The 973,762-nt window shown below is 41.0% G+C and overlaps 4 protein-coding genes and 2 long non-coding RNA genes across 17 annotated transcripts; 5 read left to right on the top strand and 1 right to left on the bottom strand.

Annotated features, from left to right (window-relative positions):
* Positions 1 to 390,844: 390,844 nt before the first annotated feature.
* Positions 390,845 to 391,291, top strand: LOC124877361. Its single transcript, XR_007040499.1, has 2 exons — positions 390,845 to 391,154; positions 391,226 to 391,291. It is a non-coding gene; the product is annotated as an uncharacterized LOC124877361 (long non-coding RNA).
* Positions 391,292 to 426,669: 35,378 nt separating this feature from the next.
* Positions 426,670 to 428,364, top strand: LOC124877582 (extensin-like). The gene is made up of 3 exons (XM_047380880.1): positions 426,670 to 426,946; positions 427,152 to 427,526; positions 428,285 to 428,364. The coding sequence occupies exons 1-3, from the start codon at positions 426,670 to 426,672 to the stop codon at positions 428,362 to 428,364; spliced, it is 732 nt and encodes a 243-aa protein (XP_047236836.1).
* Positions 428,365 to 456,515: 28,151 nt separating this feature from the next.
* Positions 456,516 to 883,607, top strand: fbrsl1 (fibrosin-like 1). 9 transcript variants are annotated; one of them, XM_047380812.1, is made up of 20 exons: positions 456,517 to 457,817; positions 587,163 to 587,375; positions 653,214 to 653,315; positions 658,067 to 658,102; positions 736,395 to 736,424; positions 762,812 to 762,841; positions 836,538 to 836,586; positions 859,552 to 859,972; positions 860,578 to 860,837; positions 865,869 to 866,119; positions 869,060 to 869,110; positions 869,313 to 869,408; positions 872,204 to 872,275; positions 872,488 to 872,517; positions 872,806 to 872,877; positions 874,108 to 874,240; positions 875,753 to 875,836; positions 876,744 to 876,827; positions 877,606 to 877,864; positions 881,135 to 883,607. In XM_047380812.1, exons 1-20 carry the CDS (start codon positions 457,494 to 457,496, stop codon positions 882,432 to 882,434), a joined length of 3,897 nt encoding a protein of 1,298 aa, XP_047236768.1. In that variant the 5' UTR covers positions 456,517 to 457,493; the 3' UTR covers positions 882,435 to 883,607. The 9 variants fall into 9 exon arrangements, with proteins under 9 accessions (XP_047236772.1, XP_047236768.1, XP_047236769.1 ...); XM_047380813.1 differs by having other exon boundaries at positions 875,753 to 875,830; XM_047380814.1 differs by having other exon boundaries at positions 865,869 to 866,098.
* Positions 694,316 to 699,729, top strand: LOC124877545. The gene is made up of 3 exons (XR_007040557.1): positions 694,316 to 694,472; positions 699,201 to 699,338; positions 699,418 to 699,729. It is a non-coding gene; the product is annotated as an uncharacterized LOC124877545 (long non-coding RNA).
* Positions 883,608 to 904,955: 21,348 nt separating the features above from the next.
* Positions 904,956 to 919,490, top strand: chfr (checkpoint with forkhead and ring finger domains, E3 ubiquitin protein ligase). Its single transcript, XM_047382049.1, has 18 exons — positions 904,956 to 905,094; positions 907,018 to 907,133; positions 907,764 to 907,863; positions 909,084 to 909,193; positions 909,274 to 909,333; positions 909,445 to 909,639; positions 910,275 to 910,358; positions 910,507 to 910,672; positions 910,764 to 910,918; positions 911,043 to 911,205; positions 911,387 to 911,592; positions 912,723 to 912,842; positions 913,016 to 913,099; positions 914,616 to 914,686; positions 914,919 to 915,006; positions 916,274 to 916,381; positions 916,465 to 916,537; positions 916,851 to 919,490. The coding sequence occupies exons 2-18, from the start codon at positions 907,028 to 907,030 to the stop codon at positions 916,891 to 916,893; spliced, it is 1,932 nt and encodes a 643-aa protein (XP_047238005.1). The 5' UTR covers positions 904,956 to 905,094; positions 907,018 to 907,027; the 3' UTR covers positions 916,894 to 919,490.
* Positions 919,491 to 925,759: 6,269 nt separating this feature from the next.
* Positions 925,760 to 971,309, bottom strand: si:dkey-112e17.1. 4 transcript variants are annotated; one of them, XM_047380160.1, is made up of 8 exons: positions 971,073 to 971,309; positions 967,292 to 967,351; positions 948,674 to 949,632; positions 940,896 to 940,947; positions 937,449 to 937,566; positions 936,618 to 936,760; positions 927,111 to 927,344; positions 925,760 to 927,010 (listed from the first exon to the last, which is right to left on the bottom strand). In XM_047380160.1, exons 1-8 carry the CDS (start codon positions 971,151 to 971,153, stop codon positions 926,333 to 926,335), a joined length of 2,325 nt encoding a protein of 774 aa, XP_047236116.1. In that variant the 5' UTR covers positions 971,154 to 971,309; the 3' UTR covers positions 925,760 to 926,332. The 4 variants fall into 4 exon arrangements, with proteins under 4 accessions (XP_047236116.1, XP_047236115.1, XP_047236117.1 ...); XM_047380159.1 differs by having other exon boundaries at positions 927,111 to 927,347; XM_047380161.1 differs by lacking the exon at positions 967,292 to 967,351 and having other exon boundaries at positions 927,111 to 927,347; positions 971,073 to 971,308.
* Positions 971,310 to 973,762: the final 2,453 nt, after the last annotated feature.

Here is a 973,762-nt window from a genome sequence, read left to right on the forward strand (position 1 = left end):
TAATGATCAAGCTCCATCATACATCAGAGATATGTTTGTTCCATATATTCCTAACAGAGCACTTTGTTCTTTCACTGCAGGTTTACCGGTGGTACCTAGTGTCTCTAAAAGTGGAACAGGAGGCAGATCCTTTAGTTATCAGGCTATTCTCCTGTGGAACCAGCTCCCAGTTTTAGTCTGTGATGCAGACACTCTACTTTTAAGACTAAGCATACAACTTTCCCTTTTGATAAAACTTATAGTTAGAGTGGCTTAAGTTATCCTGAGCCATCTCTGTAGTTATGATGGTATAAGTTTAGGCTGCTGTAGGACATAAGGAGTTCTTTCCCTCTCTCAGCTACATTCTCATAATACTCTTCAATTTTGCGTTTTTTGCTGATGTTTCGGCTTTTAACACAGAGAACTTTATGTTCTCTGTATTTTTGTTCTTGTTTTGATTATTATTATGATTATATTATTTACTTTTTAATTAAATAATTTGGTGGGGTGCACGGTGGCAGCAAGAAGGTCCTGGTTTCGACTCCCGGCCGGGGGTTTTCTGCATGGAGTTTGCATATTCTCCCCATGCATGTATGGGTTCTCCGTCTTTCTCCCACAGTCCAAAGACATGCCTATTAGGTTAATTGGTCTCTCTAAATTTCCCTTAGGTGTGTGTGTGAATGAGTGTGTGCATGGTTGTTTGTGTGTTGCCCTGCCATGAACTGAACTTGTCCGGGGTGTACCCCACTTCCCATAGACTGCTGGAGATAGGAACCAGCTTCTCCGTGACCCAAAATGGAAGAAACGGTATGGAAGATGACTGACTGACTAATAATTTGGTGTGTTAAGTGTTGTCCTGTGAATACCAGCCCAGTAAGGCAGTGATATTAGGACAGTAGAAAAAAGGGTGAATCACACTCTGGCTGAACAGCAAAACTCTGCACACACATGGAAAAAATTCACGTAATTTCTTAAAATACAAGAATTTATTAATAAAAATAAGTCACCTCAAAGTCAAACATATTTCAATCAACAAACTCTTTACTTTCCTAGAACAATCCAACTAAACTATCAAGATGAAAGAATAAGGAAGACCAATGAACTATATACAATATGAACAAGTGAATTAAATATGTTAAAAAACGATTACCAAGAGAGTGATGCAACATTACAATTTGATGTTATTCATGTTTGAGAACCAAAGATTATCTTTGGAATCTGGAAATTAGGTTAAGTTAGTCTTGGAAATAAGTTAGACAATAATTGGTATACATTCAAAACACCATTATTTTCCACCATTATATCACATTATTTTAATAAAATAATATTTCCAAGAATGATTTGCTGAAAAAAAACAACCTTCTGGATGGCAAATTCTCAGTGGTGTTTCATTAGAGGTCCTTATTTAGTGCAATAATATTTTTAAAATACTATTAAGGAAATGTTAAAACAATTAAGGAGATATTATTTTGAACAAGGACCAACAAACATCTGGATAAATGATTCTTAACTAGCCCTCACCTGAGTCACATGTCTAGCCCTAGCTGTTAGCAGTTGGAGCTAACAAAGGGAACTTATAGCTTGTTACCATTTTTTTAAAGTCAAACATGTACATTTAAAATACCATTAATAAAATTATGTATTAACATCATGGCCGATCCTTGTTTAAAACCACCCTTTAAATTGATTTTGTCTTAACTTTGAAACACAACACAGAATAGCCTCAATGCTGAGGCCTGTTCACATTAGCTGAACAGCTAGCAGTCTGCTAGCAAACAAAAACCAAACTTCATGAAATAAGTGTTGTAAATATGAATCTGAGAATATTATTTAATATTTAATATTAATATTTTAATATTAATATTTTATCAAATAATATTTCGGTCTGTTAAGGATTGTCCTGTGAATACCAGCCCCATGAAGGCGATGGTATTAGGACAAAATAGAAAGGTGTGAGACGAGCTCTGGCATTATTGAACAGCATAAACTCTACACACAGATGGAATGAATTCACACAATTTCTTAAAATACAAGAATTTATTAACAAAAATAAGTCAACTCAAAGTCAAACATATTTCAAGCAACAAACTCTTTACTATGCTAAAACAATTCAACTAAATTACCAAGCAGAATTAAAGAATAATGAAGACTAATGGGCTATGTACAATATAAACAAGTTGATTAAAGATGATTGGAAATCATGACTAAAAAAGAGTGATGCAACATTACCATGCAATGTTTATGTTTGAGAACCAAGGATTATCTTGAAGAATCTGGAAGTGAAGTTAAGTTAGCCTTGCAACTAACTTAGGAAATAATCAGCAAACGTTTAGACAACCCTTCACAATGCAAGGTCAGGTAAAATATTATTTTAATAAAATAATGTTTTAAATAATGATCTGCCGAATAAAACCAAACTCCTGGATGACTAATTCTCAACAGTGTCTAATTAACTGCCTTTATTTATTGAAATAATATTTGAAGAAATATTATTGAGTATTTTGGAAAAGAGCCCAATCTTTCTGGAGAAATGGGGCTTAATGGTGTTTACTTAGTTATCAACTCTAGTAAATGATGTTCAGGGACTATTATTCACTAACTTGAAAACCAACAACCTTTCTGTTGACTAGCCTTAATGCTAGCACACACGTGTTCTTACCGGCTGGCCGTTGGGCTAACAAAGAAGCTAATAGCTTAGCACCAGAATCAACACATACCTTTAAAATACCAGGTTAATAAAAGGGTTAAAATGCATAAGCGCGGACGGCGCGTTATGAGCAATGTTCTGGTTAAAACCACCCTTTAAATAGAGTTTATCTTAACTTTAAAACATACAAAGAACATGAACCGGCCTGTGTGCTACAAGTAGCATGCTAGCACAAAGATAGCCGAGTTCCACAAAACAAACTTCATAACATGAAAGCGTTTAGATCATTTCATCCTAAACCTATCTGTTAATCTGCCCAAACCTAACTTAACCAGTCAGCAATGCTTGTACCTTAATTTTCTGCGTTCATGAATGAAAATACCAGATACACAAACAGTATTTCATTCTACTTAACTTTGCATATGATCGATGATCGTATGGCTTTGGATCCAGTTGAATTTTATGTCCTTTTGCCAGCAAAAGACATCAGCGCGCTTTGTTCCCTCCTATCCCGATGGTTATCGGTGTGGAAGAGGAAGACTTGTGGAAAGGTGGGGGCTTATATGCGGCAGTGTCCTTGCAGGAAGTCCGCAGTTACCCCCTTTCCTGGTTGTGCTTTTATTTGGGTAATGGCGCCACAGGAAGTCCGCAGTTACCCCCTTTCCTGGCTGTGCTGGAAGAAGGTTAATGCACTTTATTTTGAAAAGTTCCAGGAAAGTATGTACCGGAGTTTTGGTGTTGAAATCCATGGCTGTATGGTGCCAACATAAGATTATTTATATTATTTCATCCTAAACTAATTTCTCTGCCCAAAACACCACCTCTTACATGACTTGTGGTTGACGAGTTGAGTGAAGTCATGACGGTCATCCAGCCTCGTGTGGGCAGAACAAAGGACGTGTGCAGAGCTGGCGGCTCCTACGCTGTCCTCTTTAAGGCTGGGAGAAACTGCTTCAATTAGAGCTGCTGTGGAGAGTCCTCCGGGACACAGGTTGCTTCTGTAGGCCTCAAAAGAGAAGTCAAGCAGTGCTTGTACTTAATAATCCCTTTTTGTATGAACGCTAGAGCATTTTTGAGCAGCAGGTCATACTTAACTTTGTATGCAGACAATCGGGTATTCAACTGTCAGATCGTAGTCACTTTGGAACCAGGATTTCTCTATTGTAATTGTCCTATACTCGCCCGCGAATTAAAGACCTTCAGCTGATGCACAGGCCTCTCCATTAGCAGGGGGCTGCAGAAGGTCTTGGTCTGCACACACATGTCCTCACAGAAACTGATGTATGATGTCACCACATCAGTTAGTTGGTTTAAGTCAGTGGCTGAGGTTTCAAAAACAGTCCAGTCTGTGCATTCAAAGCAGGCCTGTAGCATCTGCTTTGATTCCTCAGTCCACTTCTTAACAGTGTGAACCTTGGGTTTGGAAGCTCTTAGTCTCTGTCTGTAGGTTGGGATGAGGTGGATAAGAGAATGATCCGAAAAACCCAGAGCAGCCCTGGTAACAGCATGATATGAGTCCTTTAAAGCTGTGTAACAATGGTCCAGTGTGTTTTTGTCTCTGGTGGGATACTTAATATGCTGTCTGTATTTGGGGAGTTCATTTGAGAGGTTTGCGCTGTTAAAATCTCCCAGTATTATGATGAAAGAGTCAGTGTATTTTTTCTCCAGGTCTGTAATCAGCTCAGCAAGATGTTTTTCCGCGGCAGAAGTGCAGCCATGCGGTGGAAAATATGAGCCGATTATTATAAACGAGGAAAACTCTCTCGGTGAATAAAATGGCTTACAGATTATGGAAAATGACTCCAGATCCGGGCTACATGTTTTTCCCAGCACTTTTACGTCTCTGCACCAACTTTTGTTTATATAAAAGCAGATTCCGCCACCTCGCTTCTTCCCCACCAGCACGCTTTCCCCTTCAACGCTTTCGGCGCAGAATCCCATATAGAGCCGCAGCTCCACTCGCCAGGAGCTCGGTGAACCTCGGATCAATGAAAGATGGTGAAAAAAACCCAAGAGAGGACTCTCTGATGTTGAGAAGTTCCTCTCTACTGAATGAGACCACAGGATTGTGGCCCGACACCACAGAACTGTGGCTCAAAAAACATAAAAACACACAAAATACAAAAACAAAAAGAGAGCGAAGCTCCGAGGCTGCCGTCGTCGGCGCCATCTTAATCAGGAGATGTTGGACAGCAGAGAGTTGCACTGAAATTTATTTGGGGGTACAAGTGAAAGTTGCTGGATACATACATACAAACTTCATTTTTTTGTCAAAAAAAGAAGAAAATTACCATGCACTAATTTGAGTTGGTCAATCCCATAAAATCTCCAAAAATCTATTAAAGTTTTTGGCTCTAACATGACAAAATTTAGAAAAGGTTAAGGGTATGAATGCTTTTGCAAGGCTTTGTATTTAATTTTACAGTGATGAAAAATGTCTGCAGAAAGCAAAGCCTAACCCATACAAAACACAGCTATCTAAGATATCTGTTTCATAGAAGCATGCAGTGGGTTTAAGCAACTTCCCTCTGTAACCTGCTTCCTGTAATAACCAGCTAATTATGGCTCTAACAAATCCTGCACAAAGACACTGGCTGTGTACTTTATCATTTGAATCTGAATATATTATTCAATATTTAATATTAATACTTTAATATTTTATCAAATAATATTTTGGTCTGTTAAGGGTTGTCCTTTGAATACCAGCCCAGTAAGGCGGTGGTATCAGGAGAAAATCGAAAAGAGTGAGCCAAGTTCTGACATTATTGAACAGCAAAACTCTGCACACACATGGAATGAATTCACACAATTTCTTAAAATACAATAATTTATTAACAAAAATAAGTCAACTCAAAGTCAAACATATTTCAGTCGACAAACTCTTTACTATGCTAAAACAATCCAACTAAACTACCAAGCAGAATTAAAGAATAACGAAGACTAATGGGATATGTAGAATATAAACAAGTTGATGAAAGATCATTGAAAACAATGGCCAAAGAGTGATGCAACATTACCATGCAATGTTAATGTTTGAGAACCAAAGATTATCTTGAAGAATCTGGAAGTGAAGTTAAGTTAGTCTTGGAACTAACTTAGGCAATAATCAGCAAACCTTTTGACAACCATTCACAATGCAAGATCAGATAAAATATTATTTTAATTAAATAATGATCTGCTGAATAAAACCAACCTTCTGGATGTCTAATTTTCAACAGTGTCTCATTAGCTGCCTTTATTTATTAAAATAATATTTAAAGAAATATTATTAAGGAAATGGTAAAGTACTTAAAGAAATATTTTGGAAAAGAGCCAAATCTTTCTGGAGAAATGGGGCTTAATGGTGTTTACTTAGTTATTAAGTTTAGTAAAATAATGTTTTTAGGGAAATATTATTTACTGGATTGAAAACTTACAACGTTTCTGGGTAAATACTCTTTAGTATGCAAGCACGTGTATTCACGAATGAATACCGGATACACATTGAGTGATTCATTTGTACTTAACTTGCGCATATGATCGCGTAATCTTATGACACCCTTGGTTCCAGTTGAAGAGTTATGTCTGTTTGCTAGCAAAAAGGCATTAGCGTGCTCGGCCTCTCCTGTCCCGGTCGTTACCGTCGTGGAAGAGAGCGACTTGTGGGAGGTTGAAAAGTGGGGGTTTTATATGGGCAGTGGCATCATGGGAAGTCCGCTGTTACAGTTTGCTTGGCTGTGCCGGAAGTAGGTTAAGTACACTTTATTTTGAAAGTTCCAGAAATGTTTGTACCAGATTTTAATGTTGCAATCCTTGGCTGTGGGTACCAACACAGACCAGACACAAATATGTGGATGTGGCCTTGTTGTAACTGCCAAAAATGATCCATCCATTCATCTGTCTGTGTTCACAGAAAATACAGAAATACATGAAATCCATACACCGTTATTTGCTCATTTTAGATAAAGGCATTAATAATTACAGTGGATAGAAAAGGTTTACTGGAGCATCTATTGATTTAATTTGTCTTCTTTTGTAGAAGTCTATACTAATTCCATATCTTGTCTAGATTACATTTCCTTACTCTATCTTGCAGAAGTTCTCAACATCTCTCTCATAAGATTACATCTTTTTATAAACAGTTATCTTTAGGTGATACCACAGCAATTCTTCCAGATTTGATTTGAAACTTTGGTTAGGCCATTTTAAAACTGTGACTTTCTTGTCATGTAATTATTCTTTTGTTGCGTTTTAGGAAATGCTTGGACTCAGAGTGATGGTGAAAAACAAAATCCGGCTTCATTATCAGCTTTCTAGCAGACACCTAAAGGTTTTTTGTCAAAACTTATGGTTGTCTATAACTATTCATCATCTAATCCATTTTGGCAGTTTAATCTGAACAGTATCCCCAAAGCATGATGTTTCCCCCACCATATTTTACTGTGGGTGCATGTTCTTTTGGTGATGTGCAGTGCTGATTTGTGTCGAACCTATCTTTTTGTGGCCGGAATGTAAAGTTTTGTCTCATAAGACCATAAAGCATTATTTATCAAGGTTTTGTTTGATTATAACCATGCCTGCATGTCAACCTGCTCCTTAGGCCAGACCTATGAAGAATCTGGGAAGCTGTTTTGTGTTGAACACAACCAGTACAAGCTGGAAATTTGTGAGGCTCCTTCAGTGCTTTACTGTAGTTTTCCTGGCTAGTTTTTTTTTTATCAGTAACGGAGAAGCATTCAGTTTTAGTAATATAGCTGTCGTTTCATATTTTCTCCAATTAATTGTAACTGTGCTTACTATGCCATGGCAATTATAAAATGCTATGGAATATTTTGCAACCCTCACCTGACTGATAAATGTTGTACTATGAGTGTCATGTTAGGAGGTGTTGAATGACCTAAGCAGCAACAGGACATCTGCAGGTGCATGGTGGAAACAGTATCTTTTAAGAAACGGATGATGAACTTACAGGACACAAAGGAAACACAGAAATCATGGAGACAACAACAGTAATTACAACAGATGACCCAACAACAAAGGGACAGAACTGAGATGAAAAGAACAACCTGGAAAACAGGTGGGCGCAGTAACAGAAACACAAACAGGTGTGGATCAAGACAATTCAATTCAGTTTTTTCAATTCAGTTTTATTTATATAGCACCAATTAACAACTTATGTCATCTCAAGTCAATCAATCAGATTACTCAAACAGTGCAGTTAAATTTAGTTTATTATTCAAATTGGTTAAAATGTTTTTCTGCCAAAGGGAACCCAGCAAATTGCATCAATTTAGTGACTTGCAGCATTCACTTCTCCTGGATGAGCATGTAGCGACAGTGGAAAGAAAATCTCCCTTGATAATGAGATCATGTTGGTTCTTTGTAAATGTTCACAAACTCTTTTTTTAACTAAACATTGCAAGTAAGCAAATGTCAAAAATTGTACTAGAACAGCTGGAATTTTGTCTACGGTTAATCAGATTCTTTACAATTAAGCGGATACCATGCCAAGATTTTTCTCCTTAAATATATTTTTAAGGGCTTATTGACATGAAATTCACAGCAGAGGTTAGTAAGAATCAGTGTAATCCACACACGCAAAGAAATTAAAATATATTAGTCCATAAATGAAGTGCTCTAATTCTCAACTTCATTCTGGGTGCACCATTTGTTCACAACTTTAAAAGACTCATTAGCCACTAATGCCTTTCTACTGAACAGAGGAGCAATAGAGGGTGGTGCATTGCTCATATTGCTGTTTTGCCATTTTCTGAATGTCTTTAGCCATCTGTAAGTTTCTAATATCAAAACAGACAAAATTAGTTTAGACTGTGTGGCAGGTTTATTCCGTCACTTTTACAGATCCAGGAGTGTTACTAACATGCTTCGACCCCTTTCAAAAAGTTTATTTGTTTTGGTTATATTAAAATATTGCTTGTTATGACATCAAAACATCTCATGTATGAAGAAATGGGTTGCAAGCATTGTTTATGTGTGGTTATGAGCCATAATTCCACACAAAACATCTTTAAATCTTCTTGGGGGGGCTCTTTACTGGGTCATTCTAGGATTATGATTTGTCTCTAAAGGTGCGTTCCGACCAAACGCGAATGATCCAACAGGAGTTATTTACATGTTAACCCTATGTAAAGGCACGTTCAGGGGCAAAGCGATGCGAAAGATGTGACGCGAACGGCGCGATTAATACAAAGCGAGAGTGAAGTGAAACCGCAATGGATGCAGAGCAAATTTCACTGGAGTGAAAAAATCTGTACTTTTCTGTCAATTTGCGTCGCGTCTATAGCTCTCTTTTCAGCACAAAAGTTGTCATACAAGTACGAAACTCACAGCAGTTGCTTAGGGTACATCTATGTTCATGTTGGAAATTATATTTTATTCATAAATATTTCATTTTCAGATGCATATGTCAGCAAGCCTGATTTGTAGGTTGCCAATCAGCCATTATTACATAATTATTCAATACGCTACCATGCTACATTCTCTTGTCATATTAGCTCTTGCCTAGTGTATTTTGCTGCCCATCGTCCAGAATTTTGTTTTATTATATTTAGAAGATTTGGACAGTACAATTTGGCTGTTTTTCTATTGAGCTGAGATTTATTTACTCACCGAAGACAGATGGACAGGCATTCTGCAGTGGGGATACAGCACCTGTAGTTGGTGTCCCAGAGGCTGATTCGCCCCGCAACACGGGCAGCAGGTCCTCAAACTGGGTCCTGGAAAGACGGAAGTACCGCTGAAAGCGACCGTCATCCAGACGCTGCTCCTGGAGTAGGTTGTGGTACTCTCCAAACTGGTTCCGTCTCTGTTGAACCCAGGGACGTCGATGCCGGCAGCGTTGTTCAGCTTTCCATAAATAAAGCACCACGACTCCCTCTCTGTTCAGTTGAAACCGGTAAGCAGCAGATAGAAGCTCCTCCTATTTGATAATGGGATGAAGCGAGTGGAGCGTTGTCGCCCGTTGGCAATGTGAATTGCTGGCGAAATGTCAGGCGACACATAAGATTTAAACCAGCCTAGTGCTGTTCCCCTGATCCCAACAGCATATTCCAGCCTTTCTAAGATAATATTGTGATCGATTGTATCAAATGCTGCACTGAGATCTAACAGAACCACCACAGGCACAAGTCCATTATCTAAGACTAGGAGAGAATCATTGGTGACTTTCAGCAGAGCTGTTTCAGTGCTATGATGAGCTATGAACCCTGACTGAAACTCTTCAAACAGATCTTTGCTGTGTAAATGCTCACACATTTGATTAGCAACTATTTTTTCAAGAATTTTAGATAAGAATGGAAGATTAGATAAAGGTCTGTAATTTATTAAGTCATCTCGATCAAGCAAAGGTTTCTTAAGTAAAGGTTTAATTACAGCTACCTTAAAAGCTTGTGGTGCATATCCATTTACTAAGGATAGATGAATCATATCATTAATCATAATAATTTTATATTAATCATATCTAAAATGGGGCTGGTAATCAGAGGGAACATTTCCTTAAATAACTTGGTTGGGATTGGTTCTAACATCCAGATTGAAGGTTTAGATGAAGCTAGTATTTTTGACAACTCCGGAAGCTCCACAGGATCAAAGCAGTCCAAACACAGATCAGGTTCTACAGTTACTTCCAATGTTGTCTCACTTGCTGAGGATGAAGTAATCATCTTCGGGAGTATGTCAATGATTTAATTCTTAATAGAATAAATTTTAATTATGAAGAATCCCATAAAGTCATGACGGCTGAGAGCTAAGGAAATGGGTCGCTCAACAGAGCTATGACTCTGAGTAAGTTTAGCAACTGTACTAAAGAGAAACCTAGGATTATTCTTGTTCTCTTCTATTGATGATCAGAAATAAGCTGTTCTGGCTTGGTGAAGTGTCTTTTTATACAACAATAGGCTATTTTTCCAGATTAAGTAGGAATCCTTTAGGTGTGTAGAATGCCATTTTCTCTCCAATTTTCTAACATTGAGCTTTAAAGTACGTAGCTCTGAATTAAACCAGAGAGCTAGCCTCCTATAAATAATTCCCTTGTTTTTCAAGTGGCTGCATTGTCTAATGCACCACGCAATGATGAAGTAACACTATCAACAAGAGAATCAATTTGTGAAGGGTAAGAAACAAAATTATTGCCCTCCACTGTGTTTTTCTGTGATAATGAGGAAATTAAAAGTGGAACAGATTCTTTAAAGGTAGTTACAGCATTGTGTGATAATGATCTACTATAACGAAATTTTCTTTTTTCTTTCAGGTGTGGAGTACCTGGTTAAATTAAACTCAAAGGTTATTAAAAAAAAAGCATTCGACTGTGTCCCTCATGATGCCCTGTGGGGTTGCTCCAGGAGTATGGAATCGGGGGCACTTTACTAGGGGCCATCCGGTCTCTGTACAAGCAGAGCAGAAGTTTGGTTCACATTGCCGGCACTAAGTCGGACCTGTTCCTGGTTCATGTTGGACTCCGGCAGTGCTGCCCTTTGTCACCGGTCTTGTTCATAACTTTTATGGACAGGATTTCTAGACGCAGGCAAGGGCCGGAGGGGGTCTGGTTTGGGGACCAGTGGATTTCGTCTCTTCTCCACACTCCTCCAATTTTCTTCCACACAACTTCATGTGCATAGGTGTTGTACTCGTTATCATAATGGGATTGGCATAATTCAGTCCAACCTGTGAGCTCTTGGCAGGGTCTGGGGGTGCACTATGGTGCACTGAATATGGGCAGTGTTACACTCCATACGCCAGGGTCTTGGGTGAACAAATCTTTCTGGCCAATAGAAGGGTTGCGGCCAAATGTCTCGCTCTTTGGAGTAAATTGTTGCTAAATATTGGTATTTAACCCAGTAGTTATCAGTCTGAGACAAATAGGGAATAACCCATTCTTTAACTTCATACTCCTGCAATCCCCACCAGGTTTTGCAGGAGTATGAAGGTAAAGGTTCTTGATAATGTGGTCCCCATCTGATTCCCAAAACTGCTCCTTTTACTTCAAGGTGGACTGTATTGAATATCTATGGCAGGCTTTCAGGCCCCTCTGGTGAGATTATAACTTGAGTATCCAGCAGGTGACGCCCTTCGTTGCCAGGCCAGGACATTTTGCGATATGAGAGGAAAAAGTTACTTACATTCCATGGCAAGGCTTGGCATTTTCCAGCATGGTCAGGCTTTTGCAGATCTGCTTTTCTATGATACTCTATATTGTAGACAAAATAACTTTCTGAGGATGGATAAAAAGGGGCAAAATCCACACGGGGTGTGTCCAGTAGAACTAATACTGAATGTGAGGGTTTATTCCTGTATGCTGCTGCAACTTCTACTTTTCCAGGGTTTTCTTTTTGCTGTTCTGGAATGACTGTTATTGTTGCTCCGACAGAGTATACACCTCTAAATGGGACTACAACCATTTGCACTGCCAGTTGTACCCTCTGGGTGGAGCTAGGGTCAGTGGGGGTGTCTGTCCAATGAGCCACAGTACCTGAAATCTGTAGCACCCTATCGCGATGCCTGTTTTCAGAGGTTACGATGAACTCTCCCACCTTCTGTTTGGGTCTGGCTCCATGGCTGCCCCAGGCATCTAAACTGGTGGTGTAGTAGTATAGCCCTGTACCTCGAGCACCCCTTTCTTTGGGAGTGTCGGGCAAGTCTTCCAGGGGGAGGTCTGGATTTGCAACAACTTCTAATATTAACTGTCCCCAGGTTGTCAACTCCCAGGGCCCAAACCATCCATTTGGCTGTGCCTGCTGTTCTTCATTGTCGGGAGGTTGTTCCAGTGCAGTGCCAACACCCTCTTGACCCTGGTCTCTATACACTCGGAACACCAGAGGATACTGTGTGGTGGTTAAAGGTGGGCGGCTTACCTGCCCAGAGGCTGGATCATATGGCCAAGACTCCCTGATTGATGCTGTCAGGAGATCTGTTGGTCCCCCATCCAGGTCATCATTCAGGTGACCCCATCCTTCAGTTCCACATAACCGTTCATAAAGTGGAGGAGCTGATGGTTGAGCTATTAATACCACACTGTCTTGGTCCCTATGATGGAGTCCTGCAGAGTGAAATTCTGATTACAATAAAAAATATTATACACACATGCATTGTGTTGTGTTCTATATTATAGTTTTCCCTAGATTTAATTCAATTGTATATCTCCATGTTTACTATTTTGTAGTACATCATAGTGCATTGAACAGTAAAAGCTGTGTGTGATTCCTAATAACATATTTTTTTACTTTGACCACCTGCCCCTTTAGTGGTCTCTGCATGGCCCTGAGAAGAAGTATTTAGAAAATGATATGCAGTTTTATTATAATATGCAATTATATGCCAAGTGTATTTTTTTAAAATATCTTCATGGCTTATTTAAAATACCTAGCTACCAAGAAAATTAATTGATAGGCCATGCTTTAAGGACATGGGTATGAATGATTTGTTTATGGGTATGAAATGGAGTTAGGTACAGGCGAAATGGCAATACCTAGGTAAAAAAAGGGTTACAAATTGGTGAAGGGTGAAATAACCTGGAGTCACATACTGTACTTGTAATATGTTTGGCTGATTTTCTTTCTGTTTTTAAGTTAAAAAGACATAATTACCCCAACCTTATTGAGTGCACTCTACACCAATGTACATTACAGATCCAGTCACATGACCATGAATCTGCTCAGCCAAGAGATCCCTTTGATTTCATATGTTTATAAAGCTTTCAGAAGTATGCATTTGGTGGTTTGGTTGTGTTTATGCCTTAATTACTTTGGCTTTTTCTCAATGCTTCACACTTGTGTGTGAACCTTTGAGCACCCGAAATTATAATCCACGGGTCAAGATGGCCTTTTGCATTAATATTGTTCATGCATTGTTTTAAGCTAAGCTAAGCAGCAGTACTTGGAGATGAGGAAAAAAGAATAAATTATTCAAGTCTAACACTAAACAAAAGGTTGTTACAAATATCAATTGTGCTTCCAAAAGAAAGAGAAAGAGATGTTTGTCTTTAGAGTGTCTAAAAGGCATAATGTTTCTGCAAAACAATCTAATTCCCCACAAACTACATCAAGGTCAGTGCGACCACTGCGAATCAAGGGAAACAAGCAAGTGACAAGTGTAATGCGGCAGGAACACAGATACTGGTTTAGTGTAGCAAATAATGCTTGTTTTGTCTCGATCAGCTGAGGAGCAGACCCACTGTCTCCTTCTCAGAGTAAAGCAGCCACACCAGGACACTTGTTGGTCACTAATGTAGTGCTGCCTGCCTGGCTGCCACAGCTAAGTTCATACATTATCACTTTGACCCTGAGGCTAACAGCGAAGCCCCAGTTCTGTCTGCCGTAACTTAGCTCATTCACATTCCACCTCCAGCTACTTCTCCCAACTGCTGTGCTGCTGTGGGAGATGTTGATTTGCCTAATACCTTAACTATATTAGAAGGATAACCCCAAGGAATGTGTGCTGTTCAGCTGTGGGCAAGCTTATTCCAGTGTTTTCAGGGTGTTTTTGCACAGCAGAAAAGAGGCAACATTCCAGCTGGCAGCAGAATGTTTATGAAAGCCAAGGACTCATTAACACACAGTGTGTTCCTTTAACCTTTGCAGAGAACTGTGACTATATCTAAGATACAGTGCCTCACTAAAGTATCCATGCCCCTTGAACATTAACACATTTGTTTTTATGACAGAACAACACAAAGTAGTAAACAATAGTGTAGTGTATGAGCACAAATTTCAGTCATAAAAAATGTGTGCTTGTCAATCAGACTGCGTAGTTGACAATTTGGTTTTGTAAAAAAAAAAAACACTGGGAATTTTAGCTTTGTGAATGTGTAGATAGGAATGTGTGTGTGTAAAACAGATTTGTACTTGTAAAAAATAATTACCCAGGTTACAAATTTTCTTTGTTAAGGTCTGTTTACTGATACAAAGCTAAAAATTATGTGTAAAACTATGGGAAGAAACTTGCGCCATCAGAAACTGAATTTGAATTTCTCAGATTGAATCTGTATTTGCGTAATTTGAAATTAAATGCATTGGTTGAAAATTTATTTAACTAAACTGAAACTGAATTCAATGGTTTGAAACTGTTTGAAACTGAATTCATTTGCTTTTAAAATGTATTTCGTTGTATTAAAAATTAAGTTTGACTACTTTCACTTCCAGGTCTAAAATTCAATTTCAGTTCAGATTTTTGTGTCACACATTTGGGTCCTTGAAGCCATAGATTAATCATAAATAGATTTACTATTCACAGAAATCACTCACTATTGCTGTGTCCAAATTCAAGGGCTGCATCCTTTGAAGGTCACATATGTAGGCCGATTACGTCATGGTGAGGCTGGGTCTTCGAGGATAGGCGCAAAATATTTGAACACAGATTCATCGATTTACATTGCACATCATTTTAAACTTCCTTTATGGCATTTTGAGTTGGAGCAGTGCAGCATACATGAGCTTGACAGATGTCAATCACCAAGTCAAATGACCATCTATAAGAAGCATCATGTAAACAAATGATGGTCAAACAGTAACACGTATGCTACCTGTGGCTATTAGCTAAACATGCCAGATTAGCATGGTGTTACATGGGTATGTGATTCCCCTGCCCTTACCTCAGCGTAACTTCTGTTGCCTAGCAACCGTGTTAGCATGTTGCACAGAACTGTGAAGCTGAACCAATGGAGCCTGAAGGTATGGAGGGAAATTTGTCTTTTTATTATTCAATCAAACAAAAAAGTTATTTTAACCAAACAATGCTATTCAGTCAAACAAAAAATTATAAAAAAAAAAAAACAAATGTGATCAAAACTTTTAAAAAATGCTATGAAATTATTTATTTTTAAAAGTAAAGTTTTGTCTGCAAAACATGTCAGAAATCTTTGGTTTTGAAGCTCCCTTTGTTTTGGTTGAAGCTCCCCGTTTTTGGTTGAATTCAACGAATTCCGAGTACTGACAACTTGAACATCCGGGATGGGGCCTAAGAAGGAACGATGTAAGATGTCTCCCTATGACTGACTAAAGCGACAGTGCCTGATTGCACTGCAGGTCAAGGCTTCAGTGAGTGGACATACCAAGAAAGAGCAGGCTACAAAGACAGTGAGAAATAAGTAATCTGCACAAAATTACAGCATTCAACAGCAAAAGTGTCTGTCATTGTTTAAAGAAGAATATCCTTACACAACTCATGAGGACTAAGTCTTTATTTGCTTCTCTGAAGCAGCTGATATATGTTGTACGCCACGGTCCTGGGACCATGTTAATTCACACTGTGGAAATATAAATGCCTTATTATTAGTAGCTAAGACTAAGATATATTTGGGACTTTGCTGTTTATAGATTGATTTTTATTAGGAATTTTAGTTATGCTTTTGATAGTTAGAAAAACACTTAACAGTAGCCTCTAGTATTATAACACAATGAGTGTTCATAATTCAAGGTTGAGGTTTGCAGGTGTTCTCTGTCTGTATCGTGAGAAGCTGGCAGTGTGTTGGGGAGGCATGCTACTCCTCTTTGTGCTGGTCAGAACGTCTGATAACTATTCTACCCTGAAGCTTCCTGAAGACGTGTGGGAAACTATTCTGTATTAAATGATGAAATATATCTCTGTTTCTTTGATACCGTTGCTGGGGAGACATCCACATATAGAATGATTGTGTATGTAATTGAAAAGAAGGTGCTGGGCACCAACCTGGGGTATATGATGAGTGGAGAGCAGCCCCAGTCAGACAGCACACAGATGTTTCCAGGTACCCGTGTAAGTGTGATGTCTCCCTATCTGAATTCAGATTGGTTTTAATAAACTTGTGTAAACTACAACTGATCTCTGACTGAGGATTGTCCTTTGGGGTGCCAAATAAAAAGAGCCAATGAGAGGTGAGGAGTAATGTAAGAGTTAATGGATGGCCAATGAAGTTTTCCTACTTCGACAACACCTCAGATGCTGAAGTGACTGTAATGACAAACTATGTTTTTCTTTCTCAACCACATAATCAATGTGGTGAAATGTGTGAGTCTTAAATATATGTAACCCCTCAACTTTTGGCTTGTTACCAGTGAACTGAAGATCACTCTTTCAGCTTCACTCCATTTATTAACATTAACTGTTACAGAAAACATAAATGTGATTGGTGGGGGTCTGGCTGTAGCTCCTGCCTCTGCACACTAAAGTAGTGACACAGTCAACCCGCTAACACATCCAAGCACACCAGCATGAGATGCAGCTGCTAACGGCTACTGATGCTAACAGACTCAACTAACTTACTTTCCTCAGACAACAAACTGGAGCGTTACAAACTCTTGGCAGTAGCAAATTATGACAAAATCACAACATCATCTAACAAACCATTTAACTCATGAGAGGTTTATGCTTTTAGATTGGAACTTGTTGGAGTATGTTCTTCTAAACTCCTGCGCGTTCGTTTATTTGGTCAAAGCATCTTAATTCTGCGCGAGAACTAAACTTAAATCTAAGAAAACAAAACACGGACTAGAGGTTGAAGTTGATTCACCCGGCCGGGGAGAGTGCTGTCTCTGTGTAGTCAGGAACACTTCTACTTTTTTTCTCCCCTGCACCGTTCTTTTATTGAACACACACATACTATAGGAAATATACATTTTACATTTGTTGTGCAGCGCCTTCTCAGTTTTCTCACACATTCTTTTGCTGAAGTCCATTTCTCACACATTCTTTTGCTGATGGTCAGTTTCTCACACATTCTTTTGCTGAAGGTCAGCTCTGAGGCATCTTCTATTGATGAAACTGACACCCGCACTCACACCCTTTAGTGCCTGTTTTTTCAAGTTCACAAATAATACATGTTGTTCTGCACAGTTGACTTTCTAAGCGCTACAGGTTCAGACTAATTCCACACTGTTATGAACATAAGAACACATTACAATTTTTTATATATAACAAACTTCACATAAATCACAGAGCTTTATTAATACGTACGTACTGAACGTTAGGCAGCAAAAGGGACCACCTGCAGACATCCTAAACACTTATTAACCACCAGCCACCACTAAGAGGCAACAAAACTACAGTACATGAACAAAAAGAGCCCTAAATACAATTAAAAAGGAATCAAAACAGTTTCCCCAGATAATAACACATCTAATAACTACAAGAAAATCTTTTGCGCAAAACAAGTAAAATATTTTAAGAAAATAAAGGTGTATTTTGACAAAATTTATAAAAACAATAACAACCCTGTTACATATATATATTTTTTTCTTCCCTAGAAAACCAGAGTGGCCGATCACCGGCTGAGATAGGATTTTGACACGATGTTCCTCATGTTTATCAGAATTTATGTGTCTTCTATTTAGTTTTGTTATTTCAGTGCCTTTTGCTGTGTGATCATATAGCAATGGTGTATAACTAAACATACTGTGAACAAATCATTGTATTGAATAAATTAAAATTATGTACTCATAAAGTATGCTTAGAATTTTGTGTATTTGAAACTGCTACAATTTGACCAACTTTAATGTCAACACGTTTTTTTAATTTTTTTATAGCAGGAATCCATGGGACAACAGTATTAAGGCCCTGGTTTGTTTTTGGCGGTTCTGCTTGCAGTGTAGGAAGAGAGGTCTTTTGCAGGTCCTGGCATCTGGCTTGATTGCTGCTTGCTTATTAAGAACTGCCACACATGCTGCTGCAGCCCTTTCCCTCTCCCTCCTGAGATCATTTGTTTGGTTTGTCTCTTATGTTTTAAGTCGTGAAAGATTTGCTTAGTTTGGTTATTGATTGGAGTTTTGAGTTAAGCTGTAATTTGGCTTTTCCTTTCCAGGTTAAATTTTAATAAACAGCTTTTATTTGTTTAAGCAAACAATTGCAATTTTGTTTGATTGAATATTTGTTTGGTTGAAATTACTTTTTTTGTTTTATTAAATAAAAAGAAAAATTTCCCTCCATATGAAGATTAATAACGCTGTCTGCACTGCAAATAACTTATTTACCCCTTTACATTGTCATTATGTTCAAAATAGCTTGGACACACATACAGAGAACACTCAGGAGGAGGAAGTAAAATAAAGATTTTTTATTGAAGATATAGTCAGGAGCGGAATGGATGAAATATCTCACTGTAAGGAGAGAAATGAAGTAAATGGATTAGTACGGGTAACGGAGGGAAAAACGAAACTAAGAGCAAATAGTTATTTTAATACTGACATCGGCTTACTGAGTTATGATGGTCAGGTCGCCAGGGGGAATGAGATTCAGGATCCAGGTCTTAAGCAGGTATATCCATAGAGAGTTCACTCGGTGCTGTTCTGTGGAGCTCAGGTTACAATAAACAAGTTCGATGTGCAGTGGCTTACGTTGGAGGGTGGACAGGGTATGCTTGTGGCTTGGCTCAGGAGACAAAGAGGACAGGAAGCTGCCATGTTGATGTGAATCCAAACGAAGGTAGATCACAGGATAGGAATCCTCAGAATGAAGACAGGCTTGATCATCCAGAGTAACTTTCAGAAACGTAGTCCAGAAAACTCAGTGACATACAGGGGTTGGACAATGAAACTGAAACACCCGATTTTAGACCACAATAATTTATTAGTATGGTGTAGGCCCTCCTTTTGCGGCCAATACAGCGTCAATTTGTCTTGGGAATGACATATACAAGTCCTGCACAGTGGTCAGAAGGATTTTAAGCCATTCTTCTTGCAGGATAGTGGCCAGGTCACTACGTGATACTGGTGGGGGAAAACGTTTCCTGACTCGCTCCTCCAAAACACCCCAAAGTGGCTCAATAATATTTAGATCTGGTGACTGTGCAGGCCATGGGAGATGTTCAACTTCACTTTCATGTTCATCAAATCAATCTTTCACCAGTCTTGCTGTGTGTATTGGTGCATTGTCATCCTGATTCACGGCACCGCCTTCAGGATACAATGTTTGAACCATTGGATGCACATGGTCCTCAAGAATGGTTCCGTAGTCATTGGCTGTGACACGCCCATCTAGCACAAGTATTGGGCCAAGGGAATGCCATGATATGGCAGCCCAAACCATCACTGATCCACCCCCATGCTTCACTCTGGGCATGCAACAGTCTGGGTGGTACGCTTCTTTGGGGATTCTCCATACTGTAACTCTCCCGGATGTGGGGAAAACAGTAAAGGTGGACTCAACAGAGAACAATACATATTTCACATTGTCCACAGCCCAAGATTTGCGCTCCTTGCACCATTGAAACCAATGTTTGGCATTGGCATGAGTGACCAAAGGTTTGGCTATAGCAGCACGGCCGTGTATATTTACCCTGTGGAGCTCCCGACGGACAGTTCTGGTGGAAACAGGAGAGTTGAGGTGCACATTTAATTCTGCCGTGATTTGGGAAGCCGTGGTTTTATGTTTTTTGGATACAATCCGGGTTAGCACCCGAACATCCCTTTCAGACAGCTTCCTCTTGCATCCACAGTTAATCCTGTTGGATGTGATTCGTCCTTCTTGGTGGTATGCTGACATTACCCTGAATACCGTGGCTCTTGATACATCACAAAGACTTGCTGTCTTGGTCACAGATGTGCCAGCAAGACGTGCACCAAAAATTTGTCCTCTTTTGAACTCTGGTATGTCACCTATAATGTTGTGTGCATTTCAATATTTTGAGCAAAACTGTGCTCTTACCCTGCTAACTGAACCTTCACACTCTGCTCTTACTGGTGCTATGTGCAATCAATGAAGACTGGTTACCAGGCTGGTCCAATTTAGCCATGAATCCTCCCACACTAAAATGACAAGTGTTTCAGTTTCATTGTCCAACCCCTGTATATTGTAGTATTTTAAATTGTGTATCTATTGTTCGTTTTGTACCTTTAAACAAGCCTTATTCCACTCTGTTTAATTTCATGTCTACTTGAATATTGTGCGTCCAGACATTGAGTTTGTTCATTGCTGTCATATGATAAATTACTTTAGCTTATAAATAAAAAGATTCTAATCATATTGACCATAATTTAATTTACCAAAGCACGAAAAAGATACTCAGTTTCAGTTTCATTGTCCAACTCCTGTACATTCCCGTCTAAAAAGATAATAAAAGTTTAGTTTCTTTCACAGAATGCGCAGTGAATACAATTTTATTCACAGCTTTTCTCTCTCATCCAGCCTTTGCTAATTCCTTTTGAACAATCTACTTCGACCCGCAGTGAATCATGGGATAGGTTGAGTCACGAAGGACTCAGATTTGAAGGACTAATCCTTAAAATCTAGGGAAAAGAAGGACGTATTTGTAGGCCGCAGTTGAAGGGACCTTCAAAGTTGGATAGCCTTTGTCGCTTCACCATGACGTAATCAGCCTACAAATGCGACCTTCAAAGGTTGCTGCTGCTGACTTTGGACACAGGAATAGTGAATGACATCCGTGAATCAGTAAATCTGTGTTTGATTAAACTGTGGCTATCCTCATAGACCTGGATGTGTGACACAAAAAGAAAATGAATTTCAGAAATGAAATTGAATTTCATACCTGAAATTGAAAGTAGTCAAACTTAATTTTTAATACAACTAAATACATTTTAAAAGCAAATGAATTCAGTTTCAAATCATTCAATTCAGCTTGAAAGCAAACAAATTTAGTTTCAAACCATTAAATTCAGTTTCAGTTTAGTTAAATGCATTTTCAAACCAATGCACTTAATTTCAAATTACACAAATACCGATTCAGTCTGAACAATTCAAATTCAGTTTCTGATGGCACAAGTTTCTTCCCATATAAAACGGTGTGCTCACGTTCTCCAACTTGTGTGCGAGTGTCAACTTTAGAGTACAAAATTTGACCAGAACGTTCTTTCTCTCAGCCGGATGGTCAAAGTCATGTCAATCAAAAATTTAACAATCCAAAACAGATTATTTTGGCTGTAGTGGAGGCATTTTGCTGAGCAGCAGGTCCTGGACGGATACAATTTAAAGATGGAGGACAGAGTCTGTGGCTTAAATAGGCATTACTTTGTGGTTTAGCGGAACTGCAACAAGATCATTGTCCAGATAGATATTTTTTTAAATCACGTACAATTACATTACTCTGTCATTTCGCGAGGCGCAGATCAGAAAAGCAGCTTCCGTTTGAAGTGGAGCATTTCATGTTAACAGCCTTAATAAAAGTTAGCTTAAACAGGGATCGCAACATCACTCCTCACTTTGCATTTGTCCAAAAAGTTGTCCTTTCTGGTCAGTTCAGTCTGCTTAAAAATCACCACCGTGGAGAATAATGTCTTCTGATATAAAATTCTCATATAGAATTAATGAATTATTTAAGTTGGGCAAGCACACAATTTTACACACTGTTTTTAGCTTTGTATCTGTAAACAGATCTTACCAAAGACAATTTGCAACTTGTATAATTATTTTTTTACAAGTACAAATGTGTTTTACACACACACATTCCTATCTACACATGCTCAAAGCCTAAATTCCCAGCTCTTTTTTACAGATCTTTATTCACAACTATGTAGTCTGATTTACAAGCACAAACTATTTATAACTGGAATTAGTGCCCATAGAAGTGGGAGGAAATTAATAGACAATTTTCAAAATTCTTTACTCTTTCTTTATAATACCTCTTTCTTTACAATACCTCAAAGAAACCCAATACCCTATATGCTGCAATTACAGTTGCAAAGTCTTTTAGGGTATGTTTCTACCAGATAATTAAGTTTTTTCCCATAATAGCTCATGCTCAGTCAGATTACAAAAAAGTATCTGTAAAGTTTAATTTTCCACTCTTGCCACAGATTCTCAGTTGGATTTAGAAATGGACTTTGACTGTAGCAGTTTAACACTGTCCAAAATACAGACCTGGGTGTTTGGTGTTCCCATGTAGCACTGGTTGTATGTTTTGTGTTGTCCTGCTGGAAGGTATAACTCCTCCCCAGTCTCAAGCTTATTGCAGCCTTTTAACATGCTTTTCTTTCAGGATTGCTCATCCTTCTTCACATTAACTCTGATCAACCCCCTTGTCCCTGTTAAGGAAAACCATTTCCAAAGCATCCTAGTGCCACCACAGCGTTTTCTTGTTGGGATGGTGTTGTGATTATTATTATGATTATATTATTTAATATTTAATTAAAATCAATCAAAAGGGCTGCACGGTGGCACAGTTGGGCGCACTGTTGCCTTGCAGCAAGAAGGTCCTGGGTGTGACTCCTGGGGTCGTTCTGCATGTAGTTTACATGTTTTCCACGTGCAATTCGTGGGTTCTCACCGGGGACTCTGGCTTCCTCTCGCAAAACATGGTTAATTGGTCTCTCTAAAAAAATTGGTCTTAGGAGTGAATGAGTGTGTACATGGTTGTTTGTCCTGTATGTCTCTGTGTTGCCCTGCAATGGATTAGCCACCTGTCCAGGGTGTACCCCGCCTCTCGCCTGTAGACTGCTGGAGACGTCATCCACTATGGAATAAGCGCTATTAAGGATGAATGAATGAATGAATACTTGAAAAAAAAAAAAACTCTTTTCTATACTATAACAATTCAACTAAAACTACTAAGCAAAGTGAAGCAATAAATAAATTAATGAACTATATACAAATGAAAGAACTAGGGAATCAAGGGAATCAATTAACAAGGAAATGATGTATTATTATTATTCAGTGTTATCTATGTTTGAGAACCAAGGTTTACCTTGAGGAACCTGGAAATGAGGTTAGATTAGTCTTAGAACTAAGAACAATAATTGGTATACCTCCAAAAAACCATTCACAATGCAAGATCAGAAGAGTAGATAAAACATTATTTTAATAAGATATTATTTTAAAGAATGATTCGCTGAATAAATGTATTCTCAAAGTTGTTTAATTAGCTGTCTTTATTTAGTAAAATAATATTTAAGGAAATATTATTTTCTAGATTGGAAACTTATACTCTTTCTGGGGACATGATTCTTAATATATTAGTAGCCATCACATGGGGTAATTGACTACTAAAATGGCGATGAAGAACACCTATGGACTCATAAGATGGCGACAAGTCGTGTGTAAACATCTGACTTTATTAGCAGTAGCATTAGGCCATTAGTTGTTTTAGCTAACAAAGGAAAACTTATAACTTGTCTTTAAAGTCAAAGATATACCTTAAAATACCATTCATGTACACCTTAATGTGTGCATGAGTGCTGGTGGTGCATTATAGCCGATCCATGTTTAAAACCACCCTGTAAATAGAGTGTCGGAGGTTGACATGCATACTGCGTGCAGAACTGCAGCTCCAAAACCTTTTTTGCCAGTCATGGGGAAGGCCGCTTTACTTGATGTTGTTGGAGACAGGGAACTCTCTGGTTGCTTTTCTGTTGGCCTCAGAAAGACAAGTTCAAGCCATGCTTGTACTTCATCAACCCTTTCATATGAACACTAGAGCATTTTGGACACATCATACCATTGTAGGTGATTTTGATCAGCAGGTAGTAAACCATCATATCGTAGTCACTTTGGATCCAAGTTTGACAAGTTGTGCCTTCTCGCTCGCAAGGGGACGTTAAAGTGTGGTGCCACTCCTGTCACACCTTGGTTGAGAGTCATGTGGATTGAGACCACCATGTTGGAACAAGGTGTTTTTGCTTTAGACTAAATGATGTCACAGGGAGTCCAGCTATGACTCCCCTCTTCCTGGCCTGCTAGAAGTAGGTGATTTAAAGCTGCAGAAAAGTTTATACCAGCCTTTGATTGTGTACAGTTCAGCCCATGTTTCATATCCATGGCTGGGGGCCCAACAATGGTGAGTTCAAGTTGATATGCAGTGTTTGTTTTTCTGCACATAAAGCAATTTGCCTGTAGGCCAAAAACCTTACATTTTGGTCCCATCTGACAAGAGCACATTTTTTAAGTTTGCTGGAACCCCAACATGGCTAGCAGCAAACTTAAAAATTACTTTTTGTGGCTTTCTTTGAACAATTACTTTTTTTCAGGCCACTCTCCCGCAATAACCAGATTTGTGGAGTGCTTGTTTTTTGCACAAACGTTTGTTGTATGTCCTTTGTGCTAGTTTTTATGTATTGATTGTTATTGTTTTTGTTATTGTTTTTGTCCTTGCTGTATTGCAGCATCGTCCCCCTTTCTAAGACAAATTTATTTCACAGGAGACAAAAAAACTATCTAAACTTATCTTATCCATTAATAGTTACTGTCAGATGGTTTTTTTTTTGTTTTGTTTCTTGGTCTTTATCAAGTTGTTTGTTCACTAATGTTCTCTAACAAACATCTGAGTCCTTCACAGAACAACTGCATTTATACTTAAATTAAATTACACACAGGGCAGACTTCTGCTATTGGTTTCACTGGATTTTCTATACTGTGTCAGAGTAAAGGGCGTTAAAAACAAATGCAAACCATATCTTTAAGAGTTTACACACACATGAAAACTCAATAAAATACATTGAAGAATGGTTTAATTACAAAATCTGGAAAAATCAAAGGAACTAAAATCTTTGGCATTCTTTGCAAACCAACAAAGTGTTTATTCTATTTATAAAGTGATTTTTTACTCAGAGGAGGCCAAGGTGATTCTTGACCCTTTACATGACTCAAAGGAAAGAAGTATATGCTCCTCTGTTAGCAAGTGAGCAGTGACAGAAATCTCACTGCAAGAATAACACACACTCTCAGCTGGAGACTAAGAACATCAAATATCAAAATGTCAGAGTAAATGACTGGGAATTTCGATATGTACATGAGCCTGGATTCTTAGAGAGTTTGATGTATTAGAGCTTTAGCTCTCAAGATGACACCAAATGTTTCCTGACTTATAGCAGAGGCAATTATTTCATGCCAACCTACCAGTGCTAGATGGGCAAATTGGTGTAGGCAATTACAAAGAATAATGAAACAGGGAGTCAGGGGAATGACTTTCTGCTGCAAAAAATCTAATCAAAGATAAATGGCCTATCCATATTATCCAATCATTAGATCGGAAAGATGATTGTTTCAAGTCCCGGAGTGCAACAGCCATGGAGTCTTATTTCAGACAAAATCTATTGCTGTGCTGACACCTCCAACCTGTTTGAAGACCGATTGATATTTCATCATTTGTAAACATCCCCTTCGGTGAATAAACTCAGCTGCAGGGTGAAACAATGGGGGGTCTGATACTCAGAAAAAATGTTATCGATGAGCTTACAAAAGAACTCATATGCAGTCATGAAATACATGGAAAAACGTAAAAATTAGAGCAGGCTCTCACAAAAGCGGCTAACCATGGAAAACATTTAGGTTTATTTATTAAGCATGAAAAGATGCAGCATTGAAACTGTTGTGGAAAGATCTACTCTCTTAAACCCAAAGCATTTAGTGGACTAGTTTTGATATTCTGAAGTGAGATTCTGTCAAGTTAATTATCAGTAAAAGTTCCAGTACTTGTAGTGGGAAAATCATATCACAGTGAGTTTGTGGAAAAGTAAAACAATACTCAGACTGGCTACAACTCTGTACTATTGTTTTGTTAGTGAAACTGAAAAAACAACAACATTGTTGCTACAGAAGCTCACCTAGCTCAAAGTCCAGGCCTCCACCTGTCAGTGGATCATCAGCTTCCTGAAGGACTGCCAGCAGCAGGTGAGGCTGGGCACCATCTTCTCCTGCACAAGAACCATTCAGAGAATCAACAGGGCTGACCTTCACTCTATCCAGGACTTATACAGTTCTAGGGACAGGAAAATGGCAGCTAAAATCTCTGCAGACCCCACACACCCTGCACACAAACTGTTTAGGCTTTTATCTACAGGTTCAGCTAGAGAGCACTGTCTGCTAAAACCAGCTGCCACAGAGTTTCTTCCCCCAGACTGTTTCTCTGATGAACACTTGACAGTCAGTCTCAGAACAACACCATGCATACTTGGACTGATCTCACATTATATTATTTTGTAACGTCAGTGGTGGATATATGCACATTTAAAACGATATTCTTTATTTCCAAAAAAACAAAAAAACAAAAAAAATCCTCACTGAGAGCAAAGTTTACCAGAGTCAAATTCCGTATTTTGAATGTGCAAACTTGGCTATAAAGTTGATTCTGAATCTAAATGGGCAGTTTCACTTTTCTTTGATTGATAGTCTCAATAAAATTATATTGTGATTCTAAGGATTTTAGAAGAATGTAAAAATGTCTACTCCTTGTTAAGGTTTAGTAGCTGATGAAGCTAAAAGGCATGGTGGTCTATGAACACATCCCTGGTTCCTTCTAAGTGGTCAGCAACATCCCTGTGAACTGAATCCCAAGGTAGTGTGAGACATGCTTTCTGACTTGCCAACAACTAGGGTTTACCAGTAGTAAAAATTCTAACTCTGATACTAAGGAAATGACTTGACACCGTGTCCGAAACAGCGGATACCATTTTGGACAGCATAAGGTGCTTTCTAATGAAGATTAGAATAATATAAACAATTACAGTGTGACAGTATTTTAATTGTATTGATTAGAACGAAACCATTGAGTAGTATGCAATTACATTTTTGAAAGATATCCTTTATGGAAGAATGTTTACGTACATACAATTTGCTTGTGTAGCGATTTAGAGAACAGACATTTTTACACTATAAACAAGGAGATCCTTGTTTCATACAAGGTCCATGCAAATGTTGTCATTAATTTCTATTGTAAGCTTCAGGTTAGTTCCTCGACATGTACACAAAGATTTGAGAATAAAGGTTTATTTAAAGGAAGCGGTCAAAGTGGTCGGATGAACTGGAAGTGAGGATTAGGTCATCTGGGGAGTCTGCCGGAAGGCCTGGGAGGAGGAGACTCAGCATGGGGGTGTAGTCTTCAGGAAAATAGCTTTTTTACGAGCCCACTTAGGAACCCCACATGGAACCTGCAACAAAGAGAGAGGATAAAATGAGGAGTAGGGATGAGGGTGATAGGATGAAGAGGGATGGGGGTGATGGGATGAGGTGAGAAGGGGTTGAGAGTAAGGGTGGGTGGGGTTGAAAGAATGTGACAGAGAGTCAGGTATGGGTGAAATGGGTTTAAGTAGACTGCATGGTAATTAGAGGTGTGGTTTAAGCATGGCCCTGCTCCCAAACCCAAATTAACATATTAACTTAATTTGTTTTATTAATAGCTATACATCTCTATTTTGGTACCTGATCAAGCAATCTGCCACTGGTGGCTTCCCTGCCTCAAATATGTACCTATGGTAGGATGGAATCATTGATAGGTGCAGAGTTGGTGAGGAAATATCTGGGTGGGGAACTTAGGTTGACGTAATACCACGAGGGTGCTATCAATAGGTTGCTACTATTTAGCAGCTAATGTTTGCTTAAAATCCCTCATTTTAAAATCACTTTCAGAGTGTCAGTCTTTATGATAGTTTGTCAGGGTGGTAGTGCTTCTTGAGTTTTTTGCCCCAGCTCTGTAGGGAACGGTTGCTTTACAGCGTTTTTTTTGTCTGTCTACCTCATAGGCAAAATACTTAGAAATAAGAACTACAATTATCTAAATCTCACCTATCCAAACACCCAAGTCTGTGTATTTGACATATCTTTACTACCTTCTTTTTCCTAAGGGTAACCCAGACTGTCCACAAGAACACAAACTAAGACTCCTTTAACATAGTTAAAGAGAGATAAGCTTGCTGAGAGCTTGAGATGCAGGGACCAGGTGATTGACATTTCCAATCAGACAGAAGGTGGGAGAAATTTGTGTTATTATACTGATCTGGAACTACATAATGTGAAAGTGAAAACTTCAAATACTTTTCTCCTTCACCAATTGGAGCTAGATATCAAAAAGATAAATAACAGGAGACCTTCTCTCACAGGGTTTCTGAGAGTCTAATGAGTTCTGAATAACACTAATAGCTTACTAAGTTAAATAATAAGGTTGCTGAACATCATTTAATTATTTCACAGATTTATTTGCTGTTCAATTATTCTTAGTAGAATTAGTTATTTTTTTCTTCATTTGCAGTCTTTATGTTTGTAGTGATTTTGTTTACTTCTTGTGTTTGTGATCAGTAAATATAAATGTTTTGCAGGTTCAAATCCCCATTGCCAGCGTCTCTCTTCCTGGCTTTCTGATCATATGAGCAGACAAAGATTTAAAGAGGAGAAGTAAAAGCAAAGAAGGTGGATTAGCAGTACTTATGAACAACAGATGGTGTAATCCAGGACATGTTACTGTAGAGTGTCATCTCTGCAGGCCAGATATTAAACTGTTAGCAGTACGTTTTTGTCTATAATATTTACCCAGAGAGCTCACCAGTGTTATTTTGGCAATAGTTTAGGTTCCACCATCAGCTGTTACTGACACTTCATGCGATGTCATCAGCTCAGTTGTTGCTAAGCTACAGACACAACACCATAATGCGTCTGTGACAATATCTGGAAATTTTACAATAAATTACACCTCACTCTCTGCAACACTTCCCTCAATTTAACAGTTTGCTCTACTAAAGAAAACAAAATGTTGGATTTGTTTATGCAACATGCTTCTTTCCTGCCCACAGCCAAAGAAACATTCCAACCTCCCTTGACCCAAAGCTTCCCTGTCACACCTCAAATGTTGTATCTTCCATCTTGGCCATTGACACTTCTGCTTCTACATGCTTGTCTTCAACCAAATCAGAAGATGCTGATGCTCCCTTTGCCTCCTTCTTCCACCTGGGTGTCTCTAGAAGTCAGCTGAAGAGGTAGCTGAAGAGACTGAACCGTAATAAGGCTGCAGGTCCAGATGGGGTCAGCCACAGGGTCCTAAAGGTCTGTGCAGAACAGCTCTGTGGGATTCTACAGCACCTCTTCAACCTTAGCCTGACCCAGGAGAAGGTTTCAGTGTTGTGAAAGACCCCTTGCCTTGTTCTGGTACCAATGAAAACTCACCCATCAGTCATGAATGACAATAAACCTATTGCCCTGACATCCCACATCATAAAGGTCCTAGAGACTTTTGTTGGCCCATTCAAATAAGCAAACATGCAACATTCAGGACCCCCTGCAGTTTGGTTATGCCAATGAAGTTGGAGTTGAAGATGCCATCATAGTCCTTCTTTAACAAACCCGCTGTCATCTGGACAAGGCAGACAACACTGTGAGAATTGTGTTATTTGATTTCTCTGATGCATTTAAGACAATTCAACCCGACATCCTTTGTCAGAATCTCTAGAAGACTCAAATGGCGGCCTCAGCAATCATCTGAATCAAAGACTACCAACAGATCACAGTTTTTGACACTGTGAGGTTGTGTGTCTAATCAGGTAGTCAGCAGCCCAGGATCACCACAGGGGACTGTATTCTCACCATTACTTTTCACTCTCTACATCTCAGATGTCCAGTACAGGACAGACTCATGGAAGCAGTGGACTGAGTCTGGAGTAGAAACATCCAGAGCCACCGTGCACAGGCGTGTGCAGGAAATGGGCTACAGGTGCCGCATTCCCCAGGTCAAGCCACTTTTGAACCAGAAACAGCGGCAGAAGCGCCTGACCTGGGCTACAGAGAAGCAGCACTGGACTGTTGCTCAGAGGTCAAAAGTACTTTTTTCAGATGAAAGCAAATTCTGTATGTCATTCGGAAATCAAGGTGCCAGAGTCTGGAGGAAGACTGGGGAGAAGGAAATGCCAAAATGCTAGAAGTGCAGTGTCAAGTACCCACAGTCAGTGATGGTCTGGGGTGCCGTGTCAGCTGCTGGTGTTGGTCCACTGTGTTTTATCAAGGGCAGGGTCAATGCAGCTAGCTATCAGGAGATTTTGGAGCACTTCATGCTTCCATCTGCTGAAAAGCTTTATGGAGATGAAGATTTCATTTTTCAGCACGACCGGGCACCTGCTCACAGTGCCAAAACCACTGGTAAATGGTTTACTGACCATGGTATCACTGTGCTCAATTGGCCTGCCAACTCTCCTGACCTGAACCCCATAGAGAATCTGTGGGATATTGTGAAGAGAACGTTGAGAGACTCAAGACCCAACACTCTGGATGAGCTAAAGGCCACTATCGAAGCATCCTGGGCCTCCATAAGACCTCAGCAGTGCCTCAGGCTGATTGCCTCCATGCCACGCCGCATTGAAGCAGTAATTTCTGCCAAAGGATTCCCAACCAAGTATTGAGTGCATAACTGTACATGATTATTTGAAGGTTGACGTTTTTGGTATTAAAAACACTTCTCTTTTATTGGTCGGATGAAATATGCTAATTTTGTGAGATAAGAATTTTGCGTTTTCATGAGCTGTATGCCACAATCATCCATATTAAGACAATAAAAGACCTGAAATATTTCAGTTAGTGTGCAATGAATCTAAAATATATGAATGTTAAATTTTCATCATTACATTATGGAAAATAATTAACTTTATCACAATATGCTAATATTTTGAGAAGGACCTGTATGTGACTGTGTGTGTTTGGCTGCGAGTGGTGACATCATCGCAGGAGCTGTTTGTGAAATGTTAAGGAAACAATTATTGTGATTCGAACACTGGTTGGTTTTGTGCTGCAATTATCAAATAATAACATGGAGGAGTATTATAGGGTGTTTGATGATGTTGACAGGGGGGTCATGGTTGGAAACCCCTTGCAGAACAAATAGATGAATTGCAGCGTATTTGGATTGATCATATAGATTCACACGACGTTAGTGAAGTAAAAGAATGTCTGGAAAATGCTGTCAAAGTGAAGGGAAATACATATAACCAGGCGCGTAGTTAGACCTGGGCAGGCTTCTTGATAAAAGACAGTTAGAAATAATAACAAGATGCAGCCACAAAATGGTATTGGACTTCACATTTTTATTTAAAAACAATCAGCTTTTTAAATTGTGTTCCATATACTCACGTCCCGCTCCACAATAACCTGACAATGAGGTAAAAGGAGAAGACAAAAAATAGTTATTTGCGCGCTTGCGGCTCATGTTAGAGCAACCGTGGAGCCAACCGAAGAGTGGGAGACTGATGCTGGTGTGTTCAGGAACAGGTGGAAGCAGAGCGGTATAACTCAGATGAAGTTAGTGATAGAACCTGAATGCTAACTCGGTATGGGCTAAAACTCTTGTTAGCAAAATTCAGATTAAGTTCTTTTCTAAATACCTAAAAATGTGTCAGTGTTTGCTTCAGTTATTCAGTTATTCATTATTTTTCTTCAGTCCTAAACTCTGTTTCTCCTTGTCCTTCATTCAGCTTCTACCCAAAATAAACAGTACAATTATTGTAAGCCTTTTTTGTTCACAATAATTTACATTCAGTCTAAAACCAGCCGAGACAGAGAACTGGTACAATATGTCCTATATTATTTTAATGTTAAATTACCTATAAATTGTCAGAGTTTGTGTTGAATAAGGGCAAATATGCACGAAATGTGGAGGACAAGGCAGAGAGAAATTGGAAGCGTTTAATGCAGCTGCTTGCGTGTCAAGGAACTAAATACAGACACCGAGGTGGATCACCACCGTACATCCACCCTAATAATCCATTTACTGAGGACATGGTTAGAAGAGTTAGATTATTAGCTGGTATAACTTTAGCATTGGGAGATTTCAGACAACGTTTGGGTCGCAGCACTACACGTAGTAATCTCTAGGTTATTGAGAATGCGGCCCGCACCTCTCATTAATGCAATGCAACACCTTATTTTGCTGTGGCTGGAGACGCGCTGAGTGACATGTTCCCATCTAAAATTCAGACACCGTGCTTTAATTTTTCTGAGACGGGCGAACACATGTTGTTTCTTTATGAGGCGATAGACACTTGTATCAAACAGACAGTGACTCGATGGAGTTAAATATTTTAGACAAACTGTGATGGATGGAATACCTGAAGAAAAACAATGCGAGGAAACCCAGATTTAGAAAGGTTTGGTCACGCAAGGTGGGACAAACATTTGGTACACCACATGTAGAACAAATTGGATAATGGCTCCTGTTACATCACCGCCCTCTTCAGCAGCTCGGGGGTGGTAAAACCCCCTAGCTCCTCCCAATGTATATCAACTGGCTCCACCTATCCAGTGGGAGTCACATCCATATAGTCCTCGTGGCTGGGCCAGGGGTGGGCCGTTTGGAAAGAGGGCTGGACGAAGGAGTGGACAGGGAGGAGCTGGTTCCTCCTCCTGCCTAGTATGTGGGCAGACGGATCATGCAGCTGCCCTCAGCGCTATGGGGCACATCCAGAAGGAGCTCCTCCATCCTTGCATCAACCTCCTCTGACACAACAAGCTCCTGTCACCGCACAATGCATCAATCATACCACAGTGACACACCCCACAGAGAGGTCCAGACAATGGGAAAAAGGCAGAACCCATTGTTTCAGTGGAATTAAAGGGACACATTGCTATTTCTTGTGAACACTGAAGCCACGTTTTCCACGTTGAACATTCCTCCATCTACTAAAATGTCTTCTCTGATGGGGTGAAACAGACTCTGGCTGTGTTTACACCTCTTCACACTATGGTTGGAAACTGACACATCTGTGAATCTACTCAGCAGAAACATTTTGATTGCAATGGGAGCTACATTACTATGTTCCATGGACGGGTTGGTTGTGACTTTTCCAGATGGAACCTGAAGCTGAAGAGGAGCCTTGTGTGGACATTGATCAGGGCTACATTGAGCCTGAAACCCCTTCTGGTGCTGGGGTGAGGTCCAGTTTCCTTATCTGGAAACCCTGGATTCGGACCCTGGCTCCTTGCGGCCCAATACCTGTTCTGCCACGGATGACTTTGTTTTATGACAGAAATGAGAAAACAAACAGATTGGTTTCAGGAACAGTTTGAGGCATACTTTAGAAAAGAAAATATGGACCATTTCCTCTAAACCATTTATGAAATGTCTGATGAAGCTGTATCCCACATATCTCTAACCTTGCACTCAAGTCATCAGACTAAAAGAACAAGATAAATTAATAGTTCTGACAGCTGACTAGCTAAACACTACAGGGATGTCTTCTCGTTCACTTATAGGAATCAGCAACTGAGAGACACCAGGTTGCCTCAAGATCTTGCCTTATCCCTGGGTCAGGTTCTCAAACAGCAGCTCCAGGACTGCATGTTGCCAGCGGAGGTGGTTTCTGATTAGAGCCAGAACTCTATTCTTTTACATCTTGCAAAAAAAAAAAAAAAAGGTATCAAAGTGAGTAAAATGAAAAACAGATTGAAGAATACACGTTACTTTTTAGGACTAGTTATTTCAATAACAGGAACCCATATTTTTTCTGCACAAAAATCTGCCATTTTATATCATCTCAAACAAAGATTTGTTCTCATTTTTGGGTTAGACTGCCAATAGCTGAAACTATGTCCCTGAGTACACTGGTTTGACAGCACCACTGAGTCTTTTGGTAAAAAAGCAGGGTTGGAAAAATCTTAATGCATCATTGAATTGGAACACAGACGCGAAGAATCGTTCATTACGTTTAAACAGCTGCGGTAGTTTGCTGCACAATTGCTCTTTCAGGATTACTGTTGATCTTTTTTATTTAGATGTTTCTGTAACAACAATGTTGTTGCAGAAAAAGGGGGATACACAGTTGATTCAGTATGTTAGCTGTGTGCTAGATAATATGGAAAAAGACATGTTGATATGAAACAATGGTTGAGAAGTGGATTTGTGACTGCAGCAGAAGCCAATCAAACATGAAAATTAAATTAGATTTATGGCTCGAGCCTTGTTGTTGCCTAAAAAGTAGCAGGTTATGCACGTAGCTTCAATGTGGTAAGTGTTGAAGCTGAGACCTTGAACATCTAAACTTGGAAAAAATCAAACAACATCACAAAAGGGGGTCTCCCCTGAAGAACTTACTGTGTGGAAGAGAAAGGCCATGGTAATAAAAGTTGTGAAGCCACCAAACATGAGAGAACACATTTCGGAAGAGGCACATGGAACATCACATGTAGGTATTTTGCAGGTGCCTATCAATCCCGAACAATGGTGGCACCCATATTTAAAAGATATGATGAGAGAGAAGATCAGGAACTGTTCTATTTGCGGACAATTTAATCCAAAACCCACTGTGCATCCGTTTCCAGGTAAGTTTAAGACATGGTATCCACAGCGAGAGGATATAGATACAGGTTGGTCTGTGTGGATGGATATTCGGGATGGCCTGAGGCATGGCTCACAAGAAAGGAAGACAGTAAGTATGTGGAAAAATGTTTAATTAATCATTACATTCCCAGACATGGCTTCCCGGAAAAGATAAGATCTGATAATGAGCAAAGATCTGCAACAGGTGGAGCAAATAAGGGAATAATTGTGTTCTTGACGTGTGATGTTTTCCAGAGTGGTGAGCATCCCTCCAGTCCCAATTTCCACAGCCGTCGTCATCTACTCCGGAAAATGACTGAAATATTGGACACATGCATTAAAAGACATGGAGGTATTGAACTAGATTATGTACTTGGCTCATTCACCACATTTCAGTTTGATCTCTGTTCTGTGTTTACATGTGAGGGTAGCGAGCTAGCCTGGACTAAATATAATGTGTATCTGAGTATCTATCAGAAAGGTCCGGTGGATGGTATGGAGAACATTGGCATGCCAGCCCAGGGTTTTGGCATTTGGGACACTAAACAGGGACGAATGCTGTCAGATAATCCATATGCAGAAACATTTCAGCATTTGGTGACCTTGGCTAGAGGACAAGAGAAGGGTAAATTGACAACTGGAGGTATTAATCCAATATTACTCAGCATTGGAAGAATACAGAGCAACCCTTACCACAACCCTAATATTACAGTAAGGCCACCTACTCTTAGATGTGGAAATATGAGTTCTGGATTTCATATGTATTTAGGAGTAGATTTGCCAGGATGGCTCGCACGAGATCAGGGTAGAATTGTTAAAATTAATCTTGTTTCTGTTATGGCCAAAGGTGGTAAAGAAAAAACTCCTTTGGTTCAGATAGACTATAACACCTTAAACCCGGAAGATGTTATCCAAGGGGCTCTGGGATTTACAGAGTCCAATTTATGGTTGACGTGGATGGCTCAGACAGCACGTGAGTCGGCCATGAGCAATTGTATTGCATGTGCGGCTGCTAGACCCACTCTGGTCACTGTACCTGCTCCCATATATGAGAACGCGGATCCACTAGGATTTAAATGCATGATTCTGTTAACTCATGGTAAAGAAAACCCTGCATGTCATACCTTAGCAAAGGTGTTTCCAGTAATTAGTAATAGCTCACTGGTAGGCCCTTTTTCTCCTCAGAGTGAGGGATATGATTATCCCTGTTTCAATTTTACAGGGGTTACTGAAGAACCACAGTCAAAATTGGGAATTGTCTCTCCATCATGGTGCAACAAAACTTACCCAGCTGGCACTGTAGGACACTGGGCCCGAGAAGGTTTATATTACTATTTTGGTGGAAGTGTTTTATTAGCCCAAATTTCCCCTAAGGCAGTAGGAAGCTGTGCAATGGTGGGGCTAGTGGCTCCCTTACTGTTGTGGAGGGAGAAAACACCATATGGAGGAATGGTGAGGAAGACCAGATCCTTTGATCTTATGGACAGCTCATTAACTTATATTGATGCAATTGGTATTCCACGTGGAGTTCCAGAACAGTTTAAATTAGTTGACCAAGTGGCAGCGGGGTTTGAAATTTACCGGTAATTTCAGCAGTTTTTCCTGTAACCCCAAATAAAAATGTAGACAGGATCAATTACATACATTACAATGTCTTAAGGTTGGCAAATCTGACACGAGATGCGGTTCAAGGGTTGGCAGAACAGTTGGCGCCTACTTCTCTTATGGCTGTGCAGAATAGATTGGCTCTGGACATGTTGTTGGCTGAAAAGGGGAGTGTGTACAATATTTGGTGACATGTGCTCCAATTCTGCTCCTGATGGTTCAGTGACTCGAGCATTAGAAGGCTTGCGTACTAAGGAAATGCGTGAATATTCAGGAATTGGCAGGGGACTGGAGAGGTGGTTGGTTCACCAACATCTTTGGTAAGTATCTCATTGCTGAATTCATTGTCTGTATTGTTGGTATTCTAGTAATGTATGGATGTTTTTGTGTGCCATGTATTCGCTCCCTTACAGTAAGACTCATAACGTCAACTTTTGAAAAAGGGGCACGCACTCATGCAACTCCATATAATATGATGCAAAATGTTGTTACTGAAGGTTGGGAATTAATGGCCCAGTTGTAATTCATGGTTTTCCTTTGTCACTTCGCAGAGTACTAATCTTTTGGTGTGCATTTGTTACAATAATTCCTACATTTTTGAATATTGACCTCTTTTGCAGAGGTCAAAAGGGGGAATTGTTGAGAATTAAAATCATGTAATTTCATGTTATTAGTTTAGTTTGCATGTGAGAACATTAAACTGAGATTTAACATGAGTGAGCCTTGGGGAGACAGTACAGATCACAGCAGGGGTCAGGGTGAAACAGGGGTTAGAAGATTCTCGGCAGCTGCAAGCCGTAAAAGCTGGCTGTAGGGACAATAAAGCAATAAATGTCAACTTTTGGCCATGCTATAGATGCCACAAGGGAGCTTGGCTGATTTACAACTCCTGATGGATAAAGGGAAGGCACAGTCAGTAAGCTTTGAAGTCCACAGTATAAAGATGTACCTGGAACTTGAAATGACAGAGACATCTGGGTAAAGACAGCCATGCTTTGCTGAAAATCTGCAATCGCTCTCCGTAAGGGTTCTTATGTAAATTATTCTTTCCTTTATGTAATTTTCTTTCTTGTGTTGTTTTGTATATTCATTTTTCATTAGAAATCATTGGACTTATTATCTTCCAAATAAAACTTGCGTTAATCTTAATTTCCTGCTCTTCATCTGTTCTTTCTCACGACATCCAGACTGGGAGAGGTTGAGGCCACAAGAATATCAGTGATACCATTATTTTACCTCAACAATGGGGAGGTAGTGAAGGAGTATAAAAACTTTGGTGTTTACCTAGACAACAGACTGAAGTGGAGATGCAACTGTGAACCCTACAAGAATGGACATATCCTCTATAAGCCTGTTGGGGAGAGTGTTATCCCTACTAACATCCTCTGCTGAGATAGCAGGATCAGAGCCCGTACTTAATAAGGATTGCTAGCTCTGGTCTGGGGTAGGGGTGGGCGGTATAGCAAAATTGATATATTAAGTAGGATAATGGCATTCTTACCCACAATTTCTTCTAATAAGAAAAGAATAACTGAACTTGATTGGCTTTAAATAGCTTATTTTACTGTCATAAGGACTTTATCATGTTTGTTTTTCCATATCCTTGACCCGCTGGCTGCTTTTTTTCTTATGCAGTCCCTTTAGCGAACGCGTCTTGAATGGACATCTGACTGCTACATGAAGATTTAGCCATGGATGTGAAGGGTGTGGATCTTAGCTTAAGACATTTTTGGTACTCTAAAACGTGTTTTCAACTAAGGTGGTGAAGCAAGTTGCTAGTGTTACAACAGCCGGCTACCACTTTTGCTCGACAGCATTTGGTTCACGTCGGACTTTTTAAAACCAAAGAACTTCCAAGCCACAGACGTGGCTTCTATTTTCGGAATTAGTTTCTCTGGGCCAACAAAATGTGCTTCACTCTGAGAACTTTCGCCTGCAGCCATTCTCCTTCAATACTTTCCTTAGCATGCAATGTGATGTTTTGTGCAGCAGTGATATCTGTCCTTGTTAAATAATTTCCCACCATGCACATCCCGGGCGTTGTTTAGGCTATTCCCTGGTATAGTGGTATATGAAAAATTTATATCATAAAAAAAATAAGAACCGGTTGTCTGTACGGACCGGTATACCACACAGGCCTGTTATGGTGTTGGGTCAGCCATTTTGGTTGGGCAGTTTGACATGCTCAGCTCAACAGACGCTGCAGCTCTGACATCACCCAGGATTATAAAACCCGCGCAAAATAAACTTTCGTTGTCATTTCCATTGTGTCTTACAGGACAACGCCTCGGCGCATATCTGGAGAGACAAAAACTCGCAGGCAAACATTTTTTTCTCCACACGGCCATTACCGGAAGAGATTTGAAAGCTGGAAATCTGTCTGATACAAGGTCAGAAGATTCATATACCGATGAAAGACCCCGCTGACACCCAGTGCAGGTGAAATATCCATAGAGGTTTTATTTCCAAGGAGATGAGTTTTCCTCCTTATTGATTCAGTCGACTAACCGGTTCTTCATATTTTCCCCTCTTAGACGGATGAGAAGTTAACCGTTTTTTTTTTTTTTTTTTGAGTTGATCACGGACACGTGATTCCCCCCACCTTCGTTTTTCTTCAGACCTGATCTCCATCCTCAACTGGTGGATAGAAGAAATCAACATCAAAGTAATTTCGTCCTTTTTTATATTAAATCTGCCAGGTACATTTAGAGGTATGGGCAGGGTGAGGCATAGTTAAGGTGATTTAGAATCACCAGTAGTTAATCCAAGGTATCAATTTGTTGCAATGCAATACTGACTGAAGTGTTTTATGCTGAGCTGTTTTGATTTGCTGTGCAAGTGTGCTGAATCGAGGAATGCGGATGCAATCAGCAAGATGCATGTTCATGTTTTTGACCGGCTGATCCCAAATCAGCCAGGAGTTAGAAGTTGGACTTTTAAAGTTTTCCATTTAAAGCAGCTGTGGTTTGGGCCTTGTGGCCTGACCATTCCTTTGTCCCAGTTTTATTACTGTAGTTTTTCCACTGAGTTCCCGCGTCAGAGTTTTATGACTCTTTGAGATTTGGGGCCATCAGCTGCTAGTGGCTAAGGGCGTGTCACACCGTTTACTAGCTGATCGCTGCAATCGAAACATCAGCACACCAGGAGTGCTTCTCTTTCCAAGTTAACCCAAATTCAACATTTTATCCATAAAAGTGCTGATTTGATCTTCATAGACACTCAATGCGGATATATTTTTTGCGTCTTTGTGTAGAATAGTGCTTGTTAGTTAGGTGAAGGTTTTTGGACAAGAATGTTGGTACAACAGGGCTATATGGCTTCAATAAATTTTTACATATATATTTAAGAGAAGTGTTTGTGTTTATTTGTGCCAGCGCGATTTATTTGTCAAAATAAGGTCGAAGTTCACCCACCTTTGGTGAAGCAGCTGAATAAAAAGTGACATCTATTGGGTTTGGTTAAAAATGATAAATTATTTATGATAAATAACTCATTGTAATTATTAAGAGCTTTGAGCCCATATTCACAACACCAGCGGACATCTCTGATTACTATTCATAAGTAATTCAATTCAATTCAGTTTATTTATATAGCGCCAATTCACAACACGTCGTCTCAAGGCACTTCACAAAAGTCAGGCACATACATTCCAATTAATCCTAACCATTGAACAGTCCACTCAGATTCAGTTATTTATTCAAATTGGATAAAACTTTTTCTATCTAAGGAAACCCAGCAGATTGCATCCAGTCAGTGACTTGCAGCATTCACTCCTCCTGGATGAGCATGTAGAGACAGTGGACAGTCACTGGCGTTGACTTTGCAGCAATCGCTCATACTGAGCATGCATGTAGTGACAGTGGAGAGGAAAAACTCCCTTTTAACAGGAAGAAACCTCTAGCAGAACCAGGCTCAGTGTGTGCGGCCATCTGCCACGACCGACTGGGGGTTTGAGAGAACAGAGCAGAGACACAAAGAGAACAAAGAAGCACTAATACAGGAGTACTTTCTAAGGGAAGGAATAGTAAATGTTAATGTATGTAGCTCCTTTAGTCGTTTAATCTAGAAAGAATGAACAGATAAACTCTGAGCCAGTTTTCAAGGTCAGAGTCTGAAAGAAAGCACATAGAGTTAGTCACAGTAGAAGCTCAGTCAGTAGCTATGTCTAGGAAAGAGAAAGGGTTAAACACTGAAAGACAGGGCCAAGTGGATCATCGGTAGAGTGTGAGCATTAAGTTGTTGCCAGCAGAAGCTTGGACGATGCCCCTCTCCAGAAAGGTTTTACAGGTAGACACAGAGTCAGGCCAGGTGTAGCTTCTAGGAAGAGAAAAGAGAGAGAACATAAAGTTAGAAGCTGAAATAACAGCAAATAATGCAAAATTGGAGAGTAGTGTGAGAGTGTAGCGAAGAGGGTGAAAGTGGCCATTATGTCCTCCAGCAGCCTAAGCCTATAGCAGCATAACTACAGAGATAGCTCACGATAACATAAGCCACTCTAACTATAAGCTTTATCAAAAAGGAAAGTTTTAAGCCTAGCCTTAAAAGTAGACAGGGTGTCTGCCTCACAGACTAAAACAGGGAGCTGGTTCCACAGGAGAGGAGCCTGATAACTAAAGGATCTGCCTCCCATTCTACTTCTAGAGACTATAGGAACCACCAGTAAACGTGCAGTCTGAGAACGAAGTGCTCTGTCTGCAACATATGGAACAATCAGATCTCTGATTTATGATGGAGCAAGATCATTAAGGGCAATGAAGGGAAGCTAAAGTAGGAGATATATGATCTATCTTTTTAATTTTCATCAGAACTCTTGCTGCAACATTTTTAATCAGCTGAAGCCTTTTAACTGCATTTTGTGGACATCCTGATAGTAACGAATTACAATAGTCCAGCCTTGAAGTAACAAATGCATGGACTGGTTTTTCAGCGTCACTCCTGGATTGGATATTTCTAAATTTGTAAGTAATGATTTTTGGTTAAGAAATTATTTTCCTGAATTATGATTTTTTGATAAATATTAATTAATCAGTAATCATAAGCCTTACACTGGTGAATTCTTTAGAACCTCTGGAGATGATTGTGCGAAGGAGGATTCTTCATAAACTAAAGAACATTATGGAAAACCCTGAGCATCCTCTTCATTAGACTGTCGTACAGCAACAGAGTGTCTTCAATCAGAGGCTTCTTCAGATCTGGTGTAAGACAGACCTGAGATCCTTCCTGTCCACAGCCATCAGCATCTACAACAGCTCTTTGAAGAAACTTGCACAATATTAATCTACAACAACATTTACTTACCCTTTGGGATTGATAAAGTATTTTTGGATTTGAATCGAATTCAATAAAAATGGAAGCACTGGGAAGTGTAAAGAATCCCTCCAATGGTTTTTTAATTGTGATGATTATGATTCAGTAGAGAAGATCGATTGATAAAAAATATGTCTAATTTATTAATAAACAAATGTGACTGATCTTTGATATGCAATAATATATTTTACAATACTGCTAAAATTTTATTTATTACATGTTTTAGGTGACTTGTAAAAAACTTAAAGTAGCTTTCTAAAGCACATCAACGCCTTGTTGAAGCAGCATGTTTAGGATGACTTGTAGAAACTACAGCTGGGATAATAAAATATAAAGAAAAGGAAGATTAGAAGAGGCCGCTGCTCCCAGAACATCACTGGAGAGTGAGCTGTAGTTCTGAAGAAATGAGGTGTCTTATTTTACTGTACTGTAAAGGTACTGAGTTTTAAGCATATACACAGGATTAATTTGATGAATCTTAATAACAATATCAGACAATTCAGTATTGGCCTATGGCTTGTCTTAAGTGACTCGGATTGGGAGCTCCCTAGTAAAAATCTTTCTGGCTTCGATGTTTTGGTTTTGCAGCAGCATCATATACCTACTGTCAAGATGTCTTACACTTTCTACATGCGTTTGTATGTTTTTTTTTGTTTTTTTTTTTTACATTTTACAGTCAAGCATCTGTAGCACTTGCTTGCAATAACAACGACAAAACGTATTTCTAGGTTCTAGAGTAGTAGTATAAACTAGAAAATTTCGGAAGAAATTTAGACGGGGCCTGCCTCTTGGTGCGTGCTTCTTGGACCGGAGCTTGCTATTTATTTTTTATTTCATTGTCTATGCTATTATCAGCTTAAAATATTACTAGTAACTCTGGAAGACTGAGGCTTTTATTTTGAAATTTTCAGTAAGCCTTATTTTAAATGGGCTCCAACATTAGTGTGAAGCCCAGTCCTGAAATGATCCATTGTTTAAAATGTAAAGACTTTTATTTTGTAGAGCATGTTTTGTCTTATTCTGAAAGTCCAGCATGGTTGTCCCTTTAGGTCTGGGTTAGTTCCATTAGTTAAATAGAACCCGCTTGCTATTTAGAAATCATTTTCTGTGCACTTGTCAACTCAAAAAATCCATAGTAACTACGGAAGGTGTGGGCTTTTATTTTGGAAGTTTCAATAAGCCTGTTTCAAAGGACCAGCATAGTCCCATTCCCATCACTGGGGGAGCTCCAACAGTAGTGTGAAGCCCACTCCTGCAATCATCTATTGTTTAAAATGTAAAAGCTTTTATTTTGCAAAGCATTTTTGTCTTATTTTGAAAGTCCAGTATAGTTGTCCTTTCAGGTCTGGGTAGGTTCCATTAGTTAAATAGAACCTGCTTGCTATTCTGAAATCATTGTGTATGCCATTATCAGCTTTAAAAAATCAATAATAATTATGGAAGGTTGAGGCTTTTATTTTGAAAGTTGTAGTGCTCTTCTGAAATCATTGTGTATGCTATTATCAGCTTTCCAAAATCATTAGTAAGCATGGAAGGGTGATGAAAGAAATTGCCCTTTAGGGTCAATCACTGTTGTCTGGGTGTTGAAACAGCAGTACATGCACAAAATGGCCGCCATGTAGTTGCCTCCTATGAAGATGGTCAAAGGGTTAGGGGTCGGGTCAGGTTTAAGCCATAGAAATGACTGATAATCAATGAAAGTCAATGCAAAGTCCTCAGAAAGATAGTAATCCATGCATGTGTGTGTGTGGGAGTGTGGGTGTGTGTCCCAGTGTGAGACACAGAGAGGCAGAAAGAAAGACAGAATCACATCCAGACATATACTGTAGGAGATACACAGAGCTATAAATAGAACAGTGAGGAATTAATCAGCCAATCAGCAAAGAGCGTCAGTGTAACTTGACACCTGCTGTTTATCACTGACGCAGCACCTCACTCTGTGTCTCCCCTGGTCTAGGCATTATGACATGGAGGCGCATGCTCCCGAACGACTGGCCATAACTCGGAAACCGTAGGGGCGATCGATGTCATTCTTGGACCGTTTTTATCAGAACGGACAGGGGAACATTAATATTCATCCTTTATTAGTGAAAATATAATAATAAAGACACAACACTGGGTGAAAGAGAGGGAAAATGGCGAAAAAGACAAAAGCGCCTGAACACGCTCCCGAACAAAGTCTAATATCTCGGAAACCGTACATGGTATTTGAATAATTGTTAAACTGTGGGCGAAAGCCATCCCTCGTCCCCAATCATGGAGATTTTCATAGCTCTATGTCATTTACAGTATAAAATAGGAGGACGGAAAGACATGGTGTCACTCATGGATTACTGGTCAAACTGTCATTGGAAATACATGGGAGAAGGCCTACAGAAATCTGCTGACTCTTGGCGACTCAGGGGGTTTTGACAGAAAACTATGAGACCTAGAACAATGTTGAAGTCATTGTGTGAAAGCAGAGGCCCGGCCCTACAAACTGACTGAAAATTGTGACTGTAGAGCGAAATCTGTGGCCGTGAGTGCCAGTTAAAAATAATTTTTTCCTGAAAAAATCCCCTTTGTACACTCTAGTTAAACTGCCATCTCCAGAGTGTGATTTTCTTGCAAACTTTGTGTCGCTTGGAGTGTAATTTTAGAGAAACCGTAGCAGTTATCAACAAACCGTTTTCACTTCCGAAAAGCCGGCGGATTTTTCTATAAACTGAAAGTCAAACTGTGTTTCTAGGTGAAAGTATGGCGATACAGTAGAGCCTCAAAAACAGAGAATTTTGAGGATTCCTCCACCCCTGACTCCATTCATTCCTATGGGGATTTTGGGGGGGTGGTTTTTCGTTAATTACGTCGCCATGGTGACTCGAAACGCCAATAAAAGTAATAGCACACCTCCCGGGACCGAGCCGGACGTTTTGATGTATATATTGTGGGGGTGCGCGCTGCGGTTCGGGCCGCATTAACGGAGATAGGTTTTGACCAGGTGAATAGTAATAGGTGCCTGCCATGCATTGCATTCGCAATGCACTGCTCTCCTATGCATTGCTATGGCAGGCCCCAATGAATGGCAATGTAAAAAAATTTGAACAGTTGGCAGATTTAATATAATTTAAAAATAGCACAATGAAACAGTGCAACGTACAGCAAATAGAGAGCTCTCTGAAAATAAAACACACATTTGGAGTTATTTTATAGTGTAATGTCCTTTGTATTCGGTCCCTGTGTGTAGTGTTTTGTTTAAACAAAAAGAACAAAGGGTCCTCCAATGATGTAAGTATCAGTTTGGAATAAAGCCAATAGGTTAGTCCTTATCTGGGGTCCTGTGGGGTCATGTGACCAGGTCCATAGATCCTTTCCAGAAACCCAAACTACTGGTAAATCAGTTATGGGATCCTCATCAAGAATCAACTCCAAATTTAGATCAGGGACCACTAAAAACCCATCTGCACATACGATACAAATATAATAAAACGAAAGTGCAAATTAGCATATTTGACAGTGCATCTGTAATAATTTTACACTAACAACACAAAAATAACTTATGGTGCTTTCAGACCGAACGCGATTTGAGCGTCAAAATGTGCACTTTAAAGAGAAGAAGGAGAAGCAGTGAAAGGAGACGCTGCTGTTTGGACTAGTGAAGCTCCAGAGTTTGCCTGAAGAAGTTCCAATTTTATGAGGAAGTTTTTTTCTCAGCCATTGCAATAATAAGGGCACGGACTTTAAAGCGCATAACTGTGGACTTTTGACCGCGGTAAAGTTAGTTTTAGAGTGAATCGGATACAGCGAGACTTCCTCCCGTTTGATCCAAGGCAGACAGTCTTATTACGGGCAGCTGCTCTCTGCCTGCTCCCTCCTCCCACAGACGCTGGTTTTTCGGTAAAGGACCGTCAATAAACGTCAGAACCAAACATGCTGTTTCATGTTCATGGTGGTATGGTTTAGAGGGAAATGTCTGTGCATCTGAACAGCTGACTTTTGCCTATGTGTGATGAGCTAAGTTGTTAAATACAGTGCTCCGCCTGCGTGTAATTCAGACAGCTATTGTCCTTTTTCTTTTTCAGCCTTCAGGCATGGTTTATGATTAGTAAATAGTAAAATGGTCCTTCCATCCCATGATAAAGTATGTCACTATGTTACAAAGCTGAGCTTCTCTGATTCTCCAAAAGTTCATATTTCCCATCTTTGGACTTGCGAACGGTGTGTCAGACACTTGAAATCTCAAAACGCACAGCGCTTTTAGGCTCAGACTTTTAGTATTTCATCAAAATATACAACACATGGTGCTATTTTACTATAGCTTATCACATCAATTAACTCACCAGATTTTCAAGGATAAACAACCACACTCAACTTAATTGGGTGCAAAACACTCTACAGTTATGAAAGGTAGGCAACATCAACTTAAAACTCGTCAAAAGTAGGTTTTAACACTTTTCTCAGCCCAATCTGTACCTCATTTACAACTCTCATCTCCCCTTGCGTGTCGCCTAATTCGCATGCAGCATTCAGCACATGACGCATTCAGGGGCGCTAGGAAAATTGTGGTGTGATCAAGGGAAGTTGGAAAAAAAAGCTTTTTCGGCAAAAAAACAAAAACAAAACACATTAGTAACCATTTATTTATATGGGTTACATCTGTTCTAAGTGTGAATGTGTCCATGTGACCCCACCCTACCTTTAAGTGTGCACTTCAGCATATTTCACTGACCACAGCGGTAGTGCAAACCTTTGAACATCCAAAGCTTCAGAATGACTGATAGAACAGACTGTCATAATGGTTTTTAACGGATTTGACGCACAGGCAGAAAGCAATTCAGGAGATAAAGTTTAACAGTAAAGTGTGTATTTTGTATACTCCAGTGATCTGGAGTATACAAAAGATGTCTTGTTCAAATCAAAAGCTTTCAAGGTTTTAGCATACAAGTTTTGCATGCAGTTTGGCTGTTTTTAACAACTTGTTAGAAATTTGATTTTCAGCATCTCAGCTTTTGGCTTTACCACTGAATAAATGCATCTTTTAAATGTCTTGCCCTGCTTGGTTTCAACAGTAGGGTTGTCTTCCTCTAGGCAAGATTTGCTTTACTTTATTGCACTTGCTGGACCATATTGGCAAGATGTCTAAAGTCTTACACTGATGTTACTGATGATCCAGAAAATACATTGTTAAATATGCTAAGCGGATATATTCTTCCATTTGAGGCCATTCGAATGCAAAGTAAGGATAATTTTCTGTAGAAGTAATCATTGCAACCACAACAAGACTAAAAAATCAGCCCATTCTTACCTATGTTGATGATATGACTATAATAAAGTGAGGTCAGCTAACATCCATCTTTATAGCTGACCCCAATAATTTACCACCTTACATTTAGTCCTTGACACATTTTAACTTTGCGCCTGTACCTACCAGCACTTCACCATCAAACCACTGCTGTTTCTTTAAAGTGGGGTTGCATTTGGAATTCATAATTTAACCACAAGAAAAAAACAGATACAGCAGACTTTAGATCATGCCAAAACTATTTAATTTTGAACACACTTTCACTGAATCAACCTGTAATTGAAAATATTTTAGCATTTAAAGATAAAATAGAGAGACTGTACCTTGTGTTTGGACTCCAGTTTGAAGAAACATGGAAAATCAGCAGGTCATCCTTATTCTACCCTCTTATATACTGTTCTTATAAAAAGTTTCATACAGCTGTGACAGCTAGAAGCACTGCTTGTATAAATGATGCCTTGGGCAAGACCTTCTGCTCCAGAAACAATTTGTTTGCTTTCACAAATTTATTAAATTGATCACATTTGTGCATATTAAAAGTCTATGCTAATCTCAATCTAGGTGATCCTACTGCCAAAAAAGTATTGAGCATGCTCTATTTCTCTGCTTTTACAAATGGAGCAAAGTTCAAACATTTTGGCCTGTGTTTTGAACAGTGTCTGTTCAGTGCAGAACAACACAGCTCAGGTCTGGCGAAAATAAGTATATTATACTTTGAAAAGGAAATTATTAGATGTTGTCCAGATTCCTTAACAAAAAAATAGAAAAAGGCCTTCAAGTGCTTCTTAGTGCTGAACAGGGTTCTACAAAACGTTTGCATCATTAGGCAAATGGCCGTATTTCCCCCGTTGATTGAACCTGCAAGTAACTAAAAGAGAATTGATTCGTGGTGCAACTGACATAACTTTCTTTTTTTTTTGTGGTGTGTTGTGCCATCCTCTGTTGGAATGACATCCTGGGCAGTGAACCAAATAGCACAGATTAAAAATTGCCCCAGTGGCAACCACAATATTTGGGTGAAATCGATATCTTCGATATAATCGATATAATCAGCTTTTCTTACCCTTGTCATACAAAACAAAAATAACCCCAGGATAAGTTCAGGGTAAAATGCAGTCAGACTCTTGGAAGCGGCAGATTCACTCCGTCTGAAATGGCACATTGTCTTCCCCATTTTGTTTCCAAAATAACCAGTAGCCAATACCTAAGCCATTGCTCTGATTTGAGACACACAAAAATGGGTCCTTAGCCACTATTCAGTCAGCACAGATATTCACACACAGGTCCCATGCATTCAGGTGCAAATTAGTGCCAACACACAAGTGCAAGTGATATTAAAATCTGGTTTCTATGAATTTCTCCTAAGTTGCCAAATAGCTGCAAAAATGAATTCCTTTACGGAACGTATACGAGAGAGGCAAACAATTTTATGGAATGTAATATTTTATATGTATAGTTTTATGCCTAATCTCATTACATTTCCCTTTCAAAAGCACAGTGCATTTAGGGTATTTCATGAAAACTACATCAAATGTTTAGCCACCCTTCTGTTCACATACAAAGCCCTGTTGACAGTGTTTTATAACAAAAACCGGCAAAGTCTTGCCCACAGTGGGGATCAAAGTGTTCAGATGGCCGAACTAGAATTTACTTTTGGCGCAGAAAACCATGCTGGCCTTGTTAACTCAATGCCACTGCCTGAAAACCAGCAGTCTGGAATCCAAGCTTTCACAATCTGCTGTGGACAAAGAGACTATGTCCATCACTGCCAGAGAATATGACGCTGTGCAGTATGAATAGGCTTGGGATATAAGTGTTCTGCCATTTGCTCGGACATAAAAAGAAAAGAACTGGAGGGCCATGAGCAGACAACATCAAAGCCGCCTATCTTGCCCCTCCTGTTGAAGGTCCCTCTTGCATGATTGTAATTAAAGATAGAGATGAACACGAGTAGCATGTCTCCCAGAGAAATTAATTATGTGGCTCTGCCATTTGAGAGGTTATTTGGGAGGTGTAGTGAGGAGGAGGTGAGTGTGGAGGTGAACACTGCACAGTAGTTAAGGTGTGTGAGAGAGAGCCACAGGGGACTGCAGTGGCTGAGGTCGCAGAGGTTGCACAGGACTGCAGGTCACTGCTGTCCTCTGCTCAAAAAACACACAACTGAAGACAGTCACAATCCCTGATGGCTGATTAGAAGGCAGAACAACAGAAAAAGATAGAGTAAAAGAGGTTATAGGTTACTCTGTGCAACAGAGGGTCTTTTAAAGCCCTTTCCCTCAAGAGACCTGTCAGAGTCAAAGGCTTCAGGGAGCAATATGGGGAAACTAAACGCTTGTGCGGCAGAGGATCAAGAACCCCTGTATTTTAATCTTCTGAAGAACATCAATGTGGGGGAATTTGTCCTCCTGACATTGGCCTAAAATAATACAATGCACCAAGCTGATTCCATGTGCTTCTAGCTGTGATTTGTCATTGATATTTTTGCAGCATAACAAGATTGCAGATTATGGCCAGCCATAATGAAAGTGAATCTGATGTGTAACAGTAAACATTGATCCATTCAGCCACAACCTGGCCACCTTGGCAATTGTTTTATAGAATGTAGAAAAGACCCAAACATCAAAATAAAAATAGAAAAATTGTGTTTGAAATGTGAAAGGTGAAAAGAATTTCATAGGAAGAAATCTATTGATGTTTAACTTTGGTTGAAAGGTGGTTGGAGTTGATTAAAATGACTACTGTAATCAAGCTTGATATTCACGCTCTTTGGTCAGGCCAAATTATATAAAAGAAAATAATAAAATAATGTTTTGCTGGGCTAAGGACAAGGACTATCAGCCTGCTTCTAAAAAGACTTACATGGCATTTGAGGCTGGTTGATTGCAATGACCAGCTGGGTTTGCAGATTAACTTTGATATCTTCATACCAGTGTTGTTTACATTCAGCAGTATTTAGGTTTAGCAAAGAACAACCTTATCACTGTTAAATAACACTGACATGAAGCTTTCATTTGCTCTGTAAGAATTATGATTATTAATTAATTAATATTTATCAAGAATTATAATTTAAAATCATGATTTGAAAAAAATGAATTTCTTAACCAAAAATCATTACTTATGAATCGAAATCAGAGATGTCCTCTGGTGTTGTGATTATGGCTCAAGGCCCTTGATAATTACAATTATTAAATTCTCAGTAATAATTGATAACTATTACTAGATGTCACTGTTTAATGAACCGCTTCACCGAAGGTGGGGGAACTTTGACCTTATTTTGACAGACAAATCACCCTTGCTCAAAATAAACACAAACGCTTTCTCTTTATCTACGTGAATATTTATTAAATCAACAGCCCTGATACACCTCGCTATTCTGATTCAATAATCTTCACCTAATCAAGCATGCAAAAATTCTACACAAATGGGGTAAAATAACTAACTAAACAAGATAAAACAACATTGAGTGTGTATGAAAGTCAAACCAGCAGTTATGGCAAAACAAGAGAAAATATGGTACTGGGCGAAGCTTTGGGAACGTCCTCCACCAGGTTGCACTCATAAAACCCCCAAAGTTGGAGCTAAGTGAAACACAAAGGGTCATAAAACTTTCAGGTGGCAACCAATGGAAAAACACAAAGAGTGAAGACAAAGGAATAGTGAGTATTCCACCATGAGGTTCTAGCAGTCCAACTTTAAGTTCACCTGAGTCTGTGCTCAGGTGTTCAAACACAGTGAGACACACACAGCTTCAAAGCGCGGTGGCTTTCAGAGTCCAACAGCAATCAATGTTTCAATAAGACATTGCATGCATATACAACTTAGAACACATCAGACTATAAGTGGCGATTCTAAATCGCTCCAAAATCCTACTCTATCCTGCCCAAGCTATTTCTAATAGAAATAAAAACTAAACTGGATTACTTCGTGTCGTCTTCTCTGGAGCAGGGGGAGAGGGGGGAGTTTGTTACGCGTCCGTAACAAAACTCAAAGATGGCCAGCTTCCCTCCTTAGGCAAAAGGGGAAAAATATGACGGGCCGTCAGCAGTCGATTGGAGCAAAAACAAACAGGAAAATTTAGTCTCCTTGGAAAACCTCTGTGGGTTTTTCTTGGCTTACGTGTTAAATCCACGCCTTCGATTGGTAAAGTAAAGTCTACTGGTCTTCTTATCCCAGAAAACTCTTCTCATGAGTTTGGCCAGTGAGGAGAATTAATGAAAACCCACGTGTGGTTTCTTCTCCAGAATGATGCGCCTCCGTTGCGTGGTAACCGTGTCTCGGTTTCCATTGGGAGAAAAGGAAAAGGAGGGGCGTCTTCCGTGTCATTATATAGGCCACTGTGACATCAGAGCTGCGACGCCCCTTACTATCAGCTGCAATTCCTGCTGGGAGTTGTGGTAGCAGACCATACTGGGGTATATAGTAGCAGATGACACTGGGAGGTATAGTAGCGAACAAATGGTCCAACAGCTCCATTCTTTTGTTCTCCATCCTCAATGTATTTGATAGAGAACCCAATGGTCCCGAACAGAACACTTAACCTATAGCTTGGTGCCGCTTTTAAACGTGCAGCAGAATGAAGATTCCTGCTCCTAGGTAGCACCGATAAATGTTCTGCATAGGTAAAGGTTTAAAGCATTTCCCTCTGTGGTGGTGTAGCAGGCTAAGTCCACATTTTTGCTATGAGGAGCCTGGATTTGAATCCCTTTTGCATCAGGAAGGGCATCTTGCATAAAAACTCTGCCAAGTCTGCCGATTTCTTACCTTTGATAGGTAAAGGTAAAAAACACTGCTATATTCGTTTAGTACACATGTGCTGAACACAGACCATTGTTAACATACTCCTATCTTCATTTCCCATAAATATTCAGCTTCTGTGTAAATAACCACCCAAAACAAATGTGACAACAAATAAAAGTTTCATAAAACACCATTCACATGAATCACTTTGACTGTTTTAAGATTGTAGTTTTTTTGAGACATCAGAAGTCAGCTTTTGTCTTGGCCCTTCTTGAACTACCCATTAGCTTGCTAGTCATTAGTTAAGGGATCCCTCTCTGAAAAAGTAGTAATCCACCCATTTAAATTGAAGTCTTCAAGGGAAATAAGTAAAAATGTTTCTTAGGAAATATAGCTTCACTGATATTTTTGTTGTTGTAGTGAACATATCTTAACACACAAGACATTTTTACTCTAATGCCGACTTCTAGCTTACAACAAACACTGACATATGTTGATATTACATCAAGCGTATCCATTTATTAGGTTTTGGTGCAGATGTGAACACCATATTTCATGTCCTGGAAATAAAATGAAATCCTCCCTAATGACAACACAAAAGGCAGAAAAGTGTAGTGCATTTGCTTAAATGAAAACAAACAAGAGAAAATGTTTGAACTAGAGAATGTTTGCTCAGGTCATTTCTCATCTATTTATGTGGAGGGGTTGGAAAGTCAATTGAAAGTTAATTCCAGTGTGTTTGATTAATGTGCGCTGGAGGAGGCACTCTAATCTGTTCAACTTTTGGCATACAGCTCATGAAAACCCAAAATTCCTATCTATTATATATATATATATATATTAATATTAATATATACAAAGGTCCATTTGCAACTTCAGTATGCAGTTGTTTGGTACTCTATTAAATGTTCATCAGAGAAACAGCCTGGGGGAAGAAACTGTCTCTGTGGCAGCTGGTTTTAGTAAACAGTTCTCTGTAGCGACGGCCTGAAGGTAAAATTCTAAACAGTTTATGTGCAGGGTATGTGAGGTCTGCAGAGATTTTAACAGCTCTTTTCCTGACCCTAGACCTGTATAAGTCCTGGATGGAGGGAAAGTCAGCCCTGATTATTCTCTCTGCAGACCTGATTATTCGTTGCAGTCTGGACCTGTCCTGTTTTGTGGATGAGCCAAACCACACTGAGATGGATGAAGACAGGACAGACTGAATGATGGCAATGTAGAAGATGACCAGCAGTTTCTGTGGAAGGTTGTACTTCTTGAGTTGCCTCAGGAAGTACAGTCTCTGCTGGGCCTTCTTTCGAACAGTGTCTATGTGTGAGGACCATCTCAGGTCCTCAGAGATGGTGGTTACTAGGAACCTGAAGTGATCCACAGCTGCTACGGTGTTGTTGAGGATGGTGACGGAGGTGTATGGTTGTGGTGTTCTCCGAAAGTGCACCACCATTTCCACAGTCTTGAGGGGGTTGAGCTCAAGGTAGTTCTGACAACACCAGTGTACCAGCCTATCCACCTCCTGTCTGTATGCAGACTCATCACCGTCCTGGATCAGCCCAATGACAGTGGCGTCATCTGCGAACTTCAAGAGTTTCACAGACGAGTCCGCAAAAGTGCAGTTATTTGTTTACATTGAGAAGAGGAGTGGGGATAAAACACAACCCTGGGGGGCACCAGTACTTATTGATCTGGTGCAGGAGAAGATGCTCTCCAGTCTCACCTGCTGCTGGTTGTCCGTCAGGAAGCTGTTGATCCACTGACAAGAAGAGGCTGGGGTGTTGAACTGCATGAGCTTCTGGTGGAGGATGTCTGGTATGATGGTGTTGAAGGCCGAGCTGAAGTCTACAAACAGGATCCTGGTGTACGTCCCTGGATGGTCGAGGTGTTGCAGAATGAAGTGTAGACCTAAGTTGTAAGCATAATCTGCCGACCTGTTTGCTCGGTAAGCAAACTGCAGCGGGCCTAATCCTAGTCCCTGCTAAAGACAAGCAGGCCTGCAGCATGATACTGCCACCACTATGTTCACAATGAGGTATGTTCAGTGTAATGTGAAATATTTTCCATCACATGTAGCTACTGTATAATTTTGCATGTTGAACAAAAAGTAAAAGTTTGTCTCATTTGATTGGAGAACTTTATTTCTTGTGTTTGCTGCCATTGCTTGATGTAAGCTTCGAATGTGACCTCGTAGAGCTTTATTTCAGTCTGTCTGTTTGAATAGATGGCCATGTCTTAGTAGGTTTGTTGTTGTGTCATAAAGTTTCTTTTAAGTAACAAAAAATGACACTGGAATATGGCAATTCGTTTTCAGATGATGAAATGATCAGCAGGATGCTCAAAGTCCGAGATATTGTTTGCTATGTTCCTTGATCATTATGTTGTTTGCTCCCTCTGTTCTCTAACAAGTCCTTAGTAAGTAAGTAAGTAAGTAGAGTTTATTTATATAGCACCTTTCACAGACAAGGGGGGGTCGCAAAGTGCTTTACAAAAACTACACACAAAGACAATAAAATACAGATAGATTCGCCATCTCAGAGGAATAAAATAAAATACTGTAAAAAATTAGCACAGAGGTAAAATTAATTAAAACTTTGAATTGAGGTCATACAACCCTGTCACTACTGTAGTTAAAAAGCTTGGAGAAAAAGTGGGTCTTAAGTTTGCTCTTGAACACATCAACACAGTCAAGAGAACATAATGGGGATGGGAGATCATTCCGAAGCCTCGGCGCGATGGCCTGGAATGAGCGATCTCCTATGGACTTAAAATGGGTGCAAGGGACCATGAGAAGGTTCTGATCCGGCGACCTCAGCATACAAGAGGGAGTATAAAGACATAACAGGTCTCTGAGGAGGTAGCCTGACTATGCAGAGCTCTGAAAGCAGTACCAAGATTTTGAAATTAATACAAAAAAAAACTAGGAGCCAGTGGAGGGCTTTTAGAATGGGAGTAATATGAGCCCTTCTTTTGGTGCGAGTCAGTACTCTAGTTGTAGAATTTTGGACCTGTTGCAGACAAGATAGTTCCTTTTTTTTTAGACAAGAAAAAACAAACTGTTACAGTAGTCTAAACGAGAAGATACAAACACATGGATAATCAGCTCAAGATTGCATTTGGAGACAATTGCTCTTAATTTACAGATTTTCCTCAACTGGTAGAAACAGTTTCTCATCAGCTGCTTTGAATGATGCTCCAGTGACATTGCTTTGTCAAAGATAACGCCAAGATTTCTAAGGCTTGATTTAGCAGACAAGGTCAGATCACCCAAAAACTGGTAGATCCCTGGAATGGCATCATCAGGGGGCAACCACCAACACCTCAGTTTAATCTGCATTTAAATGCAGGGAGTTTGCGCCTAGCCAATGTTTTATTTTTACAAGGCAGTTCAGTAAGGAGTTCAATTTCTGGAGCTCAGAGGCCTTGAAGGAGCAATACAGCTGAATATCATCAACATATAAATGACAGGACATATCAGTAAACTCCTGGATAATCTTTCTTATGGGAAGAACACAGAGTGAAAACAAAACTTGGCCCAAAACTGAGCCTTGAGGCACTCCACACAGCAGATCTTCAGAGTTAGACATAATATGGTTGGCCGAGACACTAAAACTCCTACCTGACAAATAGTAGGAGAACCATTCTAAAACCGGACCTGACGTACAAACCAAACTGCGCAGTCAAGTGAACAATACTTCATGATCGACACTGTCAAATGCCAAGGAGAGATCCAACAAGACTAGAACTGTCCATTTCCCAGTGTCAGCAGACATCAAAATGTCACTAGACACTTTAAGCAGGGCAATCTCCGTAGAGTTATGCTTGCGGAAACCAGATTGAAAAGTGTCAAAAATTTTGCAATTCTCTAAGAAGGATGTTAATTGATCAGAGACAACCTTTTCTAAAACTTCGGACAGGAACAGAAGTTTTGATATGGGTCTGAGGTTTTTCAGATCAGTTGGGTCCAGATTAGGTTTTTTAAGAAGTGGTTCCACAAAAGCATTTTTAAAAGAAATGGGAAATACACCAGAAGATAATGAAACAATAAACAGTTTGGTAACCCAGGGAGCAATGACATCAAACACCTTTAAAAAGAGTCTTCAAGGTAGAGCATCAGAAGGACAAAAAGATGGCTTCATTCTGGTACAGGATTAAAAAAGGACCACATATAGGGTGCAGGCTCAACAACAAAGCCACAAAATGAGTCCTATGGAAGTTTAGCCTTAATATCCTGAATTTTGCGAATTAGAAATTTATTGCTATCTGAATTGCAAAAAATCAGATGCAGGAGGAGCAACAGGGCAAACAGTAGAGCTGCTGGTATCAAACAGCACCTGGGGTTTTTTCTTATTCAAAATAATCGGCTGACGGAAGTAGTTAGATCTGGAACTTTTTATCATTTCATTTAAGGAGGACATAAGGAGGACATAAGTTCAATCTATGGACCTCAAGTTTGGTAGACTTCCACAGGCCTTCAGTTTTCAGACACAGGCTCCTCATATCCCGAATACAGTCATTAATCCAAGGACATCATGTGGTCTTCTTAATCACCAGATTAGATTTAACAGGAGCAACCTGATCCAAAATGGATTTACAATAACTGTTAAAACTGTTTATGAGGCTGTCCACATCATGACAATCCACAAGACGTTCAGAGTTAAACATGGCAGAGAACTTAGCTGCCGTGTTTTCAGTGATGATGCTCTGTGACCTAATCTCAGGAGGCACAAGCTCAGGAGTGAAGATCAAGTCAAATAAAACACAGTAATGATCACTCATATGGACATCATCCACGCAGAGGTTGAAAACATTTAGGCCAAGTGAACCAAGTCAAAAGTATGTAATATTTGTTGGGCGGGGCCAGAAATATGCAGCTCAAAATTAAAAGTTTCAGTCAATGTTAAGAGTCCAAAAGATGGACAAGAAATGCTGTCATTAACATGAATATTAAAATCACCAATTATTAAAACATTATCCAAATTTATTATTGAGGATAAAAAGTCACTAAAATCCTTTCAGGAGGCAGCAGCATGGCCAGGAGGGCAACTGTTGTAATTATGAATATTAATATATTATTTAATATTTAATATTAGTACTTTAATATTTATTAAATAATATTTCAGTCTGTTAAGTGTTGTCCTGTGAATACCAGCCTAATAAGGCAGTGGCATTAGGACAAAATTGAAAGGGATGAGCCAAGCTCTGACATTATTGAACAGCAAAATTCTGCACACACATGGACTGAATTTACACAATTTCTTAAAATACAAGAATTAACTCAAAATAAAACATATTTCAATCAACAAACTCTTCGCCATGTGTTGAGAATTAAAATCATTTAGTTTCATATATGTGTTTAGTTTGCATGTGGGAACATTAAACTGAGATTTAACATGAGTGAGCCTTAAGGAGAGAAATCACAGATCACAGCAGGAGTCAGGATAGAACAAGGGTGAAACAGAGGTTAGGAAGTTCTCAACAACTGCAAGCAGTAAATGCTGGTTGTATGGACAATAAAGCAATAAATGTCGACTTTTGGGCATGGTATAGATACCACAAGGGAGCTTGTCTGATTTACAGCGCCAGACTGCATAAGGGGGAGGCACAGTTAATAAGCTTTGAAGTAGATGGTATAAAGATGTTCTGGCAACTGTCATGAGTCAGACATCTGGGTAGAGACAGCCATGCTTTGCTGAAACCTACGATCTCTCCGTAAGGCCTTACGTAATTTTCTTTCTTTGTGTTATTCTGTATGTATTCATTTTGAATTGGAAATCATTGGACTTATTATCTTCCGAATTAAACTTGTGTTAATCTTAATTTCCTGCTGTTTATCTGTTCTTTCTCACGACATCCGGACTGGGTGAGGTTGAGGCCGCAAGGATATCAGTGATAGCATTATTTTACCTCAACACATGCTAAAACAATCCAACTAAACTACCAAGCAGAATTAGAGAATAGGGAAGACTAATGGGCTATGTACAATTTAAACAAGTTGATCAAGATGGTTGAAAACCCTGACCGGAAGAGTGATGCAACATTACCATGCAATGTTATTTATGTTTTAAAACCAAGGATTATCTTGAGGAATCTGGAAATGAAGTTAAGTTTGTCTTGGAACTAACTTGGCAATAATTGGCATACCTTTAAAAAACCATTCACAATGCAAGACCAGATAAAATATTATTTTAATAAAATATTTTAAGAATGATTTGCTGAATAAAACCAACCTTCTGGATGACCCATTCTCAACAGTGTCTCATTAGCTGCCTTTATTTATTAAAATAATATTTAAAGAAATATTATTAAGGAAATAGTAAAATAATCAGTCAGTCAGTCATTTTCTACCGCTTATTCCATAGTGGGTCATGGGGGAGCTGGTGCCTATCTCCAGCAGTCTATGGGCGAGAGGCAGGGTACACTCTGGACAAGTTGCCAGTCCATCGCAGGGCAACACACAAACAACCATGCAGACACTCCTTCATACACCTAAGGGCAATTTATAGTGAACAATTAACCTAACATTAGTAAAATAATATTTAAGGAAATGTTATTTTGAAAAAGAACCAAATCTTTCTGGAGAAATGGGGATTATTGGTGTTTACTTAATTATCAAGTTTAGTAAAATAATGGACTCGTACTCGTACTCGTCGTCTTCCGCTTATCCGGGACCGGGTCGCGGGGGCAGCAGACTCAGCAGAGATGCCCAAACGTCCCGCTCCCCAGACACCTCCTCCAGCTCCTCTGGGTGGAGCCCAAGGTGTTCCCAGGCCAGCCGAGAGATATAGTCCCTCCAGCGTGTCCTGGGCTGTCCCCCTGGGCCTCCTCCCGGGGGGACGTACCTGGAAAGCCTCCCGAGGAAGGCGTCCAGGAGGCATCCGGTATAGATGCCCGAGCCACCTCAACTGGCTCCTCTCGATGTGGAGGAGCAGCGGCTCTACTCCGAGCCCCTCCCGGATGGCCAAGCTCCTCACCCTATCTCTAAGGGAGTGCCCGGCCACCCTATGGAGGAAGCTCATTTCAGCCGCTTGTATCCGGGATCTCGTTCTTTCGGTCATGACCCAAAGTTCATGGCCATAGGTGAGGGTAGGAACGTAGACTGACCGGTAAATTGAGAGCTTTGCTTTTCGGCTAAGCTCTTTCTTCACCACAACGGACCGGCACAGTTCCCCCATTACTGCGGCTGTCGATCTCCCGCTCCATTTTTCCCCCACTCGTGAACAAGACCCTGATATACTTAAACTCCTCCACTTGAGGCAGGAACTCCCCTCCAACCTGAAGAGGACAAGCCACCCTTTTCCGGTCGAGTACCATGGCCTCGGACTTGGAGGAGTTGATCTTCATCCCAGCTGCTTCACACTCAGCTGCGAACCGCCCCAGCGCATGCTGTAGGTCTTGGCTAGAGGGGGCCAGCAGGACCACGTCGTCTGCAAAAAGAAGAGAAGAAATCCACTGGTCCCCAAACCAGACCCCCTCCAGCCCCCATTACTGCGGCACGAAATCCTGTCCATAAAAGTTATGAACAGGACCGGTGACAAAGGGCAGCCCTGCCGGAGTCCAACATGCACCGGGAACAGGTCCGACTTAGTGCCGGCAATGCGGACCAAACTCCTGCTCCGCTCGTACAGGGACCGGATGGCCCCTAATAAAGGGCCCTCGATTCCATACTCCTGGAGCACCCCCCACAGGGCATCTCAAGGGACACAGTCGAAAGCCTTCTCCAGGTCCACAAAACACATGTGAACCGGTTGGGCAAACTCCCATTAACCCTCGAGCACCCTGTAGAGGGTATAGAGATGGTCCAGTGTTCCACGGCCGGGACGAAAACCACACTGCTCCTCCTGAAGCCGAGGTTCAACTATCGGCTGGACTCTCCTCTCCAATACCCTGGCGTAGGCCTTACCAGGGAGGCTGAGGAGTGCGTGGATCTCATCCACACACTCTGCTGGTGTGTATTTGCTTGTTGCCCCCCAGCTCAGCCGTCTCGTGTTGGGGTTTACACCAGTGGATGAGAGGGTCGTATCCCTGCGCCTTCGGGTCGGGGATAGGTCTCTGACTGTCGTCTCGGCCTATGGGCCAAGCGGTAGTGCGGAGTACCTGGCCTTCTTGGTGTCCCTGTCGGGGGTGCTGGATAGTGCCCCTCCTGGGGACTCCATTATTCTGCTGGGGGACTTCAACGCCCACCTGGGAAATGACAGTGACACCTGGAGAGGCGTGATCGGGAGGAATGGCCTCCCCGATCTGAATCCGAGTGGTGTAAAATAATGTTTAGAGAAATATTTTACTAGATTGAAAACCAACAACCTTTTTGGGTAAATGATCTTAGCAGGCAAGAACATGTTATTAGCCGTTAGCAGTTAAAGCTAACAAAAGAATCTTGTAGCTTATCATCAGAATCAAACACATACCGTTAAAATACCACTAATAAAAGGGTTAAAATGCATAAGCATGGACGGCAGGTTATGGCCGATCTTCTGCGTTTAAAATCACCCTTTAAATAAAGTTTTTCTTAACTTTAAAACAAACACAGAACACACAAACTGAGCACATGTGCTGAGCAGATACTCTGCTAGTACTAAGATGGCTGAATTTCACACAAACAAACTTCCTAAAACAAAAAAAATTTTCAGATCATTTCATTCTAAATTACTTATCTCTCTCTGCCCAAACCTAACCTCTCAGGTCAACCGTGCTGAGGAAAAGCTGTCCAGGGCAACAAAGTTTGAAGAAACATCCACAGTGAACAAAGGGTTAGCTTCAGCTAACCTCCGTAGCTGTTGGGTGGGCGGCTTGCTCTGTCAGTTGGCCAAACTGCACGTTGCTGCTGTAACAACAGTGACGCGGTCCCGTTGTCCTTCCTTCAGACCGGGAAAACTGCTTCACTCGTAGAGACGGCGTAGAGACAGGGTCTCTGCTGGGAACTCTCTGGAACACAGTTTGATTCTGTAGATCTCAGAGAGAAAAATCAAGCCACACTTGTACCTTAATTACCCCCGTTCATGAATGAATACCGGATGCACAAACAGCAATTCATTCGTACTTAACTTAGTGCATATGATCGCGTGATCGTATGACACTCTAGGATCCAGTTTGAAGAGTTTATGTCTGTTTGCCAGCAAAGAGACATTAGTGTGCTGTGTCCCTCCTGTCCAGATCCTCTAGAGATCAGTGTGGAAGAGACAGGATATAGCAAGAGTGGTGCTTGTATTTGGACAGTGACATCACAGGAAGTCTGCTGTTTTCCTTTTTCCCGGCTGTGCTTGAAATAGGTTAATGCAATTTATTTTGAAAGTTCCAGAAAAGTTCGTACCAGACTTTCATGTTGTAACCATGGCTGGGTCCCAACAGCGACAAACCAGCACACATTAAAAAGAGTTTGAAGAACCAACCTTAACCATTTGAAATTCAAATGAAGGAAAGGTTTGCGCGTTTATTACTTTACAGGACAACCTCTTTCTGAACACCACAAGACCTCCTCCATGGCGAGAGGGGCGAGGCATCCCCAGGACAGAACATCCATCAGGACAGAGTTCGTTTAAATGAACTCCCCTTCTCTTTGCCATCTCTCTGTAGGGAACAGGAAATCAGTTTTCGCATTGTCAAATGTTTGTTCAGGGCGAAAGACTTGTTTCCAATTGAAAAGGCATTTAATAGACCAAACCGAGATGATGGTGTCGTCACCATCGTCGCGTCCGCTAGACACTGCGGAATTGGTCAAAGACACACAATACAGTCACTTGGTGCCCAGCTGGGTTGGGAAGTCACATGTTCGTTTACCGGTGTAAACACAGGAATGCAAGGTGGCAGAGAGTCCCAAAGTTCACAATTCCAGCATTGCACTGGTTTTGTTTGCACTGGATTTTATTTGGAGGTATCAGAATAAAATAGGATAAATAAAATGGAAGTTGTTATATGGCTTAAAGGCTCAACCTGAGAATGGCTGTTGTTGGATGGGTGCAAAAGCTTGTTATCACTCATGTAAAAACTTTGTGTTGCAAGGCACCTGCACTATGCCTTCCTCCCTGTGTGTGTGAGATCATTGTTATCTCTGTGTGAACCAGCCTCCTTTCTGTCTCACACACATACACCCTGTCTGAACTGTCTGTTGAACTGTGCATATAAATAAAGAGATAGGGTGTCAAAAACTTTGTAGTTTCACTGCAAAGTGGGCTACCCTTGCTGCAAGTAACTCTGACTGTATCGTTCTTACCTCTGAGTTGACTAAATAATACCTAACATTTATTGGTCCTTCGAAGCCGGATTAATTCAATAACCTTATTTCTCTTTGCTTTAACAGTGACTCTGGGATCCGTGGGGGAAGCCTGAGCGAAGCACCGCTGCACAGCCTCCATTAGCCGGAGTGGCTGAAAGTCCCGGTGTGTGTGAATTCACACCTGGCCAGTGGGTTATCGCCTTCCTCGGCGCGGGGTGACTCTCACAGGGTCCAGAGAGTCACCAAGAAGTCAACTCCGAGGTGAGACAGTTTTAAAATACAGTTCATAGGAAAAGTACTTAACAGTCGTTGGTAGTGCGTCGCCGGTAAGGACGCTGCATTCGGATGGTTTTATTCCACCGTGAAAGGAATAGTGACAAATTTGGTACAATCCCGCCGTGAAGGGGATTAAAGAAAACGACTGAGGATTATTCCCCTGCGAGGGAATAGAGTAAGCGCTATATAAATAAAAGAAGAAAAGTACTTAAAAGTCGTTGGTAGTGCGTCGCTGGTAAGGACGCTGCATTGGTATGGTTTTATTCCACCGTGAAAGGAATAGTGACAAATTAAGGTAGGGCCCCGCCAAGAAGGGGGCCAAATAAAACGACTAAGGGTTATTCCCCTGCGAGGGAATAGAATAAGCGCTATAAAAGTAAAAAGAACGGAGTAAATTGAGCTCATAAAATAACACCAAGTTAACTTAGAAAAATTACAAGGTACCTGAAACTAACTGTGTGACTGTGTTGTGTGTGTATAAGGAGGACTAAGCATTTTAATAGAATCATAGCAGGATTCTGCTAGTCCTGTGTTTTCTTTTGCCCAGATTAAAACTACGTACTGGTGACTTTGGAGATTCAGGTCGGATTTCATTCCAGAAAATTAACACCGCTGCGAATTAGTCGCAGTAGAAGGCCGTGTTAATGTCCTCTCCTTGAAGTCTCATGCCAGTGACCTTTTATCTGGGACATTTATACTACAATTAAACTAACATAAAACATAATGGGGAAGAAACAAAGTAAACTAATTGACTTAGAAGGGGAGGTAAAGTTTATGGAGAACTATGTAAAAGGAGCAGGTATGATTTGTCATAGATGGAATAAAAAATAAAAAACATGGGTTTTTGGGCAAATTAGATACAAAGGATGTCTGAAAATTACAAGGGGATCTAAAATTAGAAATAATGAAAACTAAAAAGAGAAAAATAACAAAGAACAATGGGGAAAGAACAGAGAAAAAGCTCTGATTTAACAGAAATATGTACACGATGGCATAAAAATACGGATTTTCAGGTAACTTAATTATCACTGAAATCCTAAAACTACACGGGGATCTTAAACTGGAGATTATGCATTCAAAAGATTCAAGAGACAATAAAAAACCTTGCCAGATTATAATTTCAAAGGGGACTTTTCAGTCCCTGAGTGCACACAGTTGATAAACAGATTAAAACAAAAAGATGAATTAAAAAAACAACAATAAGAGCAGCTTTTAACTGACATAGCCATAATACTGAGGCCTTAAGAAAAGCACAGGAAAAAACTTTCAGCTTAACTGAAAACAAATTAAGGGGGGCGGACTGCCACCCATCCCAGGTTAGAATACCAAGGTAGCCCCAAATTATAAAGACTAAGAGGTGGTTTTAGAGGACGTGGTAAAATAAGTTAAAAGAGGAGGTGACAATTTGGACAACATGGAAACTGTCCAACTGGACAACCCAGTGAACAATGACTAGAGTTGTTAAAGAAGTAATCTGAGAGTAAAAGATTTTGTAGGCAAGCATTAGTGAGAAACAGGTGCTTTAAAAATCATTCTATGGTGTTATACTACCAACAATATCATGATAAAATGCAAAAGATTCATTTTACAGGGAAATAATTCCATATTTGGCTCAGATTGTTTGCATTCTTGATTTTTCCTCTTTGAGAGAAGTTAAATTTCAGCTCTGTGAAACGACCTTGACAAAGAGATGCAGCTGCCTGAAAACAAAGATAAAACTTCTGCAAACAGCAGAAGCCTGTCTCTGCTGAAAGGTCTGAAAAAAATTGTAACTCTACCTCTGCATGTGTCAAACTCAAGGTCCGCGGGCCAAAACCGGACCTCAGAAGTTTAGTGATTCTCTAGAAGTAGAGCCTTTTAATATGGTGATTGTGTGCTTGAATGTTATTTTGTCAATCAATAAGCAGTTTTGTCTACATTCTGCCACAATCTGCCTTTTGAAAATGTTTTGAATCTTGCTCTTTATGTATAAAAAAAAAAAAAAAGAAAAGAAAAATTGGCTGCAGACACAAAATGAACTTGGATTGAAGCTCTAACTATGTTTATTTAATCTGAGATCCTCTCCAAATGCAACAGTACATGTCAGTCTACATGAGATACTAACAACTTCACCTACTGGTATAATATAAAGATCTGATTGAATATGTGAAACAAACAATGATGAAAGTTTTTCAACAGGTGATGCTCATCCAGGAGGAAGACAGTGTTCCTAGGAAATGCAGCTCATTCATTAACAATCAATTTTTCTCCTATAGGTGGAAGTTTTGGCTGACTAATCATAGGCTGAATCTATGAAACATTATGTGCACAGAACAAATGACCAAGGTTCTGACTGACTTATGAACCTCACTGACCTGACAATGATAACATGACACCCAACAGATAACACCTTTAAGGTGGACCCACTAAGACCACCTTATTGATTCTTGGTGAATAAAAAAAAAGAATTGAAGCGTTCAAAACAGACCTTGTGGAAACAAAAGGGGTTATGAGGAAACAATGTGCATTTTAAGAATAATAGAAGTCAAATTATGTTCAAATTTTTGCAAAGAAAATTACTCTGACAGAGAAATAAGTAAGTAGTGTGTGAATGTGTGTGAATGGGAATGACTGATTTCAATGTAATGCATCTTTGAGGGACCTTAAAAGCGCTAATAAAGGTCTGATGTTCTGATGATCTTTGCCAAATTTATATCTTAATAAGGTTTCCAGAATCTTATTCGAAAAATCATATAAAGATGGCAAAGGTTCTACCTGTATTGAAAATACTGATAACCATAAGAAAGTTCATAGATCCGTCTTCAATTTTTCATAATTCTTTTACAAACAGGTTATTTAAACTTTCATGTGGCCAAATGTCTGTATTTGACTTTCTGTTTTTGTGAAATAAATGTCTGTTTCATGTTATGTAAAAATTAGAGTCCTCAACATTACCATAATAATATTAGGTCAGTTCTCTATGGTAAAACAAAAAGATTTTAACAGATGTTTAGACTTTTTCCAGTCAGGTTCAAAATGATTGAATTAGACTCAAACTTAACATAAGATGAAATGAACCTTAACAGAATTACTGAACTGGACTGAAATAGATAAAACTTTAGTTAATTGAAACAAACTTTAGTTACTTGAACTAAATACAAAGCTGACTGAAACTGTATGTTGTATCTATAAAACTGGGTAAGATAAACTAAGATTATTAGATATAATATGCCCTTCATTTTTTGTGTTCATCAGTGAGTGAGTTTTTATTTTTTATTTTTAATAAGAACTAAACCAAGCATTATTTATAATAATAGCAACTACCAAAAATAGTGATCTCATTTTTAAATGTAATAAGGACTTACTTTATACAATATGATAAAAAAGAATAATAAGAATTTGGAAAAACAGAGGCTTTAAACCTCTGCAGGAACAGCACTGACACTGTCAAAAGTGGATCCTAATACAGGAATCTGGAAGCTCATTCTGGCGTGGATAGTCAAAGTCCATCCAAGGACACATTTAGATGAGGCAGAGGGACAAATACAGGGAATAGCTGAGAGCAAAGAGAGCAACATGCATCCTGCCTTAGCTGCTGTCCCACCTGAACTGTGGTCCCAATCATCAACTGATGTAGGGCTTATAAAGGGGTTCCCACCGTACAAGGTTAAACTAATATCTGAAAAAAGGCCATTAGTCCGTCAATACCCCTTCAAGCCAGAAGCTGAAGAAGGTACTAAGCCAGTAATACAAGATATGTTGAAGTCAGGAATATTAAGAGAAGCACCTGACGCTACATGCAAGGCATATCACACTGACATCGCTATTATTATCACAGCCAAACATAACTCTAAAAAGATGTGCCCTTTAAATCCAAGTACTCTAATACCTACTGCAGAAGATGGAAAACCACATTCTTATAAAGCAAAAGTTGAAGAAGACACCAAACCCAGACAAGACATTTCTCAAACCCTTATACCAGATTCATGTGTTGTGTTTGTAGATGGCTCAGCATCTAAAGATGAATATGGAAAGAATAGAGTTGGTTATGCAATAACAACCATCGATAGGATAATAGAAGCTAAATCTCTACCCAATACATGCTCAGCCCAAACAGCAGAATTATATGCTGTCGTAAGAGCATGCGAATTACATGAGGGACAAATACTATATACACAGACAGCCAATACGTTTTCGGATCAGTACATTACCATGCTAAGATTTGGCAAAATAGAGGTTTTAAAACATCATCAGGGACAGAACTAACTCATTTCAACCTATTAAAGAGAAAATATCAGATCTGCTATTTATAGACACAGACGTGCTGAAAGACGCCCAACAGTCAGCACCCAAGACAGAAATAAAGGCCTGGCTAAAGAGAGGAGCACAGAGAAAAGATGACATCTATCAGATAGAAGATAAACCAATCCTCCCAAAAAATGTATACAACACAGCAACTACAGTGACACATTGGGAAGACCCACGTGTCAAGGGGGGAATATGTCACATCTGGTAAAGCATTAATGCTACACTATAAATTTTTCTGCTATTCAAAGAATCTTTGCAGATCATGCATAATTTGTTGCAAACACGGGGGAAGAAATATTGCCTAGTTGTAATAGATGAACCTAGTGACACATTTCTTCCCCACATATGGTATCCCACAGATTATAAGGTCAGATAATGGAACTCATTTTGTAAATAAATTAATAGAACTAAGTTCTAATGCATTAGGGTTTCAGTTAAAGATTAAGGAAAACAATGGAAGAAACAGGGAGGCCATGGCCCGAATGCCTATCCCTGGTTAAATTATGGATGAGAATAACTCCAAATCAAACTGGTCTTACTCCATTTGCCACCTACTGTACATCATTGTATAACTCCACCCACTGTGTTCTGAGCCTGAGATCATGTGGCACCAAGTTGCTGATGTGAATTTGTATTCTCAAAGAAATAGTACATGGCAGACCGTTTTCTCTGCCTTCTGACATGAATGAAATAGAGAAAGCACAACAGGAAACTTCATTAGCTGAGTGGATGAATAAAATGTTGCAGACAAAAGAAGAACAAATGTCCAGTGGTCTGCCGATAATCTCTGCTCCTATCCCACAGAATGACCTGAGGCCTGGAGACCTGGTCCTGATTAAGACACTCCACCGGAAGGATTGGAGCACTCCTCGGTGGAAAGGGCCGTTTCAAGTACTCCTGACAACGCCCACAGCTCTGAAAATAGCAGAGAGGCCTTCCTGGATCCATAAAAGCCACTGTAAGCCAGTTTTGCCGTTACAGGAGCCAAACCAACCGACGGGGTAAGCAGAAGGAAGTCCGGGTTCAAAGGAGTTTGAGGACCCCTATGGCCCAGCGTCTCAAACCGGTGAAGAAAACAGCTGATCTGCACCCAATTATAAAATGGCTCTCTGTAACATGTGGACAGGACTGATAAGCCTGAGCTTAATTCTGGTAGCAGGACTCTTTCTCTATCTAAAGCAGGATCCACAGGAGGTGATACCGAACCAGAAGAGATGGACATCAGACGGGACCCATCTCAGAACACTGACGGAAGAACATGACGCACATCCATTCCTACAGAATTTCTGGTATTGTTCATGGTGGCATATGCAACACTGAACCAGGTAGAAATGCACGTAAATGAAGGGGACGATTATGATGACATGTTGTAAATAAATCACATCAAAAGCCTGAGTGTACTCATATATTGTATTTCATAAAATGACCTTACAGCAGAAAATCGGAAGAAGTTGTTGCTTAAGTGAAATGAGAAAAAGTACAATGATGACATAAACAGGGCAGTTTTTTTAATTCTTTTATTTTTACGATTTCAAGTATTATTCTTTTATTTTTATGATTTCATTAAGTATTATTCTTTTATTTTTATGATTTCAAGTATTATTCTTTTATTTTTATGATTTCAAGTATTATTCTTTTATTTTTATGATTTCAAGTATCATTCTTTTATTTTTATGATTTCAAGTATTAATCAACATTTAACTTTTAATGGTCGCCGAGGGCGGCGGGGCCGTATGAGTATTTCCCACAAAATATAGTCTGTTTACCGTCCGTGGATTTTCGCTCATACAAAGTATTTTTCTTACTCGTTTTATATTAAATGTTTTTACTTGTGATAAAAGGAGGGACTGTTGGATGGGTGCAAAAACTTGTTATCACTCATGTAAAAACTTTGTGTTGCAAGGCACCTGCACTATGCCTTCCTCCCTGTGTGTGTGAGATCATTGTTATCTCTGTGTGAACCAGCCTCCTTTCTGTCTCACACACATACACCCTGTCTGAACTGTCTGTTGAACTGTGCATATAAATAAAGAGATAGGGTGTCAAAAACTTTGTAGTTTCACTGCAAAGTGGGCTACCCTTGCTGCAAGTAACTCTGACTGTATCGTTCTTACCTCTGAGTTGACTAAATAATACCTAACAGCTGTCTTGTACTTGCAGCATGTAACAAGGTCTCAAATAATGAAAATGAAGACAAGATTTAGTTGTTTACTATGAATGCAACAGATGTTAAAAATAAAGGAGCTAATTTACAGCTGTACCTTAGGTGCAGGCGTGCATCTTGTTTTTTGTAGCTCAACTCTAACATCTTTTTAGGTTGCTAATCCGGTCTGCATCCTTGCGCTTGTGGTTTCCAGCTTGGCTCCCTGCTGCAAGAAGTACGATCTGGCCCATGCTAATTTCTAATGGGTTTAAATGGATTCAACTCTGTACACAAGTCTCATAAAGAGGTACTTTTGTGGAGCATAGCACAAATAGACAGCAGTTAGAAACCAACCTGATTTTTGTTTAATCACTTTAATGGTTAGACTTTTTTATAAAACTCATTGGATATTTTTTTATTTGATAAACATCTCTCTAAAGATTTATTCCATACTCTCCCTTCCTCCTCACTGCTAACCTTACTGTCTCTTTTCATTAAACCTCCTCCCTGCTTCAGTGGCCAAACCAGGCTTTAATAGAAACTGTGAGCATAAACGATTTAATATCCCTGACTGAAAAGGGTTTTCATTTCACCACAGACATTATGGGAATTCATTTAGCACTGGGCCAAAATCATGCAAACCATCAACAATGTTACACGATATTTATGGCTTTCCTCTAATTTCATTTCATTGACTTGTTCCCCTCCGAGTCCTCCTGCACAGTGTGGTGATAACACTCGCACCACAGTCCATCACACCAGGACACGAAAACATCAAAACACATTCATAACATACTTACTCTTCCATAATAAAGCAATATGAGCCGGTGTGATGCTCCATGGAAACATGACAAGTAGATTCATTAGCTGTATGGCCCATATTTTATGCATATCTTGCTCTTCTTCCCATTTCCTCTCCTCCTATTATTATATTTTGCACACGCAGAAAAAAACGTTAAAAAACAACAAATAACCTCCTGGCATGAAGAATGGACTGTTACTCTTGCACTGCTTCATCTCTGCAAAGGCATGCAGGATGCATAGAGGGTAATTGTCTTCTGTTACCACTGTGAGCAAACAATACTTTCAAAGCAACAGCAGTAAATAAACCAAGAAATACCTCTTAATTTGTGATATATTTCCCTTTAGCAGATGTTGAGTTTATCTCAGCGTGAATAACTTTATTAGAATTAGATAACCTTAAAATGATTCTCCTCAATTAAAGTTTAATTAATTCAGATGCACAGCTCACTGGGTATGAGACGTACCGTAGTGAGATTGTCGGGGTTCGACATTTTGGACTCTGTTTTGGTTTTATGTTTGTTTTGTTTTTCAGTTGGGTATCTTTCTTCTTTGGACTTAGTAGTTTTGTTTGTTTATTCCTTCAGTTGATTTGATGTTAGTTTGGTTCTCTCCCCTGCCTCCTAGTGTTTGCAGTTTTCTCTCCCCTCGCTCATAGTTCCTTTAGTGGTTGCTTTCTTATTACTTAGAATGGTTTTTTCTTGATTATTATTATTATTATTATTATTACAGTTCTCTGGTTTCCTTGGGTTCTCTAGTTTAGTTTCCCATTTTGTGTCTCTGTGTTTGTTTATGGTTTGGTTATTCGTCTCTTGTTGCTGTTAGGATTATGATTATTGACTAATTAATATTCATCAAGAATTATAATACAAAATCATAATTTGAGAAAATAAATTTCTTAACCAAAAATCCTAATTCATGAATCGAAATCAGAGATGTCTTCTGGTGTTGTAATTGTGGCTCAATGCCTTTGATAATTACAATTACGTTAAATACTCAGTAATAATTGATAACTATCACTAGATGTCACTGTTTAATCAACCATTTCTGCCGAAACGTGGGGAACTTTAACCTTATTTTGACTGAAAAATCACTCTTGCACAAATTTAACACAAACGCCTTCTCTTTATCCACGTGAACATTTATTAAATCAACAGTCCGGATACCATCCGCTCTCCAATTCAATAATTTTCACCTAATCAAAAATGCAAAGTTCTACACAGAAGGGTAAAAAAATATCTAACTAAACAGATAAAACAAAACATCAGTGGGTGTGTATGGAATCAAACCAGTAGTTATGGCAAACAACTGATAATGTGACGCGGAGTGGAGTTTTGGGAAGCGGCCCGCCAGAAAGTGTAGCTCAGCGGGACACGGGCGGTCATAAAACCCCCAAGCAAAGTTGTAAACTCAGCGCACACAAAGGATCATAAACCTTTTTGGTGGCAAACCAGTAAAACATGAAGTTGGACACAAAGGAAATGGTGGAATTTCACCATGAGGTTATAACAGTCCAACTTTAAAATGTGCCCTGAGCTTTGCTCTCAGGTATTACAACAACGCAGCGAAACACACACAGTTTGAAAAGCACAGCGGCTTTCAGATATCCACAGCACATCAAAGTTTCAATAAGATGTTGCATGCACATACAATTCAGAACACATTAGACTATAAGTGGCGATTCTACATCACACTAAAACCTCCTCTACCCTGCCCAAGCTATTCCTAATAAAGAAATAAAAATAAAAGGTGGATTTTACTTGTCATTGTCTCCTCTGAGCAGTGTTTGTTTCTCTTTATATTTGTAGCTCTTTCCTAGTTTAGTTCCTTGTGTTAGTCTCTATTGTTTCTGCTCCTTCTGATAGGTTAGCTTTTAGTTATTGTTTACGTTTTGGTTTGTATTTATTCTAGTCCTCAAGTTCTCTGCTTCCATCTCAGGTAGCTTAGTGTTTGTTTACTTTTATTAGTCTGGTGTTTCTTCTGTTCCTTCCAGTTTCTCACTTTACTTTAGTTAATGGTTATTCTAGATTCTTATGCTTCATTTGGTTATTTATCTTTGTCAATAGTTATGCTTAGATCTGTTTCCCTGAGTTTGTTATTTAGTCTCCTCCCAATAGTTTAGTTTTGTAGTCAGTTTTCCCTTTGGTTATTTCATAGTCTAGTTTCTCTTATGTTCCCTTTGTCCTCCAGTCTGGTCACCATAGCAACCATTCATATTCCCTCAGTTCTCTACAGCCTGGTCTACACCTGATTCATGTCTCCTCTGATTTCCTGCCTCCCTGTCTCATTGGTCCATACTCCACTTCCCTCAGTTTATAAGCTCTCTGGTTTCATTGTTCCTCGCTGGTTCCTCACGTTCACTACCCCTGATTAAGTTCAGTTTGTGCTACGCTCCTACTGAGAGAATACATGTAAATGTTGGGCTCAACTCATGTTAATTCCTGCAGTGATTTATGCTACGTTTTTGGAAACCTTTGAATAAAGATGAAGCCTTCCTTTATGATGCTGCTGACCAGCTCTTGTCTGCATTTTGGTCCACTTAAGCCTCAGAATGTGACAGAGATAACCGCCTTCAGAAATAGTAATACCTTATTCTAGACGGAAAAATACTCGTACTCGTACTTGTGTATATATATATATGTATATATATATATGTATACATATATATATATATATATATATATATATATATATATATATATATATATATATATATATATATATATATATATATATATATATAGGAGCAGCACTCACTCTAGTATATATTCAATTCAATTAGAGAAACTAGTTCAAAAATACTTTATTAATCCCAAAAGGAAATTAAATGTTGTAGCTCTGTTGTTGTAGGACAGTCTCATGAAGAGGATGCTCAGGGTTCTCCATAATGTTCTTCATTTTATGAAGAATCCGTCTTTCCACAATGATCTCCAGAGGTTCCAGAGGAGTCCCCAGAACAGAGCCAGCCTTTTTTATCAGCTTGTTGAGTTTTTTAAGTCCCTGGCTCTGATGCTGCTTCCCCAGCAGATGATGGCAGAAGAGATCACACTCTCCACAACAGACTTATAGAAGATATGCAGCATCTTGCTGCAAACACCAAAGGATCTAAGCTTCCTCAGGAAGTACAGCCTGCTCTGTCCCTTCTTGTAGACGGCTTCACAGTTGCATCTTCACTCTAGTCTGTTGTCCAGGTGAACACCGAGGTATTTACACTCCTCCACCACCTCCACCTCTTCTACCATGATGGAAATAGTGTTTGACTTATTCCTGTTTCTCTTAAAATCTACAATCATCTCCTTTGTTTTAGTCACGTTCAAAATGAGATGATTGTTTCCACACCATGCCACAAAGCGGTCCACCACCTTCCTGTACTCAGCTTCTTGTCCATCTCTGATCCACCCCACGACAGCAGAATCATCCGAGTATTTCTGCAGGTGACAGGAGTCTGTCTTGTACTGGAAGGCCGAAGTGTACAGAGTGAAAAGGAATGGTGAGAGTACTGTCCCCAGTGGTGCTCCTGTGCTGCTGACTACCTGCTTAGACTCATAACCCTTCAGTCTCACAAACTGTGGTCTGTTTGTCAGGTAGTCTTTGATCCAGGAGATTGTTGAGGCCTCCACCTGAGTCTTCTGGAGTTTCTGACAAAGCAAATCAGGTTGGATTGTATTAAATGCACTGGAGAAATCAAAGAACATGATCCTCACAGTGCAACTGGCTTTGTCCAGATGACAGTGGGTTTGTTGAAGCAGGTGTATGATGGCATCTTCAACTCCAACTCCACAGCGATAAGCAAACTGAAGGGGATCCTGATAGTTTATTGTTTGCTTACTCAGGTGGGCCAACAGGAGTCTCTCTCTAGAACCTTCATGATGTGGGATGTCAGGGCAAAGGGTCTATAGTCATTGAGGACTGATGGGTGAGTTTTCTTTGGTACTGGAACAAGACAGGAGGTCTTCCACAACACCGGAACCTTCTTCTGGGCCACGCTAAGGTTGAAGAGGTGCTGCAGAATCCCACAGAGCTGCTCTGCACAGCCCTTCAGGACTCTAGGGCTGACATGATCTGGACCTGCAGCCTTATTCCGATTCAGTCTCTCCAGTTGTCTCTTCACCTGACTTCTTGAGACACACAGGTGGAAGGGGGAGGCAAGGGGAGTATCAGCATCTTCTGATATGGTTGAAGGCAAACATGTAGAAGCAGAAGGGTCTGTGGCTGAGGTGGAAGATAAAACATTTGAGGTGTTACTGGACAGCTGTGGGTCCTGTGGGTCAAAGGAGAGTGGGGTGTCTGTTTGGCTGTGAGCAGGAGAGGAGGATGCTGAGCTTATTTCTGAACTGAACCTATTGAAGAATGTGTTCAGTTCATTGGCTCTGTCCAGATATCCATTGGTCTGATCATCCTTCTGCTTAAGCTTGTGATCTTCTTCATCCCTTACCACACATCTCTGATATTGTTTTCCTGGAGTTGCTCTCTAGCTTCTTCTTGTACACCTCCTTGCTGTCTCTTATCTTGACTTTAATTTGCTTCTGTAAACTCCTCAATAGTTCTCTGTCTCCCTCCCTGAAGGCTCTTTTTTCTTGTTAAGCAGGTCCTTCAGGTCACTGGTAATCCAGGGTTTGTGATTGGGGAAGCATCTCACGGTTCTGGTGGGGATGATGTTATCCAAACAGAAGTTTATATAGGCGGTTACACACTATAATATATACACACTAAAGTGATGCAAAATGGCTTCTAGATGATGCAAAAACAGCCTTGGAAACATCAAAAGGAAGTAAAATGATGATTAAAAAAAATGGCTTTAAACCCTTTGAAACCTTGACAAATGACTCACAGGTAGTACAATCAAGAATCTCAGTTTTATCACTTCCTGACTGAACAGGGAAACATATACTACTTAATCTAACATTTTGTTATCTGCTTTTTGTGTGGTTCTGCTAAGTAATACAGGTAATACTTTTATATAATCCAGCAGAAATTATATGATATCAGCTGCCTGTTACCTGTTTCTTAATGCTAACTAGACACAGATAAAAGTTAGCAAAGGCACTGATGGGAAATGTGCAAAAATATAAGATTTTTTATTTGTCCTGTATTCTACATTCACAGATGCCTTAAAGCCTCTTAAACCTTTTTAAGTTAAAAACTTGTATATATATATATATATATATATTTTTTTTTTTGGGGGGGGGAGACATGTCAGGGATAAGGTTTTGAGAAAGTTTAAAGCAGGGATAGGTTATAAGACTGCATTCTGCATTTTGAGCAAGCTCTGTTCAATCCATCTTCAGAAAATGGATAGAGCACGCAACTGCAAAGCGACAAAAACTTGACAGTCCATAAGTCAGACAACAAAAGCATTCATCACTTAGAAGTAGACAAGTGCCCCACGCTAACTATAGAGGAGCTGCAGAGATTCACAGCTCAGGTGGGATAATTGGTTCACAGGGCAAATATTTGACAGGCACTCCAAACATTTGACCTTTATGAAAGTGCAGCAAGAAAAAAAACTTTATTGAAAGAAAGGCCTAGGAAATCCTGCTTAAAGGTATGTAGGGGACATAAGCAAGATGTGGAAAAAGGTACACTCAACAGATGAGACCAAAGTTAATAGTTTATCCTACATGCAACATGCTCAGTGCAGAGGCAAACTTTTCTTCACATTACCTTGAACACTCCATCCCCACAGTGAGAGATAGCTGTGAGAACATCAAGCTATGGGAATGTCTTTCTTCAGCAGGGGATTTCCAGCTTACCAGCTGGTCAAAGATGATGGGATGACAAATGGAAGAAAATCTATTAGAGGCCACCAGAGACTTTAGACAAGGGCAGAGCTTCCTCTTTACCCATAAGCACGCAGCCAGAGCTGCAATGGAATTGTTTACATCAAAGTATTCATGACATAAATTGGGGAAAGAAAGGAGAGACTTAACCCAAAAGAGTTACAGTTGTATCCACAGCAAAACACTTGGTTCAGTAGGAGTAGCTACAAATGTAGGTCACACTTTTCAGATTTTATTTGTAATAAATTTAGAAATTTCACAATTTTACACAACTTTGTGTTGCTCTTTCAAATGAAATTCCCCAAAAAATCCTTTAAAGTTTGTTATTATAATGTGACAAAATGTGAAGAAAGATTTTTACAAGGCACTGTTGTTGTCTTATCAGGACTAGATTCATGCAGCATTGACGCCAACTGGTCTAACTAAAGATGCTTTTCGGGTGTCTCAGCACCTCCCACGCAAGGACATCTGCTTTTTCTTGGATGAAATCTTAATTTTTTACATTGTCTTCTCTCTGAGGAATTTGTCAGAGCAAAGTGATTCAGAGAGGTATTGTATTTGCTAATAATCCTGAGCGCCCACTCTGTACCACAAACTGCTGACTGTTACACAGTACAGCAAAGTCGGTGTCCTACATATTGGTATGAAAATGCATTATTTAAATAGAAAGACTTAATAAAATCCCACAGCACAGTAAAAAAAAAAATCCTTATTTTTGCTATTGTTTCCTTGAGAATTTGAATTGTTTTTATGAGTTTTAGGAGTTTAATGTTGTTATCATTCATTTTAGAAAGTGAAATATTCCAAGTCTTTATTTCTTGCAATTTTCTTGCAATTTTGATGATTATGGCTTACAGATAATAAAAACCCCAAATTCTGTGTCCTAGAAAATTTTTATACTTTGTAAAAGTTAAATATTGTCAATTCCTTGTCAGCTAATTAAAGCAAAACACCAGCAGAGGTTTCCTGAACCTTTACATGGTCTCCCAGTATGGGTCAGTAGGCTGCACAAAAATAACATGTCACCAGTAATGTCACTGACAACCACCCTAAGCTAAAGGTCATTGCTGAAGAAGGAGGGAAAGAGTATTGAAGAAGGTACACCAGCAACATGGATAACCACAACCTTGAAAGGGGTCAAGCAAAACCCATTGAAGACTATGGGGGAGCTTCACAAGGAGTGAACTGAAGCTGGAGTCAGTGCAACCCCATAGAGTATCTTTGCAGAATTGTCAAGAGGAAGATGACAGACACCAGACCCAACATTACAGATGACCTCAAGACCGCTATTAAAGCAACTTGGACTGCCATTACACCTCAGCAGTGCCACAGGCTAAATGCCTCCTTGACATGCTACATTGATGCTGTAATTCATGCGAAAGGAACCCCAACCATCTATTGAGTGCATAGAAATGAACACACTGTCTGATGTTTCTGTTTAAAATATCCTTTTTGTATAGTTACGTATGTAATATTCTAATTTTCTGAGACAGATTTTTTAGTTTTTAATTATCTGTAAACCATAAACATCAAAGTTACAAGAAATAAAGGCTTGAAATATTTCACTCCATGTGTAATAATTGTATAGAATATATGAGTTTCATTTTCTGAAATGAGTGACAGAAAATACGGAATTTTTCACAGTATTTAAATTTTTTGAGATATAGTTAGCAAAATATGTTGAAAGTGGTATCTCTTTAGAGGATTTATCCTGATGACTCTTTCCAAAATGTCCCCATGATGGAATGAGCATGTTAAGGTGTTTTTTTTCAACACTACTGATTCAGGTTAGGTCTCATCAGACCAAAGCTGAACAACAGTACTCAGCCTGTGTCCTGTTTGTCCCTGATAGACCCCCGACAGTCAACAAGGTAGGAATTGAAATGGCAGTTGGAAGGCCTCTCAAGCTGATTGGGTAAAGCTCATTATCCTCAGGCGTCACAATGAATCCATTTCATCAGCGCCACAGCTCTCTATATCAACTGTCGTAACTCATCTCATCCAATTGAATTTCACACAAGCCCTTTGTAAGGGCTGGCAACCTTGATGTGCCGCAGTCTCCTTTAAGCACATTAACTTACACTCTGGTGAAACCTGGTATGCATACCTTGGTCAGTGGTGATTAAATGACTGTATAAAGTAAGTAACATCAACAAACCAAGAATTCTACATTTAGGAAAACAACATTCCATCACAGCTATAAACATATAGCACCCAATCAGGCAAAGCTCAAGACTTACACGTTTTGTTTCTATCCAGAGATGTTTTTGCACATAGAGAATCCCACGTATTTTACTTCTTCCCTTGGGGTGCCTCAGAGTTGTATAACCATGAATCTCCATCTTACAGTTCATAATTGTACCTCTGTTGTGTGTTCTTGTCTGTTAGTAAACAGGATTGTTACCTAATCTTAACTGTCAATAGGGATCGCTATTTCTCACAGGAATTTTGCAAGAATTTTCTAATGAAATGTTTTAAAAGCGGGTTCATGTGACTCCTGTTACCTAGTCAGAGGTGGACTGGCCATCAGGAGCACTGGAACATTTCCTGGTTCATCCGGGACCAAAGGCTTGGTTCGGGTTGTGCTTGATTTTTGAAAAATACAACCCATGCTGTTTGTGCAGCTCACTAGAGTATCTGACTTGCTGAAGCTCCCAGACTCTCTCTCCTTTTTTTTTCTAAGGCTCTGTCACAGCAGTGCAGAGACACACGCACCAGGTTACGTGTCCACTCCCTATAGCTTGTAAAATGGAATAAGAGAGACAGCAAAACAAAATGCCAGCATACTCTATTTTTGCCTAATGTTAAAATGTCCAGGAATTAAAATGTTGTGTACCCTTCGTATACTCCACCAATAAATTACTGTATCTGATTATTTAAATCCTTGCATTATTTATTATTTAACACTGTACAACTTTTCATGTCATACCTGTCTACATCGCTTATTTTTTCTAAATCTTTTGCAAATTTAATTTCATGTCCATATACAGTGGCTTGTAAAAGTATTCATACCCCTTGAACTTTTCAACGATGTCTTTCCACACCACTGAAACAGAAGTGAGTTATGGAAGGGTATGATGGAGGTATAAGGATGGCAACAGTTTACACATATAATCAGAACCTGTCCACACTAATATAGATATTTTGCAACCTGTAGATTTTATGCTTAATGTCCACATGCAGGGTTGTTAAGACATGTGTTTTTAGTGGGAAAAAAATTCAAACTTTGAGGTGAATCGAGGGATATCATATATGATAACAGAGTAGACTGTATTTTTTTAGGAAGCATGGATCCTTCCATGTTTGCAGAAATATGCTTCATATCTTCAGTAAGTCTGTTGCGGAAAGTGCAGTCGCTTCTGCTGTCATCTGTTGGGGCAGTGGCATCAAAGACTGTGACCTTAAAAGCAGAAAATCAGATTTAAAAAAAAAGGCTTGCCCTGTTTAGAAGACTGGTTTTCGAGCCTGTTGAGGTGCTTTTGCAAACAAAGACCCTCCTTAAAATGAAGAACGTCATGCTATGCACCACATTGGCAGCAAAAGACGTAGAACAAAATACACGCTTATTATTTTCTAATAAACACACAGTTTGTGCTTTGAGGTGTGATATCCAGCACCACTTTTGAAATCTGTTCAATTGAGGAGCATCAATGTTTCTAGCAAAACTATCTGTGTCCTTAGTCCAGTAAAATGCTTTTCTCAGCACACTTTCAGCAAGACCCAGCCAATTTGTGTTAAAGGCACCAGCTGAAGTGCATCTGTTAATGTGGTACACCCACTGGCATCCTCTTCATTGTAACTATTTTTGTGATTGATTCGTCTTAAGACTTAACTGTGTGTATTTGTGAACAGACCTATTTCCATGCAGAATTTATTCATACCTAATATGGATGCTATTACAAATCTATGCTAGTCTATGCTTTCTTTTTTAAAGATCCCATTGCAAAAAATATTTGACCAACATTTCAAGGTACACATTCTTTTCATCCAGAAATAATAAACTGAAGAAAACTAAACATTCAAGAGACAGTCTGTAACCAGTTTGATTAGTTTAAGGGAATATAACAGCTTAAGCGGATGGAGCGTGTCCTTGGCCACACAAACCACTGAGCTGAAAGGCTGTTTTCAAAGCATCATAAGCAGATAAATATTGATCTCTTCACAAACGTGCAGCCAAAACCAAATGCAGGCGGTGTTGTCCTTGATTGATTGTCTCAGTATCACAGCCTTTAAAACAACGGTTGTCTTTGTGATTCACTTAGATTTTTTTCACACTAACATTGTCCTTACTGGAATGTGTAAGCTGCCAGGACATTGGTCAAAATGAATCTAAGATCCTTTTATACTCTGATGCAGAAATCCCTCTGCTATGCTCAGAATGATGGAGAGATTAAGTGTCTATTAACTTTTGCATCATTATTTGGAGGAGGAGGTCAGAAAATAGTTTCCAAACCCTTTGGTTTATGATGAAGATGTTAATGGTCAGTAGAACAAATGCTATTTTTACAATGTTTGATCTGTAATTAAATTAGTAACTTTATAGGCTTCTGACAGAAGTAGAGGTAGAATAATGGAAAACATTCAAAATTACCTTTTCTTAAAATGCAAATTATAGTTCTTAAATCTTTTCTTGATCAGGGACAATACTGTACTTAAATGTACCAAGCACTTCAGTATGAAGGTGGAGGTAGTGCTATTTCGTTTGGCAGTCTTCTTAACTCTTGTAGTTCAATGCTTTTATCCAACCAAATAGAGACTTGAGCCATTAGGAGAGAGTACATAATGAAAATCGGCCCCAGAATTCATTGATAGCTGGAGAACAAATGCCCCTGCTGGGCTTGCTAATGAGTTTAGGATGAGTACTAAGCCATTTGCTTCCCGTTTCCACATATTAATTTCATGCAAATGGTTACTTGCTACAAAAGCCCTTATGAAAAGGAGCACAGCATATGTCCCACAATTCCAGTATCCCTCAATTTTCTGGAAGAATTAGCCCTTTATGTGTCACATGACTTACAGGATACGGTGCCTTGAGAAAGTATACATATACCTTGAACGTTTCAAAATTTTGTTCAATCACACCATCAAAATTTCAATGTATCCCACTGAAGTTTTATGTGATAGACCAACACAAAGAAGCAGTGGCATGCACAAACATTTTGGGTGACAGGTGCTCAAGTGGAAAAAAGGGCACCCTGTGCGGCACATGGAGCTGTCGGTTGCCTTTGTAGTGTGAGATTTATTACAGGCACAGGATGAACTTAATTTATATGTATTACTAAGCACTCACAAAACATTAATAAATGAACAAAATTAATAAATGTGCCTCAAATATATATATATATATATATATATATATATTTGAGGCACATTAATTGATTTTGTTCCCTTATTAATGTGCCTCAAATAAATATATTGATTTCACTATAAAAAGCATAAGTAATTATTTCTTGATTTAATAAATTATTTCATGTTCCTGTGTTGTAAACACATAATGAATTAATTTAAACTGTCACTGTTACTCTTCAACACGCCCTAACGTTCTATTGGTTAAACTGCACAGCAAGGCCAGAGTAATCGATGCCAGAAAATGGGTCGACACAGAACCTGCTAATACACTACAATTCTGTAGGTGGCGCTATTTACCACGAATTAGGAACATAGTTAACAAAAACTTGCCAGCGTAAGCGTTCAGAGAAATTCCTAACTGTTACCACCTGGGCACAATGAGCGAGGTTTCAAAATCATGTCCAGAGCTTCTGAGAGAAGCAGCGAATATGATTGATGAAGCTTTAAGAAAAGCTACACAGCCCCTGTAACTCTGGCAAATAAAGAGCAAATGTGTCCAAATTCACAGGACTTATTGTCCATGATGAGAGGAATAAACACAGTGAAGGACTTATTGAAAAATAATTTGTTCCCATGTTATAGAGGGGGAACTGATTATTTCAGATGGCTGAAATATTCTATTCCCCCCTGTAACTCTGGCAAACAAAGAGCAAATGTGTCCACATTCACAAAAATTGTTGTGTATGATGTGAGGAATGATCAACCCAAAACATAAGGTGATTGGTTAATCCCTGTCCCATGGGGTAACAAAACATTACGAGGTGTGAGCGTCAGGCTGGAATATTCTGTTCCCCTTTGATGTTCCTACATTTTTTTTAAAAGAGAGGAAATATTTTCTCATACAACAGGGGCAGTATGTATGATATAGGAATATGTAAAGAACTTAAATAATACATCAGACATTACCGATGAAAAATTAGCTACTAGAAATATCTTTCATGAATCCAGTATTTTGTCATATTTTACATTAGAACGCGATTTACCAGAATAATAAGCTACACTCTCTTCTCTTCAGGAAGCCTGACGTTTCGTGTCCAGTAGAGTGAGCATCCATTGTTTTATATCGGTTATAAAAAAAAAAGTATAAATAAACACGACGTGCTGGAAAACAGTGTTTGGTGGTGATGGAGTTGTTCGCTAAACTCCTGCGTGCTCGTTTGTTTGGTAAAGCTAAGACATCCTATACTGTTACTAATAAAAACCAAGTAATAAAAAGAACACGGAGGCTGCGCAGCTTTTAGATGCCTGTACAGGGAGAAGCTCGTCCGAATACTTCTGAAACTTCTGATTACTTCTTCCCAGAACAGCAGTTTTATTCAGAAGCAAGGCATGTACATTAAAAAGAAAAAACATACAAATGTATGTCTGATTTCCTATCCGGAGCTGTCTGACACTCTGACATTCAGCTGCCTTTTCAGCACTTCCTGTTTTTCCACTTTTGACCTTTATCTACAGACATATACACAAATATCTTCTTGTTGCAAGGCAGAAATCTTACATACAGATATATATTTTTGTTGTAAGGCAGAAATCTTATATACAGAAATATCCTCTTGTTGTGAGGCAGACATATACACAGTGAAGCCTGTTAGCAGGCCTCTAAGTTACACAATAAATTTTATTTCACACATTATTAAACATACTTGAGCATAGCAATACAGATCCTATAAGCATAGCATGAATATTTTCCAACAGTGGCTGGCTGATGTCCGTCAGGTTAAAGTGAAAATGACAAAAGTTGGAAAATACATTCTTTCGGCGAAACAACATGAAGCTGTGCAAAAAAAAAAACCTCACAAGACCAGGTTCATTTTGTATTTATTATTTATTTTTTTCTAGGAGCTGTTGATTAAGAAAATAAAATAACAACCTTGACATAAATACGTTTCGTCGTTTTACTGACAAATCGATCAGAAAAGCAATGAAGACGTCGGATCCGCCTCTCTGGCTGCAGTGCGGGGTCCCGACACAGGGGGAACAGATTATTTCAGGGGAACAGAATTTTGCACAACACCGGAGTTTGGATGACTTCTGTGGACTTCACAGACCATCCGGTCCAACTCCTCGTCAGATAAACTTGAATGATGATCTGCATTTCTATGGGTACATAACAAACACATTATATTAAACTTTACTAGTAAACATTAGCGAATAAGTTTCAATTGACGCCAGCTAATAAAGAGCAGTGAATTAAAAATACCTCAGGCTGGTTTCCCTCAGTCAACACCTGATGGTCCTCATTGAAACACCAAACCTCGCCACTATTTCGGGAGCCCGAAGTCCAGAGAGCACATAATCCTCCAGAACAACAGACGGAATATCAAAAGCTAGCCGTCCTGGATGGGATGTGTGCTGTTGGGGGCTATGTTATCAGAAACGAGTTGGAGAGCCTCTTGAAAAATGGCAATTACTCTCTGCTCAAAATCTTGGTCAAAACGAGCAGAAATAACTCCAAGAGCATCTATAATTTCTTCAATTCTTCCTGCCAAATAATCTGGAAGAGCGTCACCCGCTTCTAATTGTCTGACGAGGTTAAAAATATATCTTCAAATCATTAGAAACTTCACTCAATTCCTCCTAAATGGGCCAGACCAGAGCAACTATCCTTCCTCGACTGGCCTAAACTCCGCCCCTCTGACTTTGATGGGTGTGTGACAGTTTATATAAATTCATGATGTTCTTCAGCACAGGAACATGAAATAATTTATTAAATCATGAAATAATTGTTTATGCTTTTTAAAATGAAATCAATATATTTATTGAGGCACATATAATTAATTCTATATTTAATAAATTATTAGTGTATTTTGTTTCTGGTTTTATGAAATTAATGACACATTTAAATAACTATTTCATGACTTATTTATTTATTGTAATTTGTAACCCTCCATACATCAGGGACCATTATAGCAAATGTAATACGTACATCTATGAGATAGATTTTTATTTCTTTCTTTCTTCTAATTTAATCTAAGAGTTAAATTGTAGACATTCTCCTGGTGCCTGTTGGCGGCCATAGAAGACATAACGGGTAAAGGTATGCCATTCATTGGCCTGTTCTGTTTAGATAAAATGGTGACTTTGTTTTGTTTGTTTCCTGGGTGGTTAGCCGGCCTGTCGGCAGGGCAGGGCTCTATCTGACGGCGGAGGGGATGAGAGAAGAGGTAAGCTGCAGCAGCGCACGTCCACCTCTCCGCTCTGCACGCAGCCCGTTTCTGTTGAGAGACACACAAGGCGGGACACGTATTGTCGATCAGAATTTCAAAATGTGGGGCACTGGTATTATAGGCCTTTAAATTCAGACATTTTACCTTGGGCCCCACACTATACAATTGTAAAAAAAAAAAAAAAAACATTTCAGGAGGGCACTTTTTTGTCCTTAGGATAAAATGGCAGGTGCTCTAACACCACCTCATGTCTATCTGTGCATGTCCCTGCAGAGTGCATAATGGTGAAATGTGAAATACAAAAAAGTACATGCTGTGTCCTCCACATAGCTTGTGTCTTATGTCTTTCCTTCAAGAATGGTTCTCTTCTTAAAATAGAAAAAACAACATATTTTTGAAATTCACTGCTAATAATTGTCCTGCCAACACTATCTCTCACCTGAGCTATTGATTCCATCAAACTACACTGAAATTGCTGCTTGCAATGTGCCAAAACATAAAAAAGAGTATGAATAATTTTGCAAAGCATTGTACAAAATAATAGTTGACAAAATTCTGGTTCCAAATTCTTCCCTATAGGAATTTAATTGGCAATGTTTTGACACACCTTAATGGGATAAGCAGTCCTTTTCAAACCAGTCCATACTTTTTAACCTCCTTGTAAAGCCTCTGAGCCACGGAAAGGCCTTGGCTCTGGAGGGTACGATCAATAGCCCAGCAAAGCCAATAGATTTATCTAAACCTTGCCGTTATACTAGAGCTTTGATTGGTTTAGTTTATGGTTTAGAAGGGTAAGGAGTTGTAAACGAATAGCTCCAATCTGCTAAATAATAAAAGGAAAGGGAGAGATAAAGACTTTAAGCACATGTGGAGATGAAATGTGGTTGGCAGATGTCCACTCAGAACACCGTGGTGTTAATACAATCACCCAAGGGTAGCTGAAATGTACACAATTAGCAACAATCTGTTGAAAATAATATGCAACCTCTGATGTTTGCTATAACAGACTTGCAAAACATGTTTTACTCCTAAGGAGTGTTTAAAATGTCACACGAGGGAGAACTTCCAGGTCAATGCCAGAGATGGCAGCTTAGAAAACCTCTGACGAAAAAATGAAAATAAACTGCCCCAAAAGTTAAAATACGTAGTGGATTTATATTATTAAAGTGTAAGGAGGAAAGGGAACGTGGTGGCATCCAAGACTAAGACAAAAAGGATTGCCCAGGCAGTTGTCAAAAGCACCGAGCGGAGTTCAAATGTAAGTGCCAATGTTCCAGTTAGCCAGATAATGGATAGCAAGGATGCCGAAGAGGTAAATCTGACAGTAATTCTCAAAGAACTGAGGGATTTCAGAAAAGATAACAAGCAACAAATGGACAACATTAAGGACGAAATAGCAAAAACAAACTTAAGGCTAGATGAAGCTGAAACACGGATTGCAACTACCGAAGACCGCATACAAGGGGCAGAGGACATGATGTCGGAGATGCTAAAACTACAGAGCAGCTCCAGTCAAAACTGACAGATCCCGAGGAGTGCTCCCGCAGGGAGAATGTAAGGATTTACTGGGTCCCAGAAGGAGCAGAAGGATCATCGGCAGCAGTCCTGACAATCGTAGAGAAGCTTATATGAGAGAAACTGGAAATCCTATCATCTACTGATTTATACATCAAACGAGCTCACAGGCATTGGCGCCACAGCCCCTGCCAGGAAGCTAGCCCAGATCAATAGTGATCAGATTTCAAAGTTACCAAAGTTTTGAAAAAGACGTGGGAAAAGAAAGGCTTTACGTGGAACAACAAAATCAACATTGATCATGACTACGCATCGGAAATACTGGCTAGACGGAGGGAATATGGAGATATTCGGAGGCTCCTAAGAGAAAACAATGTGAGATTCCAATCTCTATTTCCAGCTAGACTGAGGGTGTTTCTGGAAGAGGAAAATAAGACATACGACACAGTAGAAGAAGCATCAGCGGACCTGAAAGACAATGGCCGGCCGGTGACCAGAGTTGTGCAGCCAGACTCACTTCTGGGCTTAGGTTATCCTGAGCTATCTCTGTAGTTAAGCTGCTATAGGCTTAGGCTGCTGGAGGACATAATGACCACTTTCACTCTCTTCGCTACATTCTCACACTACTCTCCAATTTTGCATTAATTGCTGTTATTTCAGCTTTTAACTTTATGTTCTCCCTCTTTTCTCTTCCTAGAAGCTACACCTAGCCTGACTCTGTGTCTACCTGTGACACCTTTCTGGAGGGGGGGCATCGTCCAACTTCTACTGGCAACAACTTAATGTTCACCCTCTACCGATGAACCACATGGCCCTGTCTTTCAGTGTTTAACCCTTTCTCTCTCCTAGACATAGCAATTGACTGAGCTTTTACTGTAACTAATTATATGTGCTCTCTTTCTGACTCTAATCTTGAAAACTGGCTCAGAGTTTATCTGTTCTTTCTTTCTAGATTAAACTACTAAAGGAGCTACATCCATTAACATTTACTATTCCTTCCCATAGAAAGTACTCCTGGATCAGTGCTTCTATGTTCTTTTTGTGTCTCGGCTCTGTTCTCTCAAACCCCCAGTCGGTCGTGGCAGATGGCTGCTCACACTGAGCCTGGTTCTGCTGGAGGTTTCTTCCTGTTAAAAGGTTTTTTTTCCTCTCCACTGTCGCTACATGCATGCTCAGTATGAGGGATTGCTTCAAAGTCAACGCCAGTGACTGTCCACTGTCGCTACATGTTCATCCAGGAGGAGTGACTGCTACAAGTCTGACTCGACGCAATCTGCTGGGTTTTCTTAGAAAAACTTTTTATCCAATTTGAATAAATAACTGAATCTCACTGCACTGTTCAATGGTCAGGATTAATTGGAATGTATGTACCTGCCTTTTGTAAAGTGCCTTGAGATGACGTGTTGTGAATTGGCGCTTATAAATAAACTAAATTGAATGCAGAAAAGGCGTCGATTCTGTGCAGTGGCTTTTCCTTTATAAAGTGCTTAAGAAATACGGGATTCACAAAGATTTTGTTAGGGTACTTTAATCTTTATATTCCAGACCAAAAGCTTGGATAAAAAAAAGTAAACGGCAAGCTCTCAGCCTCTTTTGTTTTAGAGCGGGGAAAGCCGTCAGGGCTGTCCAATCTGTCCAATTTTATTTGCACTTTTTATTGAACCCTTAGGTCAACTAATAAGACAAAGAAGAGAAATTAAGGGAATTTCAATAGCAGGTGTTGAACACAATGTGGTGATGTTTGCTGATGACGGGTTGGTATACATGGAGGAGCCATAAAAATAATTTATAAATTTAATGTCTCTATTGAAAGCGTTTGGAAATTTATCAGACTATAAGTTAAATATTTTAAAAACACTGGTTATGAACTACACAGCATCTGCAAACTTTGATCCAGTATCCTTGAACATAAATTGGATTTACACAGATGGAATCTTGTCCAATGTTTAAGCCTGAGCTCCAGAGTAAACAGTGTTAACTATTCAACAAAACAAACAACTGGGTAAAATGGCATCCAAGAACAAAAAGCCATGTCTAACAACTGACCAAAAACCTCTTGATTATCCCTAAGACCTTTGGGAATATTCAAGAATATTCAAAAGCGGACCTTTTTGGAAGGTGTTCCTCAAACAGCATTACAGGAAAAGAGATGGCATGGTCTGGTGCCACTTTGCTGCAATAGTTGATGTACCAATGAACTAAACTTGCTACCAGGATATCCTTTTTTTGTTTTTTATTTTTTAACCGTGTCCTGTCTGGCAGAGTAGTGCTCAGAATTGTTGTCTGATTGCCAAGAAGAAGCCCACAAGTGGAGCATTACAGCTAACACTTTAATGATCTGCTTGATATTTATAAAATAAATTTTATTAGAAGATGCTATGGGTTTATTTCAGTTATTACAGACACGGAGACAGAAACAAAAAGGAAAAAAATAAGAAGCACGAAAGAGAGAGAGGTGAGGCAAAAAGGAAAAGGTAGAGAAGGAGAAAATAATGCAGTATAGAAAGAAGGAATATTACAAGATAACACCCTGGTTGCTTCTACACCTGCAGAAACAAACATGATAACAGCTTCTTTACCGAAAATTGCACGGTATTTATAAATGCAAGATGTAATTGGTGGTAAATACGGCTTAACATAGAACATTTGTGTATCTGTTAACATCTGAATCTAAACACCTGTGGGTCTGACTCTTAGCGCGCTTGTGCATACAAGGTTTCTCCATAGAAATATGCAAGCGTGAGTGTGAGGAATCACAGTCTTGCCCCCCTGGACCTGGGAAAGATATGGAGGAGGTCCGAGCATCCAAAGGCCAAAGGCAATCCCCCCAGAGAAGAGCAGGGGAGAGTCCCAGGGGAACCACCCAGCAACCACAGAGCAGAAGCCCCAGGGAGTTGCAGCTACGAGCCCACAGGCCCCACCGGCAGCCGTCTATGCCAGAGCAGATCCAGCAATGGACCCAGAGACCCGAGACCCTGGGACATATCACTCCCCAAGCAGAGGCCCGACAGAGCCCAGGGGTCCAGGCCCCGGCAAGGAGTGAGCCGGCACACACCAAAGCACCCAACCCCGGACACCGAGAACCACAAGTACACCAGCGGGCAGAGACACCAACAACTGACAGGTAGTGTGGCAGGGAGGAAATAGGCCCCACATTTGATGGGGTGCCTAAACTGATCTAGGAGAGGGAGAAGTCCAAGGCCCAACCTGAAACAAAAAACAGGCACACACAGTCACAATCACACATTCCCAACCTCACACGTATACATAAAAACACTCACATCCACGCACCCAACGTAAAGACAAACAACAATGGACCTTGTACACTCACTCACGTTCCCCATGCATACCCTCTACTTCCAGGTCCAAGTGCCAATACCCCATAGGGGCAACTGACCCCTGGACCCAGGATTTGGTTCCCTTCCCTCCAGGGGTGGAGATAGGCAGACCACCCCAGCACCAGCCAGACTAGTGCTGGCACTGCCCAAACCCAAGTGACACCGGCCCGGGCCCCTAAGCCCCACCCCGACCCCAGTCCCCAACAACCCCCATCCGCATCCAGAGAGGGGGCCATGTACCAAAGAAGGGTCAACTTGATTCAAATGAGCCTGCCAACCAGAGCTGCCACAGGATGAAGTCGTCCCAACCCCCCAATGAATTTTAATCTCAACCTGATGAGCACTCCACCCCCCAGAAACCACAATATGAATTTTCCCACAGCCACCCCTAACCAGGACATAGATATCGAACACATGCCCCAGAACCTAAACGCCATGAATCCCCTCCCCATAGGGGCACACCCCGACAAGTGAGCTCCATCCCCGAAAAGCCGATGAAGCCACACCCACACAGCACAAGTTCCACACACAGCCTTGCTCCAAGCACCTCCGCCGCATCCTGCCTCCCACCACACACAGCACGCCATGATGGCAAGGCAAAAGCCCTACGTAATGCCACCTCAGCCTCCACCCATAGGCGCAACAGGGCAGACACCACCGAGCCCCACGCCCCCAAGGTACCCCTGGCCCCACACCAGGACAGGACAAATTCACCAGGCAAGAGGTCCCTGGCCAGCGTTAAGCACCCAGGGCCGGCGTCCCCTACCACGTCCCCCGTAACCACACAAGCACACCACATTACCACCATTGAAACGATAGCCCAGGGAGAAACATTATCCAGCTCAGATCAACCATCGCCGCTCAGCTGATCCAAATGCTGGTGACCCCACATCCAAGAAGAGGACACCCCAATGCAGCCCCTCCACACCACTGCCAAGCCCGCCTAACCATGTGGCCCGTGCCAGCAGCCCCAGCCCGCCAGCCCATGAGAGAGAAACATGCACCAGACGGGTAACCGGGCTGGGCAGGCCAACTGCTCCAGGCCAAGCACAACCCGCCAGCTGCCCCAGTGCAGGCACAAGACATGCTCCACAGCTCCACCCATCCGACCGCCAACCGCAGCCCAGCGCCTGGCCAGGGGCCAGAGCCACAGAAGGAAGCATTGGAAGAAGGCCACCAGAGCACATAAAGGACCGGGCACCCCAAAAACCCCACACCCAAGCCCTGGAGTAGCCTCAACATGCCGGCCACCCACACTCCTACACGGCACATCCTGCCGCACCAAGCAGGCCAGCTGGCCAGCCCCTCCACCAAGGTGGAGCCACATCCTAATCAGTGCCGCACAATGCCCCGCCAAGACCCCCACGGCCGGAGCCCGGTGCCCCCCCAACCAACAGACAGGGGACCGAATGCAGGGATGGAGATCCAAAGAAATTCAAGCAATCCCAAGAGAGCCGAAACACCAGTCCCAGCACCCGACATCGCCCAAGAACTGACCCTCAACCCCAGCCCAGATCCCAACCAGAAGGCCTGCTTTCCATTAAAGCCTTCTCACGGCCTCCAACCCCAGGCGGCAAACAGCAAATGGGGGTGTGAAAAGACCCCAAGCCTACCTCCGCCCACTCAAATGTGGTGTGGGAAGACGGCCCACGTTCCAGTGGTCCCCCAAACAGGATTCAGTAATGGAAAGATAATGGAAACAGTGTAACAAACTATTTTTATCTAAATAGGAGCCTGTGTTGGGATTATGATTATTGATTAATTAATATTTATCAAGAATTATAATTTAAAATCATAATTTGAGAAAATTAATTTCTTAACCAAAAATCCTTATTTATGAATCGAAGCCAGATATGTCCTCTGGTGTTGTAATTGTAGCCTAAAGCCCTTGATAATTACGACCGTTAAATACTCAGTAATAATTGATAACTTATTAGATGGCACTGTTTAATCAACCGTTTCTGCTGAAACGTGGGAAACTTTGACCTTATTTTGACTGAAAAATCACTCTTGCACAAAATAAACACAAACACCTTCTCTTCATCTACGTGAATATTTATTAAATCAACAGCCCTGGTACACTCGGTCTTCCGATTCAATAATCTTCACCTAATCAAACATGCAAAGTTCTACCCAAAAAGGGGTAAAATATCTAACTAAACAAAATAAAACAGCCTTGAGTATGTATGAAATCAAACCAACTGTTGGCAAAATTACCAAAGAAATATGGTTGAGCGAAGCTCGTGGAGGCCAATCCCCAAAGTAATAAAATAATAAAGTAATAAAGAAATAAAAATAAAAGGATGGATTTTACTTGATGTTGTCTCCTCTGAGCAGAGGGAGAGAGAAAGAGGGGGGGAAGAGTTCCACGCGTCCATGGATACTCAGCAAAGCAGTCCGTTTTTCGTCCTTGTGGCCTCCTCAGCAGAAAGGTGAAAAATATGACGGACCGTCACTAGTCGACTGGAACAAAAAAAACAAGGAGGAAAAATTGCGTCTCCTTGAAAACTCCGTGGTTTTTTGGTCACGTGTTAAACTCACGTCTTCGATCGGTAAAGTGAAATTTCTGGCCTTCCTATTCCAGAAACTTCTTTAATGAATTTTTCTTTTTCGTTGGCCAACGGGGAGAATGAATGAAAATCCACGTGGGACTTCTTCTCCGGAATGCTGCTTCAGTTGCGTGGTAACCGCGTCTCGGTCCCAAGCTGAAAAGCAATGGTGGGCCGTCTCATACTCTGTTAAATAGTTGACTGTGGCATCAGAGCTGCGACGCCCTGTCCTATCAGCCGCGGTGGCCACTTGGATTTGTAGTAGCAGACTATACTGGAATACAAAATGGCCGAAAACGCCGGAAGGCCTGGTGGCGTCCAGCAATGTGCAAATGGTCCAGTATTCAGCAAAACCTGGTCCAACACCAGGAATTTAGATTGTTGTTTAAATCATTTTTGATTATGCTCATTATTCTCATCCCATCTTTCTTAATTTAGTCTGTATTTGTCATAGAATTACTTTACCTAAAAAACAAATCTCTAAGGAAATGTGAGCTGACTGACACCTCTTATATCACATCTATTTTTACAAAGTCTTTTACGATTTTTGTCATTTGAAGAGTTGACAACATGTTTTCATGTCTTTCAAAAACACAAAAGCATTTTTTCCAACTTCTCATTGGCTGCTGACAGCAAGTTCTCAGCAGGAAACAGCTGAGTGCAGCAAACTGCTATGCCAAGAGCGTTCTTCTGTCTGCATCCGTTATTTTTTTATTTTATTATTAAGGTCATTACAATAAGGCTGAAATATTCTGATTCTGACCACATACCATTCTCAGACTTCTTTTTATACTGCTTAAGTTGTTTTATATTTTACCTTTAAATTATAAACATGTTCTGACATACAGAAACTGAGTTCACTAAATGAATATCTTGAAATGTCATTCTGATTCTTAGCATATAAAATTACCTTTCAAATTATTTTGATTGGTGATTCATGAAGCAGTCCTGTGCAAGGACTTTGATTTAGTATAATGTTTCTCTGTTGTCCTTACCTTCTTCATTTCAGATTTACCTCACGTTTTTTTCTTACATTTACGTCATTTCTTTTTAACCACAATTATTTTTTAAAGTACCCACACAAATCTGAAAATTATCCAAAAGAAATGTAGCATCTCAACAATTCATCCACATTAAGATTCTAAATATCTATGATAAAAAAACTGAAATATTTCTGACAGTTTCCGCAGGCTTATTGGTCTTTTAAAACTCCTTTTTGCCTTTAATAGTAATTTTTTTTTTTTAACATAGATGTCCTTGAAGAAGTACCAACCTAGGCTAGCCATGCACTCCACAAATCTGGAAGACTGGCAAGAAGAAAGCCATTATTGAAAGAAAGCCAAAAGAAGTCCCGTTTAAAGTTTGCTGCAATCGATTTAGGAGACAGAGCATACATTTGAAAGATGATGCAAAACGAAACGTTTTCTGCCAAAATTCAAAACACTGTGTGGCAGAAAACTAATACTGCACATCAACCTAAACACATCATTTCCATTATGAAGCTTTGTCATCGAGTAACATGGATGTAGGTCAGAGTTAATGATAGGTTGGCTGGAACTGTATAGAGCAGTCTTGGAAGAGGAACCTAACCATGCAGCCAGAGCTACAAAAGAGTTAGTTAGACCAAAACATGTTCAAGTCTTAGTCAAAGTCCAGACCTAAATCCAATTGGAAACTGTGGAAAGTCCTGAAAATTAATAATCACATCTTGGTACGATTTGACTAAACCAGAGTTGTGCTGTTCCAAAGAATGACCACCATATCAGTCTCTAGATGTGCAAAGCTGGTTGAGACATACTCCCAAAGACTTACGACTGTAAATGCAGTGGAAAGGGATTCTACAGAGCCTTGACTCAGAGGGATTGATTATAAATGAATCCCAAATTTTCCAGATATTTATTTGTAAGAAACAAAGCCATGTATCCTTTTCCAAACATTTCACTATTACACATTATTTTTTGTTGGGCTACCGCATAAAGATAAGCTAAAATTGACAACTTTAGTTTTATTCTTTTCATTTTGCCCACATTTCTTTTGACTGTAAGTCAAAGAAATGTGTTGTTATGGCCCAGGCTGAGTCCCAATTTGAATATAATAGAGAATCTGTGGAAGGAGAGTAGGGTGATGGCTGAAAGGGGTTCCAACCTCAAAAACTAGAAGCTCATCAGCAAAGGTAAATCATCAAAATACCAGTGGAAAGATGCAAAACCATGTCAGCAATTATAACAAGGGGTTGATTGCTGCAATGCCAATTAAGACTTTTCCATTTTATAAAAAAATTTTGACATGCCATTTTTTTTTATTGAAATGCAGATAAAAACAGATGGTGATTTTGTTACAGAAGGAATGGTATTTTTTACATTGTTTTGTTATATTGTGAAAGGTACAGTATCTGTCTCATTTACTATAAAAAATTATTTTAAATCAGAACCTTTTTTTTAAATCGTCAATGTTGCAGTTTGTGAGAGAAAAACACATGACAAATAGCCAGTATCTTCTGTTATGTGTATGATATTTTATTGAACTGCTAAAAGCATAATGAAAATGTCACAATAAACATGGTAATTTGTGGAATAAATTATTACTTTTTTAAATTCCAACAATCGATGTGATCCAATAGGCTTCTTTACAAGATTGTACAGGTCCTTCTCAAAATATTAGCATATTGTGATAAAGTTAATTATTTTCCATAATGTCATGATGAACATTTAACATTCATATAAGTTTAGATTCATTGCACGCTAACTGAAATATTTCAGGTCTTTTATTGTCTTAATATGGATGATTTTGGCATACAGCTCATGAAAACCCAAAATTCCTATCTTTAAAATATTGACTTGGGGGCCTGGGTAGAAATACATGCCACACTTTTCAGATTTTAGCATATTTCATCCGACCAATAAAAGAAAAGTGTTTTTAATACAAAAAACGTCAACCGTCAAATAATCATGTACAGTTATGCACTCAATACTTGGTCGGGAATCCTTTTGCAGAAATGACTGCTTCAATGCGGAGTGGCACGGAGGCAATCAGCCTGTGGCACTGCTGAGGTCTTATGGAGGCCCAGGATACAGACCATTTCCTGCACACGCCTGTGCACGGTGGCTCTGGATGTTTCTACTCCACACTCAGTCCACTGCTTCCGCAGGTCCCCCAAGGTCTGGAATCGGCCCTTCTCCACAATCTTCCTCAGGGTCCGGTCACCTCTTCTCGTTGTGCAGCGTTTTCTACCACACTTTTTCCTTCCCACAGACTTCCCACTGAGGTGCCTTGATACAGCACTCTGGGAACAGCCTATTCGTTCAGAAATTTATTTCTGTGTCTTACCCTCTTGCTTGAGGGTGTCAATAGTGGCCTTCTAGACAGCAGTCAGGTCGGCAGTCTTACCCATGATTAGGGTTTTGAGTGATGAACCAGGCTGGGAGTTTTAAAGGCCTCAGGAATCTTTTGCAGGTGTTTAGAGTTAACTCGTTGATTCAGATGATTAGGTTCATAGTTCATTTAGAGACCCTTTTAATGATATGCTAATTTTGTGAGATAGGAATTTTGGGTTTTCATGAGCTGTATGCCAAAATCATACGTATTAAGACAATAAAAGACCTGAAATATTTCAGTTAGTGTGCAATGAATCTAAAATATATGAATGTTAAATTTTCATCATGACATTATGGAAAATAATGAACTTTATCACAATATGCTAATATTGTGAGAAGGACCTGTATTACCCAACTATACATCTTCCTTAGTGTTTAGATTGTTTAAGATGCTTTTGAACAAGAGGTTGCAACAGTACAGTAATTTAAATTAGAAAACATAATCACTGAATGTATAAAGAAACGTGTAGCATAAAATAGTACAGCCTCTAATTAGTCTAAAAGCGTGCAAGTTTTCTTCTGTAACTCTGCTGATTTACCTATTGATCTGAAATTCATTATTGTTAATCAAAGATCAGGCCCTAGAGGAAAATCAAATCAAAAGATTTCTTTACAATTAATGTCAGAAGTGACTTATCAAAACATGTGGCAAAGACATGCAATATCCTTACCATATTATATATGAGACAGTGTCTTCAGCATACAGCATTTGGAAACCTGCATCAGCAAATAACTATGGCAAATCAGTTAAATATAAATGCTATCAGCAGCAACATATAAAAAGAAGTGGCCGAAGAACTGAGCCTTGGGGTACAGCTGTATTAATTGTCTGAAACAACGATCTCTCACCACTTATGACACATTGTTCCCCAATTCAAAACAGATTATTTAAACAATTCTTTTTAAATAACTCCTGAAAAAGAATATCAGAATTTATTGTCAAATTAATATTTTACATAAAGAAAAATGTGCTCCAGCTAATTCACCCCAATCAAGTGAAGCCGTCTCTGTAGAATAATGAAGAAAAAAATGTATTTCTGTAAAAGCAATCATTCTCAGTAAATGACTTAGGTCAATCATAAATATTTTGGGCCTTAACAGTAACTTAAACATTTGTTTTATGTTTATTAAAAAATCAGCTAATTTAATTTATAGTGTCTTTCAAATGTATGCTCACTCTTTGAACCTTTTACATCTTTGTCATAAATTATAAAATTTTAACCACAAACCTCAATGTATTTTATTAGGATTGTATTAGATAGACCAACAAAAATGGAAAATGGAACATGGTTTCACACTCTGAATGTCTGAATGAATACTCTGAATTTACCAAAGAGAAGCCTGTTGTAAACGTGTAGACGAGATGATTCAGTGGGCAATAATATGTAGCAATCCAGCCAAAGTGGGATTTCAGATCATTATTGAAGAAAACAGAGCCTTCTTTGGTGACATTAGACTTCAATAACTGCTACACATTTCACAGTTATACCATCTCTTATCATAAAACTGTCAAAGTGCTGGTTTGTTTGATGGACCAATGTTCACACAAGGGTGTGGGAGCCACATGGTGAGTAAAAAAGCAGGTAGTAAACATCCAGTGGTGAGCAATGAAAACCAGAGGGCATAAATACAGAGGTAGGGTGCAGAATGGACCAGTGAACAAGGGGGGCTAATCAGGAGAAATATGAAGCAGCAGGTGACAGGGAATACAGGGCAACTGAAGGAGAGATAAGCAGGGAGTCCAGGGACGTAAAAGGAACAGCTAAACCCAAGAATGAATCATGAACCTACAATGAATAAAACTAAAATAACAGCAACTGAACAACATAAACAAAATTGAGGAAACCGATCACTAGAGAAACTCCACACCAAACACCAGAGAATCATGACAAAAACAGTATTTATGGCCAGGAACAATAGTCACTGTTGCTATGCAGCAAGAAGGTAAGGTTCAAATCCCTGCCTAGGAAATTCTGCATGGAGTTTGCATGTTCTCCTCATGCATGTATGGGTACTTTCTGCATGCCCTGATTGCTTCCCACAGTCCAAAACCATAACTTAGGTTAATTGGTTACTCTAAATTGCCCTAATTGCCCTTAGGTATGATTGTGTTCAGGCATGGGTGTTTCTCCTGCGTGTCTCTGTGTTGCCCTGGGATGGACTAGCAAACTACCCAGGGTGTACCCCACCTCTTGTCCAATAACTGCTTAAGATATTCACCAGCCCTGCTAAACTGTGAGGAAAACAGGTATAGAACATGGATGGACAGATGGATGGATGCTTTGTGGGTGTCAATTTGTATTCCTATTTCAGTCAGTAAAGGAAAATATATTGACATGCTAGGAAACCATAAATCACTTCAGTAATTATAGAAAATGATGAAATGAAGAAATCCTGGCATATCGAATCGATACTAACTCCCAAGAATAATTTTCCTGCTTTTGCTTCTGGGGGGAAACATCATTCAGGTTTATTATGTTTGTAACATGAAAAATAGAAATTATTTAACCGCTGTGGCACTGGGGGTGTATTATTTATGATGGCGCACTATTTGGTGGAGGGAAGTCATTGGAGTTTCTGTAAAGCCACGTATGAAAAAAAAAAAAACAGTGAAAATTGCTGCAGAAAATACAATACCTCAGTAGAAACTTCAGAGAAATACAAAGAGGGCTGTTTACAATATCAGATTACTCTTTTTAGGCTTTCTTTCCAACTTCTTTCCAATTCAAGACATAACAGAAAGTTTTACAGAACCTTTACAGTATCTTCAGATCCTGTACTTGACTCCTTACTTTTAAACTCTGTCAGAGCTCAATAGTGTGGTGCAATGCAGACAGCACATTTCCGAATCTCTCCAACTGTCATCCTTCTGTGTTCTTCTCTTTAGCACACACAGTTCTTTGCAATATTTTTACATTTTGTGGCATTACAACTACAACGTTCTATATATATTATTGGGATTTTAGGTGATAGACCAAAACAGAGTAGCACGTAATTTTGAAGTGGAAGGAGCATGATACATGGTTTTTGAAACTTTTTACAAAAGAAGTCTCAAAAATGTGGGGTGTACAGCGGTCCTTACTCTGATAGCTACCCCAAACAAATTTTCATAATAAAGTTGTTCTGTGAAGGCTTTAGAGATTCGCTACAAACGTTTAGTGGACAGACATCGTCATTTCAAAGACAGCATTAATCGGAGAAGGAGCCAAAGGCCCTTGGTCACTCTCAGGGCCGTTGCCAGACTTTAAAAAAATACTGAGGTCCACCCAGGGGTGAAAGTAGCTTTAAATTCTTGCCGGTACTTAGGGGAGGAGCTAGAGGGGGTGCTGGGGAGGCACTGGGAGCATATATATATATATATATATATTATATAAAGCGTGTGTGTGTGTTAATTGTTACTCTCATCTGAAGCCCCCTCGAGATCTCTCTCTCTCAGCAAAGTCCAAACTCAAACTAATTAATATGTATCAATATTTTACTTTACTGTAGGCTGTATAAGGCAGAAATTAGAATCACTTGACAATTTAGAATATATATATACTGTATATTTCAATTGTTAAAGAACTTCCATGTATGAAACAATGATAAACCGTTTTCTGATGCATAACTTTTCATCTTCAGTTTCCATCTTTTCTTTTGAACAAATAAGTTATTGTTCTCTGCATTGTGGTCAGTTTTTGATTTCATTTAAATAAAAAATTTGACAGTTCGGTTGTTTTCGCGGTTTTTATTTAAAAGTCTGTAGATGGTAAGTGATTTATTGTTCGTCCTGTCCTAATGCAAGCGGTGGTTTTTTATGTCTGTGCACCACCTGTGTAAACACTCCCAGTCCATTGAATCGCACGCACCAATCTCCTTGGCAACCGCTCTGTTTTGGGGGTAAGCACGCATGCGCTCTCGTGTTATGTATGTGATCAAGGTTGGAAGCTGTGTTTTCAAGCTGTACTGTGTTGTTGTAATTCAGCAAAGTAACATGAAACACAACTAGTTACTCTCCCTTTGCTCTTAAGTGGGCTATTTAGCAGCAAGGAGACAGACATTAAACGTAGCGGTGCTCGTTTTAAACGCTGGCCGTTCACAAAAGCCTCGAGCTCTGAGGGGAGAGAAGCAAAGCAAGAGCATTGAGCCTCCAGCATAGCAGAACAGTTCAGAAACTATTTGGAATGAGGGGAAAAAGGCTATATTTATAAACAGATTAAGTCGTGTTTTAGACTGTCTTATTGGTAGCGGATCTGATCTTCTTTGTGTGCGTGGGAGTTTTTGCAGCCGTAACTGGTTCTGTAAGCCGTTCTTCCCTCTTCAGGGTACTGTGTACCAGCGCAGAATCTATTTTTTTTTTTTTTAAGAATTGTTTCGACACTAGAGGCCTTTATTTTTGAAAGTAGGCAGACAAGAAGGAGGGGCAAAGAGAGGGGGAGACATTCGGCAAAGGTCGCTGGGTCCGGGACACAAACCCGGACGGCCGCTTCGAGGACAATAGCCTCTACAGGGGTAGGACAATGAAACTGAAACACTTGTCATTTTAGTGTGGGAGGTTTCATGGCTAAATTGGACCAGCCTGGTAGCCAGTCTTCATTGATTGCACATTGCACCAGTAAGAGTAGAGTGTGAAGGTTCAATTAGCAGGGTAAGAGCACAGTTTTGCTCAAAATATTGAAATGCACACAACATTATGGGTGACATACCAGAGTTCAAAAGAGGACAAATTGTTGGTGCACGTCTTGCTGGCCCATGTGTGACCAAGACAGCAAGTCTTTGTGATTTATCAAGAGCCACGGTATCCAGGGTAATGTCAGCATACCACCAAGAAGGACGAACCACATCCAACAGGATTAACTGTGGACGCAAGAGGAAGCTGTCTGAAAGGGATGTTTGGGTGCTAACCCGGATTGTATCCAAAAAACATAAAACCACGGCTGCCCAAATCACGGCAGAATTAAATGTGCACCTCAACTCTTCTTTTTCCACCAGAACTGTCCGTCGGGAGCTCGACAGGGTCAATATACACGGCCAGGCTGCTATAGCCAAACCTTTGGTCACTCATGCCAATGACAAAACGTCAGTTTCAATGGTGCAAGGAGCGCAAATCTTGGGCTGTGGACAATGTGAAACATGTATTGTTCTCTGATGAGTCCACCTTTACTGTTTTCTGTTGGAATAATTTAATATAGACTTATCTTATATTTTCTCCTGTTCTTTAACCTGACTATTTGATTTTTATAACCTTTCATGATGTTTGTGTGAGTAAAGGATGTGATGAGTTTGTCTGCAGGCAAAGGTCATAAATGGAGCTGAGAAGGAAGCAGTCCGCAGTTGAGGAGGTCTAAAAGATGAAGGCTGATTATGCTGAACGGACAACACACTGATCCTAAGATTGGAGGAGACTGTGGGTGCGTTTGTGTGGGAGAATACACACACACCTGATGCTCAAACTTCAGAATGAAAGACAACATGTCTGACAGGTGTAGATAGGCAGTCAGGTTTCTCAGACCGGTCCATACAGCCGAAGCATCACCAGTAGAAAGGCTGTTCTTAAGCTTCTCACTGTAGCTTCTCTTGGCTGCTTTGATCTCTTTTGTTAGTCTGTGCCTTGCCCGCCTGTACCGCGCCCAATCTCCACTGCTGTGAGCTTCTTCCTTGTCCTTGCGCAGGTTCCAGAGGTGTGGAGTGAACCATGGCTTGTTGTTCCCAAAGGTGCAGAAGGTTTTGGTCTGCACACACATGTCCTCACAGAAACTGATGTATGATGTCACCACATCAGTTAGTTGGTTTAAGTCAGTGGCTGAAGTTTCAAAACAGTCCTGTCTGTGCATTCAAAGCAGGCCTGTTCACACTTCTTAACAGTGTGAACCGTAGGTTTGGAAGCTCTTAGTCTCTGTCTGTAGGTTGGGAAGAGGTGGATAAGAGAATGATCCGAAAAACCCAGAGCAGCCCTGGTAACAGCATGATACGAGTCCTTTAAAGCTGTGTAACAATGGTCCAGTGTGTGTTGGTCTCTGGTGGGACACTTAATATGCTGTCTGTATTTGGGGAGTTCATTGGAGAGGTTTGCGGTGTTAAAATCTCTCAGTATTATGATAAAAGAGTCCGTGTGTTTTTGCTCCACGTCTGTAATCAGCTCAGCAAGATGTTTTTCAGTGGCAGAAGTGCAGCCATGCAGTGGAAAATATGAGCCAATTATTATAAACGAGGAAAACTCTCTTGGTGAATAACACGGTTTACAGATTATGGAAAATGACTCCAGATCAAGACTACATGTTTTTCTCAGCACTTTTATGTCTCTGCACCAACCTTCATTTATATAAAAGCAGATTCCGCCTCCTCGCCTCTTCCCCAATAGCTCCGCACTGCGATCCGCTCTGAACAGCTGAAAACCTGGCAACAGCAATGCGCAGTCCGTGATGTTTTCACTCAGCCATGTCTCAGTGAAGCAGTAACCGCTGATCCGCAGAGGTCCGGGTTTTTACTGGTGAGGAGAAGCAGCTCGTCCATCTTGTTGCTTAGAGAGCAGACATTTGCCAGATGGATAGAAGGCAGTGGTGTGCGAAGTCCTCTTTTGCGGAGCTTTACCAGCGCACCAGTGCGATTTCCCCTCCAACGCTTTCAGCGCAGTCTCCCATGGAGTGCTGCGGCTCCGCTCGCCAGAAGCTCAGTGGAGCTCGGATCAATGAAAAATTGTGAAAAAAATCCCAAGAGACTCTCTGATGTTGAGAAGCTCCTCTCTACTTGAATGATACCACAGAATTGTGGCCTCGATACCACAGAACTATGGCTCAAAAAACATGAAAACACGCAAAATACACAAACAAAGAGAGAGCGAAGCTCCGAGGTGGCCATCGTCGGCGCCATCTTGGTATACGGTAGATGGTGTGACTCTCACTGTATACTTTACCTGCTGCACTTAAAGTTTCCAAGAGACATCTGATAATGTACCTTCTCTAAAATATATGAACTATAATGGTATAGTGGCATGAGGTAAACTGGTGGGCATCACATTGAGCTAAGCTCCTTCTGGAGTCTATTAAACTTCCAGACATAAAAACTGTCTCTGCAAAATCTTGTTTTGTTAAATAAGTCTGAAATAAATTTAACATAAAGTATAAACATTTAGCTGTGGGCTGAAAAAGGATTTAACCTATAGATCTCTCAACAGAACAGAAACACTGGCAATTTATGTAATTGACACTTATTAGAAACTACTTTTAGGTAAATGAACAAGACCTGAGTTTGTGCTGGTATTATGGTGTTTACCTCATCTTATGTGTCAAAGATAATAAAAACATTAGAAAGAAAATCATTATGAAAACCAGCCAAAACATATAAAAAATGAAAGTTATCTTTCTGTTTATAGACATATTTTATTGAATTTAGACCTATAGTTAAATTACTAAAGACTACATGTATGAGTTCACTTTAGAAAACGATTCAACACTGTTCTACTGTTTCAGGTTAGTGGCACTTTTGCATAATATCCCTTTCTACTTTTATTTATTTTCCATACTTAGGCTGCTATGACTGCTTTTATCAAAACTGCTTTCATTCTAAAAAAAAAATGCTTTTATCTGGATCTTTGCAAGAACATGAATGAAAAAAGTTATTTTCTTATGATATTATGTACTGAAAAGCCCTTAAAATGATTATCATTGACAAGCAGCTGAACATCTGAGGATGGAAGTTTAATGGTTTATACAAAGACCATGATTGCCCCAAGTGACAGAATAATTATTGGGTGAATTAATCAAATAGTAGGTCAGTCTCCCCTGCTTTTGGAGCAATTTTAGGCATTAAGCATGCTGAGGAGAGTGTATTTTCATTAAGGCCAAAACAGGATCTGCATGCTGTCAAATTACATTAGACAACATTATTATCACATAATTGAGGCAACATTTGAGTACCACTTGTATAAACTGTGGTATATGTTTCTGAGAGTTGGAAAGCTTTTCCCTGTCCAAAACATCCGGCAATTGTGGTAAAAAAAATAGCACATGCTGTAGCATCAGATGATTGGGAAGGAAGGCCGCTGCACAGTAATGTGCAGGTCCTTCTCAAAATATTAGCATATTGTGATAAAGTTCATTATTTTCCATAATGTCATGATGAAAATTTAACATTCATATATTTTAGATTCATTGCACACTAACTGAAATATTTCAGGTCTTTTATTGTCTTAATACGGATGATTTTGGCATACAGCTCATGAAAACCCAAAATTCCTATCTCACAAAATTAGCATATTTCATCCGACCAATAAAAGAAAAGTGTTTTTAATACAAAAAACGTCAACCTTCAAATAATCATGTACAGTTATGCACTCAATACTTGGTCGGGAATCCTTTGGCAGAAATGACTGCTTCAATGCGGCGTGGCATGGAGGCAATCAGCCTGTGGCACTGCTGAGGTCTTATGGAGGCCCAGGATGCTTCGATAGCGGCCTTTAGCTCATCCAGAGTGTTGGGTCTTGAGTGTCTCAACGTTCTCTTCACAATATCCCACAGATTCTCTATGGGGTTCAGGTCAGGAGAGTTGGCAGGCCAATTGAGCACAGTGATACCATGGTCAGTAAACCATTTACCAGTGGTTTTGGCACTGTGAGCAGGTGCCAGGTCGTGCTGAAAAATGAAATCTTCATCTCCATAAAGCTTTTCAGCAGATGGAAGCATGAAGTGCTCCAAAATCTCCTGATAGCTAACTGCATTGACCCTGCCCTTGATAAAACACAGTGGACCAACACCAGCAGCTGACACGGCACCCCGGACCATCACTGACTGTGGGTACTTGACACTGGACTTCTGGCATTTTGGCATTTCCTTCTCCCCAGTCTTCCTCCAGACTCTGGCACCTTGATTTCTGAATGACATGCAGAATTTGCTTCCATCCGAAAAAAGTACTTTGGACCACTGAGCAACAGTCCAGTGCTGCTTCTCTGTAGCCCAGGTCTGGGGAATGCGGCACCTGTAGCCCATTTCCTGCACACACCTGTGCACGGTGGCTCTGGATGTTTCTACTCCACACTCAGTCCACTGCTTCCGCAGGTCCCCCAAGGTCTGGAATCGGCCCTTCTCCACAATCTTCCTCAGGTTCCGGTCACCTCTTCTCGTTGTGCAGTGTTTTCTGCCACACTTTTTCCTTCCCACAGACTTCCCACTGAGGTGCCTTGATACAGCACTCTGGGAACAGCCTATTCGTACAGAAATTTCTTTCTGTGTCTTACCCTCTTGCTTGAGGGTGTCAATAGTGGCCTTCTGGACAGCAGTCAGGTCGGCAGTCTTACCCATGATTGGGGTTTTGAGTGATGAACCAGGCTGGGAGTTTTAAAGGCCCCAGGAATCTTTTGCGGGTGTTTAGAGTTAACTCGTTGATTCAGATGATTAGGTTCATAGCTCATTTAGAGACCCTTTTAATGATATGCTAATTTTGCGAGATAGGAATTTTGGGTTTTCATGAGCTGTATGCCAAAATCATCCGTATTAAGACAATACAAGACCTGAAATATTTCAGTTAGTGTGCAATGAATCTAAAATATATGCATGTTACATTTTCATCATGACATTATGGAAAATAATGAACTTTATCACAATATGCTAATATTTTGAGAAGGACCTGTAATGGAGGTATTAACAAAATTATTTACACAAATTCCGCAGTGTATGGGGACAAGGAATTTTAAAATTTGTGGAAAAGGTCTTAAACCTCTTACTTTTCAAAAATGCTTTCTAAATATTCATTTTTATATTTACCTTTATACTATGACATTACAGCAGAGATTGCTTTTATTGGAAATATATAGTCTGATATTAAGATTGCATTACATTATGGGGTGCTTTCAGTTGCAATGTTAAAATAGCATCTTCATTTAGCAAGGGAGACTAGATTAGGATTAGGGAGACTAGAGCCAGGCCTGGGTGGGTGCGGGGCCCATCAGCAAAGGCATTAAAATTGAGCTTTGGCTTCTGGGCCTCGGCCAGGCTCAATCTGAAGAAGCTAGAGGATGTCCCCACTATGTGGGCCAACTACCTACAGAGAGGATCGTCGGGTTCAGGTACCATGCAAGTTGAGTTGCTTTAGCAACATCAAATGTCACCTCATTGGAGGAGCCAAAGCTTTTGTGTGAGGTTGAGAGGTATCAGCTTAAAATAGTTGGACTCACCTCTACACAGAGCTTGGGCTCTGGAACCCAACTCTTGGAAAGGGGCTTGACTCTCTTCTACTCCAGAGTTGCCTAAGGAAAGAGATGTTGGGCAGGGGTGGGGATACTCACAAGCCCCCTGTCTGAGTCGCTCAATTTGGGAGTTTTGTCTCTTAAGCGAGAGGGTCACCTCTTTGCAATTTCAGTTTGTCAGAGGGAAGGACCCGATCTGAACCTGGGCAGTGTTTTTTTATTGGACATCTGTGCGAAGCGTGAAATAACAAACACAATGTTTGAGCACAACGTGGTTTATAGGTGTACTTGGTACCAAGCCGTCTTGGGCCAAAGGGCCATGATCGATTTTGTAATTGCATCATTAGACCTGCGACATTACATCTTGGGCACTGAGGTAGAGAGAGCGGCAGAGCTGTCAACCAATCCCCACCTGGTAGTGAGTTGGATCCAGTGGCAGGGGTGGCTGCCGGACTGAATTGGTAAAGCTAGGTGGGTGGTGAGGGTGAGCTAGGAAAGTCTTCCGGAGGAACCTGTCAAAGTGATCTTCAATTCACACCTCCAGCAGAATTTCTTTCATATCCAAAGGGAGGTTTGCAACATGGAATCTGAATCTGACCGTGTCCAGGACCTCAATGGTGGTTGCAGCTATTTAGGAGCTGTGGCCTGAAGAATATCAAGGCCTGTCGTAGTGGTAACCAGAGGACCCAATAGTAATGGAAGCTGTCAGGCTGAAGATGGAGGCCTTTAGGGCTTCGCTGTCTTGAAGCAGCTGACAGGTACCAGGTGGCCAGAAGGACTGCAGAGTCTGTGGTTGTGGAAGTAAATCCTCAGGCATGGTAAGAATTTGGAGAGGCTTTGAAGAGGGACTTTTGAATGGCCTCAAGGAAGTTCTGGAAAACCATTTGCTGACTCAGAAAGGGGAAACAGGGACCATCCCAAGCTGTGTATGCTTTTGCGGGCTGCGGACTGGGACTGAGGACATCAGACAGTAAAAGGAACACTGAGGATCTCCTCAAACCAGTCACCATGTCCTCTGTGGAAGAGGCAGAGCCTGAATACTCAGGAGAATGCAATTTCATCACTGTAACAGAGGTCACTGAGTAGTTAAAAAGCTCCTTGGTAGCAGGGTGCCAGGTGTAGATGAGATTCGGCCTGAGACTCTGAAGGCTCTGGACATGATGGGACTGCTATGGTTGACAAACTTCTTCATTATGTGTCTTCAGGACTTGGACAGCACCAATGGACTGGCAGACTGGAGCATTGGTCCCAGTGTTTAACAAAGGGGATAGGAGAATGTGTTCCAATTATTGTGGGATCACACTTCTCAGCCTTTCTGGAAAAGATTACTCTGGGATGTTGGAGAGGAGGCTCGGACTGATAGTGGAACTTCAGATCCAGAAGGAGCAATTGCTGAGGGGATCATGGGATTATGCTTCTCTGGTATAGATGTGTTTTGTGGGTGCTGCTGGAGCATGGGGTATCTGGGTGGCTTTTATGTATCCCCAAAACAAGAGCTGCATCCACATTCTCAGGAGAAAGTCAAGGCTGTTCTCACAGTGTGTTGCACTCTGCCAGGGCTGCCCCAGGCAGAGTTTGTGGTGCTCATGTACCAGATCTCAAGGAGTAGTCATGTAGAGGATGGTGTCAGGTTTGGGAACCTCAGGATCTCATCTTTGCTTTTCACAGATGATGTGGTTCTGTTGGCTTGTTCAGGGTATGACCTCCAGCATGCTCTGGAACAATGTGCTGCTGAGTGCAAAGTGGCCAGGATGAAAGTCAGCTCCTCCAAGTCTAAGGCCATGGTCTCAACTGGAAAAAGGTGGACTGCCACCAGTCTCTGCCTCAAGCAGATAAGTTTAGGTATCTTGGTATTTTGTTCATGAGTAATGGTAGGATGGAACAGGAGATGGACACATTGATTGGGGCTTTGTCTGCAGTAAAGTGGTACTCCAGTCTGTTGTGCTGAAGAAAGATCTGAGCAAAAAAAGCAAAGCACTTGATTTACCGGTCCGTCTATGTTCCCACCCTCAAGTATGGTCATGAGATATGGACCAGGACCGAAAGAACAAGATCCCAGACGCGAGCAGTAGAAATAAGTGGGTGGACTAAGTCTTAGAGATGGGGTGAGGAGCTCTGTAATTTGGGGGAGCCTTAATTAGAGCTGCTGCTTCTCTGCATTGAAAGGAGTCAGTTCGGGTGGTTCTGATCAGGATGCCCTCTGGGCGTCTCCCTTTCAAGGTTTTCCAGGCATGTCCCACTGGGAAAAAACTACAGGCAAGAGCCAGAACTCACTTGAGGGGCTATATATCGCATTTGGCCTGGGAACTGGTCTGTTAAGTGTTGTCCTGAGAATACTAGCCCAATAAGGCAGTGGTATTTGGACAATAGAGAACAGGGTGAAATGAGCTATCTTGGGCTGTGGACAATGTGAAACATGTATTGTTCTCTGATGAGTCCACCTTTACTGTTTTCCCCACATCCGGGAGAGTTACGGTGTGGAGAAGCCCCAGAGAGGCGTACCACCCAGACTGTTGCATGCCCAGAGTGAAGCATGGGGGTGGATCAGTGATGGTTTGGGCTGCCATATCATGGCATTCCCTTGGCCCAATACTTGTGGTAGATGGGCGCGTCACAGCCAATGACTACGGAACCATTCTTGAGGACCATGTGCATCCAATGGTTCAAACATTGTATCCTGAAGGCGGTGTCATGTATCAGGATGACAATACACCAATACACACAGCAAGACTGGTGAACGATTGGTTTGATGAATATGAAAGTGAAGTTGAACATCTCCCATGGCCTGTACAGTCACCAGATGTAAATATTATTGAGCCACTTTGGGGTGGTTTGGAGGAGCGAGTCAGGAAACGTTTTCCTCCACCAGGATCATGTAGTGACTTGGCCACTATCCTGCAAGAAGAATGGCTTAAAATCCCTCTGACCACTGTGCAGGACTTGTATATGTCATTCCCAAGATGAATTGATGCTGTATTGGCCGCAAAAGGAGGCCCTACACCATACTAATAAATTATTGTGGTCTAAAACCAGGTGTTTCAGTTTCATTGTCCAGCCCCTGTATATCTCCACACAACTCTTGTTATCTGCTAATTCATTGAATTTTAGCCAACATAGTGCTGTCAACCTAATCTTCTTTCAGCCAGGTTTCAGTACAGAAGATTAGCACTTCTCTTTCCTGCTCATTCATTACAATTCAGCAGATTTTCTGCAGTTTACTTAAGCTTGTTTCTGCAAGCTTTCAGCTTGAGAATTCAGCTTACAGCATTCCCACTGCATTTTCGAAAGAAATGCTACTTTTTCTAGTTAAGTTTACATCACTATATAACATAAGGGGGTTTAGAAGCATTTTACATGGGCTTGTCAGGGTTGGTGGTAGATCCACAGGCAGAGCAGAGCCAAGGAGCATGGCGGTAAGTGATATTTGTTTTTTTAATGACTAGCTGAACAAGACTTACAGGCAGGGTTCAGAATAGGAACAAAGTAGTTGTCAGCAAACTTGGCTCGATTGGCAGATCAGAGGACAACAAACAAAGAACAGACTGGGTAACAGACACAGGGTAAAGTCCGTGGAAGTTACAAGAGGAACCAGCGAGGAATAATACAGATGAACAAGCTTATATACAGAGGGAGGTGGAGTATGAACCAATGAGAAGGGGAGACAGGTAATCAGCTGAATAATGAACAGGTGTGAGGACCAGCTGCAGGGAACTGAGGGAGATAAGTTTGCTATAGCTACAGGTGCAGGAGAACACAGAGACCTGGACAGAAACTAGACTAATGACAACTCAGGGAAACAAATCAAAGGAAAACTATAACCAAACATAAAATATAAAAATCTGGAGAGTAACAACTAACAAGAGTAATCTGAAGAACTGAGGAAAAACACCTAACAAAGAAAAGGTAAACTAACAAAAAAAGCCAAAATGGCAGATCCTGACCAGGCTACAAATGCAGCTGTCATTTAGCTAAAGGAAAATTTCCAAATACATTTAATTTATATTTACAATGATAACGTTTTAAAAAGCCAGGCGTATCATGAAAATACATTGTGATTTTAAATTTATGGAGAAATATGGAACATATTTACTAAAGTGTTTTTTATGTAGCAGTGGTGATAATAAGAAGCATTTTTTCATCCCCCTGGCAGTATCTATCCCCTGCCTCAGCGTGCTTCGCCATCTCTTCCCACTAATAAATCCCTGTCAGAGGCAGGGCAGGCAGCCAGTCCGCACGGACCACCATGCAGCTGAATAAACCCCAGCTTATTGATGTGGTGAGGAAATCATGTTTTTCTAGGCCTTCTGGGGAGATGGCTGTGGAAGCCGCCACTGGATTAGAGGTGGCAGAGGTTTCTGTGAGTGAAAAATGAAATCTGATTTCTTTCACTGTTCCAGGGCTGAGGAATATTTTAAGAACTCTATGGGTAAAAAAAGACTCAACTTTTGTAAGGATGAAAATGAGCTGTTCATATCTATGAGAGATATATTTGAATGTTCAGCTTATGATGGCAAAAGGGTTAAAGAATTGATTTGAGTTGAGGGTAAAAAGGGTATTTGATTTGGATTTTCAAGGCTACATGCTCCATGGCTTGTGTCATTCCCTCTGCAATGAGAGTGCATTAGTGTGTCATTATGCCACACAGGGAACAGAAATGGGAAATAGAAAAAGAAAGAAAAAAATGTCTCTCAATAGGCTTCTATAACGGTGCAAGCTTGAAGCATTAAAATGTATTCATCACACGGTGAATGATATAAAGGAAAGTAAATCTATCCTACTGTTCTTTGACTATTAAAATCCTGCAACTCCCTCAAGGGTCCAGATGATGACCTGCAGGGAGGAAGGTGGGTGAAAAGTGGCTTAGCTTGATTTCTAGATAAAGGTGTGAAGCCATAAGCCGGTGGGGAAGATTAGATGATTTACAAAGAAATCCATTTGAATCCCACCGTTTCAGTCTCCGTCATCTTACCTCCAACTAACTGGTTACATACCTCATGGTGTGTTGTGCATGACTGAGCAGAGCATCAGGAGATGTCAGAGGCAGGCATCTGGCACAGGTATTCTTCATTGTCAAGAATAGATATGACCTTTATTTTCTTCAATACAAATTCAAAGGGAAACAACAAATGTATATTAGCAATTATAAGAGTTTGGCCATGCAGTATTTAAAAAGGTCCTCACAAAAACAAAAAACTGACTAGTTGCCAACTTAGCGACTTTGTCAGTGTATTTAGAAAGGATTCAGGCTACCTAGTAACTCTTTATTACAAAGGTGAGTAGCATATAGTTCAATGACTTTTTCTGGTGTTTAACTGAAAGAATTTCCTTCTATGTCAGATACATTTAAATTGGCACAGATTAATTATTTAGTGATGAAATGGGGATATAATGTCCTAGTGAAGAAAAATAAATCTGGATAGTGATTATATAAGTGATCTGCTCTAATAAAACTATGTACTGAGACAAATGCACTGCTCCCAACATGGCTATCTATACCGGAACACACAGGGTTGTGATATCATAGCTGCTGATTGGGCCCGCTTAACCCACACTGAGATGCCTATCTGTTTTGTCAATTTATAACTATCAGGGTTATTTTCTTATGCATGACTTGCAAAACAGTACTATAGATCATACAAAATATTGTGTTGATAATCTGGGTTCTCCCTGTAGAATCTGAGTCTTTTTCATTCTTTAATACATCCATAGAAACAGAACCTGCCCCTGCTTTATGTCTGCTTTAGGTCATGTGACCTGCTTTGCCAGCAGTGTTCAAGTATCGCAGACAGCTCTTGTGTTGAAGATGAAGCAGTGCTCAGAAAACCCGAAGCACAAATTTATAGACGTCAAAATCAAACAGCTACATTTCTAAAAAAAACTTCCTTGTATGTTCTGTCTGCACATTATTTACTTGAAAATCACTGAAACATGTAATGAGCCAAGTTTTTAACAAGTCATCAAAATGAAGTTAACATACTACATTAGCTTTACACTTAAGCAAAGTGGTACACACGTCATTAGCAGTACTAAAGGGACACATATTCTCATCAGTTAACACTCGTCAACTGGTGCCTTTAAAAAACATTCAGTCTCATCACGCAGATGTGTGCCGAGATAGGACAAGTTACTGGACATCAGCCATTGATATTTTTAGAAGCATTGATGCTTCTGCATAGGACAGGTTTGAAAATGATCATACCATACCATTATTATGTATAGCCCTTTAAAAACATAATCACAGCTCACCAAAGGGCTTTTCAAAACATGGCTGGGTGCTGAAACTTGTAGCATTGGCAGCCGCCCAGAGGCAGGTGTTGTGGGCAGTTTGACAGAAAAAAGTAGTCTGTGTATGTATCCCCAAAACAAGAGGTTTTATACATTTAAAAACAAAAAATAATGTTAGCCTGTTTTAGGTGTCTTTATAGTTGCATATTGCATGAAGGTGAAGCAGGACCAAAGTGCAAGCAAAAGGATGGTTGTTGCATGGTGAGCTGAAAAGTTTTCATAACAGAACTCACACTTACAGTGGGGTACACAGGCAGAATAACATGCAAGAACACAGAGACATAGAACTAGGGATGTCAGCAATATGAACCAGTGATGAGAACAGAAAACCAGAGAGTATAAATACAGAGGTAGGTTGAGGAAATGACCAATGAATTAAGGAAGCTAATCAGGGAGAGAATCTGGAACAGCTGGTGGAACGGGGAGATAGGAGCTCACTGAGGGAGATTGACTTATGAGCAGGGAGTGCTGGGAGGTTAGAGGAACCATTCAAGAATTTTAATTATCATTATGTCACCATAATTAAATTTAGTTTCGACATGGCTCAAAAGATACACATTTAGGTTATAGACACTTACAAAATAATGAAAAAAAATGTTTAGAAAAAGAGAACATATGTACAGTACAGACCAAAAGTTTGGACACACCTTCTTATTTTCTTTATTTTCATGACTATGAATATTGTAGCTTCATACTGAAGGACTCAAAACTATGAATTAACACATGTGGAATTATATACTGAACAAAAAAGTGTGAAACAACTGAAAATATGTCTTATATTCTAGGTTCTTCAAAGTAGCCACCTTTTGCTTTGATTACTGTTCCGCACACTCTTGATATTCTGTTGATGAGCTTCAAGAGGTAGTCACCTGAAATGGTTTTCACTTCACAGGTGTGCCCTGTCAGGTTCAATAAGTGAGATTTCAAGCCTTATAAATGTGGTTGGGACCATCAGTTGTGTTGTGCAGGAGGTGGATACAGTACACAGCTGATAGTCCTACTGAATAGACTATCAGAATTTGTATTATGGCAAGAAAAAAGCAGCTAAGTAAAGAAAAACAAGTGGCCATCATTACTTTAAGAAATGAAGGTCTGTCAGTCCGAACAATTGGGAAAACTTTGAAAGTGTCCCCAAGTGCAGTCGCAAAAACCATCAAGCGCTACAAAGAAACTGGCTCACATGAGGACCGCCCCAGGAAAGGAAGACCAAGAGTCACCTCTGCTGCGGACGATAAGTTCATCCGAGTCACCAGCCTCAGAAATCGCAGGTTAACAGCAGCTCAGATTAGAGAACAGGTCAATGCCACACAGACTTCTAGCAGCAGACACATCTCTAGAACAATTGTTAAGAGGAGACTGTGTGAAGCAGGTCTTCAGGGTAAAATAGCTGCTAGGAAACCACTGCTGAGGACAGGCAACAAGCAGAAGAGACTTGTTTGGGCTAAAGAACACAAGGAATGGACATTAGACCAGTGGAAATATGTGCTTTGATCTGATGAGTCCAAGTTTGAGATCTTTGGTTTCAACCACCGTGTCTTTGTGCGGTGCAGAAGAGATGAACCGATGGACTCTACATGCCTGGTTCCGACTGTGAAGCATGGAGGAGGAGGTGTGATGGTGTGGGGCTGCTTTGCTGGTGACACTGTTGGAGATGTATTCAAAATTGAAGGCATACTGAACCAGCATGCTATTCCATCCGGTTTGCGTTTAGTTGGACCATCATTTATTTTTCAACAGGACAATGACCACAAACACACCTCCAGGCTGTGTAAGGTCTATTTGACCAAGAAGGAGAGTGATGGGGTGCTGCGTCAGATGATCTGGCCTCCACAGTCCCCGGAGCTGAACCCAATCGAGATGGTTTGGGGTGAGCTGGAAAACCATTTCAGGTGACTACCTCTTGAAGCTCATCAACAGAATGCCAAGAGTGTGCGGAGCAGTAATCAAAGCAAAAGGTGGCTACTTTTAAGAACCTAGAATATAAGACATATTTTCAGTTGTTTCACACTTCTTTGATCAGTATATAATTCCACATGTGTTAATTCATAGTTTTGATGCCTTCAATGTGAAGCTACAATGGTCTGTACTGTACATGGAATGTGGCATGTAGTATTTAGTATTTAAATAAAGTGCAAGTTGTGCTGAAACAGTCTGAGATGGGCTGGTGGTTTGTTTGATTGTCAGCAGGGATGTTTAGGGCAGGACAATTGCCTTCACTTCTAAGTGTTAGGATCTGCCATTTTGGACTTTGTTGTGGTTTTGGGTTTGTTTACTTTTCAGCTAGATGTTTCTATTTATTTGGGTTTTGTAGTCATGTTTGTTTATTACCTTCTGTTTCCTTCTGTTGCCTCCCAGTGTTTGTAGTTCTTTCTCCCCTCGCCCATAGTTCCCTTGGTGGTTGCTTTCTCATTTATTTATTACTTAGAATGGTTTTCTCATTATTATTATTATTATTATTATTATTATTATTATTATTATTATTATTATTATTATCATTATTATTATTATTATTATTATTATTATTATTATTATTATTGTTATTATTATTATTATTATGTGAGTCTAACCAGGTAGTCAGCAGCACAGGAGCACCACAGGGGACTATACTCTCACCATTCCTTTTCACTCTGTACACCTCAGACTTCCAGTACAAGACAGACTCCTGTCATCTGCAGAAATACTCGGATGATTCTGCAGTCGTGGGGTGGATCAGAGATGGACAAGAAGCTGAGTACAAGAAGGTGGTGGACCGCTTTGTGGCATGGTGTGGAAACAATCATCTCATTTTGAATGTGACTAAAACAAAGGAGATGATTGTAGATTTTAAGACAAACAGGAATAAGTCAAAAACTATTTCTATCATGGGAGAAGAAGTGGAGGTGGTGGAGGAATACAAATACCTCGGTGTTCACCTGGACAACAGACTAGTGGAGATGCAACTGTGAAGCCATCTACTAGAAGGGACAGAGCAGACTGTACTTCTTGAGGAAGCTTAGGTCCTTTGGTGTTTGCAGCAAGATGCTGCATATCTTCTATAAGTCTGTTGTGGAGAGTGTGATCTCTTCTGCCATCATCTGCTGGGGAAGCAGCATCAGAGCCAGGGACTTAAAAAAGCTCAACAAGCTGATAAAAAAGGCTGGCTCTGTTCTGGGGACTCCTCTGGAACCTCTGGAGATCATTGTGGAAAGACGGATTCTTCATAATATGAAGAACATTATGGAGAACCCTGAGCATCCTCTTCATGAGACTGTCCTACAACAACAGTGTCTTCAGTCAGAGGCTTCTTCAAATCTGCTGTAAGACGGAGCGCTACAGGAGATCCTTCCTGCCCACAGCCATCAGCATCTACAACGGCTCTTTGAGGAAACCTTCATAATATGAGCTATAACAACATTTAATTTCCCTTTGGGATTAATAAAGTATTTTTGAATTGAATTATTATTATTATTATTGTTATTACAGTTCTCTTGCTTCCTTGGGTTCTCTAGTTAGGTCCCGTTTAGTGTCTCTGTGTTTGTTTATGGTTAGGTTATTTGTTATTGCTGCACTCTTCTAGTTTATTAGTTTCTTTTCCCTGTTACTCCTCATGTCATTAGTTTCCCCTTCAGTTCTATTGTTCTATTGATTACTCCGCGTTCGTCTCCCTTTATGTTTGTAGTTCTTCCCAGCCTTATCCCTAGTTTAGTCCCCCGTGTTCGTTTTTATTGTTTCAGTTCTTTCGATAGGTTAGTTTGTAGTTATTGTTTGCCACTATACTCAGATCTATAAGGAGAATGCAAACTAACACCTCTAACACATGAAAACAGAAAGTAGTCTAAACACAAGAATAAATCATTAACCTAATCCAATATGAACAGTAACTTGAAGAACACAGACAGAGAAGTGTAGCGAAGCTAACAAAGAAACAAAACCTAACAAAGACACACCTGACAGTAGTAGCTTTCTTAACCGAGTTACTGCATGTTGCATGTGCATATTAAGCTTGTTCTTTAGTTGGGATGAAATATCTATTAATGATCTATTGATAATGAAGAAAAATGGGTAGGATAGACAGCAGCATCCTGGACTTCAACAGTGGGCGAGAAAGGGTAAAGGCACTACAGTAACCATTTCCAGGAACCAGAGCACTTTTCTGGAACCACTTAACCTCCTGCTTTTCCACTTCATTTACCAAGGCAAGTAGAAATTACCAGGGTAGAAAGTTCGTACTCGTCGTCTTCCGCTTATTCAGGACTTCAGTCTTCCAGTCCAGAGGCACTGTCCCTGTCCACCACGCAATGTTGAAGAGGCATGTCAACCATGACAGCCCAACAACATCCAGAGACTTGAGGTACTCAGGGCGGATCTCATCCACCCCGGAAGCCTTGCCACCGGGGAGCTTTTTAACCACCTCGGTGACTTCAGCCTGGGTGATGAAAGAGTCCAGCCCCGAGTCCCCAGCCTCTGTTTCCACCACGGAATGCGTGATTGCAAGATTTAGGAGATCCTCGAAGTACTCCTTCCACCACCCGATAATGTCCTCAGTTGAGGTCAGCAGCCTCCCACCCCCACTATAAACAGTGTTGGCGAAGCACTGCTTCCCCCTCCTGAGGCGCTGGACGGTTTGCCAGAATCGCTTTGAGGCCAACCGGTAGTCCTTCTCCATGGCCTCACGGAACTCCTCCCAGGCCCGAGTTTTTGCCTCTGCCACAGCCAAGGCCGCAGCACGCTTGGCCTCACGGTACCCGTCAGCCGCCTAATGAGTCCCACAAGCCAACCACAGCCGATAGGACTCCTTCTTCAGCTTGACAGCATCCCTTACTGCCGGTGTCCACCACTGGGTTCTGGGATTGCCGCCGCGACAGGCACCGCAGACCTTACGGCCGCAGCTACGGGCAGCCGCATCGACAATAGATGCAGAGAACATGGTCCACTCGGACTTTATGTCTCCAACATCCCCCGGGATCTGGTCAAAGCTCTCCCGGAGGTGGGAGTTGAATACATCCCTGGCCGAGGGCTCCGCCAGGCGTTCCCAGCAGACCCTCACTATGCACTTGGGCCTGCCAAGTCTGTCCGGCTTTCTCCTCCTCCAGCGGATTCAACTCACCACCAGGTGGTGATCAGTGGACAGCTCAGCCCCTCTCTTCACCCGAGTGTCCAAAACATGCGGCCGAATGTCTGATGATATGACAACAAAGTCGATCATCGACCTCCTGCCTAGGGTGTCCCGGTGCCAAGTGCACTGATGGACACCCTTATGTTTGAACATGGTGTTCATTATGGACAATCCGTGACTAGCACAGAAGTCCAATAACAAAACACCACTCGGATTCAGATTGGGGAGGCCATGTGTCATTTCCCACATGGGCATTGAAGCCCCCCAACAGAATAATGGAGTCCCTGGGAGGGGCACTATCCAGCACCCCCGACAGGGACACCAAGAAGGCCGGGTACTCCGCACTACCGCTCGGCCTGTAGGCCGAGACGACAGTCAGAGACCTATCCCCAACCCGAAGGCGTTGGGATACGACCCTCTCATCCACTGGGGTAAACCCCAACACGAGACGGTTGAGCTGGGGGGCAACAAGCAAAGCCACACCAGCCCGCCGCCTCTCCCCGTGGGCCACTCCAGAGTAGAAGAGAGTCCAACCCCTTTCAAGGAGATGGGTTCCAGAGCCCACGATGTGCGTGTAGGCGAGCCCGACTATTTCTAGTCGATATCTCTTGACCTCCCGCACAAGCTCAGGTTCCTTCCACCCAGCTAGGTGACATTCCACATCTCTAGAGCCAGCCTAAGCATCCGGGGATTGGGCCGCTGAGGTCTCCACCTTCGTCCGCCACCCAATCCTCTTTGCACCGGTCCCTCACGGTTCCCCCTGCAGATGGTGGACCCACTGGGGGCTGGCCTCGCATCTTTCGTTCGGGCTTGGCCCGGCCGGGTCCCGCGAGGAGCGACCCGGCCACCAGGCACTCTCCAGCGAGTCCCGACCCCAGGCCTGGCTCCAGGGTGGGACCCCGGCTCCGCCGTACCGGGCAACGTCACGTGCCTCGATATTGTTGTCCTCAGGAGGGATTCTTGAACCGCTCTTTGTCTGACCCATAACCTAGAGCCTGTTTGCCATGGGAGACCCTACCAGGGGCATTTAGGCCCCAGACAACATAGCCTCTAGGGTCATTTGAGCACTCAAACCCCTCCACCACGTTAAGGTGGCAGTTCAAGGAGAGGAAATAGAGGCAAATAGAAATTACCATGGTAGAAAGTTACCCTAGAAATAGGAACTGATAGCGAGGTCGTACTTTTGTCTTTAACAGGAACGTTTAAATGGAGTTCAGGGAAAATGCGAAGCATTATAATTCAGCCAAAGCAGTTTAAAACATTGTAAAGCACATGCTTTCTAATTCACTTCAAAGTAATCGACTTTGAATCATCAACATATGTTTACAGCGATCTGTGACAATAGAGGGAATAAAGCTTTCATTCACAATGCCTCTAATTTACTTAATAAATATCTGGTAATGTTACAAAACCATTCTTTCACCATGTGAGATGATTGCAAGATTATATTTGGAACAGTGGGTATTATGCCTGCAGTTGTTTATCCTCTTCATTCACCACAGAAGTTATAGTTGAATGTCTTTATTATCTGATCATTTTAATGCATAGGCTAATTGAACAAAAATTGGTAAAACATTATAACCAAAAGTTTACTTGTTTAACGTTCTAGCTATATAATAATAATGTAACAACCCAACAAGAGGAAAAAAAAAAAACACCCATTAATGCAAGGCAGAAGATAGGAATGTTGGGAGATAGGATGTCTACATAAAATGTGTCCATCTTTAACTGCAGTGTTTAGACAGCAAGTCTTCCAGACTCATTTTAGTAGCTTTTATATGAATATTTTAATATGACAGTAAGAGATAGTCATATTTTATAAGCGTTCTGTGATTTGCTTTTGGTTGACTGATGCTAGGATAAACTGAAAAATCCAAAGAGAAAATCCAGGTTGCCTCTAATTAACTTATTCAATTTTGCCTGAAAAACGTATACATTCATGAGTCATCTCCACCATTGGGCAAATACATATCCAAACTGGAAAAGAGCACTTTCAAACTGTCAGAAAGGCTGCTGAATGCTTCTGCCACATGTCGATGTCAAGGCATTTAACCCCGAACTGGCTTCCGACTGCATGTTGATGAAAGAATGTATGTTTGTGACTGTGATTGTGTGAATGGGACTTCATACTAAAGTACTTTGAATGATCAGTATGACTAGAAATGGGCTGTTCAGTCCATTTACCATAAGATCAAGTCTCTTTGACATCTATTAAAACATGGTTTTGATTTCAAACTTTCACTTAAACTGGCATTTCCACTTTTCTGAGATAATTCTAATTTATCACCAACCACTGCTGTCAAAAGTATCCAAATGAAGTTTAATGCCAACTCAGTTTTATATCAACTGAAGTGCACTCAAACCTGAAAATGTAATTATAAAAACTGTCCTCCAGTGTTATTATTGTTAGGAAATGTAATGTGTTGAGAAGAGAGAGGTGAGACTTGGGTCTTCTAATGATTGGCAACAATGAATGTGTTAAAGATAAAATATGGTTCCAAATGTAACAACAGATCAATACTTTGAAGCAATGTTACTTACCACACTATCAGCTCTCCTATTATCTCCTCTTGTTGATGAACAGATATTGCTTTACAAAATATTCATACCCATTTAATGTGATTGGTCAATACTAAGTGGTCCCTAACTGTGAGGTGGAAAAAACATGCTTTTTTAATCAGGTCCCTCTAAGGCAGTACTTTGTGAAAGCACCTTATAATCCAATTACAACTGTTCTTGTTTTGAGGCATGCCTCTACCAGCCTTGCACAACTAGAGACTGAACTGAACTTACTTAATAGTTTAAGCTCAGTCAGACTAGGTAGAGAGAATGTGCAGACACCTATTTTTTTCAAGTTTTGCCAAACATTCTTAATCAGTCTTAAGTCTGGACGCTGACAAGGCTTATTTAAGTCTTTGGCAACCTCCATTACATATTTTCTTCCTGGAGGCCCTTCCACTGACATCTTTTACAGGGGACAAGATGTGTTCCTGAAGAGATGAGTGTCATCTTAGTTGCTCACCATTCGGTTCTTGGCCGTTGAACCAGTTCTACAGTGGGAGAACAAGTATTTGATACACTGCCGATTTTGGAGATTTTCCCACTAGCAAAGCATGTACAAGCCTTTAATATTTATCATAATTACTCTTCAACTGTGAGTGAGGGAAAACAAAACTTAATCATATGGTACAGAAACCTTTGTCTTTTTTTTTTTTAACTGTGTCCTGTCTGGCAGAGTAGCGCTCAGAATTGTTGTCTGAGTGCCAAGAAAAAGCCACAAGTGGAACATTACAGCTAACGCTTTAAAGCTCTGCTTGATTTTTATAAAAATAAACTGCTTTGGGATTATTTCAGTTGTTACGGACATGGAGACAGAAATGAAAAGGCAAAAAAAAGAAGCACGAAAGAGAGAAAGGGACCCAGAGACCCGAGACCCTGAGAGACAACACTCCCCAAGCAGAGGCCCGACAGAGCCCAGGGGGCCAGGCCCTGGCAAGCAGCCACTGGGAGTAAGCCAGCACACACCAAAGCACCCAGCCCCGGATACCAAGAACCACAAGTACACTGGCGGGCAGAGACACCAACCACCGGCAGGTAGTGTGGCAGGGAGGGAATAGGCCCCACATTTGATGAGGGGCCTAAACTGATCCAGGAGAGGGAGCAGCACAAGACCCAACCTGACACAAAAAACCGGCACACAGTCACAATCACACATTCCCACCCTCATGTGTACACATAAAAACACTGACACCCAATGTAAAGACAAACAACAATAAACGACGTACACTCACTCACAATCCCAATACACACTCTATACTCCAGGTCCAGGTGCCGATACCACATAGGAACAATCAGCTCCCGGACCCAGGAGGTGGTCCCTTTCCCTCCGGGGGCGGAGACAGGCAGACTGCCCCAGCACCTGAACCTGGGACCCTGACCCCCCGCCCCGACCCCAGTCTCCAAAGATCCCCATCCTCATTCGGAGAGGGGGCCATGTACAAAAGGGGGGTCTACATGGTTCAAACCAGCCTGCCAACCAAAGCCGCCACAGAATAAAATAATCCCAACGCCCAAATGAATTCCGATCCCAACCCCATGAGCTCCCTACACTCAATGAACCCCGACATGAATTTCTCCACAGGGCCACCCCCAACCAGGACACAGATATCGAACACATGCCCCCGAACCCAAATGCCATGAATACCCTGCCCACAGCACATGGGCACACCCCCACAGGTGAGCTTCATCCCCAAAAAGCCGATGAAGCAACACCCATACAGCCCAACCTCCACCCTCAGCCATACTCCAAGCACCGCTGCCGTGTCTCGCTCCCACCACACAGCACACCACAACAGCAAGGCAAGGGCCCCTCGCAACACCACCCCAGCCCCCACCCACAGGCGCAACAGGGCAGACACTGCAAGCACCGAGCTCACAACGGAACCCCTGACCCCACACCAAGATGGGACAAACTCACCCGGCAAGCCAACCACCCCAAGCCAAGCAGCAGATCCCACCAGCCACCCCAGTGCAGGCACAAGACATGCTCCACCCACCCAACCGCCAACCGTCCAGGCCGGGGGCAAGAGCCGCAAAATGAAGCATTGGAGGAAGGCCACAACAGCACGCCAAGGACCGGGCACCTCGCCAACCCCTCACCCAAACCCTGGAAGTGCCCCAGGAGGCCAGCCACCCACCTTGACGCACTGCCCACCTCGCCGCACCAAGCAGGCCGGTCAGCCCCTCCACCAAAGCGAAGCCACATCTCAATCAACACTGCACACTGCCTGACCAAGACACCCCTCGTTGGAGCCCGGCGACCCCCAACTTACGGACCGGGCACTGAAGCCAGGGGCCGAGATCCAAGGCAATCCAAATGATCCCGGGAGGACCGAAGAACCAGCCCCAGCACCAGACGACCCCTAAGACCAGAACCCCAACCCCAGCCCAGATCCTGACCAGAAGGCCCACTCCCTCTCCCGGCCTCCAACCCCAGATGGCAAACAGCAAACGGGGGAGCGAAAAGACCCCAAGCCTACCTCTGCCAGCTCAAATGTGGTGTAGATGCGTGTTGTTTAGTGTCCATTTAAAAAAAAAAACAGGTGAAGAAGAGGTTCTGCCACGCAACCACCCCCAGCAATCCCCACCCACCAAGAACCCCCAATATCTACATGCAACTTAACCCTTTGAGGTGAGCGCAGGCACCAGAGGTTAGGGTAATAAATTACCCTTCCTCTTGATGCCATTGACTGCGCTCACACCCAGGCCCTACATGTGAATGCTATGAAAAGATTATAAATGAGTGTATAAATAAGTTGGGGCACAGGCTGCCATGGGAAAGTAGAAATGGAAAACCTTGCAATACTCCAATGACGCACCTGCACCCCAAGGCCCTACATGAGTGGTAGTGTGATGGAGTGGGCAGAGGGTGGTGTTTGGGGATGGGGAGGGAAGGGCTGGGGGGCAAAATGCTCTCCCAGGGATCCAGCTCCCTAAACCTGAAAGGTCTTACTAAGCAGGTTTACTGAAAGTTCTGTTTAAGCTGGTGTCGGGATATGACACGCCTAACCTCTAACAGCCTGCATCCAGAAGTCTCGCCTTCTTGAACTGGAGGTCTGGACAACCGAGTAGCTCACAGCAGTCATCCGCTCCTCGACAGTCACTTCTGTTAACGGCTGCTCATTCCCTATTATTTCAACTGGCTCTTGGTATATGGGTTAGGTTAATTTTAGTGACTCGGCATGAGCCCCAAGGGCGCTGTTTTAACAAGCTTGGCTAAGGCAACCTATAAAAACCTCCTAAAATCTCTTAGAACCAGGCAATAAGACATTTTACAACCAAAAATAAGGTGACTTAAATAATTGAATTTCCACAAGAATTTTATATGCTTTCTTTAATTAATAGTGCTTTTGCGGGGGTCAGTAACAGCTTAAATTCGACAACACATAATAATTTCAATAATAGTAATGAATCAATCAACTAAACCTGTCTTTCCCTGATGCTGAAACTAATGAGTTTGGAGAGACTTTGAAGACGGAGGCTCATCATTGCACCCGGTGGGGATGTTTCTTCTGGTAACCACGAGCAGTTTCTTGAAGGAAAGATGGCTTAATCTTCAGTTTTTTTCCTCTAAGTGGACAGGCACTGATGCTCCAGGTTTTGATGGTCAAACAGGAACTTTGTTGTCATATGTCTCAGAGGACAGTAGTTTCCACAGTCTGAAGAGCTGAAGAAAACCCCGGAGGTATAAATGAGGTTGATTCAGCACTTCCAGAAGCCTGAAACTTAGAGCAATCAGTTGTTCGCCGATCCAGTTCACTTCTGTTGTCTGGATAAAAAGGCCGTAGATGAAATCAGATACTTAATTTCGAGGCACAGTCCTTCCAGGGCACACGGGTTGAACCTCATTTTAATGCAGTCGATCAGTTGGGCTGTGTCTCTGGTCCTCTGCTTCATCTGTAGCGTCTTTCTCTGTCCAATTTTGTTCACTGGTCTACTGCAAGTAAACAACTGCAGTTCCTTTTTTTGGCATTGCTTTTATAGTGCAGACGCTCTTACTGGACAGCCCTTTGTTAGTCGTCTCCGTTATTGCCTAACATGCTACTGCCCAATACGTTATTGCTCAATACTTAATCATGGTCACGGGGACTTTCTGGTGCTGTTTTTCGGCCTTGAAGATACCAGTAATAGCCACGCAGCTGGCTGTAGTCTTGTCCTCCCTTCCTTGCGTTGCTTGTTGGTCTTCAAAAGATTCGCTGTCAGCATGCAACTGGCTTTATCCTGTTCCTCCTTTCTTCGTGCTGTTTGTTGGCCTTCAAAAGGTTCGCTGTCAGCCCGCAGCCGGCTCTCGTCACTCCTAGTCATCCTACAGTTCTCTCCCTAATCTGCTCAGTCTTAAACTTTACACAGTATTAAACATTCCATTCTCAGCTTTCTGCATTTACTTTTAAACACAGTTATAAAACCGTCACTTCATTCTTTTTATACATTAACGTGATGATCAACGTTATATCTCCTTCATATATAGCTGATTGAGAAGTTTAAACCTTAATGTTTTTTATTTTAATTATCAGTTCTCAATCTTATTTCAATCATACGTCTTTTAACTTGATAATCAAAGATTACTCATTTCATTTACTACTTGTTTAACTTGATAATCAAATATTACTCATTTCATTTAATACTTGTAAAAAATGGAAAATCATCATACATCATTTCCTTTGTTACATTTGTTGTTTATACTTCTGCAAAAGATAAGACAGTTAATATGTGACTCCACACAGGCCTCTCCAGTCTCTCAGTCCCAGAATATGAGAATATGCTTGTTTCACTCTCCACTGCTTCAACTGTGTATTTTAATGTTTGTTGCATGGATTACATAAAAGGATATTTATTGTCATTTTTATGGATTTAACTGTAAGCAGTTAATGAATGTTGCATGGATTACATGGGAAGATCTTACCTTATTTTGACAACACAAAGGAAGGCACATGACCAACATGCCCAACCGACCCCGAACCCACGGGGCAGAGCCAACAGAGCGCCCAGTCCCCGATGCCTGGCACCGGACCGCAGCCACAACCAGGCAAGCGGGACAACAAAACATGTCCCACACCAACACTGAGGCCGCCAACAAGAAACACCTGACCCAAAATGGCAGGCCCACCCAAATGCAAGCTCTGAGCCAGCATAGGCACATGCATCCCCCATAGATAGACAAATGAAATGAGACCCCTAGGGCCAGCCAGGCAGTCAAGCAGACCCTGCCCGAGGGAAAGACGTTAGCCCAGCAAGCAGAAGGGTGGCACAGTAAGGCCCCCACCAGCCCTCCAAAAACAAAGTCACGAAAATGCATCCCTGTGAGAAGAAGACCCACAACATCCAGGTCCAATAACATGCCAGACATCCATACCCCTGCCAAAAGTAGCCCTGCGAGAAAACCCATACCGAAGCCCACAAAAGTCAGAGAGCCCACAGAGCCAAAACCAAAACCTACCAAGAAGCCGAGACCGGTCCACCCCGAGATCAACCCTGGCCAGCCTGCCCGCCCAAACTATGCAGACCCCTCTGACCCCCTTCCCCAGACAGAACCGGGACCAGCGTCAGAAACCTGAACAAAGACAAGGAACCAGAATCCGAACCGGAACCAGCCAGGTCCAAACTATGCCCATCCCCACCCAAGGCCAACCACCCACCTCCACCCCAGAAGAAAGCCTACCCTCATTCCAACATTCGAACAAGTCCCGGGACACATAAGACATTAGACACCCAGGTTGACTGTCCCCCACCCCCCTCCCACAGATCTTCTGCCCCACCAGCACAGTGCACTCCTTGAAGGAGAGAGCGCCTGCAATGAGATGGTACCTACCTGCCAGTTTAGGAGGCCCCTATGCCCACCGATGCACCGAAGGCCCCCAGGACGGGTGCCAGGTGACAGAGCATGCGTCGGCCCAAAACCCCGGCGACATACACACCCAGAGCCCCCAAGCCCATCCCAGACCCGCCCAGGAGCAGCCCAGCCAGCAGCCCAGTAACCTATGTCCACCGGCACAGGCTCCCCAAAAGCATTGCATGCAGCCACTAGATGCCGCCCCCGAGAGCCACCAAAGCCCCATCCCGGTTGGGGCCACAACCCTGGCGCCAGACCCCAAGCAACCCCAGCCCAGGGACACCCCAAATGCCCCAAACCCAGACACCCTCCCGCATCTGCCACAATGCCCCACAGGACGAAGCCATAGGTGCCCCACCCCCATTAGGTGATGATGCCGCTTAAAGGAGTCCAGATAGATTGATCTGATGTGGGGGCAGAAGCTGTCTCAAGACTTATATAATCCAACAGAAGGTTTCTGTACTGGTTAATATTAAGAAGATTTTTTTTTCCAATTCATGAGGATAGTTTTCTTAGCTATACATAAGGCGGTGAAAACCATATAAACTGAATTTGTCTCTATGGTGAAATCAAGTTGCCCAATAAGCAAACTGAGGGGGAAGGTGAAATATTACATCCCAGACACTTTGATAAGTCTTCACATATCAGGCACCAGAACCTCTGACCAGGTGTAGATAACCATAGTGCGTTGATGTAATTGTCAGGTATATTTTTATTATATATGTGTATATTGTACATTGTAAATATGTATATTCTGTAATACAAAAACAAAACCAAAGAGCAAAGTGTACCGGAGTCAAATTTCTTGTTTGTATGTACGAACTTGGCAATAAAGCTGATTCTGATTCTGATCTGATTCTGATTGCCTGTACAGTGTGAGCAAGTATTAGATGGTGCAAAACCACGTGGATAAGTCCACCACCCATTTCATAATAGGAAGGCAAATTAATTATTCTATATTAGAGAGAAACCTTTGTCTGCAACTACAGATATCAGACGTTTTCAATAGTTCTGGACAAGGTTTGCACACACTGCAGCAGGGATTCTGGACCACTCCTCCAAACAGATCTTCTCTAGCTCCTTCAGGTTCTGGGGCTGTCGCTGGGCAGTACGGACTTTCAGCTCCCTCCAAAGATTTTCAATTGGGTTCAGGTCTGGAGACTGGCTATGGCGACGTAGTGTGTTACCAATGGTCTTCTTTGAGACTGTCCTCCCAGCTCTCTCCAGGTAATTGACTAGGTCCTGCTGTGTAGTTCTGGGCTGATCCCTCACCTTCCTCATGATCACTGATGCACCGCAAGGTGAGATCTTGCTTGGAGCCCCAAACCGAGGGAGACTGACATTGTCATCTTGAACGTCTTCTATTTTCTTACATTGTCACCAACAGTTATTGCCTTCTCACCAACCTGCTTGGTTATTTTCCTGCAGCCCGTCCCAGCCTTGTGCAGGCCTCCTTTTTTATCCCTGATGTCCTAACACAGCTCTCTGGTCTTGGCCATGGTGAAGAGGTTGAGGTTTGTTAGATTGAGTGTGTGGACAGGTTTCTTTTATACAGATAACGAGTTCAAGTTAATACAGGTAATGAGTGGAGAACAGGAGGGCTTCTTAAAGAAGAACTAACAGGGCTTTGAGAGCCGGGATTCTTACTGGTTGTTAGGTGATCAAATACTTTTGTCATGCAATAAAATGCAAATGAATTACTTAAAAATCATGCAGTGTCATTTTCTGGATTTTTTCTTTTTGTGATTCTGTCGCTCACAGTCGAAGAGTACCTATGAAAAAGATTTAAGAAGTCTACGTGCTTTGCAAGTGGAAAAACCTGAAAAATCAGCAGTGTATCAAATACTTGTTCTCCCCACTGTATAAGGTCGGCCTTGGAAGCTCCCTGTCTCCTGTCACAGGCCTGCAGAAAGCATTCCCCCAGGTACTCTGACTCTGGGCCTGGCCCCCAAAAGGGCCCTGCTATTAGCCATGTTGTCTGGTATCATCTATGTTTAAACATTTAGGTGTGACAAAAAAGTAGAAATAAGGGGCAGGTACTTTTCACAGCACTGTACATATTCCTGATTATGGTGCAGATAAAACAAAGGGTGTGGATGCTAATTATTATCTTATCATTAAGCTGGTGTGTAGAATACACAACTCAAAAACTGATGAGATGGCCTGATTAGTTTAAAATAATTATCTGAACCTCCTCCTCAGTCAGATTGGCTTTTACAAAAACGTGGTCCATCATTATTTGTCTTTTAAAAAAACACAGAATTGCTGAGAACACCTGAAAAAAGGTGTCTTCATAATGACAAAAAATTTGCAAATATCACCTTTTGACATTCGTTTGGCTTCACAATTGTTTTCTGTTGTGCATCATAATTAACAACATGAGACAATGTTGTGTTTGTCACATCGCATTGGTGTCACCAGAAAGCTAACCATTGGCAGTTTTTCACATCTGGAAATATGCCTGTTTCAATATTACATTTTCATCAAAAAATGTGGCAAGAAACATTCCTAACAATATTGCCAGAACATTGGAATTATCTTGATTTTATCCTGAGACAAGAATTTCAAAGGTTTACCTATACCTATAGTTTCCATGTTTGTTACAAAATAAGTATTTAATCTTTTGGTAAATAATTACCTCCTAGAACTTATTTATCATCAACAATGGAGTTTCACATTTTTGACAGTCATAAAATAATAAATACAACACTGACATTTTTGAGCATCTATTTTCACACCTGATGGGTACACAATGCACACATGTTTACTCAGTGGCATATTTTCCTGTCTTTTGCTGCACGTTTGGCATAACCAGCTCATTTACATTTGCATTATTCACCAGGTCGAGCAGGACCCTTATTTCACATTCTTCCACTTAAAGCTCTCTCAACACATAGGCTCTTATGGAAAAAAAAGCAAAGAAGTTGCAGGAACACACTGAGCCTTAAGGGTATTGAAGAGAGCATCATTTCTCCAAGATCTCTTCAACAACTTTTAGAGCTGTAGTATAAAGTCGACTCTGATATGCTGCATAACATTATAGCTGCTTATTATTTTACCTGCAGCAGCATAGATATAAAATCTCTAGAGCATGTTATTAAAGCCGCCCTGCAACCTACTGGTATTAAAACAAGCGAATATTTGTTGAATTCCTTTGCCTAGAAGATTCCCAGGTATTTTAAGGATTCTACACAGAAAATGCATTTATACGTGCTCCCCTGCATTACGTATTGCAAAACAGAATCTTATATGGCTACAAATTGCTGTTTCTAAGAGCTGTCACCTTCTTTCACAGTACTGCACTGTAACTGCCACCAAAGTCATTCTCCTCTCTTGCATCTCACATCAGATGCATATAGACCTGTGACATTATTACAGATTCCCATGTGCCAGGAAACACTGTCAAATTACTCTTAGGTCTCATTTTGGTTGTTACTGCTGCTGTGGAGTAACACAGTAGCAGTAACAACCAAGGCAAGGTAAAGTTTATTTGTAAAACTTGATTCATACACAATTCAAAGTGGTTTAAAGGAAAATACCGGAGAAGACATGAGCAAAATTACAATAAAAAATACAAACACATTTAAAGAATAACTGTAAAATTTAACATTAAATTTGTTAAAATTAAAAATCTTGGTGCGGCGCTGGTGCTGTAGGGGTAAAGCGCACGATGATGTGCTGAGGCTATAGTCCTTGGTGCGGCTGTCCCGGTTTCGAGTCCCGGACCAGGCGACCTTTGCCAAATGTTTCCCCTCTATTTGCCCTTCTTTCCTGTCTACCTACTATCAAAAAATAAAGGCCTCTAGTGCCGCAATATATATATATATATATATATATATAAATATATATTTATATATATATATAGTCACCAGATTTAAATATTGAGCCACTTTGGGGTGTTTTGGAGGAGTGAGTCAGGAAACGTTTTCCTCCACCAGTATCACGTAGTGACCTGGCCACTATCCTGCAAGAAGAATGGCTTAAAATCCTTCTGACCACTGTGCAGGACTTGTATATGTCATTCCCAAGACAAATTGACACTGCTGCACCTCCAGTCACCAGTCTGTCAAGCTTCTGAAGTTTGCGGACGACACCACCCTGATCGGACTCATCTCTGATGGTGACGAGTCTGCGTACAGATGGGAGGTGGACCATCTGTTGGACTGGTGCAGCCAGAACAACCTTGAGCTCAACGCTCTAAAGACAGTAGAGATGGTTGTGGACTTCAGGCAGAACCCAGCCCCACCTGCCCCCATCACCCTCTGTGACTCCACAATTGACACTGTGGAATCTTTCCGCTTCCTGGGAACCATCATCTCCCAGGATCTCAAGTGGGAGCCAAACATCAGCTCCCTCATCAAGAAAGCCCAGCAGAGGATGTTCTTCCTGCGGCAGCTGAAGAAATTCAACCTGCCAAAGACTATGATGGTGCACTTCTACACAGCCATCATTGAGTCCATCCTCACCTCCTCCATCACCATCTGGTACGCCGCTGCTACAGCCAAGGATAAGGGCAGGCTGCAGCGTGTCATTCGATCTGCTGAGAAGGTGATTGGCTGAAGCGGGCAGGGAAGATTCTGGCTGATCCCTCCCACCCCGGTCACAGACTCTTTGAGACTCTCCCCTCTGGCAGGAGGCTGCGGTCCATCCGGACCAAAACCTCACGCCACAAGAACAGTTTTTTCCCATCTGCCACCAGCCTGGTTAACAAAGCCCGGAAACCACCCTGACACTCTCCCTTTCCCCCACACCCCCCCTTTTTTTGCTGACAGGACACCTGTAACCTGTAACTCTATGCGTTACATTAACGCTCAGCATGGACTCCTGCTTTATTTGCACTGCCATACTTGCACAATGATCACCTGCACTGTTGTATTGCTCTTGCATCGTATACTGCTCTATATTTACTCTCACTCACTTAAAACTGTGCACATATATTTATATTATATTGTAGATATGTTTATACTGTTTAATTTGTACTGTATTGCACCGACTACGCCAAAACAAATTCCTTGAATGTCCAAAAACGTACTTGGCAATAAAGCCTTTCTGATTCTGATTCTGATTCTGTATATGCCGCAAAAGGAGGCCCTACACCATACAAATTATTGAGGTCTAAAACCAGGTGTTTCAGTTTCATTGTCCAACCCCTGTATATATGTCAAAGGAACGTTACCCTTATGAGAAATGTGCTTATTTTCATTTAATTTATTTTACATTCTGCAAGTGAAGGAGACTGTCGTTTCTCCCTTTTCTTCCTCTTTTATTCCAGTGTATAACAGGTGGACCAGGGTATTTACAGCTCTGGCAGCTTGGGGTGCTGCAAACCCCCCATGCCAGGTAGTGAAACAATTTGGCAGGGGCTAGAAGGGTTCTTCAAATGAGGTTTTGCAAACCCAGCAGAGCCTGAAAGGTGTCTTTTGATAGAGGTAGGTAAATCTTTAAAAACCTCTGATGTTCTCAGTGTGCAGCAAATCTTATTTTTGACATATAGGGAGTCCCTCAAAGATTGTGCTGGCAATATGTTGAGATATTTTTTAATGGAAGGTAGTTAGGATAGGTATTAGTAGACTGTCTCTTATCAGTCTTTGCAGAGATAGTCGGTAATTCTTCACAGCAGAGTTGGATTTTAAAGTAACACAATATTATCTTTAGAAAAGTAGATGTTTTACATTTTAGTAAATTCTACTTTTCCTTCCAACTCTTCTCCAACACCCACGAGGCCCAATAAATAGACAAATAGCATAAAATACTCAAACTAACTGTTATGTTGACTACCGACATGACCCACATGCAGAGAACAACCAGAGACAGATAAGTTTAGACAAATATTTATTTTTAGCAAATAATCCTGGGAATCGGGAGTGGAATCTTCTGGCTGCAGGAGAAGAACAGAGTTATAAACTGGACCCCAGAAAACGCACCAAAAATTATTGTGCAGCTTACAGGTAAGCATGGGTAAATCTGCCAGGGAGGACAGTCAGAAATCCTGGGGTAAGAGAGAGAGAGGTCAGCTTCACCCGCCGTGGTGGTCGGGACAGGCCGAACAGGAGGTGCTGGGAGGGTGGACAGGATTCGCTCAGCTGAAGGCTCACAGAAGAGTCAGCCCAAAGGTTCAATCCGGGAATCGGTTCAAACTGATTCACTCCAAGTCTCTGGTCAACTCTGTCGGATCCAGAAGTAATGCACCTGGAAATGTCAGGACAGGGTAAAATCCGTACAGAAGCGAAGCACATCAAACTTAGCTTTCAACAACAAAATCAGATTTCTAGGATGGTCACCAGCTGTACCGTAAATGCAAAACGCTCAGGCAATGAAGTTCAGGCGCAGTCTCTTCATATACTGCCCAGCTGATGAGCTGCACCTGTCCAACACCTCCCAAAAACCGCACCTGGTGGTAAAATTGGTTAGCTGCAGGAAGATCACACCACGAATTCTGACACTAACTAAACTGAAACCCCAGAGGATTTTCCTCATCTTAAACTGTTTTTAAAAAAAAAAGCTGCTATAAGTTAAAGTAGATAACATTGTAAGAAAATTTTCAGTGATTTCCCAAACGGGATTTTCTGTTCCTGATACCAATCTAGGTCATATAAGAGTAGTAATCAGCAAAGACCCGGCCCCCCTCCGATATTTGACTGAAGTTCATTAAATCAAAACTTTGTACTTGAAAATTTTGATGTTTTGAATTGCAGTGAAATATCACGCTACTTATCTTCAATATTACAACTGAGCAGTGAGTTTACTGCCAAAATTCTTCAGAAAACATCTTCACTTTCTGCAGCTCTAGCTTCTTTCTCTGTATTTCTCGACTCATCGTAATCTGTTATTCCGGCCTTATCACCCTGTCTACTTTTAAGGCTAGGCTTAAAACTTACCTTTTTGATAAAGCTTATAGTTAGAGTGGCATAGGTTATCAGGGAGGGAGCCTTCCTCCCTCCCTGTTGGTTGGAGTAAGGGGGAGTCAGGTTTAGCCTAAACCGGCTCAGTTATGGTTCAGGTGCAAACACACCCTTCATTTCTGCTACCTGTATGACCCCTTCTCTTTTCCAATGGTTATAATCAGTCTGACAGAGGGAGGTATCCCAATCATTGTTGCTTTTTGTATAACAATGACCATCAGTGGGAACCTTTGTGGGGTACCTTGAGACGACATTGTTGTAAATAAGCGCCGTTTAACTAAATAATCTGAACTGAAACTATCTGCGTAGTTATGCTGCTATAGGCTTAGGCAGCTGGAGGACATAATGACAACTTTTACCCTCTTCGCTACATTCTCACACTACTCTCCAATTTTGCATTATTTGCTGTTATTTCAGCTTTTAACCTTGTTCTCTCTATTCTCTTCCTAGAAGCTACACCTGGCCTGGCTCTGTGTCTACCTGTGACACCTTTCTGGAGAAGGGAATCGTCCGAGCTTCTGCTGGCAACAACTTAATGCTCACCCTCTACCGATGATCCACATAGCCCTGTCTTTTAGTGTTTAACCCTTTCTCTCTCCTAGACATGGTGATTGACTGAGCTTAACTATGTGCTCTCTTTCAGACTGTAACCTTGAAAACTGGCTCAGAGTTGATCTGTTCTTTCTTTCTTGGTGAAATGACTAAAGGAGCTACATCCATTAACATTTACTTTTCCTTCCCATAGAACGTACTCCTGGATCAGTGCTTCTTTGTTCTTTTTGTGTCTCTGCTCTGTTCTCTCAAACCCCCAGTCGGTCGTGGCAGATGGTCGCTCACACTGAGCCTAGTTCTGCTGGAGGTTTCTTCCTGTTAACAGGGAGTTTTTCCTCCCCACTGTCGCTACATGCATGCTCAGTATGAGGGATTGCTGCAAAGTCAATGCCAGTGACTGTCCACTGTCTCTAGATGCTCATCCGGGAGGAGGGAATGCTGCAAGTCATTGACTGGATGCAATCTGCTGGGTTTCCTTAGACAGAAAATCTTTTTATCCAATTTGAATAAATAACTGAATCTGACTGCACTGTTCAATGGTTAGGATTAATTGGAATGTATGTACCTGACTGTTGTGAAGTGCCTTGAGACAACATGTGTTGTTAATTGGCGCTATATAAATAAAACTGAATTGAATTGAATAGAATCATCATCTGAATGTGCTGCTTTGCTTCAACACCACCATCTACACTCCTGGCTCAGTCTTTGTCATTGTCATCATCTCATCATCACCGCCATTATCTCCTCCTGATCAATGCAACCCTTGAGCTCCTGCCTCTCGGTGTCAGCATGAGACTTCAGCTCCTCCCTCTGATGGTCAGCGTGACGCTTCAGCTCATGCCCCAGAGGGTCAGCATGACATCTCTGCTCCTGCTTCTGAGGGTCAGTACAATGCTTCAGGTCCTGCCTCTGAAGGTCAGCACAGCACAGTGGTTCATAAACGAGCCGCCTTTGTCTCCTGATCTCCACGACAAGTGCGTCCAGGTGGACCTGCCTCGTGTTCCTAAAATGCACTACGAGGGCTTCCAGGTGGACCCACAGTGATCTCCAGGAGCCTCATCAAGGGTTCAACCAGCTTCCACGCTGATCTCCAGAATCTCGTTGAGGGTTCCCCTGGTGCTCCCCAGAGCTCTTCGGTGCTCCAAGGTCTCCAGAGCTGCTCCATAGTCCCAAATCTCCAGAGCTCCTCCATAGTCCCAAGTCTTCTTTTGTGTTTTGGTTCTTACCCTCCTTATTAGGCCCCCTCCAGCCCTGTCCGGGTTGTTTTTAGTCCTTGGGGGGGACTCAAAATAACATTCAGTTGCTGTTATTTTTAGCTAATTTTAGCTATCTTTTATCTTTTAGCTCATTGATTATATTAAGTTCTGTTAGATTCCCTGCTCATCTGTGTTAATCAGCCTCCCTTCATTAGTTCCCCTGCATTCCTTCTCTGTCACCAGCTGTTCCCAATTTTTGCAGTTTAGCTCTCTTGTTCGTTGGCCTATTCCAGGCCCTTCATCTGTATTTATTCTTTCTGGTTTTTATTTCTCGACACTGGATCTTCCTGTTGACCATTTTCCTGCTCTATGTCACAGTTTGCTACCTGGTTCCATGTCAGATGTCCAGACTGTTTTCCATGTCCTACCTGTAAGTTTTCACTTTATCTTATTGAATAACTCTTTAACTCACCATGCAGCCCCTGTCATCCAGCTTGCACTTTGGTCCTGCACCACCTCAGCAAAATATTGTGTTCTGTCAGTGCATAGTAATTATCCAAAAGACCCACGCACCAGTCAGGATCCTTCAGGACCATTGCTTCCTCAGACTTTTTGTCCTCATTAATAAACTGGAGATAATGCGAAGTACATTATCATCCAAGATGGCGCCGCAGATGGTCGCCTCGGCGTGTTGGTGCGCATTGTTTTGTTTTGTTTTTTGCTTTAAAACGGTCTTCTCTGATGGTACCCGGAGTTCTCTCACCAGAGAAGAACTCATGAACATCAGGGCTACTACACCAGAGGAGTTATTTCCAACTTTTCTGCCTACTGCTCTGGAATTTTTGGACATTCTGGTCAAAGGTGCACTCACCTTTGTTCACGCGGTGAAACGCCGGAAGAGAGGGAAACGGGCTGGGGTGCTGGTACGACTTCGCCAGCGTGGACTACGAACACCAGAATATTTCTCTCTAACGTGCGCTCACTTCCCAACAAAATTGAGGAACTACAACTGCTGTTGGGGAAAAACAGGGACTTTTATTCATCGGCAGTTTTGTGCTTCACGGAGACGTGGCTGTGTGGATTAATACCGGACTCTGCGCTGCAGCTGGCAGGATTCCAGCTCTACAGAGCGGACAGAGACACGGAACTCTCCGGCAAAGCGAAAGGTGGAGGAATCTGTTTTTACCTCAACAGTGGTTGGTGCAACGACGTGACAGTGATTCAGCAGCACTGTTCTCCAGACCTGGAAGCCTTCATCATAAACTGTAAGCCTTTCTATTCCCCCCGTGAGTTCGCTTCATTCATCCTGGTCGGTGTTTACATCCCGCCGCAAGCTAACGTGCAGGTCGCACAGCGCATGCTCGCCGACCAGATACTGAGTGTGGAGCGGACCAACCCGGACTTCTTAGTAATCGTCGTTGGCGACTTTAACAAAGGTAATCTGACCCACGAACTCCCCAAATATAGACAGTTTATAAAATGTCCGACCAGAGAGGACAACATTCTGGATCACTGTTACACCACCATCAGAGACGCTTATCACGCCGTCCCACGTGCTGCACTGGGCCAATCCGACCACATCATGGTCCACCTGATTCCTGCATACAGGCAGAAACTAAAGCTCTGCAAACCTGTTGTGAGGACGACAAGGAAGTGGAGCAGTGAGGCTGTGGAGAATCTCCAGGCGTGTTTAGGCTGTACAGACTGGGATGTGTTCAGGACTACTACCAACAGTCTGGACGAGTACACAGAGGCTGTGACTTCCTACATCAGCTTCTGTGAGGACAGCTGTGTACCATCATGCACCAGGGTGAGTTACAACAACGACAAACCCTGGTTCACAGCTAAACTCAGAAGGTTAAGACTGGATAAGGAAGAGGCCTTCAGGAGTGGGGACAAAGACATATACAGAGAGGCTAAGTACAAGTTTGGCAAGGCAGTGAAAGAGGCCAAACGACTGTACTCTGAGAAGCTCCAAATCCAGTTCTCAGCCAACGACTCTGCGTCTGTCTGGAAAGGGCTCAAGCAAATCACCAACTACAAGCCGAAAGCCCCCCACTCCATCAACGACCGACGCCTCGCCAACGACCTGAACGAGTTCTACTGCCGCTTTGAAAGACAAAGGGACAGTCCTGCAACCATCCCCCACGACGCCCCCCAACAGCTGCAGCCACAATCCACCACTCCCACCTCCCCAACCTCAAGAGGGGCCTTTGCACCTCCAACCCCCACCCTGAAGTTCCCCCCCACCAGCCCCCTACCCACGCCGAGGACGGCTCTTTCCATCCAGGAGAGGGACGTCAACAAACTCTTCAGGAGACAGAACCCCCGGAAAGCCGCTGGTCCGGATTCTGTCTCACCAACCAGCCTGAAGCACTGCGCTGATCAGCTGTCTCCAGTCTTCACAGACATTTTTAACACCTCACTGGAGACATGTCATGTGCCAGCCTGCTTCAAGTCCTCCACCATCGTCCCTGTTCCCAAGAAGCCAAGGACCACAGGGCTTAATGACTTCAGACCCGTCGCCCTGACCTCTGTGGTGATGAAGTCCTTTGAGCGCCTTGTGCTCTCACACCTAAAATACATCACCGACCCCCTCCTGGACCCCCTGCAGTTTGCCTACAGAGCCAACAGGTCTGTAGATGATGCAGTCAACCTAGCCCTTCACTTCATCCTCCGGCACCTGGACTCCACAGGAACCTATGCCAGGATCCTGTTTGTGGATTTCAGCTCTGCCTTCAACACCATCGTCCCAGTTCTGTTACAGGAGAAGCTCTCCCAGCTGAGTGTGCCCGACTCCACCTGCAGGTGGATCACTGACTTCCTGTCTGACAGGAAGCAGCGCGTGAGGCTGGGGAAGCACGTCTCTGACTCCCTGACCATCAGCACCGGTTCCCCCCAAGGCTGTGTTCTCTCTCCTCTGCTCTTCTCCCTGTACACCAACAGCTGCACCTCCAGTCACCAGTCTGTCAAGCTTCTGAAGTTTGCGGACAACACCACCCTGATCGGACTCATCTCTGATGGTGACGAGTCTGCGTACAGATGGGAGGTGGACCATCTGTTGGACTGGTGCAGCCAAAACAACCTTGAGCTCAATGCTCTAAAGACAGTAGAGATGGTTGTGGACTTCAGGCAGAACCCAGCCCCACCTGCCCCCATCACCCTCTGTGACTCCACAATTGACACTGTGGAATCTTTCCGCTTCCTGGGAACCATCATCTCCCAGGATCTCAAGTGGGAGCCAAACATCAGCTCCCTCATCAAGAAAGCCCAGCAGAGGATGTTCTTCCTGCGGCAGCTGAAGAAATTCAACCTGCCAAAGACTATGATGGTGCACTTCTACACAGCCATCATTGAGTCCATCCTCACCTCCTCCATCACCATCTGGTACGCCGCTGCTACAGCCAAGGATAAGGGCAGGCTGCAGCATGTCATTCGGTCTGCTGAGAAGGTGATTGGCTGCAGTCTACTGTCGCTCCAGGAACTGTACACCTCCAGGACCCTGAAGCGGGCAGGGAAGATTCTGGCTGATCCCTCCCACCCCGGTCACAGACTCTTTGAGACTCTCCCCTCTGGCAGGAGGCTGCGGTCCATTCGGACCAAAACAACACGCCACAAGAACAGTTTTTTCCCATCTGCCACCAGCCTGGTTAACAAAGCCCGGAAACCACCCTGACACTCTCCCTTTCCCCCACACCCCCCCTTTTTTTGCTGACAGGACACCTGTAACCTGTAACTATGCGTTACATTAACGCTCAGCATGGACTCCTGCTTTATTTGCACTGCCATACTTGCACAATGATCACCTGCACTGTTGTATTGCTCTTGCATCTTATACTGCTCTATATTTACTCTCACTCACTTAAAACTGTGCACATATATTTATATTATATTGTAGATATGTTTATACTGTTTAATTTGTACTGTATTGCACCGACTACGCCAAAACAAATTCCTTGTATGTCCAAAAACGTACTTGGCAATAAAGCTTTTCTGATTCTGATTCTGATTCTGATTTCAAGCTAAAATGCACCCCGAAGGCATTAATGCAGCTTTTTCTGCTACATGTTCCTTAAACCAAAGAAAGAGCAAAGCAGTAGTTAAGGCAAAGTGGAGCTATTTTCTAAAAATATAAGATATAAAATATGTTATTATATCTCATAAAGTTATTTCACAACTTTTTGTTTACTACATAAACTTTGCTTCATAGGTTTGGTGTCTTCAGTATGTTTCTACAATGTAGGAAGTAATAACAAAAAAGCAATTGAATGGCAAAGGTCAAACATCTCACTGGTAGTGCATACATATTCAGATAAGGCTCTTTTGTAAGATTAAAAGTACATTTTGAAACATACTTACATTTATTAAACACATAAGCTCATATTTCTGTGTTCAATAAATTTTTTTATTGGTCTGATGTAATTTTCAGATCTTAAATGTTGGGTTTTCATTAGCTGTAAGCAGAAAATCTTAACTGAAAAAAATCAAGAAATTATCAGTCTGTGTGTGATCTATTTATTGCATTTCACTTAGTGATGTTGGAAAATATTCATAATACTTAATAGGGTCTACATTGCTATGCTCAAGTTAGGTTTAATAATGTGTGAAATAAAATGTATTGTGTAACTTAGTGGCTTGCTCAAAACAGGCCTCTCTGTGTATGTGTGTGTCTGACTTGGCTATAATCTGCCCCCTGCAACTGTGAAGGTATTTCTGTACATGTCTGCAGAATAACAGGAATGTTGTGAAGAGCCAAAAGTAGAATAACAGGAATGTTGGGAAGGTCGAACAGACAGCTGAATGCCAGGTATAAGACTTCAACTAACCAGTTTGGAAAACGTTTAAGGAACAGGTGTATGTTGTGAGACAGCTGGTGCAGCAGACTCAGGAGGAAAAACAAGCTAGAAGAGAATAAGCAGAAACACTCCTTATTTGGACATGAGGATATTGTTGCTGGGGAGATATTTACAGACAGGATGATTGTGTATTTGTACTGCATAGCAACGAGGGGTATGTAAAGGTATTGTGGCCCCTCCAAAGACAGACAACACACAGACGTTTCCAGCTACCCATGTAAGTGTGGTGTCTCCTCTCTGAATTCAGATTGGTTTTAATAAACTTGTGGAAACGTACAACTGATCTCTGACTGAGGATTGTCCTTTGGGGTGCCAAATAAAAAGAGTCGATGAGAGGTAAGGAGTAATGTAAGAGTTAACGGACGGCCAGTAAAGTTTTCCTACCTCGACAGTGAGTAACTAAAATAAACAAACCTTTTAATTATATAGTAATGTATTGATTGGGTCTGTATATATTTATTTATTACTATCCACAAAAAACAAACCAACATTAAAACAACATTGTGGTAAAAACTGTGCAGTAAACCAGATACAAAAATAAACACAAAATGTGTTTTTTTTTTTTTTTTTACAGACCAGCCCTAATTCCTCTTTCTCTCCATTTTATTCCCCTTTCCTCTTCCCCAAACCCTATCAGCTAAGCATAAGCCCCTCTCCAGCATGAAGCCAAAGAGTTCAGTGAGTCCCTTAATAACCCCACAGCTCTCCAGCCTGTTCTCAATGCCTGCCCTGCTGAGAATGACAACTAATATGATGGTGGGCCCCACAGAGACATGTGGTCGACTTCCTGTAAGACTCAAAGAGGTGGGACTGGTCAGATGTTGGCTATCTGTTGTACCTGTGGTGAGCAAAGTCACATGAAAAAGACTGTGGAGTCTCTCAGTCTCATATGACACGAAATGTATGAATACGTGCAACAGATAACATTATATTTTTCTAACAATATGACAAAATGTAAATATAAGTAGAGTTCTCTAAGACTAAGTACGGAATCAGCAAATGTTTGGGTTTAATGTGAACCAAATAAATTATATTAGTGTACTGAAATGTGCCATTTATGTATAAGTAATCTACTACTTTAGCATAGCATGTCTCTATTTTACTTCTGTTAGCAATAAATGGATTACTCAGGATTTTTAATGTTTGTATTAAAGAGTGTTAATACTTCTATCCCACTATTGCATGTCTATCTTGCCTTTCACTGGTGTAGGAAGATAAATACATTATTTTCAAGTAAAACATGCTCTAGCATCACTTTACTATACATTTAACAGTAGAATATACAATGAGATCACCAGCAATGGCAGGCTACCACCAATGTTTTAGCCATGTCAAAATATTATAAGTACCACTGGTACAAATTCAACACAGGTGCAGCTCAAATGTTGCAGCAGTGACCCAGTAATAATGTTAGCACATTATGTTATAGTATGCACTAGATAATTATTTTTGCATCTTCATGTAGTGTAAATCCAGATAAGGTGGTCTTGGAAACTGAAGCTAACAGCTAGTCCAACAGGGCCAAGTAATAAATACTTCTAATGTCTTAAAATAACTCCAATCTCAAAGACATTACAGTTATTTAGACAAACTGTTTTTTTAACCTTTTTACATCAAGTTTGCTTAAGACATTTATTTACACAGGAGTATGGCAGTGTAAAAATCGATAAGAATCAAGAACACACAAAAAGAGGGGCAGACCCTCAGGGTTCTGGGGAGTTGGATGGCTAGTGGGTTAATCATCTTGGAGATAGGAAGAGGGCCAATGAAGCAGAGAGCCAAATTGCAACTCTCAAAAGCCCCAAATTGGTGGCGGAAGGCCTTTTGCAGGTCCTTGGTACATAATCCCACCCTCCGCAACCTCCTGACATGTGAGTTCAGGGTTTTTCATCGATAAGCAGACCTGAAATAAACAGCAGACATTTTTAGTAGAGACCTGCGGGCTCATCTCCATACCTGCTGATATCTTATGGTGGCAGCGTTGGCAGAGGGAACCTTGGCTGTCCTTTTTAGAATCATAAATACTGGAGGTTGGAAACCATAAACCATGTAAAATGAGGACAAACCTGTGGCACTCGCGAGAAGAGAGTTCAGGGCTTATTCAACCCAATGGAGGGTCTGCAACCACTTAGTGGGATCTTGTTCACACAACATTCGAGTCTCCTCCTCCTGTCCATCAATTGGCCCGAGGAAATGCATTAGTTCATGCTGTTCCCTGGGTCAGGTCAGAGTGTCGGAAGAGAGATTAATTAATCCACCCCACTAAGTAATGCACTCTAGCTTTCTCCATCACTGGTCTTCATCAGATTGTGGATGAAACCTGGAAGAAAGGCTCACCTGGATCGAGAGTAGGTGGCAGAACCCTCTCAAGAACTGTGTGACAAACTGAGGGCTCATCAGAGATGATGTCGACATGGAAGCCATGTAGCTGGTACACCTCCCAGGTTGGGACCTCTCGGAGCTGCTTGAAAGATGGCAAATTGACAAGAGGAACCAAGTAAGTCATTCTGGAAAAGTGGTCATTAATGGTAAGAAGCACAGAATAATTATTAGAAGTAAGCATATCTGTAATGAAGTCCATGGATAGGTGAGAACATAGACATTGACGGACAGAAAGCGGTCGCAAAAACTGGACACTGAGAGGATTTGGCTTGGCTACAGACCATGATGAGAAGAACCCCTTGACATCTTGGAGCATGGTCCCAGAACTGGTCCCTGACCACCAATAGAGTCTTGGTAACTCCTGGGTTACAAAATAATCGAGAGCCATGGCATAGTGAGTGTACCTGTGAGACAAGTTGATCCAGGACAAAGAGTTTGGTCAGTCATTTGGAACCGGGTGTTGTTGGTGACCTTCTTTTATTTCCTTTTTTAGGGTAGGGTGATCACCAACTACACAGATTGAGGTAAGATGTAGTCCCCACCTCCTTCGGTCTGCCCTTCCTTGGGAGTCTCATGAAGTCTGGAGAAACCATCCAGCTTGATGTTTTTGATCCCAAGTCTGTAAAACCGGGTGAAATAAATCGGCAAAAGAATTAAGCCCACCTGGTGTGCATGGGGTTGAGTCTCTTTGTTGATCTGAGGTACAAAATGTTTTTGTAGTCTGTCCACAAAACAAATAGTTCCTTAGCTCAAACAGTACCTCCATTCGTTGAGCACCAGTTTGACTTCCAACAGCTTACAATCCCTAACATTGTAATTATTCTCAGGCTTCTAGAAAAGAAAGTACAGGGGTAAGGTTTGTAATTGGAATACCTCTGATTGAGAACGGCACCTATTACAGAGTCAGAGACATCCACTTAGATGATGAATTGGCAAGAAGGATCAGGTGAGTGAAGAACAGATGCCAAGGTAAACAATCACTTAAGACGGGTGAAGGCTTGGTCATCAGGCTTATTCCAGATTAACTGATTCTTGGAAGACATCAGGGCATATGAGGGTGAGGCGACTGAACTGCAGTTCCTAATAAATCTTCGGTAGAAGTTGGCAAAACCAGAAAAACCCTGGAGCGGTTTATAATTATCGGGAACAGGCGTCAAGGTGGCTAGACCTTGACGCCTGTCAAGAGTCTCTGGACCTTGTGCTGACATTTGGCGTTCAGTGTAAAGACATCATATTTTCTCATAACCCTATGCTGTCTGACCATTTTTTAATAACCTTTGAGTTTAATTTAACCGAGCACTCCACACCTGAAAGAAAATTTCATTATAGTAGATCATTATCAGACAATGCTGCAACAACCTTTAAAGAATCTGTTCCACTTTTGATTTCCTCATTATCACAGAAAAATACAGTGGAGGGCAATAATTTTGTTTCTTCCCCTTCACAAATTGATTCTCTTGATCATAGTGTTATTTCATCATTGCGTGGTGCATTAGACAATGCAGCCCCCTAGAAAAATAAGGTAATTATTCATCAGAATCAGAATCAGCTTTCTTGCCAAGTTCGTACATACAAACAAGGAATATGACTCCGGTACACTTTGCTCTTTGGTTTTGTTTTTGCATTACAGAATATACATATTTACAATGTACAATATACACATATATAATAAAAAGGTGGATTTGCCACATCTGTATGCTGTTGATTTGTACTCTATTGAATGTTCAACAGAGAAACAGCCTGGGGGAATAAACTGTCTCTGTGGCGACTGGTTTTAGCGAACAGTGCTCTGTAGCGGCGGTCTGAAAGTAAAGCTCTGAACAGTTTATGTGCATAGGAGGCAGGCTCCCTGGTTTAATTCAGAGCTGCATACTTTAAAGCACAATGTTAGAAAATTGGAGAGAAAATGGTGTTCTACACACCTAGAGGATTCCTACTTAATCTGGAAAAATAGCATACTGTTGTATAAAAAGACACTTCATCAAGCTAGAACAGCTTATTTCTCATAATTTGTAGAAGTGAACAAGAATAATCCTAGGATTCTCTTTAGAATCCTAGTTGCTAAACTTACACAGAGTCGTAGCTCTGTTGAGCCACCCATTCCCTTAGCTCTCAGCAGTCATGACTTTATGGGATTCTTCCAAAATAAAATTGATTCTATTCAAAAGAAAATTTTTGACATACTCCTGAAGATGATTACTTCATCCTCAGCAAGTGAGACAACATTGGAAGTAACTGTAGAAACTGATCTGTGTTTGGACGGCTTTGATCCTGTGGAGCTTCCTGAGTTATCAGAAATATTAGTTTCATCTAAACCTTCAACTTGTATGTTAGACCCAATCCCAACCAAATTATTTAAGGAAGTGTTCCCTCTGATTACCAGCCCCATTTTAGATATGATTAATGTATCCTTAGTAAATGGATATGTACCACAAGCTTTTAAGGTAGCTGTAATTAAACATTTGCTTAACAAACCTTCACTTGATCGAGATGACTTAATAAATTACAGACCTATATCCAATCTTCCATTCTTATCTAAAATTCTTGAGAAAATAGTTGCTAATCAAATGTGTGAGCATTTACACAGCAATGACCTGTTTGAAGAGTTTCAGTCAGGCTTCCAAGCTCATCATAGCACTGAAACAGCTCTGCTGAAAGTCACTAATGGACTTGTGTCTGTACTTGTCCTGTTAGATCTCAGTGCTGCATTTGATACAGTCGATCACAATATTCTCTTAGAAAGGCTGGAATATGCTGTAGGGATCAGTGGAACAGTGCTAGGCTGGTATAAATCTTATCTGTCTGACAGATTCCAGTTTGTTCATGTAATTGATAAATCATCTTTAACCTCCAGGGTTAATTGTGGAATACCACAGGGTTCAGTACTTGGACCAATTCTCTTTACTATATATATGCTTCCAATAAGTAAAATTATCAGGCAGCATAGAATAAATTTACACTGTTACAGTGATGACACATAGCTTTACTTATCCATGAATCCTGATGAGCCCAACCAGTTAGATAGACTACAAGCATGTCTTGAAGATATAAAAACTTGGAAGACTTTAAATTTTCTGCTTCTAAATTCAGACAAGACAGAAGTTGTTTTCTTTGGACCGGAGTCTTTAAAAAAGAAACTGCTTAGTCAATCACTTAACCTGGATGGCATTAAATTGACCTCCGATAATAAAGTAAAAAACCTTGGTGCTATTTTTGACCAGGACATGTCATTTAAATCCCATATTAAACAAGGTTCTAGGATTTCCTTCTTTCATCTCTGGAACATTGCCAAAATTAGAAATATCCTGTCCAGGAGTGACGCTGAAAAACTAGTCCATGCATTTGCTACTTCAAGGCTGGACTATTGTAATTTGTTACTATCAGAATGTCCACAAAATGCAGTTAAAAGCCTTCAGCTGATTCAAAATGCTGCAGCAAGAGTTCTGATGAAAATTAAAAAGAGAGATCATTTTTCCCCTACTTTAGCTTCCCTTCATTGGCTCCCTGTTAAATCCAGAATAGAATTTAAAATTCTCCTCCTCACATTTAAAGCCCTTAATGATCTAGCTCCATCATATATCAGAGATCTGATTGTTCCATACGTTCCTAACAGAGCACTTCGTTCTCAGACTGCAGGTTTACTGGTGGTTCCTAGAGTCTCCAGAAGTAGAATGGGAAGCATTTATCAGGCTCCTCTCCTGTGGAACCAGCTCCCAGTTTTAGTCCGTGAGGCAGACACCCTGTCTACTTTTAAGGCTAGGCTTAAAACTTTCCTTTTTGATAAACCTTATAGTTAGAGTGGCTTAGGTTATCCTGAGCTATCTTCCTTATTTTTCACCTCAGTCTTCTTCCCTCCCTGTTGGATGGAGTAAGGGGGAGTCAAGTTTAGCCTAAACCGGCTCAGTTATGGTTGAGGTGCAAACACACCCTCCATTTCTGCTACCTGTATGACCCCCTCTTTTCCAATGGTTATGGTCAATCTGACAGAGAGAGGTATCCCAATCGTTGTGGTTTTTAGTATAACAATGGCCATCAGTGGACTCTAGATGGAAAAACTGTCTACTTTTAAGGCTAGGCTTAAAACCTTCCTTTTTGATAAAGCTTATAGTTAGAGTGGCCTGGTTATCCTGAGCTATCTCTGTACTTTTGCTGCTATAGGCTTAGGCTGCTGGAGGACATAATGACCACTTTCACCCTCTTCGCTACATTCTCACAGTACTCTCCAATTTTGCATTATTTGATGTTAATTCAGTTTTTAACTTTGTTCTCCCTCTTTTCTCTTCCTAAAAGCTACACCTGGCCTACCTGTGACACCTTTCTGGAGAGGGGCATGGTCCAAGCTTCTGCTGGCAACAACTTAATGCTCACCCTGTACTGATGATCCACATGGCTGTGTCTTTCAGTGTTTAACCCTTTCTCTCTCCTAAACATGGCAATTGACTGAACTTTTACTGTGACTTTTACTGTTACTTTTCCTTCCCATAGAAAGGACTCCTGGATCAGTGCTTCTATGTTCTCTTTGTGTCTCTGCTCTGTTCTCTCAAACCCCCAGTTGGTCTTGGCAGATGGCCGCTCACACTGATCCTGGTTCTGCTGGAGGTTTCTTCCTGTCAAAAGGGAGTTTTTCCTCTCCACTGTCGCTACATGCATGCTCAGTATGAGGGATTGCTGCAAAGTCAACACTAGTGACTTTGCCTGATGGCCTGAAAAGGCTGAATGAGGAGCATGACAAGGCTTGGTTGCGTATGCCTGCCAATGGCGAAGATCCAGGTGCTTCTGAAAGAGAGAAAACTAAAATAAACTGTCTAAAAACATGGTAAATGAATTGAAAAAGGAGAATAAAATATGCAAATTAAAAATGTTAGATACGAGAACCAGGAATAGAGAAGGAAGATTAATAATTGATCTAGCAAGAGGAAAGAATTGGATAAGGCCGACCACCACCAGTAATTGTGAGAGTTCTTACCCAATAAAGAACTGATAAATTATTGTGCGGATAAGACAGATAGGAGGTCAGGACGGACATACAAAGAGAACGCTGAGGAGGACCAGCAGCCGAGTTGTTGGAGCGAAGCTGTCGAAACTCCTAGTGAGGCGACTGTAGTGGCTGCCCCGATTCGAAAAGAGTGACCTGAGAACTGACTTGGGGGAAGATTGCATGAACTAAAATTAATCTCAGATGGTTGAGGAACCAAGAAGCAGTCATGGAAACTCCTTCTGGAGTAAGGAAGAGGGGCAAGGTGGTGTTGAGAATTAAAATCATTTATGTGTTCAGTTTGCATGTGTATGCATAAAACTGAGATATAACATGTATTCTGAGCCTGAGAGAGAGACAGAGGTCACAGCAGGCTTCAGGTTGGAGAAAGGGTTAATCCCAGGTCAGGATGTTCCCAGCAGCTGTGAGCAGTAAATGCCGGCTGTTAGTCATGATATAGGCAATAAAGTACTCCCATAGGAGTAACTAATTTATAGTGGGGACACAGGAACGTAGAAAACTCCTTTAGTGATCTGTGGCTTTGCAAACAAACCGTCAGCTTTGAAGTAAGAGTATAAAATGCTTTAACATTTATGGTAAGACAGACCCCTTGGTGAATAAGGCCTCGCTTTGCTGACCGAGTATCTCCCTAAGGCCTTTGGTAATTTTTCTTCTTTTGTCTTATTCTTTAGTATTCAATTATGCATTGGAAATCATTGGACTTATTTACCAAATTAAACTTGTGTTAATCTTAATTTCCTGCTCTTCATCTGTCATTTCTCACGAAATCCGGACTGGGGTACCGTTGAGGCTGTATTACTATATCTGGTTGAATTATTGGACCTCAACAGAGGTTGGAAAGACTTTGTGACGTTTGATGGCAAATTAAAACATGGCATGAAAAGTGCAGAATGGACCGTTTAAACGAGCAATGAAGATGAACCAATGACCTTTTCCTTTGGAATGTTTGAGATAAATTTTAAAATGATCGGGACAGAACTTTAGATCAGAAATAGTTAGGTCTCTAGCACGATCGAATGAGCTTGATGGGATAGTAAATTCCCCTATTCTAAGGAAGCCATAAAAAGCCAAAAGCTAGGCACTGGAGAGAATAAATTTTAGGTAGGATGAAGGTAGCATGCCCGAATGGAGCACTAGGAGGATATCTTTTAAGATGGAAAGAGTGATACATCTACTGGAATCTGGCTCAGGAATGCTATGATTTTTTAGACCTTTGAGTAAAAGGTTGATAGATGGTTTGAGAAAAGGCTTGAAGTGGGTTCAAAAAGTGGCCTTAAGAAAATAAATTTATGCCAGCTAAGAAACTCTTAATATAAGGGAGTTTGAATTGCCAGACATCAAAGCAATAAGTAATAAAAGTTAAGATGGTAGGAATGCAAACGTGGTAAAGAGGAATATTATGAGCAATGCAAAATTTTGAAAAGGTTTGCCAAGAAAAGGAATAAGACCTGAGAGTGGAGGGAGCAAAGCCTGAATTATAATAATAATTAGCTGATTGGAGTAAAGGAATGAGTGATGAGTTTAGTCGAGTATCAGGTCTTTGAGAGAACATTGGCTGGAGGGCAGAGACGACGGAAGACCTGGAATTTTGAATGAGAAAGAGCATCATAAGTTAGTAATGATGACCAGAAATATGGCAGGCAGTAATGATAAAATTGTGAGTTACAGCTTGCCAGGTGATGTGACGCATGAAGGGCATGATTGACTTTGAAGAGGAGCAGCCTTTATTTATTACTTCGACTAGGGCTGCATTGTCGCATAAAGCAGCTATGTGTTTTCTTTTCATTGGTTTCCCCAGATGCAGCATGCAATAGTGATGGGGATTATTTCATAAGAGTCTGATGATTCAGATTGGGAAAAAAAGGTGGCCAGATGCCAGCGAACCACGCATCCTGAAGAAATCCCCCAAAACCCACGGACGGAACTGTGTTCGTGAAAACTGAATGGAATCTGCTGAAGAAGAAAGATATCACCATAGAAGAAAGATATACCGAAATCTTCCATTTGTCCCCCCCGTTGATGTGAACAAGATGGTAGGCTTTCCTGGGATCGAGCTTGAAGGACACAATGGATCCTTGCATAAGCTGAAAGGAAATGTTCATGAGTTGAAGTGGGTACCAAATGTTATAGGTTTAATCTCTCTTTAATGTCAAGTTCTCTTCAGTCTGTGGAATGTATCATCAGAGGAGTCAAATACGCACTAAAACTCCACAAAAAAAGCCTTAATCCAGAATCCAGATGTAGTCTATGAACATGCAGTTGTTATTCAAAAGAAGGCAAATGTACAGATGTGATCAAAATAATAGCAGTTTGTTTAAAATTGCAAGTAACGCTCAAAATCCTCAGAATAATTTTTATTTCCATGCATCGGAACACTGCACATTATATTCTAAATTAAACCATGAAGAAAAATCCTTCTATAATCATATTACAGAAAATTAAGAAATATTGACCACTGGGCTGTTTAATAAAATTGCAGTGTCTGCATTTTCCTTTACAAACTCAAATATTTACTGTATAAACTGAAAAATCATTGTTGTGAATCACTAAACTAATATTTAGTTGTATAACCCTTGTTTCTGAGAGGTGCTTCACATCTGTGTTGCAAGGAGAAAACATCCCTGTATCATGATGCTTCAAACACCATGCTTTACTGTTTTCATAGTGTACTGTGCCTTCAATTTGGTGTTTCGGGTTGCCTGACAAACTGTCTGTGGCCTTGTGACCTAAAAAAAGCTATTTTACTTCCATCAGTCCACAAAATGTTTCACCATATCTCTTTATGCCGGTTGGTAAATTGTATCCTCCTCAGCAATTTTTTTTCCAACAGTGGGACTTTGCAGAGGCTTCTCGCCGATATAATGGCTTCACACAGATGTCTTCGAATTGCCACAGTAGTCACCGTTAACTTCAGACCTTTGATCACCCTAGAGCTGATCTTTGGCAGAGTCTCTGTTATTCTGGCTATTCTTTGATCCATTGGTATGGTAGTTTTTAATTTTAAAGTGTTGGAGATAATATTAGCTGAGCAGCTTAGCATTTATGGCACTTTATATGTTTTTCCCTTGCCAATCATTTTCTTAATCAAAGTATGTTGTCCTTTATGGAGAACCGATCCTGACAAAATTAAAAATAAAAGCAGAAATACATATATTTTCTTTTTTCCTTTTCCTTACACATGCGATTTTATCAAGAAATGTAAATATTCTCTTTTTCCTTTTCCTTACACATGCCTTTGTTCTTTTTAAATTTCCTCATCTCTCTTTTTCCTTTACAGTATGCATTTCTCCGTCATTATGCAAATGAGGAGGGCTCCCTTCTTCTCTCCAGCTCCTCTACTATTGGTCAATAAACAGGAAGGAGGAAGATCCATGCGCAGGCCAAGGGTGTGTCCCAATTCAGGGGCTGGATCCTTCCAAGTCCGTACTTGGGGGCCGATTACGTCACAGCGTGGCGCGGAAGGTCTGTCAAATGCAGCAGACAAATGTGACCTTCTTTTGCACGATGTGAAGAATGCGTTGTGAGTATCCTTCGCGGTCCATCTTTTCCCATGATTCATTGTGGGTCGAAGCGGTTTGATCAAACAGGGGTAGCCATGGCGGACCACAGTGGCAAAAGCTGTGAGTAAAATGTGAAAAATTACACTTTCTGTGACACAAATGAACTTTTACAATGTTTTTAGTGCGGGAATATAACTGTGTAGACGTGAAAAATCTGCTTGATTTATCAAGACATCGCATAATTTCAAATATGCTCCGATGTGTTCGGAGTTTTCCGCTCCCGCCGTATTAACACCCGGCTTGCCTCGCCAGCCCTACCGGCGGTGGGGCGAGCTAGCCCGATAGAGATTTGACCGGACTATCGGCAGAGAAATAAATAAGATGATGAAATGTGCTATATAAGTTTTTAAAAGTGTATTTATAATTCAGCTAGCATTATAATTCGTGATTTCAGGTACAGCTCAAGAGAAATACACTTTCAAATGCAAGCAAATTTCAGGAAAGAAGTGAAAAGTTTGAAAGAGATTGTTTTAGGCATTTGCATAGAAATATTTTAATATGTTCTGCAAATTAAGACAAATGTAAAATTAAAAAAGACTTTTTTTACACTGATATAAAGCAAGATGTTTTTTTTTGTTTTTGTTGTTTAGGGACAAAGGAGTAGACAGGCCAGTTTATTAAGCTCAGGGGTGAGAATGACCACCTTTTTACTGGAGCTAAAAACTCAGCCACCGTGGCTTGGAGGTACAATAACAACATTCATTGCAGTCAGTTTCTGTCCAGTTTCAAAAAATCCTATCTTTCTAACTTTCACAAATATCCATCTAGTGATTAACATACTTCTTTTGGTTTTCCCTCTTTCCTTTTGCTTGTTTAGGACAGTTCTGGAGAAGATGAGCCAACAGGGGAAGGTCACCCCCTTGCAGGCCCAAAAAAAAGTGGGACAATATGAAAAGTTAATATACAGTTTGTTCAGAACTTCTCATGTCACACACAAATAAAACAATATTTCTAAAAGTCTTGTTGGTTTCTCTGTTTAGTCAACTCTTCTTTTATTCCCTCTAACTTTAGGATTGTAAGTATCCAGAGTCGAGAGAGGGAGTCAGTGAAAAGCCTACTGCTGCTACTTGGCCCTGGTTTGTCCTTATGGATGAGGTGTTGGGACAGAGGTCTTCCACAACACCTCCTGTCCTAATTGCCTCCATCCATGAGGACACTCCAGGGCCAAGCGGAGCGGTGGGCAACCAGATGGAGAAGGAAGACAGTGAGCCAGCAGGAAGGGGTCAGAAAAGAAAGAGGGACAGAAATGATGGATTTGATCAGGGAGGGCATAGAGAATGGACAGACTGTTCACAGGTTCACACTGAGCACATGTGACAGACATGACAGTCTGGAGACACCGTGGAGATCGATCTGCTGCCTGCAACATCCTTCAGCATGACCGGTTTGGCAGTGGGTCAGTAACAATGTGGTGTGGCATTTCTTTGGAGGGCCACACGGCCCTCCATATGCTTGCCGGAGGTAGCCTGACTGCCATCAGGTGCCGATATGAGATCCTCAGACCCCTTGTGAGACCATATGTTGGTGCGGTTGGCCGTGGGTTACTCCTAATGCAGGGCAATGCTAGACCTCATGTGGCACACTCTTGGCATTCTGTTGATGAGCTTCAAGAGGTAGTCACCTGAAATGGTTTTCACTTCAAAGGTGTGCCCTGTCAGGTTTAATAAGTGGGATTTCAAGCCTTATAAATGGGGTTGTGCATCAGTTGTGTTGTGCAGGAGGTGGATACAGTACACAGCTGATAGTCCTACTGAATAGACTGTTAGAATTTGTATTATGGCAAGAAAAAAGCAGCTAAGTCAAGAAAAACGAGTGGCCATCATTACTTTGAGAAATGAAGGTCAGTCAGTCCGAACAATTGGGAAAACGTTTTTGCGACTGCACTTGGGGGAAAGTGTCCCTCAGTGCAGTCGCAAAAACCATCAAGTGCAACAAAGAAACTTGCTCACATGAGGACCGCCCCAGGAAAGGAAGACCAAGAGTCACCTCTGCTGCAGATGATAAGTTCATCTGAGTCACCAGCCTCAGAAATCGCAGGTTAACAGCAGCTCAGATTAGAGAACAGGTCAATACCACACAGAGTTCTAGCAGCAGACACATCTGTAAAACAACTGTTAAGAGGAGACTGTGTAAATCGGGCCTTCATGGTAAAATAGCTGCTAGGAAACCACTGCTGAGGACAGGCAACAAGCAGAAGAGACTTGTTTGGGCTAAAGAACACAAGGAATGGACATTAGACCAGTGGAAATATGTGCTTTGATCTGATGAGTCCAAGTTTGAGATCTTTGGTTTCAACCACCGTGTCTTTGTGCGGTGCAGAAGAGATGAACCGATGGACTCTACATGCCTGGTTCTGACTGTGAAGCATGGAGGAGGAGGTGTGATGGTGTGGGGCTGCTTTGCTGGTGACAGTGTTGCAGATTTATTCAAAATTGAAGGCATACTGAACCAGCATGGCTACCACAGCATCTTGCAGCAGCATGCTATTCCATCCGGTTTGTGTTTAGTTGGACCATTATTTATTTTTCAACAGGAGAATGACCCCAAACACACCTCCAGGCTGTGTAAGGGCAATTTGACCAAGAAGGAGAGTGATGGGGTGCTGCGCCAGATAACCCGGCCTCCACAGTAACGGATGAAGGATGTTGCAGGCAGCAGATCGATCTCCACGGTGTCTCCAGACTCTGTCACGTCTGTCACATGTGCTCAGTGTGAACCTGCTTTCATCTGTGAAGAGCACAGGGCGCCAGTGACGAATTTGCCATTCCTGGTGCTCTCTGGCAAATGCCAAGCATCCTGCACGGTGTTGGGCTGTGAGCACAACCCCAATTTGTGGACGTTGGGCCCTCATACTGTCCTCATGAAGTCGGTTTCTAACTGTTTCTGCAGACACATGCACATTTGTGGCCGGCTGGAGGTCATTTTGCAGGACTCTGGCAGTGCTCCTCGTGTTCCTCCTTGCACAAAGGCGGAGGTAGCGGTCCTGCTGCTGGGTTGTTGCACTCCTACGGCCTCCTCCACGTCTCCTGGTGTACTGGCCTGTCTCTTGGTAGCGCCTCCAGGCTCTGGACACTACGCTGACAGACACAGCAAACATTCTTGCCACAGCTAACATTGATGTGCCATCCTGGATGAGCTGCACTACCTGAGCCACTTGTGTGGGTTGTAGAGTCCGTCTCATGTTACCACGAGTGTGAAAGCAGCACCAAAATTCAAAAGTGACCAAAACATCAGCCAGAAAGCATAGGTACTGAGAAGTGGTCTGTGGTCCCCACCCACAGAACCACTTCTTTATTGAGTGTGTCTTGCTAATCGCCAAAGATTTCCCCTGTTGTCTATTCCATTTGCACAACAGCATGTGAAATTGATTGTCAATGAGCGTTGCTTCCTAAGTGGAGAGTTTGATTTCACAGAAGTTTGATTTACTTGGAGTTATATTGTGTTGTTTAAGTGTTCCCTTTATTTTTTTCAGCAGTGTATATACACACCACCAGAACATGACTACTGTATGCAGGCAAGTATAATATTATAGATGTGATTAATGTTTGAGGGGTATAACTAATTGTCATATTTTGTGAGCACCATCTTCTAATTCTGCATATTCCTGATTACATCTTAGTAATGTGGTCCAGCCAGCCCTTTAAACTTGATGATGTGGACTGCGGAAAGAGGCATCACAAACATCTGCAGACCACCCGTGTGATGCTTCGCTCACCATCCAGAAAGACAAACCACAGGTCTCAGTTGCAGCATCCCATCCATGTCTCTGACCTTGCGAGAGATTTAGCCACACCGCCAGAGACTTTCTGTTCAGAAAGACATCTGCCTCTTTGTTCTGTTGAAGAGGTGTTCCTTGAACCGGTCACTCAGGTTGATCCTGCTTTTAAAGGTGTGTGTTTGATTCTGGTGCTAAGCTATTAACCTCTTTGTTAGCTTAACTGCTAACAGCTAAGGACACGTGCTTGCTGCTAAATTATATTTACCCAGAAAGGTTTAGTTTTCAATCCAGTAAATAATGTGTCCCTAACATCATTTTACTAAATCTGATAACTAAGTAAACACCATTAAGCCCCATTTCTCCAGAAAGATTTGGCTCTTTCCAAAATATTCCCTTAATATTTCTTCAAATATTATTTCAATAAATAAAGGCAGCTAATGAGACACCATTGAGAATTCATCCAGAAGGTTGGTTTTATTGAGCAGATCATTCATAAAACATTATTTTATTAAAATAATATTTTATCTGATATTGCATTGTGAATGGCTGTCTAAACATTTGCTGATTATTGCCTAAGTTAGTTCCAAGACTAACTTAACTTCACTTCCAGATTCTTCAAGATAATCTTTGGTTCTCAAACATAAATAACATTGCATGGTAATGTTACATCACTCTTTTCGGTCATGGTTCTCAATCATCTTTAATCAACTTGTTTATATTGTACATAGCCCATTAGTCTTTGTTATTCTTTAATTCTGCTTGGTAGTTTAGTTGGATTGTTTTAGCATAGTAAAGAGTTTGTTGATTGAAATATGTTTGACTTTGCGTTGACTTATTTTTGTTAATAAATCCTTGTATTTTAAGAAATTGTGTGAATTCATTCCATGTGTGTGCAGAGTTTTGCTGTTCAATAATGTCAGAGCTCATCTCACACCTTTGCATTTTGTCCTAATACCATCGCCTTACTGGGCTGGTATTCACAGGACAACCCTTAACAGACCAAAATATTATTTGATAAAATATTAATATTAAATAATATTCTCAGATTCAAAATCCCAACACAGTACTAAAACATACTATTATGATTGCACCTGTTGTGTTTTACTAATTTCTATTATGGTGTTGTTCCACAATCACATGTAAGGATTTTTAGGTTTTCTCAATAGTAAAATACCAGAAATACCAGTTCAGTTTTATCTGTTACTATTGTAGCTATATCTTTGGTGTGTGAAGCTGCAACAGTCTAAAAATACAAGCTATACCCTGAATAAAGTTTATAGAGGCTGTATGTCTGTCTTGTTTTCCAGCCCTTAGTCCTTGTACCCCCTTATCTTCCAGTAAAGCAGCAGGGCTGCATGGTGATGGAGAGGGCTAGAGTGCCTTACAGGCTCAGTGGGGGCGGATGAATTCATCTCTCCCCCACCACTCCGATCTGACCCGGGGCTCAGCATGAACTAATGCATCTCCTCAGCCCAGAGCACTGCAACTCCTCACACAAAAACACATAGGCGTCTGGTCAGTACACATGCACCTCCTGAGGCATGCGAACATACAGGTTTGTTTTCCTCTCTCTGTCTTGAGTAGTGTTGTAAACCCTTCACTTCACCTTCTGCTTGTCTTTCTGAGATTAATACTTTATATTTGTGTTCTTACACAGGGCTGAGGCAGAAGAGTAGAATGTTGTTCCAACTATTCCCCTGCATTTGATTCTCATCAGTAAGACAAATCAGACTAAGCTGCTATGTTGCTTTGGTATTTCCTAAATTATTCACTTAAGTGATGAAGTAGATAAAGGAACGTTTTGGTCTCCATTTTCTTTTTCTTAAAGAGTTTGGGTGACAAATAAATATATTTTTAACTAAAAAAGAAGGGCACAAGGACCAAAAAAGAACAAGTAATTTAGGAACTAAATATATAGATTTGGTAAAGCAGTGTCCTTTAAAATAAATTTAACTGAAACGTACCTCGATTTCTGACGTTCTTCAGATTTCAACAGAAATTATTTTTGTTTTCTTTTTTTTTATATGTGTGTTGGGACCCACAGCCAGGGATACAACATTAAACTCCTGTACGGACTTTTCTGCAACTTTCAAAATAAAGTGCATTAACCTTCTTCCGGCACAGGCAGGAAACTGCGGACTTCCTGTGACGCCACTACCCAAATAAAAGCACAGCTGTTGCTACATCCGCCCTCTTCCACACGGCCTTCAAAAGGGACCGGATAGGGGAGACAAGCACGCTGATGTCTCTTTGCTGGCAAACAGACATAAACTCTTCAACTGGATCCAAGGATGTCATACTATCATCGATCATATGCAAAGATAAGTACAAATGAAATACTGTCTGTGTATCCGGTATTTTCATTCATGAACGGAGAATTAAGGTGTAAGAGTTGCTTACTTTTGAGGCCTGCAGAAGCAAATTGTCCCAGAGAAGTTCCCTACAGAGAAGCGGTCTCTATGAGGCCGAGCAGAGCGGTCTCCCAGTCTGGAAGGAAGACAACACAGACCGCATCACCATGTTAACGTGCAGTGTGGCTGGCGGACACAACGAGCCGTTCTTCATCCACAGCTGGAGGTTAGCGGGAAGCTAACCCTTTGTTCACAGAGCACCTTCAACCGCCCCACAGCTAAGGAGGTCAGCTGTGGCTAACCATTGTTCACTGCGGATACCTTCTTCAAACTTCATCGTCGCTTGGACAACATTCCTCACCACAATTCATGGGGTTAAGTGTTTTGGGCAGAGAGTAACAGAGAGATATTTAGATTGAAATGATCTAAACGTTTTCATTTTATGAAATTTGGTTTTGTTTGTGTTGAACTCAGCTATCTTGCAGGCTATCTGCAGCACACGTGCTCAGGTTGTGTTTTTTGTTTGTATGTTTTTAAAGTTAAGACAAACTTTACTTGAAGATTTGATTTCTTTTATCATCTTGGTACAACACTAGATAAGGACTCATATTTATCTTGCCACCACACATAATGAGCATGATGATAAAAGAGATACAAAAATTACAATTCTCGCTGTTAGAGGACTGCAGCAAAGAGTCGTATCTTGGGGTTATCATGTCCCCATGACAACCATTAGATGTTACCCACAAGCCAACAGGTTGTTTGGAAATAATGCAAGAAATAAAGGCTTTTGCTATCCTCTCATCACAAATGGAAACATGAGTAAAACCACATGCTTTGATCAGATGAGACTAAAATTGAGCTTTTGTGCAAAAACTGCACTTGGTGGGTTTGATGTGAAACAAAGGATGGATATATTGCAAATATTTTCATGTTTACCACTAAGTATGGTGGAGGATCAATGATGCAGTGGATCTTTTTCAAAGACCCTGAAAACCGTGCTAGAATTCCTGGCATCATAAAATCTGGGTGGTCTTTCTATATGAATTAACTGATACAATGAAATGATACAAAGGAAGGTAAAGTGCTGTGCTATTGGCAAAGGGTAATGACAACAGGGATACTGATAATTGATGGGGATTAAGCTACTGTGTAAATCATTTCTTAATTTTACACATCTTAACCAGTGTGCCGACATAATTTTCTGTCTATGAATCCACTGTATGATAGAGACTCTTGTGCATGTAGTTTTAAAGATACATTCAAGTTTTCTGTGCCTGTCTGATATCTCTTTTCAGGCAGAAACGTCTTTCTTCAGGCACAAAAGAGTAGTCTCAGTGGTTTTATGTCTGTGTTTTAATAAGCCAATAAAGCTACAGAAACGGTCGGACTGATTAACTGCGCATGTCATTAAAATCAATTAAATGCACAATAGTCTCTTAATGTACAATATCATGCTTCTCCTCAGTCCGGCAAGTATAACATCAGTAACAACTTACATTTTGCCCAAACTCTGTAAGACAGCAGCAGTTTTTTTGCATTTAGATATCTGTATATATCTCTTTGTGACCTGGCTTCTTTGCTTAGCACCCTCTAAATGTTATGTCTCAGAGTCAGCTTTCACAGGCAATCCAGCCTCTCTCAGTTATCCCTTGTTAGGTCATTCAAGTGGAGCCCAGTTTATAACGCAATATTTCAGACAGTGCCTGGGGGCAGCCATGCTCTGGAGTCTGCTCACTGTTGCATGATGATGGGAAAGCTCAAAGAGCAGTAGAGAATAATAAAAGTGGCTAATGTTAGGCTGGATAACAAAGAGGATGGAAAGATACTGCCCCCTGCTGTCAGTGGGTAATGTTTTCCTTCTTTTATTTTTCCAATTAATTGTATGATACCATGCTAATAGAGAATGCAATGGATCCTATTGGTGTTTACTTTTTGCATTTAGTCCTCAGCATTTCAGAACATTTAGTTTTACCTGCTTTAAATATTCTCCTTAATAACTGAAATTTCTGTCATAAAAATAATGTCAAAAACTACACAAGTGATATAGTATTAGACATGCTTTTAGTTGTAAACTATAATATAATTTGGCTAGCAGTTAGTCCAAGAATGACCAAATTCAAAGTCTCACCACAGTAGGATAAACAAAAAAAGGTATTTAAGAAGGTTTTCTCTTAAAATAGAGATATGATAGATGAAGTTTATATACACTGCAGAAGGCATGATATGTACAACTGAAAATATATACTATATCATATGCTGTGAATTTGTGCAAGGAGGTATACAGGTCCTTCTCAAAATATTAGCATATTGTGATAAAGTTCATTATTTTCCATAATGTAATGATGAAAATTTAACATTCATATATTTTAGATTCATTGCACACTAACTGAAACATTTCAGGTCTTTTATTGTCTTAATACGGATGATTTTGGCATACAGCTCATGAAAACCCAAAATTCCTATCTCACAAAATTAGCATATTTCATCCGACCAATAAAAGAAAAGTGTTTTTAATACAAAAAACGTCAACCTTCAAATAATCATGTACAGTTATGCACTCAATACTTGGTCGGGAATCCTTTTGCAGAAATTACTGCTTCAAAGTGGCGTGGCATGGAGGCAATCAGCCTGTGGCACTGCTGAGGTCTTATGGAGGCCCAGGATGCTTCGATAGCGGCCTTTAGCTCATCCAGAGTGTTGGGTCTTGAGTCTCTCAACGTTCTCTTCACAATATCCCACAGATTCTCTATGGGGTTCAGGTCAGGAGAGTTGGCAGGCCAATTGAGCACAGTGATACCATGGTCAGTAAACCATTTACCAGTGGTTTTGGCACTGTGAGCAGGTGCCAGGTCGTGCTGAAAAATGAAATCTTCATCTCCATAAAGCTTTTCAGCAGATGGAAGCATGAAGTGCTCCAAAATCTCCTGATAGCTAGCTGCATTGACCCTGCCCTTGATAAAACACAGTGGACCAACACCAGCAGCTGACACGGCACCCCAGACCATCACTGACTGTGGGTACTTGACACTGGACTTCTGGCATTTTGGCATTTCCTTCTCCCCAGTCTTCCTCCAGACTCTGGCACCTTGATTTCCGAATGACATGGAGAATTTGCTTTCATCCGAAAAAAGTACTTTGAACCACTGAGCAACAGTCCTGTGCTGCTTCTCTGTAGCCCAGGTCTGGGGAATGCGCCACCTGTAGCCCATTTCCTGCACACGCCTGTGCACGGTGGCTCTGGATGTTTCTACTCCAGACTCAGTTCACTGCTTCCGCAGGTCCCCCAAGGTCTGGAATCGGCCCTTCTCCACAATCTTCCTCAGGGTCCGGTCACCTCTTCTCGTTGTGCAGCGTTTTCTGCCACACTTTTTCCTTCCCACAGACTTCCCACTGAGGTACCTTGATACAGCACTCTGGGAACAGCCTATTCGTTCAGAAATTTCTTTCTGTGTCTTACCCTCTTGCTTGAGGGTGTCAATAGTGGCCTTCTGGACAGCAGTCAGGTCGGCAGTCTTACCCATGATTGGGGTTTTGAGTGATGAACCAGGCTGGGAGTTTTAAAGGCCTCAGGAATCTTTTGCAGGTGTTTAGAGTTAACTCGTTGATTCAGATGATTAGGTTCATAGCTCGTTTAGAGACCCTTTTAATGATATGCTAATTTTGTGAGATAGGAATTTTGGGTTTTCATGAGCTGTATGCCAAAATCATCCGTATTAAGACAATAAAAGACCTGAAATATTTCAGTTAGTGTGCAATGAATCTAAAATATATGAATGTTAAATTTTCATCATGACATTATGGAAAATAATGAACTTTATCACAATATGCTAATATTTTGAGAAGGACCTGTATGTATGTAATTAAAGTGGAGCTGCTTTTGGGCCTTTTTTTTTTACCAGGGTTCTGACATTGTTGGTCCAAGAGTTGTCTGTGGAAATGAGGATGCCCAGGAACCTGAAGGATGTGACAGTTTCCACCTGTTCTCTGTCTGTGAGGACGGGGGTGTGGTCCTGTCTCTTCTGCCTGAAATCCATGATTAGTTCTTATGTGTTGTGGACATTCAGGGTCAGGTTGTTTCCTGAGCACCTGTGCGACAGTTCCTCCACCTCAGCCCTGTACGCTGTCTCATGTCCGTCACTGATGAGACCAACCAGTGTCGTGTCATCCCCATATTTGATAATGGGGGTGGGTTGGAGAGCAGTCATATGTGTACAGGGTGTACAGTGGAGGGCTCAAGACACAGCCTTGAGGAGAACCAGTGCTGAGTGTGATTGTGGAGGAGTGGTGGGGGGCGAGTGTCACGGCTTGTGGGCAGTCCGTCAGAAGGTTTTTAATTCAGTTGCAGGTGGGGAGGGGGATCTGTAATTCCAGTAGTTTGGTGATGAGGATGTCTGGAACGATGGTGTTAAATGCTGACCTGTAGTCCTCGAAGAGCATCCTCGCATAGCTCTTCTTGTACTCCAGGTGGCTCAGCGCTGCGTGGAGTGTGAGGGCGATGACGTCCTCCGTAGACCGGTTTGCCCTGTACGCAAACTGGTGGGGGTCGAAGGAGGAAAGGAGGCCATCTCTGAAGTGTTGGGAGACTGATCGCTCTAGGAACTTTATGATTACAGACATCAGGGTGATGAGTGTGTAATCATTCAGGCTGTCTATGGCAGTTTTTTGGGAATGGGAATGATGGTGGAGGCCTTTAAGCATGTGTGGATGGTGGCATGTGTCAGGGAGAGGTTAAAGAGTTCAGTGAGAATCCCTGCCAGTTGGTCTGCACGTGCTTTAATCACTGCCCCTGGGATACCATCAGGACCAGCAGCTTTCCTGGGGTTCACTGCTCTCAGGTTTTTCCTCACTTCATGCTCCTGGAGAGAAAGAGGTGGTGTTGGAAACAGAGGGAAACAGTGGCTTCAGAGTGGTGGTGGCCTCAATGTGAAAATCCAAAGGGAAAAAAAAAGCATGATCACAACCATTTTGCAAAAGAATGTCAAGTAACTTTCACAATAAAGCATTGAAAATAGAAACAAACATGAAATATTTTATAAAAGCATCCTGACCATGTAGGAAATGTCACCTTTAGTCAAGGAGCTCTTTTCATGCAAGCATTTATGCTTCAACAGTTGAGGAGACATTTTGCTAGGTATCTAACATTACAAACTGATATATGTAGCAAGTCAAGTTGTGCTTTGATAAAGAGCAGCATACAAAAAAGATGAATAAATAGGAAAATGTTACTTAGCTGTCTGTTTAATTTTATTAGCATAATTGCCCATTGTTAACATTAACTACCCAAAGTAGGTTTCTAATTTGAAAGGTCTGGTAAAACCAGCTATAGTCTGGTGAGTTATATTGACATTGGTAATGGTATAAAATTAGTTTATTGCCAAACAGTTTAGTGTATTAAAAAAGAAACACACAATAGCAATGTTCTGTCTGTTTTTGCCTAGTATTCATTTATTTATTCAATTTGATCATTTAAGTTGCCCTATTTAAACTTTTAAATTGTTGGTACCAGTATTGTTCCTGTTTAAAACATGTCCTGAAAACACATAAAGCACTTCCAGTCAGAGTAACAGATCAAAACGCAAGGCAGTGTGAAAATGTAAAAAGACAATAGCAGTCACTTTAAACACTATACAACATTCCCTTTTTTACACTGATTTACTATCAGGCGGTTGCTCTGTCTGGAAAGATATAACATGTTACATTCTTGTAACATATTTTAAACAGGAAGATCCTACCACCATTTCATATATAAATGAAATGTGGGGTCCTCTGAATATACCCATTCATTGTAACACAGATTTCACACAAACTGCTATGATATTTTTGAGATTAAAACAGTTTTAAGACAGTAGATATCTGCTTTGATCTCTGATCCTCTGAGACCAGCTGTTAGCTTCACCCCCTAGGACCAATTCATCTGAATTTATACTAAATGAGAGACACCAAAGAAGTTATTTAATGCAGGTGTGTCCTCTCCCCATTTTTCTTTTTAAGTGCTCTTAAGGAATTGTTCTTAATGTTTTGCCTGGTGAAATAAAGGTTTAATAACGAATATCCTTAGAACTGTGCACAGGCTGTCTGTGTGTTTTTCCTTCCCATTCTGTTGCAGGGTGTGACTGGCAGATGCAGCCTCCTCAGCTGCGGCTCATGAAGCTCATCAGGAAGGCTTCCAGATAGATACCAGATTGTTTGCTCACATGAGCGGTAATCAGGCTCACTCTTGCTTCCAGTTCTCTCTGATCCTCGACTGACTCCTTGTCGTCCCCTTTAAACAGACAAAACTTGAAGTTGTTTCTCTGGAGAACTCTGGGTCAGGGATTGATCAGATCTTCCTCTGCTACCAAGCGTCTGAACTTCGCCCTTGGATTGTCTCCCATGCCTTCCTGGAGTAAGCTTACCAGACCTGGACCCAGAGGAATTTATCTGGGGGGGTCTGTGGCTAATTTGGGTGGGGGGCAGTAAACAGTATTTGTATTTAATATAAATATGTAAATAAGAATTTATGTAGCCATTTAAATGAAATATCCATGTTGTTTATTAATACAAAATAATTGCTTAATTAGGAACATGTGTGCATCAGTCATCAGAAAATGAGTAATTATACTCAGGTTTGCATAAACTTTAGCTCATGCGTTGCAGAAATCTTAGAAATTAATCAGCACTGTATTATTGTCATTGTCTAAAACACATTAACTCCAGACACTGGAAGACAACTGTACACGAACTTCACCTGAAGTGATGTGGAAACGTTTCTGAAAGAACAGGCTACTGAACATTTTAAACATTTCCATTCTTTTTTTTGTTTGTTTTTGTTGTTGTACAAAACTTGCCATCCATAGGTGGAGTGTCTTGAGTGCTGTGTCCAATGCAGGGGCTCAGCCTTCGAAGGACTGGTCTATGTATTGCCGGTGGCTGCAAAAACCGTGAGGGCCGGAAGTGACCAACTGTGAATTAGGACGGTAGCCTTCACCAGCGTAACTTCTGTCGCATAGCAACCGGGACAGCATGAAGCACAGAATTGTGAAGCTGTAAAAATGGAGCCCAAAGGTTAATCCTGCTGTCTCCACTGTATAACTGCACATGGTTCTATTTTGTATAGGCTTCGCCCTTTAAGCTGTCGCTAGTGGGTTCATCTCTTCACGTACATTGCAGCAGTGAAAACTTTACTGTGAAACCAGGCAATTGGCTCCCATATTTTCTTCAGCGAACAGCTTAAGAGCACTGATTCTAAAAGAAAAAGCAATGGAGCGCCAACACACAGGACCGCCTTTGCCCAGCGTGTCACATGCTACATTATGAGCTAAGACCTGCGAATGTTGCCTCGGTCCTGACTACGCTGGACTGGCTTTGTCCCAGCATTCCTCCTGCCCTTCATGTGAGCACCTTCCAAGCAACAGCGGCTAGCCATTTTTACCCATCTTGTGCTGCTCGTGTAGAGCCGCACTCGCTGCCCTCTTCCTCCTGTCCTCCCCAGCTGTCAGTGGGGGAGATTACAGAGGATGTGCAACAGCAGCTCCCTATTAAGCGGCGCATCAGTGATGCCCCTAGTCAACACCAAGCTGCAAGCCTGGGTATAACACCCCCTGCCTAGGCTGGTTTGCAGCCCTTTCGATCAGAGCCCCCCATGGGTTACCTCCGCTCAGATTCTGAGACAGGTAACAGCAGTAGGGGGTCTAGCCTGGCTCGTGTCCGTGAACGCCACGACACGACAGATAAATGCGCACCCGCTCTCAGAGCACTCCTCAGAGTGGCAGCGCGTATGTTCCCTGGACAGTTGATGGACACACTGATTAGCAGAGGTTACACGCTGCAGTTCCTGTCACATCCCCCACCGTTCAGAGGGATTTTTGAGACAGTTCTGTCCTCCCCGGAGCAGAGCTCTGTTCCCATGTCAGAATTGCAGGAACTCCTGATAAAAAATGTCACCACAAATATCTACGTTTCGCTTTCCATGGGATCTCGTATCAGTACAACCGCCTGCCGTACGGGTACTCTCTCGCCCCACACACATTCTCCAAACGTGTGGAGATGCCGTTGCAGCCGCTGTGCTCGGCAGGGATTTGAATCCTCTTTCATCTGGATGACCTGCTTTTGCTGGTCCGGTCCAGAGCGCTGGCCGCACATCTGACAGTCCTGGGGTTTTCCATAAACTGGCAAAAAAGTTCTGTTTCACCATCCCGGATGATCGTGTATCTAGGGGTGGAGTTAAACTCAGCCACAATGGCTGACTCTCTCAGCCGAGAGCAGACGCGCTGTCATCGCTTCTCCTCACCTTGACACGCTGTGTCAAACCTCACTGTGTAGTGACAGCTCTCTCACTTATTTGATTGCTGGGAATGATGTCAGCAGCTCATATTGTTGTTCCGCTGGGTCTGCTTCATATGGGGTGCCTTCAGAGATGGTTCACCTCCCTGCGCATAGATCCTGTATGCCAGAAAAGGCTGATGATTTCAGTCCCTCATTCAGTGGGGCCCGACCTCACCCACTGGGGAACTTCACGCATCCAGTCAGAGCGAGTTCCCCTCAGCAGACCAGCGTCACATGTCTCTGTGTTTACAGATGCATCCCTGTTGGGATGGGGAGGAACGTGTTTGTCTCAGGCGGTGAGAGCACAGTGGCCCGACCGCATGTGTGTCCACATAAATGCGCCACAGCTTCTCACAGTGTGGAAAGTGACACAGCACTTCACTCCTCTGCTGCGGGATCAGCATGCTTTGATCCACACAAACAACAAAGTGGCTGCAGCCTACATAAATCCCCAGGGATGTGTGCGTTCAGCTCAGCTGCTAAACATTGCCAGGCAGCTGCTGTGCTGGGCGCGCATAAACCTGCTCTCCATCAGAGCAGTGTATATCCCCGGCGTCCTGAACAGAGGAGCGGACATCATGTCCAGAGGTGCTCCTCATCATGGGGACTGGAGTCTCCATCCCGTGCTGATCTCTCAGTGGATCTGTCTGCCACGGGAGAGCATGCAATGCCAGTTGTGGTTCTCACTGAGCCCATGGGAGGATCCACTGTTAGGGGTGGACGCCTTTGCTGCAACCCGTGGCTGAAAAGGCTCCTTTACACTTTTCCTCCAGTTCCACTGATTCCGTGGCTCCTGGATCAAGTCCCAGAGGACTTGATTCCAGGAGGCTATTTCACAGGCTTATATTTCCTTTGGACTGGATCCTCCAGAGAAAGACAGCCTTCGTTGGGTCGCTATTATGTAATCGGCCTAAAGTGTGGCATTTGAAGGATGCAGGCCCTGAATTTGGACACAGCCAAAGTGTCAAAGTGTCTTCTTTACCGCCTCCAAAGTCCCATTTAAAAGCCTACAGCACCTTCAGCTGGTTGTCTTGGGTGAATACATTGCAAAGTTTAATTTACATGGGGGCTGTAATCTGTCTTGGGCGGGCCCAGATACCTGAATGGGCGAGCCCGGACCCCCAGGCCCGCCCTTCGCCGCTGAGTCTGAATCTTACCAGAGCGCCCATTCATTCGCGGCTCACCTTCCTGTCCACCCTCACTCACTCCGAAACTCCTTCTGAAAATCAAAGAACATAATCTTTGTCAATATACTCAGCACATGTCAAACTAAGTTCTGTGGATTTACTTACCTTCCTCTGATGTTCATCTTGCTCATTTTACTTTTAAGCTCAACTCCCCTCAAAGAATCATTTACTATCTCATCTCTATTTCCAAACACTCTAAACAGTCATCTCTTCCCCTAGTGGCTGCTTGGAGGTTGTTCCTGCCGAAAACCTTTACATTCTACTGATGCAAAGAAATAAATCATTGAAAATAACTGCTTGCTCTGGTCTTTGTGTCTGCGCAAGGGTTTAACAGCTTCATGACAAAGTAATATATGAACTGCTCATAAATGTATGTAACCTTACCTCAATTCAGAAATCCAGAACGATCCAATTTTTGGGTACCCAAAAAGCTGTACAATAAAACCTTAGTTTGTCAGTTATGATTTGCAAAGATTTATTTTTGTTGTAATGTAATTTTCTCTCAAGGTTTGAAAGGTATGCAATTATATTATCAGGAAAGTTAATGAAAATTATGTAAGATTCTTGAAAAACATTTATCTTTTTTTAAAGTTTTAGATTTGAAACATTATGCTCACATCTGTTTTTAGAAATCAACTAAAACATCTAATAGCAGCCTTAATGCTTAAGGAACTATTAAACATTTTACAAAATATAGGATGTCACAAAATTACACTTGCGGTCAGTATTTGCTTTAAGAAAATAGTTTTGAATTTGCTTGCAAAAAAGTAACATCTACTTGTTCAAGTATAATTTATTCTATTTTAAACAGATTTGTACTAATCTGTTCTCATTTTGAGATAAACTCATTTGGTATTCTGGTATCCTAACACTGACCAAATATATGCTTTATAGGTTAATTTGTCTCTCTGAATTGCCTACAGGTCTGAATGTGCACATGAATGGTTGATTGTCCTTTGTGTCTTAGTGTTGCCCTGTAATGGACTGGCAACGTGTCCAAGATGTACCCCGCCTCTCACCCAGATAGGCACCAACCCCATACTGACCCTGCAAGGATAAGCAGGAAAACAAAATGGATAGATTGATTTGTCTAAACTTGCCATTCTTTTGCAGAATGCTTTATTCAGCACACATAACATCTACTTGCATATGTGAGGTTATGTTAAAATACACGTGACACCGCAATGACTTGTGTTTAAATTCGGTATATATTTGTGGTAAACTACCCTCTACTATGTTATATTTAATAACTCTTAGTTTAACTCACCTGAAAATCAGCTTCATTTTACAGCTAATTTACATGCTGGCAATGAGCAAGAATGTTTTAATTTTGCCTTCCAGGCAATATGCCTCACTGACCATGCAAATAAGCCCATCCGGTGCTTGAACCTGCTGCAGTTTCTCATGATTTTGCTGGTTAATTTGCCCGCACAGGCCTGCAGTGACAGTTTTGGATGGTGGAAATTCCCTCCTGTTTGTTTTTTGCTGCACAGACACATCCACTCACACAGAACCTTATCACTGTCCAGAAAAGGGGAGCTTTCATCAGCAGTACTAAGCTGCAGAGAGACCATCTGGTGTTTTAAGACTTCCCCTTGATATCTCAAATTAGACCAGTCCGAATTACATTACCATAACACTACATCGGGCTCTTGTGGCCTGTGACTTATGCCGTGTCCACTCATTGACGCTTCCTGTTTGCCTCACATTAAACAACTGCCAAGACACAGAGACACCAACATTGCTTTGGCAACCGGACAGACACACGCAAAGGTCCACCCACACCCACAGGATGCTTTCTTTCCCAGCGGCTTATAATTTCCTGGATGCCTGTGTAGTTGAACAATCTTAACTAGATCGGGGGAGACATAAGGATCATCATGCCAGTCCTATACTTCCTGCTGCTGCTACCGCCTGCAGTGCTGCTCCGGCCGCAACATCCAGGAGGTGGCACAGAAACACAAACAAGCATCCACTTCTGAATGGCATGTATGATGAGGTTGGCTTCACAATGTAACTGCCAGCTGCTGTCTTCCCTGTGCTGCAAACATATTTTAGATAAAGTATTGACCCTTCAGTAGCCTGGAGCAACAGAAAGAACATTCTTCAGATAAAAAGCAAATGGCAGTAGCTCTCTGTCCCATATTATTATGTTATTTTAAAAGGATAAAACAGTATTTTTGGTTCAGGTTCTGTTTAAAGGTTATGGGCAGTTAACATCTTACCAGCAGTAGATAACTCTCTTTATGTTTTCATTTAGTAAAAATCCAGATTAGTTTGTCCCAGAGCCTGAAAATAGCCACTTCATGACTTCACTCATCTTAGAACAACTCAGATCTCAAAACATCATAGAGGTTTATGCTAACTCTATTTTATTAACCTTTCAATATATCATGGGGAAGTTTACTAGTGGTGCACCATCTCTTATGATCCTTATTTGTAAAACATTTTGCTGAAAACGGTGAATAAAAAGCGTTTTCGGTCAGACTTAGAAAAATAAGGGAGTGGGGGAAAATGTAATTAAATAGCAATCACATAAACCTATGTAATATTTTGGCTTTTTTCTTTACCGTTTTACAAAATCACAGTGACATGCAAAAATATTCACCCACTTTGGCATTTTTCATATTTTGTTGCCTCACAACCTGTAATTGAAATAGAGTGTTCTAGAGTTTGCACCATTTCATTTACCGAACATATCTACAACTTTGAAGATGTATTTTTTTTTTTTATTGTAAAGCATAATGTATTCATAATTACAACAACTTTGTAGAGCCCCCTTTTGTGGCAATTACCGCTGCAAGTCACTTTGGATAGTTCTTTATGAGCTTAACACATCTTGCCTCTGTGATTGTTGCCAATTCCTCAAGACAAAACTGCTCCAGCTCCTTCATGTTGCATGGTTTTCACTTTTGAACAGCTATCTTCAATTCTAACCACAGAATCCCAGTTGGATTGAGGTCTGGGCTTTGACTAGAACATTCCAACACATTTAAATATTTTCCTTAAACACTTCGAATGTTGCTCTAGCAGTAGCATACTGCTAGAGCAACATTGGCAGGTCATTGTCCTGCTAGAAGGTGAACCTCCGTCCCAGTCTCAAATCACAGGCAGACTGACACAGGTTTTGCTCAAGAATATCCCTGTATTTAGCACCATCCGTCTTTGCCTTGACACGGACCAGTTTCCCAGTCTCTGCTGCTGAAAAACATCCTCAAAACATGATGCTGCCACCACCATGTTTCACTTTGGGGGTGGTATACTTGGGGTAATGGAATGTGTTGGGTTTGTGCCAGACATAGCGTTTTGCTTTGTGGCCAAAAATTCAGTTTAAGTCTCATCTGACAAGAGCACCTTCCTCCATACATTTGAGGAATTGCCCACATTTCTTTTGGCAAACGCAAAATGTCCCTTATTATTTTTAACACCAGGTAATGGCTTTTTTCTGGCCACTCTTCCATAAAGCCCAGCTCTATGGAGTGTACCTCCTTTTGCGGTCCTTTGGACAGATACTACAGTGTCTGCTGACTTGTACTTCTCAAAAATTTTATCCCTGACTTGTTTGGAGAGCTTCTTGGTCTTCATGGTGTGATGCCTCTTACATCACACCATGGTGTTGCAGCTTCTGGGGCCTTTCAGAAAAAATGTGTTTATACTGAAAGATCATGTGACACATAGATTGCACACAGGTGGACTTCATTATACTAGTTTTGTGACTTTTAAAGGTATTTGGTTGCATAATAAATTTTAGGGGTTTCATAGCAAAGGGGCTGGATATATATGCACATGCCAGTTTTCAGTTTTTTCAAAGTGTTTTTCAATTTTTTTATATATTTTATTTTTCACTTCACTTTACCAATTTAGACTATTTTGTGCAGATCCATCACCTAAAATAAGATTGGAAACATTCAAATTACAGGTTGGAATATAACAAAATAGTTAAAAAGTCAAGAGCAGTGAATGCTTTTGCAAGGCACTCTTGCTGAAAGAGCTATATATGTTCTGTTCAGAGTACAGTTTTCAAATAGGAACATGATTAGTGGCACACTACCTTCCTAGAACCTAGTCTATAGCCGCCAATGCAAAAAGCCTAAAGTTCAAAAAGCTCTAAACTGTCTCCTGTATTTTCGCCCAGCTTTTGGTTGCATTGACGCTTCATACCTGCCATGAGGAAAAGTGGAGTCAACAGCCGAAATTTATGTTTTGCAGGAAATATAGACATCACGGCACCATTGAATCCCATTGGCCCTTGCCAACGTTGAGCGGCAGAATCGAAAGGAGAGCTCTTTTTTCATCAAATGCAATCCACCCTGTTTTGTATTATGCATATAATCCTACAACTGCTATTTCTCCATCACTAAGCCAAAGGAATTTGCTTGGGCACATCATCTCAACACAAATTGTAGAGGAGTCATCAGCACACAGAGAGATTTACACCAGTTGAGCCCAAGGCCACAGCAGTTTTAGATCCCGTTACCTTTCAAGAGCAATTTTGCCACAAATGGGATTAAAATTAATTGCATTTGACACCACCAAGTCCTGCTCATTGAATCCATCTGGTTTTATCGCATTGACATTTCAAAAGGTTGGCCAGTGTGTGCGGTGGACAGCTCACAGATGCAGAGCTGGGTGACATATAGAGGTCCTCAGGGACCCAGGCTTTAACAGCTAGCTCTAGAGAGCTGTTAAAGCCCCCAAACCAGTTCCATTACAGCAACTTTTATAGACACTAAAACCCTAAAAGACTACATATCATAACATTCGACTGCACTCCTTCGGCAGGTTTGTAGATGGGAAGTATTACTTTTTTTTTTATTTCACAGGTCAGGACCATCTGGCATAAATATGCAACAGAAATTTAAGCAGCCCTGTCAGTGATATAATGCTTGTTATCTTAGTTGTGGGCAAAGAAGTGCTCTACCTGTGTGATCAGCTGACTCTACATACATAAATTTATCCTGAGAATGGCTTCCTTCCTCTTTGGTGTTAATTTTCCATTTGTGTAAACAAGACTCTTCAAAGTCTGTGAAACAAACTGCTGTGTTTGGAATGTGAATATAGTTTGTTGCCGCAGGGATTTCACCATTATTAAATATGTGCTCATTCAGTAGCATAGAACAGTACTTGATCTGAATAACAAATTTTGCCTGCCTTTATAGTAGGACTTAATGTTTTCACATAAATGTGCCTTTTTGTTCTGTCTGGTTTGTTTGTGTGTTCACATCAGTTTTACAAAGCTACAAAACCTTCTCAATTTGTGCTGTTGCATCACATCTTGAAATTACTTGCATAAGCCTCAAAAGTACCTCCACATTTAACCTCTGTCAGGCAAATAATTTTTTCTTTGTGCAGAATTCCTCAATTTAAATGTATACAGTACCTTGCACAAGTATTCATTTAACTTTTATCATGTGAACATGTGAATTCCTCTTTGTACGTTAACTGAAGCCATGTTGTGAGCACGGCCAACTTACATTTAAAATGTTATGTGTGGCGGATAACCCACACTGCACAATCACTTGAACATATCTTCCTACTGAAACATGGTGGTGGGAGCAACATGGTGTGGGAATTCTGTAACTAAATATTTTAGGTTCTTCAAAAGACTTGAGATTGTGAGAGAGGTGGTTCTCAATTCTGGTTCTCAGGATCCACTTCCCTGCATGTTTTAGGTGTTTCACTGCTGCCACACACCTTTCTTAAATGATTAACAAGCTTTGTAGCATTTGATGACATGCTGAGGAGGTAATGCAATCATTTGAATCAAGTGTGCTGGACCAGAGACACATCTAAAACATGAAGGAATATGTGGGCCCTGAGGACCAGGATAGAGAACCACTGATTTAGATCAAAGCATAGTCATGTGTTTGAATGACCCAGTTAATATGCAGAGCTAAATTTAATTTAAACTCTGTGGCAAGACTTAAACTGATGTTCACAGGCATTCCCAATTCAATCTGAATAATGTTGTGCAATCAGGAGACTTATATTCTTTACGATTTAATTAAATAACCATTCTGTCAAGTATTGTCTTGAGAATGCCGATCCAATATGGTGGTGGTCTTAGGACAATAAATGATCGAGCACTGGCATTATTGAACAGCAAATTCTGCACACATATGGAATACATTCAACAACTTCTCTCCAAATTATAACAGACACAAATCAACTCCAAGTTAAACATATTTCAATTAACAAACTCTTTACTAGGCTAGCACATTTCAACTAAAACTGCCAAGCAAAAATTAGGAAATAAAAAAAACTAATGAACTATATGAAGGAACAGGAAAACCAATACAAACTGATAAAATGATGCAATATTACCATTCAGTGTTATCTATGTTTGAGAACCATGGTTTATATAGAGAAATTTGTAAGTGAGAACAAGTCAGTTATAGAACTTAGTTCTAAAACTAATTTGTTCTAAAATTTGTCTTAGAACTAATTAAGAACAATAATTGGCATATATTCAAACAACCAGTCAAATCTGAGGAGTAGATAGAACATTATTTTATTAAAACAATATTTTAAAGAATGATTTGTTGAATAAGAAAACAACCTTTTTGGATAACTAATTCTTAATGTTGTTTAATTAGAATCAGAATCAGAATCAGAATCAGAAAAGCTTTATTGCCAAGTACGTTTTTGGACATACAAGGAATTTGTTTTGGCGTAGTCGGTGCAATACAATACAAATTAAACAGTATAAACATATCTACAATATAATATAAATATATGTGCACAGTTTTAAGTGAGTAAGAGTAAGAATAGAGCAGTATAAGATGCAAGAGCAATACAACAGTGCAGGTGATCATTGTGCAAGTATGGCAGTGCAAGTAAAGCAGGAGTCCATGCTGAACGTTAATGTAACGCATAGAGTTGCAGGTTACAGGTGCTGCTTCCTGTCAGACAGGAAGTCAGTGATCCACCTGCAGGTGGAGTCGGGCACACTCAGCTGGGAGAGCTTCTCCTGTAGCAGAACTGGGACGATGGTGTTGAAGGCAGAGCTGAAATCCACAAACAGGATCCTGGCATAGGTTCCTGTGGAGTCCAGGTGCCGGAGGATGAAGTGAAGGGCTAGGTTGACTGCATCATCTACAGACCTGTTGGCTCTGTAGGCAAACTGCAGGGGGTCCAGGAGGGGGTCGGTGATGTCTTTTAGGTGTGAGAGCACAAGGCGCTCAAAGGACTTCATCACCACAGAGGTCAGGGCGACGGGTCTGAAGTCATTAAGCCCTGTGGTCCTTGGCTTCTTGGGAACAGGGATGATGGTGGAGGACTTGAAGCAGGCTGGCACATGACATGTCTCCAGTGAGGTGTTAAAAATGTCTGTGAAGACTGGAGACAGCTGATCAGCGCAGTGCTTCAGGCTGGTTGGTGAGACAGAATCCGGACCAGCAGCTTTCCGGGGGTTCTGTCTCCTGAAGAGTTTGTTGACGTCCCTCTCCTGGATGGAAAGAGCCGTCCTCGGCTGGTGGGGGGGAACTTCAGGGTGGGGGTTGGAGGTGCCAAGGCCCCTCTTGAGGTTGGGGAGGTGGGGGTGGTGGATTGCGGCTGCAGCTGTTGGGGGGCGTCGTGGGGGATGGTTGCAGGACTGTCCCTTTGTCTTTCAAAGCGGCAGTAGAACTCGTTCAGGTCGTTGGCGAGGCGTCGGTCGTTGATGGAGTGTGGGGCTTTCGGCTTGTAGTTGGTGATTTGCTTGAGCCCTTTCCAGACAGACGCAGAGTCGTTGGCTGAGAACTGGTTTTGGAGCTTCTCAGAGTACAGTCGTTTGGCCTCTTTCACTGCCTTGCCAAACTTGTACTTAGCCTCTCTGTATATGTCTTTGTCCCCACTCCTGAAGGCCTCTTCCTTATCCAGTCTTAACCTTCTGAGTTTAGCTGGGAACCAGGGTTTGTCGTTGTTGTAACTCACCCTGGTGCATGATGGTACACAGCTGTCCTCACAGAAGCTGATGTAGGAAGTCACAGCCTCTGTGTACTCGTCCAGACTGTTGGTAGTAGTCCTGAACACATCCCAGTCTGTACAGCCTAAACACGCCTGGAGATTCTCCACAGCCTCACTGCTCCACTTCCTTGTCGTCCTCACAACAGGTTTGCAGAGCTTTAGTTTCTGCCTGTATGCAGGAATCAGGTGGACCATGATGTGGTCGGATTGGCCCAGTGCAGCACGTGGGACGGCGTGATAAGCGTCTCTGATGGTGGTGTAACAGTGATCCAGAATGTTGTCCTCTCTGGTCGGACATTTTATAAACTGTCTATATTTGGGGAGTTCGTGGGTGAGATTACCTTTGTTAAAGTCACCAACGACGATTACTAAGGAGTCCGGGTTGGTCCGCTCCACACTCAGTATCTGGTCGGCGAGCATGCGCTGTGCGACCTGCACGTTAGCTTGCGGCGGGATGTAAACACCGACCAGGATGAACGAAGCGAACTCACGGGGGGAATAGAAAGGCTTACAGTTTATGATGAAGGATTCCAGGTCTGGAGAACAGTGCTGCTGAATCACTGTCACGTCGTTGCACCAACCACTGTTGAGGTAAAAACAGATTCCTCCACCTTTTGCTTTGCCGGAGAGTTCCGTGTCTCTGTCCGCTCTGTAGAGCTGGAATCCTGCCAGCTGCAGCGCAGAGTCCGTTATTAATCCACACAGCCACGTCTCCGTGAAGCACAAAACTGCCGATGAATAAAAGTCCCTGTTTTTCCCCAACAACAGTTGTAGTTCCTCCATTTTGTTGGGAAGTGAGCGCACGTTAGAGATAAATATTCCAGGTAACGGTGTTCGTAGTCCACGCTGGCGAAGACGTACCAGCACCCCAGCCCGTTTCCCTCTCTTCCGGCGTTTCACCGCGTGAACAAAGGTGAGCGCACCTTTGACCAGAATGTCCATAAATTCCAGAGCAGTAGGCAGAAAAGTTGGAAATAACTCCTCTGGTGTAGTAGCCCTGATGTTCATGAGTTCTTCTCTGGTGAGAGAGCTCCGGGTACCATCACAGAAGACCGTTTTAAAGCACAAAACAAAACAAAACAATGCGCACCAACACGCCGAGGCGACCATCTGCGGCGCCATCTTGGATCTTTCCAATCTTGGATTAGCTATCCTTATTCAGTAAAATACTATTAAAGGAAATATTTTTTCAGGAATCAATATCCTTTCTGGATCAGTGATTCTTAATGTTGTTGAATTTTTCCCTCCTTAGTTAAATAATATTTAATAAAATATTATTTGCAATATCTTTTTGACAATGTTTTGGACAATTAATCTAACTGTTTTAACTAGCCAACACATGGAGCAATGAACTACTAAAATGGCGAAGAGGAACGACTATGGACACTCACAAAATTGCGGCAAGTCATATGTAAATATTTGACTTTGCCGGCGCTAGCATTTGTGTCTAACAAAGGAAAGCATATTGCTTGTTCGCCACTTTTTTACAATGGCCCTCTGACACCTATCAGCAGGCAAGGCGGGTGAAGTGTATTGCCCAATGACACAATGACTGAGACAAACAGAGTGGGGTTTTGAACCTGCAAGCAGCTGGTTACAAGACGAACCACTATCACCTTTGCCACCCATGATATTAATGTGCATATGGCCGGTCTGTGTTTAAAACCACCTATTAAGTAAAAAGAAAAAATCAAACAAAACATCATCAAATAAACAATATTTTGATTATTCCATACTATACTGATTTTCTCTACCTAAGCACCACCTCTTACATGAATTGTTTTAATGAATGAGGACAGAGGTTCAAAGGAGGCTGGTCTGGGTAGCAAAGTTGGCCCAATCTGGCCACCGGGGAGGGCAGAAACGATGCAGCTACTCTCAATAGTAGCTATGTGGATAGCTCCCGATACCCGGACTTGCAGGTAGGAAGATGTGCCAGTCCTCCCTTTTGGCAAGGAGGAAGGAAGTTGCTTCCCTCGACGTGATTAGAGACAGAGTATCTTCTTGTAACTCTCTGGCTCAGATGCCTTTCTGCAGAAGCTAAGAACGAAAGGTTTCAAGAGACGTTTGTCCTAATTAAACCTTTTTGTATGAATTCTTGATTATTCAGATAGCAGATCATAGGCCTACTAAACTTTCTGGTTGATCTCGATCAGCGGGCATGTTATATTGTAGACTCAACTCTGGATCCAAGTTTGAATAATTAGTCCAGCTTGCCAGCAAGTCAGACATGACTTCTGCTTACTGAGATGAACTAAACGTAGGTTGCTGTGTAGTATGGAAAAGGTTTTAACAGCCTCTCTGTATATGTTTCAGCCCATGTTGACCCCATGGACAATCCATGTTTTTATCCATAACTGGGGGCACAACACTAACCATGAGCTATGATCTGTAAAAGCACAACAATTGTCTCCAGATTTGTAGGGAGGGTCAAAACATACCTTGAAAGACTTGTACTGGTAATTGTACCAAAATGTGGTCATACAAAGTATAGACTCAGGGGGATTGAGTGCAAATGCTTGCCACACTTTTTAGATTTACTTTGTAAAATAAAATGTAAACTATATATATTTTTTTCCTTCAACATCAGAATGATGTGCTACTTTTTTGTCTTTTACAAAAAAAGTCAAATACAATTGCAGATGTGACAAACAGACAGAAGTTCAAATGCTATGAATATTTTTTTAATGAATTGTGAACTGCAAGCTACAAATAACCCACTAAGAGCCACACTCTATGGAATATTTTCCTGAAAATTGTGGATAACATTTAACTGATGGCCTTAATTTGTGACTTTGTCATTTCCAAAACATAAATTATAGGCCAATCATCTTTATGAAGATGTCCATGATGAAACAGGGACAGAAATCATCGGTGGAGATTGAAAACCTAATTAAATTTACATACATGCTCAAGGCCTCTCTCACTCTGATTTTGGTGCTTCTATTCAAGCGTGTAAACACCACTTTTTCAGAAATCATTACTTTGGCACACTAAACACTTTCCGCCTGGAGAACAAAGCGAGTTGGAAGAATGTGAATACATTAGCAACTGAAATGAGATCATAAGCAGCATTCGTGAGGCGGCTGTGAAATCACAAAGCACGGATGAAATATCTCGGCTTGTGGAGTGTTCGGTGCTGGCAGTTAGCCACTGTGAATGATTGTACTAATATTTGGAGTTATTCGTTCTGCTACATTTTCCCTGAGAATGAGCAGAGTGGCAGGTCCAGGATGATGTACTTTATGCTGCTGCTGGGATCTCTCAAGCAGAAGGTGCTCAAAATAAATTCAGAACTCGTGAAAAACACTTCAGAACCACTCTGGTTTATTGAAAAAGTTTTGCTTTACATTTTAGGCAAGGTTCAGATAAATGTACACCCAGTAGTGGCAAAAAAATCTGCATAGTCTAAACTTAGGCCTGCCCCAAAAAAGGGCTGCACACAATTTTTATCATTAACATTTCAAGAAGCCTTTTTATTCTTTTGCACCAGCACAGACAAAACATAAAAGTGTTTGAGGCTATGCAACACACACTTGAATGGTTCTTCAGTTTTGAGATTTGCTTTTCGAGATTGTCAAATATGGTATTAACCAGAGGCGTTAGCCTCACAGCGATTAAAATGAGAACAATTCTACAGAAACTTGTCATTAGTGCTTGTTCTGGAAAAAACACAAAGTTTTACTGCCAACAGCTTTCCTGCAATCTGTGTCTTCAGGTTTGGTTGATTATGCATAATAGTGTCAGGAATAACCTCTATTAATATGACTCATAGCTGTTTTTTCCATTTATACCATAGTGATATAAAGCAGAAGTTCTAATGTTTCCCTTTTGTTAGAATAGGATAAGACTGTCATCGACACACAATACAAGGATAAATGGCCCAAGGGTTGTCATGAATGACTTGAGGCTGGGGCACTGGGTTTGATAGTGGAGCAGCTGGTATAACTGGTTTGATTAGAAAGCCACGGCACACTTAGATCAAGGATGGACACCCGCTACTACACAACCTACCAGATAGACACCACAATGGTGAGACATAGTCTGCTGATAAACACTGAGGGAGGGCACATCCATTTCATTGGAGTGCCAGATATGAAACTACATGTGACCTTCTTTCGGGGCTCTTCGTCATCCTTACACAGAGTCTCAGCGCTGATCTCTGTAATCATTCCTCTGGCTAATTTAGATTAAAGGAGCTGAAAGTTAGAAACTGTTTGAGAGTCGTTCATTTGAGAGTGTTTAGATAGAGTGTGTGATCGCTTCTGGGGACCAAGGACTGGAGGAACTCCGAGACGTCTGACCGCCAACAGGGTGCGGTAACTCAGACAATAGGCATGGATGTCATTTTTCAGGGGTGTGAGCAAAATGCCCAAATGTCTCTTTAGTGCTTTGTCATTGCATTGCTATGGTACCAGATAATTACAGATGCTTTTTAGGAGCGATTTAATCCAATACGAATATCAGAATTTAAACACTTACAAATACTAATAATTTACAATCCACTAGTTAAACAGTTTGAGTTATTTTCACCCACAGGGTTGTAAAAGCTAATACAAATAAACTATACAGGCACTATCAGCTATATCATTGTGTCCATATCATCAGCTATATTTATTTTTCCAAGGTTGATAGTTTCATTGTAAGGTGTCATAATTATCCTTTCATATCCACATTCACTTCTTGTCAGCTGTAGAGCTGCTAAATCTGAACTAAATAGTGTAAAGTGAAAGATAGCTGCTGACACAAAAAACTTCAGAATATAACAGAAGTTAAAAAAGTGGCTGCTGTTGTCTCTAAAGCAATTTAAGAGCAGGAAATATTGGTCAAGTGGTCTGAAAGTTTGCTACATTCAGCAATGAAATCACTCAGTAGGCTGGTGTAGATTGCCAACTCTCATGCCATGGTTAGGGATATGAGTGGATTGTCAGCCAACAACGATCCAAACAATGAGCTAAATAGAGGGCTTTTCCCATAAATACAGAAACTGAAACAAAACATCTTAATATTGAAGGAAATGGGCAGTAACTGACATGGTGTTAAGATTAAATTAAATTTATAAATTTACCTTTGATAAAATTACACAGGAAACAGATGGAATATTGATTTGTGGAGGGGCCTTTAATATTGTATTAAATCAGTCCTTGGACTCCACTAGTAAAGCAAAAAGTAGTAAAACACACATAAACCGTTACATAAATATGTCCTTGAAGGAATTGGGGGTAATAGACATTTGGAGAGAGCGTCATCCACTAGAGAGAGATTATACAATCTATTCTGCCCCACATTCAGTGTATACACGGATCAATTATTTTTTTATGAAAGCGGAAGATAGATTTAGAATACTAGAATGCCAGCCGACCTGTCTGATCATTGTGCTCAATACTTGAAAATAAATCTAACCAACAGGATCAAGAATACAACTTGGAGGTTGAATTTGGGAATGTTAAATGACCAAAAACTAGTGGAAAAAATAAGAAAGGAAATAAAAATATATATAAACGAAAATGACCTAGGAGAGACAGACCCCACCATATTGTGGGATGCTATGAAGGCTGTAAAAAACAAAAACTTAAAGAATATCAAGAAAGCATAAAAGAATTGGAAACTTTAAAACAACTACATAAAAGAACTAATGATGTCAATACATTGGGTAAAATAAAGAAAGTCATAAATAAATTTGATAACATATTAACAAAAGAAGTTGAAAAGAAAATTAGATTTTTAAAACAAACTTACTACAAAGGTGGACCAAAGCAAACAAATCCTTAGCTAGACAATTAAGAAATAAACAAAAGCTTAATACAATCTATAAAATCAGAGACCCTTTATCTAAAACTATTGTATACAAACTGGAAGAGATTCAAAAGGCATTTGAAGATTATTATAAAAACGTATACTCTTAACCTGAATCAGCAGATGGCAAAATGATTAAGATGTTCTTAAATTCATTAGATCTTCCAAATATAGGGAAGTCACAAAATACAATATTATGTGCACAAATTACAGAAGACGAACTTCAAAATGCAGTTGAGGGAATGAAAGCTAATAAAACCCCTGGGAATGATGAATTTCCTATAGAATGGTATAAGCCCTTTAAAAAAGAACTAAATCCGCTACTGTTGGCATTATTTAACCAAACACTTAAAAATGGAAAACTCCCTCCATCATGGAACGAGGCGGTTATTACGGTTATACCCAAAGAAGGTAAAAATAAAGAACACTGTGAAAACTATAGACTAATATCAATATTAAACTGTGACTATAAGATATATACCGCCATTCTCTCCAATAGATTTCAAAGTTTTCTATCAGATCTAATAGATGAGGACCAGTCCGGCTTTATAAAAAGACGACAGACTCGACAACATAAGAAGAACCCTTCACGTGATGGAAAAAGTACAAAATAATAAAGAGCAAGCAATATTTTAAATTTAGATGCGGAGAAAGCTTTTGAGAGTGTTAGTTGGAAATTTTTGTATTTCTGTCTGGAAAGGTTTGGTTTAAATTTACAATCAGTTACAGCCATGAAAACATTACAGGTCCTTCTCAAAATATTAGCATATTGTGATAAAGTTCATTATTTTCCATAATGTCATGATGAAATTTTAACATTCATATATTTTAGATTCATTGCACACTAACTGAAATATTTCAGGTCTTTTATTGTCTTAATACGGATGATTTTGGCATACAGCTCATGAAAACCCAAAATTCCTATCTCACAAAATTAGCATATTTCATCCGACCAATAAAAGAAAAGTGTTTTTAATACAAAAAACGTCAACCTTCAAATAATCATGTACAGTTATGCACTCAATACTTGGTCGGGAATCCTTTGGCAGAAATGACTGCTTCAATGCGGCGTGGGATGGAGGCAATCAGCCTGTGGCACTGCTGAGGTCTTATGGAGGCCCAGGATGCTTCGATAGCGGCCTTTAGCTCATCCAGAGTGTTGGGTCTTGAGTCTCTCAACGTTCTCTTCACAATATCCCACAAATTCTCTATGGGGTTCAGGTCAGGAGAGTTGGCAGGCCAATTGAGCACAGTGATACCATGGTCCGTAAACCATTTACCAGTGGTTTTGGCACTGTGAGCAGGTGCCAGGTCGTGCTGAAAAATGAAATCTTCATCTCCATAAAGCTTTTCAGCAGATGGAAGCATGAAGTGCTCCAAAATCTCCTGATAGCTAGCTGCATTGACCCTGCCCTTGATAAAACACAGTGGACCAACACCAGCAGCTGACACGGCACCCCGGACCATCACTGACTGTGGGTACTTGACACTGGACTTCTGGCATTTTGGCATTTCCTTCTCCCCAGTCTTCCTCCAGACTCTGGCACCTTGATTTCTGAATGACATGCAGAATTTGCTTCCATCCGAAAAAAGTACTTTGGACCACTGAGCAACAGTCCAGTGCTGCTTCTCTGTAGCCCAGGTCTGGGGAATGCAGCACCTGTAGCCCATTTCCTGCACACACCTGTGCACGGTGGCTCTGGATGTTTCTACTCCACACTCAGTCCACTGCTTCCGCAGGTCCCCCAAGGTCTGGAATCGGCCCTTCTCCACAATCTTCCTCAGGGTCCGGTCACCTCTTCTCGTTGTGCAGTGTTTTCTGCCACACTTTTTCCTTCCCACAGACTTCCCACTGAGGTGCCTTGATACAGCACTCTGGGAACAGCCTATTCGTACAGAAATTTCTTTCTGTGTCTTACCCTCTTGCTTGAGGGTGTCAATAGTGGCCTTCTGGACAGCAGTCAGGTCGGCAGTCTTACCCATGATTGGGGTTTTGAGTGATGAACCAGGCTGGGAGTTTTAAAGGCCACCAGGAATCTTTTGCAGGTGTTTAGAGTTAACTCGTTGATTCAGATGATTAGGTTCATAGCTCATTTAGAGACCCTTTTAATGATATGCTAATTTTGTGAGATAGGAATTTTGGGTTTTCATGAGCTGTATGCCAAAATCATCCGTACTAAGACAATACAGGACCTGAAATATTTCAGTTAGTGTGCAATGAATCTAAAATATATGCATGTTAAATTTTCATCATGACATTATGGAAAATAATGAACTTTATCACAATATGCTAATATTTTGAGAAGGACCTGTAGATTTGAATGTTGAGGGATATTATGTACGAGCTATGATTGTCAATACCAAAATGTTTAGAGAAAATGAGGAACAAAAGGATTCCATTACAAAATTTACCTTGGAGACCTGGCATACAATAGTCAAGAAATATAAAAATTGAAAACAAAATTAAGATTTTCAGTGGGTTAGCCTATGATTCGAATATTAAACCAGGTATAAAGTTGAAATGTTATAAGGATGATGTTTGTAAACAGTTGAAAGAAATAGTAGGATATGAGTTGTCCAGAACAGGTGTAGTTTTGTATTTGTGTTGCTTATCAGAAAGTAACATTCCAAGTAAACATCGATACCTGGTTAAAATTTTGTTGGCAGCAACCAAGAAAGCCATCACGTGGAAATGGGGTAAGGTGGACCCCCCACCTTAAACAACTGGATGGACATTGTGGAAGAAATGTAACATGGAGAGATTTACATACATTCTAAGACTACAACAATCAAAAGTTGAAGAACTGTGGGAAAAATGGACATTATTTAGAAACCTTTACAGGAACCAAACATATTAAGATGGTAATAAGATAAGTTGTCACCTGTCACTTTATTCTGTTTCTTTTCTCTGTACTATGCAACAAAAAATAAAACATCATAAGTTATAAAAAAAAAAGATTAAAGATGTGATAAAAGACAAGTGTGACACGAAATAAACCTATTTCGATGTTAAATTTTGCAAGTCCAAAGTTGGCTGGAAATTACGTCTAAGGGGACGTGTCTGGTCATTCATTGTGTGAGCATCAATGATAAATGGTTCAGGTTGAAGCCAAGTTGGGTTAAAAACAGCGATAATATGGTGAAACAGTACATTGCTGGTGGTGGCAGCAATAATACGACAGCAGCTGTTAGTCTGCACTACTTTCCTGCAGCAAAGAAGATCGGAGCTGCCTGGATCAGAGCTGGAAAACTGACGAAGGACAGATGGGCTGGTCCTACTAAGCACAGCCAGTTGTGATCGGAGGATTTCTCAGCAAACTGCTTCAAACAAAAAACCTCTGAATTCACAAGAGAAATGATGTCAGAGGTCAGGATATCTGACAGAAGGAGAATGTTGAAGCAGAGTCTAGAGCCACGCTGTTTAGAGCATCTGATGTAAAAAGATCGCCAAAGAAAAGGTTGTTGCCGCTGTTGCTAGATGGATCAAGGCTCAGCAGTTAAGAATACTTCCCTGTCACAAAAGTACATTTAGATATCGCAGTTATTGGTAATAATTGAAAATACAAAATAATAATTATTATTATTATTAATAATAATATGAAATTAGTATTATTAAAATAATATAAATTACACACGCATACAATATATTTAAATAAACGTTTCTCTAAAGATTCTAATATAAAATAAAAAAATATTTTACACCAGGTAGTGTCTTCAGATCTTGAATCATCCCTTGTGTCTGCTGCTGCTGCTCCATGCTGCTCACTTCACCTCCTGTTGTTTCACTCAGTGCCGTTTACTAGTCCAAAGTCCAAAACATCTCATTCTGTGGAAGGTAAACCAGTTAAACTGCTTCACTTTTCATTTTATGCGTCCAGATATTTTCATGTGTTTTGTTCTACAATGGGTGAGTTTGTTGAGTGAATCGAAGCTATATTTGTTGATTAGTTTGGTGCATTTAATGACTAATTGTTTGGTTTATAATACCTTAGTTAACCCAGTAACTGATCTAATTGACCTATGTTAACAACTATGTAATGTAATTGGATTTATCATGAAAATTCGATGTCACAAGCATTTTTAGCACTTTGGATAACAACTCAGTAACACTGTAATTTAACAAGCCTTTTGGTTATGAACAGTTAATTATTCATATGCATCAATATTACACAGGCTGTAAATATTTAGAGAAGTGATGTATGACGGTGCGTTGTTTTTAAGATTTGCCCCAGCAACGTTTACTAGCGATTAAAACCATTACCATTTCTAACATTTCTGTTTATTTCCTAGTTTGTGAATATTTCTAACTTGTTTTAAAGTCTTCCAAAAGGCTTCCAATAACAAATCCTGCATGTTCCTTCGAAAATATTATTTTTAAGCTCAGAACAATAAAGTAAATACACTTTATGTGTTCTGGTTAGCTTTCCTATGACTTCTAAAGCTCCCTGTCACTACTCTGTCAAGCTCCAGTTTTCTCCTTAGTTATTGTCGCTGTAGTCCAACATACTGTAAGGTTTACCTGTTATGATTCTGGCACGTCTGCTCTACCCTGTCTCCCTGGCTGCAATCAGCAGATTAGATGCACCTGGTGGCTGCTGCAGTGTAGTGCAATCTGTGGCATGCCATACACCTGTGTCTTCCCTGATATATACCGACTCTGACAAGGTGCCAGATTTTTGAAAGCCATTGTGTGAGTAGATATCCAGCGTTCCTTCCTGTCTGATCATTGTTCTTGACCTTGCCTTGCTTTTCAGATTTTTGCCCCTCTGCCTGTTCCCTGTCGGACTGTTTGGATTCTGGTTTTGACCCTGTTTCCTGCATCTGGTTTATGCCTCTGCCTGCCCCTTGCCTGACGTCTCTTGTTCCGATCGTTGACCCGGTTTCTGTCCTTGGATTATTGAGCCAGCCTAGCCCTCGGATTATTCAGCCTGGAGTCACTTCTTACCCGTGCTGTGGAGATCACTGCCTGCTGCCCACTGAGGTTTCCCTTCTGGGTTTCAAGTTCCACTCAAGACAAAAGCAGGTTAGTGGCTTTTCTGATCCCTGCAAAATCTGGAGAGACTACAAGTCACTAATCCCTCTTTCTGCCTCAGTAATTCCTGGAAGCTGTGAGGAGTGTTACCTGTGTGACGTTTTCCTGTGGCTGAATAAACCTTTTCAACTATCAGTACTGTGTCTGGCTGAATCTTGGGTCCGACTTTTTCTGATTCGTAGCGTTACCTCCCAAAATCGCTCCACAAAACGCATAAACACCATTGTATTATCTTATTTTTCCTTTTTTAATAGTAAAATACTTCAGACAGAGACGATGTTGAGCACAGCCTCATAACAGCACACTTACAAGAAAAGCTCCACCCATATCTTTAACCTTTTAATGTGATTCGGCAATCTAAACAAAAATCCTCTAATTGCACTATTACACTACACTACACTATTACTCAAAAGAATTAAAGGAATGCTTTGAAAATACATCATATTTCAATTGAAAAATGGATATCCATACTAATATGGAATGGGTAATGTGTTAGGAACAAATGATGCCACGTTATGTGATAAAAATTAAATAACCCACAGAGGGCTTAATCTGATGTCACCAGGCAATTTCAACTGAAAAAAAAAAATGAGGTGACAGACTAGTGCAGCTGGCTGAGATGTAATTGCAGTAAATCAAAATGGGGCATGCTCCTTTTCGTTTATCCTGTATAAGTCATGGATATGCTTCCCCAGACCAACACTAACCCACTACCAGACTGATAATGCTGAACAATGTTGCAGGCAGCAGAACTTTCACCACAGCTTCTCCAGGCCCTTTCACATCTGTCACATGAGCTCAGAGAGAACCTGCATTAATTTGTAAAAAGAATTTGGCGCCAGTGCTGAACCTGCCAATGCCAGTGTTCTCTGGCAAATGCCAGTCGAGCTCGACAGTGCAGGGCAGTGAAAACAGGGCCTACTACAGGATGCCGGGCCCTTAGACCACCCTCATTAAGTCTGTTTCTAATGGTTTGGTCAGAGACATTCAAGCCAATGGCTCACTGGAGGTCACTTTGTCGGGCTCTGGCAGGATTCCTTCTGTTCCTTCTTGCACATAGGAGCAGGTACTGGTGCTGCTTATGGGTTAAGGAGCTCCAACGACACTGTCCACTTCTCCTAGAGTAACTTCCTGTCTCCTGGTATCTCCTCCATGCTCTCGAGACTGTGCTGGGAGACACAGCAAACCTTTAGGCAATGGCATGTATTGATCTGCCATCCTGGTGGAGTTGGACTGCCTGTGCAACCTCTGTAGGGTCCAGGTATCGCCTCATGCTACCAATGGTGACACTGACCCTGGTCAAATGCAAAACAACTGAAAAGCTGCACAGGCTCATGCTGTAAAGGCGACATTTTAACCAAGTATGACATCAGTATCAGATTCAAGACCGAAATATGATCATATCACCCTTTCTCTAGAATACATAGATGGCAATCTAAAGTAAAACGACCCACATTAATTAGTACAATAGGATTCATCAAACACTTTGTCACTTTGGCAAATCTGACCCACAAACCACACTAAAGTTACAAGAGAAGGCATTGCATGCAAAGTGGTTGCTTTAAGTTGGCTTGAACCTTGACCTTTAAAGCTTTTGTGAGACTATCCTATCTTGCAGTGTATTAAAAAATAGATATTCAGCTAATCTAAACTTGAGGAAATGAAGGGACTTTTATAGAACATTAGGTCCTGCCACAATCTTAAAGTATGTGTGTTGCTTTCAATGCACTCCCCATTTTAATATTTTAATAGGGCATGTGCACAGGGATCAAGCATATGGAATTCACGTAAGCATCTGGTTGTACTTGTTAAGTGATCATATAATTATTAGCTGAATTAATCAGGTAGTAGGTCATGCAATACGTTTCTCTTTAGACGTCAAGCATCTGTCATCCTTAGGTGAAAGACTCTTCAGACAATTGCAGTTGTATAGTTTTGCATGACATTAAGGAATGTACCTTTGTGTCATTGGGGGGATATTATAGTAGCATAAGAGTAAGACGCCAGTTTGAAATGAAGTCATTTATGGTTTAATCCATTTTTTTGCTTAGGATGAAATCAGTTTGCTCACAGTCTGTTCTGAGGTTCCCTCAATAAATTGAGACAAATCCCTCAATAAAGACATGTAAATTGAATCAATATACCTCTAATGTTCTTTTTCTTTAAGATCAGTGCTAAGTGAAAAGAAAGTAAATGATTAGTAGTGGATAAAAGGCCCTTCTGCTGCTCCCGGCAGCAAGGTATAAGCAGAGGCTTTTAATCCATTTTGCTATTAGTTTGCAAGTGCCATTAAGAAGCTCTTCTGAGATTTGCTCCCAATTTGCAATCTGCAAACATGAAAGCACTTGCCCTGCTAGAAATATGCAAGAAAATGTTGGAGTCTTATTGCCCGGAGAGGCCTTTATTGCACTCTCATGACTGCACGCTGCCGGCTCTTCTGGGGATGCATTGACTTGGAAGAGGAGTCCTAATCCCCAAGTAATGACAAGCACTAAATACAGTCCTCTGTGTCATTATGCTGCACAAACACCACACAGCTGTTCAAAGGCATCACAGCAAGGGCAGCCCTAATGTGAACCATTTACCAAGGTTTTTCAAGGAAAACCAAGACTCTTACCTGTCACAATGTGCAAGGATGTTCTTCCTTTTTTATCTTGATTACAAAAGTGATAATTTTAATTGTCCTTTAGGTTTCCTAAGATAAAATAAAACATTTTTGTAGGCAAAACTACAGTTGTTTTTGCAGAATGCATTATAGTAAGTGAGATGGACACCAGGTGGCAGTCTAAGTCTTCTTTTGTTTTACTACACACCTACAGTACATCTAAAACGATGATGTAATCCTTTCAAGGCCATTATATCACATGGCACAAACAGGCTCTCTACTCCCATCCACATTTAGATTTCCAATGATTACTGATACCATTGTCAGCCTTATCTCTTCCTCTTATGTTGTTATCTCATTCATTTCTCACAGCGTGCCTTTAACCACATCAAAGTGCTGAGACGAGCACTTCTAGAAGGCCACAGATCCACCGACGCTGCTTCTCTAATGGCTTTTAAATATGGCTGTGACCTTAACAGTAATAAAAAGCAATTCTCCCATAACTAATCCCATGGTCTGGTCTCACTCACCCTTAACCTTTACTGTCACAAACCAAGGGAAGTCAGCCGTGAAGATGTGAATTTGCAAAATCCCACTGACAACACCCACGCCTGTAACAAAAATGAAAATAAAAAACATCCGTGGCTAATAATATTGGCTCAGCAGTGGACAGATTAAAGCAGTAGGAGAGCATCTGCTGCATGGAGAAACACTATGACGGCTTCCTCCCCAGGGAGCAGTGGCTGTAAAAGACAATCAGAAATAGACAAAGCGATGAAAACAAGCAGGCCTTCTAGAAGAGACAGACGAGCATCGAAACCACAAGTCCCACAGGACAGCCAGGAAAAGGATGTTTTGTTATTTATTATTCTTTCAACAGCAGTGTCAGCCTGTGTAGTCAGTTAATATGTATGCCACTTGTTTTCCTCACTGTACAAAAAACTCTTCCAATCATGCAAATTAGAAACTGGGTGACAGAGGGGGAAACAAGAGTCATGATAAATGACTATTACTTTTAAATAGCTGTGGTAAGTGTACACAAAACCTGCATTGTTTAGATACAGCTTGATACGATTATTAAGGTGTGTTTACTGCAGTACTTTTAACTGCAAGAAAGTGGGTTGAGTTGCTTCGACAGAGGTCAATTATGTTAGTTCAACTGTCTGTATGCAAGAAATTAATTCGATTTTGCAAAACGCAGTACTGTTGATGAGACATGATGGCTAACAAAAAATAAATAAATTACAATGGGACAAACAAGAATCTCTCAGTACTATAAACATGAAATTTTACCATTTTGCAAATATAAACCCAAACATACTCTTCAATAGAGCAGATGACATTTTCCTGGTTAAGTTATGAAAACTTAATACTGGACACTAAATATGGATAGTACTTTTCCTGAAAAGTGAAGCCCCCTGCTTGGTGACTACAGTGGAATAAATGTCTACAGACCCTCAAGGAATGTCAAGATGTGGTGATGAAAAATTGGCTTATGATAAATACTATCAAACATTTTCCACATTTAATTTGACACACGTTTGACACACATGTTATACTTTTCAAAAACAAAAAAAAATCAAACTGAAAAATATTGCCACCACCATGTTCCAATTTGAGTGTAGTGTTCTTTCAGCGATGAGACATGTTGGTTTTGTGCTAAACATACCTTTTGGAATATCCTCATACCCTAACAGGTTCTTTCATACAGTTTTGGGAGATTTGAGTAGTTTGTTTTTTTGTTTTTTTTTTGTTCTAAGTAATTCTTGGAGTAGTTTTACTCCATTGTACTTGGAGCAGCAGAATGACCCTTTGGGTCAAAGGAGCATGAGTGCACTCTTGGCCTATGGGCAGGAAAGGAGGATGCTGATTTAGTTAGTTTGAGGGACCACTCCACTCAGGGACATAGCTGTCTGGCAGTCAGCAGGTTGTGAGTACAATCGCAGTTTCTCTCATCACATGCGGAACGCCAGTCCGCCTACTGATATTGCATATTTGTAGGTGCAGGTTGGTGAATATCTACTATAAAAAGCATTTATAAAAACATTTATAAGAACTAAGTTCAGTCCACTTACTGTTGTATAATGAGGAACTGCAGTCCTTGCCAGCCAGCAATATGTTTCCCTGCTTTAACAAACCTGAATCAAAAAAGGGGTTATTATCAGGCTCTTGCAGAATTTGGTGGTACGCTGAGGGGAAAATTCAGATCTTTGATTCAGGTCTGCTGAAGCAGGAATATGACTAAAACATGCACAAAGCATCTGCAGTAGATGTTTGCTTACTCAAATCGTCATAAATAATTAAAGGCAGAAAGAAGTGAAACATATTGTTTGACCCTTTTTTAAATTGAAACAACAGTAAGACATGAGATTGCCCTTTATTATCCTTCAAGATAGCTTATACTTTCCTAAATTCAAGACTTAAACTTGAACATTAACACTCATTATCTTCTTACAAATGGGTTATACTGCTAAAATGATGGTAAACATGTTAATGTATTTTAAAATGCATTTTTCTCATGTACATTTTTTTTCATCTTTTACAAGTTTGTCATTTTGCAAGTTTGTCATGCTTTTTTTCAGTAATTTGTTGCAATTAATTGTAATTGTCATGAATTATGAGAATATAACTGGATTTTAATGTAATTTTACAACAAAACAAATCAGCAAAAAACAAAAGAAATGTTTTTTGTTTTTTATTTATTTTGATATTGTAGTATAACACCTTTAAAGTGTACAGATGAAACGGTGCTTTCTATAGTCACAGAATGGTTCCAGAATTAGGTGCCTGTCTCTGAATATCTGAATATGAAACAGTGGGGCCATTTCGTTTCTCTGCAGGTGACTTTATACACTGCCTGGTCAAAAAAAAGTCACCACCAAAAAAAAAAGGTCATACACTCTAATATTTTGTTTGACCGCCCTTAGCTTTGATTACAGCACACATTTGCTGTGGCATTGTTTCGATAAGCTTCTGCAATGTCACAAGATTTATTTCCACCCAGTGTTGCAATAATTTTTCACCAAGATCTTGCATTGATGATGACATAGTCTGACAGCTGCGCAAGGCCTTCTCCAGCACATCCCAAGGATTCTCAATGGGTTTAAGGTCTGGACTCTGTGGTGGCCAATCCATGTGTGAGAATGATGTCTCATGCTCCCTGAACCAGTCTTTCACAATTCGATCCGAATGAATCCTGGCATTGTCATCTTGGAATATGCCCGTGCCATCAGGGAAGAAAAAAACCATTGATGGAATAACCTGGTCATTCAGTATATTCAGGTAGTCAGCTGACCTCATTCTTTGAACACATACTACCTGACCGACTGCAGCAACCCCAGATCATAGCACTGCCCCCACAGGCTTGTACAGTAGGCACTAAGCATGATGGCTGCATCACTTCACCTGCCACTCTTCTTACCCTGACGCGCCAATCACTCTGGAACAGGGTAAATCTGGACTCATCAGACCATATGACCTCCTTCCATTGGTGCACAGTCCAATCTTTATGTTCCCTAGCAAATTGAAGCCTTTTTTTCCAGTTAGCCTCACTGATGAGTGGTTTTCTTAAGGCTACACAGCTGTTCAGTCCCAATCCCTTGAGTTCCCTTCGCACTGTGCGTGTGAAAATGCTCTTACTTTCATTATTAAACATAGCCCGGAGTTCTACTGTTGTTTTTCTTTGATTTGTTTTCACCAAACATTTAAGAAATCGCCGATCACGATCATTCAGGATTTTTTTCTGGCCACATTTCTTCCTCGAAGACGATGGGTCCCCACTATCCTTCCAGTTTTTAATAATGCGTTGGACAGTTCTTAACCCAATTTTGGTAGTTTCTGCAATATCCTTAGATGTTTTCTCTGCTCGATACATGCCAATGATTTGACCCTTCTGAAACAGACTGACATCTTTTCCACGACCACAGGATGTGTCTTTCGACATCGTTGATTGAGAAATAAAGCAACTCATTGCACCAGTTGGGGTTAAATTACTTGTTGCCAGCTGAAACATAATTGCCCATTCAGTAATCATCCAATTGAAAGCTTTTTACTTAGTTAAATCCAGGTGGTGACTTTTTTTTTGGCCAGGCAGTGTATTTTTGTTAGTAAAGAAATGTGAAGGAAATGGGAAGATTTAAACGAAGTTTATGAATTTAGCAAGGTACACTGCCTGAAAACTTTAATACTTTGCTGGGCATCCTTAGCTGTGATTACAGCATGCATTCATTGTGGCATTACTTTAGTGAGCTTCTGCAATGTCAAGGTCTTGTAGAGATTATGGCAGAGTCGAATTCTTCATCAGCCCAACCCAAAGATTCTCAATGGGTTAAACATCTGGACTCTGTTGTGGCAAATCCACGAGTGAAATTGATGTCTCATGCTCCTTAAAACTTGCACAGCATAGGCCAAATGAATCCTAGCATTGTTTTCTTATAATATGCCTGCATCATCAGGAAGGAAATTCACTGATGAAACAACCTGGTCATTCAGTATATTTGGGTATTTGGCACATGAGGTTGTTGAACCTATATCTGATCAATTGCAGAAACCTCATCGCAGCACTGTCTCCACAGGCTGGAACAAGGCATGATGGGTGCATCACTTCATGCACCTCTCTTCTTACCCTTATGAGCCCATCACTCTGAAACAGGGTGAATCTGGACTCATCACACCACATAGTCTTCTTTGATTGCTCCAGAGTCCAATCTTTACTCTTCCTTAGCAAATATAAGCTTTTTTCTTCAATTCGCTCCACTAACGGGTTTACCTAAGACTATACAGATGTTTAGTGCAAATTCTTTAGTTCCATTGGCACTGAAGGTTTGAAAATGCTGTTTATTCAACAGAACTATAAGTTCTGCTGTTGTTTTTTGTTATGATCTGATGTTAAACGTTGTGGGTACCGATCACAATAATTCAAGATTTTTGTCTGACCACATTTATTCCTGATTATGAAGGTTCCCCAATATGCTACAAGTTTTTACAGTTCTTTTCCCAATTTTAGTAAAGTCAGCAATCTACTTCGATGTTTTATTTGCTTGATGCATTGCAATAATTTGACCCTTTGGAAACAGATTAACATCTTTACCACAACCACAAGATGTGTCTTGCAACATGGTTGTTCAGGAAATGAGAAGCTACTCTCTGCATCGCCAAGGGTAAAATAACTTGTTTCCAGCTGAAACATAATCATCCATGCAGTAATTATCCAATGGGACCTTATTACCTATTTACTTTGTTAAATCTATGTTAACTTGTTTTGGAAAGGCAGTGTATTTATTAGGTAAAATCAGTTTTCCTATGCAAATGAAATTATTTGGGTTAGGCTTTATTCAAAAAACAAGCCTTTCACATTTCTTTTTATCTTACGGATATTAAGAGCTATCCATTGTTCTTGGCTATCAAGATATCAAATTTAATTTGCACTGCTGTAATATGTCTAAGTAACTGTGTGTTTGAAGTGTAAAAAATCTCCCTCTCTACATCTGTGTTTGTATATCAATGGCTTTCCCTCTCAGTGGGACTCACCACCCACAAAGGTTAATGAGCTTAAACACAGCTCAGAGTTAGCTCATTAAACAGACCACAGAGACTGAAGTCAGGAGAAGTGAGGGAGGACTGCTGAGCGGGGAATAGCAGAGTGAAGGTGGGCCTGTGATGTCACCTTGTTGGAGTTAAATAGAATTTGTTTGTTTGCCCTTTTGCCTAAAACAAGACATAATGTGTGAAAAAAAATCATTAATGAGTAGGCACACTGGAACAAGAGAAAAATGGAGAGTGACTCAGAAGATGTGGTTGCCAGCCTACATTTATCCTGAGGTGCTTCTTCAACCCTGTCATTTAAACAGAAGTGGACCCAGCAAAGTGGGGGAGGAAGAGGGTCTGACTTTATCTACTGTGTGAACACCTACATGAAGAGCTACAAAGATGGGAAAGTGAATTAATCAAAGGACGGTTACCTGATTAAACCAGCTAGGTTTTCCTTTTTTTGCAGCCCCTTAAAGAAAATACTGTCCTGCAAAATGATTCATACCTTTTGAACCTTTTTACACTTTTGTTTTTCAAATTACACCCTCTCAATTCAATTTGTTTTAGGATTTTATTTGTCAGATCAACACAAAGTGATGAATAATTGTACAGTGAAAGGCAAAAAACGGATTGTTTTATTTGATTTTTTTCAAATAAAAATCTGAAAAGTGTGGTGTGCATTTGTATTTAGTTTATCTGATTACATCATATTTCTATAAGATCCGATTGATTAATGGAGTGGCCGTTGCCAGCAATGGCAACTTTAACTATTCTGTAAACATCTTCCACAAGGTTTAAGAGTGTGTTTACAGTCAGATGAAAAAAACCAGAATTGCAGCTTCTAATTCATCTCAAAGGTGTTGAGATTGATGTCAGGACTCTGTGCAGGCCAGTCAGGTTTCTCCACACCAAACTTTCTACACCTGCAGCCATGGAAGTAATTGGAACACCGAAATTTATTGATTTGACGGTGTGACCCAATAGTTTTGGCAATATAGTGTAGAGTCCACTTATGTGTATAATAATAACTGTTCTGTGATATCAGAGCTTTAAAAAAGCTTAAAATTTTTTTTATAAGAAGTACATTTTCCTGTTTGCCATAAGCAATAAGAACACAGTGAAGCTGTTTTGTGCAGTACAATTTTTGCTAATGAGACAAAATAAATATATTTAAAAATATTTGTAAATTGAGATCCAAGTATATATCTGCCTGGTGAGATGTGGTATTATATAACAAGAAATAAAGGACTGAATTCAATTACTGGTGTTCTCAAACAGCCAAGACAGCCAAGAACTCAGACATATACAGAATAAACACAAACATCCTCTCTCCAAAATATAAGAATTTATTAATAAAATTATTTAGATTTAAATTAAAATATTTCAGTTAAGAAACTCTTTAACAAGGCTAGTAATTATCGTTGTACTCGTACTCGTACTCGTCGTCTTCCGCTTTATCCGGGACCGGGTCACAGGGGCAGCAGACTCAGCAGAGACACCCAGACGTCTACCTCCGTCTGCCGCCCAATCGTCTTTGCACCAGTCCCTCATGGTTCCCCCTGCAGGTGGTGGGCCCACTGGGGGATGGCCTCGCGTCTCTTGTTTGGGCTTGGCCCGGCTGGGTCCCGCGAGGAGCAACCCAGCCACCAGGTGCTCTCCGACGAGTCCCGACCCCAGGCCTGGCTCCAGGGTTGGACCCCGGCTCTGCCATACCAGGGACATCACGTGCCTATTTTATGGTCCTCATGAAGGTGTCTTGGCTAGTAATATTCAACTAAAACTAGTAAGTAAAAATTGAAAGGACAAGGAAAACTAATAAACTACAAAAAAGGAAACAAAGGAATAAATCCAAAACTAATCACCAATAAAATTATGTCATGATATAAAAGTTTAATGTAAATATTAACGTATAGGTAAGGTTTGTTTTGAGGAATTTGGAATGAAGCCATATTAACTTTAAAAATAATTAAGAACAAGAATTTGTATGTGCTCAAACAACCAGTTCACAATGCAAATAAGAAGGGAAAATACAATATTATTTTAATAAAATCATTTTTAAGTATGATTTGCCAAATTATAAATCAATAACTTTTGGAGAATTGATTCTTAATGTTAGGTTAAAATAGCCCTCACAGTGAAAGAATTTTAAATGGAGTTGACACTCATAAGACAGTGGCAGAAACGTTTATGGACTCACAAGATGGCAATCGAATGGACAGTCGGCAGTTACTGCCTCATCTGGATTAGCAGTTAAGTTATGAACAAAGAAAATAAAAAAATAGCAGTCCTCCTTTGGCAACCCCTTTCAGTTCTACATGTACTTTTAAATATCATTAATATAAATATTAATGTGTGTATGAGCGCTGGCTGAATGTGCTGTGTAATACACAGCAGAACCAATAGTGGCAACCGTTTACTGGGTGAGCTTTTAGCTTTTAGTTTAGCATTGGGGTTAATACAATGTATCATTTTCAAGGTCTATGCGGACTTATTTTATGCATGTTAGCTAGAAGGAGATTGGAAAAACAAATAAAATGGAGGAAGCTCCATTTGCCGGACTATTGTTTAAACCACTCATTGATATAAAGTTTGACCTTATTTTAAAACACAACCAAAAACAAATTTGTAGCATCTAGGCAAGGTAGCCTGTTGGCACTCAAATAATACAAGGCCTGAACTTGTATGTTGCCTTATCAGGTCCCCAGAGACCCCAAAGAGCTTCACACTAGAATCAGTCTTCCACCCAGTCTTACACTGATAGTGGTAACAGCTGCCCAGGGGCTGACTGACAGAAGTGAGGCTGCCATACCATCAGCGCTACCGGGCCCTCTGACCACCAGCGGCAGGCAAGGCTGGTGAAGTGTCTTGCCCAGGGACACGACTGGGAGAGACAGGGCAGGGCTTTGAACTGGCAACCCACCGGTTAGAGGATGATCTCCTCCCACTGTTGCCACCATTGCCCCTACAATAGTTAAGCACCACGAGCCAAAACAATTGAATTGTTTTATCCTAAACCAGTTTTCTTCGTCCCATAGTTTTTACCAGTCTTTTGATCTCTATGTGTGTAGTTCAGTAGCTGTACCATCCCAAAGCTGGCCTAACAACTCATTTCAGACTTGTTCTCTACATTCCCTGGTTAAAACACAAATGCTGTTAGACAAATAGATATAATCCAGCAGTCTAATAATCGTTAATATGACAATTTATGCAACTTTTTCTTACTGTTTATATTACAAAGCCTTTTTAATGAGTAATATTATATTGCTGGGCACATATATGCCTTGCTTAAATAGTTTTTTATTTTTCATTTTTTTTATTTCATCCATTAAAAATAAACTTGATCTTTTAACTTCCCTTAAATCCAGATAATGGTTGATGATAACATTTTTATAATCAAGTTTGGACAAACACTTGAAATTTTTATAGCTAATTAATTAATTTTCCACTTTCTCTTTTAGCCCTCAGCAGCTATTTCGGAACTATTAACTGACTTGTACAGCAAGGGCACAGTCTTTCAGATGTAATCTAATAAAATATTGTAAAAGACTCCTGTTTACAACATCTATCATTAAAATTGTCCATTGTGTCTTTTTGTGTGTGTTTTTGCAAAAATCTCATTCTGTAGCTGCTTGACAAAATTGTTTGTAGAGACTAATTTATAACAACAAAAACTGACAAGATCATTAGAAGCAATCTTTTCAACATTATGACAAGCTGTTAATGAGACATTATTTCTGTGTGATACATTGTTAAGATGAAATTATTTAACAGGATTATTGCTGCTCTAATTTAAATTCTAATTTGATAACATCTTTCACACTGACACAGCTGAAAGGGTTGGTCTTCCATGTTGAGAAAAAAAAGGGTGTAGTTTTTATGTGGAAAAACGTGAAACCAGAGGACTTTGAGTTGTTCCAATAACAGGCTATTGCACATGTATGGTTCATTTAAAAGAAATTAATATCCAAATTTTAGCAAATCTTTAAAACAAGAAATTGTTTATGGTGTAATGCTAAACTATTACACTTCCCAAGCTTGGATACAGAAATCTACATCCACTCATCAACTGCATGAATGTAATGCATTTAAACTGTTCTTTTTTGAGAGTAGAATGATGATAAAAAAAAAAAAAAAAAAAACTTTAAGGCATTTAAACAGAAGTTGCCTACACAAGTTTGAATTTATGTTTGGTGGATTTTCTCATAATCTGCACAGGTACTAAATTACACATACATTTTCAAATATATACATACCCCTCCACTGTGTCAGGTCAGGGTTATGACAGGTAGGTGCACTCTATCAAAAGCAATCACCAAGTAGCTTCTTAAGCAGCTGAGACCTTGGAGGAGACGTCAGATTGATTACTCTGCTGAGTGGTTGCTGTCAACAAGAACCTGCTCTGATTAAACCCCCCATGGTTCTGGCTTACCACGCTGGCTGTCAGCAAACCTGTTTCCTGGAAAACCCGCTGTGGTTTAGCCTCCTGCCCATGGTAAATACTTCAATGAAATTACCTCAGTCCAACGACCGCTTTGGATTCATAAGATCAGGTTTCAAAATCACTCCTCACTTCACCTGCCCTGCCTGTCCACCCTCCAACACTGTTCACCATCTGGAGGAACTCGCTCGCACTGCACGGTTGCCTGTCAGCCTTAGTCTCCGTAGCTTGCTCACATCTCCTCAGAACCAACACACTCATCTACAAGTAAGCCTGGAACTCTTGCCTTCAACATTAAGAATCACCTCCCTGATAGTAACCGCTCTCTCTTTCCTAGTGAGCCAATCCTTGAAGCCCACTGGCTACGGAATCCTGACACATTGGCTGGAGGGTGCTAAGCATCCTATTTTAGTATGGACCGATCATAGGAATCTGGTCTACTTACGATCAGCCAAGAGACTGAACCCACGCCAATCACTGTTTTTCTCTCGTTTTGATCTTTCCATTTCTTACAGGCCTGGCTCCAAGAACAGCAAGCCGAATGCTTTTTTCCAACTTTACTCGGCGGACTCCACTGAGAAGGAGGCAGAACCCATTGTGCTGTCCCATTGGACTTTTGGGGCCCTAGTTTGGGAGGTGGAAACATTGTGAATAATGCCTTATGAAACTAACCGGACCCAGGTACGGGTCCCCCCAACAAGAAGTATGTTCCCACTTCCGTGAGGTTCAGGCTCATCCGCTGGTTTCACACAGCTAAATTCTCAGGTCACCCAGGAGTCAGTAGAACCATCTCACTCATCTCTAGAAGATTTTGGTGGCCGTCCCTCCACAAGGACGTCACTGAGTATGTTCAGGCTTGTTCGGTTTGTGCCAGACAAAAGTCAAGCAATCAGCCTCCCTATGGGTTACTCCAGCCACCCAGTGCGCCTAAACGCCCTTGGTCTCATATCGCTCTGGACTTTGTAACAGGTTTACCTATATCCTAAGGGAATACAGTCATCCTCACTATAGTAGACCGTTTTTCTAAGTCCTGTCATCTTGTGCCACTAAAAAAACTCCCTTCTGCTTTTCAGACTGCCCAGCTGTTGGTTCAACACGTGTTTCGCCTTTATGGCATTCCCCAGGACAGCTTGTCAGATCGTGGTCCCCAATTTATCTCTCGGGTTTGGAAACAGTTTTGTTTGGCTCTTGGAGCCAAAGCCTCCTTGACTTCTGGCTACCATGCCCAATCTAATGAACAAACTGAACGTATGAACCAACAGATGGAGTCCATCCTCAGATGCATGACCGCAACTGAACTTCTCGACTGGAGTGTTTATCTCCCCTGGGTTGAGTATGCTATCAATTCACAAACCTCATCTGCTCCTGGCCACTCACCATTTGAGATTTCCCTCGGTTTTCAACCTCTTTTGTTTTCAGCTGACGAGAAGGACATAGGCGTAACATCCGTGCGGCACCACATACGCCGTTGTAAATGGATCTGGGCAAATGCTACCAGAGCTCTCCTTCGAACAGCTGACCAGAAAAAGAAGTACGCTGACTGCAAACGGTGGCCATCTCCTACGTACCAGCCTGGCCAAAAGGTTTGGTTGTCCTCTCGAGACATACCCTTGAAGGCTATGTCTAAAAAACTGTCTCCTCGTTTCACTGGCCCCTACACCATTGACTGTGTCATCGGTCCATCGGCTCTTCGCCTACGCCTGCCTTCCAGTCTACGCATCCACCCTGTATTTCATGTCTCTCAAATGAAACCTTTTGTCTCCAGCACCAGCAAACACCCTCTTGGTTTCTCTACTCCCCCTCTGGCGGATACCTCCACCATTCTTTGTAAGACAGATTTATTATTTTTATGAGTTCAGCCCCAGAGTTATCCCTGCTTACCTTCTTGTTTATTTCTATAGTTTGCATCCTGGTTCCAGTTCCAGTTGTAAATAAACACTTTACCGAACAATACCGTCTCCTGAATTGCTTTCTGCGTGTGGGTCAAATCCTTCGAATCCTTTCACTACCCCTGTTTATGCTCAGTTTTGCTACAACTGTGTACACATGTAAGTTTTTGGCTCGACTCATGTTTGTACAAACTATGATTATGTTATGTTTTTGAGACCTTTAATTAAAGAGAATCCTTCTTCTTATCATGCGGCTGCCAAGCTCTTATCTGCACTTTGGTCCGATCCAAACCCAGAACGTGATATTAGAAACCAGCCAGTACCAGGACCAAGCAGATAGATATAAAGAGCTGAAGAAGTAGGTGACACAGCAGGAGGAGGAATTGAGGAGGATTTACGGAGAAGAGGTGGAGATATTACCTTCGCCCCTGTTGCTCCAGGAAATGGCGGGAGCTAGAGGACGCCAACCGACACCGGTATCTCCAGCCTTCATACCGGGTCGGATCCGCTCCAGTTTGCCTCCGACAGTCTCAGCCACGTCAATTTCCTCACGCCGCCGCCATCATCGTCGCAAGCCCTCCTCCTCACCCACGGCCAGTGAGTTGTCCACGCTCACCGCAACTTCCTCCGGGCCATTCACGCCAGCTGCAGCCTCAGTTGAGTCTTCAACGTCTGCAGCAACTCCAGAGTTGACAGAGTTTCCCGCTGGTTTCGGCTCCCGCCCAGGATGGCATCGCAGCCGCAGGGCTGTTGTCTTTGGGGAGGTTCGGACTGACGCCTCCTACCCTTCTACGGAGGGTCCATCCGCCATGGTCTCCTCGCAGCTGCTTTCCCCGCAGTTGGTGGGTGGTCACCCAGCGACATCTGCAGGTCACCAGTCGCCGGTGCAGCCTCCAGCCCTCAATTGGGTTCAAGCCGGGCTGGAGAAAATGAAAGAGGATTTCATGAAAGGACGTTGCTGTGATTTCATACTTCATTTAATGGATCATCCAGAGGATCTGAATCTGGTGCACTCTGTTCTTCAGGCCGAATTCATTGCGAAGGGATGGCTCGACGCTCCAGCTCCTCTTTCTGCTGGAGGTTTTTTCGACCCTCTTCTTGTGGCTGTTAGAGCATCACAGAGCTCCAAGGATTCTGACCTACAGCCTGCAGCCAAGCCTCTGGACTCACAGCCTGCTGCCAAGCCTCTGGACTCACAGCCTGCTGCCAAGCCTCTGGACTCACATCCTGCTGCCAAGCCTCTGGACTCACAGCCTGCTGCCAAGCCTCTGGACTCACAGCCTGCTGCCAAGCCTCTGGACTCACAGCCTGCTGCCAAGCCTCTGGACTCACAGCCTGCTGCCAAGCCTCTGGACTCACATCCTGCTGCCAAGCCTCTGGACTCACAGCCTGCTGCCAAGCCTCTGGACTCACAGCCTGCTGCCAAGCCTCTGGACTCACAGCCTGCTGCCAAGCCACAGGACCCTCAGCATGCTGCCAAGCTACAGGACCCTTAGCACGCTGCCAAGCTACAGGACCCTCAGCACGCTGCCAAGCTACCGATCCCAGAGTCCAGAGAGGGGTTCAATGGAGAGCCGCCTCTCATCCTAGTTCCTGAGTTTGCTGAGGGGTCCGAGGTCGCACCGCCTCAGATCTTGGCTCCAGGACCCACTGACACTACGACTGACATACCACATCCAGACACGCCACAGCTAGACACACCAAAGCTGGACGCCAGGACCAAGCCTCTGCAGGCCCTGCCTAGGCCCAAGCCTTCGCTGTGGTTCTGGCTTTGCCACAGACCTCCGAGGCACCTGCTTCCACGTTGCAGACTGCCTGACTCCTCGCTTTGTGGGCTTTCCGGGCATCTCCGCTGCCAGCCTCCTGGCAGCCTGCATCCTCGCCGCTGGCTACTGCGCCACCGGCCTCCTAGATGCCGGCATCCTAGACGTCGGCATCTCTGTCGCCACCGGCCTCCGGATCGTGAGCCTCTTCGCTGGCTACTTCGCCGCAGACCTCCGGATCGTCGGCTTCTTTGCTGGCTACTTCGCTGCAGACCTCCGGATCGTCGGCTTCTTCGCTGGCTACTTCGCCGCAGAACTCTGTGGTGCAGGTCCGGTCGCCCGCCTGAACTCTGTGCCTGCTGGAGACGACCTCCTGGTCACCCGCCTGAACTCTGTGCCTGCTGGGGACGACCTCCTGGTCGCCCGCCTGAACTGTTTTTTGTTTCTACTCCAGTCCGAATCCCTCTCCTCCTGGCGGATTGCCTACTCCCTCCTAGTAAGAGACATTTCACATTTAAGTTCCGGTTTCGTTTACTGTCCCACTTACCTGTCGTTTTTCCTTATAGTTGTTTCTGCACACCATACCAATCCATTCTCCTTAAATAAACCTTTTTCAAACTTGTACCCGTTTCCCTTGAGTGTGATTGTGCATGTGGGTCAGAGCAATACGTAACACTATGACAATACTCAAGCCAACCCGACCCAACATAAGTGCTCAAGGGAATTCTTTCCGATCATACTCACCATTTTCAGTCTCACGATTCCACCTTACGCTCTCTAGCCGAACAGCAACGTCAGACGAATCAACAGCTTGAACAGGTAACCCCCATGTTACAGCTATACTTGAACAAGACCCCCAGGCTGCAGCCAGTTCAGAGACCCAGCGCCTTCCTTTCGTCCGTGACGTCATTTCCCCTAGTCCTGAGAAATATTCAGGTGAGACCAGTGACTGTAAGGGTTTCTTGTTACAATGTTCTTTAATGTTCAATCGTTCGCCCCACTCTTTCCCCCATGATAACTCTAAGATTTCTTATGTTATTGGTCTTTTGTCAGGAAAAGCACTAAGATGGGCTGAGTCCCGTTTTCCTAGTTGTGTCCAGTTTGGTTGCACATTTTCTAATTTTGAGGAGTTTAGGAGAAATTTTTCTTTCTGTATTGATTATGTGGCTTCAGGTCGAAAGTTATCGACTATTACGCAGCGGGGTAGACGGAGGTTTCTTTTTCGTCAACATGAAGGATAGTTCTTTAAGGCCCTGTATTGATTATAGGGGGCTTAATAACATTACGGTTAAGAACAAGTATCCCCTTCCTTTACTTTCTTCAGCTTTTGAACCTGTTCGTGAGAAGGTTAAGGCTGTGCTGGAGTGGCCTGTTCCAGACTCACGGAAACAATTACAGAGGTTTCTCGGCTTCGCCAATTTCTACCACCACTTCATCCGGAATTACAGCCAGACGGCAGCACCTTTAACTGCACTAACTTCCATTAAAGTGCACTTCCTTTGGAACTCCTTTGAAACTTCTGGCAGTTTCTGGTGGATTGGGAGGGTTATGGTCACTCGAGTATTAGCCTTTGTGGTAGCTACGCAGCCAGCCTCATATTAACTAAGTTTATGTGTACTTTGCCTTCAACAACGTTTAACCTGTTCTTTGTTCTTCTTAGTGAACTGAACCGACGACTACCTGGAGGTTACCCGGGCTGGCCCTGGTGGCTTCGTTTCGCACTAGCCTTGCTCCCAGGATCTCCCCAGGAAGGATCTTTCACACACACCTCCCCGACGCCTAACTCTGGAACTTCCCCGGCTGGCTGCTTCCGGACCCGGATTCTCCAGAGACCATTCAACCTAACCTGTCTACCCTCCACCTCTCTCCACTGACGCTTCGCCTGCACTACAAGCTCTAACCTAAGTAACTAAGAAATCATCTGACTTACCATTGTCTCCATATTCACTTCTTCTCCAGTCCGAATCCCTCTCCTCCTGGCGGATTGCCTACTCCCTCCTAGTAAGAGACATTTCACATTTAAGTTCTGGTTTTATTTACTGTGCCACTTACCTGTTGTTTTTCCTTACAGTTGTTACCGATCCATTCTCCTTAAATAAACCTTTTTCAAACTTGTACCCGTTTCCCTCGAGCGTGATTCTGCACGTGGGTCAGAGCCATACGTAACACTATGAGAGTATGAGAATGTAGCGAAGAGAGTGAAAGTGGTCATTATGTCCTCCAGCAGCCTAAGCCTATAGCAGCATAACTACAGAGATAGCTCAGGATAACCTAAGCCACTCTATAAGCTTTATCAAAAAGGAAAGTTTTAAATCCTAGCCTTAAAGTAGACAGGGTATCTGCTTCAGGGACTAAAACAGGGAGCTGGTTCCACAGGAGAGGAACCTGATAACTAAAGGATCTGCCTCCCATTGTACTTCTAGAGACTCTAGGAACCACAAAGATGACATCATTTGATCCTCAGACTGTTATGAAAGCCTCTGATATAAGGAGTAAATCAGTTTCTCTCTCTCCCCAGGTTGAACCTATGCAGATTGGCCAGACCCGCCTGACACCTGAAGAAAAATCCAGCCATATGACATCAGATAGCTGTCTGTACTGCGGCGAAGTGGGGCATTTCCATCAGCATTGCCCAGTTAGGCAAAAAGACAGAGCCCGTCAATAGAAGCGGGGGAACTGACGGGCCCTTCCATATTTTTTGATCACCCCCGTTTCCACATCAAATCAGTCCTTTGTTTCCTTTTGGAAACCCATCCACTCCCTTTCATTGCCTCCAGTAACCATCAAGAACACATTTCATTTTTTTGTCTTCCCCATAAAAGAGGCCCATATTGTGTTAGGTCACCCTTGGCTTAAACTCCACAAACCTCATTTAAATTGGTCTGACTCACACATTGAGTCATGGAGTGACCATTCTCACGTGTCCTGTCTTCATTCTGCTATCCCTCCTTAGAGTTCCAGCTTGATCTGTCCCTGATTCCTCCCATGTGCCATGACCTAAAAATGGTCTTTAGCAAAGACCGGGTACTGTCTCTGCCACCCCACCATCAGTACGATTATAGCATTGATTTACTTCCTGGTGCGCCACTACCCTCTGGTCACCTTTACAACCTTTCTGAAGAACAAGAAACTGTGGAGAGTTATATCAACAACTCTCTCAAAGCCGGCTTCCCCGGTTGGTGCAGGTTTCTTCTTTGTAAAGAAAAAAGACAACTCCCTTTGACCCTGCATAGATTACCGAGGATTAAATCAGATCACTATTAAGAACAAGTACCCCTTACCACCTCTGTCCTCCGCTCTGGAAAAAGTGAAAGGTGCCACCATCTTCACCAAACTGGATCTCTGTAATGGTTACCATTTGGTCAGAATCAGAGAAGTGGACAAGTGGAAAATGGTGTTCAAAACCCCACTGGGGCAATTTGAATATTTAGTCATGCCTTTTGGTTTGACCAACACACCTGCAGGATTCCAGTCCCTAGTAAATGACATCTTAAGAGACTTCATAAATGTGTTTGTGTTTGTATACCTGAATGACATTCTCATCTTCTCAAATGATCTGGAGTACCACACCAACCAAGTCAAAAAAGGCCTACAGAGGTTACTGAAGAATCAACTGTTCGTCAAAGCAGAGAAATGTGAGTTTCACGCATCCACAATAACTTTTTCAGCTTTATCCTAGAGGGTGGACAGGTGAAAACAAGATACAAGCAGTAGCAGACTAGCCTAAACCCAATTCTAGGAAGAAGCTTCGAAGATTCTTGTTCATCGTTAATTTCCTAGAGGGTGGACAGGTGAAAGCAAGATACAAGCAGTAGCAGACTAGCCTAAACCCAATTCTAGGAAGAAGCTTCGAAGATTCTTGTTCATCGTTAATTTCTACTGCAGGCTCATCAGAAACTTCAGTCTCCTGGCTTCCCCCTTAACAGCTCTCACATCTATGAAGGTTCCTTTTCAATGGACCCCAGATGCAGAAGAGGCATTCCTAAGACTCAAAGAAAGATTCTATTCAACACCCATCTTAGTGCACCTTGACCCCAAACTCCAGTTTGTTTTGGAGGTGGATGCCTCCGGAGTTGGCGCTGTTCTCTTCTAGAAATCAACTGCTGATGACAAACTCCATCCTTGTGCCTTCTTCTCCTGATGATTCACCCCCACCAAGAAGAGCAATGATGTGGGGGATAGGGAATTACTCGCCATTAAGTTGGCCCTAGAAGAGTGGCATCACTGGCTGGAGGGCACATCTGATCCCATATTCATTTGGACTGATCACAAAAATCTGGTCTACCTCCAATCCGCCAAAAGACTCAACTCTCGCCAAGCCCGTTGGTACCTGTTCTTCTCCAGGTTTAACTTCACCATTACCTACAGACCCAGTTCCAAGAATATCAAACCTGATTCATTTTCCCACCTGTTCTCCCCAGGTGATGAGGATCCCGAGTCTGAGAAAATTATTCCACAGACCTGTGTGGTCGGTTCCTTCACTTGGGGAATCAAGAAACGTGTCCGCAGAGCTCAAGCTAATGAGTCTGATCCTGGAGGAGGACCCCCCAATCGTCTCTACTTCCTGTCAGCCACCAGATCACAAGTTATGCATTGGGCCCATGCTTCTTGTTTTTCTGGTCACCATGGTTCCAGCCGTACCATCACTTTTATCCGAAGATACTTCTGGTGGCCCAATCTCAATTGAGATGTAGTCGAATACGTCAACTCATGTCCCATCTGTGCCTGCAATAAAAATTCCCATCAAGCTCCAGCCGGTCTCCTCCAACCACTTCCCATCCCCAGCCAACCCTGGTCCCACATTGCACTCGATTTTGTCATCGGTCCATCTCGATCTCACCACAAAACAGTTATCATCTCAGTTATTGATCGCTTCTCCAAGGCCTGTCACCTCATCGCTCTCACCAAACTCCCCTCTGCTGCCATCCATCACCGCTAAGATAATCCTCCACCATGTCTTCAGAATTCACAGACTACCTATAACAATCGTTTCAGACAGAGGCCCATAATATCACAGATAGTGAAAGATTTCTGTTCAATTCTCGGAGCTCAACCCAAACTCTCTTCTGGCTTTCATCCTCAGACCAACAGACAATGTGAATGACTCAATCAAGAGATGGAGAATACTCCAAGATGCCTCTGCACCTACAACCCAAGAACTTGGAGTGAGAATCTCATTTGGGCAGAATATGCCCATAATTCTCATGTTTCCGCTGCTATTGGTCTGTTACCTTTTGAGGCATCACTTGGCTATTAACCCTCACTCCTCCCATCCTCCTGTCCTGAACCCATTCTGCCGTCAATCAGAGTCCATTTTAACCAGTTCAAAAGATCCTGGAACCTCACTAATGCTGATTTGAGGAGGAGACCGGCCCCCAACTACGTCCCAGTTCAAGAGGTATCGCTCTCTTCTAAATAACATCCACACACCTTTGAGAGCACTTCGGTCTACCAGGCAGTTTCTCCTTGATGTTCGGAGATCAAAGTTAAAACGTGGAGGTGATTGAGCATTTGCTGTGGAAAAGATTGTGGAATACCTTATCTTCACATGTCTGCACCGCTCAGAGAGTAGAATCATCTCTTTTCATTGGCCTTTGATAAGTGTGAGATGTTACATAGTTCTTAGAAATCTTATTATTCTCTTTATTATTTTATGTTTATTTGTTTAATTGTAAAGCACTTTGGTCTACTATTGTTGTTTTTAAACGTGCTACATAAATGACTGACATTTGTATAATTATGACCCTCTATTTTAATTAGAGAAGATCCACAATAAATTCAAATTTGTGCACACAATTCTTATTTTTTTTATATTTAAAGTTGGTGTATAATTGTTTCAACTCCCCAAAAAGAACAGTTCCAATGCATCCTTAGAAATTTAGAATCAATATAACATTTAAACCCATGTATGTACAATTTCGAACAGTCTGTACCGAGTTAGACTGATAACTTGCAATGTTAAAGCAGCTTAGGATGTCAGTCTGACACAATAACAACTGTAAACACTAACAGCATGTATCAAGCACTTTCCACTTGTTTGAGTGTCCATTTGGGTGAATAAGTTTCGTTTGTTTTTTGTAAAGCTTCATTTCAAAATGATAAATTCAAACAATTGTCATAAGGGGGTGGTGCTGTGCAGGACCAACGTGCAGACAAGAGTGTGGGAGCCGCATGGTGAGTAGAAGTATTTAATAACACAACAGAATAATTTAAAGAGGTGAATACAGGACTTCTCCGTCATAGGCGCTAAGACAGGGGTGGAACAAGGATGGAACAGAAATGCAAATAGTAGGATCCAGTGGTGAATAATGAAAACCAGAGAGTTTAAATACAGAGGCAATGTGAAGAAACTATCAATGAAAAAAGACCATCAGATGAATTTTGGAGCAGCTGGTGGCAGAGAGAATACAAACTGAAGGAGGGAGGCTGATGAACACAATTGAGAAGGAACACAGAAACACTGGAAGGAATCTAACAGTACTCTAAATGAATAGGAATACAAGAAATAAGTATACCGTGGGATGAACTGAAATAACTGCAACTAAATAAACTAAAACAGGGAAGTGCAGGGAAACAGAAAAGAAGGAAAGTCAAACATCTAACAGAGGCATATCGTGACAACAATAGAAAAGGCTATAGTACTGTTATACCCCCTGGCTTAGTCTAGGGGATATAAGGGACTAACATGAATTCTGACAGTGAAAAGAGGAGTCAAGATGGCATTTAAGTGCTTTATTTTCCGCCATTTTAAGTAGTTGCATTTCAGACCGATAAAAACTTCAGGGGAGAGCTCAGGCCAACATAAACAAAACAACCCTGAAGGAAAAATAAAAGAAACTTACCTAACTCCCATAAAAGCAAAAATACACCGACCTGCAAAATATCCTTCCTAACAAACACATAAACAGGAGAAAACTGGAATTAAACAAACAGGAAGCTCTCCCCTACCACACAGTCTGACCAGGTTAAACAGTACTCGTACTCGTCGTCTTCCGCTTTATCCGGGACCGGGTCGCGGGGGTAGCAGACTCAGCAGAGACGCCCAGACGTCCCTCTCCCCAGACACCTCCTCCAGCTCCTCCGGGGGGAGCCCAAGGCGTTCCCAGGACAGCCAAGAGACATAGTCCCTACAGCGTGTCCTGGGGCATCCCTTGGGCCTCCTCCCGGTGGGACGTGCCTGGAACACCTCCCGAGGAATGCGTCCAGGAGGCATCCGGTATAGATGCCCGAGCCACCTCAACTGGCTCCTCTCGATGTAGAGGAGCAGCGGCTCTACTCCGAGCCCCTCCCGGATGGCCGAGCTCCTCACCCTATCTCTAAGGGAGTGCCCGGCCACCCTATGGAAGAAGCTCATTTCAGCCGCTTGGATCCGGGATCTCGTTCTTTCGGTCATGACCAAAGTTCATGGCCATAGGTGAGGGTAGGAATGTAGACCGACCGGTAAATCGAGAGCTTCACTTTTTGGCTCAGCTCTCTCTTCACCACAACAGACCGGCACAGCGCCCCCATTACTGTGGCAGCCGCACCGATCCATCTGTCGATCTCCCGCTCCATTCTTACCTCACTCGTGAACAAGACCCCGAGATACTTAAACTCCTCCACTTGAGGCAGGAACTCTCCTCCAAACTGAAGAGGACAAGCCACCCTTTTCTGGTCAAGAACCATGGCCTCGGACTTGGAGGAGCTGATCTTCCTCCCAGCCGCTTCACACTCAGCTGCAAACCACCCCAGTGCATGCTAGCACAATGATCACCTGCACTGTTGTATTGCTCTTGCATCTTATACTGCTCTATATTTACTCTCACTCACTTAAAACTGTGCACATATATTTATATTATATTGTAGATATGTTTATACTGTTTAATTTGCACTGTATTGCACCGACTACGCCAAAACAAATTCCTTGTATGTCCAAAAACGTACTTGGCAATAAAGCTTTTCTGATTATGATTCTGATTCTTAGAGGGGGCCAGCAGGACTACGTCATCTGCAAAAAAAAAAAGACGAAATCCTCTGGTCCCCAAACCAAACCCCCTCTGGCCCTTGGCTGCGCCTAGAAATCCTGTCCATAAAAGTTATGAACAAGACCGGTGACAAAGGGTGGCCCTGCGGAGTCCAACATGCACCGGGAACAGGTCCGACTTAGTGCCAGCAATGCGAACCAAACTCCTGCTCCGCTTGTACAGAGACCGAATGGCCCCTAGTAAAGGGCCCCCGATTCCATACTCCTGGAGCACCCCCCACAGGGCATCACGAGGGACACTGTTGAATGCTTTCTCCAGGTCCACAAAACACATGTGGACCGGTTGGGCAAACTCCCATGAACCCTCGAGTACCCTGTAGAGGGTATAGAGCTGGTCCAGTGTTCCACGGCCGAGACGAAAACCACACTGCTCCTCCTGAAGCGGGGTTCGACTGTCGGCCGGACACTCGCGTAGGCCTTACCAGGGAGGCGAGGAGTGTGGTCCCCCTGTAGTTGGAACACACCCTCCGGTCACCCTTCTTATGTAGGGGGACCACCACCCCAGTCTGCCAATCCAAAGCCACTGTCCCCGTCCGCCACGCAATGTTGAAGAGAGGTGTCAACCATGACAGCCCCACAACATCCAAAGACTTGAGGTACTCAGGGTGGATCTCATCCAACCCCGAAGCCCTGCCATCGCGGAGCTTTTTCACCATCTCGGTGACTTCAGCCCGGGTGATTAAAGAGTCCACCCCCGAGTCCCCAGCCTCTGTTTCCACCAGGGAATGCCACAACGGACTGGCACAGTGTCCCCATTACTGTGGCAGCTGCACCGATCCATCTGTCAATCTCCGAATCCATTTCCCCCTCACTCGTGAACAAGACCCCAAGGTACTGAACTCCTCCAATTAATCCAGGAACTCCCATCAAACCTGAAGAGGACAAGCCATTTTATTCCAGTCGTGAACCATGGCCTCGGACTTGAAGGAGCTGATCTTCATGCAAGCCGCTTCACACTCAGCTGCAAACCGACCCAGTGCATGCTATAAGTACCGGCTAGAGGCGGCCAGCAAGACCAAATCATCTGTTAAAAGAAAAGATGAAATCCACTGTTCCCCAGACCAGACCCCCTACGGCCCTTGGCTGTGCCTAGAAATCCTGTCCATAAAAGTTATGAACAGGACTCCGCACTACCACTCTAGGCTGAAATGATAGTCAGAGACCTCTCTCCAACCCGAAGGCGCAGGGATGCGACCCTCTCGTCCACTGGGGTAAACCCCAACACTAGACGGCTGAGCTGGGGGGCGACAAGCACACCCACCCCAGCCTGCCGCCTCTTCCCGTGGGCCACTCCAGAGTAGAAGAGAGTCCAGCCCCTCTCGAGGAGATTTGTTCCAGAGCCAACGCTGTGCATGGAGGCAGGCCCAACTATTTCTAGTCGATATCTCTTGTTGTGGAATTTTCTTTTCAAAGTGGGTAGAAGTTGACTCATAACAAGAGAAAATCCGGACTTTGTCTTTATAAGTTTTATTCAAAGGCATTCAGCGTTTGAAGACCCTGACACTGAGGTTAGTCAGTGAAACAGAGCCCCGATCAACATTTACACACAGTATTTATACCAGAACATGACAGTGTTATCTCAACACTTCAAAGAGTCTGTGTTTTATGACCCCAGAGCCTTCTCGGGTTCAGAGGTGACTAGGTTACCTAGGAACAACCATCACCCTAACAAATGCCCTTAACCATTAAACTTCTGATAATGGCTTTTACAGCTTCCTCCTCTAACACAGATGTTCACTGGAGTGAGGTAAACCAAAGGTCATACACTGTGGAATGCTTACTGCAAGAATTTCCATCACACTCTCGACCTCCCACACAAGCTCAGGCTCCTTCCCCCCCAGCGAGGTGACATTCCATGTCCCTAGAGCCAGCCTAAGCATCCGGGGATCGGGCCGCCGAGGTCTCCACCTTCGTCCGCCGCCCAGTCCTCTTTGCACCGGTCCCTCACGGTTCCCCCTGCAGGTGGTGGGCCCACTGGGGGATGGTCTCGTGTCTCTCGTTCGGGCTTGGCCCGGCCGGGTCCTGCGAGGAGCAACCCAGCCACCAGGCGCTCTCCGACGAGTCCCGACCCCAGGCCTGGTTCCAGGGTGGGACCCCGGCTCCGCAGTACCGGGCGACGTCACGTGCCTCGATTTTGTAGTCATCATGAGGGGTTCTTGAACCGCTCTTTGTCTGACCCATCACCTAGAGCCTGTTTGCCATGGGAGACCCTACCAGGGGCATTTAAGCCCCAGACAACATAGCCTCTAGGATCATTTGAGCACTCAAACCCTCCACCACGTTAAGGTGGCGGTTCAAGGAGGGGAGGTTAAACAGTCTGACCCAATTATACAGAAAGGCATTCAAGCCTACACAGACAAACAGGGTGTATGGCAAACAAATGGCCAAATGGCTCTGAAATGCAGCTTCACAGCCATTAAATAGCTTGCAGATGATTGGATGGAGGCCGAGGAACAACCAACCTTGGAGGAGGTGGAGCCTACAACAGAGCTAGACATTACTTCAAATGCATGAAAACAAAAATGTGGTTTGCATTATGTTTCACTGTCAAAAAATAGAATAAAAAGAGTGGGCAGTAGAAAAATAAATGCAGGTCCTGTTATGATCCTTCGGTGTTAGGCTTTGGTTCTCATTTTATGTTCATGTTACACTTAACTTTTTCCTCTATTGGTCATTATGTTCCCTGTTCTTGTCATAATCTATTAATTTCTCTGTGTTCTGTGTCAATTAAATATTGCCATATTAGTATTACTTCTCTTAGTCTCTTAGTTTATCATAATGTTCCATTCCCTGTGTATTTAGTTTATTCCCCTTAGACTAGCATTTCTCTTTTCCTCTTGATTTAGAGTTTCCATGGATCTCTGTTCAGCTCCACTTTTGTTAATCAGTGTTCCTCCCTCAGCTGCTCTTGCTGTCATTGTGTTCGAAATAGCTCGGACCCACATACAGAGAACACTCAGGAGGAGGAAGTAAAATAAAGATTGTTTATTGAAAATATAGTCAGGAACGGACAAAATATCTCACTGTAAGGAGAGAAGTGAAGAGAATGGATGAGTACGGGTAACGGAGGGAAAAACGAAACTAAGAGCAAACAGTTATTTTGATACTAACATCGGCTTAGTGAGTTATGATGGTCAGGTCGCCAGGGGGAATGAGATTCAGGATCCAGGTCTTAAGTAGGTATATCCGTAGAGAGTTCACTTGGTGCTGTTCTGTGGAGCTCAGGTTACAGTAAACAAGTTTGATGTGTGGTAGCTTACGTTGGAGAGTGGACAGGGTACGCTTGTGGCTTGGCTCAGGAGACGAAAAGGTCAGGAAGCTGCCAGCTTGATGCGAATCCTAACAAAGGTAGATCACAGGATAGGAATTCTCAGAACGAAGACATCCAGAGTATCTTTCAGAAACATAGTCCAGAAAACTCAGTGACATAGATCCAACTCTTAGGCTTTCAAAATCACGGTGGTAAAACACTCGCATTGAAGTGTTGGTAGCCTCCTGCTTAAGTACTCCTCATGGTAATCAGTGGAACAAGTTGCACCTGTCACCCAGCACACCTGAGAGCACCAGCACCAACTGAGAATGAGCACATGTAGAAAGCACAAAAACACAAACAGACACAAACCCAGATCCTGACATCGGCTGCCTTCCACAGATCCACAGAGTACCAATACATACATTCTACATGGGTTGGACAATGAAACTGAAACACCTGGTTTTAGTATGGTGTAGGACCTCCTTTTGCGGCCAATACAGCGTCAATTCGTCTTGGGAATGACATATACAAGTCATGCACAGTGGTCAGAGGGATTTTAAGACATTCTTCTTGCAGGATAGTGGCCAGGTCACTATGTGATACTGGTGGAGGAAAACGTTTCCTGACTCGCTCCTCCAAAACACCCCAAAGTGGCTCAATAATATTTAGATCTGGTGACTGTGCAGGCCATGGGAGATGTTCAACTTCACTTTAATGTTCATCAAACCAATCTTTCACCAGTCTTGCTGTATGTATTGGTGCATTGTCATCCTGATACACGGCACCGCCTTCAGGATACGATGTTTGAACCATTGGATAGTCCCTGGCAGTGACGCACCCATCTAGCACGAGTATTGGGCCAAGGGACTGCCATAATATGGCAGTCCAAATCATCACTGATCCACACCCATGCTTCACTCTGGGCATGCAACAGTCTGGGTGGTATGCTTCTTTGGGGCTTCTCCACTCCGTATCTCTCCCGTATGTGGGGAAAACAGAAAAAGGTGGACTCATCAGAGAACAATACATGTTTCACATTGTCCACACCCCAAGATTTGCGCTCCTTGTACCATTGAAACCGACGTTTGGCATTGACATGAGTGACCAAAGGTTTGGCTATAGCAGCCCGGCCGTGTATATTGACTCTGTGGAGCTCCCGATGGACAGTTCTGGTGGAAACAGGAGAGTTGAGGTGCACATTTAATTCTGCCGTGATTTGGGCAGCCGTGGTTTTATGTTTTTTGGATACAATCCAGGTTAGCACCCGAACATTCCTTTCAGACAGCTTCCTTTTGTGTCCACAGTTAATCTTGTTGGATGTGGTTCGTCCTTCTTGGTGGTGTGCTGACATTACCCTGGATACCGTGGCTCTTGATACATCACAAATACTTGCTGTCTTGGTCACAGATGCGCCAGCAAGACGTGCACCAACAATTTGTCCTCTTTTGAACTCTGGTATGTCACCCATAATGTTGTGTGCATTTCAATATTTTGAGCAAAACTGTGCTCTTACCCTGCTAATTGAACCTTCACACTCTGCTCTTACTGGTGCAATGTGCAATCAATGAAGACTGGCTACCAGGCTGGTCCAATTTAGCCATGAAACCTCCCACACTAAATTGACAGGTGTTTCAGTTTCATTGTCCAACCCCTGTATATCATGTCTCCACTCATCCCTCAGAATTTAAGCTCACATATTTTCATTGCACCTTATCAGATTGTCACTTTTCACTCACGTCTTCATGCTTGTTACTCAGTTTTCTGTCCTCGCTTAAATAAATATTATGATCACTAAATGCTCCCGTCTGTGCTTGGGTCATACTCGACAACCACACAACATGACAGATTTTGCAAGTAAACCTGGGGAAAACAAGGGGAACACTTAATTTTAACCATCAACTAGTAAAATCTTCTAAAAACAGATATATAAAATAAAATAGAAGTGGGCTAATTGGCATTTTATATCATGATCCATTTACAGTAAAATCAAAAGTGTCATTTTTATCTAGACTAATTTACATAAAAACCTATTTCTAAAAAAACATAACAGCATTTTTGACAAAGTTTCCAAACAGACTTTAATCAGTTTGTGCAATTTTACCAGCTTGCTTCCTCTGTGTTACGTTTTTCATTTTCACCTACAACATTTGGAAACTGTTGGAGAGATTAAAATAGGAACATCACAAGGTAGATATAAGCAAAATATGTTTTTACTGAACAAAATGTGTAAGTGTTAAATTTATGTCTGTCATCATTTAGAGTGCAACGAACAATAAAGGGACAATTCAAATTTTTGGAAACGAGATTCTGGAAAATGTTACTAGTAATAGTTCACTTAGCTGGAAACAAGGCTAAAAGCTAATTAGACAAAGCTCTCATTTTAGCCAAGTTAAATGCAATTCAACACTAAATGTGGATAAAAAAAAACATCAAATACTTTTACAAGAGACCCTTGTTATGTTTTTTGCTGTTTTCTCAACTTTTTTTTAATTTATGGAAAGTCTTACATGTTTAAAATATATAAGATCGTGTACTTGCTTCCTTTTTTTGTCACATTTGAATGTTTCAGATGAAGAAACAAATTTTAAGAGCAGACAATGCTAACCTGAGTGAAGATAAAATGCAGTGCTCAACTGATCAATCCATTCATATAGGAAAAAAAAGTCTATCCAAAACATAATGTTTTCCCTTCATAAATAATGAATCAGCTAGTCACACAAAGGCCTGGTGTTGCTTGATTAGTAGTAGAAAGAAATCACTTAATCACCTGGCAGCATGAAGTAGGCTAGAATTGTTCAAAGGATTAGAAAGCCATTTTAAGACTGTGGGACTCCAGTGAAACACAATAAGAGCCATTATGAACAACAGGTGAAAACATGGAAAAGTGGGAATGTTTTATAGGAAGGACAAACTGTTTGCAAAATAAGGAACAATTTACAACCATCAACATAAAAAGCATAGATTCGAGGAATCACCCTCTGGAAAGCTATACTTTACTGTGCTTGACTATTTTTCAAGAGCAGACTAAGGGCTCTCATCTATAAATCCACTATAATGGGGCTCGCATGTGTATATAGATCCATGTGTGTGGTGGTGTGCTGGCATTTACAACTACTATGCAAAGCATGGCTTTAACATCCAGGGTAATATATTCATAGTCATGTTTTATTACACATTGTTTTTTACTGCAAATGCTTGATGGCAGTTGTTTCTGCTATGAGGGCAAAACGGCTATTCAGTTTAAGGGGCAGTCACTTTTTCCATAGGTCAAGGTTGGTATGGATAGCTTCCCCCCATAAAAAAATTTGTATTATTTTTGAAAACAGTTTGTATTTGTATTTACTCAGTTTGTCTATTAATAGCTAATAGATTCATAAAGCAAATTCTATCTTGGTCACATTAAAAGTGGGACAAAGAGCAGCTTTGTCCTCAAGAAAAGAGCAAAAAGAAGGAAGAAAACTATGGTGGTGCATTGACAAGAACAAAAGCTTCAACTATCCACAGTTGTAACATGAACATTTACTTACTCTGGGTTCAACTACTAGGTAGTCTAAGGAGGACCATATTTCAAGTCTCCTCTGACAGACTTACAGCTCAGACTGATGCTGGCTGTAGACTTGCAAAAGAAGGAACAGTTTACAACCACCAACATAGGAAGCATATATTAAAGGAATTACCCTCTGGAAAGCTTTAGTTTACTCAGCTTGACTATTTTTCAAGAGCAGACTGAGGTCTCTTATCTACAAATCCACTATGAGGGGACTTGCCTATGGATCGATGTATGGGTGTGGGGTTGTGTGCTATCATTTTTGGGTACTATGCAAAGTATGGCTTTAACATGCAGGGTAATATATATATATAGTTCTGCTTTATGCCTTTGTATGGTAAGGTTATTCAGAACTTTCATTAATTAAAAACTGCTGAACACACATTTCCACACATTGGCAATCATGTTCTGTAAACTGCCAGGAGAGTCCTACCATTTGTGTATAGGCCAAATAATCTGTAAGCGTGTTACTATTTGTTAAGGCATGGTACAGTTAAAGCTACAGGCAGTGTGGAGTTCAAAGTTCTCTAGTCTCAGTGGGTATGAAAGAGGGTAGCATGAAAGCACCAAGAGGACCTCATGTATAATGAAAACACTGAAAACGTGAATTATCACTGCAACGAGTGTTCCACACACAATAACTCTTAATAAGCTTGCAATTATTTTTCTCACCAGTTGCCTCAGTGTTGATTAAGCCCGATCAGCATCTTGTCAGCAGCACTTCTCAGAGGGATTTGCTGCTTTAAGTACCTTACAAGAGGCTTTAAAGAGAATATAAAATGTACAGTATATTATTGGTAAGCCAGCTGTGCTGTTATTCTACTTGCAGCAGCAATTGTGCTGCTTTTTACATGGAGATATAGAAAATCTAATAACACGCTGCCCGAGGACAATGTATTTAAATGGAACTCCCGTAGGATTACACACACAACTTTTTCCTACTGTGCTCACCTTTGCTTTACAAGCACAATACATTCTGGGTCAGTAAAAACCATCAGGCCACTCTTGAGCAGCTGATTCATATATCAAAAGCTTAAATAATACTTCAACTACAACCTCAAATCCCTGATAAGCTCAAAAGGAAACCATCTCTTCCATCAATTATGGTGGGCAATGTGAGAATGTTGGGGAACAAGTTGGATGAACTCCAAGGCTTGCAAAGGACCCAGCCAGAGTATCGGGAATGCAGTATTATGTGTTTCATTGAGATATGGCTGCAGGATCATATCCCTGACTCCAGTGTGTCTCTGCCTGGATTTTTGACCATACAAGCAGACAGAGATTTAAAGAGGAGTGGCAAACGCAAAGGAGGTGGACTGGCAGTACTTATGAACAACAGATGGTGTAATCCAGGACATGTTACTGTGAAGTGTCGTCTCTGCAGCCCAGATATTGAACTGATAGCAATAAGTTTTTCCATATTATTTACCCAGAGAGTTCCCCAGTGTTATTTTGGCAATTAAATATGGTCACACTTCAAATGTTTTATCTTCCACCTCAGCCATGGACCATTCTGCTTCTACATATTTGCCTTCAACCAAATCAGAAAATGTTGATGCTCCCTTTGCCTCCCCCTTCCACTTGTGTGTCTTAGGACGTCAGTTGTTGCCCTGTTACCCTGACATCCCACATCATGAAGGTCCTAGAGAGACTTCTGTTGGCCCACCTGAGTAAGCAAACAATTGTAAAAGTTATGATTATTGATTAATTAATATTTATCAAGAATTATAATTTAAAATCATAATTTGGAAAAAAAAACATTTCTTAAACAAAAATCATTACTTACGAATCAAAATCAGAGATGTCCTCTGGTGTTATGATTATGGCTCAAGGCCTTTGATAATTACAATTATTAAATTCTCAGTAATAATTGATAACTATTACTAGTTGTCACTGTTTAATCGACCGCATCACCATAGGTGGGGAACTTTGACCTTATTTTGACAGACAAATCACTCTTGCTCAAAATAAACTCAAACGCTTACTCTTTATCTATTTGAATATTTATTAAATCAACAGCCCTGATACACCTGGTAATTCTGATTCAATAATCTTCACCTAAAATTCTACACAAAATGGGTAAATAACTAACTACACAAGATGAAACAACATTGAGTGTCTGTGGAAGTCAAACCAGCAGTTATGGCAAAAGCAAGAGAAAATATGGTACTAGGTGAAGCTTTGGGGCGGCCTCCACCAGGTTGCAGTCATAAAACCCCCAAAGTTGAAGCTCAGTGAAACACAAAGGGTTGTAAAACTTTTAGGTGGCAACCAGTGGAAAAACACTAAGAGTGAAGACAATGGAACAGTGAGTGTTCCACCATGAAGTTCTAGCAATCCAACGTTTGGTTCTAGCAATCCAACTTTTAAGTTCACCTGAGTCTGCGCTCAGGTGTTCAAACACAGTGAGACACACAGCTTCAAAGTGCAGCAGCTTTCAGAGTCCAGCAGCAATCAAAGTTTCAATAAGACATTGCATGCACATACAACTTAGAACACATTGGACTATAAGTGGCAATTTTAAATCGCCCTAAAATCATACTCTATCCTGTCCTAGCTATTTCTAATAGAAATAAAAGCAAAATGAGATTACTTGGTGTCGTCTTCTCTGGAGCAGGGGAGATAGGGGGAAGTTTGTTACGCGTCCATAACAAACTCAAAGATGGTCAGCTTCCCTACTTTGGCAAAAGGGGAAAAATATGACGGACCATCAGCAGTCTCCTTGGAAAACCTCCGTGGGTTTTTCTTCGGTTGCATGTTAAATCCACGCCCTGATCGGTATAGTAATACTTGGTGGTCTTCCTATCCCGGCAAGCCTTTCAGCTCATTGAGCTTCTCATGAGTTTGGCCAGTGAGGAGAATGAATGAAAACCCACGTGTGAGTTTCTTCTCCAGAATGATGTGTGCCTCCGCTGCGTGGTAACCAGGGGTGAAAGTATTTTTAAATTCTTGCTGTACGTAGAGGCAGAGCTAGAGGGGAGCTGGGGAGGCACTGGGGGCATATATATATATATATATATATATATATATAGGCTGTCTGTATAAGGCAGAAATCAGAGAAAGAAGTTATTGTTCTTTGCATTGTGGTCAGGTTTTGATTTCATTTAAATTAAATATTTGACAGTTCGGTTGTTTTCGCGGTTTTTATTTAAAAGTCTGTAGATGGTAAATGATTTATTGTTCATCCTGTCCTATTGCAAGCGGCTGCTTTTTATGTCTGTGCACACCCTGTGTAAAATCTCCCAGTTCATTAAATCGAACGTGCTGATCTCCTTGGCAACAGCTCTGTTTTGGAGGTAAGCGCGCATGCGCTCTCGTGTAGCATATGTGAAATCTTTGGTCATAAGTGTTATTCAGCAAAATAACATGAACCACAACTAGTTACTCTCCCTTTGCTTTTAACTGGGCTATTTAGCAGCGAGCAGACAGACAATAAACATAGCGGTGCTCGTTTTAAACGCTGGCCGTTCACAACAGTCTCGAGCTCCGAGGGGAGAGAAGCCAAGCAAGAGCATTGAGGATCCAGCATAGCAGAACAGTTCAGAAACATTTGGAATGAGGGGAAAAAAGCTATTTTCCAAACATATTAAGTTGTGTTTTAGACTGTCTATTGGTAGCAGATCTGATCTTCTTTGTGTGCTCGTGAATTTTTGCAGCCGTAACTGGTTTTGAATGACGGCTTCATACCAGACAGCCGTTCTTCCTTCTTCCCGGTACTGCATACCGGCGCAGAATCTTTTAGTGGTACGCAGTACCGGACCATACCGCTTCACTTTCACCAGGGGTGAAAGTGAACCAGGGTGTGCCATTGCTTTTTCAGCAGGAGGAAAAGCAATGGAGGAGCGCCTCCCGTGTTCCTATATAGCCCACTGTGACATCAGAGCTGCGACGCCCCTTCCTATTAGCTGCAATGCATGCTGGGAGTTATAGTAGCAGATGATACTGGGGTATACAGTAGCAGACAACACTGGGAGGTATAGCAGCAAACAATTGGTCCAACACAATGAACTATCAGGACCCCCTTCAGTTTGCTTATCGCTGTGGGGTTGGAGTTGAAGATGCCATCATACACCTGCTTCAACAAACCCACTGTCATCAAGAGAAAGCCAGCAGCACTGTGAGGATCATGTTCTTTGTTTTCTCCAGTGGACTTAACACAATTCAACCTGATTTGCTTTGTCAGAAACTCAAGAAAACTCAAGTGGAGGCCTCAACAATCTCCTGGATCAAAGACTACCTGACAAACAGATCACAGTTTGTGAGACTGAAGTGTTATGAGTCTAACCAGGTAGTCAGCAGCGCAGGAGCACCACAGGGGACAGTAGTCTCACTATTCCTTTTCACTCTGTACACCTCAGACTCAGGCGAACTCCTGTCATCTGCAGAAATTACTCTGCAGTTGTGGGGTGGATCAGAGATGGACAAGAAGCTGAGTACAGGGAGGTGGTGGAACACTTTGTGGCATGGTGTGAAAACAATCACCTCATCTTGAACATGAATAAAACAAAGGAGATGATTGTAGATTTCAAGAAACAGGAACGGGTCAAACACTATTTCCATCATGGGAGAAGAAGTGGAGGTGGTGGAGGAGTATAAATACCTCGGTGTTCACCTGGACAACATACTGGAATGGAGCTGCAACTGTAAAGCCATCTACAAGAAGGGAGAGAGCAGACTGTACTTCCTGAGGAAGCTTAGGACCTTCGGTGATTGCAACTTATCTTCTATAAGTCTGTTGTGGAGAGTGTGATCTCTTCTGCCATCATCTGCTGGGGTAGCAGCATCAGAGCCAGAGACTTAAAAAAGCTCAACAAGCTGATAACAAAGGCTGGCTCTGTTCTGGGGACTCCTCTAGAACCTCTGGAGATCATTGTACAAATAAGGATTCTTCATAAAATGAAGAACATTATGGAGAACCCTGAGCATCCTCTTAATCAGACTGTTGTACAACAACAGTGGTTTCTTCAGATCTCCTGTAAGACAGACTGTTACAGGAGATCCTTCGTACCCACAACCATCAGCATCTGCAAGGGCTCTTTGAGGAAAACTACTTAATATGAGCTACAACAACATTTAATTTTCCTTAGGGATCAATAAAGTATTTTTGAATTGAAAAACTAAAGTGATGTTTCAGTTATATAACTTTGAACAGTGGCAATTACCCTGTTGGACCAAGTCAAAAACATCAGTTTTATCTTGGATTTTATTTTAAGTTTAACTACATTAAAATGTGAGAGAGAAAACATTTTTTAATTTTGAGAATATTGTCAGAGTGCCACTGTTTCTGGCTCTGTCCCATGTAGAAACTTTAGAACATGTTTTTATAAGTTGTAGAACTGATTATGGTAATTCTTTGCTTTTTATTCTTCCTAAAACAAACAAACTATATCTCTATTACTCCTACTTCAGAATTTCGCTGCAAGAGTGCTGTCAAGGAGATGTAGTAATTAGGACTTGTTTTAAGTTTACTTAATTTTATAATTGCTATTATTTTCATGTTTGTTCTTTTTTCACCTCTAAAGAACTCAATAGCTAGTCAGCATGAAAAGTGCTCTACAAATAAATATAAATTTTACTGTCAGAATCACATACTCCAGTATTTTATTTCTGCCTATAGTAGTATGCAAGAGGATTGGGAAAACTGCCCATCTCCTACTAACAAAAACCAATAAACTAACAGGGCTGAATCTCTTGGTTTCCTGCAGAACTCTTAAATATGTGGTCTGTTGTTTGTAAAATCGAACATTTCGCAGCAAGGGAAAAACAAAACAATTACACATCAGTAGCCACTAAACGGAACCACAACTGCATAATTAAAAAACACTTTGGATAATAAATTATCAGTCCCATGACTCCACTTTCAGTAAGCCATAAAAAGCAACAACTGTTGTATCTAATTAAAACAGAGCACAAATTTTACTGAACTGTAAATTAATTTTGAAAGGAAAGTACTTACAGGAGGGATTTCTTCAATTCATGTGGATACAAATAAGAACTGGCTTATGGTTTATGTTTTGTAGTGGTTTATTCTGATTAATTTTTGTATGAAAAAATTTTATCCTGTTAAGTGGTCTGGGCTTTTGCATTTTGTTTTACTTAAACCACTTTGATAACTAAGCGTTTTGATTACTTTCGCCCAGTGCATCTTCTACTAATAAAGGAATTACAGCTTTCTTTCAAATCCCCTAAACAGATCAATGAACTCCATGACATATGGATCAGAAAAAATGGTAGACAAACTGTTGGATGGATAACCTGATGGATAAAGGTAATGGCACAGACGGTCAAACAAACTGTTCCTCAGCATTGTTAAAAATAAGTTAATATGTCACTAATTTTGTAAAATGATTGTTAGCAATTTAAAAACATCTGCCAACCAGACTCTACATGTAAAAGCAGTTGATGTATGTTTACTGGACTTGTTTTAGCTGATATTCTTCCAAAAGGTTATCAGTAGCTGTGCAGAGGAAGACCAGGAATCACACTGATCAAAAAAATAAAGGGAACACTCAAATAACACATCCTAGATCTGAATGAAATATTAACATTGAATACTTTGTTCTGTAAAAAGTTGAATGTGCTGACAACAAAATCACACAAAAATCATCAATGGAAATCAAATGTGTTAAAAAATGGAGGCCTGGATTTGGAGTCACTCACAAAATTAAAGTGGAAAAACACACTAGAGGCTGATCCAACTTTGATGTAATGTCCTTAAAACAAGTCAAAATGAGGCTCAGTATTGTGTGTGGCCTCCACGTGCCTGTATGACCTCCCTACAACGCCTGGGCATGCTCCTGATGAGACGGCGGATGGTCTCCTGAGGGATCTCCTCCCAGACCTGGACTAAAGCATCCGCCAACTCCTGGACAGTCTGTGGTGCAACATGACGTTGGTGGATGGAGCGAGACATGATGTCCCAGGTGCTCAATCGGATTCAGGTCTGGGGAACGGGCGGGCCAGTCCATAGCTTCAATGTCTTCATCTTGCAGGAACTGCTGACACACTCCAGCCACATGAGGTCTAGCATTGTCCTGCATTAGGAGGAACCCAGGGCCAAACGCACCAGCATATGGTCTCACAAGGGGATCTCATCTCGGTACCTAATGGCAGTCAGACTGCCTCTGGAGAGCACATGGAGGGACGTGCGGTCCTCCCAAGAAATGCCACCCCACACCATTACTGACCCACTGCCAAACCGGTCATGATGAAGGATGTTGCAGGCAGCAGGTCGCTCTCCATGGTGTCTCCAGACTCTGTCATGTCTGTCACATGTGCTCAGTGTGAACCTGCTTTCATCTGTGAAGACCACAGGGCACCAGTGGCGAATTTGCCAATCCTGGTGTTCTCTGGCAAATGCCAAGCGTCCTGCACGGTGTTGGGCTGTGAGCACAATCCCCATTTTTGGACGTCGGGCACTCATACAATCCTCATGGAGTTGGTTTCTAACCGTTTGCGCAAACACATGCACATATGTGGCCGGCTGGAGGTCATTTTGCAGGGCTCTGGCATTGCTCCTCCTGTTCCTCCTTGCACAAAGGCGGACGTAGCGGTCCTGCTGCTGGGTTGTTGCCCTCCTACGGCCTCCTCCACGTCTCCTGGTGTACTGGTCTGTCTCCTGGTAGCGCCTCCAGGCTCTGGACACTACGCTAACAGACACAGCAAACCTTCTCGCCACAGCTCGCATTGATGTGCCATCCTGGATGAGCTGCACTACCTGAGCCACTTGTGTGGGTTGTAGAGTCCGTCTCATGCTACCACGAGTGTGAAAGCACCACCAACATTCAAAAGTGACCAAAACATCAGCTAGAAAGCATAGGTACTGAGAAGTGCTCTGTGGTCCCCACCTGCAGAATCACTCCTTTATTGAGTGTGTCTTGCTAATCGCCAAAGATTTCCCCGTGTTGTCTATTCCATTTGCACAACAACATGTGAAATTGATTGTCAATCGGTGTTGCTTCCTAAGTGGACCATTTGATTTCATAGACGTTTGATTTACTTGGAGTTCTATTGTGTTGTCTAAGTGTTCCCTTTATTTTTTTGAGCAGTGTATATTGTTGTAGAGCTGGAAAGCCCTTAGGTCCTGTCAGACAGAGGCAGATGTGATGATAAGCTTACTGGAGAGTAGTTCTGGGCATCACAGCTGTGTCTTTGCACCATATATGTCTGTACAGGAATCAGTGTGTGTTTTCTGGTGTGCGTATGTGTGAGTATGTTTTTTATTATACATAGATTTATTCACTTCTGGATTACAAATACTTCGATAATGTGAAAACTGTGTTGCAGGACAGTATCTGAGCTAATACTGGGGTTTCGTTTGAATTATCGCTCAGTCGGTCTGAGTACGTCTGGCTGGTTGGCCTGTGCTGTGCTGACACCAATGCAGGCTCTAAAGGGCCAAAACAGTACCAAGAGTTGTCTGTGACTAAAACTCACTAAACTCTGTAAAGCACCAGTATGCAGGACACAATTAACAAAAACTAGACCTTTAGTGTATTGTTCAATAAAGGACAGATTGAGGAAGTTAACATTTAACTTGTTTTATTACTCTACATTGAAGAATAGCATTGATTGCTATTGAACTGCTAATATACTTCTCAAGCAGATACACTTCAAACGGGATTGTTCGTTTTTTTTGCAAATGAGTTTTTTCTAGAACTATCATCAGCTGTCAATACTTTACTGCTGTGTGTTGCTGGTTGAACTTGAGTAAAAATTCTAAGTATATTGATATTTATACAAAAATGTAAAACATGTAAAATGACTGAGAAGATCAAATTTGCTTTATTCAAACAGCAAAGCAACAATTATTCTTACTACTGATCAACGATATACTCAGCACTAAAACTAAGGAAATTAGTGTTGGGTCGATTAGTTCTTGTAACGGTGCCTTTTTTTTTTTATAAAACTGTTCCCAATGGTAAGCTTGTTTATTTTCTTTCAAGAGGTGTCACAATTGTATGAAAAATGAATTTCTGGGTTAAGCTGTTGTGTTAAAATTCTGAACCCTATAGCAGAAAAAATATATTAGGAATGGTAACACGCAGCTGTATGAAAAAGAAACAAAACAATACAACTGTAAGAGGAAATGTATAAATATATAAACAATCCACAATTATTAAATTTTATTGATTTGCTGAAGTCCAGTTAAAATGTTGTGTAAAAATTGTGCACCAATAACGATGTACCAACCTGAGTGAAGTCAACTTCATGCACTACTGAAAAACGTTACAAGACATACAATGGTGTGCGTAAAGTTTCTTTTACAAAAAGTTGTTTGCAGGACAACATTAATAATTTACTGAAATGATCTAAAACTGCAATCTTTAATCACTGATTACATAAGAGAAAAAGACTGTAAATGTTGCAGCTTATCTTCTAACCTGCACTAAAAAGGCGTGAATATATTTACCCAGTACTTGCTTCTCATCATTGGTTCCCTGCCATTTTAAAAATGATTTTAAAGTTTTATTGTTGACCCTATAAGGCAGGTTCTGTGGTATTTTTCCAACCTTCTGCAGCCTTTACACCCTCTAGATGCCTTGGATCTAACATAATTTGCTTTTAGCTCTACCAAGTCCAGACAGTTTTACAGAGCTGATCGAGCATTTAAGATTTTGGCCCCTAAACTGTGGAATAAACCGCCCCGATACAACAGACAGGCTCCAACTCTTAATGCTTTTTTTTTTTTTTTCACTTGTCCTCTTTTGACATTTTAGGCATACTACATGAAGAAACTGGTTGCCTACACGTGCCAGGGCAGATTTGCCTTCGTGGATGCCGGAACTTGGAAGGACCAAAGTAGGAAGGGCACTTTACCATTCCCCCCTGGTCAGTTAACCCCTGGGAGATACAGGGAGAGGACACCCCCTGCACAGCCCCCATGACCCACAGTCCACCCCACATATCCCTTGTTGCCATGGGCCACTCGAGATGGGAGCAATAGTGGACCACACTGCACCCCCGAGCCCAGCCGTTCCACTCCACAGTGCTTGCATGTGATTTTGTGGTAATGTGAAGTGTTTTGAGAATGTGTTCTATACTTCACAGCTGATATTAATCACTTTAGTATATTTTTGTTTTATTTACTTGGCAGTTCTAATGGGTTTATCGGGATCTACCCAATACCACTGTTAAAAAAAACATGTGGTTGTATGCTTTAACCACTGAGCACCACTAATTTCTACAAAGCAGATATTCCCAGTTAGCATTTCCTCTTTTCTCTACATATTCTGTTTCAATTTGATAGGATATACAACACATTTGTAGTTTGCAAGATGAGAGAAAAATACATTTCTTGTGACATCAGAAGTTAAAAACCTTGGGTTGCAAATAGAATGTGCTGTATGCAATTAAATGGTAAATGGACTGAACTTATATAGCGCTTTTCCAGTCATACAGACCGCTCAAAGCGCTTTACACTAGCGCCACATTCACCCGATCGCACTCACTAACGCTCACACATTCATACACCGATACGCAGATTGGTAGGCAACTTGAGGTTAGGTGCCTTGCCCAGGGGCACATCAACATATGGCAGGAGGAAGCTGGAATCAAACCCACAACCTTCTGATTGCAAGACAACTACTCTTCCTACTGAGCCACAGTCGCCAATTAGATTTTTTATTAACATTTCTTAACATTTATTGTAATACAGTGGACTCAAACATAATCCTGTGACACAATTAATTTCTTGGCAAGGTCGGATTTTCTTTTTTGTTTTTCTGCCCTTCCTTTATTGATTTTTTTTTGTCATAGTTACACTGGAGATGTACATTTTATAATCAAAGCTGATGTTGTACTATAGCCATGCCGTGATCCCTCAGCTAACCCTGTGTTTTGTTTCCTGTGTAGTCAGCTGGATGCTGCCTTATGGAGGTTGCATGCTGCTGACAGTGGGGCCTCTGTGGCAGCATTGCAGTAAAGAGTCCCTGGCACTGCTGTCAGCCAGGCAGTGAGGCAGGCCATTGCCCTGGTCACTGCAACTTCATGCCATCTGGGTATCTGCGCCAAGGGCGGATGACAGGGACATGTCAGTGGGAGGACAGCAGGGAATGGTATTTATACTCTCGTCTACACTGGCTAACATACAATTTCTGGATCTGATTTCTAGTTGTTCAGTCTCAAAGACAGGAATTATTTTTTTATAAATCTCAGTAATGCTTTGACCATATGTTATGGCTGAAAATATTGTGTTCCATAAGATGCAGTTTTTCAGTTTTTCATGCAACTATTGGGCAATGTCATCAGAAGACATGGTATTAATTTCTTTAGCTATGATGACGACACAGTTTTACATTATCATGTCACCCGATAACTCAAGATCAGTTGATGCACTTTTCACTGTATGTTGAAAATTAAGCTATGAATTACAGAGAATTAGTTTCCTCTAAACTGAAGCTTAGTTGTTGGCGCAGAACTTCAGAGAGAGAAATTTTGTGCAGCCCAGCTTCAAAAGCTGCCAGTGAACTGAGGAGACAAAGTTACAAATGTATTTTCTTCATCATGTTTTTTTATTATCTGAACAATATTTCCAGAGTCAAACTATTTTGTCTCTTAGTCTGTTACAAAGGCTTTAATACCCACTATTACAACAAAATGGATTACTACAATGTTCTGCTTTCTGGTCTTCCTAAGAAGAGCCGAGGTCCACCACAGCTCTATAAAATTCAGCTGCAAGAACAGAGATGAAGACCAGAAAGAGAGCTTACAGACATCGAATTTTAAAGTTCTGCATTGCTTTACAATGTGTTTCAAATTGATATTTAGATGGCTTCAGTGTTGATGTTGTTTTTTGATTAGATTTTTGTCTTTTAGGCCATTTTAGCGGTCTATAAAACTAAGATACAAAGGGTAATTGTCATAACCAAAGGCTATGCTATATGCAGAAAGATTCCTACATTGGAAATCAGCACTTTTATTTGACCAGATTCATTTTATTTCCTTTTTATGAGGTGAAAAACACATTTGGGAAAGTTTTGGCACCCTTTGCCTAACTGCCATTTCCGCCTGGCACATTACACTCTAAAACGTTTGTGGAACATACAGGTCCTTCTCAAAATATTAGCATATTGTGATAAAGTTCATTATTTTCCATAATGTCATGATGAAAATTTAACATTCATATATTTTAGATTCATTGCACATTAACTGAAGTATTTCAGGTCTTTTATTGTCTTAATACGGATGATTTTGGCATACAGCTCATGAAAACCCAAAATTCCTATCTCACAAAATTAGCATCTTTCATCCGACCAATAAAAGAAAAGTGTTTTTAATACAAAAAACGTCAACCTTCAAATAATCATGTACAGTTATGCACTCAATACTTGGTCGGGAATCCTTTGGCAGAAATGACTGCTTCAATGCGGCGTGGCATGGAGGCAATCAGCCTGTGGCACTGCTGAGGTCTTATGGAGGCCCAGGATGCTTCGATAGCGGCCTTTAGCTCATCCAGAGTGTTGGGTCTTGAGTCTCTCAACGTTCTCTTCACAATATCCCACAGATTCTCTATGGGGTTCAGGTCAGGAGAGTTGGCAGGCCAATTGAGCACAGTGATACCTTGGTCAGTAAACCATTTACCAGTGGTTTTGGCACTGTGAGCAGGTGCCAGGTCGTGCTTAAAAATGAAATCTTCATCTCCATAAAGCTTTTCAGCAGATGGAAGCATGAAGTGCTCCAAAATCTCCTGATAGCTAGCTGCATTGACCCTGCCCTTGATAAAACACAGTGGACCAACACCAGCAGCTGACACGGCACCCCAGACCATCACTGACTGTGGGTACTTGACACTGGACTTCTGGCATTTTGGCATTTCCTTCTCCCCAGTCTTCCTCCAGACTCTGGCACCTTGATTTCCGAATGACATGCAGAATTTGCTTTCATCTGAAAAAAGTACTTTGGACCACTGAGCAACAGTCCAGTGCTGCTTCTCTGTAGCCCAGGTCAGGCGCTTCTGCCGCTGTTTCTGGTTCAAAAGTGGCTTGACCTGGGGAATGCGGCACCTGTAGCCCATTTCCTGCACAGGCGTGTGCAGGAAGTGGCTCTGGATGTTTCTACTCCAGGACTCAGTCCACTGCTTCCGCAGGTCCCCCAAGGTCTGGAATCGGCCCTTCTCCACAATCTTCCTCAGGGTCCTGGTCACCTCTTCTCGTTGTGCAGCGTTTTCTGCCACACTTTTTCCTTCCCACAGACTTCCCACTGAGGTGCCTTGATACAGCACTCTGGGAACAGCCTATTCGTACAGAAATTTCTTTCTGTGTCTTACCCTCTTGCTTGAGGGTGTCAATAGTGGCCTTCTGGACAGCAGTCAGGTCGGCAGTCTTACCCATGATTGGGGTTTTGAGTGATGAACCAGGCTGGGAGTTTTAAAGGCCTCAGGAATCTTTTGCAGGTGTGTAGAGTTAACTCGTTGATTCAGATGATTAGGTTCATAGCTCGTTTAGAGACCCTTTTAATGATATGCTAATTTTGTGAGATAGGAATTTTGGGTTTTCATGAGCTGTATACCAAAATCATCTGTATTAAGACAATAAAAGACCTGAAATATTTCAGTTAGTGTGCAATGAATCTAAAATATATGAATGTTAAATTTTCATCATGACATTATGGAAAATAATGAACTTTATCACAATTTGCTAATATTTTGAGAAGGACCTGTATATGCTTCAACTTATTCAGTCCAAATTGCTGCAGTTATAGTGAAGATGTGGATGAATGCAACCTGGGGGTTCTCCTAGGAATGCCAAATGTTTTGCAATGTTCATTTAGAAAAAGCTTTTGGCGTGGCTCAAAACTGTTTATTTTTGTCTTTGTTTAATCTCAAATAAATCAGACATAGGAACAGTTACAATAGTGGTTCCACTGGAAAAATATTCATTTATGTCTTACCTTTACACAGGTACCAAAAGTTTGCATGTAGGCCTTATAACTGTGGAGCTATACTTGATTTATTTAAGGTATGTAATTTCATGTGGAAATTGCTCTAAAACCCCTTAGGGCTTAACAGGTTAACTTAGAAATACCCAAGACCCTTTGGTTTTCTGAGAGAAAGGTCTCCTTTTGGCATGTAGTTAAGACTAAAACTTTTTCAATTTCACCAAAAAAAGAGTGAATTTTTAAATTTAATTTGGCATTATATGAAAGATTATTGTTTGTGCTATCAAATATATTCAACACTCCAGATCAAAAGATGTGTTTTATTTTTAAAGAGCAGTGGTCCTGGATGTTACAACACTAAGCTGTACTATGAGAACTGCCGAGATCAATACAGTAAACCTGTCCTTAATGACTTTAAGTAACTCCATCTGTGGCGTTCTACTAGGATTCCACTTATTTAAAGCATGTGGTAGATAAATCCTGGATGCTATACTTGGTCTTATGTTGATCTGTCTACATGCTGTACATCACTTGTGTAATACTACACAGAAAACTGCCTGCATACCATCAATTCTCTAATGGTTATCTAGCTTTTCATTTCAGAGAAGTTAGTAAATTGGGTTATTCCAACGTTGACCCACCACCTCTGCTTAATTATTCACATGGGCTGAGCAATCAGTGTCCCAGTTCAGCACTATGCACTCTGGGACGCTGCTTCCTTGAGCTTGGAAGCTGATTATAAAGCTTTGGCAATCCAAGCAGTTTTGAATTATTTAAATCTCTGTTAAGCCTTCCACAAATATATCAATGGAAAGAATGGATTAGGAGCTGACAAGTTTTTTCCTCTGGCTTTGCCCCCCACTTGCCTCTTCCCTTGAACTTGACAAACAATCTGCATGAATCATAACACAAGGCCTTTCAAGGAAATGACTAAGTTTTCCTACTGAAGCATGTTTTACTGTGGCACTGGCTTTTAGTTGTACAGGGGTTGATATTATGCAGTAGGATTGAGTGTTTTTTTATTTTTATTTGGGAGGTTCTAGCAAGAAAAAAAGTCCTGTAACAATCAGGGAGAAAATATTTTATGTACCCACCCTGTAGAAAAGAGCAAAGTTTTAAAAGATATTTGAAAGCTGTGCTAAACGTCTTTAACTGGCACTACTGAAAACCGTTACAAGCCATACAAGGGTGTGCGTAAATTTTCTTTTACAAAAAGTTGTTTGCAGGACAACATTAATAATTTACTGAAATGATCTAAAACTGCAGTCTTTAATCACTGATTACATAAGAGAAAAAGACTGTAAATGTTGCAGTTCATCTTCTAACCTGCACTAAAAAGGCGTGAATATATTTACCCAGTACTTGCTTCTCATCATTGGTTCCCTGCCATTTTAAAAATGATTTTAAAGTTTTATTGTTGACCCTATAAGGCAGGTTCTGTGGTATTTTTCCAACCTTCTGCAGCCTTTACACCCTCTAGATGCCTTGGATCTAACATCATTTGCTTTTAGCTCTACCAAGTTCAGACAGGTTTACAGAGGTGATCGAGCATTTAAGATTTTGGCCCCTAAACTGTGGAATAAACCCCCCCGATACAACATACAGGCTCCAACTCTTAATGCTTTTTTTTTTTTTTTTCACTTGTCCTCTTTTGCCATTTCAGGCATACTACATGAAGAAACTGGTTGCCTACATGTGACAGGGCAGATTTGCCTTCGTGGATGCCGGAACTTGGAAGGACCAAAGTAGGAAGGGCACTTTACCATTCCCCCCTGGTCAGTTAACCCCTGGGAGATACAGGGAGAGGACACCCCCTGCGCAGCGCCCATGACCCACAGTCCACCCCACACATCCCTTGTTGCCATGGGCCACCCGAGATGGGAGCAATAGTGGACAACACTGCACCCCCGAGCCCAGCCGTTCCACTCCACAGTGCTTGCATGTGATTTTGTGGTAATGTGAAGTGTTTTGATGAATGCAGATATGTCTAAAATGCATTCAAATTTGGTTCTGGCTGAGGTGTGCAAGACCCCCTGCTTGCTGACAGTGTCAATAGTGAAGGATGGGCCAAACATAGCAGAGGGAGGGACACTGCATAGGGGTTCTCCAATGCCTCAAGGTCCATTGCCCCACACCTCAAGACCCTACTGATGTGTGGTGTTGCATATGTTAGGGAGGAGGGGATAGGTGACAAGGCACAGGCTGTAATTCTCCTTTGGGTCAGTCCCCCAACTGGCCCCACCTACACCAATACAGCGACCGAGGCCAAGGATCCCCAGAGATCCCCAAAGACGCTGTAGGTGGAGTCCCACTAAGTCAGGGGTAGGCAACCTTTACTACCAAAAGATCCATTTTGCTCCTTCTTCCACCAAAGAAAAATCGGCAAGAGCCGCAAAAGATTACACCGCTAATAAACTTTTACATTTGTATTATTTTTTTTTATTATTTTAACCCGTTACAACAGAATTGAACAAACAGAAGTGCACTGTGTGACTTCTGTTTCTGTAGCTCTATGCTGATCTTCTCTATGTCAGGGCGATTCCAAAGATGATTCCTTCATGTATTCTCAGTCTGTAAACGGATTCCCCCTCCTAATGACCTCATGGGCTACCACAAAACTATTAGCTGTAATTGAGTTAGGAGAGTTGACTCACTTCTTAAAAGTATGTTTGCTGTACTCAACTTTCTGTAGTAGTTCCGAAATAGCTCTCTTTCGCTCATCTTCAGGGTACTTTTCAGAAAAAGTGCTTGTTTCAAAAAGTACATTTTTTAATGTTTGCCAATTTCTTACCACATATCAAAACACAGGTAAGCCAGCGTTGTTGGTAGTGAAAGCATTGGAATCTGTTCATGCTAAATTAAATTCTGTTTTTGTTGGAAAAATGTATATAAGTTATCATTGTTTAGTTCTACTATAGTTAAGATGATTCCTATGATTGCTTTTTTAGTGTGAAAAAGTGTTTGTGGAAGGTTAAAGAATGCGGTCTGGAGTGAATCACTCTCTGGATATGACAAGCTTATACCATATATGGGAATGACTACTCTTTCAGGTTGAAATCTCTGTAAGAATTGGCTGAACCAATTCCCGCTTTTTGCTTGTGGGAATGTGAGTTGTAAATAAAAGGCTGGTGCAAGGATATTTCCCTTTGTGAGAAGGAAGTCGCTGTTCTAGCAGAGGACTGTGTCACCCTTGCAAGTCAAACTTACCTGGTTCACCTTGTATCTTATTTTACACCTGTCTGTGTTTATCAACTTTCTAACTAACAGTTTTCTTCTTAGATTTTTCTTTTTTGGAATGTATTAATGGTTAGATTACTGAAGAAGCCACCTGCAAGTAAAGTTGAGGATAGACATGGATGTGACAGTTAGACAGATTGACAGTTTATTGAAAGCTTTTTAAAATTCGACCCCTGCACTAAGTGATGCATTTAATTATTGAGGCCAAACAAATTCTAATGTATCCTGTGTTTTTTTTTTTCCTACAAGCAGACATTCTCTCCATAGAAACAAAATCTTGTAGCAAATTTTTCAATTATATCATATTTAAACTTTGTTTATTCTTCCAGTTCTTAATTATCGTTGCTTAGAACTGCAAGAAGGGTGTAGCATCTATTTGCTTCTAAATCCAGTTTTGTGATGTCACCAGGAATGCAAAGTGAGGGATAGACTGGGACAGTGTACTCTAGGCATGTTGATAGGTCTTCACACACTTTCCTCAAAACCCACATACAGATGGACAGTGCCAGAGAGCATGTAGATAGTCATCAGATAATTTCCCCATGTAGTTTGGACATGTGTTTGTAGATGTTTTTAAGTATAATTTAAAAACACATTTATACTCATTGGCTTTTCATACATTATAAGAGATATGGGGGGGGGATCACAGCACTTTAGTCTGTATTACATAAATAAACCCCAACTTGATCTTGAGCTTGAACATGAGACTTGAATTCCGATCCACAAGTCAAAAGTCAAGTTGAAATCTTTGTTTTTGGGACATTTGGGACTTGAGTCTAAGTTACAAATTTGAGTCCCCATTTCTATTTTTAATGTTTTGCAAATGTATATTTGCAGCTACCTCCTCTGTACACAGTTGTGAAAATTGGCAAAGTGCTTGCTAGTTTGGATGTTTCATTTAGGTTACATGAATCTCTGTGCTATAGCATTTCATCATCATTCTTTGCGTCATTGAGTTTGACGACGGCAGCCAAGGTGACGAGAATGTGTCTTATTTTTGTAAATACATCCCTTTTCTTGTCAGCTCATGCAAAATTACAGTTAGGCGTAAAACAACATCGGGCTGTCTGACAGATGAGGGAGATGAGATGAGAGAGGGAGGTATAAAGAGAGGCCAGAAAAGAGCGACATGCCCATTGGGTGAGATGAGTGACAGAGAATGATGGAAACTCTTCAATCCATTCTCAGCCTGCCACATGAATTCACTTCTCCCTGATTGAACCATTACTGGAGAGAAAGCAAAGGGAAAGGTTTCTCTGCTCTTTAAACAGCCATGGAAGAAAAGACGTGAATTCTTCTGTTTCCTATTTACCGTTAAGTGCATGGATTCTGATTTAAAAACTGTATGTGAACTGAGTCTTAAAGTGCCAGTGACATCAAATTTTCACCATAAATCTAATTACATTTATAGAAAGGAAACATTGATAAAACATTTAAAAAAGTAAATTCACGTCACTGAAATGAACAGTTATTGAGATTTATTATAATAAATTCCCCCCAAACGGCATTTCCAGTCTACTCTTTTGCAATTTTATTTCACTCTTTTATGACGTCAGAAGGAAACCCCTGCAGTTAAACTGACTGCTCCTACAATAGCAGCACCACAGACAGCAGCAAAGAATCTGATAGTTCTTTAAATATATTTCAGTCACTATCACAGAGAGACGCTGCAGAGTCAGGAGAAGAAAGTCAGCTTTCATCAGATGGCGGAGCACAAGTGCTGTGACATGCTGCACTATCTAACGCCCCTGCTCTGGTCCGGTCCGGTCCGCTGCAAAGTCCGGAGGAGCTCCAAGATGGTAAATACGGCGCTGAGTAAGCATGAAGCAGTGGCAGCAGACACAAGAGATGATTCAAGATCTGAGGACACTACCTGGTGTGTCATATTTTTTTTAAAATAACATTAGAATCTTAAAATATATCGTATGCATGAGTAATTTATATTATTTTAATAATCATATTACTAATAATTTCTGATTATTGTTATTAATAATAAAAATATTAATTTTGGATTTTTAATTATTAACAATAACTGCCGATATCTATATTTACTTTTGCAACAAGGAAGTGTTCTTACCTGCTGAACCTTGATCCATCTAGCAACAGCGGCAACAATCTTTTCTTTGGCGATCTTTTTACATCAGATGCTCTAAACAGCGTGGCTCTAGACTCTGCTTCAACATTCTCCTTCATCTGTCAGATATCCCAACCACTGACATCATTTCTCTTGTGAATTCAGAGGTTTCTTGTTTGAAGCAGTTTGCTGAGAAATCCTCTGATCACAACTGTCTGTGCTTAGTAGGACCAGCCCATCTGTCCCTCGTCAGTTTTCCAGCTCTGATCCAGGCAGCTCTAATCCTCTTCACTTCAGGAAAATAGTGCAGACTAACGGCTGCTTTTGTAGCATTGCTGCCACCACCAGCAATGCCCCATTTCACCATATTAACGCTGTTTTTAACCCAACTTGGCTTCAACCTAAACTGTTTATCATTGACGCTCACACAATGAATGACCAGAGACTTCCCCTTAGACGTCATTTCCGGGCGACTTTGGACTTGCAAAATTTAACATTGAGAAATGCTTATTTTGTGTCACAATTGTGATAAAATTTTAATCCTATTATGTCAGTTACTGCCCAATTCCTTCAATGTTAAGATATTTTCTTTCAATTTTGGCATTTGTGGGAAAAGAGTGTCACATGCACTTTAAGCTTGCATCAGTCTTACACATCGTACTGTACATCTAGCTGTTAAGTCTCATTGCTCTTTAAGAAAGTGGTGAATCAGCTGATATTTCTGTCTTCTGTGGGTTTTAAACTGGTCTGCAGCCAATATTATGTGTGCATAAACATTAACTTCTACTGATTTTAGTCATACTGAGCCAGGGCTTCCCCATAAGAGAGATTCCACTTTTCTCATCTACACAACAACAGAGACCGGGATGTTTTCAAACCATTACACACTGGAACCCATTCTCAAATTGTGCCATTTTCAGAGAAAACATGCGCCGTTGTCGTGAAAACAGTAGAAACACAATTAAACTTTTCAGTTTTCACCAGAAAACATTGTCATGTAAACTTCACTATCAGAAGTTAATAGAAAATATAATTCAGACAAAAAGACGGTAAATGGTCTGCACTTGTATAGCGCTTTATCAAGTCCCCAGAGACCCCAATGCGCTTTACACTACAATCAGTCATTTACTCATTCACACAATGAAAGTGGTAGGCTACATTGTACTGGGGCAGAGTGATAAAACTGCAGATGCCACACGTGCCACCAAGTCCTCTGACCACCATCAGCAGGCAAGTGGGTGAAGTGTCTAAAAGGACACACCGACTGAGATGGACAGAGCGGGGGTCCGAACCAGCAACCCACCAGTTACAAAAGTGCAGTGAAAAGAAGTAACATCTCAGGGAGTCTGAACACAAATGTGCACTAGACTCTTTAGATATTTATTTATTTAACATGAAACCATTTTATTTTTCAAACACCATTCAAGCATGTGTTGCTTTGTGTCTTTCACTGATGACTCCAATAAGACATTAAAGTTTGTGGTCTAAAAACATTCAAAATAACCACAATATCCAGATGCAAACACAGTGTGAACATGTAGGAGCTATTTGCTTTCTGTCAATTCCAATATAAGTACCAATTCCAGAGCATAAAAATAAAGTCATTTCTCTGTCATTGTTGGCAGACTGCCCAAAGCCACTGACGGCTTTCTGTCCTTTTCTGCCATAGAGCTCTGACAAGTGACAGGTGATCTATGGTTACTTGAAGTCTGGGATCTAAATCTGAAACGAGCTTAGCCGTGGCTTGAGAAATGAGAATTGATAATCGAATGATGCTGAATGAGGGGACCTGTCAGCACATTGTAAGGGAGCTGACGGATTTAGTTAAGTGAGAAAGAAGGCATGGCGGGTGAATTTTGGCAGGATAAAGAAAAGCTCTGCAGTTGGAATGAAGCGGTTGCTGCTACACTCATTTCTGATTTTCTGTGAGTGCTTAGATTCTCTGCGTCCTGGGAGGAAAGTAGTTGAGGCATATTATGATCAGGTCCTTGTAAAACTAGGCTGACTCTATTTAAATGTAGACTTTCAGCTCATCATTGTTTTGGAGTGAACTGACAGTGATGAAAAGAAGTGAAAACCTATTGGATTCTATGAGACTACAGTCACAGTCTATTACAAACCTCATAATGTTAAATTAAAGTTAGTACTGTCATGATCCACAGATATTCAGGTTTTGCTTTTCTTTTGTGTTTGACTTTTCCTTGCTGTTTATTATGTTCTTAAGGTTTTGCCTAATTAATTTGTTTTGGTTGGTTTTTAACCATGTCCTGTCTGGCAGTATAGCACTCAGAATTGTTGTCTGAGTGCCAAGAAAAAGCCCAACAGATTTACTGTCACAAGTGGACCAATACAGCTAACGCTTTAAAGCTCTACTTGATATTCATAAAAATAAACTTTATTGGAAACTGCTTTGGGATTATTTCAATTGTTACGAACACGGAGACAGAAATGAAAAGGAAAAAAAGGAGGAACGATAGAGAGAATGGTGGGGCAAAAAGGAAAAGAGTGAAGGAGAATAGAAAGGATGAAGAGATAACACCTGCTTTGTAAATTTAAAATTATTTTCTGTTAGATTTTTTTTGTGTTTCTGCCAAAATCCATTCAGTTATTTATTCTCCTTCTTCCACTTCTCTGCTTTCACTATGCCACAGCTGATCCACATTTCCTCTGATTAGCCTATCTGGTTTCTTTGTCGTCATCCACCCCACCTCACTAATTATGCCCCAGACGTCTCTCTGTTCTCTGCTGGATTCTTCTGTTTGACTGCACATTCCATGCTGTTGCATTTCCTGTGTGAGCGGAATAGACGTGCACAAGCAACAGCTGCAGATGTATGAGCTTGCACTCCTGCTTGCATGAGCGCTAATCTTTTTGGCAGTTTTGGGGTGAATCCAGTCGGCATCAATTCGTGACAAAACACTTGGTTATAGTCACTATTTTCTGTGATTGGTTGTCAAAAGAAGAAGTAGATGTAGGGAGAGCCAGGACAGCTGCATCATGAGTTAAATTAGGAGCTAAATTACATACATCTTACAATGAATAGTATTGTGTGCATACTTTGCGCAACCCAGCTAATCATTTCATTGTCGAATGAGGTAGCGACAGCATGCACTGTCTCTAACTCATGTAGCGACAGCATGCAGAAATCACTGATGCAATGCAATCTGCTGGGTTTCCTTAGATAGAAAAACTTTCAACCAATTTGTTAATAAACAAAATCTGACTGCACTGATTAACAGTTAGGATTAATTGGAATGTAAAGGTCCTTCTCAAAATATTAGCATATTGTGATAAAGTTCATTATTTTCCATAATGTCATGATGAAAATTTAACATTCATATATTTTAGATTCATTGCACACTAACTGAAATATTTCAGGTCTTTTATTGTCTTAATACAGATGATTTTGGCATACAGCTCATGAAAACCCAAAATACCTATCTCACAAAATTAGCATATTATTAAAAGGGTCTCTAAACGAGCTATGAACCTAATCATCTGAATCAACGAGTTAACTCTAAACACCTGCAAAAGATTCCTGAGGCCTTTAAAACTCCCAGCCTGGTTCATCACTCAAAACCCCAATCATGGGTAAGACTGCCGACCTGACTGCTGTCCAGAAGGCCACTATTGACACCCTCAAGCAAAAGGGTAAGACACAGAAAGAAATTTCTGAACGAATAGGCTGTTCCCAGAGTGCTGTATCAAGGCACCTCAGTGGGAAGTCTGTGGGAAGGAAAAAGTGTGGCAGAAAACGCTGCACAACGAGAAGAGGTGACCGGACCCTGAGGAAGATTGTGGAGAAGGGCCGATTCCAGACCTTGGGGGACCTGCGGAAGCAGTGGACTGAGTCTGGAGTAGAAACATCCAGAGCCACCGTGCAAAGGCGTGTGCAGGAAATGGGCTACAGGTGCCGCATTCCCCAGGTCAAGCCACGTTTGAACCAGAAACAGCGGCAGAAGCGCCAGACCTGGGCTAGAGAGAAGCAGCACTAGACTGTTGCTCAGTGGTCCAAAGTACTTTTTTCAGATGAAAGCAAATTCTGCATGTCATTCGGAAATCAAGGTGCCAGAGTCTGGAGGAAGACTGGGGAGAAGGAAATGCCAAAAATGCCAGAAGTCCAGTGTCAAGTACTCACAGTCAGTGATGGTCTGAGGTGCCGTGTCAGCTGCTGGTGTTGGTCCACTGTGTTTTATCAAGGGCAGGGTCAATGCAGCTAGCTATCAGGAGATTTTGGAGCACTTCATGCTTCCATCTGCTGAAAAGCTTTATGGAGATGAAGATTTCATTTTTCAGCACGACCTGGCACCTGCTCACAGTGCCAAAACCACTGGTAAATGGTTTACTGACCATGGTATCACTGTGCTCAATTGGCCTGCCAACTCTCCTGACCTGAACCCCATAGAAAATCTGTGGGATATTGTGAAGAGAACGTTGAGAGACTCAAGACCCAACACTCTGGATGAGCTAAAGGCCGCTATCGAAGCATCCTGCGCCTCCATAAGACCTCAGCAGTGCCTTAGGCTGATTGTCTCCATGCCACGCCGCATTGAAGCAGTCACTTCTGCAAAAGGATTCCCGACCAAGTATTGAGTGCATAACTGTACATGATTATTTGAAGGTTGACGTTTTTTGTATTAAAAATACTTTTCTTTTATTGGTCGGATGAAATATGCTAATTTTGTGAGATAGGAATTTTGGGTTTTCATGAGCTGTATGCCACAATAATCCGTATTAAGACAATAAAAGACCTGAAATATTTCAGTTAGTCTGCAATGAATCTAAAATATATGAATGTTAAATTTTCATCATGACATTATGGAAAATAATGAACTTTATCACAATATGCTAATATTTTGAGAAGGACCTGTATGTATCTGACGTGATGTCTGTATGATTCAATTTAATTGACTTTGTAAAGTGCCTTGAGATGACGTGTTGTGAATTGGAGCTATATCAATAAAGCTGAATTGAATTGAACTGAATTGAATTAAAGTCTAAATTATATAAAAAAATAAACTTACTGAATTTAGAAAAGAACACACTGGACCTACCTGGAAGACGGTAAACTAAATTAAAATAAAATGTTTTTACCTAGCTCACTTTAATTGTTTGAACCACAAAGGCAGAAAAGGAGACTGCATTAACAGTTTTGTGGAAAAGCAAATTTTAAACACAGCCGCTAAACCACTGCCCGACGTGCTTCACATGGGGTCCTGAGCTCCGAGCAGTTATCTGGGCAGAGTTCCCACAGACGAACATTATCCATGCACTGCTCTACTGATTTTTGCTTCGTTCATGTGCTTCTAATAACTTTTGTATTTGCTCAATCGCAGGTTTTTACCTGAGGCTTTGTTTACCTTGCTGAGACCCAATTTCGTTCCAGAGGTTCTCTGAGCAATCTGGATAATCATCTACTGAGTATTGGCTCTACCTTCTTGTGGAATTCTTTACCAACCGTCTGTACTTTTCAGACACGGACCAAGCTGGTGGCTTCCCACTTCCTTCAATTCCAGGACCAAGGCATAAGCATACCCTGTTCTACCCTCCATCTCAAGCATCGGCACCTGTGCTTCATCTGGTTTGCAGGAAACCAGCAGCTGAGAAGACAACTGAGCAACCTCACTTCGCAAGCTAAGACTCTGAATCTCTCTACCCCTGGTGGTTCAAGCAACAGCAATTTAGTAAGCCATTTCTCAGATCTCTTTAATCAGTTGCTATATAATGTCTGTTTATTCACCAGTCCCTTCTCCTTTCTTCCCGTACAGCTGGTGTTTCCAGTTCTCGTCCCTGATTACTCTGCTGACAATAAACACATGTTAAACTTTACTTCTGAGTGTTTTCTGTAAGTGGGTCAGAACTGTGTTGAAAATGACACATTTCCCTTTGAAACTGTTACAGCTGTCACGATATTCTATCATCGACTCTTTGATCAACATAAATGCATCTCAATTGTAGACATGGGTTTAGTTGTAGCCCTTATTTCTTTTTATGTTTTTTTTATAACCGTGTCCTGTCTGGCAGATCGGGGTCCGGGCCGGGGTCGCTAAGGTTTAGGCACCAGCTCAAGATAACCCAGCCCAGGTTCAGGTGCCGGGCGGTCTGCCTGTCTCCACCCCCGGAGGGAAGGGGACCACCTCCTGGGTCCAGGGGATGGTTGCCCCTATGAGGTATCGGCACCTGGACCTGGGAGTATAGAGTACGTATGGGTAGTGTGAGTGTACAACACCACATTTACCACCAATTACATCTGGCATTCATAAGTACCATGCACATTCGGTAAAGAAGCTGTTATCATATATGTTTCTGCAGGTGTAGAAGCAAGCAGGGTGTTCAAACATGGTCTTGTAATCACTTCATCCTTTTTGTCCTCCATTATTTTCTCCTTCTCTTTTTCCTTTTTGCCCCACCTCTCTCTCTCTCTTTCCTGCTTATTTTTTTCTTTTTGTTTCTGTCTCCGTGTCTGTAACAATTTGAAATAATCCCAAAGCAGTTTATAATAAAGCTTCATTTATAAACACTAAGCAGAGTTTTTAGGCACAAGGCTATTTGTGAAAAGTCATTTTTGATGGGGAAATTGTCAGGATCTTGCTATGTCTGTTTGTTTGGTGCTGTTTAATGTGTTTAGCCTCTAGATGGTTTTGGAACCTGGAGGAGAGGTGACATGTGTTCTCTATTCTCCCTGATCATCACCAGAGGAGCATTTAAGGAGGAGGCTTGCTAGAACCTCATTGCCCCAAGTGTTTCCCTTAGTGGTATAGCTCAAGCCACATTACCTTTGCCCTGACCTTGCTTTGTTACTTTTGTAATTCTGGATTTGCTACCTTGCAGGTTTACCTGAACCTGACTTCGTCCTCAGCATCGAACTCTGCTTGAATTACCGTCTTCTGGAAAGATGCTATCCTGCTCCATGAATAAAGACTCAAGCCTCCTGTTTCTTTGTTGAATTAAATCGGCTGGCAGCCTCCTGGTTCCTTTGTTCCTTGGACCTCCTTCTGTGAACCCTGTCCACCCTCCTTCATCCAGTGCACCAACATCAGATACTCTTGGACCTATTAACATCCTGGCACTCCAGTATTCAGTCTCCAGTCTCACGAGTAAACAATCCTTTGGTCTCTCCACACTTCCTCTGGCGGATCTCCCTATCTATCCAGTAAGACTGAATTATTTAAGAATATAGGTCCTGAGTTTTCCCTTGCTTACCGTTCTGTTTATTTTACAGTTTGTGTCCCGGTTCCAGTTTCCTGCACTTTCCAGTACACTGCAAATAAACTCCTTACCGTTAAACTCAGTCTCCTGAATTGCTTTCTGCATGTGGGTCAAATCTGTTAAAAACAATATGACAGAAATTGAATTTCCACATCACTAGTATATTTTTTTTAATTTTTTTTTATTTTGGACACCTGACAACAGTAAATCACTTTAAGGCAGCACAGATTTTCTCTCTGAAGAATGAGTTTCCCCACCAGTTCTTTGGAGTCAAGATGGTGCATGTGACAGTCCTTGCTTGCTTTTTCTCCAGTCCTTCTCCTGCTTGTTTATCCATCTGTTTTGTTTTTTTCTTTCATATGTTTAGTTTTTACTGACCTGTATTAAAACTATGTCCACATAGCGTTAGCTGTAATGCTCCACATGTGAAAGTAAATTTGTTGTGTTTTTTTTTTCCAGGCATTCAGACAACAATTGTGAGCCCTACTCTGCTGGACAGGACATGGTTTAAAAAAAAAAAAACCCACAGGTAAGCTCCATCCCCGAAAAGCAGATGAAGCTACACCCACATAGCGCAAGCTCCACACACAGCCCCACTCCAAGCACCCCTGCCCCATCCTGCCCCCATCACACAGCATGCCGCAACGGCAAGGCAAGGGCCCTGCGCAATGCTACCCCAGCCCCTGCCCACGGGCGCAACAAGGCATTCACCACCGAGCACTGCGCCCACAATGGAAACCCCAAACCCACACCAAGATGGGACAAACTCACCCAGCAAGAGGTCCCCAGCTAGCGGCAAGCACTTGGGGCCGACATTCCCCACCATGCCCCACGCAAACACACCACATCACTGCCACTGGAATGATAGCTCAGGGAGAAACATTATCCAGCTCAGCTCTACCATTGCCGCTCAGCCGATCTAAATGCCGGTGACCCCACATCCAAGAAGAGGACACAACCCCCCCTCCCCACACGCTGCACCTCATCCACGCCACCCTCTATCCCACCGCTCTGATCCCCCCGCCGGACATGACAGCCTGCAGACCGCCAAGCCCGCCCAACCATCTGGCCAGCGTCAGTAGCCCCAGCCCGTCAGTTCATGAGGGAAACATGTACCAGCTGGGTAACTGGGCCAGGCATGCCAACCGCTCCAGGCAAAGCACAACCCATCACCCGCCACAGTGCAGGCACAAGACATGCTCCACTGCCCCACCCACCCGACTACCAACTGTAGCCAGGAGCCCCGCCAGGGGCTAGAGCCACAAAAGGAAGCATTGGAGGAAGGCCACCACAGCAGGCAAAGGACCGGGCACCCCACCTACCACACACCCAAACCCCAGAGGTGTCCCAACATACCGGCCACCCACTCTCCCGCACGGTACACTCCGCTGCACCAAGCAGGCCAGCCGGCCACCCCCTCCGCCAGAGCGAAGCCACATCCCAATCAACACCGCTCACTGCCTGGCCAAGACCCCCTCGTCGGAGCCCGGCGCCCCCCACAATCCAAGAAAATCCATGATATTCCTAGAGAGCCGAAACGCCAGCACCAGACAACCCCCAAGACCCAACACCCAACCCCAGCCTAGATCCCAACCAGGAGGCCCGCTCCCTCTCCTGGCCTCTGACCCCATACTGTAAACAGCAATCAGGGGTGTTAAAAGACCCAAAGCCTACCTCCGCCCGCTCAAATGTGGTGTTGATGCATGTTGTTATAGTGTGCATTTACAAAGAAAAACAAGTGGGGAAGCAGGTCTGCCACACCCCCCATCCCTCACCCAGAACCCTTAATGTCTACATGCAACTTAACCCTTAGAGGTGAGCGCAGGCATCAGAGGTTAATCTACTGTTTTAAGTTTTAGTTCATGTTTGTCCTACAGTGCCAGGTGTTTAGGAAGCATGTGTGCACTCTGGTGATGTGACATTCAAAAATTGATACTGTTGAACGGCTCCCTACCTTGAACAATAAAATTTTGAGTCTTAGAGCCATTGTTTGTTTTTTTTACTGCTTTGCTTGCTTATAATGCTACTTTTTCAATTTAATTTAATTTTTAATTGTTTTGTATTACTTAGACATTAAATATGAAACTCGACAGGGGGCAGCTACAAGCATACAGCGCAATGTGACATCCTTTCAATTTTCATTTAATGAGATAAAAACTGATTCAAGCCTCAAACCAGGAATCCAAGTGAAGTCTCAAGTTTACAGGGCACCAGTCTAAATTGAGTGTGAGTGCTTTTATTTTTGCAACTCGAGTTGAGTCTTAAACTCGAGTAACCATCTCTAAATATTAAGAGAATTTCCCCACTCACAATCCAAAGGGAACTACAGGGATTGGGACTAAACAGGCTTGTAGCCTTAAGAGAATCAATGATCTGTGAAGCTAATTCGAAAGAAAGCCTTAATTTTGCTGAGGATCATAAAGACTGGAGTTCATGTGGTCTGTTGGATCCAGATTTACCCTGTTACCCTGAGTGATTGGTGCAAGAAAGAACAGAGGCACATGAAAATCATGCGCCCAAAGTCAGCTGACTACCTGAATATATTTAATGACCAGGTTCTTCTATCAGTGAACTTCCTTCCTGATGATGCAAGCGTATTCCAAGATGACAATGCCAGGATTCATCAGGCTTAAACTGTGAAAGAGTGTTTCATCATTATCACACATGGATTGGTCATCACAGAGCCCAGACCTTAAACTCATTGAGAATCTTTAAGATGTGCTAAGGAAGCATTTTTGGAGCTGTTCGGCTCCAATCTCTGCAAGATATTTGCTAAAATATGAATGTAACTCTGGAGAGGAATAAGTGTTGTGATGGAAATTCTTGCAGTAAGCATTTCACAGTGTATGACCTTTTTTATCTTACTCCTCAGAACATCTGTGTTAGAGGAAGAAGCTGTCAGAAGTTTAATGGTTCAGACCTATCTTTAGGACAATGTCAGGAAGGGTAGTTAGGTCTGTTCCTAGATAACCTTGTCACTGTTGAACTGAAGAAGGGTTGGGGTCATGAACATGGACTCTTTGCAGTTGAGATAACATTGTCTTGTTCTGGTATAAATACTGTGTGAAAATAGCGTTCGGGGCTCTGTTCAACTGACTTGCTCGGTGACAGAGTCATTCAAACGCTGAATGCCTTTGAATAAAACTTATTAAGACAAAGTCCGGATTTTGTCTCTTCTTGTGAGTCAACTTCTCTCCACTTTGATAAGAAAATTCCACAACAATTTTAGCGTCACGAACAGGATCTAACGTGCCAAAGGAGACCGCAGGACGGGACACGGACACCTGGCCAGCCTGAGAGTTGTTCTCAGTCCACTTCCATTTTACGGAGGGGAGTTCTGGTGCCCGCCTGCGGCTTCTGGACGATTAGATCCGAACTATTTGTCTTCAAATATATCTGGGTGAGAAGTTGCTCTGTAGGATATAATGTATATTATTATTTTTATTACACATTAACCATCATCTCCTAACTAATTAATTAGGTTCCAGAGTTGCGAGAGGGAGGACATCAGCTGAGGGCCCGGTCACCCTGCAAAAGGAATGGCAGGGAGGTTCTCATTGGTAACAATGGGATAAAGCAAAACACAGGGTTTTGCGGGTGGTTTTTAGCAATTTTCTACACCTCATAAAGGAGAAAAGCCAGTGGGCAGACGTGCCGCTGAACGGGTAAAAAAAATTGGTTCTGGAACCTTGAGGCATCAGGGGTGTCTCCTTCTTCATACTCTGATTTATAAAATAATGAAAGGAAAAAGTGGGGATGATTGTGTTAAATGTGCTTTAATTTGGAAGATAAGTTTGGTTTTTCACAGCGTGGAAGTTTGAGTGTAAATAAGTTAAATAGTTTAAATAGTTTCAAGTAAAACAGTTGATGGAAAAATAAAAAAACATAAGGAAAAGATTAAAAAGCACAGAGTGCATCAATTAAGGGGTTAAAGAGTTAAAACTTTCCTGAAGGAAGTTTCGTTTGTCTTAAATATTGCGATCAGTCGGGAAAGAAGGTAAAAGTGAAAAGGGACATTAGAGATGCGAAAAAAAAAGTTGTTTTAGAAAGGAGTATAGTTCATGTTGTGGAAGGAAGTGACAGGCAGGAGGACAACTGACTGACTGACTGATAATAATTCTTTGTGCAAAATCTGAACCTATACTAAACTTTTCTTCTGCCTCTCTCACACACAAATACACACGTATATGGGATTTGAGTTCAACATCTGCGTTTTTGAGTCTGGATTTTAGAAACCTGCCCTTCTCCATGGCTACTCCGCCAGAGACGCTTCTCCAGCACGGCCTGAAAGAGAGAGATCTGCCTTCCTGCATGTTGAAAATCGCAGTGTGACTTTCTACAAGAAAAAAAAACGAAACTCAGAAGAAGTCTGGACCCTTTGAGATGGACAACGATCCATGCTGTTTGCAAGAGCCAGAAGAGTGATACACTGGATTTATAATGAAAGCATCTTATGCGGGCAGAAGAGAAACAGGCCGGAGCAAAGTTTCTTCTTTCTCCCTCCTGGAGAAGTTAAAGTGGACAAAGAATGATTGAATGTCTCACCAACAGACCGGGGAAGGGCCTGGTTGTTTTTTTTTTTTGGACTGATAGAGGACTGTGTGCCATGACAGTCTGACTCTGGAGCGATTAAGAAACTGATGGGGGTAACGTACAAACACACACACATTTGCATAAATCTTTTCCTATTTTCTGCAATGAAGAACGCTTATTAACCGCTGCTCATGTGACACGCTTGCTTGATGTTGACAGATATAGCGGGTTAAAATATTATTTTAGGGTTAGAAAAGTATCTTTAAAAGGGCGATAACTTAACTCATTTGATACTTTCCAGTTAATTCTTTTAGAGAAACAAGTTATCTTTCATCGTGGAATATTCAGGGTCAATTATTCTAGTTATTAAAAGTTATGAAAATGCAGAGGAAGTTACAACATCTCCAAAACTCAGCAGTAACCAAGTGTTTCTATGTTATTCTCAGGACAGATCTCATGAAGGAGTATTTTTAAAACCCAGCGAATGCGTAAAACCTGATGGGTTTCTCCTTCAGGTATAATTTTCTGTTGTCAGATTTTGTATCCCATAAATCTAATGGGTAGAGACCTCATTAAAACAGGCTTAGTTCTACTGCAGATGGTCTTCATACAGTTTCTGACACAGTACTTCCAGTTTGGTTATGGAAAGTACAAATTCATTGTTTTTCACAGCAGCTGCTAGGAAGACGTTATATTAGGTTTTTCTTCCCTCTTCTGATTCATGCAGCGTGTTGATTTACACTGTACCTTATATCAGGTCCTGACAAAAACTATGAAAGGTTTGGTTCTGCAGGTTCTTTTTTCTCCCTTTGGAGAAGGAAAGGACACCTAATCAGTTCTGTGCTGCACAGAAATATTAAAACACTAGTTGTTTTCTAAGATATCACCAGCTAAAACTTTTAAAACTTTTGAGAGTAATTGGTTTTGTTAAACACATTTCCCTTGGTAAAACAAACCTTTAAAATGAGTATGAAAAATTGGGTTATTTAGAAAGAATCTGATTGGACAGTGGTACCACACAAAAAATTAAACTAATCTCATGCTTCCTAAAAGACTGCATGAAAAGGCCTTCAGAACCGTGGAGTTATTTTCCACCACAGTACCAAGTTTTTTTAAGCATGCTTTTTCTTTATTTTAAAAAAGATCTGGTTTTTGTTTTGTTTTTGGCTTTTTAGCATAATGTTTGTCTGAAGCTTCTTATGAACTGGGTTAGGAGCAAATATGATCTGAGGTAAATTAGGAGCTGTGAACTAATAATTTTAAATCTGATTATTGTCCAAGCAGAAATAATATATTTAGCCAATCCTTCAATCTCTGCAGAAAGTTAACACCATTGTTCAATGCAGTAGTACTGAACTTGTGGTTCCTGGACTCCTGAAGCCCGTAAGCCATAGATTTTGGGTCCATAAAATTATAATATTTAATTAAAGGTAGACTGATTACTTATTAAAACAGATCTAAGCCAATGATGAGTTCCAGTCATTTGGTGGCTTTGAAATGCAATAATACTAAAAATTTCTACTTTGGGGAACACAGATTGGGGTTGAAGAGTTTAGTTTTGGAACCAAGGTTAGGATTTTTATAACGGAATCAAGACAAGTAAAATCCTTTATTTTAGGAAAAGAAAAGAAATAAAGGCCCTCTTAACAGTAAGAGGATGGTCGACTCAAACTCAAGTCTCCTTGTTTGATTTCTTAGGGTTTAAAGATTAAAAGAATACATAGGAGTAGAAAGGTACACAAGGTGATTTCAGATTACTAAGAGATAAAATATTGGAACATTTATCAGCATTTGGATTGTAAAAGAGGGGTTCTAGTAATACGTTTCTCCCCAACTCTCAAAATTTAAATAGCCAAATTAAAGAAAATGATGTTTGTTTTTTTTTTAAACACTCTGTGGGAAAAAGTCCAGTTTGGAGACAAGCTTCTTATCTTAATTTCTGATTAAGTCAAACACTGCAGTTTTTGTTTTGTTTGGGTATAACATGAAAATGTCAATGCTGACTTTTCTAATTTCCCCTCGGGGATCAATAAAGTATCTTTGAATTTGAATTGAATTGAATTAAAATACTTCTTTGCATTTAACCTGAAATTCTGCAATACAGCTGTGATCAAATTGAGCCAAACAAAAAGAGAACTATAACAATAACTCTCAGGATTGTAGTTATCATTACAGAGTTACAGTACAAAGAATTAGCAAAAGGTTTCAGCATCAGTAAATTTGGATTCATATAAGAGAAAACTGTTGCTGTGCTTCTAAATACTTTGAGATTTTTTGGACTATGTGCACTCATTTTTTTAAAAAGGATCCTGAAGATTATCATAACAACATTGATCAATTATAGCATTAAAAGATATGGTTGAGAAAACATATTCTGAAAAGAGATTGTTAAAAAATTTATTTGAATTCTTGAAGCTTCAAATTTGGCCATTTGTTTGTCTTTGATGTTTTGTCTTTGTTTTGTTGGAATGAATGTTTGATTATTTGTTGCATTAAACTATAATCCATGTTTAGAATAATGTTTCTAAATCTCAGATTGATTAAACTTTGAGTTTTCAGGAGAGTTAAGAAGCAGCTTGTTTCTGAGGCTGCCAATCAAAGGTTAGTTCTGCCTGACTCCGCCCACCTACCAGGTTGGTTCATGCCTTTTTTGTCATGGTGACGCTCAGCACTTCCCTTCCTGAGTTTTAACATTGTTTAAGAGACAATAGTGATTGTTGCCATAAAAACATGTTTTTTTTTTGTATAATAATTAAGGATGTAGCATGACTTTTAGATTTATGTGTTTTACTATTAAAAGGTTAATGAAATAGTTTAAACTAGTTTGAAGAATTAGTTTTGCAAGCAGAATCATTGGTGATTTATTAGATTGACAGTTTCCCTGGTACCATTAAGCTAGCTGACAGTTCAAGATATGCAAAAGTAAGGAATATATATTTTTGATAAAGAATCAGAGTCATGACTTTATACTTGGTGGAAATTATTTATTAAATTCAAATTTGTAGGGTTTATGCATCTGAATTACATTAGATGTCCATTAATCTAATACTCATCTTCATACAAGACAAATCAGGATGATATGTGACAAATTGCTAAGTGAGACATTGATGAACTGAATAACTAAAGTTTGTGTTTTGTTGTTAATGGAACTGAATTGCAGGTAAAAACATCTGGATTTTCTTTATGTTGCTTTCGTTAAATTCATAGTGACACATAGTTATGTCAGAATTCATTTCTTTGGTTCTATGTAATGTGATCTTGGTTACTAGAACATTTTTGTACAAACTTTTTGCTGGATTGTCGCATGGGTTGGACCCTGCGCCAGAAGAGGGGAATGTCAGAATAAAGTAACATGGGGTTCCAAAAGTTGTAGCACTCTTGGGAAAAAGGGTAGCTCATACCTCCAGTGAGGACTTAGTGACAATGCGAGAGAGACGTTGTACTTTGTTTATATAAATGGTGCATAGCTCCCTGAGACCACATTCTGAAAACCTCTCTGAAATTATGGTGTTGATTCTTTTGTGAAATTTTACATCTCCACAGATTAGACCATTTTTGAAATTCTTTTTGGGTATTCTGAAACTATGAAATATTGACCTGTAATCAGACCTTCCTCAAACATCATGTCACATTTTTGATATTCAGAATATTTAGCTGATGGTCACTGCTAGTATATCAGGTGAAGTCAGAAGATCAATTCTTTTGATTTTGTTGGATGTTTTGATGACGTTCATGTAGTTAAGCACTTAGGTTTGAGAATGGGACTTTGAATTGAGAATTAGCCAAGCATTGTGAAGGCCCTGCCTATTGTTCTCACTTATATGAGATTGAGACAAAGGACACAGGCAAATCTCAGTCCTTTTGAAGTGCTGTGTGGCAGGTCTCCTAATTTGGACATGGGGATATTGCCAAGAAAATTTTCTTCCACATCTTTGTGTGAAGATAGGATGTTGTTTTACTGTCAAAACCTGTCCACTGTGTTTTCTCAAGTTTCACAGATGGTGAAGGCTGCATTACCAGAAACAGCCACTTCCACCCTCCAGTCCTTTATTCCTGGCGACTGGATTCTGCTCAGAGAATTTAGGAGAAAACACAGGAAGTCCAGGCGCTGGAATGGCCCATATCAGATCCTACTAGACACCCAGGAAAGCTGCAGGAAAGCTCATCTGGCTTCCAGGACACAAGTCATCTTCTAACTGGATCATCCACGGCTGAAAGGTGTGAGGACAGCGGACCACCACAAGACAAAGAACTTTAAGCTGATCACTGGCGAGTGATTGAAGAGGTGGTTGAAGAACACTGTTCTTACAAGGGCACAATAATCCCTTGGGCAGTGCAACGTTATTTCAGAATCTACTTAAGGCCATCGCATTGCCTGAAAGTTAGAAATCATAAGGTCATTTGCCTCACTGCACACACACCACAGTGAGAGATTCTTTCCTCCCACTTTGACAGCGAGACTGATTCTGAGGAGGAAATCTCGGATGCTTTTATCTAACTTTTATGTTTATTGCTTGATATTTATCATTATGGTATTATTACAAATTTGAATGTGTTCATTTCCACCGTTGTTTAGTTGGACAATGGAAGCCTAACGTCCAACAGGTTAGAGTTCCTGTTTCTAAATATATTTCTAGAGGAGCTTCCTATGACCGCCCACCTGTATCAGACTGGTGACAGGCAGCTTGAAGCACAGAAGCCACTCAGGAGAGGCAGCAGGATTTTTTGTTTTTTTTTGTTTTTTAAGTTGTGTTTATAATTTGTTTTCTTTGAAAAAAAAACTGTTTGCTTTCAGTACCAGAAGAAAGGACATTCCACTTCAAGGTCACGATGCAGTTAAATGGAAGATGGTCTGTTCTGATGCTAATGATTGGTATTGCAAGTATTTTTATAACTCTTGTGTTCATTTTGGGAAAGGTACAGCAAAGACAATGTGTGGTTAATCTGACTAATAATACTCATCAGCGGATTCGAAGAGAGATTCATCACTTTTCTGACTACTATGATCATACTGATAATGTTTGGTGGCAAATGATGCATCAAAACTGTGAGGAATTATAGTGTAAGGGAAAGCAGAAATGCTTGTAGATTTTCTAGTGAGATTAATTTAACATGTGCGTCTACAGGAACTCTTTATAGATATCGGGGTAATAGAAATCCGATTAAAGATCCAGATATTTGTATTGCTCAGGAGGAAAGCACACCTTATTTCCTTGGAAAGACGGAGGGTTGTAAAACTATTATACCAGTTTCATGTGCCTTGACCCACATTAATACATCTAGACCTTGTCCTGTCAGGACTGATCCTTATACTATTTCAGAATCTTTGGCTCCAGATCCTTTTGTGTTAACTTTTAATCTTACTGCTTTATCTGAGGAAGGTTTCACTGTTCTAACTACGGAGCAGCAGGCTATTAGAACGATGAGTTTGCAAATAGAATGATTTTGGATTATCTGTTAGCTGAGAGGGGTGACGGTTTTGAAGTATTTTCCTTTAGTTGTGATTATCTTGTAATCAGAAGAAGGGAGTGTGATGGAAATTCTTGCAGTAAGCATTTCACAGTGTATGACCTTTTTTATCTTACTCCTCAGAACATCTGTGTTAGAGGAAGAAGCTTTCAGAAGTTTAATGGTTCAGACCTATCTTTAGGACAATGTCAGGAAGGGTAGTTAGGTCTGTTCCTAGATAACCTTGTCACTGTTGAACTGAGGAAGGGTTGGGGTCATGAACATGGACTCTTTGCAGTTGAGATAACATTGTCTTGTTCTGGTATAAATACTGTGTGAAAATAGCGTTCGGGGCTCTGTTCAACTGACTTGCTCGGTGACAGAGTCATTCAAACTCTGAATGCCTTTGAATAAAACTTATTAAGACAAAGTCCGGATTTTGTCTCTTCTTGTGAGTCAACTTCTCTCCACTTTGATAAGAAAATTCCACAACAGTGTCTTTGTACAGGCTCACAGACACAACACTAGAGCGAATGTAAGTCGAATTTTGTGTGAATTTTAATGCCAGATTTATTTGTGTACAATCTGCCATTGCAGAGAGTTGCCATTTAGTTGACCTCAAATTAGATTAAATGTTTTTGATATGGAAGAATTTTGTTTGTATTTCAACTCAGCCACGTCTGACTTATGTGATCCCCATGCCGTTAAAAGGTAAAACGTCACACAAATGTGTTTCATAATATTTGTGTGCATTATATATACCTTACCTATATCCTGACTGGCCCTGAGGCTTTTGATGCAGAAAGATAGTGATCACAGAATAATCAGTGTTTGGTAAAGGACAGAATTGGGACTAAACAGAATTGAATTTAAAAAATCCTTTTTTGTTTTCTCCCTTTTTTGTCAGTAGCCATTGGTTTCAAAATATACAGGAATTGTATTACAGTACATTTTGTACAGTAATATAATTTGGCAAAGTCCAAAAATCCGAAGCAAACTAAAAAAAACATGAAGGCTAGCAGGCTGACCTCAGAAACTAAGACTAAATCACAACATTGTGTCACATCCACCCTATTAGGACTTCATCTGTTGTTAATAAATGTTTTTAGTGTGATGTCCACACTCTTCCATCTCCAATGATTTTAAATAGTGCTTGTGAGACTCACAACTGTCTCATATTGCATTACAACACACCAGTGACACTCATGATTCATGACACACTGTGAATATTATGACTGCCAAGGCAATATGATATGACAGCTCTTAGTGCTACAGATATTTCTGCTTTTCTTGGACTGCGTCTCACAGCGCCTTTTACTGTCAAATTAGCTCCATCGTGGGGTTTTGCACTAGCCAGTGTTCAGCTTTGTAAAATCACATTTTAACCTCAAGCTGATCCAGTCATGATGGAAAGCAGCACTTAAATATTGCTTGCGATAGTTGTGGGAAATTTCTCCTTAAATCTGTCAGAGCTTTGACCCCCTCAATATCAGTTTGCAAATTCTTCTTTCGTTTGGTAGAGAAGTCAGGTCAGAACATTCCCCTAAAAACTGTTTATACTAAAGTGTTTGAGAGTTGTTCGTGGTTTTTAGGCATATTAAAACTTTATTTCCTAGCAAAGAAGAAAATATGCTCCTTCAGACAGAGTGGTATTCTTGGTTGTGAAGGCCAAAACCTGAGAATCCATTATTCATTTCTTGTAGTGAGTCAGGTATAATTATATTCATTTTTGAAAAGTATAGGTTTTCTTAGAGTTTAGCCTAAATTAAGTTTGGAGATTTTTGGCATACAGACATTCCAACATTTTTGGAATTTGACAGAAAACATACTATAAGGTTCTGCAAATCTCATAATCAGCACAACTAGAGTGGTTATCATTGCACACAGTCATCTTTCGTAAGCTGCTATCTGCTTGAAACACACATTTGGCAGAATCTTCAAACAGTTCTTGGTGGATCCTTTCTGCCTGCATATAAATGCATATAAATGAGTGTTCAACTCACATTTTGATTTTGTTGCCTTATCAGTTATGTTCTGTTTTCAAAACTGAAGAAACTACCCATGGCTAAAGTCCAGTGTTATGCATCTCAATTATGCATCTCAGTGTCTTTCTTCCGTTTTCAGGTAGGAAATTTGTGATTTTTGCTCTGAAAAAACTTTCTGAAAATGTGTGCTAAGTTATTTTGCAGATGTGTGTTCTTGAGTCCTGTGACTTGAAATCAAGTTACAAATTTAATGACTTTAGACTTCATCTGTTGGCTTGAAAATACTTTATATCTGACTCAAACAAAAACGTGTTTCAGCGTAACCTCCTCCTCTGCCAAGCAGGTGGGTCACCCTCATAAAATTATTTTTTTGTCTCATATAATATGTAATACAATGCTTGCAAAGGTGCATCGTATAGTTTAGGTATTATGACACTGTGGTGCTAAAATGTATCTGGTTTCTTTCTTTCTGTTTTTCTTCTTTTTTCCACGTGCAAATTTTAAGATACAAATTGTCTTAAATGAAAAATCAAAATAATTCAGATGATCCCTTATAATTGAATAAGTCACTTATACCCACCTACAATCAGTTAAAGTTAGATTTATTCACTTCCAGCTATTTTTTAGTAAGTTCTCATGATCCCCACATCTTAAACAACAAGGACATATTATATATAATTTCATTTGCATTCACAAATTATAAAGTGATCAAAGAGTTAGGAAAACCTGTAAGCTGAAAACTAAAGTAGACAAGCAACATTTAACTTCCTTTGGACATTTCAACTTACGTACAACGAAATTAAAATGCAAACCCCAAGCGGTTTGAATATGAAACAAGTATGACTTAAAAAGACAGTTATTATCAAAGATAGTTAAAACAAGAATGTTCAACAATCAGACAAAGAGCAGTTCAAGAATCCCTCATGAGGACAAAAATATTGAGGCACGTGACGTCGCCCGGTACGGCGGAGCCGGGGTCCCACCCTGGAGCCAGGCCTGGGGTAAGGACTCGCCATAGAGCGCCTGGTGGCCAGGTTGCTCCTTGCAGGACCTGGCCGGGCCAAGCCCGAACGAGAGACGTAAGGCCATCCCCCAGTGGGCCCACCACCTGCAGGGGGAACCGTGAGGGACTGGTGCAAAGAGGATTGGGTGGCGGACAAAGGTGGACACCTCAGCGGCCCGATCCCCGGATGCTTAGGCTGGCTGTAGAGACGTGGAATGTCACCTCGCTGGGGGGGAAGGAGCCTGAGCTTGTGCGGGAGGTCGAGAGATATCGACTAGAAATAGTCGGGCTTGCCCCAGTGGATGAGATTGTCTTATCCCTGCGCCTTCGGGTTGGGGATAGGTCTCTGACTGTCGTCTCGGCCTACGGGCCGAGCGGTAGTGCAGAGTACCCGGCATTCTTGGTGTCCCTGTCGGGGGTGCTGAGTAGTGCCCCTCCCGGGGACTCCATTATTCTGCTGGGGGACTTCAACGCCCACGTGGGAAACGACAGTGACACCTGGAGAGGTGTGATCGGGAGGAATGGCCTCCCCGATCTGAATCCGAGTGGTGTTTTGTTATTGGACTTCTGTGCTAGTCACGGATTGTCCATAATGAACACCATGTTCAAACATAAGGGTGTCCATCAGTGCACTTGGCACCAGGACACCCTAGGCAGGAGGTCGATGATCGACTTTGTTGTCGTATCATCAGATATGATTCGGCCGCATGTTATGGACACTCGGGTGAAGAGAGGGGCTGAGCTGTCCACTGATCACCACCTGGTGGTGAGTTGGATCCGCTGGAGGAGGAGAAAGCTTGACAGACTTGGCAGGCCCAAGCGCATAGTGAGGGTCTGCTGGGAACGCCTGGCGGAGCCCTCGGCCAGGGATGTATTCAACTCCGGGAGAGCTTTGACCAGATTCTGGGGGATGTTGGAGACATAGAGTCAGAGTGGACCATGTTCTCCGCATCTATTGTCGATGCTGCTGCCCGTAGCTGCAGCCGTAAGGTCTGTGGTGCCTGTCGCGGCGGCAATCCCGGAACCCGGTGGTGGACACCGGCAGTAAGGGATGCTGTCAAGCTGAAGAAGGAGTCCTATCAGCTTTGGTTGGCTTGTGGGACTTCTGAGGCAGCTGACGGGTACCAAGCGTGCTGCGGCCCGGGCTGTGGCAGAGGCAAAAACTCTGGCCTGGGAGGAGTTCGGTGAGGCCATGGAGAAGGACTACCGGTTGGCCTCGAAGCGATTCTGGCAAACCATCCGGCCGATAGTCGAACCTCTGCTTCAGGAGTAGCAGTGTGGTTTTCGTCCAGGCCGTGGAACACTGGACCAGCTCTATACCCTCTACAGGGTGCTCGAGGGTTCATGGGAGTTTGCCCAACCGGTTCACATGTGTTTTGTGGACCTGGAGAAGGCATTCGACTGTGTCCCTCGTGATGCCCTGTGGGGCGTGCTCCAGGAGTATGGAATCGGGGACCCTTTATTAGGGGCCATCCGGTCCCTGTACGAACGGAACAGGAGTTCGGTCCGCATTGCCGGCACTAAGTCGGTCCTGTTCCCGGTGCATGCTGGACTCCGGCAGGGCTGCCCTTTGTCACCGGTCCTGTTCATAACTTTTATGGACAGGATTTCTAGACGCAGCCAAGGGCCGGAGGGGGTCTGGTTTGGGGACCAGTGGATTTTGTCTCTTCTTTTTGCAGATGACATGGTCCTTCTGGCCCCCTCTAGCCAAGACCTACAGCATGTGCTGTGGTGGTTTGCAGCCGAGTGTGAAGCGGCTGGGATGAAGATCTGCTGCTCCAAGTCCGAGGCCATGGTTCTCGACCGGAAAAGGGTGGCCTGTCCTCTTCAGGTTGGAGGGGAGTTACTGCCTCAAGTGGAGGAGTTTAAGTATCTCGGGGTCTTGTTCATGAGTGAGTGAAAAATGGAGCGGGAGATCGACAGACAGATCGGTGCGGCTGCCGCAGTAATGGGGCCACTGTGCCGGTCCGTTGTGGTGAAGAGAGAGCTGACCCGAAAAGCAAAGCTCTCAATTTACCGGTCGGTTTACATTCCTACCCTCACCTATGGCCATGAACTTTGGGTCATGACCGAAAGAATGAGATCCCAGATACAAGCGGCTGAAATGAGCTTCCTCCGTATGGTGGCCGGGCAAGTGAGGGAAAAATGGAGCGGGAGATCGACAGACCGATCGGTGCGGCTGCCGCAGTAATGGGGGCACTGTGCCGGTCCGTTGTGGTGAAGAGAGAGCTGAGCCGAAAAGCAAAGCTCTCAATTTACCGGTCGGTCTACGTTCCTACCCTCACCTATGGCCATGAACTTTGGGTCATGACCGAAAGAACGAGATCCCGGATACAAGCGGCTGAAATGAGCTTCCTCCGTAGGGTGGCCGGGCACTCCCTTAGAGATAGGGTGAGGAGCTCGGCCATCCGGGAGGGGCTCGGAGTAGAGCCGCTGCTCCTCCACATTGAGAGGAGCCAGTTGAGGTGGCTTGGGCATCTATACCGGATGCCTCCTGGACGCCTCCCTTGGGAGGTGTTCCAGGCACGTCCCACCGGGAGGAGGCCCAGGGGATGGCCCGGGACACGCTGGAGGGTCTATGTCTCTCGGCTGTCCTGGGAACGCCTTGGGCTCCCCCCGGAGGACCTGGAGGAGGTGTCTGGAGAGAGGGACGTCTGGGCGTCTCTGCTGAGTCTGCTGCCCCCGCGACCCGGTCCCGGATAAGCGGAAGACGATGAGTACGAGTACGAGTATGCTCAACAGGCATCAGTAAAATAATGAATAATAAGAATGCTATGAAAATATTTGTGCTATAACACACAAGATTGCTTTGTAGATATGTAAAAGCAGAAGTGAATAATTAAGCAGCAATGTATTTTATTAGAGCGGTATGAAACTAGTTATGAGTTTAGTTGTCTAACAGCACTAGGGTAAAAACTTTGTTTAAATCTCGATGGTCAGGCCTGAATGGATCTGTATCACTTCCTTGAGGGCAGCATTGAGAACAAACGTAACTTGGGTGGGAACAATTCTGAATTATGTTTTTAGCATACTGCGAAGGGAGTTATATAATATACTGAGCTGACTTCCTGACTCTATTTGGGGGCCTTTTTGTCAGCTGTTCTGCAACTGTTAAACCACACTAGGATTTCATGTGTGATGGTGCTTCGCACAGAACAGAAAGTTCTGTAAATGTTTATTCTGTTTTAATGTTTTGTTACAAGACTATTTGTGCATCGGTAAATAATTCTGAAAAAAAAAAAAAATACTGTCTTCCTAGAGGCACTGCAGATGAAGCATCACATCTGAGTCTCTTTCTTCACATCTTTTAGTTCCAGTTGAGTCCAATCTGGAGGGTGTAACGGACGCACCAAGCTGACCCTCTCAGGTGGTGACACATAGCATCTACAATCACTTTAGCACACCTGGGAAGCTAGCTAAACCTTAAACAGGTTAGTTGGTATGAGGTTGTGATTTCCTCATTTTGTGGCTGAGAGGTGTAACAACAGCAGTGAAATTCATGCCATCTCAATCCTTTCAGAAAATACGCAGAAACAGTTCAAAGACATCTTAATTTCAGCTTTAAGCATTATGTAAAATAGGCAAACATTTTTGGGAAGACTAAGAAACAACAAGTTTGGGTTTCAGCCCATGTTTTAAAGTTTTAATAAGCGTAGAATATTCCAGTCCATGTATACTGTAATTTTTTTCTTCGTATTCTACAGTGTTGCTAAAGAAGGAATTTTTCCCTACATTTTTATTAGAAACTCCATCAACACAATAGGGCAATTCAAGAACCGCTTCCTTTCTTACTTCCCCATAAGGTGAGTCAAACTTTAAGCACACAGCTTTATATCTGCGGCTAATAATAATAGCTTACCCTTACTTCACCAGACGCTGTCACATACTGAGAGCAAATGGATTGCACTTTGCAACAGAAACTTCACTTTTAATCAAAATATCGTGGCACTTTAATATTGTGATATCTTGTGCCATGCAATCCCCTTTAGCCCCTAATATATAATGTATTTAGCTACTGCTAAAGTGATGAAAGTGGAGCTGATATAAACTGAATGAGTAACAGCCATAGTAAATTAAGAAATGCAGAGCTCTGCCAGTCAAACAATGATCTAAAAAGAAATGAAGCAATCAAGTAAAACGTTGTCCCTGAGAGGTTAATGTACAATAAAAAGAGGCGTATTAAAGCCTGTAAGGCCAAAGAGTCATATTTCAAATATAATCTTAATATGAAGCTGAGATAGTTATAACATTCAGCAGAGTGCCATAATCTTGCCCATCATTTTCCTTCCCTGAAGTACCTGCCCTTATCAGCCGTCTGGATGTGCTCCTGTCCTCCTCTGCAGTGTGGTTAACAGCAGTCCCTTGAACACCCGATCAATCCACCAGGGCCAGCGGGCCATCCCTGCTAATGGTTAATGAAAGGTGTAATTACAGCAGGTCAGCCGAGGCATTCAGACACAGCGGGAAAGAGACGGTGATAAGTTCATTTCGATCATTAAAGCTGAAATGTGTCTGCCTCGTTTGACTTAAAGTCACCCACATTATCCGGGTGATCTTGTGTTTCTACTAAGACTTTCTGGATGGCATTTGATGGTGAGATAGACTGTTGAAATACAGAGAGAGGAAAGTGAATAAATTTAATTAAAAGGACATTTGACTGAAACAAATTAAAAAGAGAAACTGAATTGCGCCGCTCAAGGTGGCAGCAGGTTGGAGTAGCTCTGTTACTTTTGATTCTGATTTATTCTTTTTTGGGAACTCTTCCTCTTGTACAGTTGATTTTTTTTTTTTTTTTTGGACAACTGTCCTCTCCGGTGTCAGATGCTGTGCAGCTTGGAGGATTTTTCCTAATACTTTCTATATTTGGACATTTGTTATGATGCATTGTCATGGCAACAGGGTTGTTTCTTACAACCGGGAGCAGCTGATTAATATCTCAAAAGCTCCAATAATATTTCAACTACAACCCCAAATCCCCGATGAGTTGAAAAAGAGATGCAGAGAAGGAGCTAAGAGAAGAGAGAGAAGGAGGAAGTTCAAACTATCTCTTCCGTCGATTATGATGGGCAATGTGAGATCATTGGAAACAAGTTGGATGAACCCCAAGCCCTACAAAGGACCCAGCCAGAGTACCGGGCATGCAGTATTATGTGTTTTACTGAGACATGGCTGCAGGATCATATCCCCAACTCCAGCGTCTCTCTGCCGGGCTTTTTAACCATACGAGCAGACAGAGATTTAAAGAGGAGTGGCAAATATAAAGGAGGTGGACTGGCAGTACTTGTGAACAACAGATGGTGTAATCCAGGACATGAAACTGTGAAGTGTCATCTCTGCAGTCCAGATATTGAACTGTTGGCAGTAAGTTTTTGTCCATATTATTTACCCAGAGAGTTCACCAGTGTTATTTTGGCAACAGTTTACGTTCCACCTTCCGCTGTTGCCGACACTGCATGTGATGCCATCAGCTCAGTTACAGTTGCTTGGGGTTTTGTGTCAGTTGCTAAGCTACAGACACAAAACCCCAATGCTTTTGTGGCAATTTCTGGTGATTTTAACCATGCTTCACTCTCTGCTATACTTCCAACGTTTCAACAGTTTGTCAGCTGCTCTACCAGAGAAAACAAAACATTGGATTTTTTTTATGCAAATGTCAAGGACTCATACATCTCTACAGCAAGACCTCCTCTAGGCAAATCAGATCACATTCTGGATTTTATCTGCTCAAAATATAAGCCCCTTGTTCAGAGGCAACTCCAGAAGACTCAGGTGGAGGCCTCAACAATCTCCTGGATCAAAGACTACCTGACAAACAGACCACAGTTTGTGAGACTGAAGGGTTATGAGTCTAACCAGGTAGTCAGCAGCACAGGAGCACCACAGGGGACTGTACTCTCACCATTCCTTTTCACTCTGTACACCTCAGAATTCCAGTACAAGACAGACTCCTGTCATCTGCAGAAATACTCGGATGATTCTGCTGTCGTGGGGTGGATCAGAGATGGACAAGAAGCTGAGCACAGGAAGGTGGTGGAACACTTTGTGGCATGGTGTGGAAACAATCATCTCATGTTGAACGTGACTAAAACAAAGGAGATGATTGTAGATTTTAAGAGAAACAGGAATAAGTCAAAAACTATTTCCATCATGGGAGAAGGGGTGGAGGTGGTGGAGGAGTATAAATACCTCGGTGTTCACCTGGACAACAGACTAGAGTGGAGATGCAACTGTGAAGCCATCTACTAGAAGGGACAGAGCAGACTGTACTTCTTGAGGAAGCTTAGGTCCTTTTGTGTTTGCAGCAAGATGCTGCATATCTTCTATAAGTCTGTTGTGGAAAGTGTGATCTCTTCTGCCATTATCTGCTGGGGAAGCAGCATCAGAGCCAGGGACTTAAAAAAGCTCAACAAGCTGATAAAGAAGGCTGGTTCTGTTCTGGGGACTCCTCTGGAACCTCTGGAGATCATTGTGGAAAGACGGATTCTTCATAAAATGAAGAACATTATGGAGAACTCTGAGCATCCTCTTCATGAGACTGTCCTACAACAACAGAGTGTCTTCAGTCAGAGGCTTCTTCAGATCTGCTGTAAGACGGAGCGCTACAGGAGATCCTTCCTGCACACAGCCATCAGCATCTACAACGGCTCTTTGAAGAAACCTTCATAATGAGCTACAACATTTAATTTCCCTTTGGGATTAATAAAGTATTTTTGAATTGAATTGAATTGAATACCTTTTAAAATTGTGATAATGCAGAAAATGTCAGAGTAATTTTAATTTATCTTTCACTCCACAACTTGTACATTTTCATTAAATCCAATTAATTTTTTCACTGCTGAAGTCTAGTAAAACATGCAGCTTGACATTCAGACTCTTTTGTGATTGGCCCTGTATGTCTTCTCACACAATGGCTATATTACAATTTGCACATTGCTGCAGATTGTAATGCTACTAATAACAGTAAGACCTTGTCCCTTAGGGGCCCCAGATTTAAACTAGAAGCTGTATTTTTAGATGACTATTAATACCTCCAGCTAATTCATTCCAGCTCTCCAGGCACCTAGCATAGCCTCTCAATTATGGATGAGAGGAAAGTCATTGGATTCTCTCTACAGAGAGGAAGCTGACAGAAGTGAAGGACACTCTCAGGAGTCACGTACAAACAGGCATCTGAAGGGCATGAAAGAAAACCAGCAGACATTTATGGAACTCTGTAACATCTCTGTTCTATTTGAATGATAAGAGATACTGGAAAAGGAACAGTTTTTCTTTGTTTATCACATACATACTGTCATTTCCACCAATAGAGTGTGGGACATAAAGCAACAAGACAGTGTTCAGAATTGCCTGGGAATAGGTGACAGAGCCCAATTAGTGCTTCTCTGGAAGATTACTGCTTCTTCAAATGAGACAATATTATTTTAATAGCAAATGCACTCAGTATTAGCTCAGATAAGTAGGAACTGTTTACAAGAAGTTGAATAATGGATGAAGTCCTATAGCTCAGCACACTAAAGTGTGTTTTAGAGAATATGAGGTAGCATCTAGAAGAGAAAATCTCAAAGTTATCCAGGATCCACAGGTTGATGAATTAGATGGGAATGTAGACCTCAGCAATAGACCTGTGGAGAAAACAGCCAAAAGCATGAAAAAGGTAATTTTAATTAGATAAGGAGGTCAACAGTTACAGATGAACCCCACAATTGCTGGCATGAGATGGGGACTCCAACAGTTTTGGTTGTGAGCATATGATTAGATCCCTACTGCTGCCTATCTCCTTACAGTTCAGACCAAATTTTTCACAACCCTGGCATGTTTAGATTTTTTTATTATTTTCATTCTATCAAGAAGTTGGTTATTGATAGAAAAAAAAAAACATGACATGTCCCCTTTAAGGTTGGAAGACCTCCTTACCCCCACCTTAATCTTTAGCTCCCTTTACAGATTCTGAACATATGCTGTTGATCATAGCTTTTCACTTGTCCACCAGTACCCAGCAAGCACAACTGCTATCTGGTTACTGGTTTTTACCTTTAGTAAAATAAGCCAAAACTAACATTTAATGTAGATTGTCACAAAATGTCCTGCAGGCTGACCTGGCTCCAGAATTAAACTAGCATTTCAACCTGGAAAGACTCACAAAGAGAAGACAGGGATGTAATTAGAAAAGTTTATTAGTGAATGTTTATTTCTTTGGTGCTCGGACCCCAGTGGAAGATGTGAATGCTGAGAATGACATGCGCTTGAATGAACATCTTAGGGTTAGATTTAGAGACGTCTTCCCCCCTGGGATCCAATCCTGGTGGTGGAGTGGAGGCCTGAGGAGATTTGGAAGGAGTTTGGAAGCCTAATGGTGTAGATGGGGTGGAGGAGGGTAGAATTTCAGCTGCAGAACGGAGGGTTCCATGGATGAAGATCTTTTAAAGCGGAGCATTGAAGGATGATTGGCCAGGGAGAAATGCAGACTTGACGCTGATTGGTGGAGCAGAGCTGCATGAAGGAGTACTTAGACGAAGCTGGAGGTGATGGTGAGTCTTCCATGTTGAATTTTTGTTTAAACTCTATAAGTACCAAAATGGGTCCATCAGCCGGTGAATGTTTCGCCAAAAATAACCTAACGAGGTCCATGGACTTGAGGCAAAGTAAGTGGCACTCTATCAACTGCTTGGTTATCAACACCTTAACTTGGATAACATTACTTTCATGGGGTCAAATTTACAGGGGCTGAAACTGAAAAACCTGTCATTTTAGTGTGGGAGGTTTCATGGCTAAATTGGACCAGCCTGGTAGCCAGTCTTCATTGATTGCACATTGCACCAGTAAGAGCAGAGTGTGAAGGTTCAATTAGCAAGGTAAGAGCACAGTTTTGCTCAAAATATTGAAATGCACACAACATTATGAGTGACATACCAGAGTTCAAAAGAGGACAAATTGTTGGTGCACGTCTTGCTGGCGCATCTGTGACCAAGACAGCAAGTCTTTGTGATGTATCAAGAGCCACGGTATCCAGGGTAATGTCAGCATACCACCAAGAAGGACAAACCACATCCAACAGGATTAACTGTGGACGCAAGAGGAAGCTGTCTGAAAGGGTTGTTCGGGTGCTAACCCGGATTGTATCCAAAAAACATAAAACTACGGCTGCCCAAATCATGGCAGAATTAAATGTGCACCTCAACTCTCCTGTTTCCACCAGAACTGTCCGTTGGGAGCTCCACAGGGTCAATATACGCAGCCTGGCTGCTATAGCCAAACCTTTGGTCACTCATGCCAATGCCAAACGTCGGTTTCAACGTTGCAAGGAGCGCAAATCTTGGGCTGTGGACAATGTGAAACATGTATTGTTCTCTGATGAGTCCACCTTTACTTTTTTCCCCACATCCGGGAGAGTTACAGTGTGGAGAAGCCCCAAAGAAGCGTACCACCCAGATTGTTGCATGCCCAGAGTGAAGCATGGGGGTGGATCAGTGATGGTTTGGGCTGCCATATCATGGCATTCCCTTGGCCCAATACTTGGGCTAGATGGGCGCGTCACTGCCAAGGACTACCGAACCATTCTTGAGGACCATGTGCATCCAATGGTTCAAACATTGTATCCTGAAGGCGGTGCCATGTGTCAGGATGACAATGCACCAATACACACAGCAAGACTGGTGAAAGATTGGTTTTATGAACATTAAAGTGAAGTTGAACATCTCCCATGGCCTGCACAGTCACCAGATCTAAATATTATTGAGCCACTTTGGGGTGTTTTGGAGGAGCGAGTCAGGAAACGTTTTCTTCCACCAGTATCACATAGTGACCTGGACACTATCCTGCAAGAAGAATGGCTTAAAATCTCTCTGACCACTGTGCAGGACTTGTATATGTCATTCCCAAGATGAATTGACGCTGTAACATGAGAGGTCGATTAGTTTGCTGTCCATATGCAGCACTTTTTCTTCTGTTTTCCCAACTCTCGTTATGGTCTCTGCCAACTTTCCTTGTACCTCTTTCACTTCTGCATGGATAAAATCCACCGATTCCTTGAGATCATCTATACTTGCTTGCAGACCGTCTGCTCTCTCATTTATCGTTAGCTTGATAGATGTTATGATTTTTTCAGCAAGGTCATTTTCTTCCATCAGTTTATGGCTTTTAACCGACATCTTAGTTGGCGTACTCTCTGTACTGATGGATTTGCGTTTACCACTAGCCGCCATTATATCGAAGTTTCAGGCCTTTCCTTTTTTCTTTTTTCACTTTTTTTTTTTTTCTCCCCCTGCCTTATATTATTTGGAATATTTAGTCGAGTTATCGGTGTAAATGTTTATTGCATTAAAGTAGCATTGATAGCTCCTTACTTGAATTCTTACGGGAGAGCTTGCTGAGAGTGACAATTCACACCACCATCTTGCTCGGCCGTCTTTGTTGAGCTCTATTTACCACGATATGGTGCGACCATATGGAAGCAAATTGTTACCATATTTCAAATGAAAAAGCATTTTCAGAAATGCTTTTTCATTTTAAGAATGTGGCTGCATTGTTTGACTCATAAATGAAATTAGTAATCAATCATCCTATTTGCATTTGCATTTTCTTCTTCAAGACTGCTCATTCCTTCACTAAATTAAAAGGGAAAAGAAAAAGACATTTGAGATATATTTTTTAAAATATGCCCCAGCAAATAGATACCAGAATTAAATTTGAAATGTAAAATTTGAAAATGAAAAAGCATTTCCAGAAATGCTTTTTCATTTTAAGAATGTGGCTGCATTGTTTGACTCATAAATGAAATTAGTAATCAATCATCCTATTTGCATTTGCATTTTCTTCATGACTGCACATTTTATGCCATAATCAAAAAGAAAACAAAGCAGACATTGCTTTTTTGTTTTCGTGGTCTGCCCGCAAAGTACTGCCCAGAACTCAAAAACGAAAAAGCATTCCGAGCTGCGGGCGCAGAAGAGTGACGTCAGCAGCCGCTCTTCCTCAGCTCCCTGCTGACCGAGCTACCCATCTTGTTCGGTGGGAGGCGCTGTGCACGTCTGCATTGCATTACATTGCAAACGTGCCAAGAAATTGATTGAATTGCAGCAGGACCGAGCTCAATTTGAGGCAGTGGCAGGCAGAACTAGTAGTTCCGCCACCGAAGCTGCCACCGGAACTGCCACAGCTTGCTGCACGGTGGCACGGGATTCTGCGAGGATGCCAGAAGGTGCCAGACCGGCCGTAAAAGCTTGCCAATGCGGTTGCCGCTGTTTTTGTGGAAGCTGATGCTGATTATCGGCAAATGGGTTGTCGTTATTGTTATAGCCTGTTACCTTTACATAATGATTTCATTATTGATTATTATTTAATAAACAGCTTTAGACCCATAACATAAGGTGATTGTATTTACTTGACATGGAAAATAAATAGCACTATGTGTATGTGTGACGTGTTGAAAGGATGACGATTTATTGCACAAACAGCCGGTTTATTATAGAGCATGAGCGGCTATTCTGAATCGTCACTCACAGAAAAATATAAATAAATGCTTAAAAACACGCTGGATATCCCAGGCCATGAGGATGCCACAAGGATGCCACAAGCTGCCACCGGAACTACCAGTTCTGCCTGCCACTGCCACAAATTGAGCTCGGCCCTGCTGCAATTCAATCAATTTCTCGGCACGTTTGCAATGTAATGCAATGCAGACGTGCACAGCGCCTCCCACCGAACAAGATGGGTAGCTCGGTCAGCAGGGAGCTGAGGAAGAGCGGCTGCTGACGTCACTCTTCTGTGCCCGCCGCTCGGAATGCTTTTTCGTTTTTGAGTTCTGGGCAGTACTTTGCGGGCAGACCACGAAAACGAAAAAGCAATGTCTGCTTTGTTTTCTTTTTGATTATGGCATAAAATGTGCAGTCATGAAGAAGAAAATGCAAATGCAAATAGGATGATTGATTACTAATTTCATTTATGAGTCAAAACAATGCAGCCACATTCTTAAAATGAAAAAGCATTTCTGAAATGCTTTTTCATTTGAAATATGGTAACGATTTGCTTCCATACAACCATACCTGCTGATTGACGTTCTAAGAAAACGAAACCTAACTCGTATCTGCCCACTAGATGGGACGTGTTAACCTCGGCGACATGTCAATGGCTGTAAACAAAGAGAAACTTGTAAATAACTCATGAAAGAATAAAGTTATGTTAAAACCAAGCACACCATTGTTTTTCTTGTGAAATTCCCAATAAGTTTGATGTGTCACATGACCCTCTTCCTATTGAAGGAACAAAAGTTGGATTCAAAATGGCCAACTTCAAAATGGCCACCATGGCCACCACCCATCTTGAAAAGTTTCCTCTCTCACATATACTAACGTGCCACAAACAGGAAGTTAATATGGCCAACCATTCCCATTTTATTAAGGTGTATCCATATAAATGGCCCACCCTGTATTTCATCCTGTGGACAACATTCTGCGAAGTCTGATCAGATCATGGTATAGTTCAAAATGGCTGACTGAGTGGAAGGATGATGCTTCTACTAGTGTCTTCTATAACTTAACAAACTGGGTCACAATTTTTGACACAATGTTCTGTTAAAGTGATCCAGTTTCTGTCCTAACATCATAAACATTTGGACTGCAACAGGAGGGACTCAAAGAAATACGTTTTTAGAAGACTTGAAGTACGGATAAAATTTGTAGATTTCTTGACAGAGGAAAAAGTATTTCTAGGCCTAATTTTTGTAAACAAATTTTAATGTAAAGAGAACTGTGAGCAAAAGGCCGTTGCTCATTGTGTGGTGTGTGAAAAGAGCAAAGATAGTGACAAAAAGCAGCATTCATTTGAAACATTTCTCTGTTTGATTTCATTTTCTAACATAGCAATCTGTCTGTTAGATTCTGTCTGCTTTTGTTAAATATTTAAGCCTCCAGACTTTAGAGTGGAGTTTTATGCATCTGTGTTTATAAAACAAAATCAGAATGGGTTTATATTTACTCTGTGCTCACTGTTCTCTGCTGTTACACAAACAAAAGAATATGAAAAACCAACTGCAGACTAATACTGCCTCTCTCCCTCCTGGGATAAACTCAGCTGCAGATGTACATTTTGCTAAGAAAAAATCTCCTTTCAATGGTTTCTTAGCTAGACACCTTCTAGTTCACCACCGACATATTCATTATTCTTATGGTGCAACAAGGAGAGAGTGCGGGTAAGCTGGGTTTAGCTCCTGACCTTTTGTGTTTGATTAATAGGCCCTCTGATATGCAGCTCTGACAGAGCTCTCGAAAGCCATTGAATGTTGAATGGGTGAAGTGACAGGCTGAAGAACCAAGCTAAGATCCATTTATCCTTCATCCTGTTAGTCACTGTTAATATGAAAGAACTGAAAATACTGTAGTTCTTGAGGGATTGCCTAGTTTATCATACTGGCCAACAGGCTTTTAAAGTGGTTTGTAGATACACTTGCATTACTTACTGATGTATGACAGACTTCATACTGACACCATTCTTCGATCAGATATTATATTGAGGCCACTCATCTAAATAACACAGTTTGGTTTACTGAGTGTTATATTTTCGCTGGTTTCACGCTGATAATGTAAGCTTACAACCTAAAAATCAGTTGCTGAACTAAACAGTAATTTCACTGTATACAGTAGTTGAGCTCAAAATTATTCCTAACCCAGGCAGCTTTAGAGTTAAATACTTTTTTTATTCTTTCATAAGTCCTGGAGAAGTGGCCCATGGCACCTGGAAGCGTGTTGGGCTAGTTGAGGGTTGGACTCTGGTGGGTATCCCTCCCACTTGACCTCTTGGGGACTGGCCCCCCTAGGCAAAATACAATGTGCCCCTCCAACCTTGGTTTCTCTGGGTCATGACTGCTTTGGGGGACTGGTGCCTGCCTGTCATGTTGGGGCTCTGGGGGGTCTCCCCTGCTTGGTGCTGGGCCATCTCGCTGCCTGGGATTGGTGTTGGTCCTGGGGAGTTGGGGGAACTGATTCCCAAGCTTGGCCTGCACAGGGTGCCATGTGGCTGGGATAGGGGGCGCTAGGTGCCCTTTCGTGCTCTTAGGCACAGGCCCTCTACAGTTCTTGCCACACTTATGTATACCGTATTTTCCGCACTATAAGGCGCACCGGATTATAAGGCGCACCTTCAATGAATGGCCTATTTTAGAACTTTTTTCATATATAGGGCGCACCGGATTATAAGGCGCATAGAATAGAAGCTACTGCAGTCAAACGTTTGACTGGGGTTGCGTTATGCATCCACTAGATGGAGCTGTGCTAGAGAGAATATCAACAAAACAGTCAGATAAGTCAGTCAAACTTTATTAATACACTACAAACCAGCGTTCTGATAACTCCATTCACTCTCATGGTAAGGTCTCCTCTACATAGAATTCTATTGAATTCCGCACATTAGGAATGCATTGGAGTCTATGAAGTTGAAGTTGAAATCAAACGTTAGTTAAAACGTGAAAGGGAACTTTTCCCTGATTCAGTAAACACGTAAAAGACAGTTTGATGCACTAAATCAAACGTTAGTACTGTTAACCTTTCCTGTTTCTGTCCCCTGACCGTAGTCTGATGACACAGGGGAGATGCTTTCTCCAGCGCCGAAGTTACTAGTTTCCTCTGGGTTAACTCCCTCACTCATACGTTGCTGAGTTGAGCATGAAGAAACAGCATCAAAACACTGAGTTGTTGACGAGATTCGGGGTTCTTTTTAATGACTTTGCAGCACGTAAAAACACAGGGCTTACAGACTCATACACCGCTGCTCCGGTCGCCGTCTCTACCCACCCCACACACACAATAATACCGAAGTCACTCCTTCACTCTTGATTCTCAGCTACGGCAGCACACAGCGCCACCTCTGTCCGGAGAAGTAATGTCAACATCTTCCATACACACACACGAAACATACACCCCACACACTGAGCTTTTAATCACATATAGTTCAGGCAATTCCTGCAATAGTACATTCAAACGTTATACACACACAAGTGGTGTTGGACTAGGAGTAAGCACAGTACAGGTGTTTACCGCTATTACTTCGGCGACACCCCTGACTACGGTAGCCGTAATGCTGCAAGCGGTGCGGATTTGTAGTTTACCAGTCGTACTGAAACATTTTGACAGAGCGCCGTGTACAACCAGTATGGATCAACCAATTAACCAATTGATCCATATATAAGGCACTCCGGATTACAAGGCGCACTGTCATTTTTTGAAAAAATTAAAGGTTTTTAAGTGCGCCTTATAGTGCAGAAAATACGGTACTTCCAGGTGACAAACTTGCCCTCACACACCCCCTCAACACAAACAAATTTTCTTCTACACATAAGTTCACCTACACACTCACGCGCCAACACATGATTACTCCAAATATGTAAAGTTCAGACAAACACAGGTTACCATAACATCAATGTGGCGTGCCTACTTTGATGCTGGATTTAATCTGGAATTAATAAAGCTAATCACGCAATTAGGATACTGTCTTAAAATATTATTTTTGTACAGCAAAACTCCCCTGGCACATATAGGCAACCATCTGCTCCATATGTTATGCCTGAAATGCAGTGACCGGTAACATTAAAGAAATACATATTGTTATTTCATTCAACCAAGAAGTTCTATTATGATAGGTATTGACACAGGAATCTGCCAGAGAATAACAAGACAATGACCAAGAGCTATCATATTTAAAATAAATATTTTCTCTGTTTTTATTCACATTTTAACAGAAATTATTAAATTCTTTCTTTATTTTTTATTTGACGGAAAAGCCTTTATTGATATTACACCAGTGAAACACTTCTTACAGTTGCTGACAAGCTTTTGGGATATTTAGTATGTATCCATTGTATGCAGTGGGCTACAAATCTTTGATGCTGAAAAACCTACTTGCCATTGCTCTAATCTTTAGGTGTTCTAATGAATTTAATGTGGGACTCTGGCACTCCAAAATGGTATTATTGCTTCCAGTCCATGCTTCCATGTTGGTAGAATTGAAATGAAGGGTAGTGAATATTACTATAGGAACCTCCCCTTATTCAAAGCACTCAAAGATCCCTCCCAGATGCAGTGAGAGCTGTTCCCTTCACATCCAGAATGCAAATGAACTGAGCATGTGTAGAGCTCGAGGCAGGATTTAAGTGTAACATTTTCTATGTCAAAAATAAATCACTACACTTCTTTTACTTCTATTTGGTTTGTTTAGATTTTTAATCTAGATTCTATACAAAAATATTAAAATATATGTTTTTTTTACCATGACTTTTTGTAACTTCATATGGTTTGACTCCTAACTAGAACCAAGAAAACTAAACAATAAAACTAACAATAATCTATGAATCTGAAAATAAATGTAATAAACCTTTTGCAAAATCTTTATCTTAAACACAGATAAAAGAGGAGGGTTGGACAGAATTGATTGAAGAAGGTTTATTTGTAGTTCTAAACACTTTTGGGGTTTTTTGCTTTTTGTCTCTCACATGACTTATTCTTCTATCCTCCACCATCTATTTTGGATGATTATGCAGATTAAGTGATGACACTATTTTGCAACTTCTTGGACAGCCAGTAGCTATGCTCCTGACAGAGGAATTTTCAAAAGTGAGATTTTATGCCATGATGTGTTACAGTGTAACAATTAGGAGTTTCATGAGCAACATTAAGGCTAATGAGAAACAGAAAGCAGTTTAACTTTGAGTTTTTGATTTTTCAACCTCTATCTTCCATGTATATTAAAGGACTTATAAATGTAGGCAATCTGTTGGAAGACTTAAATACAAGGTAGGAATATTTTCAGTCTAAAAAATACAGACTACTGTTACGGTTAACAATGCTAAGTATGCTAACAAGCCTCTATATAAATGGTAAAAACACTGTCATCATTAGATGTTTTTGATTTTATTTAACTGAAACCGTAAACTCATACTAAGCAGCTTGGTGTTATTTTCCTAAACTCTACTGTAGACACAGTGTGCAAGAGAAAAGCCTCTACTTATAAATAATTAATGACCATTCATGGAAACTAATCTCTATTGACTAAATTGTTAAATAATTTTGCCTTTGAAAACATTAACTTTTCAGACCACCTCACCATCTTTTTAAACCCCTAAAAGTACATACAGTTCAAGGCAGACATTTTTCAAAATGCCAGTATGTTCTGAACTCTGTTGCCTCCTCACTAGTCTGTAGTTTAGATTGTGAGTATGGAGGCGTTATTTATTATTGATTTATAAATACATATGAATACGTGGGTAAAATATTTTGCAGTAGAACTGTGAGCACATGTGTTCATTAATCATATTAACTCCTACAAGGCTATGTCTAAACTAAACACTAAATGTTTAAGTTAAAAGCGTTCTGAACTGGAAAGTAACAGTTTAAGCAGATATCTAAACTAAGATATTGGGGTCAGATTGAAAGCCAAAAAGACTTAATCGGAGCATCACAAATGACATATTTCAAATTATTATTTTGCCATATGATCTATTTTCTAAGTGACGAATCTGCCAATGGACTTTGTTGTAAGCTTCTCTTTGCTTTACTTGTATCTGATTATTTGTACGTATTCTGTTCATTTGAAAGGTGTCACTGCTCGTGTTCCAACATATCGGATATCCACTGATGCTAAAATGTGATTAGGAACGATCAGATTTCCAAATCAAATCCAGCTGACAGCAAATGTTAACCGAAAGCATAAATGGGTCCCCTTAAATAACCCTGCAGTGTTCTGAAAGCCATCTACCACATATGAGGAATCAGAGTCATCCAGATAATCAGGTTGGCTTCCTCTGACCTCCTATTATGACAAATTAAAGAGATCTGGGAGACATATTTTTCTGAGCCACGGGTTCTTAGCTTGTTATTAGCTAACAGACTGGCAAATTGATTAGTATTGATTGCAGCCAAAGTCTTGCAGCTGGAGGCCTTGTCTGTGGTATTCTACAAGGATCTGCAGAAAAGGTCATAACATATTCAGAGCAGACTGAAAGATTCTCTGTAGCTGACGGCACAATGCAAGGTTGTCATGGACTATTGGCTAAAACAATAACTGAGACAAATAGGACTGAGTTTCAAGCTGAATTAATCTTTTCAAAATTCCTATTGTTGGTGTTTTAGTAATGTGGATTTTCAGTCAGAGGAATTCTTAATAAAAATGTAACACAAACTAAATCCCTATTAAAACATTGCCATATACTTTGATGCATTGGTAGAATTAGACTTAGAATATTCCCAAAGCATAATGATACCATCTCAACATTTTTTTCTTTAATAGTGAAGTCTCAAGATGACACAGATTTGTGAGAAGAATTTGTTTCTGAATGCAATTTTATTTATTTTCATAAGAGGACCAAGGCTTAAATAAAAATCATTTCAAATAATTTTACTCTACTAAAAGGCCTGTGATCAATGCACTTTCAGGTATTCTAAGTCTGGAAGTTGCTCTTGCAGCAGTAATCTACCTGATCAAATATAAGATTATAAACCTGTCTGTGTCAGCTGTTTCATTTTTACTCCCCACAGAATGCAAAAGGTTTATATGCAGCCATTATTGTGGTTAATGTAGCTAACAGTGTTATCGTCCCCACTTAGAGCGTATCCTTAAACAGTAGTGCTAGTATTCTGATGAAGGGATACCCAAAGCAGTGGTAAACAGTTCAGAAAACAGTAGCTTTTATCAGCCAGAAGAGAACAGTCTTCCCCAACACATCCACTAATCAGTAGCAGAAAGAGCACATCTGAATTGCTGCAGGTGCAGCTTTCAATGAGCTGATGATGAGGTTTGTCAGGTTGCCAGGCCTGAATAACAAGAAAGCAGCATGCAGTTTGGATAAGTCTGGATTTGCCTTTTTTTATTAGTCCTCTTAGATTGTCATGGTAACAACAGATCTTTGTGGAAAAAGCCTGTGGACAAGAGAGCATCTTTAGGTCGTAGTGTAATACAAAAATCAGGGATGGAAACACACACACAGCTAGACAAAATAGAGAAGAAGCCCAAATTCTTTAAAAAGGAATAACTGACTGTGCGTCATTTATTCTATATTTGTAGACGATGGTCAGTTTGTCTTTTTGTCAGTTTCTACCTCCATTTTGTACCCATGCATTTTAATCCGTCCCCAAAAGAATTTTATCCATTTGCTTAACCACTGAGTACCAGGATATGTCTTTTGGTAGTTAAGAATTTAAAAAAAATTACAGAGTTAACTATAACAATTTTCAAGTCTCAGGTTGCCTACGTGATTCACCTTTATGCAATATGATTTCTTGAAGATTTCATATTACACCCATTTTCCAACGACTTCTGTTCTGATGACTGTCTAGAAATATGAGAGATCATGACTCCTAATCAAAACGAAGGTATTAAGAGTGTGGCATTCAGCTCCTTTTTATATGGAAAAAGTTAGGTACAAATAGGCTGAAACTGCAAACAGTAGAAAACAGTGAAGAAGTTATCTTCAATACAAGACCCTTGCAATAAATAATTATAAAAAATGTAGATTTGCAAGCACTAACAAGCAACAACATCCAATCAAGTAAATAAAAGTAACAGAAATGGGATTTTGTTCCATAAAAACTCTTTGTGCAGGAACATGCATGTGCATTTGTTTGATATAGATACACAAATGACACTAGTGTGCTCTTTCTGGCTGAGAAGGATGCTGGCGCTGATCCTTTTTGTGTTGCTGTGGGCATGGACTGAGTGCTTGGTGAAATCTGCAGCTGTCTGGCCAAGGCTGTAGTGAATGGGTCTTGGGGCACCCGTTCCCTTTGCTCAGTGTACGCCTTGGCATTGGTACTTCCTTGCTTTTTCGTCTAGTTGAGCTCCACCCTTGGTGAATGTGGGTCATTGTATGCATGTTGTAAAACACAACCATTGGCAATCTCATGGTCATTTGCTGGCAAGTGTAGGTGCCAGTCAGCTTGTCCAGGTGGTCCACTCCTCCTTTGTTTTCTAATTATAGGAGAATCCTATATAAATTATATATAGCATGATTATGGGATTTTTGTCACTTCCTGATGACACAGCTGCATCTTAGTGAAAAGTGGACATCTGTATCACATTCCAATGTTTTTCTTTTCTTTTTTTTTTTTGTCGACACATCCCAGAGACAGTCTCATTGCTGGATCTGTACACTTCAGCAAGGAGAAGAACACCATTGTAGACCTCCAGGTTTTCCTCATCAATGTCCACATGTTGTGGACCTTTTTTCAGTCAAGGTCAGTTATAGCAATGATACCTTTCCTTTTAATGACAATAAAGAGATTAAAACATGTCTTGATGTCACTTACCCTTGTCACAGCAAACCTTGTGATTCTAGGGGTCATTTTGATGACATTTGCAGCAGCTGCCCTGCCAAGTACATCAGGAGGTACTAAGCTCCAACAGATGTTGCCACTTTTGGATTTGAATGTTTCAGCGGGGGCAGCAGCAGCTTCAGCACCGGTGACCTCCTCATCAGACTAATCAGATGTGTCTGTGTTTTTCAGTTGATACTCCACAGTATCCTCCTCAGAAACCTGCTCATCTTTATCGCTATGATTCTGTGTGTCCATGTCATACTCTTCATCACATTTTACAATTTAGTAAAATAGATTTTTTAGATAATTTTGTTTAAATAAAGATTCCTGATACAGACAAAACATGTTGATGCAATAAACAAATTCATGTAGTACCTTTAGGCTTTAAAACCTAAAAAACAGGTCGGAGTAGACCATAAGACTAGAGGAATGTTAATCTAAATAATTTTTTTCATAATAGAGAGTACATGAACATAAATTTTTCTTTGGAGAATGATAAAAATTTTCAAGGATAACTGACTGATCTGTAGAATCCAAGAGGTCTTGACAATAAATGCATGTGTGTGTGTTTTGCTTTGTTTTTATGATAATATCTAACTGTTAGGGGAAGACATGTTTGCCATTTTTTTGTTTCTCACAGGAACCACTTTGGCTGTTATTTTACTTGGGTTTATTTTCTGGAACTACATATTACACAACTATTGTGCCGTCAGTGATTTTCAGCCCAGCAAAGATTCCATGGTGCTGCCCACTTCAAATGGCTCATTCTCATTATTGATTTGCTCGTACTCGTACTCATCGTCTTCCGCTTATCCGGGACCGGGTCGCGGGGGCAGCAGACTCAGCAGAGACGCCCAGACGTCCCTCTCTCCAGACACCTCCTCAAGCTCCTCCAGGGGCAGCCCAAGGCATTCCCAGGCCAGCCGAGAGACATAGTCCCTCCAGCGTGTCCTGGGCCGTCCACTGGGCCTCCTCCCGGTGGGACGTGCCTGGAACATCTCCCGAGGAAGGCGTCCTGGAGGCATCCGGTATAGATGCCCGAGCCACCTCAACGAGCCCCTCCCGGATGGCCGAGCTCCTCACCCTATCTCTAAGGGAGTGCCCGGCCACCCTACGGAGGAAGCTCATTTCCGCTGCTTGTATCCGGGATCTCGTTCCTTCGGTCATGACCCAAAGTTCATGGCCATAGGTTAAGGTAGGAACGTAGACTGACCGGTAAATTGAGAGCTTTGCTTTTCGGCTCAGCTCTCTGTTCACCACAACGAACCGGCACAGTGCCCCCATTACTGTGGCAGCCGCACCGATCCATCTGTCGATCTCCCGCTCCATTCTTCCCTCACTCGTGAACAAGACCCTGAGATACTTAAACTCCTCCACTTGAGGCAGGAACTCCCCTCCAACATGAAGAGGACAAGCCACCCTTTTCCGGTCGAGTACCATGGCCTCGGACTTGGAGGAGCTGATCCTCATCCCAGCCGCTTCACACTCGGCTGTGAACTGCCACAGCGCATGCTGTAGGTCTTGGCTAGAGGGGGCCAGCAGGACCACGTCATCCGCAAAAAGAAGAGACGAAATCCACTGGTCCCCAAACCAGACCCCCTCCGGCCCTTGGCTGCGTCTAGAAATCCTGTCCATAAAGGTTATGAACAGGACCGGTGACAAAGGGCAGCCCTGCCGGAGTCCAGCATGCACCGGGAACAGGACCGACTTAGTGCCGGCAATGCGGACCGAACTCCTGTTCCGTTCGTACAGGGACCGGATGGCCCCTAATAAAGGGCCTCTGATTCCCACAGGGCATCACGAGGGACACAGTCGAATGCCTTCTCCAGGTCCACAAAACACATGTGAACCGGTTGGGCAAACTCCCATGAACCCTCGAGCACCCTGTAGAGGGTATAGAGCTGGTCCAGTGTTCCACGGCCTGGACGAAAACCACACTGCTACTCCTGCTTCAGGAGTAGCAGTCCCCCTTCTTATGAAGGGGGACCACCACCCCAGTCCAGAGGCACTGTCCCCGACCACCACGCAATGTTGAAGAGGCGTGTCAACCATGACAGCCCTACAACATCCAGAGACTTGAGGTACTCAGGGCGGATCTCATCCACCCCCGAAGCCTTGCCACCGCGGAGCTTTTTAACCACCTCGGTGACTTCAGCCTGGGTGATGAAAGAGTCCAACCCCGAGTCCCCAGTCTCTGTTTCCACCATGGAATGTGTGATGGCAGGATTGAGGATATCCTCAAAGTACTCCTTCCACTGCCCGATAATGTCCTCAGTCGAGGTCAGCAGTCTCCCACCCCCACTATAAACAGTGTTGGCAAAGCACTGCTTTCCCCTCCTGAGGCGCCGGACGGTTTGCCAGAATCGTTTCGAGGCCCACCGGTAGTCCTTCTCCATGGCCTCACCGAACTCTTCCCAGGCCCGTGTTTTTGCCTCTGCCACAGCCCGGACCGCAGCATGCTTGGCCTGCCAAGTCTGTCCGGCTTTCTCCTCCTCCAGCGTATCCAACTCACCACCAGGTGGTGATCAGTGGACAGCTCAGCCCCTCTCTTCACCCGAGTGTCCAAAACATGCGGCCGAAGGTCTGATGATACGACAACAAAGTCGATCATCGACCTCCTGCCTAGGGTGTCCTGGTGCAAGGTGCACTGATGGACACCCTTATGTTTGAACATGGTGTTCGTTATGGACAATCCGTGACTAGCACAGAAGTCCAATAACAAAACACCACTTGGATTCAGATCGGGGAGGCCATTCCTCCTGATCACGCCTCTCCAAGTGTCATTGTCGTTCCCCACGTGGGCGTTGAAGTCCCCCAGCAGAATAATGGAGTCCCCGGGAGGGGCACTATCCAGCACCCCCGACAGGGATGCCAAGAAGGCCGGTTACTCCGCACTACCACTCGGCCCATAGGCCGAAATGATACGGGATACGACCCTCTCATCCACTGGGGTAAACCCCAACACAAGACGGCTGAGCTGGGGGGCAAAACGCAAACCCACACCAGCCCGCCGCCTCTCCCCGTGGGCCACTCCAGAGTAGAAGAGAGTCCAACACCTCTCAAGGAGATGGGTTCCAGAGCCCACGCTGTGCGTGGAGGCAAGCCCGACTATTTCTAGTCGATATCTCTCGACCTCCCGCACAAGCTCAGGCTCCTTCCCCCACGTCCCTAGAGGCAGCCTAAGCATCCGGGGATCGGGCCGCTGAGGTCTCCACCTTCGTCCGCCACCCAATCCTCTTTGCACCGGTCCCTCACAGTTCCCTCTGCAGGTGGTGGGCCCACTGGGGGATGGCCTCGCGTCTCTCGTTCGAGCTTGGCCCGGCCGGGTCCTGCGAGGAGCAACCCGGCCACCAGGCGCTCTCTGACGAGTCCCGACCCCAGGCCTGGCTCCAGGGTGGGACCCCGGCTCCGCCGTACCGGGCAACGTCACGTGCCCATGAGGGATTCTTGAACAACTCTTTGTCTGACCCATCACCTGGAGCCTGTTTGCCATGGGAGACCCTACCAGGGGCATTTAGGCCCCAGACAACATAGCCTCTAGGATCATATTGATTTGCTGTCAAACTGCATCAAGATCCCAGTTGGTTATCTCTGAAAATTCTACCAAATTTTTTAAACAGATACACATTGTACAAAACTTTGTATTGCCTGTTAAACAAGGAAAGTAAAGGTTTGATATGGCATAATTAAAGCCCAGCCTACAACACTGATTTCGGTTTTCTCCTGAGATCTTACAGCAACACTGTTGCTCTGCATCACCATTAAAGAAAACTGAGTAAATTATAAGGTCTCAACATAGGACTCAACGACAGTAAAATATATACTCATTGCCACAGTGAAACCATCCAGATGTCTTTGTAGTAAGGTTGTAGAAAACATTATCAGACCACTTTGAACAGTAATCATCACCATTCATTATCTCGGTGCTCTCTAAGACCTCAAGTAGACTTCAGTGTAATGGGATAAAGAGATAAGTCATTCAGCAAATTGTTTTTAGACCCGTAGAGGAGATTATCCTTGTAAATCTTTTGTCCATAATATCAACAGCATTTAGAGCATGTTCTCACATCACATCACAATACTCCTCATCCTCACTATCACAATATTTGCTGAAAAGAACCTGGCACATTTAAATTTTTTGACAGAGAAAAAAACTGTAAAGCATCTAAAACTGTATAATCTCAATCAATTCTGATAAAAAACAAAAGATGCAATAATCTGATTTTCTTCAAACTTTTATTGAACGTAACAGCAAATAATAATAGCAATATTTACTAATATACAATACTTACATGCTCAAAGGAGAATACATAAGTATAAACTTATAATGGTTCACCACTTCTACAGGGGCATTATTGCAATCACTTTTTATTGATTAAAAAATAAAATTATATGTGTACACACCCTTTGACAAATGCTTTAATTTGATTCAAAGTGAACAATTTGTCTTGCATACTGAACTAATATCAATTACTTATCTGAATAACTGTAAATAAAGTTCAACAGTTCAACTTAATAGGATTTTCTTGAAATTTGCTTATTTGCACACTTTACTGAAAACCATGATTTGCAGAGGGATTTCAAAGGATCAAAATTATCTTATTGTACAAAGGAATCAGTCAGAAGAATACTCCTAAAAAACAATATACAGCATTAAACACTTGTGATAAATATTTTGTGACTGAGGAAAAGGTTGAAAGTTCACCATTCTCATCACTTGTGGATTGGAACTAGCTTTTAAGTTGAGCTCTAAAATGCAAAAAGTCTATGGGCGAGAGGCGGGGTACACCCTGGACAGGTCGCCAGTCCATCGCAGGGCAACACACAAACAACCATGCACACACTCATTCATACACCTAAGGGCAATTTAGAGTGACCAATTAACCTAACAGGCATGTCTTTGGACTGTGGGAGGAAGCCGGAGTACCCGGTGAGAACCCACGCATGCTCGGGGAGAACATGCAAACTCCATGCAGAAAGACCCCAGGCCAGGAATCGAACCCAGGACCTTCTTGCTGCAAGGCAACAGTGCTACCAACTGTGCCACCGTGCAGCCCTAATTAAAATTAGTTAATGATAATTAATAATTGATAATTATTAACCAAAACCACACTAAATCTCATTGTTTAATGAGCTGCTTGACCGATCTGTGGGGGAACTTTGACCATATTTTGACAGATAAATCACTCTTGCATGAAATAAATGCTTCTTTTTATATATGTGTCAAGGTTTGAGTAGCGGAGGACCCCGGAATGCAGACGAGCAGGCAGAATGATGGTAAGTGAAAAGATTTAATAAACAAAACTTACTACAGAAGGTGACGGCAAAAACAAACATGGGCAGGCTGGCAAGAGAGGCTTGTGTTGGGACCACAGCCATGGATGTCAACATCAAAACTCAGGTACAAACTTTTCTGGAACTTTCAAAAGAAATTGCATTTAACCGACTTCCATCACAACTTCAGAAGGAGGAAACGGGATAACTGCGGACTTCCTGTGACGTCACTGCCCAAATAAATGCACCGCTCCTGCTACATCTGGTCTCTTCCACACCAGTGATCATCGGGATAGTTGTAAAAAGGTTCAAAAGTTTATTCAGTAAGGCAGGATCAGAACTCAGGTAATCAACAGTCAGCTTCGATGAACCACTAAGAACAGAGGCGAGTTAGTGACTGAATAAAACTCAGAACTTGAAAAAAGTTAGATAAAGCCACTAACTTTTTCAGTCTGGGAATGAGGTTCAGAATCCAGAAGAGGAAGTGATCCAGACAGTTTATGGGGAAGAATCCAACAGTCAGAAGTCGGATTGCCGACTGATCCAAATCCTCAGGGGAATCAGCTGAAGCTGTGGCAGGAACAGAGAGAGGTGTGATTGTCCTCTTGACAATAATTCTAGGCAGACTTAAGAGCCAGGCAGGCTCAGGCTGAATAAACCAGTGGCTAGGCTATGGCGTAAATCCGTGGACAGAAATAGGGTCGAGTTCCTGGGCTAGAGACGTTAGACAAGAGGCAGGCTGTGGCATGAACCAGATGCAGAAAACAGAGTCACAAACCAGGATCCAAACACTCCAACAAGGGGCAGGCAGGAAGGCAAAATCAGTGAGGCAAGGAAAGGTCAAAGAACAAGATCAGGCAGGAAGAAACACTGGATAACTACTCACAAAATGTTTTCGAAAATCTGGCACTGTCTACCTGTCAGAGGGCTGTATATATCTGCACATCCACAGCTGTTTTGCATGAGGTTGATTGCGCTCCAGCATAGCAGCAGACAGGTGAAGCCAATGAGTTGATTGCATGAGAGCAGAGCAGGCAGACAGGCCAGAATCATAACAGGGTGACGTCAGAGCTGTGACGCTCGTTCAGCTGCAACGCCTGTTGAGCTGCGGCGCATGTCAAACTGCGCAGCCTAGTCGGTCTGTCCAACCAAAATGGATAACCCCAACACAGGCGAGTAATATTAGATGCCATGAGGCTCTAGATAATTTGATTAAAAAATCTTTCTTTCGCCTCTCAAAGTCCCATTTGTAGTGCTGCCTTGCAAAGTTAAAATGGGCATGTTTGGGGCAGGAGAGGAGACATAGACTCTGAGGAATTGTTTAACCCCCTCTCCTGCAGATGCCTTCCTATTGTTAATGGGCAGTAGTGAACATCAGTAAGGACCTTAATTTGGGTCAAGTATCTACCTGTGTCTTCATGAACAGCCCATCAGATCCTCTGGCTCAGCGCAGGTGAAATTTGTCTGGTGTACCACTTGACTTTTTTGTCCCAACCACCTCAGGAAAATTTGATTTTAAATGTAATTTTTAATAATTTGCCTTTTTCCTTTTTTGTGTATTACTCCTCTTAGTTTATTTTTTCTTTGCATTTTGTGGCTCTTCATATAACCTTATTGTGAACTACCACCACAGGTATCCACATAGCTGTGTATTGAGTTATTTTGAGGGGACAGCAAATTTACACTGTTATACAAGTTGTACACCTACTACTCAGCATTGTATCAAAGTGTCAGATCTTCAGTGTTGTCCCATAAAATATTGACAAAAACAAGAGGGGTGTACTCATTTTTGTGAGAAACAGTACTTGTATATATTTGAGCCGCTCTAAATCTCAGAAATCTATAATAAATACAAACCTGTGGACATAATTCTCGTTAGTAAAATGTGCTGTATGTTGCATTATAACTTAACCCTGGAAAAAAACTGTTCCAGTTCAACTTGATTACTGGCAGTCATGAATATTACTGCCAGCGATGAGTGAGTGTAAACATCTGGCTGGCACTGCTTAAAGAAATTTAAACAAATATGTTTTTTTCTCTTTTTTGTTTGTATGTTTTAACTAATTTGTGTGGAATTATGAAATTTTGGGAAACCTAAATTACTCCCACCCCCAAGGTTCTCATGTGGAATCCTCGCATCTTCCATATCCACGTTGGCCACCAATTATTCTTGATTTTCAGCAATACCCTGGGGGATGAGGGGTTCAAGCATGACCTGTTCACTTGGAAAGCCGGCTTGAACGACAGCCAAATATCACAAGAGTTCCGCCTTCCGTTTTCCATTTTTAGTATTAGGCATGGTCTGCATTGGCAAGTGTATTTTATAATGGAAATTTACAGCACTAACATCACGATACAGCAAAATCTTTGCAGAAATGAGAGGACAGATCCTGACTAACATTAAAGCAAAACTTTATTGACTGGTAAATCTCAATCTATACCTTTATGAGCTCATCGACTACTGCAGAAGTTATAATAGGCAAAGATGAAAAATACTTGCTGGCTCTTGAACAGAGAGAATATTCCTGAGTATTTAAATTATGACATTTTCCTTAGGGTGGAGTTTGTTTTTTTTAACTCTACAAATTGATTGTATGCCACACACTTGAATGAAAGAAGGCAGTAAATGTGAGCAATAAACAGGCCGAGGCAAGCACTTTATTGGAGCCCACAAAAAGACCAGTGTAAATGGTGTGGAAAGAGGAAATAGGGAGTTTGCAATCTCACAGAGGTCAGCATCATGACCATAACCAGAGTGGCAGAAAGCTCTGCAGACCAAAGCCTGGAAACACACTCTGACAGCTTCATACTGCATTTGTGTACATTTGTACACTGGAAATAGACTTTACTTTTGTCACATTAACGAGGGTTGGATATTTTCAGTTGCCATCAAAGGATTCAGCATTATTAGAATTAAGTTAAGTGTTAGTTTAGAATTTAACTTAAATCTGTTTCAACAATGAATCAATCAAAAATATCACATGTATTTAAAAATCCATCAAGATCCACTTTGAGGACAGTAAGTTATCCCAATAAATGTAAGGGCTACTAACATGACAGGTTCAATTACTGTCTGAGACTGAGTACACAACCTCACCTTATCCATGACATGTACTGCCAAACCAAAGCATATATATTGACACCATTATATCATTTCTACATTTAGCATAATTGTGTGGTTTTTTTTTCTACACCATGACCTTTACCATGTATAAGCGACAGCGTGGCTTTGAAGGATGCTGTGAGCTGAATTCTGTGACACCTTGCTTGGCTCCCTTGAGGCTGCAGACTTGTCAGTCAAGCTGACTGATGCAGCGACTTTGACTGTATGCACTTTACGGCCAAGCTGGCATTCTGCTACAGCAGGGGAGTTAATCACAACCGCCTTCAGCTCCCTACACATAGCCAGACTAAAACACAATAGCAAGCAGTCAGTGAGATGGACTGGCAAATATAAATACAAACTCTATCACACAAACACTGCCAGCACTGAGGCACTGTACATGAATTACAAATGTGATTTGGGCAAAGCAGAATCATCCCTTGAAAATAAGGTTTGGGTATTTGATTTACCAATGCACTGTTTCGGCTTTTGGGATTTCCTTACAGGGTTTTTGTTAGTGTGGATCTATTTTTGAGTAAATAAAATGCACATTCTTTTCAGATCAGTCGTTACCTGCGACACAAAATACATTTTATTCCTTGATAGTTCTGATAGCTGAAAAAACACTAAATAATACTAAAAAAAAGATTTTATTTAGTATTATTACAAATAAAATAAAAGAGAAACAGAAGCAGTCATGGTGTAACAAGTAGGCATGTGTAAGAACATACAAAAAAGGCACTCTGGATGTGAATGTTTGACTGTCCACAGACTTTACAGCCGCTCTAAAAACTCAGATGTAAACAAAGACCAGTTCTCTCGGCTAGGATCACGTCTATAGCAAATACTGACCAGTAACCAAAGGCCAGATGTGTGTGTGTGTGGGTGTGTTTGTGTGTGCGGTATTAGAAATACGTAGTCTTTTTTCATTTTCCACAGATTAATTACTTGCAGTACTGTTGGCTTTCATGAGTCAGAAACCATCTCTCAGTGGTAGATTGGTGACGCATTTATTTACTACACACACTGCATTCGACTGCATGAGGTGGTTTCCGGAATGCTTTCAAAAGAATTAAAATTCAATTCAATTCAATTCAAAGATACTTTATTGATCCCCGAGGGGAAATTAGAATTCCAGTACAACTCATCCAAACACATGCCAGGCAGCTTCACAATTACAGCTGCTGACATTCTCCGAAAGACAAGACACAGAGCTGAAGCAGGGCAGATATGGGAGGGGTGCGGGAGACAGAGAAAAGAGAAAAGAGGCCACATTAGGTAAGTAGAGGGGAAAAAATCATATTTCACACTTTATCCTTAGCAGGATACAGTTTGACATTGCAAAAAACCTCAGCACAAAGAAGCAACAAGTTGACAAAACAACATCATGACACAAGACAATGGGGGGACGGGTCACTGAGGCTTTTGCTGCCCACTCACAGGCGCTGCCCTAATTACACCATGTTTTTGAATTTATACTTGCAAAATGTGAGCAAACCAGAACATTTGTGTCCCATATGCAAAGGGGAAATTAGTTCCTGAAACTGCCGGCAGATAAACTGTCTCCCTATGTCAGCATCACAGTTTACACAAAATGTTTACTGTCTTGTGAAACAGAAAAATAAGAAATTTGCTGCATTGTGAGCACCCTGCTCTAAAAGCCTTGATTGATGAAGTCAAAAAAGCATTTATTGTATGTCTGTTCTAACAATATAGTACAAAATACTACAGACAAGACAATACACAATATTGAGAAAAGAAGAAAGACACAAGCTGTGCTTTAAAGAATCTGATAACCACCGCAGTGGTAAAATCATCCTTTATGTTATCTTAGACGTCTCTCTAAGATTAAGCTTCTCCATTCCAGGCGTGGCTTGGAATCAGTAATCCATTATTTTACAACACCCTTGGATTGTCGTAACCGGAAATTCAATCCTGTAGAGACTCACAATAAGAAACAAAATGCGATTAGGGAAGTTACACAAAGGATGTTTATTTGGTGCTCAGACCCCAGAGGAAGACATGAATGCTGATAATGCATGAACTTGATGAACGTCTTAGAATTAGAATTGTCTTCCCCCAAAAGGCCGAGGCCAAACCGAGGCTGAAATGTGATAGAATGGTTAAAAGATGACAGCAGGAGAGGAAAAGTAAAATGCCGGAAATACTGGGTTATGAAGTAGATATAGAATGATGAGCGAGAGAAACGAGATAGATAAAGTAAGAATGGAAAATGAGCTGCGTAGGTGTGGCCTATGTGGAACTGGTGCCTTCTCTTGGTGTTGCAATGAATGACAAGGAGCTCAAGTTGGCATCAGATATTTTATTTAATTCTCCATCTGCATTTCACACAATGGGCATCAAGATAAGGTCAGTCTCTGGCATAAACAAGCTCCTCGTCAATGATCCTCATGATTCTGAGGATTACCCATAATACCGTAACCACAATAAAGTCATTGAAAATTACAGTGATCGTATAGTGGATTTTGTTTACAGTAAAGGAACAACCAATGAGTGTCTTTTTTAATGAAAGTAAGGTAGTTAAAATGCAACCATTTTATTTACTGGATGCCATTTTTATATTTTAGTTTATATAAACTTGCATCTTGGAACAATGCAAAAACATAAAAAAAAACCATCTTTATATAAGACTGTTAATATAAAACTCAACCTTATGTTAACCATCTGTTACAAGAGATTTGGTAAAACATACCTGCATTTTACACAATGTGCATCAAGATAAGGTCAGTCTCTGGCATAAACAAGCTCCTGCAAGGAGGATCCATAGTGTTATCGCGTGGGAAATTCCCATCACACTTTCTCACAAACTAAACGTTTCTAAAACACGACAAAACGATTTAGCAGAACTGGCATGACCTAGATTAAACATATTTCAATAATATGCAAGAAAACGAAAACCATAAACATATTTTATAAAATGCATAAATAATATTTCTTTATCACATAGCAGCAACACCTTACCTCATCAATGATCGTCATGACTCTGAGGATTACCCATAATACCCCGCTCTTTCTAAGGTGAATACAATACAACGTTTTACCAGCAGATGGTGCATTTTAGCAGGATTTAACCTGAACCATTTTAACTATGTTACATAGGTATGTATGTAATGAGCCACAAAGGCATGAAAATGGTGAATGGAGCCTGCGCAGGTATAAGAATGGAACCTGAGCCCGTAGGTGATTATGAGAGTGCCCCAAAAATAAATAAAAGAAACATGAAAATGATGAATGAATGCTGGAGAGTGCGCCTTTGTAGGTCCCCTTGCGTAGGCTTGCAAGTGGTGTGAGCTTTCGAAAGCTTGAAGTGGTGCATGAGTGTTTGACAAACATGCGAATGATGAGCGAGCTGCATGAAGTTGAATATAACCATTCAATGGAGGTTTTACCTGCTTGGGAGGAGAATGAAGAGATGACGAGGAGGTAAGAGAATGAATGAAAGGGATTGAAGATGCTGACAAAAACCTTGGTAAACAGATAATGAATGGGATGAATCATACCTGAGATGATAAAAACGATTTAATAGGCCATCCATCACCAGTTATTGCATGAAATCCTACTTAGGAACTGAGAGACTGTTGAGCTGAAAACAAAAAGGAAGTCTGAACATATGATACATATGATGAAGAAGATCAGAGGCAAGGTGTTGAAAGGAATCTGTAGAGATTCCTTTGGTAGATGCAGTAATTGCAGCCCCAATTTTAAGTGAATGCCTAGAAATTTGACTGGGCCAGGTTGCACTGAAGAGTCTGTCTAAAATGTGAGACAACAGGAGGCAGACTCCTACGGAGTGTGAAATAGAAGATTGATGGAAAATGTTTGAGTGCGAATTTGATCATGGCTTGAAATTAGCTGAATGGGTCATCGAAGCGAAAACCAAAGATGAAACATGGACTTGGGTTGGCATATAGAAAGATGATCTTTTATAAAATTGATGCCTGTTAATAGGCTGCAAATTTAGGGGAGCTTGAAACGACAATGTCAAAACACTGAGATAATAAAAGCTAGAACTGACTAATTGAGAAGAGGGTACGATGGTGAGTAAAGGGAGGGCAAAATTTACAAAGGTTTGCCGGGCGAAGAAATGGGTTTTGAAGTGGAAGGAGCTGGACCTGAGATACAACGATGTGAAACTGGTAGCGACGGAGAGAGGAATAATCGGAGAAGTGTGAAAGTAGCTGATGAACAGGGACGGCAAAATACCTGGAAATTAGAACGAGACAAGCCTCAGTGGCTGAATTGAATAACCTGGAACATGACAGGCCTGCCTAGGAAAGAGCTACATCCGTGATATTGATATTCTGCTGCATCAATAATGCAGTTAATGCTTGTATGTGAAAACACTAGTTCAGAAAGGTGCTGAAAATCGATTGATGCAGCTGAACAGCAGCGCCGACCTGATCTGCCGAGAGAAAGTGTGCACCACAATAAAAACGAGAATGGATCGTTATGATGTATTGAAACAGTAAATGATCCTTAGCGCCCTGGATGATAAGGGAACGAGGTTTGTAGAAATGTTCGAATATGTAAATGAATAATAGATATTCTACGGAGCAAAGGTTGCTGTTATATTATAACTAGTTTCAATTTTTTTAATAGCTAAGTAAAGTCGCACACACTAGAAATATTATATATAGCATTGATTTAATGTTACAGATAAAATAAAGAAGGCAGAATTTACAAGTTTAATATGTGTGGTATGATGTTATAATGAGTTCACGTGCAAGTTTTGACAACAAAGGATTGTGAATCATCCGTTCGAGAGGCTGTTTTTTGTACTGGGACTAGAGACCGAAAACTGGAGCGAGTCAGCTGGGAGAATGACATCGCCGTAAAAGAAAGAAATACCATCCAGATCGAGAGGAAACTGGGGCGGGAAGCCAGCAGCTTGAGTTGCTGGGCAAGAGTGCTGGGAGAAAGGAAGATGAGAACAAAGAACGCTCTGATGGCTAACGAGCCGCTGGAATCACAGTTGGTTTGCGTCATGATATAACTTTCTTTGACGAGAATGAACGGTTTAGCAGACTCCTGATTGCGTGAAAGAGGATGCCGCTTGACAGAGAAGGAATGTGATATAGTAGAAAAATCAGGAAGCCATGTTTGAAATGAATGTCGATAATGAGGGACTGATGAGATCGAGCTTATTTAGGGTTAAGGGCAGAAGACGTCTGAAACTCTTAAAGGTGGCACGAGCTCACCGAAAGGGAGATTGTTAGAAGCGGAGATGAGATGATCCAAACTTAGCAGTACAGCTAAGGGGAAGGGACACAGTGGTCGACCTCAGGAGATGGTAACAATAAGAAAAAACAGATTAATGAGCTGCTCTTGAAAGATTTGGAGCAGAGCCTGAGTGAGATGATAGAATGCGTGGGAGTATATGATCTACCTGAATGTGAAAGAGGCGTGGAAACGCAGCAACCTGAATTGCATATGAATGAGGAATAGTTGAGAAAAGAGAATGGAGTGATACATCTCACCTTTAGAGACGAGCTAGGATGGTAACGACAGTGGGAGGAGCCAAGGAACGGGTCGAGCGTTGGCAGAGCGGAGATGGAAACGAACTTCTTAAGAAGCTGGATGATAGTTTGAGCGCTGGAGAGACCATGAACGGAATGAACAAAGTAGGGAGGATTGAGGGAAAATCGGAGTAGAAGAAGACGGCAGGAGTTAGTGATGTTACCTCTAACACAGAGGCTTCAAAGCACGCTTCAAACTCGACAGGGTAGATATGGTGAAGCAGTGGGCCGGAGCTTGCTTCATGTGACGTCACCGATCACGTGTGAAGCACTTCACTGCTTCATTCAGACCGAGTCAGCTGACTGCTTTGAGTTGACTGGCGGAGTTTCAAACATTTGGCGCGATTCAGTGTATTTAAGATGGCTCAAGCCCTGGTTCACATCCCCATTCTACATGTATTATACGTTACGAACAGCTTTCGTTTTTGGATCTTCAGAGTTTTGGTGGATTATTCTGTCATGGAGTGATGTCAAAATGAGGCTTTTTGAAGCATAGAATCATTTTGAACCATTGTGTCATAAAGTGGTTCACTACCCGAAGGTTCATTCAATTCCCTTGGGTGACATCCACTGGCAGTAGCGATTGCTGCTCCAAATGAATCTCTGCAAATGTGATGCACCTCTTCTGTAAATAATAGTACTTATGTATGTATATATGCCTGTTGTACATATGTGTTTTTAGTAACCCATTAAAGATTCTGAGTAATTAACTCATGAAAAAATAATAATTTAAAAACAATGTGAACTGTAGGGGACTACAGATGAAAAATAGCCATTAGGGTAATTCTGGCTACTTTAACTCGAATTGTCATTTGTTTTATGAAAATCCACTGTCCCATTTTAAATAAATAACAAAAAACAAATAATGAAGTGAAAATATTTGATTTGTCATTCATATTTTCTTTGGGAGTGTGCTTGGTGTACTGAGTGTTTTTGGACATTGTGCTTAGTGTAATAAAGAGGGTGCTTGCGTTACTTCAGGTGTTTTTATTCAAGAAAAGTAATTTCTGCACATTAGAAGGGCTCAAATGGTTTCTTTTTTTTTTGAGACAATTTCTCCAGCTTTGGAAAATACTCTTTCACAGGGAACAGAGGAGGCTGGTGTGACTAGGAACTGTTTGGCTGAGTGGTATAGGTTTGAAAACAGAGAAAGGCTGGGTTCACACAATGGTTCAAAATGATTCTATGCTTCAAAAATTCTCATTTTGACATCACTGGCAGGAGTACAGGGGTTGGACAATGAAACTGAAACACCTGGTTTTAGACCACAATAATTTATTAGTAAGGTGTAGGGCATCCTTTTGCGGTCAATACAGCATCAATTCGTCTTGGGAATGACATATACAAGTCCTGCACAGTGGTCAGAGGGATTTTAAGCCATTCTTCTTGCAGGATAGTGGCCAGGTCACTACGTGATACTGGTGGAGGAAAACGTTCTGGTGACTGTGCAGGCCATGAGAGATGTTCAACTTCACTTTCATGTTCATCAAACTAATCTTTCACCAGTCTTGCTGTGTGTATTGGTGCATTGTCAACCTGATACATGGCACCGCCTTCAAGATACAATGTTTGAACCACTGGATGCACATGGTCCTCAAGAATGGTTCGGTAGTCCTTGGCAATGACGCGCCCATCTAGCACAAGTATTGGGTCAAGGGAATGCCATGATATGGCAGCCCAAAGCATCACTGATCCACCCCCATGCTTCACTCTGGGCATGCAACAGTCTGGGTGGTACGCTTCTTTGGGGCTTCTCCACACCGTAACTCTCCCGGATGTGGGGAAAACAGTAAAGATGGACTCATCAGAGAACAATACATGTTTCACATTGTCCACAGCCCAAGATTTGCACTCCTTGCACCATTGAAACCGATGTTTGGCATTGGCATGAGTGACCAAAGGTTTGGCTATAGCAGCCAGGCTGCGTATATTGACCCTGTGGAGCTCCCGATGGACAGTTCTGGTGGAAACAGGAAAGTTGAGGTGCACGTTTAATTCTGTCGTGATTTGGGCAGCTGCGGTTTTATGTTTTCTGGATACAATCCGGGTTAGCACCCGAACATCCCTTTCAGACAGTTTCCTCTTGCGTCCACAGTTAATCCTGTTGGATGTGGTTCGTCCTTCGTGGTGGTATGCTGACATTACCCTGGATACCGTGGCTCTTGATTCAATTCAATTCAATTCAAAAATACTTTATTAATCCCAAAGGGAAATTAAATGTTGTTATAGCTCATATTATGTAGGTTTCTTCAAAGAGCCGTTGTAGATGCTGATGGCTGTGGGCAGGAAGGATCTCCTGTAGCGCTCCGTCTTACAGCAGATCTGAAGAAGCCTCTGACTGAAGACACTCTGTTGCTGTAGGACAGTCTCATGAAGAGGATGCTCAGAGTTCTCCATAATGTTCTTCATTTTATGAAGAATCCGTCTTTCCACAATGATCTCCAGAGGTTCCAAAGGAGTCCTTAGAGCAGAGCCAGCCTTTTTTATCAGCTTGTTGAGCTTTTTTAAGTCCCTGGTTCTGATGCTGCTTCCCCAGGAGATGATGGTAGAAGAGATCACACTTTCCACAACAGACTTATAGAAGATATGCAGCATCTTGCTGCAAACACCAAATGACCTAAGCTTCCTCAAGAAGTACAGTCTGCTCTGTCCCTTCTTGTAGATGGCTTCACAGTTGCATCTCCACTCTAGTCTGTTGTCCAGGTGAACACCGAGGTATTTATACTCCTCCACCACCTCCACTTCTTCTCCCATGATAGAAATAGTGTTTGACTTATTCCTGTTTCTCTTAAAATCTACAATCATCTCCTTTGTTTTAGTCACGTTCAACATGAGATGATTATTTCCACACCATGCCACAAAGTGTTCCACCACCATCCTGTACTCAGCTTCTTGTCCATCTCTGATCCACCCCACGACTGCAGAATCATCCGAGTATTTCTGCAGATGACAGGAGTCTGTCTTGTACTGGAAGTCTGAGGTGTACAGAGTGAAAAGGAATGGTGAGAGTACAATCCCCTGTGGTGCTCCTGTGCTGCTGACTACCTAGTTAGACACACAACCCTTCAGTCTCACAAACTGTGGTCTGTTTGTCAGGTAGTCTTTAATCCAGGAGATTGTTGAGGCCTCCACCTGAGTCTTGACAGTGGGTTTGTTGAAGCAGGTGTATGATGGCATCTTCAACTCCAACTCCACAGCGATAAGCAAACTGAAGGGGGTCCTGATGGTTTACTGTTTGCTTACTTAGGTGGGCCAACAGGAGTCTCTCTAGGACCTTCATGATGTGAGATGTCAGGGCAACAGGTCTATAGTCATTGAGGACTGATGGATGAGTTTTCTTTGGTACCGGAACAAGAAAGGAGGTCTTCCACAACACCGGGACCTTCTTCTGGGCCAGGCTAAGGTTGAAGAGGTGCTGCAGAATCCCACAGAGCTGCTCTGCACAGGCCTTCAGGACTCTGGGGCTGACATGATCTGGACCTGCAGCCTTATTCCTATTCAGTCTCTCCAGTTGCATCTTCACTTAACTTCTTGAGACACACAGGTGGAAGGGGGAGGCAAGGGGAGTATCAGCATCTTCTGATATGGTTGAAGGCAAACATGTAGAAGCAGAAGGGTCTGTGGCTGAGATGGAAGATAAAACATTTGAGGTGTTACTGGACAGCTGTGGGTCCTGTGGGTCAAAGGAGAGTGGGGTGTCTGTTTGGCTGTGAGCAGGAGAGGAGGATGCTGAGCTTATTTCTGAACTGAACCTATTGAAGAATGTGTTCAGTTCATTGGCTCTGTCCAGACGTCCATCGGTCTGATCATCCTTCTGCTTGAAGCCTGTGATCTTCTTCATCCCTGTCCACACATCTCTGATATTGTTTTGCTGGAGCTAGCTCTCCAGATTCTTCTTGTACACCTCCTTGCTGTCTCTTATCTTGATAAGTTGCTTCTGTAAACTCCTCAATAATTCTCTGTCTCCCTCTCTGAAGGCTCTTTTTTTCTTGTTAAGCAGGTCCTTCAGGTCACTGGTGATCCAAGGTTTGTTATTGGGGAAGCATCTCACGGTTCTGGTGGGGATGATGTTATCCACACAGAAGTTTATATAGTCGGTTACACACTCAGTCATGGCATTGATGTCCTCTCCATGTGGCTGGCACAGTGCGTCCCAGTCTGTAGCCTCAAAGCAACCTTGCAGAGCTTCTTCAGCTTCCTGTGACCATTTTCTCACAGTCCTCTTTATTACAGGTTGCCTCTGAACAAGGGGCTTATATTTCGAGCAGAGAAAAACAAAATTGTGATCTGATTTGCCTAGCGGAGGTCTTGCTGTAGAGATGTATGAGTCCTTGACATTTGCATAAAACAAATCCAATGTTTTGTTTTCTCTGGTAGAGCAGCTGACAAACTGTTGAAACGTTGGAAGTGTAGCAGAGAGTGAAGCATGGTTAAAATCACCAGAAATTGCCACAAAAGCATTGGGGTTTTGTGTCTGTAGCTTAGCAACAACTGAGCTGATGGCATCACATGCAGTGTCGGCAACAGCGGAAGGTGGAACGTAAACTGTTGCCAAAATAACACTGGTGAACTCTCTGGGTAAATAATATGGACGAAAACTTACTGCCAACAGTTCAATATCTGGACTGCAGAGTTGACACTTCACAGTAACATGTCCTGGATGACACCATCTGTTGTTCACAAATACTGCCAGTCCACCTCCTTTACATTTGCCGCTCCTCTTTAAGTCTCTTTCTGCTCGTATGGTTAAAAAGCCCGGCAGAGAGACGCTGGAGTCGGGGATATGATCCTGCAGCCATGTCTCAGTAAAACACATGATACTGCATGCCCGGTACTCTGGCTGGGTCCTTTGTAGGGCTTGGAGTTTATCCAACTTGTTTCCCAACGATCTCACATTGCCCATCATAATCGACGGAAGAGATGGTTTGAACTTCCACCTTCTCTCTCTTCTCTTAGCTCCTGCTCTGCATCCACGGCGTCTCCTTTTCAACTCATCAGGGATTTGGGGTTGTAGTTGAAATATTATTGGAGCTTTTGAGATATTAATCAGCTGCTCCCGGTTGTAAGAAACAACCCTGTTGCCATGACAATGCATCATAACAAATGTCCAAATATAGAAAGTATTAGGAAAAATCCTCCAAGCTGCACAGCATCCGACACCGGAGTGGACAGTAGTCCAAAAACAATCAACTGTATCCACCACAAGAGGAATAGTTCCCAAAAAAGAATAAATCAGAATCAAAAGTAACAGAGCTACTCCAACCTGCTGCCACCTTGAGCGGCGCAATTCTAGAATAAATTGATACATCACAAAGACTTGCTGTCTTGGTCACAGATGCGCCAGCAAGACGCGCACCAACAATTTGTCCTCTTTTGAACTCTGGTATGTCATCCATAATGTTGTGTGCATTTCAATATTTTGAGCAAAACTGTGCTCTTACCCTGCTAATTGAACCTTCACACTCTGCTCTTACTGGTGCAATGTGCAATCAATGAAGACTGGCTACCGGGCTGGTCCAATTTAGCCATGAAACCTCCCACACTAAAATGACAGGTGTTTCAGTTTCATTGTCCAACCCTTGTAGATACAGGGTGCCTAAACCACATACCTTCATATCTAGGCCTCATAACATTAGCTTACACTTACTTCACCAAATATAGTCACAACCTGGCAGCTGCTGGGTAGTGCTTTGAAAAACCGATTACCCTTTGACTGGAAAAATTGTCATGTATTAATGTCAGCTTCCACAGTGTTTGTGTGCGGGTTATGTGCTGTGCTGGGCCTTGCTGTGCTTTTTCTTTTTTTTTCCTTAGGGTGTGACGAGCAGGTGCTCCTGCACAGGTGTTCCTCTTTCTGACAGCAATTAGCTGGGTTTTTAAGGAGTGGAGAACCAAGGGAAGGCGTTAGCCCGTTGTGTTCACTTAGTGGTAAAAAGGCTCGACCCCTGCTCTAATGCAGTTTGTTTTTTCCCAGGAAACTAATCGTTTCGTTGTTTTCCCCTTTTCTACAGATCCTGCCCAGTCGGGGTTCTCATGGAGTGTTTGTCCCCGAGTCGTGTCTTAAGGAGAGTGGAAACCCAAACATGTTAGGAATTTGAGAAAATATTATTAAGGTTCAGTTATGCTTTTTTTTTTTTTGCATTTATTGATTAAAGATTGGAGGCCAAAACAATGTAATGCTGCTACTATACACAGGTTCTCACCTGCAAGATCCATCTCTGTGGTTATATGCATCATCGCCAGAGTCAGCTGGTGGCTAATGTTTCCTTATTTATCATGACTGCCACTAAAATAATGCACAAGCATCAGCATAAATTAGTCCCACTGTCCTGTTTGCTATGTAACTTCATTTCGAGCAGTGAATAGAGGAAGCGCTCGTGTGTGTGGGATGTGTGAACACGCACATCCAAACATCCACCTGCCTTACGCTGTTGGCAAAGCAATGCTAAGTGGCCCACAGGCACACACCCTCTATGTCTGGTTTAATCCAAAACGGCACATCGACCCAAATGGCCGTGTTTTTGTTTCCCTGCGGTCCTCTTTCATGTTAATGTCCCTCTGAATTATTTATCTGTGTGTTCTCTTTGCCTTCCTTCTCTAAAGGAATAAATCAAAACGAACGAGGCACACACAAAAAACAGACTGGAGGATTTATTGTAGGGAGTATTGTTTACCACACTAACCTCCAGGATCTACAATATACACATCCGCGGTTTGCAATCCAACAATGGCCTCTTCTTATGAGGAACAAATAGACACACAAACTCCAGCCTCCATAGAAAATCTTTGCAAGGACTTGCATTCTGTTCAAACTTAAGTCCACATAATTTAACAATACATAATAAAATGTTTGGCTGTTTGGGGATTAAGAAGATGCAAAATCCAAATAATAATATGCCTAATAAGAAGTAAAATGATATTTATGAGCTTTAAAAAAAAACAAAAAAACAATTGTCAAAGACCAGTGCTGTTTATAACAGTTATTTGGCATAAAAACTACCATCTTTTGAAACTATATGAAACAACCTGCTGCTGGTTGTTTTGGTTGTAGGTAAAGAAGGCAGGATAGGCTCAAAGGAAGAGATGCTATGCTCCACAAAAGTTTCTTTTAAAGCATGACTTCTTTTATTGCTTTGGAATATTCCAAATAATAATGCTTCACCTCAGGGGTTAATAAGAATGACTTAAACAAATTAATTCTGTAAGTTAACCTTGTTTCATTGTGCAACAGACCTCCGGCACAAAAAGGACAGAATCAATAAAAAAAGTTTTGTTAGACAGCTTATTATTCTTACATAATACAACTGAATACCACAGATACTTTAGAAATCATATTCAGAGTTGTAGCGGAAAGCTGAGCTTGACAACGTTTTTAAGTTAAGTCACAAATGATTGTTGTGAATAACCAATAAAAGCAATTTACAGAAGAGCTGGAGAAAATGAACATTTGAAGTGAATTCAAACTGTAATGCATAATTGCCAAGATATTTAATGTTACTTCAAAGAATGAAATGTTTTCATTTTATTTATTGTATTTAATAAGCTGTATAACGTATTGCTCTTTCTCTCTCATCACTGACAAGTGTACAAATGACTTGCATTTCAGAAGAACCGGGATTTGCTAGCTACCAAGGAAATACTAAAGCAAAAAGCATTAGTACTGATCAGTTACATGAGATTGGAAGTTTTTTTGGTTAACATTTGACAACAGTGAAGAGGGAGGGCAGCCCTTTTGCTTAAAGAGCCTTTCAGGCACTGCACATGATTAAGAACAAGGCTCTGTAGGATTGTGAGGCTTGCAGGTCTTTGGACCTCATGTTATGGATAGGCCAGACAGGCTTTGCTTACTAAGTGGAGGAGAATAGCTCCCTATCGTTTGGCATCTTGGCCCCCTTTCTAAAACTTGATCTCAGAACAGCCAGTCCCCACAGTGTATTTGGCCTACTTTAACGCTTACCTTTCTGCTGAAGCCACAATGCGGCTGTGGGCATAGTCCAAATCCTGTGGGGGTTCCTAAAATAGGTACTCAAGACAAATACTTCTCCACTAAACAATCTATTTAACCTTGTTCTTTTCTGTTTTTGCTCATATTGCAGTGATTATGTATGTCATGGTTCCATGTTTTATTTTGTTTTAAAGTATTTTTATTTTTTGTACTGTTTTTGACATCCAGTGATTGAGTAGTTGATTCTAAAATTCAATTTTCTGTACACCAGGAGTCAAGGTACTAATTATGACAACTCTCTTAGAAAACATTATGGGTCAGGTCATTGCTATTTTACTGATCAATTCCTAGATTTTTTTCTTCAACAGTTCTGAAGCCCTATGAGGGACTTTCTGCCTCATATCACTTTTAGCTTGGTGTTTGTCATTCTTTTGGATAAGCTACTGTAAGATATTCACAGTTAACTGTCACTATTTACCTTTTTCTTAGTTGTAAGTTCCACAAGAACCTTGCGTAAGTTAATAGGTTAAACTCATGTCTTTCCTGTAGACAACAGCTTTAGAGGAAAGACAGAAACCGATTATTTATTTATGTGGTAAGAAGAGAGACAAAACAAATAAAACATAAAATAACTGCAATAATGCAAAGTAGGTATTCTTAGCAACAGTTTAGTATTTAAACTAATTTAAGTATTTAAGACAAAAAGGTCTTCAGTAGTCTGTGTTCCTCCTCATGTTACTATACCATTTCCATGATGGCAGAATTGCATAAAACTGACACAGAGAGGGTGTGAAGACTTATAATATTCCAAACCCTGTTCTTCTAATTACCTTTTCATCTCCCTTCACTGTCCTTTGCAGGGCCTTATTGTCAGCCATATTGCAGATAGGCTACCACAATGAGAACCCCAGAACCCCAGCTCTGAAACATATTGTCAGGAAGCCAGTATGAAGTGATATTTTTTTGCTGAGAAAGTGCAGTCTCTGCCGGGCTTGTTCCATTGTTCAGTCAGTAGAGGTCATTGAAGGTCTCCCCTATGAGGAATTTAATACGTTCTACTCTCTCTACTGTCCAGTTGCTGATGCTGACAGGTGTGTGCTTAGGTTCCCCAGATGTTTATAATCATTTATCTTGTTTTGTCCACAAGGAGCAACAGCTTGTTGTCTGTGCACCAGTCCCTCTAGCTGTTTGACCTTCTCCCACTATGATTCATCATTCCCACTATGGAGTCCCCTTATTGTTATTATCTGCAAATGTAATGCTCAAGTTTCCCTAATGTCTTTATGCATTAACAGTGCAAACAGTGATGGGCTGAGCACACAACCTTGATGATTTCCCTGTGCTCAATATAATAGAGATGGAGATGCTTTCTCAAAAAAGAAAACTGACTTGGTTCTCTTAGTAAGGAAGTCCAAATCCAGAGACAAGTGGCAGTGTCCAGGGCAAGAAGGAAACGTTTTTCTTGATTGAATAGTGGCATTCAATGCCAAGCTAAAATCAAAGAAGAGGATTCTGGTGTATAAGGAGTATGTTTCTCTGTTTAAACTGTCATGATTCTAGGTACGCATTTGACCCACATGCAGAACTACACTCAAGAGAAGTTCACAGATTTAAAGAGGTTTATTTTCACAGGAGTAATTATGGCAAGAGAACCAGGACCGGCAGATCACCAACTGCAGGGGAATACAGGTAAGCCCAGAGTGATGATATGAATATAGTTACTAAAGTAATATGTGTCGCTTACAGGAAGAGATGACTGAACCGCCAGGGGGAAAGAGAGATGTGGATTCTGGGAGCACAGTACCGGAGATGACTGAGGAGGTAAGTTAATCCAAGGTAAGTTGGTCTTTGGATACTTGAAGGTGGTTCTCGGGAAGTCAGGTCAAGCACAGTCCATGGTGTGTAAAATGGTGGTATGGAGAGCCGGGTGGAGGTACTTGCACAAGAGCACGTTGGAGGGCGAATAGGGTTCATTTATGATTGAGGCCGGTTGATCGCGGAGCCAGGAAGCTGCCAGCTTGAAGTTTCTTTGGAGAAGGTAACTGGAGTCTTGAATCTAGATCCAGGAGGATCTTAATCCAGAAGTCAGGAATCGAACTGGAAACTGAGCCAGGGCTTGAAAGCAACCACTGTGTGCTGGTAGCTTCCTGCTTAAATACTCCCAGTAGCAATCAGCAGATGTGGAACGCCTGTCACCTTAGCACTAATGAGCTCCAACGCCATAACAGAAACTCCCAGACCCCAACATAAACAACTCTTATCAAGTTTTTCACAACAAGATTACCACTATTAGATCATTGTAAAATTACCTATAGATGTTTATGGTCTTCTATAATAGGGGCTTAATTTATTTTTATGTATTACTTTATTACTTTACTGCTGTATGAATTAACATTTCTAGGCATGTCTTCAATATTTAAATTTCTCAAAATTAAAATTTTAGCAAAAATAAAACTGATTTATCAAAATAGCCCTCTTTATTAGAATAATCTGATTAATATACAGAGACGGCTCTGGCAATTTTGGTGCCGCAGGCCCTCAACATACAACAAGAACAGACCTGCACCATGTACTACATCTAAAAAGCACAGATAACCTGTGAAAGGAGATTATGTTACTACGTCACCATTTAGAGTAGCTCTGCTCCCCATTAACAATAAAGACATGTTCCAGTAATTTAATAACACTGTTTAACTTAACTGTAATTCAAGAAAAATGTTGGAAAGGTTAGCATTTATTCTCAGATTCTCTCTAAACTATAAAACACTCTGGACAAAAAAACCTAAAAGTGAATTAAATTCAATATTTTTGTATCTATGTACTTTGGAACACTTACTCTGGTTGAGATGTTCAGTTATGGCATATTATGTTGATAGTTGTGGAATTTCCATCAAATAATTAAAAACAACTGGGGCACTAATTTATATTTGAAGTATTCTTTATTTTGGTACCGGAACAAGAAAGGAGGTCTTCCACAACACCGGGACCTTCTTCTGGGCCAGGCTAAGGTTGAAGAGGTGCTGCAGAATCCCACAGAGCTGCTCTGCACAGGACTCTGGGGCTGACATGATCTGGACCTGCAGCCTTATTCCTATTCAGTCTCTCCAGTTGTCTCTTCACCTGACTTCTTGAGACACACAGGTGGAAGGGGGAAGCATCAGCATCTTCTGATATGGTTGATGGCAAACATGTAGAAGGGTCTAGGGCTGAGGTGGAAGATAAAAAATGTGAGGTGTTTCTGGACAGCTGTGGGTCCTGTGGGTCAAAGGAGGGTGGGATGTCTGTTTGGCTGTGAGCAGGAGAGGAGGATGCAGAGCTTCTTTCTGAACTGAACCTATTGAAGAATAAGTTCAGTTCATTGGCTCTGTCCAGACGTCCATCGGTCTGATCATCCTTCTGCTTGAAGTCTGTGATCTTCTTCATCCCTGTCCACACATCTCTGATATTGTTTTGCTGGAGCTAGCTCTCCAGATTCTTCTTGTACACCTCCTTGCTGTCTCTTATCTTGATAAGTTGCTTCTGTAAACTCCTCAATAATTCTCTGTCTCCCTCTCTGAAGGCTCTTTTTTTCTTGTTAAGCAGGTCCTTCAGGTCACTGGTGATCCAAGGTTTGTTATTGGGGAAGCATCTCACGGTTCTGGTGGGGATGATGTTATCCACACAGACGTTTATATAGTCGGTTACACACTCAGTCATGGCATTGATGTCCTCTCCATGTGGCTGGCACAGTGCGTCCCAGTCTGTAGCCTCAAAGCAACCTTGCAGAGCTTATTCAGCTTCCTGTGACCATTTTCTCACAGTCCTCTTTATTACAGGTTGCCTCTGAACAAGGGGCTTATATTTCGAGCAGAGAAAAACAAGATTGTGATCTGATTTGCCTAGCGGAGGTCTTGCTGTAGAGATGTATGAGTCCTTGACATTTGCATAAAACAAATCCAATGTTTTGTTTTCTCTGGTAGAACAGCTGACAAACTGTTGAAACGTTGGAAGTGTAGCAGAGAGTGAAGCATGGTTAAAATCACCAGAAATTGCCACAAAAGCATTGGGGTTTTGTGTCTGTAGCTTAGCAACAACTGAGCTGATGGCATCACATGCAGTGTCGGCAACAGCGGAAGGTGGAACGTAAACTGTTGCCAAAATAACACTGGTGTACTCTCTGGGTAAATAATATGGACGAAAACCTACTGCCAACAGTTCAATATCTGGACTGCAGAGTTGACACTTCACAGTAACATGTCCTGGATGACACCATCTGTTGTTCACAAATACTGCCAGTCCACCTCCTTTACATTTGCCGCTCCTCTTTAAGTCTAAAATCAAGCACAAAATCACTAATTTATATTTGAAGTATTCTTTATTTTCAATAAAGAGCATTAGAAAAGGGCACCAGGCAGGTCTGCAAAGTACAGATGGTTTTTGGGAGGATTTTTGCTTGATATTTTTGAGTTTTTGCAGCGATCCCCCATCCAACATTTGGCACCCACCTATTTGGCCTATGCCAAGAGCCAGCTCTGTTGAAAAGACAACATTTTCATCTCTGTGCTTTCTTGCCTGCCCACACTTCACAGTACTTGTGGATAAGGTCAGATCATGTCAGGGGGAAAAAGCCCCTTTAGGGCCTGCATGAAAGAAGGTCAACCTAAACTATAAACATGGTGAAAACAGCAGGAGTAGTTTATGTGCGTTTAATGAAAACTATTGTGTCCTTGCTTATGCAAGTAAAATAATTACTTGTACTTTTATTGGGCTGTTTTTATTTAGAGAGATTTATTAAGCAGTAAATCTGTAAATCTGTAATATTTACAGTTATAGATTTCAGGACCAAAAAAGAATGTCTTACACTCGTGTAGAAAATGTTTTATATACAAACACTTTTTAACCCCGGCTCACCTCGCAATATATTTTATCCACAAAATAGTTGGGTCAAAGACCAGGCCTTATGCCCAAGGCCAAATTGAATTACTCTGATTGCCTAGTCTTTTATAATTAATTTGCAAAGGGCTTAAGAGCCTTGATAGCTGTGAGGAACACAGGCTTGAAGGACAAACACTAATTAAAAGTTGCCCAGGATCGGGAGTATACCACAAAGCTGGATGACTTTTCTGGTAGAAAGAGCTGATTATAATTCTGCACTGGGCCTTCACTGGCTCTGCCATCATGAGAGTTCATGCTTTCCTCTATTGAAAAGGCTATATGTATTATGAATTTGGATTAAAAGACTTGTTAAATGGAAGGGGAACATATTTTGACCCATTATGCTAGTGTGATAACCTCATATGGCGTGATCCTGAGAATATGGCATTCAGGAACAGAGGCTTGCATTTTAGATGAGGCATTGACTAAATGTTTCTGCAGTGAGGACAGCATGAAAATTTGCATAAATTCCTGGATCACACTAAGCTAGCTAAAAGGGAGGCGTGTAGCAGAGTGACTAAGATGTGGGTCCTGAATTATTAGTCAGAATAGATGCAAGATAAAATGTAGAATAGTGTGAAGACACGGAAAACTGCATAAGTTGTCTCTGGAGCAAAGTATGTGGTTATTAATCTAAACAGCTCTGATGACATCAGTGTTGAGAAAAAGTATTTCCTCCCTTTCAGGATTATGTTTTTTTTTTGTCACACCTTAATGTTTCAGCTTGAACAATTTTTATAATCAGAAAAAATGGCCTGAGTAAACACAACATACAGTTTTTGAATGAAGATTTTATATGGGAAAAAGAGCTACCCAAAACAACTGGGAATGAAAAAATAACTGTTCTATAAACCTAATAATTGGTTGCAGCACCTGCCATAAACTGTGATAACTGTCAATGGGTCTTTTAGATCACTGTGGAGATTTGTTGACCTGCTCTTCTTTACAGAATTGTTTCAATTTAGCAACATTGGAGATTTTAGAGCATTTTTCTAGCCAGTTTAAGGTCATACCACAGCATCTCCAATGGATTAGGAATTTGTTTTATGAACCATTCAGCTGGGGACACTTGCTGGTGTGCTGGTATACTTCAGATCATTACCAAACTAGATAACACAAGTGTACCAGAAGTTTGCATAACTTGGCTTGTCAAACACTGATTGATGGACATTCTTCTATAGTATTTTCTCCTGGAGCACAGAATGTATGGTTCCATCAAATACAGCAAAAAAGCAGCCAAAATGACTTGGTGGACTAGTCACTCCTGGTAAGGTTTAAAATAATTACAGGTTTTCTCCATTTCTGAATAATGTCTGTCAAAGTTTTTCAGTGAAGTTTTTTTAGACCCTTAGAAATGGCTATAGAATCATTTGAAGCAAAGAGGAAATTAACAGTTACTCACTGGCTGGTTTTATCATTTTTTTGGGGGACAAAGATAGCCATACTGTTGGTCTGGAGATGGGCTTGTATTATTTTCTTGAGTTATTTCTGAAATGTTGTGTTGTACTGACACTGATAGTGTAATTTCACAATGTGATCACCTTCTACTTTCATTTTTTTGGAGGTTTGTTCTTCATAAAAAGAGGTCAGACAGTCTTTGTTAACACAAAATGTATTCCTTATATACATTAACAGATTGAGACTTTGGTAGATATATTTTTTTGTTATACATTATGCTATGCAAAAGCTTCTGTGGAAATCCAGTCAGTCTATTTTCCCTTTTTCCATTTTTTTACCCCATGATTAAAAGGTGTAGGTAATAACACAAGAATGCATGTTTTACAAAGCAGATATTTTAGCTGCACATATTTTTTCAACCCTAAGAAGTGGAGAAATGCTTGTGAAATTTATGTCACAATTAATTAATTAATATTCTTTTCAGATTGTGTCATGTTACAATCACAACTTCTGACTATTGTTTTACGATCTTTTGTGAAGGGTGAAGGAAAATAATATCTCTATATCTATATTTTTTTTATGAAAATCTGAAAAGTTTGACAGGCATTTGTATTCAGCTCCCCTGATCAAATACGTGGAATAACCATCTTTTGCTGCAGATACATCAAGAGTGTGATGGTATATTTATGTGTACCCATTTTTATTTGCAAAAAAAGATAAATCAGATTGAATGTATAACATCTATCAACATTGGATTTTAAGTCTTGCCTCAGATTGTCAATTAGATTTAGGTCTGCACTTTGTGCCACACATGAATATGCTTTGATCTAAACCATTGGGCTGTAGTTCTGAGTTTATCTTCAGGGTTTGGCCTACTTAAAGGTGAACCTCTGACCCAGTCTTGTGCTGCCTAACACAGTATGTTTTCTTTCAGGACTGCGCTGTATTTTGCTGAGTCCGTATTAACATCAACTGTGATCACCTTCCCTGTCCCTGCAGAATAAAGCTTCCACCACCATGTTTCAACATTTAAATGCTCTGCTGAGGCAGATGTGCAGTGCAGCTTCCCGCCACACATAGCGTTCTTCCAACACCTTCTTCCATGTGGCTTTTTCTTTCCACTCTATATAAAGGCTAGATTTGTCTAATGGATGTCTAATTGCTGACATTTCAATAGATTATCCCGTCTGAGTCACTGATATCTGCAGCTCCTCCAGAGTTAACATGGACCTTCTGGCTCTTTCACTGTTTTGTACTCTTTTTGCTCATCTTGTTGTTGGTTGATGGGAATAACCTGTATACTGTGTGTGTTTGGTGTACAGGTCCTTCTCAAAATATTAGCATATTGTGATAAAGTTAATTATTTTCCATAATGTAATGATGAAAATTTAACATTCATATATTTTAGATTCATTGCACACTAACTGAAATATTTCAGGTCTTTTATTGTCTTAATACGGATGATTGTGGCATACAGCTCATAAAAACCCAAAATTCTTATCTCACAAAATTAGCATATTTCATCCGACCAATAAAAGAAAAGTGTTTTTAATACAAAAAACGTCAACCTTCAAATAATCATGTACAGTTATGCACTCAATACTTGGTCGAGAATCCTTTTGCAGAAATGACTGCTTCAATGTGGCGTGGCATGGAGGCAATCAGCCTGTGGCACTGCTGAGGTCTTATGGAGGCCCAGGATGCTTCGATAGCGGCCTTTAGCTCATCCAGAGTGTTGGGTCTTGAGTCTCTCAACGTTCTCTTCACAATATCCCACAGATTCTCTATGGGGTTCAGGTCAGGAGAGTTGGCAGGCCAATTGAGCACAGTGATACCATGGTCAGTAAACCATTTACCAGTGGTTTTGGCACTGTGAGCAGGTGCCAGGTCGTGCTGAAAAATGAAATCTTCATCTCCATAAAGCTTTTCAGCAGATGGAAGCATGAAGTGCTCCAAAATCTCCTGATAGCTAGCTGCATTGACCCTGCCCTTGATAAAACACAGTGGACCAACACCAGCAGCTGACACGGCAGCCCAGACCATCACTGACTGTGGGTACTTGACACTGGACTTCTGGAATTTTGGCATTTCCTTCTCCCCAGTCTTCCTCCAGACACTGGCACCTTGATTTCCGAATGACATGCAGAATTTGCTTTCATCCGAGAAAAGTACTTTGGACCACTGAGCAACAGTCCAGTGCTGCTTCTCTGTAGCCCAGGTCAGGCGCTTCTGCCGCTGTTTCTGGTTCAAAAGTGGCTTGACCTGGGGAATGCGGCACGTGTAGCCCATTTCCTGCACACGCCTGTGCACGGTGGCTCTGGATGTTTCTACTCCAGACTCAGTCCACTGCTTCCGCAGGTCCCCCAAGGTCTGGAATCGGCCCTTCTCCACAATCTTCCTCAGGGTCCGGTCACCTCTTCTCGTTGTGCAGCGTTTTCTGCCACACTTTTTCCTTCCCACAGACTTCCCACTGAGGTGCCTTGATACAGCACTCTGGGAACAGCCTATTCGTTCAGAAATTTCTTTCTGTGTCTTACCCTCTTGCTTGAGGGTGTCAATAGTGGCCTTCTGGACAGCAGTCAGGTCGGCAGTCATACCCATGATTGGGGTTTTGAGTGATGAACCAGGCAGGGAGTTTTAAAGGCCTCAGGAATCTTTTGCAGGTGTTTAGAGTTAACTCGTTGATTCAGATGATTAGGTTCATAGCTCGTTTAGAGACCCTTTTAATGATATGCTAATTTTGTGAGATAGGAATTTTGGGTTTTCATGAGCTGTATGCCACAATCATCTGTATTAAGACAATAAAAGACCTGAAATATTTCAGTTAGTGTGCAATGAATCTAAAATATATGAATGTTAAATTTTCATTATTACATTATGGAAAATAATTAACTTTATCACAATATGCTAATATTTTGAGAAGGACCTGTACATGATGCTGTCTGTTTACCAACAAATCTGATGCCCTCACAGAACAGTTGTATTTATACTAAAATGAAATTACACATAGGTGGGTTGGCTGAACACAAATCCATGCCACACTTCTCAGATGTGTATTGGTAAAACAAATTTTGAAAACTATTTATCTATCTGTGTTAGAGTTAACAAGCTGATAAATACAGACAAGTGTATGAATAAGGCACAGATGAACCAAGTAAGTTTGACTTGCAAGGGAGAGAAAGTCCTCTGCAGAACAGCGATTTCTATCTCACAAAGGAAGAAGTCCTTGCACCAGCCTTTTATTTACAACTCACATTCTTACAAGTAAAAAGTGGGAATTGCTTGAGCCAATCCTTACAGAGATTTCAACATAAAACGTATTCATTCCCATATATGGTATGAACACAGCAATGACAAGGGTCATGATTTTCATAAGCAGTTGCCACCACGGTCCAGAAGTAAGTCACAAAAAAAGCTTCCCTCGCCGGGCCTGCTGCATACCCCTTTTAATTTCATTTAATTGGCATATATCATCGCTCACTGTGTGTCCATCTTCGCTGTTGGTTTTATCAGAGATGTAGGTGCAGCAGGTCTCGTTCAGGAGAGTGCAAACCCCCCCAACCGAGGCTGTCAGCAGGTTCAAAACCATCCTGTTCTGCAACACCAGGGTTCGAAGACCTGTGACTTCTGTGAACAGTTCTGTAAGAGCTTTTGTGGTTGCATTAACAAACAGTCCCAGTTGATAATCTATAGTTTCTAATCCAAGCATGTTCTTTCCTAAACTTAGCAAAATCTTATTTCCTGTTGATCTATGCTTGAATTCCTCATGTGGCTTCACACGGATGACTTCCCTCTTTAGGGAAGGTTGAACTGAAATGACATAAGTGTGATCAGTGACATAAACAGGTGCACATATATCACTCCAACTTAGAGGCAACTGCAAATAAATGGCAGTTCCACACATCCAGTGAAATCCATCTATTGCGTAAATGCCCTTTAGATCATAGACCTTTCCCCCTGGTCCAGCTTGGTGTAAAGAATAATAGTAAGTCATGTTACACATGCGCCTTGGAATAGTCCCCACTGGGATGGAACCGGTGCCCACAACACAACTGCAAGAAGCTCCACATAATTGGACACATGAGTTGTAACATTAAATTGTTTAAACTTTGTAACATCACAGTTGTAAAATGTTACATTACCCATTACCACGTGGAAACCGGTACTGGTACCAGAAACACTATTTCATATAAACACTCATCTCTTGGCGTTGGTACTGGTCTGGCTGTCAACCTGGGCTGGTTGGAAGAGATAGGAAGTTCAGTGCATACATAACAACCAAAAATGTTTCTGGACTTGGTTACAATTTTTCATATTGGTACCAGCTGTTAGTCTCAAACAAGTAATTTATATCTTGTATAAACATTCTATTGAAATCTTCATGTATCCACCTCTTTAATTTCTGGAGATTATGAGATTGTGGAAATGTCTGGCATATTATTAACACAATCAGGACACACATGAAAAACAAAATTAAATGTTTCAACAACATATTTCCTTTAGATTTACCTGTCAGTCTCTCTCTCACCCCTAAAGGCTAGGAAAGATCGTTGGTTTCTTCACTGACATTGAAACGAAGCCTCCACTAGGTGGTGACAACCCCTTTGTAGTCAGGCTTTATCATTTACAGCCTGAGTGGAAAGACTGAAAGGCTCACCTCTTTACAGTGTGTGTTTATAAGTAGCCCCTTCTTGGATTTTCACAGCGGTAGAAGTTGTCAATAACACTTGGAATGGACCCTCCCACTTTGGATCAGACCACGCTTTCTTCTTAATGGTCTTAATCAGCACTCAGTCACCTTCTTTCACGTCACCAGGAACCTGTAGGGCTTCAGAAACATCATTTGGCAGATTATTAATATTTTGTATGTCTCTAAACTGTAATGCTTTCATCATGTAATCTGCTAAAGTTGCCTCTTGTTGTGGATCTTTTAGGTCTTTTTTGTAGATCAGGGATATAATAAGGTCTACCATGCATTATTTCAAAAGGTGTTAATCCACCCTGAGCTGTTGGGGTTATCCTCAAATTATGTTTTACTATACAGGTCCTTCTCAAAAAATTAGCATATTGTGATAAAGTTCATTATTTTCTATAATGTAATGATGAAAATTTAATATTAATATATTTTAGATTAATTGCACACTAACTGAAATATTGCAGGTCCTTTATTGTCTTAATACAGATGATTTTGGCATACAGATCATGAAAACCCAAAATTCCTATCTCACAAAATTAGCATATTTCATCCGACCAATAAAAGAAAAGTGTTTTTAATACAAAAAACGTTAACCTTCAAATAATCATGTACAGTTATGCACTCAATACTTGGTCGGGAATCCTTTTGCAGAAATGACTGCTTCAATGCGGCGTGGCATGGAGGCAATCATCCTGTGGCACTGCTGAGGTCTTATGGAGGCCCAGGATGCTTCAATAGCGGCCTTTAGCTCATCCAGAGTGTTGGGTCTTGAGTCTCTCAACGTTCTCTTCACAATATCCCACAGATTCTCTATGGGGTTCAGGTCAGGAGAGTTGGCAGGCCAATTGAGCACAGTGATACCATAGTCAGTAAAGCATTTACCAGTGGTTTTGGCACTGTGAGCAGGTGCCAGGTCGTGCTGAAAAATGAAATCTTCATCTCCATAAAGCTTTTCAGCAGATGGAAGCATGAAGTGCTCCAAAATCACCTGATATCTAGCTGCATTGACCCTGCCCTTGATAAAACACAGTGGACCAACACCAGCAGCTGACACGGCACCCCAGACCATCACTGACTGTGGGTACTTGACACTGGACTTCTGGCATTTTGGCATTTCCTTCTCCCCAGTCTTCCTCCAGACTCTGGCACCTTGATTTCCGAATGACATGTAGAATTTGCTTTCATCCGAAAAAAGTACTTTGAACCACTGAGCAACAGTCCAGTGCTGCTTCTCTGTAGCCCAGGTCTGGGGAATGCGGCACCTGTAGCCCATTTCCTGCACACGCCTGTGCACTGTGGCTCTGGATGTTTCTACTCCAGACTCAGTCCACTGCTTCTGCAGGTCCCCCAAGGTCTGGAATCGGCCCTTCTCCACAATCTTCCTCAGGGTCCGGTCACCTCTTTTCGTTGTGCAGCGTTTTCTGCCACACTTTTTCCTTCCCACAGACTTCCCACTGAGGTGCCTTGATACAGCACTCTGGGAACAGCCTATTCGTTCAGAAATTTCTTTCTGTGTCTTACCCTCTTGCTTGAGGGTGTCAATAGTGGCCTTCTGGACAGCAGTCAGGTCGGCAGTCTTACCCATGATTGGGGTTTTGAGTGATGAACCAGGCTGGGAGTTTTAAAGGCCTCAGGAATCTTTTGCAGGTGTTTAGAGTTAACTCGTTGATTCAGATGATTAGGTTCATAGCTCGTTTAGAGACCCTTTTAATGATATGCTAATTTTGTGAGATAGGAATTTTGGGTTTTCATGAGCTGTATGCCAAAATCATCCGTATTAAGACAATAAAAGACCTGAAATATTTTAGTTAGTGTGCAATGAATCTAAAATATATGAATGTTAACTTTTCATCATTACATTATGGAAAATAATGAACTTTATCACAATATGCTAATATTTTGAGAAGGACCTGTATGTGGATATTCAACCCAATTTCTTTCTGTTTCTTCCATTGTCTTCCTAAGCTTCCTTTTGACTGTCCCATTTGTTCTTTCTACCAGCCCTGCACTTTGGGGATAATAGCTACATTATATTTTCAGGTCAATCTTGAAACATTTACCAAGTTCTTGTATGACTTTGTTAACAAAAATGTGTATATTCCATTATAACTATAAATCCTTCTTGGAATTCCAAATGTAGGTAGTCCTTTTTGCCATTGTTATAGCATCTGGTCCTTTGCAAGGAAAAATTTCCTTGGGGGTAATGTTTCAGACATATCAAACAAGATGCACAAAACAAATTTATTTTAGTAAATATTAATTATTAAATCCATATGTAGTAAACTGCCACCCTGCTGTTGAGACATGGCTCTGCACATGGCTCACAATTCATTGAAACATTAATTTAAGTAATATAAGCTTTCCTTCAGGGCATCTAGTAATCCCTTCACATATACACTCAACTAATTTAGCTGGTAATAGCACAGCATCTAATAATTTCAGTAATAACTCTGCATATTTCCATTGTGCTACCAATTATACCTTTATTTTTATTTATTTCCATACATAATATGTGCTGTCCAAGATATTAATAAAACCTGTATGGTGTCACGATAGACAAAGTTAAATAATATTTAATTTGATCTTTCCTGCAAATGTTTCTCTTTGGCCATGATAACGTTGCTCCCTTTTTAATCATCTGGTTCCAATAACACATTTTTTTATTCATCAGCAACATTATAACAGCTCTGAGTAATCTATTCTAATTTAGCTTTATTTAGATGCATCTATTCTAATAATTTTTTTTAATGCAGTAAGTCCTCATTATATTAAAGAATGATGTCACTATTTCTGTTAGTTGCTAGTATTTTAGTAATGCTTGGTTTACTTTAGGTTTCATTAGTTCTAAAAAACTCACTCATCAGTTTAGAAGGCTTACTAAAATTAATGAACACAAAAATAAAGAGCAAGTTATGTCTTATAATCTTAGTTTGTCTTACCCAGTTTTATAAACATACCAGTACAGTTTCAGTCATCTATAGCTCTTCCCTTTTTAATTACACTTTGTATTTATTTCAAGTAATTAAAGTTTATTTCAATTAACTCAGGTTTTCTCAATTTCAGGAATAGTAATTCTATCCAGTAATTTTGTTAAGGAGCATTTCATCTTGTGTTCCATTTTAAATCTAATTTGATCATTCTGAACCTGACTGGAAAAAGTCCAAACACCTGTTGAAATCCTTTTGTTTCACCATAAAAATTTACCTAATATTATGGTACTGTTGAGGATCATACTAGCACTTATAGGCTTTAATTATTATCATGCACATATACCCTAATTTTTACATAACATAAAACAAACATTTCACAAAAACAGACAGACAAAATGGACAGATATTGGCCACATAAAAGTTTAATTACTCTGTTTGTAAAATAATTTCGTAAATTGAAGACATGTCTATGAGCTTTCTTATGTTTATCAGTATTTCAATTCAGGTAGAACCTTTACTATCTTTATATGATTTTGGAAAAAAACTATTCTGGAAACCTTACTGAGGTAAAAGTTTGGCAAATGATCATAAGAACATCAGACTTTTATTAGCACTTTTAAAAGTCCCTCAAAGACGCTCTTTAATTAAATCAATCTTTCCCATTCACACACATTCACACACTGACAACTTTTCCCCCCATGGCTGTCATGAACATCCATTTGATGGGTTTTAGGATTTTGTATTTTTATAATTTAAAGCACTTTGAATTGCCCTGCGTGCAATGTGCTGTACAAATAAATGTACTTAGTTACTTCTCTATCAGAACAGTTTCATTTACAAAAATTCCCATATAATTTTCTTTTTATATATATTTTTTAAATGCACATTGTTTCCTCATAAACCCTTTTGTTTTCACTAGGTCTGTTTTGAATGCTTTAATTCTTTTTTATCCACCAAGGATCAATAAGGTGGTGTTTGTGGGGTCCACCTTGAAGGTGTTGTTTTTTGGGTCCGTCCAGTCCGGAGAAGTGTCATGTTATCATTGTCAGGTCAGTGAGGTTCATAAGTCAGGCAGAACCTTGGTCATTTGGTCTTTGGTCGTTTTTGGTTATTTAGTCTATGCACATAATGTCTCATGGATCTAACCAATGATTAGTCAACAAAACTTCCACACAGTGTGATGTTATTTCTCCAGCTTCCACCTGTTGAAGAAAAATGTATTGTTAATAAATTAACTGCATTTCCTAGAACACTGCATTCCTCCTGGATGATCATCATGTTGAAAAACCTCATTATTAAATTAGTCAGTTGTTTCACATTCAATCAGATCATTAAACATTGCAGTAGGTGAAGTTATTAATATTTCATGTAGACTGACATATACTTTTGCATATAGAGAGGATCTCAGATTATCCATGTATGCTGCTGCAATGTCTATCATCTCCTCTTTCTCATCAACTTGCCCTTTTCCTTCTTTAACGACATTCTGTTCTCCCTTATCCAGTCATTGTTGACTGGGTTGTCCAGTTTGACAGTTTCTAGCCCAATAACCATGCTGTCCACAAGCCCAGCATACAGAATGTCTTCCATCATCTCTCTCTCTCATTTACCTCTGTCCACGCCCCCTAAGTCCTCCTCTTCCTCTGAAAATTCTTCTGATTCTACCCCCCCTACTTACTGGTCCTGCATAAAATATTTCATCTTCCGCATAGAAGATAGGGGATTGTTTTTGAACACCTTTTCTGCATGCATTGCCCAGTTCTGCCAACTGGTAACGGAGCAGGTGGGCAGATCAATATTATGTTTTGTGACCCAGTTTCGAATCTCAGGTAAAGCATTTGCCTGGAGGGCATTTTTTAACTGCTGTTTATAGAGACTGTCATCAGCATTATCAAGTTGCAGTCCACTATTACTTTTAAACACTTCTTCCATTCTCAGTCTATACTCAATGATTGGCTCCCCTATTTTCTTTTTAGTCTGGTTAATAATGGTATAATCTGCTCTCTGTTTAAACTTTCCTTCTAATGCAGGCAGCTTCCGGACACAGTTTCCCATTTTAAGAGTTTTTATTTTTATATCTATTAAAAACTATTATTAAGAACTGAGTTCTACTTCTATTAATTTATATTAGCACTATGTATTTTATTTTCTGTGCTTTATTATATATACTTTTATCCTATTTACTCTAGTTTATTATTATTATTATTCGGACTCCGCTCTTTTTTTTTTTTTTATCTAACAGGGGTATAGTATTTATATATATATATACAGGGGTTGGACAATGAAACTGAAACATTGTCCAAAATGTGAAACCTCCCACATTTTAGTGTGGGAGGTTTCATGGCTAAATTGGACCAGCCTGGTAGCCAGTCTTCATTGATTGCACATTGCACCAGTAAGAGCAGAGTGTGAAGGTTCAATTAGCAGGGTAAGAGCACAGTTTTGCTCAAAATATTGAAATGCACACAACATTATGGGTGACATATCAGAGTTCAAAAGAGGACAAATTGTTGGTGCACGTCTTGCTGGCACATCTGTGACCAAGACAGCAAGTCTTTGTGATGTATCAAGAGCCACGGTATCCATGGTAATGTCAGCATACCACCAAGAAGGACGAACCACATCCAACAGGATTAACTGTGGATGCAAGAGGAAGCTGTCTGAAACGGATGTTCGGGTGCTAACCCGGATTGTATCTAAACAACATAAAACCACGGCTGCCCAAATCACGGCAGAATTAAACGCGCACCTCAACTCTCCTGTTTCCACCAGAACTGTCCATCGGGGGCTCCACAGGGTCAATATACACGGCCGGGCTGCTATAGCCAAACCTTTGGTCACTCATGCCAATGCCAAATATCGGTTTCAATGGTGCAAGGAGCGCAAATCTTGGGCTGTGGACAATGTGAAACATGTATTGTTCTCTGATGAGTCCATCTTTACTGTTTTCCCCACATCCGGGAGAGTTACGGTGTGGAGAAGCCCCAAAGAAGCGTACCACCCAGTCTGTTGCATTCCCAGAGTGAAGCATGGGGGTGGATCAGTGATGCTTTGGGCTGCCATATCATGGCATTCCCTTGGCCCAATACTTGTGCTAGATGCACTGCCAAGGACTACCGAACCATTCTTGAGGACCATGTGCATTCAGTGGTTCAAACATTGTATCCTGAAGGCGGTGCCGTGTATCAGGATGACAATGCACCAATACACACAGCAAGACTGGTGAAAGATTAGTTTGATGAACATGAAAGTGAAGTTGAACATCTCCCATGGCCTGCACAGTCACCAGATCTAAATATTATTGAGCCACTTTGGGGTGTTTTGTCTTGTTGGGCTAATTGTTGCTGTAAGGCTGCATAAGGACCTGAATATTCATCATCTTCCTTTCGGTGAAACATTATTTCTTTTTCTTTTCATTTGTTTTTCATTTTGTTTACATTTGTTAGCTATTTTACCTTGTAAGTCTTTTAAGGCAGCCGTGGATAACTTTCCATTAAAGTTATAATGTTTTACCCAGTAACATAATGTTTTCCTCCTCCAGTATCACGTAGTGACCTGGCCACTATCCTGCAAGAAGAATGTCTTAAAATCCCTCTGACCACTGTGCAGGACTTGTATATGTCATTCCCAAGACAAATTGACGCTGTATTGGCCGCAAAAAGAGGGCCTTACACCATACTAATAAATTATTGTGGTCTAAAACCAGGTGTTTCAGTTTAATTGTCCAACCCCTGTATATATTCTGTTGTACCATCAAACCAACAGAATCCCTCAGACAGGGCCCCAACATCTCCCGGAAAACAGGCTTCTAGATCAAACACGTAGGTTTGATCCGGTTTTCCATTTTGAGTGTTAATCTCGGAGAATGCAGGAGTTTTAGACTGAGATTTGATAGCACCTAATATCCAAATCAGAATTCCCCATGACACATCTCAGCTGTCAACAACTTTATGTTAGCACCAGCAAGGTTTCGGGTTGTCTCACTGAGTGAATCATGTGATTCTGCATTCATATACACACCCCCTGTTTATTATCAGGCCTCTTCAAAACGCCGAGCATACCGAATCGCATATTCCTTTTAATATACTTAGTTGGTTTCGTCTTACCTGTGCGTTCGCTCACACTGTCTGTCGAAACGCGTTGATCCACCCTCCCGGTGCCCCTCGGTCAATTCGCCGATTACCAACACAGAATTCACTGTGCAGGATTTTTGTTCTCCAGACGTTCTGGAGGCTGTGCAGACTGGAACCCAACACACACCGCTGGGCCACGAGCAGCAGATTTCTAGCGATCCGGTTCGAAGGACCAAAGAAATGTTAGAGTTAAAAAGCTGATAAATACAGACAAGTGTATGAATAAGGCACAGATGAACCAAGTAAGTTTGACTTGCAAGGGAGAGACAGTCCTCTCCCGTCTGAGTCACTGATATCTGCAGCTCCTCCAGAGTTAACATGGACCTTCTGGCTCTTTCACTGTTTTGTACTCTTTTTGCCCATCTTGTTGTTGGTTGATGGGAATAACCTGTATACTGTGTGTGTTTGGTGTACATGATGCTGTCTGTTTACCTACAAATCTGATGCCCTCACAGAACAGTTGTATTTATACTAAAATGAAATTACACATAGGTGGGTTGGCTGTACACAAATCCATGCCACACTTCTCAGATGTGTATTGGTAAAACAAATTTTGAAAACTATGTATCTATCTGTGTTAGAGTTAACAAGCTGATAAATACAGACAAGTGTATGAATAAGGCACAGATGAACCAAGTAAGTTTGACTTGCAAGGGAGAGAAAGTCCTCTGCCAAACAGCGACTTCCTTCTCACAAAGGAAATCCTTGCACCAGCCTTTTATTTACAACTCACATTCTTACAAGTAAAAAGCGGGAATTGGTTCAGCCAATTCTAACTGAGATTTCAACATAAAAAGTGGTCATTCCCATATATGGTATGAACATGTCATGTCCAGACCGTATTCCTTAACTCTCCACTCCCTTTTACACACTAAAAAATAATCACAGGAATCATCTTTAACTAGAGTAGAACTTAAAACATAAGCCTTGTTTAAACTAAACAATGATAATTTTTTATAAATCTTTCCAACAATCTGGTACAAAGAATTTCATGAAAATACAATTAAATTTGTAGTTGGAAAGTGCAAAGTGCAAAAAAAAAAAAAAAACATTTACCAGCCGCTACAAGCCGTACGTGGAGGGAATTGTCCAAAGCTACATTTTGCTAGATGGCTGTGGATGACAGCAGACACTTTTAGGACACAATAATTCATCTATACTCTTGCCTTCATACACCAAATCGTGGTTACATAGTGACACACCGACAGATTAAATTCACAAGCCTTCCCTTTCCTGACTAATAGTTGTTGACATATATCCCAGGGGTGGAGACGAAGATGTGGTGATAGCTGGCTGTTCAGTGAGTGTAAAAGCTTTTATTACTTTTGTGGTAAGGCCTTGTTAGGCTTTAACACCCCTGTTCACATAGGCATGCTGTCCAAGACTGAATCATAAAACACTATGATACTACGCCCACTTTGACACTGGATTTATTGATGAACGTAGTTTTGCTGAAAAATCCCTTTCGATTTCCGTGCTTCTTAATTCCCATACCACTGTTACCTGTATAAATAATGGAGTTACAGTAGTAAACTTTGAATTCCTGAGAATTTTCTAATCTGTAACTAAAAAGCAGCTTGATTGTGACATTTTCCTCTCGACACACCTGCAGCCCACAGTACAGACTGAGACATTTATCAGTTGCTGTGGTGCTATTGTGTTACTAATCAACATTTTTTTTCATCAATATCCTTATTCAGTGTTTCCCGTCATCGCTGTCAACCTCACAAGCTGGGGCGTCAGCCTTGCAAAGGCTTATTCACAGCCTAATTGAGTGAAACAAGTTGAAATCAGTTGAGGCTAACAATACTTTCCCACAATGAGGTTTTTCATGGGATCAAATCAATGGCGGCCAAGGGGACAATCTTGCATGTAGTGCTCATTAGTTCAGTCTTCCTAGCAAGAGGGATTATTGATCTTTGTCTGACATTTGGGCGCACAAGACAATATGTCTGTGTATCTTCACTGGGAAGGATAACAAAAACACTTCTGAATTTCTGTATACATTGAATCTAGACTGAAAAATATACAGTAGAACTATTGCCTACAAATCAGAAAATGTGTTTTACATAAAGGATAAAAAGGATACTTGCATTACTGCAAAGTGTTTTAACTGCGAAAATTTTATCTGATTTATTAAGACACTATATCTTGTTTGTCATTACGGAAACAGAGCCATACCAAGCTGGCATAAATACTGTTGGAACAAGAATGACTAAAGTGCACATCTATTTTTCAAATCACACAAAATTGGTGTACACGTTCTAATTTTAGTGTTTGTGCTTGTACTTGTGAGCCTTTAACCATTGCTACAAACTGGGTGGTCTAGAGCTGTAACTGAATCACAAAAGGAAATCTTTCTCACAATTCTGCACAATGCCACGGCTGATTGAACACGAAGAGGAACAGAGCTGTTGCACTGCTTGAGATTACCCAAAGCAGAAGAAATGTATCCGGCAAATGAATGTCAGTCATTCCACTATTGTGTGCACAATGCTTTTAGAGCTGCGTTAAATCCACAGTAAACAGCACAGCCACTTCCCCTTTAGGATTGACTGCTTCACTGTGTTTACCTGCAAAACAGATGTAAGCTGCATCTTTGATCTGATGTTAATTTAAAACTCATACTTCAAAAATCATTGGAAGCAGAATTTTTAGTTTTTGTCTTTAAGTTGGTAATCACGTCAACCCGTTCATGCATAATACTTGAGAACCTAATTTAGGAATTGTTTTTGTTCATTTTCAATCCCCTTTAGCAATAAAAATAAATAAATAAATGCATTTTACATATTTTTAAAGAGTTTTTTACACGTCCACTCAAGTGGCCAACATATTCTAAAGTATATTTAGTGAAAACTGTGAAATACAATAAAAATATTGCAGTTAAAATGATGTAGCCAACTATTTTTTCTAATTTTAGTGTTTAGTGTAATAATAGAATGTACAGGTCCTTCTCAAAATATTAGCATATTGTGATAAAGTTCATTATTTTCCATAATGTCATGATGAAAATTTAACATTCATATATTTTAGATTCATTGCACACTAACTGAAATATTTCAGGTCTTTTATTGTCTTAATACGGATGATTTTGGCATACAGCTCATGAAAACCCAAAATTCCTATCTCACAAAATTTGCATATCTCATCCGACCAATAAAAGAAAAGTGTTTTTAATACCAAAAACGTCAACCTTCAAATAATCATGTACAGTTATGCACTCAATACCTGGTCAGGAATCCTTTTGCAGAAATGACTGGTTCAATGCGGCGTGGCATGGAGGCAATCATCCTGTGGCACTGCTGAGGTCTTATGGAGGCCCAGGATGCTTCGATAGCGGCCTTTAGCTCATCCAGAGTGTTGGGTCTTGAGTCTCTCAACGTTCTCTTCACAATATCCCACAGATTCTCTATGGGGTTCAGGTCAGGAGAGTTGACAGGCCAATTGAGCACAGTGATACCGTGGTCAGTAAACCATTTACCAGTGGTTTTGGCACTGTGAGCAGGTGCCAGGTCGTGCTGAAAATCTCCTGATAGCTAGCTGCATTGACCCTGCCCTTGATAAAACACAGTGGACCAACACCAGCAGTTGACACGGCACCCCAGACCATCACTGACTGTGGGTACTTGACACCGGACTTCTGGCATTTTGGCATTTCCTTTTTCCCAGTCTTCCTCCAGACTCTGGCACCTTGATTTCCGAATGACATGCAGAATTTGCTTTCATCTGAAAAAAGTACTTTGGACCACTGAGCAACAGTCCAGTGCTGCTTCTCTGTAGCCCAGGTCAGGCACTTCTGCCGCTATTTCTGGTTCAAAAGTGGCTTGACCTGGGGAATGCGGCACCTGTAGCCCATTTCCTGCACACGCCTGTGCATGGTGGCTCTGGATGTTTCTACTCCAGACTCAGTCCACTGCTTCCGCAGGTCCCCCAAGGTCTGGAATCGGCCCTTCTCCACAATCTTCCTCAGGGTCCGGTCACCTCTTCTCGTTGTGCAGCGTTTTCTGCCACACTTTTTCCTTCCCACAGACTTCCCACTGAGGTGCCTTGATACAGCACTCTGGGAACAGCCTATTCGTTCAGAAATTTCTTTCTGTGTCTTACCCTCTTGCTTGAGGGTGTCAATAGTGGCCTTCTGGACAACAGTCAGGTCGGCAGTCTTACCCATGATTGGGGTTTTGAGTGATGAACCAAGCTGGGAGTTTTAAAGGCCTCAGGAATCTTTTGCAGGTGTTTAGAGTTAACTCGTTGATTCAGATGATTAGGTTCATAGCTCGTTTAGAGACCCTTTTAATGATATGCTAATTTTGTGAGATAGGAATTTTGGGTTTTCATGAGCTGTATGCCAAAATCATCCATATTAAGACAATAAAAGACCTGAAATATTTCAGTTAGTGTGCAATGAATCTAAAATATATGAATGTTAAATTTTCATCATGACATTATGGAAAATAATGAACTTTATCACAATATGCTAATATTTTGAGAAGGACCTGTATTTGTCTATCTCCTTCAACTCTATATGCTCCTGTCCCATTTTTCCCAAATTAAGCTCATGAAGCTTGACTCTCCAGAAACTCCTTGTTGAACCCCATATTTAAACAATGAAAATTTCAACAAATACTTGTGTAGTGGTGTGGTTTTCCTACTCAAACATCACGCACACAATCCAGGAAACTGAGTACGCAAAAAAAAGATTTGCAAGGATCCAAACACATTTTTGTACATCCCAGTTGAGTGCACATGAAAGAACAACAGAGTCCACTGTTGAAACATCCTATTCAAATAGGCAAACAGCTATAAAGTCCTGGAACTTTAATTCTCCAACTATGCCCAGTCAAATGTGTCATATGTGTATTGCATGTGTTTATTTACAGATTACTGTAAAAACAGAGGCACTAAGCGGCTTAGTGGCGTGTTCTGAAACTTGAACAAATAACTCAACCACTAGCAAAGCTGTACAGACAGAATTATGTATTTAAGGCAACCCTTAATGTGCATCAAGCCTGTGGGCTCCCACAGGCTCACAGGCAGAGGGGTTTATATTGGAACAGTCAAATGAATTTACTCACCAATAAGCCACCCATCTTGTGCCAAGCCAGCCTAAAATTTGTTCCCAACCATGCTGTTCATTAAAATAAATGAATCCTTCCAGACCACCTAACCACAATGCTGGCTCAAAGCATTTTCCTAACATAACATACAGTCATGGTTGTAGACTGATTCCAATCCAATTAATTTATAAAGTACATATAAGAACAACAAATGGTTGACCAAAGTGCTGTAGATTAGTACAAGTAAGATGACTCTTCTAAAAGGATATCCAATAAGACAGCAAAGAAACCTGACTAAAATGTAGATGCAATCCATTCCATAACTTAGGGGTTGCAACTGCAAAAGCCTGACTACCTCTCATCTTCAGCTAGGAGCAGCTGGTCTACTCACCTTAGAGTCCGTGAAAGGGAGTACGGATGAAGCAAGTCTAAAAAAGATGGAGCAAGGCCATTAAGACTTTGAAAACCATATAAACGTATTTCAAAATCAAGCTGCAGCATTTTGGACTAGCTGAACGTGGGAGAGCGCAGCCTGTCTGCCCCCAAATTACAGCCCCTTACAATAGTAAAGGAATGAATGGCCTTTTCAAAATCCTGCCTGTAAAAAATTGTCTTGATTTTGGCAATTTGTTGCTGCTGGAAAAAGCTTGTTTTTACTGCAGAGCTGAACTGTGTGTCAAATATAAGGTTACCATCTAATTTCCCTCCCAGATTGGTGGCAGTGGATTTCACAGTTGTTGGACCACTTGTTTGCTAAATATTGGACCATTTGCACGTTGCTGGACGCCACAATGCCTTTCCAACGTCATCGGCCATTTTGTACCGCAGGATAGTCTGTCCTACAAATCCCGGCGGCCACTGCGGCTGATGAGATGGGGCGTCCCAGTTCTGATGCCCCACTGAACTATATAAACGGACTATGAGACGGCCCACACTTTGCCTTCAGCTGGGGACCTCGACACGGTTACCACACAACTGAAGAATCTCTCTGGAGAAGAAGAGGTCCCACGTGGATTCTTCATTTATTCTCCTTCGTTGGCTAACGAAAAAATTCATGAAAGAGGTTTCTGGAATAAGAAGGCCAGAACTTTCTCTTTGCCGATCGAAGACGTGAGTTTAACACGTAACCAAAAAACCACGGAGTTTCAAGGAGATGCAAATTTCCCTCCTTGTTTTGTACCAGTCGACTAGTGACGGTCCATCATAATTTTTCTACCTTTCTGCCACGGAGGCCACCAAGGAAGAAAACAGACTGCTTCGCTGAGTATCCGCGGACGCGTGGAATTCCCCCCCCCTCCTCTCCCTCTGCTCAGAGGAGACAACAACAAGTAAAATCCACCTTTTATTTTTATTTCTTTATTAGGAATAGCATGGGCAGGGTAGAGGAGATTTAGTGCGATGTAGAATTGCCACTTATAGTCTAATGTGTTCTGAATTGTATGTGCATGCCATTGTTCTTTTGAAACGTGATTACTGTTGTTTTCTGAGGCCGCCGAGTCTCGCAAGATTGTGCTTTCACTGTGCAAACACCTGAGAGCAGGTGCGCTGTGAAACTGGACTGCTATAATAACCTTATGGTGAAAATCAACCATTTTCTTTGTCTTCAACTTCATGTTTTATGAGTTGCCGCCATAAGTTTTATAACCCTTTGTGTTCTGTAACATCCCGAGCGGCTGGGGGATGTTTTATGGCCCACTGTAATTAAGCTACACTTTCTGGCGGGCCGCTTCCCAAAACTCCGTTCAACACCATATTCCCTTGTTATATTATCACCTTTGCCATTACTGCTGGTTTGATTCCATACACACCCACTGCTGTTTTGTTTTAGGTTGTTTAGTTGGATATTTTACCCTTTTGTGTAGAAGTTTGCATGTTTATTAGGTGAAGATTATTGAATCGGAATAGTGAAGTGTATCAGGCTGTGATTTAATAAATGTTCACACAGATAAAGAGAAGTCGTTTGTGTTTATTTTGTGCAAGAGTGATTCTTCAGTCAAAATAAGGTTAAAGTTCCCCACGTTTCGGCAGAAACGGTTGATTAAACAGTGACATCTCTGGTAATAGTTATCAATTATTACTGAGTATTTAACGGTTGTAATTATCAAAGGTGTTGAGCCACAATTACAACACCAGAAGACATCTCTGGTTTCGATTCATAAATGAGGATTTTTGGTTAAGAAATTAATTTTCTCAAATTATAATGTTTTATTATAATATTGATAAATATTAATTAATCAATAATCATAATCCCAACACAGTAGAGTCAAAGAGACAAGGTTCACATGGTGGGGGTCACAGGGCCCTCTTGGGCAGAATGAAATGAATGGAACCCAAGGGCAGGAGATACAGAGAGAAAAAAAGGAGTTCTAGAATAGATCCCCGAGGGACCCCACAGCCAGAAGAAACTCCAGATGACACAAAAATGTTTGTCAGTCTGGTAAGACTGAAATCACTCTAGGGCTGCACCTTCACTACTAATGGTGTTTTCTATTTGTACTCGGAAGTCAGAATGTCAGACAGTCATAATTATGAGTCAGAAAGTCGGGGTAACTGGGGTGAGTTTGTCCCATCTTGGTGTGAGGTCAGGGGTTCCGTTGTGGGCTCGATGTCTGCCCTGTTGTGCCTGTGGGTAGGGGCTGGGGTAGGGTTGCCTTGCCGTCGCAGCACACTATGTGGTGAGGGTGGGACACGGGGTGCTTGGAAAGTGTAGACCCCTCTTTTGTACATGGCCCCTTCTCTGGATGAGGATGGGGGTCGTTGGGGACTGGGGTCGGGGCGGGGGGTCAGAATCCGGGCCAGGGTCAATCAGGTTCAGGCACGAGCCCGGGCAAGCCCGGACCAGGTTCAGGTGCTGGGGGGTCTGCCTGGGAAGGGAACCACCTTCTGGGTCCGGGCGCTGTGGTGCTTTGGTGTGTGCTGGCTCTGAGGGGCCTTTGGATGAATGTGGCTCGGATCTCCTCCGTATCTGTCCCGGGTCCAGGGGGGCAGGGCTGTGGCTCCTCACACTCACTATTACATATTTTTATGGAGAAACCTTGTATACACAAGCACACTCACACACAGACCCACAGATGTTTAGATTCAGGTGTTAACAGATACACAAATGTTCTATATTAAGCTGCATTTACCACTAAATACATCTTGTATTGATAAGTACCGTGCGCTTTTTGGTAAAAAAGCTGGTAATGTATGTACATTTCTGCAGGTGTAGAAGCAAGCAGGGTGTTATCTTGTATTCTCTTCATCCTTCTTTCTTTCCTCCATTCTTTTGTCATTCACTCCCCTTTTCCTTTTTGCCCCAGCTTTCTCTCTTTTGTGCTTCTTATTTTTTTTCCTTTTCATTTCTGTCTCTGTGTCCGTAACAATTGAAATAATCCAAAAGCTGTTTCTAATAAAGTTTATTTTTATAAATATCAAGCAGAACTTTAAAGCGTTAGCTGTAATGCTCCACTTGTTAAATTAAATCTGTTGGTCTTTGTCTTGGCACTCAGACAACAATTCTGAGTGCTACTTTAAAAAAAAAAAAAAAGAAAACAAAATGGCTGCTACTTGCATCAATAGGAGTAAACATTCTTACTTTGACTGTTTTTAGCAGTTCTTTACTTTTCATGTAAAACTTAGTCAGCCATGCACATACCACTTTTCAGTGTTTATCCGACAACTGTTTATATGCACGAAATACCGCGTAAGACAGTGTTATTGTCACTGTTATTGTTGTAAGACTGCTGTTACAGTTGCAAGCAATACGAACAATAACAAGCAGGAAACTGGAGCATTACAATTCGGAGATGACGTAAACTTCGATTTCCCAGTATCGAAGCCGTCTCTGCTTCCCCGGGTCCGTTGATTTGGGCACAGGTTTCAAAAGAGTGAAATAAACACACAGTACAATCAGCTTATGTTCGCCTCTGCGCAGAGTGAGAGAAAGATGCCCCAGCCAAAACCTACGAGCAACAACTCTGCTCTCTCTCTGCTTCCAGCTCGTTTTATTCAGCCTCAAGGGTGTGTTCAACATATACATATATCATGTCACTCATGTATAACATAACAGTTTCTTAGGTCCAAATAAGCAGTGCTTCTGGTTATTTTCTTCTAGCAAGCTTGTCCTCCCCTATCTCCGGCCTTCCCTGTCCTCCACCCAACTCTCTCTATCCTCTACTCCAATGTCATTTATATGCCAATTTATGACCTTGCACTCTCTATGCTTCACTCCCTATGCTTTTACTCCCCTCTCCTCTATCTGCACATTCCAGTTACACACATAGGTAGTTTATATTCTACAATCCCCCTTTTGAACTCTCATAAAAGAAAGTCCTATCACTTTCCCAGACGTGGTGGTATTACACCAGTCCAATGGAATTTGTCCTACATTCAGCTTTGGGGTATTTGAGGTGAACTTGAAACAAAAATATGTCCCATTCAGCCTCTGGGGAGTGAATGGTCCTGTCTTGGTATTGTTTGGGATGGGTGGAAAGATGCTAGCTAGCGTGGTACCGTTGGCTGGGGTGGCTTCTTTAGTTAGTTGTAACATGCAACTGTACCCCCAAGCATCTTCCGGATATAAAGGGGCCGGGTCAGTGGTTAAGTGTGGCCTTGCCGATGCACATGCAATGCAGTCAGACCTACTTTGTTCCTTTGCAGTTTGTGTCATCCATTGCAACCAAAGATTATTATCTGCGTAACCTGTGGCCATCTGGATTATTTCTAGAGGCTGCAGGGTGGAGTAATCTACTTTTACCACCCCCTCTAGTTGGTCTTCTGGTTCTGGGACTGTAGGAGTGCTGGTGGCCTGTACCTGAGAGGTGGTTTATTTAAATTGATTTTGATTAGTACCTGGGGGTCGGTCCCTGTTACCTCTACCCCTAGAGTGAAATACATCACCTCATCCCACTTGTGAGAGGTGCGATGCAAACCTTCTTGTAACGATTTTATGGACACAAATAGTGGATTGACACCCCCAAGTGTGTTATGTGTCAACGCTCGTACCAGGCTGATTTGTTTGGCTTTTTCTCGATTCCGTGAATTTATATATGTCAGGGTGGGTGTCCACCTACCCGTGTACCCCACTGCGTGACCCCAGTTTCCGCAAAGCTGGTTTCCACCATATAAACTCATGGTCCTGCCTGCAGCGCATTGGGTGGACACGTTGAGATTGGCACACAAATACACATCATACCCCCTCCAGGCAGTTGGATTCTTCCCACACTTCATGACATCACACAGGTCAAACCGAAAAGTGGCAGTTGCTCCTAACGTGTAATTTAGTTCTAATCTCCCATAATGCTTAAGGCACATGTCCTTGGGTTTGTTTACCTTAGACCTTTTGGACACCTTTCCGGAGTTGTTTTCAGAACATGTCTGGAATGGAAGTTCACAAAAATACCATAAGATAAACGTAATGAGTGCTGAAAGAAACACTCCACCTATGATGAAACTCCTAGAGAGTCTGGTTCCCTTGCTTTGGGTACTCATTTTGTTTTTAAACTTATGAAACTTAAAACATAAACATGTAAAGTTAAATCATAACTTGAAAAAAGATACAAAAAATCAAAATGTAGTATAAAATATAAAATGTTCGCCGAGCAGTGTCTTCTGGGGTGGGAGGGAAACTCTACCACTCCTAGTGAGAGGGAAACTCAATCACTTCCACCTCTTCTTCTGCTGTTCTACTTCTGTCTTCAGCTCTCAGGGCAGACTGACCCTGGGCTAATTTATCTCACCCGGGGATTATTCTGCCCCTTCTTGGGTGAGAGAAGTGAGATTGTCTTTTCCTGTGTTTTCGCTCAGATCTTCCTGGACCTGAGAGAGGGATCGTTGAGGTTGTTCTGCTCCTGCACACTGGCTCCAGTGGTACCAAGTAGCACCTTTGCCAGTCATTCTTTCAACCTTCCCCTGTGACTGTGGATGGTACACAGTGCCAAATGAGTGTTTCAGTCCCAGGAATTTTTCCACTTCCTTGAGTTCCTCATTTTTGAAATGTGTTCCGTTGTCAGACCTTATTTTAGCTGGAAAACCGTGTCTAGGGATATAATGATTTATCAAACACTTCACCACAGATTTGCTGTCTTCCTTTTTTGTAGGCCATGCCTCCGGCCATCCACGAAATGCATCCACACACACCAACAGATATCTGAACCCATTTACTCTCTCAGTCATGTCTGTATAATCAATGATAACCTATTTTCCTGCTATTGGGTCTACTGGGAACTTTCCAGGTGCTGGCTTTAAAGTTGGTCTAACATTGAACTGCCTGCACATCTCACATGAATTAATCCAATGCACTGCCATTGGTTTCAAAAAAGGGTGCCACCAATGTTCAAGATTTTTCAACATTTGCACTGTTCCCACATGTCCTACTCCGTGTGCTTCTTCTAGGGCTACTTTAGTAAGACCTGGTGGCAAGATGGGACATCCGTCTGGGCTTCTCCAGAGACCACTCTGATCCTCTGAGCCCACTCGGGCCTTCCAAACTGATTTTTCCTCAGGAGAGGCCCCCTTTTGTAATTTCATTACTTCTTCCAGGGTGGGTTCTGGTGTCCACCCTGCTTCTGAACACAGCATTATGTGCCTGGGCTGATATCCTGCACACTGTTTAGCTGCCTGGTCAGCTGCCTGATTCCCTTGTGCTACTCTGGTGTTACTGCTGTCATGTCCTCTGCATTTAATGACGACTACTTCTGTCCTGCAGTTCTGAATCCTGTCCTCAACCACTGTTTGAGTTCTACATGTACTGCTCCTGTAGCGTATGCGGAGTCTGTGTAAATGTTAACCTTCTGTCCTGCTCCTAGTTCCAGAGCAGCTATTACTGCCAAAACTTCTGCTCTCTGCGCTGATCATGCGTCTGTCAGTTCCTCTGCCTGTACTGTGACAAAATCTGTCCCTGTGTCTTCCACTACCGCGTATGCTGCCTTAAGTCCTTCTGTGTCATGTCTGAAGCAGCACCCGTCTGTGTACAGGTTTCGGGCGTCTGTTAGGGATGTACTTTGTAAATCTGGTCTGATTCTTTCATTGAACTCAACGTTTTCTGTGCAGACATGTGGTGTACTGCTAGTTATTCTATCTGCCATGTTTATTCCTTCATGTGTGTATGTGATGTTTGGGGCCTCCAGCACCTTACTCAGCCTCTGTTGTCTCAGTGGTGAGAGTGTGGAAGCCTGAGAGTTCACAAAGGCCACCACACCATGTGATGTCAATATGTTAAGAGGATGTCCCATCACTATGTGTGCTGTTTTTTGGATTATTTTAGCCATACCTGCTGCGTGTCGGGTGCACTCATGATGTCTTTGTTCCATGTTGTCCAGCATTACAATTATGTACATGAGGACTGTCCTAACCCCCCCTTTTTTCTGGAACAGCACACCATTTGCTGTGTGTGCTGTTACAGAAACATCCAGCTGAAATGGCAATGTGTAATCTGGGTGTGCCAAATGTGCAGCTTGCGAGAGGCTGGTTTTTAAGTTAATGAACGCTTCTTCAGCTTCTCTGGTACATTCAAGCGGGGCTATACCCTGTGAGTCCTAGGAAAGACAACATGTCCTTAACCAGGAGTGGTTTTGGGTGGGACAAAACTGCAGATTGGTGAGCTGGGGACATCCCCGTGCCAGGTTGGGAAACAACTCTGCCCAGAAAGTCAACCTGGCATCTGCAGATCTGGAGTTTGGCTTTGCTAACCTTGTAGCCTTTTTTAGCCAAATGTGACAGGACATTGCTGTTGCCTCTAGGCATTCAGCCACAGTGGGTGTTGCGAGGAGAATGTCATCCACGTACTGAATCAGAGTGGTGTTTGGTGGTAATAGGCAATCTTGGAGAGAGTCTTTTAGAACCTGATTGAAGATTCCTGGAGAATCCCTGCGGCAAACGAGTGTATCTATACCTATAAGATTTATAGGTAAATGCGAAAATGTCCCTGCATTCCTCAGCTAAAGGAAGGCAGAAAAATGCGTTGGCCAGATCAATGCAGGTAAACCAGCAATGGTCAGGGTTAAGATTTGTCAGAGCAACATAGGGATTGGGCACGGGAATGGTAGGGGTGGCCAAAGCTGCATTTATGGCCCATAAATCATGTGCCATGCGTCATTTACCTGTCCCTTTTTTCTCCACTGGCAAAATGGGTGTGTTCCATGAAGAGGAATGTGCGGACTCTAAAACACCTGAGTTCCAGAGGCCTTCCACTGTATCTTTAATGCCTAGTTCTGCTGCTGGTTTGTGAGGGTATTGGGGCTTCCATATTGGTTGGTCGGTGGTCAACTGAAAGGTAATGGGGGAACATTGAATCAGGCTTACATCTGTGGGCCCCTCTGCCCAGAGGGTGGAAGGCATTTTTTCCACAATAGCAGCTGCCAGCGGATGGTCTGTTTTTTCCCTACCATGGTGTCTGTCTAACTGAACATGCTCCAGTGTGCCCAAATCCGTGGAGTGGTTGAATATGCGATAAGTGTTATCTGAGGGCGAGTAAAAAAGGCCAGGGGTTGCCAAAGGCTGCCAAACCTGTAGGTTCAGGGAGCATTTTAACACACCTCCAAGTTTATGTGCTTCATGACCTGGGTGCAGAGTCAAAGAGACATGAGGCCACATCCTAAACCACACTTCCTGCTCTTCAGTCAAGTGAACCTCGGCCACCACTCCTTCTGGTGCTACATAAATATCTGTGGTGACAATGTACCAGTGTGTACCCTCTAACTCGTCAGCAAAGCTTTCCTGGTAACATTCACAATTATTTCTATCATAAAACAAGGTGACATGCGGGGAGTCAGGAGGTACATAGGGCGCCAGAGTGGAGACCCAGGATTTCCAACGATGGAAAGCCAAGAGAATGCCTCTGTGCACGGTGGTTTCAGGTTGCAGCAAAACCCAGTATGTGTCAGCCATTGAGTCCTGCAGTGGCTGGAGGAGGTACTGTCCATGTGAAAAAGAAGTGTTATTGCCACAAAATAACTGGATGCCATTGGGCAGGTGAACCTACAGTCCATCAGTCCCGCATAAAATGGTTGCTCCCAGTTTTATTAACATGTCTCTACCCAGTAAATTTACTGGTGTGTCAGTGGAGACCAGATAACTGTGATTCAGTGTACTCGTACTCGTACTCGTCGTCTTCCGCTTATCCGGGACCGGGTCGTAGGGGCAGCAGACTCAGCAGAGACGCCCAGACGTCCCTCTCTCCAGACACCTCCTCCAGTTCCTCCAGGGGGAGCCCAAGGCGTTCCCAGGCCAGCCGAGAGACATAGTCCCTCCAGCGTGTCCTGGGCCGACCCCTGGGCCTCCTCCCGGTGGGATGTGCCTGGAACACCTCCCGAGGAAGGCGTCCAGGAGGCATCCGGTATAGATGCCCAAGCCACCTCAACTGGCTCCTCTCGATGTGGAGGAGCAGCGGCTCTACTCCGAACCCCTCCCGGATGGCCGAGTTCCTCACCCTATCTCTAAGGGAGTTCCCGGCCACCCTACGGAGGAAGCTCATTTCAGCCGCTTGTATCCGGGATCTCGTTCTTTCGGTCATGACCCAAAGTTCATGGCCATAGGTGAGGGTAGGAACGTAGACCGACCGGTAAATTGAGAGCTTTGCTTTTCGGCTCAGCTCTCTCTTCACCACAACGGACCGACACAGCGCCCCCAGTACTGTGGCAGCTGCACCGATCCATCTGTCGATCTCCCGCTCCATTCTTCCCTCACTCGTGAACAAGACCCCGAGATACTTAATCTCCTCCACTTGAGGCAGGAACTCCCCTCCAACCTGAAGAGGACAAGCCACCCTTTCCCGGTCAAGTACCATGGCCTCGGACTTGGAGGAGCTGATCCTCATCCCAGCCGCTTCACACTCGCCTGCGAACCGCCACAGCGCATGCTGTAGGTCTTGGCTAGAGGGTGCCAGCAGGACCACGTCATCCGCAAAAAGAAGAGACGAAATCCACTGGTCCCCAAACCAGACCCCCTCCGGCCCTTGGCTGCGTCTAGAAATCCTGTCCATAAAAGTTATGAACAGGACCGGTGACAAAGGGCAGCCCTGCCGGAGTCCAAAATGCACTGGGAACAGGTCCGACTTAGCGCCGGCAATGCGGACCAAACTCCTGCTCCGCTTGTACAGAGACCGGATGGCCCCTAGTAAAGAGCCACCGATTCCATACTCCTGGAGCACCCCCCACAGGGCATCACGAGGGACACAGTCGAATGCCATCTCCAGGTCCACAAAACACATGTGAACCGGTTGGGCAAACTCCCATGAACCCTCAAGCACCCTGTAGAGGGTATAGAGCTGGTCCAGTGTTCCAGGGCCGGGACGAAAACCACATTGCTCCTCCTGAAGCCGAGGTTCGACTATCGGTCGGACTCTCCTCTCCAATACCCTGGCGTAGGCCTTACCAGGGAGGCTGAGGAGTGTGATCCCCCTGTAGTTGGAACACACCCTCCGGTCACCCTTCTTATGAAGGGGGACCACCACCCCAGTCTGCCAGTCCAGAGGCACTGTCCCCGACCGCCACGCAATGTTGAAGAGGCGTGTCAACCATGACAGCCCTACAACATCCAGAGACTTGAGGTACTCAGGGCAGATCTCATCCACCCCTGAAGTCTTGCCACCGCTGAGCTTTTTAACCACCTCGGTGGCTTCAGCCTGGGTGATGAAAGAGTCCAACCCCAAGTCCCCAGCCTCTGTTTCCACCACGGAATGTGTGATGGCAGGATTGAGGAGATCCTCGAAGTACTCCTTCCACCGCCCGATAATGTCCTCAGTCGAGGTCAGCAGTCTCCCGCCCCCAGTATAAACAGTGTTGGCGAAGCACTGCTTCCCCCTCCTGAGGCGCCGGACAGTTTGCCAGAATCGCTTCGAGGCCAACCGGTAGTCCTTCTCCATGGCCTCACCGAACTCCTCCCAGGCCCGAGTTTTTGCCTCTGCCACAGCCCGGGCCCGAGCCAGCCTAAGCATCCGGGGATAGGGCCACTGAGGTCTCCACCTTCGTCCGCCACCCAATCCTCTTTGGACCGGTCCCTCACGGTTCCCCCTGCAGGTGGTGGGCCCACTGGGGGATGGCCTCGCGTCTCTCGTTCAGGCTTGGCCCAGCCGGGTCCCGCGAGGAGCAAGCCAGCCACCAGGCGCTCTCCGACGAGTCCCGACCCCAGGCCTGGCTCCAGGGTGGGACCCCGGCTCCGCCGTACCCGGCGACGTCACATGCCTCGATATTTTGTTCTTCATGAGGGATTCTTGAACCACTCTTTGTCTGACCCATCACCTAGAGCCTGTTTGCCATGAGAGACCCTACCAGGAGCATTTAGGCCCCAGACAACATAGCCTCTAGGATCATTTGAGCACTCAAACCCCTCCACCACGTTAAGGTGGCGGTTCAAGGAGGGGCACCCACTGTGATTCAGTGTCTGTCCACCAATTTCAGTCTTTAAGGGCTTGGTATATTGCAGGACCTGTTTTGCCCCCGAGATACCCATGACAGTTGTAGTCCTGGTGGAGAGTGTGTTTGGAGGAGCCTATTTGATGGCTGAACATGTGGCCCCAGTGTCCACCAGAAAAGGAAGGCTATTTCTGGACACAGTCACAGACAGCAGAGGGTCCGCAGTCCCGCTGTCTTCTGGGGTCAGTGAGGACCTTCAGTGGTGCTCAGGCCAGAGACTAGGCTCGTCCCAGGCCGGTAATTGGAGTTATGGTCCGTGTGCACTGCGTGATGGGCCACCTCTGCCTCTGTATGGACGGGCCGGAGGAGCCATGGCGGAACCATAACACCCATACCCTCCGGGTGGACCATTCTTATGGGGGCAATCTCGGGCCCAGTGTCCAGGCTCATTGCAGTAATAACAGACATCAGCATTACCCAGTCTCCTCTGTGGTCCTCTCTGGAATGCTCTTGCTCTTGGCCCTCCCCGTCCCCCAAAACAACCAGCATGTCCCTGATATGGGACCGGGGCCTGATGCCACTGTCCTGCTGTTTCTCGATTTCCAGGAAATGTAGGAGCCTGAGGGGGCTGAGACACTGCACCTTCATACATAATTTTAGATGTCTTACCCTCCTTTTTCTTTTCCCCGACCTTCTGTTTAGCTTCTGCTAATTGCCTTTTCAGGAGCTGAGTTTGTAACGTTTTTAATTCACTCTCCTCATTTTGTTTTACCTCTTTGAGTTTAGATAAATGATGCATCAGATGGCGATCCCATACTCCAGTCTCTGATCCAGGGAGGTCGGGATTATCCTCCATACTAGTTTTAACTTGCAACGGTAACCCTCTTAAAACAGCATCCCGAAACCAGTCCCTTTGGGGACCAGCTCTGTCTGGATTAGTTCCTGACTGTGTATGCCACATGGATTTGCACTGATCTAAATATTCTCTAGGATTTGTGTTTGCGTTCCAGTCAAATTTTGGAATGGTACGTCTTCTGGTTACTGGATACATTTGTCTAAGAGCTATGCCTATGAGAGTGGAATAGAAAGTAAATGGGTCCCCATCTGGTGCTGTTGTACCCGCAACAAGCTCTATGTCCCTACAGCTGTGTGGCTTCATGCATCATCTAGCAATGGCCCTGTAATCACCTAGAGCTAACATGGTGCCTGCTATCAGGGAGTCTAGTGTCTGTAACCATATAGAGGCACCTTCTGTGATCGGGGGTAATTTATCACACAAAGTGGTGAGATCTCCCAGTGTGAATGGCTTGTATCTGTTTCCTCCAAATTGTTGTTGGAACAGTGGACCCATATAAGAAGATTTGGGCTGGGTTCGGGGTCTCATGTTATAGCCATGTCCAGCAGGGGGAGGAATAGCCTCAGGTACTAGTGGCATTGGGTTTAAGGGAGATGACATAACTTCCTCATTTTCAATTGGTGACTGATTCTGTACTGTAATAGGTGGTGCCTGCATAGCAGCGTCATAATAAGTTACTACAGTCAGTGGTTCTTGTTTTACCCATTTCCCTGACACTGACATATTAACTGAGCCCTCAGTTACATCTGATTTCAGAGGTGTGACCAATTCCATATCACTAGGTGAATGGGAAATATACGAGGTGGGACACTTTATTGGGCCAGAAGCTGGCTGCAATTTGTCCCGTAATACCCAGTCAGCAAATGGGTCAGTTAGTGGAGCCTGTGAAATGAATGAACCTCCACAAGACAACCCAGATGCAGCACTGGAATGTAAGCTGAGAGAGGCGGGGGCGGAGAAGGAGGAGGGGTCAGGCGGTGATGGGCCAGGAGGAGGCTGGGCAGTTACTGGCGGGAGATCACACACGCTCACGTGTCCCCCATTAACTTGCAGCGTGGGGTATAAACCAGTAAGAGGAGAAGTGGGGGCCGTGGTGTGTGATAAAGTGGGCTGATGTGCGCGAGAAGTTCATATGATGGTGGCATTTCAACTGTACTGCTATCTTTAATCTGTCTGCTTTTCCTGTCAGTCATCGCATGAGCAGTACTCTGCCACAGCAAACCGATTTGTGACCAAAATTTTTCCATCTTTTTCTGCTTTGTGTGCAAGTTGCCTCCATTTTCCTCTGCCCAACCACCTGCTGTCTCTACACTGTTTATCAGCCAAGTCTCTCTCCTGTTTTGATTTATTCACCTTCAACCAAAACCACTTGCCAACATTCTCTCTATCTGTCTTGCTCTTTCCATCTTTTGACAATTCTTCATTTATTTTAGAATCCATCCGTTTAACCAACCTCTGTTCCTCTCTGTTCAAGTGATTTCTTAATAGCAGCTTTCATTACTAGGAGCTGGTTGTCTATGCTCTTCCATGGATCATTCTGTTTCTCTCCACTATTATCAAATTCACCTTCCATTCTTATGACAACTACTATCCTTTTTTCTAAAAGATATATTTTTAATGCGTTATCTCAGTCACTCACTCATTCAGTTCTGACCGACCTTCAAGACACCAGAACACATTCACCCCCAGGAGCCTGTTTTCAGTGGCCAGTCCTTGTTATCGCCAGACTGAACACTTATCCAGTCCCCCAGGCCTTTCACACCGTTTTTTAGCCCACAATGGGAGCCGCTCGCTGCGTTGGCGTTCTTCCCCACTCACAACAGCTTTCATTCACTCGTGTTTTCCTAATTAGTCTGGTCTTTGCTGGAGTGTGTGTGTCTCCAGCTCACAGCTCATTCATTTTTTAACCCTAACAAGTCTGTTGTCGGTTATTTCTCCAACTCACAGCTCATTCATTTTTTAACCCTAACAAGTCTGTTGTCGGTTATTTCTCCAACTCACAGTTCATTCATTTTCTAACCCTAACAAGTCTGTTGTCGGTTATTTCTCCAACTCACAGCTCATTCATTTTTTAACCCTAACAAGTCTGTTGTCGGTTATTTCTCCAACTTACAGCTCATTCATTTTTTAGCGCTAACAAGTCTGTTGTCGGTTATTTCTCCAACTCACAGCTCATTCATTTTTTAACCCTAACAAGTCTGTTGTCGGTTATTTCTCCAACTCACAGCTCATGGCCGGTCTTACAGTTGTAATAACTTCTGTTCACAGCTCTTAAGAAAAACATCTCGAACTCATAGGAATTTTCTATCTGTTACGGTGTAATTTTCCACCACTTATATTGTTCCTTCTGTGTTTATGCAGACGTCTGTAATCTGAGTTTTCACAGAGAAATGTCTCCGTTACTCATCAGCATTCACACACAGTGTATTTTGCCTAGTCTTGTTCTCAGTTATATGTAGAATTTGAGGTTTCTCAATCCCCTCGGGCCTCTAACCCAGATAACAGTAGTCCTCCGTCGAGGACTACTCTGAACTGCGACGTTCAAGAAATTACTATATTTTTCCACACAACACCACCACTAAATCTTGTAATTCTCTTAAAACAACATCCTATTCACCAGTTTAAATCCTAGTCAACATTTATGACACTCTTTCTCTTACGTTTTGGTGGACTCAGACTTACTTAGACATCGGACACAATATTAATTTAGCCTATCAAAAATCCAAAAGCAGAGTTTGATAAAACAGGTTCTGCTTACCTTTACTGTAGTTTTTGGCTAGCTTGTATCTGATGTCTGTTGGTCATTGTCAGTGATCCCAATTTTTTCACCTGTTCTTCCAAATTCCGGTCAACACCCCCAAATTGTCGAAGCCGTCTCTGCTTCCCCGGGTCCGTTGATTTGGGCACAGGCCCTGCCAAAACCTGCGAGCAACAGCTCTGCTCACTCTCTGCTTCCAGCTCGTTTTATTCAGTCTCAAGAGTGTGTTCAACATATACATATATCATGTCACTCATGTATAACATAACAGTTCCTTAGGTCCAAATAAGGAGTGCTTCTGGTTATTTTCTTCTAGCAAGCTTGTCCTCCCCTATCTCCGGCCTTCCCTGTTCTCCACCCAACTCTCTCTATCCTCTACTCCCTTGTCATTCACCAATTTATGACCTTGCACTCTCTATGCATCACTCTCTATGCTTTTACTGCCCTCTCCTCTATCTGCACATTCCAGTTACACACATAGATAATTTATATTCTACACCAGTTGCAATCTCCGAGGTTAATAAAACGCAGCGTAACACAATGCTCAAGATAAGAAAATAAAATGCCATTATCCGCAGTGTCAAAGGCAGCTGAAAGGTCTAAAAGCACAAGGTGTCATAATCTGCCTGTGTTAGTGTGCAGGAACCAAGCAGTACAGAGTAGAGGACACAGGTGTTGAATTCAAAAAGTGGGTTTTTATTTACCCAAAAAACATGAAAAAGTGTTTAACAAAATGGGTATTTAAACAGGCATGCCAATAAAAAAGGTCAACTCAAGATACTAGACTCAAAATCATCACTGATAAGACTCAGACAGATAAGAACCAAAACCGACCTGCTGAACTGACACATAAGGGCCCTTAAATACAGGTTTAGCTAAACCATACACACACAATAGGGGAAGACAAAATGGCTGCCACATAACAACTAATATAAAACAAGGAAATAAATCCAAAACACCCCCTAAGGTTCCCCCACTTGGCATGAAGCGTTTGGTTCAGTCCAATGAGGCCATCAGCAATACTTCAGGAATCTCAGCCCTTAACCACGCCTTTTGGGTGGATTGAGATGCTGTCGATGCGGAAGCAAAAAATAAGTCATAATTTTGATGGATTTGGAATACTTTTCTTGAATATAGACTGAATTTTGATAATAGTATCGAGCCGCTATATGCTGAGAGATTATTTATTTTTGGAAGTGGCGGTAAGAGGCATAAACTGGTATGTGAATGGTTCAGAATAAACACACAGGAGGACAATATGGAGTTTAATGAATGGACACCAGCAAGTAGAGGGAGAGGACTGGGAAGAGGAAAAGCAGAAGAAGAAAAGATGTTAGACAGCCAAAGGAGTAAAAGAGAGCTAGAAGAAAACAGTTCTGAAGAAGAGAGAGTAGTTAGAAGGAAAATTGGAAGGGAAGAATGTAAAATAATATTAAAGCTAAAAAATGAAGAAGAAAAAGAGAACCTGAGTCCTATTTCACTATCTAGAGAAATTAAAATAAAGACAGGAGATGTTGAAATGGTGAAGGTCTTGAGAGATGGAAATATACTGGTGTCGTGTAAAACCAAAGAACATAGAAGAAAACCTTTACAAGTTGAAAACATTTGCAAGAAAACGGTGACAGAGAGGAAGATTATAGGAGAAAATAAAATCATTCAGGGGGTAATTTATGGCATTCTTCTGGAGGAAGATATAGACAAATTTAAAAAAGCATAGTTGGTGCAAAGGTAAAAAATCTCAAAAGATTGACAAAAAATGTAAACGGAAAAAGAGTAGGAAGCCATTCAATCTTAATAGACTTTTAAGAAACAGTGTTGCCACAAAATGTCAAAAACGGATATCTGAGTTTTCCTGTGAGGCCTTTCATTCCCCCACCACTAAGATGTTATAAAGTGAGGAGAAGACCATCGAATTAAAGATTGTGGGGAAGAAGTTCAGGAAAAATTTTGCAATTGTGGAGGGCAACATAGAGTCACATTCAGGGGATGTGAGGTAAGGAAGAAAGCAAAAGAACTCTAACAAATTAAAATTACTAAAAACATAAGCTATGCTGAAGCAGTCAAAAATGTACAGCATGAAAGAACAAAGGATGCAGGTCAAATTAAGATTCCAGCTTATCAACAAAGAAAAGTAGAATCAGAGTAAAATGTCACAATGTCTGTGGAAAAACTGATATAATTTGTGGCTTATGTCATTAACTGCACTGAACAGGCTAAACACAAAACAGAAACGATTAAAATAATAGAGGAACAGAAAAGTTCTTAGGGTTCAAAGAAGGATCTTTGGAATACATTAATAAAAAGTTGGAAACAGATGGAAGGCAAGGAGGAACCCCAGCTGATAGAAACATATGATAATATTACAGTGGAAGAAAGAAGCTTAATCGCTAATGGACAGGAAATTAAAGCGTATATTGATGGAATTGATGAAAAACCAGAAATTATATGTATACAGGAGACATGATTAAAGCCAAACCTAGATTTTGTATTTAACGGGTATAATAGTATCAGAAGGGATAGACTAGAAGGAAGTGGAGGAGGATGTGGAATATTTATAAAAGAATGAATACAATATCAGATATTAGGAAAAGGTAAAGAGTTAGAATACATAGTAGTTGAAATTTATGGTAAAAAAGAAAAATGTAAGATAATAAATTTTTATAATCCATGTAAAACATTATCATTCGAGTTGATGGATGAATTAATTGTGTATTCAAAAGAAAAATAAGTCTGGTGTGGAGATTTTAATGCTAACAGCACATTATGGGGAAACTGTAATGATAAAAATGGACAAATTATTGAAGAAATAATGGAAATGAAAAATTTGATATGTATAAATGATGGAAGAGGAACAAGAATTAATGTAAAAACGGCAGCGGTGGACAGTAACGGAGTACATTTACTTGATTACTGTACTTAAGTACATTTTTTGAGTATCTTTACTTTACTTGAGTAATTTCTTGGGGGGGGGGGACCGATAACTTTCACTCTACTACATTTCAAAGTCAAGTATTGTACTTTGGACTCCACAACATTTCTTGGAAACTAGTCGTTACTCGTTCCTTTTGGCTCAGCTTAGCTTTGTAATCCGCTGTTTCTGTTTTCTTTCTTGAAATGCAATTGGCCACACTATGTTTCTCACAAAGGGAACCAATCACATTGGTAGCTCTTGGCTTACGTCATACTCGTTAACTGTCGTGACCTGAGCCTGAGCGCCCATCTTCATTTCAAGCAGAACCAGATAGAAAAGAAGCAATGGAAACCATTGGAAAAATGCAAGCACAGAAACCAGTGCACCCATGGCCATATCTTAGCTCGATGTTTGAGATTTCAGGAATCAAAAATAATTCTTATTAGTTTAAATGTATTCTCTGTTTGCCACGGATAAACTACATTTCTGCATTTAAGAACTCACCATCCACCCTGAGAAAGCACATCGAGGTAAGTCAGCAAACTTTTTTTTGCACTTTAGAGAAACCCTCACATGAAATTGACTTTGGTTAAGGTGGTTGCAGTTTAATGTTATGACCAGGCTGATATCCATTTTATTTTACGTTTGTCTTTGGAAAAGTTGTTCATGCAGGTGTTAAACTAGATTCATCTGTGCAGAACATTCATTGTTTTGTAAGTTTCTATGTTAAGTATGGCTGTACTTAGTTATCAGTGTTACTGTTTCTACTTGTGTTGTTATTGCTGTTAATATACAGGTCCTTCTCAAAATATTAGCATATTGTGATAAAGTTCATTATTTTCCATAATGTCATGATGAAAATTTAACATTCATATATTTTAGATTCATTGCACACTAACTGAAATATTACAGGTATTTTATTGTCTTAATACGGATGATTGTGGCATACAGCTCATGAAAACCCAAAATTCCTATCACACAAAATTAGCATATTTCATCCGACCAATTAAAGAAAAGTGTTTTTAATACAAAAAACATCAACCTTCAAATAATCATGTACAGTTATGCACTCAATACTTGGTCGGGAATCCTTTGGCAGAAATGACTGCTTCAAAGCGGCGTGGCATGGAGGCAATCATCCTGTGGCACTGCTGAGGTCTTATGGAGGCCCAGGATGCTTCGATAGCGGCCTTTAGCTCATCCAGAGTGTTGGGTCTTGAGTCTCTCAACGTTCTCTTCACAATATCCCACAGATTCTCTATGGGGTTCAGATTGGGAGAGTTGGCAAGCCAATTGAGCACAGTGACACCATGGTCAGTAAACCATTTACCAGTGGTTTTGGCACTGTGAGCAGGTGCCAGATCGTGCTGAAAAATGAAATCTTCATCTCCATAAAGCTTTTCAGCAGATGGAAGCATGAAGTGCTCCAAAATCTCCTGATAGCTAGCTGCATTGACCCTGCCCTTGATAAAACACAGTGGACCAACACCAGCAGCTGACACGGCACCCCAGACCATCACTGACTGTGGGTACTTGACATTGGACTTCTGGCATTTCCTTCTCCCCATTCTTCCTCCAGACTCTGGCACCTTGATTTCCGAATGACATGCAGAATTTGCTTTCATGCGAAAAAGGTACTTTGGACCACTGAGCAACAGTCCAGTGCTGCTTCTCTGTAGCCCAGGTCAGGCGCTTCTGCCGCTGTTTCTGGTTCAAAAGTGGCTTGACCTGGGGAATGCGGCACCTGTAGCCCATTTCCTGCACACGCCTGTGCACAGTGGCTCTGGATGTTTCTACTCCAGACTCAGTCCACTGCTTCCGCAGGTCCCCCAAGGTCTGGAATCGGCCCTTCTCCACAATCTTCCTCAGGGTCCGGTCACCTCTTCTCGTTGTGCAGCGTTTTCTGCCACACTTTTTCCTTCCCACAGACTTCCCACTGAGGTGCCTTGATACAGCACTCTGGGAACAGCCTATTCGTTCAGAAATTTCTTTCTGTGTCTTACCCTCTTGCTTGAGGGTGTCAATAGTGGCCTTCTGGACAGCAGTCAGGTCGGCGGTCTTACCCATGATTGGGGTTTTGAGTGATGAACCAGGCTGGGAGTTTTAAAGGCCTCAGGAATCTTTTGCAGGTGTTTAGAGTTAACTCGTTGATTCAGATGATTAGGTTCATAGATCGTTTAGAGACCCTTTTAATGATATGCTAATTTTGTGAGATAGGAATTTTGGGTTTTCATGAGCTGTATGCCAAAATCATCCGTATTAAGACAATAAAAGACCTGAAATATTTCAGTTAGTGTGCAATGAATCTAAAATATATGAATGTTAAATTTTCATCATGACATTATGGAAAATAATGAACTTTATCACAATATGCTAATATTTTGAGAAGGACCTATATGCACTTTACACCCATACACAATACTGTGTATGAATAGTAAAGCTGAAGAAAGACTAAATGTACACAGTCTTTTAGGACAGGGGTATCCAAAGTTCATCCTTAAGAACAGGTATCCTGGAGGTTTTAGTTATCTCTCTCTTTCAACACACCTGGGTCAAACGGTAGCTCATTAGGAGGCATATGCAGAACTTTGACAAGCTGAGGAGGTAGTAACTACCTCCAGAGAGAAGAACTAAAACATGCAAGATACCAGCCCTTGAGGACTGAATTTGGACACCACTGTTTTAGTGATTTGCATGACATTCCACAAATGTGAAAAACTCAGGGCAGATATTTGTGGTTTACAAATTTTATTAAGGCGTGAGTTGTTGCCATGTGGCCAAGTTGCTCAGTAGGATGAGTTCTCAAAGCAGAGTTTTAGTTTCTTTGTGGTAATATATTCAACCTTAAACTTCTATTCCATAGTGAAAGTGTGAGGAGAATCAAGACTCTCCTGTTTTCTTTTTGGTGTGTTTTTAAATAAAAAGTAATAATCAAAATAGCTATCCTTATTGTTTTGTGGCATTTTTATGCTGAAGTTCTTTACAGGTGTTGTAGAATTTGTAGCAGAATGGTTCTACGCGTCAATACATCAGGTGGTTTCTGAAAGTTACAAGGTTCTGTAAAATTACTCTGAAAATTTTACAGCAATGTACTGATATTAGAATATTTTATTTGTACTTTTGAATGCATGTACTTTTGAATACTTTAGTATTTTCAAAAGTGAGTACTTCAGTACTTTAACTTGAGTAGATTTTTGACCAAACGTTTAATTGTACAGTGTCTTATGAAAGTACTCGCCCCCCTTGAACTGGTCAACCTCTTGCCACATTTCAGGCTTCAAACATAAAGATATAAAATTAAAATGTTTTGTGAAGAATTAACAAGTGGGACACAATCGTGAAGTGGAATGAAATTTATTGGATGTGTCAAACCTTTTTAACAAATAAAAAACTGAAAAGTGGGGCCTGCAATATTATTCGGCCCCTTTACTTTCAGTGCAGCAAACTCACTCCAGACGTTCAGTGAGGATCTCTGAATGATCCAATGTTGTCCCAAATAACTGATGATGATAAATAGAATCCACCTGGGTGTAATCAAGTCTCCGTATAAATGGACCTGCTCTGTGATAGTCTCAGGGTTCTGTTCAAAGCGCAGAAAGCATCATGAAGACCAAGGAACACACCAGGCAGGTCCGAAATACTGTTGTGGAGAAGTTTAAAGCCGGATTTGGATACAAAAAGATTTCCCAAGCTTTAAACATCCAAGGAGCACTGTGCAAGCAATCATATTGAAATGGAAGGAGTATCAGACCACTGCAAATCTACCAAGACCCGGCCGTCCCTCTAAACTTTCATCTCGAACAAGGAGAAGACTGATCAGAGATGCAGCCAAGAGGCCCATGATCACTCTGGGCCTGGTGTGTTCCTTGGTCTTCATGATGCTCTCTGTGCTTTGAACAGAAGGAGAGTTGAACATTTACAAAAGGAGAGTTCAACTTTGTAACCAGGAAAACAAAAAATACATCACCTGGAAAAGATCAAATTTACTATACAATGATAGAACATCTCAATGACAAAGCAAAATAAAGAAAATATTAGAATTCTACAATAAAGTCTGGGAGGAGGGAGAGCTGCCACAGAGCTGGAAGGAAGCAATAATTATTCCAATAGCTAAACCAGAAAAAGATAAAACAAAACCAGAAAATTATAGACCGATCGAAGTAACATCAAATATTTGTAAAATAATGGAAAGAATGATTAATAATAGATTAACATATTATTTAAATATTAATAGGTATATAGGTTAGGTTCTTGCCAAGGCTGACAGTTCAGTTTAGGGTGCCTGCTTTTTAATGTAGCCACCAGGTTACCTGAGAGGACTCAGGCTAACAGACACTCTGACGTCAATTCTTCCATATCAGAACACATGGAGTAAGCATGTTATCATTGAAAACAGACATAAACAGAGCTGCAGTAAAATATTTCAACATATGACAACACTGAGCCAGAGCACTAAAACAAAACAATGAAAAGAGATGTTTAATAAAATAGGCATGTGATTAGAGAACACAGCATCACCAATGTGTGAATTGTCTACAGACAACCGCAGAGATAAAAACATGTCAAATGTGTGTCCATGTACGTGTGTAGAGCCAGTCACAGACTGGACAGGATTAAAACGGTCAATTAAATTTAAAATGTCTTGAGCTAGTGGTTTTTTAAGGACAACACACATGGATGTTAACACCCCGAACAATTACAGTACAGTCAAGTGATGAGATGAGTTATTTAAGAAGCCCTTATTATACTTAGTTAGTCGGTAGATCACTGCACACTGAAACGGTTAAGAGCGACCAAACTCAAACATAAATAACTCAAAAAGAGGAAGGGATCGTGCCGAGAGCTTCTGCTATTAAAAATGTTCCTAAAAACAATCACTATTCCACCCCCACAGCCTGACGTTCTTGGAGGACTAAAATATGTACAGTCTGGTACATAGTTTAGAAAAAACTCTGGACTCATCAATGCTCGACCAGCTTTTTTTTTTACCAGGAGGAACTCTTGGAGCTTTGCTGGGCTCACCTTTAAGAAGCTACAGGAGGCCCCCTTTATGTGGGCCCACCACTTGCAGAGAGTAACGTCTGGATACTCACAAGTCCTTGGCTGAGTGCCTTGATTTTAGAGTTTTCTTCGGTGAGCGAAAGGGTTACCTCTTTGGGACTTCAGGTTGCAAGCGGGGAGTTCTGACCGTTGTCTGTGCTTATGCACTAAACAGCAGTTCAGATTACCAGATCTTCTTAGAGTCTCTGGATGGTGTCCTGAAAGGGGTGCCATCTGGGGAGTCAATGGTGCTCCTGAGGGACTTCAAAATCCATATAGGCAATGACAGCATTACCTGGAGGTGTGTGATCGGAAGAATGGCCTTCGCGATCTGAACCTGAGCGGTGTTTAGTTGTTGTACTTCTGTGAGAGGCACTGAATGTCCATACTGAGCAACATGTTGCACAAAGCCTTTCATATATGTACCTTGTACCAGGCCATCGTGGGCCAAAGGTCAGTGATCGGTTTTGTGCCATTGTATCATCAGACCTCTGGTGTTACATCTTGGACACTCAGAGCTGTTAGCCAATCACCACCTGGTAGTGAGATGGATCTGGTGGTAGGGGAGGCTGCTAGACATACTCAGCAAAACCAAATGAGGGGTGAGGGTGAGCTGGGAAAGTCTGGTGGAGGAACTTGTCCCAGTGATCTTAAGTTTACTCCTCCATGAGAATATCTCTCATCTCCTGAGGGAGGTTGGGGACATGGAATTGTAATGGATCTGGAGCTGTGCCCTGAAGGTTATCAGTGCCTGTTGTAGTGGCAACTACAAGACCCCTGGTGGACACCATTGGTAATAGAAGCAGTCAGGCTTTTAGGGGCTTGGTTGTCTTCAGGGACTATTGAAGCAGCTGACAGGTACCAGGTGGCCAGACAGACTGTGGTTTATGTGGTTGGACATGAGAGCAATTCGGACGGGCTATGGAGAGTGACTTTTAGTTGGCCTCAAGCAAGTTCTGTAAAATTGTTTGGCAACTTTGAAAGGGGAAACGAGGACAATACAAGCTGTGAGGGGAACTGCAGAACCGGACAAAGGACAATTGTCGGGATGGTGGAAGGAGCACTTTGAAGATCTCCTCAATTCATTCACTATGTCCTCCACAGAGGAGGAAGTGCCTGAAAGCTTGGGAGAATGCAATTCCATCACTGTGGCAGAGGTCACCAAGGTAGTTAAAAAGCTCCCTGGTGGCAGGGGACCAGCTGTGGATGAGATCTGTCCTTGCTTTCTCAAGTCTCTGGATATTGTGGGGCTGTCATGGTTTAGACACCTCTTCAGTATTGCATGGAGGACCAATACAACACTGTTGAAGTGGCTGACGGGTGTGGTGGTCCCAGTTTTTAAAAAGGGGACTGGATAGTGTACTTTAGTTATCGAGGGATCACACCTCTCAGCCTCTCTGGAAAAGCTTATTCTGGGGTGTTGGAGAGGAGGTTCCTACTTTAAAAACTGGATCCAGGAGGAGCAATGTAGCTTTTGTCCTGGCAGTGGAACAATGGAGCAGTTCTTTACCCTTGTGGAATTGCTGAGGGGGTCAAGGGAGTGTGCTTTTCCAGGCAGTGAAAAACCGGTGAAGGATTGAAGTAGAAACCCTGTTGGAAATCAAAATAATGGCTGACTCAGAGCTACTGGAGCAGCTTAAAACAAACAGAACATCTGCAAAGCGATTATTCTCCCGGATGGCTAACAACATTGTTCAAATGCATGCCATGATGTCTGAAAAGGAGCTCAGAGGCAGCTTTAAGAAACTTGTAATGGAGGCTAATAAAGTTATGGAAGCCAATGAAGATGTGGAGGCACAGTATCTTGCAGAGGCAGACTTAGAAGATTCTGGAGAAGTTCCACAGTTGAGTGAATGTGGCATCTTTTGATTCTGGTGGGAATAAAGAGGCTTTTGACTTCATGTTCGACTACATGGAAAGATTGGTGAAGAAAGCAAAGGAGCAGTACACACAGTGGAAGTGCTGGGCCCCTCCAGCTGAGCAGAAGGATTTTCATTTGCGTGTAAGAGAGCTTGAGCAGATTGTTCCAAAGTTAATGTCCAGAAAGGCAGAGTTCATTGAAGCCAAGGCTAGAGAAGATGCTGGAAGAATTGCAAGTGCATCTCCCATTAGCTACCCAACATCAGCCATCAGATTGAAGCCAACCTCCCTCCCCAAGTTTACTGGCATCAGGCGAGATTTTCATCACTGGAAAAGAGACTGGGAGGCTCTTCAGAGTCAAGGAGAACCCACCGGGTCAAAAGAAGTTAAAAAGTTCCAGCTCATTGACAGTTTGGATGAGAAAATAATAAGAGAGCTTCGACTGGTGACCTATAAAACAGCAGATGACATTTTTCGTGTACTGGAGAACAGGTTTGGATCCCAACCAGCTATTGCTATTGAAATAGTTGAGGAGCTCCAGAGATTTCCACATGTTAAAAGTCACCAACCCAAGAGAATTGTTGAGCTAATCCAAGTTACTTAAAAGGCCCTAGAAGATCTAAATGACCTTGGGGACATTGGCGCTTTAAAAAATCCTCTAGTGACAAAGTCCATTGAAAGCAAACTTCCTGATGCATTGAAGAAAGAGTGGCTTCTCTTTGCAGCTGGGAGGATAAGTAATAAACCAGAGAAGCGCTTTGACAATCTTCTGGCCTTCCTCAAGAGTCAGGAGAGTATTTATGAGCAGCTCGACCAACTGAGGGATGAGGACTCACAGAGAAAAGAAACTCGACCCGAGCAGAGGCAAGCAAGGACTAGAACCTCAAACCAGTCAATCAGCCATACATCAGGGTGTGTTGTCTGTGGGGACATCAAACACAGAAAAAAGCCATACTTCTGTAAGAAATTCCGTGTGCTTAATTTTGCAGAGAAGACGCAGTGCGGACGTTGGGAGCCTGCTGGAAATGTCTGGAAGTCCACAACGCTGATGATCACTGCAAAACTTCATTTTTGTGTAAACATTCTGAGTGTGAGAAGAGAGGCATAGACCACCATTATTCTCTATGTCCAAATGCTGAAACATCTAGAGACAGCACAATCCAAAGGAGGAACAGAAGTGGAATAGTAGGAGGTAGTAACAGGACAAATTACACTGAAGCTCAAGAAGAATTCTTTAAAAAACTCTCACATGAATTAGCCCAGCAATGACAAAATGTATTTTGTAACACAGCATCAAGAATCTTCCATGTTGCAAAAAGTCACTCGAGTCTTCTAGAAGAGAATGGACTAACAGAATGGGCTGTCATAATGATGATTCTGGAAGTCACAGCTAATGATGGACAAAAAATTGGGACACTGATCGATCCAGCTTCTGATACAAATTATATCACTCATAAGGCAGCAGCCCGACTAAATCTCAGAAGTGAAGATATCACGCTTGTGGTCCATGGTGTGGGAGGCATGAAAGTCTTTGTTAAAACAAAGCGGTACCTCCTGAAAATTCTTATCCACAGCTCAAGAAGCACTTTCACATCCCATCAACTGTTTTGTTATGGGCTAGACAGTATTGCAGATATCCATAAGCATGTGTCTCCAGAGAAGCTGCAAATGTTCTTCCCAGGCATCCTACTCGGTGACCTGGTAAGGCCAAAAGGGATTCACCTCCTTATAAGCCACAAAGAGGGTCAGCTCGCACCACAGATAATCAGTACTGTTGGGGATCTCGTGTTGTGGGATGGACCATTGGGAAAAACAGTTGCTGACACCCATCCTGAGTTGTTTGAAGAAGTCACTATATCAGCTCACACATAACAAATACACTTTGCAAGATCTATGAGAACTGCTGCTGTGAAGTATGAGGAACATATTTGTGTAGCCCCAAGTTACAATGCACAAAACCAGCAAAAATTGATTACCTTTCAACCTCCAGTTGCCTCCAGACACAAGTCCAGTTGTCCAGCTACTACATCCAGGTTCCTAGAGTGGTGGAAATGGGACAGCATTGGCGCGGCTGTATTCCAAAATGTGGAGGCTGCCGCTGTGGGAACTGCCAGCCAGGAGGAAAAGAAATGACCCTTGCTAAAGAAAGGGAACTGGAAGTAGTAAAGTGTGGGCTCACGTATGCAGTTGCTGATGACCATAGTGAGAAGCCTCATTGGCATGCCAAGTATCCCTGGGTAGAAGATCCAGCCACATTACCAAGTAACAGGAGTGTAGTTGAAGCTACATTTTACCTTATTACCTTATTGCACCAAACCCACGCTCTGTCACAACTCCAGTAAGGTTGGTCTGGAACAGTAGTCAGAAGTGCAAAGAGGTGAGTTTAAATGATCTCCTGCTAAAAGGCCCAAATGTGCTAAATTCAATCCGTGCTGTGCTTCTCAGGTTTCGAAGTGGAAGTTTTGCAGCTCTGGGGGACATACGGAAGATGTATAATTCAGTGTGGCTTGAAGACCGAGACGTGCACCTGCATAGGTTCCTGTGGCGTGACTCTGAGGAGGAGGAGCTAGGTGAATTTGCAGTCACAAGAGTCAACATTGGCGATAAGCCAGCAGGTTGTATTGCTCAACTTGCCCTAAAGGAAACGGCAAATCTCCCAGAGTTCAGCCATTTTGTGGAGGAGCGTCGAGTAATAGAGGAGCATAGCTATGTTGATGACCTTTTGACCTCTCATAACAACTTGAACCAGCTCAGACTCATCACAAAAAATGTCAAGCAGATCTTAAACGCGGGGGGGGTTTGAATTGAAGCCATGGGTCTTCTCTGGTCAAAGTGGGAGGCAGACTGCTGGGAAGCAGAAACTGGAGGCTGCTCCAAAGATTATGATTCTGCCGAATCAGCTTGGAGAGGAAGAAAACAAAGCCCTTGGCCTTGGCTACATCTTGGAAGATGATAGCCTCCATGTCATGTCCAATAGTAAGACTTGTGGAGTCTAAAGCTAAATTGACACCCTTAGACCACAAGGGGGAAGCAGTCAAGGCAGAGCTGTGTGGAGCAGTATTTGCTGCCCGCTTAAAGAGGTACTTTGTGCAACATTGTCAAATTCAGGTAAAGCGGTGGTACCACTTTGTTGACAGCCAAACTGTCTTTTGTGCAATTCAGCGTGAAAGCTATGGTTTCCAATCCTTTTTTGCTAACAGGATTGGAGAAATCCAAAATAGTACACAACTGCAGGATTGGTGGTGGATCCCTGGCCCCCTGAACATTGCTTATATCATTACTCGTGGGTGTGGTTTAAAAGACTTAGAGGAAAATTCAGCATGGCAGCGAGGCCCAGATTTTCTGAGTTTACCAGCTGATAAATGGCCAATTAAATCTCCAAAGGATGTTTCATCAGCTGCAAGAGAGACTGTTGGAAAGATGCAGAAAAAATAATTTGCTGCTGTACTTACAAGAGCTCAGAGGAAAAAATAACCCCCAGATCTAGAGCTTCGGAGACCACCTTCTGGCACTACAGTCAAGAACCTGGTGGATGTAAGAGTTCAGTAGTTTTACTCGACTGATCCGGACAATTGCCCAGGTCTGGCGGGCTGCAAAATGCTTTGCAGGCCAGAAAAGGTTCATGAGGACCCCAAAGTGGGAGACAGTGTCATTAGCTGGTGTCATTATTGTAGTAGAGGGCCAAGATGCTTTAAGAGATCTTTTTCTTGCTGCACAGGAGGGCGTCACCTTTCCAGCCACCACAATAGACCGTTTGGTGGTCTACAAAGAGGAAAAATCTGGGCTTCTGGTTTGTGGTGGAAGAGTCCAGGCTTTCAATGAAGACCGAGTTGGTGTTCCCCTATTACCACACAACGCCTGGGTCTCAACGCTGCTGGTTCATGAAGCTCACAGCAGGGGTCATGAGGAAGTGGCTGCAACTCTTTTGAAGGTGAGAAAAAGAGCATGGATAATCAAGGGACAAAGAATTGCTCAAAATGTCATTGAAAATTGTGTGACTTGCAAGAAAGCCAGAGCTAAAATATGTCAGCAAGTGACGAGTGATTTGCCTCAAGAGAGAACTAGGCCCGCAGCCCCATTTGACTTTACAACAGTTGACCTGTTTGGACCTTATCAAGTTAAAGATGATGTGAGAAGGAGAGTCACAGTTAAAGTTTGGGGGGTGGCATTCTGCTGCATGGCCAGTAGAGCAATTCACACAGAGCTTGCTAACTCTATGTCAACTGAAAGTTTTCTAATGGCTTATCAGAGATTCACAGCGATTCGAGGGCATCCTAAAAAGATCTGGTCTGATCCAGGGACCAATTTTGTTGGTGCCAAGCCTGTTTTGGAGGAGTTGTACCAGTTTCTGGATGGCATGATCAGGTCCACTGTGGAAGAAACTTCAGCTCAAAATGGAACTGACTAGCAGTGGAAAATCCAGCGAGCGGAATCCCCTCATCGAAATGGTTCTGCTGAAGCAGCTGTTCGGATTGTGAAAAAGGCATTCCAGAGTCTGGAAAGAGAGTCAGGGCTCACCTTCAGTGAGTTTCAAACAACACTTCAACTTGCTGCTAACCTTGCAAATGAACACCCTATTGATGCCAGAGTTCAGAGCCAGGAAGACACTGTACAGTATATTACACCTAATTCACTTCTGCTGGGACGAGCATCGTCAAGTGGTGACTGGAAAACTTTTGACTTCACAAGTTATCCCTATAAAAGACTTCAAGAAATGCAGCACCAGGTTAACAAGTTTTGGAGGTCCTGGAGCCAACTTGCTGGACCTAATCTCTTTGTCAGAAGTAAATGGCACACCACACAAAGAAATGTCGCAGTCGGAGACATTGTTTGGCTGTGTGATCAGAATGCATTGAGAGGTCACTTTAAGCTTGGGAGGGTCATCAGTGTCAACCCAGACTCCAGAGGCATTGTGCGGGATGTGAATGTTAGAGTCGTGACAGGTTGCTGTGCCCCAGAGGTGAGACCCACATCCAAGAATCCTGCATCCAAGTATCCAAGTTCCAGCATTCTGAGGGGCACTCAGACCACAATTCTTCACAGAGATGTCAGACGGTTAGTAGTCCTGCTGACAGCAGAGGAGTAGGCAGGAAACCCAGGAAAAAGCTGATTTTATGCGATCTTGCCAGCGGTTTCCGTGGGAAGATCGAGTGGGAGGTGTTGAGCTGAGCTTCAGGCCCCGCCCCTTTCTGGCTGAATGCAGGTCTGGGTGTGTCTCCCACCCTGGTGGCAGCAGCCTGTTTTCTCCAGGTGGAGATGATTAAATGAATTGTTTGGAGGTATTCTCTAACACATGAGCTGCTGACGATGTGTGAGAGAAGTGCTGGAAAATGGACACTGCAGGACTGAGAACATACTGTAGAAACTGATATTTAATGCTTTAAATATATTTGCTTGATTTTTGGGGGTTTAATTTGGGATGTTATACTTAGTTTCAAGAATAATTCATAATCATTTAAAGGGCTAATTATTTTGATCATGGTTAAATGTGGTTTATTGGGTTTTTGCTTAACCCTTTTGTGTTTCTTTGTGTTTAAGGTTTTTCACCTATTGTGACCACCTGTGAACTTAAAATAAAGGAAAGGAGGAAAAGAAAAAATGTTTCTGGGTCATTGAGTGAAATCCAGTTTGAATCTTATTGAAGCAAGCTGCCTTTTCAAGTGGGGGAAACCTGCAGTATAAGCCCAAAAAAGTGGGAACCACTTGACAACATGTGTTGTGTGCAGTGGCATGCACAGACATTTTAGGGGGCAGGTGCTCAAGTGGAAAAAAAGGGCACCTTGTGCGGCACATGGAGCTGTCGTTTGCCTTTGTAGTGTGAGATTTATTACAGGCACAACATGAACATAATTTATATGTATTACTAAGCACCCCCAAACACAAACTGTCCTGTGGGTTGAAAGGAAATGACCACCCAGGAAAAAAAAAAAAAACTCAAAACAAGAATGCATTTGACAAAATTCTTAAGATTAATAAGGCAACAAAATTATCATAGATTGATTTAAAGTTAGATTATTGATTCACAACCTGAAATTCCTGAGTCAAATTTGAAACTTACGTTATCTTTCATTTTATTTATTTTTACACATTGAGGACAACGTGTCTGTCTTGACTATATAATTCTGTACTTTTATCACAAAATGTCTTCTGCACCAAATAACCTTGTGTTGTAGCAAAGCAGGTTACACTGCCAAATTTACCAGGTAGGCCACACTATGAGTTATCTTCAGAAATGTGAGTAACCAGTGACCAATCTACAGTGTAAATCAACTATACCCAGAAAATGAGTTATAAAATCTTTATAGTCAAAACGAAACCAACATCAGAGAATATGATCATAAGAAGAATCATCTATACTTCTGCATGTAGCCAGTCTGATATGACAGAAATTATTCTTAGAGAATAAAAAATAATGAGATTACAAGTCCTGAGAACTGATAAGATGTCTGCTATTCAGAAAATAAAATATTCTGATCACATAATTTTTACACACACAAAAGTAGAAAATACAACTTAGCCTACATGCCCCACATTTACTGAACTTTATTAAAGGTATTTTAGTAGTGTATGAATTGTAATGTTGAACAGCTCATTTGGCCGTATTTGCAATAAAAAAAACAAAAACGAGTCAAACAGAAGTCATCAGGGACCATTATAGCAAATGTAATACGTACATCTATGAGATAGATTTGAATTTATTTATTTATTCTAATCTAAAAATTTAATTGTAGACATCCTCCTGGTGCCTGGTGGCGGCCATAGAAGACATAGCGGGTAAAGGTATGCCATTGATTGGCCTGTTCTGTTAAGATAAAATGGTGGCAGGTGAAGTTTTAACATTTTCATCTGAAGTTTAGGAAGCAAGTATATTCATTTTGTTTGTTTCCTGGATGGTTAGCTGGCCTGTCTGCAGGGCAGGGCTCTATCACCAAGGGCACCCTTGTCACCAATCCTATTTGTAGTGTTCATGGAAAAGATCTCATCATAGTCAGGTTGAGGAGGCTGTCTGCTTTTGGAAGCTCAGGATCTCATCTTTTCTCATCCTGCTTTTTGTGGATGATGTGGTTCTGTTGGGTTCTTCAAGCCATGATCTCCAGTGTGCACTGGAGCAGTTTGCTGTCGAGTAAAGCAGCTTGGATGACAGTCAGTTCCTCTAAGTCTGAGGCCACGGTTTTCGACCAGAAAAATGTGGACTCAGCCCTCTGGGTTGGGGGTTAGTCTCTGTCTCAAGCGGAGGAGTTTAATTATCTTAGTGTCTTGTTCACAAGTGATGGTAGGATGGGGTGAGAAATGGACAGACAGATTGGGTCTTCTTCTGCAGTATTGCAGCCACTGCTCCGGTCAGTTTTGGTGAAGAAAGAGCTGAGCTAAAAACCAAATCTTTCTTTTACCGTTCCGTTTGCGTTCCAACCATCACCTATGGCCGTGATATATGGATCATGACAGTAAGAATGAGATCCCGGACATAAGCAACTAAAATTAGCTTTCTCCAAAGGGTAGCTAGACTCAGCCTTAGAGATAGGGTGAGGAGTTCTGTATGTATCATGGGCACGTACCACTGGGAGGAGACCCTCGGGAAAACCCAAACTTGCTGGAGGGACTGTGTATCCGGTTTGGCCTGGGCACGCCTTGGGATCCCCCAGAATGAGCTGGAGGATGTCCCTGGGGAGAGGAATGGGGAAGGTGTCCCTCCTGGACCTGTTGCCTCTGCCATGCTATCTCAGATTACCGAGAGACAATGGATGTAAAGATGGGACTTTTACAGGGAAGAGGGTGTACACCAGCCAATTTGTGCATACACGCCCCTTTATTCTGGAGACCCTGTCAATCTTATATTCCGCTGTTTTCTAACTTTAAAGGAGACATATAATGCAAAGTCCACTTTTTTAGCCCGTAAATACATTTTGTTGTGTACTTACAAGTCTGTAGGAGTGCAGAAAGGTTGAATTTCCATCAAACAAGGTGCTGCATTGATATCATTAAATTCTGTTTGGGTCATATTTTTGAATCTGTTCAGTTTTTTGTATTTGCTATTATTTTTTTCAACTGTTATGTCACAGTATTTGCTCCAGAACTGCGAAACAAGGTCATTGACTTCCGGCTAGCCAATAGCGCGTATCCACCGTTTTTATTTCTCATTGCAATTTTTTTGTCTAAGCTCAAGTATGCCGAAGCTGCAAGTGGATAAGTCTAAATATTCGGTTGTTGGGTGTATTAACCCACACAATTCATTACACTATCCCCTAGCATCAGATTGTGTTGATGGAACCTCTTCAAAGTGTCTGGTTAAATTTTATTGTTAATGGAAATGTTTCAACATCAATGGGGAAATTCCTATTTACAGGAATGGTTCAAGTGGGAAAAGGAAAGATTTAAAAGCATGATTCGTCCCCTTTTAAGCTCTGTTAGGTGGCAAATCTTCTGCGTGCCCAGCAATGTTGCTACTACAGCATTTTCTGATACTACTGTCAGCTTCACCATTACTACTTTTTTGTATCACAAAACTTTATTTTGGGAGATGCATTAATAGACACTTACTTGCATTAAATTCATTTTACTTGGATGTTAACTCCACTGTACTACCTGTACTACCTTTTTTTTAATGCACCTTATCCTTATAAAATACAAGATGTTAAATGTACACAACAAAATAATTTGGCAAAGCATATTACTTTGGTTTCAAAAAAGGGGTAGGTTACAAACTAATAACAAAAAGTTTCTTGTTTTAAAAACATTTAATGCTGTTAAAGTCATCTCAAGAGAGGTATAGCACCATTATCAGTAAAAATGTTCAAGTGATGCCAGTGATGCATAATGTGCACTTTATTGGACAGATAATTAATTACATTTTACTCCCAACACAATATACTACTGTACTTTAAAATTGGAACAATTGTATTAGTTGTTTGTTTGCGTAACCAGTATGATATTTTACCTGTAAAAGTCTAATACATCTTTGTAAACTTACATTGATTGGCCAGCAGGTGGCAATGTATGGAGTGACACATTACAGTCCAAGGAAGTGGCCTTAATGCAAGTATACAGGAACATCAACACCCTAGAACACACATGGAAGTACAAGACTGCAGTGCAGGTTAAGACTTTGGAATTGCTGCCCACTGTAGTGACCACCTTGTGGAAAAGGATTCAAATGAGATCAGTTATCTCCACCCAAAGTGACTCCATCTGTCTGCCACACTAATGTTTTCTAGAAAGCTTTCTTTCCATGCACACAAAATTATGCCACTGAGGGAAACCATTTAATATATTGCAAGCCTTAAGATAATATTTACATAGGCAGTGTTGGCTATAAAAAAATAAAAGCCTGCAAGCCCTGAGGTTATTAACACCAATTATGTCTCATACATTCCAGCCCTTCCTCTGCAAAATACTCTATAGGCCCTATAGCTTTTATTTGAAGTTTGTGTGCTCGATCACGACTAAGGGAAGCATGCAGATGTACAGATTAACAAGATCCACCCACTTATCTTCCTAAGAGCATAGTGTAACTGGGTGTATACAGACAGATCAAAGATTGCTTGTATTATGAATGGAATGATACATTGTCTGCATGATGGGATGTGACAGCCTAGACACAGAGACATGCTTTCCATCCAGGATTATCAATAAGTTGGAGTATGTTTCCCAGCTGTGCCTGATAAAAGAAGCCTTGCTGAAACAAATGGACCCTCGTGCCTCCATATCATTGCATCATACTTCACCAGTTTTATTTTCTTGGATACATCTTCTTAGATTGCAGACTGCCTTTTCTCCTGCTTTGTTTATAATTTTTTATTTTATTTTTATTTTTTCATACGTGCAGTGGGCTGCAAAAGTCTTCAATATGGCAACTGCTTAAAATAGTTCGTACACTAAGGACACGTGAACATAACTAATATAATTATACACTATATAATGTAAACGTTACCTTCATCTCAGGGTCGTGTGGACAACCAAATATTAATAAACGTATTTACCAAAGCATTCTTCCACTTGTGGTGTTTCTGAGTGTTAACTGGCCAGCAGCTTGGTCAATGGTAAAAGCCCTCCATTATGGTTGTTTCTTTACTGGTGCCCCTTGGCTGTGATGTAACTTATTTTTCAGAGCAACTTTTCAGAGAGGCTAATTTGACAAGGTAGAAGTCTTCGACATATTTTATCAGCCATTTCTACTACCAGACACTTGCTTTTATCTCTTTACCAGTCAGGCTCAAAGAAATCCCAGATAGGATTGGTGCTTTCTCCGGACCTTTGCTGTCCTTATGTTATGAGCTAGCATTGTGAGCAAAAATGTAATTAGTAAAGTGCCGCCAGGGGCTATGGGGTGCTGCATGGTGCCAACAGCTGATGTAAACGGTTCATGTGGAAAAAAAAAAAACTATTTCAGTTCACAAGGCTTATAAATAAATTGATAAACACAAAAACAAAGGGGTTTATATCCATGATTTCAGTACGTTATAGTTAGCACACGATACAATTCCAGTTATAGTTTTTTTTTCCCTTTTAACTTGAGTTTTTATTTATTTCAGTTAACAAAATGTTTTCTCAATTTCGGTTTTTATTTTTTTATTAATTTTAGTCAACTGGTGTGCATCTCGTTAGGCCCAAATACAGAAATACTCTGAACAAAATATGCTTTCATACATCTTCTAACTAGAAAATAGAGTCCACCTGTGTACAATTTTATCTCCAAGAAATCCAGCAATTCTGTGAAGGTCTCAGAGGTTTGTTACAAAACATTAGGGAACAAAGCATTGTGAGTTCCAAAGAACATAGCAGACAGGTCAGAAAGAAAGTTACGGATAACTTTTAAAGCAGACTATAGAAAACAACAACCCAAGCTTTGAACATCTCACACAGCGTTGTTCAGCTACTCATAAAATGGAAAATGAATGGCACAATTACAAAGCTACCAAGACATCGACTAACTAACAAGTTCAAGTCAAATGGTCAAGCAAGCTGTTGAGTAGAGCAGAATGTCAAAAACATTCTACCAATCCAGCATTTGATACTGTCCGAGACCGCACCCTGTTGGCAGTCAGACACCTCAGAGCTCCTCCGGTCCTTGGTCCCCAGAAGCAATCACACACTCTATCTAAAGACTCTTAAAATGAACGAATCTCAAACAGTTTCTAACTTTTAGCTCCATTAATCTAAATTAAGGCAGAGGAATGATTACAGAGATCAGCGCTGAGGCTCCCGTCTCGGACCGTCGCCATCTGTTAGAGGATGACGAAGAGCCCCAATAGAAGGTCACATGTAGTTTTATATCTGGCACTCCAATGCAATGGATGTGCACTCCCTCAGTGATTATCAGTAGACTATGTGCCACCATTGTGGTGTCTAACTGTTAGATTGTGTAGTAGCGGGTGTCCATATTTAATCTAAGTGTGCTGTAGCTTTCTAATCAAACCAGTTATACCGGCTGCTCCCCTATCAAACCCAGTGCCTCAGCCTCAGGCCATTTATGACAAACCTTGAGCCATTTATCCTTGTAATGTGTGTTTATGAGCATTCTTATCCTATTTTAACAAAAGGGAAACATTAGAACTTATACTTTATTTCACTATGGTATAGATGGGAAAAACAGCTATGAGTCATATTAATAAAGGTTATTCCTAACATCCCCCTGATGAGGTGTCATTTAAAGGCACCTCACTAATTTAGATCAGTTAACCCCCTAGGCACTGGGTAGTGGTCCACCTGCAACTGGGTACCCACCCCCCCGAAACAAAACAATCATTCAACCCTGTATGTGTGTGTTAAACCTATATATGACCAGGGTATCTCCTTCCAGCTGTCACGTGGTTCCTCCCCCCCCAAGGAGGAACAGTTTAAACACCTAGTGGAGACAAGTCTAACCTCATCAAACCTGTATCTGTATGATTTAGAGAGAAGAGAGTGAAAGGACAACAGCCTGAAGCACAGCAGAATATTCTAACATCATGTGAATCAGTAAATGTAGACCCTAAGTGTTGATTTTCTTCGTCCATCATGTGAATCAGTTAATGTAGACCCTAAGTGTTGATGTAGACCCTAAGTGTTGATTTTCTTCATCCATCATGTGAATCAGTCAATGTAGACCCTAAGTGTTGATTTTCTTCGTCCATCATGTGAATCAGTTAATGTAGACCCTATGTGTTGATTTTCTTCGTCCATCATGTGAAACAGTAAATGTAGACCCTAAGTGTTGATTTTCTTCATCCATCATGTGAATCAGTCAATGTAGACCCTAAGTGTTGATTTTCTTTGTCCATCATGTGAATCAGTTAATGTAGACCCTATGTGTTGATTTTCTTCGTACATCATGTGAATCAGTTAATGTAGACCCTATCTGTTGATTTTCTTCGTCCATCATGTGAATCAGTTAATGTAGACCCTATGTGTTGATTTTCTTCGTCCATCATGTGAATCAGTTAATGTAGACCCTATGTGTTGATTTTCTTCGTCCATCATGTGAATCAGTTAATGTAGACCCTATGTGTTGATTTTCTTCGTCCATCATGTGAAACAGTAAATGTAGACCCTAAGTGTTGATTTTCTTCATCCATCATGTGAATCAGTCAATGTAGACCCTAAGTGTTGATTTTCTTCGTCCATCATGTGAATCAGTTAATGTAGACCCTATGTGTTGATTTTCTTCGTCCATCATGTGAATCAGTTAATGTAGACCCTATGTGTTGATTTTCTTCGTCCATCATGTGAAACAGTAAATGTAGACCCTAAGTGTTGATTTTCTTCATCCATCATGTGAATCAGTCAATGTAGACCCTAAGTGTTGATTTTCTTCGTCCATCATGTGAATCAGTTAATGTAGACCCTATGTGTTGATTTTCTTCGTCCATCATGTGAATCAGTTAATGTAGACCCTATGTGTTGATTTTCTTCGTCCATCATGTGAATCAGTTAATGTAGACCCTATGTGTTGATTTTCTTCGTCCATCATGTGAAACAGTAAATGTAGACCCTAAGTGTTGATTTTCTTCATCCATCATGTGAATCAGTCAATGTAGACCCTAAGTGTTGATTTTCTTCGTCCATCATGTGAATCAGTCAATGTAGACCCTATGTGTTGATTTTCTTCGTCCATCATGTGAATCAGTTAATGTAGACCCTATGTGTTGATTTTCTTCGTCCATCATGTGAAACAGTAAATGTAGACCCTAAGTGTTGATTTTCTTCGTCCATCATGTGAAACAGTTAATGTAGACCCTAAGTGTTGATTTTCTTCGTTCATCATGTGAAACAGTTAATGTAGACCCTAAGAGTTGATTTTCTTCGTCCATCATGTGAATCAGTTAATGTAGACCCTAAGTGTTGATTTTCTTCGTCCATCATGTGAATCAGTTAATGTAGACCCTAAGTGCTGATTTTCTTCGTCCATCTTCGGTCCCCCTCTGAGCGACATCCATCCCCAAACGTCCTTTGACAGGGTCAGCTACCTGAAAAATGTTAGTCTTAAAATGGAATATAGAATCATTTGTTCATACTGGCAGGCTACGCCCAATTGTAGGTAATTAGGAACTATTATTATTATCATTAAAGCAGGCCACATAGTGGCTTAATTAAATGGATCCATGTCAAAATATTTCATCATAGTCAGAAACAATGTACCTATTTAGCACAATTAGAAACCTTTTCACTTTAAAGCAGCCTCCATTTATTACTCAACACATGTCCTAAAAATCAACTTATGGAGAGGTGAACACATAACTAAAAATAACCTGCGAGGTTCTATTAATACTTTCATTCATGATGTGCTTAACTAATTTCACTTAATGAATCTGTCTTTAACTTATCTGATACAGCATTCATACCATTAAATCAAATATTCTGATTCTTTTAATGTCAACATTATTCATTAAGTCACAGAAATAACTGTAACGTATATCGGGTCAGACAGCAGCCCCCCTTTTTACTTATGGTTTATCCTCTGTCAATCCTGTGAGCCTGATCGTTGCCCCCTCTTTCTTGCACCCTTGATTTGAGGGGCCCAACCCCTTAACTATTGGCATCTGACAGGCGGTCGGCACTCTCGGACCCCCTGAGTCCATGAAGCCCATTGTTGTACTCATGCACCTAAGGATGTTGTGTAAGCTGTAGCAGTGAGCGGTGCAGCAGATAAGCAACAAGGGCAGATATATTTAATTAAGGTAGTAAAGAGATGATTAGAAAAGGCCACAGAATCATACATCCATAACAATACAGATGAAAAGGGAAAGAGCCTTCAAACCTTTAAAGTTACTGATCTGTCACTTGTGTAGTGAATACATACTTACGAGGAACCCTGCCACACTCTGTATATTATTCACACTCTAACTCGGGGTAAATACTCTGAGGGCCTTTGCAGCTGGTGGTTCTGCAAAGTACGTGCGATGGCAGCCTTTTTCTGATACCTAACCATAAGTCATTAACTCTGCTGTGAGTGTACAGTCTTGAATTCTCAGCTGATGAATAGGCAGGGAAGGCTCTTATCAGGGGCAGCTGCGAGAGTCATTTATCAGCAGAGAATAATGGAAGCAAAAGGTTATAAGTGGTGCAGTCGCCCTATTGCTCCACAGTATAATAGTCCTACATATTTTCTGTGTCCTGGCAAAACTGTTTCTGAATCTTTTTCTCTGGTGGCATTTTGAACCACTTTCCAAACATGCATTAAGAGCCAGGAATCTGCCACATTAAAAAATTTCTTACAACTTCAAAACTTTCTGTTTCCTTGACATGCAAGAAAACAATCACACAAAATGATGCCACTCCCATACTTCACATTTGTGGTGGTGTTTTAAGGTCTCTTAGCATTGATAACAGACTACATCTCCTTCAGTGTGGACTCCATTGTTCCAACCAGGGCTTTTTATTGTGACAAAGGACATCAAAGCCATTCTCAACAACAAGAAGAGGGTCTTCAAAGCTGAAAATCGAGAAGAGGTGAGAACAATTCAGGGATAACTGAAGGTAAATCAGGGAGGTTAAGGAAGATTATAGGAAGAAGCTAGAGTGGAAACTCCAGCAGAACAGCACGATAGAGATCTTGGGTGGAATGAGTACAACTGCAGGATTCAAGAGCAACAACAGAGGAGTGGAAAGCAGTTTGGACTGAGCCAAGGAGATGAATGTGTTCTTTAAGAGATTTGACATTTCTGGTTTTGCTCCCCTTTCTCCTGTCTCCTCTGGAGCCTGATCTCAACAACCCACTCTATTTGTCTCCTTCCCTCTCCTCCTTACAGTTTACCCCCTTTTTACACCTCTGCCTCCTCTTTCTCACCTAGGTGCCCCCTAAATCCTGATTATCCCACTCCTCCCCCACCTGTCACCTGTACAGTGTGTTTCACTGACCATGAGACTCAAGATGTGTGCCCCCCAGCTCAGTGGAGTACTCCACCGTGTCTTCAACATAAGCCTGAGTCTTCAAAAGGTCTCTGTGATGTGGAAAACCTTGTGCCTGGTTCCTGTGCTGAAGAGGCTGCGACCCAGTGAAGTCAAGGACTGGATTGTAGACTACTTGACTCATAGACCACAGTATGTGCACCTCCATGTCAGAGTGGTCAGCAACACCAGGGACCCACAGAAAACCATCATCTCTCCCTTTCTCGTCCCCCTTTACACCAAGAATTTTAACTATTTTACAGAAACCTGCAACCTTCAGAGCTTTTCTGATGACTGTACCATAGTTGGATGTATTAGCAAGAGTGATGAGGATGAGTACAGGTCTGCTGTGAAAAACCTTGTCACATGGTGTAAGCAGAACAATATGCAGCTCAGTATTGCAAAGACAAAGAAACTGGTTGTGGATCTGAGAAGGAACAAGGCACTTATGACCCCTATTTACACCCATGAGGACAGGGTGGACATTGTACAGACTACAAATATCTGGGTGTAGATATAGGTAATAAACTGGACTGGGCAAAGGACACTGACTTCCTATACGAGTAGGACCAGAGTTGTCTGTATTTTTTGAGATGCCTAAGGTCCTCCAACATCTACTGGACTATGCTTGGGATCTTCAATGAGTCTGTGGTAGCTAGTGATCCTCTTTACTGTTGCATGATGGGGCAGCAGGCTGAGGGTGGCTGATGCCAACAGGCTCAACAAACTGATCTGCAAGACCAGTGACATGGTGGGAGTGGAGCTGGACTCTCTGATGGCAGTGTCAGAGAGAAGGATGCTGTCGAAGTATTTTGATTCTGATTTCTCCTTTTTCCTTCAAATATAAAATGGTCATTAAGGCCAAACACTTCAATTTTAGTTTGATTGGACCAGAGGTCATGTCTTCAAAATTAAGGTCCATGACCCTAAGAGTATTTTAAACTATGATCTGGCTTTTTATGTTGCTTTTGGAGTAATGGCACCTTCCTCCCTGAATGGCCTTTCAGCCCATGTTGCAGGACTAGATTCATTGTGGATAATGACACTCTCCCCAGCTTCAGCCAGCACTTTCACTTTTTTTTGCTTTTGCTCTAAGATTGAAACTGACATTTTGCAACAAAACACATTTGTCTCTAAGACACACAACCCATTTATTTACAGGTGTATGGTGACTTCCTAATATTAAAAGACTAATAATTGTTTTTAATTGTCTGGCAAGGTGCATCATTATTCAGGCATTTAGCAATTAGAAATATTGTTGTATCCATAACCAACCTAAAACAGGAAAGGTTTAATCTGATTAAATGTAAAATGGTGAGAAAAATGTTTTTTCTACTGTGTATCTAAACTCTTGGTTTTAACTGTATGGGACACTGCTACAGATTTTGCATTCAAATCGACCAATATTAACATTACTCAATCTCATGCAAATATTCTCTCTCCACTAATGAAGATTCATTTATCTTAGTGTGCTGTATTGGTCTGGGTGGCTCAACCTATTTTCTGTAAAATTTGCAAGTAATTATTTGAACCAGTGGTGGACCACATAGCTTGTATGTAGAACATTAAGCTTACATCAAGCAGTCACTGGGTATAAATTAAAAACAATGACCGAATGAACTAACTTAACGAATAAAAGACTGTGAAACAGAGCAAAACCAACTTATTCTGTCCTGAAGTAATAGAACACTGTGAATTATGCCTCCTTCTTTATAATACACACACACACTACACAAATGGGGGTCCCCATCAAAAGCAACTCATTTTACTTCATAGCCACAACAGGACAACAGGTGTTTGACACTATGTACTTAATTTCTTTACATGCTTTCAGAAATGTGTTTCACAGCTGCTTAAGGAAACAACATCTTACAGAGCACAAGGCAAGGGAAAGAATCTTACCTCAAGCACTCATTGCTGATGTCATATCATGGCAGTATGGACAACTGGCATGACCACTTTGGACAGTTTCACCTGCCATTTTAGAATGCTGCATCGAATGGTTGGGATAAAATGTAGGAAAAGGTCTTATACACTCAGAGTAGTTGGTGTGAAATTAAAACCAAAACTGTCAGAAAGCCTTGTAATATCCTAATCTTCGGAGTTCTCTATCAATGCCTTTTCATAAGGTCAGTTTTTGACTGATCAGAATGGGACACTTGACACCTTGCATTCTTATCTGGATCAAATCAAGTAAAAACCTCTGAGTTTGTCCCGTCATGGTGCGGGGCCCTGTTGTGGGTGCGTTGCTTGGTGGGGTCTGCTCTGTTGCGCCAGTGGGCGGGTGTGGCGTTGTGCGGGGCCCTCGCCTTGCCGTTGTGGCGCGCTGTGTGGTGGGGGAGGGGGGTGTGGCGGGGGTGCTTAGAGCGGGGCTGTGTGTGGAGCTTGCGCTGTGTGGGTGTGGTTTCATTGGCTTCTCGGCTATGGAGTTCACCTGTGGGGGTGTGCCCCTGTGGAGGAGGGGATTCGTGGCGTTTGAGTTCGGGGGGCTGTTCGATATCGGTGTCCTTGTTGGGGTGGCCCTGTGGGAAGGTTCATGTTGGGGTTCACTGGGGATGGGAGACTCATGGGGTTGGGATCGGAGCTCATTGGGGGGTCGGAACTGCTCCGTCCTGGGGCGCCTCCGGTTGGTGGGCTGGTTTGAGCCATGTGGACCCCTCTTTCGTACATATCCCCCTCTCCGAAAGTGGATGGGGGTTGTTGGGGACTGGGTTCAGGGTGGGGGGCGGGGGGCGGGGGCCGGGCCGGGATCACCTGGGTCTGGACGGTGCCGGCGCTGTCTGCCTGTCTCTGCCCCAGGAGGGAAGGGGAAGGGGAACACCTCCTGGGTCCGGGGGCTGGTTGCCCCTAGGGGGTACCAGTGTCTGGACCTGGGAGTATAGAGTATGCATGGGGAGTGTGAGTGAGTGTATGACATCCATTGTTGTTTGTCTTTACGTTGGGTGCGAGTGATTTTATGTGTATGCATGAGGGTGGGAGTGGGTGATTGTGACTGTGTGTGCCTGTTTTTTGTTTGTTTTTTTTGGGTTTTTGTGACAGGTTGGGTCTTGGACTGCTCCCTCTCCTGGATCAGCTTAGCCCCCCATATTATGGGGGGCCTATTTCCTCCTCGCCACACTACCTGCCGGTGGTTGGAGTCTCTGCCCGCTGGTGTACTTATGGTTATCGGTGTCCGGGGCTGGGTGCTTTGGTGTGTGCTGGCTCACTACCGGTGGCTGCTTGCCAGGGCCTGGCCCCCTGGGCTCTGTCGGGCATCTGCTTGGGGGGTGGTGTGTCTCGGGGTCTTGGGTCTCTGGGTCCATGGTTGGATCTGCTCGGGCGTGGACGGCTGCCGGCGGGGCCTGTGGGCTCGTCGCTGCGGCTCCCTGGGGTTTCTACACTGTCGCTGCTGGGTGGTTCCTCTGGGTCTGTCCACTGCTCTTCTCTGGGGGGGTTGCGGTAGTCCTAGCGGTGGTTCTCCTGGGGTTCCTGTGCTTTGGGGGGCCTTTGGATGTCTGTGGCTCGGATCTCCTCAGTGTCCGTCCAGGGACCATGGGCAGGTCTGTGGGTCCTCACACTGGCTATTGCATATTTTTGTGGAGAAACCTTGTATACAAAAGCGCGTCAACACTTATACTCACAGGTGTTAAGCTTCAGGTGTTGACAAATACACAGATGTTCTATATTGGGCTGCACCTCTCACTAAGTACATTTCACATTCATAAGAACCATGTACTATTTTGAAAAAAAAAAAAAACAGCTGCAGGTGTATAAGCAAGCAGGGTGTAATCTTGTATTCTCTTCATACTTCTTTCTCTCCTCCACACTTTCCTCCTTTTCTTCCCTTTTTCCTTTTTGCCCCATCTCTCTCTTTTTCGAGCTTCTTTTTTCCTTCTCATTTCAGTCTCCGTGTCTGTAACAACTGAAATATTCTTTATAATAAAGAATAAATAAAGTTTATAATAAAGTTTATTTTATAAATATCAAGCAGAGCTTTAAAGCATTAGCTGTGATGCTCCGCTTGTGAAAGTAAATCTGTTGGGTAATTTCTTGGCACTGACAACAATTCTGAGCACTACCCCAGGATACAGTAAAAAAAAACAAAAAAAAAACTTTTAGTCTTAGTCAAGTTCCAACGTAATTCATCCATTAAAAATCTATGCTGAAAAAATACATTTCTTGAGGGTTTTTTTTTTACTGTAAAGGAAGCCAGCTGTACCACTACATCAATACAATATTTACAGCATGTTTTCTTCCTCCACTGTGAGAACAGAGCCAACTAAAACATACCAGGCAAGTTTCACATCGGTCTCTTTGGTTTTGTGCTCTGTACAGTTACAGTGGTTTCCACATACTTCATCTAGTTACAGCCCTGGTACTTCCTACGAGGGGCTTGTAACAAAAGAGTGTTACAATGTTTAAATTCTAAGCACTAAGTCCACATAAATGCTGATTCTGAGAGCACTGTGGGTGGTTGTTGTTATTTTTGATACAGCCACTCATGCAGATGCAGCAAATAGACGTGGCTAATGAACAAATATGAAATAGTCTAAACTGATTAAATAATGTAGACAAAACAGCAAGTAACCTTTAAAGAAGCATGCATACCTAATTGTCAAATATAATTGACTTTCCAGTTTGTGTTTGTGCTCCAACACACAGTGCAAATGTTTTCATACCCCTTGAATCTTTTCACATTTTCTGACATTACAACAAACTTTAAATGTTTTTTATTGGGATTTTATGTGATAGACCTACACAAGGTATTCCATAATTGTCAAGTGGAAGGGAACTGATACATGATTTTAAAACAAAAAAAAAAACTGAGCCCCCAAGTCAGTACTTTATAAGGTCAATTGTTACTGCAGTTTCTTTACTGCAATCTCTAAATTGTCCTTTTAACATACAAATATATTTTGGTTACATTGTAGCTCTGGATGTATATTTAGGGCAGCTGTCCTGATAGAAAGTGAACCTCCACCCCAGGTCTTTTTTGACTCTGATAGCTTTTCATCCAGAGAGCTCTGCATTTATGTAAATGGACTGAACTTATATAGCACTTTTCCAGTCATACAGACTGCTCAAAGCACTTTACACTAGAGCCACATTCACCCAATTGTACTCCCTAACGCTCACACATTCATACACCGATACACAGGCAACTTGAGGTTAAGTGCCTTGCCCAGGGGCACATCGACCTACGGCTGGAGGAAGCTGGAATCGAACCCTCAACCTTCTGATTGCAAGACGACTACTCTTCCTACTGAGCCACAGTCGCTTAGGAAGACTAGTCCTCTTTTAGTGTAATTTCTGAACAGCTTCTCTGCCCCTGCTGAAAACAGGTACCCCTACAGCATAATGCTGCCGCTACCGTATTTCACAGGAGGGAGGATGTGCAATGTTATCTTTCCATCACATAGTGCATTTTTTGTGTAGGTTACGTAGTTTATTTTTGGACTTATCTGACCACAGCACCTTCTTCCATACGGCTGCTGTGTTCCCTACACAACATGTGGCAAACTGCAAATGGGACTTCTTACAGTTTGCAGTCATTAATGACTCTCTTCTTGCCACTCTTTCAAAATGGCCAGATTTGTGGAGTACACAACTTTTTGTTTTGTTTTTGACAGATTCTCCCACTAGAGCTGTCAATCTCTGCAGCTCCTCTAGAGTTACCATGGGGTTTCTGACTGCTTCTCTGATTATTGGTCTCCTTTTCCAGCCTGTCACTTCAGGAGTATGGCCCGTTTGTTCACCAGTGTTTTCTAACAAACCCATAAGGCCTTTACAGTAACACAAAAAAGTTAAAGGGGAATTCATTCTTTTACAGGACCATATAGTGGTGCAGGGATGGGCTTAAAAATGTTGCCTCCTATTAGCTCTTAGCTGAACTATTGAGAAACATAACTGCATAGCCCAGTGCCACTTGTTTGTGAATACTGTCAGTCATCTATTGTTATTTGTGTTAAAACCTGGCATATTTCTTATGAAAATAATACTTAATGTTTAAGACTCAAGACAACTATAGAGAAATAACTGAACCACAGGCTTGTAATCTTAAATAAATTTATTGTACAAGTCGGCACAAACCTCAATTCTTATAAGGCAACTGAAGAGAATACCCTTAGCTTATGTATTTGTTTTTACTTAATTTTACTGTAGAAAATTAAGACATTTTATACTTATATTTGAATTAGGCCAAATAAATATATTTGCTTTTTTACCAGTAAAGTTCCAACAAAAATAAAGAACTTAGTGATGTTCATTATTCTTTATGCAATGCTATTAGACTTGTGCTTTCCTGCTTAATAAACCTTCCTCTTGCACATGATAAAGTGTAGTAAACCCACCAAGTCTATCTAAACACCATTAGTCAGATCCCGTATGCTCCAGTAAGACAGCTATAAGTGATCACTTAGGTCAAGAAGGCAAAGAGGGCTGGGAGCTGCTCTGTTAGAAAGAGAACGGTGAGCTGAAGCCTGCAAATTATCACACATACACAAACATGAGGATAAACATTTAAACGTGCCAAGGAAGGTCACACACACTCACACGCACACATGCATATTCTGAGCAGACACAAACACTTTCTCTCCCTGCAAACTTGATCATACAATGCAGTGAGGTAATGGGCGTCAGAGGCCTGCTGCTCTGTTGTTGCAGCCTCAGCAGCTCTTGTACGGGGCTTCTCAGAGGACCATTCTGTGTGAAGGGGAGGGCTTTCAGAAGGCAGCAAAGACACGCAGAAAGCCAGTTGTCCTCAGAGCAAGAGCAGCTATGCTCCCATTTTGTGCTTAAATAGCAGTCTTTTGTAGCAAAGTCCTAGCACAACAGGGAGACAAGGAATGCCCTCTGTGCTCACTGGAAGTGCGTCCTTCTATAGAAGACAGGGGGTTGTGCTCACAGTGCCAAAGAAAACAACTTATACTCTTCAGGGGGTGCCAATTAAAGAACATATATAACATGAAATTGTTTTAGAATGCTTCCTTGTGTTCAGGCTTGCAGCTCACAATAATCCTATTTATTTCCATGTGTGAAATCAAAAAGTATATAAAAAGGATGAAAGAAAGAAAGTGAGCTAAAGACAGCAGAGAAGATAGTTTATATGAAACTTAGGCATCAATGTATAAAATAAGGGCAACCCTAGGTGGGAATGTTGGTTATAAATCGATTTTTCGAGTAAGGAAGTTTTGATTTCCCACCACACTTTTCCAGACAGCTGTTTCACCAGAATAACTGCGTTGCACAATATTAGGAAATCATGCAAATGCAAATTTGTTGTTTATTATTGCAATAACAATGTTTGTTGCAATTAACCTGTATTTTCCCCACTCTTCTGTTTGTTTTGCGTCATCACATATTTATTCCCCACCACATTTTGTTAGCTTAAGCATCTCAGTCACTAAACTCTGTATCAGGTTTGTGCATCAAGGGCAATAAAAAGTCCACCTAACGAGTTAAATGTATTATTTGCATGCAAAGTAAAAATGCATATAACTTGAAATATAATAGCCTACATAATATTGCAAAGCAGTCCTTTGCAGTGTGAATTTACAGTTCACTCTTGGTTATTGTGATTAGGAGTATAATTCAATATATTGTGCAGCTTTACAAAATAACATACTTAAACTTAGCAATAGCAAGCCATGCAGTCACAGTGAATGGAAGAAGCTAAAAGTCTCATTTTCTAACACATAATTATTCCTGTATGGCTTCCTGTGTTATATTCATGAGGGTTTTGATTGGAATAATTAGCTATTCTTTACTTACATTCATCGATAACCTTGGACCCTACATGGCCTAGTATATGCAAGAACTGGGTGAAGTGATTATTGCTGTTTAAAAAAAAACAGTTACTATCAGAGATTTCAGAGTACAGGCACCCTCTCACATAATTAGATTTGGCACAGACAGAGCAGAAAACTCAGCAAACTAATTTATCAGCTGCTGCTGTCAGTAGTTCTTGACATCAACTGTCTGCTGATATCAGCTAAGAGAAAGCTTGCATCAGTGTGTGCTGTCTGTTATCAGTCTCCACCACATAGCCAGGTCACTGTGAGGGAAATGAGTCTGCTGCAGCAAGCAGCTGGATTCGAAAATAATTAATTTAGGATCTGAGAGTAATTTTTTCTAGCTTTAAAGGCCTTAAACGACCAACTTTAATCTGTTAAACATACATCTGTAAAAGCAGTTGGAATTTGTCTGTACTTTGGAATCGCTAACACGTTTTTACAAGTAGGAGTTTATCATTGTAGCAACATTTTCAACAGGCAATGAGTACTGTACTAATCTTCAAAAATAGGACATGTTTTGTTTTAATTTTCTATAAGAATCAAAGCTGCTGTCTGAGAATGTCTGGTTAATTAATATGTGGTGAAAAGGAAGTAAGATAAGATGACTTAAGTAGTGCAAGATAATAGATCCGTGAAAATCTGTGCATCTGTGGAACAGCTTGGTGACAGCAGCTTCTAAATGCTTTCTGTCATCATGTGGCTCACAAAAGATTAAAACAATAGACAAAGCAGACTGTATTTAAAATGTTTAGGTTGAAAAGAGCTGAATATTAACAAGAAAAATAGAACTAACTGTAGGGGTTCTGTATGTGCATGTTTTATTCATCATTACTGTGTGAGAGGATTTTAATGCCCTAAAGTCTGCACTCTTCTGATGCAAAGCCTCTGAATAATACCTCAGGTCAAGTATTCTTCTGTACACTGGTGTACGCTGAGGCCAAATACTTTCTATTTGCTGTAATAGTTTCCATATCAGCCATCCTGCTTTGTACGTTATCTATCTAAGGAAAAATAGCTCAAATATTTGAACACATTTAAGTACCTGCAAGCTTCTCAATACAGCATGGTTTGATTTAGCCTAACTGGCAGTAATGAGGCCTTCTGAAGTAGCCTCTGGGGCAGGAGTGTTTCTTTCCAATTTGTTTAATGCCTTTAAATTTAAAAACCCAGCCTGACTGATTGGTGTGCATGGTTGTTTGTTATGTGTGTCTCTGTGTTGCTGCGATGCAACCCGTCCAGGGTGTACCCCGCCTCGCACGGAAGAAGTGGGTATAGAAAATGGATGGATGGATGGATGATTGTAACATGACAAAATAGGACAACGTTTAAGGGGTATAAATGCTGTTTTCATTGGCATTGTGCTAATTCAGACAAATCACATCATCAAGTTTAGCAAAGAGATGTGATTACCACCTGATCTTAATAACAGATTTCTCTGAACCATCCTTACTGAACATTCAGCAGTGTTTTAAAATGGCTAAGCAGTGTTTTATACTGGTTTATTCTGCACTCTCTTGCAAATATAGTGCACTTTTTTTTGCACACTGTTGCAATCCATCCCTCCCCTAACTTTTTATTTTCAAAAAATACATCACTTACACAGTTTAATTTGTCTTTTATTCTGCTCTGTTTTAGACACTGGGGGGATTTTGCTGCTGCTCACGTGTCTTGCAGCAGATGTCTCAGAAAAATCTCACTGCTTACTTGAAGTTTGCATTCTGTTAAGCATAGATGGTTAAATGATAATAACTGAAGAGGTCCTGATCAAAATACTGTCATTTATAAACATACCTATTGTAGGTACATGTGCTAACTTTGATACTGATATTGTAGGGATTATTTTAACTCTTAAAGTTGTTACTGAACTCATTCCAAATGTAATTTCAATCTGAAAAGACTCACAAAGAAAGGGATGGCAATTAGAAAGGTTTTAATGATGTAAAATTACATGGTTATTTCTTCGGCGCTCGGACCTGGGAGGAAGACATGAATGCTGAGAATGACATGAGCTAAGATGATCATTTGTAAGGCTTAGATTTAGAGATGTCCTCCCCCCGATCCGACACTGGTGGTGGATTGGCGGCCAGGGATCGAGGAAGCCAGGAGTAGATGTGAAGGAAGAGGGTGGAGGTGGGGTGGAGGAGGGATGAGCTCAGCTGACAAGCGAGGAGGAACACAGCTGAAGGTCCTTTAAAAGGAAGGCATCGGAAGGTGATTGGATGGAGAATCAGATGGACAGGATGCTGATTGGAAGGCCGGGAGACGCACAGAAGAGTCATTGGAAGGTGGAGACGGTGAAGGTGAGTCTTTCATTCTGAATTTTCGTCTAAACTCCATTTCAATCTGAAAAGACTCACAAAGAAAGGGGTGGCAATTAGAAAAGTTTTAATGATATGAAATTACATGGTTATTTCTTTGGCGCTGGGACCTGGGAGGAAGACATGATTGCTGAGAACGACATGAGCTAAGATGATCAGAATCAGAATCAGAATCAGAATCAGAAAAGCTTTATTGCCAAGTACGTTTTTGGACATACAAGGAATTTGTTTTGGCGTAGTCAGATCATTTGTAAGGCTTAGATTTAGAGATGTCTTCCCCCCAAAATAAGGGCCGAGGTCGGGCCTAATTGAGAACTAGAGGAGGCATCTATCAGGAATGGTAAATGGACTGAACTTACATAGCGCTTTTCCAGTCATGCAGACCACTCAAAGCACTTTACACTAGAGCCACATTCACCCAATTGCACTCACACATTCACACACCGATACGCAGATTGGTAGGCAACTTGAGGTTAAGTGCCTTGCCCAGGGGTACATTGACATATGGCAGGAGGAAGCTGGAATCAAACCCACAACCTTCTGATTGCTACTCTGATTGCTAAGACAACTACTCTTCCTACTGAGCCACAGTCGCCCAGGAGAGTAGGATGAAATAAGAAAGGAAGAGAGAAGTGAAAGCCGCAGGAAAGATTAAAGCAGAAAAGAGAAGTTTGTAAATAGGCTATGAAGCAAGGAAAATAATAGAGAAGCAAAGAAGATGATAGATTTGCCGTTTAGGCAATGCGAGGCGATATAATACCGCATTTGCAACGCTTGATGATTAAGCTTAGAGAGCAGAGTAAGTTGATAGATATGCCATGTTGGCAATGCTAGATGATTATATGCTTAGAGAGCAGAGTAAAATGATAGATATGCCGTTTGGCAATGCTTGATGATTATATGCTTAGAGAGCAGAGCAAGATGATAGATATGACGTGATGGCAATGCGTGATAAAGGTATATTCCGCAGAGGATTTCCGAATAAAGATATGGAATAAAGCTATGAACAGATCAGCTGAGCAAAAGAATATATAGGACAGGTAATGAAGGAATAAAGGCAGGAAATGAGAGAGTAATGGAAGGGAAGAAGTATAAATGAAACGAGGAATAGAATTGGATAAAGGAGGAAAAATAAAAAGAGATGAAGAAATTTCAGAAACTATGGAGTGCTGAAAATGCCATAAAAGAAATGCAGATGAAGATATGAAATAAAGTTAAAATAAAGACCTATCAGTATGGGTTGGAGAATAAATTGAACGTCAAGGTAAAAAGCAGGAAGGAGAATAAAAGTAATTGAATGAAAGCATGAAAAAACAAGGAATAATCGGCCTCCAATTAAAGAAGGGCAAAACAAATTGAGAACTACTTTTCGAAAAACATAAGTGAGCTAGAGTTAGGGAGAAAATTAGAAACGACTGGCAGGTGCTGAAGGGAAGAGTCCTGCAAAACGGAAACATGACGATTGAACTAAGCTAATGATGGATAAAGGCCAACCACCACCAGGAATTGAAGGGAGTTCTTAGGGGAGATTTGATAAAACAGAGTGGAAATCCGGGCAAGCATAGGAAGAGAAGGATGAAAAAGACCAACGAACCAATTGCTGGAGAGTGGCTGAGGTGCAATAGTGGCTGCTCCTATTCTGAAGGAATGGCCTGAAAACTGGCCCGGGGCATGATGCATTAAACTAAGACCTGCCTAAAATATTTGAGGAACCAGGATGCGGACATGGGGCTCCTTCTAGCATAAGAAATGGGGGCATACGAAGGAAAAGGATTTGAAAGTAAAAAAAGGCTAAACCTGATAAATAATAGAATGCGGGTTGATATTAGCAAGGATGAAGGGATGGATTCAATCAGACCGTAGGACTTTGAGAGGAGAAATTGGAGTAGACTGATGGACGGAGTCAACAGAAGACCTAGGAACTAAATAGAATAACCAGGAACATGATGAGCAGGATTGATGAAGTTATGAGTTATGACTTGCCAGGATGCACTGGAGGTAAGGCATAATGCCTTAGAGGACGAGCGGCTTGACTAACGGGATCGACCACTGCTGCATATTAGATAAAGCGGCGATGCGCTTCTTCCAGAAATGCCCCAGATGCAGCAGGCTATGGTGATGAGATGATCTCATAGAAAGCTGGGGATTCAGATTGAGAAAGGAAGGAGGCCTTACATCGGAAACGAATTGCCCTGAGAAAACCCCCCAAAACCCACGGACGGAGCTACGTCCGTGTAAATGACCTTACTAATAATGACTGTTCATGGATTGTTTCATAAGAGTTTGTTATTCTGCTGCGGCAGAAGAGCAATATTGCTCATGTTGAAACGCATAGTCCGGGGAGGTGCTGTAAACCACTGAATAGAGCAGCGCCAACACAGTGTGCAGAGAGAAAGAGTGCTTTACAATCATCATGGGAAAATATAGCTATGATGAATATCGAAACTGGAAATAGTTTTAGTGCAGGTCATATCCACATGTTCGCAGGTTACGGTGGAGCATGGGCCAGTTGCCGCAGATAGAAGAAATGTTCAATGATCTCTTAGCCAGGCACTAAGGAAACATTTCAACTTGTTACTCAGATGATAAACACCTAAATGTATTTAAAGCTAAACTCTGCTATTAAAATGACTTTCTCAAAGCCTTTTGGCAAATACCATTAAGACGAGCCTTTCTTCATGTCAACTAAAAACCTGGCTGCTTCCGACAAAATAAGTGCTTACATATTAAGAGCTGCGTCGTGGACAAAGATTTGTCGCTCAAGTACAATTTTGTATATATGGCGAAATGGGGTAAAAGCACTCAAGGGAAAGATTGACAAGGACAAAAGGGTTGTAATAATTTAAGACAAATAAGTCTTTTATTGTAAAGTAATGAGGCAAAGAGGTTAAAAGCAGCATGTTGATTAAGTAATTAAAAGGTATTTATATTCTGCATATTTACTTAAATCTTACAATGAGATCACATGCAAGGCTCTTCAACCAAAGGATTATGAACCATCCGCTGAGAGACCATATTTTAAACCGGGACGCTACAGGCCGTAAAACTTAAAACGAGTCAGCCGAGCGAGCAATGTCGCTGGAAGAGAAGGAAATACCATTCCAGTTCGAAAGAAGACTGGAGCAGAAAGCAGTTTTTGTGACCGAGCAGAAGCTCTGGAAAAAAAAAAAAAAACGGAAGAAAAGAACAAAGAGCGCTCTGATGGCCGACTAAGCCGCAGGAATCAGAAGGTGGCTTGCATGATGATAGATTGTCAGTGGAAAGAACACACCAGTCTAAGCAGGCTCTTGATTAATCGAGGGTGGATGCAGCTAAGGCTGAGAAGGACTTGAGATACTGATGAAAAACGAGCAGCCATGTTAGAAATGTAGGATGACGATGAGGGACGGACAGGTATTAAATGTATTCTATGCTCGGGTGAAACTAAGCAGCTGGCAACTCTGAAATGCTTAGAGGCGGCCGTGAGCGCCAACAAAGGATCCTAGGAAATGTTAGGAATAACCTTTATTAATATTATGTATAGCTGATTTTTTCCATTGATACCATAAAGATAAGAATACTCATCGACACGCATACGGGGAGAAATGGTCTAAGGTTTGACATGAATGACCTGTGGGTGGGACACTGGTTTTTTTTAAAGGGAGTAGCTGATAACTGTTTAGTTAGAATGCCACGGCACACTTAGATTAAGAATGGACACCAGCCACAACACAACCTATCAGACAGACACCGCAATGGTGACATGTAATCTACTGATAAACACTAGGGGAGTGCACAGCTAATGTTTTGGAGTGCCAGATATAAAACTACATGTGACCTTCTTTCAGGGCTCTTTGTCAAACTCCGTGGTTTTTTGGTACATGTTAAACTCACATCTTCGATCGGTAAAGTTGAAAACTTACAAGCCTTCTTATTCCTGTAAGCTTAATTCGCTTAGTTTTCTTATTGGCCAACAAAGGAGAATGAATAAAATCCACTTGGGACCTCTTCTCCAGAATGTTGCTTCAGTTGCGTGGTAACTGCATCTTGGTCCCAAGCTGAAAGCATGGTGGGCCGTCTCATACTCTGTTATATAGTTGACGGTGGCCTCAGGGCCGCGATGACCCGTTGTCTCAGCTGTGGTGCCCGCTGGGATTTGTAGGAACAGACTATCCTGCGGTTCACAATGGCCGATGACGTTGGAAAGGCATAGTGGCGTCTAGCAAAGTGCAAATGCTCCAATATTCAGCAAACAAGTGGTCCAACAGGATTTTATACATATGTTGCCATGGAACTGATTGCAACACCTGAATTAAATGATCAGGAGGGGAGAGGGAACATGTTTGGCAATATTGTGGATTTCGGAGTATATAGAAGGAATGTTTGTATTCCTGTTTGGGTTTCTGGTTGTTTTTATCACTTACATTATGATGTTTCAAAGCCAATTTGATGAAGTGATATAAAAGGACTCACACTGATCAGATTTGCAGAACAAGCTTTTATGTTATTAAAATGATAATTTACCATAGACTAATAATAAATGTCACACCTCTTATTTCTCATCCTTTCCATATGCTTCAAACTAAACTCAAAGCAACATAATTAATAAAATAAAGCACTTTTGTAAATTAAACAAGAACAGACGCACATAACAGCCCACTAAGCTTGCCTCAGGTTCAATTGTCCCTTATCAGTGCTGTGGTTTAAGACTTCTGAGAATTGTTCTATGAATAATATTATCAGGTCTGCTCATTTGATTTGAACATGTGTGAAACTCTTCCTTGCATCTGCTCTAGAAGTACTCCGATTCATGATCTCAATCTTCTTTTTAGCCATTGATCTGCTCTCGCCAGTTAGAAGAAGATGCCACACTGAAGTTTTTTCTCAAACATGTTACATTCTGGATGACTCGATTACTTTACAGTAAGAGTATTTCATTATGATTTCAGACTTCTATAAGTGAGCCATGATTATATGACCTCCTTTCTGTTTGAATAAACAAAGCATACAAGATTTGATGCAGGGTTCAGTCATGGTTTTAAGATGGATTTCTCAACGAGGCAAGTACAAGTGTTTCAAATGAAAAGTCATGCCAACAACATTACAGAAATGATAAGATAACAGGGCAAAGTCAGACTCCATAGAGCTTCAACAAAAAGACAAAATAACTCTTGATCACCTCAGTGTCTCCTCTCTATCTCACAAGTGGTGTCTCAAAGTGACCCACTTCTCTCTGCAGTCTGAGGTCGTCACTGTAAAAAAAGTGTGAATATACAGCATCGCATGAATAAAGAAGTGGGAGATAAGGAGTTCTTTCACTGACATTCTAAAAACTACAAAAGAGCCTTACCCTGTTCCAATCTCGCTCCATTTTCAAGCTTGCAGTTGAAACTCTTTGTCTGATTTAGGGCTTCTAATCTTTGACACCTTATATATTCTGAGCCGTAATGATGACTCTATTGTCCACAGAACGTTTTGTAGGGTATGACAAGGATTTACATGTTAGTTTTATTTCAAATATTTTATTTGCTGCCTTTTAGAATGAATTTATCTATGTCTAAATTTATTTTCTTTTTTTTTCATGTGCTGTCCAGACAAACAGACAGACTATATATGTATCTATAAACACCTGAATCCAAACATGTATGTGTGAGTACATTGCGTACATAAGGTTAATCCATAAGAATATTCAATAGCGGGGTGCAGGTCCATAGGCATATGCTAGCCCTAGTCGTTTGGATTTGGTCATATGACCAAATCCAAACGACCCCTGACCCCATCCAAACTGCAGCAGCCACAAACAAGAGCTGAAATACTGAAAAAAATAAAAAAATAAATAATGAAAGAACCAATCCAATCCACACGACACCCAGACCTAAACCAGAACGCCCGCTCCTCCTCCCAGCGTCCAACACCAGATGGGAAACTGAACAGGGTGTGGAAAGACCCCAAACCCACCACCGCCTGCTCAAATGGTGTTGTTGATGCATGTTGTTGTAGAGTACCCTTCTCTGGGTGCCATGAAGTGAGCTGCCACATGGCCTACATGTGTGTGTCATTAAAATGGTATAAGTGAAAGTGTCTAATGCCCCTTTTCCACTGGTTCGATTTGGTCCGTCTCGACTCCACTCTACTGTTATTTCAATACCAGTACCTAATTTTTTGGTACCCCCTTCTTAGCAGGGCTAAGCGAGGCCGAGTCGGTACTGTATGTGATGTGAACAAACGGCTGTTCACTGATTGGCCATGGGCGCGGCCAGCCTTAAGAGTCGACCAGCATAAAAAAACAACCGCAATTTTCAAACGTGCATTCAAGCGAGTGAGAGAAACATACGATGGAGTCCGGAAAGTTATCTGGAAAAGTCACCACTTGGAGCAACGACGAGGTGCAAGCTTTTCTGGCGATCATAGGACACTGCCATATTCAGCGGCAGCTGGATGGGGCGACAAGGAATGAAAAGGTGTTTGCTGATGTAGCCGATCAAATGGCCAGCCAAGGTTTTTACCGCACATCGCGGCAGTGCTTCATTCGCGGTTATGCAGCACGACACATGATGGTTTATAGCCACGCCTCCAGGAGGTATTTCCCTCAGCGAAGCGAAGGCGGGTCTATGGAAATGCAACACACAACGTGCAGAGCCGTACAGAGCTGTTCCGGACTGGCCAAATCAAGTCAGTGGAAAAGGGGCATAAGTTGTTAAATAAAATTGGGGCTATGGATGCCATCAGAGATGGAAAACCATCCCCACACCCCAATGATCCACCCACACCCCAAAGCCCTACATGAGTGGTAGTGTGATGGAGCGGTTGGTGGAGAGTGTCCGGGGATGGGGAGGGAAGGACTGGGGGGCAAAATGCTCTCCTAGGAACCCAGCTCTAGAGATCTAGAGTGATTGTTTAAGGAGGAATGGTCTCTTCATATGCCATAATCTTAAAAAAGTAATAGTGATATTGTCATAATCTGCCTGTGTTTGGGGTTTGAGTTTGTGTCCTGTTTACTTTTTGCACTTCCATGTACTTCTCTTGCTTTGTTATAGTTCATTCAAGTTTATTAGTTTCATTCATCAGAAATTTTCATTTGTATTTCCTTATAGGTCTTGTTCCTCCCTGCCTATGTTTTTAGCTCCTTATGTTCCTGTATATTGAGTTACTGTATGTGTTATTCCCTGCTCATCTGTGTTAATTCATCACTCTCTCCCTCAGTTGCTAGCAGTCCCTTTTCCACCAGCTGCATCTCATGCTCCTATGGTTTATTGGTCCATTCTCCTCCCTTTCTCAGTATTTATACCTTCTGGTTCTCATTGTTCCCCGCTGGATCCAAGTGTTTACCTCCCTGTCCCTGCCTGTGTTTCTGTTTTTTAGTTTTTCATTGAAGTATTATTAAAACTGTTTGACTCACCATGTGGCTCCCCTCCTCTGCTCAGCACAATATGACAGATGCATGCGGTCCTATTGGTAAAACAGGACTGCACCAGCAATTTAACAACTATCCAAGTTACTACAGGTCCTTCTCAAAATATTAGCATATTGTGATAAAGTTAATTATTTTCCATAATGTAATGATGAAAATTTAACATTCATATATTTTAGATTCATTGCACACTAACTGAAATATTTCAGGTCTTTTATTGTCTTAATACAGATGATTGTGGCATACAGCTCATGAAAACCCAAAATTCCTATCTCACAAAATTAGCATATCATTAAAAGGGTCTCTAAACGAGCTATGAACCTAATCATCTGAATCAACGAGTTAACTCTAAACACCTGCAAAAGATTCCTGAGGCCTTTAAAACTCCCAGCCTGGTTCATCACTCAAAACCCCAATCATGGGTATGACTGCCGACCTGACTGCTGTCCAGAAGGCCACTATTGACACCCTCAAGCAAGAGGGTAAGACACAGAAAGAAATTTCTGAATGAATAGGCTGTTCCCAGAGTGCTGTATCAAGGCACCTCAGTGGGAAGTCTGTGGGAAGGAAAAAGTGTGGCAGAAAACGCTGCACAACGAGAAGAGGTGACCGGACCCTGAGGAAGATTGTGGAGAAGGGCCGATTCCAGACCTTGGGGGACCTGCGGAAGCAGTGGACTGAGTCTGGAGTAGAAACATCCAGAGCCACCGTGCACAGGCGTGTGCAGGAAATGCCGCATTCCCCAGGTCAAGCCACTTTTGAACCAGAAACAGCGGCAGAAGCGCCTGACCTGGGCTACAGAGAAGCAGCACTGGACTGTTGCTCAGTGGTCCAAAGTACTTTTCTCGGATGAAAGCAAATTCTGCATGTCATTCGGAAATCAAGGTGCCAGTGTCTGGAGGAAGACTGGGGAGAAGGAAATGCCAAAATTCCAGAAGTCCAGTGTCAAGTACCCACAGTCAGTGATGGTCTGGGCTGCCGTGTCAGCTGCTGGTGTTGGTCCACTGTGTTTTATCAAGGGCAGGGTCAATGCAGCTAGCTATCAGGAGATTTTGGAGCACTTCATGCTTCCATCTGCTGAAAAGCTTTATGGAGATGAAGATTTCATTTTTCAGCACGACCTGGCACCTGCTCACAGTGCCAAAACCACTGGTAAATGGTTTACTGACCATGGTATCACTGTGCTCAATTGGCCTGCCAACTCTCCTGACCTGAACCCCATAGAGAATCTGTGGGATATTGTGAACGAGAACGTTGAGAGACTCAAGACCCAACACTCTGGATGAGCTAAAGGCCGCTATCGAAGCATCCTGGGCCTCCATAAGACCTCAGCAGTGCCACAGGCTGATTGCCTCCATGCCACGCCACATTGAAGCAGTCATTTCTGCAAAAGGATTCTCGACCAAGTATTGAGTGCATAACTGTACATGATTATTTGAAGGTTGACGTTTTTTGTATTAAAAACACTTTTCTTTTATTGGTCGGATGAAATATGCTAATTTTGTGAGATAGGAATTTTGGGTTTTTATGAGCTGTATGCCACAATCATCCGTATTAAGACAATAAAAGACCTGAAATATTTCAGTTAGTGTGCAATGAATCTAAAATATATGAATGTTAAATTTTCATCATTACATTATGGAAAATAATTAACTTTATCACAATATGCTAATATTTTGAGAAGGACCTGTATATGCCTATGTGTGTGACAAATTTTACTTGTGTGTAAAAAGAAAACTTGTTAAAATCTAATTCTATTCCCAATATAAAAAGAGTCTTTTAAAATGAATGACTCCTAATGTATCACTCTTTAAATGTGCGCTCAATGTTTCAAAAATAAGATTCTGTGATTTTAACAAAGACCGAGCAGCATCAGTCGCACTTAATGAGTAATTTCTCTTCTTGTTTCAGTTGTTTGCACGTTCCGAGAGAAGCGCCAACCGGACTAGTGTAAGCGTTGATTTTAATAGAGGTCGCTTGGACATATATACTTAGTGCACAGTCATCCTCTGCCAACTCAACTGCCCAAAAGGATGGATAATAAAGAACATCAGCAGCCATTTCCTACAACTAAAACAAGAAAGGTCGTGTAAGACAGACATGTACCTTAATACTGCATGTTTGAGCACGTGTTCACTTTTCACAACAAATTAAAAACAGGTTTGTTCAGCCAGCCAGGCTGCATTTTAATGCATCATGAGCTGATGTCTAATACAGCTTACTCACTGTACACCCTTTCAGGCTGTAATTTGCCTGCAGGGTCCTAATTTTCAGCAAGACTAGTGGTCTGAACTATGTATATTAAAAGAGTGTTACATCATTAGAAATGTGTATTTTTCATTTGTGGTCCTTCTGCGTTATTCAGTGTTCCTGGTGAGGCATACAAATAAACTGGCATAGGGATGTTAGCATGGGATGTAGTTGGACTGTGCATGGTAAAAAATAACAAACTGCTACCATTTAACTGACTCTACTTTTTGCGTTGAAATGCTTTATGTGATGGAGATGCCATGAAATGGATTTCACATGGTAAATGAGCTAGAATGTATTTGGAGCTGGAACCCATCACAGCAAAGGTATGTCATTTTCTACTTTTTGCTAGGTGCAGTTGCAGCTCAGGATCATGAAGGTGAGATGAATTTGTGCCTCATGAGGGTAAAACGTGTGGGCGAGATGTCACTTTTTAGTCACACTTAGTTGGTAACACTATTGCTTTTTCAGACTGTAACATCAAAATTATTTTTATTGCACAATTGCATGGCTCCGGTTTATACCTGACTGCTGCAGGAGGGCTATGTGTCTGCTATTACACAGGAGTCATTTCACTGTGCAGATATGTACTTTTGGAATTAAATTGTAGTTGTGAACAAATGAAAGGTTAAAGTATAAATATAAATGTTAGTGGGAACACGAACATTCTTATTATCTTACAAAAGTGTTTTATTCAAATTGCGCTTTTTATGACTGCATTAATGCATTTACAACTGTGTTAAAAAATTGTGTTTGAAAAAGTGAAGAAAACACTATGCACCCAAATGCATTCTGCGGGAATACTGCACATACTGGTCTAAATCAAAACACCAAGCAGCTCATTGGCTCAGTGTGTGCCATTTTGGCTCTTCTTCAAATGATCCAGATTGCAGTTTTGCGTTTTGTTCCACGTCTTTCTGGTTTTAATTTATTTCCATTTTAAAGCGTTCAGAACATTATAAATGAGCAGCCAATCATTTTTTGAACTTAATGTGTCTTATCCTCTCCAATCATGTACAGCCTTTCTTGACAATGTGCTTAAATGAGGGCCTACGGTTTGATGCATGTTTTTTAACAGAATGAATGCCTTCACTGATTAAACTCCATGTTGCAACATACCCCCGTTCAATTAATGACTTAATTACACAGCAGCAAGTATGCCATCTCCGTGGGGTCTGTACATTTCTTTGACTTAGAACACTAATGGAGACCAAGGGTTCAATTATTTCATGAAATGTGATTGATATTGTGTGATGTATGACTGAGTTATAGACCAGATGTTTGGGTTGTTTGAGTTCTTTCTTGTAGTTGTGTTCAGACATTTGGAGAGACATCATGTAGAAGCAAAGGGACTGGCCATCCTTTCTGTAAAATATAATGCAGTTACAAATGCCAGTTCTTTTCCTTAAATTTATATGGGTTAATATTATCAGTTTAACTTATCCGTTTTACAATTAGTGGACCAATCACTCCCCTCTTTCTGGTTTGTCTCTTTAACAGGGCAGGGCAGCAAAAAGCATTGACAGGCTCCGGGTGCTGATTAAAAGCTCTTGGATCAAACCATTGAGATTAGGAGAGTAGTGCTTGGAAGAGTTATGCTAAAATTGATATATTTTTTTGATTGGCCTAAGATTTGTATAGTTTAAATTATTTGTATTTACATAATACTTATTGGGTACCATTCACTGTTTGTGGTGTTAGATTTGTGTAAATATTGTTTATTTACCCTCTTTCATTTGTTCTTCATTTGAATCACTTAAGGTAGACTATGTACACGTGACCTGCAAAAATAAATCCACCTCAAGCTTTATTTTATTGTCATGCCACTCCATTCAACATTAAGCCCCTGCCAGTCAAAACGGACAGACACCTACTAGTACATTTCTATCAAAAAGAGTGATTGATCTGGTTATGCATGTGGACTTTGCATGCATTTTGAACACAGCTGAATGTCTAATTTATTGCTAAAATTTGGCATTATCAGCTCTTTTGGTTGGAAACACATTGATATCCAGTTACAAAAAGGGGTTTGCAGATGTGGGTTTTTTGTTGTTTTTTGCAAAAACTCATGTCTCAGGCTTTGCACTTAAACATGGGTGTCCGTGTAACACCATCATAGAGCAGCATGTGCAAGTTAGGTCAAAAACACTGCCTACATTGTGCTGCCATTGCACAGATAGTTTAGATAACAAAGCTGTTAGCCGTATTAAAAGCCTAAGAGGGTCATGTCTTTTCTTTCTTTTTTCATGTTCTAAGTGGATAAAAGATAGAGAGATGTGTTTGACCCCAGGTAATTTCAGTTTTTGTAGCAGACACATAATTTTGACAAAGTATGACAGCAGTATGAAATTATGGGCATGAGTAGTAATAAAATAAAACTAAAATATACTTTGGTTGGGCAGAGATGATAAGAGTGTAGCAAACAAATAAAAGATTGAATTATCAAGCACATATTGCTTGCCCTGCGATGGACTGGCGACCTGTCCAGGGTGTACCCGGCCTCTCGCCCATAGACTGCTGGAGATAGGCATCAGCTCCCCCGCGACCCACTATGGAATAAGCGGTAGAAAATGACTGACTGACTGAGCACATATTGTATGTAAGTTAGATAAAAAGAATCAACGGTGTCAGGCAGAGGTTCATGGCACTCATTGATGTGTTGGTAAAAAACTGACTGCACTTATGTAACTGAAAAAAGTACAGGGGTTGGACAATGAAATTGAAACACCTGGTTTTAGACAACAATACTTTATTAGTATGGTGTAGGGCCTCCGTTGCGGCCAATACAGCGTCAATTCGTCTTGGGAATGACATATACAAGTCCTGCACAGTGGTCACAGGGATTTTAAGCCATTCTTCTTGCAGGATAGTGGCCAGGTCACTACGTGATACTGGTGGAGGAAAACGTTTCCTGACTCGCTCCTCCAAAACACCCCAAAATGGCTCAATAATATTTAGATCTGGTGACTGTGCAGGCCATGGGAGATGTTCAACTTCACTTTCATGTTCATCAAACCAACCTTTCACCAGTCTTGTTGTGTGTATTGGTGCATTGTCATCCTGATACACGGCACCACCTTCAGGATACAATGTTTGAACTAAACCATCACTGATCCACCCCCATGCTTCACTCTGGGCATGCAACAGTCTGGGTGGTACACTTCTTTGGGGCTTCTCCACAATGTAACTCTCTTGGATGTGCGGAAAACAGTAAAGGTGGACTCATCAGAGAACAAAACATGTTTCACATTGTCCACAGCCCAAGATTTGCGCTCCTTGCACCATTGAAACCGACATTTGGCATTGGCATGAGTGACCAAAGATTTGGCTATAGCAGCCCGGCCGTGTATATTGCATTTAAATATTTTGAGCAAAACTGTGCTCTTACCCTGCTGTAATGAATAGCTTCATTACGTATGCTGGAACACTTAAAATGCTGTTTTGAATATTGTTGAAAGAACAAATTACACTGTGAAAGAGATTGGAGTATTTTATTCTTAGTTTGTGGCTGTTTTAGGCAGCTTCTTCTCAGCTGGTACTGATGATGACCTGTCCTGGTAAACAAACATAACAAATGGATAAAATACCAGTATTGTGACCAGTCTTTGGAATTAATTGTTTTCCAGTGTATTGTTAAACAAATGACTTACCTCTGTCTCTTCCTCTGTAGGGTGTTTGGGCTAAAAGATTCCCCAGGGGCCTGAGCACCTTTTAAAGGTTCCGGAAGAGACCATTATAAATTGAAGGGGAGGAGTAAACTGTGTGTATGTTAGTCTTTAGTGTTAATGACTTAAGCCTAGGTAGAGACTTGTTTTGGAGATGTTTAGTAATAATGTTTGTTAAATAAAGTGATGTTTTAGCTATGTTGTATGTATGTTAGTGTATATGTTTGTTTCGCCTGTCATGGTAGGTCTGTTAATGGGAGGAGCTATAAAAGGCTGCCGGTTAACAAACTGACGGTGGCTGTAGCTGTGACCATGTGTGACTTGTGTAACAGGGTCTTGTACCTGTATGTCTTCAGTGTTGGTGAATAAACACACAGTGGGCCTGCACCTTTTCTCTGCCTCAAGCCTCCTGCCTTAATCAGCTGCCAAGGGCCATTCCAACACCTGCTAATTGAACCTTCACACTGCTCTTACTGCTGCAATGTGCAATCAATGAAGACTGGCTACCAGGCTGGTCCAATTTAGCCATGAAACCTCCCACATTAAAATGACAGGTGTTTCAGTTTCATTGTCCAACCCCTGTATATACAGTAGTAATTATTATATAGTAAATTACCCAATAATTATAGAATGGCAGCCATTAAAGCTGAAGCAGCTTGTGGACCCTGGTAAATAAGGAGAGGACTGTGTGCCTCCCAAGTCTGAAGGGTTTGCAGCACTCACCTTGTCTCCAGATGTGTTTCCACTTTGATTCATTCTCATTTGACTTCTGTTTCAGCATCAAAGAGGACACGCTCCTTTGTATTTAAGGATTCATAGTAATGCAGATCTTCGTTTATACATACACATTGTGCTTCTAGCTTAGGAGTCCCTCCCTTTGTAATGTAAAAAGGAAAAACTAGAATGACTTGGAGGGGGAGGAGGGTAGTTTGCCAACATTCTGTTCAGTCTGAGATGCCACAGTCGGAACCAGATTTCTTGAGAAGTTGGTTGTTTCCTTTGCTAACATTGATCAAAACATAATTAACATATGACTAAAAACACAATCAAATAAAAAAATAATTTAAACAGCCTAATAAAAACAGAAACAGAGGTACACTATACCAGGCAGTCAGAATTGAGTTTCTCAAAAACATAATGTCACATCTTAATGTAGGGGACTAAAACTAGGGTGGGAACTTATGAAAAAGTTGGCAAACATAAGAAACCACGACATGTATATTGGTCAAACAAAAGCAATTTTAAGTAAGTGGATTTGAACAGTACTGCATGAATCTTTGTGCTGTCAATTCAATTAAGTTTTTATTCATTTCAGCTTATTTATATAACATCCATTCACATGTCTTATCAAGGTACTTTACAAAGGTTATTTAGTCAAAGCACGCAGATTCCAAGTCAAGTATAAACATTCCAATTGAACCTAGTTATACAGTGCAGTCAAATTCTGTTTATTATTTAAATTGGTTAAATAGTTTTCTATCCAAGAAAACCCAGCAGACCGCATCAAATCAATAACATGCAGCTTTCACTCCTGGTGGATGAGCATGTAGCAACAGTTGACAGTCGATTGCATTGTGTTAGTGACTTTGCAGCAATCCCTCATACTAAGCATAGATGTAGCAACACTGGAGGGGACAACTACCCTTTAACAGGTGGAAACCTCTAGCAGAACCAGGCTCAGTGTGAGCGGCCATCTGCCTTAACAGACTGAGGGCTTGAGAGGACAGAACAGACACACAAAAGAACATAAAGCACGGATCTAGGAGTACTTTCTATGTGAAAGAAAAGCAAAATGTCAAAAGTAGTAGTAGCTTCTTCAGTAGCTTCAACTAGGAGAGAAACAGCTATGCAAATAGTGTAGGTTCTGAGCCAGTTATCAAGTCAAGAGTATGGAAAGAGCATATACAGTTAGTCACAGTAAAAGCTCAGCTAATAGCTATGTCTAGGAGAGACACAGGATTAAACACTAAAACACAGGGCCAAGTGTATCATCTGTAGAAGGAGAACAGGTGAGGTGTAGCTTATAGTAAAAGGAAAAAAAGGTAGAGAAAACATAAAGTTAAAACCTGAAATAATGGCAAATAATGAAAAATTGGAGAGTAGTAGGAGAATGTACAGGGGTTGGACAATGAAACTGAAACACCTGTCATTTTGGTGTGGGTGATTTCATGGCTAAATTGGACCAGCCTGGTAGCCAGTCTTCATTGATTGCACATTGCACCAGTAAGAGCAGAGTGTGAAGGTTCAATTAGCAGGGTAAGAGCACAGTTTTGCTCAAAATATTGAAATGCACACAACATTATGGGTGACATACCAGAGTTCAAAAGAGGACAAATTGTTGGTGCACGTCTTGCTGGCACATCTGTGACCAAGACAGCAAGTCTTTGTGATGTATCAAGAGCCACGGTATCCAGGGTAATGTCAGCATACCACCAAGAAGGACGAACCACATCCAACAGGATTAACTGTGGACGCAAGAGGAAGCTGTCTGAAAGGGATGTTTGGGTGCAAACCCGGATTGTATCCAAAAAACATAAAACCACGGCTACCCAAATCACGGCAGAATTAAATGTGCACCTCAACTCTCCTGTTTCCACCAGAACTGTCCGTCAGGAGCTCCACAGGGTCAATATACACGGTCGGGCTGCTATAGCCAAACCTTTGGTCACTCATGCCAATGCCAAACATCGGTTTCAATGGTGCAAGGAGCACAAATCTTGGGCTGTGATCACTGTGAAACATGTATTGTTCTCTGATGAGTCCACCTTTACTGTTTTCCCCACATCCGAGAGAGTTACGGTGTGGAGAAGCCCCAAATAAGCGTACCACCCAGACTGTTGCATGCCCAGAGTGAAGCATGGGGGTGGATCAGTGATGGTTTGGGCTGCCATATCATGGCATTCCCTTGGCCCAATACTTGTGCTAGATGGGCGGGTGACTGCCAGGGACTACTGAACCATTCTTGAGGACCATGTGCATCCAATGGTTCAAACATTGTATCCTGAAGGCGGTGCCGTGTATCAGGATGACAATGCACCAATACATACAGCAAGACTGGAGAAAGATTGGTTTGATGAACATTAAAGTGAAGTTGAACATCTCCCATGGCCTGCACAGTCACCAGATCTAAATATTATTGAGCCACTTTGGGGTGTTTTGGAGGAGCGAGTCAGGAAACGTTTTCCTCCACCAGTATCACCTAGTGACCTGGCCACTATCCTGCAAGACGAATGGCTTAAAATCCCTCTGACCACTGTGCAGGACTTGTATATGTCATTCCCAAGATGAATTGACGCTGTATTGGGCGCAAAAGGAGGCCCTACACCATACTAATAAATTATTGTGGTCTAAAACCAGGTGTTTCAGTTTCATTGTACAACCCCTGTAGCAGAGTGAAGGAAAGTGGTCATTATGTCCTCCTGCTTATAGCAGCATAACTACAGAGATACTTCTGGATAACCTAAGCCACTCTAACTTTACGCTTTATGAAAAAGGAAAGTTTTAAGCCTAGCCTTGAAAGTAGTCAGGGTGTCTGCCTGATGGACTAAAACTGGGAGCTGGTTCCACAGGAGAGGAGCCTGATAACTACAGGATCTGCCTCCCATTGTACTTTTATAAACTCTAGGAACCACCAGTAAGTCTGCAGTCTGAGAACAAAGCGCTCTGTTAGGAATATATGGAACAATCAGATCTCTTATGTATGATGGAGCCTGATCATTAAGGGCTTTATATGTGAGTAGGAGAAACCATGTCATATGCAACACTGGTTAGAGTTCCATAAATTTCACAAGTTGGTAATTTTTAGCTGTTAGAAACAAATGAATAAAATAACCACAGTAATAGTTAGGCACATATATGACTGTGCTGCTCAGTATAACAAAATGCATACATACAGTAATGAAATTCTAAATTCGGAAGTTGTCATTGTGACATTTCACATTGCCTTTCGAAAGTATTGACACAGTTTTGTCGGGGTAGACCAACAAGTAGTCCATAGCTGTAAAATCGAAGAAAAACTATAAATTGTTTTCAAACTTTTTTCAAATTTTTTCTAAAAAGTGTGTGACGTGCATACACAATACTGCTAAAGTGTTAGGTCACGACTCCAAATAATGATTGGACATAGGTATTCCAATAACTTCCATGACCACTGCTGCACCAAATCCAGTATCAATGCATTCAGACTGCTTCTACCAACATTTTTGAAAGATTAGGTTGCTCTCAGGGGCTCAGTGAATTCCAGACTGGTACCATGATAGGATGCCACATGTGCAAGAAGAAATGAAATTTTTTCGCACCAAATATTCCCAGTCATCTGTTAGAGTTAAGTTAACAACTGGTAGGCTATGTAAAATCAAAGAGTGTGGTCAGCAACTTTCTGCATAGTCAATGGCTACAACCCACCATGCTTCATGTGGCCTTACGACTGGCTCAAAAACATATAACAGCGAGCTTCATAGAATTAATTTCCATAGCTAAGCAGCTGCATCGATTTCCTCACATCAACAAGTGCAATGCAAATGTTTGGATGCAGTGGTATAAAGCAATGGTTCCAAACCCTGCTCCCCAGGGCCCCCTGTCCTGCATGTTTTAGGCGTCTCCTTGCTGCCACACACCTGACTTAAATAACTCGGTGATTACCAGGCTGCAGCAGCACTTGATAGCATGCAATGAAGGTCATGCAGTCATTTGAATCAGGTGTGCTGGAACAGAGACACATTTAAAACATCCAGGACAGGGGCCCTGAGGACCAGGGTTGGGAACCACCAGTGTAAAGCACACTGCCATTGTCGAGGGTGGAAACACTGAAGTAACTAATCATGCCTGTCTGTCTGGCAATCCAACGGATGAGTCTGGGTTTTGCCATTGCCAGACAAAAAGCAATTGCCTAACTGCACTGTGTCAAGTGTAAAGTTTGGTGGAGAGAACATTATTGTCTGAAGCCATTTTTCAGTTGTTGGGCTCAGATCCTTAGTTCTAGTGAAATGAAATCTTAAGGCTTCAGCATACCAAGACATTTTAGACAACTTAATTCTCCCAACCTAGTGGGTTTGAGGATGGCCTCTCTCTATTCCAACATGACTATGCACTGTTGCACAAAGAAAGATCCCTAAAGCCAGAGATAAGCTGTCATATTTCAGTGTTGGTAAGGACCCATCCTGTGCTAGAAGAAAAATAATATTAATCCTTGAGGTCACTGGTATGAGGCAGCTGTGGTCCCATCATTCAAATAGTGACAATCATGGACACTCACTGGAGTCTAAGTAGAGAAGCTGGGTCACTGGTAGGTCCAAACTTTTTAAATACTGATAATGTTTGGCTTTCACTGGTATGAAATTGTTGTAATACAATCCTTCAAAGAAGTCTAAAAATCTCTGGTCATAGGTGTAAAAACAGCTGTAGTAAAATTTTCAAATGCTAATAATATTTGGCTTTTGCTGGTAATCCTTCTGAGAAATCTGAAAATCTATGAAAAGTAATGAAATCGCACATTTAGGTAAAGTAAGATAGGAGGGAAAAAAAATCATATTTCAGACTCTATTCTTATCAGAATACAGTCTGAAGTAGTCCAAATAAAACCTCAGCAGGGGTAAGCAGCACACACATAAGTAAAGATTCAGCAAGGGTACGGTGGAATCTTGAGGGTGCGAATATATTGAAGTCTGAGTGTGTTTGCAAGAATTTGACTATCAGCACTGATAGAAGCACCATTGTCCTTGAGAAGAGAGGTGGAAGTTTTATCTATCGGCCACATAGTCCTATCAGCACACAGCTGGTAGGGGAGTGCTGGGGAAGAGCGTCATGATTATATAACATCCAGGAGATATTTTGTCGATAGCCAGTTAGCAGAAGTTGCCAAGGCCACATTGGGGAGCCAGATTTAGAAAAACAATAAATGTTGTGGTCCAGGCAGTTGTGAATTTCCAACCACCTTAAGAGTTTTACTGGTATGTCTTAATTGCGAATCCAAATAGCCAAATTTCTGGTATTTTCCACAGATCTGGAGCGTACAACTTCTCCAAGATTATATCCCTTAACCTCTGAGTCCAACCGCTGCCAGGCTGCGATTCTGTTCAAGAATCGTGTCCGGCTTTCAATTCTGCTCTCTTAACATTTCCGTCTGAGTGTTGATCGCTCTACAGACTCCATCCAACATCGCAGGCAGCTTTGGATTGCTTTGAACAGCCGCCCACGTTTTGCGAATCACTCGATAAGCCAGGTAACCACCAACTCCAAAAAGTAGAAATCCTGTTATCAAAAGTCCAAATATGTACACATTTTCTATGTCCACAACCGACATCGTAGTCAGGCACACAATCTTCCACTGCTGCCAAGGATCCATTGTGTATCCAGAGAAGAACGTCCCGTCTGGACTTGAATGTAAAGCAAAGCAAGGAGATGAGACACTGAGGGAAGGTGTGGAGTATGCTTTGGAACATATAATACTAGCAAAGGAAACCCAAAATAAATAGAAATGCTAACCTAGGAAGAACAGAAGACCCATCAGAGTCCCACCTTCAATCTGATAAAACACTTTTGAGATGAATCAGAGCATAGACTGTGGGGCAAGGCCTTCTCGTCCAACATCAGTGTCTGACTTCACAAATGCACTTATTGGAGAATGAGGTGTGATTCTTGGAGAATCAGGTGTGTGTTTATTGCCATAAACACACTCCTAAACCTTGTGGAAAGCCTTCTCAGTAGAGTTTAAAATGTTACAGCTGCAAAGGTGGACTGACATCATGTTAAACCTTATGGATTAGAAATGTGATGTTACTGAATTTCATAGGTGTGTGAGCAAATGCTTTTAAAAAAAAGTGTATAAAAAAAAAATCACCATTTTGTTGCAATAAATACACTATACCACAAGGACAAAGTGGACGTTATGCAGGGGAAATGGTAAAACATAACAAGACATTAAATCAGCAATAGAAGATAATCATGAACAAATTATTATCCTAGGTTTAAGGTGAGTAACCTTGTGAAGCTGACGTATGCAGTTGCTGCAGGACAGAAGTACCATGACTGACAGATGGGGTTCTAGAAATAACTTTAGTTCATAATAATTCATAATAATCAAGACATGATGTGACCATGGGCTGCACCAGATTAATATTGATTTTAAGAGAAAAGCACAGACATCAGATGTTATGTATGCTGAGCAAGTGATCCTATTTATGCATGCATTTGCATTTATTATGCATGTATTTATACATGTAATAGCTGAAGCATCATCAGATTGGATGTAGAGCATGTTTGGCCACCAGTTTTCAAGTTTTTCTCCTTAATTTGTTTCCAATTAGGAGACCTCTGGAGACATTTGGTTGCGTTGTAATAAAAATAGTTTAGTACAAATGCATGCCACACTTTTCAGATTGTCATTTGTAAAGGTATCCTTTTGTTTATCGCAGCAAATTGCAATAAAATCAATAAAAATTTTGTTATAATGTCACAAAATGTGAAACATTCGAGGGGTGAACTTTTTCACAGACCGTGTATGTTAATTTAGACAAGTACCAATATTAAACTTTCTAATGTGACAGGACACTGCTGAGATTTACTAAAAACAGATTCGTAACTTTGAAACTATTTTATTTCTTCTATAACCTAAAGGCTAAAAAAGTAAACGTGAAAATCTTTTCAATTAATTTTTACCCTCCCCCATAACTTGGACTTCATCTGCAGTGGTATTATATCCCTATGAAAAGCGCTTTGTGTCAAAACCAGTTGAATTTGCTCCACCACTGACAGCGATAACTCAGCATTAGGCAGTGATGAAAGAGAATTGCTTTTTAAACGCAGCTGTGGGCACTTTAGCCAACTCGGGGAGCTGGATGCTTCATTTAATGATTTTCCAGACTCTGACAAAAACGTAGTAACTATTTTATGAGAAGCAGTATATTACCATTGTGTTGAATTCAAAACCCTTTTATAGACAAAGCTCTGCTGCACACTCACATTTTCTATGTTGCACAGCTGCTCAAATGTCTCCACAAACACTGTATCACATCATTATCACATTATGTGTAAAAGAAGTGTTGTAATACATATTTAATGAGGCAGTGTTTACTTTTCTTGCAACCTCTCCAACTTTAGTTTACATACAAATACAGCTGAAACTATATATTCATATACACAGTATAAAAATCACATCTTACAGTCTGAAATTAAATCAGAATAAACCTTTTTGTTTTTTAGATAAGTCAGAATTACCAGAATTCTTTTTTTGCCAAATAATGAGGAGAAAGCCCAGGAAATGTCATGGGTTTATAAACTTCTGATAGGTTGTCATAACATTTGAGTTAATTGAAAGCACAGGATAGGGGATAAGGCAACACCTCTGGCATGTGAGGAAAATCAATTTAACATGATACAGGAAGAGAGTTGTAGACCTCAACAAGTATGGTTATTCCTTGGGTACAATTTCCAGAAACCTAAAAGTGTAACATTCATCTGCTGAATCAATTATAGGTAGGTAAGAGCATAGCAATTGTCAGGATCTGAACTGCTGATCATACCAGTAACCAGTTTCCTCACTAGGTGTCGCAGGTGTCCTGAGATCTGGAGGCTGACAGGTGCAGCCTATCTGGTCATCAGCCACGGTGCAATAAAAGGGAGGACTGCCAACATATCAGCGGCTGACTCTTTTGCCCCAGTGGTATTACAACCGGCTCTCCTCGAATCTCACATTTTAAAGTGTTCTTGTCAAGCCAAGCTTTCAGTAACCTTTGCCTCTCTTATGCAGGTATTGCTCTATGCTTCGCTACTTTGGTTTAGAAGAATCTCTGGAATTCCCACGGACCATGAACTTCACCGGACATCTTACCTGGCTGGCAGTCCGAACGGATCAGTGTACCGCTCCAGCCGCGAATCCTGTCCACCCCTCCTCAAAGGATTATTTCCCTGGCTCCTGCCGACATCGTTCTCTGGATCAGCTCTCAGTCCTGATGCGTCCTCTCCCTGGTGGATACCGACGCCCCATCAGTAAGCATTACCTGCACCTAGTCTATTCGTTCCAAGTTACTATTACTTACCTCCGTTCCTTCCCATCACAGCCCAGACCAGCCTTCATGGTTACCAGATCCTCATTCCTGTCTTTAAATAAAATAATTTAAATGTTCTTTGTTCCTGAGTGTTCTCTGCATGTGGGTCAAGTCGGCAATCAAAACTATGGCAGCAATGTCAAGACATCACACTGTTCGGGAAGAAGATGGGTTCTGTCGCCGACCTAACCATGTTTTCATGGCAAATGTGTGTATCAACTTTAGAACTGAAACAAAAGACCTTGTGTAGATGTCAGCCGAGTTGGTAAGAGAATGTTGATATCCCCATTAAAACAAGTCCTGTACTGACATGAGCTGAAAGGTCACTCAGAAAAGAAGAAGCCATTACTCCAAATCCAACATAAAAAGCCATTTTCAAATGCACACAGACAATATTTGTGGAGAAATGTCCTGCATTCTGATTGAACAATATGTGTTTAGCCACTGTTACATTTTTAAGAAAAAGGAAAAATTTGGAAGCCTGAGCACACAATCCCAACCGTGAAATTATCAGGTGGCAGCATCATGTTGAGTTGGTGTTTTGCTGCAGGAGGGACTGGTGCAGTAGATGCACAAATCGTGAAGCAACTCAGAACATCAACCAGGATGGTAAAGCTTAGGCACAAATGGGTCTTTCAAATGGACAGCAATCCTAGGATATCAGTCAAATTAGTTGCAATGTGGCTTTAGGGCAACAAGCCAATGTTTGGAGTTTCTGATCTCATATAGGAAAATTGAGGGAAGAGCTGAAAAAATTTCAACAAACGATTGTGAGAAGCTTGTGGAAGGACACCCAAAATGTTCGATTCATGTCATATACTTTAAAAGGCAATTTTACTAATTACTAAGGAAATATATGTCAAGTTCGGATATTGAAAAATTGTAACACAAACATTCTCTCGCTCATTTTTCTGGCATCTGGCTAAATTTAAGTATTTTTGGTAATCCTGACTGATCTTAAAAAAAGTAAATGTTTCATCTGATTTAACATCAGAGATTTCATGTGAAACTGGATGCAACTGTGCAGTTTTACTGCAGCAACACCAGTAGTGTCTTATTTACCTGCTGCTCTCAAGTATGGTTTGCATATAAGGTGCTAAAAAAAACAAACCAACTGTTCCCTTAGAAATAAGAAGGAGAATTTGTACAAATACCCAGATGGCAGACAGAGGTGTGATTCGTGTCCTGAGAGTGGTTCTGGGTTTCATACTTGATTTTGGCACCACAGAACACAGAGCAGCTGCCAAATGCTCTGCACTGGCCTCACTGTAAATATTAGGAATTAATTCCCTCTGGAAAAGGCAGCTGTAAACCATGTGAACTGCTCTTAATCACAGTGAAATCCCACTGCCAAGATTCCCCACTTGCTCTTATTCAAACTGCAGTGTGCAAGCCACAAACATTAACGGCTGGTGAGCGCTTATAGACACAATCAAAGTTCAGATTTACTGTGTAATTTCTTTGGCAGGCACCAGCAGGCATCTGGAGCGTATTTTAAAGATACACATGCAGACAGAATCGCAGATGTTAGGAGGGATTAATTTGTGATGCGTGATTTAACTGGCCAGCCCCCTTACAGAAGGTGGTTAAGACACAGGGTCGGAGAGACACACATGCTCGCAGGGAGGAAAGTCCGATGTGTCAGCATTTTATCACAGCTGAGTGGCTGGAGGCACAAAGGTCAGTCCCATACTGTTTTCAGCCCTACTCACCTTGTCATACGACAGAGCTATCTAAAGCAACATTGAATAAATCCACCATCTGCCAACACCGCAGAAGCTCTTAACTGGCTAATAGAGCGGCCAGACCAGATGGGAATACAAACCTATTGACATATTGAACGTTTGCCACACAGTTATGCCAACAATACAAACTTTAAACTCCCATTGTGGGTTTCAAAGTGCTATCTGTGGTTTCAAGTATTTTTATGTGCTCTGATGGTGCCATTTGAGATGTGAAACCTACTGTGAACTTATTAGAAAAACATCTACTCTAAAGTGAAAGGCATTATTGTGGTGTTTTTATGAAGCAGTGGTCATGGTAAGGGTATCCTGAGTTGAAATCATGGAATAATAAATTACAGCCTCTTTATGATTGCTGAGTACCACAGATCAATTACTGTTTTCAGTTTTCTTTACCCTGCTTCTTGTACAGTGCCACAGATAAATACAGGGGTTGGACAATGAAACTGAAACACCTGATTTTAGACCACAATAATTAATTAGTACGGTGTAGGGCCTCCTTTTGCGGCCAATACAGCATCAATTTGTCTTGGGAATGACATATACAAGTCCTGCACAGTGGTCAGAGGGATTTTAAGCCATTCTTCTTGCAGGATAGTGGCCAGGTCACTACGTGAAACTGGTGGAGGAAAACGTTTCCTGACTCGCTCCTCCAAAACACCCCAAAGTGGCTCAATAATATTTAGATCTGGTGACTGTGCAGGCCATGGGAGATGTTCAACTTCACTTTCATGTTCATCAAACCAATCTTTCACCAGTCTTGATGTGTGTATTGGTGCATTGTCATCCTGATACACGGCACCGCCTTCAGGATACAATGTTTGAACCATTGGATGCACATGGTCCTCAAGAATGGTTCAGTAGTCCTTGGCAGTGACACGCCCATCTAGCACAAGTATTGGGCCAAGGGAATGCCATGATATGGCAGCCCAAACCGTCACTGATCCACCCCCATGCTTCACTCTGGGCATGCAACAGTCTGGGTGGTACGCTTCTTTGGGGCTTCTCCACACCGTAACTCTCCTGGATGTGGGGAAAACAGTAAAGGTGGACTCATCAGAGAACAATACATGTTTCACATTGTCCACAGCCCAAGATTTGTGATCCTTGCACCATTGAAAGCGACGTTTGGCATTGGCATGAGTGACCAAAGATTTGGCTATAGCAGCCCGGCCGTGTATATTGACCTTGTGGAGCTCCCGATGGACAGTTCTGGTGGAAACAGTAGAGTTGAGGTGCACATTTAATTCTGCCGTGATTTGGGCAGCCGTGGTTTTATGTTTTTTGAATACAATCCGGGTTAGCACCCGAACATCCCTTTCAGACAGCTTCCTCTTGCGTCCACAGTTAATCCTGTTGGATGTGGTTCGTCCTTCTTGGTGGTATGCTGACATTACCCTGGATACCGTGGCTCTTGATTCATCACAAAGACTTGCTGTCTTGGTCACAGATGCGCCAGCAAGACGTGCACCAACAATTTATCCTCTTTTGAACTCTGGTATGTCACCCATAATGTTGTGTTCTTTTCAATATTTTGAGCAAAACTGTGCTCTCACCCTGCTAATTGAACCTTCACACTCTGCTCTTACTGGTGCAATGTGCAATCAATGAAGACTGGCTACCAGGCTGGTCCAATTTAGCCATGAAATCTCCCACACTAAAATGACAGGTGTTTCAGTTTCATTGTCCAATCCCTGTAGTATCCCTTCAATATTTTTACATTTTGTTCTATTACAACCACAAACTTCAATATCTTTCATTTGCATTTTATAGACCTATATAAATTACTGCACAGTTGTTTTACAAATGAAAATCTGATAGCGAGGAAGAAAAACATGTTTTGGTCCATTGAGACCAAAATTGAAATTTTTCAGCCTACATGCAAAGCACAATGTGTAGGGGGACATAACAGTGCACATAAATCTGAACACACCATCCCTGCGTAGACAAAAGGGTAGTGGCAACATTGTAATGTGGGAATGCTTTTTCTAACTGAGAATCTGTTGACTTGAAAACCAATGTTTAGATGTTTTGATTAGTAAAAAATCGAAACTATGTGTCATTGTTCTTCCATTTATGCACTGCTTTGTGTTGGTCTGTTACATAAAATCCTAATGAAATACATTGGACTTTGTGGTTGTAATGTGACAAAATGCTCAAAGGTTTACAGCACATATGTTAGACTTTTGCAAGGCAGTGTATTTGTTTTATCTTATTTGCTTTAAATTCATTACAAATAAACCTGATTGTTGAAAAATGGCCTCTTGTTGATCAAGTTTCAGTTGTAATAACCTATTTTGAAAATTATATAAATCTAAGGAACTCTGGGTACAGGAAAACATAAGTGAAGGGGGAGAAAATGTCTTGCTTATGTGCTGTAAATGTTGCATTGTTGAATGCAAAAGGACATTTTACATAAACATAATATGATTAAGAAATGTATTCCAATCAGAGGAGAACATCACAAGAATGAACCACCCTTTCATATGAAATATTTGTCCAACCAGTTACTTTGGAATTTCTTTTACTATGTGAAACAACACAAGAAATCTGCCATATCCACACAGCTCTACAAGTCCCATAATAATTTAAATGCATGAAAAATCTAGGGAAATCTGTGCGGTTGTTAGCAATGCAGCACATAATCAGGGAAATTCCTTCCATCCCACAGTGTCCCTGGATGAGAAGAAAATCCAGGAGTTGTCGTGGCAGTTAATCTGAAAAAGAAATGCACATTAACATACTGAGGAAGAAAGGAAGGAGAGTAAGAAGCCAAGGAAAATTGTAATTTAGCTGCTTAATGCTTTTATTGATGTGGCATTCAATTTCATTAGAAGCCATTTAAGTAAAATAAATATGACTGAATGAAATCGGGCAAAATAGATACATGAGAATAAACTCAAGGTTTAATGCATTAGTTGGCACTAATGCTTTTGTTCTTAGTTAGAATCCAAATTCTTATTCTTATATCATACATCTCTTTGATTCAACATTTAAATGGGAGCAAAATAACCTGCAAGCACAGAAAAAGTAAAAGAAGCGGTGAGAGAGGAAAAGTAAAAGCGGTGAGAGAGGAGGGGAGGGTTGTGTGTGAACACACTGAGAAAGCTGTTTTCTGAGGGCTTGTGCAGGGGAGGGCCCAGGCTGTAAATGCTGTGAAATGACAGACAGGGATTAGAAGGGAGGTGGTGCCATTGAAAAGCAAGCTGATCCAGGGAAACGAGCTGACACTTGAACACAGCAGGCTGAGAAGAGCAACCAGCCCTGATGCAGCCCTGCACAGTCTGCACCTACCCCCACAACCCCCCTCCCCTGGGGGATCAGTGGAGGTCTGTGCTGGTTCATTAGTTGTGACAGTAGAGACAGATGATGATCTGAACAAGGACAAATGGTGCATGCTCAAATTATCAGTTATGGTAAAAGGTTATGATTCACATTCCAAATTAGAAGGATTTTCATTTTTGGACATGGTTGTGAGACCACTGTTTTTCATTTTAACCCTGTGGACCAGTGACCAATCAGATCAAATCAGATCAGAGCAATGGCTGCTATAGCTGGGCAATGAAATTCAGTGTTCATCTCCTTGCTGTGAAAAAAATCATTTATTATCTAAAAAGCTTAACAACCACAGATATAAATCTTTTTCTTTTCTAAAATGTTTTGTAAATATTAATATTGGATAAAAAGATCTTATGAAAAAGCTATGGAAGTTAGAGTTGATGTTCTTTCGTTTGTTTTGATTTTGTTAACAACAAAGAGTCCGAAAAATAAAACAAGTGGCTTAAGATAACCAAATCACATCTAATTCTAATAGAAAAGTATTCAGGATTCTTTCACAAATAGATCTTATCCCAAAGGAATGCAGCAAATGTGTCTTTAAACTGAGTCATGAGGAACCCAAGACGTGAAAAAAATCAGACCACATCATTAATGTTCAGTTCTTTATTAAGATATGTTCAATGTTGTGCAATAATATTCTCAAGTTATTTATTATTCAATGAAATAACTTTCGGTCTGTCAAGGATTGTTCTGGCCATACCAGCCCAATATGGCGGTGCTATTAGAACGATGGATGAAAGATTCAAGCACTGGCATTATTGAACAGCAAACTCTACACACGTGGAATAAATTCACAACCTCTCTTTATAAGAATTTATTAACAGAGACAATCCAACTCCAAGTTAAAATTATTAAAATAGCAAACTCTTTACTAGGTTAGAACAAATTAAACTAAACTGCCCAACAAAATGAATGTCATCAAATAACCAGTCACAATGCAAAATCAGAAGGTAAGTAAAACGTTTTAATAAAATAATATTTTAAAGAATGATTTGTCAAATTAGAAGTCAATAACCTCTTTAGAAAAAGTGATTCTTAATGTTGTAATTGGCCAGCTGCATGTGTGTGATTTTTAGCTATTCTAAATGGGAAAAAAACAAAAATTGTTTGAAAAACATTAAAAAGAAAATTCTGAAACATCATGATTTATTTATATTACCAGATTTTTTTCTGTATTGTTAAACTGTTATTACATATGCATAAGTCCTGATTTTTATTAAAAAATATATATATATATATATATATATTGAGTCTTTAATAGGACTTTTTCCTGCAGTATGATGGTGCGTTCATACCGAACGTGGATTCTGCGAACGTTTCGCGTCATTTGTGTGCTTTTGCCCGCTTGACATTCCGCGTGAACTCCGCAAGATCTGATATGACAGCATAATGTAACTTGGTTGCCATAAGTACTGATGTATTTTAGATAACGGCTGATCAGCAACCTAGAAATCAGGCTTGCTGACATATACATCTGAAAATTAAATACTGATGAGTAAAACATAATCTCCTCTGCGGTCCTTCACCCTACGTCACAGCCAGTTCCTGATTGGTTGACGCGACGCGAATTTAGGAAAAAGTTCCGATTTTTCAACTCGTCCATCACTGCGCTCTCACTTCGCTCGGCGCGCCTTCCGCACCGCGTCCTTCGTCTCCTTCGCGCCGCTCCGCTCCTGAACGCGCCTCTACATAGGGATAACATGTAAATCGGCCGCTCCTATCGCAGAATCCGCGTTCGGTGTGAACGCACCATAAGAAATTCCCACAATTTCAACAAATGGCACAATGGCAAAGCTGGAAGTTGATCCAGCAATGCAGAAACCTCACACTTGTCTCACAGCAAGACGAAAATGTTAGAAACTGAACCTATTGATTTGTTTCTATAGACATAGTGTTAGATCTTGCAAAAAAAAAAAAAAAACACAATTACTTCACGTCTAACAAATAATAGCAGTATTTCTGTTGCAGGTACAAACATCACACACCACTATGTTCAGGTTAGGTCTGTTAACACAGTCCTGGACTGCCAAGTCCCATTCCTTCATCAACAAGCAAGTAACATGTGGGAGCTACAGACCAGATCTTCTGCTGAATTACATGAAAGTTTCATTTGTTATTTATGGTTACCGAACCTTAAAGAAGCTTAAATTTATTTCAACAGTTTTTTTCCCTCCACCACTTATCTTTGCACACAATACGAATTGTCAGTCCTCAGTCAGCATCAACTAAATATAGCTTTCCCCTTTTTCGAACCAATCTGTGTTTCTCAAATGGGGAGCTGATAACGATGGTATCATAATGTGTTATACCCCTTTTCCACTGGCTCGATTTGCCTACTCGACTCCAGTTTTTTTCCATACCGGTACCTACTTTTTCAGTCCCTGCACCAGAGCAGGGCCGACCAAGGCTGAGTCAGGACTACATGTGATGTGTACACTGATCGGCCATGGAACCAGGAGGAATTAGAAGGTTTTCCAAGAGGTAGTGCAGGGAAAAAATAATAAAACTCTAGAGCGACTACAATAATATTAAGGACCACAATGGCCGGAGCGGGTCTTACCGAAATATAATTTAACTATTTATAAATCATAAACCATGCCTGAAGACTGAAAGAAATGAAAAAAGACAAGTCAGAATAACATGCTGTATTTAATAACATCCTAAACCAGCTGAACACACATAAAATGTTCAGACACACAAACATTTCCCCCAAAACCCACTGAACAATACCACCATGAAACAGCGAGTTTGTTTCAGAAATGTATTGATGGTCCTTAAGTAACCCCGCGTCTGCAGGAGACTGCTTATATCTGAGCAAACGGGAGGACGAGTAGGCTGAATCCGCAGAGCACAAATATCAAATATCCAACCTAAAACTAAGTTCACTGCTGTCAGATAGTGATTTTACGCTTTAACGTCCTTGTCCTCATTAATGCCATGGCTGAGACAAAAACTTCCTCGTAAAGCCCATAATTGTAACTTCTTTAGGCAAACTGCGGCATCCCCAGTCCAGACAGCAGTGTCTCTCCACTCTGCTTCTCCTGCCACACCCCCTGACATCAGAACCTCTGAGCCTTATTTTAGAAGTTCTGGGTCCCAGTGGATCATTTTTTACATAAATAATATACATAAGACATTATTGCATTTACAGTAATACAAACGTTATTAGTATTTAGTTTATTTGTTTTTATTTTTTATTTATTATCATTTTACGCAGATTACTTTAATGTGACAATGTAACACAGTAACGTTAATAGCAGCACAGCACTACATTGATGGCTGGAGGCGGGGCTTCATCCGACATAGCTTCAGCCATCAGTGGAAACACAACGGGTGCTGTACCGAGTGGATCGAAACTGAGTGGAGCGGAGCTGTGCCGACTAAAATGAGCCAGTGGAAAAGGGGCATTAGTGAACTGTAGGTTAGCATCAACGCCTTTGACAATTACAACCGTTAAATACTCCGTAATAATTAATAAGTATTGCCGGAGATGTCACTGTTTAATCGACCGTTTCTGCCGAAACGTGTGGAACTTTAACCTTATCTTGACTGACAAATCACTTTTTGCACACAATAAACACAAAACGCTCTCTCTTTATCTATGTGGATATTTATTAATCTTCACCTACTCAACATGCAAATATCTACATAACAAGGGTAACACATCTAACTAAGCAAAAATAAAGAAAACAGCAGTGGGTGTTGAATCAACCAGCATTTATGGCAAAATTGAGAATATGACGAAGAGGTGTGGTGGTGAGTGGAGAGTGGGCGGGGCGCAACTCCAACTGTACTCAGTGATGTCCTAATCATAAGATGTCCCCCAACTCCTGAGCACACAAAGAGTTATAAAACTTTTGGCGGCAAGCTAGCAAGCAGTGAGGTTGAAGACAAAGGAAAATGGAGAATTTTACCATGAGGTTATTTTAACAGTCCAGTCTTACAACGCACCCGCGTTGACTCCCAGATAGTAAAACACGCACAAAGCTAGGAACGCGGTGGCTCCAGATATCAAAATAACATATCAAAGTTTCAATAAGCAAGGTTACATGCACATATCATTCAGAACACATGAGATCCTAACTAGCGATTCTGATCGCTCTACAACCTCTGACCCTGCCCAGGCCTTCTAATAAAGAAATAAGTGATTAAATAAAAGATGGGTTTTACTTGGTGAAGCTCCCTCTGGGGCAGCGAATGGGAGGGAAAGAGGGGGGGGGTTGAAGCGTTGTTGCGCGTCCGCAGTTACACTCCAAGAGAGCGGTCAGTCCCGTCCTTTGGCCTTCTTGACGAAAAGGAAAAAAAGGATCTGACCATCAGCAGTCGAATAGGGATGAAACACGGTGGCGGTTCGTTTCCTCAAACTCCGTGTTTTTAGTTACGTGTTAAACTCACGTCTTCGATCGGCAAAGTGAAATTTCTGGCCTTCCTAGTCCAGAAACCTCAGTTATGACGTGTTCGTTGGCCAACGAGAGAGAATAAATGAAGACTCCACGTGGGATCTCTTCTTCTCCAGAGGATGCTTCAGTTGCGTGGTAACCGTATCAAGATTTCCAGCTGAAGGCGCGGTTTTCAAGACGGGGCCTTCCTATATAGCGTCCTGTGACGTCAGACTCGGGACGCCCAGTCATATCAGTCGCAATGCTCGATGGGATATGTAGGAGCGGGCTGTCCTGGATACAAAATGGCCGATGCCATTGGAGAGGCACAGTGACGTCCAACAACGTGCAGATAGTCCAATACTCAGCAACAAGTGGTCCAACATTCCCCCCTAGGTTCAAAGGGTAAGATGAATCACAGTCTTTGAAGCTACTGGGACCATTCTGTCCTTTGCTGAACAATCAGTGATCCGTGGCGAAACAGAACAAACAAAACTGTCTCTGTGTTCCTCAAAACCTACAACTGGGCAGGATAGATGTTAGCCTGGGCAGGACTAAACTCTGACTAACTCATACCTTTCTACATTGTTCAATGAGAAAATACAGGACAATGCATTCATATCATCGTTACATTCCTTGATCATCAGCTTTGGTACCCCTGAGACAAAATGAAACAGCAATAAAAGATACCGTACACATATATGTATATATACAAACAAAAACAAAATCATGGTTCATAGCTTATGCGTCCAACTTCTATTAGGCACTGGACCTGGCTGTGTCATTGGCAAAGGCGGTGCTATGAACCGTGGGGGAATGAATGTGAGGGAATCAATCCTGACCTGTAAACGCTTAACCTCTCTGTATGCGGTGTGTCCCATTCCTGCTTTCACGACCCACCCAATTACAAGGAGAACTACCGTAACGGTCATAGTGTGGGTTTCTGTCCATTCTGTTCGCCGGGGGAACTGAGGGAGAGGTATGAAGCTTAATTCCACAGGGGTGAGGCTGAACTTAATCTGTTTGGTACCTTCCACTATCAGTTGTTTTTCAATACTAGCGTCAATGCTGAAATTATATCCCTTGAAGGCATCCGTAATTTCAATTTCTGTATCATATCGATCAAGATTAAGGTGATGAAGGATTATGTCCCCGAGATGTAGGAGTGCACCTTGGGGTACGGAGACGAACATTGTTTGGTTGGGTAATTTTATTCTGGTAACGGTGTCATGCTGATCGTAGGCTTCTGTTACTGGTGTGCTTACAAGCCATCGGTTACCCGCACGTTCGACCTTGGTTTCTAACCCTACATCCTTCAGAGTTACCTTTGCCTGACAATTTTGTTTGAGAGATCCCTCCCTTAAACCACACATGTAATCGGTGACATCTCTAATAAACGGGTTACTCGGGCACACCCAATGGAGATCCTTGGTTTTGGTGTACAGGTCTAAATTGGGAATCAAATAAAACTTTGGGTCGGCCTCGTGGTAAGCCAAGAGTGATGGGGTTTTTAGTTGTACGTGTGTGTTTTCCTTCCAAAATCTGACATTTAACACTGTTTTAAGCCTGTATACATTTGCTCTTTCGATGATAGGAAGATTGAGCATAAATCCTATCACTAGGTTATCCGGATTGCCGAAAATTGGGATTGCACTGCCTAAGCTATAAGCTAGGTGTGTTTGTGGAGGTTGCAAGGTGTCTGTTGTGGTGGACTTTAGGATTTTCTCTACCAAATCCAGCGGAACTAGGTAAGTGGGTATCCGTCCTTCGGTTGGACTGTCTACAGATGAACCAACCTCCTTTAATAAGATTTTGCATGAAATCTCTGGCAATGTATGTATCCATTACATCATTCTTAATCACTTTTGTGAGGTCTGCTGTGCATGCAGAGTGTTATGGAAAATTATTGTGCCAATTTACAGTTTAACACTGCGCTCTAGGAGGTAGTTATATTTTTAACTGTTTCTGTTGAAGAAAGTTGTTAGTGATTAGTGTATGTTAGTGTGAGTTCATGAAACATGCACCTATTTAACTGGTCCTACGCACTGGTCTCTCCTTTCCCGGACATGGAGACAAGCTCGGTTCTTGGGGAGGAGAGTTCGATGTAGAACTTCATCTGGTTCAGCAAAAACGCAGCAGCTGGGATGATGGTGTCAATCTTTTCTGACAAGCATCCAACCCACTTAATGAAGCTGCATGTCACAGTTAGGAGGAATTTATTACTTCCTGTTAATTTTGGAGCTGGTTCGACCCAGTTGGTCTGAAGGTGGAACCAAGTTAATGTAACCCCCCTTCGCTGAAGCGGAGGTTGACTGGTTGGCTGGGATGGCTGAAACTGGCGGCAGGTTAAACATCCTTTGATGTAGACCTGGGTGTCGTGAGACCTTGGAGGCCAGTGCGCCATCTGTTGGAGGGTGTGGAGTGTGGAGTGAGGACTCAAGCTGGCAGGTGTGCAATCCACTCTCAGGGATTGGTCCCGGCCCATCTGAGTCATCATCGGAGAGTTCACTCCGGCTGCACTCAGGGGGCATCAGTGCATCACGCCTCATCCTCGGAGGAGGCAGTGGAGGCTGCTCCCAGTACAACGGTGGGCCCTGTGCTTCCCGGACTCGGGTCCTGGGCAGCAGTTGAGGGCGGTAGGAACCATCTGAATCCCAGGGGCGGCACTCCTGTCGCCTTGGCAGAGGTGAGGGATCGTAGAGGACCGTACTGCGAGTCACGTTTGACGGCTGCTCGCATCTGAACTGTGAACTATTTACACCTGCTGGGTCCCCAGCTAGGTACCGTTCATGGCTGCTGATTGCAGTGGGGTGGGGCACAGCACCTACTTACACCTGTTCTTGCCTCAGTGGATGTATGGGGAACCCTATGAGCCTGGAAAGGTCATCTCTGGAGAGCAGCTTCTACATCCTCCAGATCTGACCTGCAGGTTCTCTCAGTGTTTCGCAGGTGTGGCTCACCTCCAAAGGTTTCAACCTGTGAGGTGGGTTTCGGTTCGTCCCCCCATTCTTCCAAGGGGGGAGGGGTGGCATGGCTACCCTCTATTGCTTCCAATCTATTTCCAACTTCTGTTATTTCACCTCTAAGGACATCCACTGTCTGCAAAGTATCATTCAACTCGAACTGCAGTTTAACGCGCTGGTCAACTTCCAACATTAACCTTCGCTGATATAACAGAGTGAGCTGTCCTAACACATCTGAGACCCGTCTGTCCTTCGGTGGGTTTTTAATGACTTGGAGCAACTCCTGAATCCTGGCTTCACATTGCTCAATGCCATACTCATTGAGACCTTTACGCTTCTCTGGGGACAACAGAATCAATGACCCAATCACCTCTTGTGCCTGCATTCCTATGGGGTCCTCCACCATACACACATCTCCAGCTGCAGTCTGGGATGTTCCCTCCATCTTTGGCCCAAAATGCACAATGCAAACACACAAACTGTTTATCTATGAACCACCACTAAAGAAATTAGCAGCAATGCAACAGGCTAGGCTGTTCAGTGATTAAAGGATTGCTAAAATAAATTAGCCGCACACAACAGGCTGAGCTGTTAAGTGATTAAAGGATTGCTAAAATTAATTAGCCGCACACAACAGGCTAAGCTGTTCAGTGATTAAAGGATTGCTAAAATTAATTAGCCGCACACAACAGGCTGAGCTGTTCAGTGATTAAAGGATTGCTAAAATTAATTAGCCGCACACAACAGGCTGAGCTGTTCAGTGGTTAAAGGATTGCTAAAATAATTAGCCGTACACAACAGGCTAAGCTGTTCAGTGATTAAAGGATTGCTAAAATTAATTAGCCGCACACAACAGGCTAAGTTATTCAGCTAGCTTTCTGATTCATACCTGTATCTTCCAGGTGTATGGGTTTGCTTAAAATGGGCACACAGGTTTGACCGTTCAAACTGTGGCTTACCCAAGTCTATGCTTTAATGGGAGTAATCAAGCAAACACACAAAAAAGGGAAGAAAGAAGAAAAGAAAGAATTTTGAAATAACCCAAAACCAAATTCAAAAATAAACTTTTAAAAATGGGAACCGAAACTAACATTCAATGCTGTTCTTAGCTTCAAATAAATGTTAGTGTTCTCTAATATGAACCACCTACCTTCCTGTTAGACAACTAAGTTAGTTTTATGAGTCAGATCAAAACATGCTTCACACAATAAAACCCAGCAAAAATGCTTAAATTTCATCCAAAAGTGGTAATGAATGATCTGTAACTTCAACTTTCAACTTTAAGTTATGCCCTTTTGATCATAGGTGATGGAATTATCTGCCTGTGTTAATGAATTGAGTGATTAAAAAAAAGTAGGAAATGCAATTTGCATTAGTGACCACCAGATGGTACTGAGTGCAGGTCTGCGGTTTGGGAAATCCAGCTGCAATCTGTAATCTATTAAATGGCCACCAGATGTAGGTGTTGTTCTCTACCTGACTGGGAGAATGTCGGTCACAACTGTAATTACGCCCAGCATACACTAGGGCAGGTCTGCTGCCTATCAGCGCAGGTTTTCTACAGCTGCAGCAGCAGGCTGGCGACTGGAAATTAACTTTAACTTTTCCACAAGTTAAACCACCTTTCACCTTGCATCCATAACAAACACCTCTGAACGATAATGTTACCCTTTGCAGTAGAACTGAGCACAACCTAGTCAAAATATCCCCTAATTCACAAACGTTCTGTGCGAAACTCAAAAGTCTCACAATAAAATGTCTAGTTAACGGAGATCACAACTGTTCATTCTGTGCGACAGTGATTTGATGTCTGTCTTTTTAAGGCCCACCCAGGGACGCCATATGTCGGGGGTTATGATTATTGATTGATTAATCTTGATCAATAATTATAATTACAAATCATAATTTGACAAAATCAATTTCTTAACCAAAATCCTCATTTATGAATCGAGACCAGAGATGTTTCTGGTGTTGTAATTGCAGCTCAACGCCTTTGACAATTACAACCGTTAAATACTCCGTAATAATTAATAAGTATTGCCGGAGATGTCACTGTTTAATCGACCGTTTCTGCCGAAACGTGTGGAACTTTAACCTTATCTTGACTGACAAATCACTTTTTGCACACAATAAACACAAAACGCTCTCTCTTTATCTATGTGGATATTTATTAATCTTCACCTACTCCACATGCAAATATCTACATAACAAGGGTAACACATCTAACTAAGCAAAAATAAAGAAAACAGCAGTGGGTGTTGAATCAACCAGCATTTATGGCAAAATTGAGAATATGACGAAGAGGTGTGGTGGTGAGTGGAGAGTGGGCGGGGGCACAACTCAAACTGTACTCAGTGATGTCCTGATCATAAAACTTCCCCCAACTCCTGAGCACACAAAGAGTTATAAAACTTTTGGCGGCAAGCTAGCAAGCAGTGAGGTTGAAGACAAAGGAAAATGGAAAATTTTACCATGAGGTTATTTTAACAGTCCAGTCTTACAACGCACCCGCATTGACTCCCAGATAGTAAAACACGCACAAAGCTAGGAACGCGGCGGCTCCAGATATCAAAATAACACATCAAAGTTTCAATAAGCAAGGTTACATGCACATATCAGTCAGAACACATGAGATCCTAACTAGCGATTCTGATTGCTCTACAACCTCTGACCCTGCACAGGCCTTCTAATAAAGAAATAAAAGATTAAATAAAAGATGGGTTTTACTTGGTGAAGCTTCCTCTGGGGCAGCGAGTGAGAGGGAAAGAGGGGGGGGTTGAAGCGTTGTTGCGCGTCCGCAGTTACACTCCAAGACAGCGGTCAGTCCCGTCCTTTGGCCTTCTTGACGAAAAGGAAAAATAGGATCTGACCATCAGCAGTCGAATAGGGATGAAACACGGTGGCGGTTCGTTTCCTCAAACTCCGTGTTTTTAGTTACGTGTTAAACTCACGTCTTTGATCGGCAAAGTGAAATTTCTGCCCTTCCTAGTCCAGAAACCTCAGTTATGACGTGTTCGTTGGCCAACGAGAGAGAATAAATGAAGACTCCACGTGGGATCTCTTCTTCTCCAGAGGATGCTTCAGTTGCGTGGTAACCGTATCAAGATTTCCAGCTGAAGGCGCGGTTTTCAAGACGGGGCCTTCCTATATAGCGTCCTGTGACGTCAGACGTGGGACGCCCAGTCATATCAGTCGCAATGCTTGATGGAATATGTAGGAGCGGGCTGTCCTGGATATAAAATGGCCGATGCCATTGGAGAGGCACAGTGACGTCCAACAACGTGCAGATAGTCCAATACTCAGAAACAAGTGGTCCAACAATGTAACACTAATTAGTGTATACAGATGATATGAGAATAATGACAAAACTATGTATACTTGCCAGTCTCAGCTCATAATACCAGCTGTATTTACAGTGCCATCAAAGTATTCACAACCCCACACATTTTGTCACATCACAACTACAATCTTTAATGAATTTTATTTGGGATTGTATGCAGCAGACCAACATGAGGTAGCACACAATTGTGAAATAGAAGGAAAAGAATTCATGAATACGTTTTTTCACTGCAAAAAAATCTGATTTTATTTAACCCTTTTACTTTGGCACCCATACATAAAATTCAGTTTAACCGGTTGCTTTTGGAAGTCACTGAGTCCACCATTCAGTATGAATGCAGCACCACAAGGGACTGTACTCTCACCATTCCTCTTCACTCTGTACACCTCAGACTTCCAGTACAATTCAATTCAATTCAAATATACTTTATTGATCCCCAAGGGGAAATTAGAAGACAGACAAACTCCTGTCACCTGCAGAAATACTCGGATGATTCTGCAGTCGTGGGGTGGATCAGAGATGGACAAGAAGCTGAGTACAGGAAGGTGGTGGACCGCTTTGTGGCATGGTGTGAAAACAATCATCTCATTTTGAATGTGACTAAAACAAAGGAGATGATTGTAGATTTTAAGAGAAATAAGAATAGGTCAAACACTATTTCCATCATGGGAGATGACGTGGAGGTGGTGGAGGAGTATAAATACCTCGGTGTTCACCTGGACAACAGACTAGAGTGGAGATGCAACTGTGAAGCCATCTACAAGAAGGGACAGAGAAGACTGTACTTCTTGAGGAAGCCTAGGTTCTTTGGTGTTTGCAGCAAGGTGCTGCATATCTTCTATAAGTCTGTTGTGAAAAGTGTGATCTGTTTGGCAATCATCTGCTGGGGAAGCAGCATCAGAGTCAGGGACTTAAAAAAGCTGATAAAGAAGGCTGGCTCTGTTCTGGGGACTCCTCTGGAACCTCTGGAGATCATTGTGCAAAAAAGGATTCTTCATAAAATTGAAGAACATTATGGAGAACCCTGAGCATCCTATTCATCAGACTGTCCTACAGCAACAGAGTATCTTCAGTCAGAGGCTTCTTCAAATGTGCTGTAAGACGGAGTGCTACAGGAGATCCTTCCTGCCCACAACCATCAGCATCTACAACGGCTCTTTGAAGATACCTGCATAATATGAGCTACAACAACATTTAATTTCCCTTTGGGATTAATAAAATATTTTTAAATTGAATTGAATTGTTCTGTAAATGCCTCATTTGTTTGTCAGAGGACATTAAGAACTTAAGTTTATAAGCTTAGGTCACTCAATATTCCATTCTTTGTACATCTCAAGGACTACTGTTTAGTTCATTATCAAAGATACAGTAAACATGTGGAGGAATGTGCTCTGGTCTGATGAGGTCAAAACTTGACTTTCTGGCCTAGGTGCTATTTGCCATATGTGGCAAAATGCTAACAAACCAATTGATGCTTGTGTCGATATCATGATGTGTGGATGTGATTGTTAAGTAGGACATGAGAGCTGGTCAGAGTTGCTGGGAAGGGTTAAATACAGAGTAATCCTAAAAGAAACCAAATCTACACCAAATAAAAAATGCACACCAAACAGGTATCCTCTTGCTTACATTTCACAAATACGCACTACTCTGCGTTGGTTTATTACATATAAACCCAAGAAAATACAAAAATACACAAAGTCTATGTTGCAACAAAATGTGAAAAAAGGTGAAAATGGAATGGAATTGCATGGTAATTGCTTTGCTGTAAATATCTGTGATTGGCTGAGGTTTTATTCGAATCACAGTGCAGTTTGACTTTTAAAACACAGATGTGGCATTCTTTGTGAGCCTTGTGTATACATGAGTGCTTAGACAGATTGCTTTGTGTTTTGTTTAACTCATGCATTTACAAATAACTGAATGTTGGAGAAAAAAGCCCATATTCACAGAACATACTAACCCCAGCTGCACAATATATAGAACAAGTGCAGCATGCACAAAGAGAAGAACGCTTCCAATGATCCATCAATTCCCTTTGGTTTGGACAGAGGGGGATTTATTGACTGGCACAGTAAATTCAAGGCTTACTCACTGTCAACACAACCCAGGAGAGGCAGTGTGCTGGAAAATCTAGTTCTGCGGTGCCAGGTCGCTCCACATAATTCCCCAGTAAGGGCTGCTGTCTGCTATGAGCCATGCTGTGTGTGGTTGTGTGGCTTCTGAAAGGCCTGTCATTACAGCTACACCCTAAGGCCAGGCAGCCAGACCAGATCCAAATAAAATCCACTCCAACATCTATGCGTTGCTCTAAACCAACTTATCATGATTCAGGATTTGGTTAATATGTCGTAAGCATGCAGGAATTAAATGGAAATGAAACTCTCAGAAATCTTTAGCCATCAACCTTTCTGTTCATTGAAAATATTGCACAAAATTCTGCTGTTTAATGAGTCACTTCTGCTGCGTTTCTGAATGTTGCCTTGTAATTACTTTACATTCATATTTGACTAACTTCACACAATGTGGTGTGCGGCTATTATTAAGGTTAGCAGTGTTAGTCATAGCACGGTCATTACGGTAGTCGCATGTCTGCAGGATCACAGACTTACAATTCGACCCTTTATTTTCAGTACACTGAACCATTTGGTGTGAGATGTTTTCCTTCTTACATTTTCTTGAAAATTATTCAAAGCACTTAAACCTTTTGTCGAGTTAAAACCACAAATTGCAATACATTTTATTGGAATTTTATGTGATAGACCAACAGTAAGTTGTGCGTTATTGTGAAATGGAAGGAAAATGAACCTGGCTTAAAAAATATTTTCCAATAAACATGTGTTTTTTAACACATTTTTATTTAGCTCTTTGGAGTCAACACCTTTCTCTTCTGGTGACCCGTTCAGGGTGTACCCCACCTCTCACCTATAGACCACTGGAGATAGGCATCAGCTCCCCCGCAACCTTGCATGGAAGAAGTGAGTATGGAAAATGGATGGATGGACTTTTTTTTTCTATTACAACTACAAGTTTTTTGGGATATGTCTCTTTTAGCTTTGAACATATTGATAATAAAATAATTGCCCATTATTCTTTTCAAAATAGCCCAAGCTCAGATCTGGACTTTGACTGGGCCATTCTAACACATGGATATGTTTTGATCTATACTATTCTATTGTTGTAGAAATCCAAATAAAATCCACTCCACTCTAAACCAACTTATCAGGATTCAGGATTTGGTTAATATGTTGTAAGCATTAAAATACATAAAAAATCTTTGGTTGTGTTGACTAAATGCAAACATTTTTAATACTTTTAAAAGGCTTTGTTTCTTTATTAATCAGGTGTGCATGATTCACTTTAGCTATTGTTGTTTGTTTTAGGTAAAAGCACTAAAGGTTGTATGGCTTTTAATTAACATAGAACCTTTTAATAATTACACAGTCTTTTTAACAAATAGTAGAAACTCCAAAGATTAATAAAAAATACATCTCAAAGACCTTTATGATTTTTGAGTGTTTGAAATTAGACATGTCACACTGTGCCTTGATCTGAAGGATTTTAGTTATGTTCTGTGACTTTAGTTTTTGGTAATTTTAAATTTATTTTGCACTTCAGTCAATTCTAGTGTTTACTCTCCTCTGTTTAATGATTCTATTGCTTATCCCTGTGTTTCTCTTGTATACATTCTGGCCATTTTCCCTCAGTGCCTCAGTTCTTGTTCATTCTGACGTGATCACGCCTACCTCCTGCCCACCTTTAGATCCTAACTGACAACAGAGAGTACGATATTGTGATATTTATAATTATTCTTCTTTTATCAAAATCCAAATTTTCTTCCTAAAAGTAAAATATCCTGCAACTCTATACAACAATTAGATTAAATTAAACACACGTGATTACTTTCTGGCTTGCAGTGCTAAAATTACACTGTATCTATAGAGGAACTGGGAGTTTGTTTTGTCTCTCACACAAGCTCTCACACTCTCACCCCCCCACCCCCCAACCCCATACACACACACACCCTGCTGATAGATCTATTATTAATGAGAGCCCTTGGCACTAAACTAAATTTAGTGCATAAACTCCACTTGGTGAGCTCAGGAGAGAGATCAATAAAATTGCAGCGGCCACAGCAAGTGCCTCATTTAGCTGGTTTGAAATGCAGGATGTGAAGTGGCTGACCCTGAGAGCAAATGTTCCCCCTGACTAAAAGAGAGCTTTAAAGGGGAGAGCAAGGGGGTCTGACAGTACAACCCTAATTTCAGTGGGTTATTGCTCTTCAATTATTACCTTATAGGTAATCTTTAGAGGGGATTGCTGACAGGTTGAATTTAGCTGTAATTAGGTTTAAAGAAGCACAGAGGTACTGCCAGTATAGCTACTCATGCTGCCTGAATCATATCTGAATTTTTAGACCTCATGATACTGATGGCATTTCCCTTGAGGATAATTACAGCTACAATCAGCCACTTTCACTATAACTCAGTATTCAATAATATAGACGTAATTCAGCAGAAAAAATTATTTACTTATCCTAAAATCCACCATGATACTATTTTATCAGAGAGTATTGTCTTTATTATGGATACTTTTGAAATAGATACATGTTAAGCAAACACAGGAGATGTACTATTTAAAATGTAAAAAAGCATGTTTCTGTGATATAAACACTGTGAGCATTAAAGTTCCTGTGTTCTGCAAGCAACAACACAAACATAATACAAGTGGAGGCAAAGAGGTGAACAGTATGATAAAGGAATGCAATACCATACTGTTTACGTCTAAAATCACAAGAGAATCCTGGATTGTCAGTAAGATATTTCGATTAAGTAAATTTTTGGTTCCACTTGGAAGTGTTCCTCCAACTAACAAGAATACTTTAAAGACCACTTATTGAAGCTATTACTAATTTAGGATGTAAGAAAATAGGGTAAAGACTTTGTTATGATTTGGGGTTGTTTGGTTTTTGGTTTTGGGTTTTTTCTTATGTTTTTCACAGTTCAAGTTTTGAATCATGTTTCTGTTTATTTTCCTGGTCATGCTTTAGTTTTGTCGTCTTGTTCATGTTTTGTCAAGTTTGGTTTTCGGATTTGGTTATGCTGTTGCTTCATGTTTTTTTTTTTTTCTGTTAGTTTGTGTTCAAGAGTCTCTGTTTTGCTCCAGCCACGTTTAGTTCTGTTAATTCGGATCACCTGCACCTATTAATCTGTCTTCTTGTTTCACCTGGTCACACTCCATAAATACACACCTGTTCTGTCTATTATCGCGGAAACATTTTTCATGCTCAAGTCTTGTTTTCGGATCATGCCATGCCTGTCTCGCCTGCCCGTTTGTTCTTTTGTTCCTGCCTCCTGCTGTGAGTGAGTTTTTGTTTTTGGTCATTAAATCCTTTTTCACTTACCATCACACTGCCTGCTCGTCTGCATTCTGGGGTCCTATATCTCGCAAACCATAACAGACTTAATCAATGCTTGATTTCAATGAGGATTTTAACATAGTTTCTTGAAACAGTGGGGAGTAGCTGGCAACCAATGCTCCTTTTCCATTGGGTCTACTTTGACCAACTCCACTCCACTCAGCCTGTTTTGTGACTGTTTCCGGCCCAGTATTGGCTTTCTTTGTACCTGCTCATCAGCAGGTCCCATTGGGGCTGAGCAGAGCCGAAATGTGACATAAACAGACTGCTGTTCACAGTTTGGCCAAGAGCATGGTCAGCCATATGTGCCGAGGTAATGGAGAGTAATGGAGAGAATAACAAGCCATGGATTTTACCGCACACCGCAGTGTCGGGAAAAGTTTAAAAAAACTCAAAATTGACAAGAAAAATATTAAGGACCACAATGGCTGGAGTGGGTCAAATCAAATGCCCTGGCGGTTGTTTGAAATCACTGTCGGAGGACATGATGCGTGACGCCGAGTGTTTATTTTACTTTGCATGTTTGTACTTTCATGCGGAGTAGAGCGAGATTGACCTGAGTGGAGCCGTGTGCTGCTGGAAACGTAAATGGAAAAGAGGCATAATATAACTTGGCAACTGGTAATTTTACACTAGCCTTTCTTGCAATGTGGTAAACAGTTTGTCCTGAGATAAACAGGATGTGCACCTCTACACAGTATGAGGCTCAGATACACACAGAAAATCTAAATATGAGCTTGTGCTGTTGGGACATAAGTTGGTCAGTTTTGAGCGAACAATTACCCAGTTTGTGGGGTTAGAGAAGAGACTAGAGGAATGGTGAGGCTCTTTTTTCACTGACCGGCATTTTGAAAATAAACAACAACCTGATCAGAGTTCTCTGAACCTCTCTTACAAAATAAGAAATGCTAAGATGGTAAAATGACTCTCTATGATAATGATTGTGCCAGTGGGTTGTGTTCATGACTTTATAATTAATCCTAAAGACTGAGTTTGTTCGATTAAGATAATACTAGCCTTTTAGCTGCTGAGTAGTTAGCACAATCAAGCACTGCTATGTTCAACATTAAAAGTTTGACCAACAATTTGTTCATAAGGTTAATATAGACCAGCTGTATTTTATGGTGTCATTTAGTGAAATGCATTTAATCACCTAAATTCAGTTGTTTCGACAGTTGTTTAAACTTTAGACATTATGAGGTACATTACAAAAATTATTCATTTTAACCCAAATATTACTTGTTTAGTAAGCCATGGTATGGGTTATTCTTTTCAGCTAACGTTGGTAGCCTTAACATTGGATATTACTCACTTTAACCAATTTCTTGGGGTGAAAAGCCAACCTGGCATGTTGGGTCAAACCCATAACTCAACCCTGTTGCATTAAATTAAAGGAGCTGGATCAATTCATATTTGACCAAATTTGGTTTGTTTTTAATCACTTTTGCTTTTAGAGTATATTTTTCATACAAACAGGTAGACAATATTGGGCTTTTTTTGAACAGAAACTATTGTCTTGTATTTTAAAAAATGTATTTTTTGATTTCTCAATATAAGCTAGAAAGTGTTCCTGGGGAGAGAGATGTCTTGGTTTCTGTCCAGATCATTTTACGTCCCTGGATACATATAGAACGATAGATATTAGAAAGATAGATAAACAGACAGACAGATGTATTTTAAAGGGTAGCATGGTTTGGAAAGTACTCTGTGGTATTAGGCATGAAACATCTTCAATTGAACTAATGTAATTTCTTTCAAATTCTAAATTGAACATTTTTAATTACTATGGAAGCAATAAACACTTTGTAATTTAATAATAATATTTAATAATAATAATATTGCAGTAGGTCTAGTTTCCTACCCTAGAAAATTCCATATTCCTTGTGCTGCACACTTGATTCCATTAAATTATTTTCACATTAACGGCTCTATCAAAGTCCTGAAATTATTTAATTTTAGATTTGGTGCAGTTATAATGAGAGTGTGATATCTTTCCTCTGATCAAATATTTGAGTTTACTGACAAAAACTTACTGCTGAGTTTTCATGCTCATGAAACACAATAGTCTGTGGACTAATGACTCTGAGAGACATATAAATTAAATCACATGAAACAATGTGAGACCTGAAGACAGCACAAAATAGACAACATATCAGAATGTGTTTTCTAGACGATTCAGGTGGAACTGGTGGTAACTATAATTGCAACAAGCAAAGGTGTAGTTTTAATAAATCATATTTTTTAATTGATCCACCACAGAAAGATTACTTATGCTTTTGTTTTGTAAGTGAGCAACAAATGTCAATGTTTATGCTACCAGTAAATCAAAAAATGATGTGTAGAAACTGTTAGCGGCAGCTTGATCCATCATTAATTATACACTAGAATCTTTATTCACGTGCTGCGTTTTAAAAGGTCTCTGATCTTCACATCTTGTTCTTCAAAAAGATTCACCCTTCATTGGTTTTCCTCATCACACTTGCTTATTAAAATAAATGAGACAAGATGAAAGCTACACTGTCTCTGAGGTTTACCTGTAAGAAAGTAGTTGATACAAAATGAAGTGGGTGTATTTATGCAGAGTCTGGGAGTGTGTGTACCTTAAAGCATGCTTACCTCGAAGTGGATGTAAATTGAAGTGTTGCGGGCTTGGTACGGACTGTCTTGATGTACAAAGACATGGCTAATGTGAGTCTATATTTGTCATCCCTTTTTGTCGGGGCTTGGAATGCATAAATTTGTCATGTTCATTGAAGACAAGAAGCAAAGTCTGAATTCTACACTCATGAACTACAACACAGATTACTTCCATATTTGTGGCAAAACAATCAACTCACGTTGGTTTCAAACGTGTACAACCATTTGGGTTAGTTGTAAATGTGTATAATCTACAGACACCCATGGCATCTGAATAGACACGCTACAGGTGTGACACTCAGCATGGGATTCTTTGGCTTATGTTTGGGTGTATTCATACTAGGTAAGTCCTTCGGTTTTGCGTGTTTGGTATGGGATAAAAACAATCTTAATTTCTTCGTTTGGTGCGGTTCGATTTCATATTTTACTCTTTGCAAGTGAACTATAAATTGTATACAAAGTCACGCATGTGACTGCAGAGGTCTTACCAAGAGACGGAGGTATGACTTTGGTGCATTCCCTATTCACAACATTCGCTACAGTGGCTTGTTGAGTCCAAAAAGGTGCATCTTGGGTGGTTGGGTCAGATCGAGGCCAGTTTATATTCACACCAGAAGTGAACTGCACCAGACTCTATTTGGAAGCAGACCAAGACCACATCAAAAAGTGGGCCTCAGTCCGGTTATTAGGTCCGGACCAGGGGTGAAACAAACTTTGGTCTGTTTAAAGCAGACCAAATGTGTTAGGTGAGAATACGCCCTTACTTTGAATGTTTAAGCTGTGCACCTGACAAATAAAACATACTCAGGATGGTTGTAATTTGCATAGAAGCAGATGTATCAAAAATATAAATAGATCACTGGTGTCAAACTCCAGTCCTTAAGCTCTGGAGTCCTGCAACTTTTAGATGTGTCTCTGCTTCAACAAATCCGAGTCAAATAATGAGGTCATTAGCAGGACTATGGAGAACTTGACTGCATACTGAGAAGGTAATTCAACCATTTGATTCAGGTGTGTTGGACTAGGGAAACGTCAAAAAGTTGCATGGCATCGGCCCTCTAGGACTAGGATTTGACAGCCCAGTAAAAGATAATTTAAAATTTGGCAGATCACTACTGATTTGAACATACAGATGGAGCCCATTTTGATGTTTGTTTATTTGAGTATAAACTTGAGTATAAACCCCCCCCACACACACACACACACCTAGCAACTCAATTGCAGTCCCTCCAAGCAGCAGTCAAAACAACAAATGTTAACAGATTCACATTCAAATTTAAAATGAATCATACATGCGATTCTCAGTTTTTTTTTCTTTTTGGTCCATTTAGATAGTTATTGTAGATTATATAAAATTAGTTTTTGTTTTTTTTTGGTTTAAGTGAACCATAAGGTTAAAAAATAAGCCAGACCTAACAAAACTAAACTAAATACAAAACAATACAAGATGAAGTTGTCATATTCACAATGGTTTGTGTGCAGGCTGTTTGCAGGCTGTCTTTTTGTGTGCTGTGTTCTTTTTGTGCAGGGTGATTGGCAGGTGCTGCTGCACAGGTGTTGCTCGTCTAAAAGAGCAATCAGCTGGACTACTTATGGAGTGGAAACCCAGAAGGAGGTGTCAGCTCGTTTTCTCACTTGGCATGATCATCCTTCACTGAAGGAAGTCGTGGAACCTTTCTGGTCTCCATTTTCACTCGTGTCATGTTAAGAGGAGTTTGGGAACTCCATCCTCGACACGTCAGCCCTGAGCCTCCTCTCTGCTTACAACTACAAGCCCAGCTTCTCAGGAGCCACCTGAGAACCACCCATCAACCTGCCTGTCCGCCCTCCAATGTTAAAATTCTCCAACCACAGTGGAGTTTCCTGGAAGAGAAGAAACTTCATCTTCCGATAACTGTTCACCGCCAGTCAGCCTAAAGCCACCGCGGAGAAGGATTTATTTCCCCCCAGTATTGCCAAGAACCCCACCCCTTGAGACCCCACGTTTGTTCGCCAGCTCCAGTCCCGGTTCCAGTCCAACCTTTATCCGTGTTTCTAAATAAACTGTTAAAACACTGTCTTTGTCCTCGTGGTTGTGTATCTCAGAGTGTAAGAAAACCCAATTATGACAGAATGACCTGACCAAATGGACAGGCTTTAAACATAAAGATATAAAATTCTAATATTTTGTGAAGAATCAACAAGTGGGACACAATCGTGAAGTGGAATGAAATTTATTGGATGTGTCAAACTTGTTTAACAAATAAAATACTGAAAAGTGGGGCGTGCAATATTATTCGGCCCCCTTGCGTTAATACTTTGTAGCGCCACCCTTTGCTGCAATTACAACTGCAGGTCGCTTGGGGTATGTCTCTATCAGTTTTGCACATCGAGAGACTGAAATTCTTGCCCATTCTTCCTTGCAAAACAGCTCGAGCTCAATGAGGTTGGATGGAGAGAATTTGTGAACAGCAGTCTTCAGCTCTTTCCACAGATTCTCGATTGGATTCAGGTCTGGACTTTGACTTGGCCATTCCAAAACCTGGATACGTTTATTTGCGAACCATTCCATTGTAGATTTGGCTTTATGTTTCGGATCATTGTCTTGTTGGAAGATAAATCTCCGTCCCAGTCTCAGGTCTCTTGCAGACTCCAACAGGTTTTCTTCCAGAATGGTCCTGTATTTGGCCACATCCATCTTCCCATCAATTTTGACCATCTTCCCTGTCCCTACTGACGAAAAGCAGGCCCAAACAATGATGCTGCCACCACCATGTTTGACAGTGGAGATGGTGTGTTCAGGGTGATGAGCTGTGTTCCTTTTACACCAAACATATCGTTTTGCATTGTGGCCAAACAGTTCTATTTTGGTTTCATCTGACCAGAGCACCTTCCTCCACGTTTGGTGTGTCTCCCAGGTGGCTTGTGGCAAACTTTAAACGAGACTTTTTATGGATATCTTTGAGAAATGGCTTTCTTCTTGCCACTCTTCCATAAAGGCCAGATTTGTGCAATGTATGACTGATTGTTGTCCTATAGACAGACTCTCCCACCTCAGCTGTAGATCTCTGCAGGTCATCCAGAGTGATCATGGGCCTCTTGGCTGCTTCTCTGATCAGTCTTCTACTTGTTCGAGATGAAGGTTTAGAGGGACGGCCTGGTATTGGTAGATTTGCAGTGGTCTGATACTCCTTCCATTTCAATATGATTGCTTGCACAGTGCTCCTTGGGATGTTTAAAGCTTGGGAAATCTTTTTGTATCCAAATCCGGCTTTAAACTTCTCCACAACAGTATCTCGGCCTGCCTGGTGTGTTCCTTGGTCTTCATGATGCTCTCTGCGCTTTGAACAGAACCCTGAGACTATCACAGAGCAGGTCCATTTATACAGAGACTTGATTACACACAGGTGGATTCTATTTATCATCATCAGTCATTTGGGACAACATTGGATCATTCAGAGATCCTCACTGAACTTCTGGAGTTAGTTTGCTGCACTGAAAGCAAAGGGGCCGAATAATATTGCACGCCCAACTTTTCAGTTTTTTATTTGTTAAAAAAGTTTGATACATCCAATAAATTTTATTCCACTTCATGATTGTGTCCCACTTGTTGTTGATTCTTCACAAAAAATTTGAATTTTATATCTTTATGTTTGAAGCCTAAAATGTGGCCAGAGGTTGAAAAATGGGGGCCGAGTATTTTCGCAAGGCACTGTATCCCACCCGAGAAATTATTCCTCCTCCTCCTGAACCTTTTTACAGATGATCTTGAAAAAAGGGTTTTCTCTTACAATGTGCTCTGATTTTTCTCTGGTCACCTCAGTCTTTCCCCAATGATGTATCTAAGAGTTCTTATATTATCAGGTTACTCAGGGATCAGGCCTTAAGGTGGGCAGAGACCATTATAAATGAATCCTCAATTCACCATTACTCGTTTCAGGAGTTCATCAGTTTGTTTAGACTAACCTTTCTTCCCAATAAACATGGTGACCAGGCAGCTAAAAAATTATGGACACTTAAACATGGTCCTACATCTGTGGCCGTTATTGCAGTTGAGTTCCGAACTTTAGCTGCAGAATCTGGCTGCCACCCTTCGGCCTTGAAGTGCGCTTTCTTAAATTCGTTGAATGAAGATTTAAAAGATGAACTCACTTACAGGGATGAAACTGACTCTTTAGAGAGCCTCATTAGTCTTGCTATTTGTATTGATAACCATATCCGTGAGAGAACTAAAGTCAGGGGTTTTTCTTCCTTTAAAGATCCCGAGAATCCCTGAGATTTTTTAGTCATCCCCTGAACCCATGCAAATAGGGAGAACTTGCCTCACTCCCGACGAAAGAGAGAGAAGATTTAGAACAGGATAGTGCCTGTATTGTGGTCCCACAGGCCATTTTCGTCTAAAATGCCCGGTTCGCCCAAAAGAGTCAGCCCGCCAGTGATCAAGGGGGTGCTGGCTGGCACGATTCAACAACCTAACTACCCCCGTTTCCTGCTTCAGACCACTCTATGTTGCAAAGACGAACAAATTCCTTTGATGGTTCTCATTGATTCAGGTTCAGAACAGAATCTAATTAGTCCCGATCTGGGCCAGAAATTTAACCTTCCTGTCTGTAATCTTGAACCTCCTATAAATGTCACTGCTCTAGATCGCAAATCTTTAAGTTGTGTCTTACAGAAGACTCAGCCACTGGAATTAGTTACATCGGGCAACCACCACGAAACCATTTCTTTCTTGCTGTTCCCCACTAAAGAAACCCCAGTTATTTTAGGTCACCCTTGGCTTAAGAATCATAACCCAGACATAAACTGAAAACAATCTTGCATAGAGTCCTGGAGCATCAAGTTTCATGCTACTTGTCTTCGTTCTGCAGTCACTACTTCCTCCCCTCTGGCCGACGTCCTTACACCCCCAGATTTAACAAATGTTCCAGCAGAGTATCATGACCTAGAGAAAGTATTTAGCAAAGATCTAGCTCTTTCTCTACCGCCCCATCGCCCATATGACTGTGCAATAGATCTACTTCCTGGTGCTCCACTACCAGCAGGTCGGCTTTTTCGCTTGTCATATTCAGAGCAGGAGTCCATTGAGAAATACATAAACGACTCACTTAAAGCTGGCATCATCGGGCATAAAGATGCCAGGAAACATCCCAGACACGTTTGAGCTATTTTACAAAGACTTTCAGAGAATCGCTTATTTGTCAAGACTGAGAAATGTGAATTTCATGTTCCCTTTGTAACTTTCCTAGGCTTCATTTTGGGCATCTTCTTCACCTATGGGGGCAGGAATTTTCTTTGTGTCTAAAAAGGACGGATCTCTAAGAACTTGTATTGATTACAGAGCCCTTAATGACATCACGATCAAGAATAAGTATTCCCTTCCTTTGCTCACTTCAGCGTTCAAGGCCATCCAGGATAACACCATATTCACAAAACTGGACCTGCGGAACGCATACCATCTGGTTCGAATAAGGGAAGGAGATGAATTGATAACAGCTTTCAAGACACCTAATGGTCATTTTGAGTGTGGTTATGCCTTTTGGTTTGACTAATGCCCCAGCTGTTTTTCAGGCCCTAGTGAACGACGTCCTCAGGGACTTCATCAATGTTTTTGTTTTTGTTCTACCTGGATGACATCTTTATTTTTTCTAAGGACTCTACTGAACATCCCAGACACGTTCGAGCTGTTTTACAAAGACTCTTAGAGAATCGCTTATTTGTCAAGGCGGAGAAATATGAATTTCATGTTCCATCTGTGACTTTCCTAGGCTTCATTTTTGAGGGTGGACAGGTGAATGCAGACACAAGTAAGATCTCAGCTGTTGTGGACTGGCCTGTTCCCACGGATCGTAAACAGCTGCAACAGTTCCTGGGATTTGCCAATTTTTACCGTTGTTTCATTCGTGACTACAGTTTCCTTGCTTCTCCCCTCACAGGTCTCACCCCCAGTAAACAACCTTTTGTCTGGTCTCCTGAAACCGACTAGGCATTCAATGGCCTTAAGCAACGTTTTTCCACTGCTCCTGTGTTAAAACATCCAGATCCCAAGGAGCAGTTTATTATGCAGGTGGACGCAGTACTGGGGTGGGGGCAGTACATTCCCAGCGATCACCCACGGATGGTAAGCTCCACCCCTGTGCATTCTTCTCTAAACATTTTTCTGCCACAGAGAGGAACTACGACGTGGTAGATCGTGAACTTTTGGCCATCAAGATGGCCTTAGAAGAATGGAGATACTGGTAAGAGGGGACCTCTCAACCTATTGTAATATAGACTGATCACAAGAATCTAGAATACATCAAAAAGCCTAAGCGACTTAACCCACGGCAGTCTCTTTGGTCATTGTTTTTCTCCCGGTTAAACTTCACTATTACTTACGGCCCAGGTTCCAAGAATGTCAAGCCTGATGCTTTTTCCAGACAGTTTTCTCCAACCGAAGACGACCCAGAACCTGACCCAATCATCGGCCCGTCCTGTGTTGTGGGGGCTGTAACATGGGACTTGGAGGATCAGGTTAGAAATGCCTGACAAGGTGAGCCTGATCCAGTTGGGGGTCCCCGGGGTCGTCTTTATGTCCCCACTGTTGTCAGATCTCAGGTCATCCAGTGGGGTCATTCTTTCAGGTTTTCAGGGCATCCTGGTTCAAGTTGCAATATAGCCCTCATTCGCAGATATTTCTGGTGGCCAACTCTTAACCAGGATGTTGTCTGTTTTGCTTCTGCCTGCACTACCTGTGCCAGAAATAAACCTTCTTACAAGCCCCCTGCTGGCCTACTTCAACCCCTAACAGTCCCGAGTCGTCCCATGTCACATATTGTTTTAGACTTTGTCACTGGCCTCCCTCCTAGAAACAAGACAGGCTAAACAAGGTTTATCACCCTTTGAGGCCTCCTGTGGTTACCAACCCACTCTCTTGCCTGCTACTTTTCCTGACCAGATTCTCCCCTCTGTCAGAACTCATTTGCATAACTGCAGGAGACTTTGGAACCAGACTAAGTCTGCTCTTCAGTGTACCTCTGCACAAGACAAACGCTATGCGGACAGAAAGAGGACACCCGCTCCGCTCTATGCCCCAGCTCAAGAGGTGTGGCTGTCCTCCCAAAATTTTCCCCTAAAGGCCGACTCCAAAAATCTTGCACCTCATTTTTTTGGGCCCCTTTAAGATTGAGTCTGTCATTAGTCCTTCCACCGTCCGCCGCATTATCAAGTACATCCCATATTTCATGACTCCCATGTCATATCCACGGTCGTTTGTGTGCAGGCTGTTTGCAGGCTGTGTTTTTGTGTGCTGTGTTCTTTCTGTGCAGGGTGTGACTGGCAGGTGCTGCTGCACAGGTGTTGCTCATCTGAAAGCAATCAGCTGGGCTACTTATGGAGTGGAAACCCTGAGGGAGGCGTCAGCTCATTTTCTCACCCTTCGCTGAAGGAAGTCGTGGAACCTTTCTGGTCTCCGATTTCACTCGTGTCATGTTCAGAGTTTGGGAACTCCAGCCTCAACACCTCAGCCCTGAGCCTCCTCTGTGCTTCCAACTCCAAGCCCAGCTTCTCAGGAGCCACCTGAGAACCACCCATCAACCTGCCTGGCCACTCTCCAACGGTAAAACCTGGAAGAGAAGAAACTAAACACTTCATCCTCTAAAAACTGTTCACAGCCTGTCAGCCTCAAGCCACCGTGGAGAAGGACTTATTTCCCCCCGGTCTTGCCAAGAACCCCACCCGTAGAGACCCCGCGTTTGTCCGCCAGCAGTCCTGGTTCCAGTCCAACCTTTATCTGTGTTTCTAAATAAATTGTTAAAACACTGTCTTTGTCCTCGTGGTTGTGACAGAGGTTACTTTGCTAGAATATCTCTGTGTGCCCCAGGACCAGATAACTGAGGAGAACTGAAATTATGACATTTGACATATGACATCGACAGAATAAAGTTCATTTTTACTTCTAATAGAATTAGGTTGTGTTTTACTCACTTTTTGTCTACCCCATGACACTTTATTACTTTCTCCTGCAGTGTCCATTAGTATTACATGCAATTGCCCAGTTATGCAGATTTGGTGATGACTTTGCGACTTTTGGAACAGCCACTTTCCTTCTTGAGAAGTTGGCAACACTAGTAGAGGACATTCTGTCTGCTGCAGAGAGAGCACTCTGCTATGCATCATTCCAGGTGTGGCACGATAGCAGCTTGGTCCTTTTTAAGGATTTATTCATAGATTGCACCTTTGCATCATTTGAAACTCTCCAGCAGAGTAAAAATTTAACAAGAAACATTTCTTTGGATACCTCCAACTCCGTAGTTTTGCTAAAACACACTACTGTTTTCCTCTTACACCAGAGGAAAACGTTTCGAATACCATTTTAGATCGGGATCTAGAGATGAAGGGTAGTGTTTCAATGATCTGTAAGACCATTTAAAACAGCAGTCTGCCTTCCCTCCATAAAACCAAGTCAACCTGAGAGATGGACCTAAAAATTCCACTTACAGAAGAGACATGGCCAGAGACAAATCCCCCATTATTTTCTGAATGGGTTAAGAAGGGGCTCTACATAATTCTACTAGAAAAACTCTGATATAATAGAAACATATCTCAGACGTTAAACAACACCTGGAGCCCATTCATTGAGTTTGTTCTTACATTCTCATTCTCCTAGTCACAATAAAATTGCTCCTAAGGTTTAACCCACTTATGTTCACCAATACGTTTCCTGGGAATTGGTTAATTTACAAACATATATATATTTTTTGAAATCTCCAGAGGTTTTTATTGTTAAGCCTGTCTTTTGCCCATGAGGTACCAAAAGACAAAGAATAACTTTCACTGTACAGGTTGGTTGAAACTGTAACAAATACATGCATGTTTTTTTTCCCGGAGGGACGGTGTTACAAGGGGTGATTCATGTCTTCTATCCTATATATAGTGTTTGAAAATCCTATAAATAAAATAAAAAGCAAATCACAAGCAGTAGGTAGTTTGTCCTTACCACTCCACCATTTCTTGGTTATCGCGCCCCCACGAGTTGACTCGGCTCAGCCCAAACACACTCATGCCAGAGTCCAGAGTGACAGTAACGAATGATGAGCCAGCATGACAATAACTTGAAGTATGTGGGGAAAATTATAAAATGTGTCTTTTCTTTTAAACAGAGTTTAAAGAAAGGTTTTTGTTCACTGTGTTTACTGTCATTTTGCTGTTACATATGCAAAATGCACTTTTCTTTCTTATCAGTTTAACAGTATTAGAAATTAAGTTATTAAAAATTTGTTTGCTGAAAGTGATTAGCATCGTTGTTGCTGAATAAATGTATACATTTATACTGTTTACAAACAGCTTCTGTTTTATACAGTGTGATGGGTTGCCCGTTGGGCTTTTTTGGGCTTGTTTACATAGAGCTGGTTGCTTGTTTCTCTCGCGAAATCTGCAACACTGACTGTAAGTGTAACAAAAGTGGCTGCTGAATTTATTTACCACTTGTCCCTTAAAGCATACCATAATTTGTTGTACCTTATTTTAAGATTATTCACAGTGTTTTAGTTAAGCATTGCTGTGGTAACTTTGCCTTCCATTCTATCCCGGGTTTGTTTCTGGTTGCATTATCTTACAGTTTACATCTAAGCATGAGTTGTTTTTTGAGTTGAATTTTCTTTCTGTTGAAGCTAGTTTGCAGTGACTTTATTTCTATTAATGTGTCTTTGTGTGAACTCACCCATGTTTGTCCTTTTGTTTAGATTCCTACATCCAGGATAGGTGTATTTGAGGGTTTGTATGGGTTTTTGATGTCATTGATTACATCACTGGTTACAACCAAATGAAGGGAATTTTTTTCTATAGTGTTAATTGTTCTATTTAAAGTAATCTTTGAGTTACACTGTTTGGATTATTGTATGTTGTAAACCATTTAGTTGTGTAGATTAATTTGTAAATCAAATTAACAACTTTATTGCTGTTTCTTTGTTTGGCTTGTATTGTTTGGTTCAACCCATTCTTTTTTGATGGTACTGACTGATGAGGTTCAGGTTTTTCAGTCCTGTATAAATTCAGTGGGATTTTTGTAACTAGAGGCTTCAGTTGGAAAATGGTGAAAGACCTAAATATATTCCACTAAGAAGATTTTCCAAATGTCTACTGATGCTGTCTACCTATCACCTTCCTTGCCAAGTGGCAAGGAAGGTGATAGGTATAGTAAGGTGTGTTTATTCTCTCCCCAGTTTCTCACACATACCTTGTGTAACATCGCCTCAGCTCATGAATAATTAATTATCTTTATAGGCAGAAAGGCTTGTTAAATTACACTTTTACCAAATAATTTTGTTGCCGGACACCTTCTTAGCACTCAGTATACTAGTTTAGTTCTCCAGCTGACAAGAAGCATTAAACTAATTCTCAAGCTCATTATTTAAAAATCAACTTTCTAAATATAAATACAATTGAAGGTACAGGCACAGATTGTGCACATAAAAAGACCCAGAGTATTTGCAAATATAAATACAATTTTTAAAAAACTGATGCAGGTGGACTTGTGTTTTTTTCCACTGAGAATTTAGTCAGATAGTCAGAGCAATCAGAACTATATCCAACCGACTGCGGTGGTTGCACACAGGTGGTTTATCTTCTGAAGTTAATATAACATCCAATCTTAGAAATTTTAGAAAGAAATGTAGGAATTAGCGCTAAGAAAAGCAGATTTACTTTCACAAGTGAAGCATTACAACTAACGCTTTAAAGCTCAGCTTGATATTTATAAAATAATCTTTATAAGAAACTGCTTTGTATTATTTCAATTTTTAGGGACATGCAGACAGAAACAAAAAGGAACGAATAAGAACCACGAAAGAGAGAGAGGTGGGGCAAAAAGGAAAAAGATAGAGAAGGAGAAAATAATGGAGGAGAGAAAAAAGGATGAAGAGATTTCATCTTGCTTGCTTCTACACATGCAGAAACGTTCATATTACCAGCTTTTTTACCAAAACGTGAACGGTACTCATGAATGCAAGATGTATTTAGTGGTAAATGTGGCACAATATAGAACATTTGTGTATCTGTTAACACCTGAATCTAAACATCTGTGGGTCTGAGTGTGAGCGTGCTTCTGTATACAAGGTTTCTACATGAAAATATGCAATAGCGGGTGTGAGGAGCCACAGACCTACCCCCCTGGACCTGCGACAGATACAGAGGAGATCCGAGCCATAGACATGTACATGCGTACACATAAAAACACTCACACCCACTCACCCAAAATAAAAACAAACAACAATGGACGTTGTACACTCACTCACACTTCCGATAAATACTCTATACTCCCAAGTCCAGGTGCTGATACCCCATAGGGGCAACCAGCCCCCGGACTCAGGAGGTGGTCCCCTTCCCTCCAGGGATAGAGACAGGCGCCCCAGCACAGACTATTGCCGGCACTGCCCGAACCTGAGCAGCCCCGGCCTGGACCCTGACCCCCCGCCCCTACCCCATCCTCATACGGAGAGGGGGCCATGTACAAAAGAGTGGTCTGAATGGCCCAAACGAGCTCGCCAACCAGAGTCGTCAAAGGATGAAAAAGTTCCAACCCCCCAATGAATTCTGATCTCAACCCCATGAGCCCCCCATGAAGCCCAACATGAATTTCCCCACAGGGTCACCCCCAACCAGGACACAGATATCGAACACATGCCCCCGTACCCAAGAGCCATGAATCCCCCCCCCCACAGGGGCTCACCCCCACCGGAGAGCTCCATCCCCAAAAAGCCGACAAAACCACACCCACACAGTGCAAGCTCCACACACAGCCCCACTCAAAGCACCCTGCTGCATCCTGCCCCCCACCACACAGTGTGCCGTGACGCCAAGGCAAGGTCCCTGCACATCGGCACCCCAGCCTTTGCCCACAGACACCACGAGCATCGCTCCCACAATGGAACCCCCAACGTCCCCCACCACGCCCCCTGCAACCACACAAACACAACACATCACTGCCACTGCAACGATAGCCCAGGGAGAAACATTATCCAGCTCAGCTCTACCATCGCCGCTCAGCCGATTCAATGCCAGTGACCCCACACCCAAGAAGAGGACACAACCCCCCCACCCCACATGCTACAGCCCCTCCACGCCACCCTCTAGCCCTCCGTCCTGATCCCCCCCTGCCCCAGATATGATAGTCAGCAGAGCAGCACACCGCCAAGCCCGCCCAACCATCTGGCCAGTGCCAGCAGCCTCAGCCCGCCTGCCCATGAGAGGGAAACATGCACCATTGGGTAACCGAGCCGGGCAGGCCAACCACTCCAGGCCAAGTACAACCCGCCAGACGCCCCAGTGCAGGCACAAGACATGCTCCACCCCCCACCCACCTGACCGCCAACCGCAGCCCGGTGCCCAGCCAGAGCCACGGAAGGAAGCATTGGAGGAAGGCCACCACAGCACGCAAAGGACCAGGCAACCCACCAACCCCACACCCAAACCCCGGAGGAGCCCCAGCAAGCCGGCCACCCTCACTCCTGCACGGCACACCTCACTGCACCAAGAAGGCAGGTTTCATTTTAAGTTTAATATGAGGCCTTATACAAAAAGCTTCATGCTTGAACTTGTTTCACAATTTCTCCAGTTGACAATCTGGATTATCTTCTACTGGTTTTACAACTACAGAAAGTGTCTAGATTTGAAAGGTAAATAAAAATTGTTTAAGAATAGAAATTACTTTTATTCTGATAATAAAAATCTTAAATCAGGTTCTACATCCCAAGCGCTGAGCAATAAAAAGAGTTTATGTTATGCAACAAGCTTTGGAAAAGAGTAGGTGAGTGGGTTCAGCGTCATCTCTTCAGTCACTTAGTTCAGACACACTAACGCAAAGTGACTGAAACCCTGTTTTGCCTTCTGCCCACAGGGCTGGCAGTAATTACAACACATAATTTACCTCAGGCCAACACCAAAGTAGGAACATGGCTCACTTTGAAAGTGAGTCTAGGGAGATAAGGGAAACCTGGGACAAACAGTTAGACGGGGTCTCTTATGGACAGAGTTTGCTAAATAAAAAGAGGGGGTGACGACAACAGAAAAATAAAGGATTAATTTACCCAACACAACACAAGCAGTGATAGTGACTGAAATATCAAAGCTCACAGTGTGCTGGGTAGGCTGAGAAGTAGTTGCTGTTGCTGTTTGATCCATCACACAGCTGCTTGTTTTCCTACTAAAAGCTTTGCAGAAGCCTCTGGGTGCCAGGGAGAAGTGAAGCGAGGTGGAGAATCCTTCTAGTCTCTCTCTCTGTGTTTCTCTCTGTCAGTTTGCCTCCTCCTTCCCCCTGCATCTCAGCCTCTCATCTTGTACAAATTTGTGAGAACTCCTTTAGGCACAGCGGGATGAGAAAGCATTGCATTGCTGGGACAGCACGTGTGAAAGCGTTTGCTCTGCAAATGTATACATGGCGACGTGTTTCTGCTTACGTTTGGATTAAAGTTAGCTCTTTGTCTCGCTTGATTTTCCACATACACGCAGATGCTTCTTTTTAGGAGGGAAAAAGAAGTAAAAGAAAGTGGAGGAAATTGACTTCTCTGTTATCTCTGCAGCTGATCTGTTGCTTGAAGCTGAGTGCATCTCAGGAGAGAGATCAGTGAGCAGAGCCTGCAGCTGAACAGCCCAGAACTGTCATCCCGGTTGCCACCTGGAAACCCACCAAATGGAAGCATCATGCCCTCAATCTGTTGGACTGTACTTGTTGACTTACTTTGAGGGCTGTGTTGTGCAGCAGAGAAACTGTCAGTACTGTTTTTGTTCAGCAGGTAAAGCACCTTTCTAGGAAACAAACTCTGTAAAAGCTTACTCAGCACTGATTATGCACTATTACTGTATGGTTCAGTTGGCTTTGATCACGGAGACAACGTGTGTGTAGAATTGCCTTTAACAAGGCACAGAATGTTTCATTTGCCTTCTTTGAGCAACAACCCCAGACTTTGCTGTATTTTATTGGCAATCCATGAGAAAGACTTACACAGAGTAGGGCATAATTGTAATATGGAAGGATAATTATATGTGATTCTCAAAATACTTACAAATATAAATCTGAACAGTGGAGTGCTTTTGTATTCAAAGCCCCTTAGTCAATGCTGTGAAGATCCACTCTGTGCAGTGACAGCTGCACATCTGTTTGTGTTTGTCTCTAGCAGCTTTGCACATCTTCAGACTGAAATTATTGCTGATTCTTCTTTGCAAACTAGTTGCTCAGGCCAGATTAGATGCAAAGTATCTGTGAACGGCACAGTTAAAGTCTTTCAAGAGATTCTTCAGGTTCTCAGCTAGATTTAGGTCTAGACTTTGACACTGGGCTATTCTAACACATCAGTATGCATTGATACAACCCATTCCATTGTGACTTTGGCTGCATGTTTAGGGTGGTTGTGCTGCTGGAAGATGAATCTTTTGCAGCCTCTAATCTATCTTCTTCCAGGATTGTCATGTATTTAGCTCCATACCCCATCCCATCAACTCTGACCAGGTTCCCTGTCTCTGCAAAGCAACCCCTCAGAATGATGCGGCCACCACTTTGTTTCACTGCAGGGATGGTGTGTACCGGCTGATGCACAGTTCCTTCTTCCTATTTTAGTGTCTAAATTTTTATTATTGTACTTATGTACATTTTTCTTTAATAGTTTTATATAGTGCCATGTTGTTCTTTTTACCTGCATGGAGCTCCCACTATTTTGTTGTACATTATTGTATAATTCTATTCTATTCTATTCAGTTCAGTTCTGTTCTGTTCTGTTCTGTTCTGTTCAATTCAATTCAATTCAGTTTTATTTATATAGCGCCAATTCACAACACATGTTGTCTCAAGGCACTTCACAACAGTCAGGTACATACATTCCAATTAATCCTAACCATTGAACAGTGCAGTCAGAGTTAGTTATTTATTCAAATTGGATAAAATGTTTTTCTGTCTAAGGAAACCCAGCAGATTGCATCCAGTCCAGTCAGTGACTTGCAGCATTCCCTCCTCCTGGATGAGAATGTAGAGACAGTGGACAGTCACTGGCATTGACTTTGCAGCAATCCCTCTTACTGAGCATGCATTTAGCGACAGTGGAGAGGAAAAACTCCCTTTTAACAGGAAGAAACCTCCAGTAGAACCAGGCTCAGTGTGAGCGGCCATCTGCCACGATTGACTGGGGGTTAGAGAAAACAGAGCAGAGACGCAAAGAGAACAAATAAGCACTGATCCAGGAGTCCTTTCTATGGGAAGGAAAAGTAAATGTTAATGGATGTAGCTCCTTTAGTCGTTTCACCTAGAAAGAAAGAACAGATAAACTCTGAGCCAGTTTTCAAGGTTAGAGCCTGAAAGAGAGCACATAGTTTGTTACAGTTAAGCTCAGTCAATCGCCATGTCTAGGAGAGAGAAAGGGTTCAACACTAAAAGACAGGGCCATGTGGGTCATCGGTAGAGGGTGAGCAAGTTGTTGCCCGCAGAAGCTCGGACGATTCCCCTCTCCAGAAAGGTGTCACAGGTAGACACAGAGCCAGGCCAAGTGTAGCTTCTAGGAAGAGAAAAGAGAGAACAAGGTTAAAAGCTGAAATAACAGCTAATAATGCAAAGTTGGAGAATAGTGTGAGAATGTAGCAAAGAGGGTGAAAGTGGTCATTATGTCCTCCAGCAGCCTAAGCCTATAGCAGCATAACTACACAGATAGTTTCAGTTCAGATTATTTAGTTAAACGGCGCTTATTTACAACAATGTCGTCTCAAGGAACCCCACAAAGGGTCCCACTGATGGTCATTGTTATACTAAAAACCACAAGGATTGGGGTACCTCTCTCTGTCAGACTGATTATAACCATTGGAAAAGAGAAGGGGTCACACAGGTAGCAGAAATGGAGGGTGTGTTTGCACCTCAACCATAACTGAGCCGGTTTAGGCTAAACCTGACTCCCCCTTACTCCAACCAACAGGGAGGGAGGAAGGCTCCCTCCCTGATAACCTGTTCTGTTCTGTTCTGTTCTGTTCTGTCCTGTTCTGTTCTGTTCTGTTCTGTTCTGTTCTGTTCTGTTCTGTTCTGTTCTGTTCTGTTCTGTTCTGTTCTGTTCTGTTCTGTTCTGTTCTATTATTGCCACTCCAGATTTGCTGAGTGTGCAAGTAACAGCTCCCCTGTTAAAATATTCTCCCACCTGAGCTGTGAATATCTGCAGCTTTTAGGTATGCAGTTATGCTATGCTTCCTCATTTTCGGACGATGCACTGGAATGTGCTCTGTGAGCTGTTCAAAGCTGGTGATATTGCTTTATGATCACTGAATTTTATTTAGTGTTATTATAGAAAATACAAATGCATGTTTAAATTTTTATTTGTGAAACGGTGGAATACCCTGTATCTACGTTATCGTTATACAAGCCTTTATGTTAGTCAATTACATAAAATCCCAATAAAACATGCAGAAGTTTATTTTAATGTGACGAAATGTGAAAAAGTTTCGGGAATATAAAATGTTTTGCAAGTTACCATGTAAAATGTTGCAGCTTCTTTTGATTTTCATTTCATACTGAAAACACACTTAGGTACACACACTGTACAGACATACGTCCCTTGAGCAAGCGCAGTCTTGCAAGAGTTTTGGACCTACAGAAATAGCTGTTCTGTGGGAAGCTTCGCAGGAGAGAGTAACTTGATTTCTTCCTTGTCTTCACCTTAGCATTTCCTCCCACCGGAGATCACTGGCGACATTATCCACAGATCTGCTGAGAAACAGCTTTGCAGAGCAACTGAGAAAGAGACATATGTCAGTTGAACAGTATATGCCCTGTTCAAACTAACAGTAACGTTATGAGTAATGACAGGTAAGATAAAAACATAGTTAATCTTGTTAAAGTGCAATGTATGTCTTGGATGTAGATAAGGTTCTGATTGACTCTGGCACCCATCATACTTTTGCTCAGTTCAACTTGAGACTCACTGACACTTCACAGGGTTGCCCACCGGTCAGTCAATGCATATTTAACAGGTCTGAATCAGATCTTCCAACAGTGTGGAAGATGGATTCGGTGTGCAGTAGCTGAAAAGTCAAATAAGCAAAGAAAATGGATGAAGGCTTTTCATCATATCCGTTCCAGGGCTAGGTATTACATGAGCATTACTTTCACTGTACATCACTGGGGCACTTCACAAACAAGATTCAATTATCTGAATAGAAGTGGCCTTTTACCCTTAAATGAGAGTAAAACCCCATCTTCTACAGTCTGAATTTCACAGGGGATTAAGTGCCAACCTTAAACTAATGATTTCATTGGGTGCAAGCATTGTATTGCAGAAGAAAATCCCTCAGTGTTATGCCATCAAGCAAGAGGATAAACACTTTTTTCATATTTGACCGAATGGGGGTGTATCAATTTACAGAAGAAAGCGGCTTAGCATAAACCGGCTGCTAGAAGTGGCCTCCCATCTGTAACGATGAAAATCTACCATCGCACACAACCAGATATATTACATTTCAGACTTAAATAATTAATCAGCAGCTTGCTGAATAACTTATGATCCAAGTCATAAATTATATTTAACCAAGTGATTACAAGCAATGAACCCAAGAAGCGACTGTAGTCTTTCTTCTTGTATAAAAGTAATATGTCAGGCTTCGTGTCTTCATTTATATACCAAATTATCCATATATTGACTCGCACATCTGCACACTTTATGCAAATCTTTCTGAGGTACTCCTTCATAATTTTTTTATACAGTACATATCTCTTCCTTGCACACTCAGCAATCGCAGCTGTGGGATGGAATGCTGTGTGCAGATGCAGAACTGAATGTGTTCACTCATCCCAGCTTGCAATCCAGTTTGAATGCAAGCAAATTCTTGGCCGTTAATTTATGCATGAATGCAAATCTGACTTGTGTAAATTGACAAGCTCAGAAATAAGTATTTCTGTACTCTGTAAATATTTATTTCAGATACACATAACACTTGTTTACATGTTGTACTTTATTAAACACAACACACAAAATCTGTTTGAGTTATTAAAAAGCATACAAAGTATGTTCTTCAACAGTGAAGAAATGAAAACAGGAAAGATCACAGAATAAAAAAATAACATCAGATCTCAGAATCTTGTCAAAGATAGAGTGCTTTGTGACTCCCCCCACACTGAAATACCAGACAAAGTCTGCCCCCACTTCTGTGCACACCTCTATGTAGCAACATGTAGATTTATGCACACATACACACATGCACACACAGATCCATGCACTGGTGTAAAGAAGGAAAACATGCAACAATAAGCATTTCACTTTGCTACAAGGCAGGTTAAGGACAACAAAGTCAATGTTTTGGATTGATGGTCTGAATACCTGGATCTCAGTCCCAGAGAGATTTTATGTGCAGAGCTGCAAAGGTGTGTGAAAGCAAGTTGGCCTATAAACAAGACTCACAACAGTCAGGAGGAATGGGCCAAACTTCCAGTAAACTCTTGTTAAAAAACATTTCACCCAGGTCATACAGTTTAAAAGGCAATTCTTCCAAATGCTAATAAAATGTGTGTAAACTTCTGACTTTGAAGAAAGAGTGAAACTGACTTGAAGTAGGAAAATTTTAGTCTGATTTATTGTCAGATGGAGAAATAAAAGGTTATGTGCCCTTTTATAGAACATATGTAACCTGGTCATTGCAACGTTTTTATGTTATCGTCTCCCTGGTCCTGCTACCCCCTTTCTTGTTTGTCCTGTCCTACTTGCTCCCTGATCAAGATTCAGTGTATCTTGCCTTAAAATAAGTCAATTATGCAACAGGGGTAATATCTACTCCAACTCAGTAAGGCAACCAGGCCCACCATACTGTTTGCCTAAGCTGAAGGGGGACATTAAAAAAGAAATAAAAAGAGACTTGTCAAAATTACGTGAAATAAATATCTTGAGTTGACCTAAAATAGAACAAAAACAGCAAAAACAACCAAAAATATGTCCAAAAGGGGGAATCAGGAGCCTTGGTACTTGAAGAAGCTGCATCAAAAACATCGTTCCCCTATTTGCCTTGAGTAGATGCATGCATGAAAAGTTCTAATTCTCTTTACATGCAAATCCATGCTGGGTCTGTAAGTGTTATCTCAGGGGCTGCTGTTTGCTAATCAAGAGCTTTGTGAAGACCAGGGAACCGTTAGAAAAAGCAGAACAAAATACACTCCTGTCTTTGTGAACACACACTCATTTTACAGCCTTTTAACTTTCAATCTGTTACTCACTGATTTGCTATTCTTCCCTCTCTTTTGTTATTCTGCGAGCCTCTTGGCTGCTGTTAGGATGTATGAGCCGTATCTACACTTGAGATAATGCATATTAGCTTGGCTCAGAGGACAGGAAACTGTAGCTTTTCTCACTCGTGAGTTTTTTTTTTCCCCTTTTTGTTTTGGTTGTATCAGTTATAGGCTTCAAAGACTACCAGTATACAGTCTATGACTTAATTGCAGGAAAAAAAACGTAATTGTAAAAACATTTGAAGTATCAAGTGGAAGGTCAGGCTCATGTATTTTGCTGAGATATCTACAGAATAAGGATGTCACAGTCATGGGTTTTTGTCAGTTTGAGTCATTTTAAGAATGTGTACATCCCAAAAGCAGCCCAGAGTCAGTAACCAGATGAGTAACTGCACTTGTTCATGGAAATAATTTACTATTGAGTATAGAAGAGCAAAAGAAAACAAACAAATTCTTTAGTCATGGCATGCACACTGCTCATCCTGTGTAACTGAAAGGGGCTTTTCATAATAACAGGTGTTCAAGCAGTGAGGTCATTCATTCTGTGAGAAAACAGGTGTCAAGTAGTTATAATGCATTCCTCTCCCAAAATCTGATCAAAATGGGTCGGCCCAGGCATTGATCAGAACCTTACTTTCATTGAAAGTTGATTGGAGACGGTAAAACATAAAGAAGTTCAGAGAAATGATCGGCTGCTTCGCTAAAATTATCTCAAATGCTGTAAAATCATAACCCGAACCAGAAAGACTTGTGTAAACACCGGAAAAGAACTATTCAAAATGGGTCTTTTGGCAAATCGCAAGCAAGTAAATAAGTACATTTAGTTATTTGTATAGCACATTTCAAGACATATACCCCCAACACACAACATTCCAGCACTGTAAAGCATGGTGTGGCTAAGGCATAATGCTAACGGGACATTTCTGATCCTGTGGATTTGGGCTCATGTATTGCATACTGGGGATCATGGATCAGTTTAAATATATAGAAATTCTTAAAACTCATGTTGCCTTATGCTAAAGAGAAAATGCACTAGAAATAGCTATTTTACCAGTACAATAACCCCTAACATACAACGAGGCAAGCAGCATCTGGGTTCCAGACCAACACGATTAAGCATTTGAAGCATTTTAATTCTCCTATATCTTAAGTGTTTAAGTTTGTAAAGAAATATGCAGACACTATAAGCCTAAGCTTTGAAAATGACCTAAGATTCTAGTAAAATGACACACTACACTTCATCAGCATTACACTTCCTCATCGATCAATGAAGTTCAAGATGTGTCTTTCTCTCCTATTTATGTTTCTCGAAACAGACAGATATTTCATTTTATTTGGTTATATGCTACTCCGATACCTATCTGACACCGCACATACAGGTCCTTCTCAAAATATTAGCATATTGTGATAAAGTTCATTATTTTCCATAATGTAATGATGAAAATTTAACATTCATATATTTTAGATTCATTGCACACTAACTGAAATATTTCAGGTCTTTTATTGTCTTAATACGGATGATTTTGGCATACAGCTCATGAAAACCCAAAATTCCTATCTCACAAAATTAGCATATCATTTAAAGGGTCTCTAAACGAGCTATGAACCTAATCATCTGAATCAACGAGTTAACTCTAAACACCTGCAAAAGATTCCTGAGGCCTTTAAAACTCCCAGCCTGGTTCATCACTCAAAACCCCAATCATGGGTAAGACTGCCGACCTGACTGCTGTCCAGAAGGCCACTATTGACACCCTCAAGCAAGAGGGTAAGACACAGAAAGACATTTCTGAACGAATAGGCTGTTCCCAGAGTTCTGTATCAAGGCACCTCTGTGGGAAGGAAAAAGTGTGGCAGAAAACGCTGCACAACGAGAAGAGGTGACCGGACCCTGAGGAAGATTGTGGAGAAGGGCCGATTCCAGACCTTGGGGGACCTGCGGAAGCAGTGGACTGAGTCTGGAGTAGAAACATCCAGAGCCACCGTGCACAGGCGTGTGCAGGAAATGGGCTACAGGTGCCACATTCCCCAGGTCAAGCCACTTTTGAACCAGAAACAGCAGCAGAAGCGCCTGACCTGGGCTACAGAGAAGCAGCACTGGACTGTTGCTCAGTGGTCCAAAGTACTTTTTTCAGATGAAAGCAAATTCTGCATGTCATTCGGAAATCAAGGTGCCAGAGTCTGGAGGAAGACTGGGGAGAAGGAAATGCCAAAATGCCAGAAGTCCAGTGTCAAGTACCCACAGTCAGTGATGGTCTGGGGTGCCGTGTCAGCTGCTGGTGTTGGTCCACTGTGTTTTATCAAGGGCAGGGTCAATGCAGCTAGCTATCAGGAGATTTTGGAGCACTTCATGCTTCCATCTGCTGAAAAGCTTTATGGAGATGAAGATTTCATTTTTCAACATGCCTGGCACCTGCTCACAGTGCCAAAACCACTGGTAAATGGTTTACTGACCATGGTATCACTGTGCTCAATTGGCCTGCCAACTCTCCTGACCTGAACCCCATAGAGAATCTGTGGGATATTGTGAAGAGAACGTTGAGAGACTCAAGACCCAACACTCTGGATGAGCTAAAGGCCGCTATCGAAGCATCCTGGGCCTCCATAAGACCTCAGCGGTGCCACAGGCTGATTGCCTCCATGCCACGCCGCATTGAAGCAGTCATTTCTGCAAAAGGATTCCCGACCAAGTATTGAGTGCATAACTGTACATGATTATTTGAAGGTTGACGTTTTTTGTATTAAAAACACTTTTCTTTTATTGGTTGGATGAAATATGCTAATTTTGTGAGATAGGAATTTTGGGTTTTCATGAGCTGTATGCCAAAATTATCTGTATTAAGACAATAAAAGACCTGAAATATTTCAGTTAGTGTGCAATGAATCTAAAATATATGAATGTTAAATTTTCATCATGACATTATGGAAAATAATGAACTTTATCACAATATGCTAATATTTTGAGAAGGACCTGTACAGCTACATTCTCCAGTGAATTCATGTCTTGCTCCTGTTGATGATGTTTACATCTGGACCATTTTGCTGAATTGCTAGGCTAATGTTAGCAGGTTTCTCCTGTTTTTATATGACTTGTTGAAAATGCGGCTTCTAACATGCTCCAGTTCATCATGTGCAGACAGAACGTAGAAAATAAATTGTTCTACTGCTTTATGAAGTAAGCATGTTGTTTTGAATGGCATTGTATTTAGTTACTAGAGTTTAGGCTGTGCTAAGTGGCAGCACCTTCTGCAGAAATCACTGCCAAAAGGAGATCTCTATATTACACATTGAAATGTCTGCATCTGCCAGAAAATAGTTTGGCCCAGGCTTCCTGAGCAAAGTGCTCACTGACTCATATTTGAGGGGTTGTATCTCCACACTGCAATTTGTAGAAGTTTTTAAAGATGTTTAGAAGGATTAAGATCTGAACTCATGAAAAGGCATTCAATGTTTATTTTCTTACCAATTATTGTGTGATTTTAATGTTCTGTTTGGTTCATTTTCCTGTTGGACAATCTATGACCTGCAAATAAGCCTAAGCATTCACACACTGGGCTGTATGTTTCGCATCAAGAAATTAAGATTTACAGATTGGGTTTACCTATTGGGAGATTGGCTGCAGTACCATCACCTTTTTAATGGTATTGGTAATGGGAACATCATAATCTTGGTGATGGTCTGTTCTATTTTACCTTTATCATGGACATCCATAATCTTCTGCTCATGCTTTTGCTTTCTTTAATCCATGATCAGTGTGGTGCACACAGTAATAGATATCTAATCAGTGTTGTGACTATGAATCTGAATATATTATTTAATATTTAATATTAATACTTTAATATTTTATCAAATAATATTTCGGTCTGTTAAGGGTTGTCCTGTAAATACCAGCCCAGTAAGGCGGTGGTATCAGGACAAAATAGAAAGGTTTGAGCCAAGCTCTGACCTTATTGAACAGCAAAACTCTGCACAGACATGGAATGAATTCACACAATTTCTTAAAATACAAGAATTTATTAACAAAAATAGGTCAACTCAAGTCAAACATATTTCAATCAACAAACTCTTTACTATACTAAAACAATCCGACTAAACTACCAAGCAGAATTAAAGAATAAGAAAGACTAATGGGTTATGTACAATATAAACAAGTTGATTAAAGATGATTGAAAATCATGACCAAAAGAGTGATGCAACATTACCATGCAATGTTTATGTTTGAGAAGGATTATCTGTTGTCAGATTCTTTAATTCTATTGTATAATGACTCGTGTAATAACCTCTGTATTTGTAAATACCTGCAATCATTGTCACTTTAGCACAATCACCTCCACTATGTATTGTACATATGTTATATATTATTTTTATCCTATATTTACTACTTGTTTTTGCACATTTACCTTGTTCTTCTTTCATTGCACATTTTCCGAACTATCTGCACCCCACTTGTGTCTTACTAAAAGCTGCTGTAACAAGTGAATTTATCCATTGTGAGATCAATAAAGTCTATCTTATCTTATCTTGATCTCCAGCTTCATATGTATCTTTTACTGAGGATTGCAGCTCCCTCTACGTACAGTGTGTCGCTACCAAGAAGTTCTGAATAGGACACAGCTGATTCAAATAAAATGTTGCTGTCGAAAATCAGAACCAGACACTTTTTCCTCCATCATACTTATTATTTAGTCTATTGTAGTTGCTGCACATAGTCATAGTAAGCTCTATTGACACTGGTTATATGGCTTTGCTGAGATCTGAGTATTTTTAGGGTTCAAAACTGCAGGAAATAACAGCAGTAATGAGTAACTGTTCTGTTTCGAGTTCAGCTGGCTTTAATACGAGTACTGCATCGGGGTACTGAAAGTTTTTTTTAGGGAGGGGCTGCTCTTAATGGGACATAACTTCAGTTCTCTTTAAAAGTAACCTTTAACAAAAAACAAGTATTTTTTACAGTTAAGTTATTTTATTGTCTCATCCTAGTGGATGTATCTGCTTAAAAGAAATGTATTAAAATTTTGCTGTGCAACAATAGGTTTGGTGTTTAGAAACTATTAATAATTATAATGAATAACTAACAATTATTAACACAATTATTAATCAAGTTAGAATATTAAAGTTTCAGTCAGACTAACAAATCAGAGCACCACTGTTGGGCAACAGTGATTAGTTTAACTATTAGCAACTATTAATAATTATGATAACAATTACTTATTAACACAATTACTCATAAAGTTTGAATTTAAAATGTTGTCAGACTAGCAAATCAGGGCACCAACCTGATGAGGATTACCCAAACAACTTTGATTCTGTCAGGTATTGTCCTGTTAATCCCAGCCAATGTGGCGTGGTATTAAAGAACAATAGGTGAAAGAGGGGATTCGAGCACTGGTGTTCGGTAACAGCTAGCCCTGTACACATATATCAAATAAACACATAACAGCTTCTCTCCAAAACACAATAATTTAGTAACACTTGACTATACTAAAGCAAACATGATAGAATGACAAAAACTAACTACAAAAAAGGAACAAAGACATAAACCAAAACCAATAAAATTATGTAGTAATATCACAGTTCAGTCTGAATATGTTCATTTAAGAACCAGTGTGTTTGTTTTGAGAAATTCAAAATGAGGCCAGCTTAGTTAGTCTCCATCCATGCCTAGGGCAGCAAATGTTTTCCTACAATCCGCTCAGGTTGTCCCATCCTTCCCTTCAATAGTAACATAGGGAGATCACGCTTTTAAATGTTTTGTTTTCAACCATGTTCCTCTTATCTCCATTACACTGACTTTCTTAAACAGGAACTGTCTTTTTCTGTTTCTCTCTTATTTGTGGCTAATTATATTGTTTGTTCTTATTTTTATGAGCATTTTAGTTGAACATGTGCAGCACTTTGTATTATCAGAAAGGGATATGTCATGATTTATTATAACATGCTCCATGAACTGGCCCCAGCTCTTTAGCATGTGTACTTCAGACCATGAAGAAGGATGTGGGCTCCTCTCCGCAGCTCCCTCATTACGCAGGGCACAGTCTTGACTGCTGCCTGCTGTCAGCCTGTTTATGCTGCCTCCTTTGTTTACTCCTTCTGTTAACATTGTGCTCATTATACCATGTTGAAAACAAGCAGAGAGAAGAATCTCTCTCTCTCTGTCACCGTTGGTCTTTTTCTGTGTCAGGCTCTCGCTTATTCACACATCCTTAAAAATGAGATCTCGGCTGAGGGACGCCCTCCCATGTAACATTTTGTCATGAGGAGACATCACCTATTGCTAATGTGATGTCGTGTGACCTGGCTTTCAGTGTATATATTGAATACATTGTAGTTAAAGTGGGAGAACACTTTTTGTGAGATTGGGAGGGACGTGGCTGTTTGGGGACCTAGCATGGGCGATTCCTGCAGTGTGTGGGATTTGGTTGCTCTGTTGCTAATGACAGCGTGACCGTTGTGAATGCTTATCTGTGTGCCTCACAAAGGAGACCCATTGCATGTTAAAGAAATCACCTTTCACACAGTGAGTCATTGCTTTTGCTCACATTATTTAATATGTTTTGTGTATGTACGCTGTTGTCAGACAGTAAGATTAATGCTGTGCAGTTGTTAGGAATAACCTTTATTAATATGACTCATAGCTGTTTTTCGCATTTATACCATAGTGATATAAAGTATAAGTCCAATGTTTCCCTTTTGTTAAAATAGGATAAGAATGCTCATAAACACACATTACAAGGATAAATGGCCCAAGGGTTGTCATGAATGACCTGAGACTGAGGCACTGGGTTTGATAGTGGAGCAGCTGGTATAACTGGGTTGATTAGAAAGCCACAGCACACTTAGATTAAGGATGGACACCCGCTACTACACAACCTAACAGATAGACACCACAATGGTGACACATAGTCTACTGATAATCACTGAGGGAGTGCACATCCATTGCATTGGAGTGCCAGATATAAAACTACATGTGACCTTCTATCGGGGCTCTTCTTCATGCTCTAACAGACGGCGACGGTCCGAGACAGGAGCCTCAGCGCTGATCTCTGTAATCATTCCTCTACCTTAATTTAGATTAAAGGAGCTAAACGTTAGAAACTGTTTGAAATTCGGTCATTTAAGAGTCTTTAGATAGAGTGTGTGATTGCTTCTGGGGACCGAGGACCAGAGGAGCTCCGAGGCGTCCGACCGCCAACAGGGTGCGGTTGCTCGGACAAATTGGTGTTTCCGCCCGCACCCCGGAAGCGAAAACCGCTTGTGGATAGGGATGCCACGGAAGGACAAAACATAACAGCTGCGGCCGCAAACTAAAAGGTAGGGAAATTTCTATTTAAAAAATCTCCAGTGTTTTTCCTGTAAAAACGCTGTGTTGTTGGTTCAGAGTGAGCTGTTTTTGTAATTCTTGGAGGCAGAGAAATGGTTCAGAATAACTGTTGCGTACGCATTAATAAGTGATAAGACATGTTAATAAGCGGTGCGACTTTAACGGTATCAGCTTGGGAAGAAAGGTACTATCTTCTAAAAGATAGCTAAAGTCTAGGGGTGTAGGTTTTGAGTTCCTTTATTGCATGTAAGAGAAGATAGTTTTCCCTCACACACAATATAAAAGCTACCTCCTTGAATGAGGCACGCTAAAACTCGGTTAGGGGTTTGACGGGTCCCGAGCTTTAATAATAATAATAATCATAGCATTGAAAAATTGGAAATGGATATATCGGGGAAAAATGACTGGTTATAGTGATCAAATGTTTAACAGGAATGAATAACTAAATAATGGTATGATTACGTTTGTACAGAATATGCAAATTACTTTTATCTAATATTGGGGGTAGATGTTATTGGGAAGGAACCTAAAGGTCTAATTTAGGTAGATATAATCAAATTATCAACGTACTTGAAAAGTTGGTTGTCCAAAACACTGGACACCTTCATGGTAAATGATGCAAATACTTTGTTCTGGGGATGATTTCAAAAATTATGGAAAATTAAGGTTTGAACATATCTAACATTGGCTACTAGTTAATGGACAATAAATTAGCAACTAACTGGGTTACAATATAAATATGATTTTTGGTTAAAGGTAAGAAGACGACTCTATTATATAAGATTCTCATGAAAACAGGTATTGGAGCATTTCCTGTTCCCAACAAGCCCCAAAGGAAATTGTTATTTATTTTATGGGTTCTGACAACAAGTAAAAGGATGTAGAGATGTGCTTGACACTTTCACCAGGTCGGCTGAGAGAGCTAATCACACAATCAAAAAATGATTGGCTAAAGTTTTGCTGATACAAAATTGAAGTGGCTGGCGCTGCCCTTGGTGATGTTTTACATAAGATCATCACCCACCTGTCACATTCTGAGTTTGGGTCGGACCAAAGTGCAGACAAGAGCTTGGCAGCCGCATGATTAAAAGAAGGCTTTGTCTTTATTCAAAAGGTTCTTCCAAAAAAAGTAGCAAAACACCGCAGGTATAAACAAAACCTAAATCCAGAACTTACAAAGTTGGATCTACAGGAACATGGTGAATACAGCACATAGACGTGGGTAGTGAACGGAAGGAACCAGCGAGGAACAAAGAAAACCAGAGAGCTTATAAACTGAAGGAAGTGGAGTATGGACCAATGAGACACGGAGGTAGGTAATCAGGAGAGATAGAGACCAGGTGTGGACCAGGCAGTAGAGAACTGAGGGAATGTGAATAGTTGCTACGGTGACCAAACTAGAAAAACAAAGGGAACACGAGAGGAACCAGGCATTAACATAAATCCAGGGGGAAACATGACAACAAAAACAAAACTTTAAGTAAAGGACTGAATAAACAAGAATCAGGGAACCAGATCTAAATGAAACTATAAATAACCAAAGAAACATAAGAACCTAGAAAAATAATTAACTAAAGTAAACAGAGAAACTAGAGAGAACAAAAGAACACCATGACCAAAGAAACCATAAAGAAACCCTAAGTAGAAAGTAGAAAAGTAAACAAAACTAAAACTAAAGTAAACCAAACTAAACCAACACTGACTGAAGAAACTGGAAAGGAAACAGAACGTGAAAACTAGAATATGTGCAAACCAAAGTAAACAATAACTAAAGCTAACCTATAAGGAAGGCTGGAACTATAGAAACTAAACTGAGGAACTAAACTAGAGAAGAGAACAAATACCTAACATAATGAAACACCGAGGTTCTAAATGAGAAACTAAACAAGAGAATCCAGGGAAGACAAAGGACTATAATAATAATAATAATAATAATACCACACAAAGTAATAAGAAAGCAACCACTAAGAAACTAAGAACGAGAGGTGAGAAAACACACGTTAGGAGGCAATAGAGAGAACAAAGTTATCAGGGATAAAAGGAAATAAACAAACATGACTACAAAAACCAAACTAGATGAAAAAGTAAACAAACACAGAACCAAAAACAAAGTCCAAAATGTCGCCCCCGACACCACTGAGCTCATGGGTTTAAGTCCCCATGAGCTGCTGACAGGAAAAACCATGCCCTGACCTTTCACCTCCTCACTTCAGTCGGGGTGTGAACCCAGTCTGGATTCACAGAGAGCAACTGACACACTATGCTCAACGATTTTAATCTGCTGTGAAATTTTTGTCTCATAACACAGGAGGCTCTAACTAAAGAACCAACAGGAGAAACAAATGGAACTCTGGATGAGGGCAAAACTAAGGTAAATAGATTATATTGCAGGAAAGAAGAGCCGTCCTCTGAAGGAAACCTCAGAGAAATCAGAAAGCACCTTAGGAAGAACATACGAATAGGTTCGATTGGATATCTTTTGACTTAACATTTCATTTCCAGCTAACACATCAAAAATGTGTTTGTGGAATTAAATTAATTTATTCCAGTAACCATAAGGTCAAAAGGTAAGATTAACTCATCTTTTTCCTTTCAACTAACAAAATACAATTATGTGGAACCTGTTTCATAAATTTTTGAGTGGACTGGGTTTCTTAAACAGAGGGAACGTGATAAAGAAATAAACAATAAAAATTCTAATTGTTGGGTTAAAGCTTGAAAGAGTATGTCCTGGTAAATTTCACAAAATCAAAAATCACAGAGGGGAGAAGGATTTCTAAAGTAAAATTGTGTGAATAATCCACAAACAAATGTTTACTTCTGTGAATGTGGGAAATTGTGGAATAATTTGCATGAAAGGTTAAAAGAGTGTTCAACTATTTAATCAATTCAAATAATTTCATGAATAGAAATTATGACTTCCTATGTGTTTCTGAGTTATTTATTTATAGATGATGTTGTTTGCAACTTAGATTGTAAATTAACTTGATACTAGGCCTTGAACTTTTACTTGTGCTGAACAGAACTGATTTATGGGGAGTAATTGCTTTGGGGGTGACTATCTATTGACTGGACAGGAAAGCTGTGCCCTGGTTACCCTCTCCATCCAGGATGCCCTGACACCGATTGGCCCACTTTGTCAGGGGGAACCTTTCAGAAAATGTGTTTTTGAATTTGATATGTCTGCTAGAATACAAACTGCTTCCTGTCAGAACTGATTCTAATCTTTTAAATGACACCAAGGCAAAACAGGAGATACAGCTGAAAGCTGTGTAAACAGGATGTTGAAAATTATCTCTTGTCAAAATAGAATAGCTTTGGATATGATCCTTATAAAAAAAAAGAAAAACGGTTATGTGATGTTTGTGGAGAGGCTTGTTGTTCTTTTATCCCCAACAATTACAGCACCTGATGGATCTCTAACGAAGGCCCTAAATGAATTGCAATCACTGTCCATTGAATTAAAATCGCACTCAGGAATCGATGAACAATTCACAAACATGTTTGAGACTTGGTTTGGAAAATGGGGAATCCTACTGGTGAGTATATTCACCTTATTGACTGTTGTGGTGATCGCAGTTTGTGCATGCTGTTGTGCAACGTGTATTCGAGCTCTCATCCTCAGGTGTATTGATCGTGCGATTGGTTCCAGTGATACCAGAGGTTTAAGATTACCAGAATATCAAATGGATGTGGCTGCCAGAGCACACACTGATGTGGTCTACTGAATATTTGAGCACAAGTGATGATGTGGATCTCATGGAACCAAACCAAAGTGTTGGAGAAATTATGATACTGTGCTATGAGGAGGAGGAGGAGGACAAAACCCATTGTTCAGAGCCAGCCTGAAAATGGGAGCAAAATTAAATCAAAGCCATAAACCGAGGATGCAACACCAGGCCGTGCCCAAGACCAACCCTTTCCTACGGCCTGGAGGGGGACCGGACCAGTTGACTGCAATAGATAATTTAACAGGGTCTACGATTCAGGGTCTACAATATACTGTACGCATTGTGCTGCTCATTTCCACTGTGCTACTTGCTTTTTATTATTTTTGTTGTTTTAATTTTTTAACAGGGCATTATTTTCTATTTGCGATGTTTTAATCATTTAATTCAGACACACATCAGACACACATCAGCATAGGTTTGTTCTATGGGAAACCGAGGGGGTGCACACACTGAGGGCTGCAGGCAGTTGCTGGAGAGGTGGCACTCCGTTTGGGGGGTGGAGTTACGCGACGGCCAAAAGGAACTGCCTGCCATATTTTAGCTTAGGTCCATATGCACTAGACACGTTGACTGATGTGAGGTGCGTTTTTCCCACCTCAACAGGGGGATTGTTATGGATGTATGATTCTGTGGCCTTTTCTAATCATCTCTTTGCTGTCTTAATTAAATATATCTGCCCTTGTTGCTTATCTGCTGCACCACTCACTGCTACAGCTTACACAACATCCTTAGGTGTATGACTACAACCACCGGCTTCATGGACTCAGCGGGTCAGAGAGTGCCAACCGTCTATCAGATGCCAATAGTTAAGGGGTCAGGCCCCTCAAATCAAGGGTGTAAGAAAGAGAGGGGCGTGATCAGGCTCACTCCATTGACAGAGGATAAACCATAAATGAAAAGGGGGGCCGCCGTGTGAGCCGATGTACGTTAGTTATTTCTGTGACTTAATGAATAATGTTGACATTAAAGGAATCAGAATATTTGATTTAATGGTATGAATGCTGTATCAAATAAGTTAAAGACAGATTCATTAAGTGAAATTAGTTAAGCACGTCATGAATGAGAGTATTAATAGAACCTTGCAGGTTATTTTTGGTTATGTGTTCACCTCTCCATAAGTTGATTTTTAGGACATGTTTTAGGTAATAAATGGAAGCTGCGTTAAAGTGAAAAGGCTTCTAATTGTACTAAACCGGTACACTGTTCTTGATCATGATGAAATATTTTTTACTAAGATCCATTTAATTAAGCCACTATGTGGCCTGCTTTAATGATAATAATAGTAGTTCCTAATTACCTACAATTGGGCATAACCTGCCACTATGAACAAATGATTCTATATTCCATTTTAAGACTAACATTTTCAGGTAGGGACCGAAGATGGACGAAGAAAATCAGCACTTAGGGTCTACATTAACTGTTTCACATGATGGACGAAGAAAATCAACACTTAGGGTCTACATTAACTGTTTCACATGATGGACGAAGAAAATCAACACTTAGGGTCTACATTAACTGTTTCACATGATGGACGAAGAAAATCAACACTTAGGGTCTACATTAACCGATTCACATGATGGACGAAGAAAATCAACACTTAGGGTCTACATTAACTGTTTCACATGATGGACGAAGAAAATCAACACTTAGGGTCTACATTAACCGATTCACATGATGGACGAAGAAAATCAACACTTAGGGTCTACATTAACTGTTTCACATGATGGACGAAGAAAATCAACACTTAGGGTCTACATTAACTGATTCACATGATGGACGAAGAAAATCAACACTTAGGGTCTACATCAACACTTAGGGTCTACATTAACTGATTCACATGATGTTAGAATTTTCTGCTGTGCTTCAGGCTATTGTCCTTTCACTCTCTTCTCTCTAAATCATACACATACAGGTTTGATGAGGTTAGACTTGTCTCCACTAGGTGTTTAAACTGTTGCTTAGACACAACTGGGGGTCTACCGGAGAGATGACGTTCCTCCTTGGGGGGGGAGGAACCACGTGACAGCTGGAAGGAGATACCCTGGTCATATATAGGTTTAACACACACATATAGGGTTGAATGATTGTTTCAGTGCCTAGGGGGTTAACTGATCTAAATTAGTGAGGTGCCTTTAAATGACACCTCATCAGGGGGATGTTAGGAATAACCTTTATTAATATGACTCATAGCTGGTTTTCCCATCAATACCATAGTGAAATAAAGTATAAGTTTTAATGTTTCCCTTTTGTTAAAATAGGATAAGAATGCTCATAACCATACAGGACAAGGATAAATGGCCCAAGGATTGTCATGAATGACCTGAGACTGAGGCACTGGGTTTGATAGTGGAGCAGCTGGTATAACTGGGTTGATTAGAAAGCCACAGCACACTTAGATTAAGGATGGACACCCGCTACTACACAACCTACCAGATAGACACCACAATGGTGACATAGTCTACTGATAATAACTGAGGGAGTGCACATCCATTGCATCGGAGTGCCAGATATAAAACTACATGTGACCTTCTATTGGGGCTCTTCGTCATCCTCTAACAGACGGCGACGGTTCGAGACGGAAGCCTCAGCGCTGATCTCTGTAATCATTCCTCTGCCTTAATTTAGATTAAAGGAGCTAAAAGTTAGAAACTGTATGAGAGTCGTTCATTTTAAGAGTCTTTAGATAGAGTGGGTGATTGCTTCTGGGGACCAAGGACCGGAGGAGCTCCGAGGCGTCTGACCTCCAACAGGGTGCGGTTGCTCGGACACAGTGTTGGAGCTACGGTGTGATACTGCTGAGCCAAAGGTCACAAACCCTCTAATTAATGGCACACATTGTCATGCAAATTATGCAAATCCATTTAATCACTTTGAAAATGAATTTAATACACAACTCAGCATATTTTGCAGAAAGAAATGTATTGACCTTTGGGGACACAGAGTAAGCCCTTTAAAACTGACTTTTCTTAATCAAGGCTAACATTTAATTACTCTACAGGGTTTTAAAGATAAAAAATAAACTGTTACAATTTAACCAGACAGGTGTAACAATCTACATACTTATTTAATGGGGAGATTGCATTCAGTGTTTATGAAAAGAAATTATGTATGTTTAATTGCTAAAATAAAAACAAATTAATTGAATTTAAGTACATTTTTAAATTGTATGTACCCAACTATTTGAAAGAGGATGAGACTTTCAAACTAAGCATCAGAATGGCAGAAGAAAGGGGATTAATTTGCCTTTGAACGTGACATGGTTGTTGCTCCCCGGCAGACTGGTATAAGTATTTCAGAAACTGCTGATCTATGATTTTCATGCACAAGCATCTCTCTGCTTTACAGTGACTGCTTCATATATAAGGAAGTATCCAGTGAACAGCAGTTCTGTGGATGGAAATGCCTTGTTAATGTCAGAGGTGAGAGAAGAATGGACAGACTGGTTCAAGATGATAGTAAGGAAACGGTAGCTCAAATAACCTATAACTTTAACCACCAGTTATTTGGCATGTCCACCTTTTCCTCTGACAACCACAGCTTGACAATGGTTTTCTCACTGTTAAGAAGATCACATTGTTAGCAAGTTTGATTTTAGCATTAGGGTTGTCGCTAAATCAGTTGAAAAGCTGAAAACAAACTTAATTTTTTGCTGCACCACTGAAGCTTTTATCAAGCACAATTGTCAGATCTTAACTTTTACCAAGCTAATTTTCTTCCATAATACAAAACAATATGAGTCTAATATGCCACATTGTTGCATATCTGATTTCCATTTTAATAATGTAGAATGATACACAGTTTTAGGTAAATAACACTCAAGCATGGCCTTCCTATGCATGATACTGTAGCATACTCAGCTTGATCAGCAGCTATCAGCAACAGATGTTTCAGACAAGTCAAAAATGTCCATCTCAATTCTGAGACGTCATCTATTTCACACATATTCAAGCATTCAGCATTCTAACTAGCACTGTAGTCTACAGATTTTGCGCTCTGCTATAGTTGCTGCTCAAATGTGGCAGCAATTATCCATTATTAAAATTAGTTAATCTAATAAAATCCTATGCAGACACTCTGTCTGGACTGATGAAGATTATCTCCCCTCCAGAACGCTGAATGCTTGAATTATCAAATCATGTAATAATTTGAACAGTTTGGGGAGCTTTGAAGTTTGATTCCCCAACACTGATGAGTAAAGATGGAAAAACAATTTGTGATATCAAACCATATTTCTGGTATGCCTGAAATATTTCAGGCATACCATATAGAGAAGCTTGTTCCCTACATGTGCCAGGGTAGCTTTGGTGTGCAAAAAGGATATATCAAGACAGAAGTTTAATTTTGTGATTGACTTTATTAACAAAGGCTTTATTATTAAAGATTGCATCCAGCATTAACGTAGGCTGGCCACGTTGCTGTAACAGTAACCTGTGTTTGTATGACTTTCAACTGCTTGGGTTATTTTTGTGTTGGTATGTGGATGTGTGTGTCTGTGTGTGCATGTAATACCTCGTCCTAACGCAGCAGGCCCCTGCAAATTTTACACCCTTCACCCCAATAAATACAAACCATACAAAATCGGCAAACATCAAAATTACACTGTAATTTAGGCATGGAGTTCCCCAAAATATGGTTAATTTTCTCACATTAAAATCTATTTAACCATGTTTTTAATACACCAATGTATGTAGCAAGATCTGAAAAAAAAACAACAGCAGCTTTACTGTTTGCCGGTGAGCACTGCACATGATGAAGAAAAACGATTGACTCAACCAACATCTTTAGTCATGTTGTAATCAAAATGTTTAGATAGGATTTCTCACCAAAATGAAGTGGTTAATAAGTTAATAGATTATTTATTGAACATTTTCAAACTAATATACTTGGTTTAAATGTCAATCATTTTAATGACTAATTCCCTTCAAAATTCTTTTTTGTAGTGTAAAATTATAAAAGATCTACACAGAAATATCCATAATCAATCCAAACACAATGAAAGTCTTTCGGCTATTTACATTTGTTCAGATCAGTGAGCACTTGAGAACAATCCACATGCATATTATGTTACAATGATAGTACAACTTGGCCACGAGGGAATTTAAAAGCTGAACGACTTCCTGACTGTACCTCCAGGGAGATATTCGCTGCACACATTCTTAAAAATATGAAGCACAAGCACAAGATGTGTGTACTCATCTCAGAGATTAAGTCAAAAGAGATCCTTATTTTATCTTTACACCAGCTGACGGCAATCGAAGCATCAATGGAGGGAAATATTGATTGACTTTTGGGTTTTTCTATGCTGTCTCAACATCTGCCGAACTGATATGGAGAGGCAGAGAGCTTTGTTCCTTTAACATCAGAGAGGACCCTTCAACATCAAGGATCAATAAAAATCATTATGGTATTTTTTCTCAAAATGTTGAGCAACGCCTGGAACTGAAACGAGAAGGCAGTGTGGAATTCCCTGGCTCCAGGATCTCTCGGAGAAATGAAAACATTAAAAGATTGTTTTTATTGTTGGCATTTAACATGACATTTATCCACATCACTCTCTTAACTCAATTTATTGCACTAAAATGGCTGGTCGCATTACTAATTCCGCTCTGAGTGATGACTGTAATAAAAGCTACAGTGCCTTTACAAGGGTTGCAAATAAATCCAACTCTCTCGCCCACACAGCTCAGGGGCCAGCAGGGGCCACTCTTTCTGTTTGATTAAACCTTGCTCCTCAGTGGTATTAAATATCCAAAAGAATTTGAATTTACAACCTGCTCAGTTAAATTACTGGCATCTAAATGCCTTTCTCGACAGCTTCTTATCAAATATTCAATTGTTTCCAACAATTATCCACATTGGTGACATCCTTTGACTTCCAATGATAGTCTGCAGTGCCAGTCAGAAGTTTATTTGCACTCCTTATGAACACAAATGTCATATTAATTTGGGCCTTTTAATGTTATCCTTATTCAACGAGTGTTGAGATCATTGTCCTGTTGGAATGCCTAATTATTCAAGTTTATTCAGCTATCTAGCTGTTGATTGGAGCTAGACCTCCATCTTCGTTACACCCACTTAGTGCAATGCATCAATACCTCTGCCAGCAAAACAGACCCTTTATATGATGGTACTGACAGTTGGTATAGTATTCTCAGGTTTAAATGCTTCAACTTGACTCTTCCAACCCTTTTTCAGCTTATTGTTGCAAATAACTCAAACTGTGTCCCATCTGACCATAAACCTTCTCCAAACCCATTTGGCTACAAGTGGGTAGCTACAAATTTCAGTGATGCTCGAAGGTATTTCTTTTTGAGTGGCACACCTTACTTGGCCCGCATCTTCTCTACATTGAATCAAATTGAGCCTTAGTGGTTCTTGAGATGCTTCTGAACATTTTACCTAATTTTTACTTTATCTGAGAGTGACACACAAGCTGCAGAAATAATGTGCATCCAGATAGAGTAGTAGAGATCAAGAGAAAGAAAAAAGAATGAGCAGGTTCATTTTGCACGCAGCGGTTTGCAGGATCCGACCCCTGCGGTCCTATTGCTGGTTGTGGTGTTCCCCAAAGAGAACTTGCGGCCTGAGGGCCCCAGGCTGATTTCTTGTTGACTCCGTCTGTAAATTGCAACCAAACTGGTGAAATATTCTGTGATGTGTCACAGTGGAAGCCAAAAGCCCCATAGGCAAGCAACCGCATGCTTATGTTTTCCCTCACAGTTTTTTCCACATTGACACCTGGGGGTACAAATTGAGATGTTTCAGTTAGAATCCAATGAGTGAATATTTAAAACAGCTACTAAGTGTTTAAAATTACAGAGGTTCACGCTTTTCACAGTTCAACAGATAAATAATGGCAAGTAATTTCAAGCAAGGTTTGAGAGGGTATACTTATATGTTTGTAAGGACCAAGTTTATTGTTGCATTTTGTTAACATATAGTTATCACCCGATCATAAAATACTGGGCTCTTACTACAAATATATAAACATTTATCACAAATGACCATCACTTTAAAGTTATTAGAAATATAATCTTACCTCAAAACTTTGTCTACTATTTTATTTTTGTTGTTTATTCTCTTTGGGGTTTGGTCTGGGTATCTAACTGTACTTTTAGTCTCTAATGTTAGAAGAAAATCCCATTTGATTTACACCAAATCTGGTCTGCAGTAACATTTATCTTCTTAGTAGCATGTATAAAAGTAGCTAATTTCATTCCTGCTCATGTACTATACATTCTGGAATGACAATAAAATTACTGAACGGTAAATCCTGGACAGAGCTGAGGCTGGTGGGAAACGAAAGAGTGGTTAATGGCATTGAAGTAACTGATGCACTCATAAATCATTATGAATTAAAAAATGACTATTGAAACGACATGAAAGCTTGCAAAGTATGAAACGAACAGAAGATAAATGTGTTCATGCTCAAATATTACACTATTTCTAGACTGGAACACAGTGACAAATACAATGAACATTTCACAACTAATTTCCATTACACTATTATACCTAATAAATTTGAGAAGAGGAAGGAAAAAAAAACAGACTATTAAGCCAGTATGAAATCTGTGTAAAACTCCTTTGGCTTACTTTGATATCTTCATAAAGAAGGAAGCAATAAGAGGGAAAGCTGAAATACTGGCAGCTAATGTGGTGGTTCTGGAAAACTGCAAAGCAAAACTACTTTTATGCAAATTGATTGTGCTGTTGGGTAGATAGAGTACAGTGTGATGTACTGTGGGTGATTAAACCAAGGACTACACTGAGCAAGTAGGGATAATGAGTTTTTTTATATTCACATCTGATTATGCTGTGTATCTGAGTATAAACAAACACAGATATGTTAAATGTGGTATTTCCTTTTGGGCTTGAATGCGAATCTCCAGTTATTTCTTGTTTTGTTCATACAAGCTAAGAAGTCCATTTGGGTTTCTTGGGAGAACAGTAACCAGGTAAACAATTTGTCAATATTTAAAACCAGTGAACAGTCTTGTTTTCCTGTCATTTTAACCAATGTGATGAACCCCTCTCCGTTTGAGGGGATGTGCAAGAACTAATTCAGTAAGGAGCTTAAAAAAAGGGGGACCAGGTATGAAGAGAAGGCTGTGAGGGAGAGGGAAGAGATTACCTCTGTTTCTTCCATGCTACTATTTGCTGTGAGTCTAATCCACAGCTACAGACTCTGAGCTCCCACATCGTAGTCACTCAAACACTGGTTTCTTTGAAACGTTTAGACACGGCTTTCCTGAGAGCCACGCAGAGGGAGGCTGTCATGCTTTTATGATGTATAAGTGGCAGAATTGTTTTTCTTTGCATCTGTGGGTTCGATAAGGATTCTTTTAATTCGAGGTCAGAGGCAACGATTTGCTCAAGGTTATTTTTGATGAGATACAGTGATTCCAACAGTGTATATTTTGTACAGACCTGGAATTGAGAAATAAAGGGTCTGAAGCGAGTAACGAAAAAAAAAAAAAAAAACATCCCTTCACACATACACACCATATCCTTGGCTCCAGAGAAATCAATACCTCTAGATTTCACAGTAGAGCCCAGACCACTGTAAGACGCACAAATCCCTGCTCTGCAGTAAAGAAAATACATTTTGTTGATGTTAGAAACATTTGTGCGAACATCCTTTTTAGTATATAGGGACATGTGCTGGAAACAGTCTCTTAATTCATTTTTAAACAACATCTTTGGCCTTTAATGTGGTTAAGGCTAATGAGATTTTTCTTTGCAGTCAATGTGGTAAAATGCTTGATACAGGCATGGTAAAGGTATTCATGTCTTCATCTGTTCAGAATTTTTGTGGTCTTGCAAACTACTCCAAAAATTTATTTTGAGTGTGTGTAATTTAGTCATAAAATGTATACAACTTTGAATAATCAAAAAATATTTGTTTATTAAAAGAAGAAAAAAAACTTAAAGTCTTAACTCTTTAAGTCTTTAAGTCTACTTGATGTACAGTACTTTGCGAGTGTATTCAACTTTTTTCTTTTGTCATTATACAACCGCAAACTTCGGTGTATGTGTATGAAGAAAAAAAGAAAAATTGTTTTCGATTCTTTTTTTCACAAACAAAAATCTGAAAATTGTTATTCAAATAATCAGACAAAATGTCACAATCTGTTTGTATTACTCTGTGTGATTTTCCTGTCTTCCCGGAGACACTTTGCTGATGGGCGTGGTGTGCACACTGCTTCTGCACACCTGTATCCAATCTCTGGCTGGAGCGTTTTTAAGGAGCTGCAGGACAAGCATTCTTCGCCTGATGCTCCACGTTGAGTGGTAACTCAAGCCTCCGAGATACCAAGCTCCCTAGTTTTTTGGCTGAATCTTTGTAATTCCTGTGCTGACATTGAATTAATCAAGCTCGTATTTTTGCTGCTCTCAGGTTGTATGGATCACAACCCTGGATTCTCAACCTTCACCTTCGGACAGAAACTCAGGACCTCATCTACTGGCTGCCTCTGCATGCTAATATGACACAAAGGGACAATGGTAACTCTGTGGCGGAGCTGCAGAGATCAACAGCTCAGGTAGGAGAACTTGTTGAGAGAGGTTTTTCATCTATCACCTTTAAGATGGGCTAATAAATCACTGTGTTCAGCAATCAAATTCCTATTATAGACTGATGTGATGACACTTGGTTTTCAGCTTTTTTTTAGATCCCTTTCGTATCTTCTAAAGACACGGCCATTGAAAAACCCTTGTTTTAATGCATTAACATAGGAAAAAATCCCAGTGAGGGAAACACTTTCACAGGAGACTGCATGTGATTGTTTTAGGTTACAGAATGCTCAGTTTATTATTTGACATTGTTTAAGTGACATGGAAAAGGTACAGTAATTTTTCACAGTACAAAGAATCATGTCAGTAAAGTTGCTTTATTTAGATTCAGAGTTGCAGTTGAGGAAAGCTTCATGCAAATTATCATTAGGCATTTGCAAAACATGTAGGCTATTTATTCACTTACATCAATGAACCAACAACACATTTTCCACTCAAAGTCTACATGCAATCTGTAAAAAAAAATCATGTAAATGATAGGGGGAATTTATTCTCTGAAAAATATCTACTGCATTCACTATACATGATGCTTTAGTTGTGTAGACGTTTAGAGAGACTTGATTCTGTCGTTGCCATCCCTAAACTTTTACATATGCTCTGAGACTACCTCCTATATAAAGAATAAAAGCTTTGCAAAAGTATTCATAACAGTGTAGGTGGAGGTACTTCACAGAAGGGTATTGAAACCCAAAATTACACAATAAAGTGATTATATAAACCTATTATCCTAATTCCTGAACCAAAGGAGATACCTTAAGTTGTCAGTGCACAAGCTTCCCTAGAAATCACCACTGAGGGAGTTTCCCACGCTGCAGGTCCAGAACAACACAAATCTAGCTAAGTGCTTTAAAAAGCCAGATCCAGGGTGAGCATGACAACCCGTATTTCAAATATTTACAGTGTGCTCATAAAATCTTGACCTTTACAGGACAGTGAAATGTAGCTTTACACACTTTGTGCTGTCTGGGTTTGAATTTAGCGAGCAGCAAATAGTTAGATGGAGCAGGAGGGAGGAGCTGTCACAATCTGATGTCTGCCTCTGAGTGTGTGTTTATTTTCTGCAAGTGCCAACCTGTTGTTGGGAAGCACATGATTTAGCTTGCTGAGCCTCCAATGGGGAAGGAGGGGTTGGGGCGAGGGTGTCCTAGCTCCATCCATCTTCCCATCAATTACCCCCACAGTATGATGCTGCCACCAAAAAAGAAAACTCCACATCACCCTATTTATATATGCTTCAATATTAATTTAGGAAAGGAGATAACACTTAGCTTGGAGATTTCATTATTTATTTATTAATTATAGATGTCATTATTTAGTCCTTCACAGCAAGCCAGTTTTTAATGTCCGTAAAACACGAAATTTTACTATTTCGATCAAACTTTTCGTGGCACCCCAAGATTCTAAGCAGACCCCAGACGACCACCCCTTTGGATATTTCTGAAGCGCCTCTGAATGTTGCATCTGTTTTTGGAGGCAAACATACAAAATATATCCAAGCTGTGTCAAAGAATTATTTCCCCCTTTTCTTTTCTTTCTTTCTCTTTTTTTACGCCAGCTTCCTTCCTTTAGTAAATTGTAGGGCAGGGGTGGCGGAAATACGTCAGTTATGTGGGTTCTCTGAAGCTCGAGTGCGTCTCTTAATTTCGGATGAAGGGAAAGCGAAGGAAGGGAGAGGAGATTTTAATCACTCCTGTCGCTTTAAGGACACATATCAAAGCCTTATTATGCGAATTGAAAATACCATGAGCCAGTGAGCCAACTGAGCAGCCAGGGGACGGACTGGAATGGATTTATAGGGGAAACTCAACATTATCTGAGCTGGAAGAGAACGCTTCATCGCCTTGTGGAGTTTGATTTCACACTGGATGGTCGGGTTATTCGGACGTTTTGGGTCATTTTTTAAAAATATTGCGCAGAAGTACAGCTCTCAGACTTGGGATTTATTTACCCCCTGAAGCGAGGAGAGGAATATCACTTAAAACTCGACGCGTCGCCTGCGGGATTATTCGCTCACTCGTACGCCTTGTTTCGGACGGATAGTATCCCGAGCTCTCTGTATCTGACAGCCCTGGATCATGGGTTGGGGTGGTGGAAAAGAACAACGGCCAGCGACATGATTCCTCTGCGCTGTCTGCGGTACGCTGCTTGGTCAGGCTAGAACATCGCTGGCTTATTCCCGTGCAACAAAAGTTACGAAGCGGCTGTAATGCGCGCATTTTTCACAGTTTCTCTGTTTTGCACCTGCTTTAACGGACACCGCGTCGACACAGTGCGGATTCGTGACGGAAAAGCGTGCGGATCCGCGCCGCTTCACCCGCTCCTGGCTGCCTGTGTGGGATACTTGAACATTTGCCTGTCGTAGTGGAAATCGGGGAGGTTTGTACTCAAGGTCACTGAGTGTTTTCAGGCGTTTTTTGCGTTCTCATCCACACTAACGCGCACAGACGCCCGCAAATACGCGCAAACGGGCGCACGCACATGCACGCGCACGGCCCTATTCGCACGTTTTAGCGCAGCCTCGAATTCTCAGTCCACTGTGTTGTTTGTTATCATACTGTTCCGTGAGTCTGTGGGCGTTCACGTCCTGTGGAGTTTTTTTTTTTTTTTTTTTTTTCCTTTTTTTCTTTTATTTTGACACTGCATGCAGGCTCTTTCCAATAACATGGACGGGAAACTGAAGCAGGGTCGGAGATGCCGGGCCAAGCGGGAGAGAGTGCGGAGGTTGCGGGAACCGGGGAGCAAAGACGCCCGCAGCCCCGAGCCCAACTCTTCCTGTTCTGACAGGGAGGGACAGAGTCCCGGGAGAGACGCCGCCTCCCCGGCCACTAAAAAGGCGCCTCACCCCGCGACCGCAGCCAGAGCCCCGCGCCTCCCTCGGAGGAAGAGACGGGAGTCCAGCTCGCAGGAGGAGGATATCATTGATGGATTTGCTATTGCCAGTTTCATCAGCCTAGAACGTCTGGAGGTAAGGAGTTGGGTCAGTACCAATGTCTGTGTCTCTGCTCTTTATCAGTGGAGCTTTTGTCAAAGTGGGGGTCGTTCAGACCACCAACGTGAGGTCTGGTCTAATTTGTCACTAATTTCTTTTAAATGATCCTAAGTAGGACCTCGATTCGTCATCTGATAGGCTGGATCAGTTACGGGTTTGATGATCATTGCTCAGGGCTGCTGACAGATGTGCATGTCCATGGTCTGTTTGGTTTGGTGCTTCCACGTCTGTGCTGACATAAAATGTTTTTATGGGAGCTACAGCAGCCATCTGGGTTACTTAATCTTAGAAGTTTTGTGTCTGAGCAGTCAAATATTTACATCATCTGTTTTATTGAGAAGAAAAAACCAACATGGTTTCCTGTCACTTTTGGCTATGGCTGATGTGTTGTTTCATATTCTCATTCATTATGAGCTGTCAGTGTGCTTTTGACATTGTGCCCTTTGATAAACTGCCTACTGCCAGGTTCATCTGTTACAGGCCGATACAGCATGTGCTGATAAGTCTGTTCCTATCATTGCTCTCTGGTATGTTGGATGTCAGAAAGGAGTTCCCCTTTTGACAGCCTTCACTATGTATTACTTTTATCTAATTGTTTTTTAAGTAATGCCAGGTTACATTGCTTCTTGTGGTATGTTCAATTAATGTTATGTTAAGCCCCGCAGTACTTCTGGGTATGGTACTGTAGAAATAAACTACTGCTTTTAATAGAGAGAGGTCATAAACCGACTCATACCACAATTAAGTTGCCAAATTTCTTTGAGCTATGGTAATAACTAGTCATGACTGACTCCTGCTTCCTACATACTGCTTAGTCAGATTTGCACAACCAGTTGTCCACTCTCACTGGAAGCTTCACTTAGTTGAAGCTGATAATCAGTTTCACACCTCCCATCTGTTAAGTTCAGAAGCTGTGGGTCAGCAGTGATTTTGTAGTTCAGTCCATGCTGCTTTAGGGTAGTAATGCACAAAGAACGGCAGGTGACCAGAGTAGGCAAATTTTCTGACTGAACACCCCATATCGGCAATTGGCAAGTTGGAAACATACCGCCAGGTTGTGGCTAGCTTCGGTGCTGACGTTGGTGCTGAGTGAAGAAGACTCAAAATATAATATTTTCAGTGTCAGTGAGCTGTTTAGAATGAAACCAGGGACGTCCTTAAAGCTATTTATAAGGAAACTACATTTTCTGTAATACGTCAACCATGTCTCTGGATCAATTTGGCTGCAAGAGAGTGAAAGAGTAACATTTAAGCAAAAAACAGTAGGGGGGGAAATATTACACTGAGGTTGCTCTGTTTTATCCTTTTGGACTTTCAGTAAAAGTCATGGAACATGTTGGATTTGAAACTGTTGGTAGCTTTTGGAAATATCTCAGAGTTAAGGTAAGGATCCATATACCCTAGGGAAAATACAGAAATTGCTGTTTCAGTAATACTAGCCAAAATAATTCACTAATGTGCTAAAGAGAATTTAAAATGTAAACTGTTATTATTTAGTCGTTTTTCAGAATATTTGAAATATCCTGTAATACAGTGGCTGCTCTCTCACACATGGCATGATTTCACCTCTGTTGCTGAGGCAAATAAATAATGATTACTCACAGCAGGAAGCCTAAGGAAGATACTTTCAATGCTTGCATCTTTGTCTATTATTATTGTCTTGTTCTAAATGAGAAGTTGGAATGGGCTAAATTTGGTATTGACAGGTTTAAGCTATACAAAACACGGAAATTGGAAATAAGCTACACAATTCTAGTCAAAGCATGTCTACCTTTGGTGTAAGAACAGATTGGAGAGCGATGGTTTAAAAGTAGTGGAGCACCAATCAATGGCCAGTGATTGAAATCAGCCAATTTTCCCTTGATTTGTTTCGACTGACAAGCTCAAAGTAAAGTATAAATCGGTATTAACCAGTAAAGGCCTGATCGGTGCATCTCTATTTGAAATATGTTTGTTGTTACAAACTATAAAACTATAAAATCATTACAACATGTTTACAAATTATTCTTTGATTTTACATTCAAATTAGGGGCAACATTGTCATTGTCCATAATTAGCGACACACTAAAGTGTTTCTTTCTCTTGATAAACTTGCTACATGTTATTGGCAAAAAGCAAAAAAAAAACAACATTGTTTCCATATCTTGTAGATAAGTCTGAACATACCGTTGTGTATTTGTGTCTTTGAGCTTTAAGGACGCCATTTCTGGCTGGGAAAGAATTTAAAGGAAGAGGCAGGAAAGTGCTTCTAACTGGGCTTGTCTGTCAGGATGTGGGTAAAATTCAAGCTCTGTTGGTAATCTTCTTACGCCTGCTCTCATGCAGTTGTCATTTTAGTTCATGAGTTTCACACCAGTCATGCACACTGCTGCAGCAGAGATTGTGTCTCTGAATAGGTTTCATCTGAAGGCTTTATCTTCGTGGCTGTTCCTGCTGGCAGGGGAGGTTAAGCTGGATAATTATCCAGTTTCTGTGTTACACATTTACCAGCAATAATAGTTTTCTTAGTCAAGTGCTAAATCAGTGTTGAGTGAACACAGAGAGTAACAGAGCGCTCTACTGTACATAGAAGCTTATGTTTCAAGGCTAAGCAAATGAGCCATGATATGGCTCAATGTGAAATGATACTTGCATGCCAGCTACTTGCTGGTAATTGGTCTGATTTGCATGCAAATGGAGAGCGCTTATTAAAGGGTGCTGCTGGATCTGGTAAAATTAAAATAAGCTTTTTAGCACCCTTTGATTTGTGTGCATGTGGGGAGATGAATTGAGTGCGTTCACTTTATGCCGCTTTTATCTTCTGTTTACTGAAAGTGACAAAAGTCCCATTTGTTTGCAATATAAGGCCGCACCGCCGTGAGTGACGCCCTCCTAAAAAGTGAGCACCCTCTGGAGGCATCGCATCATCAACCATGACTCATGCTTTCACCTGCTCACTGTATGCTTGAGTAGAACTCATGACCTACACTGCCTGTGCTAATTACTCATCAATTATGAGGAGGACGCAGCAGCCAGGGAATAGCTCTGACCTATTGCATCATGCTCCAGTAAGCCAGCATGGCATCAGTTGAGTTGCTGTGTGCTGCTCTTAACCTCTTTGAGGTGGCTGATGGCCAGCGCTGTTGTGTTTATATCAACTTAATATCAGGCAACTGTCATCTTTAAAACATACCATTATTTACCTAGATTTTTATAACTCTCACTAATCTGTTTTTACTTTAACTGGGCCATTTTTCAGTAATGATTCAAACGTGGACAAATCTCTTGGTAAAGATGTTTCAGGGTCCTTAAAATAAATTTTTATTACAGTTTATTACAGTAGCATTCTCAATGCTACTGAGAAAACCTATACATTCAGCCTTTAGTTTGAGTGTTTTTTTTTCAGTATGTGGTTATACAATTAAAGAATAATTTAGTTAGAGGCTTCTTACACATCTTTCCTATGAGGGAAACTAATTTCTCAATGTTTGTTTATCATTTATGTACATGCAAGTTTTCAGCTACAGTTATAGATTTGTTTTAGTCTGTGTAACCCTTTCACAACTATGTGTTTATATCTGCAGATTATGAGGTTTGTCTCTAAAGCACTTCGACTCTAAAGAACCTCTGTTACTCCTTGTTGTTGATATTCCATCTCTGTGCTGATGGGACTTAGGCTTTACGGTGGTCTCGCCTGCTCCCTGTAACCCATTTCATTACAGCCCGAAGCAATTTCCAGCCACAGCTGCATTTGATTACTTTGTGTTTATTTGCTTTGAATTCCCTGGCTTCACATAGGAAAGCCGCTTACTTACCTGTGCAAATCAACTGTACAGGCACAGCCGTTGTAGTTTCTCACGCTCACCTTATACTGTTCGGAAAAAATGTTCGCAATGATTCAGAGATGATTCACGCAGAGGGATTCTGCTTCTAGAGGCTTCTGGAGGAGATAAATGTACAACTGTCAGTCATTTTCTACCGTTTATTCCATAGTGGGTCACGGGGAAGCTGGTGCCTATCTCCAGCAGTCTATGGGTGAGAGGCAGGGTACACCCTGGACAGGTCGTCAGTCCATCACAGGGCTAAATGTACAAATGCTTTTATGTAAAGTTTAAATGCTCTCTTTTTAAAACAGGAGTTTAGAGAATGTTTTGATATCAGTACAGTGAGATTGCTCAGTGACAAATAACTGCAAAATAGCCTAAAGGGAACAATTTGGACCTCAAATTAGAATGATTCACATTTGGGAGTTATTTCAGTTTCTGGAAGTGCAATTTACTGGACACTTCCTGGATAGTTCTTCACCCTATATCAGTGCTGTAAAACAATTACCAGCTGCAGCTTAAAGCTGCCCAGTGGGTTTCAAAGAAGTGAGCGGATAATGGAAATGACACAATTATCCATCTGTCACAGTAATAAGATGTTTTATTTGCTCCATTTGGTGCGTTTGTGACTCCAAAGTTGCAAATCCCACCTCCCTCTCTAATCCTACAATCCGTCTGTTCATCTGCTTCAACTTGAATTTACTCGTACTCGTCGTCTTCCGCTTTATCCGGGACCGGGTCGCGGGGGCAGCAGACTCAGCAGAGACGCCCAGACGTCCCTCTCCCTAGACACCTCTTCCAGCTCCTCCGGGGGGAGCCCAAGGCGTTCCCAGGCCAGCTGAGAGACATAGTCCCTCCAAGGTGTCCTGGGCCGTCCCCTGGGCCTCCTCCCGGTGGGACGTGCCTGGAACACCTCTCGAGGAAGGCGTCCAGGAGGCATCCGGTATAGATGCCCGAGCCACCTCAACTGGCTCCTCTCGATGTGGAGGAGCAGCGGCTCTTCTCTGAGCCCCTCCCTGATGGCCGAGCTCTTCACTCTATCTCTAAGAAAGTGCCCGGTGTTGAGGTAAAATAATGCTATCACTGATATTCTTGCGACCTCAACCTCACCCACTCCGGATGTCGTGAGAAAGAACAGATGAAGAGCAGGAAATTAAGATTTAGTCAAGTTTAATTTGGAAGATAATAAGTCCAATGATTTCTAATGCAAAATGAATATACCAAATAACACAAGAAAGAAAATTACATAAGGCCCTTACGGAGAGAAATTGCAGATTTCAGCAAAGTATGGCTGTCTTTACCTCGATGTCTCTGTCATTACAAGTTCCAGAACATCTTTATACTGTTGACTTCAAAGCTCACTGACTGTGCCTCCCCTTTATGCAGTCTGGTGTTGTAAATCAGCCAAGCTCCCTTGTGGTATCTATATCATGCCCAAAAGTCGACGTTTGTTGCTTTATTGTCCCTACAGCCAGCTTTTACTGCTTGCAGCTGTTCCTAACCTCTGTTTCACCCTTGTTCCATCAGACTCCTGCTGTGATCTGTGATCCCTCCTCAAGGCTCACTCATGTTAAATCTCAGTTTAATGTTCCCACATGCAAACTAAACTAATAGCATGAAAGTGCATGATTTTAATTCTCAACAATTCCCCCTTTTGACCTCTGCAAAAGAGGTCAATATTCAAAAATGTAAGAATGATAAGTAACAAATGCACACCAAAAGATTAGTACTCTGCGAAGTGACAAAGGTAAGCCTTGAATTACAACTGGGCCATTAATTCCCAACCTTCAGTAACAACATTTTGCATCATAATATATGGAGTTGCATGAGTGCGTGCCCCTTTTTCAATAGTTGATGTTATGAGTCGTAATGTAAGGGAGCGAATACATGGCACACAAAAACATCCACACGTTACTAGAATACCAGAAATACAGACAATGAATTCAGCAATGGGATACTTACCAAAGATGTTGGTGAACCACCTCTCCAGTCCCCCGCCAATTCCTGAATATTCATGCATTTCCTTAGTACGCAAGCCTTCTAATGCTTGAGTCACTGAACCATCAGGAGCAGAATTGGTGCACATGTCACCAAATATTGTACACACACCCCCTTTTCAGCCAACAACATGTCCAGAGCCAATGTATTCTGCACAGCCATAAGAGAAGTAGGCGCCAACTGTTCTGCCAACCCTTCAACCACATCTTGTGTCAGATTTGCCAACCTTAAGACATTGTAATGTATGTAATTGATCCTGTCTACATTTTTATTTGGGGTTACAGGAAAAACTGCTGAAATTACCAGTAAATTTTCAAAACCAGCTGCCACTTGATCAACTAATTTACAAAATTGGAACACCAATTGCATCAATATAAGTTAATGAGCTGTCCATAAGATCAAAGGATCTGGTCTTCCTCATCATTCCTCCATGTGGTGATTTCTCCCCCCACAGCAGTAAAGGAGCCACTAGCCGCATAATTGCACAGCTTCCTACTGCCTTAAATTTGGGCTAATAAAACACTTCCACCACAATAGTAATATAAACCTTCTCGGGCCCAGTGTCCTACAGTGCCAGCTGGGTAAGTTTTGTTACATCATGATGGAGAGACAGTTCCCAATTTTAACTGTGGTTTTTCAGTAACCCCTGTAAAATTGAAACAGGGATAATCATATCCCTCACTCTGAGGAGAAAAAGGGCCTACCAGTGAGCTATTGCTAATAACCGGAAACACCTTTGCTAAGGTATGACATGCAGGGTTTTCTTTACCGTGAGTTAACAGAATCATGCATTTAAATCCTAGTGGATCCGCGTTCTCATATATGGAAGCAGGTACAGTGACCAGAGTGGGTCTAGCAGCCGCACATGCTATACAATTGCTCATGGCCGACTCACGTGCTGTCTGAGCCATCCACGTCAACCACAAATTGGACTCTGTAAATCCCAGAGCGCCTTGGATAAAATCTTCCGGGGTTAAGGTGTTATAGTCTATCTGAACCACAGGGGTTTTCTCTTTACCACCTTTGGCCATAACAGAAACAAAATTAATTCTAACAATTCTACCCTGATCTCGTGCGAGCCATCCTGGCAACTCTACTCCTAAATACTTATACAATCCGGAACTCATATTTCCACATCTAAGAGTAGGTGGCCTTATTGTAATATTAGGGTTGTGGTAGGGGTTGCTCTGTATTCTTCCAATGCTGAGTAATATTGGATTAATTACTCCAGTTGTCAATTTACCCTTCGCTTGTCCTCTAGCCGAAGGTCACCAAATGCTTAAATGTTTCTGCATATGGATTATCTGACAGTATTCGTCCCTGTTTAGTGTCCCAAATAACAAAACCCTGGACTGGCATGCTGATGTTCTCCATACCATCCACCGCACCTTTCTGATAGATACTCAGATACACATTATATTTAGTCCAGGCTAGCTCACTACCCTCACATGTAAACACAGAACAGAGATCAAACTGAAATGTGGTGTCTGAGTCAAGTACATAATCTAGTTCAATACCTCCATGTCTTTTAATGCATGTGTCCGATATTTCAGTCAATTTCCGGAGTAGATGATGACGGCTGTGGAAATTGGAACTGGAGGGGTGCTCACCACTCTGGAAAACATCACACATCAAGAATACAATTATTCCCACAAGTGTCATTATTAAACCTCCTCCACATTTCTATTTACATTCTTTATATCAGATCAATCCCACTTAGCCCAGGAGCTTATAACCTTCACACACTGTGGTATTTACTCAAGAAATGTTGATTCAAAGTCATACATCACGTACAGAAAACACCAATAGCATAACCAATGCTCCAAAGATTAATTGACAGGAAAAAAAGAAAAACACCACATTCAATGATCACATAATCAAAATCAAGAGTCACATAGGTTCCGATTCCCAGTCCTGAATTTATCTGTTGATTAGTTGAATATAATGACTCCTTGTAGTGGATAAATCCTCTTGAAAACCAAAAGAAAAGGTCTCTGGAGTGGATAAATCCTTTTCAGCCCAGTGCGATCACACCGGTGAGCCTCCAGGGGATTTATTATGCCCCTTTATGACACCTCTGGTGCCTGTGACTTTGTAGGCTCCTCAGCTGGTGCACACTGGCTCCAATGATACCAGATTTCTCCTTTTCCTCTCAGACGAACTGCATGAGATGTTCTTTCCAGGACTTGGAATAGGCCTGTGAACCTGGATTCCTGGCTTGATGATGACTTTGAGCTACACCCAGTTGACTCCTGGTACCACAGGGGAGTCTCTTGTTTCCTCAGGTCCTCTCGAAAATTCTGCCGCTAGGGTCTGCAACTCATTAAAGAACGTGTTATAAGATAATTGTGCAGATTCACCTGTTTGTCCTGATAGCTGCTGTGCTGGTCCCAGGAAGACTCTCCCAGTCTGTAGTTCATGTGGGGTGTAACCCGTGGACTGATTAACAGACATCTTGACAGACATTAAAGCAACTGGCAAAGCATCCACTCAATTTAATTTGGTCTGTGCACAGATTTTAGCCAATTTTGTTTTCAATGTTTGGTTCACTCTTTCAACCTTGCGCTGTGACTGAGGATGATATACTGTACCGAAAGCATGATTCATTCCCAACATTTGCTCCACCTGTTGCAGATCTTTGCTTCTGAAATGAGTTCCATTATCAGATCTTATCTTTTCCGGGAAGCCATGTCTGGGAATGTAATGATTAATTAAACATTTTACCACAGACTTACTGTTTTCCTTTCTTGTGAGCCATGCCTCAGGCCATCTTGAATGTCCATCCACACAGACCAACCGGTATCTATATCCTCTTGCTGTGGATACCATGTCTGTGTAGTCAATGATGATCTCCTTCCCAGGTTGGGTGTAGTTTTTAAACTTACCTGGAAATGGATGCACAATAGGTTTTGGATTAAATTGTCCGCAAATAGAACAGTTCCTGACAGTTTCTTCTCTCTCACCATATCTTTTAAATATGGGTGCCACCATTGTTCTGGATTGATAGGCACCTGCAAAATACCTACATGTGATGTTCCATGTGCCTCTTCCGAAATGTGTTCTCTCATGTTTGGTGGCTTCACAACTTTTATCACCAGGGCCATTTCTCTTCCACACAGTAAGTTCCTCAAGGGGAGAACCCCTTTTGTGATGTTGTTTAATTTTTCCAAGTTTAGATGTTCAAAGTTCTCAGCTTCAACACTTACTAAATTGAAGCTGCGTGCATAACCTGCTACTTTTTAGGCAACAACAAGGCTCGAGCCATAAATCTCATTTAATTTTCATGTTTGATTGGCTTCTGTGCTGCAGTCACAAATCCACTTCTCAACCATTGTTTCAAATCAACATGTATTTTTCCATATTATCTAGCATACAGCTAACATACTGAAGCACCTCTCTATATCCCCCCTTTTGCTGAAACAACATTGTTGTTACAGAAACATCTAAATAAAAAGGCAGACAGTAATCCTGAAAGAGCGATTGTACAGCCAACTACCGCAGCTGTTTAAACTTAATGAACGATTCCTCGCGTCTGTGTTCCAATTCAGTGATGCATTAAGATTTTTCCAACCCTGCTTTTTTATCAAAAAACTCTGTGGTGCTGTCAAACCAGTGTAATTAGGGACATAGTTTTTGCTATTGGCAGTCTAACACAAAAATGACAACAAATCTTTGTTTGGGATGATGTAAAATGGCAGATTTTTGTGCAGAATAAATATGGGTTCCTATTGTTGAAATAACTATTCCTAAAAAGTAACCCGTATTCTTCAATCTGTTTTTCATTTTACTCACTTTGACACCTTTTTTTGCAAGATGTAAAAGAATAGAGTTGATAGCTTCAATACACACGGTTGCTGTTCGGGCTGTAATCAGAAAACCACCTCCGCTGGCAACATGCAGTCCTTGAGCTGCTGTTTGAGAACCTGATTTGAGAACCTGACCCGGGGATAAGGCAAAATCTTGAGGCAATCTGGTGTCTCTCAGTTGCTGATTCCTATAAGTGAACGAGAAGACATCCCTGTAGTGTTCAGCTAGTCAGCTGTCAGAGCTATTAATTGATCTTAAATCGTGAGCCATTTTGGAGTTACCTATAACTTTCCTTTTTACAGGCAGAATGGGGGTGTTCCAAGCAGACTGCCAGGGTTCTGACCTGCCTGCTTTTAACAGCCCCTCAATGGTGTCAGCAATTCCAGCCTCTGCAGCAGAAGAGTGTGGGTACTGGTTTCGCCAAATGGGGAAGACATGTTCACACATCCAACATCAGTGGGTCCTTGAGCCCATAGATGTGGTGGACAACTGGATAAACAGCCTCAGCCAGATGGTGATCAGTTAATTCTCTGCCATGTTATCTAGATAGCTGAGTTGCTAATCAGTGGCTGCAAGGGAACGTGTTACAACTCCTCCCTGTTCTTTAGCCTGATGACCTGAGTGCAAGGGTTGAGATATGTGAGATACAGCTTCATCAGACATTTCATAAAGGGTTTATAGGAAATGGTCCATATTTTCTTTTCTAAAGTATTCCTCAAACTGTTCCTGAAACCTATCAGTTTGTTTTCTCATTTCTGTCATAAAACAAAGTCACCCGTGGCAGAGCAGGTATTGGGCCGCAAGGAGCCAGGGCCCGAATCCAGGGTTTCCAGATAAGGAAACTGGACCTTACCCCAGCGCTAGCAGGGGTTTCCGGCTCAATGAAGCCCTGATAAATTTCCACACAAGGCTCCTCTATAGACTGCTGCAAATACTGATGTGCTTCAGATCCATCTGCTGCATGCAGTGTGGTTCCATCTGGAAAAGTCATAACCAACCCATCCATGGAACATAGTATTGTTGTTCCCACTGCAATCAAAATGTCTCTGCCGAGTAGATTCACAGGTGTGTTAGGCGAAACAACCAATGTATGCAACAGTTTTTGTTTTCCAACCATAATGTGAAAATGTATAGGCACAGGCAGAGTCTGTTTCACCCCATCAGAGAAGACATTTTATTGGATGGAGGAATGTTCAACGTGGAAAAAGTGGCTTCAGTGTTCACAAGAAATAGCAATGTGTCCCTTTAATTCCACTGGAACAATGGGTTCTGTCTTTTTCCCATTGTCTGGACCCCTTTGTGGGGTGTGTCACTATGGTATGATTGATGCATTGTGCGGTGACAGGAGCTTGTTGTGTCAGAGGAGGTTGATGCAAGGATGGAGGAGCTCCTTCTGGACGTGCCCCATAGCGCTGAGGGCAGCTACGGTCCCCATGATCCATCTGCCCACATACTAGGTAGGAGGAGGAACCAGCTCCTCCCTGTCCACCCCTTCGTCCGACCCTCTTTCCAAATGGCCCACCCCTGGCCCGGCCACGAGGACTGTATGGGTGTGTCTCCCACTAGATAGGTGGAGCCAGTTGATATACATTGGTAGGAGCTAGGGGGTTTTACCACCCCCGAGCTGCTGAAGTGGGCGGAGATGTAACAGGAGCCATTATCCAATTTGTTCCTCTAACAGCCTCTGCAGTGATCATTATCTTATCATGCTTTATACTATTCCTCTTCTATCTTACTGCATGTGGTGTAACAAATGTCTGTCCCACTTAGCGTGACCAAACCTTTCTAAATCTGGGTTTCCTCGCATTGTTTTCCTTCAGGTATTCCATCCATCACAGTTTGTCTAAAATATTGAACTCCATCGAGTCACTGTCTGTTTGATACAAGTGTCTATCGCCTCATAAAGAAATAACATGTGTTCGTCCTTCTCAGAAAAATTAAAGCACGGTGTCTGAATTTTAGAAGGGAACATGTCACACAGCGCGTTTAAAGCCACAGCAAAATAAGGTGTTGCGTCGCATTGATGAGAGGTGCGGGCCGCATTCTCAATAACCTAGAGATTACTACGTGTAGTGCTGCGACCCAAAAGTTGTCTGAAATCTCCCAATGCTAAAGTTATACCAGCTAATAATCTAACTCATCTAACCATGTCCTCAGTAAATGGATTATTAGGGTGGATGTACGGTGGTGATCCACCTCGGTGTCTGTATTTAGTTCCTTGTCACGCAAGCAGCTGCATTAAACGCTTCCAATTTCTCTCTGCCTTGTCCTCCACATTTCGTGCATACATTCGTGACAATTTATAGGTAATTTAAAATTAAACTAATATAGGACATATTGTACCAGTTCTCTGTCTCGGCTGGTTTTAGACTGAATGTAAATTATTGTGAACAAAAAAGGTTTGCAATAATTGTACTGTTTATTTTTGTTAGAAGCTGAATGAAGGACAAGGAGAAACAGAGTTTAGGACTGAAGAAAAACCATTTTGTTGAAGCAAATAATGACATATTTTGAGGTATTTAGAAAATAACTTAATTTGAATTTTGCTGACAAACGTTTAGCCCATTCCGAGTTAGCATTAAGGTTTTCACTATCTTCGTCTGGGTTATACCGCTCTGCTTCCACCTGTTTCTGAATACACCCGCACCAGCCTCCCACTCTTCGGTTGGCTCCGCGGTTGCTCTGAAATGAGCCGCAAGTTCGCAAATAACTATTTTTTGTCTTCTCCTTTTACCTCATTGTCAGGTTATTGTGGAGCGGGACGTGAGTATATGGAACACAATTTAAAAAGCTGATTGTTTTTAAATAAAAATGTGAAGTCCAATACCATTTTGTGGCTGCATCTTTTAATATTTCTTAATGTCTTTTATCAAGACGCCTTCCCAGGTCTAACTTCGCTCCTGGTTATACGTATTTCCCTTCATTTTGACAGCATTTTCCAGACATTCTTTCACTTTATTAACGTCGTGTGAATCTATATGAGCAATCCAAATATGCTGCAATTCATCTATTTTGGTTTGCAAGGGGTTTCCAACCATTTCCCCTGTCAACATCCTCAAACACCCTATAATACTCTTCCATGTTACTATTTGATAACTGCAGCACAAAACCAACCAGTGATCGAATCACAATGCTTGTTTCCTCAAAATTTCAAACAGCTCTTGCGATGATGTCACCACTCGCAGCCAAACGCACACAGTCACATACATACACATACACGCATACACACACTGTGCACTGCAATGAGAGAAAAGGGAAATAAAAAGAAAGCAGAACAGACATTTGAAACCCTACGGTTGCCGGCAACAAAGAGAAAGGGTCTCAGTTAACTGAGTGTAACATTTAGGTCCTGACCATGGAAGTTACTCCAACCTCAAAGGCCACACTTTTTGGTCGCTTTCGACCGTGGCGGGGCAAACCGCTCCTATGAGTGCATCCTGTTTGAGGTGAGCGCAAACCTCCGGGTGAGCCAACCCGTTCCTAAGTCCAAACGTCCCCAACTAAACTATATCCATGTTTTGGGTGAGCCAAATCCCGAGTGTGGAACTCTCAGCACAATCCGCAACTCCGCGTCCGGTAGAAGGGGGGCTAGGCCAGCGACCAGCTCTGGGGCACAGAGTTTTATATTCTAACCGCTCTTCTAAACCGCCTCAGCGCGGCCCTTTAAATACACCTCAGGTTCATCACATCATACTGCAAAGCACGGCTGTCTTTACCCCGACGTCTCTGTCATTACAAGTTCCAGAACATCTTTATACTATTGACTTCAAAGCTTACTGACTGTGCATCCCCCTTATACAGTCTGGTGTTGTAAATCAGCCAAGCTCCCTTGTGGTATCTATACCATGCCCAAAAGTCGGCGTTTGTTGCTTTATTGTCCCTACAGCCAGCTTTTACTGCTTGCAGCTGTTCCTAACCTCTGTTTCACCCTTGTTCCATCAGACTCCTGCTGTGATCTGTGATCCCTCCTCAAGGCTCACTCATGTTAAATCTCAGTTTAACGTGCAAGCTAAACTAATAGCATGAAATTACATGATTTTAATTCTCAACACAGGCCACCCTACGGAGGAAGCTCATTTCAGCCGCTTGTATCCGGGACCTCGTTCTTTCGGTCATGACCCAAAGTTCATGGCCATAGGTGAGGGTAGGAACATAGACCGACCGGTAAATCGAGAGCTTCGCTTTTCGGCTCAGCTCTCTTTTCACCACAACGGACCGGCACAGCGCCACCATTACTGTGGCAGGCGCACCAATCCGTCTATCGATCTATCCTGCTCCATTCTTCCCTCACTCGTGAACAAGACCCCGAGATACTTGAACTCCTTCACTTGAGGCAGGAACTCCCCTCCAACCTGAAGAGGACAAGCCACCCTTTTCCGGTCGAGAACCATGGCCCCGGACTTGGAGGAGCTGATTTTCATCCCTGCCGCTTCACACTCAGCTGCGAACCGCCCCAGTGCGTGCTGTAGGTCTTGGCTAGGCAGGACCACGTCATCTGCAAAAACAAGAGACGAAATCCTCTGGTCCCCGAACCAGACCCCCTCCAGCCCTTGGCTGCGCCTAGAAATCCTGTCCATAAACGTTATGAACAGGACCGGTGACAAAGGGCAGATTTTGTATTTTTTTTTTTCCATCATTCCATGGAGTGATCTTCCAAAATCACTTTATTGGGGATTTAAGTTGATTTAGTGACACTGGGGCAGTGTAAATGGCAGGGGGACAGGCGCAATTAGTCAGGTGTTCTTGAAGTAAACAAGCTCATTGGTCAGGACTTTTTTTGGGGTCTGCAGAAAAAGACTTTTCTTTACATCTGTGTTTCCCTACAGTTTTGCACACTAATCATCATCAGCTCTTGGCTGCTGAAGCAGCTCTTCTGTGCACAATGGACAAATTAAGTCCTTAACCTGAGGGGAGCTGGAAAGTTGATGTTTCAGAAGCTGCAAATTTCTGTTCTACTGTCTCAGACCATGGATCTGAGCATGTGTTTTCTGAGATTTGTTCAGGTGCTTTGAAGTCCTTAAGGAAGCAGATTTTCATCTGAAATACTGACACTGTTGTAAGCCCTCAGATAACAACACTTGTTATCTATTATCTGTCATCACAGTTTAACTTGCACTCAGTAGATGACAGTTCAAGTAAGAATATTACCTTTTTAGAGGAAAGACATATCGTGGCAGAAACATTTCCTGAGTCCCCTTGTAAGGATGTGCCAAAAGTCTCAAAATAAATTCATCTTTCATTGCACTAGCATAATTTCACACAAAAAAATCACATACTAAAATGTACTTGTTTTTAACAAAACCACTGGTGGCCCAAATATTGGTATGCCTTTGTGACTGGGGTTTGAATGTAATATGACAAAGAGGCAAGAGGAGCTGTATTTGACTTGTCACCATATTCAATGACCAGGATGGAAATTGAGCTAAAACATTCCCAAAGCTCACTGTTAGAGAACTGAAGCAAAAAGCAGCATCTAAGGGTGAAGAAATCTTCATAACAACTAGGGCTGTTTCAAATTTTGAAAACATGCAATTGCGATGACATTGCTGAGTTTTGTGATGATAATACTGAGCATGATTTAGCCATGTTTTTCTTACTATTTTCTTTCATTTCCTTCTCTGCAGTTTCCCCATTTTCTAAAATAAACAAATTGCGTGTATCAAATGCAGTTGTAACATCCAACTGGCCAAGTATATTACTGGCACGCAGAGCGTGAATGCATGGCACCTCAAATATGATATTCAACAAAATATTGCATCCTTTGCGATTTTGATGTGTGACTGTAGATATTGATATTGCAACGACAATTTCAATTTGATGTTTTGTGCAGCTCTAATAACTGCCGTTAGTTACTATCTGCAATCTAACCAATTGTTTGGAAGAGATCCCAGAACAAAGCATCACAAACATGTGAAATATGCTAAACTCTGCTGATACTTTAACTGAAACCGTGTGCTTTGGTCAGATGACAATAAAGTTCCCTGACACTGTTTCTTATCTCATGTTCACATTTTGAAAATGGGTCTAAGTGAGAGAAAATTAAGGGGATTTTGTGGAAGATTAAGTCCTGTCACATCTTAGACGTATTTGTTGCCTTCTTAATGCACTCCTTGCCTAAATAGTGCATGTGTATTGGGATGAAGGGAGGGGATTTCACTCTTGAGTCTTGTGTTTGTTTGTTTTTTATTCTAAAGGATTAACTGAACATTCTGGGAATGAAATGTCAGTGGTCTGTGAGTGCCCCTACATGGTCCAATAAATATTACCCAAATTAAACAGAAAGTAAGCCTTGCGTCAGTTTTACTTTCAGTTTAAAGCATCTAGCATGCTAAGAAGAGTGAACCCTCTACATAACGTAGCATGAGATTAGGTATTGTTATTATTTCAGTTGCAGCTTTGTTGAATTTTGTAGCATTTATGTATGTGTGGTATGCATCGCATGTGAAAGCTGCAGTGCTCATTTGGTGGAATCTTCTGAATTTTCACATTGTCTAATGATCAAATTATATGTGCAAAAGTATCAAAATGGGTGGGCGATATGAATTTAAAATTATATCACAATATTTTTTGGTTGTTGCATGGCTGTGGCTGCATGTCACTGCTGTAAAAGCCCACAAACACAAATAATGCTCTTAAAAACACCCATTTTTAAAATGGGCTTCTTCAGGAAACCAGTGTGATTTTTATTACTAAAATGCATACAGTAACTGCATTTAATCATATTTTTGAATTTATTGATATTTATTGATGCTCTCATTGGACCAAGTTGAAAAAATTGTAAAAATAAAAATTCCAACAATACAGCAACTTTTTGGGGTTTTCACACCACTAATTTGAATTTATTATAGTCACAATCCATGTTCCTATCATGATAGGAAAATTTTCATAATAACAATAAATGACACAATAAATCCCCATCCATAGTGTCATAATAAGGAAATCTGGGAGCATAGTTTCCTTACCGTAATGTGTCTTCTTTACCACTTAAACAAAAGACAGACATGCAATGAAGTAATGAGGGCACTAGACTGAGCTTTTCTGGAACACGTTGGATAAGATTCTTAGTAATGCAAGATATGACAATCCTAAATGGTTAAATAGAAGGCACTTTTCATCCAAAAAGCTTCTTCAGTTCTAAACATGGTTTGGGATGATCAGGCATATAGGGTCATTAAGGCCACTAATAGGGCCATTAAGGTCATGAGTCACTGACCCAACCCTTCATCCTATGTAGTGTTTGGGTCGTTGTCACTTGTGATTTGCTACTCAACCATTTTAACATGTGAGTTGTTCCAGTCACATGGCTTAATATGTTGAACTAGCACTTTAGGTAGGCTTTACATGGTAAACTGAACATGTGGAAATACACCTCATGTCTGCTAAGTAGGGTATGTGTAAAGTTTCTTTTCCAAATGCACTGGAAATCTAGTAGAGTGCATAACATCACAAGCTCGTACCTGTAAATAAAAATCTAGTGGACTCTACCAATAAACTGAAAATCTTTTACTGCAGTAAAAGATTAATTTACTTGAAGGCGTTCGACACATCATTACCAGAGGTGCAGATAAATGTTGCTATCACCATACACGTCATCCTCGCTGCACCTGTGTCCAAACTCACTCACAGTCTCCCAAGGTGGTGCTGTTTTGAGATTATTGGGTTACAGACACCTTAAAATAGGCTGAAAATCCAATAATTTCACACCTTTTTCTCATGGCCAGTATAATGTTTCTCTGCTGATTGCCACTTGAGGACAAACTGGTACACCCACTCGAAGCCTCAGCAGTCTTGCTATAGTAAGATGTCTTGCCTTTCATGGTGAGGCAGCAGATTTGTTGCAGGGGTTGCAGCAATCTTGCTTCGTGTTTTCACTCTTCCCCCGACAGTGATAGCGCTGTGCATCATATGCCAGTGCTGACAAACAACTCCGGCTTTAATTAACAAGGCAGCCTCCCGAGGCTGGGCTGTTCATTGGCTGACGCATCCCACAGAGAGAGCTTTCTTAATGCTAGTGGGACGTCCCCAGGCCCCAGCTCCCTCTCTAACTGTCACACGCTGTAGGCAACAGCATGGTTGACAAATGCACACACATTCACAGGCCTCCCTTTTTCTCTCTCCCTCTCTTTTCTCTCTCTCTCTCTCTCTCACACACGTACACACACACGCACACACACACACACACACACACACACATAGTCGACTCTGGACATTTTCCGTGCTTCTGTTCAAGCCATTGACCAGCGACCTAAATATATCCACTTAAGAAAGGGTCTAGTGTGTTGTGAAAGTGTGAAGATGTAGATATGGTAGCATAACTATCACTTACAGCTAAACTTCTGTGAATATGAAAGCTCTGTCTGGCACAGAAACACCTGCAAAAAAACAAACAAGTACTGTTTCCCTGGTTTTAGTTTTATCACAGATTTTATGTTTCTGCCTTATTTCGAACATGCTTTTGCAGGGAACATTTTTTAAGCTGAATAAAATTTAATCCGGGCCAGAAATAAAAATTATTTAAAAATCATTTGAAAACTCATTTTATTTCTGCTTACTCTAAATAATTTTGTTACACATACTCATAATTAAAGTCATAATTAAACTCTCTGACATGTTACACTGCTTCAAAACATCTCTCATCCCCCTTATACTTAACCATGGATGATGTGTTCTGGGTGATGTATTCATTTACTGTCACATGTAGCGATTAGCATGTTGGCTAAAAAGTTTAATGTCGGTCTCATCTGACCAGAGCACCGTCCTCCAAATGTTTGCAGTCAAACTTAAAGCAGCTGCCACTCTCACAAGTGTCAGATTTCACCCAACTAATAGCTGTCAGACAGATTTTCCAACCTGAGGTATGGATCATTGCAGCTCATTCAGATTTTGATATAGAATATTTATATTTATCCTAAGATTAAATTACACACAGGTGGACTTGATTTTTTTAATTAGAAAATTTTTGAAAGTAGTTGGTTGCTTGTGTTTTTTTTGGAAGTATCAAAGCAAACAGGACTAACTAGAAAGGCACATATTTTCAGTTTTAATTACGAAAATATGAATAATAAATATGAAGAGAGAGCTTTGCTTTTCAGCTCAGCTCTCTCTTCACCACGACACACAGCGTCTCCATTTTCTGTTGTTTCTCAATGAAACACTACTTGGTGTTGGTGGATCACCTAAAGAAAACCTACTAGAGTTTTTGAATGTAATGTCACAAAATATAAATTTTATGAATACCTGTCCACTGCATTTTACATGTTTTCAGCTTAGCCCAACAGTTGGCCATTGCACTGCTTAGAAAATGCACCAATGAAACAGCAATAAAAACTAGGGGTGCACCAATTGCAGTTTTCTTGCCAATCACAGATTACTGATCTGTACAAATCCTGACCTACCGATTCCGACTTTGGCCGATACCGATTTTGTTTTATAACTGACACTGTCAGCTGTTATAAGGTTACGATACACCTTCAAAGCTCCAATCTTATGTTATTGAAAAACAATTAACAATACCTGTAAAACAATACTAACTTGTTTTAACTGTACATGAGGTAGTGCTCTCAAATATGCATGAAACATTTAGAGCATGGCAGTTCCTTTAGTGTTTCATTTTTCACATTTTAAAAAGAAACAAAACTTGCGCAATAGGTTATACAAGTAGATAAGATCAGTGGATGAGATTGGTTTTACATGCAAGTATCAGGCAATCACCGATCTACCAAAATTGAGAAAAATCTTGCAAATCTATCGGCTGGCCGATCAATAGGTGCACTCCTAATAAATACAGCAAACAAAGTGCAACCGTACATCTTTTTTTAATGAAAATGTTCACAAAAATCTGGCACACTCGCTAAAACATGGCCCACTTGTTTAACTTTGAGCAAGCACACAGTTTTGTTTTACTTAGTTTTCCTGGTGAGTCAATATAAAACTTTCTAACCACACAGTTGGAGTAAAATACACAGCAGTTTCCAAATCAAACACACAATTATCCCCTATAAACCAGTACTGGGGGCAGCAGCACTTCTGCCAGCAAAATCATTCCAAACACATGCTAAACAATAACCAATATATGCATATTGCATATCTACTTAATGGGTAAAGGCTCATCTACATGACAGAAACAACATTTTCTACCTCAACAACACTCGGTTTCAACACTAAGCAGCTAAATGAAAAAATAACGTAAATAACGCTAAAGACGCATACCCAGAAAAACACAAAGCAACGTCAGTGCAACACAATCCAAACCACATAAACAGTCAAATATCAAATTATCAAATGAAAGGCTGGATACCATTTAGAAAACTGCGACATGACACTTCCTTGCTTTACGGCAAATGTATTTCCCTCATTTCCCTCTGTGACTGAAGAATGCTGTCAACTATGTGGGTTTTTTTAAACACCCCCAAATTCTATTGGCTCTGATGGTTCGATAGAGGTGTCAATAATCCAGATTGGCCAATGGGCTGCTGAGAAAATGCCCTGCGCAACTGAAAATGTCTGACTAGGTTACTGCAAGTTTTTATGCATAGAACACAGAGCGCACAGAGGAGCTGTTTTTCACAGTACTTTCACCAGTGTTTGTAGTAGAGCAAGCAAGTATTTTCCATAGTACTTTCATTCTAATTTTCTCATATTTTTCAACTTGAGAGAATAATGCCAGGCATAAAGAGACGGTTAAACACTACTGAGGAGGTGCTGGATATGTTGACAGCTGATGGCAGGGCCAGTCTGTGTCCTGTTGACTCCTCCTAATCAGAAGAGGATTTAGTGTATCCAGATAGGGAAACCAGTGATCTGGATTATAAAATCCCATTATCAGAAAGGTATGTAATCAATTTTCACTGTTTTATAGTTTTATTTTAAATTGTATTGTAAATAAATCTGCTCCTTTTGGAGTCAAATATTATTACCTCTGTATATTCTGTCCCCTTTTTGAATAGGTAAATATATGTTTGTAATATTTTCTGAAAGAATCCCCCAAAACAATTGTTATTAGATTAGACACTATCTAAGAACCTGAGAGAAAAAAAAAAAAAAACAGAAATTCCAAATGGCACTCGTGGTTCCAAAATGTGCCAAAATGGCTAATTTAGAATGTTCGCCTGGACTTTTATCAACGAATACCTCTCTAAAATTTCTATGCTCTACTTTTTTTGCATTAATTTTGGTACAACTATTGGTCAGGTCCTGTACTTTGGCTTGCTAGATGTTTTGGATTACAACTGCATACTTTCAAAGGAATATTCACATCACAAAGTGAACTGAGAATTATTTTATTTTCATTTACTGCTGTGTTGCACATTCATTTACTCTCACTCAGTAACTTGAGTGTTGCGTTTTAGACCCCTGAGTCTTACCTTTATTTTAGTACCAGAACCATTCAAATAAACCTTGTAGTTTAGATGCAACTCATTTTGAATATGTCATTTTCGAGCACATTTCTCAAAAAGAGGTCTAGGGTTTATAAGGTTCAAAAAATATTTAGTTATTTAAAGTCATTGGATCTAATTGTGTTCTCATTTTTTTAAAGGTTAAAAAAGAGCTGAATTTCTAACAGCCTTTCCTGCTGAGACACTACTGCAGGAATTTGAAGTATCACTTTACAGTCTGAGCTGCAGCTCTTTGAAAGAATAATACTCTAAAGGAGAGATCTCTTTATTTACAGACACTTAAAGAGGAGTAGCTGGGACATAGAACCACCACAATGTATCTGACACATTACGTGGCACATAAAAGCACGTGGGTAGCTTGTTGTAGGCATATATATGTATCTATCCATTTTGTGCCAGTTGTCCTGAGCCGTCTTCCATCTTCCTGTCTATGTGTTTGCATTGCAGTGAATGACAGGATGTTATTATGCCATGATTAAGATGTTGTCTCTTGAGTCTGCAATAGATTAGGGACTGCACTGTCAGATGGTTTCCTCCGTAATTATCTGCAGCTGATTTGTAACCCCGTTTTTCACCTTTCACCAGCCCTTTCCAGTTCCTCACCTCGCTGATTCTTTCATGTTAATAAACAATGTTAACAAGAGTTAACAAGACTTTGGAAAAAAAAATGAGTTGAAAATAAAATACTGTAATCATATTTGTCAGTCAACAGAGGTATTTTCCACACATGATTTTAGTTGTTATATAATTGTGTGCTTGTCCACAGACTAGGAGACGAGTGCTTTGAAGGGTTTACCATGAAAATAATGAAAACTAAATAAAGAGGGCAGCCTTTAAGTGGCTCATTAAGTAATGGCTGTTTCCCTTTTCAGCGGTGTCCTTCACTGAGGGAGAGAAAAGCAAGAGCTTTAAAAGCCCAGCTCGCCTCGGCCTTCACATCAATTGAGTCTCTTTTCAACATTTTGTTTGTGTGTGAGTGCAGGTCACTTTTTCCTGCCTGAGAGACTCATTCAGCACAAAGCTCTGTTGACTGGTTTCACTATATGTTGTGCCTATAGGGGAAAGTTTTATTAGTGATTTCAGTAAAGCTTTCCTGCAAACCAAGGTGAACACTTAGAAAGGAAAAGGAGAGAAAACAAAATAATGTGATAGGTCTGAGCAAGAAAAGCCATTGTGAAAATAAAATCTAGGTCAACTTCCATGTTTGTACTTGAAACATGGAAACATCAATGTCCTCAGTAAACATCTCTCTAGCTTTTACAAAGGTTAAACATTTATCAAATTACAACATATAATTTTTTATCAAAAATACTGTCTGCGGGGCTATTATTACCACCCTGCGTTTCAACAGCATTCATTAAGGTAAAAAAAACTATTGCCTGAGGACAATTTATCCCAGGAAAAACACTCTGGTAGAAGGTGTTTATTTTTTATTTGACACTTGCTTTTTGGATTGAGTTTTACTTTAGGAGACTGCTAATCATTTGAAATTTGTTGAATTCCTTTTATCATAATATTTCAGTCATCTCAGTTTAAAATGGTCTAAAGCTCATATTTGTGGTGTTCTTTAACTATAACACATTTTAAAGCAACAACTAATTTTTCCATACAGGTAATGGAAAATTTAGTAAACACTTTATCACTGTATGTGAATTAAGGTTTCAAATGGAATATCTGTGAATGTTGAAAACTTCCTCTTAATTTGTAGTGATGATAATTCAATTTCACAGTGTTAACACTGTGGAATCTTCTCAAGTTAATAGCTGGAACACCAGGTTTTAATCCCAGTCTGAGCTGTCGCTTCTCTCTTGTTTCATAAACATGGACATGGACTCCTCAGTGGAAACGCTCACAAAACAGTTTCAGAAAAATGCGTTTGCGGGTATAACATTTCAGGTCTTATGTTCAGAATACGCCTCATGGATGTACTAATCAATTTTCTACACCCACTCAATCCTTGCAGGGTCACAGGAGGCCGATACCTATCTCCAATTGGCATGAGCAATATTGCCAGTTCATAATTCAAAACCAATAATTTCCCTCGCAACATGAATGAATGTCTTGACAGCACCAGATGTAGCTTCTTACGCCATTTGCTTCTTTTGACTTAATTCTAAGCATCTCACTGATTCTGAAAATAGCTAACTTTGAGTCTTACTCTGTCAGTATCACATCCACACTGAGTAGAGTTGTCAGTAACTCAACTTGGCGCTTTGATATGTTGAGCTATCTGACCAAAGAAAAGATGAGATTTTGCCATTTTTTTTAGCAGCTGGACACTTGTTGGGGATGATCATTGACTTCACAGATGTATGTAGAGAAGCTTTTGGAGATATGTGTAAATAAAGGTTGTTCAAAGGAGTCAGTTTCTTCTGCAGTGCAGCTTAATAAAGCATGTTAAATCAATCTTACATGGGGATCAAAGCCTTTTCAGATAAGAGACACATATAATTAATCAAGCTGGTAAAGGAGTGACATTTAATGATTTAGTGAATGGTCATCTTTACTAAATGTTCCTCATAATTCATTAAGACATTTCTGAAAATGACAAGATTGGCAATGTTACTGAGCAGAACATCAACACATCATATTTCCAAAACAAGGAATATTCTTGTTTCCTGGATGGTGAATTGAAGCAGCTAAAATTATAACTGTTCTCCTTAGTTAAGGCTAATTGAACAATTATGAAATGTTACCTTTAGGAATACAACCCTAATTGTTCAATTAGCCTTAACTAAGGAGAACAGTTATAATTTTAGCTGCTTCAATTCACCATCCAGGAAACAAGAATATTCCTTGTTTTGGAAATATGATGTGTTGATGTTCTGCTCAGTAACATTGCCAATCTTGTCATTTTCAGAAATGTCTTAATGAATTATGAGGAACATTTAGTAAAGATGACCATATGAAATGTTACCTTTAGGAATACAACCCTAAGTGCAACAGCCTGTTGACAAAAGAAAAATGTTTTGTTTTTTAACACGTTTGAAAATGTCTCCATCAATCAGCTGTTGGATAAACTAATGAGCTGTTATATTCTTTTAGATCTGGTGCTGGGAAAACATTTGCAGCATTTGAGATTTGTCTGGTTTTAAAGTGATTTGTGTACTGTGTTTCACTAAGTCCAACCCAAACTGCTGTGGTAAAATGTTATGTGAAGGTCCTAGTGAACAAATTCAAACATGACACCAATGGGTTCAGCTAATGTCTAATTAATGGAAAACCGTGAATGCCAGAAAGTGACTCAAGCTGTCTCCTATCAAACACAAAGCACACAAGTTAACAATGAAGCTCTTTTTACATGAAAAGATGGCTACAAATCTACCACTTTGTAATATTTATGATACTTTCCCCTGGGGACAACAACTGAATTTTGTGAACAGCATCTAGAACCGGCAAAGCCGCTGCACTCTACAACAAAGAAAAGACTGCAACATTTATCTGCATAAACTCCCCAGTTTAGACGATACAATGGCAGGCTTTTGCACGTCAGTGAATGATTCTGCAACATGGTAACCATTGTTCACCTCTCATCTAATCAAAATCAACATGGAGTTTGTAAACCATCCTCCAGTCCATGTGGTCCATGTGGTGTTTGGAGAGAGGGCCTTTTTTTCAAAGGCATGACTCACACAGTCGTGACATTGCACAGAGTCTTTCTGCATGTTTTCTTAATAGATCGCTCTCGGTGTGAAAGTAATTAGCAATAACAGTTGTCGACATGTGCCTCTGCTACCAACACTCGCTATCAATACCAGCTCAGAGGGGAATAGTCTGTATATGGTGACAACAGTTGCTCAGCACCCCGTCTGAAATGTTATACAGTGAAATGTTAGGCTGCTATTTATTACAGCTCATTGTTTGTTGGTATGGTAATTGTCTGTGTGCAAGCAAAGCCAAATAAGGATTGTTGCTTCAGTGGTTTGTATGATAGCTTTGGCAGCCATACAACAAGCTGTGGCCAAGATAATAGAGCTTAGATAAGGGACTGGTTATGCAATGTGGAATTCCTCTATTTCCCACTGCCACTTCTGCTCCATTCAATGTCTGCATGATTTTTGCCTGACAACTCTAGACTGAGCTGCCATGCTTGGTTTTCCTGTCAAAATGAAACACACTGTCGGAATCGGTGCTTTGCAGGTGGAGTCTCTGAGGAGGAATTTGTCTTTACTGACATACAAAAGAGAAGGGACTGCATGTTTGTCACTGTGTGGATTTGCCGGATTTCAATGGTCAGTGGTGATTTCTGATAAGCTGGCAGTGATACAGTTCTCTGATTGTGTATCTTTTTGAGTGATTGATTCTTTTCAGAGAATGGTAGTATTAAAATTTACATTTCAGAAAAAAAGCTGAAAAAACTTTTTATGTGTTAAAAAACAGGTATATTTTTTTAAATATGCGTATGTTTAGCCACCATGCCTCACTGAAAAAGACAAAGCACTGTATTCCTGTGCTGTTTCACTCTGTGCTTCAAGCTCATCAATTTTATTATTTTTAAACACATTTCCTTTGATGATGAACAGATGAAAATGGTACAACACCTCTCCTGATTGTCTATTTTGTTTCTCCTCTACAGCTGCACTACCCTCTTTTCTGCTGTCTGGGTTTTGGGTTCTTTTTTAATCAATTGAACAGCTTAATTGTCAGTTTCCATGTGTAAACAAATTTGTTGGCATCATTACACAGGATAACAGATGTGAAAAAGTTGTGTTAGTGGTGTCAAATTACAAGATTATAAAAAATTAGCAGGTGTCCAACTAGAGATGGTGTCCGTGACCACTGTCTTGCCAGTTGCAAACTGAAAAATATATATTTTTTTCAAATCAGGGAACACAAAGCGCTATCGTGTAATGGTGATAAGAATACCCTTTGGTGTAGATTCTGCTGCTTAGTGAAGAAGACTCAGAGTTAGCTATTTTCAGTATCAGGGAGCAAACAGAAAAGAACAAAAATGTAAGAAGCTGTGTTGAACTGGATTTTCTGCAACGTGTTTAGAAATGTCTGTAGTTCATTCGGGCTGCAAGAAAGTGAGAGAGAGCAAAACAGGAAGGCTGAACGGAGTTGTGGAACATGCTGGAAATGTTACACTTAACGTTAGGGTCTACATTAATTAAGAATATGTTCGGAGGCCGCTATTTTAGTCATGCTATCAGTTTATTATTTGTTTTAAAATATTTGTCAAGTTTTACAGGAACTTCTTTCTTATCTGAGGTCACCTCTTCTGTTACAAATAGTTGGCCATTTCAGACAAAAAGGTTAAAAATAATTTAATTTAGATGCTGTTCTAATATCTTATCTTGTAGTTCTTAAAGACATATCAGAATTGGTTAAAACTGGTATTGGCAGGCCAAAGCATCCCAGAACAGTGGAAATCACAGTCAATTACTGCATGATATGGTGATTTATATTTTGTTTGCAACCCAAAAATCGGTTTTGCAGAGAGAATCTACATGGGAGCTATTAGACCAACATGATTTATACTTATATAGGTGGGAGCTTAAACTACTAGCCAGTACATATATAACAAATTCTACCAAAAGACAGGAACCTAGTAATTATTGTGGTCAAATTTGAAATCTGTCAAATTATTTGTACAGTACTAGTGTTTCTCCTGTGCGGGAAGCTACAGCAAGGGTATGTTTTAATTTACTAAATACTTGTCATATTGTAGCTTAATGTTGCAGTTACCGTTATGCATTAAGCATTAAAACATGTTGAATCTATTGATTTCAGTCAAAACAGTCAAATTCATGATAGACGATATAAACAGAAACCATCAAAAGGTGAAAAGGGTCTTGTCTGAGGAATTCATCAGATTTCAGAGGATCCCGACTTTTATGTCGTCACCCTCCATGATCAAGAACACGGTGATGGTAGGAAGAAACACCTCCCCTCATCAGAAACAAAAACACCAAGCATAATCAGCTTCAGTAAGAATGGCCATCTGTGCCACTGTTTGTACCCCCCACCCCCCCCCACTCCCCACTCTTCCATTCATTCTCTGAGAGAACAGGAAGCTACAGACTCCTTCACAACAACTTGGTGTCTGGAATTTGTTCAAAAAGGCACTTACCAACAAATTAAGCGGCCTTATCGCAGCTACTTCCCTTTGGCAAGAGCAGCTTGTTGCATGGGTGAGTGATTGAAGTCTCAAGTGTGGAAAATGACTCACATTGTCAACATTTCTCTGCATTGATTCGGCTTCATTGGTTGACACTGCAAGCATGATGCATCATACTAATAAAGATAATATTGCACTGACTATTCCTCTGTGTTATTCTGGGCAGTTTGCATGCAGAGACTTGTGCAGGAGATTGGGATGGCTGATATGATACTCAAACAACTGTGCATCAATATTAAGTTTTGTACAGTTGATAAAAAGCTGTAGTCATTTATCTGGGTTGTAAAAGACAACTGGGAATGCTCTCTGCCAAGGCAACCCTGCTGCAGGGATTAATAGAAAACAACCTTTATTTAAAATATGAAAACTGCTCATCTAGCTTTGATGACTTTTAACTTAGGAAGGAATTGGGACACAGATATAGACATACAGGGGTTGGACAATAAAACTGAGACACCTGGTTTTAGACCACAATAATGTATTAGTATGGTGTAGGGCCTCCTTTTGCGGCCAATACAGTGTCAATTCGTCTTGGGAATGACATATACAAGTCCTGCACAGTGGTCAGAGGGATTTTAAGCCATTCTTCTTGCAGGATAGTGGCCAGGTCACTACGTGGTACTGGTGGAGGAAAACGTTTCCTGACTCGCTCCTCCAAAACACCCCAAAGTGGCTCAATAATATTTAGATCTGGTGACTGTGCAGGCCATGGGAGATGTTCAACTTCACTTTCATGTTCATCAAACCAATCTTTCACCAGTCTTGCTGTGTGTATTGGTGCTTTGTCATCCTGATACACTGCACCGCCTTCAGGATACAATGTTTGAACCATTGGATGCACGTGGTCCTCAAGAATGGTTTGGTAGTCCTTGGCAGTGACACGCCCATCTAGCACAAGTATTGGGCCAAGGGAATGCCATGATATGGCAGCCCAAACCATCACTGATCCACCCCCATGCTTCACTCTGGGCATGCAACAGTCTGGGTGGTACGCTTCTTTGGGGCTTCTCCACACCGTAACTCTCCTGGATGTGGGGAAAACAGTAAATGTGGGCTCATCAGAGAACAATACATATTTCACATTGTCCACAGCCCAAGATTTGCGCTCCTTGCACCATTGAAACCGACGTTTGGCATTGGCATGAGGGACCAAAGGTTTGGCTATAGCAGCCCGGCCGTGTATATTGACCCTGTGGAGCTCCCGACGTACAGTTCTGGTGGAAACAGGAGAGTTGAGGTGCACATTTAATTCTGCTGTGATTTGGGCAGCCGTGGTTTTACAGGTCCTTCTCAAAATATTAGCATATTGTGATAAAGTTCATTATTTTCCATAATGTCATGATGAAAATTTAACATTCATATATTTTAGATTCATTGCACACTAACTGAAATATTTCAGGTCTTTTATTGTCTTAATACGGATGATTTTGGCATACAGCTCATGAAAACCCAAAATTCCTATCTCACAAAATTAGCATATCATTAAAAGGGTCTCTAAACGAGCTATGAACCTAATCATCCGAATCAACGAGTTAACTCTAAACACCTGCAAAAGATTCCTGAGGCCTTTAAAACTCCCAGACTGGTTCATCACTCAAAACCCCAATCATGGGTAAGACTGCCGACCTGACTGCTGTCCAGAAGGCCACTATTGACACCCTCAAGCAAGAGGGTAAGACACAGAAAGAAATTTCTGAACGAATAGGCTGTTCCCAGAGTGCTGTATCAAGGCACCTCAGTGGGAAGTCTGTGGGAAGGAAAAAGTGTGGCAGAAAACGCTGCACAACGAGAAGAGGTGACCGGACCCTGAGGAAGATTGTGGAGAAGGGCCGATTCCAGACCTTGGGGGACCTGCGGAAGCAGTGGACTGAGTCTGGAGTAGAAACATCCAGAGCCACCGTGCACAGGCGTGTGCAGGAAATGGGCTACAGGTGCCGCATTCCCCAGGTCAAGCCACTTTTGAACCAGAAACAGCGGCTGAAGCGCCTGACCTGGGCTACAGAGAAGCAGCACTGGATTGTTGTGCAAATTCTGCATGTCATTCGGAAATTAAGGTGCCAGAGTCTGGAGGAAGACTGGGGAGAAGGAAATGCCAAAATGCCAGACGTCCAGTGTCAAGTACCGACAGTCAGTGATGGTCTGGGGTGCCGTGTCAGCTGCTGGTGTTGGTCCTCTGTGTTTTATCAAGGGCAGGGTCAATGCAGCTAGCTATCAGGAGATTTTGGAGCACTTCATGTTTCCATCTGCTGAAAAGCTTTATGGAGATGAAGATTTCATTTTTCAGCACGACCTGGCACCTGCTCACAGTGCCAAAACCACTGGTAAATGGTTTACTGACCATGGTATCACTGTGCTCAATTGGCCTGCCAACTCTCCTGACCTGAACCCCATAGAGAATCTGTGGGATATTGTGAAGAGAACATTGAGAGACTCAAGACCCAACACTCTGGATGAGCTAAAGGCCGCTATCGAAGCATCCTGGGCCTCCATAAGACCTCAGCAGTGCCACAGACTGATTGCCTCCATGCCACGCCGCATTGAAGCAGTAATTTCTGCAAAAGGATTCCCGACCAAGTATTGAGTGCATAACTGTACATGATTATTTGAAGGTTGATGTTTTTTGTATTAAAAACACTTTTCTTTTATTGGTCGGATGAAATATGCTAATTTTGTGAGATAGGAATTTTGGGTTTTCATGAGCTGTATGCCAAAATCATCCGTATTAAGACAATAAAAGACCTGAAATATTTCAGTTAGTGTGCAATGAATCTAAAATATATGAATGTTAAATTTTCATCATGACATTATGGAAAATAATTAACTTTATCACAATATGCTAATATTTTGAGAAGGACCTGTATGTTGTTTAGATACAATCCGGGTAAGCACCCGAACATCCGTTTCAGACAGCTTCCTCTTGCGTCCACAGTTAATCCTGTTGGATGTGGTTCGTCCTTCTTGGTGGTATGCTGACATTACCATGGATACCGTGGCTCTTGATACATCACAAAGACTTGCTGTCTTGGTCACAGATGTGCCAGCAAGACGTGCACCAACAATTTGTCCTCTTTTGAACTCTGGTATGTCACCCATAATGTTGTGTGCATTTCAATATTTTGAGCAAAACTGTGCTCTTACCCTGCTAATTGAACCTTCACACTCTGCTCTTACTGGTGCAATGTGCAATCAATGAAGACTGGCTACCAGGCCGGTCCAATTTAGCCATGAAACCTCCCACACTAAATTGACAGGTGTTTCAGTTTCATTGTCCAACCCCTGTAGATATCTTCATATTATCTGAAGATGGCAATTTTAGCTGATTGTGATTTCTGTTTATGAAGAATTATACAATTCAAATAAGAACAACATTTAAAAAAAGTTTTTTAGCCTTCCCACTGTGAGTGCTCATGAATCATTTACATTAAGATCAGAGGCGATGTCACACAACATGTCACACAACATCTGTGTGTGAGCTCTGTTTTAATATTTTAAAACAGAGATAAAATAACTATGAAGTTCAGCATCTTACAGGGAATTCAGTGTGGTTATTGCAGTAAGCATTACTCGGACAGCAGTCTTCGTGTGGGTTCCCTAGAGAATATAGATTCTTACCTTAACTGAGGTTTCCAAAAGTTTGATAACATTTCCAAGTTTAGCATATTTAATGACAAAGGTTGACAGCTCCATAAAACAGAGCACGTTCTCTGTACCTCATCTAGCCTTCCTGTTATCTCATAAAAATCTCACTCTCTTGCAGCCTAAATGAACTACAGACATGACTCAACATGGCATAGAAAGGTATATTGGCTATGGGCATTCATTGATTTCCCTCTAAAATTTAAGAGATGAGACCTGATTTCTTTGTGGGTCTCTAGGCAATTTTTATAATTATGTGGAACGCATCACTAACAGACTTAATGACACCAGCTTACAAATCCTCTGAACATTAATAAAACCCAGTATGGAGGCTGTGTGCTCAGCGGAACCAAAATGAAGTATGTGTTTGAAATAAAATGGGATATAAAGTAAGGCCTATGTAACATGGCCTGTGCAGTAAAATCTGCATGGACGAGTTAAGCTCTGTCACCCAGAGTGATCTATCTGGCGGATCTGCCAGCTGTAGACCACATTTGTTCCTCTCTCTGCAGAAAGCTCGTGTTCCATTTCCTTTTTTCCCCTTTTAATCCGTAGGTTGTTTACCCATAGATCAAAGGCAATAAAATGCATCTGCTCCCCTTTTTACAAACAGGCCACACAGCTCATTTCAGAGGGGCCACTTTGTCAGTCCGCCAGAAACGAGGACACACACCTTAGAATCGGTGGGGCTTTCACCCAGGGCATAAAATGTGATAAAAATGACACATATACATCCTCGTGCACACAAACACAAACTCAGCGCATAAGCATAAAGCCAGTTGTTGAGTCAATAAAGAAAACAGGCTTAGTGTGAAAAGGGAAACAACATAAACAGAACTCTGCCAAGCTTCTGTTTGCACATTGCATCTCTCAGCTACATAGCTCAGCAGTAGTTTAAATACTACACTATTTATAGACACACTTACAGCATAAGTTGCACAGACTGCCTATGATTGAACCCCCCCTGAAAACATAAAATCAATGCAGCTCCGTATATTAAAATATTAGCTATTAGTACAGAACTAGGTACTGGCTATAAACAAAATCCTGTATTTTCTTTCCTAAAAGGAAGGAAGAGTAGATGGTGCATAATTATGTTCCACGCAGTTCATGCAGTACATATCAATAAAAGAGTTGTTTGTGAAGATAATCAATAGAGGCACTGAAATTGAGTTTGCGTGAGCAATGTTTTAATTTTTTTAATAAACAGGCAGACTCAAGGCACACAATACTGAAATTGTTACAGTGCAATTTTGGGTTATTAAAAGCAGCTTTTAAAAATTTAAACTTTTTTTTTCAGATTTATTTTTATAAACACAGAGAGACTCAAGATCTACCAAACTCAAACTGATATTTTCATGGGCAATTTGGGCTTATTACCTGGAAGGATTTGGATGTAGATTACCTCAGGACTGCAAGTTAGTTTTGGACCATAATGCTGAATTCACATTTAAGATGGGCACTAAACCTTTGAAAATATGCCACCCAGATGTTGAGGAGGGGTCTAGAATTATTTTATTGTGCTTGTTGCAAAGAGTTTCATATCATCTGCATGAAATCAACGCAGCTCTCTATATTTTCTATTAACCTATATTCAGAACATTGCTAGGTACTCACCATAGACAAAATCCTATATTCTCCTTCCTGAGCAGTGCAGTTCAAGATAAGATTAGGCATACTGAGGATGTTCCAAAATATTAAAAAAAGTTTTTAATGTAACAATTTGTGTGTGTAAATAGATTTTTCAGATTGCCAAGACAACCATTGACTAAGGGAATGTAGGCCATATTTAAACAAATAAAAGGAACTGGATGCAGGTTACATCAGCAGTGGAGGGTTTGGACCATAATGCAATGCAACCTTGAGGTGTACACTAGACTTTTGAACATCAGCTTTCCAAATGTCGAGAGGACGGGTATCGTTTTTGGTGTCATATCTTCTGCAAAGAAAATTCCAGACAATTCAAGCAGACAGTTTATCCGGTATGAAAGAATATGTGTCTGTTTGGTGCAGATTATGGATACAATACAATACAATACAATACAATAAAAGATTCTACAATAATGTTTAAAATCAGTAATGTAATCCATTACTGATTTACTTCACATGGAAGAAATACTTTTGTTTTTTACATTAAATTATTAATTTTATATTTACAAAAAGCAAATATATCTGTTTACCTATTAAGTATATATGTAATATTTATTATATTTGTTGAAATATTACCTCTGTACTACAGTGACAGTTTACTAATATAATTATACATTATTAAAACATTATACAAATATTTGTATAATTAGTTTTGGCCCTTCTCAATGGATCTGAGTAACAGTTTTCACAAGCTGAAAAGATGTCCTAATGTAAAGTGTTTATTTTAAAAAAGTCCAGTGCCTTGATTTTTACCATCTAGTAGTAAAACTGTAAAACAGTAGTAAAGATTTGGCAACTTTTTAAGACTAAGTCACTCGTGCTGCTAGATTTCAGCTTATCTGAAGTCTGAAGGCATGTAGAGTAAGGACTGGTATACTATCTACAGCTATGTGGGAGGCAAACATCCATTTCTTGCCCTAACACAAAAGGAAATGAGATTACAACTTTTCCCAGACTTTCCTTTTATCACCCTATTAATGAGACATGTTGCAGGAATGAATACCTTCCCTCTTTTTCAGCTGGCCTTCGACATGACTGCCCACCAGATCTTCAAAGTGGGCCTCTGGTGAAAAGAGCAGCTAAAGCACACACACACAGACAAAATGCTAAAGGCGAAGAGTTATAAAGCTACAGAGAAAGAGAGAGTTCATTGTGTCTTATTCCAGATTCCTGCTTAATTGTTTTCTTGCAGGAGAAGTAAGTTTGTTCTCCAGACAAAAAACCTCCTGTTTTCATTTAGCTGCTCCATGTGTTGATGAAACTATTCCCCCACTGGATAATCATATTTCCCCTTTCTGCTCGGCAGGACACTGAAAGCGAGACCAACACACACACACACACACACCTATTCCACCCATCACCCAGATTGCTTGCCTTCCTCTGTGTGTGTGTGTGTGTGTGTGTGTGTGTGTGTGTGTGTGTGTGTGTGTGTGCGCGCAAGTGGCTCTCCGTGGCTTTTCAATTTGCACGATAATGCAAGGGATGGAAAATGGTTGCACTCCACACAAACAGTTGCAGGTCACACCAGAGTGACTGTATAAATTTGCATGTGTAAGCTGGGCTACTCAGAGTAGAGCAAACCTTTGTCAGCCTAACATTTATTCAGTAAATAACTCTATCAATGAAAAGGCACGCAAACCCGCTTACAGTCAAAGTAATGGTTTGTTAATAAATCACTTCAGATGATGATCAAATTTTACATGTATTAATTTATGATCTTGAAACTTGTGTTAAATGCCTTGCCACTTTGTGGAAAATGAGCCTTCAATTTAAGATGCTTCCAATCATTTAGTAGCCAGTAGGATTGTCTATCATTCCTAAAGTCCACAGACTTAGCTTAGGATTGCATACCTTTGAGAGCTTCTCCAAACTTGTGTAGCTTGAGTAAGAACTGCTAAAACCACAAATAACCTCAAACGAGTCTCTGCTATCATCACCCATTTATTTTTGGTAAAAGATGTTCCATTTTCTGTGCAATAAAAAATAATTGTTTTTATTATTTCAGAAAAATAATCTTTAATTTAATAATTCAAGTGATGACAGGACATTCAAGCGGTAACCAAAGTCCAATTTTACAGGTGCACTGGTGCATTCAAGGCTTGATGTTTTTAGTCAGTCCATTCTGCCTTGCTGGCACTGCAGCCTCTTCCATCACAGGAATCCACTGCAAACAAAAGGGGACAAAGTGAGCTTATGTGTGTTTTTGACCCCCTTCAGCAAAACAGCAGGCGTTGTTTCCAGTAGAAGGCACAGTGGTTTTTCTGTTCAAACCCAACACAAGTGAAAGCTTGTCAGAGCTGAGGGTAGAAAGATAGAGGCCAAGAGCAAAGGTCTTTGTCACAAAAAACAACCTGTTTGTGAGTGGCTTGTACATTTTCAACCTGCTGGGTACAGTTAAGTGAATAGCCAGCAACTTGACTACTCCTCCTGTTCTTCCTACTCTAAAAGAAACTTCCTTAGCTTGTGCTAAATAAAAGTAGAATTGCACTGATCAGAATTTTGGCACAGATTTCCAGACTGTGTAAAGCTTTGATCCAAACTGCATTTTGTACCTGCTTTGAGATTGACTATTTAATGTCATTTTGTATGTTCAAGTCATAGTTTACTGCAAATAAAATTTGATTTCATGACTCTAATAAATTATATCTACCCACAGGTGGCCGCTCAGAGTTATCTTTGTTTGCTCAGGGGTCGTAATCTGTCATAATTTGAGATAATTGACCCAAACAGACATTAGAACCAAAATAAATAGGAACATATATTTTTTTTTTGACATAATATTGTTATACATCTGAAAGGTGAGATTTGAGCATTTAAATGACCACTTATGTGTATGATTTATAAAAATACTTGGCTACAAAAAATACATACTGTGCTATGACTAATGTACATGGGTTTGAAATGTCAAAGGGTGCTAATTGACCTGGAGCCTACTTCAGCAGGCTGAAACAAATTAATAATAACTTGTAAAGTAATAAGGGACATGAATTTCCAATGTGCAATGTGAAAAGTGTATGTCATCAGGTAATACCAGTGTTAGACACATGAAATCAGAGGCGTTAACAATACTGGATCATCTATCTGTTTACCACACAACATTCATAGGAGACACCCTTTAATGTTCTAAAGTGGAGTTGGAGTAGAAAATGTTGAAGCTCACCTATTTGCAATCTTAAAATAGTATAGGTGGACGTAGTGCATCAGGCTGCACAATACTGAGTTTTAGCATTAAAATGAAGTTGTCAATGTTTTTAAGCTATTATGACCCTGGCCCCTCACATGGTGTTAATGGTTCACTTTTTATTAAAATAACACAAAAATGAGCTGCAGTTTTTCAATGTCAGCAAATGAAGTGAAATAAATAACCCGCAGTGCTCTGTCTCTGGAGATGCCAGCCTTGGACTCTTTTAGCTTATGTTTGAGTGCAGGGTGGATTCATAACATGTACACTTTGTACATATTTGCCTTGTAGCCACAGTTGTCTATCAAATTTATGTTTAACCTGACACCTGGTAATGATCGAGACAGTTAACAGTAGTTATGGATAATTGATAATGTGCTTTTTACCACCTGCTCAGACCTTTAAAATGTGAAAATGTATTTGCAATACATGCATAGCTTGAAGCTACAGTACAGACCAAAAGTTTGGACACACCTTCTCATTCAAAGAGTTTTCTTTATTTTCATGACTATGAATATTGTAGCTTCACACTGAAGGCATCAAAACTATGAATTAACACATGTGGAATTATATACTGAACAAAAAAGTGTGAAACAACTGAAAATATGTCTTATATTCTAGGTTCTTCAAAGTAGCCACCTTTTGCTCTGATAACTGCTCCACACATTCTTGGCACTCTTAGCTTCTGTTGATGAGCTTCAAGAGGTAGTCACCTGAAATGGTTTTCACTTCACAGGTGTGCCCTGTCAGGTTTAATAAGTGGGATTTCAAGCCTTATAAATGTGGTTGAGACCATCAGTTGTGTTGTGCAGGAGGTGGATACAGTACACAGCTGATAGTCCTACTGAATAGACTGTTAGAATTTGTATTATAGCATGAAAAAAGCAGCTAAGTAAAGAAAAACGAGTGGCCATCAATACTTTAAGAAATGAAGGTCAGTCAGTCCGAACAATTGGGAAAACTTTGAAAGTGTCCCCAAGTGCAGTCGTAAAAACCATCAAGCGCTACAAAGAAACTGGCTCACATGAGGACCGCCCCAGGAAAGGAAGACCATGAGTCACCTCTGCTGCGGACGATAAGTTCATCCGAGTCACCAGCCTCAGAAATCGCAGGATAACAGCAGCTCAGATTAGAGAACAGGTCAATGCCACACAGAGTTCTAGCAGCAGACACATCTCTAGAACAACTGTTAAGAGGAGACTGTGAATCAGGCCTTCATGGTAAAATAGCTGCTAGGAAACCACTGCTGAGGACAAGCAACAAGCAGAAGAGACTTGTTTGGGCTAAAGAACACAAGGAATGGACATTAGACCAGTGGAAATCTGTGCTTTGGTCTGATGAGTCCAAGTTGGAGATCTTAGGTTCCAACCACCGTGTCTTTGTGCAGCGCAGAACAGGTGAACGGATGGACTCTACATGCCTGGTTCCCACCGTGAAGCATGGAGGGGGAGGTGTCATGGTGTGGGGGTGCTTTGCTGGTGACACTGTTGGGGATTTATTCAAAATTGAAGGCATACTGAACCAGCATGGCTACCACAGCATCTTGCAGCGGCATGCTATTCCATCCGGTTTGCATTTTGTTGGACCATCATTTATTTTTAAACAAGACAATGACCCCAAACACACCTCCAGGCTGTATAAGGGCTATTTGACCAAGAAGGAGAGTGATGGGGTGCTGCACCAGATGACCTGGCCTCCACAGTCACTGGACCTGAACCCAATCGAGATGGTTTGGGGTGAGCTGGACCGCAGAGTGAAGGCAAAAGGGCCAACAAGTGCTAAGCATCTCTGGGAACTCCTTCAAGACTGTTGGAAAATTATTTCAGTTGACTACCTCTTGAAGCTCATCAACAGAATGCCAAGCGTGTGCATAGCAGTAATCAAAGCAAAAGGTGGCTACTTTGAAGAACCTAGAATATAAGACATATTTTCAGTTGTTTCACACTTTTTTGTTCAGTATATAAGTCCACATGTGTTCATTCATAGTTTTGATGCCGTCAGTGTGAAGCTACAATATTCATAGTCATGAAGATAAAGAAAATTCTTTGAATGAGAAGGTGTATCCAAACATTTGGTCTGTACTGTATATTTAGTAAATCTGCATGGTTCATCTAAATACTTTCAACAACAAATGTAGAAATATAGTATTTATATAGTATTTACAGCCAATGTTAATTTTAATTATCTTACAGTTATGAGTGTTTAATCTAGTACTAACCTTTGTCAAATTCAGTTCTAGTTTGTGTCATTTGTACTAGTAGTATCCTCAATAAGTGGGCAGGATTAGTGAGGTAGACCCGGTTTTTGTAGTAATCAGTGCAGTGATTTTAGATCAGCTTTTGCGGATTAATTGGCTTAATGACCCAGATCTGGTTAGAGAGACGCAAGGGCCGTATGGGGAGACTATCTGGCTTTATATATTTCGTCTGGTTTCTTTATTGCTTGTGTTTGCGGTGGGTCTGAGAGGGAGCCTGTCAGACCTAATCAGCCTGCAACGGCCAGCTAAAAGCAGACATCCTGACTGCAGCGCTCGCACACACGCACCCAAATAAAAGCAGGAAAACAAGGAGCCTTTCACATCCGTGTCGAGGTTTTTGTACTCCACATATAAAAGGAGAAAAAAAAGTTGTTAACAAATTTTCATCCCGCTGTCATTAACGGAGGCCCGGTTACCTCTTACTGTTGCTAAAACTACAGACACAATGCGGTGGCCCTCTGGGAGTGGATGCCTGAACACATTTATTCAGGTATGATGAACCATTGATCTCTGTGCTTTTTCCCAGCTCCTATAATGCAGTCAGAAGGGAACGGAAATAGATCTTTCCCTGTTCGTCTAACTGAATAGCAATATGTTTAATTCTAAAGTAAAAGAAGAACATCTCAAGCTATGGGTTTCATGGGAAATATGGGCTTTTAGCATCCCCATATTTTAGAACTACTTGGCAGATTAGTTCAGCTTAGTCCCATTTTGCCATCATCAAGGAATAGGCTAAAGTAAAAAATTTACATTTTGGTCTTTTTTTTTTTTTCAGTCACTGCCCCAATACATACATAGTATCCAAACAGAGAGAGAGTTGTTTGAGTAATGTTAACTGCACAAACAACGCTACTAGCTAATAAAAAAGGCTAACCACAGCTTAAACTGGTAACTCCATATTGATATTTTCTTTGTAATAAAATATTTGTAAACGTGCTTCACAGCGGTTGTTCTGACACACAGTCTTACATCGCTTCTGTTCTATAAATAATTAGTGAACTTTCAAGGCAGGAAGGGTATATAAAATTGTTTTAATGCTGTTGTTATATCGGCAAGTCAAAGCTTTAGAAGTCAGAAATTTGCTGCAGATGCCTGATTGGTGTTGTGATATATTGTGTAATTTAAATCCATGCTGACTTTCTGTGTCATTTCAGGCACTTGGTTAGACCTATAAATAAGGACAAGTACAAAATCCTATAGATATCTGAATGGACAGGCATGTTGAACAATGGTGGGTTCATTTACTTTTCAGACAGTTATCCTTACGAAAACACCAGAAAACAATGCATGAATAAATTACAATACATTTATAATAACAATGTTTTGTACCACAGTGTAATAAGCTTCCCTTCTGAGAAGCAGCAGTGCAGATGTGTTAACAGTGTCCTCCAATAAGCAAGCAAACATAAATCTACTTATGTGCTACATTTCATAACTGCACTTATCTCATGAGCACAACACTAACAGCTGAATAATCCTAATTATCTAGAAACTGATATGGTCTGCAGTTTGCATCCAGCTGCAATATCTTCCACAAATTCACGATAAGCTAATAAAATTTTTTATTTTGTCATGAGAAAAGTGTTTCTGAGAGGACAGTTGTTCTGTGTGCACTGTGACTTTTTCCATCCTTTTCACAAGCATGATGCTCCTAATGATGAGACCAAAGTGGCTAAATGATTGAGTAACTTGGTGCTACTACATAAACAGAGGCCTTTAATTCATGTGTGAGAGGGGTGTTAGTGAGATGGGGAAAGACAGGAATGTGCCCTCACTTGTTGTGGATTACATCCACATTGAAATGGAAGAAGATCAGATATGCTGAGTCAGTATTATATGTTGATGGAGAGCCGCTTTAAGTGAAAACAATAATTAGTGGTGTTTTTAAAAGCAGTTATGAAATACTATGTGAATATAAAACCTAGTTGAAGATGAATAATTACAGCGTGGGTTTCAATTCTGTTTGATTGCTCAGTGCTTTATAGCTCTGTAACAACGCAGTGGGCACATTATTGATATGGGAGCTCACTCCAAAGCATCTGGGTTAAATTACACTTAAATCTAGTTTTTAGTAGAAATGGACCAATCATAGTTGTTTTATGCTTTGACTGTTCATGTTCTATTTGTCTTTAATGTTGATGTAAAACAATAAACTACAGAACTCAGAATATTTTATCTTGTTCTCTTACCAGTCGTGGTCAGTAATTACTTATTTGGAGCAGAGGCAACGTCATGCCATGTGGGTTAGAAAAGACAAAATCATCAAATAGTTCACATTTTGAACTGCCTTTAGCATCCAACACCAACAATTACTACGGTTAACATAGCTAACATTACTAAAACAGCTGTCAATGTAGGGTATTCCTTAGAGAATGTAAACTGTTATTTCCAAAAACCTGTCAGTGTTTCCCGATCCTGCACATTTCATCTCAGACAGAAGTTGAAAGCTCAGTGCAACTTTACTTTGCTCCTTTTAGCCTTCCTAGTATCTGCTGTGTTACTCTCTCTCACTCTCTCACCACCTGAATATACTGCAAACATGCTTTGACATGTCTTAGAAAATACAGTCTCCCTTAAAATGTCTTCTTACATCGTCTGACTTTATTTTTAAACACCTTAATGATGCTTAAAATTGCTTATGTGTTTCTTCCCATAACTTTTACACCGATTGCTGTTGGTCATACTATCAGCCTCTGTTAGCACAACAGAGCACTCTGAAAAATGAAAATCAATTTTGGTGAGAAAGTGATTTCTCTGCGCATCCCTAGTGATTAGAGATGTCCTTAAACCTTCTTTCCTTCTAGGCAGGGCTGCTGGTTGTGATGTGCTGAGAGAATAAAATTTCTTTGTTTTTGGCGTGTATTTAGGAGGAGACATGATAACGCAGACAAACTGGGAATAGATCTCTGTTTTCCTTATGTTTACGGTGACCAATCACTAGGAGGAACAGGTGTACCACACTTCAATGTTTAAACTCCTCAGCAAGTCTGTTGTATGATATAGGAACACTAGGCATGTTTCCATTAGAGATTATAGGAATAAAATGATTTTACTTGACTTTCAGATATTGTTGACAATGAAGAAACATCATTTTCTTTTTAACTTTGGAGGTCTGCTCTTAAGTTCAGCGATTAATCATCTTGCTGCTTTTGGATTGTCTGTTTGCTACTCAAAGTTATTAGCTTATTGATTTAGATTTGCTTCTTAAAAATAAGTTGTACCTGACATCTTTGCTTCATCAACAGAAAACCATTTTTTATATTACTATATGTGTTTTCTCTCAAGTTCTGACATGAAGACTTCTTCTTGGCAGAAATTCAGGGGGGTTTGCTGTCTAAGCACAGAATTTTTATATCTGTGCTGACGTTTGTTAATCTCAAAGCTTTTATTTGTGTTCTGGTAGTTTCGGTGTGTCTTTTCCACATGGGTATCTTGTAATAACATCAATTTGTCATTACTGTGCCCCTTTGACTTATAATTATAGCTGGTAAAATTCTGATGCTTTTTAAAAAGGTTGTTTATGTTACCGTTGTTTCTTCCAATTGCTCGTCGAGTTTCTAGTTTTCAGTCCTATGACTGTTTTGATTTCAGAGGAGTCCCACGCTCAGCTTGTGTTACGTATTCATAAATCATGACAGCTCTTAAGTTTTGTCATTACACTGGTCTTTTTTTGCACCTGGAACTGCAGCCAAATGTCACTAAAATGCCTTTTGTTTTTTAAGAATTTGCACTTAAAAGAACACTAAGTTAATTCCAACAAATAGGAAAGTGAAAAGTGCTGATGGGACGTTATTAACACAATTTTTATCTGAACGTGTCTTTTGTTATCTCTGAACTTACTGCAAGGTCATATATTCTACAGCATTTAAAAAGATTCCTAAGATTTGTCATCAGTGTTTGTACTTGATATGCAGCAGATGGTGTCATAATTGGTCACTGCAGAGCACATCTGACCCACTTTTTCCAGTGATGTTTCCATTGAAGGTGTAGAATTGAACAGCCGAGTTCTGAGTTTGACTCTCAGATTCTTTCATATGTAAAGTCAAGAAATGTGAGTTCTTTGTGCTGCTGTGCTCAGATATCTGATGCTTCCTGGTACTGCCAGAAATGTTGAAAAGGTATCAAAATCCTGTGCTCAGTGGCAATGAAGGTGCGTAGGAAATCTCTATTCAAAACTCTGCTGACTTTTCAGCTTGTGTTTTAGTTAGTTCTCATATAGATACTTTTATCCATGCAAATGTAAATAATTGAGATGTTTTATGGTATCACTTGAAAAGAATCATTCTAATTCAAATGCATATCACTAAATGTGGATTTCAGAGGTTGATAGTATGACCAAACCGTAAGCTTATATTAGAGCGTCTTCCAGGAATATGCAGGGCCTTTCAGAAGTACTCCTTACCCTTTGAGCTTCTTCCTATTTGATTGTGTTACAACCACAAATTCTAATGTTTTTATTAGGATTTATGTGGATCAACACAAAGTATTTTTTAATTCTTGAAAAAAATAGAAGTATTCCCTCAGCATGATGCTGCCAACACCACTTTTCACCATAGAGATGGTGATGGGCAGCATTAGTTTTACCACTATATATTCTTACGGGTCTGTTGAACTAAAGCTTTCACAGCTAGAGAGGCACTGCTGACATTTTTGTGGTTGATTTCTTGATCTCTGGTTTTTGTGATGATTTCACCAGTTTAAGACTATTCTGAGTTGAGTTTAAAAACTGCTGTAAAAAGCATGGACATAAGAACAATATTCGAAAAATCTGAGATAATTTGAGATATAGCATGACATATAGTATGGTCAGTCATTGGGGAAAAAAATAGGGTTTTGATTTTTTTTTGGTTGGTCTTTTGTCTGATTTCTCGATGCATTTTTACTTTTGAGTTTACATCATTATTTCCACAGACTGACTCTCCAAAAGAAAATATTTGTAATTTTTCATCCCTGCTCTGTTTTCTCTGCCATTTGCTCCTTAAGTCTTATTACATTTACCCTACCCTGTTTCCCATCATGCATTCTTCCCTCGGGTGTCCTTGTCTGGATCACAGTCAGTGGATGTGACTGAGAAAAAGGGAGGGCAGTAGTTTGTCTTCCAGGGTTATAAATAATATGACTCAGAAGCTGACAGAATGAGTTTAGATGGTGGCATGAAATGAGTGGAATACTTTAACTACCACAGACGCTGCTGCGTCCCTTTTTCTCCAGCTTGACTTGTGTAATCTAGGTGACAAATACTTGTCTGACCTTGTGCTGTGTCTCTTTTCTGTTTGTTGTTCTTTAATGGAGTTTTTCTCCTTCCTTTTGTGCGTCACTGCTGGTGTAATAGCTGAGCAAGAAAGTGTTTTCTTGTCAAAGAACCATGTAATCGCATTACCCTCCACGTGTTTCAGTGTAGAACGTGTGCATGTGCTGTGCTGGCTGCAGCGCTGTGAGATTACACACTCTCACACAGACAAAGCAATGCTTTTAAAATGTGTGTCAAGCATTCGGGTTATGTGAAATGTATTCATGGTTGTGTGTTAATATTTTACGCATACACGCATGACCATGTCTGCAAGTGTTTGGTGCTCCCTGATCCCAGTTGGTACAAGCGCTCCTCCGGGTTTCGAACGTTACAGTTCACTGCTAGCTACTACAGTGAGGGCTCAGGAGAGCTTTGCTTTGCTGTAACCGAGCAGCTCATGGGAGAGGATCTGTGGTGTATGAGGGGGAGTACAGATTTCCTGTGTTGCCCCCGCTGCTCGGGGTGAACAGCGGTGTCAAGTGTTGGGTTACAGCTCAGTGTGGAGGTTGTGTTGTGTGGCACAATCACTAGCACCAGCAATTCTGCCTACATATTTAAAATGCATACATATTGTTGTACAGTAAGCATGCTTGCAGAGAGGTGGGAGATCACCAGTGGACTGATTCATTATGATAAAAATCAGGCCTACTATACAATACTATAGGCATCCAGTGTTTGGATGCATTTTATTGGAATTTATTGTTATAGATGGAACACCTTTTTATAACCATGAAAAACATACAATCAAAGCTACAATGCAGTGGTTTAGATCACACTACTGGTTAAATGTCCCAGTCAAAGTCCATACCTAGGTACAATAGAGAATCTGTGACAGAATTTTCTATTTAGTGTAACTGAGAGTCATCTAATTTGCTAAAAAGACTTTTCAGTTTCTAGGTGAAAAAGCTGGTGGAGACACAATCCCAAGAAAATATTAACTAGTTATATTTATGTACTATTTTGTGTTGGTCTGTCACATAAGGCCAAGGGCCTGGAGAAGATTCAAGATTCTTTATTGTCATTATGTCACCATATTGAAATGTACCTGAGACTCGGCTCAAAAGATACACATGTAGGTTACAGACACTTGCAAAAGTCTGTTTGCTCTGTTTAAGGCTATCATGAGCTTTTGTCGTCTGTAATGAACTTGCCTCTGCGATGTTATATTGTTGTGTTAGAGGATCAAAGGTCCTAATGGCACTGATGCAGTGCTTTCTGAGAAGCTAGGGATCACAGTTGCCCAGCTTAGTCCTGCCCTCCTTATATAGTACAATTTCTCCAGATTCTATGATTTTGTTAAATGGGATTATACACAGTGAAGGAACAATTATGCAAATCCCTTTCAGGCTTTGTTAGAGAGACAGTTTTATAAGACAGTCCATGATTTTCTCATGCATTTGCATCCTCCATTAGCCTTTTAATAAGCCATCAGTTCCCAATTGATAATGCCCTTGAATGAACAAAAGGTTACAAGTATAAAATACAGTAGTTGATCCATTAAGATTTAAATGTACATACAGTGCTAGGAAGAAGTATTGACCCCACTTGGCTTTTTAACTATTTTGTTACATTCCAGACCTTTAAATTTAAATGTATTTTATTCTATTTTATAAGGTGGATCTACACAAAATAGTCTTAAGTTGGTGAAGTGAAATGAGAAAAATATATTTTAAAAAATTTAAAAATCCACCCCTAAAATGTTCTGGTGTAGCCAGTTCCCTTCAAAAGTCATGTAATTACTGAAATGAGGTCCACCTTTTCTGAAAGGTCTCAGAGGCTGCATATGGATGGTGCTAAATACAGGGATATTCTTGAGTAAAACCTGTGTCAGTCTGCCTGTGATTGGAAACTGGGACAGAGGTTCACCTTCTAGCAGGACAATCACCCAAAACACACTGCTAAAGCAACACTCATGTGGTTTAAGGGGAAACATTTAAATATTTTGGACTGACCTAGTCAAAGTCCAGACCTCAATCCAATTATAAATTTGTGGTTATACTTGAAGATCACTGTTCACATGTAAAAACAATCCAACGTGAAGGAGCTGGAGCAGTTTTTCTTGAGTAATTGGAAAAATCCCAGTGGCAAGATGTGGCAAGCTCATAAAGAATTATCCCAAAGCGACTTGCAGCTGTACAAAGAACTGACTTAAGGGGAGCTGAACAGTTAAGGATGCTGACGTTTTCAGTTATTTTGTCCTATTTGTTGTTTGCTTCACAATAAAAAAGTAATACATCCTCACAGTTGTGGGCATGTTCTGTTAATAAAATGGTGCACACTTTCAAACTTGCAAGTCACTGTATTGCTCAATTTCAACCCCAAATTCTTTTGATTTTGCACAGTACACTCACACAGAAGTGGGCACACTATTCTAACTGGGCCTCTCATCATTTTCAGCAGCTGAACACTACCTGAAGAAAACTTGCCTCTCTCGGAGAAGAGCTTTTAAAGAGCCCTTTGGTGTCTTGTTGGTTTTCTCTCTATAACATTTGAATGTATTGTGGTTTGAAATGTCATGCCAGCTCCAAATTGACTCTTCAGGATACCTCAGCTTTTTCTATTTATGGTTTTGCATTGATATTAGGAAATACAATGCTCTAGAAAACATAGTCAAGAAATCTTTATTTTATTTCCCCTCATCTGTGTGCAATGTAATAAAAACCCTTATTAATTAGGTAAAGTAGGCTGTGATTTAGTGTTTAATCTGCAGTGTTCAAATGTAAGAGCAGAGACTCTGTGGTCTGTGGGCACCACAGTGTCTGTGGCCATAGGGTACAATTGCTGCACTAAGCATTTTCATAATGGTTATGGTATAACAATTTGTGCTTGTATCTGCTGGCTCTGGTCCGGCAAGGACTGTGTGTATCACGTTGCATGATTCACACAGTGCCTCATTTGATTATAGGCGCCAGAGAAGGGGATCAGAGGCAGATCTGATGACCATGCAGTTCACGAGGCTCCACCGCAGTTTTTGTAGGACATCCAATAAAGTCTCTCTGTATGGCCCCCAGCAGAATGAACAGTCCACTATGTGATTTAAGTAGGCTATCCCCAATTCATCAAACTGTTCCTCATTTAGCGTAATTACAGCTATATGTATGCTTTGCTTGAGACTTTATTCTAGCAGCAGTTTCCAGTGCTTCTTTGCTAGCATCATATCTAATGTTCCTATTAGAAGACTAAGTGCCGGTTCTTGGTTTTGTCAAAACCATGGTTGCCATCTGAGATCATATTGGTTACCTGCATCTTACAGTGCGTTGCAAAGGTATTTGTGGTATGCTTTTAGCATTTTGTCATTTTACAACAGCAATCCTAAATCTGTTATTTCGATTTTATCTGATGCACAAGCACAAAGTAAAACATAATTGGGAAGTGGAAAGAAAAATAACTTCTCCACACCTCGTGTTCCAGTGTGTTCTAGGCCTCATGACTTACAAACTTCTGAGCCCTTCGCAGAACAGCTGTATTTATTCTGAGATTAAATAGCACACATGTGGACTCTGCTTAGCGTTTAGGTGACTTCTGGAAGCTAAGTATAATATTTAGGGTAATCAGAGTAAATCATTTTTCACCATGATGATATTTCATTTGGAATCTTAATCATATTGTTCCATATATGCTGCCTCAATCTGATATTTGTGGATTTAAGCTTTATTTTGTTTTTTAGTAGATATGTCTAATCTGCAGCTGAATATCATTACCACATCAAAGTAGGTCCTTATTTACAGTACATTTTGGAGAGTCCAATTGAAATATGGAGTTACCTTTTCATCAAGTTCTCCCTACATTTATAGTAAAAGAGATGTGTGCCACAGCAAGTGTGTCCCTACACTTCAGCAGTCTGCATTCTAATAGATGTGGTCTGATCTTGTCTTAGTAGCAGTGTATAATAGGCATATGTGATTGTGTGTTGAGGTTCAGTTCTGCTGTGCCTCTCTGGGTGTATATGTGTTTATTCAGCTATGGATGAATGCTCCAGCAAGCAGGCTGCTGCGCTTTGTCAGCAATGCCCCTGCAGACGTGTTCAGAGAAGGCAGATACTTAGTAATAAACTGATTTGCCTACTGCTTAACTTTCATGCTGCTCTGGAGAGCTGCTTCTTTTTGGATGCATAGCGGCACATTCTCCACACGATCGTCAACAAAGCTGGTACAGATACAGGGTACCCCTTTTGTTGTTTTATGTTGCCCTCCCCCTGTGCTGAGAAACACAAGATGAGCCATTGGCATATCCAAATGAGTGAAAGTGGTGTCAGCTTGCAAATAAATTGGGGGAAAAAAATAACAGGATGACTGGGAATAATCATTTTAAACCAACACTTGTTTAGCAAACAGTTGCAGTAAAGATCAGTGTCAAAACTAGGCTTTTGAGTGTCTCACCTCTTCCTCATCTTTCATTTCTCTCTCTCTCTCTCTCCCACTTGTAGACGTGCTTTGCTTAATTTAAAGTCTCTGCATTCAGGGTGATGTTTGTTCCCAGATTAATATGAGCCCGGTGGCTTTCAAGACAGCGTCAGATCATTAGCAGGACTGCGTCATGTATTCACAGCAGTGTGGATAGAACATGTGTTTCAATTTGTCTTCGGGAGCCTGCAGCAACTCTATCAAAGCTGCCTTTCATAGAGACTGAATCAATCAGGTTTGTCTTATCTGATGCCCTTCACAAGGAAAGAAGAAAAGAATTCCATTGATTTTAAGACAGGATGAAACTGATCTTTCACTATTAAAATCCTGGGTTCAGCACATGCTGCATGCGTGCCAATTATTCAACTGATTTAAGTGCAGTGCCCTGTCAAAGCAAGTGTTGCTTTAGATTCCATCACTGCAGTACTATCCTGTGAAGTAATACAAAAACAAGTGCATTAGCTGCTTTAAGCTATTTCCTGAATCTTTGTATGACCTCATAATAGTATAATATTTAGTAGATCAAACAAAAATGTCAGAATAATGAAGTAGAATGTGAGCCATTAGCTCTCTAGGATGACTTTTCATTCTATCCACATGTAAAAGTCCTGTTACTCAGCTGTAGTTCTGTTGGTCAGGAAGGTTTTACGTTTGGTTCCTTCCCAGACTGGTATCCAGTAGTCAACAAGACAAATTATCTGCAAAAAAACCTATTGCTATGTGACTGCAGTGGTAAGGAAGTGCCTTATTTCACCCACCACAGTCTCACCAACACTCACCACAGAACAGGAACAGTTCTTTAAAATCCAACGATTGTTTATGCCAAAGCATTTTTAGTGAAACCAGTAAAGACTACACCTTCTTCAGCCAAGAGACTTCCTAATTTTATTATCTTGGCAAACTAAAAGCCATTTGCCTCAGATAAATGCTTTCTGTTGAGCTGTTGTTCATCATTAATCCAATTTTTAACATTTTGCAACAGCCTTGCAGCAGAGACTTTTCCATTATGGTTTCCTTTCTGTAGCTGCTTTTTCTTTAATGCTGACTGTGCGTCAGTTAATATTCAAAGGGGGCAAAGCTGTTATGGGGCTAACAGGAAGTAGCTAATATATAAACAGATCAAGAAATTATATGACATGCAACCTGTTTAATACTTCTAGCTACCTCTAGTAGCTGCAGAGTGCATAAGGGATCATTGACAACCTTTGGCTTTTCTGATCATTTCCCTGATGAGCAAATAATCTCCAAATAACACTTCTGTCTTTTTGACTAAAGTGGGTCTTCTCCTGCAAACTTGTCATGTTACATAAGTTCCAGCAAAAGCCCACGGTTTTGCCATCAGGTAAGCTGCTGTTGTGTGCTTAGTTGGGAAGATGAAAATTGGCTCAGTTTATATCTTCAAAAAATCTTTTTTTATATAGTTAATATTGAAAAAGGAGTGATTTTGAGAACTTATAATCAAAATAGCTAACGCTCTTCTTCATTTAGTGAAAGCAAAGTGTTGTTAGCATGACCTGGTTGTGCTCAGGAATGGTGCATTTGCTGATCGGAGCCAAATATAGTGCCTGACTGTTGTTGGTCACCAATCAGGCGTGATCAGTGACCAATTCCAGTCAACAACTGATATTATTTCCAGAAAAAGCTCATCAGAAATAATTTAACCCAACAACTCAAATTCTAACACATGTTGTAGTTGCATATAGCTCTTACAGGCTGGGAGAATCAAAAAATATCAGTGAAAACATCAAGCAATCTTTTTATGTTTGCATTTTTTGAAGCACAGATAAATAGGGCCCATCCTTAGTGCTCAATTAGCCAATGAGGTTAACAATCCACCTTCCAGTGTAATAGCAGCAGTAGAAGAATCTTTTGGTATACAGTATATAATAAATAAAGGTATATGTTTTTACTTGTCTTTTAAATGATAGTTGCATTACCTTTGAATTTTACATGTTGTAGCATTCCAGGTGCCTTTCCTAAATGTTCTTCCCTGCAGCCCAGAACGTTTCTTTTACTGTCCAAGCACGCACAGATCACAGGCTCAGCTATGACTGTCAGGACAGCTTCATTTGCTAGCTCCATTATGGGTAGACAATCTTGGCTGCTGACCTTGTTACAGATAAAATGGGTGCACATCTCTGGAGCTAGTTCGCTCGTAATGCTCGGAGGGTAGATTTCTTCTCCATTCAGCCAACACAATTATCATTTTCAACAGCTTGGATGGAAATTAAAGTGAGCCTTTTTAGAAGGAGTACCAGCATTTGGATGCACTGAAAGATTATTGCAAGCGCTGTATTGTGGAGTCTGGGGGGAGGGTTTCAGGTCACAACAGCAGCATAAAATCTGAGCCGCTGCATTTATGAGCTCGCACAACTTACCCTGTTTGTTGGCTGTTAGAGTGGTGATAAATGGAAAATTAATGTTAATGTGTTAATGTTTTCATTAACTTTACTGATGGAACTGCTGCTGAAACTGTTCACTGTAGACACAACCTGCCCTATATTCTTTATTAAATTCTGCCCTTTCCCCCGGTGAGCAGTGGATGTCACAGTCATAAGACAAGATTAGCTGATAGGGTGGATTTGTTGTGAGAGGACAGGGTTGACTCAGAGTGGCCAAGTACACAACTAAACCAAGAGATGAGAACTTGACATAGGAGGTGATGAGTAATAAGAGAGGACAGGAAGGCCAAAAAAATTATTCTTAATAAGGATGCTTTTTTTATTATCCAAAACCTAAGTCTTATAAAGCTACTTATAAAGCCAGTTGTTTCTGTGAAATCAATGAGGCATACTTTGGACATTTTGTCACCTAGAAAGCAAAATGCCACCATCAGTTTGTTTTGCTAATTTATTTTACATTGCATTCCAGTCGAGATAAAGCCTACCCTCCTAAAATTAAGCTTTCCCCTGCATATGCAATGTGACATTCCCTAATGCAACTCATTTTTTAAGTACATCAATTTGTATTTTTCCTAAATGGTCTTTTATTTAAATTTTTTTATCAAAGTCCTCCTTCAGAGCATGTTCACTTGCATCCTGGACACTACAGCAAAATGTCTGAAGCATATAAATATCAATATGGCATCAACAAAGCATAAGGAAGAGGATTATGGAGAGAACCGAGGCAGACCTGAATGACCAGATTTTTCTATCAAAGATCTTCAGCAATTACTTCTCTGTTTGTCTGGTTGTTAAAAAAACAAACAAACATGCCGTTAGGTGGATTCATTCCGTTAGGATGATCTTAGAGTCCCAATGAGGTTTCTTGGAAACCGCTGCATCACTTGCTACACTGCTGAAAAAGATTTGTTGGCAGAGAGACAATAAAAAAAAGTCTACTTTCTTACTTGGTTGGAAACTATGTGCTTTTCTGTGCATTATTTTCCACAAAAATCAACATCCCCTAGAAAAAATGTATTCATCCTCGTGGTTGTTCATAGTCGTTCTTTAAAAATGACAACACATTTCCTATAGTAGATATTTATTAAAGACTATACGTTGTTCTTTTTTTAAAGGTCATGTAACATTTGCTGCTCTAAACAAAATTATTTGGCACTTTGGAGTGTAAAGGTTACAGACCCATCACCATCATGCTTTTCAACACAAGCACTGAAATGGCAATCACCAGCAAGTATGCATGAAAACTGTCCCTCCATCCATCCATCCATCCATCCATCATCTAATATACCAACTTGTCCTTGCAGGGTCGCAGGGCAGGGGTTGGCGGTGGTTAGGGTTGATGCCAATCTCCAGTGGTCATTGGGCAAGCGGCAGGGGTAAATCCTGGATAGGTCGCCAGTCCATCAAAGGGCAACACAAGACTAACAACTTTGCATGCACACACTCATACTTAAGGGTAATTTAGAGAGACCAACTAACAGCCACAGGGAGAATATTCAAACTCCATGCAGAAAGACCTTTTTGCTGTAAGGTAACAGTGCAACCAACTGCCCGACTGTGCAGTTTGCACAAAAACTGATCAGCTGGAAAAGGTTCAAAGAGGAAAGTAAACAGGTTTGTAGTAGTTATAGTTCTGAAGACAATAATTGTTTTAAAAGCCACCCGGCCACCCACCCAGCTACAGTGGTTGTCAGCAGCTCTGTCCTGCTTTCTATGTGCAGCGTTAGGGAGCCCTGCTCCTCGGCTGCCTGCCCCGCAGCCCAACATCTGCTCAACGCAGGAAGCATTTGAAGGATAATTAAAAGGACCGGCTTCCAATTCATTTCCCGCCTCCCATGGCTTAGCAGCAACATGCTGCTAAACAACAAAAACTGCAATCATTTCGGGAATTATGTAGAGAGCACAAATATCAAATGTGAGCAATAAGCAGATGTATTTGTTTTTAACGCTTTCCCCCATCTTTCTTTTAATTGCTGGTGGTTCTGATTAGTCACCAACCTAAGAGTTGTGTTCTTTATCATGGCCCACGGGAACACTGCTCTCTTGTTTAGTGCACTTGGAGCATGAGACTGAGTTGGGGCAGGCTTTGTAAGCCTCAGTGTTCTGTGAAGCCAACTGAAACTTACAAAAGGCAGCAAATGTGCAAATTCTTCACCCCTCACTAAGCCTTTTCAAGGAGATACTCAATAAAGCGTTTCCTCACTTTAAAGTGTTTGTTAGTGTGCGCTGTTAAACAGTAGAGGTGAAATATCACATCACCTTTAATGAGATCTGAGTTGCCTGGATGACACTAATGAGTTAGTGTGACTCTGAAGTGCTGGCTCATAGCAAGATGTTAATCTAAATGGCTTTGCCAAATGCTCAAGGCTGCATTTTGTCTTCTGAGCAGCCAAAAGAAAACAAAAACCTCAGATTTCATTTTTAAAGAGAAGGTGTGAGGAAGGATACATTTTTCTTCCTTTACCTGCTGAATGAGGAGTCCATTGTGTGTTCACAAAGGAGAGGATGACTGTTGCAGTGTTTGTTAACTGGTAAAATTTAAGAATTGAGCTAAGGCCGGTTTAAGGCGATAGTTTGTATTTTTTCAGGTGAGGTTCCGTGAAGTAATTGGTAACATTGCTCTTAGTTGAACTATGAAGATGACAACGAGTTTGCAGAAAAGGGAAGAAATCTTTTAAAGCAATGACAGCTGATCAGACACCCATTCATACACATTATAGCAATTGACAACAACTCAAACTGAAAATGTTTTTATCCATGGGAGAAACTGCTGTATTTTACCCCCATACAATTTCACCAAGAAAAAATTTTAACAGAAAAAGACCAATTTGACTTTTTCTGGACAGTAAAACTTTTAGTTTTCCTTGAGTTGAGGTCTGACATGCCAATTCGGATTTTGACCAAATCTGTTTTTTTTTTTGTTTTTTTTTAAAGGACTTTGTTGTAAATAAAAATTGTAGGAGTGAACAATATTTTTAATGATTGATTCAATAATTAGGTACAAAAACCTGATTTTTTTGTATTTTAGCAGCCAATTCCTAAAAAGAGCAGATCAGTGGGAAATTGCACAATTGTAATTTTTAGCCAATTAATCTTTACCTCTATTATGAAGTTTTTGGTTGTTTTCGGAACAACATTGTTACAATCTGGCAAAATCCAAAAGTACAGTGCTCATTGGCCGCTGCAAATATTGCAGGTGTTTATCTCACAGATGTAAAAATTTTTAGATTGAGTTTTAAACAGACAAAAAATTCCAAACAGATCCAACTGAGTAGCTGTTCACTGCCATTTTCTCTATTTGTCACCCTTTTCTACAAACTAATTGTGATTTGACATCTGTCTTGTACAGGTAAGGGACCTATTACTGATAATAACTTCACAGCTCCTCACTTCAAAGATCTGAACTACTCCTTTAATCTGGCTTTTTATGAGACCGCAGTCATGTGAATAGGGACTAGAATGAACAGCCAGTTGCCTTTTTTCCACTGCCAAGTCATATGCAACTCCCAAAGTAGTAGCAGCACTTGAAAGAGAAAGCAATAATCAATTTTGCATAGTTAGCCTCTGAAAGGCTTGTTTGGTTCTCTTTCCCTGACGATTTAAAACCAAGAGGCCAACAGTGGTGTTTTTGTTTTTTTGGAATAAACTACATTATGTTGTCCAAAACCCCACACTGAAGAGCATCAATCTTCATTTGTGTGTGTTTTATAATGACACTGCATTTGAGTTCTCTAAATTTAGCCCCATTTTATCTTCACCGTCTGAAAGGGTCTATTTACCACCCAATCTTCCAGGTTGAGATACTTGAGAAGACGCATGCCTTTGACTGAGCGTGTTCTCACAGAGCTGAGATTTTTCAGCAGGGCAGCAGAACCAAAAGCTCTTTTGTTAAACTAGTATATGCAAGTATTTATGGCTGCCTCAATTGGCTTTTGTTGGCAAACACAAGGAGGGGGTCGGAGTGATTTGCACACCAGCTTTAAAGTCCTTTGTCAAAGCCAAGAGAGAATCAGTCAAGCGCTGCTGCGACTGGCAGCAGCAAGTTAGATGGGTGTAGCACAGCTTTTCTATTTGCCTGGAACGTTGTTTATAGGCTGAAGATAGCGTCTGGGAACTTACAGGGACTGTCTCATGCTTTATCCGGCTGCCGTATATCAAATGGGGGCATTTACTTGTCTCACTTACTTTCAACAACTTTTTATTATTGTAACTTAAATAAGTTCTATTTAAATCAGGTATGGGCCAGTATGAGATTTTCATGGTATCATGATGTGTAAATAGCACAGCTTTAAAATACCTTGATAAGAGTTTCCACATAAATATAACTGTGTTTTCCACAATCCAAATAATTCCAAACACAAAGATTTGTTATAAGCAAGAGAAAGTGTAAAGGATTTTTCTTTCGATAGCTGACTGGCAGTGCGCAGGAAGGGTTGTTGGAGGGGCAGCGTTTTGTTGCCCTCTGCTCTACATGGAAGGAGAAATCTCTGTTCACTTTAGGACTTTAATCCATAAAAACACTCTGACAGAAAATTTGTGCATTTGTGAAACAGTAACTTTCTAAAACCTTGCTATGGCTTGATATCAGTAACTGCCTCATGCCTTTTCTTGAAAACAAGCATCTAATAATTTATCTCTGGATTTTGTTAAGCTTTGACCTCACTATACCATTTCTTTATAAGAATTATCGCTACCAACATTCAAAAAATTCTCTCCAGTCTTTCTGCTGGGAGCTGGCGATACTTATTTATCTTGGCAGTAGAGGCGACGTCACGCAGTGTGAGTATGTGTGTGAGGGAGCAGCATCTGTAAATCAGAGTTTTCCTGTTTTAAAACGTAGACGTAACAACTTTTATTTTGCATCAGTGATTAGCACGGTTTGTAGAGGTAGCATTGGTAGATCTAAATGTCCGTATCTGTGAGCATTTGCTAGAGAATGCAAACTATTACCTTAACTTGAACCTTTCCAGATGTTGCCAACATTTCCAACTCCAAAAATGTTCCATAACAGACATAGGTTAAATATGGATAAAACAGAGCAACTTTTTCCCTTTGCCAGTTCAATGAAATATTCAGTGGCGTGACTTTTGCGTCCAAAGAATTTAGATGCAAAAGCAGCCTGAATGAACAGCTAATGTATCTTTGTAGAAAAATCTACTTCTCATAATTTTTGTGTTTTCTCTGACTTTTTAAACATCCCATTGATAATGTAGCTTAGTTACACTGTTACATTGCACACACTGAGGACTATTGCTGTTGCCATTAGTTGGTAGTGCCTGTGTATGGTGCATTCCCTAATTGGAAAAAAGTCAGCTTTTTGTTTTTCTGAGCTGCCAATCACAGATTAGGGCTAGGGAAGCTGAAAATCTGCCAAATCCAATCAACAGATTTATTTCTCAATTTGTCTCTATATTAGAAACGATCATTAGGAGTTCCAAAAGTGAACCTGTGTTATTAAATTGTGTTCATTTAGATTTATTGATATTTTCTGCCCTTTGTATAGCCAGCGAAGGGTTGATGAATGGCTTTCCTGTCTGTGTGCTGCCTGTTGGCTCTCCCCTCTATGCATCCACGCGTGTACATTAAGTGTTCACTGACCTGTGACCAATTGCTAGTATATAATTACTGTGATCACACATACTGTGTGCCTTTGGCCAGATGACACTATACACCCTAGGGAGTGTGGACAGGGTCAGAGTCTTGCTGAAGGTTGTGTCCCTTCGTCCAGTCCTCCAGACGTGTCCTCTGTCCCTGGGCTAGATGGGTTATATGAAACCACAGCTTAGGAACACAGCGACCACCTCAAATACCAACATTTTCTGCTAAATGTAAGCCTCCTCTCTGTGTTTCTCTTTTTCATTTTTCTTGTCTCAATAACCCTTGTGACGGAGTTCAGTTAACACTCGGACCAAGCTCCTTGCCCTGCAATGTCCTCCGAGAAATAGCTCGGATTGTGCTGTGCTGCTTCGGCCCTAAACATTTCCTCTAAGTGGGATAAAATGAGAATACGCTCAGCAGGCCACAATGGCCTTGCCTTTTACAATAAAGCTTGGCTCTTCTCACCATGATGGGCTCTAAGGAAGCCTCTGGAATGTAGTAATTGAGAGGAGGGATGTAGTGGAAAATGTTGCCATTGAAAAGCATGTTTCTTTCTTTGGTGCATGCTCCTTTTGAAAAATCGATCTGCTGACCAAGAACCAACACTGTTTTGCAGACGTTTTCAGCTACTGAGAAATGTATTTTTTATTGAGTTTCAGCAGCAAATATGTCACTCTGATGTTTCATGTAGACTATATATATCTTTTATGTCTTTATAGATCGATTCTAAAATGTCGATGCAAGGAGTTTTAGTTTCTTTTTATTACACTGACCCTTTACAATAGAATTAAGCCTTTAGGCTTTTATGATTTCAACCTATTTGACGCAAGATGCTGCAGTTTATTAAAAGGGGCTTGCTTCATTGTTGTTTAAATGTACAATGTGTGTTTGCTCAATTTCAATATTTACACGAAAATGTGAAATGCAGCCATATATCATGATCTAACTCCATTTATTTAAAATAGAACAGAAACAATTATTACAACTGCTGCTATTATAATATTAATTAATTAATTAATTAATATAATAATTAGAATAATGGTAATTATATCATTTCTTTATCGTTATTCTGATATATAAACCAAGCATATTCAATTAACACCCACTATATTTTAAACTGCTTATTGCTCAAAATAGCATACCTTTTTGTCTTCCCGATCTTTAGAAAGTAACACAGAGAGCATAACAAGCTGATATTAGCTTTATGCAGCATATCTCACTGTCTCTTACCTGTGTTTGTGTTACCAGGAGTTAGCAATTTAAGTCCTCGTGGACCAGTGACCTGCAAGCTTTAGAAATGTATGTCCTCCAGCAGACCTGATTAAGCTGGTGAGTGATTGGCTCATCCTGCAGGATCCCGATGATCACACATTCCCTTAAAGTGGGAAACATCTAAAACTTGACGGAATCCAGCCCTCGAGGGCCAGGACCTACACACCACTGTTATAGGCACATTACTACCATAATCACCATTGCTTTTAAAAATAAAAATAATATAGTCTTTATGGATCTCACAATGGAAAATTTGTTCTCGGCATTTAACCCATCCCTTAGGGAGCAGTGGGCTGCCATTGTGCCGTGCCCAGGGGAGCATTTAGGGGCTAAGGGTCTTACTCAGTGACCCAAAGTGGCAGGCTGTGGGATTCAAACCAGGGTACTTTTGGCCTCTCTGGGACACAAATGCCCTGCTCTCTAACCACTAGGCCACGACTTTTATCCCATATCAGAGGGTTAGTCAGTGAGCCTGATCTCAGTCAAGGTTTCTTATCAGATAAAAAAAAGGCACTGTGGCCAAATTTTCTCAGCTGCTATTATAAATTTTACTTTCAATTTCTTTGCTGAAAGACTTGTTTTGCAGTCCACTGATGTGTTATCACCCTGTCTGATGATGAGGACACATGTCACTACCCTACACAGTTAATAGTTTAACACACAATCAGTGTTGTCTGATCGAATACGTTTGGTTGTGTGTTTGTTTGTGTTTTTAAAGCCTTGAGTCTGTTTAATAAAGATGAGGATATTGATGGTGATGATAAATATGAAAAGAGTTGGGAGGTTGTGACACTGCCAGCTCAACACTCCTCACGAAAGAAAGCTCTTCAAAAGCAATTAAATGAAAGCAGTAAACTGCTTTAACGTTACTGTCTCTTGCTCCATGCTGCCTGTTATTGGCAGCCATTCCTGTTTCAGCAAGCAGACTGTTCCTGAGAAAGGCAGCGTTTCAGTTGACGTGTAGGCGGACGTGTTTCCATTGGATCACATAGGGCCGTTCACTTTAACAGAGGTTTCCTACCCAGCTACTAAACATATTTAGACTGCACTGTCTGTGAAGTGCCTGTAGACACTGCAGATACTGTATAGCCCATTCCTTTTGATTTGTATTTACAGCTAATTTAGTGAAATGCATATTTAATGTCTTTATGGTCAAACGTGTAGCTATCCCTGATAAAAGCTCAGGTCCGGCTCAGTAGTTTTGCTAATCCCATACCTGCTGAGTTGACCTTTTTAAAAACCAGAGGCAGCTTTACTCAGGCTTCCTCCGAATAATATTAATGTTGTTGGCAACATGCCTTTAAACAGACTGCAACTAAACTGTTGTAAAATGCTTTGAATTTTTTTTTTTGTAAAATGCCAAATGATTCTAAATTCCAAAGATTCAGGGCAAGGTGTTTGCCTGCTTTACGCAACAAATTATGCAGAATTTCTCTGTATGCAGATGTACAAATTTCTTGTTGTGGTTCAGCAGTGCAATAAAGGCCTTATAAGATTTTCTAACATGTCCCCAGCCTTTGTGCATGGTAGGAACACACTGACTTACATAAAGTTTAGGAGAAAAGTGCCATATGCTGATGATATATTAAGATAATATTTTTGGGTAATTTTACATCTTTCTCTTCAAGTGTTTTCTGTGTGTTTATGCTACTTCTGACATTGATTGTGCATTGTAAGTGTTTTTACCCCTTGCACTTATTCATATTTTAACCACAAACTTCAGTGTATTTTATTCAGTTGATGTACTCGTCGTATTCTGCTTATCTGGGACCGGGTTGCGGGGGCAGCAGACTCAGCAGAGACACCCAGACGTCCCTCTTCCCAGACACCTCCTCCAGCTCCTCTGGGGGGAGCCCAAGGCGTTCCCAGACCAGCCGAGAGACATAGTCCCTCCAGCGTGTCCTGGGAGGTTCCATGGGCCTCGTCCTGGTGAGACGTGCCTGGAACACCTCTCGAGGAAGGCGTCCAGGAGGCATCGGGTATAGATGCCCAAGCCACCTCAACTGGCTCTTCTGTGGAGGAGCAGTGGCTCTACTTTGAGCCCCTCCCAGATGGCCGAGCTCCTCACCCTATCTCTAAGGGAGTGCCCGGCCACCCCACGGAGGAAGCTCATTTCAGCCGCTTGTATCCGGGATCTCGTTCTTTCAGTCATGACCCAAAGTTGATGTGATAGGCAATAATTATACAATGGAAAAAAGCATGTATATTTGTTAACGCTTTTTTTCAAATAAGAAATTGAAAAGTGCGGCCAATATTTTTTTTTCAGCCCAATTTACTCTAACAACCCTAAATCAAACACAGTTTTAATGTTTTTTTTCTTCAGAGCAAAGCTGCTCAGAGTTGTTGGTAAGATGGATGGAGCTGAATACAAGGGTGGTCTTTGAAGAAAAGCTTTCAGAAAGATTTCAGACTGGAGCATAGGTTCACCTTTCACCAGGACAAGGACTCTACAGCCACAGCTACTATGGAATGGCTTGGACTGACACATATCCTTGTGTTAGAATGGCCTAGTTAAAGTCCATATCAAAATTCCTGGGAAAAACTGTGGCAAAGCTTGAAAGTGGCTGTTAACAAATGCTCTCATCCAATCTGACTGAGCTTTTGCAAGTTTGAAAGAAAAAGGGACAAGATATCAGTCTATAGATGTGCAAAGCTCATAGAGAGATACAGCACCTTCGAAGACTTGTAGCTGGAAGGTGGTTCTACAAAGTGTTGACTCAAAGGGTCTGTGGCTTGAAATTCCAGTTAAATGCATTAAAGTAGCAAAATATGAAACATTCCTGAGGCTTTGAATACTTTTTCTATACATGAAATAAAAGAGGCAGGTATAGAAAATCTGCAAGACATTAACCTCCCCAACCCCTTCAAGGAGAAATAAAGTGAGTGAATGTATTTTGTTATAAATAAGTCCATTTGTAAATTACTCAAAATCAACATATGTTCTTGTGTGCAGACCCAAGTGACATGCAGTGTTCAGCTTGTTTCCATTGGATTGGATGCAGCTGTGACAGGACTTCTTTAATTCTGTTATAAATAAAACATTCTCATTTATTTACCAGTGAACAGACAGCCTCGTGATGGTTAATAACTGCAAGATATACCTCATATCCAGGACTTTTTGTGTTGCTTCGTTGAAGCAGTACACAACCTGTCTTTTTTTAAAATACAAATTGTCACTTTTCTGACAACATTAATTGATGGCTGTGTCTTCACTTCCTCATGTCATTCATCCTTACATATGAATCATAATATTTTCACTCAGGACAGGTTAAGGGTTGCTTTGAAGGAGCAGCAGTTTTTCCTTTAAGAGAACAAAATGTTTAAGGAGTCCACTGAAAGATAAACTTTCTCTGTTACTTCATTCTGCTGTTAGAAGATACACAACCAGACACATTCAGTGAATAAGTAGAGCGTTTGAACTAAATCTTAACTTTTAATACACTAAAATCATTGGGCTGCTAAAAAAGAGGAATATGTTGTTTAGAGCTCTTTACTGGTGTCTTGTATCGCCCAGGAGAACTCCTTCTAAATACTATTTGCTAAAGGACATTTTTATGCTGTTTTCACTTTTAAAAGCTTTAGCAAGACTTTTAAAATGGAAGCCAGAAGCAACAGAAAGTTGTGTCATTGATCCGTGGAAGAATGGTTTAGGCGTGATGGTTTGCAGTGTGTAATGCTTTTCTACTGAGAAAGTTGATGGTTTGGGTCTTCACAGTGAGATGCAGCAGGTATTTATATAAAGGAAAGTCTGGTTTAGAGATGCTGTGATGCATTGTTACTTTACAACCAGGTTAAATGTATTTTCTTTGGATTTTATAACAGACCAACACAAAGCAGTGCATAATTGTGAAGTGAAAGGAAAATGATACATGGTTTTCGATTTCTTGGAAATAAAATCTCAGAAAAGTGGCATGCATTTGAATTCAGCCTTCCTGATTCAACACGTAACATAAACTTTTCTCTGTAATTAAAGCTGCAGGTTTTTTGATGTATGCCTCTGTTTGCACATGTTGATACTGACCCTTTTGCTTATTCTTCTTTGCACAGTAGCTTAAGCTTAGTTTTGTCACAGAGTTCCACTGAGACTTTGTCCTGGACATTTTAATGCATGAATATGCGTCTATCTAAAATATTCTATTGCATTTCTGGCTGTATGTTTAGGGTCGTTGTCCTGTTGGAGGGTGAATCAGTCTTAAGTCTTGTGCAACATATTTTCTTCCAGGTTTGCACTGTATTTTTGCTCTATACCATTTCCCTGTCAATTCTAAGCTGCTATCCTGAAGCAAAATATCCCCACAGCATGATGCTGCCACCACCATGTGTTATTACGGGGATGATGTTTTAGGGTGATCTATCAACGTGTTTTTTTGCCCCTGTTCTTCAAAAAAGGACAAATTTGTTGAGTGCACAACAAATATTCTGTCCTGAAGACAGACTCCCCACCTGAGATGTGGATCTCTGCAGCTCCTCCAGAGTTATTATGTGCCTCTTACGTTTTGGAATAAAACATGCATATCCTGAACTGTCAGCTTAGATGAACAACCATGCTTTGGTGGGTTTGCAGTTGTACCATACTCTTTTCAATTATAGATGGTTGAACAGTCCTCCATGAGATGCTCAAAGCTTGGGATTGTTTTATAACCTAACCTTGCATTAGACTCCTTCACTGTAACCCTGAGTTCTGCTATGTTCCTTAATCTTCATGATATTGTTTGTTGACGAAAGTTCTCCATGTTTGTGGTTGCAGTGTGACAGAATTTGAAACAGTAAAAAAACAAAAAAAAAACAGACCTTTGCAAGATAGTGTATGTCTTGCATTCAGATTGAATTCGAGCAAGCAGGATAAAAGAGTCAGTCAGAGCTAAAGCTATCTTCAAGGGGCAGACTGAAATGATAAAACATCATTTGTGAGATTGTTTTTTAAGGCATTCTCCTATGGAGGTAAATTTGTCTCAATATTATTCAATCAAACAAAAAACTAATCTCAATCAAAAAAAAACTAATCTCAATAAAATAAATAAATTGTGGTCAAAACTTTTGGAATATTCAATCAGAAAAAACTAATCTCAATCAAAAAATATTAAGTTGTGATCAAAACATTCAGAGTTGTAACATTTTTTTTTCATGGAATATTTTATTTTGGGGAGAAACAAAATTGTTTGAAAAAACCTTTGATTAAAATGACTCATTTTTTCTCACGAAGAGAAAAAAGTTATTTACAAAACATAAACTTTTATTTGCGCATGTCAAAAATCTTTGGTTACGACTCCCGCTCTTTTGGTTTTGACGCTCTCTGTTTTTGGTTGAACTCAAAGAATTTTGAGTCCTGGGAACATGAACATCCTGGGCGGGGCCTAAAGACAAACGATATAAGACGTTTCCCTATTGGTTAGCGCTGACTAAAGCGGCAGACTCTGATCCCCCGCACCTCTGAACTTCCGCTCAAACTGCAGGGCTTGTACAGAAGAAAACTGTGGTTAAGTGAGCCGACAGTCAGAAATACGTGGTCACGCCACCCGACACCAGCTCTTGATCACAATTTATTTTTTTGATTGAGATTTTTTGATTGAATAATATTGAGACAAATTTTCCTCCATATTCTCCAAGCTTGTCAAAAGATCCTTGAGTTAAAGTCTGAAAGCAAGAAACGGGCTAATAGTAGTGATAAATAAACTGTTCAACAGTTGAAATTGTAGGTTTACCTAATCAGAAAGTGTGTATGAAGAGAGATTCATTACATGCAGCCCTTCTGTCCACACTGCAGCACATACCCCGAGTACCAGCTGAGCCCCTGCAGCTGTCACTCTTAGAAATGACTGGGATCTCTTGACCCCCACCCACACAGGTTTGTTGTATTTGCCAGAGTGCTGGCCTTGTCTTTTTGAAAGCTGCTCGGGGCCGGATGGCTTTGTACAGCCTTCGATGTTTAGCTGTCAGAAACACAGAAACCCATATTTCAGATTGCAACAAATCTGAATGGAAAAATAAAAGTTCAGCATCAAAGGGTAATTTATATAAATTGAGTGTTTATGTGTGCCTTGGGGTTGAGGCATTTCAATGGGGCTAGGAGTACTGATGAATTTCCAATTAATATCTGATACAGAAGCACACATGGGGCCCACAATATTGCAGATGTTTACTTATTAACGGGACAACATTGGCTGACATTTCCATCAAAGTGAATGACTGATAGTTGAGTGCTAACAAAAACAACTGACTTTAGCGTTCCCCAGTGAGTATCGTATAGTAGGTTCGAGTTGTAATCAGATGGTGAACTTCTCCAGGTCCATGTTGGACAAATAAAACGCTCACTAAACTTGGATTTCCAATTTGGAAAGATAAAGATCCCCGTCTGACTTTGAGTTCTGTCAAATATGCAGTCATGTTCGTTAAATTAGAATATTATTGAAAAGTACCTTTTTTTCAGTAATTTATTTCACTAAGTGAAACACATTATTAGATTAATTACACACAGACTGCAGTTTTCAAGCCTTTATTTCAGTTATGATAATTTTCTGCTTATAGTTAAACAACATTTAAGATTAGAAGATTACATCAGAAAAATAACAACCTTTAAGCAGGCGTTATACATCGTTTCATTAAAACCACATTTCTGTTTAAAAAACATTTTTTTTTTATTTTCAAAAGGTGCTTTTAATCTGATGAACGAGCCTGATCAGAACACATAATCTAATTTACTGAATATGACTGTAACTAACAGCACACCTAGTATTGTTACGCTCTGTATATGGATGTTGTATATTGTTGACAGCTTGTAATGTTTATGCTGACAACAGTTAGCATCTCCCTTTGGTTTTGCAAAGTCCAACTAGAACTAGAGAGAGAGAAATCGACTGTTGACAGGAATAAAAAAATTCTGATCTCTTTACAGTCAATAGACACACTATACCTAAGCTGTATCATGTTACAGTGACTTCAACACTCTTCAGAGTTACTCTGCATGGTACTTGTTCTGTTTCCACTGACCAACGGACAGCTGAAGGCACCTATGGCAGTGTAGCGTTACTGTGCTACATTGTCACATTAAAGTAATCTGCATGAAACGATAAAAAAAAAAAACATAAATAAACTAAATATCAATAATGTTTCAATTATTGTATATGCAAGAATGTCTTACATGTGTTTTTTCAAGTATAAAATGATCCACTAGATAATTATCTGGACCACAGCCCAGCCAGAACTTGTGATGTGGCTGGAAAAGCTGAGAGGAGAGACACAGCTGCACTCTGAACTGGTAATTCTCCAAAGTTTGCCTGAAGAAGTTCATATTTTGGGTTTTTTGAGGAACTTTTTGTCTCAGCCATGGCAATACGAGGACAAGGTCTTTAAAGCGCAAAACCACTGACTTCTAGATATTTATGCTTCGCGGATTCAGCAAAGTCTTTCTTCCGTTTGGTCCGATGCAGGCAGTCTGATTATGGGCAGCTGCTCTCTGCCTGCTCCCCACTCCTGTAGACGCTGGTTCGCTTATGGACAGTCAATACATTTCTGAACCAAACACACTGTTTCATGGTGGTTTGGTTTTGTGTGTTATGGGGAAAATGATTGGGAGTCTGAACAGCTGATTTTATGTGTAATCCATTGATTTAGAACTACACATAAATACAGCGCCCTGCCTGCGTGTAATTCAGAAAGCTAACATGGTGTCCTTTTTGTTTTCTTTCAGCCTTCGTGGTTTATGATTTGTAAATACAAAAATTATATTTTAAGTTTGACCCGGTCCGGCCATTGTGGTCCTCAATATTGTTGTAGTCACTCTTGAGTTTTATTAACTTTTCCCTGCACTACCTCAGTGAGAACCTTCTAATTTCTCCTGGTCCCTCGGCCAATCGGTGAACAGCAGTCTGTCACATCACCTGTAGTCCCTACTCAGGCCCAATCTAACCTGTTCAGGTGCAGATACCAAAAAAGTAGGTACTGGTATGGAAAAAACAGTAATGGAAACGCTCGCAAAGCGAGCTGAGTGAAGTCAATTATGGCCAAATTGATCCAGTAGAGGGGCAAAACTTGGCTATTTTTAGCGAGATGTTGATTAATGAAGGCAGAGGATGTAAGCTATTCAGGAAAGGGCTGTATTTTCTACAACATGCCCAGGCATAAATGCTGTCCATTCAGGCTGCGTCAGAGGGAAAGAGAGCAACACTTAAAGCAGATAGCAAGAAGGCTGAACGAAGGCGCTTTGATGTAATGATCTACCTTCACTAGAGAATACACATTTAGAGTGCAGTGTCAGGAATGCTTACTATGCTAACTGTTCTAATGGAGGGTTTTCATTGATGTCACTGAAGTAGCAGCCTCACTTCCGGTCTGCCATCTTGGGTGTCTCCATATCGCATCACACTTTTCATTACATTGCAACACTGCATACTTTTTCAACCATGGATAAGTATTTAGAGTCATTACAGCCTCCTGATAATGCCATGTACCCCAAGAATTTGTGATCATCAACAAGGTGGATTCATATGTACTGCCTGTTGGTTTGTTTAGTGCAAATCCAGACAAGTGGCGGCACAAATATTTTTCCATAGCTACAACATAGGCAAAAATCCATTAAAAGTTCTATATTGTCTTTTATAGAAATATTACATAATAGTTATATTACTAGATAATACATTTACAGTATAACAGTAATGGTAAATTGCAGCCTACATCTAGCAGGTCAAGGCACGAGAGTGCAGCTTATTGAAGTAGGTCACAGCGCTGAGTGCTGCCACCCAGCTTAGAATCAACTGATCACCTCACAGTCTTGGCAGACTACTTTCCAGAATATGATTACAATACATGTAGACAAACATTATTTATTTACCTGTCACAAAATGTGCACTAGACACTCGGGCGTGAGTGAGGTTCAAGCTATCCAAATCCGCCCTAGATATCCGATTTAGCCACAGTAGTCAACCTTGTGTACTCAGTGTTTTGGTTTTTTGACACTGATTTTCTATCACTGCTGGCAGACAATAGAATGAACATTGGTCTTGACCACCACACGCAGCACAACCCACAGCTAAGCAAGTTTTTCCCATAATTAATTTGAATGTTTCCCTTATCACGCTGAAACAACGAAAACAGGCTGCAGCTGCCACCCAAGATGGCGATTGAAGTGCGGTCATGTGAGCGCAACATCATGTGAACACCCCCCATTGCAAACAAAAGATGCCAAAGACTGTTTAAAAGTTGAACTCCATAGTAATTTTGTCTTTGTTTTACAAACAGTGTTTTACATATTACTCTCTCTCTCAAACACGGGGACGCCACCTCTACTCTTATTCTAAATAGTGAATCACCATCCACAGCAGAAAGGCTAGATAAATACTTTGAATGATGTCTTCTTATACTGTAGTTTTTGATAAAAGATTAGGATCTGCAGGTCAAAGCTTTACAAAATTCCAAAGGAAATCAGAAAATCAACCACAAAATTGTGACAAAACCGACAATTCAGTGTCTCTTTTTATTTCTCAAATAATCTTTAACTGCTGTTTGTCAGATTTTAAAAATGTTTTATGCATTTAGTAGGTATATTCTATAGGTAAAACAACAAAGCAAAAAAAGTATAATGCTGCAAAATAGTGACTTACAGAGAAACCTAAGAAATTATATATATACATATATATATATATATATATATATATTAAAAAAGCAAAAAAGGCCTTTTCAGCTGCCCTTTTTATTTGGTGAAACAAGTGTGAGGGACAGATTTAGTGAATCAACGCTTAGCATTTTTTGCTGGGTTTTAACATGATAGAGCTTAGAGCTCCAAATAACATTGACAGTAAGATTAATGAGGTGTGACTTTGCCCTCTCTGGAGTTTTGGCTAAGGAAATGCTTGCACAGTAGGTTTTGATAAGATCTTATCTGTGTCAGTTTCTTATCACTCTCATTTTAGCAGATGATTATCAGATCTGTAAATTTGCTCTCTTTTTATAGCTATAGTAACTTTAACAAGCCTTTAGGTTGGGAGAGCTAAAGTCTCTTTTCTTCAACAACCAAATAGGAGTCTTGCTTCCCAAGTGTAAACTGCAGATTGTAGCAAGTATCACATCAAAAATGTGTTTCAGATAGGAATAACTTACCTCAGTAGCTCAACCAAAGTTTGTTTTCATATTTTCCTTCAGCTGTCACGATCTCTGTATTATTTATGGTTTGCTGCACAGACGAAACCAGGCTGCTTGTTCAAATGACATGAAAGACAGTAGGTTATTGGAAAAGCACGAAAACCCCCTACAGATCCTGACCCTTTGTAATGTTGTGTGAAAATAAAAGATTGAGGATAACATGCTCCTACCTTCTCATACATTTACCACCACCCCATTCCTAATTCTTAACTAATTTGACCTGACTCTGTTTCTTAAAGTTTGTAAGGCATTCATTTGCTTCAGTAAAGATGCGGTGCTCAGTCATATTCCTGATTTTGAATCAAACATAATGTGGCATTGGTGTGCTGGGAGAAAAAAAAAAAAGATTTTTTTTTTTCCCTGTGGTAACATGGAGATTTGTATTGGAGATGCATTGATCAGGGTTTGAGAACTTTGATGTGTTGAGAAGGCATGTCTCCACTTCCTTTAACATTAGATCAAGGAGTCTAATTAACTCCCTGAGGAACCTGTACAAGAAGTAGCTGTCAACTTTTTGTCACCTGTGGGTGTTATTGCTCATTGGTCAGCTTAAAGGTTGTTATTTTCAAAAGGTACATTTAATCTGACAAATGAGCCTCATCGGAATGCATATTCTAATTTATTCAATATGACGATTATCGATTATTTACTTGTTTGACTAAAAAGAACAAGATGAGGGGTTTGTTGCATGCAAATTTATTTACTAAGACGTATGTCTTTTTGCTTAGATTTATTTACCTTCTCCAACTGCTGAACACCCACAAGAGTCATCAAAAACCAAAAAGGTTAAAGCTGCAAACTGGCAAACACCCTACTTTTCTCACAGATTACAAATAATCTGCTTGTGTTTTCACACCTCTTCTGTTCCTTTCTCTGAATTATTATTCAGGGTACTTTTTAAAGATAAGATCTGCTGCATATTGATGTTTACCCATGTCAAATCATTTACTTCAGTTGTATTAAGTTCAAGGTTTAACTCTTCTAGTGTCTTCAAGCGATACTAATATTTTTTATTCTGCTTTCACCTTGAGGCTCAGCTAGGATTTTTATTAAGTCAGCTTCACCTTTTTATCATATATATTATTCACAAGATCATATGTTTTGATCAAATTTAGTCATCTTAAAGTCTTTGTGAAGTATTTATTTCATTAGTGTTTGGATCATTTGAACTTGTTTGTGGGCTTTATTTTGTAGCTTCAGATAAAATGCATAAAATTCTGATTCAGATCAGTCAGATACATTTTTTTTCTGGGATTCCGTCAGATACTTTACCGAAAAGGATTCATCACATTTGGTTTTGTTGAACTGCTAAATGTATGCATTTGAAAGTAGACACAATGATGACATAGATAGTGTTATGTTGAGTAAAGATACAAGTTGTGGTTTGCACTCTAACCACAAGTAGAAGCTTTAATTTGTCATGCTGGAAGTTTCTGTTTTGCTTGGCATGTCAGGTTTAAACCATAAAAAAGAAAGAACACTTAATATTTTTATTGAATCTGTCTATATTTGGCTGCTTAAAACTATGTTTTCAGAGGTAGAAAGTACAAATATATTGAAACTAGGCCAGGTTCTGAGCTTTTCTGGCCTCTTCTGGCTGAGGATGAATTAGAGTTGTCTGGCTACCTCTTCTACTTCAACATTAGGAGCAACTCAGCAACAGCTGTCTCCCACTGTCTTGAGCTCACCTAAGTGTTTGTCCCTGTCTCTCGGTGGCCAACAGAGAGCCCCAGGAAGCCCCCGTCAACTGCCTTGGGAACAGAGTGAGCGATGCAGGAAGTGACCATCAATCCCTCCTCATTTCCTCTGCTCTCGGGGCCCTGCCTGCTGGTTTTGGACAGGGCACTCCCCGATCTGCATGCCATCAACAAGCACTAATGATAGGAATTAGTAATAAACCACTGAACGCAGACATTATTCAGAGCTTGAATAAGATCAGAGCTTGTTCCTCTGTTTAACATGCTGCCAGAGCAAAGTAGCTGCACCCTGTGCAGATTAGGAGCAGATTGAATTAGCTGTGGCTGGACAACTATAAGAGAGGGCTTTAGTGGTTTGTGTGGTATAAAAGTACATGTGGGGAGGCTTTGAGATTTGAAAGGCAGAGGAAATGGAAGCGAGTATGTTGTGGATAGAAAAGCCCCAAGTGGCCTGCGAAGCACATTTTTCCATGATTGTTTCTTTGTCCTGTAACAAAGACAGGAAACATAAGAAGTTGTCTGGTATTTTATAACAGCACAAAGTCACCTGTATTTAAAAGTCTGTTGTTTAACCATGGACTTATATGTAAATACATTAGCTGAATGAGGGGTTTCTCACTTAACAGAAACAAGCTACAAACATTACATTGGTATATGTCAGTAGTAAGGCTAACAAAATTTTAAAAGAGTTTAAAAGATACAAGGCCCCTTTTTGGCATTGATATTTTTCTTCAGCATATAAAACCATGTTCACACTCCTTATGTCTCTCTTCGTAAAGCCTTACTGAATTCTAAGTCAGGAATATTTTGTAGGCTCTAAATGCTCTTCTATGCTAGCTAACTCATTGCTAACTTTGGTTGTTGCGGTTCGTTATGAAGTTTGCGTACGCTAGGTGCACCCATTTACAATGGAAAATTAGAACCATTAGAAGAAAAAAAGAACCTAAAAGTTAAGACATCAAAGCTAATTGTTCTTTACCATGTCTCTGTAACATGATTTGCTTTAATTATGATTCAAATACATTTCAATTAGCAAAGACCTTCCATGAGACAGCTTTAAAGTTCGGGTGGCAATATTAAAACACCACAATATTTCTAGTCACAGTGAGGTTTGTCATGCGAAATCCCAATAAGTTGCTGTCTGTGTAAGGGGTCATTATGAGCCCTAGAAATGAAAATATCGTTTTAAGCTTGGTACCTTGTTGTAACTATGCTTGAGACTCTTACTTTGAAGTAGGAAAGGAAGCACATTTTGAGTTGCTCAGTGTTGTTCACAGGGTTGACCAATAAGAACCGCTTGTTGAGCTTGCTGACAATGCTCAATTACTTAAGCATGTTTTCAAAATAATTTGGTGCACAGTACAAAAGACATGGTGTTTTTGACTGTCAATGAATGACCCTGATGAAGGCTAGAAGCCGAAACACGATCTTCTAATAAAGTTATTTCCTAGTGTTGCTGGAGTCTTCACCTGCCCAGATCTTGGTTCCTCTGCATGCACCTTGGTAGTTGATAAAGAAACTGCCAGATATTTTTAGATCTCTAGACAGAATTTGATCAACTGTATTTCAAAATGTAAAATTGTTAAACCTAAACTCAAATCATTTTAGAATAAACAGAGATTCTTTAAAACATAGTTTCACATTTACAAAGCGTGTACTCCATTCACAAAATGACAAAATAGGCAACTTTCAGTGCCTTTTTTAGCACGTTAGAATTTCTTAACTTAAAAACCTTTAGGGGAATATTCTATACTGATTCTTGAGAGCTTCTTTAAAATACAGGTTGTAAATGGTGAAAGCTTTGTTTTACGCAGGGAAGAAAGGGGATTCTTTAATTTTTCAGAAATCTAACACAAATGTTCTCTCGTTATCATGAACCCATTGTTTTGTATCTTAATTGTTGTTAAAAGTCTCTGCATTTCGGGTGTGTTGTTCTATAAAGACGTGAGCCCAACAAGTAACACAATAAACGCCGTGTCTAAAAGGGATAAATACTCTCATTGTATTGGTGTTATTGAGCTCAGCTCCAAGTGTGACTGAAGAGGCATTTGTACTCCTAATCATCATGTCAGCTGTCTGTCATTGAGCAGCTTTGACCTCACCCTGACCTGTTGCTGAATAGGGTGTTGTTGCCCAAGGCCAGATACAAACAGTGTGGATAAATTCTTTGGTATTTCTTAATATATAGTTTATGGAGGAAGAGGAAACAGCAGTTGCCCTCCAGGCAAGCAGCCTGGTTGTGTGTGGATGAAACCCTATGTGAGCTGGGGAAGAGCTGACCAGTTTTGAAGCATTATGCTGTTGTTGTGCATATTACATCTTTTCCTCTACTTTTTCTTTCCCTGTTGTTTCATTTTTCTTTGCACCAACATTCCAGACCTTCTATGAGTGGCTTTAGCAGCTGGATTTGATTGTTCCAAACCACAGCCCAGTGTTGTCCTTATTCCCTCCTCCACATGGACAATAATGTGTTTCTGGCACTGGAGGACTCCTATTCCGTCCTCTGAATAAATATTGGTAACTTTTCCCAATTGGGTCCCGATATTGTCAAGATATTGTTCAGCTTTTAGCAGCATAAAGACTTCTGTTTCCTCTCTCTTTAAACACAGCAGCATAGGAAACAAGGAAACAAGAGGCAAGAGTGTAATTGCTGGGGTGGAATGTTCCATGCACCAAATAATAGCAGTCTCCTTTGAAACAGTAGTATTGTAGGGGTGGGGATGACTTTCACCCTCAATTATTGCTTCTTGATTGATGCCTCTTGAATACAAGGAGACAGTCAGCTTGGTAAAACCATCTTACATCCGAGACTTTTTTCTCAAAGCACCAAAAGAGAGAAACATGCAATAGTGATTCGCCTAATTCACACTTGTATTATAAATTTGGACAATCTTGACTCAGAAATAATTTAATTTCCATTTTGACACCATTTTATTGTTAATCATAAAGGATTTAGAAAATAGGATTCTTTGAAGTTAGCATCTACCCCTTGTTTCCTGCACAGCTGTTACATCAGACACAGCTTGCTCTGTTACATCTCAGCCCTTCAAAGCCAGTGCAGCTCAATTTCCTGGCTTTCTCTTGTTCAAGCAAAAGCCTGACAGTTTTCTGTGCTGCAGGAGTCTCACGAAAGCCTCACGATCCACATCAAACAGTCTGGCGGCCACAGAGGATACATGCAAGTTGCTTTATGAATTTGCTAGTTGCAGCATGAATGGACGGATTGCATTGTTTCCCCTAATAAAGCCTATTTATGACATGTAATGCTTTCTGGCTTGCAAGAAAGTGATTTCTCATTAAATTCCCCAAACAGCATTTTTCTGTTGCACAAAAAGGACAAATACACATGGTTTGTTTTCTCAGAGATCTGAGGGTTGACTGATCTGTGATTCGTCCTCCTCTGTGCTAGGCTCTGTAACGTTTCATGCTATTCAGACTGGCTTTGATAATCAAATGAAATACATCAAACATATCTGAAACTGAAAATCCCCATCTGTCACCCCCTGCTAAGGCTATCATCTGTGAATCATTGGTTTATGAGTTTGGCGGCCACTTCCTGCATATCAACACAACTGATTGGGAAGGAAAACAAATTTTTCCTCCCAAACACTTAGATTGAAACCATTTAAGTTGAGATATCTTGCTGCTTAAATAATTATGACTAAATGTAAACTGCTAGTGACAAACTCCTGTCACCACAAGGTTGTTTATGCAAAGAGAAATACAGGGGTTGGACAATGAAACGGAAACACCTGGTTTTAGACCACAATAATTTATTAGTATGGTGTAGGGCCTCCTTTTGCGGCCAATACGTCTTGGGAATGACATATAAAAGTCCTGCACAGTGGTCAGAGGGATTTTAAGCCACTCTTCTTGCAGGATAGTGGCCAGGTCACTACGTGATACTGGTGGAGGAAAACGTTTCCTGACTCGCTCCTCCAAAACACCCCAAAGTGGCTCAATAATATTTAGATCTGGAGACTGTGCAGGCCATGGGAGATGTTCAACTTCACTTTCATGTTCATCAAACCAATCTTCATCAGTCTTGCTGTGTGTATTGTTGCATTGTCATTCTGATACACGGCACCACCTTCAGGACACAATGATTGAACCATTGGATGCACATGGTCCTCAAGAATGGTTCGGTAGTCCTTGGCAGTGACGCGCCCATCTAGCTCAAGTATTGGGCCAAGGGAATGCCATGATATGGCAGCCCAAACCATCACCGATCCACCGCCATGCTTCACTCGGGCATGCAACAGTCTGGGTGGTACGCTTCTTTGGGGCTTCTCCACACCATAACTCTCCCGGATGTGAGGAAAACAGTAAAGATGGACTCATCAGAGAACAATACATGTTTCACATTGTCCACAGCCCAAGATTTGCGCTCCTTGCACCATTGAAACCGACGTTTGGCATTGGGTTGAGTGACCAAAGGTTTGGCTATACCAGCCCGGCCGTGTACAGGTCCTTCTCAAAATATTAGCATATTGTGATAAAGTTCATTATTTTCCATAATGTCATGATGAGAATTTAACATTCATATATTTTAGATTCATTGCACACTAACTGAAATATTTCAGGTCTTTTATTGTCTTAATACGGATGATTTTGGCATACAGCTCATGAAAACCCAAAATTCCTATCTCACAAAATTAGCATATTTCATCCGACCAATAAAAGAAAAGTGTTTTTAATACAAAAAACGTCAACCTTCAAATAATCATGTACAGTTATGCACTCAATACTTGGTCGGGAATCCTTTTGCAGAAATGACTGCTTCAATGCGGCGTGGCATGGAGGCAATCAGCCTGTGGCACTGCTGAGGTCTTATGGAGGCCCAGGATGCTTCGATAGCGGCCTTTAGCTCATCCAGAGTGTTGGGTCTTGAGTCTCTCAACGTTCTCTTCACAATATCCCACAGATTCTCTATGGGGTTCAGGTCAGGAGAGTTGGCAGGCCAATTGAGCACAGTGATACCATGGTCAGTAAACCATTTACCAGTGGTTTTGGCTCTGTGAGCAGGTGCCAGGTCGAGCTGAAAAATGAAATCTTCATCTCCATAAAGCTTTTCAGCAGATGGAAGCATGAAGTGCTCCAAAATCTCCTGATAGCTAGCTGCATTGACCCTGCCCTTGATAAAACACAGTGGACCAACACCAGCAGCTGACATGGCACCCCAGACCATCACTGACTGTGGGTACTTGACACTGGACTTCTGGCATTTTGGCATTTCCTTCTCCCCAGTCTTCCTCCAGACTCTGGCACCTTGATTTCCGAATGACATGCAGAATTTGCTTTCATCCGAAAAAAGTACTTTGGACCACTGAGCAACAGTCCAGTGCTGCTTCTCTGTAGCCCAGGTCTGGGGAATGCGGCACCTGTAGCCCATTTCCTGCACACGCCTGTGCACGGTGGCTCTGGATGTTTCTACTCCAGACTCAGTCCACTGCTTCCGCAGGTCCCCCAAGGTCTGGAATCGGCCCTTCTCCACAATCTTCCTCAGGGTCTGGTCACCTCTTCTCGTTGTACAGCGTTTTCTGCCACACTTTTTCCTTCCCACAGACTTCCCACTGAGGTGCCTTGATACAACACTCTGGGAACAGCCTATTCGTTCAGAAATTTCTTTCTGTGTCTTACCCTCTTGCTTGAGGGTGTCAATAGTGGCCTTCTGGACAGCAGTCAGGTCGGCAGTCTTACCCTTGATTGGGGTTTTGAGTGATGAACCAGGCTGGGAGTTTTAAAGGCCTCAGGAATCTTTTGCAGGTGTTTTAGAGTTAACTCGTTGATTCAGATGATTAGGTTCATAGCTTGTTTAGAGACCCTTTTAATGATATGCTAATTTTGTGAGATAGGAATTTTGGGTTTTCATGAGCTGTATGCCAAAATCATCCGTATTAAGACAATAAAAGACCTGAAATATTTCAGTTAGTGTGCAATGAATCTAAAATATATGAATGTTAAATTTTCATCATGACATTATGGAAAATAATGAACTTTATCTCAATATGGTAATATTTTGAGAAGGACCTGTATATTGACCCTGTGGAGCTCCTGACGGACAGTTCTGGTGGAAACAGGAGAGTTGAGGTGCACATTTAATTCTGCCGTGATTTGGGCAGCCGTGGTTTTATGTTTTTTGGATACAATCCGGGTTAGCACCCGAACATCCCTTTCAGACAGCTTCCTCTTGTATCCACAGTTAATCCTGTTGGATGTGGTTCATCCTTCTTGGTGGTATGCTGACATTACCCTGGATACCGTGGCTCTTGATACATCACAAAGACTTGCTGTCTTGGTCACAGATGCGCCAGCAAGACGTGCACCAACAATTTGTCCTCTTTTGAACTCTGGTATGTCACCCATAATGTTGTGTGCATTTCAATGTTAGAGCAAAACTGTGCTCTTACCCTGCTAATTGAACCTTCACACTCTGCTCTTACTGGTGCAATGTGCAATCAATGAAGACTGGCTACCAGGCGGGTCCAATTTAGCCATGAAACCTCCGACACTAAAATGACAGGTGTTTCAGTTTCATTGTCCAACCCCTGTAGAAAGCTCTGCAATAGAAACTCAGATAACAAAGGACCAACTATATGTCAAGTTGGCCACATCTGTTTTGTAGGGCAATTAGTCTGTTTTTCACAGCGTCCTGAATTACTCTGCCTCCGAGCTAGGATTTTCAATTAGACTTTTATTTCCACATAAATAGATATTATTAAACGAAACGTGTCTCTTTAAATCAACATCATTTATTCATAAGACATCCTTTTATCCCTCTGATTTGCTCTGATTTTACAGTGCACAAACTGTGAATATGTGACAAAGCTCTACATCTCGATTCACTGCTCAGCCTTGATATTTTCTGCTTTAAAATTTGTTCCTTTTTTATATTTATATTGATAGCATGCACAAAATGTGGGATAGCATGGACGTCCATTAAAATGTTGTCATCTTTTAAGGCAGCATAATGCAGCTTCAACATTCTGGTGTGCTTTTCTGCACTAAAGTTTCCATCGCAGAAGTATAACTTATAGAGCTGCACCAATCAGAGTTTGGTGGCCTATTTTAGATGTCTGGTTTTGTAAAGCTGGCCTGCTATTATAACTATAATGAACAGCATTCTGTAGTAGCGATTGTCTGGGTTAGCATTACTGACTGTAAACGTCACATTCCCTGTGTATTGCTCAGAGCAAGGGTGTCTAACAGTGGTACAAATTTGGCCTGCCAGCACAAGTGCTTGACGCTGATAAATAAGTCCTTTATAATCAAGGCAAGATTTTTACTAAAAAATTGTATAATACTTAAAATACTAGGTACAACTACAAGAATTCATCATTTACTAACAATGTTATCCTGCTTTCATTTTAATTTCATACTCAATAGTCCTTTTACTCTAATGCAGACCAGGCCAGACCCATTCATAAAACCTGGCAATTAAATTCAAATCAATTTATTTATATAACGCCAAAACACAACGCGTCGAATAAAGGCAATTTACAAAAAAAAGAAAAAAGTTAATTCAGTCAAATCATAAGACATTATTCAGATTTTGAATAAGATCAGAGCTTGATCAAGTATACAAGAAAAGTACATAAATTCCATCTTGATCCTAAGTATCAAACAATGCAGTCAAGTTCAGTATATTATTTAATTTGGTTAAAACGATTTCTATCTGAGGAAACCCAGATTGCATTGTGTTACTGACTTGCAGCATTTACTCCTCCTGGATGAGCATTTAGTGACAGTGGACTGTCGCTTGCAAGGTGTCACTGACTGTGCAACAATCCCTCATACTGAGCTTGCATGTAGCAACAGGGGAAAGGAAAACTCCTGTTCAACAGGAAGAAATCTCCAGCAGAATCTGGCTCAGAGTGAGCAGCCATTTGCCACAACCACCTGGGGGTCTGAAAAGGCAGAGTATTACACACAAAAAAACATAGAAGCGCTGATCCAGGAGTACTTTCTATGTTGAAGAAAAGTGAAACGTAGCTCCTTCAGTGGCTTCATAGTGGAGAAATACAGCTAAGCAGTATATAGTCTATAGGATGTGGGAGAGCACATACAGTTGGTCATATTAAAAGCTCAGAAATAACTGTGTCTCGGAGACAGCCACGGTTAAACAATGACAGACAGGGCCCAGTGTATCATCTGTAGAAGGAGAACATGAACTTGTTGGCAGCAGTAGTTTAGCTGATGCCCCCTCCAGGAAGGCTAAAGGTAGCTTCAATGAAGAGAAAAAAAGCGTATCACCATATAGTGTAATATTGGAGAGTGGTAGGAAAATGTAGCAGACCGAGCAAAAGTAGTCATTATGTCCTCCAGCCGCCTAAGCCTACAGCACAACTACAGAGATAGCTCAGGATAACCTAAGCCACTTTAACCATAAGCTTTAAAAAATGAATGCTTTTAGCCTAGTCCTAAAAGGTGACCAGATGTCTGTCTTACAGGCTAAAACTGGGAGCTGGTTCCACAGGAGAGGAGCTTGATCTTAATGATCCTCCCATTCTACTTTTAGAAACTCAAGTAACCACCAGTAAACCTGCAATCTGAGAACACAGGAACAATCAGATCTCTCATGTATGATGGAGCTTGATTATTAAGAACTTTATATGTGAAAAGGACATTTTTAAATTCTATTCTGGATCTAACAGGGAGCCAATAAAGGGAAGCCAAAATTGGAGAAAATTACAATAGTCCACCCATGAAATATCAAATGCATTTAGTTCTATAGTGCACCTCTAGACAGGATATTTCTAATTTGGCAAAATTACAGAGTTGAAAAAAGAAAATCCTGGAAATTGTTTAATATGGGATTTAAATGACATGTCTTGGACAAAAATAACACCAATGTTCTTTACTGAGGCCAATTTAATTCAGTCCAGACTAAGTGACAGACTAAGCAACACCGTTTACAAATACTCTGGTCCAACGATGACAACTTGTCTTGTCTGAACTTAAAAGCGGAGTTGTCCAGCTTCTTATATCTTCAAGACATACCTGTAGTCTACCTAAGTAATTGGATTCATCAGGATTCATAGATATAGCTGAGTATCATCAGCATAACAGTGGAAATATTCCCATGTACAATAATCTTACCAACTGGAATTACATACATATAGTAAAGAGAATTTGCCCAAGCACTGAACCCTTTGGTACTCCACATGTAACCCTGGAGTGTGAAGAAGATGTATCATTTACCTGAACAGACAAATAAGATTTAAGCCATCCTAGTGCTGTTTCCACCAGCTTTTCTAAGAAAATACTGTGATCAACTGTATTAAATGCAGCGCTGAGATCTAACAAGACAAGTGCAGACACAAGTACATTATCTGAGGACATGAGAATATCATTAGTGATTTTTACCAGGGCAGTTTCTTTTCTATGATGAGCTCTGAAATCTGAAACTCTTAAGCAGATAATTAGTGTAAATGCACTCTTAATTAGAAACTTTTTCTCAAGAATTTCAGATAGAAAGATTAGATGTTGGTCTGTAATTTATTAAGTCATCTTGATTGAGAAAAGGTTTCATGAGTAAAGGTTTGATTACAGCAATCTTAAATGCTTATGGTACTTATTAGTTCACTAAGGTTAGATTAATTATATCTAAAATGGTGGCTTAATCAAAGTGAACACCTTCTTAGATAATTTGGTAGGGATTGGGTCTAACATAAAGTTAGATGAAGCTAACATTTTTGACAACTCAGAAAGGTGAAATGATTTAAATCAGACCAAATACAGATCAGGTCCCACAGTTACCTCACTGAGGATCAAGTAATCACATTCATCCTCATACTAATAAGAATTTTTATTCTCCATTATTAATGATGAAAAATAAGCAGCTCTAACTTGGGGAATGGTCTTTTTATGCAACAGTAGACTATTTTCCAGATCTAGTAAGTCTCCTCTTGATGTGTAGAGCACCATTTTCTCTCCAATTTACTAGTGTTCTACTTGAAGTACGCAGCTCTGAAATAAACCAATTGCAAACAATTGCCCTCTTTTTCTATGGGCTATGTTTTTTACTGCCCCACGCAATGAGGGAGTAACACTGTGAGCAAGAACAGGTAGAAGGGTAGAAATTAAATTGCTGCTCTCTACTGTGTTTTCTTGGACCCTGAGAAAATTAAAAATGAAACAGCTTCTTTTAAAGTTGTTCATCTGATAAATATCTACTTTAATGAAAGTACTCAGCACTCAGATTGAACTCAAAGGGCCTGATCTTCAAAAGATTTACGTGTACAAACATTTGCAAACAGATTTGGGCTATCAAAAATAAAAATATTAAAAATAGATGAGAATAAAGAATTCTCTATTATTAAAATTATATCTTTAATCATAAAAATAAAAATTATATTTTTATTTTTGACAACCCAAATAGATGAGAATAGAGGATTCCATGTAAGATTATCTAAGCTCTGATTTGGAGCTAATCACAAACAAAAACCATGATATTTCTCCTATGGTAAAACTCCTTGCAACACTTCATTCAACATCATTCCAGCGTAACATCGCCGTCAGTGATCATCTGCTGAACACACACAAACCTGATCATGGCAAAATGCGCACATAACTGATCAAGTGCTGACAGCCTCTGATCGCACATCATGCAAAAGACCCACTGTGCTTTTATGTTGATACTATAATTAATAGGAAAGAACTCGATACATTATAAGGCAGATTAAATCTTTCATTGCAAACTGGATTCTAAAATCACTTTTTAGAAGGTGAAAAATCACTATTTTAAGGCAGCTTTTCCATGTGGTGACAAAGAGTGTATGCTTTAACCTTGTCACTAAACAAAAGCTGGATCAGTTTGATTACGTTGTTTAAATGTGAACATATGCCAGGGGAGGGTTTTGTTTATGCAGTAAATAATTATTTTGTGTCCCCAAAAAACAATTTTAACAATCAAACACGTTTATCATTGAAATATTGGCAAAAACAAACAAAACGAATTTAGTGAAATCATTGGAAAATAATAAATTTCTATCTACATAAATGTTCAATTTAACATTTTTAGAGGACAGCTATGTGATATCATGCTTTAAAATTACCAAAGGTCTAACATACAGATTGTCAACTCCTACAACAATCTATTTTTATGTTGCTAATATTACATTCAGGCTTAAATATTGTGGCTGTTTATGATAAACTCTGAACTCTTCAAACATATATTCTCAAAAGAACAACAGAACCCGGTGAGTCTGTGAAAATAATTAAAAGATCAAGGGAGAGAAATTAATTAATAGACATATTTCTCTTTTATATTGTTAATATTGATTGGCCAATTTGTTGTGACTTAAGTCACACAAGATAAGAGAAATAATCTCGTCAGGGCTGATGACAAACCTGCTGTGATTAGCACAACAAAAGTTAACGAACTGTAACAGTCCAGAAAAGCAAGGGCCAAACAGAACAGAAGGAAGAAATCTGCAACTGGATCATTTATAATGATGCAGCGTAACAATCCACCCGCTATTTAGGATCTTTGAAGATCAGGCCTAAAGAGTATTAAAAAATGGTACAGGAAAGGGTTATGAAAAAATGCTGTTATTTGTTCATACTCAATGCCATATGTCAGTAGAAGGTCCAGAGTATGAAGACAAAGATGGATAGGTCTGGGAATGTTTTGAGCAAAGCCAATTGACTCTTGTGCCTCTTTACCATTCACGATTGCAGCACTGCACAGCTCCACTCTGCTCTACCTCACTCTACTTGGCACGGAACCTGTTGTGTTTCCATTGACAGCCATCATCGTCATGTGCTGTGCAAAGTAAAATAAACACTTACCTTTGCACATTATGTCCTCTTAAAATAGTGACATTGTGGAGCCCAGAACACCCTCCCATTCACATCTCATGGGAGGATGCTGTCCATGATTTCGAACCACTGCCACAGCATTTGGTTTGACCAATGTTATCAATGTGATATTTTTGAGGTCGCTCTACTTTTCCCAGCATTGGCGTGAGCTGTTAAATCCGTGGATTGTCAGTCTTTCTGCAACTTCGCCGGACACTTTCTCGCTGACATACAGCTGACCGCATTCATGGCCTACAAGTCAACACAAGTCTGTTCATGTCACATTGTTCATGCCCTGCTCAGGCTTGATGATACCTGCTGATGAGCAGAGACCAAGAAAGCCAACATGTCAACATGAATATTACAATCCCCAGCTATAATGAGCTTATCAGTATTAACACTAAATCAGATAAGAAATCTGAGAACTAAAAATTGAGAGTAAGGGCCTTGTAGACAATACAAAACAACAAACAGAAGTGGTTGTAGTGCTTTGCAATTTGAAAAACAAAAGGTTAGACATTTAAAAATACCATAGGTATTAATTGGCCTGGGATTACTCAATAAATCTGACTAAGTGGCTGCTACTCCACCTTTTCGCCCAGTATTTCAAGGAATGTGAACATTTAAATAATTAGAAGAAACTGACTGATTTACTCGTACTCGTACTCGTCGTCTTCCGCTTTATACGGGACCGGGTTGCGGGGGCAGCAGACTCAGACGTCCCTCTCCCCAGACACCTCTTCCAGCTCCTCTGGGGGGAGCCCAAGGCGTTCCCAGGCCAGCCGAGAGACATAGTCCCTCCAGCGTGTCCTGGGCCGTCCCCTGGGCCTCCTCCCGGTGGGACGTGCCTGGAACACCTCCTGAGGAAGGCGTCCAGCAGGCATCGGATATAGATGCCCGAGCCACCTCAACTGGCTCCTCTGTGGAGGAGCAGTTGCTCTACTTTGAGCCCCTCCCGGATGGCCGAGCTCCTCACCCTATCTCTAAGGGAGTGCCCGGCCACCCTACGGAGGAAGCTCATTTCAGCCGCTTGTATCCGGGATCTCGTTCTTTCGGTCATGATCCAAAGTTCATGGCCATAGGTGAGGGTAGGAACGCAGACCGACCGGTAAATCGAGAGCTTGGCTTTTCGGCTCAGCTCTCTCTTCACCACAACGGACCGGCACAGCGCCCCCATTACTGTGGCAGCCGCACCGATCCGTCTGTCAATCTCCCGCTCCATTCTTCCCTCACTCGTGATTCTTAAACTCCTCCACTTGAGGCAGGAACTCCCCTCCAACCTGAAGAGGACAAGCCACCCTTTTCCGGTCAAGAACCATGGCCTCGGACTTGGAGGAGCTGATCTTCATCCCAGCCGCTTCACACTCAGCTGCGAACCGCCCCAGTGCATGGTGTAGGTCTTGGCTAGATGGGGCCAGCAGAACCACGTCATCTGCAAAAAGAAGAGACGAAATCCTCTGGTCCCCAAACCAGACCCCCTCCGGCCCTTGGCTGCGCCTAGAAATCCTGCCCATAAAAGTTATGAACAGGACCGGTGACAAAGGGCAGCCCTGCCGGAGTCCAACATGCACCGGGAACAGGTCCGACTTAGTGCCGGCAATGCGAACCAAACTCCTGCTCCGCTTGTACAGAGACCGGATGGCCCCTAGTAAAGAGCCACCGATTCCATACTCCTGGAGCACCCCCCACAGGGCATCACGAGGGACACAGTCGAATGCTTTCTCCAGGTCCACAAAACACATGTCGACCGGTTGGGCAAATTCCCATGAACCCTCGAGTACCCTGTAGAGGGTATAGAGCTGGTCCAGTGTCCCACGGCTGGGACGAAAACCACACTGCTCCTCCTGAAGCCGGGGTTCGACTATCGGCCGGACTCTCCTCTCCAATACCCTGGCGTAGGCCTTACCAGGGAGGCTGAGGAGTGTGATCCCCCTGTAGTTGGAACACACCCTCCGGTCACCCTTCTTATGAAGGGGGACCACCACCCCAGTCTGCCAATCCAAAGGCACTGTCCCCGTCCGCCACACAATGTTGAAGAGGCGTGTCAACCATGACAGCCCCACAACATCCAAAGACTTGAGGTACTCAGGGCGGATCTCATCCAACCCCGAAGTCTTGCTTGCGAAGCCGAGCATTTTAACCACCTCGGTGACTTCAGCCTGGTTGATGAAAGAGTCCAACCCCGAGTCCCCAGCCTCTGTTTCCACCAGGGAATGCATGATGGCAGGATTGAGGAGATCCTCGAAGTACTCCTTCCACCGGCCGATAATGTCCCCATGGTGGAGGGGTTTGAGTGCTCGAATAATCCTAGAGGCTATGTTGTTGGGGCTGGTAGGGTCTCCCATGGCAAACAGGCTCTAGGTGACGGGTCAGACAAAGAGCGGTCCGAGAATCCCTCATGATGACTACAGAATCGAGGCACGTGACGTCGCCCGGTACGGCGGAGCCGGGGTCTCACCCTGGAGCCAGGCCTGGGGTCGGGACTCGTCAGAGAGCGCCTGGTGGCCGGGTTGCTCCTCGCGGGACCCGGCCACCCGGAACGAGAGACGCGAGACCATCCCCCAGTGGGCCCACCACCTGCAGGGGGAACCGTGAGGGACCGGTGCAAAGAGGATTGGGCGGCGGACGAAGGTGGAGACCTCGGCGGCCTGATCCCTGGATGCTTAGGCTGGCTCTAGGGACGTGGAATGTCACCTCGCTGGGGGGGAAGGAGCCTGAGCTGGTGCGGGAGGTCGAGAGATATCCACTAGAAATAGTCGGGCTCGCCTCCACGCACAGCGTGGGCTCTGGAACCCATCTCCTTGAGAGGGGCTGGACTCTCTTCTACTCTGGAGTGGCCTGCGGGGTGAGGCGGCGGGCTGGTGTGGGTTTGCTTGTTGTCCCCCAGCTCAGCCGTCTCGTGTTGGGGTTTACCTCAGTGGATGAGAGTGTCGCATCCCCGCGCCTTCGGGTTGGGGAGAGGTCTTTGACTATCATTTCGGCCTACGGGCCGAGTGGTAGTGCGGAGTACCCGACCTTCTTGGCGTCGCTGTTAGGGGTGCTGGATAGTGCCCCTCCTGGGGACTCCATTATTCTGCTGGGGGACTTCAACGCCCACGTGGGAAACGACAGTGACACCTAGAGAGGCATGATTGGGAGGAATGGCCTCCCCGATCTGAATCCAAGCGGTGTTTTGTTACTGGACTTCTGTTTTAGTCACGGATTGTCCATAATGAACACCATGTTCAAACATAAGGGTGTCCATCAGTGCACTTGGCACCAGGATACCCTAGGCAGGAGGTCAATGATCGACTTTGTTTTCGTATCATCAGACCTTCGGCCGCATGTTTTGGACACTTGGGTGAAGAGAGGGGCTGAGCCGTCCACTGATCACGACCTGGTGGTGAGTTGGATCCGCTGGAGGAGGAGAAAGCCGGACAGACTTGGCATGCCCAAGCGCATAGTGAGGGTCTGCTGGGAACGTCTGGCAGAGCCCTCGGCCAGGGATGTATTCAACTCTCACCTCCGGGAGAGCTTTGACCAGATTCCGAGGGATGTTGGAGACATAGAATCCGAATGGACCATGTTCTCCACATCTATTGTCGATGCTGCTGCCCGTAGCTGCAGCCGTAAGGTCTGCGGTGCCTGTCGCGGCGGCAATCCCCGAACCCGGTGGTGGACACCGGCAGTAAGGGACGCTGTCAAGCTGAAGAAGGAGTTCTATCGGCTGTGGTTGGCTTGTGGGACTCCTGAGGCGGCTGACGGGTACCGTGTGGCCAAGCGTGCGGCGGTGGCAGAAGCAAAAACTCGGACCTGGGAGGAGTTCGGTGAGGCTATGGAGAAGGACTACCGGTTGGCCCCGAAGCGATTCTGGCAAACCGTCCGGCGCCTCAGGAGGAGGAAGCAGTGCTTCGCCAACACTGTTTACAGTGGGTGTGGGGAGCTGCTGACATCGACTGGGGACATTATCGGCCGGAATGTGAAAATTTAAATAATTAGAAGAAACTGACTGATTTATGATTACATAATCCTCCTGCTGCAGCCAGATTTATGTGAAAAGAAATGCATCAATCTGATTATCACAAATCAAGTGATCAACTAACAAAATTTTTGAAGAGAGATTTTGTTCAATGGACCATATTTATTTACTTTTTATTTTTATTAGTTTTTTTTTTCTGTTCAGTCACAATAGTATGTATTTGTATGGGATTTTCATAATTTGCTTTAGTTTAATTAGTTTTTAATCTTTCTGATTTTGGCCGTGGGCAAGAAGCATTTTCATTGCATTGCATTTTCAGTAAATAAATAAAATAATACAATTTTGTGGCCAGCAAATTCTCACTTGTCAATTCTGGCCTGCATGGCAAAACGTTTCAACACTACTTCCCTGGAGAATGTAGAGTCTAACCTCAGGACCGAGAGTTCCAAAAGACTCCCATACCTTCCGAATCCATCATGTTCCAAGACAGACGGATGCCAAAATCTTTGAAGGATAAAACAGAGCACTTTTGGTGTAATGCATTTACTCTCCCCGTTATCTGCTGAAAGTCTTATTTCTTGTTTAAAAGTAGTAGCCGGCCTGGATAGCCAACTTGACTCCATTAGAAATGAGTTTCTCACATCTCTGTGCTTCCTTTGAGTTAATTTTGACACCTCACTGATTAAAAAACAGTTAACTCTGAGTCCTCACTCTGCAGTAAAGACATTTTATTATTTTATTGTGACTCATTAGAGCATTGGCATGGTGCATACACTGATTTAAAAAATGATTGTATAACTGAGTTTCTGAAAAGCTGATTGACAGCTCCATACCATCAGAGTTTCTTGCTTATAACAGTTGGGATGGATAATCCCTACTCCACAAGATTTTCCAGGGTAATCACTTGCATTTGCTACATGTCTAAAATGCAGGTAATGTAAGATAATTAAACAAAATAAGTGAAGAGTACTCAAAATTGTTAAGAGGGAAATACCTTTTTTTATGTGTGGCCGCTTTAAAAATGAACTATCATAAAATAATGGCCCAAGGATCCTAAAGACAGAATTCAGGTGCTCTTCATTAACCTAATTTCTGCCTTATTTTTCTTCAGCGTGGTACATCCATTTTTCATTACCCGCTTGTTACCTCCCTGCAGCAGCAGACTGTAAAATTACCTTGGCATTTACACTGGCTCGAAGCAAGGTCAAATACCTCGGATATCTTTTTTTAACACAGAGGACAGAGAAAAACATTCTCATACGTTTGAGATCAATGATGTAAACTCAGGTACAAAGGTCAAAACAAGCTGGAGCTGCCTTGTAAATAATGTTTAGCAGTGAGAAATTGCAGGATTGTTGTGAAGAAAGGCACTAACACCAGAAGCAGCAGCAGCCCAGTCTCTTTGAGATGCAGTGACAGGGCTGACAAGGGTGTAGCTAAATTTTAAAGTTATTCGTGTGCCTCTGCTCGCATGTCTGAGATCAGGCAGATACTGAGCGTGAGCTGCAAATACCAGGCTGGCAGAGACAAGGCCATGTTCAACAGCCAGGCTTTCCCCATCATCAAAGGGAGGACTGTTATTAAAACTTCTATTAGATATTTTAGTGGTGGTCCTTGATGTCACAGCAGAAAACTTCTCAGTTTATTTTTAGATTTGATCATTGGAATTAAGCACAACATTTTTCAGCCTTTAGTAGTCGAAGAAATATGCAGTTTGAAGGGCTGTTGAATCAGCTAAATTTGTACTTCCATTACTATTGCAGTTTGTGCTCAAAAGAAATACAAAAATTATGTGATCAACAAAAAAAGTTAATTAGGCAGCCAATTTCCTCTTCCTATTACTTCCAATATGGAATTAGGGAATCCACTGTATAACTTCTAACATTGTGGAACCTGTTAATATGTGGATGTGACCTAAAAATATGAGTCTGAAAAGACTTTTCCCAACTTTTACAAATATGTTTCCTGTGACAGAGTCACTGCACCTTTTGGTCTGGCTGCCCGTGTGATGTGACCAGGCCTCTCTCATACAGTCCAGGTATGGGAGCCCAGAGCATAGCTATAATATTAATAACGATGACCAAAGCAAAGCACTACATTTCTGAAGCACAAAAAGATCCTTTTGTAAATTTTGTCTGCACTGAATTGTAGAACTGTAGAAAAAGTGTTAGGAGCCAAACCATCAGAGCAGTTTTTTTTTTATAGGACATATGGGTCTCTGCCCAGGTTGTCACAATCTGAAGAACAGCCTGAGCACCCGAGAAGAAATGGAATCTGCTTGTTGTGCCCTGAAGTGTTCATTTGCTCATTTGAACTTTTAGTGAATGCAGATTGTGCTGGCTGATGCTGCTGAACTTGGTTTATGATGTGAGGCTTCCAATTTAACACTAAAGAGCTGCTTCAGTGTTTTCCAGTTGATCATCTCTATCTCAACATATAAAACATTTAAAATGGTCAAACCTGGACTGGCAACCTGTCCAGGGTGACCCTGCCTCTCACCTGTAAACTGCTTGAGATAGGCACCAGTACCCCTGTGACCCATTGTGAAAGAAGTGGGTATAGAATATGTATGTATTGTGTATGTAAAAAATCCCAATTATGATATTTTTCTTTAATTTAGCAGTCCTAATAGTTTGTTTGTCAGCCATATGTATACAGAAAAGAGCTTAAAGTAAATCTACTTAAGACTTTTCTTAGTATTTACTGTGAATTCATGAAAATGTGGGAGAGTTTTTACAGGAGCTTTACTGAATGAAAAAGAGGATGTTTTTAAAGCAAAATGTCTCAACAGTTCAAGCTCTATACAGTTTATTCCTCTCTGAAGTCCTTTACACTGAATCAGTAGCAAAGCTCTCGGAGAACTGCCACTGGACTCTCAGCCCAGTCCCTCATCACGATTGCTTAATAATGTTTTTTATATTGAAATTCAAAATGCTTTTAATCACATTAAGCGGCTGTCTGTTGCCAAGACTGGGAGTTTGTTTGCCAGCTATGTTTTGGAAATGCTTTAATTAAATTATATTAAAGGGGGAAATAGTGTGTATTTCAGTTATGTCAAATGTGGCATTTTATTAGCCTTGTGTGATCCAAACAATGTTGACGCATCGCCGATTAGAGAACACTCGCAGAGAGCTGTGTGCTTTGTTCATTTCTTTTGTCATCATTAAAAGCTGAGCTATTGCCTTGCTGCGGGAGGATTTTCATTTCTCTTCTCTTTTATGGACTAAAATGCCTGTGGCCTATTTTCAGCTAATGTACTCTCGGGTGCTGGAGGCCTATTGTGTTTCCCACTGACAATCTTTTTAGTTACACAGCCTTTTGCTCCGATTAAACTGCTACGGCTCCGTCTGTACGATATGCTGTCATGGTAAACCACTCTGCTTGATATCAAGACAAAGGGAGAAAAAACAGACACAAACATGTGCACACACACACAAAATGCACCTGAATCTGAAAAAAAAAACCTCTTAAGGCTTGTTTGGTGTGCCAAGCTTTTCACACCCTGCAAATGTCTGAAGCCATCACTTAACATATCTGCCTCACTTTTCCCTTTATGTGCCTGATATAAACCGCCAGCCATGTACTGTTAGCTGCTGAAGCATGTAAGAGTTTGGCTGATGGAGGAGATGAGCATTCTAAACAGGCTGCATTATTAGGTCCACAGCTGGAAGCTTGCAAAGCCTCTTATTGGTATTGCCGCGACGGGAGCATAAACAACGGTGTAATCTCCCTATCTTCAATGATGTAATCAGCGGTAAAAACTGACGATGGTCTGCTTTGAATGAGCCTGCTGTGACACTGATGCAATACGGCTCGTTGTGATGATAGCGCTGCTGACTGATGTGTACTTTCTTTGTGTGAAGGAAATATGTCCATTGCCCTCTGCCACATGGGGCCAACTGAGGTCAGATTACGATTTACATGTTGATTAGTTTATTGATCTCCACGTAACACCAGCGCATTTCAGTTGAAAAAGTAGAGGAAAAGCAAGTGAGAGTGTGAATCCAAAGACGAAAGAGTTTAAAAAAGGCTTGTGAGGTTAAGTCGAGTAGTGAAGAGGTACAGGCGTACAACTACATTCGAACACCAAAGTAGCTACAGAAACCTTAATGAGACGGACCTTCTTCCTTCTGCTATTTGCTTCTCGATCAGTACAATACTGCCTCCAAAACAACCTTTGAATCTGCATGACTTTGTTTGGTCCAGTCTAAAAAAATCTCTATGTGAGAGCAAACTGGGCCAACTCTAGGTGTACATTTTCTCCTTTTTCCTGATCAAAGGAATCAATCCCTGGACCGGACCAACAGTGTGTGTGTTTGGCTGATGGAGGAGATGAGCATTCTAAACAGGCTGCATTATTAGGTCCACAGCTTGAAGCTTGCAAAGCCTCTCATTTGTATTGCCGCGACAGGAGCATAAACAACGGTATAATCTCCCTATCTTCAATGATGTAATCAGTGGTAAAAACTGACGATGGTCTGCTTTGAATGAGCCTGCTGTGACACTGATACAATACAGCTCGTTGTGATGATAGCGCTGCTGAGGGATGTGCACTTTCTTTGTGTGAAGGAAATATGTCCATTGCCCTCTGCCACATGGGGCCAACTGAGGTCAGATTACGATTTACATGCTGATTAGTTTATTGATCTCCACTTGTAAACTGGATAATGAGTCATGGCATGTACTATTTTGTTCGACTGGAGGTCAGTTTATGTTTTATCAGCACAAATAAGCAACTGGTGTCTCTTCAGGTGTACATGACTGAAACAGTTTGCTTAGTGAAAATGATTTGCTCCTGTGATTTGTTTTTAGAAAATCTACGCAACATGACAGAACTGCATATATTCTTTTTATTTAGATTTTTAAGTTCATTTATTTTATGTACTATAAAATTTAGCCCCTTCCCTTCCTGCAGCCGGTCAGCTCACCAAAATAATAACCCGCTGCTGGAAGTTTTAAACTCTGTTAACATGGCAAGTTCATTAAGAAAAAAACAAATGTGATTATTTTTAGCCAGCAAGGCAAACACAAAAGCGATGTTTGGAGAAACGTTCCCTGTAAGGCAGACAGACTGGGAAAAAAAATGAATGCTGAACCTTCCCACATGCTACACTAACGCAACTTGCTAACGCTACAACACTGACTTTTGAAAGCTACTTATAAAGGTCAGTAAAGTTCTTCTATGTGCAACAGTGAAGTAGTAAACCTCCCAGACAAAATATCTGTTTAAATATTGGATTCATGGACAGCCCAAAGACGGTGTTCTGTCGACCTGAGCCACCCCGTCACGATGCACTTCCCAGGTGCAGAGTTCGAACCATTCAATGCTCCGTTCTACTGCAGTATGAATTAAGTTAGGTAAATGTTAATCAGCTGACGACTTCGAAATAGTGAAGCAATGAAACAAACCAGTGCAACCCCTTTCGTTACTGCTCGGTTTAGTTGGGGATAATTTGGCTAATCATAACCCAGGTTACAGTGATTTAGAGCAGAAAAACCGAGAAACCTGCAGCAACCTACTCTGCTGCTGTAGTTGATCACTAAAGAAAATATTCAAAATTACCAAAAAGAAGGAATACATTTGCATGGACCTTGTTAACACTGTGAAAAAGCGTGTTTGTTTTGAACACACAATTTGTTTTGTATAGAACTGTTTTGCCAGAGAAGTGAATCTTAAATTATATGTTTCTCTAAACTGAATTTAATGGTTTGAAACTGAATTAATTGGCATTAAAAATGTATTTCGTTGTTTTGAAAATTCAGTTTGCCTACTTTCACTTTCAGTTCTAAAAGTCCGTTTTTTGTGTCACACATCCGGGTCCTTGAGGATAGCCTTAGATTAATAAAACACAGATTCATCGATTTACGTTTCACATCAGGTTAAACTTCCTTTACGGCATTTTGAGCTGGAGCAGTGCAGCATACATGAGCTTAGCGGATGTCCATCAACCAGTCAAATGAGCATCTATAAGAAATCATGTAAACAAATGATGGTGAAACAGCAAAACTTATGCTCCTTGTAGCTATTAGCTAAACACGCCAGATCAGCATGGTGCGGCCAGTGTTACGTCGGTCTGCATTTCCCCTGCCTTTACCTCAGCATAACCTATGTTGCCTAACAACAGTGATAGCGTGAAGCACAGAGCTGTGAAGCTGAACAAATGGAGCCCTAATGGCTTATTTTCTTGTTTTATAATCTTGTTCATTATTCAGCCATTTAAATTGTTAAAGTTTTGTGTTCATTGATAAAAATAAAAAAAAAATCTATTTGTAAATCTATTTGTAAAAATGTAACAATTTAAACACTAACATATTAACTTTAGGAACGTTTATATCAGTTTATTTGTTGAGCATAAAAATAAAAGAACCAAACATCAACATTAGATATCATCTGACTGAATTATATCTGTGTTTAACTTCCATCCATTGGGAAAACCCAGCAGGAGCTTGAAAACAACATGCCGGTAGTCAGCTGTTCTCTCGGGGTTCATCGCACCTCAACCCCCCAGTCAGCTGTGCGCTGGGGAGGCGAGCCGGCTGTGAGCCTGGTGTCAGGGCAGCAGAAGCGGACGTCTCCGAACACGTCGGAGCACGTGTGGAATTAAGCGAAATCTTGATAAACCGAGCAGATATTTCAGGTTTACACAGCTACATTTTAGTCTAAAAACAAGTTCATTTTGTTTCACAAAATGCGCAATATATCCAACTTAGTTCACAGCTTTTCCCTCTCCTCCAGGCTTTGCTACTTCCGTTAGCACAATCTACTTTGACCCGCAATGAATCATGGGATAGGGTGGCCCACAAAGGATACACCGGACCCATCCTTCATATCTGGGGAAAAGAAGGACGCATTTGTTGGCCCTATTTGGAGGAGCCTGCAAAGCTGTAGACTTCATTGCCACACAATGACGTAATCAGCCAACAAATGCGTCCTTTAAAGAATGCAGCCTCTCAATTTGGACACAGCAATACTGAATGACATCGGTGAATCTGTGTTTGATTAATCTGTGGCGTCAAGGACCCGGATGCGTGACACAAAAAACAGAATTTTAGAACTGAAATTGAATTTTAGAACTGAAAGTAAAAGTAGTGAAATTGAATTTTTAATTCAACAAAATAAATTTTCAGAGCAAATGAATTCAGTTTCAAACCATTAAATTCAGTTTCAATTAAGTGAAATAAATTTTCAAACCAATGCATTTAATTTCAAATTACACAATACAGATTCTGAGGGCACAAGTTTCTTCCCATATCAAAAGGCATTTATTAAACTAAAAGGCATTTATTAAAATAAAATTATTCCAGAACGTATCATACAGGCACACTATATATGCTGAGGCTACAGTCCTCGACACAGCTGTCCTGGGTTCGATTCCTGGCTATAGGCCATTTACTGCATGTCTTCCCCTTCTTTTCTCTACCCTACTTCCTTTCACCATTGCCAAAACAAAAAAAAAACTTTAAAAAGCAACCAAAAAATAACAATTCCTCCGGATTGTACCATTTACCATTTACAAACTTGAAAAAGCTCTTTCTGTCCATGCAGCTCGCTTTTTGCCAAGTGTCATGCAAAAGGATTTGGTCGATTTTTCATGATCAGACAGACTGAAATACAAACAGTAGTTAAATTAATGGCATTAAAACTCTCTTCCAGAAGTTTTCATACCCCTAAAATGTTTTAACATTTTGTCACACTACAACCACAGACTTCTGTGTATTTGTTTTTAGATTTTAGGTAACAAACCCACACAGAGTTGTACATTAATGTTAAGTAGAAACAAAACAATTCATGGTTCTCATTTGTTTAAAATAAAAATATGCAAAGTGTTGGGTGCAAGAGTATTTGATAACGTTAAAGAAATCAAATGCAACCATTTGCCTTTAGAAGTTACAAAGTTATTAAAGAGTTCCCCTGTGTGCAATTTAATTTTAGCATATAAACAGCAGCTCTATGAATGCCTCAAATGTTTCCCAAAGAACATGAGTGAAGATTGAGCTTCATGAACACAAAGGAACACATCATACAAGCCAGGGACAGAGCTTTGAAGAACTTAAAGTGGAGTTAAATTATAAAAGATTATCCAAAACGTTGGACATCCCAGTAACTGTTCAGTGCATCACCTGGCCATGAAACTAATAATCAGAGGACAATTAGAGGGCTTATGTGGACTCTAGAGCTGCAGAGATCCCCAGCTCAGGAGGAACAACTATTAGATGTATACACCACATATCTGGCCTTAGAAGTGGTTCTGCATTGAATTACTCCCCACCCTCTATGCTTGGCACAATTTTAGTGACGACTTGTTAAACTAGCTTTGTCCTGAAAAGCTTGTTGTCTTTGAAATTAATGTTAGAGCTATGACAATTTGGTTGGCTAATTTCTTGGCCCAGCATTTACTCAAATGATATACATAAATAATAAATGAACTTGTAACAGTTGCAAAGCATGATCTTATGGTGAAATTAGATCTCATGTTTGCTGAGTTAAGACCAAATTATTATTATACAAGCATAGCAAGCATAAAAGCAAGAAAGGCAACAAACATTATACCAAAGTTAGCCCTTCATTCATGACAAGGGCAATGTAATCATGCAGAGGGAACAGGTTGCATACCTTTATCCATTGCTTGTTTCTCCTCTTCTTTCTTTTTTTTTCTGAATTGGGCATCTGATGGCTTTAACCGTTTTTGGTCCATCTCTGCATCTCTGCACTCGACAATCAACAGATTTCCCAACGCGTCTCACAACCAAAAGTCAAGACTAAACCAATTCACCTGTGGCCTCATATTCGTTTTGTATCGCTTATTTTTATAAGCCTTTTACACAAATCAGAAAAATTCACTTATATAGCGCCTTTCCAGTCATAGTGACCTCTCAAAGCGCTTTACACTAGAGCCACATTCATCCAATCACACCCATGGGTACATCAACATGTGGCAGGAGAAAGCTGAAATCAAACCAACAACTTTTTGATTGTAAGACCACTACTGTTCTCACTGAGCCACAGTCGCCTCATGTATAATATTATGAATGAGATGTGTATTTTTTTTAAGAAAGTCAAGGTGTGACTGACTTTAGCGGACTAATTCCGTTAGACTATTGCTGTAGAGTGAATCCCCCACCCTACACCCCCCTTGTCCATTCCATTCAAGAGACCCAGAGGTGAACTGGCCCCTCCCCATTGCCTTTCCTCGTCTCATAAGCCTACAGCCTGTCAGCCTCTGTGCAGTCTGCATGGCTGACCAATCTTCTCACAGCAAGCAGGGGCGCCTGCAGCTGCAAGGGGTGCCAAGCCAGTTGGCTAATTCCTCACCCACACAGTAATGATAGATAATAGAAAACTGCTTGATTTCTTAATCTGTTTTCTTTTTTGTAAGTGCTCGTGCCACCCCCTATGTATCATGGGGAACAAATGCCACCCCGGTCGGCTGCCCGGTTCACCCGTGCCAGAAACCACCACTGTCTGGCCTTTTTCAAGTGGAAAGGAGAACATCATTGTTGAAAAATGGCCATAAGAATTCTCATTTGCAGTTTTCTAAAGGTTTGGTTGCCACTGTCAAATTACAGGGGTACAATTGCAAAAACAAATGCAAGAATTTAATGCTTGATTGCAAGAATGTTGGAGATAACCTAACAAATTCTCATCATCACACCTACCCACACAGTTATCATGCAGTAATCAGAAACAGGGATATTATTATTTTATACACCGAGATTTACATAATGTTATGATTTGTGGGTATTTTGGGGTTTTTGTTGGTCTTATTTTTAGTTGGGGTTTGAATCATGCTTCTGTTTTCCGGGTCATGCTTTTGTTTTTGTATTCATGTTTTGCTAAGTTGTGTTCTTGGATTGGGCTTCTGGTTATGCTTTGGTTTCATGTTTTTCTAGTTATGTTTCTATTAGTTTGTTTTATTGGTTTTCTGTTTTTGTCTCAGTCACGTTTCATTTTTATTCCTGCCTCTGTCTGTCGTCTCAATCAGCTTCACTCGGTCCACTTGAAATCTGTAATTAGTTTACTTGTTTCATCAGGTTCCCACTCCATTTATACACTTCTGTTCTGTTCAGTTATCGCACAAACATCACATCTCATGTCTCTGATTTGGATCATGCCAGGCTTGCCTCGCCTGCCTGTTTTGTTCCTGCCTTTTCAGTGAGTGAGTTTCTGTTATTCAAAGATTAAAACTTTTTACTTAGTCATGCTGCCTGCTTGTCTGCATTCCGGGGTCCTCCGTTGTACCACACCTGACACATAAGGTAGAGGTGTTTCGAATATTTCCATCCACGCGATTGTGTTTCACCCCTTTAACATTTTTATGGCTTTTGGAAAATTAGATGAAACAGTGACGTAAGCAGATAAGAGAGTTAACACCAGGATCAGGTGTTAATGAGTCTCTGAGCCACTTCTTCGAATAAAAGTAGAATGTATCACTTTAGCACTAACAGCATCACAAAGGACATAAAGGAGGCCTCCTAACATTTAAGTTGTCATCATCCTTGTTCTGAGACATAACATTTTTGTAACGCTGAGGTGTATAAAGGACATAAAACAGCTTTACAATGATCTGGTGTCACTAAACTATGCTAGATGTTTGTAGCGGCTAAACTGTGTGAATAATTTTGCTGATATTTAGTATCACACTTTACATTGTGAGGAAGTTTGAGTTTGGGGTTTTAACCAAATGTCTCATTCTAGTCTCTTATCCTAACACCAATTATGACAAATTGAACTTGAGATGCACTGAGAAATGAGCTGGTGAACGTAATCAGACAGTTTTACACTTAACGACCCCTGAGTGGTGATTAGCCAGTCAGAAACAAAAAATCTGATTTTTTTCCGACCAGTGAAACCACCATAATAGGTTGCACTCTCAACACTCTTCGGTGTGGAAGTTTTTATTGTGGCAGGAAGGCACAGCTAGCTATTTGTAGTATCTGCTCTTTCTCTCACAGTGTGATGTTGCCTCTGGTCCTGGTACAACTAATTATTGATCAGTCACTACAGAAATGCAGAAGAAGGGTCCTGTATAGCTACAATAAATTAATGGATTTAATAATTCAATTCATAAGAGTAAATCTGTGCTTTTTTATTCTCAAAATATATTATAGAAGGAAAATTAAACATCTAGTAATATAGTGTACTGCCACATTTTGAAGTATGACAAAAAAGTATAGAGATATTTTTTGTAAAATAATAAATAAAACATGCTGTAGTTGTTTTTATTTGTGTAGACACCTCTGTCTCCTAATAATCTGGAAGATTTTTGTGTATTTGTAGATTTTCAGCGATGTAGAGAGATTCAGCTTTGTAACTTTGTCCTGTTTTTGAGAAAACTGTCTTGCTTACCTGTGAAAAAATTCTAGAACTTGCAGATTGTTATACGGAGCCCAGCAAGTGTCAGCGGGTAAGAAAAAACAAAACCGGTGGAAAGCTCACGCTTTACTGAACTTTGTTCTCAGTTTTGCAATCCATGCGCACAGATTACTGAGTGACATGTCAAGAGTTTGGACACATGGCAAACACCTGCGAAGTAACTTCTGTGGATCTGTTCTGATATATCAACTTAAAGCACTGCCATGTTTTAATCAGCACACTTCACAGCTTGTAATATGGCTTTTTTTTTGTTACACTAAGGCGTTCGAACACGTCCAAACTCTTGACAGATGTCACTGAGTAATCTGCACACCAAACGGAACACATAGTTTGCCAAACCTTGCAGACGGATTTCAGAAATTGAGAGCACAGTCTTGTATTCCCTTCACACAGATTGCAAAACTGAGCACACAGTTTAGTAAAGCGTGAGAACGGATTTCTACCGGCTTTGTTTTTTTTTACCCGCTGACTGTTGCGGGGCTCCATAGTTTCAATCTAAGCAGACAAAAAATATTTTAGTGTTTTTACAGAGAAATCAGATCAGAGTAAACCGGTAACATCAGATCAGAGACTTGCAAAATCCCTAATTGAATCTCGGCCTCAAAATCTTTGATCAGTGCTTCTGTACCTCTTCCTGCAACATAAAATCAGATTTTGGTTGTTAATTATGTGCCTCATTTTCCTCATCTTGTGCATCCTAACCTTTATATGATAGCTTTGCAGACCTAGAAAGCTATACTGTCGCCACATTCATGTGCATGCTGTAAAATTCTCAGCAGTTTAAATGAATTTTCAGCACCCAGCTCAGCAAGCTAATTGACATTAAACCCACAGTGAAGCAAGCCATTCTCCTGATTAAACTCTCTCAGCTGGCAGGCAGCAGAGCTCGCCCTTCTCTGACTTCTCACCGCATTTACTATTAAATTCATTTGTGTCTATAAAAACATTGTGTGACATGTTGCGTTTTTAACTGTGCTTGCTTTGCACTTTACCCAGCAAATAGTTTACATTCACATAAATCGAGCTGCCGCAGAGAGCAGCATGATTACTCGGCTTTCTCCCCATTAGGTTTCCTTGACAGCAGAACGAGCAGGCCGGGAAGGTTGCAGAGGAGATAAGTAGTACTTACCATATTCAGCGTCGTTTGAACTTAATAATTATATTCAGCTTGAGACGTTTCCCCCTCCTATCGTACCTCACAGTTCCTCTCTCTTGCTGTTTCTTCACGGCTAGTTTAAGTGCTGCTGTTGAGCTTTAACAAGGCCGCTTTTGTCCCAGATAAACCTTCTAGACAGTGCTCATCAGCGAGGTGTAAGATCCTTGCCTGCCGGAGCACAGAGGGCCGCCCCAGGGGCATCTTATCACTTCACCGACAATCACAAATACCCACCGAAATAGATGGGCTTCTCAATTCTCTCTGTGGGGAGCCCTTCAGATGGCTTCTTACTATCTGCAGACGCTTCTGAGTGGCAGCTTGGCAGACAGACAAATATAACAGTACACAGAGAAAATGAGAGCTATTGACGGGCAGAAGCCTGCAACCCACACAAAAAGGTAGTGGTCTTTTTCTACACAATCACCGAGTGACAGATTGGCAGGCAAGATGGAGATGAAGGCAGACAGAAAGCTGACATATGCATATAACACGCATGAGGATATATTTATGCAGTGGTGCTGGACACACACACACAAACAAACACACTCACACACAGCACCTAGATGCATTCCACACTCTCACACAGCAGCTCTCTGTGTCTGCATTCCAGCCATATTTTACTGAGAACTGCATTGGGTGTATCCACACATGGATTTTTGTGGGTTATGTTTATTGAATTCACCTCTCACCTCTCCAGACTGATTGTCATTTTAACTCAGCTGTTGTGTTACACTGACAGAATGACTGCAGTGTTTCAGGCAACCAGCACATTCAAGGGTTCCATGTGATGCTCCGTATTGAGACTTACGGGCACCAAGTTTGTTTCATTTTGTCAAGTTGCAAGCTTCAGTGTGTTTTATTAGGATTTTACATGAAATAGCAATTAAATTTGGACAAATCTTGACTCATTATTGCTCCTCTTTACTTTAATACCCCTAACATAATTTCCTGAGCAACCAACTGCCTTCAGAAGTCCACCTGTTTTTAAAATAATCTCACTACAAATGCAGCTGTTCTTTAAAGGCTTGAAGAGTTTGTTAGAAACACATTTAGTGAACAAACATCACCATGCCACAGGCTGTGTGGTGAAAAACTGAAACTGCACATCCACTTAGGTACACAACCCCCCATAGAGAAACATGGTGGTAGCAGCATCATGCATTAGGAACAGGAAAGCTAATCAGAGTAAATGCAGATGTTCTGTGATTCAGGCACAACAGACAAGCCATTTGTCTCCATATTGTAAAGAGTCAATTTTTCAAAGCAGTAATTACCTTTTTAGAACAGCTGACAAATACAAATGCTGATACAAGAGCTGACACTGCCATGTGCTCCGGTACAAATCTGCACAGATCTGAGAACTGACAGGTTTGTGATTACCTTTAACCTCTCTGCCATCACGCTATCAGGAATTCTCTGAATCAGACCTGTGAAAGCCAGCAGATGCTCGTAAGTGTAGAAATGCCTGTCACATTTAAAGAAATCTCACAGGATTCTATTTTATATTGATCCTCTTTAAAGAATTACAAGCTAAGCCCTCATTTGCCTTGCAAGACTTGATTTTAATTTGAATTAAAGTATTTTTCTTGCATTCAATGTTTTTACTGGATTTCTGCTTAACGGATCAGTGTGGCCAGAGTTATCCACGTGACTATTTGTTTTATGTTGTGATAAAAAGCTGAGTGGGTCTACAATTGGATTTTATACGCTTTTCATGGTTTTTGCTCAGCCCAAATGCAATCCAGTCATGCAGGATATCTGATAAATTCAGGTTTAACAAGACTTATAGAGACTTCTAGCTGCACCAAGTCTGTCTTCACTTCTGTTTTAGAGCTTTAATGCAGTGTGTGTGTGTGTGTGTGTGTGTGTGTGTGTGTGTGTGTGTGTGTGTGTGTGTGTGTGTGTAAGAAAAGTAACTCTAAGCCCAGAAAATAAAGAAGAATTTAAAGAGGAATCAATGAGCCTGATGAAGGAAATCTGACTTAAAGGATAGTCAAAATTCTATAGTATCTAAACAAGTGATAAATATAACAATAATGTCAGCAGCTTCCAAACCATATAAACAGAGAAAGAAGTTTTTGGCTTACTGAGTGGAAGTTCACTTGCAGGGAAATCTATTAGAAAATGTAGGAGCTGGGAGTGGCGTTTAAGTTGTGGAAAGAATGTTTAACTGTGCCTTTAAATTGTAGGGAGGTCACCTGTTCACAAACTCCAGTTGGTTGTGTGCAGTAGGTCTCCCTTTCCTCCTATCACTGATGGGATCCTGCCATTCTCACATTTGTGTCTTGACGTTTTCAGTTGCAGACTGTCGCATTCTGGGATTCAGGTTGACCAAAGCACAGACAAGAGCTAGGCAGCAGCATGTTTAAAGGAGCTTTCTTCTTTAACAATCAAAAAGTTTTCCAAGCGTAGCAAATCACTGCAGGTACAAATAATCTGAAAACTTACAAAGCTGAAACTGCAGGAACATAGTAGTCAAAGTACTTAGGCAAGGGTAGGTGAACGATGTTGAGAACGGAGTTGTAACGGAGGAACCAGTGAGTAACAAACAAAACCAGAGAGCTTATGAACCGAGGGAAGTGAGGTATGAACCAATGAGACACAAATGTAGGTAATCAGAGGAGAATGGAGAACAGGTTTGTGAACCAGGCTACAGAGAACTGAGGGAGTATGAATAGTGGTTAAGGAGACCCACCTAGAAAACAAAGGGGACATAAGACATAACCTAAAGAGAACTGACTATAACACAAAACCATAAGTAAGTACTGCATAAACAAGAATCAGGGAACCAGAACTAAAGGAAGGACAAAGATAAATAACCAAAGAAACATAAGAACCTAGAAAGAAAATTAACTAAAGTAAACAGAGAAACTAGAGGGAACAGAAGAACACCATAACTAAAGAAACCCTAAGTATAAAAGTAAACAAACAATACTGACTGGAAAGGAAACCGAAAATAAACTAACAAGAATGCAAAGGAACAAATACTAAAACAGAAATAAACACAAGGATACTAAAAGAGAAATTAAACTAGAGAATCCAAAGACAAATAACTATAATTACAATAATAATAATAATAATAAACCATGCAAAATAATAAGAAAACAGCCATAAAGCAACTTAAGGAAAGGAAGGAAGGAAAACACTAGGAGGTGGTAGATGGAGAAAAAGAACTATTAAACATGATACAAAAACCAAAATAGAAACATCTAAGCAAAGGTAAACAAACACAAAGCCACAAGCAAAGTCCAAAAATGTCACAACCTGACACAGACCAAGTATTGCAATGTCTTGATGTTTAGAGTATTGGCCTTATTTGTTTACAACCTCAGCAAAGATGTGTAAAATGCCTGTAAATAAAGTATTTCTCCATTGCAGTAGCATAATCTCACTCCAAATAATGTAGAAAAATCCACCCTTGTATTTGGAGTACAATGTGAGTAAAATACTTGTTTTACTAGTGGCTTTAATATTGGTACTCCTACAAGTCATTTTAAGATAAAAGTAATTGAAGCATTTTTTTAAAAATCAGATGTTCTAACTGGCAATTTATGACTTTCTGTTTACCTGGGGCATAAATATAACGTCATGCACAGGCCCATTTCTTTTAGCTACCAGGCTGCATAAGGATCCATATTTATCTTGCCACCAAAGACAGTGGGCGGGGAATGGAGGTAAAAAATATCCAGAGCCAACATTTGAGAAAAAAGCTTGGCATCTTGTGGGCACCAATAACTCTGGTAGTAATACCAGTAAAATGCCTTTTTTGTCCTATCATCACTAAAATATACATGTAAAGTTCACTAAACTCTGTTGGGACCAAATCAAAGTAAGATTGCGCTTTTCAGCCATAAACACCTGAGGTGGGCTTGAAATCAACGATGAACTTGTGGAAAAGCCCTTCTTGCCCACTGTTAATTTGTGGTATGGTAGAGGGTCTGTAATGCTGTGGACTGATTTCTGTTCCAGTTGCTTCGGAAACCTTGTTAGAGTGCATGGGATGAAGAACACTGTAAAATACCTGAACATATTACATACAAATCTGGTTGCTTCTACTAGTAAACTGAAATTGTTCATCACTGAGTCTCAATCCTGCACATATGGCAACACAGAAGACACAAAATCAGCCTTCTTATATGGCCATCTGAGTCCTTAAACCCAAATCCTAGAAAATCTGAGGAGTAAGCTCAAGAGAGGACGCTGGATGTTCTAGAGAGACTGTGCAAAGAGAAATGACGCCTCTGTCTGTATCATATTGATTTGTGAAATGTAATAGAAAAGGACTAAGTGGTGTTCAGCTGGTAAAACAAGTATTGACAGGAGGGGTACCAATAATTGGTTTTGTGAAAAAAAATGGTTTCTTAAAATGGGATTGTTTCCTCACCGAATAAATGTACTCAAATTAAAAATGCGCAAGTTATGCTGATGTATAACACACCCTTTTCTCACTTTTTGCTCTAAGCTCTGCAAGAAAAATATCTCAACATTTAGTATCACCCAGACTGAGGTTAAGGGTCTGTGAGGAGTGAGCTACTCACGTCTACAATATGAGGAGCGGATTGCTGTGAATGGATGGTTCCCATGTTCTAAAAGGGACTGTGGGAGTTGGGGGCACATTTACATCACTCCATCAGAATCTAATAGGGATAAAATGAGGTACTACTCAGCTAAAAAATTTGAAAAGGATTGGCAGCACTCGTTTATAAGGCCATTCGAATATTAAGTCACTGGACATGAGTGGAATAGACCTCTTAAAAGTTAATGCCCTGATGTCATTAACCAGGCTGGGGGGAGCTGAGAGGAACTGAATGAATAGATATGCGTTTCACTTCATTCAATGGTCTTTGTACTGAAGTATATGTGTGTCTGAAATTAGTTGGTATAGGGGCTGTAAAAAGGTTAGTTGTCCACAGACACACAAATCTAGGTTAACCGAGGCAGAGGCTCTTACTAGCAGGCCTGGATGCACTGCTGCTGCCAGCTTTCTGGGTGAAAACCTAAACAGACAGTCCCAGCGAGCACACAGCACGCTGATCCACATAATGCCAATGTGGAAAGACTGAGGAAAAACCTGGCAGCCTGAGTGATTTGGAGGCTGAGGATGCATTTTTCTCCACATAAAGGCCGTCCCCAGGCTGCATTTTCATGCTGCAAAATCAAACTCCTGGCAGTCAGAGCCATAGACTTTATGTCACAGGATGTGTGTCACACTGCAGTGATGGGGGGGCCACAGACAACTGATTACACAAATACTTCTCCATAAATTAGTATATTATCAACATGCTCATTTATTTCACATATTCAATTCAAAGAGTGAACTAACATTTAGATACATAAACCACCCAGTTATGTAATCGGGTTATTTATTTATTTCTGTTAATTTTGATAATTTTGGCTTATAGCTTATTAAAACCCAGTGTTTTAGGTATTTTAGAACATTTAAATATTTAATAAGGTAGATAATAAAAATAATTTTTGTAAGACATTTCTGTATGTCAATCTAATGTATGTTATGTATGTATGTATAGTATGTGTGTATGGTATGTGTGGTTGGGGCTCCTTTTGCATTAATTATTGTACCAATGATGTGGCATGAAGGCGATCAGCCTTTGGTTCTACTAAGGTGTTAAAGAAGTCCAGGTTGCTTTGACAACGATCTTTAGGTCATCTGCATTGTTGGGTCTGGTGTATTTCATCTTCCTCTTTACAAAACTCCATTTATTCTCTATGAGGTTCAGGTCTGGGCAGTTTTCTGGCCAATCAAGCACAATGCTACCATTATCATTAAACCAGGTATTGGTGCTTTTCTCAGTCTGGACAGGTGCCATGTCCTGCTAAAGAACGAAATCAGCATCTCCATAAATCTTGTCGGCAGCAGAAACCATGATGCATGCTAAGATTTCCTGGTAGAGAGGCACAGTGGACCAACACCCAACAGATGAGATGACTCCCCAAATCATCACTCTCTGTGAATATTGCACACTTGACCTCAAACAGCTTGTTCTGTACCTTTATAGTCTTCCTTCAAAATTTGGGACCTTGATTTTCAACTGAAATGTCAAATTTACTTTCATCTGAAAAGAGGACTTGTACCTTTTAATTTTCACCTCCAACCAGAATTAACCTTTTTCATTTCTCACCGATAGAGAGCAAAAGGAAATTTATTTCTGCTAATTGTCTCACGGCATCCTTTCCCTCAGCCTCCTCAGTGTTAGGTGACAGAGTCAGCTGTCAATTACCGATTACAGCATGTTGTTGTTGAAGTTGAGAGCCCATTGTGTTTATCTGCAGTGACAACTGGCTGGAGGCAGCTGGGGAACAGAAACTGTCACTGGGCCTAGTCGGTCTGTGATCTGGCATCTGCCCAGACACTCCACCTTTAGTGCATCTCTACGCTGACATCACCTGTTCTTCTTTCTATCGCTTCTTCTACCCCTCCTCTGCTTGGGATTTTCAGGTGTGTGTGACCTCAGAGCAAATTTAAGAATTTACTCACTGTATTGGCGGTCACATGTCCTTTTTAAATTGCCCACGGAAAGGAGACCATTCTGACCTGGATTTAAAAACAGGAGGGCAGATCTCACTTCCCTCTAATGTTTGCCAATTACTACTCCTGGCCGCAAGCATGCAGATTCCCCGGTGCCCCGCTGCGCTCGAGCCCCTTTTGGCTGTGATTATTTCATCATACAGGCAGTAAGATGAATCATAGCTAGCTCTGCTCTCTGATTCCTTCTCTTAATTTTCTCGTCGGGGGGGCTTTTGTAATAAATCGCTGCAACTGCAAGAAACCAGCTCACCTGTCAATCAGGGCTTCAGGTTGGCAGCTGCTCAGTATTAACAACTTTGAGGCAGGCCACAATAAAAAGGTGCTGGAAAACTCTGCAATACATGTCAGAGGTGAATGTAAAGTTTTATTTGGTCTGCCAATTTCTAAAGGTTCTAGGGGCCAGAAAAACTAGATCTTCCACTGAAGTTGAACATGGGTCGGTAGTGAGGAAATTCCTCTATTTGTAAACTCAAAGGTTTGTTTGTTTTCAGCTTATTCACTGAGCGTAAGCCGTCCGTTTACACTCTAGCTGCTGCGTGTGATGTGTGTCTCTTTGCCACTTGTGCCGCGGTTCTGTTGACATTTGACCAGTGTGCTTCTGTAATCAGTTTTTCTGCTCCCACAGCCTGTGAGCAGGAGCTTTATAAACATGTCCTTCCTCAGTAGGAGGCGAATGGATCACTTCTCATTAAAGGGGGAGCAGGAAGTAGGGAGGCGCACAGCCACTGCCTCCTCAGTGGAAGAAGAAAGCCACGCACAGCTTCAAATGGAGATCGTTTACATGCACACATGTCTTTGTATGTCTCTACCAGCTTTGCACATCCTTTTGCAAATTAGCTCAAATTCCGTCAAATTAGATTTCTTCTTTAATTTTGGGATGTAAAATGAGGATGAAAACAAACGCACAGCATTCTTTTCAGATTTTCTGTTGTAAAAAATTGTGAAAGTGCTGTGTAATATTACTTCTACCAACTTCCTCGTTTTCTTTCCTTCTTCAAGACTTTATGTTGGTGTATCCCCGAAATTCCACATAAAATACATCAAAGCATGTGGCTGTAATCTGACAAAATATGAAAAAGGAGTATGAGAACTGTTGCAAGGTAGTGCCAGAAATACAACTGGAGGGAACAGAGTTTTTCTCATGTCCAGAGCACGTGAAAAAACATAATGCAAAACAGCTTGGATGAATTGATGTTGTTGTTGTGACAGCTGTGTTGATGAGTAATTGTGACTATCAAAATACTAATCTTTTCCCCTCTCCCTATCATAGGGCTGTAGAGGTCAAGATGTATCATTTCATGACTTTTTTCTCTTGATAATAAATGCACCAAATGACCAATCTGTATTTTTCCTGCCTCACTTACTATTTTGGAAAAATAAGTGTATTTGACCACCTACCTATATAACCTATCTAATGCAAGCATATTAAAGCTTTGAGATTTAATCATAAATGCGTTAACCTTTTCAGGAAGGTGGCACCAATTTAGCCTATTTGATACTAACTTGACTCAACGTTACCATCACAGTCCTGTCTCACTACACTGTAAAGCACAGCAGCATGGGGCTTGAGTAGGTGCCATGGTAACAAGCCAGCCTCGCACCACTGCTCTTGACACCACAGTGGCTGATGAATCATCATTCTGACCCACTGGACTCTCTGGGCTGGGCTGTGCTTTTACGTGCCCCATTGGGTGACTGACAGCTCAGATGCTGTTCCAGTAAGGCAGCATGTGGAGAAGGCTTGAAAAACACGGAAATGTCTCACGGAGGCAGATGGCTAGAGACAGGAATTTAAAGCAAAAATAGTTTGGTACTCTTCTGACAATTATTTGATTACTATTATTTTAATAATGAAGATCTCTTATGACTACCACATGTTAGAGTTAGCAGCACAAATTTTGTTTTTGTTTTTTTTGGTATTTTCTTATAATTATATACTATGGATCACCCCCCTTCTTCACATGTCCAACAACCAGCATCCCCTCACATAAATTTGTTAATTGCGAGTCGAAAAGCAGGAGGAGTCGAGGGATTATTATAAAAATAGTTTTTATTTTATTTTAACCCAAAACAGATGGCAAATTGGTAAAATTAAACTTAGTCATAATGTAATCAAACCAACTCACAACAAAACAAACATAACTGACCTGTTAAGACATGACACACATATCGGTTAATCAGACCATTACAACACAATATGGGTAACTAAAGAATGGTAAATGACCTGCACTTGTATATGTAATCGCCCTGAAAAGAGGAATATTAAATAAATGAGTCACGGACACGTCTTTCCTCTGCTCAGGTGTATATTGACTGAAGAAGAAGTGCAACTTAGGTACATACAGGATAATAATTATATCCATAAAGTCCAGTACTGTTGTTTCACAAACCATTGCGGTACACAAATATGTCAGTAACAGGTGACAAAAAAAATAAAAATACAAAATAAACCAACTTACTGTAATATGTTATATTTCTGTATAGCTTCCTTTTCCAAAATCCAAAATACACACGCTCAATAGTGCATGAATTAACTTCAAAACGTATGCAACATTCCTAACCTCATGTGCAAAGGCTGTCTACAGCTACACATACTATGTGCTGCATCATTCACACGTGACCTGGGCTAGCATCTTTGGTTGTGAGCTACCGGCTAACCGTGGTTAAGTCTCATTTAATAATAGCAAAGTATGTAACTATAATTGATGACAAAACAAACATTCTCAAGTAGTCTTAACAGTTAGTAAACCCACCCTCAACAGTACAGGTTGGTTTTATGAGAAACTCATACCTGAAAAGGGGAATATTGAATAAATGAGTCATGGACACATCTTTCCTCTGCTCAAGTGTATGTTGACTGAAGAAGTGCAATAGCGCTCAACCCCCTCTGCTGGTCACCTTTGGTTACTACATCTGAACTGAGAAACTATACCTCTGGCTTACAACAAGCACATTTTAATGCATCACATATAGTGCATTATGAAGTCCCCAGAGACCACCAAAGCGCATTACACTGCAATCAGTCATTCACCTATTCATACACACGTTCAAACACTGACAGTGGTAAGCTATGTTGTAGCCACAGCTGCCCTGGGGAACACTGACAGAAGCAAGCCTGCCATACAATCTGCGTAACTGGGCCCTTTGACCACCATCAGCAGGAAAGGAGGGTGAAGTGTCTTGCCCAGAGACACAGCAACTGAGACAGACAGAGCGGGGGTTGAACCGGCAACCCACTGGTTAGAGGACAACATCCTACCACCTGAGCCACAGTCTAACAGTGTATTTAGAATTTGTAAAGAATATAAAATGTAACTACCAGAAATCAGCACAGTGCAGTTACGTTTGTTAAATTAAACACTAAAGAAGGAAACGAAAGGAGTTGGAGGTGCAGTCCAATTATTCCCAACACGTATTTAGCTGCTCTGAGCCCTGGCCAGCACCTTTTGTTTTACAAAGGTGAGAAAAGAGTTGATACAAATACATGTGAGATAAATGTGCATGGTTACAATACAATGCATTTAAACACCTCAAAAGCTTTGTTGCAAAATAAAGTATATCATTGTGTTTGGATGAATGAACAATGAGTATGCATGAAAGTTACTCAGCTTCACTGGGGTGTGGCCATGGATTTGGCAATCACATTAATAATCTAGTTACAGTCTTGCTGATTGTTGTCTTTTATGTGGTACACTCCTGTGAAAAGAAAATGAGAATTAGCTTGTCCGTGCACAAAAAGCAAAAAGCAGGGCTGTTGATGTCGGAAATATCCTGCTGTAAAAGCCCTTCGGAGTAAGACTTACTGTTCGTAATTGCCTGAATTTCGTGAGTTGGGTAATTGGAGTTTTATACTTGAAAATAAAGTCCTCTAAGAGGGAAGACAGTCTTACAAAAAATAATGGTCCCTGTTGGGAAGTTGGGTCATTGAAGTAGTAAAAGCATTGCTGATTTTGCAGAAGAATAAAGACGAAGGAAGGTTGAGCAAATGAAAAACATTTATCATTACTGAGACAGAAACAGATGTGAATTAAACATGGTTAATAACCTTTGCAATTGAAAAGCACTGAGACAAGAGCCATGCTTGTAATTAGCAGATCATACAGATCCCTGGGAATAACTATTTCTCTCAAAGAGAATGAACTTAAGTCATATATCAAACTGTGTATCACAGGCTGTCTGTGTAAAAAGTATGAGGTGCCACTGCCTCTTGTTAATCGCCCTTTTATTTATCAGGGGATTTCTGTCGAGTTTAATTTGCGCTTTGTTTGTCTTTCACTCTCATAGGATTTCTTTAAGCACTGCAGATAAAAACTGTGAACAAGAGGACTAGTAAATGCTTTGCATTCATTTAACACATAATGTGTGTTTTATCCACACATTGACATTTACACTCAAATGCAACAATTTCTGTTATATATTTGCTCTCCACATATGGGCACAATTCCCCAGAAATACACATTGATAATCATGCCAGGGACTGTTATGTCTTTCCCAAGGACACCTCAACACTTGGATTTTTTTGTTGGATTTCCATTACAATGTCACATCCTTCTTGTCTTGTTAACGTAAATCAACATTATGTATTGTCTTGTCTCGTGGGCTGGATGTACTACACCTCTAGAATCTACCAGGCTTCCCTGTCATGTTGAAATTGCTATGAAATTTTCTTTTATAGTGTGTTAAAAGTGATCATAGGTTAGAACATTTTTATCCTCCAGAAGGTCTCCATATTAGGTGAGAGGATGTATGAGAAAATCTGATCGTCAATGCAGTAGTGACTCTCCTTTACTGTCTTGTCCTAATAGTTCTACTGATTATTAACACCCTTCAGTAGTGAAGCATGGTCAGGCAGAGCTGTCTCCCTGTCTTGGCAGCAGGAGGATTGCTGTGTAATCTTTTCTCCTGATGTAGCTCCCTCTGTGTCTTTCCTCCCAGTAAAGTGATGTAAACCCAGGTCTTAAGGTAAGACCTAATTAGCCCCATTCTCAATGTCTCTCACTTTCTCTTCCCTTCAGTCTGATTCTGTACCTGTTAAATGCGGGATTAAACTGCACTCGGCAGGGTGCAATTATACAGTGAGTGCCGTTACGTCTAGGGTTAAACACAACCTTCACTCCCTGCTCACTTGTCTGTTGTAGGCTGCTGCTGCCTGGAGATAATTGTATTGCTGTCAGCCTGTGGTTGATAAGTTGCCAGTGTAATTGCTTTACGGTTTGACCTCTGGTTTTTCAAACAAGGGCCCTGGTCAAGGATCTGCACCGGGCTGATGAGGGATGAGAGTGAGACTGTGGTCTGAATGTGTTCCTGCTCATATGATTGTGGTTGTTGGTAGGACGATAAATGTGTTCATGCTGTCGTGCTCCTTGTCTCCCCTAGTGTCCTCTTTTATTCTTACTCTATCGCTCACTTTAAAATCAGTCTGTCGGTCAACGGTATACCTCTGGCAAACACGGTTTCAGAGTGGCCATACGCAGTTAAAGTGAAAATGAACAACAAAACCTTAAAAAAACCTAAACAGAAAAGCCACATTTTCGTATTTCTACTGCTGCTAAAATAATAAAACTTTTTTTTTCACCCAGCCACCCAACACTTACGCATTCATACTCTGATACATTGATAGGCAACAACAGGCAACGTAGGGTTAAGTGCCTTGCCCAAGAGCACATCAACCTCAGGTGGAGAAAGCTGGAATCGAAGCCACAACTGTCTGAGTGAAAGATTACTATTCTTCCCAGTGATTCACAGCCACCCTTTATTAGCCTTCTGTCAGCTGGCTGTGGGCGGCAACAAGTGGGGCAGGGGGAAGCTTGGCACTGCTTCATATAAAGCTTGAGAAAACTCCAGTTTCTCTGGTATTTCTTAAAAGGATGTTAAACCGGGCGCGGCAGCGTTGGTGGTGTAGGGGTGAAGTGCGCAACCATACAGAGGCTATAGTCCTCGATGCGGCCGTCCCAGGTTTGAGTCCCAGACCTCGGGACCTTTGCCCAATGTCTCCCCCTCTCACTGCCCCTCTTTCCTGTCTGCCTACTGTCGAAAAATTAAAAAATAAAGCCCTCTAGTGCCAAAAAAGTACCTTTAAAAGGACGTTAAACTGAAGGAATGGTATGACAGAAATATTCAGCGACTTTGAACCTGTACCTTTTTGAATTATTACTATATAGAAATTATTAGTACAAAGAAAAGAAAGCACACAATGCAAATCACATTAGATTACATTAAGAGCTTGTTTGTCAGGGTTTGACATTTTGGGACTCTGTGTTGGTTTTGTGTTTGTTTATTCCTTCAGTTATTTTGATGTTAGTTTTGTTCTCCCTCCTGCCTCCTACTGTTTGCAGTTCTCTCTCCCCTCGCTCATAGTTCCTTTAGTTGTTGTTGTTGTTGTTTTCTTATTTATCACGTAGAATGGTTTTCTCTTTATTATGATTATTATTATAGTTCTCTGGTTTAAGTCTCTATTCTTCCAGTCCCTCCTGATAGGTTAGTTTTAGTTATTGTTTACATTTTGGTTTGTATGTATTCTAGTCCTCACATTCTCTTCTTCCTTTCCAGTTATTTCAGTCAGTGTTGGTTTAGGTTTGTTTACTGTATTGTTTATTAGTCCCTTCTCCCATGGGTTAGTTTTGTATTAGTTTCACCTGCCCTTCAGCCTCCCTGTTTACCTCGTCACACCTGGCCCTAGTTCTTTTGATTGCCTGTCTATTGTCACTCTCATGTCTCTCTGTATATTAGTTGGTCTGTGTTCTTAGTTCCTTGCTGGTTCCTCTCGTTCACTACCCCTGTTTATGCTCAGTTTTGCTGCGTTACAGAACTGTGTACACATGTAAGTTTTTGGCTCGACTCATGTTTGTACCTGCTGTGATTTATGTTACGTTTTGGAGACATCATGCTGCTGCCAAGCTCTTATCTGCACTTTGGTCCGATCCAAACCCAGACCTCGACATTGTTGTAATTTTGTATTTGACTTTTATGACATACTTATGTCCCTTAGAATTTTAACCTTGTAAATTAAGACTCCCAGCTGCACTTTTCTGTTTATCTACTAAACTGATATTTTTACCTCAGCTTTGTCAAGTTTGTCTTCACCGCCTTTACAATTCCATTCAGAAACTCTGTAATACCTATGCTGTACCAGTAGGTGGCAAAACATTGACAATAATTACAACCAAATTAAAAAAGAAGACGGTGCTGAGTGACGCACAAATACTCCCACTTGAGAGGCTGCAGATTCCCATAGAGATAAGGAGAAGAAAGCAGGGATACAGAGCTGGAGTTAAGTGTCGTGAGAAAACATTAAGTGTAAACCCACTGTATCTTGGGTCGTCATGGGAAACTTAAAATTGGTTCCTGACAAAATGGAGTACCAGCAAACCAGCGCCATGTGTTTCATGGAGATGTGCAGACAGTAGCACGAAGGACAGCTGTAAGAGCAGGGGCGGGGGTCTGGTGATGTATGTAAACAACAAGTGGTGCAACTAAGGGCACTTGCATGTAAAGGAGCAGTGTTGCACTAAAGATACTGAGCTCCTGGCTGTTAGAATCCGGCCATACTACCTTCCCTGGGAGATTTCACACGTGACTGAGTTAACTGTTTACATCCCCATGTTGGTTGATGTTGAAGCAGCCTGTGAGCTCCTTCACACAGTAGTATCATAGCTGCAGGCATTGCACCCCGAAGCTCTGCTTCAGAATTTTTTTAGAAACAGATCTGTAGCTTTCAGTAGCTTTCAATAACACCTCTTTACCCATTACTCAACTTTCACACAGTATGTGAAATGCCACACCAGAGGCAACAGAACAATGGACTTACTGTATGCAAACATCAAGGATGCATACAACTCCACCCCCCTCTGGGCAGCTCTAAACAACCTGGTGTACTTCCACTCAGACTACATAGCCATGGTGTAGCTGCAGGACGCTGGAGTGGACGGTTCTCTCACTGCATGGAGCTACCCCACAGATAGACCACAGTATGTGAGGCTTCGCCACTGTGTGATAGACATGGTAGTCTGCAGCACTGGGGCTCCTCAGGGAACTGTCCTCTAGCTTTTCCTCTTCACTCTCTACACCTTGGACTTCAGACACAACACTGCCAGTTGTCACGTCCAGACGTTCTCCAACGACACGGCCATTGTGGGCTGTATGTCTGAGGGGAACGAGAGTACAGGGAGGCCATCACAGACTTTGTTGGCTGGTGCGCACAGAACCATCTGCACATCATCAAGACTAAGGAGATGGTGATTGACTTCGCAGGAAGGTCATTTCCACCTCACTGGTGAACATGCAGGGCTCGGACATTGAGACTGTGGTGGTGTATAAGTACATGTGTGTTCAGCTCAACAGCAAACTGGGCTGGTCCACACTCGCCAACGCCCTGTAAAAGAAGTGCCAGAGTCGCCTCCACTTTTTGAGGAGACACATGTCCTTTAATGGGTCCAGGGCTCTGCTCAGGACATTCTACTACTCTGCTGTGTCCTGCATTGTGGTCTGCTGCACAAAGCGGGACAGGAATTGACTGGAGAAGCTGGTTAAGTGGGCCAGTTTAGCTGTGGCCTGTCACCTGGACTCTTTAGTGGAGACGGGGAAGAGGGGGGTATAAATCAAACTGACATCCATTACGATCAACGGCTTTCCGATTCTGTGGGCGCTCTGAGCAGCTTCTTCAGCAGCAGGCTGCGTCTACTTCCTATCAGCAAGAAGACTGTACAACAAAAAACTATAAATTTGCAACATTGCCAAAGCATATATGTTTAACCTCTTTTATAGCTCCCTGTATAATTTTAAAGTCCTTCTACTGGCTGCCTGTATCTCAGATAATAGATTTTAAAATACTTGTTAGTTTCTAAGTGACTGAATGACTTAACACCGAAATACATTAAAGATTTATTGCTGCTGTATCAACCTTCCAGACCACTCAGAAGACCTGAGTGGTCTGGAAGGTTGCATTTAGTTCTTATGCTCCTCTATTTAGAAACAAACTTCTGGAAAACTGCAAAAATTCTGAAACCCTGAGTTCTTTAAGATTATAAACCCTATTATTGCCATATTTAAACTATTAGCTATAACATATTGGTAAATGTTTCTACTGGGGATAAAAGTTGATTAAGATTTTCCACCTTGACAGCAGGGTCCTTTACAGACAGTGTAAAGACGAAGTTGGGAGGAAGGTACAGAGCACCAGGAAGTCTCTGATTCTCAGTCCAGATGTGGACTCCCCCCATTATCGAGAAACATAATGGGTGAGAACAGTTTTAAAGACCTGCCGCCTCCCCAGGGAGAAATGTTTGATTTTATGTTAAGAAAATATGGACTTAAAAGCATTAATTAATTTTAGTTTGTAGCCCAACATTTTTTTATTTTTCTACCACTGCAGTGTACTTTTTTGTTTTATATTTTTGTCACTGCAATGTACTTGTTTTTATCATGTGAAACACTTTGAATTGTCTTATTGCTGAGATGTGCTATAAAAAATAAACTTGCCTTGCCTTGCCTTACATAACTATTTTAGATATAGCATTTATTTTTCATAGTTAGCTTTTTTTTTTCCAATTCAGTTTCCCCCTTGAGGAATGAATAAAGTCATATTGTATCTTAAACTCAGGAAAAATCTGGACACCTGTGAAAAAAATCTACAAAAATGCTCCTCTGTTGTGGATCCAGCAGAGAATGCCAGTGAATGTGTGCAATGTCTGCCTCTGTGTCACTGTTAGCAAAATATGGGTAACCAGTCCACTCAAGTTTTTAGAATAATTTATTTGAAAATTGTTTCTGGCCAGGATATTTGATACTTTCCAAGACATCCAGTGTAGAACTCATGGAACACAATGATTTGATTTTGTTCTTACAGCCTCAGGAGAGAGAATAAATCGGTCTGTTCTTGTGGAGTATGCATTGGCCTGTGGACATAGCCTATTATTCAGAAGGAGAATTGTCAGCTTCTTATAAAAATACAATAACAGGTTATTAAAAACAAAAGTCTGGTGTTTTAGTATAGATGGGATGTTAAAATCGTGAGTTGTTCTTGATCAGTATCAGTTTATGTTCAGAAAGGCAGCTCTTTAGTACTCGTTAGTGCATGAATTACCAACACCTGATGTATAGTGGGGCTGCAGTGAGACTTTAAACTAATCTAATTTACCCACTTAGGTTTTAACACTGATAAAACATTCAAGTTCAAGGGTAACCATTAAAGAAATATATGTATAATTTGGCTTTGGGTAAATATTTAAGCAAATGCTAAATATATACACGAGGAGAAGCTTTATTCCTTTGGAGGAAAGCTTTTATGCTGCTGGTGAGTAAAATATTTCCAACCTTTCCAGTTTATTTGGTCTTCTTGTACTACTTGTAATACTTTTTGCATTCTCACGCAATAGTCTTTGTGTTATCTAGAAATACTTTGTGAAACTCATTTTTGTAATCTGTTTGGAACTACTGTCAGAAAACTGTCAGTAATTTAGACAGAAAAAAATGTGCTTGTTAGTATTCAAAGCCCATTCCCGTTCCTTGTTGAAGAAGCTTGCCATTAAAGTCCCGGGTGTGTTTTTAGCAGTTCCACCCATGAGGATCATACTCAACAGTTGGTGCTGAAAATATGTTCGGCTGATTTGTTGACAGTGTGAAACCAACACAGTGTATTTACAAGAGTTTATGTGTTATTCACTTTCAGCAAAAGGGAATATCTGTTGCCGAGGCAACACTTCTCTACTCAGGAGGGTATGAAGGAAGGAGACACCTGAAAAATGACACCAGACCATATTTTTGGCTGCAGTATGTGGGCTGAGCATTGGAAATCTCCAAGATTTCCTAAGAAAACCTAGATTTATAGGACATATAACCCTCTTTAGAAAGCCTCTCTTATGGTGAATGTTGCTTCAAGTAGCTTGGATAAGTCCAGAGGGGATAAGACTCACAATACCAGAAGCAGGTGAAGTCTGTTTTAAGAAGACACATCTTTTAACATCTGTATTATTCCAAGTGTTTTCTATTGCCAGAAACTCTCTAACAACTGCTTACATTTAAAATGCATCTTTCTTTTTTTGTGTTGAAAGTAAGTGTACACTTTTTAGCTTGACAGCTTGGTAAATATAAGTCATGCGTTTGCATGGGTCAGTGCACCCAGCTGTGAAGAACCATAAAACACATAATGCATGCTGGGGGTTGCAGTCAGAAGAGAAATGCATCAGCTGCAGCAGGAGCAGCATCAGCAAAGTGTTCAGCATCTGAGACTAAGCAAATGAGTTCGACAGCTGAAACAAACAGCTCAATTAGTGTTAGCCAGTTCAGCCCACACATTAGCTTATGTAAAGCACAACATTTACATTTCAATTTATTTTCAGTAATGTTTACTCCCTCGAAGGGCTGGCATAGATTAAATAAGCTATCCATTTCAACTAAACATAACTGTGTTCCCAGAACATACTTTAGATATAAAATGTGATCCATACAAAATATATATGTGATGATAAAATTCTCACATTCTGCATTCCTCCAATAAAAATAGAAACAAAAAGCTATTCTGACAGATATGAATTTAATAAGTTGTAATATCAACAAATTATTAAATTAACAGACCACATGGCTCGGAAAATTATACATTTAAGAAGATGTCAGTTGTGTTGATCGGTATTACTTACACCGATCATATTAAGCATTTAGCTTGTTGATTCAAAGTTTTTCTCCAAAGACTTCCTCCCACATTCCATAAATATGCATATTGGGTCAACTGAGCACTCTAAGGGAGCTTTCATGTTTAGCTTTAAACAGACCAGAGTTTGTTTCCTGAGATGGTCCATTTTGTTTGGGCAGGTGTGAAATCTTATCTGAATTAGGGTCAGACCAAACAAGTGAACACTGGTCTTTCAGAAAATGGCCGTATTGGTCTGCTTGCTGGTGTACAATATGCTTACAGTCAGAATTCAACTGAACTATCAATCGTACCAGAGATCAATTTATACGCACGATTTACAGACATACAGGTCCTTCTCAAAATATTAGCACATTGTGATAAAGTTCATTATTTTCCATAATGTCATGATGAAAATTTAACATTCATATATTTTAGATTCATTGCACACTAACTGAAATATTTCAGGTCTTTTATTGTCTTAATACGGAGGATTTTGGCATACAGCTCATAAAAACCCAAAATTCCTATCTCACAAAATTAGCATATCATTAAAAGGGTCTCTAAACGAGCTAAGAACCTAATCATCTGAATCAACGAGTTAACTCTAAACACCTGCAAAAGATTCCTGAGGCCTTTAAAACTCCCAGCCTGGTTCATCACTCAAAACCCCAATCATGGGTAAGACTGCCGACCTGACTGCTGTCCAGAAGGCCACTATTGACACCCTCAAGCAAGAGGGTAAGACACAGAAAGACATTTCTGAATGAATAGGCTGTTCCCAGAGTGCTGTATCAAGGCACCTCAGTGGGAAGTCTGTGGGAAGGAAAAAGTGTGGCAGAAAACGCTGCACAACGAGAAGAGGTGACCGGACCCTGAGGAAGATTGTAGAGAAGGGCCGATTCCAGACCTTGGGGGACCTGCGGAAGCAGTGGACTGAGTCTGGAGTAGAAACATCCAGAGCCACCGTGCACAGACGTGTGCAGGAAATGGGCTACAGGTACCGCATTCCCCAGACCTGGGCTACAGAGAAGCAGCACTGGACTGTTGCTCAGTGGTCCAAAGTACTTTTTTTGAATGAAAGCAAATTCTGCATGTCATTCGGAAATCAAGGTGCCAGAGTCTGGAGGAAGACTGGGGAGAAGGAAAAGCCAAAATGCCAGAAGTCCAGTGCCAAGTACCCACAGTCAGTGATGGTCTGGGGTGCCGTGTCAGCTGCTGGTGTTGGTCCACTGTGTTTTATCAAGGGCAGGGTCAATGCAGCTAGCTATCAGGAAATTTTGGAGCACTTCATGCTTCCATCTGCTGAAAAGCTTTATGGAGATGAAGATTTCATTTTTCAGCACGACCTGGCACCTGCTCACAGTGCCAAAACCACTGGTAAATAGTTTACTGACCATGGTATCACTGTGCTCAATTGGCCTGCCAACTCTCCTGACCTGAACCCCATAGAGAATTTGTGGGATATTGTGAAGAGAACGTTGAGAGACTCAAGACCCAACACTCTGGATGAGCTTAAGGCCGCTATCGAAGCATCCTGGGCCTCCATAAGACCTCAGCAGTGCCACAGGTTGATTGCCTCCATTGCCGCATTGAAGCAGTCATTTCTGCAAAAGGATTCCCGACCAAGTATTGAGTGCATAACTGTACATGATTATTTGAAGGTTGACGTTTTTTGTATTAAAAACACTTTTCTTTAATTGGTCGGATGAAATATGCTAATTTTGTGAGATAGGAATTTTGGGTTTTCATGAGCTGTATGCCAAAATCCTCCGAATTAAGACAATAAAAGACCTGAAATATTTCAGTTAGTGTGCAATGAATCTAAAATATATGAATGTTAAATTTTCATCATGACATTATGGAAAATAATGAACTTTATCACAATATGCTAATATTGTGAGAAGGACCTGTATATGCGATCTGAAACTGTTTGAATCCCAGCTGTGCATTTGTGTAACCACAGCAGGACATTATAGTCATATCCCCTCTGCTGTCTGTTTTTGGACTCTCAGTTATACAGAGCAACATGCTGGAGAGCCTGTTGCTGCTCATACTGGGCAGCTTCTTGTGATCTGGTCTAGGCAGTTTTGGTAAACTTTCAGTCCAGCCCCCCAGACTAGCCAGACTTCAAAAACTCCCTGAATTGAGTGTGAGTGCATGTGTACATTTGTTCTTATTAAAGGATTAAAGGTTTTATCAATTTTCTTAGTGCTGCATAGTTCTTGCACTATTCAGATGCTTTTGTTTTCCCTATTTTGTCACCTTACAAATTATTTGGTAGACCATTTCAAAGATTAGCATAATTGTGAAGGAAAATTATGCATTTGAAAAAAAAAATGTGACTAAAAACCTGAAAATGAGGCGTATATTTGAATTCAGCTCCATTTACTTGATGCCCCTAAACGAGATTCAGCACAACCAACCTTCTTCAGTGTAATTTTGTCTTGGTAAAAATCCAGCTGTTCTGTGAAGCTCTAAAGCAGAGTTAGGTTATAAAACAATATATTTGGCTTTAAAGATTTCATGGAAAATTGTTAAACCCATCATCTGAAATAGAAAAGAATGTGGTACAACTTGGCCATCCACCTAAACTGAAAGGCTGGGCAAGGAGAGTAATAATTAGAGACGCTTCCAAGAGACCCATGGTAAATCTGCAGATATCCACCGCTCAGTTAGAATAATATTTTGAGAGGTCAACTATTAGTTGTGAACTCCTCAAATCTTGAATTTACAGAAGAAAAGAGAGCCCTTGCAATTAGAATCAAACTTGCCCTTATCCAAACTATATAGAGGACATATCGTTGGAACATGTTTAAAACCATATAGTATCCCCCATCCACTGCACAATTGTGGGCTTATTTGCATTGGATTATCACATAAAATCCCGATCTATGGAGTGAGATAAAAAAGACCAAGTGAGGTAGAAAGAGTGTTTCCTAGTTGGCTTCTATTAGCTGGATTAGTGTAGAAGCATTAAAACCTGCTGGAAGCTAACACCTCACACCTTCTGTTCGTTCCTCTGCTCCTCCATAACACTTATACTGCTTACATTCACAAAGGAATGGGTATCATACTCTGAAGTGAAATTGGGAGGAAAAACACACCACATTCATGAAGAAAAGGTGAAAAGGATGTGATTTATTCAATGTGTGTTCTTGCCAATTAATAACAATGATACACTGTAGAAATATGTGCTCTCTCTTGTTCACAGCCTGATAAGCTCCTTGGCACAGATTTTGTTTTCATTTCTGTTTTCAAGTCAAAAACCATCTAATTATGTACTCTGAGCGAACGAAGGGAGAATGTGTGCTCCAAATTAATCAGAATTGGAATTAATGTAGCTTACAGCAGAACTAGACAGAAGGTGTATGCTCCGCGTTCTCGACGATGTGTCTCATGCACAGCCCTACCAAAAGCTTGTTGCTGCTTCATGATTAAATCAATCCATTCGACACCATGACAAGTAAGGGAGATTTATCTGGCATGCCAGGAGCGCTGTAATGTGTGCAGAATCCGTCCAACAACTGAGTAATAAATCTAAACAACCCGACTGCAGCCAGCTTAAAGGGAGCTAAACACTATTGAAGTGGTGTGACAAATGGCACTTCTTCGTTGCTTACATAACAAATGGGAACACAACAGAGCCAAGCGTTAGATATCTTCCACATTAAAGTTACAAGACAGAAAACCACAGGTGGGCCAGAATATAACTCAATAAAGCTACTGCACATTCGTAATGGAGACATTTTTTTCTAATAGCAGTTAAGTATGTTAATACCAGACAATGATGACAAATAGGTAGGTTAACGTGTGGGTAGAAGTCAAAGACTGTTGGAAGTAGATATTGTTATCATACCGCCATTACAAACAGATAGAAATATAAACGTCTATATGGTAAGAAATGACCGTTTAAAAGATGGCTTTGTTCTTTTTGTTTCATTTGGCTTTAGAACTTTTTGCTCTATCTGCAGTTTTTCTTCAATTAACAAGTACACCTTTTTCTCCGTAACATTATATCTTTAAACTCAAAGACAGTTACGGGTAAAGGTTTTCATGACAAAGTATAAAACAACATTTCTGTCCTAGTGTGATGCATTTACCACCTTTTTTTTTTTTTTTTTGAAGTACAGCCTGCTGGTACTGGGTTTCACCCAATGTTGCCTTCAGAACTGTCGTGATTCTTCATGGCATAGATTCACCAAGGTGCTAGATATATTCCTGAGATTTGTGGTCCTAGTGACATGGTAGCATGCTCTACCATGCTCTGTTAGACTGAGGTTTGCTACTATTCAAGAAACCAGTGCCACTGCCAGGCTGAACCATTGATACCAGGAAGGACAGATCATGCTTCCATGTTTACAATAAGTTCTCACCTCACCATCTAAATGTTGCAAAAAAAAAATCAAGGCTTATCGGACCAGGCAACATTTTTCATCGGTTATTTAACAGTTTTGTGCGCCTTTTTGAATTGTAGCCACATTTTCATGTTCTTGGCTGACATTAGTGGCACCCGTGTGATCTGCTGTTGTAGTTCATATGCTTCAAGGTTCAACGGGTTGTGGCTTTAGAGGTGGTATTTTGCATACCTTGGTTTGTAGCAAGTGGTTATTTAAGCACCTGTTGCCTTTCAATGATGTTGAACCTGTCTGTCTATCCTCTTCTGACATCAACAAGTTATTTTCATCTGGATTAGTCTCTGTAAAGCTAAAAGCTGGTTGTTGAACAAAATTCCATTAGATCAGCAGTTTCTGAAAGACTTAAACCCACTTGTGTGGCACCAACAACCATGGCACATTCAAAGTCCCCTTTCTTTCCCATTCTTTTGGTTGGTTGTAGATCAGCAATTCTTCACTACATTTAGATGGCTGGATGCACTACATTCCTGCAATGTGATTGACTTATTTTGTTAACAGGCAATGGAACAGGTGTACCTAATAAAGTTGCCTATGAGTGTATTAGCAAATATAAACAAAGAACACAAGCAATGTGATCTATAGTGGTGCAATTTGTTAACGTGTTCAATTAAATTTATTGGTACATAAAATGCCACAGAATTATTCTTTCATTTTTAGATAAGAGATGTTCGATTTTTAGATGTTAGCTGATGTAAAAATGTTTAGTCTTTATCAAATTATTTATAGCCTGAATAAAAGATGTCTTTTATGTGGGGTGCATTTTAAGACTCTCATAGAAAGACTTGAAACTATACTTGGACTTCAGCCTCAAACAATCTTTATCTTGTGCAATCATGCTGAAAATAAGCTGATAAGCAAGCCACAGAGTGCAGCTCAGACCAGGGCATGCATATCTTCCTGTACATTTGATTTGAACCAGCACTGGCACACAGATACAGATTATTCTGCACTTCCTTTTTTAAATTTACCTGTAATTTGAAGTTAACCATTGATATATCCATCCATCCATTTTCTATACTCACTTCTTTCATAGTGGGTCACGGGGAAGGTGGTACCTATCTCCAGCAGTCTACGAGCAAGAGGTGGGGTACACCATGGACAGGTCACCAGTTCATCGCATTCACACCAATTTAGAAAGACCAGTTAACCTAAAAGCCATGTTTTTTGACTGTGGGAGGAAGTCGCAGTTCCCGTTGAGAACCCATGCATGCATGGGAAGAACGTGCCGGGAGTCAAACCGAGGACCTTCTTGCTGTAAGGCAACAGTGCTACCAACTCCTTCACCGTGCAGCCCAGACATTCCCCAATGCTAGCTAATTTACAATTGTGTCTTTGTAGATCAATATTTATAGTAATGGTCAGGTTATTATTGCACTATATCATTCAAAATAATTCCCAACAGCTCATAACACTCGTTATGTACTGAATGAAAGACTGAATGAATGAATGAAATAGTAAATCTCCATGTGTTCAATAAGCAGGTAATGATGACAATTGTAGTGTTTTAGGCAGATGTAGATGGCCTGTGTGAGGTAAGAAACTATGGGGTAAGAATGCTGTCAAAAACAATGTGTATGTAAAGACGGAAATGTGTGGATATTAGTCAATAATTGTGCATAAGTAAAATCCAAAAGAGGTATTGTATATTTTCTCTATAAGAATACAAAATAAAATGTTACAGCTTCAACAAATTACAAACACAAAGTTCAAGTTTACAGTTGTGGTTTATTCTTTATGAATACAATAGGCTATAACAGTTTGTGAATACGATTTCTTTTCTATGAGAATACAAATTTACATCAATGACTTGGTGTCACGTGATCTCAGGCTGGTTAGTGGAGCATAGTTAGTCGATTCGCATTGAGCATGCGTTGTCACACTCCTCACCGCCAGTAAACGTAGTGTCGGAATGGGAGATAATTCAGTGCTGCTGCTGCTTCTTCTTCTCTTCTTTTGCTGGTGGTTCGCAACAAATTCAGAGATGCATACTGCCACCTGCTGTACATCATTGTATAACTCCACCCACTATATTCTATGTTTTAGTTTTGTATTTCATAAAAATAAGAACAATGCTTTATTTATAATACTCTTGATTACTCTTGACTAATATTCCTTTTAGACTGAATTATCTCCCATTCCGGCACTACGTTTATTGGCGGTGAGGAGTGTGACAGCGCGTGCGCAACGCGAATCGACTAACTGCTCCACTAACCAGCCTGAGATCACGTGACACCAAGTCGCTGATGTAAATTCGTATTCTCATAGAAAAGAAATCATATTCACAAACTGTTATAGCCTATTGTATTCATAAAGAATAAACCATAACTGTAAACTTGAACTTTGTGTTTGTAATTTGTTGAAGCTGTAACATTTTATTTTGTATTCTTATAGAGAAAATATACAATACCTGTTTTGGATTTCACTTATGCACAACTATTGACTATTATGCACACATTACTGTCTTTACATACACATTGTTTTTGACAGCGTTCTTACCCCATAAACACTCATTTCATTTATGAGAAACTACTCTTGTACTCGGGGGATTACTGGTTTATTTCATAAAAAAATGACTTACAGTAGAATGACAATAAAATGTACTGGGTTTGATTGAGCCTTTCATACTTTCATTTTCACAAGTATTTCACAAGTAAAAATTTCAAAATCCCTGTATTTTACTTTTACTCTACCTGTACCTGTAAGTTGGTAGTCAAAGGTTTGGGTTTCTAAATAGCAGTTGCATGAAGAATCCAAATTTGTTCTGGGCTGTTAGAGTAAAGCTAGCTATGTATTGTTATTATAATCATAAACCTCTAACTCTACTTCTAGATAATCTATTTGATTTGGGCTTTAATGAAAAATACAAAGTTGTTTTGAAATTTTTAATTGCCGGTTTAGTTTCTGCTCTGGTGCAACTGGGCAATTTTCAAGATTACAGTGTAAACTCTTTGAGACACTGCTTATTGTCAAGGGAGGTGTAGCCTGCAGAGCACTTTGTGTCTCCTAAATAATTACTGGCCTCAGAAAGAGGAGAGTGCAGAGGAGGAAGCTTGATGGTGAGCATTAGACAGCCCCATATGTCTTTATCTGCAGCCCTCTTTACTCAACATGTCTACTTTTCTTTACTCCAGTCTCTTCTTGTGAGAAACCCCTTCACTCTCTGGTTTATGCACGTCTCACTATGGCCCCTTGCCCTTTGCAAGCAGCTTCAGGAGTGCTGACATTCCTCTGTTCAGAATGCATGAACTCTCCTTTGGGAAGTAAATCTGTTTCCATAATTGGTCCCAAGACCGCAGGATAAATACGTACATCCGCCTCTATTAATTGTTACCGGCATAGAAACCTGGGTGCTGGGTTGATGCAGTTGTAGCCACATACACACTCACACTTCACTCCCCATGCAGCTTGTACCAGTTCCGTTGCCAGGGTAACATGATCAGGTCAAAGCGGTTGAGTGATCTCTCCTGTTCCCAGCTGAGGACACTTCCCTTCTCGCCACCACCACCTTCTCACCATCTCTGCACTCGCACATCTTTGCACTTCACTCTCTCTGTCCATCCTCTTTATCCTCTCCTCTTTGCCTCTTCCCTGTCATAACTTTCCTCTGGCTCATCACATTTCATCTACTTCCTTATCACTGCGTGGTTACTGTTCTACATCTGCCACACAGGATCAAAGTAAGAAAGGAAAGGTCAGCCTTTGTTTGCCTGCCGGGTTTCAGTCAAATAACTATAATCACATAAAAGTATCCTTTGAGAAGAAGATGATTATAATGAAGATGTTGCATCATACATAGCGATAGTAGATAAAATCATATAATATATACATATGTTCAAAAATGTTAATGATTTCACCTCAACTTATGGCACAGTTAAATGAACATTTTACTCATTTAGTAGAAAAATAAATTCAGGTTATTCAGAGTATGAGTCTGCTATCATATGTTAGATATAATTCATTGAATTTCCTCAAAAGTAAAAACTGTCTGCCTAAATGATACCTTCCAGAAAATTGTTCATATCCTTTGATTTATTGATTAATGATTTTATTTTTTTTTTGCACTTTGACGCATTACCATACAAGTAAATGTATTTTTTATGGGATTTTAGGTGATAGGCCTGCACAAAGTAGTACATAATTGTACACGATTTTTAAATTTGCTTCCAAACTAAAAATCTGAATAGTGTGGTGCCCAAGGATTGTTTTTTTGTTTTTTTTAAACCAAATCCTTCTCACTGAGAGATTATGCTTGAACATAGTGCACCATGGCACTTGAGTTTTTTTGCGTATTTTCTACAATGTATCTTAAAGTTTCTAAAATGTCGAGATGTGTTCATTTTACCTGATTGTTCAGTGGGTGTGCTGTGAAAACATTTTTGCTCTGTTGAATGGTAACCGCCCCAACCTGGAGGCTCCAACTTAACCTACTGCAGTATACTGCAATATAATTCCACATGGCAAGATTTGTGGCCACAGAAAATCTGCTTTAGAAAAATCCTTTTTGGCTGATTTCCACTCTTTGGTTTCTGTTATACTTTGACCTGCCGAAACTGATTATACTTGACTATAGTTTCTCTTTAGGAACTATAGTATAAGAAGATGTAAGAACACCATTTAAAAATTGTTCTAGCCTTCCTACCATGATCATTTATTATTTATACCAAAAGCTGAGGCAACATCCCATTGTGTGTGTGAGAGGGCTGTCACTGTAAAAGACAACACTATTACAGAGTTGAAATGTGAATCTGTCTAGTCTCTTATTTCAGAGATTAAGACAATCAACACTATTACCCACCAGCAGCCTATGTTTGCATTAAAAGCATTAAAATGTGCATCCTTACTAGAGCTACACTATGCAGTGAATTGCAGTTGTCATTGCAGTATCAGTGTGATAGTTTAAAATTGCAATGGTCTGCTCGGATGCAATATTTGTTATGATTCAAGTGTAATACATTATAATTCTGCATGCCAGTACTTCTGGACACACTTTCAGTATTCTTGATGCCCATATTTGAGGCAGATTGGTAAGATGTTAAAGTTCACAAACAGCACTGGGTTATTGTTTTGTTGGAAAAGAAGGAAAAGTGTTAGTAAATGTGGATTCATCGTGATTCATTTTCACTTCTGACATTGATCACTCCTAGTCCTTACCTAAACTCTTAGATATCAAAAAGGCCATCAATAATTTAAAATACAAAATATTTCATGGCAGCTTTGCTGTATTTGGTTCAGCCTTTCCTGTTATCTGTTGAAAGTGTTGTTCTCTCTCACTTTGCCGCAGCCTGACATAGCAACCGATATCCCACATGATCTGGAAAATATAGTTTCCTTTTTAAATAGTTTCTTTATCTCTGACTTCATTTTTAAACATTTACTGTTACTGAAAGTAAATGATGCTCAGTGTTTTGTCAGCTTCTACAAAGCAAAGTGTTGGTGTTACTGTGACCTCTTAGCACTTGGAAATAGTGGAACCTTTGATGGGAAAAAGTTTGGATTTCTGAGTTTCTAATCACTGTTCAGGGCGAATCAAGCTGAAAATTGGCCAATTCTGATCACTGGCATATTTTTTCTGTGCATCTCCAAGAACTAATAATTATTTTATTTGAATAAGGATAACGTGTTAAATTACAAAAGCACCAGCCTGTTAATGCAAATCCTCCTTTAAGAATTTTTACGAAATTAAATATGGTGTCAAGTGGTCAGTGTAGTGACACTGTTACTACCTTTGCTTATTTCCAGACACAATAACTACAGGGATTTACTGCACAAAGTCCACTTGGGTTTGTTCACCAGACCAAGTTTCTATTAATAACTGAAGAGAAGGAAACCTGAACTCCATCATTACTGATAGACAGTCACAGTTGATATTTAGCTCTAACTTAATGGAGTAAAAATCCTGCGTCTTCAAAAGGGCCCTCCAGGTGATGAATAGCATGACGAGTTGCCTGTTAATACCATCTGCTCCCCTATGAGAAATGATTGTGTTTCTAGATGAGGTGAGAAGAGCTGCTTTGTGCTGCTGGGATGTCAGTGAGATAATGTTTAACCATGCTGTCAAGGTGGTGTCAAACTGTGAGCAGGGTTTGCTTACAAAACCATTTGTCAGTGTTTAAAAATGTATTTCACAAGAGTAAAATGACAAGACTGATACAATAATTACATCCCCAAATACAAAGCCTTGGTGGTTTTAATCTTTTATTCAGCGCTGCTTTAATTAGCACAGCATGCAAGTAATCAAGTGTTTTCCTTGCACAGCAAAAATGCTGTAATTGTCGCATCCAGTCTCAAACATGTTTGACTGAATTTTTTTTTCCCAAACCTACAGAGAAGAAAATCTTAAACCTGTGTGTTTTTAGTTCATGACACGAGTACCTGTTGTGATAGAAGATGTCACATTAACACTGGGTCTATTGCAACATCTGCTAACTTAGAGACCCTCGAACAGATTATTTTGTCACTCAGATAGGGTGTTGGGCTGCATTGGGCGGAGTTGTTGTGGTTGTAGACAGATGTTAAAACATGAGTTAGCAGTCCTGTGGGTTAAGCTATATCCAGCTGTAGGCAGCAGCAGTGTCCACGGAGAGCTTTTCCCAGGCCGTGTGTTGTCACCAGTTCAGTCTTATTTCAGCTATGGAAAAAGGAGGTATCAGAATCCCTGGGAGAAAATACTGTTAAATCACAAGACAAACAAGCAGGACAGGCACACACTACTGTTTTCGGCAGTCTGCCAGACTTTAATCTGTGTGCAACTTTGCAACCTTGACCTCTGCTGTATGTTTAAAGATGTGTTAATGTTGTGTCATAGGAAATGGGCACATAAAACATCAACAGGAAAAAAAAGGTACTACTGTTAACCTTTCTTTAAGTTATAGAATTTAAGGGCTCTAGGTTCTGACAGCATCCGGTCTTCTTGAGCTTACACAAACTGACCTAAATTTAAAGTTCAGCTGTTCTACTAGGATTCCCCTCACAGTTACTCATTTGCACCCCTTCACTCAAACAATTGTTTGCAGAGCCTAGAGTTCTAAAAACATTATTGTTGAAATGAATCGGATGGCAGACGGACAACATCCTTGGCACCTTGCCAAGAGTAAAACATGGTAATGTCAGCATTATACTATGGTGTTACTTTTTTGCTGAAAATAGTTTATTTGATCAACGTGAATGGAATTCTGAAGAATTTCATGTACCAGTTAATTTTACAGGTGACGATTAAGAAGGATGTAATTTCTTAGTATAATGCATAGCATAAACCAAAAAAAAAAAAAAAAAAAAAAAGATTGCTTCACCAGAACCAAATGAAAGTTTTACAATAGTCTAAGAAGGCTCCAGAACCAAACAGGAAATACGTGGGGGTCACCTGCAGAGGGCCGTGGATCAAATAATCCCTCAATACCTGATTATATATGGAGAACCTTTCCAGAACAGTGTGGAAAATTGACAAGTCTAGATGTGTTCTGCTGATTGATTTACAAACCAGGTCCACAAAGTAAAAAGCCTATACAGAGATCGGTTTCAACCATTAACATTTCCATCTCTACAGCATACAGGGACTAATCACCAGGTTAGGTGAACAGAATAAAGGAAAACTAGGCAGGGTTTTTACTTTCTGGACCTGGATTGTCCACCTTTGCCTCCTACCAAAGAACACCAAATGCTGTAATTGAATCAAAAGGGTCCCAACAAAGCTAAGTCTAAGGTTGTGCACACTGCACTAGGTCATTGTACCCCTGTTTATGTTGTTGAATTTTTCTCTGTACAGGGTAAATGTCAGAATTGTTGCCCTTTTAAGAAAAAAAATCCAAGCTTTTTTTCTAATAATTTTGACTTGGATGCAGGTTTTTGTTGTGTTTAAATGTCAAACTGTGCTAATTATGATGATCATTGATATCTCCACGAGGCTTGTTGCTGTCTCACAGGAAATGATGAATACAAGATAATTTGATTAATGTGTTGCACATCAAATTCTAGGCAAGACAACCAGCTTGAAACTGTACTAAAGCAGCACTTTGAAGTGAAAATATTTTTATCTCCCTATTGTTAGAACTCTCAGTGGATTTATTGGGGGAGGAGGTAAATATAAAAAAAAACAAAAACAACCCTGAGTGGGATATTAGGCTGTACTAAATGGTTTTAGAATTCCTGTACACAAACACTGGTTCAATCCAAGGTGTAGCCAAAGTGTAAAAGGAGTGATTAGTTAAAGGGGAGAATTGCTTGGTCATAGTTGAACTGTAAAGCAACTGTATTTTCTCCAGTGTGCAATAAAGCAGCACTTCATATCATAAGCTCATTATATCTGAGCCATAAAGTGATTATGTTCTCCAGTACGACATTGTTCTGCTGCTGACAGGATTAAAGATGACTTTAAAAGAGGAGGTTTAGCATCGCCGCTCTCTGCTTTAGTGTTTGCTCGCTTTGTATAAGCCAGAAGTGAAAGGGGCCGTGCACTTGACTGTTTGCCAGCTGCGGCACACCCACCATCCTTTCTTTAACACATTTATCTCCTGCCAGTCTGGCTATCCATCTACATCTGTCTGTTTTGTTCTTGTAGCGTGAGCTGTTGTTTTTCATGGATCTGTCATCCCCAAGAGCACAATCATTTCAAGGTTTTTAGGAAAATCCTTGAAATGTTAAAGACTGTAAATCTAACATGAGTGTGGCATTGATCTGTCTGTCACTTGATGTGAACACAGAATTCTGCAAAACTGTGGCTTTGTTGTGACAGAAGAAAAGAGTATATACAGTGCTTTGCAAAAGTATACATACCCCTCGAACCTTTTTAGACTTTGTCGTGTTACAACCACAAACCTCAATGTTTTCTTTTGGCACTTTTTAGTTGCATTCAATAACCACATAATTATTAATATGTTGGTCTGTGGGCAAATGAAGAACCACTGTTTGCTATAAATGTAGCTTCTGTTGTTTTGGGGTATGTCTCTACCAACTGTGCACATTTAAAGACATAATTCTCTGCCAATTCGTCTTCGTCTGGTTCAAGCTCAATCAGAGTGGACGGAGAGCATCTGTGAACAACAATGTTCAAATCTCACCTGTCCACAGCACCTTCATCCACCTTGTTGTGTCATTACATGGTTTGTGTTGAGCTTAAATGCAACTTTTTATGGCCCTCTGGTAACAAGTTTTAATCTTAACACTCTTGTGGTGTCAAAAGATTCTCCTACCAGAGCTTTGGATTTCTGCTGCTCCTCCTATCATTGGCCCCTTAGTTGCTTCTCTGAATAATGCTTTCCATGCTTGAGATGTAGGTTTAGGAGGTCAACCATTTCTTGGTAGGTATGCAGTCGTGCTAAATTTTTTTTCCATTTTCAACTGAAGACTTGAACAGACCTCTGTGAGATGTTTACAGCTTAAAACATTTTTTTATAACTTAACCCTGTTTTAAAGTTCTCGACACCTTTATAACAGGGTGTTTCTTGGTCTTCATGAAGCTGTTTGTTCACTAATGTTCTCTGTGAAAACTACGAGCAGAACTGCATGTCACATATTGATTCCATGCTTTGCAATATTTTGTACTGGTCCTTAACATAAAATCTCAATAAAATACATTAAAATTTGTGTTTGTGATGTGACAAAATGTGAAACATTAGAAGTAGTATGAATACTTTACCAAGACAGAATATTATGATGTGTAAAATATAAAAAGTATATGCTGAAGTGGTTTGTTGTTTGTACTGATCATGCAGTGTATAGATATACTTGTTAATTCTGGATGCATAAGCAAATGTAGCACAAGCATCTGCATAAATCTCACCATCTTATCTTCTCTGCCTATAGAAGAAGACACATGTCATGAAGAAGGAGTGGTGGAAGGAGAAGAAGATGGTGAAACGACAAAAAAAGGAAGATGAGGACAAGGAGGAGGAGGAAGAGAACGTCCAGCCGGCTATGGATCCTCTGGAGAATGGCTTCCTTCACCATGCACAGCGGGAGCAGGAGAGGATGAACGAGAGGCTGCTGAAGAAGACTTACTCCAAGAAGAACAAAACGGTAAGTGTTTACTTCTGTGTTTTAAAGTTTCAGTCTGAATATCTCACTTTAAAGGAGTCCATCAAAGGTTTACAGTGTGGATTATAGTTAGAAGAGAGGCTTGAACTTGTGGTCAGAAAGGCAGAGGTGTGTGTGTGTGTGTGTGTGTGTGTGTGTGTGTGTGTGTGTGTGTGTTTTGAAATTTGTCAATGAATTCCTTTGACCTCTGACTTTCTGCTGTCTAATGTGACTTTTCAGTAGTACACAGTGCCGTGGTGTGAGTGCTGTTGTCATTTGTAGCAAGAATAGTTCATCACATTTCTGGTTTGCAATCTACAGTGATATGTTTTGTAACAGGTTCTTTTGTGTAGTTTTCTGGAGTGGTCAGTGTAGTCAGTATTTTGAATAACCACCTCTTTTTGCAATACCAATTCCAAATATAAGTCTTTTGAGAAGGTTTCTACCACCTTTGCACAAATAGAAACTGAAATTTGTCCCCATCCTTTAGTCTTAAAAATAGCTTTGTCTTGCAACACCTTTTGTCCATTATATACAGTATGTGTAGAAACTTTGGATTATTCTGTCACATGATATACTATTATCTAAACCATGCGGGTTTTTTCTCTGTTGGACAGAAGAAGGTGAAAGCCTGCACTCATTTCCAGTTTCTGGCAGCTTCTAACAGGTCATCAGCAAACGTTGCCCCATATTCATATCATGACTTTCTTTTAGGGAAGAAACAATTAGGGAAGTTTTGTGGAGAGCACTACTAACAGTTGTCCTTTCAACAGATTCTTCCTCTGAAGTTCAGAGAGTTTGAACATTTTTGCCAGGCACTGTAAATGTATCTTGACAAAATGGGTGTTTTGGGAGTGTACTCTTCTGTTCATTTATCTTAATATAACAAAAGAAGGAAACAGATGAGATCAACAAGACAGTCATGTTGGGACATTAATGGGAAATCAGGAACACAGCAGTTTGCGTCTGTCATTAATAAGACCCCTGTAAAATGTTTGTTTACCACTGAGCCATTTGCTTCCAGAACAGTTTGTCTTTCAAAGATAAACTGATAGTTTGCTACCTTCAGGTGGGTTTACACTGTAATCCAATCCTTATTTTCCCTTCTGCATAAGTGGCTTTCTGCTTATGCTGATAGAGTACTGCCAATATCCTAAGCTTTAACAACACTGCTGAGCTCACAAAGTCTGTCCCACTGAGATAGCTCATTTATGTGTTAACAGTTTGTTTAAATGGCGGATGTTTTTATGGTCTTTTTCCGAAGCCAACATCCACTATAGGGCTGTTGAGGATAAGGGGGGAAACAAAGAAGCCAAGGCAAATAATGAGGCTATGTAGCCCGGAGGCCTCCACCACAGACAAAAATATCTCTTTCAGATAAGATTTCCTGAGGAGGTTAACATGGCTGAAAATGCGTTTGGCTGTGATATTTAGTTTGCTGTGTTTAAGTTGCTGCTCTTATTCAGCGTGCACTAAGCTGCAGCTTCTCAATCAGATCTACATTCCGCTACAGATAATAACTCTATTGTAATACAACAGCACACTGCAACCCTGCCATTCAGAATTTCATGATTTAGAATCATTTGATTTAATGACTTTTTATATAAACAAATCACAAAGCAGTCCGCTTCAAAAAAATGCCTCAGGGTTTTTGTCCCAGCTTCAGTGTAAAATGGTACAAAGCATAAGTAGCCACCTACAAATGTGCCTGGTTCACTGTCATCTGCTTCACTTCTTACTGGAAGCTGTTGAAGTTTTTCCTTCACTGCATTTCTCTTTTGAGAAGCTTCCCATAACCCAAGAACAGTGTGTTTGAACAACTCATCCAATTGGCTGTTGGTGCTTATTAGCTCTACATCCCAACTATTCTGCTCAAAGGTAGCTTAAAAATAGCTGACACAAAGATTTCTTCTCAGTACCAATAAGCAATATGACATCTTTCTACTACAGGTGAGAAAACCTACTGATTATAAGTTCACTTAAAAACATCCAAGCTGTTCCTTTAGGGATGTTGGTCAGTACTGGCTCAGAGAGGAAGGAAGAAACAAACCTAGGAAATAAAATAAAAAGCTCAGAGAGGAATGAACTAAGACAGGAAGAAAGAGATTAAGGACGGAAAAACTAATAAACTAAGGAACAAATAAAGGAAATATTGAACTAAGGAAGAAAAAACTGAGAAAGAAAGAAAAACTAAGGAAACAGCTAGGGACGGAATGAAAGAACCGCTAAATGAATGAAGGAACTAACTTTCGTCTTTCATGTCTGTATGTCCAGAATCTAATCTACATGTCCTGTGTTTTCATTGTGAGCTGTAAGAGAAGCAGGTTACACCATATCCAGCAGCATGTCTTTGACCTTCAGCATGCTTTAAAGGGGGATCATGCATAAAACATAATGCTGGCCTGCTCGTCCTTCAGCGTGGTTGCTTTGTTTTGTACTGTTTTCTGCATAAGAAAGCACCTGTGGACATAGTTGTTAGTTTGTCCCTGATGCTTGCCCCAAGCTCTTACAGGCCAGCCTTTTATCACAAAACCACCATCCCACGTGTTCTGCTCTTACTGTAGCTGGCTCAAGATTACTTCCCGAGTCTCATATCTAGGTGTGTTTATAAGGGGAAAGCCAACTGCAGGCTGATAAGATAAGCTGGGGCATTGACTGTGTAGCAGAGCATGGTTCAGGGCTAACCTGAGAGCTGCCGTACACACAAGACCATCCAGCAAATACCACTGACCTGCAATGTTTTGTTGAAAGATTTTCACTAGAGATGCACCAATAAGAGATTTTGTGGGTGATTTTTAATCTCCAAATGTATAAAGCTCTGACCTACCGATTTGCCTTTTATCCATTTCTTATTTCTTTAGTAGTTTTCTCCAAATTATCGGACAGATTCATGTACATTATGTGGCTAAAAAGAATTACGTTAAATTATCTTCATGACAGATTAGAACTAACTGTTTTCTGTTTTTTTTCTTTCTGCACACCTCAATAGGCAGATGTGCTCTTTAACACTATTCTACAAAATGCATCCACTAATTAACAGCTGAATCGAGTGAAATGTTCGAGAGAAGCAGATTATATAAAAGATCATTTTATCCATTCATGTTAACCATAAAGAGGGCTTGAGGAGCCTTATGTCATGAACAAGCATTATTTATATGAGAACAAGAGGTAACGTCATACTGTCGGTTGTGGGGGGCTGGCAAATCTGTGTTACATATCTCAGCAGTTAAAACATGACTGACCAAAATGACAAAGTGATTACGGAGTTGATATTTTAAACTTTGGTTGGCATTACTATCTATAGACACCAGTCTTTGTGTTTATTTCCAGTAGAGCTAGTAGATCTCTATCTTAATGGGATGTTCAGGAGACTGCCAAGATTTTACCATCATGCATGTCCCATGACAGGCAGAATTGCTCTTCAAACGGATAAAAGGGTTGGTTCAGCTACCTGCTACCTACCTCCCGCTGCTTCAATTACAGCTAAGCACAAAGTTATTCATAGCACCGGCCGATTTAAATTTAAAATGTTTTTCATTCATTCAGAAGGTTTTTTGCACATATCTCAAAGGATAATAGAACTGTGTAAAAGGAGTATCAATTTTAGAAAACATTACTGTTTTTATTTAAATTTTAATAAAACAAATGACATGTCAAAACTTATTTATACTCATCTGGGGAATCAGAGGACAAGGGAAGATGATTTGTATTTGGTGACAAGTTCCTGTCTTTGAGGTTGAAAGGCCTCCTTATCATCACCCTAATCTTTAGCTTCCTCTACAGATTCTCAATCAGCATTATATCGGGACTCTGGTTTGGCCATATTTCTTTCAAAGTAACATGTTGGTTAAATTAAATGAATCCTTAAATAAACCTAAATCTGCCAGGGGGACGAATCATTTGGGGCCGAATTGTAAGCGGGAGCCTGAATGAACAGCTGCTGTTCGTCTGTAAAAAAAAAAAAAAAGACAGTTACCTTTCCAAACATCTTATACTGAAGACAGATAACTGAGTTTTCTTTCTATAGTATTATAACAGCATCACCACCTGATAACGCTCATGTACGATCAAGCATAAGATCGTCCAACTCAGATTACCAGCTGATTTCTTAGTCTATCTCTACATTTTTTTTTTTTTCCTAAGCTTTGCTGCAGTCTCCTTTTTAAAATGTGGTTGACTTGTGCACCATCTGGGAGAAAAGTGAAAAAATGCAAAACACCTTAAAGTAATTAAGTGGTTGAAAGCTTGTAAGTGGGAACTTGATAGAAAAGGTCTTTCTTCTGTTCGTCAGGTTAACTCTGCAATTTAAGAAGGAGCATTATTAGATGAGTGGATAATGAGCTACGGTGAAGAGGTGGCTGCAGGCACATTGTATGCAGAAGCATGTTCCCGTGTATGTCTTGGTGTTTATGTGTGTGCATGGACACACAAGCATTCTTAGACAACAGTCTAGTGTGGGTGACTGTGACTTGTAACAGGACTTGACAGATGAATTAGCTTAGCAACACTTGCAACATGCAGAGGCTTGCAGAATCATAAAGCAGTAATCTTTCTTTACCACATCAATTATACAATGAATACCATGCCTGCATGCAAGAAAGATAAATACCAAGAAAATGACTTTCATTTGGTAATTTAACCCTTTATGACCTACCATAGAACAAGTTCACCAGAGCATATTTTTACATTTGTACATGCTGCAGAGCCATTTTGTGGAGCATTTCAATTTGCTATACATCGATACAACCCTTAAATCCTAAATTTTAATATTTTGTATATAATAACTCCATATTAAGTAAGTAAATTGCAAAAAAGTGCAATTAACCACCAGAAAAATTAAACTAGATTTTTTTTTTTCCACATATTTTCCTAAATACAGAAATATCATAGCTGTATCCCTCAAATATTGCAATATAAAAAAGTTGTACAAAACCCTGTCAAACCACAGGAAATTTATTTGGAGTGTTTCCATAACTTCATTTTTGAAATACACTATTTTTTATGAACAGAGACAAAAACGAACATAAAATGTACATTGTGAACAGTTTGAGAAAAGATAATATGTACATCAAAATAAACTATTTACTGAAGTGTAATTAAATCTCTAAGTGTGCCAGATACCTATGAGCACACATATATGTTCATGAGACCATCTTCAAACAATAAAAAGTGCAAAAAACAACGAAGGTGAAAGTGCGAGCGAAGTTTACCGCAAAGAAACTACAACTACTGGGAAAAAAAAGACCACTCCCAGGAAAAATCACCCAGGAAATACATCGCTTCCAGTTGTTGCGGGCATTGGTGTGAAAGAAAACCATGTGATAGTTCATCCACCAACGACATCACGCATATTCCGATGTTGGAAGTACACTTTGGTCTGGATTTTAACGTTTGTTTTTTGTGATTTATTTATTTTATTTTATTTTATTTTTTTACTGGATTTCTCGACAGTTTCTGGAAAATAAAAACTGTGCTCTGGGACAGGTGGTGAGTAGAATATTTAAGTTAAACTCTTCAGTTTCATTTGCAAAAAAAAGTATTGTTCTAGCTTAATTCTACAGGCGTTTAAAAATAGATATGCAAATGGAAGCGCCGGTGCTCCCGCCGGTCATAAAGAGTTAAAAAATTATGAAACTGACTGTTCTCAGCAGAATTCCCCATAAAATCTCAGCTTCCTTACATCTGAATATCAGATAATAGAGATAATACTTTCATGTTCCTTTTCCAAATTTTTTTTTACATCAATTTACGGTATTTTTATGTGCTTATCAACATAACATTGCTTAAGAAATGTGTTTTTTTTTAAGATTCTGCAACTTTTTATCCACAGCCTGTACAGGTTTACAGTGTCTCACAAGAGTGAGTGCACCTCACAGTTTTGTAAATATTTTTATTGTATTATAAGATATGACACTTTGATACAATGTAAAATAGTCAGTGTACAGCTTGTATAACAGTGGAAATTTGCTGTCCCCTCAAAAAACCTCAACACACAGCCCATGATGCCTAAACCACTGGCAACGAAAATGAGTACACCCCTAAGTAGGGATGGGTACCTTTCACATTTTAACCGATACCGTATCGATACTCTGTACCTGGGAATCGATACTAGTACTCAACGGTACCAGTTTTCAGTACTTTTGTGCTTATGTGGTAATAAATGTTAATTTGTTTAATAATAAAAAATAAATTTTCATTTTAACATATTTATTTCTCAATTTATAAACTTTAATGAGTATATCAAAACAACATCCAGCTGTTTGTTTCAAACATTTTTTCAACATTAAAACCCTTGAGATGTTACAAAACAACTAACTGACTACACAGTAGAGGCTAATATTTTTTTGGGAGTCCCACGGGTCACGGGATTCCCATGGGAATCCCATGGGATGGGAGACAACATTAGTAAAGATCACATGATTGGGACGGTACAGGATAAAAAATGAACGGGAGCAGACGGGAGCGGGAACTAACCAATAGGAGGGAAAACAAACTAGGGTCAATAGTCTTTGGAAATGTAAAACTGAGACTTTGTTATAAACTTTAAGAAGAAAAAAACTTGGATTGACGCCGCCATTGTGTAGTTTTTTTTCCCAAGAAGCTTATACTATAATGCGAGTCAAATGAACTACACGACCCACAAGCCAACAGTGCTTCTGATCGACGTTTTCCACCTGCGTTCAGAACGCAGCAATGGAGGGAGCAAACGCAGGTGGAGAACTGGACGTGGTAAAATTGGATTTGCAACGTAAAGTCAGAAGTAAGGATCTATCTATAAACTCATAGAGCTCACAGGAAAGTCGCAAATATTTCCGAACTGCAGGAGAGTTGAATGTAGCGGTGTTAACACGCAGTATGCTGCTTGTAAAACGTGTTTAGTCGTAATCAAGTTCACCAGTGATTAAGGGACACTTGCAAGGCAAATTCTGGATTGAATCAGCTGTGCATCCCTTAATTCGTCAAACGAAAAGTACCATCATGTGTCAAGTCTCATCTGACAAACAAAATTACTCACATGTGCACTAAAGATTTAAGAGCATTTGCCACAGTAGAGGGGAAAGGCTTCATCAAGGGAAGATATTAAATAAATATGTTGTGAAATAGAAAGAAATTGAATGTACCATTAAATATTAAGTGTACCACTAATTACGTCATGTCGTCTTTAAAATTATACTTAATTATTCAGTGGCACATTTAATTGTATAATAGTCCATTTCATTATATAATGGTACATTTATTGTTTCTAATGATGTATTAAATAAATAAATGGTAGCTGAATTTAATGGCACATTTCATGTTACATTTACTTCACTTATGGGACATTCACAACATATATTTATTTAATGATGATTTTATTGTATTAAATTTGTCCAGTTTGACCCTCCATTCTTGATGCCTGTATAGGAGGTCATGTCAGAATTGTGGGAAAGTTAGCCCTGCTGCTGCTCGCAGGACAGGAAATGCTGCCATCAAAACTAAGTTTGGCGCTTTTTAAAGCTGCAGATATCCTTGCCTGTTTTCTAGGTTTAGTGGCATGTTTTTCTGTCCGCTGTCAGGAGCTTGTGTTCACTCAGTGTGTCAACATCAGCATTGGTGACACAGAGTGAGTGTGTTTTCGTCAAGCTTTTTGTCGAGTTTGGTCATAGAATGTAGAGTAGCGACGACACAGTGACAGAAATCCTTCACGACGTGTTCTATTAAAATGAATGACATTAACTGTTAAAACATACTATTACTACATGCCGTGATCTTCTTGGGGGGGCAGGCAGTCTGGTTGGTGGGGCGAGGCACTCCCCTTGAACACTGGTAGGGGAAACGGTGCAGGTTACTTATCAGCCATGCTTTGTCAACGGTACCAGCAGCTACTGACGTCATTATGCTCTTGTGCGTGCAATGCTGTGTTCATGTCCAGCATGGAAAATCGCCCACTTTTCCATTCCCTCAGTGTCACAATGATGCGGTTAGCTACTGAAACATGGTACTGTTTGATTTTACGTGAATTGGTGCTCGGTAGAACCTACGGAATTCGGTCAGTACCTATGAAAGTACCGAATTCGGTACCCATCCCTACCCCTAAGTAAAATTGTCCAACTTGTGCTTAATTAGCCATTTTCCACCCTTGGTATGATGTGACTTGTTAGTGTTACTAGGTCTCAGGTGTGAATGGGGAGCAGGTGTGTTAAATTTGGTGTTATTGATCTTGCACTCTCTCATACTGGTCACTGGACGTTCAACATGGCACTTCAAGGCAAAGAACTCTCTGAGAATCTGAAAATAAGAATTGTTGCTCTTCATAAAGATGGTTGATGCTATGAGTAGATTGCCAACACCATGAAACTGAGGTGCAACACGGTAGCCAAGACCATGCAGCAGTTTAACAGGACAGATTCCAGTCAGAACAGGCCTCGCTATGGTCAACCAAAGAAGTTGAGCGCACATGCTCTGTGTCATACCCAAAGGTTGTCTTTTGAAAATAGACAAATGAGTGCTGACAGCATTGCTGCAGAGGTCCAAGGGGTACGAGGTCAGCTTGTCAGTGTTCAGACACTGCATTAAGTGGTCTGCATGGCTGTGAAGCTTCTTCTAAAGATGATGCACAAGAAGCCCGAAAAACACTGGCTCTCTGGGGCCAGGTTTCCAGATGGATGCTGACAATGCTGTTGTATATGGGCCTTTAAAGAACATGACATTGATCTATGCTCAGCATGAGGTAAATAACTGAGTCATTAATTATTCATTAGTTAATAACTGAGTCATTAAACAGGTAAGTGTCATGGAACCATTAATGCCAACTGTGACATACAGAAGCAAAGTATGATTCACTCCCTTTAGTAACTGGGCCGCAGGCCAGTATTCCAACATAATAATGACCCCAAACACGCCTCCAAGAGGACCCGTTTATTGCTGAAAAAACTGAGGGTAAAGGTGCTGGTTTGGCCTATGTCTCCAGACCTAAACATTATTTAGCATGTCTGGGACATCCTCAAATGGAAGGTGGAGGAGCGCATGGCCTCTAACATCCACCAGCTCCATGATATTCCACTCCACGGAGGAGTGGAAGAGGATTCCAGTGGCAACCTCAGAAGCTCTAGTGAACTCCATGCCCAAGAGAGTTTGTTAGTGCTGAAAAATAATGGGTGTCACACAAAATATTGACACTTTGAGCACAATTTGGACATTTTCACTCAGCTGTTTAGACATTAATGGCTGTGTGTTGAGTTATTTTGACGGGACAGCAAATGTGTTACTATTATACAAGCCGTGCACTGATTACTATCAAAGTGTCATGTCTTCGGTGTTGTCCCATGAAAAGCTATAGTGAAATATTTGCAGAACTGTCAGAGGTGTCCTCACTTTTGTGAGATTCTGATAATTTCCATTAAACTATTGCAATGCTTTGGCCCAGGGTACCTCAGCCACAGCAGTTACTGGGAAACAAAAACATGACAGCTGCAGTTACTCCCCAGCAGTGCCTGAGTTTCCAACCTGCATTCGCACAAATGGAATAAGGACATGAAAAATTAGAATTGCACTAATCAAGCACCCTGCCCCAAACACCACATGGCAAGCCAATTACTGAAAATTCTGATTTTTTTTTTCTTTTTCCCTCATTCAATCAATGCTTCCAACTGAGTCTCACCATTTTCGCTCTATTATGCATTAACCAACAAAATGTACGTGAGAAATTAGAATTAAGGTTGGCGAGATATGCTTAATGCATATTTGGGGAAATTTTTGTTATTTTGTTTTCTATGGGAGTTAAAACGTTTACAATTATCAAGGAATTTGCTGCACTGTTTTTCTCTTATGTGTTAAAGAGTTATGCAAACAATGGAATCAATGAAAACTGGAAACAGCAGGTCAGATCTCAGAGTAAACTGGAAATCGGTATTGGGCCAAAACAAAGCTTCTCTCCGTAAAAACTAGATGATGACGTCAGTATTTTCAGAAACAAGAGAATAGCTGCTGTGGGACTACCTTATTCTCTCGAAGAAAATACAAAAATCTGCTTTAATAAGATAACATTTTTATTTTTGCCAGTGATTTGCCAGTCATTTTTATGCAGTAATAATATCAAGGTATCATTTCCTTTACATGCAAGATAAAATCTAATGATATTTTTCTGTGAATAAAACCCAGTGTATCCCAATTGGAAGGGTTTTCCTTTATGAAAAGTGTTTGGAAGCACATGCCTTTCTCTATGTGCAATTTCAAGTTTCCTAAAGCCAATCTATTTCTGCTCAGCAGACAGACAGCCTGACCACTGTGGATTTAGTTAGAGGAGCCAAACTCGTCCCAGTGGGTTTCCACTGGAGCTGCCTGTGTTGACTTTCGTCAGGATTTGAGGAGAAATGCTGGGAAAGACGAGGGGGCAGTTCCACTGGTGTACAAATAGAGGTGGTGAGAGGGGAGAGACAAATTTTGTGTCTGCTCCTCTAGTCTCAGGAGGGTTCGGACCTTGACAGGACTCCGGTCTGAACTGGGCCCAGACGGTTGAATTTAAGACGGTAAAACTTTGAGGTTGAAGACATCTCTGTTATGACTTTTTGCCAAGATGGATGTGAGATCTGTGTGAAAATGATTCCCCTGAATTAATTTCAACTAATCAAAATTCATTAGTTCCTTTGACCTTCCTGAATATTTGTCTCTCCCTGGATTTGTCCAGTATCATTCCGCATTGAAGCCCTCAGCTTTACCTGCTGCTTTCTTCCAATTTGGACAAGAAGACTGAGGGAGAGACTGGAACAGACTGGAACAGAGAGAAAATGAGAATGATTGAACAAACCCAGACAACCTCTTCACCCACTGTGCTTAACTGGGTGAATATTGCATGGGACAGTGCACAGTGATTAATATCAGGCCATGTAAGGTGGCTGGCTGAATTACTGCCCTGTAGGTTCACACACACACATAAACCCATCAGTCAAGTCATAGGCATTAATATGTAGCAGAATTACTTCAAATGAACCACTCTGGGGTCAATTATGGAAAGGGATGAGAAAAAAGCTCCTTCTTGAAACATTTTTTGTCTGATCCTGTTTCAAAGATCCTGTTTTTGTTTTGGATGTTGTTTAATTTTGCATGCTGTTGCAACCATATATTTTAGAAGAGTCAATGGGTTTTACACTACAGTGGTAGAGGTTAGCCATTGTACATTTCTGAGAACATTATTTCCCTCCACGTTTCCAACTTCCTCCTTATGATTGCTTTCTTTTCATGTAATCTATTAAAGTGGGACTTCTCAGCCCAGCATCTGCTGGGGAGTGTGTAGCTATAGCAACACATATTGCTCCTGGTAGATGTTTAACTAGAGCAGACAATGGGGAGAGATGCTTTATTACATCCTGCGCTTTATGATTTACTGTATCTTTGGGGTTTATCTTACAGTAATGTTTAGTGAGCATATCAGGAATGTGTGTAGTAGAAAACCTCCAGTGAGTGCAATGTTATTTCTGCTTCAAAGCTCACTACAAAACGACAAACTGTAGTTTAAAGGTGTTTAGAAATGCATTCACCTAACATAATCTTCAGAAAGATGTATATGTAATTAAAATATTTTAACCATTAAAATATGAGGCCAGCTGCATGTGTTAATGCTGTTGTGTGTGCAGTTACACACTTTAGCTTAAGATTTTTATTTCTGCATCTACTAGTTATTTGAAGTGTCACATGAAGTGCTGTGTTGCTTTGAAGCAGAACAGTCTTTAAGACGTACTGAGCTCTCTGGGGAACAAGGAACAAAGTGTTAGAAACTAGGTCTCTCAGCAAAGATTCCTAAATTGTATTTCGTTTTCAGTAACCTCAGACCAAAATTTTGAAGTGGGCGCATGAATGAGGTATATGAAAGAGTTTCTACAACAGTATTTGCATGGCCTTAGTTGATTTTTTTTAATTAAAAAAGTACACACAGCTTGAGAACTCCTTAGAACGTTTTTTTCCATTTTTTCCATTTTTTCCATTTTCTTTTTTTTTCTCTGATTTATACACATTTGCACATTCACACAAAGTTGATAAGGCTGTTATACTTATAAACACAGTTTAATGCTATTTTAATCACTAACTAGTTTTGCCCCTACCCCTGATGTAGCTGTCCAGAGGTGTGTTTGATAAGAAAGTTGGAGAACTTTTGATTTTATATATATTCTTATATTAATTTTTACAGACCAATATTTTTACTCTTTGGACCCCTTGGGTGATAGAGCTCCTCACCCTATCTCTAAGGGTGAGCCTTGCCAACCTCAGGAGGAAGCTCATTTCAGCTACTTGCATCCTTTATCTCGTCCTTTTGGTCATGTAGGAGATGGATACACAGCAGACAGGTCATGGATAAAGTTGTGGAGAAGTTTATAGCAGAGTTAGGTATAAAACAACATCTCACTTTGTAAATATATAGGAAAACATCTAATTTTCTCACACATTCCAGTTATACTGTCAATTTATATAAAATTATATACATTTTTGTGATTACATTTGAGTAAAATTATACAATATTTTGTTTTCTAATATGTAATCTGGATAATAATAAATTTGAACTTGAGTTTAACGTTTTTCCTCTTTGTAACTAGACAATCCGGTTAAGGGGACTGACTGTTGAAGAAGAGGGTCCATCAAAGTCTGACCTTCATGACTAGTTTTCATAAGACAAAAAAAGTCATTAGAAAAACTTGAATTTCTTTTTAGTTGGAAGACATTGTGGAAGAATTTCACATACCTGTTTACTTAATTATTTACTCACTTAATTATTTACTCAGTTACTTAAGTACTAATTGTGCATGCATGTATGCATAAGTAAGTACTTACCGAACTGCTTACTTACTGACTTACTTGTTTATGTGGTTATTTACTTAACTAATTACCGTGTTTGTTACTTGTGTATGCATGCATATATAGGTAAGCATGTGCTCACCTAATTACTTATTTACTTGTTTACTCACTTACTTACCTATTTACCTATGTCCTTACTTATCTTAGTACTTCTTAAATCACTTGTTTGCTTACTTACATACTTTACTTACTTTTTTAATTACTTCCTTACCTATTTACCTCACTTAATTATTTATCTTATTAGTTACTTGTGTAAGTATGCATCCATAAGCAAGTGGGTACTACTACTTACCTACTTACTTAGTACTTACCTATTTAGATGATTTAGTTATGTTATTAACAAATAAATCCATGACACTAACTTGTTTGACCTTGTTTGTTATTTACCTACTAATTTACTTCTTTATTCAATCTGTTACTGAAGTATTTTACTAAATATGCATACGTGCATGCATGCGTAAGTACTTACCAATAAATTACTCACTGACTTCCTTAATTAATGACTTATTAGCTTACTCATGTTGATGCATCAGACAGGATAAAAATACATAAGTAGTGTCTGGTGAATGAATATAAGGGTTCTTTAAATGGATGTATCACCCTTCCTGGTTAATTAGGATTTAGCGATAAAGCAAAATACTTGCCTAAACCAGGTGGAAAGGTTGTTATAACTTTATTTTTAAAATACAAAAAACCAAAAGTTCTGCCACACCAGACTATATAGAAACAAAACCTAAAACAGACATAGATCTGACCGGGGTCGAATGGCCCGACAGATGAAAACTATGAGGGTCCATAGTGTTTTTAGGACATTGGAATATATGCGTGAAACTCATGGCAAATATGTGCAGAAAAAGATCACTGAAACAAAACAGGTAAGAGACGGAGGACACAACACAAAGGTACCTTCAAAAAAAGTTAAGATGACCTTGAAAAGCTCAGAACCCAAAACAATATAAACTCTTTGACAGGGTCAGTGTGTATGTACAACACTTTGGTCATACTGAGGATTTTATCAATATAAATCCTTAATTTACAACATTAACTGTATTGGCTTTATTAATGTATGTTTGTCAGCTCCTAACTATAGTGCTGAGGCATAGGTGTCCAATGACTTTAGGTAATAAGTCCATCAATTAGCACCTGAAAAACACATTTCATTTTACTCATTACTTAGCTTGAATGACATTGGCTTTTTAGTGTGCATTGCATTTCTTTTACATTATTTCTGTATGGTACTGGGGTAAATTGTGTATTTAATGTATCGTGTGTACACCTAATGTGCACCTCCCATTTGAAAGATTTTAGCTCATCTGCATGTAGATTATTGCTTGTGACCATCCCTGATTGACAGTAATGAAATGTCACCCTACTGTGTGTGTCAGGATGTAAAGGGTTTAAATGCGTTTGCCACTTTAGTTTGTAAAGGTCATTATGTCAGAGGGATTGACAGCTGCCCCATCCCATGTTTTTTATAGCCCCTTACTTAGTGTGGTGGGACGATGGAGGTCAATAGGTCATCAAAGCAGGACATTGACGCTGTGAAATGAGATTAGTGTTGTCACTGAGAAACAAGTAATCTTTACTGCCATGGCTTTGCTTTTTCTCCAACTATGCCAAATTTTTGCATTATACAACACTGACCTCTACTGTATTAGACAGTCATTGCACTTTCATATACAAGCAGGTGCTGATTCTGTTAACCCTTTAAAATATTTCATTGTCTCGTCCATTGGGGGTCACTGTTCCCATTTGAAAAAGAGGTTGTGAAGGCTTCTCTTTCTGCCATTTTGACTGCCTAATAGAAGATATTTCAGTGCTTGCAAGAATAAACCCCAGCAGCAGATCCTTAGCAGGTTTCTTCAACATCTCCTGCAGTAGCGTATAATGTTTGCTTAATGTGGCTGCAAAATATTGCCATAAAAAGAGCATAATCAAAGGCATTGAAATGCTTTTTGAATTTTAAGGGTATATCAGTCGTATATGTCCTTCTGTCAGTTATTAAGACAGCACTAATATACAAGGCTAAATGGATCCTTTTAACTCAGACATCATCCCATGACAAGCACATTCTTCATTTGGCCTCACATGGGATAGGGCTGCTTAAACACAATGTATTTAAAATGTTCACCGTGAAGTCATGTTTTCATGTACTGTGATTTAAAGGCTATTGTTCAGAATTATGTACCTTCAAGTAGACACCATGTGTTTTGTTCTGTTTTTCTCTCCTTTAAAGGCTATTCACACAATAGCAATTGAACCAAGGGCTATAATTGTGTTTTCATGTACTATGGATCCTGTCATTAGGCCCCTGGGTCTGCAGGCAGTTATATGATGACAGCTGACAAGGGGGTGCGGCTTCGTTGAGGAAGAAGGGGAGGGAACTGAAGGGTGATGCTGGAGGAAAGGGGGGACCACACACACAATGGCCACAATTACTTCCTGGACGGTCCCCAGAGCTCAGCGGTTGAAGTGTGTATGTAAAATGATGTGGGAGAGGCCATTTGCAAAACAAAGAGAGGGGAGGTTGGCTTGTGGGAAAGATTGCTTTTGTACAACAGTGTATGTATACCCTGAGGCAGAAGGGTTAAAGTGGTAGACAGGGGGTTAGACAGCCTTAACAGACCATCAGGATCTGAATCCAGATGGGAGTGGGGTTTATGTGGTTGAACTCGTCAGAGTGAGGGTGTCAGAGTTTATCTCCTGTACCTGGAGGTCTGGAAATCTTAGCGCATAGTAGTCTTAGTGTAATGTGCATAAATCGTTGAATAAACCATGTTTACTTATAAGAGGGGTAAAGCACTGTTTCACAACATGTCAGATTCTAATTTATTTCTCTGAATTGAGATGTTAGATTAACTTGCCTTGAGAAATTCATTGTCATAGTGTTGGACAACACTGTCAGTTGTCAAAATTTATATAGTATGTGATGTATTACTTTTGTACATTTCAGTATGCCTGCTAGTTCTGTTGATTTTTCTTCCATGTGTTGGATAATTTCAGACATGTTGTTAAAATACAGCCAGAAACTTCAAAGTGTTGTATTTGGATTCATGTGATAGACCAACACAAAGTGGGAAGCAGAAAGAAAATGTTCAAGAACAAATATCTGAAAAGTGTGGTCCATATTTACATTCAGCTTCGATACTTTATAGAACCAGTTTACACTACAATTCCCGCTGCAAGTATTTTGGAGTGTGTCTCCCCCATCATTATTATTAAGAGCCTGAAAATTTTTGCTCTTCTTCTTTGCAAAATCTCTCAAGCAGCATTAAATTTGACTGAGTCTGGAGTCTCTCACCTGAGCTATGAATCACTGCAACTCCTCTAGTATCATTGGGCTCTTAGCTACTTCTCAGAATAACAGTCTTTTTGTCTGACTTGTTTAGTGAGCAGCCATTTTCTGTTGGTGGATAGAACAGTGCTCTGTGACATGTTTAAAGCTTGGAATATTGCTTTAGAAGCTATCCCTACTTTAAACTTTAAACTTAAATGTTGTTTGTTCACTAACAAACCTCTGAGGGATTCACACAACAACTGCATTTATGCAGGGAACAATGACACATATTATTTCCATTTACTAATTGGCGACTTTTCAATTCAGTTTCTTTTACTTTATTCATAAGGTTCAAAATAGCCAAGCAAAGTTCAAGGCAACAAACACTAAATAAAAAGGTGTAGGTCCAAACTTTGACATATTCTGCGTACCCTTCATTCGTGCCAAAAACAAATCAAGTTGATTTTGGATAAAAGAGAACAGAATGCAAATGCATGCCACACTTTTAAGACTTTTACTTGTTAAAACAAAAGTTGTAAATTATGTATGGGTATCCCTCCTCTTCACATTTATACACTTCTCTTTGTTTGGTCATTGACAAAAATCCTAAGAAAATAAATGGAAATGTGTGGTGATAAAATGTAGACATTTGAAAGGTTTAAGGGGCATTAATACTTTTGGAAGGCACTATTCTTGTAATCTTCATAAAAACAGTCACCATTACATGTATACTCCCAGACACTTTCTCCATGCCAGGTACCGTTTTTCAGAGTTTGCCTGATTGTTGCCTGCTAGAACTTGGAAAAAAAAACCTAAGTTGAGAAGAAAATGAGAAAGATTTATTTAATTAAGGAAGTTAAGAAAATTATCCTACCATGTTAAAACTCTGCTACTATTTTGAAGTGTGAGGATGAGTTTCCAGGCTTTCAGAGGCTGTATTGTTATTTTGGGATGAAACCAACAAATTAAAGTCATTCAAAATGACTTTAAGCGTACTTACAATATTAGACTCCACACACTGAGAAACATCTCATAGTAATTGGGACATATGTCATGTGATTGAAGTCAAAGGCCAGACTAAAAGTGGAACAGTGAAAGGGCAGACACAACATCACTAATTAGCAGTGTGTCATTGCAGCACTGATTGGATAATATCTGAGTGGTGCAGTGAGCTGTGAGAATGTTTTGCAGGGTCACAAAGCAGAATTAGCCTGGTCTCCTTTAGTTTAATTAATGACCCAGTGGTAGCAACATAATTGCTTGTTAAAGTAGGGTCTCATCTGATACTGATTGAGCAACAATTTACATGGAAATCTAGTTTCTAGTTCTATTGTCATCTCCCATAGGGGTTGTATTTGCCAGTAATCCATTGAACTCCTAACCTCTGACCTCTGCAGCTGTCTCAGTCACACAGGAGTATTTGCGACTGCTACTGGTGTACATTAAATATTTATTAGCAATTAGGTCCACATTTGAAATAACACCCTGGAATGAAGAAAATCCCAAACCAAGCGGTTGGGGGAAGATGAGAATTACAATTTTTGACAAAGATGCTGCCTCTGGTCGCTCCTAAATTATCATTTCACAAAAAACACAAAAACTTTCTTGAGAAGAGACAATGGTGCATTATGTAAGTGGCTTGTTTTTCAAGAAAACAACCAATTAATGTTTTGTTCCTAGTGTTGGTACCAGGTGCTAATCCTTTCTTCCCCATTCTGTACTTATGCAGGTTTGGCTTTTTCATAGCCAGTTTGACAACCAATGAAGTAAGGAAAATTACTATTATCTGATCCTGTCTGTAATGAAAGGTGATTGGTTGTTCCAATGAATAATGTGTGTCCCCATAAGGTCACTCTTAGCTAATTTAGTTTGACCTGGGGTTCATAATCCATCATATTTCATAAGAGCTGACTGACCACAATGAGAATCAGAATTGCATTAACAGAAACACTCAGAAAATATTGTACAATTAGATAAAATTATCTGTGATGTGGCAATTCATCTCCATCATTAATGAACATTCTTAACTTCAAAGACAAAACAAATCTGATACGCTACGATAAAGTTAAGGATGGGATTGTGAGCTGGTTTGTTTATGGGTGTGAAGCAAAAGTAGAAAAGGACAAAATGGCGAAGAGGTATGAAATGAGGGTAAGACCTGGCATAGAGGGTTATTGATACTGGGCCATCAACAACATACTCTTGCCTGCATTAGACTGGTTCAGTGTTGCATTAAATTTATAGTATTGGGTTTACAGGATTTACAGGATTGAAAATAGATAACCATAAGATTTTTTTTAATGAGCAACTGTGTTTATTGTTTTTGGTTTTTGTAACCAAGAAAAACAGGAAGATGTTTCAGGGGCAGCTTTCATTCTTTTGTGAAAGACCTAATGTTTTTCTAACATATCCTCAGAAACACACAGATAACTAAGAGTTACAAACATATCGCTGATGACACAAATCACAGAAGTTTGTATGAACATCTTCATTCTCAATACAGCTATTACCAGTGGATTACACAAACTCAGGGTTTACACTGACAGGTCATGATCTGATATCCACTACCATTAGCCTGGCTTGACCCACTGCATGCCACTTCAACCTAATCCCACAAGAAATTGTCTGACATCAGCATGCTCAGAGACGCCTCCTTTAACTAATTCTGCAGCAGTCATTTGGGTTAGGACAAAGCTTGCTACCGGCTGTTGTGTCCTGTGCAAGTATTGGAATACTGCTGAAAACACTGTTTTGAATTGATGGACATGCTCTGAAATGTGCTGAACTTTAAAAAAAAGCTTAACTTGTTAAGCCCTAAGGAGTTTTAGAGCAATTTCCGCCTGTAATTACATACCTTAAATAAATCAGGTATAGCTCCACAGTTAAAAGACCTACATGCAAACTTTTGACACCTGTGTAAAGGTAAGACATAAAATTAAATTTTTCCATTGTAACCACTATTGTAACTGTTACTATGTCTGATTTATTTGTGATTAAACAAAGAAAAAATAAACTTTTTGAGCCTCGCCAAACTTTTTCTAAATGAACATTGCAAAACACTATGGAAATCCTTTGGGATTCCTAGGAGAACCACCAGGTTGCATTCATCCATATCTTTACTATAATGGCAGCAAAGTTGGACTGAATAAGTCGAAGCATATACACTCACCGGCCAGTTTATTAGGTACACCAACTGCTCGTTAATGCAAATTTCTAATAAGCCAATCACATGGCAGCAACTCAATGCATTAAGGCATGTAGACATGGTCAAGACGATCTGCTGCAGTTCAAACCGAGCAGCAGAATGGGGAAGAAAGGTGATTTAAGTGACTTTGAACGTGGCATGGTTGGCAGTTCTGTGGGCGCAAATGCCTTGTTGATGCCAGAGGTCAGTGGAGAATGGCCAGACTGGTTTGAGGTGATAGAAAGGCAACAGTAACTTAAATAACCACTTGTTACAACCAAGGCATGCAGAAGAGCATCACTGAATGCACAACACGTCTAACCTTGAGGCGGATGGGCTACAGCAGCAGAAGACCACACCGGCTGCCACTCCTGTCAGCTAAGAACAGGAAACTGAGGCTACAATTCGCACAGGCTCACCAAAATTGGACAATAGAAGATTGGAAAAACGTTGCCTGGTCTAATGAGTCTCGATTTCTGCTGCGACATTTGGATGGTAGGGTCAGAATTTGGCATCAACAACATGAAAGCATGGATCCATCCTGCCTTGTTTCAATGGTTCAGCCTGGTGGTGGTGGTGTAATGGTGTGGGGGATATTTTCTTGGCACACGTTGGGCCCCTTAGTACCAATTGAGCATCGTGTCAACGCCACAGCCTACCTGAGTATTGTTGCTGACTATGTCCATTCCTTTATGACCACCTTGTACCCATCTTCTGATGGTTACTTCTAGCAGGATAACGCGCCATGTCATAAAGCACCAATCATCTCAGACTGGTTTCTTGTACATAACTCAAATGGCCTCCACAGTCACCAGATCTCAATCCAATAAAGCACCTTTGGGATGTGGTGGAATGGGAGATTCGTATCATGAATGTGCAGCCGACAATCTGCAGCATCTGTGTGATGCTATCATGTCAATATGGACCAAACTTTCTGAGGAATGTTTCCAGTACCTTGTTGAATCTATGCCACGAAGGATTAAGGCAGTTCTGAAGGCAAAGGGGGGTCCAACCCGGAACTAGCAAGGTATACCTAATGAAGAGGCCGGTGAGTGTATGTTTCACAAAGGTTTTAGAGGGCAATGTGCCAGGTGGAAATGGCAATTAGGCAAAGGGTGCCAAAACTTTCCCAATTGTGTTTTTCACCCCTTAAAAAGAAAATAAAAGATAATCTGGTCAAATAAAAGTGCTGATTTCCATTGTAGGAGTCCTTCTGCATATGACATAACCTTTGGTTATAACATTTACCCTGTGTATCATCAAAATGTACAGTGGCAAACATAACTGAAAGCTTACAGAGTAGCACGCAAGCTTGCATACAGCGGACAGCAACCAGCAGACTGTAATGTGCAAGCAAATTACATCACTACAGAAGGTGCTAGAAAGAAAAGTTATGCCTTGTTAGAAAGGTGAGTGTTTCTAGTTTATGATATGAGACATGTGGGGTTGCTCCAAAGAGAAAGGTGCTTTTTGTACCGTTTTGTTAACAGAGTCAGCAATGGCTGATGGACCTTAATCGCCTGTGTTTAAGTTTCTGTAAAACCAAAAGATATTTGTGCAAAACACATTTGGGGAATTGTTTTGTGAAGATTAATGCCTCCTCTTGCAATATATTTAAGAAAAGACAAATTGGTGGAGTTTTATTTAGTTTTATAGACCGCCAAAAGGGGCGTGGCCTACCAGTCCGGCAGGCTTAAGGGTGAGGTTTGCATAACAAGCAAATCATGAATATTGCATTTGTAACAAACACAAAATACCACGAACACTCCTGTTCAGATTTTTCTTTCGTTGTCAGATTGTAATAGAGCACACACATTAGCACAGTTTCCCAATGTGTTAGTGTTCCTCAGGCCTGACAGCAAGCCAGTGAATATTAGTGCAATTTAATGGCATGGTTTTTAACATGGTTACTCCAGTCACTTACAGTGGCTCTTTTGTTTGACAAAGTCAGGGCAAATGTCTAGCTTTAGGGAAAACCATCCTGTGAGCCTTTGGGTTATAAATATAAAAAGATGTATGCAAATAAAGAAATCATAGTTGGATTGTTTATTCAATGTCCTATGTAAAATGTCAACACATATACACAAAGGCATTCCATTAGACTCCAACTTAAACTACTGCAACTACCAAAGTTACATTAAAAGTCTTTCAGCACGATAATATCAAAGGACTACTGTTAACACAATTGACCGTTTTCAGATTCAGAATCATTTCATTTCATTCAACTTCGGATTAGCTTGACCAAGTTGTCCTTTACTCTTCGAATTCGTGTGTAGTTTGTTGAAATGCATTTAATCAATTGTGTATTTTGCAGGTATGGATATAATACAAGTATGGAAAAATGTGTGTATTTCCTCATTTAATTCCCACCTTGTTGAAATGTGACCTTTCTATCTCTTCTTCTTTCTTACCTCCTTTTCCTTCCTTCCCTCCTTCGCTTTCTGCCTGTTCCAGGATTCATATGTAAAGTCTGTCTACTGTAGTAATATTTGCCATAATGTCATTTGTATTTTATGTTTTGAATGAACTTAAAGGACTGAGAACTATAAAAACTAAAGTCTGGCAATACAGAAAATATTCCCATCACAGACGTATGGGAACGTTGTTGTAGTCTGTAGTCAGTGTGGAATTTTACAGTTTAGGTTTTAACAATCTAGTAATTTGGGTTTCAGCTCGAGTTGGCCAAAATGTATTTCAGACTCTTTACAAACTTAAATAGCCCCTTAGTTTAATGTGGCTGGGATGCTCCGAAGTAAGTGCTAACTTTATTGCAAACAAAAAGCTAGTCACAGTGTTGTTACAGTGCTTACAAGTTGTTTGCATCTAGTCTATTTCTTTGTCACTGTTTCTTTTTTTTTAAACCAATACCCAAAATGCAGCCAGATACACGATTTAAATATTGGCTGAAGATTCGTCATTGCTTCAAATTAAAGTATTTTCATCTGAATCAACAAGCAGTTTTATCAGTCGACTCTGTCAATACCACTGGGTAACTCGAGTAATTTCCTTTCTTGCCTCTAAACAGAAGTCTCAAATATTACTACAAAAGTGTTTCAACCTTTAAGCACACATCTTTTTATCCTGGCCCCATAATAAAAACAGTTACCTCACCAGACAAAGTCACTGACAGCAGCTGACTAGAGCTTTGATGGACAGACTTCACTCTGAGAAGAAATGTCACGACCTTTAATATTGTGTTAGAGCGCTATAAATTGGGTATAAGTGATAGCAAAGAGAAACTTTTGTCTTCAGTGATTGTCTTGTCTCCCAGCTTTAGTACTGGTAGCCTTTATTTGTTTACATGCATTGGAATATGTTATAGACAAATAAATCTAAAACTCACAATCTCTAGATGTATTCTGTTGTCATGTGTAAACTAAAATGACATTATTAATTGATACTTGAGTCACAATCTTTGTCTACATGATGGCAGCAACTTGTGCCTTGTTTCTGCAGCTCGTCCAGCTGCTGGAAACATCTGTTCTATCAGAACAAGAAATCTGCATTTACTGCCATCTGAGTGTTTGTTCTCATCACATCACATACTGTACAGTTCACACATTTAATAAATGCTGCTGGTCTGATCTGGCTAAGTCAACAGATGAACTGAATTTACTCATTGTTTATATCACAGGTTAAGAACGAAACAGCAGGGGATTATTAAGCAGCAGACAGCTACAGGACAGCAATCATCAGTCAGTCTCACTAGCAGATTATATTTAATGTTTAGCCGTTCTAAAGAGATTTAATCACTTTACACTATTTAGGACAACACTCTTAGACAGGAGCTGACATGTTTGTTCCACATGTTTAAAGGCTAGATTCCCCCTTTACTGATCTTTCAGTTACCAACAGATGACTAAGAGGTGACATTACAGCACAGGTGTAGATGGGATATGTTAGTTTTTCAGAAAGGACCCTTGCATGTCCTTCTACATGACAAACGTATTGACACCTCTGGCCTTTGGGTGGCGTAGAGGGGTTTGTTGCAGCAAATGTCATTGGACCCAACCCCACCCCCACCACCAACACCACCCAACCCCCACCTCCTAGTGGAATTGATTAGACATAATTGGAGGGAGTCAGAAGCTGAGGCAAGTGGCGCTAAATAAATTTGGATAGTGTTAATTGCAGATTCCGCTGTGTCTGTGTGTGGTAGTGTGAGGGGTGCAGAAACACTTAGCCACTGGCTGACAATGGAGGATTAATTGGTCTCCTCCAATGAACATAATTAGACTGATTGTTGGGAACGATAAAGCAAAGGTTTTCTGTGTGCAACAGCACTGTCACTGTTAGGAATGTCATCTTTCCTCCTCCTTCCTTCCGCTCTCCAGTTCCCCTACTGTTGCATTATCCCTTGCACACAATCAATGGCTCTTATTTGTCTTCTAGTTGTAAGGGAGTTAAAGCTTCTACACACACGTTGATCACAGGTTTATGATTACAATACCTAACAGTGCTATTGGTTATAGATATTTATTATTATTATTATTTATAAAAATATAGGACAAAAAAAACAGCTAACCAGCCAACATTTACAGATGGGACCCATATGGGTTAGAAATTGACTGAAAAATGGGCCCCAGATGAGGTGGTCCATATGTTACACAGTCACCCCATGTTAGTTGCCTATATTGCTGTGATGTTGAACAGCTCTGGGTAAAAAGTGGAAACTATATACACGTGTTATGCAATTTTAACAGATTTTCTTAATACCTGTTTGATGTACAGCTATGACTTAACTGATTATGCCCATCTAGGTTGTATTTACCCAAGTGGGTACCATATAAGAATCCCAGAGTCAGTCCAGGTCCATTTGCTTCCCATTCATCTGGAAAAAAAATCTATATGGGGCACATGCATGCACAGATGACTAAATTGACTTTAAACTCTCACTATATGAATCTAGTTGTTTTAGGGCGAATTTACTTGGAATTAATTTAGGGCCTACAGCTATTTACCTGGCCAATCTCCGTTATTCGGATTAAGCAAACACTTCAAAGTGGAATAAAAAAGAACACATCGAGTTATACATCGGGTATGTGGCAATCAGTCATATTAATTGACACACATCAGTTGGTGCGTTACCATATGTTAGACACGCTAAGATTGGAAATATTCATGGACTTCCTTTGTGGATAGTTTTATGCAGGCTTGTTTTAAACTAAAAAGAAATACTTTTGAAACAAAATCAACATCAGCAAAACCGCTGATTTTACCTGCTGTGAGGTCCTGTTTCTTCAATAATTTATGTATAATCACATCATAGCCTTCTAAACTATAATCGAATCACATTGTAAAGTGCCTGAAGATTCCCACCCTTAGTAAGGTGTCAAAGCTCACAGATTTCCACTCAACAAAATCAGTGTGAAAAGATTTTTGTAAAGTAACAAGATGAAAGAATTATACAGCATTTTCAGTTATTTTGATGATTCTTTTTTCATACAAATTTAAACATTCCTCGTACTCGTACTCGTCGTCTTCCGCTTCATCCGGGACCGGGTCGCGGGGGCAGCAGACTCAGCAGAGACGTCCCTCTCCCCAGAAAACCTCTTCCAGCTCCTCCGGGGGGAGCCCAAGGCGTTCCCAGGCCAGCCGAGAGACATAGTCCCTCCAGCGTGTCCTGGGCCGTCCCCTGGGCCTCCTCCCGGTGGGACGTGCCTGGAACACCTCCCGAGGAAGGCGTCCAGAAGGCATCCGGTATAGATGCCCGAGCCACCTCAACTGGCTCCTCTCGATGTGGAGAAGCAGCGGCTCTACTCCGAGCCCCTCCCGGATGGCCGAGCTCCTCACCCTATCTCTAAGGGAGTGCCCGGCCACCATACGGAGGAAGCTCATTTCAGCCGCTTGTATCCGGGATCTTGTTCTTTCGGTCATGACCCAAAGTTCATGGCCATAGGTGAGGGTAGGAACGTAGACTGACCGGTAAATCGAGAGCTTCGCTTTTCGGCTCAGCTCTCTCTTCACCACAACGGACCGGCACAGCGCCCCCATTACTGTGGCAGCCGCACCGATCCGTCTGTCGATCTCCCGCTCCATTCTTCCCTCACTCGTGAACAAGACCCCGAGATACTTAAACTCCTCAGCCTCTGTTTCCACCAGGGAATGCATGATGGCAGGATTGAGGAGATCCTCGAAGTACTCCTTCCACCGGCCGATAATGTCCCCAGTCGAGGTCGGCAGCTCCCCACCCCCACTGTAAACAGTGTTGTCGAAGCACTGCTTCCTCCTCCTGAGGCGCCGGACGGTTTGCCAGAATCACTTCGGGGCCCACCGGTAGTCCTGCTCCATGGCCTCACCGAACTCCTCCCAGGTCCGAATTTTTGCCTCTGCCACCGCCCGGGCCGTGGCACGCTTGGCCCCACGGTACCCGTCAGCCGCCTCAGGAGTCCCACAAGCCAACCACAGCCGATAGGACTCCTTCTTCAGCTTGACAGCGTCCCTTACTGCCGGTGTCCACCACCGGGTTCGGGGATTGCCACCGCGACAGGCACCACAGACCTTAGGGCCGCAGCTACGGGCAGCAGCATAGACAATAGATGTGGAGAACATGGTCCATTTGGACTCTATGTCTCCAACATCCCTCGGAATCTGGTCAAAGCTCTCCCGGAGGTGAGAGTTGAATACATCCCTGGCCGAGGGCTCTGCCAGACGTTCCCAGCAGACCCTCACTATGCGCTTGGGCCTGCCAAGTCTGTCCAGCTTTCTCCTCCTCCAGCGGATCCAACTCACCACCAGGTGGTGATCAGTGGACAGCTCAGCCCCTCTCTTCACCCGAGTGTCCAAAACATGCCTTACGCTGTTAATTATCTCATAACCTTTTTTTGTATTACACTTATTGCTTTGGGGTGAGGGTACATACTGCTTTTCGAGAAAATGCTGTATTTTCATAGCTAAATCTACTATTTTTCTTTTGTTCAATCAGCCATGCTTTTAATCTTAACAGATAATGCAACACAGATAAGACAACACAGTGAAAACTGGCCTTACTTGTTAAAACAATCCTATGAAATCTTCAAACAACAGGAAACGTGGACAAATGTGGTTTCCATGGACACCTGTCATGCTTGTGCCTTGCTCTGAATGAGAAAACAGTGTCGGGTTTCTGACCTGAACCAAATAGTAAAAAAAATCCGCTAGTTTTTCTAACTGACAAGCAGGCAGCCTGGGGGTTTGGCTGAGCTGAGCAGGGTTGCCGTGGGTTCGGGGTGAAAACCTTTACTCTGGCACCCGTAGTGTGATAGAGAGACTTGGCCTTCCAGCTAGACAGAGGCCTCAGCTCAAAGTGAGGTACCTCAGTGAGACATTTTGATGCATGATGGGTGGAATAAAATAAAATAGGATCAGCCCTCGCCACAGTGGTTTTGGGGGGGGGGGGGGGGGGGGGGGGGGGGGCAAGGCCTCTGGCAACACACAACCTAAGGCTATCTTTGCCTTCTACCATCTGTGTTTTAACTTATGGAACTCCCACTGGTGCCCTGAGAGAAAACAGCTTGTTTGAAAATGTTCAGAAAAAATACTTACACATCGTTATGTACATTTTAACATTGAAAGGGAAAAATACTTCCCTCTGAGAAGAGCTCACTGAACATTTAAGGAATAGAGCCAAAATTTAGCCTTTTGTACATTTTTGTTCTGGCTTCATAACATAAAAAACTTGGTTGTAAAGTCTTTACCTATTGCTCTCTTCATGCCTGTACTGTTAGTTATTACTGCTTTACAATCTCTGCTTTGTCTTAATTCATTATATTAACTGTTTGTGAACTAAAGGCTGTGTTATGGCTGAGGCTAAGGAGCACCGTGACAAACTGTGTTTTTCAGATAGTTTATGAACTTACTCACTTATAGAGGGAAAAACACTGATGTGCTTATTACAACTGAGCCCTGGATGCTCTTTGATTGATTGTTGCTCTCTTAGTGGCTCTTTCCATCAAAGCAGAGCCATGGGGGAAACAAGGCAGAGGTGGTGATCCAGTGTGTTCTCTACAAGAGGCCATCTCGTTATTTTGTTTTACCTTGGCTGCTGGGTGGCTCCCACTTGGCCCCAGCAGGATTGCGGCTGCGGAGGGTTGGACAAGGAGTCACGGCCACAGATTAACTCTGCTATTTATGGCCAAGCCAGTCTAACTGCTGCCCCAGAGATGGGAAATATTGCTCACTTAGCTGGATTACTGGGTGCCGTAATGCCCCGAAGGCCTGGTTTATGGCAGGCCATAAATGTTCCCAGGGAGAGGCAGCGAGAGTCAGATTGATTAGTGCTCTGGTGGAAAGTCGATCTGTTACTCACAGATCGACTGGGGAACACTGTGATGGATGCTTCCGGGATGTGGAGAGAGACACTGAAAGGGAGGAGAGGCCACTTTTCTCTGTATCACGCCAGTCTTAGACATTCCCACAGTGACACAAGATGGAGGGCTCCTATTGCTTGCAGGGCCATGGGAGGTTGTCAGGTTGCCACAGACCTATAGATACTCTATACAACAGCCCTTTACCATCCCACTGGCAGACAAATGAAGAGGCGACCTTGACACATACAGCCATTTACCAATGTCCCCCTTGACACCATGCATCCCCCAGGCATCTGTCATTTCAAAAGATGGATCCCACCAACACACAGCAGCCCCTGTGCAGCAATCATTTGCTGCAACTAAAGGGCTAATGCACAACCTTGTTACTTTTACAAAATGTCACTAATGTCTTTGTTAAGGGAGATATTGGTTTTAAGAACTATGTCTTATCTGTGTAAATTGTAAGTCATGTGTTGTAAGTTTTTATAAAAGCATTAAAGAAGCTAACTGAAATCTGATTTTACAACCATTTTACAATGGTCTATACTGATGAAGGTCAGGCTATTTGAGAAATGGTTTTAGTTTAAGAACATCAAACTCAAGCCCAAATTTCTGTATTAAAATGTTTTTTATTGGTCTGATGTCGTATTATAATCTTAAATGTTGTATTTTGTTTATATTTTTGTAACTACAGTTGGGCTGTGTATTACTGTAATGTGTGACTGTGTAGTTACTGTTTCTAGCAATACTAGTGTTTTAATTGCTGCTTCATTGAAAACAACTCGCTGAATAACTACAAACCTGTGGTAGCAGAAAAACCTTACACATTTAAGGTCGGGTAATTTAGCAAACTGAAATCATTTGATATAATCCATACCATGCTTTCCAACTATTTGAGTTCAAAAAGGTCTCTCTGGGCGGCGCTGGTGGTGTAGGGGCGAAAGCGCGCGACCATATACAGAGGCTACAGTCCTCGAATGGCAGCTGTCCCGGGTTCGAGTCCCGGACCCGGCGGCATTTACCAAATGTCTCCCCCTCTCTCTACCCCTCTTTCCTGTCTACCTACTGTCAAAAAATGGAAAAATAAAGGCCACTAGTGCCGAAAAAATATCTTTAAAAAAAAAAAGGTCTCTGCCAACCAGCGCAATGTACCGTCAAGACACAGAATGATTCAGATTTTTGCATTCTTGGGGCAGAGGGAATGTCCTAGTGTGTCTTTGATAATCTTTAAATCTGTGGACCGATTTTTAATTAAGCATATAGACAACATAGGTAGATTAGTAAGTAGTGGCCCAAATTATGAGCTATGAGTAAATATTAGTTAGACAATGGACATGCCATAACAACTATCTAAGCAGACCCCTTTTTTACAACCTTTTGCTCTTCTGTTAATTTCTAACATCAGCCCAGAGAGATAATTATGTCCTGTCAGTGCTGTGGTGCCTCCTCCTGGTTAGACCTACATTAGGATTTACAGTCATCTAGTAACTAATTTGAGTATTTAGCATTTACCAGCTCAGTTTACACAGAATCCAATGTACAAAAAAACAACAGCATGAGAGCTAGGTGGGATGACCCGATGTTCCTATTCCCACTCACCAGGTAGTACTGACTTCTTTCAACATGTTTGCTACACCTCTCTTGTTGTCATCATGGCTCCATACTGTTCTTTAGCCTCCCTGACATACCTTCTCAGTTGGACTGCTGCTGCTCATACACAGGCCTGTCACTGTCTCAGATGTTTTCCAGGTGCCTGTTTTAGGTTGTTGTTTGCATGTGGGTGTGCCTGCTTTTGATGTTTGTAAGACTCTGTTTGTGAACAGTTGTGTTTAGAGTTTATTTTCAGATACATGTACATACTATTTCAAATGAGCCTGCACATCACTCCCACTGCAATTCATCATATTTGTGGTGATTAGGTGTGGAACAATGAAAGAGAGCATAGGATAACTGCAGATGTAGTCATATTCCTAAAATGCACACCTTTGTCTGGTTTATGAATACATTCATACAAACTTCTCAAAAGGACCGACAAACTTGCCGGCGGGTTGAGCCAGTTTTCCGCTGGCTCTAAAAGTCATTCAAACATCTCCAAATAAATCAGACATAGTAACAGTTGCAATAGTGCTACCACCTAAAAAGTGTTCTTTTATGTCTTACCTTTACACAGGTACCAAACGTTTGCATGTAGATCTTATAACTGTGGAGCTATACTTGATTTATTTCAGGCATGTAATTTCAGACGAAAACCCTTCTAAAACCCTTAGGGCTCAACAGGTTAAGTAAAAAACCACAGTCTCACTGTATTAGCATATTTACAAAAACATGTCAAACATTTTTTAAACACGATTTAATTACTTATATTTAATATGAAAAAGCATCAATTACCTAATTTACCTCTAAAATATGAAATATTTATAATTCCTGCTTTAATATTATCTATAACATTTATTAATTGTCATTTTATCTTCAACATATAGACATAACAAAAAATATGCAAAACACCCACAAAATTTTGTTTTCTTTGCACAGAATATTATTTTGTATGGATACTACTACTATTGTATTATATTGCTATTCTGCCCTTTATAGAGTAACTCTTGCTGTGTTGCAAGGTAATGTTGACAGAGTAATCAGTGTAAGTCTTCTACCTATCAGTCTCTTTTTTTGTAACCATGAGAAAAAGGTAGTAGCCTTCTTTTAGCCAACTGGCCAGCAGTGTGCAGCAAGTGTGAAAGGGGTAGTGCTGGGTTGCTCTATGCTTCATACAGCCATACTCTTTTTCCCTGGCATCGTATTAAATTACTTTAACCATGGTGATGGTATGATGGAAAGGTTTTACTGTTTGGCAAACCATAGGCTAGTTACTTCTTGAAATATCTGGAAATACCTGGCTTATGGCTAGTCTGGTGGGTGTGTATTTATGCCTATTAAACAAGATTTTGTTTCTCATTTGCAGTTGAGAGAAAACTTAAATTTTCATTTACAAACACATACAGGTAGGGCATATCTTTATGACCTCCTTTCTTATAGTGTGTTGTTCCCCATGTTGTTGCCAAAACAACCCTTACCCATCAAGGTATACCTTCCCTTGTAAAGTAGTGTATGATATCAAATTTTATCAGCAGATCTTTTAATTCCTATAAGTTGCAAGATGACTTCTGTCCATTGGACTTGTTGTCCAGCACTTCCCACAGATGCTAAATCAGGTTGAGATCTGGGACCACCTCAAACTTTTTTTTTTTTTTTTTTCTGAACCATTTAGCTTATTTGGCATGGCAAATTATCATGCTGAAGGTCCCAAAGTTTCAATGAAAGATCATACATGGTCTAGAGCAAAGCTTAGGTAGGTTTTATGTCAAAGTAACACCCATATGGATGGCAGGACCCAAGGTATCCCACAAAAACATTGCCCCAAGCATCAAACCACCTCCCCTGGCTGGCTCTTCTCCCATAATGCATCCGTATACCATGTGTTCCCCAGATATTCAACATAGTGGAAAAGAAAATGTGATTCATCAGACCTCACCACCCTTCTTTATTGCTCCATGATTCAGTCCTGATGCTCACATGCCCACTGGTGATGGATATGTGTCAACATGAGCACCCTAACTAGTCTCCATATCATGACCAGAGACGGGACACCACATAGGGCTTAATCCGGGACACGTGGAAGGTACGGTGAACTCTTATGGCACGAGGAAGACGTAAACGAACAGCCACAGAATTGATGATCTTGGATATGGGAAAGAGTCCCACAAAAGGTGCCAGCTTACAGGAGTCTACCAGGAGCGGGAGGTCCTTAGTGGACAGCCAAACCTTCTGTCCCACCTGGTAGCTTTAAGCAGGGACTCTCCGATGATTTGCTGTGCCTGACATCCTGATCATGGACCTTCTTGCCTTTCTCCAGATGTGCTGACATCTTAGGGCTGCTGCCTGAGCAGAAGGAACCTCAGCATCTTTCTCCTGGACTGTGAACAAGGGTGGCTGAAAACCAAACACAACTTGGAAAGGGGATAACCCCGTGGCACTAGCCGGGAGGGTGTTGACAGCATATTCAACCCAGGGTAAATTTTGAGACCATTTTGATGCGTCTGACTCACATAGTGCGCGCAGTTTGGTCTCCACCTCCTGGTTGGCCCTCTCAGTCTGTCCATCTGACTGTGGGTGAAATCCAGAGGACAAACTAACTGTAATCCCCAGCAAAGAACAAAACTCTTTCCAGAAACGTGACACAAACTGGGGCCCTCTGTCAGAGACAATGTCTGTGGGTATGCCGTGAAGGCGAAAAACCCCACGTGCCAGAATGTCCCCCATTTCCTTGGCTGAAGGCAACTTCATGAGAGGGACAAGGTGAACCATCTTAGAAAACCTGTCGATGACAGTTAGCAGAACTGTGAAGTCATTAGAAACTGGCAAACCTGTCACAATGTCCATGGCTATGTGTGACCAAGGACGAGGAGGAATAGGTAGTGGATGTAAGAGTCCAGCAGGAGGACGACGAGAAGACTTGGCTTGGGAACATTGAGTACAGACCGTGACCACCAAAACTGAGTCCGGACCATCTGCAACGTCCTGCTGATACCAGGGTGACAGAACAGACGTGAATTATGGCATGAATTAAGTACCTTGGGTACGAGGCGCTCCAGGACAAAACACCGGTCAGGTGGGCATGAAGTTGGGATAGGGAGGTCTTTGGCATCTTTTGGCATCTCTAACCTATCCTTCCAATTCCAACATGGTGACAGAGAGTCTCACTGATTCCGGGAGAATAAACTCATCCTCCCCAGAGGCCTGTGACTCGGAGGGTTCCTGTATTCTGGACAGGGCATCCGGTTTGCCATTTTTGACTCCAGGCCTGAAAGACAGAGAGAAGTTGAATCTTCCAAAAAATAAAGCCCACTTTGGCTGCCTGGGATTAAGGCGCTTCGCAAATCTCAGGTACTCCAGGTCTTTATGATCTGTCCAAACAAGAAACGGTTCCTTAGTCCCCTCTGGCCAATGCCTCCACTCCTTGAGAGCCAACTTGACTTCCAACAGTTCTCGATCCCCCACATCATAATTGTGCTCTGCTTGGGACAAAGTCCTAGAAAAGAAGGCACATGGGTGAATACAATAATCATATGATCTGTCCAAACAAGAAACAGTTCCTTAGCCCCCTCTACCCAATGCCTCAACTCCTCGAGAGCCAACTTGACTGCCAACAGTTCTCGGTCCCCCACATCATAATTGCGCTCTGCTTGGGACAAAGTCCTAGAAAAGAAGGCACATGGGTGAATACAATCATCAGAACCTCTTTGGCTTCAGACTGCTCCAACCCTAGTGTTTGAGGCGTCAACCTCCACTATGAACTGTTTATCAGGGTTAGGGGACCGTAGAACAGGACCAGATGTAAATAAACGTTTGAGCTTGACAAAAGCTCTTTTGGCCATCTCGTTCCATACAAACTTGGTCTTAGACGAAGTGAGAGCATTGAGAGGGGCTGCTACAAGGCTATAATTTCTGATGAAGCGTCTGTAAAAATTAGCAAACCCCAGAAACCTTTGAAGTTGTTTGCAATCGGTAGGAAAAGGCCATTCCAAGACCGCCTTGACTTTGGAGGGGTCCACTATGACTTGGTCTGGAGAGATGATGAATCCTAGGAATGAAGTGGTGGTGATGTGAAACTCACACTTTTCAGCTTTGACAAATGGATGATTTTGAAGAAGACGGAGGAGAACGGCCCGAACATGACTTCTGTGAGTTTCCAGACCCTGGGAATAAATCAGAATGTCGTCAAGGTACACAAAAACAAACTGTCCAACCATGTCCCTCACCAATGCCTGAAAAACTGCAGGAGCATTGGTTAAACCAAAAGGCATTACACAGTACTCATAGTGACCAGTGGGAGTGTTAAAGGCCGTCCTCCATTCGTCCCCCTCCTTGATGCGGACAAGGTGGTACGCGTTTCTTAAGTCTAGCTTGGGGAAAATCTTGGCACCTTGAATCTGGTCAAAAACAGTGTTCATGAGTGGTAGAGGGTATCAATTCTTGATGGTGATGTCATTTAGTCCCCTGTAGTCGATGCATGGTCTCAAGGAACCATCCTTCTTCCCCACAAAGAAGAAGCCTGCCCCTGCTGGAGAAGAAGGTCTGATAATACCAGCTTTTAGTGACTCATCAACATACAGGGGTTGGACAATGAAGCTGAAACACCTGTCATTTTAGTGTGGGAGGTTTCATGGCTAAATTGGACCAGCCTGGTAGCCAGTCTTCATTGATTGCACATTGCACCAGTAAGAGCAGAGGTCAATATACACAGCCGGGCTGCAATAGCCAAATCTTTGGTCACTCATGCCAATGCCAAACGTTGGTTTCAATAGTGCAAGGAGCGCAAATCTTGGGCTGTGGACAATGTGAAACATTTATTGTTCTCTGATGAGTCCACCTTTAGTGTTTCCCTACATCTGGGAGAGTTACGGTGTGGAGAAGCCCCAAAGAAGCGTACCGCCCAGACTGTTGCATGGGGGTGGATCAGTGATGGTTTGGGCTGCCATATGATGGCATTTCCTTGGCCCAATACTTGTGCTAGATGGGCGCATCACTGCCAAGGACTACCAAACCATTCTTGAGGACCATGTGCATCCAATGGTTCAAACATTGTATCCTGAAGGTGGTGCAGTGTATCAGGATGACAATGCCCCAATACACACAGCAAGACTGGTGAAAGATTGGTTTGATGAACATAAAAGTGAAGTTGAACATCTCCCATGGCCTGCACAGTCACCAGATCTAAATATTATTGAGCCACTTTGGGGTGTTTTGGAGGAGCGAGTCAGGAAACGTTTTCCTCCACCAGTTTCACGTAGTGACCTGGCCACTATCCTGCAAGAAGAATGGCTTAAAATCCCTCTGACCACTGTGCAGGACTTGTATATGTCATTCCTAAGACGAATTGATGTTGTATTGGCCGCAAAAGGAGGCCCTACACCATACTAATAAATTACTGTGGTCTAAAACCAGGTGTTTCAGTTTCATTGTCCAACCCCTATACAGGTCCTTCTCAAAATATTAGCATATTGTGATAAAGTTCATTATTTTCCATAATGTCATGATGAAAATTTAACATTCATATATTTTAGATTCATTGCACACTAACTGAAATATTTCAGGTCTTTTATTGTCTTAATACGGATGATTTTGGCATACAGCTCATGAAAACCCAAAATTCCTATCTCACAAAATTAGCATATTTCATCCGACCAACAAAAGAAAAGTGTTTTTAATACAAAAAACGTCAACCTTCAAATAATCATGTACAGTTATGCACTCAATACTTGGTCGGGAATCCTTTTGCAGAAATGACTGCTTCAATGCGGCGTGGCATGGAGGCAATCAGCCTGTGGCACTGCTGAGGTCTTATGGAGGCCCAGGATGCTTCGATAGCGGCCTTTAGCTCATCCAGAGTGTTGGGTCTTGAGTGTCTCAACGTTCTCTTCACAATATCCCACAGATTCTCTATGGGGTTCAGGTCAGGAGAGTTGGCAGGCCAATTGAGCACAGTGATACCATGGTCAGTAAACCATTTACCAGTGGTTTTGGCACTGTGAGCAGGTGCCAGGTCGTGCTGAAAAATGAAATCTTCATCTCCATAAAGCTTTTCAGCAGATGGAAGCATGAAGTGCTCCAAAATCTCCTGATAGCTAACTGCATTGACCCTGCCCTTGATAAAACACAGTGGACCAACACCAGCAGCTGACACGGCACCCCGGACCATCACTGACTGTGGGTACTTGACACTGGACTTCTGGCATTTTGGCATTTCCTTCTCCCCAGTCTTCCTCCAGACTCTGGCACCTTGATTTCTGAATGACATGCAGAATTTGCTTCCATCCGAAAAAAGTACTTTGGACCACTGAGCAACAGTCCAGTGCTGCTTCTCTGTAGCCCAGGTCTGGGGAATGCGGCACCTGTAGCCCATTTCCTGCACACACCTGTGCACGGTGGCTCTGGATGTTTCTACTCCACACTCAGTCCACTGCTTCCGCAGGTCCCCCAAGGTCTGGAATCGGCCCTTCTCCACAATCTTCCTCAGGTTCCGGTCACCTCTTCTCGTTGTGCAGTGTTTTCTGCCACACTTTTTCCTTCCCACAGACTTCCCACTGAGGTGCCTTGATACAGCACTCTGGGAACAGCCTATTCGTACAGAAATTTCTTTCTGTGTCTTACCCTCTTGCTTGAGGGTGTCAATAGTGGCCTTCTGGACAGCAGTCAGGTCGGCAGTCTTACCCATGATTGGGGTTTTGAGTGATGAACCAGGCTGGGAGTTTTAAAGGCCCCAGGAATCTTTTGCGGGTGTTTAGAGTTAACTCGTTGATTCAGATGATTAGGTTCATAGCTCATTTAGAGACCCTTTTAATGATATGCTAATTTTGTGAGATAGGAATTTTGGGTTTTCATGAGCTGTATGCCAAAATCATCCGTATTAAGACAATACAAGACCTGAAATATTTCAGTTAGTGTGCAATGAATCTAAAATATATGCATGTTACATTTTCATCATGACATTATGGAAAATAATGAACTTTATCACAATATGCTAATATTTTGAGAAGGACCTGTACTTCCTCATGTCTTGGTTCTCTGGTCCTGACAGTGAATACAATCACCCCCTAGGGGGGGAAGTGCCTGGTAGGAGCTCAATGGCGCAGTCATAGGGTCTATGAGGTGGAAGTGCCGTGGCCCTGGACTTGTTGAAAACCTCCTTAAACGCATAATATTCGGGCAGCGCCTTAGACAGATAGGGGTATGTCTCCTCAAAGTCATTCTCCGGAATAATATCTTTAGAGGCAGAAGACAGACAAATGGCCAAGCAGGACTTAGCCCAGCCCAATATCTCTTTGGCTTGCCAGTCAATGTGGGGGTTGTGCTTTTGTAACCAGGAGGCCCCTAAAACAATGGGTAGAGTTGATGATCCTGAAGGTGACTTTGTCCTGATGATTGCCCCCCAGTGTGAGTCTTATTACCTCTGTTTTGTAGTGTGAACTGTTGATACTATGATCATCCAATGCCAGAACATTACGGGTGTCAGACGTGGGAAGGAGCTTGATGTCATGGTCCCTGGCGAACGACTCATCCATAAACTCTGTGTCTGCCCCTGAGTCAATGAACACTGACACCTGATGAGAAGTGGAAGACACTTGAATGGATGCAGGAAATGAGCACGAGGAGACAGATAGTTGGCTACGGCTCAGTACAGTTCTCCTCACCTCTACTGTGCCTGGGCTTTTAACAGACACCTGAAGGCAACATGACCCTGTCCACCACAATAAAAACACAAGTTGTTCTTCCTACGTCGATCGCGCTCCTCCGCAGAAATCTTTGAACGACCCAACTGCTTGGGCTCATGGTCATAACTGTGATCAGAAGGGGGTGGAAGACCCTTGGGTTCAAGGTGGGGAACAGGACTGTGAGCTGAGCAGGGTTTGACCACCCTATGACGCCTCTCCCTCCTTTCTGTGAGCCGTAAATCAGCGCGGGTTGCCAGGTCCTCAAGTTGATGAAGGGAGGCAGGGTAGTCCTGGGTAGCCAGTTCATCCTTGATGTTCTCATTAAGACCTTGCATGAAAGATTCCATTTGAGCATGCTCGTTCTAAAAACTGTCAGCTGCCAACAAATGAAAGTCAATGATATATGATGTGACTCTTCTCTCTCCCTGTTTTATGGAGAGTAAACCTCTGGCAGCTTCACGACTCGGAAGAACTGGGTCAAAAACCCTGATAAGCTCCTTGGAGAATGCAACATAAGAAGCACACGTGACTGAACCATTCTGCCACTCAGCAGGGCCCCATTGCTCAGCCTTTCCAGAGAGCAGGGAAATAACAAATGCCACCTTAGAGCATTCAGAAGAGAACGAAGAAGGCTGAAGCTCAAAATGAATCTCACATTGAGTAAGAAAAGCACGGCACTGGTCAGGATCTCCCTTAAACAGTTCAGGAGGCGTGAGTCTAGGCTTTCTTACCACAGCGGAAAGATCAGGAACTTTGGGGGAAACTGGCTGTGAGGGCGCTGGCGTGAAGGCAGGAGTCATGGAGCACAGCATAGAAATTATTTCCCTCATGCCGGAATCTAGATGGGCAATAGAGTGATCAACATTAGTGCACCACTGCTGTCCTGGCGATGGGTCCATCTTTTGGCCAGATTTTACTATCACGACCAGAGACAGAGAACCCAGATGCAGCCAAACACAGTGATAAGTAAAAAGGTTTATTCAGTAACTCAGGATCAGAAAGCAGGAGAACAGCAGTCAGTTTCCAGGAACCACTGATGACAGAGAGACTAGTTAGTGGCTGAATAAAACTCAGGATTTGCAAAGAGTTAGATAAAGCCACTAACCTTCTCAGTCTGGGGATGAGGCACAGAATCCAGAGGAGGAAGTGGTCCAGACAGTTAATGAGGAAGCGTCCAACAGACTGAAGTCGGATTGCCGACTGATCCAAATCCTCAGAGGAATCAGCTGAAGCTGTGACAGGAACACAGAGAGCTGTGATTGTCCTCTTGACAATAATTCCAGGCGAACTTGAGAGCCAGGCGGGCTCAGGCTGAATAAACCAGTGGCTAGGCTGAGCCGGAAATCCAGGGACAGAAACGGGGTCGAATTCCAGGGCTTGAGGCGTAAGACAAGGGGCAGGCAGAGGCACAAAACCAGAGGCACAAAACCAGAGGCACAAAACAGAGTCAAAATCCAATCCGTCAAACAAGGAGCAGGCAGGCGGATAAAATCCGTCATGAGGCAAGGCAAGGTCAGAGAACAAGATCAGTCAGGAAGGAACGCTGAATAACTACTCACAAATGTTTTCGAAAATCTGGCATGGTCTGCCTGTCAGAGGGCTGTATATAACTGCAGCTCCACAGGTGTGTTGCATGATGGTGATTGCGCAGCAGCAGACAAGTGAAGCAAATGAATTGATTGCATGAGTGAGAGCAGAGCAGGCAGACGGGCCAGAATCATAACACTCCATCTATGTATATGTAGTCAACTGTGATGCAGTATGGATTTTGACACCTTTGTATTAAATGAAGCATTAACTTTCTTAGCAATTTTTGCTAAAGGAGCTTGTAGCTTGTCCTTTTTTCTCAACATACATAAATTAGCCTTGGCTTCCCATGCCCTATTCGTCATTTGACCAGTTTTCCTTCTCTGGACCACGTTTGATAGATTCTGACTACTCCAGACCAGGAACACCCCGCTAGAGCTTCAGTTTTGGAGATGTTCTCACCCAGTCATCTAGCCATAGGCAATCTTTACTCATGCTTATTTTTCCTGCTTCTATCATATCAACTTTGAAAATGAAATGTTCACTTCCTGCCGAATAAGAGGGGTGTAATGGAGAGACAGTGTTACTTACTTCATCTGTCAGGGCATTTGGATAAGGTTAGTTTTACCACTAAAACTCTTAATCCAGCATTCTTTCTTTGTCTGTGTAACATGCAGTCTATGGGTTATTGGCACAGTGTGGGGTAGGAGTTCCTTTTCTTGCACATGTTAAACAATAAAAGCGAGAATGAAGATAAATGGCTGTCAAGCAGATAAAACTGATTACAGTGCTTATCAGATTCATGGGGATAATTATGATGATAATTCAATCGAAAGAGCAGTCGAGATTATACAAAACTTTGCTGCTGCCAAAAAGCATGGCAGGTGATGAAGAGATAGACCACAACAGAACAAATATGGTTTAACAGTGTTGTGGAAGACAAAGCAAGCATGGCATGAATTCACAAAGCATGACACATACCAAATATCACAGGTCAGTACCCATAGATATCTCCTGAGAATCTACTGGGATATCTGAAAACATCTGGGTGGGTGCGAGGGAGTGGGTTAGTTGTTTCCGATGAAATAATTAAAGTTTCTTTATGCATTTATATGGTTTGACTGGTAGCATAACAGTTCTGGTAGACAGCCCTTTGCTTGCAGTTGTTAGTCATGATAGGCCTCTGAACGCTTGGAAAATCCCCTTTTCCTCAGCCTTTATGTACGTGTATCTTACTCTGAGCCTCTGTTGTACTGCTGTCAGTGTTGCTGAGTAACTAACTGCTAACTGTCACTCACCACTAGGGTTATAGTACAAGGAATAAATGGCTTTTTATGATGATCAATTACAGTCAATCAACAATTACAGTTAAACCTCAAATCAATAACTCATGTAAATAATAATGTAGATATTAATTAGAATAACTGGAATATTGTAGGGCATGTATTTTCAACAACTGACTGACCAGGAGGTCATGATCTCTTTGGATATAACCTGGTTCCCTGTCAAGCAGAAAAAGTATTTCCTTGTAGCAATTTATATGTATGAAAAATGCTGATTGTACTAAATTGTACTAAATTAGGATTAGATATATTCATTGTCTAAGGCTAACAATGGAACATCATATGAGAAGGAGCTCATATTGTAGGTTGAGGATTAGTTCTGGATTCTTTCATAATCCAATGTAACATAGCTGCTGTCACACTGTGGCTTGTCTTGTCATGTGTGTTGGCATATCTGAAAACATGTTCTACAGGGGGCTAAATTTGAAGCAATGACACACATTTACTAAATCACTGAGTCCATTAATGTTTATAATGTATGATGCTGCACCATTTTGTGTAGGATGTGTGCATAAGGATGAAGTGTGTACAGTCTGGTACTGTTTTAGATCAGGGCAAGTTACTTTCGTGTTGAAATTACCATCTTATTTTTTGTTTCATGCTTAATGTTCACAAACCATGCAAGGAGGAAAGTTTTATGCGCAGTCTATAAGTGCTTGCCAGCGGTCAAATAACTATTGGCTGAATTATTAATAGTAGGTCTGATTGCCCTTCCATTGGAACCAAGCATTTGACTTGTCAAGGTGAGTGAATCGTCATCTGGGCAAACAGAATGTCTGCATAGTGTAACATGAGATGAAGTACTGTTATCACTGGCTCATTATAATGACACTTAAGTAGCAGCTGCGTAAATTCTTTTCCAGTGGCACATACTGTGTCTGAGGTATATGTGGTGTCTCTAAGTTGCAACACTTGTGCCACAGACTCAATTGATATGCTAAAAAAAACATCCATGACAGCCTGGCTTAGCTGGAGATCAAATGTGTATTTTACAGTAGCAAATGGTTAAAAAATGCGCTCTATTATAACACAAGGCAGATGTTATGATTTGAGGGTGTTTGGGTTCTTTTCTAAATACAGTCTTCAAGTTGTGTTTTGGATCTTGTTTCTGGTCATATTCCAACTGGTGCTTTAGTTCTTTCCTTAGGTTTAGTTTCTCATGATTCTTCTATTCTGTTTTGAGTTTATGTTTTGTTTATTAGGTTTGATTATGTTGTTGTATTCCTCTTTTAGTTCCAGCCATGTTTTGTGTTCACTCCTGCCACAGCCTGTAATCAGCTTCATCTGGTCCACCTGCTTCAAGTCAGTCAGTTCTCTGTTTTCACCTGTGTCCTGCCCATATATGTGTAACTGGGTTTATGTTGTGTGATTCCACTTAATAGTATTATGGGTCAGTGTGATGGGGAATGACGCCTCCCTCTCTGTGTGGTCAGTTATATAGTGCTGGTTATAGTAATCACTGCCAGCCCATGAGGGTCACATGAATGTGCTGTACGAGAGCTACATGTGATGTGCCATTTGCAATGATTCGTGATGTTTACATTTCTACACAGGAAATTAATTGCCTGATCAACAACTAAATTCCTTCTCCTCTTTAAAAAAAAAAACATACAACAGAGTGAAAGGGGTTTATTTGGGCCGATCTGCAAAAGTGAAGTGAAGCAGAAACCGGTTAAACTTACTTCACTGTTCTGTTTACTCCTTGCGGAAACATTCTCACTGATCGCTCTGTCATGCCAAAGTCTGTGACCAAACCTGTCCATGTCCTCATCTGTTTGTCAGACCTGCCTCTGCTACCTGCTTGAGTTTTTCCTTTAATTAAATTATTAGCTACTCTCCACGCCACGCTGTTTCCTGCCTGTCTGCATTCTGGCATCCACTCAGAACACCACATCCTGACAGCAGATATGCAGTAGTATGAAATGGGTGTCAGGAACGTGGTTATTATTTTGTGATGCTCCCTTTTATTTTAACAAACCTCTCTTAAGGTTTTAGAAACCTCCCAAAACCACAGCAGTTGTCCAAACCCCAGTCAGGTATTTCAGTTGCTGTGATATTGTGTGTCTCATTCAGCAAGTTGGATAATTGCTCCTAGCTGTTGCCTAGAGGAGGTCGTGTTTATGGTTTTCTATACTAATTCTGAACAAATCTGCATTGAATTGCAACTGAATTTTTCAAAATGCATCCTGGTACATGTACGAAATATGTTATGTAAATACAGAGATGAAATCATATTTTGCATTTTTGCAGTTGCAGATTTTTTGTCAAATCAGGCATTTTTTCACTTTTTATACTGTATGTTAGTAAATCACTGTCTATTTAAAATCTTAATCGTTGAGTGCAGTGGACACGAACTTTAATTCTGTATCAAAAACCAATTGCTAAGGTCACTTGGTGTTTTGTCTTCTCTTGCAATGTTTTGTTTTCAAGCAGGCTTGTCACTGATCTGACCCAGAAAACCAGCAATTTATACCCCTGTAAAACATATTCAGGATAGAGATGTAGACGGGTGTGCAGTGGTATTTTTACGTATTATTTCTGTAACATGAGCCACTCTATTTATTAGACTTTGGTGCAACCAGAAATAGACCAAAGAACCATACCCTAGCATGGTTACAACTGCCAGTCCTGTCACTGTTTATCCAGATCCTGGATTGGTTTGCTTGCAGTGTAAATACGTGCCGTTTCCATTGTACCATAAGATATTATGTAAGAGCAGCGCAGACTAGAAAATGAAGAAGAAAAACATAGTAAGAGTGCATATTTAAAGACAACAGACTTTGAAAATGTCTCATGGGGCTACATGGAGGTGTGAAGAGGTGCAGGTGCACAGCTACATTTGAACACCATCAGAAACCCTGATAAAACAGACTTTCTTCATTGTGCGTTTTTCTTCTTGATCTTGACACTGGTGCAATACTGCCCCCAAAGCAACCAGTTGAGACTACATAATGTTTTCTGTGTGAAAGCAAACCGTGCCAACTGAAGGTGTGAATATACCGTACTCACTTTTACCTCTTCCTGGACCAATCCCTGTACCGGACAAACAGTGTGAATGCACCCATAGTCCCAACTGGGCATCATTTACACACGGCAGTCTACCTTAATATTTTTGCTGACCATTTCCATTCCTTTATAACAAGAATGGTGCAGTGTACCCATATTCTGATGTCTACTTCAAACAGGATAATGCACCATGTGACAAAGCTCATATCATCTCAGACTGGTTTCTTGAACAATGAGCTGTACTCCAGTAGCCTCCACAGTCACCAGATCTCAATTTAATATGGCACTGTTGGGATATGTAGAACAGATTTGCATCATGGAAGTGTTGCAGGCAAAGCTGCATTAACTGTTTAATGCTGTCATTTCTGTATGGACCAACATGTTTGAGGAATTCCATTTACACTTTGTAAAATCTATGCCATGACGATTTAGGGTAGCTTTGAAGAAGAGGCGGTCCAACCCAGTACTAGCACGATGTATCTAATAAAGTGTCCAGTGAGGGCATACCTATAATAATAAGAAAGGCTATACATCTGAGACACAAATGCCTCCAAACACTACAAGAGCATAATAAATATAGCTGTTTATAAATTATCATACTTGATTTTATAGTGAGATTTAGTTTGGTTCAAATTCCAGGAAACAATCTTTTGGAACTCTGCATCTGATCCGCTATATTTCCTTAGGGATCATGCCCTGCTATGTTTTGTTTTTTTTTTTGTTTTTTTTCCTAGATATGTGGAATGGAATCATTAACACTGTAAAGGAAATCATGCAAAAGTTTCACAAACTGTAATTGCTTTTATAAATCTCTGTACAACATCTCTACAACTACTACCACAACTCAATGGAAGTACTCAATGACAAATAATCGGTAGATAGAAGGAAAGAATACCTACACATTTGTAAAAAAAATACATGGAATAGGAAGTCTACTTTAGAGTCTGTGTCAAGACACCATTATAGTACTCTAACTGGACCACAAAGCTGTCACAGCAGAAAAGCAAGAAAGACACCACTTAATAATTTTATATTTTCCAGGGTGTGTTTGAGTGCATGTGTGTGTGTGTGTGTGTGTGTGTGTGTGTGTGTGTGTGTGTGTTTTTGTCTTGGTCCAGGCTAAGACTTTGAAGGCTACTTGTTTAGATTCAGCAGACAGAGGCAATCTTCTGGGGAGCTGACATCATTAGAGCTAAGAGTAGGTCCCACCTTCTCTTCAGCTTCAGCAAGGAAAGGGGAGAGGAGAGGAAAAAGAGAAAGATGAGGAGAGGAGGGCAAGTTTAAGCAATGCAAGGTCAAGACTGCTGCACAATTACCCTGGCAGAATTGTGCCCTGGGAAGCCAAAAGCCCCTGACTTCTCACCCTGCCAAGGTTGCCCGGGCCGCTCCCCAAGACAATTAGCCTCCCAAAACCCTCCTGTTGTTTTCTCATTCACCTCTCACCCCCTCCTCCTGTCTCCAGCTCCTCCTCCTGCACGGCTTTTCTTCTCCTGCAAACCAAAAACTTTACAAAATGGATTCAGAAACAAAACATGGTACTTGCTAAAGCACCCAAAACTGAAAAGTATTTATGTAGATAACGCAACATATGAGTCGACATATGAGGAAAGGGGGTCATGTCGGGATGTTATTTTCTGAATTTGGGTCTTCTTTGCCTACATCATAACCTTAAGTAACAGTGCCATGTGATGATCTGAAGAAACCGTGTTTAGTGGAGACTTTTAAAATAATTATTGCTCTTATCTATATTGTCCATACACCATACATAGGTGAAATTCTGTTAAAACCTTTATAAATCATTTATTTTCTGTGCTTCCATTGGAGGATGAAAGCTTATAGTAACTGCTTTGATTTTTTTCTTTTACTCCAGTTGAACCCACACTGTAGCCTAAAGGTGGAAACTTTGACTGGAATCTAAATACAGTATGTGTCATGCTGATAAAGGTTATACATACAAATACTCACTTCCATTCACACATATGTGACACTATGGTTAAGGTTAACACATTTTGGCTTATAACTTCTAAACCATAAATGACTACTTTAAAAACATTTATCGGATCAGTGGATGATTCTGAATCTGATAAGGAAGGCCACACCCATTTCAGCTTGAAAGGTTTTTTGTCACAGTAACTTAAAGACCTTCTATCTAAGATCTAATACCGGTTCAAGCTCATAACGAAAATATGTCCGATTTTTGAAATCTGGAGAAATTGAGAAAGATGTGCTGATGTTTGCCCCAAATACTGTTTTCTGTATTCTTGGTCATTTGAGACACAAGCGAGCCTGATATGAATGCAGAGTGAATTCCTTTTTTTTGTTTTGAAATTATTGATATACCTTTTAAGATAATAGATTTGATCCTCTTCTTGCAACTGGACTAATGTAGTGTGCATGCAATGCAACAAGAGGAGCCTGTCAGATCTGCTAACAACACAAACATGCTCACAGCCACACACACATTCAGCAAGACCCAAATCCCAGCACATGTCAGCATTTTGAGGGATCATATAGATGCAAATGCAGCCATGTAATTGCAGAAGCAGTAGATCTCCTCTCTCTAGGCTGGATGCTGTCATGTCGACAACTGATTTCATCTTCCCTTCATCATTTTTTTTTCTTTCCAAGACCTGATTTCCATACCAATCCAAGGCTTTGGAATCCTCTCATCTTATCTGCGCTCCTCTTACTCCTGCACAACCTCTCCCTGCTTTTTAAACTTCCTCAGCAACTTGTCTCTTCTAGTCCTGTCAGGACTGATGGGGCTGTGAGCAAAGAGGCAGATGTCACAACCAAACACCAAAATGACACGGAGGAGGCATCCTGCATAGTTTCTGTTCTTCTTACTGCTTCTGCCTATCTGCTCACCTGAAGTTTGAAGCTATCCTTCTCTCACTTCTCTCTTATCTGAAATGTACAAACTCTTTATAAATGCATTCTCCTTTGATTTTGCTCACAGCTTTACCCCTCCAGCCCAGGTTCAGTCTACCATTTTTGTGTAATGCGTTGTAAAATATTAATACCCCTTTTGCTTTTCCACCTTTTGTCCCCTTATAACTGCAAACTTAAATGCATCTTTTGAGTTTAAAGGTAATGGAGTAAGAAAACAGGCTGCACAGTTGGTAGCACTGTTGCCTTGCAACAAGAAGGTCCTGGGTTGGGTTGTGACCTGCAATGGACGGTCGACCTGCCTGTACCCCACCTCTCGCCTGTAGACCGCTGGAGATAGGCACCAGCTCCCCCGTGAGCCTATACAAAACATAAAACCTTCTTATTTATAAAAATCTAGAAAGTGTGGCTTAGAGTTATATTTAGTCCCTTTTCCTCTAAAACTGCTAAATAAAATCTAGATCAACCAGTTGCTTTAAGAGGTCACTCAATTGGTAGAGCTGTTCTGTGAAAGGCTTGTTAGAGATAATTAGTAAGCAAACAGCATCACAAAAACCAAGAAACTCAGCAGAGGAGCTTTATTCAGAGAAGCAGCTAAGAAGCCCTTGGAAACACTGGGGAAGCTGTAGCTATTAACTGCTTGTGTGGGAAAATCTCTTGATAGGACCACTCCAAAAATGTGATTTTCATGGAAGAGTGGCAATAAGAAGGCAATTGTTGAAAGAAAGCCATAAGAAGTCCCATTTGCAGTTCGCTACATGGCATGTAAGGAACACAGCAATTATGTGGTCAGATTAGACCAAAATCAAACTGTTCGGCCTACCATGAACCTAGCATCCCAACAGTGAAACATAGCAGTGGCGCCAACATGGTATGGAAATGTTTTTTGTTTTTTTCCTCAGGTGGAACAGAAAAGCTAGTCAGAGTTGATGTTAAGACTGATTGAGCACTATAGGCTGCAAAAGATTTGAGATTGAGGTGGAGATTAATCTTCCAGCAATGGAATGGGGAATGGTTTAGATCAAAACATATTAATGTTTTCAAATGGCATTGTCAAAGTCAGGAGTTAAGTCTGATTGGGAATTTGTAGCGAAACCTGAAATTTGATCTTTAGACACTTTACATCTAATCTGGCTGATCTTGAACTACTACAAAGTAGGCTGGGTAAAAATGTCCATCCCTATCTGTCCAAAGCATGTAGCAACATAAGCCCACATACTCCAAAAGACTTACAGATGTATTTGCAGCATAAGGAGGTTTTACAAAGTATTGGTGGCCAAAAACGCACTCCATATTTTTCAGATTTGTATTAGAAAGATAGAAGTTTGAAAACAAATGATTGTCCTCCACATCTTTGTACTGGTCTTTAACATAAAATTCCAACAAATATTTTGCTGTTGGGACAAAATGTTAAAAAGGTCAAGGGGTAGGAATGTCTCAGCTTATGGAAATTTTAGACAAGCCTTATTCAGAAATTATATTTTTTGTTGTTGAGTGTGACAGGAGCTATCATTGTTTACTCCTGCATCATTTTAGTAAGAAGAATGCGTTAAATCTCAGCAAATCCAGTATTACCCTGTCCTGAGGTTCCATCTGCCAAATGTCTCCCTTGATATTTTCTATTCTGGGGATTTTAAAACTTTGCTAGACAAAAAGAATAACTTCATACTAGCATAAATCCACATCTGTTTTCTGTAAAAATACAAGTTTAGCAAATGTAGCTGTCAAAAAAAATTCATGGCTAATTTCTTATGATCCCAACTTTATACTACACAACTTTATATTATGCATTGTTAGTGTCTATTAAAGGGTAAAACTTAGATATTTGACTCAGTGGAGACTTTGGACGCTCTATCTGATTTGATCTTAACTTGAATGTGTTGAAGCCAAAAAATATGCAACCACTCAAACATTTATGGTCTGTCTTGTGTATTTTTACGTTTCAGCACACATGCAAGAACACACACTCAAATAAATCCATATGAGTTTGACAGTACACGCACACTCACACAGACGCACACACACACACTCAGCTCCTCTTCTTCATCTATCACATAACACTTCCTCCAGAATTTACTAGCAGTGTGTGCTGTGCAGGCATGAGATAACGTCCCAGAAGTTTTCCAAGGGCAGAAAGTGTGCTCTGAGCTCTCAGACATCAGAGGGAAGCCGCGCCGCCGAGCCAAGGCTGATTCTCTACATGTGTTGCTTCTGCCTTCTATTAAAAAGCCAAGAGCACTCTGGCTGCTTCGCCTGGTCTCTTGCTCTCACTCTCTGCCTGCAAACTACCTTCTGACTTCAACTTCCTCTCTTTCTTCTTTCTAATTTTCTGTTAAAACTTCTCCCTCTTCATCTTTTTTCCTTTTAAACTTGCAGTTCTCTCTGAATATATGGTTTATCTCCTAATTCTGACACACAGTGTCCTAATAGGAATTAGAGTTATGTCGTCAATATTTTTTCATCTCGGTATGTGGAACAGCCAAGATTTATTTTTTTCAATTCACTTTAGTGTTTCAACATTATTGTGGGCTGCATGGTGGAGCAGTTGGTAGAACTGTTGCCTTGCAGCAAGAAGGTCCTGGGTTCAACTCCCAGCCAGGGGACTTTCTGCTTTGAGTTTGGATGTTCTTCCCGTGCATGCGTGGGTTCTCACCGGGTACTCTGGCTTCTTCCCACAGTCTAAAAACATGACTGTTAGGTTCATTGGTTTCTCTCAATTGCCCTTAGATGTGAATGGGTGTGTGCATGGTTGTTTGTCCTGTAGGTCTATGTGTTGCTGTGCGATGGAGATAGGCACCAGTTCCCCCGCAACCCTGTATGGAAGAAGCAGGTATAGAAAATGGATGGATGGATGGTTGGGTGGTTTAGTTATTGCTAAAGTTAAATATCTTGCAGATAAAAGTTAATAGTTTCTAATGAACTCCTCTGAATTTTCTTACCTGTCATCATCTGTCTTGGACTGGCACAAATTGAATGGTTCATACTTGTGCTGGGCAGGGTCTCCAAAATTGAAAATAACTATTTAAAGCACACTACATATACAAGCACCAAAGTTGCTCCTTAACTATTATTCTTAAGTAACAGTTACACACGTTCCGTTTGCATGTTATATTCAATAGTAAGGCTTTTCTTGCTATAAAAGTGACCTTATTAATTTCCCTGCTGTTTCCTACATTCATTCACAAAACGCATTTTACGGTGGTTGGGGTGGGTTCGGGTGCGACACAAACATTTAAAGAAGTCATGGTTTTCATGTTAATGACCAAACACTTTATGTATCTGTCGATGTACAGGGGTTGGACAATGAAACTGAAACCCCTGTCATTTTAGTGTGGGAGGTTTCATGGCTAAATTGGACCAGCCTGGTAGCCAGTCTTCATTGATTGCACATTGCACCAGTAAGAGCAGAGTGTGAATGTTCAATTAGCAGGGTAAGAGTACAGTTTTGCTCAAAATATTGAAATGCACACAACATTATGGGTGACATACCAGATTTCAAAAGAGGACAAACTGTTGGTGCACGTATTGCTGGCACATCTGTGACCAAGACAGCAAGTCTTTGTGATGTATCAAGAGCCACCTTTGGTCACTCATGCCAATGCCAAACGTCTGTTTCAATGCTGCAAGGAGCGCAAATCTTGGGCTGTGGACAATGTGAAACATGTATTGTTCTCTGATGAGTCCACCTTTACTGTTTTCCCCACATCTAGGAGAGTTACGGTGTGGAGAAGCCCCAAAGAAGCGTACCACCCAGACTGTTGCATGCCCAGAGTGAAGCATGGGGGTGGATCAGTGATGGTTTGGGCTGCTATATGATGGCATTCCCTTGGCCCAATACTTGTGCTAGATGGGCGCGTCACTTCCAAGGACTACCGAACCATTCTTGAGGACCATGTGCATCCAATGGTTCAAACATTGTATCCTGAAGGCGGTGCCGTGTACGTGCCAGGTGTTTCAGTTTCATTGTCCAACCCCTGTATATACCTATATATTTAACATTAAGAGACTTTACAGCCTCTGATATTCAGTTTGTTCGCTTTCTCCTGATGCACATGTGTTTAACATGTATATGGTAGATTATGGAGAGTTGGAGCAGGATTTTATTTTGAAATCCTGCCTCCATCCCTATCAAGACCAATCAAAAGACTGGTTTGTTTAAATGTTATTTTATTCAAATAAAGATATGTTTTACTTAATGTGCGTGCCTGAAACACGCGCATGAAGCGCCAGGTAAATTAGAGTTTTGGCCCATACAAGCTTCCATAGAGGGCATAAACCATCTAGTTGATAACTCTTTTCCTCTCCGCTCCATGCTCTCCAACGTTATTTAACAAATTATTTCGAAAAAATTAACTCGACTGTCAGAGGAAGGGGGTCCACCCATCCCCTGCAATGAAACTACCTGGGGAACACTGACGTTCCTCCATGTTCTCCCCCTCTCTGCTCCTCGTCTGTGCGTCTCCATGGCACAGCCTTACATCCAGACTTAAATAGACGTATTCCTCTGCCATAGGTTGGAAACAATTTGGTTCCTCTCCTCCTGCAGGTTATCTTCTCCTGTCTCAAACATCCTTTTGAGAATTAATTTGTCAAACCCTTACTCAACTAGTAAAAACAAAAAATGAAAATTCCTAGTTTTCTGTAAACATTGACAAAACCTTTTCTGTACTTGTTCTCTTGAGCTCTCATCTCCTGAGTTGGATGTGCATCCCTAACCAACAGGTTGCTTAGGTTTTCCTTTGTATGTAGAAAAAAAAGAAATTAAAGGAAGACATTATAGAAAAAACTGTATCTTTCTGTCTTCATCCTGGTCATCAGAGAGGCTCAGAGAGAGACGCTATGTAACGTGTGTAAAGTGTTAACCACAAGCAACTACATTGTAAGATTCTGGTCCTGAAAGGTAAGGCTGCTATGTATGTATCTGGACGGCAATAAGAGAAGAAACCTATTTTCCCTTGAATTATTATTGAACTAATATTAGTATCTGCCTTACCCAACTGAAAGAAATGCTCTGTTCATCAACTACAGTTTTTAATCAGCTGCTCATTTCCTTTAGCCCACAGTCCTATCTTCAGTGTTTAAATTATGCCGTGCCAAATGATAGTTTGAACCTGTGTGTGATTGTGGGTTGTGTATGTGTGTTAGTTTGAGAGGATTTGTTAAAAGGAGCCTTTTTGCAGCACTTATGTCGGCTTCAGCTGATAATTATTTCAGATTACATTAGAGGAAATTAAACATTTCTTAAAGTATGTGTGAGGGTGACAAAGTTATCAAGTGCAGACTGAGGAGAGTGTGAATGTTACACGTCGAGAATTGTATTTTTTTCGAATGCTAATAAGATCATTTTCAAGTGTTAAAAAATAATTAGTGGTGTCAGAGCAGTTGAGGAGAATGGTCGGTTTTGTGCAGCGATCACTAGTGCACAGTTGCCAGTAATGAAAACTCGGCCACTCGACTTCATGTAAAAATAGTTTTAAAGCATTTACAATTATTTTTGGACCAAGAGTGCTAGAAACTACTTTACAAGCAAATTATTAGTATTATTAATAATAATAATAACCCTGCCTCTTGCGCGTAGACTGCTGGAGATAGGCCCCAGCTCCCCCGTGATCCACTATGGAATAAGCAGTATAGAAGATGGATGAATGAATGAATAATAACAATAATAATAATAATAGATGTTCAGTAATATTTTATAGTTAACAGAATCTGCTGATTTTAAGCTTGGTGACTGGCTGATTGGAAACTGAAAATGTTTTTACTGACACGAGATCACTCAGTTACCTGCTTTCAGTATCAGATGCATACAATAAGGTCATAAAGGTATTAGGATATTTAAAAAGGAAACTATTTTCTATGGTATATTGAAACGTGAGCACAAAGGTGCATTTAGTTAATTTAGGCGGCAAGAGAACAACAGAGAGCAAGACTTTCAGGAAATACAGTGAGTCTGAATAGGTACATCAGAGGTGCTTTGTTTCCTTCCTTTTAAACTTTTAACCTTGGTCTGTTTTTCAACATGATGGGTTTCAAAATGTTGACAGCCTTTGGGAAATCTCAGAGTTAGGGTGAGTGTCTAAGTTTTGGAGGGAATACTCACAGAGACTGCCTTTATAGATGCTAGAGATGCTAAAGCCAGTTTAAAATATCAACTCCATAATCATTTTGTTTCACATTGACTGCCAACTCACACAGCAGTGCAACATTGTCTCTTCTACTATAAATTATTGACCAATCACCACAAAGGGCTAGAAAGATATATTTTTCATGTTGTCCTTACATCTTTCTATGTACTGTATATATCTTAAAGGGAAATTAGAAACAGTTAACATTAGTATCAGCATGTCAAAGCCTTAAAAGTACAGATTAAAAATCAGACTCAAAATTTTGATTGGATTGGATTTATAATAATAATGATAATAATTCATGTTTTTTTATTTTTACTCAATGTAACATACATCTTAAGGAACTCATAATTTGTAGCCTACTTTGGTGTTATGACAGTTTTGAAGTTAAAGTTGTGAAAATCTGGATTGTAATCAGATACATAGTCACTACAACATCTGTCTGTTTCACTGAGCTGTCCCACCCACAGACTGTTGTCAGCTGAGAGTGTTTACATCTGCTTTATCTCCATCTATTTAAGTGTTGCAGCCTGTTACAGAAATAAGATGCCGCATGCCAATACCACAGTGGAACTAGAGACAGAACTAAGCACACATAATTGTAGAACTGTATGAAAATTGCAATCTTAATTCCCCACAACGATATCTGTGTCCTGGTTGAGGGTGGCAGTGGGGAGGTTCATATTGGGTTCACTGGAGGTGGAGGGCTCATGGGGTTGGGATCGGAATTTATTGGGGGTTGGGACTATTTTATTCTGTGGCGGCTCTGGTTGGCGGGCTTGTTTGGACCGTGTAGACACATCTTTTGTACATGGCTCCCTCCCCAGATGACAATGGGGGTGGTTTGGGACTGGGGTCGGGGCAGGGGTTCGGGGTCCGGGCCAGGGTCGCTCAGGTTAAGGCACGAGCCCAGGCTTGCCCAGACCAGGTTCAGGTGCTGGGGCGGTCTGCCTGTCTCCACCCCCGGAGGGAAGGGGGACCACCTCCTGTTTCCGGGGGCTGCTTGTCTCTATGGGGTATCAGCACCTGGACCTGGGAGTATAGAGTATGTATGGGGAGTGTGAGTGAATGTACGTGTTTTTATGTGTACGCATGAGGGTGGGAATGTGTGATTGTGACTCTGTGTGCCTGTTTTTTGTGTCAGGTTAGGTCTTGGGCTGCTCCCTCTCCTGGATCAGTTTAGGCCCCCATCGAATGTGGGGCTATTCCCTCCCCGCCACACTACCTGCCGGTGGTTGGTATCTCTGCCCGCCGGTGTAATTGAGTTTCTCAGTATCCGGGGCTGGGTGTTTTGGTGTGTGCTGGCTCACTGTGTGCTGCTTGTCGGGGCCTGGACCCCTGGGCTTGGTCGGGCCTCTGCTTGGGGAGTGCTATGTCCCAGGGTCTCGGGTCTCTGGGTCTATGGCTGGATCTGCTCGAGCGTAGACGGCTGCCGGTGGGGCCTGTGGGCTCGTCGCTGCAGCTCCCTGGGGCTTCTGCACTGTGGCTGCTGGGTGGTTCCCCTGGGATTCTCCCCTGCTCCTCTCTGAGGGGGTTAAGGTAGTCCTGGCGCTGGTTCTTCTGGGGTTCCTGTGCTCTGGGGGGCCTTTGGATGTCTGTGGCTTGGATCTCCTCCGTATCTGTCCCGGGTCTAGGGGGCGGGTCTGTGGCTCCTCACACTCACTATTGCATATTTTTATGAGAAACCTTGTATACACAAGCGTGCTCACACTCAGAACCCTCAGGTGTTTAGATTCAGGTGTTAACAGATACACAAATGTTCTATATTAAGCCGCATTTAACACTAAATACATCTTGCATTCATAAGTACACCTTGCACTTTTCGATAAAAAAGCTGGTAATACGAACGTTTCTGCTGGTGTAGAAGCAAGCATCCTAGTCTCCTTCTCTCCCATTTTCCTTTTTGCCCCCCTTTCTCTCTTTCGTGCTTCTTTTTCTTTCCCTTTCCATTTCTGTGTCCGTAACAACTGTAATAATGGCAAAGCAGTTTCTAATAAAGTTTTCTTTTTATGAATATCAAGCAGAGCTTTAAAGCGTTAGCTGTAATGCTCCACTTGTGAAAGTGGGGCTTTTTCTTGGCACTCAGACAACAATTCTGAGTGCTACTCTGCCGGACAGGACACAGTAAAAAAAAGAAGAAAAAAAAAGAAATTCCCCACAACAGTCATTAGTACTAAGCTGGTATATTAATAATACTAATAATATATTTTATTAATATAATAATAATATACACAAAATTTATAATATACTTATTTTTTGGAACTGTTATGTGATTTAGAATATGATTCATATTCCTCACCTTCAATTATAAACACACTTACAAAGTTGAAAGCTACATGCAAACTGATCATGTAAATGATTCTCTAACTCAGCCATCGCTGAGGCGATATATCACGGGGGTATGTAGCTTTACTTAGACTTTGAAAATGTTTTTTTGTTCTTTGATTATATGCAAATTAAAGTTCACCTTGAATTGCTTGTAAACAAAAGTTAAAAAAATTATTGAAAGTAGGCTCTCTGAAATGAACCGTGTTACATTTTTTAGGGTTAGGTAAATCTTTTGTAAACTTCCTACAATGATAATGTCATGTACAAATGTATAACCTACATTTCTAGGCAAGAACCAAGGGTGTATAGCAATACCCAGTGGATTATTAGCATTTTAACACCACTGGCCTAATGGTTGCTTGTAGGCTTGAATGTGTGTTTTCCCTGAAGTGGATGGGGTGGGGGTTGGTGTGCTTCTGCTCTGAGGTCTTGTGCTTATCGGTGTAGGACAGATATTGTTCCTGTGGTTCAGGCTGACAGGTGTGTGTGTGTATGTGTGTGCTCCTGTTGCCGCTGAGTGAGGACTATTTTTTGTATTTCACCATCAAAGTGAGGACCGTGTGTTGTCAGGGCATGTTCATGGTTCTCACTTGCTATTTTGCTAGGGGTTAGGTTTAGGACTGAGGTGTGAATTGAGTTAAGGTTAAGCTTAGGGTTAGGTATGTACAGGTAATGCTTAGGTTTAGGGGTAGGGTCATGGTTAGGCCATAAAAAGGGTTGAAAATTAATGGAAATCAATGGAAGACAATAAGAGTCAATGCAAGGTCTTCACAACATATAGTAAGACAAGTGTGTGTGTGTGTGTGTGTGTTCTTGTCTTGGCATCACAGTGAGAACCATTTTCCCGATTTCACCATCAAATTGAGGACCGTTTGTACCAAAGTGAGGACATTTTGCTGGTCCTCACGACCTATTTTGGTAACGGTTAGGTTTAGGACTAAGGTGTGAATTGACTTTAGGTTAAGGTTAGGGTTAGGCATGAACTGGTAATAGTTAGGTTTAGGGTTATTGTCAGGGTTAGGGCATAGAAAGGGTTGGAAATGACTGAAAATCAATGGAAGTCAATGGGAGTCAACACATGGTCCTCACTACATATAGCAAAACAAGAGTGTGTGTGTGTGTGTGTGTGTTCCTGTCTTGGCATCACAGTGAGAATCATTTTCCCGATTTCACCATCAAATTGAGGACCGTTTGTACCAAAGTGAGGACATTTTGTTGGTCCTCACAACCTATTTTGCTAACGGTTAGGTTTAGGACTAAGGTATGAATTGACTTTAGGTTAAGGTTAGGGTTAGGCATGCACTGGTAATGGTTAGGTTTAGGGTTATTGTCAGGGTTAGGGCATAGAAAGGGTTGAAAATGACTGAAAATCAATGGAAGTCAATGGGAGTCAACACATGGTCCTCACTACATATACAAAACAAGAATGTGTGTGTGTGTGTGTGTGTGTGTGTGTGTGTGTGTGTGTGTGTGTGTGTGTGTGTGTGTGTGTGTGTTGCATCTGTTGGTGAACCCCCAGGACAGGTGCTGAGGGATGGTTTTGTACTTTGGAGCAGGTGCACCTCCCCTTCCCCCTTGTTCCCTCATTCCCCTAGGAGGCATATGGTGAGAGTGATTGCAGAGACCTGATGCCCGCAGGGATGGCTCTTCCTCCCCTGTTCATCTGTTCTGGATGGGGCCCTGTGGGACACTCAGTCTCTCCTGGGGTTTCTGTTGGCTGCGAATCATACTCTCACATTTAGGTTGACTTCTTTGTTGCGTCACTGGGCAGCCGCGATAACTGCCTTGTCAGCTTTACCTCTGCAGCATTCTGTACTGCAATTTTGAGGGCAGGACAAATGCCAAATGGCTTATAGGTCACACCCTCTGGTTTGTTTACACCAGACCTTCTTTGTAAGTATTGTTGCCTTTAATCTGCTGACTCCTGCTTCTGTTGTCAGTTCTAGGATTAGAACACCATCTTGCTGTGATTTCACAAGCTCATCTTGGAAATGTGATGCAGCTGAGAGTAGGGATGGGCTGGTGTGATATTGTACGATCATGGTAGGATAAACTGCAAAAAAAGCACAATGATTTTATTTTATTACATATTCACCCAAAAATGTCAAAGAAATCTAGATAATATTGTTTAATTGCTTTTGTTTAAAACAGAAAAGCAACAAATGTTGTTGCCACTAAAGTAATATAACATATTAATTACAGCTATAATAATGTTATGCAATATTTTTTTATGTTATATTGATTTTGATACATAAACTTATCCCAAATAATGAATAACCACATAATTTAGGTTTCAGGTAAATTTGTCTATTGTGGTGAACATTATCCTTTACTGCCATTCTCCTCTTTATACAATAACACTGATATTAGCTGGGTACTTACACCAATCAGGCATAACGTTATGACCAGTTGCAGCCGACTAGCTCTGGGTATCTCCTCATAATGGTTCCTGATAGTGGTTGGCTTATCTAAGGTGCCAAATGAACATTTTGTTCTCAAAGTTGATGCCCTAGAAGCAGGAAAAATTGGCAGCATAAGGATGTGAGTGAGTCTGTGCCAAATTTCTGATTTGCAGATTACTGTATCTGAGAATCTCCAAAATTGCAGTATGGATTTTTTTTCTGTCTGCTCTGGTCATTATCTATAACATGTGAACCATGAAAGGAACATTGGTCATCAATGTCTAAGGCTTACTAATATACGTCAGCATATAAGGCTGGCCCTTGGGGTCCAATCCAACAGACAAGCTACTGTAGCTAAAATTGTTAAAGAAGTTAAAGCGGGTTGAGATAGAAGTGGGATCAGAATACACAGTGCATCACAGTTTGCTGCTTTTGAGGCTGCATAGCTGCAGACCAGTCAGGACTATGCACTCTGTGCACCATGCTCTCAGCCACCCCACCTCATCCTTATAGGTAGTACGTGGGGTACGTGGGGTGCAGTTGTAGATGCAGAGGTAGTAGAGTAGGGGGCTCAAAACACAGCCCTGTGGAAAGCCTGTGCCAAGGACCAAAGATGTATGTTGACCCAGTATGACCCTCTAGCTGCAACCCAACAAGAAGCTGTGGATCCACAGGTGGAGTGTGGCAGTCCAATGTCCCTCAGTTTGTCCACCAGTCTGTTGGGTACAATGTTGTTGAATGCTGAGCTATAGCCCACAAAAAGCAGCCGGACGTAGCTCCCCCGCTGTTCTAGATGGATCAATGTAGCATGGAGGGCTATGGCTACTAAATCCTCAGTGGATCTATTAGCCCTGTAGGCAAACTGGTGGGGGTTGAAACATTTATGTTTTATGAACTTAAATGTGATGTGAACCCTCACTAGACGCTCAAGCATTTTATGACCACTGGTGTCCGCGCAACTTTGTGGGGTTTCTTGTCCCTCTGGCCAAGAAACCCCACATTTCCAGCCTTAATGTGGGGTTTCTTACATCATAAAATTAAGGCACGTTAAGGCTGGAAATGTGGGGTTTCTTGGCCAGAGGGACAATGATGGGAGATTTCAGACACGGTGGGACAGTAGATTGGGACAGGTAAAGATTAAAATCCTGGTGAGGACTCCTGCCAGCTGGTCAGCACTCATCCTGGAGCCAGGGGGTCCAGCAGCCTTCCTCAGCTTGACAGCCTGCAGTGTGTGCCTCACCTCATGCTCCTCCACCGTGAGGGTAAAGCTACTGTGGGCTGTAGGGTGTGGTAGAGCCGAGTGTGGTGGCACCACCTCAAGGGGGCAAAAAAAAGGGTTAGGTCCTCTGACAGCGAAGCATCACCATCAGCAGTACTGAGGTTGGTCTTGTAGTTGGTAGGTCTTGTAGCTGTTGGGAGGCATCATCGGGCCAGGTTTTAACAGTTTTTGTGATGTAAGAGTAACTTTCCTGAGGGGAGCATAAGCAGGAAATAAAAACAGGGTTAAGTGGTCTGAATAACCCAGGTGTGGCAGTGGCTTAGGCTTGTAACCTAGCTTGGTATTGCTGTAGACCTTGTGTCCAATGTGTAAGCTTCTCTGGTAGCACACTTTACATGCTGGTGAAATTTCGGGAGCACTGCCAATAATATCGCATGGTTGAAGTCCTAGGCTATAATGTGCACAGGTGCTTTGCTCTTCTGGTCGCTTATGATTCTATATAGAGGTGGCCACTTTTTATTTGTTTATCTTGATTGAATAATGCTGAACTTCTAACATGATTACTTGTGTATTGTTACAACCCTAATAGGAACATGTTGGAAAGCCAAGGCATTGTTAGACAGAGGTTCAGTGTATTGGTGTATTATGTAATAAACAGTAATAAACTGTTAGAGTGCAATATTGGAATCTTTAATGAATTTTTAAACTGTAATTTCCTTGGCATTTTTTTAAAATTTTAATAACAGTAACCAGCCAATGGCGAGTTCAGAGCTGTGCTAGGGACACAAGTATGTGGACATTTCAGGCCTTGTATAATATGTGTATCTTTTTTATGTGGTAATTTATTATAAGGCAAGCTCTATGAATAATGTATGGTTAAAAGACTTAATAGATACACAGGGACTCATCATTATAAAAGTAAAAATCAATTTGCTCTCCCTGCTGTAAATTCACCAGCCTGTCCTTAGACTAATTTCCATTTACAGGGTTAGTGAGGGAGTAAGTGCGTGTTTCGATTTTGAGTGAAGGGAGGTGTGGCTTGTGCTCTTAATTTATAGAGAAAAGAAATGTTATTAAGGGATAATGGTATGACACACAGGTGAGCAACACACCCACAAACATTTAACTGTCCTGATGCATCCTTTCTTTATGCCAGTACACCATCAACTCTCTGATTCTGCCATTTCTGCTTTTCACCATCTATAGCTCCTTCCTCCAAGCAGCTGCCCCTCCTGCGCCTGAACAAAATGAAGGCAGATGAGTCAATTTGGCCTGTGGCCCTAAAGTGCACTTGTCTGTGCCCCAGCTTGGGCGTGGGGGATAATGAGCCAATAGATTGAGCTGGTGCCGCAGCCCGGCACTAAGCACCAAGGTGTCTCCGCTTGCCACACCACTGGGCCACCCCCACACACACACACATATATACACTGCTGATGCCTCCCGAGCAGCAGGAGCAGCTTGTCGCTGGGTTAATAGAGGTGAGGGTCCTTTGCGCAGGACACTTTTCAGAACAAATTAGAGAAATGATCTGTATCCGTCATCTTCACCCCTTCCTGAATCACTTTTTCCGTGTTCTGTGCTGGGGAAGCTCAAAGAGGAGCATCGTAGTTTGAAGCAGAAGAGCATCGAGGGAGCTTCAAAGGAAGGAGCAGGTGGGAGGGCAAGGTCCAAGATCCTAAAGTAATGAGGATTGACACTAGGACAAGAAGGAGTCACAGCTTCCCCTCAGTGCTAATGACAGGTGATGTCAGCCAAGGAGACTTAAGGCAGAGTGAGGGAAGCTGGAGAAGAAAAGAGAGAAGTGAGGTCAGAACTAACAGCCTCTCTGATCCAAGAAGGAGGAACAGGGGAGACCACACAGGCTTCTGATGCCCCCGAATCCCCACTCCCTACAACCCCTGCAAGTGAAGAAGGAGGGAGGATCAAAGGAGCAGAACAACAAAGCATCACCCAGTAGCCTTCAGCTAGCTCCCTGCTGACAAGCTGCAGATTGATTGACACTGCAAGGGCAGCGAGGAAGAGGAAAAGGAGAGCTAGCCAAGCCGAGCATGTTCTGATGTGAACCACTGCTGTCTCTGTCTATGCCTCGTATAGCCTGTACTTCACAGGGGTTCTGTGTAACTTAACCCAGGGTTAGAGTATTATAAATGTGGAGACCTCAGCCAGTATTACTCAACTAGAGGGAAATTAAGATGCTGGAGGGTCCTTTGAAGATAATTAAAGAGCACAAAGCAGCAGCCTCCAGAGACAGACTGCAGACATGTTCAATACCGAGACTAATGGAGCTAATTTTTAGTACATTATTCATGTAAAACCCAAGCCTTTATTTAGCTGTGATATTTTTCTGTGGAACATCTATCAGTAGACTTAAGTCATACCCGTCATGTTCAACCCTCCGAAACACAAACGCAAATTACGCACGTTCATTGCTTTATCCTGATTAACCTTTCCCCAATATTTAAGCATATCTGTTTAAAAGAAACCTTAAATAACAATGAAAAACTAATCCCTAAATATGGCCCTCTTAAACAGCTCGTTGGTGAGAGAAGCCTCACCAAAGTGCTGTAAAAAAAAAAAACTTTCCAGTGGTTCCATGGTTACAGTGGAACCTCTGAATGCAAAGAGTGCATAACATGACTTTTACGCTGCTTACAAATCTGCAAGATGACCTTGGCATCAAGCAGGCCTATTGTACACCTCATTGTGGCTTTGTTTTGCAGATTGGGGACAAAGTTAAAAGGTTTTTGTGCAGCATCATCCAAACAAATTACCTGTCTGACAAGAAATAATTCTGTGCTGTAAAAATATTACATTATATAATTTTGGACCAAAGGCAGAAAAAAGGTGTGTATTACCCGATTTGTTTTTTACTTACTAGTGTTGAGACACTGATGCAAGTGTTGCCAGCACTTTCAAAGACAGTGAAGTATGGGTGCCAGTGCTGCCAAAATCTATCCCCATTTTGTTTGCTAATGGGCCAAGTGCAACAATCTCTAGTATGCACCCCATGATGTCTCTCCTTAAGTCATAATCTAAGTGATTTAAAAAAAACAAAAAAAACTCTTTTGGGGTGTGGCTCGTACCCTGCACGGAGGCCTAGTCCTCGCAGCTGTCACAGGTTTAAGGCAGGTTCAAGGCCTGGTGACGTTTGTCCCATGTCTTTGCCACTCCCTCACCCCACTTCCTGTCTTTCAGAAAAAAACTGAAAAAACACACTAGCGCTGTGAGAGAAAAAAAAAAAAACTGCTTTTGAATGATTGGCTCAGTCATGTCAACCAGGTCAGTTTCCTACAGAAACTGCGTTCATCATCTTTATTAATTGTTTTAGAAGTATTTGGCAATACAATGCGTCTACCTATATTATCACATTGGATTAAAAAAGACTGAGTTGAAAATTATTGTGATTCTGAATGTAGAGTTGGAACAAACTAATTCAATTGCCATTATTTTAATGGGGAAAATTTTCAAGCCACAAATTGCCTATTTAAATTAAATAAATTTGAAATTAGAAGTCCACTGTAGTTTTTAAACAGAGAAAGTAACCCCCTCTCTCAAACTCAAATGTCATTTAATTTTATTAAATAGTAGTGTGTAGCAAAATCTCATAACACAAGGTCTTATTATATTAATACATCATGACATTTCCTGTAAAAGAGAAGTCATATTTGCTATATAGTTGTTGCTGCATGTGTGGCTGCAACTAAAGGTTATTTTGCTAATCTATTAATCTGTTGACTGCTATTTTCGACTAACTGATCAATAATTGTACAGCAAAAGGTGCTTAATAGGAGATTTTTCACAGACTTTAATCCAGGTGAAGCTAAAGCTATGCCATTTGAGGAGTTATGGATAGAGCATATTTACAGACAAAGGTTTTTCATCTTAAATTAAAAATGTATATATATTTTGTACAGTTTTGGTCTAATTACTCCTCTGAGAGGGTTGTTCTTTCAGCAAATGGCTTGTTTCAGAGTCTGTACGCTCCAGTTAACGATTATTCCATTGCTAAATTAGTTGACGATTATTATAATAATCAATTAGTCATGGTTAATCTGATTAATTGTTTCAGCCCTAGCTGCATATGACTTTGGTAAAGAAGTGTAAGTTATTAATCACCCTGAAGACCTGCAATTCAAGCTTGACAACTTGTATCTATGTTTGAGACTCTTATTTTAAAGCAGGAAAGGAATTGATGTTTTTACTGACTCGGCTAATAAAGACTTGTTATTAGGCTGGCTGGCTAGCAATATTTGGTTATAAAAGCAGTGAAGAAACCCCCACCCCTTTTCAATAGTTTCTGTGACAGACAAAATTTTAACTATTTGTAAGAAGGTTGTATAATAGTATTTGGCGTGTTAGCCGCTAACAATGCTGAGGTTAGAATCTGCTTTATAGCTTCCTATTAGCTCTAAACTAAAGGCCTATTTTACATCATATGTCTCCTCCCATGAGTGGATATATTGTTACACCCACACTAAACCGAAAAAAGCAACACTTTAAAACTGTACAGCTAGGCCAATTAAGCACCTCCCCAGACAGGAAGTTAGTCCCTGCATAATCACAGGCAGTCAGGAATGCCAGTCTTTTGTCAGAGTTTGTGAATTCCTGCCTAGATCAAGTGGCATTCTGTTTCATTGAACTGCAGCTTGGGGAATGGTCCTTGCACGCTCCATCATTAACCTAGATGCCTAATTAGAAGCTTTGCTCTGATCAATTGCCAAATTGATTGCAGACGGGGTAATATACCCCTAGGGCCCTTGGGAAGATGAAAACACTTTGGGTGCCTTCAGGAATTTGTCAGCAATACTGATGCTGGGTAAACAAAGTAATCAACAAGAACACTTGACACCAACGTGACACCAAGTGTACCTCGAAGCTAGGTCTCTGCTGATGTGCTCGTCTGCCTGCCTGCCAAGGAGGAATGCTCCCTTTGTGCTCCCTTTTGAGAAGAAGAAATCAAAAGGGCCACCTTCTATTTTGAGATTCAAGAAGTGATTAGGTTGACTGAGACTGACTGAGAGAGGCTGAGGGAGATGTGGAAGTCAAACCTGATTAGGCCAACCTGCCAGGTCTATCTTCCTTCCATCACTACTCCCTGATTGCGTGCCCCCTCCCCCCTTTTCACACTCACCTCACCCAACCCGTACACTGTCATTATTGACTTCAGCGGACTGCTGATGCCCTTTGTCCAATCAGCATGCTGGCTCTGGCAGCAACCGGGTAATTAAAAGTGAATTGTCTACTTGGCATGTAAGCTGGTGGGCACAAGGGTAGACAAACACTTTTTCTCTCTGCTGCCCTGCCTTCCTCCTCTTTCCCAGCCAGGTGGTAGCATACAGGACCTGTCAGATTAGCTGATGACCCTTTTAATTCTAGCCCAGCCGGGGGCCATAATTGATATTTACCAGGAAAGGTTAATTGTAGCAGTGATCTGCTTAAATTACAGTGGAGATCAGGAGACCAGGGCCAGACACCACACTTGCCACCAGGGGAGCTACTACATGCTCACTTCTAGTCAAATGGATTACACCCCGCAGCCACTGCTGTTGTACTCCAAGATGGAGAAGCAGAGAGAGGCATTTTCATTGGCTATTCTGCATCAGTCCCCCCTTGCTGAGTTCACCAGCCTCCCATCTGGCTGGAAATTTGGATATGCGCCAACTGTGTGGCTTGACAGGCTGCAAGAAAGCAAACCATTCATGTTGGCAATATAGGAGTAGGATTGAAGTGGGTCACAGAACATGCACTTATTTGTACAGTTATGTTTTCCAAAACAGACAAATGTGTACACACACATACTATATATATGTTTATATTATATATATATATATATATATATATATATATATATATAAATAAACAATAACAATATATATAACAATATATATGGACAATGAAACTGAAACACCTGTCATTTTAGTGTGGGAGGTTTCATGGCTAAATTGGACCAGCCTGGTAGCCAGTCTTCATTGATTGCACATTGCACCAGTAAGAGCAGAGTGTGAAGGTTCAATTAGCAGGGTAAGAGCTCAGTTTTGCTCAAAATATTGAAATGCACACAACATTATGGGTGACATACCAGAGTTCAAAAGAGGACAAATTGTTGGTGCACGTCTTGCTGGCACATCTGTGACCAAGACGGCAAGTCTTTGTGATGTATCAAGAGCCACGGTATCCAGGGTAATGTCAGCAAACCACCAAGAAGGACGAACCACATTCAACAGGATTAACTGTGGACACAAGAGGAAATTGTCTGAAAGGGATGTTTGGGTGCTAACCCGGATTGTATCCAAAAAACATAAAACCACGGCTGCCCAAATCACGGCAGAATTAAATGTGCACCTCAACTCTCCTGTTTCCACCAGACCTGTCCGTCGGGAGCTCCACAGGGTCAATATACAGGCCGGGCTGCTATAGCCAAACCTTTGGTCGCTCATGCCAATGCAAAACGTCGGTTTCAATGGTGCAAGGAGCGCAAATCTTGGGCTGTGGACAATGTGAAATATGTATTGTTCTCTGATGAGTCCACCTTTACTGTTTTCCCCACATCCGGGTGAGTTACGGTGTGGAGAAGCCCCAAAGAAGCTTACCACCCAGACTGTTGCATGCCCAGAGTGAAGCATGGGGATGGATCAGTGATGGTTTGGACTGCCATATCATGGCATTCTCTTGGCCCAATACTTGTGCTAGATGGGCGCGTCACTGCCCAGGACTACCGAACCATTCTTGAGGACCATGTGCATCCAATGGTTCAATCATTGTATCCTGAAGGCGGTGCCGTGTATCAGGTTGACAATGCAACAATACACACAGCAAGACTGGTGAAAGATTGGTTTGATGAACATGAAAATGAAGGTGAACATCTCCCATGGCCTGCACAGTCACCAGATCTAAATATTATTGAGCCACTTTGGGGTGTTTTGGAGGAGCGAGTCAGGAAATGTTTTCCTCCACCAGTATCACGTAGTGACCTGGCCACTATCCTGCAAGAAGAATGGCTTAAAATCCCTCTGACCACTGTGCAGGACTTGTATGTCATTCCCAATACGAGTTGATGCTGTAAAAGCTGCAAAAGGAGGCCCTACACCATACTAATAAATTATTGTGGTCTAAAACCAGGTGTTTCAGTTTCATTGTCCAACCCCTGTATTTAACTTCCACCCATTGGGGAAACCCGGCGGGAGTTTGAAAACAATGTGCCGCACCTTAACCGCCGGTCAGTTGGCAAGGCGAGCCAGCTGCTAGGGCAGCGAACATCTTCAAACAGGTCAACGAACTTGTGCAATTAAGCGACATCTTGATAAACCGATCAGATATTTCAGGTTTACACTACATTCTCGTTTAAAAACATTGTAAAAGTTCATTTTGTTTCACAGAATACGCAATAAATCCAATTTTATTCACAGCTTTTCTCTCTCCTCCGGCCTTTGCTGCTTCCATTTAAAAAATTTATTTCGAACTGCAGTAAATCATGGGATAGGGTGGGTCACGAATGATACACCGGGATGGTCTAGGGAAAATGACGTCTTTGTCAGCCGCATTTGAAGGAACCTTCGAAGTTGGATAGCCTTCGTCGCTTCACCATGACGTAATCGGCCTACAAATGCGACCTTCAGAAGATACAGCCCAAATGGTGAAAGACATCTGTGAATCAGTAAATCTGTGTTTGATTAATCTATGGCAGCAAGGACCCAGATGTGCAAAACAAAAAACTGAATTTTGGAACTGAAATGGAGTTATAAAACTGAAAGTGAAAGTAGTCAAATTGAATTTTCAATGCAAAGCAATTTTCAAAGCAAACTAATTCAATTTTAAAGTTAACTAATTCAGCTTCAAACCATTAAATTCAGTTTCAGTTTAGTGAAATTAATTTTCGAACCAATGCATCTAATTTTAAATTACGCAAATACAGATGCAGTCTGAGCAATTCAAATTCAGTTTCTGATGACACAAGTTTCTCCCCATATTTGTGTTTGTCTAATAAAATACATTTAAGTTTGTGGTTTAATATGACAACATTTGAAACGGTTCGAGAGATGTCAATATTTTTGCAAGGCCCTTAAAATGATCTCTCAGGCTGCTTGTGCCTGATGGTTACATGGTTTATGAGATTAGTTAAACATATTTAAACACAACATCTTTTCTTGTGTGTTTGGCAGATCAAACCTTTGGCACCACGTCCAGTCAAACTCGGAGAAGACGAGACTTTGCAAGAACTTAGTCGGCCGCACAGGAGCAACTCCAAGGAGCAGCTCAGTGAGGTAAATCCTTGAACAAGAAAATTTTTCTTTCCACAGACCTCCCACAGAGAGCTGGAGTTTTTATTCTGAGAGACTAAGTCCAGGAACCCATAAAATGGGATTTAGGACAGAAGAGAGTAGCACTGATTGTGCATTGAGGCAGAGATCGGAGGACAGGTGGTGTGGTATTGCTCCTGGTGTTTTCACCTCGTAGAGCTCCTGTGCATTAATAAGGACACTGACATACAACAAAAAATTAAGCTGGTTACACAGCAACAGCTAGTTGAGATGTAGTAGAAATGACTGAACATAATTCAGTTTGGTGTGAGCTGACCCTGCCAACCCCAGAATGGAATGAGTTAAAGAAATGTTCCAATTATCGCTTCACTGACATCCATATGCAAGCCCATTTAGTTAGAAGAGTAGGTGGCAAATCAAAATGGCAGCCAGGCATCGCTTCAGCATAAGGAATAAAATAATGCAATTTAGAAACAGGGAAAGTAATGAGAATTTATGCAAAATCCCGAGCGTCTCATTTTAAAAGAATGTAGAAATATGATTCTTAACTAATGCCTGTCAAGCTGGCCTCCCAAACCTAAGTAAATTTGATTGTTCATTTAGCTGAAGAAAGCCTGTAGAGAAAGGAGAGAAAAAGTGGAAATTTGAAGATTACTTTTCCTTTAGAGGGAAATGATGGAAACAAAAATATAAACTCATTACGTTCATTGTTTAAGCTATTCAGCATTTTACTTGGAATAAAAAGTGCCTTAGAAGGATAAAAAAATCAACCAGGCTAATTTTTTTTTCCATATTTTTTTTCATTCTTCTTTTCTTTGCTGCACTGCTCAGCTCAAGCTGCACACTGTCCCCCTAATCCAACCCCCACCCCCACCCCCCACCCCCGTCCTGGTCCTGGTCCCTCCCCCTCCCCTCGTGCTATTTCTCTCAAATTTGTATAAAAGGGTGTCTCTTAATGAAAAAGTCAGGAGGATGAGGCGGGCTTGTCAGATAAAAGACCGGCGCTTGTTGACAGCTCTGACAGGGATATACGACAAGTACTGAGAGGAGGGAGAACGAATGAAAAGGGTTAGTGGGAACAGCGGTGGTTGTGGTGATGGTTGTGGGTTGTGGGGGGAACTCACTGTTGAAAATTGCTTGCAGTAATCGCTGACGGTGTTAGATGTGGCATGTCTCTCTAATCTGTTGCCAAATAAATGGTGCACAGACGCTGATCGTTGTAGCCACGGCATCTTGATCCATCCTTCTCTCCCCCTCTGACTGTCTTTAGCTTTTCTTCCCCCTCTGTTCTTCCATATGTCTGCCTTTCTTCCTTCTTCCTGCCTGTGTTGCACTTAGTTAAGGCCTGACAATATTCCTCCCCACCACAGTGCCACCATCTCTCATATATATATATATATATATATATATATATATATATACAGCTCTATGAAATCTGGACAACCGCAGTGAAAGTGCAGCTAATTTTCATAAAACGTGCTCCACCACATCAAAGTGGCTCTCCAGCGCATTAAGGGCTCTCGACTAATGACGGCACATCGGCAACGAGTAAAATGAATTTCTCTTGTCTTGCCGCCAAAGGAAATTGAATGTTACACGCAGGCACACCCGCCTGCTCGCCTCCAAGAACAGTCATGCATCAATTTGGTAGCAGGGGTGATAAAAAAAAAATGCAGGGGATGTTGTTTGTTCATTGCCATGGTGGGGTCTTTATCTGCTTATTTTGACTAGGTAATTGTGCCTGCAGTGCAGCGGGGCTTCAGCACTAAGCCACAAAGGGATTAGGGAAATGTGAGGTGGTTAAAGGGGTGGGTTCCCCTGCATGTGTGCCCTACAGAGAACAGGATGGCTCCTTCACGTACGCCTACTCACACAAACCCAAACCCACCCTCATACCTCATCCTCATCATTCTGCCACTGGGGGCAGATACAGCTTTCTTCATTGTGAGTCTAGAAGCTCTTTTTGACCTGCCTCTTGGTTTCCCTGCAGTGGCAGAAATCATCTTTGGGTTAGAAGAAGACAGCCTGGACACTCCCCTCCTATTGCCTTGTTTTTCTTTCTTTTCTGTCAAGAGAGTGGAGGAGGGGGCATGGAAATAGGGAGAGGATTAGGGGATGGATTTAGCAACATTTTTGTTCCCCAAGGCTGTTTAGTTAACCCTTAAATGTTGCCAGCATCCACCCCATCCCTCTTGCCATTAACCACCATATCCACCACACATACACACACTCGTCTGCTACCATCCCCCACTTTCCCTCTCCTGGGCGGGTTCTTAAATCCTTTTGAAGTCCTAAGCGCTGCAGAAATCCATTGAGAGCCATGTATAATGGCTTTTAAAGAGAGAGTGTTTAGCTGTATGCCGACCCTATGGCTTATGAACCGCTGGCGTTTTAATGGATCCCCCTTTCCCTCCCCTATTTTTTCCTCCTTCACCAGCACTAAATCCAATGGATTGTCCCTCATTATCATTTAAATAAGCCTCTCTTTCTACTCAGAATGCTCTAAGTTGAATGAACTCTACATAGTAAGACTAATTCCAAATGGCTCTGGCCTCCCTCCACCTGTGTGCATATACTCTCACACAAACACATGCATATAGATTTGAATGGACAGAACAACATGCATCCATAGAAATAAGAGCACACTCTACTTCCCTTTCGGTCTTTTTCTATCTACAATTTTTTGCCTTCTGTGCAGTGTTGCCTGCTCTCTCCTCTGCTCTCCTCGCTCACTGTGGCAGTGAGGGGTGCAGAGAGGTTGAGGAGAGTGGGAATAGCCTTTTGATTCCCACAGGGCCTGCTTTCCGGTTCGCGGCAGGACTCCTTCGTAATCGTCACCACAGGAACTGTCCTGCGAATCAGAGGGGCACATAGGCGTTGATGAGGGCTGATGCCTAGAGCAGGTGTAGGTGAATAGTTGAGGGGCACTGGGAGAGTGCAGAACAAGGGAGGCAGGGGCAGTGGAGGTGTGGGGGAGGTCATTTTGGATTGAAGGTGGACCTGTGGATGAAATTGCTCTAGCAGAAAAGTTCCCTCCAGAGACCAAGGGGGAGAAATTGCCAATCTAGACAGAGGAATAAAAGCAGTGAAAAGTGGAAGTGGAGGAAGGGATTTGGAGATTGGTATTCGTGCTGCGCTGTAACACACAGTGAGCCAGAGAACAGAACGAAAGCCAGCTTTTTTTGTCCTCATCTTGCTTTGTTTAGCATTTAGGAGACCACGATAGAAAATGCAGAGCTAGTTTGATGTGCCAAAACTCTTCCATGAATTCATAAGGAGATAGCCATGCCTAATACAATCAGTGCTTTAGGAACCTAATATGATTTGACTCGGTTAAAGACAGTACAGATTGGATAAAATAATGGCATGAGGTAAATTGCATTAATTAAAAGGACATTTGCATAAGTATTACAGTCTGATAAGTCTTTTATTAACAATCACCATAAAAAAGCTGTTCCTGAAAGATTTTTAGTATTTAGAAAATCAGCTCTTTGCTTTAACCAAGGCATTTGCAAAAGGCCTACATTAGAATACGTCCCACCCTCAGCCTCTTAGCCTATTCTCAAAAATAGTTTGTATGCGATGGCAGTTTACAGGACATGTTTATTAATCAAACACATTTAGAACAAAATTGTCTAATGTTATATCTTTAAATCATTCAATACAGATTGATCTGAAAATCTGTGCCTGTAATGGAAGATGGTGATAGTTGCAATAATAGACAGTTTTTTGGGGGTTTTTTTGCATTTCTATTAGTTGGTATATCTCATATATACTTTACATCTTCAATATGTCAATTTGTTGCTACAGTGTTTGAATACATTCATTTCTTTTTCAGAAATGAATGTATTAATTTTTCTTTTTTTACAGATGCACCCATCAGAATGTTGTGGCCAATTTTGGGTTTATAAAAGCTTTGACCTGCTGATACCCATTTCATCCGATTCCAATTTCTCTTAAATAACTATATTAATAGAAGTTCCAAGAAGAGAATGGATATTTTTTTTTATTACCTTCCTCAGTGAGCATTCATCATTGGTTTACATTAGAAGCTGAGGTGACATCATGCCTTGTCTGTGAAAAAGCAATAACAATAAAGAAATGTTTTAACTAATTTCATTTTTAAACACCTGATTGCAACTGATAATAGTTACTGTTAAGCCTTCTTACCTTTGTAACACCATCCTTATCAAAGAGGGTTGTTGTCACCATGACTCATTAGCTTTTGGTATGCTGCATTCACTGATAGGATTTCTGAGTTTCAATTGGCCAGTTTCTGATGCTGGCAAGCTGATCAGGAACTGGTCGCAAGACAACCTCATTATCTCTCTATTTCTAATGGTTTGTGTCTCATTAAATCAGTACTGTCAGACCTTTGGTGGTGGTCATATTGTTTTGTATTCATAAAATGCTGAGAAATACGTTATTAGCTTGTACTGCTAAATATGGTAAGCTTGGTCACTGAGCCTAAATATTCGCAAATCCTGCTGGCTTTCTAATTTGAACGTTACTCCTGTTCAGTCAGGTGTGACACCATTCCCAAATACCTGAGAGCCTGGCAGGTTTCCCCTGAATTTTCTCCTCTGTCCAGGCTGGAATAAAAGAAGTGATGTGTGTGGGTGTAGGGTACATGACAGGGTGGGTAAAAGGTTAATGTGAATATTGATATTAAAGTGACGTTGCTTCATCATGTCTGTGTGAGCAAGTGAAATACTCCTCAAAGGTCATCCTTGTTCTCCTCTCTCTCCCTACAGAGCTCCACTCACTCTCTGTCAGGCCGCGGATACTCGGTAAGTGACATTTTCATGCTTCATAGCTTTACAGCTGAATTACAATCTCCAACGACTCGTTTTATGGGCCCAGCGCTAGACATTTTAATTATGTTAAATAGAGTAATGGAGAAATCATGATATTAGGAACATTAATTCTGGCTGACTGAATGATTAAATTGTGGGAAGGTGTCCTGCACTACCTTGAAGAAAAGGACCTCACTTTATTGGCATTGATCAGCAGCATTCACCAGCAGTGCAATTTGAGTTTCATATCTTCCTGCACTACCTGTCAGTGGGGCATCCTATTGTTCACTGTGATATAAATCCAATTTTCCATAACTAAGGTCATTTGTAGAATGGCAGCTTCATCTAGTCTGTATCTTTCTGAAAACTTCAGCGAAAATTTCAGTAAAAAGTTTCTAATGATTAAGTAAAATAGAATGCAATGAGTTTTTTTTTTTTTACAAAACACAAAGATACAGTCCTAAAATCTCTCTTGGCACAGTTAAACATTTTAGATGAACAAAATCATTTTAGTATTCGATATAACGTTAGTAAATAAAAAAAAGCAGTTTTCAAATCAAGATTTCATTTTTTAAGATAACAAATCCAAATCAACCTAGCCCCAGATGGAAAACTAATCCTTCCTCCTTTGGCGGGAACAACTGCCCTCAGGTGTTTGTGTTGACTGGCGATTGCTCTTTTTCATCACTGTAGAGGAATTTTGGTCTTTTCTTCTTTGCAGAATTCTTTTAATTCAACGACATGTGAATGTTTTTGAGTGTATTTTGAATGTTTTTTTGTTTTTTTTAGGTAGGCTTACTAGTGTTTGACTAGTCCGCTTGGAAACAAAATGCACTTTAAATGCTTTTGAGTTAATTTAATAGTTAACCTATCTTGGAAAGGGAATTACGCACATTTTTTTTGCTAACAAAAGTTTTGCACTTTTCAATTTTTATCCTGTAAGCATTTGTTTTCTTGCCCCAGTGTATTCTCAAACTGTAACTCTATGCTCTGCTCCACCTTTTGTTTCCATGATGTGTTGAGTCTCATAATAATGCAGACAGTGGTTGTCCTTTATGTCCTTTGCTAAAAAGGAAACCCATAAGAGGTACATTATTTGAAGCATGCTCCTTATTTGCTAATGAATGCCATATGGTGAGAGTTATTGCAACTCGGAAGCAATCATCCAAACAAGCAAAACAACTATAAATTGTTTGTCATCCTTAATCTGCCTCAAAGGGCTACAGTTAAAGTGCAGAACAAAGCTAACTTCAAAAAACATTGATCTTTGTGGAATCTGGTTTTTTTTAAATGTTGTTTTAATAGAACATGTCACATTCCTACTTCCTAGTATCAGCACACTCATAGAAAGATGAAAACAAACAAGACCTCCAAAAAGAGCTGGTGGAGCCCTTTGGCTCGAGCTGTCAGTTTAAGTCGGCACGGAACGAGGCCTCCTCTTTATCTGAAAGACGAAGGGAAGGATTCAGTGCGAGAGGTGTAGTTTGGCTTGGAGATACTGGAGTGGGAGGAGGGGGCATTGCAAGCAAAGCAAAGTCTAGTAACGAGGGCAGGAAGTTACATGTTGTCTAGCTCCCTTCTCTGACTATCTGATGGTGCTATCTGCAGTGTTTGTGTCCTCCAGGCACCTCCTGGGTACTGAGCTCTGACACTCAATCTGCTGTGCTGCAGGGTCCGCTTGATTTCTGGGGGCTGCTTATCTGCAAGTGCTTCAGGCTTTACAGTATGATGGTTTTGAAGGAGGGCTCCGGGTTCTGGGTCAGAGGAGCTACAGGGAACTGAAGGGCAGAGGCTGAAAGGGTGTGGGAGGAGGAGGAGAGCAAAAGAAAAGAGCAGGGGCAGGATAGAGAATAGAACATTGGAGCAGAATCAGGAAAACTAAGTGTTTAAGTATTAAGTATAGGTGAGCAAGACATTAAGGTGTAGTCATTGTCACTGGCCACCAGTAGGACTGATACGTAATATAATGAGTGACCCTTCAAATTGATCAGTATCTATTTAGTCAGCCCACAAATAAAAAATAATCAGTCTTGTGTATGGGAAGTGTTTTAGTGACACAAAGCATTAAGAGTCAAACAAGTATCTCCAAAATGATGTTTTCTAACAAATGTTGGATGAAAACCTCTTAGTTAGAGATATAGATGATCTGGTTCACGACTCTATTACAATTTACCCACATGAACACATAACTAATAAATATAAAACATTTAGATCAAGGAACATTTCTTAGATTTTTCTCTTCTGTCCCAAACAGTTTGCCCAACTCCAAAATGTAGTTTATTTTAAAAGTAAAAAATAGCATCCAATACATTTATAGAGTGCACTCTTGCAGCATAATAAGGCTGAAACAGTACAAAAATGTTGTATTATGATTATACAGTGCAAATTCATCATTGATCTGTTTAATTTCTGCATAAATGCTCATTGATATAATTTTTATTTTTCTATACTAGTATTAGTAGATGTAGCCGCAGTAGTAATTCTTTATTATCTTATTATTCTCTCACCAGCCCGATCTTCTTTTATATTATATCTGTCGTGGAATAATTACAGCTATAGTCCGAGTACACGGTACACCAAGCTGCCTTTATGCTACTTAAAGTTCAGATCTCTTTACACCTGGAAAAGGCTCTTATTGTGAAGGCTTCCTTTATGTTTGCCTCAAAATTTAGAGGCATAGACCATCCCTGGATGGCACACTTCTGATACAGGGCTTTCAGCTGTTTAGAGCGGACCACAACGTGGACTTATCGGGGAAAAAGTGAGGATGTGAAATTTAATATACTTTTATATAAACGAAGGTTGTTGCAGAGATATCAAAGTGTTGAAGAAGACATGTAGTCCTGACCTAGAGTTATTTCTCATAAACTGTAAATGGTTTTAGTCATCGAGGGAGTTCACCTCGTTTGTACTGGTTGCCACTTACCACCTCAAGTCTCCACTTCAGATGCTGACTGCCTACAAGAGCCCTTCCCCCAGCCCTGAGCAGAATCCTTGCCTGGCAAATCAAGTTGAATGTCTTCTACTGCAGGTTTGAAAAGCAGCAGGTTATACCTCAACACAACTCCTCCACATCCCATTCAGACTCAAATTCTTGCCATACACCAACCATGATCCTACCTTCAGACCCCCTACCTATACTAAGGATTTCAGAGGAAGATGTAAATAGGCGCGTTCAGCACCCGAAGACAAGAAAGGCCTCAGGACCTGATAATGCCTCCGTATCATGCCTGAGAGCCTGCGCCAACCAACTGGCACCCACCTTCACTAAGATCTTCAACAAGTCACTGGAGCTGTGGGAGGTTCCCTCCTGCTTCAAATGCTCCACCATCATCCCAGTACTCAAGAAACCCACCATCACAGGATTAAATGACAACAGGCCTGTCACCCTGATGATTGTGGTCATGAAATCCTTTGAGCCACTGATGTTGAAGCACCTGAAGGACATCACAAGGCCCCTGCTGGACCCCCTGCAGTTTGCCTACTGGGCAAACAGGTCGGGAGATGTTGAAGTCAACTTGGGACTATACCTCATCCTGCAACACCTCGACCACCCAGGGATGGATGCCAGGATCCTGTTTGTGGACTTCAGCTCGGCCTTCAACAAAATCAACCTAGACATCCCCCACCAGAAGCTCAACTATCTCAAAGTCCCAGCCTCCACCTGTCAATGGATCACTAGCTTCCTGAAGGACCGGCAGCAACAATTTAGGCTGGGGAGCATCTTCTCCTGCATAAGAACCATCAGCACCGGTGCCCCCCAGGGGTGTGTTCTCTACCCACTCCTCCTCACCTCAGCGGACCCGTCTCATCTCTGAACCCCTGAAGTTTGCAGATGACACCACTGTTATTGGTCAGATCCAGGACAGTAATGCATCTGCATACAGACAGGAGGTGCATAGGCTGTTAGACTGGTGTTGGTCAGAACCACCTGGAACTTAACCCACACAAGACTGTGGAGACGGTAGTGGACTTTCGCCGAACCCCCCCCTCCCAACAATCCTCAACACTGTATCTACTGTGGACCACTTCCGGTTTCTTGGAACCACCATTTATGTAAACCTGAGATGGTCCTCACACATAGACAATGTTCGGAAGGAGGCCCAGGAGAAACTGTACTTCCTGAGGCAACTTAAGAAATACAACTTCCACAGGAGCTGCTGGTCATCTTCTACACTGCCATTATTCAGTCTGTCCTGTCTCCGTCCATCTCATTGTGGTTTTGCTCATCCACAAAACAGGACAGGTCCAGACTGCAACAAACACTCAGGTCTGCAGAAAGAATCATCAGGGCTGACCTTCCCTCTATCCAGGACTTATTCAGGTCTAGGGTCAGAAAAAGAGCTGCTAAAATCCCTGCAGACCCCACACACCCTGCACACAAACTGTTTAGGCTTTTACCTTCAGGTGGCGCTACAGACAGTTTCCTTCCCCAGGCTGTTTCTCTGATGAACATTTGACAGACAGAGTTTCAAAACAACACCATGCATGCTGATCTCACATTATATTCATTTGTAAAGTCAGTTGTGCATATATGTACATTTAAAAATATATTTATTATTTTCACAATTATATATACCAAAAAAAAAATCCTCATTGAGAGCAAAGTGTACCGGAGTCAAATTGCCAAGTTTGTACAGACAAACTTGGCAATTCTGATTCTGATTGTTTATTTGCCTTCTGTTTGTTTGTGCAGCGAATCATCTAAGACGTTGCATTTGAGGGACATTGTTAAAAAAAAGTTTTTAATATCATGGCAACTGAATACAGTTTTAATAGTAATTTAATTTTAAAATGGCACTACAGGGGGACTCCTAAATCAAAATGCATCTGAATATGAATCTTTCTCAAATATAATTGGCAAGATTATATTTGATTATATATTTGTCAATTAGAGGTTTTCCTCTAAATGTGAATGGCTTGGATGTCGGTGGCAGGCACATGATCCAGAGCAAGAGTCAGCTCACGTCAGGCCTCCTACAAACCTGGTTTTGTTGTCCTGCTAGATGTATTCGATTTGTTCTGTGTTATTTTTCCTGCTTATCCTGTGCCTGCCCCACAAAACAACACGTTAGAGGTAACTTCCAGAGCCATCGAAGAGGTGTTTGCAAAGTTGGGCGTGCAGCATCAACAAAACAAAGCTGTCTCACACAGCATAACTCTTTGCTTACAATATTATGGCAATTTTCCTACCATCTTGGAGCACAGGCAGGAGCAAGTGTGAGTGAAGGGATTCTTAATATTTTGAATTCCAAGCCTAGTGATAGTGCTGCAAGTGCTGCTAGCACATCTATACAAATAGAATGGAAGGCCAGTAATGCTAAGATTTGTTGTTGTTTTTGGATTTGGGCTCAGTGCAGAATATTTTAGGATGGAGGGCACACCATAATGTCTTTACTTCAGTCATAATGGATTGTTCGTTCTTCCACAAATAAAAGAAAACATCCTCTCCACCATTTCCGTTGTGTCTATGGCCCTTAATATTTTTTTTTTAAATAACTTCACCTTAGATGCTTAAAGCAATGTCATCATATAGACTTAATTTCTCTGTTAATTTATTTTTGAAAGGAGTAAAGTAAGCAGGTTGGATAAAACAATTTTATTTTCCATTGTTGTCTATGGGGAAACAAATGCAGATTTTCAAGATACAAACTGCCTTTTAGAACAAATTACATTTATATTCAGAGCTTCCTCAGTACTAACTAAATACTAATTTATACTGCAGTAATCATTAAAACCAGTTAGAGTTTGATCCTCACTACTTAAAAGCTGTTTGCTCGCTGAAGGAAAAGGAGATAAATGAAACTGATGAATCAGAGTAAGATCATAGAACTGCAATGCATTAAATGTTTCTTATAGAGCATCCTACAGTGTCTCTGCTTGGCAGATCATCAACACACTATAACCCTCACAATCTAAAATCTGTATTTCGCCCACCACTAATTTCAGTTTGAGTAAGCTTCTCTTTTATGCTGCTGTGCCAGGCTTTGGATGGATGTTTCAGACTTTAGGAGGTTATGATGTCAGTCTTGAGTCTGGCTTTTCTTTAGCAATGCTAGCCACTCTGTGCTCATCTTTAATATAAGATGCTAAAGACTGTTTATAATATGAACTCCGTAATCATTTTACCTGTGTTTAAAAATGATGATTAAACCCTCTTCTCCTGCAACTGCTTTCTCTCACACATAGCATATTATTGTCTTTGCTCTTAACATTAATAACTAATGATCCCTCTTATTTTTATTTTTTGTGTTATGGTTCTGCAAGATAAACTATAATTGGCTCAAATTGATATCAGAAGGTCAAACAAAAACTAGAGATAATAAATTGATTTATCTGACAAATACTATAAAATCAAAAGTTTATTTCTGTCACAATAAAAGTATTTATCTCAGTAGGTAATTAACTAAATCAAGTTGTTATAACATGCGTTTGTCTGCTGTGTGTTGATGGCTCTGATAGACATTCAGTGGCATTCAGCTAGGTAATAGAAGATTGAAGAGAGACAAGAATTTGAACTAATCTGTGGAGCACTGAGTGACAAAACAGATATGCTACGGTGTGACTGATCTTCACTCTCTAGATCTGGGAAGAACTGGATATGGAATTCATATACAGATTCATTATAACCTCAGCTATGAGGGACTACATGGGCACTTTCCTTTGCTGCTACCTGCTTGTTGTTCCAGTAGAGATGTGCAAGGGTTCAGACAATTTATCATACACTCTGAGGCTTCAAAATAAGGAAGATCTCCCTTGGTACCTGGGAGATGGGTGCTGCAGGAGGTAATGAAAATGTCACAAAATCTCTCTGCAACTATCTTCTCATCATGTTGGTTCTTCTGGTGTGGACAGATTGTACATTGGTGGTTGGCGTGGTAGTTCAGCTAAGCTTAAAAGACAACACACTACTCCTTCCTTTCAGATGAACTGAATAAGCTTAAGTCTCCAACCCCCAATCTTCTGAAACCACCCAAGGCCAAGGAATGGCTCTTGTTTTCACGCACAATAAAAACATAAAGCTTTGTCTGTGACAGTTTAATCAGACTAGTCTGATTTGGGAGGGTTTATCTCTACAGTGTCAGGGAGTAAAACCTTAGCTGGAGTGCTTTGGTTGAGCATGGATGCTCAGGCTTTTAGACACACCCGTTCTTCGTCTCCTCTGCTCAGGTTGTCATAATCATGTTTAACACTAAATGAGTCTCCTCTCTAAACAATGCTATCTTAGAGTCGTGTGGACATCCCTAAACAGCCTCCCTTAAATTGATTTGGCTTCTACGACCCCTTTGTTGTGACAAAAATAAATTACTCTCTAAGAGATCAGGCTTCTTGAAAACATCTTTATTAAATACTGGGACTTTGTTAAATATGATAGAATCTAACCTTCATGCTTTATTGCACAAATCAACAGAAATTCGTTGGATTAAATGTTATACCCAGCAAATATAAAATGATTGAGTGTAAATTACATTGTACACAAAGAGACATTTGTAGTTTCTTTTTGAGCAGTAACTGAAATTTCGGAACTGTGTCCTTATATCTCTGTGTTAGACCATCCAAACGAAGCCAGGTTTGAAGGTATCCGCAAAACTTCTTGGTCGGATAGGGAGTCTCTTCCACATGAAGCAGCTGCTAAACAGACAACATTTGAAACATGCTCCCAAAGTGGGAGAGTTGGAAGCCACCCCCCTGTTGCAGCTTCATGTGGACAGCCCTAACCGCTTAACAGTCTACCAACTGGCGAGCTTCCCTCCCCTCTCCCTCAACACGCATGAACTGCCTATCCAAAACAACAGCAACAACAATGGTGGACTTCTGAGTTAGCTATTCAATCTGTTCTGTGTTTTACAGCAAAATATTTTGCTCCTCTATGGTGAGCCTGAGCACAAATGGGAGTTGGAAAACTATATCTACAGATGCTTTAATTGCCATGGTCATCTTCTTCCTACAACACTTTCCCACAGATCGCTTATGTGTGGGAAAGTGTTGTAATGTGATTTTTTTTTTTTTTTTTTTACTTCTGTTGCCACGCTGCTTACTGACTGCGCCACTCACCACATCACTCTGTGGCGTAGCAGAAGTATAACGCCTGATAGGGCTCCTCCGGCTTTTGGTGATTTCATCTTTAAGGTGAAACTGTTTTTCATTTTCAGCTTAATCAGCCATGACTGGTAACCAACCGGTCCAAAACTCAAACTCTGTTTTTTTCTGATCAGTGAAGACACCATATGTTCTTCTGGTCTGGTTTGAGGTGTTACTGCACGAAGAATACTCAAGATTTACTATTTTCAGCATCAGTGAGTTTTCTAAAATTAAAGCATGGGAAGATCTTTGATATAAGAAGTAACTTAACAGTAAACATTGTTCTCTATGACACACATAGTGTTTCTATGACACACAGAGGCATTTCATGTTTGTTTCATTTAGACCATGAGAGTCTGAGAGAGCAAGGCTTTCATCAGATAACAGGAAGGCAGCAAAGTTGCTCTGGTTTATCCTTTTGAGCTTTCAACCTGTGCAAGTTAGAGAACATGTTGGATTTTGAAATGTCAGATCTTTGGAAATCTCAAATTTAGGGTAAGAATGTCCATCTTCTAAGGAATAAACATGTAGACTTTAGTAGGGCTAACTGTGCCCATCCAGCTGGAGAAGATGCTAAAGGCAATTTAAAATGTCAACTCGGTAATTATTGTCTTTGTTTTCATATATTTGTGAAACCCTGTTTTTTCCATAATTGTTGTCTTAGACATGATATTGCATCTGCTCACAACATAAATATTTAAAAACCGTTTATAGCTGGAAGACCAGAAAAATGAAATGGAGAATGGCAATTCAAAACTCATCATTGCATTTCTACTCTGTGTCTGTCTCCATCTCTTTCCCACTGGATGTTTTTCTGCCTGCCTGTGAGAAATACTGGATCTTTCTCACTTCGCTTAATTTTTAGAGACAAGCAGGTGTCTTTATACCCCTTTGCACATGGTGAAAATTAGTGAAGGAAACCAGGAACCCAGTAGCAGTAGGCTAGGGCCCTGTCATTGTCCTGGCCTTTGGGTGAGGCACTTCTTGTCAGCGGCCTTTCTAAGAGGGCTGTCTGCTGTAAAAAACCTATTTGTTTATCCCTCTGTGCGGTCCAACTTCAGATCCTGGACCTCATTGCTTTCTGCGCACCAGGGACCTGAACTGTTGCCGCTAGCAACAGATAAAAATTGCTGTTAACCACAGCAGGTCCCATAACACATCAATCAACGGGGTCTGCAGATAAAGGCTGCAGGCTTCTGGGGCCCTGAGTGAATGGCACGGTTGAAAATCCTTTCCCACTGGCTGAGCATTCACAGCTCAGATGATAAAGGCCTGCTATCATTCAGAGCTGTAAGGGGAAACTTCATTTTAAGCAATGCAGCTCAGGTTTTGTTATAATAGGGATGCATTAAAACAGCACTTAGCACAAATGGGACTCCAGGAGGGGTTATTTAAATGAAAAGGCGACACTGTGAAGTAGTGATGACACAGCCTCAACAATAACAACTCTAATATATTTCAGTTTTTCTAAACAAACTACTAATTGCTTTTGTTGGCTTTGCTCTAAATACTACTTCAAGTCTGAGATGATCAGCTTTGAGCCATGCACATACTTAGTTTATGTTGTTATGAAGAAAGTCAAAATCAGTGACTGGAAATTACTGAGCACTAGGGTTGTAGCAAGACCTCATTAGGGTTAGGGATATAAATGTGCCTGTGTGTATATGTATGAGTGTGTGTGTGTATAGATAGATAGATAGATAGATAGATAGATAGATAGATAGATAGATAGATAGATAGATAGATAGATAGATAGATAGATAGATAGATAGATAGATAGATAGATAGATAGATAGATAGATAGATAGATAGATAGATAGATAGATAGATAGATAGATAATGCTGTTAACTGAGGTTAATATTCATGTTTTGTATATTCTAAAAATAAAAAAAGTGTGTTCTAAATACTTTTTTTTTAGCCCTCCTACAATTTTAGTGTCTCTAATTGTAAATATTGACCAGGATGCATTATTCAAGTTTCATATCAAAGTTTAATTTAAGCTTTGTCAAACAACATAAATTGTCGTGGCACAAAACGCTTAAGCAAATATTATTCTGCTGACATTCCTAGTTTTTTTTATGCTGCTGCCATATAGAAAATTAGACTGAGAGGAAAAGTAGTTCACTCTGCAGCAGAAAAAAACATTCATTTATATTTACACAACTGAGTAAAAAAATATAAATCATAAAAATGATGCATTTAAGACTCTCTAGGAAGGAGGGAGTGACAGTGGGAAGACCAGTAGATTTATTGTCATTGTCCACCTCAATTGTGCCCTTGTGTCTGATTGTCCTGGTGCCACCACTGTACAATATTTCTTTTTACAGTGAAGTCTTTCTCACCAAGTGCTATCAAGTTGCTGTCAGGATGAGACTTTGTCTGATCAACTAACTAAACTATAATGATAATCCTCAGATATGAAGCCAAGTCCTTTAACCCTTTATGACCTACCATAGAACAAGTTCACCAGAGCATATTTTTACATTTGTACATGCTGTAGAGACATTTTTTGGAGCATTTCAATTTGCTATACATCAATACAACCCTTAAATTTGAATACTTTGTATATAATAACTCCATATTAAGTAAGTAAATTGCAAAAAAGTGCAATTAACCACCAGAAAAATTTAAAACTTTTTTTTTTTTTTTTTGCACATATTTTCCCTAAATACAGAAATGTCATAGCTGTATCCCTCAAATATTGCAATATAAAAAAGTTGTACAAAACCCTGTCAAACCACAGGAAATTTATTTGGAGTGTTTCCATAACTTCATTTTTGAGATACACTAATGTTTATGAACAGAGACAAAAACGAACATAAAATGTACATTGTGAACAGTTTGAGAAAAGATAATATGTACATCAAAATAAACTATTTACTGAAGTGTAATTAAATCTCTAAGTGTGCCAGATACCTATGAGCACACATATATGTTCATAAGACCATCTTCAAACAATAAAAAGTGCAAAAAACAACGAAAGTGAAAGTGCGAGCGAAGTTTACCCCGAAAAAACTACAACTACTGGGAAAAAAAAGACCACTCCCAGGAAAAATCACCCAGGAAATACATCACTTCCGGTTGTTGAGGGCATTGGTGTGAAAGAAAACCATGTGATAGTTCATCCACCAATGTCATCACGCATATTCCGATGTAGGAAGTACACTTTGGTCTGGATTTTAATGTTTGTTTTTAGCGATTTATTTTTTATTTTTTTATCTTTTTTATTTTACTGGATTTCTTGACAGTTTCTGGAAAATAAAAACTGCTCTGGGACACGTGGTGAGTAGAATATTTAAGTTGAACTCTCCGGTTTCATTTGCAAAAAAAAAGTATTCTTCTAGCTTATTTGGTCGCAATTCTACAGGCGTTTAAAAATAGATATGCAAATGGAAGCGCCGGTGCATCCGCCTGTCATAAAGAGTTAAGCTTGACAATCTTATAAATTTTTAAGACTTTTATTTTGAAGTAAGAAAGGAAGTAGTTCTTGACTTGCCGTGTTGTGTTGACGAAGTCATAGAGCGTTCCCAGGCTGGCATTGACGCTCCTGATTAAAAAGTAATATCACTACATTCCGGCTCTGTAGCTGCTTTTCATTTTCTTCTTCTGCTTCAGTGGTTCTTCTATTCTTGTATTGTAGCATCATTTGTGAAGGGAATATCATTCAGAATGCACAAGGAAATATCCATTTTGGAGTCTAATAAATAAATATATGACCCACAATCTCATTATTATTAGAAAAATTCTGTGTCATAGTTTTTGGTACTGATCTGACCCACATCCAGAAATACACTCAGGGTATTCACTGAAAGTTTCAGAGTTTTATTTTCACAGGAGTGAGATGGGTTTGAGATCCTGGACCGGGAAATCACCTGCACAGAAAATAGAAGAGAAGGTAAGTCCAGAGCAAATAAACAGTTATTGTTAAGCCAGCTGGTTACTATGCTTACAAAGAGTGGGAACTGAACCACCAGAGGGATGAGAGATGCGGGGTCTGGGAGCGCAACACAGGAGCTGTTGTGAGCAGGTAGGTCTCTCCAGGATAAGTTGGGCTTAGACACTTGAAGATGGTTCTTTAGAAACTTGAGAGGCACCTGAGAGTTGATTCATTCTCTCGGTCTGTCCGTTTGAATGTGGATTATAATCAGAAGTTAGTGACACTTTAGCCCCATGAGCTAAACAGAATTGCTTCCACACCTGTAAAATAAACTGAGGTCTGCGGTGAGAGAGTATGTCTTGGGGAATACCATGTAATCTGAAGATGTGTTTTATGAGTACCTGTGCAGTTTGGAGGGAGGATGGTAGCTGAAAAACGGTCAACTATGGTTAAGATGGTGGTCATGCCCTTCGAGGTCAGGAGTCCAGTCACAAAGGCCAGAGCGATATGGGACCAGGTCCGTCTAGGAATGCTGAGGGATTGGAGAACTCCAGCAGGTGGTTGATTAGTGAATTTATTCCTAGGGCAGACAGTGCAAGCCTGAACATACTCTCTCACATCTCGGTGAAGAGACGGCCACCAAAATGGTCTGGAGATCAACGCTGTGGTTCTGCTAACTCTGGGATGGGCTGAAAACTTGGCTGTGTGAAACCAGTGGATCAGTCGTGAACGGACAGTCGAGGGTACAAAGGTTTGGTTTAGGGGCCCTGTTCCCAGATTGGACTCGTCGCATTGAACTCGGGTGACGAGTTCTATCTCCCATGTAAGGGAACCAATAGTCCAATTGGGAGGCAGAATGGGTGCAGGTTCCCTCTCAGAATTGTCTGAGGAAAATTGTCTGGGTAAGGCGTCTGGTTTAGTTTTCTTGGAGCCTGGTCTGTAAGAGATGGACAGATTAAAACGGGATAAAAACAAAGACCAACGTGACTGGTGAGGATTTAGCCATTTGGCTGACTGTAGGTAAGCTAAATTCTTGTGATCTGTCCTGCCCCCTCTAGCCAGTGATGCCATTCCTCCAGAGCCAGCTTGATGGCTAAGAGTTCCTTGTCACCTACATCATAGTTTTTCTCAGCACAGCTGAGCTGGCGAGGGTAGAAAGCACAGGGGTGTAGTTTTTTTATCAGTCTGTGAGTACTGCGACAACACTGCCCCCACTCCTGTGTCAGAAGCATCGACCTCCAATACAAATTTTTTGGAGGGATCAGGATGGGAGCTCTAGCAAACTTCTCCTTCAAAGTCTGAAATACATTGTCAGCTTCCGGTGTCCAGTCAAAAGCGATCTTAGTAGAGTTCAAGGCAGTAAGAGGAGCAGCTGTCTAATTGTAGTTTCTTATAAACCTCCGATAAAAATTGGCAAAACCCAAAAAAGCCGGTAGCTCTTTAAGGGAATCAGGGACTGGCCAATCAAAACTTGCCTTTATTTTCTCAGGGTCCGAGCGAACCTGTCCACCCTCTAGGATGAAACCCAGAAATGTAACAGAAGACTGATGAAACTCGCATTTTTTGGCTTTTACAAAAAGGCAGTTCTCCAGAAGCCATTGAAGGACTAGGCGGACATGTGCTCTTCAATGTTCTAATAGATCAGAATATCGTCCAGATAAACAAAAATGTTCAGAAAGTCTCTGAGAACGTCATTAACTAAGGCCTGAAAAACTGCTGGTACATTGCAAAGACCGAAAGGGATTACCAAGTTTTCAAAATGTCCAAGAGGTGTTTTGAAGGGCGTCTTCCACTCATCCCCCCTGGCTGATTCTGACTAGGTGATAAGCATTTCTAATTTGGTGAATATGGTTGAACCATGTACTGGTTCGAAAGCAGAGGCAATGAGAGGGAGAGGATATTTGTTTCTGACAGTGATCTGGTTTAAACCCCTGTAGTCAATACAGGGACGCAGAGACCCATCTTTATAACCTACAAAGAATAACCCAGCTCCCAAAGAGGATGAAGAGTGGTGAATTATACCCGCTGCCAAGGACTCATTAATGTACTTTTCCATAGTCTGATACTCGGGTCGAGAGATATTATAGAGTCGGCTAGACGGGAGAGGGGCCCCTGGGAGAAGGTCTATAGCGCAGTTGTACGGTCTGTGAGGTGGTAAGGATAAAGCTTTGGTTTTACTAAAAACATGTCTCAGGTCATGAGACATAGAGATGCAGGGTCTGGGAGCGCAACACAGGAGCTGTTCTGAGGAGGTAGGTCTCTCCAGGATAAGTTGAGGTTAGACACTTGAAGATGGTTCTTCAGAAACTCAGAACCAGTATCGTGTTCTTGTCCGAGATCAGGAGATGATCTTTGTCCAGAAGCCAGAGAACACTCTTTAAGCAGAGTCTGGAAACAAACTTGAACTCAGCCAGGTCTAGAAACAACGTGGGAAGGAGGACACACTTGAATTAGTCAAAGCACTCAAGAATAAGGAAAGCTACAGACAAGAGCTTAAGCTTGGCGAGAATCTGTTACCACTGATGGCTAATATTCAGGCAACGAAGTGCTGGCAGCTTCCAGTTTAAATACACCTCCAGGTAATCAGTCAATGCAAAACACCTGTCACCTCTGCACTTGTGAGCTCCAACACCATCTAGTAGAGACCAAGCAGGCAAACGCAAACAGAAAACTCTCAGACCCCGACATTTTGGTGAGAAATCTAGTTTAAGTGAAGATATAAAGAAGGAATGCTAAGCTAATATAGCTATGTAGTCGTGCAAATGATTTACATTATGAGCATTTTACAATATAGTAAATTCATTTTGGGATATTAAGTAATTTATTTGTTTCTTATGGTAGGGCACGCCACCTGCTGGTATAAATTGATACTTGCATTTGGCTAAAATCCACTGATCTGTTCCGACGCTTCCAATCTCCAGTGTTAAAGGTGTCACTTGAAGCACATCAAACAATGTGTTTTGCCCTACTCTATTTTCGTCAAAACAATAAAAAAAATTCTTTTCACAAAACTTCTGTTAAAACCTTGTTTTGTCTTGTGAACATAGCGCTGTGGATCATCTCATAAGATGAATGTACTGTTACACCCCTGTAGAACACTATATCCTGTTGGCTAAACATACATTAATACAGATGTTTTTTGAAGGTGACTTCGCTGTATTAAACCAATTCTAGCGCCCTAAGATCTAATTCATGATGATGGCTTTTGTTCCTAGTAAGAAAGAAGAGCAATAATGACCTTTCCTCATATTAAATCCAGTTAATGCATTCCCACATGAAGCTCCCTTCTATCACCCATAGTAAAGTTAGTCCAAATGAAATGCAGGCTCTCATGGGTAAAAGCATTACTTTTATCCCCATAAGCCGAGCCTTGATTATCATGATTCTTAGTTTGTCCTGGATGCGTTCTCCCCTAACTCACATTTGCCCCACTTTAAACAAATAGGCCTATAATGTAACAATCAAACTGTGCTCTAAGGATTTGTTTACCGCAGGCTCTCTCACCATTAAGTTTCACGGACACCGTAGACAAATAAAGTGGTAATTCCACTTTATCATATGTTACATATACCACAATCAAGCAGCAATTACATGCTCCTTCCATTTGTAAGAGCTCCCAGTGCTGACATGGATGTTTTAATGAGGGTTGTAATGAACGCTCAGGGTGTTTGGCAAGTCTCTGAGATGATGCTGAGGCTTTTATGGCTCCCCATTATAACGTACAATTTGCATCAGCAAATTACAATGCTCCATATCATTATCCTGCACCGAGGCCCGATCATAAATTAGAGCTCCAATTACAAACATCTATCTGAGAACCAGGAATGAATGCAGTGGCAGCCCACCATTTGCAGACAGAAGGGAGAGAAATCCTCCTGTGAATTGTGGGATGAGATTTCCATAAAGGTGTGATATTGCCATAAACCTTCCTTACAGGGAATGCAAGCTTCTGAAAGGAATGGACCATGCCGCTGTTTTTGTCTCTGTAGTTCCACATGACATGTTTCACGTCATAAATTTCAGGGTGTGACATTTTTGGAGTTGCTTGTGGCTTTGTGTTTGTTTACCTTTTGCTTAAATGTTTCTATTTTGGTTTTTGTATCATGTTTATTAGTTCTTTTTCTCCCTCCACCACCTCCTAGTGTTTTCCATCTTAAGTTCCTTTATGGTTGTTTTCTTACTTTGTATGGTTTATTATTATTATTATTATTATTATCTTCATTATTAATAATATTATTGTAATTATTATAGTTCTTTGTCTTCCTTGGATTCTGTAGTTTAATTTCTCTTTTAGTATCTTTGTTTTTATGTTTTAGTATTTGTTCCTTGGCACTCTTGTTTACTAGTTTATTTTCTGTTTCCTTTCCAGTTAATTCAGTCAGTGTGGTTAGGTTTGTTTACTTTTGTATTCAGGTTTTCTTTATGGGTTCTTTGTTTGTTCTCAGGTTGTTATTGTTGTTCCTATGTTCCCTCTAGTTTCTCTGTTTACTTTGTTCATGATTATTCTAGTTTTCTTATTCCCCATTTGATTATTTATCTTTGTCTATAGGTTTGCTTGGTCTGTGTTTCTGTTTATTGTTTATAAGTTACCTTGCCCATCCTCAGTCTTTGTATTTGTTTCACCTGTTCCTTCTGCCTCCCTGCCTCCTTCTCACACCTGTTCCCTGTTGCCTTGATTACCTGCCCTTTGTTATCCCTCAGTATATTAGTTGGTTTTCTGTCATTGTTTGTTGCTGGTTCCTGTTCGTCACAACCCCGTTCCCTACCATGACTATGCTATGTTTATGCTTCGCTTGGAAATGGATGCTACGTTTTTCCATGAGTTCCTGCAGTGTTTTGTAAGTTTTTGATCATTGAGAATAAACAAAAAAATTACTAAGATGCGGCTGCCACGCTCTTGTCTGCACTTTGGTCCAATCCAAAACCCCACATTGACAATAAAAGTGTTTTGAATTTTAATTGCTGTCCGCGAACAAACAGTTCACACTAAATTCAGATGCTGACTGTTTCACACTTCTCATTCAAATGTATGTAAACTGGCACATTCAGCCGTGAAGCGAGGGAAAGCCTTGCCTATTATGCTTCTGTTTATAACGAGTTGGGCCTCTGTCCTATCTAATCTGCTTCTGCTTGATTGTGTCTCACTTTCAAGTTCAACTTGATGCATGGTTCCTACACGTTCTGGAAAAGTCTGTGAAAAATGACATTTAATTTAGATAATTTTCATGTCTGGGTAGGTATGAAAAAAGAAAACCATATGGAATAGCAGATTTTATTTTTATTTTTTCCAGATTTTATTTCTGGTCCTGTTTTATAAATGTTCCATCCTTCCCTCCCTTCCATCCATCCATCCACCCAAACAGCAGTTTTTCTGATATCTCCTAAGAAATTCAGACAGTTTGAATTATAATTCAAACCAACCTACCAGAATGCATATATCTTGTTTGTGATAATGCACAGTGCTCTACTTGTTTAAAAAAGTGTCTACCTGCTTTCTCCCAGGCACAAACTGTAGCTTTAGATGAAACAAGCAGCAGTGTGTCTGTGACGACTCTGTTGCCTGTAATCTGCAACCTGTGACCAAATCTTGCTTGGTGAGGTAGAACAAAAGGCACACACCAACAGATCGCTCCGAGCAACAGGCAAAAACCACCTCTACAGATGAGACAAAAGGCCTGCGGGCTTCCTGCAAGCCCACAAGAACTCCAAAACGCTGCACAAACATAGCCTGAAATTAAGAATAGCTGGAGGCAGGCCCATTTCTACAGCAGAGTTAACATGTTGCCTTTTCTTTGTCTCGGTGAATTTCTAATGTGGGGTTTTAGCAGCACAGAAAAAGAAAACATTTTGCTGTTTTTTCTAAAATACAAAGGAACACCTGGTTAAGTTTTTTTTCTTTTCTGTACTCTATCTCTTTTCAGCCATATTCACACCACTTACCACAATCTGTAGGCTCATTTTAAAGGCATGCATGTTTTGAGGTATTTTTGCATCTGCACATCATAGCAGTTATTACAACTTCTGCTGCTGCTTTAATGTTGCTATAAATCAAGTTTAGGTGGTTTAGTTACCCCCCACTTACCGAACTCTGCCTGTGTGAATAACGTTTGTGAAACCTGTACTGTAAAAGAAGTTCTACTAAGTAGGTCATGTTCTGCCACTCTCCTTCTAATCACTCCACGTAAAAGAACACGATTTTTTTCTACATCGGAGCCCCTAAGCCTTGCTCTTGGGATTTTAGGAGTAACACACTTGCATTTGATTTTCTGGGATGTGTTTTCTCATTTTCTCTCTCTACACAACCCTTGTTACTTTGCTTTACTCGTATCTGACAATACATGAGCAACACCTACCCTGCTCCAGCTCTGCCACTCACAAATGTACCACTTCCCCTCCTCCCCCTGCGCCTCTTTGTCGCTCACGCTGTCTCTCCTTCTCTCTCTGTGGAGAAGGTGTCTGACAGCAACAGCAGGCAAAGTATAAGTTTACAGGAGAGCAGGGGCAATTATACCTCCAGCCGATGCTGGTGTGTTTATGAGTAGAGTAACTGTTAATGACAGTCTTGGGGTTTCTTTAGAGTCCAGAACACAGCTTATGCATGCCTGCGGATTCTATCAGCCTTCCTTCTATGTTGCAGATCTTTGTCAGACATTCTGATTTTTGTTCTTTCTCTTTTGCATAGGCCTCTCTTAAGCTCTAGCTATGTTGTGACTCTAAGTAAACTGTAATAGACTGCTAAGTAGCAATATTAAGCTAGATATCCTTTAACCGCTCATTGATTAGCTAACAAAATCATGTCCCATAAAATCAGAATTTTTGTATGTGTAAACACTTGTCCTAATAAATATATAGGCGTTAACAACCGGATATCTATTATCAGGGTTTTGGCTGCTCTGCCACTTTCCCCCTACGTGCTTTTACACACAGCAGACAGATTGGAGAGCAGTTTATGGTTAAATAAAGGAGCTTAATCATAATAGCTTGTAGGTTTCCAGTGTCTAACACAGGCACCCCCCATTATGCTGCTCTTTTTGGTCAACACTTGGTCAAGCATTCAAGATCCAAAAGACCTTAAGCTAGTTTTTCAATTCAATTCAAAAATACTTTATTAATCCCAAAGGGAAATTGTTGTAGGACAGTCTGATGAAGAGGATGCTCAGGGTTCTCCATAAGCTTTTTTAAGTCCCATATTTTGCTTTGATGTTGTTTGTTCACTAATTTTCATTAATATAATAACGACTTCTAAGCAAAGAGCAGGTTTTTTGACATTCAGATTTAATGGTGCACATGGATCCTTTACCAATTAGGTTCCTTCTGAAGGCATTTTGTTGCACAGGATTTTATTTTGAGGTATAAGAGAAAAGTGCAGCTGAATATTCACATCACACTTTTCTAATCTCATAAAAACTAAATTAAAACCATGTTTATATTTATGCACTAGTTTATTTATCACATAAAATTCCAAAACCATACCTTGATTTAATGTGATTTGAATGTAATGTAATACAGTGCATCCAAAGGTATTCACATCCCTTCGCAAGACACTGTATATTCTATTAATCATTGCTTAACTGTGAGCTTCTTTCTGACTGTTAGTAGCTTAGCTGATTTTATTTTCAGTCTTCAGGATAACGCTTATTGTGCTAATTGTCAGTTTGATAAATATAATAGCAACATTTCAGGAAGAGGGCATTAATATGACAATCATCCTCAAGTCTTTTACCCCTGACCATCCACACTTTAGACCCCATGCTCTACCACAGCAGCGTGTGCTCGGCCTTGGCCCCGTTCATGCTGGGGCACATGAGAGATTAACTGGGCTGGCTTACTCACTCAGTAGGTTTCGCAACTCCCCTCCACTCATCCTGGCCCAATCTGTCAGCTAACCTCCTGCTCAGTCGAACCATGGCAGCAGGGCATCACAAGCCCGACCCGCCTTCATTATGCCTGCCAGATGGGCTGAGAATTAGATTCGAACACCCACTATGGAGAGGGAGTGAAGAGGGAGGGAGGTGGTGGAGAAAAAAGAAGGGGGGAGAAAGTTGCAGGGGGAGGAAAGTAATGTTTTTTGTTTTCATTTATGTTGCAAGTTATTACATTTTAATGTCACACCCCTGGGACCTGGCAACATTAAATGCCTGTTCTTGAATAATCAACACTAACTGCAAGCAAATGCTGGGGAGAAATGAAATTAGCGAGCACAGCAATTTGGCATAGTGATTATCAGCTCCTCGGAGGCACTTCCTGATGATTTAAGAATGCTAACATTTAAGCAAGTCAGATCTCATTACTCTTCAAGGTTAAATCGAGCTGTGTCGTAGGGGAGGCAGATGCCTGATTGGAAGTAGTGCCTCGCTGTCTTTCTGTCTCTCTTCATTTCTCTTTGTTCATGCTAATGTTTCTCACTTTAGCGACAAGTCAGTGCAAGCAGAAAAGAGTGCCGGGCGAAATTGGTCAGAGTCCAATGACACCTTTTGCCATCTCTTAATTAGATCAGGAATTCTCACTCTCAAAGGTGCAATTTATCCTTTACCTTAGATCATCACTGTTCAGTGCCTTGCTGAGCCCTTAGTATTGTTTTAAATCTTCGCATGCTGCAATTGCAAAGTTCAATGAAAACGCAGTTAATGAGGGAATTTACTCTCCTTTGATAAAAACAATCTCTTCGGTACTTTGCTGGCAGTTTTTTGACTACACCACAGCACCAAGAGTGCCTTATAAAAAATGCATCAAAAACTATTATCTTAGCTTTACTGAATCTCAGTGCTGCCTTTGACACAGTTGACCAAAACATGCTGATTATTAGACTGGAAAATAGGGTGGAATTCGTTTGTTACCGTGCTAAAACTGGTTCAGATCTTACTTGGCAGACAAGGGCAACTTTGTGACATTTGCCAGTTACACGTCTGAGGAAACAAAGATCTGATCTGGGGTTCATTCTCAGCCCACATTTATTTCCGTATTCATATGCTACCCATAACTGCTAGCCAGGAGCATACAAGTTTTAATGCTCCTGAACTCTGTAATCAACCGCCTAAAACATTAGATGTTTAGAAGCTGATGGCTTCGTTAAACCACAACAGAAAATATTACTGTTCAGTGCAGCTTTTCTATAGAGGTCAAATGTTATTTTATTTTAATTTGTATCAGGTCTTAGCTATTTATTCTTCTAAATGTGCATTTAGCCTTTTCTATTTTATTACATTTCTATTTTACTGTTTCTATTTCTATTCTATTTCTATTTCTTGCTTCAAATGTAATTTTATTTGCATCTGTTCCTTTTATTTCATTTTTATTACCTTGTGTATGAATGGTGCTATACAAACAATATTTCCGTCCCTTACACGTTTATTTTGAAGTCATCTACTTCTACACTCTTTAAAGAAAATAATCCAGGGAGTTTTTATCCACACCCCAAAGGAAATGTTGATTACCTTCCGCGTTGTGCAACAAATGTGCTTTTATGCTGTACTTCTAAGTCATTCTTGGGAGCCAGAAACAATTTTCAAAGCAATTTCGGTTCTGGCATCTTCTGGTCCAGTGTTTACCTCAGTCTGCCATACACATCTGCTCTCCACACGTACTTGATCCAATTAGGTGACACCAGACAATGGCTGACTCCTCAACAAGCCCAGCACCGCACCAGGGCCCCTGAACAATACGGATGTGTTTTTTCTTCCATTACATTGCGTCAGATGTTTTTAAATGTGTTTACCTATTGCTAATGTGTCAGCTCCCTTTTCCAGAAGGGGGGGACTAGTAATGATGTGATTGAAAGCATTGGGATTGATACAGGTGCACTTTTTACCCCACACTGTCCTCCTGCAAGTTTAGGGGACAGATGGGTTGGACTGTTTTCATTTCCTACACTCCAATGAAATCAAAACATTTCCACTACAGTGATGAGATTTATTTACAGCAGTAACAAAGCTACCTTTGGGAATATGTCTTTTTGTTTTTCCAAGCTGTTGTTTTCTTATGCCGGGGGGTCATTGCAAGTCAAATGTAATCATTCCACTGCTTGGTTATGCATCGTCTCGAATAATATTATTATTATTTTGGTCCCTGGAATCGCATACATCAGGCTTGTGATTTTAATTTCTGAGTCACAAGTGACAGGGTTGATCATGACCAATCATGGATGTTACTCTATTCTTTGGTACATTTTAAAATTTGGCTGCCTGAATTCATTATCGTGTGTAATTTCATGTTGTAAATAATGTAGGAGTGTGTTTCCTCCTACTTACATGGTGTTTGCACTGCTCCGCATCTGATCTCCCTATAGCACATTTCATCTTGTTTTGGCCAAAAGGATTTCTGGATTATAGCTGGTTTATCCCAGGAATGAGAAAAAAAGGCCTCAATTGTACCTCAACCTAACCCATTCATGCTTAAGTATGATTAGAGGAGATTAAGGTGGGTCTGTCTTGTGTTTGAGAAGGCCTCTTGACAATTTGGGAATGGATTGAACAGCTTTGCTTCCACAGCCTTCTTAATTCCATGCCAGAGTTTTTACCCACTTATTTACATTTCAGTTCTATTCTTAGCTTTGGAGCCAGTTTATTGCCTTGATAAAAGTTTTTGTACCCCTTGAACTTTTCCACATTTTTATTACATCACAACCACAATTTTAAAAGGTATTGTATGTGGCTTTTATGTAACAGACAAACACAAGGCAGTTAATAATTGGGAAGTGCAAAAAAATAGGTTTTCTTAATGTTTTGCAGTTACAAATATCAATATTAGTGTGTGTATTTGTATAAGCCGGTCAGTTTAGGTGGATGGGCTTATTGTTAGATCTGGAAAATCTTCAAAGCTTGTCACACAGTTTTAACTTAACGGTGCGTTACACCTCTCCACAACCTTCTCCCTGACCTGTGTGCTGTGTTCCTTGTTCTTCATTATGCCGTTGCTTCATTAATGCTCTCTAACCCATTTCTAAGACCTTCACTGAACAGCTGGGTTTGTACTAAGATTAATTTACACACAAGTTGACTCTATATACTAATAAGGTGATATCAAAAGGTGATTGGTTGAATTGGCTTATTTAGAGACATCAGCGTAAAGGAGGCCTGATAGAAATGCACACTTTAAGATTTATATTGTTAAAAAATATTAAAAACCATACAAGGGTGTGGGAAGCAGGGTTGGGGAAGTTGCTGGAACATGACAGACGTGTTAAAAATATGCAAACAAAAATCTTTAAATAAAACTAAAATGACTTTATCCCCAAAATTGTAGCACTCACAGCAGCCACAAACATTTAGAATGTTTTGCTTCATTCTTGTTTGTTTTTTAAGCTAGGAAGCAAAAATATTAGAAATATGTGATCATTTGAGTCCAACTCTCCCTCACTTCTAAGTTGGTTCGCTCCAACTCACCTCATGCAGCAAGTCTTACTTGGAGTGCTCAGTTCACGTGGAGCACTTCTATCCCAGCTAATTATGTGAAACCGTTCTGCTACCATGTATTCCATTTCCATATCTTCTCTGTATCATGTATATGAGATAGGGCCCTCCCATGTGCTAGATGATATGATCCCCAGATAGATTCATTCAAACCTAATGATAAAAGATTAGTTTGGACAGAGCTACTTATTTGACAATCATTGAAGTGCCACTGTGATGGATGGCAGGGAGAACTTCCACTCCTCTCTCCTCCCACCCCAAAACGATGGCTTTGTTCTTTAATACCCCCTTCTTTATTTTTAACTGCCTGAGCTCAAGGTCTTGTCTCAATTTGAAAGAGAAATTTAAAATTGAATTAAAATTGCTCACTCACCCAAAGCCGGGTAGTATGCACCTTAAAAATCACATAAATATTCCTACAGGCCCCCACACATAGGCACCCCCTCTTTTATGGTCACCTGGTAATCTAAATTAGTCATGCCGGAGGGACCACAGCATCATTTTATTACATTGAAGTGCCTGTGACATAACTGATAGCACCACCAAAGCTATGCTAACATATTTGGTAAGGTGAGTTCAAGGAAAAACATCATCATATGGAAGGTTTCAAAGCTTCAGTTTGCTTGCCTTCAGAAATATTCCTTCTCTGACAAGATAATTATGTCTTTGGAATGGCATTACTATGAACTGCAAGCCCCTTATTTATTATACAAACTTAAGAACCTGATGTATATTTTTTTGATGTTGTCCCAGATCTGTTCTCTTCATTCTGAGACAATAATTATCCAATGTAAAAACCAGATATAATGCAAAAGTTTCCAAAACCAGCACGTTCCATAGCAAGAAGAGGTTGAAAGCTCGAAAGATAAAACAGAGCGTCTTTGCTGTAATACGATCAACCTTCTTGGTAACTACTAAAATCATCTCTAGGTCAATTTTTGCCCCCTTGCCAAATTTAAAAAATGTCCCCATGCCAGGTACAAACTAATGCTGATAGTTTCTTTTCAAGTCAAGTATGAAACAAAAAAACCGCAAAAGCATAAAAATGACTTGCACCTGCCAGAGACAGCTCTCTGTCGCAGGAGCCAGAATAAACAGCATGCATGACCCTGTAGAAAATGCCCTTCCCTTATAGGTTCTTCCATCTCTGTGCTTCCTCTGACAAATTTCACACCAAGGATTCTTGTGGTCACTGCAACCTGGTAACAACTAGGTACGGTGTGTTTACTATTTGGAAAAGATCAGTTCTTGAGTTTATAACCAACTGGTCAAGGCCAGTCTAAAAAAAAAAATAATCTGATTGGGGTCACTAGCCATGTTTTGCTGCATCTCTAACCAATTATGTCTGAAAAACCACAAGGGAAGTTTCACTCATGCATTGTACCATCCATATGACAGACCATTTTAAGATTCATCTGTCTAGATCACTTCAGCAGGGAGGTTATCTTTTTGCTATGGAAAGAATGGTTCTCAGTAGCAGTCAGGGCATTACTTTGCATCCATACTGGGTGCTATTTATTGGAACCATGAAATCTAATCTCTGAGCTCAGTTGTAAGTGGAAAGAATCACTTTGATCGTGATATTGAATGAAAAGTAGCAGTTTAAGCTGTGGAAGAATATAGTCACAGTGAATACTTCTGATGTAGTATAAATGTAGACCCAGAGGCATAGGACATCATTTAGCTACAGCTTTTCCTACAAAGGTTTAATAATGACTAAGAATGGTCTGATCAATAGGAGTTTCCAAGCGGTCATGCTATCACATCCAATATCTCCTCTACATCTGTGCCCAATTGATTCACACAAAAATATAACTTTTCACAAATGAAATTTGTGAAGTGCCAGAGCAAGCTGGCAATGTTTGTGTGCAAAGAAAACAAGGACAGAAAAGAGAAAGAAAAGTTTGAATAGGGTATGAAAGTGTTTCCACTGACAGTTTGTGTTAAACCGGTCTCAGATATGCTCTTTGTAAAGCTTTTCTCGCCTTTTCAGAAACCGCCCACGCGTCTGTAAAGGTGCTGGGCGAGATGAGCGCAAATGATACTGTGGTTCCCGCACACTTTGCCGACTGAAATTTCACAACCCATAGTGGTTACTGACAGGGAAGGCTTGATAAAATCTCACCTGATTAGAAAAAAAGAGCAAGAGAAGGAGTGAGAAAGAGTTGAGGCATTGGTGAGTAAAAATGAGAAGAGATAGCAGGCTTCACCAGGTCTCTGAGGTTGCATCTAGGTTTCAGTTGACACATCTCTGGCTGAGCCTGTGTGCACCACCATCTCCACAAGTGAGTGGATTGAGTCAAGACTGACAGAACAAAAACCACGCAGACATTGCTTTATCTTGTGATTGCAAATTTGTGAAGACCGGGCTGTGAAGGTTGGTTACCCCTTCAGGCGTTTAAAAAAAACAGTGTAAACACCTGTTGATTTTTTTCTCAACTAATATCTTTAAAGGTAATATATTTATCTTTTACTTTCTTTTCAACAGTAGCCCAAACTAGATTTGACATGTCGGACTTGTCTAAGGGCTGAAAGATGAGCTTACCCCCACGTAGGCAGAAGATCTGACCCCAAAACAGCTAACCATTCTGGCTCCTGGGAGCTGTTGAACCGAAAATGAACTGCTAAGAAAGATAACATCGCAGCCAAACAGCAGCTTTTACTGTTGAGAAGCGGAAGAAGGAAGGAGGCTAGAGATGGCATCATCCTGTGTCTTCTTTTTCTGACTAACTCCACCATAATAATTCTGTTCATATCTGATTATCTCAGATTTAATGTGCTCTATGTTGTCCATCAAGATAGGTGATAATACAGGGTTTTAGTTTTTGAACTCCAAAGAAGGGAGTTTGACAGGCTCATCAGCATATGTGAGGTGTGAACAAGTGGCAACAAGCATTCAGGGAAAACACATTTCCCAAACATAAGCTCTTAATTGAAAGATTTATTTTCTCAGATTGAACCTTTCAAAGTTCAGTAAATAGACATATGTCAGAGAGGGTCCACACACTTCTCCCCTTCTTCTGTTCGACATTCTTGCTAGCAGAGTTGCCATAGGCCCTCATTACAGTGACAGCTCCGTCACAATCTATTAAACTGACTGGAAGCCTGTGCACCTTATAACTGGCACCAAATATTGGTTTTGCAGATAAATGTTGAGAAAAAAACCACATTAATGATGAGAAAAATAAACAAGACGCTTGTCGACAGGATGGGGGTGGTTGTCCCTTGGGGAAAGGAACCTGAGGGATATAGAAATAGTAACCACCCAATATGGCATTCACCACCTTCCCAGAAAATATCTCCCATTCTCCCAGTAACTTGCAGCTACTAAGGCATGCAGTAGTGCCAGTAAGACAGCAAAGATTTCATTTACCCTCTACAGAGATCCCAATCCGAATACACGCCTTTGGGGTAATGTTAAGTCTTTTTAGAAGTTACAAAGATGTAATTAGACAAATTAGCTCAGCAGACACTCAGGGTTGTGTTTTTAATAGCGGCATGTTGCCTAGGTTGGTAATTAGCAGGCAGCCTCTGCTACAAAATCACACACTGCACCCAAAGCCTTGCATTTGTAACCTGACAACCAGTTTCTGCACAGTAATGAAGGCTTATGCATCCCACAGGCTCGGTTTGTCTCACTTGCGGCCAGATTTGATGTAGGAATTCACACTGAGCCACTCTGCAAATCTCTTGTTTATTCCCGTGTACCATTTTGTTGCAGCTTAAAGGTGTTTGTCTTTTTCAGCATGGTGATGTATTCAAATCAAACTGATGTATTTTTGCCTGAGAGGCACAGACTTTCATTTGAGCCAATCACCTTTATGGTTCAATTCATCAGGGCTATGGCCGACGTGTCCAGGTCTCTTGTTGAGAAAAGCACCCGAGGAGCTGATCAGCCATTTCCATACAGGCTGCAGCTCTCACACTTTTAATGACTTGCCAATGGTGATTTTGACTAAGCGTCTGTTTTTTATTAACTCAGAACAAATTCCTCATCTCCCTGACACTAGGCATTCTCTATGAATTGAATCGAGTGGGCTGAATGCCAGATCGCAAAAGAAGCAGGAAAATGCAGATTAACTTGGAATGGAATTGATTTGCCTATTTACTCTATGTGACCATATTCAATTTGTGTCTGTTTATCACAAATATGCCTTAGTTGCAAGCTTTTCATACTTACAATAAGTTTTTATATGCAGGCGGAAATTGATTTTTTTCTCTGTTTTCTATCTATTTGTATCCAATCTCACAATATGAGGCCAAGTCTTTATCTGAAAAGACATCACATTTAGGTGCCTTGAGTAGGAGCACATTCAGTGGGTCATAACTCACTTCATTCACCAGCTTACAATATTCAAAGTATGTTTATATTTCATAATAGTTATTTATATTAAACTGTAAGACGTACTGTGTTACAATACATTTTAAATTATTACAATCTACCAAAGTGGTAAAGTCGAGGGAAACTTAAACATAGTTTTAAATTTTATTTACTAAAGAAAGTCCAAATAGTGTAAATGCAATTGTAGACAATAACCCTAGACATAATGCCAGAGCAACAATGAAATGATTGAGATGTGTTCATGTTTTAAAATGGCCCATTCAAAGTCCAGACAAAAATTCAGTCAAGAATCTTTGACAAGGAAAATTTTGTTACCTATCTATCCAGACTGAGTGAACTTGGCAAAAACAAGCCAGTCTCCAGATGTGCAAACCTGGTAGAATATGCCCTAAAATTTGATTTTACAAAGCATTGACTCAGAAGAGCTAAATACAAATGCATGCCACACTTTTCCGATTTTTGTTTTTAAAAAACGTTTTAAACCATGTATCATTTTCCTCCCACTGCACAGTCATGAGCTACTTTGGTCCATCACAACAAATCCCAATAAAATAGATTGAAGGTTGTAGTTGTAAAATGACAAAATGTGAAAAAAGTCCAAGGAACATGAATAATTTTGGAAGGTACTGTATTTCTAATTATATATCTTTGCTGTAACCTATCTCGTTTATTGTGGTGTTTGTAGTACACAGTGGCATTATTATAGTTTTTGCTTTCCAATGCGGTTTTATTTGTTGACAGAGACTGGCAAAATGTCCTCCACTCACTGACATGGGAAGTAGATGGTTGTAATGTGTTGTTAGAGGATACCAGTACACATAACACACAGGAGCTTTGTGGTTAAAATAGATAAGGCTGGAGCTTGTAGTATGACAGGGAGCACAGGGTTGGGAAATGGAGGACAAGAGAGAGTAGCCTTAAGGCCAAAAGAGTAGGCTGGGAGTAATGAGAGCCAGCTCTCACCTAGGCTGTAAGGGCAGCTGCCAGAGCAAGAGAAGGTGAAGAGCAACAACAGCCTTGGAAAACAGAAATGGCTGCCTCACCGTAGCTGAAATAAGAAAGAATAGGAACACATTTTATATTTTCCACAATTCAAGTTCAAAGGAGACTATAATAATCACTGTTACTAATAATATTTCCATCCACCCATCCATCCATCCATCCATCCATCCGTGAGCCCTTCCTGCTGCTTTCAACTTTTTAGATGCATTCAGACTTAAGCTCTTTCACTTCCAAACATTTTTAACATGGCAAAAGTTGTACCTTCAAAGTATCAGCTGGTTACATTCCTTTTCCAAATGTGTTAGCATTTTGCTTCAAGCACTCCTGTAAATATGCACATATTTGTTTTACCTCAGGAGTATTTGGCAAATTAAGGCTAAAGCGGTTGGTGGCTTTTATTCCTTTGGTAATTCTTTCAGTACAGGTTAAGAGTAAACACTTTATTTGAAACAGCACTGCAGTGTTATTACTTAAATATATCTAAAATAGCTTTCTTGTATTTTACATAATTTTGCAATATCTGACAAACACATGAAGAGGGGTAGCTTTGGAGCATATAATCAGATCTAATCAGGGGCAGAGTCAGCCAACATCACAAAAAGGAATGGCTGTTAAGACATTGGGGCCCTGTGAACCCCTCCGAGGGCACGGTTTGAGTTGAAAAATACTTTTAATTTGAGTGCTACTGTTTCTCAGGTGTGGATTGTGACCCATCAATTCTTTATTATATCTTTAGATCCCTCTAATGGAATTTGCAGGTCTGTTTTGCTCCCTCTTGCTCTCTCATGTCATCCACACACACACACACACACACACTTATGCAGTGTAAGGTTTTCTGTGATGGGCCTGCCTGTGGCACAGACATGTTGGATCGTTTGATTCCAGCTAATAACCAGCTCTAGCTGCCTTTCTGATGTTAGAGACAGCTGGAAGGTTTCAGTTAGTGTGAATGGAGACTGATTCTGTCGCGAGGGTCCCTATATGCATGTGTGTTTCTTCTGGAGGAAGTTACTGAAAAGCGGTAGCGTTATATTCTGTAGTATTTGAAAAATACACGTTTTTCTCTGTATTATTCTGGGTCCTTACTGTAAATCTTAACACTTTGTTTAAAAGTTAGTTATTTTCTTTTATTATTTTTTTAAAATTAGCCTGCTTGTCTTTCTATTATGCATTTTTTTTCTGTTAAGTCATTTGCGGTGTAAAAGATGTCATAAGACAAAGATACGTTACATTACAGTCTACATCTGCACAAACAGCTATGCTCATAGATACACTAATATGATAGCAAAAGCCGCTCCTTCCTTTATACTTTCACATACAAATATATGTTATCAGGTCAAATGAAACGACATCTGTTTTGACACATTTAATGCTTTGCGGTTTGATTAATGAGAAAAAAGGAAGTGGTAATGAACTGTGAACATGCTGTTTCCTTTCATTTAGAGACTCAAGCATCAGCTCATTCTCTCACTCTCCCCCACAAAAGCAGCATTAATGCTCTGTCCCTGCAGTGCTCCCAATTACCTCTGGGACCTCTGCTATGCTCCTCTCTACATATTCAGTGTCACAGTGGCTATTAGCTTCAGTTTGTTAGCACATCAATCATGTATGGGTTCTTGATTCATTAAAAGTGGTCAGACTTAAAAAGTACATGAAGTTTGAATGTTTTCTTTATGACTGAAGACTGATATGGCTATGGATCAGTGTATCGTGTATGAATGTGTGGGTTTATGAGAACAGTTGTGTGAATGTGGCTCTAGCATAAAGTGCTTTGAGTGGTCAGTATGACTAGAAAAGCACTAAATGAATTCAGTCCATTTATCAATACAAATAAATTTTAGCTTAGATATTTTAATCTTTTCATTTCTACTCATAGTTAAAGGCTTATTTTAAAAGAACACTACAGAAGGGAGTCTGGCAGTATAACTCTGGTTTTACTTGCTGCTAATTTTTCTGTGCAGTGTGACAATAACAAATACAGATATACTGTTGTACTGTGGTCTGATGTCCTGGAAGCTCTTTCACAAGTTAAGTAAGAGACAGTAAGATCGTAAGTGTATGCCATGTTATAATGTCAAGGTCAGAAGGTTATGTTAATCACTTTGACTCAGACCAGAGTTTTAGTTAACATGGCTTTAGTCTTACTAGTGCAAAGTTCTGAATTAAAGAATTGGTGATGAAGTCAGTGTAGACAGACAATATTTTATGCAGTGTAAAATACTAAGTATGAATTTTGTTATCCAAACTTGTCATCAAGCCTCATTAGACGTCATGAAGTTGTTTTTCGTCATTCATTCAGTGCCGTGCTGCAAAGCAGTTGTGGTCTCCTAGCAATGATGCCTTGCAGCAAGAAGGCCTAGGTTTAAATCCTGACTTTGACTTCGACTATGAGTTCCTGAACGTTTTTTTTCTAAAACCTAGTTTCCCGGAACCTTTTTACCTGTCTTGCCCATTTATGGGATGCTTTTCCACTGAGGTGGTCTAAAATCAGGCCTTATTCTGCAGGAGGGTGGCTATCATTTGGGAATACAGATTTTCTTCCTCTATAACAATGATGTCCAGAATAAAAACAGTGAAATCAGACCAAAACTGCATTCATTTCTGATTGTTTCATAGTGGCTACCGTTTAAAAGCCACATACTACGCTTTGAACTGTTTGAAAATGTTTAGGCAGGGAGGATTTTACAAGAACCAAATAATGTATCATCCAATTAATATATCACATTTAGTCAGAATCAGAGCATTTTATTTATCCTCTTATGGGCTATTCAGTTTACACTTCACAGATCCAATCATATAAATAAATCCCTTTGGCATGAGAAAATAAAACACACACAGTCAAATCAGCAGCAACACTTGGACTGGGCTTAGCATATGTGTGGGGTTGTTCAAAGTTCTGCCTGAGGGCCAATAGTAGTCCTCAGTATGATTTTGTGTTGCATGTAACCACACTTAAAAAATGGCACATATTTGGCCTGTCAGGACCGTTGGTTGATGCAAATGGACACTTAGGGCATGATTTTTACTGGCAAATATAACTGCCTTAAAAACCTAAATGTTAGTTCAAACACAAAGTATTCATCTTATATCAACAAGGCTTTTTTCTTTCAATTTGAATTTATAGTAAAGAGGACCACAGAGATCTAGCAGCTTTTACTCAAAAGCAGACCAGACACAATTTTGCATATTTTTGCGAGTATTCTCAACTTGACATGCATGGCAGAACACTTAGAAACCATTCGTTTAGGGCCAATAAGCCATGATTATTTGAGCAGCCTGACGGTTGAAGGAATGAAGGAAACTGATGCGGGCATGTAGTAACGCCACTCAGATTACATCAAAGCAAACTGCTCTGACAGGACATTGTCCCATCTGTTAATGATGCTTTGGCTTTTCTGACTGCAGCTCACTTCCAGAGAGAAGTCATCATACTTAATGTCAGTAAAAAAAATCATATACCTAATTAGCATTTAAAATCAAATGAGTAATGTAACAAGTATCACAGTTTAACATTAAATAAATCATCTTCCCTCCCTGGCTTACTTAGGTTATTCCTAATCACCAGCCTCTATGGGTCACATAGGCATACACACAGAAACAAACAGAACCCCTTCAAAGCACTAAGACAGCTGGCAACTGTTATTTGATGTTTAACTCCAAAGGAAATCAGTTAATTTACAAAAAGCAAATTACCATTGTCTAAATATTTGAAGAATGAGATCAATTTAAAAATCCTCCCACAGACTGATTTCCAGGATGGAAATTTCTAATTTGGGATTCAAACAAAGCAATTAGTGGAAAATAAATAAGTGGTGGAGTGGAGGCAGCAGCGTTGTTAACCTCAGTGACACAACAGGCTCAACGGCACACAACGTTGTGGAAGTGTGTTGTTTGATTTTTAAAGTTGGACTCACTCAGCACAGGATGCCACATGTCAAACAATGACCTGGGGCCTCTCAGAGGAGGAAATGTCTCCTTTATACAAGTGATATGCAGCACAACTGCCAATGTGGTATTTGCCAGATGGCCTTTGATGGATGAGGAAGTGATCAAGTACACAGCTTTTTTGTTCCTTTTGTGCTTTTAATTATTTTTGGATTATCTAAAAACCTAATAGTTGGTCAAAGTATTCTAGAAATCATAGCTGTAGAATGCCAAAGACATGATCACTAAACTATAAAGTATGTTAACTGACATACTGAATAACAAATAAATTATCAAAATTGTGATGCATTCAAATTTGGCAAACCTTGAAAACAAAGGATGTTGTGCAGATCTTAAGGCTATAGTAACTGAGGTCCTGAGGTAAGAGATAAAATTGTAGAGAAGTTCAAATCAGGTTAATATTATAAGACAACATCCAAAGCTTTTAGCCATCTTAGTGCTGTTTCAACCATCATCTGAAAGTAGAAAGAGTATTGCACATCTGTAAATCTACCGGCTCTTGGTTGTGTATCTAAACTGACCGGCTGGGCAAAGACACCATTATCCAAATAAGAGGTCCATGGTAACTCTAGAGGAGCTGCAGAGATCCACAGCTCAGGTGGAAGATCCTGTTACCCAGACGACTGTCAATTGCGCACTACCTGAATCTGACCTTGATGGAACCGTGGGAAAATGAAATGCATTGTTGAAAGAAGGGGGATCTATATAAATGCACATCACCGTTTTGATCAGTAAAAAAAATTAAACAAGCAGGATGAGTTGGTGTATCAAATAAAATCTCAACAAAATACCTTAAGTTTGAGGTCGAAATGTGGCAAAATGTGATCAACTTCAAGTGGTTTTGCAAGGCATCACATGCACTTATCTTCTATCCATGTTATGCAAATTAATATTCACACTGTAATTTGTATACCATAAATGCCATAAAATGGTTACCGTTTACTGAAAACTGGATTACTTTAGTGTCTACAATAACTAACATCTGCTCCAAAACTCAGACAGTACAGGTGAACTTTTAACTTGTGGCTAAAATGAAAAAGCTCTATGTTTTGTTGCTACGGAAGCAGTTATCTCTGAGATTGTGCTTGCTTGACAGAAGAACATTTATTCTGAACTGAAATGTTACTTTCTCACTCTCTTCTGTCATGTACCTTTTGACCTAACTCCACTTAAATTATCCCAAAGAAAAATGTCTTCTCTTACTCTGAAAGAGACTAGGGAGAAAAAAAATGCATCTCTCGGTTTTTCAACACTTTTGCTCCAAGCACTGTGCCTGCTCCTGCAAAACAGTTGGGTTGTAAGGACCAATGTAATTAAGAACTTCCTGTCAATCATATCTACAGGGGTTGGACAATGAAACTGAAACACCTGGTTTTAGACCACAATAATTTATTAGTATGGTGTAGGGTCTCCTTTTATGGCCAATACAGCATCAATTCGTCTTGGGAATGACATATACAAGTCCTGCACAGTGGTCAGAGGGATTTTAAGCCAGTCTTCTTGCAGGAAGATACGTGATACTGGTGGAGGAAAACGTTTCCTGACTCGCTCCTCCAAAACACCCCAAAGTGGCTGAATAATATTTAGATCTGGTGACTGTGCAGGCCATGGGAGATGTTCAACTTCACTTTTATGTTCATCAAACCAATCTTTCACCAGTCTTGCTGTGTGTATTGGTGCATTGTCATCCTGATACATGGCACCGCCTTCAGGATACAATGTTTGAACCATTGGATGCACATGGTCCTCAAGAATGGTTTGGTAGTCCTTGGCAGTGATGCGCCCATCTAGCACAAGTATTGGGCCAAGGGAATGCCATGATATGGCAGCCCACACCATCACTGATCCACCCCCATGCTTCACTCTGGGCATGCAACAGTGTGGGTGGTACGCTTCTTTGGGGCTTCTCCACACCGTAACTCTCCCGGATGTGGGGAAAACAGTAAAGGTGGACTCATCAGAGAACAATTCATGTTTCACATTGTCCACAGCCCAAGATTTGCGCTCCTTGTACCATTGAAACCGACGTTTGGCATTGGCATGAGTGACCAAAGGTTTGGCTATAGCAGCCCGGCCGTTTATATTGACCCTGTGGAGCTCCCGACGGACAGTTCTGGTGGAAACAGGAGAGTTGAGGTGCACTTTTAATTCTGCCGTGATTTGGGCAGCCGTGGTTTTATGTTTTTTGGATACAATCCGGGTTAGCACCCAAACATCCTTTCAGACAGCTTCCTCTTGCGTCCACAGTTAATCTTGTTGGATGTGGTTCGTCCTTCTTGGTGGTATGCTGACATTACCCTGGATACCATGGCTCTTGATACATCACAAAGACTTGCTGTCTTGGTCACAGATGTGCCAGCAAGACGTGCACCAACAATTTGTCCTCTTTTGAACTCTAGTATGTCACCCATAATGTTGTGTGCATTTCAATATTTTGAGCAAAACTGTGCTCTTACCCTGCTAATTGAACCTTCACACTCTGCTCTTACTGGTGCAATGTGCCATCAATGAAGACTGGCTACCAGGCTGGTCCAATTTAGCCATGAAACCTCCCACACTAAAATGACAGATGTTTCAGTTTCATTGTCCAACCCCTGTATGTCTGTTGTGAACCAACAGGTAAGATTGCAAAGTTGTGTCAGTTTACCACATTCATCTCATCACAGTCATCTGGAGCTCATTACTAGCCTATAAGTCTCTCCTCTGACCTGTACCAGGTGCACCTAAAGGGATCTATTTCAAATAATTTGAACAAGTTTGTCTGTTTGTTATTAATGACATTTACTACCAATATTTCATGATTTTATATTTTTCACTTTATCACACTGTGGTCTCCTTCAGACAAAAAACAGGCAGAGAGATAATGTGCTCTGCTGCAGACAGAGCTTTAAGTGTCCTCACCCTGACTTTTACAATGAAGAAAGGTTAAGTTAGCACTGTGTTAGATTTATGCTGCCTTTCAAGCATCCTTCAATTCCACTTACTTTCCAGATCAAGCTATCCTGGACCAGTCTATAAAATCCCACAGCTTACTTTTCCTTAATTAAATGCCACTCGTAATGCTCCCTGGTGCACCCCGTATATCTGCAGCCGTGGCTGCTCCTTAAAAAAGCAAAGAGCCACCTTTAATGCAGCTGCACCAAGGGGACGTAGCTACCAGGCATTCATCTTAACAAGGTCACACCGTTTGATTTTTAATATAACGGTCACTGCTCAGGCCCTCGGTCCTCCTTTGAAATATTAAAGCTCATTAATGATGTGGAAGCTGCCGCACCCCTCCCCTCCTCTCAAAACCATCAGCGATCATTCTCCAGATGAGGGTGAGGACAGTCGATCTCCTGTGTGGTGAGGCCTGCTCCTACTTACTGCCAGGTCTTGGACAAAACCTTGCTTTATTGGGCAACTTTATGGCATTCATTATGCACACTTAACAGCCACTGTAATTCCCTCACATGGGATGAGGAAGTGAGGTGTTTGGCTGCTGGGTCTGAACGTAGGCTGTCTGAGACTTTGACCTTTGTTTTGGACATGAAAGATGTGGTCTCTGGCTCATTCTGGGACATTTAAGGGTTTTTGTCTGTGAGGTCTGTGCTCTGTATTTTGTTTGCTGCTGCCGGTGTGCTTGGAAAAAGACATCTAACCAGAAAGGAGAAGACTCCATTAGGTCTTGTTTAAACGAAAAACTGATTATTTTCCTCACAGCTTGTGTAAGTGTTGCTTTTTTAACTGTTAAGAGTCTATTCCTTAGGCTTAAAGCATGAAAGCTGAGCCAAACTGACTTCAAGTTGTATTCACTCTGCTACATGTGAAATGTAAAAGTAAAGCTTTAAGGGTCAGGGTCGAAGACATCTCACACTCCTACGCAAACAACTTATTAGAGGCAAGCTTTGGTGGAGTGGTTTGACTTTTCTGCACTTCTTTTCTGCTTCCCACTCACTTAATGTTGTGCAGGGAAAGAGGGGACAAACATTAAAAGCAGAGTTCTGTAACACACTGCAGATTGCACTTATTCTGTTTTAGAGCTTCAAATCATTTAGAAAAACACAGAATCAGGACTTGAACTGTTTAAGTTTTTTTTAATGCTATAACACAGTCTGCCAGGTAGTAATTTGACCAGACTGTAACAACATGTTTTTCCAAGTGACTGTTTAGATGCAGAAAGTGTTGGCAGTCAGGAGAAACTTGCGTAATAAATCTGCTGATGGTGACCTCATAAAGTATGCTTGACCTCAGGGTTGAAGACCCTAAATGGGTCATAAATCATTAAATTAGCTCATGCTTTTCAGACTGGATTTTGTTGCTCAAATAGTATGCATGCCAAAAGGTTGATGGCTAATGTTTGACCGGATTTTTATTGACATTGTGTCTTCTGGGAAGAAGAAATTAACCTCACAAACTCACTTCTGCTAGGTACAAAAAAAACTTTACACTCATACTGAGGCTGTGAAAAAGAGGGAAATAACTGTTCTTTTTCATTCTAATGACTTAATGTAAGGACAGACTCCAAAGATTGTAAAATTGACACTGCATTTATCTGTAGAGGCAACGGAAGCCATGAATGGCCATATCTGCTATAAATACCATAATTCTTTGTGGTTTTCTCCAGATAACAAGAACATGTGTTATACAAGTTATCTTGTGACAACAGGAATAATAAAATCAATTTTATTATAAAATTTGTCATTTCATTACATCACGAATACCACAAAAAAATCTCTCTTTTTTTGTTTTTTTGAGGTGACAAGATAGCTCATTATCTTGGGGAAAAAAACTAAAATCTCTCGACTTCCTTAAGACTCTACAAGACTCTACTTTCAAACCAATATATTTTCTAAAGTAGAAGAAATATAGATTATTTTATTATTATATTTTCTTGCATAATTTTGGCATTAATTGTAACAAACATCCACGTTGGTTCAAACACAACAACCAGAGTCAAAGCAGACCATAGTCTGCTCCGGCAGTTCATTTTAAGAGCTCCACTTAAAGTCTCTTTTGAGGCTCCATGTATTTTGTATTGCTTTTTATTTAGCTTGTAAATAGGCTGAAAGAAAGCACGTGGCACAATAATGGAGAGGGAGAACTGTGGTGACATTATTGCATGGTCTTTTGAAGGATGCCTGCGCGTTTAATTTGTTGTGAAGGTTTGGTTGGGGACTTTATTGCTTATGGTGAAGGGGATTTCCAAATCTGAAAGGAACATTTTTATATTCATTACAGCCGACTTAACCCCTTGGAACTCTGTCCTGTGGACTAGGTGAAAAACAGCATAGAAACTTTGCAAGGAGATGTTGGAGGGCTTTTCATATCTTGATGTCATTTCCTGAAAAAGAATATAAGAGGGATGCACTGATGGGAATTTTGTCACTGAAAAAGACTAAAAAAGATGAAACTTCATCCTAGCATTCTTGTGGTTTACGTCAATTGATATTAGGAGCAGAAGCAACATAATGTTTCTGCTACAAAATAAGTTGCTGTGAAATAAGGTTTTAAGTTTGAACTGTCTTTTAGCATCTTATATTAGTGGTTAGTGTGGCTAAATCATTAAAATACACTATATTGCCAAAAGTTTTGGATCACACAACCAAATCAGTGAATCACAGTTTTTTAATCACTTTCATGGATGCAGGTGTAGAACGTTTTGTGTGAAGAAACTTGACTGGCCTGCACAGAGTCCTGACCTCAACCTTCTGAAAACCTTTCAGATTAAATAGAGCGGAAACTATAATTCTGGTTTTCTCATGTATCTATGAACACACTCCTAAACCTTGTTGAATATGTTTACAGAATAGTTAAAGCTGCTATTGCTGGCAACAAATTGGACCTTATAGATTAAGAATAGGTTCATGTAAAAGTAAACAGACAAATACTTTCTGCAATATAGTGTAGATATCTGTTGTGTTTTCGCTAGAAAATATGGATCCTTGCCTAAATTCTAAGATTCTAAGATTTCCAAGGTTTACATTTCTGACAGACAGCAGTTAAAAGCTGAAAAGACCAAAGCAACTTTGCTGAGCAATTGTACTGTTAGTCTTCCTCTCTCTCGCTCTCTAAAAGCTTTGTACAGCTTTGTTCTTCCTCTGAGTTCGTGCTAAACACATCGCTGAGACTGAAAACAGCTAACTTTGAGTCTTTTACTCTAATAGTGTGTTGTTACTCTCACCTGGTAGTGTTTGCATATGGGGCATTCACTAATCAGCAAAATATTGTACTTGTATGTTTCCAACTGACTGGTCACAAGTCATAGCCTGGTGTCTGTTTTAAGTCAACAGCCAATTTTACCAGAGCATCTCTATAAAAAAGAATAGAGCTTGCTCATTTCATTCATACTGTAGTCACCAAACACCAATCCTTCTAGGTTTGAGAAACCTCTATTAGTAGTATGGCAAGGAGTATGGCAGTATGGCAAGATTTGTCTCATACAAAGTTTTCTGATCTGGTGTTTGATTCCAAAGTACATCTTAATCTTTCATTTGAAACTAGAATGAACTTCATCTTTTGAAGAATTTAAAAGTTTGAGTGCTTGTTGATTTTTTTTAAACACGTTTTAGAGATAAATCCTGTTGGAAAAAGCTTTTATGCTTCCACATTCTTTGACATTTTTTGCCAGTTATTCAACAAGACTCACAAACAAACCTGTGCCAAAGTGTCTAACACACACACCCACACACACACACACACACACACACACACACACACATATATCTTTGTTTGACGTATGGCAAGTCCTGATCTGTATCTCCAACACACACTTCCACAGAGAATCTGAGACAGGCCTTGAACATAGCTACTTTGTGTGAACAAACAAAGGTGGTTAGTAATTGCATTCACATTGAGAAAGGTATTTAAAACACCCTGATTTGAAACACAAGCTCCTGGCTTTTGTGACCCAGACACCTTTATCGGCCTCGCTGTGCTTCAGCACAGCCCCTTGAGACTGCCCCTTCTTTAACCTTGTGGAACGCTATTATAAAAAAATCTATAATTCAGAACACCTCATTGGGCGATTAGCCCACTGTTCTCCCATTCATTTTTCTCTTTTTAGACACTCAAATTCATTATTATTTTAGGGGACCTTTAAAACTGCAAATACGAGATTATCAATATGTTTAGGACAAAGGTCCACTGTCTGTGTTTGATGTTTAAAGTGATTAAATGCAAGTTAGAGATAAGGAAGCTCTGCGAGAGGCTGACATGACCTGTGGGAGTGTAATCCAAGCAGGGCAAATACCACAAGTTACAGATAATTAAACCAGTGAAGGGCTGATTAGAGACAGCAACACAAGAAATCAATGAAACATGGCCCAACAAAGTGTGTCTGATTGTCTACATACCTGGAACAGGGGAACGGAGAGGAAAGGAGAAATAGGGAGAAATGACTGCCATTTTATGTCTGGCTTTGAGGTGAACAAGATAGAGATCAACTCCAGATGTCTGCAGTCACAGGGCTTGGGACTCGGGGGACGCTGCTGCTTCACAATTTATCTCTAACCGAGACACAGACACTCCATTACCCTTGGTTCTGAGGCTGGATTAAATCCTATCCTATCCATGATTGTCTTTCCACCCCAACTCCATCGTGTTGACAATGGCCACCCCGGGTTGAGCAGGCGCTCTGGCTGATAGCTTCAGTGACACGACCCATCTTGCTGGGTCCTAGAAGATTAACCCAGGAGGGCCAAAAGAGATCTAAGGGGTAGATGATTACACCAAAAAGGGGAAGATGATAACACAGTTAGCAATCTTGGTGCAAAGTGTATTTGTCCAGAAGGGTGTGCTAGCAAGGTGATAAACATGGGGAATGCTTGTAATCAGCCCAGGGATTTTGAGTAAGGCTTTGCTTATACTAGTGTCTTATCTGAGTTTGGCTACATATTACATCACTGTTTGTTTATGTTTAAATGTTGAACTGTGGTCAATCAATATTAAAGGCTTTGTCTTTAATATTGTCTGATGCAAAAATGGAAAATATCCTTTATTCTGTAAAGGTTTACAACTATCCTCGACATTCAATGAAAGCATTGTGCCTAGTTTTTTCAGTCAAGGTTTAGCTACGGTGAGTATGACCGAGCTTTAACATAATGTTAATAAATATCATCCATGATGTTGGATGTATCAGTTTGACACGCAGCAAGACAAGATGTTAGGCAGGCAGGCAGTTCTCCTACTTAGAAAGATGAAAGAAGTCTATAACTTTCATCACTTCAGTTATGAGAGACAAAATAAGAAAAAAAAAAATCCAGGAAATCCCATTGTAGGATTGTTAAAAAATTTATTTGTAAATTGTGGTGGAAAATAAGTATTGGGTCATCCCCGAAAACAGGCAAGAAATCTGGCCCTCACAGACCTGTAACGTCTTCTTGAAGAAGCTCTTCTGTCCTCCGCTCGTTACCTGTATTAATGGTACCTGTTTGAACTCATTCTATGCATAAAAGACACCTGTCCATATCATCAAACAATCAAACTCCAAATTCAACCGTGGCCAAGACTCTAAAGAGTTGTCGACGGACACCAGGAAGAAAATTGTAGACGTGCACCAGGCTCGGAAGAGTGAATCTACAATAGGCAAGCAGGTTGGTGTGAATAAATAAACTGTGGGAGCAATTGTAAGAAAATGGAAGACATATAAAACGACTGATAATCTCCCTCTAGCTGGGACCCCACGCAAGATCTCATCCTGTGGGGTCAAAATGATTATGAGAATGGTGACCAGAACTCCTAGAACTACGTGGAGGGACCTGATGAATGACCTGCAGAGAGCTGGGACCATAGTAACAAAGGCTACCATCAGTAATGCACTATGCCAAGAGGGACTCAAATCCTGCAGCATCACGCGTGTCCCCCTGCTTAAGCCAGTACATGTTCAGGCCCGTCTGATGTTTGCCAGAGAGCATATGGATGATCCAGAAGAGCATTGGGGACATGGCTCGGTCTTCCAGCATGACAATGATCCCAAACACACCACAATTGTTCCAAGGTAAGATATTAATCACAAACAAAAGAGTGAGTGGAGATGTGCTGAGAGAACGAGTGAGCATTTCCAACATGGCATCATTACAGAGGGGGATTTGGTTTGAAAGGTAATCACTCATATTATGATAGCACATACCAGCTACAGAAGGAAGCTGGAAAAACTTTAAAAATGTTTTAAATAATTTCTTTTTTAGGGGGTTGGAATGGTCTATTAACAGAAGCCTTATCAAGGTATACAACTTAATGAATTTTAGCTAATATATATAACACTACTACTAGCAGGTTCCATTTTACACTTCATCTGTAAAGAGTAAATTCACAAATGAATATTTATGCTGCTATTTATTCTGTTTGCATTATTAATTACACCAAAATAGCCCTCCAAGGGGATCTCATTAGGGTGGGAAGTTAGTCAAAAGCTAATATTGCTCATAATTTAAAAAGCATCTCTGAACACCATTCTGCTTTTCCTCTCTTATTTTACCAGCGCTGACATTCATGAACGGCATGCATTCAGTAAAATTAGTACTTCCTCAGAATGAGCTGACTAGAAAAAGTGTTAGTGATTAAATATTAGTTTGAATATTATTAGCATTTATTAGCAAACTCTGCCTCGGCTGACAATGAAAATTTGTAATGAAATGCTTTGTTGAATTTTGTATCTGGAGGGGGAGACTTCTCTCACACTTGCAGTCAACATGCTGAAGCTCAAAGAACGATACACTAAAGTACGTGGTGGTGTGTGTGTGTGTGTGTGTGAGAGAAGGAGAGCTATGACTGAAATTGTAGATGGCAGCTGTAATCGAAACATCCAACCATTGGACTTTTCCCAGACTGTTTTGAGTCCGTCTGTTACATTCAGCAGCCTACAGTTAGTTTAATGGGCTCCTCTGTCTGGTGGAGCTATTACCAATTCCAGCACACACCATTAGGCTGCATTGGCTTAATTACAAATTAATTGGCTAATTAGTCCTGCACTTTGTTTTTCTCCCATTTGCTCAAATCTTCTCCCGCATTTTGGCAAGTGCTTGGTCATTTAATAGATTTCCTGATTTTATTATGTTTTTCGGCACAGTGAGAAATTGTAGTCGGTGCTGTCATAATGCAGCTTGAAATTTGCCGTAGGGAGCAGTTGCTCCATGTGGGTGGGAGGCTGTTGTTGAACGGGATTTATGGAGCCCCAGGTTGTCTTCCTCTTGTGTTCTCATGTTGACCCACATGACAACAACTCTACCAGCACAGAAATCAGGAAGAGGCATACATAGTTAAATGGGCAACAACTCTCTTATCCTTAAGGTACATTATTTATGAACTTTTTAAAGTGATTTTATTCAAGCCATCCTCGTATTTCTCCCCACCGTTATTGTCTGTGCTTTAGGCATGTGCCTCAGCACTCTCAGATTGCCGCCATTATACCCAGGGAGCCATCTGATGGAGTTATCAAAATAAATGTTTGGCACATTTGATAGAGTTTGAAATATCCTTCTGTAATAAAGCTCTCTGGGGAGAAAGAGGGACAGGCTTTTCATGCAAATAGCTGGGTGTCTGATATCACACAGCATCGAATTATCCATATTTGTCTCAGTGTTGTCAACAAATACTCAGAGGACCTCCTAAAATGGAGGTAGGTGTCTGGGAAATGAAGGAATTGCCTTTACTGTAAGACTGTGGGCCAGACAACATGTAATGAAGTCGTTATGTCTAATTTGCATTCACCAAGCTGGAGTTCAAGTTCAGGGCGTTTTAATGCTTGTGTGGAAAAATTATAGAAACCAGACAAATAGTCAGTAATGTAAAGGATTCCAGTGAACAAACATTAAATGATATAACTGTGCTACTGGTTTTACATCTCTTTTGTGTTGCACTACAAAGGGTCTTAGTCATCAATTCAATATTTCCTACCATGAGTGACTGAACCCCCTCTTCGTTATCTCCCCATATTGTTAGCATCTGCTGAATAGAAATGACACCTCCAGCTGCCTACTGCCACATACAATCTACATCTGGACAACATGAAGCAACTTTCAATATGTCATAAATTCAAAAGCAGGATAAATGTTTAACAACATTAGGGTATGATAATTGAGTCTTCGTATCTGTCATAGTTTAAGCTCAGGTCTGTTAAATGTTTAAACAATGAGTATTTAGATTTAAACAGATATGGTATATTTACATGTATGCTTTCTAAGTTGTTGCGCATTTCTACGTAACCCAATTGTCAGCGTACAGTATCATACACCACAAACCCATTCACTAAGCTGAATACACCCCTCCTGTAAAAAGTCATATTAAAAAATAAAAAGAATGAAAGAAAGGGAGCACAGGGAAGCTGTGCATGGAACTGAAAATTGAAAAATATATGTAATTATGTATTTATTTATGTAATCACAATAGTAATTACAAAGTCTCCAGCTCAAAAGTGAGCTCATAGGATACAGGTTTAAATTGGTATTTTTCCGGTAAAAGGAAGAGGTCATAAGAGAGACTTACCTCTTTCCAGTCTGTCTGTAGTTCACCACAGTCGTAAATAACCCCTTTTGACAAAAAACTGTAATTTAAAGGACTACAATTCTAGCAGCATCCAGGAAGACGTGTCCTCTGATTGGTTCTGACTTGCATAGTTACTGTGATACACTAGCACATTTTTGCCATCAACTATTACTAGACTGACCTCTCTTAGGTTAGCTCTTCAAATTATTGAGGCATGCAACAGTTTTTTACACTTATTCAGTTGATGTTTTACTTGTTATAATATAACTGCAGTGCAACAATGTAGCTAACAAAACGTTATTCTGAGCACAGTCTTGCAGCTTATAGTTGGAAAACATATTAAAGTAACATTTAGAGAAAACTGTTACTGATTCAATTATTTAAGCGGTCCATGGATGCCAGCGGACATTTTGTAGGTGGTATTGTGGTATGAGAAGTAAAAACCACAGTAAAACTGGACATTTTCATTCCTGAGAAACTTTCTGCTCACAAACAACACATGCAGTTACCACGGTTGTGTGGCTTTCTGTTATGGTTGTGGCATGGTCTGTGTTTTGTCGTTGGTCTCAACATTCAATTATTCCTTCCCTTGAAACCGAGATTTCAAGAGTTTCATAATTCTTGGGCCGAAACATTGTGTTTTGGTGGGTGACCAAAAATCCCCCAATTCACCATTTTACTTTAACACAGCTCACCTACAGGGGTTGGACAATGAAACTGAAACACCTGGTTTTAGACCACAATAATTTATTAGTATGGTGTAGGGCCTCCTTTTGTGGCCAATACAGCATCAATTCGTCTTGGGAATGACATATACAAGTCCTGCACAGTGGTCAGAAGGATTTTAAGCCATTCTTCTTGCAAGATAGTAGCCAGGTCACTACGTGATACTGGTGAAGGAAAACGTTTCCTGACTCACTCCTCCAAAACACCCCAAAGTGGCTGAATAATATTTAGATCTGGTGACTGTGCAGGCCATGGGAGATGTTCAACTTCACTTTAATGTTCATCAAAGCAATCTTTCACCAGTCTTGCTGTGTGTATTGGTGCATTGTCATCCTGATACACGGCACGGCCTTCAGGATACAATGTTTGAACCATTGGATGCACATGGTCCTCAAGAATGGTTTGGTAGTCCTTGGCAGTGATGCGCCCATCTAGCACAAGTATTGGGCCAAGGGAATGCCATGTTATGGCGGCCCAAACCATCGCTGATCCACCCCCATGCTTCACTCTGGGCATGCAACAGTCTGGGTGGTACGCTTCTTTGGGGCTTTGGACGTTTGGCATTGGCATGAGTGACCAAAGGTTTGGCTATAGCAGCCCGGCCGTGTATATTGACCCTGTGGAGCTCCCGACGGACAGTTCTGATGGAAACAGGAGAGTTGAGGTGCACATTTAATTCTGCTGTGATTTGGGCTGTTGTGGTTTTATGTTTTTTTGGATACAATCCGGGTTAGCACCCAAACATCCCTTTCAGACAGCTTCCTCTTGCGTCCACAGTTAATCCTGTTGGATGTGGTTCGTCCTTCTTGGTGGTATGCTGACATTACCCTGGATACCGTGGCTCTTGATACATCACAAAGACTTGCTGTCTTGGTCACAGATGCGCCAGCAAGACGTGCACCAACAATTTATCCTCTTTTGAACTCTGGTATGTCATCCATAATGTTGTGAGCATTTCAATATTTTGAGCAAAACTGTGCTCTAACCCTGCTAATTGAACCTTCACACTGTGCTCTTACTGGTGCAAGGTGCAATCAATGAAGATTGGCTCCCAGGCTGGTCCAATTTAGCCATGAAACCTCCCACACTAAAATGACAGGTGTTTCAGTTTCATTGTCCAACCCCTGTATGTTTCCTGTACAAAGCATATTTTAGGAAAGTATAAGTGTTCACTCTATCTTTCTTCTGTGTTGCCAACAAGTGACCATACCTCTATTCAGCACATAATCATTAGAAAGATGTTTTTATCAAGAAAAGATGAAACGGTTGTCTGACTCTATTCTGTGATATTTGCTCTTTAAAGATTTCCTTAATAGGGACTTTGATGAATACAGATGATATTGGTGAGAATATGAATGTAGCAATGGATAGTAAGATGCTATGCCGTAATGAGCAACAGCAATGGCATATTCTACCAGACCCCGATAGGATCCCTGCTAATTAGACATGTTAAAGCTCATTGGCTTATTATTTCCAGAGGAAGCAGCCCTTGCTTCTGTCTCTGTGTTAATAATAGCCATAAAGTGTGATTACTCCAAGTGTTAAAATGTTCCCAATAAACACTGGTCTGTTTTTGTTTTGTTTATTATTCATCTCCTCCCATTACCTTTTTTAAAGGGGAAAGTTTCTTTCCAGCCTTAATGGGAAAAGAAGATTAAAAGGCATTGAGGAAACATCTGTCTTTGCTTTGCCACAAATCTGCATCTCAAAACCACAGCCAGCATTTAAATAGATAGCGCCTACAATGTAGGGTAAAAAGCAAAACACCAATGCTCATAGGGCTAGCAAATAGAGGGAAGGGTTACCATAGAAACTCATGCCTCACATGGGTTTATGGGCAGCATCCTATCACATGCTATCAGGAATTACCATAAATCTTGTGGCTGCGAGGGCGGTGGTTAAGGTGCACCTCAGCAGTGAATGACAATGTGTTGATCCTCACATATCTGCTGAGACTTATTCAGGCACTTAGAACCAAAAGGACATTAAAATTAGATTTATAGAAAGATGGTGAGTGTGTCTATTGCATTTGGTTTCATGAGCTTATGTGCCCACATATCTTTTATAATCCAAACAAATGCAAGACATTTTTCTCTTATGTTCATTTCTTCAAAGAGATAAATTATTATACAATGAAAGACTTATACTATAGAGCTACATATGTAATGCTGGACCACATAATGCTTGTTGTACAGCTGTCTGCAGAAAGCCAAAGCTTGCAGTGAGAATAGTGTCAAAGCACAGCGGCGTATCAGTGCAATTTCCACAAATGGCATCTTTCCCCGAGCTCCCATCCTCTCGACCTCTGGCACTGAGCGACAACGCTGAGAGCAGTATCAGATGTGTTTGAGCAGCTCCCGTCAGCATGACCCTGGTGGGCGGTACAGATATCGAGTGACCTTTTCAGCATGGTTCTCTGATATTAATGCAATCTCCTGCCTTATTACCATGGGAACATTTCACAGAGTATTAGACTTAATAAATGACTTTTCCTGGGCTTCCATCTCTCTTCTCCCTTCATCTTTTTTCTCCTTGATCGCTTGTGCTCTGGTCCCCTCGTTTTCCATGCTCCAGAGCCGATAACCCGACCTCCCCAGGGGCCCAGCCTCTATAATCGCGTCAGTTTATGGCCCTCTTATTCTTGCAGAATTGGTTAATTGGTATGTGTTCTACATAACTGTTAGAGTATTAGACTCACAAATGAAGGTTAGAACCTCAGTGCTTGTAATCGACTGAAAGAAATTGATTTGTGCTCAGCTGCCCTTCTGGGACGAGACTTTATGGTTCTCTGAAGAATGAAGCTATTATAATTGTGTTCTTCCCCCCTCTCCTCACTTGTTCTCTCTATCCTTTGCTCATTTCCTCAAAGCTGACTGCCTTGTGGACATTTATCAAATGGAAAAAGTGCCAGCAACTTTAATGTGATGTGCTCATGTTACAGTATGCTAAACAGCAAGTATCTGTTTGTCACTTTTCTGTTCATAGGATACATTGTCAGTTGCATTCTGTCAGAATAATGTTTGCTGATGCACAAGGTATGAAATTGTCCGTTGAAGCCCAACATGTTCGGCGATAAATCAGTCATGTCAGATTAGGTCAGCAAGAGAAGTTATGTGATTTAAGATGTCTTGTGTCTGATCAAGCTTTTGTCTTTCACTTTGCATCTCACATTTTATAATAACATTTTAACATTTTTAACATTTTAAAACTGCAAACCTCTGTGTATTTCATCATGATTTTAAAGACCAACATGAAGTCACACAATACTGTGATGTGGAAGTAAATGATTCATGGTTTTTAAAACCTTTTACAAGTAAAAATGATTCAAAACAGGTGCAAGTCTTTTGTGGTATGTCACTTTGCAGGTGTAGAGTCTTACATTTTCACCCATTTTTCTTTGCCAAATAGATCAAACTCAGTCAGATTAATTGAAAGGCTTCTGGGAACATCAATTCACTAATTTTGACATGGATGGGTAGATAAGTTTTAAAGACCCAATACAAATGAAATAAATAATTTTTTGTTATACAGGGAGGACTTAAGGATCTAGTCTTTGTGTTGCTGCAGCTGTCTGGTAGCTCTCTTATGTATGACAACTCCTCCTAACTTAGGTGACCACAGATTATTTACGCTCGCTTTCCAGGTGGGAACACTCAGATGTCTTCGGTGCCGAGGTTTTCTCAGTGCAAAACACATTGCATTTCACGCTTGCGCTAATGTCACCCAGCAAGTGAAGAGGAGTGAGAACTGGCAGGTGGTGTTTGCAAATGAGAGCACCCCGAACCACAAGCAACCCTGACACCAGATGCTGATTTGATTATGCGGTGGCATGTAAAGTTGTATGAATGTATGCAGCAGGCAAAGTAATGCATTCACAGTTGATTAAATGAAACAGAAATGAGTGTCGCATTTATTTAGTCTATTTTGCCCAAACAGACGCGGATGTTTTAGATCGATGAAGACTTTTAATTCCATTTAGGTGGTTTAAGGAGGAGGTATTTGTTTGTTTACTCCAAATGTTTACTTTTAAGCCATTTTTCTGGGGCATAGTCCATGTTGTGAATATGTTTTTGCTGTGTGTTTAAGCTAAGATTGCTTTGCTGCAGGTGCTGTCTGTTGTGTTTAGATAGGCACATATTAATAGTTCACTCCGATAGGTAAATTTAACCAGTACACTTTAATGAAAACTCAACACATGTCGTTTGTATTTTTGAGAGTTTCCAAAAAGTGCTTTTAATTTTTAAAAAACAAATCAGTGGAACAATTTGGAAAGCCTTACAAAAGTATTCACAACGCCTGAACTTGTTTTTCCCTCTTTGTCGTGTGACAACTGTATTTTTTTGGGATTTTATGTGACAGACGATCACAAAGTAGCACATACTTAAAATGCTAACTAATAAGACATGTATTTTAAATGTGCATTCCCCACAGCATAATGCTGCCACCACCATGTTTGGACAAATTGAAAAACGTTCAAGAGCTAATTATTTTTTTCTATTCGCTTTGTTACTAATGCAAAGAATCTCAGGTGACTTATATAGAACTCACTATTTCTCACAGCAAGAGTTGTCATATTATTTCTACACACTTTTCTGCAAGAAGACATTTTTATCTTTAAGAACCTGCAGTTTCAAAAAATCCATAAATATATTAGATCCTCAAATCAACAGATTTTTTTGGTTTGAAATGTAAATTTAACATTCTAATGTCAAAAATGTTGTACTTCCTAGCTTGACGATAACACCTAGCAATACTTTTGATTGCTAGGGCTCAACGATATGGCAAATTCTGCCTGGGTTTAACAGAGGATCGTTGTAGATGAGCTTGTTTTTAGGGACTTCTAACTAATCAGAGCCAGGAGGATTGTCTTAACAGGGTCAATCACGCTCGTGTACACGCTGCTCACACCGCTTCCCCCTGTACAGCATGTGCCTCGCTCAGGATTACCGGTGTGCTGCAGCTCTGCTAATGCCATTGTGCTAATGATTTGAGGAGCAAGTTTGTAGTCAAAGTATGGCCAGGCCGTAAAGTATATTGTTGATGTTTCATCCCTACCAGTGAATGTGCCCTAGCTGTTTATCTGCGGTCATCTGTGCTTACTAGCCTGCGGGTTCATGGCAGGCTCAGCTGTGGAGGGAGGGCTGTAGCACAGCAGAGAGCAAGGGGAAGGGACCTGTAAAATGCGTACTTGTTTAAACTTTAGGCCAAGTCCACTGTTTCCTCAGATCTCCCTATTGCAGCTTTATTGACATCAGAACACCATCCTGGTGTTTCATCTTTTCTTCCTCTGTACAAAGTGCTATATTAGTAAATGTACGTTCTCACAAACAATATGTGAGTAATTCATTTTAAATAGAGATAAGAAAGCAGAAGAATGTTTCTTATTCTCCTCTGTGGAAAATCTATAATTTCTCAGAACATTTTTAGTAATCATCTGGCCTGTGTGATAGAGGTTCGGGCCTCTGTTTGCTATTTTAAAATGTGTTGCCAAAGTCAGAGAGGGGGGATTTTAAGATTGTCCTGGGATTATTCTAAATATGAAGGGTATGTATCCTCTTAAGCATGGTGGGCATTAAAGCTGAGCCCTAATAATGGTTCCATTAACCTAAATTCCAAACCAGACGTCATAAAATGGCCGTTTTAACCTCCCAGATTTTACCCAGTTCTTCATCCCTTGCATCAGACAGGCAGGAATGACTGCATTTAAATGAATTCTGGTGGTTTTCTGATGCAATCAGGGAGTTTTCCTTCAATGCAACTTGCTTATCTTAAATTCTCGTGTGCTTTTGTTTTTATTTTTTTTTATTTTCCTTTCTAATCAAATTTAATAGTGATGGATATGGAATAATAATGGTATTAGGAGACAGGCAGAAGGTGTTTAGACAAGACAAGGATAAAATCCCAATTTACAGATTTTTATGTACTCTAAACAAATAGCAATAATTTAAGACTGAAAGTTGGGAAACGAGCAGACGAAAGATAGTAACAAGCGTCTGCCTTCATTAGGACTAAGGGAGGGTGAGCAGGAGAGTTTCTGACAAGCCAGTAACGCCTCATTGTCCCTGATCTCAAGTTTCATAAATTTCCACGGCTCTCGTTAAAGGACGTGTCGCTGCTGTCACCAGGCGCTAACTCGTTATCTCCTCGATGCCGTAAAACGCTGTAATTAACATTCAACAACTGTAACCGATCCAGCATTGCTCCTCTCTCCGATAATTGCCACACAGTTGTGCTTCCACATAAGTGGGCCTTTTGTGTCTGCTTGGGTGTGCACATTTTTGCGGGTTCATTTTGATTGTAAATACAAGTGAGCGAAGCTGCTCATCCAAACTAAAAGGTGAATGGTTTCTCCCAGTTTTTCTTTTAGCATTCGTTGAATTTATGCCCTAAAGATTCCACTCAGAAGCTCCTTTCCGTTCTGTTTTTGCAGAAGTGTAAAAAGTCTTCTGCCCTGGAGCATAATAGACTTTCTCAGGGCATGGTTTAATGATGTTACCTGTATTCTAATGTTGAAGACCATGCTCATCATACAATGCTTTGAAAAAGAATGCATGCACCTTGAACTTTTTCATATTTTGTCACCTTAAAAACCACAAATTGTAATGTATTTCAACCAACACAAAGTACTTCATGTTGTGAGGTAAAATCTTTCTGCTCTTATGGGTGTTATTTTGTTTTTTACTTTTTTGAGATTATATTTTATATCCTGACATCCAACAGTATCAGCTCTTGCTCTCTTTACTGATTCTGCCTGACTTGATCAGAACAGCACCCATCACAATAAGGCCTTATGAATAATTGGTCTGGGTCAACTGATACTGTGTGGCTCCAAACACTGCTGTTATCTACAGTACTGTCTGTGCCAGCCAAAAACCAATGAACCGTGTGCAATTGTCCCCTGTTGAATGACTTTTGAAGTATAACCTGCTAGATGTAAGTTGATAACTCACCCATTGAGTCAAGCACAGGACGGAAGAAAGGGCATAAAGTTAGCAGCGTCACAGTGGCCATGTTTGATGTTTGTGGCTACTACGGTGGTCTGTCACTGATATGCAGTCACCTGATTGGTTAGGTTTTCTTTTTATCTTCATGCTGGTTGCCTTGCATTTCATTCACTGGGGATTAGAGTGAATACCAGGGTAATGTTTCTGAAAGCCCAGACAGCCTCAGGAGGGCAAACAAAACTAAATGGTTGCTTGGTGTTTCTTGTCCTGGTGTCATGTTCAGGTCAGAGGAGATGTAGTGCAGGTGTCCGGGGATTCAGATGTATTGACAGGATTGGCTGGAAGCCTTATTTTCAAGCTCACAGTATGCTTGTGTTATCATTTGTCTCTGAGTGTTGCATTTTCGGTTTGCCTAACAGTAAGTATCACATTAAGGTGTTATGCCACAAGCTGTCAGGGTATTAGTCATTCCATTAAAGTATGAAACGAGATACACTCTTTTAAGATGTATTTCTCTGTTGATGAGGTGGAGGGGATTGTTTTGCAACTTATTTTATACCCGTCTTGCTGTGTGTGGAAGCATATGAAGTGAAAATGTGTTTCCTCTGAGCTCGTTATGAGAAGTCAGAAAACTAGAGTGTTTTGTGTATTGCAGCGGACTAAAGATTCAGTTTGTTTTGGGCTGTGGCTTCCCCCATATGCAGGTAAACTGTTCTTTTAGGGACTTGTAGCACTCTCTGTGGTTTTTCATGTTTGCACAAAAGGCACATAGGTTGTGGTTTTTCTCTCATTTTGTCAACGGATCACCACCAACGATACTGCAGAGTGTGAATTCTCACTGCCTCCCCTCCTTCCTTCCTGTTAGACTTACATAGAGGATGAAACTATATCATATTAAAGATCTACTTTCCCCCAGAGAGATGACATCAGGCCAAGCATTCGGTGCCTTACAAAAGTATTCATACCTCTTGAACTTTTCCACAGTTTGTGATATTGCAACCACAAACTTTGTGTATGTATTTAACTGACATTTTATGTGACACACCATCACAAAATAGTCCATTAATGTGAAGTATAAAGAAAATATTGTATGGTTTTCAAAACGTTTTCCCAACAAAACAATGTTGATAAGTGTTACATGCACTTATTTGCAAGAATCTTCTATTAAATTAGTAAATAGAAAGCATTCTGAAAAATTAAAAGAAATCTATATAATGTACGGTCTCTAAAAAAAAGCTGTATGAGACTTACCTCTAAAAAATTGCAACTATAATTGCGGCTAAATTAGGTTATACAAAGTACACATACTACACATAATATTCTATAGTACACATAATATTCTAATTTATTAAAGATAACTGTACATTCAAAATGCTATCTGGCAGAAAAGTGGCACTGCATAATCCCCCCGAACACACCATTCCTACTGTGAAACATAAAGGCAGCACCATGCTGTTGGGATGATTTTTGTCAGCAGGGACAGGGAAGATGGGTTGTTGGGAAGATGGACTGAGTTAATCTTTGGGCATTCCTGAAAGAAAACCTGTTAGAGGCTGCAAAACACTTGAGACAATGGTGGAGTACAAGACTTACCTAAAAAAAAAATGCAACTATAATTGCGGCTAAAATAGGTTTATACAAAGTAGAATTTGGGGAATTAAATAAAAATGCACCCCACACGATTCAAACTTTTATTTGTAAAATGTTTAGAAAATCATGTTTTCTTTTTCTTTCCATTACTATGCTTCTTCCATTGCTTTGTGTTGGTCTACAACAAAATCACAGTAAAATAGGGTACATTGAAGTTTGTGAATGTAATGCGACAAATGTCAAAAAAGGGAATATTTTCACCACTCTATTTTCAAAAAGCTAAAATGCCCTATTTTATGGCTAATTAGAGACAGACCTCAATCTCAGACTGTGAAAGAACAAACCCTTCTTTTTAGGTTGTTTTTTAAGCTTCATAGTATATCAATGTCAGCTGATGTTTGGCTAAGACAAGAACACACCATCAGCTTAAATAAAACAATTTGCTCTTAATTAATTTTCATGCTTTCATTGGTTTATATTTGACCTGCAACTTTATGAAAGCTATTCGAGACCTCCACGCTTGCTTGATTGGACATAGATCTAGAAAAAAAATGTTTCTCTTCTGATGAATTTTTTTAGGTTGCACAGATGGTGGCACATGATTACAGCTAACTGTTCCTTTCACATGCGCTGTGAACAAAGGGGAATTTATTCTCTTGAAGAAATTGTGGAGGAGAGCATGGGTTTGCCTCATATATGCTATATGAGGCAAAGTGTCATCATATGGCTGTTTTTATTAGATTGTTAAAGATAGATCTAATTTTGATTCTGGCTAATGCGAGGAACACTATCAGCCATTGACTAAGAGTGTCTTATGACTTAGTTGACGTACTTCGCTCAACAGTCTTGTGCTTTTACTCTGCAGTTTCAGTTCAGACACTGTTCCAAGTGCAGATTCGTGGTAATTTTAAAAGCTAATGCAGCCTCGATCTATTTCATGAACTTTGGCGACCCCACATCCCTCTTTCCCTTCAGCTCCTAGAAGTGTAACTATATTAAGGTCTTCTGAAGAGCATCAAACATATCTGCTGCTTCTTTCATACAGACTGTTTAATGACTTTTAAGTACATGTGGCAGATGAATGTTCATGGAAACCCATTTGACAGAGTCTCTCCTGGTTTTTTACATGAACTAGATTTATCATTCGAAAAGTTGGAACTTTCTCACATTCCTGTTTCACCAGGTTTGCTGCAGAGTTGAGGCTTTTTCAACATAAAAAGTAGAAGCTAAATATGAACCAGAATTCTATTAGATTTAAAACCCAGTCAGAGAGAAGTGGCTGCTTAGTTACAGTGCCACTGGGGAAAACATCTTACTGCTTTAATAAGGTCACTAGAGGAAAAATGGACCATTTTATTTGTTTTATCTATAGTGAGCTCATGTAGCCGATTGATCTGTTTTGCCTAGGGATGGCTACCAAATTCGGTACTTTTATAGGTATTACACGAATTCTGTCAGTACTACCGGGTGCCGATTCACGTAAAATCAAACAGTACCATGTTTCAGTACCTAACCGCATTATTGTGACACTGAGGGAGTGGAAGAGTGGGCGATTTTCCATGCCGGACATGAACACAGCATTGCACGCACAAGAGCGTAATGACGTCAGTAGCCGCTGGTACCGTCGACAATGCATGGCTGATAGAAAGAGCTAGAAAGTATGGGTCCACTTTTCAAAATGCGATGCAGATCGCAACAATATTTGTGACGTGAAGTACAAGGCCAGAGGCGGGAATACTTCTAATCTGAAGAAGCACTTGCAGTGTTTCCCCTACCAGTATTTGTTGAAGTATCCCTTTAACGGGGCCTTCTGCGCGTTCGTTTATTCACCGTAACCTGGAGGAATTCACAACACATTAGAATAAATCACACTCAGACACAGTTGTATTCAATTTTCATACCTGGACCCAGGGAGAGAACACATGTGGTCAGGACACACCAAGATTTCTCTGCTCCTCTCACTGGGCTCATGTCTTTTATTAAAACACACACGAAAATGGGCAGCGCCCTTGTTTACAATATTTTCTACACATAGTCACGTACACATTTTTCCGGCTGACCATATTTAGACAGGTATTGTCCAACAGCTGCATCCCGTATCTTCTGATATAAGCAGGGAGTAACTCAGTCAGTTGTACTATCTCTAACTTTCACACACTCCTGCAGTTCTCAGTAATTTTCCACTTCACCTCTCCTGTGAGAAATACTTCTGCAGGCCACACAATACACAATATCTTATATTAACACATGTTACACATTTTATTTCCCACACTGGTTATGAACATAGTAATAATAATGAGGCACACACATAATATATCTTCACAATTTCCCCCTTTTGAAGTCTCCTAAGACTTCATCACTACTTGAAAGATGCTTCATAAAAGATTTGAACAATCATTACAACCTGTGGAGCAGAAGGAAATGTTTGTCATCATGCTTTTTGACCCTGCCTCCAATGCCATGCCTTGTGCCCAGGGACTATTGCCTGTCCGGCCTTTGTAGTCCCAAGGATGTTTACAACCTTCTAAGTCTTGACAGGGAGTATTGACCCCTCTAACTGGAGGGTGACCATCCGTGCTTTATTCCATAGTCTGTCCAAATATGCCAATGTAATATTCTACCATCCTTCTGTTCCCTAGACAGTAATAAATATCAGAATCAGAATCAGCTTTATTGCCAAGTTCGTGCATACAAACAAGGAATTTGACTCCGGAACCCTTTGCTCTTTTGTTCTGTTTTTGCATTACAGAATATGCAAATTTACAATTTACAATGTACAATATACACATCTAATAGAAAAGGTGCATTTGCAACATCTGTATGCTGTTGTTCTGTACTCTATTGAATGTTCATCAGAGAAACAGCCTGGGGGAAGAAACTGTCTTTGTGCCGGCTGGTTTTAGTAAACAGTGCTCTGTAGCGGCGGCCTGAAGGTAAAACTCTAAACAGTTTATATGCAGGGTGTGTGGGGTCTGCAGAGATTTTGGCAGCTCTTTTCTTGACCCTAGACCTGTATAAGTCCTGGATGGAGGGAAGGTCAGCTCTGATTATTCTCTCTGCAGTCCTGATTATTCGTTGCAGTCTGGACCTGTCCTGTTTTGTGGATGAGGCAAACCACACTGAGATGGATGAAGACAGGACAGACTGAATGATGGCAGTGTAGAAGATGACCAGCAGCTCCTGTGGAAGGTTGAACTTCTTGAGTTGCCTCAGGAAGTACAGTCTCTGCTGGGCCTTCTATCAGACGCCCTGTCAATTAGTCTTATGGGTTCATCTTCGTCCTCCTCCTCGTTAGCATCAACCGCAAGCAAAGGCATCATATGGGAAGGAGGAGGAGGTGCGGTTTTCCCTTCAATGGTTGTAGTAATAAAACGAACAATCAAAGATCTTATACATGGTACACAGCAACATCCACAGGTAACCATAATAGCTACAAAAACAGCAATGGATATAAACAATGACATAATCAACCCTTTCCAGTGTCCAAACATGCCCGTGATCCAGTCTTCTAACGGATTGTCTATTCCTGAGTGCTCATGCATGGTTGCGAAAAGTGTTTTTAACCCTTCTAAAGCTTTTGAGACGGAACCATCAGGTGCAGTGTTGTTGGGAATAAAAGTGCAACACATATCCCCAAACATCGAACAGACGCCCCCTTTTTCTGCTAACAACATATCTAATGCCATTCGGTTTTGCACAGCCATGAGGGAGGTTGGTGCCAATTGTTCGGACAGGCCTTCTACTGCATCCCTTGTTAGGTTAGCTAGACGTAAAACATTGTAATGGATGTAGTTGATGCGGTCAACATTCTTATTTGGGGTCACCGGAACAAATGCTGCAATTATTGGGATATTTTCAAAACCTGCTGAGATTTGATCCACGATTTTATATTCATTTGGCACTCCCCGAGGTACTCCTATGGCATCAATGTAAGTGGGGGAGCCTTGACTCAGGTCAAAGGTTCCTGCGCTCCTTTTCATGACGTGCCTTCTTCTTCTACGTGTTAACGCCCTGGTCTTATCATGTGTGGTCGTGGCAGATGTTATATTAGGTCTTATCAGGACCAGTGGTGCCTGTAGCCTAACCATGGCACACAATCCTACAGTCTCTTGTGGGATATTAGTGAGCAGTCTATGGTCTCCGCAATAATAGTAGAGTCCTGATCTTGCCCAGGGACCTCTCACTGAGCCTGGCACCGTGATGTTACACCAATCGCGAGGAATTTGTCCTACATTTGCCTGTGGTGTTATGGACGTGAAGTTAAAGCAAGTGTATGTGCCATTTCTTCATTGAGGGGTAAATGGTCCTGTTTTAGTGTTATTTGGGATGGGAGGAAAAATGCTGGCTAGTGTGGTGCAGTTAGCTGCTGTGGCCTCCTTAGTTAGTTGTATCATACAATTGTAACCCCACGTGTCCTCTGGATACGGAGGGGCGGGATCTGTGGTAAGATGTGGTCGGGCCGAGGCACAGGCCACACACTCAGCTTTGCTTTGTTCTTTTGCTGTTTGAGCGATCCATTTAAGCCATAAGTTATCATCTGAATATCCCGTAGCCATCTGAATAATGTCTAAAGGTTGTAGGGTGGAATAATCTATTTTGATGGTTTTACCGTGGTCAGTGGTGGTATTGAAATTAACTTTAATCAGTCCCTGAGGGTAATACCCCATATACCATCCTGTGTTGAAGTGAATACCTAGAGCCAGATATACTACTTCGTTCCATTGATGGGATTCTTCCAACAAACCCCGTTGTAGACCCTTTATGGTCAGAAATAAGGGGATCTTAACGCCTTCGCCTTTCCCTGGGAGCACTCCATGGGTCAGAAAGAATTTTTCAGAGTGAGCTTTTTGTTGTGTGTTCAAGGAAGATTTGGTGGGGATCCAGGTGCGTCCGCTCTATGTTATAACCGCTCCCCACGTCCCTCCGCATAGAGGAGGATTACCAGACTTTGTTACCCTATTGGTGGTGTTATCCGCGCAATAAACTGAGGTTCGTTCGTTGGCGCATAAGTAAAAGTCTACTTTTGTGAAATGAGTGAACTCGTCGCCACAATTTATGACGTTGCAGAGGTCAATTTGGAAGGTGGTAGTCGATCCTAGGGTGTAATTTAACTCAATTCCGCCAAAATCTCCAAGGCACTTGTCTGTGAGAGGAGGGGACACGCTCTGCCTGGATATTTTATTTTGATGATGACTGGTACATGTTTGGAAAGGCAGTTCACAATACAAACCTAGAATCAATGTGACAATGAAAAATGATAAAACACCTATACCTTCCGTGACCCAACCCTTAAAGGGCCTGGGTCCTAGATTTTTACCACCCATTCTTTTCAAAGGTACCTGCAAAGGAAGATAAGGATTAACAATATGGTGAAACACAAAAGACCTCTTTTTTTTTTTTTTTGAAAAGTTCACAGTGTTCAGTTCAGTTCTTTGGTGGGAGAGCAGCTACGACCACCAGTGAAAGAGAGGAAAGCTCAATCACATCCGCCTCTTCTGTGTGATGTCCTGGTCTTCACTCACAGGTGTAGACTGACCTGGAGCTAAGTGATCTGACGGTGCACCTAAGGTGTAGACTAACCTTTAGGTGTAAATGAACGCTTTCTCACCCTAGGGGATTATTCTGCCCCTTGAATTGGGTGAGAAGGGTCTTCTGGTGGGCTGGTGTTGTCCCTCAGGTTCTGCTGGACCTCTGACAGCGATCTCTGTGGTGCCTCTGCTGCTGCACACTGGCTCCAATGATACCACTGTCTCCTTTGCCCTTGACCCTCACCACATGTGAGGTTCTCTCTGTGACCTGGAATGGACCCGTCCACCTGGGCTCTGACCACTTCCGTTTGATGACTTTCAGAAGGATCCACTCTGCGTCTGAGGTGGTGGCTTGAGCCTCGGATGGTTGGGCGGCCACCTGTTTTGAGAATGCTGCAACCAAGCTGTGGAGAGATCTATAGTAATCATGGTGAGACATAGATTGTTCACATTCAGTTAGAAATGGCAACCTGGTATATGGGCCTGGAAAATTTCTTCCAGTCTGTAGTTCATGGGGCGTCAACCCATGTCTCTGGCTCACTGAGCTTCTTACTGACATCAAGGCTAAAGGTAATGCTGTGACCCAATTCGTTTTAGTCTGTGCACAGATCTTAGCCAATTTGGTTTTGATTGTCTGGTTCATCCTTTCCACCTTCCCTTGGGATTGGGGATGGTACACTGTTCCAAAGGAATGTCTCAGTCCCAGGAACTTTTCAACCTCTCTAAGTTCTTCATTTTTGAAGTGTGTGCCGTTATCTGACCTGATTTTCGCAGGAAAACCGTGCCTGGGGATGTAGTGATTAATTAGACACTTCACCACTGTTTTGCTGCCTTCCTTTTTTGCTGGCCAGGCCTCTGGCCAACCGGTGAACGCATCCACACACACCAAAAGATATCTGAACCCATTCACTCTTTCAGTCATGTCTGTGTAGTCTATGATGATTTCCTTACCTGTTACCGGGTCCACAGGGAACTTATCTGGTGCAGGCTTCAGAGTGGGTCTCACATTGAATTGTTGGCAGGTGCTACACAAGCTTATCCAATGACCTACCGTCTGTTTCAGTTATGGATGCCACCAGTGCTCAAGACTCTTCATCATTTGTGCAGTTCCTGTATGTCCCGATCCATGTGCTTCTTCCAGCGCTGCTGTGGTCAACCCTGGGGGTAGGATGGGACGTCCGTCTGGACTTCTCCATAGTTCATCCTGGTCTTTTCTTCCCCCTCTTGCCTTCCAGACTGATTTATCTTCTGGTGAGGCCCCCTTTTGCAGTCTACTCACCTCCTCCAGAGTCAGTTCTGGTGTCCATTCAACTTCAGAGTTCATCAAGATGTGTATGGGCAGATATCCAGCTTTGGTTTTGGCTGCTTGGTCTGCAGCTTGATTTCCTTGAGCCACCCTAGTGTAGCTGTTATCATTTCCTTTGCATTTTATGACCGCTACTTGGGGAAGTAGTAGGGCCTCAGCTAATCTTCTCATTTCTTGCTCATGTTTAATGGGTTTTTGTCCTGCTGTTCTAAACCCAGTTCTCATCCATTGCTTTAGTTCCACGTGCGCTGCTCCCGTGACATAAACTGAGTCTGTGTAGATGTTCACTTTTTGTCCTTCCCCTAGTTCTAGGGCTGCTATTACTGCTAGCATCTCTGCTCTCTGTGCTGATTGGGTGTCTGTCAGCCCTTCTGCCTTAAGAGTCACAAAGTTTGTTCCTGTGTCTTCCACCACCGCATAGGCTGCTTTCAGACCCTCTGTGTCATGTCTAAAACAACAGCCATCTGTGTACAGGTTTCTTGCTTCTGTCAGTGGTTCTCCTTGTAGGTCTGGTCTGATTTTCTCACTTACCTCAACTTTTTCGGCGCATACGTGGGGCTCTCCTTCTGTCATTCTGTCTGCCATGTTGATCCCTTCATGGCTGTAGATGATATTTGGCGCCTCCAGCACCTTACTCAATCTCTGTTGTCTCAATGGTGAGAGTGTGAAAGTTTTGGAATTGACAAATGCCACTACTCCATGTGATGTTAGAATATGTAGTGGATGTCCCATCACTACGTGGGCTGTTTTTTGAATTATTTTTGCCAACCCTGCTGCATGTCTGGTACATTCATGGTGTCTTTGTTCCATGTTGTCAAGCATCACGCTAATATACATTAGCACTGTTCTTACTCCCCCTTTTTTCTGGAACAGCAGTCCGTTTGTGGTGTGTGCTGTTACAGAAACATCCAGGTGAAAGGGCAATGTGTAGTCTGGATGTGCCAAGTGAGCAGCTTGGGAAAGGCTGGTTTTAAGAGCAATAAATGTTTCCTCTGCTTCTGTTGTCCATTCTAGAGGCGCTGTCAAATGGCGCATGCCCTATTTTTTCACTAAGTCGCGGAGTGGGGCAGTTAGGTCAGTGTATCCTGGAATAAATGACCTGCTGTATCCGGTGAGTCCCAAGAAGGAAAGCATGTCCTTCACCCGCACCGGTTTTGAATGAGAAAGGACAGCAGATTGATGTGAAGGGGACATTCCTGTCCCGGGCTGAGAGATTACCCTGCCCAAGAAATCCACCTGTTTCCGGCAAATTTGTAGTTTGGCTTTGCTGACCTTGTACCCAGCTTTTGCTAGGTGTGAGAGTACCACAGCTGTGGCCTCCAAGCATTCAGAAACAGTGGGTGTTGCCAAAAGAATGTCATCCACGTATTGGATCAATGTGGTGTTCGGTGGAAGGGGACAGTCTTGGAGGGATTCCTTAAGGACCTGATTAAATATCCCTGGTGATAGAGCAAAACCCTGCGGCAAACGAGTGTAGTGGTACCTGTTTGACTTATATGTGAATGCAAAAATATCTCTGCACTCCTCAGCTAGAGGCAGGCAGAAGAAAGCGTTGGCCAGATCGATGCAGGTGAACCATGCATGTCCGGGGTTTAGATTGTTAAGAACAACATAAGGATTGGGCACTGGAACTGTAGGAGTGGAAAGTGCTGCATTTACAGCTCTTAAGTCGTGGGCCATTCTCCATTTCCCAGTGCCCTTCTTTTCTACTGGTAAAATGGGTGTGTTCCAAGAAGAGCCGTCAGCTGGTTCCAGCACTCCAGCATTCCACAGCCCTTCTATGGTGTCAAAAATTCCACTTTCGGCTGCTGGTTTGTGAGGGTACTGGGATTTCCAAATGGGTCGGTCAGTGTTAAGCTGGAAAGTGATGGGAGAACACTGAATGAGTCCCACGTCCGTGGGGCCCTCAGCCCAAAGTGAAGATGGCATGCTCTGAACTACAGCTGCAGCCATTGGATGAACTGTTTTTTCTCTGCCATGATGTCTTTCAAGTTGCACATGTTCCAAGGTGCCAACGTCTGTGGACATGTTAGTAATGCGGTAGGTGTTACATGAGGGGGAATAAGATAGATTGGATGTGGATAAAGAATGCCAGTCAGTGAGAGCTAGGGAGCGTTTTAACACTCCTCCCAGCTCGCAGGCTTCGTGAGCAGGGTGGAGTGTTAGTGAAACATGGGGTACACCGTCAGACCACATTTTAAACCAGTTCTCCTGTTCTGTAGACAGCTGCACAGAGGCTACGACACCTTCAGGGGCTACATAAATGTCTGCGGTGGCGATCTCCCAGGAAGTCCCCTCCAACTCCTCAGCAAAGCTTTCCTGATAACACTCACAGTTATTCCTGTCATAGAAGAGGGTGACATGTGGCGGGTCAGGGGGAGAGACGTAGGGCGCCAGGGTCGAGATCCAGGATTTCCACCGAAGGAAGGACGAGAGGATGCCTCCGCCCGCTGTGGTTTCTGGATGCAGGAGGGCCCAATATATGTCAGCCATAGGGTCAGCCAGGGGTTGAATGAGATACTGTCCGTGAGAGAGGCGGGAATTGTTGCCACAGGCTAGTTGAGTTCCATTGGGCAGATGCACAGACAGTCCTTCAGGTCCACATAAAATGGTGGCTCCCATTTTAATCAACATGTCTCTGCCCAATAAGTTGACAGGGGTGTCCGCTGACACCAAATAGCTGTGGTTCAAAGTCTGTAACCCTATCTCGGTTTTTAGGGGTTTGGTGTAAGGTAGTGGTATTCCTTGTGGAGAGGGTGGTAGGAGGGGCTCGTTGAATAGTTGAGCATGTGGCCCTAGTGTCCACCAAAAAAGGAAGAGTTTGTCCATACACTGTCACGGACAGTAAAGGGTCCTCAGTCCCTCTGTCTGGGGGTTTCTGTGGGGGCCCTCAGTAGTGGTCTGGCCCAAAGCTGGGTTCATCCCAGGCTGGCAGCTGAAGTGAAGGTTGCTGCTGTTGACCTCCACGTGGTGGACCACCCCGTCCTCGATACGGTCGTCGCCCTGGGCCTCCTCTGTGTTCATACCCACGCCCATATGCCTCAAGGTTGTACGGACAGTCTCGGCTCCAATGACCCTGCTCCTCACAGTAGTAGCAAACGTCAGCACCCCCCCATCGCCTTGGTGGTCCTCCACGGAATCCACGGCCCTTTGGCCCGCCTCTGCCCCTGAACTGGCCTGGTTGGGCATGATAAGGACCAGAGGTTGCAGACCTCGGTGCAATCGTGTCCTGATGGCCAGGAAAGGGAGGAGTCTGGGGGCCTTGAGAAACCGCACCTTCATACATTATTTTGGGAGTTTTGTTGTCTTTCTTCTTTTCTCCTGCTTTCTGCTTTGCTTTGGCTAACTGCATTTTTAGCAATTGGGTCTGCAGGGTCTTAAGTTCCTCCTCATCTTTCTTATGGTCCTCTCTTATTTTGGACAGGTGATGGATCAGATGGCGATCCCAAGTTCCAGCGTCCGCTCCAGCCATGTCAGGATTGTCGTCCATACTGGCTTTTACCTGTTGGGGTAGTCCTTTAAGGACAGCATCTCTGAACCAGTCTCGTTGTGCCCCCTCATTAACTGGGTTAGTTCCTGTCTGAGTTTGCAACATGGATTTACACTGGTCCAGGTATTTCCTGGGGTTAATTTTAGGGTCCTATTCAAACTTAGGAATGGTGCGTCCCCTGGTTACAGGGTATGCTGTTCTCAATGCATCACCTAGCCAGTGGACATGCTGGGTGAAGAGGTCAGAATCCGGGGCTCCTGAGGTGTAAGCAGCAGTCTCAATCTCTCTACATGTGTGGTGTGGCATGCAACGTGCTGCCACTGCTCTATAATCTCCCAATCCTAGTGTGGTGCCTGCCGTCAGGGTGTCTAAAGTCTGTAGCCATAATGCTGCTCCTTCAGTTATGGGGGGCAGTTTGTCACAGAGAGCCGTAATGTCGCCCAGAGAGAAAGATTTATACCTAGGGGGGGGGGCTCCAGAGCCTTGTTGCTGTAAAAGGGGATAATTGGATTTGGGGCATAACTAAAGCCTTCTGGTTTAGCTGCAGCTTTGCGAGTTAAATGTTCCCTTAACTGTACAACTGTCTGACTGCGTATTGGGGATCCGTCCTCAGGATGGTTTTGCTGCAGATCTGCTCTGTCTTCTCCATCTTCCTGTGGTATGCTATGCCTGTTTTTCTGCAGCTCTACAGCTGGGGTAGAGGTGTAACAAGGTGTGGGTGTGAGAAAAGGATTGGGACACAAAACCCTATCTGGCCTCCAGGATCCACTTAGCAGTAAACCCACTGATCCCACCGGATCAGTCCCTGCTCTTTGTAAGCCAGAGCCTGGGCGTGGCCCCCGTGCCCCAGCCTCTGAAATTAGAGAAGGTGGTTGGGAGGATTGTTGTGGGGGTGAGAGAAAGGGATTTGTTTTGCTCAGGCTTCTTTGTTGTTGTTGTTCTTGTCTTTCTCTTACCTCTCTGTCCTGAAATGCTGCTTTTTCCGCATCCTGAAATGAGCCAGCATATGCTGACATAGATAATCTGGAACTTCCACTGACAGATCCAGTCCCCCCTTCTGGAATGTCCAAGCCATGCACTACAAGTGTTCCATTCTCTACTTCCAATATGGGGTACAATCCACCAGGGGGTGGTGTGGGTGCACTAGTGAGGGAGCTGCATGGGGAGGAGGGTCTATATGGGGGCGGTCTGTCTGATTTTGCCCCCTCCTTCTTGTCTCCTCCTCTGGGTTCTTTCTGCTTCATGGTATGCATTCCTCCTTGATGTGTTAAAACCATGTCTCCCCAGAAGCGCTCTTCTTTTTCACATTTTTCTTTGTTGGTCTTGTACCTACCTTTGGACCACACAGTAGCTTCATTCAACTTACTTTGTGCTTCCTGTCTGTTTTTCTTAGCTGTGTTCATTTTCTTTCTAAACCAATCACCTAAATTCCACTTGTCCGTCAAATTAATTCCATCCGCCTTCAGTGGTTGTCTTACCTGTTTTTCGATTTTCTTTTTCAGTTTTTCACTTTCCTCCTTACCTCTCGTTTGGAGAACCGGTGCCTGCATGTTAGTCAATTGTGTGTTTAGATCTAACCATGCTGGTGTTTCCGGAAATTCCCCTTCCATGTTGTTTAAAATCCTGTGAAATTAATGTTCAATTAACGCTTCACAATATGCATATAAAATCCGCTTATTACTGTATTGTCGTTGTTAACAACACAGTGCTTTTACTCAACCGCAATGGTGAGCCAGCTCTCTGCTGGCTTCACGCAGTCCCACACACACACACACACAGTCAGCGCTTGTCACAGTCACTCCCATTTAATATCAGCAAAAACACTCAATATTCACAATCTGCACTGCAGATGCCTATATTCAATAAATGCTTTTTTATTTTCCCTCAAATAATCAAAAATCCAACCGCATTTTTAATTCAGAATGAGTGTCCAATGATTTAACATCGACTGCACTACCAGTCGCTTGTGTAATTCCTCCGTGTGTCCACTAGAATGGCCTCTAACCCTTTGTGAGATTTCTGAATGAACCTGTCACCTGTTAAAAAAATTCAGATGAAGTTCTCTGAGGACTTTAACCTCTTTTAACCCAGCTATATCTTAATGATTCGTCAATCAATAAGTTGAGACGCCACTCCCAGCAATATCACCTTTTTTTCAGCTTTAAATGAGGACTCTAACCTTCAAGCTTTTGTATTTTGCCGACACTCTCAGCAATTCTTATCTGACTCCATTTTAACACGTCCAGTTAACGCGCACTCTTTTACAGTTTTGCAGAGTAAAATGACATTCAGAACTAACTGACACCCGGTTAATTTAGCCTATATATAAATTCAATCGGAGAGTTTAATAAAATAGGCTCTGCCTCACCTTTTGAAGATTTATGGGCGCCCTGGTTTCAGAAGGTTCCATCTGTCACACTCTGTTTTTGTCCGCGTCTGGGGTCACCAAATTGTTGAAGTATCCCTTTAACGGGGCCTTCTGCGCGTTCGTTTATTCACCGTAACCTGGAGGAATTCACAACACATTAGAATAAATCACACTCAGACACCGTTGTATTTAATTTTCCTACCTGGACCCAGGGAGAGAACTCATGTGGTCAGGACACACCAAGATTTCTCTACTCCTCTCACTGGGCTCATGTCTTTTATTAAAACACACACGAAAATGGGCAGCGCCCTTGTTTACAATATTGTCTACACATAGTCACGTACACATTTTTCCGGCTGACCATATTTAGACAGGTATTGTCCAACAGCTGCATCCCGTATCTTCTGATATAAGCAGGAGTAACTCAGTCAGTTGTACTATCTCTAATTTTCACACTCCTGCAGTTCTCAGTAATTTTCCACTTCACCTCTCCTGTGAGAAATACTTCTGCAGGCCACACAATACACAGTGTCTTATACTAACACATGTTACACATTTTATTTCCCACACTGGTTATGAACATAGTAATAATAATGATGCACACACATAATATATCTCCACATATTCAAGCGTATTTGTTAGCGACTCATTGTCTGCAGCCAGCAACATGGCTGGTTTTTAATTTGTGCATTACACTGCGTAGTCAGTTAAGGGTTTTAATGTTGAAAAAATGTTTGAAACAGCTGAGATGTTACAATACAAACAGCTGGATATTGCTTTGATATACTCATTAAAGTTTATAAATTGAGATGTAAATATCTTAAATTAAGAATTTTTGAGATTTTATTATTAAACAAATTAACATTTATTACCACAAACACACACAAAAGTACCAAAAACTGGTACCATTGAGGACCGGTATTGATTCCCATGTACCAAGTAACGGTACCCATCCCTAATGTTGCCTGTCCGGTTGCACTTTGCATCTTTAGCATAAGCTGCTTTGTTAACTACACAGCTTACATTTGTTTGCTGATACACAAACATATATTTTAGGCCACTTTTCTTTCATATAATACACTCAGCAACCACTATATTATGTACACCTTGCTAGTAGTACTGGGTCAGACCCTCTTTTGCCTTTATAACGTCCTTTCTGAGCAAGGTGTCTGAAACAATCCTTAAAGATTTTTCGTTCATATTGACTGAATTGCATTATGTATCTGATACAGATTTCTTCAACTGCACACCCTTGATGTTCCCCTCCAGTTGTACCATCTCCATAAAGAGGTTCAAATTAGGTCACTCTGGAGGCCATTGGAGAGCACTGTGAACAAATCTCAGCTGCTGCTAAGGAGCCCAAAGTGTGCAAGAAATACATCCTTCTTATAATGTTTATGCCAAATTCCCAAATGCAAGGTTAAAGAGCAATTTAAAAAGACTTCTTAATGCAGGGGTCAGTGAATGTATGTATTTTATATATATTTATTTATATATATATATATATATATATATATACATACACTGCTCAAAAAAATAAAGGGAACACTTAAACAACACAATATAACTCCAAGTAAATCAAACTTCTGTGAAATCAAACTGTCCACTTAGGAAGCAACACTGATTGACAATCAATTTCACATGATGTTGTACAAATGGAATAGACAACAGGGGGAAATCTTTGGCGATTAGCAAGACACACTCAATAAAGAAGTGGTTCTGCAGGTGGGGACCATAGACCACTTCTCAGTACCTATGCTTTCTGGCTGATGTTTTGGTCACTTTTGAATGTTGGTGGTGCTTTCACACTTGCGGTAGCATGAGACGGACTCTACAAGCCACACAAGTGGCTCAGGTAGTGCAGCTCATCCAGGATGGCACATCAATGCGAGCTGTGGCAAGAAGGTTTGCTGTGTCTGTCAGCGTAATGTCCAGAGCCTGGAGGCGCTACCAGGAGACAGGCCAGTACACCAGGAGACATGGAGGAGGCCGTAGGAGGGCAACAACCCAGCAGCAGGACCACTACCTCTGCCTTTGTGCAAGGAGGAACAGGAGGAGCACTGCCAGAGTCCTGCAAAATGACCTCCAGCAGGCCAAAAATGTGCATGTGTCTGCACAAACGATTAGAAACGACTCCATGAGGATGGTATGAGGGCCCGACGTCCACAAATGGGGGTTGTGCTCACAGCCCAACACCGTGCAGGACGCTTGGCATTTGCCAGAGAACACCAGGATTGGCAAATTCGCCACTGGTGCCCTGTGCTCTTCACAGATGAAAGCAGGTTCACACTGAGCACATGTGACAGAGTCTGGAAACACTGTGGAGAACGATCTGCTGCCTGCAACATCCTTCAGCATGACTGGTTTGGCAGTGGGTCAGTAATGGTGTGGGGTGGCATTTCTTTCTTCCATGTGCTCACCAGAGGTAGCCTGACTACCATTAGGTACCGAGATGAGATCCTCAGACCCCTTGTGAGACCATATACTGGTGGGGTTGGCACTGGGTTCCTCCTAATGCAGGACAATGCTAGACCTCATGTGGCTGGAGTGTGTCAGCAGTTCCTGCAAGATGAAGACATTGAAGCTATGGACTGGCCCCCCCGTTCCCCAGACCTGAATCCGATTGAGCACATCTGAGACATCATGTCTCGCTCCATCCACCAACGTCACGTTGCACCACAGACTGTCCAGAAGTTGGCGGATGCTTTAGTCCAGGTCAGGTAGGATATCCCTCAGGAGACCATCCGCCGTCTCATCAGGAGCATACCCAGGCGTTGTAAGGAGGTCATACAGGCACGTGGAGGCCACACACAATACTGAGCCTCATTTGACTTGTTTTAAAGACATTATGTCAAAGTTGGATCAGCCTGTAGTGTGTTTTTCCACTTTAATTTTGTGTGTGACTCCAAATCCAGGCCTCCATTGGTTAATACATTTGATTTCCATTGATGATTGTTGTGTGATTTTGTTGTCAGCACATTAAACTTTGGTCAGAACAAAGTATTCAATGAGAATATTTCATTCATTCAGATCTAGGATGTGTTATTCGAATGTTCCCTTTATTTTTTTGAGCAGTGTATATTTACAGGGGTTGGACAATGAAACTGAAACACCTGGTTTTAGACCACAATAATGTATTAGTATGGTGTAGGGCCTCCTTTTGCACCCAATACAGTGTCAATTCATCTTGGGAATGACATATACAAGTCCTGCACAGTGGTTAGAGGGACTTTAAGCCATTCTTCTTGCAGGATAGAGGCCAGGTCACTATATGATACTGATGGAGGAAAACGTTTCCTGACTCGCTCCTCCAAAACACCCCAAAGTGGCTCAATAATATTTAGATCTGGTGACTGTGCAGGCCATGGGAGATGTTCAACTTCATTTTAATGTTCATCAAACCAATCTTTCACCAGTCTTGCTGTGTGTATTGGTGCATTGTCATCCTGATACACGACACCGCCTTCAGGATACAATGTTTGAACCATTGGATGTACATGGTCCTCAAGAATGGTTCGGTAGTCCTTGGCAGTGACGCGCCCATCTAGCACAAGTATTGGGCCAAGGGAATGCCATGATATGGCAGCCCAAACAATCACTTATCCACCCCATGCTTCACTCTGGGCATGCAACAGTCTGGGTGGTACGCTTCTTTGGGGCTTCTCCACACCGTAACTCTCCCGGATGTGGGGAAAACAGTAAAGGTGGACTCATCAGAGAACAATACATGTTTCATATTGTCCACAGCGCAAGATTTGCGCTCCTTGCACCATTGAAACCGACGTTTGGCATTGGCATGAGGGACCAAAGGTTTGGCTATAGCAGCCCGGCCGTGTATATTGACCCTGTGGAGCTCCCGACGGACAGTTCTGGTGGAAACAGGAGAGTTGAGGTGCACATTTAATTCTGCCGTGATTTGGGCAGCCGTGGTTTTATGTTTTTTGGATACAATCTGGGTTAGCACCCGAACATCCCTTTCAGACAGCTTCCTCTTGCGTCCACAGTTAATCCTGTTGGATGTGGTTCGTCCTTCTTGGTGGTATGCTGACATTACCATGGATACCGTGGCTCTTGATACATCACAAAGACTTGCTGTCTTGGTCACAGATGCGCCAGCAAGACGTGCACCAACAATTTGTCCTCTTTTGAACTCTGGTATGTCACCCATAATGTTGTGTACATTTCAATATTTTGAGCAAAACTGTGCTCTTAATCTGCTAATTGAACCTTCACACTCTGCTCTTACTGGTGCAATGTGCAATCAATGAAGACTGGCTACCAGGCTGGTCCAATTTAGCCATGAAACCTCCCACACTAAAATGACAGGTGTTTCAGTTTTATTATCCAACCCCTGTATATACAGGTCCTTCTCAAAATATTAGCATATTGTGATAAAGTTCATTATTTTCCATAATGTCATGATGAAAATTTAACATTCATATATTTTAGATTCATTGCACACTAACTGAAATATTTCAGGTCTTTTATTGTCTTAATACGGATGATTTTGGCATACAGCTCATGAAAACCCAAAATTCCTATCTCACAAAATTAGCATATTATTAAAAGGGTCTCTAAACAAGCTATGAACCTAATCATCTGAATCAACGAGTTAACTCGATTCCTGGGGCCTTTAAAACTCCCAGCCTGGATCATCACTCAAAACCCTAATCGTGGGTAAGACTGCCGACCTGACTGCTGTCCAGAAGGCCACTATTGACACCCTCAAGCTAGAGGGTAAGACACAGAAAGAAATTTCTGTACGAATAGGCTGTTCCCAGAGTGCTGTATCAAGGCACCTCAGTGGGAAGTCTGTGGGAAGGAAAAAGTGTGGCAGAAAACGCTGCACAACGAGAAGAGGTGACCGGACCCTGAGGAAGATTGTGGAGAAGGGCCGATTCCAGACCTTGGGGGACCTGCGGAAGCAGTGGACTGAGTCTGGAGTAGAAACATCCAAAGCCACCGTGCACAGGCGTGTGCAGGAAATGGGCTACAGGTGCCGCATTCCCCAGGTCAAGCCACTTTTGAACCAGAAATAGCAGCAGAAGCGCCTGACCTGGGCTACAGAGAAGCAGCACTGGACTGTTGTTCAGTGGTCCAAAGTACTTTTTTCAGATGAAAGCAAATTCTGCATGTCATTCGGAAATCAAGGTGCCAGAGTCTGGAGGAAGACTGGGGAGAAGGAAATGCCAAAATGCCAGAAGTCCAGTGTCAAGTACCCACAGTCAGTGATGGTCTGGGGTGCCGTGTCAGCTGCTGGTGTTGGTCCACTGTGTTTTATCAAGGGCAGGGTCAATGCAGCTAGCTATCAGGAGATTTTGGAGCACTTCATGCTTCCATCTGCTGAAAAGCTTTATGGAGATGAAGATTTCATTTTTCGGCACGACCTGGCACCTGCTCACAGTGCCAAAACCACTGGTAAATGGTTTACTGACCATGGTATCACTGTGCTCAATTGGCCTGCCAACTCTCCTGACCTGAACCCCATAGAGAATTTGTGGGATATTGTGAAGAGAACGTTGAGAGACTCAAGACCCAACACTCTGGATGAGCTAAAGGCCGCTATTGAAGCATCCTGGGTCTCCATAAGACCTCAGCAGTGCCACAGGCTGATTGCCTCCATGCCACGCCGCATTGAAGCAGTCATTTCTGCAAAAGGATTCCTGACCAAGTATTGAGTGCATAACTGTACATGATTATTTGAAGGTTGACGTTTTTTGTATTAAAAACACTTCTCTTTTATTGGTTGGATGAAATATGCTAATTTTGTGAGATAGGAATTTTGGGTTTTCATGAGCTGTATGCCAAAATCATCCGTATTAAGACAATAAAAGACCTGAAATATTTCAGTTGGTGTGCAATGAATCTAAAATATATGAGTGTTAAATTTTCATCATGACATTATGGAAAATAATGAACTTTATCACAATATGCTAATATTTTGAGAAGGACCTGTATATACCTTGGGCTCAGCAGCCATGAACGTAGCAAATATTGTGTGATGCAGAATATTAAATCAACATAAAAGTGTAACTGCATGTAAATCACCATCTTCATACTGTAATTTATTTAAATGTCCATCCATGAATCCCTGTATGCATTAGTTAAATAAACAACATGGTGAAGATTAAGTTTTAAATTTTGTCAGCACAATCTTCTCGGCTTTCACACTTTACACTTTTTATTTTCTCCCAACCCTACTGACCTGACTACTTACCCAACCTCCCTGTCTTTAATGAGGAGCATTCCTTTAGCAGCCATATTTGTACTGTAGAGAAGATTAACTCAGCTAAAGACTTAATGCACAGGCACAGTCATCCTATGGTCTGTTTGCTGTTTCCAGGCTGCAGATTGACATCCAGCTCCTTGGTTGTTCTCCTTGTTTCTGGGCTTCCGTGGCCTCCGCCTTCTCCCTCATTCTCATTTTGCCTGAATTAATTGAGTTCTCATTTTTGCGAGCAAGCTCACAGGAGGGCTGTGTGAGGATAGAGAAGACTGATAGAGAGAATAGAAGAGAGAGGGAGATCCGTGGCAGAAGCCTAAGGGGCAGAGCTTTCCTAGAGGAAGACAGTCTCCCATTTCCTTGGGGACCCAGAAAACCCTCCACAGTGACTTATATCTTTATCCTCTCAACAGTCATCTCTCAGGACTTTAGGGAAAAGACTCATAGTCTGCTAATCGGGGTCAGGCAGATATATTTCTTCAACCCTCTATGTCTCAGGGGAGGTTTTCACCTAATTTGAGCTCTTTGTATCTAGAAAGCTAAGAAGAGCACAAATTGAGACAGTATTAAAAAGATATTGCTGCTGGTAAATGACGTCAGAAATAATAAATATGCCGTGCCTTGCAAAAGCATTTCTACTGCTTGAACTTTTTCACATCACAGCATTTTCTTGGGATTTTATGTGAGAGACCAACACAAAGCAGGGTATAATTGAGTGGAAGGAAAATGTTGTATGGCTTTGAAAAATGTTTGTAAATTTGTCATGTATTTATATTAAGCCCTTTTAGTCAAAATTGTGTAGAACAAATGTTTCTGTTATTACAGCTGAACGTCTTTTGGTGTAAGTTTCTACCACCGCTGCACTTGTAGAAACTAAGATTTTTGCCCATTCATCTTTCCAAAAAAGCTTAAGCTCAGTCAGATTGGATGGAAAGCATCTGCGACCATTGATATTATGTTATGTATTGAACCCTCTAACAGGTTTTCTAGCAGGATTGATCTGTATTTAGATCCACCCGTCATCCTGTCAACTTTTTCTAGCTTAGCTCTCCATGCTGGAGTAGCCATATGCACAGCATTATACTGCCACCACCATGTTTCCGTGTGTTCAGGGTGATGAATATTGTTGGTCTTATCTGATCAAAGCATCTTCTTCCACGTTTGTGCTGTGTCCACTGCGCGGCTTGTGGCAAACAAAAGTTCTTATAGCTTTCTTTTAAAAATTACTTTTCTTCTTGCCACACTTTGATAGCTTACCTGGCAACAGTCTCCCACCTGAGCTGTGGATCTCTACAGCTCCCCCAGATTCACTATGGGCCTCTTGGCTGATTCGCTAAATAATACTCACCTGCCAGTTTAGGTGAACAGCCATCTCTCTGTAGGTTTCCAGTTGTTCCATACTCTTTATTTTCTGATGATGGGTTGAACAGTGATTATGAGAAATTAAAAGACTGGGATATTGCCTAATTTCCAAACCCTGCTTTAAATTTCTGCACGTCTTTGTCCCGGACCTGGCTGGGGTGTTTCTTTCTCTTCATAATGCTTTTTATTTACTAAAGTTCTCGAACAGACCTCTGAGGCCTTTACAGAAAGCTGGATTTTAACTGAGATTAAACAACATGCAGATGGAAAGTAACTGGCTGCAATAGAATCTATTTAGACCTATCAGCAAAGGAAGCTGAACACAAATCCATGGCACAATTTCCTGATTTCCCACTGAAATACACTGATGTTTCTCTTGCACTGTAACAAAATGTGAAAAAGTGCACAAACAACCAGACACAAATCATGCATAGTACTTGTTTCTTCAGTTAGAATTCAGTTCAAAACTACTTTTTTCATCCCAAAGGGAAATTAAATGTTGTAGCTCATATTATACAGATTTCTTCAAAGAGCTGTTGAAGATTTATGAAGAATCCTTCTTTGCACAATGATCTCCAGAGGAGTTCCCAGAACAGAGCCAGCCTTCTTTATCAGCTTGTTGGGCTTTTTTAAGTCTTACTAAGATTGTAGCTAGTAGCTTGTGCTCCTGGCCACAAACTATGTACACCTAGTAAAGGCAAAAATTAAACTCAAGCCTTGTTCTATGCCGACTCAGTAAGCTGTAGAGAGATGAGCATGACTTGGTGCTTCCACATAAAGACATGACATCTAAAAGACAACAACTCTACACATGACCCGAAGTCTAAGTGTGTTCTTTCCATGGAAGCAGCCCACAGCTGGATGTGATTCTGCATTTTGTTTGTCTACAATCATTACAATTACAAGATACTCAAATAAGAGATGATGTGCACTATGGGTTCCACCTTGGTCTGAACCCTTTCAATTATAAACCATTACAACTTCATCCTCTGCAATATTCATGCACAGGGAGATAACTCCATCAGATGTCTTAGATTGCTGTAAGTTGAGATAAACACTTGCTGAGTTGTTACAGCCAATCACATGCCTCCATTTCTCAATGTCACAGCCTTAGCACTCAATAATTCAAAGCTTGGCGGTAATGAGCTCCCTGTAGGCCCTGTCCCTGAGGAGCTTCCCCACTGTGCCCCTACTGTAATGTAGTTATATCTCATGTCAGCTTTCAAATCAATTACATTTATATCTGATGGCTAAGTAATTGCGTTTGATTGAGTTTTTGGCACGCCAGCCAACTGTGTGGTTCTGGAACCCAAGCCAGTCAAAACAGGAAGCTTCATCAAATGAAACTGTATTTCATCCTGATTGAGGCTGCTTGCATGATAAGCACAACTGTAATTATGATAATAATAACAATAGCAATCTGTGTTTTCTCTGCATTGTTGTTGTTTTTCTTTTTTTCATGGGCTGGATGATTTTTTTCCCCAAGGACAATGAATAGTATTTACTTAACTCAAGATGCTAAAGTTGATTTGATTGTTTTTAACTTGTGCAATTTTTGTAAATTAAATGCTATTCCTAGCAATAGAGTCTTATAATACATTTTGCTGTAATTTTTGATGCATCTCTACACATTGCTCTATACCTGTTGACAGGTACATGTACTTAGATTTTGATCCAGGACATATAAAGGCACCTAACAAGAAAACAAGTACACTTTAAGATTGTGGAGAACTGATTTGCATGAATTCATTGACACAATGAAATGCTGTTTTTGGTTGAAATGTAGATCCACTGGTTTTGAATGTTTTTATCAGTAAAATGCTCTTCAGATGAAAGCGTAAAGTATTTTGCTTGTGAATAAGATCCTGTAGGGCTCTTCTTCTGCTGCCTTTCTTGGTGTGGAGCAATACTATTTTCCTCAAGAGTGACTGAGTGTGCACAAATATAAGTGGTGAAAGAGTTATGGACCTTTTCAGTCCAGCTCAGTTTACTTTCCCTGATCACATCGATTAGCTATTATTACTAAAGAAACACCTTGTTTTGAAGCATGTAGGTTAAATACATAATCTGAGTTTATTGTGTTTGAGACATAAATCAAATAGCCCTAAACTGGTGTTTGCTGCACATATATCTTTAATGTATCTTATCTTTGCCATACCCAACCCTAGCATACCAGCTGCCAGAATGGAGAAATGGTCAGATGCAATGTCCAGGGTTACGTTTACTGGCACTGACTGTGAGGTATTGATGGATGTATGCACAAATGATTAAGGACTCTATGCATACATAGATGAATGTTTACTTCATAAACAAATAGCTAAGGGGATTCACATGAATGGGTGGACAACTAGATTTATGGGGGGGGGGGGGGGGGGGGGGGTCAACACAATGCATGCCTGAGTGGACAATGGGATTCTCTAAAGGAGAGGTATTGATATAGATGAGGAGGAGGAGAATGCTGTGGTTAGGTGCATCAGCAACTAAATAGTGATGAATTGTGACTGCTTTCAGCGGCACTAAGTATAACAGACACAGTAAAGCAACAGGGCTCATCCATAATCAGCAGACACAAATGACTGTCTTCATGCCAGAGGAGAAGTTCTCTGGAAATGAAGCCCTGTGAGTATCTGCCTCTCTCTCTCTGCATCAACAGCCATTTTCTTTTTTTATATCTGCTTGTTGTTGGTGTTACCCTTTAACTCCTCGTGTATTTTATTCTCTCATCATTTCTCTTCCTAAGACAATAAAGCATCTCTCTGTCTGTCTCCAACACTGTGTTCTGTGGGGGGTTTTATTTTGTTCCTTTCTTTTTTTGCAGTCAGGCAGCCACTGGGTGCACATCTACAATCTCGCCTTTCATTTCATGGCTTCTGGAAATGGATGTTTTACTGCCTTCATTAAGGCGTGCAGCAGTCAGCGCTGTGTTTTCCCTGTGAAGTTTAGCTCCATGAACCTCGCTATTAGAGGACATTATGGCCCCAGATTTCAGGGCACAGTGGAACACTGTATAATTTGATTAGTGTTATTAATCAAGTGTAATACTGCTTTTTGCCCTCATCTCTCTCTCTCTTCCTTCCATCTTTGTGCTGTTTTACTTCTACTTTAAAATGCTTCCCTTGCCCTCCTCCTCCTCCCATACTCAGTGTACTTCTCCATCACCTGCAATACAACACACATCCAGAGAAGATGACAAAAGGCCTTCCGGTTTAAAAACAATGATTTACCACTTGTTCTTTTCCTTCCTAACCTCGCTTTCCACCATGACCCCCTCTGAGCAAACCCCCCCCTTTACCCAAGACATAAATCAATTGAGATGAAAGTTCCATAATTGTGCTTGCTGGGAGGGATTTGAGCAGAATTGCACTATGAATTTTTTAAAGGGAATTTTTACTAGCTCTTCAGCGAGACTTGGCCAGCGAAGGAAGGTGAGGCCACAAGGATTTATGAGCCTGGATTCTTCATTACTGAAGTAATTTTCCTGCAAATGATAGTGCAGCACCCTGGAGGGGAGGGGGGGAGCACTGCCCGCCTGAGAAAGTACAAACCTACTTAATCTCTTGTGGAGAGAAAGAAGCTCAGAGCACTAATATCATCTGTTAGAGACCGAAGCTGCATTTGTTCACATCTAAACCGCGGCCAGTGTATTTGTGATTCATAGTAATTCATTGTTCAGATTTGTTCCATGGGTAGTGATACGATCAGAATGCATTACAGAAAACTGGGATCAAACTGATATGGAACCGGCTTTTTATAAAAGATGCACCACTCAGAGAATTTAGGCTGATTCCGGATCGCCGTTTTTTGTAACTCTTTGATCTGCCGATACCAATTCAAACCAATTCCAGTTTCTCTTTAAGTAAACTGTAAAAAACTACATTCAATATATTTTAGTTTAGCCTTCATTAATTATTCATATGAAGAGCAGAGATGATGTTACACTGTGTTAGAAGAGAGCAGTCACTGTAAAGCAGCTGTACTGATTTAGAACAAAGACAACATGATGAGTCAGATTTACTCCTTAGCGTACTACATGAGAAATTAGCATGGTTAGCATTCCGAACAGTAAAAGACAGTTTCCATGTGTATTCTCTGTAGAATGCAGACTATTACTTTAAAGCCAACATTTCCAAATCCAACATCCTCCGGGCAGCAGATGTTGAAAGCTCTAAAGAAGAAACAGGGCGACCTTGCTGCCATACGTGTAGATTTCCCCGTATCTGATGAAATATTCTGTAGGTCTTCCGCTCTTTCATCAGTTAAATGAAATGTCCTAATTTTATTTTATTTTTATATTATATGGAACTATCTACATTTTGGCAAAGACATTAAGTCCTAGTTTGATTAATCTAATTACAAAGGCTGAAAGAATCAATGTGCTGGCTGTAATACAGTAGCTGAGGTTTGTTCTAATGCTTTCTTATTTTCTTTCTGTAGTTTCCATCCTTTTATCTGTGTGTAGAGTGTATGCCCACCTCATACTGATATAGATTTGCTTTGCCAAGTTGCCATATTGTTTTGTCATGAAAAAACAATATGTCTCTCCGTGTCTGTCTCCCTTTGGTCTCTCCTTCTTCCTCATTGAACCTTTCTCAGTCTAATATGGCTGACATTCTGTCTCCATCTCTTTAGGTGCAGCCAGCAGCAGTGGCCCTCCACAAGGTTAGTGTGTCCATGATGCCAGGACTCATTCTGTATACTGCCTGCTGTCCAGTCAATTTTACAGCTCAGTAGCTTGAGAAGCGCAGGGGAAAAATCTGCTGCGAGATGGAGGGGGGTAGGAGTATGGGAAAAACAAAATTATTGTGCACCCTGTCACTGACTGAAGTGGGTCTCATTCCAGCACACTAACAACTCAAGACAATTAGTCACTTCTCACCAGGCTAGACCTGAGACTTGAGAGCCAAAAATGGCAGGCGTTAAAGCACCCTCCACAATATTTACTACTGTAGCTACTGAAGCAACTCAATGGACTAAGCAAAAACAGCAATAAAATACTTTTACTTGCATTTTGTTAGAAAGGGTTCTGTAGTGCCTTTTGTATAACACTGAGATCGACATAAGGTTGTGGAAATTTCACTCTAGTGTAGCTCAATATGGGATTCTCACAGTATGATAACTTTAAATTAAAAAATACCAGGGTTTGTGGTACTGAGACAAAAATAAAAATGTGTAACTTGATATATTTTTCTTTTTTGAAACCATATGAGAAACAACTATTCCTACTGCTACTAAAGTTACATTGATATTTTGTTTAATTTGTTTTTAAAGCTATAGTAATAAAATAAGTAATGAAATATTGTAAAATAATAACCCCACTTTCCACACCACGACTTTCTGTGTTTTTTGTGAGCTACAATATATTCCAAAAACAGAATTTGTCTTTATTGTGAGTAAAGTCAAAGCGTAGCAGCCTTCTTTCAGCCAACTGACCTGCAAGTGGGGGAAGACCAACCCTCCATTACTCTATGCCTCACTAAGCTGGAAAAAAGAAGCTCTGGTCACTCACACAATTTCTCTGGCATTTTATTTAGGACTTTACCCTGTAGGAACAGTATAATGAAAAATATTAGGTTATGAAATTGTAACTTTAAAAAATGTATTGCTACCTTGAAACTTGTAACAAGTCCATGCCTACTTCCACTACATGTAAAACCTAAGTAGTTCATCATAGTCTGTACAAATTTAGTACAAGTTGTGATGCAGTTTTGCATGCCATGCACACAAAAATGGGCTGTGGTTGTTCAAAATGTGCCACGAAAAATGGATTGCATGTTTTGCTAGGTGTGGAACTTATATGATCACAGACAGTAGACCAAAATAGGTATCAAAAGCTGCACTTTACATACACTTAATACTTCATCACATTTTTTGACAAAAGATGAGTCCCTGGAGTTTTAGCCACCACATGCCCCTGGACAAAAGTAAAGCATGACTAAGGTGGGTGGTGCGTGGAAGATCATGGAGAAAAGTTTGTTCTGGGCCCTCTGCAGAGACTCACCGTGACCAATTGGGGCGAAGGGGATGAATAAGGCCATTCACTGGGCCTAATGAAAGAGCTCCTGCTGGGGCCTGAATAAGGGTGGGCCCATCTGCAGCACATAGGCGTGCACAAACCAGTGACCTCGAAAATTACCCAGGAAGCACTTCAGAACAGTCGCCCCAGCAACAGGCTGGGGTTTGCATGGTAACCAGCCGTTTTAGTCAGTGCAAGGCAGCATCTCACACAGAGCTAATTTCTCCAGTGAAAGGAGTATGCCTGAAATCAACGTCATGGGACATACCCCAAGCTTTTTCCTAGAGGGGGACCTGCCAGCAATTCTCTCATGTGAAACTATGCAGGAGCTCTTATAATTTTTGAAAGGTGAATGATGCTGCCATTAGGTTTTTTTCTCTTAAATAAATCCGCCCAACTGGTCATACAGTAAAACAGTTAGAGAAGTTATTACAGTATCACTGATAAGAGACAAGAATCCTTCAATACGTTACGGACCAGACATATCGTCTATAAACATCGCTGATGATATGGTTTATCGGGCTTTATCTATGATATTTGATTTAATATATTCATCCTTGATGAGCTAGACCCATGCAGGTCATTGAAATTTCACTGCTGCCTCTGTTTCCACGTAAAACTTTTGACAGCATGAAATGACAAGCCGCCCCTGCCTGCGTCTCCCACGTCAAAAAGTAATGAGATTGTGCTGCTGGAAATATCACTACAAAGCATCAGGCCTGCACTCGGGTCTGACTACACCTTCAAACGGCGCTGCCTGCTAGCTCGCCTGCCTCGCCTGCCTGCTGCAAAAGAAACGAACAAAAACAGAATCAGAGAATCAGAGAAAGCGAAACGGCAAGGGAAGCTCCCCACACTGACACAAACGAACACACCAGCGTCTTTCATCCTGAGAGTGATTAGCCATCCGAAACATTTTAAAACCCCCAGCTTTGAGGGTGTTCGTCAAACGAAAGCGTTCCATTGAGAAGCGGTGGTAAGATATTTCTCTCTGGGAAGCGCCAGTGATCTTTTCTCTAATTGTGGCACCGCTGACAAGGATGGTGTGTCTGGGAGCTTTTTAAGCAGGGCTTTTTTCTGTGCTCTTGTTCCCTGTCCTGTCAGATCCACCACCAAAGGCACCGGGGAACAAAAGGGCCCCTCAGATTCTGTTCTCTCATTTGTCTACTTATTGCTTTATACATAAATACAGGACTAATATAACACACTGTGGCCTAATCTTACCCAAGCTAGTTATTCCTCTTAATGCAGTAGTTGGTATCAGATGTGCGCAAATAGTCAACAAAGTAAAGTACTTAGTGGGTCAGATTTTGCCTGTCTCCACATGTTGCATAACAGCGCCATGCCATTCTGTGCCCATTCTTGCTGTTTCCATTCCCTAATGACTTGCACCATAGTATATCAGTTTGTTTTTCTTTGTAAAAGTAATTTTATGAATTGTAAGTTGTCAAAGCCGGTACAGTACGTCTCTCTGGTGGCTATGAATTGAAGCCTGGCCAGTACAAAATATCCCGCGGGGTATGAAATGACCAAAACTGCAAATGTACAAAATGCTGAAGGGGTGAAATGACCAGCAACCTCTCAGTTTTAAATTTCAGGTGTTTCTCAAATGTTCTTAAATGTTATGACATTTTTATTATGAGATCTGCTAGCTGTCTCAGAAATACAGTGAAACTTCAAGAAATACAAGTATTTCTGAGAGCTCTACCTCATTAACAATGTTGGCAAAACCTGCTGCATCGAGTAAATACTTTGCTAAATATAACTTGCTAATAGTTTAGAAAAATGTAACGTGCATAGCTTAAGATAATAACTTAACTACAAAAGCTTAATGAGTCAATTATGGCAGACTGAGAAAACCAGGCAATGTTCAAAAAAATCATATTCTTGTAGCAGGCTTTAAAGTGCCTGTGACATCAAATTTTTATGATAAATCAAATTAAATTTATGGAAAGGAAACATTAATAAAATATTTCAAAATGGCAGACAGCCATCCAAGTCTTTTTTTGCCGGATGCTGGAGAAAGCCTGCAGTCAATTATAAATGGATCATACCACACTAACAGGAAACAGAATGGGCACAACATCAGGATTTTCAAAATAATTTACTAAAGACAGACTAGATGTCACTATATCAATAAATACATGCATATATTTGTACTATCAAACAGTGCAGTCGGATTCAGTTATTCATTCAAATTGGATAAAACGTTTTTCTATCTAAGGAAACCCAGCAGATTGCATTGAGTGAGTGACTTGTAGCAGTCACTCCTCCTGGATGAGCATGTAGCGACAGTGGACAGTCACTGGCGTTGACTTTGCAGCAATCTCTCATACTGAGCATGCATGTAGCGACAGGGGAGAGGAAAAACTCCCTTTTAACAGGAAGAAACCTCTAGCAGAACCAGCCTCATAGTGAGCGGCCATCTGCCACGACCAACTGGGGGTTTGAGTGAACAGAGCAGAGACGGAAAAAGAACACAGAAGCATTGATCCAGGAGTACTTTCTATGGGAAGGAAAAGTTAAATTCTAATGGATGATTATCGGTAGAAGATGAGCATTAAGTTGTTGGCAGCAGAAGCTTGGACGATGCCCCCCTCCAGGGAGGTGTCACAGGTAGATACAGAGTCAGGTCAGCTGTAGCCTCTAGGACGAGAAAAGAGAGAGAACATGGAGTTAAAAGTTGAAGTAACAGCAAATAATGCAAATTTGGAGATTAGTATGAGAATATAGCAGAGAGAATGAAAGTGGTCATTATTTTCTCCAGCAGCCTAAGCCTATAGCAGCATAACTACAGAGATAGCTCAGGATAACCTAAGTCATTCTGACGTAAGCCTAGCCTTAAAAGTAGACAGGGTGTCTGCCTCACGGACTAAAACTAGGGGCTGGTTCCACAGGAGAGGAGCCTGATAACTAAAGGATCTGGCTCCCATTCTACTTCTAGAGATTCTAGGAACCACCAGTAAACCTGCAGTCTGAGAACGAAATGCTCTGTTAGGAACATATGGAGCAATCAGATCTCCGATGTATGATGGAGCTAAATTTATAAGGGCTTTATATGTGAGAAGGAGAATTTTAAATTCTATTCTGGATTTAACAGGGAGCCAATGAAGAGAAGCTAAAATAGGAGAAATATGATCTCGCCTTTTTAATTTTCATCAGAATTCTTGCTGCAGCATTCTGAATCAGCTGAAGGTTTTTAACTACATTTTGTGGACATCCTGATAGTAAAGAATTACAATAGTCCAGCCTTGAAGTAACAAATGCATGGACTAGTTTTTTAGCGTCACACCTAGATAGGATATTTCTAATTTTGGCAATGTTCCTGATGTGAAAGAAGGAAATCCTAGAAGCCTGTTTTAATATGGAGTTTTGACGAAAAATTCAACTTGGAAGACTCACCTCCATTTCCGGCTCCGTCTAACTACACTACCACGTTCTTCTCTCCAACCAATCAGCTTCTGATCCACATTCCTCTTTAGCCAATCATCCCTTCAGACTTCGCTTTAAAAGACCTCCATACGCAGAATCTCCTGCTCTTCATCTAAACTTCGACCCTCCTCCACCCCATCTCCACCATCAGGCTTCAAGCTCCTTCCAACTCCCTTATCTCCTTGGGCCTCCACTCCACCACCAGTGTCAGGATCCTGGGGGAGAAGACTTCTCTAATTCTAACCCTAAGATTTTTATTTGAGTTCATCTCATTATCAGCATCCATGTCTTCCACCGGGGTCTGACCGCCAAAAGAAAACAAACATCAGTTAATAAACTCCTCAAATTGCCATCTCTGTGTTTCTCTCATTTGTGAGTCTTTCCAGGTTGAAATGAGATTTAAATTACATGTCCTTGTCAAGAATAACAAAGTTTTGTACTTTGTTACCAGAAGTCATTTTAATGTCACCCAGGTTAAGTGATTGACTAAGCAGTTTCTTTTTCAAAGACATCCAAGTTTTTATGTCTTCAAGACATGCTTGTAGTCTATTTAACTGGTTGGGCTCATCACGATTTATGGATAAGTAAAGCTTAGTATCATCAGCATAACAGTGAAAAAGTATCCCATGCTACCTCATAATTTTACCTTTTGGAAGCATATATATAGTGAAGAGAATTGGTCCAAGTACTGAACCCTGTGGTACTCCACAATTAACCGTGGAGTTTGAAGATGATTTATCATTTACATGAACAAACTGGAATCTGTCAGACAAATATGATCTAAACCAGCCTACTGCTGATTCCCTGATCCCTACAACATGTTCCAGCCTTTCTAAGAGAGTATTGTGATCAACTGTATCAAATGCAGCACTGAGATCTAACAGGACAAGAACAGACACAAGTCCATTATATGAGGCTAGGAGAATATCATTAGTGACTTTCATCAGAGCTGTTTCAGTGCTATGATGTGCTCTGAAACCTGACTGAAACTCTTCAAACAGATCATTGCTGTGTAAATGCTCACACATTTGATTAGCAACTATTTTCTCAAGAATTTTAGATAAGAATGGAAGATTGGATATATTGGATGGTCTGTAATTTATTAAATCATCTTGATCAAGCGAAGGTTTCTTAAGTAAAGGTTTAATTACAGCTACCTTAAAAGCCTGTGGTACATATCCATTTACTAAGGATAGATTAATCATATCTAAGATGGTGCTGGTAATCAGAGGGAACACTTCCTCAAATAATTAGGTTGGGATTGGGTCTAACATACAGGTCCTTCTCAAAATATTAGCATATTGTGATAAAGTTCATTATTTTCCATAATGTCATGATGAAAATTTAACAGTCATATATTTTAGATTCATTGCACACTAACTGAAATATTTCAGGTCTTTTATTGTCTTAATACGGATGATTTTGGCATACAGCTCATGAAAACCCAAAATTCCTATCTCACAAAATTAGCATATTTCATCCGACCAATAAAAGAAAAGTGTTTTTAATACAAAAAACGTCAACCTTCAAATAATCATGTACAGTTATGCACTCAATACTTGGTCGGGAATCCTTTTGCAGAAATGACTGCTTCAATGCGGCGTGGCATGGAGGCAATCAGCCTGTGGCACTGCTGAGGTCTTATGGTGGCCCGGGATGCTTCGATAGCGGCCTTTAGCTCATCCAGAGTGTTGGGTCTTGAGTCTCTCAACGTTCTCTTCACAATATCCCACAAATTCTCTATGGGGTTCAGGTCAGGAGAGTTGGCAGGCCAATTGAGCACAGTGATACCATGGTCAGTAAACCATTTACCAGTGGTTTTGGCACTGTGAGCAGGTGCCAGGTCGTGCTGAAAAATGAAATCTTCATCTCCATAAAGCTTTTCAGCAGATGGAAGCATGAAGTGCTCCAAAATCTCCTGATAGCTAGCTGCATTGACCCTGCCCTTGATAAAACATAGTGGACCAACACCAGCAGCTGACACGGCACCCCAGACCATCACTGACTGTGGGTACTCGACACTGGACTTCTGGCGTTTTGGCATTTCCTTCTCCCCAGTCTTCCTCCAGACTCTGGCACCTTGATTTCCGAATGACATGCAGAATTTGCTTTCATCTGAAAAAAGTACTTTGGACCACTGAACAACAGTCCAGTGCTGCTTCTCTGTAGCCCAGGTCAGGCGCTTCTGCCGCTGTTTCTGGTTCAAAAGTGGCTTGACCTGGGGAATGCGGCACCTGTAGCCCATTTCCTGCACACGCCTGTGCACGGTGGCTCTGGATGTTTGTACTCCAGACTCAGTCCGCTGCTTCCGCAGGTCCCCCAAGGTCTGGAATCGGCCCTTCTCCACAATCTTCCTCAGGGTCCGGTCACCTCTTCTCGTTGTGCAGCGTTTTCTGCCACACTTTTTCCTTCCCACAGACTTCCCACTGAGGTGCCTTGATACAGCACTCTGGGAACAGCCTATTCGTTCAGAAATTTCTTTCTGTGTCTTACCCTCTTGCTTGAGGGTGTCAATAGTGGCCTTCTGGACAGCAGTCAGGTCGGCAGTCTTACCCATGATTGGGGTTTTGAGTGATGAACCAGGCTGGGAGTTTTAAAGGCCCCAGGAATCTTTTGCAGGTGTTTAGAGTTAACTCGTTGATTCAGATGATTAGGTTCATAGCTCGTTTAGAGACCCTTTTAATAATATGCTAATGTTGTGAGATAGGAATTTTGGGTTTTCATGAGCTGTATGCCAAAATCATCCGTATTAAGACAATAAAAGACCTGAAATATTTCAGTTAGTGTGCAATGAATCTAAAATATATTAATGTAAAATTTTCATCATGACATTATGGAAAATAATGAACTTTATTACAATATGCTAATATTTTGAGAAGGACCTGTACAAACTGAATGTTTAGATGAAGCTAATATTTTTGATAACTCAGGATGCTCCACAGGTTCAAAACAGTCCAAACACAGATCAGGTTCTACAGTTACTTCCAATGTTGTCTCGCTTCCTGAGGATGAAGTAATCATCTTCGGGAGTATGGCAATGATTTTGTTTTTAATAGAATCAATTTTATTTAAAAATAATCCCATATAGTCGTTACTGCTGAGAGCTAAGGGAATGGGTGGCTCAACAGTGCTATGACTCTGTGTAAGTTTAGCAACTGTACTAAAGAGAAACCTAGGATTATTCTTGTTCTCTTCTATTAATGATGAGAAATATGTGGTTCTAGCTTGGCAAAGTGTCTTTTTATGCAACAGTAGACTATTTTCCCAGATTAAGTAGGAATCATTTAGGTGTATAGGGCGCCATTTTCTCTCCAATTTTCTAACATTGTGCTTTAAAGTACGTAGCTCTGAATTAAACCAGAGAGCCAGTCTCCTATAAATAATTCCCTTGTTTTTCAAGTGGCTGCATTGTCTAATGCATCACGGAATGAGGAAGTAACACTTTAAACAAGAGAATCAATTTGTGAAGCGGAAGAAACAAAATTACTGCCCTCCACTGTGTTTTTCTGTGATAATGAGGAAATTAAAAGTGGAACAGATTCTTTAAAGGTTGTTAAAGCATTGTCTGATAATAATTTACTATAACGAAATTTTCTTTCAGGTGTGGATTACTTAGTTAAATTAAACTCAAAGGGTATTCAGAAATGGTCAGACAGAACAGGGTTATGAGGAAATATTGTTATTTATTAACACTCAATGCCATATGTCAACGCAAGGTCCAGAGAATGAAGACAAAGGTGGGTGGGTTTGCTAATGTTTTGAGCAAAGCCAATTGAGTCTAAAATAGCATTAAAGGCTATATTTAGGCTATCACTTTCAGTGTCAACATGAGTGTTAAAATCCCCCACTATAATAACCTTATCTGTATTTAACACTAAATCAGATAAAAGGTCTGAAAACTGATCTAAAAATTGAGAGGAAGGACCTGGGAGATGGTACAAAACAACAAACAGAAGTGGTTTTAGTGCTTTGCAATTTGGATAAGGAAAACTAAGGATTAAACATTCAAAACAGTTGTAGCTATTACAACGGTTGTAGCTAATCAATAAATCGGACTGAAAAATGGTTGCTACTCCTCCTCCTTGCCCAGTATTTTGAGGGATGTGAAAATTTAAATAATTAATAGGAGTTGACTTATTTATAGTAACATAATCCTCTTGCTGCAGCCAGGTTTCTCGGACTCGTCGTCTTCCGCTTATCCGGGACTAGGTCGTGGGGGCAGCAGACTCAGCAGAGACACCCAGACGTCCCTCTCCCCAGACACCTCCTCCAGCACCTCCGGGGGAAGCCCAAGGCGTTCCCAGGCCAGACGAGGGACATAGTCCCTACAGCGTGTCCTGGGCCGTAGCTTGGGCCTCCTCCCAGTGCCTGGAACACCTCCCGATGAAGACGTCCAGGAGGCATCCGGTATAGATGCCCGAGCCACCTCAACTGGTTCCTCTCGATGTTGAGGAGCAGCGGCTCTACTCCGAGCCCCTCCCGGATGGCCGAGCTCCTCCCTCTATCTCTAAGGGAGTGCCCGGCCACCCTACGGAGGAAGCTCATTTCAGCGGCTTGTATCCGGGATCTCGTTCTTTCGGTCATGACCCAAAGTTCATGGCCATAGGTGAGGGTAGGAACATAGACCCACCGGTAAATCGAGAGCTTCGCTTTTCGGCTCAGCTCTCTCTTCACCACAACAGACCGGCACAGCGCCCCCATTACTGCGGCAGCCGCACCAATCTGTCTGTCGATCTCCCCCTCCATTCTTCCCTCACTCATGAACAAGACCTGAGATACTTGAACTCCTCCACTTGAGGCAAGAACTCCCCTCCAACCTGAAAAGGACAAGCCACCCTTTTCTGGTCGAGTACCATGGCCTCTGACTTGGAGGAGCTGATCCTCATCCCAGCCGCTTCACACTCAGCTGCGAACTGCCCCAGCACATGCTGTAGGTCTTGGCTAGAGGGGGCCAGCAGGACCACGTCATCTGCAAAAAGAAGAGACGAAATCCACTGGTCCCCAAACCAGACCCCTTCCAGCCCTTGGCTGCGTCTAGAAATCCTGTCCATAAAAGTTATGAACAGGACAAAAGGGCAGCCCTACATGTGCCGGGAACAGGTCTGACATAGTGCCGGCAATGCGAACCAAACTCCTGCTCCACTTGTACAGGGACCGGATGACTCCTAATAAAGGGCCCCCGATTCCTTGCTCCTGGAGCACCCCCCACAGGGCATCACGAGGGACACAATGCTTTCTCCAGGTCCACAAAACACATGACCGGTACTCCAATACCCTGGCATAGGCCTTACCAGGGAGGCTGAGGAGTGTGATCCCCCTGTAGTTGGAACACACCCTCCGGTCCCCCTTGGACCACCACCCCAGTCTGCCAGTCCAGAGACACTGTCCCCGACCGCCACGCAACGTTGAAAAGGCGTGTCAACCATGACAGCCCCACAACATCCAGAGATTTGAGGTACTCAGGGCGGATCTCATCCACCCCCGAAGCCCTGCCACCGCGGAGCTTTTTAACCACCTCAGTGACTTCAGCCTGGGTGATGAAAGAGTCCAACCCCGAGTCCACAGCCTCTGTTTCCACCAGGGAATGCGTGATGGCAGGATTGAGGAGATCCTCGAAGTACTCCTTCCACCGCCCGATATTGTCCTCAGTTGAGGTCAGCAGCCTCCCACCTCCACTATAAACAGTGTTGGCGAAGCACTGCTTCCCCCTCCTGAGGCGCCGGACGGTTTGCCAGAATCGCTTCGAGGCCAAACGGTAGTCCTTCTCCATGGCCTCACCGAACTCCTCCCAGGCCCGAGGTTTTGCCTCTGCCACAGCCCTCTGCCCCAGCTGTCAAGCTGAACTCCTTCTTCAGCTTGACAGCATCCCTTACTGACGGTGTCCACCACCGGGTTCTGGGATTGCCACCGGGTTCTGGGATACACCTGACCTACGGGCAGCAGGATCGACAATAGATGCGGAGAACATGGTCCACTCGGACTCTATGTCTCCAACATCCCCGGAATCTGGTCAAAGCTCTCCTGGAGGTGGGAGTTGAATACATCCCTGGCCGAGGGCTCCGCCAGACGTTCCCAGAAGACCCTCACTATGCGCTTGGCCTGCCAAGTCTGTCCGGCTTTCTCCTCCTCCAGCGGATCCAACTCACCACCAGGTGGTTATCAGTGGACAGCTCAGCCCCTCTCTTCACCCGAGTGTCCAAAACATGCAGCCAGCATGAATAACAATTACTGTATTGACGCTTATCCTTAGCCAGCAGTTTCAGGTAGGATTTGATTTTGCCCAATTTTGCCCCTGGCAAACATTTGACTATGGTTGCTGGGGTCTCTAGTGCCACGTTTCTGACTATGGAGCTGCCAATTACCAGAGTTGGCTTCTCAGAGGGTGTGTCGCTGAGCGGGGAAAATCTGTTAGAAACGCAGACTATGGGCTGTGATCTAGGACTATGCTGTCTACATAGTGTCACCCAGTCAGCCCGAGGCCCCGGCTGCGCGGGCTCTGCTGAGGGACTGCTACGGGGAGCCATCAATGGCGCAGGGCCATCGGTGGCCCTGCTGGTTTTTCTACAGCGGGGAGCCGGGCCTCATATTCCGACACCCTTGCCTCCAAAGCTACAAAAATGCTACATTTATTACACGTACCATTATCACTAAAGGAGGCAGAGAAGTAACTGAACATTTGACACAGAAAGCAAGAGAGAGAGGGTGACTCGGAGAGAGAAACAGCAGAACGGGTTGCCATGGTGGAGGTAACGCTACGCTAGCACCCGTTACCACTACAAGAAAAACCGTAGGACATGGAGGGTCCCAAACATTAAATGCAGCAACAGAAAATGTGTTTTAACATGCTTATGTATTAGAACAAATCAAAGATTTTACACTAAAGAGAAATCAAATCAATTGAGAGAGCCTTAACACACCAAACAATCCACCAGCAACAGTGAAAACAGGAAGTGACGAATACGTCTTACCACGCCTCTGCACCAAACTCCTTGAAGTCTTCCGATCCCAACCCATCTGTCCCTCATCAGTTTTCCAGCCCTGATCCAGGCAGCTCTGATCCTCTTCACTTAAGGAAATAGTGCAGATTACATGCTGATGTCGTAGTATTGCTGCCTCCACCGGCAATGCACCGTTTCACCATATTAACGCTGTTTTTAACGCAACTTGGCTTCTACCTGAACAGTTTATCATTGAAGCTTACACAATAAATGACCGGAGACTTCCCCCATACGTCATTTCCGGGCAACTTTGGACTTGCAAAATATGCCAAAATATGCCTTTTTTGTGTCACAATTGTCTTATCATGTCTTTAATCCCAATATGTCAATTACAGTCCATTTTCTTCAATATTAAGATGTTTTCTTTTAATTTCTGCATTTGTGGGATAAGCTTGTCATAGGCACTTTAATATGAAAGATTAAATTCTCAGCTTTTTATTCTTCTCAATATTACTAAAAAATAGGACAATTCTGGCACTGGCAAAAAGACAACCATCTACTGTACTAACTCATGGACAAATTTACATTATTTTGAAGAAACATTTGGCAAAGCTGGCTGAAGCCTACAGAATTTGGCTAAAATTTCCCTCTGATGGCAGATTCTTGAACATTTTAGGAAACGGGTAAAAGTGGTCTGAAAAATAAACAAATCAGATACAAAGGAGCAAAAAGGAGGAGTTAGATAGATAGAAAAAAACGAAAGAAGTTAAGCCCTAGCTCATAAAAATCAGTATTATAACAACATTAATTGATGCTGCTGAGTGCCATATGTGACACCATATGGAATAGCTGCCCCAGAGGCCTACTATAATAGACAGCCCGCAGTGGTGCTCACAACTTGGCACATTTACAAACAAGGGATGTCCCATTAATATCAGCCACACAGACTGAGCAGCAGACAGGGAGGGAGGGAGGGAGTAAAGGGGAGAAGGATAAAATCTAGATCTGTTTGTGCACTATCTCTTTTTTTTTTTACAACTTGCATCATGCTAATATTACTCTTAAATTAAGATATTTCATATTTATAAATACCAGTCATATTTTACATACAATCTAAGCTTCTCTATTCCTGAATTGCAGTAATAAATTGCCCTTCTCTTTTGGGTTGCTCAAACCGCCCTCCAACCGCCCAACTGCCACTCCCTACACAGATGTCCAGCAGACCTTTCATCATTCACATGAGTCCACTGTTCAGCAGGTTAGATGATACATGACAGCTTGATAAAGGTGGCGTGAACGAGCTCTGTTTAACCTCTTAAAGCCTAATTGTAGGGCTTTTACTTACAGCTGCTGTCTGCAGTTTGCAGGGCTTCCTGTTCAACTGCTGTCCTACAACTAATGATGGATAAAACATGTTCAGGGGCACACAAGCTCAGAGTCATTTGAAAAACCTTTTATTAAACTGAACTGTACAATTGGATAACTTGTCCTTGGTGTTTTTAGTGCCTTGCATTAGGTATATCATGTTACAAAATTCACTGTCTTTACTGTGTCCCTGCATGGCTTGGGGATCATCCATATTGGCCAGATTTATAGAGTTCACAGCTACCGGAGCGGTAGAAAACTGTAGCTCCTCCAGGGATACCAAAGGCCTCTTAGCTGCTTTTTTCATAAATAATACCTTTGCCAGGACTTCTTATTTGGACAGTCATGTCTTTGAAGATTTGCAGTTGTATCATGCCCTTTCAGATTGTGAATTGTTCCATCACACAAAATTCTACTACAAAAGACAAAACATGGAAAAGTTCAAGGGGTGAAAATACTTTTGCAAAGCACTGTATTTGCCCCTGGCAGGGAGAGAACAGGGTTCTTATGAAAGAGAGCTGTCAGCCATTCTGTTGAGTTTCATAGAGTATGAGGTTGAACAAGAACAGTGTACAGCTATTTCCTCTCTGACACTGAGGGAGGCAGATAAAGAGCAAAAGAGGGAAAAGAGATAGAAGGAGGCTGGAGGAGGTAGAGCAAAAGAGAATGCTCTCTCTCTGTGATGTGCACTGATGTAGCTACAGCTTTGGGTCAAACGCTGCCAGTGTTTTGTGTTCATCTTCGTCTTGTCTCCCCAGTGCTCCTTTAAATTATTCACAGCCTAAAGTGTGCAATGTGTCTGCCTCATTTTTCCCTCTCTCCTCCCCTCTACATCCCTATGCCTCTCTTTGACTGCCTTCCCTTCTCTTCCATTCTACTGTATGTGACAACGAGTTTCCAAACCTTCAAGCCTTTTCCACATTCTTCCATTTACCATCAGCCACCAAACGTTCAGTTTAGACCCTGTCTCTGCCACACATTTGCATTATCTTCCTTGTTCCTCCTGATGGCAAAACTAGATCCAGAGAAGTCTTTGTGTTGGAGGGTGAGTCTGCTTGGCTGTTGTTATCAAGTCTTGAGAAGTTCCAATTCTTACTATGTATCCTAACCTGCCAAACACTATGTGATTTTACTTATCTAGGACATAATGATTACCCTACCAGTGTCTTTTGTTTTGGTTTTTTTGTGTTTATTGGTACATGTATTTACTATAATCCTAAATTACTCTCTACATACCTATTTCAAATATTTATGTTGTCATGTTAGCATGATACAACCCCTAGAATAGAATAGAATAGAATAGAATAGAATAGAATAGAATAGAATAGAATAGGTAGAGCTCGGTCAATAGCATCAGTAGTTGTTATGAATTGTAAAGACATGTTGGATAAATTTGGTCGTTATTTAAACTCAAAAACAACAATCCTTGGTGTGGATGTTGTTATACAGTGAAGAAGTTACTTTCAGCATTGCTGAGGTGTTTGAAAAATTAAGTCAGAGCAATCACAAAAAGCCAAATAAAAGGCCGCAGAAGAGAGACAGCAAGACTTTAGCAGATAGTATGACCAGATTAAATAGACTTAGAGTGCTGTTAATTGTAGTTCTTAAATAAATAAAAGAAAAAGAAAGACTCCACTAAAATTTATATCGGCAAGTCAGAATTTTACACAAAACCAATTTTTTGCAAAATCAGCCACAAAATTCAAGTTGGTGCATCTCCAGAAAGCCTTGGTGGAAGGACAAACTGTGCCCCTCATGGCCACCTAAGGAGAGAGCAGAACTCAAAGATTAGTTGATTCCAGTTACAACCATTGCCACTGGACCCTCATTTGTAATTCTGCACCCTGTCTGAAAGAATGTTTGATCATTGCAAAAAGTGAAGAGGAGGAACAGGGAAGGGGCAAGGGAGCCAAAGCTTTCACCCTCCCTCTTTCCCCTCCCCAAACTCTTTACCCGCTCTTGCAATTGCTGTCACCCCAGATGAATGCCCCCTCTGGCCCAATGACAAGTCTAGCGTGAAACACTTGGCTGCCCCCTGAAATTAGCAGTAGAGCCCCCTGGCAGCACAAGCTTCTCATGACCAGCACACAGTGGGCCACCGCCAGATTCTTTTCATTATGACTGTGGCCTGCCAGCCCCCCTGACTCTACTCGTTCTGCCTCTTTCTCCATCAATCCTCCCTCTACTCCTCCTTCTCCCCGTGCCTCAGCCAGAGCTCAGTCAACAGCATCTGTAGTGCTCATCACAATGTTGTCGGAGGGAAGAGACCGAAGGAGCAAGCTACATTTAATAAGGGCCTTACTGTTATCTTTGTACATCTAGATGTTCTTATGCATGTTTAATGTATGATGTGCAAAGATATGTTACATATATGCATATGTGCTGTGTTTACATGTCTTTGTATTGGCTTGACTGGATTAGTGGGGAGAGAGTTAGCAGTAGCAGCATGGAGTGAGACATGGAGAGGGAGAGAAAGGAGGAGAGTAGAACAGAGCAACGCCTGGAGGCTCAATCTGTTCCTCACTGAGCTACATCAGTGTTAGAGACGGCGGCCCAGGCCGCAGGGAAGCCTCCACTCGCTCCATCAAACTGTCAGGCAGCCAGCGGAGCTGCATGGGGAGACTCTCAGCTGCCCCCGAGGCTAGTTCAAGTCAACATCCCATTTCCTTGCCTCCTCACCTAATTTCTCCTAGGCCCTGACTTAAATTTCCAATGCCCAGTGTCTCCCACTGCAGCTCAGCAGCACTGAGCCCGGGGCCATGTCAAAACACAGTGCGGTGCTCAGTATTGGGGGTGTGTGTGTGTGTGTGTGTGTGTGTGTGTGTGTGTGCGTGTGTGTGTGTTTGTGTGTGCGTGTGTTCTTGTGCACCCTAACTACTCAAGGTGAGATGGCAAACCAGCTATGGTCACAGCAAAGCAGAAACCAGAGGAAGTGGGGGAGCTTATGAGAGACAGGGTGAAAAAAGTGGATTTCTTATTTCTTTCAGTCTTTCTCATCCTTTTGCCCATTTTTCTTCCTTGAATATATTCATTGAACAGTTGTGTATTCCCCATCCCTTCAGGTTTCTGGCAGTCCTTTCTCTCTGAGCTGAAAAAATGCTCCCCATTCGCTCATACATCTGCCATTACTGTCTGTTTTTTCCTCACCAAACTACTCCAAGCATCACACTAGCCGCTCCGCCAGTTCTCTCACTCCCCTGGGTTTTGCTGAAAGCATAGGTTTGAGGGATTTAGAGAGGACAAGCCGGTCATTTAATTTAGTGAAGGACCAGGATTGCTCTTCAAGTCCACACTGCTATCATCATCAATCTGTCTAAATCCTGCAGCACTGCACCCCCTTCTTCCTTTAGGACTTCTCCAAAGTCTTTGCATGGAAGTGAAGTGAATCAGTGCTATGTCTCAGTGCTGTTTACTAGGACTCTGGGTAATGTTAAAGTCTGTTTAGCCTGGCCCCAGGTCAGGACTATATCTTTCCTCACCCTGTCTTGATTTACATGGCCCCTGCTGACTCTTCCCTTAAGTGTGTCAGTTCTGGACCAGAGGCTGCTGCTGTGTCTGTCTAATGCAAAGAGCCCTGAACTTGTCTACTTCAATCCTCCTTCACTCTCATTGGCTCTCTGTCTTCTTTCAGTAGGCCCCTGTAAAAAAGAGGCTTTTGCTGTTTGCACAGCCAAGTCCAAGGTCCCAAGCTCAAATATGGGTTTGCGTTAGAACTTGTCTGGGCTTCCTGGTCGATATCATTTCTGCCCAGCAGACCTTTTTCTTCCAAGCTCATTCCCTGTGGACCCTGCATCTTCTCTGCGATCAATACTTTCCTAATCCAGGATTCCCGAGTGGACCCTGAGTAATCAGCTGACTTCCCATTCAGCCCGTTGGGGAGGTCAAGTGTCAAATGGCTGTATATATTTGATCCTGTGACCAGTCCATTCACGTGCACTCAGTGGGTCAAGGGCATTCACTGGATAGATGTTGTCATTTATCATTTTGAAATGCATTTCAGTCAAAGCAATAAGCAGATAAATCACAATATCAGAAAATTATTTTGCCTGTTTTTGTCATCTTTGCCCTATTTAAGTGTGCGTTGTAAAAAAACTCTGACTAAAGGAGACAGTGCCCAGCTAAAGTAACCACACCCATCAAACCATGTAATTTTATGTGATACACCAACACAAAGAAAATGCTTAACTGTTACAGAATGTTTTACAAATACAACTAAATACATTGGCATGCATTTCTCTTCAGGCTCTCACTATTAATAACACTTAATAAATCCAGTGTTACCAGTTGCCCTAATCACCTAATGAGTAAATACAGGCCACCTGTGTGTTTTTAATCTCTATATGAGTAAAGCTGTGAAGGCTGTAGACATGGCCGTCCACCTAAACTGCCCAGCAGAGCAATTAGAGCCTGATAGAAAACATATTAGAGGCTGCAGATGACTTGAGACTAAAACAGAAGTTCACCTTCCAACAGGAAAACAACCCCAAAAAAACCCAGTTACATCTAGTTATTTGAGTCATTCAGTTCAAAGGATACCCATGTTAGAATGCCCCAGTCAGAGTTCAGACCCAAATCCAATTGAGAATTAGGATTAAGAAAAAAATTTTTGCAGATGCTCTTCATCCAATCTGACAGAGCTTGTGCTATTCTAAAAAGAAGAATGAGCAAAACGTTCACTCTGTAGATGTGCAAAGCCAGTCAAGACACTTCTGTTCTCGTCATGGATTGTCCATATCTAACACCATGTTCAAGCATATGGGTGTCCATATGTGCTCATGGCACCAGGACACCCTAGGCCTCAGTTCAATGATTGACTTTGTTGTCGTGTCATCTGATCTGGAGCCGGATGTCATGGACATTCGGGTGAAGAGGGGAGTGGAGCTTTCGACTGACCACTACCTGGTGGTGAGCTGGCTCCGATGGTTGGGGAGGATGTCGGTCAAACCTGGCAGACCCAAACAAATCTTGAGGGTCAGCTGTGGTCGTAAGGTTGTTGGTGCCTATTGCAGTGGCAATCCTTGAACCCGCTGATGGACACTGGCAGTGAGAGATGCTGTCAGGCTAAAGAAGGTGTCCTATCGGGTCTTTTTGGCCTGTGGTACTCCGGAAGCAGCTGATGGGTACCCGCAGTCAAAGTGGCATGTGGCTCGGGCGGTTGCTGAGGCAAAATCTCAGGTGTGGGAGGAGTTCGGAGAGGCCATGGAAAACGACTTCCTTACGGCTTCGAGGCGATTCCGGTCCACCATCCAGCGTCTCGGGGGGAGACGTACACCACCAACACTGTTTACAGTGGGGAGGGTGTGCTGTTGACCTTAACTCAGTATGTTGGTATGTTGTGGGTCGGTGGGCAGAGTACTTCGAAGACTTCCTCAATCCCACCGGCATGTCTTCCACTGATGAAGCGGAGCCTGGGGACCTTGGAGCAGGCTCTCCAACCTCTGTGCTGAGGTCACAGAAGTAATTAAAAAGCTCCTCAGTGGTAAGGCCCCCGGGGTGGATGAAATTCGCCCGGAGTTCCTTAAGGCTCTGGATGTTGTAGGATTTGGTTGACTAACACGACCGGTCTGTTGTGGTGAAGAGAGAGCTGAGTTAAAAAGCGGAGCTCTCGATTTACTGGTCGATCTACATTCCTACCCTCATCTATGGTCATGAGCTTTGGGTCGTGACCAAAAGAACGAGATCACGGATACTAGCGGCCAAAATGAGTATCCTCTGCAGGGTGTCTGGGGTCTCCCTTGGAGACGGGGTGAGAAGCTTGGTCATCCGGGAGGGAAGTTTGTGGCTTTAATATTACAAAATTTAAAAAATACTGTGTATGTAAATAGTTTTCAAGGCTCTGTAGGTCAAAAGGAAAAATTTACTTCTTTGCTCAAGACAAATGAAACGTCCTGATGTCTTGCTAATGTTTCACGCTAGAAAACATGACTGTGGATGGATTTAAGTTTCTGTATCCATGCCTTATCCGAATAGCCACAGATCCTACGCCCCCTCACCTCATCCTAGCAACTGCAGGAGGGATATAGCAAGAGAAAATTGTTGTTATTCCACCAGTATCTCCCACTTCTTTGGTCCTCAGCTATCTTAATGGACCATTACCCCCTCTGTGTGTTCTCACTCCAGGGGGTCGAGGTTTTTTAAAACTTCTTTTTTTACTGTCTATTGTATGTCAGTCAAAATGTCCTCTGAATTAAAGCCATTTGTGCATTTTTGCATTGTTAAATTGTCACTTTATTCACTTGAATAGAAGACTGAGTAAGGTGTGGTTAGAGGTAAAATAAATGTCCCAGTGTTAGGAATGTTTTTGGAATTAACACTGGTTTGCGTATGATCTTCTCCTCTGTTATTATTTCATCCAAGATGAAATAATAACACAAAAATACTAGCTCTTTTGTTTAGAGCTAGTATTGGAGCAAACAGAAAGTGACAAATAAGTGCCAGGAGCTCTGACAGCTCTTGCATTGCATTTTGTTGTTTTTTTGTTTTTCTTTTTGCATTTCCCGCAGCAAGTAAAGGGTTGCGATCAGTATTCAGGATGACAGTTGTTGACGCCCTGTCAGTATTTACTTAACCAGGCAAGGTCCTCTTTGGTTCCTCTCTGTGTCTCTGAGGCAGAATAACGGCTGACCATGGCATCGTGTCCTGTCCTTAGCCCTGTCTTATTTCAAGGGTGAGCTACAGGGTCATCATTGGGGACAGCCCAGGTCGTAGCCTTGCTCAAGCCAGGGCCACAGGCAGAATAAATATTGTGTGTGTAAAGATTTGAAAGCTGTGTAAATGTCAGTGCATGATGTGCCCGCTGAGGAGAGGAGGGCATGCAGAGGAGGTGGTCAACTGGGTGGGTGAAAGGAACAATAATTTGCTTAGCAGTTCCTCTCTTAGTGTAGGAACATTGCTGGTCAGAGGTTTACATACACTCATCCTAAGCATGAATGTCATTTCAATTTTGGGCTTTTAATTATGCATTCAAAGCGTTCCTTTTCCAAGATGAAATAATAACACAAAAATATAACTTCAGCAATTTTTAAAAATAATAATTGGGTGAACAAGTTTAAAATGTCTAATTCTCTAATCCACACAGGTTCAACATGAAACACCACTATACAAACAATATACTGTACATAAATATACAGCAATATGCTCTGACTCCAGTATCCCTGGCCACTGTGAAGCCAGTTTAACATTAGCACGAACTCAGAAGGTACCATGGAAGGAAGAAGTACGTGCACCAGAATCTACTCCTTCAACCTTACCTGAAAGTCGCATTTTCTCACATGGACAGGCCAAATTTCTGCAAGAGAAACATTTTATGGTCAGAGGAGATGCAGACTGAGCTCTTTGAGCACAATGACAAGAAAAATGTTTAGAAGCTTAAGGGCAATGCTTTCGACCCTAATAACACTGTACAAAGTGCCAAGCATGGTGATGGTAAGGCAAGAGAAGCCTAATAATATGGAACCATTCACACATGAACTAGTCCAAAGTGCTTTACAGGACGTCAATATAAAGACAGAAAAAAGCATAAGCATAAAAGCATTGCATAAAAGAAATAGACGTTTAAAAATACAGATATTAAAGGCCGAAAAGAGACAAATGTTTCAAATAGCTCACTAAAAAAATGGCTCAGTCCTTATTTAACGAAAACAGCTTCTGTACATCTCAGGTTTTCAGGGAACTTTTTCCAGAGCTGATATACTTAAAACCCAAATGCTCCCTACTTTGTTTAGTTCTGGTCTTGGAAACACTGAGTAAACAGGTCTCTGAAGACCTGAGGGGTCTACATAGCTCATTCTTGACAAGAAACTCAGAAACATATTTTGGCCCAAGAGCATTTAGTGCTTCATAGACCAATAGCAGAATTTCTATTCTAGTGCCATGGTGGGTGTCTATTTGTCCCCAGATGTACTGGTGCATTGTAAAGAGTGAACAGAACATTGAAGTAGTGCTATTTCCAGAATCTTCAAATGTACCTCTAATTAACAACTAGAGGTTTGAAACATGAATGCAGTTGGGTGGCCCAACAGGACAATGATTCCAAACATGCTTAAAAACATGTTTTGGGATGGATAAAGCAGGCTGACATTTACCTTCTGGAACGCCCTGTACCTCATATCTTATAAAAATTTATGGGCAATGCTGAAAACAAACAGGTCTGTGTCAGGAAACAAGCCATATTAAATGAGCCCCACCATTTCCAATAACAGACTGGTCAAATATCCAGCCAGAATCATGCCAGAGGCTTGTTGATGGCTAGTAAAAGTATTTATTTATCTCTGCAACTTGCTAAAGCGGCATTTGTCCAAAAATTAGTAGGAGGGAATGTACAGGGGTTGGACAATGAAACTGAAAAAAAAATGCATCTCTTGGTTTTTCAACACTTTTGCTCCAAGCATTGTGCCTGCTCCTGCAAAACAGTTGGGTTGTAAGGACCAATGTAATTAAGAACTTCCTGTCAATCATATCTACAGGGGTTGGACAATGAAACTGAAACACCTGGTTTTAGACCACAAGAATTTATTAGTATGGTGTAGGGTCTCCTTTTGCGGCCAATACAGCGTCAATTCGTCTTGGGAATGACATATACAAGTCCTGCACAGTGGTCAGAGGGATTCTAAGCCATTCTTCTTGCAGGATAGTGGCCAGGTCACTATGTGATACTGGTGGAGGAAAACATTTCCTGACTCGCTCCTCCAAAACACCCCAAAGTGGCTCAATAATATTTAGATCTGGTGACTGTGCAGGCCATGGGAGATGTTCAACTTCACTTTCATGTTCAAACCAATCTTTCACCAGTCTTGCTGTGTGTATTGGTGCATTGTCATCCTGATACACGGCACCGCCTTCAGGATACAATGTTTGAACCATTGGATGCACATGGTCCTCAAGAATGGTTTGGTAGTCCTTGGCTGTGACGCGCCCATCTAGCACAAGTATTTGGCCAAGGGAATGCCATGATATGGCAGCCCAAACCATCACTGATCCACCCCATGCTTCACTCTGTGCATGCAACAGTCTGGGTGGTACGCTTCTTTGGGGCTTCTCCACACCGTAACTCTCCCGGATGTGGGGAAAACAGTAAAGGTGGACTCATCAGAGAACAATACATGTTTCACATTGTCCACAACCCAATATTTGCGATCCTTGCACCATTGAAACCGACGTTTGGCATTGGCATGAGTGACCAATGGTTTGGCTATAGCAGCCTGGCCGTGTATATTGACCGTGTGGAGCTCCCGACGGACAGTTCTGGTGGAAACAGGAGAGATGAGGTGCACATTTGATTGTGCCGTGATTTGGGCAGCCGTGGTTTTATGTTTTTTGGATACAATCTGGGTTAGCACCCGAACATCCCTTTCAGACAGCTTCCTCTTGCGTCCACAGTTAATCTTGTTGGATGTGGTTCGTCCTTCTTGGTGGTATGCTGACATTACCCTGAATACCTTGGCTCTTGATACATCACAAAGACTTGCTGTCTTGGTCACAGATGCGCCAGCAAGACGTGCACCAACAATTTGTCCTCTTTTGAACTCTGGTATGTCACCCATAATGTTGTGTGCATTTCAATATTTTGAGCAAAACTGAGTTCTTACCCTGCTAATTGAACCTTCACACTCTGCTCTTACTGGTGCAATGTGCAATCAATGAAGACTGGCTACCAAGCTGGTCCAATTTAGCCATGAAACCTCCCACACTAAAATGACAGGTGTTTCAGTTTCATTGTCCAACCCCTGTATAGAATTGAGACTTTGTGGATTAAAGATCCTCAATAAATTTAAACTTGTACTCCTAAATATTTAGAAATCACTCAAGCTATATTGTATTATCAGTCTACCCAGAAAAAAACAGTTTGAATGTTTTCTTAAAACCCCAAAATGAATATGACAATCATGCCAATGATAAGTGAATGCAAACCTCTGGCCAGCACTGCAGTTGGATGTCATCAGATTGTGCTTGTGCCATAACCTGAGCATTTATTTCTGCTTTATTTTGGTTTTTGATGTTTGACGTTGCTGGTGATGGTTTGGGATAGGTTGTGGGTTTGTTTATGTCTTTAAGATGCAAACCACAGGGGTGTTGGCTTCAGTCAGACAGTTTGTTGAGCAACATGTTTTGGATTTTAAATAACATCCCATTATAGAGGATTTAGCATTTTCATAAGTTCATAACTTTTATAAAACTGCTTTCCGGGAGTTGATACTTAAAAACGCCCTAGATTTTTAATGACATTGTTGTTTTGTCACTGCATATGCGGTCACAATTTTGTTCTTTTATTGTATTCTTTGCTTTGACTTGACTAAGTGAAATAGCCCAACAGGGCAATCACACAAAGTACTGACAAAATAGCTGGAGCATTACATCCATCCGCATTTCCCTTTATCTCTGTAGTATCCCCCCTGCTTGTTCTTAGCATTTAGCTACTGTGTTCCACCTGCCTTTCTCTCTCCCTGCTGTGTTGTGCTGTGTCTCTGTCTATGTCTGAGCTAGTATTCCCCTTTACACTCTGCTCAGTGCATGCTTCTTGTAAAAGGATAAGCACCATGCTGTGCTTTTTGATATTATTTTTCCTTCTCGCCTGCTCCAGCCTTTCAAGGCCTCATCTCTAGTGTCATGGCTACTGCTGCAACAACAAGAAAAAGCATGCACCTGGGGAATAGACAGAGCTAGTTGTTCATCTCCATCACCTACGGTTTATACTCATCTTTTGTAATAGAGTGGAGCCCATAACCGCTGTGAGATGGAAGTCATCCTTTTAGCTGCATGCCAAGAATACATTACAGCTGATTTCCTGAGGAGACAGTGGTGTACGAGATTAGATGTATTCTCATTTTTATTTGCTTCATTTTGTACTATTTGCATAGACAAAGATATCATGTTTTGGGAAGCTAGTCAGAGAAGCTATTTGACTTTAAGATGAATGGAGCAAACAAATTGAGAAATCCTGAAAGTAAAACATTATAAAAGGCTGCAAAAGACTTTACACTGGGTTGGAGGTTCTGTCTAGTGCATGACCTACAGCTGGCCCTCAAGAGAGGATTCATGCTTGTGCCTTGGTGCCCACCCATTACTCCCTAACATCCACCACCCACACAACAGTAGGGTCTTAGGGTATGGAATGATGGGCCAATTACTCTAATGGTTGAAGGTCACTGTCTAGCATTATCGTTTTTGTAGAGCAAAACTGCCCAGGCACATGTAGGCAGCCATCTGCTCCATATGATATGCCTGAAACGCCGTGACTGGATACAGTATAAAAAATAAAAATTCTACCGCAGGACAAAAACCCAAAACAAGAACACAGAGCTACAATGGAATGGTTTAAAACAAATCACATTTATGTGTTAAGACACCCAGTCAACGTAACGGCCTGAATCAAATTGAGAATCTTGAAAATTGATGTTCAAAGTTGCTCTCATAAAGCCATTTTGCAAAGAAGAATCTGTCTAGAGGTGAAAAACCTTTCAAGACGTACCCTACAAAAACTTGGCTCTGTAACTAGTTGTTCTAGAAAGATTACAAATGAATGCAACACTTTTGAATTTTTAATGATTATGGTAATGCATTGTTTTTTTTCTCACACTTAACAGTTATGCCCCAATTTCTGTAGATTTAGAAAAACATCATAAAAAAAAATTAAAAAAGACACTGACCTTTGTGGTTGCAATGTGACAAAAGGTGACTAAGCTCAAGAGGTATGGATACTTTTGCAAGTCACTGTCTATATAAATGCGTGTTTCTAGTTTTGTATGTTAACTAAACAGCAACTCACATTAGTAGGAATATTATTAATGTGTGTGAAAAAAGAACCAAGGCCTTGTCTGGGTGTTTATACTTCAGTTAGTAATGTAGGTCCTAGAATAAACCTTCCCAGTTGGCTGAGTAGCATTGTTCATTTTCCATTGAAACCCCCAAGCAGCATGGACTCCTGCTGTTTCAGAACAGTAGGAGGAATCATTCTTGCATGGTCCCCCACACATACATGCTCCCATTATCCTCTCCTGAGCGATCCTGGCCACTGAGTCCTTGCTCTGATTACTCTCGGTACCTAATTATACATTTGGACCCACTGCACACTCACAACAAAAGGCTGCTGTGCCTCCATTGACCCAGGTCACTCTTCATTGTCCCAGCTCTGACAGGGAGTCAAACAAAATAAAAAGGCTCCACTTTAAGATGTTACTGCAGACTTAATTGACAGATTGAAGGCAGATTTGCACTGGGGACCATCCAGCTCTCTCATTGTGACTCTTCACTTCAATTGCTCTGCCTCTTATGCGTCCCGCTGTGAGGTCCAGTGGGACTGTCCCTCAGTTTGAGCACTCCTGTTTGCACATCTTCACCACCTACTGTCTCAGGGGAAAGGGTCACAAGTGAAAGCTAATAAGTGATATATATAGTAGATTAAATTGATTAAAATACTAAATATTGTACAATCAACTTTGCCTTTACAATTATTAACCTAACCTTATCTTCACACCCTTCTTGAGACTTAGGTTGAGTATTATTTACAGAATTTGTGTTAGCTGTGTTTTTGTTTTTTTCTTGCTAAAAAGAGAAATTTGTATCTGTGGACATGTCAGAAATGAAAGGCAGTATTCTCATTATCTGTTTCTCTGCAACAAGGTCTTAAATTTCATTGTGTCCTCTCAAGACATCTGAGCCTAATCCACACACTTTTTAAAGGTGAAATGACTTATGAAATGTTTCGGTGTTGACGACTAACCTCTTCACTTCTTCTGTGAATAGAAAGTGATTTGGCCCTCTACCATGCTAGACAACGCACATATCACAAAACAGACTTTCTTGTTATTCAGTTTGTTTATCCTTGTAAAAGTCTGACATAGAAATTAAAGACAGGCTTGTCACAAGGTAGATTTGAAATACCACACTAAATAGGAACAAGGATGGAGAATTCAAAGAACTTGTGTCCTTGAGATGCTATCGTCCAATTATAAAGCAAACTTAAAGGGCTAAATGACAAGCTGCTGCTGAATGCTCTTTATAATAGAACCCTGTTGCAGTGTTCGTTTTCACATCTTTTGCAAACTTCCAGCATTGAATTTGTAACAAAAACACCAGAATGGCTTTCTGTCAGTTTGTGCGCTCCTTTGGAAACATGGAAAAAAAACCTCTCTTTGAGTAGCACACTCTCCTTTCCGTCTTCATCCTGTGTTGTTTGCTCTGAGAGATGACAGTGAATAAAAGGTGGCACACAAAAATAACATCTGCAATGATTATGCTACGTGGGGGAGCCGAATGAATAATTCCTAACATTCCCCGTGTTTGTCTGTTTTCTGTTACAGTGTGACAGCGAAAGTGACATTGACGACAAGGTAAGGATGCTTTTCCTGTGTTTATTCACACACCACATGAAGTGACTGGGAGTTGTGAATAACAAAATTAAAGCTCCCATCTAGAGAGAGGAGACAGTCAGAAGGTGTTGTTGGGTAAAAAAAAGAGCCACAGAGAGATCTATTCATTGTTGATTATTTTGTGTAAAAAAAACAGTTTTTTGCGCCATTTTTAAAATTTTTAACCATACATTATCTAGCATATTAGCATTTGCCACAGCAAACCTTTGCATCTCTATTAATCTTATTACATTCATCTATTGCTTACCGATACAGACAAATTTGCTGGCATCTCTGTAAAAAATGTGTAAAAAGCCTTAATCTAGTGATGGCACACAATTATTGGCACCCCAAATTATTTCTTTTAAAATATGGCTGGACGAGGACCCATATTTATCTTGCCACCATGTGCAGTGAGCAGGACTGTAAGGCATTAAAAATTATATCCAAAGCTCACTATTAGAGAACCACTGTAAAGAAGGGCGTCCAAAATATTTGGCTAAATCAACACAGAAGTGGCTCACCAGACACAAAATCAAATTTCTTCTATGGTCATCTAAGTCTATAGACCTAAATCATCTAGAGAACTGGTGGGATGAGCTGGAGAATGAGAGCATATAGAAGACCCAGGACCGTGGAAGCTCTAGAACGAGGGTGTCCAAAGTATATTAACCAGGGGTGTCAACCAGTGTGTCTGTAGGTACATCCAACACCTCATAGAGGTTTCTGATCTTAAGTTTGAGCATTTATTATTTCAGCTTAACATTTTGTATGGAAAAAGAAAAGGTTTTCTCCTATGGGAAAAGTTTTCTTAAACTTTACCATTTGATAATTCCGTACCAGTGCCGTGTCAGTTTCACCTTTGTGCATGTGTTTGTTGCCGACTTAAAAGCGGTTGGCTGATAGCAACCACCTGCTTACAAGATGAAACACCTTTGGGGAATCTCACGCATCCTAATTCCTCCACAGTTTAGGAATTACCCTGAGGTAAATGAATAAGATACCATGCCTAATCTTCTGTAAGCATAGCTTTCAGTTATGTGAAAACATCTGCAACTCTCCTTATAAATAATACATTGATAGCAGGCACAATTTGCATTAACTGTTGCCTGGCAAGTCAATAGGCTTTTATCTCTTTACTGAAGCGAGAAGGAGTGGAAGGCACTCGCTAGTCGACACGTCAAAAGCAAAATGTAGCTAGCCTGTCAGTTTCTATGCTGATCCTTGGCATGAGTGTAGGGGGTAAAACTGGATAGCAGCTCAGAAAGTGTTTCTGGTGCAAGGTTTTGTTTTCTCTACTGCTCAGTTACTTCTGACTTATACCACATATAAACAGATTTTAGTACTATAAAAGTTTGATTCTGCAATACACAAACAATCTGCGTTTGAGCAGTTTGGAAAAATCCCAGAGGTTATGCTTTAATGGCAAATTGTCTGAAAAACAAACTTTCTCATATTTAATGTATAATTAAAGTCCAAGCTTTCAGCTAACTGTTGCCTTTACCGCTCAGAGCAAAGGCATGTGGCTCGAACGTTTTCACATTTTGTCACATTATAATCCAAAACTTCAGTGTATTCTATTAGGATTTTATGAGATAGATCAAAACAAAACGGTGTGCAATTAAAATAAAGAAGAATTGTCTTCTGAAGTCACCTAATTAGTAAATCTAGTCCCTTTGGGTGTAATTTGGTCCCAGTATAACTTCTGCTGTTCTGTAAAGGCATTAGATGTTTGTTAAAGAGCATTAGTGAACAAACAGTTTAATGAAGAGTAGTAAAGAAGTCATTGTTGGAAAAGGCCACGAAAATTCCTGTTTGCAGTTTGCCAGAAGTCATGTGGGGCACACAGACGGACATGTGGAAGGTGTTCTGGTCAGATCAAAACCAAAGTTTTTATTTTCACACCATACCTCAACTTCCATGCAAACCGTGAAACATAGTGGTGGCACCATCATGCTTGGGGGATGGTTTTCTTCAACAGTGACAGGGAAGCTGATCACAGTTGATGAGAAGGGGAAAAGAACCAAATAAAAAGTGTCAAAGGTTGAAAGATTTGATGGAAGCAGTTTACCTTCCAAAAGGACATAGACCCTAAACTTAAAGCCAGAGCTGCAGCAGATTGGCTTAGATCAATCATTATTAATGTGTTCCCTACGTCCAACTGGGTGTCTGTGGCAAGACATGAAAATAGATAGAAAACTGATATGATATAAAAATGTATGTATGCTGTCCATACAATCTGACCAAGGTTGAGCTGTTTTACAAAGAAGAAGGGCAGCAATTTCAGTCTTATCTACAAAACTGATAGAACCATTTCCCAAAGATTCTCAGCTGTAATTAGCTAAAGGTTGTTCTCCAAAGTGGGAGGCTAAATACAAAAGCAAGCCAGACATTCCAGATTTGTATCTGCAAAACATTTGACATTCATAAACCTTTAATACTTTTCCTTGTATTTTACAAATTTAACTACTTTGGTTTGATTTATCACTTAAAACCCTAATACAGTACACCAAACTTCTTGATTTTAAGTGTGATAATTTGCTTAAAAGTTCAAGTTGTATGAATACTTCTACAAGTGACTGTATCATAGTTGTATTTGTCTGGAAGCAATAGCAGTGCTACTCAACCTTCACTCCAGTAACATGTTTGCATTGTCAGAAAAATGTTGTCAAGAGCACAAAAATCATATGGAGAAACAGTTTTAAATTTGGAACTTGGTTCCCTATCCCACTTTCTAAACATTCTCTCTGTCCATCTATTCATGCTTTCAGTCATCCATCTAGCCATCTTATTCTCTTCTCTGGTGAGCTTTTGTCTCTATCTTTTAATAGGATAAAATGATTACTAACTTTGGAAATCAAAGTCTGGAAAGGTATGAAGTTTTAACATGAAGAAATGGGAGGAACCCTGGCAATAAACAGTATAAAGAATCTAGATAACAACCATAGCAGTGATGACCTTTTTAGTCCTCAGAAGCACACCTTCTGCTAATCAAGGTGATGAGAACTGTACAACAACCATATTAAATTACTGAGCAAACGAGGATGAGCAAAAGATAATTTGACAAGCCATCACTAAAATCAGGTAAAAAAAGCTATGAAAGAAATGTTGTTTCATAAGGAGAAAGACAAACACTGTCATTTGTAATTGCCGGCACTGAAGATAGCTTGCCAGTGATAATTTTCTGCAACCTTTTGCTGAAGCAGGTGCCAGCTCTTCCATATCTATCCAATGAAAAAGAAAAGACTCCTTTCATATCAGATTAGCCGCCACCTGAACAGCCACATTGTCGGGATTTCACAGATTAACTTCATGAGAATTTTGTTTCCAGGTGTGCCTCCGGAGGGCAATCAGTTACAGTGTATTTGAATAACAGTCACAATGTACTATAGTAAAGTAAGTTTGGATGGCTGCATGTTGTGAAGCTTGCAAGTATCGAAGCAACACTTCACAAAACCTGCGATGATGTGTTTCCAGTATTTTAGACTTCAGTTGTTTAGAATTTTTCAGGTTTCCTCCAGTTCTTCCAGCATGACTTTTCTGTCCATGGTAACAGTCTTGATGAAATGAGCAGTCATATCTAGTTTTTTCCCCCATAAATGTTTTTATGGAAAATCTGGGATCTGATCATCAAAAGGGTAATGAGATACAATGCATTTCAAAAGTACACAGACTCCATAAACATTTTATATGTTTTCAGGTAAAGGTACATTGTAGCTTAAAATGTGATAGAATTTGATATTTATTCAGTTTGCCCCCAGTCCAAAACATAAAAAAGACCTAACCCTTGGCCCCCACTCATTGCCATCTCGACCTGTGATTCAAGCCTTTAGTCTGTCATATTGAAAGACCGGTTGTCAGTGACTGAAAAAGTACAAAGTACATCTATTACTGAAGGTGTTCTAAAGTGAACATAAATATACCAATGCATTTGAGACAGTATTGCTAATTCATAAAGGTGGGTTGCTGAATTATTTCTATATAGTTTGAGTTTTGTCCTTCACACTGTTTAATGTGACCCATGAGTCACTGTTAACAGATAAATGTGAATACATCATAATAAAATGGTACTCTGTCTCTTGGACTTTGCACATGATTTTTGTTGATTTAATGTGTCTGGGTTCAGTCACATTCAGAGTGAGAGACTGCTTTGGCTTTCTCTCTGTATGTCATGCGGCCTGCTCTACCTGTGCTGACATTTTCCCAGCTGTCACACAAAAGCTCAACAGAGAGCAGTTGAAACACCAGCCACTAACGTTTATGATGTTTAAACAAAACTCGAAGTTTATTTAGCCGAAGTTTAACATTTTCCATAAGTTTTGTTACCAGGCAGGTTATCACCAGTTATATCAAAACAGAGTAAACATGCAAACATTGGCTCCAGCAGGAGTAAGAAGTGAGTTTTTTAGGACTGTAGTTTTATTTATCTAACCTGATATATTTTAACTAATGATGGATCTATGTTGGAGCTGTATATTTAGGTTGACCTACAGAAACATTAGTTGAGACAAAATATGTCACTGCCAGAAGAAACTGGGTGGAAAGTATGCAAAGGGTCACCATACTACTATATAGACTATATATGCAATACTGATGAAATTTTGTGTATTATTTTTCTACATGCCATTGACTGAAACAAGGACTGTATCAGCAAATGCCTTTTATAAACAAAAAAATCCAGATAGTGCCTGAAATTGTCAAATTCCTTGAATAACTGTTTATATTTCTATTGGAAAAATATCTGTGGTATCATCATGCAGTTCCATGTTAGAAGATGTGTCCTTTATCGTAAATAAGGATGATATGTTATATTTCAACAGCTTTAACTGTCTTGTGAATGTTCAGCAGGATGAGCTAAATGACTGCCAACAGCTTGGTATCTCTTTCTTATTTTTTTTCTATTTTACACTGATGTGAAGCAGTTGAGCGTGTCACCTTACACATTTCACAAGAGTCGATATTGTTAAATGTGTCATTTAAACTACAGCTTAAGAAATCTTTTTCCATACCTCTGTGTTCCCCAGGTAGAGTGGGAACTAGCCAAACCTTTCAGTATCTGACTGTTTGAAATCAAAAGAATTCCTCTTTTATTTGAGGGTCAGAGAAATAGAGTGAGATTTATCTCGTAATGGTGATTTGTAGACTCTAAAGGAATGCCATGCTATCTTCATTATGTCCACTTGTCTGTCTTGACCTGGCTTCTCCAGTGTCTTCTGTGTTATTTCAGCTATGCCAATATTCAATTTGATGTCAGTCTATGCGTAAAATGGCAGAAGCACTGCACCATAGTGAAGAACTACCAGGTTGGTTAATTCCATTTGGTCCCATTTGCTGAGCAGCCACTCAGCAGAAATTGTGTCTGTCTCTGAAAGTCTTTGAGAACCATCATCTCATTCTGTCTATGGTTCTTTTATAGCTGTGATCTAGTCATTTATCAGGGCTGCTCCCTGCCTCGGTTCGACATATTAATTCACCCTCTTCCTCTGTATCTTCATCCAGTTTACTGAATAAAGGCTGTATCACATCATCTGAATTAAGAATGTTTCATCCTGGCTTAGTAAATCCTCTTTGTTGTTGAATTTGGAATATCAGCTGTAGTAAAAGCAGTGATGTTAAGATGCAAAAAATAAAACCTACCCTCAGCTTTCCATGTTTTTCTTGACTAATTATCTTCATTCTCCATCTGCTCTGTTCCCTTACTCTTAAGGCCAGAGTTTCTTACCTTTTCTCTGTAGCCATCTTCAAAAACTCAAGAGTGACCATTAATTTATGTATAACCAGTATGTTTTCCCTCCTTCATACCTATCTATAACATCTGCTGCTGGGTTGGATCCAGCCAGGCCTCCTAGAGTCAACTCAACTCTGTTCTATAATAAACAGGCCACCCACCAGACCACTGACAACCTTAACATTTTTTACTGACTGTGAAAAGGTATCTTCTTAATGTTTCGACACAAGTGATCATCCGTCCTCATCTATTTAATGAAATTAGATTAAGTGCACCTGGGAAAGAGCTGAGAAAGCAGAATGCTTCTCCACCTCCTTTAATCTAAAACCAATTTGCCAGTAATATTCCTTTCCCCCCAGCTTGGGATTCATCTGCCCTGATTCAAAATGGAGGAGGAACAAGATGAGACCAGAGCTGACTGGTTGCATTCAGCTCCCCACAGGCGCTGTAAAATTAGAACTGACACTGGCAACACAGCCCTTAATATGGAGATGTCATTTTTCTCCTCTTGTCTTTGTCTTTCTCTTCCCATCTTTGCCTTTCTCCTGCTTTTTGCTCCTCCTCAGACACATCCTTTTGTAGAAAAGACCAGATGTCATACAACCCAACAAATATGGCATGGACTTAAAGATTTATGGTTAATAAAATAATAAAAGCTAATAGTCAGAAATCTAAACTCTATTCATCAGGTGGTCTTATGAAATTCCCCCAATTTTGTCAGTTGACATTGTAGACTGTAATGTCTTTCCAGTGCCTGACCAAAAGTGTTCAAACCCCTCATTCAACTGTTTTATATTTTGTGATGTTACAACCACAGGTTTTCTTACAGGATTGGCCTGTGTTAATCCATCCATCTTCCAATAAACTCTGGTTAGCTTTGCTATCCCTACTTAAGAAGAGCATCCCCACTGCATGTTGCTGCCATCACATTTTATATAGTGGGGATGGAGTCTCCATGCTTATGTGTTGAGTTTGTTTTCTGCCATGGATAGCCTTTCACATGTTTCAACCGACAAGAGCACCATCTTGTACATCCACGTCCCTTCTATTGGTTGAGGAAAATAACGCAAGCTTAACTTTTTATGGCTTTTTTGGCTGATTAGCTTTATATGGCTTTCTTCTTTCCACTCTTCCACAAAGGCCATATTTGTGGAGTGCACAAAACTAGTCCTCTCAACTCACCCAAGCTGTGGATCTCTGCATCTCCTCCAGAGTTACCATGGGCCAGCTTGGCGGCATCTCTAATCAATTCTCTCCTCGCCCTGCTTGTCAGTAGTAGGTGTACATTGCACCATACTCTTTCCTTTTTCAGATTATGGATATGATAATGTGCCGGGATATCTTAAAAGCCTAGGATTTTTTTATTTTTTTATTTAACCTTGTTTTAAATTTCTGTTCAAATTTTCATTCCATGACCTTTCTGCTCTGTTTTTTGGCCTTCCACACTTTTTGGATTTGTATTTGTTAAACAATTTAGAAAAACAAAATCCTTCCACATCGCAGTTATAAGCCACTTGGTGTTGGTCTATCACTTAAGATACCATCAAAATACAATGAAGTTTGTTTGTAACATAAAATGTGAAAAAGTTTATTAGTTAATTAAATTAGTTAAATTGCATCTGAGTGAGTGAGCACATTTACCTCTGCATTGACTAAGAGTGCCCTTTCTCACTACAAAGTGTGATGTGTATGTGTTTGTCGACAAACTTTGAGGAAAGTGAGTCTACTGCCAGGCTTAGAGATGGAGACCAATCCCAGTGCATGTTTGGAGGAAGAGGCACGATGACAGAGAAAGACTCTGAGCTTCTGCAAGGCTTGCCAGCAGACAGGGCCAACAGACATCAGCAGAGACAGCTTGTCAGTAGCAATGCGTCTCATACAACAATGCAGGGACAGTCAACATGGCTGCAGCGTCATTGATGTGGCATCCTATACCCTGGTCCGGATTCTCTCTTAAATGTTAGCTATGACATTGGCATTGCAAATAAAAATGGAAGAATTGTGGGAGCAATACATACTCACCATTTAGAACAAAGGAGGTGTGAAAACACAACATGGCATCAACACTGTAATCTTCTTTCACTTACTGCCATTGGTCTGGGAAACTGTTGGGAGAGTGAGTATTATTAGAACTTCCTTTTGTTCTGGTGAGATCGTAACACAGATTTTACTGCGCTTTCTCTCAAACAGCAGTCCTCTGCAAACTCTGAGAAGATCCTGTCACCACTCAGCCATGTTTAACTGATTGTGATCATTGCTATTGAAGGAGTTATTGTCAGCTGGATGAACACCAGGTTTTGGTGTTCATTTTCCAATACCAGGTAGATCCATTTTTAGAGGTGTTTTTCTTTAAACACTGTTTTCCCCACCTGAAAGTCCTGCTTCTGTAATACAACTCTTGAGCAACGGCTGGGTGAGACGCTCAATTGAACAATTTTCTGCAAGAGATCTCTTTAGCTCAATGATACGGCAATAGAGGAATCATGGTACGCCATATCAAACAAGACAAGCTGGGAGGTTTTACACCATTTGTGTGCCATATTTTATCTTACTGGTTTTCTATCTTCACATCACTGTTTGAATTTTGGAAAGAAAAAACACATTTACTTTGTGTTTTATGGAGTTAATATGTTTTTTATGCATAGCTTCATGCATATTAACACACATTTAAATGCAATGATAAACATCCGACATCTAACTAAATATCAGGAGCAAAACTGCTGAGGAGGAAGCATTATCTGTAATATACAGGGAAAATGAAAAGTGAAATATACACACTCATCGGTCACTTCATGATGTATGCCTGTTCAGTTGCTTGTTAACATAAATAGCAACTCAGTGAATCACATTTCAGCAACTCTAGATGTGGTTTAAGACGACTTACTGTAGTTCAAAGGCAACATCAGAATGATGCAGAAAGGGAACTAAAGTGACTTTGAACGTAGCATGGTTGTTAGTGCACAACAGGTTGGTCTGAGTATTTCACAAATTGCTGATCTACTGGGATTTTCACATAACCATTTCCTCATTATCACAAAACTACTCTGAAAACGAGAAAATATACAGGGAACTCCGGTTTTGTTGACATAAAAATTAATTTCTAGTGTCAGAGGTTATAAGGGGAAGGGATAAACTGGTTCAAGGAGATTGAATGGCAATAGTAGCATAAGTGATCAATCATTACATCCAAAGGGGCACTCCTTCCAGCTACAATTCAGAAATGGACAACAAAAATCAGAAAATGTTGCGTGGTCCAATGAACCTTTATTTCAGCTGTGATATTCAGATGGTAAGATCTTAATTCGGCATAAATAATATAAAAGTAGGATGCGTCTTGCCTTGTATCAATGGTTCAGGCTGGTGATGGTAGTGTAATGGTGTGGGAGGACATTTTCTAGACGTCAAGACAGCAGAAATCTAATTGCATTTGCGAGATGACTTGTTTAGCATGGAGTTAAACTGACTAGCCCACTCCTACATGGCTGTCCGTTGCTCTAAAAACCTACATGGTACAACATTCTTTGTTTTTTTCCCCAAGTGGCCTGTGTTTGAATAACAATCCAAGACTTACATACATTTTTCCACGTGAGTAATAAAAGCAAAATTGATTCCATATTGAGTGCAGATGTTCTGTGGAAATATAAAAAGCCACAATGTTTTTGTGTGTGTAGATGTAAGATATGAGTGTTTCTGATTGTGCATAAACACAATGCATAAATGAGTTTTTATTCAATAAACATGGCTGGACCTTAATTACTAACACATTTCTTCAGGATGGAAATTCAAGACAGACTTTTTATGCATTTGGAGTTGGCATACTAAAGCTCAGTCTCTGTCACTGCCTTGGCCCATCTGCAGAAGACTTCTTAATGCAAAAAGACTTGCTTTTCCTCCACAGCAAATAGCATATGATATCAGGGACAAATATAGAATTATCCTGTTGGTTTCTGGAACATGTGCCATCATGGATCATTTTTCCCTGAAGAAATGCTGCTTCCTTTTGGTCAGAAGAATGGTTAGGGAGACTTAATAAACGTTCGTATAGAAGAGATCTGTCATGAGTCTAGCTTACTGGTGAGTTTTAAAATATAATTATCCACACACCATAAAGATATGGGCCCTAGTTATTTCTTGAAGCCCAATATTTTGTCTCCAAATATCAGATATTTAATCCTAACACCAAGTGAAGCAACATTGTATCTTCAAGGATAAGATCATCTGCTGATCACCTAATGGTGACGATTGACAATTAAGGAAGTAAGCAATGAGCCTCTCTCCCACCCACTGGGACCATTTTTCTTTTCTAACCACGAGGGTCTCCGACTCAGTCTAAATACCCAGATGCCTGTGGATGTGCTGGCGACTGTCAGACCTCAAAGCCTGCCGATCTTCACATCGCATGGGCGCTGGAGGAAACTTTTTGTGGGCACATGTGTATGGGAAGAGGAAAGCTGAGAACCCTGGAGAGCACACTGAGCTCTGGTCCAAACACATACAGAGTCCAGCTGCCTTCATTTAAAGTAGAAATCCTAGCCACGGCAGTCCCTGATGTGAAAAGCCAGCTTGTTTTGATCAGCACCAGCATGGGAAAAGACACAAGGGCTTCGAGGATTACTAGAGAAAAATAATTATTGTATACCCCATTAAAATTAACAGGGATTTTTTAAGGTTGGAAGCAGAAGGTGGTAAATGTTAATGATGGCTGTCGCTCATGTTCATTTACCACTTCTTTTCGCTTTTCTCGCTGTTTCAACTTTAATTAGCTGAGAACACCTGGCCTCTAACAAGTGAACTGTGAAACATTCCTGTCATAATTTCTGTAAGCGCTGAAGACCATTTCTGAATTAACCAGGGCACAGTGGTGCAACCAAGGATGATATGCTTGTCAGTTTCAGCTCAACACATCGAACAGGAATATCAGCTTTTGGATATGTATGAGGTTTGGAGCCTGAAAACTGAACGTTAAAACTGTCCCCCTGCCAAGCACCCCAGATACAGGCAGCATGGGCATCCATTAAATTAATTTGACTTCATTAGTGCAGACATGCTTGGACTGGGGTGCCCACAGAGATGCCAGTGGGTGGGAAGAATGGCGAGGGGAGTGGGGGACTTAGTGGTTGAGTGGCACCAGCCGCTGTGCTTTGAGGAGAGGGAACACATGCCGCAGACAGGCAGAATATGGCATCAGTTCCTACACCGGGACGGATGCCAAACAAAGGCAACATGCGTCACTGGCTTTAGGGGAACTTCAATCAACACCCAGTCAGAGTATTAACACCATGTGCACCATGCCACATCAGTGAGGAGACCACGGGTCACTGGACAGCATGCAACTCAAGTATGTGGAATCAATGTCTCATGATAGGGAGGCAATGCAAATAATACAAGTCACTGCCATAACCATTGTATGGGCTGATAAAAACTAAAATTTATGTGTTACATAGTTACTCTTAATCTCATTTTAATGACCTACAATGGTGATGTCATAGAGTAAAAAAGTCACCTTAGAATCATTCTAAAATTAAGGCAATATTTGCCACAAAATTACCTTTGGTCATTTTAAGCATAGATTAAAAAAAAAGATTTTTTGATGTGTACAGTAGATCCTTCAGGCTCTGTTGAGTCCAAACAAGGTGTCTCTATGGATTAGACTTGTCTTTCACATTTATCTCAGTAACTATCACCTAATTACCAGTCTACATCGAAATCACACAGGATCTTAGTCCTATCATTCCCACCCACTCTCTGTTCTTGGTGGTGTCTCCTACTTTTGGGATATCCAGCCTATGAATAGCAACGATCTTTCAGTACACTATTCCTGCCACTTGGATAATGGTTTTGTGTAGTAGGCATCTTATATTTCAGACTCTTTCAGGGGAATTGTTTCACAGTCTGCATTTTGGGTCCTGCTGGTTGTGGTAGACCTTAGTTTCTATTGCTCTTGTGCTGAGTGCTTGTTTCTTTGCTGCCATGATTATTGTATTTGTGCTGTCTTTTAGTCCAGCCTTCTTTAGCCATTGGTATGACATCTTGATCCTGTTTAATCTGCTGATGGTACGGTACATGGCATGCTGGGGCTTGTTTTTCCATAACGGCTATTCATCATCCTGGATGGTGGCTCTTTAGTACAGACCTCTTATTCACTGACCTGGTCTCTACTGGTGTGGTACCTGATAAATGTTGAAATAAATCAATAAAAGCAGGCATGACATACTGATGAAACTGAAAGGTAGCCTAAGGGTGGTAAGTGTTCTGCCTGACAACAGAAAACACTTTGATCAGAAGGCCCGTCTGAAGATCACTTCCACATCTGCACATGGGGAACGAACTGTAAACTGCGAAAAAGCATTTTAATGACAGTTGGATTATAAAATGAAAGAGGGCTCCAGATGGCAGGCAGTGTAGCGGCTGTGGTTCAGGGCTGGAGGCTGTTTAAACAGCTTTTTTATTGATAAAATATGGGGTGAAAAATTGTGCAAGGCTTATTAGGCATCCCACTGTGATGTTGCTCAGCTGGCCAAGCTGTTCGATGTGGCCCTTGTCCAAACGTGCCTCCATAAATTATTTTTCTCAATTCTTCTAAATCTGGAAGACCTCTTCTTGTTAAATTCATCCTGGCTCACCCTAACCCTTTATAAAGTGCCCATCCTTTGAAAGACTGGCTTGTTTTCTCTGTTTTTTGACTGGTAGGATGAAAGCAATACCAGCAGTACAGTGCGGACTGATGACAGTGAAGACAGTGGAGTCCATGTAAAAGACTCCTTAGTACCAGCAGACATAACATTTCAGACATCACCTCTCAAGACAGGTCTTGATATACCTTCATTGTGTTTCAGTATGACATTTAAAAAAGATGTTTGGAGGTCGAAGTTGATCCACTATGGTTTCACCTTTGGCCTGCAAAGACTATCACAGATCTGAGCTGGCATGTACACGAATTGGTAAGGCAATCAGTGATGCCTGCTTTTTGTGTGTAATCACCAACATAGCCTGTCTCTGTTTGATATGTGCAAATTACCCAAACAAAAAGCAGACCCAGCGTTATGAGGGTGTTGTTTTATTTCACCACTGAGATTCAGCCTATGTGGGAAAAGGTATAGTGTTTTGTCTTTAAGCAATTTAAGTCCTCCAGTTATTTTAATAATCCTTCTGACTTCAGAAATTGTTTTTTGTAGTTCAGGACATAGGATATTGAACAATAACCTTTACCAAGTGGTGCAGCAGTGGTCTCAAGGAGGAACAGGCTGGGTACCAGATTAAAGCATAGAAATATAACTAAATGCTAACTAATCTCAAAGCAATTTCTAACATATATAGGGAGATATGTGTGTATATATATATATATATATATATATATATATATATATATATATATATACAGTGGCGTGCACAGACATTTTAGGGGGCAGGTGCTCAAGGGGGAAAAAGGGCACCTTGTGCGGCACATGGAGCTATCGGTTGCCTTTGTAGTGTGAGATTTATTACAGGCACAACATGAACATAATTTATATGTATTACTAAGCACCCACATAACGAACTGCCTTGTGGGTTGAAGGGAAATGACCACCCAGGGAAAAAAACTCAAAACAAGAATGCATTTGACAAAATTCTTTAAATTAATAAGGCAACAAAATGATCATAGATTGATTTAAAGTTAGATTACTGATTCACAATCTGAACTTCAGGCACTTGAGGCGACTGTGGCTCAGTAGGAAAAGTAGTTGTCTTGCAATCAGAAGGTTGTGGGTTTGATTCCAGCTTCCTCCTGCCATATGTCGATGAGCCCCCGGGCAAGGCACTTAACCTCAAGTTGCCTACCGATCTGTGTATTGGTGTATGAATGTGTGAGCATTCGTGAGTGCGATTGGGTTAATGTGGCTCTAGTGTAAAGCGCTTTGAGTGGTCTGCATGACTTACTGAGTCAAATTTTAAACTTACGTTATCCTTCATTTTATTTCTTTTTACACATTGAGGACAACGTGTTTGTCTTGACTATATAATTCTGTACTTGTATAACAAAATGTCTTCTGCACCAAATAACCTTGTGTTGTAGCAAAGCAGATTACACTGCCAAATTTACCAGGTAGGCCACACTAAATGAGTTATCTTCAGAAATGTGAGTAACCAGTGACCAATCTACAGTGTAAATCAACTATACCCAGAAAATGAGTTATAAAATCTTTATAGTCAAAACGAAACCAACATCAGAGAATATGATCATAAGAAGAATCAGCTATACTTCTGCATGTAGCCAGTCTGATATATGACAGAAATTATTCTTAGAGAATACAAAATAATGAGATTACAAGTCCTGAGAACTGATAAGATGTTTGCTATTTAGAAAATAAAATATTCTGATCACATAATTTTTACACACACAGAAGTAGAAAATACAACTTAGCCTACATGCCCCACATTTAATGAACTTTATTAAAGGTATTTTAGTAGTGTATGAATTGTTATGTTAACCAGCTCATTTGGCCGTATTTGCAATAAAAAAACGAGTCAAACAGAAGTCATCAGGGACCATTATAGCAAATGTAATACGTACATCTATGAGATAGATTTGAATTTATTTATTTATTCTAATCTAAGAGTTAAATCGTAGACATCCTCCTGGCGCCTGGTGGCGGCCATAGTAGACAATGCTCCTGCTTTGTTTCTCTCCCCTCGGAGCTCGAGGCTTTTGTGAACGGCCAGCGTTTAAAACGAGCACCGCTACGTTTAATGTCTGTCTGCTCGCTGCTAAATAGCCCAGTTAAAAGCAAACGGAGAGTAACTAGTTGTGGTTCATGTTATTTTGCTGAATTACAACAACACAGTACAGCTCGAAAACACCGTTACGCCCAGAGATTTCACATTAACTAAGCGAGAGCGCATGCGCGCTTACCTCCAAAACAGAACGGTTGCCAAGGAGATCGGTGCGTTCGATTTAGTGGACTGGGAGATTTTACACAGGTGGAGCACAGACATAAAAAAACCCGCCGCTTGCAATAGGACAGGACGAACAATAAATCACTTACCATCTACAGACTTTTAAATAAAAACCGAAAAAACAACCGAACTGTCACATTTTTTTTATTTAAATGAAATCAAAACTTGACCACAGTGCAGAGAACAATAACTTCTTTGTTCAAAAGAAAAGATGGAAACTGAAGATGAAAAGTTATGCTTCAGAAAACGGTTTATCATTGTTTCATACATGGCAGTTCTTTAACAATTGAAACATATATATATATATATATATATTATTATTATTATTATTATTATTTCTACATTGTCAAGTGATTTTAATTTCTGCCTTATACAGACAGCCTACAGTAAAATATTGATACGTTTTAATTAGCTTGAGTTTGGACTTTGCTGAGAGAGAGAGAGATGAGAGTAACAATTAACACACGCACACATTATATATATAGTCAGTCAGTCAGTCATTTTCTACCACTTATTCCATAGTGGGTCGCGGGGGAGCTGGTGCCTATCTCCAGCGGTCTATGGGTGAGAGGCGGGGTACACCCTGGACAGGTCACCAGTCCATCGCAGGGCAACACACATACAGGTCCTTCTCAAAATATTAGCATATTGTGATAAAGTTCATTATTTTCCATAATGTCATGATGAAAATTTAACATTCACATATTTTAGATTCATTGCACACTAACTGAAATATTTCAGGTCTTTTATTGTCTTAATACGGATGATTTTGGCATACAGCTCATGAAAACCCAAAATTCCTATCTCACAAAATTAGCATATCATTAAAAGGGTCTCTAAACGAGCTATGAACCTAATCATCTGAATCAACGAGTTAACTCTAAACACCTGCAAAAGATTCCTGAGGCCTTTAAAACTCCCAGCCTGGTTCATCACTCAAAATCTAAATTATGGGTAAGACTGCCGACCTGACTGCTATCCAGAAGGCCACTATTGACACCCTCAAGCAAGAGGGTAAGACACAGAAAGAAATTTCTGAACAAATAGGCTGTTCCCAGAGTGCTGTATCAAGGCACCTCAGTGGGAAGTCTGTGGGAAGGAAAAAGTGTGGCAGAAAACGCTGCACAACAAGAAGAGGTGACCGGACCCTGAGGAAGATTGTGGAGAAGGGCCGATTCCAGACCTTGGGGGACCTGCGGAAGCAGTGGACTGAGTCTGGAGTAGAAACATCCAGAGCCACCGTGCACAGGCGTGTGCAGGAAATGGGCTACAGGTGCCACATTCCCCAGGTCAAGCCACTTTTGAAACAGAAACAGCGGCAGAAGCGCCTGACCTGGGCTACAGAGAAGCAGCACTGGACTGTTGCTCAGTGGTCCAAAGTACTTTTTTCAGATGAAAGCAAATTCTGCATGTCATTCGGAAATCGAGGTGCCAGAGTCTGGAGGAAGACTGGGGAGAAGGAAATGCCAAAATGCCAGAAGTCCAGTGTCAAGTACCCACAGTCAGTGATGGTCTGGGGTGCCGTGTCAGCTGCTGGTGTTGGTCCACTGTGTTTTATCAAGGGCAGGGTCAATGCAGCTAGCTATCAGGAGATTTTGGAGCACTTCATGCTTCCATCTGCTGAAAAGCTTTATGGAGATGAAGATTTCATTTTTCAGCACGACCTGGCACCTGCTCACAGTGCCAAAACCACTGGTAAATGGTTTACTGGCCATGGTATCACTGTGCTCAATTGGCCTGTCAACTCTCCTGACCTGAACCCCATAGAGAATCTGTGGGATATTGTGAAGAGAACGTTGAGAGACTCAAGACCCAACACTCTGGATGAGCTAAAGGCCGCTATCAAAGCATCCTGGGCCTCCATAAGACCTCAGCAGTGCCACAGGCTGATTGCCTCCATGCCACGCCGCATTGAAGCAGTCATTTCTGCAAAAGGATTCCCGACCAAGTATTGAGTGCATAACTGTACATGATTATTTGAAGGTTGACGTTTTTTGTATTAAAAACACTTTTCTTTTATTGGTCGGATGAAATATGCTAATTTTGTGAGATAAGAATTTTGGGTTTTCATGAGCTGTATGCCACAATCATCCGTATTAAGACAATAAAAGACCTGAAATGTTTCAGTTAGTGTGCAATGAATCTAAAATATATGAATGTTAAATTTTCATCATGACATTATGGGAAATAATGAACTTTATCACAATATGCTAATATTTTGAGAAGGACCTGTACAACCATGCACACACTCATTCATACACCTAAGGGCAATTTAGAGTTACCAATTAACATGTCTTTGGACTATGGGAGGAAGCCAGAGTACCTGGTGAGAACATGCAAACTCCATGCAGAAAGACCCCCGGCCGCTCTATTTCCGCCCCTAAGTATATATATTTAGGGATATATATATATATATAGGGATATATATAATCCCTCTACATACACAAATATATAAACATACATATATACATACATACACACACACATAAAAGAAACTGAAAATGTCATAACAAAAGAATCATTGAATCAAAATCATTTTAGCTACATGTTGGAAAAGGTGTGAGAAGAAGTTTACACTTTTTATATTTCCACCCCTTTATGCCTTTTGTCTATATACATCTGTAATATGCATTCTGAAGTATGTGTTTTATCAAAATTGAAATAATACATACATATATCTGTCAATGAACATTTATTGCAGCCATTTTGTTTTAAAAAAAATGTAAACACAATTTACAGCAGTATGGATAGATCATCTTGTGATGTCCCATAGTACTTACATACATCATTCAGCTTCCATTTACCTATTTAGAAGGATTTTGTTATACCTTTTTCTGAATATATTTATGTTTGCACTGTGCTTAATCTCTCTATCCAAGTTGTTGATATAGATATGGAGAGAGAGAGAGAGAAATTATAGCATAAACTGTAATGCTCAACCTTTGAAAGTAAATCTGTTGGGTTTCTCCTTGGCACTCAGACTACAATTCTGAGTGCTACAATCCACCATGTCAATAGTATTTCACATTTTTAATCCTGAGCTCAAATAAAATTTGCCCACATTTTTTATCAAAAACTAACAAAACTGCATGTTATGAGAATGAAAACGTTTTTCAGGTTTTTAAAACTGCTTATATTTTTCATTTATCCATTTGTATGATTAAAAATCGATTTAATGAGATGCTGGAAAAAGTGCTGAGTTTTTCTCTGGCTGTATGAAGTCACACAGTGTTTCATTTCTTTTGTATTAGTTTATCAATGAAAATCAAAATAATAAGTAAATGTTATAGATAGCATTATTATAACTCTAATACTCAACATGGTATTTAAATTTAACAGCAGCAGGAATAACTGTTACCCCCTTGTTATAAACAAAAACATGTTGAACAACTAAACCCTTGTTTTATTAGTAAGAATCTCATATTGGCCCATGCTTAATCCCACTGAAATTTGTTTATGTATCATAACTATAAATGTTGTTTCAGCATCAGCATCAAGTTCATTATGTTTCACTAAACAGGTTTCACATACAAGGTATTTGTTTTAGTGTGAGCTGATATGTTTAATTTATAAAATGCAGATTCGTTTTGCAAAAAATAGTCATTGATATTTTTTCCTACCTTCAAAGAAGAGTAACCCAATTTATATTTGACAAATTGTACTTAATGTCACACCCACTGCACCTTTTGTCTTTGCCTTAAGACATCATGCCAACTGACAGTTGTAAGTTTGCTTGTTTGACTTAATGTGACTTGAAAATTGCCATCTTCCATCTGTGAAAGGTTGCCTCATTGGCACATCTTATCCCCACCCTTATAGGCCTAAATACATAAATCTCTTCAGTACAGAGCGGTGAAAAGACAAGAATTTGATTTGTTTAATTTGACAGAGTGGCAGGTCCGCAGCAGTTTATGACATCTGAAACACAAATTTAATTCTTCTTCCTCCTTTTCATCTTTTTCCATCAAATGGTTTCTGGTTTTTTTTTTTTTTTTTTTTTTGGCCTTCGCGAGAAGTCAGACAAAAAAGGGATGGGCGTGATGCTTTCAGCACATTCTGATGCTCAAAGCTCCTGGCTCCTTCATGTTCCCCTCCTTTGCTTTTCAGTCCAGTACCTGTCTCACATCTCTACCTCCACTCTCTGTACCTCAAGATGGATCCCCTAGGATAGAATTGTAAAAGTATCTCTGATCATTCGGATGTGTTTGAAGTGCAAGACAGATGGGGGAAAGGCTTAAGGGACTGTGAAAAAGGAATTGGAATAAAGAACGGGGGAAAACTCTTTTGAATTCCGACCCATATAAGTTATTTATTAGGTCCCCTTAGTTATGGGGGAGGACTTCCGAGGGTTGTTTATGTAGCATCTAATGATAGTAGTGTGGGCCATTCCAGGAAGAACTGTTATAAAACAGAAGGAGAGCTTTAGCCGAAAAGTCGCTCAGTGGGCAAAAATAAAGAGAAACACCACAGACAACCACTGTTTCCTAGCATGCAACACTGGTCAGGGAAGAAATGTGCAATAAAAAGTTCCAACGCCCTCCTTCAGTCAGTGACCCCACACAAGTTTACATAAAAAGACATTCTGTTCTACAGTTCAATTCCAGGTTAGACAGATTTAAGAAATATTGTAAATTAAATGAACAAAAATCACTAACCAGTTTTTTTTTTTTGGTTTACTGAGGTGTTTCTTTTTTTAATTAGGAGTCAGATGACCAAAGGAAGACTCACCTTTTCTCTGCTCAGACATTTTTCTCATTCATGTCATTAACTCCTATACTCCTGAGTCATCAGCCTTGCGTTGCCTCTGGTGCTGTGAGTGCTTCTTCCCTTTTCTTCTTACTGTTTCTGCCAGAAGTCGATCCATATGTAACACTGATTCCCTTGGCAAGTAACTATTGGTGCTCTTAGCGATCTTTCTCAGTAATCCATTGTGGTTTGCTTTAGTAACACCCAGAAGGGCATTGGTGTTACAGATGTCCCATCAATTAACAGAATCAGCAAGGGGAAAAGTAAAGTGGTCAAAAGATGCTATAGAAAGCTGATGATTTGGGAGTATGGAAGCTCGTGACATAAATGGAAACAATGTCTTACTGGAGAAGAGGTGAATTTTACAGTGGGGATAACAAGTATTTGATACACTGCCGATTTTACAGGTTTTCCAACTTGCAAAGCATGTGGACGTCTTTAACTTTTATCATAGGTGTTCTTCAACTGTGAGTGACGGAATCTAAAACAAAAATCCAGAAAACTACATTCTGTGATTTTGAAGTAATTAATTTGCAATTAATTTGCAAGTCCAATAATGAAACACCACTCAGATTCACATTGGGGAGACCATTCCTCCCAGTAACGCACCTCCAGGTGTCACTGTCATTTCTCATTGGGGCGTTGAAGTCCCCCAGAAGAATGACAAGAGTCCCCAAGAGGGGCACTGTCCAGCACCCCAGGGACACAAAGAAGGCTGGGTACTCCTCACCACTGCTCGGCCTGTTGGACAAAACAATAGTCATGGACTTTTCCCTGACCCGAAGGTGTAGGGATGCGACCCTCTCATCCACCAGGATAAACCCCAACACAGCTGAGCTGGGGGGCGACAAGCAAACCAAGCAAACCAGCCCACCACCTATCCGCACGGACATCTCCAAAGTAGAACAGAGTCCAACTTCTCTTGAGGAGCTGGGTTCCAGAGTTCTCGCTGGGCTTGGAAGTGAGCCTGACTATTTCTAGCCGACATCTCTTGGCCTCCCACACAATCTTAGGCTCCTTCCCCCCCAGTGAGTTGACATTCCACGTTCCTAGAGCCATTTTAAGCATCCAGACATTGGGTCGTCGAGGTCTCCACCTTTGACCCCTGCCCAATCCTCTATGTACTGGTCCCTCATTGTTCCCCCTGCAGGTGGTGGACCCACAAAGTCTAAAAGTGAACAGAAATAAAGCTGTGAATACATGTTGTGTTGCTACAATAGATTGCATTGCATAAAACTGAGTTCTTCAGTAATGACAGTGAAAATCATTCCACATAAACTTTTGTTCGCTTAATTAAGGTTCAAATTAATTCATAAATTGCAAGGAACTACAACCTGTCTGCATATTTGCAGATGTAAAACCTAAAAGTACAAGAATTATCAAAAACACATTTAGGAATACAAGTTAACTGTTTTCCCACTGTTCTCCATCATCATATTGTTCTTTGGCATCAATCTGCATCTCATCACTTAATGACAGGAAAATACACAAGCCTCCACACAGTTAAACCCTCCACAGCACAGACAGAAATACTCAGAGCCAACTTGTGTTGTTTCTGATCACCGGAGACTAGCGGCCTCTGAACTGATCACTGAGCCTATAAAAGACCAGTAACAGCTCATCGGCTTCATTTGTACTAATTGCTCTCCCTGGGCTTCTGTTGTGGCCCCTCTCCCCCAACATCTGTCATGAGCATGTTCCCTCATGCAGCTCAAACCCTGCCATTGGCCTCAAAGCCAAGCTCACCAACAGAAACAATTATCCTCTAGTGTTCTTTAACTCGATCATGAAGTGTAAAATATCATTAAAACAGTGATTGACTGTCATTTTAATCACCCTCAATGTTTTCATGTATGACAGATCACTGCATAGATCAAAAATGCCAAAATTTATTGTAATCTTTCACAAAAAGGTTTAAAATAAAGGCCTAGTGCAAACACCCGCTTTATGAAGGTCTTTAGAGTTTTCTTTGGAAATTAGTTTTTCCAGTTGGTCCACAAAGGATTTTTTTAGGAATGTTTTTTGATTTCTTAAACACCCACAACACATCTATGATTCACTGGAGGGATGTTTCAGCATTGTATCATATTAAAGTAACAGACAAATTAAAAGGAAAAATAATTAATTGTATATATCTGCACTTAATTGTATAATGTCACAAAACTGCATAAATTCATTTGTTTGTTAGTTGATTGGAAAATTAAAAAATATCTTTGATGTTGTGCATGGAAGTTCTCAAACGAACACTTTCAGAAATTGTGTTTATTTTTTCAAGGCTTGTCAATACTGACTTTAACCAATTCTAAAATTCTCTATAAAGATATGACTTCTCTAAAAATGATTTTCCTAACCTTCCCACTGTGAAGTGTAATTAAATATATAACGAGGAGAAACAACAGGGTTTTGACAATTCAAAAGAATGACACACACATAATCATCTGGAGTGGACATTTTAATATTAGCAATTAAAATGATTAGCAAGGTTATCTTTAGTAGCTCCGTGTTCTTGTTTATTCCAAATGGAATGTAAATCCTTACCCTAATGCTGAGATTTCCAAAAGACTGCCAACATTTTAAATCCAGGATGTTCCATGACAGCGGTTGAAAACTCAAAAGAATATGTCCCAAAGCTGTGTACAAATTGACCACATGTAGCAGACGGCTCCTTTTCTTACTCAAAAAAGCCTGATATGAAATTACCATAACTGCAAAAGTACAAAATGGTAAGGAGCACAACGGCCAACACCCACTGAAGTCTGGCACTCTTTTGTAGCCTGAGTGAACAGCCAACATATTTCCTTTCAAACATCTTCTTACATGTCTGTTAAGGTGACCAGACGTCCCAGATTTCTGGGGACGGTGCCCATTTTGTCCCCGGCTAAAGCTGTACCCAGAAATGTTGCTGATTTTAGCATTTTATGAATAAGAAAGAAATGTTGTATGTAAACTGTTATTACAGCAGCCGGGTAGAAATTGCAACTAAGGACAACAGCTATTACGGTAGCTGGTCGCATTGCTGTTAACGTTACAGTGTAGAAGAAGAAGAGCTGAGCACGCCGCCTTTTAAAAAGAAGAAATAGAAGAGCAGAATGCAAGCTTCTCACCACTGACAGGGAGGAGTCCTGCCATATGGTACAGTATGTGTGAATTGATTGATTTTGTTTGGACTGGGCTGGTCTTTGCCATGAAATAGGTTTGGTTTGCAGTAGGAAACGTTATCAACATTTGCTCTCCCCTGGTAAAAACATAGGGCTGGGATGTGTTTTGTTTTACTAAAGATAAGAACCCAAATGCAACATGAATCAAGCTTTTATCAACAAACAGAACAACTAAAGGCAAGACGAGTAGCTGCAGCATGGACTAGCTGCAGCGTGATTGAGTGAAAGTGGGAGAAACTGTAACAGGATAATTAAAATAACTCCTTGTAAAGTGCTGCCTGACTTAATATGGTGGAGCACTATATTGTCAACAAGTTTTTTTACTCTTAGGAAATGCAAACATTGGGGAGAGACGCATCGTGTGATGCTATTACACTTGATTTTTATTGTTTATATATGAATAAATATGTAAAAATAAATTATTGGTAACTGTCACAGTTTCTTCATTTCATCTTGATAACATTTAATTGTTTTATCTCAAAGAAGAAAATGTTGCTGGATTTGATTTCTGACCTACTTAATCTCTGTGCTTCCTCTTACTACCTTTTTAAAAACCTGACTGTAATTGCCACAGTAACAACTTCCTCATTGAAGAGTGCAGCTGAGCACGACCGCATGGCACTTATGTGTGGTGCATTTACTGATCAGAAAAAGACTGGGCAGCTGATCACTGGTCAAGGCCAGTCATGCTGAAAATTGGCAGATTTTAGTTCCCTTTGCTTGTTTGTAAGAGTAGTGGTGCATGTGCTTTGGTCTGATTTATGTTATGTTTCTGGATTATTTTTCTCATATATTTGGAACTAATTTAACCAATATTTACAGTTGGACAATCAATTTATAGATCATTTAGGTAAGGTAGGGCCAGTTTTCAGTGTGGCTGACTTATGATGTGGCAGTGGTGATTTTGAAACACTGACGCATGGCACAGCATGACAATAGGCTGTAATTTGCATATCGTTTTATGTTGGGATATTAGATTAATGGCTTGTGACTAGTGTGATGAATACTAATTTAGCCTTAAATCATGTCACTGTTAGACATCAACAGCATACCTTCCAGTCCGCAACGGCTCAGCTGCTGGACGTTTTATAAGGTCAACCTACTTCTCTGGCCAGATTGTGTTTGGTCTCTATTCACAGCAACCCTTCATGGCACTTGTAAATGTGTGGTATAACAGAGCCTTTGCTTGAAGGCTGGAGCCACAACTGTAATTAATGCTGGCAGCATATAGAACCTGCTGATACAGCAAGACCAGATGCCACCTCTAACAGGACAAAGTTTGACTCCCAGCATACTGTTTTCAGGGGTATGGCAAGCATTTGTGGCCACAAGTTGTCAAGGTGTTAATGTGTGAAAAGGCTACATAGATATCTAGTAGAACAGCATGGCATGCAGTGCTTTAATGCCTTTTGAGACTGTTTTGACATATTCTGAAAGGTTAAGCAGTAAAACAGCATGCTGAATGCGGACTGAAAACCAGAACCAGCACTACTGATTGTCCAGGATTGATAATGAAATAAATTTATATCTAATTAACTAAACTAACGTAAAAATTGTATACTATGGTTACAGACAGAAGTTTCCATGCACTTATCATGAGCATGAAAGCTACATTCATGTTAGGGCATTTAATCATGCATTTGCACTGTTTTTTAGGTAATAAATATAACTTATATTTTTGAAGGAATAGAATTAGTTGTTCAGCCTGGAATGTATTGTGTATTATATCTAATCTGCTCAGGCTAAAGATTCTATATAGACTGAAATATATACATACACCCCCACTAATATTCTGATTAAATGTCTCTTAACGAGGGGCACTTCAGCACACACTGTCTAAAGCTTTAGCAAGCTTCTGGCATAATTCTGGCTGAATATTTGCACATTCTTTTCAGAAGCCTTAGCAGAGTTCATATATATTGATTAAAGGATCAAACTGTCAAACTTTTAATCATGGCCCATGAATTCTCAACATGATTCCAGAAGTTTGACGTTATAGTGCTTTATCCTTTCCAAACCAGCTTTGATGGGTGTCCATGATCATTAAACTGGAAAACTCATCCAATTGTGTTCCAGTTTCAATCTTACCCAGATTAAATTTGAGATATTTAGATATAATCTTCCATTTTCATTACTTGATTGGCTTTTTTAAATCCAGACTTGATCCAGCATCAAAGTAGGCAGGCCACATTATTATTATGTATTATTTGTGTGTGTGTGTGTGTGTGTGTGTGTGTTCGGGTGGATGAGCGTGCGTTTGAGTGGGTGTATTTGAGTGGCGAGAACATAGAAGACCTGCAACAAACAGCACCCAAGAGCAGCAAAGAACAGGTGGACCCAGCACCGGAAGGCTGCCCCAGGAAGACAGGCATGACCCCCAGGCAGCCATATATCCCACACAGAAGTAGGTCGTCATTGAAGCACAGGAGCAGTAGCCACCAGGCCAAAGAGATCCACCTTACCAGCCAGCACCATGCAGGCCCTGGCAGGTGCACCCAGCATTTAAACCCCCACCGTCCACCCTGGCATAACCCAAACCCCTAACCCCCCTCCCAAACTCAGACCCTATTCTGCCCCACCCATGGGCCTAGACCCCCCAGCCTATCAAGCCCCAGTGACCACAGCCTCTGGCCCACCCTCCGGGCCAAAGGCACCAGGGACACACCACCTATTCAGCCCACAGGCAGCCACACCACCAGGAGCCAGAGCAGGCCCCAAGCCACCCAGGTCTCTCCGTAAAACATCAATAAAACCCAAAATGTATATGACATTCACGTCCATGATGATAGATATACAGCATGTAAACACTGATTTAGTGATTAAAGGAATTTTTCTTTGTGTTTTGTCTTTGGAGAAATACAGTCAAATCTGAATGAAATTCAGTGACATAACAAATTAATAATAAAATCTGTTTGAGAGACCCTATCCAAAGAAAAAACATAATTCTAAAAGGATTTAGATTGGCTAGTTGTCACTAATGGGCACAGACCGTTCCGCAATATTTGTCAGGAATATAATCATCATTAACTACAATACAATGCTGCTGTCAAACTACATGTTCCACTGGTCTTAGTATTGCCAGAACTGAACAGTGGATTCCAATATTATATTTGCAAGTTTTTATAAAGCTGGTTAGCAGTTGTTCCAATTTCCCATGAATTCCCAAATGTGCTAAACCATTCTTTGTGAAATTTTTTTTTTTTTCACTTAGGCTACTGACATGTTTGTGTGCATGTGTCAGTTGATAGGTTCTCCTGAGAGTAGATGGCTAGCTCACAGTATAGAGGAAGGAGGTGGGAGGATGTCCAGAGGGAGCTGTTTGATTGATGTTTTAGGGTAGGGGAGCCATGGGAGGGGTTGGCTGCATGAAGAGGGGATAGGAGCTTGATGGGATTTTGCTCCTAGACGAATGCATTTCTCTTAACAGGGGGAGGAGGGAGCCTGAACAATCTCTAGATTGTTAGTGACAGGCAGATATTTCAACACTTAAAGTAGAAGGTTTGATTTAATCACTGAGCTGTCATTTGTTATTTGTCTGGCTCACTCCTCTGGGGGCACGGCTGATCAACTGCCTGGTCCCAGTAGAGCCCCTTTTCCCTGTAATGTCTAAATCCTGTGCACAAATTACAGCCTACATCTCCCATTCCACTCCCCCCACTCCCCTTACTTGCTTTACTACTGCCACATTAACACATGAAGGCCAGAATTGGGATTTCACAAAAAGAGGAACTTGTGTTGGCAAGATTGAAGCAATGGAAGGAGACTGGTACATGAACATGAAGAGATGGTGAGTTGGAATGGCCTGAGGGCCACTAAAGATCATTAATAGGACTGTCAGAAAGGTTTCCATTTGGTTATCTTCTTATAAATAACAGATGAGCTCCTCCCTCCTTGCCAATTCCAGTTAATAATGCCTGCTGTGGCTATTTTGTCGCATTCTACTTTAAAGGGATGAGAAGCAGGAAGATGGAGGGATTATCAAGGGAATTGTAGGAATAGACTGTCCTCACGTTCAAGGCCTCTGTGGTTATCTAAGAAGACAGCTTCCCAAATTAACAGTGAGACCTCAATATTACAGCACATGCCCGATTAATCCCACAACTAGTTAAATAATCAAACTCTGTGGACTGATGAGCACTTATTCAAAAGCTCTACATACTCTGCCTATGAATGATTATTTTAGGGGTTGTTTAGATGTTTTGAAGTGACGTTTGTCAAGTTATTATTAGTAAAAGTCCCCATCACTGTATAATTCAACAAATTGATTACGATACCATAACTTAATTTCTTACAAAAGTTTTTATTTATTTAATTAACTGCTCTTTCAACTTTTTATTTGTAACTACTCAGTTACTTTGAGTCAACTGGGATTTTTGGTTATTTTTAAGATCTAATCATTAAAAAAAAGCTTTTGTGATGATATTCTATGAATTGAGTACAATATTATGATAAGGTTGTTATTTTAATAACCAAATAATTTAAGTATGTTAACTTAGCCTTTTTAAAAAAAATAATATTAATTTCATTTTACTATCTCAAAAGGTGATGTGTATGGTATTGATCCATAGAAAATAAAACAAGGTGGTACAACCAATTACGTTTAGAGGGCCATTACTTTTTTACATTGGGCCAGGTTGGTTTGCATTGCATGTTTTCTGATGTTAACATTTTTTGTGGTCTGAAACGTTTAAGTGTGACAAAAAAGCAAAAATGGACTAGTATATAAGGGGTGTTCCTAAATGCTCAATCTAAATGTAGTGATTATTTGAATAGTGGAAGTTAATAAAATAACTGATACAAGGAAATGGGTTTGACCAATGGTTTGAGTTAAACTTAGGTATCTGGTTTTACAGAGTGTAGAGATGTCATACCTTAGGAAGTTTGTATAGAAGTCAAGAAATCCTCACACCAGTGGAAGGCTAACAACCACTCACCCAGACCCCCAATTTTTTAGCAAAGTAAAACGTTTTAATCAATGGAATACAATGCTTACTCACAACAATATCCCGAATACAAGGAAAAGGGGACAGTGACTGACTATGACTTAGCAGAAACTCACTCCAAAAACTCCTGGCCATCCCTTTAAGTGTGTTTTTGTTGCAGCTGTTGTATGTTTTTGTTTGGCATTGCATAAATATAGATTGCCCATGTTCAGATTAATCATTCTGACTGTATCTTAACATAAACAATAACCAGACAGAAAGGTAAAATAGTTAGAGGGCCATGCATCCCTAAATGTACAAGCCTTGCACTCTAATAAGGGTCGAAGCGGCTGATTGCTATATAAAGGCCATAGGCTTGGGTGTTGTCGAGACAGATAGAGGTTAACGTTTTTCATTAACCCTTGTTCCTGCCACCCACTTATAACATGACTCCATTTGACAAGGCACAAATAAAAGCCATAGGCAGGCCACAAGTGACACGGTGAGTTAAGCTGTGGAGTCTGCATAAGGGCCTATTTAAGGCATGCATTTACAGTAAAAATGTGTAAAAAGCCCTTATATTAATTCATCTTTTATTGCAGCAGGATTATCTCACACTAAAAAAATTTATAAAATGAGAACCTATACTTTGAGTGCTTTATTTCAGTGCAACAACCCAATCAACAGCAACTACAAACTACTGTTCACTTTCTGTGACCAATATGGGACTAGTTTGTCTCCATACTTATACACTATTCTGATAAAAATGGCAAGCCCTGATAAAATATAGATCTGTGGGGTTGCAGGGTTAGATGTGTGTGTGCATGTCTAGGATGTTTTTGACTTTTTTCAATTTTTTTTCTCTTTCCTATAATTTCTGGTTATTGAATGCAATCAAAACGAGGGGAGTGGGGGGTGAGAGTAGTTGCAGATCAGCGTCTAGTTTTGATTCATTCTTCCTTCCTGTCCCTGATTTGGAAGCTTTAAACTGTGATCAGCTGGCCTCAGACAAGCCTCAAATCAAAGCAGATAATGTATGTTCTGAGTGAAGGCCAAAAACATGAAGACATAAAGGCCTGTGGCTCTGAAGTGCACAGCAAGAGGTTGATTAACTTTGTGCAGTACGGCTAGGGATAAGGAAGATGACAATGAGGTTGTGGAAAGATGAAAGACTGCAGTAGGGCAGAAAGACCTGTTCTTATTCCCTGGTGATACCTGTCAAGTTGTGAACATGGATAAGCCTGACCTCCCTTAATCCTTGTCTTGTGCATCACTGTATCATTCATGCAATATAAAAATCAACAATGAAGTAGAACCAAGCGCATTCTACTACTCCTCTTTAGCAAACCATTTGGTACAGATGCTTAAACTCTTCATCATTCAGTCCACTGCATCCAGATCTTATTTGAGCTCATTTAGTCTCTTTTTTTCTCCAACATCTTCACTCTTCACCATCTTGATCCACTTGTGATGAGCCTTCAAGAGATGAACACACTGCAAACAATTTATGGTGCCTTTCTTAGTAAGTAAGAGTTGGCCCAACTACCTTGGCGATTGGTTTTTCTCTTCACTTCTTTTTTTGCTGTGCTGCCAAAGGAACATTCTGATATGTAATCTTTGGCTGAAGTAACAGCAGACAGACAGATGTGCACAGTGCACATTTGTTTTCCTGCTCTTGACCTACAATCGACTGTAAAGCTGCAAGGAGAGGGAGTGAAAAAAAGTCTGCTTTACAACAGATGGTTCTCCTTAAGGAACTGAGATGAAACTCTTTTGTGTTGCAAGTGCTCTTTGGTCTTTTTTTAAGATCCCAATCGGTTCCGGCTCCCCTGCTGGGCTTCATTCCAATATGCTGAGGCCAACTGACACACATGCATATTTGGCTACCTTTATGTATGTTGTCACCTGTCTTTACATTTTGAGTTACTGGACAAAGTGAAGTTCAATCAAAGCTAATTGATAACTTCTGAATTTACAATAAGATTGAAAATAGAGATGCCCAGACAAATCTGCTGTTGATTGGATTTGGACAATTTTTACCTTAAGCAACTACAACTGGCTGGTTGAAAACTAAGTCTAATAGTTTTGTGACCAGTGAACACATCATACCGAGCATATGCTGACAGCACTCTTCAGTGTAGATGTGGTTTATTGAAAGAAGAAGCATTTACTTTGCTATTTTCATTATCAGTGAGGTGTTTATATTGAAATCAGTGGAAGCGAAGAGCTAGGAATCTATTTAACAGGAAACTTTATTTTCTACAGCTATGTCTGTGGTGAGTTCAGGTTGTGAGACAAAGAGCCAGACTTTCACCACCAAACACAAAGGGCAAACAAAGAATAGTATAGCAAGGTGTCTCTGTTTTTTCCTTGGGAGCTTTTATCCTCTGTCTGTCATAGAACATGCTGGATTTGAAAATGTTGGCAGCCTTTTTGAAAATCTTGGATTTAGGGTAGGCATCTACATTCTCTAGAGAACACAAAACGTCTGGGTTGGAGCAGTGCTAACTTTGGTAACTACACTGATCACTAAAATAAGAGGTTTAGGACAGTTTAAAATGTGAACTCCATTTTCTGTCTTTGTGTTTTAAAATATTACTAAAGCATCGGTCCTATAGGAACGACTCTCTCACACACTCCATGACATCGCCTCTGCTCCTAATATAAATATTTAATGACCACTCTTGGCAGGAAGGCTAGAAAAAACGTACTTCGAATGATGTACATCCTCATATAGTTCTTAAAGAGGGATCCCAATTGACCGAAATCTGTACTGACGAGTCAAAGCTTTACAAACACCAGGTATCAGAAATTGGCCACTAAACGCTGATTTGAACATCTGTAACTGACATTATGAATCTTGTTATTGAATAATTTGGACCAGTGCATTGTGACTATGACAGCCGGATATTTCAATACAAGACAAAACAGAGGTCATGTTTGAAATGTAAAGCTGCAAAGAATTGTTATGAATAATGCATCATTTAGTTTGTGTGAAATGAACCTCTTCTATCACATTCTTTAGGTTTATCAAAGTTACTTATAAATAACTTATCTGGCCTTTTAAAGCAGATATGTTCAAATATACCATACTGAGTAACCCAGTATTGTTATTTCTGAGGCTGTAATGAATGTTCACTGCACATGTTCTCACCCAGCAGTCTGTTGCAACTGAAATCTGGAGCCTGCAACAGATAGATGTTGAATCTGAATAGGAAATGGAGTGCATCTAGCAGCTGAGGCACATCTCAGAAGGAGGTGGGGAGTAGGGAGTGGGTGTGGGGGATTGCATACCAGCCAGCATGATGGCATCACTTCTCAAAGCGCACACGTTCGTGACAAGTAAACTGAAATCATCATTGATGTTATTTATTTTCAAATGTTCCCCTCTTGACAGGCGACATCTTGTTCGGCGTGTATCCCAAGGGAGAGCTCGGTGCTCAGCGTTTCTCGGCTCCATCACGCTCAGACAGCCACTCTGTGCTGACACCAAAGCAGTGGGACTCACTAGAGACTTGCTCTGGAATTTGTCACAATCCTGCACCATGCAAAGAAAACACAAATGCACTCAAATCCCTGTTTACATTCATCCTGATCTGTCTCAATACTTGCTACATCAGCCTTTGTCATCACAATGGAAGATAAATTGTTTCCCAAAAAAGCAGTTTTAAATTTCATTGATTTTAAAAGAACAATCCAAATAAAAGCTGAAAAGTACATGAAAAAGAAATCAGAGCCTCATAGATTGAAATTTGACAAATAATTCAGATGTAATTTTTTGTTAAAAGCTTAAAAAATCCCCCAAAAGCAATACACAAAAGGTTTCTGCTGTTATTTTTTATGTCTTGTAATCAACCAGTATTAGCAATGGCCACTAGTATATTGCCTTGTTTTTTATGCAGATGCACTAATCAGATTTTTTGGCGATTTCCAATCGTCCGTTTTTGTAAAGCTTTGACTTGTTGATACCAGTTTGAGCAGATTCCATTTTCTCTTTTAATTAACGGCATTTAAAATATAATTTTTCTATCCTTCCTGCTGTGAGTAGTCATTCATAATTTAAATTTGAAGAACATCTGACAGGCCTCTTCAGAAAATACATTAAGTAGCCTTCTACATCTTTTGCACCTCTGTGACCTAAGTTTTTTAAACACATCACTTAAAATAAACTTGAGTCTTCCTCCCTCAGTAACCACTTCCACACCAAAAAGTGCTATTGCTAGCATGACCTGATAACACTCAGGTCTGATGTGTTCACTGATCAGAAGAAACATGGCGCTGTTAAACGGAGTCCTCTAAATCCTCTGATTGTGGTCATCAGATGACTCTTGTTGCACTCCTAATATGATTTATTCTGAAGATAACACTTGCCGGATTTCCAGTATAATCCACTACAAGCTTCATAGCAATGGCTCCAAGTGCAGATCAGCCTGCCAGTACACCCTATCCCAGTCACACTTGTGTGTTTCTGAAAAGCCTCCCCATCCATTCATGTGTCCATGGCCTCATTAACAGCTGCTGTCGGACCTCAGGGGAGGTGGTTCAAATAAAGAAGCGAGCATGGCGGTGGGCAGGTAAACCAGCCATGAGCCAACAACAGAGCCCAGATATCCTCAGCAGAACTCCACTAAAGGAGTCCATTTGTCAAATGTGCCTTGCCGAGCATCGCTAGGGAGTACATTAGTGGCTGAGGCCCCTTCAGGGATTGGTGCTCTGACTCCCAGCCACACTAACTCACCAGGCTGGCCGCCCATGGTGCTTCCTGCAGTCAGCAGTGACCAGCCCTCTGCCTGTGCTCTTTCGATTGGCTCATTAATAAAACAGGCCCGACCCAAGAGCACATGACCTGCTCCAATGCTCTGGACATCACTCTCTCCAGCTAATGGCACCAGCCGGGAGAGGCTGTTGTCTGCATCTGGCTTCCTCACATCCTTCAACATTTCAGACAAGAAAAAGCAAGAAGTATGGAGGGGTTTGAGTTTTTAAAGGCCAGATCATGTTGTATGTTAGCCAGGGCTAAGGATTCAGTATTTATTGTGGATCTTCATGGGTCTTCAATCAGAGGGAAATGCCGGGTCTTTCCCCTTATCAACTCCACTTGAAAAAATACGTTTTCTTTCAACATTATCCTGGGCTCCCTTACATGCGTCAGCACCTAAGATTATCTTCACATTACTTGGTGTTTTCAGCAAACATTCACCAACTCCTCTACCTCCTCTGTTATTGTTAAGCCCAGACACATAATCTTAGTTTTCCCTCTCTACTTCTGTTTTACATGTTGAGGCTTGATTGAAGCTGCTCTGATTCACAGCTGCACCCTTGTTTGAGAAACAGGAGTTTTGTTTGTGTTTTTGTAGGGTGTAAATCTCACAAGTGAGGTGGGGATGGAGCAGTAAGGCTTATGGATCCCTCAGGGGTCCTACTGAGCCCCTCACTAAATAAATCTGAATTGAAAATACATATGGAGCTGTAAACTGTTCACATAAAGGGCTGATTGTTCTTCTCAAGGAGAGTATCAAATTTACTGGCCCCACAGTCTACTGAATCCCACCCTTTGAGCACTAACATACAAAAGGAAAGAAAGAGACAGAGACAGTAAGTGTATACAAAATTCAATCCTGTGTATAGAGTCATTGCCCTTGAGAAGTTGAGAAGTTGAAGTGACATCCAATGTTAAACTGCATGATATATTTGTCTGCGTTCACTGCAACTCTTTCCTCTACATTCCTCTAAAATGAAATTTAGGGAATATTGTGTTATAGGTATTACCATAGATATATATTTCCTTTGACTAGAGACCAATGTCTGCACCATAATATTCCCAGACAGAGCTTACAGAGAGATGTGGCTCTCTCCCATTATTAGCTTAAGGAAGCAGTCTAGAGATTTATGAATATTCCCAGTTGACTTAGAACAGCTCTAGTCACTTCCATATGTGACCCCGAGGCCGAGTGGTTGACAGGGCACTTCCAGGCAGATTAGGCCTTGCTGAGAGGCCTGCCTTGTTGGCAGCTGGGGGCCAGGAGAGCACAGCCTCTTGAGCTCAATTGGTAAAGATCATAGATGTAGAGGCCCAGTGAGGGCAGCTAGTTACTGTGTTGCTATAGCCAGTGAGGCGCTGGTTCTTGACACTGGGTTTACTGTTACCCTCAGTCCCTGGAAGAGGAAATAACAGAGCCACCAATTAAAGCTTTAAGACATTAAATAAAAACCCTCTGTCGTTGCCTTTAAAACATCACAGTTAATGCTTGTTTGCCTTTACGATGGAGCCCCAGTCAGCTGCCATCACTCTGTTTTTGATTAAAGTGAAATTGAGTGGTTTTGTGTTTTTTTTCTTCTCCATTCCACAATCCTTTTCCTTGCTTTCCAGCTTGTGGCATGATTTCTTTATAAACAGCCTTCTTTTATTACTAAAAAACATACTTTTAGGGGGAAGGACCTTTTATGTAAAGTGAAAAGCTTAACCCTGTGAACATCAGCAAATGGTAATAAGTCAATTTTCTTTAATATGATTTTAAAGTGATCTCTCCAATCAAAACATGTTTACACTGCAACAGGCCTTCCTGGTAAAGGACTCATGATAAACCATGAGATATTTTAATGATGGAAGGTTTTATTATTAAATCTATCCATTTAGGAATCTAAAAGCTTTTCTCAAATTGGACAGACTTTAAGTCAAAGAGGAAGAAAAGGTTTTAAGTTGAAGGAGAGATTATTTACCAGCTGATACATTTGAGGTTTTTACGTAAAGTCCAAATACATTCTATGCAGTTTGCTTTGGGATATGTTTGTGAAGTGTCTTTCTTTTTTTCCAAACGATACACATAAAATGATGTGAGACATCTTTCATTAGGCATGTAACAATTCATCTAGCTCATTAGACATGATAGTCCATTCATAAGATGAGACAAATATCATCTTCTGAAATCATCTTAGCAGTATTTTTGGGAAAACTAAGATATCCCACAATTTTTGTTCATGTGATTCAAAGAATCTCTGTGCAGAGTGGATTTATCTCCTTTGGTCAAGGAAAGATTTTTGATTTTGAATGATCAAATGCAGTGTAGACTAATTTTAGGACCAATAGAAGAGTCCAAAGGAAATGCTACCATTAGTTTTGTGAGTCACTAACATTTAGCCTATAATTGTCACATTATTGTCACAGTTCTTCTGTCTTAGCTTCTATGTCACTCTGTTACCCAAAATGTTCTGCATTAATAGAACTGGGAAACTCAAGAACTGCTTCCTTTATTACTTCAAACCAATATTCTCAACCATACATATAACAGTGTCAAGATTCATAGCCAGGGATCGTAATAATAGCATATATCTTCTTCAACTGACAAAGTCGGGTGCAACTGAGTAATGCTTTGCAAGACACACTTCAGTTTGATGAGAAATATAATAGTGATCTCATGTCATGAGATGTTGTTAAACCTTAATTTTTCTGAATAATTAGAAGACAGTGTTTAAAAGCTGTCCTCTGTGATCTGCTGCTTTTGAAATTATCCACTTTCATAAAGTACATTTTGTTTGACAACTTAATACTACGTAATTCTTTGGGTTTTTTTTTTAAACTGTTGACATCCAGTAACGTTTCAGAAAATCTCATGCGAGCAGGAAGTCCTGATCTGGACTCTGACAGTGGGCCTACAAAGACACAAAAGGACAAAGGAACAAAAGACCAACACAAAATGATGTCAGAGGCTCTTAGTTTTTTTCTTTCCAAAGCTGTATTGGTATAATTAGCGAGGAAAGCCCTTGCCCTTGCACTGGTCTTTTGTCAACCCCACTCCCATCCCCATTGGGCTCTGGCCTGAGCTGGACTGGGGCAGTTTCCTCAGGGGAATGGATGGAGTGGCCATGTGGGGTAAGTCCCAAGGGAAGATGGGGTTAGAAGTCATGACAGGCCTACAGACAGCTAAATGAGGAAGCTGTGATGCAAAGAGGCTTTTCTGGAGTGATGACTGAGAGCTCTAAGAGCTAAGTACCAAATCCATATTATATACAAAACGATCCCACAGTTTCACCACAAAAATGAATAAAAACTTAGCATGGAAGGAGGGTCATAAAAGTCTAGTGAAAAAATCCTTTTAGCGACAACTGCTGAGAAGAAAGTTGTTTCAAAGGTTCTTTGTAAGTTAAGATATTTAGCTTAAAAAATCTTAACCTCTGATGTGGAAGTCATTAGTTTGGATGGGGTCTTCTTGCAGAAGAATATAGAATATAGGATTTACAGTACTATAGACTATAATAGAAATAGAATAGTATTAATTTTATAACTCATTTACAGTGGCCTTTTTTCCACACAGACTAAGTTTTGAAAGCCAGACAAGCAGTAAAATGTGCTCACATAGGAACCCAGCACTAATATAATGGCCGTAGGCATTGCCTGAGTTAGACTGTACTTTATGTAATGAGATGTGATTGAATAAAGGCAATTTTCTGTTAATGTGCTTTAAGTGGTTGAAATCTAATTTCACTAATTTTGTTGGTCTCTTCATCATTAATTTGTCATTAGCTGCGTATTATTCCACGTTATTTGCCTAAAGTGGGTCTTCTTCGGTGAAATGCCAGATAGAAGTACAGCACTGATATTACATAAAGAGAAATGTGACGATAACAGTAATCCATGGCCTGGTTGTTTCATTGTATATGCTCTATTTTAGTCTGAAGTAGCTTGCCTCAGTTATGTTAGGATCTGTTGTTCACCTGACAGCAATTAGGTAACTCGTGGTTTGTTTACCTTGACTTTTTCAAGTAGACTCTTTAGGACACCAGGGAGATTTATCACTAGTTTAGTAAGGATTGTAAACATCTGGCCTCTTAGTCCCTAATTGCATTTAGAATACTGTTGGAATTTTTATTTTGGATAATGTAATACTCCTAACTTAATTTAAACTAATTACTTGCTGTTGATTTGCATTATGCAGGGGGACTTTTTTGACCATTTTCCAATTTAATGAATACTTTTTTTCCTGCTCTGACATGAGTTAATATTAAGTTACACTGCTGCTTTTAACACCATCTGTACCGTCATCAGAAGCATTTACACATTCAATCATGAGGAAATCATTTCAAACAGGTATTATGGCAACAGTCAGCACAATCTGTAAATGGTTGAAAACATTCGTAATCATTTTATAACCCTTGCTAACTTGTCTTTAAGCCTTTGCATTAGAATACTGCTACTTAAGTTTAAAATTGGGCCAAGGGCAGACTTATTCTCAGATTTGTTTTGGAAAGGATATAGAAAATGGAAAGCACATTGTTCCCACTTCATGTGCCTTATGAGGCAAGTTAATAAAACCTCACAGAACATGGTTAATTTATCTGCCACCATCTTAGCCTCTGTTCAGCATGAAAAAGCCGGCAGCCATTTTGTTTCCCTGTTATCCTGAACAGCTCCTGTGAAAAGCAGGCGCCTGTGCATGCAGTTAATTAAGCCATGGTTTTAGAGCCATAATTGATTGAATCATAGAGTCATAATAGAAATTGCAGGGCCTCAGCAGCTGTGTCTTACTGAATTAAAACCAGTGGCATCCTCTGCTGGTGAAAGGATATGTTAATACAGACTTGAATGCAATCAAATTTTGTTGTTTTTGTCCTTTTTGAAGCTTGGTGCTTTTTTTCCTTAACACTTTTCCTCAAGGGGACTTATTATACACTTCTGTGTCACTAGAGAGTTTGTTTGTGGTGCAGTGGGATGCCGAAAAGACCCTCCCCCAGCTCCCTTAAATCTGACAAAGCATCTGCCTCATCCACCCTGACAAATCCTTTGACATGTGGGACTAAAGATCAAGCCTTGTATCATTCATGAATGCTGGTGGATTTCCATATCTGACACTATGGTGACTTACTGCTGTGAGACTTGTGTCCAAGTTCGATCCTCCACCAAACTGTGACAGCATATGGTGACCAAGGGGATGATCCCTGTGCAAAACTGTGCAACATCATACACAATCATCCACAGCTATTATGTTGGACACAGTCAATTTTTTAAATGATGACACTGACATTGGTGCCCACATAAAATGAAAACCTGGAAACTGTAATTTGCTGAATCCATGCACAGAGTTTTCTGTGTGTCTGTTGTGATTTCTATCATCTCTCTTATTTGTGCTGCCTCTTGCACCTACTCACTCTATTTCCTTGGCATACCCTATCTTTGCAGTGCTATAGTGCAGGGAGGTAATGATGAGAAATGGAGTTATACTGCTAGTTGTTAAACCTCAGGCCATACAACAAATGTGCTTCAGAGACCTTGCATTTGTCTCTGAATGGATTAGGTCTGTTCTCTGGTAACCTTATATTTAATCTCTTTCCAGTCTATCTTGGCAACTTTGTTTTCCTCAGAGTGAGAAATATTTGTCATTTTCTTTTTTTTATGTCTCTTTCTCCAGACAGAGGACTGGAAAACCATATGCTTCCACTTTAGATCATACGCTGTGTGCCCTGGTTGACCTTGAACATAAATGTTGTATTAAAACCGCTTGTGTTGTTGCAAAAGCTTTTCTTTGGTTTAGGGGGGTTAGGGGGTTTGTCTCCAACTGAGTGCCATTACTCACCTAGTAATGTTTAAAATTTTTCAAGTTCTTACTCAAACTTGTATTTTTCTTTAAAGCTAGCTCCACATGTAGTTGTTTTCTTCTTGTGTTGGGTAGAGGCAATGTAGTCACTAGAGGCAATGGCACTTTATAATTTTGTCTACCTATAATTAGAGATTCAGTGATCAATACCAAATTATTGTTGATTTTAAAGTACAATTAGCAGTATTTAAAATATTGTGGCAATGTCCCACTTTTCCACCATTGGAGTTTGCAACCCGTTCCAGTTCCCGAACAGGATTTTTGAACCAGTGATGCGTATTTCCAATGCCCAAAACAGGTTCCTGAGCACGATCTCTGGTTCAACTGGGACACTGCAAAATACTTGGTTGTTCTGCGTGAGTCGTAATGTCACAATAGAAGCAACAAGTATGGTGGCGAAGACGAAGAACATATCATATAAACATTATTTATATGTTTGTAAAAACGCAATAAACACGCATTGTATAACAACTGGTTTCTGTTACACTCCCATATGCTGAACTTATTCATTTAAAATAAAGATAAATCCTATTTTTTTCTGAAGTTTATAATTTAAATCTATTTAGCATCCCGAATAAGCAATTAGCATAATTAGCATGGTTAATCCCAGCCTTCATGTGTATTCTGTGGAGAATGCAGACCCCTAACTTTAGCATAAAATGCATTCAGGTTTCCTGTTGAAGTCAGTTCTGGATTGATTCGTCAAAGTTTGCTCATTTGCCAATCTGCCAGTCATACCAAAGGCAGGAACAAATTGATGTGATATGGCTCCTTTTCATACCCAAATAGTTAGGTACTCATACCATACTTTTTCAGATATCAAACAACCAAAACTGCAATATGGCAATTACAAAATGACCAGCATCTGCTGAAATGTAGCTCTCGGTTGTAACTGCCTGGACTGTCAAAATTTATTTTTTAATAGATTCTTACATCTTTGCGCTTCCTCTAACTTTGTTTTATACACCTCAGTGACACTGAAAACAGGCAACTTTGAGTCTTTTTCCAGCAGTATCAACTTCCACTCTGAAGAGCGTTGCGGTCGGGTGTCCTAGTAGCAGTTTGCTACGGTACAATCACTGATCAAAGGTCAGGGCGTGTCGAGCTGAAAATTATCTGATTCTGGTCACAAGTCAATTTCCCTGTACAAATTTTCTTATCATTTGTATTGTCATTGCTTTTCTTGTGATCCTAGATTGGCTTGTGGACATATCAACCTTTAGAATTACAATTAATTTTAACAAGTTTTGGCCAGCTGATTAGGAAATATCAGTTGTTTACTCCAGAAACAGACAGTATTCTCTGAGTGGATGAGAAGTCATAGAATGTTAATAAACTGTGTGTTTTAAATTATCAATGTGCATGAAAAATTCATCCCCAAACATCTTTCGCACTCTGAGTCAGAGCACAATTCACTTTTATCTCGTTAAAGTGAATGGAAATTTTATTACAAGGGAAAATAACACCGCTTGTTTTTAATTTTACGTTTCACATCCCAAGCAGTAAGTTTGTAATGAGATAGTTCTGATTACTGCCGATATGTATAATATTCACGCATACTTTAAGGGGCTCTACATTTCCTGTATATGTACTTAATAATTCTGGATCAAGTGCCCTTGCAGTCAGTTCAGAATTACAGAGATGCATATCAAAGGATGCTATTTCAGCATGTTGCTAAAATGGCAGTAAAGTACAAGCTGATCGCATTTCTCTTAGAGGGAATTTGAATTGTGGTCAGGTAGAGACAATTCAACTAAAATACACCACAAGATTAGGCCTTCTGTTCTCATGGTTATTAGACAGGAGCTGCAAAGAGATGTTTGTACCTTTATCATTCTTCCCAAGAACTCAGGATGTGGGGGGAATAAAACGTGTGTGTCCGTAAACAATTGTTTACTAAGTTCCTGATCTGGTTTCACACCTCCTTCCAGAACAGTGAACACAATGAAGAATGTCAAGGTGACATGTGCATGCATTTGGAGTGAGAATAAAGCCAGAAGTGTCCTTGCTGATTCTATCATGGGGAGGCATTCTTTACCTTGCTCAATGAAAGAACAGAGAGAGGGGGAGGAATGGCTCTGAGAGGGAGGTGCTTGAGGAGAATAAAAATCTAGTGAGAGCTTAACATCGCTCCCAGAAATGCTGGTCTAACGAATGCTGTTATCAGCTTCCAACTGCTTTCCCCCTTGATCGATCTGTGGTGTTGGGCAATGCAAATGGATGCAGCTTGCCCTGGGTGTTCTACCATCAATGGAGAGTAATTATCTTCGGCAACAACCAATATTGGATTGCTAAGCCTCAGGATAAGGTAGCTGGCAGAGCCTTCAAACAGTCACTCACCTCCATGAGCTTGAAGGCTGATGGATGGATCAGCTGGGACTAGCTGCTACAGGGGCTCCCGAGGCAAACTACCAGAGCTACCAGCTCTCTTCTCTCTCTGCCCTAACAGCGCAGCCCTTTGAATCCCAGAGAAAATTCATTTTTAATCTGCCTGGCGGAGGACGTTTTTTGTTCTACATCGCCTTGATCTACATGTTTCATGTTGAACAAGAAACTCCAGAAATATTTTCTCACTGGGTTTTGATGAGAATATTCAAGATAATTAAAACAAGCTGCTTTACAGCACATGATATGCAGTACATAAAAATATGACTGCAATAAAACACATTACTAATATAAAGATGGAATTCTACATGCAGTCCTAATGCAGTAATTATTATTATTCAGTTCGTTGTGTATTGCTCAGGGTCATTGCCACTGTAAAGTCCTTCTGAGAGTCCTACAGAGTGTCTAACATTCTCTGGCCTATGCTCCCAGTAGAAGTACTTATGCTTTGGAGTGCACTGATGCTCCAAATGGATGACCTAGAAAGCCTGTCCATATTGAGAGATGGGAGTCATTGAATATAGGTGCTCATTCTCACATCGTTGGTCTCTACTCGAGCCCCCATAATGAATAAATCATGGCTTCTGCAAGGCACTCTCCAGACAGAAATTACAATATACAGCAGCAGAAATAAAACAGAATAAAACATGACTGGGTTCCGTTTATATGGTGACGGCCTATGTTGTGTGTCTCCACCATCATTACTTGTAGTACTCAGTGTAGAGATAACTACGATCTAAAATGGCAATGAATGTCTGTTACAAACCACCTACAAATCATTTACAGCCCTGACCATCCATCCATCCATCATCCTCCATCCATCCATCCATCCATTATCCATCCATCCATCCATCCATTGTCTAGCTGACAACAGCCCTCAATGATTTTGTGGATGTTCTCAAGATGTCAGCAAGACGCTGGAGACTTCAAAGCTAATTTGCATTTTGTTATCAGTCCCCTTGGGCTTTAATATCCCTTAAGCATTTTTTTTTCTTTTATAGGTCTCAATTAAAAATATCATAATTAAACTGTTTTAATTTGCAATACCATCTTCTAAATATTTTCCTAAAATTAGTTTTTTTTTTTGTCAAAATTAACATAGCCTGTCATCATTGCCTTCCTTCTGTACAGAAAAGCTTTTAGAGTACATGCACCTATTTTAGGAGTATGCCAGATGCTATTTCCACAAGGTAGATATTTGGATCAGGTCTGTAGATCCACTCAGTCAGTGGAGGCTTACCTGAGATTAACTGTTCTTCTGGCTGAGGCTGGTAGCATTAGTGGTCCACAGCTGAATGGACTTGACGCTAAAAGCTCTTGTTAAAGAGCTGAAGGTCAGAAAATACACCTCAGCTTTCTCCTAGAGTAAATGCTGTGGTAAATGTTCTGTGAATGTGCTGTTAGCATAGACTAATTACAGCTCTATCTCAGCTCTACGTTGGGGATCAAAAGGTGCATTAATTCACTTCTACTTCTTCTAGACCATTGTATGCAAGCAATACCTTTCTTTTTCCAACTTACTGTGTTCTGCATCATAGCAATGATGCCCAGTGTTCAGCAATGAACATAAATAGATAATTTAATGACATTAGCAATGACTGTGTTGTCAGAAGAGAACAGTTTTAGAAGTGTCAGGTAACCAAATTAGATCTTTAGGTTTGATGATCCGTTCTGCCAACTTCCCATTTCAGAATTAAGAGCGTTTTCCAGGTAACCTGTTGGTCCATGTTAACTTTTTTCGGTCCATATATTAACTAGAATGTTTTTTTCTTCACTTTTTTTTGCAGAACTAGAGGCCTTTTATTTTTTCATTTTTCCAACAGTAGGTAGACAGGAAAGTGGGCAAAGAGAGGGGGAGACATTCGGCAAAGGTCGCCAGGTCCAGGACTCAAACTCACATCAAGGACTAAAGCCTCTACACATGGTCGCGTGCTTAACCACTGCACCACCAGCACCACGCCCTTCCTTCACATGTTTTTTTTTTTATTTTACCTGCTTTCTGTTAGCTGTTCATTTCTCATCTATCCATTAATTTCCTACCACTCATCCAATATCATGTTGCAGAGATAACGGGTCTAGAAAGGGAACCCAGTCATCTCTGTCTCCAGCTCATTCTAAGCAATCCTTAAGAATGCTTAGAGAATGAGAATGAATATATAGTCCATCCAGCGGATTTCTGGGTCTGCCCTGGGGTTTCCTCCCAGTTGTCCTTGCCTGAAAAACTTCCAATGGAGGCGCCATGGAGGACAACCCAGATGCCATAACCTCATCGATGGACTCATTCCAATATGGAGAAGCAGTGCCTCCACTTCAGGCTCTTGACGGAGCTCCTCACCTTACCTTTGAGGGGAAGCTTATTTCAGATGCATACATTCTGGATCATCTTTTTTTGGTCATGTTTAATAGACCGACTGGTAAATCAAGAGTTTCACTTTTTGACTCAGGTCTTTCTTTCCCACATTAGAACAGAGCATCACCTTTGTTACTGCAGACGAGGTCTCAATCAATCTATTCATCTAGCGCTCCATCCTACCCTCACTTGTGAACAAAATACTATGGTACTTGAAGTTTTCTGTTCAAGGCAAAGATGGACCCTGGACCTCATGGGTGAAATTCCCTGTTTTCCTGTGGAAAAATATGGCCTGAGATGTAGGAGATCTGACTCTTATCCCTGCCTTTCTTTCAGGGGTATCTGTGGAGTCTAACACAACATGGCGCACAGTAAACACCAGTCTTGAACTTGTCTTCAGGGAGGTTGTGTTGCAAAGGATCCCCCTTTTTGCCTTAGCATTTTGCAAGTATAGGCCTCTTTCAACCTGACTTCAATCATGGCTAAGTTAAGCAGGTCAAAAGGGCGAACAGGATAACCTGAGGGGTAACTTTGTTGGAGATGTCAAAGCTTCATCCTCCTTTTTACCCTGAGAGACCAGTACATTAGAAGGTGAATTTCTTCACTTCACAAAAGAAGTACATAGAAGAGTCTGGATGCTCATGACTGATGCCAATCAATACTCCCTGTGGCTACGAGGTTTCAGGGAATTGTTGTAGACTGAAGGGGTCAAAAGGGGAAGGAAAAGGAAACCCCACCCCCACCCAACCATACGAGAAGACCAAGTATCCATACCGGAAAAGTAAAAACAGCTTTATCCATTTCGTGATCATGCTTTATGTAGCAAGGTTTAAAAATGAGCACAGGCAAATGTTCCTCATACATTTTTGTACTTTATAGATTCAGTAGCGTGGACTCTAAAACTATTGTACAGTGTCATTTAACATCTTCACACCCTATGAAAAACCATAAAGATTGTGGTTTTTGTGTTTCTTTAATATTTTGTTATAGACCAAACCAACAGTTTTTACAAATAAAAAATTGAAAATTGTAACATGCAATTGTATTCAGCCAACAGAAGTCAGTACTTTGTAGAAGCATATCTTTTGGGAAATGGCTCTACTAGCTTAGCTCAACTGCGAGACTGACTGACATTCTTCTCTGAAAAAGTGCTAAAGCTCATTTAGATTGAATAGAGAGCATCTGTGGACATCAATTTTCAACACTTGCCACAGATTCTTAGTTGGATTTAGATCTGTACTTTGAATGGGCCAATATAAAGCCTGAATATCCTTTGATCCAAACCATTCTATTGTAGCTCTGATTGCTTGTTGAAGGTTATTGTCTTAATGGAAGGTGAACCTCTGCCCCAGTCTCAGGTCCATTTAAAGGGTTTACTTTCATTTAGGAATAAGCTCACTTTATCTTCCCATCAGCTCTGGACAGCTTCCATGAATAGCTACTGAAGAAAGGCATCCCCAAAGCATGATGCCGCCACCACTTTGATTCACATTAGGAATTGTGTATTTAGGATGATGTGTTATTTTTCTGCCACTCATAGGCCAAAAAAGCTCTATTTTGGTCCCATAAGAGCAGATTACCTTGTTCCATGTATTGGAACACATGTTTGCTGTGTCTCCTACAAGACTTATGGCAAACTCCAAACAAGACTCCTTTTGGATTTCTTTCAGCAATGGTTTTCTTCTCAGTACTCCTCCATAATGACCATATTTTTAGAGTGTATAAGGAATATGTGTCTGGCCAACATAATCTAGAAACTGAGCTGTGGATCTCTGCAGCTCCTCCAGAATCATAATGGGTTTCTTGGCCGCTCCCTTGATCAATTATCTACTTGGCTGGCCAGTCAGTTTAGGCAAACAACCATGTCGTTATCATTTTCATTTGTGCCATACTCTTTCCTTTTTTCAGATAATGGATTGAACAATGCTCCATTATATAATTAAAGCTTGGGATATTGATTTATAACCCAAACCTGCTTTAAACTTCTCTATTACCTTATCCCTGACCCACCTGATGTGTTCCACCGTTTCCATGATGTTGTATTAATACTGAGATTAAATCATAGGCAGGTGAATTCTATTTGCTAATTTGGGGACTTTTGAAGGCAAATTGTCGCACTGTATTTTATTCAGGTGTCAGAGTAAAGGGGGCTGAACAAAAAATGCATGATGATGCATGCTTCGGATTTTTATATGTAAACAATTCATTGTTTTCTTTCCACTTTAGGGTTATGCCTACATTGTTTGTGTCTATCACATAAAATCCAAATATAACACCGTGGCGTTTGTGATCATATCATAGCAAAATGTTAAAAAGGGGTGTGAATAATTTTGGAAGGCAAGTAATGAGACCTACGTTTCCTGGTCGATGCATGTGTGACATAAAACATTTAAATGGGGTTATACAGGTCCTTCTCAAAATATTAGCATATTGTGACAAAGTTCATTATTTTCCATAATGTCATGATGAAAATTTAACATTCATATATTTTAGATTCATTGCACACTAACTGAAATATTTCAGGTCTTTTATTGTCTTAATACGGATGATTTTGGCATACAGCTCATGAAAACCCAAAATTCCTATCTCACAAAATTAGCATATCATTAAAAGGGTCTCTAAATGAGCTATGAACCTAATCATCTGAATCAACAAGTTAACTCTAAACACCTGGAGGGACTATGTCTCTCGGCTGGCCTGGGAACGCCTTGGGCTCCCCCTGGAGGAGCTGGAGGAGGTGTCTGGAGAGAGGGAAGTCTGGGCGTCTCTGCTGAGTCTGCTGCCCCCGCGACCCGGTCCTGGATAAGCGGAAGACGACGAACGAACGAACCTGCAAAAGATTCCTGAGGCCTTTAAAACTCCCAGCCTGGTTCATCACTCAAAACCCCAATCATGGGTAAGACTGACGACCTGACTGCTGTCCAGAAGGCCACTATTGACACCCTCAAGCAAGAGGGTAAGACACAGAAAGAAATTTCTGAACGAATAGGCTGTTCCCAGAGTGCTGTATCAAGGCACCTCAGTGGGAAGTCTGTGGGAAGGAAAAAGTGTGGCAGAAAACGCTGCACAACGAGAAGAGGTGACCGGACCCTGAGGAAGATTGTGGAGAAGGGCCGATTTCAGACCTTGGGGGACCTGCGGAAGCAGTGGACTGAGTCTGGAGTAGAAACATCCAGAGCCACCGTGCACAGGCGTGTGCAGGAAATGGGCTACAGGTGCCGCATTCCCCAGGTCAAGCCACTTTTGAACCAGAAACAGCGGCAGAAGCGCCTGACCTGGGCTACAGAGAAGCAGCACTGGACTGTTGCTCAGTGGTCCAAAGTACTTTTTTCAGATGAAAGCAAATTCTGCATGTCATTCGGAAATCAAGGTGCCAGAGTCTGGAGGAAGACTGGAGAGAAGGAAATGCCAAAATGCCAGAAGTCCAGTGTCAAGTACCCACAGTCAGTGATGGTTTGGGGTGCCGTGTCAGCTGCTGGTGTTGGTCCACTGTGTTTTATCAATGGCAGGGTCAATGCAGCTAGCTATCGGGAGATTTTGGAGCACTTCATGCTTCCATCTGCTGAAAAGCTTTATGGAGATGAAGATTTCATTTTTCAGCACAACCTGGCACCTGTTCACAGTGACAAAACCACTGGTAAATGGTTTACTGACCATGGTATCACTGTGCTCAATTGGCCTGCCAACTCTCCTGACCTGAACCCCATAGAGAATCTGTGGGATATTGTGAAGAGAACGTTGAGAGACTCAAGACCCAACACTCTGGATGAGCTAAAGGCCGCTATCGAAGCATCCTGGGCCTCCATAAGACCTCAGCAGTGCCACAGGCTGATTGCCTCCATGCCACGCCGCATTGAAGCAGTCATTTCTGCCAAAGGATTCCCAACCAAGTACAGGTCCTTCTAAAAATATTAGTATATTGTGATAAAGTTCATTATTTTCCATAATGTCATGATGAAAATTTAACATTCATATATTTTAGATTCATTCCACACTAACTGAAATATTTCAGGTCTTTTATTGTCTTAATACGGATGATTTTGGCATACAGCTCATGAAAACCCAAAATTCCTATCTCACAAAATTAGCATATTTTATCCGACCAATAAAAGAAAAGTGTTTTTAATACAAAAAACGTCAACCTTCAAATAATCATGTACAGTTATGCACTCAATAGTTGGTCAGGAATCCCTTTTGCAGAAATGACTGCTACAATGCGGCGTGGCATGGAGGCAATCAGCCTGTTGCACTGCTGAGGTCTTATGGAGGCCCAGGATGCTTCGATAGCGGCCTTTAGCTCATCCACAGTATTGGGTCTTGAGTCTCTCAACGTTCTCTTCACAATATCCCACAGATTCTCTATGGGGTTCAGGTCAGGAGAGTTGGCAGGCCAATTGAGCACAGTGATACCATGGTCAGTAAACCATTTACCAGTGATTTTGGCACTCTGAGCAGGTGCCAGGTCGTGCTGAAAAATGAAATCTTCATCTCCATAAAGCTTTTCAGCAGATGGAAGCATGAAGTGCTCCAAAATCTCCTGATAGCTAGCTGCATTGACCCTGCCCTTGATAAAACACAGTGGACCAACACCAGCAGCTGACACGGCACCCCAGACCATCACTGACTGTGGGTACTTGACACTGGACTTCTGGCATTTTGGCATTTCCTTCTCTCCAGTCTTCCTCCAGACTCTGGCACCTTGATTTCTGAATGACATGCAGAATTTGCTTTCATCCGAAAAAAGTACTTTGGACCACTGAGCAACAGTCCAGTGCTGCTTCTCTGTAGCCCAGGTCAGGCGCTTCTGCCGCTGTTTCTGGTTCAAAAGTGGCTTGACCTGGGGAATGCGGCACCTGTAGCCCATTTCCTGCACACGCCTGTGCACGGTGGCTCTGGATGTTTCTACTCCAGACTCAGTCCACTGCTTCCGCAGGTCCCCCAAGGTCTGGAATCGGCCCTTCTCCACAATCTTCCTCAGGGTCCGGTCACCTCTTCTTGTTGTGCAGCGTTTTCTGCCACACTTTTTCCTTCCCACAGACTTCCCACTGAGGTGCCTTGATACAGCACTCTGGGAACAGCCTATTCGTTCAGAAATGTCTTTCTGTGTCTTACCCTCTTGCTTGAGGGTGTCAATAGTGGCCTTCTGGACAGCAGTCAGGTCGGCAGTCTTACCCATGATTGGGGTTTTGAGTGATGAACCAGGCTGGGAGTTTTAAAGGCCTCAGGAATCTTTTGCAGGTGTTTAGAGTTAACTCGTTGATTCAGATGATTAGGTTCATAGCTCGTTTAGAGACCCTTTTAATGATATGCTAATTTTGTGAGATAGGAATTTTGGGTTTTCATGAGCTGTATGCTAAATTCATCTGTATTAAGACAATAAAAGACCTGAAATATTTCAGTTAGTGTGCAATGAATCTAAAATATATGAATGTTAAATTTTCATCATGACATTATGGAAAATAATGAACTTTATCACAATATGCTAATATTTTGAGAAGGACCTGTATTGAGTTTTGAAGGTTTACGTTTTTTGTATTAAAAACACTTTTCTTATATTGGTCGGATGAAATATGCTAATTTTGTGAGATAGGAATTTTGGGTTTTCATGAGCTGTATGCCAAAATCATCCGTATTAAGACAATAAAAGACCTGAAATATTTCAGTTAGTGTGCAATGAATCTAAAATATATGAATGTTAAATTTTCATCATGTCATTATGGAAAATAATGAACTTTATCACAATATGCTAATATTTTGAGAAGGACCTGTATTTTATTCAGAGTGCATGTATGCGCAGCATTATGTGGACAAGAAACATATTCGCTTATACCTCTCTAAATAATCCATGTGAGCAGGATATTGTGAGCTGAAGATCCTCCTGAAATCTAAAGTCTTCGTCTCAACCATTAGAATAGGACAACGGTAAGCAGAAACGTGGATAAACGGGATTAAACTGAAGGAAAACAAATCCCCAGTCCATTATTGGCAATAGTGTTAACAAATCAGATCAACCTCTCGTACATTGATTGCTCTGGTCTCGTCCTGTCCTCGTTTTCAACTGCTGCTGCCACACATACGCACTCAGACAAACACACACTCCCTGCCTGACGCTCAGAGCCGCACTGGCTTCCTATTCTGCGCGCAGAGAGCAGGTCGGAGAGCAGCAGAGCGCACTGCGTTTTTCTAGCACTGCTGTCTTTACACTTAATGCGCCAGGATCTTATGGATAACCATCCGCCACCTTCCCCGACGCACGGCAGAACCCTCGCTCGGGTTTCGGATCTTTATTTCCCCGTGTTCGTTATTTAAGATCGACAGATACTTTGTGGAATCTACTGTGCAGATCTACGATCCTCGGCGCTGCCTTTCGCTGTCCGACAGCTCGGAAGCCACAAGAGTGCTGCTGGCTTGGCAGATATCCTCCGGGTTTCATGTAAGGAGCTCGAAGAATTGCCTTGAGAACTTTACTTTTTAAAAACAAGTGCTGAAAAATAGAAAGACAGAAATAAACTGATGCGTTTTCTTTCAAGAGACGGAGGCGAATATTTTTTGTTCCAGCAGGTTATTCTGCATTCTGAAATTTCACATCGTCCGTAACCTTTGAACAATATTTTTTCTTTTATCTGGAAGTTGGATTTAACCGTAATCGTCGTATTTATGAACGTGTGTTGGCGTTTTCTTCAGCCTGGCTGATTTGGATACCTTCCGCGACAGATCGCTGCGCATTTGGAATCGGTAAGATCATTCAGACGTTTTGCTTCTTTTAGTGTTCACATCAGGTTATGACTTTTGATGCTTATATTATAAAAATACGCAAAAATGAAATGACTACAATATTTGAATAATCCGCGTTTTCCGAGGACTGTTGTGTTGTAGTCCGTAAACATCGGCTGCAGGCGCATTTTTTCTCTCCAACGGGGCGCTCCGCATTCTACAGGAAAATGATGAATATAAGTTGTAAACTTTAACCAGTTTTTAATGGGGTTCACTGACTTATTCCTACCGAGTTTTTAGACTAGTAATTATATAAACCTAGGGCTATTTAACAGATGTTCTTCATAATTGCTCTAAACATTTCTGTGCAAGGAGGTTTCTAATCGAAAAGAGCGAACAAAAGCCGGATTTAATTCAGATCTAATTGTGTTGTTTCTATTGTATCCGGTTTAAGTCAGATCTGGTTGCTGCACGATGCAGTCACGCTGTCCTCCATCCATTAGGCAAACCATTAACACAGTCTGCGTCTGTCCCGTGTCCTTATACAACCACGGGAGGAGCTGTTTAATAAGACCCCCAGCCCCCCATCGACTAGAAGAATCGGAACCACCAAGGTCAGCCTCACGTTGGCTCCTCATGACACCATGCTGACATGTCGGTCCAGGATTACCCTGAAGCCACAGGGAGAGAAAACTCTTGTTTTTTGGAAATTTACCAACCCACAACATTTTTCACAGAAACCTACAGAGGCTTTTAGATGCGCGTCCCATTTGTGAGCTTATAGTGCTTTGGCCCACTTTATTCTCTCACAAGAGTATTACAGGAATATAGTCCACGGAGACCTACAAGTGTGTTCGTCAGTGATGCACTCCTCCGTCCATCTTTTCAATGTGTTTATTCGCAAAGTTGAAAATAACCTTTAAATAGGTTATTGAATCTTGTAGAACCTCATTGAAATGTATTCAGATGGTATAATTACTTTTACATTACAACCAATGAGTGATTCTTAACATCTAGTTCATTGTAGGGTCTATAAATCTGTCAGTTTACCAAAAAAGCTCTCAGGTATGTCTTTTTAGTATTTTATTTAAAATCTAATTGTTTACATTCCCTCTGACCAAATATAAATTTCAACTTTTACACTGACTAAAATACTATTTGTATTGCCTCAATATTATTTTTGTTTTATCCTTTATTTATGTCTCATTAGGATTAAAATGACATGCTCCAGAGAGACCTGGTCACAAAGACAGTAAGACATATAATTAAAAAATAATACAACAATCTCTAAAAAGAAACACAAAATAATGACGACTAATATTCAGCATAGATAAATGAACAGTCAAACAATATGCAAAAATGCAGCTGCAGCTGTACAAAATAATGACTGACCGAGTGAACTCGTGGCAAGTTCAGCTCCAGTTCTGCATTATTCCAGGAAAAAAGAAAATTGTCTTCTGACCTTGGAAACAGACTTCTATTATAAAGAATAAAAACTGTAGTATGAAAAATTATATACTTGAAAGAAGCTGTAAGAGAAGTGCATTAAAATCAAAAGCAACTTAAATGAATTGAATGTATTACTGAATAATTAGCTCTTTTACTGAACAGATAATGCAAACGCAAAACTGTTTCTTTGCATTGGTTTTACATGACTTTCTATAGCAGCTTCACTATGTATCTGATCACAATAGTCACTGAGATGATAATGTGTGCAATATTGCAACCGCAAAGACTTACCTGGATGCAGCATTTGGTAGGTTATTATACTTTAAGGGTCATGCATTCATGGTGGAAGAGAAACAAAATAGCAAGTTAGTTGTAACTTGTATCAGCATCTCAATATTTTACAGTGTCACAAAATGATGTGGCCCTGCTGGCTACTCCCGTAATCTCCAAAAAGGCTGCTTTACAAATATTATTTTTTTTCTCATCAGGGCTAGTGGAAAACCAGTATTTAAAAGAATTGGAACAATAATGAAGTTCTTACCGAATTTCCTCAATTCATTCAATATCTCCTCACATTGCCTGTCAGTTTTGGGTGTCTTTGGGCTGGAGAGCAAACGACATTCTAAAACCAATAGCTTCTTAACCTGAGATGTCTTCTACCTTCATATGAAAATATGAATCTATTTTCTGCTCCCTGGCACCTATCTGCAATCTGCTGCAGATGGGCCTCTGGAATTAGTTTGCAAAAACCTCTCTTATTCCTATCTTCAAAAGCCCATTTATCTCTAGCGGAAAGCCGATAAGAGACAGGCCTGCTTGGCAAATGTGATAAGAGGGTGAAAAATCCTCCAGCTATTTGTAATGTAAGAGTTCGGGCAGATCACAGCTGGGGAAGACATGACAAACCCTGCATCATGAGACTAATGCCTTGCACCCCCTGACGCCTGGATAGAAGATAGAAGAAGAAATGGAGATTTATTCTAGATGCGTGCATGAGCTCAGAAGTAAAAAATGAAGAGCAATGTTCAAGAAAATAGTCTCAGCTTTTGGATGCAATGCTGTATTCTCAGTCCTGACAACAAGGGCTGAAAATCCAGAATGTTGGAAAGTCTTTTGGCCGGCTACTGTGTGTCTAATTTGTAATACATAAAAACTCCCACTGATAACTTTAAATAAAAGGGGGTTAAAACCTTCAGTTAGATATCTCGTTAAAGCGGCGCTTAGGGTGGGGCTTGGACTGAAAGTGTTCTAAGTCTCAGCTGGAATCTGTCTAAAACATGGAGTTTGTCCAAATTGGCTTATACAGTGAGACCTAAGCTGTCCTCTGAGATACTCCAAGAAATATAGAAGGGTGTTTGTGCTGCAGATTTGAAGAAAATATTCCATTCCTCCAGGCAAGTGAATGGCAGCAGTATGCATATACAGATTTGTTCTATCTGTGTGCAGTTTCTTCATTATTTGCGGAAAAGAGCACATGTTTGTTATAGCCGCTTTGTTGTTATTTTTCTGGTGATGAATTTCAAGCCTCGAAAACCTTTGACTTATCTCACATATTTTCCATCACACTCTTACCAGAGTACTAAAGAACTATTATTCAATTAATAAATGTTTTTCATATATTATGCCAACTGATAAAAGCTTGTTTATAAGTTTTGAATTTCATAAGATGTACTCCTAAAGAGCAATTTCTTTCATTCAGACGTGTGGGTCACAGAAAATATGGACATTTCATCCCTTTTATAACAGCTGATGAACAGCCTGTGACGATAGTACTTCAAGGACATTTCCTGAGCCCCGTCACCTATGGGTGGAAGATAGAGAATTTATGCTCATCCCTGTGACACTTAGATCTACATCTTTATCCTGACAAGAGACCCACCATAAAATACCCTCCCTTCACTAGAAGTAGAGCAAAACTTCTATGGAGGGAGATTTTTTAATGCACATTACAGATCCACCTCTGTTTTTAACATTTAGGTTATAAATAAACTTTAGGTGCTGTTGCAATGCCAGTGGCTGTTAATGGTCAAAGTGATGTTGGCTAGAGGAAATCTGTTTTTCCCTTCCGCTTTATTGTATTGATGTGTTTTATTTGTCAGCTACTGGTGTAACTTCAGTCAGACAGCGGGGGATTTATGTGCAGGTCCAAATGGAAGTGACCGGTGACCTTTTCCTGTGGCGTTAGCCGGCTTTCAAACTGCCGCACAATTGACTGTTTCGACAATGAGCCACAACTCTTTGTCCTCATCTCTTCCTCTCTGATGCTATTTCCTAAATGTGGGCATCTGCTTGCTGAGGGACCTGGGGCTTATAATGTTGCTGGGTTGTTTTTTTTTCTCCCTTTCTTTTTAATTTATTTTTCTCTCTCAGCTCAAAATGTCAGCTGTGTGCAGCTACAGCACAGAGCAGTCATCCAAGGTCTTTTGTATACCTCCAGGTCGGCTATAGGCCTGGGTCACTCAGCCAGCTACTCAGTCAGTGGGTAATATGTGTTTGAGGCTCTAAGCTGAATGTACTGAGCTCTTTGGATGGCTTCATTGGCATTGCAGTGCCTGAGAGGCAAGGTGGAAATAGAGCAGCGGGCTACAGGACTGTATCCTCCTGTGAGGTTGTTATTGTTGTCTCCTCTGCCTGCCTGACAAAGAAGTCCCTTTTCTTTTCAAACAGCTCCTGTAGAAATCACAAGTAGCTCTCCCTTTAATTCCCCAGCCTTGCTGCAATTAGCCTTTGATAGCAGGTCATGATTTAGAGAGGAAGAGCAGACAAACTAGATTTTCTTTGATTGGGAGCTGCTGATCATGTCCTGCTGATCTCAAGGAGAGGAGAAAACACTCAAGTGAATTCCCCTCTTTTGAAGCCACTGACCTGGATCAGCCTGTAATTCTGGCAGCAGGCCATTTTCCACCTCTCTCGTGCCCTCCGTCTTCCATTCCGATTTCCCAGTTCTTCCCCAAGAGCAGCCCGCATCTTTTGTTACCTTTATGAGGCGTAATTAAATGTGCGTGGCATGGCGCAATGTTTGAGCAGGAACCCCAGGCGTGCCATTAGCCAGATGTGGCTGCTCAGCCCTTAATGATGGAGGAACAGAGGCGGAGAAGACGAGCCCAGGAGTCCTTCATCATGCTATCCTGAGGTGTTGTGTGGGCCTAATTGCCCCATCATTTTTGCACCATACAAGCCCCAGTGACACCAAGCTTCATGCATTCATTATGTCTTCTCGTGGTGCTGCTTTAGGCCATGGTGCTCAAGTGTACCTGAATGTGGGTGGTACACTTCAGTGAGACTTTGAACCAGCAAATGTGATTCATGAAGGGACTTCCTAATACCTTTGCTTTAAATATTACATATAAGACATGAAGTGCTTACACCATGATCTAAATATTAAATAGTTTAATGTAAAGATGTACCATTGACTCAGTTAATTTTCGCTTGTTCAGCACTGATCAGGGATTGGCAGGTCTAATACTGGAAAATCAGAGCTCTCTTACTTAGTCATTAATTTGTCATCAAATAATGGGGGGGCAGGGTAACGGAAAAGAAAAGCGTGGTTAAAACACAGTATTGTCATCTCAATATTCAATAATAACTCAATGTCATGTTTTCCTAACAGCACACGGCTCTAATTTAAAACTATTACTTCTGTGAAATAAGTAATTAGTATTGGCTAGGAACGCCTTGTCGCGTCATCTCTGGTTGAAAATGTTTGTGTACTAGCATCATCTATGTGCATAAAAACATAAACAGAATTATTCTTTAGAATTTGAAGGGATTTTTGATGTTACGTTTCTTTCTGTGTGGGTTAGCAGTCAAGAACTGATGTGCACGTAAAAGAGGGAGCAACCAGGAGTGTTAAAAAGACACTTTTCTAGAAACAACTTTCTTGTCTGTTTCTGCCGGGGGGTTTTGGAATTGCTCAGGGATCAGACTGACAAACGTTGACTGATCGGCTCACATTCACACAGCATTTCCTTCCAGCTTTGCCTGAGATCTTACCATAGAGTTCTCATATTTCTTTCTAAGCCGTTTCACTTGCAGTGTATTAACCCCCCCACCCACCCACCCACCCCATTCCACTTCACCGCTCTCCTCGTCTTCTAATCCAGGCCGTGTGTTTTTTCCCCCTTAGTAAGCAGATCCGAGTCGGGAGCTTTAATTAGATGCGTCTTCTCCGGGATGCGGATGTGTCGGGTGGTCCAAGCACAGCCTGGGGAGTGTTGGGTGGAAATGGGCCTACATACCAAACATACGGCACCCTCGCTGAAAAGCAAGCCTCTTCGTTAGTGAGGAACTGACGAGCTGCCGCTCACATTTGGGTAATTAACACTGCCACAGATTGTGGAACAGCTGTGCAATTTAGCACTGTGGAAACACCAGCGAGTCGAGAGAGACTCTGCAAACAGAAGACGGAGATGAAGTAGATTCATAGAGCACCTCGCTCAGGCCTCATCCAGGATCTCTCCAGTGGCCAAACATTACACTTTCCTTCAGTTGCTTGGCAGAATGGCATGACAAATTATTCAAATCGGATTGTTTGAGTGAATTCTACTTTGATGGATGGATGTTGGAGACTATTACTAAAATTGTACATTCAGACTATGAATGCCAGAAAAAGCAGATTTTTAAAGAAACTACTGCTTCTCATAGCAGAGTCAGTGTTTCCCAGCTCTTTATGTTTAGTTCCAGCCATGTTGAATAACTTGGATCCAACAGGGCTTCAGTCTGTTCCCATGGGCAGTTTACGGTAAGTTTATAGACAAGTCATCAGCCCTGTCTACAGCTGTGGAGAATGGATGGTGTGTGTGTACAAAGCCTCTGCACTTTCTTTCCATGTAATTTGAGTGTCTTTTCATCTTTCCCTCTTTGTTGAGCCTTTCTTGCACTATAAAACCAAGTTATATGCGAAAAGTAATTAAATCGTCCTGGTCTTTGTTTTGTTTCTGTTTGATTACAGTTCATGTGCACCATTCCATCCTCCACTTTTATTTGCCTTGTATTTTATCTACTGATCTGCAACATCTGGTTTTCAGTTTAAGTGTCAGGGAGTGGTGAGGGAAAAATGTTTGTACACTTTCAGTTTAAGCATGGGACTGTCTGTGGGGCTCTTCCTGGTTATTACAAAAAATAAATACAAACATATTGGGATGTTTGGTTTTATGTTACGATGGGTGAGTTGTACAATGACAGAGCAAAGATACACAAAAGTATTACAAAAGTATTCATACCCACATTTTGTTTGTGGGTGTATGTTTTATTTGGATTTTACATGATAGCGCAGAACTGTGAAGTGTAAGGAAAATGATTCAGGCTTTTCAACCTTTTTTTAGAAATAGAAGTCTGAAAACAGTGTCATGTAGTTATTCTTAGCCCCCCTGAGTAAATAATTTTTTGGGGGGGTATATCTCTACCAGCTTTGCACATATAGACTCCAGACAAAATTTCATCTAATCTTCTTTGTAGAATAGCTTAAGCTCAGTCAGACTGGATGGAATATGTAAACATTGGATATTTAGGACTGGGCTTTGATTGGGCCGTTTCATCACATCAATATGATTTGATCTCAGTAATCCCATTGTTGCCCTGACTGTATGTAGTGCTGTCCTGCTGGTGAGTAAACCTCTGGCCTGTTTAATATATCCCCAGAGCATGATGCTGCCACCACCATAGGGGGATGGCATAGTCTGTGCGATGTGCATTGTTCGTTTTTCTCTACACAGAGTGTTTTGCATGCAAGCAAAGAAAATCTATTTTGGTCTCATTTGACCAGAGCACCTTCCTTCACATTATAGTCTTATCTCCTCATGGCTTGTTGCAAACTTAAAACTGGAATGTGTGTGTGTGGGGCAGCTGCCCCAAATTAACCACAGGCCTCTTGGTAGCATCTTTGAATAATGCTTCTCTCTGAATGATCTCAAGGCCTGGACTGTCACTTTAGGTGGGCACCAGTGTCTTAGTAGGTTGCAGTTGTGTACTTTTTCGTTTCTTTTTCAGACAAACATTTACCAGTTCTCCGTGAGATGTGCAGAGCTTGGAAACCTTTGTACAACTAAACCAGGCTTTAAACTTGAAGATAAGCTGTATTTATGGCAAGATTCAATTATATTCTTATTTACTAATCAGGGGACTTCTGAAGACAATTGGTTGCAATTGATTTTATTTAGGAGTATCAAAATAAAAGAGGGTCATATAAAATATAAGCCATACTTTTTAAATGCTTTTTTTAATAAAAATGTAAACCTTGCACTACTTTGTCTCGATCTATGTGTCCCAAAAAATTGTGAAAAAGGCGTGTAAATATTTTGCTAGGCAATGATTGTTTTTTATCAGACATTTAGTCTTTAGGTTTTTAATATCTAAAGCAATAGAAAGTAAAATAGTTAAGTCTTTTACGGTGGGGTCCTTGTTGCCTCTCCTCTTGCCTTTCCTCTCGTCCATCAAGTGTCAGTGACGGTGTCATGTCCAGGCCTGTCAGAAGGCCCCTGTTGTGGCCCCTCGCTCTGTCAGACAGTGAATAGAGAGAGCCCAGGGAACTTGTTAAATTTCTGCAATGCTAGGCTATGCTGACTTTGACAAGAGACATTTCCTCCCGATCTCTTTAGGTCTTCTGCCAACATCATCAGCCACAACTCAGCTAGTGAATGGGGCAGCAGTGACAAAGCAACAAAAATAATGTGAAAAATGTCTATCTGCTGTAATGCTAGGTGAACGGACAGGCAGGCAGTGAGCCTCTGCGCGTATTCTGGAAGGCTAGGCCAAGCCCCAGTGGAGCTGTCATTTATTTATCTATGTGAAGTGTCTTGAGAGGTGAGGAGAGGTGGCAGAGGCTTCACTCCACCAGAGGGGCTTGCCTTGTTCTTGGGGAATAGGATATATAATTGGCCTGCTTTCACCCTTGGCTATGGCACCAATCAAGCATTTCTCCATCCTTCTCTCTCCAACCCAGCGAGCTTGCAGACATAGCTGAGGAGATGAGACAGTGCTGGCCTTTCAGGCCCCGAGCAGGGACGACCCCAAACAAGACTTGTCACTTGTGCTTACAGTGGCATTTATTTGATTGGAGGAGTATTTTCTTCCTTCCTTCCCTCCCCCCAGCTCTTTGCTCTGGATTCTGCCACTGTGTCTTCTAGGCCTGAGCTGTAACACTAGAAACCTGAATGTAGCTTGCCTAAGACTACTCACAGCTACTGCTGTGCATGGCAAATTACTTTGCTGTAAGGGACAGGCCACCTGTTGGTGACAGAGTGAGGCCTGGGGTTGATACAACAAGTGTAGCTGTCAGAAAAGCAGTTAAAGTCATCCCCAGCAGCTTAAATGATTTCCACTAACCCATCAATCATCGCAGATGGTGGGGCTTCAAATACTCCCACATATTCGCCCCTTAATAATTGCTCTGCTCAAAATATTTAGAGCCAAATTTCCCCAGAAAGCCAGCAGGAGATATTCAAACCAAGCCGTTTTAGTTTGCAAGCCTAACAGCATGAGTGTGTTGAGTATCTGCTAGAAAATAAAGGCTGTTAAAATTGTTCCATAGTAAAAGCAGCGCACTTAACCCTCAGCAAATCTGCAACTCTGTATATGGGGCTATTGATCTGTAGTGGGTGCAGGAGCAAGGGATAAAAATATTTCCTTCCAACACTGGCTTCCCACCAGGGTCCTGTCAACCATGGATCTGAGCTCCAGTCAGAGGAAGCATCTTAGTCTTCCAGGAGCCCACAGGGGGCTCCAATTACATGTTGTTGGGCGGGATAGCGTGACATGGTGCTTCACAAGGACACCAGCCACTGTTGCAGTGCACATGAACATGCTATAAAAAGTCATGTCTCGCTAAAACTATAAATATGACAAAACAAACCAGTATATCTGATTCTGAATAAAGCAGTAGTTCCTGCAAAAACAGCCTTTGACTCAAGCAGTCCTTGTGATTCCTTAACTGATTGTGGAACCACTTGTGTGTTGGGGAATAAGCATGGGGCAGTGTGAGGTTATCGCAGCTTGACAACCTATAGTAAAAATAGCCCATTGATATGGGATTTAAACCAAAACGTACAACATGAATCAATTTTTGTTTTTTTACAGAAAAGCAGCAATTATTCTCTCTGCTGCTGAAATAATCAAATATGCTATATACTGGTAGTATATTGTTATATCTTGAGTATAATATATTGATTATTGCAGTTATGATAATGCACAACAAGCTGATAAAAGCAGGTTAATTAGTCAGTGGTAGTCAGCTTGCAGCTGGTAGCTTAACAGACATGCTGCTCATAGTGTACCCAACTGTAGATTTAAATAATGTTAACTTAGTACGAATGATAGGTAGTGCTCCTGTAGCTTACACACAATGAGTGTTTTTTTCATGACCATTTTTCCAAACTGCAATAGTTTTTCCTTTTTTTTTAAGCGAGGGAAACAGAGCCTTCTTCCAGCCAGGTGACCAACAGTGTTCAACAACAGGTGGAGGAGGGGCAACGCTGAATTACTCTGCTAAAAACAGGCAGAGAAAACTCCAGTTACTCGTTCACTTTCAATGGCATCTCATTAAAAGCACTTAAAATCATGGAATTTTGAAATTGTAAGTTTTAAAATCCTTGGGATAGCCTGATGACTATTGGGAAAAACCAAGAAGAGGAGGAGTAAAGCATCATTTTACATAACTCCATACCCCACGCATCATACTGTGTCCAGGCTCTCAGCTTTTGTCTGTTGACAGAAAGCTTCTCTCTCTATCAGGTTCCTTATTTTACTGATAGAATAAATCAGGAATCTAAAGAGGTTTTGCCCATTGACCTTGCAGACTGGGTCATCTAAATTCTGCAGACTTGTATATATTTACCCATTTCAGTTGTTTGCATTGGCTTCCTCGCTTCAGTCAAATGCATCTTTGCTAGTGACAGACATGAATTGCAAACATATATTTTCCTCTGCGCTGAATGAATGCAGTGTAAAGGCCCTGGAGCCTGGATCAACTAATCCAAGGATTCTGGCAGATGTGAGAAAAGGCTGCTTGAGCACACAAGCTGCTCCCTTCACTTCATCTGTTTGCACATCTCTTCAAATACTTGCATTAGCCATCTGGGTCATCCCAGGCGGGTCTGGATGAGCATAGGATGAAATAAATACAGAAAATAGACCTTGCCATAGAATTACTTTAGATAAACATGCAAGTTTTTAACTGGCATTGCTAATTAAACCGTCATTTGCAGAGCTCAAAACAAATCAGTGACAAGATCAAGTACATTTAGAAAAACGCAGGCATCTCAGCATTTAGGATGCTATTTACTAAAATAATTGTTGGGTTGGGTTTATTGACTGAAAATTTGTTTGTTTCAACAATTCTACACTCGTAATGAGCTGATAAACCCAGTCTTTTCCAATATACTACAGGCAAATCGATCCAGTGCAACAGGCACACTTTCTACAATAACGTCACTTCTATTAATATTTTTGAATGAAAATGACAGCATTCTACATGTAATTCAGTTCTGCACATTTATTTTGCTTGGACTTTCATAAGAAAAGAGAGCTTTCAAAAAGCACCAAGATATTCAACACTGCCATAACAATCAAGCCAAGGAAAGGGATTTTAGTTCTTTAAGGAGAAATCTTTGCCTGCTGTTTTTTTCTTTACACCTAAATAATTTTAAGCAATTGCATCTAAGACAAATTTGCATTTACTTTCTTCGTTATATTCTAAATCTAGAGCAGATTATGCTGCACTGACAGGGCTGTGGAAAAGTATTCATACCACTTGAACTTTTCACATTTTGTTGCATTGCAACCACAATGTGTAATGTATTTTAATGTGTTTTTAGATAGATCAACACAATGTAAAGGAAGATGATACATACTTTTATTTCCTGTCTGTTTAGATAAAGGTAAGGAGAGTGTTAGCCAAAGAATCTGGCACAAGGCCAGGGTAACTGGAGTAGCTGCAGAGATCCACAGCTCAGTTGGGAGAATATGTTGACAGGACTAGAAAAATCTTTAAGGAAGAATGTCAAAAATAAATCCATTGTTGAAAGAAAGATATAAGAAGTCCCATTTGCAGTTTTCTACAAACCATTTTTCAGTTTCTGCAGGGTACACAGCAGACATGTGTAAGAAGGGACTCAAATGCAATCAATTAACCAATTAACTTTTTTTGCCTACATCCAAAACACTAAGTGTGCTCTCAACATAGACATTGTAAAAAATGAAGGTGGCAATATTATGCCATTGGGATGATTTTCTTCAACATTGACAACTAAATATAGGGGAAGAAGGATGTAGCTTTAGAGCAATCCCTGAAGAAAACATTTGAATAGGTAATTAAAGATGGTTTTTACAAAGTATTGACTCTGTTTGGCTGAATACAAATGCACCCCATGCGTTTTAGATTTATATTTGGAAACCTTGTGTAGGTAATTTCTAGGTGTGTACTTGGCTGATTTTATCAGGTGTTGTAGTAGCTTAAGTCGATAGTAGTAGTAGTTTAAACATTACTAATCATCTCCATTGTCAAGGTCAAATTACAGATGCTTGATGATACTCTCTTAAGTGTCAAGTCTAAAGGCATAAGCTCTTTCACAGGAACTCTACAGTTGTCACTGTAGAGCTAAACCAGTCTCTATTGGATGAATAAACAGTACCCATTTAGCATTCCTCCTCCATCATCAATTCCCCTGTGAAGCAAATCTCCTGATGTGTCTCACAGATAAGTCATCACAGTTAATAATAAACTCCAACCTTCCCAGCCCAAGTGACACATCTGGGCTGTTACTGAGTGAAGGGCTCTGCTATGTCATGAAACAGACATAAGGGGAGTGGAACATTCTTTTCCTTGTGTTACAGTCACACTTTCTTTCAGACCTGTGTTTTTGTAGCACATGTTGAGCTAAGGAAGAATGTATTTCTATCTTGTGTTTCTGCAACCCTAAAGTAACACTGAGAGCATTAGTAGTTTATTGAAGGACAGGGTTATCAGACAAAAAGGTCAGTAGCAGGTTTATGGGTGGGATGATAAAGTGTGTGTCTACTGAACCCCCCCTCCACCCCCCCCCTCCACAATTTTCACCCATCACCTCCAGCTCTCTGTTGCTTTTATAATGGCAGCTGTGGAGCAAAGGCATGTGTAAAAGTGACTGGATGGGTATTTGGTGTCCTGGCCAACCCTGCAGTAAGGCCCCTGTGGGAGAAGCTTGTGCTGCAGCTGCTAGAAACCTGAGGCTTGATGTCCGCATCAAAAGTAAATTCCACTTAACGTGCCACATCCTTTTCAACAGTGGCCTGGGGGCATCAGAACCCACAAACACCTTTATATAGTGCATGCCATGTTTGCTTTGAAGTGGGATGGAGGTGTGAGAGCAACAGGATGTTTGGCAACGGATGCCAGTCTACTCTGCACAGTTTCCAGGTTTCCACTCCAGCACTTGCCATCTTGCTTCTACCCAAATGTTTCAGTCAGAGGGAATGACTGTCTTGATCCTAGGAGCCTTGTTGGCTTTTAGTATTCATACCCTTGCCTTTTTTCCCATTTTGTCATGTACTGTTTTGTTTGTGACAGACAAACACAAAGTAGTGCATATTTTTGTGAAATGGAAGAAAAATAATTGTTTTCAAAATTATTTACCAATGGGAACTTTAAATGTGGTGTGTTTTTGTATCAGCCCTCCTGATTTAATAGTTTGTAGAACAACCTTTTGCTGCAGTTACAGATGCAAGTCTTTAGATATGTATTTCTATGAGCTTTGCAAATCTAGTGATAGGAATTTCTGCCCACCTTTAACTTGCAAATTAGCACAAGCTTAGTTAGACTGGATGAAGAGCATCTGTGAAATATAGTTTGAAAGTCATGCCACAGATTCTCAATGGGATTTAGATCTAAACTTTGACTGCACCGTTCTTACACATGAATGTCCTTTTTCTAAACAGGCCTTACAGTTCCCTGTATTTAGCTTCATCAATTCTCCAATGAACTCTGACCAGCTTCCCTCTCTCTGCTAAATCAAAGCGCCCCCACGACATGATGCTGCCACCACCATATTTTTCAATAGGGATTGTGTGTTCAGGGGAATTTGCAGTGTTAGGCAAGTGCAAATTAGGTCTCATTTGTATAGAGTACATTCATCAAATTATTTGCAGTGTCCATTATATGCTTTGTGGCAAACCACAAACTGCACTTCGCATTACTATCTTCCAAAAATGGCTTTCTTCTTGCCACTCCTCCATAAAGGCCAGATTTATGGAGTTGTTCTGTCAAAAGATTCCTTTAAGTTCTAAGTTCTATTGGCCTCTTGTATGCTTCTTTTATTTATATTCTACTTGCCTGCCATGCTTCCATAAGTTTACAGTTGTGTCATACTCTTTCTATTTTTAAATGATGGAATGAAATTTGATATTGTTTTATAATCTATAATCACATAAAATCCCAATAAAATGCATTGATGTTTGTGGTACTTGTGCAAGGCACTAGATTTTCTTAACTGTTCACCCTCAAGCCTCCAACACAGTGTGCGAATCATTTGAGAGTTCTACATTTAGCTAATTCTGAATCCTAGGAGGGATAGACTACATCGTGTGCAGATTTGAAATTTGTGGGATGCAAAATACTAGTGGGGGTATGGAGACTGGTAAAGCTTGGATCTCCAATAGTTTTCCTGGCCTAGAGTCAGCATCAAACTCCCACTGGTATTAGAACAATATTTATTTGTGTTAGAGGGAGGTGATTCATTTTACTCAAACATCACTGGCATAGTATGGGTGAAAGCTGCCTCTCGCTGCGCATTTTTTCCTCTCATTAAAGGTGTCCGCACCCAGAGGAGCAAGCCAATGCCTACCGCAAATTTCTGTGAAGTGCCAGCTTCGGCTTTTCTTCTCTTTGTGAGCTGTCTTTCCCTGCAGAACAAACTCACCATGTGTGGGTTGAGGCAAGGGAAAGGGTCACAGCTTTTTCATCACTGCATTATTTAAAATTCTGCCGAGTTTGTTTTTCCCTCTTAGCAAATTCATCCAAGTCAAAAGCAAAGTGTAATCTTGAGAGAAAAGAAGAAAGGAAGAATGTAAGTTGTGCAGCCTGAGGTGGGCGATGACTCACCTAGACATTGTTCAGATGGACTGGGGAAGAAAAAAATCAGTTCAATGGGAGTTTTTATTGAGCAGTGCTTAAAGCCACCTTTCTCTTAACAAGCTGCAGTGAGAGGTGGTTTGCCTACCAAGCTTGCCTGCAGCTCTCTGCAGGGTGATTATGTCACAGCGGGCCAGTCAGAATGATGTGTATCTCTCTGTTACAAGCCAGCTCAAATAAGGCAAAGGCTCTGACTAGGAATATTATTATTATCTCCTCCAGGATCTTCTCCTCAGCATCAACGCTGGTGCATTGTGAGAGCTCTGGGGGAAGCTGTTTTTGAAATAAGCTGCCTGTCTGTTATTCTGCTTCTCAGACAATAACATTCACAAAGGCTTTTTTATTATTATTTCCCACCACCCACACAGACAATGGTAGAAAGGCTGTACGACAAAGCGATAATCTAGATATGTGGAGAGTGAGCTTTTGTGTCCTACCTCCACTATCATGGCTTCTCGTGCCAGCCCAAGGGGAACATTTTGGTTGTGGCTCCTGACCAACCAATCAGGGAGCGGTGAGTCGTGTCTTAAAGGGCTATCTGCCATCTCTGCTGGCGAGAAGCCTAGAGAGCCAGAGGAGGCCAGCGGTGCTCCGATCTATATCAGGGCCACTGTGTAATGACGAACAGCCTCCTGATACCACACAGAGATTACCCCGTCTTCTTATCGCTGCTGGCATACATTTTGACATTAGAAAGAAAAGGAGACCACTCCCCCCTCTCACAGTCACTGCTTCACTGAAGAGATCGAGCTCAATTTATACTCTTGTTTCTCCATCCTTCATTTGACCACGCAGGACTTACTACTCTTCTGGAGCCTTGTGTGCTTTTAAACCACTAAGCTCCAAATCTACTGTTTTGTTAATTGAGTTAAATGGATTGCAGTGGTTGAGATGATTTGTCTGTCGGCTTTTATTGCTGCAATTCAGGCTGTGCCTCATTGCATTATGCCACCTAATGGGAGCCCTCACCAGATGTTTTGTCTTCTCTAGTATTAACATCCACATGTTCACTTAGGAGGAGATAGCAGTGATGTGCTAGAGCGAATTCCCTCCCATTTGTAGTTATTAATCGAATAATGGCACTTTAACAAATGGAATTCCTGTACTTTTATTCCATATCTATTATTCATGCAGTTTTTGTCAGTCTATTGGGTTGATACTGTGATTTGTTGCCTCATCAGTCCCTGTGACCCATCCGTATATTTCACACTCGGCCCTCGCAGGGAGTTTGAGCAGATCTGAATCCCCTCCAGTGAAATATCTCGTCCTTTTTCCTTCATTTCTCCTTATCTGGTTAGCACTGGCTGCGGGCCTGCTGCGCCGTTGATTTGTGACTTTCTCTGTCTGCAGCGGTGAGAGGCCTTAATGCAATGTGTGCCTCTGCCCTTCTTCCCACTGATGAAACAGGCTCCTGCATTCCCCTGATAGACTGCTAATTTGTATACGAAACTGACAGCCAGCGATGATAAGGGATAGCAACTGCTGCACAGCCAGGGAGAGAGGGAGGGTGGAGTGATAGTTCAGGGTGCAGCAAGTGAGATGGAGGGTAATATTTTACACAAAGCTTATGCCCCCGTGCTCTTCCATCGGTATTCATTTCCTTGCGTCTGTTGCTATGGCGAGCTTGGGGCAGGAGTTTCCAGCCCTACTGCTCTGCCATATACACAAAGGCATTTGTATGTGCCTATAAAAAAAGGCATTTGGGGCTAAGTACAAAGTGGTTTGTGTGTGTTTTGCTAGCATGTAAGGGGCGACCACTTCATTCTACTTGGTCTCCATGGAATTCATTATCATCTTAACGATGCTCCAGTTGAGGCGAGTATCCATCGGTTGACAGTTGCGTGGGATGCTACCTCTCTCGTCTCCATATATCTCATCATGCTTGCTGGGGTTTTGCATTATTACTGGCTCACACCTGTTCTGACAAGCCGGCAGAGGTGGATGTGGAGAGAGCAGAGGGTGGGAATTGAAAGCAAGGTAGATGGCGTCTGTTCCCATGGAACGCACAGCTCTGCTGCGGCTCATAATAAACGACCGCTCGGGAGGTCATTAAGTTTCTGGAACGGTGTGAGGACAAATGCTGGGGAGATAATTAATTTGGTGTCTCCTGTTGTAGCCTGGGAGCTGTAGTCCCACTGTGCATGGCTAATGCAGCATCTATTGTAAAGTTGCTTTTGAAGATGTCTGGGGAGAAAAAGTCGAGGATGCTGAGTGGGTACTGAAAGTGGTCCTAATTGATGTTCATGTTGCTGTTCAAAGACAACAATTTACATTTTAAAAAGTGAGTCAGTGGATTAAGTGGATTCAGAAAAGAGCTTTAATTTAATTATAGTTAAAGAAAACATATAAGCGGTCACTAACTCTGCTGGCCTGGTGTTCCAGGCAGCTCTGTCGTACCTCTGAGCTGCACCTCAGCACCACTCTGAGCAGGTGAGGGGATACAGGGCTTCAGAACACTGAATGGAAATTGTAGGAGAGGGCAGCGAAGGAGGAAGCTGACAGTGATGAAACACCAGGCAGGGAGGTAAATTAACACTGCGTAGGTTGGAGTGTGTGCACGGACATGTGTGATTGGGTTTGTGTGTTGGTAAGTAGAGGCATGGACAGACAGGTTCAACCTGGGTAATTGAGTGCCTGATTGCCCATGCTAGGGAATGTGCCCCATGGCCCACTTGGCTTCTTTCATTTTCACTCTCATTTTCTTCTGGTCTGCTTTCTGCTAAATCATTTTGTGCCATGTCATGGCACAGCAATATAAATACAAACATGGTTGTGTATATAGGCCTGACAAGCATCTTTGCTTTCATCAAGCTTCCAACAGGAGCTGAGTTGCGTGTTGAAGCAGAAACAATAGTATGATGATTGTTTCATGTGTGGTTTTCTTTTGTTCTGCCCATCACACTGGTTTTGAAATTGTTCTGTCAGTGAGTCATGTAAGACTTGACTTCTTAATGAAGATATTGCCATTTTAAAACTTGTTGGTTCCCAACTAGCTTGTAGTATCCACCGTTTTCACACTGTTAGAACTTTTCTGAACCTTGTAATAGACCATCACAAAGTACTCAATACAAATTTTACTTAACAATTTGAATTTCTAACTCGTTTCAACCACCATCCCACTCCCATAATCCTATATTATAACATTACTGGAAGCGTTGTATGATGTGCTATAACAATGAATAATACAGCCATCAAAGAGAGCATGAATGAGAGTTGAATTTTTATTTGTTCATAGTTTTTTCCCATTGTGAGTTAAGGAAAGACATGATGCTATGTATTCCTTCTTAGAACGTCAGAGCTGCACTGGGCTCACAACTCAGCAACCACAAATTTATGAGATTAATGGCATGCCATACAGCTACCTAGAACTGCTGGGAGTACTTGTGTCACTATCTAGGGTTGCAATAAGAAAAAAATCACTCTATTGACACTTGCATCTGTCTGCGCTTCTAAATGCTAGGGCCAGTTCCAGAATATTGGGGTTGGGCTGTTGAGATGTCTGAAACAGGGTTAGGTTGTAAAACATTGTCCCAAGCTTTGAATATCTCACAGAGCAATAGTCAATCAATTATCTGAAAATGGGAAAAGTATAGAAGAACTGCAAACTTATCAAATGTGTCAATTTATGTAAACAGATTCCTCAACACAAAACGGCTCCAGTTCCCTCATGTTGGATGGTTTTTATTTGTAAACAGCGACCATCAAGTCTAACCACAGATTCACAGTTGGATTGAGGTATGGACTTTGACTTGGCCATGCCAACATATTTAAATGTTTTCCCTTAAACCACTCGAGGATTGCTTTAGCAGTATGCTTCAGGTCATTGTCCTCCTGGAAGGTGAACCTCTGTCCCTGTCTCAAATCACAGGGAGACTGACACACATTTTGCTCAAGAATATCTATATAAAAACATTCCCACAGCATGATCTCAAGTGACCAGGGCACCTTCCTCCATACATTTGAGGCGTCATCCACATACTTTATGGCAAACTCAAAATGTGCCTTCTTATTTTTAACACTAAGTAATGGCTTTTTACTGGCCACTCTTCCATAAAGCCCTGCTCTATAGAGTGTATGGCTTATTGTGGTTCTATAGACAGATACTCCAGTCTCTTCTGTGAAACTCTGCAACTCCAGGGTTACCTTTGCTTTCTGTGCTGCTTCTCTGATTAATGCCCTCCTTAACCAGTCTGGTGTGTTTATACTGACAGATCATGTGATACTTAGACTGCACACGGTTGGACTTTATTTCACTTCATTCTTCTTCTTTTTTTAGATATATTTTTCTCATTTCATTTTGCCAACTTAGACTATTTGTGCAGATCCATAACATAAAAGAAATTAAAAAAAAAAACAAAGGAAAAAAATTAAAAGCTAAGAGCAATGAACATTTTTGCAAGGCACTGTACATCCAAAGCATTATGTGTAGCACAAAACTAACACTGCACATTACCCTGAATACAACATCCCTATATACCCCTTTCCACCAATGTGGTATGAGGCCCGTTCCGGTACCCGAATGTGATTTCAAACAGGAGACGTGTGTTACCACCAACAAAAGGAGGCTCCAGGCACGCATCTGGTTCAACTCGGGCACCATAGAATACTTGGTTTTTCTGCGCAAACCACAACCTCACCCGTGAGCGGGTCGAACCTGCAGACAGTAAAGGCAACAAGTATGGCGGCAAACACAAAGGACATACCATATAAATATTTTTTATACATTATTTATATGCAAAAACAAACTAAACACTTCGTATAACTACTCGTTTCCATTTCACTCATGGATACCTAAATATAACAAATTAAAACATTGTACGTACTTTTGGTCTTGCATGTCGCTATCTCTTTTTCCATAATTACCTGTAGTTTATGGATGCTCTCTTTTTGCTTTAAAAGGAACATTGTGCGCAGCTCAGCAAGCTCCACTGTACCACTACCACACATTCCCCCCACATTGTGTAACGCCCACTGTTGATGACTCATGTTTTGTTCCTAAAACTGGTGGAAACTGGTGGAGCATCAGTGTTCAACAAAACACCAAAGTTCCAAAGTAACCGAACCGGTTCAAGAACAACAGTTCCTTCAGTGGAAAATTGCCAATAGTGAGACATGGTGGTGGCAGAATCATGCTGTTGTGATGCCTTTTGTTTTTAGCAGGGACAAGGAAACTGCTCAGGGTGGATAGAAGGATTGATGGAGTTAAGTCTGTGATGGTATTGTGGCAAATTTTTTTAATATCACATGGCATGAATACTTTGCCTGGCATTTTGCATGAAATTAAAACGAACCTCCGTTGAACTTGTCCAATAGGTTTTTTTCCGATACATAACATTTGCCAGATTACTCAGAACAACATTTTAATTATAGTCTTTAATGACATGAGGACACAACAAAGTCTACCGGCAGGTTCCTCTATTTTCACACCTCAGCTGTTGTGATAGAACTGCAGAGTGTTTGAAAATTATATCATAGAAGGGAAGAGCTGGATCAGGAATTTACTTGTATTTAGTCTAGGTTTACCTAATCTCTGACTGCAAGGTTTCTGACTGCTAGGAGATAATTTGCTCTGCTACGTGGAATGCAGGGCATGAAATAGAGCTCCCAGATCAAAGATAGAGTGAAAGCCTGGGGATCGTTTGATATAAAGCAGAGAGGGGCTGACGTGCGCTGGGTTATGGAGAAAGAAACTGGTCTCAGCAGTCTTTACTAAATGAGGTTAATTGAGTCTGGGTAATTGCTGACCTTCGTGTCTGAGTGAAATCACATCCTTAACTGATCAATGCTTTTCATAAATTTTATGCCTCAAGGTCATTCAGCTGATTATGCTGCCCTCCCTCCTCGTCTGCATTACCTTGCTCTGGTGGCCTATTGTGTAAAAATGAAGCATGGAGACATTTTAACATTAAAAGAATGCTATTAGCCTTGTCTCAGGTTTTCCAAATTAATTAGCTGGCCGTGTTGTTAAGTAAAAGCAATGTGGACAGGGAGAATTTTCCGTTTTTTTTTTTTTTTCTTTTTGCTTCTGCGTTTGGCCTCACCTTGCACAACTCACTTACTGCTCGCAAGGTTTTGTGCCTCCCCACTCTCCCTCTGCGGCCCTGCTATCATCTAGAGATTTATGGAGTGAATAAGTCATGTGTTCAAGGAAGTTGTGGACTTTTCAAAACAAACAGCAGTGTAATTTGGAATTTGGCATTCCCTAAATCTGGGAATTATCGTCCGGCATGTGGCGCTTTAGGGATTTAGCACTGTAATAGCGGGTTTTACTGGCCAAGCTCCCTCCTTAACTTCTTTCTCTTTTCTCCCCCTGTGTCCTTTTTTACGCCTTCCGAAGAAACAGGAGGATTTCACAGCTGCTGGGAGCTGAGCTCTGGCTGGCCCCTGTGACCTCCTTCTTTCTCAACCCCCCCCTCTCTGTTTTTCTCCCTCGATCCAGCACTCTTTTTCCTCGGGGAGCTCTTGTGTGGCTCAGAGGAAGCTGAATCATAAAGCATAGCTAATGAATAGAATAGAGAAGGAAAGCTGAGGCCAGCTGACGGCCCTCCAGAGAGAAGGCCAGGCCCCTGAAGCCCCAGGCTCAAATAGCAGACGGCCCTCACAAAGGTCAAGCATCCTGCGGCCCGCTCCAAGAGCTTTTGGCTTCTAGGCAATGTGGCTTAAATTTCTCCCATAGTTTTGTTTAGTGGTTAAATTTCCCTGTTGCCTTTGAAAAATTTGGCCTTTGCACCTCTTTTTCATTGTCTTTCTGTTTCTCTCCATAAGTATGTCCTGTCTGTCTCATCTTTCTCTCTGTTGATTATGGCAATCAGGGTTGCCTCAACAAAGAGAGTGTGAAGAATTTGTTATACATGACCTCCTCAAATCACAACCGCAGGCAGCTCAGGTTGCCAGCAGCACGGCCCAGAGAAAAAATGTCAATTTGACCAACAACACGCCAAACGCTGCACAAAAACAACAGCCAGCAGAAACAGAGCTCTGCTGTGACATGTCTTTTTAAGCATTGCCTTTGCAAGCCAGCCTTGTAATTGTGGATTATGTGACTGACTCATACAGACTTGGCAGGTGCAAAACACGGCATTAAATTCTAAATATTGCTTGTTGTTACTTGGGATACAGTTCAATATAAAAGAGCTACTTTCCATCAGGCTGGGACGGGAAGGAGGGAGATCTAGATCATTTTGACAAATGCTGAACACACCCTTTCTGTTCTCAGGAACATGTTATGTCTGTCTCACACTCTAAGGATAACCACTTTGGTCATAACAACTGTTTTAGCTGTTACACAGAGTAATACCTCACCTACCTTGTTTTTTTTTTTACTGCTTTTGTGACCCCGTGCCACTCTAAGCATGACCCTGAGCCACCTTCCATGTCCATTTGACAAGCTTCATTTCACTCTGAGCCCATATTTTTCTTTCAGGGCCTGCAGGGCCTTGATTAAAGGCTGAAGTTGTGCTGTTGCTATGCCAAGGGTTGGTACTGGAGCGTTTAATGTTGTCCAAAGCCAACAAATAGTTTGTGTTGGACTTCGGCGCCCCATTTTTGGGAGATTGAAAGAGTCCAATGCACAACACTCTCTTTCCTTTATAGCCTATCACACTGTCTAGGGGAGGAAACTAAGATTGTTTCTGTTCAGCTGAGGGCTTGCCCTGTTTGAATGTTCTTCTCATGGAGACCAAAGAGGTGCCTATATATTTTGGAAAAGGCTGAAGTATAATTCAGGTATTTTCAGGTCTGGATAATTATGGAAAAAGAAAATAGAAGTATTCCTCCAGTTGTATAAATGTCAGTTGTAAATTTCTAAAAATAACCTTCATCCATTTGCTTAATTGTTGATAAGCGGGTCCATGGGTCCATCAGTCTGATCATTCATCCAACCTTAGATCCATCCGTCCGTCCGTCCATCCATCCCTCCGTCCATCCATCCATCCATCCTCACGCTGTGTTTTTAGCAGGTTCCATATCAATAGTCTGATCTCTGTAGGAATATCGCACACAAATTTATTCCAAATTGTTGTATCTCCATTTTAAAGCTGGGTTGAGAATTGACTGAAAATAACTGAAAATATGAGTCTCAAAAAGTTTCTGAAATTTCAGAAGAAGAAAATTGCCAGATCCCTGAATCTGTACTGCACATTTGCAGTAGTTTTAATTAATTTCCACAAATGCACAAGCTGCTAGTTCTTTCAGTCTTGCTTTGTGCAAAAGTCATTGGGTATTCAAAACTAAAATCTCAGTCTGTTAATGTTGGCAAATTATCTTAAGCTTCAGCCAAGTGATTCATAATGTTTCCTTGCAGAATAGATGCTGCAGAATTTGACAAATATCTTTCTCTGTAATTATCAGCAGATTATTTCCTTTAATGCTTACTTTTCTGATTCAGCTGTTGCGATCATCAGTGGAGACTTCCCTTGAGCTTTCATTTCTCTATTTTTATGGCCTGTTAGTAAAGAAAATTTATAAGAGAATTGACTCTCTACTTGAGGTCTGTTGTGGTTTGTGAGAGAAGAAACATCAAGCACAGACATCTAAACATTGTAGGAAAAAAGTAACATAGCAGCAGTAAAGTAAGAGTCTGAAGGTCTTGGAAAGAAGAGGATGTCCTCAAAACACTTGTGAAGAATTAACAGGGATGCCAAGGACAGCCATCTGTGTTTACAGAATCATTCGTGTTTTCTCTATGTCTCCCTTGTACTGACTCAGACTTGGTGTTCATTCTTTACATATGCTCCCTTTCTGCAGCATGAAATACAAGCATGGCAGTTAAGGACACTCTGGGGGCCTTTGGGTGGAGCATATGTTCAACTCCTGAAGATTTTTACATGTCTGTGGATCTCAGATAAAAGAAACTTAAGCAAATGGAAAATATAGCTTCAAAACATCTAGATGGGCTGAAGATTTTCAGTGTTAATGTTATCTTTCATTCACACACCTTTGTTTGTAGTAATTTTAACAATGCCAGACTGCTTTTCCAACATCCAACTCCTTGCATTGATATGTGATATGTTTTAATTTAGGGGATGATATCACATCATTCTCAGGTACCTTAATCACTCAGCCTCAACCAGCATCTTCTACTAAAGTACATCAGGACTACACTGCTTACTGAGCGTAACATCATTCCTCCATGAGAGATTCTTTGTTGAAATGAAATTAGATGCACAATAGAACTGCATACCGTTGATTGGTTGGAAAATGTCAGTGTACTCTGCGATTTCTTAGCAGTAGCATGTTTTTCTCAAGTCTTTGTCCTCTGCTGCTGCTTTGCCAACCGACTGCCTTCCTATGTCCTTGACAGCATTTCTTGTGAAGGGATTTCAGGTGGCCCAACACTGCCACCTAATGTTACCTCATCAAGGAAAGTCAGGCACAGAAGGAGCTCCTCTCCTTGGTAGATTGGTGACTGCTGATTGATTCTATAATGCTGTGTGTGAAAGCTGAACTTCACTTTCAAGCAGTGTGCCTGGGGTTGCATTTATATACAGATAAATACCTCGAATGTAGAAATGGTAGAAATGTTAAGAATGTGAATTATACTTTTAATTATATTTTATTTCAGATTCATTTAATCACTGATTTTTTTGCCTTTGCCTTTCTCCAGGTATCTGATGTAGGATCAGAGAAGCTCTTTTCCCCTACCACACCCAAAGGTAAGTCGCATCTGTTTTCTCATCTGCTTTATTCATAAACAGAACAAAATCTGGGTTTTTGCAAATGAGTCCAGTTCTCTCCTGCTCTAATCCTGCAGCTCCCATTCAGATTTAAATGTTGCCAGACATAAACAAGGTCTGGTGACTACATATGCATCCATTTTTCCCGAGTGCACAGCGGTGTTTCTTGGATGACCCCACCAAAGGCTTAGTCTTCCTACATATTGGTTCATTAGAGAGGATTTAGAGCCTCTCTGCCACATGCTCCCACAAATGGTAACTTCCCCTCAGGCATTACAAGCTCTCTGACAGCAGGCCTGGATCATAATTGATGCCAAAGGAAAGACAGAAAAAGAGCTTTGTCAGCCCCCAGACAACACAAACTATGTCTGCATTTGCATATGCACATATGTACATTATTAGGCCCTTGCTTATTTTTCACCATGACAACTGGAGATTACACGTGATTGTGTGCTTTTGTGTGTATTACGTGACATATATGGGCAGGTATTTCTGGCACGTCGCAGGCACCCTGCAGATATACATTGTTAGCAGCACCTGAATATTTGCTACATGCAGTGAAGAGCTCAGCAGGTCAAAGCAGGGGTAAAGGTGTTTAGCTGCAGATTGGGGGGGGGGGGGGGGGGGGGGGGCTAGATCAGCATACTCATTACAGATAGCAGCATGCAGACTATGTCTGGGCAAGGAGCATGAAGAAGGCCCATTAACACAAGCTGAGGTAAAATGAGATGGATCTACTCACTGTAAACTATGGCCAGATGAGGAAGGTTTTACAGGGAGGCATGTCTCCAGACTCAACAAATAGATCAGCATATATCAACGAGGTTTTATAATAATAGTCTAACTAGGCATACTTTATTTTTTATTTAGTTTCTTTTAATTAGGGTTAAGTGTTTTAAAAAAACACTGACTTTTGGATTCTGTTTATCCTGATTGTAAAAGGATAGGGCTTTATGCATATTTGAATACTGTTAAACCTTTTAAATATTTCGTGTTACTTGCTTAGATCAACAATGCAACAAACAGACATCTAACATCAGAACAAAGTGATCTGAGCAACAGATAGATAAGCATTAAAACAGAAAGTTACTGTTAGACTAACATTGCAGAATCAATACAGCCCATCTCACAGGTTATTTTTGTTAGGAATGAGCCTACAGGTCTTACGAGGGGAAACAGCAGACAGCCAGGTTTCTGGCTGAAGATTTGATCCAAAGAATGTGCTTATAGCCCAGAGACAGTGTTGTCTAAATCACCTACTTTGTTTATTCATTTTGTTACCAACTACCAGCGCTGTCTGTATGTCTTCATATTGTACAAGTCTGGCCTTTCAGAAGTTTGTTTCTCCCGGGGTTTAGCCCGCACATTTTCTTCCTCAGTAAGCAGCTAAATGCCTGCTCAATCATAAGCAGCTGACAGAAAAGAAAACAGTTAACTTTAATCTTTGTCCAACACAGGTTCTTCTCAATAAGCTTTCTTCTCGTTTTTCTTCTTGCTATGGTATTGTTCTGCCTCTGACACGTTAGTGTTTTTATTGTTTTACCTCGTGCTGCATCACTCTTCTCAGCCTCTAGCAGTCGCTGAGCTTGCAAGAGTTTAGAAAGCAGTGGCATATTCTGCTTTTGATAGATGTGGGTGTCATCATTTTGTTTTTATTTCTGTCAACAAGCCTGTTGTCAGGCTGTGGAGCTAATTGTAGCATCATCACGGTGGACGTAATGTTAATCAGATTCACTCCACTTGTTCTATTAAACACAAGTTGCCACTGTTGAGGAATTATTACAGCTACACAGCAGGAATAATTGTAGAAGCAGAATTAAAAGGAAGAACAGACTTAACAAAACAATGTTATATCTTTAAATGTACTTTTGTTCGATCAGCATCTTGTCTGCAGAAGTTAAATAAGGGTTTTCAAAGTAGAAGGGTCCATTTTACGATACCCCAGTATTCCTTAATACAGTATTACCACCACACTATAAGTTGTAACGTTTTGCATCACATCAAAGTATGTTTTATGAGATGTCAAGGGGAACATATATTACATGTGCTTGTTCAAAATATAGCTGCGTATAAGCTGACAGGTATGCTAAAAATGCCATTCAATAACACTGTCTCTAATAGGCATTGAAAAAGCTTTGTTTACCAAGTGAAGAAATGCTTTTGTAGATCCTGCTACTGTGTATGCATGCCATAGGATTAAATGTCTGGAATTAGATCCAGACAATCCAATCAAAGTCTGTGCTGATTATCACACAGATCAACCAGATCCTATTCGGGCGATGTAGGAGAAGAGCACCGGCTTAGAATTAGGGGCTAGAAAGGGTGAGGCAGCAACAAAATCTCAGTAACCACTGTGATGAAGAACAATGAAGAAGAGGTTGTCAGAGGGAAATTGTACCAGTCAATTTTCATCTCACATTCCAGTCTTGTTTACTGGAGTTGTAATAGATCGTGTGACACTGTTTGTTTTTGGGCTAGACTGGTTTTTCTGTGTGTAGACATTGTGTATGATACAGAGAAAACGTGCTGTTTTCCTCTGGTTTGCTGTACAACAGCACTGCATCTACAGTGTGTCCCATTACCAGCCTCACTTTGGGTCCTGGGAGACTGCTGAAAAGACTTCTTTTCTATAATCCCCAGGCCTGTGGAGCTGTTAGCTGGTAGATTCACAGACCGATGCTAACACACACTCTGACACTAACATTTACAGTACAAATTAATATAAAATGCTGTAATAATGCTTGTGTGATTCACTTGATGAGTGCTTCTTTTACTTTCATGTCTTTTTTTGTTGTTGTAAACATTATAGGTGTTATTTTATTTGACTTTGGCATCATCGCTACAAACAGTAATGTCTGAATTGACCACACATAAGCATGGGCTGGTATGTGATTCTGATTCTGACAAATGTAAAACAGTACTTTACACTGATTTTAAGACTGATTGTTTTGGGAATATTGGTAATTTTGATTCTGATACACAGACCTCAGCAAAGTATTAGAACAAACATCTCCTAAATTTAGTAGTGGTTTTCAAATGGTCATTGTGCAGAGTATTATACCTTTTAGAGTCATCGCTTTAGGTAAATGTCTGACCCAGATACAAAACCTCATTCAGGAGCAAAATAGTTCTTTAGAAAAGGGTTTATTTTCACAGCACAAAAATAAGTTCAGGTCTTTCTCAGGTCAGTCAACCACAGGAGGGCACAAAGGCTTCTTGGCTTCTCCGGGAAGGTCTTTTAGAAATTGTGTAACAAGTCTCTTGCTTACTGGGTTCCGGGCAGGTAGACAGTTCACGGAGGTTACAGGGGAGGTTGGGAATCCGGGAGTCCAGGGGGTCTTGGGGAGCCAAACCAGACAGCCAAAAATGAAGGAGATCCAAGGTCAAACAGTAGGTAAGTGATCGAGGTTAGAACACGGTTCCGGATAAGTGTACACGCCCACACCTCACAAAACACTCTGGTGTCAAAGGACTGTTGGCTTGGCTCCTAAGTACTCCTCCAAGGCATCCACAATCAGATGAAGATCAGGGACACCTGTGGAAGGAGTACACCTAGCGGCTCGAGGGAGACCTCTGGTGGACAGGATATTTCCAAGCCCCAACATTTAGCTGTTGTGCTGTTCCTACATTCACCCTCACATTTGCTGGTTAATTTGTCAGGCTATCTGCTCAGATAGCCAGCCTTCAGCCGGGTAACATAGTGCATTAGTTGTATTTAAAACAGTAAATTTTTCTGCTAGAGTTGAAAATTCTCTAAATTTACTATTTACATGCGGAAAAAGGAGAAAATTCAGTGTATATAAATAATTTATATTTTACACAATAGTTAACAATGAAAAGCACACCACACATATGATCAAGCATGGATCGTATAAAAGAGATATTGGTGCATGTGGTGACTGATGAGAAACAGGACATCCTTTCTTTCCGTCTTTCATATTACTTTTTCATCATCTCTACACTCCTAGTCTATTTGCAACCTGTTATTCATACAACCCTGTAGTACTGATAATAGCACAAGAAAATAGTATCAGGAATGGCACTGTACCCAGTGTGTAATTCTCTATGGATGCTTTTAGCCAAGAGCTACTACAAGTTCAGTTAAACGTCTGTGTGTTGGTGGTTATGATGTAGAATGGTGCATTAGAGGGCAAGGATTATCTAACAGTTATTGGTTTTTGTTTATTTTCTGTCTTAAACCTCCTGCAGTTTATTGATTTACTGTAGGATGGCATGTTTAAGAAAAACGCTGCAAAGACTTGCGCGTTCCTCCAAGCTGTTGTTATTGAATCAAAGGTCAGAGTTTAGCGTTGTCACTTGCTTGAAGGCGAATAAAAAGCTAAAAGTAGCTGCTGAACAGGTACGGGGCTCCACAGAGCATAGATAAACACTTTACATGACATTTGACAATACTGGTCTTTTCTGAGTAGCAGGGAGTTATCACCTAGCTGTCAGCAGCTAGAAATATCTGAGAGGAACTCTTAGGAATCTGTACTGTTGATGTTGAATGTTTCATGGATGGGTCTTAAACTGCCTTCCCAAGCCCTCTTGTACTCTCTGGGCATCTTTCGTCTTGCCTGATGGTAAACCTACGCAGTGTGCTTTCCACCAGAAATCCTAAGGCATCTTGGGATAGCGGGGGTAAGATTGGTAGAAACCCCATTTCTGAAGTGGATTTGTGCCCTTGTAATCCTGATTAATTTTGACCCGTTGTGCTCATTTTAAACAGAGCATTACAGTAAGCGTGAACACAGCAAGCTCCAGGGCGAAACTAGGAGCTTAGCGGCTTTGGGAGGCTTAGCTGCAGATGGCATTTTAAGCCGGACTTAATAAATTGTTTCCATTAAACTTACCGGCCCACACATACTGGATTAGACCAGTGGAACAAAGGAAGAGGAGAGCGTGCAGAGTCAGAGGAGAGGAAAGAAAGCACACACATCTGCCGCCGTTCACGTCTGACACTGTTAATGTTTCTCAGAGGCCGAATACGAGGTGAAGCTGAGGTTACTGTGGTGTTAAGGGAAATCGTAGCTTTTAAACATGACTGCAAAGTTTACTCACTCAGGATCTGTTGCTCATTTGGGGATGCTGAACAAATTTGCCAAATTGACATCGAAGTAAACAAAGGCAGGGGAAAAATGCATAAAACCATTTAGCTTGGCAGTGGATTTAGTGCTAATCCTCTAACTCTTGTTTATATGTACACACATTACCAACACTGTAGCTTAAGGATTTATTATCTGCTCATATAGTTGCTGGGTTGTTTTTATATTTATTTTCAACCCTTTTTCCCCAAATATCTAACAGATATTGTGGAAACTTAATTCTTTATGGTAAAACCCCTCCTTTCCTCTATTCTCAGCCTGCTTCCACTGTACTTCTATCCCCCTTTGGTTCATGGCTTGCTCCCTAAGCTCTCATTATGTGCTACATAGTCTACGGTCCCTGTGTCGAATCACTAATCAACCACCCTGTCTGTAGGCGTTTTCTCTCAATGGGTTCTGAGTGGCCTTTGTTCCACTGCTGCTGTTTGCTGCATGTCAATAAAGAAAACTGTGGCCTCCTCCACTTATATTACTCTGGCTGGTCGGTGGTACAGGGTTGCGCTTGCTGTGGAAGCCTACATTAAAATGAATCACCTGCTGATTGATTCGGAATAGCAGAGACAGAAGGAAGGATGGTGATTGCAGAGGGAACAGTAAGGTCAGGGGTAAGGGGTTTGAGAGCAGCTCAGACACAGTGCAATAGATGGGAGAACATGTTTGTATTCGGTTGAGTGGCTCTCCTCTGGCCAGGTCAGCATAATGTATCACTAACCTTGGTGGCCAGCTTCACTGTTCATAGCCTCTTGCCTATTAAATAATGAATGTAGGCTGACCCTCTGACCAAGTAATCAGCTTTTCAACACCGCTAATTCAGGATCGAGTGGTGGTAGCTGGAGAGTGTGGCTGGCTTTTAGGTAGACCCAGTATCTGCAAATTACTGACCGAGGAAAAAACATAAGGGTTTCACACAGCCTGATTAGCAAGTGTAGGAATTAAAGGCAGCCGTCACCAGGTGTAAAATAAAAACCTGGTAAAATTCAGCTTTGAGTATCTGAGTATATGTTGGACAGAAAATAGTTTCAGGAAGACCGATGTGGCTTTGCTGCATCTGACACTTTGGTCATGACCTGGTGTGGGGCAACTACATTTGCACAAGGGTGCAGATTCCAACATGTGATGCTGATGTGTATTTGATCTCCATTCTCTTTAGAGCTTTGCTAATACCAATTTTAGCCAATTGAGATTTCTCTTTAAGTCTGTACAAGTGTTCTGTAGAGAATGTAGATCCATACCTTAAACCTTGAAATTACCAAAAGGTTGCCAACATTTCCAAAATCCAGAATGTTTCCACAATGTTTTATTAAAAACAAAAGAAAGTGTCCAAATAATTAAACATAACATCTTTACATTAATAATCATTAGTAGTTAATAATCTGCTACTTCAAGTATGGCCATTAACATCCTTTGCCAGATGGCTCGACAAACGCTAAAAATGTACAAAATAGCTAAGGATCGAAAGGTCCAACACCTGAAAAACCAACATTCCTCTGTAAAAAATACAGCTTTCAAAAGCAGTTTCTATCCAACAGCAATAGCTATAGTAAACACAGTCAGGATGTAAAGGGACATACAGGTCCTTCTCAAAATATTAGCATATTGTGATAAAGTTCATTATTTTCCATAATGTCATGATGAAAATTTAACATTAATATATTTTAGATTCATTGCACACTAACTGAAATATTTCAGGTCTTTTATTGTCTTAATACGGATGATTTTGGCATACAGCTCATGAAAACCCAAAATTCCTATCTCACAAAATTAGCATATCATTAAAACGGTCTCTAAACGAGCTATGAACCTAATCATCCGAATCAACGAGTTAACTCTAAACACCTGCAAAAGATTCCTGAGGCCTTTAAAACTCCCAGACTGGTTCATCACTCAAAACCCCAATCATGGGTAAGACTGCCGACCTGACTGCTGTCCAGAAGGCCACTATTGACACCCTCAAGCAAGAGGGTAAGACACAGAAAGAAATTTCTGAACGAATAGGCTGTTCCCAGAGTGCTATATCAAGGCACCTCAGTGGGAAGTCTGTGGGAAGGAAAAAGTGTGGCAGAAAACGCTGCACAACGAGAAGAGGTGACCGGACCCTGAGGAAGATTGTGGAGAAGGGCCGATTCCAGACCTTGGGGGACCTGCGGAAGCAGTGGACTGAGTCTGGAGTAGAAACATCCAGAGCCACCGTGCACAGGCGTGTGCAGGAAATGGGCTACAGGTGCCGCATTCCCCAGGTCAAGCCACTTTTGAACCAGAAACAGCGGCAGAAGCGCCTGACCTGGGCTACAGAGAAGCAGCACTGGACTGTTGCTCAGTGGTCCAAAGTACTTTTTTCGGATGAAAGCAAATTCTGCATGTCATTCGGAAATTAAGGTGCCAGAGTCTGGAGGAAGACTGGGGAGAAGGAAATGCCAAAATGCCAGACGTCCAGTGTCAAGTACCGACAGTCAGTGATGGTCTGGGGTGCCGTGTCAGCTGCTAGTGTTGGTCCACTGTGTTTTGTCAAGGGCAGGGTCAATGCAGCTAGCTATCAGGAGATTTTGGAGCACTTCATGCTTCCATCTGCTGAAAAGCTTTATGGAGATGAAGATTTCATTTTTCAGCACGACCTGGCACCTGCTCACAGTGCCAAAACCACTGGTAAATGGTTTACTGACCATGGTATCACTGTGCTCAATTGGCCTGCCAACTCTCCTGACCTGAACCCCATAGAGAATCTGTGGGATATTGTGAAGAGAACGTTGAGAGACTCAAGACCCAACACTCTGGATGAGCTAAAGGCCGCTATCGAAGCATCCTGGGCCTCCATAAGACCTCAGCAGTGCCACAGGCTGATTGCCTCCATGCCACGCCGCATTGAAGCAGTCATTTCTGCAAAAGGATTCCCGACCAAGTATTGAGTGCATAACTGTACATGATTATTTGAAGGTTGATGTTTTTTGTATTAAAAACACTTTTCTTTTATTGGTCGGATGAAATATGCTAATTTTGTGAGATAGGAATTTTGGGTTTTCATGAGCTGTATGCCAAAATCATCCGTATTAAGACAATAAAAGACCTGAAATATTTCAGTTAGTGTGCAATGAATCTAAAATATATGAATGTTAAATTTTCATCATTACATTATGGAAAATAATTAACTTTATCACAATATGCTAATATTTTGAGAAGGACCTGTACATTAATGTCAATGTGCAATCAGTATGAATGTGTGTACCTGATTTTATTTTGTGTTTTTAAAAACTGCTTCTCTTTTTCTGGTCTCCATTGATTGTTTATTGCTCATGCACAGACCAGATAGCTTTATTCATAATATAATTGTGACAATGACAACAAATGGTATTCTGATTCAGATTATTTTGTTCTTCCTCAGTGGTGCTGAAAACAGCTAACTTTAAGTCCTCCACCTGCCTTAACAAGCTCCACACCATAGAGTTGTAGTTAGTGGAGCCCAGTAGATTGATTTTTTTTACCAACTCACTGTTTACCATGCAGGGTCAGTCAAGAGTAAAATCACCCAATTTTGATCATCATTGGATTTCCCATCCTTTAATATTGAATAAGGATAAAAGAAATGTATTTAAGGAAGCAAAATTGTCATAGAGTACAGAGGACAAAAGGCTTGGTTTTCTAAATATTTAGGAGGGATTTGGAGGAAAAAGGATAACTTCTTCTTCATTAATCTTAAGGATATTACTGTTTAAAGCCATAAGATTGTTTATGAGCTCAGGTATTTGTTTTCAAAGAAAATGCCTGATTTTAAGCTCCATTTATTGATATTACTAATGCTGTTTGTGCAGCCATCTCATCGGAAAGATGAAAATAAATAGAGGGAGCTCAGCTGAGATAAGACACGTGTTTAATTATTAATTGAGCCATTACTGACAGAGATTGCCTTTTTTGATTTAAAGGAGGAAGGTCTGCTTCAGGGACAGAAAAAGCAATTACACAACTCCCAGCTTTTACTGCAGATGCCCAACGTTCAACATGCGCAACAAAGGAGAAGAAAAACGGAGACAAGTTACTCCAGCCCACATAAATTCTCTTCTATCTTGTGACACTTTGTTGTTCAATAAATTATTCTATTCTTCTTCAATATTTATAGCTTTTAAAATTGAAATGATCTTGTCTTGTAGTATTTATGTGGAGTGGCAGACAGTTAAAGGGATGAAGGCAGTCTGTGGCCTGGCATCCTAAAAACTCAACTACAAAGAATTGTGTTTGTTTGATAAGATTCAGACAGTGATGTCAAGGCTTTTACATGCTGCCTGTTTTCAAAAGCTGCTCAGCTTTTCAATGCACTGCAATTATCTGGCTTGTAAAGTCATTGCTGATATTTCACACTATTCCCCTGTGCAGTCCTTGGTTCCTTTAGTGCATTAGTATGTCCATTAGAAACATGCTTGGTATGTGCAAAGAGCCCAGGGTGCATCAAATATTAACTCACTCCCTTTAGAACATTTGGTCACTCCTGATTGATTTTTATTGTTAAAACCAAACCCCTGATTGATGATCAATAGGTTTCTCTCTTCTCTCTTCTCTCTTGCGCATGTTCATCATCACAAGTCAGGATGCTCGACTTCTGTCAGTGAGCTGTATCGGTCCTTGTCATCTGTGTCAGTGAGCCCATGGGTGGCAAGCAGCTATGGTGGCAGAAAACGGGAGTCGCGTTGAAAGCCGTATGTTAAGGGTTCATTGTGTGGCTTTCTAATTATTGACTGAGTATGGATTCGGCTTTAGCCGTGAAGAGAGAGCAATTAAACAATCACTGAAGGCAACGAGGGACATTTGGAACAGATTGTCAGGGTCATGAGCAGCCTTTTAGAGGACACACTGTGCATTTACAGAGGTCCTCTCTGCAAATAAGATCATGTTTTTACTCACTTTTCAAGTATGGTCCATTCAAGTTGAATTTTCCATTTTTATTCCTTACTGTTCCTCGGTTCTCCAGCATTTACAATATTATCAAACTAATAGTTTTCAGTGGTGTAGAAAAATATGTTGTTTTTGGTAAATAATGGTCCAGCATCACATTTCTCAGATCTGATGCTGTAGCATGTTCAATCTGATCACCTGGCATAGCTGAATTTTTGACATGAAGCAGTTTTAGCCTCACAATTCTGAGACACCATATACACCAATATTAGCCACTTCTACTGAATTTGCTACTTTGTGCTACTTCCTCAAAATGCTACTCAGATGCTTCAACAATAAGGTTACTTATTCTAATTCCATGGTCGGCACATGTTTCTGCACTGATGGAGATTCACTTGGAGTAGCTTCAACTGTTTGCAGCTCAACTTATTTACTAATTCCCCTAAAAATAATAATAATCATCATTCCCAGATGTTCAGTTGATCTTTAAATATGAAAAAAAAAACAGTGATCTCACGTCAAAAGGTATGTATCCCATTTTAAAGCAGTTAGACATTGTGAATGCTACGCCTATCCTCCCAATACACACATGCACTACACAAAATGGGTGCTAATATTTTACAAAATGCACTTATTTTTTCTAATTTTGACTCACATGAAATGTGTTTTGATAAATAAAGAAAACGAAAAATATCTGTTTAGTTGCTGCAAAGACAGAGGAACAGTTGGAAAGACAAAGTGACTATTGGGCCTGTCATTTGTAAGGTAAACGCGTTCATGCTGAAATCAACTGCCTATGTAGGTTTATAGCCCCTCTAGCATCACCAGCTGCTGTCCCTAATAACCAACGTGCATTATCTCAATTCAAAACAGACATTTCATAAAATAAATCTAAATCTCTGATTTTTTTTTTTATGGGGGAGAAAATAAAATAAAGGATAACACTAGAGAACAGCAGCTCTCACCACATCTTCTGTCTAATCTTAATCCTTTTCCTCCTCCAATAAAAACACAGCCAGCTACATTGTGGAAGGCTTTTTCATTGTTTACATATGAGAATACACAACCGGCATCTTATCACTCCTGTCAGGCCTGAAATGTAATGCATGACGCCTGTGATCACTTGCAGGTTTTCATGCTTTTAATCTTTTCTTCCCAGCTTTTGTCTGTCTGCCAGCAAGACTGTTTTTCTTCCCCGCCCTGCATTTGTTTGAAGATCCCAGCTCCTTGCTCTGTGCTTTTTAAGCTCATTTATGTCGAGAGGTTCACAGCCAATGTTGTTTGCAGATGAAGCTGCAACACTCATTGACAAAGCCAGATGGTAGGTGATTGTAGCCAAACATAGTGCTTGGATAATGGACAAATGCTGGCTAGGGGACAGTCGTCAGCCTAGATGGATATTACAAACATGCTTGTAATGGATTGGACATTTAGGGAAGCAGTTTAGAAAGGCTTATAAAGACTGAATTTTTTTTTGCCAGGAACAGAATGGGTATGAAATGCTTTGAATTTCATGACAGACAAGGACATCCAAGCATCAGAGGAATGTGCCAGAGCATTCACGGAAGAAAGGAGACAAACTTTATAAACATAATCCCAAATAAAACAGATGAAGTATACTCCATGTATTATTGTAATAGTATCCTTCAGGTTCAGTAATTCTGATCCCACAGTAACACAAAATTCCACAGGTTTGACAGATGACTGGCTTTAAAAAGTTTTCCTTTAGAGACTGGCTATTAGTCCTCAACTCATGTGTACTTATGGTAAGAGACATAATCAGACACTGCTAAGAAAGGGATTGTGTTTGGTTGAGTAGTTCACCTGGTGTGATCACCAATAATCCTTCCAGTGTTCAAAATAAAGGCAATAATTCATCCAGACACAAAGGCCTGCAATTTGCCCATATCAGTGGTGGTTAGAAAACGGAGCATGCACACTGTGGTCTTTTCCAATACTGAAGCGGTCATCTGTTTGGCTGTTGTTTTTGGCTACTAGCAAATTCCCTGCCCTGGACCCTTGTGCTGGGGCCCCTAATGGCCTCTGACTGACTGTAATACCTCATTCAACAGAGCCCTGGCTCCAGCCTCCGTGGCTGCTTGGTTAGAGCTGCTGTGTTGAGGGGTGAGCAGCAGGACTGGGATTTCACTGCTGTTTGCTTTGGAAAGAGATTGTTCCAATGACACACAACCCAATGAGAAAAAAAAGTGTTCAAAGCACAAACAACTGTCTGAGGCAGAGTAGGATTGTTAAATGCTCTTGTTCGATTTTGCCTTTAGTTTACAACACCTTGTTCTGACTGATATAATATTAATAAGTTAAAAAGTTTAATTATTTAACAAGGAAATGTAATCTTTAAAACAAATAATTAAACATTTTATATTCATGAGTATACAACATTTAGAATTTAAATATGCACCAATCAGAATTTTGAGGAAGAATTGACCTGACAATTCAAAACTTTAGCTCATTCAGATTTCTCTTAAAAAGCTACAACAAAAGAAAATGTACGAAGAGCAGTGCAGATTTCTTTATGAATCCTTCATGACAGGTTATTGTTTATTTATGTTAGCAGCCAAGGTAACATCACAACGCTGTGTGAGAGAGCAGTCGCTGTGAAAAAGGGATTATTTTCAAACTAAAACAATATGATCATGGGGTTCTCGTTTTAAGCCAGCTTTAATGTCTTATACTGCAAATAAGCATAATTAGGGGAGCAAGACAACAGTGTGCATTTTGTAACAATGAAGCTAGTTCATCAGCTAGATAATAATGATTCTCTAAAGAACTTCTAGGTTGTCTTATAAAAATTTTTACAGTAAGTGTGAGACTGTGATCAATTTCCCTATTATGAATGAAATAAAATCAGTAGCTATTACCATCACTAATGATACATTTGACCCATCGGCTGTTATGTCCAGGGCAAATGCTAATGTGCTTGGGACATCTTATGAGCTGCAGCACACTATATTAGTGTGCTGGGTAGGCGTAGCAGCACCCAATGCTGGTAGCAGGTGTCCGTGAAGCTCGGCCAGGGTGGACATGCTTTTCAGGCTAGATGAACCATCTGGGTCTTGATGCTGTATAGTGCTTAAAACCCTCGCTCAAGTGTGACACTCCCAACACTTAGCCCCTAGCTGCTCACCAGAATGTAAGAGCTGTTTGCTAAAAGGAAGGAGGAGGCTTTTAGAAAAATCTACAGGGTTTCATGTGTTTTGGAGTCTCTTTTTACATGGAAACAGTCTAACATATTCATGGGCTGGATTTCAAAGTCCTCTAACTACTTTAGTATTGTTATCAGCACTTGCAGTCTGAAGTGTTTTAAGCTGTGTAGAGAAAGTGTGTGTATTTAATTTTTTTATATACTTTGATTTTTTTGTGCCACCCAGTCTTGTTTGTCACCTTTTTGCACTCTGTTGTTTGCTTTTTCCTGGTGTAGTCTATTTCCTCTTGCTAGAAATTTGTCTCATTACGGAGTCCAGTTTTGGTCACTGTACACCCCCACCCCAGATACTCACATTCACATATTTCCCCAAACTGTCATGCTGCTTTCACACTCCAAATAAATCTTTTTTTATTTTCTCCCAGCATTTGGAAGGCGATAGTGAAATGTGGCAGCTCATAGCAGCACTGCAGATGTGTAGGCTGTTGCTAATGTCCCTTGTCCATCATGCCTCAAGAAAGCCAGACTCTGATAACCTCAGAAACCCCTGTGTGTGGGTGCTTGTGTTTGTTTGTGTGGGTGTGTGTATGTATGGAGCAGACAGGGTTGGGAGTAGGTTAGCAACAGCCACACAGGTCAGTACTCGGGCCTTGTCTCTATTAGTTTATTTAACACAAATCTTTAGCCAACCCTTTGCTAACCTACCATATTCGTCTGCATCCTCCCACCCATGTCTGGGTCACTTTATCTATTCTTTTCTCTCTCTCTCTCTCCCTTTCTCTCTCTCTCTCTTGAAACTTCATGTCCATTTTCATTTTTTAAATAAAATGCATGCGGTATCTGGAGATTTTTTAAATGTCAATCCTCTCTAGTGTTTTTGTCAGTGCAACCCAGTGTTTCTGAGCCTACCTTCCAACGTTAAATGTTGGTCTAGATGATTTATCATCCTCCTCTGTTTAATTGTCACATGGAGTCCTACAGGGGTCAATACTTGGGTCACTGCTTTCTTTTCTTGTATCACCTGCCCTTTGATTTTATTCTCAGAAAGCACAAAATGATTTTCCAAGTTATGCAGGTGGTTTATGTGCCACTAATGGCTGTATGGAGGAACTGAAAGTGCAGGTGGTGCTTATTTTTTTTTATTTTTAATGGGGAAAATAATTGAGTGATTGTTTCTATTCTGGGCATCCCCGGTGAGACAGAATGAGAGAGGACTCGCTGGCACATTACAGAAAGCCTCTGGGTTTTAAAATAGTGATTTTACACTGGATCACATCAGTGTAGTTGTTAATCCAACTTTTTTCATCTAAGACAATTGCCTAAAATAATAAACATCCTTTCAAAAGAGATCTTTTAAACAGTAATCCACAACTTGCTTACACTTAGCTGAGTAACCTTTTGGATATTCAGGTCTTTGTCTTCAGCAAGCAGAAATTGGTTCTGCTCTGTTTTTATCTGGTGCACAGATGTGAGAACATTTTACTCCCATTTTATCAGCTGCCTCTTAAAGTTCATAAAAAAATTCATGCTGCTCGGGTACATCGCGTGGCCTAACAATAGAGTGCGCACCTCATATACCAAGGCCACAGTCCACGACGCAGTTGTTCCGGGTCCTGACCCTGGAGACCTATGCTGCATTTTTTCCCTCTCTCTCCATCTCACTTCCTGTTTGCCTACTGTGAAAAAAATAAAGCCCACTGGGGCTGCCAAAAAGGAATTGTCCTATTTGTTTTTAAGTGCTAAATAGTCTTACACTGCAAAATGTCTGAACTACTGCTTAGGCATTCCCCTTCTGGATGTGCTGAGAACACCTCAGAAGCACAGGGCTTTTGCAGTTCCAGCTTCCAAGCTGAAGGAAAACATTGTAACAATAAGTTACATTGTTTGCATTGTTTTTGTAAAATCTTGCTAATATTACTTTTTTTTAAATTCTGTTTTATTTCTGTTTTTACTTATTTAAAATTTTTTGTACTCAGCCATTTAGCCAGATCTTGCTATTTTAAAGTGCTTCATAAGTGGTGTGGGCTTGGCTACATCCTACTGTAACTGATTGTGGTGTTATTCTGATGGTGTTCACAGTTTAAAAAGCCTGAGGCATGGCGTGGCGTTGATGGTGTAGGGGTTAAGCGCGCGACCGTATACGGAGGCTACAGTCCTCGAAGCGGCCATCCCGGGTTCGAGTCCAGGACATTTGCCGAATGTCTCCCCCTCTCTCTACCACTCTTTCCTGTCTGCCTACTGTTAAAAAAATAAAGGCCACTATTGCCGAATAAATATCTTAAACAGCCTGAGGCATGACGTAATGCACAATTAAAGGCTTGCTATATTGATGTTGTCTTGAAAGATTAGAAAAGTGGACAAAATCGTTTATCAGCATAGTATAGACCAGAAGCCCTGGCTTGTAATAACAGGACGCTTTAACATAGGAACACAACAAGAAAGAGAAGTGTAGGGGCTGATGGATGAAGTAGCTTTCTGGTACACATTGATGATGAGATTATTGCCACCTGTACCCTACCACCACCTGACAAGCCATCATACCTCAGTACCTTTAGATGAGTTCATTTGTTTTATTTTATGAAATAGGTGAGTACAAGTCAGACAACGCTTAAAACCCTGCAAAACACTTGACGAAATGTGATATGTTGGTGAAGATGTTTGTCCACCCCCCTTTCATTGCACTTAGCGTTGACGGCGGAAAATGTCAAAACAGTCAACGAGGTATGGTGAATGGTTGGGAGCTGTCAGCTTCCAATTGTTGCTTTGCTTTGAGCTCGGGTAGTGAAAATTGAGATGGAGGAGGAGAAAAAGAAAAATACACAGGCTCTTTCAGCCCACTGCCACGCCACTTAAGATTTGTTGAAGGATTTTCACCCAACCATTTCTATCCCATTGAGAAGTAATCAGTACGCCACTGAAAGATAATATATCCACTTCGAGGCATGTGGGCTTCTTGCGTGTTTATACATGAAATGAGGGTGGAAAGCTGTGTCTGTGCATTGTTGAATGCTCACGCCCTACATCTCTGCTTAGACTTGAAGCTTCCTGGTGAAAACACGCCGTCTTTGTGTTTCTTACTTAAACACCCACCCCTCTTTTCTTTTTATCTCCTTTCCTTATTCTCTCTTTGGATGTTGAGCCAGCTGGTGGGCTAATGGAGGATGCTTTCCTGTGGGGCACCAAGCTGATACTGTTGAGGCGTTCTGCAAGCTTAAGTAAAGCTGACACGCTGCTCAAAAGCTACAGCCCACACTGAGCTTCACAGCAGCCCATGGAGAGATGCTGTAAAGGTCTTAAAGGTGTGGGAGACGCAGGGAGGCTGCCACTGTCCTCCCACTGCTGTGCTGTGATGTGGGAAGCAGGAGTTAAGTCCTTTATTAGAAGTGGCAGGCGGTGTCTCCAGTCACCTCGATAATTGCAGCACCACGTCCACTGCCGTAATCAATTGAGACAGCTGCTGCTGCAGCGTTCAAGTCCATCAGGCAGGCATGTCATGCTAATTAATGAAATGATAAGGCTAGTGTCTGCAGCATTGCACAAATAATTGCTGGAGAATCTTCTTTTCAATGCAAAATTCGTCTGCAAACCCCCTCTGTTTTCTTTCGTGTTTGCATTCTATCCACAGTGACCTTGGAGTAAAAAGGGTCACAGGTTCTGGTAAGGGGTCACTTACGGTGAAAGGGGTCAAATTCCTGGCTGGCAGGGTGGGCTGTGTCAGAAGAGTCATTAGACTTGAGCTTTTCGCATGGAAGTCCCCTGATGTCCACTCTTTTATTTGATGGAACTCAGTAGCACTGACCTTAGACGACCCAGTTGTGGTCATAAGAAGCTGAGATTGATGGCTGTCCCAGAGCTCTGCTGCAGACAGTTCATCAGGGGGATGGGCTCTAACGAACACTCCAGGAAGCACGCATATGAGTTGTTAGTCTGCAACACATTACTGCCAGGGGTTTATGGCGGTTTAACTGCAGTTTGGGAGCACCATTGGACCATATGTGACATGAAATTATTTAAAAAGTCAAAATGCTCTTTCTCAAAACTGTTCCGTCATAAAGTCATGTCCCGTCTGTGAGTTTTCAGAAACAAAACTGGCATTGCAGAAGGCTTGGGTTGGAACTCTGCAGGGTTGATGCAAGTTCTTACACATTAAAATCAATGTGGGGAATTTCCTATTCCAGAACATGAAACATGTTAATGTTGTCTTACGCCAGATGATCTGATGATCAGTTTAATTATAATCTTAAAGCCTCACATTCTGGCTGAAATCTGTTGCTTTGTTCTGTAAAGGGCGCACATTAGCACAACCCGCCCAATGTGTGTTAATGCTACGAAACAATTTGTGTAACGCACCTCAGTGTGTTTTTGCCTCAAGTCTCCCAGGAAACTACCCCCTTGCTGCCACGTGAGAAGGCATCTTAACTCCTGACTAAGTGTTTTGTGAAGTCTAAAAGCTTGTTCTCGGATATTCTCACTGTCTCAATTTTCTCTCGTCAGTTCAAAGCTGTGCTTCCTGCAAGTTGCTTCCTGTCTACAACAATAGCATATGGGCCACAAGAAGTGACTGGCATGTGTGTCTTGCACCATATGGCTGGGGTTTGAGCTGGGCTCCGATATACACAGCAAAAACTTCTTCATCCCACAGCTTGAGCTGCCAGCTCTCTGAAACAAACATTAGGTTCTTGATTTATGCCTAAGCTTCTACAGTAAACGTGTTGCAGCTTAACACCCATCCTCATTCTTGTGCCATCAACTCCTTTGTGAGCTGAAGCACAGAGATGGAGAGAAATAATTGAAACATGCCAGCTGTCCCCACTCTTCAGCTGTCTTGGCCAGCTTTCACTTTGCCCACTCCCCCATTAACATCTCTGAGTGATTTGCAAAAACATCGCCTTGGCTCCCCTCTTTACCAGTTTGGAGATGCTAGAAGCAGATTACATAGTGTGAGGAAAGCATGCTGGTGCAAATATCTCCTATGATTTTATTATTGGCACTTGATTCAACACAGCTCAGCCCTTCTGTTCCTCTCATACAAAATAATTTTGTTGAAATCACCCTGCCTTTTTTTGATGACTGAATACCTCATGGCTATGAAGTGTTGATTGGCAAGCCTGTGGTGTCCTGCCTGCTGCCAGTATCTGCTCTAGCCATCTTTCAGTCGCTCACTCGTGAGCTAAGCCTTGGCTCTGTGTGGGCTGCTTGTCTACAGAGGTACAAAAACCAAATCATTGTGAGCTCAACTGTCAAGAGCTGGAGAATATTTTTTCACCCAAAACCAGCCGGAGACAGATCAAGGCAGCTGCATTTCCACATACCTTATGCCTCCTCCAACATCTTTCCACAGATATGTTGCTTTATTTAAATATCTCTGTTCATGTCATTTGTCAGTGCCCCAACTGTTTATGCTTTGGCAAAACCGTGAAGGGAGCGAACCGCAGTGTTTGCCTTGAAAATGAGAACACCCAGCCGCCTTAAGCTTCTTTTATACCACAGCATCCCCCTGTCAGAAAAAGAATTTGTATATTCTCGTATCTAATCTTAAAAGGCTTTTTGCATACAGGTTCTGTTTTCCTGGTTGTTGTCTGCACTGGCCCTGCTGTTAGCAATGAGCACGTAATTTATGTAACAGTGATTTGCATGCACAGCATTAGGTTACTGAGGATTTTAGCTGGAAGCCGAACATTCTCTAAAGCAGTTGTCTCATTCATGAGGCCGTTGGGTTCGTTGCAGATTGCTAGGTGTGTGTTTGAAAAGCATTAAAGAAAATGATTTGAAAAGGTTAGTTTTGCTAATTTAATCATTTTAGAACACAGATCCACAGTTCTTTTTACTTTTGTTTTCTGAGTCAAAAGGCAGAGCAGTCCTTTCCCTAGATGATTACAACTAACTCGTCCTCGTTCAGTTCAGGACTAAACTATTTTAGACTGGTCCAAGCCATTCCAAGCTAAACCATCTGGCACAAAGCCCTTATAGGATCAGATCAGTGCTTGCTCCCCAGATGTTCCACAAGGACGAACAGGGTCAAATGTGAAGGATAGTGAAGGCGGGAACAGCTGTGCACCGACACTTTCTTCACCCCAGATCCCCCCTGGACACATCAGTCATAACCAGCAAATCCCCACAGCTTGTTGACCGTCTGCCACCTCGGTTCCTGCATCCCGCCTCTCTTCACCCCTCCCAACCTGCAAACTCATGTCATGGTAAACCAAGGCACATGCTGCCAGTGCGAAGCTCAACTCCATCCAGTGAGCAGGGCCATGCGTACAACAATAAAAATAATCAATACTAAGATAAGATGTCATCTGGTGAGCAGACCTGCCAACACCCCTCTAGGGAATGTCCCTCTCCCCCCAGTGTCCTAACCCAGCTAACAGGAGAGGGGATCCACCCCCTACAACTGGACTGCCCTCCAACCTGCCTGACTCACTAACACCATCTACTTAGGTTTGCAGGCAGGGTTTCACAACACCATTTTAATTTTTTTTTTTTCATAAACGCACTCATGAGGCATTTGTTACACAGGACTTCCTGTGGATTGCCTACTGTTTTTCTCAGCAGGTGATTTCAGGCAAGGCTTGTTTTATATCCTAACAAAAACAGAAAAACGAAGCAAAATCTTTCTGTGCATCTTTTGTCAGAAAAGATACACAGATCAGAGATTTTGTGGCCAATTACACTTACAACTCTCACACTAAAGAGTGTTGTTCTCAACATAAACTGGTAGTATTAAGTATGGTGTTTATTGATGTGGAGTTTTAGGTTCTGACCTGCCAGTCATCGAACAGGGACACTGAAGTGTAAAATTTCCTCATTCACTTCTGTGTTTTTGAAGGAACTTAATGGTAGTGAGTTTATGCACAAAAATAGCTGCTGAAAAAATTAAATAAGACTGTAATAAGTCAAATTTTAAAAAGCAAGCATATTTTAATTGTCTGTAAAATTTCAACTACTATCAAAATGCTGTCTCCTTTACAGACTGTTAAAAAGCCTTTTTTGGTAATTGCATACATTTAGGCTTAAAGAATAGAAACCCTGTTGATCTGATATACATAAACAATTGTGATAATGTATTGTTTTGCTTCCTCTGACAAATGGAGTCTCCCTTTTTCACTTTCTGATGCACTTCACTAAAATTAAGATGTCTGGGCTTAATTTGTTTGTGTCTGCATAAGCAAACGGCGAAAAAACTGGTGTCCATTTTTTGTCCTATTTACATCTCCATGTGAGTGTTGAAGCTTTTGCAGTGATTTTAATGAGGGGTCTGTGCTAATACCTCCCAGCATCCATTAGAGCCCATTAGCATCATCATTAAGATAACCTGGCGCTCGCTGTGGCCCTGGCGCAGCAGTATTAATATGAGAAGCCCCCCCTCCATCTTCTGGTGATTGTACTGAGGCGTTTTTCAGGATCATTCGCCATGCATTGTGTCTCAGAGAACTGGTTGCCAAGGCAACATCACCCGGCAGCGACATTTCGACTGGATATTTGTGGTTTGTGTGTCGATGCTTGTCTTTCTGTCTTTGCTTTGAGACTTCCTTTTTCTCGTTTTTTGCTCGCAGCAAAAAACAGGCTGACAGTTTAATCCAAGTCCCAAAACTCTATAAATCGGGAGGTCTATATACGCCTGGACCCCAGAATTCATTTGAAAATCGTGACATCTTAGCTAGCCCCAGTTCACTCATAAATGCAGGGAGGAAGGGAGGGGGAGCTCAACAAATAAAAAAAATAAAAGCTCTGCCTAGTCTTTTTATTGGCCTTTTTATGGGTGTTAGGATCCTTGAAAGATTAAGCAGCCTGTTAATGGGGACTGGATATTCCATTAGTCTCCTGCATGTCGAGTTTTACTGGCTTGACAGCAGCTCCCAGCTCTTGGCTTTTCTTTCTTTTCTTTTTTTAAACCACCAAGAATGCCCATGGAGCTTTTTTAATTGAAACACGAATAAGCCTTTGACTGAAGTACCACTGCATCTTAGTTGTAGATTAAAAAGACTGTTCTCATCATTGAGCTTGCCTTGTCTCTTCTACTGACTATGTGCATATGTGAATACCTTCTGTGATATTTTGGTGCATGTGATCTCTCCATACCAGTCACAGCTTTAAGTAGCTCAAGAGCTAAAGTAGTAATATTGTTGTTTCCTCAAACTCCTTGAGGTCCATTCAGCTCTTCGTTTGACTGATAGCGAGGCAGGCAGTCGCAAATTTGTTCCTCCCTTTTAAATAACATCCATCTAGTGCTTTAGGACTTAGTGTCCTAATGGGATGCAGCATTTCTGACACTTTTAATTTACCTGCTACCAAAGCACTTCATTATAGTTATTAAATTTAGGAAACAACAGTACTAAAAGTCATTCAGTGAACTGCTGATGATAAAAGCATTGACCATGTGGAAAGGACCAAGACAATTTGGCCAAGTTCAGAGGGCTTTGGTGTGGTTTCCCATATATCAACTGAAAGAACAGAGAGGATGGAGCGACTCGATGAAGGAGAGGCCACCATCTCTCTTTACAGCACAATTGAAACATAATAATTTCATGACAGATTGTGTGCTCAGCAAAGCCCTGAATGGGTGCTGACATTTAACTTTAATTAGCTGTGATTTATTCATACTGACTTGATCGCAAAAAGAAATTGGATCATCTGATTATAGTCAAGCATGAAAATGACCTGATTAAACACTTAATGGAACCTGGGGAGAGGAAACAAGGGGAACCTTGCACAGAGGACACTGGAATAGTACTGTAAAGCAGGAGAAGCAGATCATTTTTACTTCATCTTGGATTAAGTATACTTTTTTAGCTACACATAGCTGCAAACTCTTTCTAAAAATATTGGTGCTGTGGAATTTTTAAATAATGTTTGTAAATTTCTCAAATCAGTTTAAAGTTCCAAAACTAAATTAAACATTCACCTGCCACTGTATTAGGTACACCTTTTAGGTACTGGGAAACATTCCTCAGAGCTTTTGGTCAATATTGACATGATAGCATCATGCAGCTTCTCCAGACATTTTGGCTGCACACCCATTATGCAAATGTCCAGTTTGACTACATCCTAAAGGTGCTGTATTGGACTACAGTACAATAAACTCATTGTCATTTTTAAGAAACCATTCGGAAATTATTTGACCTTTGTGACATGATACCTTGCTGGAAGAAGCCATCAGAGATGGTATTCCATATACCTTGGTTGTAACAAACGTATGGTTGAGTGGTCATTTCACCTACTGTTGCCTTTCTGTCACCTCAAACCAGTCTGCCTATTCTCCCCTAACCTCTGACAAGTTTTTTTTGTCCCCACAATTTCATCTCACTGGATATATTTTCTGTGAGAGATGGTTATAGACCAACAAACATGTCTTGTTTAGAGTCACTTAACCCCCACATGATTAGAACTAAAGAGATTCAGTTTCTACCATGTGATTGGCTAATTTGTGCTTAGGGTTGACAAGCAATTGAACACTTGTACCTAATAATGTGGACTTTGAGTGTGTTTTTTAGCATGGTAGACAAGAGGGTCCAGCAGAACATAGCGAGGGGAGCTGAAAGGTTATTGTAGTGCCCAGGCTCTATGTCCAGGATGGGTACTAGAGCAGCTGCAGGTGCAGGGATCTGAACATTGTCAGAGTTCTCAAACTGTAGAATTGCTGTTAAGATTTTGTACTGTACATTACTGCACTTATTTTTAAATGTCGGCTGCTTTGTGTTTTCTTCACTGACTTTGTAATAAGCTCTTCAACATATAATGAAGTTACAATCCATTGAGTTGAGTTTGAATGTTGATGTTGATTTTGTTTTTCCTCAGGTGTGCCAGCGAATGAGAGCTCCGTCTCCAAGACTTGTAGCTCAACCAAAGTCTCAGGACTCCAGCGCAGTCAGGAGCAGAGTAACACTGAGGTGCCCTTTGCACCGCCCGTGCCTAGCCCTACCCCGGCTTCGGCACCAACGGGCTCCCCTGCCCTCGCAGCAGCGGCAGCCCCCCCTGAGGCCCGTAGGTCACGCCTTCCCACCCCTCCCCCTCTCAGCGTTAAGAAGGAACAGCAACCTCCACCCCCTGTCCCAACCCCACCCCTGCTGAAGGCACCACCCCACCCCTTGCCTCATCTTCCTCACCCACACTCATACCAGGAGCCACGTGTGCTTCCGCCCCCACCGCACCACACACGGCCAGTGATCAGCCACCAGGTGCATCACCCTCTGCAGTACAACAGCCTCCACGACATCAGGTAATTTAAAGACACGCCTGTCATTGCTTTCTGTGGTACAATCATTAAAAGTAGGACTCTCACTGAGAATTAGGAGTGAAAACACTGAGCAGGGTTTTGACAAACCTGCACAAGCACACTCATAAACATAAATACTGTATCAGAGCCAGATTTCAGAATTTAAGATGGCCAGCTGAGATTTGGTAAGCTACTAAGGTAATGTAAAATGTTGCAGACTGCGTCACTTTCCTAATTGTGTTAGTGACAAAATTACACAGAAGAATCTTATAATTAATGTAAAAACTTCTGAATAGGCTGCATCCTATTGATTTTTCTCATGCTCGTCTTTACAGCTAGATGACAAAACCAGCTGTCACATTTGCTGTTTTTTATTAAGTTGTACTGAAAAAATACAGCAGAGTTCACTATATCCTTATGCACCCTCTCCATTCATAACATGCCTTGAGCTTTGGCTTGATTAAGCATCAAAAGTTGTTCTTAAAAAGTGAAGGTTTTTAAAAACACATTTTTTTGCCTTGAGTCTTTTTTTGCCTGTATTTATTATTATAGGAAATATTCATTGTCTCTAAATTAAAGCTTTTTTTCCCCTCTTGATAAATCTATAGCCACAGCAACAGTCCAGTGGGTCTTGCCAAACAGCACTTGCCCCCATCCCCTCACCACCACCTCAGTGGGCTCCCATCCTCAGCCCCTGCCTTGCCTCTGTCCATAGCAAACCTATCTACCTCGCACTATTCCTCCCTACGGAGTCCAGCCCATCGCCATTCGGCCATGTTTGCAACCCCAGCCACACTGCCGCCACCACCAACCTTACCAACCAACAGTTTAGTGGTGCCTGGACACCCTGCTGGCACCCCCTACCCAGGTAAACCTGAACACCTCACATGCTTCATGGTAGCCTCAGTGCTGTTTTTGTTTATCAGAGGTTTGTTGATTAAACTTACATAATTGCAGCAGACATTTAAAATTAACAGTTAAGTGCATGTACTTGATTTGTCTTGAACAAGTATTCACGCCCATAACAATAGCTTTTTCACATATTCCTATGTTCCTACAACCACAAACTTAAATGTATTTTATTTGTACATTATATAACACAAATTAACAAATGATTGGCAAGTGGAAGTGAAAGTATTCATGTTGGCAGCATCATGCTGTGGGGTACCTTTTCTTAAGCAGGGATAAGCTAGTCAGACCTGATGGAAGGATGAATGAATGAATCAAATACAGGGCAATCATGACAACCTGTTAAAGGGTGTTAGAGACTGTATGTTTAGGGTTGTTCTTCTGCTGGATGGACAACAACCCTTAACAAACAGCCAGGACTACGATGGAATGGTTTTATTGTTATTGTTATTTATTTATTTATGATTTATATGTATTATATACAGGTCCTTCTCAAAATATTAGCATATTGTGATAAAGTTCATTATTTTCCATAATGTCATGATGAAAATGTAACATTCATATATTTTAGATTCATTGCACACTAACTGAAATATTTCAGGTCTTTTATTGTCTTAATACGGATGATTGTGGCATACAGCTCATGAAAACCCAAAATTCCTATCTCACAAAATTAGCATATTTCATCCGACCAATAAAAGAAAAGTGTTTTTAATACAAAAAACGTCAACCTTCAAATAATCATGTACAGTTATGCACTCAAAACTTGGTCGGGAATCCTTTCGCAGAAATGACTGTTTCAATGCGGCGTGGCATGGAGGCAATCAGCCTGTGGCACTGCGGAGGTTTTATGGAGGCCCAGGATGCTTCGATAGCGGCCTTTAGCTCATCCAGAGTGTTGGGTCTTGAGTCTCTCAACGTTCTCTTCACAATATCCCACAGATTCTCTATGGGGTTCAGGTCGGGAGAGTTGGCAGGCCAATTGAGCACAGTGATACCATGGTCAGTAAACCATTTACCAGTGGTTTTGGCACTGTGAGCAGGTGCCAGGTCGTGCTGAAAAATGAAATCTTCATCTCCATAAAGCTTTTCAGCAGATGGAAGCATGAAGTGCTCCAAAATCTCCTGATAGCTAGCTGCATTGACCCTGCCCTTGATAAAACACAGTGGACCAACACCAGCAGCTGACACGGCACCCCAGACCATCACTGACTGTGGGTACTTGACACTGGACTTCTGGCATTTTGGCATTTCCTTCTCTCCAGTCTTCCTCCAGACTCTGGCACCTTGATTTCCGAATGACATGCAGAATTTGCTTTCATCCGAAAAAGGTACTTTGGACCACTGAGCAACAGTCCAGTGCTGCTTCTCTGTAGCCCAGGTCAGGCGCTTCTGCCGCTGTTTCTGGTTCAAAAGTGGCTTGACCTGGGGAATGTGGCACCTGTAGCCCATTTCCTGCACACGCCTGTGCACGGTGGCTCTGGATGTTTCTACTCCAGACTCAGTCCACTGCTTCCGCAGGTCCCCCAAGGTCTGGAATCGGCCCTTCTACACAATCTTCCTCAGGGTTCGGTCACCTCTTCTAGTTGTGCAGCGTTTTCTGCCGCACTTTTTCCTTCCCACAGACTTCCCACTGAGGTGCCTTGATACAGCACTCTGGGAACAGCCTATTCGTTCAGAAATTTCTTTCTGTGTCTTACCCTCTTGCTTGAGGGTGTCAATAGTGGCCTTCTGGACAGCAGTCAGGTCGGCAGTCTTACCCATGATTGGGGTTTTGAGTGATGAACCAGGCTGGGAGTTTTAAAGGCCTCAGGAATCTTTTGCAGGTGTTTAGAGTTAACTCGTTGATTCAGATGATTGGGTTCATAGCTCGTTTAGAGACCCTTTTAATGATATGCTAATTTTGTGAGATAGGAATTTTGGGTTTTCATGAGCTGTATGCCAAAATCATCCGTATTAAGACAATAAAAGACCTGAAATATTTCAGTTAGTGTGCAATGAATCTAAAATATATGAATGTTAAATTTTCATCATTACATTATGGAAAATAATGAACTTTATCACAATATGCTAATATTTTGAGAAGGACCTGTATATGTATTTATGTATCAAAATAACTTAGTCAAAAGTTCAGACCTAAATCCGATTGAGAGTATGTGGCAAGATATTGGCGGCTGTCCCGGGTTCGAGTCCCGCACCTGGCGACATTTACCGAATGTCTCCCCCTCTCTCTACCCCTCTTTCCTGTCTACCTACTGTCAAAAAATGGAAGAATAAAGGCCACTAGTGCCGAAAAAATATCTTAAAAAAAAAAAAGCATAACCCAAAAGACTTGCAGCTGTAATTAATATGAAATGTGGTTCTACAAAGCATTGACTCAGAGGGGCTCAATACTTTTAAGATCTCCATTTGTAAAATAGATCCTAATTTTCTTTCCAGTTCAGAACTATGAGCTGATTTGTGTTCTTCTATCACATAAAATCCTAATGAAATACCTTGAGGTTTGTGGTTGTGAAATTATTAAAAAGTTAAAGCGATATTAATCATTTTGCAAGACTTTGTACATGTACTGTGTCCTAATTCTAACTTTTCTAATGTAAAAGTTAGAATTCTATATTAGCCACGTAGTACAAACATTTCATGTTCAGTTTCCCTAAACCTGCCTATATTACATTAATAACTGTAAGAAAGGACATATGGAAGACCAGTATGTATGCACATACTATGCAGCTTCAGCCAACAATGAATAAATGTGTTTTATTGGGCTGAAATAAACTAATGTATTATGGACTCTTCTGGTAAGTGCTTGTTTATTATATTTTTCACTTCTGAAATAATTTATTTGGATTTCTTAAGTAGCTAAATCTACCTGAACCTACAGTTTATCTCTCCATCACTGAGTTTGTATAAGAGCCTATTTCTTCAGGGCCTCTCGTATTTATCAGGAGCACACTTTGGTTTTGGTTTACCTCGTGATGAAAACATTGCTTTCAGTATTCTCTCAAGTTTTTAGTACTTTTAAGTAGTTTCCCTCAGTCCTCACAGGATGAACAGGAAAATAAACATATTATGAATATATTTTTCAAAATAACATAGTAAAGTTAATGAAACAGAGACACTAGTAGATACAAAGGCTAGCAGCTATCTTTAAGGTTAGACCTGCTAACATCAGAGACACAGACACACCCGTCACAAACACTCATCATTAATTTGGAAAAATTCCAAAGGATCCCACATAATCACCCTTGTGCATTGCAGGATAAACAGGAATCATTTTTGGTAATAATTAGTATCATAAACATATTGTAAACATTGGTTTGATGGTGGAGAGCACCACCAATTGATACAGTGTATTTTTAGATTTTTGCATTTTTAGCAGTTTTGCATTTAAAGAAGGTTCATAAGGTCCCTGTTAAAGAGCTTTGTTAAGTGTTAAAAATTATTAGCTAAACAACTGGACAGCCATCCCATCTGGAGACTTTTGAAATCACTGAAAACATTGCTTTAAAATAAAATATGGTGCACTCTAAAAATCCTACCAAAGCCGCCTGATTTGCATCCCTGGCTCAATACGTGCTCAACACATTTACAAAACAAACCTGATAATTTTGTGAAATAAGGAAATAGCATCTCCAGTGACGATGGGTGTCTCTAAAAAGTATACATTGCCCTGCAAAAGTATTCACAGCTTTTGAACTTTTTTACATTTTGTCAAATTATAACCACAAACTTTAATGTATTACTGTGAGTGGAAGGAAAATGATTGAAGGCTTTCACAAATACCATCTGGAAAATCTGGTGTGCATTTGTAGAACCCCCCCCCCCCCCCCCTTTGACTGGGCCGTTCTAACATGAGTGACCTTAGATCTTAATAATTCCATTGTACCTCTGGTTGGATGTTCAGAGTTGTTGTAATGCTGGAGAGTGAACCTCAGTCCTTTTATTTATCCGTGTTCAACTTTCCATCAGTTCTGACCAGCTTCCCTGTCTCCACTGAACATGTTTCATTGTGGGGAAGGCGTGTACAGGGTGATGTGCAGCGCTAGTTTTCTGCCACACATAGGGATTGGTATGTTCACCATAAAATTGAATGGTGGTCTCATCTGACAAGAACACCTTCTTCCCCATTTTTGCTGTTCCTCTACATGGCTTTTGGTAAACTGCATAATAACCTCCTACAGGTTTATTTCAACATCTCTTGGCTGATTTTCTGATTAATGCTCTTGGGATATTGCTTTATAATCTAACCATGCTAAAAACGTCTCCACAACTTTACCCCTGTGACTTCTATAGGGAGTTGGTTGCACTGAAATTATTATTATTATTATTATTATTATTATTTTATTAAGCAGGGGAGTCAGAGTAAAGGGTGCTGAACACAAATGCACACCAGATTTCCTTTATATTTGTATTTGTTAAACGATGAAAAATAATATTCACTTTCCTTCCACTTCAGAAATACTTTGTGGTCTACAACATAATATCTCAATAAAAGTTTGCAATGCGAAAGAATGTGGAAGAATATTTAAGGGGTATGAATACCTTTGCAAGGCACCGTTAACAGAGATGCCAATTGTGCTTTTGTGATCTCATAGAGGGCAAGAGTGTGTGTTTTCTGCTGGGATGACTCTTGGTTCTCTCTTGTCTTTAGATACCAGCCTGTTGATATCATTCAACCAACCAATCATGTATTGCCAGCCTCATTCGGGGATTCTGATTGGCACATTGTCACAGGCAACTCTCTTACCACCACCAATGAGTCCCCACGTAGAAAACCCTCACAGCATGAGCTGGAGAAACAGAGAATGCCAGGTGACTATTTTCTTTCTTCTACCCTTGTTGTGAAGACTGACTGGGCGCTCGTGCCTGTTTTTTCTTGTGTCCCCATTTCCTTCCCCCCATCCTTTTTTTCCTTTCCTTTCCTTTCCTTTTTATTTTCGTTTTTCTTTCGTTTCTTTTTTTTGGTTTTCCTCGCTCTCCTTTCTTACAGAGCATGACCTCCTGAGGCAGGAGCTGAACAACCGTTTCCTGGTTCAGAGTTCAGAGCGAGGCCGGGGGCCACCTGCTTCGCCACTGGCCCCCGTGTCACTCCTGAGGGCCGAGTTTCACCAACACCAGCACATGCACCAGCACCAACACACCCACCAGCACACCTTCACGCCCTTCCCCGCCAGTCTGCCCCCGGCCGCCATCCTCACCCCGCCCACCGCACCCCCCATGGTGCGTACCCATCCCAGAAATGTGAGGATAAGTAACAAGAAAAGCTCCCGTAACTTCCCACCGACTCACCTGTCACCCCTCAAATCTTCTCTTCAGTGCGCTCCTTTTTTTTTGTTATCTTTTCCCTCATATATACCAGATAATGTCCCAACGCTTTCTGAACTGCAAATTTTTTGCTCAACTTGAATTTCTCTCTATTTTCTTTAAATTGTCCTCCTGAAGCATCACATTTTTTTGGCCCACTTTCTTTCATGCATGTTGCTCTTTAGATATTACTGAGCAACTTTACATAGAATGGCACACCCACAATACCATCATGATTTGGAGAACTCCACAGGCTAATTTCATTTAAATCCCCATCTTCCTCTAATTTACACTTAGGTTTTGCAGATGATCAAACAACAGAGTTGCCTGAAGGCTTTTTTTCCCAATTGTTTGCATATGGACATGTTCACAAAGAGCAACAAAAGCCCCATTAAACATCTCTTTCTGTGTGTGTGTGTGTGTGTGTGTGTGGATGCATTCCCGCAGATTACTTAGTTCTGTGTGAGGTGTTTTTGCTTCATGTATGTCTTTGTTTGCATGTGTGTGTGTGTGTGTGTGTGTGTGTGTGTGTGTGTGTGTGTGTGTGTGTGTGTGTGTGTGCGTTTATGTGTGTGTGTCTTTAGTTTTAGATTCAAAGCTTTGCTCTCAGTCAGATGACTTCACTGCAGATGAAGACTGATGACATCACTGTGAAACTGTTTTGATAACTTTTCTAATTGCTTCCTTGCCTCGACTGTCATCAGTATGGAGAGGTGGGGGCTGGCGGGTTACAACACTGGCAGCTCTCAGATTATAACTATTCATTCATCATTTCCAATGCACACCAATCTCCAGCAGGCTTTTCAGATGGGTCCCTGCTTGTAGCTTTTCGGCATTAGTTTAATAGATGTAATCCATCACTTCGTGACCTTCTGATTAAGAGCCTGTGGTCCCATTAAGGCCTCTTACAAAGATTATTCCCATCCTGTACATTAGAAATCAAAGTGCTGTTGTTTACGTGGCAGACTCAGATAACTACAGAAAGCATGCTGCAGGTTCCTAAGCCAACACACATTTTGTTATCTGGTCTGCTGTTCCTTCCTGATATGGTTGGAATTATGTTCAGTTCACAGTCATCACTTTGAAGATGAAAGGAGTGATTTTTCCAAGTTTCACTAATTCTAGCCTTTTTATGGAGCCCATTTTCTCACCCTTTTCTCTTATTTCAAAGGGAATTTACATTATTTGTCATTTACTGTTGTTTTCTTACCTACTCAGAAAAAAATGTTTTTATTTCAATTAAGAAACAAGATTCATGAATATGTTGTTGTTTTTTCTTTAAAAAGACGTATTTCCTCATTGTGCTCTCTCTCTCTGATTTTGTGTTGTTTTTTTTCTGCTCCCTTAATGCCCCGAGTCAATTAAACTATGCAACAGCCTTTGGCTAATGGCTATAATTAATGAAATTATGAAGCTTCTATGTTTGTTTATTGCTTTACGCCCTCAAGCAGCTGGCTTGCCAAATGGTAGCAGTGACTGACCGTGTTTTTCCCCTGCCATGTCTTTGAACGAGTAACCCGAATTGTTATCAGATGGAAGTATTAAGGTTTAATTAGGCAAAGATGTTTTCCATAAATCTGTGACAGCTACCATAAATTATGAGGACCAGACTTTGTGTTTTCATTTTTTTTCCTTTTACAAGGCCATAAAGCGTCCAGCATTCTTTTCAGTGTCAAACATTAAACAAGCTGCAGCCTCAGAAATGCAGAGTAGCTTTTAAATTAGCTCTAAAGCTGGCTTGGTTTTTCCCCTCAATCAACCCCCACAGACACAACTGTAGTTGCCGCTGCTACTACTTTAAGTGCAGATGTAACAGGCTATGCGCCACCAATAAACTCCTGAGCCAAGATTAGAAGCAGCCTAAACAAACCTGCACGCACTCCCCTCCTTAGCCACCCATGTCACGGCTTGCAAAAAAAAATCTGATTCATAGCATTAATTGAACAATGTTCAGTAGGTCCAAAACACTTCTATATGCTATATATATGTAGGTTTACAAAAACATTCTCAATAGACACCTGAAGATAGTTTGCATTTTGTGAAACAGGAATAAGTTACTCTTTCCTGTAATAAACAAATTTCAAACAAAAAGACCAGTGTTGTGGTGCAAACGTACATACAGGGTCCCCATTCATGTGTCTTTTCTTTCCTCTCCTTCTTAGCTCAGCTTCAGATGTGTTCAGGCAATGATTGGAAACATTTTTCCAGTATAACCGCAGTTTTTTATATTGTAAATTCCAGCTGAAAGGCTTCTTTCCTTCGCGTCCTCTGTGAATGTTGTCAGTTTCATGCTGATCTATCCTAAATTGACTCCTAACCATTGCAAATGGCTCCATTTAGTTTCAGTCAAATGAGACTCATGCTGCTCATGTAATCTGTTCATGATGTTGTGCAAAGACCTGCTTTTTGACCAAATTTAATTTGAGATGTGCCTTTCTTATATTGGAAAAGGCTGTATGTACTCTGTTTTTGTCTTTATCATTGGTGTGTGTTGTAAAAAAAAAAGTAGCTTAGAATTTTTTATTTTTCAAAATTATCTGTAAATATTAGTCTGGTTTCAAAAAGATTTGATCACTCTGATAGGCCACACCCAATGTCTGCATTTTTAATTGGAAAATCATGCAGGCAGTTTTCATCCCGGCAGTCTGCTGAAATGGCTGTATTGTTAGTGACTTACCTGCCTGCTTGACCATTATTAAACCCATGACCAGTGCAAGCTGGCTGCTTTACCTCAGGGCTTATTCTCAGTGTTATTAATCATCTATACCTGCCTATGACCAGCTACAGATGTTTGTCATGTTTTTTACTGTAGAAATACTCCTAGGAAAGGCTTCTGTATAACTAATTGTGTTTCCTAATTCTTCTCTTCTCCACCAGTTTGACAAATACACCCCCAAACTGGACAATCCATTTATCAGACATTCAAACGTGAGTTTCGTCTGTCATTCTAATGTAAATATGTGTTTTGCATTTGGCAAATCAAATATTTGGCATATTTGAATGTTGCCGTCAGGGTGGTTATTGTGGCTGTGGCTTTATGTGTGCTCATGCTTGAGTCTTGTAGGAGTCTCTGTATGATTTTGTGTTTTTTTGTATTTCTTTGTTTTCCTCCCTCCTCTGTTCTCCCCAGTTCTTTCCCTCCTATCCCCCAACCATGCCAGGCATGCCCCCGCTGCTCCCACACTCAGGACCCTTCAGCTCGCTACAAGGAGCCTTCCAGCCTAAGGTCAGACCCACATCCCTGCCCTCAACCTACAGGCAGAGAATATCAGGAAGCATGTGCACAAAAAGACACCCACATCTAAAATTTGAAACTGCATAATTTGTTCACTGAAAATGACATGTAAGCTAGAGTGAAAAATTCTCAATGAAGAAAACAAAACCAATGTGGACTGGTACTGTGACAGTGAATGGATCCAAAGTGTCATTATTCACTATACACAGTTAGATTAGTTAAGTTGACTGTTTTAGTTTTTTAATCAGCAAAAAAAAAAATAGACCACACTGCACCAAAACACAAATTACAAACTGTGTTTTAAATAATCCTTTGTCAGTGTAGAATATTCCATTCAAGTCATATATTGTGTTTTAATGCTTATATAAATTTGTTTTTCAGTTGGACATTACACCAATAAAGCATGGAAAATGCTCAGTTTTTTTTCTTTTTCATAAGTAAAGTAAAGTTCTTAAATATCAAACTCTGTTTTAATTAATCCCTGTTCAGTGTTCAATTATCCAGTTCAGGTTTGATGAATCAAAGCATTTAGTATTTTTAACCAGAGATGATCAAATGTAGGCTTATTAAGAAACTGTAAAACAGTATTTTAGTTTAGAGTTCTTAGCAGCCAATGGTTAGCCTGTTGCAGTATACTCAGTGTTTAGAAATGATTCATGTCATCCCTGTTAACATTTCTTTGTATTACCAATTACCCAAATTTCTGCTACACTAAGGATTCAAGAGCAATTGAGGATTTCTCAGTGCTTTTCTTGCCAGTGTTGTAAAAAAGCATAAAGGGGGCAACAACTTCCTTTCTTTCTGCAAAATAAGAGTCTTAAACATGGATACAACGTACTGTCGGGTATAAAACTTTGACCTATATAACTTTGACCATAATAATAGCCTTAATTTACTTCATCAGAGGAGTTCAGATGGTGAAAACGATAGAAAAACAGACAAGAAATGGGGTGTTATTTTAACTTTGTTTCACTCTTATCCATTTAATAAAGAAAACATTGTACTTTCTGTTTACATCTTACAAATGCTACTATAATATTGCTATACCTAACTGGACCTGAACCGATGTTAAAACTTAGTCCTAACCGAAGCCATGACAGACCTGGAATGGGACGTGAAGGGTTAGGCAGGGTGAGTCTATCTGACAAAGGCTCAGAGGCTGTGACCTGGAGTAAGACACCAATCAAAGCTGGCCTAAATCTGCTGGCCCTATTCCCAGTGGGCTAAGGCACTGAGGGACCTGTCTGTCAAAGATCACTCCAGATGGTCTAAGGATGAGCTTAGGGTTTTTTTTGGTTTGCATCAACATCAGCCATATAGTAGCAGTAATTATGGATTAGAGAGCTTTAGTGTTACCAAGAAAGGTCGGGGTTTGATATTCATTCTGGAGAAAACATTTGGAGGATCATACAGCGATTCGCACCTCATGGCAAAGTCATTGAACACCCACATAAATCATAAAATGTATTTCCCAAGTCAATGTTTGTAAATGAGTGTTTTTATCTTAATATTGGTAAAAGTGAATAATACATTACAGTAGTCTAATTTTCATTGATTATGTAACGTGTAAGCTAAAGTAACATTGAAAATGATTAACTGCTGAATAAATGGTGAGGTCTTTGTTGAAAAAGAGTTTATCATCTTAATAAGAGATTTTACCTGGACAAATAAAGGCTGTAATAAACAGAGATAGATGGTCAAAGATTTGAATTCAGTAGATATGGAAGAATGGGAAAGGTTAACATAAAATATCTTAACAAAAGCGGTCATTACTTATGTATATTTGGAGCTTAACCGTGTGAGAAGAGTTGCTGTAAGTTTTACTACATTAAAACAAAGACAAAAAAACTAGGAGTTGGCATTTCAAACTGTTCACCATCGTATATGAGTGGTTAACATTACTAAGAGTAAACATCTGGCCTAGTGAGTTTTCCCTAGTGAATATAAACCCTTACATTAACTCTGGTATTTCTAAAGGGATGCCAACATATCCAGATTCATCATGTTTCATAACTGGCAGAGGTTGAAGGCTCAAATAGATAAAATAGAGCAACTTTATTTCTAATGTTCAACCTTCCAATTTCTTGCAAGTTTGACATCCTTTGTCAGTTTCACACTCGATTCCATTACGAAACAACCGAAACAGCAAACGTATGACATAGCCGAAATGACCAGCAACTACCGAAATCTGTTTTGTAGCTTAAATGAACAACCAACATGCCTTCATAAAAAATACAACAGCTAACTTTGGGTCTTCTCCACTCAGTAAAAATTTCTACACAGAACTGTGTTGTTTTCCACGTGACCTGGGAGTGGGTTGTCATCAGTCAGGGCCGGTCAAAATGAAAATCTTACAATTCTTGATGCATCTCTATTCCTACTTAACAGAAACTTAAGATTAAAAGCAACACAAAATCAAAAAAACACAAAATATCCATGGAACAAAAAAAAAAAAAAAAACATAAAAACAAATTACAACAAGCAAAGCAATGAACAAGCATGATGAGGTGATTCACCAATCCAAACAGGAAGGAAAACTGTTTAAGCAGAAACATTAACATGCAGAATAAGGAGTACTTGATAAAACAATAAAAAGACATGGTAAAGAAAAAGCACTAAACGTGACTTGAAAGACTAACCTGAGTACACCTGCTGACATCAACACCAGTTTAAGAATCCATAGATGATGATAATTTACAAAGAACACTATTTCTGTACTTCATAAGATGTTAAAATCTCTCCATCTCTTGTCTTTTTTTAAGCATGTGTTTTGATGTTTCTGTCAGGCTTCTAATCCCATTGACGTAGCAGCACGTCCTGGAGCGGTTCCTCACACACTTCTACAAAAGGATCCACGGGTAAGCTGGTAGCATCTCACTTTGCTATAGTGCTGTTCCTTCTGGTGAAAGCCCCAAGCATGAAAAGTGAATCTAGAAATTTCTGAATCTGAACTTTTATCTAAAGACAACCCATATTTCTATATGCAAGTGTTTAAATGTTAAACTTGCATTTTTAAAGTATGACATTTATGTATTTTGCTGTTATTAATGATTCTCTGTTGTCCTTACAGATGAGTGATCCATTCAGGACATCTGTCAGGGTAAGTTGATACATTGGTTGATTTTTCTAAAATACGTTGGTTCTCTGGCCAGGCCACAAAGTCTTATTTACAATTTCCAATAAAGCAGATTCTGGGCTTTGGAGTATTGGGGTTAAAAGTAAGGTCTGTACTGTACTATCAGCGATACCTATTTCTAAATTGGTTGCCTGGTTAAAATTTCTGACTTCCGCTTTGTTGTCTGGCCAGAAATTCCTTATGCCAGAATTCATTTTTAGCTTGCTAAATAAAAGCCAGGAGGCTGACTGTAGTTTCTCTTTAAATTTTTAGAAACCTGGCAAGTGGTGTGCAGTACATGTCCAGATTGCATGGCAGATCTACCACCACCAGCAGAAAATGAAGGTGCGTGAGATGGATAATTCTGTCTTCCAGGAAATTTATTGTCATGTAAAACCAGACACATACCAGTGATTGTTAAATAATCACCAACATGAACATATAAAGAGATTAGAGCTTACTATGTTATAAATTATCTACAAACATGCCATATACTTTGATCTAAATGTTTTTATTGAAAACCGAAATCAACAATTATTCCTACTACTGATAATTATAGTAATGTAAATATATACATAATATAACTTATAAGAATGTTTTATTTTATTATTAGAAAAATGTTATGTATTGATTATTACCACTATAATAATTTCAAATAGAACTTTAGCAGTTTATCGTTATTTAGATATGCATTACGCATAAATGCATGACTCTAGTTGTTGTCAAATGCTTATTGCACTGGGAGAGATGACAACGTGATAGTAGCTGTTTAATTAGTCAGGCTATCTGCTCAGACAGCCAGCTTTGCTGTTAGCTGTCTAACAGAAATGCCGCACAACTGTAGGTTTAAAATCCATATTACCTTAATAATAGTGAAAGGATTAAATCCTTTAATTTCCGTGCCATGACTGTCCGAGCATTACATTTTTTTTTATTTTTGCAAATGGAAAAATTTGGTTTATTAAGCAAGAAAACACAGGATAGCCTGATTTTAGCCAGCTGACTGGCAGTCCACAGCAACAGGTGGACAGCATTGCGGTACTCTATGGTCCCTGTACCCAGAGAAATGCCCTGTCACTCCAGCGCTTTCAGTAACAGAACTTTAAACCATAGGATATGAAGACGACATTTTGTAATCCTATTAAAGTAAAGGTTTATTACATCATTTTGTTTGCAAGCTAAGAAGCAAGCTATAAACCAAATCGTTTAATTAGTAACCATTTCTGTGGAAATTCTCCATGAAATGGAAAGGATGGTATTTCCTGACAATAGAGATTCTCTGCTAACGCTACTGGACTGGTGGTGTCAGTCCTTCTTGGGCTATGGATCCTTGACATCAAGGATTTAGTGTTTGTAATCAGCTTACATGGATGTTATGACAGAGCTAGCCAGAATTGGAGACATGTTGCTGTGGGTTGTGTTTAAGGATTCCATATATCTCTTCCTCTCTCTCTTTCTCTCTCCCTTATTGCAGCTGAAAACAAATACTGATTACTGTGTCACTGGAAATGCTTGCTGCTGCTGGCCTAATTGTCTTTGTCTGTCTGTCATTGTTTCTGCCTCTTTGAATTACAGCAAATGCAACTTGACCCACACAAACTAGACATGAATGGCAAACTGGATCTGTTCAGTCGACCACCAGCCCCAGGAGTCTTCCCGGGGTTCCCGTATCCTCACGACCTGGCACGGCCCGTGTTCCCCTCCACAGGTCAGTCGGCTGCCTCAGTACCCATCACCTTATGTGGAAAAAAGACAAACTACTCACAAATGATCTTATTACTTAAGCTTTTCTATCCCATTTTTGCCTTTATGCAAATAAGAATTTTTAAATTCATTAAAAAAAAACACGCTGATGAAACAGAGTGGGTACTTTTCCTCTTGTGTAGTGTGCAGTTAATTACAGGGCTTTTGCAGCAAATGTTTTGCCAGTAAAGGAAAATATGATTTGTATGAATATGCATGACTCTCAGTTAGGTAATTGACTGATTTGCCCTGCATTGGGTGTGTGTGTGGGTGGGGGGGGAGGGGGGCAGCAGAAAGGAGAATGGCATTTGACTGGTAATTATGCAGTGGTTTGTCAGAGGCATTCATATAATTGGCTCTTTCATTACCAATTCATGAGATATGGTTGATAGTAACAATGTTTTGTAAAATAAGCTATTTAGATGCACAATGAAAAACTGACCTGCCTAAGCTGCTATAGATTCATGCAGAAATGTGGAACTGCTGCAATAAAAGGAAAATGTGAATGGCATGTTAACAGTATTAGTCAGCCAATAACTTATGCAGCTTGCATTATTATACAGCATGTTTAATCTTTGCATGATGTTTTTATTCACATTCATTTGGAGACATTTATTCACATTTTATTTCTTATTAGTGTAGGAATATTTTAAAGGACAAGTCAGGTTAGTTGTTCCCAGAGGCCGAAGCTAAAGGTTAGTCCGAGAGCATCCAAGACCAAAGCAGACTTCCACAGTCTTAAAAGAATTCCTATCTCAAAAAGGACGTAGTGGTTTATGCAAATGCTACTTTACGATCCTTGAAACCATTGTCATGTTTGCATTGGGTGATTATTTACAAAGAAGCCAATTATTATTTACATGGAAAATGAAGGTAGGAGGCAGTGTGCCATCAGTTGGCTTCTTGTGTAAAGATCATTGGAACATGTATAGCTGTTCTGGAAAGTAAGTAAAATATTGTAAAAAATATCAATAAAACTGTGTTCACTTAAACAACCTAAATATGTTTGTTTTTTACAGTTTTACTTTTTTATCTGACAGTTACCCTAACATGAACACTTCACAATGCCAGTTCTCTGCTTGTTTCACCCAGGAGGAATGTTGGTAACACACTTCCTCCTTTTTCTGTGTAAATAATCATCAGCTTCCATGTGACAACAGTTTGAAATGTTTAAAGTACAGTTAAAAGTTCAAAAAATAGCATTAGGATAAACCACTATAATGTTTTGAGATTGGAGTTGTTTTATGTCCTGCTTTCTCTTAGCCCGTTAAATTTAACCTCCGACACAACTAATCTACATTCATACTAAATAAAGAAAACAAATTATTTACTGCAGGTAAATACTACCTACTTGTGAGCTTTCAACACAACTTTGCTTGCGCTTTACATATCTGAGTCTTTGTCGATTTGTTTTTAAGATTTCTTAGTGATTAAATTTTCATATCACTGGATAATATCAATGCATCTGTTTTGATAGGCTCTGCACACCCACCACCCTCCCCATATGGCCCTGCCCCACATCCCAGTGGCTTCCTGCCTCCGAGCCATTTGGCAGGTAAGTGTAAGTAACAACATATTGACAATTGTTTATACATATGTCTCCTCTTTTTTCCATGCATTCCCCGCTCATTCTCCCAGTTTTTGACCTGTGTTTAAAATGGCGTAAAAGCCACCAGGGTCTCTTTTGAATCACAGATATTTATTATTTTAATTTCAGGATAATTTTTAAGGTTAATACGAAGTCCTGTTGACCACGGCCAGTTGTATTTTTCAAGCAGCGGTACTAGATTTTACAGTATAGTCTTAAATCACTACTTTTGGGTTTATAAACAAACACAAAGCTTCCAAACAGAGAGTATATGACACCATTGACTGTGCAACGTCAATTTTGTCTTTTACAAGAAGAGATTACATTTAAATTGAAATGTTTAATTGATTTATTTGATTAATTGAAAGAAATGCAGAGGAATTGTTTGGAACAGGAATTCTGAATTGATTTTATTGAATAAAAGTCTTTGAATAATATTGATGGTGGAATCAATATTATGGTGGAATATCAATTTAAAATTGATTCAGTAATGTTATTTATCCCTTGTGTTTTTCTGTAAGTGGTTGGGCTGCAGTATACTACATTGGCATCAATCAGTCACCACATTTCCAGCTTAATTAGCTTAATTTCAACTGCACTAATTTCCTTGTCCAGCACCAGACCATTTTCAACTTTGCTCTAACAAATCCAAACTAATTCCTTTATCAGGGAGAATTGTCTCTCTTGCCCTAGGAAGCTCTAGTTAGAGCCAATAAATCTTGTGTCCAGGCTACCAGGCAGGGAGTTAGGATGGCAGCGCAAAAAAAAAAAAAAACAACAACTCACTTGTAAGAGAAAAGCTGAGTGAAACGGGTTGGTGTTGGGGTGAGTACTGCTAACCAGCTCCCCCTTTTGCTAATCCCTGTTTGGCATTTTGCAGATCCTTTCAGTCGCTCCAGTTCCTTTGGCGGCCTTGGCAACCTTTCAACCAGTGCCTTCGGAGGATTAGGCAACCCCTCGCTTGGTAAGCGCTGCCCCCCTCTCTCCTCCTCCACTGGCGCCCCCTCTTCTCAATCAAGCCCCCAGTGGCCAGAACAGAACAGGAAAGCGTTAGGCAACAGGGAGAGCAAGGAGGGGAGGCAAAAGACATTTAGCTCTAGTTTCTGTGTCAAACCAAGCCCTGGCCCAGGGAGGTCCAACAAAGCAATAGAACACACAGCACAGGAAAACTTCTCCCTTCCTCTACTTCATCCATCAGTGATGTTTCCAACAGCCTGGCTTTAATCTGAAAGTGCCTGCTGCTAGCAGGCACTCCTAGGTTTGCTGTTTGATGGCAATTCATCTATTAATTATTTGACAAGCCCCTCTTGGATCTCCATGGAGGGCTTTCTCTTTTCTCCCTCTGCATCCTTCTCTTTATGCTGTTTTTCGTTTCCCCCCGTTTCTGTGTGCCAAATCAGTCACCCTGTTGTGAAAATGGATGTGATTGGAATAGACATGCTGTGGATTGCTAAGGTCTCCCTTGGCTTTTCACAGTTTTCTTCTCCAGAGGGCAAGTGAGTCTCCTCTGTTCATCCAGTGCAGAAAATGGAGGGGGGAGAAGGCCTTCAGTCCCAAAGTAAAGCCTGTGTTGTGGGGAGCCATTAACTTCTAACTCTTCCAAACAGCTTCGGGGAGAGAACCTCCAGAGACAGACAAAAGCAGCTTTTGTTGTCAAGTTCTTCTCATCTTATGTCTCCTCAAAAAGGTTTTGTGCCCAATTAACTTAGAGAGTCCCATGTCTGTCTGATTTTTTCCTTCAGGGTCCAATAGTGTGTTTGGTTCTAAGGAGGGGCCAGGAGGACTGCCCACGTTTGGCAGCCCCCACCATGACACCTGGAACCGGCTTCGACGCACACCGCCATCTTTCCCAACCCCACCACAGTGGCCCAAAACTGGAGAGGCTGAGCGAAGCAGTTCAGCTAACAGCCACGACCGAGAGCGGGACAGAGAACGAGAGCGAGAAAGGGACAGAGAGAAAAGAGATTCATCCATCGGTAAAGAGGAGAAAGATAAGGACAGGTGACTAGTAGACAGCTTTTGGTTTTATATACAGGTCCTTCTCAAAATATTAGCATATTGTGATAAAGTTCATTATTTTCCATAATGTAATGATGAAAATTTAACATTCATATATTTTAGATTCATTGCACACTAACTGAAATATTTCAGGTCTTTTATTGTCTTAATACGGATGATTTTGGCATACAGCTCATGAAAACCCAAAATTCCTATCTCACAAAATTAGCATATTTCATCCGACCATTAAAATAAAAGTGTTTTTAATACAAAAAACGTCAACCTTCAAATAATCATGTACAGTTATGCACTCAATACTTGGTCAGGAATCCTTTTGCAGAAATGACTGCTTCAATGCGGCATGGCATGGAGGCAATCAGCCTGTGGCACTGCTGAGGTCTTATGGAGGCCCAGGATGCTTCGATAGCGGCCTTTAGCTCATCCAGAGTGTTGGGTCTTGAGTCTCTCAACGTTCTCTTCACAATATCCCACAGATTCTCTATGGGGTTCAGGTCAGGAGAGTTGGCAGGCCAATTGAGCACAGTGATACCATGGTCAGTAAACCATTTACCAGTGGTTTTGGCACTGTGAGCAGGTGCCAGGTCGTGCTGAAAAATGAAATCTTCATCTCCATAAAGCTTTTCAGCAGATGGAAGCATGAAGTGCTCCAAGATCTCCTGATAGCTAGCTGCATTGACCCTGCCCTTGATAAAACACAGTGGACCAACACCAGCAACTGACACGGCACCCCAGACCATCACTGACTGTGGGTACTTGACACTGGACTTCTGGCATTTTGGCATTTCCTTCTCCCCAGTCTTCCTCCAGACTCTGGCACCTTGATTTCCGAATGACATGCAGAATTTGCTTTCATCCGAAAAAAGTACTTTGGACCACTGAGCAACAGTCCAGTGCTGCTTCTCTGTAGCCCAGGTCAGGCGCTTCTGCTGCTGTTTCTGGTTCAAAAGTGGCTTGACCTGGGGAATGCGGCACCTGTAGCCCATTTCCTGCACACGCCTGTGCACGGTGGCTCTGGATGTTTCTACTCCAGACTCAGTCCGCTGCTTCCGCAGGTCCCCCAAGGTCTGGAATCGGCCCTTCTCCACAATCTTCCTCAGGGTCCGGTCACCTCTTCTCGTTGTGCAGCGTTTTCTGCCACACTTTTTCCTTCCCACAGACTTCCCACTGAGGTGCCTTGATACAGCACTCTGGGAACAGCCTATTCGTTCAGAAATGTCTTTCTGTGTCTTACCCTCTTGCTTGAGGGTGTCAATAGTGGCCTTCTGGACAGCAGTCAGGTCGGCAGTCTTACCCATGATTGGGGTTTTGAGTGGTGAACCAGGCTGGGAGTTTTAAAGGCCTCAGGAATCTTTTGCTGGTGTTTAGAGTTAACTCGTTGATTCAGATGATTAGGTTCATAGCTCGTTTAGAGACCCTTTTAATGATATGCTAATTTTGTGAGATAGGAATTTGGGGTTTTCATGAGCTGTATGCCAAAATCATCCGTATTAAGACAATAAAAGACCTGAAATATTTCAGTTAGTGTGCAATTAATCTAAAATATATGAATGTTAAATTTTCATCATGACATTATGGAAAATAATGAACTTTATCACAATATGCTAATATTTTGAGAAGGACCTGTACACTACTGGTCAAAGGTTTTAGATACAGTTTCTCACTTAATGGGTCTCCTTGTTTTCATGACTGTTTACATCGTAGATTCTTATCAAAGGCAACAAAACTATGAATGAACACACATGCAATTATGTAGTAAACAAAAAGTGTGAAATAACTCTAACAAATTTTATATTTTAGATTCTTCAAAATAGCCACCCTTTGTTTTTGCACTGCTTGGCTCTGTTAGCATTCTCGCTATGAGCTTCATGAGGTGGTCATCGTAAATGGGTTTCCAAAGAGTCTTAAAAGAGTTTCCCAGCGGTTCATTGAGAGACAGCCAAAGGTTAATTTTCTTAAGATTAAAGTTCTTTTACAATTTTTGGTTTGCTACATATTTCCATATGTCTTCATTCACAGTTTTGATGCCTTCAGTAAGAATCTATTTACAATGTGAATGGTCATAAACCGAAAGAAAACCATTAAATGAGAAAGGTATTCTAAAACTTTTGAGCGGTAGTGTACTTTGAATATTGTTTGCGTAACCCCCCTAAAGCGTGGTATATATAAACTTTTGGAATTTAACTAATTTAAATTTTTCCTACCACTGCATAGGGTATTTAAAAGTTCTGTTAGTTACTTTAGAAGGTTACCAATCTGATCATAAAGTGTAGAGGGAGGTACTCTTGTATTTGTATTTGCATAAACATAAACAAAATATCCACATTAGAGCACAAGTTGAAATGTAGCACAACAGTAGTAAGGCTCCTACCTGATAGCATTACAGTACATACCAGATTGCCAAAAGTATTGAGATGCTTGACTTTTCACCTATATTAACTTTAATGACATCCCATTCTTACATACGCTTTGAGGTGAAGTTGGTCCACCTTTGCAACTATATCAGTTTAAACCTTTTTAGGAAAGATGTCTACAAGGTCTAGTGGGAATATTTGACCATTCTTCCATAAGCACATTTTTGAGGTCACTGATGTCGGATGAGGTGAACTGGCTCACAGTCCCATCTGTACTTCATCCCAAAGGTGTTCTATCCAAGGTAGACCCGTCCACCACACCATGTTCCTAATGGAATTTACTTTGTGCACTGGTGCTCATTCACATTGGAACTGGAAGGGGCTATCCCCAAACTCTTTCCACATAGTCCAGAGAATGAAATGATCTAATCTGGGGACTGTAGATCTTCAGACAACTGGCAACATCTGTACACTGTCCTGCAGAATGTGCAATTCAACATGCGCTTCCCCTGCTCTGTGATATTACAAGGCTTACGACTCTGTGGCTGAGTAGCTGTTGTTTCAATTGCCTTTACTTTGTTAAGATACCAAGAACAGTTGACCATGTTATTACACTATAATTCATCAGATCACCTGGAAGCGACCTATTGTATTGCGGTTTCTTGTAGAAGCAGTCTGCATGCTAGTAGCTTCATCTTTCACACCTGTGTCAATGAAAGTGTCCAGAACACCTGGATTCAATGAACTGGTGGGGTGTCACTAGTGTAACTTAGATTATCTTATTTTTAAATAAAGGAAGAACAACTGAGGCTACTTTGGTAACAGAATAGTATTATACAGTACAAAATAATGAGCTTAACAGTGTGCTGTTTGAACCAATTTTTCTATTATACCGTTACAGGGATTCTGTGGATCGCAATCGCCACTCCAACCGCTCTTCTCCTGCGTCAGCACCAGTCAGCTACCAGATCAGCAGTCTGATTCGTTCAAACAGCCAGAACTCCAGTGATTCAGGTCGACATCACAGCAGCAGTGTAGACCGGGTCCGTGAGGCAGAGAAAGAACTGCTAGAGCGGCAGAGGGAGTCATCTCTACCTGATGTAAAGGTAAAGGAGAGCCGCTCACCAGGAAAGGAGATGCTGGAGAGGCGGGCCTCAGAGGACTCCATCAAACCCACTCAGCGTTCTCCTTCTCCCTACTCCAAGACTATGATCAATGAGCAGAGCATGAAGATGGCTGGTGGGCTTCCATCTGCGATCAAGGACAGTGAGAGAAAGGAGCCTCCATCTGCAGAGCTCCTCCACAAAGTGAAAAATGACATGAAGATTAAGGAGGAGAGGAAGGAGGAACAAGAGGTCATGGTAGTAAGTTCTGAGCCAGCGCCCCAACCTATAGCCCAGGTCCTTCCTGCACCTGTCAGCCAACCAGGAAACCCTCACCACCACCACCCACCTTTGTCACAGCAGCATCCTCTTCCTTCACCCCGTGGTAGTGATATTCCAGCACCAGGCCTGCATGGTGTCCCAATGTCTCATGCTCTTCCTCTTTCCATGAGTGCCATGCCTCAAATGGGCAGTCTCAATGTACTGGACAGAGCTCGTATGGCTCCCTTTATGGGAGTGAGCCCACTGGCAGGACGAGAGCGCCTGCCACACACAGCCTTCCCCTGGGACCCGCTTCGAGAGGCCTACCGCAGCCTGGACCTGCAGCGACGCATGGACTTCCAGCTTAGGGCTGAACAAGGACACCGCTTCCCCAGTGTTTACGACCAGGAACGTGCTTACCGGGAAAGGGAGGCTCATGACTACTCTCACCACGAGCATCTTTTGGAGGTGCGCAGGGAGCATGAGAGGATGCGACAACAGGCAGAGGAACGAGAGCGCCTCCACCTGAGGGAGGAGCTTGACAGAGCACGCCTCCATCAGCTGCATCAGTCCCCAATGGAGGGCCATCTACCCCACATGCCCCCCTTTATGCCCCATTTAGGAGGCATGCCATACCCAAGACTTAGTCCCTCTACAGGACACAATGGCCCTATGAACAGAACACCCCCTACCGCTGCACTAAGTGCGCCCCCACCTCTTGTACCAGCTGGCAGTGCCCGGCCAGCCTCACCCAGGAGGACTACCCCCCTCACCACCACCCAGGACCCGAGGGACTATTCCCCATCTCGCAACCCCAAAGAAGTAGAGGCTCGGTAGCTTCTGAAACTCACAAGCCTCACCTCTCTTTTGTGGAATACCATGAACAAAATGCACTGCTCTTCACCAGAGAAGAGCGAAACTCCCCAAGGGAAAGGGTATGATTGTACAAAGTAAAGGTATGTAAGGCTAATGAAGCACATGCCATGGCTATTTTTAGTGGACTGGATGTTCAATGATGTCGGTAAATATAACACAAACGTGTGTATGTTTATTTCCGACTTAAATATTTGATAATTATTAATATATTAATCCAATACCTTATTTCTGCTTTGTGCTGAAAGGAAAGGTCCTAAATATGTTTGTACATTTCCTATCCTTGTTCCATGTATTGATATCATTTCTATGAATTTTATGTATTTTGTGCATTAGTCCTGCCTTTTACAATATTTATCCCAGTCTATTGTGAGACATATCCTTTATGATAATGTAAAGACTTGACTTTGGATTCAACCATCAGTAATTTAACCTCATGGTACCTGGATATCCTCAATAATGACAATGTACATTGCTACATTATCAACTTATTTTGTTCATTTGGTTTGCCTTTGAGATATGCAGATAAATATATATATATATATAATTATATATATAATGTTTGTTCAGTCTCTGTAAAGAAAACTGATGTAAATAACCTGTTGATATTCTTTGCTGCAAGATTGCGTTGTAAATTTATTAGTCTTTTTAACAATTTCTAGAAAAACAAATTTAAATGAAATAATGTGGAATCACCTGCCTGTTGAATATCATGGTGTCAAACAACCGACCAATGGATGGGAATTATGAAGGGAGGGTGTTGTACGGAAGCCTAGATGGATCGTCTGCAATCTATGCAAAGCAACGCACAGCACCCTAACAAAGAAATCTACTGGAACATGCTGACAATACTGGAGAAGTTGAGAGAAACTTGGATTTAGCACATGTTCATATGTACCAATGAAATCATCTGGATTATTAATAGACTTCCAAGTCAAAAACTGGAGCTCCAAAAAGAAAAGGACACTGTTCGGTGGACATCAAGAGGACTTTATCTGTCAACCTTGTGGTGTTGTGCAGTTGTTTTTCTTAGACTCTTGTATACAAAAACAGTAGAGTTTTAGGCGTGGAAAAAAAAAGAAAAATGAACATTCATGGTTTAAAATGTACGGAATAAAGTTTGGACCTAATGTCAAACACCTCCGGTCTATCTTTCATCCTGCTGTAAATAAGTAGTAAATCTGTCTGCGAGTTAAACATACTGAGTGGTATTTTATATAAGATTGATAGCTTTGCCAATAACGCTTCTGCCTCCGTTTTTGGAATTCAGTGTTTTCCCATTTTATATCAAGCTATTACTCTGAAATCATAAAGACGATTGAGCTGGCCGAGTAGCCCCAGCCATCAGATCATTTGACCATAATCTGTCCTACATGGGCTGCAGAGCTCTTCAGAGAGAATCAATGGGATTGGCCAAGGCAATATAGGGTGGACTAATAGAACATTGATTTTGTATGAAAGCGGGTTTTGAGTGTTTGTGTTGCAGGTAACCGGTATTGACTGGCAACCCAGCGGCATATTGACCTGCGGTCTGGACTCATTAAGGGGAGCAACGCTTGGGAGGAAAGCTATCGGATGGCAGAGAAGAAGCTCCTCTCCTCATGCACATCACTCATCTGCTTTTCTAATGAGCCCGGAAGGCTCTCTGGAGTGGGCCGCAGAGGGAGTCCTGAGGTGCCCCCATCTTGTTATTGACAGGGCAGCCGCTGTGCTTGCCGCCTGTCTACAGACAGCCAATTCATCCTCATAACACTTCGACTACTCATCTCGCAGCTCTGTGCTGTGCGCCTCACAATCCTGTCCCATGGTAGAGGCCAATAACGACAGCGTGGATCAAACCATGGCCAGGTCATTAGGGGATGTTATTGAAAATCAATTGGACTCCTGTGTCTCACACACTCCTGCAGGTTTTTTTTAAAATGGCTCCTTGAAAAGACTGTTTGCCAGAATGTGGCTGGTGTATTGGGAAGGCTTAAATCACTATCACTTTCAATTTAGACTCCTGGTAATTGAACACCATATTCCTCATGTGGGTAGCATCTGTCAGTGGCCAGCCTCACTTAAGCACCAAGTGCTCTTAGACCCAATGGAAAACAACGAGAATTGTGCCTTGCAAAAGTATTCATACCCTTTGTCACATTACGGACATAAACTTTATTTTAGTACACTATTTTATGTGACAGAACAACACAAAGTAGCATACAGCTGTTTAAGTAAAGTGATACATGGTTTGCACATTTATTTACCAAAAAAAGCTGTTGTCAGTTGGTAAACAGTGTTTATCAAAGGGGAATAAAGTCACGGCATAATTTAGCCCTGTGCTAGCAAGCAGAGTTTTATTGCGTGGCACCAGAAATGTTATAGCCTATCAAATGTTGGGTTCAAACACTCTTGAGATTGCAATTTTGCAGACAAAGAAATCTTGGTTGACAATAATTAATTGTGCAGCACTAGTGTATACACAGTTCTGTGAAACCTACAAAGACATGATGATCCAACTAAACCGTTCAGGCCGAGCAAGGAGAGCATTAAGAGAATTAGTGAAGAGGCCCATGGTAAATCAGAATCAGCTTTATTGCCAAGTTTGTGCATACAAACAAGGAATTTGACTCCGGTACACTTTGCTCTTTTGTTCTGTTTTTGCATTACAGAATATACAAATTTACAATTTACAATGTACAATATACACATATCTAACAGAAAAGGTGCATTTGCAACATCTGTATGCTGTTGTTCTGTACTCTATTGAATGTTCATCAGAGAAACAGCCTGGGGGAAGAAACTGTCTTTGTGGCGGCTGGTTTTAGTAAACAGTGCTCTGTAGCGGCGGCCTGAAGGTAAAACTCTAAACAGTTTATGTGCAGGGTGTGTGGGGTCTGCAGAGATTTTGGCAGCTCTTTTCTTGACCCTAGACCTGTATAAGTCCTGGATGGAGGGAAGGTCAGCTCTGATTATTCTCTCTGCATTCCTGATTATTCGTTGCAGTCTGGACCTGTCCTTTTTTGTGGATGAGCCAAGGCACACTTGAGATGGATGAAGACAGGACAGACTGAATGATGGCAGTGTAGAAGATGACCAACAGCTCCTGTGGAAGGTTGAACTTCTTCAGTTGCCTCAGGAAGTACAGTCTCTGCTGGGCCTTCTTTCAAACAGTGTCTATGTGTGAAGACCATCTCAGGTCCTCAGAGATGGTGGTTCCTAAGAACCTGAAGTGGTCCACGGCTGATACAGTGTTGTTGAGGATGGTGAGGGGGATGTATGGGGGTGGTGTTCTCCGAAGGTCCACCACCAGTTCCACAGTCTTGAGTGGGTTCAGTTCAAGGTAGTTCTGACCGCACCAGTGTACCAGCCGATCCACCTGCTGTCTGTATGCAGAGTCATCACCGTCCTGGATCAGTCCAATGACAGTGGTGTCGTCTGCAAACTTAAGGAGTTTCACGGACGAGTCCGATGAGGTGCAGTCATTTGTGTACAGAGAGAAGAGGAGTGGGGATAGAACACACCCCTGGGGGCACCAATACTTATTGATCTGGATCGGGAGAAGATGCTCCCCAGTCTCACCTGCTGCTGTCGGTCTGTCAGGAAGCTGTTGATCCACTGACAGGTGGAGGCTGGGACGTTGAGCTGTGTGAGCTTCTGGTGGAGGATGTCTGGTATGATAGTGTTGAAGGCCGAGCTGAAGTCTACAAACAGGATCCTGGCGTACGTCCCTGGGTGGTCGAGGTGTTGCAGGATGAAGTGTAGACCTAAGTTAACAGCATCATCTGCCGACCTGCTTGCTCGGTAAGCAAATTGCAGGGGGTCCAGCAGGGGGCCTGTGATGTCTTTCAGGTGCTTCGGCACCAGCCGCTCAAAGGATTTCATGACCACAGATGTCAGGAGGTCATGGAGGAGCTACAGAGATTTACAGCTCATGTTGAAAAATCTATTGACTTGACAATTATTAGTCATCCAATCCAAAACTCTGGGCTTTATGGAAGAGTGGCAGGAAGAAAGAAGATACTTTTCTGTTCAGATGAGACTAAAATTAAACTTTGTTTGGCCTGCATGCAACAACAACAAAACTATGTGTGATGGAAAACTTAACACTGCACATTACTTACAATATACTGTAGCTTTCCCACTGTGAAGGATAGTGGTGGCAGCAAAATGCCGTGAAAAGGCTTCTCCTAAGTGAAGACAGGAAAGGGGGTAGCAAAAAAACATTGTCTCAAGGTGTCTGGAAACAAATGCATGCCACAGTTTTTGGATCTCTATTTGCAAAACTAAATAAAATAATGAAATACACTGGAAGGTATGATTTTTACATGACAAAATGTGGATGAGTTCATAGAGTACAAATACATTTGCATGCCGCCGACATAACCCTCTTACTTGTCATGGTGTAGAGAAATGTTTTCTGTGACAAGTGTTTACCAGGTGTACTTTGGTGTAAAGAAAACCCCACCTCAGGTTTCCCACACACTCCTTCAGTCTGCCTTGTGTTTTAGCTGTTTTACTGCTGTGTATGTGGAACAGCCCTTAAGAGATGAAAAGCTCCATCAATTTCACTCTTCGTCTGGCAAGGTCAGTTTATTTCAGCACACAGTCTATCATCAGATGGGAAACAATTGACACCTTGCCTACCACATCCATCCTAAGGTGGATTCTCACAGCGTCTGCAGTTGTCACATTCTTTTTCGTCATTACTTGTGTTGGAGTGGTTTGCTTATTTAAGGTATTTTTTGTCTGTTACTAGGACTGTACATACTTTTCTATTTTTATTTGTTCAAAATGTACCATTGGTGTTGATTTTTGCAATGACATTTCTTCTTACATCCCCTTGCAAAAAAGAACGTTCTTTTTGGACACAATTGTTTGCCATAATCCCAATTAATAGGATACAGTGGTATTTGAGGTAAGACATTGTTTTATTGTTCCAGTAATCCTCTTCATTTATCTCAGCGAAACTTCAATGCTGAGGGTTTGGGATTGAATTTTCATGGTCTCAAATAGCTCCATAAAGCGCCTGGCACTTAGCTCGCCCTGGATTTAGTGAGTGGTGGAACAGGCCAGAGGGACTTTTATGGAGCACAATGGCAGCTAATAACACAGTGCCAAGCTAATAGGATGGGCAAGATATAAATGGTTCAGTCCAAGCTTCTTTTCTCTCTCCCCCCACTGATAAAACATGTATGAAAGCCTTTCTGAGCCACTATGTAGTGGCTCCCTTGACTTCTTCTCCTGCTAGACTTAATGCATTTGTTCTCATTTGAAAGCTGTTTTGAAATGGAAATTGCTAATGAGGCGGAAGGCCCCGGCCATGATCACATTCGGATTGCCGGGGTCCTGGTGATTTGGGAGGTGGCACATCTTCCCAGAGTTCAAGCCAATCTCTCTGTGGGGGTTAGCAAACCCTGATGACAACTATTCTGCACCACTAAACTATATGTGAACAGAGTGAATTTGGGGAGAGAGCAGCAAGTCAATGGCTTTGGCAGTGGAACACTGTCACAGCTCTTGTTGTAAGAGTGGGTGTTGTTTTGAATGCCTAAAAAGGCTAGGAGCACACACCCTTCATCTTGCCATCTTTTTTTTAGCTCTCAGTGTCAACAGAGCTGCAGCTGACAGAAGCCAGGCCAGTCGTTGGTTAAGGAGCTGACTTGGACACAACTAAATGGTGTGAATTCCAGACCCTCGTGACAAAGTGCTGTCTAATGTCTTTGCACCACTGGATGTATGACAAATATTTCAGCTGTGTCACACCACTATCGCTATGGCTATGGAGAAGGGCTTGTAAAAGAAGTGGACGGATTTACTGTATGTCACTTACAGAGGAACCTCAGAAAGCAAACGAGACAGGAAAGAGCAGAGCACAGCTAAGACACATGGAAAAGGAGGAGGTCCAGTGAAAAATAGATTTTCCACTTTGATTAAATTTAAGGATTTTTCCAGCTTTTACTGGTGCCTCATGATCTCCCACACTGGCCATATTATGTACACAAGCCATGAAAAATGAATAACATTTATGCAGCTGGGTGCATCTGGCAGTGATACGCTCCTCATTCAAGGACTCGCAGGATGGCAGTGATCCACTCCCCCACCTTCCTTGTTCTATGTATGGACACCACACAAAAGCCGACTTAAGGAATGGGTATGTAGGGTAAAATGCGACTCCAGTGCTTTGGTCTTTTAAAAAAAAAGAGAGATTCTGAGGGAAATGTAAGCCATATGCATCTTGTCCAATTTGGCACAGTCAACGCACATGATTAACCGAAGAGACGTTAATCAAAAGTGGCTCAGCATTTGAAGGGGCGGTGAGAAGCACTGCCAGCTGGTGACAACATGGCTTGTGTGCACAGGCCAAGAGTGAAGTTTATTTGAATATGCATCTCTCTGTGACCATTTCTTTCTCCATGACTCGCTCAGCAGAGCATTCCTGGCTCATCACTGGAATTGCCTCAGAGTCGTTGGCACCTGGAAAAGACGGAAGTTTTCCCAAGCCACAACATTAGAATTCCGTTGTAGCCCATGCCTTCTAGTGGCACAAGCTTTAACACTGACACACCATGAGGGAACATTCCCTGTGCAATAGGAAATTATGGAATTTACAACAAATAAAATTGCAATACATTAAAAAATAAGAGACCCTGTCTTTCCATATTTTCTTACTGAATACATGGTGCAGATTTTGTAAAATATAAACAGAATGTATTAACTAGAAAAGCAGTTTGACATTTTATAGGACAGAAAGCTTTTATTGTAATTCATTTGTGGCACATTTAGTCAGGAATGTCATTCAGAAAACCAGACACAGGACTGGAAAAAAGAACATTCAGTACTCATAATTTTGGGAGTCTATCTTCATCTTACACAGTCTTACAGGCTATTTAGGTTGCATGCTGAGCAATACTTTCTTGCACAGTGTGCACATCACTTTTAGTTCCTCTATCTGCAACCTTTCAAAGCCTCAAATGGAGTCTGACAGGCCAGATAATTGATCAAAATGATGGTGTGTGAAGCAGCTGCTCAGTTTTTGTTTGAAGTGTGACTAACTGACCACCTTTTGTGTGTTCAATGTGGATAGCCTGGAAAACCTCAAGAGAAGTGTCTGGGACACTTTCCGCTGCTACAGAGAATAATTCTCCTAAGTTTGGACATTAAGCTGTTGTAGCTATGCTCACTTTTTTATGCAGACAAAGTAGTAAAGACAGAAATGTTCTCTAAGGTAATAACTTTCCATCGATTTCTGAAAAACATTACATTTTTAAACTCACCAGATCTCTTCGATAGTTCTCTAAGAAACATCGATGAGGATTGGTTGCCCTATTTCTGATCATTCGGTTTTGTAAAGTTTTGTCCTGCTGATGCCAATCTTTTCCAGATCTCGTCGTTTATTATATTATATTATATTATATTATATTATATTATATTATATTATATTATCTAGCCTCTCTGGTGCAAGTGGTCATTAGTATTTATAATAGCAGATAGCAAGGTTACTATTACAAAGCTAATTATCTCTGTGTATCTATTCTAGAGAATGTAGATCGTTACCTTACCTGTGAGATTTCCAAGTGGCTGGCACATTTCTAGAGGCTGCCCCTGGGCAGCTGTGGCTACAATGTAGCTCACCACTGTCAGTGTGTGTGAATGTGTGTATGAATGGGTGAATGACTGATTGTACAGGGGTTGGACAATGAAACTGAAACACCTGTCATTTTAGTGTGGGAGGTTTCATGGCTAAATTGGACAGCAAGTCTTTGTGATGTATCAAGCTGTCTGAAAGGGATGTTCTGGTGCTAACCCGGATTGTATCCAAAAAACATAAAACCATGGCTGCCCAAATCATGGCAGAATTAAATGTGCACCTCAACTCTCCTGTTTCCACCAGAACTGTCCGTCGGGAGCTCCACAGGGTCAATATACACGGCCGGGTTGCTATAGCCAAACCTTTGGTCACTCACGCCAATGCCAAACGTCGGTTTCAATGGTGCAAGGAGTGCAAATCTTGGGCTGTGGACAATGTGAAACATGTATTGTTCTCTGATGAGTCCACCTTTACTGTTTTCCCCACATCCGCGAGAGTTACGGTGTGGAGAAGCCCCAAAGAAGCGTACCACCCAGACTGTTGAATGCCCAGAGTGAAGCATGGGGGTGGATAAGTGATGGTTTGGGCTGCCATATCATGGCATTCCTTTGGCCCGATACTTGTGCTAGTTGGGCTGCCAAGGACTACCGAACCATTCTTGAAGACCATGTGCATCCAATGGTTCAAACATTGTATCCTGAAGGCGGTGCCGTGTATCAGGATGACAATGCAACAATACACACAGCAAGACTGGTGAAAGATTGGTTTGATGAACATGAAAGTGAAGTTGAACCAGATCTAAATATTATTGAGCCACTTTGGGGTGTTTTGGAGGAGCGAGTCAGGAAACGTTTTCCTCCACCAGTATCACGTAGTGACCTGGCCACTATCCTGCAAGAAGAATGGCTTAAAATCCCTCTGACCACTGTGCAGGACTTGTATATGTCACTCCCAAGACGAATTGACGCTGTATTGGCCGCAAAAGGAGGCCCTACACCATACTGATAAATTATTGTGGTCTAAAACCAGGTGTTTCAGTTTCATTGTCCAACCCCTGTAGTTTAAAGCGCTTTGGGGTCTCTGGGGACTTGATAAAGCGCTATACAAGTTCAGGCCATTTACCATTTACCATTTACAAATTTAGCATGTGTCGTAATGGAGTTCATTCAGCCTTCCTGTTATCTGCTGAAAGTCTTGCTCTCTCTCAGCCTCAAAGAACTGCAAACATGTCTTGATATATAACAGAAAATAACCTCTTAAATAGCCTCTAACATTTCTGTGCTTCCTCTAGTTTCATTTTCTACATCTCATTAAATAGCTTAATTCTGATTCTTCCTCATTCACTAATAGTATCGAGACCGAAGACTGTTGTTATCAACGCAATCTGCTAGTGTTTACCTACTGTCCTTTCACTGATAAAAGGACTGTACAGTCTAGAAAATATGGGATTTTTGAGTTTCCAATGACCAGTCAGAACTGAAAATTGTCAGATTCCAGACAAAGCCGATTTGTCTCCGCATCTCTACTTTTGTTACATCTGGTTGTATGAGGTGGGGAATTATTACATTGTATTGATATGATCAAAATGCTTCCTAACCAATAAAATGACAAGATAGCTATAGTAATGTTGGTTGGTAAAATGAAACATATTCTTCATTACATCAACACCAACAGGCCTTCTCATCATTCCAGCCCAGAGTTTACCCTCACCTCCCACGCTTCTTTGGAAATTTGTCTGGCAGCAAACACAAAGCCTCTTATCTCCTATCAAAGCAGGAGTTCCATACACCAAGATAACAAGCATTATCTTATCTTGCTGTGTTCATTAATGTCACAGCTTGTTCTCCCACTTGCAGTAGGGCTTGTAGTTTTTCAGATTAGTCAGTGCAGGCCTTTAGAGGTTCTGGACCCCGTAAGACAATGCTTCTTGTCTCACAATTATAGCTTGCACACTTTCTCACATTTCTGTTTGCGCTTTCAAATGGCAGAAACTCTAACCAATAGTTCAAAATTATGAAACAAACTGTTTGATGATACATTAAATAAGGTGAGCTAGGTGATTCATGCCAAAAAACATACCATTAAGAGCTACCCATAGTGTTGAACACTTTGCAAATCACTTGGTTTTCTTTAGCTGCAGATTAGCACATATCTAAGATACACCTACCTTAACCTATCAGTGCAGGAAAAATCTCAGGTTCCAATACTTGGTGGATCTTGTCCAATGTGTGTGCCTCCATGTTCATGAAAAGGATGAGGCAAAGCTCCATTGGCTGAGCCATCTGGCTATCTCACACAGCCCCTTGGCTACACAGTGGCTCACTCAGCGATTGATTGGGGTGTTGAAGGCCAACTATTTAACACATCAGAACAACAAGCACCGCTATCATGCTGGCTCTTTCTCCAGTTTCTTTTCTGTGCTGCTCAAGAATGTTTCTTATCTCTTCCCTTCTGCTTGTTGGTTTGGGCCAGACAGCATATGCCCACATTCCCAATGCTATAAACTATTGTACCTCCGCTGCAACCCTGCAGGCAGATGTGTGGAAGTTTTGGGGATTTAACCCTTGTGCTGCCTCGTGAGAACCAGAACAACAAAACATTTGGAACACAAAAGTTGGTTTTGATATTTCGGGGGAATATTGTTAATGTTCTTTCTTTTCAATACACCCTCCGACTGCTGCACTGAAAGACTGACAGATGAAAATAAAGCCCTATGTTCCATATCATTAAATCCCACTCTCACCTGATTACGCTCTTATTATCTTACCCATTCTTCTCTCATTATTGTTACTTCTGGTGAAACATGGCTGATAATGTGCACTCACTCACTGGATGCACAACCTGCTCATTTCCATTTCTGATTCTTTGTGTTTGACGAATGGTTTTTAAATGAATCGTGCGACTGTGCTGTAATTACAATTCTGGGGGTATTATGAAATCAAATATCACAATGAATGTAATTTTATTTGCTTGTAATCTCGCTCGCCCAGGCTAATAGGCGATTTGAAAGGGCACACTGATGTGTGTGTGGGGGGCGGGTGAAGGGTTTGAACAGTGTACTGTCTCCTTACAGAATTGCTGTTCTGCTCTCTTATGCTCCTGCTCCTACTCTTTTGTCTCTGACATGCAAGCGAAGAGCTTGACAGTCTGGGAGACGAGGGAGATTCATCAGCCTGTGAACTCCATGCTTCTCTGACAAATGAGCGCCTTTGGCAGGGCTGCTGGAGGTATGGCTTCTCTGCCCCACTAGAATCCAGATGAGACTACACTTGAGCTGCTGGTAATGAAGTCAGGGCACGGGACCAACCTGCTGCCACAAATGACCTTTAATCCATACACATGCTGATCTTTTGCCATCCAGTGACTCAGAACTGTGCACTCATTTTTGTGCAATTGCATCAAGGACATCGAGCTGACTGCAAAATTATCTAGATTTATCATTCTTAAACCTTTCATACCAAGCACCACATGAGAAAAGTACAAGCTACAAGTATTACCAATACAGTTTACAGTGCTGCTTATATGTCTGGATTCTAAAATTAATTTTAATATCAGAACAAGATAACCTGAGTAAATTTTCAAATTATGATTTCATTTATTACAGGATAATAAACATCCCAAAGTTTTAAAATGATGATATAAAGTATTAGCCACATTTTTTGCAATGTTCTGAGTTCATTTTTAATAGCCACCCACTTCTGCCTGAGCATCATGAAATCATTTAAGTAGAGCACAAGTAGAGTCTGCCACATGAAATTATCATGATCTACATCTGTTTGTGTTTCTGTTGATTGTACTCACCTGTTTTTCATGTAGTTCTTTTCACCTTTGTGTATTTAAGTTCCTGCTTTCTATCCCTTCGTTGTCGGGTTGTCTGTTGTGGCTGCTGTTGTAATTGCTGTTGCCATTCCTGGATTCCAGTGCTTCCTTCGTTGTCCTGTAAGATTAGTATCAAAATGTATATATACACTATGTGCCCGCCAATGTCCTGTTGCGCTTTGGTCCTTCACGAACTCAAACAATGACAGAAATAGGCTTGCCCAATCTAATAGAATGAAATAACAATTGAGAACCAAAGTAATTTGTATCGGTCAGTCTGGAAATTGTTACAAAGTAAAAAAGTGTTTCAAAACAAGGACATGCTGATATTCAAACATGGTGGTGATGGTGTGATGGTCTGGCGCTACTTTGCTTCTTGAAGACCTGGTCGACCTGCTGCAACTGATGGAACTGTGAGTTTTTTCCTCCACCAGAAAATCCTGAAGGAGAATGTCCGACCATTATTTAATTTTCTGAAGTTCAGACGCACACCTGGAGTGATAGTCCATAGAGAGATTTGTCTTCCAAAAAGAAGCACAACTTTATAACATTGTCAAAAACTTTGTGGGAGAATATGTTATAGTCTAACGTGTCCGAAAGCTTTTCAGCCAAACTTCCAAAATAAATGGTTATCACAAACAGAGTACCATAGGAACATCGTACCCACAGTGAAAAATGGTTGTGGCAGCATCATGCTATGTGAATACTTCTCTTTTGGGATTTTTGTGAAGGTGGATGAAATAGTGAGCAGTTCCAAACACCAGTCCGTTTTGACCCTAAACCTTCAGGTGACACAAAGGTGAAGATAAAGGGGCACTTATTTTTTCAGCATCAAATTGAATATGAATCAACAAAGCACTAGCTTCACCAGGCAAAAAATAGCATTTTGCAATGGCCTAAAATGCGTCCAGTACTAAGTCCAACACAAAATCAGTGCAAAGACCTGAAGATGTTTGTAGACTGTGTGAGATGCCCTTACAATCTAATGACTTAGAAAACGTTTGCAAGGTAGAGTGGGTAAATATTATCAAGTCATGATCTGGCATGTTGATAGATTTCTACCAAAGGAAGCTGAATGCTGAAATAAATCAATGTGTTTCAAAAAACATCCAAACTTCTGCTACAAGGTTATTTCTACTTTTTATTTGTTATATTTTGCCTCTGAAGGTTTGCTTGTTTTTCAGTTGAAATTATACAGGATGTGGGTCCAGTTAAAAGTGGAAAAAATGTGGAACTCGTTTTCACAATCTAATTAATTTCTGAGAAAACTGACATTTGAATACGGTTGTGTTTGCTTCTGAGAGCCACTATATTACTGCACCAGTCATTCCTGTCTGGATCCATGATTATAATTTGTCTGAATAATGTAATTTATATCTGGGCTTATAGTTTTCCATCACAAGTCAGCTGTTGAATAGCTTGTAATTGAATGTGTTAATAGCTGATGTTTTCTGAATAGAGCCATCTCCCTTGGTGGTACAGGTACCACAGTTTGAGAGACCTAGAACAAAATAAACTGCTCTTTCAATAATTCAAAAGCAATTTCAAACAAAAACTACTGTGTGAAATAGTTCATGTTTCATATTTTCCAACGACCTGACATGACTGCTGCTGTTTTGTCTGCATTCACGTTTGGCTTGCGGGGTAATCTGGAATACAATCGCCAGCCAGTCAATCTTCATTACATTCCACTCAGCCGCTCCACCAAACCCACAATTGTTTGACATTGATTTAGCAGATCCTCTGCGTCCATGTATTTCCTCATGCAGTGTTTGGTAAAGATCTTTTTCTGTTGTTGTTGTTTTTTTGTTTGTTTTTTGTGCAAACTCCGACGTTAACAGATTACATCCTTAAAATTTAAATCCCACTCAGTTTAAATGTACCCATGTCAGCTGAGCAGGAAATAGCTGATATTGATTTTGGACATTCCCATCCCACGCTGAGCAATCTCAGGTCGTGAGTGCTCACTCAGTGCAGTCCAACATGGTTGCCTCTGATTTCAGTTCACAGTTTGATGAGGCGTGTGTGTGTGTGTGTTTGTGCGGTAGTAAGGGAGAGGGGGGGTGCGGTGCAGAGTTTCGATTCATCGCAAGAACAAGCGCTACCCCTGCTGGCCCTGCTGGCCCAGTGCACCGCGGATGAATGGCACCTCCAGCTGCTTCTGGGCCCCCTTCAGATAAGTTAACCTTGTGATAACATGCTAATGCATGATTAATGTTGCAGTAATTAGACACAGCTTTTCACACTCAGTTAAGAGGACATCCTCCAGCAATTAGTTGGAGCCGCCGAGAGATAATTCCAGTGAACACAGCGGAATCACGCTCCTCGGCTCGCCTCCGTTCCCACTTGGCAACATTAAGGTTTATTTTCTCATTATTTCATTTAATCACTCGTTTGATGTTTTATACAGCTGCCACGAGTAATCTTTGATCCAATTAGGAAATGTTGATTGACGTGAGCGGAGGCGTGGCTTTCAATGAGCCGCAATCACTTAGCTGCTGTGACCTTATCAAAGGAGCTGTGGAGGTTTAACTGAAAACCATCGCGGCTAATAATTGAGCCTAAAAATTAAACTGCACGGATGCATATTTGTGTGTGTGTGTGTGTGTGTGTGTGTGTGTGTGTGAAAAACAGCTTTGTGCAGACATCTTAAAATGAGGGATGAAGCCATTAGTGAGTGGAGGCCCCTGTGCTCAGAAGCCTGCACACTGAAGATTATTAATGCACTGCCAGGGAGTAGATGGGGCTTTGCTGACATTAGGCCTGCATTAAAGACTCGTTTGCTATTTCTATTATAGAAACATGTTGGTCTGCTGGGTATGAAGAAAGATCAGCCCTCTTGTAATTTGACTGAAAAATCCTTAATCATTTTTTTTGTTCTCAGCATAAACTATAACTAGATTCCAACAGATTTCTTTTCTATGCAGACACTGGTTGTACATGTTCAATAAGGTCTAAAAAATGAACGACTGTGAGGTTAAACCCCATTTATAAAGATAAAGAGGCGTGTAACCTTTATATGTTGTGAATATATATATTAAAAAAAAAGAGAAATAGGGTTATATAGAAATATGTAGGAGTATTTTTAATAATTAAGCATCATGCAATTGTCTATTCACTGTGGGACATGCCGCCCCACACTGCCTCCATAAAAAGCTATTTTGCATTGACAGAGAAGATTTATACACATTCCCTGTTAGCTCTGAGTAGGATACAATGTAAATGTTAAAATTGACTAATGTGAAGCTTGACAGGACACTTTCTGAGTAGTTAGCTTGATTATAACTGCATGCCTTATAAACAGTTTAGTCCTGAGTTTCAGGGCCCCCAGGGACCTTTGAAGAGTTTGTGAAGCTTGGACACAAAAACAAGACTTTGAATTCACAGAGATTTTAACTTTAGTTATTCAATTTCATTGATTGACATTGAAGGGTCTGCTGAATAGCAAACACAACAAGGTGAGATAAGAAGAGCAATACTGCTGACATCTGTGGTTTTGGGTATGGGTGGAGGTACTCGCGCTTATAGGGTGGAATCTAGGAAGAAACAAACACCTAACCACCAGAATGAATCTAATAAACCTAAATTCAATTCAGTTCAATTCAGTTTATTTATACAGGTCCTTCTCAAAATATTAGCATATTGTGATAAAGTTCATTATTTTCCATAATGTCATGATGAAAATTTAACATTCATATATTTTAGATTCATTGCACACTAACTGAAATATTTCAGGTCTTTTATTGTCTTAATACGGATGATTTTGGCATACAGCTCATGAAAACCCAAAATTCCTATCTCACAAAATTAGCATATTTCATCCGACCAATAAAATAAAAGTGTTTTTAATACAAAAAACGTCAACCTTCAAATAATCATGTACAGTTATGCACTCAATACTTGGTCGGGAATCCTTTTGCAGAAATGACTGCTTCAATGCGGCGTGGCATGGAAGCAATCAGCCTGTGGCACTGCTGAGGTCTTATGGAGGCCCAGGATGCTTCGATAGCAGCCTTTAGCTCATCCAGAGTGTTGGGTCTTGAGTCTCTCAACGTTCTCTTCACAATATCCCACAGATATTCTATGGGGTTCAGGTTAGGAGAGTTGGCAGGCCAATTGAGCACAGTGATACCATGGTCAGTAAACCATTTACCAGTGGTTTTGGCACTGTGAGCAGGTGCCAGGTTGTGCTGAAAAATGAAATTTTCATCTCCATAAAGCTTTTCAGCAGATGGAAGCATGAAGTGCTCCAAAATCTCCTGATAGCTAGCTGCATTGACCCTGCCCTTGATAAAACACAGTGGACCAACACCAGCAGCTGACACGGCACCCCAGACCATCACTGACTGTGGGTACTTGACACTGGACTTCTGGCATTTTGGCATTTCCTTCTCCCCAGTCTTCCTCCAGACTCTGGCACCTTGATTTCCGAATGACATGCAGAATTTGCTTTCATCCGAAAAAAGTACTTTGGACCACTGAGCAACAGTCCAGTGCTGCTTCTCTGTAGCCCAGGTCAGGCGCTTCTGCCGCTGTTTCTGGTTCAAAAGTGGCTTGACCTGGGGAATGCGGCACCTGTAGCCCATTTCCTGCACACGCCTGTGCACGGTGGCTCTGGATGTTTCTACTCCAGACTCAGTCCACTGCTTCCGCAGGTCCCCCAAGGTCTGGAATCGGCCCTTCGCCACAATTTTCCTCAGGGTCCGGTCACCTCTTCTCGTTGTGCAGCGTTTTCTGCCACACTTTTTCCTTCCCACAGACTTCCCACTGAGGTGCCTTGATACAGCACTCTGGGAACAGCCTATTCATTCAGAAATGTCTTTCTGTGTCTTACCCTCTTGCTTGAGGGTGTCAATAGTGGCCTTCTGGACAGCAGTCAGGTCGGCAGTCTTACCCATGATTGGGGTTTTGAGTGATGAACTAGGCTGGGAGTTTTAAAGGCCTCAGGAATCTTTTGCAGGTGTTTAGAGTTAACTCGTTGATTCAGATGATTAGGTTCATAGCTCGTTTAGAGACCCTTTTAATGATATGCTAATTTTGTGAGATAGGAATTTTGGGTTTTCATGAGCTGTATGCCAAAATCATCTGTATTAAGACAATAAAAGACCTGAAATATTTCAGTTAGTGTGCAATGAATCTAAAATATATGAATGTTAAATTTTCATCATTACATTATGGAAAATAATGAACTTTATCACAATATACTAATATTTTGAGAAGGACCTGTAGAGACAGTGGACAGTCACTGGCGTTGACTTTGCAGCAATCCCTCAAACTGAGCATGCATGTAGCGACAGCGGAGAGGAAAAACTCCCTTTTAACAGGAAGAAACCTCCAGCAGAACCAGGCTCAGTGTGAGCGGCCATCTGCCACGACCGACTGGGGGTTTGAGAGGACAGAGCAGAGACACAAAGAGAACAAAGAAGCACTGATCCAGGAGTACTTTCTATGGGAAGGAAAAGTAAATGTTAATGGATGTAGCTCCTTTAGTCGTTTCATCTAGAAAGAAAGAACAGATAAACTCTGAGCCAGTTTTCAAGGTTAGAGTTTGAAAGAGAGCACATACAGTTAGTCACAATAAAAGCTCAGTCAATTGCCATGTCTAGGAGAGAGAAAGGGTTAAACACTGAACTAAATGAACTAATAACTTTCTCCATCGCCAGAAAAATGCAGTTGCTCACTGTTTTTTCCTATAGCATCCAAGATGTATGGAGGCAGTGTGAAATGTCTAATTTATTTTGGCAAGAATGAACAGTGACTAATTTCCCAGACACTAGATGATAATGAGGGTCGAACAGATGCAAATGCACAAATGATTGTGTGAAAATGCTGCAGAAGAGCCTCCATCTACAGAGAGCAGCAAAACCTGTTTGATTATGACTACTTAACGAGATCTACAGTGTATTGCAAAGATAGTCAGAATCTTTCAGTGTTACAACCCCAAACGTCAATGAATTTTATTTAAAGTTAGTGTGATGAACCAGCGCAAATTAGAGCATTATGGTCACATTGATGGAAAATTCTTCTTTACAATTAAAAACCTGAAAAGTATGACATGCATTTGTATCTGACTCCTTTACTCTGACACGCCTAAATAACACCCTGGACCTTTAAAAGTCACCCAAGTACATAATAGAGTCCACCTCATGTAATTTAATATTGGTATAAACCCAGCTGTTATGTGAAAGTCTCAGATGTTTGTTAGAAGATGTTTTTTAATCAACAGGATCATGAAGACCAAGGCATAAAGCTGTGGAAAGGTTTATAGCAGAGTTAGGTTATAAAACAATATCCCAATTTTTGAGCATCCCACAGGGTTATTACATTAAAAGCCAGAACAAATCCACTTTGCAGCTTGCCATAAGCACTGTAGGGGACCTAGAAAAGGTGGAAGAAGGTAAGATAAGAGCTTTTGGCCTAAATGCAAAATGTGTGCAGAAAGATTAACGTTGTAAATCACCCTGGACATACCATCCTCACAATGGCACATGTTGATGTCCGCATCATCCTATGGGGATGCTTTTCTATTTAGCATGGTCAGTAATGTGTCTCAGAGTTGATGAGAAGACGGATGGAGCTAAAAACAGGTCCGTCCTGGAAATAAACCTGTCATAGGCTGAAAAAGACTTGAGACTGGGGTAAAGGTGCACTTTCCAGCACTAATTATGTGGCCAGAGCCAGAGCAGAATTGTGTAGATCAAAACAAATTTATATCTTAGAATGACCTAGACAAAGTGCACACCTAAATCCAATTGGGAATCTGTGGCAAGACTTAAAGATCAATGTTTACAGATGCTCTCTCTCCAATCTGACTGAAATTGAGCTATTTTGCACAGAGGCATATAACATATTTCAGTATCTAGATCTGCAAAGCTGTCAGAGACATTGCCCAAAAAACTTTCAGCTCAGCTGTAATTACAGTGAAAGGTGGTTATATATAGCATTGACTCATGGTGGGGGAATACAAATGCATACCACACTTTTCATTTTTACTTGTAAAACATTTTGAAAACCATGAATCCTTCACAGTTATGTTCTACTTTGTGTTGGTCTATCACATAAAATGGCTATTCTATACATTTTGTGGTAGGAACTTCATAAAATGTGAGAAGTCCAAGGGGTATGAATACTTTTGGAAGGTACTGTTTGTTTAATGACATAAGCCAGTCAGATTTATGTGCGTATCAATTAGAAAAGTATGCAGTCAAGGCGTTTAGTTTGCAAATATCAATATAAAATATCAATTTCAACTAGTATGTTTAAATTTAAGCCTCTGGAGAATGCCATTGTTCTGTGTTCATCAGTGGCAGGAAGCCACTCAATGTAGCTAATAGCTAGGCTCCCCAAAATATGTGAGGAATTAGAGAAGTACTTCTTCCAGGAGAAGTCATATACTGTTCTGTATCTGGAATTAATTTTCCAAGCAGAGTGGGGTATAATCTGAGACTGTAGGAACACGGATAATAAAAGAGTGAGATCTCCAGCTGTACTGATGAGCTGAAACCAAGAGTGAGCCTGATAGATGAACCTCAAGATACTCATATGTACGATTCAGCTTGGTTTCCCTCAGAATAAAAAAGCACATGATGAAGATGGTCTTTTCTTGCCAGCAGAACCTCAAATGTCTTCTGTATGCACAATGACCTCAGCTGGATCAAGACCAAAACAGCTTTGGAGCCAGTAGAAGTTTCCTGTCATGTGTGATCGAAGTGAACTGCGCATCATCGCTTTCCATCTTCATGACTCTCTGTTTCCCACAATCCACCTTGCAGCACCTGAGGTTTTCAGGAAATCCCTGAGGTACCTTGAGGAAGACAGGTCTGACATTTGGCTGCGCCTGGATGTAATCATTACCCTGATGATGGAAGCCCAGAGAGGTAACTGCTGGACTTCATGAAGGTACTTGTTCCTCCAGGGATTTCTCTTGGCTTTACAACAAACATTTCTAACTCTGTAAGCCAGGCATATCTGAGGAAGGAACACCATATGACTCCAGCTGTTGCAATATGTTTAAAATATGAATCATTACTTTCAGCTTAGATCTAGCAAATAAGGGGGCTGCGTGTTGGCCCAATTGGTAGCACTGTTGCCTTGCAGCAAGAAGGTCCTTGATTCCACTCCTTGCCGTGGGTCTTTCTGCATCGAGTTTACATGTTCCCCCTGTGCATGCGTGGGTTCTTTCCCCATGCATGCACCCCGGCTTCTTCCCATAGTCCAAAAACATGACTTGTAGGTTAATTGGTCTCTTTCAATTGCTCTTAGATGTGAACGGGTGTGTGCATGGTTGTGTATCTCTGTGTTGCCTTGGGACGGACTGGTGTGGTGACCTGTCCAGGGTGGCCAGACTGGTTCAAGCTGATAGAAATGCAACAGTAACTCAAATAATCACTCATTACAACCAAACCATGCAGAAGAGCATCTCTGAACACACAACATGTCGAACCTTGAGGCGGATATATTGTCCAATATTGGACAATAGAAAATTTGAAAAACGTTGCCTGGTCTGATGAATCTCGATTTCTGCTGCGACATTTGGATGGTAGGGTCAGAATTTGGCATCAACATGATGAAAGCATGGATCCATCCTGGCTTGTATCAACGGTTCAGGCTGGTGGTGGTGGTGTAATGGTGTTGGGGATATTTTCTTGGCACACTTTGGGCCCCTTAGTACCAATTGAGTATCGTGTCAATGCCACTGCCTACCTGAGTATTGTTGCTGACCATGTCCATCCCTTTATGACCACAGTGTACCCATCTTCTGATGGTTACTTCCAGCAGGATAACGCGCCATGTCATAAAGCACCAATCATCTCAGACTGGTTTCTTGAACATAGCAATGAGTTCACTGTACTCAAATGGCCTCCACAGTCACCAGATCTCAATCCAATTCAGCACCTTTGGGATGTGGTGGAACGAGAGATTCGTATCATGGATGTGCAGCCGACAAATCTCCATCTGTCTGATGCTACCATTTCAATATGGACCAAACTCTCTGAGGAATGTTTCCAGTACCTTGTTGAATCTATGCCACGAAGGATTAAGGCAGTTCTGAAGGCAAAAAGGGGTCCAACCCCGTACTAGCAAGGTGTACGTAATAAAGTGGCCAGTGAGTGTATCTCCTATGATAAAATTCCTTGCAACACTTTTTTTCTTGACTCTGGATCATTCCAGCGCACCATCGCTGTCGGTGAGATCTGCTGCTGTTGAAGTGCACACATAACTGATCAGTCGTCAGAGAAGCACACACAAACCTGAACATATGCCAGGGGAGGGTTCACAGTAAACAACGACTTGTCACAAAAAAACAATTTAAAAATATTGACAAAACAAACAAAATGAATTCAGTAAAATTACTGGAAAATTATTTATTTTTATGTAAATAAATGTTCATTTTACATTCTTTGCAGGACAGTTATGTGACATCATGTTTTTATTAACATAAATATATATTAGATTGACATACCGATTGCCAACTCTTACCAAAAACTATTTTTTTGTCGCTAATATTACTAGGCGTAAATATTGTGGCTGTTTATCATTACTCCGAACTAGTCAAACACACACTCTCTACAAAAAAACACAGTGAGTCTCCGAAAAAAAAAGTAAATGGGAGACAAACCTCTGACAGACATGTTTATCTTTTTATTGCTAATTTTGATTGACCAATTTCTAAGCTGCAACCGTTGCAAGTTACTTTGAACAATGCAGTGAACAAGCTGTGCGCGCTCCTATGGTGTTGTCAGCCTAGACACTGACCAGCTGCCTCTTGTACGCACTGATGGCACACAGCTCTGCCCCCCTGCACAATAGCCTGTAATCCATCATTCAGATTAAAGGCGAAGCAGAATGTGGTCTTTGCCTCACTGGGTCCGTCCGGACCACAAACATAAAGCATCTGCTCACCGAACAACTTCAAACTTAGACTACTGCATGCGCAATTATGCCCTCAGAGGTGCCCTGCACAAATATACAGAGAGAGGAAATAATCTAGTCAGGGCAGAGGATGAGCTGACAAACCTGCTGCTGTGAATAGCGACAAGAAAAGTTAACAAACTGTAACAGTCAAGAAAAGTAGAAGCAGTACGGAGCGGAACGAAAAAAATAAGCAACTGGATCATTCATAATGATGCAGCACAACAACCCTGCATGTTTTAAGCGCCACAGCTTAGCAGCCAGCCAGTAGCACACGCAATTTCCTCATTTTAATAGGGTGGTCTGCGCCTCTGTTACATCTGTTATCTACTGCACGAGCAATCTTGGAAAATGGCACAACAGGCTCACTTCTTGCTGGTGCATTTCTTTTTTTTTTTTTTGCAGTTCTTTAGCACTCCCTATTTGGGTTCTTCGAAGATCAAGCCCTATGTCAGTCAATTCATCCCGGTTACATATTCTTTGAATTACAGAAGGAAGAAAGACATGTTTAAATGTTTTCTGATGCTGCAAAATGTGCCAGCTAATGCAGAAAAGAGGTACTAAACTGTGGAGCGCTGCTCAGTTTCTGTACATAAGGACAGGCTTGCAGCAAGGTTGAGGGTACAGTAGTGTGTAGTCTGGAACAACAGTGGTTGCAGATTGCGCTTCCAGCCACTGGAACAATTACAATTAATATCCTAAAATCTAATTCTTACTATAAATAATTTGACTGCAGGCATTTACAATCACATCCATTTGAGTCCGAATGCCATTTTGACTTTAAATTAATGTTATTTTGATTGGCAATAACAATATTACTGATATCTCAAATGTAATCACATGTAGTCAGTGAACCTATTTCATATTTGTATTTTTCTTACTAGTACAATTGTAATTATAGATACCTTTAAATTGTAATTACAGATACCTTTAAAATGTACTACTGGTAGTAATACACATCATATCTTTATTTTGTTTGTATGTGTTGGTGTCTTAATGATGACATTTGTTAAATCAAGTGAATAAACAGATTTATTGATTGATTGGTTGATTTTTATCTTTTAATGGTAAGGATGTTATTTTGACGATGGAACATAATATTGTTGCTATCTCAGAGACAGGTGTGTTTTTGATTAAATTGTAAAACTGCTTGCCGTAGCCTCCTGCGTCTAACCCAACTTTAAACAAGGCATCAGCGGCGCCCCTCCTCCATCAGCTGACGACGGTTCATAGCGTCAGGAAGTGTTTCAGAGCTAGCCGGAACATAAGGAGGACAAGCTGTTTAACACTAAGCTGTTGGGACAACACACTAAGCGTTTAATGGTAAAGTAAGAGCTGTGACATGTAAATGCACCGGGATAGAGATAATGTTCTGGTCTGTTTCTGCTAGAACACAGGTGCTAAAGCTAGTGGTCTAGTTAGCTTAGAGTTGTGTCGATTTCGTTATCTATGCTAATGAAACGCTTGGTAGAAACTTGTGGAGCTTTGGTATTTGACAGTTGTGCCTTTGTTCCTGTTTGCCACAGAGTTAAAAAGCTGTTTGGTAAAATTTCCGTTTTTTTTCCCCTGAAGTTCTGGATCATTTCTGTTGATCTAGACAGTTTGTTCATGAACTCTGCTTCCCATAAACTTTACAGCAGCACCTACAGGCGTTGGACAATTAAATTGAAACACCTGTCATTTTAGTGTCGGAGGTTTCATGGCTAAATTGGACCCGCCTGGTAGCCAGTCTTCATTGATTGCACATTGTATCAGTAAGAGCAGAGTGTGAAGGTTCAATTAGCAGGGTAAGAGCACAGTTTTGCTCAAAATATTGAAATGCACACAACATTATTGGTGACATACCAGAGTTCAAAAGAGGACTAATTGTTGGTGCACGTCTTGCTGGCGCATTTGTGACCAAGACAGCAAGTCTTTGTGATTTATCAAGAGCCACGGTATCCAGGGTAATGTCAGCATACCACCAAGAAGGACGAACCACATCCAACAGGATTAACTGTGGACGCAAGAGGAAGCTGTCTGAAAGGGATGTTCGGGTGCTAACCCGGATTGTATCCAAAAAACATAAAACCACGGCTGCCCAAATCACGGCAGAATTAAATGTGCACCTCAACTCTCCTGTTTCCACCAGAACTGTCCGTCAGGAGCTCCACAGGTTCAATATACACGGCCGGGCTGCTATAGCCAAACCTTTGGTCCCTCATGCCAATGCCAAACGTCGGTTTCAATGGTGCAAGGAGCGCAAATCTTGGGCTGTGGACAATGTGAAACATGTATTATTTTCTGATGAGTCCACCTTTACTGTTTTCCCCACATCCAGGAGAGTTACGGTGTGGAGAAGCCCCAAAGAAGCGTACCACCCAGACTGTTGAATGCCCAAAGTGAAGCATGGGGGGTGGATCAGTGATGGTTTGGGCTGCCATATCATGGCATTCCCTTGGCCCAATACTTGTGCTAGATGGGCGCGTCACTGCCAAGGACTACTGAACCATTCTTGAGGACCATGTGCATCCAATGGTTCAAACATTGTATCCTGAAGGCGGTGTCGTGTATCAGGATGACAATGCACCAATACACACAGAAAACTGGTGAAAAATTGGTTTGATGAACATGAAAGTGAAGTTGAACATCTCCTATGGCCTGCACAGTCACCAGATCTAAATATTATTGAGCCACTTTGGGGTGTTTTGGAGGAGCGAGTCAGGAAACGTTCTCCTCCACCAGTATCACGTAGTGACCTGGCCACTATCCTGCAAGAAGAATGGCTTAAAGTCCCTCTGACCACTGTGCAGGACTTGTATATGTTATTCCCAAGACGAATTGATGCTGTATTGGCTGCAAAAGGAAGCCCTACACCATACTAATACATTATTGTGGTCTAAAACCAGGTGTTTCAGTTTCATTGTTCAACCCCTGTACATTAAAGTCTCTGTTAAACTGGTCACTCTGCCGGCTTGTTAAAGTTAAAATCTCACAAAAAAATTAATGAGCTGGTATTGTTCAGGAAAACATGATTTAGAAATCCATTTTTACTCTGGTAAGCCTGATAAAAATTCGCAGATATGTACTTATTGTGCAGTATTGGCCAGTAAACATTGTATTTAACTAAAAATCTCATAAGTCGTTTGATTTCACTTTCTATTTGGTGCCACATTTGCCATTTCTCTAATCCATACATTTAAAAATAAATAAGAAGAATGTTGCGTTAATCTTTGAACTTGTTTTCTGATCATCTCCCACGGACAGCCATCAGAACATGGAGAACTACAGCAGTGGTCGGCCATGGGGAAAGCTGGTCAAAGTGGACTCGGGTGAAACAATTCTGCTTTTCAGTAAGGAATGCACAGTCGGCAGAAAAAAAGGTAGGAGAGGTTTTGAACAAGCAGACCAAAACGTTTTGGTTTTGATTTCTATTTTGTGTTAGAAATAGTTCGTGTTTATCCTGGTTTTCAAAATGCTCTTACTGAGAAAAAGTCCTGTCAAGAGAAGACAGTCCTTTCTGTGCTGTAGACATTTCTGTCAGTGTCTGGAGCCTTTATAACCACCCCCTTGAAAACACAAAGCCTCCTTTAGTGCCCCAGACTTAGACAGCCCCTTGTGATGAGAACAAAAGATGTCTATTGACAACATGCGTGTAGAATATTAAGTAGATTTGTTTTGTGTAGGTTTTGCTATATATCTCCCTGTGTGTGCTTTGTTGTTGAGAGCTTATGGGAATCTACTTTTTTACAATGCAAAGCCAACGGGGTTTGCGTAGCTTAATAAATTAGTCAATGTCTGGGTAATAAGATTCAAACATGTCATGGCAACTTAGTATTAGGTGCAAGGTGGGTTTTTTGACAGTTTTTATTTCTGTGTTGTTATATCAGTCAAAATGTATGATGATGTGATGATAAAATGAGAGCCACAAGCAGAAAGAGGTAAATATTTCATTACTTTTGTCAAAGTAAACAGTCTTTCATGAAAATAATTTACTTTTATCATTTTTCCAGGATGCTTTCTGTCCTTTCCAGCCAATAAACTTGTCTCAGGGGAGCACTGCAAGATAGTGAAAGATGAACACTCAGGGCGGGTTTGGCTTGAAGACACAAGGTACTGTACCATAAGAGTTTTTAAATAAATTGAACTGTGTCCTGCAAACGTATGCATCTTGCCTCATTCTTGTCACTAAAGATAAATAAAAATCTGAAAAGTGTGGTGTGTGGTGAAAAAAAGGCTTTCCTTTTTTGGCACATATCCATAGAAAACAGATTTGTTGTCCTGTTGACAGATTATCCACCAGATTTACCACTGACCTCTTGGCGGCATCCCTGATCAATAGATGGATGACCACGCAGTTGTACTACACTCTCAAACATTCTTAAACGCTTTAAATATCTCCTCAACTTTATTCCTGACCTCTCTGCTGTGTTCCTTGGTCTGTTCTCTAATAAACCTCGGAGGGCTTCACAGAACAGCGGGATTTACACTGAGATTAGATTGCACACAGGTGAACTCTGTATCAATTATTGGAGACAATTGACTGCAAATAATTTTATTTAGGGCTCTCCAAGTCAAGGGGCCTGAATATAAATCCACGTCATACTTTTCAGATGTTAATTTGTACATAAAAAAAAATTAACCACGCATCATTTTCTTTACACTTCACAATGATGTGCTGCTTTAAAGTTGCTAATCGCAGGGATCGGCCGCTTGTATGATTCACAGATCTATATTTGCAGCGGGTCCTACTTGGCACATTTTTTTCTACAGCTGTTAAACCTACTTGCCTTCTAGAGAAGAGATAATTTCTCCAGGTTTACAAATATATTTATATATTATTGTTTTAAATGACTTATGTAAGAGTGGATAAGTTTTTTTTTTTTCTCTTGATTAGAAAGGGGGGGGGGGGGGGGGGGGTCATGACACAAAAGCATTGTATATATGACTATTATTTTACTATTGGTGCTGCTCTTATGAATTTTTATGGAGATGTTTGGAGAGACAAACTAAAATATATAATTTTCCTCATGTCCATTTAATTATTGGTTTTAGGAATTAACAGTCACTGTGGAGGGGCTAAATGCCACATGTGCCTCTGGAAACTTATTTTAAACACCCTGGTCTAAAACATATAATTACAATAAAACATATTAAAAAAACAACCCAGAAGCACTAGGGGTGTAAATACTTTTGCAAGGCACCTGTTGGCTCTCAGTTGCTCAAATAAGAAAGAGTTGTTTTTTTTGTACTTTCATATGAATTGAAAATTGTTTCTAGATGACAGAAAATATGAGTGTTGATATGTTGGAATTTTTAACTGTTTTTTGCAGCACTAATGGCACCGTGATCAACATGTCCAAAGTGGTGAAGAAGCAGACTCACATGCTGCAGAACGGTGATGTCATCTACTTTGTGTGCAGGAAGAGTGAGCCAGAGCAAAGTAAGTAGTTCAGATAGTCTTTGCAAATGTATTTATACAAATCTTTAATGGGAAAAACATCATATCTTGTCACTCTATAGGCATTGCCTACGTTTACCACTCTTTAAACCTGGAGAACGCTGTTTCAGAGGACAGTTATAGTAAGTAGTTGGACCATGTCCTACAAATGGCTCATCAAATGCATCCTATTGTGCTACTGTTTAATTTGTTGGGTCGGTTTTGATAATTATCCATCATTTAACACAATGCAGATATAGAGAGGCCAGCCTACAGTCTGTCTCCCGTTCTGTCATCAGAGATGTCCCTTTCTGTGGAACCCGTAATGCTCACAAAAGCTCCTCGGGATCCATCTCAGGAGGAACCTCAGCCTTCCACCTCTGCTTCCCACTTCTGTATTGAGAACCTCTTGTCCGAAGGCCACGGGACATCAACATCCTCAGCTTTTGGTAGGCTGCTTTGGTCAAGTCAATTTAGCTGAGTGTTGATAATGCATGGCTTTCCTGGGCTGTGTTCTGGCTGCAGGTTGCAGGTACGGTGCCTTGCGAACTATAAAAGGTTTTTGGTTTTTTTTACATTTTGTCACGTTGCAATATTACTGGTAGAAATTAGGATGATTAAACTACTGCCGATAAATCCACATTTGCCTTGCTCCTCTCTTTTTCAGTTGTGCTTCACTCTGCAATCTGTGTGACAGGCTGAATATAGTGTTTGTCTGCAGATTGTGAACTCTTCATACCTGAAATGTAATTGCAAGAAATGAATGTGTTTAACAGTCATTTGCAATATTAATATGGTGTACACTGATGAGTTGAAGATACAGATTGAAAAGTGTGCATTTGTATTCAGGCCCCCTGACTCGGTACTTAGTAGAGCCACATTCCTTTGCAGCTGCTGGTCCATCACATAAAATCCCAACAAAATGTGTTGACAGTTATGTGACAAAATGTGGAAAAGTTCAAGGGGTATGAATACCTCCAGTTTCCTAACCAGACTCTCGCTTCATCTCCAAGGATCAAAATGAACACATTTTAGTGTCATTATAGTTATCTAATAGTTTTTTGTTGTTCCTCCATTTTATCAGGCCAAGCTAAGGGTGCAGCCTATGCGCTAGAAAAACACCCAGACAACCTGGAACCAGAATGCAAAAGGAGGAGAACAGATGATGGTTGGTTTCTGTGCCCTAACTCATTTTGTTTCCACTTATGCAAATGTTTGTTCAGGTTCCTCGTAACTATCTTTTCCACTCCATGCCTGTCTTGAACGTTTTTGTGGTTGAAATGTCAGACTCGGTAAAGAAAATCGGGTTTTTACAGGTAAAGACTCTGATCTGGGTTCAGCACAGGCCGTTTGTACAGAGATGGAAGGATCACCTAAGGGAGGTCCTTGGCCTAAACCACCTGTGGACGAGACTAAAACAGACAAGATGGAGGAGTCGCTTACATGCGTTATTTGCCAGGACCTACTGCATGACTGCATCAGGTGAGAACTCAGGAGGAACGTCTACGATTGGTGCTTGAATCCAAATTTTTTTTTTCTGGTGTGTCACTTTAGAAACACTTTGTGCCTTCAGCTTGCAGCCTTGCATGCACGCTTTCTGTGCTGCCTGCTACTCGGGTTGGATGGAGCGCTCCTCGCTGTGTCCCGCCTGCCGCTGCCCAGTGGAGAGGATTTGTAAAAACCACATTCTAAACAACCTGGTGGAGGCCTACCTCATCCAGCATCCAGGTTTGCACACAAACACGTGTCATTATGAAATGTAATACAACAGAGATGAAGACATGGTTAACTCAGCTTTATTTACTGAATCCTTTGCTTTATAAGCAGAAACGTGTCTCTTTCTGTCTCATAGAAAAGTGTCGCAGTGAGGAGGACCTGAAGAGCATGGACAGCCGTAACAAGATAACTCAGGACATGTTGCAACCAAAAGTTGAATATTCCTTCTCTGATGAGGAGGGCAGTTCTGATTACCTCTTTGAGCTCTCTGACCATGACAGCGACTCCTCAGACATTAGGTAAAAAAGTCATTAAAACAAAAACATAGCAGCTAGGGAATATAATATATTCCTAAAATACTTTTCACAACAAAATGGTCTTTCTTTTGTGAAAGTTCTAAAGGCATCACTTCTGGCAATCCATGCTTCTTCCAATGGTCCTCAACCCTGATGAGTTTTATTTTGTGCTTTTTGCCTGCAGTCAGCATCTTGTGATGTGCAGGCAGTGTCCAAGTCACTTGAAGGATATGGGCCATGTTCTGGTTGCTTCGAGCCCAAACAATTGTTCCTCCGGTCTTCCAACACTACCACCTCTAATACCTCCTCCCGAACCTGCATGTGAAGAGGGGGCAGCAAAGCCAGCTGGAGAGCAGCCCTCAACATCCTCTGATCAGCCCTCAACTGATGGTGAGCGTAGATCAGGCCTGGGCGGGTCTGACGTTCTCACAGTATGATAACCTTCAGAGAAAATATCACAGGATGTACAAAAAAGCTTAAATAAAAAATATAATATGATTTAATTACTTCATTAAAACAGAAATACAACTATTATTAATGCTGCTGCTAAAATGTTATTATAGATATTGTAATGTTTTAGCATTTGTCATTTAAATTGAAAACCTGCTAAATTTAGCAGTAGATTTCAAGTGCTTGTTGTGTACAGTAATATAACTTTTTGCCCCTGCTCACAACAAGCTGGTATTAGCTGGGTAATTGGTCGGGCTACCTGCTCCAGTAGAACGTCCAGATGGCTACATAACAGGCATGCCATTTATAGCTTGCAAACAAACAGCGCATTAGTATTAAAACAACTGATAATTTATTCTCCATACAGATGGAGAAAACTTCAGTCAACCCAGCACCTTCTCCTCCAGCCTCATTAAAAGGACTTAAACCATAAGGACAATATGATAGGAAATGTTAAACCACTGTGATACCAATACCTTGATACCAGTAAGCCAACCATGCTCAGATTGGATACAGAATGTTACATTTAGCCTCTCTTATAAATTGAACCGCATGACATTTTAATTGGGTGAGGACTAACAAATTCTGATCCCAAACTTTTAAACAGTAAGGTTGTGTTTTTTTTTTTTTTTTTTTTTTTGGCTTTAAGCTAACTATTTGACCAGTGAGTAGTGTTTAATGTCTGGGTCACACGGCAAGATAATTATGCCGTTTTCTGACCCAATCTTCCCCTTCCGACAACCTTAAGGATGCCCTGATTATCATGATGGCTCAAAAGACAATCTTATGAGTTATTCCTTCAGTGTGTTAAAAGTGACCTAGTCTGCATGGAAGGATGTCAGGACCACTTCAACTTAAAACCAGTTATTCAACATGTTTGATTGGCCCAATATCCTCACATGTGGGGTGTTCCCCAAGGACAAACGAGCCTGTTGAATCTGATGTGTAGCCAATCAGAAAGCGCGGTGACGGAAACTAAGAAGGGATTCCAAAAGTGGGGAAAAGCTTAATGAAATATCAGAGCAAAGTGTCGCTGTGTGAACCAGGCATAACATTCGTCTTCTTTCCAGCACCTCAGGAGTACTGCTGCCCCCCTCAGGGCTGCCACATTTTCTGCACATGCTGCCTTCAGCCCATGCCAGACAGACGGGCCGAGCTAAACAACCAGCAGCAGGTTATCATTCAACAATGTGAGTTGTTCAATCACCTGTTTGTCCCTTTTTGTACCTAGAAATGTCTAGATGTGCATTATAACTGCACAGGGCATGGCAAATCATTTAAATAATAAACTATTACTTTATTACCAGTTATAACCCAAACTCAGCTGTATGTTTAAAAGGTTTGATGTGCTGTGTGTTGGCAGGTACGCTGTGCCACAGGCCGTTCTGTCATATGTACTGGGGGTGCCAGAAGATTGGCTGTCATGGCTGCTTGACTCGATTCAGCGGTGTGTATCATAGCTGTTCATGAATGACATTTAACGTGTCTGGAGCTGACATTGCTGTTTCTCCACATCGATATGTGCTTCTGTCACATGAAACTAATCTCAGAGCGAAACCATTTTTAACAGACACATCGACTACGAACGACGTCTTAACATGACCATCCATCTTATGTTGACCTGGTCCTCCGTATGTTCCCCAAACAGCCTTACCTGTTGAGACATGGACATGCCCGCATTTCTAAGGTCCAGCTTTGGTCTCTGGAATTAAATACATCAGGAGCATCATGGTGTGTCTTGTCAATTTACAGGCATCACTTTGTACCTTTGATGCACAATGGATGTGTTTTGCCAAAGGCCACCAGGAGAAAAGAGTTTAGTGACCTTTGCATAGTTTTATCAAGGTTGACGCTTCTGAAGAGAGCAGGTTAGAAAACAGTCGTTGAGCTTTAGCCAACGACCAAACGCCAATGATGTGGTTTGTCTAATAGAAAATAAAAGTGGCTTACTTTTAAAGCTTATTTTCTGCCAGTGTATGTGGCTTAATATACCTCCCCATGCCCCCATGTGCTGCATGTTTGGACCACCCCGGCAAACCTGCCTTTCTGTTTATGCTGTTTTTACTCAGCTGAACAATCACTGTCCACTCAGAGATACAGTTTTCACTACCACCTTAAACACGGCCTACTCAGAAGAGAAGAAGAAAATAACTGAAAAGATAGAATAGTGATTTATAAATAGAATATCTTTGTAGTTTTTGTATCCTTGTTGCCCCTGAGAGATAAGTTATCTATAGAGAGAAAATCGCAGCTCTCCCCACACCGTCGTTTAAAACAAGCGCTGTTGTTTTTTTTTCTTCTTCTCCTCATGATCTCACCATTGTTTTCTTCATCTGTTGTACATTTGGCTCATGTTGGCAGAGATCCAAAGCGATCAGGTGCGGGTACATATGATGATAATTACGCCACAAAAGCTTTGACACCAAATTAGGCTTCAGTAGTGGATCTTGTCCTGAAAGTTGTGGATCCATGAACCACAGATCCTTGATGTTTGTGAGGTCTAGAATTATGGATTACTGCTGTATACTGCTGGGATAAAGTGACCATGTGAAGGTGGACTTTATCAGACATGATTAAAAATCCATGTGTAGCTTGGACTGATGTTTACTGCAGTTAAATCTGCAGCATTTCCTTTAGTTAGATGAATATCATGCTCCTACTTTCACGCGTTGTGTCCCCTGACCACTCTACCTTCTCAGTTGTTTCCGTCCTCGGACCTCTATTGGTTGATCCAGATCACTGTAGATTAAAACCATGAGCTCCAATTGTAGGTTCTTTGAATCGGCTGTCTAATCTTAAACGATTCTCTCCAGCCGTAGTCACTGTTTTTTTGTTACGCTGTCCATGTTTCTTTAGAGCTTCCTGTTTTGTGTCATATTTTTCATTACTTTTCTCTGCACAGTTTTGTGTTTTCTGCAAATAGTTTGGTGGTCAAAGTAACATACATGTCCAATTATTTTCAGAACTTAAACTTATAGACAAGTATCTGGATGCTCTGCTGAACAACAATAACTATGAATCAGACATTCTACGTGTAAGTTACTCTTTATTTCTTGTCTCTGTTATTCCTCTGTTCTTTTTGGCGACATGTCAGTTGGTTGTCAGACCTTGTTTAATTCATCTAAATAAAGCATAATTTTAAAATGCTAATTCTGATGGGCACAACAGCGGAATAGAACATCCAGCTGCATAATTTACATAAAGTTTATATCTGCGTGATAATTTATTTCGATATTTAGATAGTTTCTTCTTTTTATTTCCACTAGAACTACCTCTCTGCTAAGGGGAAGACATGGAAAGATCTGCTCCAGGAGTCTTTGCAAGACTTACAGCAGGGAAAATATTTCCTGACAGGTAAGCCCTCATATCACATCCCAAATGAAATTCTTTATTCTTTGTACAGTAATCTATTTTACACACACAATGCCTTGCAAAAGTATTAATTGAATTTGAACTTTTTCACATTTTTTTGTCACATTACAACCTCCAGCGTCAATGCATTTTACTGGGAAATTTTGTGATGGAATATGAGAAATGAAATGGAACAACAAACAGGATTTTCAGTATCTTAAAAAAAAGAAAAAAAAATCAAACTGCATCAAGAAGACCAAGGAACACCGCATACAGGTCAAAGAGAAAGTTAGGAAATAGTTTAGAGCAAGGTTAGGTTATAAGACAATATGCTAAGCTTTAAACATCTCAGAATACTGCGAACCTAGACATGGCTGTAGGGAATGTAAGGAGTGCAGCAAACACGTGGAAGAAAGGGTTGGGGTGAGATGAGTCTAAAATGGACGTTGTTAACCTACGTGCTTAATGTTATATCTGGAGAAAACACTTCATTACCCTGAACAGAGCATTCTCAAGATGAAACATGGTGGTGGCAGCATCATGGTGTGGGGATACTCTTTTCCAGCACGGACGAGGAAGTTGGTCAGAGTTAACAGGAAGATGGATGGAGGTCGATCCTGAAAGAAAACCTGTTGAAAGGCTGCAAATGTCTTGAGACTAGGTTAGAGGTTTACTGTCCAGCAGGGTAGTTACCTGAACGTACAATGGAATGCTTCAAATTAAAGCATATCCATGTCTTAGAATGGACTAGTCAAAGTCCAGAGATACGTTCAGTTGAGAATCTGTGGCAAATAGATTTTCACAGATGCTCTCCATCTAGTCTGACTGACTGAACTTAAGATATACTGCAACAAGGAATTGTAAAATTCCACTCTGTAGATGTCCAAGGCTTGTAGTGACCATCTCCAAAAGACCTGAGCTGTAATTCCAGGGAAAAGTGCAAGTAATGACTATGAGAGGCTGAATACAAATGCGTGCCACACTTTTCAGATTTTAGTCAGTTTTTGAAAACCGCACATTCTTCTCCTTCCTCATAAATATTAATGCTGCTTTGTAGAAGTATTAAATATGTTGGTATGTTATATAAAATCCCAATAAAGTACATTGAAGTTTGTTTATGAAATGAGTAAATGTGGAAAAGTTCAAGGAGTTCGACTACTTTTCCAAAGCTCTGTGTTTGTAGAAATTCATAAAATATGTTTTGCAGCACATGCGTGTTCTCATTTTGATGATAAGTCCTAACAGTCTTGACTGACCTTATCTCCCTCAGACTGTCGCATCTCTGCGAACACGATACTCTGCTTCAGCTGCGGTGTGCGAGCCTTCAAAGAGCTGGCCTACAAGTACAGACAGAATATCCCTCCATCTGAACTGCCAGGTCAGGAAAATTCAGCACAGTATTGTGAATTTACAGATCCAAACATTGGGTACAGCGTTCTAATAACGTTTGGTTATCCTCAGCCTACGTAACCTCTCGTCCTGACTGCTACTGGGGACGTAATTGTCGCACGCAGGTGAAGGTGCATCATGCAATGTAAGTTGTGTAGCAAATTGTCTGTGCCGTAACAAAATAATTCCTCTACTTGTTTGGGCGACTTGCATACCAGCTGAATGCCAGAGTGTGTCCTCAGACAGGAAAAACTGAAAACTACTGTACATCAGGCAAAGATTAAATGTCACCTTTTTGTTTTGTTTAATCTCTGGACTATTTTCTGTCTGCATGTTTTATGTGTATTTTACCACTAGAGGGAGACCTTGTATAAACAGTTATTTTTTTCCTGAAGATCTGGGCAGGATCTTCTCGGTGTTTTCTAATGCAAAACTAATTCTTTCTTTCATTATTTCAGGAAATTCAACCACATATGCGAACAGACACGCTTCAAGAGCTGAAGGAGCTGCATGTTTGCTTCTTCTCCCAAACTGTGTCAAATGTAGATAAGTCAGTATCTTGTGCACTTGTGAAACACAATCTTGATAGGTTTTGCTCTGTCCATTGTAGACAACTGCCTTACATATTAACAATCAATGTCCATTTACAATGATGACCATGTTCTCCCAAATCTGAGGAGAACAAAATCTATGCAGATTCGGATTAAACCCTTGGAGTGTAATCTTGTTGGACAAATGGCACCAACTGTCATTTGTATAGGTTGCTGTTTTGTGCCATTATTTAGAATAAACTGGCAGAAACAGTCGGCATCCTTTGTTAAAGTAATCATGTAAATTGTCCTTCTTAATATCTCCATCTATCAGCCTGTGCATCTAGGACATACCAAAACATTAGAATCATGCCTGGCAGTCTGTATTTATACAAAATGGGGCTGGGTATACATGCTAATACAAGTCTGTTTGTATGTCCCTTACAAAGCTTAAACAATACATCGCATGGATTTTTTTTCTTTCTATTTGAGATCATTATTTTAGTATTTTCATAATCTGCTAGATTTACTATTCAGGGCTTTCACAACTCATTGCATTTAAATAGTTGTGTAAAATCTTATATATCTCAATAATACTATCTATAAATAAATAGTACTCAGTAAATTAGAATATTATTTGCCAAGTTAATTTATTTCAGATTATATAGATTCATTACTCAGACTCTCAAGTGTTTGAGTGATTACGGAAACCCAACACATTTTTCAGTAAATTGAAAAATCTGAAAATATTCCAAGACCAAATAGTGTTATGGCATTTATACAATCATCCGGAAGACTGCTAGCTCTACAGTTGCCCAGCAGAAAGTCACTGGCAGTCTACATAGAAAGCAAACCATAAAACGTCATTGCTAAAGAAGCTGGCTGCTATATTTACACAAAAGAATGGAAGGTTGAGTGGAAGGAAAAAGTGTGCTATATCTGACTTTGACTCTGTTAAGTGCTTTGTTCTGTATTTTCATCTCTGAGGTGACTTAGTGAAGTGCACAGAGGGCACTTTCTTGTTTCCTCGTAGTAAGGGCTAATCTGTGATGAAATGCACAGCTTCCCTATGTAGACATTCAGGAAAATCAAAGTGATGTCAAAGCAGCTATGAATCTTTTAGCTGCATAATCCTGAAACTGTTGAAGAATCATGCCAATTCAGATCCTCAATTGTCCACATACTTCTTACCTCTGATCAGCATGTTGATCTGTGTCGAGTTTCTCTATTTCTCCTCAGGTACACAATGCTGCAGTTTTATTTGAAAACTGCAGATCTGCCACATTCGGTGGTTGAAAATTCCTTTTCAAAATGGGAAAAGCAGAGATACATAAATGCACTGACATCCTTTTTAAGACTATCATCGTTTCAAAAAGTCTCTATATTAATGTAGTAAAAACTAGACAAATCAATCTTGGCTTCTTCTAGTTTCTGATTCCTATCAGTTAAAACCTCTGCACTGTAGTTTAAAGGAGGCCTTTTATATTGAAATAATAATCTGTAGTATCACTAATCTTCCCTTTTGACCCTGTCCTGGATCACAGTTATTGGTGTGGATGTGAAGTAGAAACAATGTTTATGGCAGGCCTTAGAAAGGCTATTGCATTTCATGTGGATTTATTTTTCTACATTTATGTAGCTTCTTTTAGTTATAATTGTTTTATTGTACATGAGATATCTTTGCACCTGTTCCACACATAAGAGAAAGTCTAAAACATGATCAAACATCCTAAGACATTCTGTCTTAGGAAATAAAGATCCTTTATAGTGTGAGAAAGTTGTCAATTTGATATACATTTAACTCTGTGCTTTTTGTTATTCCAAATATTGTTTTGTTATGATGCCACTAAATCTAGGAGGACATTTTTAAAGTGTAGTTGTTAAATGGCACATTCCTCTTGTCAGCCTAAGTTTCTACCTTCATATGTGGGATTTAGCTCATTATTTTCTGTATATGTATCTTTTTTTTTTTAAAGTCATGCTCAGCCCATCGGCGCAAGCCTGATCGATCCCCTCACAGACGAGTGTTAATTATTCGCTACAGGAGATCCGGCCGCCCTAAGCTAACAACAATCCCAAGCCGCTCCAACAAGGAATCGGTATTAGCCGCTTTCCTGGAGTGCTTTGCTTTTTCCTACAGTGTTGGGTGTGTTTGGGGCCTGGGTTATTATGTTGTACACCAAGCTGCAGAATAGGTCTGGGTGAAGCTCCTCAAGAGTAAATCAGGTTTTATTCTACCTCATCACAACACACACAAATTAAAGATGTTTGCATCAGATTTAAAAAGAAAAAACTGAGAAGCTGCATGTGTGTTCTCAATAAGGTGGATGTAACTTTTATAAATGCCTGTAGGATTGTACGCAATGCACTATTTTAAGAATGAATCTAGATTATAATCACCCTCTCGTTTAACCACAGACGATCTTCAGGAACATGCAGAAATTAGTCATGGACTTTGAGAAATGTTTGTTTTATCAAGTTGTATTAGCTGTACTAAAACTGTATTTGAAATGTATCTAGTTTTTGTTCATTCATTTAAATACATTAAAAGTGATATAGCTCAGAAAACGTCTGGGTTGTTTCTCTTCATTCTTTATTTCACAGCCAACAAACCTGCATATTTTCGATCTCCCTCAGCTTCAAGTCACTTGATTTAAATGTAGCAATCAGGCTTGCTGATGATGTAATTCAGTCATTTACATTGGTCATGTTGGAGCAGGGACACATCCAACATGCAGGGCTGTGGGTCCTGAGGATCTGGGTTAGGAAATGCTGATTCATCTTTTCTTTGACTGTAATTGAATGTTTAGTGTGCACTTTGTGTTCTCAGATGTACAGGGGTTGGACAATGAAACTGAAACACCTGTCATTTTAGTGTGGGAGGTTTCATGGCTAAATTGGACCAGCCTGGTAGCCAGTCTTCATTGATTGCACATTGCACCAGTAAGAGCAGAGTGTGAAGGTTCAATTAGCAGGGTAAGAACTCAGTTTTGCTCAAAATATTGAAATGCACACAACATTATGGGTGACATACCAGAGTTCAAAAGAGGACAAATTGTTGGTGCACGTCTTGCTGGCGTATCTGTGACCAAGACAGCAAGTCTTTGTGATGTATCAAGAGCCACGGTATCCAGAGTAATGTCAGCATACCACCAAGAAGGACGAACCACATCCAACAGGATTAACTGTGGACGCAAGAGGAAGCTGTCTGAAAGGGATGTTCGGGTGCTAACCCGGATTGTATCCAAAAAACATAAAACCACGGCTGCCCAAATCACGGCAGAATTAAATGTGCACCTCAACTCTCCTGTTTCCACCAGAACTGTCCGTCGGGAGCTCCACAGGGTCACATGAGGGATATGGGCCAAGTTCTGGTTGCTTCGAGCTCAAACTATTGGTTCACCGGTCTTCCAACACTACCACCTCTAATACCTCCTCCCAAACCTGCATGTGAAGAGGGGGCAGCAAAGCCAGCTGGAGAGCAGCCCTCAACATCCTCTGATCAGCCCTCAACTGATGGTGAGCGTAGATCAGGCCTGGGCGGGTCTGATGTTCTCACAGTATGATAACCTTCAGAGAAAATATCACAGGATGTACAAAAAAGCTTAAATAAAAAATATATGATTTAATTACTTCATTAAAACAGAAATACAACTATTATTAATGCTGCTGCTAAAATGTTATTATAGATATTGTAATGTTTTAGCATTTGTCATTTAAATTGAAAACCTGCTAAATTTAGCAGTAGATTTCAAGTGCTTGTTGTGTACAGTAATATAACTTTTTGCCCCTGCTCACAACAAGCTGGTATTAGCTGGGTAATTGGTCGGGCTACCTGCTCCAGTAGAACGTCCAGATGGCTACATAACAGGCATGCCATTTATAGCTTGCAAACAAACAGCGCATTAGTATTAAAACAACTGATAATTTATTCTCCATACAGATGGAGAAAACTTCAGTCAACCCAGCACCTTCTCCTCCAGCCTCATTAAAAGGACTTAAACCATAAGGACAATATGATAGGAAATGTTAAACCACTGTGATACCAATACCTTGATACCAGTAAGCCAACCATGCTCAGATTGGATACAGAATGTTACATTTAGCCTCTCTTATAAATTGAACCGCATGACATTTTAATTGGGTGAGGACTAACAAATTCTGATCCCAAACTTTTAAACAGTAAGGTTGTGGTTTTTTTTTGCTTTAAGCTAACTATTTGACCAGTGAGTAGTGTTTAATGTCTGGGTCACACGGCAAGATAATTATGCCGTTTTCTGACCCAATCTTCCCCTTCCGACAACCTTAAGGATGCCCTGATTATCATGATGGATCAAAAGACAATCTTATGAGTTATTCCTTCAGTGTGTTAAAAGTGACCTAGTCTGCATGGAAGGATGTCAGGACCACTTCAACTTAAAACCAGTTATTCAACATGTTTGATTGGCCCAATATCCTCACATGTGGGGTGTTCCCCAAGGACAAACGAGCCTGTTGAATCTGATGTGTAGCCAATCAGAAAGCGCGGTGACGGAAACTAAGAATGGATTCCAAAAGTGGGGAAAAGCTTAATGAAATATCAGAGCAAAGTGTCGCTGTGTGAACCAGGCATAACATTCGTCTTCTTTCCAGCACCTCAGGAGTACTGCTGCCCCCCTCAGGGCTGCCACCTTTTCTGCACATGCTGCCTTCAGCCCATGCCAGACAGACGGGCCGAGCTAAACAACTAGCAGCAGGTTATCATTCAACAATGTGAGTTGTTCAATCACCTGTTTGTCCCTTTTTGTACCTAGAAATGTCTAGATGTGCATTATAACTGCACAGGGCATGGCAAATCATTTAAATAATAAACTATTACTTTATTACCAGTTATAACCCAAACTCAGCTGTATGTTTAAAAGGTTTGATGTGCTGTGTGTTGGCAGGTATGCTGTGCCAGAGGCCGTTCTGTCATATGTACTGGGGGTGCCAGAAGATTGGCTGTCATGGCTGCTTGACTCGATTCAGCGGTGTGTATCATAGCTGTTCATGAATGACATTTAACGTGTCTGGAGCTGACATTGCTGTTTCTCCACATCGATATGTGCTTCTGTCACATGAAACTAATCTCAGAGCGAAACCATTTTTAACAGACACATCGACTACGAACGACGTCTTAACATGACCATCCATCTTATGTTGACCTGGTCCTCCGTATGTTCCCCAAACAGCCTTACCTGTTGAGACATGGACATGCCCGCATTTCTAAGGTCCAGCTTTGGTCTCTGGAATTAAATACATCAGGAGCATCATGGTGTGTCTTGTCAATTTACAGGCATCACTTTGTACCTTTGATGCACAATGGATGTGTTTTGCCAAAGGCCACCAGGAGAAAAGAGTTTAGTGACCTTTGCATAGTTTTATCAAGGTTGACGCTTCTGAAGAGAGCAGGTTAGAAAACAGTCGTTGAGCTTTAGCCAACGACCAAACGCCAATGATGTGGTTTGTCTAATAGAAAATAAAAGTGGCTTACTTTTAAAGCTTATTTTCTGCCAGTGTATGTTGCTCAGTTGTTGTGGCTTGATATACCTCCCCATGCCCCCATATGCTGCATGTTTGGACCACCCCGGCAAACCTGCCTTTCTGTTTATGCTGTTTTTACTCAGCTGAACAATCACTGTCCACTCAGAGATACAGTTTTCATATGTGGGATTTAGCTCATTATTTTCTATATATGTATCTTTTTTTTTTTTAAAGTCATGCTCAGCCTATGTGGGCATTCTTTAGCAGCTCAGCCCATCGGCGCAAGCCTGATCGATCCCCTCACAGACGAGTGTTAATTATTCGCTACAGGAGATCCGGCCGCCCTAAGCTAACAACAATCCCAAGCCGCTCCAACAAGGAATCGGTATTAGCCGCTTTCCTGGAGTGCTTTGCTTTTTCCTACAGTGATGGGTGTGTTTGGGGCCTGGGTTATTATGTTGTACACCAAGCTGCAGAATAGGTCTGGGCGAAGCTCCTCAGGAGTAAATCAGGTTTTATTCTACCTCATCACAACACACACAAATTAAAGATGTTTGCATCAGATTTAAAAAGAAAAAACTGAGAAGCTGCATGTGTGTTCTCAATAAGGTGGATGTAACCTTTATAAATGCCTGTAGGCTTGTACGCAATGCACTATTTTAAGAATGAATCTAGATTATAATCACCCTCTCGTTTAACCACAGACGATCTTCAGGAACATGCAGAAATTAGTCATGGACTTTGAGAAATGTTTGTTTTATCAAGTTGTATTAGCTGTACTAAAACTGTATTTGAAATGTATCTAGTTTTTGTTCATTCATTTAAATACATTAAAAGTGATATAGCTCAGAAAACGTCTGGGTTGTTTCTCTTCATTCTTTATTTCACAGCCAACAAACCTGCATATTTTCAATCTCCCTCAGCTTCAAGTCACCTGATTTAAATGTAGCAATCAGGCTTGCTGATGATGTAATTCAGTCATTTACATTGGTCATGTTGGAGCAGGGACACATCCAACATGTGGGTTCTGAGGATCTGGGTTAGGAAATGCTGATTCATCTTTTCTTTGACTGTAATTGAATGTTTAGTGTGCACTTTGTGTTCTCAGATGTACAGGGGTTGGACAATGAAACTGAAACAACTGTCATTTTAGTGTGGGAGGTTTCATGGCTAAATTGGACCAGCCTGGTAGCCAGTCTTCATTGATTGTACAGGTCCTTCTCAAAATATTAGCATATTGTGATAAAGTTCATTATTTTCCATAATGTCATGATGAAAATTTAACATTCATATATTTTAGATTCATTGCACACTAACTGAAATATTTCAGGTCTTTTATTGTCTTAATACGGATGATTTTGGCATACAGCTCATGAAAACCCAAAATTCCTATCTCACAAAATTAGCATATTTCATCCGACCAATAAAAGAAAAGTGTTTTTAATACAAAAAACGTCAACCTTCAAATAATCATGTACAGTTATGCACTCAATACTTGGTCGGGAATCCTTTTGCAGAAATGACTGCTTCAATGCGGCGTGGCATGGAGGCAATCAGCCTGTGGCACTGCTGAGGTCTTATGGAGGCCCAGGATGCTTCGATAGCGGCCTTTAGCTCATCCACAGTGTTGGGTCTTTAGTCTCTCAACGTTCTCTTCACAATATCCCACAGATTCTCTATGGGGTTCAGGTCAGGAGAGTTGGCAGGCCAATTGAGCACAGTGATACCATGGTCAGTAAACCATTTACCAGTGGTTTTGGCCCAATACTTGAGCTAGATGGGCGCGTCACTGCCAAGGACTACCGAACCATTCTTGAGGACCATGTGCATCCAATGGTTCAAACATTGTATCCTGAAGGCGGTGCCGTGTATCAGGATGACAATGCACCAATACACACAGAAAACTGGTGAAAGATTGGTTTGATGAACATGAAAGTGAAGTTGAACATCTCCCATGGCCTGCACAGTCACCAGATCTAAATATTATTGAGCCACTTTGGGGTGTTTTGGAGGAGCGAGTCAGGAAACGTTTTCCTCCACCAGTATCACGTATTGACCTGGCCACTATCCTGCAAGAAGAATGGCTTAAAATCCCTCTGACCACTGGGCAGGACTTGTATATGTTATTCCCAAGACAAATTGACGCTGTATTGGCCGCAAAAGGAAGCACTACAAAATACTAATAAATTATTGTGGTCTAAAACCAGGTGTTTCAGTTTCATTGTCCAACCCCTGTAGTTCCTCACACTAATATTTATACCCTTTAGTTATTTTTACTTTGTCATGTTACACCGACAAACTTCAATATATTTTATTTGATGTACATTCCTCTTTGTAAAATAGCTCAAGCTTAGGAATAATTGGATTGAGAGACAATCTGTGATTTTTGCTTTTCCCACAGAGTCTTAATTTGATTATGGTCTTTACTTTAACTTGGCCACCTGAATCGAAACCATTTTATTGCGGCTCTGGCTGCATGTTGAGAACCGTCCTGCTAAAAGGTGAAACATTGCCCAAGTCTCAAATCTTTTGCAGCCTCTAACAAGGATTAGAGGGCATTTAGCTTCATCCATCTTCCCATCAACTCTAACCAGCTGAATAAAGCAGCCCTTGTGCATGCTGTTGCCACCACCATGTTTCACTGTGGGAAACATGATGTGAAACAGCGTTCAGGGTAGAGATGGGCTATACGAATTTAGAATATCTTTCACTTCACTGCTAAACAGTGAACAACAACTGCATTAAACCATATTTTCAAATATATTTATTTAATTGATGCATTAACACTGGAAGAAAAAAAACAGTAATGTCAGTTTTGCAAACACCCTCAGAGATGATCACTGACATGTTAAATCAGAACTCTTATAACTCTTTTTCACCATAAACTACACAATAATTGCCTATCCATAGTTCAGCCAATTTGTTCTCTGCTACAGTTTTGATCTTTTCTGATCAGGGCACTTTTACATGGCTTGTGGCAAATATGACATGTCTTTCTTTCAGCTATAGCTTTCTTGTCACTCTGCTGGATTCATGGCGACTTCATGACACGATAGCTGCCCTACTAACAGATTCTCTAATCTCAGCTGCGGATCTGTGCAGCTACTTGTCTGAACAATGCTAAGCTGAAAGGCTGGGACGTATGGCACAACTGCACACATCCCAAACAAAAAGATTGAAGTTTGTGGTTGCAAAGTGGCAAAATGCTACAATGTTAATGGGGTTTAGCAAAGCACTGCACATTAAGGTATTTTGGTTAATTAAATCAAATGTGGTATTAAGCAGAAGGATAAAGATCCAACACTAATTAAGAACACCAGATATTAACAACAGCATGTTTATTAAACCTTTATTTATATATAAACAACTCAGTTTAAGTGCTAGTGTCAGTTCTACTGCTCTGGTTTATAATGGTTTCTATTGTTACTATTCTATTCTTACTTTATATGGTATTATATGGTATTTCAATTTCCCTTTTAGAATCCATTATCAGGCTTAGGAGTATGCATGCACTGATGTAACAGTGGTATAAATGAATTATCTACATCCTACATAATACTTGTGGGTAAAAAGCAACTGCATAATTATTAAATTGCTCTGCACCAAAGAAATGACCACGTAGAGAGCCACAAAAAGGCAGAAAGCTGGCCCAAGCAGCATAAATCAACACTCCCAGATGAAGAGCAGAAAGGTTCATGCTTGCAACAAGCCAGTGCTTTGCTATAGTGAACAGCTTTGTCCAAGAGCATTTTTATGCAAACTGGGAAAAAAATGCCCACAGAAGGCTGTGAAATATAATGTGTGTAGAAGTTGATTTCAGAAAATAAAGGAGGTTATTTATAGAGCCACTAATCCGAGTTCAGAAAGACCAAAATGGTGCAGCACAGTCTCTGCTCTTCACAAGCTTGTCACAAGTGGGGTGTCACAGAGCACAGCCCTGTGGACAGCCTCACAGAGGGCTGGCTGGTATTTAGCGCATTTGACTCAGTAAATGCACCTGAAGCTTGTGGAGCAGCCCCTCCTGACACCTGACTCCCCCATGGCCTCCACTCTGGCCTGGCCCTCTTGGGGCTGATGCCACCAGCAGAAGGCCTTTTATTCTCATATTTCGCCTTGACCAGTCCATTCTGCACAGTTGAAGCAACGGTCTGGTCTAGGTGTTGAGCTGAGACCAGTGGCTGCCGGTCCTCCTCCTCGGAGATGGCAAATACTGGCACGCTAATGTGGTCATCCTCACCTGGGAATTCCTGCCTCTTTCCAGCCGGCCCGCTCTCAATGTGGCACTGAGTGGAGGAGGAGGAGCCAGGCCTGGGATCTGAGGGGCAGCCCGGGGGGACACTGCACCCCTTCAGTGGATCTTTTGTCTCAGAGAGAAGACCAAAACAAGGTCCTGTGAATCGAGAGCGCCGCAGGTTGCTGGTGGAGTTGAGGCGGCGCTGCCTTTGTGCGGGCTGCGTGAGGGGATAGGAGGCGTTGCTGAAGGAGTCACAGATGATCCTGGTGTCTGCTTGGGCCTCCAGGTGAGCATCAGAGAACACCTTCCTGCTGTTGCCTCCTGTTTGGTCAGGGACCAAACTGGATGGTACCTGAAATGAGATATTTGACAGTTTACTCAAATCTTCCACAGCAAAAAGTATCCAACTGAACCTTCAGAATGTCAATCACCACAAATGGTCAAGTACTGACGTTGTCCACCAGCTTGGTAAAGGGACTGGTGGAGTTCCAGCTGCACCACTTTTTGTGAAGCTGCGGCAGGGGTGCAAGGAAGTCCTGAAAGGTGCGTACGCTCCAAGCTCTCGGCCTTGAGAAGGTACTTTCTTTAAAGGATCTTGGAGCAGTAGGGGAGGTGTCGGGGTCTGGTGAGGGCCAGTGGCATGAAGGACCAGGGCCGGTGTCACTGAGTCGCAGAAACCTCTCTCGCTGCTGAGAAACATATGTCAATAACGTAATACAGATGCACATGGATCCAACAACAACACCACAAACATATCAGGCCACTTTAAGTAAAAATTACAACTATAGGAATTAATGGTGAATAGTTCATGTTCCTGTAGCTGCAAGAAAAAAAAAAATCAAATACTAGTTTTTTTCTGGAAGTCTTGCTAGGACAAAATATTTTCTTTATAATCAAGAATATTTAAGGTTTACAAAGTGGCATCTGCACTTTCTACAAGGCTTTAGGAACCAACATATTGTTCTTAGCAAAAGAATTACATGGATGGAGCTCTTTCACATTTTGTCATGTTGAAACCATAAACTTTAATGTTTATTAGATCTTTTCCGATGATGGGATATTGGAGAACATCAGTGAACAAAGAGCATCATGAAGACCAAGGTACACATCAGACAGGTTAGGGACAAAGATGTGAAGACATTGAATACAGAATTAGATTATAAAACAATACCCCAACCTTTGAACCTGTTAAGAAGCACGATTCAATCTTTCATCTAAATATTCAAAGAGTAAAGCACAGAAAACCTACATTTTATTCTAACTGATGTGCTGCCAGGCACAATATAATAAGATAATAACTAGAGAAGCAAGGGGCTGTAGTAACACCTGACCTCAGCTACAGACATTCACAGCTTAGGTAGGAAAATCTCTTGAGAAGACAACTATTAGTCATGTACTCCCCAAATCTGGCTTTTAAGAGTGGCAAGACCCTTACTGAGAAAACTCAAGTAATCCTGTTTAGTTCGTCACAAGGCATATAGGGGACACAGCAAACATGGAAGAAGGTGCTCTGGTCAGACGAGACTGACACTAAACTTTTTAGCACTAAGTGCAAAATACTGTGTGGCAGAATACTAACACTGCAAGGGTGTGGCTTTGCTGTGGGGAAGGAGGTCAGAGTTGATGGCAGGATGGATTGGAGCTAAATACGGGGCAATCCTGGAAAGAAATCAGGACTGGGCTTTAAGACTTCAACTTGGGATGGAGGTTCTCAATAAAATATACTGAAACTTGTGGCTGTAATGTGACAAAATGTTGAGTTAAACCAACACTTGCACGATACTGCAAAGTATTATGCTGTTATTTTTCATCTACGATTAGGTTAATCTAGGTTAAGGATCTGCTGAGGATCAAATTTTCTTTTTTTCTGACAGAATTTAAAACATTTAGCACTTACGTTTTAACATGCTTTGTTGCCTTTCTGGATGCCAAAAAAAAAAAAAGATCTACATAGCAAATAAATTTATTTGCTTGAGTAGAGATTGACAAGACAAGAGTTGCCAAAAGAGTGAAAACAAACAAATTAGAAATAAGGCTGAAAACGCAACATAAATAGCTTCCGAATCAGAGGTGGCATTATTCTTAAGCACTCAACTGCAGCAATAAGGTCACTGACCTGCACCGGGAGGATAGACAGTCAGCAAATCAAGCGCGTATCTCTGGTTGAGTAGCAACCGACAGACAGTGCTCAGGCTGCAACTGAACCAGTACTTCACATTCTTCTCTAGAATACCGCCATCAGAGAGAAGACTTATCTGTGTCTTAAACTGTGAAACACCAACAACCATCGACTGAAAGATCAAATTACAGTAAGAAAAGCCCCCCACCATCTTCTGGTTTAACTGCTGTTAAACATGGTCAGAGGATACCAACACAATATGTGGGCTACAGACCACAATATGAGGAACGGATCGGTTGACAGTATGTTATTTGTACCTGCTGCATCCCAGCTTTACACCTAACACATTTTGCTGTGTACAGTGCATTAACAAGAGGAATGTGTGCTGATCAGCTGAGCCCCCCTATCGTGCGATATCTCTTACAAAACTCATTTATCTATTAAGTGCATTAAAGCAGTCAAGAGAACAGACGGTGCTTTGCAATGAATTCAGTCTCATCTGGGGCAACACTGTATGTGCCCGCACACACACAGATACACACAATTATTTTCGAGCAAAGGTTAAAAAGAAAATACAGCATGTTTTTATTCTGGCCTTTACATGTTAGTCTAATTTCCACCCTGGCATTGTGTCAACACACAATATCTATATTTATATATATATCTATATAGATATACAGGTCCTTCTCAAAATATTAGCATATTGTGATAAAGTTCATTATTTTCCATAATGTCATGATGAAAATTTAACATTCATATATTTTAGATTCATTGCACACTAACTGAAATATTTCAGGTCTTTTATTGTCTTAATACGGATGATTTTGGCATACAGCTCATGAAAACCCAAAATTCCTATCTCACAAAATTAGCATATAATTAAAAGGGTCTCTAAACGAGCTATGAACCTAATCATCTGAATCAACGAGTTAACTCTAAACACCTGCAAAAGATTCCTGAGGCCTTTAAAACTCCCAGCCTGGTTCATCATTCAAAACCCCAATCATGGGTAAGACTGCCGACCTGACTGCTGTCCAGAAGGCCACTATTGACACCCTCAAGCAAGAGCGTAAGACACAGAAAGAAATTTCTGAACGAATAGGCTGTTCCCAGAGTGCTGTATCAAGGCACCTCAGTGGGAAGTCTGTGGGAAGGAAAAAGTGTGGCAGAAAACGCTGCACAACGAGAAGAGGTGACCGGCCCCTAAGGAAGATTGCGGAGAAGGGCCGATTCTAGACCTTGGGGGACCTGCGGAAGCAGTGGACTGAGTCTGGAGTAGAAACATCCAGAGCCACCATGCACAGGCGTGTGCAGGAAATGGGCTACAGGTGCCGCATTCCCCAGGTCAAGCCACTTTTGAACCAGAAACAGCGGCAGAAGCGCCTGACCTGGGCTACAGAGAAGCAGCACTGGACTGTTGCTCAGTGGTCCAAAGTACTTTTTTTGGATGAAAGCAAATTCTGCATGTCATTCGGAAATCAAGCTGCCAGAGTCTGGAGGAAGACTGGGGAGAAGGAAATGCCAAAATGCCAGAAGTCCAGTGTCAAGTACCCACAGTCAGTGATGGTCTGGGGTGCCGTGTCAGCTGCTGGTGTTGGTCCACTGTGTTTTATCAAGGGCAGGGTCAATGCAGCTAGCTATCAGGAGATTTTGGAGCACTTCATGCTTCCATCTGCTGAAAAGCTTTATGGAGATGAAGATTTCATTTTTCAGCACGACCTGGCACTTGCTCACAGTGCCAAAACCACTGGTAAATGGTTTACTGACCATGGTATCACTGTGCTCAATTGGCCTGCCAACTCTCCTGACCTGAACCCCATAGAGAATTTGTGGAATATTGTGAAGAGAACGTTGAGAGACTCAAGACCCAACACTCTGGATGAGCTAAAGGCCGCTATCGAAGCATCCTGGGCCTCCATAAGACCTCAGCAGTGCCTCAGGCTGATTGCCTCCATGCCATGCCGCATTGAAGCAGTCATTTCTGCAAAAGGATTCCCGACCAAGTATTGAGTGCATAACTGTACATGATTATTTGAAGGTTGACGTTTTTGTTTTAAAAACACTTTTCTTTTATTGGTCGGATGAAATATGCTAATTTTGTGAGATAGGAATTTTGGGTTTTCATGAGCTGTATGGCAAAATCATCTGTATTAAGACAATAAAAGACCTGAAATATTTCAGTTAGTGTGCAATGAATCTAAAATATATGAATGTTAAATTTTCATCATGACATTATGGAAAATAATTAACTTTATCACAATATGCTAATATTTTGAGAAGGACCTGTAGATATATACAGGGGTTGGACAATGAAACTGAAACACCTGGTTTTAGACCACAATAATTTATTAGTATGGTGTAGGGCCTCCTTTTGCGGCCAATACAGCGTCAATTTGTCTTGGGAATGACATACAAGTCCTGCACAGTGGTCAGAGGGACTTTAAGCCATTCTTCTTGCAGGATAGTGGCCAGGTCACTACGTGATACTGGTGGAGGAAAACGTTTCCTGACTCGCTCCTCCAAAACACCCCAAAGTGGCTCAATAATATTTAGATCTGGTGACTGTGCAGGCCATGGGAGATGTTCAACTTCACTTTCATGTTCATCAAACTAATTTTTCACCAGTCTTGCTGTGTGTATTGGTGCGTTGTCATCCTGATACATGGCACCGCCTTCAGGATACAATGTTTGAACCATTGGATGCACATGGTCCTCAAGAATGGTTCGGTAGTCCTTGGCAGTGACGCGCCCATCTAGCACAAGTATTGGGCCAAGGGAATGCCATGATATGGCAGCCCAAACCATCACTGATCCACCCCCATGCTTCACTCTGGGCATTCAACAGTCTGGGTGGTACGCTTCTTTGGGGCTTCTCCACACCGTAACTCTCCTGGATGTGGGGAAAACAGTAAAGGTGGACTCATCAGAGAACAATACATGTTTCACATTGTCCACAGCCCAAGATTTGCGCTCCTTGCACCATTGAAACCGACATCTGGCATTGGCATGAGTGACCAAAGGTTTGGCTATAGCAGCCTGGCCGTGTATATTGACCCTGTGGAGCTCCCGACGGACAGTTCTGGTGGAAACAGGAGAGTTGAGTTGCACATTTAATTCTGCCGTGATTTGGGCAGCCGTGGTTTTATGTTTTTTGGATACAATCCGGGTTAGCACCCGAACATCCCTTTCAGACAGCTTCCTCTTGCGTCCACAGTTAATCCTGTTGGATGTGGTTCGTCCTTCTTGGTGGTATGCTGACATTACCCTTGATACCGTGGCTCTTGATACATCACAAAGACTTGCTGTCTTGGTCACAGATGCGCCAGCAAGACGTGCACCAACAATTTGTCCTCTTTTGAACTCTGGTATGTCATCCATAATGTTGTGTACATTTCAATATTTTGAGCAAAACTGTGCTCTTACCCTGCTAATTGAACCTTCACACTCTGCTCTTACTGGTGCAATGTGCAATCAATGAAGACTGGCTACCAGGCTGGTCCAATTTAGCCATGAAACCTCCCACACTAAAATGACAGGTGTTTCAGTTTCATTGTCCAACCCCTGTATGTGTGTGTGTGTGTGTGTATATATATATATATATATATCTTCAATTTTACAATAGATAAGTAATGACGGCGTGAAATCTAACAGAGATTAAGCTAAAATGTAAAAAAAAAATTATAAAAAGCTGCTTCCATTGGTTTTATTAAGAAAAGTGGCAGTCAGGTGTTGCTTCTTAAATGCAGTTAACTGGCTATAAAGCAGAGAGAGAGCAAGAGATCAGCCACTGACCAGATATGGATTATTTTCTGGTTGATTGGGTAAGAAAGGTGACCTGCCAGTGGAATCTCAAACATCCTATCAGTGAACCAACCATACCTAAGCACTACCCGCCCCCCAACAAAAAGAACTCTGGGGTAAAAGATGTTACTAAGTCAAGCAGATTCAAAGTTAGGTATTTCAGTATCAGTGAGGGTTTCGAAATGAGGCTGAAATGCCTCATTGCCATCACCCTTTAATTCTCTCCACAGATTCTCCATCAGATTCAAGTCAGGACTCCAGTTGGGCTGGTCCAAAATGTTAATATTTTTGTCGGCTAACCAGTTCTTCACCAATTTAACTGTGTTATGAGTCATTGTGATGCTATGATTTAGTTTTGCAAAAGACCAATTTTTTCTACAGAAAGCCTGATGTTGTAGTCTTCTTCTATGGTGATGTCATTTACTGCCTGTCCTGTCAGCTGAAACCCAAAACACCACCAAAGATTGGTAATGGATGGTGTTCTTGGGTTAAATGCTTCTCCTTTTTTTAAATGCCAAATAAAGGCTAACATTACCAGAAAACAAGTACTATTCTCTGTCCAGATGAGATTTTACAAAGGCCAGATGGACTTTGTGTGGCTTCCTCCTTGTCCTCCATAGAATCCAACATTATGCAGGATTCTTTGGTCTGTCCACCTTAAGATGTTGCCACTAACAAGGCCAGCATTCTTCAGGATGACCATGGTTGTGATGCCTGGATTCTTTTTCCACCTCTTGCATCATCAGCCTTACCTGTGCTGATGTCTCTTTTATTCCATATCCTGTACACCGAGCACACAGTGTGGAAGGTCTTTTATTTTTGCCTATTTGATTGAAGTAGAACCTTGAATGTTCACATGGACTCTCACAATTTGCAACTGATATGAATAATTTCAGGCATGCTCTTTTACATAAACTGCAAGGTAAACAGAGAAATAATTTGCTGGCATCCATGGCACATTTTTATATTTATTTTTCTGACACACATCTATTTCTTTTCCAGTTAGAAAAAAAAAACATGTTGGTCATGTTAAAAAATTTGAAATCTAAATCTGCCTAGGGTATGAATAATTTGTGGCTTAACTGCAGGCCAGAAAACTCAGATTGATGCATCTCTAATTATCACCAATAATTAATCAGCACGTGTTGCCACTTCTATAAAAAAAGTGTTTTGGCAGTTTGGCATCTTCGCTTTGGGTTAACCAGCAAACATAAAGAAAACTTGCAAATCTTCCCAGCAGTAGATGTCCCACCAAATTTACCACAAGCTCAGATCATGCAATGCTCAGAGGATCTGCAAAAAACCCAAGATCTCCATCTCAGACTCACCACAGTACAACAAGTGTGGCTTTTATGGAATTAGTTTTCAAGAGAAAAGCCTCTTCCCTCTAAGAGGAACATAGCACCAAAGTTATATCTGAATAAACCATAAGACTAGTGGAACAAGGTCCTTTGGACAGTTGAGACCAAAGTAGAGATGTGTGTCCACCATACTCTGTGCTGAAAACCATACACACAAGATCAACACATCTGATACAACCCGGTGGATAGGTGATGATCTGGGCTTGTTTTGCAACCATAGGACCTGATCAGATTCAACTGTGAGTCAAATGTGGGGCCATCTGTTTGGCAGCTACAGCATCCATGAAATCTGATCAAAGAGAGCAGCAAATTTACAACATTCTCTTGTAAACACAATGTTGCAAACAAAAAGAATCAAGGTGAAACAATCCAGACTCTATTTTAAATCTTGCAGTAGGATCTCAAAAGAGCCATTCAGAAATATCTGCAAACCTCAATGAACTAAAGCAATGTTGAAAAGAAATATGGGCAAAATGTATCCTCTGCGAGTAAAAATAATAGTCAAACAGATTTTAAAAAATTATTTGAGTTCCTGCTGCCAAAGGTGGGTCAATGTTTGCCTTTCCTCTTCTAATGAATAGGGATGTAGTGGAAAGTGTTGTGCTCTCTGTACACATAGATTGCCATTTATATAGATTTTGATATACCAGAAGATTTTATGATGTCTTGATATGCCTGGAATTGAAAGAGGTTGTTATGTCTTTCAGGTGTACATCAGAGGTTATTATTTTCCAGGAGCAACTTGGAGAGACTGAATCCAGACAACAGATTAAAAGTGTAAAAGTAACATTATCATTTTCAATCAGCTGCTGTTGATCAACACAGTACAGAGGTTTTAGGGGTTTCAACCATCAGAAAGGACTAATCCTTCCCACAGAGTCTGTAGCAGCTAGCTTTGTCTAGACTAGAATTAACTGGGGCTTTAATTAAAAAGTTATTTTGCTCAGCAAAGCCCTGCAAACACAATGGCAACTTTTACGTTAGACATGAGGCAAGAGATCAGCAACTGCAGTCAATCAGAGATCAAATTGGAGAAAATTCAGGGGTGTTGCTTGGAAAAGCTCAGCATACACAACTTTACAGATTAATAGAACTTGTTGAACAGTCTGATGACGTTCAGGCTGTGAGTAACAAACTATTTAGAGCCGGAAATCTCAGCTTTCCAGAAAGACTGCTCTTGATATTATGCAGTTTGAAGCTTTTCCTAAGAAACAAAAAAGGTATTTTTTCCAGCAAAGATGTCAAATGTAAGCTCAAGCACTATAAATACAGCAGTTACCTGTGCCAAGCTATAATGCTTGGAAATTTACCTTGCATCAACATGTAGGAAATGGACTTTGCCCCTCCCACCCTTACTTATGCAAAGTGTAGACCCCATGTAACATTTACCAAACATCATTGACATGGTTGTCTGAATTGAGGACACACAGAGGCAGACCACACACTGTGTGTCAAAGCGTGCAGCAGCACAACACAGCAACACACACACACTTTGAGCTGGGAATCTGGCTCTGAAGATAATACTTCATTAGCCTAGGCTGCAGAAAAGCCTGCCAGTCCTTCAAAAAGCTGCCAGAGTTGTTTTACGCCAACTCTTATTCCAAAAGAGCACAAAAGAGAACGGGAAAAAGCGCCTGCTTCATCAAAGCTCCTCCTCTCTTTTAATTATCCTCATTTCCCATTCATGTCCCCATAGTTTACATAGTTTTAGATTGTACCTTGCAGACGGCAGTATAATCGTATCAGTCTTATTGAGAACATTAGGTCAATTCAAAAAAGTGAATGCTCTGCCACCTCCGATGTTCATTTGTTCTGGGATCCTTTCCACAAAGTGAGTAGAAAAAACAGGATTGAGAGTGTGCTGTTGTGATTACATAACCTTTTTGCTCTCAACCTAACAGCATTAAAGATACATTCAGACAGAAACCTTTGAACCAGTGTGCAAAGTGAGGCAGCACTGTGAGGAATTCACAGCAATGCCATGACAAGCTAACACGCCCCTGTTTAGCAGATAGTATTCAGCACCATTCTCATCATTTCACATTGAAGGCCCAACGTTAACGTGCTGCTGCTACAAGAGGAAAGGGATCGGGGCTGGAAATAAAAAAAAGGTATTACGGTTCATCCTCCTACACCAGTACCAAATTTCATGAAAAAACGTTTTTTATTACTTTAAACTAAAAAGCTGGTGATCATCCCTTACTGCATGCTACAGGTCCATCTAGATTACCTGTCCTTTTAAAGACCATGTGATATTCTAACTACAGTGACTTGCAAAACTTTTCATAGGCCCTGAACTTTTTCACATTTTATCAGAGTAAAACCACAAAACAAAAATCAGAAAAGTATAACAAGCAACCTTTTACTCTTATACCTCTAAATGAAATATTGTGCAACTAATTATGATTAGAAATGGCCAAATCACCAAACAATCCACCTGAATGAAACTTAATCTAAGTTTCATCTGTGATAAAAAAAATTTAAACCTTTCATTTCCCTTCTACTTCACAACTATGCACTTCTTTGTGTCAGTCTATCACATAAAATCCCCTAAAAATACACATTTGTGATTGTAATGGGACAGAATGTGGAAACGTTTTGGGGGTGTAGTGGATTATTTTGCAAGGCACAGTAGCTGTTACTAGTAATAGCTATAGTGGCATCAAACAGGTTCTTACAGCATGAGGATAGAAGGGCAGCCGTCCTGGGCTACCAGCTGATGATACAATGAAAACCTCATCTGCATCAATATCAAGTTCAGTCAAACCACTGCAGGAAAGGTCCACTTCTGCATTCTGGGACCCATCACCATCATCAGCGACTACAGAAAGACAGAAGGAAGATTAGACATTAGAGACCATAGCAGGGGCTTTGTGGGTTAAATGGCACAAAGATCTCAACCTGGGTCAGTCCTAGTGATGGAGCGAGAAACATTATTTGTGTTTCATGGTCAGTCTGTATGCTTCATCTGCACTAGATTAACTGGAGCCACAATGAAATATTTAATGAGCCCAATTATCAATACATTTTATAAAAAGAGAGTAATTGTGGCTGCTATGCATGAAAACATCAGCAGGATTAAGGTGTGAGAAGAAGTAAGTTAGCTGAATATAGACAACCAAAGAGACCGCACCATCTAAAGCAGAAAATCCATTACCATGTGGCTAAACTGAAACATCTTCTCTCCACCCTAACATATTTCTCAAGCATTATATCTTCACTTTTAAATGAGTGCACTGATCCTTAGCTTTCTGCTTAGAGAAATTACTAGATGAAAGATTTATATCCTCAATGGTATTATTATCATTCCTGAAATATTTCAGCAAAAAGTCTAAAATAGTGGTGTGAATAAATCTAAATAGACATCCATAATAGTATGCTTTTGAAGGGCCCTCAGCTTGTTGAATCTTTGAATAAAAAAATGACCCAAGCAGAGTGTAGTTTTTCAGTCATTAAGGAATTCAGAATGTGGGAATACATGCATCTATGCAAGTGTGCCACTTCCCAACCTGCACGTGGTTGGCTGCTGTTGTCCTGCTCTATAGTCATCTCTGGACCAGCCTGATTCTCAGCCATTAGCTGGAGCTCGCTGATCTCAGCAGCAGTGCTTTGGACTTGCTCTTCAACCTACAACATGATGCATACAGATTACGCTACACAGTTTTATAATATTAATGCTGGAAATACATTCAGTATTAAAGCCTGACAAAAAGGTACAGGTACAATTTTCACTTTGACCTGCCCTGACTTGGCCAGTTGGAAAGTCAAACATCTGATCTTTTTCCAATCAATGAACGCACCATACGTAAGAACTACCAGGAGACCCTGATCACAACACTGTAATAATTATTACTTAAGAAGAGTAGCACACAATTTCTATAAATGTGTGTTGGTTGTCTCTACAGGGAGTCAGACTTTGCTGGGTGTGGCTTATTTTATTTCTTTGACATCTTGTAGTTTGTCTGTATTTGTTCCCAATTTTTATGGGTATGAAAATGAGACGTCTGCCATCGAACATTAATCCATAGCCATCTTGGAGCTATTTTGTAGAATCGATGAAGGAGAAAAAAGACAAAGAAGGGAACTGACCCAGAGCAAAGTTCAACAGATAACAGTAAGGCCGAGATTTTTACAGCAAAGTTACTCAGTATTATTCTGTTGAGTGGTTTCTTTAAATTAAAGATAAAATGCCACTTTACATCTTTAATGTGAAGAAACCACTTGTAATATTAAAATGCCACTTTATGTAGGGCTGCACGGTGGAGCAGTTGGTAGAACTGTTGCCTTGCAGCAAGAAGGTCCTGGGTTCAACTCCTGGAGTCTTTCTGCATGGAGTTTGGATGTTCCCCCCCGTGGATGCGTGGGTTCTCTCTGGGTACTCCAGCTTTCTCCCACAGTCCAAAAACATGACTGTTAGGTTAACTGGTCTCTCTAAATTGCCCTTAGGTGTGAAGGAGTGTGTGCATGGCCGTTTTTCCTGTATGTCTCTGTTGCCCTGCGATGGATTGGCGACATGTCCAGGTTGTACCCTGCCTCCCGTCCGTAGACTGGTGGAGATAGGCACCAGCTCCCCCATGACCCACTATGAAGTAAGCGGTATAGAAGATGACCTGCAGTCAGACAAGCATCTTTAGCACTTAGTAGGGCAGCATTTAACTGCTATGACCGGGTTGCAGATATAAAACCAGCTACTGGTAGTGTTGCTGAAGAATTATAGCCCACTCCTTATAGGTAAAGGCTTCTAGATCACTAATATTCTTGGGGCTGTGTGGTGCAACCACCTTTTTCAAATCCCATAAGTGATTTTTCAAATCAGATCACCCTGATGGCCACTGTGTTTCTCTGGAAGTCTTCTGAAACTAATCCTTGGTAGACTTTGAGATATGTTTGGGATCATTGTCCAGGTGAAATGTCCAATGAATGTTTCATAGACACCATGACATTTTCTCCCAGGATTTTTTGATACCGAATCCATATAGTCCTCGACATGCTACAGGTTTCCAGAGGAAGTGATGCAACTCCTGAGCAAAACTGAGCCACCGCTCTGCTTCACTGTAGCCATTGTGTGGGGGGGCTGTAGGGGCTTTTTAGTGTATGCTTCATTCCTAATGATTCATCACTCCACAGAGCAGAATCAAAAATTTTTTTTGTCATATTTAAATAGTTGTGAGCAAACTGGAGATAATTTTACTTGTGCTTCTGGATGATGCACGTCTTGGAGTTCAGGAGTTGGGCCCTTCAGGGTTTACTATGTGCCTTACTGTGGAAACTGAAACCTCAGTGGCTGCTGCCACCAAGTCTCGCTGCATGTCTTTTGCAGTTACTGAAGGGTTTTTCACATCTGCCTCTTCATCTTGTAGCAGCTGCTTTATCTTTCTGCCATGACCAAGTAGTATGGCCACTGTTCCTTTAGGTTTAAAAGGCAAACCATGCTTCCAAATGATTGTATTTACCATCCTTTGTATCCTTTTCATTTTTGCAAGGCAATGTCCTGTTCTCTGAACGTTTTGGACAATGCTCCTTACACAGCAATATTTGTGGCATGCAATGACATGCCACCGTTAACAGTAAAGGTATTTGAGGTGTTTAGTCTCAAGCACACCTGATGCAACTAATGACTGGTTGCATCAGGTGTGCCCGAAACCACACCTGATTTTTTGGTTTTGGCTTATAAAGACTTATATTCAGGGATTTGAATACTTTTGAGACTGTTTTAGCCATTGAAAGTATGAGTGAAAGCTTATGCATTATCTAAAAGAACTGTGACATTTATTCTCTCTGCCAGGCCTGCAAAAAGATAACGACATCATTTTGTTCTTGCAGCCCTAATTTGGATATTCTTGCAATGTTCTAGACAGATTAAGTGGCATGTAGTTGAGGGTCTGCTTGCTTACAGCCCAGCCGTTCTCCTAACAAAAGAAAGGCTGGAAAGAAACATTTTGACCGGTCAGTTTCGTCTTTACAAAAAACCAGAGATTGGACATTGGCCAAATTTACCTTTTGATTTTCCTGTGCTCAGGATGTTTTTACCATCAAGTCAAATGAACTTGGTTGTCTTAAATGGCTATACCTCGTTATATATATATATATAAATAAAATTTTAATCATATTTTCCACTGACTGAAAAGTTGAAAAGCAAAATGAATCAAAGTCTAATTGCCATTAAAACAAAAATGATAAGAATAATAAGGCTTTAAAGCAGGCTTTACAAATGTTACTAAACAGCCTTTGTTTTAAATCTGTGACCTGGAATGAACCTGAGTTGGCCCGGCTCAGTGGGGAGTGCATGAGGTAGATCTACAGAATTAGGCAGCGTTGGTCTCAGTAGCAAAACATATTAAAAGAAATGTTCAGTGATCCCAGATAAAGCTCTGTTTCCAGAGGAATGTCTGACAAATGAATAAGACAGTGGAGACAAGAAGGCAGGTAGGGGATAAGTCTCATGTGGAGAAACAAACAGGGATGAACTAGGAAAAGCAGACATATTTAAACGAGCCAATATTTGATCCTTTTTATAAACGGAACCTTGTGATAAAGGTGATCCACTTGAAAATATTGCAGTAAATATTTTACTTATAAAGGAGAAATACTTTTTTTTTTTTTATGCTGTGCCAGACTCATAGGCATCCCACAAATTCTTTCACTACACGTGCTGCTATGAAAAAAAAAAAGAAAGAAAAAAAGGCACATTGAAGTCAAAGATTTAAACAAGACAAGGTCAACCTCTCACTCCCTATGGAGTCTCTTATAATCAGCGCTTAATATGGAGCTCCTGACTTCAATTTTATGGATTTAAAAGATTGGCTATTTTTCCACACAGTTCAACTAAAAAAAGTTACTAAAACTGTTTTTGTGCATCATGTACTTTCAGCACAAATTTTCATAAGGATCAAATGTTTACCAGAGAGGACGTGCGTGGGAGAAAAAGTAGTGTTAAACTGGAGTTGTTTCAATACCTCAGAGTTGCTTGATGTGCAGGAACTGGCTCTTTTTGGACACAGCTGGGGTCTGGAAAAGATGAATAGCCAAATCAGTTCAAGCGCTAATTAAAGACAGATCTGTGAGAAAGTATTTTTATGAAGCTTCTGCTGAAAGAAAACCACTCCGATGTTCACAATTTGACCAGAAATGTAAAAATGGAGATAGTCCCATCTAACTGTGCAGTACTGTAATTACCTCCATTAACTTTTAGTATTATAAATCCCACATACCTGCGGCTATCTCACTCCCTAGTTTTTCTGTTGTGGCATTAAATGATGCTCTGGTTGTCTCCGACTGCATTTATAATGGTTGTTGCTGAGCTGTCATCGCATTTTTAACCGATACGATGTAGACAAGGGATATGTGATAACAAGCTCTAACTAACCAGACTCCACATTTTAATATACAAAGATCGACGTTATTCCTACATTGCCTGGCAAAAGCTCTCATACTCATTAAACTAATTTTGAGTTGTTACAACCACAAGTTTAAATGTGTTTATTTGGATTTTGTGTGATAGACCTGCACTAAGTGGTGCATAATTGGAAAGTGCAAAGAAAATGATGCATAGTTTTTTTCCCATACAAATCTAAAAGGATTGTGCGATTTTGTGATCACACCCCCGAATCAGCACTTTGTAGTACTTTGCACCTGTACAGACCAGACATTTTTACTGTTATGCCCAGCTAAATAGAATAAGCCTTGTCAAATGAGATGGAGGGTCTGTGAACATCAGTTTGCCATAGTTTCTCAATTGGATTGATGTCTGAACTTGAATGGGCCACTCCAACACAGAACCATGCTTACATTTTGTCGCAACCAACTTTATGCTACGGTTTCCTGCTGCAAGATGAACATCTGCTCCAGTTTCAAGCTTTTTGCAACCTCTAACAGGTTTTCAGTTGACTGACAGGAAATGTGGTGGAGAGAGAGGGAGGAAGACAAAGGTCTACGGGCCAGGACTCGAACCTGTGACAGCTGCATCAAGGACTGTAGCCTTCGTACATGGGTCGTGCACTTTACCACTCCACCACTGCCTTAACCCACTATCTTGCCCTCTTTACTGATTAATGCTCTCCATGCCTGGCCTGTCAGCTTAGGCAGTCCACAGCTTCTTGGTAGGCTTTCAGTTCTGCATTTCTCTCTCCATTTTCGAGTGATGGATTGAACAGTTCTCTGTGAGTTGTTCTAAATGTTATTTTATAACCTAACTCTGTTTTAAGCCTCCCTATAGCTTTCACCCTGACCGGCTGCTGACCTGTCTTCATGATGGTGTTTGTTCACTGATGTTCTCTAACAAACCTCTGAGGCCTTCACAGAACAGCTGGGTTTATACTTAGATTAAATTACACACACACTGAGTCTACACACTGATTTGGTGGCTAGTAACAGCACTAGGTTGGACTGGATTTTATTTAGGGGTTTCAGATTAAAGTAATCTAGCCTTTAAGATTTTTTTTTGTAAAACATGTTGAAAAATCCAGTATCCTTTCCTCCTCCTTCACAGCTATGCACCACTTTGTGTTGTTCAATCACATAAAATTTCAATAAAATACATTGAAGTTTATTGCTGTAACAAAACAATATTTGGTAAGGAAAAGGGAGATACAATTTTTTCACATAGATATTACTATTTAAGTTCTTTTAAAATCGAGTACATTAAACCCACGTTTATGACACACTTTTCCTAAATATTTGTCTAATGATATTATATCACCAACATTTTTCCGTGCCGGTTTGATATGGATTTGAACCAGTGACGCATGAAATACACAGGTATGTGGGCTCTTATTAAAAATGAATATTACAGCAGAGTGAGTTCTTTACCCGTCACCAGTCAACTGAGGGCAACCCCTGCCGATATACCCTCAACCACCTCTGGCTGTTTCCTAACAAAAGGGGACCTTGAAGGTGAACTCAGCACTACTTAAATGTTGAATGATTGGGTCAGACTTGCCTGGCTTGTGGCCAATTGTTTTGGTGAACTTATATAAATTAATAGGCAACATAAAAAAAACCAGCTCCTAAGCAGCTCCTAACCTTTGTATATGTGTATTAATGCATGTTCTCGCATTCGAATGAGCCGTATTGTTGTTGTTACTATAGACACTTTCCTTTTATGGAACACGTGTTTCTAATTTTACTGGCCTTACTACTGAGAACCTCCAGAGTTATTGTGCCTGCAGAGGGACTGGACATACTGAGCTGCTTAAATTCTTTGAGAAAGTTAAGGATTAATTACAGGCACAAATGTAAACCTTGCAGAGGTTCAGACCTTTCTAAAACAATGGATTAGTACAATCAGCTCTTCAGAATGGATAGTATTACATTTGTTTAAGATTAGCCCTGTCCATTTGAGGCTAGGAACAAATGTAAATTACACCTTTTTATAGCCTTACAATGCTACTGCTACCAAACTCACACTGGGCTCTACCTCTCCTGGATGTCCCCTAGTCTCTAAGCTACCCGCCCATTACTTTCATGCTGCCTTTCTGGTTTTGTGCGCTGGAATTGATGCCAGGTGCTGCACCTTGAATGCCCCCTCAGTGTTTGGTGAGAACGATTGACATCAAGGAAGCCGCACCATTGCAGCCAAAGCCAACTTAATCACCAAGGGTCACCACATCAGACACTGAGGCACCCAGCTGAGTCAACATAACAGAGATGTGACGATGAAGGCCCGAGTTTGTGCATTTTCTGTCAGACCAGTCATTTTCAGTGGTGAGAGAGCCAGAAGTTGAGATCTTGTGAATCTTTCTTTGGGTAATATCGCAGCGTTCAATGTGCCACGTAAGTCTGACCTGAGAGTGACATCACATTAGTTCTGAGCATGTTCTAGTTACAAGTTGGAAAAAAACAACAGGATTTGCTATTTGTTGTGATGCTATCTACTATTAGCTTTAAAAGCTAATAACGCTGGAAGTGCTGGTGAACAATTAATTCCTGCAACTTTTACTACATTTAAATGCAGGGCAGCCATGTTGGATATCAAAGTTGCAGCTGCTCAGGGGAACTGTGACTTTCCATGATTGAATTTTGACTTAAAAGTCGAAATTAGCACCATATTAACTGAATCCTCATGCATATATTTTGCTGGTATTGTTTTTATGTGCATCTTGGTTTTGACTCCTTCTGAACTAACATACTGTATGTTAAAAAAGTTAAATTGTTGCAGGTGAGCCTAAAACAATGAAAAAAAAATTTTAACATACAGGTTAAAAACAATTAAAGCTACTACATGAAACCACAAAATAGGCTAAGATATATACATTAATCAGGGATATTTTAATGACAAATACAAATAGTCACCAGGGAACATTCAGACCAAAAGGATTGTTAATATATCTGTAGTAAAATTCACAAAATTCAACCTCATTCGCTAAACATTAACTATGATTTATCCTTTATTATTATCGAAAAATAAATTTGTGCTTTTTATTTACCAAGATATTTTTCTCTGGATAAAGCTGTTGAAAAAATGATCCACTAAAGTTAAGCTGGACATCTTAACATTGAAAAAAAAAACATGAAACATATTTCTTCCTCAAAAGCTCAGAATTGCTTTTTATATTTGTCTGTAAACTGACCTTTAGAACACCAAAAACCCCAGAAACATTGGTTCTGGCTTTCCAAACTTTAAAATCTTTTATAAGATGAGGGCACTTATCGTACTGATAATCATTAACAGATTTTTTCTAGAGTTGTGAGAACTTTGATTTATCGTGAGAACAATTAACTCCACATAATAATGACAACAGTCCCAAAAACTAAACGTTTTGCTGGGATTGGTAGTTTCTTTTCTCCCCACTGTTGATTCCATAAGAGCAGCAATGAATATCAATATCTTTAAAAATATGATTAAATGCAATTAAATCCAAGGTGTCTGTAACTGATGTTTCTCTATCTGACCAGTTTTCTGTTATTTTTGAAAGCATCATCTGCAATGACTCGGTTTGCCAAAGCGACATTATAAGAAAACGCATCTTTAAGGACGGTGCTGCTGAAACTTTTAACCAGATTTACTCTTCTACCTCCACTTTGCCCTGTAACACTGTAGATGAGCTGGTAGATAACTTTCATTCTAAAATCTCGGACATCATTGATTCAATTGCTCCACTTAAAGTGAAAGTAATTTCTGGGAAGAAAATCTCTCCGTGGGGAAGTGCTCCCCCAGTCAGAAGTGAAAAAATGAGTGTAGAAAAGGTGAACGCAGGTGGAGAACGACTGGACTCCAAGTTCACTATATTATCTATAAAGAGAGACTATACAGATATAACCTACAACTCAAAAATGCAAGGGAATCTTTCATTTCTGAGATCATCAGCAAAAACATTAACAATGCTCGTGCATTATTTGCCACAGTCGACAAGTTAACAAACCCTCCTGTAACTGTAGCATCTGAACTCCACTCTACCAGGGCCTGCAATGAATTTGCTAAATTCTTCACTGAAAAACCCAAAAGATCAGAGGGGCAGTCAGCACATCCACATCAAGTCCAGTACCAAAGTTGTCTCCAACTAGAACTGATTTTGACAAAATTTCCCAATTTCACCAAATAAACTACAAAAACCTAGAAGAAGTTGTACACCAACTAAGCTCTTCTTCCTGCTGTCTCGATCTTTTACCCACAGCTTTCCATAAGAAAGCTTTGCCCATAATAACATCGGATTTAACACAAATAATAAACACGTCCCTTTTGTCAGGTGTTTTCCCACAGGTCCTAAAAACAGCAATTATCAAACCTCTATTGAAAAAGAGCAACTTGGACAAGCTGCTAGTACAGAACTACAGGCCTATATCAAACCTCCCCTTCATCAGTAAGATTATTGAAAAAGCTGTGTTTCAACAGTTAAACAACTTCCTAACAACGACCAACCGCTTCGATGTCTTCCAGTCAGGCTTCCGTGCTCACCACAGTAGAGACTGCTCTTGTCAAGGTGTTCAATGACATCCGTATAAATGCAGACTGTGGAAGAACCACAGTGCTGGTATTATTGGACCTTAGTGCAGCATTCGACACTGTTGATCACTCCATTTTATTAGAGCGCCTGGAAAACTGGGTCGGCCTTTCTGGTACAGCACTCAACTGGTTTAAATCCTACTTGAAGGACAGGGACTTTTTTGTGTCAGTAGGTATCTTTACATCAGAGACCACAAAAATCACATGTGGCATTCCCCAAGGGTCCATCTTAGGGCCCCTCCTATTCAATATTTACATGCTCCCCCTAACTCAGATTTTAATAAACAACAACGTAAGTTATCATAACTATGCAGATGACACACAGCTATACGTTACAATGTCACCAGGTGACTATGAACCCATTCAAGCACTGGGTAAATGCTTAGAAGAAATCAATGCATGGATGTGCCACAATTTTCTTCAGCCAAATCAAAACAAAACTGAAGTAATAATCTTTGGACCAAAGGAAGAGCATTTAAAAGTTAGCACACAGCTTCAGTTAATACAGCTAGAAACCACCAGTCAGGCCCGAAACCTGGGTGTAGTGATGGACTCAGACCTGAACCTTCAGAGGCACATAAAGGTAGTAACAAGGTTGGCCTTCTATCACCTAAAGAACATCTCCAGGATAAAGGACTAATGTCTCAGCTGGACCTTGAAAAACTAACTCATGCATTCATCTTTAGTAGAATTGATTACTGCAACGGTGTCTTCACAGGTCTGCCTAAAAAGTCGATCAGACAGCTGCAGTTAATCCAGAATGCTGCTGCCTGTGTCCTCACTAGAACTAAGAAAGTGGAGCACATCACCCCGGTTCTAAAGTCCCTACACTGGCTCCCTGTAGCTCAGAGAATAGACTTTAAAATACTTATTTGTTTAGAGTGGCCTTTCAATGTGTTATCTAAACATTACTAGTTAAGTTTTCAGTCCAATTTTCCTTTAATTTTCTTATCCATCATTCTATTGTCTTTATTTTTTTAATTACCTGTTGTCTGATTTTCTGTATCATTGTAATGTTTTTCCTTATTCCTTATGTTGCTGAAAAGCGCTATATAAATAAACTCGACTTGACTTAAATGCAGTTATTGTGTGCTCTTTGGCAATAACATTTTACTACTTTATGTAAATAGAGTCCTACATTGGCCAAAATAGGCTGCAATAGATTTTTCATTATTTTATCACTTTCATTTTTATCAAAACAGATACCATGAAATAGTGTAATAAACCTTTTAATTCCAAGGACTATTTTCTATGCTGGCATGTTGACTAATTACACAGATTGCAACAGAGAGCTAGATTTTTGAGGGTCCTTGGCCATTTGGCGCACACAGTTTTGGTTGTTTTGTACCTGGATTTTTAAGGTATAAACCTTTTAGGTATAAAACAGAGCCATCTACCACAGGATGTCCAGTTATACCAACCTTGGGGATGCTTTGTCAAACTGGTGAATTAACCTGAAGCTAATTTCAGAAGTTAGCTGAAAGTATGAATATTTTACAGCAAAGTGTTTTTCTTTTGAGCCATCAGCCGCTGTCTCTCATAGTACAAGTTGTATGTTTGAAATGCAGCCTTCTGGAAACCTCCAAGTTAAAATAAGATTCTGCATTCTCTAGGGAATATACCTGGAGAAATATGTTCACAATTAGTAATGCTAATGTTGCTAATAGCTAATATACACTGCTCAAAAAAATAAAGGGAACACTCAAATAACACATCCTAGATCTGAATGAATGAAATATTCTCATTGAATACTTTGTTCTGTACAAAGTTGAATGTGCTGACAACAAAACCACACAAAAATCATCAATGGGAATCAAATTTATTAACCAATGGAGGCCTTGATTTGGAGTCACACACAAAATTAAAGTGGAAAAACACACTACAGGCTGATCCAACTTTGATGTAATGTCCTTAAAACAAGTCAAAATGAGGCTCAGTATTGTGTGTGGCCTCCACGTGTCTGTATGACCTCCCTACAACACCTGGGTATGCTCCTGATGAGACGGCGGATGGTCTCCTGAGGGATATCCTCCCTGACCTGGACTAAAGCATCCACCAACTCCTGGACAGTCTGTGGTGCAACATGACGTTGGTGGATGGAGCGAGACATGATGTCCCAGATGTGCTCAATCGGATTCAGGTCTGGGGAACGGGGGGGCCAGCCCATAGCTTCAATGTCTTCATCTTTTTTTGAGCAGTGTATAATATTGAAGGTAATTTAAAATGTCAACCTTGAATCATTTTTGCCTTTGCATTAGTAAAACCCCATTTTACAGAGACTGCTCTCTCACACATGGTGGGACATTGCCTCTGCTCAAAATATAAATAATTAATGAACATTTAGGGCAGGAGGGGTAGAAATAAATATTTTGGGTTTTTTAAACCGTTTTTGGTTTATAAAGACAACTTAGAATTAGTCAAAATTGGCACCAGCAGGTTAAAAATATACAACACCCACAAGATAGGAAATTGACTGTAAAATTCTGATCAGTGAACACATCTATTATTCCCTTTTATTTTTGTAATTTAACAATGTCATATAAAAAGGAGCCATCTAAACAGGACTTTTCAACAAAACCCAAGGTGTTAATTTTTTCCCCATCGACTTGATTTTGAAGGCTCAGTTACTCTGCTTTCAGTGTAAACACTTGTTTCTATGAAAATCCGGCACCTTGCACTCATCAAACTGTATCAGATCAAGTCAACAATGTGATCAAATTAATTTACCTATTCCATTTAGTCTTTTGTTAGGGTTTGCTTCCAGTAATTAATTTATTTGGTTGTTTCTTTTACCTGAAAATGATGCAGAGAACACTCATAAGTATCAAAGCGAAGAAGGCGGCTCCGCTCACAGCAGCAAGGAGGGAGTCCACCTTGCTGCCTGATGGAAACGCAGCTCGTTCATCCCCTCCTGGCTCGGTCAAGTTGTGGTAGTGGAAAAGAAGAGCAAATCCGCGTCCCCAGTGGGTGGTTGTGATGAGCTCCATGATGACCTCCACCATCTCTTGGCTTGAGCCAAAAACCAGCTGGCTGCTGGGAGGCCGGTTGGACCCACAGAACCTGGAGGAAAAGGTGATGAGGTCCGAAATGTAGAGGACATCGTGAGGGCAGGCGTCAAGGATGAACTGTTGAGTTTCAGGACTCACAGTAGAAGTATCTGTGGAGGGTGGTGAACCAAAGGTGGTCTCTTCCATAACTGTGTTTGGGTTCAAACTAGGATTGAGATCTTCACTTAAGAGAGAAGCAGAGGCAGAGTTGATGACATTGTCTGCAGAGGGCACAGCAAGAGATAGGAAATGGGAAGTCGGGAGTGATGAAGACTGACTAGAGGATGGATCTGCCGATCTTTTGGCAGAATTTGAGACTTTGGCAATCCCCATTTTTGTAGACTGTTCCTGGACCATAACTTGATTGAGAACACCATCTTGGGAAGATCGTTGAGTCTTTGAGAGATCCCCTGCAGTCTGAAGTGTAGGCTTTGCGGCTGCAGACAAGCTTTCATCAGCTGATAATCTGGTAGGGGTTTCCTCTGCTTCTTCTTCAAAATTAGAGAAAGCAGAGTACTGAGGTTCAGAGTCATGGCTTTCAAACACATCAAAGTCAAATATCTCCAAAACAAGCTGGTAATCAACAGGAACGACAAACTGCCAAACACAGTGAGTCCCAGAGGAGTAGTTGTAGGGGAAACCAGGAGACAAAATGAGACCCTGAACATCCACCAAATTCACCTTGGCACCGCAGTCAAAGTATACCTGCAACGATAATAGAATAGGATTAGCATCAGAATGTATTTATTTTGTATTTGTTTTTGACTTTAAAGCACTGCCCAGATAGGGGCCTATAACTTTTAGATCATCCATGTCACCATCATTGTCAAGTTTAACCAAAGAAAAAGAACATTTAGAAGCAATAACAATTGAGGAAAGTACTGTGGAACTCAAAAATGTCATTGGACAACAGAATTACTGAGACAAAGAAATTGTCAGGTCTTGCAGAGTATGTACAGGCTTCTGGATAGTCAGGTACCAACTTAACGGCTGTTATAACAGTCCAACCAGTGGAAAAAAAAACATTTTCAAGGTCACTAAACTAAGTAGATTCACTCATTGCAATTTCTCATAACGGAGAGAAGCTAGCTTTAGGGACAGCATTTATCTGTTTGATAAAATTTAAACTGTTGTCCATAAACCTTTCAAGGCTTCCAGGAAAGGGCCTTGTATAATTGCTCAAAAGCTCAAAAGGACAGAGGTTGGAGATTTCAAAAAATAGAACTTCTGTTCAGTCTTCATTTATTTTCACAAGATTTGGTGCCATCTATACTAAGACATTTTGGAAATGTTTAAAAAAACGGCTTTCAACTATGTCTGAGAATCATGTTTCAGGGGTAAGTATACATGTTTGTTGTCCGCATAGAAATTGAACAAATAGTTGGTTTTTTTTTATATTTATTTAACCAAAAACAAAAAAGAACAGGTGGAAGAATGGACCCCTGAGGGACACCAAATGAGAGAGAAGCTTTTAAAGATACTGTGTCTTCCAGCATGGCTGTAAAAGTTCTGTCACTCAAATAAGACTTAAACCACTTGAATGCTGCTTCTTAATCCCTAAATGAGAAATGATGTTATGCTCTACCACATCAAAAGCAGCACTGAGATCTAACAGTACTGACATATCAGGATTCCCATAGCCAGTAAAAGACACTTTAGCACTTTTAAAAGTGCAGTTTCAGTATTATGATGTGCTTTAAAACCAGATTAAAAATCTCCACCAATGCCATACTGATCTACAAATGACTGGAGCAGAAGAAAGACTGATTTCTCCAGCATGGAAATAAAAGCCAATTCGGAAATTAGTATGAAATTAAATTAAACTTGGTGGGTGGATCAATATTATGTTTTTTCAGGATAGGCTTCAGCCAAACATTCTTAAAAATCAGCTAGAACATGCCAAGACTGAAGACTACTATTAATAACAGACAAAACACTCATCCCATTATGTGAAGTACATCATATCGAATGATGTACTTCACTCTACAATCATGTAACACTACAATATGTTTATGAGTGTCAAATGATGTGATTTTAGACCTATAATGCTAAAAAGTTATTCGTTTGAAATTCAATCTAATAATGATCAATGACACTGGCTTCATCAAACATGATGAGGCGTAAGGTAAATATATTACATGAAAGCTGGAGTCTTGATTGCTCAATCACATAAACTATATTGACATTGAGCCACTGAACTCAACCTTTATTTCAAAGCCTGTGTGGTTGGCCTTGGTGACCTGTGGGAGCATTTCTTCAAACTCGCTGGCTGTAATTCTTCCCAGGAGCATGGAGATTTAAAAGGGACCTTGGCCCTAAGCATAGGCAGATGTTTATTGGTCCTGGGAGCTGAAGACCAGACCTTTGCAGGGGGCCTGTGTGTTTATGAGGCTCTCTGTTCACCTCAGTTCTTGACTGTGGGAAAGCCCCAGACAAGCAGACCCCCCTTGCCAGATTGGTAACAAACAACACCCTCCAGCAACACTTGCTTTGCAGTTCTACAAAAAGGTACATTTTTCTCCTAAAGTGAAGCCTAGAAGATTTTTTTCAACATTTATCGAAACTCATCCCCCAATGGGCAGGTGGAGAAATAGGTTATCTTCTAGATCTCAGCCCTCAGCGAATTGCACTTTTGTTTTATCTGCTAAGAAATATAACTCTGAAACTCATGTCTCAATGTTTATGAAACATAAATTTACCAGAATACAGAGGTTTCCAATAGAATGTAGTCAGGTGCTTCTCAACAAATCCACTTCATTGCCTGATCACTTGTTAACCTTTATAAAAGCATACGTTTTGGAAGTTTGTAGCTCTGAAGCACTCAGATCCCGCATTATGACAATGCCAAGAAAGAATATCACCAGCAATATTATTAATCTTAATCTTGTATGGCCATCCATCTGAGAAAGTCTTTACAGTCATTGCCAAACATTTCAGAGTTCATAATACAAACTTCCAGCAAGTTCATCCTGAGGTCAAACCTCACAAAGAAATATAGGTAAACACTACAGGGCCTCAGTGTGCATGTTAAATTTAAAGTTCATGACAGCACAGCTAGACCGATATGTGTGGGCTGTTCACAAGGGTTTCAGGCAGTTTATTTATTCTAACAGAAAGACATAGTTCGCTAAACTACATTTAATTAGGTGGAACATTTAATTAGGTGGAACTGGCAAAAAAATGTTTATTGATAGAATTTATGAATAATTTCATGGAGGTGCTTCAAATCTAATGTAATCCAATTAATATTCTCTAACTTGTAGTGCTTTGCAAATGTATTTACACTCTGCACTTTTAGCATACACTCAAATTTAATCTATTGGAATTTTACTGGACAGACCCGACACCAAGCAGTACATACATGTAAAGTGAAAGGAAAATGATAGATCGTTCTCTACTTTTTTTATGGAAACACAAAAGTGTGGCGTGAAACTGTATTTAGACCCTCTTTGTCAATACTGTACTTACAGCTGTAGATCTTTGAACATTGATTGGCCATTCAAACAATTTGATCCAAACCAGTAGCTCTGCCAGAATGTTTAGGGTTGCTGTTTTAGTGGAAGGTTCTGTGTTCCCTGGATGGCTTGCAGTGCACGTTTAACTAAATGTCTTGTGGCTGTCTTTCATCAATAGTGCTTTTTTCCACTCTGCCATAAAAGTCATATTTGTCAAGTGCATAGTTGTCCTGTCAACAGCTTCTCCCACTTGAGTTGGGGATCTCTGCAGCTTTCCCGGAGTTACCACAGACCTCTTGGCTGTTTCTCTGATTCATAATCTCCTATCCCTGTCTCTAAATTCAGGTGGACAGCCATGTCTTGGTGGATGGATTAAACTGATATACTGTTTTATAACATAACCCTGTTTTAGGGGTCTCCACAACTTTATCCCTGATCTGTTTGTCGTGTTCCTTGGTCTTCCTGATGCTGTTTGTTTACAAATTTTCTCTTTAAAAAAACAAAACTCTAAAGGCCTTCATGAATAGCTGTAATCGCACTAAGATTAAATTAAACATAGCAAGCCTCTACTCAATATTTAGGAGACTAATCAGATAACTTCTGCAGGCAATTGGTTGCACAGATTTTATTTATGATGAACGCCACTGTTATCTGTTATTTGTTTATAAAAATATTTAAGAACTAAGCTTCATTTTTCATCCACTGCACATTTCTGCACTACTGTGTTCGTCTTTTACAGAAACCCCCCAATAAAATATAATACAGAGGCGTCTGTTACATGAAATGTGGAGTATTAATACTCTTGCAAGGCACTGTACATTACCGGCCCACCTATTAATGTAGTTAAATTGCCTAAAAGCAAACCATATTGTAAGTTGATCCCAAAGCATTTTAATCAACAACCTAAATGTTACAGTGCAGTTGTCTGCTCTAACTACAAAGTGCTCATCTTCACAGTGAGAACACAGCTGAAGCTACAACAAACCTCATGTTGATCTACGTGCAAAGGAACATGCACTGAACTACAACCAATTTATAAGCTATGGAGTGCAGGCATTAGAGGTTCGAGTTACCAGCAACGCGGCTCATGGTAAGGCATTACACATGTTTGTCAGCTCCAACTGGATTTCTAAGAGTTGCAAAGGGAAAGTATGTGGCTGACCAACTATGCAACAACTTAACCAGATTACTTTCCTTGCATATTTTACTAATTACATTTACAAACAGTAATACCGTTGTCATGGACAACTGGCTCCGTCTGTTCTATTAAAATGAATAAAATGTTTGCTGACTTCTATATGTGTTTTTGTCAAGTTAGCCATTGCAGTTTTGCGGCTACTCCTTTAGATTTGACACTTAGAAGTATTTACATTAGTTTGTGGCATGCTTCACTTGCCCTGCCAACACACCAGAAATTAGAGAGGGTAAGCTGATTTACAGGTTTGCCATGTTTGCAGCAGAGTTGCGCAATGAGGGAAACCACTTTGCATTATTATGGTGGAAAGGAAGGACAAACTGTTGCCATTCTGAGTAAAAACAAATAGCCAGCTTTTGTTAAACCAAAATAAATAAAGATGGTAACGTTGACAAGAAGGGGCCACAAATACTGCACAGCTCGGAGTGGGTAGTGATGAAAAGACAGCTGTGTCAGTGATGAGACCATCTCATTTCTCCCAGGATGATGCTGCTGGAAGGTCCACTGATCTCTAGGATGTACATGCTAGACTACACATGAAAAGACTCTGAAGTGACACACTGGTGAATGGAAATGGGGCATTCTTATAATGCCAAACATCTCAGTTCTGTTACATCACAGGCCATTCCACTGGCAGGCCGCTAATTATTCTAGGATGCCTTTTCTCATGGCAGAACAATGAGACTGCAGTGCTGTTTTAGGGAGCCACTTCACAAATGGGGAGACTGGATCATATTTTAATGAAGCAATGCTAAAAAGGTACAAGCTGAAACTTTATGTAAGAGCCAGCTAGTCACTGTGTCCCAGTTGGGCTGATAGCAAGAGCCTCCCTGGGCAGAAGGTCAACCAAGGACATGAAATGTCTCATTCAGTGAAACATCAGAAAATATGCCGCTATGGCTGAGAGGCGCCCCCAAAAAACGCCGTTCTTCTGTACTTGTCATTTTGTGGAAGAACAGTACGTCCAAAAAAGTGTAAATCATATCTAGGGTAACATACTGCATTTAGAAGCCACCAGCTGACAGGTCAGGCAAATGGGGCATTAATCAGAGAAGTATCCAGGAGGCCCATGCTAACTTTGGAGGGGCTGCAGAGATCCACAGCTCAGGTAGAACCATTTTCCAACAGAAAAACTATGTTATTCACTCCATGAATTTGGCTTTTATGGATGAGGGGCAAGAACAAAGCCAGTGTTGAAAGAAAGCCATATGAAGTCCTCCTTGAAGTTTGCCACAAGCCATGTAGGGGACACAACAAAACATGTAGAAGTAGGTAGTCTGGTTAGATGGTAACCCAAGCTTAACATGGTAACTAAGCAATACACCTTGAAACCCTATGCATAGTAAAACATGGTGAGGACAGCGACAGGCTTTCGGTACGCTTTTTTTCAGTAGGTATAAGGAAACTGGTTAGAGTAGATGGGAAGATTAATGGAGCTAAATACAAGAAAATCCTGGAATAAAACATGCTAGAGACTGCAAAAGACTTAAGGCTGAGGAGGAGTTCTACATCCAGCAGGACAAGGACCCCAACATCCAGCTCCAGTGGAACAGTTTAGATTGATACTGATCTATCATATAAAATCCCATTAAAATACTTTTATGTGATTATTATGTGATTAAATGAGGAAAAAGGTTGGTGGTAAACTCCCACATCATGTGTGGCACGCACTCTCTCTCCTCCTCTAGGGCCTGATTTCTTATTTGGTATTTATAATGCTTGACAACATCTGCAGTTACTATGTTTACTCATACACACTGACACTGCTGACTTTACGCAATCCGTGATTATTACTTTTGAGTTGATATGAGTTTACATTATTTAAAGATTTATAGCTATTTTGGCATCCTTTGCAATTTTCACTGAACCCATGAACTTGGGTGTGACAGCAGTCAAGCCACTAACATAAAGGTTTTAGTCCTGACCGTTTTACTACATTAAACCATAAAAAAAAAAATTGCTTCCAATATAAACACAAGTATGAAAGATTGTAAATAACTTCCTACCTTATACAGTAGCTGAGGCCATCAGTCTGACTTGTTTGCTGAAACAGGGCTTTTTTTTTTTTTAAACCACCCAGGCTGGTTTCGTGAAAACTCTGCAACATGAGCCTTCTGCTGCAATACAGTTAGCACACACACTCACACCAGCCTTCATGTGCAAACACTCTCAGACCGGCTCACAAACAGGCAGGCAGGCCCCTCAAAAGGGGGCAGGAATCCTCAGCAACCCTGTTTACTAGAGAAGAGTGACACCGCCTCACAGGCTTTTTCTTCAGTAGCTGCAATCCACGCGGGAGGCATTGCAATCATGCATGATATTTTTAAGCCACAACTAGCATCTGCCTTTTAAGACTTTAAGAAGAGATCATATGAAGATGGTAAAAATTACGATTTGTAGATTCATCTTGTTATTTTAATCAAATAGTTTGATGTAACGTTCTGGACACAAAATATATATATATATAAATACTGTGATGAATAACACTGCTCCTACATGAACTAAAATATGCAATACCAAAAACAAAAATGGGATGCATTTTTGCAATGAAATCCTCATTCAGAACAAAAAAATTGCTCTGAAAAACAAGCAGCATTATGTAATTATGTGAATGTAACAAGATTATGACTGCCCCTAATTCAATTAAAAAAGCTATTTCTTTCTTGGAGTTCAACAAATGAACAGGCATTTATCTGCCTTTCCAAAGAATCAAGACCTTTCAGATTCTTTTAAAAATGACTTAACTACTTGGAAACCAAGAAAAGGAAACTCACTTCTCTCATGAAGTGTAAGGAAAAATGATTTGGTTTCTTCGTTATAACCAGGGAACTGCGTGTATTAAGAAGACGAGGTTTGTGTGGATGGACGCAGTTAACATAAAATATCATTTTGTTTTTAGCACAGCAGCCTGCAGATCCTGGAATAGGAGAAAAGCTCCCTGAGGTCACTCTGCACAGCTGTGAAAAGAGCCTTGATGCTCAGCTCAAGGTTTTATCACACACACTCTCTCCGATTCGGTCTTTCTCCCGATGGGATCAGTGGATGCAAGTCCATTCCACTGTAGGTTTACAAACTGCGACTGTGGAAGCTTGATTTAGCCCTGACCACAGAGAGTCTGTAGAACAGTGTGGTGAATTCTGACCTCTCCACAGTGGTAAAAAAAACTGTTTAAAGAAATAATTCAGAATTTTGTTTAATATCCAAAGAATGCCTTTAACTATAATTACAGGTTTGCACAGTGCTGTGGGATAGCCTGCCTCGCCTAAATTGCCAGCAGTCAGAGTCTGAACGTATCAAACCATTTTAAAGAGTAACTAACACAACAAACCACAAAAAGGACTATATAGTCATATTACACACAGTTCCTTGCAATAGAATTCATGCCCTCAGACCTTTTTCAATTTGTCACATCATAGCCACCAATTTAAATCAGCTTTGTTTGAATTTATCACATGGATAAACAAGTGGGAGAAAAATGTTAAATGGATTTCTTTTTCTTTCAACAAATGAAAATCTGTTCTACTTTGGTCTCATCTAACCAGAGAAACTTCATTTACATGTTTGCTGTGTCCTTACATGGCTTGTGGCAAGCTTTAAATGTCACTGCATATGGCTTTCTTTGGATAATGAGTCTCTTCTTGCCACTCTTTTATAACAACCAGATTTATTGAGTACATGACAAACATTCTCTCACCTGAGCTTTAGATCTGTGCAGCTCCTCCAGAGTTACAATGGGTATCTTGGTCGCTTCTTTGATTACCACTCTCCTTGCCCCATTTATCAGTTTAGATGGATTTCATGTCCTTGTAGGTTTGCAGTTCTGCCATCATACTCTTTCCATTTCGGAAGACAGACTGAATAGAGCTGTGTGTGATGTTTACAGATTTTGATTTTGTTTTATAAACCCATCTCTGATGGGAATTTCCCAAGGTTATATAGCATATTTCCATCAACTCACACTGCATACAGCACTTTACAGACTGCATACAGCACTTTAAAATGCAACTAAAATAAATAAAATGCACGACAATGACGCAATATTATCCCTGCCCTGTCTCAGTTTACTAAACCAGCAAAGCCAATTTGTTGCAATGGAATTTGTTTAGTAGTATGTGGCAGATGTTCTCTAACAAACCTCTGAATCCTGCTGTAGCTTCACTGATACTGATTTTATCTCTCTCACACACACACACTTGTTTTACTATATGTAGTGAGGACCATGTGTTGACTCCCATTGACTTCCATTGATTTTCAGTCATTTTCAACCCTTTCTATGCCCTACCCTGACAATAACCCTAAACCTAACTATTACCAGTGCATGCCTAACCCTAAACTTAACCTAAACTCAATTCACATCTTAGTCCTAAACCTAACCGTTAGCAAAATAGGTCGTGAGGACCAGCAAAATGTCCTCACTTTGGTACAAATGGTCCTCAATTTGATGGTGAAATCGGGAAATTGGTTCTCACTGTGATGCCAAGACAGGAACACACACACACACACACACACACACACAGGTGGACTCCATTTACTAATTCTGCAACTTCTGAATGTAGGTGATTTTATTTGTGGTAGTAATGGGACACAATGAGACAGATTTTAAGGATACAGACGAACCGGGTTTTGTGTTTTTATTCATTTTTAACCATGCTCTTCTACATGTGTGCATCATGGAGGCACACCGAGCACATGAAGACACTTACTTTAACAGGATACCAGAGTTTTTTTTTTATCATACAGTCTTGTTAATTCATTCGTCTTATCAAGGAAACCAAACAAATTACATTATTTATGTTGAATTAGCTCTGGCATACTGTCACTAAATAGCTAAGCCCACCTGCGACCATTCATTAAAAGGAGGCTTTATTTGGTAACAGATAAAAAACATGTTACTCATACTCAGAACTATGTAACAGATTTAGATGCTCTGGCTGCAGAGCTCTTCCCTCCAGGGTCGATAGCACTCCTTGGAAACAAAAACTGAAATCAGAGTTTGAAACCCTCTGATTCTGGTGACCAGAACCAGTCCATTTTCAGCTTGACTGCTCTAATGAGACACTGGCAGATCTGGCTGGGCTTTTTATGTTTTCACAAACATTTCTTTAATACTGGTGAAAGCAATATATCCTGTAAACAGCCCATGGTGTCCTTGGTGTAGATGTCTTTCCAGGGCGAGTTAAGAAGATGGCCTGTAATTTGTAAGATTGGGACAACAAATTTAATCCGGCACTCAAAACAGCAACGCCTGGCTGAACATGCCTAGTGAGAGCACACAGCCAGCTCCAAACCATTTCCTATCTTTTACTGGCATCAGTGATAAAAACGTAAAGCCATAACAAAGGAAATCAGAGAATTCCTCAAACAGGATGACCACCCACTTGTTAGCAGTTGAGGATAGAGCTTCCAGAAGGTTATTGAATCATTTAAACCCCAAAATAAAGAGGCTAGTCCGAACAGGGACAAATAAATAGAGGGCTCTAAGGGTGAGAAGCAGTTGAAATAAAAATTATTGAATTTTACAAGGTTCAAAGCAAAGCTCTGAGTTTATAATCACAGGAACAACTCTTTCTGTTTGTTTGGTCTGCATATGATTGACTGGAACTGCACTGATTTGAGCCAAATTATCAATGTGTCAACTCAGGGAGTAAACATGTTAGTGTTAGCCAGTGGCGATTGCTCTAAGACTGCAAGGGAAGCTCAGCTTCCCCTAAAATGTCAAAAAATAAGTGATCAAATATATACTGTTGTGTGTACATGTCATTGACTAAATATGCGTTACAACGTGCTCAACTTTTGTTCAGAATCAGCTTCTTATCACTGGTAATGACGCAGCTTTCTTCTCACTCAATCCTGCAGCTACACAGTTGTTTAAACAGTGAGTTCAAAAGCGAAGGAAACATGCTGGGCTTTTTCCCGCCCATCGGAAGCTCCGCGTCTCTGGGGGTCTATGGGACAGTTGACTGGCTCGGACGCTCTGCTTCTGCATGATGATTAGATGATCTGTCTGAGGCCAAATCCCTTTTTGATTGACAGCGAAATGAGCGAATTAGCGATCTTGAAATTGAGATTCCCCTCCTTGAAAGACCAGCATCCGCCTGGTGTTAGCCTAGCACTTGATCAAACTTCTTCCCCAGCAATAGCACTTTATCTGAACTATAGTCACTTTTGAACTTACAGTGGGGATAACAAGTATTTGATACACTGCCGATTTTGCAGGTTTTCCCACTTTCAAAGCATGTAGAAGTCCTTAATTTTTATCATAGGTACTCTTCAACTGTGAGTGACGGAGTCTAAAACAAAAATCCAGAAAATGACATTGTGTGATTTTTAAGTAAATATTATTTTATTGCATGACATAAGTATTTGATCACCTAACAACCAGTAAGAATCCCAGCTCTCACAGGCCTGTTAGTTCTTCTTTAAGAAGCCCTCCTGTTCTCCACTCAGTACCTGTATTAACTGCACCTGTTTAAACTCGTTATTTGTATAAAAGACATCTGTCCACACAATCAAACAAACAAACTCCAACCTCTCCACCATGGCCAAAACCAGAGAGCTGTGTAATTACATCAGGGATAAAATAGTAGACCTGCACAAGGCAGGCAGTTCAAGGCCCCCTCCTTGAACCGCCACCTTAACGTGGTGGAGGGGTTTGAGTGCTCGAATGATCCTAGAGGCTATGTTGTCTGCATGCAGGGGGAACCGTGAGGGACCGGTGCAAAGAGGATTGAGTGGCGGACGAAGGTGGAGACTTCCGCGGCCCAATCCCCGGATGCTTAGGCTGGCTCTAGGGACGTGGAATGTCACCTCGCTGGGGGGGGAAGGAGCCTGAGCTTGTGTGGGAGGTCAAGAGATATTGACTAGAAATAGTCGGGCTCGCCTCCACGCACAGCGTGGGCTCTGGATCCCATCTCCTCGAGAGGGGCTGGACTCTCTTCTACTCTGGAGTGGCCCACGGGGAGAGGCGGCGGGCTGGGGTGGGTTTGCTTGTTGCCCCCCAGCTCAGCCGTCTCGTGTTGGGGTTTACCCCAGTGGATGAGAGGGTCGCATCCCTGCGCCTTCGGGTTGGGGACAGGTCTCTGACTATCATTTCAGCCTACGGGCCGAGTGGTAGTGCGGAGTACCCGGCCTTCTTGGGGTCCCTGTCGGGGGTGCTGAATAGTGCCCCTCCCAGGGACTCCATTATTCTGATGGGGGACTTCAAAGCCCACGTGGGAAACGACTGGCACCTGGAGAGGCGTGATCAGGAGGCCTCCCCGATCTGAATCCGAGTGGTGCTTTGTTATTGGACTTCTGTGCTAGTCACAGGTTGTCCATAATGAACACCATGTTCAAACATAAGGGTGTCCATCAGTGCACTTGGCACCAGGAGGTCAATGATCGACTTTGTTGTCGTATCATCAGACCTTCGGCCGCATGTTTTGGACACTCGGGTGAAAAGAGGGGCTGAGCTGTCCACTGATCACTACCTGGTGGTGAGTTGGATCTGCTGGAGGAAGAGAAAGCCGGACAGACTTGGCAGGCGCAGGCACATAGCGAGGGTCTGCTGGGAACGTCTGGCGGAGCCCTCGGCCAGGGATGTATTCAACTCCCACCTCCGGTAGAGCTTTGACCAGATTCCGGGGGATGTTGGAGACATAGAGTCCGAGTGGACCAAGTTCTCCGCATCTTCTCCCGATCCAGATCAATAAGTACCGGTGCCCCCCAGGGGTGTGTTCTATCCCCACTCCTCCTCTCCCTGTACACAAATGACTGCACCTCATCGGACTCATCCGTGAAACTCCTTAAGTTTGCAGACGACACCACTGTCATTGGACTGATCCAGGACGGTGATGAGTCTGCATACAGACAGCAGGTGGATCGGCTGGTACACTGGTGCAGTCAGAACTACCTTGAACTCAACCCACTCAAGACTGTGGAAATGGTGGTGGACTTTCGGAGAACACCACCCCCATACACCCCCCTCACCATCCTCAACATCACTGTATCGGCCGTGGACCACTTCAGGTTCTTAGGAACCACCATCTCTGAGGACCTGAGATGGTATTCACACATAGACACTGTTCGAAAGAAGGCCCAGCAGAGACTGTACTTCCTGAGGCAACTCAAGAAGTTCAACCTTCCACAGGAGCTGCTGGTCATCTTCTGTAACTCTATGCGTTACATTAACGCTCAGCTTGGACTCCTGCTTTACTTGCACTGCCATACTTGCACAATGATCACCTGCACTGTTGTTTTGCTCTTGCATCTTATACTGCTCTATATTTACTCTCACTCACTTAAACCTGTGCACATATATTTATATTATATTGTAGATATGTTTATACTGTTTAATTTGTACTGTATTGCACCGACTACGCCAAAACAAATTCCTTGTATGTCCAAAAACGTACTTGGCAATAAAGCTTTTCTGATTCTGATTTCGATTCAGTGCCATCATTCAGTCTGTCCTGTCCATCTCAGTGTGGTTTGGCTCATCCACAAAACAGGACAGGTGCAGACTGCAACGAATAATCAGGAATGCAGAGAGAATCAGGGCTGACCTTCCCTCCATCCAGGATTTATGCAGGTCTAGGGTCAGGAAAAGAGCTGCTAAAATCTCTGCAGACACCACACACCCTGCAGATAAACTGTTCAGAGCTTTACCTTCAGGCCGCCGTTACAGAGCACTGTTCACTAAAACCAGCGGCCACAGAGACAGTTTCTTCCCCCAGGCTGTTTCTCTGTTGAACATTCAATAGAGTACAAAACAACAGCATACAGATGTTGCAAATGCACCTTTTTATTATATATGTGTATATTGTACATTGTAAATATGTATATTCAGTAATACAAAAACAAAACCAAAGAGCAAAGTGTACCGGAGTCAAATTCCTTGTTTGTATGTACAAATTTGGCAATAAAGCTGATTCTGATTTATTGTCGATGCTGCTGCCCATAGGTGCGGCCGTAAGGTCTGCGGCAATCCCTGAACCCGGTGGTGGACACAGGCAGTAAGGGTGTCAAGCTGAAGTAGTCCTATCGGCTGTGTTTGGCTTGTGGGACTCCTGAGGCAGCTGACGGGTACCGTGAGGCCAAGCGTGCCGCAACCCGGGCTGTGGCACAGGCAAGAATTCGGGCCTGGGAGGAGTTCGGTGAGGCCATGGAGATGAACTACCGGTTGGCCTCGAAGCAATTCTGACAAACCGTTCGGTGCCTTAGGAGGGGGAAGCAGTGCTTCGCCAACACTGTTTACAGTGGGGGTGGGTGGATGCTGACCTCGACTGGGGACATTATCGGGCGGTGCAAGGAGTACTTCGAGGATCTCCTCAATCCTGCCATCACGCATTCCCTGGTGGAAACAGAGGCTGGGGACTCAGGGTGGACTCTTTCATCACCCAGGCTGAAGTCACCGAGGTGGTTAAAAAGCTCCGCAGTGGCAGGGCTTCGGGGGTGGATGAGATCTGCCCTGAGTACCTCAAATCTCTAGATGTTGTGGGGCTGTCATGGTTGACACGCCTCTTCAACATTGCGTGGCGGTCGGGTACAGTGCCTCTGGACTGGCGGACTGGGGTGGTGGTCCCCGTTCATAAGAAGGGTGACCGGAGGGTGTGTTTCAACTACAGGGGGATCACAATCCTCAGCCTCCCTAGTAAGGCCTACGCCAGGGTATTGGAGAGGAGAGTCCGGCCAATAGTCGAACCTCAGCTTCAGGAGGAGCAGTGAGGTTTTCGTCCTGGTCGTGGAAAACTGGACCAGCTCTATACCCTCTACAGGGTACTTGAGGGTTCATGGGAGTTTACCCAACCGGTCCACATGTGTTTTGTGGACCTGGAGAAAGCATTTGACTGTGTCCCTCGTGATGCCCTGTGGGTGGTGCTCCAGGAGTATGGAATCGGGGGCCCTTCATTAGAGGCCATCCAGTCCCTGTACAAACAGAGCAGGAGTTTGGTTCGCATTGCCGGCATTAAGTCGACTTTTATGGACAGGATTTCTAGGTGCAGCCAAGGGCTGGAGGGGGTCTGGTTTGGGGACCAGTGGATTTTGTTTCTTCTTTTTGAAGATGACGTGGTCCTGCTGGCCCCCTCTAGCCAAGACCAACAGCATGCGCTGGGGCGGTTCGCAGCCGAGTGTGAAGCGGCTGGGATGAAGATCAGCTCCTCCAAGTCAGAGGCCATGGTTCTCGACCGGAAAAGAGTGGCTTGTCATCTTCAGATTGGAGGGGAGTTCCTGCCTCAAGTGGATGAGTTCAAGTATCTCGGGGTCTTGTTCACGAGTGAGGGAAGAATGGAGCAGGAGATCGACAGATGGATCCATACAGCTGCCACAGTAATGGAGGCACTGTGCCGGTCTGTTGTGATGAAGAGAGAGCTGACCCGAAAAGCAAAGCTCTCGATTTACCAGTGGGTCTACATTCTTACCCTCACCTATGGCCATGAACTTTGGGTCATGACCGAAAGAACGAGATCCCGGATACAAGTGGCTGATATGAGCTTCCTCCGTAGGGTTGCCGGGCACTCCCTTAGAGATAGGGTGAGGAGCGTGCATCTGGGAGGGGCTCGGTGTAGAGCTACTCCTCCTCCACATCAAGAGGAGCCAGTTGAGGTGGCTCGGGCATCTATATCGGATGCCTCCTGGACGCCTTCCTCGGGAGGTGTTCCAGGCACGTCCCACCAGGAGGAGGCCCAGGGGATGGCCCAGGACACACTGGAGGGACCATGTCTCTCGGCTGGCCTGGGAACGCCTTGGGCTCCCCCCGGAGGTGTCTGGGTAGAGGGACGTCTGGGTGTCTCTGCCGAGTCTGCTGCCCCCGCGACCCGGTCCCGGATAAAGCGGAAAACGACGAGTACGACAACAACTACCTGCACAAGGCTGGGATAGGCTACAGGAAAACAGCCAAGCAGCTTAGTGGGAAGGCAACAACTGTTGTTGCCATTATAAGAAAATGGAAGAAATTCAAGATGACGGTCAATCTCCCTCGGTCTGGGGCTCCACTCAAGGTATTACCTTATGGGGCATCAATGATCTTGAGGAAGGTGAGGAATCAGCCCAGAACTACAGGACCTAGTCAATGACCTGAAGAGAGCTGGGACCACAGTCTCAAAGAAGCCCATTAGTAACACACTACGCCGCCATGGATTAAAATCCTGCAGCGCACGAAAGGTCCCCCTGCTCAAGCCAGCGCATGTCCATGCCCATTTGAAGTTTGCCAGAGATCATCTGGATAATCCAGAAGAGGAATGGGAGAAGGCTATTTGGTCTGATGAGACAAAAATACAGCTTTTTGGTCTAAACTCCACTCGCCATGTTTGGAGAATGAGAAGGATGAGTACAACCCCAAGAACACCATCCCTAGCATGAAGCGTCATTCTTTGGGGATGCTCTTCTGCAAAGGGGACAGGACGACTGCAGCGTATTGAGGGGGGGATGGATGGGGCCACGTATGAGGAGATCATAGCCAACAACCTCCATCCCTCAGTAAGGGTGTTGAAGATGGGTCGTGGCAACGACTTGAAGCACACAGCCAGGGCAACTAAGGAGTGGTTCCGTAAGAAGCATCTCAAAATCCTGGAGTGGCCTAACCAGTCTCCAGACCTGAACCCAATCGAAAATCTTTGGAAGGAGCTGAAAGTCTGTACTGCCCAGCGACAGCCCCAACACGTGAAGGATCTGGAGAAGATCTATATGGAGGAGTGGTCCAAAATCACTGGTGCAGTGTGTGCAAACCAGGAAACGTCTGATATCTGGAATTGTAAACAAAGGTTTCTGTACCAAATATTACGTTTTGTTTTTTTTTATGTATGAAATACATGCAATAAATGCTAATTAATTACTTACAAATAACACAATGTGATTTTCTGGATTTTTGTTTTAGATTCCATCAGTCACAGTTGAAGAGAACCTATGATAAAAAATTGAAGACATGCTTTGTAAGTGGGAAAACCTGCAAAATCAGTAGTGTATCAAATACTTGTTCTCCCCACTGTAGTTAAACCTTGTTCGAGCAGCATGTTGAGACTGTCCTGTAAAAATTCTAGTCAAGACACCTACGCATGCAAACTGCTTTTACAAACATTTGTGAAAGAATTGGTTGCTCTTATGTGCTCAGTAAATCTCAGCATGGAACCAAGATGGGATGTCACATGTGTAATGGACTGGCGATCTGTCCAGGGTGTACCCTGCCTCTCGCCCATAGACTGCTGGAGATAGGCACCAGCTCCCCCGCGACCCACTATGGAATAAGCGGTAGAAAATGACATGACATGACATGTGCAATAATTCTAGTTGTGAAATTTTCTCTAATAAATATTTCACAGTTCATATTGGGTGAACTCCGGACTATCTACGGACGTTTGAGGTTTCACAGGCGTAGTAAATTCCTATATTTCCCACACTTTCAGCCATGGTGATATCGGAAGAGAAATAAGAGCTAATTTATTTTGTAGGTTTGTAAAAAAGAAAACTGTCCTAATAGTTCGATGTGGAGACTTTTCCCAGCTGAACAGTTTATTGTGTTACATGTACGCGCCGAGGTTGTAAAAATTTTGCTTTGCGCAGACATGTCCGTCAGACATCCGCTTTGAGTCCACATTGAGTTCATACACCCGACTATGTTCTGCCCTTTAGTTCCAGTGAAAGGAAGTGTCAATGCTTCAGCCCATTAAACCATTTCGAAAAATTTCATGCACTGCACTTTGTGGGAAACGTTTGGATTTCACCCCTTCCAGTCCCAAGCAAGGTCCAAGAAGACAAGGATGGGCAAGGTTGAGGTGGAAGAACTTGACTGACAATCTCTGAGTCCTAATCATAACCTGATACCACACCTCTGGGATGAATTAAAGCAGAGACTGTGACCCAGGCCTTCTCAACCAACATTAATGTCTGACCTCACAAATGTGCTTCTGAAAGAATATGGCAATTTTTGACCAAACACATTCCTAAAGCTTCTGGTAAGCCTTCCCAGAGGAGTTAAAGCTGTAAAGGGGGCCGACATGAAATAAAAAACTATGTATTAGGAATAGTAATGTCACCAAAGTTTTACTGTACATGGCATTCTTATTAACCTTCTATGGCATGGTGTTACCCTCAGGCAACACAACACTATTTGGCCCACACAACATCACCTTTTAAAGCTCTCAAGTATACACTGTAATTAAAGTTTCTGATAATTCTGTGACCAATGAAATTTGAGTTTGGGGAGCATGTGACCTTTTGTCTAAAGGGGCAACCATCCTCTTTGGGACCATAGCTGGCTTGGATACAATGCTAGCAGAATGTGAGATAAAAGTCACTTTTTAGCATGTTTAAATATTAATAACTTTGTACAAAAAATATCAGTAATGTGCGTGAATATGTGCAGAGATATGTTTGATTGTGTAAATTAGAGCTGCAACTAACGATTAATCTGTTGACTATTTTTTCTATTGGAATTGTGCAGTTAGACCACTTTTGCTTGACCAGTAGCATGCGCATGCATGTAGTTGAGCAGTAATGCATACTTATCTCCCTAGGATATATTTTTTGCTGTATTATACACCATTACCCAGAGGAAATTAATGCAAAAAGATTCTATGGGTGAAGAATAGAAGAACAGACCCAAGAATAAGAACTGAGGGAGAGTTTGAAGATCAGCGTACAGTCAGCAGTGTAACATGCTATGTGTGATAAGCATGTGCGTGTGTGTGAGTGTTTGTGTGCATAAGCAGTTTAAAAAGAGGTACAGTATATGACCTACTTTAATTGTATGCTTCCTGCTTTCTTTCGAAATCAGATGGCTGGTATGATGATCATGGGTCTGTGATAAAGAGGAGAGTGAAGATGATGATAATTTGTCAAAATAAGATGTACTACTTTCACCAAGGTGGAGAGGCCTGCCTTCAAAACTCAGACAATATCATGTCCCCCTATGAATATTTCAAGATGGGCTTTTTTTTCTGAAGACATTCTGGAAGGAGTTGTAGAGCAGTCACATTGATATGCCATTCAGCATGACATCACCAAGCCAAACTACTATATGACAGAGAAAAACACCAGTTGAGTCACACTGAGAAATGTGAAAGTTTACTGCATCTAATTTCTAACCCACTAATTGAGAAACAAACTGATTGCCATTTTGTGAAAAAAAAAAACTTGTTGAAATTGTTGTTAAAATAAAACTCCCTGTAATTTATTTATTGCCTATTTGTTCCTCATTCCATTATTATACTATAAAGAACATCCTAGTGTTTTACTACCCTATAGCATCTTGTTGCCCCAAGGTAACAAATCAAAAATATAGTAGGGGGGCTGGGGGCCATATTTTATGATCAATGAGGGACCCCCAAACTCCTAAAAAACAAGACTAAAATAATTTCTTTGTCCTAAAATAAAAATTAATGCGATTCAGGGTTCGTTAAGATCAGATCGGCACTATGTATCCACATATGTCTATTCTTAAATGACTTGGATCAGCATTGGTGACAAAATATCCTGTACAGGATTACATCGTTCCCACTATAGAATGTGGTGGCAGTATCATTGTGTGGGGATGCTCTTCTTAGCAGGAAAAGGGGAAACTGTAGAGGTGATGTGAAGTCCAGACCTAAATCTAGTTGACAATATGTGTGACAAGACTTTAAATAATATTAATGTTCATTGATGCTTTCCATCCAATCACACTCATTTTAAGGAGTATTTTGCGTATTTTAGCATCTACATGTGCAAATATGAAAATGATCGAAATTAACACTCTTTTCCCATTTTATTATAAAACGTTTGGAAAGATGCTTTTCATTTTCCTTCCACTACACAATTATGTAGTAATTTCTGTTGGTTTATCACCTAAAATCCCAATAAAAAAACATTGAAGTTGGTTTTTGCAACACCGCAACATATCACTTTTGCCTAAAACGTGGCTTAAATGACTCGGATCGGCATTGGCGACAAAATATCCTATTTAGGACATCCCTAGTCATTTTTCAGCTCGATTGCATTTGTTCAAATATCTCTAGACCAGGAAAATCTATTAATCCATTCAATAGACTTTTTCAACTTGTAGGTGCTGTCCAAACTGAGCCTACACATGGACATTACAAGCCAGGCTTGGCTGTTAGGTTTCATCTTGTCCAACAAGTTAAAACATCAGCAGCCATCTTTATGAAGACATCTTTCAACCACTTCCTTATTTTATTTAAACAAAAAGCTATGCCTTTTTTTTCCTGTCTTTTCAACTAAATTTAAAATGTTTCTTGTGTGGTGAGCCCTTTGTCTAATTCTCACTTCAGTCCACTGATACTTGATGGCATGTTTATCTGTTGACAGGCTGTGTGGACATATTGTGTTATAACTCACCAGAAGAATAAGTGAATCCACTGTTCACTTGTCCCACAACTCACTTCAATTAGTAATGAATGCTCCCTCATTCCATCTCGAATAAAACATTCTGAAACACAGAGCACTAAACAAGGATCAAATTTACTCTTCTGCCACCAAAGATCTGAATTGTGGACTGACAGACTTAGACGCCTCAGTTTCTCTCAGGGGGATAGAATAAATTCCAGGCTTATTTATGCTGTTCCAAAAATCAACTTAATACAAAAGGGGAACAGAGGACAAAGCCATCATTTACCGTGCCCCCTCAGGCAGATAATTGCAAAGATAGTGTGCACCCTATGCACAGGAACTAAAGCGGTAGATGCAGACAATTTAATATACCAACCAACGGCTATTGTAGTCTAGTTCTAAGAATTCTGCTGCTGAGGCGACATGCTCCATAAGCGGAAGAGGACGACTCTTGACAGATGGAAGCCACAGGTCTTCCTCTGGTCCTGATGACTTCAAATATCTGTCAAAGGTAAAGCTTCTTAAATTTACTCATCAGCCACTGGCCACACATTATTCAGTCATCTATTACAAAATGTTAGTAACAAGGCAGCTGATGAAGTTCTCAAAGTACATCTAAAGGCTGCACTGCATTCACTCTTTAAACACAGGAACACAGTGAAAAACAGTACTCCTACCCAGTTTTACATTTTCCCATGTCACTTCCACAGACTTCAATATATCGTATCAGGATTTTTCTGTGCAAGATCAACACAGGGTAGTGCATAATTTTGCTAATTAAAATCTGAAAAGTGAGTATTGTGCCATTCTTAATCCGATACCCCTACATCAAATCCAGTGCAACCATCGGTCTTCAGAAATCACTTAATTAGTAAATAGAGTCCAGCTGTGTGTCATTTTTTCTTGGCATAAATCCTGCTGTTCTGCGAAGGCCTTAGAGGGTTGTCAGAGAACATTTAGCAAAAACAGCAACATGAAGAACAAGAAACAGCAGACAGTGCAGCAAGAAAGTTAAATGGAGAAATCAGGAATAGAATACAGATCATATCCCATGCACCTCTCACAGAACACAGTTCAAGCAAAGTTTTAAAAACTGCTTATCTTTTTGGTTCCACTTAAGTATGCAGTAATTTCTGTTGGGTTATCAGCTAAAATCCCAATATAAAACATTGAAGTTTGTTATTGCAAAACCACAACACGTCAAAACCTTTAGCAGATATGAATACCAGGCACTCTAGACGTCCAATCATGCTCCTGTTTAACCATGATAAGGTCACAGAGAGCCCTGCTACCCTTTGTCACAATCAGTTATTCTTTCAGACACAGTTGTCCATCTCAACACTTCAGTGACACCATGTCATTGCATTATACTCCATCTAAATAGATCTGACAGAGCCTTGACTGAATTCCACAAAAACCAAAACATGTTCAACAAAACTGCCAGCCTATAATTTCAGAGGGAAAGCTTGGGATTACATACTGACAATGTAAAACAAACATAAGGTGAACATGCTCCCAATGTGGTTCTCATTTCAGCAGAGAGGACTCTGCATGCCATTCTCCAACCCTGTGCAAAACAACCCCCAAAAGACTTTGAAAGTTCTTTTAAAAAATCCTCAAGTTTGTATAAATGTGAAATTGTGCAGTAAAGTAACTCATCTTAAATCAAGAGGAATAAACAAGTCCACCAACGTGACAGCGATTCTTTTTTCTTCAACTGCCAAACACAAACATGCGTGTTTCTGTTCAACTAAACTCCAGCTTTCAGAGTAAAGTCAGGAGGCGACACGAGGTGAGCGACATCGTTATTCGAGCCAAAGTAATGCAGGATATATTTTGTTAAACACAAATCATTTTGAAATGTCAAATTTCAAAAATCTATAAGCTTTTTTGCATTCGTGTGGTTAGTTAGTGCAGTGCATTTAAATTGAACATGCAGCTGACGCAATAGGCCCATCATGTATCATATTTATCCCGAAATGAATAACAGTTCGTGTCTTTTTTTTAAAATATATATATAACTCACTTTAAGTCCCATAGAGACAAAAACGCAAACTTCGGAGCAAACGACAGCTGATTACAAGGTTTCACAGATGGAGTTCGTGGCTTGAGTGTATCCACGCATAAGAGGAGGACACGCTGGAGTAAGGTTGTGAATGACTTCCTTTTTGTGCACCAAACAAATGTTAACTTACTTTCTGTGCAGCACATCCCGCAACAAAGAGGAGACACGCTGTCAGTGAAGCGTGCGCTCCAAGCGACGTCACACAAGTCATTTTCCTCCAATTGTTCCTGTTTTCTAACGCGACGCACCGAGAACAGAGTCCCGCTCCTCTGCTTCCCTCTCAATCACCTGAAGTGTCGGGGGCGCGCTTCCATCGTTCATGGACCAACAGGAGGAACCAGACCAGACCCCCAAAGCTCCCTGCCTCTCCGCACGCTTTTACCGTTAAATAACACGCCCCTCCTGTCCGCTTATGTTACTAAATGTCTCATTTTGTTTCTGCAGGCTCAATCATTACATTAATTGGTTGAATTATATAACATGTACAAGAGAGTGGCAAACGGTGAAAGGTTTGTGTGAAATCCTTTTATGAAAAACCTTTGTATTCACTGATGTTCCATACATTACTGACTTAGTAACTTACAAAAATGTTTTAATGTGATAAACAGTAGGGGTTAGCCCCTCCTGCACACACACACACACACACACACACACACGTCAACTCAGGAGCGCCCCTAATGGGGTTTTTAATGGGGTGGCCAGATTGTCAGATTCCCGGGGCGGCGGGAGTTACTGGTAATGTGCCGGGATGCACAGAAAAACCAACTGCTCTAAGACTTTCAGCAGTTTTACATTGCTGTCGAAATATATATAGGAAACGCTACTAACGAATGATTGGTCCAAAGTAAAGGAATAAACTTTACATGAGCACAAATGAATAAATAAAGCAAGTGGGTGCACCATTTGTCACCTGGAAAAGAAGTGCACCAGGAGTTTGCACACCATTTCCAAAGGGAATGAAGAGCAGCAGATGCCAATTTCAACCATGTGACTGATGTTTTTTTAATTAATGAAAAAAATAAATTAAAGGGTAATAAATTCCAAGTTGAGTGCTGCACGGTGGTGCAGTTGGTAGCACTGTTGCCTTGCAGCAAGAAGGTCCTTGGTTCGATTCCCGGCCTGGGGTCTTTCTGCATGGAGTTTGCATGTTCTCCCAGTGCATGCGTGGGTTCTCACCGGGTACTCCGGCTTCCTCCCACAGTCCAAAGACATGCCTGTTAGGTTAATTGGTCACTCTAAATTGACCTTAGGTGTATGAATGAGTGTGTGCATGGTTGTTTGTGTGTTGCCCTGTGATGGACTGGCGATCTGTCCAGGGTGTACCCTGCCTCTCGCCCATAGACTGCTGGAGATAGGCACCAGCTCCCCCGCAACCCACTATGGAATAAGCGGTAGAAAATGACTGACTGACTGACTAAATTCCAAGTTGAGTGTATGATCCCTAGTAATTTCTATTTTAGTTTATTTTAATACTGGAGATTTATGTTTTTAGCAATGAAAACCCCAGGGTATTAGTTGACACTATCATCAGTATTTTATCTCCTCTATCTCAGCATGCTGTGTTACTTTCTGATGATGACTGTAACCGATTCCATCATCATTTTGTAAATATGGTGAGGGACATGAAATCTAAAATCTCCCTGAGTTCCTTCCCCTTATGTAGATGATCCTCAGTGCCTGGAATCATTCTGGGAGTCTCACCAGGATTGGTCCTTCATTGTTATTAATCAGCTCAAGAATGCTAGGGTCCATCATTATATGCCTTATGGAGTTTAAATGAAAATTCAACATGGAAGACTTACCATCACCTTCAGCTTCGTCCAATTACTCCTCCGGCTCTGCTCCACCAATCAGCGTCAAGTCTGTATTTCTCCCCGGCCAATCATCCTTCAAGGCTCCGCTTTAAAACATTTTCATCCATGGAGCCCTCCGTTCTGCAGCTGAACTTTGACGCTCCTCCACCCCATCTCCACCATTTTGCTTCCAAACTCCTCAGGCCTCCACTCAACCACCAGGATCGGATCCCGGGGGGGGGGGGAGACATCTCTAAATCTAACCCTAAGATGTTCATTTAAGCGCATGTCATTCTCAGCATTCACATCTTCTACTGGGGTCCGAGTGCCAAAGAAATAAACATTTACTAATAAACTTTTCTAATTGCATCCCTGTCTTCTCTTTGTGAGTCTTTCAAGGTTAAAATACATGCTTCCTTTAGGTGGCATCATCAAGACTTTTATTAGCATTTTTTAGGACTTCTTTGGAAATAATACTTAGGATAGACCATCCACCCTAATCTACTGTTTAACCAAGATTAGTAATTGGCATTCCAGCAGATACCTTGTTAAAAACACTACCAAGACAGACAATGATTATAGCTTCTGAATTATATATAAAAATCAGTCAATCAGAGGCGTGGAGAGATCCAGGAGAGCACAAGACTTTTAAACCAGTATTCAAAATCTTGGTTTAACTTCTGTTTCTTCTCTGGGCTTCGACTCGCACGTAGAATTTCTGTCTTATTCCTGTATCTTTCATTTAAGGAGCATTTCTAAACTGCGATATATGGTATCTTCAGCCAATCTGCAAAAACATATCTATGCATTTGTGTCATCACATTTAAATGACTGCAATGCCCTGTTTATCAGTTTAGATAAATCATCATTTTCACACCACCAAGTTTTACAGAATGCCTTGGCCAGACTACTGACACCTTCCCGCAAGCAAATTACACCTATTTTATACTCTTTACATTGGCTTCCAATGGATTTTGAGATTTACACTGAGTATTAAACAGCCAGACCGCAGGTTATTTATCTAATC

This window comes from Girardinichthys multiradiatus, chromosome 12 (assembly GCF_021462225.1).
Source record: "Girardinichthys multiradiatus isolate DD_20200921_A chromosome 12, DD_fGirMul_XY1, whole genome shotgun sequence".
NCBI classification, from domain to species: Eukaryota; Metazoa; Chordata; class Actinopteri; order Cyprinodontiformes; family Goodeidae; genus Girardinichthys; species Girardinichthys multiradiatus.

What these genes read in the sequence shown, in the direction of transcription:
- LOC124877582 (XM_047380880.1), top strand. Translation starts at nt 426,670, where the DNA reads ATGCCCCCGTACCCAAGAGCCATGAATCCCCCCCCCCACAGGGGCTCA. An exon ending in CGTCCCCCACCACGCCCCCT is followed by an intron (nt 426,947 to 427,151) that starts GCAACCACACAA and finishes CCCCTGCCCCAG; the next exon opens with ATATGATAGTCAGCAGAGCA. An exon ending in CACCTCACTGCACCAAGAAG is followed by an intron (nt 427,527 to 428,284) that starts GCAGGTTTCATT and finishes TCTCTCTGTCAG; the next exon opens with TTTGCCTCCTCCTTCCCCCT.
- fbrsl1 (XM_047380812.1), top strand. Translation starts at nt 457,494, where the DNA reads ATGCAGGCTCTTTCCAATAACATGGACGGGAAACTGAAGCAGGGTCGG. An exon ending in GCCCGTGTTCCCCTCCACAG is followed by an intron (nt 874,241 to 875,752) that starts GTCAGTCGGCTG and finishes CTGTTTTGATAG; the next exon opens with GCTCTGCACACCCACCACCC. An exon ending in GAGGAGAAAGATAAGGACAG is followed by an intron (nt 877,865 to 881,134) that starts GTGACTAGTAGA and finishes ATACCGTTACAG; the next exon opens with GGATTCTGTGGATCGCAATC.
- chfr (XM_047382049.1), top strand. Translation starts at nt 907,028, where the DNA reads ATGGAGAACTACAGCAGTGGTCGGCCATGGGGAAAGCTGGTCAAAGTG. An exon ending in CCCTCCATCTGAACTGCCAG is followed by an intron (nt 916,382 to 916,464) that starts GTCAGGAAAATT and finishes GGTTATCCTCAG; the next exon opens with CCTACGTAACCTCTCGTCCT. An exon ending in GTGAAGGTGCATCATGCAAT is followed by an intron (nt 916,538 to 916,850) that starts GTAAGTTGTGTA and finishes TCATTATTTCAG; the next exon opens with GAAATTCAACCACATATGCG.
- si:dkey-112e17.1 (XM_047380159.1), bottom strand. Translation starts at nt 971,153, where the DNA reads ATGACTTGTGTGACGTCGCTTGGAGCGCACGCTTCACTGACAGCGTGT. An exon ending in GTTCTCTGCATCATTTTCAG is followed by an intron (nt 940,948 to 948,673) that starts GTAAAAGAAACA and finishes CATCTTTTCCAG; the next exon opens with ACCCCAGCTGTGTCCAAAAA. An exon ending in GCACATCAAGCAACTCTGAG is followed by an intron (nt 937,567 to 940,895) that starts GTATTGAAACAA and finishes ATCATGTTGTAG; the next exon opens with GTTGAAGAGCAAGTCCAAAG.